Source organism: Ursus americanus, chromosome 21, assembly GCF_024610735.1.
Source record: "Ursus americanus isolate L20-20 chromosome 21, mUrsAme1.1.p, whole genome shotgun sequence".
Classification (NCBI taxonomy): Eukaryota; Metazoa; Chordata; class Mammalia; order Carnivora; family Ursidae; genus Ursus; species Ursus americanus.
In genome coordinates, this window is record NC_142147.1 from 5422131 (window position 1) to 6575563 (window position 1153433).

The 1153433-nt window shown below is 39.7% G+C and overlaps 11 protein-coding genes, 2 long non-coding RNA genes, 1 other non-coding gene and 4 pseudogenes across 30 annotated transcripts; 6 read left to right on the plus strand and 12 right to left on the minus strand.

Annotated features, from left to right (window-relative positions):
• Nucleotides 1-3744: 3744 nt before the first annotated feature.
• Nucleotides 3745-34682, minus strand: SHCBP1 (SHC binding and spindle associated 1). The gene is made up of 13 exons (XM_045772787.2): nucleotides 34553-34682; nucleotides 31411-31578; nucleotides 31117-31232; nucleotides 29249-29457; nucleotides 24259-24351; nucleotides 20035-20268; nucleotides 19776-19944; nucleotides 19357-19477; nucleotides 16168-16299; nucleotides 15391-15509; nucleotides 9583-9669; nucleotides 9056-9197; nucleotides 3745-7449 (listed from the first exon to the last, which is right to left on the minus strand). Exons 1-13 carry the CDS (start codon nucleotides 34659-34661, stop codon nucleotides 7124-7126), a joined length of 2025 nt encoding a protein of 674 aa, XP_045628743.1. The 5' UTR covers nucleotides 34662-34682; the 3' UTR covers nucleotides 3745-7123.
• Nucleotides 34683-67988: 33306 nt separating this feature from the next.
• Nucleotides 67989-95079, minus strand: VPS35 (VPS35 retromer complex component). The gene is made up of 17 exons (XM_045772748.2): nucleotides 94987-95079; nucleotides 88574-88672; nucleotides 87243-87339; nucleotides 86356-86479; nucleotides 85601-85783; nucleotides 83502-83715; nucleotides 82217-82300; nucleotides 81239-81348; nucleotides 77970-78066; nucleotides 77718-77866; nucleotides 75733-75940; nucleotides 75172-75327; nucleotides 73202-73324; nucleotides 70476-70655; nucleotides 69735-69974; nucleotides 69105-69248; nucleotides 67989-68460 (listed from the first exon to the last, which is right to left on the minus strand). The coding sequence occupies exons 1-17, from the start codon at nucleotides 94987-94989 to the stop codon at nucleotides 68281-68283; spliced, it is 2391 nt and encodes a 796-aa protein (XP_045628704.1). The 5' UTR covers nucleotides 94990-95079; the 3' UTR covers nucleotides 67989-68280.
• Nucleotides 95080-95190: 111 nt separating this feature from the next.
• Nucleotides 95191-106628, plus strand: ORC6 (origin recognition complex subunit 6). Of its 5 annotated transcripts, none has more exons than XM_087870406.1 (7): nucleotides 95191-95620; nucleotides 96058-97166; nucleotides 98423-98586; nucleotides 98807-98896; nucleotides 100427-100539; nucleotides 100998-101066; nucleotides 101685-106628. In XM_087870406.1, the coding sequence occupies exons 2-7, from the start codon at nucleotides 96945-96947 to the stop codon at nucleotides 101810-101812; spliced, it is 786 nt and encodes a 261-aa protein (XP_087726532.1). In that variant the 5' UTR covers nucleotides 95191-95620; nucleotides 96058-96944; the 3' UTR covers nucleotides 101813-106628. The 5 variants fall into 5 exon arrangements, with proteins under 5 accessions (XP_087726532.1, XP_045628745.2, XP_045628747.2 ...); XM_045772789.2 differs by having other exon boundaries at nucleotides 96931-97166; XM_045772791.2 differs by having other exon boundaries at nucleotides 97037-97166.
• A 182-nt stretch (nucleotides 106629-106810) lies between these two features.
• Nucleotides 106811-160327, minus strand: MYLK3 (myosin light chain kinase 3). Of its 5 annotated transcripts, XM_087870404.1 has the most exons (14): nucleotides 152763-160327; nucleotides 142211-142698; nucleotides 136190-136280; nucleotides 134904-135309; nucleotides 130545-131020; nucleotides 128479-128584; nucleotides 127897-127990; nucleotides 127363-127472; nucleotides 126292-126433; nucleotides 119921-119991; nucleotides 112039-112167; nucleotides 110704-110856; nucleotides 109630-109762; nucleotides 106811-108683 (listed from the first exon to the last, which is right to left on the minus strand). In XM_087870404.1, exons 2-14 carry the CDS (start codon nucleotides 142685-142687, stop codon nucleotides 108624-108626), a joined length of 2448 nt encoding a protein of 815 aa, XP_087726530.1. In that variant the 5' UTR covers nucleotides 142688-142698; nucleotides 152763-160327; the 3' UTR covers nucleotides 106811-108623. The 5 variants fall into 5 exon arrangements, 4 of the variants coding, with proteins under 4 accessions (XP_087726530.1, XP_045628661.2, XP_045628660.2 ...); XM_045772705.2 differs by lacking the exon at nucleotides 142211-142698 and having other exon boundaries at nucleotides 152763-160321; XM_045772704.2 differs by lacking the exons at nucleotides 142211-142698; nucleotides 152763-160327 and adding an exon at nucleotides 147654-149027.
• A 42-nt stretch (nucleotides 160328-160369) lies between these two features.
• Nucleotides 160370-197360, minus strand: HDIP1 (HDAC and MIER1 interacting protein 1). 4 transcript variants are annotated; one of them, XR_015728004.1, is made up of 6 exons: nucleotides 196931-197355; nucleotides 191024-191120; nucleotides 175898-176080; nucleotides 168802-170067; nucleotides 160879-161065; nucleotides 160370-160583 (listed from the first exon to the last, which is right to left on the minus strand). XR_015728004.1 is itself a non-coding variant. In XM_045772684.2 (4 exons), exons 1-4 carry the CDS (start codon nucleotides 196994-196996, stop codon nucleotides 169949-169951), a joined length of 465 nt encoding a protein of 154 aa, XP_045628640.1. In that variant the 5' UTR covers nucleotides 196997-197355; the 3' UTR covers nucleotides 165087-169948. The 4 variants fall into 4 exon arrangements, 2 of the variants coding, with proteins under 2 accessions (XP_045628640.1, XP_045628641.1); XR_015728003.1 differs by having other exon boundaries at nucleotides 160370-161065; XM_045772684.2 differs by lacking the exons at nucleotides 160370-160583; nucleotides 160879-161065 and having other exon boundaries at nucleotides 165087-170067.
• A 3107-nt stretch (nucleotides 197361-200467) lies between these two features.
• LOC123776604 (histone-lysine N-methyltransferase SETMAR-like) lies at nucleotides 200468-225698 on the minus strand. The gene is made up of 3 exons (XM_045772682.2): nucleotides 225225-225698; nucleotides 218542-218638; nucleotides 200468-205975 (listed from the first exon to the last, which is right to left on the minus strand). The coding sequence occupies exons 1-3, from the start codon at nucleotides 225288-225290 to the stop codon at nucleotides 205602-205604; spliced, it is 537 nt and encodes a 178-aa protein (XP_045628638.1). The 5' UTR covers nucleotides 225291-225698; the 3' UTR covers nucleotides 200468-205601.
• Nucleotides 225699-229834: 4136 nt separating this feature from the next.
• Nucleotides 229835-267910, minus strand: LOC123776584 (large ribosomal subunit protein eL32 pseudogene; annotated as a pseudogene). The gene is made up of 3 exons (XR_015728005.1): nucleotides 267533-267910; nucleotides 256713-256879; nucleotides 229835-251931 (listed from the first exon to the last, which is right to left on the minus strand). The product of XR_015728005.1 is annotated as a large ribosomal subunit protein eL32 pseudogene (transcript).
• On the plus strand, nucleotides 262548-262871 carry LOC123776648 (large ribosomal subunit protein eL30 pseudogene; annotated as a pseudogene).
• A 171-nt stretch (nucleotides 267911-268081) lies between the features above and the next one.
• On the plus strand, nucleotides 268082-300053 carry GPT2 (glutamic--pyruvic transaminase 2). 2 transcript variants are annotated; one of them, XM_045772644.2, is made up of 12 exons: nucleotides 268082-268229; nucleotides 268441-268711; nucleotides 275514-275603; nucleotides 278061-278169; nucleotides 282645-282778; nucleotides 284858-285101; nucleotides 288896-288975; nucleotides 290997-291133; nucleotides 293432-293606; nucleotides 295068-295223; nucleotides 296278-296390; nucleotides 297596-300053. In XM_045772644.2, the coding sequence occupies exons 2-12, from the start codon at nucleotides 268469-268471 to the stop codon at nucleotides 297684-297686; spliced, it is 1572 nt and encodes a 523-aa protein (XP_045628600.1). In that variant the 5' UTR covers nucleotides 268082-268229; nucleotides 268441-268468; the 3' UTR covers nucleotides 297687-300053. The 2 variants fall into 2 exon arrangements, with proteins under 2 accessions (XP_045628600.1, XP_045628599.1); XM_045772643.2 differs by having other exon boundaries at nucleotides 268104-268168.
• Nucleotides 300054-320128: 20075 nt separating this feature from the next.
• DNAJA2 (DnaJ heat shock protein family (Hsp40) member A2) lies at nucleotides 320129-334551 on the minus strand. The gene is made up of 9 exons (XM_045772747.2): nucleotides 334418-334551; nucleotides 332940-332999; nucleotides 332409-332632; nucleotides 329888-329968; nucleotides 329498-329631; nucleotides 327497-327693; nucleotides 322613-322757; nucleotides 322331-322458; nucleotides 320129-321376 (listed from the first exon to the last, which is right to left on the minus strand). The coding sequence occupies exons 1-9, from the start codon at nucleotides 334493-334495 to the stop codon at nucleotides 321185-321187; spliced, it is 1239 nt and encodes a 412-aa protein (XP_045628703.1). The 5' UTR covers nucleotides 334496-334551; the 3' UTR covers nucleotides 320129-321184.
• Nucleotides 334552-334697: 146 nt separating this feature from the next.
• LOC148108207 (uncharacterized) lies at nucleotides 334698-337476 on the plus strand. Its single transcript, XR_015728006.1, has 2 exons — nucleotides 334698-335009; nucleotides 336702-337476. It is a non-coding gene; the product is annotated as an uncharacterized LOC148108207 (long non-coding RNA).
• A 60611-nt stretch (nucleotides 337477-398087) lies between these two features.
• Nucleotides 398088-453996, minus strand: NETO2 (neuropilin and tolloid like 2). Its single transcript, XM_087870407.1, has 9 exons — nucleotides 453616-453996; nucleotides 442485-442541; nucleotides 439690-439830; nucleotides 438681-438929; nucleotides 434140-434184; nucleotides 433930-434057; nucleotides 415967-416195; nucleotides 403196-403309; nucleotides 398088-401971 (listed from the first exon to the last, which is right to left on the minus strand). The coding sequence occupies exons 1-9, from the start codon at nucleotides 453647-453649 to the stop codon at nucleotides 401391-401393; spliced, it is 1578 nt and encodes a 525-aa protein (XP_087726533.1). The 5' UTR covers nucleotides 453650-453996; the 3' UTR covers nucleotides 398088-401390.
• Nucleotides 453997-463289: 9293 nt separating this feature from the next.
• On the minus strand, nucleotides 463290-734132 carry ITFG1 (integrin alpha FG-GAP repeat containing 1). Its single transcript, XM_045814692.2, has 18 exons — nucleotides 733718-734132; nucleotides 731924-731996; nucleotides 726975-727120; nucleotides 725505-725562; nucleotides 724192-724266; nucleotides 701652-701746; nucleotides 655425-655486; nucleotides 650399-650480; nucleotides 615068-615162; nucleotides 612460-612632; nucleotides 564377-564527; nucleotides 562019-562127; nucleotides 537244-537287; nucleotides 515622-515700; nucleotides 471312-471436; nucleotides 470589-470671; nucleotides 467266-467383; nucleotides 463290-464708 (listed from the first exon to the last, which is right to left on the minus strand). Exons 1-18 carry the CDS (start codon nucleotides 733923-733925, stop codon nucleotides 464649-464651), a joined length of 1836 nt encoding a protein of 611 aa, XP_045670648.1. The 5' UTR covers nucleotides 733926-734132; the 3' UTR covers nucleotides 463290-464648.
• Nucleotides 477500-477587, minus strand: LOC123803331 (U2 spliceosomal RNA; annotated as a pseudogene).
• LOC123803332 (U6 spliceosomal RNA) lies at nucleotides 531617-531721 on the minus strand. The gene has a single exon (XR_006782853.2). It is a non-coding gene; the product is annotated as a U6 spliceosomal RNA (small nuclear RNA).
• Nucleotides 673576-680232, plus strand: LOC148108208 (uncharacterized). Its single transcript, XR_015728007.1, has 3 exons — nucleotides 673576-673705; nucleotides 677917-677994; nucleotides 680024-680232. It is a non-coding gene; the product is annotated as an uncharacterized LOC148108208 (long non-coding RNA).
• Nucleotides 734133-734157: 25 nt separating the features above from the next.
• PHKB (phosphorylase kinase regulatory subunit beta) lies at nucleotides 734158-945606 on the plus strand. Of its 4 annotated transcripts, none has more exons than XM_045814697.2 (32): nucleotides 734193-734312; nucleotides 736504-736616; nucleotides 765076-765165; nucleotides 766947-767085; nucleotides 783240-783339; nucleotides 788834-788941; nucleotides 792593-792673; nucleotides 819580-819695; nucleotides 834714-834777; nucleotides 842529-842624; nucleotides 843734-843931; nucleotides 847746-847803; nucleotides 848579-848656; nucleotides 857024-857182; nucleotides 868349-868443; nucleotides 900799-900854; nucleotides 901373-901466; nucleotides 906448-906531; nucleotides 906958-907062; nucleotides 908466-908548; nucleotides 908760-908850; nucleotides 914248-914309; nucleotides 914396-914558; nucleotides 915724-915805; nucleotides 917893-917950; nucleotides 919090-919180; nucleotides 923059-923261; nucleotides 935067-935201; nucleotides 938824-938953; nucleotides 941818-941925; nucleotides 943916-944056; nucleotides 944707-945606. In XM_045814697.2, the coding sequence occupies exons 2-32, from the start codon at nucleotides 736562-736564 to the stop codon at nucleotides 944842-944844; spliced, it is 3261 nt and encodes a 1086-aa protein (XP_045670653.1). In that variant the 5' UTR covers nucleotides 734193-734312; nucleotides 736504-736561; the 3' UTR covers nucleotides 944845-945606. The 4 variants fall into 4 exon arrangements, with proteins under 4 accessions (XP_045670651.1, XP_087726534.1, XP_045670653.1 ...); XM_045814694.2 differs by lacking the exon at nucleotides 734193-734312 and adding an exon at nucleotides 734598-734675; XM_045814695.2 differs by lacking the exon at nucleotides 736504-736616 and having other exon boundaries at nucleotides 734158-734312.
• A 202102-nt stretch (nucleotides 945607-1147708) lies between these two features.
• Nucleotides 1147709-1147982, minus strand: LOC148108209 (signal recognition particle RNA; annotated as a pseudogene).
• Nucleotides 1147983-1153433: the final 5451 nt, after the last annotated feature.

Here is a 1153433-nt window from a genome sequence, read left to right on the forward strand (position 1 = left end):
ATCACTGAACTCTACCTCTGAAACTAATGATACACTATATATTAATTGAATTTAATTTTTTTTAAAGAAAAAACAAATAATTTTTAAAAAAACAATATTTGAAGGTAATAGATGTATATTGTAAAACCTAGAGCAGGGGTCAGCAAACTCAAGCCACAGTCCAAACCCAGCCTGCTACCTATTTTTGTACAGTTCAGAACTAAGAATGGCTTTCACAATTCAGAGGGAGTGAAGGGTGGAAAGGGGATGTAAGACCATATATGTCATACAGAGCCTAAAATATTTACTATCTGGTTCTTTAGAGAAAAAGTTGCTGAGCTCAGTCCTGAAGCAGGATTTCTCAACCTTGGCACATTTGACATTTTAGGCCAAAGTGTCGTTCCATGATGTGAGGGTATCTTATGCATTGTAAGGTGTTTAGTAACATCCCTGGCCTCTACCTAATAAATGCCATTAGCACCACTCCCAGCTATGACAACACAAATGTCTCCACACACTGGCAAATGTCCTTTTGGGACTGGGGTAGGAGACCAAACTTGTCTGTGGTTGATAACTATTGCCCTAGAGCACAACTTAAAATATATATATATATATATATATATATAAACCCAGGACCCTGGGATCACGCCCTGAGCCAAAGGCAGACGCTCAACGACTGAGCCACCCAGGCACCCCGTGTGTGGTTTGTCTTCTGTCCTGCTCTGGGTGCTGTGTAAGAAGCCAAGTTTAATCACCTGGTGAATTGTCATGGATATTGGAATCCTGAACCTGCTTTATAATTGTGACTTAACTTTGCTTTATGATTGAATAAAGCTGACGTTGTGGAAAGACACAACTCGTGTGTGCACTTTCATAGTGATCTCGTGGCAAAAACACAAAGCATAAAAGAAAATGTTGATAAACTGGACTTGATCAAAATTTAATTTGTTATTCAAATTATACTGTTAAGAAAATGAAAGCCCAGGGGCGCCTGGGTGGCTCAGTCATTAAGCGTCTGCCTTCGGCTCAGGGCCTGATCCCGGCATTCTGGGATCGAGCCCCACATCTGGCTCCTCCGCTGGGAGCCTGCTTCTTCTTCTCCCACTCCCCCTGCTTGTGTTCCCTCTCTCGCTGTCTGTCTCTCTGTCAAATAAATAAATAAAATCTAAAAAAAAAAAAAAAATGAAAACCCAAGCCACAGATAGAAAGAAAATATTTGCAAAACATATATTTGATTAAAAACTTGTATCCAGAATTAAAAACAAACAAAACTTACTACTCAATAAGACAAATAATCTGATTGGGGCAGGGGAGGGAATAGCAAAAATGTGAATACACACTTCACCGAAGATAAAGAAATGGCACATAAGCACATTAAAAAGATGCTGAACATCATTAATCATAAGGGAAATGCAAATTGAAAGCACAATGTGCTATCACAGCATACTCATTAGAATACTTAAAATTTTAAAGGCTATATCAAATATCAAGTATTGGAAAGGAGGTAAAGCAACCAGAACTTTCATATACTAATGGTAGGGAAGCAAAGTGGGACAGCCACTTTGGAAAACAATTCAGTGGATAAAGAAGATGTGGTCCTTGGGACACTTGGATGGTTCAGTCGGCTAAGCGTCTGCCTTTGACTCAGGTCATGATCCCAGGGTCCTGGGTTTGAGCCCATTGGGCTCCCTGCTCAGCCGGGAGCCTGCTTCTCCCTCTGCCTCTGCCACTCCCCCTGCTTGTGTGCTTGTGGTCTCTCCTCTCTCTCATTCTGTGTCAAATAAATAAATAAAATCTCAAAAAAAGATGCAGTCCATATATACAATGGAATATTGCTCAGCCATCAGAAAGGATGTTGATCATTTGCATCGACATGGATGGAACTGGAGGAGATAATGCTAAGTGAAATAAGACAAGCAGAGAAAGACAATTATCATATGGCTTCACTTATATGTGGAACATAAGGAATAGCATGGAGGATATTAGGAGAAGAAGAGAAAAATGAAGGCACGGACATCAGAGGGGGAATGAACCATGAGAGAATACAGACTCCAGGAAACAAACTGAGGGTTTCAGAGGGGAACAGGGTGGGGGGATGGGTTAGCCCGCTGATGGGTATTTAAGAGGGCACGTATTGCAACGAGCACTGGGTGTTATACGCAAATAATGAATCATGGAACACTACATCAAAAACTAAGGATATACTGTATGGTGACTAACGTAACATATTAAAAAAATAGCAATAAAAAAAATTTTTTTAATAAAAAGGAAAACAATTCGAGATTTTCTAGCAAAGTAAAATGTCCACTTACTATACAGCCTAGCAATCCCACTCGTAGGTGTTTACCCCCAGAAAAATAAAAACCTATGTTCAGGCAAAGACTTTTACTCAAATAGTCTTAGCAACATCCGTAATAACCAAACACTACAAAGACCCAGTGTGGCCCATCAGCTGGTGATGAACAGACAGACAATACTCAATAGCCACACAATGGAAAACTACTCAGCAGTAAAAAGAAACAAACTAGTGACACATTAAACAATACAGATTTATTTTAAGCACATTATGCTAAGCTTAAGAAGATGGGCACAAAAGATTACATACTGAGTCCTTCTTTTTATTATGTAACTAGAAAAGGCAAAAAACGGTGACAGAAAGCAGTTCAATAATCTCTAGGGTCCAAGCATTGGGGGAGGGGACTGACTGCAAAGGAAAATGAGGGAAATTTGAGAAATTACAGAAACATTCAACATTATGGCTTTGGTAGTGGTTACACAACTACATACATTTGTCAAGACCAAGAGAATTATATACCTAAAATTGATGATTTTTTGGTATCCAAAAAACTGAAAAGAGCGGATTAAAGAAAAAAAGAAGCAGCTCAATAGCCAAGAAGGTTTTGAAAAATAAGAATGGAGTGGGAGTAAGACTCCATTTTCCCCAAGTCACCTTACTAGGAAACACCTTGCTATATGGAGGGTAGCCAGGAAACAGTTTTTCTGGTCACATTTGATTGAGTACTAGTGATTTGGATTTTGGTAACAGCATATACATTTAGCTGAAGATTATTAGCTAGTAGTACTTAAACCAGAGAGTCAGAAGTAGACAGGGGAACTTAGATTCCAAGTGAAAGGGAAAAGGATGAACCATTCAATAGAGGGTATGGAGAGAACTCACTAACCATTTAGTGAAAAAGAGTTCTATATCATACCATACACAAAACCATATAATAGATGGATTAGAAATGTAAATTTAAACAAGATTATAAAAGTACTAAAATATAAAACATTTTTATAATCTGGTGATAGGTAAGCTTTATGTAAACAAATTACAAGACCCAGAAGAGTAGATTTGACAATTAAAACTTAAAAATTTCGGGGGGTGGAGGAATGGGATAGGCTGGTGATGGGTAGTAAGGAGGGCACGTATTGCATGGTGCACTGGGTGTTATACGCAACTAATGAATCATCGAACTTTGCATCAGAAACCAGGGATGTACTGTATGGTGACTAACATAATATAATAAAAAAACATTAAAAAAAAATTTCAGTGAAACAAAATACCATAAACAAAGCTCAGATAGCTTGAGATTACATTATACATATACATGTATATGTTTATAAGCCTATATACTTTTATATAAGTATGCTTATATGTTAATATGTATATTATATATAAGTATGTATATATATGTGTATATATATATAATGTTTGCAGTATAAAGGAATAGAAAACACCCTATATAAAACTTCTATTAATCAATTACAAAGTCGAACCACCCAATAGAACGACAAAGGATTCAACTAGCAATTTACTGAAAAATAGATATATGAAAATATAGTTAATGATAAAATATCAAATAGTAGTCAAATAAACACTAGTCCAAATGATTTTTTCACTCATAGAGATAAGCAATTTTTTTAAGATATCTAAGTGATCTCTACACCCAAAAGGTGTCTCGAATTTACAACCCCAAGACCAAGAATTACACACTCTCCTGACTGAGCCAGCCAAGCGCCCCAAGCATATTTTTTTAATTGACAATATTTGGTATTATCGGAATATGGCAAACTGTCACTCCCATATACTGTGGGCAGGAATATAAGCCAGTGCTCATTTTCTTAGAGAACAGTCTGGCAAAATTTAAATCCACAACTCTCCACGCAAAAAGTCTTCATCCAATAATTTAACCACAGAAAATCTTAGAGACGTCACAAGTATTGCACCGAGCATCTTTTTATGTGTGTCTATTTGTAATAGTGAAAACCTGAAAACCTGAAAGTCCATCAACACAAGGGAATACGTTAAGTTATGCCTCATCCATCTCTGGTGAGACATCTATGTTTTTGCCTCCAAAGCAAAGCCCTTCCATCTGTTTCTAGTAACAGAGCCCTTTTCCTCTAGGAACTGCTCTTTCACCCCTGGGAGAGTGAGTTGATCGTGAAGCTCCACCCGTCTTCCTTAGGGTGGAGTGTGACTCAACGAGAGATGGCACCATCCCTCGGGTTTCTAGTGACTGGTCAAAGGACAAGCAGATACTGGCAGAACCAACCAGACACTAGAAGGTCTCTCTCCCTTCTGGGACCATAAAAACTGGGGCTACTGGGGGCCATTTTTGCCACCACATGGAAAAAGCCAACATGAGGATGAAGCCAACACCAGGAAAGGCAGAATTAAATAAAGGACAGAACCACACAACCATGCCCAAAACCAGCTCTAGTCTTTAGACCTCCTACTTCCAGCAACCAACCCTCATTAGCCTGAGTTGGGTTTCTATCACTTATAAATGAAAGAATTCTGACAATGGAGTATAACACAATCAACAAAAAGAATGACATGGATCTGTACATAGAGACATAGATTTCTATAATATGTTAAGAGAAAATAGCAAAAGTAAATTTCAGAGCATTATATACTATGCCTTTTTTATTTTTTTAAGGATATATTTTTTCTGTTAATAGTGAGAACTGGGAAAAGAGGAGAATGTTCACTTTAACACATATAAGACTTTAAAAATTTTGTACATATATGTAGTTTTTTGTCATAGAATAAAATAAAATGTTATAAAATTAAATACTATGTATAAAATTTGTATCAAGGCCTAACCATCAATTTCCATAGAAGCCTATGGAATATTTTTCCTAGAAAGTAATAGAAATAAAAATAGCAAACTGAATTACAAAGCAACATAAGTGGGATTACTCCCAGGTGCTCATCAAAGTTCTATAGGTAAGTTTCCTCACCCTCCCTCCGAAGAGCCAAATCTGATAAGTGGGTTATTTCTCCAATCTCCTACAACTAAAAGTTGCAGAAGTTCTAGAGAAGGGGGAGGGACACACTTCAGAATAAATGGCCTCTGGCTGAATGAATGAAAATACATTCATGTACATATCTGCGGCATAATAACAAAATAAAAAACCAAAGGAGATACTTCCAGAGAATCTCAAATGCTCAAATCAAGGTACAGAACTTTGCTACCTGCCATAAATCCAAGGTTACACTAAGAGCAGACCACAAGGACAGGACTTATGGTAATTCAATCAACATTGATGATAGTCCTTCGATGTCTGTTTTCACCTCAAACGTCAAATCCACATCCTTCCAGAGCTCTCTCTCTACCCCTGTACTAAGTCTAAGTCATCTAAGGTGTTCAACTCTTCACAATTGAGGCAAAATGTACTCTACATAACTTAAGAATGCATTAGGCCTATTCATTAATAACTTACCATGTGAATAAAAATTAATGTAAGTTTAGATTTAAACTTAGAAATAAAATCTAAAAACTATCATGCTATAAAAAGAAATAAAGAAGGTATTAACTTTCCTTGCTACTTGTCACTCTCTTGACACTCCAGCAAGTTACAATATATGAAATCTAAACTCCAAGATAAAGTGGAAATTTGATTGGAAAACCAATTTGATTTTTTTTTAAGTTGAATAAGTGGTTTTTAAATCAGTATTTGGCTCAAGTTGATGCAGAATTAATTAGCATTACCTCTGCAACAGGATTTAAAAAGAGTAAAGAAAAATGCCTTTCGATAGTCAAACAAAATATCCAACATAAATTCTTCCACATTTAGTCGCATCTGAAAAATAAGAGTAAAGTATGCAAATTTAAGAAGTAAACAACCACACTGAAGAAAAAAAATTAATACTCCTTCTGAAACACTAAAAAGACAAAAATTTTGTGTGCATTCCAAAGGACCACATATGCTACACAGCACTATGGCCCATAATCCATCTGGAAAAATCTAACAACATTCAATTTACCATTTCATCATTTTAATTTTAATAAGTAAGCATATTCATGTCACATATACTTTTTAAAAATATAAATATTTTTAAAAGCTGTGTTTTACAATACGATATTCGAGAACACAGAGCTGACAGAGGTTGTAAAAGTAATCACCGCGTGCAAGACATTGGAAATTTGATCAAAATACTGTTATGGTGACAGAAAAATACCTTCTTTGTAATCATTCATATTCAGCAACAGTGAAAATGCTCTACGTACGCACTGGCTCTGAATAACACATCTCGTGTTTCAAACCTGCCCTGCTATCTATTACTGTTTTGATGATTACACAGTTCAACAGAAAGATGCATCCCACTCAGATTCTCAATAATAAGTCTGATTATGCAGATAACCTCCCAATCATAAAAGCTTTTATTTTAAGACAAGTATTATGCAAATGCAGCATGGAAATCAGACTTGCTGTAATTGGGAGAAAAAGACAAGTGTAAGAACACTGCACATTTGACACTGACGGCATTTCTGGGCACTCATCTTGCGCTCCCTGACTTTCTGCCTCATCTTTGAAGTGCTAGGTTGAAGTGTATTTACACTAGAAAGTTATCGACAGGCTTAATAACCTGACAGAAAGAGGTGTTTGAGAAAGCAAGACTTTCTAGATAAGAAATCTTTAAATATTTTCTATTTTATATGTGTCTATGACCTTCCTTATACAGAGGGAATGTTTCATGTGCAACAGCTGCAGATAGAAATAGATGTACACTTCACTCAAACCCAATCAAGTTTATCAAATATAAGATACAGACATGAAGCGAACTACACTAGCAGCAGTGATTCTGGGGGCAGCATGTGCAAAATCCAATTTTTGCTCTCTATTCACATCATGGTGGTCAGAAAAGAAATGTGCCAAAACTCCCTTTCCCATTCCACTTGAACTGGTTCCCCACAATTGAAACAAACATCTCCTGTGACATTAAGTTGTCATCAGCTTGTGTGATCCCCAGTTCACTCAACCTTTTCTTCTTCATCTGGCCCTTCTGGGTGGAGGCAGCAACGAGTTCATTTACAATTTCACAGTTGCCTTCGACTTGCTCAGAGAGGGTGGATCTTGCATAAAGCTCCATTTTACCAGTTGCACACTGAATCAGCTCTTCTAAATCCACCCTTTCCGCTGTGCCTGCCTCCTCACTTGTGGGAATTTTAAGTGCTCTATTTTCTGGAGAAACAAACAAATTATAACAAATAAAGATAAATGTACAAAATAACCCAACAAAAAATATATATATTTCTATATTCTATTAGAGCGTTCAAGTTTTTTCTGCCAAGGATTCCTGCTGCCATCCAACTGGATTCTGCAAACTCTTTTCCGTAGGTATCTCAACGAGCAGCTGTCTTACTCTTTGCCTCAAGGCTTTCTGACCCTCATATAGGATTACCAATTTTGAATTCTTTTCTCTTTTTATCCTAGACTCTCATTCACTCAACAGACGTTTTCTGGGTATTTACTACCTACTAAGCATGGTGTTAGGAGCTAGACGCAAAGATTAATAAGACAGCGGCACTCTTCCTAAAGGAACTCCCACTCTAGCAGCTGATGCCAGCATTATGAGTGTTTACTGGGGAGAATTCTAGATGGCCCCTATGATGCCCAGCCCCCAGTGTTACTTTCATGATTGTTAAATGGCAAAAGGATTTTGCTCATGTAATTAAGGTTGCTAATCAGATGACTTTAAGAAAAGAAGATAATTCAGGTGTCCCTAACCTAATCATACGGGCTCTTTAAAAGCCAGGTTTTCTCTGGCTAGATGAAGAAGAGGAAAGCATGAAGAAATTCAAAACATGAGAGAGATCTGAAGCATGAGCAAAATTTGCCTTGAGAGAGGTTCTCCTAAGGAAGGTTGCTGAGATAGAGACGTTATGGAGCAAGGATTTAACAGTGGCCTCTAGAAGCTGAGAACAATCCCCAGCCAATAGCAAAAAAAAAAAAATGGAGACCTCATTCCTACAACTTCAAGGAAATGGATTCTGCCAACAATAAGAATACGCATTGGCTCTGAATAACACATCTCATGTTTCAAGCAGATATTCCCCCCAGAGCTCTCCGATAAAAGCCCACCCACCTCCATTTCACCCTTGTGAGACCCTAAGTACATAATGCAGCCAAGCCCCCCTGGACTTCCGACCTAAAGAACTGTGAGAAAAACAACTCACAGAGAACTGGAGTGGGTCCTGAAGGCTGACGAGGACTACTTTCCTCACCCAGGCCAATACTTAATCCCTCTGACTGAGATTTCATAGTAATCTGGGTCATGGTTTGAAAGTCATGAATTTCCTACTGAATTAGCTCAGCTTTGCTGCCAAGAAAAACAGTTGACAGGGAGGCATTACTTCTGCCAGTAAAGGAGAGAGAGAAACTCCAGGATCCCCTCCAGTAAATGCCGCCTTCAAGCTGGCACACGCACTTCTCTGCCTCCGTCCTTAACAAACGCCAGCAGGAACTACCTCTGCTCTCATATGCCCAGCTTTACTCTATAAATGTACAGAAAGCCGAGCATGCTAAGAAGGGAACTGTGGGACCAAAGAAACCACACACCAAGGTTTTGAATGAACAGGTGAACTAGTTGACCTTGAAAGTTTCTCTCACCCTGAGAGTCTATAATGTTACAGCTTTCCCAAGCTTCTCTAGCTCCATGTCCAAGTATATGCCATTTATCTTTGTTAAGGAGGAGAGGAAGACTCAGTTCCTTAATCAAAGTTTAATGCTGAAATAAAGTAAACTAGATCTGGTTTTTATTTTTAAAAAATCACTAGGTATAGCATACCTTCAGTTTCATCTTGGACATTTTCCTGCAGGTCAGAGAAGATTGTAGGTTTCACCAAGACAACACCATAACCTTCATTATTATGTATGACATTATTCACCATGGATATTTTGGGAATGTCATAATGCTCATCTAAGAAGTCCTGTGACATTGAAAACACATGTTTTAAGGAACTGTCATAGTCAACACAGCCTGATTTTAAAAATCTTCTCACTTCTTTCAGGCAATGCTAAAAATAAAGGAGAAAGCTATGCTTATTAATAAGTGGTAGCACAGTCTGAGCTCTGAGTGACACAGCATTCCTGTCATTTCTGCAGATCTATAGACAGCAAAGTATTCTCACAAAAGACCCTCAATCACCAACTATTGATATCAAGATGATTATTAAGATGTATATACTGTTTGTGCTTTTCAAAACCAGAAAACAATAGAACTCAACATGGGAATTTAATGAAACATAATTATTTCTTAGATGAAACCATTCTAACTAACTTTCGGAAACGGGGTGTTTTAGCAGGTGTACTTACCTTAATGAGTATCCCTTCCTTGCAGTGATGGATTTCATTGTCACTCAAGGTGCACTTACTTCCAGGATATATTTCTATACCAGCACCCTACAAGTTACATTTTAAGGTATCACAATCAGTTTTTTAAAGGCAGGACTACAAGAGAAGATTTATTACAATCACTTCTGAAACCTTAACATAGTGCAAATATAAAGTGTTTTACAGAAAGTTTTATTAGATATTTCTAATCAACATTTCCATTTGCTCCATTTCCAGCAAGTTGTCTATCATTTATCACTTTCAAAAACCATACACAGATACACACACAAAACACTGGCTAAGATTATCAACACCTGATCACTGTCCCACTCCCTTTCATTCTGGACAAGTCAGTTTTCTGATTCTGCCAAAGAAAAAGAACAAATTATTTAACAATTTTGCACTTATTTAAAATGAACATCCTCTCTGAGATAGAAAATTAGTTGGAGAACAGTGTGAGTCTAGTAAAATATTGTAATATAAGGACAAAAAAAAGACCCAATATTTTTAAAAACACATCAGTTTTAAAACATCCCAGCATAACTTAAAAATCACTTCTGTGAGCTAAACAATTAATGGCCTTCACTACTACACATGTTAAAATTAGCAGCCAATTCAAGTGTCTCATTTATACAAAGAAACCAGAAAGATCTACGCATGGCCCAGCTCTTTCACACTGTCCCTTGGGGCCACGTGGTACCAGTTAAGAAATAGTAGTAACAGGAATAATTTATTTCCTGAAGTTATACTAAGCACTCTGGGAAGTAAAAATAATTCACTCAAACCTCTAGAGTTATGTAAGAAAGCATTATTTGGAATAACTTCATACACAATATCATACCTGAAGAAGAGTTGCTGTTAACCATTTATAACACATCTACTGCATGTATATTGAGTTGTTTTTCTAAGAGTAATATATGCCATGAGAAAACACTTATTATTAATTCCCCCTTCGGAAATACAAGAACATATATGTCCACATGGCCCACTACACACCAGTCTAACTCTCTATTAGGTAAGAGGTCTGCTAATTGGGCTTTCTTCCCCAGACTTGAGGCTGAAGAAGCTGGCAATCCATAACCACCCCCAGACACAGACCAGAAAAGCCTCCTGAAAAGCCTGCTCTCTCTAGCCAAAGGACCAGGCCGCCTAGACAGAAAACTTTCCAACAATTACAGCTCTACACCAGCCAAACACCAAAGATAAAAACAGTGGCCCATCCCCAGGCATGCTGGCAAATGCCAAGAGGAGAGAATCGACTTCCATCTTCCCAAGGCTGTCACCAGGCACCCCAACTCTCCCAATGGGATGGTGTCAGAGAAGGGCAAGCAAGAAGCCAGGATTTGCAATGCCCACCAGCCAGTAACAAGGCCCGAGTAGCATCAGTGGAGACTACACACTCCCATCCGTGAGAAATCAGAATTTCCACCCCCTGCCAGCAGTAACAGCTCCCCATTCAAACTGGGTATCAGTGGAGGCTAAATGGGGGAACCTGGACTTCTACATCCCTCCACCTGGCAGTAACAAGACAATAGCCTCCACCAAATCCCTTCCTATAGTTGTGTCCCTAAAACAGAAGATCCAGGCTCTCATAATACAGTACAAAATGTCCAGGTTTCAGCTGAAAATCACTTGCCAATACCAAGAGCCAGGAAGATGTCAAACTGAATAAGATCATCAATAGATGCCAAAACCAAGATGTCCAGAGATGCTAGAATTAGCTGACAATGATTTTAAAGCAGCCATGCTAAAAATGCCTTAATGAGCAATTATGAACCTATCTAAAACAAATGAAAAATGAAAGGCACATACAGAAATAGAAAGTCTCAGCGAAGGAAGAGAAGATATAAAGGACCACATGGAAATTTCAGAACTCAAAAATACTGAAATGAAAAGTCCATGGATGGGCTCACCAGCAGAAAGGAAAAGACAGAGCAAAGAATCAGTGAGCTGGGAAGACGGAACAACAGAAATTACCCAACCTGAACAACAGAGAGAAAATGCACTGAAAAAGAAAAGTGAATAGAGCCGCAGGGACCTGTGAGACTATAACAGACTAGCAATATCAAGAATGAAATGAGATACCGGCCCTGAACCTGCAGACATCAAAAGATGAAAGGAATACTACAAACAACTCGAAACATGTGAACTTGACAACTTAGCAGGAGAGATGTCACCTGCCTCCCCAGGCTGGTGTGAGGCCTAACGGGCTGGGTGGGAGGCGGTGCATATAGCACCTGTTACACCAGGAGCCACAGCTGCCACTGCCACCAAAGAGGAAAGCCCTTCACCACCGACCTGGTGCCCACTAACTGGAGCTCTGTGACCTATGAGCGTATCTGTTAACTCACCTCATACGAAATAGGTCATTTGAACAGCCCTATAACTACTAAGGAAACTGAATTCATAATTTTGAAACTGCCAAAAAAGAAATCTCCAGGTCCAGATGGTTTCACTGGAAAAATCTACCAAACATTTAAAGAATGCAAGCTAGTGAAGGGAATACTTCCAAATTTGTTTTATGAAGCTAATACCCTGATACCAAAACTTGACAAAGACAGTGCAAATAAAGCTTCAATATCCCTCATGAATACAGATGTAAAAACTCCTCACAAAATATTAGCTAATGTAATACAGCAATATATAAAAAAAAATACACTATGACTAAGTTGTGCTTATTCTAGGGATGCAAAACTGGTTCAAAATTTGAAAAATCAATGTAATCCACCATTTTCTTTCATTGAAAAAGAAAAGTTATGTAATCATATGAAATGATGCAGAAAAAGCATCTGACAAATGTCAATACATATTCATTATAAAAATTCGCACAAAACAGAACTAGAGAACTTCTTCAACTTGATAAAGAATATCTACAGGGCGCCTGGGTGGCTCAGTCAGTTAAGCATCTGCCTTTGGCTCGGTTCATGATCTCAGGGTCCTAAGATAGAGCCCCATGTCCGGCTCCTGGCTCAGCGGGGAGTCTGCTTCTCCCTCTCCCTCTGCGTCTCCCACTGCTTGTGCTCTCTCTGTCTCTCTCTCTCTCAAATGAATAAATAAAATCTTAAAAAAAAAAAAAAAGAATATTTACAAAAAGCCTACAGTTACCCTTGTACTTAATGGTATAATAGTAAATGCAATCTCCCTAATATCAAGAACAAGATAAGGACGTCCACCCTAACCACTCTTATTCAACGTAGTGCTGGAAGTTCTAGTCAGTGCCGTAAAGCAAAAAAAAAGGAAACAAAACCATACAGATCAGAAAGGAAGACACAAAACTGTCCCTATTTGCAGAGGACATGATTGTCTACGTACAAAATCCCAAGGAATCTACAAAAACACTCCTAGAACTAAGAAAAGTCAGGAAGGTCACAGAATATAAGACAAAAGTGAATTATATTTCTATATAGAAGAAATGAACGCATGGAATTGAAATTAAAAACAGTAGATGACTTACAATCACTTAAAAAAATGAAATATTTACATACAAATCTAACAAAACACATATAAGACTTGTATACCGAAAATCACAGAAATGCTGATGAAAGAAATCAAAGATGTAAATAAATGGGACAGACATAGAGTGTTCACAAGATTGGAAGATTCAACATAAAAAAAAAGATGTCCATCCCCTCCCAACTGATATACAGGTTTACTAGAATTCACATCACAATCTCAGCTAGATTTTTTTGTAGATAGAGACAATATTTTTCTAAAACTTTTATTGAAAGGCAAAGAAACTAGAATAGCTGAAACAATTTTGGAAAAGAAAATAAAGTGGAAGGAATCACTCTACCAGATTTTCAGACTTTACAGTAGCAGGTATTGGTGGAGGGACAGCTACACAGATCAGTGGAACGGAAAAGAGAATCCAGAAATGCGCCCACACAAATTTTCCAGATGATTGTTGGCACAAAACCAATTTATTGGAGGAAGGACAACCTTTTCAAGAAACGATGTGGTTACAATTGGACATCTATGAGCAAATAAATAAACCTTAACCGAAAACTCACATTAATACCAAAATTTACTCAAAAATGCATCATGACCTTAAGTGTAAAACGTAAACTATAAAATTTTTAGGAAAAAAAATAAGAGAAAATCTTTGCGATCTAAAGCTGGGCAAAGAGTTCTTACACTTAACACCAAAAACATTACCCATAAAAGGAAATATCAATAAATTGTACTTCATCAAAATTTAAAGCTTAACTCTATAAAAGCCCATGTGAAGAAAATGAAAAGACAAGCTTTGGAGGAGCATAAAAATCTGCAGGGGCAGCTGGGTGGCTCAGCCCGTTGAGCACCCAACTCTTGATTCTGGCTCGGGTCATGATCTCAGGGTCATGGGATCAAGCCCCAAGAAGGGCTCTGAGCTGGACGTGGCACCACGGCTGGACTTGAGATTCTCTTTCCCTCTCCCTCTCTACCTGCTTAAAGATGTGCGTGTATGTTCTCTCTCTCGCTCTCTCTCTCAAAAAAAAAAAAAAAAAAAAGAAATCTATAAACCAAATACCCACCAGAGGACTAGTATCTAGAATATAAAAAGAACTCTCAAAACTCTACAGTAAAAAAGAACAAATAATCCAATTAGAAAATGGGCAGGGGCGCCTGGGTGGCTCAGTTGTTAAGCGTCTGCATTTGGCTCAGGTCATGATCCCAGGGTCCTGGGATCAAGCCCCGCATCAGACTCCCTGCTCAGGGGGAAGCCTGCTTCTCCCTCTCCCACTCCTCCTGCTTGTGTTCCCTCTCTCGCTGTGTCTCTCTCTGTCAAACTAATAAAAAATCTTTAAAAAAAAAAAAAAGGGCAGAAGGCACGAATAGACATTTCACTGAAGAGAAGGATGGCAAGTAAGCATATGAAAAAATGTTCCATATCACGAACCACTAGGTAAATGAAAATTAAAACCACACACCTATCAGAATGGCTAAAATTAAAACAGTAAAAATACCAAATGCTGGTGAGGATATGGAGAAACTGTGTCACTCAAACATCTCTGATGGGAATGTAAAATGATTTAACATTCTTGAAATGGTGAAATAAAAGACATGGAGAAGAGAGTGATTAAAGAAGTCTGAAGGAGAAGCAAGTGTATGTCGCTATCAAAAGGCAATATGCAGGATCCTTGGGGTGATGGAAATACTCAGCTTGACTGAATGGACTTATCCCGTTGTGCAGCTGTACTACAGTTTTGCAAGATGTTACAACTGGGGGAAACTAGAACAGAATACACACACAGGATCTCTCTGGATTACTTCTTACGACAACACCTTATCTCAGCAATTCTCTCAAAATAAAAAGTCTAATTAAAAAACAAAAGCAACTGAGCTTCAATTGCTGCAAAATCATTTATAAAGTTAACAAACGTGCAGGGTCTAAATTTCTCAAAGTTATCACAGAGAAACAGATTTCTTTTTTTTTATAATATTTTTTTATTATATTATGTTAGTCACCATACAGTACACCCCCAGTTTTTGATGTAAATTTCCATGATTCATTGTTTGCGTATAACACCCAGTGCACCATGCAATACGTGCCCTCCTTACTACCCATCACCAGCCTATCCCATTCCCCCCTGAAGCCCTCAGTTTGTTTCCCAGAGTCCATAGTCTCTCATGGTTCATTCTTATTTTTCTTCTTTACACAGCTGAAGCTGGCTGACTTAGTACATAAAAGCGTCTGAACTTCTCTGAAGACAGAGAATAGGAGTATGCATTTACATCTTGGTCCATTTTGTTTACGTATTTAGAACTTAAACCTAAACTACTTCCCCAAAGGATAAGAGATTATCCTACCTTGGCACCATATAAATCTGAGTTCTTCATTAAAAATTCTGCTGATGTGCGCACCGTGACTCCTGTAGTCTCACACTGCAGCACACAGTTTTCCAGGACGGTCTTACCACGGTGAATGACTAGGATGAAAACATGCAATCAAATGCTTTAAGTAAAGTGTGTTCTCCAATACTAGAAATGGCCTAGAGCTGGCATTCGGTACATTAGGTGGTCTAAATATTTCTCTAACTACCATTTAAACTTTGTTACTGGAATTACAAACTCATAATTTATAAAATAATGACTAAAATCTAAAAGCAGCATTCTTAAAAACAAATGAATGGATCTCAGAAATGCAAAATCAAGTTAAAAAGTACTTTTCATTACCAAAAAAGTATCAGAGAGTAACTTCCATGAGTATCTTGGAAGGGAGAAAAGGAGACCCAATTCAAGAAAAGGGATACGGATTCTAGAAAACCAATACCAGCACCATGTGAATACAGCTGCATTGAGTCTAGGGCTAAATCGAATACAAAGAACAGAGACCACAATATTGGAATGTTTAAAAGAAAAAAATGATCACAAGGAAACCAGTATTAAACTAACAAATTTTCAAGAATACGCTGGACTATTTTTTACTTTAGAGTAAGCTTCCTAAGTCATCATGTTATGTACATAAAGAATTAATCAGCCTTCCATATACTCAAGAGTGGTTTATTAAATTGCACCTTCCAGGAAAAGTAAAGTTTTCTTTTAAAACCTGGAACAAAATAATATAGGAAATATTCAGATACTTACTCAAGATTCCTTCTACAGCATCATGCTGAATAAATTTTATGCCTGAGATTTTAATATCCACGCCTGTGCAATCGACAAAAGTATCTCCTTTGCCCCTCTTTTCTATCACAATATCATCTGGTAGACCATAACCTAAGGAGCAGAACAAGAGCATTTAAGATGGGTGAGGGGAAATGTCTAAACATAAAATTGCTACCATAGATTTCTCTATTTCAAATGGCTCCAAATGATACGAGACCAGTCAACCAAGTTGCATTTAAATAAAATCTAATTATCTCCCCACATATCTTGTTTATTTTAAACCAGGGTATACAATTTTTAATAATAACAATTCCTCAGTTTGCCCCCATATCAGGAAGACTACACTATCAACCATATCTCAGACCAGCTCGGCACTAAATTGGCTTACAAAACTGCTATATAAAAATAAATAATCCTAAATACAGCTGGTTCAAAAAGCTTTAAAGCATTTAACCCTTATAAGTTTTTTCCCAACTCTAAAATTCTATTATTCTAATATAAAGTAGGTTTAAAAAAAGCCTAAGCATTTCTCAAGATTTTCTAATTTTAGTATTCTCTTAAACAGACTGACTTAGAATCTGACAAACTGACTTAAAACCATTTTAGTCATTGAAAAAACAGGTCTACCTTGCAAACCAATAAAAAACCACTGGATCTCTACAAATCCCAAACTAATAATACAGGCCAGACCTCTGAATGGGCTTACGAAAAACTGGAGTATCAGAAAACTAGAGAAGTTGCCTTTCACCATAAAACAAAAGCACATAGACAAAGCTGTAAGAAATAACTCTCGTTGTCTAAGATGAGCCTTTGCTTGAGTAAATGAAAGCAGTCACTACATTAAAGGCAAAACCAGTGAAGTCCTCTGTACTCAAAAGACACAGACAAGCCTTCAGGGACACTGGGAGAGAATGCGAGAGGACTCCCGAGTAGGGAATGCTGCCAGTGGTGGACTCTGGATGACTGGATTAGAAGCACTTTTTTTTTTCCTGATTCTTTTTGTGTCTGCCTGTAGTTGGAACATTTTCTATAATAACTTTTTTTTTTTTTAAGATTTTATTTTATTTATTTGACAGAGATAGAGACAGCCAGCAAGAGAGGAAACACAAGCAGGGGGAGTGGGAGAGGAAGAAGCAGGCTCATAGTGGAGGAGCCTGATGTGGGGCTCGATCCCATAACGCCGGGATCACGCCCTGAGCCGAAGGCAGACGCCCAACCGCTGTGCCACCCAGGCGCCCCAATAACCATTGTTTTTTATCACCAAAAAAATTAAAAAATAATTGTCATGTTGAGAAAAAAACAGGTTATTGCATAAATAAGCTACATATTCTTAGTAGTTTAAAACATAAAGCCATCACTTAAGTGAATATATGTTCTAAACAAGAAAGAAAAACCCTACTAAAGTACTGTTAACACCCTACACACAGTAGGTACTCAACTATATATCTCCTGTGATAAGTGTTAGCTATAGATCAGAAAAGATATCAGATAACCTTTAGTCTTACTCATGAACAAGTACTCCATAAAGTCACACTAGAGGTACCACAGGATTTCCCAAATTCTCAGAAATGCTCTCTGTCAGTAAATCTAGTTATCTTTACACTTAACTATCAGAATTCTATGTGGTTACTTATTACACTTTGGCAATTTCATTATTAATATCCTCACCAATCTAGGAAGAACTCTTATCCACCATACAATCTCTAATACCAATGTTATTTTCACTATGCCAAAAAATAAAGTGTTTTTATTGCAGTGATTTATCCTGCAGATGTGTTATTTATACACACACATCTATTATATATCTAATATTGGAGAGGAAAAAGAACAAAAATTACATACATAAAACAAAAAAGGGGGTGAGGTGATGTACTAGTGAACAGCAGGAAATTAAACTCCCAGCCTTGCATCCATTAAGAAGTTTTGACAAGATAAAGATAAAGAACATAGCTTAAGCAGTTTGTGAACAGCTGCACAAGTCCCAAAATGATAAACGACTTTTTGCATTACAAGCTTTATGGCTAACTTGAAGCTCTTTTGGTAAATAGATGAACAGGTGCATCTAAATTTGACATGTTATGGAAATACACAGGACCAAGATGAACAACTGTAAAGCAACCTAAATTTAGGAATCATTCTAATGTACAATAAGATTATGACTGCTAAAAAGTTCTTTTTAATAGAATCTTTCAACATAAATGTTCTCAAAAGTACACTTTGGTCAAGACACGAAGTATAGAATTTGACGTTCCGCAAGCTTTTATATATTTTTTCTCTAGAGAGAGCACGAGAGCACAAGTTGGAGAAGGACAGAGGGAGAGGGAGGGAAACAGACTCCCCGCAGAGCATGAAGCCCATAGCTGGGTTTGATCCCAAGATGCTGAGATCATGACCTGAGCCAAAACCAAGAGTCAGATGCTCAACTGACCGAGCCACTATTAAAAGCCCCTCAGCAAGATTTTAAAGAATTAATAAGGGTGCCTGGGTGGTTCAGTTGGTTGGGCATCTGCCTTTGGCTCAGGTCATGATCCCAGAGTCCCGGCATCAAATCCCTGCTTGGCAGGGAATCTGCTTCCCCCTCTGCCCCTGCCCCTGATCGTGCTCTCCCTCTCTCTCTCACTCTCTCTCTAATAAATAAATAAAGTCTTTTAAAAAGAAAATTAAAAATAATTTAAAATAAAAAATAAAGAATTAATAAGATAAAAGATTTTTGGTCCACTTTCAAGTTGGACCAATACCTATGCAGAAATACGTTAAATTTAAAAACAAAAAACCATGCATCAACATATCCATAACATATAAGAAATAAGAGTAAGCAGGAAATAAAAAATACTAAACTCTAAAAAAATATTGCTAGGAAAATTTTTATTCTAGAAACGAGATTTCCTCTTCATAAACCACCTAAAATCTGGAAAATATACTTCTTCCTAACAGTCTCTTTTTCTCTATGTGCTTGTTTTCCCAACACATACAAAGAATCATATCTCAAATTGCTCAAATGTTGAGTCAATCCCCCATACACTTTAAATACTTTTAATATTTCAAGGCAACTCATTTGAAATCAAATGGATTAAATCATACTGTCGGAGCTTCAACAAGATCAGTGACTTACTGTTTTCTTAAGCGTATCACAGAAGAGGGTTTGGTTGCATGATATTCCAGACTCACCTTCCAACTCAATGGAATCAGCAATGGCGAATGTGCCATGTACCATGTAATGGCCCGGACAAACGATCACAGTGTCACCTTCATAGCAGGCATTTATAGCAGACAACGGATCACTATGGAACTAGAAAACAACAACAGATTGCAAATATACACCCCCAAAATGGCAACCTGCATATCACTCCAGGTACCCTCGTGCTTCACTTTATAAAGGGAGCCAAAACTGCATACTTAAATATCTCCTCGCGAGCAACACATGCTTGGTAATTTACTAAAGCTGATGAAAGGCAGGGCTCTCACTACTACCCATTTCCCAAAAAAAACAACTCTGGTAAGCTCCTGTGAACACTTTGTAGAATTCAGGAAATTCTGGAGTGAATTAGAAGAAGAAAAGCAACCTGAAGCAAAAAAACTCCTTTTACCTGAATTTCTGTTTCCTCCTTACAAGGCTCCTGACAAAGTCTGTCCCTGAGCAGAGACCGCAGCAGGCCAGTCATCATGGTGGAGGAGACCACATGCATGACCTTCTGACCATTTGGACGAATGCCCTTTGCTTGAATATTCGAATTCTTCTGATAACCAAACACGTATCTTAGAGAAACCAACAGACCTATCAGTTCTTAGTAAGATAGCTGGTTAGAAAAGATGCCAACTAACTAAGAATAATAAAGACACACATACCTCAACAAAGGATTCTCAATGAGTTTAAGCTTTTGTTTCAACTGTTCAATCTCTGAATACAATTTTAACCCTTCAACCATGGAGATGTTTTCCTGCTCGGAATCAGAGTTACAATTTGACAAACTGCTTCTCAGATTTAAAAATGTCCTGTAACTCTCCTCACATTGGGACAGCAGATTGCGGTAATCAACAATAAGTCCTGAAGGAACTCGGTCTTCAAGGATGTCATAATGCCTGAAAGTTTAAAAGCAGATTGAAATCCACTGCCTTTCAGAGAAAGACAATTATCATATGGTTTCACTCATTTATGGAACATAAGTAGGAAGATCGGTAGGAGAAGAAAGGGAAGAAGAAAGGGGGGTAAACAGAAGGGGGAATGAACCATGAGAGACTATGGACTCTTGGGAAACAAACTGAGGGCTTCAGAGGGGAGGTGGGTGGGGGACTGGGATAGGCCGGTGATGGGTATTAAGGAGGGCATGTATTGCATGGTGCACTGGGTGTTATATGCAAGTAATGCATCATGGAACTTTACATCAAAAACTGGGGGTGTACTGTATGGTGACTAACATAATATAATAAAAAAATATATATTATTAAATTTTAAAAAATCCACTGCCTTTCTGACACATTTTCCTATCATTAAAACAGCGCATTTAGTCCTCAAAGACCAGGAAGAAAAGCATTTTATCTTACATAACTCAGGTACTTGTAAAGTCTTTCTGAATAGCAATCTATCATAAGTAGAAGCTATTGAAAGTTTTAAGGACCACTTCATTAAGGTCACTAACTTGTCCTGTTTTGAGTTGCTGGGTTTTGTCCTTAGATCCAAGCATTTGTGCTTTAGAAACACTGAAAGTTCATGTTTAACCACTTGTAATCATTATTTAATAAAAAATTATGTTCTCATATATTAGATTCAAAATCTTTTTTTTTTAAGATTTTATTTATCGGGGCACCTGGGTGGCTCAGTTAGGCGTCTGCCTTCCACTCAGTCATGATCCCAGGGTCTTGGGATTGAGACCCGCATCAGGCTTCTTGCTCAGCGAGGAGCCTGTTTCTCCCTCTCCCTCTGCCTCTGTCCCTCCTCCAGCTCATGCTCTCTCTCTTTCTCAGAATAAATAAATAAACAAAATATTTTTTTAATAATTTAAAAAAATTTTTTAAATAAAGATTTTATCTATTTAACAGAGAGAGACACAGCAAGAGAGGGCACACAAGCAGGGGGAGTGGAGCGGGAGAAGCGGGCTCCCTGCTGAGCAGTAAGCCAGATGCAGGGCTTGATCCCAGTACCCTGGAATCATGATCTGAGCGGAAGGCGGACGCTTAACAATTGAGCCACCCAGGCGCCTTAGAATCAAAATCTTAATAAGCAGATGTCAGATGGGGCGCCTGGGTGGCTTGGTCGTTAAGCGTCTGCCTTCGGCTCAGGGCGTGATCCCGGAGTCCTGGGATGGAGCCCCACATCAGGCTCCTCCGCTGGGAGCCTGCTTCTTCCTCTCCCACTCCCCCTGCCTGTGTTCCTTCTCTCGCTGCCTGTCTCTATCTCTGTCAAATAAATAAATAAAATCTTAAAAAAAAAAAAAAAAGCAGATGTCAGAGGGCAATCTGGGGATGTGGGGCAGAGGGGAGGGAAGTATCCCAACAGTTTCATAACAATGTTGAAGATTACCATATTCATAAGATCAAAAATTAAAAATGATTCAAGCATTGGCTTTACTCCTTCCTCACATTTAAAGCACTACAGCACAAAATTATGCTGAATATTCCCTTAGGAAGAATATTAGAGTATGTTTCAAAAACATAAGCCTTTGAGATTCTCAGAAAAAAAATATAAAGCTGCCACTACTAAACTAGAGAGTGATTTAAACAAAATAGCCTTGTATTGGACAACCTTATTGGCACTTAAAATTTATTATTAGTTTATATACCTTCCCAAATATATAGACAGAGCAAAAAGTATCTCTAAATGCAATAAGATAACTTATGAATTTAGTACAATCACGTTAATGGATGTGAAATTAATGGATTTGAAAATAAACTGCAATATTATTGTCATTACCTATAGTTTTAAAATAATTGCTTTACTTCTCAGCTAAAAGTCCATTGACTAGCTATGCCTGAGGCCAAAGCTTTTCAACCTCGGCTGCATATTAGAATCACTGGGGAGCTTTTAAAAATACAAATGCTCAGGTCCCCATTCAGACCAATTAAATTGGTCTCTAGAAGTAGAGAGGTTTGTGTTTTAAGTCCCTTGGGGAATCTGATGTGCAGTCAAGGTTGAAAACTATTGCCTTAGATGATGTTTTTTCAACTTAGTCATGCTCTAAATAAGATCGGGGGGAAAAACAGAACCACATCCTAAACAAATTTACATGAAATTACAGTTAACATTCAAACAGTATTTAAAATGAATAAAAAATAATTTTTTTCCCCACTTTTCAAGTAAATGAATTAGGTGAAGCTTGAAAAGCATGGATTTTGTCTGCTTTGGTTAATCCATACTCATTTAAAGATATTCTAGAAATCCACTTTGCAAACAAAAAATTGGGAACCAAACCACTTGCTTGGTCAGGTCTATTAAGTTATGAAGATTAAGACTCAAATTTTAAAGTAAGTTTCTTAGCATTTCCAATATCCATGCCAATCAGCTTATTTCTTCTCATTAAAGTGATACTTTGTGGTCTGGAAGCAATGAACAAACATCTGTGTCTCAGACCCATAAGCTTTGAAGCACAGCGTTTTGAATTAAAAAGGAAAAACATCTACCTCAGGGTGCAAAATCAAGACAATATGGTTTGGTTCCCTTTAAATCCTGTCTGTTGAAAACACGCTATCTTTGCCCAGGGACCTTTTATAAAGAGTCTGCCTACATTTGATAACATTCCAGTTTTCCCACCAAGTACCATAGTTTCTTCTCCATAACTGAAAACAATTCCTCCCTTATGCTCCCCCATCTGCCAGTGATGTACCAGGTATGTATGTAAATCATTTCTTGTTGTTTGAACATGTAAAGCTGTCAAATCAGAATACAGTCCTTTCCAAGATCAAATTTGCTGGATACAAAATATTCACCTACCATTACATTTCACTTCAATCAAAACCGATCACTGCTTTCTAAGAGCAAGCGTACCAAAACTAGAAAATATGCAAGCTTATTGAAATCCTGGCATTTTATTGACTACACTATGGGAAAATAGGAAATACACAATGGAAAAGTTGGAAAGGCTAAATAGAAATCATACATAATTCTACATCAGGTAGAACCATTAACCAGACTTTTCACATATTTTTTTACTTATTATTTACTATATAAACCAAGAGAAAGTTACTAAATCTAATTGGGTTCCACAAAAATGTAAAGGGTTACTACCTTATGTAACCAAATCATCTTTCACACAGGGGGAAAAAAATTACCTTCTACAATATTTTTTTTTTTTTGAGTGCAAGTTCTAATTTTATTCTTATTACAGCACTGCCTTTAAATTACTGCTTACGAATACAAGAAAAATTACCTGGTCTTAGAGTACCATCTAGTGGAAATCTGAATGCCACATTTAACAAAATCAGTGCAGAACAACTACTTGGGTTGCATGGTTAAGCTAGGTTTTTTGTCATGTAAACATTTTTCCCTATTAAAATACGACAAATTAGAAAAAGAATGTGTTTCAGTATTTAGGAAATTTTTATGCACCACCAATATTAACTGTTTAGTATTTTCATCCATTTGTCAAATAAGATTCAAGGGCAAGAACTTGACAAAACACCCTGAAATAATTCTGTTAGTTTAACCTAGTGTGTTTTACTGTAGGAACTTAGAATAAAGCCAAATGTTCTTTAAAGTACTCTTCTGCAAAATTAAAGCAAAAGAAGTCTTCTATAATTCAACTAATTTCACACTTTTTCAAACAACTGTCTTTGAATTTAACACAGGGGTTTTTTTTTTTAACACGTTAGCTCAACTGAGTTTTACTTAGACTTACAAAACAGTTAGCTGTTTAACTTTAATGTCCCTGAACTCTGCTGTTACGCAGTTTATAAACTAAAAGTAGGTTTCTCTGTACTTGTACAAGTTCCATTTAATAACTTCTCAATGGGTTATACTATTCGTACGGTGGCCTGTTCTGTGTGTGGGCCCCTGAAGTATACATACACCAGATGGGTAAAACTAAACCACGGACAGCTGTTTTTCCAACATGTACAAGGTCACTAATAAATACTTACAATCTCAATCGAGGTTCAACACATCTGACAAAATAATCATACTCATCCTCCTCTTCTTCATCCCAGCTCCTCCAAATGTTTTGATAGAAAAACCTGAAAAGGAAATTCATATCATTCAAATTCAATCACTGGCTCAGTGTTAGGGTTCTGGAGGGGTGCAAACTAAAGAGTAAATCAAAACGACTGTATCAGCTACAGTGGAGAATGTTACGTAAATTCTAGACTTGACAGTCATGAGTTATAGAACTTCTATGGATTGGCTAAAGAAACTTTTCTACGACACTAGTTCCATGATGATCTTTAATTAGAACTATTTATTGGGGTGATTGGGTGGCTCAGTTGGTTGAGTATTTGTCTTTAGCTCAGGTCATGATCCCAGAGTCCTGGGATCGAGTCCCAGGTCAACTGAACGGAGAGTCTGCTTCTCCCTCTCCCTCTGCCCCTCCCCCCACCAGTTCATGCTCTAAATAAATAAATTAAATAAATAAATAAAAGAAAAAGAAGATTTATTGACCATCTATAATTGGGTGGATGGTAGTATCATTTGTTAAGAGAGAAAAGACTGGGAGAGAAATAGGTTTAGGTTAAAAACAGAGTTGTTTTCTGCATGTTTGAATTGAGATGCCTATCTGACCTCCAAGTGGATAATGTCAAGAGTGACGATGAATATACAAGCCTAGAGCCCAAGGGAAAGGTCAGGGCTAAAGACCTAAACCTGGCAGTTGTCAGCGTAAGGCATGAAAACAACAGATGAGATCATCTGGGGACATGATAGAAAGCAGCAGTTCTCAGACCTGGCTGCATGCTAGAGTCCCCCTTGGAAGCTTTTAAAAATTGGTTCCCAAACCTATTCCAGAGCAATAAATCAGAATCTTTGGGGGAGGCAACGGTTAGATAGAGAACCCAATTTTTTTAAACCTCTCCAAGTGATTTAACAAATTTTTATTACGGAAAATTTCAAACATATACAAAAGCAAAGAGTATCATGAATACCATGTATGCATCACCCAGCTTCAACAATTACCAGTGCAGAGGCAATCTTATTTCATTTCTGCCCTACCCATCCTCTGCTCCCCACCCCCACCAACCCGACACCGGATTACTTTAAAGCAAATGTCAAATCTATAACATCATTCACAAATTTTAGTATGTAGCTCTAAAATAAATCTTTATATAAGAAAATATTATAATTCCTTAATATCCAAGTATCTAGTTAGTGTTAAATTTTCCCTGTTTGTCTCTTCTGCTATTGTTGTTTGATCATTGCCTTGTTCAAATAAGGATCCAAACAAGGGTCAACCATTGCATTTAATTAAATCACTTCTGTTCTATAGATTATCCCTCCTTCCTTTTCTCCTTGCAATTTATTTAACAGTTTTTCACACTCTGAATTTTATTGATTGCATCCTCGTGGGGTCATTTAACATGTTCTTCTGTGTCTTTTACTTCTGGTAAACAGACAGTAAGATCTAAAGACTTGATAAGCTTTAGGAAAAATTTTTTTTTGGCAAGGATACTTAAAAGGAGACACAATGTACTTCCATCAGGAAGTATATGAGACCTGGTCATCTCTTCCGATGATGTGGTTAAGAAACCACTGGATTCAGGTTTCTCAGCCTGATCCACCCACTACAAAGTTCCCTGTGAGTTTGTAACCAGTGGTTGTGGTGGCAAATCATGACCATTGCCTCAAATCTTTATTTTCTTTATTACAGGTTGTAAAATACTAATATTCTGATCCTATCATTCTTTCTTCATGTATTAGTTGGAATACTCCTATAAAAAACAATTCCCAGGTGATTCTAATGTGCTTCCAAGGCTGATTAAAGAGACAGAAGGGTAGCTAGCCTAAGACGGATCCCTGGGTAGCTCCAACATTTTAAAGTCTTGAGCAAGAGAGGAAGAGCAGGCCAAAGTGACTAAGAAGCGGGGAGGAGAGTGTGTTAAGAAGATGGGAATGATCAAATAGCTAGAATGCGACCAAGAAGCAAGATAAGGGCAGAGATGAGATGATGGGGAAGGAGAACATGGAGGACTTTGGTGACCTCCAGCACAATTTCAGGGGCACTGTGCAGCAGTGGAAGCATTACTGGAATGCCAAGTGCAGACTGAGACTACACAGAGCTCGGTCAGCAAGTTCTGCTGTGAAAAGGATCAGTGAAAACGAAGCCATCATCTTAATCCTTGTAGATTGGACTGCCAGTCTCTTCATCCTCTAGAGTCATCTTTTTTGTTGTTGCTTGGCTTTTTTTTTTTTTAAGATTTTTTTTTTTTTTTTTTGAGAGGGAGAGAGAGAGAGAGAGAGAGGGAGAGCACAAGAGCAGGCGGAGGGAGAAGCAGACTCCCTGCTGAGGAGGGAGCCCAACGCAGGGCTCGATCCCAGGACCCTGGATCATGACTTGAGCCGAAGGAAGACACTTAAAAGACTGAGCCACCCAAGTGCCCCCTCTAGACTCATCTTAAAAAAAAAAAAAGAACCCGAGCATGCCTTTACTCCATAAAAAAAACTGCTGGCTCCTGCCCTCAGAATGAAGTTCAAAATCCCGAGCATGGCGGTATTCCATGGGTTCACAATCTGGCTTAGAGCACTCTGGCCTCAGACCTCCTACATGCATTTCACACCTCCTACTTCCATTTCACAAGCTCTTTCAGACCTCCAGGTGTCATGCTGGTCAGGCTGTCCATCCTCTCCACCTGGTGAGCTTCCACTCACATTTCAAGACCCAGCTCAAGTAGTAAGCTCACCAGTACCGTACTGGACGTTCATACATCATTCACATGGGCACCTCCTCCGGTGTTTATTCCCTCAAGACAGAAACCTTGACTTCTGCCATATCCACTCATATCTCCTCATCCCCCAGATCCACTCCACCACCAAGTCCCAGCCATCCTACCTCCTCAGGAAGCCTCCATGTGTCTCTCCATAGCCCACTCCAGTCCACTCTCTTGCCCCTAACCTGGTCTTCCTAGTCCATCTCCCTGCATTTGTTTTCCACACAGCAGCCGGAAGGAACCTTTTAAAATACAAAGCTGATCCTATTGACCTTTGAATGAAAACGTTTCAGTGCTTCCCCAGTGCTCTTAAAGACAAAAATGACTAACTGGCTGACAAGGCCCTATGTCTTCTGACTCCTGACAACCTCTAAGCTGGCTTCCTAAGCCTCCCCCATTTCTGCCTGTGTTCCAGCCACACTGGCCTTTCAGCGCCTTCAATTCACTCAGCTCCTGAACCTGTTCCCTCCTCACCCCTGCCACGGCCCCTCTCACCTAGCCAACACTTCAGACCCGGGTTCAAATGCCATTTCCTCAGGAGACAGCCATGTAACAGCCACCTGACCTAGCCTTAGCACACTCTACCTCTTCACTGCACTCACTGCAGTTTCCAACCACATATACACCTTTGTGGGGTTAAGATTCATCTCCACCTTTAGACTGACAGCCCCCTGGTGATGGTGATTGAGTCAGTGTCATGCACCAGTCAAATCTCCCCTTCAACTCGGGACGCAGCACTGGAATATTCATTGAATAAACAAATGAGAACCTGCATAATTTGAACTTTTCTGGGCATTGACCAGAATCTGAGTCCTCAAAATGAAAAATAAGTTTAGCTAGGCTCACCTTCAAATAATACCATTACTAATTCTGAATACTAGTCTGTCTTCCACCTTCAATACCCCTAGAGATTGGCTCCCTGATTCTTAATTTCCTAAACTTGCCAATTATCCCTTTCCCTTCAAATGTTTCAATTGACAGATTTTTTTAAGTGAGAGACACATAAGAGAATTATTCTGGTTCTGGACAGAAGCCAGTTCTTTAGATTTGTATTACTTGGCCTAATACTGAACATACAGGGTAAAAAAGTTCTTGCATAGAATTAGAAATTTTCCATAAGGTCTTGGAAGCAGGGCCCAAAACACCCTGCTTCTTTGTAAAGCATTCAAATTAAGCTCAGCAAAACCAGGTTAACCCACTAATGGTATAAAAACTGAAAACTACAAGACACTATGCCACACTATTAACATGATCATTAAATTATCCAGTCTCCCAGTTCCTAGAGGAATAGAAGTGCATTTTTAAATAGACAAAAAGTCAGCCTTCCTTAGTGAATATACTTAAAACACAGAAGATCCAAAAAAGCTATCTGTATCAGGAACTACCTGACAAAAGATTTATCTGATGATAGTTGTCAGAGGGAAGATGGTTGGGGGGATGGGTGAAGTAGGTGATGGGGACGAAGGAGGGCACTTGTCATGATGAGCACTGGGAGATGTATGGAAGTGCTGAATCACTATAGTGTACACCTGGAACTAATATCACACTGTATTTTACCTACACTGTAATTAAAATTAAAAAAAAAACAAAAACGCATACCACTTGATCCAGGTAGGAGCTTTCCTCCTCACTGAAAGGACAAAGAGTGCACATGTTCAAGCGGAAATCAAGGATGCCAGAAAAGGTTGAAAGGCATGAACATATCCCCTAAGGATCCTGGAAATGACCTAAGAAGACACCTTCTTTGGGCAGATACATTCTTGGGGAAAAAAAAAAAAAATGTGTGTCTTGTTGGTGCACAAGACATGGTGTACCACCTCCCTCACTTCCTCTCCTTTCCTCATATTCAAGTACATCAACCATAAGCCTTAGCATCCAGAACTTTTAAGAGTTTCTCAACATATGCAAACCAAATGAAGAATCCTCTACCTTTTGTTAACATGTGGGAACACTGAATGAAAGCCATACAGGAATTCTTTGTATTTTTTCCAGCTTTTCCGTAAATCTGAAATTATCTCGAAATGAAAATTTTAAATGCTTTTTAAATCTTTTTAATTTAAAAAAGATTCCCCTATCTTTGAATATTTTAAAATACTGCAAAGACTAACGTTACAGTATGAGTTTTCAATCTGGGTATATAACACAGACCAGAATGACTGCATTTCATCCAAAGTTGCTCGCCACGAGGTTATTTTTATCAACTCTTCTCTCTTCCTACCTGACATGCTCAATTGCAAGGGCCGTCTGGTCAAATGCTCCAGAATCATCAAACACCACCCACAGCTCCTGCAGGGGCAACCGATGTTCCTTCAGATCAAGGAGCTCATTCATACACTCCAAGGTAAAAGAGCTCACTTGAGATTCACAGAGGTATGGGTCGGCAAGCCTCACCACTGCCTTCAAGGCTGCAAAGTCCACATCTGTGACCTGAAATTTAAAATAATGTGACTTACATGGAAATCAAAATAAAGATACATACAAAACACTACTACTAGCCTGATTTTTTTTATGCATGTAATGGGAACAGGGAGCCTTCTTCCATAATATAAAAAATAAACAAGAAGGGCCTGGCTGTTACCCAAATGGAGCTTACACTGTAATTGAGGAGACAAACAGGATGGTGATGACCAAGTGACAAGGTATAACCAGTAGGGGTGGTGGCCTGGTTTTGCTGGGGTGGTCGGGGGAAGTCACTTCCTTTTTTTTTTTTTTTTTTAAGATTTTATTTATTTATTCGACAGAGATAGAGACAACCAGTGAGAGAGGGAACACAAGCAGGGGGAGTGGGAGAGGAAGAAGCAGGCTCATAGCGGAGGAGCCTGATGTGGGGCTCGATCCCATAACGCCGGGATCACGCCCTGAGCCGAAGGCAGACGCTCAACCTCTGTGCCACCCAGGCGCCCCGGGGGAAGTCACTTCTTAGCTGTGATGTACAGGATGAAAGGGAAGCAGCCGTCTGAAGAGCAGGAAGGTGAAAAGGCCCTGTGGCAGAGAAAAGCTTGGCTGCGGGAGCAGCAGACAGGCAGTATTTGTTGCTGGAACCAAAGGAAAGAAATGGGTGGGGGAGGGGCAGCAGGACAGGAGGTGAGAGAAAAGGGCAAAGACGGAAAGAGCAACGGAAGGAGCTTGGATTTTGTGTTCTCTAGACAATGAGAAGCCACAAAGCCAACAGCAGGGCTTTGGTAAATGCAATGCGTTAGAGGTTTTAAGCAGAGGAATGACACATTTCTCTTTTAAAACAATGACTTTGACATGACTTGACAACTATTAGAGATCAGGGTGGAGGTGGGGGGGTCAGACGTGGACGGACAACACGGCCGATGACAACACTATCGTAACCAAATTAATAGGCCTTTACTGCAAGCAAAGATATTAACATAATACAAAATTTAAGTCACCAGGAACAGCTGCAACCCACGGCCTCGTCCATAATCACTGCAGTAAATGATGTCATTTTCTAAGAGAGCTGCAGCAACAACTTGTATTCTCACTCCCTGGTTTAACATTTTAGGTTAACAGGGCTTTCTGTGGTCCAGTCAACAAACACCGAGAAAAATTCTCAAGTGTAATTAGAGTGCAAATTTAGTGTAAAAGGCCCAGTCGGTTGAAAAATAAGATTGTTTTTACTTTTGACAATGGGACACATTATCGAGAGATTAACCACATATCTACAAACTTGTTAGGCAAAAAATAGGCCAGTTTTAAAATGCCTGTTTGGTTTGAGCTACTTAACGGGCTACAACTAAGAAGGTAAAAAAATTAATTGAAACTCCGCTGACTTCATAATGAGGCCTCTTTATTTTTTAAATGGTCTCAAATAGCTCCTCCACTTCATAGGTTTATAATCCGTTTCCCCTTGTCAAAGGACACTGGAACTTTAACCACCTCAATTCCCTGGTAGCTCCTCCTTGGCTGCGTTTAAAATTTGCGGAGCACTTCATACACCATGACAATTAGATGTGAAAAAACATGCTATTTTCAATCAGCTCATAAACTTTAATTAAAAATAAGCACTTTGGCTGTAACAGTCTGAAGGAAAGTGCTTTTAGCTAGAGACAAATGTCTTAACAACAGAATTAAATTTACCTCAACCAGCACCTCAAACACATTAGTGTGCCAGACTGCCCGCCATCCAGATGGTTCAAGGACCTTCTCCAAGAACTCAGCTGTGAATTCTCTTACTTCAGAGGCCTTGCAGTCAGCTACAAACAAATTAAGCACAATAAGAATTGAGACTGCATAATGCAGAGAAAAGTTAATAAACCCCCTTTCTCAGAACCAACTAGCAATCTGGTAGACTGAGACAGACAATCTACTTGTAAACTGAAGATAAAAGCAGCAAAAAAACCCAAAAACAAAACAAAACAAAAAACTACTCACCTAAAATGTAATCTTGATAAGCTCTGAATCGCTCATAGAACAAAAGTTGACTTGTCTGGAATATTTCTGGGAAATGAGTCTTTCCTTCAGGCACAAAACTTGATAAACTAGAACCTGGCTTATCATGATGGCTACAATCACTGCATGAATCTTCATCTTGGAACAGACCTAAAAGAACAAAGAAAATAAGCAGGTTTAACTATCCCGGACCCTTCCAGTGCTTATAGACTGCTTCTAATTTCATATCCTTGCTTAGAAATTCCAAACAAAATACAAACAAGGATTGGGGCGTGATGCTTTATTTACCTTTATCACTGTCAGAAGAAATCAGTTTTCCAAACTTGAAAATATCTCAAAATCCAAGTTCTACTTCGAAACAATAAGAACCTAAAATCTTTCACAAGTTAGGTCTTTGTTGTTCTGTGAAGTTTTTCAGGGAGGCAGAGAAAAAGGGTTTTTTCATTCACTGGAAATCACTAAAGATCTCCTTCAAAGGATAAAGCTATGATTCTTACTATAGCTAGCAACTTACAATGGTCAAATATCTTACAGTTGTTTTTTTCCCCAAAACAATTCCATAAAGCTGCTTTAAAGTTAGGAATTGGGGCGCCTGGGCAGCTCAGTCTTTAAGCGTCTGCCTTTGGCTCAGGACGTGATCCCAGCGTTCTGGGATCAAGCCCCACATCAGGGTCCTCCGCTGGGAGCCTGCTTCTTCCTCTCCCACTCCCCCTGCTTGTGTTCCCTCTCTCGCTGGCTGTCTCTCTCTCTCTCTCTCTGTCAAATGAATAAATAAATAATCTTTTTTTAAAAATAAAATAGTTAGGAATTGGTTTCCTATATTCCTTCACAAATGAGCTGAAGCCTCCCTTTATTTTCTGCAATATCAGTCTGTCAATGGCCCCTCAATAAACAGGGATGAGAGACTCTTAATAATGCATAAGGTTTAGTTCGCTAAAGCTACTTTGCTAAAGGTTCCTCCTCACTAAATTCAGTGACTGTGTCTAAAGAAAGGATTAGAAAATGCTAATCACATTAGGTTTGGGCTGTATGCAATTATGTTTCATAAGGCATGATTTGGTCAGTGGCATATCTAATTCTGTATAATACAATGTTTTTAATAGACAAAACAACTAGTAAATAAACAATGCCGAGGGTAGAATTTAAGCTGGCAAAATAGTTTCCACAGGTTGTTTCAGGGAGGATATCTGAGACTGTTATTAACAGCAATCTTTCTCTCCACCACACCCCACCCCACTGCCCCCTGCTCCTCCTATTTCTCCTTCCTTTGACTTCTTTGTCTCTATTCAGGCCACCAGAATACTTGACCCCACAAATGACCCACAGCGTACTCAAGCCTACTGCTCACAAAAGCCAACACATATGAGCCTCAGACAACATCGATACCTCACTAGCTGTGTGGCAATCTCTCTGTGCCTCAGTTTCCTCTTCTATGGAGGGAAGATGAAAATAGCATGACTATTTCAATTATGTTAATTAAATAAATGACCTGTTAATCACAACAGTACCCATCAAATAGTATATATAAATGTTTATTAAAGAAATAATACCTTCTCCTCACACCCATTAGGATAGCTATTATCAAAAACAACAAGAAAAACTATCAAGGAAACAAGTGTTGGTGAGGATGTGGAAAAACAGGAACTCTTGTACACGGCTGTGGGCATGGAAAATGGTACAGGGCTATGGAGAACAGTATGGTGGTCCCTCAAAAATTTAAAAGTAGAATTGCCATATGACCCAGCAATTCCACTTCTGAGTATATATCCAAAAGAACTGAAAGCAGGATCTCCAAAAGATATTTGTACACCCGTGTTCATAGCAGCATTATTTACATATAGCTACAAGGTGGGAGCAACCCACGTGTCCAAAAACGGATGAATGGATAAGCAAAAGGTGATATCTACATGCAAAGGAATATTATTATTCAACCTTAAAAAGGAAGGAAATGCTGACACCTGCTACATCATGGATGAACCCTGAGGACATGACGCTAAATGAAATAAGCCAGTCACAGGAAGACAAATACTGTAAAAATTCACTGAGATGAGGTACTTAGAGTAGTCAAAGTCATAGAGACAGAACGTATAATGCTGGTAGCCAGGGGCTGGGAGAGGGGAGGATGGGGAGTTATTGTCTAATAGGTACAGAGTTTCAGTCTACAAGATGAAAGAGTTAGGGGGATGGATGGTGGTGACAGCTGCACAACAATGTGAATACATTTAATACCCTGAACTAGACAGTTTAAAATGGTTAAGATGGTAAACTTTATGTGTATTTTAACACAATATAAAGAAGCAAAGAGTACCTTACTTCGGCACCATTCTTTACAGCCACTTTGAACGTACTACTTTTCACACATTATTTCAATTCATCTTCAACATGCTGTGGGACCCCTGGCTCTGGAGAACTAAGGCCAAATTTTTGCCAGTTTACAAGAGGGTTTAGAGTGGAATTAAGTCACACGTATGTTTTCTCCCTTTGCCAGAACTACACAATCTCCCTTTGCTGGCACTACATAATCCAGCTGCAAATGTTAAAGGAAAAGTCTGAACAGCTTAAAATATCAGGAAAAAAGTCATAACGGAATCTCCAAAAAGAGGTAGACAGGACTGAAAATTACACTAGGGCTCTATTCTTAGACTCGGTCCCATCCTGGCTCCCCTAACTTTGGGCGTGTCACCGACCCTCCGTGCTCGGGGCAGCTACTGAGACCAAGGGTTCACGTTTCTTCTCTTTTGGGAAAGGGTTCATGATCTCTTCTGAGATTGAGATGAGAAAGAGGAGACGTCTCTGCACAGATGAACGCTCAAAAAAATCCCCGGAAGCCCACCCAGACATCCAGGTTGGAAATCCCTGAGCCGGCCCAACCCCCTCCAGTCTCAAGGAAGCTGAAGCCAGAGGGGGGCGAGAAGGGGAGATGCCCCGGGTACCTCCCGACGTTGACGTTCTGAGAAGGGGTCGGAGCCTCTCGCTGTCACCGCCGCCACCCTGGCCCGCCGGGTCCGGAAGGCCTGTTAAGACCCAGGCGCCCTCGGAGGGTCCCGACGTCCCAAGCCACCGCGGACATGGTCCGCTGTCAGGAGGCGGCTGGCTCCTCGGGCCCGACAAGACGGGTGCTCACCTTTTTCCAGAGGCTCTGGCTCCTCCTCGACCGCCCAGCCCGTGCGCTCCGGCTGCGGAGTCATAGTCTGCGACCCCAGCCCGCCACCCGCCAGCAATCCGTCAGCCATTTCAAATTTCCGCGGGCAGCCGCCTAGCCGGGGAACAAGGTGACGCAGGCACTTCTGATTGGATGGTGGGCCGAGGCTCTCCGGCCAATTAAAGAAAGGCGTACGTTGCTTCGTTTCCGAACGAGCTCCGCCCCCTCCAGCCCCCTCTAACCCCAGTAACAGCGCCCTTGCGCCACCTACTGGGCGGGCTGACCGCTGTTCTCGTCCAAGCTCTTGGTCTTTCGTTGACTGCGACTAACGTGGACAAAATTGAACTGGAAAGTAATTTGGGATGATTTCTGAAACGCTACCAAGCCATGCCTGGAAATGGGTATTCGAATAAGAGGCACTGAATTGGGGATCAAAAAACATAGTATTCAGACTTGTTTCTGCCATTACTAGTGGTATTACCTTAAGCAAGTCACTTCACCTGTCAGAAGGTCCTCCTCAGTTGTAATAGTGTATTGGTCTAGGTGGCTGTGAACTTTTCATCACTAAAAATCAGCCTCAGTCTCTCTCAACATCCCCTCCACCTCTCTCTCATTTGCTATGTATGCGCACACACAATATTTTCAAAGAATGTCACATCAAATTTAGTAAAAGTAGGCTTTATGCATAATTATTAATCAAAGGCAACTGTAATCTCCAATAATAACAACCACCATGTATTGAGTATTGTGTGCAAGACACCCTCCTGCATGCTTTACCTATACTTTCTTTTCTTCCAGTTTTATTGAGAAATAATTGACCTACATTACCCCATAAGTTTAAGGCATCCAGCGTGACCATTTGATTTACATATATTGTGAAATGATTACCACAGTAGGTCCAGCTAACATCCATCTTCAAAGATAGATACAATAAAAATAAAAGAAAGAAGAAAAGAAGAAAGGAAAAAAAATGTTTTCTCCTTGTGGTGAGAGGATTTGGTCTCTTTTCTATAGATCGGTGGTCTTAGCTATAGTCATCATGTTGTGTATTACATACCTGCTTTATTTTATTCAATCTTCAAAAAAATCCTATGAGACAGGAAATATTGTTACTCTCATTTTACGTTTGAGGAAACAGAGTCACCAAGAAGTCAACTAACTTGCCCAATTTAACCCAGCACAGCCAAGATTATAACCAGCCAAACTCCAGAAGCCACCCCTTTACACTTCAGCTGGGCCATGACCTGTCAGAGCTGAGGAGGACGGGTAATGGCAGAGGTTACGGCAACACCTTGTGGGCTGAGTCCCACAGAAGGCCAAGACCCTGGTCGTGACGGGCTGTGCAGTCTTGTCATAGGGAAAATGTATCCACTTACTGCCTTGAAGGAAGACCTTGGGCTAAAGTTCCTCAGATCCCTTATGACTAAACGAAATGGAGCTGGAAGAGGCGACTGTGGAAACCTGCACTTAATTCCACTAGCTTTTCCAGGAAATACGATTTCTTTGACTCCTGTGTACAGGGTCTGACCTTACACTTACTCACTCACTGAGCAAATATTTATTGAGTTCCACAAGGTGAAAACACACAAAACAGTAAAATCGAGACAAGCATCAGGCCTTGAAGACGAAGCTAGTTTTCTCATTATTGTCCTTTTGACCCTCCCGCCCACAAACACTACAGGTAGCAGGATTTCTCCTCACCTTTCTCCCTCAGCCCTGGAGACAACATAGCTCTCTTCTTGTTCAATTACCAAATATTTCATCAGCTGTCAAGATATTACCCAAACCAGTGCTTCTGGAAAAATCTTGGAAAGAAACAGGAGGCCACAGAGTCAGGGATGAATGCTGTTGCAACGCCATCAAGGACAAATTATTTATTAAACTGGATGCATTTCCAAACCTTCATCAATGTTTATTCATTACTCGCTCAATTATATCAAACGTTTTTAGACTTTTCCCCTAAATGGAGACCTGTAAGGTGCACACATTTCTTGGGAGTTTGCCTTCCCTGCCCCCTCCCCTTATCCTAAGGAGAGGATTTTTTTTTTCCTTCTTTCTTTCCACTTGTGGCCTATCTCAACCTTCTACTTACCCTCATTTGGGCTGACATCCATTATTCCCACTCTTGTTTATATCTTTGCTCTCTTTCCCACCACTAGGTCATTATACTATGTCTACACAAGGACTCAAAACTAACCACCCTCCCCAAAAAACTTCCCAAAGCCCGGTTGCAATCCTAAGATATGGCCTACATGCTTTCTTCCTCTCCTGCTTTCTTGAAGGCCAGCAGTTCCCTCCATCACCCTCCACTTCGTGGGAGCACTGACTGCCCAGCACCCTTCCTCTGTAGTCTTTCCTCCCTTGGCCTCAGGTACTCACTCTCCTAGTCTTCCTTCCTGCCCTCGTTCCTCTTCCCTCCCCTCAGGTTCCCTAAACCTAGGGGTTTCCCAAGGGCATGTCGTGACTCCACCTTTTTCAGGAGGTAACATAAGTGAGTGAAGACAGCTAAGTACGGACTGCGGGCAATCACTGTGAGCACACAGGCAACTGCATTTGTTGACTCACTTGACAAATAATAAACACTAGAATATAGACTATGTGCCAGACACTGTTCTAGACTCACAGGAAAGGGGAAAACAAGACAGGGAAGGCCTCTGTCTGCATGGAATTCACAGCCTTGTGAGGATACACAATGAACAAGTAAAAAAAGCGATTAAAAAGAGTTTTTATGAAAAATACTAAAAATAAAATTTAGTGATATGATAGAGAATGATGAGTGAAAAGGAAAAAATCAGATTTTTATGTGAAAATGCCTGATTTTCAAGGAACAACTATTTTTTTAAAAAAATGTAAACACTATGCAACCCAGAAAAGCGTATTTCCTAGGCCAGATCTGACCCATGGCCCACTAGATTGCAGCCCGTGTTCTGGGCCCCAACAACTCAAAGTATAGCCCAGGGACCAGGATCTCGTTAGAAAGGCAGGGTCTCTCCCCCGCCGGATGAGAATCTGCATTTCAACAAGATCCCTAGCCCTCAAATGACATCATTCATATTTGACACAAAGCCCTTCACACCTGACTTCTGTCCTGAGGCCAGTTCAGTTTTCATCTTTCTGCTGGGACACGTGGCCTGGAATTCTTGTCCATGATTCACATTTGCTGTGCTGTAAAGCCAAACCCAAGTACAGCTTATCTTCCAGCATATATGACACTCATCTCACTCCACCTTCCCTGCCACAGCCCCAGAGGGCCACCACCACCTCCCATTCAGGCTGTCACGATGGCATCTGGGAAGTCACCCTGTCTGAGAAGACTTCACCCACCCTCTCACTTGCTTTCAGAATTAATTGCTCCCGTTTTGCTGCTCCTACAACAGAGGTCTCAAGCATAAATGGCCAGAATGGCCAGGCAAGTGACAGAAGAAAAGAAGAAAAGAAGTGGGCCTATGGGAAATAGTGGTGGACCCAGTATGGCCATGTTGGTTTTCCAAGAGAAGCCAGAAATCCGAATTTTTATAAGAAATCGCCCATATTAAAATGTTGGCAACTAATTTTAAAAACTTAAACACTGTGCCAGCCAAATAAACATCTGTAGAACATCAGTTTGCAACTCCAGAGATGTAATCTACCTGTGACATTGCATCAGAGACATTGGCATGGCTTCTTCGAAGACAAGTACCTCACCCCATTCATCTTTGTGTTGCTGGCACTGACTACATCACTTAGTAAAGGGACAACTAAATTAATACTGCTCCTTCTATACATAACGTGTTAAGAGAGACAGATAGACAGACAGCAGGCCCACAATGGAGTCACTTGGGCTAAGTCCACATCACCAAACCTAGATTTAATACCTAATGTAACTGCAGTTTCAACCTCTCCCAGGACTGTAATCTTAAACCATTAAATCTGGAACTTCCTGGTTAGCACTAGTGAGGTCATCCACTTCATAGAACCCTTCTGCCCCCAAAGAAGGATGAGGTAACACTTTTTCCTTGTCCCTGTCCCGTGCTTATAAAATCTCCCATTTTGTTCATCTTTTTGGAGCTCTTTTCTATCTGCTAGACAGGATGTTTCCCGATTCATGAATCACTGACTAATACCCATAAGATCTTCAGTTGAGTTTTGTTCTTTAGCAAATGTAATGTTACGATGCCATCAAGCCAAAGGCTCAGGTTTAGAAGCAAGTGGCCAGGGGCTGGACCACTCCTGTGGCGGCTGCTGCCCAGAGGCCTCCTGGAATCACGGGTTCATCATTTGCGCATTTCCTAAGTCAGAGTCACTGAAGGCTACGTGGATTAGGGGCCCTCTGCCCTCAAACCAGCCCCCAAGCTTCCCCAAGGACAGAAACGCCTCTAAGCTGGTGGGTGATTCATTGTATAGCTGGGGGCTTTGACCCTCTGGGAGACAGGGGCACACTGTAGTCCCACTACCCCACTACAGAATGTAACTCCACAACCACATGAATGAATTTCTGGGAGCAGACATAAATCAGAATAGACAGTGCAAATTCTGACTGTCACAGAAGGACAGGGAGAGGCCCCAGAGCCTGGGAGGGGTCCCACCGGGGGAAGTGTGTCCCCCCACCTGCTGTTGTAGGGGGCTCCATGTGGGCCCAGGCTGGGCAGGTGTTCCACGATGTCCACTCTGCTGCAGGGAGACACAAGATGCTAGGTCTTTGCTACTCTGATTTGAAAGTCTGGGGACCCCACTAGCAAGAACAGAAACAGCAAGCAAGCCAGGCCCAAATATGGGGTTATATTTTCCACTAGAGGGCAGCTTAAACTTTCAAAAGAAAGTAACTCTTTAGCACTTGGTAAAACGTTGAGTTCTTTCCACAGGCTTCCTCTTGAGCCTCCAGGCCCTGTGTGAGGTTCTGGGTTGAGAAGGGAACAAATAAGCATAGCTCTTCCCTCGTGGAGCTCACGGTCCAGCGGGAGAGAGACATACTAAACAAGAGAACACCCAGTGAATGTAGAGTCAGAACCTGGTATAATGACCATGAAGGAGACAGAATCCCAGAGCAGGACCCTCTTTGCACTGGAAGCCATGGGAAGACTTCACTGAGGGGAGGATACGGGGCAGAAACCTTCAGGTTAAGCCATGGTAGGAGGTGGCAGGGGATTCAGGAAGACGAGGGGAATCCAGGAAGGAGAGTCAGGTGATGCAAGAAGAGGGCAGTCCCAGCTCCAGAGGCTCTGAGGCAGGAGAGAGTTCTGTGAGTTGCAGAAACGGAACACAGTCCTTCAGGAGAGCATGCGGGAGGAAGTGGCAGGCAAGAGGACTGCTGGGGCAACAAAGCCTCGAAGGCCATCTTTCATAAAAAGTTCGATTTTATTCAACATGTGATAGGATGCCATTGATGAGCTCCAAGGAAGAAGAGGAGATTTGACCTGTGCTCTGACAAGAGCCTGCTGGCCGCTGGATAGAGAGTGCATTGCAGAGGGATGTGGACATTTGGGGCCATCTGCTGCCTGCCCACGGAGATTGTGTAAAACTAACAGGAACACCCCACATTTGCACAGTGCTCTCCAGTTTACAAAAGTGATTTCACTTGATCCTCAGCCCTCTGCCCACTGTCTTTCCCCCTGTCCAACTTTGCTATGAGATGTCTACCTAGAGGAAATTTGTTCGGTGAATTCTCATGAGTCACCCAAAGTCAGAGGGATCCATAAATGGGGGAGCCTGGACTCTAACCAAGGTGTGCTGGACTTCCAATTCAGGGATCTTTTCATCTTGACTTGAACTATAGGGTCCAAATACGCATTACTTGATATACTTGTGTAGATAGACATAAATATATTCATACATCTGTATTTTTATTTATTATTTATTTATATTTGTCTAACCTAGCAAGTAAAAGTGATGCCTGTATCCTGATCTTCAAAACTCTGCAGAGAACGGGTCAGGCATTTAGCTCTCCGTATGTCTGGACATATGTAGTCTCGGGAACTGGTACAGGACAGACTTGGAAAATTCTTAGGAAAATTCAGAAGCGGCAAAAGAGCTAGTACCGCTCATCTCACCCACCCCCTCCAACTCTTGGACATCACCACCTGCGCAGCCCAGTGTTTACGCTTACATTAACCAACTGTAAGAACACAGACCCATGCTTCTGCTTCCAGCTGTGATGAGTAACTGGGACTGAACTTATGTTCTCACCATAAACAACCAGAAACCTGGACAAAATATGTGAAACAAGAGTTTTCAAACAACAGATGTTGCAGGACCATCGTCTCTGAGAGAAGAGAAACAAATGACGTGAATCCTGTAACCGCCCTACCTTTGTGACAGCAGCAGTTTCTGGGCTATAGTGTCCGAAAGGGGGATTCAAGCAGAGCCTGACATCTCCCTGAGCTGAGGACCCAGAGATGGGAGTTCGGACAGACAGGCTGGGATTTTGAGGAATGAGGACCAGGAAAAAGAACTGATCACAGAAAAAGCTCCAGAAATCAGCAGAAGGCTCCCTTCTGGTCTGTTCCTGAATACTAAGTCACAGATACACAGGGTGGGACTTCAGGAGTCCGGGCCAAGAAGCTCTAAGTAAGTACCACAACTCACGTAGGCCTGAGAGACATCTGACTTCAGACCAGCCAGAAGGGACGCCTCAAAGGACTAGTATCCACAATATACAAAGAACTCTCAAAACACCACAGTAAACAAAAACAAAAACTAACTAGAAAATTGGCAAGAGACATGACGAGACATTTCACTGAAGGGGATTTAAGGATGGCAAATAAGTACATGAAAAAAATGTTCAGTAACATTAGCCACTGAGGAAATGACGGTTAAAACCATAACGAGATATTAGTAATACCTATGAGAACAGTTAAAATAAAAAATAGTGAAAACACCAAACCTTTCTGAGGATACAGAGCAACTGGATCACTCCAACATTGATGGCAGGAATGTAAAATAGTGAAAACTACTCTGGAAAACAACCACTCTGGAAAACAGTTTGGCAGTTTCTTAAAAAAACTAAACATGCCACTACTCTATGACCGACAACTCCACTCCTGGGCTTTATCTCTGAGAAATGAAAACTGTGTTTCTACAATAACCTGTATATGAATGTTTATAACAGCTTTATTCATAATAACCAAAACCTGGGAACAACCCAGACGTCCTTCAAAAGGTGAATGGTGAAACAAACTGGTACCGCCATACCATGTGTATCAACCAGCGTTCTTCAGAGAGACAAGATCAACAGAACAGAGAGGTAGAGGGAGAGACAGAAATGGAGCAGGGTGGGAAGGAGAGAAGGGGGGAGAGAGATTTATGCTAAGGAGTTAGCTCATGCAAATGTGAGGGTGTAAGTCCAAAAATGTGTAGGGGAGGAGGCAGGCTGGAAACTCAGGTAATGCTGCGGTCTTGAGGCAGAATTTCTTCTTCTCTGGGAAACCTCAGTGTTCGCTCTAAAGGATTTCAACGGAGTGGATGAGGTCTACCCACACTATCAAGGGTAATCTCTTTTACATAAACTCAATCGATTGTAGATGTTAACCACATCTTCAAAATGCCTTCACAGCAACACCCAGATTAATGTTTGATTGAATAACAGGGCACCACAGCCTAGCCATGTTGATGCATAAAACTAATTATCACACATATACTACCCAATAACGATTGGGTTGGATTGGATTACTCTCCAGGGAATTTTGCTGAGTGAAAAAAGTAATCCCAACAGGTTACATACTGTATGACTCCATTCATATACAATTTTGAAATGACAAAATTTTAGAAATGGAAGAGCAATTAGTGGTACCAAGGGGATAGGCACTGGGAGTGGGGGTGGAGTGGGGAGAAGAGAAAAGGAAGGATGGGGCGCCTGGGTAGCGCAGTCGTTAAAGCGTCTGCCTTCGGCTCAGGGCGTGATCCTGGCGATCCGGGATCGAGTCCCACATCAGGCTCCTCCGCTGGGAGCCTGCTTCTTCCTCTCCCACTCCCCCTGCTGTGTTCCCTCTCTCGCTGGCTGTCTCTCTGTCACATAAATAAATAAAATCTTTAAAAAAAAAAAAAAAAGAGAAAAGGAAGGAGGAAGGTGTGGTTATAAAAGTGTGACATGGGAGATCCTTGTAATGTAGGAACTGATCAGAATCTTTGCTGTGGTATTGGGTATGTGAACCTACATGGGTGATGAAATTTTATAGAACTTAATATGTGTATGCACACACCCATACACACACAATGAGTGTAAGTAAAACTAGGGAAATCCAATCAAAGTTAGTGGATTTTATCAGTGTTGATAAGCTGGTATGATATATTCCACGTTATACTGTAGTTTTGCAAATGTTACCATCAGAGGAAACAGGGTGATATATTTATTCAATCTGAGGAGAAACCAGAGTATTCTTTTTTTTTCACATCAACTTTATTAAGTTATAATTTACACTAATAAAATTCACCCATTTTAAGTATATACTTCTATAAGTTGACTAATGTATACAGTTGTATAATTACCACCACAATAAAGACAAAGACTATTTTCTGGGATGCCTGGGTGGTTCAGTCAGTGAAGCGGTTAAGCGTCTGCCTTCAGCTCAGGCCACAATCTCCAGGTCCTGGGATAAAGCCCCATGTCCAGCTTCCAGCTCAGTGGGGAGTCTGCTTCTCCCTCTACCTCTGCCTCTCCCCCTACTTGTGCTCTCTTTCTCTCTCTCTCTCATGAATAAATAAAATCTTTTTTAAAAAAAGATACAGAATATTTTCACCACCCCAGAAGATCTTCTTATGCCTCTTCCCAGTCAACATCCCCCCCCCAAAAAAAACCACTGCTTCCAGCCCCTGTCAATCACTGATCTGCTTTCTGTCACTACAGATTTGTCTTTTCTGGGTTTCGTATGAGTAAAATCATATAGTATGTTCTCTTTTTGTGTTTGGCTTCTTTAACTTAGGATAATGTTTTGAAATTCACATATATTGTTGCATACAACAGTAGTTCATTATTTTTATTCCCATTGTATGGAAGTTTTCCCCACAATTTATTTAACCGTTCACTTGTTGATAGATATTTATGCTGTATCAAATTTTTTACCATTATGAATAAATCTTTTATGAATATTTGAGTATGAGTCATTTTGTAATCATATTTTCATCTTTCCTGAGTAAATACCTGGGAACGGATTTTCTAGCTCACATAAGTGTGTATTTAACTTTTGGGGAAAAAACACCAAATTATTCCTGAAGTGGTGTAATGGTGATTTTTATGTATCCCCTTCACTGGGTCATGGCGTGCCCAGATATTTGTTCAAACATTATTCTGGGTGTTTCTATGAGGTGTTTTGGATGAGATTAACGCTCAAATTCATAAACTGAGTAAAGCAGATTATCCTCCCTAAGGTATATGGGCATCATCCAATCCACTGAGGGCCTGAGTAGAGCAAATACCTTATAATAAGTAAGTAAATAAATATATATATCTTACTGGTTCTTTATTTCTAGAGAACCCTGACTAATACAGATTTCTGTACTGAGAGTGGTTCCAGAGGAACAGAATTATAGGAATGAATTTTCTGAATTTGCCCTGGGATTTCTAGACTTGACTCTCTAATCTGACTTGATTTAAAAATACCAGTGGCTTCTATTTCCAATAAAGAAAGCACAGATAGTCCACGGTGTGACCTGGTAATCGAGAGATGCAAAATATTTGCGTTGGATACTCCTAATAAACCACTTATAGGAAGTAAGAAGCTGAGGGACTGTGTATATGATACTTTTGAACATTTTTTGAAAACTGATGAATATAATGACATTGGTTGGTTGCTCCTAATATCACGGGACAAACTACATTAAAAAAGGATAAGCTCAGGGATCTAAATTTCCAGATCAAATGCCACATAAGTGACCTGAAAGCTTCCATGTATGTCCTGAAACAGACCCTTCTGTCCTGTAGCTGCAGGGCTGAGACTGTTGAAAATCCACCACAGAATCTTATCCTGCCACGGGCTGAATTACAAGGCAAGTTGAACTCCCAGCTTCACAGGGGTCTACTGGTAAAGTGAGGGCATTGATTGGGAAGCAAAGGTGGATGTGTCAGAATATTGATAAAGTTAGGGACATTGACCCCCTAAATTCTGATGAATCTTTGCCAGTGGAAGTGGTCTCCCCAATCCCAGCAGAAGCAGCCACCTCTCCACCCCATCAGAGGATGTTAACCCTGCCCTGTCTAAGGAAACTGTAATGGCCTCCCCCAAGGCACTTGCCTTGCAAGGCAATGCTGATTCTCCTCAGGACTCATCCCCACCACCCCTTTTGCTTCTTTGCTTCTTGACCTATAACTAGACTCAAGTCCCACCAGGTCCGTAAAGAACGAAGTGTGACCCATGGGGAGATGCGCTATATTCCAAAAGAACTAATTGAGTTTTCTAATTTATACAAACCAAAATCCAGAGAACATGTGCCTAAATGAATACCAAGAGGGTGGGATAATGGCGGAAGGAACATAAAACTGGGTAAGGCCTCAATAAGCAGAGATTCTCTGTTTCATGTAACAACTCAGAGAGTTCGAAAGGACTTTAACTTGGGTTTTGGCCACTGAAAGGTGGACCCAGTGAACAAATTGGAAGTGCCCAACATGCTTTGGTTTAATGGAGAGGACAGGATTCGAAGCCTTAGGGAGGTTGGAATGTTAGAATAGATTCGTCATTTAAGACCTACTCACCCACATTGGGAGGATTCAGAAGACATGCCCATCGCCACGACTGTGAGAAATAAATTTCTGAGGGCAGCTCTATCCTTGAAGAGCTCCATGACTCTTCTCTGTGGCCAGAACTTGCAGTGGGTACTGCAGCCACTGAATTAGGAAACCTAAATGCAATGGGTGTAATTGGGTCCTAGGGTGGCAGGGGCCAAGTGAAGGCACTCAACTACCAGAAGAAAAGTGAGCACGGTTACTATTTGTAAAGGACAGCAGAGTCAAAGCTGCGATCAGAATGGTCTGACACAGATCTATGGTGCTGGCTAATGGATCATGTTCCTAGGAGTGAAATAGGAAGCCACCTAAATTCTTACTGATCTGTATAAGCAGAAAAGTTCTACGTGAAGTAAATAAAAGTCTAACTTGAACCATAAAAGCATAGTCATGGTGTTTCAACCAATTCCCAGACTTGAGCCAGTTTACACACCCAGAGTCCCTTGAATGAAGAGGAAGATGGGTCCCCTTGAGGAAGAGCCCCACTATATGCCAAAATTGTACACAATTAATTTTTCTTCTAGCCTTCCCAAAGGGATCGACAGCCTTTACCTGGGTAACTATGTATTGGGGGAAAGAAAATAAGCGAAATTTGGGGGACTTCAAGACACTGGCTCTGAACTGACTCTAGTTCCAGGAGACCCAAAATGTCACTGTGGCCCTCCAGTCAGAGTAGGGCTAATGGAGGTCAAGCGATCAATAGAGTTTTAGCTCCAATCCATCTCGCCATGGGTCCAGTTGGTCCCCAAACCCATTCTGTGGTCATTTCCCCAGTTCCGGAATTCATCATTAGAATAGATATACAAAGCAACACGCAAAATCCCACATTGCCTCCCCAACCTCTGGTGTGAGGGCTGTTATGGTGGAAAAACCAAGTGAAGACCACTAGAACCGCCTCTACCCAGGGAAATGGTAAACCAAAAGTAATACCACATTCCTGACAGGATTGCAGAGATTAGTGCCACCATCAAGTACTTGAAAGGTGCAGGAATAGTGATTCCCACCATATCCCCATTCCACTTGTCTATTCAGCCTGTGCAGAAGACAGATGCATCTTAGAGAATCACACAGATTATCGTAAGCCTGACCAGGGTGTGACTCCAATTACAGGTGCTGTGCCAGATGTGGTTTCCTGGCTTGAGCAAATCAGCACATCCTCTGGCACCTGATAGGCAGCTGTTGATGAAGCAAATGCATTTTTCTGCATCCCTATCTGTAAGACCCACCAGAAACAGTTTGCTTTCAGCTGGTAAAGCCAGCAATACAACTTCACAGTCCTACTTTAGGGGCATTACCAGCTCTCCAGCCCTGTGTCATCATTTAGTTCACAGAGATCTTGATCACCTTTCCCTTCCACAAGACATCACCCTGGTCCATTACATTGATAACAGTATGCTGATTGGACCTAGTAAGCAAGAAGTAGCAACTACCCCAGACTTATTAGAAAGACATTTGCATGCCAGAAGGTGGAAAATAAATCTAAAAAAAAAAAAAAATCGGGGACCTTCTACCCCAGTGAAATCTCCAGGGGTTCAATAGTGTGGGGCATATACATAGAGACATTTTTCTAGATATGTCTCCTAAGGCGAGGGAAACAAAAGCAAAAATAAACTATTGGGACTACATCAAAATAAAAAGCTTCTGCACAGCAAAGAAAACAATCAACAAAACTAAAAGGCTATCTTCAGAATGGGAGAAGATATTTGCAAATGACATTTGATAAAGGATTAGTATCCAAAATATATAAAGAACTTATACAACTCACCACCCAAAAAACAAATAATCCAATTTTAAACTGGGCAGGAGACATGAACAGACATTTGTCCAAAGAAGACATCCAGATGGGCAACAAACATATGCAAAGATGCTCAACATCGCTCAGGGAAACGCAAATCAAAACTGCAGTGCGATGTCACTTCACACCTGTCAGAACGTGTAAAATCAAAAACGTAAGAAACAACAAGTGTTGGTGAGGATGTGAAGAAAAAGCAACCCTCTTGGGCACGTGGGTGACTCAGAAGGCTAAGCGTCTGCCTTCGGGTCAGGTCATGATCCCAGCGGCCTGGGATCAAGCCCCGCATCAGGCTCCCTGCTTGGAGGGGAGCTGTTTCTCCCTCTCCCTCTGCCATTCCCACAACTTGTGGTCTGTGGCTCTCTCTATTTCTCTGTCAAATAAATAAATAAAATCTTAAAAAAAAAAAAAAGGAAAGGAAAGGAAAGGGAACCCTCTTGCAGTGTGGGAATGCAAGCTGGTGCAGCCACTCTGGAAAACAGTACGGAGGCGTCTCAAAAAGTTAAAAACAGAACTACCCTATCATCTACTAGTAGCACGACTCAGTATTTATCCAAAGAATAGGAAAACGCTAATTCAGAAGGATACATGCACCCCTATGTTTATAGCAGCATTACCTACAATAGCCAAATTATGGAAGCAGCCCAAGTGTCCACTGAGAGATGAATGGATAAAGAAGATGTGGTATGTATACATGATGGAATGTTATTCAGCCATAAAAAGAATGAAACCTTGCCATTTGCAATGACATGGATGGAACTAGAGAGAATAATGTTAAGTGAAATAAGTCACTCAGAGAAATACAAATACCATATGATTTCACCCATATAGGGAATTTAAGAAACAAAACAGACAAGCAAAGGAAAAAAAGAAAAGAGACAGAGAGACAAACCACGAAACAAACTCTTAACTATAGAGAACAAACGGATGGCTACCAATGGGGAGGCGGGTGGGGGAGGGGTGAACTATATGATGGGGATTAAAGAGGGCACCTGTCATGATGAGCACCAGATGATGTGTATAACTGTTGAATCCCTATATTGTATACCCAAAACTAATATAACACTGTATGCTAACTATAATGGAATTAAAATAAAAATGTAATAAAAAAACAGTGTGGGGCATATTGAGATAACCCTTCTAGAATAAAAGTGAAGGTACTCACCCAGCCCCTCCCACAAAAGAGACATAATGCCTTGTGAGGTGCTTTGGATTTTGGAGGCAGCGTATTCCTAATCTGTGTGTGTTACTTGGGCCCATTTACCGAGTGATCCAAAAAGCTGCTAGTTTTGCATAAGCCCAGAACAGGAGAGGTCTCTGCAGTAAGTCCGGGCCGCCCCGCATGCTGCCGCACCACTTGGACCATGTGACCCAGCAGATCCAATGGTGCTTGAAGTGCCACTGGCGGATCAGGATGCTGTCTGGAGCCTCGGGCCAGTCCCTATAGATGAATCACAGCACAGAGTCCCTAGATTTGGGAGCAAAGCCCTGCCATCCTCTGTGGATAATGACCCCCTTTTATTTTATTTTTAAGATTTTATTTATTTATTCATTGGACAGAGATAGAGACAGCCAGCGAGAGAGGGAACACAAGCAGGGGGAGTGGGAGAGGAAGAAGCAGGCTCTCAGTGGAGGAGCCTGATGTGGGGCTCGATCCCATAATGCCAGCACCACGCCCTGAGCCGAAGGCAAACGCTTAACGACTGTGCCTCCCAGGCGCCCCTGACCCCCTTTTAAAGCAGGCTCTTGTCTGCTACGGGGCCTTAGCAAAGACGAAACACTTAACCATGGGTCAGCAAAGTGTCATGCAAACTGAGATGCCCATGATGAAGTGGGCGATATTTGACTCACCAAGCCGTGACACGCATAGTCCCACTACGTCATCAGATAGAAACAATAAATACCTGAGCAGGCCCCGAAGGTGTAAGTGACATTAAGAAGTGACCCCAATACCCATGATCCTCGCTCCCACAACACTGCTCTGTCTCTCCCAGCCAGAACCTACGGCCTCGTGGGGAGGTCCCGACAGTCAGTTCACACAGGAAGAAGAGTTTTCAGGTGGTTCGGTACAACATCGAAGCACCACTTGAAAGTGAGTGGCTGCAGCATAACAGCCCCTCTCGGGGACAGCCCTTAGGACAGTGGTGAAGAGAAGGCCTCCCCGGGAGCAGAACTTCAAACAACCCACCTGCTTGCTCACTCTGTGATTGTATACAGATTCATGGCCTGTGGCCAATGGTTTGACTGGATAGTCCAACGCTTGGGAGGAACATGATTGGATAATTTTTGACAAGGAAATTTAGAGAACAGATATGGAATAGGCTTCTCTGAATGGGCATAAAAATGTGAAGATACGTGAGCCCCATTTGAATGTTCACCAAAGGGGGACCTCAGCAGAGAATGATAATCAAGCAGATAGGGTGATCCGGTGTGTGGATACCAGTCCTCCTCTTTCCCCAGCCACTCTGTCATTGCCCACTGGATTCATGAAGAACATGGCCATGGTAGCAAGAATAGAAGTTAGGCACTCACCAGAGATGACCTGGCTTCAGGCCATGGACTTGAGTCCCAGAAATGGGGACATTCCCAGGGTGATCAGCCAGCTACCTGGTGTCGGGTTGATTATCTTGGACCGCTTATGTGACTCCTCTTGTTCTTACTGGAATACTTACCCTGGATATGGACTTGCCTTCCCTGCATGCAATGCTCCTGCCAAAACTACTATCCATGGTCTTATAGAATGCCTTATCCACCATCATGGTATTCCACAGAGCATTGTTTCTGATCAAGCAACTTCACAGCAAAAGAAATGTGGCTATTGGCCATGCTCCTAGAATTTTTATCATGTTCTCTGTCATCCTGAAGCAGCTAGTTTGACAGCAGAATGGCCTTTTGAAGACTCTGTTAAGCACTAGCTAGTGGCAATGCATTGTAGAGTTGGGGCAAAGCTTTCCAAAAGGCTGTATATGCTCTGAATTAGTGCCAGTGTATGGTACTGTTTCTCCCATAGCCAGGATTCATGACTCCAGGAATTCAAGAGGTGGAAATGAGGGTGGTGCCACTTACTCTTACTCTTAATGACCCATTAGCAAAATTTTTTCTTCCTGTACCCACATTACACCCTGCTGGCCTACAGGTCTTAATTCCAGTGGGTGGGATGCTTCCACCAGGAGATACAACAATGATTCCGTTGAACTGTAAGTTAAGACTGCCACCAGGCCACTTTGTGCTCCTCATACCTCAGAATCAACAGGCAAAGTAGGGAGTTATTGTGCCATCTGGGGTGACTGATCCAGATCACCAAAGGGAAATTTGACCAGGGAGGTAGGGAAGAGTCTGAAATATAGGAGATCCTTTAGGGTATCTCTTGTATTACCATGCCCTGTGATTAACGTCAATGGAAAACTACAGTAAGTCAATCCAGGCAGGACCACTAATGACCCAGCCTCTTCAGGGATAAAGATTTGGGTCACCCCAGCAGGTGAAGAACTATGACAAGCTGAGGTGCTTGCTTAGAGCAAAGGGAAGCCAAAATGAAGAGTGAAAGTTGTTATAAATACCAGCCATGACCATGTGACCCGTTACAGAAACAAGGACTCTAATTGTCATGAGTATTTCCTCCTTACTTTGTTATGAATGCACTGTGTACACACACACACACACATGCACACACGTTTTCTTTCCTCTACCACTCCCTAGCAACGTAACATAATACACTGACTTCATTTTTTTTAAGTATTTTTATTTATTTATTTTTGAGAGAGAGGGAGAGAACACACACAAGCAGGAGAGAGGGGCAGAGAGAGAAGTAGGCTCCCCAGTGAGCAGGGAGCCCACTGTGGGGCTCGATCCCAGGACCCTGGGATCATACCTAACCCAAAGGCAGATGCTTAATTGACAGAACCGTGCAGGTGCCCATATGTTGACTTTAAATCATTGTATGTAAGTCATGGGATATCAAGAGAGTAAGCATTGTTCACAGACTTTGCCTCCTTTTCTGGGGAAGGGGTCAGTGTGTTTTTGGTTTGACACAGGAGAGTTGTGTCACGGTAGGTGGAATATGACCTTGTTATTGTCTTCGTTGGGAGATTAAGTGTGGTTTAAGGAGATGTGTATGGGGGCCACGTCAACAAAGGCGCGTTTGTGATTGCTAATTTCATGGGTCAATTTTATGTGCTCAGATATCTGGTTAAACATTACTTCTGGGTTTGTCTGGGAGGATGTTTCCAGAATTAGCATTCGAATCCCTACACTGAGTAAAGAGATTGCCTTCTCCATGTGGGCAGCGTCATCCAACCCACTGAGGGCCTGAATAGAACAGAAAGGTAGAGGAAGGGAGGATTTAGAGGGAAAAACATGGAGGGATGGAAGAGGATACAGCACCTCTCTCTGCCTGAGTGCTGGACTGGGACGCGGATCAATTTCTGCCCTTCAGACCAAGACTGAAATCTAAACTGCCAGCTCTCTGGCTCTCAGGCCTTTACGTGTGTGTGTGTGTGTGTGTGTGTGTGTGTGTGTGTGTGTGATACGTGTATGTGTATGTGTGCCAAATACATATATGTGTGTGTCAGATACACACACACACACACACACACACACACACACAGTATGAATATATATTTCAAATGAGGACCGGCTGCCAATCCTTGAATTCTCCCACTGACCCAAGGCTGCAGCAAGTCTAGCCTGCATCCTTCTCCCGGCCCCTGAAGGTACCCCGAGGTACGGGAAGGGGGGTGTCAGGGGCATTACCTCACCTTCCTTTAGCTCAGCCCCAAGAAATCCCACTGTGCTGGTCCAACCCTCACATGGACGGAGCAGAAGCTTGTGCCATATGCGATCTGCTGACTCCAAAACAGGGCCGACTCTCGTGATCGGCTGATTTGGAGACAGACATATTTTTAATTGAATGCGTCTTTATTACTTTAGATGCTTATAACTAAGGGGCACTGATAGTAAAATATAGAAAGTAATTAAAATATTATAATTGACTCATGGCCCCAATTAAAGTGCCTCACACACCCCAGATTTCTATGTCCCATTCCGCAGAGCCCAGGGTCACCTTCTCTCAGACACTGGCCCTGTCTCTTCCACTCGGTATTTATGATCCATTCTCCATGTCTTTGCAAATCTTACCCATCTTTAAGGCACAGGGCAAGCCCACATCCTCCAGGGAGCCTTGTTTGCCTTCCTTGTTTGCTCTCCTCTGAACTTTCTCTAGTCATCAATCCTACCTCTAGATCTCATTACTTGATGAGTTGAGAAAATAGCACATATATTACTATATCAAAAATATTTTTATAACAATCTGATAACTGCATTTCATTATCATTGGTTTCCTTTGTAATCCTATATATTTTATTTATGCACCTAAAAATATTACTCTGTAGAGAGATCCAGAGGCTTCACCCAGCGGGATCATGGCACAGAGAGGTCAAGAATTTCTGCTAACGCGTTCGTACTTCTGACTCTATCAGCCCAACTGAGGGAGGTCTGGGGCCTGGAGCAGCTGGAGGAACAGCCATCAGGTGGCTCCGAAAATACCTTCCCCTCTCACCTGCCCACTGGAGAGCACTTCCAAGAAGGCCCTGTGGTAATCAGACCAGCAGAGAGTCCTCTTTATGGCACATGGAGGCTCTAGCCCTTGTCAGGAAATGTTAACAGAGAATAGGAGTTGTCAGGTGAAAAGGAAACGTTGGGCTTAGCCAGCTTGGGCACCCCCACTGGGACCAAATAGCCCTGTCTGTACTTAACAATGACACGAGGGCCACAGGCCATCTCTGCTGCTTGTCAGACTACAAGACGGGCCAAGAAAGGCTGCTACAGACTGAATTCCTGTGTCTCTCCCCAAAATTCAAATGTTGAAACCTAACCCCCAATATGACGGTGTTAGGAGGTGGGGCCTTTGGAAGGTAATTAGGTCACAAGGCTGGAGCCCCCATGAATGAGATCAGTGCCCTTTTAAAAGAGAACCCAGAGAAATCCCTTAGACCTTCCAGCATGTGGGGCCACAGCAGGAAGACTGCCACCACGAACCAGGAAGCAGGCCCTCCCCAGGCATGCCTTGATCTTGGACTTGATCTACCAGTGTCTTGCTCTTGAACTTCCAGCCTCCAGAACAGTGAGAACTACAATTATTCACACACAGCTCCTTTGTAAGAGAGCCTGGCATGTAGCGGGTAGTGTGTAAGTGCTGGCTTTGTTGTTCTGCTGCTGTGTATTATTTCCTACTCAGCCGCCCACTCTCCGAGTGACATGCGCACATTAGTACCTACCCCATAGGGGTCTGGCACATAGGAAGCATTCAGCAGTTATCCACTGTTGTCATTTTCACCATGACGTCCAGATCCAAAGGACTGACTTTAGAAAAAGAGGATTCCAGCCACAGGGCCTTAGGCTCCACATTGTGGTGTTAGTGTCCTAAAGGAGCCATTGCCAAGAATGATAACCCTGGATTCAGCGGCCAGAGTTTGACCTGTGACTGTGACACAGCCAAGCTCATATGACAATGAGAATGGAGATGAGTCTAACCAAACTGACTGGTACCTGAGCTGCCATCATACTCGGAGCACCGAACAAGGGTAAAGACCCCTCCTTCCTGTCCCTGCCTCACACATCCTTCCAGGCCTAACCCCACCCTGTCCAGGAAGCCCAGTCTGGCTACTCCAGGCCTCAGGATACCTCCCTGTTGTGGGGTTCTCAGCCCTGGCCGTCCACACCTCCTCGCTGGGCCTTCTGCTGCACCATGAAGCAGTCCCCAAGTGCCTCAAAGGTGAAACAATAGCTCCCCTGACCCTTGGTCTCATTGATACCTTCTGGCACAAGGCATCTATAATGCACGGCTTAAATAATTCATTCGTGATAGATTGATTAGTTGATCAGTTGCTGGACTGGAGGCCAAGAATAGCAAGAACTTAACCAGTGAGAAAGAGCCTCGGGGATGTTAGAAACACACAGTATCTATTCTGTGTTCGGCTTATTGACTTACCGTTATGAACTAGATCTATGTGTATCAACACGGATACAATCTAGAAACACTGTCGAATAAAATTAACAAATTGCAGATGATATGCTAAACCTACTGGAGTGGTCAATAATGCTGTCTACCAAATATTTCCCACTCTCCCAGGCACAAGAGTCTCTCGCTCCTTGGAGGTAGGTGAGGCCATGTGACTTGCTTTGGCCAAGACATGACTTGCTTCTGGGTGGAAGCTTTAAGAATTGGTGCAAAATTCATCACTTTTCCCTTCTTCCTTTCTTGGTTTCTAGCAGCCTGAGTCCCGCAGTGACACCAATAAATAGATCCCCATTAGAGATACTTTTCAAGCATGTGTTAGAGTAAGAAATAAATGTGTTAAGCCACTGAAATTTTGGAATTATCTGTGACCAGAGCAGAGCCTAGCCCATGAGCATGTGCCCACACACACAAACACACACACACCCCAACTGATACATCTTTTTAGTAAATAAATAAATAAAAATTTTAAAGAGTATTATTCAGTAGGTCAAACCTATAAAATTGGTAACAGGAGTGAGTCACGGGATTAGGGGTGGTAGTCAAAAGAGATTTTAGCTTGTATAGAAAATGATCTACTTTGAAAAGTAGAATAGATCTTATTTGATTTTATCATTTTTTAAAGATTTTATTTATTTATTTGACAGAGAGAGAGAGAGCCCAAGCAGGGGGAGCTGCTGCAGAGGGAGAGGGGAAAGCAGGCTCCCCACTGAACAGGGAGCCCGCTGAGGGGCTCGATCCCAGGGTCCCTGGGATCATGACCTGAGCTGAATTCAGGCAGATGCTTACCTGACTGAGCCACCCAGGGCGCCCCTGATTTTATAATGTAAAAAATAACAAAACAACATGGTTATGCCCTCTCCTGTCTTCAACATGTCCTTTCTTTGACTGGCAGCCACATAACTGCTGTCAAGGGTAAAGACCATGCCCTTGTCTGTTCAACTGGCTCAGCACTAGGGCTCTATGCTTACTGGGAGCCACAGTATTCCCAGCCCACGGCAACAGGCGGACCCTGCGAATCACAGAAGCACGTAGAGGCGTCTAGCCCAATTGTGCGGGCCAAGCAGCCTCCGCAGCCCTGGAGACAGTAATGCTGCCTTGGGTCCCTGGGAGAAGAGCCTGTTTCGGGGTCAGGGTGGATTTGCAGGGGGAGGGCAGTGGGCAGGAGTACTTTCTGGGCATGACACCAGTCGTGCAGGGGCGGCACGTTCCCTCTCTGCACAGCGGCTCTTTGCAGCACCGCTCAGTCCACCCACTTTAGGGATCGGTAGACCAACCGGGCCAAGCCCATCCGGGAGCCCCATGCCCCTGGCTCCAGTGATTGGCTCAGCGATGGGCACGTGACCAAAGCTGAGCAGTCGGACTTCTCTGCAGGACTTCCGCTGGAACCGGAAAGACGGGTGTCACCTTCCCTAGGACCACCTGCTCTGAGGGCAACGTAGGCGGAGCGCTGCCGGGGTCGTCGGTCCCTGCCCACGGAGGAGTCTGCCCCAGTAAGACGATGCAGAAGAAACCAGCCGAGACTACAGAAAAAGGGAAGGTTCCTGGGAACAAGAATTCACTCCTGGGTCCACCCGTGCCTAAGCCAGAGTCATACAAATACGTGCACAAACACGCCCACGATGATCGTTCTGACTTCGTGAGTCAGCCAGTTCCGTTTTTCTCTATGGTTTAAATTAACTGGATTGGTTTTCTGCCACTTGTGACCAGAGGGCTCTGTCCTGATTTCTGCCATGCCCCATCTTTTTTGAAGCCCCTTTGCCGTCCGCGTGGTCCTCACATCATCGCTATAGAGGGAATGACGCATAGCTTCTTCCACCTATTTTACCAAAAGGGAAACTGAGGCCCAGAAAGACGCAACTTGCCCCAACCCTACAACACTTAGTGTCATTGCCAGGGCTGATGTCCGCATCTTCACTCCCTCGAGCAACCACACTGCCCTTGGATCCCTATTATATTCTCTGCCCAGAGTCTCTTGGCCGCAGGTGGGTGAGGGCGGGCAGGGGAACCACACTCTTGCTAGCTGGAAGTAGGACAGGCACAGCTTCCTTACAGTCGTCCCTCCAATCCGGGGATTTTGAATTCACAGCTCCAATTAGCGGATTTTGAATTCACAGCTCCAATTAGCGCAATCCTTCTTCCCTTCTTCGCAGTTCAGCCTCTGCTGTTAATCATTAGGTCATTCACCTTCACTCCGATAACAAGCTCATGTTTAATTCAAGCAGCTCTGTTACCAAGGCAATCAGAATCTCCATTTGCCTTCTGGGAAGGGCTTGAGGGTGGGAGCGGTGCCGGGAAAGGGAGGGAGATTCTGGACCTTTCTCTGGCTTTCGCTGAGTTTTGTCTGATCTCAAGAAAAGAACACTGCAAGCCTCAGACAAATCATTCTGCTGAACTCCTGGGCCTCAGTTTCTCCAAATGAAAAATGAGGAATGTAGACTAAGCTCAGCTGCAAGATAGCAGAGCAATTTTGAGAGTGGGCAAGGGGCACGCAGCCCTGCGCCCTGCCTATTCCTCCTCAACCAGGGCAGATATATTTTCATATGCCTTTTACATTTTACTTTTACTGTAAAATCATCAGAAACACATTCAATACATTCCTTTTATATTCCTAAAATATTCAACCAACAAGGGTAAATTTCCTTAGCTACCTCTCCTAATTCCATTTCCCTTCTCCCTACCCCCAGAGGTAACTTATTAGAAGAGTTTTACCCTTCCAGGCCTGTTAACACATATATGCGTACTCTTAGAAAATGGACAGTATTCCTTTATGTATTCTTTTAGTTTTTTGAAATAAATATAATTTTGAAAATTTATTTTTTAACTCATTTGAACAATATATCTTGAAGATAGCCCATCTTAGTACCTAGAATTCTACATTATTCTTTTTACAAGTCACTTCATTGTCAAGGCTCTGAAATAAATCAGTAAAACATTTCCCACTTTCCTGTAGTTGGTCTGTTTTCTTTCCTGGTTTTCCAAACCAGAAAACCACAGAGAATCACATTAACGGGTTTAACAGATAATGAAAGCAGTCGTTTGTTCAAGGTGAAGGTCATTATTGCATACGTTAGTAAAAATCAAAATTTTATCTGACTTTTCTGTGCGTGTCTCAAAAATATCCAAAAGAAAAAATAGAGAGTGTTTTACTGATCCCCAGAGGGCAATGTCGCCCTCAGTGGAGCAGACTCATTAGCTTCCCACCAGTTCTGTAAGGTCGCTCCTGGGGAGACCTAAGCTCATTGGCCCCTCATTTCCCTGATGATGATGTAACTTCCCTCCAGACTGGAAGCTGCCTTGTTTACAGGCTTACCTCCTAATCTGGCCCTGGCTCAAGTCCCTCAGATAAAAAGACAAGAGGATGGACTAGAGAACAAGTTCACTCACTGATTGGGCAAAGCTATGACCCAAACTGCCACGTTTCCTAAATCTGGAACAAAGCCCATACCTCCAGGCGATAGGACCTGGAATGACCCAACGAGGACAGCAGGAGATGAACATCTATTCTTTGTGTGCCTGAACTGAGTTACTGAGACTCTCTTAACGGCCACTGTTGCTATTTGGCGATGAGCAACAAAAGCAGACTGGCCAACTGAAGCAAAACTCAGCAACGACAGAAATAAACCTTGGAGGCATAAAGAATAGCTCAAAGAATAGAAGAAAAGCGAAAGGACAGGCCTTAGGAAAGACACGTTCCAAGGAAGCTCTGGGTTTGGAGTGAGCAGTCTCTTTGAAGGTGAAGTCTCTTCCTCCCTCAGGATGGTCCTCTTGTCCAGTTTTCTATCCTTATCTGCCCCAGATTCACAGTCCTAGTAGACTTCAACTAGCTAATTTCAGTCCCATCCCATCCGCGGCTGGGTGAGGGCAGGCATCCTGAACAGCCCCACTGGCTCCCGCGGGTAGAAATAGTTTGCAAAAGAGAACTCAAGTCACACTGTTACCAGAAAGGAGGAAGATGTATGCTGGAGAAGAGGGGGAAAAAAACCCAAAATAACCACGTCCACCCTGTGAAACAACAATTTCACAAATATTGGATTGACCCCAGTGCCCAATAGAGGTTGGATAGAAGAGGAGAAAGAAGGCGTTAGGGGAAGGGAAGAAGGAGAGGACAAAGTGGGAAAGAGGAAGAGGGTGAGGAGGAGGAAGGAGAATGAGAAAGTTGCTCTGAGAGACCCAGGGGCCACCTTAGGCCGTAAAGCCTTCCCAAGCTGTAAGCGGGCTCAGTGACCACCCTTAGAGCTGGAAACGGTGCCCACGCTGATCACCCCTGCCTCTGACCCACCACCTTTGGAAGATCTCTTTGCTACTGGACATTTTTCTGACTTCCCGTGGGTTTTGTCTGGTCTTAAGAAAATAACACTGCAATAAAATATTCTGATTACCCATAACCACAGACTCAGATCTGCACAGAGTTGACCATCTTTTTCTTAAACTTGTAAGTATAGAAAAGCAGACAGAAGACTATTTTAAAAGCCATAATTTTCTCCCAGTCTCTTTTGTTTGCAAAGATATAAAAATCACATAACATAGTTGGAATTATGCAATATACAAGTTTTGTGACCTGCATTTCTCACATTTTCCTGTCACTAAAATTCTTCATAAACGTAATTTCAATGTCTGTAGAATACTCCACTTTATAATGACATTATAATTCATTTAATGTGAATTGTTAAGAGCTTAGAGTATCTTTCAGAAGGACCTGATTTGAAATCCCAGGTCTGCCATTTACTTACTGACCCGAGGCATATTGCTTATCCTACAGGGGTCTTGGTTTCATCCGTAACTTGGAGATAATAAAGAATGCCTCCCTCCTGGTTTGTCAAAAGGATTAAATAAGAGGACACATGTAAAGCACAGGGATACCCAGGGTAAGCATTTTCACTGGTATCATTAGTTTCTTTCCTAATTTTCGCTGGTATTATTAGGGGATTTTCCCCCCCTCCTTTGCAAATGTAAATGGCTCTATAATGAAAATTCCAGCACGGATTCCCGGAATTAGAATTTCTGGGTATGCACTTTTTCAAGGTTCTCAGTACAGTTTGCCAGACTGCCCTCCTGGAAGGTCAGCCAGCACCCAGAGGACTTTCGATTATTGGCAATGATGAGGGAGGCAAAGGCAAGCTGAGGATGAAAGCACAAGCTGACACCCTACAAGCCCCAACCTCGCCCCCCAGGCGGGATCTGTGTGACATTCCTCGGGCTCTCCCGGCTGCCCTAAAGCTAAGGGAAGGGCAGAACAAATGGTTAAGTGATAGAGATCACAGTCCTTCAAGACAGGCGTCTCCATCGGCTAACCCGTGTCTTAGCGATTCACAAGGAAAAAGCACTCTTATCAATAGCCTAACTTCCAGAGACCCATAACTCAATTTCCTGGAGCCCTAACATCACCGTCCCCTCCAGAGTGATGTGGGCAACCAAGGTAGAAGGGAATGTAAATACAATTAAATTTCCTTATTACCTGCAGCAGATAGGCAAATGCTTGAGCTAGGGCGAGTAGAACATTCCTCCAGGAAACTTTCAACTATCCTAATGTTAATGCTTTGCTGTAGGAGAAAAGCAACCTTAACTTGACAGTAGCCAGGCCTCCAGGACCCTGAGCATGCTGGGAATTAGCAGATGAAAGTCCTTTTGGACCCCTCCCTTTTTCCTTACCTCCCCTAACTCCCAAGTATATCATCAGCCATTCCTCACAACTCCAGGGCAGCGGTTCCTTCCGCCAACAAGTCCTGTCCCCGTGCTTGAATAAAATCACATTTTTTTGCACAAAAGACGTCTCAAGAATTCTCTCGTGGCCGTCGGCTCTGGACCCCAACAACACACTCCAAAAACTCTATCAGCAACAAGGTCTGAGTTTCTCTGTGTGTCTCCCGTGCGCCTCTCTCTCTTTCTCTCTCTGCCCTGTCTCCTTCACCCTCTCTCTCTCCCACCATGTTATCCAGAATCCTGTTTTGATGGTGCCCTGACCTCAGCCCACAAGATGGGGCCTTGCTTATCCGAAACCCCGGAGGAAACCAGCACCTGGGGCCTGGTCACAGGGGAGGAACCCAAGATTCGATACCATTTTTCTGCTGAGGTTTGAAGGCCGTTTCAGTCAGCCTGCATGAAGTGTCTGCATTGTGCCCTGCTTGTTATCTTCGTGCTTTCCCCATTTATCCATCCAGATGGAGCGATTTCAGGAGCGTCCCTTGCCATTCTGTGCGTCATTTTAATTTAGTCGTTTTTTTTAAAGATGTATGCCTGCCTGGCCCCAGCGGTATCTTTTCATAGAGGTGGTTTTGTTTCTATGGCAACTGAGGGGTCTGCTGTAACCAAATAGCAAGCCACATTCAATCACAATCTTTTCACCCCCCTACAGTCCGCTCTGGTTGTTATGCTGCATATCGCTTCTTTGCTTCTAGCTCCTCAGGCAGGCTGTCGGGTAGTTTCGCTGTATAGGGCAGAGGCCGCTCAAACCCTACATTAGATGGCTTCCGAATAGGCACTAAAATCTTTATGCCCACCTCAGATGCCAAAGTCAAAATGCATGTGCCTAATCGCCCTTTTAGGAGAGCAAAAACCTCTTGTCCTAATTGCCTTTGATTTACATATCCAACTCCAAATCGTACTAGGTCTTTCCAAGCCAACAACAACAACAATAATAATACGCTACCATTTATTGAATTCACACTACGTGCCAGACGCTGTGTTAAGTCTTCTTTATTATCACTAATTATAATTTTATTTTTGAATAAACAATAAACTCAAAGGTTCCAAATTTTTAAAAAAGATTTTATTTATCTATTTGACAGAGACTGAGAGCGCACAAGCTGGGGGAGCAGCAGGCAGAGGGAGAAGCAGACTCCCCGCTGAGTGAGGAGCCCGATGAGGGATCCTGGGCCCTGGGATCATGACCTGAGCTGAAGGCAGATGCTTAAGGGACTGAACCACCCAGACTCCCTGAAGTTTCCAAATTGTTAAAGTGTGGTGTCCTTTCAGTAAAAATATCCCAGGCCCCACTGTCCCGCTCTCACCCGCGTTCCCTCCGCATGAACAACTAAGTTTACATGCTCCCAGAGATATGCTATCCACGTCCGAGCAAATATATGTGCGCGTAGCCTGCGCCTGACATCTCTCAGAGATCATTCCACATCCGTTCGTAGACAGCTTCCTTACTCTTCCCATGGCGAGATACTACTTCATTATGACGAGGTTGTGGGATATCGCTGAGGTTCAGCTGGGGTGGAATCGAAGCCGACGACCAAGAAAGAATTCTTGAGACGTCTTTGGTGCAAAATGGTGGCTTATGAAAGCACGGGGACAGGACCCGTGGGCAGAAGGAGCTGCTGCCCCGGGTTATGAGGGGTGGCTGATTTTATACTACGGGGTTGGGAGAGGGAAGGAAAAAGGGAGGTTTCAAGAAAGTACTTTCATACGTTTTAAAGAGGACTCACAGGATACCAGAGGCCCTGCTATTGTCAAGATTGTTTCCCCCTCTAGTAAGGCATTCACGTGAAGACAGTCGGGAACTTCCTGGAGGCCGCAGATTATAAGGACATTTAATTGTATCTACATTTCCCTCTGGAAACTAGGTTATTGATAGAAATGCTTTGTTCTTGTAGACTGCAAAGACATTTGTAAACTGAGGGAGACTCAAGTCTTGCGGACCGTGGTCTCTAGAGGTTAACTATTTCTTTGTCCTTTAGGGCAGCCAGGAGTGCCTGAGGGATGTCACGTACATCCCATGGGCGGGGGGTCGCGGGGTGTCAGTTTCTGCTGCGTCCTCAGCCAGCTTCTGTTCCCTCACCAATTACGTGGAAGTACCATCATTTATTTAAACATGTGTATACTGATGAGAGAGCAGAAGTCAAGTTGAGGACGAAGCACAAGCTGACACCTCGCAATGCCCCCCCCCCCCCCCGGATCTGAGTGACATTCCTCAGGCTCTCCCGGCTGCCCGAAAACTAAGGGATGGAAAAACAAACAGTTAACTGATAGAGATCACAGTCCATCAAGACATGAGTCTCCATCAGTTTGCCAATGCCTTAGTGATTCACAAGGAAAAAGCATTCTTATCAATAGCCTAACTTCCAGAGACCCATAACTCAATTTCCTGGAGCCCAAACACCACCCTCCCTTCCGTGAGTGATGTGGGAAACCAAGGCAGAAGGGAAAGTGAACAAAATTAAATTTCTTTTATGACCTGCAGCCCATTGACAAGGACCTGAGATAGGCAGAGAGCATTCCTCCCGGAAGCTCCCAACCTCCTTCAAGTTAATGCCTCACAGAAGGAAAAACAGCCTTAGCTCGACAATAGCCGGGCCCCCGGTGTCCTGAGAATCTTCTTTAGCAGATGAAAGTCCTTTTGGACCCCTCCCTTTTTCCTTACCTCCCCCAACTCCCAAGAATATAATCAGCCATTCCTCACAACCCCAGGGCAGCAGCTCTTTCTGCCCGTGGGTCCTGTCCCCGTGGTTTCATAAAATCACCTTTTTTGCACCAAAGACGTTTCAAGGATTCTTTCTTGGCATCAGCTTCAGACCTCACCAACATTTCAAAACTACGTCATACGCTAATGAGCATTTGGGTTGTTTTTAATCTTTTGAATATTTCACGTGTGTACCAGTATATATGGAAGAAAACTCTTAGCAGTGGGATTGCTGGGCCAAAGGGTAAGTGCTTTTTATCTTATTCAATTTATTTTTAATTTTTTAATTTTCTTTTTTAATTTTTGTTTAAATTCAATTTAATTAACATATAGTGTATTTTTAGTTTCATAGGTAGAATTTGGTGATTCATCAGTTGCATAGAACACCAAGGGGTAAGTGCATTTTACATTTAAATAGATACTGAGAGGCACCTGGGTGGCTCAGTTGGTTAAGCGTCTGCCTTCCACTCAGGTCATGATCCCAGGGTCCTGGGATCAAGTCCCACATTGGGCTCCCTGCTCCTGGGGGATCCTGTTTCTCCCTCTTCTCCCTGCTCCAGTTTCTCTCTGTCCCTCTCTCTCTCAAATAAAAATAGATACTGCAAAATTATCCCCATAGATGATCTGCCAGGCCACACTAGAACCAAGAATATAGAAAAGTGTGTATTTCCCCATATTTTTTATAGGAGACCAAGAGAGGAATTTGTTTTGCTGAGGTGCAGATTGTGTGGCAGAGAAAAGGAGAGATGTTTCCTGAGAGACCGAGGGAGGTGGCGGATGTCAAAGGAAAAAAAAAAATCATATCTGGTAAAGAAAAAATTATTCAATGACACCTGTTAAAGCACAGTAAAGAAGACTTCATTCAAGGCAGGGGCGGGCTATCATGATGGGTGTAGGGACCACTGAGATGAGACGGGGGTTTGCAGCGGGAAGAGAGCTTGGGCTCAACTCCGATTTCAGCATGGACAATGGGAATTTATAGCCAAGGAGCAGGTGGAGGTCAGTGAATGGAAAAAGGACACATCAGGGGTTGGGGGGGATTCTGGCTAAACCTGTTACCAAACTCAAACTTGTTCACGCGCCCGCTGTGCATGTCTGGGACACCGGTTTTAAAGCAAAGCAAGTTTTATTATCAGAAGGGCAACCCAACGAGAAGGCAGAGGATTGTTCCCAAATCTGCCTTGCTTTGTGCAATCCAGGGCCAGTTTATACACGATTAGGTAGGAATGCGAGCACATGAAGGGAGGTTTGTGGGCTTCTTGAAACTTTAGGGGAAAGTCTGGAAACCATTTGAAGGTATTCATTCTTCTGGACAGTGAGGCATCATCTGGGACCTGGGGACCTCAGACAGTTTTAAGACCAATGTTACCGGGGCACCTGGGTGGCTGTGGGTTAAGCATCTGCCTTGGGCTCAGGTCATGATCCCGGGGTCCAGGGATAGAGCCCTGCATTGGCTCCCTGCTCAGTGGGGCGTCTGCTTGTCCCTCTCCCATTGCCCCTCCCTCCTTGTGTGTTCTCTCTCAAATAAATAAAAAAAATCTTAAAAAAAAAAAAAAAGACAGATGTTACCATCTGTTTTCCATCAGATTCTTACAACAATGTGCAAACAAGGGGTAGAGTGAAAAGGGCAAAGTTAATAACCACGCACGGAGCTTAAGGAAACAAGCAAAGAACAGAACATCTATAGGTTAATAACACAACTATAGTACAGCTTACACTTTCAAGAGAGGTCCAAGAACCAAGTGTCTGGCTTCAAACCCCCCTATCAGTGTTCTTGCTGAGGGCAGGGCAGGGCAGGGCAGGGGGCTCACACCTGATCAGGGATGGTGGGGGCGAGGAGCCAGATTTGGAGGATGATTGGACATCCAGGATGAGGGGAGGCAGGGTTCTAGTTAAACTGACTTAGCAGGATTCTTTTTTTTTTTTTTTTTAAGATTTTATTTATTTGACAGAGATAGAGACAGCCAGCGGAAGTGGGAACACAAGCAGGGGGAGTGGGAGAGGAAGAAGCAGGCTCCCAGCAGAGCTCCCAGCAGAGTTCCCAGCAGAGCAGAGAGCCCGACGCAGGGCTCGATGCCAGGACTCTGGGATCACGCCCTGAGCCGAAGGCAGACACTTAACAACTGAGCCACCCAGGCGTCCCTGACTTAGAAGGATTCTTGCAAAAATTGGGACAATGCAGAGATGAATATGGAAGTCCAAAATTCAGGCTTAGTTAAGAGTTGAGGAGAGCCTGAGTGGATTTGGTCAATGAAAGAACCTTTGTTATAGGCTCCATGATACGTCCCTACCTTGTATCTCAAATATGTCCCTACTTTGTATCCTCAAATCTTCAGTAGAATGTATTAAACTCATAAAGTGCCTGGTGGGAATGAGTTTATCTTGGAAGTTGGTGGAAAAGTCCATTTTGTATCCAGCTCATGTGAAGAAGCAGCCCTAGAGATCCAGGCATGAAAGCAGGAAGGGCATGAGGACCCACACGGCAAGTGGAGAGAGGGTTCTGGGCTTCTAGGGGCTGTTATTTATGGAGTCCTAGCAGAGCTGAGCTGCTCTCCAGGGGCGGAGACGCTGCAGGGGACATTTAGGACATACGCACACAGCCGGTAGTTCATTTGGAAATAAAGCTGATGCTGTCTAGAAAACAGATTTGGGAATGACAAAACAGAGAAAAGTCTGTCCACCCTCCCCAAGTCCTCTCTAAAAAGGTACTCTCCATCTTCTCCCTTGGAAATGCTCAGGCCAATGGCCTGATTGAGGAGGCAGAAGAAAAGCAGCGGGGAGCAGGGTAAAAGTCGGGGCATGGGACATGGTTTGTCACTCCCTTTGGGGGTCTTTAGGTCAAACACGACTTAATGTCTATCCTATTGTTATTGTGTGTCAGTCCTTAGTCCACATTTCTTTGTATTCCTCTCACTACAGACAGGTAAGAGTTTAACTTGCTTCAGTCCATGGAACACTCCTAGACAGCCTGGCTCTGGTTATAAAATATGGGACAGCAGGTCAAGCATTAGGTTCACAAGGCTAAAAAAAAAAAAAAAAAAAAGGCTGCCTGCCTGTGACTTCAAGTCACATGAGGACTCATAAAACCCTCTCCAGGCTTTACTCCAACATCCCTAACCCCCAAAAGTCCTTCTATGCTCTCCTGGAAACACCATCATATTCTATTACTGCTGGTCTGTCTTCGCACCAGGTGAAAATTCTGAAAGCTAGGACTGTAGCTTGTTCACCTTTATACCCCGCGCCTAACTGCGTCTGGCACACAGCAGGTGCTCAACTTTTGTTCAATAAAGAAATCTGCAAATTAAGATTAGCAGAGCTCCGGTAAAAAAAAAAAAAAAAAAAAAAAAAAAAAAAAGATCAGTAGAGCTTTGGTTTCTTAAATCTGGTCTCTTCACCTCACCCAAAAAAAAAAAAAAATGTGAAATACTTTATACCCCGTACTAACATTATTTTACCTCTGAAACTTCCTGAGCTCAAATTCAAGTTTCCTCAAGTCACATCTTTACCCTTCCAGCTGTATTTCACAGAATATGTAAATAAAATGAGCACGTCAACTTCCATTCCACGATCAGGTTTATACAGAGTAAAGGGACACCTGCGAAGAACGGAAAGGGTTTGCTAGAATAAGTTTCTACAGAAAAGCTTAGGGTACTTGATAAATTTCAATGGTACCAACTCTATAGCTTTATAGACGCTTGTTCCTGTAAAACGTGATGTCTGTTCAGGCTGCCGTAACAAATACCACAGACTAGGGGCGCCTGGGTGGCACAACGGTTGGGCATCTGCCTTCGGCTCAGGGCGTGATCCCGGCGTTCCGGGATCGAGTCCCTCATCGGGCTCCTCGGCTGGGAGCCTGCTTCTTCCTCTCCCACTCCCCCTGCTTGTGTTCCCTCTCTCGCTGGCTGTCTCTATCTCTGTCAAATAAATAAATAAAATCTTTTAAAAAAAAAAATACCACAAACTGAGGAGCTTATGAACAGAAGTTTATTTCTCACAGTTCTGGAGGCTGTTAAGTCCAAGATCAAGGGACTAGCATGGCTTACTGAGGGCCCTTCTCCAGGTTGCTGACTGCCAACCTCTGTGTCCTCACAAAGCGGAAAGGAGCAGGCAAGCTCTCTGGGGCCTCTTTGATAAAGGCACTGATCCCATTCAAGAGATTCCACCCTCGAGACCTAAGCACCTTCCAAAGGCCCCACCACGCAACACATTTGGGGGTTAGGATTTCAATATGAATTTGGGGGGTGGGGGAAGGACCCATTCAGACCATAGTATCTAATAAGCGCTAGACATATATCAGTGGGGGGGAGGGGAGGGACAGATGGTGAGGTGTTGAGGTGGTCATTGAAAATGCCCATAAATTTGCAACTTCTCACTTCAAGAGGTGATCCTCTCTTACCATTGAGTATGAGCTAGACTTAGTGACTCCCTTCTGACAAACAGAATAAGGCAAAAACAACAGTATGTCACTTCGAAGGTCAGGTCATAAAAAGGCACGTGGCTGCCTCTTCGGCCTCTCTCGTGTGGGTCACTCTGGGGAAGCCAGCTGCTACGTCATGAGGACACTCAAGCTGCCCTCCTAAAAGCCCACAAGGAGAGGAACAGAGGCCTCCAGATAAGGGTCATGTGAATGAGCCTGGAGGCCAGCCCCAACCAAACCCTCAGAGGGCTGCAGCTCCAGCTGAAAGTCCTGAGACACCTGAGCCAGAACCACCAGCTAAGCGGCCGCCAAGTTCCTAGAAAACCATGGGATAAATGTTTGTTGTTCCAAGACACTGAGTTTGGGGATAATCTGTTACATGAGCCTTCTGAGAGTTTAAATGGAGACACCATGCCCAGGAGAACAAGCTAAGGCCAAGGAAAGCAAATGGGTATAAACCGAAGAGGAGATGGCGCCTTGCTCAAGAAGTGCTTACACTGAGAGCTGAACAAGCAAGTACTGTAACGTAAGACTGTCTATTCAACTCCACAGGCATTCTACTGGCTCCTTCTACACATCTAGTATGAAAGGGTAAAAAGTCCAAAATTGTTAATAGCAACTTTATTGTTCCACTGGTGCAAAAAAAAAAAAATCATAATTGTATGACGCATTTCCCCTTAAATTTACAATGAAGGTTATACATAAATTATATCGATCACAAATTTTCTATTTTATACTATTTAGAACAAAATTATTTTGATAAATATGCCGAGGACAACATAGGTTCTTAATGGATGACTGAGTCCAAATATGCAAAATATAGCTTTTGGTATTGACCATGGTGTTTTAAAATTCTCAAACATGCATTAATATATTCTAGTTTTAGGGAAAATATTACACATGGCCTTATCTTGCATTTAGGGAAAAGCCCAAGCTGAATTTCACATACAGTATCCCTTTCCTCTAAATTAATCTCAAATTGGACTGGAGAACAAAGAGACAGACACTTTCAGGTTAGTACTCCCAAGTAATGAAGGAAATTACACAATCAACAAAACGGAATAAGGGAAGAAGAGCTTCATTAGTAGCTAAGTTGGTGGTTTGTTTTTGCTTTTTTTTTTTTTTTTTTTTTTTACAGACCACACGAGTTGTAAATAGCAGATCCATCATGCTACCCGGGGTGATCAGACAGACTGAACACTTATGAAGTGAATAACTTTATTAAGGTCCTGAAGGTGAGTGTCTTGAGGTGCTGGGTAAAACACATCACAGGTAAGAACGGGAAACCTACCTCAGCATTTCTGAAAGGCACAATCTATGGAAGGGAAACCTAGTATCATAAAACCCTTACTGGATGTACATGGAAAAGAGTATGGTGAGCCTGTTTCCTTTTCAAAGGATGAGACCTTCATAAATTGGCCCCTCAGATTCTGGTGATTCCCGCCTCAAACGCAAATGCTCCAGTGTGTTATGAAAATGTTTGTTAATCTGCTCTGTTTCTTCACTGGACTCAAGATTTGGGAGATCTTCTCGAATCTTTTGGATAAGCTGGTTCAAAACCTGAATTGTGACCTACAAGAAACATGTACAGTTAGACAATCAAGCATGTACCATATAAAAGATATAAGATAATTCAATAAGAATGTTTTGAGGATCTTGTGTTCCTCTCAACAGTCACTAAAGTAATTATAAAAAAAAAAAAGAGATGAAAACATGATTCCTGGTTTGAGCAACAACTGCTGGCAATTCACCAGAAAACAAACAAAATGAAACAAAAACAAAAAGAAAAAAACCCCCCAAATTTAATAAAAAACAGAGCATCGCGAACCAATAAAAGAAAAGCAAAATTTAATTTAACCTACAATCTTGACCAACACTGTATTATTGCTAAAAGGATATTCCATTTAGGAATTATTTTAAACTTATACCTAATGACCAATCAGCCTACTATATTTGTAAACTATTTTGTGTTTTTCAAACAGACAGTGACTATTTTTATAAAATATTCATGAACAAAAGAGATGAGAATTTTCTTGCACACAAGGAGTTCTTCCCCTACAGAATGAAAGAGACTAGTAGGTACATTCTCCAAACTCTGACCCTTGTAAACAAAAACGAAAGTACCGAGGCGATAAACTTTTCTATGTATCAAACTTCTGAAGAGGAGCAAAAGAAGATATTAGCTCACTAACAATTTTTTATTACAGTTTGCTTACCGCATCATTTTCCTTTTCATAAAAATAGATATATCTGTTCAGAATTTCTATAAAAAGTTGCACTTGTAAAGAGGGGTCCATGCATTGATTTGCTATTTTCAGAGCTTTCTTTAGGCATTCCATTACCCTCTTGCCTCCATGAAGCTAGAATAAAAGGGCGAGGGGATTGCAGGGTGGGGTGGGGGGAGTATTAAAGAGATTAATGAATTACAAATGTCCCGTTTCACACAAAGAATAAACATAACCCTGCAGTGGCTCTTAGGCATTCAACCAATTTAAATCCTCATTTTTTTTTAAAGCACACAGCTACATTTACAAATATAATTTGTTTTATATATTTATATGTTAAATGTTTTATATTTATTATGTATACTTTTTAAAGGCAGTGGTATAAACTTGCTGTATTACAATATCCTCAAAGTGGGGCTTCACCACAGGATGTAACTTTCTATATATTATACATCACTGTCCATTTCATTTCTTTTAATAAACAAAGCAATTTTCTTTCTACACTGTTTCTTTCTTTCTTCCTCCAAATGTTTCAGCTCTAGTGCACAAGGGCCAGGGCAGCTATTCCCTGCTAACGAGCCCACTGCCTGTAACACGATCGGTAATGACCTTCCCCCTTACCTCCTCCCCATTTCTGTCTGTGTTTCTGCCAGACCAGAAAAGATGTGCACAGGTGCTCACAGCTCGGCCCTGATCGGGTTTCTTCAGAAGTTTGGATGCAGCAAGTGCACACTGAGTCCTCAAAGGCTCATGATTCTCTTCACTGAAGCACTTCATCCTCTCAAAAGTACCAATGATCAAGGTGATGGCAGCCAGCTGTGCTTTGGAATCACTGATTTCATCTTCATACAGAGAAAACGCCTGGTGAACAAGAAGCGGAAGAGACCTTTACTACCATCTGTTGGAGCATTTTCTAAAGTACTTCCCACCAAAACTCCCATCTTGTGAGATGCTCTGTAGTCCCTTCAGATCACAACATGCTGACCCCTCCCTTGGAGAGACAAAAGACACAGCTGATACAGGAAAGATACTCACAACTTGCAACGAGGACACTTGTTTTATCTTTTGTTTAACCCAGAGTTCCCACGCTGGATTAATAAAGGAACTTCTCACTCCATGAAACACTCATGCCAAGACCCACCTGGAAATCTTAAATCTCATTATAGCACCTAGTAACTGATCCATCTTCCTGCTCCAAACCAATCAATACGACTGGAGTATTATGGAGTCCAAGATGGTGGGAAAGGGGTAGTTACCAATTCAATGAGCAGAAAATCCATGGGCACTACCACCATAACTACAACAGGTGACTGAACATAGCAAAACTGATTAAACAACACAAAAAGGAGAAAAGACCATCACCTGGGACATAAATTCATATGCTACTGTTTCATGATTTTCAAAACCAATTTCTCCAGCAGCTAGAGCCCCTTGAAGAAAAAGTCTTAAGGGTAATTCTGCCAGCTCTGCTTTGATCAAAGCACTGATAGTCTGGTGAGCAAATGAAAAAATTTTCTGGCATTTCTTTTCCCATTTGTCATCCTAAAAGAGAAAAAAATAGTTTAAATAACCTTACTGTCAAGATTAACTTGCTCAAGAATATTCATATGAAGCTTCTATCACACAGGGAAAGCAGGAAAGCTGAGCTCAAGGTTCTCCTGTTCTCCTCCTCCTTCTCTGTCTCATTTATGAAGCACACAAGTGAATCAAGCGCAGTATCTTCTCAAAACATCCATTTGTGGTTACTGGCTTTGTAATTTTTGTATATTTGGCATTTTGTTTTTTCTCATCAGAAAATCAACACACACCCCAATTGGACACAATTAGGAAAATAAACAAATGAATTTTAAAAACTGAAATCATCCCTAAATCTACCACTCAGCAATAATCACTAATAACATTCTGATGTTAATACCTTCTTTCTTCCTAAGCAAATGTAATGTAACTGCGATCTCTATTCTGGTTTTGTTTTCTACTTTATAGTAACTCACCAGAAGAGTTAAACTGGGTTCATGCTGCATATACTTGCATCAAACTTCTTTTCCTTCGCTTATTTTGTCATAACAATTTTCCTCTTGATACTAAGTTACTGGTAATCACTTTAATGACTAAAAAATATTCCACACACTGCAAGTAGCATAATTAACTATTTCCTTTTGGACATACTCTGCAATACCATAATGAATGCTAAGCTCTATATACACAAAGTTTTAGTGAATCCCTAATTATTTCCTTAGTATAAATTCGTAGAAGTGGAATTATTAGTTCTTTTAAGGCTATACTTACATACTGCCAGTTTTTTAGAAAGACTGTACTATTTCACAGGCCTACCATTACTAGATGAGATGAATTCTCATTACACCACTGCCACTGCAAACCTTCTTTTTCTTTTCTCTTTACCAGTTTGATTTCTAAGACAGAGGTTCATTGTTGTAATTACTAGTGAGGTTAAATATTTTATCCATGTTTGACCATACAAATTTCTTATTAAAGCAATCAGTTCTTTTCGTTTTTAAAAGAAGGTAATCAGGCGCCTGGGTGGTTCAGTCAGTTAAGTGTCTGCCTTTGTCTCAGGTCATGATCCTGGGGTCCTGGGATGGAGTCCCACATTGGGCTCCCTGCTCGGCAGGGAGTCTGCTTCTCCCTCTACCCCTCCTCCCTGCTTGTGCTCTCGCTCTCGGTCATGCTCTCTCTCAAATAAATAAAATTGTTAAAAAAAAAAAAAAGAGGATAATCATCATAGACTTGCTACAAGGATTAAATGCAATAATCCAAGTATATAGATAGTCTTGGGCACAGTATATGGCACACAGTGAATGCTAGTTGCTATTTCCACTGTTACATTCACCAAAATTCATACACAGAATGCTGGAAAAGGGACTAAATGAGCAGATAGCATAATAAAAACTGGCCAAAAGCTGCTATGTCAAGCTGGCAGGTATACTGAATAAATCTTATTTCTCCACTATGGGAAAAGTAAGCTTACTGAGGTTTATTCGTTAACACTAACCTGACTGTCCAACTTTCAGGTACATCAGATTAAAGTATTTTCTATAAAGCTATTATCATTGAAGACTTAAGCCATGATTCTGCTTAAGGAATAAGTACATACAAAATGTACACAATTCATAAAATTACTCAATTTCAAGTGCTTTTGAAGAGAGGTTATAATGATGCAATGCTAGGCCCTTTCATGAGGCAAAACTACCTTGAATTAGATCTCACCTGTTAGTACTTGCAACCGCTGCATGAAATTACTGTATCACTTTAGACTCTAAAAAAGTAAAAGCATTCTTAAAACTAAAGCACTCTGAGCCAATTTTGTCATAAGCTTATCAATGTCTCACAAGTATCTTTATTTATTTTTTTAACATTTTTAAAAATTTATTCATTTGAGACAGAGAGAGAAAGAGTGTGTGCATGAGCAGGGGACAGAGGCAGAGGGAGAGGGAGAAGCAGACTACCCGCTGAGGCAAGATACCCCGCCACCGCCCGCCCCCCCCCCCCAATAGGGCTTGATCCCAGGACCCAAGATCATGACCTGAGCCGAAGGTAGATGCCCAACCATCTGAGCCACCCAGGTGCCCCTCAAGTAATCTTTAAATACAGGAAAACTTATGGGGCGCCTGGGTGGCTCAGTCGTTCAGCGTCTGCCTTCGGCTCAGGGCGTGATCCTGGCATTCTGGGATCGAGCCCCACATCGGGCTCCACCTCTGGAAGCCTGCTTCTCCCTCTCCCACTCCCCCTGCTTGTGTTCCCTCTCTCAATGGCTGTCTCTATCTCTGTCAAATAAATAAAGTCTTTAAAATAAATAAATACAGGAAAACTTCCAGCATAAATTTTAACTGTTTTAATCTTTCATTTCTAAGTGTTTTCATGTGACCCCTCAGCTAGGATATGCAATTTACCAACACACTGTTAGGAAAACTTAATACAAGATGTATACTGAATTGATTTACTGAAGCCGGAATTTTATTATACCATTGTCTATTTTTGTATATGTTTGTAATTTTGTATAATAAATAATACACACACACAAGAAGAAATAAAGAAAAAAAAAGCAGTGACATACTTAAAAGTAAACCCACCACTTTAGAATTCTCTTTGTAGCGAAACGCCAGCTGGTAAGCTGCAAATACCAAGGGTGGCAGTGTGAAGCGAATCCGTTGATTTCCACCAGCTCCAAAATGTTTTCGTGCTGTGTTTAAAATCTGACCAAAAAAAATTCCCCCAAAATATTAATCTTCCCTGCACTATGATTAATCATTTATAAAATTAAATGAGGGCTCTAATCATTGTCATTGCTACCATTTTTTACTACATTTGATGTACCAGGCTTTACAGTAGGTGCTTTACATTATCTCATGGAGTAATTGACATCACAACCAAGACAGATAGTCACCCCATTTCACAAATGAAGAAGCCTGAGGTTCAAAGAGGCTGCATAATGTGCCCAAGGTTTCACAACTAGTCAGGGGCGTAGACAGATATTAACGTTTTCATACACACACGTACAAAGTCTGTATGTTGATAGAGACTGCAGGCTCTGAAGACAGACTTATATTTAAAAGTCGATTAACACCTACTACCTGAGTGACCCTGAGCAGATTATTGACCTTCTCTTAGCTATAAAAGTTTCATATGAAAAATGCAGTGGTGGTGGTGGTTGGGGAGATCAAGTAATACATGTGTAGAGTTACTAGTACCTGACAAAAGGCAAGGGTGCAAGGGCTCAGGAAATGTTGGTTATTACTAGGATGCACAATAGCAATGTGTGTACTGTTGGCATGTCTTACCTCCTGACTCAGAAAAAAAAGACCATCAAAGTAAAAGGAAATGGAAATAAACTTTAAAGGAGCCATTGTGAAATAAACGTTAGGTTGTTTTCGAAAAACCGCAAGAACTCATGAAATACTTTTTAATAGTATGACACAATGTGTGACACATTCAGGTTTTGTGAATTTCTCTGAAATAACAGATAAGAGAATGCATTCCCCCTTGGGAAAATCAGAGCTAATGATCCTCCCTTAAAGGTCGCTTCGTGCATAGGTATAATCAATTGGCTACATGTGGAAGGCATACTTCCTACTATTACATTTGGAATGCAACAAAAAAGGAAAACACATGTAGGCATGTGTGTATGCGAGACCCGGAAACATAAAGGAATCAGTTAAAGTATTTGAACAATCAGCCAGTCACTGTGTACAGATCACACACAGTGCACCGAGTGTGACCCTAGAGTGCCCAGAATGTTCATCAGTAAGTCAAAGACTCTCACACTGCCAACAGAAATCAGCTGCTTCTTCACCCTGCTGATGAAGGAGTATAGGAGTGCCAACTCTAACAAAGGAAGTCAACAGAAGGAGAAAGTCAGGACTCAACCTCAAATAAACTACACTTTGCCCAAACAATAATTAGACTGCCATCTGTGCTACCTTTCTTTAAAATAAATCATCCAGATCAGTCACCAATACTCCTACTCAAGGAACATGGTATTCGTTTCACCAAGATTTATTGAGACTAATGATAAAGAAAGGGGAAACCTCAACTGATTGTTCTTTACCATGAAAAAGGGGTTAGAAAAAGACAATTTGAATTTTAAAGTCTTTTCATATATTTTCAATGTGGCAAACACATACAACTTATATTTTCAAACCTTGGGAACAGAAATACAATTGAATATATGCAATATATATAAGGATTGTTGCTTATACTTTAAATTTTATTACGATAAACAACTGGACAATTCTAAAAGCACCATAGTTCAAAAAGAAAATGAACATGGAAGAGTACTGAACACCCAACTAAAGGAAGATAGGTTTTCTGCAATTCTTAAGAAGTCTTGAAAGAAACTAGAGCAACCAACTTGTTTCCCATAAGCTCACAGTTATGAGTTTCTATATACAGTGAAAGTCCATGAATGTCACTTAATCTCTTAGTCAGTTGCAAGTTTTTCAAAACTTTCTAAGACCACAGCTGCATCAGACCATTTGAGGCACATCTACACGGGATTTCACTAGGAGCTATGAAGGTGTATGATAACTGAGTTAACTCATACCAAGTACTGCTGGTCAGGGTCCTCAGACCGCAGAAGATGAATGAATCTGCCCACAAGGCTCTGCTCATCAGCAAAGTCTTCGGGATCAGGGTCTTCTATGGGCTGATCTGGCTGATCCTGAATCAATGTGGATACCAAATTCATTATGGAGTCCACCTGTAACATGAGAGATGCAGAAAACCACTGAAGTGAAACCATCGGTATATAAAGTCACGGTCAAAAGTGTTTCCAATTGTGTAAAGTCACCAAACAGTATTGATGTAATTCCTTTTATTGTAAGAAAGTTTAAGTATGCTGATACACATATGGACAAGAATCTGGAAAGAGATGCACCAAATATTAATTAATAGTAGTTATTCTCTTTCTGGTGGGATTATACTTTTATAATTTCTTCTTTATATACCTCTAATTTCTAATTTACATGAGTAAGCTCATTGTAACCTTTTTTTAGTATTAAGTTACCCTCTTCTTCCATTTCATGTGTGAGTCTCAAGACCTAAAATCATTACTACATTTGCTGTCTCTGCTTTCCTAATATATAGCATGTTGGTATTCTCTTACCTGGTCTTGAGAGACAATTTCTGTGTTATAATCCAGGACGTTACTAAGCACGTAACAACTCATGCTCTTTCTGGACTCATAGTCAAAGTATTCAAAAAGTGGGTGAAAATGTTTTAATTTCAAGACTGTTAAAATATTGTTGTAAGTGTCAACAGGTATCTTCAAAAGCCTGGTGAGCTCCTTTGAAACTGCACTACTGGTAGCAATACTACAAAAAGAAAAACAACAGCTCTTTAATGAGTGAAATTAACTTTCAATATATACAAATACACTCATTGCATAAAAACTTAAAAATTTTCATTATACATTAAAGGAAACAGGTCAGGTAGATCACACCATCTCAAAATACTCCAACGGCCTCCTTCTGAGAAGATACAGATGCCTATCTAACCTATCTAAACACAAACACGTATGCATCTGTTAACGTTCTCGTAATACAAAATAAGATGTAACAATGTCGAACAGGTTGTACAGCTGGAGTTAAAATGACTGTCTAGAATTTGACATTTTTAGGAAAGTATTTTAAGTGGTAGTTAAGTTCCTGGCAGCCAATAAATACTGTATATTCATGATGAAAGTAAGTAGGGAGAAAAATCCATGCAGAACTAGCAACTCCACAAAATAGGAAAAAACCTGCTTCTTCCACATCAGATGTGGGTGATCAAGGAAAAGCAGGCTGAATTTAAGGTAGCGGCTCATAGGGGCGTTCTGTGGGGATGAGGCATATCTGGGCATTCGTAAGACCTTTAGAGGTTAGGATTTCTAATTCTTTGTCTAATTTTACTTTAAAACTTACTTGGTGGGGGAAGATACGGATACATAATTTAATTTTCTCTTGCATTTAACATTCAAGATCCGGATGTTTTTCAGTTCACAAAAAATGGAAGTAACCAAAAGAAGGGGGGGAGGGTGAATAAAAAGAGGTAAAGGAGAATAAGGCACCCTCCTAATGCGGCTAAACCACAAGAAGGGGGATGAAAAAGAAAAAGATTATATGGGGTAAAATTACGAATAACAAGGGTAAAGGGAGAGGGGCTGGCTTGACCCCATGTTCAGATGCAGTGCAGGACAGGGCAACGAAGGGACGGCTGGGGAAAGGCAGAGGTCAGAAGTGTGCACAGTGGCCACTAGAGGGTGCCACAGACTAGGACAGCACAGCTGAGGCCCCCAAACAGGCAACAAAATAGACTTTCCTTGATGGTATCAAAATCAAAGCTCAACACAGAAAAATATTTTAAACCGATTTAATTTCCACACCTTAAATATACATATGCTCCTAATTTTTTACAACTTATTCATCTCTAGGAAACCACTTCCTATGGAAACACTACTTAACATAAACACAGCTGACCCATGAACAGCATGGATTTGAATTGCGCAGGCCGACTTATACATGGATGCTTTCTACAAATACAGTACAATAAAATGTATTTTCTCTTCCTATAATTTTTAAAATAACATTTTCTTTTCTCTAGCTTACTTAATTATAAGAATACAGTTTATACTATGCAAAATGTATAAAATATGTGTTAATCGACTATTACTGGTAAGGCCTCTGGTCAACAGGTCATCAGTAGTTAAGTTTTAGGGAGTTAAAAGTTATAAGCAGTTTTTCAATTGCACGGAAGGTCAGTGCTCCTAACCCCAACATTGTTCCAAGGTCAACTGTTCAATTCCTTACCAGTTTGAAAACTAACTTATTCATATATCAAAGGGGCTTGAAATGGACAGACTCTGGTCCATGAAGACTACGTATAGTCCATGAGTGCCACTATTTGATCAGTGTACGCAACCAAAAAATTGGTTGCTACTTTCTGCCCTGATTAACACCAAGCATATCAACCTAACAAATGCTAACATTTCAAAAGCAATTAAGAAAAATCTAGGATTAAAAAAAGACCTTTTTTTTTTTTAAATAAAATGTAAAATCCTCCCTCTCCCTCTGCCCCTCGCAGGGTTTTTATAAAAATGTAACTTTGACTTACTGTTCAAGGTTGAGCTTATTAAATATTTCCACTGTAGTTTCTAGAACTTTATCAACATAGTCCACACGATCAGGGTAACACTTCATAGCAAGATTAATGAGAGAGACTTGTAAAGACACAACATCCTCCGAAGGCATGTCTTGTCTAGACTGAAACAAAGAAACCACAGAATTTATTTTAAACAATCACAAAAAGATCTACCAGCTGAGAAGTTTCAAAGTTTTGAGAACTTAGGAGAAAAGCCATACAAACCTGTATTACTGTAGCCACCTGCTGTGAAAATATGTCAAAAAGTTTAATATCTGCTGGGATTCCAGGTCCATCTTCACGATGAGCAAATAAAGCTAATCTGAAAAAGAAAATAATCTTTGTTTTAACAAATACAGGGATTTAGGTAGTGGGATCATGGACGACATTTTATTCTTTATACTTTTCTGTATTTTCTACAAGGTATTTCTCCTAGAACATTAAAAAAGATTTTTAAAAAGGACATGGAATGGAGCCAGTTATTCCCTCAATTCATTTTTTTTAATCAAGTTCTTAATTCCATTAGAGTTAAGTGTGATATTAGTTTTCGGTGTACACTATAGTGGTTCAGCGCTTCCACTTATCACCCAGTGCTCATCATGACAAGTGCACTTCTTAACCCCCATCGCCCTATTTCCTCCATCCCCCCAGCGACCTCCCCTCTGGTAACCATCAGTTTGTTCTCTAGAATTAATCTGTTTCTTGGTTTGTCTCTCTTTTTTTCCCCCTTCGTTCATTTGTTTCTTAAATTCCACATGAGTGAAATCATACGGTATGTGTCTTTCTCTGACTTATTTAGCTCAGCATAGTACTCTCCAGCTCCATCCATGTCATTGCAAATTATGGCTGAATAACATTCCATCATGTATATGCCACATCTTCTTTATCCATTCATCTAGCCATAGACACTTGGGCTGCTTCCATAATTTGGCTATTGTAGGTAATGCTGCTATAAACATAGGGTTGCATGTATCCCTCTTTGTTTCTGTATTTTTTGGGTAGATATCCAGTAGCGTGACTGCTGGATCACAGGGTAGTTCTATTCTTAAGTTTCTGAGGAACCTCTACACTGCTTTCCACAGTGACTGGATCAGTCTGCGTTCTCACCAACAGTGTAAGAGGGTTCCTTTTTCTCCACATCCTCGGCAACACTTGTTTTTTGTGTTTTTCATTTTAGCCGTTCTGACAGGTGTGAGGTGATAACTCACTGTAGTTTTGATTTGCATTTCCCCTGATGCTGAGTGACGCTGAGCATCTTTTCACGTGTCTGTTGGCCATCTGGATGTCTCCTTTGGAGAAACGTCTGTTCATGTTTTCTGCCCATCTTTAAATTGGATTATTTGGTTTTTGGGTGTTGAGTTTTATCAGTTCTTTATATATTTTGGATACTAACCATTTATCGGATATGTCACTTGCAAATATCTTCTCATTCAGTAGGTTGCCTCTTAGTTTTGTTGACTGCTTTCTTCACCATGCAGAAACTTTTTATTTTGATGTAGTCCCAATAGTTTTTTTTGCCTTTATTTCTTTGCCTCAAGAGACATATCTAAGAAAGTGTTGCTATGGCCAATGTCAGAGAAATTACTGCCTGCACTCTCTTTTAGGATTTTTATGATTTCAGGTCTCACATTTAGGTCTTTAATCCATTTTGAGTTTACTTTTGTGTATGGTATAGGTGGTCAATTCATTTTTATTTTATTCATTTGAAAGAGACAGAGAGAGACACAGCCAGCGAGAGAGGGAACACAAGCAGGGGGAGTGGGAGAGGAAGAAGCAGGCTCACAGCAGAGCGGGGAGCCCAATGCAGGGCTCGATCCCAGGGTCCTGGGATCATGCCCTGGGCCGAAGGCAGACACTTAACGACTGAGCCACCCAGGTGCCCCTATATGCCATATTTTATACCATACATAAAAAGATTTTCAACAGCCTGATTTTGCCATATTCTTTGAAGCTTAATCAAGTAGATCACAGATAAAAATGCATTAAAGTGACAAATGTATTTAACAGCCATGATTTTAAAGAGCAATCTTTAAAAGATAAATCCCATTATTAGCTTCCATTAAGAGTATGCCCAATTTGGGGCACCTGGGTGGCTTAGTTGGTGAAGCGTGTGCCTTCGGCTCAGGTCATGATCTCAGAGGGCTAGGATGGAGCCCCACACTGGGCTCTCCACTCAGTGACGAGTCTGCTTCTCCCTCTCCCTCAGGGATCCCTCTTCCTCTGTGATCGCTTTTGCTCTCTCTCAAATAAATAAAATCTTAAAAAAAAAAAAAAGAGTATGCCCGATTCATATATAATTCTTCTGCCCAGATTTAAACTGGTGATTTAGAGAATTTACCACATAAATTCTTAGACTTTAAACTAATAACTTAGGTATTTAAAATATAAAAAAGGTATCTGCAGAAATAAATCTTCACTTGGGTTCCTGGTTTCCTAAGGTCAATGATGTGTAAGCTAAGAAGCAGAACACATATTATATACTAGCACTCAGCACAATTGCCAAGCAGGCACTCACTGAAGTGATTGTCAAAGGCCAAGTTTTATACTTTTAACCAAGACCAATGCCTAAAGAAATAAAATTTAAACCTAAGGAGGATTTATTAAACATATTTAATACTTCAAAATTCTTCTTTAAAAAAATGTGATAGAAAGATTAGCTGAAGATTCTTTTTTAAAAATTTTTTTTAAATTATTTACTTAGTTATTTGAGAGAGTGAGCAAGAGAGAGCACAAGCCAGGGGAGGGGCAGGGGGAGAGGGAGGAGTAGACTCCCCGCTGAGCAGGGAGCCCCATGTGGGACTCAATCCCAGGACCCTGGGATCATGACCTGAGCTGAGGGCAGACACTTTACCGACTGAGCCACCCAGGCCCCCTTACCTGAACATTATTATTATTATTATTTTAGATTTTATTTGAGAGAGTGAGTGAGCGAGCTAGAGAACATGAGCAGGGGGAGGGGCAGAGGGAGAGAGAGAAGCAGACTTCCTGCTGAGCAGGAAGCCCAACATGGGGCTCAATCCCAGGACTTCGGGATAATGACCTGAACAGAAAGGCAGATATTTAACCGACTGAGCCACCCAGGTGCCCCCCTTACCTGAACATTCTTAATCATCTCTATCTAATGGCTACTTGATTAAGAAAAAAAAAAAGACTCCAAATCACTTCCCACTAAAAGGTAACTTTCATTACTGTAAAAAACAAATTTTGTTCTTCGAATTTGTAAGATTTAAATAATGGATCTGTATGACATTGCCAACTAAACGTCTAGATTAAAAATATTCATTATCTCCATGCCTCCTGCTAAACCTTTTCATGCCTAAGCTAGGCAAGCACCTGGTAGATACTCATACTTATAGAACTAAACTGTTCATAGTATAATTGCTTTAAAATCATTACTATAATACAGATGTAACAGAAATAAGTAATTCACAAAAATGTTTTAAATTCATCAGTCCCCAGTCAGAACCCTGCCCTCCAGTGTTGGAAGCACTTACCTATCAATTAAAGCAATGATTATGTTCTTCACATTTACATTTTGGTGTAACTCAGCACAGGCCCGGAGAAAAGGATTCAAAGTTTGAAGGTGGAATTCATCAGGAAAAACCTGAAAATCAAATGATAATTAACTGACACAAGTAAAAGTATTTCACATTATATTCTGGACTTATGGTAAAGTTCATATTTGTGGAACAATCGTTTTAATCTTACACAACTAAATTTAAATACATTACTTTTGAGCCTCTTTAAACATAAGCCCAGGTAGAAATATTCCACAAAACAAAGTACCTCTACGAGTAAACTAAAATTAATGAGAACTAGAGAACTTGGAGGCTACTCTTTCCTACATTTTGGGGGTAAAAATACATCAATACAAAGACCAAGTTATCAGTAAGAGAAAATAATTCTTTACTCAGAACAGCTTTTTTTTTTTTTTTTTAAGATTTATTTATTTCTCAGAGAGATGCAGAAAGAGCACAAGCATGAAGAGCTGCAGGCAGAGGGAGAAGTAGCCTCTCTGCTGAGCAAGGAACCCGATGTGGGACTTGATCCTAGGACCCCAGGATCATGACCTAAGCTGAAGGCAGATGCTTAACCGACAAGGCACCCAGGGGTCCCTATTTTCTTTTCTTCCTTTTTCTTTTTTTTTAAAGATTTATTTATTTATTTGAGAGAGAGAGAAAGAGTGTGTGTGCAGGCGAGCAGGCACTCGAGTGGGCGGAGGGGCAGAGGGAGAAGGAGACCAGCAGACTCCCCACTGAGCCCGGAGCCCCATGCAGGGCTCGGTCCCAGGACCCCGAGATCATGACCTGAGCCGAAATCAAGAGTCAGATGCTCAACCCACTGAGCCACCCAGGCGCCTCAGGATGGCTTACTTTCTATTCCAAATATCAAAATTTTTTTATCAAAACAATGAAAATTAATGAAGGACAAAATGAGTCCTTTTAAAAGGTAAAATAAATGTCCCCGCCTACCTGAATAATACACTCCATGAGATACTCCTGAGCCAAAGCATCCCTGCAATTCACAACTTGCTCCAATATGCCAGTCAAAACAATCTAAAAGAAAAAGGTTAAGAGTTAAAACATTATTTTTAAATCCTAAGCCACTCCTCTAACATATTTAAGCTATTAATTTGAGAATCTTATTTTAGATTTTTCCAACCCATACTTACTTTTTAAATTAAACTTTAACATTTTACAGAAGAATTTTTAAATAAAAATTTAAATAATTTCTGGACTTCTACTTAGGAAGTCATTTAGGATGAAGTTTATTTTATCAATTTTTTTTCTCTTTTATGATTTTGCCTTTTGTGTCCTAAGAAATCTTTGTCTAATCCAAATCATAAAGATTTACTTTGTATTTTCTTTTTTTTTTTTTTAAAGATTTTATTTATTTATTTGACAGAGGAGACAGCTAGCGAGAGAGGGAACACAAGCAGGGGGAGTGGGAGAGGAAGAAGCAGGCTCACAGCAGAGGAGCCTGATGTGGGGCTCGATCCCATAACGCCGGGATCACGCCCTGAGCCGAAGGCAGACGCTTAACCGCTGTGCCACCCAGGCGCCCCTACTTTGTATTTTCTTTTAAAAGTTTTATAGTTTTAGGTTTTATATTTAGGTCTCTGATCCATTTTTTGAGTTTTTCTATATGGTATGGGTCATAGTTCAAGGGTCTTGTTTGTACACAGATGCCCAATTGTTCCAGAAACATTTGTTGAAAAGGGTACCATTACACTTTTATCAAAAGTAACTTATTATGTATGTGTGAGCCTATTCTGGACTATCTTTTCCAGGGCTGAGAAAATCTAGCTCAGTGTCTGCTTTTGTAAATCACTTCCAGATTGTCTGTTGTTGCTTTTCAATACAACTGCAGAGTTTAGTAGTTGCAGACAACATGGCTTACAAAATCAAACAATACTTACTATTTGGTCCTTTACAGAAAAAGCCTGTTGATCTTGGCTTTATTCCCCCCACTGATTCATGTGTTTATCTCTTCCACCAAAATCATATTCTTAATGCAGCTTTAGAGTAAATCTACAGTACAATACAGTCAATTTCAATTTAAGAAAAGTTGGTATCTTGGTAATATTGAGTCTTCCAAACCACAAACACAAACTGAAAATATATCTTTCAATTTACTTGTCTTTTAGAGTGGTTTTCAATGTAATACTATTTAATAAAAATATTTTAATTAAAAAAAAACAGACTTCAATTCATATGTCATGACATAAGAAAAGGTAACAAGTAAAAGGGTATGTACCTGTTTGTAACGTTCCACATTTACACCTTCCAACTGACTGAGACGCACCAAATTTGTTCCCACTAAAATTCTCAGTTCTTGTCTTTCTCGTTCTCTTTTTTCTCTATCTCGGCTGTGTCCCTGATGCTGCATTCGCACCCAGAGCTTGTTCATCTCTGCAAAGTTAAGTAGCACAAAATCCATGGAATCACTGATATCGCCAGTCGTTTCTTCACTGCAAAGAGAGAGTTGAAAAAATTTTCACATACACTATTTACACTATAGGACCAACTTAATATTATCGTTCTTTGTGCGTTTCCTTCTTATCTCTTTCATACATCGATGTTTTCTAGAAGAAACTTTCAACTTCATTGGTTTACTGTTCAATTTCAAGGGAAACAGACTCAAGAGAAAAAAAAATACCAGGGAAAGGACACAGTACAGGTGTAAAGGAACAAAAAACTCCCCCATTCCCTACCCTGGGTCAACTCGTTCTCACAGCAACTCCATTAATTCAAAAAGCCTTAAAAAATAATACTTATAATGTACTGCTAACTATGCCATTTTTAAAAGATTTTATTTATTTATTTGAGAAAGAGCATGTGTGTGGGGGGAAGGGCTGAGGGAGAGGGACAAGGAGACTCTGTGCTGAGCATAGAGGCCAATGAGGGACTCAATCCCAAGACCCTGGGATTATGAGCCGAAGGCAGACACTTAACCTACTGAGCCACTCAGGCGCCCTAACTACATTTTACTGTTGAACATTTTACATTTTCAATTGGAATATAAGCTTTGTGAGGGAAGAGACCATGTATTTCCCGCTTATTTTTCATCTCCCAGGATAGGGAACATAGTTTTCAAAATTTTTTAATGACTGCCTAATTAGACGCTCGAAATTGACAGTCAAATCATAATAAGACAAATAACCTCACCATCTTCTCAACATTGTTAAATTTTTACCTTTTCTATACCATTTAACTTAATCACGTGCATGGTAAATTTTTATATTTTTTTCTCTTAAAAAGGAACTGATACAGATACACTAAAAACTACTGAACTGTATACCTTAGAAATAAATGAATAAATGAACTTAAACAAGGAGTGCCTGACTGGCTCAGTCAGTAGGACATGTGACTCTTGATCTCAGGGTCTTGAGTTCAAGCCCCATGCTGGATGCAGAGACTACTTAAAAAAACATTTTTTTTTAATAAATAAACTTAAACAAAAGGAATTAAAGTCCTCAATTTAGGAAATCTGCACATAAACAGTTCACCTAGTTGGCTGCAGACCACAGCTGGCTGACCATCTACCCCTATGTGGGACACAAGTACAATGGACGTGGATACTGGAACACTGGTCACACAAGAGACAGGGCTCTCACTGAACGGCTTTTGTTTTTTCTGGAGTTAATACGCAATTTGTGTACAGAGATAATTTAAATCACTTATATCATCCAGGGTATCTAGCAGTCCATAAATGACAAAAACTAATAAGACATTCAAGAAACAACATGAGAACTAGCTAGTTCACAGAATAAGTTAAGCATATATCAGTATTTCATCACAAATACAACTTCAAAATACAACTCATTTAAAAAGCCACAGCTTCAGGGCGCCTGGGTGGCTCAGTCAGTTAAGCATCTGCCTCCAGCTCAGGTCATGATCCCAGGGTCCTGGGATCGAGCCCCATGTCGGGTTCCCTGCTTAGCAGGGAGGGGGAGCCTGATTCTCCCTGTCCCGCTTCCCCTACTTGTGGTCTCTCTCTGTCTCCTGTTCTCTCTTTCTCTGTCAAATAAATAAATGTATAAAATCTTTAAAAAAATAAAACAAATATAAAAAGTCACATCATCAAAGAATATTTAATGTAATGGGAAAATGCTCTCATAAAATTATGTTTAATGAAAAAAGCAGGTTCTAATAATCGACATAATTGTAATATGAGTACATTCTGCATCATACCACATATGTTGAAGAATTCTACATCACAAAGGAAATCTCTTCAAAAAATGCTACAGGTGGGAGAAATATTGATATTTGTTTTTTTCTGTACACTTTTCTATACTTATTATATATTCTACAACAAAAAGTATAACAACTAAATCAAAAAAGAAAATCACTTACTCTGTTGGCTCTCCTTCATCAGGCAAGATGTTTCTGGTACACTGAAGGAGATAGTTCCGAAGAAATAAACCTCTCAAGGGATGCTGTACACCACGACACATCTCTACCAAATCCTTCAAAATATCTTTCCTGGACTGAGGAAACGACTTGACGTATACAACTCCAACTGTGATCAACAGATAACTAGGGGAATTGTAAGGAAACATTTGATTGAAATATTCATAAATAAATACTCAAGTCAAGAATCTGATTCTGTCTAAACACACTGAATCCAAACATACTAAGCAAGACAGGGACCAGGTTTTTCTGCACAATGAAAAAATATCTAATCTAAAATATAACTACTCACTAAGCTTCCACCAATCTACATATATATTTACATACAAATTACAAACATATATATTTACATACATATACAAATATATGTATAAGTATATAAATATGTACACACATATATACACACGTAAGTATCATTATCACTTTTAAACACACTAGTAAGAGAACGTCATACTAATTTTTCTAGTAGTCAAGACATTAAACAAAATAGTATGACTACTTTTTCTATTTCCAAAATTCCTCAATTATCCATATAAAAAGTAAAATTAATTATACCTTAAAACCTTAAAAGAAAACCCAGAATATCTACCAAAATGTTAACCTCAATTTGTTAAGAAATTAAGTAACCTAAAAATTGGTTTTTAAAAATCAAAGTGGAAAATGCAGATATAAAAGCCTTCAGATTCTCAATTACTTACAGCCTTGGGATAATGTTTCCAGCATACTGTACAAGTTCATAGAGATCTGCCACTTTTCTTCCTTTAGCAAATTCATCTGTCAGGTAGACTTCCAAGTAGTGTAGTTCATCAGAAATAGCCATATCTTTTAATTATGATTAAGGACTCAAATAAAGCTAAGCAAACCTAAGCAACACCCTGGAACTTGTTGGGAGTCATTAAACTCTTGGGCAGATATCTTAAACGTTAGTCCTTTAAGAGAACATGTTTAAGAATATGTTTCTTTATTTTAAAATAAGGGTTTTTATTCACTTATACGTAGAATCTAAGAAACAAAACAAATGAGCAAAGAGAAAAAAAAACAAACATAAAACAAGAAAGAGACTCTTAATTATAGAGAACTGATGGTTATCAGAGGGGAGGTCGGTGGGAGATGGATGAAATACGTGATGGGGATTAAGGAAGGCACTTGTGATGAGCACCAGGTGATTCAAATAAAAACTTGAAAAATAAATAAATGAAATAAAATAAAATACTAAAAAAAAATAAAATAAGGGTTTTTAAAGATGTCTGGTAAAGCAAAGCAGTAAAAATAAGGATTGCCCATCAGACTACTAGAGGGTTTTGAAATGGCAAATCATTGAATTCATTTTCATTTCAGAGTCCTGCATGACAAAATCTAAGGATTTTTCAAGAATCAACTGCCTAAGAGCCTCAATATTCTTCATGAAGGGAATAAAAACTGAAATACAACAAGAAGTTTAAGCATGGAAAAAGGGTTTCTGATATTAAGTTTTTCTTTTTCTCACAAACTTAAAAAGAAAAACTTAAAAAGAAAAAAACAAAATATGGCCTTATCAAGAAAAAAGTATGATCAACATGATCAGTCTTCAACATTCAAAAGATACAAAGTTCATAGTAGCTCTTTGGTGATAACATAGAAGTCCGGAGTTCACCAAGCATATTAGAAGCATGTTTCAGAGCATCCATAAGCTTGTTTTTGTCCTACGGAAATACCAAGAGAATTGATGGGAATGTTTAATGTAAATAAACATTTACCTTGGATTTGTTACACAGTATATAGCACTTAAATTATTTTCATCACATAACAATCAGGTTTAGTTTCACCTTGCCTTCTCTCTACTGAGAGAAAAAGATTCATGGCTCCTCAACCAGACTGCAAAGCTTAGAAAGTCTTACGTAACTACGACGATAAACTTCCTGGCATAACTCTAATCTTTTCAACCCCCAGTGACTATAAAAGTAGCTCCATTAACGCACATTTACCTGCAATCAAGAGAACTGGCATATTAATTCTTTTAAAGCAAGCTACTATCCTGACAATGGCTTTGTCATAGGTGTCTGAAATAACCATCCCTGTAAGTATGCTTTCCTCCTCACAATGCCCATGTGTCGCACTGAACACATACATGCAGACAATGCCTTTAAATACAGGAAACCATATTCATACTCAGAAAAAGAAAGAAGCAAGCAATAATCAAGCTCCATATCCACCCATTTTCTCCATTCCAAGACATTTTTTTTTGCAAGGAAAAAATACAACACATATAATTGGTGAAAACAGCATATTACTAAGCTTTAGAAATTGTGAGACACTTTACAAAGGTAAGATATCATCATCAGAGCAACTTATAACTTGAAGTCCCAGCCTATTTGGTTCCATTTCTTAAATTTTAATGCAGAGAATCTATAGTTTACACACAGATTATTTCCTACCCTGTCTTTTAGAATATGAAAACACAGAAATTGATGGAAGTATAATTTTCAAGCCTGTTGCTGCAAAAAATATCTATCTATTCAGGATGGAAACAAAAGACTTGACAGAAAAAAAGCTGAATAATGAAAGGCATTTAAATATGTTCGTTCAACAAATATTTATTAAGCACCCATTATATGTCAAGTACTCCTCAGGTTTGAGGTATAAAACCAATGAGAACAGTAACTGAGGTCAGATATTGGTACAGTGAGAGAAGGTAGGGTCTCTTGTCCTCAGGGAGCTTCCATTCTGGTAGGGAAGACAGACAATCCCAAACCATAAATGCAGATGCAAGCAAACAGGGCTCTCTGCTGAACTGTTCCATGCAGTGTGCCTGAGGGAGGTGAGGTGGAAGATGTATGCCGGAAGACACTGAAGATCACGTTTAGCGGAAGCAGGGGTGCTACACGTCCTTACAAAACACACAGACTGCAATTCTCCCTCCCATGGTGACATTCTTACCAGGCATCTCTTCATCTGGAATGACTGGACCTTCACAGCCTGTATGGCTTCATCCAAGAGCTTTTCCTGCTCATCCTGAGGTGACTGCTGTGTTGTAGGCTGAAAAATATAAAATACTTCCATTAATGTCTCATTAGCACTCTCTTCTAAAAATCTGTTACTTCTGGAGTTCTAGCCATAGCCCTTTTCCACGGCTTTCATAAAAGGCTCCTTTATCTATTTTTGACAACTACTGAACCGAGAGCTATACCCAGTCACCCAGGTTAATAGCATACTAATGCTGAAGGAACAGTAATGTATAGAGAATCTCTACTCTCTCAGAAACTGAGTCAACATTCTTGTAGCAGGTTGGCCTCAAAAAATATGTGGTGTTAGTTTGAATCCAACCACAGAATATACCCATACAACCAATTTAATCCTTATGATAGGTACAGTCTCACCCAAATCTCTAAAAGCCTTTTTCTCTATACTACCTCTCGTCTACATTTTAGTCTAGTATTAGATCAAGAAACCAGTTTATGAAACACTGACCTTCTCAGGCAATATGTAACAAGAGACTAAAGAACACAGAAATAAAATAGCGGAAATTATTATTAGTGACTGATAGAAGACTGTAAGGAGTACTCTCCTCAAGTACCTACCTTATCATTTTAAAAAGAAATCTACAGCCATAATGGACAAAATATATCTAGATACTCTTCTCTTTCTTACCAGCAAAACCCTACTTGCAAAATTAATTAGATCTACCGGTCAAACAGAATTAACCACTCCATCCTTTACATGTAAAACACTGTGTTTACACCTCTACTGCAGCGTGCATTCTACTGTAATTATAAATGATGGCCACTTTGATGTCCTAGGGACCCAACACTGCCTGACACATAATAGATGCTTCATATATGTTCACTGTATGAATGAATGAGCTGGTTTTAGAATGTTTAGGTAATATATTTAATAAAAAATGGCTAAAGAATCAACAGATTGTGGTGCCTGGGTGGCTCAATTAGTTAAGTCTCTACCTTCAGTTCAGGTCATGATCTCAGGGTCCTGGGATCGGGCCCTGCATCAGGCTCCCGGCTCAGCAGGAGTCTGCTTCTCTCTCCCCTCCCCCTATTTATTCTCTCTCTTCCTCTCTCAAATAAATAAAATCTTAGAAAAAAAATCAACAGACGAAAGGTTAAGTTGTGGTATATACACATATATAAATACGTATACTGGAATACTATTCAATCATAAAAAGGAACGAAGTAGCGATATATGTGACATGAATGAAACTAAAAAACATTATGCTAAGTGAAAGAAGCCAGACACAAAAGACGATGTATTTTCTGAGTCCACATGAAATATCCAGAACAGGCAAATCATCCACAGAAACAGAAAGGAGACTTGTGATTACCAGAAGGGAGAGTGGGGGAATAGCTACTTAAATGAGTACAGGTTTTCCTTTGGAAGTGATAAAAATGTTTTGGTACTGGACAGAAATGGTGGTTGTGTAACACTGCAAATGTACTAAATGCCACTGAACTGTTCACTTTAAAATGCTTCATCTTGGGGCGCCTGGGTGGCTCAGTCAGTTATGCATCTGCCTCCAGCTCAGGTCACGATCCCAGGGTCCTGGAATTGAGTCCCGCATCTGGCTCCCTGCTCGGCGGGGAGCCTACTTCTCCCTCTACCTCTACTGTTCCCCCTGCTTGTGCTCTCTCACTCTGTCAAATAAATAAATAAAATCATAAATAAAATCATAAATAAATAAATAAATAAATAAATAAATAAATAAATAAATAAATAAAATGGTTACTATTGGGGCGTCTGGGTTGAGCAGTCAGCTCTTGATTTCAGTTCAGGTCACGATATCAGGGTCCTGGGATTGAGCCCTGAGTTGGGCTCCATGCTCAGCGGGGAGTCTGAGGATTCTCTTTCCCTCTGCCCCTCCCCCACTGGTTCTCCAACCCCTCTAAAATAAATAAATAAATCTTAAAAAGAAATAAAATGGCTACTCTTACGTTATATGAATCTCAACAAAAAAATGACTAAGGGTAAAATGCCTTTTACACAATGAGATGGAAAGGAGGAAGGCAAAGACTTACATATAAACATAAAAGTTAAATCTCGCCTGTTGTTATCTACGACAATCAAAACAGCACTGAATTTGAGATTAACAAAAACCACATAAAACCCATTTTTTAATTAGAATCACTTATCAAAATGGAAAACTTTTTCTTGGTCTGATTTTGGAGAGAGAAAAAAAATTAATAATACAAAATGTCAAGCATCTCTATTTTTTCCTATAGCAAATCTAGTAACCTGTGCTTCCCTATGACCACACTTCACAAGCATATACAAATTTCAAAGAAAAAGTTATGTCTTTTAAACTTAAAGGTAACCTTAATTTATACAGCAGAACTATTAGTGTAAAATATTGGTCTCAGAAGCAAAGACAACAACCAGCATCTGAAGATTCTGACTTAATGATATTCACTAGCCATCCTGGGGTAGTCCTCGGAGAACTTCAGTGACACCAAGCTATGGTTTGGATTTTTTTGGCTCTTTATCTCTAGATGCAATAGATTTAACAATTATTAGAATCAATGGATTTCATTAAGTTCGGATGACCAACTTAGAGATAAATATTGATACATCAGGAAATTTTTGTAATTACTTTTTTATTGTGGTAAAATATATACAACATATAATTTGCCATTTTAACCATTTTTAAATGTGCAGTTCAGTGACATTGAGTACATCCACACTGTTGTACGGTCATCACCACCAACTATCTCCAGTATCCTTTCATTGTTCCCAAAGGAAACTCTGTACACATAAGATGATAAGCCCCCATTCTCTACTGCTACCCCAGGCAACCACCATTTTACTTTCTCTCAGAGTCTGACCTCTCTAGGTACCTCATATGAGTAGAATCATACGGTTTTGTGTCTGGCCATTTCAAATTAGCATAATGTCCTCAAGGTTCATCCATGTTGTAGCATTTGTCAGAATTTCCTTTCTTTTTAAGCCTGAATAATATTCCATCGTATCTGTATACCATATTTTGTTTATCTATTCTATTGATGGGATACTTGGGTTGCCTCCACCTTTTAGCTACTGTATACAGTAACATTAATACAGCAAATAAAACTGTGGTTACAAAGAGACTACAGGGATGCCTGGGTGGCTCAGTTGGTTAAGCATCTGCCTTCAGCTCAGGTCACGATCCCAGGACTCTGGGATCGAGTCCCGCATCGGGCTCCTTGATCAGTGGGGAGCCTACTTCTCTCTCTGCCTGCTGCTCCCCCTGCTTGTGCTCTCTCCCTCTCTCTCTCGGCAAATAAATAAAATCTAAAAAACAAACAACAAAAACAAAAACAAAGAGACTACAAACAATTCTAAAAATATTTGTAGAGAATCCAATAAATTCAGTGATCTATAAACAAAACTTTAGCAGAATTCTATTTTGTATCAACTGGGTTTAAAATAGAAACAAATACAAAATATAGAAAATTACAGACTTATTACAAGGTAGGCTACAAATGAAGAACTAAAGCTATAATAAAGAAATGTTATTTTTAGATATTACTCCCAAGACAATGTAGTTATTATATACATGTAGCCATTATGTGGCTATTCTAAGGGAATGTCTTGATGTCCTTCCCGGGAAGTGTCACACAGAGCATCAACAGTAAGAACTGTTATGAGCATGCTCTCATTAAACACAAGCCAGGCAATCAATGTCTCCTCACTTATGGCAGTAGTTCTCCATTTATAAACGACTTTGTACTTATCAGTTACCTGGATGAGAGAAAAATGGAAACACTGAAGAATCAGGATCAAATTAACATTTGTAATAGGCTCACTTTAGCTTGAGATCCAGGCCAAACAGTCCTCCTAAGTCTATATAATTGTAAGGTTCAGAGAAAGTGATTCACCCTGAACAGATCACTTATAAAACTACTCTCCGTTCAAACAATGTGCATTCGTTTCCTCTTCTATTGCTATTATGAGGAATAAATGAAATGACACAGATACAGTTCAGAACATGTCTAGGACTTAGTAATAAGCACTTTATAGTGTTACCATTATTATTACACCCCCTTAGATATAAGCAATTATCTCCACCCATCCTAGCAACTTATATGATGATCCATCTCTTCACTGATATGCTGCAGATGTAACCTAACAACACAATGTAAATAACTATAAAACAAAAATAACCAATCTCAAAGATATAGAATTTCATCGTATTTAATGAAAGTACTATTTTTAAAATTATAAGGCACAAAATTACAACTGAAGTAGGGAGGATTAAGGATGATAAGGGCTTGGGAACTTCAAAATATAATTTGAACACTACACTGGTTCCAACTGCATTTACCAATACATTTCCCCAGGAATTCTAGGCTGGTACACACCATGAGTATTCACTTCTCCCAGCTTCAACTATTGGCAACACTTTTTCTTCTCCACCTGGAGTATTCTTTTCTTTTTAAATATTTATTTATTTATTTGAGAGAGAGAGAGAGAGTGCGTGCACTCACACACAAGCAAGGGTAGGGGAAGAGGGACAAGCAGACTCCCCACTGAGCAGGGAGCCCAACTCAGGGCTGGATCCCAGGACTACGGGATCATGACCTGAACCAAAGGCAGATGCTTAACTGATTGAGCCACCCAGGCGCCCCTGCACCTGGAGAATTTCCTTCCTCACTGTATCAGTTCACATATTACTTTCTGTAATCTTTTTCAAACCCCCTGGGCAGAACTCTCCCTCCATGACCCCACAACACTGAGTTGACAGTGCTAATAAAGCAATCCTCAGACTGTATTACATTAAGTTCCACAAGCATATCTCCCCCATTAGACTCTTAAGCTATCTGACAGCAAGGACTATGTTTGTTTCCAGTGCCCAGCACAGTCCATGATACTAGAAGGCATACAAGATGCTTGATGAATTGAATTGGATCCCAGAATTTTAGGACTGGGAAGAGCCAGAGAAGCCAACAGTCGTTTTCAGGTACAAAAATGAGACTCATAGAAGACTGAATGACTTGCCCAAGTCACAGAAACAATGACTGTGACAAGACTGATACCCAAGTTTTCTTTCTCAAAAATGTTCATGACGGCGGGACTGTGTGTCCTGCTCATTGCGCCAAACCGGTTCATCCAGCACAGAACTGAAGTGTATAACAGATCCCCAATTATTTGCTTTCCATTATAAAACACTGTAAATATCAATCCATAAATGCAGAGAAAGAGATAAACCCTAGTTAAAATTTTACACTGACCTTAAATCACTTTCCGATCGTAAAAATTCTGAGAAATAAACAAAATCATCTTGTATGGCAATATAGTATATGAAAGTAGTACATGTCGAACATTTAATCCTACTTTCCAGCATTAACACATTTAAAGTGAAGTCTGTTTCCAGGCTTACATATTTATAGAAACCTGTCTACATGAAGTGAATAATGAGATAATTAAAATTGCCATACAGCACGCCAGCATTCAAAAACATTATTTATACAGTGCAGACTATGTCAAAAGCTAACGAAATGCAAGCGACAACTTGCCTTTGTGGAAACTAGGCACATGGATTCACATTTTGAGGAAGTTCAAGTTTACAAGCCAACAGCCACACCACGATTTGCTGCCATCAAGAAGACACACTCACAAGAACGAATGCCTACTTCCAGCAAATAAAATACTTGGATTTCATCAATGGGGAGATATATAAGAGAGCCAGGGTGTCCAATGAACAAACATTAAAGGAAACGAAAAGTCTCCTTTCTCTCTGTCAGAATTAATGGATATCAGCACGAGTCCTTCCAGGAAATCCGCGTAAGCGAGTCCCTAGAATTCGCTGACAAACACCGCAGTGGAAGGGGGCTATGAGGCCGGAAAAGACCAGGGCACCATCTGGACCCTCCAGTAGGTATATCTCGCACAGGAAAGGGCGTGGGGCCAACAGAGCACTATCAGGCACAAAGGTGGAAACGCACGCCAGCGAGAGAGCAACCTCTGGGCGGGTCCCGACACCACCCCGAGTCTCAGGCCCTCCGCACGCCCCCGACCCAGCCTGACGCTCGGACCCGTCCCCTCAAGGCGCGGCGGCGGCCGACTCCGCTCTGAGGCGGCGGCAGGCCTTCACGGACTTCAGAGCCTCCAGGCCGAGACACCCCCTCAGAAAGGCCATCCCATTCCTGGGCAACCGCCGCGATCTGGAGCCGCCGCCCACCCCGATCTTGGATCAGCCCGCCTGCGGCCTTCCCCGGCCTGTCCTCATCCCGCAGGCCAAGCCCGGCTGGTCTTAGCCCTGATCGGGCTGTGGGGCACCCACTCCGCCCGCAAGGCTCCAGAGCGGTGGGAGAGCGCAGGGGTTGGGAGAAGGGTCGGCCCAGGGCCCGCCGCCCCTCAACACTCACCATGGCGACTCCCCTAAGCCTGCAGCAAGCGGCACCCACCCCGCGCGGAGCCTCCCGCGGTCAGGTGACGCTGCGGCCTCCTCAAACCCCTCCCTCTTTAGCCCCGCCCCCGCACCCCGCAGGCGGCTCCTCGATTGGCCCGCTTCTAGGACCTCAACTCTCGCGTGTTTATTGGCTCTTGCCACTTATCCGTGGACTGACGGACCTGGGTGCCAACCAGTCTCTCCACAGTGTGTGAGAGAGGGCGGGAAGGTGCAGAGTAGCAGGGTATCTCTCGGCGGCAGGAAGAAGCCGGCAGGAAGTAAAAGCATCGTTTGAGGAATTTGTCAAGACTGGAGAGATGGAAGGAGGGGAAGCCGACGGTCCAAGTTCACCTGCCCAGGAGCGTGCAGTCACGATGCGCATGAGCAAAAGGAAGACTAGGCTTGATTGGTGGAGCGGTCTGGACTTCCCGTCCCAGCCAATCCAGATGCGTCCGAGGGGTGGGACCTGGCCCTCACTGGCGGGCGCGGCGTTTGCGCGCGGGTTTCGTCGTGTGGCCGCGGTTCGCGCGAGTCGTTCTCCGCGCAATGGAGTCGGGGCTGATCCGGCGTTTAGCGGCTCGCTTGGGTATCGCCGAGCCAGATGTGCTGAGGTGGGTCTGGCGGCGCACGCCTCTGCGGCCTTGGACTCTCCTCCGGCGAGGCCCGCGTGACGGGCGGCAGCACCGAATGAGAGGGGCACGCTGGGGCCGTGGGATTAGGCCCTATCCCAGGGACTTCCCAGCAGTGGGTTTATATGAACGGGCAAGAGGGGGCGATTGTAGGGGGCGATTGACATCCTGGGGAGCAACTGGCTCTGTGGGATGCACGGTGGTGGGACGGGGAAAGTCGAACTTGGGTCGTTCCGCAGATACTTCCTGAGGGTGTGTTTACAGCGGTGCACCACACAGGCGGGGTGCAGACCTCTTGGGGGTCACTGAGGGCAAGAGCTAGGAGGTAAAGGAGACTGGGTAATGTGCCGAATCGAAGGAGGGGGGAGCACAGGGTGCGCCCTGGCGGCTACTTATCATTAAAAACAACAACATCCTAGATCTATGGAAGTGCCATGGGAAGCTGTGGGAAGAGCGGCCCAAGCGGAGACAACAGCTGGTGCGTAAGCCCTTTGCATAATCCAGGGTTAGAAATAAAGCTGATGTGGCTGGAGTGTGCAGAGCAAGACTAGGCCCGATGCCTTGCTGCTCAGTTAAGTGAGGGAAGGTAACGAAAGCACTTTTTTTTTTTTTAAGATTTTATTTATTCGACAGAGATAGAGACAGCCAGCGAGAGAGGGAACACAGCAGGGGGAGTGGGAGAGGAAGAAGCAGGCTCACAGCGGAGGAGCCTGATGTGGGGCTCGATCCCAGAACGCTGGGATCACGCCCTGAGCCGAAGGCAGACGCTTAACCACTGTGCCACCCAGGCGCCCCACGAAAGCACTTCTTGAAAGAGTTGCATGAAGACCTCCTGAACTCCGCAATCATTTAGAAGAGCCGTTCTCGAAGTGTGGTTTCTGGACCAGCCACATCACTATCGTTTTGGCATTCCATAAAAATGCAAATTCTTGGGTCCCACTTCAGGCCTACTGATCAGAAACTCTGAGGATAGGACCCAGCCAGCTGTTTTCACAAGCCCCAAGGTGATGGTCGTGTACATTAAAGTTTGAGTACCACTGATTTAGAGGTAAAAAGAAGGGGTAAAAAGAAGGAACCCTAGTGTAACCGCCAGCGTCTCTGACAGTTATGTTTGTCCCAGTAATGGAAGGATGAAAACAGGTGTTTTTTAAGAAATTGAAGAACTTACTTTTGCTTAAAAGTACTTGAGTACAGGGGAGTCTGAAATCAGGGCTGGTTCTGTCTTACAAAACATTGTCCCACATCCCCAAAAGATGTGCCTTTCCTTCCCACCCCCACATAAACGTGCATAGGAGTTAGGACCAGAATGAAATCCACCCTGCTGTATTCATCGTTGACCAAAGTGTTGGGTGACCTTCTGGAAAAGAGTTTTAGTGAGCATGTTGCTCTTATGACCAGGAAAGCAGAGGAGTACTTGCGACTGTCCCAGGTGAACTGTAATGGCCTGTCTGCACATACCACGGAAACCAGCAATGCAGTCATGTGCCTGGACCTTGCGGCTTCCTGTATGAAGTGCCCCTTGGACAGAGTAAGTAGGTCCCATTGAATGTCTAAATAATCCTCTGAAACATTGAAACTTAATTGTACATTTTAATTTCTGGTTGGGACTAGACTCAAAACGCTTGTGTTTTAGAGTTTTCTTGGCTATTGTCATATATGATTATTTTAGATGAGCTTTAAAATCATTTTTGTCGAGTTGCAGAAAATTCCCTTTACTATCTAGTTTCCTTGGCCACCTCTTTCTTTACTCAAGACCATCTTTCATGCCACTGTTCGCATCCTCCCTAAGTGCATGCTTTAAAACGAATGTGTGTTTTTCTTCTAGTATCACAGTGGTTGAGAGCACAAGCGAGGAGTCAGGAAGAGTTAGATGTTGAGACCAGATCTCAGTAACACCAGTTACTGGCTCTGTGAGCTTCGTTTCCTCATTCATAAAGTGGGGATAAGAATATCCATTTCAATAGATTGTGAGGATTAAACCATATACTATTTGTAACACACTTAACCGTGCATATCACATAATGATACACTCATTAAATGATGGCATTAAAACCACCATTAGCTCCCAGTGGTCGGCTTCCCAATACTGTCGAAGTCTCCGGCTTCTCTTGAACACTAACCTCAAGCTACACTATTTACTTTACAGAGACCATGCCCTTCAATGACTTAGAGCTTTGTAAATGCAACTTCTTTTTACCTGCGTTTCTTTTCTGACAAGATCCTATTTGTCTTACATGACTCTGCCTTGCTGTTACATCCTTTATGAAGCCTTCCTTGACTCTCCCAGACAGTGTTGCTTTTCCTCAGTTTTTGATCTTCCTGTCTCGCAGTTTCCCTCTCCCTTTACCTCCTCCACACACTCGTGCTTCCCACCTCTACTCCCACTGCTTCCCTCCTTCCTTTTCCCAGTGAATTGCACATTGGCATTTTCATTGAAAAACAGATGACCATGTATGTGACTCCTGTGTTTTTATTCAGTTTGGCTGTAGTAACATTTATTGTTCTTTAAATGATCTGTGCTTATGCATGACTGTCTAGTGTGAGCCCCTTGAGAACAGTACTCAACTCTGCCTGACATGGTTACTGACTTTTGACTGAATGAAGCTAAACGTTTAGATAGAGCCACTTGCCACAGAATTAATTAATTTTGAAAAGTTGACTTACTAAAGTTTTTAAGGGCACCAGTATATAGAATGATTATGATTATAATTTTTATGATTTAATTTTATGATATATGAATTTTTATGATATAAATTTTATGATATGCATTTTTTTCTTTCAAAGGCTTATTTAATTAAACTTTCTGGTTTGAACAAGAAGATGTATCAGAGCTGTCTTAAATCTTTTGAGTGTTTACTGGGCCTGAAATCAAATATTGGAATAAGAGACCTAGCTGTACAGTTTAGCTGTACAGAAGCAGTGAACATGGCTTCAAAGATATTGCAAAGGTATGAAGCATAAAGAACCTTAACTGAAAATTTATACTGATGCATAAAGCAGAATTATCTAATGTCCTAGTTTCAGTCTTAAAAAGTAACTAATATGGTAAGGTGCCATAATGCATTATCTCATACATTTAAATAGCTTATAAATTCTGATTTACATTTTCAGTCTCTTTGAAGTAATATTTTTTTAACAAATAATTCTGCAAACACTGCTTTCTCTTAGCTATGAATCCAGTCTTCCACAAACACAGCAGTTGGATCTCGACTTATCCAGGCCGCTTTTCACCACTGCTGCATTACTTTCAGCATGCAAGTAAGTGTGCCGTTTAACATGGAGAAAAGTCCACAATTTACAAATAGATTTCTCATTCCCAAGGAGGACTTCTAATTACAGTTTATTTTAACTCAGAGCATATTTTCCCATATAAATAATATTAGAAATAGTGGCCAAGTGACCAGATTCTGTTTATCCCACAATATAGCTGACAATTTGGAACCCCTGTTGCCAGAAGTCTGCTTGCCAAATGGCAGCTGTATATATATATATGCGGGGTATTCTGTTTTCAGGATCCACCTTTTTTTTTTTTTCTAAGTTTTTTATTTTTTTTAGTAATCTGTACACCCAACATAAGGCTTGAACTCACAACCCCCATCAAGAGTCACATGCTCTTCGTCTGAGACAACCAGGCACCCTCAGGCTCCACCTTTTATAAGTGATGAAATCTGTCATTGAAACTGGTTTGCGATTTTTCCAGTCGTATATTTTTTTAAAGTACAGAGTGCAACTGTTTTTCAAATAATTTACAAAACACCAATGATAAGTTTTTACATCTGGATCTTAAAATTTGGGTTATCTTTCTGCATACCGAAATGTTACCTTGGAAATATTAATAATTGTTATTTTTGTCCAAAGTTGTCTTGTTTTATCTTGCTGGAAAACTCCTTGTAAAATAAATGTAGGGGTGCCTGGGAGGTTCAGACAGTTAAGCATCTGCCTTCAGCTCAGGTTACAATTCCAGGATCCTGGGATTGAGCCCCGCATCCGGCTCTCTGCTTCTCCCTCTCCCCCTGCCTGCCACTCCCCCTGCTTGTGCGCTCGCGCTCTCTTTCTCTCTGTCAAGTAAATAAGTAAAATCTTTAAAGAAATAAAATAAAATAAAATGTAGTTGTTTAACTCTATTAGCCACATACCTAGGAGTGATTAGTTGGCATTCACAGAAAATGTCCCTTTGATTCAACAAAGATATGTGTATATAGAGAAGGAGTATGGCTGCTATTGGAAAAAACAATATTGACAAGTAACCCCACTTTTGAAACCAAATTACACTGAGCAAAGAAAAGTTCGACTAGATCTGTTATCCTAAATAAGTCTGTTTTGTATATTCTATTAGTAGTAGTTGTGGAGTGTAATTAGATGGGGTTTGGGGAGGGGAAAGTGGTTTACATTCCTGTAGTATAAATGTAAGCATATGGGTTAAAGTAAGCTGAATATTTAAAAATGCTATGATTATCATTCGGCAAATCAGTAACATCTGAGATTCACCAAGAAAGAATTCTTTGAGGCATGAAGCACTAGAGCAAATGTCTTCTCTGCACCCCTTATATTACATAACAGATCTCATGTATATTTTGACTCCGTCCAATAGACAACTAGATAAATAGCTTTAAAAGGCAAATTTACATAGTTATAGCTAATAATATATGTTTGGAATAAAGGGAAAACTAAACAGTTGGGAACTCTTCATAAAGCATGGGTGGAAAGGAAATAATTTAATAATCTGGTTGGCCAGAGAAGATAACTATATTGGTCTTAAAAACAGCAATTTGTCAAATTCTTTTGTAGGATTCTAAAGCTAAAGGTGGATAAAAATAAAATGGTAGCCACATCTGGTGTAAAAAAAGCCATATTTGATCGACTATGCAAACAATTAGAGAAGATTGGGCAGCAGGCTGATAGTGAGTATTCATTCCATGTTTCAAGAATGTCATTTGAAAATGTAAACCAGCTGGTAAAAGTCTAAATTTTCAAACTTGGAAAATGGCTGCTTTCTGAATTCCGTATTTAATGTGGACCAGGTAAGTTTTGAGTGAGAAATTTTTTTGTTTTTCAAATAAAGTCTTAATAACCTTTAAAACACCTGTGATTGTATGACTCCATGCCTGAAAAATAGATTCTCCGTTAACGAGCTCCAGTGTTAAATGCTAGCCTCCATATACATAAACTAGAAGAGAAAAGATTCTTAAGTCTGACAAGAGAAACCAAGGAAGAGAAGGGCAAGATCATTTGCCTTCTTTTCCTTGTATTTGGTCAATGAAGGTATCTAATTTTTTGTGTGTGATCCAAAATAAGCCCAACTACTAAAATTGAGGATAGACAAAAATTTAGCCCCGGTGACACATGTTTTTTTCTTAAGTAGAGGCTGGAGATTTAGCTACTCCACCACAGAAGAAAAAGAAGACAATGGCGGAACCTTTAGCAAAGGGTAAGGCGTACTACCTCTGGACAAACTTTGAAATTAGTGCAATGGGGTTAGTGTACAGTGGGTTTAGTGCAGTAAGTAGTCCTGTGCTACTTGCCTGACAAGAGTCAGGTTTTACCTAAATCTGGACAATTATTTGATAAGACCAGTTTTCCAAGCAGTCGTTTACAGAAGTTAACAGAAACACTAGGTAAGTAAGAACACATCTGAAGCCAAACTGCTTAGGTTCAAATCCTGCTTTACCACCCACTGGCTCCGTAACTTTAGGAAAGTCACTTAATTTCCGTAAGCCTCAATTTCCTAATCTATAGAGTTGTGATTAATATTAGCACACTCTTCATAGAATTGTGGTGAGGGTTAAATGAGATAATGCTATTGAAGTGATTAGCACAGTGCCTTGAAGCACAAGATAAGTGCTGGGTAAATGCTGACTACTTACAGCACGGCGTGGAGTGCTTGGAGTACGAGAGCAAACTACTGATATGTTAGCTGCTGTTTCCACTTCTCATTTCAGCATGATAGCCCCCAGTTTTAATTAACTAATTAGATACGTCAAACAAGTTTACTTGTTTACTTGTCAGTATAAGAATTTTGAAAACTGTTGAAAATTTTCTCTCACAGAAACAGAGAAGGTAGTAGAAAGCTCACATAAACTGCAGAAAGATGACGATCTGACACAGGATTATGAAGAATGGAAAAGGAGAATTTTGGAAAATGCTGCCAAAGCACAAAAGGCTACAACAGAGTGATTTCAGCTTCTAGACTACCTTGGTTTGCGAACTAACAGTACACCTGCCGCCTCAATGAAGATGTGAGAGCTTTGGAATTTTGTTTGAACTTTTATAACAAGGATCCTAAGACTGTTGCCTTAATAGCAAAGAAGCCAGTACTGGGGCTGAGCTCTTGGCGGCAGGCTGGCTGGTGACATGGCAACAAATTCATTAGGTCAGGCACAGTGCCTGGTTGGCATGGCCTTGGCTCCCCACAGGTCTGCATTCCTACAAAATGGAATTGGAGCCATTTGCTCTTTTGTTTTAAGCAAAAGACAGTTTCCTGTCCTATCCAGGATATAAAATTCAGGCTGAATGGAGTCTTAAAGATTTTACTTGGGTTTTTGTGTAAGTTTCTTATTTTGACTAAATCAATATATGGTATGGCCTAAGTTAATAAATGTTATTTTTATGTGCATTCAGGTTGCCCTTGTCATCAGTTTGGGAGAGTCATTGCTGTGACAAAACTTGTCTACTCTAGGGGCGCCTGGGTGGCACAGCGGTTAAGCGTCTGCCTTCGGCTCAGGGCGTGATCCCGGCGTTATGGGATCGAGCCCCACATCAGGCTCTTCCGCTATGAGCCTGCTTCTTCCTCTCCCACTCCCCCTGCTGTGTTCCCTCTCTCACTGGCTGTCTCTATCTCTGTCGAATAAATAAAATCTTTAAAAAAAAAAAAAAAAAAAAACTTGTCTACTCTAGTAGAAAAAAGCCATATGCTGAACTATACTGCTCACCAGACGACAAACTCTCAAATCAGACTTCCTGGGTTTAAGACCCTGCTCAGCCACTTACTACTACCTGTCAAACCTTGAGCAAATTAATTAACTTCATTCTGCCTCATCTATAAGTAGGACTAAAAATGATGTCTACTTCATAGAATAATTTGGAGTTGCATCTGAGCTGATACATGTAAAACATTTAGCACAATACCTGGTATAAGTATTTAGCAAATGTTAAAATATAGAGAGAAATTCACATATAAAGGTCTCAACGTAATGAATTACACATTAGCAGCATATTAAAAAGTCAGACGGACTAAGGGTTATTTTCTTTGACATGCACATACTGAAAAATGTAACCTATTAAATACTCCCTATTATAAAACTATAGGTTCGGACCTTTGTGGAAGATAAGTTGCTAGGGGCTCTGAGGCATCATGCCAGGTATGATCTTAACTAAAATCAAGAATACATGGTCTAATTAAATATTTCCATAAGAATATAATAAAGAGACTACATCCAAATTTTAAAAACCTGTTCAGAATGGTATCAGTAATACCAGTGGTTGCATAATCCCTGCTGCATAGAGCTGGAGTGCTGAAAGAGTGATTTCTCTTCATCCCCTCTCCTTTTTAATTCTAGATTCTAAGCAGCTAAGGTGAAAGAAATGTCACAGTTAATGATCCCAATGCAGGCCTAATGTCCAGCAAGCCCTATGGTAGAGGGGAATGAACATGAGTTTTGAATGCAATTACAGTGCATTTAAATTCTGACTGTGCCACTTCTACCCTATGGAAATTTCAAGATCGTAAAGAGCCTCAGTTTCCTCATTTATAAAGTAGAGGTATTTTCTACCTTGTAAGGTTTAAAGTAGTATTTCTAAAGTACCTGGCACTTAGAAGGCATTCACTGAACAGTGGCTCTTGTTATTACTTTGATCTAAAATGGATAAGTGAGTTTTTTCCTCATTTATTTATTTATGAAGGTTTCATTTATTTGAGAGAGTACAAGCGGGGGGGGGGGCGGAGCAGGAGCTGAGAGAGAAGGACAAGCACCCTCTTTGCGGAGCCTGCATTCATGGGGCTCAGTCCCACAACCCCAAGATCATGACCTGAGCCGAAATCCAGAGTTGGACGCTTAACCAACTGAGACACCCAGGCGCCCCTTTTCCTCATTTATTTTAAGAAAGTGTATAATTTTTTTATTTGGTGGCAGGATTTAGATTTCTGGCTTTGAGTCAAAAGCAATCTACTCATTACCAAGTAAAATTCGGCACATTCACTTTTTTTTTAGTATTGTAAAATGCACCTAACATAAAATTTACCATCTTAACCATTTTTAAGTGTACAGTTGAGTAGTGTTACGTACATTCGTATTGTTATGCAGCCAACCTCCACAGCTCTTTCATCTTGCATGGCTGACTGCAGCCATTAAACAACTCTCTGTACCTCCCTCCCCTAGCCCCTGGCAATTACCATACTGTTTATGTCTGAATTTGTGTATTATTTTTTTTAAGATTTTATTTATTTGACAGAGACACAGCAAGAGAGGGAACACAAGCAGCGGGAGTGGGAGAGGGAGAAGCAGGCTTCCCACCGAGCAGGGAGCCCGATGCGGGGCTCGATCCCAGAACCCTGGGATCATGACCTGAGCCAAAGGCAGACCCTTAACGACTGAGCCACCCAGGCGCCCCTGAATTTGTCTATTCTAGATAGGTACCTCGTATTGGGTTATGTCTTTTTGTGAGCAGCTTATTTCACTTAGCATTATTCCTCGAGGTTCATTCTTATAGCATGTGTCAGAATTTCCTTCCTTTTTAAGGCTGAATGGTAGTCCATCGTATAGATACGCCACATTTTGTTTATCCATTCATCTGTAAGTGGGCACTCGGGTTGCTTCCACCTTTTAGCTATTCTAAGTAATGCTGCTATGCACATGGGTGTATAATGTCTCTTTGAGACCCTGCTTTCAGTTTTTTGGATGGATATAGACTCCATCTAAGCGGGGTTGCTGGATCATGTGCTAATGCTATTTTTAAATTTTTGAGGAACCATCATACTGTTTGCCATAGTGGCTACGCTCTATTATATTCCCACCAACAGTACACGAGAGTTCAACTTCTCCGCGTGTTTGCCAACACTTATTTTCTGAACACTTTATATTTTCTGGTTTTTTCTCATTGTGGTCTTTATTTGCATTTCTGTAATGATTAATGAGCATTTGTTCATGTGCTGCTGGCCATGTTTATCATCTATAGAAAAATGTCTATCCAAGTCTTTTGCCTATTTTTGAATCAGGTTGTTTATTTTTTTGTTGCTGAGTTGTAGGAATTCTTTATATAGTCTAGATAATAACCTCTTAGCAGATACATGATTTGCAAATATTTTCTCCCACTTCTTAAATTGCCTTTTCACTGTTGATTTCATGAGAGTAAACAGAGTTCTGTTTGTAACTTTTTTCCCCCTTTATGCCTTAAAAGCAGGTGATGGTAATTATTTTGATTATCTGGAACATAGTTATTTTTTATGTGGTTATTTCTTAAGTTAATTGGGGTGGTGGGTGGGGATTGCCTTAAAGCGATTCTTTGACAACAATTTTCCAACATATTTACATTCCCAGTGACGGATGCTTACTGCCTTGTGAGTATGTTTCAGTACTACTGTAAAGACTGTGGAAGCGCAGTTCTTTAACACCTCCTCATGGTGTTCATTTAGCTGATTTAAAAAACTTTATCATGAAAATTTTCAAATGTATAGAACAGTATAATGAAACCCTGTACCGATCACTCAGACCCAATAGTTAGCAAAGATTTTGCCACATTTGCTTAACTGTATCCATTTTCCCTGAAGTCATTTAACCTACATTATAACCACATTGCCATTATCATAACTCACAAAATTAATAGAAATTCTATGTATTATTTTTTAAAGATTTATTTATTTATTTTAGAGAGAGAGCACGAGCAGGAGGGGCAGAGGGAGAGGGAGAGAGACTCTCAAGCAGACTCTGTGCTGAGCATGAAGCCTGACGCAGAGCTCGATACCAGGACCCTGAGACATGACCTGAGCCAAAACCAAGAGTCGGACACTTCATTGACTGCGCCGCCCAGGTGTCCCTGAAATTCTATGTATTATTAAATATGCAAGTTAGCGTTTTATTTCCTGGATGTCTCTGTCCTTGTATTGTTTGTTTGCTCAAATCAAGGTCAAAATAAGGCCCACACTTGACATTGCATTGCTAATTTGTGATTATAAAAGCAATACATGCTCATTGTAAAAAAAAAAAAAAAAAATTCAAATTATTCAGAAAGTTATAAAGTGAAAAGTGGAATTCCCCCTTATCCCCATCACCCACACTCCATACCCCAATGCTAAGTTTCTTGCATATCCTTGAAAATTTTAATGCGTGTATATGTCTCTCCACAAATGGGATGATGCTATATATATGTTCTATCATTTTCCTGTAATAAAAGATGGCATCAGTACATCTAGATCTATGTTTAACAGCTACAAGGTGTTTTCCTTTATGGGTGTGACAAAATTTATTTAACTAAATTCATACTGATAGGCATATGAGGTGGTTTTCATTCAGCCATTAGCAACAGTGTTACAGTAAACATTTTGCATAAATCACGTGTTCAAGTACTGCTGAAGGATAAATTTCTAGAAATGAAATTGCTGGGTGAAAGTGTGGGTGTGACTTTTATTTGGATAAATACCCATCGAAAGTGGAAGAATTCCATTTTCCCTGCAAGCACACCAATCTAACAGGTGAAAAAAGTGGGTCCTGACTGCCTTTTAGAGTTTCTCTGCCCAGCAATTTCCAATGACTATTCATTCAAATGGAAAACCCATTAGAAATAGTTGATACCAGCACAGTTACAATATAAAAATACCAGCAAAGTGCAGAACTGAAAATATCCAAAAATTTAAAGCTTTAGAAGTTCCCTTGAATTTCAGGGAAGGGAGGCTAAAATCACATTACCTCTCACTTGTGTGGGCTTGACCTAAACAAAGCCCTCCTGAGGGGGCTCTAGGTAAAGAATAACAGCATACAGCGGGGGGGGGGGGGGGGGAGAATAAAATCTGGTAGGTAAAGGATTCTCGCTATATCCGCCCCGTCCAGTGTCGAAGGCACTAACCACGTGCGGCTATTAAGCACTTAAAATGTGGCTAATGCAACTGTAGGACTGAATTCCTGTTTTTATTTAAGTTAAATGTAAAAATGGATACCTAATTATTAGAAAACAATTGAGGTGTTTCAAACAACATGAGTATGTGAGTATATTTTTCCATAGTAAGTTTCATGAGATCTAAATACAAACTAAGCATGTCTGATGACAACCTCGTATCTGCATTGAAATGTATTTTAAGTGTAAAATACATACCAGATTTTGGTGATTTTGTGTGAAAAGAAAAAATATAAAATATCTCATTCATAATTTTTATGTTGATTACAAATTGAAGTGTTTTTTATCTTACTGCATTAAATTATTAAAATTAATCTCCCCAGGGTTTTTTTTAGAGAAGATATTAGAAATTTTAAAGTTACGTATATGGCGCATGTAATATTTCTGTCCGTGCTACTCTTAGATCAAGGTAGCTAACTACGTTTTTCTGGGGAGAAGAGTCATAGCAGCCCCAAGAGTCTGACGTCCCACAGGAGGTAAGAATCACAGTACCTGACAGAATTATGAGGTAACCTCTCTGGCTCCTTCTGGAGGCTGCCCTCATAAAACCTTTTCAGAGAAGTAACTTGTTCTGAAATAAGGCATTTTACCAAATCACTGCACTCTCCCAGGAAAGGGACATTTTCAGCAGCTATCTCTTCGGATGTTCGTCCACTAGCTGGCCAGCCTGGAGCAGGCCTCGATATGCTGGTACTGAACAATCTCAGTTCTCGACAAGGTTAGCCTTCCAGAGAAAAGTTACAACTTCAGAACTGAAGCAGCAGGATTCACCTCGCCACCCTCCCCACGGGCACGTCCTCTGCCAAGAAAAGCAGGGTCTTTATTTGAACAAAAGTCCTGAAAGGCTGTGAAATTGTTGCACGGTTAATTAAAAACAAAAATTAAAAAACAAAAAACGAAGCTAAAAGTAATTAAAACTGCTGACACGAGAAGTGCATGGGGATAGCACGAAAATCAGGTTAGAAGCAAGCACAAATAATAAAGTACTTCTTGTTAATCATTTTGTAAGTTAAATGACAATATTGGAAGTGGTATATCCTTAATAAAGCAGTAGCAGAGCCGTGTATGGTCTCACGATGTCCCACTTGTGTTTCTCTCAGAAAGCTGGACATCATCACACTCTTATCTCTCTTTTACATATTGCGTATCAGTTCCAGACTTGCTAGACCGTCAGGTCATCAGTGAGGAAGGGAGGTCAGGAACGAAACTACCAATGCCAGGACAGGGCCGGTCAGGAAAGGGTGGAGGTGTGTGCAGATTTAAAAAGCACATTCAAAATAATCATTGTTCTGATTTAGCCAGGATAGGTGGTATATTTTGAAGTTTCAAAGAATATTGAAGAATGCATGGTTTGATTCTCAAAAGGGAGCACAAGTTAAAACAAGTTTGGGGGTCATTGCCCTAAATCCACATTGGTTTCCGTAAGAGCGGGACAGTACCGTAAAATGTCAGCTCCCACTTGAGCAGATCGAAATTCTAAGAATTCTTTGTACTGGAGGGAATAACACTGAATAACATGCCCTGTGTAATAGTCTACTAAGTTCTTCAATCAGAGTAAGTTTAGACTTTAAATTTGACATACACAAGATAGAAGCATTCCTACCTACCTAAAGCATGCCTACACTCATCACCAAAAGTAGGTATACTTGAAAAGTAAACACGGCATTTCAACTTAGTATGATCTTATAAGGCGGAAAAAGGTTTGTAGGCTGCTTTCCTTACAGCCACTTTTCATCCACAAGGAAGGCAACAGCCATAACCTTTCTTTACAAAATAAGTGGAATCAATGTTGGTACAAGACTGGATTATTAAAAATCTTGAGTCATCCCTTCATCACCAGTCTCAGTAATTTCTGGGCCCATGGGAGCAGCAGAGTTGAGAATTAGGGACAAGTTGGAAATTTCCTTAGCCTGTTGGCAGCGGTCACCACGTAGAAATGTTTCTTGATGTTAAGGAGAGAAAAAAAGAAAAAATATATTTTTAGACCAGTTGCTTTAGGAAGAAACAATAAAAGGACTTAAACAAGTTTAACCACTTGGGTTTGTTCAAAACTGAGCACCTAATGGAGAAAACAAATGTGTGGCAAACTTCTAGTAAAACAGCCACTTTGGGGCATTCTGGAGCGAGTATGAAGTGAGAAAATACGTTATCCTGCCCTTTTCACGTGCAAATTGGAGCCCACTGGAATACTGTTTTTCGGATTGTGACTCACCACGCACCAGCGGGTCATGGAGTCAGATTGTGGCTTATGGCCAGCACTCCTTTGAACGAAAACAAATACCACAGAGCAGAAAATACCTGAGCGCATCACACTGTTTAGCAAGCGCTGGGATGTTGTATTTCATACGTGTATGTATACGTGTATTTGTAAACTGGCTCTCTAGGTAAAGGCTTTAGTTTTTGTTTTTAGTGAGGAGCTGAGCTGATACCAAAATGCCAGAAAGCCACTTTCCTGGAGGACAGATGTTTCTGAGACAGATTTTATGTCCGTGGTACCAAAGAGTTCTGTCTGTAAACAAAATTATGAAGCTTTTAAAACCTAATAGGGTTTTCCCAGCCCCTCTTCAGGAAACATGGAGGAATGAGATCTCCAGCTGCCGGCAGTAAGTTCCAAGCATGCACTGCTATTGTCATTGAGAACATAGGCTCAGACTTCGTTCTGTCATTACAAACGTCCACCTGCGTATGAACTTAATGCCACTTTGATGCCAGTTGGTTTTGGTCAGTGGCGTTTTTAATCAAGATAACAGGTTTTGACATAAGACGCTTTTTTCCTCCTAAATAATCTTTCTATTTAGAATGAAAATGTAAGTAAAAACGTAGCTACGCTTCTTTCAAAGGACACATTAAAAAGACAAATGCTGCCTTTTCTAAGAAAAACCGGGTACCTTCCATTTCCTCTGAGCCATATATTTCTGCAGCAGTAATTGGGATTTGAGACGAACTTTGGATTTTGAAGCTTTGGCAGGCAAATTATTCAACCACTCATGTTTCAGGCACTGCGTGGCACTCATTCGGCAGCTGTGAAATCAAAGAGAAGTTGAAACTTTTAGTGAGGGCTGCATTTTCTGGTTGTCCAGAAAATGGTTCAGCTGGGTAGGAAGCCTGAGTCAGTGGGACGGATTAATCATTTGGGGAGATTCACGCCACGTACTAAAAAGGAACTCCTCATGTCAAAAATTCCCCTCCTTAGAAGTACAAGAAAGTCATCAGCAAAATGCCCCCTCGCTCCACAGAGAGACTGTATCCCGATGATCAACCATCTCTTCCAGAGAGAGCTGGGGTCTCGAGGCAGGGAGCAGGAAGGCCAGCTGGGCCTGGAATTGCTCGTAAGAGGTAAACGAACATGAGCCTCGAAGCAGCTTGTCTCTCCTTCCAGGGAAAAATGTCCGTTTTGCTCACCTGAACTACAAATACTTTTCCTCTCGTAACATTTCACAATCAGAAAGAACAAAATAGTAAAGGCCAGAGAACTGGGGGCTGTCTCAGAGCCCAGACTCTCGGGCCTCACCCTGGGTTGTTTGCAATTCTTTCTTTATGTGTGAGGAGTATCCGAAAACCGCATGGTCCACCCATGACTTTAATATGGCTGCTGAAAACTAAGTAGGCCTTCGTTAGCAACAAACGAGGTTTTCTGGCCTTTGTTCTGGGGAATAACATCTGCATATGTCAACTTTTTTTCAACATTAACCTACTAAAAGTGATAACTTGGTAGTAGGACTAATTTATACATGAGGTCCTTTCTAAAACTCTGTCTAGATTTTATGCTCCTAGTTGTTTATTTTTTAATTGATTTCCTTCATCTCTTTCCCTGCTACTTTTTCGGCTCCGAAGAAGTAGCAGACTAAGAAATCTTGGACAGAATTGGCCCAGAGGAAACCCAGCACCAGCCGGATCTTCACAGCGCCCAGATGCATGGTCCCCATCAGATTGGTTTGAGAATGACGAGCAATGAAGGGTACCTCTTCTCTTTGACGAGCAGGCGGGAAATAAAGTCCTTGGCCTCCTCCGACAGCCCTTCAAAGGCGTCAGCGTCAAAATCCCAGCTACAGTTCACGATGAAATTCATGGTCTCTGCATCTGTTTCCCCTAGAAATGGGGACAAACCACTGAGTCTACAGAGGAGAGAAAGGACCGTCAGTCTGTAGAAGCCATATGGGCCAACATGCAACAACAGGATAGAGGTCTTCCAAGGTTCCAGCGACACTAACCAGAACCAAGAGGGTTCAAAAGAAAAGCACCCCCATTACTTCTCCACAGGAGATAGGCCAGTGTGTCCTGTTAGGGGAAGAAGTGGCAGGACTGAAAATGTAGAGGCATGAAGAGTGTTTGCGTGAATCCCCAATCACGCTCACCTATTTTCCTTTTAGCCTGAAGTGAGGAATGAATTGAGACCCCGTCCAACACGTCCATGTATCAGGGACATATCGACTTAATTTAAAATTACCTTAGCGTGTCTCTGACTCAGGCTGGCTGGATTAGAGACTACCCCGGCCTCAGGGGCCAAAGGGAGACTGGCTTCATGAGGCCCCTCTAGAGTGTGGGCAGAGAGACAGGACACTCGAACTGGCTGGCCTCGGACCTCAACCTCCCCCCCCCCCATGCAACACACACACACACAAAGTGTGGGGACACACGGTAGCAGTTGTACCGTAATGGTAAGTCTGGGAGCAAAGCATGACTTATTGGGCCCCTGAGGGAAAAGCCAGGGGAAGTCACAGAGAGGTGAGAATGCTCCGTCAGGGTAAGAGCACCTCTCGGTCCACCGTAACCCTGCTTCCTCAGTCCAGAGAACACAGGGCAGGGCGGGAGGGACAAGGTGAGACGGTGCAGCAGCCAGCGTCCTCCTTACCGCTCTCCTCCAGCCCCACTTGCACTGAAGCACCTGCACTTCCTTGCTGGAGAGCTTGCCCTCCGGTGGAAGCTGCTTTATCACCCAGAAGTTTCAGGCAACCAGTGCCGTCAGCATGAGCTCACGAGCAATAACTGATAAGAGGTGGTGTATCGATACCCTGACTCCCTCCGCCTCAGACGGAATAACTGTGAAGGGCTGCTTCACCATGGATCCCAGACATGCCCGCAGGACTAAACTCCAGTTGCCCACCATGGTAGGTGGCTGAATAACACATGCTTGACTGGTGATTTCCACCAACTCACTTCTCTACTCCTCTGTTGGTGTTTCCTGGGAACACCTCTCAAATCAATGACTCACGCTCAAATTTTGCTGCTTCTAAGGATACCCAAACTAAGACAGATGGCCCCTATTCTCACTGGGAGCCAGGCTCGTGGGCACTCACAGCATGTAGGTAATGACTCCCACACTCCACATGTCCGTAGGGAAGGACACGAATTCATAGTTGACAACTTCCGGGGCCAGGAACTCTGGAGTGCCGAAGTTCACCTTCAGCTTCTCCCGAGGCTTGTACCTGGGGAGAGGGGGTGCAAAGGACCATGAGAGTGAGCCCTGAGAGAAGACGTGGAGGCTGGGACTAATTCCAGGTAGGAGCTAGACCTTCCCAACCCTTCCTGTCTGCCCTGTTGTCTGGACCTCACATCCCACCACATGTGGCTTACTGGGTAATCATCATTCCCTCAGCCCCAACTGTAGACTTTCCTAAGTCACTAGGGAGAATCAGAAAACCACAGCCCTCTTCCTCCATGCAGCTGCAATGTGGAGAGGAGAGAAGATCCATTTATCTTATTCGGCATGCAGCCACTTGGACAAACACAAATTGGAGAGCAGCTGTCTGTGGAGGTCTGCTCTTGTGGTGTGAGCAGTTGGTTGGAGAGATGACAGTAAGAATCAGAAAAAGCAAATATACTCAATATCACTAATCCTCAGGAAAATACAAATCAAAACCACAATGAGATACCACTGCACATCATGACTACGATAAAACCACCAACCAACCAAAGACCAGAAAATAGCAAGAGCTGGCTAGGATGTAGAGAAACTGGAACATTTGCTGGTGGGAATGTAAAGTGGGGCAGTTGCTAAGGAGAACAGTATGGCAGCTGCTCAAAAAAATTAAAACTAGAACTACCATATGATCCAGCAATCCCACTTCTGGGTATATATCCAAAAAAACTGAAAGGAGAATCTTGAGGAGATATTTATACACCCGTACGCATAGCAGCATCATTCATAATAGCTAAATGGAGGAAGTAACCCAAGGCAGCATCTATCGATGGACGACTGCATCAGTAAAATGTGGTCGATACATACAGTGGAATATTATTCAGCCCAACAATATAAGGCAGTTCTGACACACGCTGCAATATGGGCGAACCTCCAGGACGTTATGCTAAGTGAAAGAAACTAGTCACAAAAAGACAAATACTGTATGGTTCCACTTCGGTAAGGTGGAGAGTGGTCAAAGTCAGAGACAGAGGGTAGAATGGTGGTTTCCAGGAGCTGGAAGCAGGAGGAAAGTGACCAGTTATTGCTTAACGGGTATAGAGTTCAAGTTTGGAAGATGAAAAGAGTTCTAGAAATTATGTATATATTTAACACTGCTGAATTAAATTAAAAAATGGTTAAGATGGTAAATTTTATGTTATGTGTATTTTACACAATTACAAAAAGAATAAGAATTAGAAAAAAAAGGTTCTGGGGCTCCTGGGTGGCTCAGTTGGTTAAGTGTCTGCCTTTAGCTCAGGCGGTGATCCCAGGGGCCTGGTATTGAGTCCTGTGTCAGGTTCCCTGCTCAGCGGGGAGTCTGCTTCTTCCTCTGGCCCTTCCCCTGCTTGTGCTCCCTCTCTCTCTCTCTCTAATAAATCAATAGAATCTTTTCTTAAAGAAAATTTAGAGGCATCTTTTCTTAAAGAAAAGATTCTATTGATTTATTAGAGAGAAAGAAAGGCTCTCAGAGTGAGAGAGAGCATGAGCAGGGGGAGGGGAGAGGCAGAGGGGAAGCAGACTCCCCATGAGCAGGGAGCACGCAGGGCTCAATCCCAGGCCCCTGGGATCATGACCTGAGCCGAAGGCAGACACCCAACCAACTGAGCCACCCAGGTGCCCCAGTAAATAAAATCTTAAAAAAAAAAAAAGGTTCTGGACAGGAAGATTAACAAAGGTTAGGAAGAGAGTTGATGGCTGAGTGGGAATGGGAATGGCCACAGGTGGTTTTTAGAATTGTTAGTCGTTTAGAAAGTCTCTAGCTAAAATGTAATGGGCAACAACCAAGACGTCCTTTGGTAGGTGAGTGGGCAAATAAACTGTGGTCCATCCAGACAATGGAATCGTATTCAGTGCTAAGAAGAAATGAATTATCGGGGCGCCTGGGTGGCACAGCGGTTAAGCGTCTGCCTTCGGCTCAGGGCGTGATCCCAGCGTTCTGGGATCGAGCCCCACATCAGGCTCCTCCGCTATGAGCCTGCTTCTTCCTCTCCCACTCCCCCTGCTTGTGTTCCCTCTCTCGCTGGCTGTCTCTATCTCTGTCAAATAAATAAATAAAATCTTAAAAAAAAAAAAAGAAATGAATTATCAAGCCATGGAAAGACGGAGAAGAAACAAGTCCACAGTACTAGGGGAAAGAAGTTGGTCTGAATAGGCCACATACTGTATGGTTCCAACTATAGGTCATTCCAGAAAAGGCAAAACATAAAAGAGATATAAAAAGATCAGTGGTTGCCAGGGGTTGGGGTGGGGAGAGGAAGGGAGAGATAAATAGGTGAAGAACAGAGGATTTGCAGGGCTTGAAAATATTCTGTATGGTACCATAATGATGGATACATGTTATTACACATTTGTCCAAACCCATAGAACATCCAACACCAAGAGTGAATGGTAAAGTATGGACTTTGAGAGATAATATGTCAATGTAAGTTCATCAGTGGGAACAACTGTATTACCCTGTACTACCCTGGTTGGGGAGGCATGACTGAGGCAAGGGGTCTATGGGAAATCTCTGCACCTTCCCCTCCCCCACAGTGAAATTTCACTGCGAACCTAAGATTGTTCTAAAAAATAAATAAAGCATTAATTTATAAAATAGAATGGGTACTTCCTATTTGCCAGGCTAAAAGTTTTACACATATATAATCTCTTCTCATTCTTGCAACAGCCCCATGAAGTCCGTATGATCACAGTCCCCATCTACAGATAAGGCAATTGAGAATAAAATGAATACTCCGCCTATGTGGCCTGCTTCCCTTCAATCGGGCAGGTGACTTATCAAAGAGCTTCCTCTTCCAAATTTACTGAGAGCCAGATAAATGCAGGCCTGGGCCAACACAGCCCACGTCCACCCAGTGAAAGAGCTGCAAGGATCATCCTGGTAGCCTGTTGAGCAGGAAGCAAGGAAGAGAGCAGGAACCCTCCTCTGGCTACAAGCTACTCCCCGACCGTGGCGACCGACTCAGGGCCAAGGAGCTGAGCTGAAAGGGACAGCTTTCCCCTAGACAACAAGCACCCCAACTACGCTCAGACAAGTGCCCAGGGAATTGCCACGGCACCTTCCAGCACCTCAGGGCCGATAAGAAGAAGAGCACAATACAGTATTTGATTCATTGTGTGGGGGGGAAAGAACCTTTGCTAAGTAAATGGATTCAGAGCCTTGTTGAAGGTCTTAATTTTGGTTTTGTTGTAAAATAGTGTGCTGCTTTCCTTTGAAAATGTACAAAGTATCCATCGCTACTGATAGTATGTTAATATCTGTGTAGAAAGGAAAACCAGTTTGAGTACTAGTGTAGATACACGCATTCCAGCAAATATATTTGCAACTGTGATGCGGTCAGTGCTTTGTGATATAAATGCACTTTTTCAATGTCTACTTTCACTTTTAAAATGCAGGTTTCGTGTTTCACCATAAAAGATCTGAAACCTACCTCCATCCCCCTTAAACAAGGAGGGAAGAAAAAAGAGAGGAGAGAAGACCCAGCCTCTCAGAACCTGGAAGCCACTTTCCCAGAGGCTCGTTATTGTTCTCCCTGCTTCATCTTGCCCCATAGCCACGTCCTGTAGCAAGTGACTTTGCAGCTCACGCCACTAGGGGCAGTATACCCCACTGACGCTGGGCTTGGCCACGTGAGCTGCGGGGGGCAGTGACCGCGGGGCCCCTCCAAGCTAGGCTGTAAAAGCTTGCCCTCTGGCTCCTCGGCAGTCAGCATGAAGACAGAATGAGAGACACATGGGGCAGACCTGTCCTCACCGATCTGCATCTTAGATCCAAGCCCGTGTCAGCTCAGGGATTGGCAATCAGCAATTCCCAGCCTGTGGTGCATGCGTAAATATTTAACAACCAGCTTTCTGATTAAAAAAAAAAAAAGTCCTGGGGCGCCTGGGTGGCACAGCGGTTAAGCGTCTGCCTTCGGCTCAGGGCGTGATCCCGGCGTTCTGGGATCGAGCCCCACATCAGGCTCCTCTGCTATGAGCCTGCTTCTTCCTCTCCCACTCCCCCTGCTTGTGTTCCCTCTCTCGCTGGCTGTCTCTCTCTCTGTTGAATAAATAAATAAAATCTTAAAAAAAAAAAAAAAAGTCCTGATTTGCGGCATTTGACATTTTCAGTGGTCTAAATACTGATTTCACCATAGCTGATTTGAAACTACCATCATGAAGCCACTGAATGCAGAGCTGGGAAGAGACGCGCCATAGCGCCCCATTCCATGGTCTTTCCACTGGACAGATAAAACAGGCACGAATAATCTCAGGAGTACGGAAATGTAGTAAAATAATGAGGAATTGGGAACATTTGAAAATGTGATCTTTGTTTTTAATGTAAGTTCTTTAATTGTAAGTTTATACCATTTAATTTTAAATTAATGGTGTGTTTTAACAACTGTTTACAAGGTTCCTTATCATGAGCTGTTCTGAGTTGGGTCCAGGATACCACTCCCCCAGCTGACTCGCAAATGCGTGGATGAGAATAAATGAGTTTTAAGCCTCTGCAATTCGGGGTGGTTTGTTACACAGCAGTACTGTGGCAGTAACTAACCCCAAAGCTATGTCAAAATATCCACCAAGACCCCCTCTCCAAATTCCTAGCATCAGGCCCTCTGTGACCATAGGGTCACAGATGAGGTCACAGCCTCATGGAGCCTGGGGCGGGCACCTCCCCTTGCCCTGCCAGAGGATCTGATGAAACAGGCTTGGATTCCAATCTGAGCACCGGACTGGCAGTCAGGAAGCCTAACCCTGCACCCAACATTCTGGAGACCAAACTTCAATAAGATACTTCCCATCCCATCCCCATCCTTGACCCTTGAGAGGTCCCTACTTAGACCCACTGATGGGTCTCACTGCTCAGCCTGGTGTAACGCTGGCCCCTCTTGCTAGATGTCATGACCTCTGAAGATCTATGTGTGCCACCCACCTCCCCCCACCACCTATGTGACCGGGGCCATCCCCCCGCTAAAAATCTCAGCACCCTCTAATAGCTCCATTTCTAATAGAAATACCACTTTACTTTCTACCGTTTGTGTTATAGGGGAAAATCGGCTTTTCCTCCTTCTTTACAAACACTTAATTCTTTTGGCTCATAAAATAGGCTCTCTTAACCTGCACATTCCCCCACAGATTCTTCCTCTTAGGAGGACATGCTTCCCAGGAAGCAGGCCAATCTGGCAAAACCCAATTTGCCAAATGATCCTTTTGCCCGACGGCCAGTTCGCCAGACTGCTGAGGATGTTTTTGATGTTTTCCTTTTACGTCCCAGCTGGAGCCCATGCCTCTGTCAGCCCAGCTCTGCTGAGCGCGGGTTCCTGAGTATCACGTGTTCCAGACACCTGCACGTCCCCAGTGCCCAGCAGTTTCACGCGGGTGGCCTTCTCTTCAATGTGGTTCCCCGTGTTTATTTTCTTGAACTTGCCCTCCGCCTCTGGGCCATCAGCAAAATTATTGTCATCAGTGCCTTTGACCAGGTTAACAAATTTGACTAATGTTTGATAAGCTGGCCCACAGCCCTTTTCACCTCCCTACCAGGTAACTCAGTGGCCTATGAATAATGTTCTAACATTCAGGACTCCCTATTAACGCCCCCATCTTCACTGTAACTTCCTCCCCCAGTCCCACCCCAGCTCCTGCCTTCCCCAAGAGAGGACGTGTACATCCTATGCCAACCCCCAAATCCACGCACCCCCACCACCCCCACCCTCCCCCTCCATGTGCTGGAGCTGGTTCTCACGGTTACATGAGAATCGATTGTGCATATCTGCTCCCGGTCTGCATTCAGTGACGTCGTGTTGAACTCAGCTGAAATTAGCAAAGGCTGCAAGTCGAACCCCATCCCCATCCAGCCCCCGGCGCTGATAAACATTTACCAGCATACTACTGCCCACAGATAACAATACCCTGTCCACCCTTCCCTTCCAGCTGCTCAGAGAAGCCTTCCCAGAATCCAGGAGCCTCAGCTGGTCAATCCCTGCTCTGAATTCACAGTTTGTCCCTGTAAGTACGCATCCGGCACGTGGACATCTGGCAGTTGGAGGGTACTACATTCGCATTTGGGAGGCGTGCATTCTCAGTGAAGACAGTGTTGGCTCTTGGAACGGCAACAAAGTCTTAGCTATTACAATGCTTTGCGGCTCTCCAAAGGGCCATGGTACGTAAACAGATACAAAGGACAACTGCAGCATTCAATTTCATGAGGAGGGGGCCTGGTGATTAGGAAAGAAATGCTTAAAAAGGCTCTTTGGGAGGCAGGCAAGGATAATAAAAAACAGATTCAGAGACATTGCTCTAGCGTGGAAGACATGCAGGTGTACGGGATGCATGCTGACTTTATGAGACAGTATTTAGGAAAATATTATGCAATTTTTTACATGATGGATTGAATGTGATTTTGAAGCATTTGGGTTGGGGCCTTGGGTGTATTGTTCATGAAAAACAGTACACTGTGGAATGGGGAGCCTGAAGGTACAGTACGGTTATATGAACTTCCCTCTGCTATTACTCTCATGACATCCCCCTTGGCCTCCCAGCCATCACGGGAGCATTGGAAACGCATCTTTCCCCCCTACGAAGAGGTAAGTAACCCAATGGGAGAGGGATCTGGGAAGACCGCCAGTGTGGCTTTGACTGCTACTTCTTGGAGGTAGGTCTGGACCCTAGAGGCTGAGCTCGGGCAAGTGGCTCTGTCTCCACAGGCACAAAGCTTTGCTTTCTTCCCCTTGTGGATGGAGCAGAGGGCACCATTAGGCTTTTAAAGTGACAAAAACAACTTCTTTGTGGTAAATGACCACCAGGGTGAGAGAAAATTTGAAGAGTTGAAAACTCAGCTCTGTTGTGGAGACCTACCTAGAAAACACATGATTCCCAGAGAAATGTCATTCTTGGTGGAAACAGAATTCTGGAGGAAGCCTGGAGGATAGGCATACAACTCCCCCATGTTTGTAGACCATGGAAGCTTGAAGGTTTGGGGGACAGCCCTCCCCAATGCCCAGGGTCTGCTACTGCCATTGCTAAGAACCCACACCACTGGTGTGCGTGCCAGGGGCCAGAACATTCATCATACATGTGACGGGACAGGATTGTAAAACTATCTATGGATAAACTATCCTTCATTAGGCTTCAGGCATTTTAAGGGACTTGAAGATATTTTTAAAGTCATATGTTTACTTTATGCAGTCAAATTTGAGAACCTAACCACCCCCCCAGGATAGGTCTGATTGTTGACGTATTATTCCATTTAACCTTCAAAACTGCCCCACGCCAGCAGGCATTTCATTTGACCATCATTTTTCCAAGATTTAACCCAGTATTGAGAGGCCCAGAAACACACAGCCTGACACCACCCTATACTGGTACATATACTCCTTCCTATTTAAACTTCTCACTTCCCAGAGGGCAGGGATGGTGCTGGCTACCTCACACAGCTCAGCACAGCCTGGCTCCAGGTCGGGGGGATGAATAGAATTGATCTGAGGACCCCCCCCCCACCCCGCAGTGGTTCTCCTTTAAGCATCACACCCTCTCTGCTCAGACAGGGGGTTTGAAATACAATTAATCCTAAAGCCTTTTAAGGAGAAACAGAGTCCAAAGCATGAAGCCACCCCCTCCCCCGGGGGTAGTAACAAGGCCTATCTGTACCATCAAAGGCTACCCTCCTCTCAGTGAGAGAGCTTTCTGCATCAGGCCCAAAACTCAAAAATGGGCTGAACTGTGGGTGACCACCTCCAAAAGAGCCACAGGCAGTCCCCCGGGAGCTTGGTCAAAGTGCTTCCCAAAATACAACCCCTTACCTTCTGGCCAGCCCGAAGTCAATGATTTTAATTTGATGTCCTGTCTGATTGACACACAGTATGTTCTCCGGCTGGGAAAGAAAGAGAGGTCTGCTTAGCTCAACCAGCAGCCCAGAAGGTGTGCAACCCCCACACATATGTCAGTAGGCCTCAGTTGCCCAACCTCCAAGAGAATGAATGGGTCAGGACAGTCCTACAGGGATATTTAGATCAGGAAGACAAAGTGGGCTGGCGTGAGACAAGAAGGAGTGGTCTGGACTGTAGGGAACTGGGGGACTTCTGCCCTGTGTAATGCAGTTCCAGCCGCTGGTCACCACGCAGGAATGCAGGTGCAGTGGCTCAAGAGAGGCCAGAGTACAGGTTTTTATGTGAAAATTCCATGCTTTTAAATATTGACGACTCAAACTTAAACATACGTCCACGTGTGGGACTTAAACAGAACGCCTCTGTGATACAGACTTGGCCCACAAGCTGCTTGTCTGAGACTGTTGGCTTGAGGTCATGGTTCCAAACCCTGACTGCACATTAGAATGATTAGGGGATTTCTCAAAAGCCCCAGGGTCCAGGCTCCAACCCTGACCAATTACGTCACAGAATCTCAGGGGTGGGAAGCAAAGCCTCAGTAGTCTTCGAGGAGATCAGCGCTGCTCAATGCCAGTCTCCCATTAGGTGGTGATAGCTGTGACCCATGGGATGGAGGCGGTGGTCTTGACATGCTTCTCCTCTCAAGTCCTTCAGATCAGCTCTGAGGCTCAGAGGGAGCCTGGAACGATGGTTGCTGCTCGTGCAAAACAAATGTGGATGGGGTGGGGGGGGTGCACGTGGAGGATTCTTAGTAGAACAGCCCTGGAGACCCGAGGCCAAGTGCCTGAGGTCTAGGGGTCTATTGTGTGGGTCTGTGTCCCTAGATGAGTCCCTTCCCATTCCTGAAACCTCAGTGTCTCCATCTGTAAAATGGGAATAATAACCACTTCCTGCCTTCCTCCTGGGAAGCTATGAGGATCAAATCACATAACATGCATGAAAACACTGTACAGCTTTCAAAGCAAATGTCAGGTACTATTTCTCCCAACAGAAGGTTTTATTGTAACATTTATTTATGTTACAATGGAGTCATGCAATTGCTCAGCTAGGAGCAGGAGGATGGTGATTTAAAGTCTCCATGTCTTCTTTATAAGGTCTAGAACAACACTGTCCCATAGAACTATAATGTGAACTACATATATAATTTAAAAATTTTCTAGCTGTCACAGTAAAAAAATCAAAAGAAATAAATGAACCTAATTTTTATAAATTATTGAAATATAGATAATAAATATAAATAAGTAGGATGATATCATAAAATCCATCATTTTAAAGTGTACAATTCCATGGGTTTTAGTATAGTCAGAGACTTATGTAATGATCACCACTATCTAATTTTAGTACATTTTTATCTCTTCCAAAAAAAACACAACTCATCCCCATCTGCAGTCACTCTCCATTCTCTCCTGCCCCTGAATCTTGTAACCACTAACATATTTTCTGTCTCTTCGGATTTGCCTGCTCTGGACATTTCATATAAACGAATCATACAAACACTGGCCTTTTGCACCTGGCTTCTTTCATTTAGCATAATGTTTTTTTTTTAAAGATTTTTTATTTATTTATTCAACAGAGATAGAGACAGCCAGCGAGAGAGGGAACACAAGCAGGGGGAGTGGGAGAGGAAGAAGCAGGCTCATAGCGGAGGAGCCTGATGTGGGGCTCGATCCCACAACACCAGGATCACGCCCTGAGCCGAAGGCAGACGCTTAACCGCTGTGCCACCCAGGCGCCCCTAGCATAATGTTCCTGAAGTTCATCCATACTGTAGTATGTATCAGTACCTCCCTCCTTCCTTTTCAGAGCTGAATAATATTCCATTGTGTGGCCATACTATATTTGTGTATGTATTCATCCGTTAGTGAATATTCAGGGTGTTTTCACTTTGGAGCTATTATGCATAACGCTGCTAAGAACATTTATGTACAAGTTTCGGTGTTGACTTATGTTTTCGATAGTCGTGAGTACATACCTAGAGGTAAAATTACTGGGTCATGCAGTAACTCGGCACTTAACATTTTAGGAACTGCCAAACTGTTTTCTAAAGTGGATGCACGATTTCACAATCTCATCAGCAACGTATGAGAGTTCCAATTTCTCCACATCGTAGCCAACATTTCTTACTGTCTGTCATTTTTATTTTTTATTTTAGCTTAGTCTAATGGGTGTGAAACAGTATCTCACTGTAGTTTTGATTCGTATTTCTCTAATGACTCATGATGTTGTGAATCTTTTCATGTGCTTATTGTCCATTTGTATATCTTTATTGGATAAATGTTTATTCAAATCCTCTGCCCGTCCTAAAATTTCTCTTTCAATTATTATTGAGTTGTAAGATTTCTTTACATATTAGAGATACAAGTCCCTTATTGTTTGGAAATATTTCTTCCATTGTGTGGGCTGTCATTGCACTTTCATGACGATATCCTTTGAAGCATAAAGGTTTTTAATTTTGATAAAGTCTAATTTATCTATTTTTCTTTTCTAGCTTTTTCTTTTGAGTCATTTCTAAGAAATCACTGCCTAATAAGCCAAGGCCACAAAGATTTACCCCTATGTTTTCTTCTAAGAATTTTATAATTTTAGGTTTTACATTTAAGTCAAATCCATTTTTTTTGTGTATAGTATAGGTGTATTTTTTGCATGTGGACCATCAGGCATGGTGTCCATTGAAAAGATTATCCTTTCCTCATTGGATTGTCATGGCACAGTTATCAAAAAATCAATTGACCACAAATATAAGGGCTTGGCTTTGGACTCTCGGTTGTATGCCATCAAGCTATCTATTCATCCTCACACACATAACTCATTGTTTTGGTTTCTGCAGCTTAGCTGTAAATTTTGAAATTGGCAAATGTGCATCCTTCAGCTTTGCTCTTCTTTCTCAAGATTGTTTTTGCTATTCTGCATCCCTTAAATTCCCATCTGGATTTTAGGATCGGTGCATTAATTTATGCAAAGAGCCAGCTGCAATTTTGATAGCGACTATGTTCAATTTGTAGATCAACTATTGTCATCTTAACAAAATTAAGTCTTCCAATCCATGACCATGGGATGTTTTTCCACTTATAGGTCTTCTTTAAATTCTTCTGAATTTTCTATGGTTTTAAGAACATAAGTCTTGCACTTCATCTGTTAAACTTATTCCAATGTATTTTATTCTTTTCGATATTTCAGTAGTCCACCGTTCTTCATGGAGGATACATTCCAAGACCCCCAGTGGATGTTTAAAACCATAGCACCGAACCTCATATATGTTACGTTTCTTTATATACACACCTATGATAAACTTATAAATAACCTATAAATTAGGCAGAGTAAGAGATTAACAACTAATAACAAAACAAAACAATTATAAAAATACACTATAATAAAAATTATGTGAATGTGGTCTCTTTCTCAAAATATCTTATTCTACTATACTCAGCCTTCTACTTGTGATGACAAGAGATGACAAATTGCCTATGTGATGAGAAGTGAGGTGAATGACATAGGCATTATGATGTAGTGTTCAGCTGCTGTTGACCTTCTAACCACACATCAGAAGGAGGATCACCTGTTTCTGGACTGCGGTCAACCACAGGTGACTGAAACCATGAAAAATGAAACCAGTGATAAAGGGAGGACTAATGTGGAATCTTTTTCTTAATTTTATTTACAGATTATTGATTGCTAGATATAGAAATACAATTGATAATTATACATTTGTCTTATATCTTTTAACCTTGCTGAACTGATTCATTTGTTCTAATAGTTTTCCTCCACCTTCCTTAGGATTTTCTCTATGCCAGATCATGTCTGAGAATAGAGGCAGTTTTACTTCTGCCTTTCCAATCTGTATGCCTTTTATTTCTTTTCTTGCCTAATTGTCCTGGTTAGAACCTCAAGTACAATGCTTAATAGTAGTGTCAAGAGCAGACATCCTTGTTTTGTCCCTGATCTTAAGGGGAGAGGATTTAACCTTCCTCAGCGAGGTCTGCCTGCTGCTCCCCGTGCTTGTGCTCTCTCTCTCACTCTTGCTCTTTCTGTCGAATAAGTAAATGAAATGTTTTAAAAAATTCTTCAAATGTTTATTTTTTTAAAAGATTTATTTATTTATTTGAGAGAGAGAGAGAGCACAAGTAGGCAGAGCAGTAGCAGAGGGAGAGGGAGAAGCAGCCTCCCCACTGAGCAGGGAGCCCGATGTGGGGCTCAATCCCAAGACCGTGGGATCATGACCTGAGCCGAAGGCAGACGCTTAACAGACTCAGCCACCCAGGCGCCCTCAGATGTTAAAACAAACAAAACAAAACAAACAAGAAAAAGACCAAAAAACACAAAAAGCATGGAGAAGGAGCTGCAGAGCTGCGTCTAATACAATAACCACAAGTCCACATGTGTCTATTAAACACTTGAAATGTAGCTAGTGTGACTGAGGAACTGAATTTTAAATCTTATTAATTTTAATTTATTTAAATTTAAAAACTCACCCTCTAGGTATTAGTATACTTTTAAGTATATTTGGAATGACTTCAATATGTGAATTTACTTTTCAGCTATAAATTTCATGAAATCTAAATACATCTAAAGTATTTCTGATGAAAATTTAGTATCTGAATTGAGACGTGCTGTAAATACAAAACACACAGCAGATTTCTAAGTCTTAATATGAAAAAAGAATGGAAAATAGCTCATCAATATCCTTCATGTTCATAACCTATTGAAATGATAAAATATTGGGCATATTGGGTTAAAGAAAATATGTTATTGGAGTTAAGTTTTAGAAAATATTTTAAGATGAATGAAAATGAGAATACAACATACTAGAACTTACGGGATACATCTAAGGCAGGAGGACCTGAGCCGAAGGCAGGTAATTAACCAACTGAGCCACCCAGGTGCCCCACCTTCTTCCTGTTATTAATCCATACCAACCCCTGAGAGGTAGATACTATTATTCCCCATTTTACAATTGATGGGCTTATGCAGATCTATCAGTAAGATCAAGGCACTTACACAAGATCCCATGGCCAGGAAGGGACTGAACCAACACAAGCCCTGATCCTGGCTGGGAAATGGGCCTTCACAATGACCATCTCCTGATGCAGAGACACAACGGTTGCCCCAAAGGCTGGTCTTTTTGACCCAGAACCACGGAGCAGAAGCCTGAGCTCCCCCTAACTGCCAACCTCACAGAGCAGCTCATCCAGCAGCTCTGGAATTAGCTCTAGTGATCAAGGGAGCCTGAGGCCAATTCCCTGCCATCGCCATCATTTTCCTCAGTACTCCAACCTTACAGTCTGATGTCAACCAGAAAAGATAGAAGAAGCAATGACCACACCCACGAAGGTCTGGCCAACCTACCTCCCATCTTCTGCGGGGAGCCACTGAAATTCCTAAAAGGAGTGGTAGAGAAACACCCTCCTTTTGGCCCAGCAGAGTAGGAAACCACAGAAACAGCCACCATGTATCAAGGGCTGACTACCAGCCCGGCACTGCACCCAGTGCATGACACGCTTACGACAATCCTAGCAAACAAGAGTGTAACGCATTCATTCGATGGAATACCACATGGCCCTTAAAGAGAATGAGAGATGTCTACGATGTACTATTAACTTACGAAAGGTGAGTTTAAAACCAGGATGTGTGACATGATCACCTTTGTGTTTGTGTATCATGCCAAACAGCGAGTAGAGAGGACTGCTTAGCACAGACTGGATGGGAAGAATTTTCACTGTGTATTTTATACATTTCTATATTGTCTATATTTGTTATGTTTCTATTTTAATTTTTTAAACTGATCTTGATTTTTTTTTTAAGTTTTACGTTTTTAATTTAAATTCCAGCTACTTGGCATCTAGTGTAATATTAGTTTCAGGTATACAATTTAGTGATTCAACACTTAGATCCAACATCCAGTGCTCATTACAAGTCTACTCCTTAATCCCCATCACCTATTTACCCCATCCCCCTCCCCCCTCCCCCCTGGCAACCGTCAGTTCGTTCTCCATAATTAAGAATCTATTTCTTGGTTTGTCTCTCTCTAAAGATATCTTTAAAGAAAAGAAGGTCATTGTATCATTTAATCTTCAAATAACACTGAAAGACGTACAATTAACCACATTTTACAGAGGAGAGAACTGAGGTTCAGAGAGCCAGCACGACTCATTTACTCCAGAGCTAGGAGATGGCAGAGAGCCAGGAATGGAAGCCAGGATTGTCTGCTGAGAGAGCTCTTTAAGGTAAGAGGGCAGCAGAAGCTCAGGAACCCTGCCCCCCCCCCCCAACATGCCCAGGTGGAGCCTGACCTTGAGGTCCAGGTGCAGGATGTAGTGTTGATGGAGGTAATGCACACCCTCACAGATCTGCTTGGTGAACAAGATCACATCCAGTTCGGTCAGCTGGTACTTCTCCTCTGTGATCCGGTCAAAGAGTTCACCCCCATCCACACTGCCAGGGCAAAGAGAGAGGCAAGCGCTGGCCTAAGCAAGGCTCTCAGAGGACTTGTCCACTCGTATCACCAAGAGTCAGAAGAGGCCGACCCAGGTAAGCCTAAGGGTGCCGCTGCCATCTGGGGTTTTATGGAGATCTTTGTTCTGGCCTGTTCCCAGCTCAGAGTGCGGGTGGTAAAAAGGAATTGATGAGCCAAAAGGAAGACTGGGGATTATCTTCAGTGTTGATAATCCAGGCTCATTCTGGATATTCAGGGTCAAGGTTATAAACTCATTTGCCTACAGGGGCCAATTAGTACTTACATGACAAGGACCCAAAATGGGCAAAAAAGACCAGAGATGAGACAAAAGTTTTCATAAAATACAGTCCTTACTCTATCTTTTGTTTTTTCACTCTTGGTAGAGACCTGACATGACAAACCCTACCAGAAGGAAAACAGCAACACAAGCACAAAAATAAATGGCCTCTGAGCCTGGACCTCAGCTTCAGGGGTAGTTGGGAATGGTGGGGACTGTGGCAGCTGGGAGACTGGTTGCCCTGTCGACAAAGGTCGGTCAGTAGAAGCCCCAGCACACCATTTCCAGCTGGAAATGCAAGTCCAGCTTCACTAGATCTTTCACATTTTTAGGAAAAGCAAGATATCTGCGTTTCAATGTAAAATTTCCCGATTTCCAATTAACACCTAAATCAATTATTAAAAATTGTGTAGGCCAAACTGACATATATCTACAGGTCAGTCAGGTTTACAGCTGGTTTATGACAAATGGCTTTGTCCTCCATGCTCCATACTGGAGGTGATGACATTCCTTGGATATCCCGGAGAGGGGACGGGAAAGGGAGAGTTTTGCCTAGAACCACAGCTCCAAGCCCTAGTCCTGAGTCCTGGCCCACAGAGAAGTCACCGCTCTACCTCCCAAGACACTCACTACTCCATGACGAGGGTAAAGCTGTTCTTGCTCTCAAAGGCGTCATAGAGCTGGATCAGGTTCACATGGCTGAGCTGGTTCATGATGGTGACCTCGTTCTTCACATCCTCCTTGCAGCATCAGACGGGAGAGGAGTTTCCAAGAAATGGGTCAGGAAGATGAGCCAGCTGTGCCTCCCAAGACACACGCATGCCCACATCCTCCTTTCCTGCTCTCACATCAGGTCTCCAACTCACCACCCAAACCAGGTTCTTACAATAGAAGGGACCTTACTGCAATCCCCCTGTTCCACAGATAGGAAACCTGAGGCCCAAGAAGGAAGCCTGGAGGTCCAGAGGGACCCTGCTGCCCAGGGTGTGAGGTGATATGCTGAGCAGAGTGCAGGAGTCATGGAAAAGAGGCAGGGAAGGTGGCAGGATTATTCCTGATCAGCATGCGGGGCCTGGGGCAGCATGGGGCCAGGGGGCCAAGAAGAAAGCATAGGAGCCCTGAGCGTGGCCCAAGGTACTGGCTGGCCCAGGGCAGCTGCCTCACCCGGTCCTTGGCACTCTTCACTTTGATGATCTTGGCTGCCAGCGAGAGGCCTGTGGACTTCTCCGTGCACCTGTGCACCTGGCCGAACCGGCCCCTGCCGAGACAGGATGGTGCGGCCGGCTGAGAGCCCAAGAGGCTCACTCCATGCAAGGCGGGCCATCCCGTACCCCCGGCTTTCTGGTCCCGCCCTCTGTTCACACACACCATGGGGATCGCCCCGCACCCTGGAGGTACGACAGTCATCACCCCCACACCACACAGGTTATCCTGAGAAGATCTTCTTCACCCTATCGTAAGTGGTCTGTGCTACAGTCCAGGGGACTACCGCCCTCCGTCCACACCACCCGGACGGCCCTACCACCGCCGGGGTGTGGTTCCCACGCCCCTACCGTGTGGGCTCTCGGGCACTCACCCACTCTCTGTGGGCTACCCACTGGCTAGCACGCTGTGCTCGCTACCCCACTGCCGGCCCTGGCTCCTGATTAGCCCCTCCCTGAGAAGAATCCAGCAGCTCAGGTCTCCAGGTGTGTCTGCCCCCACCCCTCCCGTTCCTGCCCGACATCAAGGCAGAAGCCCACCTACCCTCCCAGGACGTCATGCTGGCACACTGTGTACCCTGCCGAGGTCGAAGTCTCCTTGACGCTCACCACCCGGTGCTCGAAGGGGGCGGGTGGGGCTGGGCTGTCATCTGTGTGGGAGACAATAGCCCGTGAGCCTCCCCCGTGCAGCCCCCACCTCCCGGTCACCCGTTTGGGTCAAGTGACAAGCCTGTCGCCCTTCTCAAGGATCACCTCATCGGAGTCACCCGCATGGCAGAGGCCCAAGCTGACTTTCAGAGAGGTGAGGTGACGGGCCCAACGGCACACAATGAGTCAGTGACGGACGGGACTCAAACCCGAGTCTCCCATCGCGCACAGTGGTGCTCTGTGCAAGATGGAGACGTTCTACCCAGTGTGTTCACTGAGGCTGAGGGGGGATCCAGGCAGGATCAGTGCAGCCTCCGATCCCCTCACAGGGCAAACGGCCCACGAGGCAGCCCGGAGCGGGTCAGCTTCTGGGGGTGGGCTGGCAGTGGACCGTGGGCCTGCAGGGGAAACAGGGGACAGTGGCACTTGCGGAGAGAAAAATGGTCTAAGTTCTTAGGGAAAATCTTGCCCTTCAGAGGTAGTATGAACCTAGAAATGCTGCATGAAATGGAGAGAGGAATAAATCAGAACACCAAACACAATGACTTCAACTGGTTTACGTATTAAGGGCTGGGAAACTCCGTGGCGGGAAGTCAGTGGCTTGGGTTGGGTTTTTCCGGGCTTGTCATGGTTCACTCAGCGTGTTCCACCGGCAGCTCTCATGCCTCTGCAACCATACACCCAGTGCCATGAAAACATGGCTATGTCCTCCGAGTTCATCTTAAGAAGAGCAGCGTTTTGCTCCCCAAATAGAAGTCTGAATTTGCCTTGAGATGATCTTGCTCACTCCTTTTTGTATCTGCAAGGGCAAACCCTGAGCCCTGGACCGCAAAGGTAACGAGCATGGGCTGCTGCTGCTGCTGTTTTTCTGGGACCTAGAGATGCTCGGAGAGCCTGGAGGCAGAGTGTGTGTCACAGAGATTCCAAATCTAGAATTTGGCTCGAAGGTTCCTTTGCTGCACACTACGTGAGTGGCTGGAGAGCCACGAGGTTTGCACGCAAGGTTCTGGAGCCAGCCAGTCAGGGGCAGATCCTGGCTCCGTCACTGTCTCCGGGACCCTGAGAGTGTCCCTTGACCTCTCCCGTGTTTCCATTCATCCCCACTGCACAGGCCTGTGAGGGAAAACGCCGGCACAGAGGCACAGGGCTCGGCACACAGAGCCCTCAGCTCACATTCGCTTTATCACCACCCCCCCTCTGAAAGGACTCTGGAGTCTCAGCCTGGTTTCAGCAGCGTTTCAGGAATGAAAGGAGGCCTTTGTCCACATGTGGACCGAGTCATACAGGTGGAGAGGAAGCAGCTGGAGATGTCACTGTGACAGGGTAGCCGCAGAGCCCAGAAGCGGCAAGGGGCCGGGGATGACCTACAGAACAGACAGCCTTTCCTCAGGGACTTCCTGAAATTCCAGGGCAGGAAATCAGCCAAGGTGGCCTTCCTCCCGCCACATGGGATGAGGGCTCAGACCAAGCAGAGTGTGACCCTAAGCGCCAGAGGAGTTGAGGGCATTTGGGTCACGAGAACACAAGGATGCCTCCCACTACCACTGGGACAGAAAGCAGGTCAGCAGCCCCACCACACCTCTCTGTACCCCGGGATGAGAACTCACTGGGTGCGTGGCCAATATTAACACCAGTTAATAGATGCTCTTTTTAGCAGGGCCTTCTCTGGCTCAATCCAGAACGACACCAATGGTGGAGAGCTCAGGCAGGCTGGTGGCTTTCAGAAGTCCACCCAGTTGAGCCACACGGGCTCCTTCCTCCCCACCTGCTACAGTCACCCCCAACTCAGCCCGCTGCTTCTCCACGCCTTGCTCTCCAGCCCCAGCAGGTACTGGCAGACTGTTCCAGGTCTCGGACTCCCCCAGACCCACCTTCTTTCTCCCTGGAAGCTGCAGGAAGGCTGCCTAGGAGGAGGCCCCCAAACCTACACACCTTGGGGCACCCAGCCATGGGTTCACTTACCCAGAACCACGCTGCCCGCCTCAGCTCCAAGGGGCGTCCTCCTTCCTGCTTCAGCTCTGCCCACACCCCCGGCTGTGCAGTCCTGCCGAGACTCGGGGTTTCCTGCTCCCACGCCTTTGTCCTGCTGCTCGCCCGGGGCTCCAGCATCGTCTCCGTTGTCCCTCCTGGCCCCGCTTGGTCCCGTGGTGGACTCGGCCCCAGGCCCCAGCTTCTCCTCTGCCTTTGCTCCCTCACGGGTGCTCCGTTTCCGCAGGGCGGAAATCTTGCTGGCTCCTTTCGGGATCTGTTTTTCTGACTTGGTTGCAGGGGTCTGGGGCGTGGGCCCAGGTGGGGTCTGGGGCGTGGGCCCAGGTGGGTCCTGCTCACCTGGGTGGGCAGCCGCTGGAGCCTCCACAGGGGGCGTGGGTCTGAGGCTGCCCCCTCGGGTCACAAGCAGCTCCCCGGGGGTATCCGTCTCCTGCACGTGGATGGAGATCCTGGGGCGGAGAGAAAATACGGCCTTAAAAGCAAGGACTTTCGAGTCACCACAGACCTGGGTTCAAACGCCTGTTGTGTCCATTCAATGATCATGACCTATTGGCCTCAGTTTCTCATCCAGAAAAAGGGTCCTTGCGGTTACTGTAATAGTAAGGTAGCTTGTGTTTAGAACCAGCAGACCCCAATCCCTGACCACCTCTGTGCAGATAGGACCCCAGGAGAGGCCGGATTCAGGGAGATGGTACCATCTGCTCTCAGGATTCCAGTGGACGAGCGGCCAGGGAAGGCTGGGGTAACCTGTGATGGACACTGTGGGCACCAGATGCCTCCGAAGGCCTTAGAAACCTGCTTCTGCCCCAGGAGGACTGTGGCCTGGAGGCGGAGACCTGGGCTCTCCTACTAGGAGAAACAGTGAACCAAGCCAAATACCGCACTGGAAACCCCAGGTCAGACATGCTTTATTAAAATCAGGCAACCGCGGGGCACCTGGGTGGCTCAGTTAAACATCCAATGCTTGATTTTAGCTCAGGTGTTGACCTCAGGGTTGTGGGATCGAGCCCCATGTGAGGCTCCCCCGCTCAGTGGGGAGTCTGCTTGAAATACTCTCCCTCTCCCTTTGCCCCTCCCCGCATGCGCTCTCTGCCTCCCAGATAAATAAATAAATAAAATCTTTAAAAAAAAAAAATCAGGCAACTGCTCACAGACACTGGACTTCTCATTCCTCTTGAACAAATAGGTCTGGCTGTGCTGGGCACGTCTGCATAGCTGAGAAGCAGCTCCCCTTCCTGACAGACCCTATTGCACACAGGCAATGCCACCGGGCCCACTTCACGTCCATTTTCATTACCCAGACCTTGCGATGGCGGGTTTGGGACCCCAGCTGGAGGTCAGGAAGGCCCTCTGAGCCCTGACGATGTTCAGAGGGAAGGACCTGACCCTGGGAACCATGACCCCCAAGGGTTCGACCCTCCTTCTCAGAGCTGCCCCTGTTCTGACTGCTCTTCACAGCCCCGCTGCTGGGGTCTGTGTGTACTGGGTGGGGCTGAGGAAGTGAGTGTCTGGCATGGACTGAGTCTCGGGCGGGAGCCCAGCAGCCTCATCTCCGGTCTTAGCTCTGGACCATGCTGCTGGACAACTTTGGACAAAGGCCAGCATCAGCTCCCTCTTCTGTCAAACAGAGACGTTGATACCTCACAGAAGGGCTGAGAGTCCACAAAGAGGGAAAGCCCCGGGGGTCCCAAAATGAGGCCCAAGGGGGTGTAGCTGCTGTGAAAAACAGGATGGTGGTTCCTCAAAATTTTAAAAATAGAACTACCTCATGACCCAGCAATTTCACTTCTTAAAACGTATCCGAAAGAATTTAAAACAGAGTCTCAAAGAGGTATTTGTACACCTGCGTTCACAGCAGCATGACTCACAAAACCAAATGTGGAAGCGCCCACGTATCCGACGAGGGCTGAATGGATCAGCAAAATGTATAAAATCCACACGGTGGAAGATTATTCGGTCTTAAAGGGGAAGGACATTCTGTTACATGCCGCTACCTGGGTGAGCCTCCAGGACGTTGTGCTAAGTGAAATAAGCCGGTCACAAAGGGATTCCATTTGTATAATTCCACGTAGACGCAGCGCCTACGGTAGTCAAACTCAGAGACAGCAGGTGGCCTGGCGGCCAGGATCTGGGCAGTGGGGGAAACGAGAGTTATTCGGTGGCTACAGAGTTTCAGATTTGCAAGGTGGAAATGTCCTGGGATCTGTGTCCCAACGACCTGAATATCCTTAACACTCCAGCACTGTGCACTCACAAACGGTTCAGTTGGTAAATGCTATGTTTTTTTACCATAGTAAAAAAAGGGGGAGGCTTTTCTCTAGCAGCTGAAGGCCCAGCGCCCTCCCTGAGCTGCAGGCCGTCCTCTCAAAGCTGTGCCTGTTCCTGGATCACCGGACTTGTTACAAGCCTGTCCACAGGCAGCCTTGGGCAGGAGGCCACCGAAGCCCCCCCAGCCCTGTGCCCCCCGGGAGGAGTGAGTACGGGTTGGTGATGACAGGGGAGGGTGTGAAGGGTGGCATCCACGCCTGGCTCGGGCCTGTCTCCACGGAGGGACACGGGAACCGCAGGGAGCCAGCTGCTGGAAGAGTATCCAGGTGGTCAGGTGGCGAGCTGATAAAGCCAAGAGTCACTGCTGTCCCACTTGGTCTTCACACCGAGCAGGGCACGGGATGACCCCAAAGCACTGCCATGCATTCCCATGACGCTGAGGATCCAAGGCTTTCCCTCCCGCGGCACGGCTCGCCCGGGGCAGGCGCTCCTGAGCAATTACCGCGCCGTGTTCCTCCAACTCCCGCCAGGGCCGCAGCACCCCGTACAGGCAGCCGCGGCCCATCAGGGCGGATGCTTGAGTTTAAACTTACTTTCTCAAAATACACTCATGTGCTAGCTGAGGAAGGGCAGGTGTGATGTCTCCGCTTCCTGAGCCGCATGGCAGGTCTAGCGTGCCTGAAATTCAGCTCAGGGCTGAAACTAACATAGAGACCTTTCCCCCCATGCAGAGTCTTTTGGGGGCCCCTACCAAGTTCACGGAAAGTCCACCCCATCCCTAGATTCCATATTTAGAGCGCTGGCCAGGATCCAGGGAAGCCTGCCAGGAATCCCTCCTTTTAGCTGGTTAAGATCTCCCAGAGGCTCTCATTTCCTTCCTGAACAAAGGCACACAAATGATCTGGGCTGCTCTGCCAGTCACCATAGCACACAGACACCAGCTTCCCACCCTGCACCAAGCCTAGGGAAGGGATGGGGCTCTGCTACAGATAAGGACAACCCAGGGCAGGTGCAGGAGGGCACCAGACCCCCTTAAGACAGGGGAGCACCGTACACTTAGTGGGCCGCCCTGGGGGCCGGGATGCACCGCAGTGCTGGGGCACACAGGGCGAGGGAGAACTTGGCAGTCAGCAGCTCTTCGTTATCCTGCACCGTGTCCTCACCCTGGCCACGGGCTGGTCCTGAGGCTGTGTCCTGAGGACACAACCCCACCTTCAGGACCCCACGAATAATCGTATAATCGTCCTGAAAGCCCCGCAGGATTGACTCAGGCTACACCAACCTCCCTCTGAATCTCCATCCTTCTCTCCCCAACTTAGTATTTGGGACCTAATTAAATGCTGACCTGAGGAGGCGGGATGGTGCAGTGGTTAGGGGTAGATTCTGGAGTCCAAAAACCTGGCTTCAGATTTCAACTTGAGAATCCCTAGCTGTGTGGCCCTGGGCACTCTCAGCCTGTTTCCTCATTTCCACACTCGCCTCCCTGGGATGCTGTGAGAACACAGCGAGATGATGCCTGTGACATGCTTGGCCGATGCCAGCACCTAGGGCTGTGCAGTGAGCCCCAGCTTGTAGCTAGTACAACTGCTCTGAGAGCTGCTGGTTCTCAGCCCTGCTCCACACTGGAATCACCCAAGGAGCTTGTATAAAAAGAGAGAGAGAGAGAAGAGAGGGAGGGAGGGAGGGAAGGATGGGAGGGAGGGAGGGAAGGAACGGAGGGAGGGAGGAAGGAAAGAAAGGAGGAGGGAAGGAAGGAGGGAGGGAGGGAGGGAGGGAGGGAGGGAGGGAAGGATACCTGAGCCTCACTCCAGACTGAATAAATCAGACTCTGGGCATTGGTATTTTAAAAATCCTTTCAGGTAATTCTGATGGGCACCAGGTGAGAAACAGTGCTCTCAATTCCCCAAAGCAGTGCCTGTGCCTTCTCCTGTCTTCCGCTCATGAAGCTAGCCAGCACTGCAGACCGTGGACATTCGACCCCAGCAGCTAGTTCCTTGGCCACACTCCAGCTGAGGGGCTGCAGTTAATTCCTTCCCTTGCCCAGCAGGGAGGAGCCCCCCTTACCTCCGAGGTGTTTCTCCACCACCGTGAGCTGCCTTGGCTTGGACAGGCAGCCCTGGAGTCAGCCTCATGCCTGCCTCTGAGGGCTGCGGGTCAGGCCTATTAAATGACGATCCTTTTTCTGTACCGGGTAAAGCCTCCTGGCTGGTGGGGGCCTCACTGACCCTGTTGGATGCTGCAGACAGTTCCAGGTCAGTCCCAGGGTTCTCAGCGGAGGCTCCAGGAGCTCTGGCTTCCGCCGCTGTGGGCAGCGGCAGGAGGCCAGGGGGCACTTGGGCTGGGCCAGGAACTCCTTCTTCCTGCCCTGGCGGGGCCTCCACCTGGGTGGGGAGGTCAGATCCTATCTCTGAAGCATTGACGGGGGTCAGCCTCTCCACTGTCCCCTCTGGCAGGTTCACCTTCTGGCTCTCTGCAGAAAAATAGGCAGCATAAAAATGCATTCCTATATGGAGAACTCTCTCCTAGAGATATTGCAAAGGATATGCAAAGGCTGTTCAGCACGGCGTGTTTCTAATAGGCCGACTGGAATAACCCAGGTGACCATCGGTAGGAGGCTGGTTGTCTAAACCATGGCCCATCACGCAGGAGCACTGCACAGCCATAAAAAATAGCGAGACGCGAATATCTCCAGATGTGGCTGTGGAGCGATCTCAGGATACACCGTAAGTGCTAGAGAGCCAGGTGGAGACAAGTGCATCTGGTGTGCTTCTGTTTTTCTAGAAAGGGTGTGTGTGTGTGTGCGCGCGTGTGTGTGTGCGCGTGTGTGCGTGCGCGCGTGTGTGCATGTGCGTGTGTGTGTGTGCGTGTGTGTGTGTGTGTGCACACATGCAGGTGCATGTGTACAACCACTTATAACATGGTCTAAAGACACAAAGAAAGATAAGACAAAAAATGTAGTAAATGGTTCCATATGCAAGGGAGGAACAAGGATAGAAGCTAGACTTCTCTTACTATCCCTGGTTTTGTCAACTGGACTTTAGAACCATGTCAATATTACACAAAATTGTAAAAGAAAATGAAACTTGAATAAAAGCAATCCGTAAAGCTTTAAAGCAAAGTGGCAGAGACCTGAGATCCGAGTTGGTGGCATAACTTACACAGAAAGGAGCTAGTCCAAGTGACTTTGAAACAGCAATACACAGGGGTATATACATAAAGGGTCAAAGAAAAATGAAAAAAAAAAAAAGAAGCTTCAACAGTTTTTTAGCGATCACATTGTTGGTGGTGGCATTGGTATTTTTATTCCGAAACCATTATGTGTGCAATACAGCAAATGGGGTCCCACTCACCTTCCCAGGGCCCCCTGATCTCGGCTTGCACAGCTCTGGTGCTCAGCTCATGCTTTGGTTTTGCTCCTTTCTCTTCCACTCGATCTTTGTTCTGAAAGAACAATCATCATCATTGTTCGGACCACAAACATTTGTTGAGCACCTACCATGTGCTTAAAGTAGCAGTATTTATTTTACCTGGTCTCACAGTAGTACTAGAGGGTAGATACTGCTACTGTCAGTCTACAGATAAAGACGCTTACCCAAAGTCACCAAGTTCTTCCTGTGCGCCATCCTACTGGCCGCAAGGGGCAGACCTGACAGGGGCTTCTAAATGGACCGGACCTCAAAGTACTTAGACGAGGGATGGAAAATGAATTTAAAGTGTCAGTTCAGATCAGTGAGTCATGGCTATTACAGTGTTGGCTTGGCTTGGATTCTAAAGTCAGATTCACCCATGCCTGTCTGGGCGGCAAGGGACAGGGAGGAGGGTTGGAAGAGTGCCATGATCAATTAATAATGCCTGCCGGGGAGCTGGATGCACCCTACCCTCACCTCTTTATAGTACAGTAGTGTGCCCAGAAGCACAGCCTCTCCTTGACTCTTGAGCCAGAACCTGCTGGGTTCAAACCCCATCTTCACCCCTCAGCCAAGATCCTTAACTTCTCTGTATCTCCCTTTCCTCATCTGTGAAATGGGGAGAATAACAGTCTCTCATAGAGTTAGTAAGAGGATCGGGGGAGTCGATCTGTGGGATGTCCTGACGAGGGTGCCCAGTGCATGGCAAGTGCTCAGGAGTTCTGGGGATTTTATCCTGCCTGAGACAGGGAGCTCTCTGTCTTCAATAAGCCAACTGACTGACTGATGGCTCCACTGCATAAGACCCAGAGCAGCTCTCAGCAGCCCTTCCTTTAACTCTGAGTGGTCTGTACCAGGCCAGGGCTCTTTCTCCTGAAACGGTAGGAATGTTCAGTATTTCTAAGTGTGAATATTTCTACAGGACCGGACTCCTTGCTGGGTCGCCCTGTGCTTCTAGAGGTTTTGAGACTTTGACTGCTACGGCCCCTAAGGCTCCTCCTGGTCCTTATCACAGCAGCAGGTCTGGTCAAGACACTCACCCCTGGCCCAAGGCACTTACCCCTGAAGGCCTTTCCCTTGCCTTGGCCATAGAGGCCCCAACGGGAAGCCAAAATGAGCTCAAGACACATTTTGTTTGGCCTGGACAGCATTTTAAATTTGTTATCAATACTTCAAATTAAAATTCTAAGTTCCCTTTTAGGGTTTAGGATTGTTCTATATTCTGATCGTGGTGGTGTGGATTTGGGTGCGTGCATTTGTTGAACTGCGTACTTAAAATGTACCCACTTTGTGTGTGTGCGATTTATTGTATCTAAATTATACCTTAATAAAACTGATTAGAAACAATTCTAGGATCCCAGATTCTCCTGAAAAAAATCTGAAGATCTGGCAACTTTAAGCCCACGTGGCGAAGATCGGCTGATGCCTTTCCCGCTACCTGGGGCACCACAGTCCTCACGACTCTGGAATGCCTCCCTGGCACTGAGGAGAAGGGTTGCTTCCACTGTTTTTCCTAAACTCTACCCACTTCTCTCAATCCTACTATCTGTTCATCCTTTTGGGGCTCCGGCACACCACGCTTTGTCCTCCTGAGGGTCACAACACATGCGGACACCTAGGCTTGCACTTGGCATGGGCCAGGCACTTAATAAACCACACCAGCTGCTGGCAGCCTGATTAGCACGGCACCGTCAATGTGACTGGATCCCCTTACTCAGCAGAGACCTCTCCCTTGACCTCTTTCTGCAGACTCTGTCCTGCCACCCCCGTAGCTGGGGGAACGGGAAGCATTATCACGGGATGCCTCCTGTTTCACCCCAGCAGAGAGGGACTCGAACAAACTGTCCTTTGGCAGACCTTGTTGGGCTCAGAGTGTCCTCTCCCTCCCTCTGCTCTGCGTGCAGGTAGCACACGCGCACACACGGGCAAACACGCACAGTGGCATCGTATCTGCAGGGCTCAACCTTCGGATCCCTGTGTTGTCCCGTGCATTCAGAGGAAGAAGAGACCCTCGACACATTCTAGAGGGCTGGTGTCTTCTGAACAGCTTGCCTATGATTTGGGCCCAGCCCTGGCTGAGCCTGACCCTGTCCTTCGTGAGAGAGCACCTAAATTTTAGTATTAATCTGATTCACTGTTACAACCAAAATGAAATCCCACTGGGCACTTCAGAAAACCCAAAGAGGGCCTTCACAAAGTCCTGGCACAATTTCTTTCTTTCTTTCTTTCTTTCTTTCTTTCTTTCTTTCTTTCTTTCTTTCTTTCTTTCTTTCTTTCTTTCCTTTTTCTTTCTTTCTTTCTCTTTCTTTCTTTCTTTCTTTCTTTCTTTCTTTCTTTCTTCTTTCCTTCTTTCCTTTTCCCTTTCTTTCTTTCTTTCTTTCTTTCTTTCTTTCTTTCTTTCTTTCTTTCTTTCTTTCTTTCTTTCTTTCTTAGTTCTTAAAAAATTTTAATTCCAGTAGAGTTAACACACAGTGTTATGTTAGTTTCAGGGGTATAATACAGTGATTCAAGGGGCGCCTGGATGGCTCAGTTGGTTAAGCAGCTGTCTTCGGCTCAGGTCATGATCCCAGGGTCCTGGGACAGATTGTTGCATCAGGCTCCCTGCTCGGTGGGGAGTCTGCTTGTCCCTCTCCCTCTGCCCCTCTCTTCCACTTGTGCTCCCTCTCTTACTCTCTCTCAAATAAATAAATAAAATCTTTTTAAAAAATAAAAAATAAAAATAAACAAACAAAACAAAACAGTATGGTGATTCAACACTCGCACACATCGCCCGGTGCTCATCACGACAAGTGCGCTCCTTCTTCCCTGTCACTTATTTCCCCCATCCCCCACCCACCTCCCCTCTGGTAACCAGCAGTTTGTTACCTAGAGTTAGGAGTTTGTTTCTTGGTTCGTCTCTCTCTCTTTTTTTCCTTTGCTCGTTTGTTTCTTAAATTCCACAGGCCTGGCACAATTTTCAAATTTAGGAGCCAGTGCTAGGGCTTAATTCGATTCCACAAATCATTACTATGCCCCCTACCCTCTGAGGAAACTTGAAGGGGGTCTCCAGAAAGTCTCTGCTTTCAGCACCAACAATGCGTTCAACAGACGGGGCGATTATACCCATTCTCTGACACCTCCTGTGAGACCCGCCCTGGCAAGGGTCCACAGCGGGAAGTAGAGGCCTCGTGTCATGGACCAACAAGGAGCTGACAGTCTGTTTGGGGGGCTAGACCCAAACCTGGAGAGGGTTACCAACAGGTATATTAAACCCAAAGACCAGAAGAGAGATCGGTCACGTGCCACTTGAATAGAACAGACAAGAAATGTTGCAAGAACTCAGAAAAGAGAATGTTCTGTATTTCCCCCCTGCAGAAATGCTCAAATATCTGCAAAATGTTTGGTGGCTAACATCACTAGTATATGAAGAGCTCTTACAAATCAATACGTACAAAAAACTGAAATAGAAAAGCAGAAAAAGGACACAAGCAGGCAGTTCACAGAAAAATACAAAAGGTTTTAAATCTGTGAAAGATGCTTAAACTTCCAATAAAAGAAATACAAATTAAGACTACAGTGAGGTTTATCATTCTATCTACTTCTGGTTATGTTTGGTATTTCCCATAATGAAGTGTTTTCGGTTTTTTATGAATTAAAGAAAAAGAATTAGCACTAGGAGGCATATAATCAGACTCAAATAAACAAACTGTAAGGGAAAAAAGCATAAGGCGATTAGGAAAATTTGAACACTGACTTTGGTAATATTAAATTACTGTTTACTTTTTAGTCATGGTAATGGTATCATAATTACATTTTTTTAAAAGAGCCCCTTATCTTCTAGTTATAAATGCTAATGTGTATGGAGGAAATGATCCCGTGTCTCAGACTGGCTTCAAAATAATCCAGAAGAGAGGAAAGTCGGTGGGGGAATAGATACAATAACATTGGCCTCCAGTGATGGGTTCCCAGTGTTCGTGATACTAATCTCTATTTTTATAAATGTTTGAAAATTTTCACATAAAAAAGTTTGTATTTTGCAAAAATTTTCAAAGTGTTAAATGCACAATAAGATCTCAGTTTTCAATCACCACACATGCAAAGAGTAAAAAAGTTGGATAATATGCTTTGTTAGCAAAAGGGGAGGCAACAAGCTCTCCCATATGCTACTGACAGGAGATTAAATTGGAATAATTCCTTGGAAGGTCAGTTTGGCTTTAGGTACACAACTTTACCCTTTGGCTTCACCTTTGCTCTTCTAGGAGTGGATCGTAGAGATAAGCTCACACTTCTATGGATATTTACTGCACCATTATTTTTCATAGCTAAAAATGAGAAATAATATAAGCAGACAATAATGGGGGTCTGGTTAACAAATTAAGACATGTCCCCCAGCTGGAGCACTCTGTAACTTTAAGAACAAGTTTTCTATGTACACATATGAAACAATGTGCAAAATATATTAAGTAAAAAAAAAAAAAATCAAGGCCAGAAAAACAGGAATAATATTTGAGTTAAAACCAAGAGGTGACGCTTATAGATAAACCTATATATAGATACGGGAGGTTTTGCAGGAAACAGGCACCTGGGACGGCATGGGGAGGGCGGTGGCCCTGGGGACGGGGGCTGGAGTAGGGGGGACACGATGCTCTTTATACCACATGAGGCAGACGCTTAACTGCTTAGCCGGCTGAGCCCCCCAGGCACCCCCCATGAATGCTTTTGACCATGTGCATCTATTAGAGTAATTTTCTTCTTTAAAGCTGAGGTTGATGGGGCACCTGCGTGGCTCAGTCAGTGAAGCCTGACTCTTGATTTTGGCCCAGGTCACGATTTCAGGGTTGTGAGTTCAAGTCCCAAACGTGGGCTCTGTGCAGAGTATGGAGCCTGCTTAAGAGTCTCTCTCCCCCTCTCCCTCTGTCCCTCCCCCACCCCACTCTCTCCCCCACTAAAAAAATAAATAAGTAAAAATAAAGTTGAGGTTGCTTATCAGTGAAAAAGCAGAAGGCTACATCTCCCCGGCAGGGCAGGCCAGATCCCTAGGAGAGGTGCAGAAAGCAGGGAGCTGGGGGGAGCGGCATACTTTGGAAGAGACTGCAGGGCAGGCATGGGGGAAGGGGTCAGCAGGGTGAGCTCTGGCCTGGCTGGGGATGAGGAGGGAAGGCACACTCCTGCAGCCCTGCAGCAGACACAGAGCACAGCTGATCTCTTGCCAGAGGCTGGTGGGTAACGACAGTGATTGAAATGGCGGCTCCAGGCCGTCTGAGGGTTGCTAAGTGGCTGACTCTTAGCTGTTCCCAAACAGAGTGTTGCCTCTCTACACCTCACAAGCACACACACAAACAAGCCCCCGCCCCCCCAGCCAAACTTCCATTAGCCAGCGGGGTTGATTATGCAATCCTTGGGAACAGCCGCTCCCAGAAATGCCACACTCCACCCCCAGGCTCCGGCTCCTTCATGGCCTGTGTCCCCCAGGGGTCACTGTCAACACTCATCGTCCAACAAGCAGCTGCACACTCCACCCACTCTGGGACCCAGCGCAAGGTTGGGGACAGGAAGGGGAGGGTTCTAAAAGGGGGTTCTGTTGGGGTCAACTGGTTCCCACCTGTTTCCTACTCTAGGTACAACAGAATAAAAAGAAGTCACGGGAATGTCCAATAAACTTCCCTGTCTTCCTCTCCCTAATGGCCCCTTTACCCCCACTTGTAGGTGCTCTGAAGCTGCCCAAGGCCCCACAGACCTCACCGAGGCACTGCCTCTTCCTTTCACTGGGGAGAGCAGCCGGTCCGTGACCCGTCTGGAAATCCACCTATGACCTTTCAGGTTCAGTCTCTCCTTTTCCCCGTCAACAGGTCATACAGGTGACACAGGAAAGGAACAACGGTTCCTAGCGCTCCTGATCCTAACTGTCTGGCTAGTGTCCCCACCAGGGCCACTGGGTCTCCCTTTCAGCCAGCAGAGTACCGGGGTGGGGAAGCAGGAACCAACCTCCAAAGCGCCGTCAGCCAGGCTTCCTTTCCTCCAGGGGACGCTCCCTTGCATGATGAAATCCACCACCTTCGAGTTCTGGAACACGGCCCCCACCAAAGCGATGGCCTTGTCCACGGCCACTACCATTCTGAACAGGGCTTCAAGCCTGGCGCCTTGCTGGGCAGTATCCTGCCGCACAGCCCTCGCCAGCTCCAGGACCTCCGGCCACCCAGCCTGTGAGGCAGCTGGAGGTGTGTGGTCAGCCCCACCCGGGCCCAGAGTCTGAGAGGCCTCCAGCCGGTGCAGGCCTTGCTCCAGGTGGCCCATCCCTTGGTACACACACTGCAGTTTCTCTGTGACATCTTCTTGGAAATGCAAGAGTTTGTCAATCTTCTCGTTCAGCACATTCAGCTTTTTGTCCATGGTGGTTAAGCAGGCCTTGCCTGACACCGGCAGCCCCCTGGTCTCCAGACCCTCCTTGGAGGCTCCGGACATCCTGCTGTGGGCTTGACAAGGACGAGGAATCAGAACAGGCACAGACTCCCGGTTTTCACTTGGGCAGCGGTCCCTGGAAGTTCATTGTTCTCGAAAGCTAACAGCCTCACCCCGCAGCTCTGACCCACAGGGAGAGCCTGAGTGGTTTAGGGAGCCCCGGGGACCAGGCTCTCTCTCTGAGCCTTCGCCTTTGCTTATCTCCCGCTCCACGGTGGCCATGAGTGACAGGCTGGGTTTGGCAAGGCCCTTCTCCTTGGGGCCCTTTTGACATCATGGCAGCATTTAACATTCCTCTCTGAGAGGGTGCTGATGGGCAAATATTTTAAGAATCTGCCCCAGGCAGGCAGGGGTTTGAGTAGTTGAAACAAAAGGTTAGAAGAAAGGGGGTCCCTTAGGTAATGAACCAGAACACTGGACTTCACACGGGGCCTCAGGGATCCCAGGGCAGAATAAGACCTTTAGCGGCCCATAGCCCTGAGGAGCACACGGCGTCCTGCCTGCCGCAAACACACTGAACTCACGAGGAAAAGCAAGACCAGGAATCAATGGGAGGCCATGCTGATTTTTGCCATGATAAAAATTGTGATGCTTCTGCAAATTAAAAACAAATGTTTGGTGTCCCGACTTTGCAGGTGCCCCAAATAAGTGTTTGGGCTGCCTGTGGGGTGAATCTGCAGCTCCCTCCCCACAAGGGGCCCTCAGTCACTAGCTGCTTGTGCCTAAAAATAGAAGTGAGGGAAAACGGCTCAGGCTTCCTTCCAGGTGCCATCCCTCAGGTCATTTTCCTCACAGAGCCCTCTGGGGCGTATCTGCCAGTGGGCTCCTGCCGCGCCCCCCCCCCTCCAGCACTGACCACACACGCAGGCATCGGGCACCCCATCTCTTTACACTGAAGCAGGCGTAGCAGCTGCCTAGAGGGCAAGGGTGCCTGTGTTTCCGGTAGTTTCCAAACGTTTGATCTTCAAACCCTTGGTTCAAATGGAACTGTTAGAGAAGCTTCACGAAAGAAAGCAGACAAAGGAGATGCTCAGGCTGACCCTGAGGTGGGGTGCCAGGAGGTGCCCACAGACTCCCTAGGCTGCTGGGGAGCCACTGACTGACACCATTTTCTTCCAGGCCCTCCTAGAGAGAAAACTGAGGGGGAGGGAATGTGTCCAAGGTCGCCCGGCGCCAGGCCTGCTGAGGCTAGCACAGCTTAGCCAATGCCGGGCCCCAGGGAGGGGGGTCTTTAGTTTCCTGCTAAGCTTCCTCCTTCTGAATAAAAGCAATCATGAGAAGAAACTTTGACCTGGAACGCTGACGTCTAAAAACACCTTTAGATCATTTTGCTATGTTAAGCTACAGGTGACTCGTGCACGCAAGGGCAGCTTGCCCGCAAACCCCCTCACTGCCCGTCCCTCTACTGGGGCAGCGGCCCTCAGCCGTCCATGCAGGAATCCAGACCCATTTCCTGGGGCACAGTCCTGGGTGTCAGTGGCAGAATGGTCTGGAGCCTGCTCAAAGGAACACTAGTCTCTTAGAGGACTGTGATTTAAAATACACACAAATAAACTCTCCTGGGAAAAAGAAATTTGGGGAACACTGTGCTCCACTCCTCTTGGGGATTCACGACGCCCTTCAGCGGGACCTCATCTGCCACAGAAGGAAACCAGCACCTGACCAGGGAATCACTCCTTCCCCGCACTCAGCGTCTCATATTGCTCTGTGGGACCCACACTTTGGGAAGCGGCTGCCTAGAGACATCTCCGGGTCTAACACCAGCTCCATGTCTGTCCCACAGCAGGTATGGATAATCTAAAGAGACAGACCCAGCTTCGGGGACAGAGTTTCCACCAGTGCGAGCCACAGGCAGCTGCTGCGGGGACTTTCCAAGCAGCCTACATGCAGCCGAGCCTGGGCTTAATCAAGCCTGGACACATATCTTGAAAGTCCAGCTGAACCCAAAGAAAAACAAATGTCCCAGACACATATCTATATCAAAAGCTAATTATTTAAATTACAAAAGGATTTGTCCCTAGGTCTCCCTTAAGCAACAAGTGATTATAAGGCAGCTGGTGGAGTAGAAACGTGGCCACTGCATCCTCCACCGTTCTAGAACCTCCCTGGAGTTCCCTGAGCCCGTAACTGTCCTTGGGCTGGCCTCAGTGCCCAGGTGCACCAACATGCCTGGCCAGTGGTGGGTATTCAACACGACCGTACGGAAGGAATGAACTAAGGGGGCCCCAGATGAGCAGGAGGCTGGACTGAGTTTCGGGAGACTTGTGGAAGGAGGAGCCGGCAGCTGGGGTTTCCCAGAACAAAAAAGTACCCGGCAGGACACTTCCACAATTCCCAGAAGTAAGCTCCAGGACCTTCTGGGAAAAAGCTCGGAATATGCCGGCAGGTGAAATCCTTGAGGCTGCTTTGATGAAAAGGAGCAGCCAGGAGGACCAGCTTTGAATCCCTTTCATTTCTCTGCCTAGAGGAGAAATGAGGCATGGCTTCTCTCCAACTCTGCCGGATGCACAGGGCACAGCAAGAACTGTGGGCAATTCTTTTTGGTCCATGGCGCCCGCCCAGGGGAGAGGAGAGGCATTCCATCCTCGAGTCAAGTGAACACAGACCTGAGAAGAGGCAGTCATGCTGGATGGGTACAGAGTAGCAAATCCAATGACACTTCATCTTTCCTGGGTGACAAGACAGCTGATGCACTCCCAGAAAAACACAGACTGACCTCTCTTTGCCATAGGCTGGGATCAGCGTGCACTGAACCCAAGACTCTTCCCCGGCCTTTCTGGTGACAGCCAGTTTTCCCTGTGCAACCCCAGAGGCGCTGTGGACCCTGAGGCCCCAGGTGGAATAAGAGGGGAGCAGAAATGCAAGGCTAAGGAGTCCATTCCCAGGCAGTGACTCCCCTCCTTCCCCACCCCTGCACAGAATGAACATGGCTAGGAGAGGCCCCACCCTCCCTGGAGATCAGAGGTCTATTTCTGGAGAAACTCAATGGTCCATAATACAACAGTTCTACGTACTGGCATTGGCAATCCCTGCAAGCCCTCATCTCATCACCCTCAACAAGCCAGCCAGTCAGTCAACAAGCCTCAACCACTCACCCAGTTTTTTGTGCCTTACTCTGAAATATGCACAGATAAAAAATTATCGCTAGGTATTCAAACAAAGCTCCCAAGATGAAAAGGGGAGCCCCCCCCACCAAAACAGAAACACAACTGTGGAGGAAAGAGAGAAAACAAAAAACAGAAGAAAGTTTCAAAAAGGCTCTCAAGAGTTGCCAAAGAAAAGTGCAAAAGGCTATTCCATCCATTAAAAAAGAAGGTGTTACGGGAAAAGAACAGGTATAGAATAAAAGAGAGGTCTTGGAAATTATATGAGTGTTAAAATTTTTAAATCCAATATGGAGATGAGAAAAGAAAGTTAAGATAATATCCCAGAAAGTAGATGCCTACACAGGGAAAGAAAAGATAAGAGAACAGGCAATGGATCTGGGCCCACTTCTAGTTAACTGGAGTTTCAGGAGGAGAAATGAAAGAGGGAAGGAATTTATCAAAGAAATAGCACAGTCATTATGTAATTTTAGAACACAGGGATAAAGAGAAGATTACAAAATCTCCCCAAAACGTGAAAGAAAAAAAATCATATAACAAGGAACTAGAATCAGGATGACATCAGACTTCTCATCCTTAAAACGGCCTGCGGCTGGAACACAGGCTGGCTGTAGAATTCTAGGTCAGAGATCTGAAGACGTGGCACCTTTGTTCGAGGACAGCGGGAAGCATTTTAAGACTTGTGGAGGTGTAAAAAATGCAAACACTCTTTGAAAGAAGGACATTAAAGTGCATGATTGATTTTTCAGTGACCAGTATTTGCATAATATTTTTCACACTATGATGTCATAATGGGGTCAACGCTTTACAGAGTTAAAACTATGACGTTGTAAGGATGGGGGAGGGGGGCGGGGAGACTAACGAAGCTGAATCGTTGCTCTTCGCAAGAAGCACACAGAGAATGTACCAAACTGATGAGGAGCAAAGTGGAGGCAAATACCAGGAGAAAGAGCCGAAAGACCCCGGTGTTTGCCGCTGGGAAGCAGGACAGGGAGCAGATGTTGCAGAGGTCAGGGTACGACGCGTGAGGGGGTCTGTATTTATGACACGTGTCGCAGCATGCTGCGGTGAGGGTCTTGTTCTAACAGAATCCAATATGACCATTTTCTGCGGGATGGAGGCCATGTATCTGGAGGGAAGGATGCTTCTCTACTTGACGCAAAAGGACAGGAGGGGCCCGCTGCCTACACGGAACTTACTCAACCTCTGGGAATGGGCTTTCCTCATCTCGATGGGGGGAGGGGGGGTAACGGTGCATTAACCGCGGGCTGAGTCCTCATGTCAGTGAAACACTTAGCACCAGGCCTGGTCCGTGGTTAGTCCATGAAAGCAGGAGACATTCGAACTCACCACCGCGCCCCCGTCCCCCGCCCCCAACGGTCAGCCAAGCGGACAGCAGTGTGTGCAGCCATCTCGTTGTGGGCTGGGGGCAGGAGGGGAAGGAGGCACTGCCCCTGTCCTAAATCAGTCCCCCAGGCACAAGGCCCACCCAGGCCACCTCCCTCAGCGGATGTGCACTCAAGAAGCGCGCACCTGTCCTCCGTCAAGCCGCGCTTATTCAGAAAAGGAAAGCAGAGGGGAAACAGAACCCCAGAAAGCCTCGCTGGGTTCGGCACAGACGACTTGGGGGTTAGCAGCCACGGGGCCTTGTCTGCCCCTGACACCCTGCCTTAGCTGGGGGAGGCCCACGCTGACCATCCCCTGGCTGTACCCTCCACCAAAGCTTCCTGCTGACTGTGTTTCCCCAGGCAAGAGGACCTAAGTCTGGGGGGTCATTGTCACCAAGGCTCCCTTAGTCCCATGACCCTAACAATTGTCCCCGAGGGCTCCTACTTCAAAGCAGACCGGCCTGGAGCCGCCCTTACCGCAAATATCTGGATGTAATCTGACGCCCGCTGCTGGCCTCTGGCGCTGGGACTGCGAAGTGCCGGAGTGGGGCACAGAGTCCTCATCCTGCGGCTGCGGCCACGGTGCCAGCTCGATGTTTACTCTGCCTGGAGATGCCCAACCGCCCAGAGTGCTGGGAATGAGGTGGGCTGGCCGGCCAGGCTGATTTCTCTAGAACTCAGGCAGCAGTGATAAGCCTGGCATTTCCGCTTATCTCTGACCCTGCCCCAGGCCCCAGAGGCATCCAGAGGCTTCGCTCAGTTATCTGGTTTGCGAGGCCGTATCTGCTTCCCAGGGGCCTACTTCCTGCATCACTTCGTGAAGTGTCCGGTTGTGAAACAAACACCGTGTGGTCCAAGGAGGGAGGATAGAAGGGAGGGGGCTTAGGGCAGAACTGACCTGATTTCAAAACCCAGGATCACAGTGCAAGGGCCCAGGAGATGAGCGGCGAATTGCTGCCTTCAGCTAGCCCTCCGGGATAGAGGAAAGCCCCGATCAGCCAGAATGGGCTGGGGGCCCTGCTTTTCTTCCCCGGGGGCTGCTTGCACCCTGGCTGGGAACCTAGTTGGTTGTCTCCAGGCTAGGAGGGTCCAGCCATTCCTCTGCAAGTAGAGCTCTTCAGGAAGCAACAAAGACACACTGTGCCCCCAAGACTGGAGCATGTTGCAGTGAGAGAGAAGACGTGACCTACAGCTCCTACTCAGTGAGGTGCCAGCTCCAACCCAGCCCCCGCCTGCAGGGAGGTTCTCTGTCCAGATCTTCCCAGAGTGCCCCGTGGGAGGCTGGGCCCTCTGCACACCCGGGGAAACACACACACAGATGCTTACACGTACCCATCCCTTCGGACCCCACTCGCTTGCCCTCATTCACAGGAATCAGAGAAAGGGCACGCACGCTTTTACTATTAGCTTCCTTTTCTGAGCGTGACCACAGGCAGACCTGGCGCTGAGCATTTTCAGCGGCGGTATCTTACTAAACTTCACTGCTTCCCTGTAAGGTAGATTACTACTTATCATCCCCATTTTACAGAGGGGGATTAATCTAGAACTTCCATAGTTCACCCAAGGCCGAACAGAGAGCAATGGGGCCAGACTTCCAATCCCGTGGTTATAACTCACGTAATCCTGCCACTTTTAGAGACAGGAGGGATCTCAGAGACCACAAGAGTCAACCCCCTCATTTTGTAGACAAAGAATTTGAAGCCCAGAGAGGGAAAGGGACTTTCTGAAGGTCACATAGTAAGTCAGTGGCAAAGACAGGACCAGATAGCAAAAACTGTCGTCCTCGGAGTGGCCATGGAACTCCTGCCCCATTCTGTGGGTTTATGAGGGGTGTGTGCGTGTGCGTGTGTGTGTGTGCGTGTGTGTGTGTGTGTGTGTGTGTCTAGTCGGATCAGCCTCTGCCTCACAGGCTCAACTCTGACAGTTGTCTGGGGAAATGAGGAGGGGACAGAGGGGCTCGGGCCCCCAGATGCAATATTAGATGCTTAGTCTTTCATAGAAGAATATCTACAACTTTTCTCACCTGGCTATCCAGAAAGATCCTAAAGCAACAGCCACAGTCCTGCCAAGATGAATCCAGGAACTGATAAAACCAAAGTCAAGTTGGCCTCTCTGAAGAAGCAGAGAGGGACATGACAGCTGTGTGGAACCTGGCCTGTGCTTGAGGGGTCCCCTGCAAGCTCTCGGGTGGCCACTGGGTTTGTCCCCAGGATGTCACTGTCCTCTGTGGTCAGCTTTCCTACCCTGGCTTGAAGTCCTTTTATTTGGTCAATTCCTCTCCCCCATGCCTAGTCCAAATTATTGCCTGCCTAAGCAAGGTACCGGCCTGAAAATACCGGAGAAGAACAAAAGGCGCGCGCAGGAGCCAAATTCAGACCAGCACGCATTCATTTGCTCATTCATTCATTCGGCATTTATTGAGCAATACTTATCAGGAAATGATAAAAGCACTCATATTTATTGAGCACATCTTTGTGGCAGGCACTGGGCTACAACTTTATATAATGACCTTTTGCCCCTCAACACTTATAAGAGGAAGGGACTATTATCCCCACTTCGCAGACAGGTATACTGAGGTTTGAGCCATTTTCCGAAGTCAGCATAAGACCCTGTATATACATCAGGCAGGCAGCCTCCGAGTCAGCTTACAACTGAAAAGAGTCTAGCTAAAACATCTGCTGTCTAGAACCCGACTCTGTCTCTGGGGGGCTGCATTTGCCAACTACCAATTGAGAAACACATTATATATGCAAGTTGGAATCAGGCCAACCAGTTTCATACCAACACGTTGCATTGCTGGCCCTTCTACCAGCTCACACAGTAAGATGCAACCACCTGCAAAATACTTCAACATGTGCTTACGTTTACACTCATTTGAGGTGGATGGATTATGGTCCCCATTTTCCCCATGCAGAGGCTGAGGCTCTCACGGTCAGAGTCTGTGCCAAACTGGACCTTGGACTTGGCTCTATAGCTCTAGGGCCTGTGTCCACAGCAGTGGGCAGGGTTTCTGGACCCCACCACCACCACCACCACACACACGTACCCACATCACTTTGGGACCCTAACTCACCTGGCCTGACTGACAGGAATCAGAGAAGGGGTTGCAGGCCTTTGATAATAGCTCACTTTTCTGAGCCTTACCAAAGGCAGACCCTGTGCTAAGCAATTAGCGGCAATATCTTATTTAAACCCCTTGATCGTGCCAACCCTGTGAGCTCAGAGCCCTGCTTGTGTTGTGGGAACTCAGCAAGTCTGGACGGGAGCAAAGTTAACACCTTGGAATAACAGAGAAAGTAAGATAGTCATTAAGTCCTAGACTCAAAGGATGTGGGCGTAATGGGGCAAAATTGGAAAATACATCAGTGTTTCCAGCCCTCCCATGTCTGATAAAGAGAATTCCTTCTTCATCTGCTCAAATTCTCCCCTCTTAGTACAGCCCTACCCTCTGAGGAAAGCCTGGCTTCGGGATTTTCAGTGTCAGATCTGAAGGATGGGTGGTAAGGTGAGACCTGAGGTCTGGAAGAGCGGATTTGGCTGAGCTAGGGAGCAAAGCACCAAGAGCAGAAAAAGAAAAAAGGGGAGAGATAGATACCGAGCAGCGTCTGGGGTGGAAGAGTGGGGACCTGGAGCAGCCCCAAGATGCAAGAGAATGGGAGTGAAAAGAAAGGAGGTTTTGGGAGACTGTCCTGTAGGACAGAAATGCTCATCAGGGACCCTAAGGAGGAACAGCATAGTGGCAAGGCTCCATGGCCCCGGGTCTCTGCAGAAACTCAGTCACATGACGTTAACTGATTCAGATGTAAGAGGGAAGCAAAGAAATTGGAAAAAAATTTTGGCAAAGAGGGAAGATTTCTCGGAGGAAATGGGACTTGAGTTGAGCCTTGGTGAAAGGGTGAGATTTGGGGAGACCAAAGAAAGAGCCGTTCTCGTAAGGACTCAGAGTGAACAGAGCTCCAGATGCAGCCTGGCAGGCGGGAGCGACAGCACATAGACTAGCCTCAGGTCAGGAGGTGTCGATGGAGGCCCAAATGATTTGGCAGGCAGGACCCCAAAGACAGTGGACCCAGAAGATCAGGCAGAGACATTTAGACCCAAAGCAGCAAGATATAGGGACAACAATCCTATGAAATGTTTTTAGGTAGGAAATAACATGATTAAATTAGTGTTTAAAAAGGTATGGGATAATTACCTAGGCGGGGGCGGGAGGTACCGACTCGGAGAGGACACAAAGTCACTTTGGGGATTTTGGAGATGTTTTATATCCTGAGTGGTGGTCGCATTGGTGTATGCATATGTGCATACAGGTCTGCTGTATTCAATAGGCTATAAGATTTGTGTTCTGTATTTTATGTACGTTATGCCTTAATCAGGTTCTGCTAGCAGGAAAAAAGGGGGGTTACTAATGCCCCTGACAGCAGGGTGCAAGTGGATTGCAAGGACACAGGATCAGCATCCACACAGAAGCTAAAACCAGCAAGTGTTCACTAGTTCTGGGGTGCATGCTGTTGCCAAAACACGGGAGTGCTGAGGAAGTGGAGTGACCTCTGAGAGAACGAGTCTTTGAAAGTCTTTGAAAGCAAGGGCTGACTGAAGTTCTAAGGTCCTCATTCCCCCGACAGCCTCTAACGTGCAATAGAAGCAGGAACCTCCCCCCACCCCCGCCCCAAGAGGAGACTCGAAGGATTTATGATACTCTCCCCAGATCCAACAGGTGAAGACCTCACCCCAAAAGCAGGCCGTAAAGCAGCAGGTACACACATTAGAATCCGTGTTTGTTTGAAATATACATATATGCCAGGATGGTTAATTCTGCATGAGAGAATTGTAGATGATCTTTGTTTTCCATATTGCTTTTATATAATTATTCTAAATTTTTAAATGTGTATTTGTGTCATTAAACAAGTTTGTTTTTCTATAATAGTCACCATTTACGTGGACCCACAGGAATTACTAGAGAGACAATATGCACCAGAGAGAGGTTTAATTAACCAAGAACAGGGTAATAGACTCCCTCGGGTCCCTAGCCGATAGAAAACAGCATTTATTAACCTTATACGGAGGTCTGAGATCAATTGCTTAGCCTTAAATGGACAGAAGGCAGGAGGTATAACAGACTCGGAAGGATTCCTCAGAAACAGCAAACCCCAGGCGGGAAGAGCAACAAGTCATCTTCGCACTCTGTTTTCGAAACAGATTTTTGGCCCATTGCGACTTGGAAACAAATGTTCCAGACTCCACGCGCAACTCAGAAACTACACGGTCAAAGTAATTTGGGATTTTTTTTTTTTAAAGTTGGCACACATTTGGGAACAATCCCCAACGACAGCATTTTCAAAGGACTGAAGGACCTGTAAGCACTAATCACAGCAGTAAGTTTGGACACGGTTCCGAAGTCTGAATCATACATGCAGCTCCCCAAACTTGCACAAAACCAAAGACAAATCCATGCACCTAAAACTGTTAGCTTTTGTTTTCGCTTGTGGGTTTTGGTCAGATTCTAAAAGTGTTTTCTGGAGGGTCTCCATGCCCCTAAGGCACCCACTAAAAGCACAAACACACAGTAAATTTATCGTCTGCACTTACATAGAACCTTCCATCCATGGATCCCAAGTGGTCTGTCAGAAATATTGTTTTCCTAAGTCCCCAGTGAGATGTGTAAATATTGTTGCCTCCATCTCATGCTCAGATAAACTTAAATATGTGGGCAGTTAAGTGGCTTGTCAACGGTTATAACCCAAGACAAAATCCTTGCAAGCTGCCCTCTGGTCTCCCTTCCTCCCTTCCTCTGCTGACCGTCCCCTTTGAGCTTTCTCGTTGGCCCTGGCTTAAATCAGGCACGCAGACCATTGTTTCCCTGGTGATGGAGGTGGCGTTCTATTTCCTGCCCTGAATCTGGCACAGGGCCCCGGCTGCAACGCATTTAGCCACAAGTGCATCAGCCGTGCGTGAGTGGGGACAGCTTGGCTCCTTGGAAACCTAAGTGGCGTGTGTCAGCTGGCTCCAGCCCACCGAGAGCCACTCCAGGCCACGCTGCTAACTCCTCCATCATCAGCCCAGAGCAACCCACAGTGCCGGCGATGACGTCTCTCAGAGAGGGGTGAACAAATGGAGACAAGCTCAGAGGCAAGTGCTCCAGCCCCGCTCCAGCACAGCCCTCGGGGAGAAATAATCCGTAGCAGTCCGGGGACCCAGGCCCTTCGATCAGTACAGCCCGCCCTCTGTTCATCTCTGTGGACAGCACAGCAAAGTGTGATGGTTGTGGATTACATTCCCGGACAGGCCACTGCATTTACACTTCCAATTCCCAGTTGCAGTGTTTATTCTTATGTTTCATTCATTAATTAATGCGTCCTGGAATGACCATTCAGGAACAGATCCAGAAAAATAAGAAAGTTGCTGGGGCACCTGCGAGGGGCAAGAGTGACTACCTGAAAAGTGTTTCTCTGATGGTTGCAGTCATTCTTAGAAACTGGGGGTGGAGAATCTTTTTATGGTCAGTAAATGCCATATATTTTAACTTTCAGTTAATTTCAACTTCTTTACCTCTACACTGTCTTGTTAACCTTACTGGAAAATATGTGCCTCATATGAACTCGAGGCTGCGTTAGTTGCTCTTCCTTCCCATACGCTTCCAAAGCACCTTACAGGTGTTCTATCAGAGCCCATTGGTAATAGTAACACCTAATCTCTGCCGAGCATTCACCTTGTACCAGGTACCCTGACAGACAGTTTACATTCATTAGTTTTTTCAAGTTCTAGGTATTACCATTAATATCCTCATTTTGCAGATAAGGAAACTGGCCCAGAGAGGTCACGAAATCACTGCATTGATTTCCTATGGCTGCCATAACAAATTACCACAAATTTAGTGACTTTAAACAACAGAACAGAACAGAAATTTATTCTCCCACAGATCTGGAGGTCAGAAGTCCAAAACCAGTATCACCGAGGTGTCGGTAGGGCTGGGCATCCTCTGGAAGCTCCCGCTTCTAGTAGCTGCTGGCATTTCTTGGTTTATGGCCACAATACTCAGTCTCTGCCTCCATGATCTCACTGCCTTATCTGCTCCTCTGTGCGCGTCCTCCTGCCTCCCTTTTACGATGATACATGTGATTACATTTAGGGTCATCTGGATAACCCAAGATAACCTCTGCATCTCAAGGTCCTTCACTTAATCATATCTGCAAAGTCCTTTTTTTTTTTTTTTTTTTTTTTGCCATCTAATGCAACAGTCATAGGTTCCTAGAATTAGGGTGTGAATGTCTTTGGGGGGGGGGCATAATCTAGCCTATGAGTCACTATCTAGTAGGTAGTGCCTTCAAGTTTCCCTTCACACGGGCTCATGAAGATTCATCACTGAAGTGGGTGTTGGAGCCTCGAGAGTAAGAGCGTAGGCTTTGGTGTGCGAGGCAGATCTAGGTTTGAAGCCCAGTTTCCACCACTTACTGTATGACTTCAGCAAGCAACTTACCCTCTCTCAACCTAGTGTTAATTAAGGATTAAATGGGATAATGAATGTGAAATGCATACAATGGTGCCTTCATGCAGTTTAGAGCTCAGTGAATTGTAACTGCTGTCCTTTTTTTAAAAGCGAGGTCTAAGCTGGAGTTCTGACCCAACCTTGCAGATGGAGGTTGGTGAACACCAGGCTTCTACAGATGAAGAAATACGAAAATGAGGAGAAAAGTAAATTCTGCCACAGAGCCAAGGAAAGTCAGTGCTAACGAAACATAGAACTTTCAAAACCATTTGGCATGGAACAATATAAAGACCTACCAGAACTAGCTATGTAAAGGATTTCTGCTCTTCAAAAGTGAAGAATATGATCTTTCTCCAGAATAGGGATCTGGGCCCCCAAAATGTGTAGTTTTGCCAATAGATATTCCTACACACTGTTATAAATAGAATTCATCTGGAAATTCACACTCTGATGGTCGTCTTGAGGTAAACTGATTCCAATTTCAAGACCTACAGCAAAAAGAATGACCAGTAAATCAAGAACATGGAGAATAAACTAAGTAAATCAAGAGCATGGAGAATAAACTAGGAAAAACAGGCAGGAAATAGTAGGAGAGAACAGTAGAGGGGGAACAAGAACATTTGAATCTGGGTGTTTGTTATTACTATATTTGAGAGACGCCATGCAAACTCGTTTGCCTGCTTGACAATGAGCAAAATAAATGTGATTTGGTTCTCTTCCATTATTTAGCTGGGATAGGATAACATGAAGTTTAACAAAGAAGTTTTAGTACTGCACTTCCAAATGTTGTCATGTATTATGATATGTTCAACTTGCTGTATTTCATCCAATCAGGTTTTTTAGTTTAATATGCTGGGATTCTTTGTGATAGGACAAGGGTTTCTCAATTTGGGTAGAAAGTGTGAAGCAGGACGTAATAGGTTTTGTTTTTTTACAAAAGGAAAAACCCTAAACTACTTAAATGTAAACCAGTAGGGGAAAGAATGATAGTTCTACATCCACTGTCAAGTTAAAATTCACAGAACACCACATAAAACTGGATCCTATCTAAATTAAAAAGATAAATACCCTGACAACCAGATGAGAGACAGAGATAGTAAATCCATTAGCAATGGTTGAGGATATACACCCAATTATTAATAGCAGTTAGTTCCTGGGCAAAGAGCAGAATTGAGTTAGGGAAAAAGAAGAAGGGAAAAGCCAATTTCCCTTTTCAGTCTACATGCTTTTGTATTTGCATTTTTATGAGGAGCATGTTTTTGTACCTTACTAGTTTACTTTTTTAAGCAATGAAAGACAAATCATTTTAATGGAAATATTTCATTAATATAGAGGAGTTTTGCTGGAAATATTACTTGTGGGATAACAAACAGTAAATGTGTGGGGGGGTTTTGACCTTTATTAGTGAACCAGACACGTTCTCTCTGCCTTGACTCTGTATTAAAGGAACAGAAGTACACAAAGGAATAACCCATACCTGAGGGAGAAAAGAGTAAGGGAATCTCATATTGGGATGAGAGAGTGGGCGCATATCTGGCAGCCAGGAAGCTGACGGCAGAGGGTTAATAGGTCAGGGACACCGTAGAGAGCGGAGGTATGAGGGCTGCAGAGGAGGGCAGCCAGTCAGCCTGAGGGGACCCAGGCAGGCTCTGATGGTGGATCAACTGTACCCACCTGCTTTTCTCTACCACCCCCTGTCATCCCCCAGTCCCTTGCACACACACCCAGCAAGTATAGGCACCTGGCATCTACCCTAAGGCAAAAGCAAACAAGTCCCTGACAGCTCTTCTCTAAAGAAATTGAACAATTCATATTGGAGTCTGTTTTTAGTCCTCAACTTGATGTCCCACAGTAAAGTCCTCATTCTGGCAATCGGGTGCTTTCGGTCTCAAAATGAGTTCCCACTCCCCTCCCCCACCTCATGCCCAGAGCACCCAGTCAGATTTCTCACTGGGAAAATGACAGAGCCCAGTTGCATGGACCTTCTTTCTTAAATATGACAAGACACCAAGATATTAGCAGATCCAGAAGCTTGAGAGAGAAAGACCAAGACAAAGTCTGGTGGAAACAAACATAATCAGGGAATAGAAGAAAACTTGACTCAAAAAGATATAACAAAGATTTTATAAAACCACAAGAGGTTGATTTGAAAAAAAAATCAGAAAAACGATTAGAGATTTAAAATACAACAGCTAAAATAAAATGCTCCAAATTAGAATCATAAGATAAAATAAAGGAGATCTTCCAGAGCATAAGATAAAAAGAGAGAAAAATGTGAAAGAACAGATAAAAATCCAGAAGTCTGATGTTCACCAAATGGAATCCCAGAAGGAGAGAGAAAAAAGGCTGGGAGTGAGAGGGGAGGGCTGAATGAAGTCCAGCCATTTCCCCATCTTAGCATCACCCATTTCCAACGGAGCTCTGATGGAAGTCACAAGACTGGGGGATGGTATATTCAGGAAGGGTAGTTGAGGGTAGCTACTCAAGAAACTATTAAGAAAGCTACTACTTTCTTAATGTGGCCTAATAGCCCCAACGAAGCCAGGACATGTCCTTTGTTCATGTGGGCACTTGGACCCTAAGGATAACTCACTTGACTCACTGAGAGAAATGCTAAAATCAGGACAGGGTGAGCAGAGCCCTGAGATTATCACTAGTGACAGTCCTCCAGACAAACATCAGTCCACCTTCTTTGGATCTGATTGTTCATTTGCTTGTAATCTCTCTCAAATCCCCAGGATTCAGCTCATTTCTCCATCTTATTTATAAGGATATCATGACTTTTTCCAACACCTTGTTCTACAGAGCGTAGCAGGCACCTGTCAGGTGAGTGCCTGGTTAGTAAACATTCTGCCTTTTCTAGGAATGCCCCTAACACAGTCTACACTGGTAGACTCCCAGCAGCCATGTCAGAACTATGAGACGCTGGTGCCCACCCAACTACTCATGACTGATTAACCCACGAGTAGATTTCTGATCAATTCAAAACAACTGGATTTTCCATCCTAGAAAGCTGAAAATTGATCTGGTGAGACAGAGATTCTAGAGACAGTCTTTATACTTCAACCTATAAAATCCTATATATTGAAAAAGACAGGATAAAAAAAAAAAAGCCACAAATGAGGAAGTATAAGAAAAAGGCACAAAAGTATTTGTCAAGAACCACAAACTATACGGGGCACCTGGGTGGCTCAGCCGTTAAGCGTCTGCCTTCGGCTCAGGTCATGATCCCAGGGTCCTGGGATTGAGCCCCGCATCGGGCTCCCTGCTCTTTGGGAAGCCTGCTTCTCACTCTCACACTCCCCTTGCTTGTGTTCCCTCTCTTGCTGTCTCTCTCTGTCAAATAAATAAATAAAATATTAAAAAAAAAAAAACAAACCCATGAACTATGATATAGGCAAAGGTAGATTCACTGGAGACTTTCAGACCTCCAATGAAGAAGCAGAATCCATGAAAGACAGGTTTTAGGAAGTAGTCAAGGCATAGAGTTGAGAGATGAGGGTATGGTAAGAACTCTTAGGGAAAGAGACTTTTGAGGTGGCATTTTGTTCAGGAAAAGGTGGTAAGGCCAAGGAGGAGACCATAGTAATCAAGATAAAAGCCAGCCAAAATATGAACAAGATATTTTAATCCAAAACTTGCATCTGAGGGGCACCTGGCTGGCTCAGTCAGTACAGCATGAGATTCTTGATCTCGGGGTTGCAGGTTTGAGCCCCCCAGTGGGTGTAGAGATTACTTAAAAATAAAATCCTAAAAAAAAAATTGCATCTGAAAGAAACCCTGCAACACACTTGGAGAGGACAGTTGCATTGATCAGGAAGGTGAGGTGAGCACTCTGCTTTCTGCACTTTCATGTAGTATTCCCAAAACAGTTTTTTTAAAAAGGTCTTTCTACCTACTTAAATCCCCTATTTTCCAGATGATATCCATGTCATTTTCCTGGCTACTCAGAGTCATATTCAGCTATTTGAAATGTATTTCCCTGTTTTCCTCCATCTTATAAGCTGTTGTACTTCTGTTATGGAAGGCTGTCATTCAGAATGGAAGGAGAGATAAAGAGCTTCCAGGATAAACAGAAACGAAAAGAATTTGTGATCACTAAAACAACCCTGTAAGAAATATTAAAGGGGATCCTGTAATCGGAGAGAGAGCCCTCAAGTAACATGGACCAGAAAGGGGGACTTTTGCAGGCAATACAATGGCACCGAATTCATATATTTCAATAGTTCCTCTGAATGTAAATGGGCTAAATGCTCCAATCAAAAGACACAGGGTATCAGATTGGATAAAAAAGCAAGACCCATAAATATACCATCTACAAGAGACTCATTTTAGACCCAAAGACATCTCCAGATTGAAAGTGAGGGGGTGGAGAACCGTTTATCATGCTAATGGACATCAAAAGAAATCTGGGGTAGCAATCCTTACATCAGACAAATTAGATTTTAAACCAAAGACTGTAGCAAGGGATGAAGGGATAAATATTATAAATATTTATGCACCTAACTTGGGAACAGAAGATTATATAAACCAATTAAATAATAAAATTAAAGAAACACATTGATAATAACACAATAATACAATCCAACAATGGACAGATCATCTAAGCAGAAGATCAACAAGGAAACAAGGGACCATTCAAAATGACACAATGGACCAGATGGACTTCACAGATATATACAGAGCATTCCATGCTAGAGCAACAGAATATACATTCTTCTCAAGTGCACATGGAACATTCTCCAGAATAGATCACATACCAGGTCACAAAGCAGGTCTCAACTGGTACCAAAAGACTGGGATTATTCCCTGCATATTTTCAGACCACAATGCTTTAAAACTTGAACTTAACCACAATAGGAAATTTGGAAGGAACTCAAATACATGGAGGCTAAAGAGCATCCTACTAAAGAATGAATGGGTCAACCAGGAAATCAAAGAAGAATTTTAAAAATTCATGGAAACAAATGAAAATGAAAACACAACTGTTCAAAACCTTTGGGATGCAGCAAAGGCGGTCCTAAGAGGGAAGAACATAGCAATACAAGCCTTTCTCAAGAAACAAGAAAGGTCTCAAATACACAAGCTAACCTTACACCTAAAGGAATTGTAGAAAGAACAGCAAATAAAGCCGAAACCAGCAGATGAGAAATAATAAGGACTATAGCAGAAATCAATGAAATAGAAACCAAAAGAACAGTAGAACAGATCAACGAAACTAGAAGCTGGTTCTTTGGAAGAATTAGTAAGATTGATAAACCCCTAGCCAGACTTATCAAAAAGAAAGGAGAAGGACCCAAATTAATAAAATCATGAATGAAAGAGGAGAGATCACAACCAACACCAAGGAAATACAAACAATTTTAAGAATAAATTATGAGCCTGGGTGGCTCATTTGGTTAAGCGTCTGCCTTCGGCTTGGGTCATGGTCTCGGGGCCCGGGGATCAAGCCCTGCACAGGGCTCCCTGCTTACGAGGGGGCCTGCTTCTCCCTCTCCCTTTGCTTCTCCCCACTGCTTGTGCACTCGCACGCTTTCTCTTTCAAATAAATAAAATCTTTTTTAAAAAAAAAAGAATATATTATGAGCAATTATATGCCAACAGATTAGACAATCTGGAAGAAATGGATAAATTCCTAGAAACTTAGAAACTACCAAAACTGAAAAAGGAAGAAATAGGGAACATAGTTAATAATATTGTAATAACGTACCGTGAGAGATGGTGACTACACTTATTGTGGTGAGCACTGAATAACATAGAATTGTCAAATAAGGGGTGCCTCCGTGGCTCAGTTGGTTAAGCATCTGCCTTCGGCTCAGGTCATGATCCCACGGTGCTGGGATGGAGCCCCGCATCAGGCTCCATGCTCAGTGGAAAGCCTGCTTCTCCCTCTCCCTCTGCTGCTCCCCCTGCTTGTGCTCTCTCTGTCAAATAAATAAATACATACATAAATACATCTTTAAAAAAAAAAAAGAACTGTCAAATCAGTATGTTGTACATCTGAAACTAACACGACATTGTATCTTCTTTATATTTCAAGAAAAAAATTAAACCTGTGCATCAAGGACATTATCAATAAAGTAAAAAGACAAGAAAGAAAGAAAAGAAAAGAAAAGAAAAGAAAAGAAAAGAAAAGAAAAGAAAGAAAGAAAGAAAGAAAGAAAGAAAGAGAACGAACGAACACAATCTACAGAATGGGAGGATATATTTGTTAATCACCTGATATGCAGAAGATATAAAGAACTCCTACAACGAAAGGCCACCCAATTTGAAATGGGCAAAGGAGTTGAACAGACACTTCTCCAGATATATAAAAATGGTCAAAATGTACATGAAGATGTTCAACATCATCAGTCATTAGGCAAATGCACATCAAAACTACAATGAGATACCACTAGTAGGATAGCTGTAATAATAAAACAAAACAAAACAAAAAACAAGCATTGGCAAGTATGTGGAGAAATTGTTGAATCATGTACATTGCTGGTGGGAACGAAACTGGGGTAGCCAGTTACCACTATGAAAGATAGTTTGGCAGTTCCTCAAAAAGCTAAATCTAAAATTACCATATGATCCAACAATTCCACTCCTAGGTTTATAACCAAAGGAATTGAAAGAGGGACTCCAACATAAACTTGTATGTCAATGTTCTGTAACGGCATTTTCACAACTCACAATGGCCTAAAGATAGAACCCAAGGATTCATCAACAAATAAACAGATAAATGAAAAAGTCATAGTGCATAATTTTAAATATATATATACAATTGTACACTTATATATATATACACACATATATATAATTGTACACTTAAAAATAGTTAAAATGGCAAATTTTGTTATGCATATTTTACTACAATTTCTTATCATAACATACCAAAGGTGCACTTTAACTGGGTGAATTGTATGGTATACGACTTTTATCTCAAAAAACATTTTAAAATTATCAGGACCCTTAGAAAATGTTTTCATCTCCCAGGTTAAAGGCCACTGCCATAGCACATGCTGTCACCAAAGGGATGCACAGAACACTACGGTTAGAGATGCAGCGTGATATAGCAACCATTCTGCAAAGCATACTGGAGGGCAACAATTCTGTCCATTGCTCAAAGATTACAACTACAATGAGTATCCTAACATAGTTAACACTCTAGAATGAAAAGCATGAGTTAGTTACATAATAGAGGTTTTGGACTGGCTCAGAATAAGTCTTTTCCTCACAATCAAAAATTATTAGTTCCTTGAAGAAAAACTGGAAAGTGGTTCCTGAATCTACTGTATTATCCTTCAGTATATTTATCCATGCATATATAAACTCCATTTCTCAATTACGGAGAAGTCTGGTTAACTCAACAAAACATTATCTTCGTTAAGTTCCAAACTAAAGAACTCTATGAGACACACAAAGAACTCTAAGACATATTGTAAGCAATGACATATGATCCTATTTGAATTACATACAAAAACTGTGAGGTTCCAATTCCCAGGCAGATAGAGTAAGTACACACTTGCCTCTCCCACTGAATGTAACTTTAAATCCTGGACAGAATGCATGGGGCATATCCTGAAGACTCTGAAATATAAATGGTAGTAGCAGACAGATTAGGAAAGCAGACCCAAATTCTAAATTCCACAGAACTGGCAAAGGCTTTATAATTCTTTAGTTACTACCTAGCCTGAAACACAGAAATATGCACCAAGAACCCAACAGAAGCCCTCCCTTTCTGATCTGAAGAGTGGGAAAGGGGGCTCCTAAATGTCAGAGAGGGTGGGTCATGGCTTCCCCCACCCCTTACTTTCTCCCTTCTTCACCACTCCAGGTTCCAAATGATAGACCACAGCAACCATATCTGGTCAGGCACTTAAATCTCAGAGGATTCAGAATGAACAGATCCCTTCTCTTTGGCCAAAAAAAGCTATGATCCCAAGAGTGTGGGCAAATCCCCATTGCTCTTCTTCCCTCTGTCTTGTTACCTTTTCACCACAGATGCAGTCATAGGAAGCATAGAGCAGAAGAAAGAAACTAAAGCCATCAGCTTTTTAGATGAAAGACTGGGAAGGGAGGCTTCTAAGGAGCCAGAAAGTGTCAAGAAGACTATAAAAAGTAGGATAATGAAGTGTGATCCCACAGTTGTTTGAATTATTGGGCTTACCCCTGAGCTGTTCATAAATGGATGTGACCCTGAATAACATAGAATAAATTCTGAGAAGTGAGCTACATGGTAGAACTACTGTCCAGGTCTGATTTGCCACTGAGTAGTACACATGCAAAGTGATCTAAATAGTACTGCAATCACTTAGAAACTGAACTGATATTGGAACCACAGGTCACAGACGCACACAAAATGTGCAGCCTGAACCTAACTTGGCTGTCTATTATCCTTAGTTACCCAGATTCCTATACATTATTTATAATGTCAAAGATGAAATCCAAAATTACTTAGCAAAGAACTAAGAAAACTTCAACAATCAACAGAAACCAATCATGACATAACACAAATTCTAGAACCAGAGGGAGATGTTAGTTAAGGCAGCTATTTTAACCATACACTAAATGTAAACATTTTTGAAACAAATGGAAAGATAGAAAGTTTCAGAAAAGGAATATAAAATATAAAGAAAAAACAAATGGCAATTTTAGAAATAAAAAGTATAAAAATAATTTTTTTTTATGAAATAAAGTTCATCATTGGATGAATTCAGAATGGAGATAAAAGGGAAGTCAGTGAACTTGAGACAGATCAGTAGAAACCATCCAATCTGAACAGAGGGGTAAAAAAAAAAAAAAGAAAAAATGAGGAGAGGCCCTGGGATCTGTGAGATGATATTAAAAAGTCCAACTCCACTGGAGTCTCAGAGAGGAGAAAAGAGGTGGAAGAACAAAAAAATCAGAACTGAAAATTTTATGTCGTTGTTGAAAGACTAATACACATTCAAGAAGCTCAGAAAACCCCAAACAGGAAAAATTCAAAGAATGCCACACCCAGACATACCATAATCAAACTGAAAAAGGACAAAGACTCCTGAAAACAGCCAGAGAAAAATAATGTTTCACAGAGATGAAAAATTATTTGAATGGCTGTCTATTTCTCATCAGAAGTCATGGAGACCAGAAGGATGTGGGGGAATTTTTAATGTGCTGTAAGAAAAGAACTGTCAGCCTAGAATTTTATATCCTCCAAAAATACCTTTCATGAATTAAAGTAAAATAAAGACATTCTCATATGAAGGTAAACTATGAGAGTTCATCATCAGCAGATCAGCGCTAAAAGTAGTTTTCCAGGTGTAAAGGATATACCAATGGAAACTTAGAACATCAGAAATTAAGAAAGAGCAACAGAAATATGACAAATATCCAGGTATATGCAATGGATTGTTCTCTTGAGTTCTTAAAAATATGTACAATAGTTGTAAACAAAATATACAACCCTATCCAATGAGTTTTATAACTTATAAGACAACTATAACAGAAAAAAGAAAGGATAAAAGAATATAAATGATGATAAGATACCTACATTCCACTTGAATTGGTAAAATACTGATTTTAAGTAAACTATAAAAGTTTGTTTAGGGTAATCCCTAAGAAAAGTAAAAAACTATACAGATATAGTAAAAAATCACGATAGATAAAACACTAAAAAATGTTCAGGAAATCCAAAAGAAGCCAGAAAAAGGGAAATGGGAAAATATAAAAGAGAAATCATATGGAAAATGAATAATAAAATAGCAGACATAATCCAACATATACATACAGATAGTCTAAATAAACCAAGTAAAATATCGAGATTATCAGAAAAATTAAAGCATGAATTATTACATGCTCTTCACAAGAAATTCACTTCAAATATAATGACAAAGGTAGGTTAAAAGTAAAATGATGGATAGGACGCTGGGTGGCTCAGTCAGTTAAGTGGCTGCCTTCAGCTCAGGTCATGATCCCAGGATGTGGGATCTGTCCTTCGTCAGGCTCCCTGCTCAGCACAGAGTCTGTTTCTCCCTCTTCCTCTGTGTCTCCCCCTGCTCGTAGTCTCTCTTAATCAAATAAATAAATAAAATCTTTTAAAAAAAATAAAATAAAATGATGGAAAAGACTTACCATACAAACACTAATCAAAAGACAATAATCTTAGATATTTAAGTACCAAACAACAGAGCTTCAAAAACTAACAGAATTAAAAGGAGAAATAGATCCATTATTATAGTTGGAGATTTTAACACTCTTCTTTCAGTAACGACAGTGGTAGAAAATCAGCAAGGAGGGCACCTGGGTGGCTCAGTTGGTTAGGCGACTGCGTTCAGCTCAGGTCATGATCCTGGAGTCCCAGGATCAAGGCCCGTATTGGGCTCCCTGCTGAGCAGGGAGCCTGCTTCTCCCTCTGACCCTACCCACTCTCATGCTCTCTCATTCTCTCTCAAATACATAAAATCTTTAAAAAAAAAAATCAGCAAGGATACAGAACTGAACATTAGGAGAATCCACACTCTTTTCAAGTGCACACGGAATACTTACCAAAACAGACCATATCTTAAGTCCTAACAAACTAACAATTTTTAAAAGAAATGAAATTGTATAAAATATGTTCTCTGATGATAATGAATTTAAACTGAAAATCAACAACAGAAAAATAACTAGAAAAGCCTCCAAACGTTTGGAAATTGAAGAAACATCAAGGAATATTGGAAAATATTCTGAACTGAACAAGAATAAAAATATAACACAACAAAATTTGTGTGACAAAGCAAATAGTGTTTAAAAGCACACTTACAGCATTAAATGCTTCTAAGTTTCCACCATAAGAAACCAGAAAAAGAGGTAAAAATAAACCCAAAGCAAGCAAAAGGGAAGAAATAATAAAAAGCATAATTTATTGAAACTTAAAAAGAGTAGCAACAGACTGTAAGCTGGTTCTTTAAAAAAAGAGCACAATTAATAAACTCTACACTGACAAAAAAACCCCAAATTATTAGTATCAAAAATGAAGGAAGAGGGGCGCCTGGGGTGGCTCAGTCAGTTGGGCATCTGCCTTCCACTCAGGTCATGATCCCAGCGTCTTGGGATCAAGCCCCGTGTTGGGCTCCCTGCTCAGCAGGGAGTCTGCTTCTCCCCTTCCCCTGCGCTCTTTCTCTTTCTCAAATAGTCTTAACAAAAAAAATGGAGGAAGAAATATCACTGACTCCCAAAACATAAAAAAAAAATACAAGGAATTTTACACATTTGAATTCCATAACTTCAATGAAATTGACCAAAACTCATCCGAACAGAAATAGATAACTGAAATTATCCAATAACTACTAAATAAATGTAATTCTTAGTAAAATCCTTTTAAAATACACCTCTAGGCCTTGATGATTTCAATGCCAACTTCTACCAAACATTTAAAGAGTAACACTAAGTCTACACAATCTCTTCAAGAAAGCAGAAAAAGATGGACTACTTCCCAGTTCATTATATGAAACCAGTATCACCTAATTATAAAACCAGATAAAGACAATACAAAAACACTACAGTTTAAGATACCTTATGAACATAGACATAAAAATCCTCAATAAAATACTAATTCAAGTTGAATTCATCAGTATATAAAAATAATACAACACAACCAAGTTAAGGTTTATATCAGAAATGCAAGGCTGGCATCAATAATCAAAAATCAGTCAATGTAACCCACCATATTAACATTCGAAAAGAAAAAAAATCGTTTCAATTTATGTGAAAAAACCATCTGACAAAATTCGACAAATGTTCACAATAAAAACTCTCAGCAAATGAGAAGGGCTTTTCCTCAATTTAATAAGGGGTTTTCTACAACACAAAAACCTATAGTTAACATCATATTTAATGGCGTAAGACCGAGTATGTTTCTCCCACGACTGGACTCTGGACAAGGATCTTCCTCTTCTCATGATTCTTTTTCAGCACTGTACTGAGGTCCTTGCCAGCATAATAAGGGAAAGAAATAAAAAGCACACTGATAAAACATTAAGGGGAGGAGAGAGACACTCTGAAAAATAAGAGGATAAAAGATTCCTTAATAATTCAAAAGGAAAATTTTTGACTATGGTAAAAAGAATTATTCCAGTCCAGCCTGGAGTCTCTGTATGTCTCATACTTTTCATTCCAGAGAGTTTGCTTTGTATGTTAGGATACTCATTATTATAGTTGTAATCTTTGAGCAATGAACACTATTAATAAACTAAGTGGATTAAAACAGCATAAAAGAATAACTAGAAAAAGTAAAATAAGTGTGTACATGTGTGTGCATATGTGTGTGTGTGTGTATCACCAAATGTAAAAACAAGCCTTATAATAACAGTAGTCAAAGATGAAAACAAAAAAACAACACAAAAAAATTTAAAATTCTATATAGAGCATATTTTTGTATGTAGAAGCAAACGGATTTGATTAATACTTTTTTTTAAAAGATTTTATTTATTCATTTGTGAGAAAGAGAGCGAGAGAGAGAAAGCATGAGGTGAGGAGGGTCAGAGGGAGAAGCAGACTCCCCACTGAGCAGGGAGCCTGAAGAGGGACTCAATCCTGGGACTCCAGGATCATGACCTGAGCGGAAGTCAACCAACTGAGCCACCCAGGTGCCCCATCGATACTTTCATATGAAGCATGCAAAGAGCTTAAATTTCAGTTGAAAGTAAAAATTGCATGTATTACTAAGACATTTGTATAGTCAGAATTAGAAAATCAAATGCAATTACCAGGGTTTAGAAAGTCAAACACTTTTCAGTTTGAATTCTTATCTCAGAGAAAACACATGCTACTTTTAGGAAACACTACAAATGTCACAACATACTGAGCATTATTTTTTAAACTACTTTTGAAATTTCAAGAAGTGTCAATTTACTCTGGCTAAATTTTTAAGTCATTTGTAAATTTTAAATTTTATGTTATCATAATATAAATTGTCTCAAGATGTTTATTTCCACTGATTGCTACAGAAAAAAATAATTTGCAATATTTTCTTACTTTTAAATATCTTACATTGAACATAACCTAAGGCTTCTCTGCCCATAAAAACTTAAGAAATGGTCAGGTTTAATAAAACAAAATCAAGTCTCAAAAACTTAAGTGCCTCCCCCAAAACATTTTGGAATACAGTGGGATTGGGTGGGGAGGTAAACATACAAATTTGTACAGTTTAGCCTAACAACTCCCTAATACCTCTTATTTAATCTTGTTCACATTTAAGAATGAACAGATCTTCAACAGACCTAATCTAATTATGGAATCATTTTAGGGCATTCTGAATAATCATATCACTTATAAGTATTAAAGCAGAACAAACTTTGGATTATGTAACTAAATTATTAAAATTATGCTCTTAGGACATCTGCTGGTAAGAGAGGTTTCTTCAACACCAATGAATGACAAATAATATGTTCCAAGACCATTACAACATTCTTAGACAAATTCAGCTTTATAATGAGATAGCTTATAAAAAAATCGGAAAACAGAATTTTTAGAGAGATTTCCTGAATAGGCTACATCACAAATAGGGGAAGCCTAATTTGCCCCTCTGCCAAAGAACTTTTTAAATAAGCCAATGATTTAACATCATGAGCATCTGAAATAAATTACTTCTTTACACAGTAAGTTCCAGCCTAGACAGCAGTCTCCTTCCTTATTGTACTCATGACTATTCTAACATGTACTTCCTCTAAGGGTCTTCAGCTTTAAATGGATAGACTCTGACATCAATAATTCTTAATAGAGATGCCTACTTCCTAAGCTGTTCTTCCTTTTTCTGAGGACATACTCAAAAGCATTTTTAGATATTAACTACTTTTACATTTTCTTGTCAAAATGAAAATAGCTTTATATTTCAAAGATAAAAATCACATCAGCATGCTTGGGAATAAACTTTATTACTAGGGCTTTAAAATGCATACAAGATCATTGTAGTAGTACCTACAGTAAATACAAGGATTGCGGGGAAAGGAATTCTTAGAAAAATTCTACTTCCTCCCTAGAGTACCTCTTAAGCTCCCTCTGCTGGCTACCATTTAAATAAAGTAGGAAAAAATGTGAATCTTCTTTTGAGAGGTGATGAGAGAGGCAGGATGAAGCCGACAATGCAACTATTGAAACTCAAAGGGAAATCTCTTAAGGCTAAATCTAACTGATGAGTACCTTCTCTAATAAGGCTTCTAGACTTCCAAACAGATTCAGCCACTGGGGTGGGGGTGGGGGGTACCTGAAATAAGGGAAGTTACTGTCAAGTTTGAATATTAAATTGAGATGCAAAAATGCAAAGCATTTAGTATAAATCAACCATAAACAGTTATCATTTATTACTGGAAAAATTAAAAATTTAAATATATTTCACAAACTTCATAGAACAAAAACTTATACCACACTATTAATCTATTAGTTTCAATATTAAGGTTTATTTTTTTTTCCAGAGTGAGATTAAGTAACAATTTAAATAATTATCAGGATGTATAAATGAACATCCATTCAGATAAAACATTACTGCTTAAAAGTGGCTATCTAAGAAATATTTTGTATGTAATAAATATATTTTACGTTTAGGTTAACAGGCACCATCTTGAGAGCAGAAAAGGTATTTTTAACCAATAAATAAATTACATTCAAGAAAACAAGATGTTTATATCTGAAGTATGATATATCCTTAAACGTTTTTCTTCATATAGCACCCAAACTCCCCAAATGTCTAGAAAGTATCTCCCAAAATATAACTCATACCTTAAGTCATAAAAATAAAGGCCAAGAAAAAATCAATTTAAGACAAAATGTACAGTTTATATTCTTAATTCCCCATTCAATAAAATATCAACTGCCAATTTATTAAAAGTAAATGAACTGTATATATGCAATCTGTTAGTGCTGAAAATCTGAAATATAATATTTTTAAAAGTCACTCTTTCTCAAAGTACTTAAAATATTGCATCTCTGGTGGCAAACCTGAAAACTATCAAGCATTTTATTTCCCTAGTTTTCATTTTTCCACTCCCACCTCTACCCCTTTATCCTTTAACAGCCATCCATTGTTTTTTATTTTTTTGTTTTTGGTAAATATACTTACTTATATCCCAAACACAAAACACTGACAATACTCCTTGGTAAACAAGGAAATCCCAGAACAGTCCAAGCCTACAGCTTTGCTCCCAAAGTGTGGCACAGGCTAAATGACAGGGAAAAAAAACAATCAATGGCCCTTATTGATACAGTCAGAATGCTCCTGAGAGTCCACAACTGTTTGAGAATTTGCTGATGTAATCCTGAAGACAGTTTCAACATATTTTGCAGACAAATATCAGAGAATAAGTCTTTGATTGATAATTTTTCTATTTATTTCTGCCAAGGCGACTGAAAACACGAAAGCTTTTTCATCAGAGAGGTTAGCATAGATGTCAATTTCCTTTTCCTGTTTCTCTGTTAAAAGAAAAAGAGAAAGCTTAATGTAAATGTAGTAATTAAAAAATACTTGAGGCTTTCAAGTATTTCTTTAGATGACAACATAAATATACATAATACTAACAACATATGTTAAATGTTATATAGTATCATGCTACTAAACAAATTTTTTAAATATTATACAAAGGAGTTACTGAAATGCCATGAACTAAATGGAAACTGTATATATATATATTTCTATACACACTGTCTATAATATCTACATCATTTCTGTAAAAATCTCAAATATTTCTCTTCAATTAGGATGAGCTCACTCCCAATCAAAACGAATTTTCTCACCCTAAAGATGGTCCTTTCTGAACACTAACAGTCACTTTATGAATATAGTAACTTCTTTACCTTGACCCTGCTATAGAAAATAAGAATGACCAACATTTGTTTTTCTACCTCCTGATTACAAATGCAATCCAAGTTCATAGAAAACTGAAAAGTACAGAAAAACAGAAAATAAAAACCACCTATATTATCTCAGAGCCAGCTAAAATCACAATAAGTATCTTTGTGTACATTCTGCCAACTTCTTTTTTCAGGCTCTTCTATGATTGTACTTTTGTCTGTTTTTTTGTTTTGTTTTGACTTTTTAATCAAAGTTAAATATATAGAGTCAAATCGTTTTTATTCAACTTGCTACAAAATACAGAAGTCCTCCTTCTCCCATGCACACTTCCCACACTCCAAGTGAAACTACTTTTTTTCAGTTGTTTTTTTTAATTTTTACCTCTCTAAGCAACGTTTTTATGTGATGCTACTTCTTGGTTTTAGGCACTATTAATTGACCTTCCACCATGAAAAGTTAGTATTTTATTGTTTTCCATATCTTAAGCCCCATACTCTCCCCATCCCATCTTCCCATTACAGTTACATCACAATTTTGGTGAGATCAATATTCAGTGTTTACATTATTCTTGTGACTATATAAATGATTTCAGTTTTCCTGCACATTTTTTCCTGAAGAGATTCTTTTTCCATCTGCTTAGTTTTCATTACTAATGAGTTGTATAGATCTTTCAGAACATTTACACATACTAGGTATTATATCAATTTTATCTTCTTGAGTAAGTCTCTCCAAGTCTTCTGCTCCATTCTGAAATGGTTGATTTCTAGACCTGCTACACAATTAATTATCATCAAGATCTCTCTCCAACATCATGCTGGATATAAACATCTTTCTCTTGAGTTGGACCCTGTGTCCTGAATCCCAGGACACTTTTTTGTTTTACTTCTTCCTTTTGATGCCAGGTATCTTGTAGTAGCTTCCTGAGAAAGGGAGTACAGGTAGCAAATTTTTTGAGACCCTGAATGTTAGAAAGTGTCGTTAGTCTACCTTCATGCTAATTCATAGTATAGTTGACTAAAGACTCGTAGACTTCCTGAGTAGTATGAAGGCAAAACATCGTCTTTCAATTAATGGTGCCACTGTTTTAAAAAGAGCCAATACTGTTTTTTATAGTTATTTAAAACGTTGTTGCTAAATTTACATACAGTGAAATACACAGATCTTGACGTACAATTGGATGAGTTCTGACAAAATATACATCTATGTAACCCACACCACAATCAAGATACAGGAAATTCCTCATGCTCCTTTCCAGTCAATGCCTCCCCACCTCACCAGCAACTACTGTTCTGATTCTATCACCACAGATTCATTTGCCTGTTCTTGGACTTCATATAAATGGCATCCATCACCTGGCATGAACTGTTTTGTGTCTAGCTTCTTTCATTCAACATGTTTTTAAAATTCAATGATGCTGTCTGTTCATATATGAGTAGTTTGTTCCTTGCTGGGTAGTATCCCACTGTATTAATTCCAAACATTACTTTCTTTTCTCACTTTTTTCCCTGGGCACTTGAAGGAGTTTCTCTTTAACCAAAGACATAGGATTTATGATGATATGCTTCGGCATAATCTACTTTTAACCATCTACTGGTCTGGGAATTTGGTGGGCAATTTCAATGTGGAAACTCTATGTCCTTCAGGTTTGGAAAAATCTCTTGAATTATTTCATCGATGACTTCCTTCTCCTCCATCTTCTATGTTCTTTTTTGGAACATCAGTTATTTATAGATGTTGACCTCAAACTGGTCCTCTAAATTTCTTATCCATCCCATTCTATTTTTTTCATCTCTTCCTTCTTTCTTCCTTCCTTCCTTTCTCTCTGTCTCCTTCTTTTTAGAGAGAGAGAGGGAGAGAGAGAATCCTAAGCAGGCTTCCCACGCTCAGCAGAGCCTGACATGGGGCTCGATCTCACAACCCTGAGATAGTCACCTGAACTGAAATCAAGAGTTGGACGCTTAACCGACTGAGCCATCCAGGCGCCCCTTTCATCTCTTTTTCTATTTCTCTACATTTTGGTACAATTCTTTAATTCTGTCAATAAACCTGTTAAAAGTTTTTCATTTCTGCAATCTTTACACACACAAATATTTTTTTAGATTTGTATTCTGAAGTTCATTTTCTAGGTACTTTTTTGACACCTGCTTTTCCATTTAAATATCATCTTATTCTTATTTCATGACTACAATATCATGCTAAAAACATTAACAATAGTTTTAATTTTTTCTTTCCTGCAAAAACCTGTTTTATCTAAGTTATTATTTTTTTTCCTATTGTTTGGTCTTAGCCTTTCATACAGATGCTTTCTTCTGTACATCTGAGTAATTCTTGATAATATGCTCATATTTAAGAATGGGATCCCAAAAAGCTGATTAACTCACACATATCTGTGGAGCTTGACTGTGACCACCAATTTAGGATGATCTGACTGGGCCATTTGTGAAATCCCTAATGAAAGCATCCTTATTTTAGGCCCTTTCTCTTGGGTTTTTCAGATTTCCTAGAGAAGATACTGCTCATCTCCTACCTCAAAGACCCAAGCTTGACCACAGAACTCAGTATTTACCATCTCCAATTTTCACATAATCTTCCTGATTTCAATAGAGTATCCCTGCCCTGAATGACACCTGGTGTTCTCTAAATCAGGGACTCTGTTTTGTCTTATCTTTTTGAAAGGGTAAATTTGGAAGGAGGGGGAAATGAGGTAAACAGCCCTAGCAGGCCATTAAAAAACAGACTTCCAAACAATCTCATTTTTAGCCTCACCTTCATCTTTACGCTTCCAGACATAACTGATATGCACAAATTCCTGACCTTAAGGCAGTTGTGTAATAAAAATCAGTTTATTAGTTTTCCCAAAGGGGCTAACAATTTAGGTCCCATGGGTCTACTAAAGCAATTATCACTTTCTAGAATTCTGCTGCTTTTCCCATTCCTTGTTCTTGTGGAATTTGGTCCTTAAAAAAAAAAAATCCCTTTACTATAATATTACCAGGATTTGAGGATGATGGAGAGCTTCGTGTAGTTACTCAATATACCAGCTTTAATTTGAACTGTACATAAATCTTGTATGTTCATTAATAAGATATTCAGAACTGTCCATTTTAATCTAAATGTCACTCCTACCTTACTAATATTCAAAATAATCATACTCCCCTCATATAAAATGAAAACTTATCTTAAACCAACCAAGATTTTAAGTTTAATGGTTTGTTTTTATGACCCTATAAAGATATTTTGCTATCTAGGTATTAAACAAGCTTTCCTTTTCCATTGTTTCTTCTTCCTATTCTTTTTCAAAATATAGAAAACAAAGTCGATTAAAAGTGTTTTTTATACACCAACTGTCCTTATTAAAGGTAAAGCTTGCTTCAAAGTTTTCAAGTACCCTATGAGCAAGGAATCAATAAAAACTGAATTAAAGTAAACAGCTACTTAATACTAAGAAGCACATGAAAGAAGTCTATTCTAAAATACATAGAGATTTCAAAAGTTCATATTTCTTATCCGGATTATATTTAGAGAACATGGTCTGCCTCAAGGGTTGGTAAAATACAGCCCAGGGTCAAATCTGGCCTGCCACCTGTTTTTATAAAGTCTTCCTGGAACACAGCCATGCCCATTCATTTACATATTGTCTATGGCTGCTCTCCAGCTACAGTGACAGGGCAGAGTAGCAGCAACAGAAGGCTATATGGCCCACAAAGCCTAAAATATTTATTATCTGGCTCTTTACAAAAAAAAGTTTGCTGACCTCTTCCCCACCCTCCCCCATGGCCTACATGAAAAGATTCCAGTTTACTCTACAAAAATTGCTTTGAGCATCTTCCTGTTTGTATTAAAAATAAATCAAAAGCATATCTTACTCTAGAAATAGCTTAAAACTTTTCTATTAATAAGCTCAAAATATCTGAAAAAAAATTGATAGCTAACTATTTTCTCAAGTTAACATGAATAAAACTTCAGACCTGCACATACAGATTCCTAGCACAACTATCTAGATTTCATTTCCCCAACTAAAAGACTGTCATTATCTCTTTTCTCATCTCCTCTCACTCACCAACAGAAGCATTCCTTCTCCATTCTTTGGGTTACATTCCCTTTACTTCAACTGAAAAGAATGTTCTGTTTTCTGGGCCAAGCAGTATTTCTCTGCTTGGTTTTGTTTTGTTTTAATTTTTCTGTTGATTTTTGTTTGCCTAGTTTCCGTTCTGAAACAGTTTTAAGCATAGATTTTCTCATCATCCCATGTTAAAAAACATTCAAATTTAGAAAATAATTCAAACTCTCTGGAAGAGCAGCATAAGAGAAGAAAAAAGAAAATGGAGTAAAATTACCCAAGGAATTAAGGAGTATCTAAGTATTCTTCAAAAAATACAAATATGATATAAGCCTTATTCCTTTAGCCATAAAACACTAAGAAACCATTAACTCTGAAAAAGCTAAGGACAGCTATACCAGTAAAGTTATTTTCCCTAACAGTCATAATTTTATTGAAATAAAAGCATACAAAGTAGAGAGAAATGGTAAACAGGTTAAAAAAAATTCTCAATGTCTAAAATAAGAGAAATTTACACTTATGCTTGAATATCTAAAACTGAATGCCTGAAAAAGCAAAGTATAACTCACCTACAAGATAAGAAATTATAAATGCGTTTCATTGAAGATGAAATTAGAGGTTTTTAAGTAATTATAAAGAACAATCATCCCCCTTTTCCATTAATTACAGGCTTGAAAGTCTCAATTGCAAAAGATATTCATTCATGGCCATACAGGGGTTCATCATCCTAGTCTAGTCTCTCTACTCTTGTGTCATCTTTGAAATTTTCCAGATAAAAGGTTTTTTAGAAGATGTATAAAAAGAGAAGCTGAAGTTTTAGTTAACTGTTAAAATCAAGTTACTGGCAGACATACTAGTTATCAGAAGAAAGGAGAAAATCTGTAAGGAGAAATATGAATATATTTTGGACCAAGAAGAATTTACCTAACTATCCAAAAGCTGCCTCAAAGTCCGCAGGACACACTGAGCAATTTAAAAATTCATACTGAAAAATACTTTCAATAGTAAATTTTAAAACTAGTACTGTAACAGTTTGAAATAAGTCTAACAGAACTCAGATTTACCTTTAAAAACAAACAAATAATCATTTTTAACAGGCTTCTCTAGGTTGTCATATACAAATTATTATCTCTGAACTCTACTATCATCAGTTTATAACAAGGTGAATTTTACCTAATTTGAGCATTTAAACTTTTCAATAAGAAATTCTGTGATTTTTTTTTTTTTTAAACAAGTATCTACCCTGGAGGAAATGTTTTCAAACTAAAATATGAGTTGTGATTTTAAGTCCAGGAGCTCAATGCCTACCAAACACTTTCTTTACTACTGTCTAATTAAGATCTAGAAAAATTTAATACTTGAAAAACAAAACTGCTTGGATTTATTCATACCTCTTTCTTCCTCATGTTTTTTGGCAGATGCAGTTTTAGGTCTTCCTCTTCCTCGTCTGATATGATCTGAATGGCTGTTACTTCGAGACCTCTTTCTGTTTTCTAAATCCTTATTTACTGTAGAATTTATCTTCTCTCGCCTAACTCTCTCTGTTCGCCTCCTCTTGGCCTCATGCTTGTTTTCTGTATGGATGAATAAAAGTGATATATTTTAGGGCTTAGCAAGAACTGTTTGCCCAAGTTCTCATTGTCTTCTTTTTCTTTCTAAATAGCACTAGAGTTTGCTGCCTGGCATATTTTATAAAACTACAACCATAACATCTATGTTCCTCACACCCACACAGAAAAAAAAGAAATTCAACAGAATTCAGATCCACATTAACTCATGAGGTAGGAGGAATTGTAACAGAAGACCAGTTTCTTTATTTGGCACCTTTAATTTCAGCTCCTACATGTTCACACAATTTCACAGTGATCTTTCTGCCTTTTTCCTTCTCTCTGCTTCAAAGCTAAAAATGGTAAAGTATTAGAAAAGGAAAAAAAAATTCCATTCCTTTTTGCCCTCTACTCAAATTATAGACTGAAATATGTCAAATACAGAAGCAAAACTGACCTTAGCCATAATACATTAAGGTTACCAATAAAAAGCAAACAGAAAACATCCACAGAAAATATAAAAACGCTAGGGAAGTAATAAGTAGTTTTCACTTTAGCCACAGATGAGATCATTTCTGACACTCTCAGAGCATGCAGATCCCTAAATGGAATAGCAAAAGGGGAACTTTACTCAATATGGTGATTTAATTAATGCCAAGAAGCCATCCTTCTCACTCCACAAACAATTCAAAATGTTGGATAAGACAAACAACAAATTACAAACAAAAAACTTGCTTTAATACATACCTGAACTCAAAAGCAACAAAGAGAATTTCCCAAATACCTAAAACCACAACGGTAAAGGGCCAAAACAGACAAAATTCATATCCCAAGAAGGGAATGATTTAAAAGACTATAATATAAGTACGCTTAATAGACCAGTGTAAGATTAAAAAAAAACAACTTTTTAAGTAAAACGGTAATGGTTATTTCCAAATACTGTACCCTTAGAGAATTAGTTAATTCTATTCTCAGACATACACCAGATGATGCAACAACACTTAATTATTCCAGATTGCAAGGAAGTTATCAAAGACAACGATGGCCTTGTTAAAGGACTCAAGGGCTAACTTGAAAAGGCTCCCACTGACCACTTTAGGACAATCTGAGCATCAGTACAAACAGTAACTGTAATAATAAATTGGAACATCAAATATACTTAAAACTATAAGTACACGACATTAAATTAAAAAAACACAAGCAAAAACTACTTAGCCACCGTAGGAAATGCTAAAGAACCAACTCCCTATTTTGAAAACTTAAATAGAATAGAAAGAATAAAGCATTTACCCTGCCTTTTCTATTCAAACTATACCACTCACTGGGTAACCAAAGGACAGATAAAGAGAAGTTCTAATTTAAGAATTACTGTGGCTAAAAAATAAAGAATGATAAAATCAAAGTGTCACCATTTTTTTAAAGATTTTATTTATTTGAGAGAGAGAACGAGAGAGCACGAGTTGGGGAGGGGGCAGAGGGAGAGGAGGAAGTAGGCTCCCCACTGAGCAGGGAGCCAGACCTGGGGCTCAATCCCAGGACCCCAGGATCATGACCTGAGGCAAAGACAGACGCTTAACCAACTGAGCCACCCAGGCACCCCAAAGTATCACCATTTTCAAACAGAAATGAACTAAAGGATGTAAGTGCTAAATAGAAATAGCTGCTAACATTACAAAAACAGAGATAAGCAGACTTTATAGGTCACCTAGTCTTATCAAGAAAATCAGATCCCATCAAGCCTTTGAATCCAAATTATGATTCACAGGAAAAATAAAGTCACTGGAGGAATGTGTTATCCCACATGAAGACCCAATACCCAAATACCATATCCAGATGTAAATGTGATAGCTTCTTTAACATACAACTTACAAGGGAAAAAAAAAAAGAACGAAAGAAAACAATAGATAAAAGCTAAAAAAGACATTGCCCATATGTACTGTGTGGACCTTAAATATCTGTTTTTTAAAACTTTAAAATTTTAAAGTTTTTATGAGAAACCTGAAAATGTCAACACCACCAGCTGGGTATTTAATATTAAGGAATTATTGTTAATTTTAATTGCGCTTATATTTTTAAAGGTCTATCTTTTAGAAACATATAATGAAACATTTATAACAAATTATATGAGGTTTGCTTAAAAATAATATGCAAGGGAAGGAGTAAACATGGGTATGAATGGGGCCAGGGTGGCCATTTTCTTTCTGCTCTTGTGTAGCTTAGAACTTCTTAAAAAAAAAAAAAAGTTGAAATAGTGATAGGTAAAGCTTTTCATAGTATGCCTTTTAAAGTTCAACAATGAATTTAGGTTTGTTCCTCCAGCTACCCACCCATCTCTGCAAACTTCTCAAAAAAGAGCTATCTGTACTTTCTGCCTTCAGTTTCTCACCTCCCACTCACTAATCAATCCACTCCAATACAGATGCCCACTCAATGAAACCGATCATCAAGAAGGACAAAAATCTGTTACCAAATCTAACAGCACCTCTCTTTAATCATCTTAATACCCTCTCTCAAAAAATTCAACCAAGATGACTACTCTTTTCCTTAAATTATTCTTCACTTGATTTTCAGGTTTCCAGGTTTCCCATCTCACCAGCCATTTCTCTTTGCCTCCTTTTGCTGTCTTCTCCCCAAGGTCCTTTCTCATCTTTAATATTAAAGCTGTAGGACTCTGACCTGAGCCCTATTCTCTTACTTACATTCTGTCGAGATAATCCATAGATCCAAACCTCACACTCTATTATTTATGGTGGTTCCAAAATTTATACTTTCAACTCTGTACTCTTCCCAAAGTTCCAGACTGCCTACCCGACAGCTTCACTCTAATAATATCTTACAAGCGTTTCAAAATGTATCAAAAAATCACTCTTGCTTTTCCCTCCTCCAAAGCTTCATTATATTAGTAAATAGCACCATCCAGTTGCAAAAGCCAAATAATTTGTAGTTATCTGTAACTCAGCCTACTGCTTCTTATATCATCACAAATGTCCACAGGTACTCCTTGCAAAATATATCCACAATTTCTTCAGCTCTCTACCTCTGTGGGCAACATCCAAACCAAATACGTTTCCTACATACTGCCAAAATTATCTTTAAAAAATTCAAACTGTATAGCTCCCCTTCTAAAATCTTTCATTAGCTTTTCATTGTATTTAAAAATAAAGTCAAATTTCCTTACCAAAGGCTACAACTGTCTGTAAGACCTGACATTTGCCTCTCTCTCCAATATTCTCTCATACTGAAACACTTTGTTCAGTATACTCCAGACATGCCTTCCTTTTAATAAAAGTTCTTTCCTCCCCTTAAGTGTCTGCATTTGCTAATGCTTCTGCCTAGAGCTCTCATTCCAAAACTTTTAATGAGACCACTTATTTACTTCAGATGTTGATTTATAGGTTACCCCACCTTGAGTCTTACAGCCCAAATTACTTTTTATAATCTAATACTATAATCTGTTATTTACTTATATGCTCAATCCCCCATTAGAATATAAACTCCATGAAAGCTGGGATGCCTTTGTCTGTCTCATTCACAGATTCTAGAATATTATCTACACATATTAAGTAGTGCTAAATAAATAAAATCAGACTGAGCACATGCATCTACCTCCCCCTTCCTGGAAAATCCCACTGAAAAGAGAATAAACATGGGTAAAAAAGGTAAAGAGAAAAAGGAAAATAGATCTGTACTGATGGAAACAAGGAAAGGATGCTATCAATCACCCAAAATTACAGAATTTTAGCAAACCAGCAAGCTCAACAGATTCTAATTAAGAAACCAGAATAGGGGGCACCCAGGTGGCTCAGTCAGTGAAGGCTCCAACTCTTGATTTTGACTAACATCATGGTCTCCGGGTTGTGGGACTAAGCCCAGTGTCAGGCTCCATACTCAGTGGGAAGTCTGCTTGAGATTCTCTCTCTCCCTCTGCCCCTCCCCATGCTCATGCTCTCTCTCTAAAATAAATAAATAAATCTTTAAAAAAAAAAAAAAAAAGAAACCAGAATAGAAGACACTACAATCCAAAATAGAAACAAAAGATGGCTCCTATAGAAGGGAGAGCTGTTCTGTCCCCTCCCAGGACAGAACAAAAGTACAATAAGGGAGAGCAGGCCACAGAGTGATCATCAGAATACCTACAGGACTACTGCAGAGCAAATGACATCAGGAAGTAAAGCTCTCAGGAACCAAGCAATGTTCAAAGGAACTATGAACCTCTAAAACACAGAAGACACAAACAAACAAATGGCAGCTCCTCATAAAAATGAAATAATGTAAGGAATTTCACATTCTCTCCCAGGATGAAGCTTTCCTTATTTTGGCCATCATGGAATTCCACAGTGTCTCCCAGTTCATGTAATTTACATCCAACAGCCTGCCAATAAGCTCCTCCCAAGTGTACACTAAAGAGATCTATGGTCAAAACAGACCTTTAAAACAGTGTAGAATAGTCATGCAAGTTATCTACACTGATAAATCAAATCCTTCATTTATGAATATCAATAGGCAATTAAGGATTACCAGCAATTTAAGGAAAATAAGAAGTGTAATAGAGAAGGAACAAGTTAAAACAGGAGGAACAAAGGTAGTTCAAGAAACATGAAAAAAATAGGGGTGCCCGGGTGGCTCAGTCAGCTGAGTGTCCTGTCCAACACTTGGTTTCAGCTTGGGTTATGATCTCAGGGTCATGGAATCCAGCCCCACACTGGGCTCCATGCTCAGTGTGGAGTCTGCTTGTCTGTCTCCCTCTGTTCCTCCCTTGCCCTCTCTCTCTCAAATAAATAAATAAATCTTAAAAAAAAAGAAAAAGAAAAGATAATCTTAAAACATTCTAATGCATACACCTTCAGAGAGATCTGATTGGACTTTATATCATTAAGAATAAGATTCTTTTGCAAAAATAGAAAGCTCAATCCTGAAATTCATATGGACTCTCAAGCAATCTGAAATAACCAAAAGAATCTCGAAAAATGTCAGAAGTCTCACACTTACTGATTTCAAAACTCACTACAAACTACAGTAATCAAAAAAGTGTGGTACTGCCATATGACAGATATACAGACCAAGAGAATAAAATAGAGAGCCCAGAAATAAATCCTTGAATATATGGTCAAATGATTTTCAAAAACAGCGCCAAGATGATTCAAGGGGAAAAAGACAATATTTTCAACAGTTGTACTGGAAAAACTGGATATCCACATATAAAAAAAAATGTAACTGGACCCTTATTTTATACCATATGCAAAAATTAATTCAAAATGGACTGAATACCTAAATATTACAGCTAAAACTATAAAATGCTTAGAACAAAAAGAAGGGAAAAGCTTCATAACACTGGACTTGGCAATGATTTCTTGGATATGGCACTAAAAATACAGGCAACAAAAGAAAAAAGGGACAACTTGGATTTCAACAAAATTAAAAACTTTTGTGCATCAAAGGATAGTATCAACAGAGTAAAAAAAGGCAATTAATTCATGGAATGGGAGAAAATATTTGTAAATGTTTATCAGATAAGGGATTAATATCCAGAATAAAAAGAACTTTTACAACTCAATAACAACCCAATTCAAAAATGAGAAAAGAACTTGAATAGCTATTTATCCAAAGATGACAGGCAAATGAAAAGATGTTCAACATCACTAATCATTAGAGAAATGCAAATCAAAACCACAAGTTATCACTTCATACTGATCAGAATGGCTCTTACCAAAAGAACATAAAATAAGTGTTGATGAGGATGTGGAGAAATTGGAAACTCTGGGCACTGCTGCTAATCACTTAAAATGGTGCAGCTGCTGTGGAAAACGATATGGTATACCATATACATAGAAATGCCATAAGACCCAGCAATTCCACTTCTGGGTATATATACAAAAGAAATGAAAGCAGGAAATAGAACAGATATTTGAACAACCATGTTCATAGCTGCATTATTCACAACAGATAAAAGGTGAAAGCAACTCAAGTGTCCATCAATGCATGAATAAACTAAATGTGGTATATACATACAAGGAAATATTAGTCAGAAAGGAAATTCTGACACAAGCTACAACATGGATGAAGTCTAAAGACATTATGCTAAAGAAAACAAGTCAGACACAAAAAGATAAATGTAGTATGATTCCAAATAGGAAGTAGCTACACTAGTCAAATTCACAGGTACAGAAAGAAGAATAGTGGTTGCCTTGGGGAAGTGGGAAAGGGGAATGGAGAGTTATTGTTTAATGGGTATGGCATTTCAGTTTGGGAAGATGAAAATAGTCCTGGAGATTAACAGTGGTAATGCTTAAGTACACAATATGAATGTACTTAATGCCACTGAAGTGTACATTAAAAATGATTAAAATACAGGGTGCTCAGTCAGTTAAACATCTGCCTTCAGCTCAGGTTATGATCACAGGGTCCTGGCATCAAGTCCAGCATCTGGCTCCCTGCGCAGGAGGGAGTCTGCTTCTCCCTCTCCCTCTGCCCCTAACCCCTGCTCGTACACTCTCTCTCAAATAAATAAATAAAATCTTTAAAATTATTAAAATACTGATTTTATGTTATGTGTAATTTACCACAAAAATATGAAAAAAATAAGATTCAATAAAAAAAGAAGAAATTAGAAAACAAGATGAACTGCTCAAAATCAAAGTGCAAAAGACAAGCTAAATAATGGACACCTCTGAAAGACAGAATCATAGATCTGACAAAGGAAATCAGTGAAATTTCCTGGAACATCAAAAAACAACAAAAAAAAAGAGAATAGGTGCAGTAAGTGAGGAGAAATGAAGGAAAGATCCAAGAAATCTAATACTCATCCATGACATAATTACTAATTGCCTACCCAATATTCATTCTCCTCCTCTCCATTAAGAACAGAATGTTCTGATCAAGAGGGCAACAGGTCCAGCTAAAATATATACATTCGAAGACCCTCCTGCAGGTGAAGTCGCCATGGCATTTTGTTCTGGCCAATGACAAATAAGTGGAATTGGGTAACGTTTCCAGCACAATTTTTTTTTAAGGGGGTAAAAGCATAGCTGGCATGTCCCTTTGTCCCTTTGCCCTTCCCTCTTCTTCTTGGAATGCTTAAGGGATGTCTGGAGGTACAATAGCTACCTTGTAACAATGAGTATGAAAGCCAAATCTCAGGACAGAAGAAAGAGACCAACCTAGGTCCTTGATGATACCACTGAATCACTAGTCCTATAGTGCCAACTTCATCTTCCTTCACGAAATAGTGAAAAACCCCACAAACTATTTGTCTAATCCAGTGTCAGTCTCTGTGGATGGTAATCCTGATATATCATCCAACAAGTATGCAATCAGTATGCCAGGAGGAAGAGAAAAGAGAATGGGGAGAAAAGAAATAATAGGTAAAAATTGCTCTAAACTGAAGATCTGAAACCTCAGATGGAAAGGAAGAATGAGAATGACATTTAAATGTGAGTACAGGGCTCCCGGGCGGCTCAGTCGGTTAAGTGTCCGACTCTTGGTTTCGGCTCAGGTCATGGTCTCAGGGTTGTGAGATCCAGCCCCACGATGCATTCCATGCTCAGCACGGAGTCTGCTTGTGACTGTTTCTCTCCCTCCACCTCTGCCCTTCCCCGTACTTGCATGTGCACATCCACACTCTCTAAAATAAATAAATCTTTAAAAATAAACAAGTATATGTGAATACACAGTAAAGGCCTTCCACACAATGGAAAACAGGAAATGTATGACCACATACCTTCTATGAAAAAAATTTTTCCAGGTCTGAAACAACTTTCTGGAAATTTTATTTCAGAAATAAAAACACATGAGTTAAAAAAAAAAAATGGTAGTGAAGAAAAATGGGATTATCCTAAGAGTACAAAGGAAAGAAATCTTAGTATGACAGCTATGCAGCAGACCTAAAATCAGTTAGTCATAATTAGAAGTCAGAAGGTTCTACAAAAAAGTCTTAAAAATGAATATACTCATCATTTTATAAACTATATGATTAACAACTTAAAAGTACAGGCACAGAGGTAAATAAAGGTATGCATTCTTCCATCAAAGGCAAAATAAAAACCTAAAGCCATGTCCCATATATGAATGTATAGCAATTTTAAGTGATTAGCAGGTAAGAAACAGTGTTTTCCGAAACAAAACAAAACAAAACAAAACAAAAAAAAAAGAAACCAAAAACAAACGTGCACTGTTAGGTAATTGAGAACTGAGGATCACTTACTACTGAATTAATGTTCAACCACTGGGTTTATAAAAAGTACTGACAATTGGCAATAATCATTTCACTTTTCTCTCTTAACTAAAAGTGAGTATGTCATTTATAGACTTCTTAGCTTATTTACCAGCCTTTGCCTGTTAATTTATCTTAGACAATAATTTGAAAAGTTTAGGTTTAATTTTTTCATGTTTTTTTTCTTCCCCCAATTAAAAGTGAGGAGGTTTTTATCTGACTAAACTTAATCTAAAACTCAGATCCGGGGCGCCTGGGTGGCACAGTGGTTAAGCGTCTGCCTTCGGCTCAGGGCGTGATCCTGGCGTTGTGGGATCGAGCCCCACATCAGGCTCCTCCGCTATGAGCCTGCTTCTTCCTCTCCCACTCCCCCTGCTTGTGTTCCCTCTCTCGCTGGCTGTCTCTATCCTGTCGAATAAATAAATAAAATCTTTTAAAAAAAAAATAAAAATAAAAATAAAACTCAGATCCACTGAGAAACATACAGTTAAACACTAATAAGCGATTTCAATTTCTTACTGTTTTATATCTTTTTTCTTACCTTTAGAGGAAGTCTTTTATGAACTAGTATGTCATTTAGAACTTCAGTTTCCTTTTTCCTTACAGTTTTTATAATTAAAATCTTAAAAGGAAAAAGGTATACCCATAATTATTAAATGCAAAATGGCACCCTTGATGTCACAAAACACCTGGAATAGCCATCAGAAAAAACAAATTTAGGGGTGCCTGGGTGGCTGAGCTGGTTAAGCGTCCAACTCTTGATTTCGGCTCAGGTCATGATCTCAGGTTGGTGATACTGAATCCCCTGTAGTGGGCTTTGCGCTCAGCAGGGAGTCTGCTTGCCTCTCTCCCTTTGGTCCTCCCCCAACTCTCTCTCAAATTAAAAAATAAATAAAATATTTTTAAAAAGAAAGAAAGAAAAAGAAAAACCAAATTTAAACATTTGGAACAAAGCAGAGTTTGTTCTCACCAAAAACGGTTTCTGTCAGAATTTGGTGACTGATCAAATATTTGAATAGTGCTCAAGGTTTGGTCTATAGTACAGATACTCTCAATTTTAGGAAATACAGTATTTCCTTTAATCCCATTTTAATTTTATTTTTTATTTTTTAAAAGATTTTATTTTTAAGTAATCTCTACACCCAATGATGGGCTCGAACTTACAACCGCAAGAACAAAAGCCACATGTTCCACTGAATGAGCCAGCCAGGAGCCCCTTCTTCAATCTCTTTTTAATGGGGCGCCTGGGTGGCTCAGTTGTTAAGCATCTGCCTTCGGCTCAGGTCACCGACCCCAGCGTTCTGGGATCCAGCCCCGCATGGAGCCCCGCACTGGGCTCCCTACTCAGCGGGAAGCCTGCTTCTCCCTCTCTCACTCCCCCTGCTTGTGTTCCCTCTCTCGCTGCCTCTCTCTCTGTCAAATAAATAAATAAAACCTTAAAAAAAAAAAAAAAGAAATTGCTTCAAATTGACAGTTTAGGACTTAATCTCAAGGCTATTTTTTTAAACCTCTTAGGCAATCATTCAATTTAGAAATGAAATCCTATATGAACAAGACAATTAATTTTTAAAGATTTATCTGCATTTAATACTGGCCCCCCAAAGAGAGTAAAAGAAACAACACATATCTAACTCATTTGGAAAGTTGTCAAAGAATTATTAATTGCCTCGAGGTTCTATGCACTCGTACAAAATACTGAGCATTTCTTAATACAGATTTATTTGTAACACTCATCTCTTCCCCTCACCAAAATTTAAAAACTTTAAAAAATCCTTTAATTTCCATAATAAATTTTGTTTATTTAAATGTATTTTCAGCTAGACAAAGTTCTATACAGGTCTAGTGTCCTACCTCCCTATTTCTACTGTGTTATCAAGATACACAGATAATATATTTGAAAAATGTGAGTTTTGAGCAATTCAAGCTTAGATAAATCTGACTTGACAGATTATTTTCCTCCTACATGTCACAAAGTTACAAAAGAAATTTCAACCCACTGAAATTTAAAATTATCTTTTATAGCTTTGATTTCACTTTTAAAATAAGTGCAATCTGAACTTCACAGATGGCTCTCTTTCTTGTTTTAAATGTTTAATTATGTAAGTAAAAGTCTTCCTTGATTCCTCCCTCGTTATTTAGTGATCTATCCATGTATGTGTTACATGTAGAAATAATTTTGTGGGGTCTTAAAAGCAAATGGAAAATAGAACAACCACATGATACAGCAATTTTACTTCTGGGTATTTATCCAAAGAAAATGAAAATACTAACTCGAAAAGATATATGCACCCCATGTCCACTGCAGCATTATTTACAATAGCCAAGATATGAAAACAACTTAAATGTCTGCTGATGGATGAATGGATCAAGGTAATGTGGAGTTTTATTCAGCCATTTCACTGCCATTTTCGACAACATGGATGGATCCTGAGAGCATTACGCTAAGTGTTATGTCAGACAGAGAAAGATTAAATACCATATGACCTCATTTATATGTGGAATCTTAAAAAACAAAACGGAGCTCACAAGGAATAGAGAACAGACTGGTGGTTGCCAGAGAAGAGAGCTGGGCGGGGGGGGGGGGGGGGATAAGATGGGGGAAGGGGGTTCAAAAGTACAAACTTTTTTTTTTTTTTAAGATTTTATTTATGTATTTGACAGAGAGAGACAGCCAGTGAGAGAGGGAACACAAGCGGGGAGAGTGGAGAGGAAGAAGCAGGCTCCCAGCGGAGGAGCCTGATGTGGGGCTCAATCCCAGGACTCAGGGATCACGCCCTGAGCCAAAGGCAGATGCTTAACAATAGAGCCACCCAGGCGCCCCCAAAAGTACAAACTTCTAATTATAATATTAATAAGTCACGATTGTGTAACACACAGAATGGTGACTATAGTTAATAATACTGTATTGCATATTTGAAAGTTGCTAAGAGGACATTTTAAAAGTTCTCATTATAAGAAAAAAAAATGTTGTAAAACAAATGAATTCACGCGAGTATTGTTTTGTACTTTTCCTTAAATTAACTTTGTTTTAGAGATTTTTCCATGTCAGTACATAAAAATCTGCATCATTCTCTCTGATTAGCACATACTGTTGTTCCCTAAAAGATGTACCCTACTTAACCATTCCCCTACCAATGATATTTGGCTTAACTTTCTGCTATTATAAACTTTCTGCTTCTAAGTCCTAATAAATATTTCACTGTGTATTAAAAATAACTGTATCTTCAGGATACATACCTATTGATAAAAAGTCTAGATTCTAGGCTATGTGCATTTAAAACTTTTAGCAACTACTGTCAGACTGTTCTACTGTGCTGACTTACAACCTCGCCACTAGTATGAGACTTCGGATTCTGCTATACTCATAAAAGCACTTGGAAATCCTTTAAATTTTTGTCAGAATGTGGGTAAAAGAATGGTATTGTAATTAAACTGCATTTCCCTGATTATTAGTGAAGTTCATTATCTTTCCAGGCATGTATTATCCATTTTCATTTTTTCTTTATAAATTCTCTAAAACTGAAATGTTCTGGATCCCACTGACAATGTTCAAGGACTTGATAAACTATTACAGAGATTTTAAAAATTATGTACTCATCTCCCACATACTACGAACTGGATAAGGCTAATCTTACTTTCAAGAAGCTTAATTGTAGAAATGAATATTTGAGTAACTATAACATACTAAACTTTGTTTACATTAGCCATATTCATCTGTACTTCAATCCTCTATCTAAGGTTTATACTATAAGTCTATCTTAAACTCAAGTAAATAGCAGCTGCTCACAGAGGTTAATTAACTTGTTAGAGAGTGACAAAACTGGAATCTGAATCTGAGGTCAAGGTTTCCAACCCCCATGTCTGTACTATCCCAAACTGTTCTCCAGGCTTTGAATACCTTCTCCTTTAAACTCTCTCCTCCTTTAGTTTCTATGGCACAGTCTACTCCTGATGTTCCTCCATCCTTTGAAACTATTTTTTCTGTTTCTTTTGCTGGTTCCTCTTCCTCCTCCAGGGAATTTCTAGGCTTTAATGTCTCATCTTTACTTCAAGGTCACAAGACCACTCTCATTAAACAACAGAACCTTAGGAAATTCCAAATGTAAAATAAGAATGTACTGCTTCTTACTCATCACCACGACTTATGTAACACTGGTTCTTCTCCTACAGCTGACATGTACATGTACACCTTCTCAGTTGACCTAACTCCCTAATAACCTCCACCCTTTTAAGATTGGTGTTTGCCAGAGTTCAGTCGCTGAACCTCCTCTTCCTACTCTACCAACCCTCTCGGCACAAGCTCATCCATTTCTATGAGATCAACTACCATGTATTCACTGATGGCTCAAGGGATTTAGCGCCACTTGAGGCTATTGCCTGGGCGTTACACTATATGTCAAAGTGGGGAAAAAAATCCACATGGATGATATTTCATAACCACACTCAAAACTTAATTCTTCACCTTTCCCTCAAAACTTGTCTTCCTTTTTATATTCCCTTTCTAACCAGTAACCCAAATCATTGCGAGTAATTGTAAAATTCTTCCCTCTGGTTCAAGTGATTCTGACTCCTTAATACTTGCAGCATCTGTCCCTTCTCTCTGGGTTGGGTTTCTTTATCTGATTTCTCACCTGAACCATTGGTATATAGAAGAACTTGAAAATATTTGTTGAATAAAAAAACACACCTGTCCTGCTAAGGGCACAAACCATGTCTTATTCATTTTGGAGACCTGAAACTCAGTTGACAAGCCACCCCAGATATCTAGGGTTCTCATACCTGAATCAAACTCTTAGGGAATAAGACCCAGGCACCCATTTTTAACAAGCTCTCTGAATGATTTCTATATATCTTAACTAAGCAAAGTCTTGATTCTCATAATGAAAGGGAACAAACTCAAACAAAGGCAGAAATGGAATTAAATAACTTTCTTGCCACTTCTATATAAACCTAGAATAAACAGACCTCTCACAGACGTAAATATAAATAATTCTTGAATCATCTGCTACTATAACCGAAGCACTCTCTAACCCAGCATTCTCACTCAGTTAACACGATGCAATAGCCCACTTCTATCTTGTATTCCCAACAAACTATTCTCTAGACAGCAGCCAAAATGGAATTTCTGAAAGGCAGATCCAAGCATGCTACCTACCCCTCATTCCATCCCACATCCTAGGAATAGTCTGTCCTCATATTTTAAGAACAAAATCCAAAACTTCTTACTCCGGGTTACAAAGCCCTACACAATCTGGCCTCTGCCTATCCCTCTGGCCTCATCTCCCACACTACCCTGCTCTTACTGTCAACACGGCAACCACACAGGCCTTTTTGTTCTTAAAATATACCAAACTTTTTCCAGCCCTAAAATTTTTGCATTTGCTATTTCATCTGTCAAGAATGTTCTTCTCCTTGATCTTATCATAGCTAGCCCCTTGTTTCAATTCAGCTTCAGTTTAAATGTCCCTTCTCAGAGTGGCCTTCTCCAATCACTCAATCAAAAGTAGTCTTCTAGTCACATGCTAGGACAGCAATCTATTTTAATTTCCTACAAGGCATTTATCACAAGCTGGTATTCTCCCTGTTTATTTGTTCATTGTCTATGTCATGCCTATAAGAATGTAAGCTCCATAACAGCAGTGAACCTGCCTTGACAGTGTATTCATTCATTACTTTATGCCCAAGCCTTAGAACAGTGCCTAGCATACAGCAGGTACTCAAAATTTATTTGTAATCAATCTACTCTTATTTGGAGATCATCACTGTTCTGATTTTATCTAAGGATAAACAACAAAATTTCACCTTTTTGAATTTCAAAATTCAATCCTTTGACTAAATCCAATTGGTCTACACTAATGGGAAAGTAAAATTCCAAAAAAAGTATTTTTTAGATATTCTAAATCAGAGAATTATAAAAAATAACCAATATGTCTAAAAATTATATTCATATCAAAATCAAGTTATATTTTTCCAGTCACTAGTTCAAAAAAATTTTGTAAGTCGTTATAAATTTTACTAGCACTGAGGAGGATAAAACCAAATGTCCATTAACCAGTGAATGGATAAACAAATCGTGGTATATCCTTATAAAGAACACGACTAAGCATTAAAAAGGATTTAATTCTTACTGATACACACAACAATATGGCTGAATCTTAAATTATGCTCAATGAAAGAAGCCAGGCAAAAAAAAGAGTACATATTGTATGATTCTATTTATATATAAAGTTCTAGAAATAATGACAGATAGCACATCAGTGGTTATCTGGGGGTGGGGGTAGCATGGAGAAGTAACAAAGGGGAACTAGAAAACTTTTGGAAATGATGAACATTGTTCATTATCTTGATTGTGGTGACTGGTGTAATCATAGGACAAAACATATCAAACTGTACACTTTAAATATGTGCGATTTATTGAATGTCAATTATACCTTAATTAAACTAGTTCTTTATTTTTAGAAATCAGATCAGATCAGATCACTCCCTTGCTTAAAACCCTTCAATGGCTCTCCATCCTCCAATAATAAAAAAAAGAAAATTTGCTGTAAGATTTACCAGCATTATAAGGAAGTTAACATTTAAATGGAATGAGGAGCAAACTAATGTCATAGGTGATTTACAACAGCTAATAAAAACCACAGGCATACTTCAAAAGGTTTTAATTTTTAACTTCAACAAAGATGTAAATAATATATTGACAAAAAATTAATTTTACACTTCTAAATTGAAAAGCTAAATATGTGGTAAACTCTCAAAATTACCTGTAGAAGGTGGTGACTTCTCTGGGTGTTTCGCATTTAAAAGTTTTCTGCTAATAAATATGTAACCACAGGGACAAGATTTACATGCAACAGGAACCTGTACAAAAATAAGAAAAAGTGTATTATTACTATTTTTCTATTAAACTTAGCAGTGTGTAGGTAGTCTCCTGAACTGAATGATAAATTACTAAAGTAGGAATCACAGATTTATCAAAATCTCACCTCCTTACAACAAACTGAGACTGGTATTGTGTCCTATACATCTTCACATTCTCCTAATGCTTTACAACACCATGTATATAGAAAATGCATGATAAACATGTGCTGATGGGAGGGACCAATAGAAAACCATAACAAAATCAGAACAAGGGAAAATATGTGGAAAAATGGTAGTATTTCCTAAAATATCTGTTTGATAGCAGTTATTAACACCAACTGGAAAAGGGAGCATGGTTGGGAAGTAAAGTAACGCCAGCGTAAGAATGAGGGCCCAAATGGAATAATGAGAATGGAAATGGAGAAAAGGTAGATGTGCCAGACCTATTTTCAAAAGGGGAAAATACTTCCACTATTTTCCCAAAGAGAACAAAAACACTAATTTGAAAAGAAACACGCCTTTAGGTTTATTGCAGCATTATTTATAATAGCCAAGATATGGAAGCAACCCAAGTGTCCATCCATAGACAAATGGATGAAGACGTGGATACACACACACACACACACACACACACACACACACACTGGAATATTATTCAGACATAAAAAAGAATGAGATTTTTGCCAGATGCAACATGGATGGATCTAGAAAATATTACGCTAAGTGAAGTAAGTCAGAAACAGACAAATATCATACAATTTCACTTGTATGTGAAATCTAAAAAACAAAACTAATGAACAAACAAAAGCAGAAATAGACCCATAGATACAGAGAACAAACTGATGGCCCCTTGGGGGTGGGTGGGTAGAGGAATGGGCAAAATGGGTGAAGGGGAGTGGAAGGCACAGGTTCCTAATTATAGAATAAGTCACTGCGCTGAAAGGTAGAGCACAGGGAATACAGTCAGTGGTACTGGAATAGCCTTGTATGGTGACAGACAGTAGTTACATTTATGGTGAGCATAGCATAACCTATTGGGTTGTCAAAACACTACGTTGCACGCCTGAAACTAATGTAACTTGTATGCCAATCATACTTTCCTTAAAATAAAATTTTTTAAAGGGAAAGTACTGAAAATGACTCTGGTTCTAATATGAGAGGGCAAGATGCCAATTACCACTGACAAAAAAAGAACAGTTTACAACAACTACTTTGTGGGGCAAAAGTATAGCACAAACAAAAGAGAATGTAGGAGGAGTCAAGATCTAGGATCTTTCAGTCTCAGCTCCAGGAAGGACATTGGATAAAACACTTAAGCTCTTCAAACTTCTGTTTCTAAATGTGTAAATTACAAGTAGCTCCTTTCTCTATTTCAAGTCTATAATGATTTTTCAAAAGCCAAATGTTATTAAAAATTATTTTAAAAATGTTTTGATTTCTCCACAATCATTTCACTAATATTAACTTTAATGATCCTTGAAATCAAGACATGTTCACCAAAAACAAGAAATTAATCTCAACAAGAAGTATTTTATGGCCAGAAAATTGCAATTCACTTTGTAAGATAAATTCCATTCGCCCATTGCTCTGCTTGTGTAAAAGTTTAGTTACAATTATAAAGCTTTTTATCCGGGGCGCCTGGGTGGCTCAGTCAGTTAAGTGGCTGACTCCTGATTTTGGACTGGGTCATGATCTCGGGGTCCTGGGATTGAGCCCTGCACAGGGCTCCATGATCAGTGGGGAGTCTGCTTGAGGATTCTCTCTCCCTCTACCCTTCCCTCCACTTGAGTGCATGCTCTCTCTAAAAGAAAGGAAAGAAAGAAAGAAAGAAAGAAAGAAAGAAAGAAAGAAAGAAAGAAAGAAAGCTTTTTATCCATGTATATAAAGAATGCTTCATAGTCTGAAATATAAATACTTGATCTAATTAGGCTAAATTAGTATTTTGGCAGAATTCTTTTTCTTCGCATAAAAATACTGAACAAAGGATCTCTAGTTTGCATTTAAGAAAAATAACAATGAATCCTATAAAAAAATAATCAAACTCCAGATAGGTCAAATAGCATGCTTTTTAAGAATGTGATAAGATTCTTTCATGCCAGGACAGAATATGAAATGTTACATTTTTTAATACTGTAAAATGCACCCAAAATAGATGTTTGTCATTTTAAAAATTTCACATCTTCATAGAAACTAAACTCAAAGGTACTGACTCATTTCCTTTATACTTACACACATCATTAAGTGCATTCACTGTAATATAAATTGTTTTAAATTAATGTTATCCAAAAAACACAGAAACATGATGTTCTTATTCAAAAGATCCTTTGCTACTTGGCAAGTATTTTCTTCCAGCTACTAAAACTGAACAAACTTAAATTTAGGTCTTGTCTTATATACAAGAAAAATACACCAACGCATATCCTAAATTAACAGAGGGCTGCACTTAGGTATCTGAGACGCGTACATAAGGCTTTGGGATGAAAGAATGAACAAACACTAATTGATAGGCTGATTTTCACTTAGAGAGTGTTTTATTATCAAGAAACATTTATGTGCCTCAGCTAAGTCATCCTAAAGTCCCTTTTAAAATGGAAAGTTCCTTCTCCCAACCACAACCTTGAAAAAATACAACCAACCACTACCACAACCCAAATCCTAGAAAAAGAATTATTAAAGAGGGTGGACTTCAGTAATACTAATCTCTTTACAGTATATCCTGGTTTTCAAACAAAAAACCCACATTTCCTTCAAATTTCAGTGTAATGCCAAGCATGAAACTAAGGAAAGTTCTAATGCTATACTCTCAGGATTTTAAAATAGAAAAAAAAAAAAAAAAACCCAAAGTTTTGTTAATTGATGACTTATTTTTCATCAATTTATCCCTTGAAAAGTACATTAGGTTGTTTTTATGTTTACAAGTAGAACGGCTACAAACAAGTTTTTAAAAAAGGGTAAAAAAAAGTGCAAGAAACAAGATCCTGGTCTACGTTGTTTCACTGATTTTTAGAAGTTCAAAATAACCACATTACAGAGAACTCATTTGCATTCTTGCTGCTGACAGAATCAAAGTGACCTACAGTAGACATGTTTGCAACACATAAAATTTCCTATAAATAGAAAAAAAAAAGCTGCTCTATTTAAAAAAATAAGGCAAAAACAGAAACATACACAAAAGATAACTAGACAACTAACAAGAATCTTGAATATTACTACATACAAAATGGTTCAGTAATTTAAGCTACTGGATGTGAAACCTCTCGAAAATGAAAAGTATTGTGGTTTAGATGTTTCAGAACGGTATTTTCAACGCAGACATGTAAAGGGGGTGTTATAAAACAACTGAAAATCTAGGTCTTTCTTGTTTGCTGATCTCTACCTGTTTTTAACCTACACACACAGACACAGAACATATGTAAATCTATTTAACTGGTACAATCTCCTCAAACTTTAAAGATTTTACATATCCAAAAGTTTATAAACTATACCTAAATTCTATTTTAATATTCATCACACAACTTAGAATAACAGTAATCTAATGATGTTTAAAAAATGGCTTTCTGGATTATAATTTTTTTCTCATTTATAAGAAGCTCATACTTTTCAATAATTAGAAAGCTAAAATTAGTCTTTTATTTCCTTCAAACAAGTTACACATAGTAAAAGATAAATCAAATTTAAGAATCACCAAAAGTTTTAATTAGTCCCTATGTGTATTATATTCTCTTAAATACAATAAAGAACAAAACCAACATTCTAAATTACGTAGTAGCTTGCTATGGACTGAATTGTGTCGTCCCCCTCCTCCCAAATTCATATGTTGAAGCCCTAACCCCCAGTCTGAAAGTATTTGGAGGTTAGATAATCAGGTTTAAAGTCATGGTGGTGGGGCCCTTAGGATGAGATTAGCGGTCTTACAAGAAGGGAACCAGAAAGCTCTCTCTCTGCCAGATCTCGACTTCCAGCCTCCAGAACTGTAAGAAAATAAACTTCTATTGTTTGAGCCACTGAACCTATGGTATTTTGTTATAGCAGCTGGGGAGGCGGGAGGATGTGTTGTGTGTGTATAACAAAATTAATATATGTTTCCAAATAAAATGTTGAGCACATTTTGTTGAACAATTACAGGGACTCCTAACAAGTTATTGTCCTTTCCTTTTTCTTCAACCAGGATATTAAAAACAGGTTACTTTTCCCAAAAGATTACTTTATGCCAAGTAAAACAAGGTCAAGCTTTGCAATAACTTGCACCCTACAGAAACTGGAATGCATAAAGCATAACATGTAAACCTTATACTTCAGCACAGTTAATTGGAACAAATGGAAATGATTTAAATATTGATATAATCTCCTGCAAAGAGACTTAAATCACAAAGTCCAATTTTGTCAGAATTTAACAAATTCAGTTTAAGTGGTAAACTTAGTCAAATGGTAAGAATGGAAGTTTAACTCTACTTCAGCAAACATGACTGAATTGTTTTTATACTGCATACTCAATAAACTCATAATATCAATAAACTGTAATTCTCCTTGCACAATCTTCCTTCCTTGCATTTCTACCATAGCCCATAAAAGATACTGAATAAAACATGTAACATTTTCTTTTACAAGATTTGATCAAGGTACAAGATTGCTCTTAAAGAATGCACTGACATCAGCATGTTATTTTTTTTTAAAGTCTCCAGCCATTTCAAATTACTCCTGATTTAAAGAAAAAAAAATTTTTTTTTAAGAAAAGGGGAGGAGTGAGGTAGTCATTTTGAAAAAATTCTCTCAGTAGAAAAGAAAAAAATCACACCCAGATCTGCACACTGGCATGAAATAAGGGCCTTCGGATGGTTTTAATTCAGAGTTTTAACTCAATAGATTGTAAGGAACGTCCATTATTCCAGTAAAGAATGAGGCATGCATAAAACTAAGAAACAGTAAAATGATATTTTTTAATCACAGCTATGACACTATTAATTTTGTATAGAAAGAAGTCATTTAAAATTCATGAAACTACATATAAATTTTTTAAAAGATCATGAAGCAGAAACGCCAAATTTTTAACAGCGGATACGGCGGCGGGTGGGGGAAATGAGGAGCTCCCAGAAGGAAAGGGCTTCAATGGGGGCGTTACTCAATAATGTTCCACAAAAAAACAATGTAAAGATTCACGATTATATCCGTCAAAAATAAAAGAAATACATTTAGGAGGAAAAAAACGTCCAAATTCGCCTAAACTTGAAACCATTGCATTGCGGCCCCTTTTGTCATATTTAAGCGTCCGCCCAGGTCGCGGTGGGAACAGTTTTGGGGGACCACAGTATACATCTGATGGAAACAAAGCAACCCTGCGTGGCAGGAGCGGCTTTCGGAGCCAGGAGCCTGGACTCGGAGTTGGGCACCGTGGGCATTCTCGTCGGGCCAGAAGGGGGCTGAAGGGGCCGTGCTCGCCCACTTGGGCCACTGCCCCCCTCACTCCCGCCGCTGTCACCCACAGCCGGCCGGGCGACTCTGGGAGGGTCCGGACTGGGCGCCCGGTCCACGCCAGACAAACCCACGCCTCCCTCCCGCGCCACGGGCCGCAGGACACACACGGTCGCCCGGCTAACGCCGCCAGGTGGGCACCGGCCGGACTGCGAACCCGGGAGTCTCCCTGGCATTCCTTCGGCTCAGCCCGGCCTCCCACCGGGCTCCCACCGCGGCCACCGAGCCCAAGGGCCAGACCACCCGGCGAGGCGGCCTCTCCATAGCCAATGGCCGCGGGCAACGGCCGCCCGCCCGCTCACCCGCCCCGCCGGCCCCCGGGCCAGGCCCTCGGCGCCCACCTGTTGGTCGCACTCGGGGCACGATTTGGTGGCCATCTTCACTTTCTTGGCTCGAGTTGCAGACATGCTCCTCTCCTGCAGCGGCGGCGGCAGCGGCGGCGGTGGCGGTAGCGGTGGCGGCGGCAGCTCCGGCTCCTCCCCTCGTACCTCAGCGGCCCAGCCTCCACCCGCCGGGTCCCCGCGGGCCAGACCTACGCTTGAACGGGAGCGCGCGCGCGTGCGCGAGCTCGCGCGGATTCTGCGTGCCGGAGGGGCGGGGCAGAGCGTGCGCCCGCAGCGGCCACGGGCCTCTCGCGCCTGCTCTGCGACGCGCTCCCACCCGCACCGCGCGGGTCCTCGAGCGCGTCCCGATTCTCACGAGAGGAGACTGTCTGAATCGTCCAGAGGCACAATAGCAACGCCTTCTCTCGGCCCTGCGGACGGCGTGGGGGCGTGGTTTGGGCGGGACTCGGCTGTAACGGGCGTCAGGTTTGACCAACGAATGCACAGATAGGGCGGGTCGTGGTGCTGGACACGCCCTTTCCCCCGGGAGGAAGGAGAACGTGAGGGAAAGAGGTGAAAGGGAAAGCGCTTACGCAGGTCCTGGCATTTAATACACTTCAGTAAATGTTAGCAACTCTAATTATTGACGAATTGTAATAGACACCTGCTGAGCCTGCTATATGCCAAGCCCTGGACTCGGCACTAAGACATGAAATTCAACGTTAAGTCAAATATTTATTGAAGGCCAGTTCTGCCAGACAAATGTGAATACTAGGAAATGCCTGCCCTCAAAAAATATCCAGACTAGTGTGGTACATGGCCTAACTAGAATACAGCAGAGCTGGGTTGTTGATGGGAAGAGTAAATCGGTTGACTATTTAGAGCTTTATATCAAAATTTAAAATCCTCTTGGCCTTTGACCTAGCCTTATAACCTAGCAATTCTGCCCCTAAGAATCTATGGAAAAGGTATTTTCCACCCTTACTCAAATCCATTTGTGCAAAGATGTTGCACTTTGTGGCACTACTTGTCAGAGCAAAATCAGAAACAACCCAGATGTCCAACAACAAATTGCGTGAGCAAATCAAGATAGGCATACAACAGAATATTGCTGCAGCTCTTTAAAAGAATGAGATAGATCTATGTGAAATGATACAATGATCTCCAAAATACAATGTTAATTGGAAAAACAAGGCACAAAACACCTTAAGATTGTGCAAAAATAATATGAAAATATATTTATACTTGCATACGCATTAAGAAACTGGAGAAAAGGCACTGGGGGACAGGGATAGGAGGGAGACTTATTTTTCATTCCATATCCTCTTGTTTTGATTTTTCTACTAGGTCAACCTAGTATGGCTTTACCCCATAAAGGGAAAAGGATTTGAACACAGCTACTGAGCTACTGAGGAAGCCAGCAGACCCGCTGTTGAAGGAGTTAGTAGTCCTAGAAAGCTTTCTAGAAAAAGTTGTCACCAAAGCTGAATCCCTAAGGATGTCAAGTGGCGTTCTCAGTCAAAAGTGAAGTCCTACCAGGCAGATGAGACAGTGTAAGCAAAGGCAGAGAGGTCAGCAATTTGGTGTTGTGGGAACACCAAGTCCAGAGCAAAGAGTTAAGGCTGGGGAAGTGAGTCATATTGTTATGCAGGGTCTTTGCTACCATGGGAAGAACTTCAAGCTTCATCCAGAGGGCAATGGGGTAATAAGGGTTTTAAGTTAGGGAGTTAATAGGATTTAATTTGAATTTGAGAATTATTGGTCCTGCAAAATGCCTTAAGTATCAAACCCAAGGAAAGAAAGGTCAGGGGCGTCAGGCTGGCTCAGTCAGTTAAGCGGCTGCTTCTGGCTTGAGTCATGATCCCAGAGTCCTGGGATAGAGCCCATAATCCTCATGAGCTCCCTGCTCAGCGGGGAGCCTACTTCTCCGTCTCTCTCTCTCTCTGTCCCTCCCCTGCACTGTGCATGCACACTCTCTCTCTCTCAAATAAATTAATGAAATCTTAAAAAGGAGAAAGAAAGGTCAGTAAAGAAGGAGAGGGGAGGGATTAAAAAAGTATGAAGACCATAGTATTAGCAGAACCTGAGGAGCCATCTTGCTGGGGCAGGGAGTGATCAGGGATATTTCCAGGATGACTCTGAAGTTACTATTGCAAAGGACTGCGGGAATAGAAGTAACAGTGGAAGATAGTGCCTCAGCTTTCTGAGAAGGGTGTGGGGCACAAATCAGAAATGTAAGCCCTGCAATCCAGGCCCTGAGTTTTCTGAAAGTTTCATTTGAATAGGTCCTTTTTCTGCAAATTTCCTCAAAAGGCCACTTGGCTGAGGTAGGTGTTAAGGAAGAGGTCTTTAATTTTATGGGGTTTCTGAAATGGTTCATATGCCAGAGACTGAGAGTTGGATGACGCACACTCCATCTAGGTACCCCCTTCTCTCTAGCTGCCTTCTACTAAGAGTGGTCATGTGGTGTTATTTTTGGCCAATAAGATATAAACCAGTCTGCTCGGTGGGATTTTTTGGAAAGGTTCTGAGTTCCTGATAAAAATGAATAGATTGATGTCAAAAAACTGTCCTTTGCCTTTCATACTTTTTCTTAGTGTCTGTCGAGCATGAGACCCTGAAGGTACAGAAGCCATCTTATGATACGAGACATGAGGTGTCCTGTTAGTTATCTATTGTTATGTAACAAATTACCCCAAAACTTGGTGGCTTAAAACAACAAACATTTATTATCTCGGTTTCTGTGGGTCAGGAATCCAGGTGTGGCTCTGCAGTCCCCTCTGAATGCTCAACAAGGGGAGATCTATTTCTAAGCTCACTCTTTTGATTGTTGGCAGGCCCCACTGTCCCTCATCACATCCACATGGTCTCTTCACAACATGGCAATTGTAAGCTGCCTCACAATATGGCCATTTGCCTTTCCCGAGCAAAAACAATGAGATAGAATGCACATGAAGAAGCCACATTCTTTTTATAACTTAATCTCAGAAGTGGCATCCCCTTACTTCTGCTATATTCTATTAGAAGCTAGGGGCGCCTGGGTGGCTCAGGCAGTTGAGCATCCAACTTTGGATTTTGGCTCAGGTCATGACCTCAGGGTTCTAGGATCGAGCCCGGTCCAGGCTCCGTGCTCTGCAGGGAGTCGGCTTGAGGATTTCTCTCCCTCTCCCTCTGCCCCACCCACCCCCTTGGACACATACAGTGCACACTCTCTCACTCTCAAATAAATAAATCTTAAAAAAAAAAAAAAAAGAAGAAGCTAGTCACTAAGTCCAGCCCACACCCAATCAGAGGTTATACAAGGGCAAGGATACCAAGAGGCAGGGCTGCCTACCCCAGATGCCATGCATGGAACTATGATCAATCCACTAAGGATGAACAAAAGCTAGAAACTGCCTGGGTCCCCAACTGCATTGTTAAGTTCCTACCCCAGTCATGGCCTGTCTCCCTAGATTCGTTATAATATGAAAGAGGGAAAATAGTTCAAATTAAGGCACAGCTCCACCCCCACCAGAACAGGTAAGAAGAATAACATCAAATGTTAGTGGGGCGGGGAGCAGGTATAAAATGGTGTAATCACTTTGGAAAAGAGTCTAGGAAAACTAAATATACACATAGCCTATGACCTGGTATTTCCAATCTTAGGTATTTATCTAAGAGAAATGAAAACAAATGTCCACAAAAAAACTTGTGCAAGAATATTCATAACAGCTTTATTTATAATAGGCTCAAACTGAAAAAAAAAACCCACAAATGTATCAAACAGGTAAATAGATAACTTGTTATATTTATTTCATGGAATACTAATCAGCTTTTAAAAGGAATGAAATATTGACACATACAACAAAATGGATTAATTTCAAAAATATTATGCTCAGTAAAAGAAGCCTGACACAAAAGAGCACATACTGTACAATTCCATTTATGTGTAGTAGAACAGGCAAAACTATTCCATGGTAGAAAAAAATCAGAGCAGTCTTTGCTTCTAGGGGATAAGAGTGGGGATAAAATGAAAAGGTATGAGAAACTTTCTGGGCTGACAATAATAGTCTGTATCTTCATAGGGGTTTGTGTTACACAAATGTTTGCATTTATCAAAACATACTGAATAGTACAATTAAGATTTGGGCATTTTATCGAATTTAAATTTACAAGAACAAGAACCTTAAGCCAATACTGAACTCTAGGTAATGATAGGTATGCTGAAGTATTTAGGGTGAAATGTCCTAATACCTGCTACTTTACACTGAAATACATTAAAAAAAAAAAAAAGGGATAGCTACATGAGTAGATAAGTGAGAAAGTATAGTAAAATGTCAGTGGTACAATCTAGGTGGTTGGCATACAGTGTTCACTGTAAAATTCAGGTATTTTGTGTGTTTGAAATTTTTCATGTTACAGTAAACAAAACCTGCTTATTTAAGCCACTGTTCATTAGGTTTTCAATTATTTGCTATCAATATTCCTTACTTACATTGATACCAAAACAAGGGTTTTCTACAAAGTGGATGAGACTGGCCCTAACACTTACTCATTCATTTAATAAACACTTACTAGATACCTACCATGTGCTAGACCTTGTGCTCCTGTTGGGGGTATGATCTTGTGAGCAAAAACGGCCCCGCTGTTATGAATTTTATAATCTAGCAGAGATGGCAAACATATACTATCACACAAATAAACATATAACTACTGTGATCACAATTACGAAGGAACCATTTTGGGGTCCTAAGGCCATGACAAGGGGACCTGACCTAAGGCGGGGTGGGGTAATCAGGTAAGACGGCATAGAGGAAATGCATGTGACGGGTGGAGTTAACGATGTGAAGAGGAGTAGCAGCATGAACAAATTAGCTGAGGTCAAAGGAAGTGAAAGGAGGCTACTGTGTTCAAAGCACCAACAGAAAGAGGAAGAGAGAGTCCAACATACTGACAGGTCCTGGAAGACTCCACTTTCCACTGGCTTTTGATGCTGTCTCTAACTTTGCCCAGATCTTTCATGCACACCGTTGAAGTCGCTGTAGGTGCTCTAGTCTCACTGTAAGCAATTAGAACCAGGCAGGAGCTCCTTTAATGACAGCTATTGTGTACATAATAAACCAAAAGTCAAAGCCACTTCTGTTTTTTGTTTTGTTTTTAAGTAAACTCTACCCCCAACATGGGGCTCTAACTCATTACGCCCAAATCAAGCGCTGCATGCTCTACTGACTGAGCCAGCCAGGCACCCCTTGAGGCCACTATTTATTCCCTTTTGTAATCAGGACCCAAGCTACCTCAGGGGCATGGTGGGGAGAGGAGCTGTAGCCACTCCTTTCTTTCTTTTGACACTCCAGCAATGAGCTTTTTAAAGCTTTGTTTTCTTTTCTGGGAAAGGAGAATAAGAGTACTAGGATGCTTGGCAGGACTTTGTGTGTATAAAATTTATCACTTTTCTTGAAAATCCAATATAGCTCCTAAATAGTTATACATTTAAAGCTACAGTTCCTACTTTCCCAAGGCAGTGGACAGATGATCGTCATTCCATGTTGATTCTTTTGACATTTATATTCCATATTTTCAAAAAGGAATGATTTAAAAAAAAAAAGATACAAATAACTGCCGTGGGATGCCTGGCTGGCTCAGTCTGTGGAAGTGTGCAACTCTTGATCTCGGGGTTGTGAGTTCAAACCCACGTTGAGTGTAGAAATTACTTAAAAATAAAATCTTAAAAAAAAGAAAAGCCGAAGTAAAGACAAAGAAAATGAGAAGCCTCATCTTTGTCCTGAAAGAGAGCTTTTCTTTTGTTCCTATGGGGCCAATAATGCACTGGGTCAGGAAGCACTTACTGCAGAAAAGCCACAGGCTCAAAGTGACTGAAGAAGTCAGCCCTCTTTTACAGCTGCTTACCTCTAGACAGTACAAGCCATGCACCAGCCTTCATTGAGCACTGAACTCAGCCCAACTGGGCTACCCTGGACACAGAGGGGCCTCCAGAAGTGTCCCACACACCTTACTTTGCCTTTTTTCTTCTACTTTTTATGGTATTAAATCATATTTATTGGGCATCTACTCTGTGCCTGTGGTTTATATTAATTGTCTGTCTTCCTCCCCAAACCCTGCAAGGTTGCATCATGAACTTCATTTTAAAGTTAAGTAAGACTCAGGGAGGGTATCTAAGAGTCAGGAATCTTTCTTTTGCCAAAATGGAAAGCCCAGCTCTCCCAAATGGCTTAAGCAAAACGGGTATTTACTATCTCACATAACCAAAAATACACTAATAGTAACACAGGCACAACTCAATGCATGTGTTTGCTCACAAGAACTACAGGGTCCATTTCTGCCTCTCTAGTCTACACCCCTTGCTGGAGGTGGTAAGGATGATTGATAGGATAACTCAACATCCTATAACTGTTCCTCTCCCTGTCTCATCACATTTCACTGGTTCCTTTTGGAAGAAACCACTCATCTGGGCTGAACAGGGATATCTGCTGACTGTTTTGGACCAAAGTCCAGCATCCAGCTCTGGAAGTCTGAAAGGGGTCTGAGAACTGAGAGAAGGGTGGATGGCCATAAAGCAACTTCTACCCAGACTAAGTAACTATACAACACCACTTTCTTTCACACTGGCCAACCCTCTGTGACCATTTGACTTCACCCTTGTGCTTGCTGCCTTTCAGATAAAGTCCTTCCCACGACACTTCTGGTTTTAGCCTTGTTACCCTATCAGTCTGAGCTAAATCTCTGGCTTCATTCTTGAGTAAGCAGGAGTCCACAAAAACACTGGATAGATTCCTTGACAACCCAAGGATGGAGCAGTAAAATGAGCAGGTGACTCCAGACCAGGGCACCCAGCCAGGGGAGTAAATTAGAACTGAAAGACACTCTGCTCACAAAGCCTTGTGTCATAATACTGGGCTGCTTCTACCCAAAAGAACAGACTTTTTTTTTTTTTTTTTTTAATTTGCAGTAATGCGTCCCGTGGTCTTTAATTCTTTGGCTCACAATCAAAATCTACTTAACAGGATTTCCATTCCATCTTTCCCTCCATTTCTCACCTTCCTTCCTTCCCTCTGTCGGTCTCTCTCCAGGTAAGATCCATTCCAGATGTCCTTCTCTCACCTCTCAGCGTTTAGGATTCCTTAACTCTCCCTCACAGATTAGACATAGCAGATCGTCAGGAGGGAGAGAGGCAGAGGACCATCCCAGTATCTTTACCCCAACTTAATCCGTGGTTCCCAGAAGGAGTAACTGCAATTTAGCTACAAAATCATAAAGAGGCCATTAATTATGGTCTCTGACAGGCCACTTACATTTTTAAAAAAATAAAGAATCAGAGTGGAAAACACATGAAAGAAGGGACTGGCTTTGTGTGACAGAGTAAGTATTATCACTCAAAAGCACCACTGTGCCATGTCTACCATGTGCACGGCTTTTGTGTTAGAAACATGCTTTCATTTCTTTATTCAAAAAATATTTTCCGAGAGCCTGAGAGCTTTTGATGAGATTGCTCATCTCCCTAAAGCCCTCTTTACCTAGATTTTTGCATGGCTGAGTCCTATCACAAATACATACACTCAGTGGTTCCATATTCCTCCAATGAAGAAGCCCAAAACTCAGGGGCAGCTTGTAGTTTTCCAGTACATTAGGTATCTTTCAGTCTTCATGTTCTGCCAGGGTCTGGGAAGGTATTAAGTTGAGCTATATGCAACTGCCTTTATATAAAAATGAAAATGTTTTATTTTTCAGAAAAAGTTTTATTCAACCAAAATATGCACTGTTAGCATTAACTGCTTCCCCCAATGATAAATGTCTCCAAATATATTTATAAAATTCAGCATTGTTAAAATTTATTCAAAGCCTTCAATTATTGTTCTCTATTTAGAGAATATTCTGTTTCTTAGAGTTCCAAATCATGAGGGGGTAATCTGTTGAAAAAAGGTCAGACGAGGGGCACATGTGTGGCTCAGTTGGTTAAGCAGGGGCCTTCAGCTCAGGTCATGATCTTAGGGTACTGGGATTGAGCCCCGTATCGGGCTCCCTTCTCAGTGGGGAGTTTGCTTCTCTCTCTGCCCTTCCCCCTGTTCACGTGCTCTCTCTCTCAAATAAATAAAATCTCAGAAAGAAAGAAAGAAAGAAAGAAAGAAAGAAAGAAAGAAAGAAAGAAAGAAAGAAAGAAAGAAAGAAAGAAAAAGCACGAGAGAGAGGAAGGAAGGAAGGAAGGAAGGAAGGAAGGAAGGAAGGATGGAAGGAAGGAAGGAAGGAAGAGAAAAAAGGTGAGAAGAGTGTGATGGATATGGCAAAAGTTCTTGCCATATTCAATGCAGTCATTCCCTATGGTGGTCTGGGATTGCAGTGGCCAAATGTTGTCACGGAAAAGTATATGTCCATCCATGTCTGCTGACCAACGCAGAATGCTTTTAGATCCATTTTTGATACATAATTTCAACTTCTTGACAGTAAGATGCTACTGTTAGTTTTGCCTGAGTTAAAAGTAATGAAATACTCTCTTTGCAGACCACAGGTTACCAGAACCTTCTTTTTGGTTGCAATGATGTTTTTACCACATTTGGGAACTTCTTCAGCATCCAACCATTGTCCAGACCACTTTCATTTTTTGTCAAAGCTTATGATATTCTCCAAAATAGGTCTCTGCTCTTTCAAATCTTAAGGTATGAGCACATCTCTAATCATCTCAGTTTATGACCATCCATCAGTTGGTGTTACCTACCCACTTGTCCAACTTTTTCACCTTTCCTATTGCAGCCAGGTGTCGAGAAATTGTTGTAGCAGAAACTCCTAAGTCTGCTGCAAGGCCTCGAATTGCTGTTTTGGGGTTAGCTTCCACCATGGCTCTCAATTGATCTTCATTTAAAACAGATTTGGGTCTCCCTCGAGGCTCATTTTTCAGACTCAGATCCCCAGAACGAAATTTTTCGAACCACCACCGGATAGTCCTTTCACTAACAGAGCCTTTTCCAAAGACAGAATTGATGTTTCTACTTGCTGTGGCTGCACTATGTCCTAGTTTAAATTCATATAAAAACAGTATTCGCAAATCTTTCAAAGATATGGTACTGTTCACTTCTGTGGAAGAAATAAATAATAAAAACTCAGCCATCAAAGAAAACTGAAGACCATAATATCATTATGAATACTAAAAAATACAACCGAAAACAGACCTGATATCAATTTTATCAATCATGGTCAAGTTTCAACTAGTCAAATATCAGCAATTTCATCTGGAGGATACATGTTTTTATCATTACTTCTGCTGCCATCAGTTTATATCAGGCAGATGACTTTACAATAGGAATACAATTTCCTATTTTATAAGCATTACCATAAAAGAAATACTTTTGAACTAAAATATAATTGTGCTTTTAAATCTAGGAATTCAATGACTGCCACACAATTTTTTCAGTACTATCAAATTAAGATCTCAGATCAATTTAATGCTTGGAAAAAAATTCTCCCATAATGTGTTGATAAATACCTGCTTCTGATGTTTTCTGATGGAAATATTTGTAGGCCTTCCTCTTCCCTGTTTCACATGATCTGAATGACTACTATTTCACAAGTTCTTTATGTTTTCTAAATCCTTATTTACTATGGAATTTTTCTTCTTTTCCCTATTTCCCTTTCTTGGGCTTCATAGTTAATTTTGGTGTGAATGAATAAAAATAGTATTTCAAGTATATGAAAGAACTGTTATCCATTTCCCTTGGCAGTCACATATTCTAAATGGCCCAGTGGACTTTTAAAAACTACAACCATAACATACATGTGCCTTAAACCTACCAAAGGGTTAAAAACGAGAGGGGGAGAGAGAGAGACAGACGGATTAATTCAGCAGACTTCGAATCTGGACAATGTTTGGGAGGAATCTTGGGCTAGGAAGGGTGAAGTTTTTCTTTTCAGCAGCCTTAATTCTGGCCCCTTATAAGTACATATTCCTCCAACAGTAACTCTTCTGCGTTTTTCCTCCCCTATGCTTCCAAGATAGTAAAATGGAAAGGGAAAAGGTTTCTATTTCTTTCTACCATCACTTGAGTTCTAAATTATTTCAAATAAGTTGATAATCTTCTATTACAAAAGCAGAAAAAAATTCTGACCTCAACCATAATATACTGTTACCAAAAAGCAAACAAAAACATATATTGCAACTGTAAGACAAATATTATGAAAGTGAGTAGCTTTATTTTAGCCCCCTAATACACTGAAAGCAATTACTCTTTTGTTCCTAAATGGAACAGGAATAGGGGAGAGCGGTTTCCCATCAATATAGATTTAATTAATGCAAGAAACTACCTCTTCCACTTCCATCACACTAGTTGAGATATAACCAAAAAACAAAATTTGTTTTAATACAGAGCTAAATCCAAAAGCAAAAGAGAATTTCCCATGTGCAAAAAAAAGTGGGAAACACTAAAAAAAAAAGCAGAGTACTGAAGGGACACATGAATAGAATTCATATCTCAGAACTACATACATATAATGGAACAACGTGAAACAGAGACATTTTAAGACAAAGTAAGACATTTTAAAACATGCCTTTAATGTTGAAAGAGAAAACAAAGAAATAGATTTCATTAAGCAAGAACAGGCCATTGTAAAAGAAAAAAACTCCGTTATACTTAGTTGTCACATCTCCTAGCTTCCTCCAATCTCTGACAATGCCTTGGTCTCCCCTATTTTTCATGACCTTGACTCTTAAAGAGTACTAATTGCTTTACCTTGTCATATATATCTCGTTTGAGTTTGGCTGTTTTCTGATGATTGGACTAAAGTTACATATTTTTGGCAAGAATACAAAGAAATGATGTATCCTTTCTCTATCATGGGTTTCAATATGTGAATATGTTTTATTATTGTGATGTTCACCTTGATCATTGACTAAGATAAATTTTGGCAGGTTTCATCCCAGTGAAGTTACTATCTTTCCCTTTGCGATTAATGAAGATCTTGGGGGACATACTTTGAATCTATACAAATTTTACTTCTCAAATTTTCACTCACCAATTTTACAATCAATTGGTGGATCCGGTCTGCAACAATTATTACTGTGTTTAGCTAATGCTTATTTTCTACTTCCCTCAATCCACCATCCCTCCACAGTTATTCATTGGAATTCTACCATAAATGAGAACTGTTCATTTCCCCATTTCGTATCTATATCAGTATGGACTCATGGATATTTACTATTATTCTGGGGATTATAATCCAATGATTTCGTTATTTCTTTTGCTCAAATTGCTCCAACTTTGGCCATTAGAACTCTCAGTTTGGCTCCCATGTTCTTTCAAACACTATCCCCCCACCTTTTTTTTTTTTTTTTTTTAAAGCATTTTGTAACCTGGCACACACCAAGGTGTCCCAGGCACCTTCAGTGTTTTCTGTCTCAGTCCTGGAATCAACCACTTCTCCAAGAAGTGGAGAATCAGAAATAAAAAACTGGATCTTAGGTTTGTTTATTACTGCTGGGTTATCACACCTTTTAGTCATTCTCAGTGGACACAACTAGGAAACATATGCATAGTAACCGATACATATACTGATATCTCAGATTCCAAACCAACCCACCAGAGTTCATTTTGGCCTTCTCCTTTATTTGTGAGAAACCCAGTTTTTGTTGTCTAAAACATATTTACCTATTTACCATATTTACCTACTCAGTTTGAGTACACACATAAGGCATTTTCAGAACTGTTAATCTATGCCCCTGTGACAAATATATTTACTGACTATATTACAGCATTAATGTGCCATTCTCTTTACCTTTACCATTACAGTGTCCAGTCAAGATGTTATTTTCCAAAACAACTTGGAATAAAGTTCTTTTCTTCCTCATCCTCTCTAATGTCACTCCTTCCTCATTCCTGATACCCAGTTCCCATATCCTCACTTGTGTGCACCCCTTTCCCACCTACTCCCTGTAGGTTACCAATAATCACTTTAGTTTCCAGTTTATCCTCTCAGTATTGATTCTACAAAAATAAGCAGATACACATGTACTGTCTTATATCTTTCTTTCTTACACAAAAGACCATATACTATAGATACTCCTGTGCTTTACTTTCGTCATTTAATATATTACCTCAGAAACACTCCATATCAGTTGATAGACCATTCTCATTCCTTTTTTTTTTTTTTTTTCTTGCAGTTCCATTACTTCACTGAATGGACAGACCACATTTTAATCACTTTGCTATGTATGGGCATTTAGACTGTTTCCAATATGTTGCAATTACACTGCATTACATTGCTCTAGTGAGTATCTTGTGTGTATGTGTTTTTATTGTTGGAGGTGTATCATAATGGTAGAGTCCCAGAAATGGTCTTGCTGGGTCAAAAAGTAAATGAATACGTATGTAGTATTTTTAACTATTGCCAAATTTCCCTTTGGAAGGGCTGTAACAATTCACATTCTCACCAGCGATGTATGAGAGTGCCCATTTCTCCACAGCTTCACCAACAAAGTATATGGTTATATTTTTAAATTTTTGCCATTGATAGGTATTATCTTAATTTGCATTTATCTAATTATGAGTGAATTTGAACTTTTTTCCATATATTTTAGGCCATTACTACGTCTTATTTGTGAGTTGTCTCTTCATATCTGATTCCATTTTTATATCAGGTTTTTGTAACTTTGTCCTCAAATTTTTTGTTTTGTTTTGAAATCTTAACTCTCACAACCACTGTTTATTACCAAGGTGAACTCTGATCTTCATGACGGACTTATCAATGGGATTTCTGGTAGCAAGTATGAGCACCAGGGCCCCCAAACTTTTTGGATTCACCTAGACAGGGATCAGCTACCCCCAGCAGGGTTTGGTCATACTGAATGAAGATGTCTTTGAGCTCCTCCTTGGACTAAGACTTTTATGCTAAAAACATTGCTGAAAGAAATTAAACAAGCTCTAAATAAATGAAAAGACAATCCTATTCATAGGCAGGAAGACGTAACATCATTAAGATGTCAATATTATCCAAAGCAATCTAAAGACTCAACACAATATCTATCAAAAGTCCAACAGCCTTTCTGGCAGAAATGGAAAAGCAGATCCTCGTTTTCATACAGAATTGCAAGGGGCCTTGAATAACCAAAATAATCTTGAAAAAGAATAAAACTGGAGAACTCACACTTCCTAACTTTGAAACTTACTACAAAGTCACAATAATTAAAACAATATGGTATGGGCATAAGAACAAACATAAAGACCAATGGAATAGAAAGCCCAGAAATAAACCCTCACACATATGGTCAATTGGTTTTCAACAAGGGTGTCAAGACCATTTAGTGGGAAAGGATGGTTTCTCAACAAATGATACTGAGAAAACTGTATATCTACATGCAGTGTGAAGTTGGACCATAACCCACACCATACACAAAAATTAATTCAAAAATGGATCAGAGACCTAAATGTAAAAACTAAAATTACAGAAGTCTTAAAGAGAACATTGAGGAAAATCTTCATGGAATTGGGATTTGACAACAATTTAATGAATATGACAACAAAAGTAAAAAAAAAACAGGTAAAATGGACATCAAAATTTAAAACTTCTGTGCAAGAGATACAATCAATAGTGAAAAGGCAACCTACAGAATGGAATATTTGCAAATCATGTATCTGATAAGGGGTAAATATCCAGAACATATAAAGAACTCTTACAACTCAACAACAAAATGCAAATAGCCTGATTTTTTTTTTTTAAGATTTTATTTATTTATTTGACAGAGAGAGAGAGGTAGTGAGAGAGGGAACACGGGCAGGGGGAGTGGGAGAGGAAGAAGCAGGCTCCTAGCGGAGGAGCCTGATGTGGGGCTCGATCCCAGGACTCTGGGATCACGCCCTGAGCTGAAGGCAGATGCTTAACGACTGAGCCACCCAGGCGCCCCTCAAATAGCCTGATTTTAAAATGAGGAAAGGACTTACATAAATGTTTCTCCATCAAAGATATACATACGGACAATAAGGATTTGAAAAGATGCTTAACATCATTAATCATTAGGGAAATGCAAATCAAAACCACAATGAGATTATCAACTCACACCCATTAGGATAGCTACTAACGAGAGAAAATAACAAGTATTAGCAAAGGTAAAGAGAAATTGGAACCCTGGGCATAACTGGTGGGAATGGAAAATGGTGCAAGCCTCTATGAAAAACAATCATGTTGGTTTCTCAAAAAATTAAAAATAGAATTATATCCAAAATATCTGAAAACAGAGTCTCAAAGAGGTATTTACACACCCACATTAATAGCATCATTATTCACAATGGCCAAAAGGTAGAAACAACCCAAGTGTCCATCAAACAATAAATGCATAAACAAAACATAGTAATTACATACAACAGAATATTATTCAGCCTTGAAAAGAAAAGAAATTCTGACACATGCTACAGCATGAAGACATGATGCTAAGTAAAATAATCTGGTCACAAAAAGACAAATACTGGATGATTCCACTTAAATGACATACCTAGAATAGTCATATTCTTAGAGAAAGAACATAGAATAGAGGTTAGCAGGGGCGAGGAGGGAGGAAGGAATGGAAGTTTGTTGTTTTAGGCTATAGAGTTTCAGTTTGGGGAGACAAAAAAGTTCTGGAGATTGATAGCACAAAGATGTGAAACTACTTAACACGACTGAACCATACACTTGAAAATGGTTAAGATGGCAAATTTCATATTTTTGTATGTTACCACAATTAATAATAAAAATCAAAGAAAAATTAGATAAGCTGGACCTCATCAAAATTAAGAATTTTGTGCATCAAAGGACACGATCAAGAAAATGAAAGGACAACCTACAAAATGGCAAAAAAAATACTTGCAAGTCATACTTCTGACAAGGGATTAATACCGAAAATATATAAAGAGCTTCTACAGCTTAACGAACAACCAAACAACGCAATTAAAAATGGCCAAGGAATTGAACAGACATTTCTCCAAAGAAGATAGACAAATGGCCAATAAGCCCATGGAAAGGTGCTTAACACTGTTAGTCTTTAAGAAAATGCATATCAAAACCCAGTAAGATAACTCTTCACACCTACCAGGGTGGCAATAAAAAAAACAAAAAAACACACACCGGGGCACCTGGGCGGCTTAGTCAGTTAAGCATCCGACTCTTGATTTTGTCTCAGCTCGTGATCTCAGGGACATGAGATGGAGCCCAGCATCAGGCTCTTCGCTGGCATGGAGCCTGCTTAAGATTCTCTGTCTCTCTGCCCTTCCCCACCTCCTCCCACCACCCCTGCTTACACACCCCTGCTTTTTCTCTCTCTAAAAAAAAAAAAAAGGAAAATCTAACAAATTTTGGTAAGAATATGAGAAATTGGAAACCCTGTGCATTGCTTGGGAATGTAAAACAGCACAACCACCATGGAAAACAGTTTGGCATTTCCTCAAAAGGTGAAACAGAACTACCATATGACCCAGCAATTCTACTCCTAGGTATATATCCAAAAGAACTGAAACCAGGGGTTTGAACAGGTATCTATACATCAATGTTCATTACAACAACCCTAGTTGTTGCCCATCAGCAGATGAATGGATTAAAAAATGTGGTATATAGGGGCGCCTGGGTGGCTCAGTCATTAAGCGTCTGCCTTCGGCTCAGGGCGTAATCCCAGGGTCCTGGGATCGAGCCCCACATCAGGCTCCCTGCTCTGCTGGGAGCCTGCTTCTTCCTCTCCCACTCCCCGTTTGTGTTCCCTCTCTCACTGGCTGTCTCTTGCTCTGTCAAATAATAAATAAAATCTTTAAAAAAAAATGTGGTATATACATAAAATGGTAATTATTCAGATATAAAAAGTGAAATGAAATTTTGATATGCTACAATATGGGTAGACCTTGAAAACATTATGCTTAATAAGCCAGACACAGGACAAATATTGTATGATCCCACTTATGTATGAGGTGCCTGGAATAGGCACATTTACAGAGATACGAAGGAGAGATTGCCAGGGATTGGGGGGAGGTGTGTGGGGGCGGGGCTGAGGTGGGGAGGAAGAGATTGTTTAAGAGGTACAGGGTTTATGTTGGGGATGATAAAAAAGTTTTAAGTAAAATACCAGTGATGGAGACACAGTATTGTGAATGTTTTTAATGTCACTGAATTGTATACTTACAAATGGTTAAAATGATAAATGTTACATATACTTTACCACAATAAAAAAAAGAAGAAAAGGTCCAACTTTACCCTAGGGATCTGAAATACCACCTTTGTCATATACTAACTTTCCACATGAATTTGGGTTTAATTCTGCACTTTTTATTCTTTTCCACTGGTCTATTTGTCCCTGCCAATGCCACATTTTAATTATGGAAGCTTTACCATACACACACACAGACACACAAATATTTTTTTCTATTCCTTTAATTACGTGGGCTCACATACAATATGGGGCTTGAACTCACAACCCTGAAATCAAGAGTTGCATGCTGTACCAACTGAACCAGCCAGGCACCCCAGAGGCTTTATAATATATTTTAATGGCTGGTAGGGTTATCCAACCTTGATAGTTTCTCTTTTTCAGTATTTTCCTGGCTATTTCTAAAATCAGTTTTATTGGGGTGCCTAGGTGGCGCAGTCAGTCAAGCATCTGACTCTTGGTTTCGGCTCAGGTCATAACCTCAGTGTCCTAAGATCAAGTGCTGAAGTCAGGCTCCATGTTCAGCGTGGAGTATGCTTGAGATTCTCTCTTCCTCTCCCTCTGCCCCTCCTGCTCATGCTCTCTCTCTAATAAATAAAATAAATCTTTAAAAATAAATAAATAAAATATAATCCATTTTATTGAGATATAATTTACATCCCATACAATTTACCCATTTAAAATGTACAATTCGGTGGTTTTTAGTACACTCACAGGATTGTGAATCCAATTTTAGGACATTTTTCTACCTCCAAAAGAAACTCTGTACCCATTAACAATTGTTTCCCATTCTCCCTGCTATCCCTTTCCCAGCCCTAAACCATTAATCTATTTACTATCTATAAATTTGCCTATGTGGACATTTTCTATAATCGGAATCATAAAGTATGTGCTCTTTTGTGACTGGCTTCTTGCACGTAGCACATTTTTAAGAGTCATTCATGTTGTAGCATATATCAATACTTTCTTTTTATTGTCAAATAATATTCCACCATATGGATATACATTTGTTTATCATCAGTTGATGGATATCAGGACTGTTTCCACTTTTTAGCTATTATGAATAACGCTGCTAACAACACTCATGTGTTTATGCCCACTTCTGTTTTCAACTCTCTTGAGTTTACACCTAAGAGTGGAATCATGGATCACACTGTAACTCTGTATTCAATCATTTGAGGAACAGGCAGATTGTTTTCCAAGGGTCTGCACCATTTTACATTCCTAACAGCAGCATATGAGGGCTTCGACTTTTCCACTTCTTCCCCAATACTTGTTATTTTCTCTTATTATTCCATGTTAGCGGTGCGAAGTAGCATCTCATGATTTTGACTTGTACTTCCCTAATGACTAATAATGCTGAACATCTTTTGATGTGCTTACTGGTCATTTGTATATCTTCTTTGGACAAATTCCATTCAAATCCTCTGCCCATTTTTTAAGTTGGGTTATTTCTCTTTTTATTATTGAGGAGTAAGAGTTCTTTATATATTAGGAATACAAGTCCCTTATCAGATATGTGATTTGCAAATAGTTTTTCCCATTCTGTGAGTTGTCTTGATATCACCTGCAGGAAAAAAAAAAGCTTTAAATTTTGATATAGCCCTATTTATTTATTTACTTATTTATTTATGTCATTTGAACTCTGGGTGTCATATTTAAGAAAACACTGCCTAACCCAAAATCACTAAGATTTACTGTTATGTTGTCCTCTAGGAGTTTTATAGTTCTATTAGCTCTTACATTTAGGTTAAGATCTGTTTTGAATTAATTTTTTTTTAAGATTTTTAAAAAATTTATTTTAGAGATATAGAGTGAGAGACAGTACACGCCAGGGGAGGAGCAGGGGGAGAGGGAGAAGCAGACTCCATGTTGAGCCCGATGTGGGCTTGATCCCACAACCCTGAGATCACGATCTGACCCAAAATCAAGAGTTGGATGCTTAGAAAAACAGACACACAGATCAATGGAACAGAATAGAGACTCCAGAAATGGACCCTCCACTCTATGGTTGACTAATCTTTGACAAAGCAGGAAAAAACATCCAATGGAAAAAGGAAAAAGACAGTCTCTTCAATAAATGGTGCTGGGAAAATTGGACAGCTATATACAGAAGAATGAAACTCAACCATTCTCTCACACCATACACAAAGATAAACTCTAAATGGATTAAAGACCTCAATATGAGACAGGAATCCATCAAAATCATAGAGGAGAACATAGGCAGTAACCTCTTTGACATCACCCACAGCAACTTCTTTCATGACATGTCTCCAAAGGCAAGGGAAACAAAAGCAAAAATGAATTTTTGGGACTTCATCAAGATAAAAAGCTTCTGTACAGCAAAGGAAACAGTCGAGAAAACAAAGAGGCAGCCTACGGAATAGGAGAAGATATTTGCAAATGACACTACAGATAAAGGGCTGGTGTCCAAGATCTATAAAGAACTTCTCAAACTCAACACCCAAAAAACAAATAATCCACTCAAGAAATGGGCAGAAGACATGAACAGACACTTTTCCGATGAAGACATTCAATGGCTAACAGACACACGAAAAAATGTTCAACATTGTTAGCCATTAGGGAAATTAAAATCAAAACCATATTGAGATACCACCTTAGACCAGTTAGAATAGCAAAAATTGACAAGGCAAGAAAACAACAGATGTTGGAGAGGATGTGGAGAGGGGGGAACCCTCTTATACTGTTGGTGGGAATGCAAGTTGGTAAAGTTCCAATGTTTTCACTTTGGAAAACAGTGTGGAGGTTCCTCAAAAAGTTAAAAATAGAGCTACCCTATGATCCAGCAATTGCACTACTGGGTATTTACCCCAAAGATACAGATGTAGTGAAAAGAAGGGCCATATGCACCCCAATGTCCACAACAGCCAAACTGTGGAAGGAGCCAAGATGCCCTTCAACAGACAAATGGATAAAGAAGATGTGGTCCATATATACAATGGAATATTACTCAGCCCTCAGAAAGGATGATTACCGAACATTTGCATCAAAATGTATGGAACTGGAGGAGATTTTGCTAAGTGAAATAAGTCAAGCAAAGAAAGACACCATATGGTTTCACTTATTTGTGGAACATAAGGAATAGCAGGGAGGACATTAGGAGAAGGAAGGGAAAAATGAAGTGGGGGAAAACAGAGAGAGAGAGATGAACCATGAGAGACTATGGACTCCAGTAAACAAACAGAGTTTTAGAGGGGAGGTGGGGGATGGGCTAGCCCAGTGATGGGTACCAAGGAGGGCATGTATTGCATGGAGCACTGGGTGTTATACACGAACAATGAACCATGGAACACTACATCAAAAACTAAAGATGTACTGTATGGTGACTAACATAACATAAAAAAAAAAAAGTTGGATGCTTAACCAACTGAGCCACCCAGGAACCCCGTATTTTGAATTAATTTTTATATATGGCGTGACATAGGGTTCCAACTTCATTCTTTTGCATATCCAGCATGGTATCCCAATACCATTTATTGAAAAGGCTATTCTTTCCCATTCAATTTCCTTAGACCTTTACTAAAAGTCAATTGACAATTTTTCCGGCTATTTCTGCATGTTTATTTTTCCATACGAACCTTCAAATCAGCTTGTCTAACTCAATAAAACAACTTGTTAGGAGTTTTATTAAAATTGCATTGATTTTATAAATTAACTTGGGAGGATTAACATCTTTATGATGTTTGAATCATCCTATTCAAGAACAAGGGATGTTTTACCATTTGCTGAAATCTGCTTTAGTGTCCTTTTAGGAACATTTAAAATTTTCCTTGTATAGGTTTTAGGCTGTTCTTATTAAATTTATTCCTAAACATTTAACCCTCCATGTTGTTATTGTAAATGGGCTTTTCTCTAATATGATGTTCAGTATAAGCTATTTCTATATATGAAAGCTGATTTTGTATGTTAATTTTACATCATGATCCTACACCCAATTCTTTTACTGTACGAGTTAGTTTTATTATTAATTCTCTGGAGTCCAGCTATACTTTGATCTGCAAATAGATATTGTTCTACTTGTTCTTTACCCATTTTTTATGCCTCTTATTGATTTCTCTTACCTAGTTGCCTTGGCTAATTTACCTCTAACATAATGCTGAATAGTAGTGAAGATAGTGAGGATGCTTGCCTTGTTCCTGATATGAATGGAAATGCCTGTAGTGTTCGCCCATTTAAATAAGATAGTAGCTTTAATGCTAAGATATCAAGTTAAAAAACTACTCTTCAGGGGCACCTGGGTGGCACAGCGGTTGGGCGTCTGCCTTTGGCTCAGGGCGTGATCCCGGCGTTATGGGATCGAGCCCCACATCAGGCTCCTCTGCTATGAGCCTGCTTCTTCCTCTCCCACTCTCCTGCTGTGTTCCCTCTCTCGCTAGCTGTCTCTATCTTTGTCAAATAAATAAATAAAATCTTAAAAAAAAAAAAGTACTCTTCAAATCCTATTCTCTTGAGTTTCTCTATCATGAGTGGGTACTTAATTTTGCCACAGGTTTTCTCAGCATCTACAGAAATAACCTTATTGTTTTTTCTTTGTATTTATTAACATGGTATATGATACTAATAGGTTTCCTTATATTGTACCAATTCTGCATTCCTGGAATAAATCCTGCCTTAGAACTTCTGCCTTTGTTTCTCCCTCTGCCTAGAATTTACTTTCCCTAGTTTTCATATGTCTAGCCCCTTCACCCATTCAGACCTTATAAAATATCTCCTCCTCAGAGATCTATTCCCTGGACCACTCAATCAAAAGTAGCCTTCCAATTAACCTATAGGAAAGTACCCTATTTTAATTTCCTACCCAGCACTTATTACTGATATTTTCCCTGTATATCCCACATGCGCAATCCTAGGTATATATCTTCAATCACTACAACAGTACTGAATCTGTCTTGGAAGTAGACTTATTGCTGTATGACCAAGACACATAGTACCTGGCATATGTTAGGCACTCAATAATTGTTTGTAATCAATCTACTACCATTTTGAATTCACTACTGTTACAACATGTTATCATAGGATAAAAAAAGGAGTAACAAAAACCCACCTCTGAATACACTTACGGCATAAATCTAGATTTCTCAACTTTAAAGAGAAAGCTAGAAACTCAAAATTGAAGTGGGCAATTTTTTAGCTAGTCTAAATTAGTCAATCAAAAAAAATAACTGGTACTTTAAAACTTACAATACTTAAATCAAGGTTCCCTTTCTTCTAATTAACACTTTCTAATTAAAATTTTTCATTAAAATTTGTTACAAAATTTATAAGTAAAGGAGTTAACATTTAAGTTAGATAAAGAACAAATCAATGTAAATGACTTATTGTATCTAATAAAAACCAAAGATACACTTCAATAGATTTTAGTAATATAATTCTACCAGCAAAAAAAAATTTAACTAACAAAAATTAATTTTAACTTTATATAATGGAAACCATAAAAAAAAGAAAAGTGGTAAATTCTCTCAATTACCTGTAAAAGATGATGATTTCTCTGAGTTTTTTACTTTTAGAAGTTTCCTATTAATAAACAAATAACCACAGGGACAAGATTTACACGCAACAGGAACCTGGAGGGGGAAAAAAGGAAAAAAAAAATTACTATTTTACTATTTATTAAACTTCTGAAGTGTTTATGTGGTCTCTTCAATTAAGCAATAAGTTACTTGAAGGTAGAGATCACATTTTTACTTAAACTCTACCTCCTCACAAAAATTATTCAAGATAGGAAATCATACCCATCCCATTCTCCTAGTCCTTTACAGTTCCACGCATATGATAAATGTTTAATAACAACTGATGTGAATGACCACAGGAAGAATGTAAAGTAAAAAAACTATTTCCTAAAATGTCAGTCTGAGAATAGTTACAACATGGATTAGACTAGAAAAAAGCAACTGGTTAGGAAATTATTACATTAATCCCCAGATGAGAGGCTGCTCACCTGTTCTGCAATGCTGGCAGGGGAATGTACTTCAAAAAAAAAAAAAAAAAAAGAGTACATTTGACAGACATTTTAAAGGGAGGAAGAAACAAGACTCAGACACAAATTGATTACTAATGATAAAAAAGAACTGAAAACTTGTGATTTCTTTTCCATCCATCAGTTATTTCAGAGTATGTTGTTTAATTTCTACAAACTTTTGAATTTTCGAGTTTTCCTTTCTATTGTTGATTTCTAACTTCATCCTGTTGTGATTGGAGAAGATTTGAACGATATCAGTCTTAAAAAATGAACTTTGCCATATACAAATATTTCAAGATGGACTGTAGACCTACAAGGAAAATTTTAAACTATGAAACTTCTAGAAAATACTAAAAAAAAATCTGCCTTCAAGAGTTTGAACATGAGAGAGGAAGAGGGCCAGTACCAATTCCTGGAAAAGGATCATTTACAATAGCCAGTTTGAGGAAAAGGAACATGGAAGACTACAAAATAAGTGCTAGACATAGGTTCTCCTAGTCTCCAGTAGATAAAAGACCTTTAACAAATCTTATAAGCCCTGCAGGTTTCTGTTTTCTTTTCTAAGGTCTTTACTGCCTGAAGTAGTTTGTGATCTTCGCATAGTTTTAAGTGAAAAAATGATTATGTCATTTAACAGCTTTATTAAGTTATAATAAACATACAATAAACTATACATATTTAAAATGTACAATTTGACACGTTTTGACAATTGCATATGCCCATGAAACCACCACCACCATCAAGATAGTGAATATATCCATCATCTCTAAGTTTCCTCATACGCCTTTGTAATCTACCCACCTACCTCTCTCAATATCCCCAAGCAACTACTGGACAGCTTTCTGTCACTACAGATCAGTTTGAATTTTCTAGAATTTTACGTAAATGGAATCATAAGTACATGCTCTTTTTTTGTTTAGCTTCTTTCACTTCGCATAATTGAGATTTGTCCCTGTTTTTGCATATAACAAGTTCTTTCCTTTTATTGCTGAATATTATTCCATGTGAAGATATACCAGTTTATTTGTACATGTTGACTGTTTCCATTTTTAGCTATTACAAATAAAGCTATTATGAACTTTCATACAAAAGTCTTTGTGTGTGTGTGTGTGTGTGTGTGTGTGTGTATACACACATTCTTTCCTCTTGAATAAATAGCTAAAAGTGGAAATGGCTGGATCATATGGTAGCTTTACCTTTTTAAGAAAACTGACAACTATTTCCCAAAGAGATTGTACTGTTTTACATTCCCACCAGCAGTGTATGAGATGTCCGGTTCCTCCACATCCTCATCAATATTTGATATGTTCTTTTTAACTTTTATTCCAGTAGGGTCTCACTATGGTTAGATGCATGTCCCTAGACTAATGATGTTGAGCATTTTTCTATAAGGTTATGTGCTGTCTGTAAGCACTCTGGTGAAGTGTCTATTCAAATTTTTGCCTATTTTTTAATTGGGTTGTTTTCTTATTATTAACCTTTGAGAGCCCAACATTCTGGAAACAAGTCCTCTAGTACATATATGCTTTTCAAAGGTTATTTGTTCATGTCGTCTTTCCTTTTTCTAAACAGTGATTTTCAAAGAACAGAAGTTTTAATTTGGATTAAGTCCAATTTATCATTTTTTTCTTTTATGGATCATACTTTTGGTGGTGTAACACCAAACAATTGCCTAACTTAAGTTCACAAAGATTTTTATTTTGATTTATTTATTTATTTTTAAAGATTTTATTTATTTATTTGACAGAGAGAGAGAGACAGCCAGCAAGAGAGGGAACACAGGCAGGGGGAGTGGGAGAAGAAGAAGCAGGCTCCCAGTGGAGGAGCCTGATATGGGGCTCAATCCCAGGACTCCGGGATCACACCCTAAGCCGAAGGCAGACGCTTAACGACTGAGCCACCCAGGCGCCTCACACAAAGATTTTTAAATATTTTTTGAAGTTTCATAGTTTAAAATTTTCCATGTAGGTGCACTGGGTGTTATACACAACTAATGAATCATCGAGCCTTACAGCAGAAACCGGGGATATACTGTATGGTGACTAACGTAATATAATAAAAAAATCATTTAAAAAAATAAATAAAATAAAATTTTCCACGTAGGTCTACAATCCATCTTGAAATACTATTTGTATATGGCACAGGTAAGAATTAAAGCTCATTTTTTTAAAGAATTACTTATTTGAGAGAGAGAGAGAGAAGGGTTCCGGAAAGGGGCAGGGGAAGAGGGAGAGGGAGAGAGAAACCTAAGTAACTTTACGCTGAGCACAGGGCCCAACATGGGGCTCGATCTCACAACCCTGAGATCACGATCTGAACCAAAACCAAGAGTTGGATACTTAACCGACTGTGCCACCCAGGTGCCTCAAGTTCATTTTTCAAGACAGATATCAAAGTAACTTCTCCAACCACAGTAGGACGAAGTTAGAAATCAACAACAGAAAGGAAAACTAGAAAATTCAAAAAAATTTTAGAAATTAAACAACATACTCTGAAATAACCAATGGATCAAAAAAGAAATCATATGGAAAATTAGAAAATAGAGATGAATGAAAACAAAAATACAACCTACCAAAACTCATAGGACACAGTGAAAGCAATGCTAGGGAGGAAAGTTATACAGCTGTAAAAGCTTACATTAAGAAGATCTCAAATCAACAATCTAACTTTACAACTTAAAGAACTAGAAAAAGAAGAGCAAACTAAATCCAAGCCAACATAAAGAGGGAAATAATAAAGATTAGAGATAAAACAGAGAATAGAGAAACAATAAAGAAAATTAATGAAACGAAAGTTGGTTGCTTTGAAAAGATGAACAAAACTGACAAGCCTTTTGCTAGAGACAAAAAAAAAAAAAGACTTAATTACAGACATACCTTATTTTATGGCACTTTGCTTTTTTGTGCTTCACAGATACTCTGGGTTTTACATATTGAAGGTTTGTGGCAACCCTGTGTGGAGGAAATCTATCAGCACCATTTTTCCAGTAGCATTCACTCACTTTGTGTCTTTTGTCATATTGTGGTAATTTTTGAAATATTTCAAACTTTTTCATTATTATCTTTGTTATGGTGATCTGTGATCAGTGATCTTTGATGTTACTATTTTGATTGTTTTGGAGTGCGATGAAACAACACCCATAAAAGACAGCAAACTTAATTGATAAATGTGTGTGTTCTGAATGCTCTACTACTTGGCCATTCCCCCATCTATCTTCCTCTGCTCAGGCTTCCCTGTAACCTAAGACACAGCAATATTGAAATTAGGCCAGTTAATAACCCTACAATGGCCGTTAAGCATTCAAGTTAAAGGAAAAGGCACATATCTCTCATTTTAAATCCAAAGCTAGAACTGATTAAGCTTATAGTACAAAAGGCACGTCAAAAGCCAAGAAAGGCTGAAAGTCAGGCCTCTTACGCCAAACAGCCAAATTATAAATGCAAAGAAAAATTTCTTGAAGGAAATGGTGCTACTACAGTGAACACACGAATGATAAGAAAGTGAAACAGCTTTATAGTTGATATGCAGGAAATTTTAGTGGTCTGGAAAAAAAAAGACCAAACCAGCCACAACATTCCTTTAAGCCAAAGCCTAATTCAGAGCAAGGCCAAAACTCTATTCAAGTCTATGAAGGCTGAGACAGAAAGCAAATTAGTGGTTGCTAGGGGCTGGAAAGAGGGTGGCATTGACAGTTACTGCTTAATGGAAACAAGGTCTCACTTCAGAGTGATAAAAATGTTCTGGAATTAGTGGTGATGGTTGTACAACACTGTAAATATATTAATGCCACTGAAGTAGACCCTTTAACATGGTTTAAATGGTGAATTTTATCTTTTTTACCATAATGAAAAAAATCAACTGTATTTCTATACATAATGAACACTGATAAAATGAAAATTTTAAAACAATTCCACTCATAATAGCATCCAAAAAATTGAATTCATAGGGATAAATTTACAAAATATGTACAAAATCTGTACAATGAAAACTACACACACTGCTGAGTGAAATATTTAGAGGAGACAGTAAATTTTTCTTACCAAGGGAGGGAAGGTAAAAAGAGGTAATTATTTTGAAAAGAGAGACACTGCATTATGGCATAAAAGATGCCTTACAGATGTTTTTAATTGAAGGAGTTTTAAGTGAATTCTACTTTTTCTAGTTAAGAATAACCAAATTTTACAGACCAAGGAAACAGTTAAAAAAATTTCATGGGATTATGACATGTTAGTAAAGGGTTAACAAATGTCCTTCCTGAGAAAAAAGACCTTTGGTCAAGTCTACCATTCTGACCCTGTCCGCCGAATCAAATAATATTAGGCAATATTGCTTATGGTAAAAATGGCCCATAATTGACATCTGGACTGGAAGGCATGAGGTGAGAAGCTAGTTTTAGGCTTCCCTAAGTACAATAAATATAATCATGCCATTCCCTGAAAAACCTTGGAAGCAAAGGCCTTACTCGTGGGCTAAGAAACATGAAATTTCTAAGCCATGGTAAGTCTTGCAACCCCGGCACTGTTTTGTTTTCACATCTGAGCTGTCATCTGGGGAGGCAGAGAAAGCCCCTGTACGCTGTGAAGATCCTTACTGACCACCATTCTGATGCTGTAAAGATGCTTTACATTTTGATGTAAAGTTCCATGATTCATTACTTGCGTATAACACCCAGTGCACCCTGCAATACGTGCCCTCCTTACTACCCATCACCAGCCTATCCCATTCCCCCACCCCCCTCCCCTCTGAAGGAAGCCCTCAGTTTGTTTCCCAGAGTCCATAGTCTCTCATGGTTCGTTCCACCTTCTGTTTACCCCCCCTTTCTTTATCCCTTTCTTCTCCTACCAATCTTCCTACTTCTTATGTTCCATAAATGAGTGAAACCATATGATAATTGGCAAGAGAAACAAAAGATAAAATGAATTTATGGGACTTCATCAAGAAAAAAGCTTCTGCACAGCCAAGGAAACAGTCAAAAAAACTAAGAGGCAGCCCACGGAATGGGAGAATATATTTGCAAATGATGCTACAGATAAAAGACTGGTATCCAAGATCTACAAAGAACTTCTCAAACTCAATACACAAGAAACAAATAAATCATAAAATGGGCAGAAGATATGAACAGACACTTTTCCAATGAAGACATACAAATGGCTAACAGACACATGAAAAAATGTTCAAAATCATTAGCCATCAGGGAAATTCAAATCAAAACCACACTGAGATACCACCTTACGCCAGTTAGAATGGCAAAAATTGACAAGGCAGGAAACAACAATTGTTGGAGAGGATGTGATGCTGTTCTGAGGACCCGCGATGTTTGTATCTGGGCCCAGGGTAGGCCTGAAGGGCCAGCTGAACCCTAGACCACTGGTGGTCATAAAGCCGTTTCATGACCTTATGAACTTAGTTTATAAAACGGATATTAAAAATTCAAGAAACCACACACAGGTAGGAATGGCAAATTCATCTTTTTAAAAAGTTAGACAAATACATACCATTCTAAGGGGGGAGTGCCTAGAAAAGTAGGGCTTTAACAGGGACTAAGTAGTCAGTGGTGTTCTATTAAAAATTCAGAACAAGGTAATGATTATTTGGGTTATGTAAAGTATTAAAGAGCATATTAAGATCACAAATTTACTAACATCTAAAAAGAAAATATCACTATCGCTGCGGCCCTTTTTGTCACCGTAGACATCTGATGGAAACAAAGCAACCCTGCGTGGCAGGAGCGGCTTTCGGAGCCAGGAGCCTGGACTCGGAGTTGGGCACCGTGGGCATTCTCGTCGGGCCAGAAGGGGGCTGAAGGGGCCGTGCTCGCCCACTTGGGCCACTGCCCCCTCACTCCCGCCGCTGTCACCCACAGCCGGCCGGGCGACTCTGGGAGGGTCCGGACTGGGCGCCCGGTCCACGCCAGACAAACCCACGCCTCCCTCCCGCGCCACGGGCCGCAGGACACACACGGTCGCCCGGCTAACGCCGCCAGGTGGGCACCGGCCGGACTGCGAACCCGGGAGTCTCCCTGGCATTCCCTCGGCTCAGCCCGGCCTCCCACCGGGCTCCCACCGCGGCCACCGAGCCCAAGGGCCAGACCACCCGGCGAGGCGGCCTCTCCACAGCCAACGGCCGCGGGCAACAGCCGCCCGCCCGCGCACCCGCCCCGCCGGCCCCCGGGCCAGGCCCCCGGCGCCCACCTGTTGGTCGCACTCGGGGCACGATTTGGTGGCCATCTTCACTTTCTTGGCTTGAGTTGCAGACATGCTCCTCTCCTGCAGCGGCGGCGGCGGCGGCGGCAGCAGCTCCGGCTCCTCCCCTCGTACCTCAGCAGCCCAGCCTCCCCACCCGGTCCTCCTTAGCCAGACTGAGGCTTGAACAGGAGCGCGCGGATTCTGCGAGCCGGAAGGGCGGGGCAGAGCGTGCGCCCGCAGCGGCCACGGGCCTCTCGCGCCTGCTCCGCGGGACCGAGGAGCGCGCTCCCACCCGCACCGCGCGGGTCCTCGAGCGCGTCCAGATTCTCACGAGAGGAGACTGTCTGAATCGTCCAGCGGCACAATAGCCACGCCTTCTCTCGGCCCTGCGGACGGCGTGGGGGCGTGGTTTGGATGGGACTCGGCTGTAACGGGCGTCAGGTTTGACCAACGAATGCACAGATAGGGCGGGTCGTGGCGCTGGACACGCCCTTTCCCCGCGGGAGGAAGGAGAACGTGAGAGGTGAAAGGGAAAGCGCTTACGCAGGTCCTAGCGTTTAATACGCTTAAGAAATGTCAGCAACTGTAGTCATTGAGGGACTGTAACAGACATCTGATTAATGGTATGGATCTAGGGTCAAGTATGGAAAATGCATTCATTTATTTAATTAATAATTGTCTAAGCCCCACTGTCAGGCAAATTTGAATTAAATGCAGTCTGCTCTGGAAGAGGACACTTTAGGTATTTAGACCCGTGCTACTTACTGTCCACGAAGAAGGACCAGTTTTTTTTTAATCCATCGGTCACTGATACCTAACTAAGTTAAGATTAAAAATAAATTACACCTAGCGATGCCTGGGTGTCTCAGGTCATGATCCCAGGGTGCTGGGATGGAGAGCCCTCCATCGGGCTCCCTGCTCAGGGGAAAGCCTGCTTCTCCCTCTCCCTCTGCTGCTCCCCCTGCTTGTGCTCTCTCTCTCTGTCAAATAAATAAAATTTTTAAAAAATTACACGTAGATTAAAGTGGAAAAAATTACACAAAATGCAATTTCATTTTTTAAATGTGAAATTCAACAGACATAAATTTACATTTCAATAAACAATCGGAACAGAGGAAATAATTTAAGAAATTGTACACTTTGCTTAGGGAAAATTTGCTAATTAGCATTTATTACAGTGAATGGCTATTACAGAAGTTTTTGTTCTACAGTTGTAACTAAAGCAAAGATATGAGTGAAATTCTATTCTCTTATAAATGCCTCTAAGCACGCTTAGAATGAATACATTGAGTATAAATATTTAAAGCTTTCAGTGTGACATGATATTGTTTCTTGTTTGGTCATTTAAACTAGGTTGGATTGATAAAAGCACTACTTAGAGGAAAATTTATGTCTAAACTAGTTCTAAGTTCTCATGGTAGGAAAACTATCTCATAGAGGTATGTTAATGGAACTAGAAGAATAGATTTTAAAGCAACTTCAGTAAATTCATGGTTCATTCTTAACCTTTACCCAAAATGAACTGATGATGTATTTTCAAAATTCATATTTAATCCTCATAAGTGGGTAGGTCCAACAGTTTATCCCATAGAGTAATAATTAAAATTTTAAATATCTTCCAATAAAAAAAATGGGTTCCAGATCTATGATTTTCCTATGAAGCAATCTTCTTTTGAGGGAAAGTACAATTCGAACTGTTCTATCATATTTGTAAAATATTTAATTATATTTTTTTCACAGGTGTCCAATGTCAAGTCTTATTGAAAATGTTTTTAGAATATGAAAATAACAATATGTAAAATCTCTGTTCCTCCAATTTTTCTAAGTTAAATTTTTGTTCTTCCGTCTTAACTGCCATATGTTGCACTCCTTCCTTCCATTAAAATAGTAAGATCCAAATATCACCCACAAAACACTAGCAAACTAAATTCAGCACGTATTAAAAGATTTGTAGATCCAAAAAAAACCACGATGTTCTAATATGATAACATGTTTCAAAAAACAAGTTTATATATCATGGCCAAGTGAGATTTATTCCCAGAGTGCAGGGACGGTTCTACCTACAAAAACCATTCAATGTAATAAACTACAGGAGTAGTAGTTTTCTAACATCCTCCCCTCAAAGAACCCTGATTTTGACAACCCTGGTGAATGAGAGTATCCATTGTGGGAATCCAACAGTCCAGTGGAGAAGTTCTAGCACGCCTTGGGGAAAGAAAAAAAAAAATCCAAAACTGGATTTGAAGAAATCCATTGCATTGAAGAAAGTAGGAGAAATCGTTTTACTTTATCTGTATCTCCATTCTCACAGAGTGGCACGGCTTAGTACCAAAAGGAGCACTTTGGCCTGCAATTTCTCCCACAGCAGAAAGTGAGAGCATGTGAGTGAGTGCCCAGCTTCCCCCGCTATGTGAGACACTGCCAAAGAGGCCCACCTTTTTCTTACCCCATCTGGAATCCTGAGGTAAGCTGCACACCCGAGGGTGAGGAGAGAATACGAGCATAGCGGGCAGGACTTCGAGTATAGCGCAGAGACGTGGAACGTATGTAACTGCTTTGTGGACTTCGTTACAAGGGCCATCACGAATCACTGCAGAGGTCTTGCCTGCAGATTCCCCCAACCGGCCCTCAGGCATCCCTAATGCTCTCTACACGTCACCCACATAACCTGCGCCCGCCACACACACACCCCTTGTGGTCAGTTCCCTGCGTGTGCCCGTGAGAGTGGCAAGTGCAAGCATTGGCAGAGGGCTCGTGAACACACACGGAAAGCTGGCCCAACTCTGCAATATCGTGAGAAAGCAAACAAAGCTCAACATTCACCACGATCCTAGGGAAAGTAAAGCTGAAGCTGTCAGTTAGCAGTAGGTCTAGCTTTGCAAAAAGAAGGCATACAATCTTGGGAATGCCACACACACACACGCACACACACACACACACACACACACACAAAGGGAACAAGAAGTGTGGAGCAGGCATACCCATAGAAAAGGTCTGAGGAAATCTCAGAATCCCTAGACAGGCTGACAGAAATCATTTCTCTCCCAAAGCCAGACAGTAAAGACTGGAGGAGGTTACCACTTCTTCACATGCCAAGACAGTAATCCAACACTTCAAGGAACATGAAAAATCAAGGAACTATGAAACCACCAAAGGAACACAATAATTTTTCAGGAACCAACCCAAAAGAAAGGGAGATCTATGTTTTGAATAAGACAAAATTCAAAATAGTGGCTTTAGGGAAGCTTAGTAACCTGCAAAGAAACAAAGAAAAACAATTCAAAAAATCAGAAAACAACACATGAACAAAATGAGAAGTTTAACAGAGAGACAGAAATCACAAAAGAGCTGAACAGAAATTGTGGAGTTGAAGAACAATGAAGGAAGTGATAATTGTAATAGCAAACATCAACAACCAACTTGATAGAAAGAAAGAATCTCAACTCGAAGACGAATCACTTAAATTGTCTATTCAGAGATCAACAACAACAAAAAGAATGAAAAGGAGTGAAGAAAGACTACATGGATTATGAAATACCATCAACTGAAACAATTTCTGCATTTTGGGAATACCAGAAGGAAAGGAGAGGGAGGAAGGGGCAGAAAACTCATTTAAAGAAATAATGACTGAGGGGGTGCCTCGGCGGCTCAGTCAGTTAAGCATCTGCCTTTGTCTCAGGTCATGATCCCAGGGTCCTGGGGGTCAAACACCCCATTGAGGTCCCTGCTCAGGTCCTTGCTCAGCGGGGAGTCTGCTTCTCCCTCTGCCTGCCACTCCCTCTGCTTGTGCTCTCTCTCTCTCTGACAAATAAATAAAAATCTTGAAAGAAAAGAAAAGAAGCTCATAGGTCCCCAAACAGATTCAACCCAAAGATATCTTCTACAAATACACTATAATAAAACAGTCTTAAAGAGAAAATATTAAAAGCAAAAAAACACAAAAAACAAAAAACCTCTTCACATACAAGGTAAACTCCATAAAGCTATCAGTGCCATTCTCAGCATAAACCTTGGTCACCAGGACAGAATAAGATGAAAAATCGAAGTACTGAAAGTAAAACACCGAGAATACTTCACCCGGCAAAGCTGTCATTCAGACCTGAAGGAGAGATAAAGAATTTCCCTGACAAGTGCAGTCTGAGCGAGTTAATCATCTCTGGATCTGCCATAAAGGAGTTCCTCAAGCTGAAATGAAAGGATGCTAACTACTGACATGAAAATATATAAAAAAGTAAAATATATCGGTCAAGGTAAGAATATAGTAAATTACAGAATATTCATACTATAATTTTGTGTTATATAAATCACTTAACTTTAATGCAAAGGTTAAAGGACAAAGCATTAAATAACTATTGCTACAATAGTTTATTGATGGATACACGATGTAAGAAGACAGATGCTGTGGGGCGCCTGGGTGGCACAGCAGTTAAGTGCCTGCCTTCGGCTCAGGGCGTGATCCCAGCATTATGGGATCGAGCCCCACATCAGGCTCCTCTGCTGGGAGCCTGCTCTTCCTCTCCCACTCCCCCTGCTTGTGTTCCCTCTCTCGCTGGCTGTCTCTATCTCTGTCAAATAAATAAATAAATAAATAAATAAAATCTTTAAAAAAAAAAAGACAGATGTTGTGACCTCAAAAACAAAATAGAAGGAGTAAAAGGGTAGTTTTTGTATGCAATCAAAATTAAGTTGTTATCAGCTTAGAATACACTGTTGTAACTACAAGAGGTTTTATGTAAGCCTCATGTGAATATTATTCAGTCATGAGAAAAAAGGAAATCCTGCTATGTGTGACAATATGCATGAGCCTAGAAAACGTAATGCTTGGTAAAATAAGCCAGACAGGTAAACACAAATACTGTATGATCGCACTTATATGTGGAATCTAAAAAACAAAACAAAACCATAAATAGGTCTAACTCATAGAAACAGAGTAGAACGGCAGTTACCAGGGTCTGGGGAGTAGGGAATGTGGAAAGACGCTGGTCAAAGGTCATAAGCTTGCAGTTGTAGGATGAATAAGTTTTGTGGATCTGATGTACATACATCATGATGATTATAGTTAATCATACTGTCTTGTATACTTGAAATTTGCTAAGAGAGTAAATATTAAAAATTCTCACCTCTCAAACAAAACGTAGCATAACTATGTAACATGATGGATATGTTAATTAATCTGCGTGTGGTAATCATTTCACAAAGTATATGTATATCAAATCACCACATTATACATGGTAAATACATACAATTTGAGTTGTCAATTATATCTCAATAAAGCTGGGAAAATGGAATGTACCAGATTAATAGAAAGAAGGGGGGGAAACCACATGACCATTTTGATTGAGGCAAAAAAAAGCATGTCAGCAAAAATCAACACCCTTTCATGATAAAAACATGTTTTCAACAGAAAACAGCAAGTGTTGGTGTGGATGGGAGACATTGGAACCCTTGTGCTTTGCAGCTGGGAATGTAAAATGAGGCAGCTGCTGTGGAAAGCAGTATAGAGCTTCCTTAAAAACTTCAACCTTATATTACCACCTGACGCAACAATTCCATATCTGGGTATGGACGCAAAGGAATTTGAAGAACAGACTCAAACAGATTTTTTTTTATAAGGGGATTTTTATTCTTTTTCTTCCAACTTTTTATACTAAGTGACTTTATTTTTTTTTCTTCAAGTTTTTATTTAATAGGCTAACATACATTGCAATACTGGTTTCAGGAGTAGAATTGAATGATTCATCACTTGCATACAACACCCATGGCCCAACATGACAAGCGCCTTCCTTAATGCCCATCACCCATCTAGCCCATCCCCCACCCACCTCCCTCCATCAACCCTCAGTTTGTTCTCTATCTTTAAGAGTCTTTTATGGCTTGTTTCCCTCTCTCTTTCTTTCCCCCCCTTCCCATATGTTCATCTGTATTGTTTCTTAAATTCCCATATGAGTGAAATCATATGATATTTTTCTTTCTCTGACTTATTTTGCTTAGCATAATACACTCTAGCTCTATGCATGTCCTTGTAAATGGCAAGATTTCATTCTTTTTGATGGCTGAGTACTATTTCATTGTGTATCTATACCACATCTTTATCCATTCATTGGTCCACAGACATTTTGGCTCTTTCCATAGTTTGGTATTGTTGATAATGCTGCTATGAACATCAGGGTGCATGTGCCCCCTTTGAATCTGTATATTTTTATCCTTTGGGTAAATACCTAGTTGTGTGATTGCTGGATTGTAGGGTTGTTCTATTTTTAACTTTTTGAGGAACCTCCATACTGTCAAACAGATGTTTTTATAGCAATTTCCATAGCACCATTTGTCACAATAGTCAAAATGTAGAAACAATCCAAATGTATGTTCATGAAAGAGTGGAAAAGCAAAATGTGATATATACATAGAATATTATTCAGCCATAAAAAGGAAGGAAATTTTGATATATGCTACAGCAGGATATAGCTTGAAAACTTGCTTAGTGAAATAAGACAGACACAAAAGGACAAATACTGTGTAATTCCAATTATATGAGGTACCGAGATTAGTCAAATTTATAGACACAGAAAGCAAAATAGTAGGTACCAGGGCCTCAAGGGGAGGGGAGAGGGGAAATTCTTGTGTGGATTTTTTCCAGTTTTATTGAAATGTACTTGACCTATAACGCTGTATAAGTTTAACGTGTACAACATAATGTTTTGTTATACGTATACTTTGTGAAATGATTACCATAATAAATTTAATTAATATCTATCACCTCACATATTTATATTTTTTTCTTGTGATGAAAACTTTCAAAATCTACTCTCTTAGCAACTTTCAAATATATGACACAATGTTGTTAACTGTAGTCAACATGCTATACGGTACATCTCCAGAACTTATTTATCTTACAACTTAAACTTTGTACCTTTCGATCTCCTTCATTCATTTCTCTCCTCCCCTACCCCCCACCATTGGTAATCACCAGTTAATTCTCTGTTTTTGTAAGTTTATTTGTTTGTTTAAGGCTCCACATATATGTGAAATCATACAGTATGTTTTCCTCTGTCCATATGACCTTCTCACCCTTCCTGGGCTGTGACATCTCACCCTGACTCCTGCTACCTCCATCCCCAATCCATGTGTGCTTCTCTCCCTGCTCAGGCTCTAACACCCCACACCAGCTGCTGCTGCTATTACCCCAACACATACGGTTGCTCTCCTCACCCTTCTTAAACCTGAACCCTGTGCTGGCTGCTGCCACTTCACTTAGGGATGCCCTGTTTACCCAACTGGATCTCCAACACTCCACATTGGGTTACCATAGTTGCCCTCTTCATCCCGCTTGAGACCCAATAGCCCATGGACCTTCCTATTATTGCCCCAACCCCATGTGTGGATACATTCTTTATTCCTCTTAGATTTCAACACCTTGCACTGGTCCTTCAGCACAACTGTTCCCACCTCCATTTGCAGACTCTGACATTCCAGCTCATGCTGCAAGGATGTCTTCCTACCCTTATTTGTGCAATCTCTCACCAGGCTGTTCCACAACCCACACAGACTGAACTTGCTTGGACTCACCTAATGGTTTTGGACTGAACCGTTCAGGAAGAAAAAAAGGAAGAATGGATAGAAGGAAGGCAAGAAGGATTGAAGGATAGAAGGGAAGGTAAGAAGAATGGAGAGAAAGAGGGGAAGAGTGACTTTCTATTATAGCTAACACTAGTTTTTTTAGTTACAAGATATATAGAGTACAATTTCCTTTTTTAAATAGAGCAATTTTAGAGCAATTTTAGGTTCATAGAAAAATTAAGTAGAAGGTACACAGATTTCCCACACATACTCTGCCCCCACATACACAGAGCCTTCCCCACTGTCAAAATCTGGCAACAGAATAATATATTTATTGTAATCAATGAACCCACATTGACACATCATTGTCACCCAAAGTTCTAGCTTACATTATGGTTCCTTCTTGGTATTGTACATTCTATGGATTTGAGTAACATGTAATGATTTTATATCTACCATTATAGCATCACACAGAATAGTTTCACTGCCATAAAAATCATTCATGTTCTGTTCTTCTCTCTTCCCCCTTAACCCTCAGCACCCACTGATGTTTTTACTGTCTCAGTTTGCCTTTTCCAGAAGGTCATGTAGTTGGAATCATACACTATAGAGATTTCTCAGATTGGCTTCTTTCACTGAGTAATATGCATTTAAGTTTGCATTAAAGTTTTCTCCGTGTCTTTCCGGGGCTTGATAGCTCATTTCTTTTTAGTGCTAGATAATATTCCATCATCTGGATGTACCACAGTTTATTTTTCCATTCACCCATTGAAGGACATCTTACCTGCTTCCAAGTTTTGGCAATTATGAATTCAGCTGATATAGACATCCATGTACAGGTTTTTGTACGGACGTAAGATTTTAAGTCACTTGGATAAATGCCAATGAGCACGATTACTGGATCATACGCCCAGAATGTGTTTAGTTTTGTAAGAAACTGCCAAACTGGGGCCCCTGGGTGGCTCAGTCGGGTAAGCAGCTGCCTTTGGCTCAGGTCATGATCCCAGGGTCCTGGGATCGAGTCCCACATCAGGCTCCCTGCTCACTGAGGAGTCTGCTTCTCCCTCTCCCTTTGCCCCACCCCCACTTGTGGGCTTGATCTCTCTCCCTCTTTCTCAAATAAATAAAATCTCTTTAAAAAAAAAAAAGAAAAGAAAAGAATCTGCCAAATTGCTTTCCAAAGCGGCTATACCATTATGCATTCCCACCAGCAATGAGTAAGAGTTCCTGTTACTGTACATTCTCACCAGCATTTGGTGGTGTCAGTGTTATGAAGTGAGCTATTCTAACAGATGTGTAGTGGAATTTCATTGGTTTCATTTGCATTTCCCTCATGACACACCATGTGGCTTTAGGCTTTGTTAGTTTTTCTTTTTCTAACTCCTTCAGGTGTAAGATTAGGTTGTTTATTTGAGATTTTTCTTGCTTCTTAAAATAAGCCTGTATTGCTATACACTTCCCTCTTTGAACTGCTTTTGTTCCATCCCAGAGGTTTAGACCATTGTGTTTTCATTTTCATTTGTTTCCCTGTTTGTTTGGTTTTTTTCATTTCTTCTTTGATTTCCTAGTTGACCCATTCATTGTTTAGTGGCACGTTGTTTAACCTCCATGTATTTGTGGTCGTTCTAAATTTTTTCTTGTGGTGGATTTCAAGTTTCATAGGCACCCCTTTCTCTTTTCTTTTTGATGAGTCTTGTGAAAGGTGTATCAATTTTGTTTCTCTTTTCAAAGAACCAGCTCTTCATTAATCTTTTCTATTATTCCTTTGAGGCCCCATTTCATTTATTTCTGTGCTGATCTTTATTTCCTTCCCTCTACTAACTTTGGGCTTTATTTGTTCTTGTTTTTCCAGCTCCTTTAGATGTAAGATTAGATTGTTTATTTGAGATTTTTTCCCGTTTCTTGAGGTGGGACTTTTATTGCTACATAATTCCTTCTTTCAACTGTTTTTGCTGTATCCCATGGATTTCAGAGTGTTGTGTCCTCATTCTCATTTGCCTCAATGTATTTTTTATTTCCTTGTTGATTTCTTCGTTGACTCATTGGTTGTTTGGAAGCATGTTGTTTAGTCTCCATGTTTGTGTTCTTTCCATTTTTCTTCTTGTAGCTGATTTCTAGTTTCATACATTGTTTTTGAACGGGATGCTTGATATGACTTTACTCTTAAATTTATTGACGTTTGTTTTGTTGCCTAATATGTGATTTATCTTGGAGAATGTCCCACGTGCACTTGAGAAAAATGTGTATTATACCGTTCCTAGATGGAATATTCTCTGTGTCTCTGTGTCTCTATCTCTCTCTATATAAAGTGGTAGATATAGATATGTAGATATTAAGTCCATCTTTTTTTAAAAAGATTTTATTTATTTAGTTGACAGAGAGAGAGACACAGCGAGAGAGGGAACACAAGCAATGGGAGTGGGAGAAGCAGGCCTCCTGCCGAGCAGGGAGCCTGATGAGGGGCTCCATCCAGGACCTTGTGATCATGACCTGAGCCGAAGGCAGACACCCAACAACTGAGCCACCCAGGAGCCCCGATATTAAGTCCATCTGTTCTAATGTGTGGTTCAAAGTTAATGCTTCCTCATTAATCTTCTGTCTGGATGATCCATCCATGGATGTAAGTGGGGTTTTAACATTCCCTACTGTCATTGTATTACTGTCAATTTCTCTGTGTCTGTTAACTTTTATATGCTTTATATATTTAGGTGCTCCTATTTTGGGTGCATAAATATTTATAAGTGTTATCTCTTCTTGTTGGTTTGATCCCTTTATTATATAATGCATTCCTTGACTCTTATTACAGCCTTTGGGGTTTTTAAAAATTTATTTGAGAGAGAGAGAGAGAGAGAGAGAGAGATATCGAAGCACAAGCAGGGGGAGGGGCAGAGGGAGAGGGAGAAGCAGGCTCCCAGTGAGCAGGGAGCCTGACGTGGGGCTCGATCCCAGGACCCTAGGATCATGACCTGAGGCGAAGGCAGACGCTTAACCAACTGAGCCACCCAGGTGGCCCTACAGCCTTTGTTTTAAAGTCTATTTTGTCTGAGATAATTATTGCTATCCCAGCTTTCTTTTCCTTTCCATTTACATGGAATATATTTTTCCAACCCTCATTCCTCCCGGTGTACGTCTTTAGATCTGAAGTGAGTCTCTTCTAGGCAGCATATAGATGGGCCTTGTTCTTTTTTTATCCATTTAGCCACCTAAGTCTTTTGATTGGAGCATTTATTCCACTTGCATTTAAAGTAATTATTTTAAAAATAAAGCAATTATTGGTAGGTATGTATTTATTGCCATTTGTTAATTGTTTTCTGGGTTTTTTGTCATTATTCTCTTTCCTTTCTTCACTTGCCTTCTTTCCTTGTGATTTGATACCTTTCTTTACTGTTATAGTTGGGTTCCTTTCTTTTTATTTTTTGTGTTCGATTATAGGTTTTTGGTTTGTAGTTACCATGAAGTTTATTTGACAACCTATGTATGTAGTAGTCTATTTTAAGTTGGTGGTCATTTATGTTCACACACATTCTGAAAGTACTACACTTTTAATGTTTTGATGTCGTTAATTTGCACGTTTTTATTTAGTGTATTCCTTAACTAATTAACGTAGATGCATTTACCTTTACTACTTTTGTCTCTCAACTCTCAGATTAGCTTTATAAGTATTGATCCACTGCTTTTTCTATATGTTTGCCTCTACCAGTGAGATTTTTTCGTTCATATATTTTCTTATGTCTAGTTTTGGTCTTCTCTTTTCCACTTAGGGAAATCCCTTTAATGTTTCTCGTAAAGCACATTTCGTGGTGATGAACTCCTTTAGATTTTGCTTGTCTGAGAAACTCCTTATCTCCCTTTCAATTCTGAATGATAATCTAGCTGGGTAGAATTTCCTTGGTTTTAACTTTTTTCCTTAAAGCACTTTGAATATATTGTCCCACTTTCTTCTGGCCTGCAAAGTTTCTGCTGCAAAGTCAGCTCAGAGTCTTAAGGGAGTTCTATGGTATGTTCCTATTTGCTTTTATCTTGCTGCTTTTAAGATTCTCTCTTTATCTTTAATTTTTGACATTTTAATTGTAATGTGTCTCAGTGTGGATCTCTGCATTCATCTTGTGTGGGACTCTGTGATTCCTGGACCTAGATGTCTGTTTTCTTCCCATGTTAGGGAAGTTTTCGGGTATTATTTCTTCAAATAAGTTTCTGCCCCTTTCTCTCTTTCTTCTCCTCCTGGAATTCCTATAATATGAATGTTCAACGTTGTCCCAGCCATCTCTTAAACTATCCCCATTTTTATTTTTATTTTTTTAAGATTTTATTTATTTATTTGAGAGAGACAGCATGAGCAGGGGGGAGGAGGCAGAGGGAGAAGGAGAAGCAGACTCCCCGCTGAGCAGGGAGCCTGGTGCTGGGTACAATCCCAGGACCCTGAGATCATGACCTGAGCCGAAGGCAGATGCTTAACTGACTGAGCCACCCAGGTGCCCCAAACAATGCTCATTTTTAAACAATTCTTTTTTCTTTCTGTTGTTCAGTCTGGGTGAATTGCACTACCCTGTCTTCCAGATCACTGATTTGTTCTTCTGCATCATTTAATCTGCTGTTGATTCCCTCGAGTGTAGTTTTCATTTCGGTTGTTATAGTCTTCAGCTCTGATTGGTACTTTCTTATATTTTCTATCTTGGTTGAAATTTTCACTGCGTTCATTCTTCCGAGTTTGGTAAGCATCTTTATGACCATTACTTTAAACTCTTTATCAGGAAGATTGCTTATCTTCATTTCATTTAGTTTCCTTCCCAGGTTTTTTCTTGTTCTTTCATTTAGAACATGTTCTTCTCTTTCCTCATTTTGCCTAACTTTGTGTGTTTGTTTCTGTGTATTAAGCAGTAAGCTATGGATCCCAGTCTTCAAGGACTGGCCTTATATTAGAGAAGTTCTGTGGAGCCCAGAAGTGTAATCCCTGGCCACGAAAGCGAGGAGCTCCAACTGTGTCCCCTTTGTGGGCTGCATGCACCCACCTCGTATGGCAGAGACACAGTTGTCGTGGACACTCTCGTGGGAGGTATGGCCCCCATCTCAGCTGGTTAAGAAGACCAGCTTTGACAGCTGCAGGTCCACTGGTGGGCAGAGTTATCATTCTGTCATCTGGGAGGCTCAGCCAACCCCAGCAAGTTGTGTGAGGCTTTCAGCAGGTCATGCCCCTTGGCATTAGCAATCTAGAGGGAGATTCCAAAATGGCACCCACCACTGCTGAGATCAGCACAGCAGAATGAGCTGCAAAAAAGGCTGCTGCCAGTTTCAGTTCCTGGAGAGAGGCCCAGCTGCCTCCTGCCTCTCCAGCAGGTTCTTTGATTCATAAGTGGGTCTCCTTCACCTATGATCTATGCACTTTCCCATCTGATGCTTTTTATGCTAGTTTCTAGATCAAGTGTGTCTGCACACAAGCCCTTCAAGAGTGGATTTCCTACAGTTCTATAGTTTTCCTTGAAGTATTCCCTGTTGGTTTTCAAAGACAGGTTTTTGCCAGCTCATCTCTACTGTGTAGGATTTGTTTGCGGTGCCCGATTTGGAGCTCGAATCTCTCACTCCTCAGGGAAGAGTTCTATACATTTGAGATCCCTTCTGACAGTGGAGCTCGCGCCTGGTATGTAGTTTTTTCCATAGCATGACCACATCTCTGCCTCTTCTGTCCATCTCAGTGCCATCCCTTGTTGTGGAGGTTCTGTTCTTCCAGGTTCTAGGTTCTCCTTAGAGGCAATTATTCCGGATGTAGGTGTAGATTTGTTGAATCCTCCCATGGGAGGAGGTTAGGTCAGGATATGCCTAGGCTGCTATCTTAAAACCTTTCCTTATGTTTAACATTTTAAGGAATTGTCAAACTGCTTTCCAAAGTAGGTGCACTATTTTTCTGTTGTCTCTTTATTTTTTTTTTTAAAGATTTTATTTATTTATTCCACAGAGATAGAGACAGCCAGCGAGAGAGGGAACACAAGCATGGGGAGTGGGAGAGGAAGAAGCAGGCTCACAGCAGAGGAGCCTGATGTGGGGCTCGATCCCATAACGCCGGGATCACGCCCTGAGCCGAAGGCAGACGCTTAACCGTTGTGCCATCCAGGCGCCCCTCTGTTGTCTCTTTAATCCAATAATCTTTCTTTAAAAACATTATTTTGAAAAGAAAAAAAGATTTTTTTCTTATGGTGACAGATGTTAACTAGACTTATTGTGGTGATCATTTAGCAAAATATGCATATACAAGTCATTATGTTGCACACTAGAAACTAATACAGTGTTATATGTTAATTATGCCTTGTTGATTTTTAAAAAGATTATTTTGGTTTTGAAATTCTTTCTTTGTGGGTTTTTTTAATGTTTGTTTGTTTCTTTCTTTATTTTAGTCATCTCTGCCCCCAGTGTGGGACTAGAACTCACAACCCCAAGATCAAGAGTCGCATGCTCTACTGACTGAGCTAGCCAGGCGCCCCTTCTTTGTGTTCTGTATGTAAATGCTATTTGTGTTTAAACAGTTTTATTGTTTCATTAGTCAGTATACCTCCACAAATAATACATCACAGTCCTACCTCTTGATTGTTAATTTTGGCTTTTCTTGACAAAACAAAACCAAAAACAGTAAAGTTTCTTTTGTCATATTAGGGTGAAAAATAATAAAATTTCCTCTCCTAATTTAGCTGATAATATTAAACTGCATATATGGTTTAAGACTTAATTAAAAACTTAAATGATTATCAATTTAGGATCAGCTTAACTGGGTAGTCCTGGCACAGAATCTCTCATGAGGAGGTTGCAGTCAAGCTGTCAGCTAGAACTCAGTCATCTGAAGCCTTGACTGGAGCTAAAGGATATGCTTCTGGGATGACTCATGCATATAGCCGTGGGCAGGAAGTCCTAGTCCCCTGCCTCATGGATCTATTCACAGGGGTGTTTGAGTGTCCTCATAACATGTCAGAGGATTCCCTCCACATCAAGTGATCTAAGAGAGACAACAAGGAAAGTTGTGATTCCTTTCATGACTAAGTCTCAGAAATCACAAACCGTCATGCCTGCTATATTCTGTTCATTAGAAGTGAGTCAACAGGGATGCCCGGGTGGCTCAATCACTTAAGCTTCTGCCTTCGGCTCAGAGCATGATCCCAGGGTCCTGGGATCGAGTCCCATATTGGGCTCCTTGATCAGTGGGGAGCCTGCTTCTCCCTCTGCCTGCTGCTCCCCCTGCTTGTGCTTTCTCTCTCTCTCTCTGCCAAATAAATAAATAAATAAATAATCTAAAAAAAAAAAAAAAAAGTGAGTCAACAAGTCCAGTCCACACTCAAAGAGAAAGGAATTAAGCTCCATTTCTTGAAGGGAGGTGTATCAAAGAATCTGTGGACATCTTTTAAAACTATCATACTGGCTGAGGGCAGGGGGCCCCTGTTCCTCCTCATGGGGGCCTCTAAATAGGGACCGTCCTTATGACACGTCAGCTGGACTTCCACAGAGCAGGTGATCCAAGAGAGAACCAGAAGGAATCCACAATGTCTTTTATGGCCTGATTTCTGAAGTTATACTCTGTCATTTCTGCAATATCCTATTGGTTACTCAGGGCAGCCTTTTTTCAGTGTGGGATGGTACTAAATAAGGGCATGTGTCCCAGGAAGCAGGGATCATTGGAAGCCATTCTGGATGCTGGCTACCACAAGTACCCAAAGGAAGCAATAATTAATTCTGCCAGGCCATTCTCTTTATGTCACAAGGGAAGTGACATAAAGATGGGCTTGTTGGGTCCCACTAACCCTAAGAAAAATGAGAAAAATCAGTAGAGATCATCTAGTCTGTCCTTGACTTGAAGACAGAAAGAAAGAACCATGACAGGTGCCAGAGGAGTCCACTTTCCACTGGCTTTTGATTCTATCTCCAGTTTTGCTCAAGATGTTTTATGCATGCTACTGAAGTGGCTGTAGGTGCTCTAGTCTCACAATAAGCAATTAGACCAGGCAGGAACTTCTTTAATAACAGCTATTAAGTACTTGATGAACCAAAATGGCTATTCAAAGCCACTTTTTGTTCTCTGTAATAATTAGGACGTGAGCTTCCTCAGGGAGATAAGGAGAATTGAGATGCAGCAGCCCCCACCGCTATTTCTGTCATTGCTTTAACATTCAGAACACAGAGTCTCTACCAACGAGTCTTTTAAAGCTTTTACATTTTTGGTGGGGGAACAGAAGAAAAGCAGTGGGAAGCTCAGCAGATTTTTAAAATATAAAATTTCCCATTTCTCTCAGAAAACTGAAAATAGCTCTTGAGTTATAATTTAGAAGTCTTTGTTCTTTCTTGTGTTGCTTTGGTTGTTTTTTTTTCCCCCAAAAAGCTTTGGAATTATCACACTGCTATAAATGTGGTCATGTTTCTTCTCTTTATTTTGTTATAAACTTTGCATACTTCTACAAAGGAATAGTTTGTAAACAACAATAACAAATATAAATTCAAAGAACTGTCCAGGCAAAGAAAAAGAGGATGAGAATCTTCATCTTTGGCCAGAAGGAAGACTTTTTCCCTCTCCTACATGGACAATAATGCACTGGGTTAGGGAGCACTCATTGCAGAAAAGCCACAGGCTCACAGTGACTCAAGAGGCCCACCCTCCTTTACCTCTGGACAGTCCAAGCCAGGCACCAGTCTTTGCTGTCTTTGCTGAGCACTGAACTCAGCCCACTGGCCTGCCCTGGACACAGAGGGGCCTCTGGAGTTATTCATTCCTTGCTTTGCCTTCTAAGCTTTTTCCTCTCATATATTAAATACTATTTATTGGTCATCTACTCTGTACCTGTGTTTTACATTAATTGTCCTGCTTCCTTCTCAACCCCTGCAAGGTGGTATCATGAACCTCAATTTACAGTTAGGTAAAGTGAAGCTCAGGGAGTGTATTAATCAGGAATCTTTCTTTTGCTGAAATGGAAAGCTCAAACTCAAACTCAAATGGCTTAAGCAAAGAGTATTTATTCGTTCACATAACCCAAACAAGCCAAGCCTGCTATATTCTATTCATTAGAAGTGAGTCAACAGGTATGCCTCAGGCACAACTGGATCTATGTGCTTATGTGAACCACCAGGGCCATGTTTCTCTCTCTAACCCTTGTTCCTGTACTCCTTGCAAGCAGACTCTTCCTTCTTGGTGGTAGGGAGATGGCTGAGGCAACCAAATACGCCAAATTTCATTAAGTATGGCAATTGTGGAGGTGCTCTATTTGGATCTCCCTTCTAAAAGAAGTTGCTGTTCAGCTGCAAGGAGCACCATTAGCTGACAGCCCCCAGTTGTACCACCTTCAGGATCCACCCCCTTTCTCGTCAACTACTAGCCAACAGCTGGACATAGCAAGGAGTACTGTGGCCTGGTCACTTCTGCCCAGCACATGATTCCTCTTGTGGTCAGTGTTTGCTCCAGAGCTCCCTTTGGATTGGCTGAGAATGTCAGATCTGACTGTGTCCTGAGGCTTCCCCTTTATCTTTCACATGCGTTACCTTCTGCCCTAAACAAACCTGTTGTACTTCAAAACCATCTCAGTGGGTCACAAATCAGGTCTCAACTGATACCAAAAGATTGGGATCATTCCTTGCATGTTTTCGGACCATAATGCTTTGAAACTCGAACTTAATCACAAGAGAAAAGTTAGAAAGAACTCAAATACATGGAGGCTAAAGAGCATCCTACTAAAGAATGAATGGGTCAACCAGGAAATCAAAGAAGAATTTTAAAAATTCATGGAAACAAATGAAAATGAAAACACAACTGTTCATAATCTTTGGGATGCAGAAAAGGCAGTACTAAGAGGGAAGTATATTGTGATACAAGCCTCCCTCAAGAAACAAGAAAGGTCTCAAATACATAACCTAACCCTACACCTAAAGGAATTGGAGAAAGAAGAGCAAGTAAAACCTAAACCCAGCAGGAGAAGAGAAATAATAAAGATCAGAGGAGAAATCAATGAAATAGAAGCCAAAAGAACAGTAGAATAGTTCTTTGAAAGAATTAATAAGATCGATAAACTCCTGGCCAGACTTATCAAAAAGAAAAGAGAAAAGACCTAAATTAATAAAATCCGAATGAAAGAGAAGAGATCACAACCAACACCGAAGAAATACAATTACAAGAACATATTATGAGCAACTATATGCCAACAAATTAGACAATCTGGAAGAAATGGATGCATTCCTAGAGATGTATAAACTACCAAAACTGAACCAGGAAGAAATAGAAAACCTGAACAGACCCATAACCAGCAAGGAAATTGAAGCAGTAATCAAAAATCTCCCAACACACAAGAGCCCAGGGCCAGATGGCTTCCTAGGGAAATTCTACCAAATATTTAATGAATTAATACCTATTCTTCTGAAACTGTTCCAAAAAATAGAAATGGAAGGAAAACTTCCAAACTCATTTTATGAGGCCAGCATTACCTTGATCCCAAAACCAAAGAAACACCCCACCAAAAAGGAGAATTATAGACCAATATCCCTGATGAACACGGATGCAAAAATTCTCACCAAGTTACTAGCCAAGAGGATCCAACAGTACATTAAAAGGATTATTCACCACAACCAAGTAGGATTTATTCCTGGGCTGCAAGGTTGGTTCAACATTTGCAAATCAATCAATGTGATACACTACATTAATAAAAGAAAGGACAAGAACCATATTTTCCTCTCAGTTGATGAAGAAAAAGCATTTGACAAAGTACAACATCCTTTCTTAATTAAAACTCTTCACAGTGTAGGGATAGAGGGTACATTCCTCAATATTACAAAAGCCATCTATGAAACCCATAGCGGATATATTTCTCAATGGGGAAAAACTGAGAGCTTTTCCCCTAAGGTCAAGAACACGGCAGGGATGTCCACTGCTGTTCAGTGGTGATAGTACTAGAAGTCCTAGCTGCAGCAATCAGACAACAAAAAGAAAGAAAAGGCATCCAAATCAGCAAAGAAGTCAAACTCTCACTCTCTGCAGATGATATATTTTATGTGGAAGAGCCAAAAAACTCACCCCAAAACTGCTAGAACTCATATAGGAATTCAGTAAAGTGGCCAGATATAAAAGCAATGCAGAGAAATCAGTTGCATTCCTATATACTAACAATGAGACAGAAGAAAGAGAAAGTAAGGAGTCAATCCCATTTACAATTGCATCAAAAACCATAAGATACCTAGGAATAAATCTAACCAAAGAGGCAAAGGATCTTTACTCAGAAAACTATAAAACACTCATGAAAGAAATTGAGGAAGACACAAAGAAATGGAAAAACATTCCATGCTCATGGATTGGAAGAACAAGTATTGTGAAAATGTCTATGCTACCTAGAGCAATCTACACATTCAATACAATCCCTATCAAAATACCATCAACTTTTTTCACAGAAATGGAACAAATAATCCTAAAATTTGTATGGAACCAGAAATGACCCCAAATAGCCAGAGGAATGTTGAAAAAGAAAACCAAAGCTGGTGGCATCACAATTCTGGACTTCTATTACAGCTGTATTATGAAGCTATAATCATCAAGACAGTATGGTACTGGCACAAAAACAGACACATAGATCAGTGGAACAGAATAGAGAACTCAGAAATGAACTCTCAACTCTATGGTCAACTAATCTTCAACAAAGTAGGGAAGTATATCCAGTGGAAAAAAGACAGTCTCTTCAACATGTGATGTTGGGAAAATTGGACAGCCACATGCAGAATGAAACTGGACCATTTCCTTACACCATACACAAAAATAGACTCAAAATGGATGAAAGACCTAAATGTGAGATAGGAATCCATCAAAATCCTTGAGGAGAACACATGCAGCAACCTCTTCGACCCCAGCCACAGCAACTTCTTCCTGGACACATCACCAAAGGCAAGGGAAGCAAGGGCAAAAATGAACAATTGGGACTTCATAAAAATAAAAAGCTTCTGCACAACAAAGGAAAGAGTCAACAAAACCAAAAGACAACCGACAGAATGGGAGAAAATATTTGCAAATGACATATCAGATAAAGGGCTACTATCCAAAATCCATAAAGAACTTATCAAACTCAATACCCAAGGAATAAATAATCCAATCAAAAATGGGCAGAAGACATGAACAGACATTTCTGCAAGGAAAACATCCAAATGGCCAACAGACACTTGAAAAAGTGTTCATCACTCAGCATCAGGGAAATACAAATCAAAACCACAACGAGATACCACCTGACACCAGTCAGAATGGCTAAAGTTAACAAGTCAGGAAATGACATATGTTGGCAAAGATGTAGAGAAAGGGGAACCCTCCTACACTGTTAGTGGGAATGCAAGCTGGTGCAGCCACTCTAGAAAATGGTATGGAGGTTCCTCAGAAAGTTGAAAATAGAACTACCCTACGACCCAGCAATTGCACTACTGGGTATTTACCCCAAAGATACAAATGTAATAATCCGAAGGGGCACCTGCATCCCGATGTTTATAGCAGCAATGTCCTCAATAGCCAAACTATGGAAAGAGACCAGATGTCCATCCACAGATGAATGGATAAAGAAGATGTCACACACACACACACACACACACACACACACACACTGGAATATTATGCAGCCATCAAAAAATGAAATCTTACCATTTGCAACGATGTGGATGGAACTAGAGGGTATTATGCTAAGCAAGATAAGTCAATCAGAGAAAGACAATTATCATACGATCTCACTGGTGTGGAATTTGAGAAACAAGGCTGAGAATCATAGGGGAAGAGAGGAAAAAATGAAACAAGATGAAACCAGAGAGGGAGACAAACCATAAGAGACTCTTAATCTCAGAAAACAAATGAGGGTTGCTGGAGTGGAGGGGGGTGGGAGGGATGGGGTGGTTGGGTGATGGACACTGGGGAGGGTATGTGTTGTGGTGAGCGCTGTGTGTCGTGTAAGACTGATGAATCACAGACCTGTACCCCTGAAACAAATAATACATTCTATGTTAATAATAAATAAAATAAAAACCACCTCAGCATCTTCCTCCTTCTGGAGTCAACTGACATCTCTCATCTCACTGGCTCCCATCCCCATATGAGGCAGATGTCCTTTCTTCACCAAGATCCCTTTGGATCCCTTTGAACTTCCAGTGTGCTCTTCTAACACCCGGCACCTGTGCGCAGGCGGTGTTCTCAGAGCCTCAGGGTTAGCCCATCACCCTACCTGGACATTCAGAAGGTCCAAGGCCTAGGTTACTCCCATGCTTCCTCTCCTTGCCTCCCACCTGACTGGTGACTGGCAGGTCGAGAGTTTCAACGCTAAGGCTCTCTGCTTCTGGGCAGACCTTCTGAAACATAATCTACCCTCCAGATCTCCTCTGTAGCGTCAGGCCAAAGCAACCCTCTATAGGACTTTGCCTGGGATCACACCTTGCCTGGTTCTCTCGCCTACACTACCCTCCTTCTCCCACTTCACTTCCCATCTGTCCTGGGAGTACTTGCTTAATAAATTACCCACTTGTGAATCCTCTTCTTCGTGTGCTTTTCAAGAACCCAACCAAGAAGCTGGGACCACAGCACCTGTCACGTGGTCTCTTCCACAGAACAGCTCCGGTTGGGTCCTCTCCCTATTTTTGCTCCATTGGGCCTATGGGTTGTAGCTGCTTCCTACTGCCACTCACTTTAGCATGCTTCCCCAGGCCTTGATTGTTTCCCTGGGCTCCTTCCCACTCCTTTGTAAGTAGCCCTTCCATTAAACTCTCCCCCGTTACGGCTTTGGAGTGTGCTACCTGCTTCTTGCTAGAACTCTGAATCATAAATATGATCATTACAGGATTTAGTTTTTTAATTATCTATCTATCTATCTATCTATCTATCTATCTATCTATCATCTATCTAGTCTATCTATAAAATTCATAGTACCCTAGAGGTTTGAAATGAGACAGAGGTTTAACATTGTGGAATGATTGTCCTTTTCCCCTAGCCAATAAGCTAGGCTCTGGACTGCATCTATAATAAGCTAAATTAGAGATAATATCGAAGATCTGATTTTGAAGTTCTTCCTGACGTAAAGACAGAGGTAATGACCTACCTCCTCCTTCAGATTGGCCCTCAAAAGCCTTCCAGCTGGAAATAACCAGTAAACAACTTGCAAAAGGTGACCTCGGGCGCTAGATGGCAGCCGTGACCCACTGGTGCTGCGGCTCACAGCCGCCATGGACAGTTCCAGCTTGCCTGGCTCTGCAGGTCCAGCAGAAACCAGTTTGCCTGCTGGCAAGCTCCTCTTAAATCAGGGCTGTCAGTCCTTCCTCCAACACAGAGGCAGTTTGTGCTTTTCCAGCAAGTGGGGTACCTGGGCCTCCCCGCCCTGCCGGAGCTTGGGAAGGTTTCTGTTTCTATCTCCCTATACAGGCCTCCCTCAGAGCATCTGTTACTAGACGCTCGAACACCAGTGCAGACCCAAGGGTCTGGATCTCTGGGGAAGAGGCTGTAGGATAACAAGGCTTGGGGCAATCCCTCTCAGTACACGAACTATGAGTGGGTTTAGGCCGCCTCCTCTGGCTAACTGACCTCCACAACTGCTTCTGCTGGCCTCCCTGACCCGCGCTGGCTTTATTTATTTATTTTTTTAAGATTTATTTGTTTATTTTAAAACGAGAGAAAGCGAGAGCACGCCCTCCGGGGGTGGGGGGGCAAGCGCGGAGTGTGATGCCGGGCTCGATCCCACAACCCTGCAATCACAACCTGAGCCCAAATCAAGAGTCAGACACCGGACTGAGCCCCCGGGCACCCCTACACATAGTGAATTTAGACACAGCTGTATCCACAGGAGTTTTAGGCATGGCTGGATCCAGGTGCTGAAAAAAAATCATCAGGAATCTCTTTGTCTCCATCTATCTTTTCCCTTTTCTTTTGAACACAAACTCCTAAGTGGTAAAAGAAATACTTGTCTTTCTTCATAGTTTTGCTGAGACTCCCAGACTTGATGTAGGTCCAAAGTCATCCCTAGACTAAGCACGTGATCACTAGTCAAATGCCCATTGCTAGAAGAAGGAATAGGTCAGGATGGGAATGAGGAAGACTTGGATTCCCAAGAAGAAAACTCAGGGCACTATTACCTGGAGAAGGACACAGGACAAGCCACAGTAACAGATGCCCAGGATGACCAAGCAGGCTAGTTCCCTTTCCCCTCACCCCCACGCACTCACGTATCTACTGACTCACTCAGTACACCTCAAAGTCTCCTACAAGAAAGCCCTTCCACCTTTCCCTCTACTCTCCTACCCAGGCAAAAGTCCTGTTTATCCAGCCTCTGTGTCCTCCTACCACACAGTCCCCTAACATCCTGTTATTTTCCTTCAAAGCACTGATCAGTTCAAGATTGTATAGAAACATGCAATTATTAACCAAGTGTGTATCTTTCCACTAGATTATAATCTTTAAAGAAACAAGATTTTGGTGTCCTAGAAGCCTGGTATAGTACAGTCACTGGTACAGTAGGTACTCAGTAAATATGTGTTCATTCATTCACTTGATACTTATCTATAAGACACTGGGGATAGGAAGTCCAATCAGATGCGGTCTCTGCCTGGCTTCTACACTAGTGAGGGAGACAAACAATTAAATCAGTGCTCACTATAAAACGGCAACGCTTTCTCCAAGAATGGTGGACTCAAGGGAGCCAGGGGGAGGAACGTTTAAATCAGAAGGCTCCAGGAGAGTTTTCCTGAAGAGTCATGATCTCGACCTCACTTTTAGAAAAATATGCAAGATGAATGAGAGGAGGAGGGTGCCCTCAGACTCATGTTAGGAAACACGGAAATGTAACACAGCCTGAAATTTTCCTGGGAGAATTGATGGCCTCAGTCTCATTTCATTCACTGTCTAGAATAGGGATAACTATGTAAGAATTAGGCCTTTAGCTAAAGCTATGCCTATAAGAAAAAAAAAAAAAAAAGAATGAAAGAAAGAAAAGAAAAGGGGGCAGTGTCTACAGTAGAATTTTTTTTGGAAAAAAAAGAAAGTAGAATTTTTTGGACAAAAAACAAGCTTGAAAGGATAGGGAGAAGCTCGCTGATGACATCAGCAACCGACAAGGCAAATGCCACATAGTAGGCCCTCAATAAATGTGTGGGTGCCTGGATGAAAGTCATTGGAATCAGGTTTTGTTTAAAAGCCAGCCAAGGATATGGCCCATTAAGAATCCAAGCAGACTCCTAAAGGCACACAAAAGAGACAAAGGGCGAAAGAAATTACTTTAAAGCAGGAAGATTTATAGAACGCTGTGTGTGTAGAATAAAAATGTGCCCGGCTTCACATGCCATTTGCTGCCAGGATCTGAGATTGTTACTAAGAAAAGGGTGGGAGGAGGCTGTTGGGGGGAATCAGATGCCAGGCCAAGACACAGGCACTGAAAATTCAGCATTTGGGGTTTGAAAAGAGGGCCTGGAACACAAGCCTCTTTTGTTTTTCAGGCTTCTCTTAATTACCATGTTTGAGACCTGGGATTTATGAAAAGAGCAGTATTCAAAAGGACAATTTACACTCCATTATAGAGAAAGCTCAGTCACAGTCCCCAGCTTCCCCTCTGGTTGCAACCTGAGTCATTTGTGGAATGGCTGTGTGAAGTATGGAGGAGAGCTATAAATGGTTTATAAATCAGCCTGTTGCATCACAAACCGAAGCAGTCGCTGCTCCCAAGGCTGGCAGCAAAATCATGAATCAGAGTCTAAAGTTCTAGAACTACGTTTGTGAATCAAATCTCACAATGGGTTGTCGTTAATGGCATTCTACAGCTATGCCCTCATCCCCAGATCTCCTCGGTGCGAACCACACCCTGTCACGCACACGCATGGAACCTGGAATCTCTTCTTTCCAAAGATGGATGAGCTAATGAAAGGGGTCACTTCCCAATCACTTTATCTCATAGCCTTTGGTCAAAGGAACCCTACCCTTTATTCAACACCTGCTGTACGGAACATTTCCCCTACTCTGCCCTCGGGATCATCAAATCTCTCTCAGTGATGGCAGACTTTAGATCTTATCCCATGCCAGTCTCTGTTCTAAGTGTTTTATGCATATATAATCAAATTTATGTCACAACAGTCTTAGGGGGGATCTTGCTATCATCCCCCACTTTTCAGATGAGGAAACCTCTTTGGCTCAAAGAGGTTTGGTAACTTGCTTAAGGTCACATAGCCCTTAAATGGTTATGCCAATGTTGGAAGCAAGGTCATCAGGCTCCATAGTTGACACTCTCAACTACTATGACACGCTGCCTTGTCAGAGAGGGTGCCATCTAAGCCAGATGGAGCTATCCCTTGTCACAGCCCTATTCTGTTAACCACGCCTGGTCCAGCTACCTCCCACCCCTCGCTGCCACTCACGAAGTTCTGAAGAAGCTGCCAACTTGACCAGGCACAAACCAATCAGCACATCAGTGTTCCCCTGACCTTAGTTATTGGCTCAGTGCTGGGCCTGTGACTCAATCAGAGCCAGTGAATCATGATGGGACTTTTCCTGGGGCTTCTGGGAGAAGGTAGTCCTCCATTCTCTCCTGGTACTGGTGATGGGAAGATGTGGGGAGAGAAGCTACTACAGCACTTTTACTGCTATGAAGGGAGGCCCCTAAGAGGGAGTCAAAAAACAGAGAATACAGAACAAAGAGAAGAACCCCCCAGCACAGGACTACTGGGGCATTGCCAAGAGTACATGGTGTTGGGTTCGTGCCATGCAATATAATGAGGGCCCCTGAAGTTGGGTAAGGCATATTGCCATGACCCAATTGGAGCCCTGAATCCAGCAACTCTTGAAGTGCCAAATACTTCCAACACTGTTTGGTTCCATGAACCAGCGTATCCCTTTCTAAAAGCCAATATGAGTAGGGTGTTTTGCAACTTGAATTGCAACTTGAATCATAATGCACTATAATCAAAACAATTTCAACAAACCTTGCAATAGCAGAGCCAAAAAACCCACTAGTTACTGTGGTAGAACAGTAAGATTACTGATCGAAGATGGAACCATGACTCAAGGCCCTCACCATGCTAAGGAACAGAGAAAGAGCCAAATCTCTTAAATTCTCAACCATTCTTAAGATTTACATTTTTGTACAAATGGACAACAGCACAGATAATCCTCCCCAAATGGCTATTAATGGATTCACTTTCATAATTACATTGAATTCTAGTTAATGTTAAAATGACTTTAAATGCTCCCAGCAGGGCAGAAAGTTGTGGACCAGAAGTCTGTTGAAGATGGGGCAAAGTCAGCCAGGCATCCAAAAATAGCCAGGGGATTTGGTTTGGTGAGGTGGTCAGAGAGGACTTTAGCCTTATGAATGTGTTAATTTCTTGTAAAGGAATGTATTTGTAAATCATTCATATAATTAAAAGTTAACTTTAAAATAGGGTTAAAGAACAAGTCATGTAATTGCATTATGATACTCTTTTTTTGGTAGTTTTATGGTTTTATTAACACATACACGATGACATATGCCCTCTGTCTATTCACTTTCCTCACGGCGCAGCCTGCCATTGGGTGTGGTGACTCTTATGGCCAGGTGGGCTGCTCTTTTCGTAGTGGCTTTGTGGTTCTTAGAGGAGACATTGTGAGCAATCTTTGCACAGTCAGATTTGTTGTACTTCAAGCTCCTTGACGTGTCCTGGGAACTTCCAGAAGACACTGGGCAGCAGGCGCTTTGTTTTCTTGTTGCTCCTGTAACCAATATTGGGCATCGAGATCTGGCCCTTGGTTCTTCTGTGCACCATATTGTCAATGCCTCTGGGATTCTGCCAGTTGTGCTTAATTTTGACATATGGGGTCTGGCTGGTGCTGGATGAATTTCTTGGTCCTCTTTTGAATGATCTTGGGCTTCACCAGAGGCCTGAGGGTGGCCATGATGCCAGTTGGAGATGGCTGCCACCAGCTCAGGCAGTGCCAAGGAAAAGCTATCATATTTCTTTATTTTTTAAATAGTGGAACCCCTCAAATGAAATGTTTCGTAAAACACTGTAGTGAACATCTGTTGTGTTTCTCTTCTTTGGTACAGAATTCAAGAATATGATACTTGCTTCCTGGGAACGACCTTGGCCTGTTCACCCTCAATTTTGGTTCAGACACATGGTCTTAATGAAAATATAATAAATTGATTCCTGAGCTCTCCTGGCTCTTTTTTCCTCCATGACAATTCTGGAAAGAGACAGCAGTGGCATAGTATTTTAATCTCCCTGAATCCTCTCCCCATCCAAAAAAAAAAAAAAAAAAGCAGGCAGAATAACTAGATGATAAAACTAAAAACAACCATGGACCACATCAATAACAAGGTCAGATGATAGGGTGTCTCCACAAATTCAAAAATACAAGAGAGTAAGGACAAGCAGCACCACCACTGTGAGATCTGCACTACATCCACATTTACACAGGAGAAAGCAGAGGGAAGAAACAGGGCAACTGATGGACCGGCAAAATTGCATTCACGGAAGGCAGAGTGGGCTGATTCGAGCAAAGCAGTTGTAGAGACAGACGGTTTGCCTGCTCTCATATCAGATGAGTACAAGGGGTCTCTGATAAGATCTAAAGAGTCTGGAGCAGTTTAAGCAACATGGATTCATAAATCTAATTGACCAAGTTGCCTTCCACAAAACTGATGAAAAGCATAAACTAGTATTTCAAAACTAGCTAAAAGATATTTCAAAAGATCCAAGATATCAAAGATTAACATGAATTAGAACTAGAAAAATATTACCATTAAGTGACAAAACTTAGGGAAAATTAAGAATAAATAATTTACTTCAGAAATAAAGCTCAATCAGAAAAAAAGAGAGAGAATACATACTACAGATACTGCCTTTTGAGAAATAGAAGGTGAAAAAAGAAAGGCCTTTTTTTTTTTAAAGATTTTATTTATTTATTCGACAGAGATAAAGACAGCCAGCGAGAGAGGGAACACAAGCAGGGGGAGTGGGAGAGGAAGAAGCAGGCTCATAGCAGAGGAGCCTGATGTGGGGCTTGATCCCATAACGCTGGGATCACGCCCTGAGCCGAAGGCAGATGCTTAACCGCTGTGCCACCCAGGCACCCCAAAAGAAAGGCTTTTAAATTCAGAAGAAAGAAAGAAAAAGAATTTGAAAGAAAGTGATACATATTAGGAGTCAGTAAATAAGATATAACACGTTATATTAGGAGTAACTGCAAATGAAAACAAAACCGGTGAAACAACATGACAAATACTGAAAACTATAAATCAAGAAAACTTTCCTAAAATAAAGATTTGAAACAAGGCGCCTGGGTGGCTCAGTTGGTTAAGTTGTCCAAGTCTTGATTTCTGCCCAGGTCATGATCTCAGGGTCATGAAATCAAGCCCCTCTCAGGCTCCACACTGGATGTGGTGTCTGCTTAGGAGTCTCTCTCTCCCTCTGCCCCTCCACCCCCCCCCCCAAAAAATAAAAAATAAAGACTTGAAACTACATTTGGAATAGGCACACCTTAAAACTGAAAATATTGACCCAGAAAGACAAATACTAAGACGTATTCTAAACTTTAAAGAAAGAGAATAGGGGCGCCTGGGTGGCACAGCGGTTAAGCGCCGGCCTTCGGCTCAGGGCGTGATCCCGGCATTGTGGGATCGAGCCCCACGTCAGGCTCCTCTGCTATGAGCCTGCTTCTCCCTCTCCCACTCCCCCTGCTTATGTTCCCTCTCTCGCTGGCTGTCTCTATCTCTGTCAAATAAATAAATAAAATCTTTAAAAAAAAAAAAAAAGAAAAAAAAGAAAGAGAATAAAATTGGCCCTTTTTGTAGCAAGGCCAAAAATCCAAGTGAATTATAATGGGAAGAAAATTAGATCTTCGGGGCGCCTGGGTGGCGCAGCGGTTAAGCGTCTGCCTTCGGCTCAGGGCGTGATCCCGGCGTTATGGGATCGAGCCCCACATCAGGCTCTTCCGCTATGAGCCTGCTTCTTCTTCTCCCGCTCCCCCTGCTTGTGTTCCCTCTCTCGCTGGCTGTCTCTCTCTGTCAAATAAATAAATAAAATCTTAAAAAAAAAAAAAGAAAATTAGATCTTCATTAGACTTTCAACAGCAATTCTTGATGCTGGAAGAAAATAGAGTCACATATTTAAGATATCTAGGAAAGAAAATGTGAGCCAAAGATTTTGTATCCAACTGAGTATAAAGGGCACAGAAACAACCAACCTGCTATCCACACGCTGAAACTCAGGGAATCTTGCTCAGAATTGTGGTCACTTTGAAAAAGGGTTGGTTGTGATTGAGAAGGAAATATATGGATTGCTTCTGAGGTGGCCAGCGAAGTTCTATCTTTTGTCATAAGTGGTAGCTATGTATGTTTGCTATAGTTTTCTTTATATGTGTTTTATTTTCTAAGAAAAAGTTTAAAGACAACATACAAAATATTAGACAATTACACTTAGAGAAATTTGAATATGAACCAAAGATGATATTATGAAACTATTGTTAAATGTTTAGGTCTGATATAATGGCATTGCAGTTATATAGTAGAATGTTCTTATTTTTTGGAGATGCATGCTGAAGAACTTACTGTAATTTATTTTTAAAATGGTCTATCAAAAAAAAATCAAATTTCAAGTCATATTTTGTTATTTTAATTTCTTTTTTTTTTAATTTTATTTTTTAGAAGGTCGGGTGGGGAGGAGCAGAGGGAAAGGCGGCGGAGAGAATCTCAAGCAGGCTCCATGCTCAGATCGGAGTCCAATGCAGGGCTTGATCTCATGACCCTGAGATCATGACCTGAGCGAAATCAAGAGTCAGATGCTTAACTGACTGAGCCACCCAGGTGCCCCATTAATTTCTAATTGATGTATAATACACACAATATTATGTACTATATACAGATGTTAAATCTTACGGTGAAATGAGTTTTGACAAATGCCACTATTCTATCAAAATACAGAATATTTTCCCCAGAAAATTTCCTCCTGCCTCTTCCAAATTAATCTCCTCTCCAGTCCCTCACTGAGGGAACCACTGTTCTGCTGATCTCTTCACCACAGACTAGTTTGACTTGATGTGGGACTTCGTGTAATAGAGTTCTATAACACATAATCTTCAGACACACTTTTTAAAATCTTAATATCCCTGAAACTGGAATGTATCTTAGAAATTGGTGGTGTTTGGAGTGCATGGGTGGCTCAGTTGGTTAAATGGCTGCCTTCAGCTCAGGTCATGATCCCAGGGTCCTGGGACCTAGTCCCACGGCAGGCTCTCTGCTCAGTGGGGGGCCTGCTGCTCCCTCTCCCTCTGCTGCTCCCCCTGCTTGTGCTCTCTCTCTCAAGTAAAATAAATAAAATCGTTAAAAGAAAAAAGAAATAAATTGACGGTGTTTAAACAATTAATGGCAGTATTTTCTCTTTTTTATTGTTAAATAAAATAATGGGGTATCTTACAATCAATGGCATCTTTGATTTGACAAAGTATTTATCTATAAATGAAGTAAATATGGCAAAAATTTAACAGTTACTGAATGGAGTCGGTGGGTATATGGGTGTCTTTTCTATGAGTTTGAACATTTTTATATAAAAACATAAAAAATGTTACTAAATACATAAATAAATAAAAGGATGCCACAATTGTTGTACCCTGCTTTGGCCTTTTCTTCTCCTTAATTAAAGTGACCCTTAAATAATGGAATTGGCTGGAGCCTTTCTTGACCTCTGTGAGACCCTGACCATAGTAGGGACCTTGGTGCTCAAGACTAGCACAACATCATCAACTCTTTGTCAGATCTGCCTTTTTCTCAGATATATTATTTTTCTATGCTCTATTTCCCCAAACTTTTCTTTTTCTTTTTTTTATTTTTTTAAAGATTTTATTTATTTATTCGACAGAGATAGAGACAGCCGGTGAGAGAGGGAACACAAGCAGGGGGAGTGGGAGAGGAAGAAGCAGGCTCCTAGCGGAGGAGCCTGATGTGGGGCTCGATCCCAGGACCCTGGGATCACGCCCTGAGCTGAAGGCAGATGCTTAACGACTGAGCCACCCAGGTGCCCCTATTTCCCCAAACTTTTCAAAAGCTAAGAGCTTCCTTCCTCTGTGTCCCGACACAGTGAGGATGAGGAACTCTGCTCTTGTGATCATGGTGTCTAATCAAGTATCATATCCAGCAAGCTGAGTGCCTTAGTCTGAGGGAAGAAAGAAAAGCTGGGGCCCAGAACCAACACCTTGCAGCTGGAAGGCCAAGATGCTAGTTCTCTACGTATAGACTTACTTCCAGTTCCTCCTTGTGAATATCTATACATCCATGTAAATGGTACAGAACATATAAAGATGTAACTCTGACATTAAAAACGAAGTGTGGGGAGATGGAGCTATAAAGAAGTAAAGTTTTTGTCCGTGATTGAAGTCAAGTTGGTATCGATTTAAAGTAGACGGTCAGGCAGTGCCTGGCTGGCTCAGTCATTAGCGTGTGCGAGTCTTGATCTCGAGGTTGTGAGTTCAAGCCCCACAGTGGGTGTAGAGATTACTTAAAATAGACTGTTTTAACATCAGGTAGTTATATGTAAGCCCCATGGAAACCACAGCAAAACTATGGAACATACACAAAAGTAAATAAGGAGGCAATCAAATCATGTTACTACAAAAATTGATGTAACACAAGGGAAGGTAAGTAATGGTGGAAGTGAGGGACAAAAATAATCTGTAAGACAAACAGAAAACAAGTAACAAAAATGCCAGTAGTAAGTCCTTTCTTATCAGTAATTACTATTATCGTAAATGGGTTAAAATCTCAATCAAAAGTAATAGGTTGACCTGAAGCTAATAAAACATGGTATGTTAATTATACTTGAATAAAAAAAAACCCCACATAGATTGGTGGAATGGCTTTTAAAATAAACAGGATTCAACTATATGCTGTTGTGATATAATAAAAAATATATTTGGTGCCACATCCATTCATGATAAAAACTCTCTGCAAAATAGGTCTAAAGGGAACATACCTCTGGGGGGCCTGGGTGGCACAGCGGTTAAGTGTCTGCCTTCGGCTCAGGGCGTGATCCGGGTGCTCTGGGATCGAGCCCCACATCAGGCTCCTCCGCTAGGAGCCTGCTTCTTCCTCTCCCACTTCCCCTGCTTGTGTTCCCTCTCTCGCTGTCTGTCTGTCTCTCTCTGTCAAATAAATAAATAAAATATTTTAAAAAATGAATAAATAAAGGGAACATACCTCAACATATTAAAGGCCTTATCTGAAAAACCCACAGCCAACATCCTACTCAATGGTGAAAAACTGAGAGCTTTTCCCCTGAGGTCAGAAACAGGACAAAGACGTCCACTCTTATCACTTTTATTCAACATAATACTGGAAGTCCTAGCCACAGCAACTAGGAATCACAAAGAAAAAAAATCCAAATTGGCAAGGAAGAAGTAAAACCCTCACTGTTTGCAGATGACACGATACTCTACACAGAAAATCCAAAAGACTCCACCAAAAAAGTACTAGAACTGATAGATTAATTCAGTAAAGTTGAAGGATACAAAAATCAATGTACAGAAATCTGTTGCATTCCTGTACGCTACTAATGAAGCAGCAGAAAGTGAAATTAAGAAAACAATCCCATTTACAATTGCACCAAAAACAGTAAAGTATCTAGGAATAAACTTCCAAAGAGTGAAAGATCCATGCTCTGAAAATTATGAAACACTGATGAAAGAAATTCAAGATGATGCCAAGAAATGGAAAGATATTCCATGCTCATGGGTTGGAAGAACAAATATTGTTAAAATGTCTATACTACCCAAACCAATCTACACATTTAATGCAATCCCTATCAAAAAAATACCAATAGCATTTTTTCACAGAACTAGAACAAACAATCCTAAAATAGGTGTGGAACCGCAAAAGAGATCAAATAGTCAAAGCAAACTTGAAAAAGAAAAAAAAAAAAAAACTGAAGGTATCATAATTCCAGATTTCAAGTTATATTACAAAATGCTAGTAATTAAACAGTATGGTACTGGCATAAAAATAGACACACAGATAAATGGAATAGAACAGAAAACTCAGAAATAAACCCACAGTTATATGGTCAATTAATCTTTAACAAAGGAGGAGAGAATATACAATGGGAAAAAGACATTCAACGAATGGCGTTGAGAAAACTGGACAGCCATATGGAAAAGAATGAAACTGGACCACTTTCTCTCACCATACACAAAAATAAACTCAAAATACATTAAAGGCCTAAATGTGAGACCTGAAACCATAAAAATCCTAGAAAAGAACACAGGTAGTAATTTTTCTGACATTGGCCATAGCAACATTTCTCTAGAGATGTCTCCTGAGGCAAGGGAAATAAAAGCAAAAATAAACCAGTGGGACTACATCAAAATAAAAAGCTTCTTCACGGCAAAGGAAACAATCACCAAAATCAAAAGGTGACATACAGAATGGGAGAACATATTTGCAAATAATATACCTGATAAAGGGTTATATCCAAAATATATAAAGAACTGATACAACTTAATACCCCCCCCAAAAAAATCCAATTTAAAAATGGGCAGAAGACCTAAACAGACATTTCTCCAAAGAAGACATATAGATAGGCAATAGACACATGAAAAGATGCTCAACATCGCTCATCATCAGGGAAACGCAAACCATAACTGCAGTGACGTATCACTGCACACCTACCAGAATGGCTAAAATCAAAAACACAAGAAACAACGCATTGGTGAAAATGTGGAGAAAAAAAAAGAACCCTCTTGTTGGTGAGAATGTAAAATGGTGCAGCCACTGGAAAATAGTATGAAAGCTCCTCAAAAAGTTAAAAAAAGAACTACCCTATGATCCAGCAATAGAACCACTAGGTATTTACCCAAAAAATACAAAAACATGAATTCAAAGGGCTACATGCACCCCAATGTTTAGGGCAGCATTATTCACAGTAGCCAAACTATGGGAGCAGCCCAAGTGTCCATCGATAGATGAACGGATAAAGAAGATGTGGTGTATATATATAACGGACTATTATTTAGCCATAAAAAGTGGAATCTTGCCAATTGCAATGACATGGACGGAGCTAGAGAGTATAATGCAAAGTGAAATAAGTCAGAGAAAGACAAATACCACACGATTTCACTCATGTGTGGAATTTAAGAAACAAATGAGCAAAGGAAAAAAAAGGAAAGACAAACCAAGAAATAGACGTTTAACTATAGAGAACAAACTGATGGTTACCAGAGGGGAGGTGGGTGTGGGGGAAAAAGGTTATGGGGATTAAAGAGACGCTTATCATGATGAAAAAAGTGAGTAAAATGATAAAACAAAACATATTTGGTCTTTGTTCCCAGTTCCTGGCACAGAGCTCATAAAACCCTTGGAATATCCTGAGTATTAGGAGTAACTTTAGTTATTCCTGAGTCCCTTTAACCATATCTGAGTTCATGCTACCAAGGTGGCTCAAGGTGAGACCTTGATAGTTTCAAGGGAAGGGCTGGCCATGAACTTGATGAGAGGGCTGGAACGGTCAGCCCCACCTGGCAAACTCCAGGGAACCGACTGAGTCTAGATTGAGTTCAATGGTCAATGATGTAAGCAATCATGCCTACCTAACGAAGCCTTGATAAAAACAAGGAGGCTTGGAGAGCTTATGGGTTGGTGAACATATGGATTTGCTGGGAGGATGGCTCGCCCAGAGAAGGCAAGGAAACTTTGTGCTTGCCCTATGCATCTCTTCCATTTAGCTGCTCCTAAGTTGTATTTTTTCTTTCTTTTTTTTTAAAAAGATTTTATTTATTTGACAGAGAGAGAGAGCAAGGGAGAGAGAGACAGCGAGAGAGAGAGAGAGAGAGAGAGAGAGAGGGCACACAAACAGGGGGAGGGGGAGAGGGAGGCGTAAGCTTCCTGCTGAGCTGGGAGCCTGATGCAGGACTCAATCCCAGAACCCTGGGATAATGACCAGAGTCGAAGGCAGATGCTTGAGCCACCCAGGCACCCCTGAGTTGTATTCTTCATAACAAAATTGTAATCATGAGGATAGTGCTTTCCCGAGTTCTGTGAATCATGCTAGAGAATTACTGAGCCTCAGTAAGGTGTCATGGGACTCTGGAGTCTGTAGTTGTCTGGGCAGAAGTGAAGGTAGCTTGGGGACTCTACCTGTGACTAGTCAAAGTGGGGTGTTTGTGGGACTGAGCCTTTAACCTTTTGGGTCCTAAGTTCAAATTCAGCTATGCCACTTATTAGCTATGTGATCTTCACAAGTAGCCCAATCTCTGAACGTCAGTATTCCTATCTATGTAATGGGGATCACAGTAGTAAGTATGTCATAGGGTTGTTCTGAGCTGGTATGAGACAAGGCAGTAAAGTGCTTAGCACAGTGCCTGACACATTACAAATGCTTAATAAACATTAGCTATAATTTAAAAAACATTTTTATTAATAAAGAAAGCTTTGTGCCAGGCCACCCTGGTGCTAAACCCAAATCACAGATAATGTTCTAGGTAAATATCTGTGCCTGTTCCCCAGGCATAAAATAAGAAACACATTTCCTTTCTTAAAACACAGAAGGATCTGAAGAAAGGACAAGAACTAGAATTTAAAAGCTAAAAGAATAAATGAGAACTACAAAGCCTAAGGCCTTGAATAAATATTTTTTCTCTTAAGTTCCTAGGTCCTGAAACTATTTTGCAAGCCTCTCTAGGTTAAAGATTCTGTGGCTTCATGAAGAAAATATCTGGGAAAAGTTGGAGAGGGAACCAGCTGGAAATATTGATTCGAGCCATTGCTTAATATTTTGTCTGTGCTTTAAGGCACTGAATGGCTAAAGTCACTGAATTTGCTGCTAAGGATTCTCTTTTATTTTGGTCGTTCGGACTGTTTCTGAAATCTTTCCCAAAGGTCTTTGACTGAAGAAGTCAAGTCAAAGAGCTCATATCCCTGCAGGATCAGGAAGCAAGAAATCAAGGAATGTGAAACAACAAACATACTCTGAATGAAAGAGGTTGTTTTTGCTCCTGAAGCTTATACAATTGCTCTTTCTCCTTCGCTCCTCTACTCTTTCCTCTTGTCCTGCTCCCATACCTCCTGGATTTTGTTGAGTCGGTCACTAAGACCACAACATGCTGTCTCTGCTTTGAAATGTTATCAATGCAATACTGAACTCTAAATATTGCTTTTGTGAAATGTCTTTATTCTGTCTCGATCTCTGTAAATTACACTTATGTTGAACATGCTAGTGGCCTTTCTGGCCTGGCTTTGTATCTTTACAAGTTTATCTTTAACCCACTTTGCACGTCATTTTGAAAGCTTTACTGATAGGTGTGTTCTGGCTATTAGCTCAACTCAACTAATATTTGCTTGTTAGGGAGGCAATCATTTGCCTTCAACTGACTCAGAGCAGATGGGATCTCAACAAAATCCCCCCCTTAATTTTCTCCTAAAATCTCCAGCCTGACTTTTTAAAAAAAAAAAAACAAACGAGGCCTTCGTTTAGAAAGGGAATCATGAAGGGCAAGGATGGGCGCTGACTGGTATGTGGCAGAGAGAGATGGAGGAGCTTGAGCAAATGCCCCCCAGACGCGCTCAGTAGCCATCTCTGAAACAAGGCCATAAGCATTTGACGATTTACATCGTTTCCCTTTTTAACTTTTCTCGCAACATACAGGAAATCCTTGTGATTATTTTTTATTACGGTAAAATATACATAATATATAATTTGCTATTCTGAGAATTTTTAAGCGTATAGTCCAGTGGCACTGAGCACATTTATGTTCTTCTGTAACCATCACCAACGTCTCCAGAACATATTTGTCATCTCAAACTGAAACTCTCTACACATTAAACAACAGCTTCCCTTTCCTCCTTTCCCCCAGCCCTTGGTAATCTAATTTCTGTTTCTATGAATTTGCCTATTCTGGCTGCCCTTTATAGAAGCAGAATCACAATATTTGTTCTTTTGTGCCTGAAGAATGTGCCTTTGTCCTTTCTACTTAGCATAATGTCTTTACCTTTCATTTATGTTGCAGCATGTCAGAATTTCCTTCCTTTTAAAGATCAAATAACATTCCATTACATTTGTTTAACAAATCATCTGTCAAGGGACAGTTGTTGGGTTGTTTCCACCTTTTGGCAATTGTGAGTAATGCTTCTATGAGCATAGGTGTACAAATAACTGTTCAAGTCCCTGCTTTCAATTCCTCTGTATATACAGTTTACCCAGAATGTGGTAATTCTGTTTGTTTTTTTAAAACTTATTTTTATTTTTATCATTATTTTTTAAAACATTGATAATACGTTAAACAAAGAGAAAGATTAGTCACCAATAAGCCCACCACTCAAAGACAACCACCATTAACAATAGAGTGTTTATTCTTTCAGACTTTCTAATGTACCCTAATATCCATAAGGAAAATAAACTTCAAAAATATCATTTTAGGGACACCTGGCTGGCTCAGCCTGTATAGCACGCAATTCTTGATCTTGGGATCATGAATTCAAGTCCCATGCTGGACATAGAGCCTACTGAAAGGAAGAAAGAAAGAAAGAAAGAAGGAAAGAAAGAAAGAAAGAAAGAAAGAAAGAAAGAAAGAAAGAAAGAAAGAAAGAAAAAGAAAGAAAGAAAGAAAGAAAGAAAGAAAGAAAGAAAGAAAGAAAGAAGAAAAAGGAAGGAAAAGAGAAAAGAGAGGGAGGGAGGAACAAAGGGAGGGAGAGGGGAGTGGAGGGAGAGGAGAAGGAAGAAAGAGGGATCATTTTAGTCTTTCTAGCTCCAGACCATCTTGGGCTGCTCTCAGTTGGGGCCGACCAATACCTATGGCAGGTAGGTGAGGGCCACAAAAAGATGAAAAAGTCGCTGGAGTCCGACTTCAGGATCCGACTCGTTAAGAAAAGTGAAAAGGACATGCTGGGGCACCAGCAGACTGGGATGATCAGACATGGTAAAGCAAAATTGGTCATCCTTGCCAACAGCTGCTCGGTCTTGAGGAAATCAGAGGTAGAATACTGTGCCATATTGGCCAAAACTGGTGTCCATCACTACAGTGGCAATCATACTAAATTGGGCACAACATGTGGGAAATACTACAGAGTACGCGCTTGGGCTATCATCGATCCACGTGATTCTAACATCATTAGAAGCGTGTCAGAACAGACTGGTGAAAAGTAAATTGTGCAAAATTTTTCTTTAATAAAATTCGCCAGAGCTTGTTTTAAAACTGTTAAATATATAAATATATATTTATAATTAAGCTATGTAAGTATATATATTTAAATATATAATTTTAATTCTCTCAGCAACCCCCTGAGGAAGACACTGTCGACAATCACCTCACTGAGAGGTCAGGAGACTGAGGCTCGGTGAGCAGAGGTTTGCGGCTGTGACTGAGGGAGTCAGTTGGGCTGGAAGGGGAGGCTGGAATGTCTTCAAGCTAGAGCCAGTAACCCAGAAATCAGGTGGAAATGCAGGTAGTTCTGCAGATGAGGAGGCTTAGGCCAAAGAAGAGGACAGCGCTGGCTCAAGGTCACACAACAGATCAGTGACAGATTTGGAACCAGAATTCAGAACTCTCTGATCTATGCTTTTCCCACTATGATACTGCCTAGCCTTGCATTGTACCTGTGGTTCTCAAACTTTGGTGCACACCAAAATCCTGATTATAGGAGGGGTGCCTGACTGGCTCAGTCAGTTAAGCATTGGACTCTTGATTTCGGCTTAGGACACAAGGTCAGGGTCATGAGATGGAGCCCTGCGTCTGACTCTGGGCTGAGCCTGGAGAATGATTAAGAGTCTCTCTCTTCCTCTGCCCCTCCCCCTGCTCATGGTCTCTGTCTCTCTCTCCAAAAAAAAATTTTTTTTTTTAATTAAAAATCCCAATTATAGGAAAATCCCTGGGCAAACCCACCCTTAGAGTCTCAGAACCGGTAAGTCTGGAATCTGCGTTTTAGGCAAACATTCAGGGGCTCCTTGGGTAATACTTTAGAGTCATTGTCCTGGGCCAAGACATTTGTTTATTGAGGGCACTAACTTTCACCCAGCTCCTCTAGTGTCCTGGGGAGCAAGAGATCAAGAGTTACCTGTAAGTTACCCAAGCACCCAGCTTGAACATGATTTGACATTCTGGAAGGTCACCCATCCCTCCCTGTAGCCCCATAATGCCCATCTGTTCTTCTTGGAAGACCCCCTCACTTTGTGTTCCACTGAGTGGAATGGCCCTCACTGACTCCAAGGACTGGCTGCTCGGCACTCTTGGGGGCCACCCTTATCACACTTACAATCACTGTCCTTCTCCTGACTGCAGCCACCTTGAGAGCACAGATCTTACAGAGTCTACTTCATTCATTCATTCAACAAAAATTTACTGAGATCTTCTGTGCGACAGGTGATATACTAGATTCTGGGGATGCAGAAGAGCCTGGCTGTTTCTCACCCTTCCCTAGTCCAGGCCGCCACTGGACTGTTGGTGTCACAGTTCATCCTCCCGCACCTTCAACTGCCCCTCTCCAATCCCTCCTTATGCAACAGAATTTAAACATGAATATGATCACGTGACTCCCCTACCTTAAGCCTTCCAGAGGCTTCTAATTGTTCTTAGGATGAAACTGAAATTTTTTTTTTTTTTAAAGATTCCATTTATTTATTTGACAGAGAGAGACAGCGAGAGAGGGAACACAAGCAGGGGGAGTGGGAGAGGAAGAAGCAGGCTCCTAGTGGAGAAGCCTGATGTGGGGCTCGATTCCAGAACTCTGGGATCACGCCCTGAGCCGAAGGCAGACCCTTAACGACTGTGCCACCCAGGCGCCCCTGAAACTGAAATTCTTACATTTAGGACCGAGGCTGCCTCCTAAACCACTCACCTCTGACCCTTGTCTTCCAGCCCTGCCCCCTCCCTCCCTGTCTGCCCTGCAGTCACCCTAGCCTTCTTGGAGCTCCTCGGCAGTCCCTGGCCCGGGACGTTTTGTGCCTCATCGATGACACTGAGATGGAGTGTGAAGTGCAAGATGGATAGGAGAGATCTTCTTCTATAAGAGGAATGGGAGGCAGCAGGAATTGGGCAGAGAAAAAAACCCCGTGAAACAGGCCTGCCAAGGCCTCGGCCAACCTCCCGGGGAAGCCGTGGAGCAAAGAGCAAATACCGCTCCAGCACTTGCTGAGTCTTGCTCGATCGTTGAACCTAGGCTTCTCCTGTTAGGGTGTGATGGCAACCTCGGGCCAGGCAGTTCAGTGTGAGCCAGGCAGACCCTGACGGCACTGGCAGGTGGAGGCTGGCTACGGACCACACCCCTTGGTTGAAGGCAAGTTCTCCCCCGACTTTTACTTCTCAGGCACGTCTTGCCTTGATGAGTGAGGGCACATCCCTCACTCATCTCGCACCCATCAGTACTGCTGCCCCTTATCATCCTGCCAGGCTTCTCTGGGCAGTTCGTAGGCTACTTCCTCTGAGTGAAGGGAAACCTTCACTCAGCCTTCTGGGCTATAAATACTCATAAAACTCTGTCCTTTTTCTCCCCAGCAGTTATCACAGTTCGTAATCCCATGCTTGTGTGTGTGCTTATCTAATGGAGGTCTGCCGTTCCTAAGAAATGGTATGTCTGTGCAGGCAAGGACCATCTGTGACTCACTACAGTCCCAGAGCGCGGGTCAGCACCTGGGAGGTGCTCAGTAAAAACTTGTTAAGGAATGACTACCATGGCTTGCAAACAAATGACTCTCCAACCGTGTGTTTTGTCAAGGACTTACTGTGTATTGGGAGCTCTCGTCCAGCTCACAGGGAGGACTTTCATGACTGTTTCAATGAGGTTTTATTTTTAACATTGCGGAGCCCGCTCCTGCCCCACCCCAATCTGGTGAAGACGGCAATTTAAGGCAAAGTTCACTCTATTACCACCACCATCATCACATCTACCACCCAAAAGCCTTTCTAGGGCTCAGTGCATTGCAATGGCAGTGCAAATTGCCAAACCCAGAGAGCTACACAAGCCTGGTCCCTGCATGTACGGACTAAAGCCCTGGGTTCGGGGGCGTCCGGGTGGCTCAGTCGTGAGGCCTCTGCCTTTGGCTCAGGGCGTGATCCTGGCATTCTGGGATCCAGCCCGGCATCAGGCTTCTCTGCTGGGAGCCTGCTCCCTCTCCCACTCCCCCTGCTTGTGTTCCCTCTCTTGATGGCTGTCTCTCTTTCCGTCAAATAAATAAATAAAATCGTTAAAAAAATAATAATAAAGCACTGGGTTCAAAATCACAGTTCGTGCTCTGCACTTGACTATGCCACCTGAATAAGTCACTTCATCTCTCTGAGCTTCATTTGCAAGATGGGGATAATGCCTGCCTATTTCACTTCATTGATGTCTATCCGGTTCAAATGCAGTGGTAAGTATGAAAGTGCTTTGTAAATTGTCAAGTGTGGTTCACAGGCAAGAAAGAGAGCTTTCTTCTCTTGCAGGCATGACAGGTTGGCAAAGAACATAACTGGGACATTAACTTGTTTTCTACAATGATGACGTGTGAGCCCACGTAGATGGCCTGTGTGCTAGGTGTTGTTTTTCCTAGTTTTGCAAATGGATTTGTGCTCACCTCCCTATGCCCACCCACCCTCCCAGCTCCCCTGCCCCTTCTGATCTGGGGTGGAGACAACAGGAAGTGCACCGACCCTCAGGTGAAGAGTGAGGGGCTGTGTTTACATCGTCAAGGTTAAATGTGTTTTAGAGGTGGACGGGTGTGTGGGTGTGTTTCTCCACAACTGGGAAGAGCGGGTGAGAACATGACGTTGAACGCAGTGGAATCCTTAGAGGAGCCAAGCTCCTGGGGGTGGGGGATCTTTTACCTGGAGGCCGAATACCTGGCCACTGGGACAAAGGCTAGGAAGGAGACAGTGTCGAAATAGGTGCTGGGGGTGGAACCATTGATGAGAAGTCCAAATAACTGTCCGTGGTGGGCAAGCCAGTTTGCTAACACAGGAATATTCAGGCAGATTTTCATTTCTGCTCTTTCCGTTCCCTTTTCCCCTTTATTGGTAATTTATTTAATCCAAGTATGGCATTCTCTTGACAAGGATGAGTAAGATCGACCTACAGCACTAGGTTCCAAACTCTTGGCTTTTTCAGAGTTACCTCACTGAGTGTGTTACCCCATTTTACAGATGGGAAAACCAGGCTTACACATGTTAAGTAACATGCTCAAAGTCAGCCAAGAGGTAAGTAATTATATGTATCTACATTCAAACCCAGATTTTCTAGTACCTTTTCCCCTACACTGCTGTGTTTTTTAAGTGTCCCCTCCCCCTACTTTCACAAATCTAATATTGAGTGTGTGTGTTTCTTGGGGTGAGGGAGCTTTGGGCTGCTTTTCTGGCGGAAAACACCTAGACACAGAATTTCCAAGGGGGGAAGGGACCTTAAGGGTCATTTAATCCAATTTACTTTGCAGATAGAGAAGGTGAGGCTCAGAGAGGGAAAGCGACTTCTCCCACATGCTCTCTGGATTTTGGTGTCTTCCATTCCGACTCTTGCCCTGCACTCCCTCTGGGGGAGCCAGGGTGCCTTAGCTGGTAATACCTTTGCCAGAAATAATAGCTACCCTATGCTGAGCGTTCATTCTTCAACAAATATTTACTAGTGCTTACCTATCTGCCAGGAACCCTTAGAGGTGCTAGGAATAGGATAAGAAAACCTGCGTTTCTGGAGCTTACGTGGTGAATGGGGGAAGTAGACCATAAGCCTGTGAGAGGTATCTAAACAAAATAATTTCAGATGCTTGCAAGGAAATAAAGAGGCAATGAAGGTAGGGAAGTGCTACAGACGGAGTCAGGAAAAGCCTGACTACCTGGTACCTACCTGGTGCTGGTCCTTTAATTCTCACAACAACCCTTAGAGGCTAGGGTCAGACCTCTGCTTTGCTGACAAGGAAACCGACGTTCAGAAGGGTAAGAGTGGCAATCAAGTCCCAAACTCCTAAGCTCCGCTTCCTACCAGTCCCCGTTGAGTGGCCACTGCCACCTTCAGGCCCTGGATGATGAAACCCGGGGCGAGGACTGCACCATCTCTCAGCCTGTCTCCTCGCAGGTGCTGGGTAGTGGGGGGGAGGGCTGTGGGAGGGAGGCATGCGCCTGCAAGAAGACACTGCAAACAGCTCTAAATTCGTAGAAGGCTGAAAGAACAGCTCCTGGCCCTGCCCCAGCCCAACTCCCCAGCCCCTCAGCCGGGACAAAGAGCCCTCCCAGCCCCCGGCAGAGTCTGAAGACGGTTCCCGCCTCTGGCCCGGCCCCCTATCGGGCCAGCGCGGAGCACTATGGGACTTGTAGTTCAGCCAGCTCTCTACCTCGGCTCTGCAAGCAGACTGGAAAACTACAAGGCCCAGGAACCAGTGGACAGGCCCGGGGCGGACCCGCCGGCTGTGGGTGTGCGAGCGCAGGGGGCCGGGAGGTGCGGGCGCTGGGCGCTGAAATGCGGTTGCGGGTGCCGAAGCTCGGGGCAGGTTTCAGGCGCGCGCGCTAGCTGGGCACAGCGAGGGGTGGCCAGGCGGCGGCAACAGGCACGTTGAATGCGTGCATTGGGAGCAGCTTTTGCAAAGCTGCTTTGGCTCTGCTGTTGCGCGGTGGAGGGTCCGAGTCGCCGGGGGATGGGCACCCGGCCCCGGAGCCAGGCTGGCACCGCTCGCTGAAAGGGCCCTTGGCTGGCCTTGGGGGTGGGGGCACTGGTGCCGCCTTCGGTTGTGCGCGACGTGTTTGTTCTTTTTCTTTTAGTGTCAAGGTTTCCCTGGGCGGGCGCGCGATGCAGCGGGCAGCGGCACTGGTCCGGCGGGGCTGCTGCCCCCGGACCCCGGGCCCGTGGGGCCGTAGTCAGAGCAGCGCTGCCGCCGAGGCCTCGGCAGTGCTCAAGGTGCGGCCCGAGCGGAGCCGGCGCGAGCGCATCCTTACGCTTGAGTCCATGAACCCGCAAGTGAAGGCTGTGGAGTATGCGGTGCGGGGACCCATCGTGCTCAAGGCCGGCGAGATCGAGCTCGAGCTGCAGCGGGTGAGCGCGGGCGCCGGGAGGGCCCAGGGAGGCTAGGGTCGCCGAACCGGGCGGGGAGAGCAGTAGCTGTCCGCGGCTGGGGTCCACCCGCTGGGCCTTCCTCCCATCCCGGGGGCCAGCTGCTTCATTCAGCCAAGGTTGGCTAAAACGAGAATGCCCTCCTCCCATCCCTTCACCCGCTGGTGCCTGGCACCTGGCACAAAGTAAGGCCCTCAGATACGGTTCACTTGTTGAATTGAATTCATCAGTTATAATTGAGCGACCGGTGGTGCCAGGCACTGCACGTTATGTGGCTGTCCTGTCCGCGGTAGAACCAAGATCCGTGGGGGGAGGGCAACAACAAGCAGTAAAGAAATAGACAAGAGAATTTCAGATAGTGAATAAGTGCTTTGAAGAAAGTAAAATGGAGGAACGGTGTAAGGGGTGCTGGATGGGAGTATTGGGAAGGATACCACGTTAGGTAGGAGGAGAGGGAGGACGGCTCCAAGACTTGGGTTTGTTTGCAAAGCTTTTTTCTTTCTGAGACCTTTTGGGTCATTCTGCCAGTAGTGAGTGATTCCATGACAAGAGTGGAGGTGTGGAGGAGGGTCCCGAACAATTCCTGCCTTTAGGCCCCTCCCTGAAACCTTGATTGGCCACCACATTTTGTTCTCAGAGGATACACTCATCCCCAGTGGGTAGTCAAGAGTCTTGAGCGTTTGGGGCCTTGGTAGGATGGCCCTGGGACTTTGTCTTGGTGGCTGACTGGCTGGGATCTTGGCTTTAGTTTGTAGTTGCATGTAAAAGTGACCACATCTCCAGGAGTGACTCCTCCCTTCCTACAGTTAGGGTGACCCTGTGTGTGTAAGAGATGCCTCTATGGGACACCAGTTCTAACCTGAGTGGGATTTAGGAGGCTGGGTCAATAGTAACAGTGTAAAAAAAAGTAAACACTCCTAAGATTTGTAAGATCTGATGAAACAGCTGCTTGCTTAAGATAGTTATAACCCAGAATGCGGGTGGGGGAGGGTTCCTTGATCCTGCTCTTGGAGGCTCTAGAGCCGGGTGACTCTGGGGCGAGTTGAGCATTTAATGTCCCTTGAATGCATGGGAGGAAGCAATGGTGGGATGCCCAGTTCTCCTGACTGAAAATAGTGAGCTGAACAAGTCAGAGTCCAGCATCTCCCTCAGACTCCTTGTAGGGCTAAGTTTAAGGTTTGGCCCAAAGAAGCCTCACTCGGTTTCTGTGCTTGCCTGGCCTGACATGGGCCAGGGACAAAAAACATGAGTTTTGCCACTCTGCTCTTTGTGGATATCTGGCCGACTGGAGTTGCCTGTCCTTGAGACAACAGTCTCCCTGTTAAAACAAAGCTGAGATTAAATTGTTCCCTGCTTATCACTTTACAGCTCATTCCTCTGGTTTCAGAGCTGGTAAGGGCCCCAGGGATTCTCTCTATCTACCTTTTGCTAAATAGCAGCTTGGATGTGGGCTCTATGAAGTATGAGAATGATTAGGACAGAAAGGTGTCCCGTCTTCGTCTTCAGGAGGCTGACTGCCCAGCTGTTCTCTGGACCTGGACACAGCCCCCCCCCCACCCCAATTCTTTAAGGACTGGTGGGATTTTTTAGCAGGCAGAGAAAAATGTGAGAGCATTCCAGGTGGGAGCAGGGCTGTGAGCAAAGATGGAAGGTGGGAAGTTCTGGGCTTTTGGGGAAGGGGTTGGTGCTGTCTGAAGAGCCCTAGGGCAGGGGGATATGGGAGGTGAATTTGAGACAGAAAAGGGGACTGGAGTCTTGGGTGCCAGGCTCAGGACTTTCTGGTGCAAAGCGGGGGTTTTGGTATGAAGTGGGGAACCATGCAGGGTTTCCAGCAAGGTATGGTTCCATAATTGAGGTGGACAAATTTCTTGGTCATTTAAGCTGGACGCACCCTGTGATTTCTGGGACAGACGCCCCACATTCCTATGGCCTGCTCCTGAGTAAGTTGAGTTTTCTGTCCACCTGCATCGTCTGGTGCTTTCATTCAAGCTCACCCCTTCTCATTTTATTCTCACTTTGTTCCAGTCTAGGTGCTGGAGACATAGCTCAGCCAAGCCAGCAGAGCCTCACTTAAACCTTTCATTTCGGGAGACAGCCTCTCTCTACTTTGCTAGCTTACATAGTGCCCCTTCTGAGAGAGCCGTATTTTCCCAGTCATTTTTTTCTTTTTTTGGCTTGAATCTGCACAGCTTCACTTTTTTTCTACCTCTGTTTTGAACTGCAATGTTCGAAACTGGACTGATGTTATAAAGGGTTTGATTGGGTAGAGATGGGACGGGTAAGGATTTGTAGGGTGACTTGGGGTGAATCTCATATCCTTTCTGGGCTTTGGTTTCCCTAGTCTATAAAAGGAGAGAGGTGAGTTGGTGGGCCCGGTGATCCCCGCCCCCCTGTCCTGACTTTTGTACCGTCTGTCCGTCTGAAGGTGTCCTGGCCTTTGTGCTGCCTTTTGGAATTATTTCACCAGGTGCTCTGCAAACAGTACCCACTGTTTGGCTGGACACGTTGTTCTGGTGTTTGACTTTGAGGCGGCTTGCCGGGAGAGTCCCGCCCTTCTTTCTGTGATGGGAGTGGAGAATGCTCAGGAAAGCCTGAAGGAGGGAGGGGAAGTTGGCTAAGTGGGTGTGAAAGGGGCCATTCTCCTCCAGGCTGGTCTGTGTGCGCTCAGGGAGGCTCTGTTTCTCCCCGACAGCGACAGCGGCTCCAAGCTCCAAGGGGGAGAAACTGTTAGCTTTTCAGATCCTGGTGTTACTGGGAGCAGCACTTAAAAATAAGCTGCAATTAGTAGGAGTTTTGAAAAGATCTGTCAGTTCTTCCTCAACCTACTTCTTTTTTCCTTTTATTGCAGGAGGGGAAGAAGTTGGCACAAGTAGAAACAGAGGAATGGCTTTACTTCTATTTGTAAAGTACACACAGTTGGGGCAAAAGATTCATAAATAGAGGGGAAAACTGATGATGACTGTTAACACCAGTGTGTACTGCTTCCGCACTGGTGAGAATGGAAGGTGCTACATAGCACGTGAGAGCTAAGATCGGAACCCCTGGTTGTTCCAAGCACAGGTGGTGAGAGCTCACTGGTCATTTTCTTTAGAGTTTAGATGCTACTTTAAAATAAATTTGTAGTGCGGGCTTCGAGTAGAACAAACCCGCCACCACCCACCCTGCCCAGGTCACCATGGACGTGCATCCTGGGCTTTGCTTTACGTGCTGTGGACCTCGGAGAAGTCTTTCAGAGCACCTTGGCCTCAGTTTATGCCTCTGCAAAATGGGGCCACTTTATTTCTTCTGAAGACTAGTTTGAGATGTTAGTAATGATGCTTTGAAAACAGCAAGCAGCCCCTTAGAACTCTTAAGAGACCTTTTCCCAAACTAAGGAGAAGCCCCAAGGGACGCCCTTTCCTTGCCTTCATGCTGAGCCTGTCCGGATCTGGGCATGCGTTCTGCAGGGTTCGCTCTGTCTTGCCTGGGCCTTAGTCTTGCCTTGTGAATGATCCTCTTTGGAGCTCATCGGCTTTCCTTCCTGTTTCCGCCCTGTGAGTCTCAGTTTCTACGGGTGACCCTTTCACAGATACCCAGAGTTCAAGGTATTTCCCATCCTCAGTGAACCTTGGTGGGACCTTGGGCACCCAGACCCAGGACAAGAGAGGCTTGGTGTTCCCAGGCTTCTTGTCAGCAGGCCCTGAATTGGTTGAGCAGTGCAGGGGGCGGGTGTGGGAAAGGAACATCCAGGGCTCTGTTCCAGGGAATAACTGTCCTACCAAGCCTTTCCCCCCACATGTCACATGAAATGACAGGAGCCATCCCTCGCTCAGGAAAACTGCCTTGTGCCTGTTAGAATCATCTTTTGTCCCCTCAGAGCTCATAGTGATGTTGGGCCTGTGAACTGGGAAGGACACTGATAACCTTTGTCCTTGTCCTTGCTGACACCCTCTGAAATATGCCATGCCTTGAGCCGCAGGGCCCATTCCCTGATCCCTGCTTAAGCTGAGTGGTGGGGAAGGAGTTCCTCTGGGTAAGACCTTATCTCACTACTGCAGAGGGAGGCCGCTCTGGGTGGGATGTCTGTAGGTGGATTATCTAGATACTGTTGAGAGGAAACAGGATGCTACCTGGGGACCGGACAGGCTCCTGGGGGCTGGGCGGAGGGAAGGTCACCATTGGGTGACCTACCAGGCCTGGATGAGTCACTGTGGACAAGAGTCTGTCCCTGGAGCCTTGGTATTTCCCATCCTATGTGGACCTTGAGTGCCTAGATACAGGAATGTGCCCAGAACAGTCAGTCTCCTCTATATGGGGACCTTTGGCTGGGCAGGCTGATCTGCTGCCCATTCAAGGGAGCCAGTCCCCCACCTCCCCCAAGCTTATCCATCACAGCAAAATGTCTGGGGTCTATGGGCACCCAGACCCAAGACAAGAGATGCTTGGTGTTCCCAGGCTTCTTGTCAGCAGGCCCTGAATTGGTTGAGCAGTGCAGGGGGCGGGTGTGGGAAAGGAACATCCAGGGCTCTGTTCCAGGCATAGTCTCTCCCTGCACTGGGCTGGCTGAGGGCCCACAGCTGTGCGTTGGTTCCTGGCCCTCAACTGTGACAGATTTTATCCCTAGCAGAGAATGGACTGTGCCCATACTGTGGAAATTACCTGTGTTCAGCTGGCTAGGCCTAGGGGGCTGTGGCAATTCACAGGCTGACAGAGGGACCTGTGCCAGGAGCCCAAGCCAGCAAGGGGTGGGTCAGTCCGGCCCCTTTGCACACTGTGGCCTGGCCCCTCCTCCACCCCCCAGCCTCCTGCCGCCTGCCCGTGGGGTGAGCCCTGAGGCCACGTGCTTCACAGTCTGTCTCCAGGGTCATGCTCTCACCCCTGTCCTAGCCCTGGAGCAGAGGGTGGTGCCACCCACGTGCCTTGTCCCTCAGGACACTTAAGCTGCTTCTCCCATGTACCCTGGGACCTCTTTTCATATTGACCAGCCCTGAAGAGCTCTGCAGAAGGTTACACAAGGGAATTAAAAGGCCTCTTCCTCACAGAAGCTCGTGGAGACTTAGCAAGTCCTGTTGATGAAGGGCCAGGGGCATTTCGGAGACACCCTCCTCAGCCCGTTCTGTGCCCACCCCACGCCTTCTTGTTCCAGAGCAGCCAGATCCATGGGGGGTCGTAGGGGTGACAGAGGAGGGTCAGCAAAACGTGTTTGCCAGCTACTTTCATCCTTTAAGGTCACGGTTTTTTACTTAAGGGTGTATAGTACTGATTTTGAAAAGGGAAAGTTTTCTAAAGGTGCTTTTATTCACACATTGTAGGAAATGGAGAAAAGACAAGGGTCAAAACCATAGAAAACAGAGAGGGAGGCAAACCCTAAGAGACACTTAACTCTAGGAAACAAACTGAGGGTTGCTAGAGGGGAAGGGGTGGGGGGATAGTGTAACTGGGGGATGGGCATTAAGGAGGGCACTTGCTGGAATGAGCACTGGGTGTTACACGCAACTGATGAATCACTAAATTCTACCCTTGAAACTAATAAGACACTATATGTTAACTAAATTGAATTTAAATAAACAATTTTAAAAAACCACAAAGAATTGTATTTTTAAAATTTGAATTTAGCATGCCCTGGAGGAAAGGGCAGCAGGAGATGGGAAGGCAGCCAGGCCTTCCACCCAGGCCACCCCTCGGTCCCGCCACCTCCCTGCCCCAGAGCCTTCTTCCTCTACCACGACCCTTTCGACCTCGTCCTTGGTCCGGCTTTGTAAGATGATGATGTTTGTACTCTGCCAAGTGCTTCCGTACTGTTTGTCTCGGGTAATCCTTCAGCCACCCCGGGAGGTCCTTGAACAAGTTGCTGATTCTTACTCTTCTAGTGGCAAATTCTGGACTTATCACGGAGCTCTGTGGAATCCCCACAAACCTCCATCCAAAGTTCATTTTCTCCTTTGCAGCAGCTGGGGGAGTCCTTTAGTCACCACCCCCCCATCCCCACCCCCGTGATGGTGAGGTTGGCAGGTCTCCGAGTCCCTCCTCTCTGGGACCTCCTTCCTGTGCTGAACACATTGCTCAGGCAGGCCCCAACTTTCTTCTACAGCCACTCTTTCCATCTCGGTGCTTTTTTTTTTTTTTTTTTTTGAAGTGAAAATCAGCCCACATTCTTTATTCTGCAAAGCCAGGTTGCAAGGGAACAAGCCTAGAATTCGGGGAGCTTCGGGAGGGGAGGGTAGCCGTGGTGCCCCTGCCATTTATTTCGGCTGTTGAGGTGGCGCCATGCTTGGGGGCAAGTTGGGGCCCCTCCCTGACGTGTGGGGGCCTCTGCTGCTGACCCCTGCCTCCCACCACTTTAGCCCCAAGGCCCCCTTTTTAGGCATCCTTCCCAGGCCCCAGTTGGCTGGTGGGCCCTGGACATGCAGCTGCCCCAGGGTGCCATGGCAGCCCAGGAGAGCTCTTGGAGCCTTCTCCGAAAGTGGGGGAGGGTAAGCATCGTGGTTGAGAAGAGTGATCTTGGAGTCTCGCTTCAAACCCCAGTACTTGTATTTATCAATTATGGGATCTCAGGCAAGTTTCCTAGCCTTTTGAAGCCTCATTTTCCTCATTTGTAAAATGAGATTAATGCTAGTTCTTTTTCATGGGGTGGTGGTCAAGGTTAAATGGGGCGAGCCATGTCAAGGGCTTGGCACTATGCCTGACACCTGGTAAGGCTCAAAATAGGAGTGTTTATTAATATCCTGTGGGGACATTGCTTGGCCTCTGGAATCCGGGATCTGAGAGTCTCCAAGTAACCACCTGTTGCCTTCTCTCTGCTCAGGGTATCAAAAAACCGTTCACTGAGGTCATCCGTGCCAACATCGGGGACGCCCAGGCCATGGGCCAGCAGCCAATAACTTTTCTCCGACAGGTAAGCTGGCCCTCAGGAGCAGAGGCTGCTGGGAGAGCAGGGAACTGGAGGCTGGTAGGGCCCGCCAGCTCCTCTCATCCCTGCTTCCTCCCCTGTCCAGCCCGCTGGGGACACAGCAGGCACCAGAGTGCCACAGGGAAGTGCCACTGAATGAGCAGCCCCTTCCAGTGCCTGATGTGCCCTGGGTCTCTCTCTCAGCCTCCTCCCCTTCCAGAGTTGTCTAGAATGCCTAGACTCATTTGGGGTTACTCTCGTGTACGAGGCCCCCAGGGACGCCCTTCCATAGTCCGTGGTCTCGGATCCTGAGGTCGGAGCTTGGTTGATAAGCACATCAGAGAGGCAGCCTGGAGAGGCAATGGCCCAGTGGGCTGGGAGGTGGTTTGTGGGGGTCTGGATACTTTCATCCCAAGTGAGACACCCCGAATTTGAGTGTCGACTCTGCCACTTACCCGCTGGGTATCTTCGAGCAAGTGCAGATCACCCGAGCACTGCCTCGGAGGACAGCTAGGGGCCTCAGTGTGACATTGAATACCAAGTGCTCACCCCTGGCCCAGCAGGAGAGAGTGTCGGTTGCTGACCATTGTCAGCTGCTGCTCTCCTGGTCGCCTTGCTGCTGTGACCCATCTTGGTCCTGAGGTCTCCAGGAGGCGGGTTTTTTTGTTTTTTTTAAAGATTTTATTTATTTATTTGACAGAGACAGACAGTGAGAGAGGGAACACAAGCAAGGGGCCAGTGGGAAAGGGAGAAGCAGGGTTCCCGCCAAGCAGGGAGCCCAATACGGGGCTCAATCCCAGGACCCTGGGATCATGACCTGAGCTGAAGGCAGATGTTTAACGGCTGAGCCACCCCGGCGCCCCTCCAGGAGGCGGGTTTTAATGTTTCAGTTTGAGCACCAGCCATAAAGATGCTGCATGAGCTGAAATTGTGGGATTGGTGGGCTGGAGGGAAAAAAAGCAGGGTGGGAGAATGCCATAGGGCCTCCTGAACAGAAGCTAGAGACCAGCTGTGGTGAAAGCTGTTTCCCAGGGAAGAATTGGAGCAAAGTATGGTCCTTAAGTGGTTAAGGTTCGCAGGCTCGGGCAAGCAGGGAAGCTGAGCACTGAAGTCCCTGGTCCTTTTCCAGGCCTGTGTCTCCTGCTGCAGGGGCTGGCACTGGCTGGGGGGGGGGGGGGGCTACCCTGCTCTACTCTCTGGGTGGAGGGGTACGGGGACCTTACTTAGCTCAGGGAGTTCACACAGGGTCTGGGGAAAAGAACCGAGGCTGGCACTGACCTGAGGAACGTCCATTGGGCCTCCTCTCCTGTGGCCGTGGCTGCTGACCTCAGGAGCATACCAGCTGCCCGTGAATATAAGAGGCCCCCAAGCTGGGCCCAGGATGGGGCAATGGATCAGACCAAACAGAGCAGCTCTGCCAGGGAAGTGGAGGCAGGAGGAGGCTGGCGGGCCCTGACTGTCCTAGAATCTCGCAGCTTTGGAGGAGAGAGGCGAAAGATGTTCCCCACACATGCCTGGGGCTCTGGGCATGAAGAAGCTCCTGCTGCCTTAGCCTTTTTGGCTGGCTGACATGTTCCCAAATTCAGTTCTGCCTCTGGCTATGGCAAACCCAGCCTCTCCTCGCTGGTGCTGGCGTCCTGCAGCCTTCACGCACCTCTCATGTTCACAAGTGCCTGTGGGAGGAGGGCAGAGGGCAGGCCGGGGCACTGCCCATTGTACCAGTGAAGAAAAGCGAGGCTCCAAGAAGCCAGCTCCCTCCCGAAGTCACCCAGCTGGTGTCAGAGCCGGGAGCCCTCACGTCCCTGCAGTGCTCTTGGCACGGCCTTAGGCTGCCAGCTTAGACTTGCCCGGTGTGCTGGGGTTTATCGGCACTTCTGCACACATTTCCTTGCGTAATCCTCTTAATTTGTGAGGTTAGGGTGATTTTCTCTGTTACAGAGATGGGAAAGCTGACCCGGCTTTCAGTTCTGGCCAGGAAAGGGGATGATGGTGAGAACCGGGGGCGGGGGCTGAAGGTGTGGGGGAGTGAGGAAGGGCTCTGTGCTCCTTTCAGTTGGGGTTTACCTGCCTGCTTAGCCCTGGCCCCTGCTCAGGAGCCCCTTGGATCTTGTGGCCCTGGGTGTGTGACCTGCTGTCCTCTTTGGAAGAGTTGGGGCCAGGGACTGAGGGGCAGGCTCATTCTGTTCCCCAGCTCCTCTTCTGGCAGTCCCCCTTGGGGTCCCAAGCCCAGGTCATGATGCACCCCACCTTTTAGCATCTTTTCTGCCGGAAAGAGCCCAGCATGCTCTTCCCATCCACCCTGAAGCTCCCCCAGGTGGGAGCCCTCACGGAGAGGTATACACACTGCAGTGTGTCCCAGAGTTGTCGTCTGCACAGTGTCAATGTTTAGGGTCCTCTGTGCCCCTCCTGGGGCTCTGGGCTGGGGGGGTGCTGGGAGCCCAGCCCACGCCTCTGTTCCCTCAGGTGATGGCACTCTGCACCTACCCAAACCTGTTGGACAGCCCCAGCTTCCCAGAAGACGCTAAGAAGCGAGCCCGGCGGATCCTACAGGCTTGTGGCGGGAACAGCCTGGGTGAGGCCCCCCGACTAGCCAGGTCCCAGGGGGCCTGAGATGACCATGGGTTCTGAGCGTGGACTTGGGCCTTGGCCCCGAACGGAGAGTTACTCATGTGAGTGAGTGTGTGAATGTGTATGGGATGGTGACACGCCGAGTAAATGAAAAAGGGTCTTCCTCCTCTTGTCTGCTCTGTTAACCTCCTGTTAGCGGAGCGGGGAGATCCGGGCCGTCTTTCGAGGAGCGGGGCACCTCAGTTGCAAGAGCCTGTATTCGCCCGGCGTTTGGCTTTACACCTGGGAACCAGCTTGAATAACTGACCTTCTGTCCGAGCAGGGGGTTGGTTGGATGGTTTTAAAGATTTATTTATTTTAGAGAAGAGAGAGAGAGCAGGGGGCAGGGGGGAGGAGAGAATCTTCAAACCGACTCCCTGCTAAGTATGGAGCCTGATGTGGGGCTCCATCCCAAGACCCCGAGATCATGACCTGAGCCGAAATCAGGAGTCACCCAGGTGCCCCTCAGAGCAGGGGGTTAAACCAGTGATGGGCCTCAGCGAGAGGCGGGGTGAAGTGCGGTGTGCGGCTTTGTCCAGCCTTCTTGTCTGTCACCCCACGGCAGGAGGTGATGGTCAGTTATCGGGGGGGGGGGAGTGCTGTGAGATGCCTGTGAACCCCCGTTGGGTGGCTTCCTTCCTTCTGACTGTTCCGTCCACCCTCCCATTCCCTGTGTTTCCCACCACGCCGGCCTTTGGTCCTCTTTGCTGGAAGCCCACGCCTGGCCATCTGCCTCCTTATGGAGGGAGCACGCCACAGAGGAGGCCCTGGAATTTGGCCCCTGTGGATATGAAGATGATATTCTCTCTCCCTTTGCTGCGGAGATGGATTTCCAGTCCTGGGGCCCCTGGCCCTTTGTTCTCACCTCCTGTTCTTTGTTCTGTTTACTTCGCCCCATTCCTTTGCCCCATGCCTACACAGGGGATCCAGCTTTCCTCACCCCAGGAAAAGTAGTTGTTCTTAGAGCTTTTTTTAGGACATGTGCCTGAATGTTCTGGAACATGGGAGAGGGATTCTTCTGGCTTGCCCAGCAGGGGATCAGCTACCTTTGGCCTCTCTGCCATCCCCCTGCCCCTCCCCTCCCTTTTTCTGCTCCTTCCTTTTAATGAGAACCCTATGCTTAGTTGCTTGCTGTGGTTACCCCACCAGCCCTCTGTCTGAGTCTGGTTACTGTCCTTCAGGGTGTCCTTCTCAGCTCCCCCTTGCTTTCCTGCCCGCCAGCCCGGGGGGTCTGGGCCAGCACCTTGTGTGGCAAGGCCGAAACCACAAGCTAGCAGAGAACCCCCCCCAACAGCCCAGAGGCGCAGCCTGCAGGCACCTCTCCTCCTGCTCCCTCTGCCCAGCCCACAGGACAAAGGCGCTTCTCAAAGACCCGGTGGCCATGGGCCTAAGATTCCTGGAAGCTGCAGGGAGAGGCAGGGGGAGGGAGTGTTTGCCGTCTGCATGCCTGATGTGCATGTCTGGGGAAGGGGGAGGGGTTCTTCGTGCCCTGTAGGAAGCTTTCGAGTTTTTGCAACTCTGTCAGCTAGGGCTCTGGGAAGGGGTTGGGGAGACCATGGTCATGTGAGTCCCTTCTTGGAGTGTTGTAGCAAGTGGAAAGTCGGCCTGTGGGGCTTGGGGACCTGCACTGAGTTCTGTCTGTGGACCCTATGAGGCTAGATGAGGGGGTACTCCCTGAACCTCTCTCCTCCTCGAACTAGGAAGTACTCTATTCACCTCCGGGGCTTCTGAAGGAGGTTGACGTGTCAGGTGTGAGGAAGCCCTGTCCCTGGGGGTCACTGCCAGTCCCTGCCTCTTACAGGGGGTAGGGCAGTGTCATCCTGGGGGTGGTGCTCTGTCAACTAAGCCTGCCGGCCCATAGAAGTAAGGGAAATGGAAAATGTCAGTATGCCCAGGGTGACCCTGACCCGGGTCAGGATTATTAAATACGTACACAAGGTCTTAGAGCTCTCTGGATGTGTTATTATCGTGCCCTTTAAAATTACTTTTTAAAACAAGATTTACTTATTCATTTGAGAAAGTGCCTGCATGAGTAGAGGGGGGGCAGAGGGAGAGAGAATCTCACGCAGACTCCCTGCTGGATGCAGGCCTCAGTCTCACGACCCTGACATCATGACCTGAGCCAAAATCAAGAGTCAGATGCTCAACCAGCTGAGCCACCCAGGCGCCCCTAAAATTACTTCCTACTAGAGTTTCCTATTTTCTGTTTGATGAGTAATTCAGTTCCCAGGTTGTATCTTGGATCTTAATAGGATTATGAGGTGGAATCTGGACATCCAGGGCAGTGCCGGTCCTTATCTAGCCCTCCTGGAGCACGGCTCTAGGCCCTGAGGGACGAGCCCTGAGGGACGCTGGTGAACCAGGCGGTGGAACCTTGTGCTCACAAGGTTCATGGTCAGATTTGGGGAAGACTAACATTAAAAAGAATTCACACAAAAAATAATCTCTAGTTTTCATGAGTTCTTGGAGAAAAGCAGAGAGCTATGGGGCTATAACCAGGGATTCTCATGTAGAGGGAGGGTTTAAGGAGCAAATACGATTCAAATTCATGTGGATGGTGAGTGATAGAGAACTTGGAAATGCATGCCAGACAGAAGAAATGGCATGTGCAAAGGCCCGGAGGTTTGAGAACTGCATGTGATCAGGTGAAGGGGTCTGGATGGGGCGCTATGGGATGGGGCTGGGGAGTTTGGCAGTGGCGATGATGCCAGTTTGTAGGCCATGGGAGGCAGGTTGCCATCAGTCTGAGGGCAGTGGGCTCTAAGCAGGGGTGTAGTGGGGTGGAGCCAGGCAGGGGGGTAGGTGCTCTAACGGAGATGCAACAGAAGAAATAGGTAATGGTCCCTGCCCTCAAGGAACTTACAGTCAACATGGGGAGACAGAGTTTCATGTGTATACAATAAATAATGAGAAATTTTAGGTCAGGAGAGAGGCTAGGCGTGGGGCCGTATCTTTATGACAGGCCTCCTAGAGAGAGACAAGATTTGAGCTTTGAAGGACCAGTGCAGTTTGGAGCACAACAGAAAAGCTGAAGGAAAGGGTGGAAGGTCAGTGGCCTGCAGGGGCGGGGAGCTTGCCAATGGGTGAAGGCCTGGGAACTCAAGGAAGTGGATGAGCTCGAGGCAAGAAAAAGGGGAGGCTTGGCTGGCATGGGAATGGACATGGAGTGGAGGGGCGGGCCTTGAGAGAAGGCAGAGGGAAAGTTTGCTGAGGATGGGAACTCAGAAATAATCAAGACAGTCACTCCCAGAGGAAGGATTCTCTAATACCAGCATTTGTACCTCCCCACTGTTTGAATTTACAAACTATTTCAAATGCCTTAGAATACCCCAATAATGTAACAGAAGACCTTGAACCCAGCACCTATATTTGATACATGTTAATGTCTGCCACTGGAACCTTAGAGAATTGGCCTAGCCTCCCCTCCCTTCCCTCTCCATCTTACAGCTGGTCAGAGGGGAAAGGCGAGCCCAGTGATGAACAGACCTGAGGCAGAGCCTGGCTGGCCCTCTTCAGGAGAGCCTCCAGCGATGAGCCTCCAGGGTTCAGGGCCCAGACGGATACTCACTGAAGCCCAGAAAAACCCCATCCTGCCTCCTGGGGCTGGGTTTGCAGTCTTAGAAGGAATAGGCTAGTTCTCTTCGCATGTCGTATAAAATTCAAATGGTGTAAAAGAATATAGAGTGAAAGTCTGCCTCCCACCTCTGAGCCCCCAACCTCCCCTTCACTTCTCCGGAGAGTTCAGCTCACCAGTTCGGGACTCCGACCAGATTCCGTGCATGTGCAAGTTCCTGTTCTCAAATTCTTTCTAAAAACAGTGGCCTGGCATTAAAAAAAAACAACAAAAAAACCCTCTTTGTTGAGGTATTAAGAAACCAATAATAAAACGAACAACTATTAATGTACAGCTCGAGTAGTTTTTGTACGGGTACACACCTGTGTAACCCTCACCCGGATAAAGACATGGGACATTTCCAGTGCTGCAGAAGGCTCTTCCCGTTCTTCCAGGTTCTGTGGAACCGTGTGCAGGCAGTGGTGATAAAGCCGTAGCAAGCCCAGCAGTAGTGATTTATATGTTTAGAATGTGTATGACTCCCAGGAGGATGGATGAAACAGGTATGGGTACATTTGACTGATTGGAAGCCAGGGAATAATGCTTGACGCCTAGTAGCGTGTCTGTGAATATTGAGTAGATGAATGGATGGGTGGATGGGCCGGTGGATGAATGGGTCGATAGCAGGTGAGTGGATGGATGGATGAGCGGGTGGGTGGGTGAAGCCCGAAACTGCTTGCCGCGATTCCACTGCCTAGAGTAGTGGCAGTTGGGTCCTAAGACCTCCCCAACTCCCCATCCCCACCGCAGGTAATTACATGGATGTCACCAACTCCATAGAGCCCATCCTCCGGCTTCTAGTCTCTGTCTTGCTTGTTGTCTTACAGGGTCTTACAGCGCCAGCCAGGGCGTCAATTGCATCCGTGAGGACGTGGCTGCCTACATCACCAGGAGGGACGGCGGTGTGCCTGCAGACCCGGACAACATTTACCTGACCACGGGAGCCAGCGATGGCATCTCTGTACGTGCGAGGGTGGCTTGTTACCCAGTGTTTACCCACATGAAGAACAGCCTTGCATGTTAGGGCCAAGGACGTGAGCCTGCCTGTAGGGAGACAGGCCTGGGAGGAGGGGTTGGCTAGTCTCTGGTCCCTGCTGTTTCCCGCAGCCTTGGTTTCCCTCCAGGGTGCACACCCGCGAGTCCAGCTGGAGAGGAACCATGGGCACTTGAGGATGCCTGTCTTTCCGGTGGCGTTGGCCTTTCTCTCACTTAGTTCATACTGGTACTGGTGTTCCTCCCCTGCCAGGTGCTGGGGAGACCGTGGGAACCAAACGTGCTTGGCCCCTGCTTACACGTAACCTGGTGCTGGATCGGACCAGCATTAATATCACATAAGTAAATGTCATACCACAAGCTTTCCGTTTCCCTTCTGGGTGAAGAGGACGAAGTGCCGCAGGAGGAGCAGCAGAGGGCGGGGCTGGTTGTGGGGAGCAGAAGGGCTTCTCCAAGGATGGCTGAGCAGAGATCTGGGGGATACGTAGGCATGAACGGGGAGGCGGGGGACAGGGTGTGTTCTGAACAGAAGGTCAAAAAGTGCAGCGGCTGTGAGCTGGACAGAGGCTGTGTGTTTGCAAAAGGAGAGTCGGAGTGAATGAGCACAGGTAGCAAGGGCCAGAGTTTCCAGAAGTGGGCCAGGAAGGCAACAGGGGCCTGAGTCCTTCAGGGCCTTAGTGGCCATGTTGAGGAATTAGGTCATGGTCCTAAGAACAATGTCCATTGAACGATTTGGGGGGGGAGCGGTGACAGACCGATGGGGGATAATTAGATTTATGTTAAGTTTTAACTTCAGCGGGGAAGGGGCATAATGGATGTGAGGGAGCATTTAGGCGGTGAGGAAGAGGTGGCTTGGGCTGGGCTCAGCTGTGGATGCGGTGGAGAGGGCTGGTATCAAATTGTGCTTAGCAGAGGGGCTCTGAAGTCCTGGGTCTGAGGGACCTGCGGGCTTCCATTCCCACAGAGCATGCGCGCTCCTTCCCATGCCTCATCCGTGCTGGGGCCTTCAATGCATTTATTCATTTTTCCCTCCTCAGGGAGTGCGTGCTGACCCTTTCTTGAATGGGGTTATCTCCCTCTTTGACCTCCAAGGCCCTTGTTCCTAATGTTTGTTGAGTGCTTTAATCGTTTCCCAAAGCCTTTCAGATGCGTTTAGCTCTTCCTGGAGCCCCGAGGAAACAGGCCCAGGAACCTTAAATGCTCTGCCTGGCCTCTTGGGACATTTGGGATTCTGGTGATGGGGCTCATGTCTCCAGCCAGCGCATCTTCCGCTGTGTTCTGCTGTCAAGGCCTCTTCCTTCCCAGAGAAGCCCGCCTACAGGCAGAGGTCCTAGAGCGGGGGGGGGGGGGGGGGGGGGGGGTCCTCAAGATTTAGTGAAGGGAATCAAGTTGTTGAGCTTCTTAATCCAGTGGCGTTCTTGCCGCCAGGAACTGAGCCTGTGTGTGAGGTGGGAACTGTTCCAGAACAGGGTTTGCAATCAATTATTGCCACCTCCACCCGTATCCCTACGGGGTTCGCGTGGCCTGGTTTCCCAGGAGTCCTGCTAAACCTTGAGCCACGCAGCGGTGGAAACGACCAGGTTGAAGCGCCACCTGGTGGTCGTGGATGGGTATTTCATCCTGATTCAACAATCCCTCCCTTGTTCAAGGGTCTGCCCAGCCGTGGGTACTGGTAGTTACTAACAAGACAGATTCCTGTCCCTCATCCCCGCCAGGACATACGGAATGACCTTAAGGGCCAAGACAGGGCCAGTTTGTGGACTGCTGCTTTAAAAGGCCTCTTTAAAAGTATGAGCATTGCATCTTTTTAACTACTGTGCTCAGAGCTTTAAAGCACTTCCTGTGCTTACTCCTCACAGCAGAGCTCGTTCTAAAGATGGGGACAGTGAGACTCAGGGAAGTCAAGCAGCTCACAGGGGTGCACCGAAGGCAGGCAGCGGGGTGGCTGGCAAAGGCTGGGGTGGGGACCTCCTGGGGCATCTGCCCAGCAGCCCCCAAAGGGTGGAGATGGGCAGTGTCCCTGGAAGACGTGATGTCTCTGTTGCAGACAATCCTGAAAATCCTGGTTTCTGGAGGTGGCAAGTCACGGACCGGCGTGATGATCCCCATCCCACAGTACCCCCTCTACTCGGCCGTCATCTCCGAGCTCGATGCCATCCAGGTGAACTATTACCTGGACGAGGACAACTGCTGGGCCCTAAATGTGAACGAGCTCCGGCGGGCCGTACAGGAGGCCAAAGACCACTGTGACCCCAAGGTGCTGTGTATCATCAACCCCGGGAACCCCACAGGTCTGTGCTACACTTCTTCGCCAGGTTCTTGGGCGGTGGGGGCAGGGCAGCGGGCGTCCTCCATGTCTCTACACTAAAGAGTTAAATAACGTGACATTCCCTTCCTCCCAGTTTCCCAATCCAGTGCCAGATTTGCTAACATAAAGCCATAAAATCTGCCACAAGCCAGTTTAGGAGCTGAGCAAATGCAGGCATTTTTTTGGGACAGGGTTGTATTATTATTAAAACCAGGGTTTGTTTGTTTGTTTTTTCCCTTTCTTGCATTTGCAAAGAATCTCCTTGAGGGTATTTACACACAAGCTGTCACCATTAATCATAGGCCTCATTTTACCTTTACTCTCAGTTGTTCTGCTGAACCAGTTAGCAGAATGCTGGTGTGTGCGGTTTTGATTTTCTTTGACACAGCGTTACTCGTGTACTTTGAGACCCGAGGAGGAAACGCCTTGTGAAAAACAACAGCAAACAAACTGAAAAGCCCTGCTTCCAGAAGTTGAAAAGCACCCCTATTTTTACATCTTTTTCTATAAAGAAAAATGCACAGCCCTCCCAGTTTTGATCTTTCTGGGCTGCTGGCTTCATTTGCCCCCAGTGCTAGTTGGATGCCGAGAACAAGGGCTCCTCTCTCCTCCTTTGTGGAGATAAATTGGGTCAGGGCCAGAACGCGTTGGAGTTGATTGTGCGTCGGCTGCTTTGGAACATCAGATGATGCTTCGGTCAGCTGGAAGCACCACTTGAATTCCTGAGTGCAGAAAATGGGTGCGGCTCACCCGTTTCTGTACATCAGCTCCCCGGGGGTAGGGATGCAGAGTCTGTCCAGGACGCGGTAGGAAAATGACTACAGCTGGGTTCTCAACCCTGGCTGCACATTTGAATCACAAAGGGAGCTTTTTAAAAATGCCAAAGGCAGGGCTGTGTGCCAGAATCTCTGGGGATCCGGCCCAGCCACCAATACTCCCTGTGCTGAGGAGGAGAACCTCTATCCCAGGACAGTGGTTCTCAGACCTCAGCTTGCTAAAAAACAAACTGCCGGACCCCACTCTAAGGTACCTGATGTAATTACGCTGGGGTGGGTCTTGAGCATTTGTTTTTCTAACGAGCTCCCAGGTGATGCTGAGGCTACTGGTCCCAACTTGGAGTAGCAGGTCCTGTATCTTGGGACATACTCTGTATGCCCAGTTTCTGTTAGAGGGTTGGTTGCTTCTTAGCCGGGCATTTCTGTATATCTTTTCAGCTGGCTGGCTGGGAAGAAATAGTTGCATCAAAGACTTTACTATCTTAGGTAAAGGGATCATGTGAGTGTATATTAATATGAGTAATTTTTAAGAGTAACTTTCTGAGTGGGCAGAGGCTGGTTTTGCTCTCTGGGGTCTGAATGTGTGAAATACCAGTCAGCTCTTGGAAGATAGGGGATGGAAAATAGAAACCTACCTGAGAAAGCCGTGTGTCTCGTCTGGACCAGACACTGTGACCACTTTGGCTGAAAGGTGTCGAGATGGATTGGGAAAATAAGCCAGGACTCTTTGAGTTTTAAGACAGAAACCCAGCTCAAGGCTGAAGGGATTGGGTCCTAAACTGTGAAGTCCAGGGGTAAAGCAGTACACCTGAATCCACATCACTGTCCTAGGAATCTCGATCCCTTTCCCAGGTCTTGGTGTCCTTCCCAGGAAGGCTGTGTCCTTGGAGTGACCTTCAGCAGCTCCCGCCATGGCCTGCCTGCTGAGCAACCTCAGCAGAGAGCCTCGCTCATAGGTTTAACAAAAATTCCAGGCCAGACTCTCTTTGGCCCAAGTTGGGTCACCTGCCCATCCCTGAACCAGTCAAATCACCAAGATTCTGGCCAGGTTTGTGTCCCTCGCCCCTGCTGGGTGCAGAGAGAGGCAATTCCCCGTAGGACAGCCGAGCTCTGTTACTCAAAGAAGGGAAGGGCGCTGGGCAGGCTCAAGCAACAGATCTTCTCATTAGGTTGTGGGAAATTTCCTATGGCCCAGCCTCTGGTGAGGGGCACCTGGAAGACCCCTCTCCAGGCTTCTGTGTCAAAGCCATCCCTTCTGTGAGGTGGCCTCGTGTCTCCCCCTGCTGGGCACAGCTGTTTCCCGGTTCCTCTGACACCACCGCCTGTGTCTGTCCATCCACTGGCTCTGAGCCATGTTCTGAGTGACTCCCAGGTACTGGAGAGAAACAAGCTCTGTCCTTGTCCCCAGGTTTGCGCTGCACAGCTCAGTGGAATTATTTGCTTGTAGTGGGTCCACTCCCTCTGCTGAGGACCAGGCTTTCTGAGGCCCTGGTCCGTCCTTGGCTCCTCTTTGCAGTCCCCTTGGCGTTATGTGCACATGTTTTGATATTCTTGCTGCTCAGATCTTTGCTTGCATTCTAACGGGGTAGTTTGGGGGATCAGAGGCAAGCCCAGTAGAAACCCTCTGGTAGCCAGAACCTGTCAGTCTGTGGGAACAGGGGCTGGTTCCTTACAGAATCCAGGGCGGCCGCCCTTCGGAATCCCAGAACCCTGAGCTTCGTAGGCAGCCCGGTTTGGCACTTGGCTTGTCAAGAGGACAGTTAGAGCTTTACTAAAGGATTGGGTGCATTGCTCAGATTGACCAAGGCTGAGGTCCTGGTGGAATCATCCCGTGCGTCTATAAGATGTAGCTAATTCTTTTCCAGACATGTTCTTGATATTCTCGTACAGAGAGAAGTATAGGTATTTTTATTTTTAACAAAAAGGGAACATACTCTAGGTATTGCTTTTCATCAAGGTCGACATAATTTGCATATATACACACACACGTACGCACGTAGTAGAGGTAATATCCGTAGATACACATACGTGCATAGTAAAGAAGCAGCCTGTTTTAAGCCGTCAGCCTGACAGTAGTGCTGCTTTCCCGGAGGGTGTGTGAGCACCTCTGACACTCCCACTGCCACACCGATCGTAGGCGTCAGGAAACACGGGATAAAGTTCCCATTTCCACCATGCAGTTTTTGTTCCTTCCCCAGCTCGACCCGTGGTGTTTCCTGTGAGCTGGCAGGGTACTGTTTGGCTCTTTGTACTCATTTCTGTGACACGGGTGGTTTCCACTGTGTGTGTTGAGTCAAGTCCTCAGGGGGAGACCTTGAAAGGGAGGACTGTGGCACACTCCCCGTCGTCATCAGTGGTGCGTGGCTCCCCGTGGCCACTGACAGGAGACGCCAGAGCTGGTGCACAGGCTTGTTCATTTAGTGCTTACTCTGCAAATATTCGCGGAGCACCGGCTGAGTACTGGCTGTAAGGATAGCCGATGAGCCGAACAGACCTTGTCCCTGCTCACGGAGCTCGGGGGTACCTCTGAGACGTGGTGGGAACTCTCCATCAGCCAGTGTGGTTCTGTCCATTGGCTGCTGTTGGGTGTGTGGTAAAGGGGGGGTGGGTGCAGAGCTGATTGATTTAAGCCCTTCAGTTTTATTTTCCTGTTCTTTAGGGCACTGTCCTCTAGCCCAGACAAACATACCCCCCGTATACACACACACACACACACACACACACACCCACACACACACCTCGTAAGAATAACAAAGTTGAGTGTGAAACACTTCTCCCTCCATGTACCCGGCTTAAGTGAATCAGACAGATGGGGCCGACCCTCGGGGGTCCCTAGAGGTCGATGACACCCTGTCAAGCTCAGCAGCTACGGAGGGTGACCCCTGAGGGTCCTGTGGGAACACGGAACACCTGAGTGATTGATTCTGGGTGGGGTTCTTACCTAGGGACAATTGAAACAGCATTACAAGCTGCATTCTGGTTTTGTTGGGGATTTTTTTAGGTCAGGTGCAAAGCAGAAAGTGCATAGAAGATGTGATTCACTTTGCCTGGGAAGAGAAGCTCTTTCTCCTGGCTGATGAGGTAAGAGTTGCTCAGCTCTCTCTTCTGTGAGGAGTTAGGCTGAGCTTTCTCTTCTAGGGGGAGGGAGCCTGTAGTCAGAACTTTCTAGGTGTTGGAGGAGTGATTCTAACGAAGGATGAGGATGTTACGACCTGTGGTACTGTGACCTGAATCATCCCTGTGTTGGTTTGGATTCTTGGTTATCAATTTCAGAAAGTTAACCGAAGCCACTTTAAACTTAAAAAAGAAAAACGAAAGGATGGTAGAGGTAACAGGTGGGGGGCTAAGGCCAGGGACTCAAAACCCTATCCCTCAGATTCTCTCTCCTTCCCCGTTGGCCTCACACACAGCCCTGCTATCTTCGCAGCCTAGAAAGAGCGTTTCTTCCTGGGGATTCCCGCAGAAGTCTCAGAATTGAGCCTCATGGGTGCAGCTCAGGCCACACGGCCATTGCTGACCCACTCACTGTGGCCACTGGTTGCCATATGCGCATTGACCAGGCCCCAGGCAAGGGGTGCGCTTTCTCCCCAGAGCAGGGGAGCTGTGTTCCCTGAGGGCAAGTCAAGGGACTCTTTCTTGGGAAGGGAGAGCGGGTGCTGGGCGGGCGTAATGCTGCACTCCTGCACCGCCTGGTGCTTCTCTGCCTGCCATCTCATTTAGTCCTCACAGCGCCGGGGGGGGGGGGGGTAGGAAAATCTTCATTAATTTCGTGATTGCCGCTCCCTGAAACCCCAGGTCTGGAGCCAAGGCTGCCCATTCTTTTTCTGCTACAATTGTAAGGAAGAAACTCAAGGCCTGTCAAATTCTATTTTCACGTCTTCCTTTTTGCAGGATTTCTGGTCAGTGGTAGCTTCCAGCACATTGGTTTCGTTTCTTTGCTCACTAGCTCCTCCCACCCCCCCACCCCCACGCTTGTGTGCACACATACACACACACAGCTTACCCACCAAATTGTTGCCATGACTAGCAGATGGGTCTAAAAATCTTCTTTCTCTTTTTTTTTCTTTTTTTTTTACTTCCAGTATAGTTGGGGTGCTTGGGTGGCTCAGTCATTAAGCGTCTGCCTTCAGCTCAGATCATGATCCCGGGGTCCTAGGATCAAGCCCTTCGTCGGGCTCTCTGCTCCTTCCTCTCCCACTCCCCCTGCTTCTGTTTCCTCTCTCACTGTGTCTCTGTCAAATAAATAAATAAAATCTTTAAAAAAATTCCAGTATAGTTAACATGCAGGGTTATAATAGTATCGGGTGTTAAAAGTCTTCATTTCTGAAGGAGAGAAGGGGCAGCAGAGTGACCTGGTGCGCAGACCTCCTCCCCTTGGGGTGTGGGAAGAGGAGAGGGTGCGGGAGGACGAGAAGGAGGGCTGTGTGTGGCTTGTTGAGGATGGAGCTGGGCTGACCCTCCCGCTGGCCCACAGTGTCCCTCTGATCTCCAACATGAATGTGGGAAGTTCATCTCCAGGGGTGGAGTGGGGTGCTTGCCTGCTGAGTGTAGACCGTGTGGACGGGAAAGAACAGAGCATGTGCGGGCGGGGCTCGTGTGTATGGTCTGTGGGAAGGCTGGCAGTGAGATGAACAGAAAAACAGAACGGGTCTGAATGGGGTAAGTGGCATAAAGGGCCAAGAGAGCAGCACATTTAGCTCTTGAAGCAGGGAGGTCAGAGGACAGCTACATGGACTGCTTTCATTATTAGTCTTATGGAAGGAAGTAGGCATTCAGGGAGAAAACTTGCTTGGGCAGGTAGGAATCCTTGACGTCCTCACTGGTCAGATGAGGTAGAAAGAGCTGGAGATTGGGTGGAGGTGAGTGTGGGCGAAGGGGAGAAATCAAGTGGGCATACAGCCCAGAGTCTTTCCTCCTTACTTGTTCCGGAAGGTTCCTTTGGCCTGGCCCATTCCTGGAAGTAGCATCAGAGGTTGGGCTTCATAGCACACAGCGTGACTGCAGGCCGAGCCCGAGCCCCCGTGCCCGCCCTCTGGCAGCCTGCATGGGTCAGGCCTCCAGGGAAATTTGGGTGACTGTCCTTGTCCTGTCCTCTCCCCCAGGTGTACCAGGACAACGTGTACTCTCCAGACTGCAGATTCCACTCCTTTAAGAAGGTGCTTTACGAGATGGGGCCCGAGTACTCCAGCAACGTGGAACTTGCATCCTTCCACTCTACCTCCAAGGGCTACATGGGCGAGTACGTTGGCCTCCACCACCCTCCCTCCGCCTCCGGGCCTGCCCGTACCAGTGCTCCTCTGTCCTGCTCCGCAGCCGACCTGCTGGACAGAGAAGGCCGCCCTTATCTAGGCCTCTGCTGATCCAAGAAGCAGGAGGCAGGCCCCCTCTCCCACCGGGGGGCCCTGTGGTGTGAGGACAGACCCTTGTGCAGGGGCTCATAGAAAATAAGGTCCTGCTTGAAAGAAACCTGACCACAGAAAACGATGCAGATGAAAGCAGGACCTACAGCAGCTTCCAGTGCTGGTGGTTTCTGCCAGCCCTGTCACTGCTGCTTCTCCTGTGAAATCTGAGGGGCCAGGAAAGGCAGGGTCAGTGGACACAGGCTATCAGGCCTGGGGCCCAAGCTGCATGTGCACCTCACCCTGGCACTGGGGCCAGAGAGCTGCTGCAGTCCTGTGTTTGTGGTTCAGCTGATATGTATGGTGACCCGCTGTGAGTCCTGTACTGGTCTCCGCACTGAGGTCCAGCAGGGAGCCAACCACAGCAGCCCCTGCCCTAACAGCGAGGTTCTAGTGACGACACAGGCAGTTGACGAATAAAATCATGTGGCAGGTGACAAAAGCAAGAAATGGGTCACTGAGGAGGAAGGAGGGAGCTACGCAGGTATCTGAGGGGTGCCTGGAATGTTCAGGGAAATGGGGCCGGAAACGAGTGTGTGAGGGGAAAGTGGCAGACAAGTGTGTGAGGGGAAAGTGGCAGACGTGGAGACCAAAGAAGTCATAGGAGGCCGATCACCTGGGCTCCTTAGGTTAGTTTTTACTGTTACTCGGAGCGGGATGGCAGCGATTGGAGGATTAGAGCCCCGGCAGGGGCTGATTTATGCTGGTCTTTCTGGTCTGTGGTCCTCGCAGTGGTTTATCTTTGCTAGACTTTCATGTGCTGTGTAGCTCTTTCCCTAATAAGTCTCTTCTCTATTAATTCATTTTTCAAGCTCAGGTGTTTTGATCACATACCTAGCTGTCTCTCCATCTGTGGTGGTATTTTTTTTAACCAGTCTTCCTGGACGTTGGGGTCCTGAGTTACGCCTCGCAGTCCTCAGATCCCGATTTCTGGAGATCAGACTGCTCTCAGCCTTAATCCTCTGGATTAAGCAGAAGGTTCTTTCTTTCGGCCTCTGTGAGGGGAAACCTTTCCGAGACACCAGCGTTTATCTTCCTGCCTTGGGAGATCCCGCTGACTGATGAGATGGGAACTTGCCTTTGCCGGTTCAGTCCTGCAGGCTGATTGCAGTGGCGTTTTACCGAGTGTCTCATTGTGTCCATTGTGTCGGGTGCTCTGAGGTCGAGGGTGAGGGGTGTACGGAGGAAGGTAGGCCTAGCGTCCTGCCTCAGGGGGTCTGCATTTCTGTATCACAGTCTGAATGTTATCAATCACAGCCCGGAGGGGAGGCACAGCTCCGGAATGTGTGACTGCTGGAGCCCAGTCGGTTCTGAATGGTTTGTTGTTTTGTTTAACTCCTTGCATAGCTCAGCTCACTTTCCTGTGACTTGACTCTACCTCGTCCGGATCCTTGTGGTGATAACGAATGGAGAATCTCGACTTGAACGGACCTACACCAAAGAGGCTCTTTAAAAAAAATTAATATCGGTGGAAAGTCCAGGAGTCGATGGGACTCTGTCTCTGATTTCTTGCTGTGTCTCGTTGTCTTTCTCAGCTCTGCTCTCCTTTGGGTTGACTTTGTGTACAGGCAGTAGGTGGTTCCCTCAAGTCCTCTGGCTGTGCTCGTGGCCCCAGTGAATCTGTACCCCCCCCCCGGAGCCAGTGGGGGCCTGAGCCCCGTGCCCCTTTGGAACAGGGGCCAGTGTGTGAGTTAGGTCTCAGGCTAAGCTGCTTAACAAAGAGGCCCCTAAATACAGTGGCTAAAACAAGGTGGAAATGTGTCTCTCGGTGACATAACAGCCCAAAGGCAGGGGAGGTCAGGACCGGCTGTGCTCCTCAAGGTCATTCAAGGACGAGTGCTCTGCCTTGTCAACCCGCGGCATCCATCTCTAGCACTGGGGCTGCTGCGCTGAGGGTCTCCATTTCTCAGGAAAAGGGAAAAAAAGAAAGAGGAGAGAGCTTGCTCTTTCTTGTAAGGAAGTGATGTGGCGTTTGCCCCTGTCCCTGCCGTTCACCTCCCCTTGGGAAGAACTCGGCCACACCCGGCCGCTCAGTGTTAGGCCTGGGGGTGCTTGCAGAACATTCTGGCTGACCAGATTGTGCGTAGCGGAGGCCTCTCTGTGACTGGTGGGTCCTTGTCCCTCCTTCAACCCTGCAGGTGTGGCTACAGAGGAGGCTACATGGAGGTGATCAACCTGCACCCTGAGATCAAAGGCCAGCTGGTGAAGCTGCTGTCTGTGCGCCTGTGCCCGCCGGTGTCCGGGCAGGCGGCCATGGACATCGTCGTGAACCCCCCCGTGCCTGGAGAGGAGTCCTTCGAGCAGTTCCACAGGGTGAGTCGCTGTGTGCTCTGGCCCCTCTGCGTCGCTGCCACGGCGAGGGCCACGCACATGCACGGTGGACTCAGGGTCACCGCGGCCAGCCTCTCCCCAGGTGGCCTCCCAGGGGTGCTCCTGGTTCCTCTTGGCGCCTGAACCACCCCACAAGGTTCAGTGTGACGATGCAGTGGGGTTGTGTCTGAAGTGGAGGACCCCTTCCTCTTCCTCACCTGAGAGCACCGCGGGTGGGCAGGCACCCTGAGGGAAGGGCCTCGTGTCCTGAGAACACCCGGGGGGGGGCTTCTGTTACTAAACTGGAAAGGAGGAAAGGATGGGCATGGCATTGCGTCCAGGCCCCAGGCCTGCCTTTGGCCTCGCCGGCTGTCCTTGCACCTTGAGGTGATCCAGTCAGAGCCTTTCAACTGCAAGGGACAAAAACCCAACTTTAACTAGTTGAAACAAAAACGTAGGGGTCACGTAACCAAAAAGTCAGTTCCCAGCGGTTCCAGGCTCACATTATTTTAAATTGTGGCAAAATGGCACAGAATGTAAAATGTACCATTTTAACCATTTTTAACTGAACAGTTTAGTACTTAAAATCCATTCACACTGGTGTGCGGCCATCACCACCATCGCTCTCCGGAACCTTTTCCTCTTCCCAAACTGAAACGCTGTCCCCATTAAAGACTAACTCCCCATTTCCCCATCCCCCCCCAGCCCCTGCTAACCTCCATTCTACTTTCTGTCTCTGTGAATAGGACTATTCTAGGCACTTCATCTACGTGGAACCATACACTATTTGTCTTTTTGTGACTGGTTTATGTCCCTCAGCATAATGTCCTCAAGGTACATCTGTGTCGTAGCATGTGTTAAATTTGCTTCCCCTTAAAGGCTGAATGATATTCCCTTGTGTGCGTGGACCATGTTTCATTCGGCCTCAGACCACAGCTTTCATGCCCCATTCCAGCACAAGTCCTGGAAATGTCCACCTCTAAGCCACTCATGGACTTGCTTTGCCTGGGTCACATGCCCTATGCACACCACACGGATTAAGAGTGTCTGCCCAAAATGAAGAGTTTGGGCCATCTCCTAGAAGTATGTTCTAGAGCATTCCATCCAGGGCCAAGTCCATTCAGACTTCTGGGCTGGGATGGGGTTTTCCCATTTTCAGGAAGGACCTCCTGTACAAGAACAGAAGCATGACGGAAGCCATGCAGGACCTACCTGTTGCCCGGCACTCCCTGTACTTGCGTGCCCCATGGCCACGGGCAGCCTTCTGGACTGAGCACGCGGGAAGACGTTCCTGCAGAGGGGGAAGTTTCACCCACCTCCCTGGTTTGCTGTGTTCAGGCACGCACGAGCTCACTTTGCACCAGGCTGCTCCATGGCCCCCACATTGAAGGGACAGTTTCCAGCATCTGGAGCGTTCCATGATGCCCAGAGATACACTTTGTTCTGTTTTCTGTGTCTCCTCAGGAGAAAGAGTCTGTCCTGGGTAATCTGGCCAAAAAGGCTAAGCTGACAGAAGACCTGTTTAACCAAGTCCCCGGAATTCACTGCAACCCCTTGCAGGGAGCTATGTACGCCTTTCCTCGGATCTTCATCCCCAGCAAGGCCGTGGAAGCAGCTCAGGTCTGGGGTGCTGGGCTGGGGTGTACTGGATTCGCTTGGAATTGCTGGGTTGGGGGCTGTTTCTTGCCTCGGGGAGCAAAAGTGCTAGCTCTGGGGGCTTGGAATGTTGTGGACCGTTTGGCCAGATGGTGCTTACAGCAGAAAGACGGGGCTCTCGGAAGCCCAGCCCTGCAGAGTGCTGTGATGAAGGGGCAGAGGTGAGGTCAGCCCTGGGCGAGTGGTGCCGAGCTGGGCTCTGTGAACTCCGGTGTTTAGAAGGCAGTGCCCCACATGTGACGTGATGCATTTCAGACTGAAGAAGCCATGACAGCGTCTGCTCTGCGCAGTGACTGTCCTACAGAAGCACTTCTCCAAGCTGGACTGTGAACGCGAAATCTCCTGGGGGTCTTGTTCAGATGCCAGTGCCGGTGCGGGAAGTCTGCAGAGGGCCCGGGATTCTGTGGGGGCAACGTTCTCAGGCCATGCCACAGACCCTACTTGGAGGATCAAGGGCCAGAGCAGTATTTCTGAAAGTGCTGTCCTCAGGCCCCCCAAGCCTCCTCAGTACCTGTCAAACATCCAGAATCTGGGCCCGCCCCCACTGTTGACCTGAGTCAGAATCCCTGGGGCTGGAGCCCGGAAACCCATTCAGCAGGTCCCCCAGGTTGTACAAAGCAAGGTGTGAGAAGCACTGTGAACAGAGCCCCCGAGACGCTGTTCTCCGAAAGCCCCCTCCCCAGGGGGCAGCTCTTGGCCTCATTGTCCGAGGGCTGTTTGCTTGGCACGTAGGAGACAACCATCGGTGCCTGTGGAGCTGCCTGGGTGCAGGTCATAAAGGAAAGAGAACATCAGTCCTGGGCAAGGAGGACGCCATGCTGACGTAGCCTTGAGCTTCCTTGTTCCCTGCACCGGCTTCCGGCCGCATGCAGTGTCCTGCCTCGGTCCTTGCGGGGAGGGGAGGGGGGCCCTGCCGTGGGAAAGAACCCCCTGCTTCGGTGGTGACTTGGCTTCGGGTGTTCAGTGCTGTGTTTGCACAAAGCCATGAACGAACCCTACGTCTGCCCTGCTCCCACAGGCCCATAAGATGGCCCCTGACATGTTTTACTGCATGAAGCTCCTCGAGGAGACGGGCATCTGCGTCGTACCCGGCAGCGGCTTCGGCCAGAGGGAAGGCACCTACCACTTCAGGTACCTCTGTCTCTCTGCACCACGGGGCTGGAACCAGCTTGGTCTTGGAAAACTTGGGCTTCCGAGGGTAGAGCACAGGCCAGCTCCAGAGCTGGAGATGTGTGCAGCCCCACCCGCCCTGCCCACCCCCGTTCTGTCCTGCTGCAGAACCTGGCTGAGACCCGGGTGCAGGGATTCAGGAACACGATGCGTAGACCCCAAGATGACCTTGACCGCTCTTGTCTCCCCCTCCGCTGCCTCCATCTATGGCATACCATCGGAAGTGTTCCTGGTGGGGTGTTTTCTTTTGATTTCCCTGTCCTTTTTCAATTCCACGCAGTAGCATACAGCATCCAGGTGCTCAGTAGCCCGTCCAGACGTCTGCAGAGACGCTGCATCCGAATCCTGAGACGCCTTGCACGGCGCATGCCGACCCCGCTGGGATGGCAGCCCGGGGGGAGCTGAGCAAGCTGGGCAGCCCAGCCAGGGTTTCCCCACGGAGGCCGGTTCTGTTCAGAACAGCATCTTCTCCACGCACAGTGCTCTCAGATGTCTCCTGCAGCAGATGCTAAAAAAAGAAACGTCATGAGCTTAGTTAGCACCTGGAGCCAAGTCCTGACTCAGGTCGTGGGCCATGTGCCCCGGATGGACAAACGCGTGTGTGGTTGGCCTCTCCACTCTAGTTAGGTTCACCTTGGCAAGTCAGGGCTCATTCGAGAAATGGCTAAATCGAGAGGGCTGCCTTTCCGGTGGGGGAGCATACTGGTAGTATTAGGAGAAGGGGTGAGTGACCATGGCAACTTGGGAGTTCCCTTGGAGGGAGAGTTGTGACTGGAGGTCCTCACTCTCAGAGATTTTAAAAAGGCCCACCTAGCGGGAGGAACGGCTCTAGAGAAAGTTGTATCCACCCATCAGAATGTCATGCAAGCCTTGCATCACAACAGGTGGACATGTCATGCTGCCGCCATCTTACTGCTCTTGGTCCTCGGTGTTACTTGGGTAAAAAGTAAATTACGAATTGGGGCAGGGGGTGGTTCAGTGAGTTCCAGGTTCTGTCCCGGGGCTGGTGCTTTCTCAGCGGACAGGACCGGCCTCCCCCTCTCAGGGCTTGCCCACACCTCCTCATCTCCACAACGCAGGGGAAGGAAGGAGCTGCTGGGTTCCTTCCTCTCCCCTTTTCCAGAGCGACGTGTGTCCAGGCTGACGGCTGTCCTCTTTCCTGACAGAATGACCATCCTCCCTCCCGTGGAGAAGCTGAAGACAGTTCTACAGAAGGTGAAGGACTTCCACATAAAGTTCCTGGAGAAGTACGCATGAGGACTGCTGGGCCCAAAGGGAGACCCGTTTGTCAGGCCTTCCTCCTGATGCCCGCCCACGCCAGATTGAACTTGCCTTCCCCAGCGACTCTGCCTCAGGCCTCACAAAGGTCACTGGTCGCTTTCGTTGTCATTTTGCCCCGAGAGACTTCTTTCTTTGTGCCTTGATGTTGGGAGCACTTCTCTTCTGAGCAGTGTGATTGGGGATATCTCAGAAGTCCTGTTTTTTTTAAGCAACCAAAGTAGAGAGGACTTGCTCAGCACATGTGGCCAGTGTTCTCTGAATCCATTGTTGTTGCTTTTGGAAAGATCCTTTGGGGTTTAAAACAACCAGGGTATGTTGGGTGAGAGATGTTTCAGATCTGAAGAAACAAGAAGATGTTGGGAGATGTATGACAATCGTGGCGAGGACTGGAAATCCTAAACTCACCACCATGATCTGTGAAATAAAACCCTTAGCGGTGTGAAAATCTAGTTCTTCAAACAGGAGAGCCTGGAAGTCCACTGGAGGCTCAGAAAGGGCCCACCGTTCTGGCCTGCGGGCAGATGGCCTGTGTCTCAGACAAGAATGGTGAAGGCCGTGGGGGCTGGACCGGATCCCAGACTAGCTTGTCACAGGTACTGGGGGCTACGGCCAAGGTCGAAGGGTCCTGCAGGGGAAGAGTGGGTGCGAGCCAGGCTCCAAGTGGAACCAGGTCTCCAGTTGGGAGCGTGCAGCACGTAGTGAGGACTCTGCACGTAGAGCAGTAGGTAGGGAGGGCTTTGGGGGTGAAGGGTTCTCTTACGCGTGCTTAGGCTGGGACTCCCGCCTGAGAGGACTCCCTGGACTTCAGGGACGCAGGCTACAGCCCAGCAGTATCCCCCTGATGTGGCGGAAGTCTGCCTGCGCGCGCTGCTGCATCCTGCTGTTGGCCAACAACAGTCTCTACCAAGGGCTCGATTGAGCCTTTACAGACATCGCCCCCTGGTGACCGCAGGGACAAGGAAACACTGAAGACGTCTAGGTGAGGGAGGGGCATCCTCTAGGACTTGACCACAGTCAAGCCCTGGCCACCAGTCCCCTCCTATAGTGTCTCCTAGCTCATAACTGGTCCAAGTGCCTGGTAGCTTGGCTGCTGTGGACAAGTACACGTAATGGGATTTGAAGTTTATCAAAGTATTTTAACTTGATGCCAAGGGGTTTGCCTGCACGCTTGCTGCTGGCTCCCCTCCCAGACTCTGCAGACTGTCCTGCGGCATCAGTCATCTCTGCAGCCAGCGCAGTGCCCTCCACCAAACCTGATGCTTCCCTGGCATTAGCAAAGCTGGGTGGGGGCCTGACCCACCCTCCCAAAAAGTGGGTGCTAGGGAAACAGGAGGCTGCTCTGAGAGCCCCCTCCTACCAGGGGCCTTCCCCAGGAGGCAATGAGGGACGCCAAGGCCAGCTCAGGGACCCAGCGAGTCCCAAATTGGAATCGAAGGAGCTAGAGAGACAAATACGAAGAGGCGTGAGCTTTGAAGACAGCCTCCTATGCTGTAATTTCTGTGCTGGGCCCATGCAGGGGAAAGCAATAGGAAACTACAAACTGTCCCTACCTGCTAGCGTTGTAGTCCCTGGGAAGAAAGAAGCCTCAATCTCAAGTAACAAAGGGAACGTGTTGGAACTTTTCCTTCCTTAAAAATTGAGAGAATTGCACTTGTGCTTGTTGGATGGTACACAAAGCAGAACGTGTCCCAGGGTCGTGAGGTTTCTGGTGGAGAGGTTACATAGTAGAAGCTAGTCTATTTTTTATATTTTTGTAACAATTGCTTTTTTCATGGGGGGATCAGGGGGCTAGAATTTGTAGTCTTAACAAGTCCAGTAGTTTTTTATGAATCTCTTCAGATTATAAATAACACCTAAAAACTTTGCAACGTTTACAAGACTTTTTAAAAGACGCTCTATGCACTTGGTTTGATTTTAAAATAAATAAATAAAAACATAAGAAGGTCGGCCGGCTTAGGAGGTTAACTTCGTTCAGGGGAGGAGCGCTGATCGTGATAGATTCGATTTTTTACGGACTCTGTTCTGGTGTCTTGTTGGGTACCGCCAAAGAAAGTCATGTGTCATCTGGGGTCGTGCTTTAAATCTGCACCTGCCAAGTTGTTTTTTGTTCATCTCGATCCACACGTGGGGGATGCTGGACTGTGCCTTGGGTGGCCCATCACCTCGTAGCCCGAGGCCCGGCTGGTTGTTGACCCAGTGTTGTGTGGTTTTGCAGGAAGAGCTGACAGGCCTGCCTGTCCCTGTTTTCCAATTTAGATTCTCATAGGCATCTCCTGACCAAGGTACTTAATGATAGCTCTGCTGGAAATTTCTATACAATAAAATACATGTCCAAAATGGTGACTGTGTTTAATTTTCCTTGTAGTTCCCATGTACTCCAGCAGATAGCGCTAACATACACCTTTCCTCTTTGTAACTAGAACGAACATTTTCCCCCAGTACTACAGACTTCAGTCACGACTTCTCAGGTTCCATTTCCTTGTAGGTGTCCACCCCTCGGACCCTGAGTGGCTTTCTGTTGCTTGAGGTGGGAAAACACGGGTTCTTCAAATGGGATGTTGTTAAAATGAATACAGACCTTGGCTGTCTGGTGGAAGAAGAACGATGTGCCTCCTGGCCAGTGGGGAAAGGGGGAGCCATCGACGAGGGATTCCATTCCTTTTCCTCAGCCTCTCCAGATCTGCATCAGTTTTGCTGTGTGGTTTTGGAATTCAAAACTTTATTTTTCACCCCAAACTAAAATGTCTATGTCTTTATTAAAGAAGACTTGGGAAATGGAGAAGGGGGAAAAAAAAAAAAGAGGATTCTTTCAGTTGGGAGAAATGGAAGCCCGAAGTAGGAAAGAGGAATTTATTGAAGTCCTGGAGGGAAGCTGGCTTAAGTTCTCCTGTTCACCCTTAAACACAAAGCCTGTCTTGTCCAGCTCCACGTTGACAAGTTCCAAGGAAGGACTTTGGCCACCTTGATCCATGTGCCCTTCCCTGACTCAGTCTCTGTGGCCCTGGGGGCTTTGGCTGGCCCTGTGCTTGCTGGGGGAGGTAGAGAAGGGGCCTAGAAGTGCCAGCCCCATTAGAGCCATTGGAAGAGAAGCTGCTCTCTGTAGGACAGGGGAACCTCAATTACTACAGGTGGTTCTTTAGAGAGAGCCCGGGGGAGGGAGTGATGTGTTTAGGGTGGTTTGGTTAGGGGTGATTACTGGTTGATAACCAGGGGGACTAGAGGTGTTCTCTCTTCTAAGTCTTCTAATCTTCCCTCATCATTCATACACATTGGGAGTGTATGCATCTTGTCTGGAGACTGAACTTGCCGTAGTCTACTTACTATACAGAGTTTATTAACTAGCGGTTGGACTATTCTGATTATTTTTGGTATTGATTTGCTAAAACACACCTAGAAGCCTTCAGCAAATGTTTGATAAATACCCATGAGCTACGGACTTCTAGGGAATGGGGAGTCAAAAGTGAGTAAGATGTGATTCCTGTCCTTAATAAGCCATAGATAGAACGGCCACCAAACCGTTCGGTACTCAAATTCCATCCTCCCAGTGTGCTGGGCTTAAAAGAAGCATGTGGGTCAGGCACGGGAGAAGGTGCTGTTCTCTACCAATTTAAGGAACATGCATTTGTCCACCTCTCCTCAATGCCTTCTGGGGAATGCCAGGTATCTTTGGCCTTCATCCCGCCCCCTAGTCAGGAGACATGCCTCTCCCCAAGAAAAAAGAAGATGGAACATACTGCACCCACCCAGCTCTCTTCCTTAAGAGCCACAGGTCAGCAGGGGTTTCCTAATGAGATTTCATTCTCTCACTTAAAAAAAATGCTGACATTTTTTGTCTCCTCCCCAATTTCTTCTGCCTTTGCTCTGAATGCAAATACTGGGCCCATCCCTTTGTAGTCCTTTTAAAGATATTAAATTTGGAAGATCTTAAAGATCTTAAAAGATGTTGAAGATATTTAAACATTCAGAATCCTAGTGATAAGTTCAGACCACAAAAGTATACATTACACAAAAGTGTAAAACTCAAAAATATTCTGATTATCAAAGTAAACATCTTTGTGTGGAAAAGCTAGAAAATGAAGAAAAGTCCAGAAAATTTGAAATCCTCTAACAAAAGTTAAGCCTAGCATTCTGGGAGATTTCCTTACTGTCCTTTTCCTGAGAGTATTTTTAACGTGGTCGAGACGTGGATGTGCATGTGGTGTGGATGCTAACTTTGTCCCCGTTCAGCATCACAACATGTTAATAAAAGTGCCTGATGAGTGGTTTCTATGGTTACCTCATCTGTTCTGTGGGAGATCCCATCATTTAGTTGGCTGCACCCTTCAGCATTTAGGTTCAACATAATTCTTGGTTTTTAAAAATAATGCTGCATAACTAGCATCCTTACATTAAGAGGGTATCACACCTCCCTCACCCTGGTATTTAGGCTTATTGTGGAACCTTCTTAGGACTGTGTGTTTGCTGTGTCAAGGGCCTCACCTCCAGGCAGAGTCCAGAATGGGGCAGACCATGGTGCACACCCTGGCTCTAGCTCTTACCAGCTGTGGGATCACTGAGCCCCTGGTGCCATCTGTAGAACGGAGGTAATAATACCCACTCATGGAGAAATAGGATAAATTATGAGCATTGACTGGGGGAAAACTGTGTGTGTGTGTGTGTGTGTGTGTGTGTGTGTGTGTGCGTGATTTAGCATAGATCCTGGCAAGTAGCCTCTTCCTGAGCACTTCCCATGATTATCTCCATTTAGAGCAGTGCTGATAGGATACGTGGTTGATAATGTTGAAGTCGAATGGGAAAATATGCCCTTGATATGCCAGATGCAATATGAAAATGACATTTAGAAGCAGTGAGGACCATTTGCCAAAACTTCGGAACATTCTGCGAGGAAGAGTACACTGGTTAGTTATTTTTTTTGTCCGTGGTAAGTTTTTGTTTTGTTTTGTTTTTGGTTTTTTGTTAGTCACATTTTCTGAAATAAAAATGCCTTGAGTCCAGTTACACTAGAGTCTTTATGAGACAGCTCCAATTTAAAAATCCCCTTCGGCAACTCTAGAGTAACTGGATATTTGTTTTTGGTGTGGGTCCCTTTTGACTGGCTGGCACCACTCAGGAAGGGGAGTTACTGGACTCCTTGGTATTTACATGGGGCTGTGCCCTCCCCCACAGGACTTCTGTGGGCCTTTATCCCTTTATGTTTAAGGTGAGCTGCTGTTTGCCATTGCTGACTTCAAACTTTAAAATAGGATGCCCCCAACCTTTTGGGTCAGCCTCATGGGATACACATCGGGTACCAAACCCCACTCGAGGAGATAGGGTATAGAAGTTAGGATTCTTTTGGTTCTACAGAAAAAACACACCTGAGAGGTTAAGAATGGGGTAAATCACACCTATATTTCTCAGCTTCTCTTGCTTCTATACATGGCCATAAATGCCATAAAAAGTGGCCATAAATTTAAGAGGACATAAACAGCGTCATGTGGGAGCTGCTGGGAACCTCCCTTAGCAGAAGCCTACCTCCCTCTCGTGCCTTTACTTCCTGTCCTCTCCTGTAGCTTACTTGGAATGTAGCTGTGATGGGTGGCATCTAAGCCATGGCAACAAGGACAACATGTCCGTGTATAATATACGTTGTGTGAGATGTAGCTCTTACTGTTGCTGTTGTTTTACCCCATCCTAATCTGAGGACACCCTAATCTTTTGGACTTTCGGAAACATTTGCCTAGACTGCTTGATTGTCTCACCGTGTTACCCACTAGGGCAGCTTAAGAAGTGTTGGCCACATTCATAGATATGTTAAAGCTTCTCGTCATTCATGCTGGGTGCGGTGCTCAGTGATGGGGACACAGTAGTGAATAAGACATGGACCCACGATTTATAAGGTTAATAATGACCCATGCTGGTGAGAGCGGGGATACACTGTTGGTAGGGGTGTGAATTTGTACAACCTTTTGGAAGGACAGTTTGACACTGTGGACAGTAAGTATGTATGTGCCTACTTTGAAATGACAGAAACCAAGACAGTATGGCATTACTGAAAGGACAGACAAAAGAACAGAATAGAGTTGGGACATAGACTCATACATTTATCACAGTAACATAAAAAAGACCACATACACACTCCTATGTACATACATATCTTTGATACACTGGTATTGACAACATACTTCTTGATACAAAGTAATACAAGGGGAAAGAAAAGTCTCTTCGACAAATGGTGTGGCAGCAAAATTTGAGATGGGTCACAGGTCTAAAATGGGAGCTCAAATTACAAATCTTCTAGAAGAAAACGTAGGAGAGTACTTTGGCGCTCTGAAGTAGGTAAGTGTTTCTTCGGACAAAAAGGCACAGATCATAAAGAGAAAAAAACTGACAAATTGAACCACATCAAAATTAAGAACTTCTGCTTTTAAAAGAACACCGTTAAGAAATGAAAAGACAAGCTAGAGAGAGAGCAAAGACATTCTCAGAACATAAATCCCATAAAGGACTCGTATCAAGAATGTACAGAAAGAACTTCAAAATGTCAGGAACAAGACAAGCAGCCCAATTAAAAACCAGAGGAAAGACTTGAACAGACACTTCACAAAAGGAGATCTACAAATGACCAGTGACCACATGGGAAAATGCTCCACATCATCGGCCCTTGAAAGGAATGCAGATTAAAAGTACTAAAATACCACTGGAATGACTAAAATGAAGAAGATTGACACTACCAAACGTCAAGGAGGTGGGACAATCACAATCTTGATAGTGGGAATGAAAATAACCCCATCACTTTGGAAAACTGGTAGCTTCCTGCAAGGTTAAACTTAGCTACTCTAGGACCCAGCAATTCCACTCCTAGCTAGGAATTTACCCAAGAGAAACACAAACACTTGCTCAGGAAAGCCTTGTGTAAGAAGGCTTTGGGATTCCCCTCCCTGCACTGTGACCTAAAAGCTCTTGCTAGGCAGAAAGCTGGGACACCCCATAGCTCACTTCATTTGTTTCCCGTCTCCGCGGGGTACACTATCTTGTGCTGCCCTATTGTTTAAGGTCTGCAAATTATTGTTTCAGGTGGGGTTTTTTCTCCAGATTTTTAGTTGTTTAAGGTAGTCGGGTAAATCCAGTCCCTGTTACTCCATCATGGTCTGGAACAAAGTTCTATTGCATGTCTTCATAGGGTCATGAGTTACACTGGTGTATTCATTTGTCTAAAACATACAGAACTGTCCACTTACGACTTGTGTGTATTTCCCCGTATGTAAATCATAACTCAACAGACTTAATTGGGGCAGGGGGGATACATATGTCCCTTCACCTAAAAATTCCACCTGTAGGAATTTATCCTAGAACATCTTCCCACGTGTGAAAGATGTATGTGCAGGGATGTTCTAGGCAGCACAGTTGGCCATAGTAAAAGGGGTGGGAAGACCTAGGTATCCGTTAATAAGGAATTGGTGATTCTCTTCAAAGGAGTATAGGAACACCATGTAACTGTTAACCCAGATGAGTGTGTCTATATCTTCAGACATGCAAAATCATTCAAGATACACTATTAACTGGAAGTAACAATTGCAATTGCCTCATGTAGTAATAGCAATGGACAGTATGGTCTGATCAGACCCACCCTGTCTAGCTTCTTCCCTGGGAATATTCTTCCCTCCCCCAAGTAAGGAAGCTGACTTGTTCTTAGGTAAGTCTGCAAACCCCTGCTCTTTGGATGGGTCAGGAAGTCCATTCTCTAACTTGAAACACAGTCTAATTCTCCAAAAACTGTAATTATTAAAACAAACAAAACCATGAAACTTGAGCCCCAAAGACAACAAGGATCTTGTTTTCATGGAGGAAAAGTGGTCTTCATCAGAACTGACGTTCACCGAGAATCAGAGATGAGAGTCCGTGGCCCAAAGGCTCCGCTGCATCTCCGCGCTTCTGATTTCTTGTATTTTGAGGGCCAATAAATACTCCCTTTTGCCCAAGTGAGCTGGAGTTAAGTTTCTGTTGCTTGCAGACAAACCACATCTTCGTATGTACAGGGGGAAAAAGGAGTTAGCTATATCTGGATTGGAGATGCCCAAACCACTCAGCTTGGTTTTTAGCAAAGAGAATGGGCAGGAAGAACGGGTGTGACCAGAGCCACACACAACGATAGCCAGTTTTGTCAGAGCAGGAACTGAAGCTGGAGCTGATGTCAGCTGTTTACAGGTAGTTCGTGTGGAATTTTATTATTATTGAAGTACAGTTGACGTCCCAGGTGGTATCGGCTTCAGGTGCACAACAGTGATTCAACAGTTCAGTTCAGCATTACTCAGCGCTCACCCCAGTCAGTGGCGTTACCAGTTACCATCCGCAGCACATGAACTTATTACAATATTATTGACTATAGTCCCAATGCTGTACTTTTCATTCTTGTGCTTTACTTATTCTATAAGTGGAAGTTTGTTCTTCTTAATCCCTTCATCGACGTCATTTACTTCTCTCCCCTCCCCCTCTGGCAACACCAGTTCGTTCTCTGTGTTTATGAGTCTGTTTGTTTTTTTTTTTAAAGATTTATTTATTTATTTATTTGACAGAGAGAGAGACAGCCAGCGAGAGAGGGAACACAAGCAGGGGGAGTGGGAGAGGAAGAAGCAGGCTCCTAGCGGAGGAGCCTGATGTGGGGCTCGATCCCAGAACACCGGGATCACGCCCTGAGCGGAAGGCAGACGCTTAACCGCTGTGCCACCCAGGCGCCCCTATGAGTCTGTTTTTGATTTTTGTTTGTTCATTTGTTCTGTTTTTGAGATTCCACATATAAGTGAAATCATATGGTTATCTGTCTTTCTCTGTCTGACTTATTTCACTTAGTACAATACCCTCTAGGTCCATCCGTGTTGGGGCAAGTGGCAGGATCTCATCCTTTACTATGGCTGAGGGACATTCCATTGTATATATACCACATTTTTTAAATATATAATAATTTTTTATTATGTTATGTTAGTCGCCATACAGTATATCCTTAGTTTTTGATGTAAAGTTCCATGATTCATTAGTTGCGTATAACACCCAGTGCACCATGCAATACGTGCCCTCCTTACTACCCATCACCAGTCTATCCCAGTCCCCCACCCTCTCCCCTCTGAAGCCTCAGTTTGTTTCCCGGAGTCCATAGTCTCTCGTGGTTCATTCCCCCTTCTGATTACCCCCCCTTCATTCTAAGTGAAATAAGTCAAGCAGAGAAAGACAATTATCATGTGGTTTCACTCATTTATGGAACATAAGAAATAGCAGGAAGATCAGTAGGAGAAGGAAGGAAGTACACCACATGTTCTTTATCCATTCATCTACGGAAGGGCACTTAGGTTGCTTCCATGTCTTGGCTATTGTAAATAATGCTGCAATAAATACAGGGGTGCATAGATCTTTTCAAATTACTGTTTCTGTTTTCATTGGGTAAATATCCAGAAGTGGAATTACTAGGTCATGTTTTTTTTTTTTTAAGATTTTATTTATTTATTCGACAGAGATAGAGACAGCCAGCGAGAGAGGGAACACAAGCAGGGGGAGTGGGAGAGGAAGAAGCAGGCTCATAGCGGAAGAGCTGATGTGGGGCTCGATCCCATAACGGCGGGATCACGCCCTGAGCCGAAGGCAGACGCTTAACCGCTGTGCCACCCAGGCGCCCCTACTAGGTCGTGTTTTGAGCAGGGAGCAGGAACCTGCGGGGTAACCTTGAGATAACACTGTACCTAAAAGGTGTCTGTTATAGAAATCAGTCTCTCTCACTTTCTCTCTCGCTGTCTCTCTCGGTCTCTGTCTCTCAGTCTCTGCATCTCTCTTAAAGACAAGGGATTTCCCCCCCATAATGTTGTTCTACCCTGAATACTTAAGGTGGCAAATCCTTGAGAAGAATTCTTAAGAATTCTGAATCATTAAACTGCTAAAAAGTTGCAAGCCCTTATTTTTCTCTAGAGCATTGCTGTATCCATCAGATTCAGTATGTAATTGCTTAATGTAATCAATGTGTTACTGGGGGGGAAGGAATGTATAAATCAAAGAATTTTTCAGTTTTTAAAATTGTGGCTTTTAAATAATAGATGTTATGTTTGTCATAAAAAATTAGAAGACATAGATAAGAAAAAAGAAGAGAAAATTCCTCATAAAAATGTGAATATAATCTGGATAGTTCAGAATGCAAAGGGTTTGGTGGTCATTTTGTTAGGTGTGATAATGGCATTGTAAACGCATAAGAAATGTCCTTTTTATTTTTTTTAATTTATTTTTAAAATTCTTTTTAACTTTTCCCAAATTTATTATTTTATTTTTGTATTATGTTATGTTAGTCACCATTCAGTACATCATTAGTTTTTGATGTCGTGTTCCATGGTTCCTTGTTTGCGTATAACACCCAGTACTCGTTACAACACATGCCCTTCCTAATACCCATCATCGGGCTAAGACTTTATTTATTGGGGGGTGGGGAGAGGCAGAGGGAGAGGGACAAGTAGACTCCTAGCTGAGCAGGGAGCCTGATGCGGGCTCAACGTGAGGCTAGATCCCAGGACCCACAAGATCATGACCTGAGCCAAAGTCAGATGCTTAACCAACTGAGCCACCCAGGCGCCCAGAAATGTCCTTTTTAAAGGTGCATGTTGAAGAATGTAGGGATGAAATCTGGTGATATCTGATATTTGTTTTTAAAATCCTTCAGGAGAGAGGTCAGGTTCTAAAAAAAGAGCAGGTAAAGGAAGGACAGCCAAATGTTGATAATGAATTGAGACAATGGAGGCAGAGCAGTTCATTATATGATTTGATTTGGGTGTATATTTTCATAATGAAAACGTTTTTAAACATACATAAATGTGAAACACAAAGAAAATCATTTCTAACGTTGTGTACCTCCTATCAGAGCACGCATGCAGGCATATACTTTTAAAATAGTACCATACTGAATGCATTTTCTATTATATAATTAACATGTCATAAAACATTCTTTAAAATGTTGTGTTTTAACAAGTATACATGATGCACTGAATGGATGTAACAAAATTTAATGGGGCATTTTTGGGTAATTCCCAGTTTCTCACTGTCATAAATGATCTTTCAGGGAACATTCTAGTATGGAGTCCCACTGCACAGCCATCATTTCCCTAAGATGAAGGCCTCAACAGGGATTTCCAGAGGAAAAAAATGTTTAAGCACCAGGGGGAGCTAGTCACCTACAGGAACCCCACACGCAGCGGTTTCTTTTTTTGTTTTTTGTTTTTTTTTTAAGCAAACCCTCACCCTCAAATTGAGCAGCTGAGCTCATCTCCAACTTTCTATTTAAACTTTGTGCGATGAAAGTGTCAAGGGGGGGCCTGGGTGGCTCAGCCGGTTCAGTGTTCAGCTCAGGTCATGATCCCATGGCCCTGGGATTGACCCCAAAAGGTGGGCTCCCTGCTCAGCGGGGAGTCTGCATCTCCCTCTCCCTCTGCCTGCGGCTCCCCCTGCTTGTGCTCTCTCTCTCTCTGTCAAACAAATAAATAAAATCTTTAAAAAAATAACGTCAAGCACCTGGGCATACAGGCCCTGAACAATGCCTGGTACCCAGTAAACACGTCACAGAGGCCCTGGACGTATGCCAATTATATGACAATATCGATTTGGAGATCCTGTGTATTGAGGGGGTGAGATGGGTGGTGGGTGGGGTGGCCATGAATACCGGAATCTAGTGAAATGTGAGCTTGTTTCCTTCCTTATTACTCATTGGTTTTAGCCTACAGATGATTCTTTCTGGTACATTCCTGTACATTCTCATAAGCCTCATGGTTATCTTGACATTTTGAGGACTCGATCAGACTCGATCAGAAGGAAACTGAGGGGCACCTGGCTGGCTTAGTCACTGGAGCACGTGATGCTTGATCTTGGGTTTGTGGGTTTGAGTCCCACATTGGGTGTAGAGACTGCCTAAAAATAAAATCTTAAAAAAAATGTTTTTTTAAAAAAGGGAACAGAGGTTTAACAACTGACTTTGCTGGAGATTGTTGAGATCCTCATTCAGATTGCCTCAGGCCCAGGTGCTGCCTGCAAGTCCCATCCCTGAGAGATACACATTTCTCTGTCAGAAAATGTGCTCTAGGGATGCCCTCTCAACATCTCACGGGTCAAAGATGACAGTGGAAGAGGACAGAAGTACCAAGGCCAGGAGCAGAGGCAACACTGCCTCCTTACCCAGCCCAACAAATGTGGACCATCAATGTTTCTCAAACCCATAAAATAAAATGCTATCCCCTTCCATTCCTTTCTATATGGAAATGCTGGAGCTAACATCGTCTAAGTCTTGTAATTTGGGTACACATGGCCCCGTCTCAAGCTCACGGTTGGGCAGAGAACCCAGGCCCAGCAAGCCTGCCCCCAGAGATGGGTTCAAAGATGGCATCTGACCCACCCAAGACAGCGAGAGCCCCACTCGGGACTTTGGCTGGCAGTGCGGAGAAAGAGTTGCTGCTTGTATGCGGTTGCTGACTTGGTTGCCTAGCTTCAGGTTGAAGAGCGATCCTTGGAGTTTGGACTTGAATTAGAATCCTGTCTTCGGGGCGCATGGATGGCTCAGCCGTTAAGCGTCTGCCTTCGGCTCAGGACGTGACCCCAGTGTTCTGGGATCGAGCCCCACATCAGGCTCCTAAGCTGGGAGCCTGCTTCTTCCTCTCCCACTCCCCCTGCTTGTGTCCCCTCTCTCGCTGGCTGTCTCTGTCGAATGAGTAAATAAAATCTTTGAAAAAAAAAAAAGAATCCTGTCTTCATCACTTCTTGGCTATGTAACCTTTATGAAATTCCTTAATATCTCTGAGATCTGGTTTCCTTATCTGTAAACCGGGGCGATAGTATCTACCGTACAGGGTTGGTGTGGGTTTCATATGATGCAACGCATGAAAACACTGGCATGTACCAATCATTCGATGACGTTGATTGGCTGTTATGACACCATCCACACCCTGGGATGTGGAGGCAGCAAGCTTCCATCTTGTTAAACCTGTTAGTCCACAGCACTGTTGCTCTCTCACCAAATAGATATGTATATATGTGTATCCTTTTATACCGTATACGTATACATACCCATGGCTGTGTATATATGCACATACACATGCGTATACACACATTGACATGCATATAGATGTCAATGTGGCATCACCAGATCATGACCATACACCTGGGATTTTGGGGGAAACTCCCAATTTCAAATATTCGATCCGGTTGATGGAAACCAAGTGGAAGCTCTGGTCAACGGAACGCAGTTCCCATCCATCGACGATATGAAAGGACCGCTGCTGCTCTGGTTATATGTTTCAGGCCCTGCCAGGAGATAAATTGGTGCTGGGCCACCCTTACGTCAGGTAAAACTCGACTGGTTGCCAAGTGACAGAAAACCCAACTCAAACTGGCTCTGACCACAAGAACTGAGACTGAGGAAGGTAGCGGTCTCTCGGAGCAGAAGCAGGCAAACTTTTCCTACACAGGGTCAGATGGTATATATTTCAGGCTTTATAGACTATGTGGTCCTTGTTGTGACTGCTCAACCCTGCTATGGTAGCACGAAAGCACCATATAAATTAAGGAATGAGTATGGCCGCATTCCAATAACACTTTATTTACAAAAACAGGTGGTAGGTTAGATATGACCCATGGGCTGTAGTTTGCTGACCAGTGGCTTTAGGGGAAAACCAGAGTGTAAGTACCCAAAGAGAGGAGATTAAAAGAAAGCAAAATATAGAAAATGCCCATTATAAGCCTTTAATGCTCCTGACATAGTCTGCATTTTCTGTCCTCTTCAAGCACACGCAGGAAAAGGGTGTTGACTAGCTGGGCTACGTGGATACCACAAAGAGAGGTTCTTTCTCTCTGTGGGAGAGAGAGTTCAGGAGTTCAAACTCAGGACCTTAAAGAAGAGTAGACTGCAAGCTGGGGAGCCTATGTGCTGAGATTTTCCTTCTTTATAAGCTGATTTCTTTTGTGCCAGCTCTAATTTCTTAGGCATACCTCTGGAACCATGATTGTCCATGGATCGAGACTCTTGGAACTTCAGTGCTATAAGATAATGTATTATGGACTTCCAGAGGGGCCTGACTGCTTCTTATGACTGGTGTGTCTTTGTTAATTGCAATCACAAAATGTTTTAGATATAAGTATGTGCTGATCAGTGCTAGCAGAATGCTAATCAACCATTATACACTCATGGTTTGAAATGTCTTGGTCAGATAAACACATACATCATTGGCAAAGGCATTCTAAGGATTTTATGCGGACCAAATAGTTTTAGGAATCTTGTGTTGAACAGATGTAGTCGTTAGTCCTCTGTGAGTAAATATGAGGAAGGACAAGGAAACTCTGTGGACAAACTCTTTGAGACCAAAGCTATTCTAATAAGGAGTCAGAAATTTTCTGAAGGAGATGGCAGAGCTGGCCGGTGGAGCACTGTTTCTCCATCTTTGAAGTCTTAGAACTTTCTCATCTCTGAAACAGAAGCTGTGACAAGAGTCTAACCTATAGTTGAGTCTCTTCTCTTTGATAGCAAGAAAGGAAGCACCCAAAGCATAAATTCCTGTAATGAGGCCACTACAGTGGACATCTCCAGATGGTTGGGATACTCAGGGAAGATTCAACACTGTCTGTCTTTCCTAGATGGTGATTCTGGGTACCCAGCTACCAACTGTCTAGGATCAAGCCAGAGAGGACCTAGAATCTAAGGAGCTTTAGCTATAAGACCTCCCTGGACCAGGGCACCTGCATGACTCAGCTGGCTTAGCATCTGCCTTCCACTCAGTTCACGATCTCAGGGTCCTGGGATTGAGCCCCGAGTCAGGCTCCCTGCTCAGCAGGGAGTCTGCTCCTTCCTTTCCCTCTGCCCTCCTCCCTGCTTGTGCTCTCTCTCTCTCTCTCTCTCAAATAAAAATTTTTAAAAAAATTTATAAAAGAAAGACGTCCCTGGACCAATGTGGTGAGAAAGAGAATGGGATGAAGTGTCGCCATGTCTGTCAGACCACTGCTACCCGCACTGACAGGCTTGTTTGAAGAGCTTGGTCACTGAGAGCACTGGGGGTCAGGTATCAATTATGCCTTCGAAGAAATAGCTCAACACTCAACCTACCTTTAGATGCCTAAGCAAGGCCAAAACCTTGGAGACTTGAGTCTAGCTTAAATCAGTTGTCCGTGAGGGAAGCCCAATTCCCTGTAATATCAGGATTAGTACATAAGGCTTGGTGGGTGGGTGTTTCACTGAGTGTCTCAGGAAGTGGCATTCCCAGGCATTCTCCCGACTGACTCTTGTGTCTTCTAAAGTTAAGTATACTTTAAATATAGATGCCCATTTTATGGATTTTGGTTCTACAGTTAGTTACATCATAGCTTTCAGAACTGAAAGCTGTGCCTTAATATAGTAAAAAGTAAACAATCGCAACTTATTTGGCAAGCAAGATACTTCAGCATGAGATCTTTGGTACTGAAGAAGTTGAGAAACTCATTTTGGCTCTATCTTCCAATTCTAACAGGGATATATTATTTTTCTAGAGTCCTTTTTCAGAGATTTAGGTCATTATTTTATGTCTTCCAGATTTTAGATTAGGTTCAAAGATCAAGAGGCACCCCTTTCATTCAATAAATATTTATTTAGGTACCATGTGCATTTCTAATATACGTTAGAAGCTTAACTTTGTAATCCGTGCTTTATGTACAAATGCACAGACATATTTATGAAGTTATTATCCATATGATCGTTTGTAATAAGAAATAATTGGAAGCAATCTAAATATCTATTGTGAAAATTAATGAAGAGAAACTTCATTTAGAATGGAGTCTAGGAAGCGGGGCCTGGCTAACTCAGTCGAAAGAGTGAGCAACTCTTGATCTCGGGGTTATAAGTTCAAGGCCCATGTTGGGTGTAGAGATTACTTACAAATAAGTAAATTTAAAAAAAAAGAAGAAGAAGAATGGAGTTGGGAAACCCTGAAGGGGGAGCTTTCACACAAAAACTTTTGTCACAGCTTACTTCACATTTCTGAACAAGAAGTTCACTTTCCTACCCCAGAGAGAGGGTGGGAGATTTTCTCCTTGTCCAGCAGCAGCCCAACTAGTGAGGAACTGTCACGACTCAACCAATGAGAAATCATCACCACCCTGAACTCTTGCTTTCCTCCAATAGACCTTCTTTCAAAGCAACCCCTCTTGGCTTCCTCGTTTTTCTCCATAAAGTAATATTTCTCTCCTTTATTCTCCAGACTTGCCTATGGTTTGCCATAGCTTGCATGTCCCAAATTGCAATTCTTCTGCTATTTCCCAAAGAAACTTAATTTGTTGGTAAAATAACTGGCTATTTTATTTTTAAGGTCAACATTACCAATAGAAGATTGGATGATGGTTCATCCAAACGCCAGAACTGTGAGGTCATTGAAACGAAGACACAGATCATCACGCATCAGTATGCAGATATGGCAAAGGAGTAAAAGACCAAAGAGAAGTTGTTAAATAAATTGTATCCCATTTTCACATACACGCACATGAGAAAATGGTAAAAGTGCATGTGGGAAGAGGACTAAAGATGGGAGGTTTGGTTCCATATGCATTAAAAAAATCTTAAAGAATAAAGACCAATTTGTCTGTATTGATAGTCTCATTAGTATGGGATTGGAGAAATGAATTATTCATTTTTTTCAAATCTCATTTTTTAATCATCATGTGCCGTCTTCCCAACAGAAAGTAATTTGTAGATCACAAGAGGGGATTAGCTGTTCACACACAGATGGGTAAGACACATCACTCGTGGAGGTGCTCCGCCTACCACGGCTAAAGAGCTTCCTCAGGTCCTTTTCTTTAGCCTGACTTATGGTGGCACTGGCAATTGGTTCACTTGGACCGGAGATTTCACTGAACTTTCAGAAATTAAAAACAAACGGGAATTATAGTAACAACATTCTCTAGACGTCTCCACCAGACTGTGTGGGCTTCAGAATTTTACCAAATCCCTTGCAGCTGGGGATGAATTAATCACAAGACTTTTGGAGCAATTATTAGATCCATGCATCTCTTTGTAATCAAACCCCAGCTATTTATATTAATATAAAGTGTGTTTACTTGAAACTGAAAGAACATAAGACTTGCAAAGGAGCAAGCCAAAAAAGGAAGTCTAGGTTTACGGATCTCACGTACTCTGTGTGGCATAAGTAAATGGGTTGGCAAGGAGAGGCAAGCAAATGAGTCAGTATAATTAGTACTTCCAGCAAAACATGCAAGACCTAATTGATACAATTGTTAACAGTAACTTCATGTGGGCTTCCCAAGTAAAATATCAGTTACCAGGTAGGCTCCACAATGTCCTTCCCACTCCCCAGAACCCGGTGATTATTGTATGCAAAAATCAGCTCCTGTACCAAAATAAACACTGATGGTTCCATCCCCAGTGTTATACATTTTAGTTAGAATTCTTTATATGACACCGAAAGCACAAGTAACGAAAGAAAAAAATAGATACTTCGGACTTAAAAATTAAGAATCTTTGTGCTTCAAAGGACACTATCAAGAAATTGAAGACAACCCATGAAATGGCAAAAAAAATTTTGCAAATCGAAAATCTTGATAAAAGATTAACCATGGAGGCGCCTGGGTGGCTCAGTCTGTTAAGCATCTGCCTTCGGTTTCGGTCATGATCTCAGGGTCCTGGGATCAAGCCCCACATGGAGCTCCGTGTTCAGCGGGGAGCCAGCTTCTCCCTCTCCCTCTGCCTCTCCCCCTGCTTGTGCTCGCTCTCAAATAAATGGATAAATAAAAATTTTTAAAAAAAGATAAACTGTGGTACATCCATACAATAGAATCGTACTCTGCAACAAGAAATGAGTTATCAAGCCACAAAAAGATATGGGTGAATCTTAAATGCGTATTGCTAAGTGAAAGCCAGTCTGAAAGGCTACATACTAACTCTGTCACTCTAATTATATGAAATTCTGGAAAAGTGAGAAACAGTAAGAAGACGTTGCCATGAGTTCAGGAGGGGGGCAGGGGGGCTGAATAGGTGAAGCGTAGGCCTTTTTAGGGCGGTGAAACTATTCCATGTGACACTGTAAGGGTAGATACGTGACACGATGCATTTGTCGAAACACAGTGAACATTGTCGCACGGTGACCCTCCATGTATGCAGATTTAAAAACACCCTTTGGAGGTGGCGGGGGGGGGGGGTTCCTAGGATGAAACGTAGAACAAAGAACACAATTTAACTACACTACAACATATTAACAATCTCCCGGAAGGGGATGAGGCTTCTAACTTAAGTCACTTTGGAAACGAGATCTATAAAATTAGAAGAAACTGTTGTTAGCACCGTGCACTAGCTGATAAACTTGTTTCCCGTGTGGGCATGGGTTTACAATTCTGCTATCACCATGCATGGACGGTGGAACTCAACGACGAAGCCAATGGTAGGCAAATGGCGGGAGCAAGCTTTCCCAGTGTTTCACTGAGCTACCACTGGACTGATGGCGCAAGCAGGCCTGTTGGAAACAAGTTCTGCACATGTGCCTTGACAGAGTTTTTTTTTTTTAATTTAATTTAATTAATTTATTTTTTAATGATTTTTTTATTATATTATGTTAGTCACCATACAGAACATCCTCGGTTTCCGATATAAAGTTCGATGATTCATTAGTTGTGTATAACACCCAGTGCACCATGCAATACGTGCCCTCCTTACTACCCATCACCGGTCTATCCCATTCCCCCACCCCCCTCCCCTCTGAGACCCTCAGTTTGTTTCTCAGAGTCCATAGTCTCTCATGGTTCATTCCCCCTTCTGATTACCCCCCCCTTTCTTTATCCCTTTCTTCCCCTACCGATCATCCTAGTTCTTATGTTCCATAGATGAGAGAAATCATATGATATTTGTCTTTCTCTGCTTGACTTATTTCACTTAGCATTATCTCCTCCAGTGCCGTCCATGTTGCAGCAAATGTTGAGAACTCGTTCTTTCTGATAGCTGAGTAATATTCCATTGTCTATATGGACCACAGCTTCTTAATCCAGTCATCTGTGGAAGGGCATCTCGGCTCCTTCCACTACTTAGCTCTTGTGGACAATGCTGCTATGAACATTGGGGTGCATATGGCCCTTCTCTTCACTACGTCTGTATCTTTGGGGTGAACACCCAGTAGTGCAATGGCTGGGTCATAGGGTAGCTCAATTTTTAACTTTTTAAGGGACCTCCACACTGTTTTCCAGAGTGGCTGTACCAACTTGCATTCCCACCAACAATGTAGGAGGGATCCCCTTTCTCCACATCCTCTCCAACAATCCTTGACAGAGTTCCAACATGCAGCAGTGTGTGCTGTGGTGTTTCACTGACGTAACGCTGTGATACTGTGATAGGGTAAGAAATACACATTTGGTCTGTGTTCCTGGTTCCCAGCACAGAGCTCTTAAAACCTTGGAATTTCCTGAGGGGGTGGGAGGAGTGTCTTTTTTATTTGCAGCTAGACTCTTTCAACGATACCTGAATTTAGGCTAATGAGATGAGTCTTGAAGGATGGAAGGTGGTTACCAGTGGAACCAACCGTGTGATTAGAGGGTTGGAACTCCCAGCCTCACCGTCCAGACCTCCAGCAGCTGAGAGAGGCTGAGATGAAGTTCAATCACAAACGGTCAATGACACAAACAGTTCTAAGATCATTCTTCCACCACTGATGAGGACGGGGGTGGCAGGTATGGGGGGTAATATTCATTTGGCCTTCTGAGCTTTCTGGGCGTAGCTGGCGACCTTGCCAGCTCCAGCTGCCTTCTTGCCCACCGCTTTGATGACACCATTCAAGTTTAATAGTAAAAGACTGGTTAAGGATAACAATGCATTGTAGAACCAGGACAATGTTTCGTGAACCATTTGTTTTGTGTGTGTGTGTGTGTGTGTGTGGCAGTTTTAGGTTATTTGTTTTTAAAATCAGTGCTTTTTAATGGAAACAACTTGGCCAGAATCTGTCACTGAATTTTGAGACCCATTAAAACAAAAGTTTAATAAGACGAAAAAACCCCCAAACCCCCAAATGGCCGATGAATTTAATCAGTTGTGCCTATGTAATGGAACCTCCATAGAAACCCTAAAGGACAGGGTCCAGAGAGCTTCGGATTAGTGAACACATCAAGAAGCTGGGAGAGGGATGTGCTCAGAGGGCACAGCAACGCCACATCCCTTGCCCTCTGCATCTCCTCCCTTTGGGTGTTCCTGGGTTGTATCCTTTATGATAAACTGGCAATCTAGTAAGTAGTGTCTTCCTGAGTTTTGTGAGCCATTCTAGCAAATTATCGAAACTGAGGAGGGGGTTGTGGGTACCACCAATTAGCAGTTGGTCAGAAGTGTAGGCAAGGACCTGGGACTTGTGATTGACACCTGAAGTTGCGACAGTCTTGTGGGACTGAGCCCTTAACCTGCGGGGTCTGTGCTAACTACAGGCAGCCTCAGAAATGTAACGAGCAGAGGAAACAGGTTTTTCAACATACGGATTCATTCCTGCAACTAGTGCTGTGAGAGACTTTATACGTATAATCAAGGGACATTTTGCAAAATAGCTGACCAGTATTCCCCCAAATTGTGTAGGTCATCAAAACCAAAGCAAGTCTGAGGACTGTCACAGCAAAGAGGAGCCTTTGCACGTGTAACTAAATGTAATAGGATATCCTGGAACAGAAAAAGATAAAAACTAAAAAAAATCTGAATAGGGGCACCTGGGTGGCTCAGTCGTTAAGCCTCTGCCTGCGGCTCAGGTCACGATCCCAGCGTCCTGGGATCAAGCCCTGCATCGGGCTCCCTGCTTGGTGGGGAGCCTGCTTCTCCCTCTCCAACTCCCCCTGCTTGTGTTCCCTCTCTCGCTGTCTCTCGCTGTCAAATAAATAAAATCTTAAAAATCTGAATAAAGTATGCGGTGGCAAAGGATTTGAATACATTCCTCCAAAGATATACAAATAGCCAGTGAGCACATGAAAAGATGGCTACCATCATGAGACACTGGGCAAATGCAAATAAAAACCACTTCATCACCCAGTAGGATGACAGGTACTAACAAACGTTGGCAGTTAAAGTGGAAAAATTGAAATCTCATGTATTGCTGGCAGGACTGTAAAATGGTGCAGACTTTTGGAAAAGTTTGGCGGTTTTTCAAAAGATTAAACACTTACCATGAGACCCAGCAATTCCACTCCTGGTATAGATCTTAAAGAACTGTAAATATGTCCACACAAAAATTTATACATGAATGTCCAAAGTAGCATTATTCAAATGGAAAAACCCCCAAATGTCCATCGACTGATGGATGGTACTGCTAGCTACACAATAGATTAGTTGGCAATAAAAACAAAGTACTGATCCATACTGTGACAGCAATAAGCCTTGAAAACACACTAAATGAACAGCTTACAAAGGCCACATGTCGCTATGACTCCATTTGATACAAAATGAAACTAGGTTAGTGATTGTACTAGGGGCTGGGGAATGGAATGGGGACTGAATGCTAATGGATTTGGGGTTTTTTTCTGGGGTGATGAAAACATTCTGGAATTAGATGGTGGTGATGGTTGCAAGCTCTGTAAACATACTGGAAACCACTGAATTGTACACCTTTTTTTTAAAAGGCAGAGCTAATGGCACAGGAGTTATTTCAATAAAGTTGTTAAAAAGATTCTTTGTGCCGCTGACACCATACATGCTTATTCTGTACACACGTGCTCTACAAAGCAGAGCACGACCGAGTGCAGTAACAGAGTTTAACGAGGTTGGATTCTCCTTCCATATGGTTTTCACTATGACCAAAAAACCTGGGTAGAAGGATTAAAACAAAGACTACACTGAACAACTCTAATGTTTTATAAACCTTTATTGGAAAGGCTACAAACTTTATATTGCCACTGTATTTCTTACCCTTAAAGTGGTTGTGGGGAAGTAACCTTGGATACAAAACTACTATGCTGTTGAATCTTGCCCAGGCTGGTTGTAAAATATTTTTTGTACAATGGAGGTAGAGAGGAGAGGGCAATAATTTAAACCTCACAGGCCTTGATTAATGCCAGGACACTTCCCGCCCCACCCTCCCCACCTCCCGCCCCCCATCCAGGGTCTTGTAGACCTCGAAATAAACTATAATTACTGTGTTTAGACTCAGGGATGGCATAATAGATTTTTAAATTTTAGTTTTTAGTTTTCCCCATTTGTTCTTTTACAAATGGAAAATGTACAACTAACGTCTCTTTTCCCTAAAATTAAAGTGTGTTCTAAAAATATCTACTCTGGGAATGAAAAGAAGGTAATAGAAGATGCAAAGAAGAGCGACACAACATCCTCTTTATAGTAGTTTTACCTGATTTTTCTCATACCAGCCTAAGAGTCTTACTTTTCTACAGAACATTAGCAATCAATGCTCCCCCAATCTCAAATATTCAACTTAATGGAGACAGAGAATCTTTAACTTAACATTTAATGAAAACAGAGCATTTTAACAGGTTCTATGCAGACATGGTTCTAATATTGATTTGCTGTTACCTTATTTTTAAAAGGGGGTGGTGGTGGGGAGATACAGAGGCTAGGTTAACCTGCCCCAACGCTCGGAATCATAACTTATGAGTTACATAACTTAGATGTCCTTGACTGTACAAAGCATCAATTGAAGCCAATAAAGCCTGTTTCTACCAATATATCGAACTTTCTTTTTGCCTTTTAAAACTATAAAATGGGCACGTACCTGAGGCATAAGCTTCAGGCCAATGGGTTTTTAAAGGGCTGCTTAAGAACCAGAATGAAGGATACATTCTCCAACTTAAGGATATATTTTACAGTTCAAAGTATGTTCTTCCTTCTAAAAATGTGACACAAAGAATAATTTATACCAACTGCTTTTTATTATCGAGTTTCAGAAACCTTTCACAAGATGGTAAAAAAAAAAAAAAAAAAAAAAAAAGAAAAAGAAAAAGGAGGTGGGTACTTTACAACCACAGCTAATGTTATTTTTTTCCATTGTTCCCAGTCAGCTCCAAACCCATTGTGTGCAAAGCCCATTTTTCCATGCATCTAAATGATAGATACAGGCTATGAAATTCTTTATTCTATTTGTAGCAGCTTACGCAGGTGCAGCCAAACACAAAGCTTCAGGACAAATTGTACACAAACTTTACAATGTGGGATTTGGATTTAAAATATGAAACATAAAATCTACACAAAACTGATAAAAATCAAGCACAGATACCAGGACTGAAACTTATAACCCATGGGTGAAAGGGAGTCTTGTTTCCTTTCAAGTGCTTTATTCTGCTACAGAACAGTCAAAATGAAGATGTAAAGCTTTGTGGTTAGTTTAAATTATACACTCTGTAGATACTGTACCAATTTTAAAAGTTACACATAGACCAACAGATGTCCATCAGTTCATCAGGATTGACCAGACACTCCAGCTGGATCGCTGAAAGCAAACCGGGCAAATGTGGAGAGAAAATCCACCTGTGCGATTTGTCTGCAGAGTTTACTGATGGGCACATTGCACTCCTGGTCCGTGATGGCTGCTGCTTTCTTCATCAGAGCTATCGTTGTAGGCCTCACGCCTCTGACCACCTCCCGAGCCCCGAGTGCTATCAAATTCTTGAAGCTCTACCTCCTCTGTGTCTCCAATTATGTTGGGAACTTCTGGTCTAGATGGCAGAAGATCTTCTAGCTCCTTCATTAAAATCAAAACAAAACAAAAAGGGTAGTTTGTAAGCTATCTTCAACTTCCCTTTGGATACAATCCAAGGTATATGCTTCTTTGAGAGTGAAAATAGACAAATCTAGTGCACTTCAAGCCAGAGATCACAAACTGATGACCAACAGGTCAAATCTGCAGACACCTTTTGTACAACCCAACTATTGCTTAGAAAACAGAAAACCAGAAGTAGCCGCCAACATTTAAACCTGGAAAATTTTACGTAAGACATGCCTTCCCACATGGAAAATGCACATCAAATTTTATGTAAAGATCACCTTTTTCAAAGGATTTTTCAAAGGGATTATGATACCGTGGCATTCCTTCCCCTCGAACTACACGGACACATCCTATTATTTGAGTAAGTAAAAAGGAAACTGAGAATTCTACCCAAGAAGAAAGCTGGGTAAGCTGGGAGGCTGCCCCTTCAGGTGAGGGATCTGGTGGCCAGGGAGTCCCAATCCTTCCACCACCAGCTTACATCCAATCTGCCTTAATTCTTTACTATTCCCTGCTTGGCACCACTACCACCTACACCAGCAAGACTTGACTTTACTTACGTACGTACTTTTTTATTTATTTATTTTTAAGAGAGAGAGAGAGAGAAAGAGTGTGGGTTGGGGGAAAGGAAAAGAGAATGTTAAGGAGGTTCCACATTCAGCGAGGAGACTGACATGGGGCTCAATCTCATGACCCTGAGACCATGGCCTGAGATTAGCTGGATGCTTAACTGACTGAGCCACCCAGGCGCGCCAAGCCTTGCTTTTAATAATCACCGGGATGGCCCAACAATCACTCAAATGGTAAAAAAGCAAAATTTTATAAATTATGTGTTCTAATCTTAGCACCAAAAACGAATCAAAGGTGACAAAGAAACACCTCATTATTACTTCAAGTAATTTGTTGCTTATATTTAGAGAGAATACTTACAGAAAGCTTGTCTGGGTTGATCCAGTTGTTTTCAGGAAACTGCACATCAAATTTTATGTAAAGATCACCTTTTTCAAAGGGATTACGATACTGTGGCATTCCTTCCCCTCGGACTACACGGACACATCCTATTATTTGAGTAAGTAAAAAGGAAACTATGAGAATTTTACCCAAGAAGAAAGGTGTTCAATAATTCTTTTGAGAGTCACCTACCATAAAAAAATTACAAACTGCAAAAAAAACCCACATGGAATCTCGGATCAGACAAAAATCAAGATTTACCTGGTTCAATTACTTTCCCGGGGGGGTATTTCACCACAATCTGACGTCCATCAAGGTGCTTAAATGTGAACTGAAACCCACATAGAGCTTCAACAAGTCCTATCTTATATGTCATATGCAAATCATTCCCATCTCTCTGGAACACCTACAAATAAAGCACACAAAACACATTTAAAAAAAATTACGGAGCCACACCCTGTTGTGCTGTGCTCCCTGAAATGGTTTCGAAACCTTCATTCTGCCATTCATTGTAAAAGCCAAACTGTCATCATCCCTAATTCCCTAAATTTACATAAGGAAACCTGGCTATTCTCATGTACTATGCTAGAAACATCTATCAGAAAAGCATTGGAGGGGCGCCTGGGTGGCTCAGTCGGTTAAGCATCTGCTTTTGGCTCGGGTCCTGATGCCGGGGTCCTGGGATCAAGCCCTGAGTTGGGCTCCCTGCTTGGCGGAAAGCCTGCTTCTCCTCCTGTCCACATCCCCCCCCCCCCCACGCCAGGCTCCTGCTCTCTCTCTTAAATAAACAGAATCTTAAAAAAAAGAAAGAAAAGCACTGAAATTGAGAAAACTGGCTCATGAAGCATAGCTGAGGCTCCAAAAAACAGAACCAGGGGTATTCTGTAATTGTGGCTTATTTCCTGACGCTGCCTCAGAAAAAAAGGTATAGATAGCTCGGCAGGATTACATACAACAGGTTTGCCTTGGGAGTGCTCCCCAGAAATGATCGTAACAGGGGAAGGGGAGAGCCCAAGTTCAACATAAAAAGCTCAACCACTAAATGGGCTCAATATCATGCTTTTTACACAGGTACAAGGAAGTTTTATCTCACCTAGATGAATATAAAGCAAACAGACTGTATGAAACTGATGAATCACTGAATTCTACCCCTGAAACTAATAACACAGTATATGTTAACTAAATTGAAAAAAAAAAAAATAATCCTGGCCAGTTCAGTTAGGGAAAAGTGAAAATCTGAAAGATACCCTCTTTTCCCAAACTATCCTCCTAAATTTACCCATGAAGGAAAGTTAATCTCAAACTATTATCTCGATCAGTGGTCCTGGACCAGCAGCCTCAGCAGCACCAGGAAACTTGTTAGGAATGCACATTCTTAAGACCACACCCCATACCTACTGCATCAGAAACCATCAAGGCGAGGCTCAGCAATCTGCAGTTTTGTTTTTTTAAAAGATTTTATTTATTTATTTGACAGAGAGAGAGACAGCGAGAGAGGAAACACAAGCAGTGGGAGCGGGGCTCGATCCCACGACTCTGGGATCATGACCTAAGCTGAAGGCAGAGGCTTAACGACTGAGCCACCCAGGCGCCCTCAGCAATCTGCAGTTTTAACAACAGGTGATTCTAATGTATGCTGAAGTTGGGAGCCACAGAATTCATATTCCCTATGTGCATTTACGCAAGTGTTTCTCACGGTGGGTAGAGAAATTCAGTAAGGATTCTTTAACACAGGATGTTTTAATGTTTTTATAACTGTAAAATGCTAGTGTTTCTGAACATCTTATAACATTATTGTTCCAAGAACCAACTATAACCAGATATCCTCTGGTTAAAGCTACAACAGAAGTAGAAACGAGAAGAGGCACCATGTTCTCAGAAGGGAGCTCAACTTAAACTAATTCCAATTGAAGACATTATCAGGGTTATTTTGGGGAGCAGGGAACTGGTGGAGGGGTAAGTAGGCTAGAAAATTTGATGCTAAAATTTGAACAGAGAATAAACAAGCAAGGACATTCAGGCAATTTTTGAAAACCCAGGTTAATGAGGAGGGACTGCCAAGAACCAGACAGCAAAAGACTGAAAGCGATAATACTTTCTGGAAAACAAAGTACAGAACATAGAGACGGGACGAACATCACCAGATACCGTGGTTCTTTGCTGTGCAAATGCGCAGTTGTAGCCATTATCACCAAAACAGACATACGCATGCACTGAAAGATGAATTACACAGGATACAAAGCACTCTCAAAACCGGAATGTTTTTTATCTGAAGGTTTACACGTTTCACAGCTACAGCACCCACCCTAATCTCATGGCCTGACAATTCCTTCAGCACGAATGTTGGGAGTGAAAAGAACAAAGCCCCAAACAAAATAACCACAAGCTTTTTCATGAACTAGTTGAGACTAGCCAAATTTTCTTAGAAGGTTAACATTTTCAGGGCGCCTGGGTGGCTCAGTCGGTTGAGCATCCTACTCTTGGCTTTGGTTTTGGCTAAGGTCAGGTCATGATCCCAGACTCACGGGATCGGCTGGCATCTGGCTCCGCTATCACCAGGGAGTCTGCGTAATTCTCCCTCCCTCCCTCACCTCTGTGAAATAAATCAATCCTTCAAAAAAAAAGATTAATATTTTCAGTGGTATTAATTAAACAAGATGCCTAAATCTCAGGCTCCAATTTACTTCACTGGTCATAATAAAACCATGAAGTAGCAATCTTTGACCTCTCACTAGCTGAACTTCCACTTTAACCTCCAACATTTTCTACTTTAGACGGTTACCAGCTGCTGTTTGTTGGAAATCCCATGCAATTCCACCACTTCAACGATTTTAAGAGGTGACCTTCTTCCAAACGCCCCCCCACAGCCCCGAGAAAAAAAAGCAGTTTATTCACGATCTCGTCTGATTCTACGTTTTCCTTGAGGGAGGACTACCTCTTTATTCAGAAAGCCAAGCCAAGCGCAGGGAGCCCAAAGCTAGCAGTAACTGGGGAATCAGAACTTAAGCCCTTCTCTCCAAATCCAGTAATCTGTATTTTAAAAATCCTGATTACGTAGCAACACTAAAGACTGAACGTAGGGATAAAAAAAGGTTCCGCCACCAGTCTGACATACCGAAACCTCTCCTCCAAATAAGCATTACTTCTTAACTTCCCCATCGCCCTCCTGCCGCTGCACTGCCACACACCATCTGGTAACTGCCCTCAAACTATTCCAGTGACAGATCAATGAAAATACCCACATCTTGTACCATCTTACAATACAGTTTATACCCAAGCATTTTATAAACATCGCAATTACTTGGCTCTCCTTCCTGCCTTTATGCCTTGTGATGGTGTTGCGCAGGAAAGGCATGACTGAACAAATGAGGAAATGGCTACAATACCAGTTAACAAAGAATCTTTTAAAAGAGTTACAGCTCTTTTCAGGGCACCTGGGTGGCTCAGTCAGTTGAGCATCCGACTCTTGCTTTCGGCTCAGTCCTAATGTCAGGGTTGTGAGATGGAGCCCCATGTTGGGCTCTGCACTGAGCATGGAGTTTGCTTGAGAGTCTCTCTCTCCCTCTGCCCTTCCACCCACCTCTCTCGGTCCTTCTCAAATCAATCAATCAATCTATCCATCCATCCATCCATCCTGGGGGGGGGGGTTACGAATATTTCAACCTGTAAGACCCTAAGGCACAATTCTAGGAATTACTATTGTTTAGCAAGCAAGAAGCTCTTGCTATTTGTAGGTTTGGCAATATCCACAAAGGGCCTAAAAATATATAGTAATTTATAGCTTTGCCGAGGTAACAAATTTACCCTGAGAAGGGCTAGCGTAGGAGAGCAAGCAACATCTAGTTAGGGAATTAATCTAACCAATCAAATTCCCAGAATCTACATCTCAATATGGCTTTACTCTCTATTAGATTAAGTGATTTTCAAAATTTACTTTATTTATAGAAATCACCATCAAATTAGAGAAAATTTTAGTACAAACTAAAAAGGTGGTTGACTTGTGATGTAAGGACCTTCAGAGAAACTCAGGTCAATGGGATCAAGTATAATGCCAGACCCCGTCAAAAGCTTCTATAGTCAAGAATTTGGGTGATTACTAAAGAGGTTTCCTGAATGGCTCCAGATACAGTCTTCAAGAATAAAAGGCCCACAGTATACTCCATAGCACATTATAAAATACATGTGCGGGGTGCCTGGATGGCTCATTCGGTAAAGTGTCTGCCTTTGGCTCAGGTCGCGATCCCTGGATCTTGGGATCAAGCCCCTCGTGGGGCTCCCAGCTTGGCAGGGAGCTTGCTTCTCCCTCTCCCTCTGCTTCTCCCCCTGCTTGTGCTCTCTCACTCTGTCAAATAAATAAATAAAACCTTAAAAAAAAAAACCCGTGCAACGGTATTAATCAAAATAATATATACTAGACCACACTGTTGGACCAGTTAATTATGCCTTATACATAACATACAATATATACCCAAAATAATAATTATTACTTTTTTTTAAGATTTTATTTATTTGAGAGAGAGCACGCTCGTGCGAGCAGGGGAAGGGGGGAGACGGGAAGGGAGAAGACAACTCCCACTTAAGCAGGAAGCCCAATGCAGGCTTGACCCCAGGACCCCAAGATCATGACCTGCGCCAAAGGCAGATGTTTAACCAACTGAGCCACCCAGGTACCTTCAAAATATTTTTTTTTTAAACTGCAGAATCTTTTAAGAAAAGTTCACATGGTTAACCCAATATGTAGAAAAAATCAAGAGAGCAGCACGGAAGACTGAAGCCCTATCCACCACTCACCACCCACCAAAGGAGTTTCACAATGAAAAATAAGCTGCCTTAGATCATCTGGTCCAATGCCCTTATTTTCATAAACAAGGAAACTGGGGTACAGAGACAACAGGATTACTTAAGATTACAGTGCTAATCAATGGCTGAGCTGGAACCAAAACTGACTCCTTTTCAATGCTCCTGACTGCACCTGCCTTGTTGGTCTACTAAACAAGTCAGTTCTTATAACTCAGCCCAACCACTTAACTTCATTTATGTTCAATGTTATTCCATAGAACCCAAAAATATCTAACCTCTATCCTGACCACAAGACCCATTTCTGAATAAAACAAAAATCAAACAAACAGACAAAAAGGAAATTACCTCATGTTCCTTCTCTTGTAGCAAAAGAACAATGTCTCCTGGTTCCACTCCTGGGGCCTGATCTGCTTCCCCAGTGAATGTAATTCTCTGTCCATGTTTCATGCCTTTGTCTACGTGGACTTCAAGAATCTTGACTTCTTTAATCACCTTCTTCCCTTCACATTTTTTACAGCGGTCCTTTTCATTAATTACCTCTCCTAGAAAGAGAGAACATTCAAACTTTCAGCAAGAGTACTACACTGCACTCTTAAGATACATCTTGATAATGTTTTTATTCATTAAATGTCCTGGATTTAATTTCTATCTAAAGTTTTGTTTAAATTATCATTCTTAATAACAGAAACTCACATCTTACTACAGGTTACCTGAAGGACCCAGCTACCTGGTTCCCTCTATTTCAGAGAAGAAATGTATGAGAAATGTAACGTATCTTAATACTTTCTCGGCTCCTGACTATACTTCCTAAAGTTAAAACAAAGCCTAAAGATCAAGGAAACAAAACGGGTGGTCAGATGCTGAAGCTTCCACAAGTGCTACTTCATTTTTTGTTTTCAGTCTTAGTTTCATGTAAGTTTAACTCTGCTGACAGAAACAACCCGAATAAAAACTTAAATATCTTTTATGGCTCATTATTACATTGTATAGTTGGTAGGGCATTTTATTTATTTCCTAGACTAACCCCGCTCAGATGTCCTATTACGGATCTTCCTTTTATTTAGGTACAATATCATTGAGAAATTTCCAAAACCAATGAGAAAAGGCTAAATTTTAGCTGACACTGAGTACCCCCATATCATGTTCAGGACAACACAGCTTCTTTTCTATGTGTTCTTCTGAAACATTTAATTAGTGGTATAATTACATAAAACTGAAGTTCTACATAGTATATTGTGAAAAAATAGCATTGATTTCTACTAGCTGATTATTGGCACACTGTAACGCTTAGGTAACATGTATAATTGATGACTTCAGGGACTATTTCTAGAACACTGCTTTCAAAAAGTATGTTCTGCAAAACACCAGTTCCCCATAATGGTAACGGTACATGGGTAAAGATTTCAGTACATTTTGGATTCTTGATAGCGGGACTGTTAGAGGCTTTAATAAGGTAAAGTGCACTGAGACTTTACAGGAGGGGATTATAATATGCAGTTTCTCCATTATTTCACCACTTTCTGGAGCAATTTGGAAAAACATGCTCTAGAACTGTGCTGTCCAACATGGTAGCCACCAGCCATCTATGGCTATTTAAAGTTTAAATGAACTAAAATTAAAAATTCAGTTCCTCAGTCACACTAGCTACATTTCATGTACTGAACAGTCACAGGTGGCTGATGGTGACCATACTCAACACCACATATACAGAATATTTCCATCACTGTAGAAAAATTTTATTAGACGGCTGCTCTAGAACAGGGTCTGGCAAACTAAAACCCACAGGCCAATGCCCTTGTTTTTCTAAGAAAATAACTGGAAGTCAGTCATGCCCATTCGGTTATATATTGTCTATGGCTATAAAAGCATAAGGACAGAGGTGAGTAGTAGTTTCAGAAATCACTCTGAGCCTAAGTATTTCAAAGCCATTCAAAACCTAAAGCCTCTACTTCTGTGAGAAGGGCTTCAATCCCCGTATCTATCCTTAAAAGCTAGCTAATGCTTACAGAAAAATCCTCCACTTATCAGAATGGTAATTAAACAATCTGCTGTCTCTCTCTTTATCAAATATAACCTTTAAAAATATAAAGGGACAAAAAACTTTGCCCATCCTTTCGGAACTAAAGATTAACATTTCACTGAACATAATACAAATCTACTGTTTGTGTTCATCGGGCCTATGCATAATAGAACAATTATTTTCCCATTCTTCTTTTAGAACTCTGTATCTTTTCTTTAATAAGATGAATACAAACACATGTTAAAAAAGAAAAATTGTAAGCTTCTCCAATTTCTGCACTTCCAATCCATTTCAACAAAAAAGCAGAGAAGTATTGGCAGGCATACCTTCTCCATTACAGTCAGAACACACAGACTGCATCTGTTGTACCATTCCTGGAGCCAGCTGTCTGATCATGATGCGTACACCTCGACCCCGACAAGCACTACACTTCTGAACAGCTCCAGACTTTCCACCTTGGCTAAAGCAAGCAAGAATATAAATTAGATTTTTGCCCACGGACCATTCCACTGGCCATGACAAACAGGAAATGTGCTTTTCACCTTCATCTTCAACCCATCAAGTGATGACTAGTACTTAAACTGACTTTCAAATGTATCAGAAAATGTTCTGTGTTGGGTCGTTTAAATCATGAACGATTTTTACCTGGTATAGACTAAACGTGCCCCTGAAAGAACAAATGGAAATTTATTTCATATACCTGAACACACACTTACCCGCTGCATGCACTACAGAGTACATTCTTGCTAAGTTGTAGTTTGGTTGTCTTGCCGTTATACAGATCTTCTAAAGACACTCTGGGGAGAAAAGAATTAGGTCCAATCAAATTTAGCCAAGTTCTCCTAAATACAAGATATAAATGACAGCTGATAGAGCAAATTCCACTATAACCTTTTAAAGAAATCAAAATCATCTTACATTAAGTCAACTGACAGAAGTTTTATTTTGTGGCTCAAATTAGCAGAAGAATTTTATGGACAGTATATGTGGTGCTCAAAGCCACAATCTACAGGATCAGGCCAACAATTTGCTATGCTGCATTTCCTGATAGAGCTGATAATTGAACAAACTCAAGCATCACGACCTTCTGGCCTGAGGCAGGAGCCCCCCCATCAAATCCAACCCTCTGAATGAGGTACAATTATTATCCTCATTTTACAAGACAAAACTGAGCACAGAGGGTTAACCTGCCTTACTTGATCACATAAGCAGCTTGGCTCCATAGTCCATGCTCTACTAAAGGCTCGGCTCCCCCCAAAGACAATTTTTAGGAAGGTGACAAAGTTATATTACAACTTAATGGAAGTTATATGCAACTTAGATTGCATATGTCTCAAAAACAAAACAAAACGAAAGTGACCTTATCAACAGTGTGACTGAGAAGGGGGAAAGAACAGGTTTTCAACAGAGAGCCTAGAAGTTTAAGAGGTCTTAAGGACCCAATGACTTATAATCAAAATTATATATTTGAACAACTTTTACCAAATTTCCAAAGGGGTCTATGATCAAAAAAAAAAAAAAAGGTTTAAAAGCCTATTTAAAATACATAAGTGATAAAACCCAACTCTTCTTTATACATCATATTTGAATTATAGGACCATTCATTTCTGAACTAACCTTTAAAAAAATCTATGTATATCAAGTCTCAAAAATACTATTCATTTAGGATCTGAAAGCAATGCTCTTAATGTGGTTTTACCCTTTTCATTGTGTTTTTAAATCTCCTTTAGCAGTGAAGATTTACTTTAAAATAGAGGAACAATAGTTAAAAGTATTTTGCAAAGCACCCATACTATTTATGTTGTGGTATTCAAACTTTCCCAAAAGCATTATCTCAAGCTAAAATTTATACATTCTAGGCAGTGTAAGAAAAAAACACTTATGGACAAAACATTACCAACGCTTCCAAATAATGACATAGCTACAGCTTAATCAGACAAAAGCAACTGGCTGCATCTGTCTTTTATACTCCTAACAATCTTTAACCAAATCATCTACAGAAAACAAATAGGTAGATCTTTTCCTCCTTACATATTAAATTACACTTAGTATGCAAAACCAGTACCTAAGAGGCCAGAAAAACACACACTTCAACAAACATGGCCAATGAAGGAAAAATGTGGGTAATGGTCTGGCCAAGCTGGCACTCTCCACCCTGGTGCTAAACTGGCACAATCCTTTATAAGGCAATTTAGTTTTATGTATCAGCCTCAAAACACTGATGCCTGCCTGGAAATCTCTGCCAAGAAAAGACAAAGCTGTATATAAAGATACTCAAAAGAGCTATTTATTACAGAAAAAACCCGGCAACATCCTCTAGAAAAGGTAAATCATGGAATGGAATATTATAAAGCCACCCAAAATGAAATCTTGTAACAACAGGTAAACTTTAAATACTGTTAAAAGAAAACAGCACTTACTGTATACAATGAAAAAAAATTTTAATATTAAGAATTTATTAAGGTACAGCAAGTACTCTCTTGACCTTATTTCTGAGGATAAATTCTTTTAAAATACAAATTTAAGAATGATATTCTAACAATGTAGAAGCTTACACTTCCTCTGATCTACTCAAATATATAAAGTAATATGAAATATTTTAAATAAACACTTGAAAGTCTCTGGCATTTGCTACTAAAACCATTACGGGTTCACAGAAAGAGGATAAAACACCTCACAAACTTTGCAAAGTAAAATACCTATTTTCATATTGTAGAGGGCTCATGGGTTCACAGTCTAAGACCAAGGTCAGACACCATTCATATGTTGGCAGGTTAATGTCAGGCTAGAAGCCAGCAAGCTCCATGGAAACCAATTTAGGAGAGCTCCCACTGAGGATCAAGTAATGAGTGACTGTAACATGTAAACAAACTAGTCAGAGTCACTCACTTTGTAAGTTTTTAAATAAAAAGTAACTTGGAAAATTAAAATACTTAAAAGAAAATAATCTTCATAATTCAAATTTTAAATCATATAGTAACAAGCGGCTTCAGACCAATATAACAAAACCATCTGCCTCCTTAGTAGAAACATCAACCATCCTGTAAGATAGGTAGCAAAATACAAACACCCAGGCTATCAAATTCAATTTAGTCACCCAAAGAGGACAGTAAGGAAATGGAAGATTTTTTTTCTGACAAAAGATAGAACATTTTTGATACCTTTATCTTTACTAAGCATTACTACTTGAAAAAATAGTACTTCGTATTTTTTTAAAAAAGAAAAAAAGATATTCACTTAAGTGGATGCATCATGTCTTCTCCTCTTCTTCTGCCATTTCGACTTCTACTCTGATTGCCCATGAAGCCGAACAATCCCCCACCAAAAATGTGAGAGAAAATATCATCCATGCCACCACCTCCGCCGCTACCTTCCCGAAGACCTTGCTCTCCATATCTGTCATATAATTCACGCTTCTCAGGATTTGACAGTACTTCATATGCAAAACTGATTTCTTTGAACTATACAAAAAGAAAAGCAACAAGGAAAACAATTGGATTTTCAAGGAGAGGAGTGGGGGAAAGGCTACAGGAATCTGGAATCCAATTATTCTAACAAAAGCTATAAATTACCTTTGGTTTGATTCTGCTCCTATCTCCCACCTACCACTGCCCAGAATGTTAGCATTCCCATTACAAAACCAAAATACTCTTCATGTAAAAATTTGGCTCTATGGGAACAGATGGGACTTTTCTTTACAACATTCCTTTTTTCAAGCAGGGCAATTTAAAACTGAAACCTCACGGGGTCAAGTCTCAAATAACTTACTTTGTCACCAGCATTTGGATTCTTATCAGGATGGTATTCCTTGGCTAACTTTCTGTATGCCTTCAATAAAAAAGAAAATTTTAAAAAAAGGTTACATACAAAATCTGATTTAAAGATTTATGAGTACAAATATCCATTTTTCTGAGAAGCAATGTTTTAAAATCACAACCTTCCAAAAACATCTTTTATTGAGATTGTTTGACAATCTGGATTCGTAAGCTGAGAAAACATCTCAATATTGTTTTATCCACCTCAATACTGTTTACTCGCTAACCAAAACCAAAATATCAGAAAATTCCATGTTTTCACTATTGTCAAATGTCTTTGATGGCCAGTAACCAGACCAAGACTCCAATGAACGCTAAAGAAACGATCGTTAAGTTTGTTAAAACTGCGAAACATTTTAACTAAAAATTAAGGCTCCTGCATTACCTCTAATTGAAACATCAGGAAAAAGCCAAGAGAAGCTCCTTTTATTTTTTTACATGGCGGATTAATTAGGGTATTAATAAATGGGAATGACTTCAGCCTTCGTGAAGTTGTATACATTTAGGTGGCTAGGATACACAGCACTGAAGTCTTTATTCACAGACACATGAATTATATAATACAGACTAGCATTTCCGGTAAGGTAACAGGAAGTCCATTTCACTCTCAACTCTACCCGTCCCAATGCCTAAGGAGCAGTCTAATTTTTTCTCAGTTTACAAATCGGGATACTCTAAGCTCGGTGAAGACGGTGTAGGGCTCAATCAAACGCCGCAAGTGCTTTGAAATCCTGAGATCAAAGATTCGCAGCATTGCAGACAGCAGTAAGGCCTTATATTTATTTTTAGTGTACACTCAGGTGTTTGGCTGGGGCCCACGACTTATTCCTGAAGCGGGCACAGAACATCTAGGTTACCTGCCCACAGAATAGTACACCCCAACAGAGACCCACGGGTCAGTGGGCGAAGGAGGAAGAGAGGGAGGTGCTCCTGCGGCACCCAGGAAACATCCCCAACTGCCCGGAGGCACCGGCGGGGGCGGCCTCAACCCTCCCGCCAGGCCCTCGACCCGGCCCGGCCCCTGCTCCGAAGCCGACGACCGCGGCGTGGACAACTTCTCTTCCGAGGACTGGATGCGCTGCGCGCCTCTGTCCAACCTGTTTTTCCAGGGTGATGACCTCCGCGCGGGGAGGGCCGCGCAGGCTGCAGCCTCCCGGGAGCGCCCGGCCTCCGGCGCCCGCCGGCGGAGGGAGGAAGGAAGCGTTCTCGTCGTGTTTGCGCAGGGGTGGGTTTTATTTGCTGCATTTGCGGGCGGGCGGGGCCGACGGCCCAAGGTCAGCCGAGGCCGGTCTCGCCGCCGCCGCCGCCCCCCAGCTTGAGCCCGCCGCGTCCGGCGCCGGCTCGTGGGCAGCCCCGTAGCGCGGCCTGGCCGCCACAGCCGAGCAGGCCCGCGCCCCTCACACCCTGCCCGGCCATCCCGCTCCCTACTACCTTCTTCAGCTCGTTCTCGCTGGCGCCAGGCGGGACGCCCAGGATGTCGTACAGCTTGGTGTCGGCCACGTTTGCCATGGCAGCCGGCCGGGCAGCGCTCAGGGAAGAAGGCGGCGGAGCGGACGGAGCGCAGCCAGGCCCACAGCGGCGTCGGCGGCAGCGCAGGCCGAGGAAGACAGCGAGGGGGAAGAGGGGCGGGGCTGAACTTTGACCCGGCGCACGGCGCGCCGTGACGTCGCTGCGCGGAGTCCGCCCCCGAACCCTCGGCCCGGCCGTTGGGGGTCGTGGTGGGCAAGGACCCGGAGGTAGGCTAGCTTCTTCGAGTCCAGCGACGGGGGCGGGGTCCAGCGTAGAAACAGAGAACTGTGACCCGCGCCTTCCAAAAATTCAGCTCTCTGCGAAAGGCGTTTATGGAGGGTGCTGAGGGGATGAAGAGGCCACCCCGTCGGTCAGCTTCGAGTCCGGCGGGCGAGAAAACCGGGCCGGGCCCCCGCGGGAGGCCCCGCAGAGGTCTTCCTCCGAATCCGAGATGCCGCAGGTGGACCCTCTGCGTATGGTTCCCTCCGGGTTTAAGATGAAAAACAGCACCTGGGTGTGTGTGTGTCTTTGTGTCTCTGTCTGTCGTGTTTTGTATTAAGGAATTTTTAAACATGGGCCAAAAGTAGTTGCACCGAGAGCACAACAGCTACATTTTACCGATTTTGTTTCATTATCTCCTTCCGCCCATCCTCCCTACTTTCTAGTGTTTTAAGGGAAATCATTTTATTCATAAGTGTATATAGCCAGCATGACTTTTAAAGGCATAATCACATTTAATGAAATTAAGCCCTACATCTAATTTCTTGTCTCTGTTCGGATTTTCAGTATTGCCCTTAATGACCTTTCACCATTGGTTTGTGGCATCCGGGTCCAAATTAAGGCGGACCCGTTGCGTCTGGATCACATGTTTAAGTCTTTAACTTGATAGCTTTAAAATTAGCGAACGCCAGAGCTCTAGAGGATATAAGGCAGCCTGGCAGGGCACACAGTTACCTGGTGATTGATGCCCATTGATTTACATTCGTTTCAGAAAATGTTTGCAGTGCACCCACCACGTGCTGTGATGTACAGTCACCTCGACTGGAGGAGGGGAGGGGTGGGTTACAAGAGGTTAAGCCATAGTGCCTGCCTTCAACTGCCTAACGGTTTATGGAGACTGAAAAATAAGATGTTCTGATCCTTTGGAACCCGAACTGGTAGTAAGGACTCCAGCATAATCATCTCCGTATTCTGGGATACTGTTTCTTGGCATGCCCCTAGCCGTAGTTGTGGAGGACCTTCAGTACCATGCCAAGGGGTTTGAAATTTATCCTGAAAACACTGAGGAGTAATTGATGCGAAGTCATGGTACTCCTTCTGCCTAATTCTTCCCTTTTCTTCAAATCCTATCCAAAATGCTGTTCTTTCAGTGAAGTCTTACTTGATTCCACAACCTGGTGAACACCACTTTTCTCATTTGAGTTTCCGCTACCCTTGTTGTGCCTCTCCTAGACGTGTCTGATGTGCAGTTTGAATAGTATTTTGGTGTGAGTCTGAACTCCATTAATAGGCTGTAGATTACTTAGGGGAAATCCATTCTTCTGGTTTTGAATGCGGTAAAGGCCTCAGTAATTTCAATTTCCCTGCTTCCTTTTCACGTTTTGAGGCATTCATACACAGCAGTATAAAGTTGTGGTAGATAGTTGGGTCATGTGGGTTGGTAGCCTGGATCTGCCATTTATTAACAATGTGACCTTGAGCAAGTTACTTAATTTTTCTGAGACTATTTCCTCACATGTAAAGTTAGGTTTAATAGTATATATGTCATTGGCTTGTTTTGAGAATTAAAAGAGTTAATAACATACTAATACAGGAGCTAAAGCCAAGTGTTAGCAGTTGGTTTTTGCTCATTTGCCTATAGGCTGTTTCCCTGTGTCTATTCATTGTTTTTATTCATTTAAATACCTGGTTTCCTGAGCGGGATTCCCCAGCTTCCTCCATTACCTATGTGGAATGCCCCTCAGTCCTTTTTCATGATCTCACCTCTCCAGATCTCCCTGCTTGCCAATTACCATGCCTTCTTCTTCATTCGTCAGTTTCTGCTCCTCATATTCCATATGAGAATATGAACTGAAAACTCGGTATTGGAACCTTTATGTAGTTCACCTTATTTTATCTTACTTTCTGCTCGTAAAAAGTCAAAAAGAGCTGGACTTTTCTGTTTGTTTCAGTTTTACTCAACTTTTTTTTTCTTTTTTTTTTCCAGAGCGAAGAAGTCCTCACTTGGCTCCATTTTAGATATGTTAGTGAGGAATAGCTGGGCACATTCCCTCCTTAACTCTATTTTTACCTGTCTCTAAACCAGCACCATAGTTCATACCTTAATTTTGTATTCATTTATTTATATTTTCTCCATTTCTGAGTGTTCCTTGTGATCAGTGTTGTTATTTGCTAATTTTATAGGTCAACAAGTTATTTCAGAACAGTTCTGTGTGTTTCAACGGGCATATCATATACTCTCCTCCCTGTCATCACATACTGAGTCAAACCCGTGTCAGGGTGAGCACTGTAACATTTCAGCCACTGACTTTGTGTTTTTAAGGTAGCTCTTTCATTTTAGCTCCATATTTAGCTAATGCCATGAAGGCAACAAGACCTTTATCTCATTTCATGTCTCAGGCACCATAAAATGCTGAGTCACAGTCATCTGAGGGCTGTTCTCTCTAGGCAAATGATTTGAAGTTTGAGGCTGGAGTGATTTCAGACTTCTGCCAGGCTTATATTGTTGTTCAATTCCTTTTTAAAATTTTTTAAAATGTGGTGTACTTATGTCATTGTGAGGGGTTGAGGTGGGGAGGAGGTGGGTAAGGACTAAGGAGGAAGCATATGAACTGTAAATAGTTTTAAGGCCCTTTATACCGTTATACATAATACAAACCATGTAATCAATCCATTACTTTATAAACAACCCTGTATGTATGATTTAGTCAGTTCAGTTGTGTTTTTAGCCTTTTTTAAATAAAATTTTATTTATTTATTTATTTATTTATTTGAGAGGGAGGGAGCCTGCACATGTGCAGGCTCATGTGTACATGGGGGTGGGGCAGGGATCAGAAGTGGAGGGGGACGGAAAGAATTTCAGGCACGGGCTGATTGGGAAGCCTGTGGCTGGGCTAGATCTCACGACCCTGAGATCATGACCTGAGCTGAAACCAAGAGTTGGATGCTTAACTGACTGAGCCACCCAGGTGCCCCTTTCAGCCTTTTATCTAATTAGTTTTGAATGTATAGGGTAGGTGATGCCAGTTAAAATATTTTTCAGGGGATACAAAAGAAGGTGCTAATGGCTCTTGTCATGAAGATATTAGGACTTACAAAATTGATGATGGTACTCTGGGAAGAAAAAATTGTGAGGTTTGGATCACTAAATTGCTTGTGTTTCCTAAACTGGATTGTTCAGTGATGGGGCAACTGGTTGTATATGACGTATACATATATACATACATATATGCATATACACATACAAACATATATATATATACATATGTGTATATGATTGTACATGGTGTATAGCCCCACTACTAACCTGTCAAACCCTGTCATGTCAGACCTTTCCATGTCAATTAGCACATTGTAAAGATCCAGTTTGCTTTTAATTAAAAATGGATGTTTAGGGGCACCTAGGTGGCTCCGTCAGTTAACTGCCTAACTCTTGATTTTGGCGTAGGTCATGATCTCAGGGTTGGGAGAGCAAGCCCCATGTGGGCTCCACGCTGGATGTGGTGCCTGCTTAAGATTCCTCTCTTCCTCTCCCTCTGCTCCTCCCCACCATTCACCATCAAGTATGTATTATGGACCCATTATGTATCAGACACTAGGGTTAGGGATACAGTCATAAATTAAACAAAATCCCTGCTCTCACAGAATTTATATCTAGTGGGGAAGATAGACTATAAAAATAGTATATATAGTATGTCAGATAGTAATACATACTCTGGAGAAAAGGAAAAGGGATAGAGAATATAAAGAGTATTGGGCTGGTTACTATTTTTATTTAGGGTACTATTATTTATTAGGTTGGGGAAGACTTAATTGATATGATGACATTTGAATTTCAATCCAAAAGAAGTGAGGATATTTGAGAAAAATTTCCAGGCAGTGGGCCTGGGAAGGCCCTAAGGCAGAACATGCCTGGCTTATTAGAGGAGGGAGACCAATATGGCTGGGTATAGCAAGTTACAGAGACAGTAGAAGGAGAGGTAGTGAAATAACAGAAGCTGTGGGAGACCCAGACAGGTCCATTATAAAGACTTCGGCTTTTATGATGTAAGAAGGAGCCATTAAAAGATTGTGAGCAGAGGAAAGACCTAAACTAAGTTGCATTTTAATTGTATCACTCTGGTAGCTGTGTTGAAAAGCTATTGCAGTAAAACCCAGGCTGAGAGATGACTTGGGAGTAGAGGTGGGGTTGGTGAGGATTGGTTGGATTCTGGATATATTTTGAGCGTGGAGCTGATAGAATTAAATGTTGGATGGAATGGAAGTGCGGAAAAAAAAAAGTTCATGTTAAATTAGAGATGCTTATTAGACATTCAAAGAGCAATGTTAAACAAGCAGTTGGGTTTATAAGAATGGGGTTAGAATGGGCGGTGATCCAGGCTAAAGATGTAAATATGGAACCCTTTCAACATACTGATGTCGTATAGAGAGATAAGACTGGGTAAATTCGCCTTGGATAGTTCGCTCGATAATTGCGTCTTAGGACACCTGGAGGAGCTTTGTAAAAATGGTAGTGCCTGAGTCTCTCCCCGCAAAAGTCCTGACTGAATTAATCAGAAGTAGGGCAGGGTGTTGTACTTTTTTTTTTTTTTTTTTTTTTTTGAGAGAGAGTGGAGGGTGTAGAGGTAGGGGGAGAGAGAGAGAATCTGAAGTAGGCTCCATTTCCAGTGCGAGCCCAAGGCAGGGCTTGATCTCACGACCCTGAGATCATGACCTGAGCCAAAATCAAGAGTCGGAATCTTGAGCTAAAATCAAGAGTTGGAAGCTTGAGTCAAAATCAAGAGTAGAAAGCTTAACCGACTGAGCCACCCAGCTGCCCCAAGGGCACTGTATTTTTTAAAACAGTCTAAGGTGATTCTATTTTTGAATATTTAGATTGTTTACACTTTTTTTAAACATTGTAAATAGCGCTTCTATGAACAGCCTTATAGCCCAATTTTTGTGTATACTTTTAGTTGCTCCAGTAGAGTACATTTCTGGAATATTAATATTTTGTCAGTTTCACACATGAAGAACATATAATTTTGTTCTGGAGTACAGTTCTTAAAATATCCCAAAGTTATGAATTTGCTTAATAAAATTTCCATGCCTTAAAGCATTAGAATAATTGTTATTAAACAATTGATAATGTAGTTTAGGAAAAATATCCAAAATATGTGGTGGCATTTAAGTGTCAAATCTTTCTCCTAGACAGTGCTAAGAGAGCTCAACATTGCTTAATCAGAAGAAAAAAAAAATCATGGTTTAAAAAAAAGCAAAAAATGAATAGAATACAGAAAGCTCATTCAATTCTGATGTAGTCATCAAGGGAGTCACAATCTTGGATTCAGTTTTTCTTATCAGGCACCTTCTTTCTTAGTGAATTTCATCAAGGTAAAACAAATCACAATATCAAAGATAGACAAAATAAAATGTTGGTAAATAAGCATTAAGGAAGCCAATTAGGAACCTTAATTTCAGGGACCCAGGAGAGAGAGAAAGGTAGACAACCTAGGTTAGGATGGTAACAGTAAAAATGGAGAGGAATGAATGGATTTGGTGTATACATCAGTAAATCCTGGAGGTAGGATGAATGATCCCCATAGCTGTTTCCAGATGTTTCTCCCTCCTGAATTCTTTTTTTTTTTTTTTTTAAAGATTGTATTTATTTATTTGACAGAGATAGAGACAGCCAGCGAGAGAGGGAACACAGGCAGGGGGAGTGGGAGAGGAAGAAGCAGGCTCATAGTGGAGGAGCCTGACTTGGGGCTCGATCCCATAACGCCGGGATCACGCCCTGAGCCGGAGGCAGACACTTAACCACTGTGCCACCCAGGTGCCCCCTCCCTCCTGAATTCTTAAAAACATAAAGCTTTTACTATCTAGTCATTAGACCATGTCACCTATTACCCCATATTGCATTGTCAATTTATTGACCCCTAGAGTCATTCCCCCTTATTTCTCAAAAATTTTAGCTCCTGGCTCACTCTCTCCAACTCCACTACTGTCTTAATTCTTGGCTTGAAATATACCTGTAAATGATCCTTCCAACACCCAGGCCTCTCAGTTACTTGAGCTCACATCCAATGATCTTGTCCTCCACTCCCTTGGAACTACTCACTCCCATAGTTTTATAACTTTGTCATTGCCGAACTGTCCTTAATCCCATTCACTGACTATCTTTCCATTCCTTCTCATAGTGTGACTCCAACAATCTTTCAACCACACCAGGATTGGATTTAGCAAAGTGGAGACCATTAGTGAGAATGAAACAAGAACTTTGAAAGTGTGCGTGGGAGAGATGATACATTTTGACAGTGAGATTTTAGTGAGAATGCAGTACTTTCAATGGATTATGGATCCTGGCCCTATAGGACTTGCTGATGGTTTTTATATAGATATTGAAAAGAAGAGAAACAGCAAGGTGACTTCTAGATTTTTGACTTGAGGTTAAGCTGGTGGTAGAGTCATTTACAGAGATGACCAAGACTAAAGGGAGAAGCAGTTTGGTGGTTATGTGAATCAAGTATTCTATTTTGGCAGAGTTAAATTTGAAATTCTAATATTTAACTAGAGATGTAGGCTAAAGAATCAGACTGAATCACTTGGAACTCAGGGAAGAGGTCAGAGCTAGGAATGTGGCATTCAAAGTCTAGGGACCAGGGGGTAAGGAGGCCTAGGAGAAAGGAGGAAAAATAGCCACAGTTTGGCCTGTAGGATTTTATTTGAACAGGAAGGCAAAAGTAAATTCAGAGAAGGGGATGAACTTAAAGGAATTTTGATGGACAGTGAATTCCAGAGGAAGAATTTCAACCTTATGATAATTTTGGACCCAATCCACAGGAATTTAAACTTATAGTACCAGCCAATATTGCTTTGAAACCATTTCAGATCTGCTGTGATATGCTTCATAGACCCTAGGATGATTTATTATAGAACTTTAATTATATTAAAAGATATCTGATATTTTTCCAATTCTAGCCTACTCAAGAGTCTAATACTGTCTTTCTAAATTTCTGGATCTGAGGGATTAACCAGTTTCTCAAATGAAAAAGGAAAAAAAGAACTCGATTTAATCTACCATAGAAAAATTTCTTTAAATAACTTTCAGAATCAATTTTTCAGTTTTATCCATCTCAATTTGAATGTTTCTTAGACATACGAGTCCATGAAGGTAGTCGTCTTGCTAACAAGGAAATTAAGATTAAAAAATTTTCCTATTAATACATTTATGTAATTCCAAAGTCTAAACTATATAAAAATTATACAAAGAGAAATCTTGCTTCCACTCCTGTCCTTTCTATCCCATTTCCCTCACCCCGCATTGCGTATAATTCTTAACTTACCTTCCATTGTGTCTCGATACAAGTCGAACAAATACAAATTTATATTCTCTCTTTACTGTTTGTTAATATGAAGAGTGGGATACTATGTGCACTGCTCTGCATTGGCTTTGATCACCTAATGGACCCTGAAAATTCTTCTGTATCAGTACAGATTTATTTCATTTTTTCTCATTTTTTATAGGAACATACATTGTGAAGGCTGTACCGTGATTCATTTAATCCTTTATTAATAGACACTTGACTTGTTATCTGGCAATTAAGATATGTATATGTGCCAGAGATAAAAGTGCCTGAGAAGTTATTCTTCCAGAATGTCTTTCAGAAAATAAGATCCAGTTCTTCAGGGGTATTCTATAGGGCTGAATCAAGTTTTGATTTTGTTTTTGGTAGTTTAATTTTTAAAGGAAATTGGTTTAATCAAAAGAAATTTTCAAATTTTCTTTGGGACAGAAGGCATTAATTTCAAATATTGTGGAATTAAAGAGCTCCCAGGGGACTATATAAAGCCATCAGCATCAGCATTTGCCATTTGAGCTCAAAGTCATTAGCTTTCTCCTATGATTCAGGGAAAGATACCTTGAAATTGAAAGAACACTAGCTTTGAATTACAGTTTCTAGGTCAACGTAATGGAGACTACTTGAGCTGTGGTTTAGCTGTGGACTTGGCTACTGGATTTTCCCCACTAAAGAAACAAACAACTCAGGTCAAACTGGCAAAATACATAGAAGAAATCCAGAGGAATTTTGGTCTCGGCAATGGAAGTCCTCTTTTCTTCTAAAAAGAACCATGCTAAAGTACTGTGTCTCCTTACAAGAATGCATTCTGAAATGTTATTTCAGCAAAGCAAACATAAGCCATTTAAATGCCTTTTACCTGCCAGATTAATGGACTAGCAGACTAAGAAGGGCCATGAATGAATAGCCCACCTTATCTAGAAAGCCATCATTTCAATGGTAGCCTGGACTGAAGTGCCACACCCTAACTCCCAAGAAATTTAAGAGTTCTTTTTTCTCTTTTCTTAGCAGGATTAATGACGTTCTAAATGTTAGTTGTGACAACACCCCTAAAAGTTGCTCTGGGAATCCCTACAAGATACGGCTGCTCTCCTTTTCTGAGGTGGTCATCAGTGACAACAACTAACATTTATTGAATACTCACTCCCGCTAGGTACTATTGAGCGGGCATGGCCTCTTTTCTCAAAGACGATGCCCCATAAAGTTTCAACACTGCCTGTTTTCCAGCAATTGGATTCCTGAATTGGATGGACATTGAGAAGTGAATGTGGTTTACCATTGATAGGAAGGATTCCATTGCTCTTTGGAGATGGGAGATAAGGAATAATTGTTAGGTTCCAGAGTGCTCTGTAAGGATAAGGGAAATGCCATCTGTAGATATGTGCAGACCAAAGACCATGGTTCTTAGGTTGTGCAATAAGTGTTCTTGTTAAAAGATTTCCTTTAGTGCCTGAGGTTCTTGGTCACGCCACTTCGAACTAAAGAGGTAGACCAGACGAAGAGTGGTGGGCAGCAAAGCAAAGTTTCTTGAACGATAGCACAAAGCTCCCAAAGAGTGAGGGAACCTGAGAGGGTTGCCACCAGTTTCTAAGTCTAGGGGTTTTTATGGGCTTGTTGGCACCTGTTGTAATCTGATTAACCCTCCATGAGCCTGTCATCCAATCAGGTTTTTGTCATCTACCTATCAGGTGGGAAAGGGTGGAAGGCTCCTTTCAGAGCGGTGTAGAATCCTTTTAAGGGTGGTTTCCTCTTAGGGCAGGGCCCCTTGTCCCTGCCTGCCTTTCTTCCAACTATCCTTCATTATTGTGAGTGTGAAAGAAATTTAAAGATTCCTTCCCATTTTTCTGTAGGTTTCATGGGAGCAAGAACTGTATCTCTTGCTTGTCAAAGCATGGTAAGGAAGACTTAATCAGGGTGGGGGTGGGGGACTATCGTGTGTGATAGGTGTAGGGACCACTGGGATAGAATTTTGCAGTGTGAGAGAGATTGGACTCAACTCTGAATAGAGCATGGACAAGTGGGAATTTATAGCCAAGGAGCAGGGTGGGGTCAGTGGAATGAAAATTACTAAGAGGGCACATCTGAGGTGAGGGAAGATTCTGGCTGAACTGACCTAACAGGATTCTTGCTGAAGGCAGGCCAGAATGATCAGACATCATCTGGGGAATATTGGAGGATGAGGAACCTGATTACATATTGAGGGGGATCAGATGTGGAGGATGGGGAATTCTGGTTAACTGATTAATCAAGATTCTTCTTTAAATTGGACAAAGCAGAGATGATACAGAAGTCAAAGAGTCAGGCCTCATTGTAAAAGAGTTCAGGGGAAACGGAGTTCGCCTTGAAATACTGTTCATATGTGTATAAAGCAAAAATATAAAACTCCCTGAAGAAAGGTAATGCATGCCCCAGTCAATTTCTTAACTTCAGAGTATGTGCACGCTAACATTTACCACACTGGATTATGTGCAACTTGGATGTCTAACCAGTAGGCTTTAGGCTCCTAATGAGTAGAGTTTGTGGCTTTTGTCTTTCTGTTTCCTAACAAAATACCTGGCCTAGACACTGAATGCATGTTTACAGAGTGAATGTATTTTTCTGAATGTATTATGTTCCCAAGCATTTTCCATAAGAGTTTTTGTTTTGTTTTGCTTTGTTTTGAGAGAGCACAAGCACATGCCCAGGAGGGGGAGGAGGAGGGTGGTCTCGAGACCCTGAGATCATGACCTGAGCTGAAATCAAGAGTTGGACCTGTAACCAACTGAGCCACCCAGGTGCCCCCATTTAAGAGTTTATTTTTAAATCTTTTTGTTTATAATATAAACACAAAGTTTTTTTTGTTAAAGAAATATACAGATTACAAATGAGACTGGAGTTCTGCTCAGAAGCATCTACTCTTATGCTTTTTCTGTGTATGTTATAATTCAATAAAAAATTTTTAAGATTCTTATTGACCTTTTATTATGTCCCTATCAGTTACAAGTTGTGCATTTGAGGATTTACTTTGTAGTAAGTTTGATTTCTCTTGACTAAGAGCTTTCATGTTCTGTTTTAAGAAGCACAAAGATGGCCCTGAACACACTCAGGCCTCCACCTCCCATTGCCCCGGCGCTTCCACCTTTATAACCTGTAAGCCCTCATCCTTGCGGTTGCTCCCATCACAAACAACCTCTCGCTTATTTCACCCTGAACTCCAGTTTTCCATTTCCAACCGCTCACGTTATTGAGTGCCTCTGTAACTCTTAAAAAACTAGCCAATGAAGTGGCTTCTAACCTACTTGTCAAATCCAACTTGGTGACTGGTTATCAGAGATAACAATTTTGAAGGAAAATAAAATTAAATCTTTCTGGACCTCTTTCATTTCCCACCTCCCTTACAATGGCTGATAATGGAAAGGCAACGGAAACCTTTCCCTCACTGTCCATCCCCAGCAATTATTATTCAGACTGTCCTATGGAAAGTACTGAACTCTGCCTAGTAAACATTTTTCTTCCTAAATATTCCTAAATCTTTTGAACTATTTGTCACCTCAGGAAATATGTGGAGTATTTAAAAGACCAGTCACTCTGAGAAGACATATTTATAAAATTTTGCGTATATTAATCTTTACAACATCAGCCATGCTATAAAGACTATTAACCACCTTTATTTCAAAAGGCTAAATAAGACAAGTTCCCCCAATCACTCAGCATGTAGAAGATTCAAATTTGGTCGAAGACCAGAGTTCTTGGCACATGAGCATCTCAGTGAGACCTGTTGACATGGTAATGTAAGGGTGAAATCTACGCCTGCCAAGCATAGTATCTCTCCTAATGTACAGCCACTGGATTTGCCTTTGTAAGTGTCATCTGTATAGCACAGGGATTTATCTCAGATGCATAGCAGGGAGCATATATGGAGATTATCTAGCAGGTTTGTACAACCTATCTGTGTGTCCTTTCAACAGCCAGTCATTGTGATTTCATTCAGTCTTTCCACAAATTTTTGTTGAGCACTTAGTCTGTGTTAGACACTGCTGGAGACTAGAGATACATTTTTTTTTTTAAAGATTTTATTTATTTATTCGACAGAGATAGAGACAGCCAGCGAGAGAGGGAACACAAGCAGGAGGAGTGGGAGAGGAAGAAGCAGGCTCATAGTGGAAGAGCCTGATGTGGGGCTCGATCCCATAACGTCAGGATCACGCCCTGAGCCGAAGGCAGGCGCTTAACCGCTGTGCCACCCAGGCGCCCCTAGAGATACATTTTGCTTTCATGAATAAAACGTCAAATTCCTTGCTCTCAGAGCTTGTATTTCAGTTAAGACTTGGGGAAAAATATAAAAAAAACAAAGAATATTAATAGTGTCAAAAGCTAAGGAAAAGGGGCGCCTGGATGGCTCAGTTAAGCATCTGCCTTCGGCTCAAGTCCTGATCCCAGGGTCCTGTGATTGAGCCCCGCATCAGGGTCCCTACTCAGCAGGGAGTCTGCTTCTCCCTCTCCCTCCACCCCTCCACCATGCTTGTGCTCTGTCTCTCAAATAAATAAAATAAATAAAAAGCTAAGGAAAAAATAGAGAATGGGGCTAAAGAGGGCTGGGAAGGCATGGGATTCCGAGCGGGAGAAGCTATCTTAAATAGGGTAGCCAGGGAAGACCTCCGTAGAAAGGAGATAATTGAGCAGAGACCAGAAGGAAGGTGAGGGAATGCGCCATGCTGGTGTTTGAGGGAAGAATCTTCAAGGCAAAGGCAACAGCAGGTACTAAGGCCCTGAAGCTGGAATGTATTACTGGACTTGGTTGATTCGTTGTTTTTTTTTCTTCAAGATAGCAGCTGCTTCTGACAGTCTCACTGAAAGAAAATATTTGCTTTTTCAGCAGGTCATTCCTGTTCAGTTACCATACACATTCTACTTTCTTTTAACTTTAGAAAGGGTTAAATGGGTCACCGAGATCACAGCGTCCGTTTCCAACTGACATACATTAGTAAATAAAACACATCATCATATTAATAACTATAGACAGAGCCTATTAGCCTATTACAGAATTCAGTCCATATGTTAGAAACATGGCCAAGATGCGGCAGACAAGAGGCAACTCTGTCGCCTAGCCACAAAGGGTGAAAAACACGGTAAAAAATGTGAGTTAGACTCCTTCCCATTGTTAACAGGGGAAGCAGATGAGCTGGGAGAATGTGATCTAGACATTTTGTTTTCAAATCAGCCTTTCTCCCCAAGGGATTGGTGATTTCAGTTAGGGCTCTTTGGGTGACAAAGATCCCCTTGAGTTTTCTCGAATAAAGGAAGTTTTATTATTAGGACTTACAAGATTTGACCCCTGGGATCGGAGACCAGGAACCACCACCAGGAACCTGGGACCAGGAACTGCAGCTATGGGAGCCGCATGCCCCCGGTTCTAGAGTCCTGCTGCCCTCCTCTCCTTGCTCCCTGGCTTCCTTTACTCTCTCTCTAATAAAATAGCTGTGACTTACCAATGGCTTTGGCTATTTGTTTTGGCTACTTGCTGATATTGCTTTTAAAGTTAAAGTAATGCATTCGGGGCACCTGCGTGGCTGTCGGTAGAGCATCTGACTCTTGATTTCAGCTGGGGTCACGATCTCAGGGTCGTGAGATCAAGTCCTGCATCAGGCTCCATGCTCAGTGTGGAGTCTGCTTGAGATTCCCTCTCCCTCTGCCCCTCACCCCACTCATGCACGCTCTCTCTCTCCAAAATAAATACAATTTTTAAAAAATTAAAGGAATACATTCAGGAGTAAAGAATTATTTCTCTCTCACTCCAGACCCTTAGCCTTCTCACCCAGGAGGCAATTTCTGTTAATAACAGTCTCTTACGCATCATCTCAGACATTTCCTATGCACAGATAAGCGCATATATCCCCATTTTATACACAAATAGGGGCATAGAATACAGTTTCCCATTTTCACCAAATTTTAATAAAAATTGTACCCAGAAACAGATTGGTTTACTAATTTACCTTGCTTGGCTAAAGCAAAGTTCATGTTAGAAAAAAATTCAGTGAAACAGTTTCTGCTTTTTCTGTATTCTTACTCATTCTTCACTTTTGCTTCTTATATTTCCAAATCAGGTGACTCCCCCCACCCCACCACCCAGGATCACATATTATAGGGTTTAAATTTTAGATCATCAAGCACTCATTCCCAATAAGCAATACAACACCATGCATTATTCATTTCAGACACTTTGACCACAGCTGTGTGTGGCCAGGAATGTTTTATGATTTCAGCTTCACAGTGCGATAGGCTTTGGCAAAAACCAAATCAATTTACATTTTGTACTGGGCATACAACTGAGGCATGCAAGAAAAAGAACTTTTTCAGGGTGCCTGGGTGGCTCAGTCGGTTAAGCATCCCACTCTTGGTTTCAGCTCAGGTCATGATCTCAGCGTTGTGAGATTGAGTCCTGAGTCTGGCTCCACCCTCAGCGGGGAGTCTGCTTGAGATTCTTTCCCTCTGTCCCTCCTACTGCTTGCGTGCTCTCTCTCTCTCGCAAATAAATGAATCTTAAAAACAAAAACTTTTTCTGTTATCCTATAACTCAATTTCTACCAAGACCCCTCTTTGACTGAGGTTATGGAAATGTGTAGTTTCCTCCCTTTCCTGTGGTTGTGGCTAGGCTTTTAGGGGCTTTTGTCATACCAGGAATTGAAGTGTGTTGCCCACCAGGTGTCCATGAGCCATCGTCCCCCCCCATCTACCTGGTCCTGTTGGTGGCATAGGGCAGTCCACACTATTAGTGAATTGTGTCAGGGCCATTCTGCCTGTTTCCATTGCTGTGCCTGGGTTTGGGAAGTAACTGTCTCTCCACAGCCACATCCTACCAGACTCTTCTGTGGCCATTTCCTCTCTGGGGTTTTGCAACTTTCCCACAAAGTAGGTCACAAGCCTATCTGCTCTTAGAGTCTTGGGATTTAGTGTGTTTCTTTTTGCACTTTCTGCTGGACAGCATTGGGCCCCCTTTATCCATATTCCACTGGTGTCTAAACCTTCACCACCTTCCCTGTACCTCTCTTCCCTCACCCCTGACCCAGTCTATCAGCCCTCAGTCTTTTGTTTCAGTGTGGGATAGATGGACGTAGGAAGGGGGTGGAGAGCACAGAGGTAGAACGAGTCATTAGTCTGCTGCAGTGTTATTGCTCTGGTAGCATTGCTTTTAGGTTTCTGCCATTGCCCAGCTGGTCTTCCTTTCCACCTACATGTGACCCCAGCTGGCCACCGCATATCAGCCCCCTCCTGTTACAGCATGCAAAGAAAAATCCATTAGAAATGCTCTACTTGGTCTGCATTATTCTCTAGAGGGCTTGATTTACTAAAGTTTGACGTTCTTTTCTCTATCTCACTTCAGAGGATTAAAAGGGGCAGGGTACTGTGTAAGCCTGAACCAGAGGGCAATAGAATCTGTTCTTTGTCTGCTCCTGAGGACGGAAGCCCTAAGTAGAACAGTTGAGAAGGCCCAGGCAGGAGGCTGAGCTGCCAGGCCCAGAAAGTGTCCTGGATCAAGTCTTTGATACCAGGAAATGAACAGTTTGGGGCTGGGGGTGGGTGGTGTCCACCTATGTCTCCCCAGGTCATACTGGTCCTCTTTACTTCCTGGACAATTGGCCTTTGTGATTTCCTGCCTTCAAACCAACTTTCCAGATACATCTCCACCACTCCTGCCAACTTTAGAGAGAGGGATATAAAAAATCAGGAGTCTAATACATAGCGTATATGACTCTTGATTCGGGGCTCTGAGATGTGGCAGATCATTTTAGAAATCCTTAGGACAAAATGAATTTTATTATAACAAATAGAGAAAAAGCAGGATATACATCCTATGAAGCCAAAAACAATCAGTTCCTTTTTTGTTGTTGTTGTATAGTATTACCATAGATTAAGCTTTCAGGAAAATGTGAAAGTATGTACAGTTTTGTTCATCATGGCATAGACATTAAGAAGTCAACGTCCAGGCGTGCCTGGGTGGCTCAGTTGGTTAAGTGTCTGTCCGACTCTTGATTTCGGCTCAGGTCATGATCTCAGGGTTCTGAGATCTCTCTCCCTCTGCTCCCACCCTCCTCCCCCACCCCCGAAAAAGAAAAAAGTTAATGTCCAACATAGTCTAAGAAGTCAGGATGAGAATATGCATGTCTGTTGTGTCGGCGCTGCTCTGTTCCGGGCGGGTTCTGTCTTAGCGGGAGAGTCTCCCATGTCTAGCTGTGCTGTCCCTGCGGGGAGGGATGCAGAAAAAGCACTCTTCTCCTTTCCTCCTTCAGAACCGTCGATCACACTGCATCGTCTGAGACCTGATGTTTTCCATCCACAATTACCCTTCGAATTTAGGAAGTCGAAGCGTGTAATCTGAAGTCACTAGGACTGCATAGCGTCCCATGGCAACTGCAAAGGGGGGTGCTGGTTACGAAGTGGCTTTATTTCTTGCCATGAGCACCAAGAACCCCAGATTTTGGCTGGCAGCTTCAAGAGTATTATTCCGAAGGTGGGACACTTAAAATCAAGGGGTGTTCATTTCTTTATTACTTATCCTAAACACGTGTAGAGTGATGGCTTTACGCTGGTGTTACGGAAGGTTTGCACAAGGTCCGTTTTGCTTCATAGCTGCGTTACTTTATTTTCGTTACTTTATTTTCTCTTTCTTTTTATGACACTTCAAAGAAAATCATTTAGACCAAGAGAGTAACCGATATTCTCGATCAGGACTTGGAAATTCAGTTAGCTGCAGAGAGATGGGAATGGGGTCAACCAAGGGTCTTACCATTTGGATTGTGGCATGCTGGAGGGCCTGCCTGTCAGCGAGGTGAGGAAGCCAGGTCCAGCTAACTGTAGCCGGATGGAAATGGGAGTCCCATGTTGCCAGAACTGCGGTTTTAAAAGAATATGGAAATCTTGATTTTTATGTGAAAAAAAATGTTTAAGTTATATGGGACCTACCAAAACGAATCCGTGTGGCTGTTTGGCCTATGGGCCAGCAGGTTGCAACTTCTATTTTAGACTTTCTGGTTTACACTCCTTTTGTTATAAAAACAAAACCATGAGACTCTATAGGCGAGTTTCAGTCGTGTATATCAAATCAATACAGACAATAGAGGAATTATTTTTAATCCAGGAAAAAGAGTAAGAAATTAAAACTCCTTCCAGGAGCTCCTGGGTGGCTCAGTGGGTTAAGTTTCTACCTTCGGTTCCGGTCCTGATCTCAAGAGTCCTGGGAGTGAGCCCCTTGGCTCCCTGCTCAGCTCAGCAGGGAGTCTGCTTCTCCCTCTGCCCCTCCCCACCCCCCATTTGTGCTCTCTCTCACTCTCAAATCAATAAATAAAAGGTAAAAAAAACTTCCAAATGGTGGCAATATTGACGCCTTTCTTCAGAGAGTAAGAAGAGAGGAAAAATTTTCACTAAAATCATGTGCACATCTTTTAGAAAAGGACATGACCAAAGCTACTTAAGGTACCCTTGGAAAATCTGAATGCATTCTAGCCACTAAGTGCAGAGGAAATGCATTTGAGAATGCTAATGGGATTTAAAGATTGTTTTTATAATTTCCATTTAACTAAAAAAATCCACTCCAAATCTTGGCAAATTCGCAAATGCAGTGTTGATTTATTATCAGTCTTTCCATCAGATCTCAGACTCACAGTTGCTTCGCATTCCTATTGTTCTTCAAGAACTGATAAATGAGGGATTATGGATTCCACTTTCTATTTTTTTCAAATTAAATAATAAATCAAGTGCCAAAGTCTAGAAGATAATGGGATTATGAATAACAAATATTAGGATTATATGGCCTCAAACCACTTGAGAACAATGATGTAGTTCTTTCCATTAGAATTATAAAATATATGTATGAAGGAAACAGGTATTTGTACCTAAGCACATGACAGATGTTTCAAAGTTATTTTATGAATTATTTTAATATAACTTCGATAAAAACGCTCACAGGGATTGAAAAATGGCTCAAAGGGCATCAATGGAAGGACACGGATAAATGGCAAGTAATGGGAGCGCTCAGTACTCATAAACCCTACCTTAGTGTTTGTCCCAAGACCCAAATGCTCAAATAAGGAACAGACCATGCTGAGTCTCTGAGTGGAGACCCAGAAGGAAGCAAATATTTGGCCACCTTTTTTTGGAGGGAGGGTGGGGTTAATAAATTGTTTGCTCTAGAACAGTTTTAAAGTTAGAGAAAAGTTGCAAAGATAGCACAGTTCCCATAAACCCCTCCCCCAGTTTCCCCTAAGATCTTACGTTGCCATGGGACATCTGTCACAGTTAAGAAACCAACTTGAGGGGCGCCTGGGTGGCACAGCGGTTAAGCGTCTGCCTTCGGCTCAGGGTGTGATCCCGGCATTATGGGATCGAGCCCCACGTCAGGCTCCTCCGCTAGGAGCCTGCTTCTTCCTCTCCCACTCCCCCTGCTTGTGTTCCCTCTCTCGCTGGCTGTCTCTCTCTCTGTCGAATAAATAAATAAAATCTTTAAAAAAAAAAAAAAAGAAACCAACTTGATACATTCCTATTAACTAAACTCCAGATTTTATTCTGATTACACTCATTTTTCTACTAATGTCCTTTTTCTGTTCCAAAGGAACACCCAGATTATCACATTACATTTAGTTGCCCTGTTTCCTTACTCTCCTCTGGTCTATGACCGTTTCTCAATCTCTCTTGTTTTTTCCTGACTGTGACAGTTTTGAGAACTACTGATAATGTGTTTTATAGATTGTCCCTCAATTTGGATTTGTCTGATATTTTTCTCGGATATAGAATTATGTGTTTTTAGGAAGAACATCACAGAGATGAAGTACCCTTCTCAGCACATTCTATCAGGGTACGTGCTATCAACACGACTTATCACTGGTGATGTTAAACTTGATTACCTGGTTCAGGTAGTGTTTGTCAGGTTTCTTCACTGAAAGATTACTCTCCTGCACCCCCATACTCTCTTCTTTGGACGAAAATCACTAAATGTAGCCCATTCTGGGGTGGGGTGGATGTTACTCTCCACTTCCTAAGAGCAACATTTATCAATATAAATTCTGCAGGGAAAATTTATCTCTTCTCCTCTACTTATTTGTTTTTTCAATTGTTTATATCATTATGGACTCATATATTTATTTTGTATTTTGGGTTATAATTTAATACTATTTTGTTGTTCAAATTGTTCTAGCATTGGCCATTGGGAGCACTTGTGGGTTGGCTCCTGTGTCCCTTTGACAAGTTCCCACTCTCATTTTTTTGAGTATGGTCTGATATTTCAAGGTATGCAATACCAGACTTCTCTTGTATTTTCCCTGCTCCAGACCTAGAATCAGCCAGTTCTCCAAAGAGCCCTGGTTTCTTTTATTGGAGAATGGTGTTTAGAAAACAAGATCTCAGCATAGGATGTGCTCATTGCTACTGAGGCTCTTTGAGGGGGCAGAGCTAGGAAAAATATAGGTGCATACTAACCCCGGCATGTACACAAATCTGTAATTACGTCTCTTGTCTATCCATCTGTGACTATATTAAGCTACCCATGAGTTCACACTGATGCTAACTGTCCTTTCTAATGTATGTCTTTACAACATCAAGTACAATAAATTTCCTGTTATCTGACATGGTCAAGGAAGGCAGTGCCAGTTAACCAACTTGTTAATCAACCCTCCTAGATGAGTGAGTTACCAAATGAGACTTACATGTATTTTCGATCTTCCAAGAATTGGGCTAAAACATGAACATGATTTCTAAGGTAATAACAGATTTCATATTGCACTTACTGTGTGCTTGGCACTTTACGTGTATTACTCGTTTTGTCTTCACAACTCTTCAGGTAGGTACTGTTACTGTCCCAGTTCTACAGGTGGAGAAACTGAAGTGCAGAGCGAGGAGTTTGCCTCTTGCTACACAGTAAGTGGCTGAGCAGCCATCGGAGTCCGCTATGCTCTTCCTCCTTAGCAAGCTTTCGTCTTTTTCTGAGGGTTCCGGAGACAGCGTGGAGTCGTGATTCTGTTCATGAGTCCCAGGTGTTCTGCAGATGCACGGACATGCACAAAACAAGGTTATGATAAACACTGAGTAGCCAAGAGTTCTGTTTCTTTGTGGTTATCTTGAGTTGCCACATTTTCTGCAATGGATATTTATTAATTTTCTGTTAAGTAAAAGCTATAAGCATCATACGCATATGTAGAGTAACAGTAGCTGGCTATACCTCCTCGCCAGAGATTCTCCTTCCGTGTCTAGCATTGGGAGATGAGGGTTTAATTTTAATAAGGTAAAAGGGAAGTTTTTCTTATACTTGATACATTCCCTTATTTTTTTGATAAGAAGAACCTTCTCTATCTCCCGTTTCCCTTTGCCTCTTAGGAAGTTCAATGTAACAATTGCACAGGTCCTTATGACCAACTCAAGCATTTTCCTGGTCGTAATTTAACTCACTTTTAAAATATTAACTCTAATTTGGGTCTCAGAATATGACGTAATGAACAAATGTGGACCTCCCTCTTGCTGTAAACAGATGAAAATATATATTTTTTTAAGTTCAAATGCAAGGCCAAGCTCAAAATAAAGAATTTCTCCAAGTGCCACCAATGAAGGAAAACTCTTATCAGAGTGGTGCTCGTGCAAGTCAGTCCCACAGTGGCCCAGGAGTCCGTGGATCTGGATATTAGCCCAAACACTTCACTGGCCACGGTGGGATAGGAGACAAGGCCTCTAGTCATGAGTGGTGGGGGGTTGAACCTGACCCCTGGATAAACCTGGGGTTTGGAATGGCTGCGATTAGGGGACCAAAAACATTGCCCACCTACCTAGGCATGGGAGTTTATCTTGTCAGGGCTCTGGGTGAAAGAAAAAAGACCAACTTGAGAAGTTCAACCCCCAAATTTACTCCTGTTGGTAATACAGAGTGATCCCTTAACATAAGAACTAATCACAGGCAGTTGAAATATTTGGGTATTCCACAGAAGCAAACTCAGACCCGCTCTGGAGGGGTTTGTTTGCACATGTCAGAGCTCACAGGACATATGCCTGTTTGCACGCACACACGCACGCGTGCGTGCACACACACACGCACACGCACCTGGAAAAGATGCGCTCCTGTGGGGAATTGATACGCCGCTAGAAAAGATCAGCAGACACAGCGTCGAAAGGATGAGTGTCCCTGAGAACTTGAGATAACTACGCAATGTGAGAAACGACCCTGAGGAAAAACAGTAGACACGATGAGATACATAGATATTCAGGTTGAGGAAGGACCCTGGATGCTGAGCAGGAAACAAACCTGATGCATGCTTGAGGTGTTTGCTTTGTCAGCTCAGGTCTTCATAAACTGAGTGTTCTTAAAGTAGAGCCATGCACACAGCGCCACCTGGAAGGATGCGGGAACGCCTTTGGGCAGCCCTGACAAAAGAAGCCACCCCTTTCTAGATGGCTGGACAAAGACAGACTCAGACCACGGAAACCCCTATGACCTGGAAGAATCCTCCATAGCACTCTGTCCCCCGGGGCATGGCAGACCCTTGGACGTCGGCACAGGACACTGGGTTAAGTGGTTGAGGAAAGATGAAAAGAACTAAACATAAGTGCTGGGTGCAGTGACATAGCGGAGCTGACCAGCCAGCTGCCCGCCGAGTCCTGTGCCGCGTGGAGCAGTCCGCTGGGTTAGCAAGGGCAGTCTCGGAAACTGAGGACAGGAAGTTGAGGCTGTGTGCCTGCAACACTTGTCTCAAGAGGAGAGGATGTTTGTAAGGAGAGAAGACTCAACACCACACGGGTTCTGCTGCAGATGAGACTGTGCCTCAGTTAGCTGGGTCATGGGGTCTCTGGGACAATACGACCTGCCGCTTGTTTTCTTATTCATCCTTCAAGACATGGCTGCAAAGTCTCTTCTTGGAGAAACCTCTCTGCCTGCCCCCATCCCAGGTTCGGTTGTGCCCCTTCCTCAGTGTGCCTTTGGTTCATGTCCACAGAGTGTCTGTCTGGTCACCCTAACAAAAAGGCCCAGTGACCTAGCATGACTTTGGCCCATGGGGCCAAATGATGGGCTGTCCAGACAAGCAAGGCTCTCGCACTCCATCCATTATTCACTTGGTGCCCTACAGGCAGGGGTTAAGTCAGTTGCACTAATAGAAATTGATACACATACAGTTGATGCCAATCAGGCAAACTGAATGAATTAAGAAAAATCACAACTCAGGGGCGCCTGGGTGGCTCAGTCGGTTAAGCATCTGCCTTCAGCTCAGGTCGTGATCCCAGGGTCCTGGGAGCGAACCCCACATCGGGCTCCCTGCTCAGCAGGAAGCCTACTTCTTTCTCTCCCTCTGCCTGCCACTCCCCCTGCTTGTGCTCTCTTTCTCTCTCTCTGTCAAAAAAATAAATAAAATCTTAAAATAAAAATGAAAAATCACAATTCAGTGGGAAGAGATCAAACAGGATTCTTAACATGGTACGGACAAGAGTTAATCGACGAAGTTCCGCTCTTCATTAACATGTTTTGGCAACATTGACCCTGCTGTAGTCATGTTATCTGCCTTTCCCAGCAGTTTTTTAAAAAATCTCATTCTGTAGGACTTTTTTTTATATCTCCTCTGGCCAACTCTGAAGACAGGCGACAAATCAGGGGAGCCAGCAGTCTATTTTTAATGCTTATGTACAGCTATATTATTATTATATTTAACAGAGCATTTAAACATTTACTTTAGCTATTAAGTTCGTTATTGTTCCTAAGGGCTTTCTGTGGATGTTGGTGGAACACAAGCGGGTTATACTCTTTGAATAGAGATAAATGCAGTCTGTATGAAATAAACCCCTACTTAAATAGATTTCTTGACTTATTAAAAGTGGTTCTTATCAGAAGCCCAAGTTTTGAATTGGGAAAGGCATTTGTTAGAAGCATAATCTGGCATGCTCCAGTGCTGAAATCAGAAGCAGGGCAAGAAATTCATAAAAAAATCCATTTATAAGCTCAGCGGCTCTCCTTTTCATAAGTAGCAACTTCTCTCCTGAATTGGTTCAGACTCAGCTCTTAGTGCAGAGACGGCTCTGCTCTAGAAAATGCCAACACGATTCCAGTCTATTAATGCCTTGGAGAGCACAGAACTGTATCTTTAACGCGGCTCTTGGTCTAATCTTCCTGCCAGAAAGGAGCCTACAAACCTCCAGGAGCCAAAATCGTTGCTGTAAAATTGGAGGACAGCAAGGCGGTCTTTTCCTCTCGAGCCACGTGTGCCGGGCTGAGGCATGTGTTAAGTATCTCTCTCCGCAGATGACAGATGTTCGGTTTCTGCTTCTAGGAGGTTATGGTATGAGAGGGAGCACAGGGCTAGAGGGGTCTACAGTGCATGTAGTCACAGAATAAATGCTCTCTTGGGGCAGAGATTTAGTCAATAAAGGACTTTCTATATTGGGATGGTAAAAGGCTTGATTTAAAATAAGACAGGCATGATCTACAATAAACTGCTTAGTTCATTTGTTTAAAAGCAAGTGGTGAAATTGGACCAAGGTCACAAACTGAGGCTTCAGGGCCATATTGTTTGGATTTGGGGAGATACAGTGGCTCTTTGTAAATGGTTCTCAAACCTAGCTGATCTTCAGTCACCCAGGAAACTTTTAATATACAAATTCTTAAAACAACAACAACAACAACAACAACAACAAAACAAATTCTTAGGACTGTCCCCAGATTTACTGAATTAAGGGTGGGAGGATGGAGCCCAGGAATTTTGAGCTTGGGACACACTGGACCTTGGAGGAAGTGTTCAAGTTTAGGACGAGGCAGATCTGGTTTTTAATCTTGCCCGTGTGAGCGTAAGCACATTTTGAGCCTTCTAAAGCCCCAGAATCTCTAAGAAGAACAACTTTGGGGTGAATCAATGAGCTGCCAGTGATCTCAGAGGGTTAGCACAGAGGCTAGACTTTACTGGGTGTTTGGTGACCATCTTAGTCCATCTGGGATGCTGTAACAAAAATGCCGTAGACTTAAACAACAATTTACTTCTCATAGTTCCAGGGGCTGGGAAGTCCAAGGTCAAGGTGCTGACAGATTGGGTTTCTGACGGCAGCCCTCTTCCTGGTTCGCAGATGGCAGTCTTCTGGCTGCAACCTCACGTTGGCCAAAGGGGCAAGGGAGCTCCCTGGAGCCTCCTTTATAAGGGCGCTGATCTCATACATGAGGGCTCCACCCTCATGACCTAATCACCTCCCAAAGGCCCCATTTCCAACTACCGTCACTTTGGGTTTTTGTATCTCAGCCTATGAATTTTGTGGGGACACAAACATTGAGTCTATAGAAGTAACTGTGGGCTGCCCTCTCCTTCCTAACTTCAGCACGTGACGGCCTTTGGGATTTCTGTGGACATGATGATACTCAATTAAAGCAGAATTAGATGACAATGTCGCAGGTCAAGAAGCTGGCTGAGTCACAGAGAGGAAGTGTTTGACATCCTGGTGAGTTACGATAACCTCCGGGTGAACCTGCTTAAATCTGTGGCCACCCAACCAGCCGAGCATGCGGGCATAAGCCTCGACGCTTCTGATTCACTGAGGGGTAGCTGTTGTCTTGGGCCCCCCAAGCATTTGATAGTCATGCTTCATGCTTATAGGCCCTCAATATCTTCCAGTTTCACTTGCTTCTCACCATAACTGGGGAGGGTGGCCTGCAGCTACTAATCACCGCCCCCCAATAGCACCTTGCTGGGCTAAGATCTTCAGAGTGCAGAAACTGAGGGAACTCAGGGGTGTCTGTAGCCACAGAATAAACATGGCTTCCTGGATTGTCAATTTTATTCAAATCCTAGAGAAAGCACTGTTTTTACACTAATAATAGCTGTGTTTCCTTTGTGCCTGGCACTTTTGTCCTAATAACGATCATGAGGAAACCCTGTGAGGTAGGTACTGTTGTCCTTCTTGTTTTAAAGATGAGGAGGGGGCGCCTGGGTGGCCCAGTCAGTTAAGTGAGTGCCCTCGGCTCAGGTCGTGATCCCAGGGTCCTAGGAGTCCCACATCGGCCTCCTTGCTCAGCAGGGAGTCTGCTTCTCCCTCTCCCTCTGCCACTTCCCCTGCTTGTGCTCTCCCTCTCTCTCTCAAATAAATAAAATCTTAAAAAAAAATTAAGATGAGGAAAAACTGAGAAACAGAGAGGTTAAATAACCAGCCAAAGAAGTATTTTTTAAAGGTTTTATTTATTTATTTGTCAGAGAGAGAAAGAGAGAGAAAGCCTAAGCAGGGGGAGTGGCAGGCAGAGGGAAAGGCAGACTCCCAGCTGAGCAAAGAACCTGATGTGGGACTCGATCCCAGGACCTGAGCTGAAGGCAGACACTTAACTGACTGAGCCACCCAGGCGTCCCCAGACAAAGTATTGAAGGGGAGTGAGGAATATGAAGAAGAAGGACATTCCTAGCAAAAAGCACAGCATGTGCAAAGGCCCTGGGGCAAAAAGAAACACAGTGCCTCTGAGGAAAAGAAAGGCCAGAATAGCTGATATGCAGAGAATAAGAAAACAAGAGTCACCAGATCACACAGGGCCTCACAGACCACAGTGATTTTGTCTGTTATCATAAAAGCAGTGGGAAGCAATTGAGATTTTGTTTTTAATTTAACTTTTATTATGGAAATTAAAAAATATATACAGAAGCAGAAGAAAATAACAGACCCCTAGTGCATCACCCAGCTTCAACAATTAGCCATTTACATGTTTCAAGCAGGAAAGTGACACGATTAGCTAGCTTTATGTTCAAACCAACCAACCCACCAGCCAGCCCACCCACCCACCCTCCGCCTACTGTGGGGAAGGAATGGGAGGGAGCAAAGTGGACATGGAGAGAATGGTTGGGAGGCCACAGCGGTGGTCTCTGCAACAGGGCGTGCTGTCAAGGTGAGGGTAGGCACAGGGCAGCAGACAGACTCAGAAGTGGGAATGCGGGGGTCATGGGTTGGCTTCCCTCGGAAGCAAACTCTGATACAAGGATTTGAGTTTAAGTAGAGCATTTGGGGGTCAGCAAATACTGCCAGAGACGTGGGGAAGAGAGAGAGGGGAGGAAGGAGGGCAGCCAGCCAGTGCCTTCTCAAGCCAGTTACCCCTTGGGCAGGACCATCTGCATTACCTGCAGGGCCCAGTGCAGCACGGAAATGTGAGGCCTGTTTCTCATAAATTATTATGAATTTAAAAACAATGGCAGCAGAGTATTCGGCCAAGCACAAGGCCTTTGAGCGAGGGCGACCCAGGCAGCCGTACAGGTCGCATGCCCGTGGAACCCGTCCTGCCCTCAGGCTTAATCCTGCAGGAAACTGGCGAAATGGTGTAAAACAGACACCTCGGAGAGATGAGGGGCTGTCAGTCATGGCTTGAAGGCTGCTCTACCTTCCTGGCACTTCCAGCCTGCCTTGCCCGGGGGAGATGGCTTTCCCTGGCTTCTTCATGTAGGTCCTGGCAGTTAGACCATGAGTGCCATTGCCATTGACCAGAGGTGGTCAGTCCCGAGGGACACGGGCTGGACGTCAACAGCATCCGCTGTGGGGGCTGAGGTTGAGGGGTGTGTCCAGAGAGACATGAAATGACTTCTGGGTTTCCAGCTTACCCACTGGAAGGTCAGAGGGTCCTTCACTGAGGCAGGGAGCCGCAGAGGGGGAGCAGGTGGGGGGGGCAGGTCAGGGAAGCAGCTGAATTTGGTTTGAATGTGGTGAGCTCGACTCCCTCACCTGGAGCTGGGAAGAAGGCAGCTGGGGTTTTGGCTGTTAGGCTCAGAGGCAGTGCTGGCAATGGGCACAGAGGAAGTGCCTGTAGAGGGTATGCAGGGGGCTGGGGGGTTCCCCAGTATCTGCAGTCCACAGGCTGAGGTCAGGCCCCAGTCCAGCACTGGGGACACCTTAGTTAACTAAAACCCAAATCTCCTCCCTCAGCCCCTCCCTCGGCTCCAGCCTCGGGGCCAGGGCGGTCAGGTGGATGCCTGCAGGGATGGCCCTCCAGGGCTGTGCCACCTCTCCAGGGGGCAGCTGGGGCCACAGCCCTCCCCGGGCTCCTGTAAGTGGCTTCTTGTCCCAGCCATGCTAGAAGCAGAGAGCAGGTCCTCTAAAACCGTCAGTGTCAGGCTGACCTCTTCCCACCCCCCGGGCACACTCCCCAAGCCAGGCCAGGGGCGGACGGAGCGGGAGTAGAAGTTCTAAAATCACCTGTATAAACACCGAAATCGTTCTCCGTCCGGATCTCCAGTTTCTGTTTCATGGGTTTTCTCCGTGCAGATGAAACCCTAAGTTTACCAGTGGATATTAAAACAATGAATTTTTCTCCCCAAATGGTGGCATTGCAATGGCTGGAGTTTTACAGAATCTAATTACCAGGAGCAGTGAACGTACGCACAGCTTCGTGCGTGGGCGTCCCGATGACATAGGTATTCTTGCATATCTCAGTGTCTATTAAAGAAAGGGTGCCCAGGCTCCATTTGTGTCAAGAGAGGCTCCTGGAAACCACTTGATTTCTCACCATCAAAGTCCATCTGAGTTTCTAAAGAGGAGGATAAATGAGTCGGACCTGCCAGGCCCAGGCAGCCCTGGGCTCCTGGGCCCAGTAATAGCTTCCTTATTGTTCTTTCTCATTAAAACAAAGGTCAAACCACATGGCACCCAGTGTTTTCCCTTCTAGGGAGAGAAATCTCCCCAGGGGGCCCGGGGCGGGGGCGGTGAGGTACCCAGGAGCCCGCGGGGGAGGGAGGGTAGTTTGGAAAGAGGCTCCAGCCTCAATCTTGCACGCTCCTCTGGTCTTCCGGTCAGAGTCTTTCTACTTTTCTTGTGCTTCCAAGACTGTGCATACAGGAAACCAGCTGCTAGGGTTAGGCCGGTTGAAGCGATTTGGAAAAGAGCCAGAGTGCGCATCCATGTTAGAACGTTGAGATGGAAAGTGGCAAAAATGCAGAGGAACCTATTCTATTCGTTATTGTGGAAAAGTAAACATCTAGCCTGTGCGTTAATTTTTTACTTTTTAATCCAGCTCTTTTGGCATGGCAAAAACACGGCCCGAGCACTCTTCTTACGAGCATTTCCTGCCTGTTCTCCTCAGGGGTGGTGTTCAAATCTTGAGCGTCAGGTCCGGCGTGAACACCAGCCCCAAACAGCCAGTGTACGGTGTCGGTGTGCGTTGGCCCCAAAGCAGTCCCGCTGTCCTGTTCCCTCGGGAAGTGAAGGCAGGAAGAGGGGACATCGAGGCAGGACTTCAGGTGGCATTTCTGTTTGTCCTGGTATCTTGCTGTGAAGCACAGGTGACAGGATGCTGGGGGACAGGCTGAGCATTAGGTTACCCTGGCAACCCCTGGGAACTCGATGCCTGGGGGCTGGGGTCTGCCAGGCTGCCCGCTGCCCGGGCAGACCTGCTGCCTCTCTCTGTCCTCCCGATACCAGAGCAGGAGACCACAGACACCAAGGACTCGGAACCCGGAGATGGATAATCTGTGACATCAGAAGTGACACTCTAGATTGGTTCCAAATACAAGGACGTTTCGTGCCGGCGCCGGTGCTCAGTGTCTCCCGCAGCTCCACGCTTCAGATGTTTTCCAGCCAAACAGAGAGGCCTAATAGCCATCCAACTCTTGTCCAGTCTAAGTACCATAAATCATTATAAATGGGATCTCAGATCGCTAGAAACACAGATGCACGGCCACGGCCACGGGGACATTGTTTCGCTGCGGGCACGCGATATCACATCGTGCTCATGGGGCCAGCCCGAGCCCTGGCTCAGGAAGTGCAGGAAATCTCCCCACAGTGTTTTGTGGTTGTTACAGGTGCCCACATGTGTGGGAAAGGCCTGGAATGCAGTACCAGTCCGGGAGAAAAGTCCGTGGTGGTAAGCTCTCAGTGGGCAGTGCTCCTGCGGTAGTCATGAAGGGAAGAGCTACCATCTCCCGAGCCCTGGCTTGGTGGCCAGGCTTTGTTCTAGGGACTTTACATCAATTAACTACCTCATAAGGTAGCTGTGGTTATTATTGCCATTTTACCAGTGAGGAAACAGCAGGCAAGGGGCACAGGTGGGCACCACTGGGTTACAACTTTCTTTAATCCATTTCACAGAGATATTGACACCTTCTAGGTGGCTTGGGGGAAACAGAAGGAGACCCAACCTTAGCCCTTAAGGGTCTGCTGCTGTGTCCTGCAGACACAGGTTGGAAGACAATGGAGGGAGGGCCCCTTGGGGATGGAGGGGCCCCAGGGAAGACTGGGGGCCTGGGGATATTTGCCCAGAGCCTTGAGAATAGGTAAGTTTCTCCTTTTTTTCCACCCCTCATATTCCCATGATGTGAATGGAAATTCCAGGTAAAAATGTGAAGTTTGCATCCCTATTCTCTCTCTGGCTGCAAACTGGACTTTGACCAGCTCCTCTGCCTGTCCCAGCTTCTCTGCTTTGCTCAGATGGGCTCCTTAGGGCCTTTGCTCAGGGTCGGAGGGTTGCCAGACTTAGCAAATAAAAATACAGAACATCAGTTAAATTCAAATTTCAGATAAACAGCAAACACATTTTTAATTAGGAAGTTTAATGAGATCCCATGAAATATTTGGGACATACTTACGCTAAAAGAATTTTTCATTTGTTATTTATCTGACATTCAAATTGGACTGGGCTGTCCGGTGTTTTCGTCTGGCAACCTAATATCCAGCCCTGGGAGATCACCCTCAGCGCCCTCAGGCCTGCGTGCAGCCTGGGCCTTGAACCCAGACCCTCCCAGGGACCTCTTCTCTGGTCTACCTGAAAGTCATTCGTCCATTTTTCAGAAATGGCCCGAGCACCCACCCTGGAGAGAGCCCCATACCAGGCAGTTTGGGGGTGAGATGAGCTGGCAGGGTCAGCCCTGGAGAATCTCTGGTTCAGTGGAAGAGGGGGACACATCCATTTGCAACATCGTACACTGACATGATTGTGAGCTGGGTGGACAGGGTTCTGGGAGGACGTGGTCTTGGAGGTGGACATTGAGGGAGGGGCTGCACTTGGAGGTCTGGGAGAGTGAGGGCTGGGTCCTCGGACCACATTCCAGGGCGCAGTCCCCGACCAGAAGATTTTGTGAGTAGAAATAAACACAGCTGGTCCCCAACTCTGGCCACCAGAGGGCGGGCTGGCTCATGAAATGATTTTCCTCCACCAAGGGAAAGAAGCCGGACTGAGCTTCCCCGGGCAGAGCTTCCTTTTTCTTTGCTCTGAAGCCATGTCAAAGAGGAGAGAAAACCAGGGGCATATCCCCTCCTCCTTGATAGTGGAGGGTGTGCCTGAAAGCCCCATGGGAGCAAGGACAGCACCTTCTCAGGTTAGAGGAGACTCCCCAGCACCTAGGGCAAGGCCTGCCTCTCCAAGGGTGCTCAGGAAATGTGAGAAGAGAGGGAGGAGGAAAGAAGGAGGTAGAGAAGAAAGAAGGGAAGAAGGAAGGAAGGGAAGGAGGGAGGGAGGAAGGAGGGAGGGAGGAGGGAGGAAGTATTGAGGTTTGGTCAACAGTGAAACCTGGGAAGGAGAAGTGGGCAGGGTCAGCCCATCTCACCCCCAAACTGCCTGGTATGGGGCTCTCTCCAGGGTGGGTGCTCAGGCCATTTCTGAAGAATGGATGAATGAATTTGAGGTAGACCAGAGAAGGGGTCCCTGGGAGGGTCGGGTTCAGGGCCTGCGCCAAAGGAGGTCTCCCAGAGGCTGGGTATTAGGCTGTCCGATGAAAGACGTGACGGCCCAGTTCAATCTGAATTTCAGCGGTCAAGTGAGAAAATAGATGTGATCCTGGGCTAGTGCTTTGTAAACTGTGAAGTGTGTACAAAAACGAGCTGTTGTCAGTGTCGTAACTCTCTCTTCCGCCTAAGAAATCAGGGGACAGAGTATGTGTTGAATAAAAGAAGAGGAAGGAAGGAAGGGTAGAAGGGAAGGAGGAAGGAAAGAGAGGAGAAGACAAGAGAGACACTCACCTTCCCTCCTCTTCCCTTGTTAAACGTTCTAGAGACCCTAGGGCCTTCGTTTTCTTATTTTCAGGAGGGAAGTTTCATTCATTATTCAACAAGCATTTACCAAGCCCTCGGTCTCTGCCATCCCATGAGGAACATTCTAGAAGGGCCACACATGTATGCCACAAGATTCCCTCAGGGATCTCTATAGGGCTTCAGAGTTTATAAAGCATTTTTACAGGAACTTTCTTATTTGTCCCCTAGGCAACTGAGGGCAGGTGCAGAGTCAGGATTAACTTTTCTCTGATTTAGAGACAGGAAGCAGGGTCAGAGATCCAATGAGCTGTGCAGGGTGACTCAGTAGCGAGTCCATCAGTTTGGCCTCTTTTTCAAACAAACGCTTCAAATGTAGTGATTTGAAAAACGTAACAGGAGAAAGTGATCGTGTTTGTGGAATGGATGAATGAACGGAGGAAAAACTGGAAACAAGCGGATGCTGGATGGGGTGACGAAGCTCACCGCCTCTGGACCACAGAAGGCCCTACCACTGTTCTCAGGGCCTGGTCAGATTTTGAGATCATCAGGGCGGCTTCCATAATTTGGCGCCCTCAGTGTGCTGGGCACTCTGCCAAACCTTAACCCTCACGACAGCCCTTAGAGGTAGGTCTCTATCTCCCCTCAGGGAGCTCGACTGATCCTTCAAGGCCTCGCAGCTGGGGAGCGCTGGCGGTGGCTCCGAGCCTGGGTCCCTCTGGCTCAGGAAACTGCCTTCTCTTGGTCACGACGGCCAGCATGCCTAGCACTTGTATGTGCTCATGGATGTTTGTAGAAAGGCTCAGGGGTCCTTACCCCACCTGGTCATATTACGCTGACTTGTTGAGTGAGCAAGGAGAGGAAGGAAGTTACGGAACACTGCGGCTGCTGTGCTGAAAAACAAAATTTCATGTGGGCTTCTGTTTCTGTCTATGTGAAGAGTAACTGAGAGGTTACTCACTGAGCTACTTTCAGTGGTCACCTTTACAGCCGGTGGCCTTGGAGTGGGGGCGGGATAAGGGAGAATGTCCGACATGATTCTATGATCTTGGCTACTTGGGTTTCTCATACTTTAAAGACTTTGGAAATGCATTGTTTGTATTATGAACGTTTATAAACAACTTAATGCCTCTCGCCAGCCCCATAGGTCCTCCCAGAGCATCTGGCCAGGCGGCCCTCCCAGCTCAAGCGAGGGTGGGATCGAAGGTTGAGGCACATCCAAGAACGGGAATCAGCCCAGATTCGAGTTAAAGGAAAGACAGTTGTGTGGCTGGGGCAGTGCCCACGCAGTGGCTGCCGGGACTGGACCTGGGAGTCTGTGTACACACACACATACACACAAACATATTACATACACACCCACACACCCTCTCATCTGACCTCTGCTCCGTAATCTAGAGGCTTCTCTGTGTCTGCGGACTTCGCCTCCTCTGGGAAGCCCACTCAGAGCTGGGGGTGCACGTGTGTTCTCGGCCGCAGGCCCCATCCCTGAGGACCCTCACAGCCAAGCTCTCTGCTGACAGCAATGGGTTAGGAAAGGGGACCCAGGATCGGCCGGTGTCCTGGAAGATCAAGGACGACAGCAAAAATCCCAGGTTGGCTCTTGTTCCCTTTCTCAAGGGCGAGAAAGTCTTTCCCTCCCGGCCCCTCCACAGGCCTTCCCTTCTCTGGAGTCTCCAGGGAGCATGAGCTCCAGCCGCACAGGGTCCCAGCTGGTTGGGAAGCACGTGGATATACACCCACGTACGTGGAAAGAAAGCCCCGGGGGGTGTTGCCCACGTGTTCACTGTGGTTACCTCGGGGGGGATTGTGCACGAGCCTTGCTCGTTTCTTTCCTCACCTTTGTGGCTCATATTTGTTTAATTGGTTGACTAATTGAATTTAAATTTAAGAAGAAGTTTGCTCACAGCCCCAGAGATAAACTTATCAGGAGAGGAAGAAAGAAAGTAGGAGAGATACACAGAAAGCAAGAAGAAACAATGAGGTGAGGATAAAATAAAGTGAGAGAGGGTACAGGGGAGCAGAGAATAAGACTGGGGAGGCAAAGAGCAGAGGAGAGCTGTCGGTGGGCTGGACTCCTGGCGGCAGCATCTCCCTCTCAGGCCACACTTCCAGGTCCTCGGCACTTTGGGCACCCAGCGTCGCTGCTGGTGATGGAGACAGCAGATGCTGGAAGGGGCCAGAGCGGCTGAGTGTAAGGAGACAGTCCTCGATGGATCTCGCAAATTTCTGCACATCTCCAGAGCAAGGCACTGACTGTCTTTGTTCTAGACCATCTTTCGTAGGATGTTTGTACAGGTGTACCTTGTTTTTTGTGATCCACTTTATTGTACTTTGCAGATACTGTATTTTTTTTTTTTTTTTTTGCAAATCAAAGATTGGTGTGGAGCAAGTCTATGGTTGCCATTTTCCCAACAGCATTTGCTCACCGCATGTCTCTGTGTCACATTTTGGTAATTCTCACAATATTTCAAACCTTTTCACTATTATTGTATTTCTTATGGCGATCTGTGATCAGTCATCTTTGAAGTTACTATTAGAATTGTTTTGGGGCACCACCAACTGCACCCGGGTAAGACAGCAAACTCATCGATAAATGTGTGTGTTCTGACGGCTCCTCTGACCAGCCATTCCCCCATCTCTCTCCCTCTCCTTGGGCCTCCCTATTCCCTGAGCCACAGTAATTTTGAAATTAGGCCAATTAATAATCTACAATGGCCTCTAAGTGTTCAAGTGTGGTTGTGATCTGTATTTCCCTGATGATGAGTGATGTTGAGCATCTTTTCTTGTGTCTGTTAGCCATCTGTGTGTCTTCTTTGGAAAAATGTCTATTCAGTTCTCTGTCCAATTTTTAATTGGATTGTTTGTTTTTTTATATTGAGTTGTAGGAGTTCATTATATATTTTGAATATTAACCCCTTATCGGATATATCATTTGCGACTATCTCCTTGCATTTAGTAGGTTGCCTTTTCATTTTGTCGATGGTTTCCTTTGCTGTGCAAAAGTTTTAGTTTGATGAAGTCCCATTTGTTTAGTTTTGCTTCTGTTGTCTAAAGATCAATGTGAAAGATCTTACTGCCTATATTTTCTTCCAGGAGTTTTATAGTTTCAGGTCTCACAATTAGGTCTTTAATCCATTCGGAGTTCATTTTTGTGTATGGTGTAAGGAACTGGTCCAGTTCCATTCTTCTACCTGTAGCTGTCCAGTTTTCCCAGCACCATTTGTTGAAGAGACTGTCTTTTCCTCATTGTATATTCTTGACACCTTTGTCATAGATAAACTGACCATATAAGTGCGGGTACGCTTCTGGACTCTATTCTGTTCCATTATCTGTTTTTGTGCCAGTACCATACTGTTTTGGTCACTATTGCTTTGTATTAGGATTTGAAATCTGGGAGTGTGATACCTCCAGCTGTGTTCTTCTTTCTCAAGATTTCTTTGGCTATTTGGGGCCCTTTGTGGATCCATACAAATTCAGGATTATTTGTTTTATTTCTATGAGAAATGCCATTGGTATTTTGATGGGGATTGTGTTGAATCTGTAGATTGCTTTGGTTAGTACGGACATTTTAACAATGTTAATTCTCCCAATCCATGAGCATAGTATATCTTTCCTTTATTTGGTCGTCTTCAATTTTTTCATCAATGTCTTATAGTTTTCAGGATACAGGTCTTTCACCTCCTTGGTTAAATTTATTCCTAGGCATTTTATCCTTTTTGATGCAACTGGAAACAGGATGGTTTTCTTAATTTCTCTGATAGTTGGTTATTTGTGTCTAGAAGTCAACAGATTTTTGCATATTGATTTTGTATCCTACAACTTTATTGAATTCGTTTTTTAGTTCTACCGGTTTTGGGTGGAGTCTTTAGGGTTTTCTCTATATAATATGTCATCTATAAATAGTGTCTGTTTTACTTATTACTTTCCAATTTGGATGCTGTTTGTTTCTTTGTTCTTGCCTAATTGCTGTATCTAAGACTTCTAATACTATGTTGAAAAAAAAAAGTGACAAGAGCAGATACGCTTGTCTTGTTCTTGACCTTAGAGGAAAAGCTTTGAGCTTTTCACCACTGAGTATGTTGTTAGCTGTGGGAGGAGATGCTTTCATAAAACAGTTGAGCGGTGGAAGGTAATGTCCTGTTTTGGAAGGTGACAATGAAGCAAAGAAACCATCCCTTGCTCTGTATAAGAAATGCCAGGGGATTTTGGGTGGGTGTGGATAGTGTAGAGAAGAGTAAAGAAGACTAGTGTATAGGGGCGCCTGGGTGGCTCAGTCGTTAAGTGTCTGCCTTCGGCTCAGGGCGTGATCCCGGCCTTGTGGGATCAAGTCCCACATCAGGCTCCTCTGCTGGGAGCCTTCTTCTTCCTCTCCCACTCCCCCTGCCTGTGTTCCCTCTCTCGCGGGCTGTCTCTCTCTCTGTCAAATAAATAAATAAAATCTTAAAAAAAAAAAAAAAAAGAAGAGTAGTGTATAGTGGGCAGTATGGGACAAAATAGCAGGAGGCTGATTTCTTAGTAATAATCAGTAACTCTTACACATACTTAGTCTGTACTGGTCACTGTCCTACGTTCTTTCACAGTGCACACACACACCTTACAAAATCATTTAATCCATTAATGGTTATTTATGATGGGCAGTGTAAAACTCCTTTTCCCCCACCTCCACTTCAGTAAAGATCGTCTGGTGGGAGTGTTTGGGGAGGGGATGAGTTGCATGTTGGGATCAGTACTCAGCAGAGACATGAGAACAGACTGGTGAGTGAGGCGTGAGTCTGTCACAAACTGCAGACACCAGCAGGGGCAGGAGGTGGCCCTGAGTGCAGCCAACCCCAAGGAGTCACAGATGGGGGGGGAGCAAATATCAGATTTCTCATTGACAAGAGATTGGAGGCCCCCACAAAATTTAATTTATTCCGTGAAATAAGGTTATAGGAATGCTCTGTGATCCTTATTTCACGGAATAAATTAACCCAGAGAGATTAAGAAACTTGTCCAAGGTCACACAGTGAGTGCCATGGGATTTGAACTATTTGGCCTAAAAAACACCCGGGGAAGATTTGTGCCCTAAGAATACAGTTCCTGTCACCTGGATCCCCAGGCTGTTCCAAAGCTGGAAAAGTTCTTTTAGCCCTTTCTCTTCATCTCTAAGCGGCCTGGATCTTTCAGGTAAATTACCTCCTTTGGCCTGGGAAAGCCAAAGGTGTTTCTTAGCTTGCCGTGAAGTATTACAACTCACAGACGGTTATGAGGCCTGCCCTGGGCACGCAGACCCAGCCCCTGGCCTGGAGAAGCTCACAGTCAGGAGTGGGGAAGGGGCTGTCCTGCGGAGGAAGCTGATGAGAGGGTGTGGGCCTGTGAGCTCCAGCACCCAAAGCCTCCTCTGAGCTTCCCCAGTGACTGCCATCTTCCAGGAGCTGGGGCAGCAACAGTGGAGGATGGGGGAGGAGGAAAGTGTCCCTCGTTTGCAGTGATGAGATTTGGATCTATGAATAGTCATCAGAAATAGAGCAGAGAGAGAAGTCATTTGCGGGCTTACATTAATTCAATATTGGCCTTTTTCTTCCGTATGAGACAAGCTATTTGGTTCTATCGAAACTGAAAAAGACAAAAACTACCTTGTGTCACCAAAAAGTCTATTCTGCCCCCTTAATGCCTGAGAGGATGGGAAGTCACATCTCATGGGGCCCTTGTCCAGGGGGCGTGTGCAGGCAGATGGCTGACGGACGTGGAGGAGGGACGATGAACACCGGGGCTCCTTCCCTCCTTCTCTCTCCAACAAGGCACCAGAAAAACTAATCAGCATCGGCAGCCAGAGGGGAGAAATTCATTAGCAGATCTGGTTTTGCATAATTTAGTAGCTGGCATTAGCAAATTAAGTCTGCTTGGCTTTCCCCATTGTAATGGTCATTAGAGAAAATGCGAAGAAAACACAAGCTCATAATCCCAGCAGTTTTCCAGAGATGATAATTAATAACAGCAATAATAAACTGCTAATAAGACTTTGCAATTTTCCCTTCCGCTCATGTCGTCCTGCTTGGTCCTCACCAGCTGCAGCAGAGGAAAGCAAGTCCGGATTATCGTCCTAGCTGATGGACAGTGAGATGGAGGCCTGGGAGGTGCGTGCAGCCTGGGAGGACCTCCCTGCCTGGCTCAGGCCTGCGCGTGTGCACGAGGTCAGGGCCAGGGGTGGTCTCAGGAGAACAAGGCTCAGGCAGGACCAACCGCCTTCTCAGTGGGAACCTCAGCTCTCCCTCGGCCAGAGCAAATCCTATTAATAGCAACCATCATAAAGCTAACATTTGTTGAGGACTTCCAGGCACCAAACACTTTACATACACACGATCTCAACAATAACTCATAGCCACCCACTAGGCGCTGACGCCAGCCTCATTCGCTGGTGAGGAAATCGGCTCAGAGAGGTGCAAAGACACCGACTGGAGCGGCTTCCTGATCCCTAAGGAATCTCCTTCTCTGGGGTTGATCAGACACACGGGGGGCCAGCGGCTCTGCCTTTGTCATATGGCCCTTGGCAGGCGTGACTGGGCCAGGAATGGGCAGCTGGCCAATCAAAAGCCCCTCTCCGGGACTTGTCAGGTTGAAACAAAGTCAGGGCAAAAATCCCCCTCTGGTGATGGCTGGCACCATGGCAGCCCCGTTCTTCCCACGTGGAAGAAGTCAGGAACGCAGATGCCGTGATGGGGCAGGGAGGGGTGGACAGCACCCTGTGGTATTTGAGTCCTTCCTTCTAACTGTCCCTGAGGCACATGGGTGGTAAGAAGCTCCTCCTAGTAGAACTCCTTTTTTCTGATCTGGCTAAATTTGGGTTTCTGTCTCTTGAAACCATGAGTCCTAAGCTGGGACGTTGCCTGGGGTCCCCCAGGAAGTATGTGGTGTGGCAGAGACTGAAGTCTTGTCCCCTTCTCACCATGGTGCCCAGAGTCTCCTGGGCCTCCCCTTTCCAGCCATGTCTGGGAGGATGGGGGACAGCAGGGCAGACCTCTAGTTTTGGCAGTCCCCTGGCGGTGGGGGTCTGTAGGTCCCATGCCCTGCAGGGCAACCACAGTGAAGGGGAAGTGCATTGAAGCTGTGTCTTCAGCTGAACCCCCAAGCAGGGCACCGGTGCGGCTCGGGGCTCTCATGCTACCCCTGTGCTCGGAACAGGGCTGGCAGAGCTGGCCATTTGGGGCTTTGAATTTTTGAGAAAGAGGAGGCCATGGCCATGTTGGGGTTGGAGGGAAGGGCCTGGCCTTTGCTCTAGACCCCAGCCTGTGGCCATGCCTCTGGGGGCTCTCACTCCGTGAATCAGCATGGAGAGATTCCCCGCCTTCTCCCCCTACTCCGCGGCCTCCCTGAATGTCAGGACTCCCATCGTCGCTCTTCAGGATCTCTCTCCTCCCCGTTTCCCAGGTCCTTTGTGAAACGTTGGCCCCAGGCTCCTACTGGGCGGCAGAATCCTCCCAGTCTGGCCTCCCGAGGGGCAGCCTGAGGTGTGTATCGCGGGGGGTTGGCACAGGGGCTGCCGTTAGGCTGTCAAGGCTCAAACCATGACTCTGCCATTGGTCCTCTTGTGGTCTGCGGGGACATTCTTTGACCCCCTCCATGCCTCGGTTTCTAAATCCATAACAAGAAAAGGGACAAAAACAGTAAGTAACTACCTCACAGAACGAGTGTTAGGACTCACAGGCCTATTACAAGTCAAGGGCAGAGCCCAGTGAATTCAGTCCATGCTGGTTAGTAAAGATGGGGAAACTGAGGTAAAAAGAGGGAAAGCGATTCCTCCAAGGTCACATTCGGGTCACAGTCAGGACATGGCTAGAACCAGAAGCCAGCCCTGACCACCAGCGGTTTAGCTCCTAGAAAGTTCCAGAGAACACTGCACTCACCCCCACCTGCACCCCCCATGCCCACCCCCTTGGTCAGGTTCCTCCCACTGGGGTTTGATATTTGGCAACTGCCACGGGAAGGGCATGACGCTGGGCAGGGGGCTCTGTGTCTTAGGACTGGAGTTCGTGAAGTGACCGTGTCTATCCTGGTGAATCAGGCAGAGATCGGAGATTCATTGACATTTCAGAAAAAGCCACCAAGCCACCCGAGTCGGCTCCCTCCCTCGGAGACACAGCAGCCAGCAGCCCCCCACCTCGATTCCCCAGGGGGGAGGACACAGGTAACGACCCCGGACGCCCAGCAGGTGGGTTCAGACTCATCTTGGGGCCGCAGATGACCAAGGGGTCCGTCGTGCTGTGCTGCGGGTCTTGCTGCACGTACCAGTGGTGTGTGTGCAAGCGATTCCGTGAGCGCGACAGCGTGGGGGCACCCAAGTCCCCCGGGGGCTGGCTTGCGGGAGGGTGAGGCTGAGGGGCTTGGGGAAGGGAGACCTCTCCTTTTTGTCTGCTACTTCAGAGAGCTGTTTGAATTTTTTTAACCAGTTCTTTTGATTCTTTTTACAACAATTAAAAAAAATCAATCAATAATAAAAAATTGAACAACCACCTGAGAAGAGATCTTGAAGGAGAAATAAGAGGATTGGGGGGGGGTCCCCGAAGCCCTGCCAGGTCACAGGAGAGGAGCAGGCCAGGGCTCTGGCACGCTCGGAGGTCGGGGTGTGGCCACCGTGAGCCCTGGGGAGAGCCTCCTCGGATGGGCCAAAGTCTCTGTAGCTCCCAGAGCACAGTCCGGTCCCACATGTCGCTGACCCGCACCAGCCAGGTGCGCAGAATAAATGTCACCATTACCCTCATTTTACAGGCAAGAAAACCAAGGCTCTGAAAAGTTGCCATGACTTGTCCGAGCTCACACAGCTGAGGAACAGCAGGGCCTTGACCGGGTCTCCCTCTAGCCCGTACAGAACTTTGGGGTGAACTCTGTCCTGGAGACACACGGCTGGGAACAGAACCCCATGTGCCGGGTGCTTTGGGGTACAAGGTGCACAACCGTGCCCAGCAGCCCTGGCTGGACTTGAGCCATGGTCTCTGACTCCTTGCATCCCTGCCCCCCTGCACAGAGCAGCCCAGGAACAGGGAGCAGGCGGTGGGAAGGGTCGGGACACTAGGACGGGACCTGGAGGTGGATGTCATTCGAGAAGTTCGACCCTCTGCATCTGGTCCTGTGGTACCATCGCTCTGGGTGGGCGTCGTGGGGCACACACTAAGAACTGCCCTGGCGAGGAGTGGCTTGCGGCCCCAGTGTCCATCCTGACTGACCAGCCAATGTTCAGAGCTTGGTGGAAACTTCTTTATGCTATTTACTAAAACAACAAAGAAACAAAGTCTAAAAAAAAACCCAAACGCATTTCCTGGTGTCAGAAGCCACAGATGTCACCAGAAGAGAATTGCCTCTGCAATGTGGCTTTCACTTGGTCACTGTCCTGAGTAATGTGTCCCCCAGCCCAATCCCTCCTATTTTCTAGGGCTGGACAGGGGTGAGGTCAGGGTCCCGCAGTGGGGAAGTCAGGACCCTCTTGCACTGTGCAAAGTTCACGGGACCCATCCCTGCTGCTGGACCCCAGCTCCAGTGGTCAGCAAGGACTTGGACCAAGCACGGTGGGGAGAAGAAAGAACAGAGATCCAGCCAAAGGATGGTCCAACATGGTGGGCAAAATTCAGCTCTCAAGGCCAGGAGATTAGGCTGAGTCCTGCAGTGATTCTTCTCTTCACCTGTCTGACCATCTGTCCTCACCTCCAGCCAACTTCAAGCACCTATTTCAGGAAGAAGTTTCTAGTGCACTGCATGCACTGAGGGGTGGTTCTTCCCTTTGTGGATTCCCTAGTCCCTAGTCCAACCCCAGTTCTCTGGGCTGAGAGTCTGCACCTGGTCAGCCCGTCCAAGCGCACAGGGCTCCGGGAAGCTAACTCACACCCCAGAGTCCTGGGAGACTGAGAGAGAATCATACGTTTGCTGATTAGTCTCAGTGAGAATTATAACTGGCAGACAGAGGTCTGTGTGACCTGACCAGCACCTTTCTTGCCTGCTGGCCAGGGTGATGTGGCCGGCCTGGTTATCAGAAGGGGTTGTGGTGGGCACACGGCAATGCCAATGACTCGTGCGTTGGCACCCCATTCCCAGTGTGGCCCTGACTTCCTCCAGAACCCCTCAGGTCAGGCATTTCTTCTTTTATTTCACTGAATGGGGTCCCCATTCTCTTGGACCCTGCTCAGGAGGGCATGGTTTGTCTCTGTTGCTTTCAGAGCCAGCCAACCCCCTGCGACAGAGACATCCTGTCTTTAGACATGTTATTAGCACTTGTCATCAGGTTACAGCTGGTCTTGCTAACTGAGGGTCCATCTCTCCTGAGTGACAATGCATCGATTCTGCTTTGAGCAAATTTCATAGTGTAACTCTCAGAGAGTGACCTTCCTCCTTGTTTTCAAGGCTTTGGGTGCGCCCCACTTCCCCCAAGGCACACCCCCACTCGACACAAGGAATAGAGATGGATAGCACGTGGTCCCTGCCTTCCTTACGGTTGGGAGGGAACACAGGGCATGCTCCCGACTAATGAACCACATTTCTGGGAGTCTCTTCCTGGTACAGCACAGAGGCCAAGGGAGACCGAGGGGGCAGGAAGGACCCGCTTGTACCCTGTACACTGCCCAGAAGGGGTCCACAGGAGCTCCCCACTCCCAGTTGCAGAACCCCCTCCAGCAAACACACACACACACACACACACACACACACACACACACACACACACCAGCCCCTACCCACATCCCACATCTCCCTGTGCACTGGAGGCGTATCGTCTGCTTGCAAGGATGCAGGCGGCCAGTGAAAGCCCTGACTGGCCCTGGTTGGGGAAGACGCCTGCAAATCCTGGGAGATTAGTGGGGCCACAGCTCTGGCACCCCAGGGTGCAGGGACCTTTGGCTCACCTTCCTTCTGGGCGCTCTCCACAGCTTCCCTGCTATCCGCCTTCTCAGGCTGCCCTCCCTACATGATGTGAAGTCCCAGGCTCACGTGGTCTCTGGGGAGCGCGGGCCCCAACTGCTTTTGTGTCCTAACTCCATCTACACTCAGCGTGGAGGTCTCAGGGACAGAAAATGGGGTCACTGTGTGCATTTTAGGAGGCTGTTCTTGATGAGTTTGGTCTCAAAGTGAAGGAACTGAGTTCCTAACAGCACAATTTCAGGCAAAAGCGGGCACTGTTAGGTCTTCCTAGAGCTTCCAAAATCTCAAGGGCGTCGACCTTCTCTCACTGGTGAGGCCTGGGGCAGACCATTTATCCCATCTGAGCCTCGTGTCCTTTGTCTGTAAAAGGGGAATGGGGAACACCAGAACCTACCCCACAGGGTCATTGTGGGGGTTAAATGAGGAGCCCGTACAGGGCTGAGAACTGGGCCTGCGGCTTGTGAGGCAAGGACTCGAGAAACATCAGCTCTTCTTGTTCCGATGGTGCGGCCTCTCGGAGTGAGCTGGGCAAGGGGCAACCCTCTTCGCATCTCTGTCCTTCTGGCTGTCCTGTCGTTCGTTCCTCCTTCACCCGGCCCGTTCCTCAGGCAGTGTTGCACTCCGGAAGGGAGGTGCCCACGGAGGGCTCGGCAAGCTCACTTTATGGGGCGTTGGGGTGGAGTTGGGTAGTGACCCTCAGCCCAGAGAAGGCCCCACTTTCTTCTTTTAATTAACTACAATCTCTGGCTCCTGATGCACTCTTGTCAAGAAAATTGCTCTTAATCATTTATGGCTATTTTTCTTTCCAATGAGTATCTAATTCCTGGAATGCTGTCCTAATTGTATTGTGGCCACTGAGGAGGTGATGATGGGCTGGGGTGTGTGTGTGTGTGTGTGTGTGTGTGTGTGTGTGTGCTGGAGGGGGTTCTGGAACCGGGATGGGAGCTCCTGTGGACTCCTTCTGGGCAGTGTACCAGGTACAAGTGGGTCCTTCCTGCCCCCTTGGTCCCCCTTGGCCTCTCTGCTGTGTCCGACGTGGTGCCTGAGAGACCTGGCCGCTCTCCGTGAGCCACATCAGCTGACCTGAGACATGGGCTGGGAAATAGGCCTGGGTCACCAGTGTGGCCAGGAATGAGCCAGAGGTGGTCTTGAAGAAGGGGTCTTGTTTTCGGCGGGTGCCAGAGAAGATAGAGTGGGATGCTCTGCCCTTGGGCTCGTGCCCAGAAGGGCCACACGGGCGCATCTGGGTTCCACAGAGCAATTTCCTCTCTAGTCTCCTGGCCTTTACTCAGCCCTCACGTAGCCAACTATTGTGGTCTCATCTGAAACAGTGTCGGTGAAACCCTGTATTTGATGAACTAGCTGTATGCTTTATATTAAATATATAACTCTTGCAACAAAATAGTTCACATTGCATTTCACCTAAAATCATCCCATGTCCTGCCAATGGTAGCTGCCACTCTTTGAAAATTCTCCGCCTGAGTTTCAGGTGAGGGAAAAGGGGCAAGAGTTCCTGCCATGTGCACTTGCTAAAATCCCTCTTTGCCAGGCTGGGAGCTGGGTGAGGACACAGGCTGGGTCAGGTCCTCTGCTCAGCCCGGAGTAAGTACTCCGGGGGTGGGTGCAGGAAAGAACACAGCTTTGCATTCAGATCTGGGTTGAAATACCAGCTTGTGTTTGATTTTCTAGCCAGTTCAGGGGAAGCTAATTTATATTGACTTTCCAGTCTACAGTGGGGATAAACTCTATCTTACGGTCGTGTTGAGGAGGCCAACTGGGACCGGATGCCCAGGGCTTAGCATGGGGCAAACTCTTAGTCGATGTCAATTTCCTTCCTTTCTCTCTTTTGAGATCTGATTAGTTAATTTGTACCAGGAGGTTAGTGAGGGGATGTACCCCCCCCCCCCCGCCCGAGGGCGTTTGCGTTTGCCCTCGAGGACGAGGACGAATCTCCAGCAGTGGGATCCAGGGAGCAGCAGGGCAGCGGCAAGGCGCTCGGGCTGGTTGGCAGCCGGCTGGTGGCCCCAGGGTCCCACTTCTCACACTCGCCCCATCGCTCCTGCCGGCCTGGGAGGCAAGAGCTCAAACAGACAGCGCCTGCCCCTGGGGTTGCCATCTCATGTCGTCCAGGGCCTGGGCAGGTAGGAAAGCCGAGCACGGGCCGCACCACGCAGGTGGCGGTGCTGAGGGCGCTCTGGAGAAAGCCTAAGGGCACTCAAGTTCACAGGAAGCAGCCCTACTTTATTGGCCAAATGAAACAGGTTTGACAAAACAAACAACAACAACAGAAACAGACCCATAAATGCAAACGGAGGGAGTGGGCAAATAGGAGGGAAGGGGAGGGGGAGGCAGAGGCTTCCAGATATGGAATGAATTTCAAGCTTTTCCATCCCCTAGAACTCGGGTAGAGGGAAGAATGAGCTTTCCCCAAGCCCCAGGGCCTGAGCTGCAGCCTCCTAGCAGTCATTTCACACCCAGTCTAGGAGTCGCTGTCTCCTGTCTCCCGGCTCTGGCTGGGCTGCTTTCTGGGCCTCCTTGCCCGGGGGCAGAGCAGCTGGGCAGTGGCTGCTTCCAGGCTGTGTGGGATCCTTAGCTGCGTAGACTGCTCCCGGGGACCCTTGGGATGGGGGCGGGGAGCTTCTATCCGCAGACAGCCTGGCCTGGCTGCAAATCCAGGCCACTCTGCCAGGGGCAGATAGTAGCTGGTTTCTGGAGCTCAGTCCTTGGGGATCTGAAGCCTCTTTATTCTGGCTTCTTCCGGAAGGACGTTGTGTTGGGCAGGTGTGGCCCTATGACCTTTGCTGAGACTCAGCTTCCTGTATCCCAGGGGTGGACTGAGTAAGAGGCCAATCTGCTTCAGATAGTGAGTCCTGAAGGTCAGGTGCAAGGGTGTATGTGTGCCTTATAGTCCCCCAGGCCTGACTGTGGCAGGTCAGTAATGCCCTGTGAGTGGTGATGACCCAGCTCTAACGATCACCGCATGGGGATTATCTGGTCCCTGTCCTGCCCTCCTGGTATGAAGAGCCTCACAGCTTATGTGTTCCCGTGTCTACACCCCATGAGACACTGTCACTGCCACCAGGCTCAGGGCCGGGAACATTGTATTTGTGGTTTTGGTGTGAGAGCAGAGGTCAAGGGGCTTACCTAAAGTCCTACAGAAAATCGAGGATAGAGTCAGGATGAGAGCACAGATCTGCTTCCAGCGCCTTTCCTTGTTGTCCTCTACCCTTTCCCACGTCTGATGCCCCCTGCTGGGGAGCATGGGGTTTGGATGGACACATTCCCTTCTTTTTTGGTGGGGGAGGGGCAGAAAGAGAGGGAGAGAAAAAATCTTTTTAAAGATTTTATTTATTTGACAGAGACACAGCGAGAGAGGGAACACAAGCAGGGCGAGTGGGAGAGGAAGAAGCAGGCTTCCCCCTGAACAAGGAGCCTGATGTGGGACTCGATCCCAGGACCCTGGGATCATGACCTGAGCCGAACGCAGACGCTTAATGACTGACTGAGCCACCCAGGCGCCCCTCTGCTTGAGATTTTTTTGCCCTCTCCCTCTACCCCTCCCGCTCGTGCTTTCTCTCTTTTTCAAATAATAAATAAATCTTTTAAAAAAATAGTATCGTTTCCGTGTTAACATTGTTGAATGTGGCAATTGTTTGGGGAGAGTGCAGGTGACTCTCCTTGTTCTTAGGAAAGAGGCTGAAGTATTTAGCGGGGAAAGGTCAACTTACTCTCTAATGGTTAATATAGATCTATATGTCTGGGTGGCTATGTTATCCGTCTAGATCTCTCTCTATAGATCTCTGGATATCTGGATCTAGACACAAAGATCTCTACATCTGGATATAGATACACACGTATCTATATCGAAACCCATACATACCGGGGACGGAGAGGGACAGGGGCAAAACAAATGTAGCAAAATGGTACCAGCTCGTGAATCTAGGTGAAATGTTTGCAGATGCTCATTATACTAGTTCTTCAACTTGTTGTAGGTTTGAAAGTTTTCTAAATAGGAGTTGAGAGAAAAAACCAATAGCTGTAGTATGACTTCGTTTTGGTGAAAACAGTACCTCTACCTGTCTACGCGCGGAACAGGCTGGAAAGGATGTAAGGAGCCACGGTAGTGATCGCTGAGAAATCAGACGTGTGGACTCTTTTCATTTCACTTGCCAGCATTTTCTCATTTTCTGAAATTCACAGGTAATGAAAGACTATTAGAATAATTCGTCAAGGGGGTGCTTGGGCGGCGCAGTCGTTAAGCGTCTGCCTTCGGCTCAGGGCGTGATCCTGGTGTTCTGGGATCGAGCCCCACATCAGGCTCTTCTGCTATGAGCCTGCTTCTTCCTCTCCCACTCCCCCTGCTTGTGTTCCCTCTCTCGCTGGCTGTCTCTATCTCTGTCGAATAAATAAATAAAATCTTTAAAAAAAAAAAGAATAATTCGTCAAGGCCAACAGCAGAGGCAAGGGCAGGCCTCCCTGTGCCCCAGGAGGGCAGTGGTCTGGAAGAGGGGACCCACTCCTTCACTCCCTACCCTCCAGCAAGTGAGATTAAAATCCCAGTAATGTCACTTCCCCCATTGGCTCTTCCAGCCTCAGGCTGACACGGCACCGGCTTGAGAAAATGAAATCATCAAATTACCGGTGACGGCTGAGGCTGGCCCGCCAGTGGGGTGTGTGGGGCTGCTCGCTGCTTCGGGGCGCCCAGAGCTCTGTCTAAGGCCACCAGCCACACGCTATTTTGTTTTCCAGCTGTGTGTTGTTGTGGAGACAACATGTAAGCATTCTGTGCGTTACAGCTAAAATTGAATTTTTTTTAACCCTCTCGAGCATCGTTGAGAAACTATCAGTTCTGATTTTTTTTTTCTTTGAGAGAGAGAGAAAGAGCACTTGCAAGCGGGGGGGTGGGGAGAGGGGCAGAATCTTAAACCCACTCTGGGGCTCGGAGAGGGACTTGATCTCAAGTCCCTGAGATCATGAGCTGAGCCGAAACCAAGAGTCAGACGCTTACCCAACTGTGTCACCAAGGTGCCCCTATCAGTTCTGATATTTTTGGAACCTTTTTAAAATAAACCTTTGGGGTGCCTGGGTGGCTCAGTCAGTGAAGCGTCTGCCTTTGGCTCAGTTCATGATCTCAGGGTCCTGGGATGGAGCCCCACCTTGGGCTCCCTGCTCAGTGGGGAATCTGCTTTTCCCTCTGCTGCACGCGCGCTCTCTCTCTCTCTCTCTCAAATAAATAAATAAATAAATAAATAAATAAATAAATAAATAATAAACCTTTTCTCCCTCACATTGCTTTCAGCCTGGACAGGTTTTCTCGGCAGTACGAATCTGAAGGGAGGATTATATTTAAACGCTCCAGTGAGAGGCTTAGCCCCCCTGGTCGTGGCCCAAGGCCCAGCTGCTGGGCTCCGGTGAGCCTGGAGGCCGCACCAGCCTCGAGGGAAGGACTCAGGGTGGGCTTGGGGAGCCAGGAGGATGGAGGTCAGCAGAGTCAGAAGAGGAGAAAAGGCTGTGTCCTGGGGGAAGCAGGGGAGGAAAGAAACAGGAGCCAATTGGCTGCACGAGAGCGGAACCAGGCGGGGAAGAGACGGAGTCGGGGAACATTTAAGCAGATTTCTCTTGCCAGGGTTTCCCGTCTGCTTCTGCCCTCACTCCTGGGTAATTGCTTGGGTAATGCCTGCCTCAGTTAAGATACCTTCTGATTTTGTGGCCCAGCCCTGGGAACAATCATCAAACAACCAGCAAACACCACTCCTTTATTATCTGCGAGGTGCCGGATGAGCTTTCTTTGGCAACCAAGCTGACCTTTCTCCGACACCGTGCCCCGTGAGCTGCCCTGGCATCGCGAGCTGTTATTGGCCTCTGATAAGCTTCTTTTGTTGTGCGGAGGCCACTCTCGTCCCTTCAGCTGGCCTGGGACGTCCTGGATGACAAACGTGTATGTGTCTGTCTCACGTTCAAGGCGGACTTATGGGCACGGGGTTGGGTCCGGCTGGGAGAAGCCCACACAGGCCAAAGTGCACGGCAGTCCCCTGGACGTCTCCCAGGTCCTGCAAACTCAGGCTGCTCCGCTTTGAAGTCATCATCTGTCAAACTCATTCTGCTCATGGAGGCCTTTCCCAAACTCTAGACTTTAGGACCTTGTCCTGTGCTCCTGCTGGTCCTTCTAATTCCTCTGCATCACTCCTCACATTTTAAACAATTGCTTGTTTAACGTCAGCCTTCTCTAAAAGCTTCTATGTTCATGAGCACCGGGACCACGTGTGTCTAATTCAGAACGGGATCCTTTATGCCTGGCAGTGGGTAACTCGATATTTGTTGAATGAATGGCAGAAGGAAAATTCAAGTCACAGTTGGGGAGGGAAGCCAGACGCCCGTCCAGGAAGAGCGGCAGCCTCAAGCACAGGTATGAGATGAAAGCCGGAGGGACAACGAGGGACGGAGCCACAGCAGGTACAGGGTGGGAGGTGGTGCCAGAAAACTATGGTTTGGGCCATAAACTGGGGCCCAGGCCGGATGCTGGGATCTGACCATAGCTGGGACAAGTCTCACGGTAAGCTGGCCAGCTTAGTCAAGGACTCCAGCTGGATCGGGGACTAGCCCCCTGTTGTCAAACACCCGTCGGACACCCAGCAGTTACTCAACACTGGGTCCCAGGGGACTGATTCTGTATCTGTGGATTTTCTCTCTTGATATGTGTGGAAGTTCTCAGCACAGATCTTGGCACTTAGCGGGACTCAGTAAATGACTATTCAACCTAAAACTGACAGAGCAAAGTTACCCACACAAAGAGAGACAGGTGTTCTGTTAGGGTTCTCTGGTCACAAGCAAGAGAAACTGACTTTGGCTAAATTACACAAACACTTAACTGAAGGAGAAGTACGAGAAGCAGTATCTTTAGGACTGATGGGAACCGCACAGCTCTGGGAATGTGATATCAGAAACAGGGAGGTGTCCTGATAAGGAAGAATTTGCTTCATCTGTCCTCAGTCCTTCTAACACCCGGCCCAGGACAGGCAGGCTCCTTGACAGTCCCGTCCAGTCTGCATGCAGTGGGAAGGGGGTTCTCCAAATGAAAGGCCTGTAGCTGTTCACACTCTCAGCCTCTGTGCTGACTTGATGGGAGTCTCTCCTGGCGCTGGCTGGGTTGTCTTGCTTGATCTGTTGTCCACTCGTCCTTCCCATCGGGTTGCTGTCCTTTCCCCAGGCGTTGGACTATATACCTGAGACTTTCCTGGCTTCCTGGGCTACCCTGACCTGATTCCCCGTGCTTTACATTGCATCCATGGGTCTAACCTTCCAACCCTTAGTTCCAGAAACGGATCCCCTCCCTTGCCTGCGAGGGGAGGTCAGACAAATTCCCAGGAAATCTGAGTTGTCAGCAACTACAGATGTGACCTGGAAGTCAGAGGCCCCGGGGTGGGGGCGGGGGGAGACATGTTGCCAGTGTTGGTGAGTGACTTAAGGGTAGATTCACAGCTGTGGCCTAGGCTGCTCTGTTTCCTGGACAATACATTTTTGTTTTTTAATTATAGAAGTAACATATGTTCACGAAAGAAAATCTAGAAAGTATGGGAAAGTGAAAAGTACCCACCCCAATACACCCACCCGTTTATATTTTAGACACAAGTCTTTTGACATCTAGCTTAGCTGGGGAGGCAATTCAGCAAATTGGTTGACAGAATGGGCTCTGGAGGTAGGGTAGGAGCTATGTGACCTGTCAACGCTGATTAGCCTCCCTAAACTTCACCTATTGTGGAGAAAAGGCAGAGTGACGCTTGTTATATAGTAAGTACTTAATAAATCTTGAGAAGTGCTCAACAAACCTTCAATGTTATTAACATCTTATGCCGTGTCCATGCTGCCATGCTGTCCGGCCCAAGTATTCCCCTGAATTCCTTAGGCAACTTCTCATCTCAATCCTGGCCTTGGGGTACCATCCATTTGTCTTGGGGAATAATTTTTTTTAAGCTGCTCCATGCCTTAAAAGCAAAGCTAGCCAGGAGATAACAGAGCTGTCTGGGCAGGAGTGTGGGGAGGATAAAGGCAAAGTGCCTGGAAGAGCCAACCGAGCATCGTGTGGGCCCACAGCCGCTCAGCAACGACTCCTCTCCCCTTCTTACCCCCTTTTCCTTCAGAAAAATCTTCTCCCACTCTAAGTGCCTTGAAGGGGGCAGGGCCATATTTTCTGGTCCTACTTCTCCTAATCCACAGGGTAGGCAAGCGATCCAGGCCCAGTCCAACGGAGTATTCCAACCCACCGCCTTCAGAACGTGGTGCAGTCATTGGCAAGTGCTCTCGGCTGGGCCCATTCGATTCTTCTTGGGACTTTGTCTTTGGAATCAAGGTGCTGGAAGGATGTAAACATGTACTTGCCGTGTGGAGGAGGCCTGCTTTCAGGGAGAGACAATGAGATCGGTACCAAGAGATGAAGAAACACACACAGATGAACCTCCAAGTGTCAAGTCCCGGGCTCCAGTCCTGAATCCCTGGTTCTTGCAGAACTTCTGAATTATGTGGGTTTTCTCAGGATTCTTCCCAGCCATGTGAGCCATGGGACTTGGCTTCCCCCCTCCCCCGCTTTAACTGAATCGTATTAGGCTGTTGTTATTTCTAATGCAGAGTCCTGACTAATACAAATGCTTTGTTTGTAAAAATGGGAAAGCGGTGTGTAATCATTTGTGATTTTGTCCACTCTGCCTCTGATAAGAAGGAACATTCTCCCCAAGTGGGTGACACTCCCAGCACACTGACCAAGATCAAGAGAACCCCAGTCTTTTGGGACTAGGGCTTGTTGATTACTTATTCAAGGCTCTCTGGAGTTGCTCTCTGTCTTACTGATTGCTCATAGGCTCTGCAGCCTTCACTTCATCAAGCAGAATTCGAGTCTCTCCAGCCTTTGGAGTTATTTGAAGAAACTGTGATCCTTTCATCTCTTCTGGTTTCCTTGGAGCTTGCTCTATTCCCTTTCATCTCAGGCTCAGCACTACGAAAAGGTGTAATGGCGTGAGATCCTGGAGTCTGGCTGCGTAGGAAAGTACATAGGCATATTCTGAGCAATCCGAATTAATAATGTGGCATCCCTATCCTGCTTGCTTTATCATCACAGGCTTTTTTTTAAAAGCATGTCCAGGTGAATGGGACATCCCAGGGGAGGCTTGTGCAGTGCTCCCTCTCCGGTGCAGGCGCAGGAACAAGGTTGGTCACGGGTAGTCAGGGACACAACAGGCTCCCAGGTTGTTGCCAGTTTGAGGAGTCCCCTGCAGTCTGAGACGGTCTTCCCGTTGTCTGGGAAGTCGGCCCACTTTCTCAACAGGTTGTCCTTCTCCTTCAGGAAACTGCTCAGAACACTTCTGAAAGCCTTCTGGCTTGATTCCTCTCAGCGCCAGTAAATCCAGCATTTGCTGTTTCTTCCATGTGCTTTTTTATTTCTTTGAGCCATCGAGACATTACTTGGGGACGGGAAGAGTGTATCCTTAGATTTCCTTTAAGAACATCATAGAAAAAGCAAGGGCTAGGGCTCAAGGCCAGTTGAATGGGTGCTGGGGTATGTCTGGATTCCATGATGGAGGTGAGGATATGGGACTGGAAGGAATATGCTTTGTGGTGTTGTACTTCCTAGGACAGAAATGGTGAGAGAGCTGTGACCAATTTCGGGTTTTTAGTTTCATAAAATTCCTAAGAAGAAATAAAAAAGATGTTTTTCCTACTCTCTATTTCATTTATCTCTGCTCTAATCTTTATTATTTCCTTTCTTCTGCTAACTTTGGGTTTAGTTTGTTCTTTTTCCAGTTCCTGGGGTTATGAAGTTAGGTACTTGATCCGAGATCTTCTTTCTTTTTTTTATTTTATTTTATTTTTATTTTGATTATTTTTTAAAAAGATTTTATTTATTTGACAGAGAGAGACAGCCAGCGAGAGAGGGAACACAAGCAGGGGGAGTGGGAGAGGAAGAAGCAGGCTCATAGCGGAGGAGCCTGATGTGGGGCTCGATCCCATAACGCCGGGATCACGCCCTGAACAAAGGCAGACGCTTAACCGCTGTGCCACCCAGGCGCCCCCGAGATCTTCTTTCTTAATGTGTTTATGGCTATAAACTTTTCTCTTTGCACAGCTTTCACTGCATTCCATAAATTTGGGTGGGTTGTGTTCTCGTTTTCATTTGTCTTGAGCTATTTTATAATTTCCGTTGTGAGTTCCTCTTTGACCCATAGTTGTTCGTGTGTTGTTTAATTTCCACAGTTCTGTGGATTTTCCAGTTTTCCTGCGGCTATTCAATTTAGTTTCATTCTACTGTGGTTGAAAAAGACTGTATGATTTCAGTCTCCTTAAATTTGTTAAGAATCGTTTCACAGCGAACATGTGGCCTATCCTGGGGAATGCTTCACTGCACTTGGGAAGAGATATGTTCCGCTGCTCTTGGTGACAAAGTCTCCCTCCTCAACTAACCTGTAGTCGGGCTCCTCTAAGATCGCTAGGCCTTAACCTTAGTGATTGTCCGTGTTGGGATTGCCTCACCCAGTTGTAGCAATAATCTTGTGAAACCACCTTAGAGAGGTTCCCCCCCCACTTGACATCTGATCAACCTCAACCTCTGATCAAATTCCTCACCCCCTACATCACTCCCAGGTGATGTCTGATCACCTTGGCCTGCCTTGCTGTTCAAGTCTGTTTACTGGAATCTCTCCTTATGTCAGATGTTTCCTTTCAGTAATTTTCTATCCACTGACCTCCACCCTGCTCCTTGGCTATAAATATTCACTTGTCCATGCTGTATTTGGAATGGAACCCAGTTCAATACTGAAGTCTCTTTTCCTTGATTGCAACAGTTCATGAGTAAAATTTGTTTTTACTGCTTTAATCATTGGCAGGCTTTGTTTTTCCCTAACATTAGGAAGAGGATTTTTTGAATATTCACAAAGATACATATAAATGTGCAAGTGACTTTTTGGCTTGATTTGTTGGCATTTGCAAATATAAACGCTACTGTGATAACTTCATTACAGACCAGTCAACCAGTCATATCTGAACAAAAAGGATCAAGACTTCCAACCAATGCTCTACTGTGCCTCTCTAGAGCACCAAGGGGTCAGCAGAAATTGTGGACCCCACCAGGATGCAGTGATAAAGTGATAAAGAGAAAATCTTAAAAGCAGTCAGAAAAAGAGGCTCATTATATATAGAAACAACAAATGGCCACAGACTTCCTGCCAGAAATGATGCAAGCCAGAAGACAATAATAATCCATCTTTAAAATGCTGAAAGACAAGAAAAATCTGTCACCTTAGAATTATATAACCAGCAAACATATTTTCCAAAAATACTTTTTCAGACAAACCCTATGAGACCTATACTACAAATTGTACAGGAAGTTCTTCAGGCAGAAAGAAAATGATAGCAAATAGACACTTGAATCTTCACAAAGAAAGAGTGCAGGAAATAGTAAATATATGGGTAAATGTAAGAGATCTCCTTTCATTAACATTAAAAAAAAGGTAATTGAATACTTAGAGCAAAAGTAGTAACAATGTATTGTGGGCGTTTAGCATAAGTAGAAGTAATATGTATAACAACCACAGTGGAAAGGATGGAAGGGAGAAAATGAATGCTACTGGTATAAGGTTCATATATTACATGCAAAGGGAAATAAAGTTATTTAAAGGTAGACTGTATAAGTTAAAAATCTGTATTGAAAACCGTAGAGCAACCACTTAAAATAGAAGTAAAACTGTAATAGCTAATAAGCCTTTAAGTGAAAATAAAATGGAAAAATGAAAAAAAAAAGCATCTAAAAAATGTCTAATGCAAAAGAAGGCAGGAAAAGAAAAAAGAATGAAGAGCAGATGGGACAGATAGGACATATAGAAAATGCATAGCAAGATGGTAAATTAAAACTTAACTATATCAATAATTACATTAAATATAAATGGTCTGCATTGTCAGGGTTTCAACATATAGGTCTATAATCATTACATTGTCAAGGATAAAGTGGATAATTTCATAATGATAAAGGGCTCAATTCAACAAGAAGATAATCTTATATGAATTATGCATATAACAGAACTTCAAAATACATGAAATAGAAACGGACAGAAGTGAAAGTAAAAACAGAGAAATGTATAGTTATAATTTAAGATTTCAAAACATTTCCCTTAATAATTGATTAAAAAGCAATAGACATAGGGGAACCTGGGTGGCTGAGTCTGTTAAGCAACCGACTCTTGATTTCAGCTCAGCTCATGATCTCAGGGTCATGAGATCGAACCCAGCATTGGGCACCATGTTCAGCAGGGAGTTTGCTCCAGATTTTCTCTCTCTCTCTCTCCCCCTCTGCCCCTCTTCCCGCTCTCTCTCTTTCTCAAATAAATAAATCTTTTTAAAAGAGCAATAGATATATAGAAGACTTAAATAATGCAATGAAGACTATCAACCAACTGTACCAAATGATATTTATGGAACACTACACCCAATAACTATAGAGCACACATTCTTTTAAATTTCAAATGAAATGTTTACCAAGAGAGACCATATGCTGGGCCATAAAATGAATTTTAATAAGTTAAAATGACAGAGATCATACAAGTTGTGTTTTTTAGCCACACAAGAATTAAACTAGAAATCAGCAATGGAAACATTGCTAATAACAGAAAAGTCTAAAGCCAATGATCAAAACTTCCACCTTAAGAAGCTGGAACAATAACAAAGTGAAATCAAGAAGAAAGAAGAAAGCAAAACTATAGGAATAGAAATCAATATATAGAAAATAGACAAACAATAGAGAAAATCAATTAAGTCAAAGGCTGGGCCTTGGTAAAAATCCATAAAGTTGCAATCTAGCTGGACTGATAAAGAAAAAAGGAGAGAAGATACAAATTGTTAATATCAAGAACAAAGGAGGAATCAACAAAATTAAAAAGCAACATACTGAATAGAAGATATTTGCAAATGACATACCTGATAAAGGGTTAGTATCCAAAATATATAAAGAACTGATACAACTCAACACTCAAAAAACAAATAATCCAGTTTAAACATGGGCAGAAAACATGAACAGACATTTCTCCAAAGAAGACATCCAGATGGCCAACAGACACATGAAAAGATGCTCAACATCACTCATCATCAGGGAAATACAAATCAAAACTACGAGATATCACCTCATATCTGATTAAAATAAAAAACACAAGAAATAACAAGTGCTGACAAGAATGTAGAGAAAAAGGAACCCTCTTGCCCTATTGATGGGAATGGAAACTGGTGCAGCCACTGTGGAAAACAGTATGGAGTTTCCTCAAAAAATTAAAAACAAAACTATCCTATGATCCAGTAATTGCACTAGTGTGTAATTACTAGTGAATAGTAATTACTAACCCCAAAATACAAAAACACTAATTCAAAGGGATACATGCACCCCTATATTTATAGCAGCAACATTTACAATAGCCAAATTATGGAAGCAGCCAGTGTTCATTGATAGATGAATGAATAAAGAAGATGTGGTATATATACAAAACAGAATATTATTCAGCCATTAAAAAGAACGAAATCTTGCCACTTGCAAGGACATGAATATAGCAAGAGACTATTATGCAAAGCAAAATAAGTCAGTGAGAGAAAGACAAATACCATATGATTTGAGTCATATGTGGCATTTGGGAAACAAGACAAATGAACAAAGGAAAATAAAGAGAGAGAGACAAACCAAGAAACAGACCCTAAACTATAGAGAACAAACTGATGGTTACCAGAGGGGAGATGGGTGGGGGGATGGGTGGGGAGATTAGGTGATGGGGACTAAGGAGAGCACTTGTCATCAGGAGCACTGGGTGACGTATGGAATTGTTGAATAACTGTATCATATACCTGAAACATAACACTGTATATTAACTATACAAAAAAGGAATGAAGGAGGAGTGCTTGCTTGGGCAGCACAATACACTAACGACAAAAAGGAGACATCACAAAAGATCTACAGAAATCTAAAGGATAAAAAAGGAGATATTATGACTAATTTTATGCCAATAGAATCAATAACCTAAATGAAATGCACAAATTCTTTGAATTCCAGAACAAACCCAAGAAGAAACAGAAAAATGAAATTATATTAATTTTTAAAATGAATTTCCCATTAAACGGATTTAGTCATGGCATCACTGGTGAATTTTATCAAACATTTAAGGATGAAATAGTATCAATTCTATGCAAAATCAGTAAATTCAGGAAGAAGTAAAATATTTCCCAACTCATTTCACGAGGCTTGCATTGCCCTTACACCAAAATCAAAGACATCACAAGAAACCTTATAATCCAATATTCCTCATCAACATAGATGCAAAAAACCCTTAACAAAATATTAGAAATGAAATCTAGCAGTATATACAAAGTATAATACACTATGAAAAACTGAATTTATCCCAGGAATGCAAGGTTGGTTTAACATTTGAAAAATCAACCAATGTAATTTACTGTATAAAAAAAGAGGAAAACCATATGATCATCTCAATAGATGCCAAGAAAGCACTGGATAAAATTCAATACCTCTATGTAATAAAATCTCTTAGTAAACTAGGAATAGAAAGGAACTTCCTCAACCTGATGAAAAGCATCATGAAAAATGTATATCTAAATAATAGTAAATGGTGAAAGACTGAAGGTTTTCCCTCCAAGATCAAGAAAAGGATATCCACTCTCATTATTTCTATTCAAAATCTTACTGAGAGTCCTAGCCAGTATACAAGGCAAGAAAAAGAGATAAAATGCATACATAATGTAAAACTGCTTTTACTCACAGATGTTGTCTTTGCATATATAGAAAATCTAAAAATCTATAAAATGCTACTAGAATAAGTGAGTTTGGCAAGCTTGTGTATCAAGTCAGTACATAAAAATCAACTGCATTTCTATTTATCAACAACAAACAATTGGAAATTTAGATAATGAATCACTGAACACAGAATATGATTGTACTTAGATGTTTAAAGAAAAAAAGGAGAATAAAAATCAGGAAAATTTCACAATGCATATATCTGACATAGGACTTGTATTCAATATATACATAAATAAATATTATTGCACCTAATAAGAACACAACCCGATCTAAAAAAGTTTGGCAAAACATTCGTATAAAAGCCTGACCAAAAGAGATATATAAGCACACGTAAAGAAGCACAACATCACTTGTCATCGAGGAAATACAAATTAAAGCAATGTTGTGTCATACTCATTAGCATGATAAGTAAAAAGACTAATCATACTAAGTGTCCATGTGCAGTAAAGCAGTTGGAATTCTGCTCACCAGCAATGCATGGAGGTTTGTAAAATGGTACAACAACTTTGGGAAAACAATTTGGGAATTTCTTAAAATGTTCAACATGTGCTTATACCTAATCTAGCAATCCTCCTCTTTGATATTGATATGATATAAACATATATATGTCCACAGAAAGACTTGTAGGTGAATGTACACAGAAGTATTCTTCATCATAGCCAAAAATTGAAAAAAATCCATACATTCAATGAAAGAATAAATGGGGGTATACTCAACTATGGAATACTATTCAGCAATCAAAAGTTATGCACTCTTGATACACACAATGATATAGATTAATGGGAACATTATCTTGAATGAAAAAGCCAGACAGAAAAGAGTACATGACCTACAATTCCATCTACATAAAACTCTTGTAAATACGAATCTATACTATGGTGACAGAAAGCAAATCATTGGTGCGAGGGGTTAGGGGGTTAGGTGCTCAAGGGAATCTTTTGGGGTGATGAAAAGGTTTGGTGCCTCGACAGGTGCATATAATTATCAAAACTCATACAACTAGACCCTTAAATTACATGCATCTTACTGAATGTCAATTAAACTTCAATAGAGTTAATAAAGAATTTAATAATATCTGTGGGTTTTGAAAATCCCAATATGAGAAATTAATCTAATGTTATCCTGCGTTGAAAGCACCCTGGAGGCATCTCACCAAAGCAAATACAAATCCTTTGGAGAGGAAATATACTCACACCAGGCTCCATCAGATTCCCAGAGATATAAAGCCTTTTCACAGATGCGTTCACGATAAAAAGAAAGTCAGCAGATAAGCCACCCACGAAAACCAACTACCATGTGTGTAAGTCAACAGAACTACAACTCTTAAGAAATTTTGGTAATGAAATTATGGAATATAGAATATAAAATATGTATAAAATTGTTTAAAAGAGAAAAGAGAATAAAAACACAAGAAAAGAAAAAGATACCATAAAAAGAAGTGCACATAGATTGGAAAAGAGCTAAATTTCTACAAATAGCCAATATAATCCTTCAAGATAAGTACTCATTGGAATCCAAGAAAATCAACTACCATGAGTTAAATAGAAGTTAGATACAGCTAAAGAGAATATGTAGCACCCGGAAAATACGAAGAGATGGAAATACCGAGAGACTAAGAGACATGAAAGAATTTTCTACCATGGAAGCATATGGAACCACAAGAATAATATAAAATAAATCCATACGTAGACATATTATAGTGAAATGGCACAATAGTAAAGAATATTGACAATCATTAAAAGGGAAAAGAGGTTATAAATAAAGGAATTTAGATTTATAAAAGAAGCCAGATTATCTTGAAATAAACACTGAGGGAAAATAACTGGCAATGTTATTTTTATATCCAGATAACCTATCATGCAATAATGAGGAAGAAATAAAGTTTCAGAAGAGCAAGAATTGGACAAATCACTAGGCAGAGTGTCCACTTCCAAAGAAGGCAGAAGGAAAGTGAACCAGGTGTAAGGTCTGGGATGCAAGAACATAGGAAGAGCAAATGAACTGAAAACATAGAGAAAAGTCTAAATATTCACCATAAAAACAAAAGTATTGACCATTTGGTGGATATATAAACAACAAGTTAGAACTAAAAACACATGTGAGATGGGAGGGGGTGGTTGGAAATGAGGCATTACGTGATTCTTGTTCTGTTCAGGAAGAAAGTACATATATTGATTTTAGACTTGATGCGTACATGAGAAAGCATGAAGGTCAGCCACGAAAGTAAGAAGTAGATATAGAACTTCTAACCAATATAGACACGGGAATGATAAAAACCAAATCTGGGACCTCTGAGGGAATGGGGCTAGAAGGAGGGAGATGAAACTGGGAGGGGTTAACCAGGAGTCTGGGTACGTGGGTGCTCACTATTCTTTATACCCTTCCAGAAGTCTGAAGTATTTCTCTAAAACAGAACTCAACAGCTTCTGGTTATTGTTTGTTAAACCCTTTAATCTCTCCACAGCAGTGGTTCTCAGCCAAGGTTGATTACCACCCCCCCCCCCCCACCCTGGGGACATGTGGCCATATCTGGAGACATGTTTGGTTGTCACAAATGGTGGGCAGTGCTACCGGGACCTAGCGGGCAGAGGCCAAGAATGCTGGTGGACATCCCACAGTGCACAGAATATTCCCCCTCATAACAAAGAACTATTTGGCCCCAAATGTAATGGTGCCAAGTTTGAGAAATACCATTCTTTTAGGATAAGAAATGTTTTCCCTCTCCCTTCTATTTTAAAGGAAATGAAACTCCATTTTGAAAATCATGAAAAGCAGAAATGATATCAGATGGTGACTTCATTCACAATACTTTTCATGTACATAATTATTTTCAGAAAATAAACTGCTTGATAAAATCTTCAGGAAAAACATGACTTTGTAAATAAGCAGTGTTAAAAATTAATTTACCTTCTGCTGATTGATAAAGGGCCACGAGCCCAGTAACAAGTACTATGGGCTGCTTTTGACCGGAAGTTATGAGATGAGGTTTCTATGAAATAGTTAATTGCTTTCATTTTCTCCATCATCAAGAAAGAGATAAAAAAGGTAACTGAGAAAGAAGTTGTTTGTTCTCTTGTTTTCTTGTTAGTGGCTTATTAGTATTCAACAGCGGCACTGCACTAAATTCTGGGGCTGCGACTGAAATGTCGTCATTGAGTTCTGACGTTACACATCTGGCTTGCTGCCTAATGCAGCTCCGTGTGTTACACTGAGTAGATTACAGCCCAACAAATCACTGCTCTTGAGTTGTGGGCTTATGTAAACCTGCAATTAAAATCTGTGTGCAATCACTTCTTTGCCTACCTGATGAGGGGAAAAGAAGCAAGCTGTTTTCCCAGGGTGAAGAGGTGAGAATCCCAGCTTAAAATAGCAGCATTCTCGAACACATCCTTTAAGACATGGGTTTTGATAAAGGCAGTTTCTCTGTATACATCTTAGCCTACTACGGCTCACAGTGTTCAGGGAAGTTCCTTCCTTTTCACTGACAGACTTGGGAGTTTCTTTAAAGAACCTGGTTTGGTATTTTAGTATTTCCTTAAAAAAAATCTGTGAGCATTTCTGGATAACAAAACAAGAGCCATGAGGCCCCTAGTAGAAAGGCAGGAACTTCTAATCCCACAGAAAAAGAAAACTTTCAAGCAGCACAGTCCCTGACTACCATCTAGCAATTAAAAATGGCAGGATGGAGAAGACCAAGATTCATTTGATGCCTCTTTTGCAGAAATCAGAGTACAAGGAACAGGTACTATCCTATTTCTAGAGGTGAAGGTTTCATGGATTCATATTAGAAAAAGATTTAGGACACAATTATACCCACAGGGCAAAACAATGCCAGGAATAGCTGGCTTTGAATTCAAAGGAAAAATTTATACACAGATACAATTAAAGATACAATTTTATCTTTATAGCAGGTAGCTGTGGCTGTCAGCCAGCTATTGAAAACAATTTCAGAAAGAAAAACTCTCCAGGGCTGGTCTTTCAATCATTTTGACCAAAATAAAGCAAAGAAAAAAAAATCGTAAGATCATTCTTCCAGGAAATCTCTTTTTTATCACAACAGGAAAATCTCTGTATAGAAATGTTTTGGCCACATTTCTCATTTTGGGAGTAGGGAGGTTCTGGACATGAAAGGCCAGTATTTCTTTTCTCAGTGACAGTCCCTCCACCTTTTTTTTTGGAGGGGGGTTTCATTGCTTTCTAAATCAGTTGTCCTAAGAATCACCTTTTCATGTAGTGATAGAGTTGTAGCTGGCCCTGTGGTGTAGAAACTGTTAATGGATTGGAAATGTGAAAGATGTTGACAGAATTATGGGAATACCATGTAGAATCTGAATAGAATTTTATCCTTTATTCATTTTTAGATAATTTCATTTTACTCAAAGGAGACTCGATGAGTCACTTAAAAGGGGCACTATGCAAGAGTTAGGATTTAATATAATTTACATTTCAAATGTAGAATCAAATTCCAGTATTTTGCCATATTTGGGAGAGAATGGATCTAGACGAGTGTTTTTATCTGTGGCTAGGGCGGCAAGAGAGCTGACAGGTTCATGTTGGAAGAGGACCAACTCTCCTTATTCCATGTTGCCAGATTCAAGATGATATGCTCATTGCTTTGAGGGTTTTTGTTTTTTGTTTTTTTGCCAACTTAAAACATCATGTTAAATTTCATCAACTACTTCCCCCCACGGGTTGAGTTGGGATTTGCTATTGTCTTTTTCTAGCTTTGCATTCGTTATCGATGGCTGTGTAACAAATTACCCCAAAATTCAGCAGCTTGGAACAGCACGTGTCTTCAATTTCTGTGTCAGTGATATCACTGGCATTCAAGGTCTTTCACTAGATGGAATCAAGTTGTCTGTGGTCATCTCAAGGCTCCAAAGCGGGGAGGACCCTCTTCCAGGCATATTGCTGGCGGGATTCAGTTCTTTGAAGGTGGGATTGAGGGCCTCTGTGCCGTGTTAACTGTTGGCTCGAAATCCCCATCTCTTGTCACATGGGCCTCTCCATTAGAGCTTCTCAGCACATGGCGACTGGCTTCCATCTGAGCAGGAAATCACTAAACTACTAATGGGTGAGCAAGACAGAAGCCAGCCTGTCACCTAATCTCAGAAGTGACGTGGCACTTTTGGCACACTCATTGGAAGCAGGTTCCTAGATCCAGCTCACACTCAAGGTCAGGGAATGATGCAAGCTTGTGAACACCAGGAGGCAGGGATCACTGGGAGCCATCCTAGAAGATTCCTACTACACGCTTTATTCCTTTTTTTTTAAATATTAAAAATAAATGATGGAGGAAGTAAGATTGTCTTTAGACTATGAATGTAAAACACAGAGGAAGTCGCAAGTTCACTCTTGTTACTCGTGCACATTTTCGGAGCTGAACTGTCTTCTAAGGGTCTGGAAAGAACTTCCCTACAATTCATGCGACTATTTTTTGGTTCAAAGCTGTGAATACTTCTCTGGAACACTGCTTAATACGATAGGACAAAGTCATCAGTGGAGGAATAGAACATTTGAAAAGCATGGTTCGATACCTAGATTTCTGATGCAAATTCCTTCTAGCAATCAGCAGTTACTCATAATGTTTCAATAAGGTATGTACTGGCTCAGTGACCTGCCAGCACCAGATGTTACAGAGGATGGCAAAGCTTGGCAGGTGAAAGCACTTTCAGATAAAAGCTGTTTCTTGATCCTAAATAACACAGAAAGTAAAATTGCTCTGTAACTATTTGCAGAGACAGGCCAGTGGCAACTACCTTTTTTCCCTTTCTTTGCTCCTTGATCTGTGTCTGTAGGATTGTAAAGCTCGGAGTTTTTCCTTCCTTTGCTTTCTCCTCAGTGTGCACCTTTTGTGAAATGCACTCATCCGTCCTTGCTAAGCCGTGGCCGGGACTGATGTGCTCTGCACCCCCAAAGGACAGCCCACTCTGAAAGTCCTCGCTGCTCCTTTAGTGACTGGATGTTAACACTGCCTCTGTCGGCAGTCTCACACAAAATTCGCCTTACAACTTTAAAATTTCACTTGAAGATTAATTTGAAAACTTAAATGGTGGAATAGCCTGAGGATGCTTTTATTTTTTATCATTATTTTACTTTGGAAGCTATTGGGTAGGAAATGCCAACTTCACCCTGCAAGGAAATAAGGATTCTTTGCCACTTCTAGAAACTCTGGAAATGGAGACGAGCAAGGAAAAAAAAACACAATTTCTACTTCCAGTTCAAGGGTCATATTCTTTACTGTGATGTGTCAAATTCAGGATTAAACATTTAAGAATTCTTACATGATCTGGCCATTCATCTCTAAAATTCACTGCTTTAAAAAAATTTACTCAAGGGGTACCTGGGTAACTCAGTCGGTCAACTGTCCGACTCTAGGTTTTGGCTCAGGTTATGATCTCTGGGTTGTGAGATTGAGCCTGGCGTCGGGCCCCAGACTCAGCACGGAGTTTGCTTGAGATTCTCCCTCTCCCTTTCACTCAGCCCCTCCCCTCTCTCTCTGAAAGAAATAAAATCTTAAAAAAAAATGTTACTCAAGACGGTGCACCCGTCATTAGCTTCTTAGGCTTTGGTAGTCATTAAACCAATCAGAGAAATATATGAAAAAATGACTAAAAAAAGCAAATTCAGAATTTTTAATTGGTTGAGGTATATTTTGCAGGGACCTAAAAAAGATATATGAGGTCAACTTGTCATCATGGCTCAGAACTCAAATCATTCTCCAAACTCAAGAGATACAGCACACGAATCTTTAATTTCTAGAGTACACGTTGTTTCCTTTAGATTTAAGAAAGATCACAAAAGCAAAACACTGAAGCTCTTTTTATCTAGTGCCAAACCTATGAATTGTTAACATTGTCTATTAAGAATTCACGGTCACTGTCTTGCAGTTTGCCAATGCCAAGAACTCATGGCAACAAAATTGTAGAATAGTGAAAAATAGTGTAAAATGATTAAAAAGTAAAACGCTTTGAAAAAAATTATTATAGAATAAATCACGTTTTAAATCAGAATGACTGACAAGCTTCCATGGAACATCTGGGCTGCTGTTTAGAATTGCCTGACCTTTAAATTTCCAGCCAGCTAAGCAGGGGAAAAGCAGCAAAGGCAAGAGCATGGGACTAGTTCTGAGATGTGGCTTTTCACTCCTCTTCTCTGGGTCTCAGAAGTCTCATTAATGAAGTTGTGACAGATCATCTTTCTTGGGTCTTAAGAACCCCCCAGACTCAAGGTCCCTTCTATCATGAACAACATAGCAGACGCCATTTTGGAAGAGGACATAATCCCCTTTGAGAATCACACCTGGAACCACAACTAGGCTTTTTTCCTGTCCTGTCTCATCACTTGACACTCTCCTGAAACCGGAAGGCATCCCGCTCACCAGCAACAGAACTATAAAAATGTTCAGAAGCAGGCATTTAGGAGCTAGATCTTTTAATGCCTAATGATTACATGAAACATGACAGACAGACACAAAAGCTGTTAACAAGTCGAAGGTAAAGGAGCCTTTTTAATCTCTTTTGTGATGTGAAAGGTGGGAAATCTCTTGCTTTTGGTTAAACCTTTAGGGTGCACATTTCCCTCCACAAAAGGTACATCACACTTTATTCGCACACACTTTAGATGTTGGGATTCGTAGTTTTCCCGCCATTTGTGGGCACTTGAGTGTTGGTATCTTGTGCTAAACTCCGGATCGCAGGTGAAAGGTAACGGCGATTGTAGAGGCGTCCTTCCTGCAGCTCCCGAATTGGAGATACTCTCCCCTTCAGATTCGCATTTTCCGCTGTGTGTTGAACAACTGGCTTCAGTATTTTCCGTGAAGGATGTAAGAACTTCCACAAGATGGCTAAAGTTCATCTTTCGTTACTCAAATTTATGGCTTTTGCTTTAGTAAACAATTTGTGAAGTTTTCTTACTGACCTCAAAGATGAAAGACCGTAGAATACAGCAATTAGCATTATGCTGGTAATAATGCCTAAAAAACAGTTCCATTCTCTTCTCACAGCATACTGCCAAATAAATGTTCGACTAAAAAATGTTTAAACGAGGCCTAACGTCCATCTGTACTTCAATGAAGGCATACAATATATGGCAGTTTAAGGCTGGCTTAGCTATTATTGATTATCTGGCTCTTCAGTTCTACCCCTGCAGCCAGACTGATCAAAAAGCAACGACCCTAGACTGTACTAAGACGTTGCCTTCCCTAGATAACTGACTTCTCTCTGCATTTTGCATCTGTTTTAAATTCTGAGGAAATGTTCTATATAAAGATCCTCTTTCTTTAGTTGAAGAGAAAACTAGCCTCTGCAGATAAGTTTGGGTCTCTACTGTGAAAAACAAAAACCATTTCATTGGTTTTAGCAGCCAGAAAGTTTAGAACCAAAATTGTTTAGAACCAAAATTGTTGTCCAAGCTTTCCTTGCTAAGTGGCGTTGCTTGAAGCTATGTGATTCTGTGCTGTTTTAATGTTAAATGTCTTCTTTAAAGGCTCTATTTTGTAGGCCTCTTCATGCCCTTTTAAAAGAAAATAGGATACAAATTTCAAAAATATAGCTACAAGTGAGTATAGTTCATGGAGCTAAGCGTACTGTATTAGTTTCTACTATCACGTAGGTGGTAAAGATGGACTTAACAGCTGTTTTTATAATGGATATAATCTTACATAGCAAATATGCTAGTTTTCCTTCATGATCGTGAACAATGAGATCACAGTTATATTAAATATTTACTATGCTGTTCAAATCTTGGCTGGCTACTAACTACTAGAATGCCTATTCACCATAGCTCCTGAAAGAATTTCTATCTAATCTGGCTCTGGCTCATTAGTTCAATGAATACTACATTCATTAAGTCTTTCTCCCTTCCCAAATTGTATTTCTAAAACAGGAAATTATGCTGACTTTTAAAAATGTTAAATCATGAATATACTATCTACGGGGTTTCCTATCTCCTGGATAGTATATACTTTTAAAAAATAAAAAAGGTGATATAAGAAACATTCTGAAGGGGTATTTTATATGTACCATATTTAAAGTTCCCAGTTTTCACTAATCCGAGAAAACCCACACATGGGAGATCTTAAAAAAAAAAATCAATGAAATTCAGCGAAACTTCAATTTCTCACTTGAGAATTTAGTACAAAAAATATCAAAATGAGGATTCACCTCTTTTAAATGGCATGTCTGTGTTAGTTATAATTTGATAAGTGGATTCCTTTCCATATATACCTTAAGATCCAAAATCTCAGTGCAATAACATGATTGAAGAATCATGTAACAATGTATATTTTAATATATGATTTGTGTAGTGATTTAAAATAAATAACACACGAGTGAAAAGTTTATCATAAACTAAATGCAGTAACAAAAAGAAACAAAAGCTTATGTACACATTACCAAGGTCTTTACAATAAGTTACAACATGTGGTCCCATCACAGCATACTTGTATGCAAAGCCACTGGTGCGAACACTGAAAGAAATCTCTCATGTAGGTCTTTAATCTCGATTTAATAAAGTTTGTACAGTATCAAATAATATCAAAAGTCTAAAAAAACACAATAAATTTTTATATCATGTTTATAAATTATTGTTTATATACCATAAAAAAAAACATAAGGTCAAAAGCGCAGTTTAAAAAAAAGTGGAAGTTGTTATTCTTGGTAAGAACTAGAAAAATGTATTGTCCCAAGTAAGAAGCAATCTGAGGGCTCTTACAGTTTCTTAGGAATTTCCCTTTAACTCTCATACAACCTTGGCTACCATGTGCCATAACATAAACCCATACAAAGGGAGAAAAATCATCTTCTTTTAAAAGTAACAGGAAACACAAACCTGGTGATGAGAAACACAGCAAAGAAACATAATTACAGGCCTCCCCCGAAATGAATGAAACGACTTTGCACACAGGAATGAATGGGCCACCACTGCATGTGACCAAATTTGGGAAATTTCAAAGAATTTGTAGAAGTTTTCATCTTTTTCAAGGTTTTAGTCACAACTGGCAAGGGTGCATACATCCTAGGATTATGAAATCTTCTAGTATAAGACAAAATATGATAAAGGTGATAAAGGTGATAACTCATATCATCTACTATTCACAAAAAATAAAGACTAAGGATCTAGTAATTAAAAGGCAGCAGTGAAGAAGAAACAGATGGGTGAAGCAGAACTCTGGTCTTTGCTGGCACTTAGCGCAGTAACGAGTTATATTTTGACAAATTCTAGAACAAATGCCTGTATTGAAATATGTGTGGTACATTAACCATTTATATTTATGTAAGAAACCAAAACGGTAAAATCGTGGACTTATAAAACAAATTAAATTTAGAGAAAAGAAAAACAAAAGGAACATAGAGACAAATCTTATTTTTCAACTGACTGTGGGATCAATCCAGAGCAGTATTCCTGTTGCCGAGCCTAACGGGCAGCCTGAGCCTGGCTCAGCACCACCGTGCGCCTCTCCAAATGCCATTTCGCTGGTACTCTGTGTGTGTGACACCGCGCAGCAGTGACTTATTCTGTTCACGGACTAGAGTAGGTCCCTCGGTTGGTTTAACACATAGGCTGCCTGAGACAATGAAAGCCTCGCCGTTACAGGGGGTTAGTGGGAACGAAGTCGTCCTAGTCTTGACAGGAGAAAAGGGTTGGCTGCTGAAGAGTACGGGTGCTCCGTGGGCTGCATACGTACACACTGAATAATTAAAGTCCCCTTAGTAGAAGATTAAAAATCGATGGATATGGATGCTTGTGCAGAATCTTCTCGTCCCCGGACGTAAATTTCACAAGGGATCTCCTCCATTACTCTGTCTTCTAGGGCCTGTTCAGGGCACTCATGTGCCTGTTTGAAAGTGTAGCTACTCTTTTTGAAGGTGCTGTTAAATGTTTTCATGGGCTGTGGTTGTGCAAAATCGTTGCGGAAAGGCAGCTCCATGGAACTCAGGTTGGTCCTGCTCTGTTTGACGCTGGACGCCTGCGAGCCACAGTGGTGGTCGTGGATGCACCGCGAGGCCGTGGAGGAGCGCCGCATCTTCTGGTAGTTGTCCAGTTCTTCCGACAAGTCCGCTAGGTCTGCGGAGATCTCTTTGTCCCTCAGGGAGAACAGCTCGTAATGAGGAGGATCAAACACTTCCTGAAATCCAGTTTTATTAAATGCGGTTTTGCAAGCCATGACCTTTTTTCGAGGCTGTTTCACTTGTACTAAAATAGAAATAATGAGAAGGACCAAGACAATCCCTGATGTGATGCCGATAATTGTTCCATGGGTTTTAGTGACTTGTTCAAATAGTCCTGCTTTCTTCTTTTCTGCAGAAAGAGAAACAACAAGGCTTTCAAAATTCGCTAACGAGTCCTGTCGCACATTGGGAGGTATTTTTAGGTAAAGCAGAACACGTGAGTCAAATACACTACAGATGATACCATTTAAAATTAGGTTTTGAAACAAATAAAACAATCCCATTATGATCTCCAGTTAAACTAACCAATCACAAGATAGTCAGATTACATAAAAGAAAAAGGACTTGGTTCTTTACTCAGAAGGTACACGAAAGCACACAATTTGCAAATCAAATTAAAAACACGAATCTGGGGGTGCCTGGGTGGCTCAGTCAGTTAAGCGTCTGATTTCAGCTCAGGTCATGATCTCAGGGTCCAGAGATCGAGCCCCTGGACGAGCTCCCTGCTCAGCAGGGAGTCTGCTTCTCCCTCTCCCTTTGCCCCTCCCCTCAATTGTGCTCTCTCTCCCCCAAATAAATAAAGTCTTAAAAAAATAATAAAATAAAAAAATAAAAACATGAATATAGAGAAAATGCCAGAAGAAATACTCTTGTTCTATCAAGTTAGCTTTCTGTTCCGTGGTGTGTTTGGCCAACTGCCGTGTGTAAGTGTAACCACAGTATTTCTACCGACCGCCACCAGCAAGAGAGGACTAAAGGCACCAGGCTAAGCCACTGAGGTGCAGCCTCACGAGCTACCATCCGAATGATTACCTGAGAACACTTCCTGTCAAGTACTTCAGACAGCCCTATCAGATCACGCTAACTGTTCACAGTAAGACGTGGACTGACTCTTGGAGAATAGAAGGCAGGCAAACTTCAAGGCTGAGACAGTGATGTGATAATGTCTGTAGATACTCAGCAATTACCACAAGTCGTGTTTACCTTAGACCTGCACTAGAAATACAGTGCAGGACACTGTGTAAATAATGCATTATTTTCTGAGTCATTCGTATTGTAAAGATACCTTATTCTCAGAATAATTTAATATTATGGTGGACTTTTGAACTTAAGATAAAAAACATAGGTCGTTAAAAAAAAGAATGCTTTCATTGAGAATAAGTATTTTTCTTTGCTTTTACCACATACCAGAGGTGTATGATGCATTTAAAAGAACATTTATATTCTATGTTTCCATTTCGGCCAAAGCAGCTATGCTGAGCGCAGTTACAGAAAAGGTCATTTTCAGGGTTTCTTAATGAAGGGCAACGGCCACTTTCCTGTCAAGAAGGCTGGCCTTCGCCGGCGCACTCACCTTTGCAGTGATTCTCATCCCACGGGTACGCGCAGTTCTGGACACCGTTACAGACTAAAGAACTATTGATGCACATGTTGCTGTGGCAAAAGAAAGTGCTGCCCGTGCAGGGAGCTGCAGGAAAGAAGAAGAGTTTGTCGCTAAGAACGCATCCCGGTTTGTTGGTGCTTCTGAGTGTTCACGACACTCTGCACTACAGAAACCATAAGACACGAGCTGGAACTCTGACATGGTCTGACCTAAGACTTCTAACTCAGGCTGGGTGCCACACGTCATGCTCTGCGTAAGGAGAACACGAGCACATTTACCACGCTGCTTACGGAACTTGTACGTAGCCTGGTGAATTTTTTCAAAACGTTAAAAGAAGTTGTCAGTGAGGATGTGGAGACACTGGAACGCTCGGCACGCTGCTGGGGGAAATGTAAAATGGTACAGTTGCTGTGGTGAACGGGACTCACACCGATTACCATCGGCTCCAGCTGTTCCACTCCCAGGGGCTCGAACGCACAGCCCGCCAGCGATCATGGCGGTGTTATTCACAAAGCACAGAGCAGCAGTATCCCACCGAGAGGTGGAAACAACCTAAATCAATGTCTGTGGGTGGATGAATGGATAACCGCAATGTGGTATATACATATCTAATGGAATATTATTCACGCTTACAATTCATTAGGAAATTCTGGCAAATGCCACAACATGGATGAATCTTGAAGACAACATGCTCAAAAGAAACCAGACACGAAAGCACAAATATTGTATGATTCCAGGTATATGAAGTACTTGGAGCAGTCAATTCATTGAGAGAAAAAGAGAGAATCAGCTACGAGGACCCAGTGGGAGAGGGGAGTGGAGATGATTAAAAAGTTCTGGAGATGGATAGTGGTGATGGGTGCACAAAGACAGGAATGTACCTAATGCCACTGAACTATGCACTTAAAAATGGTTAAAATGGCAAATTTTATGTTATGTAGATTTTACCAGGAAAAAAAATCACTCTTTGGAATTTCAAACTTAAAATTTTTTTAAATGATAAAGATATATGTAATATATACCACGTAACTTTTTATTTTGTGTAAACCGTTCTTTCAGCCTGAAGTGTCTCCTCCTTTCCCTTCCTGGTGACCACCGACTCATCTTTCAGATCATTCACAATTCCGCCCTCTCCGTGAAGATTCCCTCAGTTCTCCTAGGTAGCTAGTATGACTCCCGTGTCCCTGTCATACTCCAGATGTGCTTCTATGTGACACTTTTCCTCGTATATGTAAACACTTGTTACACTAGATTATGACTCGGTGTGTTTACTTCGGTTAAGAAATAAAGTCCGCGACTGGAGACAAAAATACCAACATAGTAAAAATGTGTACTTCAGTGTAAAGACACACACACAAGATCTGAAAGTCAGGACGCATGACGGCTTTTCTCTCACATTGACAGAAGCCCCTAAAAATCAACTAATCACTGTGACTTCCAAAAATATAATCAAGCAAAATGTATTTCCTGTCTAAAAAAATTCTACATTTAAGGTATATGTCTTGTCAAGGAAGGAACACTGAATCCCCCTCTCTATTATACTACAGACCTCAGATACTTTTTGTATTTTCTTTTTAAAAGTCTCTTTTCAAGATGAAAAGAAATATGTAAAATTTTACAGGACTAATAATAACTGGATTTCTTCCCCTAAATAATATCTTTTTAAAAACAAATATACAATGAACCTTATCAAAACAATGAATTTAGTATTTCTTTCCCTCTAAAGAGCAGGCTCTCTCTTTAGGTCACAATCACAGTAAGCTCTGGAGTACTTAAACACATTGTCCAACTGCACCAGCAGTAACGAAACTGACAGCTTGGTAAACACACACAAACAACAGATGGTTTGGTATCCACCTGCCCGACCCCTTCGTCTATTTCTCAAGGTGGCTCTGAAGATGGGCTGTAAAAATAGGTATTTATTGGGACCCCAGAAAACCCTAAAACATAATGTGATATTTATCCAATATTTACTAGACTTACAATGTAGGTCAACAGACAACCTCCACAACAACACTGATCATCAGGGAAATGCAAATCAAAACCACAGTGAGATACCACCTCACACTTGTCAGAATGGCCATCATCGAAAGGACAAGAAATAAGTGTCAGTGGAGATGTGGAAAAAAGGGACCCCTTGTGCACTGCTGGTGGGAATGCAAACTGGTGCAGGTACTGTGGAAAACAGTATGGAGGTTCCTCAAAAAATTAATAGAATTACCTTATAATCCAGCAATTCCACTCTTGCCTATTTATCTCAAGAAAATGAAAACACTAATTCAAAAAGATGTCTGCACCCCTATGTTCATTGCAGCATTATTTACCATAGCCAAGATATGGCAGCGACCTCAGTGTCCATAAATGGATGAATGAATAAAGATGTGGTACATGTATAAAATGGAGTATTACTGAGCCATAAAAAGGAGTGAAATCTTCCCATTTGTGACAACATGGATAAGTCAGAGAAAGACGAATACCTACGATTTCACTTACATGTGGATTCTAACAAAACAGAACAAATGCACAAACAAAAGACTCACAGGTACAGAGAACACACTGATGGGTGCTGGAGGACAGGGCGTGGGGAGACAGGACAAAGTAGGGGAGAGGGACGAAGAGGAACAGTCTTCCAGTTACAAAATAAATAAGCCATGGGATGTAATGTACAGCATAGGGAATATTGTCGGTAATACTGTAACAACTTTGTGTAGTGACAGATGGAACCTAGACTCATTGTGGTGATCATTTCCTAATGTATGTAAATATCAAATCACTGAAACTAATACCGTATTCAATGAATGTCAATTATTCTTCAATTAAAACAAACAAAAAATAACATCCAAAATTGCTTTGCTATTAGAGAACAAATATAATCTCTCTTTAAGGCAGAATCCCCAAAAGGCAACAGTCACCCAAGTTCAGCAGGCTAATAATCTACGGTTAATCACTATGAGCCAGGATTTGTGCACCCCTTCTCCATAAGCTGAAATTGAGTTTAAGTGTGAGTTTTATCTATATACAATTAACTATTCTCTGCACAAAACTTTAAGGCTTGCTTATTTGCTGAGTACTTACCCACTCCTGTTCAAGTATAATAACCCCTGGGTGACTCTCATGACTCAAGAATCTAAAATAAAATAGCTAAGAATAGTGAGTAACTTGGGAAACAGTGCTATGAAACAGAGAGCAGAAACAACAATGGACAAGTAATTAATACAAATTGTTTCTGTTATTAGTTAGCCTGTCTACTTTAAGATTTTAACTAACTCCCTGGGTCTCTGCTTCCTCTTTCTAAACGAATGAGATGGACTATAGCGTATTTCAGACTTCTGGTTCTAAAATCAATGAGACTAGGGCACCTGGGAGGCTCAGTCGGTAAAGCATCTGCCTTCAGCTCGGGTTGTGATCCCAGGTCCTGGGATTGAGCCCCGAGTCGGGCTCCCTGCTTAGCGGGGAGCCTGCTTCTCCCTCTCCCCCTGCCCCTCCCCACCGTTTGTGTTCTCTCTCTCTAATAAATAAAATCTTAAAAACAAAAAAACAAGAATAAAATCAATGAGACTATGAACTTAGTGGTCTCAATCATGTTGATACTTCTATTCTCAGAAGAATCATGTATATAACCAGTAAGTAATTTACTCAGAGACTGAATCCATCACATGGTATTATTTAACCATTAAGTAAGTATCTCATGATTCTTGATAAATATGCCGTTAGGCTGAGGACAGAAAAGCCAATGAAAATATATGGTGGTATTTTATTTCAGTACCAAATTAGCTGGTGTGCCTACCTCAGCTGTGTCATATCGATCATAAAATTATATTACATCCAGGTGTGCACTTTAACATGACAAATGGCCTAGAGAACACAGCATTTTTGAATACTTACTTCCAAAAACTGGAGTTTTCCATTTTGTTTATGCATCATACCACAATCCTATGACATACTATATCGTATTACCTACTGATCTCTAATTTTACCAGTCTTCTCCAGTTCACAAATGAGGAGACAGCTATTTTACAGAAGCTATTTTCAAGGCGGGCTGAGTGAGGTGTTAAGCAGCACTGCGGCTTCTAGGTATTCTGACTTTGAGTCCAACTACGATTAGCTCTTCAAGTTTGTCCACAGAACATTGTGTGACACAGAACATTTGATGTTTCTTTATAATCCTCAAAAGGGGAGAAAAAGACAGGTTTTCTGGTCAGTGTTTCTCATTGATTGAACAGTGAGTAGAAAACATCCTCAGGGGGCGCCTGGGTGGCACAGCGGTTAAGTGTCTGCCTTCGGCTCAGGGCGTGATCCCAGCGTTATGGGATCGAGCCCCACATCAGGCTCCTCCGCTATGAGCCTGCTTCTTCCTCTCCCACTCCCCCTGCTTGTGTTCCCTCTCTCGCTGGCTGTCTCTATCTCTGTCAAATAAATAAATAAAATCTTAAAAAAAAAAAAAACATCCTCAGGTTTTATTAAAGAATTCTTTACAGCTGCTCCCCACATTATTTAAAGCAATTAGAAAGCAGTGCTGACATCATCAGATATTGTTTTGTAGAAATGTATTATACTCATAATTACACATGTATTAAGCTCTGTGGATTTTCAGTGGACAAGTATTGCTGTTTATAAAGAGAATCGAAGTATCAGTTACTGACATGGGATGTTAATGACATGCTTCGATTAAAAACTATAAAAAATGGCTGAATTACTGGAATTTATAAGTAAGGGACAAAGAGAATAGCAAAAATAGTGCCAGTTACAAACCGTTTTCCACTTATAGCCTGAGGACTTCCTACTTTCCCCCTTTACTCACTGCTGGGTCATGGCTTGAGGAAGAAGAAGGGTTAGGATATCAGTTCCCCTCCCCTTCTCCTGAGATGTGACAGTGATGCTGAGAGATGTCTGTCCTTCAACTAGGCCTGCAGGAGCCCCCGTAGGCAGTATGTCACTGAGAATCACATTATGGATTTATTCTAACAAAAATAACTTCTGCTGCTTTCACAGTTGTAGTCCTAGAAATTATTTTCCTAAAACCATATCCCGTCTTAAAGAGTGAGATATGTGTTAGTATTCAGTGCTTGGGAAGTGCTAGTCTGTATCATTCATTTTAGCCAAGTTATATTATTTTAGGCATATCTGTAATCTACAATGGGTAAGTATAAAGTGACTATCTCATGCAGAATTAGTCCATCCATATAAACCTTTTCTAAAATATTGATGGTTTTCATGAATGGATTCATAATAATTACACATCATTTTAGTTTTATAGAAAAACAAAGGAGTTTAGCAGTTTGAATTAATGATGAGCATATACAAATGTACCGTCTGGAGTTCTCTAATGTGCTTATGAGATTTCCAAACTGGGACTTTTGTTTTATAAAAACTTACAAAATCCTTTATTTGGTCACATACATATGACTTTTTTTTTTTTTTGAACAGGGTTTCTTGTTCTTCATGGATAACAAAGCTAAATTTAGGATATGGAGCTAAGTCTTATATTTAGTGATTATTGTGAAGACATCACTTGAGGGAGGCATTTCACCTGTTTTCTTATCAGATTTGTACTGATAGAGAAATCATTAGTGTATCTAGAGAAATACCTTAACTAAAACACATTAGAGAAGAATTTTGCATTTAAGATATATATCAGTGCTGCCTAAAAATAAATATAATGTGAGCCCAAATGTGACCAAGTAGCCACATTATAAAGATCTTTAAAAAGAAACAGGTGGAATTAATTTTACTAATAGCGTATTCAACCCAATATATCTGTGCAGAAAAGAGTTATTATTACTATGGCAGAACTGAGGCCGCTACCTTTAGAAGGGTTTGTGAGCAAGGTTGGCCCTTAGTTTTGGCAACTGGGAACTTGGACTTCCCTCCATTCCCTGACCGATAAGGCTCATGGTGCCTAGAGTTGGTGTGAACAACGTCATTTTATGCCGAACACCTTCTTTCCTTCTTTGAGTCCACGATTTTGGTACAGGAAAGGCAGAAAGTGAGACCTATGAGACCAGTTCCCAATAAAAACCTTGGGTGCTTCTCTGGACCAAAACATTGTCCACGTTACTGCATTTTTTGTTGCTCAAGAAATACACATGCTCGGTGCGCCCTTCAGGGGAGGGAGCGAGCGCTGGGGAGCCTGTGAGTACTTCTCTGCGAGGACTCAGACAGTAATTCTCCGTTGACCCCATACCCTTTCACTGTCAGAAATCTCAGCCGTAGTATTCAAATACATGCAGAGTCCTGTGAGTCCTTCTAGCAAATCACCTGACATGTGGGTGGTGTTGGGGAGCCCTGAACAATACCCCAAACGTTCTCACTTAACACCTATAAAATATTATTCATGAGATATTTTACATTATTTCATACCAAGTCTTTGAAATCCAGGATATGCCTTTATAATTATAGCACATTTCAGTTGCGATGGGCCACATTATGAGTGTCCAACAGCCACACGGGGCTGCTGGGCACTACTGGAAAGCACAGGTGTAAGACGCTGGGAATAAATAAACCGAGGAGAAAGGAAAACGGCCGAAAGGCTTTCTTGCTAACTGAAAATATATCTTTGTATCAAGCACTGCTTTGTAGTTATTTGAAAGAGTGAAGCAGCCATTACATTGCTGTTTTTTTCAAGTGTGAAAAGTTGATAAAATTTTTTTTGGAAACAGCTTATATGCATCCGTAGTGCAACAAGCAGCAGCCACACAGTTTACTCCCGGTAAATATCACTGCTGAGCTCCTGACATTTCCAGCTACTTGAGAAACTCACTAAATCCAAAATAACTCAATACTTATTCTTCTTATCTCTCCAATTTTCATTTCCAAGTCAGTCGGACTGAAACTGTAGGTATCCTTGACTCATTCTGCTACTTTTCCGTCTGGCCAGCCACCAACTCTTGTTGATTCTACTTCCACAACTTTCCCTCTGTCACTGCTCTGGTTCAGACCATCTTGGTCTAGAGGCCCCTGACTGTGGAAGCTGGCCTCCCTCCTACGCAAGCCTCCACACTCCAACTGACGCACGGCTCTGATTATGTCATTGTGTAGCATGAAACCCTTCAAAACCCCCAATGCCTGTAGTATGAACTCTAATTTTAGCCTTTAATTTTTAATTTTTCTTTAAGATTTTATTTATTTGAGAGAGAGAGCACAAACAGGGTAGAGGGTGAGGGACAAGCAGACTCCCAGCTGAGCAGGGAGCCCGATGCCGAGCTTGATCTCAGGACTCCAGGATCATGACCTGAGCTGAAGGCAGATGCCCAACCAACTGAGCCACCCAGGCGCCCCATAATTATAGCCTTTAATTTAAAGGTCTTCTAACTCTAGTTTTAATCTCTCTTTCTTGATGCATTTTTCTCTCTTCTTTCTTCCACTATTTTCTGTGATCCAGACATGCCCGGGCTCTGTGTGCTTTGTCATTCGTAGCTTCTGTTTGGAACAACAACCTCAATTATTCAACATTTCTATCTCCTAAAATCCACCTGCCCTCAGGGATAAACTCAAAGGCCCTCCTTTCAAGGACTACTTGCTCCATAATCGTTGCTGTCTGCTAGAAGTAACCTGGATATTTAACCAGGAAGCACTTCATTTTCTGTCTCGGTCTTTGTCATAGTCATTCCTGCAACTGTCCCATTTGCATGTATGTTACCTCACCTAAAAGACTATAAGAAGATCCTTTAGAGCTGGGACTGTTCCATCCATTTCTGTACTTCATACCAAACACAGTATCTTGTATGATAAATGTTAAATAAATGAACGGAAGACAGGTAGGAAGGCTGATCAGCTAAATCGGCTTCCTGACCCAAATAGCCAGCTGGCAATTCGAGTCTTTCAAAATTATAGATAGAAGAGTTCAGCTATAATAAAGCTTGTGTGGGTCACATACGATCATGATCTTGCCATAGAATCCATGGAATAATAATATAATATCTTGAAATTATACATGAAGGGAAAAATTACTAATTCCTAAATTTCTCAAGAAAAATATCTGATAGTATCTTATTCTTACACTTTTATATTTACAAATTTTGATTGGCAAAAATATATATAGTTAACCATTTTACTGTATTCACCAGTCAGGATATAAAAGTGAAAATATTTCCTTCTCTTAGAGGACAATACAGAACATCTACCACTTATTTTAAAATACATGTGATATGAACATATACAGTCAACTACACTGGGGCAGTTTGGATGAGTCTCTAAATGGTAATTTTCTTCATACAGAGGTGACTGTGAGGAAAGGGACTAGTCAGAGAGACTAATCAGCACTATCCAAACGTAGATTAAAGTTAAACCAAGCCATTCAAAACCAAGCCAAAAACATGACAGTATTTTTGTTAGTTTTTTTTTTTTAAATCAAAGCTAATGTAATACGATTTGTACTTATGACAAGCAAAATCAACAAAATAATTATTAGGAAGTACAGACAAGTCACTTGGACTTTTACAGGAGACAGAAAGGCAACAGAACCAGTTTTTCCTGAGATTTGTTCATGTGAATTATCAGGAGTTTAAGAGAAGAATCCTAAAATGCTCTCCTCTGAGTTTTTCTACTTTTAAGCTGGGTCAGTATCTATACATGAGCTACCCCGTTCTTTAATATGAAAAGGTTCTCACATGCTCACAAAATAGTAAAAATGACTTTTAAAGATGTAACCAACTCATAAAAAGACAAAACCCCACTATGGCCACAAAGAAAATACCTAAAGAATATACATAAAAGGAAATTCAAATGTGTTGCTACAAGAAGTCAATTAACCACAGAAGAAGATTGTAATGAAGAAAATGAGGGACAAAAAGCTTTAAGAGATTTAGAAAACAAACAGCAAAACAGAAGTCCTTCCTTCTTAGTAATTACCGTAAATGTAAATGAGTTAAACCTTTCATTTAAAAAGCAGAGACTGGCAGAACAGATAATACCCCCCCCCAAAGATCCAACTATATACTGTTCTACAAAAGACTCACTTTAGACCTAAAGACATAAGTTGGTTGAAAGTGAAAAAATGGAGAAAGATATTCCATGCAAACAGTTACCAAAAGACAGCTGGGGTGGCCATACAAATATCAACAAAAATAGACTTTAAATCAACACTGTTGCAAGTGACAAAGGGGGACACTGTATGTTGGTAAAAGGGATTCATCCAGAAGATACAATTATAAAAAAATATAAACCAAAAACTAGAGTCCTAAAATACAAGAAGCAAACACTATCAGAATTCAAGGTAGAATTCAGATATTCTACAGTAATTGGTTGGAGACTTCACTCTCCCACTTTCAATAATGGGTAGAACAACTACACAGAAGATTAATAAGCAAATAAAAGAATAACACTATAAACCAATTGGACCTAATAGAAATATACAGAAAATTCCACCCAACAACAGCAAAATACAAATTTTTTTCAAGTGTATATGGAACTTTCTCCAGGATGGACTGCATGTTACGCCACATACACACAGAAATCTTTAAAGACTGACATCATACAAAGTATCTTTTCCAATCACACCGAAATAAAACTAGAAATTACAGAATGAAAACTGGAAAATTCATAAGTATGTGGAAATTAAACTACATACTCTTAACCCACCAACTGGTCAAAGAAGAAATCACAAGGGAAATTAGAGAATACCTTGAGATAAATGAAAATGAAAACACAACACAGCAAAGCTTTATGAGAAGCAGTGAAAGCAGTGCAAAGAAGGAATTTTATAGCTATAAATAACTACGTAAAAAAAGGAGAAAGATCTCAAATCAGTAACTTAACCTTTTTAAAGAAGGAGGAAAAAAGGATAAACTAAACTTGGAGTTCTATGCCTTTGTCAGAAACACTGAAATAATAGAGAAGAGAGATAGAGAATGGAAAAATCAGAGAAAAGAAAAAAAACAAAACAAAAAAAAGGTTCTTTGAAGAGGTCAACAAAATTGGCAAGCCTTTCGTTCCAATGACTAAGGTAAAAAGAGAGAAATAGGAAAAGATTCAAATTAGTAAAATCAGAAATTCAAGTGGAGACATTATTGCAGAAGTTACAGGCATAAAAGGGACTAAAAGAATTCTACAAACAATTCTATACCAACAAACTGCAGGTCTAGATGAAATAAACAAATTCCTAGAAACATACGTTCTACCAAAACCGACTAAAACTAAATAGAAAATTTGAACAGGTCTCTAACTAGCAAGGAGACTAAATCAGTAATCAAACTATCTCCCAACAAAGAAATTTCCTGGCCTGGATGGCTTCACTGGGGAATTCTACCAAACGTTTATAGAATGTCAACTCTCAAGCTCTTTCAAAAAGTTGGAGAGGAAGGGTCACTTCTTATTCATTCTACGGACCAGCATACCCCTGATATCAAAGCCAGACAAAGATACAAGAAAATAAAACTACAGACCAATACCCCTTATGCATATCGATGCAAAATTCCTCAACAAAATGCTAGCAGTGAATTCAGCAACATATTAAAAGGATTATACACCATGACCAAGTGGGACTTATTCCTGAAACATAAAAATGGTTCTACGAAAATCAATGTAATACACCACATTAACAGAATGAAGAGGAAAAAAGGACATAATCATTTCAATTGAATCCGAAAAAGCATATGATAAAATTCGACATCCTTCCATGATGAAAACACTTAATAAATTAGGACAAGAAGAAAATTTCCTCAACATGATAAAGACCATCTATGAAAACCACACAGCTAACACCTACTCTAGGGTGAAAGGCTGAAAGCTTGGCTCCTATGATCAGAAACAAGACAAGGGCGTCTCCTTTAGCAATACGGTACTGGAAGCCCTAGCAAGAGCAGTTAGGCGAGAAAAGGAAAGAAAAAAATAGAGTAGCAGCCAATATTGGAAAATTACTTGTTTGCAGACAATATGATCTTGTATGTAGAAAACCTTAACAAGATCAGAAACACACACACACACACACACACAGTTAATAAACTAGTTCGGCAAGTTGCGGGATACAAACACAGCATACAACAGTCAGGTGCATTTCTACACACCAGCAATGTGTACTTGTAGACTTGTATAGTAAAAAGTACAAAACACTCGTGAAAAAAATTAAAGACAAGTAAATGGGAAGACGCTGTGGGTTCATGGGCAGGAGGGCTTACGGCTTGTCAAGATGACACCGCTCAAAAGCAGTCCACAGGTTCAGGGGGGGTTCCTACAAAAACCCCAGAAGTGTCTTTAGCAGTCTTCTGTAAGAGAAGAAAAGGGCTTCTTGGCACTATGGCTGGTTTTAGGGCTGGACCAGGGAGAACACAGTTGAACCTGGGCCATCTTGTGGTGATAGAAAGCAAGAAAGTGATTCAAAAAAAAAAAAAAAGGACCCATCAAAAGTTAAGGGACAACTCGAAGGAGCTCCCAATGGCCAAAGCTGGGACTCTGAGTAACAAAATAATGTTAGTATTACAATAACTACAGGTTATATATAATTATACATATAATAATGGTGAAAAATGAAAAGCCATAAACTCATACTGATATAAATCATTGAATAGATGGATGAGGGGAAAAATAACTCTTCCTTACAGTAGAATTACAACTAGTAAGTGCAGAAGGAATGATGGAAACAGAAAACCACCGTTAGGTAAACACTACAATAATACCTATTACAGGCACAAACCATTAACAGATGCTAAAATTAGTGAGCAAAAGCATATTTGCACAGTCTCAACGAGAATGATTAACTAGAAATGAAAACATCAGGAACTTTAGAGTGGAGAAACGTGCCAGAGAGCACCTCAAGGAAGGGACCCCAGTTAACAGGAGACAAACCCACATTACCCACCCCTGCCTCAATGGTGTGATCACTTCTGTGGTGCTGACAGAAACACATAACCTCCAAAGAATCCATGAGAAAACACCGGACAAACTCGAATTGACATTCTACTGAATAAACAGCCAGGGCTCTTCCACTATGTTAAGGTCACTGAAGACTGAGGAGCTGTCACAGACTGAGGTGACTAAAGGACAGATGGCAAGTAAACGTGGGATCCTGCAGCAGAAAAGCACGTTAATAGGAAAGCTAGTGACATGTGGAAAAGGTCTATATATTGGTCGATAATACTGCATCAGTGTTAATTTTCAGTTTTACCACATTATTAGGGGCGCCTGCGTGAAGGACATATGAAAACTCTGCACTATTTTTATAACTTTAGAGAAGCTTAAAATTATTTAAAAATAAAAAATTGGAAGAACGAAAACACAGCCTACCTAAATTTTGGTAGATTCATAATTACATACCACGCTGAATTAATACTACTGGCAATTATTTTTAATTTTGAGAGTCTTGAAAGGAGTCTCCACTTCTGCATTCGCTATCTTTATAGTAAGGCAGTGTTGCAATTTATATATGAACACGGTTTTTCACCCAGGACAGTTACTTCCTTGAGAACAGCGACTAAGACTTAGTTATTTCTGCATTCTCGTTGACTTGCGGTCTTTGTCGAAACGAAAGGCTCAGTAACTGAATTCTGAATGAATAAAAATTATGTGAAAGGGGGCGCCTGGGTGGCACAGCGGTTGGGCGTCTGCCTTCGGCTCAGGGCGTGATCCCGGCGTTCTGGGATCGAGCCCCACATCGGGCTCCTCCGCTAGGAGCCTGCTTCTTCCTCTCCCACTCCCCCTGCTTGTGTTCCCTCTCTCGCTGGCTGTCTCTATCTCTGTCGAATAAATAAATTAAATCTTAAAAAAAAAAATTATGTGGAAGATCTCGAGGCTACAGGATTTACTTACGCTCCACAAAGGAAGTGAAGAGCATTCTGAACCTGCTCAGCCGGCTCCCTTCGTCTGCCCACATTCGGATCACCCCCACCCCTGTTTTCAGCGTCACGTCATTGGCCACAGTGCTGCAGAACTTGGCCTTCAGGTTTTCGATGGAGCTGCTCCCGTCGTACACCGCAACGAAGTTCCTCTTGCACTCGTTTGAGTGCTCCATCTGATACTCCAGGAACCTCAAGTAAATCTGCAACAGGAAAACAAGGAAAACACTGCTTGTGAAGAGGTTACTGTGAGCGCTGTAGTTCTCCTGTCCGGTCGACACGGTGGACTGAATTATGACAGCTGCCAGGAACACAGCCGCTAAAAGGCTGGTGCCTACGGGGTTCAAAGACCCAAGACGGATGGTCTCCTTCTTTGGTTGTCTTAATGGAACCAAGCATTACGGAACCTAAGTTCGTGTTTTGTCTATAAAGAAACTTTTTGCTCCGTGAGGCTATTGGCTCTCTTACATAGTTTTCTTTCTTTCTTTTTCTTTCTTTCTTTTTCTCTTTCTTTCTTTCTTTTCCTTTTTCTCCTTCCTTCCTTCCTTCCTTCCTTCCTTCCTTCCTTCCTTCCTTCCTTCCTTCCTTCCTTCCCTTCCCTTCCTTTCCTTTCCTTTCCTTTCTTTTAAGGCATTTATTTTATATATTTAAATGGCTATAATAGGGGCGCCTGGGTGGCACAGTCGTTAAGCGTCTGCCTTCGGCTCAGGGCGTGATCCCGGTGATCTGGGATCGAGCCCCACATCAGGCTCCTCTGCTAGGAGCCTGCTTCTTCCTCTCCCACTCCCCCTGTTTGTGTTCCCTCTCTCGCTGGCTGTCTCTGTCAAATACATAAATAAAATCTTAAAAAAAAAAATAAATGGCTATAATAGAAAAAACTTACCCATTATTCAATATTTAATTCACATCAGGTTTTGCAATAATTATAGATTCCACATGTAATGTGCACATGCCGATTAAATGGTTTTCATTATTTCTTATACAATAGATTTGCTCTTTAATCTACTGATCATGTTAAAAGGAGAAGAGTTCAGATCAGCCACTCTTACATAGTTTTCTTATTATGAAAGCAACCTCATGGCACTGACAAATTGGGAAAATGAAAGAATCACTCATGGCAATTGTTGTGATTTTCCTCAGTTTTTCCCTCACATTTTAAAAATCTAAGTTTAATTTAAGATACATACACCCTGTAACACATCGAAACCACTTTTATCCATACTCTTCAAAACCATAAAGGTTCCCATGATGTCCTGTCATTTCTGTACCCCCCATTCTATATTGCACATTTAAGTGGTTTTAAGACTTCACCCCATAAATAACAATTTCTACATTTTCAGGCAGGGAGATAAAAACTCAGTATCAGAACAAGCACTATTTTATTTAGCATCCTCTTTCTTGAAATTTTATGGGCAGCTTACTACCTGGCACTAAGTTCTTAAACTATGCTTGGCCCACTTTTGTTTGAAGATTTTTAGCTTGTAGGCTTAGGAAGACTGTGAGCATTAATGTTGAGGTTGTGGGCTTAGAAACACACTGCATTTCTCTAGAAGAACAGGCAGGGAGAGAATTAAGGCTCAGATGGGCGAGAGTCTGCCCCAGGTGACTCAGGGTGAGGATCTGACCTACGTTGACCTGATTCTAACATTTGTGTTCTTTCCACTCCCTGGGACGCCTTTCCTGCACGCACGCACGCACAGTTCACTTTTCGCTCTAGTGGGTCCTATGTGACTCTATAATGAAAATTTTAGTGAGTAGAGAATAAAGATTTCCTTTGTCATTAAAGACACGTGAGGATTCATTCTAGCTTCTATTTCTGAGGTAGCAGTGTGAGGCCACCTCCACCTCTCTATTTAAAGATTTTATTTTTAAGTAATCTCTACGCCCAACATGGGCTTGAACTCACAGCCCCAGGATCAAGTGTCACAAGGCTCTATGACCGAGCCAGCCAGGCACCCCCCTGCCTTTTAATTTAAAAGACTTCATATAACAAAAATATAATGTCAGGTATCTCTTCCCACTAAAATACCTTGATGGCATAAAACTAAGGGCAAACAACTAAAAAATATACCGCAAAGGGATAAATTTTGACCAGGTAACTTTAGCTTATTTGAAATGACCAATTTGTTTCTTACTTCCATGAGAATGACCATTTCAAAACTTCACAAATGTATTACGTAGACACAATTTTAGTTACCTTACATATATCGTTAGTTCTCATTAATTTCTCCACTGTTTACATAACCAAAACATTCTGCCCATGGTTTTGTGGTGGTGAGCAAGTATCACCAATACTGTAATTGTCTGTCTTCTCTATTATACGGAGAGGCCTTCCAACGCGAGAATCAGGTGCTAATTATATCTAGTGTAATTCTTGCTCATGGCAAGTAATGAATATATGACCAGGTTTATAAAGCTATGAACTTGGTAGATCTAAATATAAGAAAACAAGAAGCCTGAAGTATATACTCTCTTTTTTTTAATCCGAAGAAACATGGTACTATCCAAGGCCATAGTAAATGCTCTTTAAAGATACTAAAGTCCAAACATTTAAGTCACATGACAATGACATTCTTTTCTATTGTGGATGCAGCTAAATATTGATATAGTTTAGTTCGACTAATTTTCAGAAATTATTTCTAACAAGGGGCGCCTGGGTGGCTTAGCTGGCGAAGCATCTGACTTTGGCTCAGGTCAAGATCCCAGGGACCTGGGATCGAGCCCCGCATCAAGTCCAGCCCCCTGCTCAGTGGGGAGTCTGCTTCCCACTCTCCCTCTGCCCCTTCCCCTGCTGTCAAAATAAATAAAAAACCTTAAAAAAGTATTTCTAACAAACAAAACTGACAAATTGAAATCGGGGGGTGGGGTGGGCACAAACTACTCTTCTCACCCAAACTGCGTGACAACAGATCTGCTAAAGGCTCCTGGCCACTTGTCCCACTCCTACACCCTCCCCAGGGATGTCTAGTGAGTTACCTTGATGGTGGGGAGTCTGGTCTCTTTTTCCTTCCCTCTTTCCCTGGACCAGTGAGTGGGAAGCAGTGACCTGAATAAGTGGGTTTCCTCTGCAGATGCAACTTTCCTTGGGCTGGATTGGTCCAGGCTAGACTGAGGTGGGAGGGGGAACTGGTGGGTAGGGAAGTAGCAAGTCTAATACAACTCTGTCACTAAGCTGCTTCCTCTAGCCTTTGTTCTAATAAAGGAGCTATTTTGAATCTCCACATTCTCCACGTGGAGGGGAAAAGGGATGCTGTCTATTGGAACCCCTGAAACCCCTCCCCCTGCCGAATGCAATGAGATCCTCAGAAAGCAACTATGGATATATCTTGGAGGTATTGCATGTTCGGTTCCAGACCACAAGAAAGTGAATACTGCAATAAAGTGAGTCAAAGGAATTTTCTGGTTTCCCAGTGCATATAAAAGTTAGCTTGTACTCTAGTCTATTAGGCAATAGCATTGTCTAAAAAAAAACCGTACATTACTTACATAAAAAATTTTTATTGTTAAAAAAAATGTTAACCAGCACCGAAGCTTTCAGCAAATCATAATCTTTCTGTTGGTGGGGGGTCTTGCCTTGATGTGATGGCTGCTGACCGATCAGGGTGGAGGCTGCTGAAGGCTGGGGTTGCTGCGACAATTTCTCCAAAAACAATTGACGTTTGCTGCATCAATTGACTCTTCTTTCACAAAAAATTTCTCTGCAGCATGTGATGCTGTTGGTAGCATTTTACTCACAGAACTTCTATTTTTTTCATTTAAATTCAATTAATTAACATACATTATTTGTTTCAGGGGTACAGGTCTGTGATTCATCAGTCTTACATAACACCCAGTGGTCATTACAACACATACCCTCCCCAATGTCCATCACCCAGTTACGCCATTCCCCCACCCCCCTCCCTTCCAGCAACCCTCAGTTTGTATCCTAAGATTAAGAATCTCTTACGGTTTGTCTCCCTGATTCCATCTTGTTTCATTTTTTTCTCTCTGCCCCTATGAACCTCTGCCTTGTTTCTTAAATTTCACATCAGTGAGATCATATGATCATTGCTTTTCTCTGACTTATTTCACTCAGCATAATACCCTCTAGCTCCATCCATGTTGTTGCAAATGGCAAGACTGCAATTTTTTGATGGCTGAGTAGTATTCCATTGTGTGTGTGTGTGTGTGTGTGTGTGTGTGTGTGTGTGTGTGTATCCCAGTAGAACTTCTTTTAAAATGGAGTCAGTCCTCTTAAACCCTGCTGCTGCTGCTTTATCAGCTAAGTTCATGTGATATCCTGAACCCTTTGTGGTCGTTTCAACAGTCTTCCCACCGTCCCCACCAGGAGTACCTTCCATCTGAAGAAGTCACCTCCTTGCTCATCAAAAGGAGCAACTCTCATGTGATGGAATGAGCCCTGGGCATTACGTAAGACTGATGAATCACTGACCTGTACCTCTGTAGCCAATAATACAGTATATGTTAACTGAATTCAAAGAAAAAAAAATAAATTCATCCTAACTCCAAATAAAAAGGAGCAAGTCCTCATCAGTTCAAGTTTGATCATGAGATCGCAGCGCTTCAGTCCCGTCTCCAGGCTCTACTTCTGATGCTAGTTCTCTTGCTGTTTCCACATCTGCAGATACTTCCTCCACTGAGGACTTGAATCTTTAATCTGTAAAACGGGCGGTATCTGTCAAGCACAATAAGGGGAGGTATGCCTGTACAGCGTTCCAGATCAACGGGACACACAGGATAACTGGCACTGCAACGGACCCCTGACATTAGATCCCTGTCTTATGCCAGACAGAAAATCAATTCTTAAATGTAAAAACTAACGCACGCAGATAAAAATATAGAAGAGTAGTTCGATGACCTTTGGTTAGGAAGGTTTATTAAAAACAAACACAGAAGGCAAAGTATAAAACCGTAAAGATAATCAATTTCACTACATAAGTTTGACTTCGAGAACCAGCCAAGTTGAAACACAGTATGGCTTCTCTTATTACAACTAAAAACTGAGGATACAATATGAAAAGCAACTACACGAGGATTCTGGAAAGTAAAAGGTGGCCATGGGTGGGAAGTCAAACTTGAATGACCCATAAAGAGGGTGAGGTTCAGTTTTTTTCCTTGTCTCCTGGGCTGATAGTCACAGAACTCACAGCAAAAACAGACAGGAACTCAGAGAAAGCGCTCCAGCCAGAAGACTGAGAGAGGGGCCCTTCCCAACTGACAAGTGGGGTGAGGCCAGGATTTCTGGCTTGTTTTTCCCAGTCTCGCAGCTCTGCCCGAGGTCGGCACCACTCATGGATCTGCATGTACCAGCTCCAGCAGCAACTAACATCCCAAGAGGAATTCCATCTCTTTAACTAGCAGAACTGAGAAAAGGGTACGTCGGGAGAGTATGGAGGGAACCCTCAATATTTTTTCCCCCTCTCTCCCTTAAGTCACTCCAAACTCACAACACATTGGGAGGCAGAAACTGAAGAAACCTTGTCTTTCTGGCCCCCAGAGGAAAGGGGAAAAGGAACCCATGTTGTCTGGACAATGTGAAGGAAGTCTTGGAGAAGAGGGGGCTAAAGAACAAGCACTAATGCTGGCTTACCCCCGAGCTGTGTATTCATGACACAGAACTACAGACACATGACAAAGGCACTGAGAATGAAATTAGAGTACAAGCCACTGTCCAAGTCCCTGCGTGGGGCACGCCCTGCGCAAGCCTGCACAGCGCAGCGAAGACCACGAAGACTCCACAAACACAGGAGCCACCATCCACATAAAGTGACCCCGTACATGCAGTCTGAGTCTAATTGGGTAGGTTGTCTGACAAAAATAAAATGAATAACAAAAATCAACACTTTCCAGGTATTCTTAACAGGACCCAGAGTCTCACAGTGTTAAAATCAAACTGTCTGGAGATAATAAAAAATTCCTCACATATAAAGAACCAGGAAATGTGATTAGTTCTGAAATGAAAAGAGTCAAGAGATCGCAGCCCTAACAGGACTCAGATATTGGAATTGTCGAAGACTTTAAATTTTCTTTTTTTTCTGAGAGAGAGAGATAGAGTGAGCGAGCGCACACATGAGAGAGACTCTTAAGCAGGCTCCAAGTCCAGCATGGAGCCAGACGCAGGGCTCAGTCTCACGACCCTGAGATCATGACCGGAGCCGAGATCATGACCTAAGCCGAAATCAAGAGTTGGGACGCTTAACCGACAGAGTCACCCAGGCGCCCCAGAACTGTCAAAGACTTACTTTAAAGCAATGATATAAATATGCTCTGTGAGGTAAAGGCAAACACCGAAGGAGTAGAAAGATCACAGCAGAGAAATAGAAATTATGAAAAAGAACTAAATGGAAACTTTAGAACTGAAAATAAAAAATATTTGAAATTAAAAAAAAATTCACTGTATGGGCCCAAGACAAGAAAGGGAATGACAGAGGAAAGTCAGTAAACTGGAAGATGACTCAGGAGAAACTATCTGAGATACTGAGAAAAAAGGATTGAGGACAAATGAATAGAGCCTCAGGGACCTGTGGGACAATTTTAAAAGGTTGAATATTTGTGTCACTGAAGTCTCAGAAGAAGTTGCTACAGAAAAAAGTATTTGAAGAAATAATTGCTAAAAATGTCCCAAGTTGGGCGAAAGACAAAAATTTACAGATTCAAAAAGTTCAGCAAACACGAAACAGGATAAAAGCAAACAAAACACAAGGCCTACACACATCAGAATCAAACTACTTGAAATCAGAGATTTAGAGTCTTGAGATCCGACTGAGAAAAATGACGCATTCTGTATAAGCAAATGATATGAATGACTGCGGACTGCTCTTCAGAAACCACCAAAGCCAAAGACAGTGCATCGAAATTTTTGCTGAAAAAAAGAACTTGTGAACATCAGAATTTTATATCCAGCACACATGTTCCTTCAGGAATGGGGGCAAAATAAGTACACACCTGGTGAAGACTTGAAGAGACTTAGAGAATTCGTTGTATACAAGCCTGCTGTAAAAGCAATGCCAAAGGAAATTCTTTAAAGAGAAAGGATACTAGAGTGAATCTTGGAACTTCATGAATGAAGAGAAACAGAAATGGTAAATATCTGGATAAATGGAAACCATCAAAAATAAAAAAAGAAGACCTTACCAACATACTTACAGATCTTACCAACATTAAGAATTAAAAAAAGGGGCGCTGGGCTGGCTCAGTCAGTGGGGTATACAACTCTTGATCTTGGGGTTCTAAGTTTGAGCCCCATGTTGGGAGTAAACAATAATAATAATAATAAAATACAGTGAACAGCTCTATGACCCCAAATCAGATGACTCAGATCAAATGGACAAATTCCTTAAAAGGAACAAACTACCCAAACCCTTCTAACAAGAAATATATAATGGCCATATAATTTTCAAAAATAGTGAATTCATAATTAGAAACCTTACAAAAAAAATCTCCAGGCCTAGATGAATTAATTCACGGGCAAATTATACCAAACATATAAGGAAAAAATTTTGCCAATTCTTCACCTCTTCCAGGAAGATGGTACACTTCCAAACTCAGAAGACTAGCATTACCCTGACACCACCAAAGACATAAGGAAACTACTGATCAATAGTCCTCCTGTGATACTGTGATTTATAATAAATACATATATATGCATTTGGTCTTTGTTTCTGGCTCAGAGCTCCCAAAACCCTTGGAATTTCCTGAGCAATAAGAGCAACGGGAACATCTGTTGTTATATTTAGTCTCTTGTCCTCAGTTCCTGAAAATGTTCCAGCCATAAAGTTGAAATGGGTATCCTGTTAATTATTACAAGCCCCTTTCAATGACAACTGAGTTTATGTTAATGAGGTATCCTTTGGAAATCCCTTAAAGATGGGGGCTGGTTACTAGGGGAAACAACCTTGAGTTGAAGGTTTAAACTTTCAGTTCCACCTTGATTTCTGGGGAGGGGAGAGGAGTGGGGCTGAAGGTTAAATCAAGCACCAATGGCCAATGATTTATTCAACCATGCCTATGTAATAAAGCCTCCATAAAAACTCAAAAGGATAAGATTTGAAGAGCTTCCACATTGGTGAACCAGAATGTTTCCATATGCCATCCCACACTCCATGGGGACAGAAGCTCCTTTGTTCACGACCTCACCTGTGTCTTTTCATCTGACTGTTGAATCTTACCCTTTAATATGCTCTGTAATTAACTGGTAATTTAAGTAAGTGAACTGGTTTCTTGAGTTCTCGAAACCTCTCTAGCAAGTTAATCAAACTCAAGGAGGGGCTCATAGAATCCTGATTTCTAGCCCGTTGGTCAGAAGCACAGGTGACAACCTGGACATGAGACCAGCATCTGAAGTGGAGGCCAGACTTGTGGGACTGAGCCCCCAATTCTCTAGGTAGAGAGTGTCAGAACTAAGTCATAGGACACCCAGCTGGTGTCTGAGAACTGCTTGGCGGTGTAGGGGGAAACCCCTCAAGCTGGAAATGGTATCAGAATCATCAGCCCAGAAAATAGATGCAAAAATCCCCAACAAAATATCAGCTAATCTAATTCAGCAATTCATATAAAAAGTATAATACTTTCATATAATCACAACCAAATATGGTTTATCCTAGGAATGCAAGGCTGGTTTAAATTTTGAAGAATCAATGTCAAAAGGAGACACAGATCCAAGAAACAGAATAGAGCCCAGAAATATATTCTTACAAATAAAGCTATCATTATTATTTTTAAGAGATATAAAGGCAATTCAATGGAGAAAGGATAGTCTTCAACAAATGGTGTTGGAAAAATCAGTCACCCACAAGAAGGAAGGAAGGAAGGAAGGAAGGAAGGAAGGAAGGAAGGAAGGAAGGAAGGAAAGATCGATCCTTGGGCTACGCCTAGTACCTTATACAAAAATTAACTCAAAGTGGGTCATAAACATAAAGATAAAATTATAAAAGTTTCAGAAGGAAATATAGGAACAAATACTTATGACTTTGGGTCAGGCAGAGAGCTCTTAGATACATCAAAGGAAAATTCATTTAATTCTGACTTCATTAAAATTAAACTTTTCCTCTGTGAAAAACACTGTTGATACTGTATGGTGACTAACATAATATAATAAAAAATCATTAAAAAAAAAAAAAAGAAAAGAAAAACACTGTTGAGTGAACAGAAAAGTCAACACTGGGGGGGGAATGTTTGTAAATCACTTGCCAAAAGACTTCTTTATTTTTATTATTTTTTAAATAATTTTCTTAGCTAAGAAATTTTTTTTTGAAGATTTTATTTATTTGGCAGAGAGAGAGAGCACAAGCAGGCAGAGCAGCAGGGAGAGGGAGAGGGAGAAGGAGGCCCCCTGTGGAGCAGGGAGCCTGACGTGGGGCTTGATCCCAGGACCCCAGGGTCATGAGCTGAGCCAAAGGCAGATGCCCAACTACCAAGCCACGCAGGAGCCCCGAAAAGACTTCTTTGATCCAGAACTCAAAGCTGAACAGTAAGAAAACTATCCAATCTTGATATGGGCATAGCAGAGACTTCACCATTACAAAGCAGACACGTCAGACATTACAAAACTGCTGGTTAAAACCTGATAGTATCAAGTGCTGAGAACTACGTAGAGCAATTGAAAATCTGGTAACACTGTGGAAATGCAAAACAATATAACCACTTGGGAAAACAGGTTGGTGGCTTCTTACAAAGCTACCATGTGAATCAGCAGTCTCAGAGATGGATATCCAGAAAAATCAGACAACATGTTTACACAACACAACCTGTAAAGAAATGCTTACAGCAGTTTTATCAATAATAACCAAAAATTGGAAACAGTCCATATGTTCTTCAGCTGTTAGGAGTAAACTACAGTATATCCATACAATAAAATCTGTCCAGCAATAAAAGGGATAGAGTAATTGGCACACGCAATAACAAGAATCTTAAATGCATCATACTAAATGAAGAATTCGGACTCACACAAACTGGGGGGTTCTATTTATATGAAGTTTTGGAAATGGTGACACTATAGAACAAAAGATCCTTAGTTGCCAGGAATCAAGATTGAAGAGGGGCGCCGGGGTGGCTCAGTCAGCTAAGCCTCAGCCTTCGGCTCAGGTCAGGATCCCAGGGTCCTGGGATCGAGCCCCACATGGGGCTCCTTGCTCAGCGGGGAGTCTGCTTCTCCGTCTGCCACTCCCCCTGCTTATGTGCTCCTTCTGACAAATATTAAATAAAAATCTAAAAAAAAAAAAAAAGATTGAAGATGGCTTTGACTGCAAAGGAATAGCATGAGATACTTTCCTTGGGGTGACGGAGCTGTTCTTGATTATGGTGGCTGTCACATGACTGTGCCTGTCAAAAATGTTTCCTGTAGGTTACCTGACATGACTGACCAAGTGTCAGCGAGGAGTGAGTAATGAAAATGCTCTTAACTTGCCTTAAAAGGATAAACCGCCACAAACACTTTGGAAAGCCTTTTGGCATGCTCTGGTAAAGCTGAAAATGGTCACGTCCTGCAACACAAAAACTGCACTTCCAGATATACAACCAAACAAAATCATCATACATGGGCGTAATGAAAATGCAAAAATGGTTACAGCAGCATTATTTAATATACCAAAACGTGAAAGTAGGGGTGCCTGGGTGGCTCAGTCGGTTGAGCAACCAACTCCTGATTTCGGCTCAGGTCATGATCTCAGGGTTGTGGGCTCTCACTCAGCGGGGAGTCTGCTTGAGGTTCTCTCCCTCTGCCCCTCCCCCCTTATGTAAGCAAATCTTAAAAAAATGTGAAAGCAAATTAAATGTCTAAAAGGAGAATGGATAGTCGTTTCTACAATTGATACAAAAATTTAAAAATAGTGTATATTTATACAGTACATAAATATGAAGATATAAAACTGTATTAGGACTTACAAAACTCCAACTCACGATAGGGTACGTAGGAAAGATAATGGAAACAGAGATTTCCTCTATACCTGTAATACTTTATAGTTTTTACTTGAGAATACTTAATTGTCTAAGGGCTTAAGAAATTAAATATTTCTCAGACCTTGCTCTTTCTTTGAAATACTTCATGGAGAAATAATTCTATAATCATAAATTTTTAGAAATGTTATTTCAAATACTGAATATTGGAGAATGTAACTTTTATTTATTTTAAAAGCTTTTACAGAGAGGGAGAGCGTGAGCACAAGTAGGGGGTGGGGCAGAGGGAGAGGGAGAAGCAGACTCCCCGCTGAGCAGGGAGCCCGATGCAGGGCTCCATCCCAGGACCCCAGGATCATGACCCAAGCCGAAGGCAGATGCTTAACCAACTGAGCCACCCAGGTGCCCCAAGAGAATGTAACTTTTAATAACTTTTTAAAATAAATAAAAAAAAAAAGCTCAAATATTATATATAGTTGACATGGGAATTGGATCAAAATTTTAAAACTGTGGTAAATTGGATGGGTAAACAGATGATTTTAGAAGTTTAAAGGAAAAAATGTTGAAGACCACCCTAGCAGGTGAATACTCAAAATGAGATAAACTAGTTAACGGGTGATGTTTCAGAAAAATCCGCTTATAAATATATACACAAAAGAAGTCACTGGTGTCGAGTATGCTAGTGGTGTTCCCGTCCGTTGTTCTCAGTGGCCTATCCATAAAAACATAGGGATATCTTGTTTGTTGTGCTTCTCAGACACTGTGGTTTTTACATATTGGAAGTTTGTGGCAGCCCTGTGTCAAGCAAGCCTATCAGTGCCATTTTTCCAACAGCATTTGCTCATTTTGTATCTCTGGGTCACATGTGGTAATTCTCACAATATTTCAAACTTCCAAATTATTATATTTGAATTGCAGCAATCTCAAGATTAAACGTTAACAGACGAGGAGTTTCTCATGGATGAGCAAGGAAGTGACTTCTTCAGATGGAAGGTTCTCCTGGGGAGGATGGCGGGAAGACTGTTGAAACCACCACAGACGGCTCAGCGTATCACATGAACTTAGCTGGTAAAGCAGCAGCAGCAGCAGGGTTTGAGAGGACTGACTCCATTTTAAAAGAAGTTCTGTGGGTAAAATGCTACCAAACAGCATCACAAGCTGCAGAGAAATCATTTGTGAAACGAGAGTCGATCGATGCGGCAAACTTGATTATTGTCTTATTTTAGGAACTCGTCACAGCGACCCCAGCCTTCAGCAGCCTCCACCCTGACCAGTCAGCAGCCATCACATCGAAGCAGCAAAAAGATGATGACTTGCTGGAAGCTTAGATTCTGGTGAGCAGTTCTGAGCAATAAAGCACTTTTGAGTGAAGGTACGTACCTTGTTTTAGACCTACTACTACTGCACAGATCACAGTACAGTGTAAACAGAACTTCCGTATGCACCGGGAAACCAAAAAATTCATTTGACTCACGTTATTACAATATTTGCTTTGCTGTGGTCTGGAACGGAACTGGTAGTATTTCTAAGGTATGCCTGTCCATCTGTTATATAGCAAGCTTCCATACATGCGTAGTTTCATTTTTCCCTAAAAAAACTGAAATACAGTTCACATAGAGTGTTATGTTAGTTTCGGGAGTCCAACAGTGATTCGACACTTCGGTACATTCCCCGGTGCTGTCCCATGGTAAGTGTCATCAGCAAACAGCATCACAGTATTACTGACTATATTCCCTGCGCTGTGCTTTTCATGCCCGTGACTTATTTCTAACTCCAAGTCCATACCTCGTAATTCCCTTTATCTACTTCACCTACCCCCTCACCCACCTGCCTCTGACAACTGTCATACTCATGCAGTTCTACCTTCAGATATTGTATTCAATTTCAGTTTGTATACCCCAGACAACGGCATTCTATCCGACTACTACAACTTTATCTCGAAGGGCAAGTATCCCCACGTGTTTTTACTCAAAATCGTTATGGTTCTTCTTGAACGCTTTCCTCTTCTACGTGAATTCTGGAATTAGCTTGCCATCTTCCCTAGAAAGCCCTCCTGGGATTTCGACTGGAATTACTTTAAAATGATAAATTTGAGAACAATGAACATTTTTGTGATATTCAATCTTCCCATCCATGAAAATGATCTCGCTCTCTCTCCCATTTCTGTAGGCCTTCTTTTATGCACTTCAATATAATTTTAAAATTTGCTTCCTGGTACCTTCTGATTTGTGCTTATTGTAAATAGTCCTTTAAAAAGTTTTCTTTTCCAACTGCTTTTGGCTGTAGTATAAAGAAAAGCAACCGATTCTTACAACTGATGAACTTTTTTTCTTTCTCTCATTTTGTTGCACTGACCAGGATTTCAGAACACCACCAACTAAAACGTTGACAACAGACATCCTTGACTTGTCCTGAGCTTAAAGGAAATGCTTTTAAGGTCTCACCATTAATTACAATGTTTGAATTAGGGTTTTAGTAGATACTCTTCATCGTGATTAAAATGCATTCTCCTATGTTGGAATTACTGAGAGATTTTTTTATCAATAGGCTTTAAGTTTCATGGAGTATTTTTCTGCATCTACTGATATATCTGGATTTTTTCTTTTAATCTGTTAATCTGGGAAACTACATCATTTACTTTTCTAATATTAAGCTGTCTAGGAATTTGTAGGTCATGATTTCTAAAAAAAAAAAAAAATTACCAGGATCAGTTTGTTATTGCTTAGTTTTTTGGGTCTTCTCCCTCCCCCCCCCCCCATTTTACAAATAATCCTGGTTTATAACTCTCCATGCTGTTTAGTTTTGATAGAATAGGCTGGGGAATGTTCTTTTTTCTTCAATTTTCTGAAACCATTTATATAACATGTTCCAATCTAACCAATTTTTCTGTTTACATATTTTAAGTACAAAATCAGTTTTGTTAACTTTGTAAGATTTATTCAGGTTTTCTATTTCTCTGATTTCGTCTTTGTAAATTTTATATATATGTATGTAAATATGTATATATACACATATATTATATATTTCAGGAAATTGTCCACTTAAACTTTACAAAGTTATCAGCAAAGAATTATTCTTAGTATTCTCTTGGAGTCTAAAACAGTTGGATTACAGAAAATTTCAAATGTGCAAAAGCAGACAAAATAGTATCATAAACCCCTGTTCTCATTCCCTAGCTTTACCAATTCACTCAGCCAGTCTTGCTTGAACTATACCCCTCTCACACCTGCCTCTCACATACGGAGACAAATAAACCAAAGAGAATTCACATGTCAACAGTTCCATGTGTATTGCTAAGGACCACTTAAAATATCAGTTCTATTATCAAACAAAACAAATAATTTCTTCATACCAAATACCAGTGTTTAGACTTCCGTCTTCTAATGTTTCCTACTTTTATACTTTGAATCCACAAGTTCATTTGACTTCACGTTTCTTTTAATTTATGATTCACTGCTTTTTCCCCTTTGTTATTTATTTATTGAAGAAACACTCAGGTTTTTTTTTTCTTTTGTTCAGAAGGTTTTCTTCATAGTTTGTCTTATAAGAGTTTTTAAATCTCTGCTATAGTTGATTCATGACCTTTTCCTTTTTTTTTTTTTAAAGATTTTACTTGAGAGAGAGAGAGACAGAGACAGAGAGAGGGGAGAGGCAGAGAGAGAGGGAGAGGGAGAAGCAGACTCCCCGCTGAGCAGGGAGCAGGTCCGGGACCATGCTCAGACCAGGACCATGCTCAGGGCCCAATCCCAGGACCCTAGGACCCTGAGAGCATGACCTGAGTCGAAGTCAGCCACTTAATCGACTGAGCCACCCAGGCGCCCCCATGACCTCTTCCATTCCTGAATATTGTTTAGGTCTTTTTGGCTAAATCAATCTTGGCAGAGGTTTACCTATACTCATCTTTTACAAAGGGCCAGCTTTTGGCTTTGTTGATTCTTTTTACAATATAACTTATTTCTGCTTTCATTATTACCCTTTCTTTGGATTTCTTTGGTCATTCTTCTGAATTGAAACTTGCTCATTAAAATCTTTTTCTTCTAAAAGAAGCATTTATAAACTCCCTTATAGTACTTTTGAGCTGCATCCCACACATTTTGATATATATTTTCAATTTTACTCAGTTTTAAGTGTGTTTAAATTCCCATCCTGATTTCTTCTGTGACCTATTAATTACTAAGTGGTATATTATTAAATGACCAAACCTATGGGTTTTAAAGTTACCTTCTGGTTGCTGGTTCCTGATTTAATTGTATTTTTGTCGATCCTCTGCATAATACCAAGGACGGGTATATATTTCAGACTTCTGTTTTTAGTCTAGCGTATGGATCAGATTTCATAAACGTTTCATGCATGTTTGCAGAGAATGCATACTTCCTGGATGCTGGGAGTACAATACCAAGTCTCATCAGGCATACTGTGTTGTTTAAATCTGAGCCTCACTACTTTTTCTGTATGCTTAATTACTGAGAGGTGAAATTAATTACCCACTATAATTGTGGATCTGTCAATTTTCCTCAGCAACTGTCAATTCATATTTTGAGGCCGTATTAATACATAAAATCGAAAATTATATCTTCCTCGTGAATTGGTGACATCCTTGATTTGTATTTTAATAGCTATATCAGATCTCTTTTGGTATGTGTCTATTATTTCTTTTCTGTTTTCTTATTTTCAAAATTTCCCACAGTTATCCTAAAACAGATTATACTTGGATTTTAATTGTAGCATTTGGTCCATTTATTATTTTTGCTCAGAAATATCTTAATTTTGCCTACATTCTAAAATGATAGTTGAGTACTGAATTTTTAGATTGGCAGTTATTTTTTTTCTTAGCACTTTGAAGACATTATTGTCTTCTGGCTCCTATTTTGCTATTAATGATTCTCCTAGCTCTCTTCTTTCTCTAGTTGTTTTAAAGATTTTCTCATTGTCTGTCATGGCCAGTATAGGGAGGTGTCAATATAAACGTTTTTTCTTGCTTTGGGAGTCACTTTGCGTCAATCCTTTTTGTCAGCTTGCACATTTTCTTGCTAAACTGCCACGACCCCTCCCTGACCCCCTGAGCTACATTCTGGGTAATTTTCTTAGATCTATCTTTTAATAACTATACCTTTTACTTGAGGAAGTTCGACTTGGTTATTTATTTATTTTTAAACATTTTTATTTATTTATTTATTTGACAGAGAGAGACAGCCAGTGAGAGAGGGAACACAAGCAGGGGGAGTGGGAGAGGAAGAAGCAGGCTCATAGCGGAGGAGCCTGATGTGGGGTCGATCCTAGAACGCTGGGATCACGGCCTGAGCCGAAGGCAGACGTTTAGTGACTGTGCCACCCAGGCACCCCGACTTGGTTATTTTTATAAAGTGTACCTGGTCATTTTTCTTTCTCGTCTTTTTGATTCTTTCTTGTAAGATACTTAAAACACTTAACTTCTTAGGTACCTAAGAAACTTCTTGCTGTTATGTCTGCTAATTCACTCATGATGGGTTGTTTGCTTATGTTTTCTACTTTTGGGTTGTGAGCTTACCTTCAGCAGTGTTTTACTGATGGCGATCATACAGCCTCTGTGGTTACTTTGAAGACTGATTTATTTGTGTGTGTGTGTGTGTGTGAGAGAGAGAGGGAGAGAGAGCACAAGCAGGGGGAGCGGCAGAGGGAGAAGCAGGCTCCCCACTGAGCTGGGAGCCTGACGTGGGGCTCGATCCCAGGACCCTGAGATCATGATCTGAGCTGAAAGCAAACGCTTAATCAACTGAGCCACCCAGGCGCCCCTCTGTGGTTATCCTGTATTTATTTTTGCCAGGTGTCTAAAAAGATTTTTGAGGCCAGGACCATATTGTTAATTTTTAGACTAAGTGGTTCCTGGACTGGGCATGGACTATAAATCACAGACATCCCAAACTAATGAGAACAGGTTTCCAGGTAAAAGTTTGAGGGGAGACCCCAGCCTTAGCCTGAGACTGAGCCCAGAAAGACAAGCTTCTCCACCGTCAACCTGTGTTAGTGGAAGAGGCTTCTAATCTACCATTTCATAGCAATTCTATTTCCCTTTAGGGGCTCCAGTTTTAGGGGAGGGCTCTCACGAAGGTCACAAACCCCAGGCCTCTTCTGTCTCACCGTGGTAACATCGATCTCTACCAGTGAGTGGTTGCAGGGTACTGAAATCAGCAAGAGCCATTTGTACCATCGATTACGGTGTTCAGTTTATTGCTCTGGTTTACAGTTCTCTCTCTTCATCTCTAATCTTGAAGAATTACCTTCTTTTTTTAGAAATGTTACCTATGCTTTTAAAAGGGTATCTTTGTGTTTTACACCCAGTGTTTCCAGGTGTTTTGTAACAGTCAGGTTTTCACGTTATCTAATCTACCCTATTAACATAACTCTAAATTCGATATTCGTAATTCTTTGGCAGTTTGTTCTCTTATCCTCACTTTCTCTTTTCACATATATCTACATTAAATATGGGTATTTCTGTGAATTTTCACTGTGAATATTCCTAGAAGTATAAATTAAAAGCAAAAAGCAAAAGTAGTCAGCAACCAATCTCAATCTGTCAGAGTTATTTAAAAACATCCTTCCCTGCAGTACTTTCCAATAAAAGCTCTACTCATTAGCAGAGGACGGCGTGGAACGAACACAGAAGCAAGACACGCTGTATTTGTGTTTTGGTTTTGACACTTCCATGACCAACTCTGAGAGCTCTGACGAGACACCTGAACCTCCTGTGGCCTATTTTTCCTCCTCCTCAAGTGTTTTATGCGTCGATAACCGTCTGGATCAATACCTGGCACCCTCGATTTAGGAATACACGGATTTTAAGAATCTCAATGTTGGTGTGATATTCCTGAAACTATACTGCAGTTTATTTAACTATAACAATGCTGAGATCTTAGCTGGCCAATTTGATTGAAATAAAATTAATTTTTAAAAAGTTGCAATATCAGTTCATATAACAGTAAATATCTGCATGAATCAAAACAATACATTATGCTAACCAATGTCTTATTATGTTCTTCTCTAAAGTGACTCAATACGTAATAATACCTTGGCTTTTGGAGTCGCTTTAATTGTCCATATGCAATCAACTGCTTGGCCAGGTTTTGTTTTTTCTTCTTGTTCTACCTGACTAGAACGCACTATCCCGTCAGCTCCCGAGAGCTCAAACTGGCAATCTAGAAAGAACAGATGAATGATGTTCAAAGGAAAATAAGACCGACCAAAACGCCATGAGGAAAAAGAGGTGATATACTAAACCTGGGATGGGATTTAAAATACCTCCTAGGTAAGTAAAGTCTGGATCTGTAATAGAAAAAAGAAGAAAGTAATTGGCATTGAGACCGTTTAGAGTTACATTAAGGTTTCATGTCTTAAGTTATGTCTAATCCTTCATTTAACAGCAAAGCAAGAGAAAGCTTTCACTGGTGTAGACTACAGAGCACGGTTTGTTGTTTTTCCTGGGCATGTGTAGGTGCTTACTTATAGGAACGATGTTTTTTTTAAAAACGGTAATGTTTATACTTTTGATCCCATCATCAATAACTTATTTACGCCACCCGAAAACCTGCAACCCTCTGTCAATAGCAACAGCTAGTGCATTAATGGATGGATGAATAAACATAATGTAGTATACACAACACAATGGACTATTATTCAGCCTAATAAAGAAATAAAATTCTGATATATGTTACAACATGGATAAACCCTGAAACATTACACTAAGTGAAATAAGCCAGACCCTCAAGGAAAAATGTTAATATTGTACGATTCCATCTATTGAGGCTCCTAGATTAGTCTAATTCATATAGATAGTAAGTACCCAGAAGCTGGAGGAAAGGGGGAATAGGCAGTTTGTATTTAATGGACACAAGGTTTCAGCTTGAGTTAACAAAAAAGTTCTGGAAATGGATGGTGATGACAATTACACAACATTGTAAATGTACTTAACATGTCCGTGTACACTTAAAAGGAACGAAAATGGTGACTCTTGTGTTATTTGTAATCCCCCCCACCCAGTAGTAGCTAGTGAGCAGTGTTTTCAAAATGGCGGGGGAAAAACGACTAGTTGATAAACAGGATATTCGGTCCGGCAAAGTAGTTGATAGACCAAAAACCAATAGTTCATATCAAAATAACTCATTTCAGTAAATTGGTCAGATATTTGATTTTTATGAACTAAATCAATTAACTGAAATAATGATACTTTAGTGTGAAAAAGATGTTAAAAAATCTTATATATGAATCAGATCTTTGTAAACTAGTTTAGACTACCTGAAAGAAAAAAACCCATACATCAAAACAATGCTCTTAATTGAATACTGTTTTTAAATATTAAAAATCAGGCTTTTTAATATGTAAAGATTCTTACTTGAAGAAAAGTAGCTCTTTTTCTATTAGTTTATGTATCTTGAGAGCAACTTTATATGGACTATGGTTAAAATATAGACAAATTATAATAAAACCTGGGATTTCTAGACTGTATTACCTTCCATTTGCATTTTATAGTACTTCAAAGTTTCTATACAATTATGCTTAGTATCATGCTAATTATAGCAATATCAGGAAAACTACGTAATATTCCACTTTGAAGATGAAGAACTTGAATGAGAGAGATTATGATTTTCTTAGACCATATTTATAATGGCAGAGCCAGGACTAGATTGCAATTCTCCAGACAATTTTTCGTACCCTGCCATACTGCCTTTATAATGTGGGTGAGGATTCCACAGTTTTACCACTAAAAGAAGAAATATCAAAATAAATAGGTAATGCATAATTGGCTAATTATGGCTGTGTCTAGTTATTTCAAGTCATACTTAGAAAATAAATTTGTCTAGGGATCAGTAAATCTAGAAGACTACTACTCCTAATAATGAGAGGTTAGTATATTTTAAAGGTTTTATTTATTTTAGAGCGAGCGAGTGTGCACACGTGTGCCTGAGGTGGGGGGGAACAGAGGGAAAGAGAGACTCTCAAGCAGACTCCATGCTGAGCGTGGAGCCCGACGTGGGTCTTGAGCTCATGATCGACATCCTGACCTGAGCAGAAATCAAGAGTCAGACACTTAACCGACTGAGCCACCCAGGCACCCCAAGAAATTAGTATATTTTAAATGAAATTCTCTAAATTACTGGTGCTATCTGTTGAGGTGCTATCTCTTAATGGACTGCTGCTTCCTGGAAGTAACTGGGATAATTCTGGAAATTTTAATGCAATAATGACAATATCCTAGAATTATTGTCTACACATGAAGAAATTCTGATTCATTTGGCAGGTAGCTCCTATGACTTTTTACTCCACAAAAGAGCTGAAATGTTGTTGTCCCCTTTCAGCAAGGTTGGATTTATTTTATTAAGTTAAAAGAGGAAAGTCTTTAAGATGTATTCTCAATTAAACTAAACCCCCCCCGCTTTTTTGAATATGATAACTATGCAGAAAGTATCTGGAATTAAAAACAATTTTAACAAGAATTGAACATCCAGTTAAATACAATAAACTGTGTATTGAAATAGGTTTTGCAGGTTATTTAAAGATTCTGAGATATTTTAAACCAGCAATTTTTTTCGTCCTGGCCATTTGGTGTATATAAGGTCCTATTTGAACTTTCAAATTAAATTTTTTTGATAACTCTGATTTTTAAAAATTTCTTTTTACTGTAGTAAAATATACATAACATATACATATACAACCACTGTCTACTGAAGCAAAAATTAAAACCACAAATTTTACTATGATTCAGCAATTGTGCTCCTTGGTATTTATCTAAATGAGTTAAAAACTTGTCGAGGAAAAACCTACATACGGATGGTTATAGCAAGTTTATCTGTAATTGCTAAAACTTGGAAGCAACCAACATACCCTTCAGCAGAGTGGATATACTATTGTACATACATACAATGAAATATTTTTCAATATTAAAAAGAAATGAGCTGTCAAACCATGAAAAAACACAAGCGGAAACCTAAGTACAGATTACTACGTGAAAGAAGCCAGCCAGAAAAGGCTACATGTTGTAGGGTCCCAACCATGTGACATTCCGGAAAGGGCACAACTGCAGAGACACAGGACCTTGCTGGCCAAGAGCCGGGGGAGCGACGGACAGGTGGAGCGCGGAGGATCCTCGGGGCAGCGGGAATACTCGGTATGATATTGTAATGCGGACACAAGTCCTCATACATTTGTCCGAACACCCAGAACGCACAAGACCAACAACGAACCCTAACGTAAACTACGGATTTGGGGGGACGATGTGCCCGTGTGGGCTCATCAGCTGTGACGGACGAACTGCTGGGAGCGGGTGCTGATCCTGGAGGGCAGCTGTGCGTGTGCGGGGTTGGGGATACACGTAACTCTGTACCTTCTGCTTAGTTTCGCTGGGAACCTAAACCTGTTCTAAAAAATAAAGTCTACTAGATAAACTTTACTTTCTAAAATGTTATCCTTTCGGCACTGAGAACATAAATACTGAAACAACACTTACAAATTCCCATTCTGCTTACTGACAGGAAAAAAAAGCTGATTCTGCTGTTCAGGCAATAAAGCCGGTAATACAGATGTATGCTTGTCAGTTACGTAAAACAAAATAGATACAGAAAAACATCTGAAGGGATACACACCAAACTGTTCATGGTGGTTTTTATATATATGATGGTAAGATTACGGACATTTTCTTTCCATCTGGATATATACTTTCTTTTAATTAACACATTTCTTACATGAAAACAAAAGCAAAGAGATGACAGAACTGGTACACTAAGTTACTTTTTCATCTTGTTAGTCTGTAAGTTGTTTGAAGACAGGAGCAGTAACTTGCAATCTTTGTGTTTCTGCACGAGGGATACGCACGGTTTTACACCAGAGACGCCCTGCGGGCCTCCAAGTGTCCGCACGTACCGCGGGGCAGGGTCAGACACGCAGAGCGCGCTGAATGGAGACCCTAATGCAGATCCGCAGAACTGTATTACTTTGTGTGGCAAAAAAATGAGTGACTATTACACTACAAAAGATGGGATTAAGTTAAGGATTCTGAGAGGGCAGTGTGAAGACGGAGGTAGGGACCAGAGTGATGTGGCCACAAAGCCAGGAATGCTGGGGAAGCCCCCAGAAGCTAGAAGAGGTTAGCAATGGATTCTCCCGTAGAGTTCCCAGAAGCAAGGTGGCCCTGCTGGGTTTTCTGCCCTCCAGAACTCTGCGAGAACAAATTTCTATTGTTCTCAGCTGCTAAATTTGTAGTTCTTACGGCAGCCTCGGGAAAGTAATACATCAGGTGTTCCCATTTTACCAACAGCCACCCTCAGGTACGACTGTGCTGAATAGTCTCACAGCTATCCGGGAACAGAGAACGGATTTAAATCCAGATCTTTTGCCTCCAAGTGCAGAGCAGCACTTTTTCTATTGCTCAGTATTTTCTAGAGATTACTTATCCAAGTGGGGGGTTAATTCAAGCATTCCAATGGAAAAAAACCTGCCAAAATAATTTTTGGTAAGGATCATGAAAATAAGACAATTTGCTGAATTATCTTTTAAAATATATTTATCTTGATGTTTTTAGCCTTGACACACTTTATAAAACATAAAGAAATCGAAGAAAAATGTGATACCATCTATGAAATGCTTCAAAATTCAAGTGAGACAGTTCTAGTTCCAATTTTTGGTTTTATTTCTTCATGAGGTGATTTCCTTTGACCTTGCTAATTTCTTTAAAACCTTGATTTGATTAACTTGACTAAATTCTCTTTTCTAGACATAAGATTCTAAAACCAGAGTGAGACCCGCTGAAAAAAAGACAACTTCGTTACCTGGAATAAATGAATATTTTGCTCGAAATCCCAGTCCTTCAAGTTCTTCATCAGAACTAAACTTAATCCACATGAACCTCCCTGTTGATCTAATTAGTGGAGGGCTTTTCACGCCACAGTACCGATCTATAAGTGGAGAGAAACCAAACGGCCCATCTCGAACCTCCAAGTGGTCAAACCGACATTCAAATGATGGTTCTATATAGTAATGTTCATCAAAGGTCAACTCTATTCTTTGACGTGGAGCAGCTAGAAAATAAAAGCAAGCAAATCAGGGCAACACAAAGAAAAGTATAAGTGTCCTGACACAAGTAGGAAAAGCAAAACAACTGCTCTGTTACTGTTTCACAGATGAGAATCATGAGGACAGTTACACATAAAATTCATAATTAATATTATTTTATATCAATAACAATGCTGCTCTGCAGAACTACAGTGCTCTTTCCCTTTGGAATATTTTGTTTATTAAATTAGTTAAATGTACTTAACTGATTAAAATTAGAGAAGCTAATGCTTAGTTCATGAGATACAATGAATAGAAAAACAGAAGAAACGATTAAGAACTAATGTAACTATGGACATAAATTTGCATAAAGCATGATAAGCGATGCCAGTAAGTTTGAGTTTCTTTCTTTCTTTCTTTCTTTCTTTCTTTCTTTCTTTCTTTCTTTCTTTCTTTCTTTCTTTCTTTCTCTTTCTTTCTTTTTCTTTCTTTCTTTCTTTCTTTTTCTTTCTTTCTTTCTTTCTTGTTTCTTATTAGAGAAGTTTCTCCTATATACCGATGCATCTGGTTGAATTGTATGTTAAGAGATTCAAAATTCCTATAAAATTTCAACTATTATTTTGTTAATGTGTTCAATATTCAGAAATATTTATAATTACTAGAGTTCAATTCAAATGCATGTTTAAATTTTGTTCAAACTGGCTTAAACTGGGCATCTTACCAATGTACTTAGTTTTACAATAAAGTTAAAATTCACCCATTAAAAGACAGAAAGTGGTCAAATACCTTCCAAAATGTAGATACACTCCTTGTTTGGTGGATAAGAGTCAGGATAATTTGGTGAAGCAAAATGACCTCCATTGCTGGTTCGAACCCAAATGCCACACTGGGTTGCAGGAATATGCTTGATTCCAATATTTTGTCCATCTTAGGGAAAAATGGCATTTAAAACATGAATTACAGCAAAAGAGGATAGCATTCTTCTCTTTTCCCCACAATGCAGCCACACAATCGCGCACTCGGTGTTACACAGACAGCGTATGTAATTTTGTAAGAACCGCTGCCAAGTTTAGCGCGACAAACTGAACACAGCAGAAGTGGGAGAAGGTAGAGCTGTATGCTGTGCTGGGGGGAAGAACTTGCTGCTAGAGGACAAGTCTGCCCTACAGGAGAGCAGGGAACTAAAATGCTTAGATTTTACAAGGGCAAAACCGTGTGGGAGAATCTGATACATCAGTACGACTCTATAAAATTCAGTTCTGACATAAAAATAAAAGGATCCCAGGGGTTTCTCTCTGGCATGGTACCTCTATATTTAGTTTATCACAAAAGCCAAATGGGATCCAAAGCTTACAAAGGGATTTTAGTTAAAGATTGTAGATTGAACACACGCATTTGGTTCTCTCTCCTTAAACTCCACTAACAGTACCGGATTTCTTAAGGGCAAAAATAAACCCCTAAAGAGGCACAAAGAGGAAGATGCAATCGCAACAACCGGCAGGACCTGGTGAGCAGGAGAGGCCATGACAGGTGGTGGTGAAACTGTCCCTTCTAGAAACATGAGGCCTGGCTAAAAGTCTATTTAGAATCAATCTGATTTCTAATACCCCCCCCCCCCTACTCTACAAACCTAGGTATCTCCTGCTCTGTCACCACATCAGAAAACAGAGGATTCCTTTGCAGAAGACAAAGCAAGGTTACTGGACTAGGAGACACCAGGCACAGCTGAGGGTGACGATACCAACACACACGAGGAGACGAGGGAATGTTAACACAGTGAATGGCATTCCTGGCCTCTTCCCCCACTCAACTCCTTTAAAGCCTCTAGGTGAGATGCAGAACTCTAAGCAGGAAATGGAAGGCCTCCTCTCTGGGCACTCTGCAGTGCAAAGGAAAACTGCCAGCAGTGGAGACTCAAGAATTCCCCAGCGCCGGGTCACTCACCGGTGAGCGCCATAGTAAACAAGTCCTTCTACACCTGCAGAGAGCTAATCATCAGATTTTAGTGCTCCTCTCATAAGAGCAGACAGTCAAGGATCACCAGATATTTGAGGAAAGCCTCTAATATGAATAATGAATAAAAAATGAGAAGAAAGCAAATCTGAGGAAACAAAGATTATGTAAAAAAAAAAAAAAAACCCAAAAAACTAAACAAAACTGTCATTTAATCTACCCTTAGAGAAAAACAGAGTGTATCTATAAAACAAGAACAAGGATACTTTAAGAATATTCAGAAAACAAAAATTTTCTAAAAATAGAAGAAATGAAAAATTAGTAGAAATTTTAAAGCAGAGGACCACAAAGTGTAGCCCTGGGCCAAATCCGACCTGTGGCCTGTTATCTTAAGGAAAGTTTTCAATGGAACACACCCATGTCCATTCACGGGCCTATGGTCCATAGCTGCTTTCATGCTACAGCAGCAGAAGTGAGTAACTGTAAGGCCTGCAAAATCTTAAATATTTACTGTCTGGCCCTTTACAGAAAACGTTTTCCAATTCCTGGTTTAGAGGGTAAAGTTGGGTAAGTCTCAATAGAGACTGAGAAGAAAACAGAAAGACAGACGGAAAACAGAAAAACTATAACCACAAAAATATCCCATAACCAACTAGAAGATTCTTTAGGATAAAACAGAAAAAAAATAGATAAAAGGGAATTTAAAAACTTAAACAAGAAAAAAAGGAAATAAAAGTTTCCTAAACTGAAAGACAAAATTTTCATATGGAAAAAGCTCCACGAGTGACTAAAATTCTGACCACAGATGTGACCGGAATTATGACAGAACTACACCGAAACAGGTGGTACAGAAGGAAAGTAACAGAACACTGGTATATGGTCAGGGGTAGGAAGGAGGTGCATGAAAGAGCTAAATTTTCATCTTGTATGGTGGGAAATCATTGTCTAATATGTAAAACTGAAATAATCAAGAAGTAATAGTATAACATATTATTTAGAAATATGCAAGGAAATGCCAAAAGATCCAGCTAAAATTCTGGTTATCTCCTTGGAGAAGGAAGTAGAGTAGGAGAGGATGGAAAACTACTTTTTCATAATTAACTTGGTAGAATGCTTTCATTTTTGTCATGTGTATGTATAATTTAGATGAAAATAAAAAGGAAATCAGTAAATGTTCTAAACTCTGACATGAAAACCTGGTTCAAAAAGCACACTAGCTTATCTTCTTTCATAAACAAGGGCAATCAGAACAGGTCCACAGGGCTTTGAGTAAGATACTGATGGAAATATTTTATTTGTCTACATTGAAAAAAGGGATTTCTATTTTTGCTGAGTGATAAAGCATGAAACTCATTTAATTTTTGGACATAATCCATAGTGTGCTAGGAGCTACTGGTGACGCCCATTTAAAAAATTTATCAGGGCAGGACTTGATGTTGACAATTTACTCTAGTTACCTGCAGCCGAACCCAGTAAAATTGAGGCTGACAGGTTGACAGAAAGCCTTAGGTCACTGGAAAACCCCAGAGGGATTATGGAAATGGTATTCAAAAGTCGGGATCCTTTCCAATAAGCCATCCCACTCACTGTCCTGAATACGTAGTAAGTTATCACCGTAAGTACTTTACCTTGGGTCTTTTGGGCCACAGCAATCCCTTCGACTACAAGTATTGTTATTAACAACACTAGAGAAATAACAGAAAAGAAAAGTTAAAAAACGGAATCAATATTACATTTTACTAAATCTATAAGGAAAATGAGATGATAAAGAAAAGATTAAGGCTGCTATTTCTTACTAACGTTCACTCTCAAGATTTTTAAGGGTTAAATGTTATGTTCTGATTTACTGTTTGACACTTAAGACAACCCAAGAAAAAACACAATTGATACTGTACTCATCTATGTAAGCACTAACAGTATATGCCATTTAAAGCATTTTTCAATTTATGATAGATTAAAAACACGTAGTTTTTTGCAACAAACTTTGTTGACCCCAATTATCCTGTATTTACTGTACTCTGTCTCAAAGAGTTTACGTGCATTGTATGGCTGGCTAGCTCTGCGATGTATTACGCCAGTAAAAGTTCAATTAGATTATCTGACTTGTGAGAACATTTATAACAAAGACAGAAGTAAGGGGGCAGCAGTCTCCCAGAAATCAATTCAAGATGTTTCAGTTGTGCAGCACTATGCAGGGTCCTGCACTACAGAAGCCAGCATACCTAGAAAATGAAGCTTTTTTCCCCCCAAGTTGAACATTTCTGAGACCCAGTCAATAACATATTGAATTGTTTTGTGTATGTATATGCATTTTGATGATTCTTTCAAACATTTTATTTCTATGAATGGTGCACTGATATCTTCACTCTCCCTTTCAATGGAAACCACAGTGTGAACTGGAGTTTTTATTATACATTCAGTCAATAAGCACTTACAGAGTACCTATGGTACCAAAGGAGAGCAGGCACCAAGGATACACAGATGTTTGGGGGAGAAATACAGGAAAATAATTAAAGAGCATGGACTTTACGAGTCAGGTGGATCCAGGCTGGGGTTCGAGTTTTGCTGTGTACCAGCTGTGAGGCCTTTTTAACTCTGTTTCCTTATTTGTAAAATGAGGATGTTGTCCCAGGAGCACCAACCTCATAAGGCTGTTGAGAAGATTAAATGAGATGATGAGGCATAGAGTACTGTTCTATGCTAGGCATTCTGCTAAATAAATGATAGGAAACTACGTCCTTAAAGAGTCAATCTATTGTCAAAAAGGATTTACAATACAAGGTGGACGGAAGTTTAATAAGAGTTATACAGAAAGCATAACGGAAGCAGAGACCGGAACCATTCATTCTGCTGGGGGTTAAAAGGAATAGAGTGAGGAAAATTCCAGAAATAGAAAGAAAGAGCTTAGACAAAAACACGGAGGAGCATGGTCTTGGAGGGTTAGCGGACTCTGAATACCACAGTAGGGTCAGCACAAGGAGGGGAGTAGCGGTGTATCAGGTGAGAAACAGAATGAGGTCTGATTGTAAAAAGTCTTCGCTGTCATACTAAAGAGTTTGGACTTTTGACTATCATGAGAAGTCATTTGGGGTTTTTATTATTTCTTTCTTCCTTTATTGTTCTATAAGGGGGGAGGGGCAGAGGGAGGGGGAGAGAGAGAATCTTAAGCAGGTCCCTCGCTTTCACAACCCTGAGATCACGACCTGAGCTGAAACCAAGAGTCAGACGCCTAACTAACCGACCCACCCAGGCACCCCTCATTTTGGGTTTTTAAACTACAGAATGATATTATCTATGTTTTAGACCAATAATCCTGATGGTTTCATGGAGTCTAAACTCTCAAAGAGAAGAGAGAAAGCCATTCAGGAAGCAAAAATGGTAAGGTCTTGAAGCAGAGCAGTGGTACTGGAAATGGAAAGGAGGCGAGATTTATGACATGGTTCCGATGTGGAGCTCACTGCAAATGGCGACTTACAGGACGAGAGCAGTGACGGGCACGCAGGCATTGAAGAGGCTGCTAGTCAAGTGACTGGTAGGTGGTCATACCATTGTTCACACGACAGCAGGTACTGAGTGTCTACTATCCAAGTCACCAATGTGAAAAGATAATTCTTGCCATTCAGTTGTTTACATTTTATAATCTAATCACCGACAGCTTCATCTTTAGCTTCCTGTACCCTTGCTGACCTTCGTCTCCTCTGTCTTCTCTCAACACCCTTCATTTCCCCTTCCCTTGCTTTGGTTGCTAGTAGTACTGAAGACCTCCTATTACACAGGAGCACTTCCCCCTTCACACTTTGCACTGATCAGGGTTAGCAATGGAGAAATGAAACCCTTTTTTTCCTTTTTTTAAAAACAGAATATTTACGATCAAAAAGAAAAGCCTAGAGTAATACTAGGTACCTGACAATTCAGCAAATAACACATCCATTCGTATCAATTGATCTTGTTAGAGGACACTATTTCCCAAGGCAAATCATTCAGATGATACACAACGGATCAAAATTTTGGGCTCAGTATACCCTTCCTCCTGAATCACAGGCATTAGCAGTTTTAGTTTTCACATTTATAAATCCCAGTATATAAGTAACACAAAGCCAGGCAGACAGGGCAAGTAACAAATCAACAAACTGAAACCAGGAGAGCAACAGTAAAACTATGGCAAAAGGATGAACAGCGCCAGTAAAATTACATAACGATCAGTGAAAGTTGTCTATGTAAAATATCTCATTTATGAAATTTACAGTGTGCGCTACAGTAGATCATTTTAAAAATAAAATTATAAGCCCAAATAAACCTATTATTCTTTTCTACTTTATTTAGACGGTTGCTCACAATTTCCTCTTCCCCCAAATGTTTAAAAAAACTATTCACAACTCAATCAACCAAATGAGCTATGCTACTGAATATAAAAATTTTATATGAAGAATTAGGGTGAATGTGCACAACAACCGGGGAGAGAAATATTTAGCTATACAGTTGTGACCATCAATCATTATAAATTCTATATCATAATAAACATAGTTTCCTTCTAGTTGTATAATAGGGTCTTTGCAAATTGCTTGTTATAACCAGCTCGGATATTAAAACAAACTCCATTAATGCCAAACACCGGAATTATTTAGTACACGAAGCAGTCCTTTGTTCTGTCTTTAGTTCCAATCACATGCCACTGTTCCCTTCTTCCTCTTACCAAAAGGATCAATAATTTCTCAAGTCCAGAAATACCACACATTTTGAATTCAACGATAATGTACCCAAGAAGGCATTAGTTCTTTAAGGTGGAAATCCATGCCAAAATAAAAATTCTAAACTCCTTAACCATACTGTTTAGTTATATAGAGAACTGCTCGTAATCTGATGGCTAAAAAGGGAGTGCCCACCACTTATGCCCATACATCTGGTTCTGGAGTTTAGCTGAGGCCTCGTAATAATGTGTGTACAGCCCGGGCGGCTCAGTTGGTTAAGCCTCGACTCCTTATCTCAGTTCAGGTCATGATCTCAGGGTTGTGAGACTGAGCCTGGCCATGAGCCCTGTGTGGAGCCCTGCACTGGGTTCCATGCTGGATTCTCTCTCCCACTCCCTCTTTCCCTCTTTGCACTCCCTCCCCTCTCTTAAAAAATTTATTTTAAAATGAAGATTTACATTATGAAGACAGATGCTCTTTAAGGTGCTACATACAAGTCCTCAATGCTACTCCTTTTACCTTCAATCACTGTCATATTAGCTCTAAGACGAGCCTTCTCCCCAGGCCTTCTAGTCTAAAAGGCCTTACCTTCCGCTGTAAAAATCAAGATCAAATTTATTCTTTCCACTGTTAATAGTGGAAACTCTGGCCAGTGCAATAAATACTGGAAAGGAGACAAAATTATTATTTATAGATAATGTTACTTAAAACCTAGAAGTCCCAAGATAATCACTTGGAAAATTATTACACCTATTAAGAGAAGAGAGACTAAAATAAATTAAATAAACAAGTAAGTAAATAAAGTTAATGCAACAGAGGAACAACATGTTTTGGATAATAAAACAACATAAAGGTAACAATTCTTCCCAATAAGTCATATATTTAATTATATTTTAATCAAAATCTTAGTTTTCTAAGGGACTAAAAATGTTGCTGATGCTCATCTTCAAGACTTTTTTATATTGGCCAAGGAAAACTAAAAAATAAAGACATAAAATACATAAAAAAAATATGTACTTATTGTAAAGCTACAGTAATTCAAAATGTAGCAATGGTATAGAAAGAACCAGATGATCTGTCAACAAACATACCCAGCTCCCACTGTATTACAGGCAGTGGGGTCAGTCCCTGAGGCTACAGCAATTAACCAAGCAGCCTCGGTCCTTATTCTCAAGGAGCTTAAAGATAAGACGGAAGAAAAGAAAAAGCTCAAGAAACAGACATATATATTCCAGAATTTATTTTACGTATGGAATTTGAAACTCTCAGTGAAAGGACAGGTTTAATAAATGATTCTGGGATAACTTGATAATTATTTGGGGGAAAAAAAAAAGCAGATCCCTACCTTCAAGCTAAATAGAAAAATACCAGGTGAAAAAACAAAAAGGTGGATTATGTATGTATCCTTTTGGGTGGAGAATACCTTCACTTACTAACGACAAATAAAAACTACGAATAACGGAGAAAAAAAGATTATGCCACTAGAAAAATGTGCCAAAAACCAAAACAATACAAAAATTTAGCCTAATATTAAAAAAAAAATGCAGATTCTACTGTTGATCAGGATATAGGAAACTGACATACACTGTCAGTGGATTGCAAACTGGCATAACTTTTTGGAGGTTAATCTGGTAATACATATCGGGGTTTAAAAATGCACAAATCTCACCCAGCAAGTCTACTTCAAGGCGGGAGAACGGAACCAATCACTGGGACAGGAGTGTGCACCACAATCTCTTATTAAAACACAGACTGTGGGGGGCAGGGGTTACTTTCAGAGATTTTGACCTAGTAGGTCTGGGGTAGGGCTTGAGAACTTGCATTTTAACAAATTCCCTAGTGAGGCTAAAGCCGCTGGTCCAGGGACCATACTTTGCAGGCCAACCACTGCAATAAGCGAATGATAGTATACTGCAAGAAATGGAAAGAGGATGCCTGTTTTCTCCATTGGTGATGGCAGGGGCAAGGCTGGGCCAAGATGGATGGGGCAGGGTAGAGGGTAGGCAAAAAGGAGTTGATGAGTCGATTTTGGAAATGTTGGTGAATGCTCTGGTACCTATTCTCATAATGTTTCTACAAATATTTCTTGTTTCTGAACATCTGCACTTGCCTTTGCTTCCATCAAATTACCTCTGCACTGTTTAAAACCTGCTTTTTCTAGGAATTTTCAAAGTTAATTTTATTTGATAGCATTCCGATTTTTCACTTCTATGACTATAACAGTTCTCCATCTCTGTCTGGTTTTGTTTCTTTTATTTTTACTTTTTCTTTTATACAACCAGTTACATAATATAGAATATATTTCTGGCAAGCATACAAACTGTGGAGATAAGTAGTTAAGGGCTAGAGTGAAGGCTATCATTACTAGGGACCTAAGCTGCTTCTATCTTATTGCTCAGGTATATATGACTTCCCTTCCAAGTTCATCTTATGGCCCAACATGGATGCTGGAGTGCCAGCCATTCTATCTTCATTACAGCTATTGTGCCCGTATTAAGAGTCAGCAAGAATGAAGAAATAATATAGGACATTCCTCCTTCCTTTAAAAACACTTGCCTAGAATTAGAATCTACAATGATCTCAAAATAAAAATTTTAACTGAACAAAAAACCACCACTTTCCCAAAGTTGCACAGATATCTAATTGGCCAGACTCACTTAGTCACATGGCCACACCCAACCCTAAGGAAAGCTGGAAAATCTAGTCTTTCTGTGGGGTGGTCATGGGCTTAATTAAAATTCAGAGAATTACTGAAGTGTAAAAGGGATATTGGTAGACAACTGGCTATTTCTGCCATGTCCCCTCCAGTCTCTTCTGTACTCAGCAGCCAGTGACCCTTCAACACGTAAACCAGATCCTATCACAGCCCTTCATAAATCTTCCAGTACAGTCCCAGTACATTTAGAGTTATGCATACCCCCTACTCTGACTTCAGAGTGCTATGTGATTTAGCGTCTAACCACGTCTCTGACCTCCGCTTGCTACCTATTGCTACACGGGCCTTCTTCCCATCACTCAACGTCCCACGCCAATTCTTGCCTTAGGCGCTAGCTTGTACCTTTTGCCCGGAATCTCTCTGCATGGCTAGTTCCTTCCTGTCATTAGGGTCTTGTGAGGGCTTTCTGACTTCTAAAGAAGCTCTACATCTTCTCCTTCATCCTGTTTCTTTATATGAATATTTTAATTATTTTTTATATCACTTGATATTTTGCTTATTATTTGTCGGTTCCTACTAGAAAGAGGAGCCTTGTCTGATTCACTGATGCATCTCTAGTGACTAGAAGATTGCCTGGCTCACAAGCGCATTCAATAAAAATTAGAGGAACACCTGAGATGCCTAAGCATGATCCCGATTACGTGTTTTTTGTAACTACAACATACAGCGCGGCGTCCCGCATTAACAAATTACGAAGCACACGTCTTGGGTAACGGCAGTCACACAGATGACCCCGCTTCTTTCATCAAGCATAAATCAAGGGACAGGAAAAGAATTATTTTTTTCTTTTCTTTTCAGATACCCAGTCACTAAGCTTACTTTTGTCAAGCTGGCTCAATTTACCTTTGTTAGTAATTAAATGTGCCTCTTTCCAATAAGCCTTCCTGTTTTAAGCACCAAAGCGGTAAATGTACGGTTTGTAGAATCTATCACGAGATACCAGATGTAACCACGGCCTAACTGGTCTCCCTGCTCTTTACTATCGCCTATAATGAAGGCAGAATGGAGTTCGACAGAGTCCACACACTACTTGAGGTGGTAGTAACTTGGTTTTGATAAACTATGTTCCACAGAACAGAGCACCCAAATTTAATCAAACTCAATTTTACTTCTTAGTTAAGAAAGAAGATGGACTCGGCAAACTTTGGGATCACTCCAACCTGCATATGCTAATCACATGCCAACCACTTTAAGGAAGAGCAACTGTAGCAGAAGTGCTTTCTTTCCTGCAGAACGTGACAATCTCCTTGCTGGCCAAGTGCTCCTAAGAGGGCAATTTGGTATGTTCTCATTCTACAGGAGTCTTCTTTAGACATTCACAGCAAAAAATTTTAATGTGACCAGGTCACATTTTAAAGAGTGATATCTTCTCACCCACTAGTGCTGTAACTGCCAACATATTACTCCAGCCATATTTAACCAACATGTTTTAATGTCATTTTGCCTAGGAAGAATTCAACTTTCTGATTAGTACACTGCAATTTTGTGAGTGATACAACAAACATGTTAAAAAGTTATCAGTTTTGGGGGGCCACTCTGATGAGCCTTTGACCTTGCTCTTATCTATTATCTTTATTTAGTTTTTTAAGATTTTATTTATTTATTTGACGGAGAGATAGAGACAGCCAGCGACAGAGGGAACACAAGCAGGGGGAGTGGGAGAGGAAGAAGCAGGTTCCCAGTGGAGGAGCCTGATGTGGGGCTCGATCCCAGAACGCCAGGATCACGCCCTGAGTCGAAGGCAGACGCTTAATGACTGAGCCACCCAGGCACCCCTATTTAGTTTTTAAGTACCCCCTCAGAAGGGTTCCTTTTGAGGAAGTTCTCCTGTTAAGGTAAGTCTGGAAACCAATGGACCTGATAACATCTTAAGATTCCCCTTTCCAACTCAAAGACCATAATAACTGGGATTCATAGTGATTCAGGGACACATTGTTTAAACACCAAGAATTACTCTGCAAGGAGCATAAATTTAAAAATGAGACTTCAAAAAAAAAACAAACCCAAAAAACTATAGGAGACTGCTGAATGGGTAGTAACCAAAAACAGAATTTGAGATTATTTTAAAACTTCGGATATGAACTTTATTTATAGTTTATCTTTTTTCTATCTTATTCCAAGAAGGACTGAAAGGGATTTGAACTTGTTTTATAATGCACATATGTGTGTATTGCAGGGCTGCATGTTTTTCCTAACAGGTGAATTTGGTTTCAAAACACAGATAAACTGGGGGGTGCCTGGGTGGCTCAGTTGTTAAGCATCTGCCTTTGGCTCAAGGCGTGATCCCAGGGTCCTGGGATCGAGTCCCACATCGGGCTCCTCTGCTGGGAGCCTGCTTCTTCCTCACCCACTCCTCCTGCTTGTGTTCCCTCTCTTGCTGGCTGTCTCTCTCTCTGTCAAATTAATAAATAAAATCTTAAAAAAAAAATACAAACACAGATAAACTGTATTCTAGTTTGAGGATTTACCATAATAAACCCAGTGTTTAGTCAGACTTCAATTTTCAGCATTAAAACATTTTCTCCTATTCCTGGGGGAAAAGTAAAAAAGTTAATTTTTAACAAGACTGTGCTTTAAAACTTCACTATTAAAGGGACAGCTTTCCAGTACTGTACTTATTTTTCTATAGTTTACTAATTTTTGGATGAGGTGTGAGAATGATAGACAGGAGTTAATTTTTGTCAGTCTCAGATAAGATTTTAAAAATAGAGTGCCAAGGGATATTTATGCTGTCACACGATAAATTTTATAGCAGTTTATACAGTTTAAATATAACTGAGTCTAATAGGATTTTCCTAAAGTGTGAAGAGTGAATAAAACAGTAAAAAACGTGTTTATAATACTAAAGCAATATTTTCATGTGACTATGATGTTTACTTAACTTTGACAGAAAGTTAAATCAAATTTTATAAGACCCAGAGGGATCATAAACAGTTAAAAGTGAATTATTCCGTTTTAACAACATATGAAAGGTTTAGAAAGCCTAGTAGAGTTATCCTTCTGTTCTCACTGCTGAGAGTAAAACATAATCAATGGCATCTTAAAGAAAATTACCTTCTACTTAAGATCGCACACACTCATTATGGATGATTTGTTTTAGGAGAAACTGACCATAATACTGCAAACAAGGCTTTTGGTAGGTAATATCTATAATTATGCAAATACTAAATAACTGCTTCTGATAAGAACCTCTTCAGTACTGAAGCAATTCACCTTACAGGTGAGTACAGGACACTTAAGGGTGGCTTTTTCATGCCTTGATGCCCCAAATCAGTGGGAGCACTAGGAAAATCCAGTATTTTTCCAAAAGATAATTTCTTAAAATTAAAAAATAACAATTTTTGTATAGGTGACACAGGCATTTGGTTAAAAAAGTCAAGTGCTACAAATGGGGGTGCAGTGAAATAGAAGTCTTCCCCTCACTCTGGTCTCTCAGATTCCCTTCTCAGTATCAACTTTCGTTAATTTCTTGACTCTTTCCAGACCAATTCCCCATATTTACAAGAGCACACACACAAACTTTAGACTTTAACGTAGCTTGTTTCATTTCTAGCAAGTCTACAACAACTTAGTTCGAGCTTTAAAAATAGTCTAGCATGTAAAACAAGCGTAGATTTTAGTCTACACTGAAAAGAAAAGCCAGATACTACATTGTTTTCACCATTGGCTCTGCCATCAGCACAGAATCCTTTCCTGAAAGGTGCAACAACCAAATGCTTCACCACAGCGGCCACAGAGGGCAGTATGTACCCACGACAAAGGCAGAGACAGAAAAGCTGCAAATCCCTTCAGGATTGAGGAGGACCAGCAATTCTGTCCTATTCAGCTCAGTTCCCTGAAGTTCCGCAGGTAGGGGCTGTGTAACAGGGCTCACTGATTTCTCCTTAGCGGGCGACCCAGATGGACTGTCATGATGTTGATAACCATAAAGCAGTCACGGCAATGAAGCAAATTTGGATAATGAGCACTATCAGAAAACCTACTGTGCACGTAGGATTTATTTTGGAAGAATAAAACAATCTTAATTTCCACGGAATGGCTACGTAAATTAGGATTTACAGAGAGTTAAACTATACAAAATTAACATCAGAGTTTTAAATTTTAATTTAATGAAGGAATCACTAAGAATTCATGGGGTGATGTGAAATATTCACTAGGTAGAAAGTCCTGGGTTACCTTAGTATCAACTGTATCTCTAAGTATACAGTAGGGTAAACATTTGAAATGAAACTGCTGAAATCTCAATTATGAATTTAGGAAAATCTGGAAAGCAGGCAATCGTCCAATTAAAATTGAAAGCAAAATTATGCTGAATTTTCTAATAAACAAATTTGAAAAAAGTGTTACTATGGAACGGGAAAAAAAACCCCAACATTTATCACTGTACAAATATCAGGATACAACAAGCTATATATGACACTGCTAACACATTACCTTAACTCCTTACCCAATATAAAAAAGAGGATATGTCATAGCATTACCAACGTACAGCTATTCAGTTTTCAATTTAAATCAGTAGGGGAAAAGGGAAGCCCTTTTTTGGTGGTGGTGTTTTCCTCTGACGACTGAAAAAGGATTTATTCAGTCCGAGTTTCGGAAGCAACTTTGCATCACAGCCTTAATTATCTATGCATATAAATTTCAGTCTAAAATTATACCTCCAGGAAAATGCAAAGCAGCTATAGCATGTCTGGGAGCTTTGTGCACTTGTCAAGCCCACTGTTTTAATTCCCGGTACAACAAATCAGAAAGAACCACACACCAGCGGCACGGTATTCCGAAGTCCCGGGAAGCGCCGGGGCGCGGCCGCGAGCAGTGGGCTCCGGGCCGGGCCGAGCCGGGTCGCGGCGGCCGCAGTGGTGCCGCAGCCTCCGCGGCCGCAGCAGGTGGGACCCGGCCCGGCCCGCAGGCCGTTCCGCCACCCGCCAACGCGGGGCTTTTCGAGAGCTGCTCCGCGATGCCTCGGCTGGGGCTTTTATTGTTTGCGTGGAACGACTTTCTGTCATTAAATGCTGAAAAAGACTGGCCTTCGCCCCACTTACACGAACCCCACAACTTTGCGAAGCGATGCGCGGAATTGTAAGGAAGAGGCGCGAGGACACGGCTTGGAGGGCCCGCCGGGCCGCTGCTTCCCGATCTACCGCGCGTTCCCACCAGTGCCCCCCGGAGCCTGCCAGACTCGCAGAGAGCTGGGGGAGAGGCGCCTGGAGAGCAAGTCAATCCGGGCGGGCGCGAGAGCTCCGCGGTCCGCGCGGACCAGACAAAGAGGCGCGTCGGGCGCCCGGCGCCGGGGAGGGACGCGAAGACGCCGGCCTCGGCCCGCAGGGGGCGCCGTCCGCGGCCCCCGGCGCTTACCTTTGAGGACCGCGCAGAGCTGCTCCAGGGCCATGTTCCCGAGCGGCCCGGCGCTTCGCGAGGGGCCGAGGCGGCGGCGAGGAGGAGGCGGCGGCGGCGCGGCGCTCACGGCCCGGCGCGGCGGCAGTCCCGCTCGGTCCCCATCGCCGGCCACCAGGCTGCCTCCCCGCGGGGCAGGGCTCAGGTCCTGCAACCCGCCATGCCCGAGCCCCGCGGCGGGCTCCCGCGCTGCCCGAGCCCCCCGACGGGCGCCGCCTCCTGCTCCGCGGCGCTCTGTCCCATCGACTGCCCCGGAGCCGAGGCGCGCTGGCGCGAGGGACGACACCCGCACGGGCCGCTCCTCCTGCGGCCGCGGCGCGAGCCCCTCCGAAGTGGCGGGCGCGGGGAGCCCCGGCTCATTTAAGCAGGGAGCGCGAGCGCCGCGTGCCGGCCGCGCCGCCTGCGCGCATGTGCCCGCCCCCCACCCCCGCCCGCGTGCCCCTCGCACCCTCCCGGCCAATCGCCAGGCGGGCCCGCCCGCGGCCTCGCGCCCCGGGAGGGCTGCGCGCCCGCGACCGTTGGGCTGCGGGCGGGGCGCCGCCGTCTCGACCCCTTCGGCAGCGAACGGCCGCTCCGAGAGGCCGGCGCTGAGGGAGAGCCCGGCCCATCCCCCGCCGCTGCGGGGCGTCCGGGGGGAGCTGGTGCGAGCCCTCGAGGCCTCCGGCCCGGGGGAGGGGCTGGGGAGCTCGCCGCCCGCCCCGAGCCCCGTAGCCCTTGCCCGCCAGCCCATCTCCGTCCATCTTCGCCGATAGACAGGGGCCACCGACCCCTTGGCCTCCTAGGACCTCGGTTCAAGGTCAAAACTCTGCCCAGCTTGCCCCTGCTTAATAACTTGCCTTGGGCAGGTGGCGAGGATCTGGGCGGGGGCTCAGGGACAGAGAGCGCCTGAGGTTCTCACCGGCCCTTGGCGCCAGGTGACTTAACTAGAGGGCGGCGAGGATCACTAACTTCCTAGGTCGCCAGGCACAGTACCAAATACTTTGCCTGTCAACTCTTTTTAATCCTCAAACCCACCTCCCTCGGTAGGTCCTGTTAGAGGATGGGGATAACGAGGCCAGAAAGGTTAAGTAGTTTGTCCAGAGCCACACAGCGAGGGAGGAGGACAGGGTTGTGAATCCGGGAAACCCGCCTCCAGAGATTGCTGTACTGTCCACTAAGCCATGCTGATGGGGTCGCTCGACTCTGCTGGTAAAAAACACAAAACAAGAACACAAAACAAAACAACTCCAGACTGGCAGACTGCATAATATTAATTATCCTGTTTTATTTTCTCCATAGTAATTATCACGCTCGGAAATTACCTTGCTCATCTACTTGTTTATTTGTTCATCACATATATCCCATTTAGCCCCACACCGCTAAAATACGAGCGGCTTGACAGCGGGAGGCTACATTCATAGAGTCACTCAACACATACTTATTGAGTGTTAACTATGTGCAGAAAACAATAATAGGTGCCAGGGAATTAAGGCCGTGATTAAGGCTCTACCATAATAGAATATTTGTGCCTGTATCTGGCACATAATAGGAACTCCATAAATACTTCAACGAAATACAGTTAAGGACAATGTTAGGCAACTGAAAAAACTCTTCCAGGGAGGTCAACCTCTTCTCTCTTTCCTTCTGTCCCTCTCAGAAAGTCACAAAAGTAAGTATTCACAAGGTTTGCAAGTGAAAACATATTTCACCCCAATTAATAGCAAGACATTTAGTCCTTTATCGTGTGCTACGGGCCGTATAAAAGATGTGTCTGTATTGGTTCACAAGAGAAATCACCTACAAATCACGAGTCACTTGTGAGACTGCACACAAGAACCAACTAGTAAATAAAACATTTGAAATCCTTTTCCACAAACATCAAGTGACATATTGGAAGACTGGGACAGTAGTAAAGAGTATTAAATGTAAGTCACAGACAATGTGGGCAAAAAGAATTAGGAGGAAGGAGCCTTCTCAACTTCTGGAACAGAATAGGTTCTTATTGCATAGTTGTGGACTGAAGGAAGAATCAGTGTCTGTGATGTCATCAGAGAATGCTTCATGGAGGAGGTGACCCACAAAGAATGGAAAGGCTATGGATGGCAAATGGAGAGGAGAGGAGGCAGAAGAGCCTTCAAGTCAGGCAAGGAGCAAGGGTTAGCACTGCATTTGGGGCAAGTGTTGTGTCTGGTAGTGAAGATAGAATGGACTACGGTGGGCTTTGATTGTGGAGAGGCGTACTTAAATGCTAGGCACAGGGGTTTGTGCTTGATTCAGGAGGCCAGAGGCGTAGTTTTTAATAGTGGAGTAATGGAGCTCTGGAAAAACTAATCTGTCAGTTCAATTGAGGATATAAAGAAAGGGGAGAGGGGATTAGAGTGACTGGAGTAATTTAAAAAGCGTATACACAGAACTCTCATTTGGCCGAGTAGCCCTTACTGGTAGAACCATTTTGATGAAACCTAAAAAGGTTTTTTTTTTTTTCCTCTAGGATACTGGCTGGGGTGTAGATTCCCAAAGAATAGATTGGGAATGCTCCATTTTGGCTCCCTTTTAAGACACCTATCTTTTGGCTGTGTTAGTGTAATTGTCTGTAGTAGATTTTCCAAGGAACGTGATAAAGCACAGATCATAGCTGGGACTACTGTGTGGCCATATGTTAACTAAATCAAAAGGAAAGCACTCTGCATATCTCTCAGAGAGTTCTGTATTTGAATTATTATTTCCCCGCAAGACCACCCAGCAGCACTCAAGTCTGTTCCTAGGTTACCTGCCAGTTCCCAGGTGACGGGGGACTCTGCTTTCATTGCAATCTCCTGATCTTTCAAGGCATAAGTGTAGCCTCCCCAGCTCCTTACAGAATCATTCCTATAGTTTAAATTCGCTTTTCTCCGACCAAATCCCCTGTAGCACTTGAATGGTATGTAGCGTTGACTTACTATGAAAATGAATCATTTAAAAAATACAGTATTTTATCTCAATGTTTATATACTGAACAGCTTTTTGTTGTCTCTCTTTCCCACTAGAGGTAGGGAGCTCTAACATTTTATTAAATGATAGCCTAGGAAGGCAGGTTGTCATGTTTAGAGATTTTTATGGACTGAATGTTTGTTTCCCTTAGAATTCACACGTTGAAGTCCTAACCTCTGGGACTGTATTTGGAGATGGGACCTCTAAGGTTAAATGAGGGTGGGGCCCTGATCTGATGGGATTGGTGTCTTTGTAAGAAGAGACACCAGAGAGCGCGCCCCTCTCCTTGGCACTCCAGCACGAGGAAATGCCCTGTAAGGACATAGTGACGTAGCAATGAGCAAGCCAGGAGGAGCTCTCACCAGAAACCGAATTGGCTGGAGCCTTTGTATGGGACTAGCAGCCTCCAGAGCCGTGAGAAATGAATGTTGCTTAAGCCCCCCAGTCCTTGGCATTTTGTTACAGAAGCCTGAGCAGACTCACACAGAGCCATGATTCAGGAAGACACAAGAATTTACACTGCCCAGGGGCGCCTGGGTGGCACAGCGGTTAAGCGTCTGCCTTCGGCTCAGGGCGTGACCCTGGCGTTCTGGGATCGAGTCCCACATCGGGCTCCTCCGCTATGAGCCTGCTTCTTCCTCTCCCACTCCCCCTGCTTGTGTTCCCTCTCTCGCTGGCTGTCTCTATCTCTGTCGAATAAATAAATAAAATCTTAAAAAAAAAAAGAAAAGAATTTACACTGCCCAAACTGATGTATAGAAAGTGGTCTCACACCATTTCGCTGACAGTGTGCGGATATGGCAACGACGATGGCAAAATCCAATGAAAAGCGATATCATCTAGATTTCATTGTTATTACACAACTGTAAGGTTTTTTAGGGAAAGAAAAGAGGAAACTGATAAAAATTTTAACTCGTATTCGTCTGCTTGGGCTGTTGTAACAAAATGCCGCAGACGGGGTGGCTTGAACGATAGAAATGTATGTTCTCATTGTTTTGGAGGCTGGAAGTCCAGGATCAAGGTGCACATAGGCTTGGGATCTGGTGAGACTTCGCTTCCTGGCCGGTAGACTGCACACTTCTTGCTATGTCTTCCCATGGCCCTTCCTCTGCACTGCAGACCTCATGTCTCTTCCTGTTAGAAGGACACCTGAGGTGCCACCCTTATGACCTCATCTGACCTTAATCACATCCTCAGAAGCCCAGTCTCCACATGCAGTCACATTGAGGGTTAGAGCTTCAATATATGAATTTAGGGGGTGGGGGACACAATTCAGTCCATATACTCATACACCCACGAACCAAAATTATTCCTGTGTTAATGATTTTGAAGAAGAGCTCCTTCTGGGGAGTTGATAGCAGTTCTTTCAGTAACACTGTCACCTATACTTGTTTCCAAATTTCTGCTTAGTGTAATTCCAAAGCAAGAGAGGTTTTAAGAAATACTGCCTACCACCAATACTAAAGTATTTCAACTTTATCAGGAGAATTTCTCATCATCCAGGTACTTTCATTTGATTGTGGAAAAACTAAGAAAGGTCCTAATGATATTTTTAGAATAACATTGCTAGCATATATGGTATCATTTTTTCCTTCCTTCCTCCCTTCCTTCCTTCCTTCCTTCCTTCCTTCCTTCCTTCCTTCCTTCCTTCCTTCCTTCCTTCCTTCCTCCCTCCCTCCCTCCCTCCCTCCCTCCCTCCCTCCCTCCTTTCTTTCTTTCTTTCTTTCTTTCTTTCTTTCTTTCTTTTCTTTCTTTCTTTCTTTCTTTTTCTTTCTTTCTTTCCTCCTTTCTTTCCTTCCTTCCTCCCTCCCTCCCTCTCTCTCTCTTTCTTCCTTCCTTCCTTCCTTCCTTCCTTTCCTTCCTTCCCTCATTTCTTTCTTTCTCTTCCTTTCTTCCTTCCTTCCTTCCTTCCTTCCTTCCTTCCTTCCTTCCTTCCTTCCTTCCTTCCTTCCTTCCTTTCCTTCCTTCCTTCTTTCTTTCTTTCTTTCTTTCTTTCTTTCTTTCTTTCTTTCTTTCTTTCTTTCTTTCTTTCTTTCCTCTCTCTCTCCTTTTTGATGGTGGGAGAGGGAGACGGAGAGAGTGGAGCCCAACTCAGATCTTGATATCATGACTCTGAAATCATGACCTGAGCCAAAATCAAGAGTCAGCACTTAACCAACTGAGCCACCCAGGTGCCCCTGGTATCATTTTCTTAAAAGCCAAAATTCCATTTTGAAATATCTGTTTACTTTATGCTTAAACCTGTTTAGTGCAAGCTGAAATGAATGCTACTTTATTTGTACAACATGAAACCATAATATTAAACTATAAAATTCTTCATATAGTTACTTGGTAATGTTTGTTAGATAAAAGAACTTTCTTAAATGTTCAACTTAAGGGCATCATAGACTGAATATTTGTGCTGCTTGATATCTTATGCTATTAATCCTAGTGTGATTAGAATGCATATATATTCAACTATATATTGGTGTTATTCAATTTTCATTTTTGTAAGGAAGTTGTATCTAAGTTATTGCAATTATTAGCAACAAATCTCAAACTATATTTTATGCTGTAATATAGATAAGATTTGTGATGAAACATATTTCTAGATATGTGATCTACAAAAGGAACTTTGGAAAACTTTTGTAAGATTTTTAAAAAATTGTGAGATATAATACTCAGAAAAGTGTTTACAACAAACAGATATATACAGTTAAATTATGAAGCTAAGTGCCATGTAAACACCACCCAGATCAAGAAATAAAACTTCACATATACCCTGAAGCTCCCCATGTGCTCGTCTTGATTATAATCATATATAATTATAATTTGTCAGTTCTTCCTCTTGTTTTCTTTTTTTTTTCTCATGGGACATAACTACTTTTCTCTTTTTTTAAAATGCAGTATAGTTGACATACAATATTAGATTAGTTTAGGGTGTATAACAGTGATTTGATAATTGTACACGTTACAAAATGTTTACCATGATAAATGTAGTTACCATCTGTCACCACATGAAGTTATTACAATCTTGCTATATTCCCTCCGCTGTACTTTTCATCTCCTGACACATTTATTGTGGAACTGGAGTTTTGTACCTCTTACTCCCCTTCACCGATTTTGTCCATCCCCTCTGGCAACCACTAATTTATTCTCTGTATTTATGACTCTATTTCTGATTATTTGTTTGCTTAATTTGCATTTCCCAAATTTGAACACCCTTTTCTATGTTTATTGGCTACTTGGATATCCTTTTTTAGTGAATGACCTATTCAAAACTTTTGCCCAACTTTTTACTGGGATGTCTTTTTAAATAATTTTACAGAATTTCTCTATTTTGGGTAACTAGTCAGTTGTGTGTGAAAATATTTTCTTTCATTTAATGGCTTGTCCTCACCCTTTTAATAGTGTCTGTGATGAACAGAAGAAGTTAATTAATTTTGGTATGCTCCTGTACATAAAACATTTCCCTTATATTGTTTTTAGTGACTTGAATAAGAAACTCATCCCTACCCCAGGATCATGAAGTTATTTATGTTTATTAAATACTAAAAGCTTGTACATTTGCATTTCACATGTAGGTCTGACATCCGTCTGTCTCTTCAGTAATACTACACTATATTAATCATTATAACTTTATATTACATTTTGATATCTGACAGACCAAGTTCTTGCTCTTTTTCAAGATAGTCTTGGCTATTCTTGGCCCTTTGTATTTCCGTATGCATTTTAGAAACAGTTTATCAAGTTTCAGCAGCAACGACAACGACAATCTGTTGGGATAGTGAATGGAGCTGGGGGTGATCTGACATCTTTACAATACTCTGTCATTCTGTCCATAAACAGGATGTACATTTATTGAAGACTCCTTAAGCTTTCTGAAGAAAGTTTTATAATTGACCCCACAGAGATGTGATACATCTTGTGTTATTGGTTTGTGGGTAGTTGACTTTGATGCTTTTATAGATGTTACCTGTTTTAAATCCATTTTGTATCCGATTTGCTCATAAAGAAAAATGCAGTTGATTTTAGAAACCACCAAATTGTTGTCCAGAGTGCTCTGACCACCCTGCATTCCTATCGGGAATATGAGAATTCCGGCTGCTCCAGTTGTTCCTCATACATGTTAGCACTCAGAACTGTCAGCATGTTTTGTTTTAGCTGTTTCAGCAGGTGTGTAATGGTATCTTTCCATGATTTCAGTATTTATTTACCTACCAGCTAATGGTGTGGGGTATCTTTTCATCAGTTGCCATTTGTGTCTCTCTTTTAGTGACATGTCCGAGTACTTGCCCACTTTTAAACTGGGTTGTTTATGTATTGTTGACTTTTAAGAGTTCTTTATATATTCTGGATACAAGCCCATTGTTGGATATGTGATTTGCAAATATTTTCTTCCCATATGCAGCTTGTCTATTCATAGTCTTGAAAGTGGTTTTGGCAAAGAAAATGTCTTTAATTTAGAAGTCAAATTTATCAATATTTTCTTTTATGGATTGTACTTTCGGTGTCATTCCTAAGAACTTTTTGCCTAACTCATGAAGATATTCATGAAGTTCATGAAGATATTCTTATATGTTTTCTTCTAAAAGTCTTATAGTTTTATGCTTTACATTTAAGTTTATGATCCATTAAAAAAAGATTTATTTATTTATTTATTTATTTATTTATTTATTTATTTATTTATTGAGAGATCACACCCACACATGGGGGGAGGGGCAGAGGGAGAGGGAGAGAGAGAATCTTATGCGGGCTCCACACTTTCATGACCCTGAGATCATGACCTGAGTCTTCAATAAATGTACCCTGAGATCATGACCTGAGCTGAAACCTGCCCCAGTTTATGATCCATTTTTGAGTTAATTTGTCATAGAAGGTGTGAAGTTTAGGTCAGGATCCTTTTTCTCTGCCTATGTTTGGTCAGTTGTTCTAACACTATCTGTGGAAAAGACTGCCTTCCTCTGAATCACTTTTACACTTTTGTCAAAGATCAAATAGCTGTATTTGTGTAGGTTTCTCTCAACCCTCTATTTTGTTCCATTGCCATTGCTCTATGTGTCTATCTCTCTGTCAATACTGCACTATCTTGGTTACTATAACTTTATTATAAGACTTAACTGGAAGTCTTAAAATTGGGTAGTTTGATTCCTCCACCTTTGCCTTCTTTTTCAAAACTATTTTAAGCTGTTCTAGTTTCTTCACTCTTTTATATGAATTTTACAATCATCTTGTCTATATCTACAAAAAATACTGCTGGGATTTTGATAGGGATGGTCTTAAATCTATAGATCATTTGTGGAATGTTGACATCTTTACTAGGTTGAATCTTCCAATCCACGAACACAGTGTCTTTATGTTCAAGTCTTCCTTGATTTCTTTCATTGGTATTTTGTAGTTTTCTGCACACAAATCCCATGCATGCTTCGTTATAGTTCTATGTAAGAATTTCAGGGGCCCCTGGGTGGCTCAGTCGGTTAAGTGTCCAACTCTTGATTTTGGCTCAGGTCATGATCTCAGGGTTCTGGGATCGAGCCTGGCATTGGGCTCCCTCCCTGCTCAGTGGGGAGTCTGCTTGTCTCCTTCTCTCTCTGCCCCTCCCCTGCTCACGTGCACTCTGTCTCTCCCCACCCCCAGCTCTTAAGTAAATAAATCTTTAAAAAAAATTCATTATTGTATCCATTTTAAATAGTATTTAAAAAATTTCAATTCCCAATTGCTCATTATGTTTATGTATAAGTGACTGATTGTGTTGACCTTGTGTCCTGCTAAACTTGCTAAATTCACTTAGTTCTAGGAGGTATTTTGTATGTGTGTGTGTGTGTCTATAGATTCCTGGGAATTTTCTAGATACTCATGTCATCTACTAACAGGGATAGTTTTATTTCTTCCTTTCCAATCCATATGCTTTTTCTTTCCTTTTCTTGGATTATTACTTTAGTTAAGATTTCTAGTACTACGTGGAAAAGCATCAGTGGGATAAGACATCCTTGTCTTGTACCTAATCATTACAGTTAAGGAAGTTCTAGTCATAGTTTGTCTAGATTTTTTTTTTTTTAAAATCAGGAATGGATGTTAGATTTCTAAAGTTTTCTTCTGTGTTTGTTGAGAAGATAAAAGATGGGTTTTCTGATTTATTAATATGGTGAGTTATACTGCTTTTTTCCCTTCAAATAGTGAAATTAGTTTTGCGTTCTGGATGAAACCCACTTGTCATTACATATTATCTGTTTATATATTTCTGGATACAACTTGCTAATGTTTTGTTAAGAATTTTCGCATCTATGTTGTGAGGGATATTGGTCTGTGGTTTTATTTTCTTGTAATGTACTGGGTTTTGGTATTAGGAAAATATTGACCTTATTAAAGGAATTGTGAAGTATTCCTTTGTCTTCTTTTTCTTTTTTTTTCTCTTTAACATTTTGTTGGCATAACACACTCCTTATAGATCCTGACTCCAAGTGAGTTTTAAAACTCATGCTCTATCAGTTGAGAGATACTCAACCTAACAGTCTTTAGGACAGTGTGTGCCTGGCAGTGTTGCTGTTGATAACGGTTTAGTAAATTAACAGAGCACTATAGTCAGGGGATTCCTATCTTGCATGAACTCACAAGGAGGCAACAGGCAAGTCACTCTACCTCTGTCTCATGGTGCAGATAAGTGATTTAGACTTTATACTCAAAAAATATTTACACACTCACCAAAATACTTTGTTTCAATACACAGTATTTATTAAGGAGACATATTAACATGCTTAGATACACAAAATAAACCACTTATACACATGCCATTCTCAATGAACTGTAAAGGAAAAAATAACACAAAGAACAAAATTCATTGTTTTTAGGTAAGTTTTTGTGTTTTATAGCCATCACATGTCCACTGCATATTAGAAAATTATTAACATTGATATATAAACTTTCCCAGTCTTAGATTTAACTTTTAAAGTAACTTTTTGGTGAGGTGAAGTTCACAAAAATTTGCATTGAAGTCTGAATGTAAATTAGAGACTCTACGCTTTTGAGAATAAAAATGTGGTTGAAGATTTGCATTCTTAGATGCTATCTACAGCAGTTTCAAGAAATCAAACGTTCTTCATTAGCACATGATAAGGATCAGTGTTGAAATGAAAACTTTGAGTGCATATTAATTCTTGGGGGTACTATAATACAATTTCTAGTTAATATGAGCAAGTAATTACATTGTCATGTAAGATGCCAACCACTAAGAATTTAGGTTTTCCAAAGAATATGATTTCCTCATGCCCGAAAATAACATTCTATTGAGTCTATATATTTTGATAATAATTAGTTGTATAAGTCTGTAAAAAGAAAACCAACTAAAAATAGTAATCCTGACAACTACCACTTACTGAGCAGTTAACTAACTGTGTGCTAGGCACTAACCCAAGCACTCCACATACGTTATCCCACCTGATGTTTACAAACCCAAACGAGTAGTATTACTAGCCCCATTTGTAAACAAGAGAATTTAGGCTCACAAAGGTTAACAATAGCCAAATTCAAGCAGCTTGTAAGTGGTGGAACCAGGAATTGAAGGCAAGCCCGCTGGACTGCAATTCCAAAGCCAGAGTATCCAAGCACTATCCCGTGTGTGGTCACCTGCTGTGATGAAGGTGAAATAACTTTATCTGTGATACATTCACAAAGGTAAAGTTTGTATTGTTAGAGTAAGAAGCAAGACCAGTTCAAGTGGAACACAAAAATCTCTGCTCATTTATTTTTATTTATACATGTCTTTTTCTATTATCATTATTCTAGTAAGATTATAAATACATAAACACCTGAGTACATGCAACACATTCCACAAAGTAACAAAAATGTACAGCACATTTAAATAACCCAAATTACTGTATACAAAGTGCTTTAAAAAAAGACCTTGTGACATATTCAGACCATATTTATTTGAATACTTTTCAATAATTGCCAAAGGATACATCATTTATAAATAATATTCAAAGTCCCTTATTTTCTTCTATCAGCCAAATTTAGTATTTCAATTAATCAAGTGACTAGCTGTTCCATTATGTAATACTAAAGGTAAGTCACATAGCATCAAAATGAAACCGATGGGCTTCTTGTCGTTTTTCTCTGTCATCTGCTTTCTGAAAAAGAATTTTTGATTAGTTTATAAATGACAGGAAAATGTCAAGAAAAGACTCATTTCTGAAATATAAAGTAGTTAATTAAAAAAAAATCTCTAAGCAAATAGCGGATAAAAGATGACTTTATTATGTAATAATCTTATGAAATTTTTGTAGTTTACAGTAGCTATTTTATAATTAATAACCCACTAATTGAATTTAAAAACCAATAAGAAATGTTCCTTAAATACTTAGCTTGTTATCATTTATTATTTATTTGAAAGTAGTAGTAAACATCAGATTCTACAAGGATGGAACTATTAAATTTTTCCCATTCTTAACACTAATGTTAATAAATGAATCTAAGGAAAGTACATCAATTATTTTGGCCTTAACCTACGGATTTAGCATATATTCACTGACCCTCCACTCCCACCAAAATACTGTGCTTGGTATTTTGAGGGATTAAAAAAACTCCTCAGTTTTGTATCTTGTTCTCAAGGAACTTAAAGAAAGAAAAAAGCAAAACATATTGAATAACCGTATTTCAGGAAAAAAAGTGAAAACTGTCACTAATATTCTGGGAGAGAGATTACTTCTAGGTTGGAGTGAGGAAAGGGAAAGCTTTGAAAAGATAGTATTTATGGAAATGGAGGGGGAGAGGCATTCATTCCAAGCTGGGGGTAGAACAGGTGCCATCATGGGAAGTTGGGTAGGAGTGGGGAATATGTGAAAGCAGCTGGTAAGAAACGAGGTTGGAAAGGTATATGGCGGAGTCACATGGAGGTTCTATGAAGGCCAGGCTAAGGAGTGGACACGGTTTAGGCAGGGATTTTTGAGCAGAGGAGTGACATGACTAAGGCTAAACTTGATGATGAGTTAGTTATATGGCAGCAATGTGATCAACGGCGTGAAAAGGGAGAGAATAGATTCAGGGAGACCAGGCAAGACTGAACAGGACAAGGGGCTGAGCCTAAAGCCCTGAGAGCAGAAATGCAGAAGTGCTGCACGGACTGTTAGGGAAGCAGAGTCCATACGGCAACTAACCAAATTTTATAGGTAAGTAGGAAAGAAGAGAGACGAAGCTTTAAAATACTGGTTTTAAGGTGCCTGCAAGTGATCTAGGTGGAGATGTCATGGAGACAGCTGGAAATGGGCTAAGAGAACTTCAGGGACAGATGAGTATTAGGGATATTTGAGGTAATAGCTTGAAGCTATGGTTGTGGATAAAATTGGCAGGAAAAGTGCAGAAAGAAGACGGCCTAGAGCAGACCCGTGGTTAGGAAATGGTAGAAGGGAGCACCCAGCTCGGTGCAAGAGGAGGAGTCAAAGAGGGAGGAGATGGACCACAGTATCACGGGAGAGTACACACCGTCAAATCCACATCTGTATCTAAAATTTCAATTTTAGCCACTGCATCATTATTATTGTAAGTCCACAATGTTTATACTGTAATCAGGTGATCTGAGAAATTAATGAAATTAATTTCCTTTCCTTTATAGGTCTAGAGCTATGTAATACTTCAGACTATATTCTGACACTTCTGGACCAAAGTATGTAGGATCGCCCTTTATTTTATGTCTTAAGTTGCAACCTTGAACTGAGTATGTAAGCTTCTGTTATCATTTTTGATATATAAAGGAGGAAATATTTAGGAAGAGACAAACCTATGAACATTTATCAGGACAGTTAAGATCTTCTCTTTTTCCTAAGTTAAAACAGCTAAAATACATGGTAAATTTAGTTAACAAAAAATGATTATGGTGGGCATGACAATCCAAAGAGAGCAGGTGCAAAAAAAGAAAACACTTTTATGACATGAAGAAGCCCTTTTTGGGGAATGCTGTTGGAACCTGTTAGTTATATACTTTAATATATATTCATATTAATTCATGCACTTAATTCATATTCACATTTTCATAGAAATTAGCTTTTTCAGTTTATATCTAAACTGCTAGTAAGTTATGTGATAGCCTCTTTTTTCCTCCTCATAAACATTATACAAAAAAATCTACACTTGGCGTGCTGTTTTTAATTATTATTTAGGGGTTATACTAAAGAACAGAAAAATGTTTAGTTTAGTGAAAAGAATACTTTAGAGATGGAAAAGATGTTTATCACTTTAATTGTTACTTCCCACCCAAACCTTGAGAAAGTCATTTAACCTCTCTGTGCTCGAATTCTTTATATAGACATAGCTTTTACTCCTGGAATAAAGTGTTCATGGCTTTATCAGTAGATAATAAACACAGGCTTTTTAAAAAAATTATTTTTCAGGCCTTTATGAAATTATTTCTAATGGAGTTTTTCAATATACCTGCTCATTTCTGGGCGATCATTCTATTACTATTGTACAGCATTGAAGTTTTAAAATAATTTCCTGTGATTTGTATGAATTGCTAAGAGACATTAGCAACTTAAAGGGATGAAATAAATTATAATAATAAGAGGACATTATGGATAGAATGTGAAAAATCACAAAATCTTAGTCATTTGAAAAATGACTACGTGTTTTTAAAGAGCAATATATTACTATTACAAATTAACAAAGGTTAATGTTTCATTTAAATGAACCAACCTTTTCTTGCCAATGTAAAATGCCAATTATTGCCAAGATGAAAACACAGACACCAATGAGAGCTATAGCAGTAAGTAGAACAATGTTACTTGGTGTAAGATACAGTTTGGCACTCCAGCTGCAGATAAAACAGAATCATTAAAATTACACATTTTAACTGAAAAATAACAAAATTCTACAGACTGAAAAGCAAATAGCTGTTAATTAATCAGTTGATTCATCCATTAATTCATTTTCCCATCTATCCATTCACTATAAATAAAGCAACAGCAATTAAATTTAGATAGGGCTAAGAATATTGACAACCCTGCAGAGTTCAGATTTTACTCAGAGAACTGAAATAGAATAGAATTTTTGATGAGATGCTTATTATTTTTCTTTGATCCTGCGAGAATTATTCTTAAGTAAATGTATTAAGGATACTTAGGACAATCTTAGACACAGTTTTTACATCTTGATTTACTTGCTGAATTTGAAACCTTGACTCTAAGCCTATATAGTTACATGATTTTGATAAGATCTCATATCACCTTATTTTTTGACCCCTTTTCACATATGTACTATGGCCAACTAAAACAGCCATATATCTCAGCGGACGTAGATAGATGGCTTGTGTAAAAACACTTCTATCATTTCTGTGTCATGTTGGAGGGTTTACATTACTACAATGACGTTGAGACTTCTTACAAAATCACTTTTAGTCCCTCAGTGTTAATGGCAATATATAGACTTTAGCATAAATAGAACTAGCTCTTTCTCCTGCAAAACTGTCCACATAATACAGCACTTATAAACCCTGAGAAGCTTAAAATTGGGTCTAATATCATCAACATTGTACGTGGTTATATACAAAGAATTTTGTTCCTTCTGAAAATAGGCAATAGATATATTTTCCTTTTAAAGTCACCTACTATTACTGTACTACTATCAATTTCTCCCTTTAGGTCTCTTAACAGTTGCTTTATGTATTTAGGTGCTCCTGTGTTGGGTACATAAACATTTACGACTATTATATCCTTTTGTTGTATTGACTCCTGTATTATTATGCAATGCCCTTCTTTGTCTTTTATCATAGTCTTTGTTTTAAATTCTATTTTGTCTGATGTAAGTATAACTATCCAGCTTCTTTTGGTTTCCATTGCAAGAAACATCTTTTCCCTTCTTTCAGTCTCTGTATGTCTTTACATCACAAGAGGCGAGTCTCTTGTAGGAAGCATATCTTGTTTTTTAATCCATTCAGCCTATTTTCATTTTAAAAGTTTAATAAAAGTAAGATCATTCTGATGAATAGCAAGTAGCGATTGACTTATTTTGGGATAATTAAAATTTATTGATCTGTAAGTTAGCCTCTAGTCAGTAAATCTCAAAATACACCTCAAACTAAAATCAATTCAGTTTTTATTATGTACATAAATTTGAAAAGAACATTTCTTCAGAAAGAGCAAGAGAAACATGAAAAATGTTGAGATTATAAAAGAAAACTATAACAGAACTTTCTAGAAACTCAAAAGTAAGAAAACCAAGAAAATGAATACTGTTAGGTGAGGTTAGCTATTCTCAGTATCTTACCTCATACTTAAAAAAAAAAAAAATTCTTTCATGAGTTTTTTTGGGTAGTTCTCTTAAATAGACTTTTAAAAACCATGAAAATAGGAATCTTAAGATGGTAAGAAAAAAATTGGACAAAAGGCCAGTCCTTAATTTCTTACTCAGAAACAGTCATTCTTATCAATTTCTTGGATATCCTTCCAGAGATATTTTATACATATATAGACATATATGCACAGATACCCTTTTCAAATCACAAATGGTTGCTTACTATACATACTCTAAATGCATTTTCCTTTTATTGTCTTTTGCTTACCACTCTATTTTAAGAGTTTGTTCTATGTCATGATATTACACCATATAGGAGTACATAATTTATATATTTTCCTACTCATGGTATAGAGTTTCTAGTTTTGTTATACATTTCATGTATAGAAAAATAACAAACATATAATACAGATACATTAAAAAATATCTGAACTCAGACTATTATTGTTTCTAGTGATATTATCTTTTTTTTAAGATTTTATTTTTAAATAATCTCTATACCCCGCACGGGGCCTGAACCCATAACCCCAAAATCAAGAGTCATGTGCTCCACTGACTGAGACACCAAGGTGCCCCTCTACTGATGTTATCTTATTTCAAGCATAGTGCTGTAATGAAGTGGTTTTCTTAAGTAGTTTGGTTATAAAGCTCTTAAATCCACCATAAGATACATTCTGGGGTATGCTGGTAAACTGGCCCTCGGAGGTGGGGAAAAAGCCCTGGCTGGCAGTTGCCAATTTTCATCTTGTAAATATTCCCGTCATAGCTGATTTTAGTGTGATCTCACTGAACAGAGTGGGAAGAAGATCGTACAATCAGCTGATAAGGTGGCATGAACTGGTTCTAGCAAAGCACTGAATATATTCCATCTAAAAATTTAATAAAGAACAATACAGCCTCCATTTTGAGAAGAAATGTAACAAAACAGGACCTCGCTGGTTACATATTCATAGATCCATCACACCCTTCCTCTTTGGGTATTTTTTCATATTGATATCAGACTAGCCTTAAGAACAACTTATGTTCCTCCCAGTGAAATTTAAGTGTTAGTGAATACCTTTATCACCTACTTTTTAAAAACAGTGGAATCACTCTAGTAATTAAAGAAAAATGAACTAAGATAAGGAGTTAGATTTAAACACTATTCCAATTAAAGGAATACATTCTGCTAATAAGGAAAAAAAAATCACCTTTGCTGAGAACTTACTCGATGCTGGGCACTGTTGTAAGCATATTTCACCTATATCCTTTTAAGGCAGGTATTCTATCTCCCACTTTACAGGTGCAGAAATTGACCCTCAGCAGATCTTAGTCTCTACCCAAGGTCTGTTTGACTCTCAAACTTGTGCCTAACCACTGTGGGATATATACCACTGCCCAAGCATTTATTGAAAAGATCAGAATGCTTATTAAAAAATTCAGCATTCTGAAATTTTAGAATTTAGAGCTAGTAAACTGAAGTCAGTTTATTGAAGCAGAATAAATATAAATCCCTAATTAGTTAACCTGCTGTTTTTCTAATAAGGTTTAATTTGTTTTTCATAAAAAAAGTCACGGACCTTTCGTGTAGGAATGTTTTGTCATTTAAGGTTTGCTGTAAGCAAATTAAATGATGGCACTCATGGGAACACAGCAGGAACAGAAAGAGTTTTTAAAAGATGTTAACTGTACCTATGATTCCGAGTTGACAGTATTTTTACCAAAATCAGTTCAAGCAAGGACATTACCTTCGAGGAACATTGTGAGGATATGGAATGACAATTAGCTGGGAATTTGGAATGATTGCAGTCCACTCTTGTTTTCGTATAGACTGGAAAAAGAATTTAAGAACATTTAACATCTAGTACACTTTAAACAGAATTATTATTCTAAATAAATAAGGAAAAAGCTTAAGTGCTCCTTGATTAATTGAAATCCTAGGTATGGATTAAGCTAAATTTATATATATTAAGCCCCAAACGGGGCTCCTGTGCCCTGTTAGCAAAAATTTTTTTGATCTTTTCAGGGAAGGATTATATTTCTGTCTCATGGATTCATTAACAAATATTTATTGAACAGTGTAGCAGGCACTGTTCACAGTGCTATCTATGTACAAGTGCTGCTTGAAGCTACAATTCAAGTGGAGGTGGAGTATGACAAGAAACAAAATAAACTATAAATTATGTTAGATAGTAAAGATGAAGAGAAAAAGCAGGAAAGAGGGACAGGAGGTCATGAGGTTTATGAGAGGTGGTAGAAAACTACATCTTTAAATTATGATGTGCTCTATGTAAGATAAGCTTAGACAGGTCATTACCTATTTCTCTTTTCCTATATTCTCTTTAAAGAGATTTAAAAAGATTCAATTATTTGAATTCAAATTCAATTGAATTCAAATTGTTGAGTTTAAATATTTGAATAGTATATATTAAGACACAGATTAATTGCAAACAAAATAAATGTTTACTCACCTTCTCTCCAGATGGACGGGGAATGCCGACATACAGATGATCAAGAAAATTTGCACTTCGACCTAAACCAAGTACATTGTATGGTAGCTGGAGGGCTAAATGTGCGGACTGGCTGAGTTGTCCAGCTAAATTTATTAAAAAAAAAAAAAAAAAGAGGCATCTTTGTAAACATTGCTCTCATCAAATATTAAAATGATAAAATGTTAACAATGTAGGTGCCAAAACTTAATTCTTTAAGGATAAAAATATGAAATGAAATGTCTGGTTCATTACCATTAATGATTCACTTTTCAAAGAAAGCGGCTTTATTGAGATATAATTCACACTCCATAAACATCACCCATTTAAAATGCACAATTAGTGGTTTTGAGTATGTTAAAAAAGTTGTTGAGCCATAACCACAGTCAAATTTTAGAATATTTTCATCACCCAACAAAGAAACCCCATTCCCATGAGCAGTTACTCCTATTTCTAACCCCTATTATTTCAGATATGGGTAACCACTAATCTACTTTCTTTATAGATTCGCCTCCTCTGGAGATTCATATAGATACAATCATACAATGTGTGGTCTTTTTATGAATAATGCTGCGGTGCACATTCACATACAAGTATCTGTGTCAACTTACGTTTCCCAAAATGGATGCACCATTCTATACTCCCACCAATACGTACGAAGGCTCCAAGTTTTCTATATCCTTGCCAACACTTTCTCTGTCTTTTTAATCATAGCCATTCCAGTGGTTGTGAAGTGATATCTCGTTGTGGCTTTTTTTGCATTTCCCTAATGACTAATGATGCTGAGCTGCTTTTCAAATGTTATTGGCTACATATATGTGTAGCTACCTTTTTATTTCTATGAAGGGTGGTAGTAGTGTCCTCTCTTGTTTTGGATTTTAGTCATTTGAGTCTTTCAGTCTAGTTAAAGGTTTGTAAATTTGGTTAATCTTAAAAAAATCTTTTGGTTGAATTGGTTTTATGTTTTTCTTCCCTACTTATTTTCTCTCATTATTTCTCACCTTCTGCTTGCTTTGGGTTTAGTTTGCTAGTTTAGTTGGCTAGTTTCTTAAGGTGGTTATTAATTATAGATTGTTCTTATTCCTTAATATAGGCATTTAAAGTACTAAATTTCCCTCTAAGAACCACTTTAGATGCATTCTATACATTGTGGCATGTTGTGTTTTTGTTTTCACGCACCTAAAGTATTTTCCAGTTTTCCTTGTGATTTCTTTTAAAATTTAAAAAAAATTTATCTTATTTTATCTTTTTATTATGTTAGTCACCATACAGTACTTCATTAGTTTTTGATGTAGCGTTCCATGACTCATTGTTTGTGTACAACACCCAGTGCTCCTTGCAATATGTGCCCTCCTTACTACCCATCACTGGGCCAATCCCCCTCCCCTCTGAAACCAGGACTCAGGGAAACAAACTGAGGGTCCCTTGTGATTTCTTAGTTGACCCATTGGTTTTTTAGAAGTGTGATGTTTAATTTCCACGTATTTGTGAATTTGCAAATATTAATGACTTCTAATATTATCCGATTGTAGTTGGGGAATGTACTTGGCATGATTTCAATCCTTTTAAATTTACTGAAGCTCGTTTTGTGACTTAGCATATAGTCTACTTTGTAGACCTTTCCAGCTGTGCTTGAGAAGAATGCATATTCTGTTGCTGTTGGGTGGAGTATTCTATACATGTCTGTTAGGTTTCGTTGGTTTATAGTGTCATTTTCTCTTTCCTTATAGATCTTATGCCTCATTTGACCCATTACTGAAAGTGGGGTATTAAAGCCTACAAAAATTTATTTTAAATTATTGATTTCTCTCCTCAATTCTTCATGTATTTGGGGTGCCCTATTGTTAGGTGCCAATGTCTTTATAGTTATTATAGCTTCCTTATGGATTGCCCTTTTTATTGTCATTATAAAATGTACTTTTTTGTCTCTAGTAACAATTTTTTTCTTTAAGTCTAGTTTAATCTGATGTTAGAATGGCCACTCCAGCTTTCTTTTGGTTATTCTTTGCATGGCACAATTGTCCCCATCTTTTTACTTTCAACTTATTTATATCTTTTTTTAAAAGATTTTATTTTTTTAAGTAATCTCTATACTCAATGTGGGGCTTGAATTTACAGTCCTGAGGTGCAGAGTCACATGCTCCATTGACTGAGCCAGCCAGGTGCCCCTCAACTTTTTTGTATCTTTGAACCTAAAGTGTCTCTTGTAGATGGCACATAATTGGGTCATATATAATTATCCATTCTACCAATCTCTGCCTTTTGATAGGAGTGTTTATTCCAATTACATTTAATGTAATTACTGATAAGGTAGGATTTCTGTCTCCCATTTATTACTGGTTTTGTATAGGTCTTATGTCTTTTTAATTCTATTCCTCCATTGCTGCTTTGTTAAATGTTTTCTAGTGTACCATTTTAACTCCCTAGTTTTTTTTTTTCTGTTTTTTGAATTATTGTCTTCATGGTTGCCATGGGGATTACAATTAGCATATTAACTAAAAAAAACCCAACTTAATTCCTAGTGCATATAACAACTTCGCTGCAATATAGCTACTGTCCTCCCCCTTCCTTTAGGCTCTTATCATACATATATTTTTATACATTATCAATCCATCAACACAGGTTTAGAATGATCACTGTATACAGTTATCTTTTAAGTCAGATAGGAAATGAGGCATCACCATATTTTATGTTTATCTATAATCTTACTGGTGTTTTTTACTTAACTGTGTGGATTCGAGTTACTGTCCAGTTGTCCTCTCAGTTCAGCATTTCTTGTAGGATTGGTCTACTAGAGATGAACTGCTTTGTTTATCTAGGAATGTCTAATTTTTTTCATTTTTGAAGGATAGGTTTACCACATATAGAATTCCTGATTGACAGATTTCCCCCCCTCTTTTAGCACTTTGGATATATCATCCCCCTCTGGCTTCTATGGCTTTTGGTGAGAAGTCAGCTGTTAATCTTATTGAGGCTCTCCTGAATGTGGTAAGTAGCCTCTCTCTTGCTGCTATCAATAGTCTCTTTCTGTCTTTGTTTTTTTGACAGTTTGACTATGTGTGGATCTCTTTGAATTTATTCTCCCTGGAATTGGCTGAGCTTCTTAGATGTACAGATTAATGTTTTTCATCAAATTTGGGTGGTTTCAGCCATTATTGCTTCAGGTATTTATTTTGCCCCTTACTCTCTTTTCCTTCTAAGAATCCCCTTATACATATGTTGGTATGCTTGATGGAGGGTCCATAGGTCTCTGAGTTTTTTTTTTTCTAAAGATTTATTTCTTTATTATTTGAGAGACAGAGAGGGGGAGGGAGGGGCAGAGGATGAGGGAGAGAGAGAAGCTCAAGAAGACTCCCTGCTGGGCACAGAGCCCAACACAAGGCTCGATGTCACAATCCTGAGATCATGACCTGAGCCGAAACCAAGAGTCAGACACTTAACTGACTGAGCCACCGAGGCACCCCATGAAGTTTTTTCCAGTAACCCAGGCTGTATACAGAGATTTGTATTCAGGTTTGATCTGTATTCAAGTTTGCTTATTCTTTTGTCAAGTCAAATCTGTTATTGAGACCTTTACTGAATTTTTCACTTCAGTTACTGTATTTTCCACCTCCAGAATTTCTATTTGATTTTTGAAAATGATCTTTATCTCCTTATTTCCATTTTCTATTTAGTGAGACATGGTTATCATACTTACCCCTAATTCTTCAATCCTGGCTTCTTTTAGTTCTTTGAACATATTTATAGTAGCTGATTTATACTTTTTGTCAACTAAGTCCAATACCTTTGGGCACATTTTCTGTTGTTTGCTTTTATTTTTTTAAAATGTGTTTGTGGCATACTTTCCTGTTTCTTTTTTTTTTTTTTTTAAAGATTTTATTTATTTATTTTGACAGAGATAGAGACAGCCAGCGAGAGAGGGAACACAAGCAGGGGGGAGTGGGAGAGGAAGAAGCAGGCTCAAAGCGGAGGAGCCTGATGTGGGGCTCGATCCCATAACGCCGGGATCACGCCCTGAGCCGAAGGCAGCCGCTTAACCGCTGTGCCACCCAGGCGCCCCATACTTTCCTGTTTCTTTGCATGCCTTATAATTTGTGGTTGAAAGTGGCCTTCATAGATAATGTAACAACTATGGTATTCAATCATCTCCCTTTAAGGATTTGTGGGTTGTTGTTGTTGTTGGTAGTGGTGTTCCTTTGTTTAGTGACTTTCCTGGAAGAATTCTATAGATTCTGCATTCCCTGCCACAAAGTTATTTTATTTTCTTATTTTTAAAGTTTTTGTCTTCAGCCTGGCTTCCTAGGGGGCATACTTGGGTTGGTATAACCAATGACTGGTACACAAGATTTCCTTAAATATCTTGTCTGTATGTCTTCCACACTTTATCTGGAGGACTTATGTGTGGAAGCATGCCTTCAAACTTTAAGCAGTTTATAGGATAGCTTTACCTTTCATTTCTTGCTTGAGCAGGGCCTCAAGATAGTATATTCAAGCTGAGCATCTGAATCAAGTAGTTTCCTTTCTAGGCATGTTCACAGCCTTCTAGAGCCCCATTAATATACTGGAGTTTTGCAAAGTCGCTGATGGTTACCTAGTTCTTCAGGACTTCCTTTTATACTTTGGCCAGGCTCTTGTTTCACTACACCTGAAATCGTAGGCTTAGGTAGCTTAGATTTTGCCAGCAGATGATTGTTGTTTTTGGTAATGCCCTGGGGGATAGGGCTTTTTTAAAAATTTTTATTTTTTACTGCTGGGCTGAACTCTGAGTCAAATCAAATAGCCCCAACATCCTAAGAGTGGGGATTTTCTAGGGAATTGTTAGTTTAGATAAAATACTGACAGTGCTATGGGGATGGGAATTTTAACTCAGTCAGTCCTGTCTACTGATTGTGAGCTACTGGCTTTTCATGGCTGCTGCACTGCCGTACAACTCAGTAGAGAAGGGAGCTTGGGTGGGAATAGCCCCAAATTAAAATGCCACAGACCCTGCAATCTTATTGAGGATTAGTAGTTCCTCTTGAATAGACAACATAGTCCATTCTGTGGCTTTGGTAAATTTCTAGAGTTCTGAAATGGTTGATATTAGTTGTTTGGCCAGTATTTTTTTTCCTTTTTGGGGAGAGCAGGTTCATGGGGTCCTCACAATGGCATTCCAAAAGTCAGTCTCTCCCTATGAGAGTATATATTTGCTAGGTATTTGCTACATAATTAAACTGAACATTTAAAGGATAAGATTAATTAATACTTAAATATTTTAATATTCAGGACTCTGCTAACATCACTAAACATTACCCAGAAATATGAAATCATTTGAAAGTATACATGATTTTTTAATGTAATTCCTGTGTTAGAAATAGATATGTATAATGGAAAGAAATAGAGAACTTTGGGATAGGCATTTAAAAAAAGTTAAACAATGTATGTAAAATTGTAAAGCAATATAATGAATTGCAAATTAGTAGAACTGAGTGCGAATGCTAATTGAATGATAATGCTTACACTTGAGTATCTTGTCCTGAATGATAAATAATACATTAGCTATATGTTATCATAAAATTGTTACATAGTTGAAGTAAAAATCAAATATATACTGATTTCATTACACTACCAGCAAAGACTGACTTAAGAGATCAAACTAGACATATAAACTATTTTTCTACAATTACCTTACTGTAAAGAACCCAAATAAGAACATTTATCATTAATACTCTATTAAGAAGACCACAGAACATAAATTTCAAATTAAAACAGTACGTTTAATAAGAAAACTTAAAAACTGTTAAAAAGAATAATGAAAATAAAAGTAACCAAAGCCTCAAAATGAAGATATAATTATTATATTTTAGCATGCTTTTAATCATGTAATTTTTTCCCTAGGCATGTGCAAGCACAAACACATTAGCATAATTAAGTTTTATTGCTTTTCACTCAGTATTATTTTATGAGTATTTTCTCATGTTATTAAAATTCTTTAAAAATAGGTAAGCGGAGAGAAAGATTATAGCAACACTGAAATCCCATTGAGAAAACCAAACTAACAGTTAAAAGACATTTATTATTATATATGCCTTTAAAAACTATTTTTCTAAAATCTACAGATTATCAAAAACAATTTTATTGCCTACATTAATCCTCTTACATCATCACTGAAAAAATCTATTGTTGGAGATGATGGATTTCTCCTTATTTTTCACGATTGTATTAAACTGGTAAGAACAGATACTAAACCTGATCTTAGCCAAAAGGCCAAGAAGTGATTAATCTTTCACCATTATAAATAACGCTTTAGTGAACATCTCTGAACATCAATGCATCAGGATTAGTTTTTTACATTCTTAGATATGGAATACTGGGTCATGAAGTAGGACATTCATTGGATAAAAGAATAGTTTCTTCCAAACCGTAAGAGACTCTCAATCATAGTAAACAAACTGAGGGCTGCTGGAGGGGAGGGGGTTGGGAGATAGGGTAACTGGGTGATGGGCATTAAGGAGGGCAGTATAAAGAAAGGGGGGGGTGATCAGAAGGGGGAATGAAGCATGAGAGACTATGGACTATGAGAAACAAACTGGTGGCCTCCGAGGGGAGGGGGGTGGGGGAATGGGATAGACTCGTGATGGGTAGTAAGGAGGGCACGTATTGCATGGTGCACTGGGTGTTATACGCAGCTAATGAATCATTGAATTTTACGTTGGAAACCGGGGATGTACTGTATGGTGACTAACATAATATAATAAAAAAACTTAAAAAAAAAAAAAAAGGAGGGCAGTGTAATGAGCACTGAGTATTATATAAGACTGATGAATCACTGACCTCTACCTCTGAAACCAATAATACAGTTCGTTGAATTTAAATAAAAAAAAGACACACACACAAAAGCATAGTCTCTTCAACAAACTGAGCTAACACACTTGGAGAATGATATACAAAAGAAAATCTGATTTTTAAAAAGAGGTGTACTACTTTACATTTCTACTCATTTTCAATGAAAGCACCTATTACATTCCATTTCTTTATTGTTTTTGTAGGGGTGAAATTCACATAATATACAATTAACCATTTTAAAGTACAAAAATTAGGTGGTCTTTAGTGTATTCAGAATGTTGCACGACCACCAGCTCTCTCTAGTTTCCAAACATTTCATCACCCCATAAATATACCCATACCCATTATGTAATAACTCCTCATTCCCTGGTAACCTCTAATCTGCTCTCAGTCTCTATGGATTTATCTATTCTACATGTATGATATAAAGGAATCATACAAACGTGACCATTTATGTTTGGATTCTTTCACCTAGTATAACATTTTCAAGGTTTATATAAATTACAGCAATTATCAGTACAATTCCTTTAATGGCTGAATAATATTCCTTGTATGTATATACTTTGATTTGTTTAGCCATTCATCCATTTATAGACATTTGGGTTGATTCCATCTTTTGGCTTTTATGAGTAATGTTGCTATGAACATGGATGTACAGATAATCACTTTGAGACTCTGCTTTCAATTTTTTTGGGGGGATATACCCAGAGGTAGAACTCATCTCAATTATGCAACTCCATATTTCTATTTGTTTGAAACCCTGTAGTTATATTTCTATTTGCTTATAACCCTGTAGTTATAGTACTTCTCCCCCCCCCCTTATTTGATTTCTTGGCAGTCTGCAATCCAAACACATTTCTACCTTTACTGCTATCATCTTGATCCAAGCCACCATCGTCTCTAACTGAATTATTTTAATGGGTTTCTATTTGGTTTCCCTGCTTTAACTATTGTTCTTCCTATTGTCTACTGCTTCACTCAGAATAAAAATTTGTTCTACCTAGTTTACATTCCCCGTCCCTCATTTAACTCAGTTTCATCTCTTACTCCTTAATTTCCCTTCCTTCTGCTCTAAGACACTGGCTCTTTACTGTTCCTTGAAAATTACACGGATGCTTATACCTTCCAGCCTTGGCACTGATCTTTTCCTTTGCCAAGAACATTCTTCAAAAGATAACTGCATGTCCAACTCTCTTACCTCCTTCAAATCTTTGTTCAAATGGCACTTTCTCAGAGAGGCCTGTTTTGGACACTCTACAGAAAACATCTGATGACTATCCTTTTTACCTGGCTTTATCTTGCCCCGTCCCACAGTTCTTATCACTTCCTGACAACTAAATAGTATTACATAATTTACTTATTATGTTTATTCCCTCTTTCCTCCTACTAGAATGTAATCTCTATGAGGGCTAAGATTTAGGTCTGTTTTATTTACTTCTATATTATAAGAGCCTAGAACAGGCCTGGCATACATTAGGCACTCAGTACATATTTTCTCAACAAATGAATGAATAAAGAAATTTTACTCTCCAAATACATCAAACCTGAGTCTTGTAACATATTCCCAACTTAAAAACACTGTATCAGTTTATACCGCATAGACACCAGTACAGAAAGATTGTTTACCTAAAGATAAATACATAAAAAGCATTTGTGATACCCTAATCACCAGATTCAAATGCCTATATGTTCTTTTATGACTGTATCTTAACCTGACTTTCCAAAACAGTTCAAATACACATTTACATAATTAAAAAGTAACAGTTTTTAAAGTTGATTCATTCTTATTCTCCAGGAGAATGTTACACGGACATAAAATTCTGACTGCTTAATGCCACTGTAAAATAGATTATGCTGTAATTTAAGAGTCTAAATTAATTAAGGCAGGACAGGAGATAAATCCCACTTTAATAATTTCCATGCACTCTGTTTTGAGGTAAGATATTGAAGCCAACTTCATTGCTGAAGAATACCAGATATGAACTTTATCATAACTGTAGCTCTGATGTCCACTTGTCAAAAATAAAACTTAAATAATGTATACATGCTGACATAAGAGGTGGAGAGCGAAGGGAAAAATCACTAGCCGAAGGGGGAAAAGAAAACTGAAATTTTATCTTTCTTGGTGTGTGATGTGTGTGTGTGTGTCTGTGTGTGTGTGTGTTAACGTTATTCTGAGCCAAAAGGACATTGAATTCTATCTCCCTGCAAAGGTTTAAGCCACTGGGAATTTGCATCTAACAGTAATGTCTGTAACTCTTCTGGCACTGCCCTGGCTTGAGGAAAAATAGCATCTCTATAAAAATGAGATAAAAGAACACATTCAAACAACCAATATTCTATGCAACTTTAGAGAAAAACATGCCTCTTCTTGGGAGAGAAAACTGTCCTGAGAAGTATTCATTATTCTAAAATGGACAGCTCTGAAACAAGAGTACATTGACATCAATTAAAATGGAGATGAAGAACACTAAGAGAGGACAAAGTATAAAAATTAAAGAAAATACCCTCTGTAAGCAGTAAGAATTAACAGCTATTAAAAGCATATGAGATGCCAAAAACTATGGCAAGTGTTTTTTGCATCTTATTGCAGTTGTTAGCAATAACTGCATGTGGGTAGGTCCTATTATCTCCATTTGATTATGGGGAAATCCAGAGGTTAAGCAATTTGACTAAAAACATATAGCTACTAAGTGGTGGAGCTGGGGCTTTAATTTTGGCAGCCTAATTCCAAATCCCACACCCTTCATCATCACCTGTGATCTTATTTTCAGCTGAAAAAGAAGTGTGATGTTTGACTTACTGTTCTATAAAAAGGACCTCTAATAACATTGAATAACCCCATCCAATGACATCTGATCTTTTACTGTTTTTTTAAAAAAATACTTAATTGGGGCACCTGGGTGGCACAGCAGTTAAGCGTCTGCCTTCAGCTCAGGGCGTGATCCAGGCGTTCTGGGATCGAGCCCCACATCGGGCTCCTCCGCTATGAGCCTGCTTCTTCCTCTCCCACTCCCCCTGCTTGTGTTCCCTCTCTCGCTGGCTGTCTCTATCTCTGTCGAATAAATAAATAAAATCTTTAAAAAAATACTTTATTTATTCGAGAGAGTGAGCAAGATAGAGAAGCAGGCTTCCTGATGAGCAGAGAGCCCAACACGGGGCTGGATCCCAGGACTCTGAGATCATGACCTGAGCCAAAGGCAGAAGCTTAACCGACTGAGCCACCCAGGTGCCCCATGATCTTTTACTGCTTGGATCTGTATAGTATTTGTGGTGTCCTAGGATATGATCTGAGAATCTCTAACATTTTATATGTAGTCATTCTAGTTAACATGGCCTTTCTTCACTTGTAAATCCAGGCTATGGCATTGGGCTTTGTGATGTTCTCTTCTATACCTAAAGCCTGGGCTATTTAAGCAGTTCTGGAAGATGAGGCTGGTGTATTTTGCTGATCTTCCTCAACAGGCACCAACTTCCCGAGCAAGAGTTTAATCCAGTTATACCACACAGGATTCGATTATGAAAAAGACTGTACTCTGGATATGGACTAGCCCTTGATCTACGCTAGAATAAGCTCAGGTTTTCTGGCTCATTCAAGATAGTTAAGAGGGCAGAGTGAAAATTTTAGGACTATTTTCACTGCCTGTGGGGGATGCTAAAAGAAACATCATCACGTTTTTGTTCCATGTGGTGTGCATGTTAAATTCTGTATTCCTATAAGGAAACAATATGAGAATATCAGGTAGGGAACAATGTTTCTTGGTGGGGAAAACTTGTAATTTTGAGAATGGCAAGTTGGATAATAACATGAATGGTGGAGGTTAAGAAACATGAACCTAAGATTTTGAAAAGAAAAATACGTTCCTAAATAGATTTAATATTAATTGTATTTCATTATATAGGGACTCCAATATAAATGATTTGGCCAGCATTGTTTCCTCTTACTCACTGGCTTGTACTCTTTAATGGTCCATTTCCAATTTTCTAGCTGCCTAAGAGAGTCATGCTTCTGGTATATTGTCATTTCTGCCTTTAGTCACTTCTGCCTTTATTACAATGTTTAATAACATTGTAAGTGAGAGATGTTCCTTTAATCAATGTGTTCTTTGTTCATTAGGTGACTAGTACACCAACTCTCTTCCTGGCAGGGCAAAGGGATGGAGAAAGACTGTTCCAGGTACTCATTTTTTTTTTTTTTTCAAAACAAAGTTGTCAAGAATGATTCAATGGGTTAAAAAGGTCTTGATAAATGATAAAATTAAAAATTTAAAAATATATTATCACACCTAAAGCATGATCTTTCAGTGTAAAATATTTTCCCACACATCCAAGGAGACCAAAAATTATGACACGTAACCCGAAAACAGAAGCCTAGGGACCCAGGATATGAAAAACATACTATAAGAGACCAGATCACCGAAAGAACCATAAGCTCACAATCACATAAGAGAGAACATCTATACGAAAGTTTTAAAAATTAAAAGTAAATACAGGCAATAGAATTAAGTTAAAAATAAAAATGAAAAGTGGGTACATTTTCATAAAAGGACATAAAACCTTTGTGAATACTGTAACCACTATATAAATACAGGCCTACCCCACAGATATTGTGGGTTCAGTTTCAGACCACTACAATAAAGCAAATAATCCAACAGTGAGTCAAATGAATTTTGTGGCTTCCCAGTACATATAAAAATTACACTTACACTATCCAGTAGTCTATTAAGTATGTAATAGCATTATATCTAAAGAAACAATGTACTTATCTTAATTTAAAAATACTTTATTGCTAAAAAATGCTAAACACCATCTGAGCTTTCAGCAAGCCGTAACTTTTTTGCTGGTGGAGGGTCCTGCCTTGATGTTGATGGTTGATGACTGATCAGTCTGAATTTGTCAATGTGATTATTAGTGACTGAAATGGTTCAAAAGTAATTTCTCAAATACCCAAAATGTAGCAAATATAAGTCAGAGGATTGTCTTACAGTATTACTCTGTGAGTTAATGAATTAACACCTTTATAAGCAAAACCGTGGTACATTTTAAAACAACAGAAATACAGAATAATGAATTCTAGTTGATCCTTGAACAACACAGGTTAGGGGCATCAAATCCCCACAGAGTCAAAAATCCATGTATAACTTTTGACTACCCCAAAACTTAACTGCCAATAGCCTATAGTGGACCAGAAGCCTTACCAATAACGTAAAGAGGTGAGGCATTATGTACTGTATTCTAACAATTAAGTAATCTAGAGAAAAAATGTTATTAAAATCATAATGAAGAGAAAGTACATTTGTGGTACTGTACTGCAAAAAAATCTGCAAGTAAGAGGGCCTGTGTATTTTAAACCCACTCTGTTCAAAGGTCAACTGTATTTGGTTTGCTAGGTAACTCTAAATAATTATTTTTTATGCCCAAAGAATCCTGAAGATATTTAGTCATTCTGTAGTTATTTAAGAATTTAAACAAGAAGATTTGAAAGTTTTATATTCTTACAATACATGTAGTGGCATTTAAAGTTAACAGATTTATGGTTTGTTTCCACTGATACACTTTTAAAAATAACTTAAAGTTTTCTATTTCAAGTGATTCTTTGACCTACTTATTTTGTGTTCATATTTATAATGTACCCTTTATTGTTTCTAGGTATTGATAATACTTTAATAAAAATAATACATTTACTGTTTTCCCCTATTAAAAAAGTAAATAAAAAAAATACATTATCACTTGCTTTCCTTTGCTGCTGGTGTGTTTTAATTGCTAACAGAGTACATTTCTGATATAGCTAATAAAATCTTCGTAGACCAATTATCACAGTCCCTTGTACCTAAATGCCAACCTGAGGTAATAATTTGTGTTATCTCATATGATAAGGCTTCATTGTAAATATTAAGTCTAGAAGTTAAGCTGGCGTTTATGGTATATTCTGATAATATAATCCTTTCCCTGCTATTTTAAAATAATTTAAAACAAGCATTCCAAGTTTCAAACAACTTACGTGCAAAGCTTATAAGAAATGTGTATGACAGATGCTTCATATATGCATTCTAATTCTGCATGGAAATCAATGAAAAAAAATCCAAGGTGGCATTAGTGGCTTCTTATCAAAATATTTGATTTGATCTAAGACCCCAATGCCCTGAATATTCTGGATAATACAGAATGTCAAAACTGTTTTAGTAGGATGATTTTTGATAATATATAACCACTTTTTTTTTATTTTTTTTTAATATATAACCACTTTTTAAAGAAATTATCAACTAAGAATAATAGCCAAAGAAAACAAGTGATAAAACAGATTAAAACAGTGATGAGATTTTTTAAATACTTGTTTGAATCTTTTATTCTTTTAAAAAAATTCCAGTATGATTAACTTAGTGTTATATTAGTTTCAGGTGTATAACATAATGATTCAACACTTCCATACAACATCCTGTGCTCATCATGATAACTGTATTCTCAATCCCCATCGCCTCTTGCACTCACCCCCTACCCACCGCCCTTCTGATAACCACCAATTTGTCATCTCTAGTTAAGAGTCAAAACAGTGATGATTTTTAACATTTAAATTCATTGCTGAAGTGTTTAGCCAGCTATGAGGAAGACAGCTAATTTCTAAAGATAGAACACAGTTAATTATAAAAAGGTTACTTGTTGTCAACAGGCTACACTTAACCTGTATTTCTTAATACCAGATTGTAATCTGACACCAGAATTCAAAGTGGTAAAAAAAGAAGACACGATAGATTTGGAAGGCGAGAAGGAATTCTGGAAAGAAATTTTGTCAGAGAGTAATAAAAGTATTGATATTTCATTTTAAAATTTGGTCCCTTTTAGCCTACAGTCACTTGACATTTAAAAAATTTACTAAATTGGAGCTTCTTAACTTCTTATTTTTGTTTTAAAATTGACTTGCTTTTAATGAAATGATGGCTACGCACATCGAAAAAAGAAATGAAGCAGTTGTTCTTTCCTTGATGATAAAATCTCCTGCTGGCTTATGTGACTAAAGCACATCATTTTACTTGGACTCTGGGAAAATCTAGTTTCCAGCGTTGAGTGGATTCTCACTAATCACGAACTCTGTTTATTCTATAGATGTGACGCTCCTGCTATGGATCAGGCTCTCTGCTGGCAGGAGGAGCAGCGTAATCAATCAGTGATCAAATTACAAATCTAAGACGTGTTAATTTAATGTCACTCTATGAATACTCCTGTTTTCTAATAGTCCTATTTAGTAATCAGCTCGAGAACAAGAAATAGCCTGTCTTCATAGGAAGGCATAAATTCAAGCAGAGAAAGTTGTCAATACCTTTTAAAAGAATGTGGTGCAAATAGGTGCTCTGGAATGTGGATCCAGAAGAAAGATCCTGCATTGTCTTAAGTGGACAGTATTTGGGGCATTTGTGAGGTTTACATGCTCAAATGCTAAATTCCTGGATTTCAGAATTTAGGAGTATAGCTCTTTATGGAAAACTTCTTAAAACAATTGTTGGCCTCTTTTCCTGGTAGTTGATGGGTGACTTGTAATGGAGAGTGAAGGAATCCACTAACATTTGGCTGTTATTTCTTTGGAGTATTGTGAATCATATCTGAACTCAGCTTCTAGATAACTGACAGGAATAAAGTGATAAAATATGTGGGAGACTCCTACTAGATTGAAAATAGCTCCATGAAAAGAGGTGCTTAGGAGCTCCCGGTCTAGTGAAATATTCAATGCCCTATTTCTAGCGTACAGCATAGTAGCTGACACCTAACAGGCACTTAGTAGATATCCGTTGTACTAACCAGAGGATTCGGTAGTAAATAACAAAGGTCCAATTTGTATATTGTTTAACTTTAGTTTTTCTTGAGGTCTTATATAATATGCCATATCAATAATTACTGTTGAAGGCATCCATTTTAATAATAACCTGACATCAACTTAGACTAGAACTTGAACAAAAGTATTCCCTAACACAGGAGACTTGCGATGTGGTATTATGGAAAACACATAGGATTTGAATGCCAAAGACAGTATTTTAACACTACTGTGTTTGATTTTTAGAAAGTCCCTTGACTTTCCTAAGCCTTAATTTATTCACCTAAACATATACTGAATGCATACTATATATGCCTTTTACACAGAGATGAAAAAGAGACAAACCCTGACCTAGAAATGCTTAAAGATAAAACAGAAAAATAGAACTTGGATGTTTCCTCATCCTTAAAAATGGAATTACAATACAACTTATTGCATGGATTTGGTGAGGCAATTCAAAACCAGTACTTAATTTTTAATGGTATATGAAAGTGCTTTGAAAACTGCAAAGCACTATACAAATGTTAGTTGTTATTTTGATTATTATATAATCATTCCTCATATTTTCTGGTTTTTTCTTAGGTTGATTTTCAACTTCATATTCCTGAAAAATAGTATAACACCAATTTTTCATGGAAGTTTTTCTAATTTCTCTTTTGTAATACATCAGGAAGTTTGGAACTCTGGTTCAAACTTCATCTGTCAACCTGCTTCCCAATTATAAATTTAGAACATAGTTTTAAATTTCTTTTTTGTTAAATTGATATATAATTCACACACCACAACGTCTACCACTTTAAAGTGTACAATTTGGTGGTTTTCAATATAGTCACAAGGTTGTATAAGTGTCACCACTAATTCCAGAACATTTTCATCAACCCAAAAAAACGAACCCTGTAACCATTAGCAGTCATTTCCCATTTCTTCCTTCCCCCAGTCTCTGGTAACCCTTAGTCCCTTTCTATCTCTATGGATTTGCCTATTCTAGACATTTTATATAAATGGAATTGTGTAATATGCAGTGTTTTATGACTGACTTCTTTCACTTAGAATATTTTACAAGGTTCATCCGTGTTATAGTATATTTCATGTTTTTATGGGTAGGTAATGTTCCACTATATTGATATGCCACATTTTGTTTATCTACTTATTAGTTAATGGGCATTTGGTTCATTTAGACTTTTTAGCTATTATGAATAATGCTGCTATGAATATTCATATACAAGTTTTTATGTGACATATATTTTTAATTCTCTTGGGAATATTATCCCCAGGTGTGGAATTAATGATTTATATGGTAACTGTAAGTTTAACTACTTTTGGAACTGAGTAGTTTGATTTTGATAACTGTTTCTCTCTTTTTAAAAATATTTTATTTATTTATTTCGAGAGGGAGAGTGAGCAATCATGAGTAGCGGGAGGGGCCAAGGGAGAGGGAGAGAGTGAATCTCAATCAGACTCCATGCTGAGCCTGGAGCCTAACAGGGGGCTTGATCTCACCACTGTGAGATCATGACCTGAGCTGAAATCAAGAGTCAGATGCTTAACTGACTGAGCCACCCAGGCACCACTTGATAACTGTTTTTCTATAGCTTAATGGTCAAAGCATCTAATGAAGGTATGATAAAAACCATTGCCAATGCGTGCAAAAAAATAATCTGAAGGGAAACAATAAAATAAATCCACAACTCTCATAAAACCAAATTGCATTGGGCGTAACTGACTGTGAATGTCTAATTTAATGGTCAGTGCTCCTTTACAGAGTTGCATTAGGGGGGTAAACTTTTCTAAGGTTGTGTACAATTATGTTTCAGCTGTCATTCTCTGGATTAGAAAGATAAACTCTGGTTTCTGAAGTGGACAACGTGATATAAATGAACTAAGTGGGAAACCTTGGTTTATGCTTTAGTGCACTTTATTTTTCATGTTGGAGACCTCTCTCTCTCTGAGAGGCAAATCACTTAGCCATGGCATTTTAGTCAAAACTGTGCTTTTTTATAGTGACAAAAAACACATGGGAGTAAAACTGCTTAGTTCTAAAATAGGGATAAAAGATACATAGCTACTTAAACCAAAGGTGAGAGGTTTTTTTTTTTAGTCCCAAATTGCAAGTTAGGTTCTTCACTAAAATATGTGATTTAAAAATGTTCATTAGACTAAGTAGTTACCACATGTTAGTCAACTGGAGAGACTTAGAGACAATTATTTGGCTATAATACACATAAAACACAAAAATACCTTATAATTTTTCCTTTACCAAAGTCATTTCTTTTCACGTGCGCCTTCTTCCTGGAGAATGTGATTAAAGTTGTGACTGTCAGGAAGCATAGTCTCTTAAACTCTTAAAGCCTTCACCTTTTGCTTCGGTATATTTCTTTCCCTTTCCTGTCTACTAAAGTCTGCACTTCCCAAACACACCCTTTTATTAAAGTTGACAGGTCCATCTCTGTAAACTCTTTCACATTTGGCTCTTAAGCAAAGCAGAATACACTTCTTTTAGCAATTACTTATTGTTCTATAATGAACCAACCCAAAGTTTAGTGGCTTACAGCTATAACTATTTTATTTCTCATGATTGTGTAGGTTGCCTGGGCAGTTTCTGCTGTTTTGACTGGGCTCACTTTTGAGGCTACATTCAGCTGGAAGGTCAGCTACGACGGCTGAGGCCTCTCTCCTTTTAGACTTTCATTCTCAAGGAGACTAGACTGCGCTTCTTTACATGCAGTCTCTGGACAGCATCCCAAGAGGGCAAGTATCAAGTGTAAGACCTTATCAAGGTTCTACTTGTGTCATGTTTGCTGATGTCCTCTTGGTTAAGTATAGTCAGTAGGGGAAGGGACTATATTATCAGTTATTGGGGGCCATTGGTGCAGTAGTTCACACCTCAAGGGTCATTAAGCTAAACTACATTTTTTCTTTTTCTCTTTGATTTTTAGTTTGGGAAGTTTCTATTGACATCTTCAAGCTTACTGATTCTTTCCTCAGCCATGTCCAAGCTGCTGCTGAGCCCATCAAAGGCATTCTTCATTTCTATTCTGGTGCTTTTGGTTTCTAGCATTTCTTTTCTTCTGTTTGAGCCCTTAGGATATTAATCATGGTTATTTAAAATTCCCAGTCTTACAATTCCAAATTCTGTCATAACTGATTCTGATGCTTGCTTTGTCTATGCAAATTGCCCCCCCTTTTTTTTTGCCTTTTAGCATGCCTCGTAATTTTTTGTTGAAAGCTAGTCATTTATAGTATGAGGCTTTATGTTTACCTGGCTGTGAGTTAGGCTGCATTTATTGGTTGCTGTAGCTGTGGGTGTCAGAGGCTAAAAGTTCCTCTAGTGTCCTTGTTTTTGTCTCTTATCTCTTAGAGACTCCTTTTGAAACGGCTTGATCCTTGCTCACCTGTAATCCCCTGTTGTTATACAGGATACTGATTAATGTAGTGGTAAGATGTTCAGGGAAGGGTTAAGTGTTCTCCAGTTAGGTCTCACTTTTTTAGTGAGTCCATGACCCTGGGCTGTGACCTTAACATGTGCTTTTCAGGGTCCTTTTCCTCAATCCTCATCCATTCCCGATGGTGAGACAGGAAGACTAGATGGGGCCAGAGCTGGGTATTTCACTTCCCTCAAATCAGTCAAGCTCTAAAAACCCAAGTTGGTTAGGCTTTTGTAAAATAATTTCCCTTGAGATCAGGTCCTTGCTAAGGTGAACAGTAGCTCTGGGAGTCTTTAAAAATATTTAAATTTCCCCTCCTTCAACAGATGCACAAGAGGATTTTTTTCAGATCTTGACTCTGAGGACCTGGTGCAGCTCCTAGATGAGAAACTTGTGAAAGGGTGGGGTCCCTTAAGTCTAGACCTCTGGGAGTTTTCAAATCTCTTAAACTAGTCTCAAACTCAGTCTCCAGCAATTAGACAATTATCCTTCATTTTTTTTTTTAATAATGATTTTTTATTATATTATGTTAGTCACCATACAGTACATCCCCGGTTTTCGATGTAAGGCTCGATGATTCATTAGTTGACAATTACCCTTCAAGTGTTCTTGCTGGCCCCACTGTGACTTTTGCTCTGTTAAGCTGTGATTCTATGTATTTGCCTCCTTTGCAGTGCTTTGCCTTGTGTCCTCAATTCTCTGATGGGTCTAAGAGGAGTTGCTGATTTTGATTTTGTTCACCTTTTTGGGGGGGGGTGAGGTTAGGAGTATGAATTCTAAGCCCTTTACCTGTTGAATTGGAAACTGAAAGTCCCAAACATTGAACTTAAGAGATTTTTCATTGATTTGTTCATCATTCATTCATTCTTTCTCTATTTTATTTTAAAATTTATTTCAAGTACTGGCCAATCAGGCCTATCTTAAGATTGTTTATTGATTTTTAAAAAGTATAAAATCTTGAAATAAATTAAGTAGACTCATATTCCCAATTGCTACTTATTGTGACTATGCATAATTAAGTAACATGTATTATAATGGCTAGTAAACTCTCTAAATTAAACTTAGAAATAACAAATATTTTATGTAAAGAACAATAACTATCCTAAATTCCAGGCCATTTACCAAGTTATACAAAGATAGAGCAACTAAATGAAATCAATTTGAACATCTGTCTGGGGTATTAGGGACTTTCCTCAATGCACTTAAGAAAGTAAAAAGAAAATATTCAAAGATACTAAAGCTTCTGTGTGTAGCATAGATTTAAAAAAACAGAACAAGATTTTATTGTCCTGTTATTTCCTTTTTGTGTTACTCCTAATAAAGTCACATTTCTCATATTTTGATTTTGATAATGCAACTTCTAACTTTCTTCTTGTTCATTTTTTTCTAATACATATTGTACCAATCCTTCAAATGAAGACTTCCTTCACAAAGTGTTACCTGTCAATCAGTCCACAAGTCTCTTCTTTCTTTGAATTCCTATAGCACTTGCTGTTGCCACTAATTTGACATTTACTTATAGCTTTGTAATTACTATTTATGAAGATATTTAAAAATACAAATGTTTAACTTTATATTTCATATAAAGTTCCCCATGGCAGCAACTGCGTCTTAATATCTTTGCACATTCATAGCACTTGGCAAACTGTCCTGCTCAGTTATTCAGGCAAGGGCATCACATTTCTAGAAAGTCTTGTAAGTGATGATATGGAATCCTGGTCTTTATCAGGACTCCACTCTAGATACCTAAATCTCACAAAAGAAGGGGCCAGTGGATAGTGATATCATCATCTTCCAGAAAGTTATTATTCTTCTGATAAATCCTTCTTTAGAGGCTTATCATGTTAGAGCAGCATTATCAACAATAGCCAAATTACGGAAAGAGCCCCAATGTCCATCAACTGATGAATGGATAAAGAAGATGTGGTATGTTATTCAGTCATAAAAAAGAATGAAATCTCTTGCCATTTGCAATGACAGGGATGGAGCTAAGAGAGTATTATGCTAAGCAAGATACATTAGTCAGAGAAAGGCAAACACCATATGATTTCAAACATATGTGAAATTTAAGAAACAGAACAAATGATCATGGGGAAACAAAGAGAGGCAAATTAAGAAACAGACTCTCAACTACAGAGAACAACCTGATGGTTAGCAGAGGGAAGGTGGGTGGGGGGATGGGTTGAATGGGTGATGGGGGTTAAGTACAGCACTTGTGATGAGCACGGGGCGTTGTACTTAAGTGCTGAATCACTAAATCAATCGTACACCTGAAACTAATATTATACTGTATCTTAACTTTAACTGGGATTTAAATAAAAACTAAAAAAAATCATGTTATTTTTTCTTGTTATCTCTCCAAATAAACTGTAGATTTTTTGAGGATAATGAATATATTTCATACTTCAAATGATTTTGTTTTTCTGAAGTAATCTCTACACGCAATGTGGGGCTTGAACTTACAACCCTGAGATCAAGAGTCACATGCTCTACCGACTGAGCCAGCCAGGTGCCCCTATTTCATACTTCTTAAAGTGCCTAGGGTTATAGCTAGCACTTAGATGTTCAATAAACATTTTTTGAATAATAATAATAAAATACCTCTTCACAGAGCAAATCACCATCACTGTGGAGTTTACAGTCTACATGCACAGCCCCAACCCTGAGACAACACTCAAATCAGAAATCATTGTCAGCTCTTGAACTTGTCACTTGTCAATTTTCAATCACTCTTAACAATTTCTATTCTCTTGCTTTTTGGTCTTTTTTTTTTTTTTTTTGCTCATACTTATTTTATAGTTTGTGTTTCTAAATGCTTTCTGATTTATTCTTACTGTTCCTTACCCTTTTTTAAACATCATGTCTTCTTTAACTCTATAAATTTGGGGGAAGGTATTATAAAGTCACTCATATAAAGTATATTTAAATTTTATAGCCTACTGTTGTTTCACTAAAAGAGGTTATCACACAAGGTCAGTGATATGGAAGGGCTCCTGATTGTCATTTCCAGGAAAGGGCCAATTTAAATAATTGATCATTCCCAATTCCTCCCATCCATCTCTTATGGTATTGCTGTCATTGATATCAGTTATCTATATGCTATAATCACCCAGTACACTGTTACTATTATTACTTTATTATTATTTTTAAAGATTTAAAATTTATTTGAGAGAGAGGAGTGAGAGAGAGAGAGCACGAGCAGGGTGAGGGGTAGAGGGAGAAGCAGACTCCCCACTGAGCCGGGAGACTGATGCGGGGCTCAATTCTGGGACTCCAGAATCATGACCTGAGCCGAAGGCAGATGTTCAACTGACTGACGCACCCAGGTGCTTCATTAATATTAAACAGTTATTTTTTAGATCAACACTGAAAAACAGGTCTTATCTTCATTTATTCCTTCTCTGATGTTATTTCTTTCTCATGTAGATATGAGTTTATGACCTATCATATTCCTTCTGTTTAAAAAATAGTTTTGCTGGATATAGAATTCTATGTTGGTAGTTTTTTCTTTCAACACTTCAACACTTTAAATATTTCACTCTCTTCTTGCTTGCATTGCTTTCTGAAAAGAAGTTGGCTGTAATTCTTTTTTTTTTTTTTTTTTAAAGATTTTATTTATTTATTTGACAGAGAGAGACAGCCAGCGAGAGAGGGAACACAGCAGGGGGAGTGGGAGAGGAAGAAGCAGGCTCATAGCAGAGGAGCCTGATGTGGGACTCGATCCCGGTACGCCAGGATCACGCCCTGAGCCGAAGGCAGACGCTTTAACGACTGCGCTACCCAGGCGCCCCTGTAATTCTTATCCTTATTCTGCTATAGGGAAGGTAAGGTATTTTTTTTCCCCTTTGGCTTATTTCAAGATCTTCTCTGTCCTTGGATTTCTGCAGTTTATGATATGCCTAGGCATAGATTTGGTATTTATCCTGCTTTGTGTTCTCTGAGCTTCCTGGATCTGTGTTTTGGTGTATGTCATTAATTTTGGAAAATTCTTAGCCATTATTACTTCAAATATTTCTTCTGTTCTGTTCTTCTGATATTTCACACTTTGAAATTGTCCTACAGTTCTGGGACACACCGTTGTACAGTTTTTCTTTTCTATTCTTTCTTTTTTGGCTTTGCATTTCAGTTTGGGGAATTACTACTGACTTGTCTTCTGAGTCTTTCCTTGTCCATGTCCACTCTGATACACCCATTAAAATCTGTGACATATCTGGGCCTGGTTCTGATGTTTGCTTTGTCTACTCAGACTGTATTTTTTTTTTCTTTTTTTTTTTTAAAGATTTTATTAATTTAAGAGAGACCATGAGACAGAGAGAGATAGCGAGCGAGGATGAGCAGGGGGGAAGGGCAGAGAGGGAGGGAGAAGCAGGGAGCCCACTGTGGGGCTCGATCCCAGGACCCTGAGATCATGACCTGAGCTGAAGGGAGACGCTTAACCAACTGAGCCACCCAGGCGCCCTCAGACTGAATTTTCTTGCCATGTAATTTTTCACTAGGTGCTAGATATGATATATACGATATGGGATGGTACAGAACCTGAGGTCTTTAGCGTGACACACAAAGGCTGGAGGGACTGGTGCCAGGTAAATGCCATTGCCTCATGAAGTCTTTTTTCTTGGAGAGTAGGCTTTTGTTATGGAGAATGCTCTTGGCATGAGGGGTCATTTTTGGCTCTTCATCATGAGAACCTAGTGGAATTCCTGGAAATTTATGAAGATGTGGGGCCAGTTTTAATAAATACTTGACAAAATTATTTTCTCTGATTTTACTGTAGTATATTTGCTCCACTGATTTTCTATTTTGAGGTAGGGAAGTCAAGATGTGATAAGCTCTGTAGTATAATTTTTTTCTTGAAAGGCTCTGAGATTACATTTTGGTAGGTAGTAGAATCAGACTGTTGTTACTGATTTAACTTTAAGAAAACATAAAATATTGGTTCTGTCACATGAATCAAGTCTTATAAAGAAAATAGCAAAATTATTCAGCCATTAACCATAAAACTGTCATGTTTTCTACACATTTACTTGAAACAGATATAGGATGAGTAACTTTGAGTTAAAATATTAGTTTTCAAATTTATCAGTGTATTAGAATGCCACATTGAATTACTTAAAAGTTTCACATTTTCCACACAAAAAATTTTTGTGGTATTTCAACCTCATCCTATAGCTGATGAGTAGAAACAGTGATCTGGGGAACACCCGGTACACACAGAGGGAGACTGATTGCTCTTCTGAGCATGTCCCTGAAAGGAAGCTTTCATGGAGACGCCTCTCCAGGAACAAAGGACCTGGCTGTTACCATTTTCCTACCCCACTGTCAGCATATACACAGGGCCAGCTGCACTGACAGTGGCTGCCTAACTTGCTTAGACCAAGTCCCACCTGTGCTCTGGTAGGACTGTCCTTCTCAGTCAAGCTTGCCTAAGTCCCAGTGCAGTGGGCCCCCTTCCCCAAAAGACCAGCACAAACCCCTGTCCACACCACATCTCCTGACCAGAGAGTTCTGTAGAGCCTCGTTCTGGTGGAGTGGTGCCAGGTCTCATTTCACAAGCAAACCAGAGCACATCTAGTTAAAACTTACCACATTTAGCAAACACAGCCCACAGCAGGCAAAGAGCACCTTTGAAGACAACTGGCCTGAAGGATAAAGCAACCAAAACACAACAGCAGAGCTCATGCAGCACATACCAGAGATACTCCTTGAAGTGTTAGGCCCTGGTCACTGTATGACCTCTTCTTCACGAAGCCATTACTTTCAGGGGCAGGAGACATAACTAGCTTTTCTAACACAGAGAATGCAGAACCTTTCACAAAATGCTAAGCAGAAGAATTCATCCCAAGTGAAAGAACAAGATAAGCTCACAGCCAGAGATCTAAGTGAAACAGATACAAATTACATGTCTGATGGAGAATTTAAGGCAACAACCATAAAGATAGTCATTGGGCTTGAGAAAAGAAGACATCAGTGAGACCCTTACCACAGAGCTAAAAGAGTTATAAAATAATTAATCAGAGCTGAAGAATGCAATAAATGGAGGGCTGGAAGAAATAGATGAATGAATAAGTGACCTAAAAAGACAAAAGAATGGAAATTATGCTGAACGAAAGAGAGAATTATGCAACACAAGAATAGACTTAGGGAACTCACTGACTCCATCAAACATAATAATATCCATTTTATAGGAGTCCCAGAAGAAGAAGAGAGAGAAAAGGGGGAAGAAAATTTATTTCAAGAAATAATAGCAGAAAACTTTCCTAATTTGGGGAAAGAAACAGATATCTGGATCCAGGAGGCACAGAGAACTCCTATCAAAATCAACAAAAGCAGGCCAACACCAAGACATATTGTAATTCAATTTGCAAAATATAGTGATAAAGAAAAAAAATCTTAAAAGCTGCAACACAAAAGAAATCCTTAATTTCCAAGGGAAAACCATAAAGCTAGCTGGAGATTACTCAACAGAAACCTGGCAAGCCAGAAGAGAGCGCCATGATATATTCAAAGTGCTGAATGGGAAAAATCTGCAGCCAAGAATAATTCTATCCAGCAAGGCTATCATTCAGAATAGAAAGCCAGATAAAGAGTTTCTCAGACCAAGGAAAACTAAAGGAGCTCATGACCACTAAACCAGCCCTGCAAAGAAATATTAAAGGGGACTCTTTTAATGCAAAGGGAGAGCAAAAGTGACAGACAAGAAATGACCAGAGAAAATCTCCAGAAATAACAACAAAACAAATAATAAAATGGCAATAAACACATATCTATCAATAATTACTTTGACTACAAATGGACTAAATGCTCCAGTCAAAAGACAAAGGGTGTCAGGATGGATAAAAAAACAAGACCCACTTATATGTGCTGTCGACAAGAGACTCATTTTAGACCTAAAGACACCTGAAGATTTAAAATAAGGGGATGGAGAAACATTTATCATGCAAATGGATGTCAGAAGAAAGCTGGAGTAGCAATACTTATATTAGATGAACGAGACTTTAAATCAAAGACTGTAAAAAGAGACAAAGAAGGGCATTATATAATCATAAGGTGATGATCCAACAAAAAGATATAACGATTGTAAATATTTATGCACCTAACATCTAGTAGAATTCAAAGAACATTCTAATTGACTTTTAGCATTTAAGAAACTAGTTTTTAGTTTATGATTACAATGAGCTACATACTACTATCCTACCAGAGAAAATCACTGGTTTCGGTTTGCCAAAAGAAAATTTTCCTATTCCAATTCTGAACTGTATATTTTCTTTCATTGCCTTGTCTTAAAAATGGACATTTTATTAACAAATCAATTAATGCATATATTTCATAAAAGGTATGCTTAAAATTTTTTTCTAGATGAATTCAAAATCTAACAGCTCATTTCTTTTCTAATAAGGTCAAATACATGTTATGTGTTCATGTCATGATCCTACTTTTTAAATTTTTTAGTCTTGTGGCAACTTAATCTGTATAACTGTAAATTCAGTGAATCAAAAATACACAGAACTAAGTAAAATTATTTCAGATTTCTCAAAGTGATTCTTTTAATGTGTATAGCTTGTTGGTGCTGACATTTTTCTTATTGGGCACTGCTAGATTTTTTTTTTAAATGTTTTTTTATTATATTATGTTAGTTACCAAAAAGTACATCCCTGGTTTCTGATGCAAAGTTCGATGATTCATTAGTTGTGTATGGGCACTGCTAGATTTTAAGAATGTTGTATTTTTTTCTGCTGTAGATAAGACTGATGGATTTCATGGTATAGTTCTGATCTATGTTACTGCGTAAACTACAGCAGAGTTGCAATCATTATGTTAAAAAGCAACAGAAATAAAGGTGCGATTTACATATTAGTAATCTGCCTTACAGTCAAAGCCATTTTATTTCGACTTAAAACAATATGACTAATGAGAAAATTCCAGTTGTGAACAGAGTAAGAAAATACTTTTATGCCTGACACATGCTTAACAATAAAAAAGTACATATCTTTTCCTAGGTGTTTTCCACATAGACATTGCATTTTTCCATTCTAAGTGCTATAATATAAAATAATTTCTATTGTTAATAATACACTATATTAATTATCATAAGTATCAGTGGATAGAGGTACACACATAAAGGTACTTGTTTTTCATTCTGGGTAATTACCTAGAAATTGTACTATGCTCATCTTAATCTTCTCTACTTCATTGAGTTAAAATAATTATATAAGAATGATGATGTTAAACATTCTGCTTTGAAAGTACATCCTAGAAAATAAGCCAGATGCGTTTTTAAGTACTGCTCCTAATAAAACGAGACTAATCAATTGCAATCCCAAGCAGTCCACCATACAACTGGTGGATTTCAGATGAAACTATCAAATACTGTAACATCTGAGTACCATAGCTCATGAATCAGAAATTCCTTCATTTTTAGCTCCATGATACATTATTCTTACATATTACCATGTTCCCCCACTCACTACATGAATGAGACTAATGAATCAATAAACAAATTGCTTAGTAGCATTGCATAAATTAAGTTTTATTATACAGATGACTGTATTTATTTTTATTCCAGAAGCTTAAAAAGCGAAAGATATTGTAGAAACTAAGTCTGCTGTGTCATCAGAGTAAGGTTAAGACACACAAGTTTGAGGCTATTGTACACCCCCCACTCTGCTCCTACCCCTGTACCTATCATTGCCATTCTCTTATTTGAGAAACTAAACCTCAATGGTGGCAACAGGAATTGGCATAGTCAATACGAAACTTACAGGCCAGAAAGTTTTCCCCATTCCTTCTTCGGATCTAAATCACTCAGGCTGAACTTTCCCTTCTGGGAAAATACTACAGTAGATTCATATCTCCCAATTCTTCCTGCTAGGTATAACTAAAAACCCTGGACACTAGGCAGAAAGATCATGTCTGGAGACATCCCCCCCAGTTTTATTGAGATATAATTGATACAGAGTACTGTATAAGGTGTATAGCATAATAATTTGCCTTATATAAATTGTGAAATGATTAGCATAGTAGGTTCAGTTAACATCCATCAACTCAAATAGATACAAAAAGAAAAAGACAAGAAAGTTTTTTCTTGAGGTGTGAACTCTTAGGATCTAATCTCTTTAACAACTTTCAAATATACCATACAGCACTGTTAATTACAGTCATCTTGTTATAGATTAGATCCCTAGCGCTTAATTTATGACTGGAAGTTTGTACCTTTTGACCACATTCCTTCAATTTTCCCTTTCCATCAAGCCTGGTAACTATAAATCTGATCTCTTTTCCTACGAGGTTTTTGTTATTGTTGTGTGTTTTATTAAGATTCCACCTATAGGGGCGCCTGGGTGGCTCAGTCGTTAAGTGTCTGCCTTCGGCTCAGGGCGTGATCCCAGAGTCCTGGGATCGAGCCCCACATCAGACTCCTCTGCTGGGAGCCTGCTTCTTCCTCTCCCAGTCCCCCTGTTTGTGTTCCCTCTCTCGCTGGCTCTCTCTCTCTCTCTGTCAAATAAAAAAAATAAAAATAAAAATAAAGAGATTCCACCTATAAGTGATATCATATAGTATTTGTCTTTCTGTCTGACTTACTTCTCTTAACATAATGCTCTCAAGGTCCATCTGTGTTATCACAGATGACAGGATTTCCTTCTTTTTATGGCTGAATAATCAATTGTGTGTGTGTGTGTGTGTGTATGTATATATACACACATACCACAACTTCTTTATTCATTCTCTGTTGATGGACACTTAACTTGTTCCCATGTCTTGGCTACTGTAAATAATGCTGCTATAAATATAGGGGTCAAATATCCCTTCTCTTTGACATAGTGTTTTAATTTCCTTCATGTTCCTAGAAGTGGAATTGCTGGATCATATAGTAGTTTTATTTTTAATTTTTTTGGGGAGGCTCCACACTGTTTTCCATAGTGGCTGTACCAACTTACAGTGCTACCAACAGGGCAAAAGAGCTCCCTTTTCTCTATATCCTTACCAGCATTTGTTATCTCTTATCGTTTTGATCATGGCCATTCTAACAGGCATGAGGTCATATCTCATTGTGGTTTTGATTTGCATTTCCTGATGATTAGTTATGTTGAGCACCTTTTCATGTACCTGTTGGCCATTAGTATAGTTTTTTGGAAAAATGTCTATTCAGGTTCATTGTCCATATTTAAATTGGATTACTTGTTAGTTTGCTATTGAGTTGTATGAATTTGTTATATATTTTGGATATTAATCCCTTAGCAGATACATGGTTTGCATATATTTTTTCCCATTCCGATATCTTAGCAGATAAATGGTTTGCAAATATTTTTTTCCTATTCCAATATTTTAGCAGATACATGGTTTGCAAATATTTTTTTCCCATTCCCATTCTTTTCATTTTGTTGATCACTTCTTTTCATGTGCAGAAGCTTTTTTAGTTTGATGTAGTCCTACATTTATTTTGTTTAATTTTAGTTTTGTTGCTTGTACTTTAGGTGTTATACCCAAAAAATCATTTCTAAGACCCATGACAAAGAGCCTTTTGCCTGCTTTCTTCCAGTTTTGTGGTTTCCAGTCTTATATTTTTCAGTCCATTTGAGTTAATTTTGGTGAGTGGTGTAAGATAGGAGTGTAGTTCCATTCTTTTACATGTGAATAACCAACGTTCCCAACACTATTTATTAAAAAGATTGTTTTTCCTCCACTCAGTATCCTTGGCTCCCTTGTCAAATAGTTCACCATATGTGGGGCTTTATTTCTGGGCTTTCCATTCTGTTCCACTGGTCTATGTGTCTTTTTTTTTTTTTTTAAGTCAACTCCATACTGTTTGGATTATTATAACTTTATAATATAGCTTTAAATTGAAAAGTGTGATTCCCCTCACTTTGTTCTTCTTTGGAGACATTTTCGATTGTCATGACTGGAGGTGTTAGTGGCACCTAATGGGCAGGGGCCAGAGAGGCTGCTAAGCAACCTATAATGAACAGAACAACACTCACAACAAAAAATTATGTGGCCCACAATGTCAATAGTGCTAATCTGAAAAACCCTGACATAGACAATAAAATTCACAAATATTATAAAACTCATGCATATTTAGTTAGGATCCTCCTTTCTATCTGCTTATCTAAATAATAATGTTATTTGCCAGACACTTCTGGCACTGCAAACAGAAAGATGAATTAGGAAATGATGTGAAATTGAGGAGCTTATAATTTAAGGGGAAGATAAGAGAGGCAAATCTGGATGGTCCTGGGTTCATTTTCTCCTACCTTTTGACAACCTAGCAAGGAGCTGGCTCAGCAGGTCTGAGTTTGATCAATAAAAGAACAAGCTAATAAATGAAGCTTAGTTCCAGAGGCTCTTCCTTCCTTTCTTTTTCTTTAAAGATTTTATTTATTTATTTGACAGAGATAGAGACAGCCAGCGAGAGAGGGCACACAAGCAGGGGGAGTGGGAAAGGAAGAAGCAGGCTCACAGTGGAGGAGCCTGATGTGGGGCTCGATCCCATAACGCCGGGATCACGCCCTGAGCTGAAGGCAAACGCTTAACCGCTGTGCCACCCAGGTGCCCCAAGAGGCTCTTCCTTTCTAACAAGGTCATTTTCCTTAACCAGGAAATTCTCTTTTCATCTAGACATTCTTCATTTTCTTCTAGTATCTGTATAAAATACATTTCCTGGACATTTTATCTCCTATTGGAGCATTCTCCATGGTGCATCCCTCTACAGTTAATTCAGATTTGTCTTACTGCAAGATAGTGAGAGGACTGGGGGCCAGGCATTCTGCTGTTTCCCTGTCAGTTATCATTAAACTTTACTGTACTTTTACACTACTTGGCACAAGGAATGAGTGTGCGCATACCTCCTTTAAGAACAGTCAAAAAAGTAAAGAAGTAATTAAACAAAAAGCTGTCATAGAGGTATAAACAAATGTGAACAAACTACAAGCTGTCAAAGTACAAAATATTTCTATTAGCTAAGTTATTGAATTTGTTTAGGGGGGAAAAAGATGATGATATGTACCTTAGAAAATACTGAATTTGTAAATTAACATAGTTTAAAAGTGCCTACTGGAGTGGCTAAGCGAACTAATGACTCCCGGACTTTCAGTCTGTGAGACCGTAAATTAGTAGTTGTGAAATTTTTGTGATGGCAGCTGGTTGGTATGGGGGGAATCTTTGGCAGGGTTGGTATAGGTGTGGTTGACAGGATTTAGCTGTAACAACTGAGCTGTCAAAAGTCATGGTAATGACTTTTACTGGGAATGAAAAGGCTTTAAACAAAATTACATTTTTATATGTGACAACAGAGTTTTCTTGGAAATATCCTCAAATATTTTCTCAGGGCTTTTAATATTTTAATATTTTAATTGATGTAAAATGCACACCACGGGTGATTGTTTCCTTTGTTGTGAAGCTTTTTATTTTGTTATAGTCCTAATAGTTTATTTTTGTTTTTGTTTCCCTTGCCTCAAGAGACATATCAAGAAAAATGTTGCTATGGCCAGTGTCAGAGAAATTATTGCCTATGCTCTCTTCTAGGATTTTTTTTTTCATTTCAGGCCTCATATTTAGGTCCTTAATCCAATTTGAGTTTATTTTTGTGTATGATGTAAGAAAGTGGTCCAATTTCATTCCTTTGCATGTTGCTGTCCAGTTTTCTCAATATTTGTTGAAGAGACTGTCTTTTCCCCATTACATATTATTGCCTTCTTTGTAGAAGATTAATTGACCATATAATTATGGGTTTATTTCTGGGCTCTCTATTTTCATCCATTGATCTATATGTCTGTTTTTGTGCTAGTACCATACTATTTTGATCGTTACAGCTTTGTAGTAAGTAGTGTATCTTGAAATCTGGAATTGTGATACCTCCAGTTTTATTCTTCTTTTTTAAGATTGCTTTGGCTATTTGGAGTCTTTTGTGATTCCATACAAATTTTAGGATTGTTTGTTCTAGTTCTGTGAAAAATGCTGTTGGTATTTTGATAGGAGCTACATTAAATCTGTGAAATGCACTGGATACTATGGACATTTTAACAATATTGGTTCTTCCAATCTATTAGCATGGATTATCTTACCACTTGTTTGTGTCATATTCAATTTCTTTCACTAGTGTTTTATAGTTTTCAGAGTACAGGTCTTTCATCTCCTTAATTAAGTTTATTCCTAGCTATTTCATTATTTTTGGTGAAATTGTAAATGGGATTGTATTCTTAATTTCTCTTTCTGCTTCTTCATTATTAGTGAATGGAAATGCAACAGATTTCTGTACACTAATTTTGTACTGTGTGACCTTATTGAATTGATTTATCAATTTTAGTAGTTTTTTGGTGGAATCTTTAGAATTTTCTGTATATAGTATCAAGTCATCTGCAAGTAGTGAAAGTTTCACTTCTTCCTTATCAATGTGGATGCCTTTTCTTTCTTTTTCTTGTCTTATTGCTGTGGCTAGAATTTCTGGTACTATGTTGAATAAAAGTGGGGAGAGTGCACATCCTGTTCTTATTCCTTATCTTAGGGGAAAAGTTCTGTTTTTCCCCATTGAGTAGGATGTTCACTGTAGGTTGTTCATATATGGCCTTTATTATGTTGAGGTATGTTCCCTCTAACCCTACTTTGTTGAGGGTCTTTATCATGAATTGACATTGTACTTTGTCAAATGCTTTTCTGTATCTACTGAAATGACCATACAATTTTTATCCTTTCTCTTGATGATGTGATGTGTCACACTGATCGATTTGTGACTACTAAGCCATCCTTTCATCACAGGACTAGATCCCACTTTATTGCAGTTTATGATTTTTTAATGTATCATTGGATTCAGTTCACTAATATTTTTGCTGAGGATTTAAAAAAAATTTTAAATTTATTTATTTGACAGAGAGAGACAGAGAGTGAGAGAGAGTGGGAGAGAGACAGACAGTGAGCATAAGCAGGGGAGAGTGGCAGAGGGAGTGGGAAAAGCAGGTCCCCCATGGAGCAGAGAGCCTGATGCGGGGCTTGATTCCAGGAGCCCAGGATCATGACCTGAGCCAAAGGCAGATGCTTAACTGACTGAGCCACCCAGGAACCCCTTTTGTTGAGGATTTCTGCATCTATGTTCATTAGAGATATTGGACTATAGATCTCTTTTGTAGTGCCTTTACCTGGTTTTGGTGTCAGGGTAATCCTGGCCTCACAGAATGAATTTGGAAGCTTTGCTTCCTCTTCTGTTTTGTGGAATAGATTGAGCATAGGTATTAACTCTTCTTTAAATGTTTGGTAGAATTCACCTGTGAAGCTTTCTGTTCATGGACTTCTGTTTGTTGGGAGTTTTGAATAATGATTCAATTTCATTGTTGGTAATCAGTCTATTCAAATTTTCTATTTCTTCCTGCTTCAGATTTGGAAGGTTATACGTTTCTAGGAATTTACCCATTTCTTCTAGGTTGTCCAGTTTGTTATATAATTTTTCATAATATTCTATTATAATCCTTTGTATTTATGTGGTATTGGTTATTATTTCTCCTTTTTTATTTCTCATTTTGTTTGATCTCCCCCCCCCCTTTTTGATGAGTATGGCTAAATGTTTATCATTTTGTTGACCTTTATGAAGTAACAGTTCCTGGTTTTCATCGATATGTTCTATTTTGTTTTTAGTTTCTATTTTGCTTATTTCTGCTCTAATCTTTATTATTTCCTTCTACTAATTTCAGGTTTTGTTTGTTCTTTTTCTAGCTCCTTTGTTAATGTTAGGTTGTTTATTTAAGATTTTTCTTGTTTCCTTTTTTTTTTTTTTTAAAGATTTTATTTATTTATTTGACAGAGAGAGACAGCCAGCGAGAGAGGGAACACAAGCAGGGCGGGTGGGAGAGGAAGAAGCAGGCTCGCAGCGGAGTAGCCTGATGTGGGACTTGATCCCAGAACGCCGGGATCACACCCTGAGCCAAAGGCAGATGCTTAACGACTGCGCCACCCAGGCGCCCCAAGATTTTTCTTGTTTCTTGAGGTAGGACTGTATTGCTATAAACTTCACTCTTAGAACAGCTTTTGCTGGATCTAAAGATTGGACCATTGTGTATTTATTTTCAGTTCTCACCATGTATTTTGATTTCTTCTTTTATTTCTTGGTTGACCCGTTCATTGTTTAGTAGCATGTTATTTAATCTCCATGGATTTGTGTTCTTTCAGATTTTTTTCTTGTGGTTGATTACTAGTTTCATAGTGCTATGGTTAGAAAAGATGCATGGTATGACTTAGATCTTTTTGAATCTATTTTGTCTGATATAAGTATTGCTACCCTGGCCTTCTTTTCACTTTCATTTGCATGATAAATGCTTTTCCATCCCTTCACTTTCAATCCTCATGTGTCTTTAGGTCTGTACTGAGTCTCTTGTAGGCAGCATATAGGTGGGTCTTGCTTTTTTACACATCATGTCACCCTATGTCTTTTGGAGCATTTAGTCCATTTACATTCAAAATAATTATTGATAAGTATGTACTTATTGCCATTTTGTTATTTGTTTAATGGTTGTTCTTGTAGTTCTTCTGTTCTTTTCTTTCTTGCCTTCTTCTCTCATGGATTGTTAGTTTTCTTTAGTGATATACTTGGATTCCTTTCTCTTTATTTTTTTTGCATGTCACTGGTTTTTGATTTGTGATTACCATTAGGTTTGTATGTAACATCTTAGGTATGTAGCAGGCTATATTAAGCTAGTGGTCACTTAAGTTTGAACCCATTCTGTACTCCTCTCCTCCCAAGTTTTAGGTATAAAATGGCATACTTTACATCCTTTTATTTTGTAAATCCTTTGACTGATTTTTATAGATATAATTAATTTTACTGCTTTTATGCTTCCTTTACTTTTCCTACTCCTACTTATGATCTTTCCTTCCCACTCAAAGAGTACCCTTTAATATTTCTTGTAGAGCTGGTTTAGTGGTCATTAATTCCTTTAACATTTGTTTGTTTGGGAATCCTCACTGGATTTTTCTCTCAGCACTTTTAATATATCATGCTACACCCTTCTGGCCTGCCAAGTTTCTGCTGTAAAATCAGCTGATAGACTTCTGTGGTTTGCCTTGGATGTAACTGTTTTCTTTCCCTCTTACGCTTTTAAAATTCTCTCTTTATCACTAATCTTTGCCATTTTAACCACTATATATCTTAGTGTGGACGTCCTTGGGTTGATTTTGTTGGGGGCACTCTGTGTCTTGTGGACATGCATTTGTTTCTTTCCCCAGATTCAGGAAGTTTTCAGCTATTATTTCTTCAACTACATTTTCTGCCCCCTTTCCTTTCTCTTCTCCTTTTTCGAATGTTATTACTCTTTGTGATGTTATGGAGTTCCCTAAGTCTATTTTCATTTATTATTATTATTTTTTCTCTTTCCTGTTCAGCTTGCTTGCTTTCTATTACTCTGTCCTTTAGGTCGCTGATCTGTTGTTCTCCTTCTCCTTCATTCCATGTAGTGTATTTTTCATTTCAGTTATTGAGTTCTTCACCTATGATTGGTTCTTTTTCATGGGTTTTTTTTTTTTTTAATCTCTTTGTTAAGGGTCTCACTGAGGCCCTCCACTCTTTTCTCAAGTTCAGTGATTATCTTTATGACATTAAATTATCTAATAGGCATATAACTTATCTCCATTTTGTTCAGGTCTCTTGCTGTGATTTTTGTCCTGTTCTTTCATTTGGGATATATTCTTCTGTCTCATTTTGTTTAACTCTCTGTGTCTATGGTTAGGAAAGACAGCTATGTCTCCTGCTCTTGAAAGTAGTGGCTTTATGTAGAAGATATCCTGTAATGCCCTGCACTGCAATGTCCCTCCTTCACCAGAACCTGGCACTTCAGGGGTGTCTCCTGTGTGTGTTGTGTGCCCCCTACTGTTGTGGCTGAGATGCATTTGCTTTCAGTCCAGTCGTCTTCAGTGGCTTTTTTTTTTGGCCTTGTGGGCAGGTTTTGATCCCTGTGTTGTTAGTGGGCTAGTCTGGGGTTGCCTTTGGCTTGAGTCAAGTCACAGCAAGTGTTTGCCAGAGATGCAGTAGCAGAAAACTGCCCAGAGCTTTCCAGGTGTTGTCCCCTGAGAAGCTGTGGGTGGTGGGCGGGGCCCGTAGTGAGATCAGCTGTCTGCCCCCAGTCCACTGCTGGGGCTGCAGTTGGACTGGTGTTTGTGGTTATTTTTCCTCCCAGGGGGTAGGAGTCACCTTAAGATTTATTTATTTATTTGAGAGAGAGAGAGAGGGAAAGAGAGAGAGAGAGAGAGAGAGAGAGAGAGCATGTGAGCAGGGGGAGGGGCAGAGGGAAAGTATCTCAAGCAGACTCTGTGCTGAGTGCATAGCCCCATGTGGGACTTGATCCCATGATCATGAGATCATGACCTGCCCTTCCAGCTCAAGCTTTGAGATTAGTAAACAAATCTTACTCATTTATACCCTCGGCATTTTTCAAACTTGCTTCTATGCTATATTTCCTTGGACTGTTTGTGCTCTCTCTTTAAGGGAGACTCAATTTCCCATTGCCCTTCAGGGTACCCCAGAGCTGAACTGGCTGATTTTTAAATTTCTAGATGTTAAGCCCTGCTGACTAGAAGATTTTGTGAAATTATGCTCCTCTGTTTTTCAAAGCTATATGTTAAGGGGATTAGTCTTCCTCATATCGATTCCCCATGTCTGGGGTGCTTGGTGTGAGGGTCTGTTTCTTTCCCTTTTCTGAGCCCACTATGTCCCTTTCTGACTGAGCTACCAGGTGCCCCCCTTTTCATGTATTATTAATCACTGACATGTCTTTTTTGGAGAATTATCTGTCCAAGTTTTAGTCAATTTTGAATTGTTTTAATTTCTGTTGTTGAGCACTGCCACATGATTTAAGATTTCTGCCTGAGGCAATACCTGTATCTAAGTGCTTTCTATTATATTTCATTTAATAGTTACAATTGCATAGCAGCCTTTGAAATAACTACTCATTCACAGGGTAGAGTGTGAGAAGAATTAATGCTAGAAGAACATTAAAGAATATCAATTATTTGTGTATAACACCCCGTGCTCATAACAACACGTGCCCTCCTTAATACCCATCACCCGTCTACCTCATATGCAAATAATAAATCAATGAACACTACATCAAAAATGAATGATACACTCTTGGTGACTAACACAAAGTTAAAAAAAAAAAGAATATCAATTAGCATGTGAAGCAATAGCCGACATTTAAAAAAAATTCATTACGAGGTTTGAATCTGTATCCTTCTTGTTCTTAATATTTAGTTCTTGACTCGGAGAACTAAGCCTGAGTCTGCAAAAGTCATGGGATCATTTACTTTCTGTTTTCAAATCTAAGATGTCCTTCAGATCACTAGTATCTCCTTCCTTAAAGTACCTGAGTGTATTAAATGATATCTTCCCAGGTGAAAAGATAATTTAACTTTTAATAATGAACACCCATTCTATCTCATCTATTCAATTATTCAGATACCACTAAAATAAATTCTAAAATATTTATTGATTAAAGAATAAGTACTTCCTATTACCTACTTTAATATAAAGGAATAACAATAGCCACATAAAAACATTTGGCAGGGCATACTATTTGGTTCTTAGTGTTCAGTCTATGAGTGAGTATTATGTTTCTAAACTTTGAATATAACTAAACTGTTATTTCTGTTTTGTACAATAAAACTGCCCATACTATGTATTACCGAAAAAATTTTAGAAGCATTTCTGCTTACATGGAAAAGATTTAAGCATACCAAAAGTAATATAGTCAAAATGATACATTTAATAAAACAATCTGTTCACACATTTTAATTTAATTATTTTAATTCTTTAATTAAAATACCTGAATTTAATTGTAGTCTTAAGTGTTGAAAATGTAATTTCTTTGGTCTTAAATGAAGAATGTTAGAAAGCCTAGAAGTTTTAAGGTATATCTATTATCTTCTTCAGAATGTATTAGGAAAATGGAAATCTATGTTCATTAAATCAAGGAAGAAAGAAATGCAAGAGCAGAATACCAGGATCATAACTTCTCCTGTTTTACCGAGAAATTATATTTTCCTCCTTATGTATCAATATATGTGCTATTATGATACTACAGTGTTTTTTAAATTCTCATTCATTTAAATTTCAAAAACTTTATGTGATATATACAGCTGACAGGATATTTTACACCTAATATTATAAATGAGGACATCCATGTACAATACTCTGCACAGTGCCTGGTCAGAGTAAGTACTGATCACTGTTGGCTATTATTATTACTTAGGAATACCCTCAAATCCTAAGGACATAAAAGATAGTGATGATGTCCCTCAGGAACAAACATCAAGCAGTGTGTTAGAATCACTGGGTCAGTAGACTCTTTTCCTGTCACTCAACTACTAAAGAAAGTAGGATCAGCAACCTCCCAGACAGTCAAGGGATGTACCCATCATCTAAATGCTGTTTCTGAAATCATTACCCTAAAAAATCACGAAGTACAAAAGTCTTAAGCCTATAGCAATAAAAAGGAAACAGAAAAATAATAAAACAACAGTTTATATTTGTTAAATTTAGTCATCATTTCACTTTACACAGTTACCATGGTTTAATAGAAATGAAACAAAGATTGTTAGGGATAATGTCCTCTTTTTAGGATACCCTAAGCTTTTTCAAGATGACATTTAAAAATACTATAGTAGTATTAAGAATGTATAGGTTTTGGGATGCCTTGCTGGCTCAGAATAGCATATAGCTCTTGATCTCAGAGTTTTGAGTTCGAGCCCCATGTTGGGTGTAGAGATAAAATAAATAAACTTAATAATAATAATAAAAAGGATGTATAGGTTTTGTAGTTAGTGTTGAGTTTAAGTCCAGGTCTACAGTTAACAGCTGACTGACACAGCTGAATTACTTGAGCTCTCAGAGCCTTAGTATCCTCAGGTATAGAGTGAGGGCTGCCATGCAAAAGTACTGTGAAATTCAATGAGATAACACACAGTTGAGTCTGCAACAGTGCTCAGCACAAAGTAGGGGCTTTATAGTAATAAACACCCACAGATCTATTAATTTTAATTCAGTTTTTATAAAGTTTATACTACTTTATATTAGATTAAGAAATCTTCCAACAACCAGTTATAAACTGTCACTATGATCTATTTTGGTTAAGCTTTCTGTTCGAGTTTTTTGTCTCAAAAAATTTATTTTTTTTAAAGAACCAGAAGTCTTTATACTGATCTTATGTAATCATTTCAACCAACACTTGGGTGTCCTAGAATGGACAAAGTACATAAAGACAAAATTAGGTATAGAACCAGTCTTCAATGAGTCTATTGTCTCATGGGAAATAAGACAAGAGATATAACTACTGATACAAGGTAGAGTGTAGTAGGTGTCATAAGAAAGCTACCCCATAAAGTTCTACTGACATTTGGTGGGAAGAGAGTTTATCTCCAGTTTTGGAAGGAGGGTTAGTGAAAGACTGATGGGACAGTGTCTAAAATATGGGGAAGAGGTAAAGATTGAACGAGTGAACAAAGGCACTGTTCTTAGAAGTGGATAAAGCTAGATATACTGGACACCAAGCTGGATATAGGATGCATAAAGGGGATCGGGAAAGATAGGCTGGTAGGTAATTGAAGGTTCAGTTATGGAAGTCCTTGATTTTCAGGCAGTAGGAAGTTATTTAGGGATATAAAAAAGCTTGTGCTTTAGAAAGATGAATTTCTACAAGATTTCTAAGAGATTTCAACATTCTATAGAAGCTAATCTCTGATGTTATTGAGAACGAACTGTTCAGACAAGTGTTATCTAAATTTGCAATGAGCAATGTCAGAGATTATGGAAAGACGAGAAAATATTGATCCATGACTTAGGTCTTTGTGGGAGTAGTATGAGGAGCTATGAGGTATTATGTTGAGTAGGCACAATCTAATTACTGGTTTGTATCATGTATTTGTTTTTTGTGGCTTCTAATTCTCCTGTTATTTTCATGGTCTAGAAAGTCCAGATTAACAGAAAAAGCACATGAGAGAATAACAATTTAGAATTTGTATCAGGTAGAGCTAGCCTAAAGAAGCAAATACATGAGAAAATTGCTATATAAATCAGTTCATCTCTTCTTTAAATTTACTTAGTTGATTTTACCCAATACTGTATTGCTTATGAATTTAAGGTAATGAGTGGTGAAAAATTAATTAAGGAGACGGAGAATCTAGTGTTTTCAAATAGTTTTCTATTTCAATTTTAGACTCAACTTATAGTAAATAATTCCTTGCACTGGCAATATTTTACTTAAGCATGCTAAGAAAATCATCTCAAAAACTATATTTCATTCTTGAGTTTGTTCAATGTGTACTTTTTCCTATATTACAGGCATTGTATACATAATGTATTTGTGAATTTCAACCTTTCTTGTAGCACACAGTAGCTTTCCATGGTTTGTACTGTGCACAACTGAAGTTGGAGGCATACATGGATGTTGAAAATAGTTAAGTCTTTACATAAGACTAAGGCAATGAGAGGGAATACATCAATGGTATTACTGAGTAGTGAATGAGATTTTAATCATTCCTTTGTACCAAATATATGTGCACAGTAGACATAGTCTGTTGGATTATTTACAACAACTTGTGGGATGGCAAAACATTTGCTAGCAAAGACCACGGAATAGACAAATTATGTTCTTTCTCCCACTTTCTGTTCCCAAAGCTGTTATGTGGTGGTTTTTCCTTTGGTATTAGGATTGTATTGACTGTAATACTTTACTAGAAATCAGTTCGTAGATAGAATTTCAGGAGGCAAATCTTTTGTTTTTGTCCACTCTACAATTTATGGGTTTCTTTCTTTTGATTGTTCTAGAATATGACTTTGACTCATTTGCATTTGCACAGATGGGATTTCTAATAGCTGAACAGCTGAATAATTTGCAAACTTTCGTATAGTTTCACAGACTTTCTGTATTTCATCATTCAGTCACTCAATTTTTATAATTAAATCAAGAAGGTATACCAGTTATTACTTAGAGATATTCCACATCTTCCCACCCTTCCTTCCTTTCTCTCTTTCATTCCGGTAAAAGAAAATCTGTAGCCAAGTCCCCACCCTTATCTCTGTAGCTTGGCTATTCCTATCAGATCTTTAGTTGATGTGAGATTAAGGTAAGGGAATGACTCCTCTTGTAAGAATTCATTCTTTTAGAGAAGAATGTTGTGGATTTCCAGGATGGCATAACAACTCTTTCCATTTTCTGTTATGAATTATGATATCTGACACAAAATACACCTGATTAGTTAAGTATTGCTGAAATTAAAATTTTTGGCTGAACTATGAGTTTGACAATTTAAAATGTGATTAGTGGTTAAAATAAAATGATTTGGGACTAAAAATATTCTTTTACAGATAATTACATGTGGATAAATGGAACATGACTATACTTTGAAGATAATTTCAGAAAACATATATTTAAGAAATGAACATAAAGGATGAAATGTTTTTGACACTGGAAGATGTGACAATTATTGGTTCAAATGGAGAAATCTGAAAGGTTATAAATTAACATAGAAAGGGAATGTACTTATATGTTATAATAAGTCATCTTCATCAATAACATGATGTGAATATGAATAATAATCTAATGTGAATACGAATTCATCAATATGAATTGTTATTACAAATGCTTCTTTGCCCTCTGAGATGCTGTGCTGTCAGTATGACATACATTTTAACTGCTCTTATATTTGAGGCATACGATGACGTGTGCATAGAAGGTAAGGCTTACTTATGTTTTTCTCAGACATGTTAACAAATAGTAACCACAGAGGACTAAAGGGAAGTAATTTTCCCTTTAGATTTAAATAGCAGGACTAAGTGAGTAATTTAAGGGGTTAAAATAAATCTTAGGTCTAATAACGTTATTATTCACAAATGACCAACTTACTACTTTATACTATTTTGCTACCATGCTCTAATCTACTCAGTTTTTATCAAATGTTGTTGAGGGAATTTGGATCATCGTTGCAGATCTCTGGCTAATTTACAAGACTAGTAAACAAAATCCTAGATTCCAAACCAGAGGAGTTTAGCTCCTAAAACTGGCATGATAAATGCAGTTTAATTTTTGTGATGTTACAGAAACTATCAGTTATTTAGAAAATGAATGAGTACTCTATAGTGTAACTCTGTAACAATATTTGGCTATTCAGACAGTGCTAGATAGTGGAGAAAGATCACAGAATATTTGGTTAACAATGCTAAGATCCCTGGAAGCAAAAGTATGATTTGTGCAGGCCTTTTTTGAATAACACTAAGGCACATTATTGTCTCTGGCCATGGCTTTCATACTTTTTGACCACAGCCCACAGTAAAAACTACATTTTATGTTATCACCCAGTTTGAACATACACACGTAAACACCTAAAATAAAAGTTCCATGAAACAATACTTAACATTACTATCTCTGGTGTACTCTGATATTTTCTATTGTTTTCTTTCACTCTATTAAATAAAAAGTCCTTGTCATAAGCCACACCAAATTAATTTCATGACCCACTAATAAGTACCAACCCTTAGCTTCTTTATAAGAAAACCAGGGTTGCATCTTCTGAAGTACATATATGTGGTCATTCTCTTTCTAGAGTAGAAACTTCTCTAGTGGGGCTAGATGGGTTGGAAGGTACATATGGTTTAAATAAGCAAAACTTTTGTAGACTGCAACATACTTAGCATTTAAACTAGGAATTTTCATCCTTTGATATTTGAAGGGGAGAAGTTTCATAAGAGCACTTTTGAATCAATTGATTTAAGTCCTCCTTCCATTTAGAACATATATTTTATGCATGAAATGTAGCACACGCTTGAAATATTTAAAATATTTATTCTTATTTATTAATTTCTTAAAGGCAACATGATCAGTATAGTAAAATGAAAAATGAAAAAATATAGAGAGGAAAATCTCACAACCAAGAGATAATCATGGTAACATTTCTATATGTTATTTTTGTTTTTATATTTTTCCTACACATAAGTATACTTATAAACGGACACATACAATTTGGATTACACACGCAGATGTGCCTCCCTCCCAAATGTTATACCATAAATATCTGTTTATTTAATCAAAAATTATTTAAAAATATGTCATAGGCTGGAAATTATTATAATATGGCATAGTTTATTAATTATGTCTCTATTAGACATTTAGATTTTCCAAGTTTGCTAACGCCTTTTGCCACGAAAATTTATGTGCTCATTTGATTTATGCATTCAACTGCATTTATCTTTTCTGCAGATATTTTCTCCTTTGCTTTTATGCCCACAAATTCCTTCCCCAATTCACAGAAAAAATTAATTACTCTTAAATATTTAATTTAGTAAGAATAGACCCAATGTTCCATTATTGTTTTGGGATAGACTAAAAGAAATTGTAAGGAAATATTCTTCCATTCACTTAAAAACAGCAGTGGGTACTGAATATTAGTGAATGAATTTTTAGCACCTAGTAAGATATTCTCCTAGGTGTCAATACCTTTTTTGTAGTAGAGATTAAATAAATATATATTTTTGAATGAATCAACATTCACAGAGTTAAAAAACATTTTCCACATCCACATCTAACTTTAATGTACATAGTAGGAAGTGAATCTCTTAATATCTTGCTTCCCCAAGATAAATGTTAACAATTTGATGAATATCCTTCCAGCTTTTTTCCTATGGAATGAGAATTATTCATTTAACTGCACAAAAATATATGTATAAAGATCTTTACCGTTATATTGTTGCATTATATTGAAAAAAAGAAAAACAACAGTAGCATGTCTAGAGCAATTATTGTATCAATATACAAAAATGATCCCCAAATAAATTACCTATATAAACACACATGGAAAAATTTACACAATATCTCATTGTATGAAAAAAAAAAAAGACGAAGATGGGTCTTTAAAATTTTTTGATCTATTGGTATGATAATGAAGAGAATTCCCCCATTTTAAACCATTAGTGCATTTGGAGGTAAGAACCTACTTGATGATGGTAAGTAAGCAATTCTCTCAAGAGACAGATGAATTAAAATTGTTAGTATTTTAGATAGCATCTTTCATTAATAACTGACCAGCGAGCTAAGTTTTTGGTTTCAGGTATGCTAGCCTTGCCTAAGTTAGTAACTTCAACTTTTTTTCTTGTGTTCTGGAACACCTTACTTAGCACTGAAATTATCTACATCTAAAATTCAAAAATAATTAACTGATAAAGGATAAAACCGGTTGGTCCCAGAAATTTTTTTGTACAGTTCGATATGTACCTGAATTAAAACATAAATAAGTAATTTGCTCAAATTGTCTTATTCTTATTTAAATTTCCTTGACTAACAATGGTGTATTAAAATGTTTGATTTAGTTGTGTTTGTCAATTTCTTCTTGGATATAATTAAACAGCTTTTGTTTTATGGAATGTTTCTGCACTAAAGCCGTATTATGATTGAGAGTCTTAAATGCGTACAATTAGCTAAAAAGGAAACTCACTCTGGTATGTTTATGTTAGGCCATTATATAAAATGAGAATGCCATATAATGAATCCTTTCTTTTTTTGTTTTCTTGGTGCATAAAAGTGGATGAGTAACAGTAACTCTGTTTATATTTCTTCAGGGTTAGGACTCTAGGAATCTCAAAGAAGCCTATTAATATGTTAGGGTTCCTTTTCTTACTTAGGGGGGTGAAATTAGAATAGTTGTTATTTACTGTGATTTGGACCTCATCTCAGTCAGCTAGCCATCGGTCTAAAGCAGACATCCTTTGTTTAGTCTTATTTCCTTTTCATTTTGATTGCATTTCTCTTTATTATTTATTCAAATATATAACTAGAAGTTTTTCTCTATAATCACTTATTAAAAAAAACTCTATGTAACATTCCAGCTTCTATTCCACTATGAAAAAAACTAGAATTAGCCTAGGTTGTAAATTGGATTCCTAATTTTTACTTCTTCTAAGAATAGCTTTGTTAACTAATTTACCATTTCGCACTTCACTCAAGATAACTCTGGTAATTTCTCCCAATCTCTCTGTTACTTCAACTGAAAAATAAGCATAATGATTTGGCTCCATCACAATAGGGATATATGAGGAATTAATGTTAATATATTTGTCACGAGGGCCTTTTTGTAATCTACTGATGTGCAGAGACTATAAGAGAAGAAGCGAAGATTTTATAAAGCATGTGAAAACATGATAATTTTTGTCATTCAGCTTACCTTGCCAATATATTGATTAAAGGTGTTTTTATACATTATAGATATTGTATTTAGCCTTACCTGAACCATTTTTCAGATATCCATTTGCGTCTACAGTTGTATACATGATATAAGGTCCAGGCTGATTTACTCCAAAGGGCTGCAATAAAAAAGGAATAGTTAAGCCTAGGGAAGTAAATGAATCACTTGAAGTTTCAGGCAAATCTATTAAAAATAAAGTAAAACATTCTTATATATATATAATTATTAATAGATGGTAGTTACTTAGAGAACATTTCCATAAATAGATAACCTTTAAACTATTCAAAAGAAAACCTGTTAGTAGAAACACTTTAAATGTGTGTAATTAGCTTTAAATGATAAACATTTTAAATGATTTGTTAGTTGCATTTACCTAGTTCATTAATTTTATTATATATTTCTATGATCTACTATTATCTCTTATTATATAAATGTGAATATTTTAAGCAAAATTTTCTTTACTACTTTTGGTTCTATCGACAATAGAACTACAAGAGTTTTATTATGACATTTCTGTAGAATCTAGTATTGTTTTTCCCTTCTGGGATGGACTGGACATAGTTTACATTTCCCCAATAAATATCAAAATGAATAAAATCCACCTGTAATAATTATAATAGAATGAAAAATACCAATGAGTCATTCTACCAGATTTACTCTCTTGCACTATACTTAGAGAATACATTAGAGAATACATTATTTTCCAGTTAAGGAAAACATAATTGGCAGAGACTAGACACAATAGTGAGGTCTGTCTCCAACTTGTATACAGTTCTTTATTTCTGGAACATTCCTCACACATTGATACGATAATTTATTCTCTTTAGATATCAAGGCTAATTAAATAGGCTATAAAGAAACCAATGTCTGCAATGGGTATCCTAAGAAGAGATGACAAAATGATAAAGAAATTCCTTGAACTTTTCACAGAATTAAAAATTCTACTTTTCTTCCCAATAAAGTAGGAAAAAGTTAACAAACACATGTAGATAGTCTAATGATGTGCTAGAAATGATTTTCCTCCAGGATGACAGGCAAGAAATTAATTTTGTTGATATGACAATTACCTGATGGATATTTTAAGAACATTAGAAGTCCATGGGCTTTCAGCGACCATGAGAAAACAGGTTGTTGTAAGAATGGAATTACTCAAGATATAGCTGAATAAAGATTCATGAAGAATGTCACACAAATTTATAATAAAAACAATCTTATCAATAAAGTATTTTTATGTAGAAAAAAGAATATTACACTTTATACGACATACTACTTCAGTGAAAGAATTACCAAGATTCCTTATCTATATCCCTGTTCTGCAGGTGGGCAAGAGAGAGCATTGTTCTTTAGGTATGAACAGTTTTAAAGCAAACCACAGATAGTTGGATAGAAGTTACACTATGGAATTATCTTCTTCATACAATTATCTCTTTTTTTCCTTTATAGTTTTATCATTTATGCAAATATGTTAAAATATATTTGGTTATGCCTACTTGAAGTAAATGGAACCATACTCTATGTATCTTTCTGTGACTTGCTTTTTAAAATAGATTTTTTGAGACACATCCATGATTAAGCATATAGCTATATAGTTCATTTTCATTGCTATAGAGTATGCCATTGTATGATTACAGCATAAATATTTTTCAATCTACTGACACTTGTTTCCATTTTTCTTTTGTTATGATAAACATGGCATTCTTATGTATGTTACCCGATGCACAAGTGCTAATGTTTATCAGGAGTTATGTACCCAGAGGTAGAATTGTAAAGTCAAAGGATATCTATCTATCTATCTATCTATCTATCTATCTATCTATCTATCTTCAAATGTACTAGGTAGTGTCAGTTTTTTTTAAATTCCAGTGACTTAACATAGTGTAATATTAGTTTTTGCCATACAATATAGTGATTCAACACTTCCACACATCACCCACTGCTCATCACAAGTATATTCCTTAATCCCTATCACCTAATTCACCCATCCCCCTGCCCACCTCCTCTCTGGCAACCATCAGTTTGTTTTCTGTAGTTAAGAGTGTGATTTTTGGTTTGCTTTTCTCATTTCCTTTCCCCATCCTTTGCTCCTTTGCTTTGTTTCTTAAGTTCCACATATGAGTGAAATCATACGGTATTTGTCTTTTTCTGACTTACTTCATTTACCATAATACTCTCTAGCTCCATCCATGTCATTGTAAATGGCAAGATTTCATTTTTTATGGCTGAGTAATATTCCATCGCATATATATATATATACACATCATATCAATGTTCCCCCCCCCCCCAAATATAGGGTTAGAATTAGGGCCAGGGTTAGGGTATGTGCCTGATATCTTGCAGTTAGTTCAGAGACCTTCACATAGGTTTAGGTTTAGGGGTTAGGGATTAAGTGTTAGGGTTAGGATTTGGGTTAGGCTATGTCCCTGGCATTCTGCAGTTCAGGAACCTTTCCAGGGAATAAAACTCCAGACTTCTGCTGGGGTGAGAACAGACATGGAAGTCATCTACCAGGCTGAGGCAAGCACGGGATTTGAGCCTCTAAATACTCTTTATTTTTTTTTTTTTTTAAAGATTTTATTTATTTATTCGACAGAGATAGAGACAGCCAGCGAGAGAGGGAACACAAGCAGGGGGAGTAGGAGAGGAAGAAGCAGGCTCATAGCAGAGGAGCCTGATGTGGGGCTCGATCCCATAACGCCGGGATCACGCCCTGAGCCGAAGGCAGACGCTTAACCGCTGTGCCACCCAGGCGCCCCTCTAAATACTCTTTAAAAAGATATTCAATTGTTCCTTTTTTTTTTCTTTTATTCCCATGTTGGTAGGTAGCTATTTCATTATTATTATTATTATTTAAAACTTTAATTTAAATTCCAGTTAACATACAGTGTATAATATTTCAGGTGTACAATGTAGTGATTCAACACTTCCATACATCACCCTGTTCTCATCACAAGTAGTGCCAATTTTTTTTTTTTTTTTTTTTTTTACTAAAGTGGCAATACCAGTTTATACTCCTACTAGCTGAACGTTCCTTCACATGCTTAGCAACAAATATTGCTAATGTGGTATACACGTCTTAATATAAATTATTTCATCTCTCCTAGGTTTGTTTCTTTGGAATAGGGTATGCCCTTTCATACTTTAAACTTGTCTCATTCTAATGAGGCTTAAAATAATATTTATGAAGCTACATTTATCACGGTTACAACCTCAAATTTACTTTATTACCCATAGTCTAGTCGATGTACTGGAAGATTGGTATCTTGAACTATAAGCAGTATTTTCAGTGAACTTTCCCAAATGTATTCTTGACTATTTTTTGTATTTCACACTTGACAAATTTCATACTATTATCCACAGTATCTTATTTTACAGATTCACTTAGGCAAGTTTTTCTCTCTTGCCCTATATTCATTTTTAAAAAATCAGTTGTCAGCATGTCTCTATTATGAGTCTTAAAGCTGCAGTTCACTTTTCACCATGGGCCAGTCACTTTGATATTTAAAGACAAGGTCCAGAAATCCAGATTCAATTCCTCCACACAGTAGTTCTCAATGTGTGGTGCAAGGACCCTTGGAGGTCTCAAAACCCCATTTTAAAAAGTGTGGATAATCAGCAGTGGACTAAGCTATGGTTATTCAGACTTGGGTATTTCAATTTAGCCAACATTTTCTTGAAAGTAACAAAGTGAGTCTGTCACTTTTAGGAAAATGAGTGACAGTATTTGTGGCTAATGATAAAATTTGAGTCTCTAAATGAAAATTGGAATTTTAGAAGACTTGTATCCACCACTGTGAGCCTGACATATTAAAAATTTAAAAACTTTTCTGATGAGATCAGCATGATATTAACAAGAGTGATTTTAAAATATTATATATTGAAAAATGTTAATACCGGGAAGATCTGCATAACTCGGTAAACCAGTATTTTCCAAATAATCCAAAGCATGATGTTACTAAACCATGCATGGGTAAAAGAACATTCAAAGTACAACACAGACTGATGGATTTTAAAGTAATACAGTAGGGGAGGATCATTTCTGGAATGGTACAGTAAGGACCTAAAAAATCTCCTTCATAAAAGCAAAGAGAACACTGGCAAATAATTGTCAAAATAAATTTTTTTAGGACTCTGGAAATCAACAAAAGGTTTCCATTAATCTCAGGAGTATCTCTTCAAGAAAAGAACTGAATATCAGTAAGAATAGTGTGCTTTGCTGCATTTTAATTTGCCCTATTCCTATAACCCTTTCCCTAGCTCTGAAGTAGCCTTGAAAACCAATAGCTCTGCAACCAAGTTAGCTGTGAAAATGAAAAGCCTAGTAGCTAATGGATGGTCTGGCAGAACGGGCTGGTAGTTTCCCAAAGCCCCATCCTCAGAGAACTGACCCAGAGCTTCCTGACAAGCTCTATTCTCAGTATTTAACTTTATTTGGCAAAGCTGAGAGCTTGTTCTGTGGGACAGCCTTATCAAACTGGAAAATCTGTTAAAAACAATCACTAGCAATTGTTTATTTGATATTGGTTTGGGCTAATGAGAGGTTGAACAAATCTTAAAAGGAAAAATATGAATGAGATATTCAATGATGGGCTTTGAAAAACTCTGACACATTCCTGGACCTGGAAGGCCACACACATGTGCAACACTGTCTCCAGACAAAAGACCTGAAAAGGCCCTAATTTCCTATCTCATGTCTCATTAAGGAAACATCTATCCAATCACACCTGACCATTAGGCTAACTTGAGTGGGGACTTCAATGGCTACACACAATAGAGAATAGAGACTTTAAAGTATTTGCCCAGGAAAATCACTGAAAAAATAGCAGCAACAACAACAAACAGCAACAACAACAACAAACTCAAGGGAGAGATTTCCAGGATTAACACATTATTATTATAAGATGTCTTGTTTTTAACAAAAAATTATGACACAAGAGGAAAGCTAGCTTCATACATCAGGAAGAAAGCAGTCAACAGAAATTGCCCCCAAGGAAGCCTAGATATTTGACTTACTAGGCGGAGATTTAAAATCAGCTATTATAAATGTGTTCAAAGAACTAAAGGAAATCATGTCTAAAGAATTGAAGGGAATTATGAAAACAGTGTTTCACCAAAATAGAGTATCAATAAAGAGACAGAAATCACACACAGAAAAAAAAAATTCTAGAGTACAACAACTGAAAGGAGAAATTCACTAGAGATGCTCAACAACAGATTTAAATTGGCAGAAGAAAGAATCAACAAAAACGAAGGTGTGTCAATTCAGACTATCCAGTCTGAGGAAAAGAAAGAAAAATGAGGAAGGAACATTAAAAAAAAAAAAATGAACAGAGCCTCAGTAACATATGAAGCACCACCAAGAACACCAAAAGTAACAGAAGCAGCAGAGGAGAGGAGAGAGAGAAACTGGCAAAAAAAAAAAAAAAAAAAGCAATAATGGTTGAAACTGCCTGAATTAAACACATTAATCTGCACATCCAAAAGCCCAACAAACTCCAAATAGAATGAACTTGAAGAGATCTACACCAGGATACATCATAGTCAAACCTCACTGAACACATCATAGTCAAACTTGTTTAAAGTCAAAGAATTTTAAATGCAGCAAGGGGTAACCCATTATATATGAGGGATTTTCAATAAGATAACAGTTGATTTCTCATCAGAAACCAAGGAGGTCAGGAGGCAGTAGGATGATATATACAAAATGTGAACGAAAAAGAGTGTCAGCAAAGAAGTCTAAAATCCAGCAAAAAAAAAAAAATCCTTCAAGGATGAAAGGAAAATTAACACACTGTGAAGTAAAAACTGAGAGAATTGGTTATTAACACACCTAGCAGGAAACACTAAAGGGAGTTCTTCTGGCTGAACTGAAAGTCCACTAGACAGTAACTCAAATCCACCCAAATAAATAAAAAGTACTAGTAAAAGTAACAAAAGTAAATATACCCGATGGCATAAATATACTTTTTGGTACTTTTTTCTCCTATCTAATCTAAAAGGTGCATAAAATAATTAAAAAACCATGTTGTCACGAACATTATGCATGAAGATGTAATTTGTATGACAAAAGAAGTGCAAAAGGGGGGTGGCTGAGGTATACTGGAGTAAAGTTTTTTTTATGCTATTGGCATTAAGTTGGTATTAATATGAACCAGATTGTTTCTAAGATAGAAACTAATTTTGAGAGAAACCACTCAGAAAATAACTTTTAAAAACAGAGTATAAGAAAGAAGGTAATTAAGATCGTATCCTAGAAAACATATAACACAAAAGAAAGCAGTAATGGTGGTACAGAGGAAAGAAAAAAAGACATAAGACATAAAGAAAAAAATAGCAGACAGAAATCCTCCCTTACCAATAATTATAGTAAATATAAGTGGATTAAAACACTACTATCACAAGACAGAAATTAGCAGAATGGATAGAACAATATGATTTAACTATATGCTGTCTACAAGATATTAAATTCAAAGACAACAAATAGGCTGAAAGTAAAAGCATGAAAAAAATACACCATTAAAATAGTAACCAAATGAGAGCTGGGCGGCCATACTAATATCAGACAAAAACTGTTACATACACTTTAAGACAAAAATTGTTACTAGAGACAAAAAGGACACTTTATAATGATAAAAGCGTCAATCCATCAAGAAGACGCAATAATTATAAATGAACGTAACAAGAGAGTTCCAAAATACATGAAGAATTCATGGGAGAAGGAAATAATTCAACAATAATGATTGGATACTATTATAACTATTAATATACCAGTCTCATTAATGTGTAGAACAATGAGGAGGCAGAAGATCAACAAGGAAATAGATGACTTAATTCTATATAGAATACTGCATCCACCTCCAGCAGAATGCATATTCTTATCAAGCACACATCAAACATTTTCCAGGGGGAACCATATAGTAGACCATATAACAAGCCTCAATAAATGTAAGTTCATAAATGTGTGGAAGTTAAACAACAGACTACTAAATAACCAGTGGGTAATGTAACAGTAGGAAAAATTCATTGATAGGGTTTCAAATTCCACATTACAAGTAACCTTTAAGTAACTGCCACTTGTTCAATTTGGTATACTATCAATTATCTGAATAGGAAATGAAACATTCCTTTTTTTTTAAATTAAAGATTTTTTATTTATTTATTTGACAGAGAGATAGAGAGCACAAGTAGGCAGAGTGGCACGCAGAGGGACGGGGAGAAGCAGACTCTCTGCTGAGCAGAGAGCCCAACTGGGGGGCTTGATCCCAGGACCCTGAGATCAAGACCTGAGGTGAAGGCAGCTACTTAACCAACTGAACCACCCAGGTGCCCCACATTCCTTTTTTCTACTACACATCTGTGAGAGGTTAAACTTTTTTCATGTATTTCAACCAAAACAATAAAAAACTGAATGCAAAAAGAGACAGAAGAATCTTCTGTCTTCTATTATGCCAGATATTAGAGATTTGAAAAAAATGTAAAGCAATGCCACTCCTTCACTAATTTTTTAATTTGGAAAATATAGTTCTTTTTTCATAAAATATAAGTTATGTTAACATATAATGGGTTTATTTTTATTTCTAAATGAATTAATTAGAAACATTAACAATTATTTGTTTTAATTTCAAATAGAGTAATATTGATAGACATAACTCAAAGAAAAAGTCTTTGGGGTCCTCAGACCAAGAAGTTTGAGAACTACTGCTCTATTCTATATAAATAATGAGTAATTCAAATCCTACTTCAGTTGCTGCCTGTAAGTCTTTTTGGTGTCTTAACTCCATGTCATAGCATTATATATGTTTCAGAGTTTTTTTTTTTTTTTTCAAGATAGTGCCATTTATAAATGCATTTGTATGGATGTTCAGTACAAAATGTACTAAATACGATCATGCTTACATTGACTGCCAAGACATCTGGAGTAACTTTTACCCTGTGTCTCTTCTAATACAGTAGAGGTGCTAGGAGTATTGCTGTATCTTTAACATCTTTAACATATCTGGGTTATATTAATGCTGGTACAAAGAACATCTCAATTTCTATAAATTTATAATTTGGGGAGTACTTATTTGTATTATAAAGGAATTGTCAATTTAAAAGGATTAAGAATTTCTGAAATAATTCCTCTAGTTCACGAAAGTATTTATGCATACATCTCAAATTCCTTTATGTGAAACCTGAAAAGCTAATCTGCCAAGAGTCCAAACTATGGGAATATTAATCAGCAATGATGATAATACATCTGTGAGTTTCATATTAATTTCTTTCTCACACTTCCTCTGAAATAGATTTTAGTTGTGCTATGGACTGACTGTCTCCACCCAAAATTTGTATGTCGAAGCCTCAACCCCTAATGTGATGATATATGGAAGGTAATTAGGCTTAGACAGGTCATGAGGGTGGAACCCTCGGGACACCACAGAGCTTGATCTCGCTCTGTCTCTATGTGCTTGAACTTAGGAAAAGCCATATGAGACCAAGCAAGAAGGTGGCCCTTGGCAAGCCAGGAAGACAGCCTTCATCAGAATCTGACCATACTCGTGAGCAAAATTATTTTGATTAAAACCAGAAATACTTATCAAGTTTGCTTTCTAGTTTTCTTTACTGTATTGTAGAATTCTAAAACTACATGGATAATTTGTTTGCAAGAATGTATACTTGGAATGAAATTCTACTTTGAGTGTACATAATTACTGTGTAAGACAAAGCTGGCCTATAGTAAATCCCTTTTCTAAAAGTCCTGTACTGTGGTTCTCAAACGTTAGAAAGCATTGGAATCACCTGCAGCTACTGTTAAAATACAGATTCATTGGCTACACCCCAGATGTTCTTATTTCATACGTCTGGGTGAGGCCTGGGAATGTGCATTTCTTAAAATTCCCAGAGATGCTGATGCCAGGAGTTTGGGGGTCACTCATGAAGTCCTCCTGATCTACTGGGACTATATTTTGTGTACTTTATAAAAATTGGCAGCTTGTGGGAGTATTTAGGTAAACTAAACTTTTGTTTAATGATTGGATTTGAATACAAGAGAATAAAATCATTGATTCAGTTGGATGCATAAATAACAATGTTAGAAACACTTCTTATTCCTTTCAATTGCTTGTAGTGGTGCAGAAAATTGTTTTTTTAGTAGCAATGCACCTTTCTTAGCCAATACAAATTTTGCAAAGGAGTAAAATGAGGGTTCACAGAATTGAAATTTCACAGACTTGAAAGGCAGTTGGAAATTCAAATTGGGAATCATTAAACTTACTGAATTGTATGATATAATCTGCAGTGCTTAGATTTACTTTAAATTATTTAGTTCTAAAAAGTATGATCTGAAAGTATTTATTGTGTAAGTGCTTTCACATTGCCTATACTATTATGACATTAGCATACTCATTTTTCATCTGTAACCATAAAATAGCATGACCTTTTCCTCTTAAGGGAAAACATATGGCTGTCTATCAGATAGGTATATAAGTGAAGTGTAGGATCTTGTTGCAATATGTGTAGGAGTAGAATTCCCTTGACAAGCAAAGAAGCAAGTGGAATACATCAGCAAATATGGATTATTTCAGCATTAAATAACCTTTACTAAATTTGCAAGCAAATTTTATTTTGCAAGTGATTTAAATTCAGAGAAGGAAAATAATCATGAAGAGGGGATCACTTTTACCTTGAGCAATAAATATAGAGTATTTCAGATGAAAGCATCTTGTAGTTTATGCTGTGTTACAAAAGACAGTTTAAAATGATTTGGAGGGAACATCTCTGAAAAGGCAAATATTTGATTAAATGGGTACTTAGTGGGGGCGCCTGGGTGGCTCAGTCGTTAAGCATCTGCCTTCAGCTCAGGGCGTGATCCCGGTGTTATGGGATCGAGCCCCGCATCAGGCTCCTCCGCTGGGAGCCTGCTTCTTCCTCTTCCACTCCCCCTGCTTGTGTTCCCTCTCTCGCTGGCTGTCTCTCTCTGTCAAATAAATAAAATCTTAAAAAAAAATGGATATTTAGGGTGTTAGCTTAAAAAGTTTAGTTGTACTGGTCAGAACACTTAACAAATCAGAGAAAGATGGAAGTATCTTTTACTTTCTATTGTTATTCTAGCTGAGGATCCACAAACTTTTCAATTATGTTGAACATAATTTTTGTTAAATTCTAATGTTTAGAATGTTTTCCATGTACATGGGATAAGGAATACTTTTAATAATATATAAAGTAAACAATCTCTTTTAACTTCCTATATTAAGTGAATAATTAATGGAGTTCTTCACCATTTCATGATAGTTTCTTCCTTTTTACAGTGAGACATCTAAGTTCCTGAGTTGAACAGAAAAAGGCCTATGTTTTTGTGTTTTTTCCCCCTGGCTTGTAAGTGGTGGAAGTAGGCTGAGTCAGAGCCTAGGAATGGATCTGGTGATGCTTTTGCTAGTCTTTAGTTTCATTTGAATTTTCCAGATACACTTTTGAGGATGTAACCTGTGGTAAGTGGTACAGTAATCTTAATGCAAAGAGTTCTTGCTTAATGAAACTAATGCACACTAGAGTTTCTATAAAATGAACTGTTTTCTCTTTCAATTTTTTCCCCCTACAGAATGCATACTGAGGTCAACATTCCCTACTACGCATTCCCATGGAGACCTAATATCCAGGATTAGGAAGAATACAGTGTATTAAATGTCTTTTTTTCAAGTTGCCTACTTTCTTCAAAGACACTCCTGATTTGTTTTTGTTATGGACATTTGATTTCCTAAATAATCCAAATCTATTCTCCTCTCTCATGCTTTTACCCCATCCATCCCTCTCCCATTCCCCCAATTTTTAACTACCTACACTAGGTATGATCTCCTGATTATAAGGGCCCCAACCCTGGGTACTTTACTTTCGAAGTGTTCATCATTCTTGTAATTATTCATATGTCCTGGGATTGTGAATTCTATGAAGTTGGGAGCAATTTCTGATTTGTTCATTGCTACATGCCCATGTTTTATAGCAGAACCTGGATCATGAAGGAGTGATGTGGTTTTATAATGCAGGGCACAACAACTTACCTCTTAGTAGCCCCAGGGCCTAGAGTCATGTCAACAGTAGGCACTAAATAAATGATGGTTGATACTTTTGCACATACTATTTTTCTCTACCTGGACTGCGCCCTTCTGCTTCCTACTAAAATCCTAGTCCTTCAAGACCCAAGTCATGGTCACCATGGAAGATTCTACAGGTTGTCCACTTTCCCACTCCAGGGGCTGCCATTGACATAGACTGTGATGTAAATGGTAGCCTTTGGAGTTGCGCAATATAAAGGCCCCTCCCAGCTCAAATGTCTCCTTCTACTAGTATGCTTTGCTGGATATAGACTGTGATTTTCAGGAGGGCAGTGATATTTGTCTCATCTAGCACCTAGAACATAGCAAAAAGTGAATAAATATTTATTGAATACGTGAATGACCTCCTCAGTCATGAAGAATCATTTGTCCTCTATGTCTTACACCTTGTCCTTCCTTCCAGTTTGGGAACTTTTGTGTGGAATGGTGTTTGTAAGTGCCTCATGATTATGACCCAGTTCCCAATGATTCTGAACCTTCTTCATTTTTATACTGGAATGTGAGGGTTTTAGAGAGCCTGTAATTATAAGATTGAAGGCATTATGCCACATCCACACACAGGCAGATCAACTCTCCATAGAAATTTCTAGAAATTGGGGTGCCTGGGTGGCTCAGTCCGTTAAGCGTCTGACTCTTGATTCTGGCCCAGGTTATGATATCAGGGTTGTGAGACTGAGCCCTGCGTTGGGCTCCACGCCTGGTGTGGAGCGTCCTTAAGATTCTCTCTCTCCCTTTCCCTCTTCCCCTCTCCCCACTTCCTCTCTAAAAAAAAAAAAAAAAAAAAAAAAAAAAATTCTGGAAATTGTGCAAAACAATGTTTTAATGTGGCCTGGAAGTTTCACCTCAGGGTGTGGTACATGCAGTTTTTGGTTACAAACCATAGTTTCTGAGTACTGTTTTGAAAGTGAAGGCTCTGGAAACTTGGATAGGAAGCATGAATAAGCCCTAATGGAGGACAGTTATACTCAGAGGCTGCCAGCTCAAACCCAAACATAAGGTACACCATGAGGCATTGATGGCTTCACTTGTATGAAAGGGTGGTGTCCCATGTTCTGAAGAGTTGGGGGAAGGGAGGGACTGTGTCATAAGCTTGGGTGACCAAATCTTGTATTTTCAGCAGAGATATCTGAGATATGTGATTTTATGTTCTGTGTATTTTGGGGTCTCAGTTCATACAGGAGAATTAATTCTCTTGCATTCACATCAGTCTCGGCTTTAGTTTTTATTTTTAAGGCAGAAACATTTTTGTAGAAAACATTTCATAAATTGATTTAATAAATTTTGGTAAGAAAAAATGAAGACATTAGCTATTCCTATGGAATGCTGAGCCCTGTTCCCCATCTAGTGAGTCCACTTTCTGTGTGAAAATCTTAGTGCGAATCTCTCACATTGTCCTATCTTTCCTTTTAAATGTCGTATCTGATAATTGAAAGAATTCGGATAAGTTAAATTAAGAAATATTAGTGCTCTTTCAATTTTTCCATACCACAAGTAATCAAGGACAATATTCGGGTCATTTTTCTTATTCTAGAATGTGTCACATTGATGCAATGCAGTTTGGGTGTTGTATTATACAGATTCTTTTAAACTGTCCTTTGTATCTTGTTGACTTATATAAAATCAGGGTTAGAATACATCTTTTTTCTTCATAGATTATTTTTTTCAGTAGTCTAAACAAATCTTGCGGTTTTTATGTCAGTGTCAAGTACATGATTATCTAAGGATTTGTTTCAAGGTCTTGCTTCCTACAATGGAGACCAAGTATATTCTACATCATTGGCTCTGGATGGTAAAACTAGAAGAACTTGTAGGACATATTATGTTAGATGAAAATCAATATTAGGCTTAATTATGCATTAAAATTTATGATTCTAAAATTTGTTAGAAAAATAGCTGACTTACAGTATGGTCTTTATTTTTCTCAAAGGCAATTTTTTGTTTACCTTGTTTGTGTTTTTTATAAACATGGATATTTTTCCTTATCTTCATTAGTGTTAACTGTATTGCCCAATTTAGTTCAATACTGAATTTTTTATATTGTTTCTTACTTGTTTCTTCAAGACATTAAATCCATAAATTATTTTCTTAAATTTTGGTTATTTTCCTGTTAAAGCTGCAAGGTATTTTCCCTTTGTAAAAAGACATTAAATGCAGAAGATGTTTATGTCATTTTTTTTTCTATCCTTGGTACAGGAAACATGATATTACCACTGTCAGGCGTAATAAGAAAAAGGCAAATACTTAGAATTAAAGGTAGAATGATATTTTTAAAAAATACCAAATAAATCTGTTGTGATCACTAAATTATTTGTTGTAGCAAAGGCTGGTATCTTTTAAAGACAGGGAGATAAAACAGTACCAATTCGGGTAACTCACTTAATCAAAATAAAGGCAAAAGAGAAACTTATTTGGCTTATACTTTCTCAGACTATTTCTACACAGAACAAATAAAAGCCTGAGAATATTTCTGATGAAAAGATGAAAAAAATGTTAAAGACATCTTGTTCTGCTACGTATATTATCAATCTATTTGTAGCAACAATTGGAACATCTGTCTCTCATAATGAGGTATCTCTGAGAACATAAATAAGGGATGTTTTTCCCTTATATCAGGCCTTTGCAGAACACATTTCTCTTGTGAATAGCTTGTAATTTACTCTGCAAATGTTCAAACTTAACAATGAATATGTGATTGTGGTTAAGAGGTGGTATGGTAAATTTATCAATGAAGGCCCATTAAAAAAAGCAAACCAACTTTTAGGAAAAGCTCATTTATTCATACATAAATATTTATTGTGCTACTATGTGTCAGGCTACTGTGTTAGGGAGTAAGGACAGAATAATAAACAAGACCCAGTCTCTCTTCTTCAAGAACTGAACACAGACAATTCACCAACTTACAGAACAGAAGTGGTAAGTAGCAGGACTATGCGTCAGGGTCTAAGAAACAACAGGTATGTCAATCCTGTGTCATTGGGGAGCCCAGGAATCCGAGGAAATACTGTCTGAAAGCTGACTGGAAGGTTACATGAAGGAATCTAGGAGAAGGTGGAGAAGAGGACGACTCGGGGTAGAGAAATAACATGCAAGAGGCTGGAGATTAGACAGCATGGCAGAACACAGTAGTTCTGGGTGGCTGACAGAGTTGGGAGTGCGTGTGAGGAGGAATGGCAAGGGATAAGGCTAAAGAGGGGAACAAAAGCTCTGTCTCAACAAACTAGATGTGGATCGTTCTCAAGGACAAAGAGAAGCTACCGAAGGTTTGTATTTTAGAAAGGCCACTGTGGTATCTTGTTGAAGGATGGCTCAGATAACTCCAACGACAGTTGGCAAGAAAGGATGGTGGCCTGGACTAAATGATCGTGGGATAGAGAAAAGGGACGGTCAAGGGTTGAGAACAATAATTTAGTAGATTTGGGGGGTAAGGGAAAGGAAAAAGTAACCAAGATATTGAACATGGGAAGTGGACTGAGTTTTTGTAAGACACTCAGATGTAAAGATCTGAAGCTCAAGAGCGGTGACTGGAAGTAATCCGTATCCAAATGGCACCCCCCCCCCCAAAAAAAAACAAAAACACCAAGTAGGGGAGAGGTAGAGTATAATGTAGAGTGAAAAGACAACTTAGAATGACAGCCTGAGAAGCATCAACATTTAAAAGGTGGGCAGAGGAAATGTCCACAAAGGAACTGGGAGAATGGCCAGAGAGGTAGAAGGGGAGCTAGGAAGGGTGAATGTAAAGGAAGCCAAGGAAAGGGGAGCGTCAGGAGAATCAAGTGCAGGTCAAATGCTAGATTATAACAGCAGGTTAAGGATATGGAAATAAGTAATTAGAGAGATCCAATGGTGGATAACTTAAGTTTGGGAAGAGAAAACAGGTTGGGTGGTAGCTGGAGCGGATGCGGGGTTTTAGAAGGTATGCCTATATGCTCTATGGATAAGAGAGATTTGGGCACTCCTTAAATGCTGAAGGGAAGGCAGCAGCAAAGAGGCAGAGGTTGAATACACAGGCCAGGTAGAATAAACAGCGGAATGAGAAGGATGTGGGACCCACAGTATAAATGGTACATTGAATTGTAAAAAGAAATAGCAATAGGGACGGGTGTGGATAAAGGGATCACATTTAATGCTACAGAAGACAACTGACACTGTTAAATACAAGGCCCTGTGCTATGTTCTAGGACATACTGGCAGGCAAAATAGATCCTTTCTCTGCCCTCACAGAGCTGCTTAAAGAATATGCATAGATTCTTTTTGTATATAGAGTATTAAAGGACTATTTCCAAAACCTTTGTTCAATTAGAAGAGTATTCATGTCTGCTTATAGACTCATAATCTATAAAGTGGGAAAGGTCACCACCAGGCTTTGGGTAGCAGGTGACAGAGAAAGAAGCTGCATAATCTCCACTAACATAGAATATGTTATACTGAGGATAAAAGACTCAAAAGATTAGTCTGGTATTTAAAGAGAAAAATCAGGAAAAAGGAATATAAATATTCTTTTAATTCACAGATGTTTATGGCAACTTTCACTAAAAATGTTGGTATCTTTCATATCCATATTTCATAAACTTGTGATACATACTTACATGATACGGAAAAGTCAAAAAGTCAAGTAGACCACTAATCTTGAAGGCAAATAGAACACCAGCATTGCTCAAATATTTGGAACTCACTATCCTTACTAATACAGGGGTGTTACGGAGGCAGAGAAATAACCATTTGCCACTGACAGATAACAGCAGATACATTTTTTGAGTACTTACGGTGTATCAGGCCTCTATAATGATTTGTCTACATTAATTCTTCTAATAAAAACCTTAGGAGGGAGTGTGGCAGGCAGAATAATGGTCCCCTAAAAATGTTCACATCCTAATTTCCCAAACCTGCTGATAACCTTATATTGCAAAAGGGAATCTGCAGATGTGATTAAGTAAGGACTTTTTTTCTCTTAAGAACGTGGCATGCTTCATGAATTTTCATGTCACCCTTGTGCAGGAGCCATGCTAATCTTCTCTGTATCATTCCAACTTTAGTATATTTGCTGAAGTTTAGCACACATGATCAAGGATCTTGAGATGGAGAGGTGATCTTTGATTATCCAGGTGGGCCCAATGTAATCACTTAGGTTCCTTATAAGTGAATGAGAAAGGCAGGACGGGTTAGGATCAGTGATCTGAAGATACTACATGGCTGGATTTGGAGATGGATAGAAGGACCACAAGCCAAGGAATGTAGGTGGCCTTGAGAAGTGAAAGGCAAGGGGAATGGATTCTCCTTAAAGCCTCCAAAGGGAGTCCTGCTCAGTGAAGAGTATTTGGGCTTTTGACCTCCAGAACTGTAAAAAAATATATTTGTGTTGTTTTAATCCACTAAGTTTATGATAAATTGTTAGAGCAGCAATAGGAGGCTAACATAAATGGGTATAATTAGTGTCCCCATTATATAGATGTGGAGAATGAGGCTTAACAAGAGTTAAATAACTTTCCCAAAGTTACTTACGAGAGTTGAAGAGATTCTGATTTTATATTCTTATTTTCCCTTTGAAGTAGGAAGGTCAATTCCTGAGAACTGGAAGTTGGGGATGGATGTAAGAGGAGATTGGAAAGGATACAAAATAGTTGTTACGAAAAATGGGAGTTTCTGGTCTAATATGTAAAGTCCTTATCTTCGAGATACACATGGAAGTATTTACAGAATATAGGATACGATGGATTTGCTTAAAATAACTGAAGGGGGGCTGTGAATGGAATTAGTAGGGAGGGATATATGATGATACTGTTGAAACTGGGTGGTAGTATGGGCACAAGGAGTTTTATTATATTAATCTATACTTTTATAGATGCTTAAAATTTTTCAAAAAAAGGGTAGAAAAAATGTCAAGGTAAAGAACAATAAATGACAAAGAGGAACATATACTGATAAAAGTCATGAAGTAACATGGACAAGAACAACTTTAAAATAAAGCAACAGAGACCCTATCAGTGGTGACTGAGAAAAAGTGGGATAGGGAAGGAGGGTCAGGGAAGGTGAGAAGGAGGGATAGCCAAGGGGCACAAAAATTTTCGATATGATACATATTTCATCATAATGGTATTTTTATATGCATCCATTTAAATATATATAGTGTATATATTTATACACAATATATACATAATAACATCAAACTGAATACATTCATTATGTACAGTTTATTGCATGTCAATTATACTGCAATAAAGCTCTAAGAAATAAAAATAAAGCAAAAATGCAAGGAGAGAGTTTCTGGTCTGAACTGTGAAGAGCTTGAAGTCGTGACTCCTGTCCTCACAAAAGCAACAAAAAAAGCTGAAGAAAGTAAAAGGCAACTCTCCCTAGATTCAGAGAATTGAGGTCACAGGGCAAACTGCTTCTCTGAAAACTGGAGAGAGGGGTGGATACAGAGAATCAATCACAGCTTTCTGGGAACAGAGGCCTAGAAGCCGGAGACTGAAGCTGGAGCCATCATGGCAGGACACTTACATTGTAATTGAGAAATTGCTGGAAGCTCAGTATGAACTAGTTTGAATGTTCAAGACTCTGGCGGAGGGAGGGAAGCAGTCTTAGAGGAGGCCCACATAAAAGTTTTACCTCCAGAATCCCACCAGATTCTTGGGGGAAGACTAGAAAATGAACACAACTCTCAGGCTTCTAGCACAGGGAGGGGAAGTCAGCATTCTGAAATATGCCCAGATCTCTTTGTTCTTAACACCTTGCCCTCAAAGGAAAACTATTTTACCAGAGCTTAAGTGACTTGGGTTCTATCAAAACCTTTCCAACCTGGGGGAAAGGCAATGCCTAACTGTAGCCCCCTCTCACCTTCCTGCCTTGTCTAAGGGGGAGGGGAAGCTAAGAAGCACTTGTGAATGTCACATCCCAGGGACACAGGCTCACTAAAAATCCAAGACCTAATCACAGGACTATAGGATGCATTTTCTACCCCTGTTCCTTATCACCACATCTATGGGTTCCTGTCTAATAACGGGATTACAGCCAAAAGCACTGCAAGCCTCAGATCCTGTTTAAGGATAAGTCTGTAGTGAAACACAAAGACAACAGGGGAGACAGACAATTTAGAAAAATGCTGCCTCTCAGAGCACAGCTACCACAAACAGAAAATACAGTTAGAGTTATCCTAGCCAGATAGACATAAAACCTCATATTAAAGGCCCATCTGCCTCAGTTCTGGCTTTCAACAAAAGACTTCAAGGCATGCTAAAAGGCAGAAAACAAAGTTTGAACAGAGAAAGCAAGCATTGCTACCAGACTCAGATATGGCAGGAATGTGGGAATTATCAGACCAGAAATTTAAAATAACTACGATTAATATGTTAAGAGCTCTCCTGGAAAAAGTAGACAACATGCAAAAATAGATTAATATAAGGAGAGAGATGGAAACTCAAGAATCAAATAGAAATGATAGAAATACAATACTTTAACAGAAATGAAGAATGCCTGGACACAGCTGAACAAAGAGTCAGTGAGCTTGAACATCAACAGAAACTTCCAAAACTGAAACACGCAGAGAAAAACTAATGAAAACAAGAAAAATACCTAAAAATCTATACCTATGCATATCATATTCAATCAGCAGAAAACCAAAGACAAAGAGAAAATCCTGAAAGTAATCAGAGAAAAAGAATGGGAGAAAAGATGACTAGGAATGCACATAAGACTGATACAATCACGAATGCTTATTTCAGGCTGAAGACTATGAACCAGTTGTGGTACCAATAGGCAAAGCTGTTTATTTTTTTTTTTTCTCTCAGTCCAGGAGCCTAGGTCTAGTACTGAACAAGGTAGATAGCTGGACTAACCCAGGACTGTAATTCTGCTGGGCAGGCACAGTGGAAGAAGAGTGCTTTATGGGAGTTAGAAGCAATGGCAGGAGTGAGGCTCTGTATGGCAGCTAAAGGAGGGAGGTAAAGGGAAGAGGTCAAGAGACTAATGGTCTTGAAGATGTACAGAGGGCTAGGAAAATAGGTTGTGGTCAGACAGCTGAATGGATGGCATTATAATTTCAAAAGTAAAATAGTTCTGGAAGATAAGGTCCAGAGTATGGCCTGGAGTTTTCAGAATGGAGATGAAGGAATTTGGGTGGGACTGGTTTCTGACTTGAATTATTCTTTCCTCTCTCCATGTATCAAATAGGTTGCCTGTATCAGGTGGGAGCATACTGGTGACAGAAGAGCTATTCAACTCCTAAATTAACTCTAGTGGTAAAGAGTATCACCTTAGGTGCATTTTCCCTCTTAGTCTCACACAGCGTCATACCCAATATAATACTTCCTGCTATGATCAAGTGGATCTAATATCAACGCAATAAGAAGGCCCACTTGTACATGAAATGATTATAATTTTATAAGTGGGCACACATTTGATATATGGAAAACCAGGGAAGTACAGTGTGCATTTGTTTCTTCTAGGTTGTCATAAAATTGTGATCTATGGTATCAGTGGGGAAGGAAAATGATCTATGTGAAGGCAGTTCAACAGGACCTGAACTTCAAAGAAAGTAATAAATGGACAAATGGGAGGCAGATATATCACCTGTGAAAAAGCCCAAAGGTACTGAACCGTTGGCATAATCATTGTTAAGAAGAGCTCTGCATGCTGAATCTTACTTATATGGTTTTCTAAATGATTCTGTTCTCCCTACAATTAAAATTGCTTTCATTTTAAGATAAAGATAATGGGAGCATTATTGATCTTAGAAGTATAACCTACCTTAATCATGCAACCTTTCCTATCACCTTTTCTGCCAGAACTTGTGGGTAAAATGAATGGGTTCCATTTCGACGTTTTAAAGTTCTTTGCTTTACCATGTAATGAATATGGTCAATGAGGAAGAGGAACAAAGGGTCTGAAAATTTCACAGACTAGATAGACAATACCTGAATAACCTAGTTAATTCTAGCCTCTGGTTAATTACATCTACACCTAAAAAATGTTTTAAAGACAGACTTTATTTTTTAGAGCAGTTTTAGATTCACAGAAAAATTAAGTGGCAAGTACAGAGATTTCCCTTACATCTTCTGTATTCCCCTCCCCATTGCCTCCCCCACTATACATCTACATTTTTATAATAATATGAAAGCAGATGGATTTGACCAGGCACTCACATACATTCGTAATGGATGTGGTGATGCACTGTCTAGATGTTCTCTTCAGGACTGAGGCACTTATTCCCTGAGCTGCTCCGAGTGTCGGCTGATGATAGTTCACAGCTGGGTTACTATCTGGAAACTTGTTTCCGCCAAAGGGAGCTAGTTCCTACCAATTATAAGCCTTTCCTGGGGACTGCATGCATGCAGTGTCTGACTGATAAAGGAATACAATACTCCTTGGCCTGGCCCCTCTGCCTCTATTTGGGCCATCTCTGAAGGGCCGTCCTAGCTTCATAGCTCCCCGTGCATCACAGACCAACTTGTCCTGCCAATCTTCCTTTCCTTACTACTTCACAGTTGTTGCTCCTGAATTAAGTCTAAATTATATCTGCATGCAAATCTCTGGGTGAGGGTCTGTTTCCATATGTCTTAAATACGTAATTTCCCAACCATATACACAATGTTGGTCATGTAGTGCTTAACTGGGGTAGTAAAAGTATGAGACTATTATCAGAACATTTAGCTTTGCACCCTAGTTCCACTACTTAATAGCTCTATGACTTTGGGCAACTTAATTTCTCTGAGCATCAGTTTCCCCATCTTTACATGGGGGTAATTCCTTATGAAACAAGGGTTACTAAGAGGACCCAAGCAGGGATATACCAAAACACGTGTGCGTGCGTGCACATACACACACACACACACACAGACACTCAAAATATAATGTAATATTACTATTTACATGTATTGGCAATTTCAAAAACTAAGCCTAATTATTTTTGCACTTTGTTATTTCACTGAAACATACCATTAGATAGTAAGTATTAAGACTACACCAAAAAAATTAATTAGTTGTCTACTATATGCTTGACCCTGTGCTATGTACCATGTATACAAAGATGAGAGCTTTCCTGACATCAAGGGATTCCAGTTCCAGTAGAGAGGCATTTAATACAAACAGAAGTGAGTTCAAGTATTATATATGCCAAAATGGCAGTAGTATGCCCAGAAATAATGGGAGGGGTGCATATTTTCCCAAGGTATCAGAAAAGGCTTTACAAAGGAGGTGAGCCTTGAGGTAAGAATTTTTTAGGCAAGGTATTTTTTTTTTTTAAAGATTTTATTTATTTGACAGAGATAGAGACAGCCAGCGAGAGAGGGAACACAAGCAGGGGGAGTGGGAGAGGAAGAAGCAGGCTCACAGCGGAGGAGCCTGATGTGGGGCTCGATCCCATAATGCCCTGAGCCGAAGGCAGGCGCTTAACCGCTGTGCCACCCAGGCACCCCTAGGCAAGGTATTTTATCCCCAGTAAAGCTTTTTTGATCACTGAAGGATACTTTAACCACTCCTAAATAATAACAATTTGAGTGTAACCTATAACAACTATTTTGTGTTATCTATTATGCAGAGAATTTTCACAGAAAATTTTACAACTGAGAATTAAGTTTACTTACTGTTATCTTACGAGGACAGTCATTAGAACAGAGACCACTGAGAACTGCAGAAAAATAAAAGGCCATTATTACTGTTATAATCTAAGCTTATATTTAAAGCAAACTCTAATTTCCCCCTTATAATCTATTAATATGCTCTCCTGAGTCATAATCACAAGCAGAAACCAATTCAATTCCTTTAGAGCTGAGTAAATCAAGTTTCTGTTGTTCACTTTATACTGTATTTAAAAAGCCTTTATTAAGCAGTTAAGATGCTGCTGTTTTGTGAAATACATAGGTGAGGTAATTAATTATAGTTATATCATTCCATACCTACTGTTGGTTCTATTTTCCAAGCAGTTAGCTAAATTCCAAGGACGACTTAGATTCTGACAGAGAAGTGCCAAATGCAAACCAATTAAAATGTATACTGAGAAAAACACATTTAGCATTTTATATCTCAAATTAGACTTTTTCCAATTATCTAGTCAAAGTTTCTGGGTCAAAGATTCTGGGCACCCTTGATAACTATTATGGAGAACACAACTATAAAAGAATTGATGGGTTTATAACAGACATACAAAAATAGTTTAATGACACATTTATTCTATAATCACCAAAAAAGAAAAGGTTAGAATGTCTGAATATTATTTGTATAAGTAACATGAGTTTTGAAACATAACTTTATTACCACTCCTTCATGTGAAGTGCCATCTTTGAAGGAAGTGGACATTATGTGCTCAGTAAGCATGAATTATCTCAACAATAAATATTTGTTAATTCAAACATATCCATAGGAAAAAGGTATCTTACATTTATTTAGATTCCATGAATGTGAAATGACAATCATTGTAACAGAAATACTTAGGCTGGGCATATAAAGTATAGATAAAGTTTATTAAGTATATATAAAGTATATACAAAGACACCAAAAAATCTTCATCACAAAGGAAGATACCTGTTCATCTGCTGTATTACATTTACATGAACTACAGTCAGAAGAAACACTGAAATAAGTGTTTTACATTTGCAAAGCAGTTTTCAGTGGTTAAGTTTCTTACCCTAGCATACTACCTGGTTCGCACTCTTTTATTCTCCCAACTTTCCATGACCTAATTTCTCCCTTTCCTTTGTTTCTCTTCCCTGAACTCCACGCAGATATTGGTACTTCTTTTTTTCTTGTCACAAAATGATTTTCATAAGCTTCATTTAAATCAGTATCTTGCTGAATAGTAATTATTTTCTCATAAGTCTGTCTTTGTACCAGTATGTAAGCTCTGCATCATTTTATGCTTATTTTCTCAGGGCCTAACCCAATGTATTTGCTCAATAAGTACTTGTTAAAGGAGGAAAAAGATGGATTATTCAATAAATGGTGACCAGATAATTGGCTAGTTGGAGGAAAATAAAGTTAGACTTTAACTCAACATAAAAAACTACCTTTGGCAAGGACACAAATAATATAAAGAACACGTAAATTTTAATAATAGAAAGACAAGCCAATTAAAAAATGGGCAAAGGATCTGAATAGGCATTTCTCCAATGAAGATACAGAGATACACAAAGCTCATGAAAAGATGTTCAGCATTATTAGCATTCAGGGAAATGCAAACCAAAACCACAATGTAATGCACATTCGCAATATCCAAGAAGTGGAAGTAGCCGAATAAATGTCTGAAGGATGAGTGGAAATAAATGAAATGTGGTATATACATACGATGGAACATTATATGGCTTTAAAAAGAAATCCTGTCACATTTTACAGCATGGATGAACCTGGAGGACATTATGCTAAGTGAAACAAGCCAGTCACAAAAAGACAACTATTCCATTTATATAAGGTATCTAAAGTAGTCACGTTCACAGAAACAAAAAGTAGAATGGTGGTTCCCAGGGGTTAAGCGTGAGGAGAAGAGGGGTGGTTGTTAAATCAGTATAGAGTTTCAGATTTGCAAGATGAAAAAGTTCTAGAGATCTGTTTCACAACAATGTGAATATACTTAACATTACTGACTGCACATTAAAAATGGTTAAGATGGTAAGTTTTATGTTTTGTGTTTTTTTTTTAACCACAATAAAGAAATGGTTAAGATGGTAAAAAACAAAACAAAATGAAATAAACTCCCAAGATACCATTTCACACCCATTAGGATGGGTATAATCAAGAAGTCAGATAATAACCAATGTTGGTGAGGAGAGAGAAATGGGATCCCTCACACATTTCTGGTGGGGATGTAAAATGGTCCAGTTGCTTTCGGAAAACAATCTGGCAATTCCTTAAAAGGATAAACACAGAGTTCCCATTTAACCCAACAATTCCATTCCTAGGTATATCTCAAGAGATATTAAAATAGAAAAATTAAAATATATGTCCACATGAAAGCTTATACATTAATGTTCACAGCAGTAATACTCATAATAGCCAAAATTCATTAACTGATGAATGGATAAAAAAGACGTGGTATATTCATATAATGGAATATTATATGGCAATTAAAAGGAATAAAGTATTGGTTATACTACATGGATGATCTTGAAAACATTATGGTAAGTGAAAGAAATCAGTCACAAAAGACTGTACTTTATATGATTCCATTTATATGGAATGTCTGGGATAGGCAAATTTATGGACAAAGACAGTAGTGGGCCTAGGGTTGGGGTGGGTTGGGGTGGGGACAGGGGATTAAAGGTGAATACTAAAGGGTATGGTGTTTCTTCTGTGATAATAAGCATTTCTAAAATGCATTGTGGTGATGGTTGCCCAATTCTGTGAATATGCTCAAAGCCACTGAAGTGGGTGAACAGTATGGTATGTGAATTATATCTCAAAGCTGTTACCATGCAAAAAAGACATAAAAATTTAAAAACTAATGACAAAGGCGTAAACTTCCTTTTAAACATACATTACAAAACCATACTACTGCTCATATACAAAGAGCTTCTAGGTATGAGTTCAAAGATGATAATCCAATAGAAAACAAAGGATATCAAGAAGCAATATCCAGAAGAGAAAATGCAAATAATCAAAGCCATGAACAAAAACACTCAACCTCACCAGTCAGGGAAGAAAAAAATCAATTTTATACCTAACAGGCAAGAAATAAAAGACCAAGAAAAATGTCTGTAGGAAAAACAATAAAGTCAAAGATAAATGACAAACTAGGAAAAATATTTGCAACACATATATAACAAAGGATTAACTTCCCTAATATATACTACAGCGCATTTATAAGACAACTGTTTGCAGAAATAAAAGTACAAATACTCTTAGACATATGAAAAGATGCTGAACTTTACTCAGTATAAGAAAAATGCAAAATAAAAGAGACAATACCTTTCACTTAACGTGACTGGCAAAAATAAAAAAGTTTAATAACCCATTGGTTGGTGAAGGTGTTAGGAAATACGCATTCTTATATACTGTAGATAAAAAGTATAAATTGATAAAATTTCTATGAAGGGACATCTGTTAACATAAAAAATATACTATAAAGTTCAAAACTAGGCAGAATTAATCCGCGGTGTTGGAGTGAAAACAGTGGTTACTTTTAAGCGAAGTGGGTTAGTAACTAATAGGGGAGCATGAGGAAGCTTCTGGTTGCTGGTTATATGTGTTTCTTGATCTGGGTGTAATTACATGGGTACATTTTATTTTGTGAAAATTTACAGGCCTGTGTACTTAGGTATATTTTCTGTATGTATACTTCAATAATTGTTTATTTAAAACATTCACGTTATTTTTTAATAATTCCATTTTTAGAAATTTATTCTACAGGATATTCTCTGTGGCATTATTTATAATAACAACAACAAGGGATTGAAATAGCCTTGATATCTATTTAAAAGAACTCATTGTAGCCATACTATGTGGTACTATATTCAGTAGTTAATGAGGCAGCTCTAGATTATATTGCTGTGGTATAATCTCTAAGATATGTTGTTAAGTGAAGAAAGCAGAGCCTAGAACAACCATTTATGTAAAAAGTATACACACGTATATGCTTGCATATATATAAAATATCTTGGATAGACACAAAGAAGTTGTCTCTGGGAAAAAGGAATTGGACCACTGGGAGATGGGGGAAAGGGAGACTGACTTTTCATCATTTACTCTTGCATTTTTTTCATCATTTGCATGATTACTTATCTTAAAAACCAAATTTATTAATGAAATAAAAATTTAGAGCTCTCAGATCAATAGGTACTGAATTGGACAGTGTCATATGATGGTGGGAATGTAAATGCCTGTAGTGTTTGGGAAAGGTAATTTGGTATTATTTATTAACATTAAAAACACAGCCTCTCAACTCACTGATTTCTTGTCTGTGAAATACTGGAAACCACCTACATATCTACTGAGAGAAAATACTAGGTAAATTATGAAACACGTACAGTATTATTGAATGACATGGAGCTATTAAAAGATTGAAGGACATCTGGGCTCTTTCTGTATTCTGGCTCTTGTGGATACTGCTGCTATAAACATTGGTGTGCATGTGCTCCTTCAAATCACTATGTTTGTATTCTTTGGATAATAAAAAAAGAATGGAATCTTGCCATTTGCCATGACATGGATGGAACTAGAGGATATTATGCTATGAGAAATAAATCAGTCAGAGAAAGACAATTACCATATGGTTTCACTCACGTGTAATTCAGGAAACAAACAGATGAACATAGGAGAAGGGAAGAAAAAATAAAAAAGGACAAAATCAGAAGGAGAGAAACCATAAGAGACTCTTAACTCTAGGAAACAAACTGAAGGTTGCTGGAGGGGTGGTGGGAAGCGGGATGGTGTAACTGGGTGGTGGGCATTAAAGAGGGCACTTGATGTAACGAGCACTGGGTGTTATATGCAACTGATGAATCACTAAATTCTACCTCTGAAACTAAATAAAATAAGCTCCTCCTTCACTCCCCCACCCCCCCCAAATAGAATGAAAGAGACCTGCAAGGGATGACTTGGAAGAGTGTTTATGCTCTCTTGCTGAGGTAAAAAAACAAGATATAGGCAAGAATGTTTGGTAAGATTCTATTTACAAATGTATGTGTTGTATAAATCTCACAGACATAATGCTGAGGTAAAGAAACCAGAGGTAAAGAGTATAATATTGTATTCTTGTTTTTATATGACATTCAAAATAGGGAAAATGAATCTGTGGCGACCGAGATCAGAACAATGGATATACTTTTGCAGGGAGTATTGACTAGGTTGGGGGACCTTCTGGGGTACTGCAAATATTTCTTCTTGACCTAGGTGTGGCTATAAGGGGGTATACCTATGTAAAATTTCACCAAGCTGTAGACCTTTACCTTTCTTTCTCTGTACACCCATCACTATAACCGTTCTTACCACCTCACACCTACATGCCAAGGTGCTCACCCTGGATCTGACTTTTTTATTATGCACATCCATTTTTTTCCCTCTGAACATTGCTGCAAAATTTATCTTCTTAATTCACACAGTTATGTGAACAAAGGATCAATCTGATGAAAAATGTAAGGAGTAAGTGATCATTTTATGTGTCAACTTGACTGGACCATGGGGTGCCTAGATAATTGGCCAAAAATTATTCTAGGTATTTCTGTGTGAGCAGTTTTAGATGAGATTAATATTTAATTGGTAAAATGAGTAAAAGAGATTGCTCTTCATAATGTAGATGGGCCCCATCCAATCAGTTGAAGGCCTGAATAGAACAGAAGTCTGACCCTTTCCTAAGTAAGATGTCTCTGGCCAGATGGCCTATACACTAGAACATCAGGTTTTCCTGCCTGACAAACTCTCTCTCCCTCCCTCCCCATCTTCCCCCCCCAATATATAATTGGTTCTGTTTCTCTGAAGAACCCCGACTAATACAGTGTTTCTGCAATTATTGGATCACTGACAATCTTCTCTTTGCCATATATGCCCATTCATCAATGGATACCATCAACGTTCTCCCTGAAGGTGAATTAATTTCTACTTCTTACTATCTGCTCATTCTCTATTCTTGTGATCATGGCCTTCCACATGGAATGTTGTGCCATTACCCATTTTGGTCGTTCCATCTTTCTGGAACTAGGTTCTCACATCATTTTCACAGAAGCCTTCTTTGATCTTAATAATCTTAGAGCACATATAATTCAAGTATAAAGCACTTTTCACTGTTCTTTAGCTATATTACATGCATACATCTTCCTCTTTCAAGCAGACAGAATCCTATTAGTAATAAATGCTTGTTATGTAAACGGTGGTTTCCAAAACATGTGCACACACATATTTTGTAACAGCTTTCAGATATAATTCACATTTTGAGATAGCATTCACCCATTTACACTGTCCTATTAAGTGGTTTTTAGTGTATTCCCAGAGTTTTGCAACCATCACCATAATCACTTTTCATCAGTTCTAAAAAGAAACCCTATACCCTTTAGCTACCATGCCCTAGTCCTCCTATTCCTACCCTTAGCCCAAAGCAACCACTATAATCATCTACTGTGTCTACATACTCTTCTGAATATTTTGAGGATATTAGAGAAAAAATTCAAAAATGTAGAGAAGAAAATAAAAATCACTTGTAATCCAACCATCCAGATATTCTTACCAATCTGTTGTAAGATATCACACTGTCATAGACTGAATGTGTTCCCCCAAAGTTCATAGACTGAAGTTCTAACCTCTGGTGCTGCCATATTTGGAGACGGGGCCTCTAAGCAAAAATTAAGGTTAAACGAGTTTTTAAGGGTGGAGTATTGATCTGATGGGATTAGTGTCCTTATAAGAAGAGACATGAGAGAGCTTGCTCTCTTGCTCTCTCTCTCTCTCACTCACTGCATGCACAAAGTGGAGGTCATGTGAGCACCCAAGAAGATGCAGGCCACCTATAAGCCAAGAGAAGAGACCTTAGAATGAAACCTACTTTGCTGGCACCCTGATTTTGGAATTCCCAGTCTACAGACTATGAGAATCAAATTTCTCTTGTTTAAGCCACCCAGCCTGTGTACGGAACTTTGTTACAGCAGCCTGCGCAGACATACTTAAGAAATTTACATATATGAAATCACACTAAACGTAATTTTGTAATCTTCTTTTTGGTTAACATAATCCAATCTTTTCCTACATTATTAAATATGCTTCTATCACATAAACTACATGGTATTCCACTGTATGTATGGATAGATATATGCATAAAAATACATACCCATTCTTGGGGCGCCTAGGTGGCTCAGTTGGTTAAGTGTCTGCCTTTGGCTCAGGTCATGATCCCAGGGTCCTGGGATCAAGCCCTGCATCAGGCTCCCTGCTCAGTGGGAAGTCTGTGTCTCCTTCCGCCCCTTCGCCTCTCTTGTTCTCTCTCTTGTATGCACACGTGAGATAGTAAATATATATATATATTTGTGTGTGTGTGTGTGTGTGTATAAATATATAAAATAAACACCCATTCTTATTAGGACATTTAGGTTCTCCTCCACTCTATAATCCAACTTTTTCTCCTCTTAAAAACACCATTGGGAAGATCATCTTTACAGATATGGTATATTATACACAAATCTTTGGCACATCTCTGATAATTTTTTGGGGGTAACTATAGAATTAGAATTATTTCTGGATTTAATCTTAAAGCTTTTGGTGTATATACTGAAATTATCCTTCAGAAAGGTCATCAAGCATCTTTTTAGTAAACATTCGTTGATCTGGTAAGTGCTGAACTCTGAACAGGAATTTGCTTTCATATATGCTCTTCCTTAATCCTCACAGAAAGAGTGTGAGATACGTTTAGTTGACTCACACAATCATCATCATCTTCTTCTTTTTTCCAAAAAAGGAAACTGAAGCTTGGGCCAGTACATCACTCAAGGTCACAAAACAAATGGAGCTCTTATGAAAGAACACGTGGCCACTAGACACTAACTCATTTAAAAAACACATTATCCTATTTTTATGGGAGATGGAAAAATCGATGAAGCAGTGGATTATTTTATTTTCTGTACAAGATAAATTGTCTGTGTCTTGTTTAACATAGTTGAGAATATTTACTCAAAATTATATAATCGTGTTTCATTTTGTATATAGTAAGCTAAAAATTGGGTTCCTGCATCTATTTTTTTTACAAGCTTTCCTCTGTCAAATATGAATTTTCATATTATAGCAATAGGATCAAGGTAAGATTTAAATATATCATACCTATATACATATCATACATATATGTCATACATATTACACATACATATGTCTTATAAAAGGAGATGTCTACATAATACAAATAGAATATGCATTTCCTTGTTTTCTGCAAGCATAGTTACAAGAAGGAATGGTTATAATCCTTGACCCTAATTAATATTCTGGTTGATAATATTGTTTAATTAGGAATTCAGAACTCCTAAATACTATTATAAAGGTTAACCTGTTCTTAGCCTGAAATTATTTCATCTACAGAACAACCTTTTTTCCAGTGATATCCACCTAGTAACTGCAGAGGTAGGGCAGACTTAGGCTGTATGGTTTCTGGGCTCTACTAGCTCTGTATATTTGACATGAGGCAGAAAAAAAATGTCTTTAGCTACTTTCAGTAATTATTTTGCTTTCTCCAAGAATACTATAGAAAAAGGGAATTTTACTTTTAACTTTGGCTTTATCACAAAATCCCTCTGTTTTCCCTTTAGGTTTCTGATCAGAAAAAAGGGACACATCTACTCACGTACACACTTCTATCTTCTTCTTCTCGTGAGTTATTAAAAGTCTGAAAAGCATTAGATTTCTTCAAATATACAGGCTACATTAGGACAATTTATATTTTTATTTCTCTACTATATTTTTCTGTATATTAATGTGACAGACTCATTAGTACACAGCTTATTAAAATTACATACAACTTCAAAAAGAAAGGAAGAACTGAATTAAATGCTGAGAAACACAATATAGCATACATTTTATATATGTGTTAGTAGTTCATCTTGTTATTAAGAAGGATTTTTTTTGTTAGTTTCTGTTCATACCAGATTAATTATACCAAGTTTACAGGTCATGAATGTTCATCAAGAATAAATCCCAAAACGACTATCTGATACCAACACTGGCTAAAATCTGTAAGATCTGCTCCTTTCAGGCATCCTATTCATACAGTACAGGAAATTTCATCAAGTGTGTGAGCCAGTGGAAAGTGTGGGCATGGGCAAACCACTTCACTTCTCTGTTTTACAGCTTTACAAAAATCTTTAAAATAATATGGTTGGAAAAAATAATTTTTAAGGTTTATAAAAACTCCTATATCCTATGATTCCAGACTGGTTTCTATCTTGCTAGTAGTCTCAGGTGCTTAACATTCTGCCCCAGCACAGATGGAAGTGGCCTGGTTTTAAAGAGAGCTTTATTTATGTTTGCTCACATATGCCAGAAATGCAGAGCAGAACCAGGAGTATAACTTATTTTGTAAGCTAATATTCTGCTTTCTCTTTCCAAAATATGCAAGATCATACTATTTTAAAATGTTATGCATTCTAATGTGTTTCCACTAAAAGTAATCATATATAGGTGCTATTATATGAGACAACCCATGTAAAACACTTGCCAGAGGGCCTGGCACATGATAAAAAAAAACCCAAATATTGGCTACTGCTGTTTGTTTTTAAATGAATTGTGGATTCTATAATTCTGGATTCCAGTATTTAGAAGTATCAGTTTTCATTGCCACAGCTTCTTTTGGTGTGCTTGAAACTCTGGGAACCACCAGAAGCTAGCAGAGAATGCTCGGTGCTCAGAGTATTTATATCTAGTAAGTGGCAAAGGGCATAACTTTTTAAAAATACTTTTCCAGATTTTCCAAATGTTTTATAATTGGCTGCCTTATTTTGTAATCAAAAAACAAGTGCTAAACCAAAATTTTACTACTAAAAGAAAAGGAATAATGCTTTAAAATTCTCTTGCATAATCAAAAAAGTAAAAAGGTAGACTCTGTTGTGTTTTTACAAATGTCACCCTGAAATTACAATTTTAAGACTCCATAATGTCAAGCTTAAGAACAAGTAAAAAGTACCAGTAGTCTATTAATTCAGTGCAAGAATATAATTTCCCCAGTGTCATCAGAATAAAAATTCCATCCTTTGTGCTTTAGTCAGAAAAAAAAAAGCAAACAAACCAAAAACCCACTTCTAAATGCTCCAAGGCAGAATTTATTATTACAGCAAAAGCTCACTTCCTAGAAGTGAGACAGTTATATTTTTTTACATAAAACTATATGGTTTTAAGTAAAACATTTTTCTTAAGCAACTGCAACAACAGCTGGGAAGGTGTGCTAAAATAAAGAGCCCAAGTGGAAAATGAAATTTCACAGGGTAGATACTGGCATACAATTCCAGCCTTCCACTATTTGTGTTTTTCACACTGTGAGCTTCTTGAAGTAGTTCTGTTTCTCATTTCAAGTGTCAATGAATGGTCTCCTACTAACTAGCTGATCTTGACCGAACCACAGTCCAATTTTTATAAGTTTAAGAATTTTATCCATTTCATAAACTTATAAATTATTAGTATGTATTTGTGACCATATTATAAAATCCTTTATAGATTTATTATAACATTTTAAAATACCCTTTTAAATAAACTTTTAAAAAGTAATTTCTAATACCCTTAGACTTTTAAAACTATAGTTGTTACAAAAAAGATTAATGGACTATAGAAGATAGTCCATTCACAGAATTAAATGAAAACCTGTAATTAAAATACTTAATGAGCTATTTGAAGTACTGGTTACTAGTAGATTAAATTAGTTTAAAACATGACTAATGGAATGTACAATTCCTAAGTTCTCTTTAAAATGACAATGCGTAGGATCTTTTTTTGTTCTTAGATTTTTAAGTAATCTCTATACCCAAGGTGGGGCTTAAACTCACAACCCTGAGACAGAGGTGCATGCTCTACGGCCTAAGCTAGCCAGGCGCCCTGACAATGCTTAGGACCTTAAGATTTCATTTTTTCTTTTTTAAAGATTTTATTTATTTATTTGACAGAGAGAGACAGCGAGAATGAGCACAAGCAGGGGGAGTGTGCGAGGGAGAAGCAGTCTCCTCACGGAGCAAGGAGCCTGATGAGGGGCTTGATCCCAGGACACTGAAAAACAGCATAGGACATCAGAGAAATCCTTGTTTCAGAGATAAAAGACCTAAAAACTAGTCAGGCTGAAATAAAAAATGCTATAAGTGAGATGCAAAACCAATGGGATGTAGTCACAACAGGACAGAAGAAGCAGAGGAATGAATAGGTAACATGAAGATTAAATTATGGAAAATAACAAACCAGAAAAGAGGAGGGAAGGAAAACTATCAGATCATGAATACAGACTTAGGGAACTCAGCGATTCCATAATGTGCAATAATATCTGTATCATAGGAGTCCCGCAAGAAGAGCAAGAAAAAGGGGCAGAAGGGTTATTTGAACAAATTATAGCTGAGAACTTCCCTAATTTGGGGAAGGAAACGGGCATTCAAATCCAAGAGGCACAGAGAACTCCCCTCAAAATGAATAAAAACAGACCAACACCAAGACACATCACAGGGAAATTTGCAAAATACCAACAGAAGAGAGAATTCTGAAAGGAGCTAGGAACAAAAGGTCCTTAACCAACAAGGGTAGACACATAAGTTTAGCAGCAGAGCTGCCCACAGAAACTTGGCAGGCCAGGAGAAAGTGGCATGATATATTCAATGTGCTAAATGGAAAAAATATGCAGCCAAGGCTGTCATTCAGAATAGAAGGAGAAATAAAGTGTTTCCAAGACAAGCAAAAACTAAAGGAGTTCATTAACACTAAAGCAGCTCTGCAAGAAATATTAAAGTGGACCTTTGAGTAGGAAAGAGAGACCAAGAGCAACAAAGACTAGAAAGGAACAGAGACAATTTACAGGAACAGCGACTCTACAGGTACTAATGGCACTAAATTCATATCTATCGATAATCACTCTGAATGTAAATGGACTCAATGCTCCAGTCAAAAGACACAGGGTATCAGAATGGATTAAAAAACAAGACCCATTGATATGCTGCTTCCAAGAGACTCATTTTAGACCAAAAGACATCTTGAGATTGAAAGTGAGGGGTGGAGAACCATGCTAACAGATGTCAGAAGAAACCTGGAGTAGCCATCCTTATATTAGACAAACTAGATTTTAAACCAAAGACTGTAATAAGAGATGATGAAAGGCAGTAGATAATAAAGAGGTGTATCCAACAAGAAGATCTAAGAATTGTAAATATTTATGTTCCCAACTTGGGAACAGCCAAATATACAAATCAATTAATAACAAACTTAAAGAAACTCATTGAAAACAATACATTAATAATAGGGAACTTTAATAACCCACTCAAAGCAATGGACATACCATGTAAGCAGAAAATCAATAAGGAAACAATGGCTTTGAATGACACACTGGACCAGAAGGACTTAATAGATCTATTCAGAGCATTTCATCCTAAAGCAGCATAATACACATTCTCTTCGACTGCACATGGAACACTCTCCAGAACAGATCACATACTAGGTCACAAAGCAGGCCTCAACCGGTACAAAAAGATCAAGATCATACCATGCATATTTTCAGACCACAATACTATGAAACTTTAAGTCAGCCACAAGAAAAAAATTTGGAAAGAGCACAAATACATGCAGGTTAAACAACATCCTACTAAAGACTGAATGGGTCAATGAGAATATTAAGGAAGAAATAAAAAAAATACATGGAAGAAAACAAAAGTGAAAACACAACAGTCCAAAACCTGTGGGATGCAGCAAAGGTGATCCTAAGAGGAAGTATATCGCTATACAGGTCTTCCTCAAGAAGTAAGCCAAGTCTCAAATATACAACCTAACCTTACACCTAAAGGAGCCGGAAAAAGAACAGCCAAGAAAGCCTAAAACCAGTGGAAGAAGGGAAATAGTAAAGATTACAGCAGATATCAATGGTAGAGAAAACAAAACAAAACAAAACAACTCAGGAGAACAGATTAACGAAACTAGGAGATGGTATACTGAAAGAATTGAAAAGATTGATAAACCTCTAGCCAGAATTACCAATCACTAATAAAACGGGTGAGATCACAACCAACACACAGAAATACAATTATAAGAGAATATTATGAGCAATTATAAGCCAACAAATTGGGCAATCTGGAGGAAATGGATAAATTCCTAGAAACATATAAACTACCAAAACTGAAACAGGAAGAAATAGAAAACCTGACAAGTTCCATACTCAGCAAAGAAATTGAATCAGTGATCAAAAATCTCCCAACAAACAAGAGTCCAGGGCAAGATGGCGTCTCAGCGGAATTCCATCAAACATTTAAAGAAGAATTAATACCTATTCTTCTGAAACTGTTCTAAAAAAACAGAAATGGAAGGAAAACTTCCAAACTCATTCTATGAAGCCAGCATTACCTTGATTCCAAAACCAGACAAAGACCCCACCAAAAAATTATAGACCAATATCCCTGATGAACATGGATTCAAAAATTCTCAATAAGATACAAACTAATCAATCTAACAGTATATTAAAAGGATTATTCACTATCACCAAGTGGGATTTATTCCTGGGCTCTAGGGTGGTTCAATAACCACAAATCAATCAACGTGATACATCACATTAATAAAAGAAAGGATAAGAACCAAATGATCCTCTCGATAGATGCAGAAAAAGCATTTGACAAAATATAGCACCTTTTCTTGATAAAAACCCTTCATGATGTAGGGATACAGGGAATATATGAAAACATCATAAAGGCCATGTATGAAAGACCCACTGAGAGCTTTGCCCCTAAGGTCAGGAACATGACAGGTATGCCCACTCTCAGCACTATTGTTCAATATAGTACTGGAAGTCCTAGCCTCAGCAATCAGACAACAAAAAGAAGTAAAAGGCGTCGAAATCAGCAAGGAAGAAGTCAAACTTTCATTCTTCGCAGATGACACAATACCCTATGTAGAAAACTTGAAAGACTCCTCCCCAAAATTGCTAGAACTGATACATGAATTTGGCAAAGTCTCAGGATATAAAATCAACATACATAAGTCTGTTGCATTTCTATACAACAATAATGAAGCAGCAGAAAGAGAAATCAAGGAATCAATCCCATTTACAATTGCACTAAAAACCCTAAGATACCCAGGAATAAACCTAACCAAAGAGGTAGAAGATCTGAAAAATATAGAATACTTATGAAAGAAATGAAGACCCAAAGAAATGGAAAAACATTCCACGATCATGCATTGGAAGAGCAAATATTGTTAAAATGTCTATGCTACCCAAAGCAATCTACACATTCAATGCAAACGCTATCAAAATAACAGCAGCATTTTTCACAGAGATAGAACAAACAAATCTAAAATGTGTATGGAATAGAAAAGACCTCGAATAGCCAAAGGAATATTGGAAAAGAAAAACAAAGCTGGAGGTATCACAATCCCGGGTTTCAAGCTGAATTACAAAGCTGCAATCACCAAGACCATATGGTACTGGCATAAAAACACACAGATCAATGGAACTGAATAGAAAACCCAGAAATGGACCCATATCTGTATGGTCAACTACTCTTCGACAAAGCAGGAAAGAATACCCAATGGAAAAAAGACAGTTTCTTCAACAACGGATGCTGGGAAAATTGGACAGTGACATGCAAAAGAATGAAACTGGACCATTTTCTTACACTACATAAAAAAATAGACTAAACATGGATGAGAGACAGTAATCCATCAAAATTCTAGAGGAGAACACAGGCAGCAACCTCTCTGACCTCGGCCACAGCAACTTCTTACTAGACATATCTCAGAGGGGCAAGGGAAACAAAAATAATAGTGAACTACTGGGACGTCATCACGATAAAAAGCTTCTGCACAACAAAGGATAGAATCAACAAAACTGAAAGGCAATGTATGGAATGGAAGATATATGCAAATGACATATCAGATAAAGGGCTAGTATCCAAAATCTATAAAGAATTTATCAAACTCAACATCCAAAAAATAGTAATCAGTTAAGAAATGGGCAGAAGACATGAACAGACATTACTGCAAAGAAGGCATACACATGGGTAACAGACACATGAAAAAATGCTGAACATCACTCATTATCAGGGAAATACAAATTGAAACCACAATAAGATACCATCTCATACCTGTCAGAATGGGTAAAATTAACAATTCAGGAAGCAACAGATGTTGGTGAGGATGCGGAGAAAGGGGAACCCTCTTGCACTGCTGGTGGGAATGTAAACTGGTGCAGCCACTGTGGAACACAGTATGGAGGTTCCTCAAAAAACTAAAAATAAAGCTACCCTATGACCCAGCAATTGTACTACTAGGTATTTATCCAAAGGATACAAACATAGTTATTCGAAGGGGTGCATTCACCCCAATGTTTATAGCAGCACTACCAACAATAACCAAATTATGGAAAGAGCCCAAATGTGCATTGACTGATGAAAGGATAAAGAAGGTGTGGTATATGCATAGAATGGGATATTATTCAGCCATCAAAAAGAATGAAATCTTGCCATTGAGGATATGGATGGAGCTAGACTGTATTACGGTAAGTGAAATAAGTCAGAGAAAGACAAATACCATACGATTTTACTCATATGTGGAATTTAAGAAACAAAAAAGATGAACATAGGGGAAGGGAAGGAAAAATAAAATAAGATAAAGACAGAGAAGGAGGCAAATCATAAGAGACTCTTAACTCTAGAGAAAAAACAGGATCAATGGAGGGAGGTGGGTGGGGGATGGGCTAAATGGTGATGGACATTAAGGAGTGCAGCTGTGATGAACAGTGGGTGTTGTACGTAAATGATGAATCACTAAATTCTACTCCTGAAACTAATAGTACATTATATGGTAACTAATTTGAATTTAAATAACATCTTGGAAGAGAAAAAAAAAGAAAAGTCCTTGCCTGGATTACAGGTGACTCCTCATATTCATTCTCTGAAAATGTTTTTTGTTTAAGACGTGAGTATAAGGCAAATATCATAATCAAATATCATATGGGAAATAAAAGCCACCGTCCCAGCTATTTCTGTCATTCAGACATTAATTTAGACACTTCGTGGAAACCTTTTTGTCTGTTACCTATCTTTTATTATTTTAATTAAAAATAAATACGCTCATTGAAAAGAACTTGGATACAGAAAAGTTATAAAGTAAAAAGTGAATCATTTTTCAAGTAATTTTGATCCTGTTCTCTACTTGTGCAAACTGATATTAAATGGGGAGGCATATGTTTTATACACATATAAAGTTGTTAAATTTATTCTAAATTCAGGAGAGGTCTTTTTTTTTAAATAATATTTTTTTAATTATATTATGTTAGTCACCATACAGTACATCCCTAGTTTTTGATGTAAAGTTTCATGATTCAATACTTGCGTATAACACCCAGTGCACAGGAGAGGTCTTACCCTAAAAACATATTTGATTCTAGGTAAATATGTTTGAAAAGCTTTTAGTAATTTAAAATGGAAAACATATATTTACCTTCCTTAATCCCCATATATCACTACAATGATTTAAAAAGTCTGAAAATAGAAGTGTGTGATCAACGGCATCTATTTTGAGGAATTTCTTAAGGGTATTACATAGGCAAATAATACTGAGGAAATAGCCAATTAATGCTGACCAGGTCAGAGAGTCAAGGGGTCAATAGTGGATGGACTCCCTAGCAGATCAGTGAGAAGCCCTGAATCTCAGGGCGACAGCTGAGAACAAGGGCAAGCCATGATGGGGCCAGGGGAGCAGGACTTCTGGAACTGAGCCAAGGATCACACAGGAACAGATATATTTGTCACTTGGAGGTTCCTGCTTGCTAAGTAAAGTGGGGGGATTTGCTGGTACTCTTAGACAGTGTTCTAAATAATTTTAGAGTATTGCCAAAAAACCAACCCTCTGAAACCACATGGTGAAATAGCACAAAAAGGCTCAGCAAAGCAGTGAGATAGTTAAATAAACTGTGCCTCCCTGTCACTCCCCTAATCTTCTTCCCATTGGAAAGCACAACCTGTTCAGACTTAGAGAGTCTGATGACCCCCCAGGTTGAGGCCAGAGGAGTAAGTCGGACTCCTGTAGTGTCCCTTGCTAGTGACTCTCATAGACGTGGGTGTGGTTCGCCACCAAGGCATCACTTGTGTGGTGTTATCTGAGAACTCTGAAGCCACCATCTTGTTAAATACTTTTTCTACTTCGGGTCAGCTCCCAGCTTTTGAGCCCCAAGGAGCTCCTGCATGGGAAGGGGAGAAAGGGAGTTGTGGCAATTGTCTGCTAGGCAGAACTGTATGGGACACATGTGCTTTTCCCAACCACATTACCTACCAACACTAATTCTTTTTAGAAATATAAGCATAGAAAAATTCTCAGATGCATGAGGAAAAACAATAGCTTAAGAGAAGGAAAACCAAAGTGAGCAATCATATAAATGGTCCCTACCTAAACAAGAGAACATGCAGGGAAAGGAGAGAATTTCAAAGATTACCATACTGCTTGCAAGAAGTAAACAGAGCAATATTTATAAAATTCTATACAAAATTAATGTTGATATGGAAGAGCAAGAGAAAAATATTTTAAGACATACCAGTACTCAGAAAATATATTAACCTATGTAAACCTTTCTGAAAATCACGCGAGAAAGTATTCTACTAAAAGAGATAGGAATTAGAAAAAAGAAAGGGAAGGAGGTGGCATATAGGTAAACTGATGGCAATAAAGCTGGTAAAATGGTTAAGTTTATCTTTTTTTTAAGATTATATTTATTTGAGAGAGAGTGAGTGCATATACATGAGAGAGCAGGAGTGGGGGAAGGGGCAGAGGGAGAGGGAGAAGCAGACTTCCTGCTGAGCACGGAGCCCAATGTGATGCAGGGCTTGATCCCAAGACCCTGAGATCATGACCTGAGCCAAAGGCAGAATCTTAACTGACTGAGCCACCCAGACACCCAAAACTTGTTAAGTTTAAATAATCATTGATAACATGGCTTTGAACTGTTAAGAAAGAATTTGTAAAACAGAAGGCAGAAAAGGTAAAAAACAAAATTAATCATCCATAAGTCAACTTCCACTTTATTTCAACAGAATCTTGAAACAGGCAGGGAAATAAAACCTTTTTAAATATGTCCTCTTATTTGGGAAGTAAAAGGTGAACATAATGTTAGAATTTAAAAAGTGGTAGGGTAACACAGGTTTATATATTTGTTAGAAATTGGAGTTAAGGGGCGCCTGGGTGCTCAGTTGTTAAGCATCTACCTTCGGCTCAGGTCATGATCCCTGCGTCCCGGGATCGAGCCTCGCATCGGGCTCCCTGCTCCACCGGGGGCCTGCTTCTTCCTCTCCCACTCCCCCTGCTTGTGTCCCTCTCTCACTGGCTGTCTCTCTGTGTCAAATAAATAAATAAAATCTTTAAGAAAAAAAAGAAATTGGAGTTAAGTCCTGGTAGAATTGAATTAGAATGCGGAAACTTCCAGCCGACAGGAATAAGGAGGAAAAACAGAGCTAGGAAACAGCTCTGATTCAAGGGAGCTAGGGAACCCCACAATTCTGTAATACGCAGGATCCCCCGTCTTCACAGAAGTGCTTGGAATGCATTCTGCGGATCTGCAGTGTCATAGGGTACCAGTGGGAAGAGGCAGAAGGATAGTTTTCTGTCACCAATTTTCTCAATTTCCTTAACTGAAAAACAGTGACATTTAGTACAGGCTGATTTGAGCATTAGGGTAACAGAATGATATTAAAGCAAAATCAACTCTGGACATTGTTGATGGCTTTGAAAGAATAATTACATACTAGTAACTGTCTGACTTAAGGCAAACAACTAATGATCAAAGGAAAGAGAGGAAGGCCATTTCAAAACAACTAGGTCATTTTTCCCATGTGATTGCTTCAAACTGGTATGTCATTTCGCATGACCTTTCTATAACGTATGTTATTAATATTTATGTTAATATCTTTAATGCAAAGTTATCTTGTTTCCTAAAACTAAAACCTCCTGCACCAAATTGGCTATCTCTGGGTCTGAACTTGCCGATGTGTGGAGAAAACCTTCTCCTGGATACTGTTAATTAGATGCTATGCTACCCAGTGGTCCATCCTGACTTAGGCTACGAAGTCACAGGCTACAGATTCTCAAGAGATTTGTAGGTCTTTAAACTTTTTACATGGAATTTTTCAAATTGTACAAAATTAGAAATACAGAACGGACCACACTCATACTTCACACAGTTTCAGCTGTCAACAAAACATGGCCAATCTTGTTACATCTACATTCCACTTCCTACTTCCCTGGGTTACTTCAAAGAAACACCTCAAACATGTCATTTTATTTTCATGTAGTCTTTTGCCTGATAATTTAATTCTTTAAGTAAGTTTCCTTTTTTCCTGAGCAGGACCATTATGTATTTATGTATTCTGTTACTCTAGTTATAATTTGTGTTCTCCTGCAGGACAAAAACTGTAATAATTTTAGTAGGACTAATTGTTTTATTATTCAACAGATATTTATCAAGGGCCTGCTATCTACCAGATATTAGTATTAATGGACAGAAGTAAACCAATATGCATATTTTGACTTCATACAAAAATAAATATGCTAACAACGGAACTGACTCATAAAAGAAGCGTGTGTTGTTTTATGAGGAGGTGAGTTTTACTGCAAGGCATTCAAGCGGAAGCTGACTGAGATGTTGTGTTAGTGTGCACTTGGTCAAGATGCCTTCTGAGGCCTTTCCCATCTCTAAGAGTCCCTGAAATTTCTGTAATTTTAAAAAATGTAAATAAATAAATACCAAGGAAGGACTGGATATCCTAAATTATATGTATGCATTTTTCACATGGACAGTTTTCAAGAGATCAATATAAAAAAAGTGTCAGACCAGCTTCTGCTTCATACTGAGAAACTGCCTTCTTTCTTCAGCATTATTATTGTTATTATTATTATTATTACTACAACTGGGAATCTGAATCCTATATCACTGTAGGAAAATCTTTTATGCTCTGATTTACTTCTTTTTCACATGACTGATGACCTCTGCTCTAGGAGAGTCTAGAGGCACACACATGCAAAGTAACAGCATTACATGCCCTCATGTTAACTAACAAATTTGTGAGTACAGTGCAAAAAATCATATTTTTTCAAGAGCACAATACAAATAATTTCAAATATGAAAGCAGTTTTAAGGCTTGAATAAAAGAACCTGTTGAGTGTAGGATGAACTTGATTTGTCCTAACCATATACAAATTAGTGTCTATTTCACTGGAATTTTTTCCTTACTATGCAATGAGTAACATCTATTCTAGGAAGCATTAATTTTCAATCTATACAGTGATACACATAAATACTTCAAATCCAGATGAACTAAGCAATAAATCTGGGTTTTTTTTTGAAAGCTTTAAACATGAGAAGATAGTTTCTTTGAAGTACACTGGCAAAACTCAAATGAAGGACACAAATCCTATAGCTATCTCATTAAAAAGAAAAAAATACTTTGAAAGAGAATTATTAATTTGAGTCTCAATATAAACTTTTGAAACAAATAACATTTATTCTGGGTTGGAAAAAAAGTTATTTTCACAGCACCCCATTAAGGTCATGAGAGAGAGCCCCTCTCTTACTGCATGATATTTTTTCTGTACATTTTTGGTTTATAAGCCTGGGAAATTGAGTTCTTTTTTTTTTTTTAAAGATTTTATTTATTTGAGTGAGAGAGAGAAAGAAAGAGAGAGCGCACAAGGGGGCAGAGAGGGGCAGAGGGACAGGGAGAAGGAGGCTCCCTGAGCCTCATGTTGGGCTTGATCTCAGGACCCAGAGATCATGACCTGAGCCGAAGGCAGACGCTTAACTGACTGAGCCCCCCAGGCACCCCAAGTAAGTTCTTTTCTAGTCACAGAGAATCCTAAAGATAGGTAGACTTGAGAACTTAAGCTAGGGCAGGTAACTCACTCACTACGGCTCAATCTTCTCTTTTTAAGAAATGAACTATCGACTAGCTATAGCTCTAACATCTGCAGCAACATGGGCGGCACTGGAGGAGGTTATGCGCAGTGAAATAAGTCAAGCAGAGAAAGACAACTATCATACGGCTCCACTCATTTATGGAACATAAGAAATAGCAGGGAGATCGGTAGGAGAAGGAAGGGAAGAATGAAGGGTAAACAGAAGGAGGAATGAACCATGAGAGACTATGGACTCTGGGAAACTAACTGAGGGCTTCAGAGGGGAGGGGGGTGGGGGACTAGGATAGGCCAGTGATGGGTATTAAGGAGAGCACATATTGCATGGTGCACTGGGTGTTATACACAAATAATGAATCATGGAATATTACATCAAAAACTAAGGATATACTGTATGGTGACTAACATAACATAATAAAAAATTATTATAAAAAAAAAAACACCCAACAACAGAAGGGGGAATGAACCACGAGAGACTATGGACTCTAGGAAACAAATTGAGGGCTTCAGAGGGGAGGGGGGTGGGGGATTGGGATCGGCCAGTGATGGTTATTAAGGAGGGCACGAATTGCATGGAGCACTGGGTGTTACGCGCAAACAATCAATCATGGATCACTACATCGAAAACTAATGATGTACTGTATGGTGACTAACATAACATAATAAAAAATTTAAAAAGAAAAAAAAAGAAAACAGCTAAAGGTGGGACTATGTCCTTGAATTGGAGTTTCATATTTGGTAGAATGTTTCCAAATACTTCATATTTAGTAGAATGTTTCCTGGAGATAGAACATGGGGTCTGAGGCATCAAGTGTTGCCTGGGTACTAGACGGAATACTTTTAAATTAAGATAGCCCATCCATGCCTTGAAAGTACCTGGACATATGTTTAACATAAATTTCCCAAATGCCTCCTATATGCCAGGCCCTGTGTTCAGCACTGGGGAATAAGACAAATAAGACACAGAAACCACTCTCAAGTTGTTTAGAATACCACAGTATCCTACGAGAGAAAGGTGCTAAGCAAGTGACCATAGTAAATAAGTCTAGATTTTAGAGTGCTTCTCAAATATCCTGGAATGGATGGAGTTACGGGTAGAGAGATTATATGTTCTATTAAAAGAAATGGGGACGGGAGTGTGCTGTCATTCACAAAGCCTGATTCTAATGATCCAAGGGCATAGACCAGATATTTTGAGATGTATGCTTTTGTTGAATCTCCCCTTGGCAACTAGAGTTTGCATTAGTCAATGGCTGTACAAGACTTAGTTATTTATCTGTAGGGGATCAAATTCCAAACTCTTATTTCAACAGTGCTTGTTTCAAGTCAATGAATTGAACCAGGTTATTCTAATTACAAATTCATATAGGGTTAGCAAAAAATATAAGGATTCCTAGTCTTTCAGATAAAAAGAGGATTAAAGTTGAAGGAAAACTGCTGAGAAAAAAAAATACACTTTAAAGTAGATACATTAAGCCAAATATACAGCAAAGTTTAATTCTTTTTTAAGCTCTAAAATAGTCAATACCTCCTTCAAAATGGCAAAGGACTGCCCACAATCATATAGATAAAAAGCGTAGAAAATGGGTAGACTCATAATACTAGTATTCTGAGATTACAGCAGTAATGAAGAGGGGAGTCACTCTTAGTTCACTCAAATTAGAATGAATACGCTGGCTAGAAAGGAAAATTACATTTTCTGTCATTTATAAATGCATGTGTCACTTCATTAAACAAATGAACGGTCTTGATGGCTGTTTTGGTGTCAACTATAGTAATAGTAATACAAACACAGTTCCCTTCTAATAGCAATTCATGGTAAAACTCTTGGCAAAGTAGAAATAGGGTAAACTTACTTAACATAATACAGAACATCTACAAAAACCTACAGCTAATAATATCACACTTAATGATGAAAGATGGAATGCTTTCCCCCCAGATCAGAAACAAGGCAAGGATGTCCACTGGCACCAATCTTTTTTTTCTTTTTTTAAAAGATTTATTTATTTATTTATTCGACAGAGAGAGAGAGACAGCCAGCGAGAGAGGGAACACAAGCAGGGGAAGTGGGAGAGGAAGAAGCAGGCTCACAGCAGAGGAGCCTGATGTGGGGCTTGATCCCAGAACGCCAGGATCACGCCCTGAGCCAAAGGCAGACGCTTAACCGCTGTGCCACCCAGGCGCCCCCACTGGCACCAATCTTAATCAACATAGTAATGGAAATTCTAGCCAGAACAAGAAAAAAAAAAAAAAAAGGCATAGATTGGAAAGAAGAAATAAAACTGTCTCCTTGCAGATACCATAATTGTCTATGTAGAAAATCCTATCGAATCTTAAAAAAACCTCCTAGAATCAGTAAGTTGAGCAAGGTTGCAGTATACAAGATTAACACACAAAAATCAGTTGTATTTCTATTTACTAAAAACAGACATGTGGAAACCAAACTAAAAACACAATATTTGTAATCACTTCAAAGAAAATAAAATATTTAGTCATACACTTAACAGAAAACGTACAGGATCTCTATGGTGAACATGGGTGTCAGGTGGAGGAGATGGTTAGCTTGGTTGGCAATAGGTAACAATGAGCAAACTGAAGTGAATATACTGAGGAAAGTGGAAGCTGAGTTTCTCACTGCTAGAGAAGATACCTGTAGACAGAAGTGATTAGAAAGAACCCTTGAAATGCTGTGTTAGATTAGAAATGGAAGTAATGGCATAAATTCATGGTCTTATAGTAAGTAAATGTATGTATACACATACACATACATACAGTTATAGATGGGTATATTTGTGTGTTGTGTATGTGAAACCATATCTGTATTTCCTAGCTCTGTCCATTGAGAGAAGCTAATAGAAATGACAACTCAGTAACAATCAGCACACTGAGAATCTAGAATTTGGTTTTTAAATACCATCCACTACAAAAGGAAACAGGGCTCCTTGGAGAGAGGTCAGATTATAAACTTAGGACAAGGGAGGTATAAGATGAATCTGGAGTATCTTTCTATCCCAGAGAACATGTCAAAAAGACATAGGAGACAGCCTGAAGGACCTTCTACTGCTTCTACTGGGAACACTTTGAACATTAAATGATTTTATGTACTGAATATAATATGAATACATATATATATATTTATATGATATATATGTCATATATATATAATATATGATAAATGAATACATAATACATGGGAGAGAAGCAAAGATCTTCCTTATGGTAGAATGCCAACTAATAAATGTAGAAGGAATGTTGGAAATAGGGAATCATTCTTTGACAACTATCTCAGAGAAGGCAATCACAAAGAGGGAAATAGTGAACTTAAGGTGGAGAGACCTGGTGGTCAATAAGATGACCAGAAGATCAAGACTAACATTATGGTGGTGAGACAGGTCAACATCATGGGCTTCCTGATAAAACGCACTGAGAAGTACACAGCATTGGTTCTGCAATTCCATGCAGTGGAATTTCTGCAAAGAAGTATGACCTGAGTGGAAAAAGAGGAAACAGGGTTATGCTACAGAATAAAGCCTGTATTCTTTAAAATTGGTAAGGACCTGAAAAGGAATTGTTCCAGACTGAAGAAGCCTGCAAAGATGTGACAACAAAATGCAACAGGAATTCCTGGATAGAATCCTGGAATCATTGTGGGGACAGTTGAAATTTTGAACAGGGTCTGTGTATAGGATTGTAGTGTTGTAACAAAGTTGATTTCTGATTCGGAGAGTTGTATACAGGTTATGTAGGAGTGTGTCCTTTTTCTTTGGAAAATTTGCATTGACAGAGAGAATACAAAATTAAATGTTAATTACTGATAATAAAACATATAAAACAAATACTCACCAATCACTTTTACAAAATAAGCATCTGCTTCAAAGTTATTTTTTAGTGTATGGATGGCAAAATCATTCTTTGTATATCCTTTGCTTAGTACTACAATGTCCAAGATACCCTGGAAAAAACATATACAAAAGTTGTAAGAACAAACCAGCAACTGAAAAAATAATGAAAATACATGCATGTTTATCATGTAAATATAAACCTTATTCAACTTGATGTTTAAAATAAAAATACTATTAAAAAATATAAAACCTTAAGAGAGAGAGAAGCAAACCAAGAAACAGACTCCTCTCTCTAGAGAACAAACTGATGGTTACCAGAGTGGAGGTGGGTTGGGGGTGGGGGAAACAGATGATGGGGATTAAGGAGTACACTTGTCACAAGTACTGGGAGTTGTAAGGAATTACTGAATTACTATATTGTATACCTGAAACTAATATTACACTGTATGTTAACTGGAATTTACATAAAAACTTAAAGAAAACCCCAAAACCTTAGAATAGTAAACTATAAACAAAATGAAAAAAAAAAATCTATAATTTTAATCCCTGGAAGTAACTGTTAACATTTTTGTATACTTCCTTCAAGTCATATTTGCATGTATTTTTATTTTAATTTTAAAAAAGATTAATTTATTTATTTTAGATAAATAGAGTGAGTGTGGAAGCAGGGGGAGGGACAGAGGGAAAGGGAGAAACTCAAGCAGACTCCCTGCTGAGCGTGGATTCCCAAGACCCTGAGATGCATGACCTGAGCAGAAATCAAGAGTTGGATGCTTAACCGACTGAGCCACCCAGGAGTTCCTGCGTGAATTTTTAAAGGCCTATGAAATGGACTGCTAAATTGTTTTTGACCATCAGAGAAAGAGAGCACTGTCTTGGTGACCATGGCATATTAACATTATTTCTCCCTAAAAAAGAGCGAAGTTTTGCTGATTTTATCGGGGAAAAATGTATGCTCATTTAAATTTCTACTTTACTGATTATTTAATTAATTTATTTATTAAAATTGTTTTGAGTATACTTGACATACAATATTACATTAGTTTCAGGGGCACAACACGGTGACTCAACTGTATACCTTATGCTATGTTCACCACAAGTGTAGTCCGTTCCACTGATTCTTAATGAAATTGATCATTTACCATATTTTTTCATATATTAGCCATGTGTGTTTTTTCTGTAAACTATGTTTTGTTTTTCCAGTGGGAGTTTTTGGTGACTTATATCAGTTTGTATGAACACTTTTTATATTCAAGATACCATTTGACTCTTTCATAAATTTATTTCCCAGATCCAAAAACAATTTAAAATTTCATTTGATGCTTTTTTAAGTACAAAAATTAAAAACTTCTTTGTAGGGGTGCCTGGGTGACTCAGGCAGGTAAGTGTCCGACTCTTGATTTTGGCTCAGGTCATGATCTCAGGGTTGTGAGATCAAGCCCTGTGTTGGGCTCTGTGCTGGGCATGGAGCTTATTTGGATTCTCTCTCTCCCTCTCCCTTTGCCCCTTCCCCCTTTTTCTCTCTCTAAAAAAAAATTATTTGTTGTTAATTCTCTTTATTTTTTCCCCTTATGATATTTTTGTCAATTACTTTTATGCTTGTCAACTGTTAATAAAAAGTGAAATAACATGAGATTTGGTAGCAGAAGGAGGAAAACAAGAACCTGGACAATTCATGTAATTGAGAATCAGCCTGTTACAACAGAACAAAGCAAAACTAAAAATGTTACATCCAAACCAAAACCAAAAATTATGTTAAGAGGAGACACAAATGTCCTGATGGACATTGAATTTTTTAAAATAATCAAGTTATTTTACAAGGATGTACTGTGATATATTACCTCTAGAATTTAACACATTTTTATCAGAATTTATTATTTTTCTGAGTGGTAAACTGACTTTTCACATTAGAACAGAGGAAAAGAGGCCCTGAGGGCCTTTCATTGTCACAGGCTTCTGTGGCAATAAATGCTACTTGCGGTTCATAAAGTTAAAAGGGAGGACACTGCATTCGCTCTTCTGTGGTCTTGCACAGGTTCAAGAATCTGTTCTCTGTTGGCTGTGCTTTTGTCTACTGGTGCACACGCACATTTGCCAGCCTCAGAGAATGAGTCTCTAGTGGTTCAATCTAAATAGCACAAAATGAGACAAAGGCGTTTTCGTATTTCACTGTACTGATCAGCTAGTAGTGTCAATAAGTTTGTTCCCTGTGCCATTTTACATTAAAACGGGCTTTCTTTAATTAACTCATTTGCTTTCATTATCTCATCTACATTTTCTGGTCAAATAGGGTGAAGTGAAAGTGAGATGAAGTGGATGGCAATTAGACTCCAAACACAGAGGAGAGCTCTGAACTCACATCTTCATAAATGTCAAAGAAGGTGGCAACCATGGCATCTCTGATTTGATTTAGGTCCATCAGCTCCCAGTAGACTTTAAACATACGATGTGCCCCCTCACAGCTTGCATTATTACAAGGAACATTCTCCAGTAAAAAGGCCTGCTGATTGCTGTAAGATAAAGGAAAGGCATTTAGTTAACAGAACACATCAATGCTGTGTAGTATCAGCTATGCTGTATTTCCTAGAATCAAAGAGATGATAAATAGTATATAGAGAAATGATAATGAAAAAACCCCATTTTATTGATAATTGTACTGTGTCATAAAAAAATTAAATTGCTGGCTATCCTATGTGAGCCTTGGGCAAAAATTCTCTGAGGCTACCTGGTTGCTGGCCTTTCTCCTCTTACGTGGTTTCCAGGTCCATCCCTTCTTCTTCCCTTGCCAATTCACAGTTACTGACCCTGTGGTTCCATTACTGAGTTCCTGGACACTGTCATTATCCCATCAGATGTGTATAGCCCCTCAGATGAGTATATGCATTTTAAGTGGACCCACCTGATATCCCCGAGTCTTAAAAACCCAAGGCAGTGAATCTATAATGATACAGTTTCAACTTCCAGACAGGCAGTAGGGTGGATATTGCTGAGCTTCTCTCAGACAAAAGCACTGTAATTTGCATAGTTACGAAGTGCTCCCTCTTACATGCTACTCTATAGGCAAGGTGGTTATGAGTTTAGATTCTGGAGCCAGATTACCTGGATTCAAATCCTGACTGTCATTTAGCACCTACGTGACCTTGAGTAAATTAATCTCCTGAAGACTCATATCCTTATTTGTAAACTGGGTAACAAGAGTACTTATAGGATTGTTGTAAAAATGAAATACTGAATGCAAAGTATTTAGAACAATTCCTGTCATCCAGTTGGATTCAGCTGGATCTCAGTAAAAGTGTTTATGTTATCATCATTCTTATTTCTATAGTGCAACACCATGCCATGCAAAAATATTTCCTCTAGAAACAGGAGTAACTTTTATAGTGTGATTTTATGTAACGGTTCCTATTATAGGTATTTCCCAATGTATACAGTCCTTTACTCCCCTCTACTTATACAAAAAAAAAATAATAGATTAAAGGTCTTAAATTTTACTACTGTTCAATTTTATCTAATAATAATAATAATAATAATAATAATAATTTTGAGAGAGGGTGAGTGGGGGAGGTGAGGGTAGCAGTAGAGGTAGAGAGAGAATCTTAAGCAGGCTCCACACCCACCATGGAGCCTGATGTGGGGCTTGATCTCACGACTCTGAGATCATGACCTAAGCTGAAATTAAGAGTCGGATGCTTAAATGACTGAACCACCCATGTGCCCCTCTAATAATTATTTTAAATAAAACTAAAAAGATGTTTCTTTTGAAATGTTTTCATATTTCATATGTAAGTATTACTTTGGGTCTGGGCAATTCGTAAAAGAAAAAAGCTCAATTATAAGGGAAACTTCTTAGTGTTTATAATACAGTAAGGGAACCTATGTATAAAATTTTTAATTTGAATAATGTACTAAATATATGATTGACTTCAAATTATTTTTCTAGATAAAAATTCCAACACAAATAGTTTCTAAGAATAATTTGTTAACAAAGGAAAAAAAAAAAAAAAACCCTCCCAGATTATAACAATTACTGAAGAAGCGCTGAGGTGACTTTGCTTAAGACCTAACATAATTTCCAGGTAATTTAACCATCCTAACTTTTTAGCTAAATAATTTTACTAGATATTTCTCAGAAATGAAGAATATTCTATTTTGTTATTGGGAGATTATATTAAAACATGAGAACATGTGATAAAGGCAGCCTTTCTACAATATTCTGTAACCAACGTATTATACTGCCCAACCTTTTGAGTGACTATGCCCACTAACTTCCCTTTTCAAAGTGCATAGATTTCATTATTAGAACTACGGCTGCAATTTTAAGCACACAACACAACTTACAACAGAAACCCTAACTGCAGTTGTACAATTTAAAATGTCATTTTAATTTTTGATATGAGTTTGTAAAAATTATAAATGCCATGCACCAAGGTTCTTGTCTCATTGCTCACTATCTTGGTTTTGCACTATGAAACTTGGGGTCCGTTAAAATTTCAGTTAAGTTTTACTGAACCCTACGTGCATAGACCAACATCTCATTTTTATAAATAAAATTCCATTTAACCACAGGAAGGAAGAACCTTGATCCATTTGGGTTAGAAACCCATGAAGAGAAATGGTCTTGCTTCTTTTGAGTCTGTCTCTTGATATGTTATTGGGAATTACAACCAGTTTATCTTTAAAAAAAATTTTTTTTCAAAACTTATAACGTTATTGTAAAATTCAAGTAATAGAGACATTTAAAAAATGAAATTCTTCCTTTCCAGGGATAACCATTATTAATAATTTGGTATACATCTTTCCAAACCTTCTTCTGGGAACATACAAAATATAAGTATATATCCTTAAAAAAACCCATTTGTGTTCGACTACACAGATTTGTCTGCAACTTATTTCTTTACATTCAATAATACAGCATACACAGGGCAAAGGGATATCATCAGAATGAGGACTTCTGATATCTATTTTGAAAAGTCCCCTCAGAGAAGTTGTACTAGTTTATATCTCCCAGCAGCAGTCCATCAAATTGCCTGTTTCTCCACATGTGCCTTCTTTTCAACGGATACTCCACAATATGGCTAAGCCATCACTAGTTTTAACGCCCTGCTTTTGATAGGTAGTCTTCAATTGTTCTCCATAGCGTATCATACATTCACACACATATAAATGTTATCTTCCCTTGGGAATTTGTGCAAAGATTTCCAAATGACAGTCATCTGGTCAAAGAATATGAATAGTTTAAATGTCCTTGGGTAAAGCTAAATGGTCCTCTAAAAAATGGATACCAATTTGTACTTCTAGTAGTGTATGGGTATATTATCCATATTTTGCCAATGTTAGTATCATTGTTTCTTATGTTTGCCAATTAGGTAGCTTAAAAATCTCACTCTCCTGATTATAAGAGCAGCTATTACTTAAAGTTTTTTTTAAAGATTTTATTTATTTATTTATTTATTTATTTATTTATTTATTTATTTGAGAGAAGGAGAGAGAGTGTGTGTGAGTGGGTGGAGGGGCAGGAGGAGGGGAAGAGGAAGAGGGAAAAATCCCAAGTAGACTCCAAGCTGAGTGCAGAGCCCTGACGCGGGGCTTGATCTCAGGACCGAGATTACAACCTGAGCAGAAACCAAGAGTGAGATGCTTTAACTGACGGAGTCACCCAGGCATCCCCGAGTATTATTTTTATATTTATCAGCTATTTATATTTCTTCTGGAAATTTGCACTTAAGTATATTTTTAAAATTATTGATTTTTAGGACATCTCTGATTTTTAGGGGTATTAACACCTTACCTGTTATTCTAATATCATTATTGAAAACACTGAACTTGGAGAGTAGCGTGGTGGTTGCCAGGGGTGGTATTTTCAGTTATAAGACGATTAAATTCAGGGGATCTAATGTACAGCATGGTGATACAGTTAACAATACCGTACTGTATATTGAAAGTTGTTATGAGAATAAAGCTTTAATGTTCTCACTACAACAACACGAACAAGAAAATGGTAAGTGCGTGAGTTGAAGGATGTTAACTAACCTTAATGCAGTAAACACTCTGCAATATACATGCATGATGATATGTTTATCGTCACACTGTATGCCTTAAATTTACACAATGTTATATGTAAGTTATATCTCATAAGGCTGAAAAAAAGAAATTAATAACAGCAACATTAAAAAAAATCCAAATAATTGGATATTAAATGAAACACTACTAATAAAAATTTATAAGTAAAAGAAGGAATCAAAAAGGAAATTACAAAGTACTTTGAACTTGATGAAAATGAAGATACAACATATAAAACATTTGTAGTATGTCACTAAACTAGTTTTTAGAGGCAAATTTATAGCACTAAGTACTTTATTAGAAAAGAAGAAAAGTCTCAAAACAATGACCTCAGTTTCTTTCCTAAGAAACTGGAAATAGAAGAGCAAGTGAAATGTGAAATAAGCAGAAGAAAGGAAATAGTAACACAGAGGAAAGCAATGCAGTAGAAAACAAAACCACAGAGAAAATCAATGAAGCCAAAAGATGATTCTTTGTGAAGAAAATTTTAGAACTGATAAACCTTCAACTGAAGTGGGGGAAGACACAAAGTACAGCTATGGTGAATGAGAGTGGTAACACCAATACAGAGTTTACTGGTATTAAAAGATAATAAAGGAATGTCACAAAAAACTTATACCAATGTAACTGACAAGTTAGATGAAACGAACAAATTTCTTGGAACTCGCAAGTTACCAAAGCACACTGAAGATGAAATGGATAAAGAAACTGAAATTGTAGTTTTATATCTTCTAAAAAAATCTGAAAAAATCCAGGCCCAGATGGCTTCACTTATGAATTCTGCTTAATATTTAGAGAAGAAATAATACCAATTCTACACAAACTCTTCAGAAAATACATGAGGAAGACATGCTTTCCAACTCATTCCCTGACACCACATTATACATGAAAATTAGACAGACATCACAAGAAAACTACAGACTAATATTCTTCATGAACACAGACATAAGTATTTTAACAAAATTCCAGTAAATCGAATCTAACAGTACATTCGGATTTTGCTTTGCACAATACAGTGTCCACTGACACTTGTGCAGTTTGGGACCATGTCTCTGCTTCATGATTTGCCAGAGAACCATGCAAAGAGAGGACATGGTTCTGATATGGACATGTTTCAGTGACCAAAGTACCTTGCAAAGTGAAAACTGTGGGTACATAAGAAAGATAAAAATTATGACCAACTAGGATTTATTGTAGGGATGCAAAGTTGCTTTAATATTTTAAAACAAATCAGTGGGATTCAGTAGATTAATAAAAACAGGAAAACCATATAATCATCTCAACAAAGATAGAAAAATTTTTTGACAAAATCCAATATTCATTTCGGATCTAAATTCTCAGTGAACTAGGAATAGAAGGAACTTTCTCAACATGATATAGGGCATCTATAGAAAACCTACAACAAACGTTATACTAAGGATGAAAGACTGAATGTTGTTCTAAGATCCTTGTTTCTACAAGGCAAGGATGTCTGATTTCACCACTTCCATTCAACATTGTATTATAGGTTCTAGCCACTATAAATGACAATAAAAACAATGAAAGGCATCCAGATTAGAAAGAAGTGAAATTGTCTTTATTCATAAATTATATAAACACCTATTTAGAAAACCCTATAATATCTAGAAAAAAAACCCTACTATAGAACTAATAAGTTGATCTAGGTAGCAGAACACAAGATTAATATACAAAAGTCTACTGCATTTCTATACATTAGCAAACAAGAATCAGAAATTGAAACTATTCTGTCAGGTGTCTTTAGGTTTTGTTGACTGTTTGCTGTGCAAAAGCTTTTTATCTTGATGAAGTCCTAATAGTTCATTTTTGCCTTTGCTCTCTTGCCTTTGGCGATGTGCCTAGGAAGAAGGTGCTGCAGCAGAGATTGAAGAGGGTGCTGCCTGTGTTCTAAAGGATTTTGATGGATTCCTGTCTCGCATTTAGGTCTTTCATCCATTTCGAGTCTATTTTTGTGTGTGGTGTAAGGAAATGATCCAGTTTCATTCTTCTGCATGTGGCTGTCCAATTTTCCCAACACCATTTGTTGAAGAGACTGTCTTTTTTCCACTGGATGTTCTTCCTTGCTTTGTCAAAGATTAGTTGACCATAGAGGTGAGAGTCCATTTCTGAGTTCTCTATTCTGTTCCACTGATCTATGTGTCTGTTTTTGTGCCAGTACCATACTGTCTTGATGATTACAGCTTTGTAACAGAAGATACTGGCAAATGACATATCAGATAACGGGCTAGTATCCAAAATCTATAAAGAATTTATCAAACTCAACACCCAAGGAACAAATAATCTGATCAAGAAATGGGCAGAAGACATGGACATTTCTGCAAAGAAGACATTCAAATGGTCAACAGACACATGAAAAAGTGCTCAATATCCCTCGGCATCAGGGAAACACAAATCAAAACCACAATGAAATACCACCTCACATTGGTCAGAATGGCTAAAATTAACAAGTCAGGAAACATCAGGTGTTGGCGAAGATGTGGAGAAAGGGGAACCCTTTTACACGGCTGGTGGGAACACAAGCTGGTGCAGCCACTCTGGAAAACTGTATGGAGGTTCCTCAAAAAGTTGAAAATAGAGCTACCCTATGACTCAGCAATTGCACCACTTGGTATTTACCCCAAAGATACAAATGTAGTAATCCAAAGGGGCACCTGCACCCCAATGTGTATAGCAGCAACGTCCACATTAGCCAAACTACGGAAAGAGCCAAGATGTCCATCGACAGATGAATGGATAAAGAAGATGTAGTATATATATGCAATGGAATATTATGTGGTCATCAAAAAATGAAATCTTGCCATTTGCAACAGCATGGATGGAACTAGAGGGTATTATGCTAAGCGAAATAAGTCAATCAGAGAAAGACAATTATCATATGATCTCACTGATATGTGGAATCTGAGAAACAAGGCAGAGGATCATAGGGAAAGAGAGGAAAAAATGAAACAAGAAGAAACCAGAGAGGGAGACAAACCATAAGAGACTCTTAATCTCAGGAGACAAACTGAGGGTTGCCGGAGCGGAGGAGGGTGGGAGGGACGGGGTGGATGGGTGATGGACATTGGGGAGGATATGTGTTGTGGCGAGCGCCGTGTATTGTGTAAGACTGATGAATCACAGACCTGTACCCCTGAAATAAAAAATACATTATATTTACAAAAAATTGAAACTAAAATTACCAGTAGTAAGATCACAAAAATGGAAACACTCAGGTATGACAAAAGAAATACAATGAAAGCTATAACACGTTGTGAAAAAATAAACGGACACACACACACACACACAAACAAATAGACACAGAGTTCATGGGTTCAAAGACTCAATACTGTTAGGATGTCAACTATCCCCATAATGATTTGCAGAGTCAATGTACAGAAGTTGCCCCTCATCCACAGTTTCACTTTTAGTGGTTTTGGTTACTCCCAGTCAACTGTGATCCAGGAGGAGATGATCCTACTTCTGACATATATTAAAAGCTCAGTTGTAGCCTAACACTGGATCACAATGTCTACATCATTCACTTCACCTCAAGTTATCACGTAGGGATTTTGTCATCTTACATTATCACAAGAAGGGTGAGTACAGTACAATAAAATATTTTGAGAGAGACTACATTCACATAACTTTTATTATAGTATAATTCTATTTTATTATTAGTTGTTACTGTTAACCTACTGTGCTTAATTTAGAAATTAAACTTTATCATAGTTATGTATGTACAGGGAAAACAATATATATGGTTCAGTACCATCAGCAGTTTCAGGTATCCATCAGGGGTCCTGGCACATATTCCCCATGGAAAAAGGGGCGAGGGATACTGCAATATCAATCCAAATCTTTGCAGACTTTGAACAATTTTTTTTTGGTAAAAACTGAAAATAGCCTAAAATTCATAGAAAATACCAAAGATCTAAAATACCCGAAATAACTTCAGAAAAGAATAAAGTTGGAGCACTTATACTATCTGAATTTACCACTCATTATAAATAAACAACAGTCAAACCACTGTGGTATTGCTGTAAGGATGAACAACAATCACTGGAACAGAATAGAGTGAAGAGATATACCCATTGACACACATATGGCCAACCGATTTTCATCAAAGTTCAAAAGCAATTGAGTAGAAAAAGGAATTCTTTTCTTCTTCTTTTTCTTAAAAGAAATTCTTTTCCATAAATGGTTCTGGAACAGTTTACAAAAACATAAACTTGAATCCATATCTTGTACCATATAGAAATATTAACTCAAATGGATCATATTCCTAAATGTAAACCGTAGGACTTTAAAAAAAAATTCTAAGAGAGGGCATAACTCATTGTGACTGAGTTAGGTAAAGATTTCTTAGATATGACATTAGAAATCACAATCCATAAAAGGAAAATTGATAAATGGACTTTTTAAAAATTAAGCACATCTTGCTCTTTGAAAGACATTGCTCAGAGTACAAAGAGGTAAGACAGAGATGAAAAAAAATATTTGCAAATAATAACAGTAAAGGGTTTGTATATAAGGAACTTTCAAAACTCAGTTAAGAAAACAAATATCCCCCAAAAAATATGGGCAAAAGATTTGAACAGACACTTCATCAAAGATCTATGAAAAGCAAATAATTACATGAAAAGATGTTAAAAATCATCAGTTATTAGAGGAATTGAAATTAACACCTACAAAGAGCGACACTACAAATAAAATAACTGAAATTAAAAAGACTGACCATACCAATGTTGAAAATGTGAACCAACTGGAACTGTTTGGCATTTTCTTAAAAAGTTAAAGTTCCATTCCTCGATATTTGCCCAAGACAAATAAAAGCTCCCATCTACACATTGACTTTTATAAGAATGAGCATAGCAGATTATCTGTAATAACCAGATCCGATAAAAACCCAATGTCCAGCAACATGTAAATGGATATAATAAGCAAACTGTGATATATCTGTACAGTGAATACTCCTCAGCCATAAGCAGCAATGAACTAAGATACATGTAACGGAATGGATGAATCTCAATATTAAATGCTGAGTGCAAGAGCCCAGACACAAAAAGCATATAACCCATGATGTCATTGATATAAAATAGTAGAAAATGCAATCTACACTGACAAAAGGAAAATTGTGATTGCCTATGGGATGAGGGAAGGGTGGAAGGGGTGGAAGGACTGGAAGGGTAGATTACCAACGATTAAAATGAAACTTTGTGAGTACTGTAATATGCTCTTTATCTTGACTGTAGTGGTATTTGCATAGGTGGTATATCTCAAAACTTATCAACATACACACTTTAAAGATGTGCACTTTACTTTGTGTCAATTAAACCTCAATAAAGCTTTTAAAATAGATGTTACTCCTTCATGAGAAAAACCAAAAACATAAGCAACAAAAGAAAAACTAAACCTGACAGCATCAAAATGAAAAATATTTGTGCTTCAAACGACACCATCAAGAAAGTGAAAAGATGACTCAGCATGAGAGAAAACTTGCAAGTCATGTATCTGACAAGTGACTTGTATGTAGAATATATAAAGAATTCTTGTACCTCAATAATACAAAAGCAAATAACTCAATTTTAAATGTGGGCAAAGGATATGAACAATTATTGAAGATACACAATGGCCAATAAGCACATGAAAAGAAGCTCAAAATCATTAGTACTCAGGAAACTGCAAAGCACAATGAGATAACATCTCATACTCATTAGAATGGCTACAATGAAAAGACAAATGCTGGTAAGGATGTGGGAAAACTCGAACACTCATACAAAGCTGGTGGGAAAGTGAAATGGTACAGCTGCTTTGGAAAAGTCTGGTAGCTCCTCAAAGGGTTAGACATAGAGCTCCGTTCCTAAGTGTATTCCACTCCTAGGTATATCTCAGAGAAATGAAAACACATCTCCACAAAAACTTGTATATGAATGTTCATAGTAGTATTATTCATAATAGCCCAAAAGTAGAAACAACGTACATATCATGTTCATTCACATGACGAATGAAGAAAATGTGGTATATCCATACAACGGAATTTATCAAACACAGAAAGAAATGAGGTACTGGTACATGCTATCAAATGGATGAACCTTGAAAACATTATGCTAAGTCGAACAAGCCAGTCATAGAATATCATGTATTGTTTGATTACATTTACATGAAATGCCCAGAATAGGCAAAACCAGAAAGACAGACTAGTGGTTTCCCAAGGCTGGTGAGATTGGAGACTGATGACTAAGTAAGTGGGATTTCTTTTCAGGGTAATGAAAAATGTTCTAATATTGATTGTGGTAATGGATGCACAACTCTGTGAATATACTAAAAGCCACTGAAGAGCATACAGTGAATGGGTGAATTGTATGGTGTGTGAATTCTATCTCAATAAAGCTGTTAATAAAAAAAATAGAATTGCAGAAAACGACAACCCATTAAAAAAACCCATGGGAATTGTTAAAAGATATTACATATAAAATACACATATCAAATGCCTCTTCTCTGAATAGGCCGGTATTTACACATCTAGCATGCATCCTCTTGAGGCTGGTTTTAATTTCTCTTTCAAGTCTATAAAATTGGTATTGTTTCTTGAGACATTACCACTTGACAAAGCTAGGTTTATTCTAGGTTGTTAATATGCTGTGTGTGTCTGTCTTATTTCTCATTAAGAAAGGTAGCTGATGGATCATTTAACTTGAGGTTTGATTTTCTCCCTGGCTGCTCTTAGAGCTTGTGTGTCCACTTTAGTCATTTCTATCTCCAGTGAGTTCTGCTCTTCTAGATTGTCCTTAAGTCTCTTTCTCTTAATTCCCCAATTTCACTATCAGCCTAGGCTCATATGGAAGGAAAAGAGCTTCAGTTTGAGGATATGTCTATCTTTCTGTGTAAACCTTAAGAAAGGCAGCTCTATACACAGAAGAAAAACAAATTAAGAAGAAAACCAAATACGTCCATTAGGAATCCTCTAAAAATAAAACAATTTTTTTTAAATTTTTAAATTGCTGCTCTGAAACCATGCTGCCAGCTATTGGTAAATGCAGAATCCTCAGCTACGCTAATATAACAAAGTAAAACTTCCACTTTGAAATACTAAAAGTTATTGAAGTTTCTGTAGTATAGGCTGACAACTGGAGATGTTCAAAAGAGGTGATAAATTTGATATCCAGAATAAAGTTCACTTGAGCTCTGGGTAAAAGCAGCACATTTATTTGCCCAACAGCATCTAGGATATGATTCAGTGGCAGACAGTAAATGTTTCTTGAATGAAAGGAGGAAGCAAGCATGCTTTGTAGAGCAAGGCCAAGTGAAAGGCAAAACTTAACAGGATGTGCAGGCTGCTAAAAGTTCTTGTGAAATAAATGGTTAGAAAAGATTTTGTCATGTTTTAACATATCTTTATTCAAAGACGTCCTGTGTGTTGGCCAATTTGGCAGCCACTACATCTCCTTTCTAGGTATTATGATATTTGTGTTTTTTTATTATGAAAAATGAAATAGAATGGTCAATGGTATAAACAGGATATTCGGACTTTAAGAGTGAGAAATTCATGGACATACCACAACTTATAAAGTACATATGCAAAAGGAACAAAGATTGGTTAGGAAATTACACCAGTTCTGGTTTAGTTGTTAATACTGTAGGATGCAGGTGAGTTGGGTAAGGAGAAAGGGAGAGGGAAAATGAGGAAAGAGACAGGGAAATGAAGGATGACCTCCACATTTCTGATTTGAATAACCGAGTGAGCCACCACCTGAGATAAACAGTACACTAGGAACAGGTTTAGGGGAGATAGATACTTGCCACAGGTAGAGCATTCAGGTAGTGCATTTAAAAAAAATGTTTACATTCTTTATTGTTATATTCCTAAACATTTATTCGTCTAATTATATCCTAGATTTTGGACTTTGGAGAAAAGTTTTGTTTGAGGAAAGCCTTCCCCCCCCCCCCCGCAATGCCCACCCCCTCAAACCTCATCATCAAAAAAGAAAAGAACATTCGAATTGTGCACTATTATGTGTCTAGAAAGAGCCCCACACCGTGAATCAGGGCTCTGATCCCAGTTTTGCCCCACACAAGGGCTGTGATTGTGGGCAAGTTGCTCTGTTTCCTGGAAATCATTTTCCCCTTCCAAAAACTTAATGATTTCACCTCCCTCTCTGGTGTGTGAGGATTCAATTCAATGTCAACACTGCCAGGCAACCATTAACTGGATGCTCATAAGAAAGAAGCCTGCTGTTAAGCTGGGCTTGCAAGAGCCAGCTCTAAAGCCAGGAGCATGGTTCAAAAATTTCCTCTGCCCCTTCTGCTGTGTGACATTGCATAAATTCTTAAACCTCTCTGGTCCTCAAATTGCACACGTGTAAGAATGCAAAGTCAGAATTGCTGTGGAAATCAACTGAGATGAGGGGGCCTAAAACACCCAAGCCCATGGCTGGTGTATTACTCCTTGTTGCCTAGAGGGGAAGATCCATCAGGCACTAATATACACAAGCACAAGGTTGAGATAAAGGGATTTAAAAGTCCTATGCTTATAAGTGGCAATTAGAATAGCCAAAGTAGACAACATGCAGAGGAGAACAAAGGGCTGAAAAGGGAACCCTAAGAAACACCAATATTTAAGGTGGCAAAGATGAAAAGTAGTTCTCAGAACAGATGGTATAGGAACAGTTAGGGTATAGAGAGAACCAACAGAATTTTAAGAGTAAATCATTGACAACCAAATGTAGGCAAGAATCTGGTGACATAAAGACTGTGAGTGTCCACTGGATTTGTCAATTAGAAGTCACTGGGGCTAACTGAAAGGTTTAGAGGAGTAGAGTGGGCTAAAATGACAGGTTAAGGGTGAATCTGAGATGACAGAGACTAACCAGAGTCACATTTTTTCTGCCCCTAAGTTTGGAGAGACTTACACCTATTTAAATAAAGAAAGGGGGAAAAGAGGGTGGAATGAGAAGATTTTTGAAGGCAAAGGAGAGGGGATACTTAGGCAGCAGAGGATACAGGTGGAATTGAAATGGAGAGGGTATCACACAGGGACAGAGAAATCAATGTGGAAACTGTTATAGTAATTCAGGGTAAGGAGAAAGTGATTTGACCTAGGGAGGTGGCAGTGATGATGAAAAGAAAGGAAGCCTGAAATCACACTGTGAAAGAGGACTGTACCTGCTGGGTGGAGGACAAAGGTAATTTAACTTTTCTAGGCTAAAATGATTGGGGCCATGACAGTATCTTTGCAGTAAACAGGGAATTATGAGAAAGGGTTGGATGTAAAGAGAAGGAGAGGTATGATTATGGTTGAATATTTACATGATAGAGAAGACAAGGTGTGAGATACTGATCTGGGAGTTATTTACCTACAAGTTAAGATGACTTGCGCCATTAATCTGAGTGAAATAGCCCAGGAGAGAAATGTAGGAAGTATCAATAGTTGAAGATTCTACCTTGTGGAATGTCCTCAGGGACAGATAAAAGAGTAAAACAAAAATAAAACCAACAACTCAGTGATGGAGAGAAACTTGTCATTCGACATCAGAAATGATATTTTTGAATATGTGAACTTAAGCTAAATATGACATCTCATGTGATTTTTTTTTGAGTTATGCTATAAGACAGTGCAAGCATTCAATAACTGAAGGTTGGTTAATTAACCTAATGGAATATTTTACAATTATTAAAATAATAAAAGTAATAATTATTGACATAAAATTGTTCATAATATATAAAGTGAGAAAAGCATGTCACAAGACAGTATTAATGATATGATCTTGTTTCGTAATACAAACAAAACGTCATGTACGTACTCTTACACTCGTGAGCACATAGAGGCTTAGAGCAGGTTTTGGAAGCATGTATACACAAGATTAATGGTGGTTGTTTCTTGGCAGGCAGGGATTTAAGTACGTTTTACTTTATTTCTTTTGATATAAATGTATTTCTATAGTAAGCAGAAAATAGTGTTTTCCTATAGTAACCCGTCTCTCACATCACCTATTTTAACTCATTGCATAGACTTAGAACCATCTTTTATTTTTCCTATTTTTGATTTGCTTGCTTGTTGCCTACCTTTCCCAAATTTCTCTCTCTTATTTACACCATATCTTTAGCATCCAAAGTTTGCTTCACTACAACAGGCACTCAACAAATATTGAAGTAAAAGTTAATAATGCTTTTGTAATAAAAACAAACACTAAAAGATTAATTTATTGTTAAATGCTGTTTCTCCTAAGTTCCTTTACTATTGAAGTGACCAAATAAGTTAGAAGCAAAGGAAAATGGTGGAGATAGAGTCTGCTTGATAGGGACTTACCCCCAGTAACACTCTGAATCTGAGGACAAACACTTCTCTGGGCTGCCTAGTGAGACACCTCACAAGGCCCAGAGTAGCCTGGACTGTTGTACAAGGAAAGACTGAATGTGACAAGTTGATAGGACTCATTTTTATAAAAGAATAATCTCAGAACACACACAAATTTTGTGTCCTCCAGGTACGCTCCTGTATACTTATTTCAATGTCATTGCTTACAGTGTTTTTTTGATTCCTCTTTGTGGATGTCTTCAGAAACTGTTGAGTCTTCTGTCATCCTGAGTGATGGTAAATCTTCAATGTGAGCAGTAATGTGAACTTAAGTGTTATAGTTAAGGTCAATAAATAGGTTGGTTAGTATAATATGTGTACAAAATCAAAGTATATATGAAGCAGTGAGACTTATGTAAACCTGACTCTTTGACTTACTTTTATTGAGATATAATCCATACACCATAAAGTTCACCATTTTTAAGTGTTCAATTTAGCAGTTCTTGGTATATTCACAAGGTTACACAACCATTGCCGCTATCAAATTCCAGATTATTTTCATCACCCTCATATGAAATCCCATACGCATTAGCCATCACTCTCCATATAGGCAATTTTTATAGAAGAATTTCTGAAGTGTTTTAATCATTATTAAAGAAATGTCTTTTCTACCAAGGTGACTTCTCTGGACAACTGATTCATCTGTATCTATTATTTTTAGATAAATACCAGTCATATACACTTATATTTGGGGATACCAATGAAATTCAATCAAGGAAAACAAATTGTTCTAACACCAGCCATATTTTCTTTTTACACCATGTTCTAAAACCAACTTCTATGAAATACACATTAGTTCATGAAAAGTAAGAAATCCAATGTACTTGATTACCTGTGAGACAAAAGAACTAACCACATTTAAGTTCAATTTTATCTTCTCAGGAAAGCTTGATAACATGCTGAGTTAATTATGTATCTTTAAAAAAGGACATTGTCCCATCCATGAGAATGCATTAAAATAAGATTAAACCAGGAATGTATACATAATCACCTATTAAACCCTTTATTAAGCAGAGGACAAAACATTTAGATAATTACCTAAAACTTTGAAAGAAAAAGCAAATGTAACACAATTAGTGCTTCTATAACACTGAAAACTTTTTCCTAGCCAGGTCTTTTTTGGCCTTGAGTGACCCTAAGTGACCCAATTTAAGATTTAAGTTCATCATTCTAAATTACTTTTTACCATTACTCAAAGGTAAGATAAAATTTTCTGTTCTTGGGATAATGATGGCTTTGAAACTGCCAAGTAATGGCATACCTATGATAATGAAAATTTATAGAAAATATCACTAAATAAACTGTGACTCCCATGTTAGGATACTCATGCTAACAAATAATAAATTGTTGAAGATGTAGAATCTGGAACTACTGTGGGAAAGACCATGAATTCGCTGTATGTTCTATGGGAAAAAGCCTGAGGAAGTGTGTTTAAATACCTAGTTATGATGCAAAAGGAGCCTGAATTCTGTCATTCCATGATTTCTCAAACTCTACAGCATATGAAAAATGACAGTTATGCACCATTCTCAATCTACTTGGTTTCTGATGTTCACTTATCAGAAGGGAGGGAAGGAGTTTCTTTCTTTCTTTTTTTTTTTTTTAAAGATTTTATTTATTTATTCGACAGAGATAGAGACAGCCAGCTAGAGAGGGAACACAAGCAGGGTGAGTGGGAGAGGAAGAAGCAGGCTCCTAGCGGAGGAGCCTGATATGGGGCTCAAACCCAGGACTCTGGGATCACGCCCTGAGCCAAAGGCAGACACTTAATGACTGAGCCACCCAGGCACACCAGGGAAGTTGTTTCTAAGACCTGTGGACATTTTAAAAAGCGTTTTAAAAGCTTGGTTAACATGGATTTTACATAATAGATTTGTTATTTTAGCAGTTTCCCTTACTTGGATTCATGTTCCTAAAATCTTTTGATAAATTTCCCACACGTATCTGTGCATGTCTCAGTATGTTATTCTCCTCTGTTTAGTTGACATTAGTTGTCCACCTCCTGAAAGGACTAAGACTGAATAACGTATTTTTTTGGAATGTGTGAATCCCAGGACTCTCCTTTGCTATTAAATTTCTTCAGCTTAGCTGTTTTTGTATTACAAAGGGCACCACTTTTGAAATGCCAATCACGAGTGTAAACCAAAATGCTGGCAAGTAAATATACTGTAATAAGTATTTATAAAATATGGTACATTTTATATGAAGGAGTTGTAACTTATACAAGCATAGGTGCTCAAATCAGTAAAGTGAAAATCATGTACATAGTGGAGTTGATCCATATACATCTAATGTCCTGAGTTCTACTATATGTGTAATGCTTGGCAGACTGAGGGACTAATATATAAACTGCTGTTCAATAATTCCAGAAATACAGTAAAAAGTCTAGAGAAATGTATCTTCATATGTATTTTCTATCTCATTTTACAGAATATGTGTAGGGAGGATTACACAAATCCATATATAAATATACAAATACATAAATAAGTGATTTAATGAGTTTTTAAGAGTAATTTTGCCATTTTTAGACTGAGTGAAAGCCTAAATTATGATTCTATCATATACCAAAATGCAAATAGTGATCATCCGTGGATGATGTGATTATGAGTAGTTTTATTTTTTTATTTGTACTTTATAAATTTCTATAATTTGAAGAATGTATAAAATAAAAAATACTATTCTATATTTACATTTATTTTTTAATATGTAACACAAATCATGCCAGTTTCTGTTACATATTAAAAAATAAACTACTCTTTTGAATAAAAACCTAATGTATGGTCATGAACAAATAAAAGGTGCCAGAAAATACTGTTACTACTCAACACTGGAATGAAATTCCTGGCCAATGCAGTAAGACCAGAAAAAGAAATAAGAGTTATAACACTTCTATAGCAAGAAAACTAACTACACTTATTTTCAAATGAAATGTCTATATACATGGGAAATCCAACAGAATATATAAACTATTAGAATAAAGGAATAAAGAAAGATTGGTGAATAATAAGATCCATATACCAAAATCAACAGTCTTCTCACATATCAATAATAATCATTAGAAAATTAATAGAAAAGTCTCAGTCACAGTAACAACAAAATCTCTAAGCTATCAAGGGTCAATTTAATGAAAGATGTGTAGCAGTTTCATGAAGATAATTTCAAAACATTACTACAGAATATTTAAAGAAAATATGACTTAGGTGTTATGAACTGAAAGATTTAAAATCACAAATATGCCAGCCAACTCCTCACAAATCGATCAGTAAATACAATGTAATCAAATCAGTCAAAGGCCCAACATAAGGTTTTTTGGTCAAATAAGAAAAATTAATTTTACAATTTATGTGGGGTAAAAAAAGGACAAGAATAATCAATGTAATTCTTTTTTTGTTGTTGTTAAGATTTTTAAAAATTTATTTGTCAGAAAGAGAGAGCACAAGTAGGGGGAGTGGCAGGCAGAGCAGGCAGAGAGAGAAGCAGACTCCCTGCTGAACAATGAGCCCGATGTGGGACTCAATCCTAGGACCCTGGGATCATGACCCACACTGAAGGTAAGACGCTTAACCCACTGAGCCACCCAGGTGTCCCAATCAAGGTAATTCGGAAGGAAAAAATAATATAGGACGATTTTCTCTATCACATATCAAAACTTATTTTATGCGTTTTTAAAGATTTTATTTATTTACTTTAGAGAGAGGGCATGCACGAGTGGGGGGAGGGGCAAAGGGAGAGGGAGAGAGAATCTCAAGCAGACTACATGCTGAGTGTGGAGCCCGACATAGGGCTTGATCCCTCAACCTCGAGACCATGACCTGAGCCAAAAGCAAAAGTTGGGCACTTAACCAATGGAGCCACCCAGGCTCCCTCAAAACTTATTTTAGAACTACGATTATTTTTTTAAAGATTTTATTTATTTATGTGACCGAGAGACAGCCAGCGGGAGAGGGAACACAGGCAGGGGGAGTGGGAGAGGAAGAAGCAGGCTCCCAGAGGAGGAGCCTGATGTGGGACTCGATCCTGGAACGCCAGGATCACGCCCTGAGCCGAAGGCAGCCGCCCAACGACTGCGCCACCCAGGCGCCCTAGAACTACAATAATTGACACAATGTGGAATTCATACAGAGATTGACAAACAAGACAAGGTACCAGAATAGAAGATTCAGAAATAGAATCATGTACATAGAGAAACTTGATATACAACAAAAGCGGCATTAAAATCAGTGGGGTAAAAGAGACTGCTCAATAAATATGGAGACAATTAATTACCCACGAGGAGAAGAATATAATTAGATCCCTTTAATGCATGTAATACACAAAAATACATTTTTGGTAGATTAAAAGCCTATATGTGAAAAGGAATAATGTTAAAGTATAATGATAAAGTACAGGAAAACACCTTTATGGCCACAGGATGTATCAGTATTACTGAGTAAGATCAAGTAAGCTTAGGCTGCATATAAAATAACCTGTATTTATTCTATATAAACATTTCTAATATTAAACTGGATATAATTACCCCTATTCCCTGTAAGTTTTTGTCACATAATTAGAGTCTACTGAGTGCCAGTGGTTACCATTAATATTGTGATAGCTTACACATAATATATAAAACCATTTTAATTTATATATTTAATTGTACCACATAGGTCATAAAGGACACAAAATTATATTAAAACCAGTTTGCTTATTTGTTAGAAATATAATCCATGCATTTTTATTTCTTAGTTATAAAAAGCAAATGTAAAAATATATTTACAATGAGACAACACCTGGTAATTTAAAAAGGAAATTAGATATGGTCATTTTAATCTGCAATTTTAAATGGTAATAACAAATGAAATTGGAAGTGTAACTACAAATTTGAATTTTCAGGCTGTTAAGAATGAGATGACTTAGTCCAAAACCGTGCTATCTCATATGGCAGCCTGTAGGCCACAAATGGCTACTGAGCAACTCAATTGTGGCTAAACAAAATTCTTTTTTTTTTTTTTTTTAAGATTTTATGTATTTATTTGAGACAGATAGTGTGAGCAAGAGAGACAGCATGGGAGGGATGGAGGGGCAGAGCGAGAGGGAGAAGCAGGCTCCCTGCTGAGCAGAGAGCCTGATGTGGAGCTCGATCCCAGGACCCTGGGACCACGACCTGAACCAAAGGTAGATGCCTAACCGACTGAGCCACCCAGTGCCCCTAGACTAAAAATCTTTAATGTAAAATATACAGCGATTTGGAAGAATTAGTACACACTCATAAAACACACACTACAATAACAAAGCTACAGGGTTAGCTGTAGATATTTTTGTAGTTCTTTATCAAGTTGACAAAATTCCGTATGTTCCCACAGTTCTGCAGGTTTATATCATGAATTGTTGCTGAGGTTTGTTAAATGACTTTTCTATTAATTGATATGATTTTTCCTCATTTTAGAGTATTAAATGGGAGAATATAACAATTTTTTAATGTGAAACTAACCTTGCATTCATAGAATAAACTCCACTTGGTGGTGATGTTATTCTTTTGATATATTGCTGGGATTGTGTGGTGTAACAGAAGATATATATTTGGTCTTTGTCTTGTCCTTGGCATATAGCTCCTAAAACCCTTGGAATTTCCTGTCTGATAGGAACATCTTTTGATATTCAGAACAAACCCCTTTCAACCACAGGAGTTCAAGTGACTCTTGGCGGGCCCTTCAAAAGCTTCAGGATGGGAGCTGCATGCCAGAAAGAACAAACCTTGGAACCTTCTGGGATGGGAGGGACAGAAACTAGAGTCAATCGCCAATGGCCAGTGATTTAATCGGTTGTGCCTAAACAAGGAAACCTCTGTAAAACCCCTAAACAGGAGGGTTCAGGGGACTTCTAAGTTGGTGAACACAACCACGTACCATTAGGGTGACTCACCTCAACTCCATGGGGACAGAGTCTCCTGTGCTTAAGACCCTTTTTGACATTTATTTACATACCTCTTCATCTGCCTATTCATTTGTATGTATAATAAACTAATAGTAAGTTTAACATTTTCATGAGTTCTGTGAGTGGTTCTAAGAAATTATCAATCCTGAAAGTCATGGGTGTTGTAGGAATGCCCAGATTTGTAGCCAAGTCAGTCAGAAGTGCTTAGAGACTGGGACTCGCAAGTTGGCATCTGAAGTGAGGGCATTCCTGTGAGACTGAACCCTTAAGCCTGGGGAGTCTGACACTAACCCCTGGCAGTTGGTGTCAGAATAGCACTGAATTGTTGGGGACACTTGATTGGTAGTGGAGAATCAAAGAGATTTAATTTGCTAATACATCGCTTGGCAATTTTTACTTCTGTTCATGAAGGATATTAGTCTGAAGTTTTCTTTCTTTTTTTTTTTTTTGGATTGTGTGATTTGGTATCAAGGTAATGTAAGTCTCTTAAAATGAGTTGACTCTGTCAGTGAGACCATCTGGATCTGGAGATTTCTTTTTCAGAGGGCTTCTATCAAAAAAAGAGGAATTTAAAAACAGTTATACAGTAGTTTATAACATCTATTTCACTTTGGGTGAGTTTTAGTAGTTCGCAGTTTTCAAAGAATTGATCCATTACGCTCAAGGTCAATTTGTGCAGGTAGAGTTGTTCACAGTAGTCCCTTCTTATCCCTTTAAAGTCTGTGAGGTCTGTAGTGATAGCCTCTTTTTCATTTGTTATTGGTACATTCTATCTTTTTCCTTTTTTTAAAAGCAGTTTTGCTTGGGGTTTAAAGGTTACTGATCTTTTGAAAGAACCAGCTTTCGATTTGGCTATGTCTACTGTTTTTCTGTTTTAAATTTTCTCGAATTCTTCTTTTACCTGTATTATTTCCTTCCTTCTGACTGCTTTGAGAACATTTTGGTTTCCCTTTCTAGTTTTTTTTTCTAGATTACTGACTTAACACAGTTATTCTTTTCTAATGTACTTAGTGCTATAAATTTTCTCATAAGAACTGCTTTATTTGTATCCCACAGATTTTGATATTTTGTACTTTCATTTTCATTTAGTTCAATATAGTTAAAAACTTTCCTTCAGACTTCCTCTGTGACCAACATACTATCTAGAAGTGTGCTGTTTAATTTCGAAGTGTTTACTTTACAGACTTTCCTGTTATCTTTAATTAACTTTTAGTTTAATTCCATCACGGTCATACAAGTAGAGGTAAATTTGTTTAGGTTTATCTTGGCAAATGTTCCATGTGTTAGCATGAAAAGAATGTGCATTTTTCCGCTTTTGCATGGAGTCCTCTGTAAGTGGGAATTAGAACTTAGTTAATAGCATTTTTCAGTTCTATCTTGCTGACTTTGTATACACTGGTTCTACTGATTAAGAGAGCAGTACTGATGTCCCCCACTATATTTGTAGTTTTGTCTATTTCTCTTTTTATTCCTATCAGTTTTTGATTCATATATTTGCAGCTCTGTGCTTGAAGTATACACCTTTAGGATTTCAGTTTCTTCTTGGTGAATTAATACTCTTATAATCATGTAATATCATTCTCTGTCCCTGGTAATTTTTTTGGTCTGAAGTCTACTGATACTAAAATAGCTACTCTAGTTTTTATTTAAATATTGTTGGCATGGTAATATTTTCCCATTCATTTACTTTTACCCTACTTATATCCTTATATTTGAAATGCATTTCTTGTAGATAGCATATTATTTGGTCATTAATTTTTATCTATTCTGTCAGTCTGTCTTTTAATTAGTACGTTTCAACCATTTACATTTAATGTAAGTATTGATAAATTTTAACTTGGCTATGCTATTAATTCCTCTGTTGTCTCCACTGTTTTTCATTCTTATCCTCTCTTTTGCCTCCCAGTTGGTTATTTGAATATTTAAAAAATACTGCATTTTATTTAGCGTATTTACCCTTCATGACAAGATTATCTTGAATGTTATCTCTTTATACATTGAGGGCCCTTTCAGAAAACGTTGCCGTAATTTGCTTTCAACCAGCAAAGATAGTTTAAATAATTCAAAAGGAAAAGAATAATCTATTTTGGGGGCGCCTGGGTGGCTCAGTTGTTAAGCACCTGCTTTTGGTTCAGGGCATGATCCCACAGTCCTGGGACTGAGCCCCGCATTGGGCTCCCTGCTCCACTGGGGACCTGCTTCTTCCTCTCCCATTCCCCCTGCTTGTGTTCCCTCTCTCACTGGCTGTCTCTCTCTCTGTCAAATAAATAAAGTCTTAGAAAAAAAGAAAAGAATAATCTATTTTGTTTACCCAGATGTTTACCCTTTTTTTCCTCATTATTGATATTCTAGGTTTCCTTCTAATACTATTTTCTTTCTGTGAAGAATTTCTTTTAATAATGATTTTACAGCAGTTTTGCTGACTACAAATTTTCAGGCTTTCTTCCATCGAGAATGTATCTTTTATTGACGATATATTTATTTAACTTTTATCCCTGATAAATACTTTTGCTAGGCATAGAATTCAGGGCTTATAATTCTTTCATCCCTCGAAAAATGTTGTGTCAATTCCCCTGGTCTCCATGGTCTCTGATAGAAATATGTAGTCCCTTGGACTCTGTTCTCTTAAAAGCAATGTTTCCTTTTTCTTTGATCACTTTTATGACTTTTTCTTCGTCTGTTTTCATAAATTTGATTATGATGTGTGGATTTCTTCTTCTTCTCCTTCTTTAGGGAGGGACAGAGAGAGAGGGCAGGGGCAGCGGGAGAGGGAGAAAGAGAATCTTAAGCAGGCTCTGCACTGGACATGGGGCTAAATCTTGCAACCCCGAGCCGAGATTGAGTTGGAACGCTTAACTGACTGAGCCACCCAGGCACCCCAGTATTTCTTCTGAATCTGTTTGTGGTTTGCTCATTCTTCAATCTGTAGGTTTATGTCTTAGACTAAATTTGGGATGTTTTCTGCCATTACTTTTTCAAATGTTTTTCAGCCCTGCATTCTTTTATCTTGTTGAGTCTCCAATGACACAAATGCTAGATCTTTTATTACTGTACCACAAAATCCTAAGGCTCTGTTCATTTTGTCCTCCATCTTTATACTCTCTAATATTAGGCTGGGTAATTTCTATTAATCTAAAATAAAGTTCAATGAGTCTCTCTACTGTGATCTTTATTTTGCTACTGAGGCATTCGTGAGTTTTAAATTTCAGTTATTGTAATTTTCAGTTCTAAAATTTCCATTTTGGTATACTTTATTCTATTTCTTCAGTACTTTTTTTGTTTATTTCACTAGGGTTTGTAACTGCTGCTGGAACATTTTTAGGGTAGCAGTTTAAACTTTTTGGATAATTCTGATACCGTGTTATCTTGTTGTTGGCACCTGCCAATTGTTTTTTCTTATTTGAGTTCTGATTTTCCTTGTTCTTTGTATGACTAACAACTGTGGATTGTATCTTTGATATTTTGTAAGACTCTAGTTTCTATTTCAATCTTCTGTTTTAGAGAAGTCAATCAGAATGCAATTTCCAACTCACTTTTGTGGACTTCAGTTTGAAGTCCACAAGTGGCATAGGCCACTTAGGGGCATACCCAGGACTTTAAACAGATTTAAGACTCTCCTTCTCCAGCTCCCTCCTTTCCTTAATCTTCTCTGCACAGTCTTGTTAGTACATGGTAGGGCATGGGCTCTTTGCTAATATTTGGTTACAACAGGTGGGGATGGTCAACAGTGTTCCATTCCCATAGTCTGTAAACCACAAAGAGAGACAGGGTGGGATGCCACTTTATTATGGCCAACGGTCAATAGGGCTTTGCCTCAGTCTCTTCACCATGGGAGAAGGGGAAGAGTGCTGCTTTTGTCTGTTAATACATAGTTGGCATATTCCACAAAGATCCACTCCCCAGTCTTCATGGCACACCATGAGGAGGTAGCAGAGTCTGTCTGGTATTCACTTGGAGTACAGGAGGTGCCATGGACTGAATTACGTCCCCTCAAAATTCACAGGTTGAACCCCTAACTTCCAATGTGACTGTATTTAAAGACAGAGCCTTTAGGATAATTAGGGTTAAATGAGGTCATAAGAGTGGGGCCCTAATCTAATAGGAATTGGTTCCCTTATAAGAAGAGGAAGAGATACCAGAGACAGAGGAAAGGCCATGTGAGAACACAGTGAGAAGATGACTGTCTATAGGCAATGAAGAGAAGCCAACTTTGATGGCACATTTTCTAGACCTCCAAATTGTGAGAAATAACAGCAGGTTTGACCAAAAGGATTTCCACTGTAAATGTTTTTGTATGCCTTTGCCCACTGGCATTTCTGAACTGAAAACTACTCTAGCAACTAGGTCAGGATATATGAGAAGCAACACACAAAACACCCAACTAACTAGGACAACAATACAAAAAAAACCCCAAAAACCAAAAACCAAACCAAAAAAAAAAAAAACACCCCACAAAACTAGGGAACTCATAACTGAGTTGTCCCTCTAGTCCTGAGGTCCCTAGCCAGTCTACCTTCTTTTCTCTTTCAGAGTCTTATTATAATTGTTTTATGTATTTTTAGTTATAATCAGAAGGGATAGGTGTATTTTGATTATTCTATCTTCTCTGAAATTGGAAGCTCTTATTTACTTTTGAATCTACTCCAATTGGACTTCAATCATTTGAAAACAATCTTGTCCAAGTTACCAAGAGCTTTTCATTGCTAAATCTAATGGTGAATTCTCAGACTTTCAGTTTATCCAGACTCAGCAACATTTAACATAGCTGATTACTTCCTACTCCTTGAAACTCTTTCTTCTGGAAGCCACACTACGATGGTTTTCCTCACTGGCCACACATCCTCAGTCTCATTTGCTAGTTACTACTTCTTCCTAACTTGTAAATGTCATAGCTATGTCATAGCTCAGTTATGAGACTGCTTCTCTATCTATACCAATTACCTAAATTATCTCATTCAATCTTAAAGTTTTAAATATTATATATAGGCTGAACCCCCTCCTTTTTTTTTTTTTTTAACTTCAGCTTTATTTACTTCAGCTTTATTTTATCTCTCCTAAGCTTCATGTTAACTAGCTATCTATACAACAACTCTTCTGGGGTGGCTAATGAATATCCCAACCAAAACATATCTAAAACAGATCTACATAATCCTTTGTCCAGGGCCCAAACTGCTTCTCCCTTAGTGTTCCCCATCTCAGGAAATGGAAGCCCCATCCACCCAGCTAGTCAGGGCAAAAACCATGGAGTCATCTTTGACTCCTTTCATTCTCTTAGACTCTACATCTAATTCATAAGAAAAGTGTTGGTTCTACCTCCAAATACATTAGCAAAATTTGTCACTTTCCCACACTTTCACTGCTATCAACTTAAGTCACCATTATCTCTTGCCTTGAGTTATGCAGCAGCCTCATAATTGGCCTCCCTTATTCAAATCTTGCTCAGTCTCACCCCAAAACCATTATCCAAACAGCAGCAAGAGTAATTAGAAATGATGTTTTTAAAACTTAAAACCTGCATCTGTTCAACTGTCTAAAGTATTTCTATGATACTTCAAGTAAAATCTAAAGTCTGCCTGTTGCCCATAAAGCTGTAGATCATCTGCCCCTTGCTACTTCTCTAGCCTCATTTCCTACTATTTTTTGGATCACTCACTCCAGTCACATTCATTTTTCTAGAATATTCTAACATGATATTTCAAGGCCTTTTCTCTCTGCTTAGAATGTTCTTTATGTTGATAGTCCCATGGCTTCTTGCTCATTGAATTCAGGTTTCTGCTCAAAAGTTACCACCACAAAAAGACCTCACCTGATTTCTATGTCCAAAATTATCTGCCATCTCTTTGCTGTCTACTTCCACTCTGTCACATATTAACCTTGCTTAATTTTGTTTTCCTTGGCATTTATTTTGTACATTTTATATTTACATATATTTGTTTGTAATCTGTTCTTTCCATTATAATGTCAATGGTAGGAAATTAGGGACTCTATTCATTTCATGCTATTATTTCCCAAGTATTCAGAGGGCCAGGAAGATGGTATACCCTCAATAAAATCTGTTCAATGTGTAAATTACTGATCAAGTTTTACGATGCAGTAGCTCTCATATGACGATCTCCTTCTCATAATTTTAGCTTAATTTCGAATGTTATTACTTTGGCAATCCCTTATTTGACAAATACGAGGTAAGGTAGACATCCTGGCCTCAGCCCCAACCACTAGAACGTACAACTCAATGGGAAACAAGGGCTTTGTCTTTTCTTGTTCCTGGTCTAACACGTGAAAAAAAAAAAATGCCCAGAACTATTTATTTTCCAGGTGAATGAAAACATGAACAAGTATAATTTAAGACACCTTCATAAATTAAAATAACACAAAGATTAAAATAGAAGAAAACATATATATTAGTTTAGTTGACTAAAAGAATATTTTAGGTGTTTTTGAGGTTATTATAGTAAGGAAAGACAGTTTTTTTTCCCTCGTAGATAACATATATTATAACGCCTCCATTTTTGCAGATGCAGATAAGCTCTCCTAATAATCTCCTACATGTTGAGGAAAATATAAAAAATCTATCATTTTAACAATTTGAAGATATACAGTTCAGTTGCATTATGCACATCCATACTGTTGCACAATCATCACCACTATCCATCTTCAGAACTTTTTTCATCTTCAAAAACTGAAACTCTATATGCATTAAACACTATTTCCTCACTCCCTTCTCCCTTCAGCTCCTGGTAATCACAATTTTACTTTCTGTCTCTATGAATCTGACTACTCTAATATTTGTCCTTTTTTGACTGGTGTTTCACTTAGCATAACGTCTTCAGGGTTCATGCATATTGTAACGTGTCAGAACTTCCTTCCTTTTTAAGGCTGATAATATTCCATTGTTATCCACCATATTTTGTTACCCATTCATCTGTTGACGGTTACATAGGTTTCTTTTTCCTTGGCTATTGTGCATAGTCCTGCTGTGAACGTGGCAGACAAATATTTACTGGAGTCCAATTCTTTTGGATATATACCCAGAAGAATTGCTTGCTGGAACATGTGTTAATTCTATTTTTAATTTTCTGAGGAACCACCATACTGTTTTCCATAGCAGCTGCAGCAATTTACATTCTCACCAGAAATGTACAAGTGGTTCTCCACTTCCTCACCAAAATTTGTTCTTTTCTTATAAAATAACAGTCAACTTGTGTGAAGTGATAACTTATTATCGTTTTGATTCGCATTTCCCTAGTGTTTCATCATGTCAGGCATCTTTTCATGTGCTTACTGCCATCTGTATATTTTCTTTGGAGAAATGTTTATCCAAGTCATTTGTCTGTTTTATGTTTTTATTGTTGTGTTGATGATTCGTTGGGAGTTCTTTATATATTACAGATACTAACCTCTTATTTGATTTATGGGTTATAAATATTTTCTCACATTCTATAGATAGACTTTTCACTCTGTTGATGGTGTCCTTTAAAACACGAAAACTTGTAATTCTGATGCAGTTCCATTGGTCTGTTTTTGCTTTTGTTGCCTGTATTTTTGGTGTCATATCCAAGAAGTCATTGCCAAATCAAAAGTTGTTAAGATTTTCTCCTATGTTTTCATCTAGGTGTTTTACAGTTTTAGCTCTTATCTTTAGATTTTGATTAATTTTCAGTTAGTTTTTGAATGCAGTATAAGGTAAGGGGTTAATTTCTTTCCTCTCCTCTCCCCTCCTCCCCTCCCCTCTCCTCTTCTTTTCCTCCCTCCCTCCCGTCCTTCCTTTTTTGCATGTGGATATTGTTTTCCCAACACTGTTTATTAAAAAAGCTGTCCTTTCCCTTGAATGGTCTTGGCATCTTTGTTAAAAATCGTTTGACCATATATGTGATGGTTTATTTCTAGACTTTTTATTCTATCCTGTTGTCTGTCATTATGCCAGTACCACACTGTTTTGATTAATATGGTTTGTAAGTTTTTAAATCAGGAAGTCTGAGACCTCCAACTTTGTTCTTCTTTTTCAAGATTATTTTGGCTATTCTACCTGGTTTTGAAAATTTAGTATTTTATTTAATCTTTAAAAGATTTATTTTATTTTAAAGACAGAGTGAGAGAATGGTAGGGGAGGGCAGAGGGAATCTTAAGAAAACTGTGCACTGAGTGTGGAGCCCAAGACATGATCTCCATCTTTCGACCCCGAGATCATGACCTGAGCCAAAACCAAGAGTCTGATGCCCAACCGAGTGAGCCACCCGGGTGTGCCCAAAATTTAGAATTTTAAATACCATCCACCAGATGATCTCATATGCTGCCTTTTGGGTTCAGTTCATTTTATGACAACCTGAGTTTGCTCATCTATAAAATGGGGTAATAATAACCAGCTTACTGGGAGAGTAGTGAATATTCAATGAAATACCATATTTAAACCTCTTATCAAAGCACTTGGGACACATCATCAGTGGTCAGTAAAATTAACAATTATAATGAGAAAAATGTACCAATATACAACTTGTGGCAGAAAGAATATTGGCCACCCAAAAATGCCCACATTGGAATCGCCAGGACTTCTGAATTTGTTAGCTTGTATGGCAAAAATAACTTTCAGAAGTGATCAAGTTAAGGATCTTGAGATGTGGAGATTATCCTGTGTTATCTGGGTGGGCCCAATGTAATCACAAGGGTCCTCATGAGATAGAGGAAGGAGATCAGAGTTAGAGCTAGTAAGCATGTGAGGTCAGAAGCAGAGAGGAAGAAGGTGATGTGATGTGGGACCAGCAGAACTGCTGATGTGGGCCTTGGTAGGATGAGAATTGTTTCTAGAAGCTAAAGTGCATTGAAGAAAGAATTCTTGACTTGAGACTCCAGAAGAAACTAGACCTCGTAATACTTGGTTTTAGCTTTAAAAGACTCATATAGAAATTCTGACCTTCAGAATTGTTGCAGAATAAATTTGTATTGTTTTAGGCTACTAGGTTTGTGGCAATTTGTCAGTAAATTAGTAGCAATAAGAAAATAATACATATTTTGATACTGGAAGTAGGGTGGTGCCGTAACAAAAATCTAAAAATGTGAAAGTGGCTTTAAAATTGGGTAGCTGGTAGGAGGCTGGAACATGATAAAAAAAGCTTACATTGCCTTGAACAGGCTGCTGTTTGTAAAAATATGGATGTTAAAGATTGATGGTGGGGCGCCTGGGTGGCTCGGTCTGTTAAGCGTCCGACTCTTGATTTCAGCTCAGGTCATGATTTCAGGGTTGTGAGACTGAGCCCTGTGTTAGCCTCTGAACCCAGTGTGGAGCCTGCTTGAGATTCTCCCTCTCCCTCTTTCCCTGCCCCCACTTGAGTGAGCTCTCTGTCAAAAAAAAAAAAAAAAAAAAAGATTGATTGTGAAGGCGAGAATGATGTGAGAAACATAATCATGAAAATCTGTATCTTTGTTGAGAATACCTAAATCATCATGAACAGATTACTGGTAGGACTACGGATTAAAAGCTCTGTTGGTAAGGGCTCAGAAAGAAGTAAGGAACATATTATTGGAAAATGGAGAGAAGCTTAGCTGAGTTGTGTCCTACTACTATTATATGGAAAGCAGAATAGTAACTGATGAATGCTGACATTTAACTGAGGATATTTTGAAGAAAAGTTTTGAAGGTAAAACTTGGTTTTACTGCTTATAGTAAAATGTGAGAGGGAAGAGATAAAGTGAGGGCAGAACTTGATGATCTGGGAAATTTTCAGCCTAGGCAGGTTGCAAAAGACACATAAATTAAGAATCACTGTCAGTAAAGGATGCTCTGGAGAGAATGTCAAAAATGTGTCCGAACAACAACAACAAAAAAATAAAAAAAAAGTGTTAGTGTCCTGGAGGATCAAAAGATCAAAGTATTCAGGGGCGCCTGGGTGGCACAGCGGTTAAGCGTCTGCCTTCGGCTCAGGGCGTGATCCCGGCGTTATGGGATCGAGTCCCACATCAGGCTCCTCCGCTATGAGCCTGCTTCTTCCTCTCCCACTCCCCCTGCTTGTGTTCCCTCTCTGGCTGGCTGCCTCTATCTCTGTCGAATAAATAAATAAAATCTTTAAAAAAAAAAAAAAGATCAAAGTATTCAGTCACAAATGGGGCTCTCTGAAGAGATTAGGTTTGCGACCTGCCTCTTTAGCCATCTCAGAAGTCAAAAACGGGGATGGGCTTGTCCAAGAAAGATTTGTGCAGAAGCCTTTTGTCTAATGGAGAGAAGCCCTTAGACACATGCAGGAGACCCACAAGGTTACTGAGAAGGTTATACCAACAGAAACACTGCCAGTGTGGGTGAAAAGGAAAAGTGAGAGGATTAAATGAAAGAAGGCTGTCAGACTCTCAAAATTCTACAGGCAGGAAACTGGTTGATGAAATGACTCAGCTGCAAACGTGTGGGTACCTCTGTGAAAAAAAGGGATGACTCCAAGGATGAGCTATCAGCCCAATGGATGGAGCTGAGGGCCACAGAGGATAGTCCCAGGGCCACAGACGGTTAGTCCCAGGTCCCGAAACCTAAAGTAGTATGCTGGCTTGGATTTTGTAACTGCTTGAGACCAATCACTCCTTTTTTTCCCCTTTAGTTTTCTCCCACTTTGATTGGGAATGCCAAATATTATTATCCCATGACTGTCCTACCATTGTATTTGGGGAACAAATAATTTGTTTTCTAGTTTCGCAGGTTCACAGATGGAGAGCAATTCTGCCTTAAGGATCAATTATAGTGACAGCCTTACATGTGCCTAATTTACATGGTGAGATTTGGGACTTTTGAGCTGATGAGACTTAGATGACATTCTTTTTTTTTTTTTTTTTTTATGGAAGGAAAAATAATAATTTTTATTGTTGTACCCCACAAATGTTGAAGACTATCAGTACATAAGACTAATTTAGGTAAATTGGTTTTAGTAAGGTTGGGGGATTAATTAGAGATTAGAGATTAATTAGAGATATCAGGGGGAAACCTAGGAGTGCTAATTTGAGTCAGTGACAAAAAACCTTGGAATCATTTAGAGTTTGAGGAGGCAAAGTTGTCAGGATATCTTGAAAAAATATACTTCTGGGAAAATGGTAGTATGAATAAGTGTTTCCTTTTCCAACATTAGATGACATTCTGAACTTGAGTTGATGCTATAATGGACTGAGACTTTGGGGGCTGTTGAGATGGAGTGAATGTATTTTGCATGCAGGGTTAGCAGGACTATTTGGGAAGCCAGAGGGCATACTGTGGTAAGACAGATAATGACCCCTGAAAGAAGACAATAATACTGCTTACAAAAGGGAAGAAGGAGGTGGAAGTGTTGGGGAGAAGATATAAAAATGGAAGCATAGGTCAGAAAGGACAGAAGATTGTGACAGTTAAATTTTAGATGTCAACTTGACTGGGCCACGGGTACCCACATATTTGGTTAAACATTATTCTGGGTGTGTCTGTGAGAATGTTTTTAGATGAGATTAACACTCAAATGGGTAAAATGCATAAAGTAGACTGCCCTCTCTAATGTATGTGGGCCTCATCCCACCAATTGAAGACCTGAAAAAAAAAGGCTGAGTAAGAGGGAACTTGTTCCTGAGCTAAAACATTGGTGGTCTTTTCTGGCCTTTGGATTTGGATTGAAACGTTGGCTCTTCTTGGGTCTTGAGCATGTGGAATTTTTTTTTTTAATATTTTATTTTTAAGTAATCTCCATACCCAATGTGGGGCTTGAACTCACAACCCTGAGATCAAGAGCTGAGCATGCCAGAACTGGAACTTACACTGAGTTTCTTAGTACTCAGTCCTTCAAACTAGGCCTGAAGCTACATAAGGCTCTCTGGGTCTTGAGCTTGCTAACTGCCGATCGTAGTACTTGTTAGCATCCATTATCCTGTGAGCCAATTACTTTTAATTAATCTCTCTCTCACCATCTATTTATCTATACATGTCCTATTGTTCCATTTGTCTGGAGAACCCTGACTAATACAAAGATACTACTCTGCTGGCTCTGACAATGGAGGAAGGGGCCACAAACCAAGGAATGCTGGCAACCTTGAGAATTTGGAGAAGGCAAGGAACAGATTCTTCCCTACAGCCTCCAGAGAGAACCAGCATTGCTAACACTCTAATGTTAGCCCAGTGAAACGGATTTTAGACTTCTGATGTCCAGAACTGTAACAGAATAAATGTGTTTTTATAAGATACTATGTTTGTGGTAATACACTAATACACAATACAATGTCATTCTTGGTATCCTTCTACAATATTGTGTCAGCTACCACTTGAAGCTTGGATAAACAAAATGTGGTGTATCACTATACTGTGGAAGATTGTTTGGCAATAAAAAGAAAGAAGTATTGATACATGCTACAACCATAGGTAAACCTTGAAAACACTATGGTAAGTGAAAGAAGCCAGAAAGAAACATATATTGTATGAATCCATTTATGTCAAATGCCCAGAATAGGCAAATCTATGGAGACAGAAAGTAGATTAGTTGTTGTCTATTGTTCCCTTGCATTGGGGGCTTGGGGTGTGGTAATGGCTGAGAGGTACTGCGGTTTCTTTGTAGGGAAATAAAATGTTCTAAAGTTGACTGTGGTGATGGTTACACAACTCTATGGTTTATCAAAAGCCATTAAACTGTATATTTAAAAGGATGAATTTTATGGTATGTGTATTAATAAGGGTTGGAAACAATTATACATTTATAAAAAAATGATGAAGTAGTACAGAAGTATCCTAAAATTCTAGTAAAAAAAGAGTATGTATAAGATATACCACATTTCTCTAGTCACAGACATATGCAACTTATTCAAGCAGACACTGTGTTCATTACATAGTAGCTTTAGAAAACAGTATTCTTTCCTCACACAAATGTTTCAATGCTGAGAGAAGAAACTAAATTTTAACTTCTCTGGTATCTTTTTCAGTTGCAATGTACAATGTAGCCATCATCTAAACAGATGATAAATGTTTTCATAATAATTTTTTCTTCAAACAAATAAAATCCGAATACCTATTTCATTATATTCTTCAACCACCTGTCAGATCATTTCATAAGGAGGCAGATAAACTATGCCCACTTTCCCCATGACCACTTTAATTAGAATTATTCTCTGTGTTCCTCAGAGAATGACAAGAGAAATAAATGTACATTTTTTGATACGTACCTTTGAAAAAATTTCATGTACATGGCATAATCCATGGAAATAACTCACATATTATAAAATTCACCATTTCAAAGCATGTAATTAAGTGCTTTTAAGTATATTCACTCTGGTGTGCAATCATCACCACTATCTAATTCCAGAATATATCCATCACCCCAGAAAGAAACCCCATACTCATTAGCAGTCAGCCCCAATTCCTCTCTGCCTCCATCTCCTGATAACCACTAATCTTTTTTCTGTATCACAGATTTGTTTATTCTGGAAATTTTAAATAAACTGAAACATATATGTGGCCTTTGTGTTTAGCTTAACTTAGTGTAATGTTTTCAAGATTCATCCACATAGTAGTATGTACGTATCAGTACTTCTTTCCTGTTTTTAAATAAGTAATATTTCACTGTGTATTTATCCATTCATTTGATGATGGACATTTGAGTTGTTTCTACTTTTGGTTTTTATGAATAATGCTTCTGAATGTTCATATGTATGTTTTGCTTAAACAAGATTTCAACTCTGTTGCATACATATCCAGGAGTAGGATTGCTGGATTCCATGGTAATTATATGTTAAATTTTTGAGGAATTGCTAGTGTTTTCCAAGTCAGCTGCATCATTTTACAATTCTTTTCTTTTTTTTTTTTTTTTAAGATTTTATTTATATATCTATTTGACAGAGAGAGACAGCCAGCGAGAGAGGGAACACAAGCGAGGGGAGTGGGAGAGGAAGAAGCAGGCTCATAGCGGAGGAGCCTGATGTGGGGCTTGATCCCGGAATGCCGGGATCACGCCCTGAGCCGAAGGCAGACCCTTAACAACTGAGCCACCCAGGCGCCCCTCATTTTACATTTCTGCCAGTAGTGTATGAGAGTCCCAATTTATCCACATGCTTGCCACATTTGTTACTGAGTTTTGATTTTAACCGTGCTAGTGGGCATGAAGTGGCATTTCATTATGGCTTTGATTTGTATTTCACTAATGACAAATGATGTTGACCATCTTTTCAAGTATTTTTGGCTAACTGTATAAGATTCACAGTTTGTTCTCGGGATGAAAAGTCAGCATTGACTTCTGTTAGAACTTACAGATAGGACTCATGTCTCAACTTAACTTCTTTTCTATCTTAATACAGTGTCGTACATACATAAAAACTTCAACTATTGACATCACTTCCTCAGGAAAGTCTTCTCATTTGAATCCTTCTAGAACAGAACAAATGACCCTGCTATACATTTTCATTATTTCTTGCACTACTCAATCATAGCACTTAACTTTTTAAAAGGATTGTGCAGTTAGTCAGATTGAAATACCATAAGGATATGTATATGTCTTACTAAGTTCTGTATCATCAGATCCTAGCATAAATGCTCCCTTCCAAGTGTAGGAAAATTGTTGAATGAATAAATACTCAGCACAATCAAATGGAAAGTTTGGTACATTGAATCCAGAACTAATTAAGTAATCTACTCATTTCCACTACTAACTGGGTGATCTTAGCTAAGTCATGTAACTGCTCTGAGCCCTAATCAATTCATAAACGAGGGAAATGGACAACATGATTTTAAATTTTCTTTCAACCCTAAAAGGCCATGAGTCTAAATCTTTAAAAACTATAGGAAAACAGTACTTTATATGCCTTTATAAATGCAAATAAAACTCTCAACGAGAGAATTCCTAAAAGACAATGGGAACAAAATGCACAACAAAAGAACACAATGCTCCTTAGACAATCCCCGTCCTTATATCAACAGAGTCAAAGTGATTCTTGGTATAGATTTTCACTGAAAGACAATCGATTGAAATATTATATATTATGGTAAAATAAATATTTACATATTACAGTATTACAGTAAAGGCAAACCCATAAATGCTTTAGTGAAATTTATAAGAGTAATCTAAATTTTGTCTTTTAAAAAGTAATCGCCTCTTTCCCAAATATTTCAATTAGTAGAATTATTACCAAGGAAGAGAACTCTTCTTTAGCTATGATCTATCTTTTTTGGTTTTATTATTATTATTTTGAGCAATGTTAATGCCTAATATAATGTATAATTAAAGGAGATTATACTATACCCCAAATCTCAATATTGTAGTTTCTAAATGTTGTAAATTTAAACACTGTAGATAATTAAGTAGTAAAAAACTGTTACCAACAAATTAAAGATTAAAATAAAGGCTTAACTTAATTAAACACTTTGAAGTTTCCTCCTGCATATATATTATCTTGCTTTGACAACTTCTCTGTAATGTAGCATAAGATTTTGCTTCATTTCACAGATGAGGAAACAATGACCCAAAGTCAGGATTCTAAGACAAATCTTTTTCATCAAATGTAATTCTCATCCCATGTGCCCTGCTGCTTTGCTGTCTGGTCTACATTTGATATGTTTGCTTACTGTGGATATTGGGGATGAAGAAAACAGTCTGAATCAAGCCTCTCCTCCGTAAACAAAACAAAACAAAACAAAACAAAACAAAACAAAACAAAACAAACCCATCCCCAGATCTTCAAAATTCTACTTAGATTTATTTAATGATAAAGATACAAAGACAATGGGTAACAAGGCTAATATATATTTTCATTATATATTCTTTATGAGTGTCCCTTTCCCTTCGCTCATGAAGAAAGTGAGAAAAGGTGATAGATTTATATAAAAAGATAGATTTTGCTACCACAGACCTTTTTTTTTTTTGGCTTGGCTTTTGTTTCTTTAATTCATGTGTAACAACACTGAAAACAGTCACTCATTGTAGCATTTAATCTATCAGCCTTGGAAAAAAGCTTGCATCCAGAGGACATGGAAAGACTTAGAAAATTATAAGTTACTTCTTTAAGTCAACAGAAGAAATATTTTTGCTAATACTTTTTAATTTTCCCTTTAAGTGTCACTCATTTTCGTTTGGAAACTGTCAAACCATTCTACCTTTAAAGTATTCAATCTGTGAGAGATACTTTTGAGATTACTGTTTTCTGAGTAAATATGCTGTCTTTTGAGAAAGATTCCAATCTGACTAAACCATTTAGATTTGAAAAAAATATTTACATTATATACTTAGATTGATATGTTTTAACTTATATATTTTAAATTTCTAACACATAAACATACTGGGGTTTAGGAGTTGTGGTTCAAAATTAGCTGTCAGTTCTTTTACTGACAATAATCTGTGGGCTTTCTAGGTCAGGGGCTACCTAGCTGTTACAGGTCTTTTGGAATTAAAGTCAACATTCACGTTGTTGAATTGAATTAAGTCTACTTTAAATACAAGCTTCTTAATAAGGTTAGTTTGAGAGGGAAGTGGGGAAGGAATGGTATTTCATGAAATCCTCACAAGATATTTGTAGGGGAGGTATAACTATACTTATTATACAGATTTGGGGATATACAGATAGGATAAATACCTTGCTGAAAGAAGCAGAACTCCTATGTGGCACCACTGGCATTTAAAATGGAATCTGAAGTCTGTGGTCTTGTCTTTCTCTTCTACGCTGCATTTAGAAATAAACTTTTCTTTTAAACTTAAGTGATATATAATGTAGTGGAAGAAGTGTATATTTTATTTCTTCTTTTATTAATATATTTGACTGCAAGTACATACCTAAGAGAGGTCTGAATCTAAGTCCTGCCTTATTCATGGACTAAAAGGAGAGTCATTTTCCATTCTGTCATCCTGAGAAATGGATTCCATAGTGCCCGTTTCTACTACCATTAGTCTAATTCATATAGCTGGTAAGAATTACAAAAATAGGAGTTCAAAATCTTCCACGTTACTGCTTTTTAGAAGGAGCAGTGTTACTGTTCCTTAGAGGTCATGAAACTGTGGTACTATTCTAGTAAGGAAGCTAATTTAAGTGAAATAAAACCGATTTTTATAAATATAATATACTTATATTATTCCCAGCACCCCCTCACCATTGATAAAAGTTAACTATATATGCTGATGATTCAACAACTAAAAAGCTTAATTTAGTCTATAAAGTATAGTTTTATATAAAAATTGGCAATGTACTCATTGATTATATAGGAAATTGCTTATTGGAATTTATCTGGGTAGCAAAACTATATAAGTAATGAAATTTATCATATAGTCTGTCTCGAAAGGCAAACGTATACATTCATATACCATCCACTACTCTCTGTAATAAATGAAGTGTGCTGCCCTCTACATATAAAATGCTGATCCACTGGCAGTCATATCTTATGAGTTGTTTTCATAGTGGTGACTAGTCTGTTTTAATTAAACCCCAAATTCTCTCCTATTCAATTCTGTAATGAAGGTAGTGAATTGAGCCAAATATTCTTCCACAACTCAGCACACATAAAAGATAAAAAATGTGGGGAGGACGGACAATGAAAGACAGATCCAGAAGTTCCTGCATTTGTTCTATCATAAGCTTCAGAAAAGATGAACAAGTAAACAAGAAAGAGTCAAGAGATTCAAAGAAAAGATGTAAATAACAAAACGAAATTTAATAGAAGTAGGAGTCACAGATTCAATCTCATAACATATCAGAACACTATGGATAAAGTACAAACCTTTTATCTAGAACATGAAAGGAACAATCAGATTAGCATCAGACTTTTCACTAGCAAAAGTGAAAATTAGAATTTAATGGTGAAGTATCTTTAAGGATATAAAATAAAATGATTTTAAACCCAGAATCCTACAGTCTGCCACATTAGCATTCTGGCTAGAGGAAAATAAATCTTCAGACACAGAAAGTCTTAGACAGACTCTGTACACTCTCCCTGATAGAATTATTTGATAATGTATTCAGAAAAATAATACACGAATGAAAGAAAGAATGGAACGCACTATGTTCAGTGGTGACCAAAGAAACCAGAAAACTCTGTAGCCAAGTGTAAATAATTATAGCAACAAATGTGAAAATAAATGGTGATGATATCACTGAATGGGGAGTCAGTGGGGTGGGGAAAGAGAACTGAATGTGTGCTAAATTCTTGCTTTAAGTATTGTCTTGTCTTTAGCAGTTCATTTAAAAATAAAATTTAAATATACATAGTAACATTTAAGTATGACCACTACAACAGAAATAAAATTTATAATGTATAAATTGTGTTAGGAACTATAGAAGAAGAAATATTTGAATGATCCAACAGAAGAGAGAAAAGAAGGGAAAGAACCAAGAAAAAATCAAAATGAATACAAAGTATAAAATGGCAGTAATAAATCAAAACATGTGTGACCACATTATATTAAATAATTAAAAAATAATAGCAGACACTCACACATAGAACTTACATTGTGCCATGCAGTGTTGTAAGTTCTTTATATATATGTGTGAGCATAAAATATTTTATTTATTTATTTGAGAGAAAGTGAGAGACAGAGCACGAGCAGAGGGGAAGGGGCAGAAGGAGAGGGTGGAGAGGGAGAAGCTGACTCCCTGCTGAGCTCCCTGAGCCCAGAGCCCAGTGTGGGCTAGATCCCGGGACCCTGGGATCATGACCTGAGCCAAAGGCAGACGCTTCACTGACTGAGCAACCCAGGTACCCCAGGCCTTTGCATATATTAATTTTTTGATCCTCACAATAACCATATGAGGTAGGTACTATTATTCTCAGTAACAGAGTTACTGAGATACAAAAACTAAGACAAAGGTTGGTAGTTGCTATGATCACACAGCTAATAAAATGTAGAGCCAGAATTTTAATCTAGTTTTTTAACTACTAAATTATATTCCTTTAAATGAATTAAATTCTTAGCATAATACACTCTAGCTCCATGTCACTGCAAACAGCAAGATTTCATTCTTTATGATGGCTAAGTAATACCCCATTGGTATATATGTGGTTTATATACCACATCTTCTTTATCCATTCATCAGCCAATGGACATTTGGGTTATTATTGATAATGCTGCTATAACCATCGTGGTGCATGTGCCCCTTTGAGTCAGTATTTTTGTATACTTTAGGTAAATACCTAGTAGTACAATGCTAAGTTAAATAAGTCAGTCAGAGAAAGGCAAATACCATATGATTTCACTCATATGCAGAATTTAAGAAACAAAACAGATGAACATATAGGGAAGAGGGAAGAAAAAAAGAGAGGGAGGCAAACCATAAGAGACTGTTAACTACAGAGAATGAATTGAGGGGATGATGGAGGAGAGGTGGGTGGGGGCTAGGCTAAATGGGTGATGGGTATTAAGGAGGAAACTTGTGATGAGCACTGGGTGTTGTACATAAGTGATGAACCACTGAATTCTACTCCTGAAACCAATATCACACTATATGTTAACTACTTAGAATTAAATAAAAAAATTTGAAATAATAAATAAATGGGTTAAGTTCTATTATTAAAAGATAGTCATATATTCAGTTTTAAAAAAATTCCCATCATATACTCCTTTTTTTACTTAACCTAAGACTTTAATGAGATTCATCCATGTTGCTGACTATCCTTCTCCAGTAATTTATTCTCCTTTTTATTGTGGAATATTATTAAATTAGACAAATATAACATCCACTGTTTATCTATTTTCTTGTCATGGAGCTTTCATTTGCTTCCAGTTTGGTGCTATTATAAATAAATATACCATGAACATTTCCTTGTAAGTCTCTTTGTGGACTTAAGTTTTCTTTTCTCTTACATAAGTACCTAGGAATGGAATTGCTAGATCATAGGAAAGATGGATGTTTAACTTCATAAGAAACTGTCAGAGTTTTTCAAAATGAATGTGCAATTTTGCATTCCTATCAAAAAATATATGAGTTTCTGCTGTTCTGTATTCTTACCAACATTTGGTGTTACTGGTAGTTCTAACTGCAACCATTCTAATGGGTGTGAAAAATATATCATAATGGCTTTCATCTTATTTCCCTAATTACCAATGATGCTGAACAGGTTTTTGTATATTTATTGGCCATTCATATACGTTCCTCAGTGAAACGCCTTGGCGTCTACGTAAAAAAAATCAGTTGATCATAATATGTATAGTTCTATTTCTGGACTCTCTGTTCTGTTCCATTGATCTCTATCAGTAGCCTTATGTAAATATGCAAGGTTTTAATTACTGCAGCTTCACAGCAAGTCTTTTTTAAAATTTTTAAAACATTTTATTGATTTATTTGACGGAGATAGAGTGAGCACAGATAGGGGAAGCAGCAGGCAGAGGCAGAGGGAGAAGCAGGCTCCTCGCTCAGTGGGGCTCGATCCCAGGACCCTGGGATCATGACCTGAGCCGAAGGCAGACGCTTAATGACTGAACCACCCAGGTGCCCCTCACAGCAAGTCTTAAAGTAGCATGAGTCCTCCATCTTTGTTGTTTTCTTCAAGAAATTTTTGGCAAGGGGGTACCTGGGTGGCACAGTCAGTTAAGTGTCCAACTCCTGGTTTTGGCTCAGGTCATGATCTCAGGGTTGTTAGACCGAGCTCTATGTTCAGCACAGAGTCTGCTTGAGACTCTCTCCCTCTTCCTGTGCTACGCCCCCCTCTACCCAAGCGCTCTCTCTAAAATAAATAAATAAATAAACAAACAAATAAATAAATAAATCATAAAAAAAGATAATTTTGGCTAATCTTGCTTTTAATTTTCTAACCTGGCTATCTATTATTTTTCATGTAAATATTAGAATAAGCATATACATTTCTGCAAAAAACTTGTTGGGAATTTGATGGCAATTGCATTCAATCTATAGGTCAAGGTGGAAAGAATGGACTTTCTAGCAATATTGAGTATTCTGTTGCACAAATATTTTCTCTCTCCATTTTTTCTTAGGTCTTTAATTACTCTCTACAGTATTCTGGGGCTCAAGAATAGGCAAAGCCAACCTACGTTGTTAGAAATCAAAACATTGGTTGCCTATGAGGCTGGGCATTAACCAGAAGGGAAGCATGAGAGAATTTTCTGGGGTGATGAAAGTTTTATACCTTGATTGGAATACTGGTTATACAGGTTATACGTGTTATCAAAACTTATTCAATTACACATTTAAGGTCTTTGATTTTACCAGATGTAAATTTTTTCCTTATGTGATATTTTATCACATAAAAGGTGAAAATAAAGGAATAAAATATGTATGGTAAATGCTGAGGAAAAGAAATAGCATGGAAATTCAATATTACAAAAAAGTATTCAAAGTAAAAAAAAAAATTAAATGGAAAAACAGGGGATAGTTCATGATTTACAAAAGAAGTGAGGAGGACAAAAGTCATAAAGCCTTGTGCACCTAATAATTGTGGCTGCATTTTTCAAATGAAAAACTGAGAAGCTGACAATTGAATGCATTCCTAGTGAAAGATTAACATACTTTTAAAAGTACATAAAAATATATAAGGATATATAGAAGATTTAAACAACATAATTAACATGAATGATATTTCAAATAATCATTCATTGGGCTATGAAACTACCAGAAAAATCTCAAAAAGTTTCAAGAAGTATCACCCAAGACACGTTTATGTTTGCATTTGCAAACAAAATATAATAAACAATAAAAATATAGATTCAAACCCCAAAACAACAATGTAAAACAACTCCCCAAACATATTTATGTGAACATTTAAAAAGGCTTTTTAAAATAACTCTTAGGTTAAGGGAAACTTATAAACAAACCAAAGAACAGTGAAAGCAGCAATTATCAAAATATGTAGTCTGTAGTCAAGTATGTAGGAAATATTTAGTCTTAAAAACACTTATTTGGAAACAAGGAAAGGGCAAAAATCTATTTAAAAAAAGTATTCAATATAATAAACTAAAAAGCAAACAAAACAAACCTAAAGAAAGCAAAACAGACAAATTAAATATAAAAACAAATATTTATGGAAAAATTTTATCTTATTGAAAATAAAAGTGATTCTTTGGGTAACTACAACAATAACAAAAACATAGAATGAATGAAATAATTATAAAATAGACAAGACTTTATCAAGTCTGACGAATGAAATAAAGAAGGCAAATCACATCAGAAACATGAAGGGGGCTATACCTACGGATAAACAAACACTTGAGCCCTCTCCAATCTCTCTCTCAGTGAATCTAGCTGAGGTTTATCAATTTTGTTTCTCTTCAAAGAACCAGCTCTTAGTTTCATTAATCCTTTCTATTGTCTTTTTAGTTTCTGTAACATTTACTACTGCTCTGTTCTTTACTATTTCCTTCTTTCTACTAACCTTGGGCTTTATTCTTTTTCTAGTTCCTTTAGGTATAAAGTTCGAGTGTTGATTTGAGATTTTGCTTTTTTTGAGGTAGTCCTGTCTAGCTAGCAACTACTCTTTTAGAAGGACCTCTTAAGACTTATATTTCCTAATTGGTCTTCTGTCTGGTTGACTGACCCATTGATATTACTGGGATATTAACATTCCCTGCTGTAACTGTATTGCTGCTGATTTCTCCCTTTAAGTCCTTTAATATTTACTTTATATATTTAGTTGCTCCTATGTTGGGTGTATAAATGTCTACAAATGGTATATCTTGTTGGATTGACCCACTCATCATGTCATGCCCATGCTGTCTTTATCACAGTCTTTGTCTCAAAATCTACTTTGTTTGATATATGTGTAGCTACCCCTGGTTTCCCTGGGTTTCCATTTGCATGAAACATCTTTTCCCTTCCCTTTACTTTCAGTGCATGTGTATCCTTACATCTGAGGTGAATCTCTTGTATGCGGCATATGAAGTTCTTTCTTTCTTTCTTTCTTTCTTTCTTTCTTTCTTTCTTTCTTTCTTTCTTTCTTTCTTTCTTTCTTTCTTTCTTTCTTTCTTTCATCCATTCAGTCATTCTATGTCTTGGAGAATTTACTCCATTTATGTTTAAAGTAATTATAGGTAGATATGTACTTATTGCCATTTTGTTAATTGTTTTCCAGCTGTTTTGTAGTTCCTCTCTGTACTTTTCTTCTTCCCTTGCCCTCTCCTATTGTTTTGATGACCTGTAGTATTTATTATGTTTAGATTCCTTTCACATTATCTTGTGTATGTACTCTAGGTTTTGCTTTTTGGTTAACATATCAGCCTGTATAAATACCATTCTATTTTCAAGTGATAGCAAGTTAAATCTGAATTCTAAAATATATTTTTTAACTCAACATCTCCCATGTTCTATGTTTCTGATGTTTCATTTTTACATGTTTTTGTGTATTCCTAACTAATTGTTATAGTTATTTTTACTACTTCTGTCTTGTTATCTTCATGTTAGCTTTGAAACTGATTAGTCCACTACCTTTACTATACATTTATCTTTCCAGTGAGATCTTTACTTTCATATGCTTTCTTGTTACTAATCACGGCCCTTTTTTCAGCTTAAAGAAGTCCCTTTAACATTTCTGGTAAGGCCAATTTAATGGTGGTTAACTCCTTTAGTTTTTGCTTGTCTGGAAAACTCTTTGTTCCTCCTTCTATCTGAATGATAACTTTGCCAGATACAGTATCCTTAGCTGGAATTTTTTTTGCCTTCAAAACGTTGAATATATCATGCCACTCCTGGCCTGCAAAGTTTCTGCTGAAAAATCTGCTTGTAGTCTTATGGAGGTTCCCCTGTACGTAATACTGTTTTCCTCTTGCCGCTTTTAAGATTCTCTCTTTAACTTTTGACATTTTAATTGTAATGTGTCTTGGAGTGGGTCTCTTTGTGATCATCTTATTTGGAACTCTTTGGGCTTTTTGCATTGGAAGTCTGTTTTCCCTCCCCATGTTACAGAAGTTTCTAGCCATTATTTCTTCAACTAAGTTTTCTACCCCTTTCTCTCTCTTCCTGAGACCCTTATAATGCAAACGCTAGCATACCTGATGGTGTTCCACATGTCCCTTAAGCTATCTTTACTCCTTGTCTCCCCTTCTTTTTGCTGGTCTGTTTGTGTGTCACTGCCCTGTCTTTCAGGTCGCTGGTCCTTTCTTTTGCTCCATCTACTCTGCTACTGAAGCCCTCTAGTGTATTTTTCAGTTCAGTATTATATTCTTCAGTTCTTTGATTTCTGTTTGGTACTTTCTCATATTTTCTATCTCTTTGTTTTCATCCATTCTTCTCCTGAGATTGGTGAAAATCTTTGTAAACCATTATCTTGAATTTTCTATCAGGTAAATTACTTATTTCCATTTTATTAAGTTTTTTCTTTTTTTTCCTGGGATTTTATCTTGTTTTTCCATTTGAAACATATTCCTCTGTTTCCTCATTTGCTGGACTCCCTGTATTTGTTTCTATGTGTTAGGAGAAATGGCTATTTCTAGTCTTGAAGGAGTAATCATAGGAAAACTAGTAGTGTGTTTCAGTCTGCTGTCTGTGCAGTGCCTTGGGGATGGCAGCCTGCCAAAAACTGTCTTTCCCATTGTTTTAGTCCTTGAGGCCCAGAAAAGCAAGCCTTCCTGACCACCAGAGCCAAATGTTCAAGGGGCATCACCTATTTTGACTATGCACATCCCCTGGCTTTCGTGGGACTGTGTGAAAGTGTAGACTGAGGGAAGCCTACTTGCCAACTTTGGTGGGGTGGCCCCAGGGGTAAGTCAGGCCTGGGCACATCTACTAGTCATATTTAGTGGGGTAGGCTGTGGAAGAGCACCAGCCGGGTTTAGTAGGATGGAGCTGAAGGACTGCTAGGCTGGGGCATGCTTGCCTGCCAGGCTTAGCAGGCTGGGGCTGTGGAGTGTTTCAGGGTGGGACATGCATAACCCAGCGTTTAGTATACAGGGCTAGGCAAGTGCATTAGCAACGTAGAAAGAGAGTGCAAAAATGGTGTCCACCCATGCCTCTGTCTCTGGAGACAGTACAACAATGTCATTTAAGTTCTCCTTTCTTCTCTTAATAAAATGAAAATTCAGAGAATTAAGACATGACTATGCATAGTATGACAGTAAACTAAGGGCAACTGAGTAGCAATGGGATAGTCAAGGAAATAAATAAGGTTTCCAATCAGTGGTGGCATATATGTAAAATGACTGACCTCAGACCAGGCTGCCTCTATAAAATGTCATTAATAAAGAGATTTTTCATGTACCATGATTTTAAAGGTTAACTTATTATAAATTAGGCCTTTTATATAAGATAAAAAACAAACCCATCTAAACAACTGTCTTCTGAAAACAAAAACACAGAACAAGTTAACAAACCATGGTTTCAGAATTTCTTTTCATGAATTACATGTTGTGGATTTTATTCTCTTATGCATAATCTCTACCTCATTTTTAAAACCTACAGAAAAAGGAGACAGAATTCTCCAGGGAGCAACCCTTCAAATTAGAAACATCAATCCTGCACTAATTCTCAGCAATAGAGCAATCTTGAAATCAGTTAAAAATTACAAATGCTTTTTGGATAAAAGGGAATTCATGCAGAAAAGGATTATCATGCCCACTATGTCTTTTTCTCCTTCTTCTATGTTTCAAGGAATATATTATGCTGAATTCTCCTAGACACACATCTCCCTTTCAAGTACAGGGCTCATTTTGAATTAGTGATTTAATGAACAATGAGATGTACTAAAATCTATCTTTTAATTCTCATCTACCCCAAAAGAACCAAAAAGAAATCCCAGGTTTTAAACAGTTGCTTTTATAAAAGCATTAAGTGTCTATGACTGACTGCCTCTTACCTTATGTTTTCTGTAGTTACACTGTTCCCTGCTGAATTAGCTCTTGATACCATCATTATTTCTGAATGCTAAAGGAACTTAAGTTAAATATTTGATGGTTTAAAAGAGAAAATATTGATAAAAATTTTATGACAATATAAACTCAATGGAATATTATTCAGCCATAAAAAAGAATGAAATCTTGCCATCTGCAATGGCATGGATGGAGCGTATAATGCTAAGTAATGTAAGTCAGTCAGAGAAAGACAAATACCACATGATTTCACTCATACGTGGCATTTAAGAAACAAAACAAATGAGCAAAGAAAATAAAAGAAAGAGAGAGAGAGAAGCCAAGAAACAAACTCATAATTACGGAAAACAAACATGGTTACCAGAGGGGAGGTGGGTGGAGGAGGGTGAAAAAGGTAATGTGGATTAAGGAGGGCAGTTGTAATGAGCTCCGGGTGATGCGTGGAGTTACTGAATCACTATATTGTACACCTGAAACTAACAGAACACTTTAAGGTCAACTATACTGGGACTTAAAATTTAAAAACAACAACAAAATTAAAAAAAAAATAAAACCCTTATGACCAAAACATAAATTGTCTGGATATTCTTCTAAGGATGAGTAATCATAGACTTAAATGAATTTGGGGTGCAATTTCTTATTCTCTTGAATAGGATTAATGTCCAGTATAAAAAAATTTTACATTTCTTTGTTTTTATGTGGTACTATACCTTTAAAAGGAATAATAATCACACTCAGTTCAGAGATTTCATTTTACATTAAAATTGCTTCCCACACATAGTAATGAAGCATGATAATCACATCCCTGGAAAACTCCACATACATAACTTACAACAACTGTGATTTCAAATCAAATCCTTAGAAAAGTTTAAGGGCACACTGTCCATAATCTTCTACAAGTATTTAGGTACACTCACTAATAGTATATGTTTCTCTAAATAAATATATGTTTCTAGATGACATTGTTTGGTGTTAAAAGCAAAAATAAATCTGATTTTTTTCCAGGGAAGTTGTTTTGTATCATAAGCCTGGTAGGAAATGTGAAGCTGAATTATCACTAATTCCAGAATGAATTAATGCACAGAGGAAAAGTTGTGGATAGATAATGATGCAGGAGATAATAAAGAAAAAAGGCCAAGAAATATAATTTATCGTGATAGGAAGAAAACAATAAGGTGTTAAAATTTAGGAAGAGTCATATTCGCGGAATCTGCAAAAACTCAGGCTAATTATAAATTTAACTATTTATCTACTGGTACCTCTACTAAAGGAGAAAAAAGGAGCTGCAGCACTCAAAATCACTGATAATGTAATAAGTATACATTTTATGTATATAAATAATATCAATAACCATGTCTGAATTTTCAATGTAATTATAAACAAGCAAGAGTAAGGCAATATTCACTGAGTCTGTATGTGCTAGGTACTTACTAATTGCTTCACTTATTTTTACCTCATTTAATCTTCACTACAACTGCATGAGACAGATACAGATGTCTTACAGATGAGTTTAGGTAATCTGCCTAAGGTCACACGGGCGGTAAGTGACTGGACTGAGATTGAAGCCTAGGTGTAGCTCTTAACCACGATGGTTTTTAGTCTCAAAATGTAACTGGGTCATTTGTTTTTAAAAATCTTGGCCTTAAGGGTGAAAGGGCATGGGTGATAAGGCTTCCCATTATGGAAAGAATAAGCCACAGGAATAAAAGGCACCGCATAAGGAATACTGGTCAGTGGTACTGTAATAGTGTTATATGGTGACAGACGGTAGCTGCACTTGTGGTGAGCACAACATAATGTATAAACTTGTGAAATCACTAGGTTGTATACCTGAAATTAATGTAACGTCGTGTGTCAACTATACTCACATACAGAAAATTAAACCAAGGAGGAAACAAAATTTCAACTATTTCCAGGAAAAAACCCACAAAAAATAGAGAGTACAATCACTCTGTCCTCTGTATATGCCTCTATTATTGAATGTAATACACTGTATTGCAGTTATTTGCTTTCAATCCTGTCTCCATCTCCAGAATGGAAGCTTCCTGGCTGTAGGGAGCACGTGTAATTGCACAGAAAAATGGCTCAGTTAATATTTATTGACTCAAATTTGAATACTAAATTACACTCATTAAAAGAAAAAAATTTTGGCCTTTTAAAAATAAAGTTTTGTTGAATGAAAAGTGAGCTTTGAATTTTAGATTAGATGTTCATTTCTATTCTATAGGAAATAAATCTGTGGAAAAGAACAGGTATTCTAAGCCACTGGAAGTTCAGGTACAACGTAAAGAAATAGGAACTAAACTCCTCATGTTCCCTATTTAAGGTACTATACCATATTTAGGTGCTATTCAGTTTACGAGGTATCAAATCAAAGATATTTTTGCAAATATTTCTCACTGGAATTAATTCCCATACCTTCCCGATGTGTTCTTCAGTATGGCGAGGGCATCTGGATAGCCGTCCATGTTGTAGTCCCCAATATGAAGGGTAATAGGAAGTGGTATTTCAGTTGGTCGTTGCTCATGCACAAATGGCACAAAGCCCCAGAGTGTGCCCTTGTTACTGAACTCCTGTAGGACTGGAACCCACTATGGAATAAGAGGAAAAAGATTAGATTTTACAGTTACTTTAGAAAAAAAAATTCACCATTTTCAAAACAAACGATCTATTAAAAGTCTTCATAAGCATCATCTTACTTCAACTTCTTTATCTCTACAATCTAAGCGTGTTATTATTTACTTTGATGAACAGATGACTGATACTCTAGAAAGAATAAAGCCCCGCTGAAATTTCATCACTAGTCATTTTTCCTTGAACTGGTACATGGAGCCTTTGAAAGTTTTTCCCCAAATCACAGAATTTTAGGTTTGAATTGATGTTGATTCCTATAGTTGAAATCCCCCATTTTAAAGCCGTGTTGAGTGGAAATGTAATTTCAAGTTAATATTTTTTAAGGATTTATTTACTTATTTTAGAAAGGAGGGAGAGAGATAGAAGGAGGGGGAGGGGCAGAGGGAGAAGGCGACAGAATCTCAATCAGACTCCTGCTGAGCACGGAGCCCAACAGGGAGGGGGCTCGATCTCAAGATCCTGAGATTAGGACCTGAGCAGAAACCAAGGGTTGGATGCTTAACCGACTGAGCCACCGAGGCACACCGCAAATGAATACTTTTAAAAACTGGAGGAAAATGTAATATTATCTAATACTGATGTCCTTCCAGGAGGATCAGCTTAGGAAGAAAGTTAGAAGATGACAGAATCTCCCTTGTTCCCCTGCTCTGCCTTTTATAAATGATGATGACTTCAGTCACCATCTTCAAAGCCAAGAGTTCTGAGGCTTCCTGACAACACCAGCCCTGAAGAAGCTCTGCCTGTCCAGGGGGATGAGTTTTGCCATCTAAACAGCTGGAATCTACTATTAGTAAGTTCTTTACTTTTGTATTGATTATAATGAAGAGAACAGAAGTATAAGTTGATTTCAAAAAGAGCTTTTGGAAATCCATTTCTCTTTTGAGTGCCCTAATCTATTTCTAATAATCTAATGCAAACTAAAGATCTGAAGAGCAGAAATCATACCATTAAAATTATAAACATGCCCATAATTAGTTAAAGTATGGATACTGGCACACACCCTAGAGATGTTCAAACAGGCATAGTTGGCTTGAAATGACAGCAGGCTAAACATGCCTACATATGTTTCTTTTAAGCAGGTGACTCTATATGGCCCCAAGTCAAACGATATTAAAAGTGGTTTCTTGAAAAGGGTTTAGTACATAGGGTACCCCAAACATTTTCTAGGTTTTCCAAAGAAAGCATGACTTGCCAAGGAAAAGAGAAAAAATAGCTAATGATAAATACATACTTATAGAAAACAAGCTGTTTTTAAAAAACTTGTTTACATCTTAGATTAATTTTCAATCTTTCTTAAAAGCAAAAATATATTATCATCAAAATGTTTTAATGACTTACCTGACTTTGAAAAAAATCGTTTTGTTTTGGAAGAAGATAGGAAATTTCACAAAATGCTAAGTTATCACAAATTTCTGAAAAGGTTGACAGTTTATTAAAGAGGATAAAGTATTCTTATTAAGGTAAATGTATTAAGGTCTAAAAAGTAAAAAGATTTTTTATTAATATGACAACTTTAACAGTCACCAAAGAACTGTGACATTTATCTTCCCAGAGAGATCCTTTTATCATTTATCTTCCCAGACTGTACAATTTGAAAATATTCTTACAGTAGTCTGTTTCTTGAAGCCAGGCTATAATTACTATGTTTACTTATACTTATGAAACAATGATTAGGTGTCACTTGACCTCATGTTTTCAGTGATTCGAAACTTAAAAAAGCTTAAGATAATATACTTTATGGGTAGAGAAGTTAAATGTTTTGACTGTTGATTGTATGAAGATTTTTCTTTAATGTCTTCATATAAAATGTGGTTTCCTATAAGGGCAATAAAAGTCAGTATGTTATTCTATCATTTCTTTCCCTAAGATAGAAAACAAAACTGATTAATTCTAGTACTATAATACTGGCTTTCTCTGTCTAGGGTTAACAATATGGAAAAATTCTCAATGTTATAACCTATCATTGCCACATGAATCTTCTAAACTGTTTACCTACAAGCTAGAGGTAAAAAGTCAGCTTCAGAGAATGAAACAGATTTAGATAGCACAAATAAAGACAAGATTAGCCTTGACAATAGATGTGATGTTTTTCTCCATAACCTTTTATTACAGTTACAGTACATTTTACAATATTCCTAGCCTATAAAAATGCTAATGGATCATTTAATTACAGGACCAAGAATAGGTCTTCACCAGAAATGATTATAACAGTGCCTTCCCCCTCAATAAACAAACACAAAAAGACTTAAATGTATTTCATTAAATTAAAATGAGGACGTCAATAATTTATATAGGGTTCTCTGTGTTCTGACTCTTCAGATACTTTTCCTAATCTCTGAAGATTTTCTTCAAGAGGGTAACTCTATTGACATTAAAAAACAAGATGATATACCTGTTTTGTTCCAGATCTTGCTAAGTAAATGATGCTTTTCTGGCAGTTTTTATCTTCACAGCCTGGCAGTAAGTGATCCATGTGTCCATCTCCATCTGCCAAGAGAAACTTCAAGAGTCCATTAACGGCTACAAAATAGAGTGTTCTCGTATGGCAGATTACATTTCCTAATTGTTCAAAGTCTGCATCAATCTGGATAAATGGAAGAAACTGACGTATGACTTTGTAATAAATGTGATTCAATTAAAACAATTACTCTGGCCCTTGCCATCTATTACCTGGATTGTATCTTGTTTTAGATTGCTCACTTTTCTGTAGTTAAATATTTATCCAATGTTGGGAAAAAACCCCGTTTCAGGCTTTAATGTTAAAATCATCAATTTTCAAACAATGTGGCTTTTGACTTATTTACATAATTATCATTGCTGCCACAGGAGAAAAACAAGCATGTCAATAGTAACTCATTATTATACGGCTTATTTTACATGTGTCTTTACACATGTTCTTAAGTATCTATTATGTAGTATGAACTTCAAGAGTTCTAAAGCTCTTAGCACCCTGGCGTTTAAAAAGCATCAATAAATTTTTATCAATAAAAAGACAAATGAAGAGAATACAGATGTCATTTCCAGCTGACTGGTTTTTAAAAAGCTATACAATGGGGGTGTTTGGATTGCTCAGTTGGTTAAGCATCTGATTTTGGTTCAGGTCATGATCTCAGGGTCTTGGGATTGAGCTCTGCATCGGGCTCTGTGCTCAACGTCGAGTCTGCTTTGTCCCTCTGCACCCCCTCCACCCCCATTCATGCTTTCTCAAATAAATACATAAAATCTTAAAAAAAAAAAAAGCTGCACAATGTTTTGCAAAGACCTTCAGACATGAGGTTACTGAAGAACCTGGAATCAATTCCTCTAATGGTCTCTCCTACCTACTGCCCCTTACCTGATGGGGTTTACAGATTTTGATGTCCTAGAGTTAAATCTCTACAGTGACGTGCACAGTGGAATAGTCATTTAGATTTTAAATTTTGTATTGTTTCATTCACTGATTTATTTGCTATGGTTTAACATATAATGTATGTCTGAGGTAAGTGCCTTCAGTTTGAAGGAGATAATAAGGATTGGCAGTAGAGAAACAGTCTTCCATGTGTAGGCTTACATATTAAGAAAACACAGAATCTTAACAAGCCTATCCTGTCTTCAGTAATATATTCAAAAGGGAAAAAATAATTTTAGGCTAAGTGGGCTGAAAATCTAGGCAATGGAAGCTCACCTCAGCAAGGGAAGATAAGAGGTGCAGCAGAGTGAAAAATAAATTTCTTTCATTTAATTTCATGGTTTAATTACTTACAATCCTTACGGTTAATATCATTTGTGGTAATAAACCCTTACATAGAGGAGTAAAACATTAAATAAAATAGTTGAATTAATAACGGAAAGTATGGAGAACATCTGTGCTTTGACAGTTTATGGATTTGGACTACTGAGAAAGAAGCTGAGAGAGAGGTGCAACTCTAGGCAGGAATACTTGGAAAGGAAAAGGCTTTTCAAGGGCATAAACATATATCATGGTTAAAGATAAATAAAAAAAAAAGAGCTAGCCAAGTAAGAATGAATTAAATGCAAAATGTGATTTATAAGCAGGCTCTAGGAATATCATAGACCTCATTAAAAGCCAAACCATTTTATTGCAAATTAATGGGGGGACCAATTAGAAGACCATTACTAAGTCTCTGCCCTTCATTTTTACCCAATGGCAAAATACTCAGATTAGATTCTGATTTACACTTTTATTTTCTCCTAGTTTCCTTTCTTCCAAATAGCTTTCTGTTTCCTACAATTATTTCAACTGTGACTTAGCTGATATTTAATGCTGGCAAATAACCATCTAATAAACATATAACAAACTCATGTGATAACTCATAATCATGCCTTTTAGTATAAATTATCAGCAATATTTTATAGATATGGTCACAGAAATGGAGAACTTTATCAGAGAACGTCTTCCTTGTGCCCTTCCTAAGTGCTATTTTTTGATATTTAGGGGAAGTAATAGAAAAGCTCTCTGAGAGTCCAACTTCACACCCAAAAGAAATTTGAAGTACAAAGTTATTAATTCCTGGGACTTCTTTAAGGAAAGTTTCCAAGTTCATAGACTGGTCCCTCCATCAGCATGACTTCTTCATAGTCACATTATTTCTTAGAGAATTTGCTTAAATGAATATTAGTTCCTAGCCTTGGGCCTTTGATTCATGTGAAATTTATTTTTCTGAAACTATTTTCTTCCCTAGGCATAAAAGCTAAAGTGTTATTAAAATAACAACCATAAATCTACATATAAGCACAAATAATATTTTCATGAAAAATAACTATTTTCCAAAACAAAAACGTTTTGCAAGAAGAGTGGCATTACCTGCCTTAACAGAAAGAAGCTGGATTTTCATGCTGCTTTTGTACTCAATCTGTTGTTTTGGCTGACAAATGTGAAAATGTATAGCTGGAAGAAGTATTTTAATAGTTTTTTCAGATAACTCTGGATCTTCTTCCATACTACCACAAAACTCAACAAATGGTAATTTCTTAAAGCTTAGTACAATGAAAAATCCAGAGACGTAGAATGAAGTTTTCCTATTCTTAATTAAAATCTAGTAATCAATTTTGCATTTTGAATAGATATTTTACCATTGCATGACTTTGTAAAACCACACATCAAAACATTTGGAAGATATTGATTCACTGAGTTACACAGATTTTCCAAATGTTGAAATATTTCATTACACAGTATCAAAAATTTCCATTTGTTAATATCACCATCAATCTCATCAAAAAGGTCTTTACGAATTGGGAAGCTGTCAGTTCATAGTAGCAGATTACAGTTTTCTAAACTCCCAATTTTTGCTTGAGATATTAAATTTTATCATTGGCACCTTCCTATCAATTGTTATCTTGAAGAGACAACTTCATTTTGTTCATTTTAGAGAAAATGTCTACCAAACTCCAATGCGAATAACCATAGTTTGTCAGTTGTTCTTTCAAGTAAAAAATGGTGCTACATTAAAAAAAAAAAAAGTGGTTAGTTCAGCTTACAATCCAATTGCCCTAGTGCTTTTCATCAAGAAAACCACGATATTCTGTGCAGGAGAAAAGTTTTATGTACTTATTTCCTGACAGAGTATTAAAAAGGTGTGTACTCAAGAGTCAAGATCTAATAAAATTATTTTTCACTGCTTCATTGAGTTTTCTTAAGTGAAACTACTTTTCTTATTTCCTTCTTCCTCTTTCTTATTTTAACACTATGAGTGTATAATGGTGAAGAATACAATGCATGCTAATAAAGTGCTACTGCTTTGGTTTGTGCTAAATGGCATGCGGCTTCACTCACCATTGCTTTTACCTTATCAGAGCTAGCGCCCAACACTGTGAAAAAGGCCAACTGGATCTTAATATTATTATGCAGATAGTTTTGACCTTATGGACGCCCTGAAAGAGTTGCAGGAAGCCCTCAACCACAGCTCTATACTTTGAGAGGTTGCACCAATAAGTGAATTACCAAATACTCTGATTTTTGCCACTCTGATAAGTGAAAATGGTATTTCATTGTGGTTTTAATTTTTAGTTTTCTTATTAAAATGTTGTTGGTCTTTTTCCTGCCAATTTGCAGGAGTCCATTCTACATTAAGAAAATTGTTCTTCTGTTTGTGATTTATTAATATTTTTCTTTGTAGCATCTAGGTTTTTCCTTATAAGTTATAAGACCTTTGAAATTCACAGTAATTGGGGATATTATTTTTGCTTTTAGGTCTTTGATTCACCTAGAAGTTATTTTGCCTTAAGCTATGAGTTATGATCCTACTGCACTTTTTTAGAGATAGATAAATCCAGTTGTCCCATACCAACTAGTGAATGATCCAGTTTTCAGGAAACTCATTATCTCTTTATGATTTTTATCTGTAAAATGATCAAAGGGAACATAATTTGGCTACTGCAAAGGGTCATTGTGAGGATTAACTGTGGGGGAAAGAATATGGGAAATACTGTAAAAAAGTAAATAACCACAATGGAGTATATTATCTCTCTATATATCCTCTACCACTATGGCATGTTGTGTATACTTAGGACAGTGGTATACTGTGCTTAGTAGGTAGGCAATAGAGTAAAGAAAAATGTGTAACTCCTAGAAGGACAGACTGATTTTTCTTCAGAGTTCTCACTTCCAGGACGCACTTAATGCTTACAGTAGGAAACACTGAAACATTTGGTCATGAAAAATTAAAGTAATTTAGAATTTGATGAATGTTACTCCATAGATGGAGAAAAAAAAAATTAAGTAGAATGGCTGAATATTTAGAACTATAACCTGGAACTCTTGAGTTCAATAACAAAAATAAATCAGTAATTTCTGAATTACAGAGTAGAACATGTCATGACAGCTCGAACGGGGAATAAGTCAAAATGACTCCTTCCGCCATCTGGAAAATTTACTCATGGATGGCTATAGCATGCGCAAGATATAAATACCACAAGTCACACAACTAATTAATGTTAGAAGGTTCTAAATAGAATTCAAGGATTTAACTTTTAACATGGGTAACCCAAGGCTGAAAGATTTCTGTAGAGGGCTTTTAAAATTGAATTTCTTGCTAAAATAGACCCAGAATATAAGCAGAAGCAACAGCTTCCCCATCACATTTGTCAAGAGGCATGTAAGACATATGACAGATAATGTATGCACATATTAAGCTACATTTCTTGTGGTTATTAATATAAAGCTGGAAATACACATGCTGAAATAAAAAAACATTTACCAAAAATCCATTTCCTTCTTATTTCCATTGTAATATATGAAGTATATCTACTTTATATTTTTCAGAACACATCATTAACATAAGAGAAATTATTGACACAGAAATAAATTGAATCTGATACAAAACCTATTACAATAGCCAGATTAGACTTTTTAAGAAAATAAAGCTCAGACTTGCAAAATGGTGAAATATATTAAAAAAGAGGGCATGAATGAAAATATTTAATTTCTTTAGCTTTAAAAAAAAGTTCATAAACCAAAGCATGACAATGAGAAACAGCTGCTATATTTTTAAAAAATGAGAAAAAAAGAATATCACATTATCATGTCAAAGGTATAAACTTAATTTCTTTAAAATATTCATTTTTAAATAACAAAATTATGAATACATACATCAGCTTACTTAATTTTGTTTCAGACGTTGAATAGCACACAGGTTGGTTTTTAATTGTGTTCATATAAACATAGTATTAACATAGTTATGTGATTAAAGACGAGTCTCCAAAGTGCCAGGGCCTTAACAATTTCACCAATAAGAAACACATATTGTCAAAGAATATGAATATGATCAAAAGAAAAAATTATAATTCCTTAAGATGCTGCTGGTTACTATCAGACATGGTAATGCTGGATAAAATACATAAAGTGAGCCAAATTTGTTTTTATATATATTTACGCTTTGTGAGTAGACAGTCATGAAATAAGACTTTCATAATGACAGATTTCTCTTGTCAATTCTATTATTTGTTTTTACTGATGATAAAATATTTTTTGTCATTTCAATACCTAAATGTCTATTAGGCTTTAATGTCTCCAGGATACTTATCTGCTGATGCTTTCTGTTTGCTGAATATACTGATTCTTTGACTACTACGTGTTAATGATTTTTTTTTCCTTATTAAGAATTTTATAAAAGTCATGGCCTATTCCATTTTCTGTTCTCAGTTTTCCTTGCTCTACTATGTGAACAGAGGTAAAAACCAACTATTCTGGTGAGAAGGATGTAATAGGGTAAAGAGGCCTAATTCCAGCTCCATCACCAGTAGGTACATGAGAGTGGAAATGTCTCCTAAACATTGTGCATGGTAATGGTCTTGTTTATTTTACATCTGAATCTATGAGGAGGGTGAAGGGAGGAAAGTTCAATGTTATTTTTAAGATTCTTATGATTAAATCCACAACTCTGTACCTATTATTTTATATTAATTAGCAAATATGCTGTGAAATTATAATTCTTATTTTTCATTACCAAAAATGAACACTGTACATTTATTTAACTACGTATGGGTATAGTAAAAATTTTTCCATAATGTTCATGCATCATATAAAATGAAGAGAAATATTCCTATTAAAAATGCTTTAAAACTTTTGAATATATCTTTAAATATCAAATCATATATTATTTAAAACCATGTTGGTAACATACCAGAAAAAGTCGATTCTACTTGTTCATAACTGATTAGCTTAGCTTAACACCCTCCTTATTTTCCACTATGTTGAATAAAGAGTATTTATTACTTTCTCTATTTATTTATTTCAGAGTGCTCCCAATATAACATGAAATTGTGTGTGGGGGATCATTTTAAAATTAGCTCATTTAAATGAAAGAGATTAAAATTTTTCTTTCAGGTCTTTAATCCTAGTAATAAAGTAATTTATCAAGACAGATTATCAGCTAAGTCAACCTATAATCTGAATTCTAAAAATAAACAAGAAGCTGAAACAAAATCCTGTTTTTTGCTTTGTAAATTTATTAATGTCTGTTGCATAGAGTAGGGAAAGGTGGCTGCTAGTCACTTCCTGTCAATACAATTCCGCAACCAAAATAAGGCCTTCACATCAAAAGGACAAAATGCATTTAAACATGAAAATCCACACTTGCAAAAAGGCAGCAAAATCACTCAAACTCTTGTTTTGATAAGAGTAAGGAAGCAAACAATGATAGTACAAGTAAAGTTAGTTTATTTAATAAAATCTTTATATATAAAAGCTTTAAATAAATGCTAACAACACAGTATTTTATATTTGGGCAGAGATCAGAAAATGCATATGATGAAAGTTGTCCCACAGAATTCTTGGGATATGCAGACATGTTTGGGTGTAGTAGAATGGGAAAGTTTTTGCTTTTAAGATTGTTTAGTTACTAAAGTGCTTGGCCAATTCAGTTTTTCCATCTGTAAAATGAGAAGGCTAGATTCCATGACATTCTAAAATGCTATCCATAGGAGTTAAGATAGTGGAGAAATAGGGGTACCCTGGGCTTTCCTTGTCCCTTGCACACAGTTGCATTAAGGTCAGATCACTTGGAACACCAAGGAAATCGATCTGAGGATTGGAAAAAGGATCTCCACGGTTGGAGGGAGACAGTGTGGCAGGTGGGAGATGCATGGAAGTGAACTGGGGGAGAGAAAAACTGCACGTGGCAGAGGCGAGGGAACCCTTTCCGCAGGGAAAGGAAAAGGAAAGATAAAGGGGTTGAGAGAGAGTGGCATTGTGTTCACACAAGAAGAAAACCTCTCTGGACCACAGACTGGGGAGCCAGGAGAATTGAGTGTTGCAGGATATTTTTGCAAACAGTGTGTGGAGCTCAATCTCTGAGGTTTTGGAAGTGCGAGACATTCACCAGAGGTTTGGTTCACACTCCTGGGGAGAAGGAGGGCTCTGGTCCGGGATTGCGCACAAACTGGTGTAGAGATCTCCTGAGTTGCACTGGGAGGGATCGTTCCCCTTCCTGGAGTACACCTGGAAAAGGGTATATTGTTGCCTCTTCAAGTACAAAAGACCCTGTAGGCGCCAAAATATGGCCTTTCATCGGCAGCGCACGAAGGTGCACACAGAGGGTGGATAAGTAGGACACTGCTTTTCCTGGTGCCACACCATAGATTCCATGCACCGAACAGGCGTGGGACTGTTTTTTAGGACAAAGGTCATTAGTCACAGTGCAGCAAGACTCTAATCCTGAGGAGGGAGTGGATCCTCGCTGTGCTAGCTCCTTCAAGATTTGGAGTTTTGAATCCCAGCTGTGACAAACTGTGACAAAGACAACACTCAGGAGACTTGTGGTGTTGGACAGCCCTTGCTGTTCTGTGAGGATTTCCTGAATAGCGGGGAGGTTGGGGGGAGGTGAGAGCTCCTGTCCGGGGATGAGAGAGTGGGGTGCTACCATTTTACCCTCACCACCAACATAGTGGGACATGAAAGAGCAGCACAGTGGCCCCAGTGGAGGTAGGAGCCACTTATATTAAACACCACACCTCCTGTACTTGGCAAGTGCATTTTTACAGGGGCAAGACAGACTCTGAGCCAGCACAGCAGGCCTCTCCCCAGAAGAAGAGCAGAGACAGTATGCTGGATGCACTGAGTCTACTGAGCAGTGCTTCAGAACATCCCTTCAGCTCTGGTAAAAAAGGACAAGGCTGAATTTTATTTTTTTTCTTTATTCCTTTTATTTTCTTTGGAATCAAAGAAAAGCTTAACATAGTGGAAAATAAGTAGGGTGTTAAGCTTAAAAGGTTCTATTAGTATGCTTTCTCATTTATTTCTCTCTCTCTTTTTTTTTTTCATTCCTTTTTCTTAACTCTTTATTTTGGATCAGGCTCCCCCCACCCCACCAGGCTTATTCTAACAAACAGATCAAAGAACACCTACATAGAGGTCCAAGTAAGGAGGAACTCTGTGAGGACTGATCTGTGGGAAAGAGTAGCCAAAACACAACAGCAGAGTGCAAACAGCATAGCATCAGAAACATTTCCTCAATGTCCAGGCTTTGGAGAGTGTATGACTTCTTTTAAATACAGCAGTACTCTGAGGTGCAGGACACATAACAAGATTCCATAATACACAAAAGACAAAAACTTAGCCAAGATAACAAGACAGAGGAATTCTCCCCAAAAGAAAGGTCAGAAGGATATGAAAGCCAGGGACTCGTGCAAAACAGATATAAGCAATATATCTGAACAAGAATTTAGAATAATGGTCGTAAGAATACTAGCTGGACTTGGAAAAAGCATAGAAGATAGAAGAGAAACTCTTAGCTGCAAATATAAAAGACCTAAAAACTAGACAGGCTGAAATAAAAATGCTATAACTGGGATGCAAAACTGGATATAATCACAATGAAGACTTAAGTAGCAGAGAAGAGAATAGGTGATATGGAAGATAAAATTATGGAAAATAATAAAGTTGAAGAGAGAGGGAAAGAAAACTATTAGATCATGAATACAGACTCAGGCAACTCAGCAATTCCATAAAGTGAAATAATATTCATATCATAGGAGTCCCAGAAGGAGAAGAGCAAGAAAAAAGGGTAGAAGGTTTATTTGAACAAATTATAGCTAAGAACTTCCCTAATCTGGGGAAAGATATGGGCATATAAATCCAAGAGGCAGAGTGAACTCCATCAAAATCAACAAAAACAGGTCAACACAATGGCATATCATAGTGAAAACTGGAAGATACAAATATAAAGAGAGAATTCTGAAAGCAGCTAGGGATAAAAAGTCCTTAACCTTCAAGGGTGGACACATAGGGTTAGCAGCAGATCTGTCCGCAGTAACTTGGCAGGCCAGAAAAAACTGTCATGATATATTCAACATACTAAATGGGAAAAATATGCAGCTATGAATACTCTATCCAGCAAGGCTGTCATTCAGAATAGCAGGAGAGATAAAGAGTTTCCAAGAGAAGTAAAAACTAAAGGAGTTCATGATGACTAAACCAGCTCTGCAAAAAATATTACTCTGAATGTAAATGGACTCAATGCTCCAATCAAAAGACATAGGGTATCAGAACGGATAAAAAAACAAGACCATCTATATGCTGCTTACAAAAGACTCATTTTAGACCCAAAGACATCTCCAGATTGAAAGGGAGGGGGTGGAGAACCATTTATCATGCTAATGGACATCAGAAGAAAGGTGGAGTAACTATATATATATACATATATATATATATATATATATATATATATATATATATATATATATATATATGTATATATATATATCAGACAAACTAGATTTTAAACTAAAGACTGTAATAAGAGATGAAGAAGGATACTATATCATGATCAAGGGGTCTATCCATCAAAAAGATCTAACACTTGTAAGTATTTAGGCCTCTAACTTGGGAGCAGTCAAACATATACATCAATTAATAACTAACTTAAAGCAACCCACTGATAATAATACAATAATAGCAGGGGACATTAACACCCCACTCACAGCAAAGGACAGATCAGGTAAGCAGAAGATGGACTTAACATATATTCAGAGCATTCCATCCTAAAGAAGCAGAACACACTTTTTTTTTGAGTGCACATGGAACATCCTCCAGAATAAATCACATACTGGGTCACAAATCAGGACTCAACTGGTACAAAAAGACTGAGCTCATACCACACATACTTTCAGACCAAAATGCTATGAAACTTCAAGACAACCACAAGAAAAAATTTGGAAAGACCACAATTACATGGAGGCTAAACAACATCTTACTAAAGACTGAGTGGGGCAACCAGGAAATTAAAGGATGAAAAAAAAATATGGAAGCATGGGGCGCCCAGGTGGCTCAGTCATTAAGCGTCTGCCTTTGGCTCGGGGCGTGATCCCGGGGTCCTGGGATCGAGCCCCGCATAGGCCTCTTCCGCTGGGAGCCTGTTTCTTCCTCTCCCACTACCCCTGCTTGGGTTCCCTCTCCTGCTGGCTGTCTCTCTCTCTGTCAAATAAATAAATAAAGTCTTTAAAAAAAATATGGAAGCAAATGAAAATGAAAACATGACATTTCAAAACCTTTGGGACGCAACAAAGGCAGTCCTTAGGGGGAAGTATATAGCAATATAGGTCTTCCTCAAGAAGCAAGACAAGTCTCAAATATACAACCTAATCCTACACCTAGAGGAGCTAGAAAAAGAACAGCGAAGAAAGCCTAAAACCAGGAGAAGAAGGGAAATAATAAAGATTACAGCAGAAATCAATGGTATAGAAATTAAAAAAAACAAACAAAGCAGGAGAACAGATCAACAAAACTAGGAGCTGGTATACTGAAAGAATTAAAAAGATTGATAAACCTCTAGCCAGACTTATCAATCACTAATAAAACAGGTAAGATCACAACCAACACCCCAGAAATACAATTACAAGAGAATATTATGAGCAATTATATGCCAACAAATTGGGCAATCTGGAGGAAATGGATAAATCCCTAGAAACATATAAACTACCAAAACAGAAACAGGAAGAAATAGAAAACCTGAACAGTCCCAAAACCAGCAAAGAAATTGAATCAGTAATCAAAAATCTCCCAACAAACAAGAGCCCAGGGCAAGATGGCTTCTCGGGGGAATTCTATCAAACATTTAAAGAAGAACCAATACCTATTCTATTGTCCACAATATCCAAAATATGGAAAGAGCCCAGATGTCCATGAATATAGAAGGTGTGATAGACATATACAATGGAATATTACTTAGCCATCAAAAAGAATGAAATCTTGCTATTTGCAAGGATGTGGATGAGCCTAGAGTGTCTTATGCTAAGTGAAATCAGTCAGAGAAAGATAAATTTCATATGACTTCACTCATATGTGGAATTTAAGAAACAAAACAGATGGACATAGGGAAAGGAAGGAAAAATAAAATAAGATAAAGACGGAGAGGGAGGCAAACCATAAGGGACTCAAATACAGGGAACAAACTGAGGATTGCTGGAGGGCGGTGGGTACGGGGCTGAGGTAACTGAGTGATGGGCATTAAGGGTACTTGATGTAATGAACACTGGATGTTATACACAACTGGTCAATCACTAAATTCTACTGCTGAAAGTAATAATACACTATATGTTAACTAAAATGAATTTAAATACATCTAAAAAAAGATGCATTCTACCCAGTGGTGTTTTACAGAAAAAACAATTGAAAAAAAATGCCATGCATAGGGGCCCCTAGGTGGCTCAGTCAGTTAGGCCTCTACCTGTGGCTCAGGTCATGATCTCAGGGTCCTGGGATCCAGCCCTGCATAGGGCTCCTTGCTCAGCGGGGAGCCTGCTTCTCCATCTCCCTCTGCCTGCTGATCTCCCTGCCTGAGCTCTCTTTCTCTCTGTCAAATAAATAAATAGAATCTTTTTTAAAAAATGCCATCCACAGTCCACTTTCACTAAGGTCACAGTATAGTTTAATAGCATAGGCTCAGGTGTCACAAGAACTTGGGTTCAAAACTTAGCTTAACTTAACATGAACGTTGATAATAACCACTAATTAGGGTTATCTTACAACTTCTGCCTAGACTTGTCTTTCATTAAAATATGTATCTTTGGGAGATTCACATTTGAGATTCTTTTATAACTGGCAATATTTTAATTAGACATGGGTAGTTTAGAAGTATTAATAAAAGGTAAGTTTCAAAAATATGTAGACTAATATGAAATATTCTTCTGAAAAATAAAGTCTAGCACACTAATTTTGAAATTTTCATGAAAAAAGTATCTTAGAGGATTTTAGTCATCTGGTTGTATAATCAATGAGCTAATAAGCACTTTTCTCAGAAGATAAACATCTTTAATTCCCTTCACAACTATGGAGTAGTTATAATTTCCATTGAAGACCACAATTTATTTAGGACAGCCATTAAACAACCAAATATGCATCTTTATTAATACTGAAGAAGTTATAAGGACATCAAGCTTTCACGTCTTGGCTCCCTGTCTTTAAGAAGTTCATTTTCCCACCTTATAATATTAATAAAAGATTCTTCTATATGGAATGTCTCAAACAGTGCTGGCTTGTTCTGGTTCTGGTTGAATTTTGTTTCACTGGTTGTCTGTGAACGTCTTGTCAGAAGGATGGGGAAAGACGAAATAAAAACTGGTAACAGTGGTAAAACCATTACTCTCACAAGATACTCACTTTCAAGATTAAAATCTTTATTATTCATCCTTTTCAAAGGAGAAATAGGAAATCAAACTTTATCTAGTCGCTAAGTTCATAAGGAAAGTGAACTGAACAATGAATTCTATAGTAATTGTGATCTCTAATTATGTCCTGGGCATTAGTTAAAAGTAAAATATTCTACCTAATAAGAGGTATAAAGAGCCCTCATAACCCTGGTGTTTAATTTACATATTTTCCTAATTATTAATCCCTTTATTTTAAATAATCAGTCAACAGAATATAACAATCAGCTTGACTAGATTAATTTCTCACTGATTTAAAATTATATAATGTTATAAATACAAAGGGCTATAGAAATGATGTCCTTTACCTCTATCATTTACAGATGGGAATATTAAGTCTCAGAAAGATTACATTGTTTTTCCAGTAGCACATGGAGAGGAAGGGCTGAGACCTGACTCCAGTCACATGTTCCTTCAACCATGCAGCCTCTATTTGGAAACAGTCAGAACCAGCTAATCATTCAATTTGTTAGGCATAAGTCACTGTACAACATCAGAATACTGACATCATCTTTCCAACAACCTTCTCCATAAGAGCACCATTTAGTTAAAGGTACCAGAGCGACTGAAAAGGGTTATTCATCTGTGAAACAATTGAAACATCATTTATGATCACATTTACAATTATTCAAATTATGTTCATAAACATTGAAAAAAATAAAAACACCAAGCCTAAAGCTGCAGTTCTCATCTTTTTTCCCACTGTGATACAAAGGAAGGGTATGCCCTGGAGTGGATGGGGGAAGAGAACAAATAATCCCTTAACATCTGCTAAGTCCTAGTAGAGGATCTTTTATGTATACTATCACATTTAATTCTGAAAAAAACCCATAAAAATATTATCTTATTTTACAGTTGAGAACAATGATCCTTGGTGATATTAATCATCTAAGCAAAAAGCCAGTAAGTAGCAGGTAAACCTGGGGTTTGAAATTAAGTCTAAGTTTATTATCCAAGACTGTCTCCTTCCCTTATTGAAACTGACATTTTTCAAAGGTTCAATCATAATTAGAGACCTGGCAAACAGCTGGGGAATAATGTTTTTCTCTGGATTTTAAGGGAGGGACAGTAATGAAGAATACATTCTTGAATATGACTTTACCTTATTCTGAGGTGATCAGTTCAGGTGTAAGAAATATGAACATGCGTTCTAAAATATTTCACTGAGCAAAGCATATTAACACTGTATTTATTAACCACAATATAAGGTGGTCAAGTAACTTTCATAAGTTTATATAGTTAGGGGAGGAGGCGAGATTAATACCAAAAATTGTCTGACTTCAGAACCATAGGCAAGTTACTTTAGCTCATATACTCAATTTTCTAATCTACAAAACAAGCTGAGTGGACATGAGAGCTCCTTATTGCTTTAAGGGATTGGCCCTCTTTACTGTGCTCCTGGAACAGGAAAAAAAAATGTATTCTTTACCACTGACTGGGTATTTACTAAGCAATATTAAACCTTGAAAATCCCAATGGCTCAAATTGAGTTTTTAAAAGTCACCAACTGCGAAACCCACATCTACATGACTTCACTGTAGATTAAGCTGTATCTTATTAGATATTTCCAGTAGCATTTAAGACATAGCATTCGCCACATCGTTATATTGGCCCACTAGTAGGTATTGTAAAACAACAGTGTTAGTATGTGAAGAGGATTTTAATTGTGTTCCATTTAATTTGGTTAATTACTGATTTTGCTAAGACAATGAAATCCACTAATGTTACTCCCATCCAAAGACCCTCTCCTTAACACAGGAGTATATTTTTTCTTAGTTTCTTGATAAATGATGTTATTTCCCTATATGAAGATTTATGGTTACAGGAAATACATTTCATTTTATATTAAGTAAACACTTGAATCTAGGGGGAATGAGCTTTAAAAAAAAGTCCCAGACCAAGTAATTTCAGAGATTTTTTTTTTTAATGTATGATTCATTTCTTGAAACCATGTTTCCAGGCAAATTATGTATCTTTATGTGGGTGAAGAACTGTCAGAGTATAATGCTGACACTTGAGTCTATGTAATTTCAACTCTGACAACTAAGAACTTCTGCAGCTTCCTCCTCACCCTGAACTATAGGAATAATCATCAGTCAATATTAGTATAATCTCTCAAACAGGTTGTATTTTATGATACTATGATACTACTCTTACACACAAATATTAGGATTAGAAAATATTCTAAATAATCCACTGTTCTGAGATGAGAAAAAATACATGTTGATTACACATAACACTCAGGAACGTATTTAAAATTAACTTGAAATGAATCACAGACCTAAATGTAACAGGTAAAATTAGAAAACTTATAGAAGAAAACACAGGAGAAAATTGTTCTGTCCTTGGCTTAGGCAAAGATTTCTTAGATATGACGCTAAAAGCATGATGAATAAAAGCAAAATCTGATAAACTGGATTTCAGAAAATTTTAAAACTTTTGCTTTTCAACAGACTCTATTAGGAAAATGAAAGATAAGCCACAGGCTAAAGAGAAAAGATTTTTAAATCATGTATCTGAAGTAAGACTTGTGTTGATAATATACGGTGAAGTCCTACAACTTAATAAGACAGACAACCAATTTTTATAAAAATGGATGAAGAATTGGAATAGATATTTAATTAGAGAAAATATACAAATGGCAAGTAAACACAAAAAAAATGCTCAGCATCATTAGTCATTTGGAAATGCAAATAATAGGCAAAGCAGGATACTACTATACCCTCAACAGGATGATTATAACAGAATGATTTATAACAAAAAAGAATCACAATACTAAATGTTGACAAGGATGTGGAGAAATTGGAACTCCCATACACTGTTGCTAATAACTTAAAGCTATAGCCACTTTGGAGAACAGTTTGGCAACTTCATAAAAGTTAAGCATATACTTACCATACAGACCTAGTAATTTTACTCTTAGTTAATAAGCATGGAAAAATGAAGCCATATGTCTATACAGAGTTTTTTAACAAAGTTTTCATAGCAGTATTATTCATAATAGCTCCAAACTGAAAACATTCTGAAATGTTTGTCAGTGGGTGACAAAGTATGGTATACTCAGGCAATGGAATCCCGCTAAGCAATAAGAAGGATCAAGTTACCGATACATACTACAACATGAAAGAACTTTGGAAACATGATGTTAACTGTAAAAAGCCAGAAATATGGTACGGTCCCATTTATATATAATTTCTAAAATAGGCAAAACTATCAAGACAAAGTAGAACAAGTGACATCAACAAAATGGCAGGCTAGGCACCTCCAGGCTCTTGTTCCCTTACAGGCATACTTAAAATCAAACAAGAAACTCTAATCAACCAAAGAAACAAAATAACCACAAGCAGAACTTACAGAAAGAACTTTGTCAGAACTCTGAAAACAGTCAAAGGTTGACAGCAGCCAAGCAAACTCTGATTTTATTTATTTATTTATTTATTTATTTATTTATTTAGTTAGTTAGTTATTTTAGAGAGATAGAGAGAGGACAAGGGTGGGGGAGAGGGAGAGAGAGAATCTTAAGCAGGCTCCATGCCCAGCATGGAGTCTGGCCTGGGGGCCAATCTCATGACCCTCATGAGATCATGATCCAAGGCAAAATCATGAGTTGGACTCTTAACTGACTGAGCCACTGAAGTGCTTTGCAAACTCTGATTTAAAAAAAAGGCAGGATGAAAATGGCAGTAAAAATTGTGGCATTTCTACTTGTCCCTGCCCTATCCCTCTCAGTGTGACAGCAGTGCTGAAACAGTGATGATTTGTATTTGCAGTGTGAGACCCTGAATACAGAGTGAAGAACAGATCTGATTTGCAAATTATTGTATATGTCTATTTTAACCTGTCTAAGGGTTCCCTGAGAGACAGATGCAAGCTGCTTGTGTTTTTTTTGTTTAACATGAAACTCAGGCCAGAAAAGCAGTGGGCACTGCTCAAAAACACTGCAAGGCCCTCAGATGTGTGGGGCTAGACATAAGTGGCTGCCTAAGTCATGGGAGGAAAATCTGAAGGACAGTCTTTATGAAATGTAAAAGTACCTGAGTTAGGGATGGGAAAGGTGACTGATTTAGAAAGCCACATATCTTAGAATGATCTGAAATAATCCCAAGTTTTCACTGTGGGTTGTTCCATAGACTCAGTAGAATCCTGGCTAAGTTCTGAAGGAATGATCCAGCATAGGGTCAATATGCAAAGACTGTTGTTTTTGTTTTTGTTTTTTTTTCCCTAAGCTACTGGTATTCAAGGACATCTCTGTCAAACATTAGAGGAACATGAGGTAAAGCTATAGAGACTTCAGTGAGTGTACATGACGAGGAATACAGTCTTTGTGGAAAGGTTTGGAAAAGTACCTAAATAAACGGCATGCTTCAGACTAAAGCTCTGGGAAAGGGTAAGAATCTGATTTCCAGAGTTACCACATTGTAATACTCAAATACCCAGTTTACAGCAAAAAAATCACAGAGCATACAAAGAAACAGGAAATGACAGCCCATTCCAAGAAATGAAAGTATTGGACAGAAATCATTCTGAAGGAAACCTACACAGACTCAGTAGACAAACACTTTAAAATAAATGTCTTAAATATGTTCAAAGTCCTAAAAAACAAAACTAAAAACAAAAAATTAAAAAATTAAAAGAACCCAACAAAGAAGTAAATGAAATTAGAGAAATGATGTAAAAATAAGTTGAGGATATCAATAAAAAGATTACAGAAAGGAACCAAATAGGTATTTTGGAACTGAAAAGTACAATGATTGAAATGAAAAGTTCACTAGAGGAGCTCAACATTAGACGTGATTAGGAAGAAGAAACAGTCAACTTCAAGACAGGAAAACTGACCTCAGAGTCTGAGAAACAGAAAAAGGCTTCTGCCTTCAGAGAAATAAAAAGCAGTATAAGAAAACAGTTTGAACAAAATCTGATAATCTTGATAAATGAAAAAATTCTTTTTCATTTAGAAAGATCAACTCTAAAACACACAAATTACCTAAACTGACTCAAGAACAAACAGAAAACCTCATCAAACCTATAATAATAAGTCAAGAGATTGAATCATTAATCAAAAACTTTCTAGGTACAAAAAGTCAAAGTAGATGGCTTCTCTGGTGAATTTTACTAGAATTTATAGAATTAACACCAAATTCTCAAACTCTTTAAAACAATAAAAGAAGAGGGAACACTTTCTAGCTCATTGTATGAGGCCATAATTACCGTGATACCAGAGTCAGATAAAGACATCAAAGGAATGTTATAGATCAATATTCCTTATGCTTATTGTTGCAAAATTCCTCAACAAAATACCAAGAAACAAAATCCAACAGCATATTAAAATGATTACACACCATGAGTAAGTGGGATTTATGCCAGGAATGAAAGGGTGACACAACATACGAAAATCAATTAAGGTAATACATCACAGTGATAAAACAAAGAACGAAGACCCACATGATCATCTCATGTGGTACAGAAAAGGCATCTTATAAAATCCAACACTCTTGATACAATTTCTCAAAAGTCTATGAATAGAAAGGAACTTTCTTAACTTGATAAAGGGCATTTAGAGCTAACATCATACTCAATGGTGAAAACTTTTCCCCTAAGTTCAAGAACAAGACAAGGATGCCCACTGTCACCACTGCTATTCAACACGGTACTGGAACTTCTAGCCAGAGCAATTAGATAAGACAAGAAATTAATGGTATTCAAATTAAAAGGAAGAAATAAAACTATCTCTATTTCCAGATATGGAACTATATGGAAAAAAACCTCAAAGGATCCACAAGATATAACAATGAGTGAATCTGGGGAAGCTACAGGGCACAATATAAACACAGAAAAACTGGTTGTGTTTCTATATACCAACAAAAAATAATAACAGCAACAACAAAATAATGGACAACAAAAGCAGAAATAAGCAAGTGGGACTACATTAAATTAAGCTTCTGTACAGCAAAGGAAACCATCAAAAAAATGAAAACACAGCAGACAGGATAAAAAAAAATCTGTAAATCATATTAAACCACCAATTAAAACAAAAGTAGATTAGTGGTTGTCTGGTGCTGGGGGTATGAGTGCAGACTACCTATGGGCATGAGGAAACTTTGTGGGTTAATGGAAGTATTCCAAAATTGGGATTGTGGTCATGCTTGCACAACTGTATCACACTTTACTAAAACTCACTGAACTCTATCTACACTGATAATCAAAATGGAAGACTTTCATGGCATGCAAGTTAAACCGTAATCAAACTGTTAAAAATTTGAAAGAATTTATTTAAGCAGACTCCTCTCAAAGGAATTATTCATTAAACATTTACTAAGTGTTTACTGTGTGGCAACTACTATTCTAGACACTGAAATATAAATGTGAAAAATTATTCTCTGTCTCCAAAAATACTCCTAGGTTAATAGGGGAAACACAAGTAAATAAATAATTGCAAGCGTATAGCAGGTGCTAAAACAGAGAAGGTACAGCAGGAGCAACCTGGAATTGGCAAGTCACTCTAACTTGAAACTCCATCTGATATAATCACCTCATCAATCAAGTATAAGTAAGCACCTTATTTAACCATCCAAAGAACACTTTCAGAGAGCCTATTATGTGTCAGGTACAGTGATTAGTTTGTTGAGAATAACTATTAAGACCTGAAAAGTGAGTAGGGAGTAATGGTGAAAGAGGAGAAAGGGGATTCCAGGCAAAGGATAGCCCACACACAAAGGCTTGGAAATGAAATAGGAAAAGGAGTATGATATATTCAGAGAACTATACATAGATCAGTGTGTCTGTAAAGTCTTCCTGTAGTTAAGTAATGAGAAACCAGACCTAAAAGAGCCTGGTGTGCCACAGTGAGGGCACAGGGAACTTTTAAAGCATTTTAGTTTTGTTTTTTCTACTTTATAAAATTTATTTATTTTGGGGCACCTGGGTGGATCAGTCAGTTAAGGATCTGACTCTTGATTTCAGCTCAGGTCATCATCTCAGGGTCGTGAGATCGAGCCCTGTGTCAGGCTCCATGCCCAGTGTGGAGCCTGTTTGAGATTCTCTTTCTCTCTCTTCCTCTGACCCCTCACCCCCTGCTTGTGTGTGCTCTCCCTCGCTCTAAAAAATAAATAAATAAATGAATGAATGAATCAATGAATAAATAAATAAAAATTTTAAAAAATATGTATTTTATTTATATAAGGATTTCAGATTTATTTTGTGTAGAAGTAACACTACAGGGTGGAGAACAGTTTGGAGAGGCACAAGAATAGAGTGGGAAGATCAGTAATCTTTCAATAAGCTAGGAGACAGATGGACTTAAAAGGACAGTTAAAAGAAATATGAAGGAAGTAAGATCCATGTACTTCGGTGGTTTGAGAAATATAGGGCAGTGAATAGTAAAGTTAAACGTTAGGTAGATATTCTGGGAACAGCAGAGGAGAAAAGAGGAAGGCTTTAAAGAATGATTTTGTACTAGGAATTCCTCTCTTGTATCTTTTGGAGAATATATTGAATAAAGAGGATATTAAACTATCTAAAATATTATTATTATTGCAGCTCACATTTATTCAGTATGAATCATGTGCAAGGGACTAGAGCAACAATAAAATATCATTTTATGTTTCTCACAAGTTTAGTTATAATCCCATATTATAATGAGGAAATAATTAGTTATAAAGAGTTTGAATAATTTACCCAGAACTGAAATTTGAATCTAGATCTATGTGAATCTAAAGCCTAAGACAAATCTTTAATAGCAAAATTATACTGCTATAAGTGATTTGTAATAGATTTAAGATAAAATACAAATTATACTTTATAAGTCTTTAATCACTTTTAATAGGTTCGTGCTTGATTTCAAAAAGAGTCTTACATACAATGTACTATATTCCTCTTCTCTGCAGCTGCCATTTATCATAAAATATACCACTGTTTTAAAACTTGGCAGCTTATATTGCCTACAATAGACTCACTTCAGTCCTAAAGACACACAGAAACTGAAAGTGAAGAGACAGGAAAAGATTCCACACAAATGGAATCAGGAAAAAAAAAAAAAAAAGCTAGGGTAGCAATATTATATCAGACAAAATAGACTTTAAAACAAAGATAGTAGCAAGAGACAAAGGGCACTACATAATGTTAAAGGGGAACAATCCAACAAGACGACAGAACATTATAAGGATTATGTTCCTAAAACTGGAGCACCTAAAGACATAAAGCAAATACTAACTGAGCTAGAGGGAGAAATTGACAGTACTGCAATAATAATAGGGGATTTTAACACCCTATTTACATCAATGGATAGATCATCCAGACAGACAGGAAATCAGCAAAGAAACAGTGGCTTTGAATGACACATTAGGCTAGATGGACCTAACAGGTATATAAATAGAACACTCCACCCAAAACCAGCATAATACACATTCTTTTAAAGTGCACATGGAATGTTCTCCAGGACAGATCATGTTAGACAACAAAACGAGTCTCAATAAATTTAAGAATGAAATTATATCAAGAATCTTTTCTGACCACGATGGTATGAAACTAGAAATCACAAGAAAAAAATGGAGACAAAACACAAACACATGGAAGCAAATAACATTCTATTAAACAATGAATGGGTCAAAGATGAAATCAAAGAGGAAATAAAAAAATACCAGGAGACAAATGAAAATAAAAATACAACAGTCCAAAATCTTTTGGACTCAGCAAAAGTAGTTGTATGAAGGATGTTTATAGCCAATACAGGGTTACCTCAAGAAATAAGAAAAATCTCAAATACACTGTTTAACCTTATACCCAAAGGAACTAGAAAAAGAAGAACAAATGAAGCCAAAGCTAGTAGAAGGAAGGAAATAATAAAGATTAGAGCAGAAATAAATGAAATAGAAACTAAAAAAGCAATAGAAAAGATCAATGAAACTAAGAGATGGCTCTTTGAAAAAATTGATAAACCTTTAGTCAGACTCATCAAGAGAAAAAGAGAGGACTCAAATAAATAAGAAATGAAGGAGAAGAAAAAACCCCAGAACTATAGAAATACAGAGAACTGAAAAGAATATTATGAAAAATTATATGCCAATTATTTGGATAACCAAGAAAAAATAGAAAATTTAACAGACGGATTACTAGTAATGAAATTGAATTACTAATCACAAAACTCCCAACAAACAAAAGTCCAGGTGAATTATACCAAACATTCAAAGAAAAATTATACCTCTTTTTCTCAAACTATTACAAAAAATAGAAAAGGAAGAAAAACTTATGAGTCCAGCATTACCCTGATGCCAAAACCAGACAAACACACTAGAAAGGAAGAAAAGTATAGGGCAGTATCTCTGATGAACATAGATACAAAAATCCTCAACAAAATATTAGCAACTGAATTCAGCAATACATTAAAAAAAAATCACACAATCAAGTGGGATTTATTATAGGGATGCACGGGTGGCTTAATATTTGCAAATCCATGTGATATATTACATTAACAAGAGCAAAAATAAAAAAACATATGATTAATTCAATAGATGCATAAAATGACAAAATATAAAACACATTCATGATAAACCCTCTCAACAAAGTGGGTGCAGAGGGAACATTCCTCAACACAGTAAAGGCCATATATGAAAATCCCACAGCTAACATCATACTCAATGGTGAAAAACTGAAAGCTTTTCGTCTAAGATTAGGAACAAGACAAGGATGTGCATTCTTACCACTTTTACTCAACCTAGTGCTGGAAGTCTTGGCTGCAACAATCAGACAAGATATAAAAGGCATCCAAATTGTTAAGGAAGAAGGAAAATTGTCACTATTTGCAAATGACATACTATGTATGGAAAACCCTAAAGACTCCACTAAAAACCTATTAGAACTGATAAGTCAATTCAGAAAAGTCACGGAATAAAAATTAAAATACAGAAATATGTTACATTTCTATACACTAATAATGAAGTAGCAAAAGCAGTTATTAAGAAATCAATCCCATTTACAAATGCACCAAAAGAATAAAATACCTAGGAACAAAGTTAACCAAGGAAGTGAAAGACCTATACTGCGAAAACTATAAGACACTGATGAAAGAAACTGAAGACAACAGAAACAAATGGAAAGATATTCCATACTCATGGATTGGAAAATTAATATCATTATAATGGCAACACTAGCCAAAGCAACTTACAGATTCAATGAAATCCCTATCAAAACACAAACAACATTTTTCACAGAACTAGAACAAACAATCCTAAAATTTGTATGGAACCACAAAAGACTCCAAATAGCCAAAGCAATCTTGAGAAAGATGAACAAAGCTGGAGGTATCACAATCTCAGATTTCAGGATATACTAGAAAGCTATAGTAATCAAAATAGTATGGTACTGGCACAAAAACAGACACAAATCAATGGAACAGGATAGGGAGTCCACAAATAAACCCACACATACATGGTCAATTAATCTATGACAAAGGAGGCAAGAATATATAATGGAAAAAAGATAGTCTTTTCAATAAACGGTATTGGGAAAATCTGATAGCTACATACAAGTAAATGAAACGGGACCACTTTCTTGCAACATATACATACAAAAAGAATAAACTCAAAATGGATTAAACACCTAAATGTGAGACTTGAAACCATAAATCTTCTCAAAGAAAACACAGGCAGTAATCTCTTGGACATTGGCCTTTGCTACGTATTTATGGATCTGTCTCCTCAGGTAGGGAAACAAAGACAAACAAACTATTGCGACTATACCAAAATAAAAATCTTTGCACAAGAATGGAAACCATCAATAAAACAAAAGGGCAACCAATTGAATGGGAGAAGATATTTGCAAATGATAAACCCAATAAGGGATTAGTATCCAAAATATATAAAGAACTTATACAACTCAATATGATATAAACGAATAGTCCAATTAAAAATGGGGAGAGGACCTGAATGGACATTTTTCCAAAGAAGATACCTAAATGGCCAACAGACACATGAAAAGATGCTCAATACCACTATCAGGCAAATCAAAACAACAAAGAGGTATCACCTTACACCAGTCAGAGGGCTAGTATTAAAAATAAGAAATAGCAAGTGTTGACAAGGATGTGGAGAAAGAGGAACCTTTGTACTGTTGGTGGAAATGTAAACTGGTGCAACCGTGTGGAAAACTGTATGGGGGTTCCTCAAAAAATTAAAAATAGAAATACTACATGATCCATTAATTCCACTACTGGTTATTTACCTGAAGAAAACTAATTCAAAAAGATATATACACCCCTATGTTTATTATAGCATTATTACAATAGCCAAGATTTGGAAGCAACCCAGGTGTCCTTGAGAGATGAACAGATGAAGAGATCTGGCGTACATACACACACGAAGCAATACTATTTATCCATAACAAAGAATGAGATTTTGCCATTTGTGTATAGATGGACCTAGAGGGTATTATGCTAAGTGAAGTAAGTCAGACAGAGAAAGACAAATACTGTAGGATTTCACTTATATGTGGAATCTAAATGAAACCAACAGAAAAACTGGGACTCTCTAACATAGAGAAGGGGGGCGCCTGGGTGGCTCAGTAGGTTAAGTGTCTGACTCTTTAGGGGGGGAAATATATATATAGAGAGAGATGGGGGGGAGAGGGGTGGGGGGGGGAGAGGATAAATTGGTTGCCAGAGGAGAGGTGAGTGAGAGGACAGTGAAAAAGATAAGGGGGTTTGGAGGTACAATTCCCAGTTATAATGAAAATAAATCAGAGATGACAAGTACAGCACAGGGAATATATCCAATAATATAAGAATGTAATGACAGATGGTGACTACACTTATGGTGAGCGCTCAATAATGTACAGAATTTTTGAATCTATGTCATATACCTGAAGCTAACATAACACTGTATGTCAATTATGCTTCAATAAAAGCAAAACAAAAGCAGTATACTCCCTCTAATGGGGACCTTCAATTGTAAAAACAACTATTTAAAATAAATAAATGAATTAAATTTTTAAAAAGGGCAGCTTATTTTGAAAAGATTATATGAGATGTAGACTTAACAGATATTCTTAATACATGACAGATATAAGCAAACACTTCAAATGAAGACTACTAAATCAAAGGAGAAGAAAAGAAAAAGAAATGATTTGTATAATATGAAGCAAAAAACTCTTGATTTAAAAAATATGAACTAGGAGAGAACATAAAGATTTATATAAGAAAGAATGCATTTGAATAAATTTAAAGAAATCTTGTTCTCAAAGGATGAGTCATAATTTAGAAGTGAGTCACAGTTTCAAACACTGACTAAATAATATGGATATGTGGCTGAAAACGAAAACAACTGTAGTAAGGGCAACAGTCAAAATCAAAGGGAGAGCAAGGAGCTTATTTCTAGGAAACGACCTCCCACAAGTACTCAGAAGATTAATGGTGAAATGGCTTTACACTAATAAGTAGAACTTTATTATACTTGATAGAGATATCTGAAAAGCTGTGTTAATTCAAGAGATAGTAATATATAGCGAGTTTTCAAATCACTATATATTATATAGTTTTGAATTTGAATATTGAATTTGAATATGATATATTCAAATCAAAATCACCAGTCCTTGTGTTGATTTTTTTCCTGGAATCCATAAGCATTATATATTATAGAATCACTGATACACATAATCGTATTTTTGAGATGGATAATCACTTGGGAAAGTGGTCAGATAAGGGAGAAGATTCACCATTAATATGCTGCAGTTCTGTAAAATGGAAACAGTGCATACTAGGTTGTTGGTCATCAACAAGTACGGCCACGTATTTTAAAAAGAAATTCAAAAGAAGTGGTATATAGTGTTTAAGAACACAGCTTGTGGGGGTGCCCGGGTAGCTCAATTGGTTATGTTGGCTTAACCAGATTTTAGCTCAGGTCATGATCTCAGGGTAATGAAACGGAACCCCGGATGGAGCCCTGCATACCCCAGATGGAGCCCTGCATTGGGCTCTGCACGGGGCGTGGAGCCTACTTAAGATTCTCTCTCTCCCTCTCCCTTTGCCCTTCCCCTCCACCCCCCCCCTTTTAAAAAAAACACAGCTTCTGAGACAGAGCCAAGGATCATGTCCCAGCTCTCCCACTTACTACCTCTGTGCCCTTGGGGAAGTTTCCTAACTTCTCTGAACCTCTGTTACTACATCTGTATAATGAGGATAAATAATACTGCTCACCTCAGGGAAATTTGGGAGGACTGAGATAAATGTAAAAGAGTTTCTGTCAAATAATAAATACTGTTAAGTATTATGAAAAATACTTATATTTGGAAATACAAAACTCTTAAATCCTCAAATGTTGCTGAATAACAAAAACTTGAAACTTTCCTATGATTAAATGAAGAATACATTAGTTATATGAGGTAATATGATGATAGGCAGGGGGAGGTTAAGTACAGATAATGTCCATTCATCTCTGTGTGTAACAGGGAATAAAAAGGAACTGACTTGCTATCATGGAACAGAATAGGAAAATGGGATTGCTTTGTAAGCTGCTATGGGAAGGGATTGCTCCGGACAAAGGATAAGCAGCAAACAGCACTTTCATCCATCCATCCACTATCCATCCACCATCTACCTAACTACCAATTCATCTGTCCAATCCATAAGTCAACTCTTTGGTGACTGAGGGTTAGGCAAGCACAGAAGAGCTGTCTGTGTACCTACCTACATCCAAGAAGTAAATCTTTGCTTTTGCTTATCAATGGATGGGGCATTTACACAGCATGAGAAGGCAGTATTGCAGATGACAGAAAATGGGGCTGAAATGAAAGCCTAAGTTGTTTGAAAATGGAATAGGACATTTAATAAAGGGGTGGTACTAGAACCTTCACAATTTATTCTCCTGCTTCTTTATTGCTCTGACTGATAGCAGGGAATTCCCCTCAAGTGTCATATATCAAAGAGGAATAAATTTCACTGTCTTTCCTCTTTCCAAGGCTGTATGTATCTAGAAGGCCTAAGAACAGGCAAGATCCTGCAATAATCACTTTCCTACTACTGTGGCAATCAAATAAGGAAGAGAGAACTGCCTGGTGAACATCACAGGGCAGTTATGGGTTGCTCCACTTACCACAGATTCATTCTACTAATTGGGGTAGGCTTAGAGAGACAAGTGCCCCAATTAAGTCGTGGGATATATTAGCTAAAGTAGTAAAAAAATATCACCTGTTAAATTACAAAATAGCAATGTAATAATGTAAAAATAATTATCCTACAGAATTTTTAAGTCCTTTAAATTTAGCATCCAAAGGGTAAGTTATACATTCTAATACGGTGCATCATTAAAAAAAATAATAAAAGAACAGTGTAGTTTTGAGAATACAGAATGTCATCAGAGGTATAGCTTTACTAAAAAAACCTCTTACCTAGAAAGGCAAGAATCTAATATATATACAAACCTGTACATAAAGGCTTCAGGGATTTGGGGTCCTAGTTTTTCCTCATGCTTGTGTATCTTAAAAGAAATGAATACAGCTTTAATGCTGCTTTAAATGCTGAGTATGTATAAAATCAGGACTCTGAAACAGCAATTTTATAATTTGTATATAAATTACCATTTCCAATCAAAAAGCATTCAAAATATTTTATCAGAATCACATCTGGCATCCGTGACTCACCAAGATAGATGCCTCAGTCTTTGCTAGAAAGTAGAAACTCAGAGAGTAATCACTTTTGCTATGGCAACCACAGCAGTGCAATCGCCACAGTGACACAGAATAGGACGAACTGGACTTAGAATATTCTAGGAACATCTAATCACTTTATGTTCCACATGGCAATGTGTCAATATATAAATTATTTCAGTTTTACCAAAAATTTATAACAGTATTGTCTTTGGTGGGATGGGGCAGGTCAAGAGGAGGGAAACAAAGGTTCAGCAGGTTAGAGAGAAAACTGTGTAAATTGGTTGCTTTTACTTTGATCATGTCAGAATAAATTGGCACTAGAAAGACCCCCCCAAAAAATATTGAGAAGCTATGCAAATACTGTAGTTTGTTTCAGTGTTAAATAATAAATACTATAGATAATACGTGTCAGAATTCAGGAATTAGAAAAACAGAAATATGAGGACTAAGAATAAAAATTTGTAAGGACCCAGGATGTCTCCTAAAATCAGCACCTATCTTTTTTAGAGATTCAGAACACTTTTTAGTTGAAGCACTTAACTTTAATCAAAATGAGCAAAAGTAATGTTAAATCAGTCCTCGTCATATAAATGACACTTAGATGTTCTGGTTTAGTAGGATTATGGTTAAAGATACTTTAGACATGTCCTAAATTTGGGCTCAATTCTTAAAAACCAATTAGTTAAATAAACAAGAATATATTTTCATTTAATTGAATTATTCATTCAAAATTATTCATCGAGTATTTACAATATGACTGGCACTGCTCCAGGCATGAAATATAGCAATGAACAAAAGACACCAATGGAGTATATTCTAGTGACAGTACATGAGTAAAATGTACAGTATGTCAGACAGTGATAGATGCCATGGAGAAAAATAAAGAAGGAAAGGAGATGGGTGTGCTGGGGGGAGGAGGTGGAATTTACATAGAGTGATCAGGGAAGGTCACCTGGATAGGATGATATTTCAGCAAGACTAGAAGGTTATCAGGGAGCGACCCATGAGAAGTATCAGGAGGAAGAGCATTCTACAGAGAAGAATGAACAAAGGCAGAATCCCTCAGGGGAAACAGTGCCTGGCCTGTTTGAAGAATAGAAAGAGGCCAGTGTGGCTGGAACACGGTTACATTTACAGTATTAGGAAGAAAGGTGGGATACTTTGGGCATGTATTCCTTCATTTACCCACCATCCATCTTCTAAAAGGTATTTAAAGAAGGATATACTGATACCCAACTCTGTCTCTCTAGAGTTTGTATCTCCCATTTGTATCTTGTTTTAGTGTCTGACAGACACCTCGAACTTAACAGAACTCCAAATTTACTCTTCCTACTCCTTTTCTACCTTAGTGAATGGTGCCACCATCCAGACAGTTATTCAAGCCCAAAACCTAGAAGTCATCCTTTCTTCTCTTCCCTCCAACAACCAATCCATCAGCAAGTCCCGTCAACTTTGTCTCCAATATCAAAATATGACTGCTTCTCTTATCTCCTAATGATTGCCATGGTCCAAGTCATCATATCCTCTGCCTGGTTAGTTGCATATCCTCTTAACAAGTCTCCTTGAAACTTCCAATTACATCTACAATAAAATCCAAACTCTTTACCTAGGTCCACAAGGCCCCAAAGACCTGGCCACGTGCCAGCCTTCTTTTTGTTCTTCAACATTCACTTAGGTGTTATCTCTACATGGAACACTCTCCCAAGACCTCCTGTGACTTCATTTAAGTCTTGGGTCAAATATGACTTCCAATCAGCTATGGAAAACAGCCCTTTCTACCTCCTATTACACTACTTTATTTCCTCTAAACTCTTACCACTTTCTAAAAATAACTTACTAGTTTAATTCTTGTCTTTTCCCCCTCAGTTGAATTTTAATTTCATGAGAGCAGGGTTCTTGTATGCTTCACTTATGGTATATGCCAAGCAGCTAGAATAGAGCAGTCCAAATAGTAGGCACTCAAAAAATATTTTTGAATAGATTAACCTCTTGTACATCTTTCAGTATAAAACAGGAAGGAAACTGAATGGAAAAACAACTGATCACTACACAATTTTAAAAAATTAACTATTTGATTGAACTGATAGTCTGTATCATAAAATTCAAAGGAGAATACAAGTATTACATTTCAAATTCCTCGAATCCAGGAATTACATCTAATTTGTCCATATTCCGTATGTTGAAGTATTCTGCATTTGTATCTACTGAATACACTTTGACTGGTGATGAAAGTGCTATGGTAGTACATTTAAGAGAGAGTATCTGAAACCTCAAACACTTCTCTGAATTCAACTGGAATTCAGTGCTACTTTTTGATGAAAAAACAAATAAAGCTACTTAACAAAAGAGCAGCCAATTTCCAAGTATTACAAACAAACAAATAAACTCCACTATTAAGTCTCTGGAATAAAAGGCAGTCTTAAATGGCTCATAATGAGACCAAGCCCAGAAAACATAACACCTAGGACTTTCCCCCATACAATCTCTTTTATAATATAATTGTCATCTGTCTATTTGAAAGCATTTGATTTTCAAGATTCTTTTGTAAAAGAGAATATGAACATTCAATTCTCCATTAGCATTCAGACTAAATATGGAACTTAAATTTCCATACATGACTCATCTGATTTACTTTTATTACCAGATAAAGCACTAACAAGAACCAATTTTCATTTGACAGACTGTTATTGAATATACCTAATTGTAAAACAAGAGAAAGTATAAATGCCATGTTATTTTGAACTAAGCATTTCAGCTCTACCATGGTTAATTGGGAATTAAAATCTGAATTTTTACCAAGCAGCATAGAGACTTCATAAAATAATTTGATTTTGGGGTTTCCCTCTTTTTCACCTTTACTTTAATAAACATCATTGATTATTTACTGGGCTAGGCAATGGGGATATTCAATTTAATAAGATTGGGTCTCAACCATCAGTGACACCATCTATGTTAATAATGTTCAAGGATGACCACGTTTTGTATTTTCATCAGCTCCTTTATTTCTTCTAAAATTATTTAGATGACTGACTGACAATTCCCAGGCTGCCAGGGAATTCCAACATGCCAGGTATTCTCCCTTCACTTGAAGAACAGAGTGTGATCTTATGATGATCTGATATACATGAGTTCGCATCAGATTTAGATATACAAATTTATGTATTATGAGATTTAAAATGATTCAATTTATAGAAAATGCTAACATTCTATTAAGCTTTCAATTTTCCCTTTAGTTTTGTAGGTTTTTATTGATTTCTACTACATCTGGCATTGCATACAAAATTAATGTTTTCTCTAAGTCTGGTTATAATTCTATTTGATAGAAAAAAAGCACCTTATTTTTCTTGACTTTTTTGTCCTACATAATTTAATAAAGAGATACCACCTTATCTGTAGAAATTCTAGAATACGGTACTCTGACCCAACTCTAACATATAGTTTAAAAGGGTTATACAGTATGATAAGACAGAAAATATGTTTTCTAGAAGATGTCTGCTTAACTATTAGAGGCATATATGGATTGCAGATCTCTCAAGTACCTCATCTGACAAACCAGTAGCTGCCACTATTTATGGGCTGATTTCTAAGGTTCAGAGACTGCTAAAGAGTTCTACAAACAATATCTTTTGGGTCACTAGTGCCCTTATAACCTGAATGCAAAGGCCTTTTCTTGTCAATATCGTCGGTGGTTTTGGACGACCTTTGAGTCCTTCTTTTTCTCTTACTCCTCTGTCAAGCTATTTATACTCTCTTCCTTGGAGGGCTCATTGGGTCTTGACTTCTTAGCTCTTGGAGGACTTTTTTTTTTTTTTTTTAAATGATTTTTTATTATATTATGTTAGTCACCATACAGTACATCCCCGGTTTCCGATGTAAGGCTCGATGATTCATTAGTTGTGTATAACACCCAGTGCACCATGCAATACGTGCCCTCCTTACTACCCATCACCGGTCTATCCCATTCCCCCACCCCCCTCCCCTCTGGAGTCCTCAGTTTGTTTCTCATAGTCTTGGAGGACTTTTAAACTTGCTTTGCTTTATTCCTGAAACTAGGCTTCCTAAATGTTCCAGCTTTGTTGTCTTAGTATAATTAACATGCTGACTCTAAAGTATATCTAAAATATTCAAACCAGCTTTCTCTTCTAATTACCTATCTCTATGAAGGATGGTAGAGAAAATAATTCTTTCAGTCATTCAGAGGCTTTTTTTTTTTTTTTTAGCTCTCTAGTGTTAAACCAATTGCTTAATTTACTAATTCTTTCTTTGCAATGTTTCTCACACTTGACCCTTCCATTTACTGACAATGTTAGTGCACGCTTTTACCACTTCAGACCTGACCTGTCTCCTGACTGGTTTCTATCCCTAGAAAAACCAGTGCTTTAAGACTTTAAAACTGCCTCTCTTTTGATAACAAAAATCTCAGGCATAACAGAGATTCTAATAATTTTCCCCTGAATTCCTATTCCATGTCCAAGAAGCAATACCTTCTGCATATCCCACCAGACCAGAGATTTTTACTTTCTGAAGTTAATGTAAAAGATAATAACAAAAAGATGTTCAAAATTGTTCTACTACTTCCCAATGCTTTCACAGAATAAAATTAACATTTGTTCATCTGCTATCATTTGGTAATTCAATGTGTTCTCAGTCCATTTTTATGTTTTTATATTTTTACAGAAAGTCTATTCAAGCCTAAGTGGTTTATTCACTAGTCACTAACCACACGCTGTTTTTATACCTCTACATATTTTTAGCCAAACCTCAGAGTTGTTTCAAAGTCCAGTCCGAAATCTCACCTCTTCCATGAGTCTTCCTACCCTTTCTCAGCCCAAAGTGATCGGATTTGCCACAATACTTTGCATCTTATCTGTGGCATTAATTCCGTAATTAACAGTGAAATATAGTCTGGTTTCTCTTCTATCGTGGCAGTTGTTACTTTATTCTTGCACTTTTTATAAATTTGTCCTTTGGTTTCCCAATTAGACTATATATTTCTTAAAGGCAAGGACCTTACATTAAAATCTGTGCTTTTTTACATGGCATTCAGTATAATATTTGAAACATAACAGAGGTCTAACTTTTGCATTTTATTTGTAGGAGTAAAGATCTTGTTAAAATTAAAGATCTTGTTAAAGTACATGATGCCTTCTAAAGAAGTTCATCCAACTCAGAGGATAAGATCAACTATATATCAACTTAGAAGTACTGTGCCAAAAAAAATCTAATGACACTTTAGGTATATACTTTGGTTTCTTTCTTGCCATTGCTGACTATTATTCTTCCATAATTTACTTTTTCATTATTAAATTAATATATTAATCTAACCACATAATAGAAAATCTGAAAACAGGAAATAAGATAACCTAGTAACCTTCTTTCATGTAACCATTACTATCGGTTTGATTTTTTTCTTTTTTAAAGATTTTATTTATTTATTTGACAGAGAGAGAGAAAGCCAGCAAGAGAGGGAACACAAGCAGGGGGAGTGGGAGAGGAAGAAGCAGGCCCCCAGCAGAGGAGCCTGACGTGGGGCTAGATCCCAGAACGCCGGGATCACGCCCTGAGCCGAAGGCAGACGCTTAACGACTGAGCCACCCAGGCGCCCCTGATATATTTTTTTTCTAATCTTTTTTTTAATAAGATGATTCCACTGCATAACATATTGCTCTGCTCTTTTCTTCTAACAGAATCTTCATAACCATCATTTTCATTGGCTTTATAATATCTCATGGAGTTTTATTTAGCTGATTTCTGGAATGGTATTTCTTTGTTTTATTAAGGAAATAAATAACATTTACCTTGAATAATTATTCTGTTGTTTTTTTGGCAAAAGCTCCTGATTTGTGTGATTTCAAACCACCCTACCCACCTCCCTTTGACTCTTCCAGAATAGCCTAAATTTAAAGTAGACTTTTAAAATTAATAAAATATTTTATGTTAGCAACTAAAATTTCATCATAGATGTAAGAAAACTTTTGTTCCTAGACAACTTCAGTGAGCTTAAACCCTCCTTTCTGGTACAGGATTCTTCCTGTGAGCTTGATTATTTTATTCAAGTATGTGTTTTTTTTTTTAAATCCATTGTTACCCATTCGGTAAATGGTGAATTTCTGAAATCATGCTGACTTCCTGGCTGTCATTCTCATCTCTTGGCTTGGTTCTGAGAGGGAGAGAGAGAGAGACAGAGAGAGAGAGAGAGAGAGAGAGAGAGAGAGTGTGTGTGTGTAAGTGCATTGGGAGCGGAAAGTTGAGGATGGAGGGCAGGATGCAATTCACGGATGTATTCAAATGTACAGAAGATGTATATTTTGTATATATTAGTATCCGTAACCTTATTCAATGTCATCTGCTTTTTTGGACTCATTAGCAGTCTTGTTTTTTGATAATACCCAACTAAAAATACATGGACTTTTAAAAAGACATTGTGGAATATTTACTTAAAGCTTATTGATATATTGAAAGTGTTTACTGATATGCTACCTAAAGTCATTAAAAATAGTGGGATATATACTTATGTTTCTTAATGGACTGTATCCTATATTCTGCACATTTAAAAAGTACCAACATGTAAATGTCTATGTTTACGGTAGAAGAATTTAAAAAAAGTTTAGTAAAGCTACTAATAATTTTGTTAAAAACAAGACACTTTATCACACAAAACACACAATTATAAAACAAGTAACTTCAATTTGGACTTTTTTGTTTTTTCCCAATTTGGAGACTCTTAGCCAGAGGTTAAGGGAGGTATATGTGCCCTCTGAGAATTATATAATGCATATATATTTGTTTTTTTTAGAGAGAGATCTGTAAAAGTATTTGTCATCAATCCAGCTAATCAAGTCAGTCAGCAAATTGAAAAAAATAATTCCACATACTCTATAACTTGACTATTTGCTTATTATAAATCAGGCACCAGAAATCTGCTCAAAATCAAAGTAATATTCAACATAATGAAACTAAAATACAGTACAACATAGAGATGTATGTTGATGTTTCCATCAAATAACACTATTAAACCTGCTTTAGCTGCCTTAGGATTTATCTCTATGACACTGAACAATGAGTTGATTTAGTCAACTGAGCAAAGAGCAGTAACAACAATAAAACTAGGTAAGTCCGATGAAAAGACTCATACAGTAATTTCTTGTGATCTTACTGTGTACCTGACACTGTGCTTTACTCACACTGTGTTATTCACTGTCGTCTTGTGAGGTGGATATGATCGTCACTGTCACTTTATGATTGAGGAAACTGAGGACTCTGGACATGGTGACATGTCATCTGGATTCTGAGGAACAGGCTGAGGTGTTTATTGGCAGAATGAAGGAAAAGTAGGAGGGGAGTGAGCTTCAAACTCTTAGATGGTGGTCATCTAGACTACTTTCCCGTCGAATACTAAAATCCTTTCTAATAATAAATGACAAATGGTGAAGAAGCCATACATGTTTTGGAAGTTCCTAACCAATGTGAACTTGATTTACGGTGTAGAGCCTTATGGAAAACAGAGATTCATGTGTCCTCATGTGGCAAATTCCTAATATATTTATTCTTCTTTGGAATTAAGATGTAAATAAAAATGGTTTTTAGTATTCAAGTTTCAAGAGGTCAGGTTAACTCCAATTTTTTTTTTGTTCCATAACCTAGATATATATGAAGACTTCACAATAATTATTACTTGATATTCTCTAGAAAAGCCTCAATAGACTTCTTTGTTTTGCATGTTACTCCTGCAAACAGGAGTGTTTAAGTTTAAATTATACTTTAAACATAAATGTCATAAATTGCTCCTTATATTAAGGAATTGACCACCTACCATGTATAATACTAGAAAAGGCATCTTTTAAATCTTTAATAGTTCTGAAGACAATAAAATTATACTCAGGTATGGGAAATTAATATGACTAGGTTAGAGAAAGGGGTAGAATTTGAAAGATGAAAAGAATCTTACCAAAGTCTGCAAATGCGGACTGTCCGACCACCATCATATTTTGAGGTTTTTCAAATATAGTACTGACAGAGAAATTTCCATCCTGTTAATGGCAGAAAATTTTGGGTTAGACTATCATAATTCATTCATTTGTCAAGTGTGAAAGAAAGCATTTAAACTGAAACAGGGAAATAACTAATTTAAGGCTTTTGTTGTACTATAGAAAAATTATTCCACTTTCCTGTAATACCTTTATCATAAAAAAAAAAAGAAAAAGAAATTGTTGTTAGTTGATAAAGATTGCCTGGAGTGCTTTTCTTGCTGTCCCTCCCAGCTTTATCTGTTTTACTAAATCTTCGTTATAATTTCAGACATAATGAGTGTCTTCTACTTTCCAGTACCATAGAAATAGTAGTATATTTGGTATATTCTTCATATTTGGTAATATAAAGAAATATAAAAAAATCATTCCTACTTTAAGGGAGCTTATAGTCCAGTTGGGAGATAAGATATGTCAGGAAAATAGAATTTCTGAAGGTAACATATATAAATCGTACAAGTAAGTAGCAAAGACACTACGTTTTACAGATTTCAAAAGAAGATTTCTGTTGGGCACAATTAAGAAAAAATTGAGATTCAACTGAAATGAGAATTCCACTGATCCTTATAGAGCTAATTCTTCAGCAATTCAAGTTTATGTATCATTGAGAAAAGGGAGCAAAGGATTAAGACAACTGGTAGGTAATAACCAGGGGTGGCTAAGCTAAACAAGAAAGAAAACCCATTGGAGATCTTTTGTTTCAGTTACTCTTTCCAAAATGGAGAGTTACACATCTTACTTATAAAAATATGCATTTCTTTAAATTATTCTTTCCTTTCTGTAATTTTAGATGCCAACACCAGAAAAATCAGCCAAAAGAGTGAATTTGGGGTTTGGAGCACTTAGTTCTTTTTTTTTTTTTTTTTAATGTTTTTTTATTATATTATATTAGTCACCATACAGTACACCCCTGGTTTTTGATGTAAAGTTCTTCGATGATTCATTACTTGCACATAACACCCAGTGCACCATGCAATACGTGCCCTCCCCACCACCCATCACCAGCCTATCCCATTCTCCCACCCCCCTCCCCTCTGAAGCCCTCAGTTTGTTTCTCAGAGTCCATAGTCTCTCATGCTTCATTCCCCCTTCTGATTGGAGCACTTAGTTCTATACAGGGCTCTCTTCTTATCACTGACATCTCTATGCACTATTTGACATACTGACTCTGATTACTACATACTTTATATAGATAGCTATATGTTGAAAAATATTTTAAAAATTAAATATTTTCCCCCCAAGGACACTGCAGATTTGCAAGTTAATTTCTTAAGAACTCCCTTCTGATATTTACAGAGAAAGGCATTGCTGCACTGAAAACATGAAGACCAAATGCTTGAGGAACATGAGTAAGTGGGTAAGATTTGTCTTATGACAGGCAATTTTCCAGACATTTTAACACTCCATTACCTGCATGCAGAAATATGTTTCTCCTACAATTACTGAAGTATCTGATATACTTTTTGAATGATCTTTCTATAGAAATCTTATTTACATATTGTCTTAAACCTTATGAATCCCCTCCAGTGTTACTGATACCTGAAATTACATTACAGATATATCAAAGGTGCCAAAGTTCTGACTGAAGTGTCAAGTATTTCTGCATTTTAGAAAGATCGAAAAACCAATAAATGAATTCAGTAATGTCACAGGATACAAAATTAATATACAGAAATCTGTTGCATTTCTATACCCTAATAACGAAGTAGCAGCAGAAGTTAAGAAAATCCCATTTATAACTGCAGCAAAAATAATAAAATACCTAGGAATATACTTAACCAAGGAGGTCAAGTGGCCCATACTCTGAAAACTATAAAACACTGATGAAAGAAACTGATGATGACACAAACAAATGGAAAGATACACCATGCTCATAGGTTGGAAGAACCAATATTGTCACAATGTCCATACTACCCAAAGAAATCTAACAGAGGTAATGCAACCCCTATCAAAATACAAACAACATTTTTCACAGAACTAGAACAAATAATCCTAAAATTTGTATGGAACCACAAAAGACCCTAAATACCTAAAGCAATCTTGAGAAAGAAGCAGCAAGCTGGAGGTATCACAATCGCAGATTTCAAGATAAAGTACAAAGCTGTAGTAATCAAAACAGTATGATACTGGCACAAAAATAGGCACATAGATCAATGGAACAGAATACAGTCTAGAAGTAGACCCACACATATATGGTCAATTAATCTATGAAAAAGGAGGCAAGAATATACAATGGAAAAAGTCTCCTCAACAAATGGTACTACATAAACTGGACAGCTACATGCAAAAAGAGTGAAACTGAACCACCTACTTACACCAGACAGAAAAATAAACTCAAAATAGATTAAGGAACTAAATGTGAGCTAACCATAAAACCATAAAACTCCTGTAAAGAAAATAGGCAGTAATTGCTTTTACACTGACTGTAGCAACATTTTTCTAGATATGTCTACAGAAAAAGCAAGAGAGAGACAAGAGAGACAAAAGCAAAATTAAACTATTGAGACTATACAAAAATAAAAAGCTTTGCACAGTAAAGGAAACCATCACCAACACAAAAAGCAACCTACCAAACGGGAGAAGGTATTTCCAAATGATTTCCAATAAGGGGTTAATATCCAACATATATAAATAACTTATATAACTCAACACCAAAACCCCAAATAATTTGATTAAAAAATGGGCAGAGAGCCTGAACGGGCATTTTTCCAAAAAAGACATAGTTGGCCAACAGACACTTGGAAAGATGTTCAACATAACTAATCATCACGGAAGCTGAAACTGCTTTTAGATACCACTTCATACGTGTCAGAATGGCTAAAATCAAAAACATAAGAAATAACAAGTGTAACAAGTGTTGGCAAGGATGTGGAAAAAAGAACCCTCTGTGTGTTGATTGTAATGCAAATTGGTGGGGCTTCTGTGGAAAACAGCATGTAAGTTCCTCAAAGTATTAAAAATAGAATTACCATATGATCCAACGATTCCATTACTGGGTATCAACCCAAAGAAAACACAAACACTAATTTGAAAAGATATAGATACCCCTATGTTTATTGCAGCGTTATTTACAACAGCCAAGATATGGAAGCAACCCCAGTGTCCATTTATAGATAGATAAAGAAGATATGGTATACATACACAATGGAATATTACTCAGCCATAAAAATGAATGAGATCTTGCCATGTGCACTGATATGAATGACTTTAGAGGATATAAGACTAAGTGAAATAAGAGAAAGACAAATTTCACATGATTTTATTCATATGTGGAATTTAAGAACAAAATGAACAAATAAAAAAATAGACTCTTAAATACAGAGAAGAAAACAGTATTTGCCAGACGGGAGGTGGGTGAAGGGATAGGTGAAAGAGACAAAGGGGATTAAGAGTACAGTTATCCTGATGAGTACTTAGAAGGGTAGAGTGCTGCTGATTCATGATATTGTACACCTGAAACTAATGTAATACTGCATGTTAATTATACTTAAATAAAAAAATAATTATCTAACCTAGGGAAAATAAAATCAGCCTAGGCTGATAGGACTTCACACACTTAAAAGTACTTAATAATTTTATATACACCTTATATTTATGTTTAATGAGGCTTTTTATCCTTCATATGAGTAGAGATTAATCAAAGTGACTGATTTTCTCATTTCTAATACCTCAAGATTCACTTTAGGTATTGTTTCCAAGGCCACCTAAAGACCTAAATTTACAGTAATTATTAAGTATATAACAATCGTATTTCTATCATCAGTAAAACAAATATAATTACATTTTTTAAAAAGTAGAGTAAACAAAAATAAATCTTTCTGGTTTCGTTGTCTTTCTCCCTTTCCCACGTAAAAAAAAAAAAAAAAAGGGTAAAATTGCTTACTGTAGAAGTCGCATTTAGAAGCCCTAATCTTGTCTACACATAGCTTTTCCACTCATCTGAGTTTTCTTCTATGAAAAAATTTGAGTCATGAGCAACATCATTGACTATGCTTTAGAGACGGCTGATAATGAATTTTCTTTCACAAACTGTGATCTGCTAATATTTCATCTGTATTTTAATAAAAACCTATAAGATGTTATCAGTTCAATTTGGATTGAATAAAATACAACTATTGGTTATTAGATGGGAAATCAAGAGATCTAAAATTAAAATTTGTAAAGTGTCTACTGTATGCCTCGCACTTTACACACATTATTTCATTTAATTTTCACAAACATTAAATGAAGCATCTTATTCCTGTTTCGCATATGAGGAAAGTGAGGTTTAAAACTTGACCATTACTTGAGGGATGTCAATCAGTTGGCCAATTTGGCCTATCCTCAAATCCTGTCCTCTACTTTGTAGTCTGAAATTCAACTTTAAGATTTGGAGTGTTCTATTCTTCATTAATTAGTATTTCATATAATCTACATCAAGCTACAAGTAAAATAAAATAAAATCATGACATCAGTTTGGGAATCTTCAACTTGCAATTAGAAAATACATACATTGGGAAAGACTCCTTAATCCTGGTCAAGTTGGCTGTAAGTTTAGTGTATGTTGTTCTTATTTTTTTATATAAGCCTGAAGGCAAGGAGGAAAAATTAGTCTTTTAAAAACGGTTTTCTTCAATAAACCATCATGCTGACAAATTAAATGACAGTAACCTCTCTCAACAGCTGACAGCCTAGCAGGGGCCCTGTTAACATTCGCATTAGGGCAGACTGATTGGTTTAATTGGCAGTCATGCCTAAAAACCTGCAGAGGAATTGATGCTGAATGAATCATTTCCTTTAGCAATATTCAGCAGTTTGAATGCAGCAATGCAACCAAAGGCTCTTAAAGCTGTTCTATTTATTGTTGAAACCAACCGACCAAGTGATTACTTTCATTTTATTTTCTAAAATTGTGTGCTTTTACTGAAAGCCATCATTTAAAAATGCTTCAAAGAAAAGATTTCTTACCACATTTTCCCATATCTCAAACTGGAAGTTACTAGAGGCAGACAATGTCGTGAGGAATAAATCTAGAAGGAAAATAATAGAATTGTAAGTTTTGTTACTGATGTATACATTTAAAACAGGAAGAAATGCAATATGTCAAAATAGTTATTAATAGAGTTGTACTTAAACATATTTTAAATTATATTTTAAGGAGCTTGATCCTGTCAAAGAAAAGAAAGCAGATGATCCTGTAGTAGTATGACTAAGGAAAATGTGTTTAAAGGGAGCATTTGGTATTACTCCTTCAAAAGCATTCTTTATTTTTAAGAACACTTATGCGTACTAACCTTTTTTATCTTACACATTTTTATTTTAAGGCGGACTACATTTTAAACAAAATATTCAAATCAGAATCACATTGTGCTTTCTCACCTAAAAGCTATGCTTCCCTATATATCATAGTTGGGCTCAAGCATTATTTTAAATCACAGTATCATAGCATCCAAAATCTTTAGGACTCATGTTAAACAAACAATAAATTGCATTTCAAATTTTGGATAGAAGAATTGTCTTCATATAGTCCAACTAAACAAAATTTGTTTTACTGGAAAGCGCAAGATTTTTAATAAAATTTGTTGAAAAATAATAGGTTGACAGTCAAATTTAACATCCCATTAATGCAAAGGCCAGGTGAACCGCAAATCTATTCTAGTAGCAGTATTTATTATGTTTGCATAATGGCAATTTTACTTAGCAAATACATAAAGTTTCAAAATGATGAGTTGACTCATAAGAAAATTAAAATAACATTATTCTGTCGTGCTTTAAAAAATGGGAATTATTCAGTGATATGCAGACCATGACTATTTTAAAGAAAAGGGTTTTTTTTTGCCCCATTAAATATGTTTAAGAAAACTATCCTTCACATTTTAATGTGTTTTCTATAGAGCTTTCATATGAGTTTAATGAAGCTAACTTATGTAATAATTATAATAATTTTCATAGAATCCCCAGAAAGCTAAGTAATTTCTTCACTGTTATAATAGTAAACTCCTGATCCCAAGTAAGTAGAACTATTATTTCTGTCAATATATCAAATACCTCTGCATTTATTTTCACCACACTAAGGATGCTTTGCCTTTTTTGAAGTCTTTTACGAAGGTAATTTCTTTACTCTGTCAAACATACACTCCCAATGAAATGTCTACTTCCATACTCATCTAGGAAAACCCCCAAACAGTACCTGAGCTTTGTGAGATGGTGTACCTATGGCCAACATCCTCTCCTCCTCCCATGTACCCTCCACATTGCCATCAGCATGATGAAAAAATGAAAATGCAAATTTGATCTCATTCCTTCTCTTCCAGGATCTCTTCTCCCCATGTGAAGAAGCCTACTTACCTAAGTTTCCATGCTTATTTCCTGCTACTCTCTCACAAGAAACTGAGTCTGCGTAGTACCCTTTATGTCACAGCCGTCTGATGTCCCCACGGTTCCTGAGGCCCTTCCTCTCCCTAAGGCATAGCTTTCCCTCCATTGTTATTCCACTATTATATCTCAATTGACATGGTTATTACAAGATCCTATGATATTTCAGTTTCATATCTGTCTTTCCTGAGCTTCCTGAGGGGAAGAGTCATGCCTAATTGGTTTTTGTATCTCTGTGGTTTCTATGCACTTGGAAATAACATGTGTTCGAATGACTGTTTTACAACTAAATGATACTATATATATATATATACCTATCTACATACACACCACACATATACACACTTATACATGTCTATAGACACGCATATTTATATATGTCTATATAAATACCATATATATAACAGTTCTTGCAAATTTGCTTGGACTGTCTACAAATAGTTACTCTACTATATCCTTAAAAAGTGTCTTGGGAAAAGAAGGGTTTTATACTAGAGCACTGCACTAAAAGTAAGTATGACTGATTATAGTGACTCCTGTTTTAGGAATGTTTAAAAACTGTTAATTTTTATCTGAAAATGTGGGTAATAAGCATAAGAAAGTGATTAGGGATTAACAGCCATGGAGATTTCTAAGGATCACTTAGAGCCATGTCAGTGCAAGCTCTGAGCTATTTGAAAGAAGTGAAGAGAGACAATTACACTATTATTACGTAACACAGGTGAATTTGTTCAAACTGAAAACATTACAGTGCTGAAATTCTGAACGCATTTGAGAATAAATGAGGAGGCATCTTTCCGACAAGGGATCACAGGCTCAGTGCCCTGATAAGCCAGTTAGCTTTGTAGGATTGGAAGAGCTATTTTGTTACCACGAATGACCAAGCAGGGATAGTTACAAGGGAGGGGTGGGTGGTTACCAGCAATCTATCACAATTCCTGGAAAAACAACATAATTTTTTTTTTTTTGGCATTGCTCTAGTCTCAATACATTTGCATAAAAGGTGACAAATTATGAGCTTTCTGCTCTTCCATTCATAGTGAGAAAATTTAACAACCATAACTACAATGTTTGCTGATTCTATTTTCATAGCTTCATGAGCTATTTATTAAGATTTTGAAATACAGTAAAGTGAGTTGAGGGATTGGAAGTACCTTGTAAAACATTAAAAAAGTTCATTTCACTATTCAATTATGTAAAAAGGTTATAGAAAAAATAAATGATTCATTATGTGGCGACATAGAGATAATTATTAATTATTGAGATAATTAATAATTATCTCTATTATCTCTAAAATATTATCTCTAAAATATTATCTCTATAAGATGAAATCATGCTGCTTTGAATGAAATAAGAATGAAATAACAGCTAGAAAAAAATTTAGTCAATAAAGCAACCAAGTTCTCACCCTCCTACATGGGTAAGAGTAATTCACACAATATAATGAAAGAAAATGTACCCAATGAAACTGTAACAGATGCTGTGACATGCTACCCAGATCCCCTCTGCATGAAAGACTTACTCCTTTAGCTTGCTGGAAATGCTGCTGGCAGACAGCCCCACACAGTTGCCCTTTCTGGAACAGCTTTGGGTGAAAAGAGCTGCCCTACCAAAAGTTGCATCCCTGTCTGCTCTAGTCTGTATTCAATAACTGGTCAGTTCAGAGAAATAAAAGCTCAGGACAACACCATCACTCAGGACTAATCTGCAGGGCCAGAGCACATTCAGAAGCCCAAGGTCTGGTGAGGCTTTTATTTGACACTAAATCATAGCCCAACTCTGCTTTCTTACCATTTCCTCCAGCAGTACTGACTACGAAACACTCCCTAAAATTAAACTTCTTGCACAGTAGTTTCCATTTCAGAGTTCATTTCCCAGGAAATGCCATCTACAACCAATGATACCAAAAGTGATCTGAGAAAGCAAATACTAAGACAAAAGCGGCTGCTAATAAGGATTATTTCACTGGGGTTAAGCAGTGCACAGATGGCCATACTATCTTTTACTGGTATTATTGGGATGGTATTTTGGTGGAAGGGAACGCACTAGTGGGTGTGGTATTTGAGGTTTTTTTGAGAAATATGAGATAAACACTAACTATAAGGACAGTGGAATTAGATGGCTATGGCAATGCTTACCTGAAGAAACAGAAAAGAGACACAAATGCTAAAAATGACTGATGAGAAAGTACAAGCCATGTGTGAAAGCCAGAGGGCCTCTTGGGTGTCATCTAAAGAGGTTCTCATCTCCTGCAGTAGGAGGGCAAAAATGAGCTGAAGACTAAGACCAGGATTTAATGGTAAAAATAGAAGATCTCTCAAGAAGGTTAAATTCTCAACCTAAGCCAGTCTGCTATGCTAAGGTTAGGGCCCTAGCTGGGAAAGAATAATACTTGACTCATGAATCAGGAACATCTGGGTGATGAACCTGAAAGTCTTTAACCCTCAGATTCACTTGAGCCCTCAAAGCTTGCATAAGTGGCCCACTCTTGACTGTTAAAGGCTGGGATTCACTCCTGTTTGAAAATGATGTTTTCCCTAAAGGCTAGTGTTCTCCCTTGTTTAAAGATGATGAAGATTCTGCTACCATTGGGTAACATGATCCCGACTTCCTACAGTTTGTCTCATCTTCTCTCCTGGCCACTAGGCCACAAAGTGGGGTTAAGTACAAAATAACCTGGCCAGGAATGGGATGTACACATAAGGGAAAAATGAACCATAGCCTGATTTAAGTCCAGGACCTAGCTAACATGTAGTGTGGCAGGAGCCAGGACAGTATGCATGAGACTATATTCTGAGAGTGATTGAACAAGATAGGGGTAAGGGGTTGGACAGGCAGAATGAGGTGTGGGGTGGGGTAGAATAAAGAGCTGGGGTTGGGGGCAAGGTAATTACATTGGATCCCTTCCATCCTAGAAGAGGCTGCACTTCGCTTTACAGGAGTAGACCATATTCTGGATATGGGTTTATTCTTCCTGTCTTAAAAACTAATTTTTAAAATGTTAATAGAAACAGTATGATGATAGCTGAGATCACTGGTATTCACTTGAAGAAACAATCCTTAACAAAAGATCATATCATGAGTTAGTGAAAAATTCAGGATATAAACCCCAAACTCAAATCCTTTTTCATTAGTCTTGTAACAAGTAAAATAGTGAAACTATCCAATGCACATGCACTTTCTTCCCCAGAAAATACAGACACATATTTCAGTAAGTGTATACAAAAACAGTAAATGGTATTGCTTCAATTATCTCCATTCATAAGCTTGAAAGGATTAAGCTACTGAATTTTTAAATGCTGCCAAGTGCTGCACAGTCTTCCCTTCAAATGAAAAGCCTTCTGGTTAAAGTTGGCATCAAAAGGAAGCCCACTTAGGAGTCTTAAAAATTAAAATTGGAAGTTTGACTATGCGAACGAAACCATGTTAGGAAAAATCCAAACAAAGCTTTATGATTGTGATCAAAGTTTAAAGTTAGATGGTAATAGGCACCTAACACCTTTTTGATATACTATGTAGGAAGGAAAAGTTTGAAAACTGTAATTTCCGGCACTGTATCCTTTCAGTGTGAAGTCTTGATGTTTGAAAAAAATATTTTGATGGAAATTTTTAAAAAGTATTCATAATGTCATTTAGAGTTCTGCATGAAGAAATTCACCTTGAATGATGAAAGTCACTATATTTCCAAGGGAGTAAATATTATGGTTCATTTGGAAAAAATACAGTTTATAAGACATTTTTAGTATTTTCTGGAAGCTTTAGTATTTCCCCAAAGAGTGGTTCAAAGCAGTATCATAGTTTGTGCTGTTTTAATCTGGGCCTGGGGGATATGCCAAGCTCATGTTTACATCTGTTCTATAGTACTGTCCAGTCTTTCTTAGATCTGGTTATATTAGGGAAGATGAGCATAAGTGTGCAGAATAAAAATATCTTTCCCTTGCTTCCACTTGTTCATAGAAAAGCACATTGAAGTCCACATGACAGCTGAAATTGTGAAGACAAATGAGCTCTTCCCCTTCCCAGCAGCAGTGTAACTGCACTCTGTGGTTCAGAGGTCATCAGTTTACACGCTGTAAGGCATGAGGCCCCAACTTAAATAAATTAATGGGTCCTGGTACAGTCAAGATGATCAAACAATAAAAAGTCACAGAGCACAAAAACTGACCCTGGATCTCAGGAAGGAGGAGATGGTGGGAAGTAGTAGACCTAGATGAAGCAATAAGAACCGATCATTGACTAAAGAAAACATCAACTAATTGTTCCAGGCAATTACTGTTATGGAAATATGGTTTTTAAATATGAAAAACTGTATTTTAAAAATATTGAAATCTAATTCAAAATATGTTAAGCAGTAAGGGCAAAAAAACCAAAAACATTTCTGCAGGGTCCAGTTTTAGCCATAGGTACTAGATTGAAACCTCTGAGACTACTGCTTTGCTTACATATCTGTGGGCAGAGAACCAATCCTACATCCTATATTCCTATGTCAAATAATACTCCCAAATCATATTCTGTACTAAATTTAATAAGATATGAGGAACCTGTTTAAATGGGTCTCCATTCACAAAACAATGTTTAAGGAAGAAACATAAATTTCTAGTAATCATTTTTCAATTCATTGTTTTAAGATTTTTATTTACTTATTTGAGAGACAGAGAGAGAGAGTGAGAACATGAGCAGGGGGAGGAGCAGAGGGAGAGGGAGAAGCAGACTCTGCGCTGAGTGCGGAGCCCAATGCAAGGCTCGATCCCAGGACCCTGAGACCATGACCTGAACTGAAATCAAGTTGGACGCTCAACGGACTGAGCCACTCAGGTGCCCCTCAATTTCAATTTTTTTTAAAAAGATTTTATTTATTTATTTGACACACAGAGAGAGACAGAGAGAGAGGGAACACAAGCAGGGGGAGTGGAAGAGGGAGAAGCAGGCTTCCTGTTGAGCAGGGAGCCCAACATGGGGCTTGATCCCAGGACTCTGGGATCATGACCAGGGCTGAAGGCAGATGCTCAATGACTGAGCCACCCAAGCACCCCTCAACTTCATTTTCATACCCTTCTATCTAGACTTCCCTTCTCTTTCTTTTTCCTATCTTGAAGCATTCGGCCCCAAATGAAGATGCACCATACTTAGCACAGAGCTCGGACTACCTCAAACTTAAGAGAGTGTACACAAGATACAAAGACACTTAAGACACCATACTCTGAAACACAGGCACACATTATAAGACTGAAAGTCCTCAATCCTGGGTAAACAAGAAAGAACTCCCACTCCTGCCTTCCCTCATCAGTCAAATCATTATCAAGTTCTTTTGTTGTAAGAAAAAAAAAAAGATTGGATTTATTTATTTGTGTAGGAACAGGAGAATCTCAGGTGAAAACAATAAACTCTGAGTAACAGGCTGCTGGCAGCAGATGATGAGGGGTGCCTAGTAAGACCCTAAAACTGAATGTTTAAGGGGATTATAATTTCCATTTGATGAGGATTATTAAATGAAGAATGGATGTATTTTACTTACATTTTTACCATAGGAAATTTATTTTTCAGAACTTCTATGTTGAATTTTTAAGAGAAATGTAATCAAGGTAATTATAAGTTACTGATCTTCAAAGTCTCAGCAACATTTTGAATTCTAGTGTTTTATATGTATCTTTCAATGGAAGTCACATATTTCCTCTACTCCTAAGAGGTCCGAGTCTTAAGGATCGTGGTGGAATTTGCAGTTTTAATGTTTTTAATCTTGTAATGTTTCGATAGGTGAACAGACATTATGATACAAAATTCCAATATGAGAAGACACTTCATCTTCTAGAAGAGTCCTCTATGTTCCAGAAGGTAAAGAATTCATTAGAGATGATAACACTTAACGATGGAAGGAACTGGAGAACAGGAACTTGGCATTAATCACCACTAAGATTTTCATATTTTCCATCAGCTCTTGTAAAGTAAATTTACTTGAATGAAGGTTTTATAGCACAAATTTTAGAACTGCATTTGCCCTGATGTTTTTTCTCAGGGCAGTCAAGTCAGTCTGCATCCATTTGGTTTATACAATAAGGCTACCTACTTCCATTAGTCCCTTTCAGTCCAAATTCTGATCCTTTATTACCATGTCCACTTATGTCTTATTTACAAATTTATAAAGATGTCATATTTGCCAACTGTTCAACAGCTGCCTACACAGCACTAACTTGGCATGTTGGATTTCTGAGTACTTATTTCCTCTGGATAAAAAGATTGTGTGTTCAGGAAACAACAGATGTTGGTGAGGATGCGGAGAAAGGGGAACCCTCTTAACACTGTTAGTGGGAATGCAAACGGGTGTAGCCTCTCTGGAGAACAGTATAGAGGTTCCACAAAGAGTTAAAAATAGAACTCCCCTACAATCCAGCAACTGCAGTCCTAGGTATTTACTCAAAGGACACATACTGATTTGAAGGGGCACATGCACCCTGATGTTTACAGTAGCATGATCAACAATAGCCAAACAATGGAGAGAGCCTAGATGTCTGTTGACTGATGAACGGATAATGAAGTTGTGGTATGTGTGTGTGTATATGTGTGTGTGTGTGTGTGTGTATGTGTGTATATATCCGCAACGGAATATTACTCAGCCGTAAAAAAGAATGAAATCTTGCCATTTGCAATGATGTGGATGGAGCTACAGTGTATCATGCTAAGCAAAATAAGTCAGTCAGAAAAATACCATTATGATTTCACTCATATACGGAATTTACGAAACAAAACAGATGAACAACAGGGGGGAAAAACAGAGGCAAACCAAGAAACAGATTCTTAACTAAAGAGAACTGAGGGTTACTGGAGGGAAGTGCGTGGGGTTTGGGTTAAATGGGCGTTGGGTATTAAGGAGGGCATTTGTTGAGATGAGCACTGGGTGTTGTATGTAAGTGATGAATCACTAAATTCTGCTCTTGAAACCAATATTATACTATGTTAACTAAGTGGAATTTATATTTATTTATTTATTTATTTATTTATTTATTTTAAAGATTTTATTTATTTATTTGTCAGAGAGACAGAGAGAGAACAAGCAGGGGGAGCGGCAGGCAGAGCCAGAGGCAGAAGCAGGCTCCCCACTGAGAAAGGAGCCTGATGCAGGACTGGATCCCAGGACCCTGTGATCGTGACCTGAGCCAAAGGCAGACACTTAACCAACTGAGCCACCTAGACATCCCATTAAGTGGAATTTAAATAAAAACTTTAAAAAAAAAAGCAATCTCATGTGTAGACTTATGTGTAGAAGCAGAAATAAAAAAAGATTGTGTGTCACTCTCTTCTGATGTTAAAGGACTGTTAAGGGACCTTAATTGTATCTTTTATGCATTTCTGTCTCCTGAGTTGTTTCATTTTTAACAGAATTCTTAATTTTCACTACATGATGGGCTCCTACTCAGGGGGTTTGGGTTAGAGAAGAAACCTCAATTTTGCTCACAAAAGTAGTGGCTAGGCATTTAAAATCAAATTCAACCTGAAAGCAATTTATTTCTCAAGTGGCAAGATTCAATCAAGGTGATGAATGTTCTAAAATTTATGAGTAGCAGCTGTTGGTCTCTCTGACAATGGCTATGTCAGGCTGAACTGCAAATGCAATACATACGGTCAGAAAAGTTTAGCAGATTATTCCTCCTGTAAATCCACGGGCAGGATGGTCTAGCACACAAAATGAGTTATTTAAAATGATTTAAACTCATAGTCACTCAAAAGCAAACTTCTAACAGTAGGCAGTTATGCCCCATCCAGTTCCGGAACTGTTGATTTGCGTGCTGCTTTTCTTCTTACCTGGTGTCAGTCCCCTTCTAGGAATCGGAGAGGAACTTTCTACACACTAGGATAACAGGGGCCTTAATGAGAGAATCCGTCTATATGGTTTCTATGCCTCACATTTCTGGAACACCCTGGAAGGGAATATTTTTGCTAAATCTAGAGCAATGTAGTGATAAAATGCTTCAAGTGTAATAAATTCCAATAGTTGAAAAAAGTAAAGCGAAACATTAATCTCTCTGGGCTTCATTTCCTTGCCTATAAAATGATGTGGTTAAACTACATGATCTTTAGGATTTCTTTCATATCATATCCACCCACTGGTTCAACATCTTTTGAGCACCTCCTATGTGCTTGGCACTCAATTAGGTATTAGATGAACACAGATGAAGCGTGCTCCTTTCCTTTGAGGAACTCTGTGAGGGAGACAGATGTGGAAATGGACAAATACCACGTGGCAACGGTTCTGTTAGAATTAGGACTGTGTGTGGTGGGAACTGAGCTGACAGAGATGCTCACTGCTTAGATGGATTTGAGGAGGGCTTCACAAGAAGGTGATGTTTGTGTGGTCAGAAACTTAACAGGTAATTGCTTTTAGAAGTTATAATACTCTTGTCAGTGACTTGCTAATACTATCGACACATGATATTTTATAGCATATAAAACTCCACATACACAGAATAAGTTAAAACCAAACAATCAAATCATTAAGAAACTTCAGTTTAAAGCAACTGATTAAAATAATGATTAATATACCCTCGTTGCCTCTCCTCATTCAGAAACAAGTATTAGGTAAAGTTTATCTTACTGGTGTGATGTACACACCAAGTACACTTGACAATTATAAAAACTGCTCATATACCCATTCCAGCTATACACAATCTGAAGTTAATGATAATTCTGTAGAAGGAAATAATTTCCTCAAGAATAAGGAATTGATTAAAGTAGTCTCCAAACCTCACATGTGACATTATAAATGTATTTCTCATGAAGCAGAAACAAGTACAGTATGATTAAGCATAAAAATTAAATGTATATTAAATGCATTAAAGCTTCCTTTCAAATAGCTACATGAAATAATTTTAAAAACTTAATGTTAATTCCAAAAGTACATATTTAATGATATGGAAAGTGGACAGTTGTAATGCAAATAGTAAACCTTACAGTGTCTATTAAACCTCTAATTAACCTTCTTTTAAATCTGTCTTCTCTGCCTGTTATAATAGCAGAATGTTATTTATAGGTCCTGTTAAGAGTGCTGACATCAATAAGAAGAGATTTAACCTTTCTTTTTTAATGTCAAAGGGCCTTACACGAGAATCAGAACTCCATCATTTAAAACTGTAAACCTAATTAAAACACTGTGCCAAAGGTAAGAAAAGGAAGGGCTTGTTAAGCCCGATAGGGAAGTTCTAATGATGCTTTGTAAATCTGTCACATTTACTTACAGAACAATCTCTAACACGCCAGAATAATCCCATATAGCATCCATTATAAAACATCCTGAAAAAGCCCCACCAGAAAAAGTGAACAACTAAATTCAAACCCACAGGTTTAAACAAAAATCACAATTTGGCATTAGGCTGGACTCCTTTTAGGTTGGCAAATGCCTACTAAATGTGAACGTTTCATCTCTGGATGGCAGCATGAGGAGCTAATGCTGTAGACCTGCGCCCCAGAAAAACAAGTATAACTGGGAAAATCATCTTAAAAAACCCATTTTAAGTCTCTGGACATTGCTGTAAAAGCCTATAGCAGATGGAGAAACATCTCTTCAAACAACAACAACAACAACAACAACAACAACACACCTAGTAAGAATAGTGAGAATCTGTGGCATAGGAACCACAACCAGCTCTCTCCCTTTCCCTCCTAGCTCAGTGGGATCGAAACTCTTCTTTAGGCAGGTACAGCCAAAACAGAGGATTCCTTTCTCCCTAGCTACCATATCAAACTATTCCTCTATACCAATCATTTCTTCTAGAGTAACTAAGGGTTATGGCATCTTCTTGGAAGAGGCAGGTGCCAGCATTTTTCATCCCCCCCAGCAATGTGTTGCAGAGGCTAAATTTCAACCGAGTGTAGCTGAGATATCAGGAACTCTCTTCTTCAACTCAGCCCCCACGCATAGGAGAGAGGACCTTCCTTAGGCACGGCACATTTAAAATACTGGTGTTCTGATCATCAGTATCCTAACTCATTTGTAGGCTGCTGGTTCTATACTAGAGAGGTAAGCCAAGAAGATCAGAAGTTACCACCCTCAACCTGTGCTCCCCTAAAACAGGTGTATGTCACTCAAAGAAGTACCTCACTGTCCTGGCTCCCAGGTTTGGAGCCATGGATCAAGGATTTTACCCAGGAGAAGAGGTAGGCTGTACACAGAGAGCTCCCAAGCTCTTGTCAAAGGAACTGACTCCATTTGAAACAGAAAGTGGGGAAGTTCAAGCCTAAGGGCAAACTCAAAACCAACGAAAGAAAAGCAATTAGAGGAGACTGTCAGCTTCATGAAAGAAACATCCTAAACCACAGACTGGATAGCTTAGCAGAGAGAACTAAGGAAAGAAGAAATAAGAACCTGCCTGGGGTCTAAATAACCTAAAACACTGACCTAAAAAACTAATCTGCAAAGGAGTCCATACTTAATTATATCAGACTATGGAGCAATTTATGCCCAAGGTATCATTGAAAATAACAGAGTGATCAACCGGTAGTTAGCCTAACAGTTGACTGTGATCAGGAAAAGAGACAAAAAGAGCCCTACTAAAACTACTATCATTCAGGGTGACTGTGCACACATCCAAAGCTGTAGCCTCGGAGGAACAACATCAGCCCACCAGTAGAGGGAAAAGAAACAAAACAATACATAGAGAAAAGCAGAGCTATAAAAGTAGTGGCACTGTCATTTTGGGACAACTGGAGCCTAGATGCTCAGGAAGTAATGTGGAAGGTCACCTTGTCCCAGAGTTTCCCGGATCTCCAACAACAGCCACGGACATATCCACCTAATGTATCTGCTCCTTTTCTGACTACCTCATACTTCAGGTTGCCTGAGCCTTTATTCCTCTAGCATAAGTAGATAATCAGTAGTGCATAATATGTAGCACACACAATACACTATCCAAAGGACTGTGCTGGTGTCGAAATGTTCTGAGAATTCAAGGGAAGGTCCTTGATAGACTGGAGAGATCGTGCAAGAATGAGAGGCAAAGAGGAAACAGGCAAGTTTCATTTATTACAGTGCTTACAGGATTGATCTTTTCAAGTTTATCCACAGTTAAGAGTGACTATAGATGAGGATTCCAGGAAGATGGTGGAGTAGGAAGCACCAAGAATCTGTCTCCTCACAAAGACAACAACTGCATTGGCAGAATCTGCCTCATGTAATTATTTTGGAATTCTGCAGCTTATCAAAGGCCTTGCAATTTCCAGAGGAAGGCATGGACAGTAAACTACAGTTAATTTTGGTGTATTTCAGCTCCTAGTTCCTAGTATCAGCCATTCACCCCTCATCCCAGTTCCATGGAAGGCAGTGTGCACCTGTTCCTGAAACAATATCAGCACAGTGTGCAGAAGCTGGGGTGGACAGAGAGGACTTTGCTCTCCAGATACTGAGGATCTATCCTCTGATCACTGACTGCTGCTTCTGAGGTACAGGCAAACAGGACGGCAGCCATTGTTGTTGTACCACTCTCATTGCACCCTGCCCCCCCATTTCCAGCTGAAATATAACTTCCAAGAGATTTAAAGGGCTGGTCCCCCAACCCCCATTTTTCTCTTTTTCCCAATTTAGGAACTAGACATTACAGACTAGGACATTAAAAGCAACTGAATATATAGGAAAAATTAGAAAGTGACCACACATGCTCAGGAAAAGGCACAGGCCCAGAAAAGACCTGAGAAGACCTTAAGTTTCCACCTCAGGTTGACTGTTGGCACTGAGAGAGCCTACAACAATCAAAAACAATAAACAATAACAACAACCAGTAAGCTCTGGGGAAGGGAGAGAATCTAATTTCAAGATTTAATATATCATTAGGTCCAAATGTTCAATGTTCAATAAGAAATCACAATGCATACAAAGAAAAAGTAAAATACAGCCCATTCAGAGGAAAAGAAAATCAACAGAAACTGTCCCTGAAAAAGACCTGGTGGTAGCTCTAGTAGACGAAAACTTTAAAACAATCATCTTGCAGATGATCAAAGAACTATAGGAAGATGTGCAGAAAGTCAATAAAACAATGTTTGAACAACATGGAAGTATCAATAAAAAGATAGAAAACCTAACAAGAAACCACAATAAAATTTTAGAGTGAAAAAGTATAGTACAAGATTGAAACATCTACCAGAGGAAATTAAAGGCACACTTTAGCAGACAGAGGAAAAAATAAAGCAGTGAACCTGAAAGGACACTGGAAATTATTATTATTATTTTTTAAAGATTTTATTTATTTATTCGACAGAGATAGAGACAGCCAGCTAGAGAGGGAACACAAGCAGGGGGAGTGGGAGAGGAAGAAGCAGGCTCACAGCGGAAGAGCCTGATGTGGGGCTCGATCCCATAACACCAGGATCACGCCCTGAGCCGAAGGCAGACGCTTAACCGTTGTGCCACCCAGGCGCCCCAGGACACTGGAAATTATTGAGTCTGGAACAGAGAGATAAAAGACTGAAGAAAAGGGCACAGTTCCTAAGGGGCCTGTGGGACACTGTGGGAGTCTCACAAGGAGAAGGAAGAGAGGGGCAGAGAGAAAATTTGAAGAACTAATGGCTGAAAACTTCCTTAATTTGATGAAATACATGAATATAAATATCCAAGTTCAATGAACTCCCAAAAAGATGAATTAAAAAAGACACTGTAAGACACCAAGACACTGTAATCAAAACTTTTAAGATGAAGTTAAAGAGAGAATCTCAACAGCAATTAATCACATACCGAGGATCCTTAATTAGATTAAAATATTTTAATCAGAAACACAGGAGGCCAAAAGGGCAGCACACCAATAAATTCAAAATGCTAGAAGAAAAAAACCTGTCAACCAAGAATCCTATATCCAGCAAAACTGTCCAACAGTGAGGGAGGAACTAACACATGCAGATAAATCAAAGCTAAGGAAGCTCATGACCATTAGACCTACTCTGAAAACTCTGCTCCAGGGAGTCTTTCAGGGTGGAATGAAAGGACACTAGACAGTGACCTGAAGACATATACTGAAATAAAGATATTAGAAAAAATAATACAGAAGCAATTATATACAAGCTAGTGTTTAATTTTTTAACATTTTAAAATTATTTTTTGTAAGCTAGTGTTTTAGACAATGGTTTGTAACTCCACTTTTTTGTTTTCTACATGATATAAAAGAATACTACATTGTTAAAAAATCATCTTTCTAAGAGCTAGTATCATCATAATTTTGGTTTACAACAACATATTTTGTTTTCTATATAATTTAAGAGACTAATGCATTTACAAGAATTATTCATTTATATTTCTGGTCACATAATAAATAAAGATGCAATTTTGTGAGATCAACAATCTAAAGGGGTAAGAAAAGAGCAGTAAAGGAACAGAGTTTTCCTATGTTTTTTAAGTTAAACTGATATAAATTCAAATTAGAGGATTACAACTTTAGGATGATAAATGTAATCACCATGGTAACCACAACAAAACAGACACAAAGCGTATACAAAAAAAAAAAAAAAAAAGAATTATAAATATTCCACAAGAGAATATCAACTGAACACAAAAGAAGAGAGTAATTTGGGAAATGAGAGGCAAAAAAAGCTATACCTCATAAAGAAAACAAATAGTAAAATGGTGGAACTAAGTCCCTTTTTATCAGTAAATACTTTAAATGTCAATAGACTAACTTTCCAATCAAAAGGCAGAGATTCATAGGATGCATAAAAACATAATACAATGGTATGTTGTACAAGAGACTCATGTTAAATCCAAAGTAACAAAAGAACTGAAAGTAAAAAGATGGAAAAACATATTCAATACAAATAATAACCAAAACTGAGCAGGAGTAGTTATACTAATATTAGACAAAATAGACTTTACATCAAAAAAGGTTTCAAGAGATAAACATGGACATTATCTATTCTTAAAATGTGCAATACAGCAAGAAGATAAAACAGTACATTTACACACCTCATAAAGGACGAGCAAAATGTGAAAGAAAATATGAAGTACTTCATATTTCAAAATAAGAAGTAAAACCTGACAGAATTGAAGGGAGAAACAGCCAGTTCTACTACGATAGTTGAAGACTTCAATGTCTCATTTTCCATAATGGACAGGACAACCAGACAGAAGATAAGATGGTAAATTTTATGTTATACGTATAAGTAAAATACAAACATTTAAAAATTCTTGTAAAAGAAGGTGACTTCATGTCACAATAAATATAAAGTCAGTTATTAAATACAAAATCACAGAATTATAACAAACTTCAAACACTTGGCTCTTTTATGTTTTCGGGATTAATAAAACCATGGGCAACCATAATACATTAATAGTCCAGTATCATTTAATATATATGGCTTTTAATTTAAATCTCTTTAGGTAAATAGAATTCTCAATTACCAAAATGAATTAGGATCATCCTTTGGGATATTAAACATTTTATATACTTTGGTATGTATGTTGGAATTACCATTTATTCTAGTACTCATACTAGAAATGCTTCTGTGAGCAATAGGAGAGAATTTACTCACTAGCAGTAAGCTTTAAGAGCTCATTATTTTATGTTTAGTAGTTCATACACTAAATGTTTTTGTAAAAGAACCCATTATTTCTTTCATTTACATTATGTTTAATGATCACAAAAATTAACTTTGGTTTAAGAGGACAGAAACTAAAAGTTAGATCTAACTGAGCTGCTTCACAGATACATTTTTAAGGAAAAAAGTATGTGTGTGTGCTTGGCATACTGATCTTTTTTTTTTTTTTTTTTTTTTTTTAGAGATTTATTTATTTTAGAGAGAGCGAGTGCATGTGCGCACGAGCTGGGGGAAAGGGAGAGGGAGAGAGAATCCTCAAGCCGATTCCCCACTGAGCACAGAGCCCACTGGGGTCGTCAATCCCAGGACCCTGAGATCATGACCTAAGCCAAATCGAGAGCCGGCTGCTTAACTGACTGAGCCACCCAGGGGCTCCATACTGATCATCATTTTTAAATTGATTGGAAATACTATATACTTTTAAGTCAGCTGAGAGCTTACAACTCTCAGGAGTCAAAAGTACCTCTATCTGAGCCTGCTCTGCCCTCCCGATAGCTTTGTTTTAAATCTGTCATGACTCACTGACAGACTAATTCTAAAGTTTATTTCAGAAACAAAAATTCTATTTCACCTTAGGGTAAAGGCTGCGGGGGCGGGGGGGAGGGGAACCACACACAACACTGTCTTTGAGAATGCTGACAGGATGCCGTGTCCCAGGCACCATATGTTTTCCTAGGGCGGACAGGCTAAGGTTCTATTATTTGCCAGAAGCACTGTAATGAAGGTTCTTTCAAAAAAAAAAGAAAAAAAAAAAAAAGATGGTCTCTTACTTTGTAAAAAGCCATCCTATATACTTTTTTTTGTAGCTCATTTTACCACGTATTTTAGTTACTTTGTATTTCTAAACATGGATACTGGAAACATTCTCAAATATTCTCAAAGCACCCCACTGGCATGACTGATACCCAAGATCCTTGGTGCTAAAAAGAGTGCAATGGATTCTTTAGTCAATAAAAATTAAAGTTTCTTATTACTTCATAATTTCAGCTAGCCTTCCACAAAGCATCAATGGAAAACTGGCTCTCCTGATTTTGGGAAGAAGTTAGGCATGGTGCATCTAAAAATATTTATTTTCAAGCATTTCTGTTTTGCATGGCAATATACAATATGAAGAGTCCATTATGATTACAGATAACTTCTACTAAGATAAATGTAAACATCTTGGTCAAAACATTTTTATATGACTTAATCTGAATGTTAATTTTATAATCTTTTTTAAAAAACTTCATAATCTTCTTAACTGTACCAATGCAACAGTTTCAAGGTCCAGAACATTTAATGTTAATAGGCTTTAAGTTCATAGTGAACCAGCTATACTGGATAGAAAGTGACTTAGTTCATGTTGAATATGACTAGATAATAATTCAAACAATTTTAGCTAATAAATACACATTTACTACACAGGTTATTAAAAATATGATGAACTATCACAATTGTTTAAGTTTTTTGGCATAACACGTGAGGCTTGGAGATGCCATAAAGTGTCATTCAGATTAAAAGACATCCCACGGTACATTTCTAATTCCGGCAAAGTGCCCAAGTAAACAAACTTGTTTTAAAAGTCTACATTACAATCTAAAGCTATGAAAAGTTAACTAGTTCGATTTACAATGTCAGCACGATTCTGTTAATTACTGACAAAGACTGAAAGAAATCTTCAGGTGATTAAGAATCACTGTTTAGAGTACCTGCATACATGCAAAACACGTATAACAGAAGCAAAACATGTAATTTTATTTTCATTATTGTATAGTCAGAGCTGAGTATTCAGGAGTACCAATACTGCTTTAAGGTGAAATTTCTAAAGTTCTATTAATAATAAAAATACCCAATTTCATAATGTTGTCCAAAAAGCTGAGCTTTAAAAACTTCCTTCCATTTACGTAGAAAATACAGTATTATTGCCTCGTGTCTATCGTCAGCAGTATGTGATCCTGGATATCAGATTAAGAACACATCTATATTCAGAAAGCAGGCGTGAAGAAATATCAAACCATGCAACCTAATCTGCTACTAAATGTCATATCAGTCTCCTGGTAAAAGACTGCCTAATGTTTTAGATATCTGATGACCCAATTTACATCTACTCAGTTATCGAAAGGATATTTTGTTACTTTAGTCTGCTTGAGAATGTCAGAAAACATTCAACTATCTCTTTTTATTTTCTCAAGAGTATGGATGAGGGAGAGGTCTACATTTGTCTCTGAAGCCACTCAGAGCAAATACATCGCTAAATGCCAAAATGGAACGGGTACAGCAGTTAGCGGTTGTTGAAATGTGTGCGTGGCTTTCTTCTCCAAGGGTAGCTGGAGGTAAGGAGGAGGAAGGGGAGAGGAAACCACCTGGCATATATCAGGATGAGAAAAGACTTCAATTTCAAACTGTGACAAAGTGAAGAAAAAGTTCAGGAAATATGAGAGAAGAAAATGAGGCCTTGACTTTAGAACATAAGACTAAGATCAGGAACAGAGTCGCAACTCAATGATTTTAAGGTTTTTCTCGGATAAAGAACTGGGTTTAGCTAGGATTAGAGTGTCAAGAGTGTTGGAGAATGACAGAAGTTAAGGGTATTTGCAAGAGACTGTTTTTAATGATGTACCATGGCCAGGGAGGGAGTAAAGGTGGAGGGGCATGGGAGGACAGAAAGGAGTAGGGTCAGTCAGTGGAGTGGAGGTCTCAGTAAGGTCCAAGAAATGTTGCAGGGAAGGCACTTAAGGCAGGCAGCAGAAAGACAGGAGGTGGTAGCAAGAGAGTGGGACATCTGATTAGTGATTTTGGGGATGGTATATTTTCTTTTTCCTTTTTTTTTTTAAAGATTTTATTTATTTATTTGACAGAGATAGAGACAGCCAGCGAGAGAGGGAACACAAGCAGGGGGAGTGGGAGAGGAAGAAGCAGGCTCATAGCAGAAGAGCCTGATGTGGGGCTCGATCCCGGATCGCCGGGATCACGCCCTGAGCCGAAGGCAGACGCTCAACCGCTGTGCCACCCAGGCGCCCCTGGGGATGGTATATTTTCTGCTACCTACAAGGTACAGGGAGTTTACTGAAGTAGCTGAGATGGGAAGGTTATGATGCTGGGTTGGGGTCATCTCTGTGAACAATGAAATCATCTAAAATGATGGCAGCAGTTAGACAACTGTCCGAGAGGCATTGTATCTCCAGAAAACTGACCAAGGTAGGTGTTAGTAATGACAAATGGAAGATGGCTGGTACAGCGAGGTGGCAGAAGTCTCAAAAGAGTAGATGTGCAGAAACTTAGGGCAGAAAAAATCTGTAAGTATAATTTGCTTTTCAGGGGACATACGGTGATGTCTGGAGACATTTTTGGTTACTTAGAGGTATTCAGAGGGTAGAGGCCAGGAATATTGCTAAACCCCTATAATGCACACGACAGCTCCTCATAACAAAGAATTATTCAGCTCAGTATGTCAATAATGCCATGGTTGAGAAACCATGAGGCAGAGGAAAGAGCATATGCAAAGGCATAGCAATGAGGAAAACTAGTGCATGCTCCGTTTCATGCAGCTGAAGTACAGGATACCAGCGGAGGAATTCCGGAATTAAAGCTGGGAAAGGAGGCTAGGGCCACACATAAGCAGGCTAAGGAACCAGTGTCTAACTTAGAGGATGAAGAAGAGCTACTGCAGGTCTCCTAGAAAAAAAAAAATTACACAACATCACTGATATGGAGGGTGTTACGTACGACTGGAGCCTTATCAATAATCTGTCTTTTCAACTTACAAGCACTTTTTTTTTTTTTTTTTTTAAAGTAGGCCCCATGCCCAGCACAGAGCCCAATGCAGGGCTTGAACTCAGGACTCTGAGATCAAGACCTGAGCTGAGATCAAGAGTCAGACGCTTAACCGGCTGAGCCACCCAGGGGTCCCCGTTTACAAGCACTTTTAAGCATGCGTTTAATCACGCTTTAACACTTCACTGAGGTCTCTTCTCCTTTATAGAACAGTAGGCCATGGAGGAGAGACATGGTATCCCACAGTTGACCAGGCACATACAGTAGGCCACCGTGAAGTTCAGACTTTCAGCTACACTGCTTTTACCAAGGCTGCCACACACTCAACTCAATTACTAAAAATAGAGAAAACCTGAAAAACCTTTATTTTCTCTCTTCTTATTTCCAGTGTTTATTTAGAGGTGCCGAGGAACAAAGACGGCAAGAAACATGATGCAGAAAAAGAAAATAAAAGGCCTAAATTAGTATAAGAAGTATGTAAATACTTCTTGGGGCGCCTGGGTGGCTCATTGGTTTGGGCGTCTACCTTTGGCTCAGGTCATGATCCCAGGGTCTTGGGATCAAGCCCAAAGTCGGGCTCTCTGCTCAGCAGGGAGCCTGCTTTTCCCTCGCCCTCTGACTGCTACTTTGCCTGCTTGTGCTCGCTCACTCTGTCAAATAAATAAATAAAATCTTAAAAAAAAAAAAAAGAAAGTATGGAAATACTTCTTAAAAAATTGACTGCAAAGTGTATTGCTCAATTTTGGAAAATTCCTGAAAGCTAAAACACGGGCCACTAGGCTTCTTTAACTCCTCCTCTTCAAGAAGAAAATCTTTAACTCAAGCTTCCAAATTTGTACCATTTTTTTAGCTGTTCTGTAAGTTTGTTTTGCTCACTTCAGTTAACAGTTACTTTCTATAATGATGGTAATTTATAAAAGGCTGAATATAACCATGGCAATCTGTTTCCAACAAGAAAATATTACCTTGATTCAGGTTGCCTGTTTTATTTCTCTCCCTGAAAATAAGCTAGATACCAAACAAGGTCACCAAGGCAGTAATGCCCCCAAATAAATCAGATCCTTCCTGACATGTAAAGACTTTAATCCGCAGGCAGGCGTTCTTTTCAGAATGATAACCATAATGTCAAAGTGTCACTTATTCCCTCTCCAGGGTACCAAATGGAGTCTTAGTGACATTAAAGAGCTAATATAATTTCAATGGTGCTCTTTCCATACTTAGGGAAAGCTTGTTCACCAGACAATGTTTTAGTGAACATTAAGCAGAGACAGAAGCGCACTTTAAACCACATGTGTGGGTCAGACTAGATAAAACCCGCAACACAAACAACTTTCTACATCAGGAAGAAGAGAGCTGTTCTCTCCGTACTTTTAATCAGCTCAGGTGTTTCCCTTTCTGCACAGATCACATTTTGACGGCTAGGGCTATTCTGACAGATGGCAGAGCCTGGACGACGTTACCAAGATGCAAGTAAATTAATTTGCATCATCAAATAGTAGATAACAAATTCAGTGAACATGAAATAAAAGGTAAATGGAATAACACTAGGAAGTGGATTTTAACAGAGAGCTACAATTTACTTTTCTTCTTCAAGAAAAAAACACTTTAAGAGACATACTTAGTAGACAGCAGTTTCCATCAGAAAAAGTTCAGACACCTCACATTGTCCGCATTTATTAGATATGATAAAGTTTCCCTTCTGTTTCATGCAGCATACTGTTATAAAGGACATTTTTAATATGCTGTAATTATGCTCACATTTCCCTATAACAAGTAAAGATTTTGTTTTACCTCATAATTACATTTTTGCCCAACTGGGAAGTCAGTTACCTTTTTCTATTATTTTCGGGACTTGAAGACTACATATAACAGTACGTCTCATGTCTCTTGATATTAAGGAGTTTCTGTCAGTGGGGTCAGGTAGGCCTCTAGGTATGTGTGCTTTTATTGAAGAAACATTACAGTGATCATCGGATGGCTTTTCAGTTCAATCTGTTCATGATTCAGAACGCCTTCAAAGAACAGCTGACCTTACTGTGTACTGGTTATGCTACAGGAACTGTGCTAGATACCCCACTTACATTCTCTAATTTTATCCCTTACCCTGCAACATAGGCACTATTAACATCCTCATTTTTACAGGTGGGGAGTTTGAAGCTTAGCTGAAATAATTTGTTCAGCTGGTGAGTGGTAGAGGCAGGATTAAAACCCAGACCCACCGGACTTCAGAGCCTGTATTCTTAATCGCAATGGTACACTGTCCTCCTTTGAAACTGGTTTTTTCTCACGTTCATTCTTTGTCATTCAAATACGTATTGCTAGGCACCAGCACTGTGTCAGGAGCGGGGGCTAAAATGATGAACAGAGGAGACAGACAACTCTCCTTAAGAGCGGACCATCTCCTAGTGGAAAAAGACAAGTAAACAAGCAATTACAACAGTGTAGGAGCAGTTACATTGGGGGTCAGAGAAAGTTTCCCAGAAAAAAAGGGACAAATCTCAGTTGAGAGCTGAAAGATATGTAAAAGTCAGCCAGTTGAAAGGAGGAAGGAGAGTTCAGAGTGTCTTGGGAAGAAGAAATAGCACATAAGTTCCAGGTGGAGGAGGACAGAGATGGGGTTGGGAAAGCTAACATGGGGATTTGACAGGTAGGGACTAAACTAGGAAGGGCCTTGGATGCTGTGATAGGAGCATGAAATTCTTCCTGTTGGTTATGAGGTGCCACTAAGAGATTTTAATAAGGGTGTGATAAGATCAAATCTCTACTTCAGACTTTAGGATGTCACCTGGACACTGGACTTGAAGAAAAGAACACTGGTGGCTATGTGACCAGTCAGGAGACTGTTAAGGTACAGTAAGTAAGATATGGTCTAAACTTGGGTAGTTGAAATAGTGGTTTCCAAAGGTGGTTAGGAGGCAAAATCATGAAGATGTGGTAACTGATTGGATGTGAGGAGTGAGAAAGAAAGGGACTAGGAATGATTCTTGTAAATGGGATGACAGCCGGGGAGATGACGTTGCCACCAAGACAGAAAGCAAAGCAGAACGAGGTTTGGAGGGTAAGATAACATGTTCTGTTTGGGGCATGCTGAGTTCGAAATGCCTATGGATTGCAGGAGTGGTAGAATCTGTAGGAGAGATCTGGATAGGAGATATAATTTGGGAGTTTGTGGCATAACTAATGTAGCTGATTTAGGCCATGGAAGTGAACAAACAAACCAAAACAGGAAGAATGTTTATTGTAAAAAAGAGTGTTTATTGAGGACAAAATCCTGAGCTTTACCCATATCTATGAGTCAGAGAGACAAAGGGAGCCCATGGAGGGTTCTAAAAAGAAAGAAAAAGTGGGCAAAGAAAGCAAGTGTTATGAGGACAGAAAAATTGTGTCAGATGCTTAACCCAGAGGTGAAGTCAGAGCCAAAAAGACATGGGATTGTGGGGGAGTTCTGGGAGATAAGCACGAGGTATAACCAGGGAACTGGTACCTGAAATGAAGTGGGGGTGTTGGCCCGTGGGGATGATTATTAAAACAGAGAGCTAAAGATTAAAACCATTTGGGAAAGTGTTTTGTGCAATGCATTATTTATGTGGTTAATTACAACAGGATCATTTACAAAAAATCAGTGACCTCAGGAGACACGATTGAAAGCACGATTTTCAAACCTGTCTAGTCAAGACAAGTTTCAAAAGCCCCACTGAAGCTTTTCCTCATTCTTGCTCCAGTTTCCTTCTTCCTTTCCCCTCAGTTTGGGCCATACTGTCACTCTGCAGCCTCCCATGCCCAATATAAAGCAGGTCCTTTCTGGTATTCTTTCACTTGCCCACATGTTTGTGGTTTAGTTGACAGTTCACAATGACACACTTTCTTATGTATTTTCTCTCTTTCCCAAGGGGCTACAAGCAGCAAAAGTCTAGGGGCTGCCAGTTCTGTTCACACAGGTACATGATAGCTGCTCAATAAACATTGGCTAATTGAACGACCAAAGTAGTAGAATCATTTCAGTAGTACAATCTGAAACTAACTGAGTCTTTATATAGTGTTTTCAACCAAGGGCCATTATCTTTTATTGGGTCAGGAAATCAATTTCATCAACATTTTAAAAATAAGTGTACCATACACAGTATGGGTAAGCCTTGTTACGTAAATATGTTTATACATGTATAGGTATAGACCTAGAAACATATGTGGTATAACTACGTGTGTACAGGTTATGATATACAATATTTTCTTACTACTGCTCTCAGTCAGAAACACTCTAAAACACTGCATTGAGTTATGTGATACCATCCCTATTTTTACAAATGAGGAGACAAAACAAGAAAGATTTGATCAAAACCTGAACTGTGAGGGGGAAGAACCTAGAGACCAACCTTGTTGGGTGCCACAGCCATGGTTCCCTACAGAACCTTGACTCCGACCACCCAGAGCCAGTGCGCATGATGTTAAATAATGTTCACGTAACCTCCTGTGATTATAAATATCTGGAGTATATTTCCATTTGGTACCAAATGGCCAACTGACTTCAACCATGTTGTCCAATCTTAACCATTTTTATAGGCTAAATTTACTGCTTAGTGATTTAAGTGACCAAATTGATCATGCATATAAGGAGATTACGTTTTTAATTTTAGAATCATAATACATGAGTATCAAATGCCTTTGCATAGAATCAAAGAACAGATGTACGACCTATCTCACATACTGAAATACAGTTGTGTTTTTAATGCAGGGGGGAAAAGAATCATACTTCATGCAATAAATACCAAAAACCATTTGAATCAAAGGAAGAAATTCCATGTCACTATTTCTATACAATTAATAAAATACTGTACTTATATAATAAGAAAAAAAGTAACTTAAAAAAATTTTTTTTTCAGTTACAAAGAGATTCTATGGACTGCTTATGGCCAACACACTGCTCCCTCTGTGGAAATGCAATAATATAAGAAGTACTCATTATATTTGATCCTTTTTTTTTTAAAGATCACATTTATACTATTTATAGCATTTGTGCCTTTCTCGTCTTCATAATGAAAAGAAAAAAAAAAAGGTTCATCTTTGTCAAAACACACTGAGCCAACAACACTGAGCTTACTGGAGTACCTTCTATTTTTGCACCGTAAGAAGTTGGTGTCTGAAAGTTAAAAACCAATGTGGAAACAACCAGATAAATACAGAATGTGGGGCATTCTATAATACGAGTGGTTTGGACTCTTTAAAAAGTTAATATTATTTAGGGGCTCCTGGGTGGCACAGCGGTTAAGCGTCTGCCTTCGGCTCAGGGCGTGATCCCGGCGTTATGGGATCCAGCCCCACATCAGGCTCCTCTGCTATGAGCCTGCTTCTTCCTCTTCCACTCCCCCTGCTTGTGTTCCCTCTCTCGCTGGCTGTCTCTATCTCTGTCAAATAAATAAATAAAATCTTTAAAAAAAAAAAGTTAATATTATTAAAAAAAAAAAGGCAAGGTGACAGCTAGATTAAAAGAGATTAGACAGAAATAACTACACAGGTGGGTTTTGACAAGGACCTAAATAGGAAAGAAAGGTAGTTATGAAGGGGATTTTTGGAACAATTGTAAAACGTGAATACGAATGGATTATTAATGATATTGTGGAATAACTACTAATTTTCTTAGCTGTAATAACGGCATCGTGGTTGTATAGGAGAACATCAACTCATTTTCAAATAGTTCAGAAAAACTCTTCACGTATATATGTATGTGTATGTGTATATGTGTGAAAATATAGCAAAATGTTAAAAACTGTTCAATGTAGGTTCAGTGTATTCTAATTCTAATAGTCTTTTAAATATGTGTGAGTGCTTGAAAATTTTCAGAATAAAAAGCTGGGAAAAGAAAAAGAAGTCAGTGCTAAATGTAGAAGTGTTAAGTAAGCCAAAGGCAGATTTAGTGCTACATACAACAGCACACTGGCATTACAGCATGTGTCTACTTAAAGTTTAAATAAACTTTAAACCAACAAAATTTAAATTTTAAATCAACAAAGTAAAAACCTTAAATCCACTGATGGTAGTGGTATCTTACAGACAATATGCAAAATCCGCACGAACACAGAGAATCTCTACACAAACCAGAATGTGGTAAGCAGCATTTGTTACTGGGGTACTTCCCAATCTGTGCTTAGTGGCAAGACTTACTATGTTAAAAGAGATACATATTCACATAAAAATAATTCAGCTACTATGTAGATGAAGTAGATCTAAAATACTGAGATAGAAAGGTTTCTAAGAAATTAAGTGAAAAAAGGAAATGTCAAAATGGTATACTGCCTCATTTTTGGCAATCATTTTTAAAATTGTGAAATAACTCATACAAACAAAATCAAAGATATAAAGAATAATAAACACTCAAGTATACTCTGCTCCCTTAACAAACAGATCACCCCTTTGCCACTCAAATCCAGTGATTCTTTGCTGAATCTTTTCTTCCTCCTCCTCCACAAGGTTACTTTGATTATTTCCCCACTCTTCTTTATAGTTTTATTATACACACCCACACACATGCAATATGTATTTAGTTTTGCCTAGTTTTGAACTCTACCTAAAATCTCTTCTGAGACTTTTTCTTTTGCACAACATTGTTTCTGAGATTCATTCACGTTAATGTGTATAATAATTTTTTCACTGTGTAATCAGAGAAGTCTTAAGTTTTGCAGATCAGATGAGTGTAAAATGTTATCCTGTGGTTTTCACTTAATTGTTCTGATTTCTATAGATGTTGAATACGTATGTTAGTTGGCCTTTTCTATTTGATCTTTCGTGATATACCTGTCCATATTTTTTGCGTTTTTTTCTAGTAGGCTGTCTTTTTCCTTGATTTATAGGAGTTCTTTAGTTTGGAACTCAATTCATGCTTGGTTACATATGTTACAAATATCTTCTCCCAATCTGTGGCTTGTCTTTCTATTTTATTTTAATGATATTTTCTGATGAATAGAGGTTTTACATTTCAATATAGTTCTTACATCATTAAAAAAAGAAGACACAAAACAAATTATATATGATTTCTTTTGTGCATAGAATATGCTTAGAAAATCAATCTGGTGAACAGAGACCAAAGTAATAACAATGTTTACATTTAGGGTTTCAGGTAATATGGGACTTTTGTTTTTGCATCATATGTTTGTAATGTTTGAGTATTTAAAATGAGCTGTATAATTTCATTCTTAACCAGGGGACATTCTAGGGAGTTTATAGATAGGTTTCAGGGTGTTCGTGAACAAAACATTTTATTTTTATGGGCATTTTTCTCCAGAGAATCCCCAGATTCTCAAAGGGATTTAGGACCACCACAATGTTAAGAATACAGATCTACACAGTTATATAAATGTATATAATAAACTGAAAGTTTACAGGCAGAGAGTCCCTTTCTCAGGTTCCATGGTGTGACTCTAGGGAAGTTACTTAACCTTTCTATGTTGGTTTCACAATACAGTTATGAGTTTAATAATAGAATCTGTTCCATCAGGTTGTTGTGAGGATCAAATAAGTGAATACTTACTAAATAAATAAGTAATACTTAAACTGCTTACAACAAGGCCAGGCTCACATAGCATAAATGGTAATGATTCTTATTATTAATTCCTGACTCTGTTTCAGATTAAAGCAAAAAAAATTACAGTAGATTCAATACCTTACTAGACTTTTTTGGGGAAGGGGTGAGGAAGGGCTAGACATCCCTAGATTAAGCCCACCTACCAATAGGTACTAATAGTTATGAAATAAACAAGTGTAATAGTGCTAGAACAGACTAATATCTCTGTAAAGTCTCTCTCAGAAGTGTTTAAGAATGAACTGTGTAAGTACCAGAGAAGTTACAGGATGCTTACAAAAAAACATTTCCTATTACTTTGTCTCGCTGGTGCCCTATCCTTATCAGAGACCATAATGATAACATCAGAAACAACTGCAATTTTTAGTAAACAGGTCTCTTCATCTTTGCTGATAATGATCAACTATTATTTAGAACTGAATTTGAATCAGATCAAACTGAATGCATTTAGAAGGGACTTATAAGATAACCTTATGATATCTTCAGGGTTGAAATGGTTTAATTTGTATTTTTTAAAAAATGGACAGAATTCTTGAAAAATGTCTCCATTATTTTCTACATCTGCTTAGATAGAATTTCCACAGCCAAAGTTCCTAAGCTCTGTATATAGTTCTGAGAAAACCCTTGTGGAGCTTTAAAAGAGAACCCATTTAATAATATATGTTTGAACTTCTGCAAACAAATACCATTTTCATCAAGAGCTTCCTTTGTTAGCTGTTAAATCTTTAGCTGAAAGAGGTCTAGCAATTAGGGACAGTTTGAGCACTTAAAAATATGCCTGGTGTCTTCAGGTTCTGTTCTGCTGCCAAACTTGTGACTATTCATTCAACAGATGTCTTTAAGTCCCTGTTTGGTGTGAGGCACTGTTGTAGGTCCTGGAGAAATGAGCGTGAACAGAACAAACAATAATCCTCGCCCTCACGGAGTTTATGTTGTAGTATGAGAAGACAGAATACAAAATAAGTATATAATATTTTAGCAAGGGAAAGGGATTTAGAGAAAAACTAAAACAGAACAAAGGCAAAGGGGAGTGCTTGTGAGTTGCAATGCTGAATACAGCAGGACTCAATGACAAATAAGATGACATCTGCATGAAGATGTGAAGGAAATGAAGTACATTCAGAGAAATAACCCAAAAGAGGTGATATAGGTATCTAGAAGAATAATATTCCAGGCAGAGAAAACAGTTACTTGACCCAAGCCCTGCAACTGGACCTTGCTTTGTAGTGTTTAAGGAATATCAAGGAAGTTAGTGTTGCTGGTGTAAGGCATCAAAGGAAAAGAAAATAGAAACTCGGAGAGGTGATAGTGGGTAAAATTATGTGGGGCCCAGTTGGCCATTTTCATTGGCTGGACCTCTGAATCTAATGAAGAAGCCACTAGGAAACTTTGAGAAGAGTGACAGGACCTGAGTTATATTTTTAAAGGATCACAACAACTCATGTGCTAAAAACAGACTATAGGGGGACAAAGTCAGAAGCAGAAGCAGGGGAAGAGTAACTGGCATAATTCAGATGAGAAATGATGATGTCTTGAGCCAGGATCGCTACAGTGAAGGTGTTGAGAAGTGGTCAGGTTGTGGATATATTTTGAAAGCAGAATGAACAGTATTTCCTAACGGATCTGATGTGGGATGTGACAGAAAGAAGTGACAAGGATGACTCCTAACATTCTGACAGAGTAACTGGAAAGATGGGGTTGCCATTAAGTGAGAGGGAAGATTTTGGGTTGAGGAGGGCTGAAGGGAAAGATCAGGGAAACAGCTCGGGAAACACTGTCTGAACGCGTCATCAGACAGAGATATAGATGTGGAGATGGCTGGCAGGCAGCTGGATATGTTACTTTGGAGCTCAGAGGGAGATCCAGCCTGGAGATACATAAACTTGGAAGTCATTAGCATGTAGATGATGCTTAAAACCATGAGATCACCAAGGTCGTGCAAGGCAAGTAAGACCCAAAGAATCTTGTGCAGCTCCACCAGGTGCACGACAAACAAATGCTCTTCAGCAACGACATGCACCTGGGTCTGAAGTTCTGCTGCATTTTAAAACATTTAAGATGTAAATCAGTGTATTTAAAAAATCAAATTTAAACTTCTGTATCCAACATGAATAAAGGACTATCTTGCTATAATAATATCCTTGAGGTTCAGGCTATTATACCATTTGAGTCTAGTGATCTTGCTTTTCATCTTTAAACCCTTGGTTTCTAGCACAATGCCTCGCACGGAAGAAAATCGGTAATTACTGAGACTGATGAATGAGTGAAAAAGTATTTGTGATAGCAAAGAAATTTTCAGGTCATGTTGAAATGCAAATCAACACCATGAGTTATCACCGCATGACTATTAGAATGATTATCACCAAAACCACAAGAGATAAATGCTAGAATGGATGTGGAGAAAAGAGAATCCTTGTGTACTATTGGTGGGACTCTAAAATGGTACAGCCACTGTGGAAAATGGTATGGAGAGTCTTCAAAAAAATTCAAACTAGTGCTACTATATGACCTACCAAGTCCACTTCCGGGAATACATCTGAAGGAAATGAGAACACTGTGCCAAAGAGATATCTGTATCTCCATGTTCACTCCAGCATTATTTACAATAGCAATAAATGGAAACAACCTACGGATGAAATCATAATGAAGGTGGGATACACACACACACACAATGAAATATTATTCAGCCATAAAAAATGAAGAAATCCTGCCATTTGCAACACTACGGATGGACCCTGAGGGCATAATGTCAAGTGAAACAGGTCAGAGTAAGATAAATCTCATTTATACGTGGGATTTAAAACAACAACAACAAGAAAATAAACCAAACTCAGAAAGAGAAATCAGATTTGTGGTTATCAGAGGAGGGGAGCAGGGGGAGGGAGCATTAGAGTAAGGTAGTCAAAAGGTACAACCTTCCAGCTATAAATAAATACTGAGATGTATTGTACAACATGATGACTACAGTTAACACTGCTGTACGATATATAGGAAAGCTGTTAGAGGAAATCCTAAGAGCTCTTCACAAGTAAAAAAAATATTTTGCATGTGTGCTTTTTTTATTTGCTTGTTTCTTATATCGATATTAGATGATAGCTGTTCACTAAACTTACTGTGGTAATCATGTCACAATAAATGTAAGTCAAATCATTATACTATACACCCTAAACTTATATAGTGCTATATGTCAATAGATCTCAATAAAACAGGAGGAAAAAAAAGAAATTTTCAGGTCATGTTTCCTTTGCCTTCCCAATGACACAATACTTGGCTCTTTAAATGCCTAGCAGGCCCTATCCACCCTGCTCAAGGAAATGACCAGGGAGGTATTCTAAGTGTGAACTTCCAAGCTCTAAAAGTAAACACACGGCTAATGGCCATGTAAAGGGATATCTTTCCAGTTTTGTAATAAGCAGACAAATGACCTAATAAAGAAAACGGAGAGTCCCTGGGGCCAAAGGTTATATATTTTATATCACCTCACCAACAGACCAGCCTCCTAGATCCTTCATTTGGTTACCTTTCAGGGCTAGATGCCAGAACCATGGCAACTACTGGGCAAGAACAAGGTGGTGGTGGTGGTGGGGGTTGCTTAGAGAGATTGTTATAATCTCTCTGACTTTACAGAGCCAAGGTCTTATCTTTGGTTGATAAATGGAAGTATGCATAAAGTACATTACATGACTCTTTTTCATTACTTTGTATAGTGACCCCGGTCAGTCAGAGACATCCATTTGCCTAGGGCAGCAGTTTTTTGGTCTCAGGATCTCTTTCCACTCTTACTGAGGACCCCAGAGAGCTCTTGTTTATGTGAGCTGTATCTATCATATAACAGATATCATATTGATATAATCTGCCAAATTAAAAATTAGACACTTTTTTAGAATAGGAAGGCCTTAATTAAAATAATTAGCATTTAAAAAGTGATTACTAAAGTTAATAGTGTTATGTGAAGAGCATATTTTATATGGTCAAGAGTCCAGGGCAGACTCTGACAAATTTATGTTGGAGATTTATTCAACAAGCATTTATTGAACTTGGGTATTTGGCCACACACCATTAAAGCAGACATTTTAAAAACACAAGAATACATGAACACACACAGACTCAAGATGTCAGAGCAATGAACACACTACACATTTTAAAATTTCTGGGAAACTACGCTGTGTCATAATGAGAGAATGAGAGCAAAGAGAACGCCAGTGAAAAGAATGTAAGAGAATGAGGGTAAAAAAGGCAAATAATAATGTCTTGTGGTTTTTATAAAAATTACTTTGACCTCATGGACCCGCCCCCCCCGCCCCCGCCAACATACACACACAAAAGGGTCTTTGACATCCTCAGGGATAACCAGACACACTGAGAGCTGTTGGTCTAGGGGAAGATTAGGGTTACCACAGCTGAACCACAAAAAGAGATAATTATTCATCTTTTGATCTCCAGAATAGCAGTTTTTGAGTCTCTGGCCAGAAAAAAGTACTGAAAGTCAGGCTCTGTTGAGAATGAAAAAAAGATTCCTAAATCCTCATAATTCTATTTTCATATTAAAAGCAAAACCCGGGGATGTGAACAAATTTTACTTAAATCACAGGCAGAAAGAACTCAAGTCTGAATGTAAACTACTAGGGAGGCAATAACAAGGCTGGGGGCAAAGAGGAGGAGTCAGAGATTGGAAAAAGAGGAGATTTGAGGCCATTTTCCTTGACCACCTTTCCTGGCCTCAGCGTCAAGGTTCAACCTGGAGGAGGAAAACACTGAGAATACAGAAAGTGATGAAGCTGAAGAGAAAGTTGAATACAGTCCTGCACGCTGCTTCCTGCTGGAACTCAAGGAGGAGCCTGGCTTGTGAAATGGTGGCTATGTACAGGGATTATCCTTAGTGACATAAAAGACAGTGTAGAAGGTCTCACCTAGCATCCTCAAGTCTCCCTCGACTTTCATTTGTAGAGAAGAGACTTAAGATCATAAAAGGAAGCCAAGTTGAGGGCCAATGGACCTTGCGCGGGCTAGTAGGGTACAAGTCAAGTGAATCCATGGTAGAGGACAGTTGATGGATAATCCAAGCCAGAGGGCTGAATGGAAGAGGTGGAGCTTCACAGGAATCCATTAAAACAGTGAGATTCAAGGCAGAATTAAGTTAGTCAGGGCAGACTATGAGGCTGTGAGTGAGAAAAGATTGAGAAGGAGGTCCCCAGCCGTCTACTTCAGCAGCGAATGCCAGAAGGGCACCTAGTGTATAAGGCCCATCAGTGTGGTGGCATAAGGACCTCAGAGCAGACACAAAGATCTCTCCTTCCAATTCTTTGAGGACTTATGAGCCTATCCTTAGGCTCACCCAGTTGTCACTCATTCTAGAAGGAAAAATGGGGTAAGATCTAGAAAAACTGAAAATTTAACCAACAACTTAAAACCCTAAACAGACCAAGATAACCTTAATTGAGAAGTTTAAATTTCCTTTCTCTCATATGTGCCTAAGGCACGGGGCCTTGATTTTAGAAAACAAATAGGCTGCTTCCCGTGTATACCCATGTTGTAATCTGTTACGATTTTAATGGCACTTTTTATGATACTCCTTTTAAAGTGAGTCATCTTTCATTCAAATATAATAAATTCTTTGTTTAAATGACCAATGATTGGGACTGTTCCTTTATTTGCAAATCTACAGGAAGGAAAAGATGACCCACACGCTCTATAAGGGAGGACACAGATAAACAGTTAAGTGCAGGAATTAATTCCTCAGTAACAAGGCAAGAAACAGAAGGAAGCCTGCGCTGCTTAAGAAGGAATCCTCGGAGGCCATCAATACAGAAAGATGTGAATCTAAAGATATAACAAAATATCCACAAGAAATTGCAACTCAATCAAAGATTAAAAGCACCAAAAATATTTTAAAGCCTTGTTTTAAAAAATCCTGCACATAAATGGCATTCTTCAAGCATGACACAAAACTTAAACACCGTGAAAGAAAAATGTGATTTGTAAACATTTAACAATTCTATACGTCCAAAAAATGCTAAATACAAAGTAAAAAGTTATACAACAACAACCTGGAGGTATGTATAGCATGTATCACAAAGTAAAAATAATTTCCTTAAGGTAAAAGATCTTTTATGTGGATGGAACTAGAAGGTATTATGCTAAGCGAAATAAGTCAGAGAAACACAAATACCATATGATTTCAATCATATGTAGAATTTAAGAAACAAAACAGATGAATGCAGGGGAAGGAAAGGAAAAATAAAGTAAGATGAAAATAGAGAGGGAGGCAAACCATAAGAGACACTGAACTCTAGAAAACAAACTGACGGTTGCTGGAGGGGAGGTGGGTTGGGGGAAGGGGAACTGGGTGATGGGCATTAAGGAGGGTATTATATGCAACCGATGAATCACTAAATTTTACCTCAGTAACTAATAATACAGTATATATTAACTAAATTGAATTTAAAAAAGAATTTAAAAATTATCAGAAAAAAGAACTTTTATAAATTTTAAAATAAAAAACTCTAACACAAAGAAGGGCAAAGTATATAAAGACAATTCCAAGAAAAAGAATTGCAAATGGCTAATAATTCTACAAAAACCTGTTTAACATTAATAACATTTCAAAAAATGCAAATCAAAACAAGGTATGATTTTCTATCTGTTAGATTAACAAAAAATGTGAACATTTAAGATAACGAAAATTATATCTGCTTTTTTTGTATCCTTGAAAGAATCCATAATTAATACATACACACTTTAAAAAATAAAAGATAGAAAATACCAATGTTGGCTAGGATGGGCACCATCATATACTTTCTCTGTGACTGCAAATCAGTACAGCCTCTAAAGGGAAACTGCAATATTTATGAGAATTAAAAATAAAAGTTTGTGTTTATTCTAGCTTATCCTTTGTTCTCTTCCGTGTATTTAAAATATTCTATGATAAAAGACATTTAAGGGAAAGGAAAGCACATGCACAACCTTAATTAAAGTGCTGGGAATATGTGATATTCCCATGTTTGCACACAAATACAGAGATGTATGAACAAAAATGTTTAATGGAGTACTGCCGCAAACAAAAAGGAGAAGCATACAAATGTCCATCAAGAGACGGATATTTAGTCAAATTATAGTATCTCTATATAATGGAAAACCCATTAATTCATTAAAAAAAAAACCCAGGTAGATCTATATGTGCTGATATGTTAATATAACTGAATTAAGACAGAGTCACAATTATACACAAAATTTACTTCCATTTGGGTAAAAAGGGAAAGTGTGTATCTGTGCAGAATATTTCAGGAAGGGCACAGAGAAAACTGAAAATGGTGGTTGCTTTTCTTTGTACACTTTGGAATGGTCTGACTTTCTTACCATAATCATGTTACTTTTAAGTAATTTAAAAATATATAAATACACACATGAATAACTGATAAAACAAAAAAAATATTGAATTCACAGCCCTCTGTTCTTACTACTCCAAGCTCACTTTTTTAGAGCTCAGCCATTTCCATAGACTCGACAATGTAGAAGACCCAAATTAAGGTTGTGACCTTGAACTGTGTTCTCAAGTTCTAGGGTAAAATTGACAATGATTGCTTGCATGTAGGTACCCCTCCACCCAACCCAGGCTCAAATATCTTTTGTCTAAACTCAAATTCTCCCATATCGAATCTTCTTCCTAAATTCTCCACTTTTTTTTTAATGTTTATTTTTTTTATTTTTTATTTTTTTGACTTTTTAATTTTTTTAATAATAATTTTTATTATATTATGTTTGTCACCATACAGTCCATCCCTAGTTTTTGATGTAAAGTTCCATGATTCATTACTTGCGTGTAACACCCAGTGCACCGTGCAATACATGCCCTCCTTAATACCCATCACCGGCCTATCCCATTCCCACCTCCCCCCCCAAGCCATCAGTTTCTTTCCCAGAGTCCACAGTCTCTCATGGTTCATTCCCCCTTCTGTTTACCCCCCCTTCTTCTTCCCTTTCTTCTCCTACCGATCTTCCTACTTCTTATGTTCCATAAATGAGTGAAACCATATGATAATTATCTTTCTCTGCTTGACTTATTTCGCTTAGCATTATCTCCTCCAGTCCCGTCCATGTTGCTGAAAACATTGTGAAATCGTTCTTTCTAATGGCTGAGTAATATTCCATTGTATATATGGACCACATCTTCTTAATCCAGTCATCTGTTGAAGGGCATCTCGGCTCCTTCCACAATTTAGCTATTGTGGACAATGCTGCTATGAACATTGGGGTGCATATGGCCCTTCTCTTCACTACGTCTGTATCTTTGGGGTAAATACCGAGTAGTGCAATGGCTGGATCATAGGGTAGCTCAATTTTTAACTTTTTAAGGGACCTCCATAGTGTTTTCCAAAGTGGCTGTACCAACTTGCATTCCCACCAACAGTGTAAGAGGGATCCCCTTTCTCCACATTCTCTCCAACATTCGTTGTTTCCTGCCTTGCCAATTTTTGCCATTCTAACTGGCGTAAGGTGGTATCTCAATGTGGTTTTGATTCGAATTTCCCTGATGGCTAATGATTTTGAACATTTGTTCATGTGTCTGTTAGTCATTTGTATGTCATCATTGGAAAAGTGTCTGTTCATATCTTCTGCCCATTTTTTGTTTTGATTATTTGTTTCCCATGTATTGAGTTTCAGAAGTTCTTTGTAGATCTTGGATACTAATCTTTTATCTGTAGTGTCATTTGCAAATATCTTCTCCCATTCCGTGGGCTGCCTCTTAGTTTTTTTGACTGTTTCCTTGCTGTGCAGAAGATTTTTATCTTGATGAAGTCCCACAAATTCACTTTTTTCTTTTGTTTCTCTTGTCTTTGGAGATGTGTCATGAAAAAAGTTGCTTTGGCCGATGTCAAAGAGGTTGCAGCCTATGTTCTCCTCTAGGATTTTGATGGGATTCCTGTCTCACATTGAGGTCTTTCATCCATTTGGAGTTTATCTTTGTGTATGGTGTGAGAGAGTGGTCAAGTTTCATTCTTTTGCATATAGCTGTCCAATTTTCCCAGCACCATTTATTGAAGAGACTGGCTTTTTTCCACTGGATGTTTTTTCCTGCTTTGTCAAAGATTAGTTGCCCAAAGAGCTGAGGGTCCATTTCTGGGTTCTCTATTCTGTTCCATTGGTCTATGTGTCTGTTTTTGTGCCAGTACCATGCTGTCTTTGTGATCCCAGCTTTGTAGTATAGCTTGAAATCCGGCAGCGTGATGCCCCCAGCTTTGTTTTTCCTTTTCAACAATTCCTTGGCAATCCGGGGCCTTTTCTGGTTCCACATGAATTTAAGGGCTGTTTGTTCCAGTTCTTTGAAAAATGTCATTGGTATTTAATCGGGATAGCACTGAAAGTGTAGGTTGCTCTGGGTAGCACAGACATTTTAACTATGTTTATTCTTCTGATCCATGAGCATGGAATTTTTCCATCTTTTTGTGTTTTCTTCAATGTCTTTCAAGAGTGATTTGTAGTTTCTAGAATATAGATCCTTTATGTCTCTTGTTAATTCTGAGATAACGTATGATTTCTGGTGCTATTGTAAAAGGAATGGATTCCCTAATTTCTCTTTCTTCACTCTCATTGTTCGTGTATAGAAATGCAACTGATTTCTGAGCATTGATTTTTGTATCCCGCCACATTACTGAATTGCTCTATAACTTCTAGTAGTTTGGGGGTGGAGTCTTTTGGGTTTTCCATATAGAGTATCATGTCATCTGCAAAGAGAGACAGTTTGACTTCTTCTTTGCCAATTTGAATACATTTTATCCCTTTTTGTTGTCTGATTGCTGTTGCAAGGACTTCTAGTACTATGTTGAATAATTATGGCGAGAGTGGGCATCCTTGTCGTGTTCCTGATCTTAAGGGAAAGGCTTTCCGCTTTTCCCCGTTGAGAATGATATTCGCTGTAGGCTTTTCATAGATGGTTTTTATGAGATTGAGGAATGTACCCTCTATCCCTACACTCTGAAGTATTTTAATCAGGAAAGGATGCTATATTTTGTCAAATGCTTTTTCTGCATCAATTGAGAGGATCATATGCTTCTTGACTCTTTTCTTGTTGATATGATCTATCACACTGATCGATTTGTGAATGCTGAACCACCCTTGCATCCCAGGGATGAATCCCACTTGATCATGATGGATAATCCTTTTAATGTACTTTTGGATCGTATTAGCTAGGATCTTGTTGAGAATTTTGGTGTCCATATTCATCAGGGAAATCGGTCTGTAATTCTCCTTTTTGATGGGGTCTTTGCCTGGTTTGGGGATCAAGGTAATACTGGCCTCACAAAATGAGTTTGGTAGTTTTCCTTCTGTTTCTATTTTTTGAAACAGCTTCAGGAGAATAGGTATTATTTCTTCTTTGAATGTTTGGCAGAATTCCCCTGGGAATCCGTTAGGCCCTGGACTCCTGTTTTTGGGAGGTTTTTGATCACTGCTTCAATCTCTTCATAATTAACCGGTCTGTTTAAATAGTCAATTTCTTCCTGCTTCAGTCTTGGTAGTTTATAGGTTTCCAGGAAGGCATCCATTTCTTCCAGGTTGTTTAATTTATTGGCATAAAGCTGTTGATAAAAGTTTCCAATGATCCTTTCTATTTCATTGGTGTTGGTTGTGATCTCTCCCCTTTCATTCATAATTTTATTAATTTGGGTCCTTTCTCTATTCTTTTGAATAAGTCTGGGCAGTGGCTTATCGATCTTATTTATTCTTTCAAAGAACAAGCTTCTAGTTCTGTTGATCTGCTCTACTGCGTTCCTGGTTTCTAATTCATTGATCTCTGCTCTAATCTTGATCAACTGCTTTCTCCTGTGGGTTAGGCCTGTTCTTCTGTTCCAGCTCCAGCTTCTTGAGGTGAGAATATAAAAACTGCATTTTAGATTTTTCTATTCTTTTGAGTAAGGCTTGGATGGTGATGTATTTTCCCCTTAGGATTGCCTTTGCAGTGTCCCATGGGTTTTGGACCGATGTGTTTTCATTCTCGTTGTCTCCATAAATTGTTTAAATTGATTCTTAATCTCCTGGTTTACCCAATCATTCTTGAGCAGAATGGTTCTTAGTCTCCAAGTGTTTGAGTTTCTTCCAAATTTTTCATTGTGATTGAGTTCCAGTTTCAAAGCATTGTGGTCTGAGAATATGCAGGGAATAATCTCAGTCTTTTGTTATCGGTTGAGACCTGTTTTGTGACCTAGTATATGGTCTATTCTGGAGAAAGTTCCATGTGCATTCGAAAAGAATGAGTATTCTGTTGTTCTGGGGTGTAGTGTTCTGTATATATCTATGAGGTCCATCTGGTCTAGTATGTCATTCAAAGCTCTTGTTTTTGTTGAATTTCTGCTTAGGTGATCTGTCTATTGCTGATAATGGAGTGTTGAGGTGCCCTACTATTAACGTATTATCATCTATATGTCTCTTTATTCTGGTTAAGAGTTGGCTTGTGTATCTAGTTGCTCCCCTGTTGGGGGCATAGATATTTATAATTGTCATATCCACTTGTTGGATACGTCCTTTAAGAATAATATAGTGTCCTTCTGTATCTATAACTACAGTCTTTAGTTTATAATCTAATCTCTCTGATATGAGAATTACTACCCTAGCTTTCTTTTGAGGTCCACTGGCATGGAAAATGGTATTCCATCCCTTCACTTTCAGTCTGGATGTATCTTTAGGTTCAAGAAGAGTCTCTTGTAGACAGCAAATGGATGGGTCATGTCTTTTTATGCAATCTGCAACCCTGTGGCATATTATGGGTGCATTTAGGCTATTCACATTGAGAGTGATTATTGAGAGAGATGATTTTAATGATGTCATGTTGCCTGTGAAGTGTTTGTTTCTATAGATTGCAAATTTCTGTTCTGTATCACTCTTGGGGCCTTGTTACTTTTATAGAACCCCCTTAATATCTCCTGTAGGGCTGGTTTTATGGTTACGAATTCAGTCAGTTTCTGCTGATCTGGAAGGTCCTTATCTCTCCATCAATTCTGAATGACAGCCTTGTTGGATAAAGGATCCTTGGCTGCGTGTTCTTCTCAGATAGAGCTTTAAAAATACCCTGCCAACCCTTCCTCTCTTTCCAGGTTTGTGTAGACAGGTCTGACGTTATTCTGGTATTTTTGCCTCTGTACATGAGAAATCTTTTCGCCCTGGCCACTTTCAATACTGTATCCTTGGATCTAATATTTGCGAAATGCACTATGACGTGACGCGGTGTAGGCTTGCCATGGTTGACCTTAGGAGGGGTCCTCTCTGCCTCTTGGACATGAATACTTGTTTCCTTTGCCAGATTAGGGAAGTTTTCAGCTACAATTTGTTCAAATATCTCTCTTTCTCCACCCCCTCGGGGATGCCGATGATTCTGACATTGGAACGTTTCATTGAGTCAGTAATCTCCCATAATCTTCATTCTTGAGATTGGATTTTTTTGAGCCAAGTTTCTGTTTTACCATTCTCTTCTACCATCCCATCCTCCAATTCGCTAATTTGACCTTCTGCCTCATTTACCCTGGCCATCAGAGCATCTAGTTTTGACTGCATTTGATTCATAGCATTTTTAATTTCTGCCAGATTCGCTGTCATTTCCGCTCTTAGAGAATCTATATTCTCGTTAATATTTTCATTAATACTTTTTTCAAGCCTACACATCATCTTGACCACTGTTACTCTGAACTCCATTTCTGACAATTTGGTTATATCGATATCCATCAGTTCTGTGGCAGAGGCCACAGACTCATTCTCTTTTCTTTCCTGGGGTGGGTTTCTCCTCCTCGTCATTCTGATGAGGAGAGGTTGTGGGGTTGCCCAGAGCCCAAATTATTGACCAGGACCCAGGCAGTGTGCACTTGTTTTATAAGGACCTTAGGGATGTGGGCTTCTTGATTTTTCAGCCTGCCTTCTGGGGGAGGGGCATGATAATCAGGCAACCCTGTTTGGGTAGTCGCCCTGTCCCCTGCGAGTGTGGATGGGAATGGGCACAATGTGAGCTGGTATTTCCGGGCTTTTGTTCTCTGGCAGCTTTCCCTGGTGGTTTTCTGTGACTCCTCTGAGAGTCAGAGCAGCAGTGGCCGTATCCTAGCCTCCGTCTCAGAATAGAGAGATCGCAGTCTGCTCTCCACTGAGCTCTCTTGGGCACTTTAACTGTTTCTGTTGGTACTGCCAAAAAACCTGCAGCCTCTCGGGTTGTGCGCCCCACAGCCAGTGTCCCAGCCCTCACTTCCAGGGCCGGCACGCCTCTGTCCTTTGTGCTTCTAACACCGCCAGCCGCCCTGGTTCCTGCGCTCGCTCCTGAGCTCTCTGTTTCAGTGTGGTTCGCGCGCGATCTGGAGTGCTGGTTTTCAGGTTGGTCGTGCGTGCACTCCCGAGCTCCCAGTATCAGTCCGGTTCCAGTGAGTGCTCCGGAGCTCCCCGGCTCATGGTCTCAGTCTGCTCTCTCGCGGGTGCTGTCTGCGAGTCCGGCCTGCTCCCCAGTGCAGGTTGCTACTGCTTCCTGGTGCCTGAGCGCAGGGCATCCCTCCCCCTTCCGTTTATCTTCCGATATCTGTGCGCGGATTCACGGCTCCCCACTTTGTACCTCAATACTCAGCACTGGAGATGTTCGTTTGTAGAGATCCAGATGTATCTTCCTGCATCTCAGGCTGACTTCGTGGGTGTTCAGGATGGCCTGGTACCTATCCAGCTCAACGGAGGGGACCAGCTGAAAAAGGGGATCCCTACACCTCTGCCATTCTTTTTCCTACCCTTAAATTCTCTACTTTGGCTTAAAACTGTTATTCTATCAATTAAGGGACTTATACAACCACTGGCAACTGACTCATATGTGCTACCATTTTCTAAATAGTCTTCAAGCTTTCCAGTTCTTTACTACCTCAAAATATTCTGTATTTCTTAATACATTATTCTGATCATCTCATTTTCCTCAATAATCCACCTTAAGAAAATACTCTTAGTATCTTAGCCCACCCCTCCAGATACAGCAGAAATGACTGCACATCACCTAGAGTAGACTCTGTTACATTCCTTTATTCCTATAGAAGAAAAACCATCTTATCATCTATTTACCCCATTTGGTAACTAAGGAAAAGATACCTGCCTTCAAAAATGAAAACAAATACCAGAATCTAGGTTCTTGTTATAAAATAGAACCTGTATCAAAACTCCAGTTGAGAAAGAGGATATTTACAGGTGAATGACTTGGGACATGTGGCTCTCTTAACATTAAAAGGACTGGTCCTCGGTCTAGGCCAGATCATGGGTTCTACTGACTTGGCTTCCCTATAGAATTGCTTTCATTAAGTTGGGTTTTAATGTTATGCTTTTAATTTTCATGTTTAGTTTTTTTTTTTCTTTTCTTTTAGAGAGAGAGAGAGTGCAAGTGGAGGTTGGGGAAGAGGGAGAGAGAGAGTCTTAAGCAGACTCCATGCCTGATGTGGGGCTTGATCTCATGACCCTGAGCAGAAATCAAGAGTTAGATGCTTAACTGATTGGGCCTCCCGCATACCCCAAGTTTTCATGTTTAGTTTTAGGTTTTTTTTTTTTTTTTTAAGATTTTATTTATTTATTTGAGAGAGATACAGAGAGAGCACAAGTAGGGGGAGGGCCAGAGAAAGAGGGGGAAGCCGACTTCCTGCTGAGCAGGGAGCCTTCTCAAGACTCCAAGATCATGACCTAAACCAAAGGCAGACACCTAATCAACTGAGTCACCCAGGTGCCCCTTCATGTTTAGTTTTAATTTTCATTTAGTTTCATGTCATTTTTAGTTTTCAATTATCAAAAGACAGCCTTAAATAACAGGCAACTGTCAGCAATACATAAGGCAATACACGTATGAAACTAACATATGAAAAAGAAAAATTCTATTCCAATACTAATTTGAGAAATGGATGTTAAAGTTATAATGAAATACTTTTTTCACCTATCAAATAGTAGTAAATTTTTAAAAAGTAATATCCAAGTTTTGGCAAAGGTGGGAGAAATAAGCAGTTGCATAGAGGCAATGTGACAATGTTTCACCTTACAAATCTTTATACTTGTTTAACCAGGTTATTTTACTTCCAGGACCACTCCTTGAGGAACTTTTGAGAGATGTACACAAGATAAGGCAGCCAGAGCTCCATTTAGAATAAAAAACAAAGTAAAAAACTAGAAACTAGTGTCCAGAAGAAAAAGGATTAAATAAACCATGTTACAACCATACAATGGATAAAAGTAATTAAAAGCCACAGTTGTGGTAATTATAAAAAAAATCTAATAAAAATGTTTAAAAAATATTTGTCATGGGCAACTCAATTACTACATTACATATCTTGTCTCACGTAGGAAGTCGCCACTTATAACAAGAATTTCTTCTAGAACTAATTGCTTAGAAAAGCTTTATATTTCCTAAAGAATGAGCATAGAGCATATGATGGATAATGAGAAGCATGTAACTTACTTTTTCATTGGCCAAATTCTTAGCTCAACTGTGTAGGACTCTAGTCCCAAGAACAGTAGGGCCGTCTGTCTCTTCCTATTATCTCTCTTGTTATTATACAGCAGTTTGTAATTAATATGTAATTATTTTATATATATTTATATACTTACATACATAAAATAATATGTAATTATTTTATTCTGCCACATAACATAGTTAGACTCATAAGACTCTCCTACTAAACTAAATGCTCTTTGAGGACTGCAAGCATTTCTTGTCATCCTTGTATTTCACATAATAAAGAGTAGAGGGCTTTGCATGGAGCAGGTATTCAATAACTTTGCTGAAATGAGTTTAAAGGCAGAAATAATGTTTTGAAAAACACAATACTAACAATGACAATTTTTAATATTTCCCCATGTATTTTAAGTTAACTTTAGAAAGACTACTCAAAGAGAATTTCTTCACTGGTAAAAATGGGATGAAGAGGAGAAAGAAATACAAGGTAAACAATTAGAAAGGAGGAAGTAAAATCATCTCCACATATAGACAGTATGAGTTTATTTGTAGAAAACCCTACAGATTCCACAAAAAAAGTGTCAGAATAAATGAATCCAGCAAAATAGCAGGATGCAAAATTAATTGCATTTCTACACACTGATAATGAAAAATCTAAAAAGGAAATTAAGAAAACAACATCATTAACAACAGAATCAAAAGAATAATATACTTAGGAATTAACCAAGGAGGTGAAACACTTGTAAAGTGAAAACTAAAAAACACTGCTGAAAGAAATCATTAAAAAACATAAATAAATGGAAACATAATCCATGCTCACTGATTGGAAGACAATATTGTTAAGATGTCAATATTATCCAAAGTGATCTACAGATTCAGAACAATCCTTATCAAAATCCCAAGGGCATTTTTTGCAGAAACAGAAAAATCCATCTTAAAATTCATATGGAATCTCAAAGGACCCCAAATAGCCAAAATAATTTTAAAAAAGAACAAAGTTGAAGAACTCACAGTTCTAATTTCAAAATTTACTGAATAGTTATAATAATCAAAAGAGTATGGCATTAGCATAAAGACAAATGTATAGATCAGTAGAACAGATAAAGAGCCCAGAAAGAAATCCTCCTATATATTGTCAAATGACTTTTGACAAGGGTGCCAAGACCATTTAGTAGGGAAATGACAAGTCTTTTCAATGACTGATGCTGGGAAAACTGGGTATCCATGCAAAAGACTGAGGCTAGACTCTTATCTAACACCATATACAAAAGTTAACACAAAATAGATCAAAACCCTAAACGTAAGGGACAGAAGTATAAAACTCTTTATAGGGTAAAAGCTTCATGACACTGGACTTGGCAACGATTTCTTGGATAGACACCAAAGGCACAGGCAACAAAGAAACAACAGACAAAATGGACTTAAAAACTGAAAAGACATTGCTGCATCCAAAAACACTTATCAAGAGTAAAAAAGCATCCCCAAAATGAGAGAAACTATTTGCAAATCGTATAACTGATGAGGAAATAATATTCTAAATAGAGAATAACTCAAACTCAACATCACCAAAAAAAAATCCAATTAAAAAATGGGCAAAGGACTTGAATAAACATTCTTACCAAGGAGATATGCAAATGGCCAATAAACACAAGAAAAGATGTTCGACATTATTCTTTTTAAGATTTATTTGGGGGGGGGTAGAGAATCCTTGGGCAGACTCCCCCTGAGTGGGAAGCCCAACGCAGGACTCGATCCCAAGACCCTAAGACCATGACCTGAGGCAAAAACAAGAGTTGGATGCTTAACCTCCTGACCCACCCAGGTGTCCCAAGATCATTTGGGAAATGCAAATCAAAACTACAATGAGATACCACCTTACACTCATTAGGAGGGCTACTATGAAAAAAACAAAAACAGAACGTAACAAATGTTGGCAAGTACATGGAGAACCCGTGTGCACTATTGGTAGGAATGCCAAATGGTGTAGCTGCTATAATGGCGGTTCCTCAAGATATTAAAAAAAAAAAAAAAAAAAAAAGAATTACCATACCATCCCGAAATTCCACTTCCAAAAAATTGAAAGCAGGATTTCTCAGAGACATTTGTGCATCCATGTTCATAGCAGTATTATTCACAACAGCTAAAACATGGACGTAACCTAAGAGTCCATGAATAGATGAATGGATAAACAAATGTGGGATACATACATGAAGTATCATTCAGCTTTAAAGAGGAAGGGAATTGTGACATGTTATAACATGGATGAACTCTGAGGACATCATGCTAAGTGAAGTCAGTCAGTCACAAAATAACAAATACTGTCATGATTTCACTTATTTGAAGTACTCAGAGTAGTCAAAATCAGAGCCAGAACACAAAATAGGGGTTTCTAGAGGCTGGGGAAAGGGAATGAGGAGTTATTATTTAATGGGTGTACAGTTTCAGTTTTATAAAACGAAAAGAGTTACACGGTAGGTCAACATTATGAGTGTATTTAATACTACCGAACTGCACACTTAAAAATGGTTAAGATGGCAAATTTCAGAAGTATTTGACCACATTAAAAATAATTGGAAAAAAAACAGTGAGGAGGAACAAAAATCCAGCACTTAACCTGCCGGTCTGAACTATACTTCAAGTGACTAAAGAGATAATGACGGAAATTGTCTTTTTTATTAAATAGAAGATTCCAGATAATAACATATACAGATGAATGATAGATTTAGGGTGCCACAATTTTGTAACTCCTATTGAAATAATGGACATGACCATAAATATCAATAGCAGCTAAAACCACTAGGACAGCATTATAATGAATGGTCCAAGCTGAGGAAAACTGAAACTACTGATCAATCTTAACATCACAAAAGAGACAGAATTTACATCACGTGTCTCCTAATGAATTGAAACAAATAGCAATACCTAGAAGTATTCTTGACACCAAAAAAAAAAAAAGGCTAATTCTGATCAAGGCTTCAAATTTAACTATTGGTTTAGAAGAAATACAGGAGACAGAGTCACAAGCTAACACCATGGGGATAGAAATGGCAAAATCCAGAGTTTGAGATATTCTATAATACAGATAATTTTTTTTATTTTTATTTTATTATTTTATCTTTTTAAAAGATTTTTACCTATTTGAGATAGAGAGAGAGACAGAGAGAGACAGAGAGAGGGCATGTACACGAGTGGGGGGGGGGGACAAAGGGAGAGGGAGAAGCTGGCTCTCTGCTGAGCAGGGAGCCAGATGTGGGGTTCGATCCTGGGACCCTGGGATCATGACCTGAGCCTAAGGCAGACGCTTAACCGACTGAGCTACCCAGGTGTCCCTATATCCAGTACTTTTAATGTGTATCTAATATCGCTGACTTCCTTATAACCTTTTAACATTTTGGTTTTAACATTCAATTCAATACGAAATGATTACTAAGAAAAGAATAAATAAAATCTTGTAATTCTTTGGCTCTTCAAAAGAAATATTTTACATTTATGTGCAACTTACCTGCCGTAAAATCTGCAGTCAGATCAATAAACGCGTGAGAATGTGGAATTCGCATTTTACTTTTAGTGGTCAATGCAGGATGCCATGATAAATTCCTAAAAAAAAAATATGTATAATTTCCTTAAGGCAAATATCAAATAAGCATTGTTTTAAAATAGAAAAATAATGCCTGCAAGATAATTTTAAAATTTATTGATTTTTGTTGAGATATTTCTCATACCATAAAATTCACTCTTTCAAAGTATACAATTTAATGCTTTTTAGTATAGTCACAGTTTGCAACCATCACCATTATCGACGGAAAAAATTTCTTTACCTCAAAAAGAAACCCTGTATCCATTACTCATTTCCCATTCTTCCCTCCCTCTAGCCTTGGCAACTATTCGCTTTCTATCACTATGGATTTCCCTATTCTGGACATTACATATAAATGGAATCATATAATATATGGCGTTTTATGTCTGTTTTTTTTTCACTTAGAATATAATTTCAGGTTCATCCATGTTATAGCATGTGTCAGTACTTCAGTTCTTTTAATAGCTGAATAATATTTCACTGTATGGCTATACTTTTTGTTTATTCATTTATCTGTTGATGGACATTTGGCTTGTCTCCACTCTTGGCTAGTATAAAAATGGTGCTATGAGTATTCACGTACAAGCTTTTATGTGGACATACGTTTTCATTTCTTTTGGGTATATATCTAAGAATTACTGGGTCACATGTTAACTGTATGTTTAACCTTCTCAGGAACAGTCAAACTATATTCTAAAGTGGCATCATCATATTAACTAGCAATGTCAGAGGGTTCCAACATCTCCATTCCTTTGTCAACACTTATTATTTATTGTCCCTTTGTTTTATTATAGTTATCCTAGGGGGTGTGTGTCTCATGGTTTTGACTTGTATTTTCCTGATGGCTAATGATGTTGAGTATGTTTTAAGTGTTTGTGGCCATTTGTACATCTCTGGAGAAATGTCCATTCAAATCCTTTGCCTATTTTTAAGTTATATTATTAAATATAATGTTTTATTTTTGAGTTGTGAAAGTTCTCACATTCTGCACATTGGCTTTTCACTTTCTTGATAGTGTCCTGTGATGTACAGACGTTTTTAATTTTCATGAATCCTGTTCATTTATTTTTTTTGTTGATTGTTCTTATGCTGTCATATCTAAGAATCCATTTCAAAATCCAAGTTCATATAGATTTACCCATATGCTTTCTCCTGAGAATTTTAGTTTTAGCTCTAATACTTGTCTTCGATTCTTTAAGTATAAGAAAAAATGATTTAATATTATCATAGATGTTTTTTCCAAGACAATGAAGAATGATGATGATTATGTCTTATGAATGTTAATTCTAACATTCTGAGCTAAAGAAAAGAATAAATTTAGAATCTTGCCTCAAACCATGTATCAAAAACTAACTTGAAATGGATCAAAGGGCTAGAACTATAAAACTCTTGAATGAAAACATACGGGAAAATCTTCATGACCTTGGATTTAGAAATGGATTTTTAGATATAACAACAAAAGAATATTCAACAAAAGAAAAAACAGATGAATTATGTTCATCAAAATTAAAAACTTTTGTATATCACAGCATACTATCATTGAAGTAAAAAGACAATTCCATAGAATGGGAAAACATATTTGCAAATATCTTATCTCTGATAAAGGTCTAGTATCTATATACAAAACCTTTACAAGTCAACAATAAAAACAACCTAATTAAAAAATGGGTAAAGGACTAGATATTTCTCTTAAGAGCATACACAAATGGCTCCTAAGCACATCAAAAGATGCTCAACATCGTTAGTCATTAAGGAAATATAAAAGAAGACCATAATGAGAAACCACTTCACAGTCACTAGGATGGCAATAATCAAAAGCCAAAAAATAGTAAGTGTTGGGGAGAAAGTGAAGAAATACGAAATCTTGTACACAGCTGCTGGGAGTATAAAATTGTGCATTGGTTATGGAAAACAGTTTGGCAGTTCTTCAAAAAGTTAAACATAGAATTACCACATGACCCTGTATTTCTATACTTAGGTATATACCCAAAACAATTGAAAACAGGTATTCAAACAATACTTGTACATGAATACTCTTAGTAGCACTATTCACCATAGCCAAAAACTGGAAATAACCCAAATGTCCACCAATGGATGAATGTATAAACAAAATGCCATTCATAAAAATATTTTATAGCCAAATACAAAAAAACCCTAAAGTACTGATACATGGTACAACACGGATGAACCCTTAAAACATTATGCTATGTGAAAGAAGCCAGACACAAAAGGTCACACCCTGTATGATTTCATTTAGATGAAATACCAACAATAGGGAAGGGAAACAGATTAGCAGTTGCCAAGGGCTGGGGGAAGGGGGAAAAGGAAAATGATTGTTTAATGGGTACAGGAATCCCTTTAGAAATGATGACAAGCTACTGGAAGTAGATGATGGTCATAAAACATTGTGAATATACTAAATATCATTAAATTGTACACTTCATAGGGCTAATTATATGTTATGTAAATTTTACTTCCTTATAAAAAATAATCATGTAAAGTTTTCATATATCCCTCATTCAGTTTCCCTTAATGTCAACATCTCATATAACCACAGTACAATTACCAAAATCAGTAAGGTCACACTGGTAGACTATTAAGAACTACAGAAGAAAGAGCAAGTTTAAATAAAAAAATTTCTCAATTCCTCATCAGTAGAACACACTCCATTATCAAAGTCATTCTCATTTATCAAGGCCCTACTTTGCTTTTCTTACTGGTATCCGAGTACACTTTTCTTTACCAATAGCACTTTTTAAGATGTAAGCTCCTCTGAGGGACGCATGGGAGGCTCAATAGGTTAAGCATCTGGCTCTTGATTTTGGCTCTGGTCATGATCTCAGAGTCATGGGATTCTCTCTCCCCAATTCCATGTGCCACTCCCCCCATGTTAATGTGTGTGCTCTCTCTCTCTCAAAAAAAAAAAAAAAAAGATGTAAGCTTCTCTGGATATCCTGATTCATAGATGTTTCTATCTACATCACCTAACCAGGACACGGCTTCCAAACAGTGATTGAAAAGAATCACGATTTAATCAGCAAATACTTGCTGGACTGCATCATAGTATCAAGTAGAATTTCCTATTCTTCTCCACCTCTAGTGAGAACATGCTATTTTTTTTTCATAATATTGTGTTCCAGTGAAATAATGGAAGCATAGATATGTCATCTCCAAAGAGCAATTTACGGCTAATGAATAAGTCCAACTTAATTATCAATATATCATCTAAGTGACTGGGTAGCAAACAAGATTTATTTGAACTTGGTTTTAATATGTTGGGAAAGCAGAGAGAAACAATTGACTAATTTGCTCTTGGCAGGTGGAGTCTGGGAAAAAGAATAAGCATTCATCAGGAAAAAATTTTCCCTACACCAAGGGTCCATGTGCTACAAACAGTCAACTTCTTCTCTATATCCTTATACACACTTTTTAGCATATAGGCCTCATCTGTTGCCTCAACAAGACAGTAAAAACAAAACTAAGCAATGTTCGTATACTCCAATTTTATTATTTTAACCAAAATCGTATAATATAAGGTTATAGCAAATAAAATACTGAAGTGAGAAATTATATTCAGCATTTGGTGTAAGGTAATTCAATGTCAAGAATTCATGTCATGTTTTTCTTTCATACTATACAAGGTTAGAAATGCTTAAAATAATTTCAATCAAGTCCAATTTAGTAAGGCTAGTTCACTTCTTTTAAGATAGACCACTTATTCACAGGTTCTTTAAATTCTGAGCATTAAAGTATTTTTAATTACTAACAAAATAATCAGATGCAGGCTAGAGAGATTCTACGACAAGTTTAACCTGAAGTCAATTCAGAAGAGTTTCCTAATGTTCCCAAGAAATTTGTAATTATAGGCCAAAAGTGAATTAAAAAATATAAGCTTCTACAGAATTGAGCTCAATGAGGTTAATCATGTGGTTGCCCTTAATTACTACCTGAGAAATTATTGATCTCATTCCTTAAAGAATTTTTTATGAGTTTGCTTTGACATAAGTTATAGTTAGAATTCTGGAAAACTTCAATTAACTCCTAAAAACTACTTAACAAAAACGTACACTTCAAATAAAGAATTTAAAAGAGTGATAAAGAAAAAATGATTAAGTGGCAGACTACGGGCCAAATTCAGCACGAAGATGTGTTTTATTTGGCTCATACATTGTTTTAAATAGTTTGAATTCATTGGCAAAACTTAAATAAAAAATCAGATTTTACAGAAAAATCTGATTTCCAGCTTCTCTTGAAATACCAGGTCTGGTAACCAACTGGCCCTTTTCAGACAGAGATATAATGCCTATCGGCAGCCGAAGTCCCCACCTTTCCAAACTGCTTCACTCACTTTGGTTTCCCTCTGGGTCCCTTTAGACATTTGAGTTTGCAACTCCTAACAAAATATTAATTATAATCTCCCTTTCTGGAACACTTCAAATCAATATTCAAGGTCTTCACAGTATTTTAAGTTTTATACTTGTTGCCTATACTCTGTTAATTTACAGTCATGTCTCTTCAAAGGCAGTTAACTGATCCTTATACTTTATAGTGGGGGGGGAGAAGGGAAGAGCTATTATTTCTTTTTGTGATGCATTTTAAGATGTTGAAGATTAAATGTATATACAGTTGTATATCAAAATTCAATTGTTTAAAAATTTAGAGTTGAAAATAAAACTTATTTCTCCTCTACCTTTACTGTTCTTTGTACACATCGGTTTTTCAATAAGAAGCAACAGACACCATCTTTATAAGCAACTGTATTCATATAAACTATAATCTTCTTATGTACATGCTCAACTCTACTTGAAGGCCAAGGTCACAAACTGTTCTGATCACAAAGGAAGAAACAGCAGAGATGATAAACTGGGCAGTTCTGAGGCATGTTAAGTCTATTCGTTGCCATTTCTTGACCTCTGTAGAAAATTCTAATTATTAGCTACCCACCACCCCGCCCCACAGGAAACATAATTATGTCAAGGTGTTCTAATTTGTGAGGCCTATTACCCTTAATCTCAAAGAATAGCATTTATCAAAGGATGAATTTAAATGTAATTAATGTCAACTGTAGCTTTTGGTTGCCTATGGTAACTGCTCTTTGAAATGACTGCTTATCCACCCACTTTTCAATGATCAGTCTATAATGAATTATCATTATATTAGATATCCAGATAAAATTACCAAGAGATGGGTCCAGCATGCTTTTCCAAGCTCTCTAGTTCTTTAGCTCTGTGGTCTTCAAACATTTTTGCTCAGACTGGCCCTAAAGGAATTTTTGAAAACTACGTATCCCTTAACATGTTTAAGTTCACTTCTAAAAAAGTAATCTAAATATTTTCATCAGTTTAAACCACTACAAAATATGTAATTTTCAAATCTATCAGAATTATTGAGATTTTGAAATAAAATAATTGTTCTTAAAAAAGTGTATCCAGTGGAATATAAATATACTGAATTTTTACCCACCATTATCCACACACACAAAAACTGCAAGAACAAGATTGCTGGAAAAGATGGGGGAGCAGGAGGACCCTAAGCTCACCTCATCTTACATATACAACTAGATAGCACTCCCATCAGTGTAAATATAACCCAGAAAATGACCCAAAGCTTGGTAGAACAAACCACAGAACTAAATATAGGGAAGAGGCCACATCTAAGAGGGTAGGAAGGGCAGAGACAACGTGGGGAGTCAAAAGGTAGGGAGCTAAACAGACCTGCAGGACTGTTCACAGGAGGTAGGGATACTGTAGGGAGAGAAACAGACTCTCACAACAGGGAAACCTCACAGGGAAGACAAATCCCCCTAACCATTTGGCTTTGAAAACCAGAAGGGCCAAATTTCATGAGTTCTTACAACCAGCAGGACTTAAAACTTTAAACTTTAAAAATCACTGGGCTCCACTCTGGGGGAGCCATAAGGTGAGAGGAAATGGAGTCACCGTCCTTAAAGAGACAGCACAAGAAACAGCTTGAGGAGATACAGCACAGAAGCAGCAGTTTGAAAAGTGCCAGGGTCACACCGGAGGGGAATTTGTTTATACTAATCTCAGAGTGTGTGCAGGAGGGGCAGGCTTCCACGGGAGACTTCTCTAGGAACATAGAGATTGACAGGTGGTATTTCCCTCCCCTGCCTCTCAGCATAAACACATGTCCATCTGCAGGAACCAGTGCAGTGCCAACACTCCCAACCTAATTTGCTTACACTGCAAGTCCTGCTCTGGCAGAACCCTTCCACCGGAGGACTTGTGCAAACCTTGCTAACACTGGGCACCCACCTCCACTTACTTTGTGGATCCACTCCCTCCAAACCAGCTGGCCTCAGTACTGGTTGATTGCAGCTTCCCTCCTGCAAAAGAGGGAAACCTTGCAAAACTGCAGGTCTGATCTGACAAACTATGCGGATCCACACCCTCGAATATGCTCTTGGCTAGAGCACATCCAAAACAGTGCCAAAAGCCTGGCAGTATGCAAGCAGCCCCAACAAGGTCCAAAACAACTCCAAAGTAACTCCTGCCTCAGAGAGCGGGGAAAGATAACCACACACACTAGTCAGACTATGGACCCAGCAGTGGGCTAAGGGAAGGCAGCTGGTCTGAGTGCAGATTCCACCCACCAATTAAAGCTTCTCAGGGGACGACACAGGGAAGGTACTCTGCAGTTTGGTGCTACTGCATCTCTGACAAATGGCTGGTCTGTTTTAACTCAAGCCCAAGGTGGCCTCAGACTGGCCCACACAGGGACCAAACACTGCCCACCACAGGCAACGAGAGCCACTGCAGATGACTGGACTGAAGGCAAAAGCAGCTCAGCCAGAAAAGTGGGGTGCAGGTAACACACATAGGAGACACTCCTCAAGTGCCAGGTTCTGGTTAACGGGGGACACTGCAATGCAGGACACTAAATGACCTTTTCTTCATAAGGCCATAACTTTCGAGAGCAGGAGATGTAGCTAACTTTGTTAACACATAGAAACAGACCACAGAGTTAGACTAAATGAGGAGACAGAGGAATATGTCCTGAATGGAAGAACAGGACAAATCACAGCAAGAGATAAAAACAAAACAGAAATAAGTAATATGCCTGATAGTGAATTTAGAGCAATGAACATGAAAATACTCACTGGGTTTGAGAAAAGAGTTGACGACTTTGGTGAGACCCTTAACAATGAGACAGAAATTATAAACAAGAACCAATCAGGGATGAAGAATCAATAGCTGAAACTAAATATACATTAGAAGGAATCAATAGTAGACTAGAGGAAGCAGAAGAATGGATCGGCAACTTGGAGGACCAAGTAATGGAAAGGAATCAAGCTGAATAGGATAGAGGAAAAAAAATAATACAAAATGAGAACAGACTTATGGAACTCAGAGACACCATCAAATGTACTAACATTCCAATTTTAGCGATCCCAGAAGGAGAAGAGAGAGAAAAAGGGGAAGAAGTTTTATTTGAATAAATAATAGCTGTAAACATCCCAAATGGGAAAGGAAATATATCCAGACTCAGGAGGTGCAGAGGTCTCCCGACAAAACTAACCCAAGGAGGTCCACACCAAGATACATAACATTAAAATGCCAAAAAGTAGTGATAGAGGGAGCATTTTAAAAGCAGAAAGAGGGGGCGCCTGGGTGGCGCAGTCGTTAAGCGTCTGCCTTCAGCTCAGGGCGTGATCCCAGCGTTCTGGGATCGAGCCCCATATCAGGCTCTTCCACTGGGAGCCTGCTTCTTCCTCTCCCACTCCCCCTGCTTGTGTTCCCTCTCTTGCTGGCTGTCTCTGTCAAATAAATAAATAAAATCTTAAAAAAAAATAAAAGCAGAAAGAGAAAAGAAAACAGTTACAAACAAAAGAAACCCCATAAGGCTATCAGGTGGTTTTCAACAGAAACTCTAAAGGCCAGAGTGAGTGGCATGATATATTCAAAGTACTGAATGGAAGAATCTTCAGCCAAGAATACTCTATGCAGCAAGGCTATCATTCGGAATAGAAGAAGAGAAAAAGAGTTTCTCAGACAAATAAAGGTTAAAGGAATTCATGACCACTAGACCAGCCCCACAAGAAATCTTAAAGGAGACTCTGTGTGGAAAGGACAGAACATAAGTAATAAACAAGAAAAGCAGGAAGCGCAAGAGCAGAAAAATAAGTATATTGTAAAAATCAGTCAAGGGACTCACAAAATAAAAGCATGTACAGTATGACACTGTATATCTAACATGTGGGGAGGTGGGGAAGAGGAGCAAAGAATGGGTTCAAACTTAAGCAATCATCAACTTAATATAGACCATTATACACAGAAGATGTTACAGACAAACCAAATGGTAACCACAAATCAAAAACCAGTAATGCACATATAAAAACTAAAGGGAAAGGAATGCAAGTATACCACTAAAGAATGCCAACTAACCATGAGAGAAGAGAGCAAGAGAACAAAACTCACCAACCATAAAACAATGTGGGGATTCACAGTGTCTGGATAGAAAAAACCTGACCCGTATATGCCTCCCTGTATGAGACTAATTGAAAAGCAAAGGAGGGAGTGCCCGGAACGCTGCACCTTCTCTGAAGTTTCTTGGCTGAATGTGGCTGGATTCTTACTGTGGCTCAAGGGTTTAATCCAGGGAGTAAATGCTTACATGCAGGCCCCTTCAGTGGTCACGTACTTCACGAACTCCGTGCCTTGCACGTGGTGTATTAATTAAACTCACAATAAAAGCAGAGCTACAGCTTGGCTAAAGGCCTTTCACCACTAGAGCGTCTGGCCCCCAGGCCTCTCCGTTCTTCTACTAAGGTGTTGGGAGTAATCCTTTCATTCGTGGTCTCAGGGTTTGCTGAGCAAACCCGACACAACAAGTAATAAAATGGCAACTAAGTACATAACTATCAATAACTACTTTGGATATAAGTGGACTAAATGCTCCAATCAAAAGACATAGGGTGACAGGATAGATAAAATACAAGACCCACCATTACGATGCCTACAAGGGATTCATTTAAGACCTAAAGATTCACGCAGACTGAAAGTGAAGGGATGGAGAAGCATTTATGAAGCATATGGAAATAAAAAAGCTGAGGGAGCAATACTTATATTGAACAAAATAGACTTTAAAACAAAGACTGTAACAAGAAACAAAGAATATAATCATAAAGGAAACAATCCAACAAGGTAATGTATTAATTGTAAATATTTATGCACCCAAGTATATAAAAAAGTTAATAAGTACAAAGGGACTAATTGATAGCAATATAATAATAGTATGGGACTTTAACGCCCCACTTACATCAATGGACAGACAGCTCATCCAAAAAGAAAATCAACAAGGAAACAGTGGCTTTGAATGATACATCGGACCACATGGATTTACTAGATGTATTCAGAACATTCCATCCCAAAACAGCAGAATACATATTGTTTTCAAGTGCACATGGATCATTGTGCAGAATAAATCACACATTAGGTCACAAAACAAGTTTCAACAAATTGAAAAAGATCGAAGTCATACCATGAATCTCTTCTGACCACAACACTATGAAATTAGAAATCAACCACAAGCACAAATACCTGAGGGTTAAATAACATGCTACTAACAATGAATGGGTCAACCAAAAAATAAAAGAGAAAAGCAACAAATACATGGAGACAGGGTGCCTGGGTGGCTCAGTCAGTTAAATGTCTAAATCTTGATTTCAGCTAAGGTCATGATCTGAGGGTTTTAAGATTGAGCCCAGTGTCAGGCTCCACGCTGGGTGTGGAGCCTACTTAAGATTCTCTCTCTCCTCTTCCTCTGCCCCTCCCCCGCTAAAAAAAAATACATGGAGACAAATGAAAATGAAAACACAATGCTCCAAAATCTTCAGGATACAGCAAAGATTTTCTAAGAGTAAAATTTATAGCAATATGGCCCTACATCAAGATCAAGAAAAATCTCAAATATACAACCTAACCTTATACCTAAGGAGCTAGAAAAAGAACAAACAAAACCCCAAACCAGTAGAAGAAAGAACATAATAGAGATTAGATCAGAAATAAACAAAATAGAAACTAAAAAGCCAAGAGAACATTATCAGTGAAATCAGGAGCTGGTTCTTTCTAAAGATGAACAAAATTGACAAACCTTTAGCCAGACTCATCAGGAAAAAAGAGAGAGGGATAGGGAGAGAGGGAAGGGGAAGAGAGAGAAGACTCAAACAAAATCAGAAATAAGAGAGGAGAAATAAAAAGTGACACCAAAGATATACAACTGACTGTAAGAGAATATTACAAACAATTATATACCAACAAATTGAATATTCTAGAACAAATGACACATCTCTAGAAACATACAACCTCCTAAAACTGAATAAGGAAGAAATGGAAAATTTGAACAAATTAGAAGCAATGAAAATGAATCAGTACTCAAAAAACTCCAACAAACAAAAGTCTAGGACCAGATGGCTTCACAGATGAAGTCTACCAAACTCTTAAAGAAGAGGTAATACCTATTCTTCTCAAACTATTTAAAAAATAAATAGGAAGGAAAACTTCAAAATTCATCCTATGAGACCAGCATTACCCTGATACCAAAACCCCATAATGATACCACTAATAAAGATAACTATAGGCCAATATTCTTGATGAACATAGATGCCAAAATTCTCAATAAAATATAAGCAAACTGAGTCCAACAATACATTTAAAAAAATAATTTGCCATGATCAAGTGGGATTTATTCCTGGGTTGCAAGTATGGTTCAACATCCACAAATCAGTCAATGTGACACATTACGTTAACAAAAGAAAAGAATAATATGATCATTTCAACAGATGTAGAAAAAGCATTTGACAAAGTACAACATCCATTCGAGATAACAATTCTGGACTAGGTAGATTTAGAGGGAAGCCTATATATTAAAAAACCACAGCTAATATCATCTTAGGGGAAAACTGAGAGCTTTTCCTCTACAGTCAGGAAAAAGACAGGGATGTCCACTCTCACTACTTTTATTCAACATAGTACTGGAAATCCTAGCCACAGCAAACAAACAAACAAACAAACAGGCATCCAAATCAGCAAGGAAGAAGTACAACTTTCACTACTTGCGGATGACATGATACTATATAAGTATATAAAACCTGAAAAACGGCTAGAACTGATAAACGAACTCAGTAAAGTTCCAGGATACAAAATTAATGTACCAAGGAGGTGAAAGACCTGTACTCTGAAAACTATAAAACACTCATGGAAGAAATTGAAGGTAACGCAAAGAAACGGAAAGACATTCTATGCTCATGAATCAGAAACACAAATACTGTTAAAATGTCTATACTACCCAAAGCAATCTGCAAATTTAATGCAATCTCTATCAAAATGCCAATAACATTTTTCATGGAGCTAGAACAAACTATCCTAAAATTTGTATGGAACCACAAAAGACCATGAAGTAGTCAAAGCAAGCTTGAAAAAGAAAAGCAAAGCTGGAGGCAAAACAATTCCAGACTTCAAGTTATATTACAAAGCTATAGTAATCAGAACAGTATGGTAGTGGCACAAAAACAGACACACAGATCAACAGAACGATAGAAAACACAGAAATGAATGCACAACTGTATGGTCATTTTGACAAAACGGGAAACAATATACAATGGGGAAAAGACAGTCTCAAAAAATGATGGTGAGAAAACTGGACAACAACATGCAAAAGAATGAAACTGGACTACTTTCTTACACCATACACAAAAATAAACTCGAACTGGATTAAGGACCTAAATAGGAGACCTGAAACCATAAAAATCCTGGAAGGAAGCACAGGAAGTAATTTCTCTAACATTGGCTGTAGCAACATTTTTCTTGATATGTCTCTTGAGGCAAGGGAAACAAAAGCAAAAACAAATTATTGGGACTATATCAAAATAAAATGCTTATGCACAGCAAAGGAAACAATCAACAAAACTGAAAGACAACCTACTGAATGGGAGAAGATATTTGCAAATGACAATTCTGATAAAGGGTTAGTATCCAAGATATATAAAGAACTTATACAACTCAACACTCCAAAAATTAATAACCCAATTAAAAACGGGCAGAAGACAAGAATACACATATTTTCAAACTTTTTTTAAATTTTATTTTATTTTTTTTAAAGATTTTATTTATTTATTTATTTGACATAGAGAGAGACAGCCAGCAAGAGAGGGCACAGGCAGGAGGAGTGGGAGAGGAAGAAGCAGGCTCCCAGCGGAGGAGCCTGATGTGGGGCTCGATCCCAGGACCCTGGGATCACACCCTGAGCCCAAGGCAGACGCTTAACGACTGAGCCACCCAGGTGCCCCGGGAATACACATATTTTCAAAGACATACAGATGACCAACAGACATATGAAAATATGTTCCACATCAGTGATCATCCAGGAAATACAAATCAAAGCTACAATTAGATATCACCTCACACTGTCAGAATGGTGAAAATCAATACCACAAAAGACAACACAAAAGGTGTTGGTGAGGATGTGAGGAAAGAGGAACACTCTTGCACTGCTGGTGGTAGTGCAAACTGGTGTAGGCATTGTGGAAAACACTATAGAAGTTCCTCAATAATTTAAAAACAGAAGTACTCTATGATCCAGCAATTGCACTACTAGGTATTTACCCAAAGTACACAAAAATATTAATTCAAAGGGATGCATGCACCCCAATGTTTACAGCAGTATTATCTACAATAGCAAATTATGGAAACAGCCCAAATGTCTATTAACTGATTAATGGATAAGGAACACGTGACATCCAGATAGTCAACAGACACATGAAAAGATGCTCAACATCACTCATGATCAGGGAAATGCAAATCAAAACTACAATGAGCTATTAGTTCACACCTGTAAAAATGGCAAAAACAACACAAGAAACAAGTGTTGGTGAGAATGTGTACTCTTGGTGAGAATGCAACAGATGTAGCCACTGTGGAAAACAGTATGGAGGTTCCTCAAAAATTAAATTAGAACTACCCATAATTGCATTAGTGGGTATTTACCCAAAGAATACGAAAACACTAATTTGAAAAGATACAGAAACCCATATTTATTGCAGAATTATTTATAATAACCAAATTATGGAAGCAGCCCAGGTGTCCATTGATAAATGAATGGATAAAGAAGATATGGTGAATATCTACATACATGCACATGTGTGCATATATAGATATACACAGACACACACACACACACATACACACACACACACTGGAATATTATTCAGCCTTAGAAAAGAATGAAATCTTGTCTATTGCATCAACATGGATCAATCCAGAGAGTATAATGTTAAGCAAAATAAGTCAATTAGAGAAAGACAAATACCATGGTTTTATTCATATGCGGAATTTAAAAAAGAAATCAAGGAATAAAGGAAAGAAAGAGGGATAAACCAAAAAACCAGACCCTTAAGTACGGAGACCAATGGTTACCAGAGGAGAGGTGGATAGGGGAATGGGGAAAATAGGTGAAGGGGATTATACTTATATTGATGAGCACCAAGTAAGGTATAGAATTGTCAAATGATTATATTGTACACCTGAAACTAATAAAAACTGTATGTTAACTACGGTATACTTAAAGAAAGATATGCATTAACAAGGTCTTCTTTAATTATACCTCTTTCCCTTTTTCACCGACCTTGTACTTATATTCCATTTCTCTTACAGAACTTTATCATGATATACAATGTTTTTATATCTGAAATTTGTTTGCTGGTTGTAGTGGTCACTCTATCATATGCCTCCAAAGAAATGCATGTCTACAAATTGATACATAAATTAAAATGGGTATTTAAGTTGGTCTTGTTTATACATTCAAGTATTTACTTATTTATTTGAGAGAAAGGGAGAGACAGAGATAGTGACAGAGATAGTGAGAGAGAGAGCACAAGCAGGGAGGAGAGGGAGAAGCAGGCTCCCTGCTGAGCAGGGAGCCCAACACGGGGCTTGATCCCAGGACCCTGGGATCATGACCTGAGCTGAAGGCAGATGCTTAACTGACTGAACCACCCAGATACCCCTATATATGCTCAACTGGTTGAGCATCTGCCTTTGGGTCAGGTCACGATCTCAGGGTCCAAGGATTGAGCCCTGCATCGGGTTCTCTACTCAGTGCGGAGTCTGCTTCTCCCTCTGTGCTCTCCCTTCCAAGCTCTCTCTCTCTCTCAAATAAATAAAATCTTTTAACATGACATTGCCAGAATGAGACAGGATTCAGCATAAAGTCTATTTGTAGACTTCATCTTTATAAACGCTAAGAAATCTTGTTCATATATTTAAATTAAAATCTCCCTGGAAATGATTCTTAGATATTTAGGTATGATAAATATATTGTGATTATGTATTTTTAAAATTTTTATTTGGGATATTTTAGAAATACATATTGAAATATTTATAGATTAAAAATATATTGGGTGTGGGCCAGAAAAGAAAAATGAGGGGAAGGATATGAAAGAAATAAGACTGGTAAGAGTTGGTAAATTAAATATAGCTGGCTGACAGGTACATTATATGCAAATTAATTGTCCCCTTCTCTATATCTTTGCATACCTTTAAAATTTTTAATAATAAAATTAAAAAAATATTAGAGCTGCTGATTTAACTCATTCTATGTATGAAAAATGTCTGCCACATAATCCAATTAGCAAAGCCAGTTCTGTCAAACCAATCTCCAAATGCATGTCATTTTCTGTCAGAGTTTGACTTCAGTTCCTTAATTCAAATATATGTGTCTTTCAAGGAATATTATAAAAACTTGAGAAAAGTACAGAATATGTATTGTGGGGCAGATTATTAAAAACAGTCAAGATTAAAATAATATAGTTCTTATAAAATTGATTTATCTATTTTTATAAAATAGGTTATAAAAACAAGATAGTAAAGCAACATGCTGTTTATCAGTTAACTTATAGCAATGCAATACAGGTAAAATAATTTATAATACAAGAAGTATGATAAAGTACAACAGTTCCTCATTAAACGTGAATGAATATTGACCTTTTGGAGTAATTCAATAAAAAGAGAGTATAAAATTTTTTTTTAAAAAGGGTATAAAAATGAGAATACCGTTTCTTTTTCATTTCTTTACACAGAAGAAACTTTTCCTATGACTATAATAAATGAGAAAGGTATATACTGTAAAAAATTATCTGGCTCAAGAGCCAGCAGGTAAATTTATGTTTTATTAATAAGAGAAAATAAACATTCCATAAGACATAATAAGATCCTTGACTTTAAATGGAATTTTCCTGGTATGATTTGATAAAATAGTTTTCAGCTGTATGATAGAAAAATGCATATCAAATATGAAGGAAATTATGTAAAATTTTTATTTATAGGATTGGTAGTACTGGTGAACATTCTAGTCACATATGAACAACAACTGTCATCATCCAAAACTACATTGGGATAAAAGGTACCTTCTTTCCAGTTAATGTTGTGTCCTAGGAATAGAATACTAAGAAAAGCTGAAAGGTCTGCTTACAGGAATTTGGTGTTTATTATGGATGCTTTTTCTTTGCTCTTACAGGGCTCTCTCTCAACAGTAACAGATTTTTGACAACAGTCAGGGAATGGAAGAGGCAAAGGCATTAAAACAAAAACTGTCATTACTCCCACAACCCTACTCTACCGCATCTGAATTCAGAATATCTCACTGTGGATCAAAATGTTCCCTTTTGCAGCCAACCTTCATCTTAAGAGACATAGGTATTAAGAAACAGAAATACTGCAAATGGTATATTTGTGTTTGGTGCCGTGTGGGCTTTTACTTTCCAGGAAATGCATCAGAAAATTTAGGAAGAGTAAGGAATACGTCATTTTCATATGAAGGAGGAGAAAGTTATAAGGAAAACTGGCACATTCTCAGGCACATCAATTTTAGGTAGGAGTACTATGAAACCTGAGGATCTAGAAAGTGATTTACCTAAATGATCTGTTTGCATATTCCTTGGTGGGTCTTCAATCTTGGTAAAGTACATAAAATCACAGACTACTGTGTTGTGTTTCCAAAGACGGCCACATCATTTCCCATCCCACATGCTCTTTTGCATTTCAATTCTGCCAGGCCCACATCCATAGGGAGAGTCTATAATCTCCAATTCCTCTGAACCTTAGCTAGTTCTTTGATCTGTTTTGACCAACAGAATGCAGCAGAAGTGATGCTGTATAACTTTCAGGATTGGGCCTGGAAGAGATCTACAGCTTCTGCCTACATCTCTTAGAAAGCTCCTTCTTGGAAACAGCCACTATGCTATGAGGATGTCCAAGCTAGCCACGTTAGCAGCACCAGCAAAAGCCCTCCCTGACTACAGCAATGGTAATAGCTATACAGAAATGAAGGCAAGAGTACAGGTTTTAGGGACCCCTGGGTGGCTCAGTTGGTTAAGAGTCTGCCTTCGGCTCAGGTCATGATCCCAATGTCCTGGGATCCAGTCCTGCATTGGGCTCCTTGCTCAAGGGGAAGCCTACTTCTTCCGCTGTCTGCTGCTCCCCCTCCTTGTGCTCTGACAAATAATTAAAATCTTAAAAAAAAAAAAAAAAAAAAAAAAAGAGTATAGGCTTTAGAATTGGGAAGACCAGGATTCAAATCCCAGATTTACCATTTATTTATAAATTCTGAGCTAGTGGTGGTCACTTCACCTTTCAATTAGCCTTTCTAAGCAACCCTGCTCAGAGAGGCTCTTTAGCCACATAAGCTATCTGCTGCAAGAAAAAATAGGAGACAAGTGATGTATCGTGCCAAGCCCAGAGCTACTCAGTAGATATTTAAAAAAACCAAATGGTCTTGTTTAAGGTCTTCTTTCTTCTCTTCCCTCCCCATCCAATCCCAAGCCTCACAGGAGATAGATCAGCTGTGCAACCCCAAGGTATGCCTCTTCTGGAGGAGCACATTGAGGAGCAGGATCCAGGGGAGAATTAAAAAAGCATCACTGGAGAACAAAGTTACCCTGGTGATACTTGATGGGTCATTCACTCCGGGCCTCTATGAGAACTCAAAGGTGTGGGATGGACCAGATAAATCTTAAGGACCTCATAGAAATAACACCTTACGTTCATAGGAGAAAATGTGGGGATTTCTTTCAGCCATAACTTTACTTTGTCCCAGTATTCCTACCTCCGTTGGGTGTTTATCGTAATATTACACGTAGGAGACGTGCTCTAGTTCCTAGAGCAGGCAGGTGCAACAGAAGGGTAGGCAGTCTGAGGAGAAGCAAAGGCCCTCACAGCTCAACTGTCTCAGGACCATTGTGGAACTCGGGAACTGCAGCTTAGAGTGCAGGCCTCCAGACTGGTAAATATCAAGTACTTATGGGCATTTTCAATAGCAAATACATTAAAAAAAAAAAAAAGGAACAGAAATCTACCAAAGGAGATTTAAACTGTATTTTCAGAAATTATAAATTATAAACTATTCTGAATTATTTTACCCTAAATTGAAATAATATATACTAATCTTGCTCAAAGTCTGCTGTATACACAGCTTCTCTATACTTTCCTTTTTCCAGTTTTTTTTTTACTGTAGTAAAATATAGGTAACATCAAATTTACCATCTCCACCTTTTTTTTTTTTTAAAGATTTTATTTATTTTTGCAAGAGACAGAGAGAGAGCTTGCACAAGCCGGGGTGCGGGGTGGCGGGGGCAGAGGGAGAAGCAGAATCCCCACTGAGCAGGGAGCCAGATGCAGGACCTGATCCTAGGACCGTGGGATCATGACCTGAGCTGAAGATAGATGTTTAACCTACTGAGCCACCCAGGCACTCCCATCTCCATCATTTTTAAGTGTACAGTTCAGTGTATTCTGTGCTTCTTTTAAAATGGACTTTTTTCAATATATATGCATGTAGCAATGAAATAAAAAAAATAGTTTGCCCTCAAAGAAGGAAACAAAAACTTGATATATGCTAATAGAAACAGGCTGAATCCCAGACATTTTAAAATATCATCAATATTCATGATGAAATGTTACTATCAAATTTCTTTGCATAGAAACTATAAAACTATGCGTTTCTCAACAAAGCTGGTATCTTTCCAAATTATTATTACAAAGAATGCATACCTAAAAATTATAAGATTTAACTAAAGGCAAAGTGACTACATTTTAAGAATAACATCTTAAATCATTCACTTATAAACAAACAAAAATTCACTTACATACAATACTGCCAACCAATACTTACAACAAAGCAGTATAATCAATCACCAGGGAGTTGTGGGTCATTTGACCCCTCAAAAGTTCCCGGTGGGACTCCAGGAAATAAAATTAGAGATCCTTAAGTGACATGCCATTTGAAATAATTACATTATATTCAATTCGGTCAACTGCTAAAGCTTTTCACTATTTCTGTGGCTTAATTTTGAAAAGAAAAAGGTTTAGATGAGAAACAATGGGAAAATAAAATAATTTATCTCCAACAGGAAAATTTCTTCAGGAATATAGAAAAGTTAGAACTATTGTATTGTTTCTATGGAAATACTAATAAAAAACTAATGTCTCAAATCCTAATAGATTGCTTTAAACAACACTGTCCAAATATAAATGGTGTATATGGTGAGAGGGGAGAAGGCTACTAGGGTGATTCTAGCATTTTCATATCAGAAAATATGAATCATCTCAAGCTACCTTTTTAATTAAGATTATGAATGCTACTGCTGATTACAAAGTTAAAAGCTGCCTTGATGATTATTTGGTTCCTTTTGTGTTATAAATCTATAGTTTTCATATTTTTTCTAAACAATAGATTTAAGTGACACAATACTGTTTCATCATTTCATTAAGACAAATATTTGCAATATTTTCTGTAATGCATCAGCAAACCAACAAAATCAGCAGTAAAAACGAAGGCTGATTTAAAAAATCAGTAATTGGTATAAAGTGAGAAAAGAGAAGATTACATGGAAAAATAGGGATTTATGCCTCTTGGATTGAGAGTAGCTAACTACATGTAAATAGAGATACAGCTTTTTTCTGGCAGTGAAGAAAAATACCCATCCATATAACTAACAGTTAAAAATGGCTGCTTTCAGCACCATTAATATTCTTTCAAAATTTTTATGCAATCACTTGTGAAGTAAATGGAGTATATGTCAAAGTAGCTATCTATCCCATACCTACATTAATATTCCCAAGTATGCAACTTGGGCCTGAACCAGAAATATGTTTGAACTCACTATATGAGTCACAGAAATTTGAACAGACCAATATTTTATTTGGCTTTGATTAAAATTACAGGTACAAATGTTTTCACTTCAATACTAAATATTCTGAATGCTTATGCAACATCAGTTTCAAATTCCCTTTTACTGAAAATGCTCATTAATGATAATCTCACAGCACTGCAAAAGCTGCTCTAACGCTTAATAGCTAGGTTTTGTTTCTAAGTAATGTGGCACACGATTACATTATTCCAAGTCATTATACATTATTCCAAGTCATTATAAAGTGAGGCTGAGACACAGAGTGAAGCCTCACCTTTGACTATTTCACGTAGTTCAATTATGTCCGGCACCTAAGTAGATTTAGCACCCTTCCTGTCCCTGTTAGATAGCCCCCACTGTACCATTAAAAAGGACCCTTCTGCCTATTACCATCGCCTGCTTAGATTGACCACGTGTACATTTACTCCAGCCAAATCAGTCATGCTAGTTTCACTTGTGCGCAATCTCCTATTTCCAGGCCTGCACCGGACCAAGTTACACCTGTGGGCTTTTCAGCACAGTCCTATGGGAGCATTTAGTACTCTATTTAAAGATCACTGAAAATTTCCTATAAAACTAAGGTTCTGGCAAAATTTAATTAAATTTAACATAATCTTGGGTCTGCCATGCCTATAAAGCACAACATTTAAGTTGCAAAAGCCAGGTTAGGTTTCTTGAGAAATAAGAATAAGCTGTCAGTCAAGGTCACATGAATAGTCCAAAATGTCAATGCTGATACGGCTTTTTTACTTATGTACAGTACATATGTTTGTAATGTGTAAAAGTGATATGGCCTAAATACATTTTTCTTATTTTAGCGACACATTAATGCTTGCTCCCACAGGGACATATTCACCTTTCTGTTGTCTGGAATCACGATTCGCTAGGCTATAGTTATCCCAACAATGCTATTGATAGGAATTCTTTTCTTCATTCTTTAAACTGGCATCAGAATAAATCTTGTATACAAGCTTGTTACAGTTAGCTATTATTGTTTAATCTGTAAATGAAAGTTTAAATGAGAATAATAAAATACCAGAATATTACTCCAGTATACTGAAATACACCAGAGTATAATGCCTAAAAACTAAAAGTGAATGTCTCCAGGCGTAAGTTTTTAAAGCTATCGTTTTCCAGTAAGTGTCAGAGCAAAAAATCTAATGCAGAATTCAGAACAAGTAAATAAGCTATGACACTATCACATGATACTCTAAATAGTTTTCTTGTAGATTAAGTAGGAAACACATAAAGATATTAGAAATTTTACCTTCTGAATTAACAATAGCTGTTTCAAAAGTTTTAATTTCTAAAGGTCGAATTACGTATTAAACGTATTCCAAGTATTTCTTTGACTAAAATGGAGGTTACCATGAAATTAAGCAGGCCAGAAGTCACCATCACGTCCTCAATCACATGTATGCCTTTATTTATCTATTTATTTATTTTTAAGTTTTCATTTTTTCTAAAGATTTATATATTTATTTGAGAGAGAGCACGTACAGATGAGCACGGTGGGGGGAAGGGCAGAAGGAGAGGCAGAGAGAGAATCTCAAGCAGACTCCCTGCTGAGCATGAAGCCAGACCCCATGACCCTGAGATCACAACCTGAGCCAAAACCTAGAGTCAGATATGCTCAACTGACTGAGCCACCAAGCACCTCAAGGTTTTTTTTTTTTTTTTTAAGTAATCTCTACACCTAACCTGGGGGCTTGAACTCATGACCCCAAGATCAAGAGTTGCCTACTCTTCCAAATGAGCCAGCCAGGCGCCCCCTACATGTATGCCATTAAAGAGAGGAAACAAAAAGGCAGTTTCTTGAATAGTCCCAGCCCAAGGCAAACAAGCAGGACTTGCAGTGGCAGGAGTGACCTGTGTCCTCCTCCAACCCCACCCACACTCAGTTCCCCCTAGACAGGGCCACAAAGGCAAAGCAAGATCTCTATCTAATTGGTCTCTAGTGCAAGGCTTTCTTTCAGATATTTTTCAAATACTGGGGAAAAAAAACAGATTTCTCATTCAAGATTCATGGTAAGTCCCTCAAAGATCACTATCACTAGCGTCAAAACACCCATATTCTTTATTGAAAACCTACAGAAAAAGTGATAGGAAATGTGACAGTTTCTTCTCATAATACCTTAAATTTTGACCATTTACTCATCTATGGGCTGTGAATCACATTTCAAAAGGTAAATATAAAAATATACGACTTTTCCAAAGCACAGAAAGGAAACTTATTAGATTCCCCAACAAGTGGGAAAGACAGATTAATAAAAGGAGTTCTCCGTACTTGCTGGAAAGTCAAACAAGTAAATGGGTTCTGTACTCTTTTTTGTCCAAAGATTTATTATTTATTTGAGAGCAAGAGAGAGCATGCATGTGTGTGCGCACATACACACATGCGTGTGCAAGTTGGGGGAGGGGCAGAGGGAGAATCTCCAGCGGACTCACCGCTGATGGTGGACCCTGATGCGGGTCTCCAACCCACTACTCATGAGATCATGACTTGAGCTGAAATCAGGAGTTGGATACTTAACAGACTGAGCCACTCAGGTGCCCCACGTTTTGTACTCCTGAACTAAGTTTCTGCCTTATCAAAGAAAAAATTAAAGAAGCTAAAGGCATCTCATGAAAAGGATCTTGCTATAAATGTTAGGAGGCCAGTTCTATTTAAGTTTAGAGGAATTATAGCTTTGAATTGCAAGGTTCCAAATAGTTTTTTGAAAGAGTGGCATGCACAGGTAGTAAGAGAATCCTAGCACACATATTGGTCAAGGATAAAGTACACACAGAAAAATTTCCAGAGCCCAGAGAAGGAGTGTTTACATTCTCAGGCAATTATTGATTGCTCATTGAACAAATAAAAGGGAGAAGGAACAGGCTTATCAGGAAAAGTCTCGGAGCTAACATGACTAAGGTGGAGAATTCAGTCAAGACTGCAGCTATCCTATTTAAATTAAAATTTTCCTAAAAAGCATCTAATGGACCAATATCCAAATGGGGACCTATAAAGTTTATATCTCTAATTTCCAAAGGGATAAATGGATTAAGCTGGCTCTACCTAGAGAGCAGTTGCAGATCAAATCCCAAAATGTTTGAGAAAGCTTATATGTCGACCAAATGTCCTTTTAAAAATCTTTAAGAGCAAGGATTTCCAATGAGCTGAGTTTTCTCCTAATGGTTAAAGCAATCAGTTCACAAAGACACATAGATCCTCTAGCAGCAATAAGTACAATTAATGCCATGGTTATAATCATATTGACTCACCCTCCCAATAGTATCTGTGGCTGGCTGGATTCATTTGTAATACCAAATACATCAGGAATTAAATCACCATTGAAGCTGAAAAGAAAACATTAAAAACATTAAGCAGCTATTTCGTAAAATTCTCATGTTCTAGCTTTAAAAGGAAAATAACCTTTGGGAGGTGTGGTGGACATCACAATGCTCACCAGTTTCTGCTGTAGTCAATAAAATGTTAGTGGAAGTGTTAGACATGTGTTACTTTCAGGCAAAAGGGTTTATTATTATTACTGGGCCCTCCAGCGTGCTTTAAGCTTGCAGTGGCAATGTGAAGAACATGTGTTTCAGGTGGTCCAGCTCCACAGATGATGGGGCCTCTGACACCTGACTGAGTGGTGGCACAGAGCTGAGCCAACCACTGACCCACACTGGACAGGCAGTGTAAGCAAGTGAACTTCTGTTGTGAAATTTTAGGGTTGTCTATAGTTTCTGCATAACCTCACCTATCTCTGAGTGGTAAGAAGAAATCACTTATTTCAGACCCCACCTATGCAGTGAGATGGGCTTAGGAGAAATAACCCACAAAAGTAATCCCCAGCTGGTGTAAAAATTCATACTGGCCATTAAATATTGCAACAACAGTGAAAAAATACACAACTATGAAAGCAATCAAGCTGAGGGCCTTTAAGATGATTAATCCATGGAATTATAGTTCAGACTTCTAATGGCCACTGACCTATTGATATATGACTATTATTTTAGTAACTGTATGAAAGGCAGCAAAGGACACAAGAAAGTGGCTGTACATTGCTTTAGCTCCCCAGATGATCTCTGTATCATTACCAGAAGTCCGGACAGGAATTTGGATTATACTTATCCTAGTACATGAGTTATTTTGAGAAATAAAAGATAACACTAAAGAAGAGGTTTAAAAAAAGGTAAGTTTCTCCTTAATATAGACATTTTTCTAAATCTCTGGAGGAAAGCCCACACCATTCATATTTGTCAATCAAGCACTAACAGTTTTACCCTGAAATAGTTATCTTAATTCTTTGAGTAAAGACATGGCTACAATCAACACAGATCCATAATGGATACACTGAAAGCTAGCTAAACAAAAACACAAATTTATTTCTCTTTCCAAAATATTGAATTTCATTTTTTTCTTTTATCCATCATGGCAAGTAAATATCATATAGTCAAGAGTATAAGCCTCTATCAGTTTCAAAGGGCGAAAGAACTTAGTGTCAATGCTACTTTGCAAAGTAGTCTCTTATGTGAGAAATTTTATGTTTGTAAGTTTAAAATCATTCAAAGGGAAGCAAGCGCATACTTACTCCATAATTAGTGGTTCATCTTGAAAAGTCCTATTGAGTACAGTCATATTGTTAGGATCTGTATAGAAAGAAAATATATAAATCAGCAGGCACTTTGTATATTTTTGATATCCACACTTCGGGTAAAATATATTTTTTTCAAGATTCATTTATAATTAATTCCAACTACTACTATTAACAAGATACTATAAATCTAACTTAAACAGACATCAAGTTTGTAAAGACAAAATACTGGGGTTCATTCTATAGTCAAGACCACCCCTACAATAACTTTCTTAGAGGTTTCAATCTAAAAATCTTAGGTGAGTCTTCTTTAAATACAATTTAGCACTAGAGCAGCTGACAATATACATAGAACTACTTGACTCTAAATGTCCATGCTTACATACATGAAATGCTTTTCACATGGCACTATTTCTTTAGATATTTACCGACTGAATGAATTTGAAGTATTGAGACTATCGCTTATGCTCTCAAATGTTACAGAAAACACAACTGCATCTCTTCCACTCTCTCTTGAAATCTGGCTCCATGAACAAAGCTATCTACTTAGGTATAATTAATTGGCTTTTCAGGTAAATTTTGAAGGTTTTGGGGTGGATATGGTAGACTGACTCTCAACCTCCACTCCAACCTTTTGTGTTTTCCTGTAACGGGGAGACTAGAAGCCCAAAACAACATTTCTCACATATCCCTGCATCTGAGATTCTGAATAAAATGTAAGCCTTGCCAATCAGATACACTGAGTTTTGGAAGGCGGGAGTTCCACTTCAGTGTCTGATCACTGAATTTGTGAGTACCAAGAGGCAGGGTGCAGGGCATCCATCTGGCTGGTGAGGGTCACAGCAGACGGTGTCTTTCTAGCAGCTGTCATGCAATTGGCAGTGTTCTGATAGCAAAAAGCCTTCCTTGATGGCTTTGGGGATTGTTCCTGAAAGTTCAACCTAGAGTCTGTTCTTTAGCTATCCCAGTAATTCTATAGGCCACAAAACCCTTTAATAAATCTCTCTTTTCCTTAAGCTAGCAGGAGTGGAATCTGTTCTCTGGAACTGACCTCAGACTAGGCCTGGGTTGAAAAAGAAAAATCAGAAATTTGACTTTTAAAAATGTTTTTACAGGCAATTTTTTTTTTTTTAAGATTTTTTATTTATTTATTTGACAGAAATAGAGACAGCCAGCGAGAGAGGGAACACAAGCAGGGGGGGGTGGGAGAGGAAGAAGCAGGCTCATAGCAGAGGAGCCTGATGTGGGGCTCGATCCCACAACGCCAGGATCACGCCCTGAGCCGAAGGTAGACGCTTAACCACTGTGCCACCCAGGCGCCCTACAGGAAATTATTGACTTTTAAGAAATTCATTACTGAACTGATTACAGAACAATATTTTTGTTACGTATACCTAGGAATAACAGGCATATTCTTCCTTTAATATCCAATGACAAATATTAAAAACTCTTAAAAAACAAATTCACCTAATGTTTGATTTTGTCCCCAGAAGATAACAGCTCCCAATTCACTGCTGGCATGATTTTTGGGAAGATATGTCAGAAGCACATCCATTTGTGAATCTCCATCATAATCCCCCGGGACTACACTTGTTATCAATGCACTGTGATTCCTAAAAGAAACACACATTTTAAGGTATATAGTCAAGCTATAATAGAAAAGGATATCTCTATATTTGTACTACACACAAATATTTTCAATGCAAAATTTAAAATCACAGAACAGACTCTCATTTTCTTCTTTAATTTCTTAACATCCTTCATGTATTTAGGCCTCTCTGATCTACAAAATAATTCAGGATGACTGTAGAGACAAATCTGAAATATTTCAAAAGAAAGCACAGTTTTATGTTTACACTAGCTAATATAGTCCTTTTACTTATTTCTTTTGTCAAGGACACCAATGCACTTGGCTGGTTTATAAGAAATGGAGGCTCATAATCAATTGTTAAGGCAACAAGGGGTATCACTGTCATTTTATTAGTTAAAAGCTTATTATTTGTAAAATATTTAATTTTGGATTTTAATGCAGATGTGAAGATTAAGTAATCATTTTATTTCTGAAAAATATTCAAGATTCACAATGGCAAATAAGTTCTTTTTTTACCAAACCTGGCAATATGCTATCAAAACATACATACCTAATTTTATATTTTAAAAATGAAATAATTCTGAAATTATTTATATTAACTTTGAAAACTTAAAACATGTCTTGTTATAATATTTGAATGACCCAACCAAAGACTAGGTCTTAAGTTCAATCTTTATTAAATTCCACTTAGAGCAAATAGCAAGACAGCAAGTTTTCCAATAGAATAGAGATAATTATTTTGTAAATGGCATCAAGAACCCAAAAAAATATATAACAGGTTTTATTTAAGGTGAAAATGAGAAAAATACTGAAAAGGTTAAGCAAGGTTAAGCGGAGTGAAGAAAAACAATAATTTTATCATAATGCATCTACCTATTATGTCCCATACATTACAATAGTGCTTAATAGCTATCAACTGATAATTTAATTTTCATCACCTGAATTATCATTCTCATTGAACTGACTAGGAAACTGAGGTTTGGAGCAATTAAAAAGCTAAAGCTAAAAGCTAATAACTAACTAGTTAACTAGCTAATAGCTAAATGGAACAGCTGAAATTCAAATTGTGTCAGCCTCTAAAACTGATCTTCATTATGATAAAATCGTTTTGGTAATGCTAGTTTCCTCAAATAATTCCAACAATTCTTTAACTTTTCCATGAAAATACCTGGTCTTTAAAAATGATGATACAGCAACCCCCCAGCAAACGATACCCAATTGTGGAGGTCTCTTCATGTGCATGTGCCTGCAGATGCATACCCAGTAACACATACTGAACATGCCTGTCTAAATATATTCATGATTTGAGAGCAAAAAGTACTCCAGAATAGATTGGAATGTATTACAAAGGATTAGATGGAAATTTAACCTAATCAGGGTATATTGCCACAAATGCCCAGCTGCTTTATGGCTGTAAAAATAGGAAGTAGAACACTTAAAGATACGCGATAGACACGCGTTTATCTTCTGTTCTTTCAAAGAACCCACTAAAATGATACAGAATGAATTTTTTTAAAAAAATATAACCCTCAAAAACAAAGAGATCATAAATGGAGATAGGGAATGGAGGGATGCTAACTGACTTATGAGGACAAGGAAGCTATAAGCTAAAATGGTTGAAGAAAAAGGCCTAAGAAGGAAAGCTTTTCACCCAGAAGAACACCTGAGAGGCTCAGAATTTGCAATCATCAGAAATTGTGAGAGACGAGTAACGCAGAAGGCTGAAAACAGGTTTATCTGAAAGCCTGTATTGTGAGTGATGGTCCCTTGTCCCTCTCTCTCAACAAGACAACAACCAAGCAGTTTATTAACCAGGTATTACAGATTTAAGTCAGAGGAGAGGGTAAGGTTTGGGACTTCAGCTAAAAAGAGGGAGTTAATGGTAAGTCTACCAAAGGAACAATTTGACCCTTGCCCCCAGATCTACCCTATTCCTTGGATGCCAGTCAGCCGGGAACATATCCACAGGGCAAGACAGGAGACAAGTCCCACCATGCAAAGAGTTTCCAATCAGCTCTTTAGTGATATGCTATTAAATATGATACCCCTGCTTTTTGAAGAAAACTACGAATATTAAGGAGAGCCAAAACAAATAGAAATAAGCAATCTGAAGAAAAGAGAGAGAATATGGGGAATAAAAAACTTTAAAACTAAACTTGAAGACATAAGAGAAGGAAGTATGTCCATGAAACAAAAAAGGAACAGCATGCTAAGAGAAAAGAATAAGAAGAGAACAAAGAAAACTTCTTGGAGATAAAAAATACGACAGCTAAGAAAAAAATCAATAGAAGGCTTCAAATAAAAGTGAGAAGACCTCCTGGAAAGGAAAGCAAAATGAAATGACAAAAACACAGATAAAGGAATAAAGGGTGGTCCAATAACCAACTGATAAAAATTCCTGAAAGATTTAAAACATTACTAAAGAAATAAGACTATTTCAAAAAGCCCCTAAGGATAGAAGCCTCCAGTCTGAAGGGGCCCACCTAATACCCAGTGTAATAAACGAGAAATAATCTCTATCAAGACACATCATCATGAAATATAAGAGCAAAAGGGATAAAAAAAGACCCTAAAAGCTTCCAAAAGTAAAAATAAAACAAGTCACATTAGAAGGATTAGGAGAAAAAAAAAGCACTGGATTTTAAAATAGCACCACATGAAGCTAGAAGACTATAGGCCAACCAAAGTATTAAAAGTAAAAAAATTTGGGGACATGGAAGGACAAAGCATACACTCTTTCTTAGGAGTTTCCTGAAGGATGCACTCCACCGAAGTAAATGAAGAAGCTAAGAATAAAATGGCATAGGATCCAAGAAAGAGGGATCCAACAGAGAACGACAAAGGGAAAATCCCCAAATACTAAGCTTGCAGAAGGCATGAAGAATGAATCCAGATTGGGTAGAAGTGTAGAGGACTCAAAGGGGAAAACAAAAATGTTCAATAGGCATTCGGCCAATATGATGGAACATCTAACAAGAAATTAAGGATACGTACATAGAAAACTATGCAATTGATTTTTTAAAAACCAACCATTTACTCCAGGAGGAAAAACTCTACAGAAATGAAATTACTGTGTACTGGTCAGTTCCAAAGTGCACAGATTCTACACGGTCAAAATGTAAACGATGTTTACTGATTTAACTAAAAATATGATAGAATGATATTGAGATGATGGGGATAATTTAAAGATGGCAAACCCTCCTCTATGCTAACACAGATCCAAGAGAAGAAGATAATTACTCAAGAAATTACAGTGTAAATGCTTATTTTAAAATATGGAAATAAACCTCAGAAAAAATATCTGAAGGTTTTATAAGTGGTTGCATCTGAGAGAAGAAAGGGAGAGCAGGGGAAGAAAAGAGTGAAGGGGAGTTATTTTTCCTTTGAAAAATATTCTAAACAAAATAAAAACAAGTTTCTAAATTTTAATAGTATATAAAACAACACTGCACTAATCAAAGAAAACGAAATGAATTGGGATTTTTTTTTTTTTTTAAACTTGGTGGAACCCTAGTCCTTTGTAGTTCAAACATTTCTTTCCAAGAAAAACCACTTCTAAGCAGGTCATTTCTTGCATTCTGTTCCCTGCCCACTCCAAGCCTGCTGATATCCAGTACTATGAAAATTTCTCAACAGGATAGTTCCTTTTTGTCCATTTAAAACTTTCCTCTCAATGTTCTAACTCAAGGCCATTTTTTAAAAACATATGTCTGAGTTTAAATATTATAAATCCAGAGCAGTCACTAGCCCACAAAGGGACTTAAATATTTTTTTAAGCTGTTTCCTAAGTAATCTCTTATCTTTCTACAAACCAATTCATCCTGTACATGGTTAACAAGTAAATCAACTTAAAATACCGTTTTCTTCATCTCCCCTTTAAATGAGAACCTATAACAATTCCCCACTTTTCATGGGATTGAGTTCAAACTCTTTGTGATATTTATAAAGGTTCCTAGTCTGCCCTGATCTCATCTTCTTGGTCCATAACTCTTCAAAGTATACCGTCTGCTTCTGTTAGGTAAATCTTTCCACCTTCTCTTCACAACATGCTTACTGCCATCTCTTGTTAACGCTGTGTCCCCAAACTTGAAAGCCCTCACCTAAATTATACTGAAGGTCACTGAAATCCTGTAACTTTCTAGAAGTTTCTACTTTAACTAGAAGTTTCTGCATTAACTCATTTTTTCTTCCTTGAACCAGTCATCAATCAATCCTTGCTTCTTGATGTTTCAAAACTGTGCTGGCTCACTATTGATGACAATCACTGAGTCATCACTGAGTTTCAGGCAATGCCAGTCATAGAAAATAATAATAAGAACTATTATTTGAATATTTATAAAATTCAGCTTGATTTAATTTCCTTCAAAATAAACCTTAAAAAATGCGCCACTTACCAAACAAAAAGAAATTAGAAGAGAGGTCATTGACCTTCCCCCAGTGCAAATGAAAGCCTACTCCCACTCTCAACACATAGTTGACCTGATGAGCCTGTGAATGAGCTGCTCCCATGCGCACACTCAGGATGAGGGGCAATCTCCAACACATTCAAGAAGGGGTATTAGATTGCAAGAGAATGAAGGGTGTTTATCCAAGAACAGACCTGATTTACTCATATTTATTTATTTTTTTAAAAAGTAAGTAATTTTTAAACTTGGTATGTTCACTATTTTTCCTAACAAATTGCTTGCTACTCACACCTCATAACTAGCTGTTTTGTGTCAACACAGCTGAGTAAAATTGATTTCAAAGGCAATCCAACTAGCTATTGCATATCAATCATTACAATGATGATTGTTTTTACAGGAACAGATATATTTGTACTTACTTCAAGGATACTTTTACTTTGGGTTTAAAATAGGGTGCGTTCTGGTCTGCCAAAAAGACGATTAAATCATTTCCTAAAAGAAGTGAATATACGTTATTAGAGAAATATCTCCAGGCAATACCTCCAAGCAGTGGTTACAAAAAGCTTCCCGGGTGCTGTTCTTAACAACAATAAAATAAAAACCTTTTATTTTACTCCAGTTCTTCTGCCCTCTCAAGGTGAGTCCTACTTGTTTGATGGAATGGGAATACCTAACAGTATATCACAAATTCAGTATTAAAAAAAGTGGCACAGAAACAGGAAGGATGAACACAAAAATGCAGTTGGTCAAAACCAACTGCGGCCAATGGCTTCTGCCAGGAATCAGATCAGGTGACTTAAAAGAACCATACAAAGAACATGCCTTTTAACTATAGTATATGTCAAACCTTGTCTCCCCAAACCTACCAACATGACCTCTTACAAAGCTGTTTAGTTCATCACACAGATGCATCGAACCAGGAAACAGGAACTCCTACTGTAGGTAGCTGACTAGTAACAAGGACATGATTACATATTTAAGAAAAAGTTGAATCTTCCAAGGCCCTCCTCTGGTGGCTTCTATGGAACCGTCACCCAAGCTGATGCATTGAAACTCACTGGATGCATTCATGAGACTTCACTGGAACAGACTTTTGAAACTGTTTAATTAAACCCAAGCCATTTTTAAAGTTAAGAGGAGAGTCTCTGTATCCAGTCTGGATGGAATAGTTATAGGTTTGGCAGTATGCACCCTTCTTGCAATAAATAGTCATACAAAGATAGGAAAATTATCCAGAGTCCACAAGAGGCTCTGGGATATTGGTAAGAGTCATAAGAAACCTGGACCCAGATCCCATTAGTTAAGCTCTGTATAAACCTACTTCACCTCCTTCATTTGTAGCCTTGATCTACCCAGTTTTGTGGGTACTCAAAATGCTAAGACCCTTTAATACCCATCGTCAGCACCAAGATTTACAACAAAGTTTGTTTAGCAATGGTTAAAGCAAAGAACTCCTAAGAACCTCAAGTTGACAAGGAAAGCAGAGATTTGGAAGATTAGGGTGGTGACCAAAGTGAGGAAAAGGTGAGGTGCACATAAGACTAGACAGCTCAGGAGGGAGAAGAATCTGCAGTTTGAGAATCTTTTCCCAAGGAGACACTGAGTTTATCAATGGTTCCTGCAAAATGCTTGTGTGAGCTGTGGAGTGTTTAGGGCATTGGGGGGGGGCGGGGCACAGTAGCTTCAAAGAAAGCTGGGACCCTGAAAAAGGGAGGGGACCGTGAATAAGGCAAATGAGGAGGTAATACGAGAAGAAACTGTCAAGTTGCATCTTTTCCAGTTCATTAAAGGGGAAGGAAGATTGAAGGAAGTAAAGCAGAAAGGAATGAAGGGGCTTTGGGAGGGAAGGCAGAGGCAAGCTACAAAGACTCCTGGGAATCAGGAAGGACTTGAGAAAGCAGGTGATTCCATGGGGACGAAAGGGTACTTGGGTGAAGGCCGCAGGCTTCTCAGAAACAACAACAAAAAACCCTGGGGTGTTTCTAGGGCTCTTAAGGGTATATCAAACTGTGGGGTGGCCGGGACAGCACCGGGGGCTGGAAAAGATGGAGAAAACGGGCAAGCTGCAAAGGATACTGGAAATAAAGGGAGAGACAGGGTTGGGAGAGAAGGGCTGGGAAATGCAGGAGGACCGGCCATCCGGGCTAGGGGTGTGGGAACACCGGGAGGGGCACAGGGACAGCGGACAGAGGGAGGGCCGGGCAAGCACTGACTTTCCCGCAGCACGAAGAGGTCCGTCTGCTTGTCGGAGTTGAGGTCTCCGAAGGCCGCCAGGGTGCCCCAGGCCTCGGCCCCAAAGAGCTCGGCCGTGACGTTGTGCAGCGCCCGCGCCGGGACCGGCCCGACTCCCAGCAGCGCGAGCCCCCCAAGCAGTGGCGCCAGCAGCGCCCAGGAGCTCGGCAGCCGGCCCGCCGCCGCCATGGCAGCCCCTCGGCCCCCGCCCGCCGGCCCAGTGCCGCGCTTGACGGCAGCCGGAAAGCACCGTGCCGCCGGCGACAGATAAAACTGCACAGTCCCAAGGCTCGTACGAGCCGCCGCCGGTTCCCCTCTCACTCTCCCCTAGGGCTACACCTCTGACGCTTGGGAGGCCGCGGAGCTAGGTTGAAGATCGCCCTTGCGCTCACTTCCGGCCGGCGCGCCTCTCGACACTGTCGCGCGGGGGGGGCGGGGCCGGCTGCACGGAGCTGACAGGCGGCCCCGGGGGCGGTGGCCAAGGCGGCGGCCCGAGAGCGGTGGTGGGGGCGGCGGGTCTCATGGCTGAAGTGAGCTGGAAGGTGTTGGAGCGAAGAGCCCGGGCCAAGCGCTCAGGTTTGGCTGGGTGGAGCGCCACCCCCCTCCCCCGCATCCGGGTGGTGCTCCCCCTCAAACGCCTTGGGTGGGAGGCTGGTGGGGGTCCTGGAGTTGAACCTGGGTCCGCGTGTGTCCCCTTAGAAAGCAGACGGCGGTCCCTTGGCCTTCCTCCTCATGTCTACCCCCACCCTCACCAGTTGGTGGTAGCCCCAACTTTACTACATGTGTTTTTCACCAACGCTCTTTCGTATGTGTTCCCCCTTGGAAAGTAGGTGGTGGTGTGGACTAAGCCTGGAGTCTTACTTTTTAGAAACCAGGCGGCTGCCAGGTTCCTGGGAGAGTGCGTCCTCCCTCAGAAATCAGATAGCTTCATTCTTAGATGTGAGTATGATCTGGTCCTAGAAAACTGGCAGCAGAAAAGTGTTGCCTTATTTCTTATCTCCCTTTTACGTTCTTCACAAGTTCTGCGAGTTATCTACGTGGCACAAGTCGAGGGAATAGAGGGCCTTAGGCTGTGAAGGGGGTCACGTTGAGCATGCTTTGGGCTCAGAAGGAAGCGGGCCTCTTCCGTGGGCAAGTGGCCCCAGGACTCATAGTTCCCAGTTGTGCCTCCCAAATCCAAAGCAGCCGAGGTCAGAAGACGCTGCGCAGGCAGTTACAACAGTTGGAAGTGTCCTGAACTGACTTGTTCAAATTGCAAAGTCACGACTTTGAAGTTAGCACTTGTGGCTGATCACTCCTCTAGATAGGATTGAAACTTCCCTTATTTCTGGCTGTCTGGATATAATCTTGAGCTAGAAGTGTGCCTATAAACAGAAAAGATGGGTGGAATGACAAGTGTTCAATTGAGAATCTTCCCTTTTAAAGGATTGACGTTACTATATGTCACTGTTGCCAGATGCTAATGTTAAACAATGAAAGGTGTAGCCCTCAGGAAACCAATTCTGCATTTGCATTGATATTGAGCGTTTTTGTTTTTATTTTTTCTCGGCTAATATACCCCATTATATTTGGGTTTTTTTCCAGTTTATGTAGTTCTGAGTTGTCTGTTGTGTAGTTTGCCTTTTTTTTTTTAATTTAAAGAAAAGCATCTAATTTCTTAAGTCATACAGGAGAAATTCATTCAATCTTTGTTGCTAATTTCATTGTTTTTAAACCTTATTTAAAAAGTTCTGCGCTATTTACTTAGGTTATAGCAAAACTACCATGAAAGTATGAGAGAATTTTTTTAAACAAGTAGTCCTTAGTATATTTCAGAGTCAGTATAGTTACTTGGAATAGTCACATATATTTTTGTTTCACACTTCTTAAATTTTTGTGTCAAATTGAAATATTGATTGACTGTTAACAGTGTGTCTACCTGGGCTATAAAAAGTGTTAATTGGATTGATAATATCTGGTCAAAGAGAGTAACCTGAGTTTTCTTACAGGGAACTGAGCTCTGCCCTCAACGTCTATTTTACAGCATTTCTCTTTTCTCTTAATAAGCATATAGGGTTTATTTTCTTCTCCAGGCTTTATTTTCTCTGAATTGCATGTCATAACAGTAAGCTTTGAAAACCTACCTTCTCTTTCTTGAGAAAAAAAAATTCGGATTTTATTTAACTTTTGTTGAATGCAATCACTTAAGTCCAGTTTCATGTGTAAAGTAGTTACATGCATAGTATAAATGTTGGATGTTACTGTATGTTTATATCATAGTAGTAAAAGAGACACCATTTGAAGTCATTCCTCCAAATTAGTTGGGGTTTCAGGTTCTAAGTCTGTAAGGTGTTGACTAGAAAGCTTATTAAATGAATCATTGACTTTCTCTGTCATTAAAAACAATCAACCTGATTCTGTTTGTTACTTTTAGAAGAATATGTAAACTGAGCTTAGTTTGAAACTTGGGCTAACCTGACTCTGAGACAGATGCTACTGCAAAGTTCTGAGCATTGTTACATAGTAGCATAATCACTTTACTGCTCAATAGAGGATGCTACACTTATGTAATGTTTAATAAGTGGATATTATATATTTCCTGCCTCATCCATATAAGCAAATGTAATTTATCAAAGCAAAGAAAATCAAATTTTCAAGTCATTAAAAAGAAAATAAAATTATAATGAACCTCAATTATTGCCTTTGTTGCACACTGCATCATGTTAATAACTGCTCACACTGCTTTCAATTAATCTAACGCTGATTGCTTCTAACCTTCACTAAACAGTTTTGAAAATTGCTGTAGTTTAGCCTGCGACGCTTATGATTAGAGTCAACAATTTGAAATGGCCAGCTCACCTGATGCCATCGTCTCTTCTCCTCCAGCTCTCTTAAGGTCTGGTAAGTGTGTAGACCCTGAAAGGGTCACTTGGTACTTTTAAATACCTTTGTTTCTGAAGGTTGATGTCAACCATATGATATCATTTTGGTTTTATTTGCTCTTTGGTAGGCCTAAGCCTGGCATCGTTTCTGTTGTTGTTAGGCTGAAGTTTGTACTGTATGCTGAATGGCCTGTAGTGGTGTTGTGTAGAGCAGAAGTGTGGAGAGGAGTCCCTGTTCTGCAACAGCTCTGTGTGACCAGGGCCTGGGAGCGTCAATTGTACAATGAGTACCTAAAAAGCTTCTTAAGTGATTATCATCTTCTTGCATAATGGAAATAACTTTTATAAATTAGAAGTTTTTGGTTAGTGTTACAATTATTTCCTCAATTACCTGTAAAGTAGGTTTTTTTTTTTTCTTTAGAGAGAGAGGTGGAGGGATGGGCCGAGGGAGAGGGAGAGAGAGGATCTTAAGCAGCCTCTATACCCAGTGAGGATCCTGACGCGGGGCTCGATCTCATGACCCTGAGATCATGACCTGAACTGAAATCAAGAGTCTGATGCTTAACTAACTGAGCCACCCAGGCGCCCCTGTGAAGTAGGTATTTTTATAAACAATTTCATAGACAGGAAACAGAAGCCCAAAAGGTAAAGCAACTTGCCCCAAGTCTGAGACTATTATGTTTCAAGGCTATGTGCTTTGCCTTCCACCCCATGGCATCCTGGTATAAGGACTGGAGGAGACATTGGCACAGTGGCTCTTAGACTGTCATGTTGGTGAGACTCTTTGCAAACTGGATGAAAGCTGATTGCTCCCCTGATGAGTCCCCAGGATTTGGAAAACACTTGCAAGGAAGTTCATGCATGCATGAGAGACCACGTTTGTATTCTCATTAGAAATTCAGGTCTTTGGCTGTATCTAGTCTTCCTTACAGAAGTAGAAAAGCCTTTGTTTAGTGGCCACAGAGCTAAAATGAACACTGAAGTCTTTAGGGCTTTTTTCTGTATGTAGTGACCCACCTTGGTCATTTAAAATCTGTTCATTGTGTGAACACTCTGGGAGAAGGCTGTTGCCAAGAGGCTGCTTTTTGTCTCAGATATGCCTTACGCAATATTCAACCTCAGGACTCATTAACAGGTAAATGTGAGATGAGGCAGCCCAAACTCTGACAGTGGTTCCCCCTTTATCTCCATTTAGATTTTAATTCATGTTTTGGCAAGATTGAGGAGGAAAATCTTGAAATAGGAAGGAGCTTAAGGAAAAATTACAGACAGAAAAGAATGCTCATATTCAGAAATGAAAATGGTCCTTGTCTTCGGTTGTCATCTGCTAAATAACAAAATACTATATAGTATATAACATTGACAGTTGATTTCTGGTTTAATCTTTGAACTAAGAGAACAAGAAGACATATATATCTTTGGACTGGGTTTTCTGTATTTTAAGCACCAAGGCTCTGTTTTCCATCTTGGCTTTCCTAATAAGGGCTTGGTGGGTTTCCAGCACTAGCAAATTCATTCAACAGTTACAGGGAAAGAGAATACTAAAGACATGCTTTTATGCATCAATAGTCCTGAGAATTTCAAAACATAAGAACTGTGCTTTAACATTACGTAGAGTGTTTGAAGGCATATACAAGAAGCATTTCCAGTACCGTATCATTAAATTGAAATAGAATGCACCAAGAAACAAAATAGAAATATACCAAACTTCACAGTTAAACCATCTTAAAAAACTGATTCCTTGTGAATTACTTTCAACATTTACACTTTTTTTGGGGAGGGGGTTTCCTCTAACCAAAACTATTTAATAATGACTCCAAAAACTCCTTAAATCTTTAATCTGTTAAAATAAATACTCAGAGAGGTTTGCATTTATAGTTTATTTACTAATTGAGAAATACTGTGTTGAAAATTATTTGTTTTCTCCTATTGTTGTTCCTTGGGTATTATCATTGTAGGAGAGTGTTTTAAGGAATAATTTCAGGGTTGCCTGAGTGGCTCAGTCGGTTGAGTGGCCGGCTTTTGATTTCAGTTCAGGTCGTGATCTTTGGGCCCTGGGATCAAGCCCTATGTCAGGCTCTGCGCTCAGCAGGAAGTCTGCTTGAGGATTCTTTCTCTGTCTCCCTCTGCCTCTCCCCCTGCTCATGCACTTGCTTTCTCTCTCTCAAATAAATAAATAAACCTAAAAAAAGGGAATAATTTCATTTAACAGTATTTTGAAGCATGTCCTTGGTTGACAGTTGAGCTTTTCCCTGGTGCGTTTCCCTAGGCACTATTCGATGTTACCAAAAATGAAAGCTAGTACCTTGCTTTTGGAAAATTAACTTCCAGTGTACCTAGATTATTTTATGTATTGTAACCCTCTTTATTCCTCCTGAATTTATTTCTATTTTGTCTTTGTTTTTACTCTTTACTGAATTTATTGTGTGTGCATGTTTAGTTGTGCTCTGACTGCTAATGTGTCTGTATGTGCTGTGGTTGAATATAATTTCTTTTGTTTCAACTGCTTAAATCCAAAGAGATATCTGGAGGTCCAGGTTTTTCTTTAAAGAACCTTGGAGTAAGATGTACAAGACCATGAATTTACAGGCAAATTCCATCAGCAAAATAAGTTACTAAATTAAGAAAGGAGTGTAGCATCCAGTCCTCAGATTGCCTCCATTTTTCATGTGACTGCTACAGTTACAAACTGTTAGGTTAACATAGCTAGTCAGCAATAGCAGTCACATTGGTATTGCAGTTGAATTATCAGTAGTAATTGTTACAGCATTTTGTAATGAGCTAAGAAATGTCTTGGTGTTTTTACTTGTATTCTTAGATAATAATTTTAAAAGTTACTCCTTCTTAAAATGAAGTATCCTATCTCTATCTTGGCTCCCTAAGTTTATCAGCATCTAAGTGAGTTTATCAGCATAAGACTTGAATTTTTTCCTGATTTCTTTTTAGGTTCTTTGATCAATTTCCTTTTATTTATTTGATTTGATGGGCATATCAGTACCTGGTAAAGTTTTGTTATATATTCTGGGCATAACTCAACTCTTTGTATTATGTCTGATGCTCTCTTTTTTATTTTTAGGCATTATATGATAGCCTTGTTTTCAGCCTAATGTAACAGTCAATTAATCAAAAAGTTTCTTGTGGCTTAAAGATGTGTTATGCCTGGGTTCTGGGACCGTTGCGAGTTATGGCCCCTTTTAAAAGACTAAGGAAAGAGTACACGTTTTGTGTTCAGCTGAATCTCATCCTGGCTTTGTTGTTTACTATCTGTTTGATCTTGAGCAAGTTACTTTACATCCTTGAGAACTGGCTTCTTTCTCTATAAAAATAAGGGTAATAAAACCTACCTGGAAGGATTATTGTGAGAATTAAATAAGATGTTATATGCAAAACACTTGATATTTAGCAGCTGCCCAATAAATTTTAGTCCTTATCTTTCCTAACATGGTCTTTTATAATATTGCTGATAGGTATTTAAGAGTAGGACTTACACAAAAACAGATAAGGTTGCTTATCTCTCTCATTTTGATATGTCCTCTAGAGAGCCATTTGATTAAGAAAACTTGTCATGCTAAAATACTATTAGCTTGAATCAGATTGCCCAGAATCTAGTCACATTTGAGTCCAAGTCCATTTCATTTTTGTCAATAATCACAAGTCTAAAGACATTCTTTATGACAGTTTCCATAGGAAGTCCTGTCAGACAGCAGGGAGAGCAGTCATTATTTTATGTATAGTTACGTTTATTTTTGTCTCATATTGGGTATGCAACGGGTTCTGTTCAAGTAGGATAGAATTTTCTGAAACACTTGTAAATTGTATCCTGCAGGGAGCTCTGATCTCTTCTTAGTAGGTCCTGCCCTGTAATCTTATAAGATTTAAGAAGCAGAGGCCATATGATGTGGCTTAACTCTCCTGGCATGAATCTCATTGACCTTAAAGCTTACTTTCTTTCTGTATCATTATCCTCAGCAGAGATGATGCTTTAGATTCTATAAGTTGAAATAGTTTCATGAAGAGTACACTGTCTTGTCTCACTGTTTCCGATTGTTACAGAATACTCACATTGTGCATCCTAAAATCTATTTTCTTCTTGATGTTTTCTTTATCTTCAGTCTTCTGTGAGGCAAGAGAAAGGATAAGAGGAACTTGCAGAATTCTTGATTCTGATCCAGGTGCCTACTTGAACATTTCCAAATGGGTATATGACAGGCATCTCAAATGAAACCTGGCCAAAACCAAACTCCTATGTCTAACTCCTATTCCTGCCCCAAACATGGGCCTCCCTTAATCTTTTTCATCTTAGTAAACTAAACCATTATTCTGCCAGCTATTCAAGCTAAAAATCCAGAGGTTATTCATTTTTCCTTCATCCTTTTTATTCAGTTCATTTGTAAATCCTTTCTGTTCCATCTCCAAAAATGTATACTAAAATGTGTCTGTTTTTCTCCAGCTGTACTCCTGCCTCCCTAGTTTAAGCCACTATCATCTCTGGTCTAAACTACTGAGATAGCCTGGAAAGAATTCACGTTCTTGTCTTACTACAATCTGTTCTCTACCCAGCAGTGAGAAGATTCTTTTAAACATGTAAGTCAGATCATGTCACTTTCCTGTGATAATTTATTACCGTTAAGCATAAAATCCAGTCCCTTCCCTTGGGTGACCCAAGGCACCTGGCTGTTGCCTGGCTCTGTAATCTTCTCGTGGAACACTCCATTCCTCGCCCATTGTTCTTCAGCCATGCTGGCTTGGTTTGGTTGCTTAAGTCACAATTTTGTTTCACTTAGGCTCTCTGTGATAGCAATTTCCTCTGCCTGGAAAGCTCTCTGCCGTGCTGTTTGATAGTTTGTGCTTGTCCCTTCTGGTTGTCTTTTAGGTTCTCATCTTAAGCTTAAATCTCCTTAGAAAGGCCTTTTCTGCCTATCCAATCTAAGTGGACCCCAGACACATCACTCTTAATTCTAATTCTCTGTAGTGCACTTATCACTATTTGGTATTTTTCTCTTGCCTGTCTCATATGAGAGAAGAGACTTCATCTGTTTTGTCCTCTCCTGCATCCCTAGAGCCTAGAAGAGGTCTTGGAGTATAATGAAAGATCAGTAAATCATATTGCTTAGAAAATTGTATTACTTATCACATCTGATTCCCTCCTGCCCCTTTTGAGAGACAGTGTCATCGTGTGCTTAGTATATAGACTTTAAACTCATGCTACTAGGCTCAGATCCCAGTGTGATATTTATAAACTGCGTGAATTGTTTTTGTATCTACTTTCCCTCATTGGATAGTAGAGATAATAGTATATCCTTCATAAGTTCTTTTGTGAAGGTGAAATAATGTCTGTGAAGTACTTGGTGGTTGTAGTAGTGGTACTAATAATAACAATAAAGACTGTAATGTTGATGGTGACAGCAGTGACTATTTTAGTAGCTAATTTTTATTGAGTATTTAGTATGTGACCAGCAGTGTTCTTTTCAGTGCTTTTCATTTAAATCTCACAACAGTCTTTTGCCATAGGTACTATTACTTCTCTCTTGAAAAAAAAAAAAACAACACTGAAATAAACTCACATAAAGTCATGCAGCGAGGATACAGACTCTGGCAGAACCATTGCTCCTAACCACTGCTGCCTTCCCCTTGTTCATTATGCATAGTGCCTAAGTGTTCCAAAAATGAATGGCAGTGATTATTATTTGCATCTTGGTTATGTTCACCACTCTTCTTTCATTTCAAATTAATGTTTATGGGGTCTCTCTAATGTCATAGGAAGTTTGTAATATATAATATTGGTTTTAGAGAGCTCATAGCCTGATGGAATTTTATGCAGAGCTAAAGATGACTTTAGTGCTCTTGTAGACATAGAATCTCTGTTTCTCTCAGACTCTTCTAGTTGTTTCCTACTTAACTTTGCTGCCTGTGGCCATCATCTGCCATTATATCATCTCTATCAAGTCTGTTCTACAAGTTCCTGTCTGGCTGATTTTTCTAAAGTAAAAGAACTGACCTGTTACTCCCTTGCTTAACACCACTCATCAGCTCTCCATCTCCTGCAGCATTAGTGTGGGACTTTAGTGAATTCTTCTCTGGAAGTGACATTTGAGCTGAACGAAGAAGTAGAAATCAAATGAGAAGTTAGGGTGAAGAGGATTCTAGGCTAGGCTCTTGGGGATAGATACAGCTGGACATTTGAGGAGCACTGAGAAGGCCAAAGGGCAAAGCATTGTGAATGACAGAAATAGGAGAGAGAAGATGGCTGGGATGGGCAGGGCATTGGAAGCCTTGAAGATACTTGGATTTTATTGTAAATGAGAAGGAAAGCCATTGAAAATTTGAGGTAATGCAGTGATAAGACTGAGTAACGTTTTATGAAGATCCTCTGGCTACTAAGTGAAAAATCGATTGGAGAGTGGGGGAAGGTAGGGAGCAGCTGATGGCAGAAGCCATGTATTATATGTCTCTGCCACTTAACACAGGGCACAGTGCCAGGCATGGGTCACCCAGTCCCTGTTGGGTGATGAATGTCTATGAAAGTGCAGATATTGACTCGGTCATCAGTCTAGATTTAGAAAATGTGATCACCTTGATTAGCATTAGAATCCATTTGCCATTTATTACTCAATTTTTGACTCAACAGACTGACTTTTAGAAGGAGGCCCAATTCAACAGATTTCCTATGTGTATATATATAGTAAATTCTTATAAATATGTGTCTTATTTTTATGTCATTATAATCTTTGTCCATATTTTAAAATGACAGATTGGCCATTCTATTTCTGAAGAATAATCTCTAAAATTGTGCAGAGTTCTGCTCTATCTTTTCTTGGTTCAGGCTGGAAGATGCATATGGAGATTTGATTTACCTGTTAAGAGATCGTGGGTTCATGGCAGATATAAATATTTTATTTTTACTGGTACGCACATAGTTAGAATATGTCTTTTATGAAGGGGGTTTATTTTCAAATCCCTAAGTAGAAAACAAATAACAGAAAATTGTAACTGCATGTTATATACTTGGTCTTGAAAAATTAGTGAGTGCCTTTTGATGGTTCATTGTAGTTTCCTGTGATGTGTTTTTAATAAATCCACACTTGTTCTCATTTTTGTCACATTAGGCTTTGGCTGCCTTGGTTAGAAGTGGTTTTTAAGAGATGGAAAAACTTATTCTTGTAGTCCTTTAAAGACAATTATTCCTCATTTTGAATTTCTTGATTTCATAGCTTTCTTCTCTTTCAGTTCATATTTCACGAATTTCTTGAGGAAGTTGCTTTTTATAGATGAACAGTGACTTCCAAAAATCACAGTGTGAATCTTAAGTGTATAATTGAAATTTGCTGTTTTTATACGTTCTGATATATATCTTATGTGTTCTTGTTTGTCTTTCAAAATATATGTCTTAAGTGTATAATTGAAATTGGCCATTTTTATAGGTTCTGATATATGTCTCATGTGTCCTTGGTTGTCTTTCAAAATATACATCAGTAGTTTTCAACTTGTTATATAAAAATTTTAAAAGCTTATTGCTGTATTTGCTAATAAAGCAATAATCAGTAACCTCACACCATTTCCATGGCCTGCCTTTTTGGTCATTTAAGATTCAAGTCTTACAGCTCAGGACTGAATTTTTGAAAATATATAGATCCTAGTCATGGAGATGAACAGCCATGATGTTGTTTGGATAACAGACTGAGTCTTATTGCTAAAGCTGGGAAGGTATTCTGACAAGGACAGGCACAGGGTTCGGGATTAGACAGTTGAGCTTTGGACAGTATTTTATCATAGAGCTTTGGACAGTATTTTATCATATATGTGTTCATTCCTGGTATATTTTGAAAACATTCATATCATCAGGTGCTTAACTTGTACTTTCTATTACATTTCTATCTTCCTTTTGCAGTTGAACCAGTGAAGAATTTTCTGTGTTTAAGTTCTTTTTCTTTATGTGGTTACGTTAATTTTTAAGCTTGGTCATAAATATCTGATGGTTGCTTATAGTTATAAAAAATTAGTTTGTCATAAACGTGACCTTGGCTTTCTGTGGCTTTAAGCAGTGAACTATTTTTCCACGAAGTTATCAGTTTATAGGACAGTTGTTTGTGTATGTAATATATCTGAAGTTTTAATAGTTTCTGATTTACAATGATTTCAGTCTGATCTTTTTTTTTCTTTCTGTCTTCTAAATATATTTCTTTCACAAATTTGCATCTGTAACCAAATGACAATTGTGCAGATTTAATTCTTCAGAAATTAAGGGTGAGGGAATAAACTGCTAAACTTAATTCTTCAGAAATTAAGGGTGAGGGAATAAACTGCTTAACTTAAAAAAGTGATCTCTCATTTTAAATATTTTGACATAAGCATTAACTGATGATATATTGTGATGATGGAAATTTTGGCATGTCTCAAGTAACTCTTGTGTGTGAGTGAGAGAGTATATGTGTGTATAATTTGACCGTAACCTTGCTATCTTAATGTAGGGTGGACTTACTATGTACTCTCTCCTTAAGTAAAAACAATATATTTAATAAGCTTTGAACAACAGAACATCCTATGGCCGAGTGATTTCAAAGTAGGCGGCACTGTTAGGTTTTTGTTTTTTGTTTTTCATCTCCCCCTCCCAAGTTTTTACTTACTTACTTACTTACTTATTTAGAGTAGGGGGAGAGGCAGAGGGAAAGGGAGAGAGAATCTCCAGCAGACTCCCTGCTGAGCACGGAGCCTGACAACACGGCTCCATCTCAAGACCCAGAGAACATGACCTGAGCTGAAATCAAGAGTCAGAGGCCTAACCAACACGGCTCCATCTCAAGACCCAGAGAACACGACCTGAGCTGAAATCAAGAGTCAGAGGCCTAATCAACTGAGCCACCCATATGCCCCAGTCCTCTTAGGTTTTGACCAGTTTGGTGCTATAGATTTGGTTAGGTGACTTCATCTGGAAATTCATAGTAAGAAATCTGGAGCTCTAGAGAAAATATAGTAAACATCAATGAGGCTTTGCCTAATGATGGAGTATAGGAAATAAAGCCATGCCCCACTGGGAGACGTTTCAAACTTATAAAATGTAATTTATTTAAAAATATTTTAAAAAATTCTTTAAACATAATTTTATTTGTTATTATGCTGTGTTTTGGTAGAGAGTATTAATCATTTCAATTGATACATTTCTGCTTAGATGGGAGTTTTTCTGTTCAAATTGAGCTCCTTACAAATATGGCTAATATAAGCTAGTTGATTTTAGACCTTTAGCTTTTGTTTGTTTTGTTGGCAGTTTTATGGGGGTGTGTTGTATGTAAGAAGTTATTTTTCTCTTGCTGCTTTTAAGAGTCTCTTTTTGTTGTTTGTTTAAGGATTTTATTTTTAAGTAATCTCTACACCCACTGTGGGGCTCAAACTTAACAACCCTGAGATCAAGAGTTGAGTGCTTTATTGACTGAGTCATCCAGATGCCCCTAAGATTCTCTATCTTTAACTTTTGACATTTTAATTATATGTCTTGTGTGGCTCTCTTTGGGCTTGTCTTAATTGCAGCTCTCTAGGCTTCCCGGATCTTGATGTCTATTTACTTCCCCAGGTTAGGTAAGTTTTCTGCCATTATTTCTTAAAATAAGTTTTCAGTCCCTTTCCCTCTTCTCTTTCTGGGACTCCTATAATATGGATATTATTCCACTTGATGTTGTCCCATAGGTCCCTTAAATTATTTGTACTTTTTGAAATAATCCCCCCCCCCTTTGTTTGGGTGAATGCCACTGCCTGTCTTCTAGCTCACTGATCCTTTCTTCTACTATGTCTGGTCTGGTTTGAATCCCTCTAGTGTATTTTTTAATTCATTTATTATATTTTTTGGCTTTGTGACTTCTTTTTGGTACTTCTTGTTTTCTTTCTTTCTTTCTTTCTTTCTTTCTTTCTTTCTTTCTTTCTGTTTGGTACTTTTTTATAGTTCCTCTCTGTTGAAGTTCTCTCTCTATACACCCATTCTTCTCTTGAGTTCAGCTTTATGATCATTACTTCGCACTCTTTATCAGATAAATTACTTATCTTTGTTTCATTAAGGTTTTTTTCTGAGGTTACATATGTTTTGTTTGGAACATATTCCTTTATTTTCTCATTTTATTGGCTCTCTGTGTTTATTTCTATGTATTAGGTGAAATAGCTACCTCTCCCAGTCTTGGACTGGTTACCTCATATAGGAGATGAACCTTATGGTTCAACCTTGCCCTTGCCCTAGCTCAAACCTTTGTGATTGTCTAAGCAGTCTGATTTATTCTTGATAGGTCCCAGTTGAGGATGTGTCAAGACCTGTCAGTATTCCAAAGGGAGGGATCTCAGTCAGCATCTAGGTTCAGGATGAATGGGTGCCACACCCTCAGGCAGCAACCTTTAAAGTATGAAAATATATACAGTCTTTTAGGACTACAGTTATAAACCTTGCTAGCTCCTTGTCCTGGGCATCTGGAGGTGTCCCCTGGCAACAGTTGCAAAAATTCAGGCCCCAGACACATGTATGTGCTCCTTTCTGGTGGGTGTCAGTGAGCTCTAGTGAAGCTAAGGGAGTAAGCAAAGACAGTTTTCCCCAGTCTACATTTCCTGGGATCACCTCCATAGTCTCTGTATATGTGGGAAACCTGACACTTGTCCCTCATGCTTAAGCTCCAAGACCAGTAAATAGGCCCTTTTCACAAAAACACTTGGGATGTGTTTCAGTCAGCTGTCTGTGCAGGGGCCTTTGGGTGGCAGGCTTATAATTATCTTTCCAATTGTTTTAGTCCCATGGGGCCCAGAAACACAAGCCTCCCTGGCCTCCAGAGCCAAGTGATCTAGGGGCATTCCCTATGTGGGCTGTGCGTACCTGCTGGCTTTGACAAGATAGCAGGGCTGCAATGCACCTTCCGACTGTAGTGAGACAGCAGGAGAGTGCAAGGCCAGGGTGCTCCTGTGAGTTGTAGCAAGGAGCAGGAGATGTAGGGCCAGCACATACCTGCCAGCTCTACCAAGGCAGTGTGAGAATACAGGGCCGTGGTACACCTGCTCACTTTAGAAAGGGAGTTATAGACTTCAGGGGGAAAGGCGCGCCTGCCAACTTAATTGAGACAGTGTGAGAGTGCTGTTACTGTGCGTGTCCTCCAGCTCTAGCAAGAAGGAGGACTTAAGAATGGGCTAGCACTGGCACTATCAAGGTAAAGTGGGAGTGCTGAAAGGGTCCCCACCATTGCCTCTGTCCCTAGAAAGAGTCCCAACAGGCCCCACTCCTTTGTCAGATGCTAAGATTAGCAAATGAATTTCCACACATAGTATAGGCACTTTTCAAACTTGGTTTTGTGCTGCGTCATAGGGTGAGTGAGTCTGAGGGACCCCTGTATGACTGGAATCTCATTTCCCTGCAGCCCTTTGAGTCTCCTGGACAAAAACTGTTGGTTTTTCAAAGCCAGACATTTGAAGGGCTTATGTCTCTAATGCAGGTCCTAAGGGTTGAGGTCCTGATATGGAACACAAATGCAAAAAACCACAAATGGAACAGAGATCCATTCTGATTTGGAGTCACTGCACTGGGGATGAGGTTTTTGGTGAGACCATGTCTCTACCTCACCAACCTACCTCGATGTGGACCCTTTATCATTTGTTTTTGAGGAGCCATTCAGCTAGTTTTCAGTTAAATTATTCCATATGCAGTTGTAGATTTGGTGTGTCTGTGGTTGGAGGTGAGTTCAGGATCTTCTTATGCTGCCATCTTAATGTGCTCCCCCGCCCCACCATGTGGAATCTCTCTATCAGTTTTTATCATTGTTTTTGTCAGTTCAGAGATCCTTGTGTTTGGTTATATTATCTTGTTTTCAGGGAAATACATAATGAAGCTCAATTAATTTGTTATACCCACTTAATCCCAATTCTCAGTAGGCTTGTAGCTTTGATAATAATCATTTGCACAATAACTACAAGGATAAAAAAAATCCTAGCAGAATGTAAAGTTAATTATTATAATTTGAAGGAAGAAAAACCATTTAGGAATTAGGAATTATCACTGGACTCTTTCTTCTGTGTATTACACTATATAGTGTTAATATTTTACCTTACACCCGTATCAAATTTAAGCTTTTCCACAGTCTTATTTATCCTATTTATTAAATGTTTCTTGGATTTTTCCTCCCTTTTGCCTCCTTGCTGTTACTCTCTTAATTCAAGGCTCTTGAATGAATGTTTTAACCAAAACATTGGTTAAAATGGACTTTTAACCAATGGACTCTTGGGCCAAGGGCTCACCACTTAAACAGTCCTTCACAGTGCCAACAGAGTTATCCAAGATGCTCTTGCCTAAACCTTCCCAGCAGCTCTCCACTACCCAAAAGATAAAATGCAAACCTAGAACCTATTGTTTAGCATCCTCCATTGTTAGATTTCTAGATACCTTTCCATTCTCCCCTCCCTCTTGCGTTCTCTTCTGTGGTGCTACTAATCTGCAGCTCCCAGATGGGGCACTTTCTTGCTTGCTTCTGCACCTTTACAGGGAAGTTCCTTCTGTTTTAAATAGCCTTTCACTGAAAATTTGGTGTAGTCCTGTAATCTTTTATTTGGTTCCAGTGATCTCTTATCTTTACATATTTTCTGACTACCCCCTTCCTCTGCATCCCAGTTTTTGTTGAATTGCTCTACTTTTTCTTTGGCACCTTATACATGCTTCTTTTAGCTCTGATGTCCCTGAATTGACACATTTATATATCCACCTCCTTTATAGGTTATGAATTCCTTTAGGTCAGACTGAATTGGTTATAGTTTTATATCGGTAGCCTCTGATATATAAGCTTGGTGCTGAGGACTTAAGGTTGAATGAATCATACTAGAAAGAATTAGTTCAGTTTTGATACAGAATGAACTTGTCAGCACTGTATGTTGTCTAATTTCACCTTTATGTTTGGTAAATAAATTTTGATGAATTGATTTTCTAGCTGTTTTGATGAATAATACATTTTCATATTAAATATATTTTCCTTACTGGAGAAATCCAAAAAGATTCAAGGTTCAAATTCAAAAATGAAATCTAGTAAGCGAAGCAAAATAGTGACCTTAGAGTGTAGTAACTTCATGAGTTGGGCACTCTTTGATTGTTCTCTTCACTTGTGGACAGCATCTCCAGGGCTAGTCCTGCCTGGCTCTAACTGCCTTTGTTCCTTGCTTAAAAACCTTGAGCAATCTCTATGTACTGAATGTTGCTTTCCCTGAAGGGAAGATGTAAGAAATCATATAGATTTTTCATCTATGTTGTTATCAAAATATCAATCATCAGTGGCATGTTTATTTTTTTCACATATAGAGAAGGTTAATGCTATTTAATTGGCCTTGTCTATCACAGTATAGACTTTATCTAAGGTACAAAAAAATTTGAACTTGGCATTTAAGTTTCTGGAATATGGAGATGAAAGATGATGAAATGATACCCCCCCTTTTTTTAATGACACCCTTTTAAATGAAGTGGGAAGAAATTAGCTTCCTAAATGTTGCCATCTAGAATAAGTACAAATTTTTCAGAATAAAAAATGATATAAAATATATTTCTAATAATACACTAGAGAAGAATCTCTCTTTTCATGGTGGACCTCTTTAAATCAAGTCTATCAGTTATTATATATGTAACTTATAGAAGAGAGCCCTTTTTATTGTGCACTGCAGATGTCTTGAACTAACAGAAGTAAAGGGAAATGAAATCTAGGTAAAGGGTAGGTGTGTCAGGTCTAATGTCTGAAACATAATTTACATGGCTAACATGGACAAAGTGCAGTGAGCAACACTAGAATTGCTTGAAAAACAACTTAATGCTTTGGTGAAAAATGTTAAAGCAATATTTCTGATTTAAATGTTACTTGGAAGCAAGTTATATATACTGCTGTGAATCTATGTTATTTTCATACTTAGAAATGAAATTTTCAAGAGAAGACCCTAAATAATAAGTATGTACTTATCTTTGTTTTGTTTTACCTGAAACAAACAATCAAACAAAAAACCAAAGTATACTTTAGTATTTAAGTCCTGGCTCTTCTACTTGCCAGCAGTGTGACTTTTGAAAAGTCACTTAACCTTAGTAATTTTGAATCTGTAAATTGGAAATAATAATACTACCTCCATAATAGGGTTGCGAGGATTTAATGAAACCATGTGTATAAAGCTGTTAACACAGTATGTTGCATGTGACAAATGCCCTAATAATGTTAACTGTTTTTATTATGATGCTGGTAATAATGACATTATATCATTCTTTACCTTTTTGATATCTTTGGGCTGAAAATAGATTTATGTTTTTATATTCAGTCTGGCATGTTGCCTATTGACACCTCATGTTAAGCATGGTGTTTGGGTATTCTGGTAAATTATATTTACATTAAGTAGTGTCCTTTTCCAGGATATAGAGGCAAAAATAATTAATGTAAATTAGAAAAAATTAGACCCCTGAAGAGGGAGTCAGAAGATCTTATTTCTGGTGTTAGTTCTTCTCTTAACTAGCCCTTCTCTCTTGAGCAAATTGTGAATTTCTTCCATAAAATAAGGGACTTAGACCATATGCTTGTTTCCATTCCTTTCTGCCTCAAAATATTATGTCTCTTGCCCATTGACTTCAGGGTAGTCAAGGGAGAATATTTATAGGGTTTCAGAACCTAGCTTGGGTGATTTTTAAGGCAGATCTTACAAGAGGGGGAACTGGTTAGGATTGGGCAGAGTTGATGATATGATAGCTTTGGATCGGTTATTACAGTGATTCAAGGTCTTGGAGCAAACCTCAGTGAGCAAGATGTTACTCTTGATATTAAGCTGTTTTAATTGGTTCATAGGCATACCTGCTAGGGGTTGTAGAATTGGATTTTCCTAAGACAACAAAGCTGCTAATTGATTTTGATCCCCTTTGCTTCCCTCTCTTTCCTCCCCTATCTTGTTTTTTGCAAGATGGAGTTACTACCTCTGTAGAGTCTTGGATCTCCTTAAAATGGAGACTGTCATTCAGCAGGTCTGAAAGTCTGCAATTCTGGCAAGCTCCCAGGTGAGGTCCTGCTGCTGCTGGTGGTTGGATTACCATTTGAAGAGCAAAAGTCTACTAAGTACCATACTTGCTGAGCAGCAGCTTTTTTTTGTCATCTTCATCTCTTCCCTGCCTTGCATTGTAGACTCTAGATTTTGGACTCTGAATTAAGCATCCTTATGTTCCCGATCTTGAACTTACTTTTTGGATAAATATGTCATTATCAGCATCCCTGATTCCCATTAGGGACAACTCCATAGTTCTGTAGCCTGCTTTCACTAGTATGGCTCTCTGCCTCTATCAGTTTTGTGGTCTGCTCCAGGCTCTGACTTTTGCCTGGATTTACCTGGACCAAATCATTTTACTCAGCTGAACTGGGGCATTTAAATTGCCAGTTCAGATCTCCCATTTTGAGGCTATTGCTGTATATTAATAACATAAGTTAAATTTTCCAACAGATGTTATTGAAAATGATTGGGTATTATTCACTTTTCCTTCTAGTCTCTTTACCATACATGGTTTCAGTAATTATATTTCATGATCCCTTCTGTGTCCTGAGGATCATGTAGTCTCCATTTCAGGAGGCAGCTCTGTTCAGGAGGCAGCTCTGTTCAGGATGCAATGACCCTCTCCATTTTTAGAGAGTTGCATAGCCAATTGAATGGAAATGAGAGGCATAATTGGTCAGCCCTGGAAGTTAGGCTGATTTGTTTTCCCCACAATCCAGTTTATTTTCCCCAAGTATTTCTTTGAGAAACTGAAGTGCTGATTGTTTTGAGATCTTTGCAGGTGGTGGTGGTGATTCTGCAGGCAGAGGTGGGGAGCGGGGTGGATTTGGCCTTTTTCATATCCCATGCAGTTTATCGTTTAAAGCAGAATGATGTCAGTTAACACTGACTTTAGATTTTTTTTTTCTAGGCATCCTTATAAGATAATATTCAACAGTCTTATAGAATGAACATAAAATGAGGGTAGGTGCTTCAAATAATAGACTATAATTTTGTTTGACAAGGAGAGGAAACAGCAAGCAGTCTTCAAATTAACTACAAAAACCATCAAGTTCAAGGCTGATTTCCATTATGGTTTCATGTTACAGTAGTAGATTAGTTTCATTTGCAGTAGTATAAGCTGAATACCTTAAATATCCATTGTCATGACTCCAGTTTTCATTGCAATTTTTTGCTACAATAAAATCCTTATAACTAAATTATAATGCAAATTAAAGTACAGCAAAATTTTGATAGTCTTAGTGTTCACCCAGAGTTACATTCTTTCAGTTTTGTATTACATAAAAAACTAACAGTCCATAAAACATATGGTAAAGTTAGTCTACACTTAGAATAGACATGAAAAATTTTAAGCCAAAGTAGACGGCTTGAAAAGTGTATTGCTTAGTGAATACACTTAGAACTTAAAGAACGCCTGTTCTGGAATTCCAGTTCTATAATGTTAAACATATGTATTAGAAAGTAGATTAATTTACATTTTAATATCTTCATTATTGCATGCGTGTGGCAGCCTAATACTCATCGTACCCTTCTTTTTTTTTTTTTTTTTAAGATTTATGAGAGAGAGAGAGTGTGTGTGTGTGTGTGTGCACAAGCAGGCGGAGGGGTGAAGGAGAGGGAGAGAAATCCTCAAGCCGACTCTGTGAACTCCAGGCCCAGTGTGGGGCTAGATCTTATGACCTGAGCTTAACCTACTGAGCCACCCAGGTACCCCACTCATCCTACACTTCTTAATGAGATTTGATTTTACTCCCAAGGGTCTTAAGTTTCCTTTGTCTCCCCACAGAGAGCGTGCTTTTCTGGGGTGTTTGACAATTGGCCCTATTTAGACTTGGAGGTTGGTAGTGATCTATTAGTGAAATTAAGATTAGCTCTGAATAGTCATGCTTCAGAAATTATTCATTTTGGTTATAAAATTTTATGAAAGACCTATTAGCGTCACTCCTATGTAGCAGAGGGTCATATTTCAGTGGAATTTACCCTAAGTAATTACCCTAAGTAATGCTTTTTCTTCTGGTTAGAGAAGTTGATAATCTTGGCTTCCTATAGCACCTGCACTTGGCACTAAACTATGTATAGCAACCCAAGGGTACTTTAATATTACATTTATAGTTCGAATTCCACTCAGTTATCTTTTTGCTGTTTCTTAAAAGTTATTGATTATGTAAATTGCTGATTTAAAATCACTGTGGAGCATCCATCCTTGCATCAATCAACATGTTAACCTGACAAAGCCAGTTAATCAGGCATTCCTTGATTTCTTCTTTTGTGACCAATCCTAAGCTAAGTGCTGGAAGAGATTCAAAAGTTTAAGGATGGAAGAGGGAAGACAATTGGTATTTAATATACACTGTGCTAGTTGCTTTATACAAAATATTTACTTTAAGTCTCACAACAACTGTGGGAGGTTATGTAATTCTTCTCACTTCACAGGTGAGAAGACCTAGCTCAGAGAGAGTCTGAGTCTTGAAAGATGCAAAGTGACACAGCTGTGATTGTAGCCCAGGTCTGTCTGTTTTCAAAACCCATGTTCTTTTCATAGCCTCTTAGATTTCAATACATTCTTCATTCAGGAGTTTCCTTACACTTTGGGGATTGAGGAGGAGGGGTGGTATAGAGCAGAGAGACCTCCCTTTTCCTTGATTGAACTTTGGGGTTTAGCTTTATTCTCTAAAGAGTGAAAGTTGGCTTTTAAAAGATGTGGCTTGGATTCCATACAAGAAAGTTTGGTCAGTTAATAATTTTATTGCAGGTGGGTCTTAACAGAAGGCAGTTCATTAACACAGACCCTTAGGACAGCCTTGGAACAAATCACCAAAGTCTGAGGGTTTAGTGTAGGAAATGGCAGTGCCATCTCTGCCCTGTTTTACTTAGTGATCTAAGTGTCACTGCATTTTGGTGAGAAAATTAACAGCTTTCATTATCTACAAACTTTATTCTGTTTTTTAGTAGTCTTTCTAGTTTTTATTCTGGTTGTGAATGTTTTTGTTATCATGGTAAGCTTACTTTGCTAATTCATAGTTTACAGTGGGTTTTTTTTTAATTAACAGTTAAGACTTCCTCTATTCATGTCTATTGTGTAAAGTGTTAATAGGGTAATTTTTAAGTAGTTGTAATGACATTCATATTAAATGCATTTCTGAACTTTACCAAGACTAGAAATACAGACCAGGCTTCATCAAAATGTAAATGATAAAGGGAAATGGTTCAGTTCCACTTTTCAAAGTGCTGAATGGCTTGAAATTATTTCTTTCAGACTTGTATATAATAACTTGTGACATAGCATAATGCTTAGTATCACATGTTTTTATCACTCTAGTAGCAGAAGACATAATAAAGTTAAATATTTCTTGTAAAGACTGGGAATGGTATAGTGAAGTTCTTTTTCCCCCCTTGGTGTAATTCGATTAATATTGAACTAAAACGCTGTCATTTTAGTCTTTGAGGTTTGGAATTTAAAAATTTTACTTGTAGAATAAGTATGAAATAATGACTCTGGGTTTCTATGGAGAAATCTCATATGTCCAGATTAGCATTATCTTTCATAAAGTGACCCACTTGTAAGGCTATATACATTTATTCTAGTGATCAAATCATTTTTTAATCATATCTTTTTACGGTTTCATTCAGATCCTTCTTTATGAGCAACGGAAGAACAGAACAGAATACAAGAGTAGAGTCGAACAAGTTAAATTACTTTGTGGTCACAGCTTAGGTTATCGATTAATGGGTCTTACTTAGCTTCATCTGCCCTGATGAATCATTTTATTCATTGCCACTGATTATGAGTAAATTTTGGCAAATTTTAGATATCAGAAGATATTAATTTCATTTGTTCAATAAATATTTATTGAGTGCTTACTGTATACCAAGCACTATTGGCACTGGGGTTAAAATGGTGAATGAAACAACTACTCTCGAGAAAATTTAACAACTTGTGCCACTTTTGAATGCATTTTTTTTCCCCCATGAAGAGGAGTTCCAAAAACTTTTTAAAAAGATTAGAATTGTTGGAATATAGCTCTGACCTCACAGAAATCATACGAATTCATGGTACATTATGACAAGGTATTCTACTAGACTATAAATAAGAAAGGAAAATGAAATAGCTAATTGAGTGATTGGTATTCATAAGGTCAACACATGAAACATCAACTGGATTTAATATCCTTAAATAGATTTTATAGGCTGTGCTCCTTTTATAAAGGTCACTGGAAGAACTTAATACCTTTTTATTAAAAATAAAATGGGAATAGTGGAGTGGCCTTTTCTCATCTTATTTGGATAAGTTGAACAGGGAAATTTTATTTCATTTCTATAAAGCTGTGTTATTTCATATTTGCCATTTCATATTTTACATTTAAAATATGTTTCTTATCTTCCTTGCCGGCAAATGAGAAACATGCAGATTTAAAAAGTTGAGGGTTCAGATGAACTGTGAAAATAAATTTGGATTAAAAATATACATGTATGCATATATGCACATTTATTATTTGGAGCAACCTCATAATTTCGAGGTTTCATAGTTTAGGGAAAAGACCACACATACAGTTTGTCTTCAAAGAGCCCTGTGGTCATATTCAGTCTGCCATGTAATGACTTCTTTGTGCCTTACTTTAATGCCAATCTCAGAGCTTGTCAGATGATGAAAAGGGATAGTATGTATAAAGTATCTTGTACGATGCATAGGAGTAGGCATTCCAAATTTCCATTTATCATTTTTAAAAATTATATAAGTAGTAAATGAGTACCGTCTTTTTGTTGTTGTCGTAGAGTGTGTGAGCGTCTGCGGGGCACAGAGGAAGAGATTCGTAAGCAGGCTCCACGCTCAGTGCAGAGCCCAATGAGGGGCTCAGTCTCATAACCCTGAGACCATGGCCTGAGTGAAATTAAGAGTCAGATATTTAATCAACTGAGCCACCCAGGCACCCCTAAATGAATACCATCTTATATAATATTTAGACAATCAGAAATATAGAGCGTAAAAATCACCATCTCCTCCTGAGTAGTAATATTTTTAAAAGTTTGGTGTGTATCCTTTTCGGGCAGTTTAAAGTTATCTATATTAGTTATCTATATTGTATATACATTTATAAACATCTCATATGTATAATTATTTTTGCTTAGTTTTGTGAAAGGTAGCATCACACTGTAAATCTTACTGCATGAGGTTACTTTTTCACACTATTTTTTAGGTTTTTCATGGTGTTACAAGAGATCTACCTCATTGCTTTAAGCTGTTTCAAGGTACTTCATTGAATGTAGGTGTCATAATTGATTCATTCCCCTACTGGGGGTACATTTATTCCTTAATATTTTGAATTTCTGTGCATGATGGAACTGAGCAGTAAAGAAAATCATGGTTTAAGTTTTGTTTTTTTTGTTTTGCAAGGAGATATTGGTGATCTTGAAGGTCCTCAAAGTGTGGAGTCGTGTATAGTATATTCAAATCTTTTAACTCTAAAAGTTAACATGTGTACATTCTAAAGTTAGTAAGAGAAGTTTTCCAATTTGTCTAATTATGGAAGTCCGAAGAAGTGGGACTTAATCGTTAAATCAGATGTTTAACAGGAGATAAGGTAGCTTGTGAGAATAAAATTGTAAAAGGGGTCATCAAAAGTTTTCTGAGACATATTTTTGTCATCTTTTTTCCTTTTCCTTCCTTCCTACCAGATGTTACTGCCATCTACTACTTACTAGGTATGGCGCCTATCATCGATCAGCTTCCTATGTAGTATAATACATTAATTAAATAGTGAAAATAAAATGTATTGTGAGAAAGAAGAGCTATAATTAAGGTATTCACAAAATGTTGTAAGAATGCAGAAGATGGAACAATTAACTCTGTGGGAATTCAAGAAGACCTCTCTCTGATCATGTGGTTCATCCAGTTCAGTTCAATAAATACTTATTGAGAACCTCTTAGGACTAGCATCAGGGATATAGAGTGAGAATGTATTGGAATAACTTGTCCCTTCTATAGTAGTATATTTCTTGTTTTTATCAGTGAAGAGTAAAAGGGAATTTTAAGATGAAGAAATTATCATCTGAAGTTAAAGATGTAACTTGAATTTTAAAGTTGCTTGAAAATATGTTGTATCAAATATAGGTTTATAGGTAGAATAACATATAGATTATTATACTCTGAGAACTCTTGCTATCTTGGCAGCCCCAAAATTAATGTTTTAGTAATTTACCAATAAAACAGGTTTTTATCAGTAATTCACTGAAAAACCACAAAGGTTTGCATATATTTTGTGTGTTCGTATACAAGGCTGTCTGGTTGCTCTCCCATGCCTACCTGCTCTAGCCTTTCCTGTCCTCCTCACCTTTCCTACATGCATATTGTGAGTACAATGAACATACAGATCTCATGAAACTATTGGGCTATTTGACCCTCTACAATACAAGGTCTTCACATTCTGGTTAGTTCTTAATTATCTTGTGGAACGTATTAGCTCTTGGGATTTTGGTTATTTACTGCTTCTTTGTATATACTTTCTTAGTACCTTGGAGTCTTCAAAAACTACTTCTTAGGCTTTCAGAGACTTGTTCCTGACTGAAAAGTCACAACTCTTAACACGTATTCTATCTATACAATTAGCTGCTTACCCTGAGCCAAAGCAGGAGAAGATTCTAAAGTTGCAATCATTAGAATGAGTGAACTTCAACTTGCTCTATTTCCGAAGTAGGACATTCATTAATAAAACACAGATGGAAAATACTGATTGATTCTTTCCTTGGGCTAAGGTTTTACTTTCACAAATTTTGTGTATTTTCTGCTAGAACCCAAGATCCATAGAAAAATGAAAATGTGCTGTTTATGTCTTAATTTTGTGTCAATATTCAGTATTGAGTGCTACATAAAATACTTTTTTAAAAAATCAATATATATTGCCTGAAGCAATGATATTTTTAGAGACATTAATGCGACTACACGTAAAGCGGACTATTGTTGAAGCTATTGTAAGCATCATGTGTTCCAGATAGGTTTGAAATCTTGCATAAAATTGTTATATCTGTGACAAAATATAAGTTGGCCAAATGCTACATTATTAGAGTTTTTAATATAGCTTTTGAAAATTAAGTTATATTATTTCAAGAAGAAATGTTCTATTTGAATCCCATAACTTGGGATAGTCTCTGCTTTGAAATTTATCCTAAATTGAACCAATTTAGGATAAATGGATCTTTCTATTCAGTATTCTGTAACCTAAAAAAAAAAAATTGATCCAATTTGATCTTTTTAAAAGTCTGGACCTCACTATTTATTTTAAAAGTAGTTTAGGGACACCTGGATGGCTCCGTTGGATAAGTGTCCAACTCTTGATTTCAGCTCAGGTCATGATCTTGGGGTTGTGAGATCAAGCCCCATGTAGGGCTCTGCTTTCAGTGAGGAGTCTGTTTCTCTCTCTTCCCCTCTTCCTCTGCCCCTTCCCCTGCTGGTGCTGTCTTTCTAAAATAAATACAAAAATAAAAATAAAAGCAGTTTAGGGGCTCCTGGGTGGGTCAGTCGTTAAGCGTCTGCCTTCGGCTCAGGGCGTGATCCCAGCGTTATGGTATCGAGCCCTGCATTGGGCTCTCTCCATTGGAAGCCTGCTTCTTCCTCTCCCACTACCCCTGCTTGGGTTCCCTCTCCTGCTGGCTGTCTCTCTCTCTGTCAAATAAATAAATAAAATCTTTAAAAAAATAAAATAAAATACAAGCAGTTTAGAAAACAAATTCCCAATGAATGGAATACCTAACTGGGAAAATTTTTTTACATAATAAAAAGCTTAGCAGAAAATTGAGGTGACTCTGTATGTAACCTAGGCGCTATCAAAACCCTCTTTATTTTATTATTTTTTAAGTTTTTATTTAAATTCTAGTTAGTTAACGTACAGTGTAATATTAATTTCAGGTGTACAGTATAGTGAGTCAGCACTTCCATACAATACCTAGGGCTCATCACAAGTGCACTTCTTAATCTCCATCTATTTCACCCATCCCCACCCACCTCCCCTCTGGCAACCATCACTTTGTTCTCTATAGTTAAGAGTCTGTTTTTTGGGTGCCCCCTCTCTTTTTTTCCCCCCTTCCTCGTTTTGTCAAAAATCTTTTTAAAAAGAAAGGGAAACTAAAACCAAGTGAGGAAAGAGGTATATTTGACTCTTGAAAGTTTTTATATTGTAGTGTTGGTATGCCAATGAAAACTCAAGGGAAAATATTTGAAATGAAATATTAAATAGCAAATAAAATATACAAAGAGCTTTTATTTATTTATTTATTTATTTATTTATTTATTTATTTTAAGATTTTATTTATTTATTTGACAGAGAGACAGCCAGCGAGAGAGGGAACACAAGCAGGGGGAGTGGGAGAGGAAGAAGCAGGCTCGTAGCAGAGGAGCCTGATGTGGGGCTTGATCCCATAATGCCAGGATCACTCCCTGAGCTGAAGGCAGATGCTTAACCGCTGTGCCACCCAGGCGCCCCTAGAGCTTTTAGAAATTGATGACAAAAGCACTAACAAAGCAATAGCAAATGGCAATAGGGTTTAGGCAATTCGCAGAAGAGCAAATCCAAATAGCCACTTTGCAAAGATTTTCAGACTCATGAATTATATGAGAAATAAAGAACAAAAGTGAGACACTATCAGATTAGAAAAACTTTTTTTTTTTCTTTGAGAGAGAGCTTAAGCAGAGGGGCAGAGGGAGAGGGAGAGAGAGAATCCCAAGCAGACTCCATGCTTAGCGCATATCCCAATGCAGGCCTCGATCTCATGACTCTGAGACTGTGACCTTAGCCTAAATCAAGAGTTGGACACTCAACTGACTGAGCCACCCAGGTGCCCCTGGAAAAACTTTTAAAAGAATGGAGCACTTATATCTAGTAGGAATATGAATTGTTTTAGCCTTTTTTTAAAAAAGGCAGTTTACCTTTATTTTGTAAAAAGTACATTTATTGCTGAATTTAATACTACTGGGAATTCAGAGTAAAGGCAGGCAGACTTCTTCTATAAAGGGCCAGATGGTAAAAATTTTATGCTTTTGCAGACCATTTGGTTTTTGCCACAACTGCTCAAATCTACATGACATCGCTGAATGCAGTGTTGGAAAGAGACATGTTGTAACATGCTGTTGCGTAGTATTTCCAATGTACAGATCTATAGATATAAATCAAGAGTCTATATGATAGTAAAAAGTGGTAAAATTAGGAAGTGATGAGTTTTGAATATTTAATACCTTTGTTTTTAATAATTATCCAGTTGTAAATTTTTATAATTTAATTTTCATTTATGTGTTTCATAACCAGCTCCCAGAATTCCTGAAAATTTAATACTTAACTCTCTCCAGCTGGTATTACTTGGTTCTAGCAAACTACTGGCTGTATCTATGTATAAGGATGTTTTGCAAGATTGTTTTTGATGGCAAAAATAGAAAACAAACTATATACTCACTGATAGATGAATAATTGAATAAGTCATACTGTATTAAAACCCTGAAATCAGTCAAAGAAAGAATCATTGCCTTTTTTGATTTCCATGTGTATTGTCAAAGGAGAGGAACAAGAAACAAGGAAGGGTCTATTTCATGACTCCATTTTTATAAAATAAGCAATGAAAGACTCTTCCCTCATTTATGCATATATGTTTTATTATATACATATGGAAAAAGTATGGTTACCTGGGAATGAGGACAGAAGAGGGCAAGAAGGGAGATAAGGGGGGAAAAATGATACAAACAGCACATACATGTAATGACTCCATGTGTGGTAAATTTTATTTATGTTTATAAATATTACTTAAAAATGCTTGAAAGGAATGTACCAGAACGTTAATGATGCCTATTTTAGGCTGGTGTAATGTTGTATTTTTTTAATCTGAAATTATTTTAATTAAGGGAGAAGATCAGAATCCTGTAGGCCTCTCTGAGGATTTAGATTTACAGTAAAATTCCCTATCTCATGAAAGGGCATACTTGGATCAGTGTTCAGTAAAATTTACCCTGTTAGGTATATACTTTCTTCACCTAAACCTTTTCATGTGTATCACTTCAAAAACCCCTTGGTATGTAGTATCTTGTTTCATAAGACAGATGTATAAGTTTTGGAGCTATGATGATGTGTCTACAGGTATGCATCGATGTTTATGACTTTGTGTTCTCCTAGATTTCAGTTGTTATCTTCATATTCAGATGGCAGTTCATTATTTGAAATTGCTGTTATTTTCAGAAATTACACTGCAGGAGTTTCCTGTTCTCTCAGCCACACAGGGGGACTGAATTTTCCTATCCTTTGTCTTTTAAGAAACTCAGTACTCTAATTTGTGTTACTCTTATTCAAAACCTTATCTTACCTTTCCTACTAATCTGTGAGTCCTGGTAGCCTACCAGATGTGTGGTCCAGAGTTTTATGCATACTCTGCATGTATTAACTGAATGCATAAATAATGGTATTTATCTTAGAGTATCACCGTACATGGAAAAATGATAAAGCTACTTAAGGGTTCATGAAAGTCTTGATTAATAACATTTTTATATATACCCTATTAAAGGGCTTTTAATCATATAATGAAAAATTGTATGCCCAAATAATAGACTATTGATATTGTTTTGGTTTGCTGATCTGTTTTCCACCTTGACTTCCCTTTTGAGTCCTCATTTTAATTCTTTCAGTGGTTGCTGTTTTGTGATTGCTTAAAAGCCTCCTCATAACACCAGAAACCTTCTTGGTGTTTTACAGTGCCTCTACATAAAGGTACATAAACTTTGTTTTCGTCTCATGGAAATTTCTTAGAAAACTCCTTGCTTAATCTCCTAAATAATAACCCTTTCCTCTTTCATGATAAAGCTAAATATTACTCTTTAAGGAATAGCTTCTGCCTCTTCTTGTAGTGTTCTTTGTCAGCGAATGTCTTTGGCAATAATGTGTTCTGAGATGAAGAGTAGATTGAGTATATTTTTCTAATAGCAAGACAGTTGACAGGGAAAAATTAGATCAACATGTTTAAACTTATTTTTACAAATTGGAAAAAGATAATTTTTATTTTGCTTTGTGATGTTTGAATGTAGGCATGATTCAACTGGGAAAAACATGAAAAGGAAAAATTCACATTTAAAAACTTCATTTTGAACTCTACACATTTATTAGTATTTTCTGTAATTTTGCCTCTTTTTCATTGTCTTTGGGAATTCATGCTCTATTGATTGCTTTCTCCTCCACACTTTTATTCGTGTTGAAGCTTTTCAGGTGTCTAATTCTTGTTTAAAGTGTTGTCATTGATTACTTTTCCTTTGACTTCAGATTTGTGGTACTGTTTGCCATAAATTGTGTGGAACATCCTTGTTTAATTTTACACAGTTACTTCAGAAGCAATACATTGGTGATCATTAAAATATTAACATTTATCTAGGCAAGCTGTTCTTAATTCACCATGGGCTTTCTTTGAAGATATAAGAAAGTACAAGAAAATATTGATTCTTGGTGAGTTAGGTGATGTTACTTTTATACTTTTTTGCTATGCTTTGAACATCTTCTCTTTTAGCTCTTACTGCATAGGTATTTATATTCCTGAAAAGTATTGTTTTCCTTTTGTTTATTTATTGTAGCTTTTATGAAACTCCATTGGTGATTTCATTGAGAAACATTAGGTAACAGAATCATTTTAGTCTTTTTGGGAGTTGAGGGACACCTTAAATGTAATAGCACTTTTAAAAATAAATATTTTTTACCCTAAAAACCATGATACAGTGACATTAGAACAATCTTTCAAAATAAACTCACCTACAATTATTATGGTAGATATGAAAGTGGATTTCAGTTTTGCATATTGTACTTCAAGTTTTATGCATGTGTACATGTATTGCTTTACCTGTATGTGATGAAAGCGTATGTAACTTCTGGTGATTTTTTTCTTATATAAAGCAAAATATTAGCTATTCTAATAAATAAAAATAGAAATATCATTCATCCATAGTCCTTCCACCCCAGCAAATGTGTCTCCTTTAATCTTTGTATATATGTATTCACAATTTAAAACTTGTGATGATTTGCACCTGATTTTATTTTATTAATTATTGAATGAGCTTCACGGAGAGGTTGTAGACTCACAGAGCATAGCACCTGACTTGTGAGCAGTGGCCACATCACTTTTTCCAAACTGCTAGGCTGCCCATACACTTATATCTACCCAGAGCTATTGAATGCAGGGAGGCAGAGGGCACGGCCGGGTCCTTGCCTCTTGTGCAGGAGTTCCTGATGCTTTCCTGTCTAGGTTGGTAGGTCTCCCCACTCTTCCCTGTGGGGCCAGTCTGGTTGATGTCATTGTCTTTTTGAGAAAATCTCTTCACTCAGGTCATTTCATATTCCTGTTCTGATGTGTAAGTCATCTCTCTTTCCAACAGAAGATAATATTATTGCCTTAATGTATAGATCTTTCTTTTCTTCCTTCATAATGTTTATTATCTCCCTAAACATAAAGGGATTCCAAATACCTTGGCTTTATACTAGCATACCGGACATAACACTTTTATGAACATAAATGCTTTAATTTTTTTTAGAAAAAGATTGTTAATGCATGCCAACACATTCCCCTTCCAACCCCAGGTAAATTTAGGGCCACTCTTGTGCTATTTTGTTAGGCTATATGACGTATATTACCTGAATCCAGAGGTGGATTAGTTGTGACCTTGGGATGTTTATAATTTCTGAGTGCTTTTAAGAAGAATGAGAGACAGTACTTAGTCTGATGGCTGAAGGTTCAGATGTCTTCCTTTCAGTCAGTAGTTGAGAATGTACACTAGTCAAGTGAACAATTTTCTGTATCCATTTTGTGGCAAATTATCATAATTATTGTGTATTCTGTAGCTTTTGAGCAGTAGGCTCTGCTAATACCTTGGAGTAGTTTTCATGGCTGAGAAGTTGAAATGGTTTCTGCTTTAGTCCAGATAATAAGGCATGAGTTTTATCTACCTAGGAGAAAGCGGAGGCTTCAGAATTTCAGTATGAAAACTATCTGAATATTCATGGAGTGGATGACTTTGGGACATGTGAGCATTATCTTTTTCCTTGAGGTTTTTGGGATATGATCATTTGACAGAAAATTGCCTGATCATGAGCGTGAAGAATAAGGTTTGGATTTCAGGACATTTAAGTAGATATTTCTCAAAGGGAACTGAAATTACTGCACTTGTGACTAGCACATAAGTATTATTGGTATTTGAGTTGTTGGGACCATTGTGTACATATGAGTCAGTTAGATTAACTGCCAGGGGTGAGGGTGGGGTTTCCTAACATTTAAAACCCTTCTATACTTGTTACAAGGGCGATTTCTTCTCTCTCCTTCCCCCACCAAAAATTTGACCAGTAATACAGAGTGGTAGTTCACATATAAAAATGAAAATTAGATTGCTAACTAGTGCTTTTTCATTTATTTAGAAGTTTTCTTTGTTTATCTCAATGAAAATGATTGAATTTGATGGGTTTTCATTTTTCTTTTAGGCTCAGTTTATGAACCTCTTAAAAGCATTAATCTTCCGAGACCTGATAATGAAACTCTGTGGGATAAATTGGATCATTATTACAGAATTGGTAAGCAAAACTTGAGGAAAACATGTCCTTAGGTAGTATCATTAGTATTTACTCTCCTATATTGCATATATTATGTGCATGATGATATTCTTTCATTTGGATGTTGGGGTAGTTTCATTGCTGAAGCAGCTATATACTCCAATTGCATATTGATACTGGGACTATAAAAGAATTCCAGCAAGTCGTCTGTCCCTTGAATAATTTTGAAACCATCACCAATGTCCTCTGTGTCCTTTTAGCCCTCCTAAACATTACCAGATTTGAGAACTAGAGGCATTTCTTGATTACTAGTTGCGTAATGATATTGTAGAAGTATTCCTTACTCATTTACCTATACACGGTTCCCAAGTATTCCTAAGCCTTTTATATCTATTTCTAATTCATTGAGATACAAAAGATAATCTCAGGTTACTGTTACTAATAACAGGTCCCTATCTTATTTGTTATTGTTTGTTTTGCCAAGAGCAGCCTGGCAGATTTTATTGTTTAATGTGAGTAATCGACTTTGAGATATGTATACACAGGACTCCTCTTTGTTCTTCAGATTGTAAGTTAGAAAAGCCTATTAATTTTTGCCAGTTTGCTTCTTGTGCCATGTATATGGCCTTGTATGGCAAATAATATTAAATTTAACTTATTTATTTCCCCTGAGATAAGGATTTTTTTGTTGTTTGTGTTAACCTCATGTAAAACCTTAATACATCTTACTTTGGTCACAGTTCTGGAATATTTTCTTATGTGGCTCTTTTATTATCATTGTAGTCATAACCAGATAAAGAAATTTAAGTAAGTTTTTAAAGAAATGTCTGTTGTTTAATTCAGACTATAAGGACCGATTCTTTACATGGGGAAAAATACTAAATACTCTGGTATTCTGGAAAAAAAAAAAAAAGGTAATGATAATATCAGTTTTGTCTGAGAAAGAGAAAAAGAAATTTAATTCTTTAATCTCTTTGAAGGAGCGGAGTGCTTTAGGTCACTAAAAAACTATTCTAAAAGAAGGTGACATATGTCAATCTAGGTTAGAGTAATTTAATGTATTTTACGGGAAAATATTTATAGTTAGGAAAAAAAAAGCATTTAGGAAATGTAGTTTTGGTGAGTGTATTTTTATATTTTAAGACTCTTTTATAAAAGGTAATAAAGCATTAATTTCAGACTTCTTTTATTTAAGTAAAATGTTCTCCAAATATTATTTACTTGTTTTCATATCATATAAGGATAGGATTTGATTTTGAAATGCTAAACATATCTCTAGCCCGAATAATATAACATGATGAGTAAAATGAAAACGTTCCTCTGAAGACCAGACACAAGTTAGTCATCAGTGGAAAGCAAGATTCGGGTTTATTTAGCAGTTGAGTTGGCTTTGGATTTAACGACTAATGCCACGCTTTGTCGTACATTTGCTTTGTTTCCCTATTGAAGTTGTTGAAAATATGCTTCTTTTTTATTGGTCTTTTTTTTTTTTTCTGTGCCTGATGTTGCCTTGCAACACTTACAGACATTAGGTGGAATATGCTGAAAGGTTTTTAACTGCTAGTTAGTTGAGTCCTTTTCTCAAAAGTAGAAATACCCTTCCTTCAGGGTGGAGTCCCACTAAAGCTGGAGTGACCTTCATGAAGCAGTTTCTGCATGCTTTTAAAAAGTGGCATATTATAGGTAAATTTAGGAACAACAGAATTGTCAGAAGTAGAATGAGGAAACTAAAGATTAAGATCTTCAGCCCAAGGAAGATGGATGGCTGTACAATTCATTCTTTTTCTTGTGTTCCATTCCAGTCAAGTCAACATTGCTGCTGTATCAAAGTCCAACCACAGGTCTCTTTCCCACTAAAACATGCGGTGATAATCAGAAGGCAAAAATCCATGACAGTCTGTACTGCGCTGCTGGGGCCTGGGCTTTGGCTCTTGCATACAGGTAAGCTGGTGTGTGCTCTTCTAGTAACTTTAAGTCTGGGGAAGAGGGTTTTTTTGGCCCAAGACAAATTGGGCAGCTATCTTTTGGCTCTGCTGCTGATTCACTGTGTAATCTGTGACTGCTCACATCTCTTTTTAGGCCTCTAAATATTTAAGTTTTCCTAAGGGTTTACGCAAGACTGGTTCTAACATTTCATTCCTTTGTCACCAAAGTCTTTTTCATCTCTAGGTATTTAAATCATCATTCATCTTTGGCAGAATGGTCTCCCCATTCTCCTTTCAATCTGAAGGACTTGATGGCTGATTGAATTTTGCAGATGATAAAAACTGGGACCCAGGTAGTTAACAGATTTATCCAAAGTTACACAACTAGTTAATGAGAGAGCAGGGCAAGGGCCCATCACACCCCACCCCAGTTTAGTGTTTTACCCCCTACAATTTCATTGAGGTATCACTTGTTAAATCAGGGTGTAAGTCAAATAATTACTTTATAAAGTAAAAAAAAAAAAAAATCCCATTACAATATAAAATATATTCTTTATTTTGTTAGACATGAAAAACATCCAATGTGTGTCCTGACTCATAGTCTGCAATAATACATTGTAACTGTTATTAAGATTAGGTTTCTGAATATTAATTTTCTGAAAGTGAGACATAAACATATACTTTTTTTTGTCATGTTCAGTTAGCCAACATATACTACATCATTAGTTTTTGATGTAGTGTTCAGTGATTCATTAGTTGCATATAACACATACTATTCATCACAACATGTGCCCTTCTTAATTACCCATCACCTGGCTACACCATCCCCCACCCCCCTCCCTTCTGAAACCCAGTTTGTTTCCTGGAGTGCATAGTCTCTCATGTTTTGTCTCCCTCTCTGATTTCTTACCATTCAGGTTTCACTCCCTTCCCCTATGGTCCTCCATGCTATTCCTTATGTTCCACATGTGAGTGAAACCATATGATAATAGTCTTTCTCTGCTTGACTTATTTCACTTAGCATATTCCCTCCAGTTCCATCTATGTCGATGCATATGGTAGATATTCATTCTTTCTGATGGCTGAGTAATATTCCATTGTATATATGGACCACATCTTCTTAATCCAGTCATCTGTTGAAGGGCATCTCAGCTCTGTACACAGTTTGGCTATTGTGGACACTGCGGCTATGAACATTGGGGTGCATGTGCCCCCTTTTTTCACTACATCTGTATCTTTGGAGTAAATACCCAGTAGAGTAATTGCTGGGTCGTACGGCAGCTCTATTTTTATCTTTGAGGAACCTCTATACTGTTCTCCAAAGTGGCTGTAACATCTTACATTCCCACTGACAGTGTAAGAAGGTTCCCCTTTCTCCACATCCTCACCAACATTTGTTGTTTCCTGCCTTGTTAATTTTTGCCATTCTAACTGGTGTAAAGTGGTATCTCATTGTGGTTTTGGTTTGAATTTCCCTGATGGCTAGTGATGTTGAACATTTTTTAATGTGTCTGTTAGCCATTTGTATTTCTTCTTTGGAGAAGTGTCTGTTCATGGCTTCTGCCCATTTTTTGACTGGATTATTTGTTTTTTGGATGTTGAGTTTGAGAAGTTCTTTATAGATCTTGAATACCAGCCTTTTATCTATTAGGTCATTTGCGAATACCTTCTCCCATTCTGTGGGTTTCCTCTTAGTTTTGTTGACTATTTCCTTGGCTGTACAGAAGCTTTTTATCTTGATGAAGTCCCAAAAGTTCATTTTTGCTTTTGTTTCCCTTGCCTTTGGAGATGTGTCTTGAAAGAAGTTGTGTGGCCAGTGTCAAAGAGGTTACTGCCTATGTTCTTCTTTACGATTTTGATGGATTCCTGTCTCACATTGAGGTCTTTCATCCATTTTGAGTTTATCTTTGTATACGGTGTAAGAGAATGGTCCAGTTTCATTCTTTTATATATAGCTGTCCAATTTTCCCAGCACCATTTATTGAAGAGACTGCCTTTTATCCATTGAATATTTTTTCCTGTTTTGTCAAAGATTAGTTGACCATAGAGTTGAGGGCTCTCTATTCTGTTCCACTGATCTATGTGTCTGTTTTTGTGCCAGTACTATGGTAGCTTGATGATCACAGCTTTGTAATATAGCTTAAAGTCAGGCATCATGATGCCCTCACCTTTGGTTTTCTTCTTCAGCATTCCCCTGGTGATTTGGGGTCTCTTCTGGTTCCATAAAAATTTTAGGATTGTTTATTCCACCTCTGTGAAAAATGTCAATGGTATTTTGATAGGGATTCCACTGGATGTGTAAATTACTCTGGGCAGCATAGACATTTTCACATTTATTCTTCCAATCCATGAGCATGGAATGTTTTTCCATCTCTTTGTGTCTTCCTCAATTTCTTTCATAAGTGTTCTGTAGTGTCTAGTGCACAGATCTTTCACCTCTTTGGTTAGGTTTATTCCCAGGTATCTTATGTTTTTTGGTGCAATTGTAAACAGGATTTTCTCCTTAATTTCTTTTATAAAGTTACATTGTTATTGTATAGAAACGTAACTGATTTCTGTGCATTGATTTTGTATCCTTTCACATTGGTGAATTGCTGTATGAGTTCTAGTAATTTGGAGGTGGAGTCTTTTGGGTTTTCCACATAAATTATCATGTCATCTGTGAAGAGTGAGAGTTTGACTTCTTCTTTGCCAATTTGAATGGCTTTTATTTATTTATTTTTGTCTGATTGCTGAGGGTAGGACTTCTAGTACTATGTTGAACAACAGTGGTGAGAGTTGTCTTCCCTGTCCTTTCCTGGCTATTGGTCTGTTCAGATTGTCTGTTTCTTCCTGTTTCAGTCTTGGTAGTTTATAAGATTCCAGGAAGGTATCCATTTCTTCCAGGTTGCTTAATTTGTTGGCATACAGTTGCTGGTAGTAATTTCTAATAATTGTTTCTATTTCCTTGGTGTTAGTCGTGATCTCTTCCCTTTCATTCATGATTTTATTGATTTGGGTCCTTTCCCTTTTCTTTTGGATAAGTCTGGCCAGAGGTTCATCAATCTTATTAATTCTTTGAAAGAACTAGCTTCTAGGTTTGTTGATCTGTTCTACTTTTTTTTCTGGTTTCTATTTCATTGATCTCTGCTCTAATCTTTATTATTTCTCTTCTCCTTGGTTTAGATTTTATTTGCTGATATTTCTCCAGCTCCTTTAGGTATAAGGTTAGCTTGTGCATTTGGGATTTTTCTACTTTTTTGAGAGAGGCTTGGATGGCTATGTATATCCCCTTGAGGACTGCCTTTGTGTATCCCATAAGTTTTGGACTGATGTGTTTTCATTCTCATTAGTTTCCATGTAGTGTTTAAGTTCCTCTTTAATTTCTTGGTTGACCCATTCATTCTTTAGCAGGATGCTCTTTAACTTCCAAGTGTTTAAATTGCTTCCAAATTATTTCTTTTGATTGAGTTCCAGCTTCAGAGCATTGTTGTCTGATAAAATGCAGGGAATAATCTCAATCTTTTGGTATAGTTTTAGACCTGATTTGTGACCCAGTACATGGTCTATTCTGGAGAAGGTTCTATGTGCCCTTGAGTAGAACGAGTATTCTCTTGTTTTAGGATAGAATGTTCTGTATATATCTACAAAGTCCATCTGGTCCAGTGTGTCATTCAAAGCTCTTGTTTCTTTGTTGATCTTCTGCTTAGATGATCTGTCCACTGCTGAGAGTGGAGTGTTAAGGTCTCCTACTATTAATGTATTATTATCAATATGACTCTTTATTTTGGTTAATAGTTTTCTTATATAGTTGGCTGCTTCCATGTTGGGGGCATACATATTTACAATTGTTAGATCTTCTTGTTGGATAGACCCTTAAGTATGGTATAGTGTCCCTGTTCATCTCTTACTACAGTCTTTGGTTTAAACTCTAATTTGTCTGATATGAGAATTGCTATCCCAGCTTTCTTTTGAGGTCTGTTGGCATGAGAAATGGTTCTCCATCCCCTCACTTTCAATCTGGAGGTGTCTTTAGGTTCAAAATGAGTCTCTTGTAGACAGCATATGGATGGGTCCTGTCTTTGTGTCCAATCTGCACCCCTGTGACGTTCATGGGAGCACTTAGGCCATTCACATTGAGAGTAACTATTGAAAGGCATTAATTTAGTGCCATCGTATTGTTTGTAAAGTCCCTGTTTCTATAGATTGTCTCTGTAAATTTCTGGTCTGTATTACTCTTGGGGTCTTTCTTCTTTTACAGAATCCCCCTTAATATTTCTTGCATGTCTGTCTTGGCAGTCACATATTCTTTCAGTTTCTGCCAATCCTGGAAGCTCTTTGTGTTTCCATCCATTCTGAATGACAGCTCTGCTGGATAAAGTATTCTTGCCTGCATGTTCTTGTCATTTAGTACCCTGAATATGTCTTGCCAGACCTTTCTGGCTTGCCAGGTCTCTGTGGACTGGTCCGACGTTATTCTTATATTCCTCCCTCCGTAGTTAAGAAATCTCTTCCCCCAGCTGCTCTCAGGATAGTTTCCTTGGCTCTAAGATTTGCAGGTTTCACTGTTATATGCCAGGGTATTGGTCTATTTTTATTCATCTTGGGAGGTATCCTCTCTGCCTGTCGGACTGTTTCCTTCCCCAGATTAGGGAAGTTCTGAGCCATGATTTGTTCAAATATTTCTTCTAGTCCTCTCTGTCTCTCCTTCCCCTCAGGGATCCCAGTTATTCTGACATTGCAATGTTTCATGGCATCATTGATCTCTCTAAGTCTTTTCTCATGGGCTTCTAGCTGCTTATCCCTATCCTCCTCGGCTTCCTTCCTTTCTGTCAGCTTATCTCGTAGATCACTAATTCATTCTTCTGCCTCATTTACTGTTGCTGTTAGATTATCCAGTTTAGACTGCATCTCATTCATAGCATTTTTAAGTTCAGCCTGATTGGATCTCATTTCTGCTCTTAGAGAGTCTGTATTGTCACTAATACTTTTTCAAGCCTAGCTATTGACTTCATAATTGCTACCCTTAATTCTATCTCTGACATCTTTTTTATATCCCTGTCCATTAGACCTGTGGCAGAGGACATTGTCTCTTGTTATTTTCCTTCTTGGAAGTTCCTCCTTGTAGTCATTCTGTTGAGGGATGGTTGAGGGAATGTTCAGAGTCCAAAATATCAAGCACGACCCAAGCAAGATGCACCCTGGGAAAACCCAGAGTGGTTGGAAACCACCATTGGAAAAGCAAAGCCAAAGTGAAGCACAAGAATAAAATTTATATATTTAAGAAATTTTTTTAAAAATTAAAAATTTAATAAAATGGGGGGTGAGGGGCGCCTGGGTGGCTCAGTTGTTAAGCATCTGTCTTCAGCTCAGGGTGTGATCCCAGTGTTCTGGGATCGAGCCCCACATCAGGCTCCTCCGCTAGGAGCCTGCTTCTTCCTCTCCCACCCCCCCTGCTTGTGATCCCTCTCTCGCTGGCTGTCTCTCTCTCTGTCAAATAAATAAATAAAATCTTTAAAAAAAAGGGGGGGGTGAGTGAGGTGGGCTATAATCTCTCAGTGTGGACAAAGTAGGGTGTTTCATTTGTTTCTGGGTGTATTTTGGTCTGTTAGAGGACACTACTTCCCAAAATTACAGGGCAAGTAAAACTTGTATATATATAAAAAGGTAATATTGAATAGGGAAAAAAGGACTATAGTGAAGCATATATCTATAAAAAAAATATAGGTGTGAAAATGTACAAGTTAAAAAACTACTATGAAATATAGTATAGTCGTTATATGTATATATAATATAGGTGATATATTAAACATCTAGTTGAAATGAGAAAAAGGTAAAAAGAAAAAACAGAGGAAGCGTAAGAGAAAGAAGAAAAAGAGATTTGTGTCTGAAAAATAAGTCGTGAGGCAATGCCTGCAGCTCAATATACTATTTTCCCCTGGTGTTGGGATTTTAGTTTTATGGGGACCCTAGGGTTGTCATCCTCTTGTCCTTCTAGCCTGTCTTCTGGGGTAGGGGCCTGCTGCGCTATTTCTCAGGCAACCTTGCTTGGGTGGAGTTGCCCTGCACCCTGACAGGTGGCTGGGCTCAGTGGAAACTGGCCTTTTGTGCTTTTGTTCTCTGGCAGCTTTCAGTGCCTCTTCTGAGGGTCCGAGCAAAAATGGCCACACCCAAACCTCTGGCCCAGAGCTAAGAAGTAGCAGTCTGCTCTCTTCATTAAACCCTCCAGGACAGTTTCTGTTTCTGTATGTGCGGCTAAAAACCGCAGCCTCCCATGGTGCCTGCCCACAGTGCCTCTCTCAGAGGTCGTCCCAGGGGCCCGGGTGTGTCCCCGCCTTTTGTACTTCTAAGACCGCTAGCGGCCGTGGGCTCGCATGCACACCTGCAGGTCCTGGATCCTGTCTGGGTGCTGCTCTAAAGCCCTTTCCCGGCCACTACCACTCTGGGAGTTTTTGCCTAGTTCCCGGCACAGGACACTTGCACTCCCATGGTATATCACTTTCCAGGAGCCAGCTTATGGAGGCTCCCTCCCCCTTCTGTTTATCTCCCTGCAGATTCACGACTCCGTCCTTCGTGCCTTGGGACAGGAAGTGCTTTTCTGCTTGTAGAGATCCAGATATATATTCTTATACCTCAGGCTGATTTCGTGGGTGTTCAGAATGGTTTGGTAGATATCCAGCTAAATTCAGGGGACTCGTTGAAATGGGGTCCTCTACTCCTCTGCCATCTTGCCTCCTACCATGACATATACATATACTTCTGATTTAAAAATTGTATGTTTCACTTGAACATGATTCCTCTTTCTTAAATTATTGATGCGTTGCATTTGGAAAAGGTAATCAAATACTGACAAATATGAAATAATCACCTTTAAGACACTCGTTTGCTTATCTATAAGCATTTCTTTACATATTCTCTGTGAGCACAGTATAGCTTTATTGAGTGTCAAGCTACTACTAGTCTTAAGACTGTAGAGAGCACCAGTAGTATTTTAACTAAGTGGTCATGCTAGTAATGGAACTGTAGGTGCTTCATTGTGACACAGTGTTTAAGTGCATATCATGCATCTTGACTTCTTACCAAAATGATAAAACAGATCTACCTGTGAATAAACAATCAGACAAAGCCAAATTGTGGCTACTTATAAGACAGCTTGCCTGGGCTTTTAAAAAATGTAGCTATCAGAGAGAATTGGAAAATAAGTATGAATATAACTAGAGTAAGAAAGACTAAAGGGATATGACAATCAGGAGGATGGCAGAGTAGAAGGATCCTGAGGTCACTTTGTCACAGACACTCCAAGATAACAGCCTCATCAGTGCAATTAACTCCGAAAATGACCTGATGACTGACAGAACAGACTTTACACAGTTAATTGTAGAGAGGAGGCCACATCATAAAGAGTGGGAAGTGCAGAGACATGGTTGGGAGTCAAACTCCCTATGAAACTAACCACAAAGGAGAGGGACACCATGAGCACAGAGAAGTGAGAGGATCAGACTCCATACCAGGCACCCCAGGCACAGGGTACCCACACTGCAAAGATGAATCCCTATAACATTGGGCTTTGAAAACCTGTGGGGCTTAATTTCAGTTTTTACAATCAGCAGGGTTTAGTTCTTACTTTAAAAATTAGTAGGTTGTTCTCTGAAAGAGCTGGTGGGTGATAAGAAACCAAGTTCCTGCCTTTAAAGAGCCAGCATAAGTAACATGGTTGAGATACAGCATAGAAGGAGCAGTTTGAAAAGCATTTGGGGTGTTCATAAAGGAAATTTATTTGTTAATGTCAGAATAGGTGCTGGAGGGACAGAGATCTTTAGGAGACTTCTCCAAGAACAAATGGTGGGTGTCATTTCTTTCCCCATACACAGCCTGGAAAGCTGCAATGGGACACTTGCAGAACCAGCACAAACACTCTCCACTTATCTTGCTAGCACCAAATGTCCTGCCCTTGTGTTCTCCTGAGGATCTGTCCCATCCAACCAGCTCCATTTAGCAGGCATGTCTCAAATACCTCCTGCCCTAATGTACCCTGCAAGTACTCCAGGCAAGGACTGGCACCATTTTATAGTGACTCCTGCCCTGGAGAGTGGGGAAGATAACCACATACACGAGTGAGTCCACAGTCCCAACAGCTGAACTTTATAGCTAGCAGCTCAGAGATGGTGCCTTGCCAGTGTGACTGCAGCCTTGGCAAACAGACTGGAGCCAGGCATCTGGTTTGACTGCCAGCCCCAAGCACTAATGAAAACCTGTCAGGGGACAAAGAAGGGAGACCACCCAGCAGGTGGGCTGAGGGCAGGCATCTGATAGCCGACACTTCCAGTACAACCCCAGTGCAGCTGCAAACTGGCCCCTGAACAGCAAAGAGGCCAAACCCCACTTGCTGCATCCACAACAGGCGAAGTGGGCCATTGCAACCGATAGGACTGAAGGCAAATATAGCTCAGTCATAATAGTAGGTCTCATGCAACCCACATAGGAGACACCTCTAAATAAAGCACCTTGTTTTAGTGAATAGGGGGCATTGTGCTTCTTCATAAGGCCACTCTTTTCAAGAGCAGGAGATGTAGCTGACTTTTCTAATGCATGGAAACAAACAGGCAAAATGAGATAGAGAAATATAACCTAAATGAAAGAACAGAACAAAACCACAACAAAAGAGGTAAATGAAATGGAAATAAGCAATATGTCTGATAAAGAACTCAAAGAATGGTCATAAGGAAACTCACTGGACTTGAGAAAAGAGTGGAGGCTTTCAGTGAGGCCTTCAACAAAAAGAAAATGTAAAAAAGAACCAGTCAGAAATGAAGTCAATAATTGAAATAAAAATACATTGAAGGGAATCATTAGAAGGTTAGAGGGGACAGAAGAATGGATCAGAAACCTGAAAGACAGGATAAAGGAAAGCAACTTGGTTGAACAGCAAAAAGAAAAAAGTATAATAAAAAGTGATAATAAGTTAAGGAATTTCAGCGACATGGTCACATGTAATAATGGTCACATTATTGGGATCCTTAGAAGGAAAAGAGAGAGAGAAGGGGCAGAAACTTTATTTGAAGAAATAAAATGAAAAACTTCCCAAACCTAGGGAAGGAAACACATCCAGAACTGGGAATCACAGAGGGCCCCCAATGAAATTAACCTGAGGAGGTCCACACCAAGACACATAATTAAAATGGCATAAAGTAGTGACCAAGAATTTCAAATGCAATAAGAGAAAATAAAACAGTTACAAATAAGGGAACCCTCATAAGGCTATCAGCTGATTTTTCAACAGAAATTTTGCAGGCAAGAAGAGAGTGGCATGATATATGCAAAGTACTGAAAGGAAAAACCTGCAGCCAAAAATACTCTACCCAATAAAGTTATTATTCAAAATAGAAGGAAAGAGAAAGAGTTTACTAGAAAAAAGTTAAAGGAAGTTCATCGCCACTAAACCAGCCTTCTAAGAGTCGTTAAAGGGAATTCTTTGAGTCGAAAGAAAAGACCATATGCAAGAGTAAGAAAATTATGAAAGGAAAAAAATTCACAAGTAAATGCAAACACAGTAAATGCAGGAGATTGATCACTTATTAAACCAGCACAGAAGTTAAAGGAAAAAAGTAGTAAAATCAATTATATCTATAAAAATCAGTCAGTGGAGTCACAAAATAAAAGAATGTAATGTATGACATCATATACATAAAACATGGGGAGGAGGGAGTAAAAATTTGGTGCTTTTTGAATGGGTTCAGACGTAAGAGACCATCAACTTAATATAGACTATTGTATGCAAAAGATGTTATATGTGAACCTAATGGTGACCAGAAATCAGAAACTTATAATAGATACACAGAAAATAAAGAGGGAGGGGCGCCTGGGTGGCAAAGCGGTTAAGCGTCTGCCTTCGGCTCAGGGCGTGATCCCGGCGTTGCGGGATCGAGTCCCACATCGGGCTCTTCCGCTATGAGCCTGCTTCTTCCTCTCCCACTCCCCCTGCTTGTGTTCCCTCTCTCGCTGGCTGTCTCTCTCTGTCGAATAAATAAATAAATAAAATCTTAAAAAAAAAAAAAAAAAAAAGAAAATAAAGAGGGAGAAATCGAAGCATAAAACTAAAGAGGAAGATAAAAAGAAAGGAACAGAGAAGAACTATAAAAACAAGCATAATACAAGTAACAAAATGGCAATAAGTACATACCTGTCAATAAATTCCTTTAAATGTAAATAGACTAAATGCTCCCATCAAAAGACATAGTGTGACTGAATGGATGAAAAAGCAGGACCATCATCCATATGCTACCTACAAGAGACTCACAAAAGACCTAAAGACACATGTAAATTGATATTGTAGGGATGGAAAAACATTTATCATGCAAATGGAAGCAAAAAGAAAGCTAGATTAGCAGTATTTGTATCAGACAAAATAGACTTTAAAACAAAGAGACAAAGGGAACATAATGATGAAGGGAACAATCCAACAAGAGGGTATAACAATTCTAACTACTTATGCACCCAGCATGGGAGCACCTAAATACATAAAGCAACTATAATATAGACATAAATGAAGAAACTGAGAGGAATACAGTAATAGTGGGGGACGTTAATACCCCAGTTACATCAATGGATAGATCATTTGGACAGAAAATCAACAAGGAAACAGCAGCCTTGGATTATACATTGGATCAGATAGGCTTAACATATTCAGAACATCCCATCCAAAATAAGTGGAATACACATTCTTTTCAAATGTTCATGGAATAGTCTCCAGGAGAGATCACATGTTATATCACCAGGGAAGTCTCAATAAATTCAAAAAGACTAAAATAGTATTATGCATCTTTTATGACCAAAACAGTATGAAACCAGGAAGTAATCACAAAAACAAAATCTGGAAAGGACACAAATACGTGGAGATTAAATAACATTCTACTAAACAATGAATGGGTCATCTGACAAAGAAAATAAAAAATTACACGCAGACAAATGAAAAGGAAAACATGGGGTGTCTGGGTGGCTCAGTCAGTTAAGCGTCTGATTCTTGGTTTTGGCTTAGATGGTGATGTCAGGGTCGTGAGATCGAGTCCTCTGCACTCACTGTAGAGTTTGAGATTCTGTCTCACTCTCCGTCTGCCCCCCTGTTCGTGCTCCCTTTCAAATAAATAAATCTTTTAGAAAAATGAGAACACAATGGTCCAAATTTGGGGGATAGAGCAAAACCTTTCTAAGAGGGGTGATTATATCAATGCAGGCCTACCTCAAGAAAAATTTCAAATAAACAATCTTTTCTTACAACTAAAGGAGCTAGAAAACGAACAAAGCCAGTAGAAGAAATAGTAAAGATTAGAGTAGAAATAAATGATAGAGACTGAAAAAAACAGTAGATTAATGAATCCAGGAGGTGGTTCTTGGTAAATCTCAACAAAGTAGGTAAATCTTTAGCCAGACTTTAAAAAAGGGGGGGGGGGGGACTCAAAATCAGAAATGAAGAAATAACAACCAATACCACAGAAATAGAATGGATTATAAGAGAATATTATGAAAAACTATATGCCAACAAATTGGACAAACTGGAAGAAATGGATAAATTCTTTGAAACATAAAACCTAACAAAACTGAAGCAGGGAGAAGTAGAAAATTTGAACAGACTAATTACTAGCAATGAAATTGACTCAGTAATCAAAAAACTCCCAACAATAAAAGTCCAGGACCAGGTGGCTGTCAAAGGTGAATTCTGCTAGACATTTAAACTACAGTTAACACTTATTCTTCTCAAACTATTCCAAAAAAATAGAAAATGAAGGAAAGCTTCCAAATTCATTCTATGAAGCAAGCAGTACCCCAAATACCAAAACCAGATAAAACCCTAAAAAGAATAAAACTGTAGGCCAATATCTCTAATGAACATAGATGCAGGAATCCTAAAGAAAATATTAGCAAACAGGGGCGCCTGGGTGGCTCAGCCAGTTGAGAGTCTGCCTTTAGCTCGCGTCTGTGGTCCCAGGGTCCTGGGGTCGAGCCCTTCACTGGGTTCCCTGCTCAGCGGGGAGCATGAGATTTAGCTATTTACAACAACATGGAGGGATATAGAGGGTATAATACAAAGCAAAATAAGTCAGAGAAAGATAAATTCCATATGATTTTACTCATATGGAATTTAAGAAACACAGCAAATGAACAAACAAAAAAAGAGGCAAATAAACAAACAAAACCATACTTTTAAATGCAAATAACAAACTGGTGGTTGCCAGATAGGTGGAATACCTGAAGGAGATCAAGAGTACACTTACCTGGATGAGCACTGAGTCACATTTGTTATTGAATCATCATATTGTACACCTGAAACTAATGTAACACTTTATGTTAATTATACTTCATTTAAAAAAAGAAAGAAGGAATAAAATGTTAAATTAGTCAACCAAAAATAAATGTGACACTCAAATCCAGTCCTTGATTGGGTAATGCATTAAAAATAAATCCTAAAAGGTATATTTTGAGTATAATTTGGTAGATTTGTTATAGCATATATTTTAGATAATTTAGTAGCAATATTAAATTCCTTGGATGTAATAATAATGTTGTTCTATAGGCAAATGTCCTTGTTTTTCAGACATATTTTTGAAATGTTTAATGGTGATGATTTTTGTAGTTTACTTTCAAAAAGTACAGAAAATATAGAGAATGCAAGCTAATTTTAGTAACTGGGGAATCAAGGTGAAGATTAAAATGTTTATTTATTGTAACATCCTTTTAGTTTTTCTGTAGACCTGAAATTTTTCTAAATAAATTTTTTGGGGAATTTTGCTTTTAAAAATATAAATATATAGGTCTTTTCCCAGAAAGCTTCAAACATTTGATAGAGAATTTCTTTGTGGGCATACGGTATATGTGCTAACTCCCTGGATAATTTATCTTCTTATGTATATAAAGCATTACATTTTTTTTTTATTACTAGCAAGGGAATTGTTTCCCTTTTGGAGAAATCCAAGGGTACTTATCACAGAATTATTAAAGTCCTTTTTACTTTTGCAATATTAAGGCGTGAAGATGTGTTTAGAAAATTTCCATGTAAGTTTAATAAACGTTTTGTTTCTAATTCTACTTGTTAATGGCAATGAAGTCATAGATTACATTAGGGAGAATTCTTAAAAAATTAAGCTGTCGATATTTTATCTTCAGAAACTTATATCTATCTCTTTTTGTTAATGCATGATATAAAATTATTAATTTTTAAAAATTTGAGTAACTTGATTTTTCTCATTGCATTGGTTTTCAGTCTCATTAACAATCTCATGAAACCTCACATCTGTTTGCATTTGTGTGTGTATGTACTGAGGGCTTAAAAAGATTTTATGGACATTTATATTTTATACACATGGAAGACTGTAATTTGGTGTTATTTAATTAATTAGATACAGTCAGTATTTTTTTATTAGAGACAATGAGGTGATTTCTTTGCAAAATACACTTTGAAATAGTTTTCTTGAATATAATATTACAGGTCCACTTTATAATTTTATTTTAAAGGAGGGAAGAAAAACTGACTAATATGTTTGACTTTTTAAAATGTCATTTATGGGGCGCCTGGGTGGCACAGTCAGTTAAGCATCTGACTCTTGGTTTTGGCTTGGGTCGTGACCTCAGGGTTCGGGCCTGGGATCGGGCCCTGCATCTGGCTCTGCACTCGGTGTCGAGTCTGCCTTGAATTCTCTCTCCCTCTCCTTCTGCCCCTCCCGCTCATGCTTTTGCTCTCTCTCTCTCTCTCAAAATGAATTAATTAAAAAAAATTTAAAAATAATAAAATATTTGTATGTCATGTTGCAGTTCCCAATGTACCAGTATTTAAAATTATAACTATATCACATTATATATAACTGTATATTTATTGTAATTAATATAAACATTTATATTTTATTGTTATGTAGTTATAATTAATATCATTATAAATATTTATTATTTTTGTTTACATGGTTCAGTTTAAAACTGTTTCTGAACCTACTCAATTACACAAAATCTGTTAAATGAATTTTGATTTATACTTTATGCTATATTAAAAAGTATTATGTAGTATTCTTTCATTTTTTCTTTCTAATATAGAGAAAAGCATGACTTTAGGGTTCAAATATGGAATTTAATTTTCTTTTTATATTTGAGAAAAGTGATTTTTTTTAGAAGAGTATTGACTTGAAAGAGTATGTGTAGACCATCTAAACCATCTAGATCATATATATATATATATATATATATATATATATATATATATATGGAAATAAGAATGAACATCAAAGATTTGCAGCACTGACCAAGGGAGAGAGAGTGGTAGACTTCCTGCAGGAAATCAGCCTATTTCCTCCTAGTGTTAGATTTGTAGCTGTTTTAGGAGTTGAGTGGAATAATAGGTGGCCCTAGCTAGTCTTGGTAATCAATCAGGTCACATGACTATTTCTACCAATATTGATTTTATTTTTCTTTAAGCTTGCTTGCAGGGAAATAATGCACTAATGACAGGATTCAAGTGTCTGATTTCTTTCACTGGTTTATATTTATAAGTATAAAATTCTAGTTTAGATATAATAGCAAGACTTAATATGGTAGAAATATCTGATCAACAGTAGCACATAGCTTGTGGTCAATAAATTCATAGATGAAATTTAAAGTTCTTTCATTTATTCATTTTTTAAAGTTGAAAGTATTCTTCAGATCATATTAAAACGTGAGTTGACATCCACAGAGCTTGTTAAAGAGAGTAGAATATTGCCAGATCGTGGTAGAAAATAGAGGAATTATTTTGGGTCACCAGATTCATTTTAAATCTCTGGAAAGGTGATACATGTAGACTGGTTGCCTAAATGTTTTTACTCACATGCAACTATTCTTTTACTCTTCTGGTTTCTATTTTATTAGCAGAAGAACAGAGAAATAGGAAAAGTTCATTAAAATAGAAGAGCTCTTTATAGTGGGTGATTTATTCTGGAATATTTTTGTTTTGGTTAAATGCTTGTTGAAATTAGGGGTAGAGAATTATTTTAAAGACAATTTTGGAAAAACTTGATTTTGTTTTTGTTTTTAGATGAAGTAGGAATTGGAAACAGATTTCATTGAGCTCATTCTACCCAAAGTGTGCTGTTTCCTTCATGTGTCAGTGCCTGGTCCACTGTTACCTATGCCATGATTTGCCTCTGTTAAAACACTTGTGTAGCACATCAGACAGAAAAATACAGCATAGAGCAAAATCATGGTAGTCGTACTGTAGTACCTGCATATGGAGGGAGGAATAATGTTCTAATGACAGCCTACTTTTGTCTGACATTGACAGTGCTTTGTTAAAATGATCATTATTCCTTCTAGTACTGGTATATGAGGTCTGCAGTTGGAAGAGGAGGTAATTGTAGTATACTTTTTAAGGAGACAGGTGATGCTTTTTATCAAGTATGGATGATTGCCAGATATTTCTGTTAAGATTTAGTGAAACAATGAATAAGTTACTTTCATTTGCAGTAGTGGGTAACTCTCATTACTTTAGGTAACTCTCATCCATGGTGAAAAAGAAACTTAAAGACCGAAGAACATCTTAACTTTGCTTAATGGTTAGATTTTAGCTGTTTTTTTTCTTTTTAAAAGCGAACAATATAAACAATGGTCGATTGACTTTAAACCAAGACCCAGGAGTGTAAAGCTGTGCCCAAATACATCATGTGTCATACTGGATGTGTGTTTATTTGAAGACATCCTTGACTAAAATGCCCACCCTGATATTATTAAACACATGGTAGAGCAAAGAAGGCATGTGCCTACTTTAATCTATCTTACCTTGAATCCATGTGGCCATTGCATAACCTAAAGGGATTGATACTAAAAATTGCCTCTACTGTATAGCAGCAAATTAAAAAAATCTTTTGGTAGATTTTTCCAATATAGAATATCCTTTAAAGTTTCAACCAAGTTAGTGTAGAAATATTGTATGCTATTTCTGAAGCAATTGGCTTACTTCCTTAAAAGAAGGAGAAATCAACACAAGTTTCATCATAGGATTTTTTTTTTTATTGCAGCATTTCTACATCTGCTGGGAAAATGGAGTTTCACTGTTACAGAATTAGTAGACGTTGCCAGAACATGGGATTAGTCAGATAGTTAAATACTTAATTACCGAAAGCTCTGCTTCCTTTTCAAATGCATTTCCAATTTGTTTCATGAGTTATCTCTCTCACCCAGGCGCATTGATGATGACAAGGGAAGGACCCATGAGCTGGAGCACTCCGCTATAAAATGTATGAGAGGAATTCTCTACTGCTATATGCGTCAGGCCGATAAGGTAAAACACTGTAGTGTGAACTGGAATTCTCACATCATTCTGAAGGATTAATTTAGCCAGTATAGCAATAGCATCTTCTGAAGAAGAATGTACTTTCAAAAGGTAAAGCCACATCCTAGGGCTGTCTCGATAGGTTAAAACAGCCTCTTGCCTTCTCAGCCCAGGGTTTGAAATACTGAAATTGAAGAAACACCTTAAGCAAGAGGTGATTGAGAATTGTTATTTAGGCTTGAATTCGTTTGTATTTTGCCTCTGGTGTTTAATTGATAAAGACTCAGTTTCTCAGGAACGTTACAATATCCATAATTCTAACAAATATTATATTGCTTAAGAAAGTCCTTATCAAAATTCCTTTTGCACATGTGATTGCCCTGACTTACGTGAACTTCAGTTTATTTTTATTTATTTTTTAGATTTTATTTGTCAGAGAGAGAGCGAGAGAGTGAGCATGCACACAAGCAGGGGGAGTGGCAGGCCGAGGGAGAAGCAGGCTGCCTACTGAGCAGGGAGGGACTCAATCCCAGGACCCCGCTGAAGGTAGATGCTTGCTTACCCGACTGAGCCACCCAGGCATCCCTGAACTTCAGCTTAAAAATACTTCATCATTTACATGTAGATAGAACAGGAATGATTGGTTTAGAAAATAGCAAATTTTACAGGGTTATTGTGGAAATTAAAATAACATACATAATAGAAACTGTAAAGTTCTATGCAAATATAATGTGATATTTCTCCTACTTACCTACATCCCTGTGTCCTCAGGTCCTAATATATTAAGTGTCTGTGTATATCATGAGTGTGTCATAGGTCCCCAAGACCACCCCCAGGTTTGATGATTCATGAGCAAAGATGCACATCAGTAATTACACAGGCAGTTTTGATCACTTAATATTTTGTATGTTTTTATCTTGTGATTATTACGTTAAGTTTTTGTGATTGCACATTTTCTTCTTAAGATCTGTATCTGAAGTCAAAACTAAAAAATAAATAAATAAATAAAATTACATTTTGCCCTCAGAATGTGGCAACTAGAAAATGTTACCTGGTAGAAAAGGTAGATTTGTTCACCAGCTGTTAATAAAGATACGTAACAAACCTGTAGTCGTCTGCTGAGATTTGACTGCAAATCATTATTATAAAGGGTTTTCATTTGTTGAAATGTCATATTGGTACACTTGAATTAAACTAGTATGTCATATATTTTGAAGTAATGTGATTAAAGGTTTTTTTTTTTTTCCTGAGTTGTTTACTGTGAGAAGTTTACTGTTTATTTCACATTTATTATTTCATGAGCGCCTAACTTCTCTGAATTAACTTTTCTCTTAAGGAAGCATTGTGAGAGCCTTGAATTTCATGTTTACTAAACAAGCTGACAGATTTAAATTACTATTGTTTATCAAAAGGAAGGAAATGATACAAAAAGTTCCTTGTGGCTTATTTAACCAATTGTTAATATCCCTTTCTAAATACCATTCAACCTTACTAACCAGTCTTCACATTTTTTTTTAATTTAAATTTTGTTAGTTAACATATAATGCGGTATTGGTTTCTGGAATAGAATTCAGTGATTCATCACTTACATACAACACCCAGTGCTCATCACTACACTTGCCCTCTTTAATACCCATCACCCATCTAGCCCATCCCCCACCACCTCCCTCCATCAATCCTCAGTTTGTTCTTTGTCATGAAGAGTCACTTATGGTATGTTTCCCTCTCTTTTTTCTTTTTCCCCTTTCCAAATGCTCATCTGGTTTTTTTTTTTCTTCAATTCCACATATGAGTAAGATCATATGGTATTTGTCTTTCTCTGACCAATCTTCACAATTACCTTTTCTTTTGAATACAGCTTGAATGGGACTTAAGATGTCTTGAATTTTTTTAATTATAAAGGATTAACATTTCTTTCCTTTACTTAGTTATGATGCTAGACAATTAAAGTAAGTATGGGGTATCTGTGTGGCACACTCCGTTAAGCATCTGCCTTCAGCTCAGGTCATGATCCAAGAGTCCTGGGATAGAGCCCTGCATCAGGCTCCCTGCTCAGTGGGAAGCCTCCTTCTCCCTCTGCCTCTGATGCTCCTTCTGCTTGTGTTCTCTCTCTCTCTCTGACAAATGAACAAAATCTTTAAAAAAAAAAGAGTAAGTGTGAGTTGTAAGAAGGTATGGAGCACATTAGGATTAGGTATTTATGCATACCACAAAATATAGGTTTTACAGATTTTAAAGCAGTTTTTATTGTTGTAATCTTTTTTTTTTTTTTTTTTTTTTTTTAAGAGAGAGGGTATGCACTGTGTGTGAGTGGGGAGGTGGTGCAGGAGGGGGGGGGAGACAGAATCTTAAGCAGGCTGCCTAGCTCAGAGACTGACACAGGGCTTGATCTCACAACCCTGAGATGATGAACTGACCTGAAATCAAGAGTCGGACACTTAACCGACTGAGGCACCCAGGTGACCCTATAATCTTTCTTGATCCCCATAACTTTTTAGAGTAGGAATGGAGAATATTATCATAATTCACATATGACTGTGAGGGAGTGACTCTGAGATTAGATTTAATCACACACAGACAGCTCATTGCCTCCTACCAAACCTTTACCTCGTTGATGTTCACAATTTCCGTCATGATTATGCAGTAGTAGGGAATGTTACCGTATTTTAAAATGTGAGATATATATCTTTTGCCTTTTTCTTAAAACTAAAATGAAGCATATTTGTAGTTAGCATTTGCTGTTTGACCCTAAGGTTCATCTTCTTTGTCTTCTGAAGTAAAATCATGACATGCTTCTTGATACATGTTCTAAAAGTACTATCTAAAAGAGATATTTTAATTCATTACGCATTTGAGTGAACAGAGTTGTCCTTGATTTGCAGAGTGTAGAGCAATCTGATTTCTGTTATCGTCTTGCCATTTGTTTTAATGTCTACTTATTCACATTAGGTATTTTTTTAATCTCCAAATGTTCATATACCCGTTCTTTCATTTACTCTATTTTCTAATATTCCCTAAGGAGAAGCATTCAGAATTTTTCAAAATAAATTCAATTTGCATTTAGTATTTTAGAAGGCACAGATTTCCTTTAAAATGGGCTATGAATGTTGCTGTCCCTAGCTATCTACATAAAAAATTTGTCTAAAATGTTACCGAATAGTTTCTAGTTCATGAAAAATCATTAAAATTTTATAAAATTTATTCTTCCAGCATTTCTTTATGGGATTTTTTTTTTACCTAAATGCTATGTTGTTTTATAAATTAAGAATGGATTACAAAATGCTCACCTTTTCCTAAGTGATTAGCTGTTTATTCACAATGATATAAGTTTCCAGGAAAAATCTAAATAAAATACAAGCAGAGAAAACATTATTCTAGATTTTTTTTGGTCTAGAAAATTTTGCTTTAATCATTCTTTATTTTTACTTGCCAGATGTCAGACATATAAAATACTGATTAATGTCCCCTTATTTTTGACTGATTTCAAGCATAGTTGTCTATAATTCACATACAATATGCCCCATTAATTTTCAAAGCTTCTATAGTTGGGTCTTATTTTTTTTCCGAAATTTGAAATTATTTGTCTTTTAACAGCTGTAAGATTCAAAGCATGGTTACATAATTTCCCATTTGAGTATCTTTAATCATTTAATAGTTGCTTTTCCCCTGGCACAGTGATTGAATATAAATTCTCACGCTGGGTACTTGTGTGTCTTGAAGACAAATGACAAACACTGCGTTGTCAACTGTAGCAATAACTTTACTAAACTGATAAAACCTTGTCCTTTTGGATCTTTATCAGATAGGCAGAATGTATTTTAACTTAACCATATTTTTATCTAAGTGCCCAGACTAATGTTCAACACCTTGAGATAATAGTGGGAAAGGAGTGACCACATTGATTTCTATTTGTGTAGTCTTAAGACTGTGACTGCAGTTGTAGATACTGAGAAGGAATAGCCTTCTCACCTTCTCTGATAATACTCAATGGCTTGGTCACTGTATACATGGAAGATATATATCCCCACCTTCATCCTTACCCTCTCATTCCTGATTATCTACTGGTAGGGCCTAGCTCTCATTCTGTTGACTTGATTGACAGGAAGGGCTGTGTATTTGTTTGTGGGGTATTGGCAGGACACTTGGGGGTAGGGGGGCGGTGCAAAGGTGTATTAGCCCTGTAGCACAGCACTGTCCAGTGAACTTTCTGTGATGATAGACATGTTCTGTATTAATGTGTTGAACAATGCAGCAGCTACCAGTCACATATGGCTACTGAGTATTTGATATATAGTCAGTGTGACTGAGGGACTGAATTTCTAAACTTTGTTTAATCGTAGTTTAGTTGGTTGTGTAGTTAGTGGCTACCATGTTGGATAGTGTAACTTCTGGAGGCTTATAAGATAGTGAGAGACACAGACAACTAATAAAAAGAAAAGAGAAGTTATTGAAGGATAAGCACCCTGATATGGAGTCCAGAAGAAGGAATTTAAGGAACAGTTCAGAAGGGACTTTATAAAAGAAGATGTTTTTTGGAGATAGAATTTTAAGGATGAGAAGAAATTTGAAGGTGAAGTAAAGAATATGGTTCTATGTACTTCATTAGCCAAGTGAAACAGTGCAAGGTCGTACGTAAGGTTGCAGATATTATCATCACATATATTTTCAAAGAAAGAAAAAATTATTCCATTTACATATAGCTATGTGTTATGCTATTCATTCTCTGTTTTTATTCATCTCATACTTCCAGGGGCTAGCACAGTGCTTGACACACGATTGGTATCAGTAACTATTCACTGAATTGAATTAACAGGCCCTAAGAAAGGAGATGGATTTCTTTTTTCGGTCCTTGGAGTTTGTTAGATCACTTAGTATTTACTCAGTGTTCTAAAATGGTTAAACTTTATATGCAGTTAATAAGTAGAAGTTTGTCCTCTGTTCTCTTGGAATCAGTGCCTTAGTAAGGATAGTATATGTGGCAAAGGAAATGAATACCCGTTGATAGGAACGTAGGTTACAATTTGTGATCTTCAGAGAAAGAAATAGCATTTGAAGTTTCGAACACTTACTGAGTTAGAATGAGGTCCGAATCACTTTTTCATTGAGTGTCATGGAAGCATTTCCAAATGACAGTACAGTGGGATGTAATCCCTGCAATCCTGTCCCACAGAGTAAACTATTATTTGACCCTAAAATAAAATGAATATAAAATAATTGCAAAAGCTGTTGCTACCATATTCACAAGCTCCCTATTACACTTGATTTGCTACTGAAACATCAAATAAATATTCAACAATCATGTTAACTATTAAGTTAGTAGTTATGTCAGTTTTGTTGGAGTTCTGTTTCTTTAGAAAAAGTAATATATCTGCTTTGCTCTGTACTCTGCCTTTAGGCTATGGCTTTCCTCATTAAAAGGTCTCATGAAAAATAATTTAAAATCTCTAAAGTTTGATGATAATGTGCGTTAGTAGTACTATTTGAATTTTGTGTTTGATTCCAGGTCCAGCAGTTTAAGCAGGACCCACGCCCAGCAACCTGTCTTCACTCTGTTTTCAATGTGCACACAGGAGATGAGGTCCTCTCCTCTGAGGAATATGGTCATCTTCAGGTAAAAGGAGAAGTCTCTAAGTTTTCTTCTTCTCTGTGCAGACTCTACATCATAGAAGATTTGAGGCTACTTCCAGGTTTTGTAAAGTAGATTTCATGAATTGTTCGAAACAGAAGTAGGAAACCAACCCTACAATGAGGAAGGGAAATGGTAGATGCCAGGGCCGAGCTTGTTATGGACACTGAGCATCAGCTCACACTGAGGTCTTGGTCTGTAAGCAGAAAAGAGCAACGGGATAGTTTCTACTAGTATTCCTACCTCAAAGAAGATTGTGCTTATTCGAATTTAGAAGAATGTCAACATTTAGGGACTACGGAAGAAAAGACAGTTGGCAGTGATATAGCAGCAAATCAGAAATTTTTGTTACATGACAGTTCAGTTTGATGTATCCACCTTCAACAAAGCGATAAGCATACCATTAAAATGTGATTCCAGCAGGCATTTCTGGAGTCTATAAATTTTGTCTCATATATTCTATTAAATTTTGTACCTAGGCCAAGAATGCACTGTAGGGTTTTATGTTTTGTTTTCACTTTTCTCTTACATCTGTGTATTGCTTTTAGCTGGCCATCCTGTTGCCTTGTTTTTAGGATACAAATATTATATATGCTATTTAATGAGTTTTCTTCCTGCTCATCATTTGGCTCTGCTGTCTTTAGGACAGAATACTTATTATTCATATATTCTTTACTAAAATAGGAGTATGTCCTTTTTATAGTCCCACTCTGTCTAAACATCTGAAATGTCTTACTTTAGTATGACTCCTCCAGTCATAGAAAGTACAGTGTCCCCATTTCTATGCAGAAGAAGCTCTTACACTTATTTGTAACCAGTTCCTTGGAGAATTAGTATTATATGAATATGTGGTTAATTAACCTCCTCTTATAATTATGATATAATTAGGTTTTATGTACCTTTTGCTTTGACAAATATATTTACTGTCTGAAATAGGGTTTTCAGAAGATAATGGCTCATTTATTTTGTATCCCAGAATTTAAGTTTAGTGCCTGCCTCCCAGTAGGTTTTAAATAAATGCTGGTCGACCTGTTACTTGGCTGTTTCTGTACAATTTGCCACTTAATGATACTTTTTCACAGAAGCATCCTGCAAGTCAGAACAGAGGGCTCTTGGAGGTGTAGCTGTAAATAGCTGTCCATAGCAGTGACATTTCTTTGATGTCATTTCTGACAGGCCAGTGTCAGTGCTGTAAGAAAATATTTGGGTGAGCCTGGCAGTGGTTTGAAGCTCTTCTCTACCATGTTCTGAGAAGGGTCACTCAAAAGTTTATGTCAGTCTAAAAAACCCAATACCAGAATCTTGTATCTTTGGGTCTGGCTCACTTGGACCTTGACAACACTCAGACGCCCCCTGGACTTTGCTGAAAAGTCAGGAGGCATCCTAGACAGCTCTGCTTCCTGAGAGACCCGCCAGCATTGCCAGGCCATGGTGGCGGTGTTAGGTAGTTTTGCAGTACGCATCTTTGCTGCAAGAATTTTCGCTGCATGTATTTTCACTGCATAACTAATTGGCTGTAAGGCAATTTTACTTTGAAAGATAAAATCACAAAAAAATAAAAGGACATTAAAAAGGACATAATATAACATGAAAAATGAACGACAAAATTAAGAAGACTTTATTATGAAATACAGAACACTAAATATATTTAAAATGTGTGTAAATTCATGGCAATATTGTGCAAATAACTGATTTTATTTTTTGGATTTTACCTAAGCATTTGTTTTCAAGGTCTTTGGTTCAGAGTAATACATTTTTCTTCTTTGCTTGTTGATTTGTGTCCTCATTTGGCATTACGCTTTTTCTTTTTTCACTAAAATTTCTTCCTTCATTAAGAGGGGTATCACTTTCCAAATACTAGGATGCATATTTGTAACTGAACTTTGCATTGCATTGTGAATGTCATCTACACTGTTGTTTGTTTGTTCTTGGCATATTGTCACATGTCTGTTCATAGACACTTCATAGTTCTGTAGGCAATGTAGGTTCAAATGTCTGCATCATTGTAGAGACCATTATGAGGGCTAAGATTTTTAATATAATATAGAAAGTATGAATTACAAAAAGATACTTATAAAAATATAAGATTTATATAATATAAAAGTGGGAGTTTCACATCAATGGAAAAATGAAACCAAACTGTCAAATCAAACTGTCAACCAGTTATTTTTTTTATGTTTTATGGCAAAATTGCCTTATGGCCAACTGGTGATGTGGAGAAAATGTACACACTGAAAAATGTTTGTGGTTAAGTGTTTATAGCAAAGATGTCTAAGGCAAAGATGATTAGGCCAAATACCCAGCACACTTGGTAGCACAGGGCCACTTTGTCCAAGGCCTCTCGGACACAAATAATTTTCTGCCCCCACTTTCTCTCAGTTACTCAGTAAGGATTGGAAGAAAGTCAGGGAAGACACGAGCCACCAAGGCTATTAGTGGGTAATAATCTTCTGGATTAGAATCACACCGGGACAAAATTACATTGTGCTTTCTAGTTGATTTTAACTTAAATTACCATTTCCTAGCTAAACGAAAATATTTTTACTGCTACCTGTGTATTTATTTATTATATAACAGCCTGATTGAGATATAATTCACAAAACATACAATTCACCTATTTAAAGTGTACAATTCAGTGGTTTTTATTATAGTCAGAGTTGTGCAACCACTATCACAGTTAATTTCAGAACATTTTCATTACTCCATAAAGAAATCTGTGCTCATTAGCAGTCACTCCCCATCTCCTCGAAAGCCCCCTGCCCTAGGCGATCACCAGTCTACTTCCTATCATTATGAATATTCCTATTCTGTAAATTTCATATACATGGAATCATATAATATATGGTCTTTTGTGACTGGCTTTTTTCATTTAGCATATTCAAGGTTTGTATATGTTGTAGTATTTATCTTTTACTACTTATTTAGTTGACACAATTTATACATCCCATTCAGGCTTCTGTGAGAGTCTTTTTTGTTGAAGTGGACATTATTGTCTTCATTTTTTTTGTTTATATCATATAATGTCTATCTTTAATAGACAAACTAAAAGAAGAAAATGACTCATTTGCTTATAAAACTCATTTGCTCATAAATATATTTTATATGCTATACCATTGATTAAAATATGTCCCTGCAGTTGCTTACATAAATTCTGCATTCTCTGAGAATAATACCGTTTTCAAGATGCACTCCCTGTTGTTTATGGTGCACTGGCAAAGTCCTAATGTCTTACTTGCCAAATAACTTTTTCATTTACATACATTTGAGATGAAGTGACATTACTTAGCTGCCTGTGGGGCAAAACTACTTCAAAGTAGAGTACTTTAGACCCAGACTTTGAAAATAATCTTAGAAAACAAATGTTATAGAAACAGTTGCTAACAGTTCTCTTTGCAGCCATTTCCCTAATCAGGTATTAACCACCACAGTAAATTTGAGGATTTTAGAGTTTTATAATCAAAGCTGGGATTTTATGATGAGCTAAATACTCAGCTCCTTTATTTCACAATAGGAAAGGCAGTAGTTTTTATTTGCCACTATTAGAGCAAATGACTGGTAATTTTAGCTCTTACATATAATTTCATAACATAGTCTTTTTGTTATTTCCTTTAAACTTTTAATGTTGTTTGTTTTCAGATAAATACAGTGTCACTCTATCTCCTTTACCTTGTGGAAATGATTTCTTCAGGACTCCAGATTATCTATAACACTGACGAGGTATGAATTGCCCAAATTTTCTAGTACTAAATTTCATCTCTGAGAATATTTTTTCTTTTACTTTTTAAAACTTAGCTTTAGTTTTATGAAAATGGCTTATTCATATAATCAGATACTGGATTTTGGATGTTGGATCAAGAATCTTTATATTAAAGTGCAAAATGCACTTTATATTAAAGTGCAAAACACTTTAAAAATGAATGAAATATATGACCGATTATAAAACTTTACACCTATGAAAGCTCTGCTTCAGGTGATCTGAATGAAATAAAAACTTGTAACTTTCAGAAAATTTTAGTAACAATGAAAATAAAATAGCATTTGCAGATTTTCTTAGTGTTATGATGTCTTTTTTGCATATCGTTGCTCTTTGTAACCCATCCTTTTAAAAGTAAAAAGATACTTTTATCATATTATTTTTATTATGGGACCTTAGTGAGGTTCTTAATGTTTTTAAAACATAAATACAATGTTCTTATTAGGAAATTTGAAAAGAATTTATATCCCAAAGATGAGAAGCATTCCTTTCATAGGCGCTAATGCTTGAACAGACACACACAGACATATGCTGATACGTTTCCAAATATGCCATAGTGAGAGCAAAAAGTTATTCTTATTGAAATGGCACATACAATGAGACTCCATCAAAGAGTAGGTATGCTGTATATGCTTGTTATTATTTCTCTCCTGTGATCCATGCAGGGAGAACAAATGTATCATGTAATTAACACCCAGATCATCATTGGACTGCAGTGAGGGTACTGTGATACTGGTATATGTAGTCCTGTCCTTTAATAGTTTGTAGTCTTTTACATCCTTTCAGTTGTGCTTTTTTAATAGTAAGTAAAGTCTATTTGTTTATTTATTTATTTTTAAGATTTTATTTATTTATTTGAGAGAGAGAGAGAGCACCAGCAGAGGGAGGGGCAGAGGGAGAGGGGGAAGCAGACTCCCTGCTAAGCTCCCTGAAGGCTTAGTCGCAGGACCCTGGAATCATACCTTGAGCTGAAGGCAGGCTCTTAACTCACTGAGCCACCCAGGCGCCCATGTAAAGTCTATTTAGATGTGCAGATAACCAGTAAAGAAGAAATTAATAATACGTATGGTTTCTTTTGTTTGATTCATCAAAGAATTACATGTTTTTATTTCATCCAAATAGTTCTGTTTTTATAATATGTGAAATAGTGGTATTCAATGATCTGGGAAGGTGTGGAAGACTCCTATTTCAGACCAATTTAGCTCCTCTTAGAAACTCCAAAGCACTGGGAGAAGTATCCAGCACAACATAGTATGATAACCATTATATTAAGCAACAGCTAACATTGACAGTTGCAAGTGACTTCCCATTAATGTTACTGATGGCAGTGGTGAAATTGCCTTGGTTAGCAGTAGCATTGTTTTGTTTGGTATTTTATTTTCATTTTTAATTTTTAACATTTTGTTTTTTGCTTTCTCAGTATCTACCATAGTTCATTTTATTTATTTTTTATTTTTTTATTTTTTAAAGATTTTTATTTATTTATTTGAGAGAGAGAGTACAAGCTGCAGAGAGAGGCAGAGGGGGAGGGAGAGGCAGACTCCCCGCTGAGCAAGGAGCTTAGGATCATGACCCTAGCCAAAGGCAGACCAACTGAGCCACCCAGGCACCACATACCATAGTTCATTTTAAATCTTCAGATGTCAACTGACAGTTCTCAAAAATGTGATACTGCTTTAACCTTTCTATTCTTTTTTTGTATGATTTGAATATATTTAAGCAAGTTTGGTATCTTCTTTTTAAGCTTTATTTTCTGGTGGTTTTTTTTTTTTTTTCTTGTTGATGTTTTTTTCTTACCCTTACCGTTTTTATTTGGTAGGTATAAAATTTTTATGTGGTAATTTCAATAGGCCTTTAACATGTACACTTAAAATTCTAGAATAATAAAATGTGTTATTGGGGCTCACCATCTCTTTCTTTGATTTTTTTTGTATACTGTGTCAGGAATTATATGGAGAAGCAGTATTTGGGCCTGCATAGAATCTTTCAGGGAATGAAATTCCTTTTATCTAGGTGTTCAGGGGAATGAATCCTTTGAAAGGTGGTATGACTTGGGACCATTTCGTTTTTTAATTGTACATTATACCCTGAATGGCAAGTTCACAGTCCTGTCTCTTTTCTTTATTCCCAACCACTTCACATCTCAGGGCAACCCAAGGACCTGGGAAAGAAGTGGGAATACCACTCATTTCTTTCTCTCTTCACTGTCAAATTTTTTATTTGCCCAAATCCTAATCTTTTTAGGATTGAAGGATACAGAGCTCACACACACAACACACATACATAATATACATATTATATTGTCAGCACTTTGGTTTATTTTTTAATAAATCATTTTCCTTAATTTACAGCTTATCATCATATCTTTACTGATTCTCTTGTTTTTATAAATTTTGTACACACATTGTTTTTCCTTCGGGAGAAGGCCATTTTCTTAAGGGTACCCCTCCTAAGGTGCTGTCAAAATACTGAGTGCCAGTGTTAGCGCTCATGAGCCTTGCTGGGGAACATATTTCCTAAAGGCAGGAACAGTATTGGATGCTCATTTTCTAATGTCTTTCATTGCCCACACATGTGTCATGTTTTGTGGCTACCTAGTCTCAACTGGTGTCTATAGAAGTATTGCTGTGCACATTTGCAATATTGGATTTTTATTAAAATGGAAACTGTGAAAGAGGCATACTTCTATAGTTCTTCCCTTGCACTCTTACTTGCTTTCTCTTCTTTATCTGGAAAGAAACCCATAATGTATGTTAAAGTTACAAATTTTAATAAAAGTTTATAGGTATTATATATATATATATATATATATATATATATATATATATATATATATGGTCATCTGAAAAGACATAATTCTTTAATAAGGGATTTTTTAGACTTTGGTGACCCCACAACTATAAGTTTTAAAGAGTACTTTGAAAGTGAAGACATGTAAGATTGAAATTTTGTCTTCTCTTTCTACATTTTGGATTTGCTTTTATTTTTAATTAAGGCATTAAAATCTGTTAATTGTATGACTTTATACATGGAGGCGGAGAAACTACCTGTATGGTTTCTAATGTCCCTTCTCTAGTGTCATGCTGTCACATGATTAATTTTGGTGTTATTTGATGATAGGTCACAAGTCATAGTGTCCTATCATTTTAGAAAAAACTAACATCAGATACTCTTCTTACAATCTTAAAATTTAAGTGGAAATAAGCATTAATTGGGGATAATACTTGGAATGGTGGTAAATATAAAGTTTGGTAGATGTGGAAGTTCTCTTTTGATTGCTGCTATTATCATGATGAAATGGAAAGCAGGAATGTCAGCTGAATATGAAAAGGGGCCAAGGAGATTAAGGGTTCAAAAGGAAGAAGGGGTGAGATAGACACATGGGCTTATAACTTTCAATGAGAAAAAATTCCAAGAGCCATTCTAATTTCCATCATATGACTTTACATGATTGAAGGTTGGCCTTGTGTTTCTAACTCTTAAAATTTATGGCAAAAGCCATTTAACAAAAACTACAATTTTAAGGATTTGGGAATGCTTTTATGTCTAGAAGGATTATAATAATCTGAAATGTTGCTTAGAAAGAGTCAATGCATGGCTTCTTTGGACCAAGTCAGTTGTATTGGATTCTAGATTCTTAGCCCTCTTTTGAAATTTTACTTCAATGTGACTTAAAAAGAAAGTAGTACTGTGTCAGGGGTCCCGAAGGCCACCCCTAGGTTTGATGATTCTCTGAGAGAACTCAGAGGACCTGGCATGTTGTGGATAAGATTTATTACAGCAAAAGAATAGAAAGCAAACTCAGCCTCAGCCGAAGGAAAGCACATGAAGCAAAGCCTAGAAAAAACCAGGCGCAAGCTGCCAATAGTCCGTTCCTGATATAGTCATACAGAACATGCTTAATCCCTCCAGCATTCAATCGTGACAACATGTGTGAAACGTTGTCTCTAACATGCAAGCTCATTAGGGAGTTTTTGCCCAAGGTGTTTATTGGGGTCTGTTCATGTAAACACCCTCTTCCTCGCAGGTACCAAATTTCTAACTCTCAGGAAAGCAGGTGTTCAGCACAACATCTGTTTAGACAAAAAATATTGTTTGCATTAACAGTTTAGGCACAGTAAACCACAACTGCGGCTTAATAAATTATTCCTTCGTCGTGCCTATCTACAAAAGAGTATTTCATCATGTATTATTCATCTTAATTATAGGAATTTATAGTTTATATATAAATGATAAAAACTATTTTAGATGTTAGAATATTTAGAGCTCTTTGTATTAGACAAATGTGCAAGCATAATAGTTCCTAACAAGTCAGAGTATATATTATTTTTTGTTTATTCCAAACCAAATGGGGAAATTATATGTGAAAATTGAGCCTGATAGCACCTTATGTATGAGAAATGTTAGAGATCTGTGAGCGCTCCAGTATTCTTTAATTGTGAACACCAAATGAGAAAATATAACTATGTCCTGTTTGCTGTGATGCAGCATAGTTTTCCAGGGTGCTTTTATTTCTTAGGTACTCTTTTTCTGAGGTGTCTTGGCGTCTTATGATCTTACAGGTATTGTTAACCAAATTGTAGTGATGCCAGTTAACTACACGTAAGTCAGTCAGAGAAAGACAGTTATCATATGGTTTCACTCATATGTGTAATTTAAGAAAGTGTCCTTTGAGGCATAAAGTTTTTAAAAATTTTGATGAAGTCCAGTTTATCTAGTTTTCCTCTTGTCATTTGTGCTTTAGGTTTCCTAAGCCTTCCTTAATTTTTCCCAATGAGGTTTTGTAGTTTTCAGTATATGGTTTTCATTCTTTTTAAAATTTATTCCTGAATGTTTTATTTTGTATGCTGTTACAAATGGAATTTCTTAATTTCATTTTCAGACTGTTCATTCCAAGTATTTAGAAATACAGTTGATTTTTGTATGTTAATCTTTTATCCTGCAACCTTGCTGAGCTTGTGTTTGTTTTAATAGTTTTTATGATAAGTCCGGCTAAGAGGCTTATCAATGTTAATTTTTTTCAAAGAACCAGCTCCTTGTTTCATTGATCTGTTCTTTTGGTTTCTGTATCATTTATTTCTGCTCTAATTTTTATTGTTTCTTTCCTCCTGCTGGCTTTAGGCTTCATTTGTTGTTCTTTTTCTGTCTCCTTTAGGTGTAAGGTTAGATTGTTTACTTGAGATTTTTCTTGCTCCTTGAGGTAGGCCTGTGTTATTATATACTTCCCGCTTAGAACTGCTTTTGCTGTATCCCAAAGACTTTGGACTGTTATGTTTTCATTTTTGTTTTTTTCCATGTATTTTTTTTCCACTTCTTTGATTTCCTGGTTGACCCATTCATGGTTTAGTGGCATGTGGTTTAACTTCCATGTATTTGTGGTCTTTCCAGATTTTTTTTCTTGTGGTTGATTTCTAGTAGCATTGTGATCAGAAAAGGTGGATGCTATGATTTCAGTCTTTTTCTATTTGTTCAGGTCTGTTTTGTCACTTAATATGTGATGTAGTCTGGAGAATGTTTCGTGTGTGCTTGAAAAGAATGTGTGTTGAATCCCTGAGCATTTTCTATATAGAATACCATGTCATTTGCAAATAGTGTTTACTTCTTAATTTCCAATACAAATGTCCCTTCAGTCCTTAACTTACCTAATTTCTCTGGCTAGACCTTCAGATACAATGTTGAATATAAGTGACAAGAGCGTACATCCTTGTTTTATTTCTGACTTTAGGGGGAAACCTTTCAATTGCTCAACATTACATATGATGTTATCTGTGGATTTTTTTGTAGCTACCCTTTATCAAGTTGAGGAAGTTTTTTTCTCTTCCTAGTATCTTGGGTGCTTCAGGAAAATGTGTTGGATTTTTTCAGATGCTGTTTGTGCATCTGTGGAGATAATCATGTGCCATTCGTGTTTTATTCTCTTGATGTGGTATATTGTAGTGATTGATTCTTTCATTTCAAACCAACCTGAAATTGGGATAAAAACTACTTGGTCATGTTGTATAATCCTTTCTATCTGTTGTTGTATTCCATTTTCTAGTCTTTTTATTGAGTATTTTTTACATTCATGCTCTTAGTGAATATTGGTGTGTCCTTTGTTGTTGTTGTTAGTTTTGTATTTGCTTTTTTCTTGTGACATCTCGGCCTGGTTTTGGTATCAGTAAAATAATGGCCTCATAGAATGGGTTAGGAAGTGTTTCTTTTTTTGTTTTCTAGAAGATTTTATGAAAGGATCGTATTAATTCTTCTTTAAACGTTTGGTAGAATTCACCAGTGAAGCTAAATGGATCTGGGCTTTTCTTTTTGGGAAGATTTTTTTTATTATTATTATGATTTCAATCTCTCTTATATGTCTATTCAGATTTTCTATTTTTTTCTTGAGTTGGTTTTGGTATATTCCCTCTTTCATTCTTTATTTTGGTATTTTGAATCATATCTGTTCTTTTTCTTTGTCAGCGTAGCTTAAAGTTTATCAGTTTTATTGATATTTTCAAAGAACCATCTTTTAGTTTCATTGATTTTCTCTACTGTTTTTCTATTTATTTCTTCTCTAGTTTTAAGTATTTACTTCTGTTTGTTTTGTATGGGCTTACTTGCTCTTATTCTTCTATAAGGTTAGATTATTGATTTGAGATTGTTCTGCTTTTCAAATACAGGCATTTTTGCTGCATCTCTTTATTTTTGATATGTTACTGTTCTGTATCCATTCATCTTGGTGTATTTTCTAACTTCCCTTGTGATTTCTTCTTTGGTTCATTGGTTATTTAGCAGTGTATTTTTTCATTTTTACATATTTGTGAGTATATCAATTTTCCTTCTGTTATTGATTTATAATTTCATTCCATGATTGCAGAGCAATGTGGAGTGATTGTAGTAAAATTATTGAATACCATTATTCTCATTTTTGTCCTTTTTGTTCCATTTTGTCCTTTTCAACTCAAATTTTAATTCTGGTTCCTGTTAATAATTTCTGTCTCTTTATTGGCTCTATTTGTGAGATACTATTCTTACCAAATCATCTTTAGTTTTTGTACATGCTTTCCTTCAGTCCTTTGAGCATACTTAAAATAGTTGACTTAAAGTCTTTGCCTATATATCCATTCATCTGTCAATGGACATCTAGGCTCTTTCCATAGTTTGGCTCTTCTGGACATTGCTGCTATAAACGATGAATTGATAAAGAAGATGTGATATATATATATATATATATATATACACACACACACACACACAATGGAATACTACTCAGCCATCAAAAAATGGAATCTTGCCATTTTCAACAACGTGGATGGAACTAGAGGGTATCATGCTAAGTAAAATAAGTCAATCAGAGAAAGACAGTCATCATATGATCTCAATCGTATGTGGAATTTAAGAAACAAAACAGAGGATCATAGGGGAAGAGAGGAAAAAATAAAACAAGTTGAAATCAAAAGAGAAACAAACCATAAGAGACTCTTCAGCATAGGAAACAAACTGAGGGTTTCTGGAGGGGAGGGGGGTGGGGGGATAGGGTAACCGGGTGATGTAATGAGCACTGAGTATTATTATATGTGCTGCCGAAGCGAGCACAGCATTGAGTATTATATAAGACTGATGAATCACTGAACTCTACCTCTGAAACCAATAATACATTATATGTTAATTAATTGAATTTAAATTAAAAAAATTTAAAAATACAAAAGTAAATTTAAAAAAATGAAGAAAGTCTGTCTAGTAAACTCAATGTCTGGGTTTTATCAGGGACACTTTTTATCAGTTTCTTTTAATCAGTTATAAGGGCCATAATTTTTTGTTTCTTTGTATGGTTCATGTATTTGTTGTTGTTGTTAAACTGGACATTTTAAATAATATAATATATCAACTCTGTCAATCCAGTCCCCCTTCTCTAAGGTGTGGTATTGTTGATGTTATGCTTGTGTTATTAAATTGTTTATTGTCTTTCCCAAAACATTTCTGTGAACTTTGTATTCTTTGTCATATGTGGCCATTGATGTTTTTGCTCGGTTAGTTAAGGGTTCAGTTAATGATTAGAATATATATAAAGACTTTGAACCAATAAGTCTCTAAGCCTTTCCCAAGGTCCTCTGTGTGTGTTTTAGGTGGAAGCATGAGAACTTTCACAGGCAGTATATCTCTTTCAGCCTTCATTTTCTCCTTTTGCAGAGCCTCAATTTCAGCCAGAGGTGTGATATTAATTGTTACCTTATGTGATATTAATTGTAACCTTATGTCTCAGGTATTTTTTGGTTATAGGCATTGAACTACAAATGGGCATTGTCTCCTGTCTTTCCATTTTGGACATTTTGGACATTTTCAAAACCTCCTATGTCTATCTCATTTTTCCATATTAAAAAAAAATCATTTCAAGTAGTCCCAGTGCTCAATATTTGCCACTGATTGTTTTTGTTATATGCCTAGGGAAATTGCTGTGCATATGTGCAACTCTGAGTCGGGTCATTTAAACATAGGCTCTGTGAGTTCCAGTCTTTAAGAAGCTGCCAGACAATTCAAATAGTGACAGTTCACTGAGATAGTGATTTGGAGGAGTTCTAAACTCGTTCAGTCCTTCTGGTGGCTGTTGATCTGATGGTTTTCATGACTACTGTGATTGTGTGGCCTAGGCTACAACAGAACTGGGGAGACACAGTAGGAATAGGACAATTTAATGCATTCCAAAGCTCACTCAACTGAGATTTCAGTCCTTTTCTTCTTGATTAAACGTTCTTTGCATTGTTGCAAGCTCTTGTTTAATATCTAGAGTCCTGAAAAAGTTGAGTTTGATGATTTTTGTCAGTATTCTTACTGCTTTGATGGATGACTAGATATTCTGAGTTCTTTACTCTGCCATTCTGTGAGTTGAATTCCCACTGTAATTATTTTTAATGTAACTTTCTATTTATACCTTTTTTCCCCCAACAGCCTTTTATCCTGCAGTTTAATCATTCTATAAGATCAATTAACCCAGGAGTCTTAATGTATTTTTAACCATATTTTTAAAAAACCCTTCAATATTTTGCAACTATTTTGTTCCATTGAAACACGTGTATAGTGACGTATTTAGTGGCTGTCTGAGATTCTGTACCCTCTGTCAGAAGTATGCAACTAAGTGCCTACTGTCCACTCATTCTCAACTGTATAGCAAACACCTATTGTGTTTTTTGACAACTGTTGTGGCACCTGCTGTTTGTTTGGAAATTATGTTTCTTTTATAACAGTAATACTGTTATAAGTGATTTTTTTTGAGGAATGAATGTACCTATTTGCTGAATAACTGTACCTTTTTGAGGAGTTGTTAGAATTTAGCTATTACCTTGAGATTTTTTAGTCACTTCACTGATTTCACAATTAGGCAGTGAATTTTTACTTATGTCCAAACTAGTATCTTTGAATTTTAGAAAACTAAAATGGAACTCAAATAATTATACAGAAATGCTTTTGTAAGGGCAAGATGGTGGCAGAGTAGTGGACCTCGTTTCAACTGGTCCCTCAAATTTAGCTGGATATCTATCAAACCATTCTGAACACACACAAATTCAACCTGAGATGTAAGAAGATGTATCTGGACTTTGGTTCAAAAGCTATGGGATACTGCAAAAGTCATCCAAGACTCTCTCAAAAAAGTAGAAAAATCCCAAATGCACAAGCTAACCTTACATGTAAAGGACTTGGAGAAAGAACAGCAAATAAAGCCTAAACCAAGCAGGAGAAGAGAAATAATAAAGATTAGAGCAGAAATCAATGAAATAGAAACTAGAAGAACAGTAGAACAGATCAACGAAACTAGAAGCTGATTCTATGAAAGAATTAATAAGATCGATGAACCTCTCGCCAGACTTATCCAAAAGAAAAGAGAAAGGACCCAGATTAATAAAATCATGAATGAAAAGGGAGAGATCACGACTAATACCAAGGAAATAGAGACAGTTATTAGAACTTATTACCAGCAGCTGTATGCCAACAAACTAGGTAATCTGGAAGAAATGGATGCCTTCCTGGAAACTTATAAACTACCAAGACTGAAACAGGAAGAAATAGACAATCTGAACAGACCAATAACCAGCAAGGAAATTGAAGCAGTAATCAAAAACCTCCCAAAAAACAAGAATCCAGGGCCAGATGGTTTCCCAGGGGAATTCTACCATACATTTAAAGAAGAAATAATGCCTATTATACTGAAGCTGTTTCAAGAAATAGAAATGGAAGGAAAACTTCCAAACTCTTTCTGTGAGGCCAACATTACCCTGATCCCCAAACCAGACAAAGATCCCATCAAAAACGAGAATTACAGACCAATATGCCTGATGAGCATGGATGCCAAAATACTCACCAAGATCCCAGCCAATAGGATCCAACAATACATTAAAAGGATTATTCACTAGGACCAGGTGGGATTTGTTCCTGGGATGCAAGGGTGGTTCAACATTCACAAATCAATCTATGTGATAGATCACATTAACAAAAGAAGAGACAAGAACCATATGATCCTCCAAATTGATGGAGAAAAAGCATTTGACAAAATACAGCATCCTTTCATGATTAACACTCTTCACAGTGGAGGGTTAGAGGGAACATACCTCAATATCATAAAGGCCATCTATGAAAAGCCCACAGTGAATATCATTCTCCATGGAGAGAGACTGAGAGCTTTTCCCTTAAGTTCAGGAACACGACAGGGATGCCCACTCTCACCACTGTTGTTCAACATAGTACTAGAAGTCCTAGCCTCAGCAATCAGACAAAAAAAGAAACAAAAGGCATTCAAATTGACAAAGAAGATGTCAAACTCTCGCTCTTCACAGATGACATGAGACTCTGTGGAAAATCCAAAAGACTTCACCTGGAAATTACTAGAACTCAAACAGCAATTCAGCAATGTGGCAGATACAAAATCGATGCACAGAAATCAGTTACATTTCTATACACTAACAATGTGACTGAAGAAAGAGAAATTAAGGAATAAATCCCATTTACAATTGCACCAAAACCATAAGATACCTAGGAATAAACCTAACCGAAGAGGTAAAAGATCTGTACACTAGACACTACAGAACGTTTATGAAAGAAATTGAGGAAGACACAGAGAGATGGAAAAACATTCCATGCTCATGGATTGGAAGAATAAACATTGTGAAAATGTCTATGCTGCCCAGAGCAATCTACACATTCAGTGGAATCCCTATCAAAATACCATTGACATTTTTCACAGAGGTAGAACAAACAATCCTAAAATTTGTATGGCACCAGAAAAGACCCTGAATTGCCAGGGGGATGTTGAAAAAGAAAGCCAAAGCTGGGGCCATCACGGTGCCTGAGTTTAAACTATATTACAAAGCTGTGATCATCAAGCCAGCATGGTATTGGCACAAAAACAGATACATAGATCAATGGAACAGAGTAGAGAGACAAGAAATGGACCCTCAAGTCTATGGTCAGCTCATCTTCAGCAACACAGGAAAGAATATCCAATGGAAAAAAGACTGTCTCTTCAATAAATGGTGCTGGGACAACCAGATGCAGAAGAATGAAACTGGACCATTCTCTCACACCTTACAGATAAACTCAAAATTCAAGAAAGACTTAAATGTGACACAGGAATCCATCAATATCCTAGAGGAGAACTTAGGCAATAACCTGTATGACCTTGGACATGGAGCTTCTTCCAAGACACGTCTCTAAAGGCAAGAGAAACCAAAGCAAAAATGAACTTTTTTACTTCATCAAGATAGAAAGCTTCTTCATAGTAAAGGAAACAGTCAACAAAACTAAGAGGCAACCCACAGAAGGGGAGAAGATATTTGCAAATGACATTACAGATAAAGGAGTGGTATCCAAGATCTATAGAGAACTTCTCAAACTCAACACCCAAAAACAAATAATCTAGTCAAGAAATGGGCTGAAGACATGAACAGGTACTTCTCCAAAGAAGACCTACAGATGGCTAACAGTCAAATGAAAAAATGCTCCACATCACTTGCCATCAGGGAAATACAAATCAAAACCACAATGAGATACCACTTTACACCAGTTAGAATGTCAAAAATTAACAAGGTAGGAAAACAACAAATGTTGGCGAGGATGTGGAGAAAGGGAAACCCTCTTAAACTGTTGGTGGGAATGTAAGCTGGTATAGCCACTCCAGAAAACAGTATGGAGGTTCCTCAAGACATTAAAAATGGAGCTACCATATAACCCAACAATTACACTACTGGGTATTTACCCCAGAGATACAGGTTTAGTGAAAAAAAGGGCCACATGCACCTCATTGTTCATAGCCGCAATGTCCACAAAGCCAAATGTTGGAAGGAGCTGAGATGCCTTCAACAGATGAAGGAATAAAGAAGATGTAGTTCATATATTCAGTGGAATATCACTCAGCCATCAGAAAGGATGAATACCTATCATTTGCCTGGACATGGATGGAACTGGAGGGTGTTATGCTAAGTGAAATAAGTCAGTCAGAGAAAGACAATTATCATATGGTTTCACTCATATGTGGAACAAAGGAATAGTGTGGAGGACCATAGGGGAAGGGAGGGAAAACTGAATGGGAAGAAATCAGAGAGGGAGACATACCATTATTGTCTCTGGGCTCTTGGAAACAAACTGAGGGTTACAGAAGGGAGGGTGGTGGAGGGATGGGGTAACCAGGTGATGGGGATTAGGGAGGGCACGTGTTGTGATGAGCACTGAGTGTTATACGCAACTAATGAATCGTTGAACACTACATCAAAAACTAATGATATACTATATGTTGACTAATTGAACATAAAAGAGAAAAGAAATGCTTTTGTACTTTTTGTTGGATATATGGCTGTTATTGGATAAATTTCATGTTCCATTTATCTTTCATCCTCGCCTTTCTAAAATTATACTTCATTATGAAATGGTAGACTAATTCATCTGTATCTTTTGGGAGTTATTACTGTGGCTTAAATGAAAAGTTGTTTAATTTTTCTCATATAATATTATGCCTGGAGGTAGTTGGCTCCTTGGTCTATCAGTTTCTGCTGACATCATGGCAGAAAAGAAGGCGGAAGGTTGATAAAAGTGGTGTGATAGCTACTTTTCATCAGAAGTGGCTTTTTTTTTCCATCAGAAACCTCAAAAGCTTTCCCAAAAATCCTCAGCAAACTCCTACTTATGCCTTATACAAGGAGCTTACAGCTAAGGAGGCAGGCTGGGAAAGTATGTATTTTTTTCCCAGCCTCTACAGTTGTTTTGTTCAATAGAAAATAATGTGAGCCACTCATTAGTTTAAAATTTACAGTAGCTGCATTAAAAACAGATGAAATTAGTTTTTATAAGTCTTCAAAAATGGTATTTATGTTACACTGAAAGTCCATTTTAATTTGGACTAGGTACATGGCAAGTACTCATAGACACATGTGGCTAATGGCTACCTTAGTTACTGTACATGGTTGTTTCCTATCTTTGCCTGTCATTTACAGTATGTTGAAGTTTCATTATGTAATAAAATGATTTTGTACAAGAATCAGGAAATTATTTTCCCTTAGATATTCTCCCATCTCCTTTCTTCCACTCCAAAGCCCAGCTTTTCCTGATGAAAGAAAGCTTATTTTACCTCATTTTTAAATTTTGCTGGTAGTGTCTCATAAGAGATTTAGTGTCTCATAAGCGAACCATGTACAGGGCACTATATATGGGCACAGTGTTAATCTGTTTTTTTAATAGAGAAAATGTTAACTTTTTGTGAAAAGATTGTTCTTTAGAACACCAGTCCAATCATCAGATAGATTGTCTAACCACTGCTACCATTCCGTGTCCCCGTACCCTCCCATCCCATGCTCTAATTAATTAAAGAGTAGTGTGACCAAAAGATGTATTTCCAAATGTTAGTTATTACTGAAATAAAACTTGATAGATTAAAAAATACCAATAATTTCATGAGCCATAGTAAGCTGGAACAGCCACTTCTCTTATTGCGGACATATATACAAATTATCTAAACTATCCGAAATGGTCATTGTTTAATATGGATTCACTTTTCTATATTACCTGTTATAGGAAAATAATATTAGTAATTGTTCATAATAATGCATTTATTTTTCAAATAGTTAATGTTTAATAAACAGTTATAAACTTTAGTGTTATATACAAGTTAAATATACATATTGTCAGGGTCTTTTTTTCTATTTCTTCAGGAAATGTTAATAGTTTAGTGAATGGCTGAATTACGTGTCTAAAAATTTTTAATCAGTTATGTGGTACATCGGAATTTCTTGTTTCCTGGGAAAATATCATTTGTGACAAATATTTCTACTTGGACTTCTTGTGAAGTAGAATACATTTGTATTGGTCAGACTAAAATATATCATGTTTAGCTACAAAGCAAATTTTGAATAATCATTCTTGAATTACAGCATAAAATTGAACTTTCAGAAATAGTCCAGATTACTGTAAGAGGAATGCAAGAACTTCTGCAAGTTACTGAAATTTTGAACAATTCTCTTTCTATGTAATTAAGTAGCATTTAAGATTCATAATCTTCCTATATTTTTTGTCAAGAATTTAAAGTCATTAATATCCCATAATGTGACAGAAAAACCTTTTTAGTGACTTACGTATTTTTAATTGTTTCTTAGCCCTTTCTTTGCAACATTAGTGCATTTTGATTTTGTTACTATTAGTTGCGGTTTCTCAACTGCCATGGTAATGAATTCACTGATGATAAGATGAGGTGCTAAAGTTAGGATTTAAATATTTGATCTGTGAATAATATGCTTTGAAAATATTGTTTTCCAGTTCTGAAATTCCTTTATTGTTATTTAATATCCCATGATGCCTTACCGGTGAGTCTCAAGACTTTAGTATTTTTCTTTTTACTATTTCAAAATTCCACTTGGCTCACTTAAAAAGTTGTAAAGACTTTTTATGGTTATTTTAGGTCAAGTTATACTATTTGGTATTTAATGGTATATTATTTAGTTGCAGTATCCTGAATCTGACAAAGGTTATGTGGTTTTTCTTCAGTAGAATTTTTATTAGGATGACAAAAATTTTGTTTTCTGAAATCCCTGGATGAAAGTTCTTTAGAATTGAATGCACCTGCACTTGTCACCTGTAGCAGTATAACAGAGTTAGAAGAGTAAGTCCTCATCAATGACAAAGTATTTTAATATATGGGGATGAATGCAGGGTGTAGTTCAGTTAGGAAAAGACAAATTTTTTAATTTTAATATTCCTGGAATTTATGCACACAAATGATCACTGTTTTAGGGGAGGGAGGGCTTTTTCATCAATCATGCCAAAGCATCAAAAGGATAATTGGGTTTTCTGTTGGTGTTTACAGATGTGTAAATATATGCTAATTTTTTTCAACAAATATTTCTTGTGGACCTTTCATGTATAAGAAACTACAACAGGTTATGGGTAAAATGGTGACTAACATAGCTCATCCGAACTTGAGAAATCGGTGAAGTTTTTCTCTTTCAGGACATTTCCTCATCCAGGATGATATCTGAAGGCAGTGTAGGAATTATAGGTGGGTGAAGCAGTGGAAAAAGAATATACTAGGGAGAGGCAATAATATGTAGAAATTACCAAACTTGGGAAACAACATAGATTATTCTAGGAATTGGAAGAAGGTTCACTTCCAGGTGTTTGGGAGCAACCAAAGAGGTAGTTGGGTACTTGTCATGAGAGACATTTGGTCATGTTCCTGTAAATGAATCAATACAACTGAATACGCTGATGTAACTCCAAAAATATGTACTATTAGGTAAACTATAACAAAATTTATTTAAAAAAAACAACTAAGTAACCAAGCACAAATGAATGAAAAGGAAATTCCTAGATGCCAGAAATGATGAGAAAATTAGCAGATTAGCATTTGATCTGGTGATATTGGTAAGCTCAGGGACCTAATAGATTCAGATATATTGTATCCCTTAGCTATTACAGTTCCTTAACAAAGTACCCCCAAATTTAGTGTCTTATTTACAACTTTTGTTCCCTACTGGTCTATAGAAGAGCTGGTCAGTTCTGCTGATTAGCCAGTTCTGCTTGGTCAGCTGAGCTCACCGATGCATGTTATGGCTAGTTGACAGGCTGACAACTGATTAAAGATGGCATTGACTGATATAAACCATCTCTGCTCTATATGGTCTGTTATCCTCCAGAAAGGAGCTAGGATTATACTCAAGGGAAAGTTAGAGATCTGAGAGAGCAGATGCATGTAAGGCCTTTTGAAGCATAGGCTCGGAACTGGCACACCCTTACTTCTGTCACATTCTGGTGGCTGAGGTAAATCATGTGTCTGACCTCTTGTTAGAAGGAACTATAAAACCATATTTCAAAGGGTCTAGATGAAGAGTAAGGTGGAGGATTGAGTCCCATTTTGTAATCCCTATACCATAGATCTTATGGGCCAAGAGTTTGGGTTTCTAAAACGTCACATTGGAACAAGAGATGTTGCCTTGGGCTCATTCAAGATGAGATGTTACATGTGAATTCTATGCATGAACTTATAAAGAACTGTCCTCTTTGGAAGGGGAAAAAAAAAAAAAAACCCTCAGGTCACTGGCCCAGAGAATAGGAAGCTACTATTGTCTAGGACCCTAGATTGAAACTTCAGGCCTGTGCCATATGCTGATACATGGTCTGAAACAAAGATAAAATTGCTTTTTAGGTACGTATCCACAAATGAAAACCTTTACTGAAGTGAATTAAATAATAATTACAAATGATTACAAATAACATGAGGAAATTATTCAAAACAACCAGGTACAGCAGGTAGGAAAGCTTGCACTCCAAGAATTTTAGATAATAGAACTGTTTGAAAGAGACTCTAAAATAAAAATGTTTTAATTGTTAAATATTGATGTTATAGCGATAAAATAAAGAATATAAGAGAATGTATGAAAAAGAACCAAAAGTGATTATTAGAAATAGAACAACTATGGGGCGCCTGGGTGGCACAGCGGTTAAGCATCTGCCTTCGGCTCAGGGCGTGATCCCAGCATTATGGGATCGAGCCCCACATCAGGCTCCTCCGCTATGAGCCTGCTTCTTCCTCTCCCACTCCCCCTGCTTGTGTTCCCTCTCTCGCTGGCCATCTCTATCTCTGTCGAATAAATAAATAAAATCTTAAAAAAAAAAAAAGAAATAGAACAACTAAAAGGTTAGTGGTAAAGAGTAGATTGGACATTGTTGAGGAATTTATGAACTGGAAGATAGTTTTGGGAGAACAGAGAGGTAAAAAAGAAAATATGAAGCAGGTTTAAGAGTAATTTAGAATGAGAAGGTCCCAAATATGCTTCATAAGAATAAAGAGTAAAGAGAATTGGGGAAAGGCAGTATTTAAAGAACTGGTGATTGATCATCTGAACTGATGAAAACATGAGTCTCACAGAAAGTAGATAAAAGTAAATTCTCCCCTCCCGCTGCCTCCCTTCCCCTACCTAAAAAACCCCTGGGGAATTATAGAACAAGTGATAGAGGAAGCCTGGGTCTCTAAATGACATCGTGGAACTAAGCTGCCATGCCAATCTGTGTTTTATAAGGTTTAAGGGTTTTTTTGATGAAAAAAAATTTTTTTGATGGCTTGAAATAACATAGTGACACTCGGATGAATGCACAACTCTTTTGTTTATAGCTCGAAATGAGAGAAAAAGCCCCTGTGTAGGGGCCACCCTGGGGTTTGTAGCTGAGGACAGAGTAACCAGCTGCAATAGCAAGGATGGTAGAGTTAACTAGGTTTTGTAGTCTCCCTGTGTACTGGCTAATTTGAGTACTCCCATGGACCCAGTGTCTGTCTCTATTTTTATGGTATCTAGTCCTGAAGTAATTAGGGTGAGTGCATAATGCACAGAGTGTGAGAACCCAGTAAGGGAAGTGGCTGGGATATGAACTTAATCAGTACTTAATCCTCTATCTTATACAGGAAGAGGAAGTAACCAGTCTCCATCCAGAGCCTCAAAACTGAGATAAGACCGCATTAAAATAAACGAGTAAACAAGACTGTATCACACATGGACAAACTATACTGTACAAGAAATCAATTATAGCTTAAAATGTGATTGTATTTGGGGTTTTCTTTTTATAACAGTCTTTTTTTACCCCATGTGTTTAAGGTAAAGGTATAAAAAGGGACATTACTTAATGATTAAAGGAACATTTCACTGGGAAGGTGAAATAGTACTGTACAAACCTGGCAATATATCCTCAAAATACATAAAACAAAAATTTAATGGAATAGGTAGGAGATTTTTAACACATTTCCCTTAGAAAATGATAAACCAAGGAGACAAAAAAATGAAAGTTACAATATAGATTATTTCAATGGCACAGTCTCTACAAAATTCTACAAAGACTAAATGAATAACAAAGAACAAATGGATATTTTCTCTGATCACATTCAATGTAGAAGTCAATAGGTAAAAGATAACCACTAAATATCCTGTTTTTGGAAACTAGAAATGTACACTTCTGTTTTATGATTTTGAAGAAGTAATGAAAATGGAAATTGAGAAATAACATGGAGTGACAATGGAACACTACACACCAATACTTGTGAAGTGTAGCTGTGAAGTGTTATTAGTAGGCAATTTTTAGCTTTGAAAGCACATTTTAGAAAAGAGTTACAATGAAAAACTAGCAAGTTAAATATCCTGTTTTTAAATTAAGAAAAAAGAATACTGTAATAAACACAAAACAAGTAGAAGGAGGAAAGTAATAAAGATAAAAATAGAAATAATTATATAAAATTAGTTAGAATAGAGATTGTCAACAACACCAAGAATTTTTTTAAAGGTTGATAATTTACACCAACCTCTTAACAAAATTTGCCCGTTAGAAAAGGAATACTTAAACATATGAATAATATTAGGAATGAAAAGGAGAATATAACTACAAATAAGTAGACATAAGAGAGAGAATATACTATAAGAAATTATTTGGCGGGGCGCCTGGGTGGCACAGTCATTAAGCGTCTACCTTCGGCTCAGGGCGTGATCCCGGGATTATGGGATCGAGCCCCACATCAGGCTCCTCTGCTGGGAGCCTGCTTCTTCCTCTCCCACTCCACCTGCTTGTGTTCCCTCTCTCGCTGGCTGGCTCTATCTCTGTCAAATAAATAAATAAAATCTTTAAAAAAAATTATTTGGCAATAAATATCAAAATGATCCCAAATGGAATGTGATCTAGGAAAACCATAAGTTAATGTTATAAGCTGATTTGTGTCCCCCCCCTTCCAGCTTCTACAATTTTTTATGTTAAAACCCGAAGGCCCCATCCTTCAAAATGTGGTCTTATTTGGAAATAGGATTGTTGCAGATATATTTGTAGATAAGGCCTTTAAAGAGGAAAATTTAAATCAGCCTCACAGGATGAGCCTTAATACAATCTGACTGATGTCCTTATAAGAGGAAGAAATTGGAACATACAAAGAGACACCAGGGGCATATATGATCAGAGGGACAACCGTGTGAGGACAAAGTAGCAAGAGTGTGGCCCACCTGTAAGTCAAAGAGAGAGGCCTTAGAAGAAACCACACCTGCTGGCACTCTGCTCTTGGTATATGGCCTCCATAACTATGAAGAAATAAATACCGGTCTCGGTATGTTGCTCTAGCAGCCCTAACAAACTAATTACTAATACTAACTTAAGAAATAGAAAAATAAAATAGACTTATATTATAGCGTTTCTTAACCTTTTTATTATTGTCGTTGTTGCCCTCAAGAGGGGGGAAAACTATGTAAGTTTTCTGTAATGTGAGAAATTAAGGAATAAGATTTTGTCAAGGTAGAGTTGAGCATACCAGGGCCACACCTTACCGTAATATGTAAGATATTTTTTTTCTTCCGAGAACCAATTTTCACCCTCTCAGGAATGCATGATCTATGTAGTCTTTGACAAAAGTAAATTATTAGTAAGAAATCTTTCCCCTTCCCTCTCAACTTCTCCAGAAAAACAACTGTTCCAGACAAAGCTTAAAGGAAGAGGTAATTCCTAATAAAACAGGGAAAGCTCCCCAATAAGTTTTATGAGGTTGCTATAATTTTATAAAATTTGACAGAAGTAGTATGAAAAATCAAATTCTTTTTAAAGTGTTTGTAGGTCATTTAGCCATTCCTTCAACAAATTGAGTTGCTGACACGTAGAAATTAGTATTCTAGGCACTAGGGGTAAGAACAGTGAAGAACGACAAGACACCTCCCTGCCTTGTAGAAATTACATTTTAGTTGGGAAAATCAGCAAAAGCTTACTAAAACAGAAAAAAGATAAGATTCAATGTAGCAAATTCAAATGGCATGGCCTGATAGAGAATGACAAATATACTACTTTTGATTGAGTGGGCAGGGAAGTTTTAAGATCCTAAATTGCAAACCAATTCCAGCTGGCAGGGGGAGAGCAGAGAAAGAGGAAAGGTGAAGAAATGAAAATGTGAAATGAGTCATGGATAATATGTAATTTAAGTTACATTTGGCAACAAGTAATAGAAAATCCAACAAAGAGTGCTTTCAACAGATACCAGTTTATTTCATGCATCAACATTTTTGGAGGTGGGAAATCCTGGGCTTTTTTCACAGTAGCTGATCAATGTCATCAAGGATATAGACTTACTTTTCTCCTATTCTGCCATCTTTAACATGGGACATTTATCCAAATAATCATAATAAAGGTGCTGTTCTTCTAGGTATCATGTCTACACTAGTAAGTAAGAATTGGGGAAGAAGAAGGGGCTTTAACAACAGTTTCTAGAAGCATTACCCAGTGACTTCAGCCTAATTTTATTGGCCAGAACTTGGTCACCAGTTTTTTTAAACTATGAAGGGCATTTTGACAATATCTAGTGAAGTTGAAAGTGCACTTAGTCTATAATTTTGCAATTCAACTTTCAGATATATACCCTAGATTAGAGCTTTCCTGCTAGGATACCACAGACAGGTTACAGATAGGCTGAGGAACTGAGTTCTTCATTCTAAAGGTTTTTGTGTCACCTCCCAGGACAGTAACTTCTGGCTGCCAGGAGTCTTGTCCAGTTACTTCAGTGGGTTGTACAAATATTATTTCTATGTGTACAATGTTGTCGAAATCGTTGGGAAGCGCTTTCCTAAAAGCATACTAAGATGTTCATTGCAACAGTGTCACATAAAACATTTGTTATGGTAGAATTCCAATTAATAAATAAAAGTAAATATGGAAATGGAAAATAACCTTTAGGCAAGAACTGTAGTAATAATTACTGTGAATAAGATTTACTGATGAATGCTGAAATTATTGGGTGAAAATATGAAGAGAAACAATTTATGTAGTTTTAAAGCCTCTCCCTTAATATATTTATTAACTACAAAGTTTCCTAAGATGGAATCTTAGATTATTGATTTTAGATCTCCTTTTTAAAATATGCAGTCAGTGGTGTAATTTCCCTGTACACATTGCTTTCACTGCGTTCTACAAATTTTGAAAAGTTGTGTTTTCATTTATCTCAAAATATTTTAAAATTTTGCTGAGATTTTTTTTCTTTGGCTTGTGTTTTTTAGCAGTGTGTTGTTTAACCTACACATAGTTGGGGATTTTCCAGTAATCTTTTTGTTACTGGTTTCTAGCTTAATTCTATTGTGGTCTGAGAAAAGACATTGTATGATATATATTCATTAACATTTGTTAAGGTGTATTTTTTTGGCCCAGAATGTGTTGTTTCTTGGTGAATATTCCATGTAAACTTGAGAAGAATATGTATTTGTATGTTGTTGGGTGGACTAGTCTATAGATGTCAATTGTATCCAATTGATTGATGGTGTTGTTGAGTTCAACTATGTCCTTACTGATTTTCTGGCTGCTGGATCTACCTACTTCTGATAGAGGGGTGTTGAAGTCTCCAGCCCTTAGCAAATTCATCTATTTCTCTTTCCAGTCCTGCTAGTTTTCGCTTTACATAGTTTGATGCTCTGTTAGTTGCATACACGTTAAGGATTGTTATGTGTTCTTGGAGAATTAACTCCTATGTAATTATGTAATTCCCTTCTTTATCCTCGGTGACTTTACTTACCTTGAAGTCTGCTCTGTCTGAAATTAAATAGCTACTCCAACTTTCTTTTGGTTAGTGTTAGCATGGTATATTTTTCTCCATTCATTTGCTTGTAAACTATTTGTGTCTTTATATTTAAAGTTGGTTTCTTATAGCAACATATAGTTAGGTCATGTTTTTTTGATCCACTCTGACAGTCTCTGTCTTTTAATTGGTTCATTTAAACCATTGACATTCAAAGAAATTGTTGATATAGTTGGATTACTCTCTACCATATTTGTTACTGTTTTCTATTTGTTGTCCTGTTTGTCCATTTTTGTAGTCTACCTTTTTTTGCCTTTTGTGGTTTAAATTGAGTTTTTTATATGATTCTATTGTCTCTCCTTTCTTAGCATATCAGTAATACCTCTTTTTACTTTTTTTTAACTTGTGCTGGAGTTTGCAGTATACATTTACATCTAATCCAAGTCCACTTTCAAATAACACTATACCACTTCATGCATGGTGCTTGATAATAACAAAATAACCCTAATTCCTTCCTTGTATCTTTGCTGTCATTAACTTTACTTATATATAAGGATACATGTAGATATAAATATACATAATCAATTACATTGTTGCTATTTATTATTTTGAACAAACTGTTATCTGTTAAACCCATTAAGAATAATAAAAATAAAATTTTTTATTTCACCTTCACTTATTTAGATCTGAGTTTCTATCGTACTATTTTCCTTTTCTCTAAAGAACTATTAACATTTCTTACAAGAGAGGCCTACTGGCAACAAATCTCCTCAATTTATGTTTACCTGAAAAAGTTTATTTCTCCTTCACTCCTGAAGAATAATTTCACAGGGTACAGGATTGTAGGTTGATAGTGTTCCCCGCACCCCCCCCCCCGCCTTCTCTCAGCACTTTTAGTATTTCATTCCAATCTCATTTGAATGGTTCTGAAAAGAAGTTGAATGTAATTCTTAGCCTTCTTCTGCTGTAGGTAAGGTAATTGTTTCCTCTGACTTTTTTCTGGATTTTTTTCTTTAACTTTGATTTTTTGTTATTTGAAAATGATATGCTGAGATGTAGATTTGGGGGACATTTATTCTACTTAGTTTTCTCTGAGCTTCCTGTATGTGTGGCTTGGTATCTGACTTTTAATTGAGGGAATTCTTAGTTGTTATTGTTTGAAATATTTCTTCTGTTCCTTTTTTTTCTTTCTTTCTTCTCATTCTGGTATGCCTATTATGTGTATATTACACTTTTTTTTGTTGTCTTACAGCCCTTGAATATTCTGTTCTGTGTTTTTCAGTCTTTGTTCTCTTTGCTTTTCAGTTTTCAATGATTCTGTTTATATAGCCTCTAGCCAAGATATTTCCTCAGTTGTGTTGAATCTCTGATATATTCATCAAAGGCATTTTTAATTTCTATTATACTATTTTTTTATATCTAGCATATTTGAGTTTTTTTCTTTGGATTTCCATCTCTGATTACATTGCCCATGTGTTCTAGCTTACTACTACTTCATTCAACAAATTCCATATCATATTAGTCATAGTTATTTTAAATTTAGTCTGATAGTTCCAACATCCCTGTCATATATAGTTCTGATGTTTACTTTGTCTCTTCAAATTGTGTGAGGGTTTTTTTTTTCTTTTTGATATGGTCTGTAATTTTTTCTTAGTAGCTGGACATAGTGTACTATAAAAGGAACTGTTGTTAATAGGCCCTTAGTAATGTGGTGGTGATATATGAGGGGACGGGATGAACAGTATTCTGTAATCCTGTGATTAGGTCTAGTCTTATAGTTAGCCTATGCCTCTGGACTATGAACTTAACAAGTGTATCTCATTTTTTTTCCTCTCCCCTTAAGTGGAATAAGATACCTATAGTAGGCTCGAGTTGAGTATTTCTCTTCTTCATGTGGAAGGCTAGAGCTGACTGGAGTTGGGTATTGCCTTTTCCCCAGGTCAGTTAGGGTCTAACAGCCCAGTAGGTCAAGGTGTAGTAAACTATTTTCCACTGATTTGAAGCCTTGCTATGAAAAACGAAGTGTTTTGATGTAGAGATTTCCCCCACAATCTGAAAGTAGAGTGTTCCTAAGGAACCTTTTTTGTAAGCCTCAATGTGTAAGTGAAGATTATCCCCCACTTTCCATAAGTTTGCATTACACCACTTGGCTTTTACGAAAGACGTGCACTAGTACAGTACTTTTTTTTTTTTTAAAGTGAAAATCCTCTTTGGATTTCTTTCAGTTAGTGAAAACAGGTAGTAATGTAGGTCTTTTGTAAAAGTGAACTGGCGTAACAAGAACTTTTAGAAAGCACGGATACTTACATTTCAAAATGGTTTATTTTCCCCTCCCCCTGCTGGAAGACATAGGTCATTTTCCTCAAACATTTTCTGTGGGAACCTGGTGGTTCTTATATATATATATATATATATATATATATATATATATATATGAATATAAAATATATCATAAGTCTCAACATATTGTGGGGAACTCCTTATGACTTGGTCCTCCTGGAGATGTTAACTCTCCGAGTTTTAACTCTCAGTTTTTAACTGAGCCTCTAGCAGTTCAATTACAGTTCAGGTTTTACTACCCTGGCACTGTTCCCAAGGTGACTTCTGCTCATGAGTCTCTGCTCCAGGAAGCCATGACTGCCTGTATTCACCTGTGGGTCTCTCCAGTTTTAGGGCAGCAGTATGCTCTGTCTCCTCCCACTCCCCCAGCTTATGGATATAAGAAGAGTTGCCAATTTTTCAGTGTGTTCAGCTTTTTACTTATCAGGATGGAGCGGAATGGCAATTTCCAGACTCCTTACTTGTGGAACTAGAATGTAAATGATATTTTAGTTTTCCTCACAGGGCTTATTGGCCAAAAATGCCTTTCCAGGCACTTATTATACCATGTAGGCATTCTGAGCAGACTGCCTTACTTGGGCCTAAAGTCCTCCCCAGAGAAGGAAATAACAGGAATATGGATTATATACTTGAGAAGTTTGTTATGAAAGGAAGGAGGACTTAGTGGTTTTCAAATCTTTAAACCTGAAGACTTGACAATGTATAAAGTATTTTCTGTATGTATTGTAGAATCTAAATAACTCTAAAGACCATGGAAGAGCTAAAGATAACAGATTTTGTGAAAATAGACCAGGATTTTTCTACAGGCAGGTTTTTCTTAGGGTAAATAGGCAAGTTAGCAAGGAACTAGGAAAGCTGGGGAGACCCTCACTAATATTCAAAGTAAAAAAAAAAAGTTTACTATAGGTATATAATGCTTCACTCTTAGATAGGGAAGTTATGGGATAGGTGTGTGTTTTGTGGAAATCTAGAATTATCTTATGCTCTGTTCTATTTCTGTGACGCTCCAACACCCTAATTGCTTTTTTCTTCACTGAAATATGTCAGCTGTTTTTGGCCCTAAGGGCAGACATCTCTGTTGGGATGCAGAGTGGAAATGTCAGGGATTCCAGTGTCCCAGCCATTCATCTTTTGTGAGAGAATCTGGGTAGACTGCTCTCTGATCAACTCTTGAGCAAGTTATTTGTTGACTCTGGACTTAAAAGCTTTCTAGAGATCCTAGATAACAAAGAAGAATCACTTTAAGAGGCTGTGGTTTCCTCTGTTCTGATTTCTCAAACAATTCTTTTCTATTGCTTTCTTCTACTATAATTTGACAGTATCTGGTGTACTGGTGAAATCTTACCTTGGTTTTTTAGTATTATTAATGTGTCATTCTTTTTGTAATTTTGTGTATACTTTATTATAGTGATTTTATTTTTTTTCAAATAAAATAATGTATCATAATTGTGTAAAGAGGTTTTTTATTTAAATTCAAGTTAGTTAACATATAGTGTAGTATTGGTTTTAGGAGTAGAATTTAGTGATTCTTTACTTATATATAACACCCAGTGCTCATCCTAACGAGTGCCCTCTCTAATGCCCATCACCTATTTAGTGCACCCCTCCACCCATTATTGTGTCATTCTTAAAAGTATATACATTATATTAATTATGTGTATGGGGGGAGGTGGGAGGTACATATTGCCACTTCAGAAGGGATCTCGAGATGAAGGATGGATAGGCAAGTACACATACTCAGTTTGTGATATTGAACCAAACATGGTAATTAAATTTAAAACCTTGTAATTAAGACCAGTAGCCCAGTTAAGATATTGTCTTTATTAAAATGAACAGTTTTTTAAAATAAGAGCTGACCATAATCTTTGCTTTCTATAGTTACTTTTGAGAGTTTAAATTTCATCAATTGTCTAAAATCTTTACAAGGAAACTATGACTCTGGCCTGTTGATTAGAGCTCATCTCCGATCATTAGCTTTGAGTTTATAAGAGTGGGTATCTACAGCTGTAGAAAAGACCGGAAGAATATTAGATTCTAGGATTAATAGACTCAAGACTCCAGGTTAATCTTAACAAGTCAGTTAATGGGCTGACTCATTTTAGATCTGAGAAATACCTTTTTATCTCCAAAGTTTTAGACTTATTTAACATTTCATGTGAACATTGTAGATAACAGATACTACCTATTATAAATCAATGTTTTATATTTTTCTTAATTCTCAAGATACCCAGTCTCCATGAACAGTAATTATATAAAATTATAGTTGGAGAATTGACAGTATTTAAATTTTATCTCTGTACTGTATATTAGGTTCTCACTTTAGGCTTTATATTAGAAAAACCAGGTATAACAGAATACTCATAGTAATATAAAAAATGCAAGAATTTGAGCACGTTAAGAAAGTTTTGGTAGCAAGTGTATAATTGGATTTCAAATGATAATCTTATTGCTCTTATCACTATCTAAAGATCCTGTTACTGTATATGTCCTTATGTTTCATTTCTTTTCTTTTAGGTCTCTTTTATTCAAAACCTTGTATTTTGTGTAGAAAGAGTTTACCGTGTACCCGACTTTGGTGTCTGGGAAAGAGGAAGCAAATACAATAATGGCAGCACAGAGCTACATTCAAGGTAATTTGCTGATTTTTGAGTGTTTTTTTTTTAACTTAAGTATGTGGAATTTGAATAAAAAAATCAAAGTATTAAATTGCAACTGTGGTTTCTATCTTAATTTTCATCTCTTTTTTTTCTATATATGATGCAGATGAAATTCACTTAAAATTAAAGCAAGACTACTCTCAGTGCCCAAAAACAGATGGAAGAAAAAAAGCAGGCTATCTTTCCCAACCTCCCATGGTGTCAGTACATGCATATCGGCTTCCAGTCCAAGGCTTGGCCTTCCTGCTCAACTAATTCTTTACCTTTTTCCTTTTTGAAATGACACCATTTGAAAGATCAAATACATTAAAATTGCCAAATACCAGATGTATATTCATTGCACATAAAATTCTCTTCCATGTTGTAGAGCTGATTTTTTTTTCCTAACTAGATACTCACACCCTTCATACAAAGCTTAACATTTATCGTTTTCTGTAGGAGGTGTGATTAACATCTTGCATTCTGATTTAGTGGGCTTGATAAACAACAACAGCTTATGACTGATGTTAGTGGTGTATGAATTTCCTTTACTCCTTAAGATTAGGAGATAGCTTTAGTGACTGACTGCACCTTTTAAATATCCAAATTTTATGCCAGGAGGTTATCTTTTAACTGAAAAGTTTAGCTCAATTGCACCAAAAATAAAATACCTAGTAATAAACTTAACCAAGGAAGTTGAAGACCTATGCTCCAAAAACTATAAAACACTGATGAAAGAAATTGAACGTGACCCAAACAAATGGAAAGATATTCCATGCTCATGAATGGGAAGAACCAATATTGTTATACTGGTCATACTACCCAAAACAATCTACAGATTTAATGCAATCTCTATCAAAATTCCGATGACATTTTTCACACAACTAGAACATTAATCCTAAAATTTGTATGGAACCACAAAGACCCCAAATAGCCAAAGCAATCTTGAGAAAGATCAACAAGTATATCAAGATATACTACAAAGCTACAGTAATCAAAACAGTATAGTACTGGCAAAAAAATAGACATAGATCAATGGAACAGAAAAGAGAGCCCAGAAATAAACCCACGCTTATATGGTCAATTAACCTGCAACAAAGGAGGCAAAAATATTGCAATGGGGAAAAGATAGTCTTTTCAACAAATGATATTGGGAAAACTGGATAGTTGTGTGCAAAAGAATGAAACTGGACCAGTTTCTTATACTGTACACAAAAATAAACTCCAAGTGGATTAAAGACCTGAATGTGAGTCCTGATACCATTAAATTCCTAGAAGAAAACCTAGACAGTAATTAATTTGACATTAGTCACGGAAATATTTTTCTCTTGGTAAGGGAACCAAAAACAAAATTAAATAATTAGGATTACACCAAAATAAAAAGCTTTTTCACAGTGAAGGAAACCATCAACAAAAAGGCAACCTACTGAATGGGAGAAGATATTGCAAAAAACATATCTGATGAGGGGTTAATATCCAAAATGTATAAATAATTTATACAATTAAATATATAAATAATACAGTTCAACATCAAATAAACAATTTGGTTAAAAAATGGGCAGAGGACCAGAATGGACATTTTTCCAGAGAAGACTTCTACAGAAGCCAACAGACACATGAAAAGGTGGTCAACATCACTAATCATCAGGGAAATGCAAATAAAAGCACAATGAGATCTCATTCTACACTTGTCAGAATGGCTAAAATCATAAACACGAAATAAGTGTCGACGAGGATGTGGAGAAAAAGGAATCCTTATGTGCTGTTGGTGGAAATGTAAATTGGTCCAGCCACTGTAGAGGATAGTATAGAGGTTCCTCAAAAAATTAAAAATAGAATTACCATATGATCCAGTAATTCCACTATTGCGTATTTACCCAAAGAAAATGGAAACGCTAATTTGAAAAGATATGTATACTCCTATGTTTACTGCTGCATTATGTACAACAGCTAAGATATGGAAGCAATCCAAGTGTCCCATCGATAGATGAATGAATAATGAAGATGTGATTATATCTATATCTATATCTATATCTATAGATATAGATATAGATATAGATATAGATATATAATGGCATATTACTCAGCCATAAAAAAGAATGAGCTCTTGCCATCTACAACAACATGGGTGGACCTAGAAGGTATAATGCTAAGTGAAGTCAGAGAAAGACAAAGAGACCCAAAAAACCAAACTCTTAAATACAGAGAACAAACTTGGGGTTACCAGAGGAGAGGTGGTTGGGGGATGGATCAAATAAAGGGGATTAAGAATTCACATATCTTTTATTTTTATATATATATATATTTTTTTTTAAGTAGGCTCCACACCCAACATGGGGCTTGAACTTATGCCCCTCAGTTTAGGAGTCCCATGCTCTACTGACTGAGCCAGCCAGTTGTCCCAAGACTATATGTATCTATCTTTCTTTCTTTCTTTCTTTCTTTCTTTCTTTCTTTCTTTCTTTCTTTCTTTCTTTCTTTCTTTCTTTCGAGAGGGAGTGGAGCGGAAGAGAGAGAATATTGAGTAGATTTCATGACCAGCATAGCGCCTAGTGCGGTGTTCGATCTCACAACTCTGAGGTCACTACCTGAGTGGAAATCAAGAGTCAAGACACTTAACTGACTGAACCACTCAGGTGCCCCAAGAATATATATGTCTTGACGAGCACTGAGTAATATATAGAATTGTCGAGTCATTGTATTGTACACCTGAAACTAAAATAACACGATATATTGATTATACTTGAATTAAAAAAAAGAAAAGTAAAGCTCAATTAATTAGTCTTGTCTGTTTCACACTAAAAGATTTAAGATTCAAAGGTTATCACCTATAGGTCAGTTTAGATCATTGGGACTTAAATGAACTACAGAAACAGTTTAGGAAACACTGGTTAAGAGGATATACTTTTTTGAATAGAAGGACTAGTCATACACAAAAGTTAAGCTGATACAAGATACTTAGTAAACTAAAAACTGGCCCCAGATCACTAGCTGAATAGTATCCCCATGCCTCAGTTTCCTCATCTACAAAATGAAGACAATAATAGTTTTCGACTTTATAAAGTTGTTGCAATGATGAAGTTAATATATACAGATCATTTGACTACCTGAGCAGAAGTAAGCACTAGAATGGAAGTGTACTTACACATTTCAGAGTATGTTAATAACAAATATTGAAACAGAGGATTTTTCTGTTAACTTTAGGAAACTAATTTACACACATTTTTCTATAAGTTTTATGATTTTATGAGGCATTTTGAAATATAGAACAGAATAGTAGCAATCAGGGAAGGAGTCAGTGGAGTAGAGAAATGATTTGTGGGAAAGTTCAATTCGGGTATTAAAGAAATTCTGGCAAATACTAAAAATAGGAAAATAAATAGGAAGTTATATTTCAGCTATCATTCAAATTAAGTTCTTAACACTCAAGATTATCAGTCAAATTACAAGAAAGTGGATCTAATTAGAAAAGGTGATTTTTTTAAATGTACCTTTTCGTATTTATGATTTATCAGCCCCCTTCTCTGCTTTTTAATAACCATTTAGTATATTCCAGTGTGAACCCACTGACATTTTCAGTATAAAATATTTGGAGTAGGGGTTTTTCTGTTTACAAAACTGTACTAAACTCAGGAAGAACCTTGGGTAAAAGTTACCATTAACCCTAGAAAGTGAGGGTATTGGAATGTCCCCAGTGAAAAAACACAGAGGCTCCAACATGTTTTCACGTAACCGAGGTGCCAACCTTTTAGATTGAATCATTAAGGATTTTATATCGAGACTCAGAAGATCATTATGGGATGTTCTTTGCCATCTTTTGTGTGCTAAATCAATCTTAGTTTTGGCAGGTCAGTTTTATCCAAATGGATAGGAAATGAAGTTCGCCATTTAGATTTGGATGGTGGGTTTTACACATTTATCATTGATTTCCTAATTTTCTATGGTGTATCACTTTACAGTTCCCCAAAAGAACTTTAAGCATTTGCTCCCCCAAACATTTCTGAACTCAGATCTCCACCAGCATGTTTTGAGTGTGTCACGTCTGGTGCCAAAAGGGTCTGTTTTGAAACTGCAGGAGAACTGAACCAGATGGCACTCATGGGCTCAGTGATGGCAATAGTGGTAGGAGGCTGGGAGTCTGCACTTACGCATGGGTCGTAGAATGCAGCGCTGCTACTAATCAGGGACTCGTTATCTGTCCCAGAACTATCTGTTCCTAGTTGGATGTTATCTGTACTGCTTGATACTATATCCTTGTTATATCCTTAAGCTGTTCTCATAATTTCAGACATCCCGAAATAATATACAATAATTCCTCCTGTAAGTAAGTGTTCATACTGTCCTTTTGTCTTCTAACTTACTTTGCCTCTCTTCATCTCTGCACTATACAATCTCTTTAGCAGGAGTCAGAAAAAGAGCACAATCGGACTAGTTCCTTGGTGCTCACTAAGGCCTTGGCCAAAGTGACTGGCTTGATAAAAGTTTCTTCCTTTCCTTGCCACACTGCACACATCCCTTCTAAGCTGCACCTTGATCAAAGATTTCCGCCTCTGGGCCCCCGATACGCATGCAGGTAGTATTCTGAGGTCAGAGGCTCCCTCTTCAGCCTCCAAGCTCAGCTGTTATTTAATAATTGCAGTCTCTGGCTCTGTACAGTTACAGAATATTTTTTATTTAGGCCACACCAGGAACATATTACTGCCTTTTATACAGGAGAAAGTTAAAGTTTAGAAGATTTTGTGATTCTCCCCCCCACACACACACCTTAAATAATACAAATCACTAGGTAGTAGAGCTAGAACTGGATTCCAGGTGGTTGGCCTCCAAATGGAAAGTTGTTTCAGCTGTATCGTGTTGCAATTTAAAGTCTTAAAAAGTTTCCTGAAGTTTGAAGTAACAGCAGGGTGTACAATCTTGGTGAAATTTTGGCAAGTTTTAAGGATATCTTTAAGTAATCATTAAAGTTTGATTCAGCTTAATGCTTTGGTCAGCCCCTTGGCGATCTGCCCTTTTCAGCCCCAGGTTTGCTGGTATCTCTTTTAGTTCAAATTCTTTAATTATTTAGTATTTCTTAGATAAACCCCAGAAGTTTTTTGTAAAAAATGATCTCGTTACATTTATCTGAATCCCATTCTAGCAGCAACATCACCTTTTTCAGGGTTTTAGTAAAAGGGTCTATTGCTCTAAGGTTACAATGATTCTTTTTTAAAATGTTTCTTAAGTAACCATTCCCAGTTCTCCTGGTTTTTCTGTTGACCCTATTTTCCTCAAGCAACATGTTCCTTTCAGTTTCTGCTAAGGTGTCTGGAACTATATCAGATAGTTCTCTTTCCTCCTGTTCAGTCCCTAAGTCTTTTCGCAAGTTCCTATATGTTTAAAAATTCTCTTGATTTAATTGCATTTTCCTCCATATATAATTTTGGTACATATTTATTGTAGCACTAATTCTTAACCTCCAAAATTAAATATCCAAGTAGTCTTCTCAACTTCTCCAAGTTTAATTTAGGTATTTTAATCTGAATATTTCCCCCTCTTCATTTATATAAGGATATTCCTTTTCCTCAGGGCTACCTTTAAATTCTTTAAACCACAACACTTTGTTTTGGAGAAGAGAGGAGTCCTCTATAAGATATGATTGAATCTCAAACCTGACCTTGAATTGTTTTGGTTATTGGGAAGCATAAATGTATACTTTATTATTTAATAACTTAGTAATGTAGATATATGCCCAAATGGAAAGATAAGTTTTTGAAACATTGACTCCTAAAAGAACTTTATATTTAACAGCACAATGTCCTTTATTTTTTACTTTGTTAAATCTTGTGTTTGCAATATAAAGACCATAGAAGCAAAAAATTTAAATGTGATTTTTTTTATGGTTTTATGTTCTGTTCTCTTGAAAGTCATCATTAAAATATCAGATAAGTAACCATCATAACACCACTTAGTTTAAGATGTTTTTAGTGTCCATATTTTTTCTATATGGTTCTTGTTATTTAAAGTTACTTAGTCTTTTAAGTCATTTTTGGTGTTCCAGTCATTGAGTTATGATAGATGCAACTATCCATCCATTGTGCTTCATTTTATGAATATTTACCATACTAAACAATTCGTGAACATCCATTACAACCTCATTTTTTGGATTCCATGGTGGGTTATAAACCACTTAGTCCAAACCCATCCTTTTTTCTAGTAAAGCTTGATTTAAGTAACAAATCACATTACTACAAGCTATATCCCAAGAAATGTTGCTTTTAACCCTTTTAAGTGAATATTGAGGTAACACCTTACAAGAACAAATTGGTGTATGTTCTATTGGTAATAGTCCTCTAATATTAATATATTCATTAGCTAATCATAGAATAATTCAATTTTCTGAGAGTGTCTTGTGCCAGTAAAATATTTTAATTCTTACAACATAATGGATTCTATTTGCCAATAAAATGTAAATCACATTAGAAATATGTTTGAGTTTCTAAATAGCTCGCTGTTGCCAGAGATTCAAATAACCAGTGGATAGTAAATTAACGTATTTGTGAATTTCAATTAAGTCCAATTATTTAACCGATCACATTGGGGAAGCAGGTTAAAATGGAAAGAATTCAACATTTACTGTATTCCAGGCACAATGTTTGTTTCTTATGTAATGGTTTATTAAGACAATTTCCAAATTCATCTCTTAACTGTTTTTATGTACCATTGTTAAAGACAGAAACTTGGGCTGGCTACATTATGTATTTAATACAGACTTTCTTTTGTATTTGCCTTTTGAATAAGTAATTTTCTCTCACTTCTCAGAATACTGCAAACAATCTTAATAACATATACCTCACTGTAAGGGGAAATTTCTGGTATTACTAAGGTTAGGTGCATGTAAGTGCTTGTGCATTAAACCACCGCATATTCCTCACTTGGACATTATTCCTTTAGGTTCCAGGCCTTGTCGTTTCTCTAAAATATCTTTGGGTATTAAAAGAGGCCACTGTCCTTGTCTTGAGTATACTAGCAGTACCATGTGAAATATTATGGAATTTGTTTAACCTGTGGAAGCATCAGGTACTTACTTTCCTGGTGGTGAAATGCTAGACTGCAGATCTGAGTCAATAGGACAGTATCTTAAACCCAGATTGTTTTTGAAAACCAGGGTAAAATGGTCAGCATAGATTCTAGTGAAGACATAAAAAAATGTGAAGATATCTCGTGATCAGTGTAATAATCTATAACAAAGATCTGTCTTTTTGCAGAAATTGACAAGCTGATCCTAAAATCATATGGAAATGGAAGGGACTCAGCGTAGCTAAAACAGCCTTGAGAAAGAACAAAGTTGGATTCACATTTTCCATTTTCAAAATTTACTACAGTGCTATGCTTATTATATGTAGAATAATATGCTACAATAATTAAATAGTGTGATATTGGCTTAAAAACAGATATAGAGATCAATAGAATAATAGAATTGACAATTCAGAAATAAGTCCGTACATTTATGGTAGTTGATTTCGATGAAAGTACAAAGATAATTCAGTAGAGAAAGGATAGTTTTTTCAACAAATAGTGCTGGGGCAACTGGATATCTACATGTAAAAGAATGAATTTGGATACCTACTTCACACCATATGTAAAAACTAATTGGAAATGGACCAAAGACCTGTATGTAGGAGCTAAAACTATAAAACAGAAAAAAACAGAGTTGTAAATCATTGTGACCTTGAATTAGACAAGATCGCACTTTAGATATAACATCTAAAGCACATGCAACCAATAGCAAGAAAAAGGTCTCTATAGGTTTTCGTGTGAACAATCATTTATCGGGGATGAATTTCCAGTAGTACAGTTGGTAGGTAGTTGCTGTTTAGATTTCAAAGAAACTACAAGACTGTTTTTCAGAGTCCTATATCATTTTACTTTCCTACCAGCAATGTATGGGCGATACAGTTTATCTGCATCTTTGCCAGCATTTGGTGTTACCATTATTTTTTATTTTAGGTACTCTTATTGGTTTATAGTGGTATCTCATTGTGGTTTTAATTTGCATTTCCTAGTGGATACTGAATGGTGTTGGATCTTTTCATGTGCTTATTTGCTATCTGTAAATTCTCTTCAGTGAAATGTCTCTTCATCTTTTTTGCTCATTTTCACTTGGGATTTTTTTTATTGTTGATTTCTTGATAGTTTTTAAATTAGATACTAGTCCTTTGTCAGATACGTGTTTTGCAAATATATTCTCCCTGTCTATAGCTTTTCTTTGTATCCTCTTAACAGAGTCTGTCACAGAGCAAAAATTTTTAATTTTGATGAAATTCAATTTATCAATTTTTCCTTTTATGGGTTGTACCTTTGGTATAAAGTCAGATAACTTTTTGCTTAACCTTAGATCCTTAAGATTTTCTTCAACAACTTGTTTTCCAAAAGTTGTATAATTTTATGTCTTATATTTAAGTTCATGATCCATTTTGAGTTAGTCTTGTATAAGGTTTGATGAGACTAAGATTGAAGTTCTTATTCCTTTTCTCTTTTTTACCTAAGAATGTCCAGGTGTTCCAGCATCATTTGCATTTGTTAAAAAGACTATCATTCCCCCATTGAAATGCCTTTGTGCTCTTGTTTAAAATAAAGTGGGCATATTTGTATCAGTCTGTTTCTGGGTTTCTTTGTGTTTATCCCTCCATCAATACTATAGAGACTTAATGTGATCTTGTGATTTTTCTTCTTTAGCCTGTTAATATTATGGTGGATTATACTGATTGATTTTTGATTATTGAACCTGCCTTGTATCCCTGGAATCAACTCCACTTGGTCAGTTATGGTGATAATTCATTTTATATATTGCTAAATTCTGTTTGGTAATTTTTTGAAAAGGATTTTAATATATATATATGGATGAGGGATATTGGTGTATAGTGGTTTTTTGCGTATTGTCTTTGTCTGGCTTTGGTATCAGGGTAATGCTAGGTTCATAAAATAAAACCCAAAGTGCTTTCTCTCCTGTTTTCTGGAATAGAGTATGTAAAATTGGTGTTAACTTTTTTTAAATATTTGATAAAATTCTCTAATCAAATCATCTAGGCTTGGAAGTTTATTTATTTTTTGACCATTTTGAAATTATGGATTAAATATCCTTAAAAGGTATAGGGCTATTCAAATGATTTATTTCATATTGGGTAAGTAATGGTAGTGCTTTTCTAGGAATTGATTCATTTTTTACTAAGTTGTCAAATTTATGTATGTAGAAACATTTGTAGTGTTTTCTTATTACCCTTTTGATGTCTACTATGTCTGTAAGTGATCTTTCCTTTTTTATTCCTAATATTGGTCATTTTTGTCTTTTATTTCTTTGACCGCCCTGCTAGCAGTTTATCAACTTTTCATTAGCTTTTCAAAGAATCCATTGTTTCATTGATTTTCTCTATTATTTTCTCTTTTTAATGTCATTGATTTCTACTCTTATCTATATATATTTTTCTGTTTGCTTTGGGTTTATTTTGCTCTTTTTCCAGGTTCTTTATGTTGGAGCTTAGATAATTGATTTGAAGCTTTTTTTCTTTTTTCTAGGATATGCATTTAGTGCTACAAATTTCTCAGCATTGCTTTAGCTGTGCTACACAAACTTTGATGTTATATTTTCCTTCTCATATTAAGTATATTTTTTTCATTTCACCTGAGACTTCCTCTTTGACCCATGTGGATTGTGTAGATGGGCATGTATTGTTTTGTTACAAGTGTTGGTGGATTTTCCTATTGTCTTTCGGTTGTTGATCCTAGTTTGATGCCATTGTTGTCAGAGAACACATTATGATTTCAGTTCTTTTATATTTTTGAGGTCTTATTTATGGCCAAGATATGATCTATCTTGGTCTGTGTTGATTGGTACTTGAAAAAAAAGGTGTACTCAACTTGTGTTATGTAGATTTTTAAAGTCAGCTTGGGCTATCATAAAATACCATTGACTGGGTAGCTTAAAGAACAGGAATTTATTTCTTATAGTTCTGGAAGCTAGGAAGTCCAAGAGCAAAACCAAAGTGCCACCCAATTTGATTCTCTGGTGAGGACTGTCTTCCTGGTTTACAGGTAGTTACCGTCTTACTGTGTCCTCTTATGGCAGAGAGGGAGAGAGAAAGGAAGATCTCTGGTATCTCTTCTTACAGGGATATGAATGCCATCATGAAGACCACATCCTCCTGACCTAATCTAAACCAGATTACCTTCTAAAAGCCTCATTTTCAAATATATAAAACTGGAGGTTGGGTCTTCAGTGTATGTTTATTCAGGAGACATAATTTGTTCCATAGCAAGAATGTTATAAAAATATTGATTAGATTCTGCTGGCTAATGGTTCTTCTATATCCTTGCTGATTTTATGTCTAGTCGTTCTACTAATTGTTATGAAAGGAGTGTTGAGTCTCCAACTATAATTGTGGTTTTGTCTATTTGCCCTTTTAGTTCTATCAATTTTGCTTCATGTATTGTGCAGCTCTTTTATTTGGTGCATGCACATTTAGGATTGCTATGTCTTCTTGGTGAATTGACCATCTAATCATTATATAATATCCCTCTTTGTCTCCAGTAATTTTCTTTGCTCTTCTGCTACTTTATCTGATATAAAACAGTCACTCTTGCTTTTTTTAAATTAATGTTTGCATGGTATTTCTTTTTTTATCCTTTTACTTTCAGTCTGCTTATATTGTTACATTTGAGGTGGGTTTCTTATGGACGGTATATAATTGGGTCATGGTTAGTTTTGTTTTTTGTTCTTTTTTTAAAGATTTTGTTTATTTATTTTAGAGAGAGCACAAGCAAGCACAAGCGGGGGGAGGGACAGAAGGAGAGGGAAAAGCAGACTTCCCTGCTGAGCAGGGAGCTCGATGTGGGGTTCAATCCCAGGGACCTGAACTGAAGGCAGATGCTTAACCAACTGAGCCACCCAGGCACCCCGGGTCATATTTTTAATTCAACTCTGCCAATCTTTTAGTTGATATAGTTAGATCTTATTGATATGTTTGGGGTTAAGTCTGCCATTTTATTTCTGTTTTGTGTTTATTCTCTCTGTTTTTCATTTCCCTCTTTTTCTTTTTCTACCTTCCTGTGGGTTCTTGAACATTTTTTAGAATTCCATTTTGATTTATGTATATTGGATTTGAATGTATCTTTTTGTGTAGCTTTTTGGTGGTTGCTATAGGTATTACATTATTTATACACAACAGGTCAGCTTATTGATGTCATCATTGTACCAGCTGGAGGGAAATAAAGAATTACCCTTGCCCATTTATAATATAATTAAGTATTTCCTCCCCATACATTTAGAACCACAGTTTTACAACTTTTGCTGTAACTATTACACATAATTTATAAAATATAAGAGAAGAAAATCCTGTTATATTTACCCATGTTTTTGCTTATCATATTATTTCTTCCTTTTTGACTGTTCCAAGGTTGTTTTCTTTCCCTCTTTCTATCATTTCCTTTCTGTTTTGAGAACTTATTTTAGTCATACTTTTAGGGTAAATCTGCTGGTGACAGATCTCTTATTTTTCTTTTATCTGAGAATGTCTTGCTCAGATAGATAAATTGATAGATAAAAGAATGTATTTACTCATATAAGATTCTGGGTTGACAGTTCTTTTCTTTCTGTGCTTGAAAATTTTCATGTCACATCCTTTTATCCTTCATGGTTTCTGATAATTCACTGTTATTCAGTCATTTTTCCTCCTATAGGTCAGGATGTTTTTCTCTGGCTACTTTCAAGATTTTTTTTTACGAGATTTTTTATTTTTAAGTAATCTCCACACCCATCCTGGGGCTTGAACTCACAACCCTAAGATCAAGAGTTGCTCACTCCACCCACTGAGACAACCAGGCACCCCTTTTTAAGATTTTTAATTTGTATTAGTTTTCAAAACTTATGATGTGTCCTAGCATGGATATTTTTATTTTATTCTGTTTGAGTTAGCTGCTTCAATCTGTAGCTTTTGTCTTTTGCTAATTGGGAAGTTTTCTGACATTATTTCAAGTACTTTTTTTTATACCTGCCCTTTTTCTCCTCTCCTTCAGGGAGTCCAGTGACATGAATGTTAGGTGTCTCACAGGTCACTGAGACTCTCTTCATTTTTTTTTCTTTTTACAGTCTGTTTTCTCTCTTTTGCTCAGATTGGATAATTTTTATTGTTTTATCTTCCGATTTAGTAATTTTTTTCTTCTGTCTTCTCCATTCTGCCATCAATCCTGTCTATTGAGCTTTTTGCTTTGATTATCGTATTTTCAATTCTAACAGTTTTGATGAGACTGTTTCTTTTTTTTTTTTCTAAGATTTTATTTATTTATTTGACAGAGATAGAGACAGCCAGCGAGGGAGGGAACACAAGCAGGGGGAGTGGGAGAGGAAGAAGCAGGCTCCCAGCGGAAGAGCCTGACGTGGGGCTCAATCCCAGAACTCTGGGATCATGCCCTGAGCCGAAGGCAGACGCTTAACGACTGAGCCACCCAGGCGCCCCTGATGAGACTATTTCTTAGCTGAGGCTTTCTATGTTTTCATATGTTTCACTCATATTCATAATTGCTCAATGAAGCGTTTTTATCATGGCTGCTTTAAAATTTTCTCCCATAATTCTAACACCTTTTTCATCTCAGTGTTAAGATTTATTGACTGTCTCTTTCATTCAGTTTGAGATCTTTCTGTTTTTAGATATGATGAGTGATTTTTTCTATTGAAACATGGACATTTGGGTATTATAAGACCGTGGAATCTTTTTTTTACCTTTTACTTTAACTGTATTTTATTGATACCACTCTGGTAGGGGCAAGGGACAGGAGCATCACTGTATTATTACCAGGTGAGAATGTATTGCCAGGTTTTTGTTGACACCCAAGATGGAGAATCTTTGTTACTTCTAGGTCTGGGTGGGATGTATAGTTCCCCAGTAGGCCTCCGCTGATAACCTCCCTAGCTGGAAAGGATAGGAATGCTTCATTACTTATTCCTAATTGGCCTTCACTTACATGATAGGGAAGGGTGTAGTCTTCTTACAGCTGGGCATTAGTGAAAGTGCTGACTCGCCACTGGACCTCCTCTGATGCCATCCCAGCAGGACAAGGAGGTTCATTTCATTACTATGAGTAAGAGTGGAAATCTAGGCTCTCCGTGTGATCTTCACAGTATGAGGAGGGGAGACTTACCGCCCATTGGGAGTGAAAAGTCTTTGCTTCCTCCTTGGACTTTTGTGATACCATCATAGCTGGGATGGTTGGTGAATGGGTATGGTTTCTCATTATAGACTCTGGTAGAAGTCTAGGTTTTCCACTCAGCCTTTATAGGACTGGGTGGGGCGAAAACCACAGTTTTTTTCTGAATGGTTATTGTCTAAAAGTTTTCTGTTTTGCTAGGCTGCCCTTTTCCTGCTCCTTTGGCAAGAGAGAACAGGTTTTTGTTGGGGCTTTTTGTGTACTGGCATTCCTAGTTGTTGGCTTCTTCAAGTCTGTTATATATGAGGCAAAAAGGAAACTCAGAGCGATTACCACAGTGTTGTTCCTAGAATCCTGAGGTTCTTAGCCAGTCTGCCTTATTTCCATTTTCTGAACCTTTTTATGTTTGCTTACATAGTGTCCAAGGTTTTTAATTATATTTAGTGAGAGGAATTAGGGAAAGTTATGTCTGTTCCACCTTTCCATGCATGTATTTCAAATTAAGTTTCCCCATTTTTCCATTCTTTCAAAATAAGTTTCCCTATCCTGTAATAAAAGTAGTGCTTACTTGAGAACATTTCATGTAAACAACCCATAGAAAATGTGGATCATGATGACATGAATAGCTTAGAGCAGTGGTTCTCAAATTTAAAGCACATTCAAGCACCTAGAGGGCTTTTTAACACTGATTGTTGGATCCCACCCCCAGATAGGAGTGAGAACTGCCATTTCTAATAAGTTTCCAGGGAATGCTGCTGCTCTGGGAACCACACTTTTGTAATCACTGCTTTAAAGAAATGCTTAGATGATGATAGACCATTATTTTCAAAAGATATTAATGGCATATGCGTTGCTTTAAGTAAAAACAAAAATTACGATAAGTGCAATAAACTAGATATTTGATCTAAAATATTTAAAGGTTAACATTTATAAGATGACAGTGTCACATTTTTGTTTCACATATTTTTGTTGTTGTTCTTATTTTAAAGATTTTACTTATTTGTCAGAGAGAGAGAGCGCACGCAAGCAGGGGGAACAGCAGGCAGAGGGAGAAGCAGACTCCCCGTTGAGCAAGGAGCCAGATGTGGGGCTCGATCGCAGGACCCTGAGATCATGACCTGAGCCAAAGGCAGATGCTTAACTGACTGAGACACCCAGGCGTCCCGACAGTGTCACATTTCTAATGAAATTGGGATTTTCCCATTTTTCAGCACTATTGTATATGGCATTTGAGAGGCCAAAGGAGTACACATTTTAGACAAAGAGAAGAATATGGCAAAAAATGAGAGGTGTGGTGATCAGTTGTTCTTTGAGTATAAAATAATGCCTATTTTATTGGACCCTAAGCTAAGAGTGTTTGAATGGGTATATTAAGCTCTTATTAAACTTGGTAAGTGTATGACGTACAAGATCTTTTTTAAGGCTCACTGTTGATGTCAGGAAAGCTCTGTTAAATTGATCTGAACTAATGATGCCCAACCTGGTTATTATTGAGTACATGCCATCATAATACACCTTCCTCTAAAGTTCATCTTTTTTTTTCCCTTGAGTTAGTGAATATAAATGATACTGGGATTAAAACTACTCCCATCAATAGTATGACCATTTGTCTAGATCAAGGTGAACTTAGAAATATTTTCCCCAGAAGAACACTAACCATAAAAAAGAAAAATTAAAATAGTGAAATGTCAGTTTAAAGTCTCTTAGACATAATTTTTCTCATGGAAGTTGTTATAAGTGTTAATAAAGAAACTTGCTTGTGAATATTCATTAGATAATGGTTCTTATTTTGTAGCCAGACATCAGAATTCTAAAGTATTTCCTTTTCTCTTTTAGCTCCGTTGGCTTAGCAAAAGCAGCTCTAGAAGCAATTAATGGATTCAACCTCTTTGGCAACCAGGTAAAACAAAAAACCAAAAAAAAAAAAAAAACAAAAAAAAAAAACGGGAGTATCAACAACAAACTTTGATCATGTTGTTGGATTGTGTGATTAATTAGTTTGGCCATTCATTTATCAAGTCATTCCTTATGATCAAAGAATGTCTGAAATTTATATAGCAGCTCATGGTTGGCCAGCCTTTCCTTTGAATCCAATTTGCCAGTTAAATTGTATTTTTCTAACTAAAAAACATTGCTTAATTTAAAAATATCTTTTGATAAAGAATCCTCATTTTCTTTGTTCAGTAACTTGTCCCTCAAGTCTCTTGTTGAGCTTTCACATTTTTATTTCTCTCTTTTTTTTTTAAGTAAGCCCTATGCCCATCATGGGGCTTGAACTCACAACCCCAAGATCAAGAGCTGCATGCTCTACTGACTGAGCCAGCCAAGCACCCTGTTTTCACATTTTTAAATATTCCTGACATTACAAACCATGTATTTTCCGTGTCAGTTCCCATGTTGATTTCAATGTAATGTATATCAATGTATATCTCATGCAGAGGGGAATTTGTGTAATATGTGCAGCCAAAGAATTGGAAACTGATCCTAGCTTATCCCTTAGGTAGCTGTAATTTTATGTCTAAATCTCTTTTTCTTTGGGATAAAAAGAAAACCCTAAGGGTTGCTTTAGATTTTCATAGGATGTTTAGCCAGTTTCTGCACCTAATCAAGTGACCGTGGACTAAGTTGTCAATGGAAGGCAATAATATGTAGGAATACAGGTTACTTTTCTGAATCAAGGAGTAGGCTAATTTTCTTTAGCAATTTTTGTGGATTTCTAAGTTGGGAGGGTAAAGGAAGTTTCCAACTGATACTATAATTAACCCTAATCTATTAAAGTGCTAAGTCAGTGAAGATACATTTTAGGAACTTATACAGATCTGCAAAATGTGACATGGTTTCTATTATGGCAGTTGTAATACTATGCACCTGAAGTCTTGAATTTAGGAAAGTTTCAAGTTGGAATATGGTAGCAAACTGTCTCTCTTCCCTTCCCTATATACACAAACTGTCTTTTCCTCTCACTCCAATTTCTTCTGGACAATGGCTTCTGGTTATATCCAGGACATGAAGAATGAAGAATGAGCACAGACATGAAGCAGTTGGAAAGAGGGGAGCAGCACCTCATTCTGGTTCCCGAGAGGTGACTCCAAATCACCCACTAACATCTCTTCTTCTCACAAGACCTCTGGCTAGAGAAATGGAGGGATCAGACCTTGTAGGGACTTAGGGGTTTATGAACCTATTGAAAATCATGAATATTAATATTAGACCTCTCCTGGAGATTCTTCCTTCCTCTGGTACTGATCCCTTGGCTTATATCAACATTTCCCTCTCCCTGGAAGTGTCAACATACTCAAGGAAATTCCACATGTATCTTTCAATGCTTTTCATTTCCTTTTACCCCTTCCTCACTCAATATATCCATTTAAATGTGTATATATGCATGAATGTGTGTGTGTAAATATAAATATGTAGAGAATATATATATAATATAGAGAGAGATAGATAAATAGAGGTAGATAGGAAGGAAGGAGGGGGAGGGTAATATGGCATAAAGGAATGGTATTGTTTTCAGAGTCAGGAAACGGGATCACTGTATGCTCTGTACTCCCACCAGTGAGCTCTGTAACTTTGGCTATTTACCTGTGTCTCAGCTTCCTCATCTAAAAATGTAGAGATAATGGTACTAGGACCTAACGCAGAAGGTTTTCATACAATTAAAAAGCAATTAGCATAGTGCTTGGCAAAGATTAAACCCTCAGTAAGTGTTATCTCTTGTTACTATGAATTACTGGTAATCCTAAAGAAAGGAAATGAAGAGATTGGACTGAAAAACCTCTAGAGAGCATCTCAAAGAGATGGAGAAGAGTCATGGACTAAACCAGTAGTGTTACAGCAACAGTCTGGAAAGATGCAGGTCTTGCTCTTCTGTTCTCCATGGCCTACCAGATAGTGGCTGAGTGGAGTGGTATGTTTAGGTTGGATGTTATGAAGTAGTGGTCAGCTCTTTTTTGCAGCTGTGCCGTCTCCTTTGATGTCCTGGAATCTTAGCATATGTAGCTTATGTGTCTGATATATACCCCCTCCACCTACCTAGATACCCCCACACATAATGGCACCTTTCCCAACTCCCTATCTCTCAGGGCTCTGCCTTCAGCCTGCTTTTCCCAGAAAGCTCTCATAGGTCTCTTAGCCATAACTCTAAAAGCACTGAATTGCTTTTTTATGCATTCTGATTTTGAGTTATAAGTATATTGCTGGTATTGTTACCCAGCCATAATTTCTCAATCTTGGCTGCGCATTGGAATTATTTGAGGAACTTAAAAAACAATACTGATGCGTGGGCTCTAGCCCTAGAGATTCTGATTGAATTGGTCTGGGGGAGGCCTTCGTGTTGAATTTTTCCTGTACTGCCCAGGAATTCTAATGTGCAGCCAAGGATGAGACAACTGCTCTAAGCAGAGTTCATTCTTTTTTTTTTTTAAAGATTTTATTTGTCAGAATGAGAGAGAGAGCACACAAGCAGGGGGAGTGGCAGGCAGAGGGAGAAGCAAGCTCCTCATGGAGCAGGGAGCCCAATGCAGGACTCAATCCCAGGGCCCTGGGATCATGACCTAAGCCGAAGGCAGATGCTTAACTGACTGAGCCACCCAGGCATTCCAAAGCAAAGTTCGTTCTTGACCGTGTTTAGCTTGTGTCTGTTTCCAGCAGAGTTATACACCAAACGTTCACTGATTTGACTACTCCTTAATTATTTCATGTAAAAATTTAGACAAATAATGTTTTATTCCTATAGCCACATAGATGTTAACCTATCACAAGTAGAATCCGTCTTCATCTTCCATTTTTTTGGATAATATCAGAGAGAATCCTAGTTTTGCAAATTCCCATCACTACAGCAGTTCAATTAACAAGGTACCTGTTAAACAGCAGCACATTTACATGTGATCTTTTTAGTGTTTAATCATCTTATAATATTGCCTCGTGTACTTAAAAGAGCTGTGGTCTCATTAAAAATCGATAGAAAAAGAACTAATATAACAAAGAAATGTTTTTGTTCAAATGAAAACCCAAAGAAACCTCCTCAAGTCATAGATCTTTGGAGCTGTTAGGGTCCTTCTCTCAAAATGAATGGTCAGAGAGTTGAGATGGAAAGAGAGGCAAAACCAGGAATTAAACCAAAGCCATTTGGTAATGAATCTGGAATATCAGCTATTAGTACAGGAAATCTTGGCTCTTGAATGCTTTCCACCTTTAGAGGTGACAACTGTGCTTTTTCTTGGAAAACTCTTAAGGCATTTCTTTCTTTTTTTGAATTAAATTAAAATTTTTATTGAGGTAGAATTGATATATAACATTAATTTCAGGTGTATGACAACGGCTGGATATTTGTATATATTGAAAAATGATCACCACAATAAGTCTAGTTAATCAACTATCATCCATCAACATATATAGTTAGAATTTTTTTTCTTGTGATAGGAACTTTTAAGATCTATTCCCTTAGCAACACTCAAATATACAAAGACAGTATTATTAACTATAGTCATCATGCTGTGCATTACATCCCCAAGATTTATTTTATAACTGAGAGTGTGTACCTTTGACCACACTATTTCTTCTTAATTATTGAACTTTTGAAGGAGGTATCCATATATCGAGCAATGTGAAAGGTTTGCCTTTTGCCCTTTGTGTACTTCAGTGTATTAGATAAATGTTAATTTTTATTTTTATGGGAATTATTGGGTAGAAAAAACTTTTCATTTTCGTTATGACTATCATGTGTTTCTACTTCCTTTCTTTTTTTAAAATATTAGACTTGCTTTATTATTCAAGAAAAATACCCATTATTTAAATATTTACTCTATGAATAAAATCTTAAAAAAAAAAAAAGGGGGACACCTGGGGGTTTGGTCGGTTAAGCATCTGCCTTCGGCTTAGGTCATCATCCCAGGGTCTGGGGTCAAGTCCTACATCTGGCTAAATAAAATAAATATTTACTCTGTAACCGTTTTCAAAGCTTATTTTCCTTTGTGAGAGAATAAGAAGAAACTATGATAAAATGGCCCAATTTCTTTACTAATAAGTTTATAATAAAGGCTAGTTTGTAGCATTTAGAAACATAACTCATAATCCTCAATGTGAGAATTATATATTTCATCATGGTTTCAATATATATTCTGTATAAATACAGTGACAATATACAGAAATATTATTAGAAGTAATACTTAAATAATAATTTTCACTCAGCAAATGTCATTGACATCGTTAGCAACAGTTTTGTGATTCCTGGGTCTGAGTCTCAGCTCCGCTCTTCTGAAACCCTGAGAATTAACACTCAGGTTCATCTCTTTCTGTAGTTTGAAAATTCCTTCATGTTAGTAGGATCTTCTGTAGAGAAAAGAAGCATGGCTTGTGGGAGGGGCTACTAGAGGCTACTGTTTGGTCAGCATGTAAAAGTTGGCTACTTATATACCCATTGCTACCCATAGCCATGGTGCTTAGGGGTAAGGCCCATCAGCAAATATCATTTCTGTAAGAATACAGCTTTCTAGGATCTTCTACAAAGCTAAGAGACAGCCTGATGCTGAGGTAGGGAAGAATGTGGTATCATCAGAGTGGTGTTGGTTTTGTTTTCAGAAGAATAGAAAAGATTTCATGTCTAGTAGATGTACTGACCAGTTTCATTGTTTGATTCTTTGATGCTGGAGAAGGGCAACAAGCCCATTAGCTCAGGTTCAGAGAAGTGATTAATGGGGAAATGAAAGACCCAGACAGTCCTCAAATCATTTCACTTTGGATTGAGACTAAAGAGATCAGCAATGTCTAATGGTCTCAGAAATGTTTGGTGCGGTCATGGAGCCTGGGATAGATGGTTCAGTGCAGCTCTTCCCCACCACTGGAACTCAAGTCCTTATAACAGTAGTCAGGGTTGAAGCAAATTCTAGTGTATTTACTAGGACACAATTGCAGAAACTCAATTTGGGGATTAAAGTTTGAACTAACAGTCTTAAAATATGTTCTTCCCTGGTGTTGGGATATTTTGGCAGAGTTGTGATGATTTCAGGAAATGGGAGATGAAAATAAAATATCCAAAGCTAATCAGATATTTTGCAGTGACACATACATATAAAACATCCTTTCATATAATGTGTCTTTAATTGGAGAAATTAAGATACTAACAGATGAGCTGAGGCCAGAATCTAAAAGGTGATGACTGGAGAGATTGCTCATATTATGAAAAGTGTTCAAAACAATGGAGACATATGTAGCTTCCTTTGAAATTTACAGCCCGAAAATTAATGTGTCTGATAATTTAAGGAGGTGATAATTAATTCCATATGTAAGTTTTCCTTGATGGCTTTTAGAAAAAATTGCTTCTGATTAGGAATAGTGGCCCATGGCCTTGGATGCATTTTATCCTCCTGTAAATCTGGGTTATATACCTAAACCATGGTATATTTCTTAAGAGGTTAGCCAAACAATACAGTTAACTAACCTTTGATCGCAGTGTTAAAATATGGTAACATTATGAGATTATTTTTCCTTTTGTGCATATTTCTTAGAGGCTGGCAGAGAAAGAGACCTGAACAAATACTTTGAATGTAGATAAATAAGCCATTGATTTTGGCCAGAAAATAGAAGTTGGCTGTTTATATTAATCAAATAATGTCAGGAATTGCCAAATTTGCCATTTTACTTCATTATTTATGTTTCCTTACTTAGGTTGTATCTTTTAAAAATTCAATTCAAGGCAGACTGATTTGGCATGCAAGTGACTTTATTAATTATCAGCCTAAGGATTAACCATAAGTCGTATTTTCTATACTCACAGATTCCCGACATCTCATACCCACTAATTTCTCTGCTGCTTTGTTTTAACCACCATACTTGCTCCCCTTTCCCCCAAAATTCATACGTATAGTTTACCTTCTCCACAAAGTCCCCCAAGTTAGTTTTCTTTCATCTAAGCCAATCATTTGGTACATAGTCGTGTATTGCCATGTGATTTGGTACATAGTCGTGTATTGCCATGTGATTTGGTACATAGTCGTGTATTGCCATGTGATTTGGTACATAGTCGTGTATTGCCATGTGATTTGGTACATAGTCGTGTATTGCCATGTGATTTGGTACATAGTCGTGTATTGCCATGTGCAGTCTTTTGTTTGGCTTGTTATTCATCTTTTTTAGGGACTATGCCTCACCGGGGTCAGTTCCTTGAGAGGGGAGATCAAGTCCTGTCTTTTTTATTTTCCTCAAAGGAGAAAGCACGTGACTCTGACAATGGCAGCTACTGCATTAAGCTTTTGTTGGGCTCAATTTTGTGGGTAGAGATGAGTAGCTGAGGTTTTCAAATTGTAGGAAGGATAGTTGAGCATTAATCTCATTGTTGAGAGTCCGCTTCACTCATTCGTTGTTCATTTATTAATTATCGGAGTTAAGAGACATTTAAGAAATGATACCATGAATGAAAAATTATTCTATTCTATGAGCTAATATTCATGTATGAACAGGTTAACAGAAAAAATATACGTATAGTGAATCTGATATTTGGATGTAGGGCCTAGTAATCCTAGATTTGGGATGTCAGTCTAGGTGATTGATTTGAGGTATTTTAGTTTCAGGGTGAATACATCTTTGAAGTTGGTGTAAATTTGGATGAGATTTAGCGGGTAATATTAAAATAACATGAAAGTTATAAGAGTTCTCTTCTTCCTTTCTCCATGTATTTTTCTGAGTAGTCTCTTATTATGGAAGTAGTCTTTGTATTCCAATTTCATTTCCTGTGTTTTCAGAGTATTTAGCTCCCCAATAAAAGAACAAAGCCATGTTTACTTATGACTATGCTTTTGAATATGGAAAGTACTAATGGCTAAATAGTAAACTTTTTTCAACTTGTTTATCAGACCAATTGCCATTTTTTTGTTACACCTATCTTTTTGTTTAAGTTTTTGTTTCTTACATGAAAGATATTTTTTAACGTGGGAAATTGTATAACTCAATGGTTAAGATATGAACTTCTCTGTCAAAGACCTGATTTTTGAATCCTTGCTCTTGCTCTGTTAAACTAGGAGTTAACATCTTCTTCATTAAAATGGGGATAATAATATCTACATGTTGGGGATTAAGTGAGATAATCCACGTGAAGCATAAAGAACAGTGCTTAACATCATGAATATTAGCCAGCAGTATGTGAATTATTATTATTAGAGATGCTCCTATCTTCATATTTTAATCAAATAGTTTTTACAGCTTTAATTCTAGATTGTATCTAAATTTGTATAGATTGATCATATAATCAGTGTTCTTTTTAAGACTGTATAATTCAGATTTCGTGCATCCTAATTAATTCTTGCTTTATTCTTTGCCAAAAATGCTAGCTAAACTATTTTTATCTTTATTAAAACAAATATCCTTAATTGATTAGTTATCTTGTAATCACTACGTTTTGAATTATAAGAAGACTAAGGAGAAATAGGGAAAATGTAAAAATAACATTTATATTTTATGATTATAAAATTAATGTTTATTGCAAGAAATTTGAGGAGTACTGAAATATAAAAAAGAAAATTAGAATCTTCTGTAATGCCACACTCAGGTGCAACCAGTGTTAATATGTTTGTGAAATTTCTTACAGCCAAAATGTCTAGGTTCTTTTTCCTTGATTTAGGAAATGTTTGTTTTGTTTTTTTTCTCTCATTCCAGGGATGTTCTTGGTCGGTTATATTTGTGGATCTCGATGCTCATAATCGCAATAGGCAAACTTTGTGTTCACTGTTACCCAGAGAATCAAGATCTCACGTAAGATATTTTTATACTAAACTAATACGAAACACCATTTATGATTGCTTCCTCAAGACAGTGCTTAAAATGTTAGAGGTTGCCAGAAGAAATGAGGAGAGAGAAGTAAATGTTGCCTCTCACTCTGCTGTCCTGTGGAGGTTTAGTTCAGGAAGCGAGCAGAGCTGTGGACAAAGCTACTTTGTCCTTGGGTCTTTTGTAGGACTACAGAAAATCAAACTTACTTTTTGAGGTGGGGGGTTGGGGGTAGCAACATTATACCAAAATGAATTTTTTGGTCATAGAGTATTAGAAAAATGTTTTTCGTGATTTATATTTCTTTTGAAAAAAACTACCTGCTTTGTTTATTTTCTCTCATGTGATTTATCTTTAAACTTTTATATGCCCATAGTACCTGATGACTGATTTTCCTAGGGGTGGTCTGTGGCTGTATTCTTAGAAAACATCCCAAATAAAATAATTATTTAAAAAGTACAATTTTATAGAAATAATATAAGATTTTGATAAAACAGAACCCACAAATAAGCAAAGAATAATATAATATCCACTCATTATTTCACCACTCAATTACAGTTTTAGGGTGACAGCATTTGGGTTTATATGTTTCCACACATTTTTATGTACATATGTAATATTTTTATTTTATGAAACTGGAAGAATATTGTTTATAATGCTTGATAACCTAGTTCTATGAATGGACATATCTATAAACATTTCTACAATATAATTTTTAATGGCTGCTAATTTACTCAGCTAATTGTTGGACATTCAGATTGTTTTCTGTTTTTCACCATTATAAACCAATGTTATGACAGACTAAGTTATGATTAGTAATTATCGGTGTTAAATTTTTACACACTGCCTTAATTAATATCTTTGAGTTTAAGTCCAGTGTTGAATCTTGAAAATACTCCTTATTAATGGATAAAGTTTTATCTCCTCTGTAAGGTTCACCAAACCATGTGATATAAATGTCTGTCCCTTGGAGCACAGCAGTCTCACTGTCCGTGAGATAACCTTACTGACTTTTCATCTCCCTGATTCTCCTTGGGCTGTGTGATCGTATCACTGCAGACACTTACATTCCTTCTTTTTCTTATTGCTCCCAGAACACAGATGCTGCCCTACTACCCTGCATCAGTTATCCTGCGTTTGCCCTGGATGATGAAGCTCTGTTTAGCCAGACACTTGATAAAGTGGTTAGAAAATTAAAAGGAAAATATGGATTTAAGCGTTTCTTGAGAGATGGATATAGAACATCTTTGGAAGATCCCAACAGACGCTACTACAAACCAGCTGAAATTAAGGTATCAAAAAACATTCCATATCATAACAGAGTAGTCAAAAGCACCGATTCAGGAAACAGACCTCTTGGGTTTGAACTCTGGCTCTGCCACTTACTAGCTATTTGGCCTTGGGCAAGTTAATAAACCTCTCTGTGTTTAATATTTTTCATTGGTAAAATAATAATAGTACCTACTATTATTTGTTCTGTTACTGAGGTTCTTATGAGGATTAAATGAGTTAATGTATCTCTAAAAGTGCTTCCAATGGTTCTTCACACAGAGTAAGCATTCAGTAAGTGTTAGCCTTACTAGCAGTGAGGCCCATTTGCTCATATTGGGCCATGGTGATTCATTGCATGAATAATTTTTAACTGAACTTTCAGTACTTTGCCTACCTGCTCCATACCATTTGCCTTATATAATAGAAAATACCTATTTGTGATTCAACTTTCAATCTTTTAAGCAAATGCTCTTTTTTTCTGTGTCACTTGGACATTGCCCTTTCAAATATAGTCCTCTAAATATTTATTTTAAAACATTTATTTCAAATGCACATACATGCCACTTTATCTAGTTTATTCTAGCAATTTTTAAGCTTTTCAGAAAACTATAACGCTCAAAAAAAAAGGGTAAGCATCCATCCACATTGCTGAAGATTTTCTTTTGGTGGAATAGATTGAAAATTATTTTTGTATTGGGGCACCTGGGTGGCTCAGTCGTTAAGCGTCTGCCTTTGGCTCAGGGCGTGATCCCCGCATTCTGGGATCGAGCCCCCACATCAGGCTTCTCTGCTGGAAGCCTGCTTCTTCCTCTCCCACTCCCCCTGCTTGTGTTCCCTCTCTCGCTGGCTGTCTCTCTCTCTCTGTAAAATAAATAAAATCTTTAATAAAAAAAAATTATTCTTGTAAGCATGGTCATAACTTTGAAGATAGGTGAGGACCCATGAATATATAAAAAATCTTTAGGCAACATTGTACCTTATAATTTGTTAGGCAGTTAAATACCACTCTTAATATTTAATACACACTTAGCTTTGCTGGACAATTAGACAAGCTATTTATCATTTTATTTAATTTCACAACTGACTATCATCTGGAAGCATTAGGAGCCATGTTATTGTGTACATATTTGAAACTTTATAGCTATTTATTAGGTTGGGTCAAAAGATCCATTTACTTCTTAAGCACCTTCAGATATCTCTTCTCTATTTAATACATTTCCTGAGCTGATTTATAGCACTTACATTTGAATCAGACCTGCTGTAACTACCACCCTGCAAATTTTCATCTTTGGATCAGTACAGTAGAGGTTCTCTGTCCGTGTACCCGCTGCTGAGCACCAGCATGGAAAGCCACAGCGTTAGACGGATGCCGCCCCAGATGCAGAACGCCCATCTTGGTTCCGTCCTCACTGTTGATTTCACTGCTTGTCGGTACTGCTGGGTGACTCTGCCAGGAACTCCCCTTACAAGCTTTTCCCGCCTTTTTCCTATTTGTATTCAGGTTCCCAGACTTTACTTCTTACTTCATAGCCTTTCATTTTTATGACCTCCTCCACTGCACCTATCCTTCAGCCATCCCTACCTCCATCTCTCTTTGTCTCACAGAGGTGTTATCTGTTCTTCATCCTAGAGCCAACCTCCATATGTACACCCCATCCTGTTCTCTCTTACTTCTTTCGGATTCTTACTCTATCATTTGTTTTCTTCTCTGATAGAAGGATGTCTGTCTCTATCTATTTCTTTTTTATCCTCCTCATCTTCCTCATTTCTCCCTTCTGTCTTGCTCTCCCTCAGCTCCAGTCAGCCTTTTCCCCCCTCAGCATAAGCACAGTGATATTCATTTAAAACAAAAACAAAAACCTTTACTCCTCTCTGCCTCCAGTCATCGCTATCTTTTTGTAGCCACACTTCTGAAAAGCATAGTCTGTTCTTGGTGTGTTTCCTTGTTTGCCTCCTACTCACTCCGTGTTATACTCCAGCTTGTCTTCAACACTTTCCAGTAGCCATGTTGGCTTCAGTCAGTTTAGGTCACTGGGTAGTGGATGATTTTCCAGTCTCGTTTCACTGAACCTCTCCTTGGCATTTGTGTTTTAACTGGGTCTTCTTTCTTTTTTTTTTTAATAAAAAATTTTTATTATGTTATGTTAGTCACCATATGGTGCATCCCAAGTTTTTGATGTAATGTTCATTCATTACTTGCGTATAACACCCAGCTCACCATGCAATACGTGTCCTCCTTAATACCCATCACCAGCCTACTTCTTTCTTGGGACATTCTCCATTTTCAGTGATCCCATTCTCTTCCAAATTCTCTTCTGTCATTGTCTTTTCCGGTTTTTCTTCTACCACCTCCTGAACATTGTTCTTTTCCTGAGTTTTGTCCTTAGTCCAATTCTCTTTTCATGCTACCCATGCAATCATAGTTTCAGCTATCACTCTTAATCCCAGATCTCCTTCTCCCCCTGGGTACCCTACCGTGTATCCAGCTACCTTTTGGACATCCTTACTTGAATGTCCTTCCGTCTGCTTCTGCTCAATTCCCACTCTTTTGCCCAAGCCCCAAACCTGAGAGTCATTCTAGGTTTTTCTGTCTCATTCAGCTCTCGTTGTCACTCCCAGGCCTATCAGATTTAACCTCTTTTAAATCTTAATGTCTGTCCCTTCCTCTCTATTAACTCCTTGATTTAGGCTAGTGATTCATAAGCAAAGGATTTTGCACCCCAGGGGACATTTGACGATATTAGCAGACATTTTTCATTGTCACAACTTAGTGGGTGCTACTGGCATTGGGAAGGTAGAGGCCAGAGATGCTACTCAACATTTTGCATTGCATAGAACAGCCCATACAACTAAGAATTATTTGGCCCAAAATGTCAATAGTGCTGAAATTGAGAAACCTCAGTTTAGGCTAATATAACATCTCCTTATTTCTTGCCCTAAAACTCTCTTCAGTACTGTCAGCTCTCCAACTAGTAAGTAAATCTGATGAGTAAATCTGATTCTGCTCAGTATTGATCATTGGTTCCATGTCACTTCCAGATAAAAGTCTCAGTCTTGTAGCATGACTTCCCAGACCCTTCCTGATCTGGCTGGCCTGGCCTGGCCCACCTCTTGGGCATTAACTTTCTCGATTTCTTGCTTGCTCGTTCAAAAAATACTGAATTGCTGGTAGTTTCTTTAGCAAACTTTGTCCTCCCATGCATCTGTAGTTTGTACTATTGTTTTCTATGCATGGAGTTCCCTTAGCTCATCTCCCCAGAGAAATCTATCAAGGCTTAATTGAACCATCTCTTTTCCTATTATCCCTTCCCAACCCCTGGGCAGACTCAGGTATTTCATTTCCTATGTTTCTGATGTACCATGTATAAACATCTCATATGATACTATAGCTGTTTATTTACATGCCTGACTCCCCACTAGGCTAGGAGCCCTTGAGGGCAGGTTCTCTATTTATTTGTCTTCGTAGCCCTCTGTCTAGTTGGTGCCAGGCATTACTAAATACTTAGTAAATATTTATTGAATGAATGATTACTGTGTGATGGATTAAATGAATGAGATTTTGAATAGTAAGAGTTCTAAGAATTTTTTAAAAAGAGCAGTGAAACTACTTATGTCAGTCCAATTTTGTTATTACTATATATTTCTATGTATATCCTATATACTATAATTGATTAGACTATACAGTATAATCTATATACTTCTATATATCTTAACTTTGTTCTAACAATCATTCTATATGTAATTAATTTGTTCTAATTAATATAATTGTTCTAACTAATGTAACTGTTCTCATTAACTTCAGTGAAATTTTTAATATTTTATTTTCTGTTTTAGCTGTTTGATGGCATTGAATGTGAATTTCCCATATTTTTCCTTTACATGATGATTGATGGTAAGTGAGCTTTTCTCCTAAAATTTAAGCTATAGGATATACGTGGTTTAAAGAAAAGCAGATTAAATGTGACCCTTTCAGCTAGCAAAATAGACTATACTTCAGTGATACTAACTGCTTTGCATTTATATATGCTGCTCTTCTGCTTTCTGAGTGAATATTAAATCATTTAAAGAATTTTAAAAAATACTTTGAAATATTTATGAAATGATACAAATATATTTTCATATTTGCAAAGAGAAAGTTTTATGAATAGTAATAATGGATATTATAATCTTTGACATTGTGAATGTCTATAACATTTACACTTAAGAATAGGGAAATTTCAATTGAAATTCAATATTCAGTTCTAAATGCTAATATGACCTTCTAAAATTAATTTCATGGAATAATATCATACATATTTGCATTACGTATTTCCAATTTTATTTTTATCATTTACATACAAAATTACCAAAGTAATCATAACTGGGCTGGTAGATTTTTTCACTTCTTTTTCCTTTTTCCTTTTTTTTTTTTTTTAAGAGAGGGAGAGAGTGGGGGGAGAGGCAGAGGGAGAAGGGAGATCTTTAGCAGGCTCCACACCCAGCATGGAGCCCAACATGGGGCTCGATCTCAGAACCCTGAGGTCATGACCTGAACCTAAATCAAGAGTCAAACGCTTAACTAACCTAGCCACCCAGGTGCCCCGTGAGCTAGGAGAGTTTTCTAAGGCAAGATTTGTGTGGTACTTGTTGAGCTCAGATGCTATTGGATTTTATATTTTAAATTTTAGGAGTTTTTAGAGGCAATCCCAAACAAGTAAAGGAGTATCAGGATCTTCTGACTCCAGTACTTCATCAGACCACAGAAGGTATAGTTGGATTGTTTTTCAAGAAATTCTTCCTAATATTTCTTTAATGTTCCTTAGAAATGTATAAATGATTCCTTTTTAAATATAACAATTTATATTAAATTGTAAAAAATGAATGGAGCCTTGAATGAATTATAAAGCATAATCTATTAATTTGTTATTATAAGTGTGTTTTTATAAAAGAACTTCATTGGGCAAGACAGGATGAATAAATTTAGGTGATTATGATTGTACCAACTGCAAAATAGTTTGCCAGGTGGGCAAAAGTTCTTGTTCTGCTACCTACTGTGAAACTCGTTCACTCTGTGTAGTGTGACAGTAATATAGAGTAACTGCTTGTTCTCCAGATCATCCGAAATGCTATGTTCAGGTGAATGCTGCCCCCTCCAGATGGCTACCTTAAGAGGTTCTGCCATAGGCTCAAGGTACTACCATTGCCAAGAACATATTGACCTCTTCTTTGGAGTTGCTTCTGGACCTTTAGCATAGTATTTTTAATGTCTGCCTTGTGCTAATGTCTCATCCTTTGAGGATAGGTTTAATATTTTAGTAATGGCTAAAAGACTCTTATGAGTAGTATATTGGTTTTAGTTAAACACCAGCAGGGCCCATAAAAGAATATAATTGATTTTTCAGTATGACTAGAAAACTAAGTCTCAAAGAATTTCGAGGAAGAAGCTTCAGATTCTTTGGGGTTTGGAAGTATTAATAAAATAAGAACATATTCTCTTGAGTAAACAGCTTTGAAAACATTTATCTGAAAGTGAAAAATCATGTGTGGGTAAAAAATGGGTGGTCCTGTGGATCCAGGGCACAAATTTGCAATTATAAAATTGGGCCCCAATCCTCCCACAGGTGAGGTTTGTGATATTCTTTACATTTTTCCACAAATAGAAAGTTTCTTTCAAATAAAAAGTTCACAGTGTGTGCTCACCCTTTAAAATACTTGTAATGTTAAAGTAGTGAAATATTTGTGGATAAACATTGAATTCCAAATAAATATTAATTTTTGAAACCAGTTATTTATATCTTTATGCTCCAAATAATAATTTGTCCAATGTGAGAAATAATGTAATGCATGCTGTAATGATTATAATATTTGAATTATTTGAAATCCAAGCCCTTGAATCAGATCTGTTAGTATTCAGTGGTAGATCATTAATGCATTGAGGGGCTAGTTTAGTGTACCAGTTTAATCTTTATCATGTCCGGAGAGTGATGTTCAGACTATTCTTTGTGTATCATAGACCTTTTTTACTGGTTTTAGATACAAATATCACTATTGATTGCCTTTTTGAAAGGGGCTCAGGGAATGGAAAAGGCAGGATTCTAGGTGAGTCAATATGGTCTCAGGATCCCAGGAGATACAGAAAGAATCAGGGTGCCTGAACCAATAGAGTGCCCAAGCAGCGGAGCAGGATAACTGGTTATGGTCAGTGAGCCCAGGAGGGACTCTCAGCTCAGGTTGCCATAAACTGTGAGCCAGGCCGGTAGGGAGGCCACTCTTTGCCTGAGCACCCAGACAAAGACTGGGATGTGTAGGCCAGTTACCAACACCTGGAAGATCCAAACGGCTGTGCCCACGACCAGCCAACAGCTCTCAGGGTAGCAGTGGCTCTGGGAAGGACAATAGGGTGGCATCCAGCTGGGACCAGGGAGTAGTGGAGCAGGTTGCACATGTGCCCACCCACAAACACTTGCAGTCCCAAAGACACAAAGTGCAGAGACACTCTCAAGTCTCTAGCAATCCTCCTAGGAGAATTGCAGTCCCCATCACCCACAGGTTTCTGTGGAGCTTGGTGCACACAGAAGTGGAGATGGTTTGACCCAGAAAGTTTTTTGAAGAAGGGGTCTGTAATCTTGAGGCTCTGGGCCAGGGATCCAGTCAAGGCCATTTTTGCTCTGACCCTCTGAAGAGGCACGGAAAGCCACCAGGGAGCAAAAGGCACACAGAGACCAGCTCACCTTGAGCCCGTCCCCCTGACAAGGGATGGTACAACTCTGCCCAGGCAAAGAAACCCGAGAAACAGAACAGGAGGCCCCTCCCCCAGAAGACAGACTGGAAGAACAGGTGAATGACAAGCCAATAGATCCCACAGGACTGTAAAACTCCAGTACTAGGGGAAAATAATGTATTGAGCTCCAGGTGTTTCCTCACGACTTGTTTTTCCTCCAGTCTAAAATTTTACTTTTTTTTTTTTTTTTTTTTACCTTTTTCCCATTACAACTAGATCCTTATTTTACCAATTTATGTTTTTAAGTCACTTTTTAACCTTTATTTTACATCAACATTTTATAGATTTATGCCTCATTCTAGTCCTTTTTTCACTCTGTTGAATTTTATTTTCCATATATATGTATATATACTTTGTTTTTGTTGCATTTTTGGATTGTAGTATCTTCTAACACAGAGACCTAAATTCAATCAGGAACAAATAGATCACCCTGCTTTGTCCACCCTGAGAGATTATAATCTCTCCACCACATTTTTAATTGTTTTTTTCATTTTGGCTTTATTTTTCTTTGGTGGCTGCAGACCACTTCAGATTTTTTTTCTATGGTGTGTTTTGCTTGGGTCGTGGTTGATATTTTGGACTCTATTCATTTGCTGATCCATTCTTCCTTGGGTAGAATGATTACAAGTAGGAACTCACAACAAAGGAAGGAACCAGAGGCAATGTTCTCTGCCATAGAGCTAATCTATATGGATATGAGCAAGATGTCAGATATAGAATTCAGTATGGTACTTATAAAGTTAATAGCTAGGCTTAAAAAAAGCATACATGACAATACAGAATCTCTAAAGGCGCAAACGAGATCTACTCAGGCTGAACGGAAAATGCTATGAATAGGATGCAGTCTAAATTGGATGCTCTAACAGCTAGGGTCAAGGAGGCAGAAGAGAGAATAAGTGATGTAGACGACAAGCTGATGGAACGGAAGGAAGTTGAGGAAAAGACAGAGAAACAATTCATAACCCATGAAGAAAGTCTTACAGAACTTAATAATGCCTTGAAAAGAACCAGTGGCAGAATCATCAGAATCCAAGATGGGGTGGGAAGAGAAAGAGGGCTAGAAAGTATATTTGAGCAAATCATGGCTGAGAACTTGCCTAATCTTGGGAAGGAAACAAGCATTCATGTCCAAGAGGCAAAGAGAACCCCTCCCAAAATCAATAAAAATAGATCAATGCCCCAACATGTAATAGTAAAGCTTGCAAATCTTTGAGCCAAAGAAGCTATCCTGAGAGCAGCTAGGGAGTGGAGATTCCTTACATATGGAGGAAGGAACATCAAAATAACATCAGACCTATCCACAGAAATCTGCCAGAAAGGGCTGGCAAGACATATTCAGGGTACTAAATGAGAAGAACATGCAGCCAGGAATACTTTATCCAGCAAAGCTGTCATTGAGAATGGAAGGAGAGAGAAAGAGTTTCCAGGACAGACAGAAACTGAAGGAATATGTGACCACCAAGCCAGCCCTGCAAGAAATATTAAAGGAGATACTGTAGGTAAAAGGAGACCCCAAGGGTAACATAGATTAGAAAGTAACAGACAATCTACAGAAACAGGGACTTTGCAGGCATTGTAATGGCACTAAATTCATGTCTTTCAATAGTTACTCTGAATGTAGATTTGCTGAATGCTCCCATCAAAAGACACAACTTTTCAGATTGGATAAAAATGCAGGACCCATCCATTTGCTGTCTACAGGAGACTCATTTTGAACCTAAAGATACCTGCAGATTGAAAGTGAGGGGATGGAGAACCATTTACCACACCAACGGACTGCAAAAGAAAGCTGGGGTAGCAATCCTCATATTAGACAAATTAGATTTTAAACCAAAGGCTGTAGTAAGAGATGTGTAGAGGGACACTATATCATACTTAAACAGTCTATCCAAGAAGATTATCTAACAATTGTAAATATCTATGCCCCAACATGGGAGCAGCCAATTATATAAACCAATTAATAACCAAAATAAAGAAACATATTGATAATAATAAATTAATAGTAGGAGACTTCAACACTCCACTCTCAGCAATGGACAGATCATCTAAGCAGAAGATCAACAAAGAAACAAGAGCTTTGAATGACACATTGGACCAGATGGACTTTGTAAATATATACAGAGCATTCTATCCTAAAACAGGAGAATATTCATTCTTCTCGAGTGCACGTGGACTTCCTCCGGAATAGATCACATACTATGTCACAAATCAGGTCTTTCCCCATACCAAAAGACTGGGATTATTCCCTGCATATTTTCAGACCAAAATGCTTTGAAACTGGAACTCAACCACAAGAAGAAATATGGAAGGAACTCAAACATTTGGAGGTTAAAGAGCATCCTGCTAAAAATGAATGGGTCAACCAGGAAATTAAAAAAGAACTTAAACAATTCATGCAAACCAATGAATATGAAAACACATCAGTTAAAAACCTATGGGATACTGCAAAAGCGATCCTTAGAGGGAAGTACATAGTCATCCAAGCCTCTCTCAAAAAAGTAGAAAAATCCTAAATGGACAAGCTAACCTTACATGTAAAGGACCTGGAGAAAGAACAGCAAATAAAGCCTAAACCAAGCAGGAGAAGAGAAATAATAAAGATTAGAGCAGAAATCATTGAAATAGAAACTAGAAAAACAGTAGAACAGATCAATGAAACTAGCAGCTGATTCTTTGAAAGAGTTAATAAGATAGATAAACCTCTTGCCAGACTTATCCAAAAGAAAAGAGAAAGACCCAGATTAATAAAATCATGAATGAAAAGGGAGAGATCACGACTAATACCAAGGAAATAGAGACAATTATTAGAACTTATTACCATCAGCTGTATGCCAACAAACTGCAGAATCTGGAGGAAATGGATGCCTTCCTGGAAACTTATAAACTACCAAGACTGAAACAGGAAGAAATAGGTAATCTGAAGAGACCAATAACCAACCAGCAAGGAAATTGAAGCAGTAATCAAAAACCTCCCAAAAACGAGAAGCCAAGGCCATATGGCTACCCTGGGGAATTCTACCAAACATTTAAAGAAGAAATAATGCCTATTCTACTGAAACTGTTTCAAGAAATAGAAATGGAAGGAAAACTTCCAAACTTGTTCTGTGAGGCCAACATTACCCTGATCTCCAAACCAGACAAAGATCCCATCAAAAACGAGAATTACAGACCAATATGCCTGTTGAACATGGATGCCAAAATACTCACCAAAATCCCGGCCAATAGGATCCAACAATACATTAAAAGGATTATTCACTAGGACCAGGTGGGAATTGTTCCTGGGATGCAAGGGTGGTTCAACATTCATGAATTAATCTACATGATAGATCACATTAACAAAAGAAGAGACAAGAACCATATAATCCTCCGAATTGATGGAGAAAAAGCATTTGACAAAATACAGCATCCTTTCATGATTAACACTCTTCACAGTGGAGGGTTAGAGGGAACATACCTCAATATCATAAAGGCCATCTATGAAAAGCCCACAGTGAATATCATTCTCAATGGGGAGAGACTGAGAGCTTTTCCCTTAAGTTCAGGAACACGACAGGGATGCCCACTCTCACCACTGTTGTTCAACATAGTACTAGAAGTCCTAGCCTCAGCAATCAGACAAAACAAGAAACAAAAGACATTCAAATTGGCAAAGAAGATGTCAAACTCTCGCTCTTCACAGATGACATGAGACTCTATGTGGAAAATCCAAAAGACTCCACCTGAAAATTACTAGAACTCATACAGCAATTCAGCAATGTGGCAGGATACAAAATCGATGCACAGAAATCAGTTACATTTCTATACACTAACAATGTGACTGAAGAAGGAGAAATTAAGGAATAAATCCCATTTACAATTGCACCAAAACCATAAGATACCTAGGAATAAACCTAACCAAAGAGATAAAAGATCTGTGCTCTAGGCACTACAGAACATTTATGAAAGAAATTGAGGAAGACACAGAGAGATGGAAAGACATTCCATGCTCATGGATTGGAAGAATAAACATTGTGAAAATGTCTATGCTGCCCAGAGCAATCTACACGTTCAGTGGAATCCCTATCAAAATACCATTGACATTTCTCACAGAGCTGGAACAAACAACCCTAAAATTTGTATGGCACCAGAAAAGACCCTGAATTGCCAGGGGAATGTTGAAAAAGAAAACGAAAGCTGGGGCCATCACGATGCCTGACTTTAAGCTGTATTACAAAGCTGTGATCATCAAGCCGGCATGGTATTGGCACAAAAACAGACACATAGATCAGTGGAACAGAATAGAGAGCCCAGAAATGGACCCTCAACTCTATGTTCAGCTAATCTTTGACAAAGGAGGAAAGAATATCCAATGGAAAAAAGACTGTCTCTTCAATAAATGGTGCTGGGAAAATAAAACAACCACACGCAGAAGAATTAACATGGACCATTCTCTCATACCATACACAAAGATAAACTGAAAATGGATGAACGACCTAAATGTGAGACAGGAATCCTTCAAAATCCTAGAGGAAAACACAGGCAGCAACCTCTTCGACCTTGGACACAGCAACTTTTTTCAAGACACGTCTTTAAAGTCAAGGGAAACAAAAGCAAAAATGAACTGATGGGACTTCATCAAGATGGAAACCTTCTTCACAGCAAAGCAACCAATCAACAAATCTAAAAGGAAACCTACAGAATGGGAGAAGATCTTTGCAAATGACATTATAGATAACGGGCTAGTATCCAAGATCTATAAAGAACTTCTCAAGCTCAACACCCAAAATACAAGTAATCTAGTCAAGAAATGGGCCGAAGACATGAACAGACACTTCTCCAAAGAAGAGATACAAATGGCTAACAGACACATGAAAAGTCCTTCACATCACTAGCCATCAGGGAAATACGAATCAAAACCACAATGAGATACTACCTTATACCAGTTAGAATGGCAAAAATTAACAAGGCAGAAAACAATAAATTTTGGCGAGGATGTGGAGAAAGGGGAACCCTCTTACACTGTTGGTGGGAATGTAAGCTGTTACAGCCACTCTGGAAAACGGTATGGAGGTTCCTCAAAATGTTAAAAATAGAGCTACCCTATGACCCAGGAAGTGCACTACTAGGTATTTACCCCAAAGATACAGATGTAGTGAGAAGAAGGGGCACCTGTACCCCAATGTTCATAGCAGCAATGTCCATAATAACCAAACTTTGGACAGAACTGAGATGCCCTTCAACAGACAAATGGTTAAAGATGTGGTTCATATATACAATGGAATGTTACTTAGCCATCAGAAAGGATGAATACCTACCATTTACATCGACATGGATGAAGCTTTAGGAGATTATGCTAAGTGAAATAAATCAATCAGAGAAAGACAATTATCATATGATTTCACTCATATGTGGAACATAAGGAATAGTGCAGAGGACAACAGAGGAAGGTAGGGAAAACTGATTGGGAAGAAATCACAGATGGAGACAAACCATATGAGACTCTTGACTCCTGGAAACAAACTGAGGGTTACAGAAAGGGAGGTGGTGGTGGGAAGGGGTAACTGGGTGACAGGAATTAAGGAGGGCACATGATGTGATGAGCACTGGGTGTTCTATGGAACTAATGAATCATTGAACATTGTGTCAAACACTAATGATGTACTCTATGTTAGATAATCAAATTTAAAATAAATAAATAAATAAATTTAAAATAAACAAACAAACCAAATATCATAATTGGTTCATGTATGGAGGAAGCAAATTTTTGGGAAATCTGTGCAATTTTATGAGGAATAATAATTTTACTATGGACTGATGTTCATCAGACACGTGCCCTTCAAGGAATGTTTTTAAACAAGTTGGTCAAAGGGGAGGATAGATTTTTTTTCATCTTCAGTGGTATTGAATGGTAGATAGTGGCTTTAATGTTTAAAATGGGGATTTCTTTGCTTTAAGCAATGGCTCAGGGTTATAATTCTTCATTTGAGATTACACAGTATCTCATTTGTAATGCTTCTACTGACTAATCCTATTAAAGAAAACTTTTATGGCTCTAAATGTTTGCATACTGTATTTTTATTGATTCATTTAAAGCTGTTAAAATTAAATGTTGTTAAAGGAGATTATGTACATGTTATTGGCTAAAGCATAACCTATGCTGTCAAATTAATGCTTTAAAATCAAGGAGCTTTCTCCATGTTTTTCACTGGCAGTTTCTGAAAGCTGATATATCCAATTTCCTATAGTCTATCAAATCTGTTTCTTCCTTTACAATCTATCTCTCTCTGCTTTCTAACACTGCAGTTTCTTGAAGGGAAAATTTGGGAAGGACACTGATTTTTATATTTCAAATATTTATTTTTAAACTCTATAGGTTATCCTGTCATACCAAAATACTATTATGTGCCAGCTGATTTTGTGGAATATGAGAAAAGAAACCCTGGTAGTCAAAAGCGATTTCCTAGCAACTGTGGCCGTGATGGAAAACTCTTTCTTTGGGGACAAGCCCTTTATATCATTGCAAAACTCCTGGGTAAGTGGAGAAGGTTGGCAACATTTTTTTTTCTCTTGATATTAAGCTGTTAGAAATAAGTATATTTTTGCTGACATCTTTCTTGGATTTGGGTGGTGTTTCATACCATTAAGAGGTTTTGGGGGAGTTTCTTAGTATGTAAGGTATATTAATACTCTGTTTCACTGAATAGTGATGGACAGTTTCTGGAAAGAGTGTCAAATAGGTGTGGGTACCATTATGATCATTTAAGGGCTTCATTCGGCATGGTGGATAGGTTTCTAGCAGGAGGCTGTGGGAACTTTGAGTTACTTTTATATAACATAAAAAAATTCTGATTTTATGCTTGGTCATAGCTTTAATAAACCACTTGCCAAAAGGAATTGGTTATCTCAAAGTTCTCTTCTTTCCCATAAATACACATTGGTGATTTACTCGGTTAGCTTAGAGGCTTAATGGGACCATTATTCATAATTTTTTGAAGATTTTTCAGCTTATTCCAAAACTTCTGCTGAATACGAGTACTTTGGACACATTGAGATGAAGGCTAATTTAATGAACATACACACAAAAGCATTATTATGCATCTTTCTGCATCATTGCTTGCTAAAATTTCAAATATTATTAGCATTCCCATCAAAAAGGCTATCATATTAGAGTCAGAATTCCTTAATGGCAAACAAATTATGAAACAGGCTGATTGTAAATACTGTATGTACGTGCACTAAAAGAACTGCTTACTTTGTGAAGTAGTGTTATTGTCTTAGTTGTTCCCAGCATTACTGCATAAATGCTAAATTTGTTTGTGTTGTAAGAGTAATCATCTTTGGTTTCTTTTTTTTTTACATTCCATTAGGGAAAAATATTTCAGATTTCCAATTCAAGCTTTACACAAATGACATGTAAGAGCACACAGAAGCTAACCAAAGAAGAGAAAATTAAGTTAATGCTGTTTTCAGTTTGCTTGTTTCCTAACTGCATTTTCTGGTTCTCCATATATACTTAATGCTAATTTAAGAACCTGTAGAAAAATTTTCTTCTTTTAAGGGGACAGCTTTTTGATAAGGAGTTGATATTATTTATACAGGTTTTGCTTTTAGATTTTCCAAAAGAAAAATACATATATACATGAAGTAGTTTTCTTAGAATCAAGCCAAGTTTGCAAGGTTATCTCTGGTTAGAACGTTATTTCCATCTCACTGGCATGAATACAAAGAAGCCTTCTGGTGATACTCACAGCTAAATAAAACATGTTGTAGTAAAGGAGTAGTTAACTGATCTACAGACAAGAAGTTTAACATCAGAATCATAAATTCCTATATCTGCAGCTTGGAAATAGCAATTGAGCATGATGAAATTTTTCTGATTCTGAGGTTGAATACTGGAACTTAGGATATTGAATTTGATATCTAAACCTTTATCATCCTGCTTTTTGCTCTATATCTAGTCTGTGATTGAGTGCTAGAAAGAGTGCTATTTGAGCAAAGTCTTGGATAAAATTGAGAAGGCTAATGAATTGGAAATGCAGAATTGACTGTACTATACATAAGCAACTTGGGGTTTTAAAAAGGAAGAGCTCGAAAATAGTATCAATCAGTAAGAAAGCATTGGACCCTCCTTACTCTAAAATAAATGTATTGAGTATACACAGATTTTCAGTCTGGATAGCATTTTGTTATGTTAAGATGAGTGTGGAACAAAAATAGTCCAGGCCATACCTTCTCATCTCTGTTTCATGACCAAAAAGAAGAAAACCTCAAAGAAAGAGTCAATTTCTCTTTACCTACTGAAAAAAGAGATGCTACATATTTATTAGCACTCTGACCTAGCTGTGTGTCATCTGGTTAATAAACTCACTGGTTAAGATGAATAAGACCTCAGAAGACTAAATCATTTAGTTGCTCTTAACTATTGTATACTTGTCCCCAAGAACATCAAACGTCTACGGATGTTATTGAGATTCCAGACACCACATTTACTAACAAAGTCTTATTTATTCATTAAAGGAGGCTAGGTTGGATATCTGCTTGACAGCATTTTGTCGGCAGTTAATTGGAGTTACCCGAAAATAATAGAACAGTGAATCTTTGAAATTATTCTATAATATATGACTTATACTAATTCAGGCCAGTTTGTATCCAGTGAAATCTAATAAGAATATGCAGCAAAACTATGTGACTTTCATCCCATTGTTAGAGCAGAAAGACTCAATCTGCTATTTCCTGGCCTAAGACCTGAACTACCCAGTGTATTCTTAGAGTATAGTTAATTTTACAGTATTTTTTTCTTTAGAAAATTTAGATTTTAAGAAAATCAGTGGTTGCTATAAAATAGGTCAATAAATTATAAACATGTTTGTTTTAAACCAGATGAGACATATTTTAAGATAGAACATTTAACTAATCTTAGAATAAAATGATCATTAGCTATACCTTTAATTGTTATTTAAGTTTGGAAGTTTAGAAACTGTCCACGTAAGAGATGGTCAGGCTATAGAACACAGTGTACCTTTTTAAAAAACATTTTTAAATTTAAATTCAGTTAATTAACATATACTGTATTTATTGGTTTTAGAGGTGATTCATCAGGCTTATATAATACCCAGTGTTCATTATATCACATGCCCTCCTTAATGTCCCTCACCCGATTATTCCATCCCTCCACCCCCCTCCCCTCCAGCAACCCTCAGTTTGTTTCCTATGATTAAGAGTCTCTTATGGTTTGTCTCCCTCTCTGGTTTCATCTTGTTCTATTTTTTTCCCTCTCTTCCCCTACGATCCTCTGTTCTTGAATTCTACATGATCAGTGAGATCATATGATAATTGTCTTTCTCTGATTGATTTATTTCCCTTAGCCTAATAGCCTCTGGTTCCATCCATATCATTGCAAATGGCAAGATTTCAGGGTTTTTTGATGACTGCATAATATTCCTGTGTGTGTGTGTGTGTGTGTGTGTGTGTGTGTGTGTGTGTATACGTACCACATCTTCTTTTTCCATTCATCTGTCGATGGACATCTGGACAATGGATGATGTCCATTGTGGACATTGCTACTATAAATATTGGGGTGCAGGTGCCCCTTCGGATCACTACATTTGTATCTTTGGGGTGTACCTTTTTAAGTGTTTTGCAAAAATAACTTTAAAAGTATTTATCACATTAAAGTCACTTGAAAATCATGATCTTTGGATTGAATTTTTTGAGGTTAAGAAAACAAGAGAAATATAACAGAAGGTTAATAATAACTTACTCTAAAACTTCCTCAAAGCCCTTACTTAACTTTAATATATTTTCTTATTCAGTGTTTTTAAAAAGAGAAACTAACATACCATGTGTTTAGCTTTAAAAAATCTGACTTCTAGACTTTAGCTTTTTTTTCAGCATCTAACAGTTAACTTTCCTTATCCTGTACCTCAGACATTCATGATCATTTGCCATCATTTAGGCACCACTATAAGATGCCAAATCATTAAAGCTTAGAGCAGTATATACTGTATAACTTAAGATAGGTGTATGGAAGAATTTTTTTAGGATGGATACTTTGAAAACACTAATAATAAATATGAAGAGTTAAAGCAAGGTATGTTCTCTGATTAAACTTGAAAATATTGAGCAATTTTTTTAAAGATTTAATTTATTTTAGAGACAGAAAATGCACGAGTGGGGGGAGGGGCAGAGGGAGAGAATCTTCAAGCAGACTCCCTGCTGAGCTCGGAGCCTGATGTGGGGCTCGATCTTATGACCCATGAGATCATGACCTGGGCCAAAATCAAGGTTGGATGCTCAACTAACCTGGGCGCCACCCAGGTGCCCTGAAAATACTGAGCAATTTTAATTAACTACAACTTTTTCTCCAACACACACAAACTACCAGAATATTCAGGTGACTGAAAATTTTCTTGAATTTCACAAAGGATTTTTTTTTTTCTTTCTGAGGTGGGTGTTACTGAATTTCCTAGGAGTGTTAATAAGGGATTTTTAAAGTGATAAAATACATATATAGGTACTTTAAAATATCCAAAATGTTATGTACATATAAAGTTGCCAACTTAATTTTTTGGGTGTCTAATGTTCTTTGGTAAGTCATTATTTGAAATCCAATTTATTTTCCAGTAGAAACTGAATTTTAAGCGATTATTAACACCCAGCACACTTGTAACCAACCATTTGATATAAATTATTTCTCTGATATAATAATCTTTTTCCTTCACTTCCTTCTTTGCTAGTTTCTCTTCTTCATGTTTTTCTTGGACTGTGATGGAAAGATTAAGAGTTTTGGAGTCGTGAACTTAAGGAACTAGACAGTTCAGGATTTCAATGCAATTTCTACTACTTGCCACATGACTTTTAACTTCTGTATCAGATTCTTTATTTTTATAAGGATTAACTGATGAAGAAATATACACAAAGCATTTACTATGGGACAGATACATACTTAAATGGTTCTGTTTCCTGTACTTCCTTCTACCCTCCCTCCCTTTCTCAGCCATCATGTAGGAGATAGTATTTGTTACGGTATGTTTCGTAGTTCTTATTAACCAGGCAATTCAGGATACTCATGGGCCCTGCTTGTAGGTACCTCCATAGCTACAAAATATCACAAGAATAAAATGCTTCCCTAGTTGCTACTTAACCATTCATCTTCTCCATGAGTTAGCTGCTATTTGTAGAGGCCTACTGTATGCTAGTCACTGATTATCCACTAGCTCTACACCAAAAATTTGACAACGTAGGAAATACGTTTGTCTCTCTGAGGGCAGCCTAGTTATTCTGATATATTACTTCCTAATTCCAATGTTTATAACTAAGGTAAGTCCATTTGCATTTGATTTCATTCATGGTATTTTTTGCCCAATTGACGTCAGATATAAAAGCTACTAATTAAGCCTGGAAATCTAGTGCTTTTTAAAGTTAAAGTTAGTGATCAAGTGCCCCCTAGTGTGCATGAGGTCTTGATTTTCATTGGTCTCTTGACTTCAAATGGAGTTGATTCCTTATTCAGTATAGCACATGGTTTTGTTACTGATCAGTTAAAGATAAAACGAACAGATAAGAGTATACAGGTATATTTCTACATTGTGGTTGCTAAGAGATTTCACAGCTGTTACACTTCAGGAAACTTCAAGCAGAAAGACACCGATTTCTAAGCACTTTTGTTATCTTTTTCATGGTATCAGTGTGATTGCTAGTGCCCTGAAGTGGGATTTCTGTGCAGCAGGCATTATAAACATCTTGAGAGCACATGTAATACAGTATGACTTTAAAAGCTTCACCTAGGAAGATTTTCTTCCTTTAGCTTATTATACAAATTTCTGGCTTTCTTAAAACTAAAATTTTTAGTTGAATTGCTTCTAGGGCTAGAAAACTTATACAAAAATTTATGATCCCATCCTTAAATATATTAATAAAATTGAATATAAAAGTAGTGATGCCTAGAGTCTGAGAAGACTGTATACATACTGCCAGACTGTTTCCCAGAAATACTAGTAATACCTGCCTTAAAATGTATGCAGTTCTGTGCTCTGTCCTTTATAAGTATTATCCAAGGTAATCTTCCTAACTTCTCTATGAGATGGATACCATGTGTCATAACTGAGGCTCAGAAGAGTTTAGCAACTCACCCCAGGTCACATAGCCCATGACTGACACTTTACTGATTTTTTTTCAGGAGTCTGCAGGGTGATTGTGTCACCTCTAACCTTTGTGGCATTAAATATGCTCATTAAAAATAAAAACCTCACTAACTTAATAAGATATTAATTTGTATCCTGTTTTCATTTACATGCTTATTGTTAAAAACATATTTCTTTTTCATTTTTTGTCCTCTATGAATTGTCTAGTTTGCTTTGCCCCTTTAACCTTGATTTTTATGGGTTTTCTTATCAGTCTGCATGAATGTTTTATATATTAGTTGTACTAAACCTCTTTGGTATTTTCCTATTTTGTTTGCCTCTGAACTTTTTTGCATTGCTTTTTGATGAACGAAATTTAAAATCTTTATATAATTAGATCTATCATTATTTTTCAACTTAATTCTGGCCATGGAATTTAACATTTAATTTTAAGAAATCCATCCATGTTAGTCAATTGAGTTAAAAACACACTGGTGACTAACATATCATAATAATAATAAAAAATTATAAATTTGAATTTTTTTTGGTTTAGTGTATGAAGTTGAGGATCTACATTTTGTTTTTCTCTGTAGCTTATTTCTTAATACATGTGTTACTAATATGTGTCACTGCATCTGAGAATCAGTTAGGCTTTGAAGCACATAATTTTATCCTATAAATTATCTGCTGAGCCTATTTTAGTGTGTCCTATGTAATTTTGGTGTCATGATAAAAAAAATTTACTTGCTCTGTTAAATTTCCTTTGAATTGTCATTTTATTAAAGAAACAAAAATTCTTCTTGATATTTTCTTTCTACCCTCAATAATGACTGAGGTAACCCAGTGTATTTTTCATAAAATTTCTATGCACAAAAATATACAAATATTAATGAACCTAATCTATTATCTAAAGATTTAAAGACAGCTGTCCCTATTTATAGAAATGCTTGATTATCTGAGGTTTGTTACCATAGTGTGAAATGTAGAAAGCCATTGCCCTTTTATCCTTGTTCCCTTATTTTCATTTTAAATATTCTGTAGTTGGTCGGGGACAAGTCCTTTCAGACTTTCACTCTTCACCAGAAAGCCAGTGCCATGGAATCAGCACAGTGAGGAACTTTGTTTTGCCTCCTGAATGTTAAAAATCAATACAGTGAAAAAAAAATGTCTAATAACCTGATCTTTTGAGGCATTAGTCACTTTTACCATAATGGAAATTAAAGCAATGATTACAGCAATTGATGTTTCCAAATTTGTTAACCCACCAGTTTATTATTTTCTTTAATAAGTCTCTTGAGCACCTACTATATGGCAGATGCTGTGCTAGAAAGTGGGGAATAGCCATGAATGAGACGCATACAGCCTGTGGGGTTATAGATGAGCACATGGTGTAAGTTGGAAAGTCAAGCTGGGTATATAGGTGCAGTACAAATAGAGAAATGAGAAGGAAATGCAAAGAAATAAGCTTTTTCAAGAGATTAGGTTAACTGTTTGATCCATATCAATTTGAATAGATTAGCATTTATGCTTTCCAAGGATATAAGATTTCTTAATTTTTCTGTCATCATTTATAAATAACAAAATAATAAAGATAGAATTTCATTTCTGTAGAAAGACAGTGAAACATTAATTATGTAAAATGCTTGTTGGTAGTGGAAATTTTTTCACATCTCAATGATCAGACAAATGAGATAGGGAAACAATTTGGTGCTATTTAGAATATCATTGTAATAATCAACCCTGCATCATGAGCTCAACTGATATATGGTGGTATTTGCCATAATTAAGACGATATTGGTTTGGTTTAAATTTTGCAAAAGTCTATATATATATATATATATAGAGAGAGAGAGAGAGAGAGAGAGAGGAATGTTCTGTGATTTGAATAGGAAAAATATAACATATGAAGGTCTAAATTATTTGTTTAATGTTTTCTCCTCTTGGTATCTTTTCCATCTGTGTTCTTCATGGGTAAAATTAGTCTGGGCTACGAGTGCAGACTCGAGAGAGAGACGGTTTGAATCTAAGCTCTGTCATTTACCTGCTGTGTGCAAGCTGCTGAGCCCCTCTATGCCTCCATTTTGTCATCTGTAAAATGACACGGTTGTGGTGAGGATTAATAAATTAGTATACATGAAATGCTCAAATGAGGCTAGGAACATAGTAAGCACCATCTAAGTGTTGACTGTGGTTCCCGTGGCAGAGGCAGCAGTGGCTGAGCTATTCCTCCTTTTTCTTGTCATGCTACCATTGATATCACTTTTATTATTATTAAAAACATCTTTCCAGAGTTACTAAAAACACCTTTGGTGATTTCATCTATTGGATAGCATTGCATACGTGCCCTGAAGTTACCCCAGAATAGAAATACCTGTATAATGAGAGACATTACCCCAGCTGCAAAGAAATTTATAAGTGTTTTTGTAGTTGACTCTCTGCTCTGTTTCTCAGAATTATTCACTGACTAAAAGAAGTACCTAAAAATCTATGGAAAATGAGGTTTGTTTTTTTTTTTTTTTTTTTTTTTTTTTTACTAAATATTATACACAGGTGAATTTATACAAAACTCAGCATGGTGTCATTTTTATGTAATCAGTAAAGAATTGAAGATCAAATATGAACTAAGGCATTTTCATAGCTTAAGTGCAGCAGAAATTGTGCTGATTCACTTTGGGAGAAGTTAAATTCTTTTTTTTTTAATGTTATTATTCAATTACCTTTACATGCCTGAGTATAACTGAGATAACCTTATAGATGTGCAGTTGCCGGGACAGAGTATGCCGGCTGCAAATTTGCATAGATACTGCCAACTTGCGCTCCCATGAGGTTATGCAGAATTACACTTCAGAGTTTTCTTCCCACCACCCCTTCCCAGCATGGTCCTCTCCATGTCCATGGAGAGTCACTGCCACATTGAGCCTGAGGTTCTGCATCTCTCTGAGGGCTGTTACAGCAGAAGACAGCAGAGAACCACTGACTTAATACCTTCTCCCCACCCTCTCCTTCCATACACTCTAAATTGCCTTCATTGTTATGTCCTTGGATTTTATCCGAAATTGCCACAAGGAACTACCAGGTGAAAGGGGCTTCTAGTACAACAGCAGTTGAAGCCGTTGCTTTCATGCTGGTTAGTGCCCCATGAAAAATGCCCTATCTCAGAAATCTTTTAGAATTTAATATCAAGAAACACTTTGTCTCCCCTTCATGAACTGGTTTCCTTCTTGAGAGAATGCAAATATTTTATTTTTAGAACAGGTTTATTGAGGTATAATTTACATACTATATCTTAACCTATTCCAAGTTTAAATTCAGTGGTTTTTAGTTTATTCACAGAGACTTGAACAACCGTCACCACAGTCAATTTTAGAATATTTTTATCACCCTTCAAAAAACCTCATACCGAGTTACTCCCCACTCACTTCTAATCACTTCACCCTTTCCCCCGACACTGGACACTAATTAATCTACTTTCTATACTTGTAGATTTGCCTCTTGTGGACATTTCATATACCTTGAATCATATAATTCCTTTCCTTTGTGACTGGCTTTTTTCACGTAACCTGTTTTCAAGGTTCATTGATGTATCAGCACTTAATTCTTTTATGGTCAAATAACATTCCGTTGTATATATATACCACATTTAATTTATCCATTCTTCTGGTGATGGACTTTTAGATTGTTCCCACTATTTTGCTTTTATGAATAATGCTGCTGTGCACTTTAATGTACACGTTATTGTTTGACATATGTTTTCATTTCTCTTGGGTATATACCTAGGGGTAGAATTGCTGAGTCATATGGTAACTCTGTGTTTAACATTTTGAGTAATTCCAGACTGTTTTCCAAAGTAATTGTACCGTAATGCATTCCGTCTAACAAGGTATGAGGCCTCCATTTTCTCTGCATCCTCTCCCACCATTGTTCTTGTCTGCTTTTTGATAAGAGCATCCTAATAGATATGAAGTGGTATCTCATTGTGGTTTTGATAAGCATTTCCCAAATGACTTAATGTTGTCGAGCATCTTTTCATGTGCTTAGTGGTAATTTGTGTGTCTTTTTTGGAGAAGTGTCTACTCGGGTACTGTGGCCATTTTTTAATTGTGTTGTCTTTTTTAATTGAGTCATAAGATTTTTTTATGTATATTCAAGGCAGAAGTCCCTTACAAGATATATGATTTGCAGATATTTTCTCCCATTCTGTGGGTTGTCATTTCACTTTTTTTCATCATGTCCTTTGAAGTCCACAAGGTTATAATTTGACAAAGTTCAATTTATCTCATCTCTTCTTTGTTTCTTATGTTTTGATTTTTGTAGTTTTGGCCTCTTTGAATGAGTTGGAAAGTATTTCCTACTATTTTGGAAAAGTGTGTGAAAGATTGGTTTTACTTCTTTAACTGTTTGGTAGAATTCACCAATGAAGCCATGATGTCTTGGGCTTGTGTTTTTTTGTTTGTTTTTTTGTTTTTTCCAGAAGGTTTCAGTCACTTGTTATAAATCTGTTTATAGGGGTGCTTGGGTGGTTCAGTCGGTTAAGCATCTGCCTTTGACTCAGGTCATGATCTCAGGGTCCTGGAATTGAGCCCCGCGTCGGGCTCTCTGCTCAGTGGGGAGTCTGCTTCTCCCTCTCACTCTCCCTCTGTGTGCTCTCTCTCTCTCAAATAAATAAATAAAGTCTTGAAAATAAATAAATAAAAACCTGTTTGTATTTTTGGTTCCTTCTTGAGTTAGTTTTGATAATGTGTGTATTTCTAGGAATTTGTTCATATCCATCTAGGATATCTAAATTATTGGCATACATTTGTTCATTGTTCATCTAACCCTGAAGGTCAGTGATAATGTTCGTAACTTCCATTCCTGATTTAGTAATTTGAGTCTTCTTTTTTTCTTGGTCAGTCTAGCTAAAGTTTTGTCCACTTTTGAGCTTTTCAAGAATCTACTTTTAGTTTCATTTGTATTCCCTATCGCTTTTCTATATCCTATTTCATTAACTTCTACTCTAATCTTTACTATTTCCTTCCTTCTGCTTGCTTTTGATTTAGTTTTCTCCTTTTCATCAGCTGTCTTAAGATGGAAGGATACGTTACTGATTTCAAGTTTTTCTTCTGTTTAATATAGGCATTTACAGCTCCAAGTTTTCCTCTGAGCATCGATTTAGCTACATCCATAAGTTTTGGTATATTGTGTCTTAATTTTCAATCATCTCATCAGAAGATGTATTAGAAACTATTTTCTGATTTCCCATTTGTCTTCTTTTTTGACCCACTGGTTATTTAGGAGTGTGTTGATTTCCATGTATTTGAATTTCTAAAATTTCTTCCTATTGATTTTTTTCTAATTTCATTCTATTGTGGTCAGAATCATATTTTATATAATTTTAATTCTTTAAATTCATTGAGGATTGTTCTGTGGCCTAGTATATGGAAGATATTCCATGTGCATTGAGGAGGATATATATATTGTGCTCTTGTTGGATGAAGTGTTCTGTTGCTATTAGGTCTAGTTGGTTTATATAGGTTTATTAGGTCTAGTTGTACAGATGCATTTTTGATAATGTCATTTCCCTTTTTTTTTTTCAGCTGATGAATTAATCAGTCCTAAAGACATTGATCCTGTCCAGCGCTATGTCCCACTACAGAATCAGCGTAACGTGAGCATGAGGTTTTCCAATCAAGTAAAGAGATTTTTTTTTCTTAATTTAGACTTATCTAGAGACGTTTAAAGATAATTTAAAAAGAAATATTACTCTGAATATGTTTTTATTGCTTTTTCTGAGGGCAAGGCTTTTCTCTTTTCTGGTTAGTTAAGATTTACTTGTGGTAAAAGATTATTTGTTAACGAAGAAGTTTGAGTCAGATGTGTCCAACAGGATGTCTTCCAGGTAAACATTTTTATCTTCATAGTGGTTGAGTTTAAAGTGTTAAATGCCTACGGGAGGATACAGTATGTATGTATGGGCAAGGGGATATATGAGGTGGAAGTGGGGCCCCATGAAAGGCCCTATGCTTAATGTCTATCCATTTCTGTGTCCCTGTGACAGGACTGAGTGACTGACAGAGTGTTCTTAGTACTTGGTGACATGTTGGGTGAAGGAATAATTTAAGATTTTTTACATTTAGTAGCTATGGATTCAGACTGTGTTGTGTCAACAAAATAAGTGTTTGCAGGATCAGCAAGATTGATGTTGATTTGAGCAAACCCTCAAGTATTAAATGATACCAGTAATGAGGACTGTTAAAATGAAAATGTTGTGGATTATGGAAACTGCCTGAGGAGAAAGGGAATGAACCTGAGTGTGTGCCTGGGATTCCAAGCAGTTAACATTTATTTAATAAGAGTAACAGCACTTCCAGAGGATATGCTTATAAAATCAAAATGCTTCTTTTGGGGCACCTGGGTGGCTCAGTTGGTTAAGTTTTCAACTCTTGATCTCGGCTCAGGTTTTGATCTCATGGTTGTGAGTTTGAGTCCTGCATTGGGATCCATGCTGGGCATGGAGCCTACTTTAAAAAGAGCAAAAAAACCCCAAAAAACCAGAAACCCAAATGCCCCTTTTATTTTAAAAAACGTGTATATACATGTAATGACACACACACACACATACACACACACAAATAAATACTTGTTTTTATGAGAGAAAGGGAAAGCCAACCAGGTCCATTGGATTCTGTCATACTATTTCTCTGATTCTTTTGCTGGTCTTCAACAAAACATGTAATTACTCTGAGTGGTTTATAAATGAGAAGCTATTTGGGAGACTTGTAAATAAATGTTAAGATTTTCTCAAGGACATAAAATCCCTATGTTAACATGTGTTAGAAATTTTTCACTGGCCTGTTCAACTCCTGTGTAAGGTGAGGATTTGGCCTTTATCTTAGTTACCACTCGTGTCAGTGCTGTACAAGGATACATTCTGTACAAATTTGAATATGCAATTTCACTTGAAGAAATGGTAAAATAGGGAATACGTTTAACTTCCTATTACCCAGTGCTGTGACTCTGAGCCATTTTAAGACTAGTGTGTATCATTTACATAGCATTTCACATGTGTTACCAACTTCTTTAGGGTAATGAAATCGCAAAGCCTTTTCTTAGAAAATAAAGGAATAGGTCACAGATTTGAGTTGTGGGGATAGGAGCTGGAGAGCATCAAAGCACATAACTAAATCAACAATTTAACAATTTAAACAGTTATTTCATACTTGATACATATAAGGAAGGCTATGGGTTCTGTGTAATTTTTGACATACTTCTAACTCTTTCTTTCCCATTCAAGAAAGCTTATAGAGTATACATGAGTGTAGGTGTATTTTTTATATTGAAATCGTTTTCTAATGTTGCTACTAAATTATCTATGCCATGCCTCCCAGGTAGAGCCACATCCTGCCTGAGAGACTTACTGTAGGGTAAGGACAAGGGCTTCTCTCTTGCAGCTTCATGGGGATTACATCTGTGCAGAGTTGTGTACAGTTTCTGAGAAGGAGATGACAGGAGGATTGGCAGCAGAAAATTGCTGGGAGCCATCATGCCCCACCCTATTGGCAGCTTGGTTGTAGTGATATATAAAGTGGTGACGTGCCTTTGCCGCTTCCAAGACCAGACATGACCTTGTCCGTTGCTGGGACTGGGTAGCATTGACTGATGAAATAGAGAAGTCAGACATAACCCTGTGCTTGAAATGTTGATGTCAGAGACCTCTTTGGCGTTATTATTATTTTTTTAAAGATTTTATTTATTTGAGAGAGACAGAGAGAGTAGGAGCAGTGGGGAGAGGGAGAAGCAGGCTCCCCGCTGAGCAGGGAGCCTGACATGGGACTCGATCCCAGGACCCTAGGATCCTGACCTGTGCCGAAGGCAGACACTTAACCGACTGAGCCACCCAGGTGCCCTTCTCTTGGTCATTATTGACCAGGTCAGACTTTGCAATTAACTTATCTGTGGGGATTGACCAGGTGCTTTAAACCCTACCGAATGATGGGAAAAATAGAGAGTAGTAAAGTTCAGACAATTTCTGGAAAGGAGAAAAGTCCCTGACTTTGAAGGAAGACGTGTCAGAGGTCCTCATGTATCTTTGTGTCAGTGATTCACTAGATGAACTCACAGGATTTGGAAGCTCTGATACTTACAGTTATGGTTTGTTACAGTTAAAAGATGCAAGATAAAATCATCGAAGGCACTCAGGGCAAGTCTTGAGGAAACCAGGCACAAGCTTCCCAGTGTCCATTCCCAGTGGAGTCATGTGAGACACAATTACCCAGCAACGATGTGTGAAAACACATGCAAAATGTTGCCAACCAATACTTGCTAAAGCTTGAGTGTCCAGGGTTTTTACTGAGGGTCAGTCATGTAGGCATGTAGCACCTGCATGACTGACCTTGGTTATTCAAACTCTAGCTCCCCAGAGGGAAAGAAAAAAAAAAGCAAAATAGATGTTGACCGTAAATCACATTGTTAGCATCAAACCATCTGGACAAACTGGTACAATATGGTCCATGCCCTTAATTAAGCTTGTAAAGACACTCTTATCTGACAGATCATTCCAAGAAGTCAGCCAAGGGCCCATCCTGCAAATATTCCTTTCTTGGAAATGTTCAGAGTTTGAACAGCTCAGGCCTGCTGAATCAATGCATTCCTTCACAGAAAGGTTATGGCAGAAAGAAGTTTCCATAATCCAGAAAGCAAGGAGTGTGCCACAACAGTGGAATTGTCCACTCCTTCAGGTATGCGTAGGGCTATTGACAAATGACAAACCTAAAACAATGAGGACTAAATTGAGAGCTGCTGATTTTCTTAATAACCATAACAATTTCATGTAAAGGGAAGTCTTTTTATACCTGGGTTTAAGTCTGGGGTTGAAAAAGTGATATCATCTGGGATGACTTCCCTCACTACTTTCTCACTAGTCAGAAATTGCTGTTTTCTTTTGATGTTACTTAGAAAATAAAAGAAGTCCTCTCTTATAAGTAAGTTTAGAGGAGTAGAAAGAAAAGTATTGTGAATGACAGCAGATATGCCTTATAGTATGGTGAGGTTTTGACCCCCCCCCCCAAAAAAAAAAACCCCAGACCCACCTTTTGGAGATCTTAGAATGTAAGTTCTCAGAGATCAGAGAACATGTTTCATTTATTTTTATACCTTCAGTACCTCTGATAGTTTCATAACACCTGTTATATAGAAGGTAGTCAATGTTTAACTTGAATGTTTGAGTGTGCTTGAAGGTATGTGTGGGAGGAAGGTATGTCATGGGAAATAGTAGACTTCTCATACAAATGTCTCTAAATATTTATCTCTAATTCTAACCTCTTTCCTAATATTTAAACTTGAATTTCCAACTACTTGGTGGTCATCTCTCCACAGATGTAGTATTTAAAATCCAACAATTCTGGATGTATACTTATCTCCAATTCATCTAGTTGTAGACATTAAATATGTACAGCTTTTGCATGTCAATCATATCTCACTAAAGTTGTTTAAAAAATAAAACACATTCTTTTTTGATGAATTACAAATTTTTTTTAAATTTTTATTTTAATTTTAGTTAGTTAATATACAGTGTTGTATTAGTTTCAGGTGTACAATATAGTAATTCAACATTTCTATACATTGCCCAGTGCTCATCACAACAAATGCCTTCCTTAATTTCCATCACCAGTTTAACCCATCCCCCACCCTCCACTCTGGTAACCATCAGATTGTTCTCTATAAAAAAGTCTGTTTCTTGCTTTGTCTCTCTCTCTCTCTTTTTCTCTCTCATTTTTTTTCTTGTGTGTTTTGTTTCTTAAATTCCACATATGGGTGAAATCATATGGTATTTGTCTTTCTCTGACTTATTTCGCTTAGCATTATATTGTCTAGCTCCATCCATGTCATCGCAAATGGCAAGATTTCATTCTTTCTTTATAGCTCAATAATATTCCATTGTGTATATATACCATATCTTCTTTTACCATTCATCAGTCGATGGACACATGGGCTACTTCCATAATTTGGCCACTGTAAATAATGATGCTGTACACATAGGGGTACATGTATCCCATTGAATTAGTGTTTTTGTATCCTTTGGGTAAATACCCAGTAGTGCAATTGCTGAATCACAAGGTAGTTCTATTTTTAACTTTTTAAGGAAGCTCCACACTGTTTTCCAGAGTGGCTACACCAGTCTGCATTTCCACCAACAGTGCATAGTGTTCCTTTCTCTTTACATTCTCACTAACATCTGTTGTTCTTGTCTTTTTTACTTTATCCATTCTGACAGGTATGAGGTGATATCTCATTGTAGTTTTGATTTGCATTTCCCTGATGAGCAAAAACACATTTCTAATACCAAATGTGTTATCTTCTCTCTTCCAACCTGCCTTTCTTTCCATAGTCCTTGTCTTGGATAAGGACATTGCCTCAGTGGTCCCTTCTCATGCCAGTAGCTCTTCTGTCCAGATGGTTCTCATATTGGCTCTGCCTTCACAGTAGCATTCATATTTGTCTCTTCATATTCAGCCCCACTGCCATGTACCACTTAGACTTCATTACTACCCGATGGCATGGTTTTAATAATCTCTCTCTGACTCCAGTCTCTCTGTTTATTCTCTGTGCTTGAGAATACATGATCTTTTAAAGCCTGGGTCCATTAGTGGAATTCCCTGCTTAAAACATTCCACGATGGGGCACTGGGTCGGTTAAGCGCCCAACTCTTGGTTTCAGCTCAGGTCATGATCTCAGGGTTGTGAGATCCAGCCCTGAGTCGGGCTGTGCACGCTGTGTGGAGTCTGCTTGAAACTGTCTCTCCCTCTCCTTGCCCCTCCTGCTTGTGTACATGCTCTCTCTCTCTCTCTCAAATAAATAAATACAAAACAAAACAAAAAACAAAAACATTCCATGACTCCCTACTCTCCTCAGGAGTGATTCTAAACTCCATATCCTGACATTTAAGGTCCTACACAGCACCTAAGTTTTTTGTTTTTCACCTGTATCTTGCAGTTTCTCCAAATTTCTCCCCATTCTCCTGTACTACAGTCTCCGCAGACTTGCTGATCTAATAAAATACCTTGCACTCACCCACTCCGGGGCCTCCATGCTCAGGGCAACCTACATCCCGAAATCCTGGCCTCTTTTCAGTCAGAATCCTTAAAATTGGGGCACCTGGGTGGCTCAGTCATTAAATGTCTGCCTTCAGCTCAGGGTGCGATCCCAGAGTCCTGGGATCAAGTCCCACATTGGGCTCCCTGCTCCGCTGGGAGCCTGCTTCTTCCTCTCCCACTCCCCCTGCTGGTGTTCCCTCTCTCGCTGACTGTCTCTCTCTGATAAATAAATAAAATCTTTAAAAAAAAAAAAAAAAGAATCCTTAAAATCTTAGCCCCAGATATTGCCTCCTTTTTTTTTGAATATATATAAAAATTGTATAAATGCATGCTGTAAAAAGTGAGATAATGCAGCTGAGATTACAGTGCAATTGCATTACATTACATTGGGAGTGTTGGCCATTCCGCCATTTCCCTGTCTTCAGAAGAGTCTTTTTTTAAAAAACCATACGTTTTCACCTCTGTCTCCAAATTTCTGGACAATGTGATGTAACTCTTTTAGCTTGATGTTTTACCTTTGCACAGTTTCTGTTGTTTCTTTGTAAAGGGTATACCTCAACTTCTCTTCCATCTTTATCGCCTAATATTTAGTAGTCGTTTGTGATTCTTTTATTTATCACCTTTGTTACTCTACACGTTGTAATAAAACTACATTTTTGGAGTCATATCCTTGTCTTTAATTTTGGTGTTCTAAAATTTCTATTTTTCTGTGGGTCTTTGCATTCGCTCTGCTTGGCACTTGGGCCCTTTCAGTTTGTGACTTTCTTCAGCCGTGGGAAATTTTCTTAAATAATTACTTTCCTTTTCCTGTTCTTTCTGTTAGGATTCCTTTATTAGTCATATCGTAGTCCTACAGGAATGATCCCCTGAATCTCTTCCCTTTTTTTTTTCTAATGGTTTCTTGTGTCTTTGGGTTTTTTTGTTGGTTTGGTTTGGGTTTTGGATTTTTTTTTTTTCTCTGTATTCAGAGACTCTTTCTCAACTTTTTGTTCCAGCTCTTCTGTTGAATTTTTTTTCAAAGTCATATTTTTAATTTCTAATAGCTCATCTTTGTTCTCTGGTTATTCCTTTCATAGCTTCCTGGTTTTTTATTTAAAATTATTATCACAATTATTAACAAATTTAGACAATCAAAAAATTTTGAGGTGTCAATTAATAAAAATTTTTAACTTTTTTTTAAAAGATTTTATTTATTTATTTATTTATTTATTTATTTATTTATTTATTTATTTGCCAGAGAGAGAGAGAGAGCACAAGCAGAGGGAGTGGCAGACAGAGGGAGAGAGAGAAGCAGGCTTCCCAACGAGCAGGGAACCCAATGTGGGGCTCGATCCCAGGATTCTGGGATCACGACCTGAGCCGAAGGCAGATGCTTAACAAACTGAACCACCCAGGCGCCCCCCAAATTTTTTAACTTTTAATTTTGAAATAAGTATATTTCCACAGGAAATTGCAAAGAAATACCCAGAGAGGGCCTTTGAACCTTTTACTAGCATTCCACAATGTTAACATCTTATGTAACTGTAGTGCATCTTGAAAAACAGAAAACTAACATTGATAGAATTCATAGAGCTTATGCATATTTTATGTTATATATACACTCACTTGTGTTTGTGTGTGTATAGTTCTAACCATTTTGATTACATGTGTAACTTTGTGTGGCTACCACCAGTGTCAAGATACTAAAATATACCATCACCATATCATCCTAAGCCTTCCCTGTGTTACCCTTTTATAGCCATACCCACTCCCTCACTGCTCTCCTTAACCTCTGGCAACCACTAATCTGTTTTCCATTTTATAATTTGTCATTTCACAAATGTTATATAAATGGAACTATGTGGTGTATAACCTTGTAGATTGGCTTTCTTCACTCAGCCTAATTCCAAAGAGATAGATCCAAGTTACTGGGTATATCAAGTTTGTTCCTGTGTATTGCTGAGTGGTTTTTCACAGTATGGCCATATCATTGTTTAACCCTTCACCTGTTGAAGGACATCTTGTGGGTTATTTGAACTTTTTTAGAATTCCATTTTGATTTACTTAAAATGTTTTTTAGTATATTGATTTTATAAATTTTCTTAGTGGTTCCTCCAGGAATTACTCTATACATAGTTATCAAAAGTCCTCTTGGTATCAGTATTTTTCTTTGAGTGAAGTGTAGAAACCTTACTTCCATTTAGTTTTCTTTCCTTTTTTACTTTTTAAACATATTTCTTAAAGTATTTCCTCTGCATTTATTGAGCAGCACATCAGATTGTGCGAAAAGTTTCCCTTCAACCATAAAATTTGATTGAAGAAATTCATGAGGTAAAAGTCTATTGTGCTTATCTCAACTTTTTACTGTTCCCTTGTTCTTTCCTTTCTGAACATCCCAGCCTTTTTCTGTTATCATTTTCTTTCTGTTTAATAGCTTTTTTTAGACATTATTTGTGAGTAGGTCTGCCAGAACATAATTCTTAGTTTTCCTTTGTCTGATAATGTCTTTATTTCCCTTTCATTCCTAAAGGATATTTTGTTAGTCACAGAATTTTTTGATTGACAGTTGTTTTCTCTTAGCACTGAGAATTAAATCCTTTGTCAGTTCAAATTTGTGTTTTATAGGTAATACGCCATTTCTGTCTGGCCAGCGTTTCCACTGAGCGGAAGGCTAGGAGGCGCCAAGTTCAGCTGAAGTGGGTGGATCAGCCCATTCACTGGTTCCCCAGGTGTGGAACAGGGGTTGGCTTGTCACTGCTGTGAAGCTTAGCTGAAGGCAGATCAGACTGTCTGCTGGTGCACTGATTATGGAGTGGGGGTTGAGATGGCCCTCAGAGCTTTGCTGTTGCTATTGTAGATAAATTGGACTGCCCACTGAAGCCCAACTTAGAGAGCAGACATCAGGACAGTTCACTGGGGCTTCTTAGCTGATGCTACAGTCCTTTTGGCCCACCAGTGCCCTGGTGTGAAGCAGAGGTTGGGCGGGCCCACTGCAGCTTTGAAGCTTCTGCTGAAGGCACGTTGGCCAACTAATTGGTTGGGAGCTCAGCCGAGCTAGGATTGGATCCCCCAAGCACAAAAGAGGTTGTGCTTCCTCTTGTCTAGTCCTCCTTTAGCCAGAGAGAATAGACTTTAATTGTTTTTGTGTTTATTTTTTAATTTATGCCTGTTGGTTGTTTTAGGCCACAGGCCTCTCTGGTGCTCCGCCCATATGTGGATCTCAGGAATCTGACCACATTGCCTCAAGTCCTGACATTCTTACCAGTCCAGCCTGCCTTCTTCTTTCCAGCTCCCAGAGTCATCATTATCCATTGAATTATTTTCAGGGTGAATAACTGTATTAAGAGCAGTAGGGAAAACAGTCTAGGCCTTCGTGTTCCCACCTCCTTTTCTTTTAATAGATAGTTTATCTTCATAAGTCTTTCTATGAGTAGAAATTAGAATTAAGATTTCTTCTATTCCTTGAATTGTCTTTTTCTCCTTAATTAAAGCTTTATTGAGATATAATTAATCCTATCCAATTCACTAATTTAAAGTGAATAATTCAGCAGTTCTTAGTATATTCATCACAATTAATTATAGAACATTTTCATCACCCCCAAGAGAAACTCTGTGGCCTTTAACAGTCACTCTCCACTTTTCTCTACTTTACTCTCTGTCCCTACCCCAGCCTTAGGCAACTACTCATCTACTCTCTGTATGGATTTTCTCTATTCTGGTGATATCATGTAAGTGGTTTCATGTAACATGTGGTATTTTGTGACTGGCTTTTTCACTTCACATGATGTTTTCAGAGCCCTTCAATGTTGTAGCATGTGTCTGTGCTTCATCCCTTTTTATGGCTCAGTAACATTCCATTGTATGTATGCACCACATCTTATTTATCCATTCATCTCGTGGTGGACATTTGGATTATTTCCACTCTCTGGCTATTATGAACAATGGTGCTGTGAAATTGGTACAAGTTTTTGTGTGACATGTTTTCATTTTTCTTGGATATAGTGGAATTGCTAAGTCATATGCTAATTCTACGTTTAACATTTGGAGGACCTGCTGGGCTGTTTTCCAAAGTGACTGCACTATTTTGCCCTCCTACTAGCAGTGTATGAGGGTTCCAATTTCTCTGCATTCTTGTCAATATTTGTTATTATCTGCCTTTTTTATTATAGCCATTTTAGTGGGTGAGAAGTAGTATATCATTATGGTTTGGATTTGCATTTCCCCGGTTACTAATGTTGTTGAGCATCTTTTCATGTGTTTGTTGGCAATTTGTATATATATATATGCTCTTTGGAGAGATCCCTATTAAGATACCATGGTCATTTTTAAATTGGGTTACTTGCCTTTTTGTTATTGTGTTGTAAGTGTTCTTTTTATATATCCTGGATATGAGTCCCTTATATGATTTGCAAATATTTTCTCCTGTTCAGTGGACTACCAGTCTAATTTCTTGATTGTGTTGTTTGAAGCACTGAAGTTTTTCATTTTTGGTGGTCTAATTTTCTGTTTTTTTTTTCTTTGATTTCTTGTGTTTTTGGTGTCATATCTAAGAAACCATTGCTTAATCCCAGGGTCATGATTTATGCCTATGTTTTCTTCTAAGAGTTTTATAGGTTTAGTTATTACATTAGGTCTCTGATCTGTTTTGAGTTAATTTTGTGTGTGAGGTACGCATCCAGTTTCATTCTTTGTATGTGGATACTCAGTTGTCACGACACCATTTGTTGAATTTCCAAAGTGATTTTTGTCTTTTTTATTACTGTGGTGCAATATACATTACCTAATATTTCTTGTTTTACCATTCATAAGTGTACAGTTTGGTGGCATTAAATACATTTACAGTGTTGTATAACCATCACTGCTATCTGTACTCAAAACTTTTTCATCATCCCCAGCAAAACTCTGTGCCCATTGAATGAGGAGTCCGCCTTCTCCTCTCCCTCCAGCCCCTTGTAACCTCTATTCTACTTTCTGTCTCTATGAATTTACCTATTCTTGGTACCTCAAATAGATGAAATCATGCAATATTTGCCTTTCTGTGTCTGGCTTATTTCACTAAGCATAACGTCCAAGGTAATTTTTGTGTTTCATTAATGTGGTATTTCTCTTTCATCCTGCTGGTTATTTTGTAACATACCTGGTAATTCCTCATTTATCTAATTATGTATTAATGTGATAGACAGTCTGGTTATCCTCAGTATATTAAGTACTCTCCTCCACCCACCACCTCAACAAGAGATAAAGAAGATGTGACTGGGGGCTTTGTCTCTCAGGGATCTGGTGGGAAGCAAACTAGACCCTCACCACCTTTGCCAAATGCCAGAATGTGAAAGACTTTACTTTGAGGAAGATACTGCCTACACTAGAAGTATTAACTTATCACAGCCGATTTGTTCAATATGTTAAGAGAGAACCCTGTTTTAATGATGACTGGAGTTCCCTATGTGGAGCATGGAGCTGGCTCCTGTGGTCTTCAGTCAGTTCTGTGTCATGCCCCGCTTCTCCTGTCTGCCCTCCATTGTACCTGCAAACTAAGTGCCCCTGTGGGGCCTCTCTTTTTGGTGGGTCAGCTCCTATACCTGTGGCAGCATCTTTATGATACTCTGGTATGTTGGTATAGTTTAGGTTATATAGGCTTTCGCTGCTCTGCTTTATTCATTAATGCACTTCCGTTTGCCATCTTTTGTACTAGAAATGTACCGACGTTATCTTCTTTGATGGCCCTCTTTCTATTCATTGCTATGGCTTTAGTCTTTTATGTTTATCCTAAATATCTATGTGGTCATTTCTGTAGGACTAAAGAGAAATGAGAATTGAGTGTATGCACTCACTTTGCTGTCTAGAACCAGAAGCCTAGGCCTCACCTCCTATGCTTGAGTCTTACCTCATTGCTGTTGTTAAGTATCTTTTTCTCCATCTACACTCTGTGCTGCTTCAGATCTAGGTTGATGACGCCAACACTGGGGTTGGAGCAGAGTAGGTGATCATTAAGCAGTTGTGATGGCCACAAGTAAATGCAAACCAAGTAAATTAAATGTGAAAAGTATTCAAATTGCCTGATAAAGAAACATTTGAAAGAAAATAATTTACCCCAAACTGTTAGTCTGTCCTTTATTCTTGTAAATAGGGTAACGGTGTCTGCTTCACTTTCCCCTGCTTTCCTATGTCACATTTGATTTGGAAAAGATAAATTATACAAAAGACCATATCATCTAATCATCCCATAGATTACTCCCTGAAAACAAGTCTCGTGGTTTTGGAAACTAGGCCATTAAGCCTGCGTTCCTATAGTCCTTATTATACTCCATGTTACAGCACTTGCCACCCTACTGTAGCTGTTAGTTTACAGGCCTGCCTGTCGGACGTGGTCCTCAGCACAGAGGATTCTTTGTATTCTTCTTTGTCTTCTAGGGCAAGAGAAAGGAAGTGAGAGAGATGAAAATAACCATTATTCATTGTGCTCCTGTTCATAGGCACTGTTCAAATGATTTTATATGTATTATGTATGATTTCAACAGTTTTCTGAAATAAATATTATACCAATTTTACAGATAGATCATGTGATTCTCAGAGAGGTTTAGTGTTTTTCCAAGGTCACACTTCTGTGAAGTAGCAGAACCAATATGAAGGTGTTAACTGAAGAAGGAAAGGAGGAAAAGATGTCAAGCGTTTGGAAGCAGTGATTTTCATAATGGTGTGAAGGAGTTAACAGAGGAAGTAGCTTGTTTCCTCCGCAGCCTACCTCAGTATCACATCACAGAAAAATAGTTGCATCTGTGCCTTTAGAACACTGAGAGGCCTGTGGAAATGATCTGAAAATCAAGGGCAAAGATGTCACATTAGTACAAAATGTAGAGTGGGATACATTATATGTAACATTTATCATACTAAGGGGGTCTCATTTTTAATTTCTTCTTCCCTGTTAGCATTAGGATGGGACCGAGTGAGCAAGTCTAACCATTAGTAATTTTACTAGGCATTTCCCTCTTCCTTATCCAAAGGAAAGTACTTTCAGGAGGCTAGCAAGCTTCTTTCTTTGAGTGGTTAGTCCCCTCTCCTTTCTCCCTAACTTGTTTCCCATTTGGGAGTCCATCATTTTCTGTTGCCTAGGTAATTCTGGTGCTGCAACGTACTGATTATCTGTGAACGAGATTTTCATTGTTCACACTACAGCATCTCTGCTGTTTTAATGTGAGATAATGGTTGCTTGAAGATGGTGTTTGTTTCCAGCCTTTGCTGCTCCTTCATATTTCAAAGAGGTCTAATTACTGTACAAAGTAAGCAGCTGACTGTGTACATATCACTGATTCATTGTATTCTGCATTACAGTTGTCCACTGGGAATGAGGTAACTCTGTAGAGGACATCCATTCATAGCAACTGGGGGGTGGGTTTCTGGAGTTGTATAGCAAATGGACTTTATTTTGAAATGTGTGTTATACTAATCAGAATACAGAAGATTTCTGGTTAAATAGGAAAACACAATTCCTTTTGGCAGGATTTGCAGGATTCTATCTGAAACTAACATATTTAACAGGTAATAGTATAAGGCCAGCCAGGAATTGGGTTTTTTTTTTTTTTCTTTATGTTTAAGCCAATTTGAGAAAAATTGAGTTTGTTTCTTAAAATAGATGTAGAATGCAACAGAATTTTTACATAAATAAGCCATTCTAATATCAAAGGAAGAGTCACCAAAAAAAGTGCTCTGATATGAAAATGTTATTTTAATATTCAAAAGTATAAATAGGAGATTTCTTATTGCTGGACATTCTGCCTAGCAAAACAGTTAAGAGCACAGCTTCTGGAAATACAATCAATGGGTTTGAATCCAAGCTTGGGCAAATTGATTAACCTCTGTGTACCTTAGGTTTCTTACATGTAAAAATCGGAATAGTACTTCATAAAGTTATTTTAAGGATTAAAAGAGTTAATACAAGTAAAGAGCTTAGAACAGTTCCTGGTTTATAGTTAAACAGTCAACAAATGTTAGCTATTTTATTTGCATTTTGATAGTTCCAATGCAGACATGGTAGTTAATCAAGGTGCCCAGGAGTTAATTTAAAAGAAAAGGTACAAGGTTTGTGTTGCTATTAACATGGTTCATGGTGGAAACTGAAACTATGAGAGCAGACAGTAAGGCTAGGCCTGAGGCTTAGTTCTTTGCCAGAGTATGGGGAGTGCAGATGTTGGAGTAAAGGGATATTCAAAAGAAGGACAGAACAAAGGAATCTAGCAAGAAGGTAAAACAGCATCAATGGATGAGAAAGTGTGGAGGATTTTGACTTTGAGACAATGGTTCAAGAAGGTAAACCATTGAGACAATGGTTCAAGAAGATTCAAGAAGCAAACCTAGTTGGCTGGGAGGAACAGCACAGCCCTGGCAGAAATCCAGGTGTGAGTCTTCCACCTTGTATGGTTCACCTGCGGTGTAATCTAGGGAAGGTGTCCTAATGTATCTGGGGTATAGTTCTCTAATCTATAAAATTATTTGGCTAGATTTGATTCGTAAATCTCCTTCTAGCACTTCTGTTCCCGGCTTCCATGATCCTAGGTTATCGGTAACCTTTGAGTGATTTTAGTGGAGAGTGTGCCCAGAAGCCAGATTGTAGGGAGTTAAAGAGTGATTAAATGGTAGAAGACCATCTGTTCAGGAACTGAGTTTGCTCCAATCCAAGAAAGGTTATAAGCCTCTCCTAATTTAGTAGCTTCGTTATATAGTACTCCTGCAATATGGACTTATACCTGCTTCCCTTTTCTATTCTTGTTTCAAATCTGTTCACAGTTTTTAAAGGTTTATTAATCTTAGGTGATTTAAGGAAATTTTGCATGAGGAGGCTCAGTTTTATTTGGTTCAATTCATTCTAATGCTCCCAAATAGTTTAGTCAATTTGAGACATAATTTCTACTTAAAGGATTAAAAAAACTCCACTTTTTTGGTTGGCAAGTAAAGAAAGTGTTTGTGTGGGACCAAAAAGCCAAATTTATCTATAAGCATGGGAATAAATTTGAGTACTCAACAGAAGTTCTTGTGATTATCATAATAAAACAGAATAAAATAGCCAAGGCATCAAAAATACTTCTGAACACCTACCCTGCATATGCCACAGCTACACAGAGGTTCTAGACAGGTAATACTGTCTAGTCTTTAAGGGAAGTGAGGGTTTCCTCTCAACTAGTATTTATACCACGGGCAATGAAAATTGAATGCCTTGATAAAAAATATCCAGAACTGTGAAAAATGTCAAATTGGAAGTAAAAAAAAAAAAAAAAAAAGAGCTTAAACACATTTAATATCATCATTCTAATTAACCCACTGAACTTATTAAAATTAAAAGTTCCAATAATACACATGAGATATAATGAAATAGTTCATCAACAAGATGAAGACTTCTTTTAGCTATGGCTGAAATGTAAAAGAGGAAAAATAGATCCAAGTAGAAAAGCAAGGCTTTTGGTCCAAAATAAAGGTGTACAGGAATATTATGATCTAGTGTTATTTTAGCAAACCTACTGCAGGTCTCAATTTATGCCTCTGCTCTGGGCCAACCCCCTGGGCCTACTTATATTCCTGGCATTTTACTCTGAGAAAAAAAATCATATTTTTTCAAAAACGTGAATAAATTTATGAACTTACCTGTGACTCTCCTATTTCCCCCCTTTTTCTTATTTTGAATCTACTAACAGTTTTTAAACATCTATTGATCTTTGAAGAAAACTTTACCCTTTAGTCCTGTTCTAATTGCCTCTGATTTAATGAGCCATTTCACAAGGAGATGCCCTCTTCCAAACTAGAGGACTGGGCTTTAGGAGCCCCTACCTCCCCAAGGAGTGATGTTCTCTCATGAGGTCCTTGGAGAGTTCCAGGTATTTTTGCTGTCATACTGGTGAATAAAATAGGAGTATTTTTGGTCAGCTACTTGAAGCAGTATTTTACATTTATGGCGTAATTATCATGATAGAGCAGATCATGTGTGTTGAAGCACCCTTGAGAGAATTCAGTTTCACATTTATCATTTTCAGTGACACCCAAGCTTTGAATCTGAGAAGTAGACTAGCACATTTAATATGCCAATTAAAATGGATTGATCTACTTTGACAGTCTTTGGAGAAAAGGCCAATATGAAAGGAATGCTTTTTAGTCATAATAAGAGCTTATTTTCCAAGCTGCAGAAGTTCTAAATTTAGGATGACAGTCAGTACTTACTTACTAAATCATGTACATATTTATATAGATCTCAGTTACAAACATGTATACTTGTCGGTGTCTCGTTTTTCAAATTAATGACGAAAGGGGGGGCTCATATTTTGTTTTCTGAAAATACAGGTGTATAAATTTTTTGCACAAATTATTTTCCAGAAGATTAAAGAATACCACATATATATGTGATAAATTTTTATTTTTAAGAAGGTGACATAATATATTGGCTATATATCATACAGTCTCAGCTATAAAACCATTCTCATCTACTGATTAACTGTGTGACCTTGGACAATTTAATTAATCTCTCTAAGCCTCACTTTCCTCATCTATTAAATGGTGATAATCATTTCTAACTCACGGTAGTCATATATAATAAGATGACAATGTGTGTAAAGCTCTTAACAAAATGTCTGACAAATTGTAAGAGCTAAATAAGTATTATTGCAAAATAGCAATAAAACAAAAATATATTCTATTGCCAATAGTTTATTTTATAAGTAATATTACTTTATCTTTAAAGAGAATGAGAAAAATCCTGTAAAGTCTGGAGGAAAACATATTTTCAACACTTTGGCTTATTACTCTGCATAGGCTCCCTTATTATGTGTTGCAGCCTTGTTGGATATTCAGTTCTGCAGTCACTAACACTTATTTATACTATCAGTTATTTTTCACACTATTTCCATAAAATATTATCTTTTTTTTTTAAAGATTTTATTTATTTATTTGAGAGAGACAGCCAGTGAGAGAGGGAACACAAGCAGGGGGAGTGGGAGAGGAAGAAGCAGGCTCATAGCAGAGAAGCCTGATGTGGGGCTCGATCCCAGAATGCTGGGATCACGCCCTGAGCCGAAGGCAGACGCTTAACGACTGCGCCACCCAGGTGCCCCTCCATAAAATATTATCTTAAATGTCTATACTGTGCTTTTTCATTTGGCTATATCAAGATTTCCTTTACCAAACACCTAATAATTTATATTCTAGAAGTTTATCCTAATAAGAGCTGATTAAGATTTGATGTTTAGGGGCTCCTGGATGGCTCAGTTGGTTAAGCCTGTGCCTTCAGCTCAGGTCATGGTCTCAGGGTCCTGGGATCGAGCCCCACATCTGGCTCCCTGCTCAGCGGGGAGTCTGCTTCTCCTTCTCCCTCTGCCCCCTCCCATCCGCCCTGCTTGTGCTTGCTCTTTTTCTCTTAAATAAATAAATAAAGTCTTTAAAAAAAAAAGATTTGATGTTTAATACAGCATTATACCATTTTTAAGACTATTGGTATGGCTAAATTTCTATTCATTAAAAGGTCCCTACTTAATGCTTTTCTGTTACTACATGAAATAATTTATATTTCATAGTGTTCATTAGCTGATGAAAATAAGGCAAAGGATTATAAGATAAAACAATTTAAGTTTACACTTAAATAAAAATCATAAAAATGAAAATCATGTTCCAAAATTTTTCCTTCCCTAAGACATACTTGATCCAAACATATTGTTTTAGACCTTTGCCCAGATTTGGGAATCTTTTATTTATTAATCAAATGTGTCTGTATAAGCCATAAAACTACCCGTAACTGTAACAGAGAGGAATTGATTTCTTCTTGTTTCACTGGTAGAATATTAAGAGAGTAGCATTAGGAGAATACTCAAGATTATCAAGAGTGTCTTCTTTAACTCCCTCATTTTGTAGAGCAGGAAATGATTCAAAGAGAAGTGACATGTCTAAGATCACACAGGTACAGATCTAAAGCTGGAACCCAGGGGTACTGAAGTGTGGCCAGGGGAGCCATGTATACCATGGTTACATGACAGTGTACATGGTTAAATGGTGGCATACATGGTGAAAAATGTACATTTACTGCATGGGATTAAAGAATAAAACTACTTCAGTGACACTTACTAAAGATGATGAGGAAGACTTTATTCAGGAACATCACAGGAGGTATAGGGACCATTGCAATGGAATTTTACAATAGAAGAGAGACTTGGCTCAGTTCTAAATACAGCTTGGGCAAGTGGGAATTTATAGCTAAGGATCAGGGTGGGAGTCAGTGGATGGAAAATTACTAAGAGGAAACGTCATGGAAGATGAGGAGCCTGATCAGATATCAAGGAAGGTCAGATAGCATTAGGAGCATTATTGCTAAAACTGAATTTTACAAAGAAGCACACAGGTGAGCCTAAGAGAAGTTTCAGGAGCCTGACTAAAGTTTGGTCAAGCAAAGAATCATTGTCAATAGGGCTTTTATTATTCATGCCATTTTTTATATTCTCATCATTCCTTAATTATGACTTAGCTAGTTTAGTTGGAAGCAGCATAACTTACATTATTGCATCTCCCACAAAACAACTAGCATACAGCCAGGCCAACAATACTCATTTATCAGCCAATTACTTACCAGTAGGAATGTGAGACCACTATGTAGTTTCTGCCATTCCTTTGCTTTCTCCTGAGTTGGAATATTTTTCATTTACTTTTGTTTTTTGAGTAGTCAAAGAGTTTGACCTTCTTGATGATCATCATATATTAAAATACTTCTTGTATAAACTTTTATAATTTCTATTGATTAAACATTATAGTTGGGCTACTTTGCAGCAGATAAGATTTGAATTTGTGAAGAATTGGGAAGGATGTAAAGGAATCATTGGCCTCATTAAGTAAGGAGCCATTTGAATATATTTTTAAAATTATATTCAGCTTAGAAAAACTTAATTTGAATATTTGACAAGTTAAATTCCTTGTATTTCTGTGTATGTATCTGATTAAGACTCTCCCTGTACACATACAAACCAGTGTTTTAATGTGGACAGGTTCTTTTTTTAAATTTGGAGTAGTTCCATTTTAAAAATTAGCCATATATTGATAACTTTGTTTTGGAATAGTTACAACTTAATTGTCCATTGTCTTTTTTCAGATTGCATTATCCTGTTGTATACCATAGTTTTTAAGAATAATACTGAATTAGAAATGTCAGAATATAAGGCCTAAGAAATGTATCTTTTGAAAATTACTTTCAGAAGCTAGGAGAAAACCATATTCCTATAATGCATATAATTTTCATATAATTTAATAAATAATTTTCATAAATCTCATAAACATCCACGAGAGTCTTTATATTTTATTGTTCTCTGTATTTATTTTTGTGACCATCTTATTATTTTCACCTATCTTATTTATTGATTGATTTTAAGATTTTATTTATTTTAAGATTTTATTTATTTATTTGAGAAAGAGAGAGAGAGCACTGAGCACACACATAGGGGGCAGGGGGAGTAGGAGAGGGAGAGGCAGACTCCCTGCTGAGCAGGGAGCCTGACACAGGGCTGGATCCCAGGACCCTGAGATCATGACCCGAGTCTAAGGCAGCTGCTTAACCAACTGAGCCACCTAGGGACCCTTTGCCAATCTTATTTAAAACAACTTCCAGATTGGGAGCCTATAGTCAGGAGAGCCAGATGGTTTATGAAGATGAATTTTTAAAAAATTTTTTTTGTAGATTTTATGTATTTGTTTGAGAGAGGGGAGCAGAGAGAGAGAGAGATTGAGAGCACTAGCGGGGGTAAGGGAAGAGGGAGAAGCAGACTCCCTGCTGAGCAAGGAGCCCTATCTGGGGCTCAATCCCAGGACCTTGAGATCATGACCTGAGCTGAAGGCAGACACTTAACCGGCTGAGTCACACAAGAGCCCCTATGAAGATGAATTTTAAGAGACGCTGTGGCATGGTCAGATAATTGGACACTGATTATGACTCTTCTAATCACAGTAATTAGAGACTGAAGAAACTAATAAAGTCAGCCCAAGAATATATGAGTTAAATGTGGCAATGAAGAATGAATAATCCTCCGTAGCAGAACCTGAGCCTTCCATGTTGTATTAGGTCAAAATTGTTAAAAGTGGGAGATAGAGTTTTAAGTTCTCAGAAGGGTCCAGAAACATAAAGATTAAAGCCAAACTAATGGATTCTAGTACATGCTGACATCCTTGCCTCTAATTATGAATTAGTCTTTTTTTCTGAATCCCAGAAGCCTAAGAAAACCCCCCATGGTAGGCATTAACCTACTCAACTTCCCCCCCCAACCTTTTGTATGTTCTATATTGATATCTCTACCTATTTCTTCTCCTGAATCTATAAACATGTTTAATTGTCTCCTGACCAAAAAAACTAAAATATATATATATATATATTTCCTCAACTGTGCCTCTCTCTTAAGGGCCTCTCTTTCCCTTTCAGACATTGCGGAAAAGTACTTGCCACCATCTCCCATTTCCTCAACTCCCAGTCACTGCTTATTGTACACAGTTTGGCTGCTTCTACCACCACTCCACTAAAACCACATGCAAAAGGTTACTAATGATCTTCTAATTAAGTCTGTTTGGCCTCCAAGATATTCAACACCATTGAACATTCCCTCTTCCTTTTAAACTCTGTTAAAGTATAAAAGTAATCTTTGATTTCTCTCTTGCTATGTCACTACTTCTCCCCTTCCAAATCCAGTCCTGCCAGTTCTATTTCCTAAATATTCTTGAAATCTTTACACTCACTCCTTCATTCCCACTGCTCTAACCCATGTGACCGTCTGTCAATTGCAGCCTCCAGGTAACCTCCTTGCGTCCACTCTGCCCTCTGCAAACCATATCTATATAGTAGCCATCATAATATAAGTTAATATACATAAAATGCTTGGGCAGGGCCTGGCATATATAGTATGTGCAATATATGTATTTATTGCTATTGTTCTGAAAAATGTAAATTACATTGTCTTTTTTCTTGTTTGAAACCCTTTTAGTAGCTTTTCATTTTTTGGTTGAAAACCAAATGCCTTATTGTCTTAGTAAGCCCTGCTAGGCCTTAATGCCACCCTCATCTCTTATCATTCTTTTGCTTGCCTGTTATGTTCCAGACACTCTCCTCTCAGTTCCTCTAATCCTTCAAGGGTTTCCATCTCAGGGCCTTTGCACATGCTATTCCTTCTGCCTGAAGTGCTCATTTGTTTTTGAATTCAGTCTCAAATTTAATGACACCCCCTAAAAGAATTATTTTCTGACCATCAATCTAAAATAGCCCCTATCTTCAGTCACTCTGTTATATTACCCTTTAAATTTGTCCTGTTATTTATTATTGTTTTTTATTATTTAGTTATCTATATATTTTATTTGTTTTTTAATTATCTCTCTCTCCCCCACTGAAATGGAAGTTTCATGAGAGAAGGATTTTGTCTTATTTGTCTGACACATAACAGAAGATAAATATTTACTAAATAAATTCATTAATGACAAGTTTTTATCCTTTAAGAACAAACAGCTCAGATACCTTTTCTATAAAGTTCTCCTTAGTTCTCTGAGTCTAAATTAGATGCTTCCTCTTTTGCCCTCAGAGCAACCATTAAGAGCATTGTATTTAGTACCCTACTAAACTACAAGTTTGTCTTCTCCGTTACATGGGGAGTTCGTGAAGAATAGGGATAATGTTTCATCTGTCTTTCTGCCATTCCTAGTACCTGTCATGATGTCTGGATGAATGAATGAATGAGCAAACTCTCTAAGGTGGGAGCATTTCTAGTATACAACACTGTTGAATTGTGCTCTCAAGGGTATGGAAGGCATTTGAGTGATGGTTTGGTATCTCCTCTGCAGTCAGGTCCTTTCTGAGAATCCATGTTAGAAACAGTTTGGCCTCAACCAGTGAAGACAGCTATATATGGTTAAGGCTTGCTGGATTCTAGAACTTGCTGGATACCTCTGTAGCTGTTTGATCTCTAACCCAGCAGCTATAAAGCCACAGTTTTTCCCTTGCACTGTCTTACTAGCCCAAGCTTCTTGTCCTTGGGATGAGCATAAAATGCTGAAAGAGAAAGTAGCACAAGTTTTTATACCTCTCTCCCTTCAAGACCACCCTTCTTAGGTGGCTTTCACATTGGAATGACTGCATATGTGGCCTGTCCATTTCCACTCATAAGTAGAGTCACATGCCTAACATTTCTTTAGTGTACTGGCACGTTGACTGTATAGCCAGTAAGGTGAAGCAGTCTGACGTGTTAGAGAGAACTCTGGACCAGATCAGCGTAGGGGCCTGGGTTCTGCTGCTACAGGACCTAGACCATTTCCTCTGGCTGGGCCTCAGTCTCCTTACCCATCAAATGGATTACTGAGTTTTTTCAAGGAAACCTATTTTTCACACAAGATCTTAGGCAAAATCTCAGCATATACAGTACTCTATGTTAACTATACCAGAATTAAAATAAAAAACCAAACCAGAAGCAACAAAAACAACAAAGTTGTGCTGCTCTGGAATAAGTGGAGTCCTGCCACCCAGTCTCTCTAGTAGACACCTTTTTCATTACCCTTCTCCCCAAGTACCAGGTGATAAAAATGGCCCCTTCCATCTCTGATATTTTCAGCTCAGACATCAGGGAACTGATCTACTCAGTACATGCACTTAAAAGGGAAGAACCAAAGCCAGTTGGCTTGCTATGCTTGCTTCCTTTTCCCCCATGATTCTAAAGAGGTGGTTTCCTTTCACCTACCATTTAGAGGCCTTTCATTGGTTGTAATCCAGGACCTGAAGCCCTCTGAAGTGACAAAAACCCTGAGAGGGAAATGACTAGAGTTTTGGAAACTATGCTTCCCTCTTCTGCCGCTGCCTCCCCTGTCTCCCCTCCTTTTACCAGTTATTCCTGATGTGTTTCTGTAAGTTTCCCATAATTTGTTCTTCCCTCTGGTTGTGATTAAAGCTGTATGAGCCCCATGAGTCAGGCTTTCTCCACCTGAGCCCATATAGTCATTTTAGCATTGTTTCCAAGAAGTAGGAAGATCTTTGGCACTGTCATTTCTTTAAGATAAAAATATAGAAATATCCAGTTACAGCGAGTGCTTAGAAAGGAGGGAAAACAGTTTTACAAATCAATTCGTTGTGACAAAGTGATGATCAGTGTTCTCTTCCAAGATAATTGCAGTCATTGAAAGGCCTGCTGTCAAAAGACATTGCCTGATTTATTCATTCCGGCATTTGAACCTATGTGTCTGAGATCTGGGAATACTTTTTAAAATTCATTTGTTTTCCTCTTAAGTAGAAAGCTTATATTATCATTAATGTGGCATATAAATACAGGGATCCTACAGGGCCATTTTCTCCCTGGCCAGCTCTCCTCTTGAGCTGAGTTTAGCTCTTTAACCATGTTTGATGTTGTTATTCCTCAGGTATTTCTACTTACCTTTTCTCTGCTTCCCTATTAATTTTCTCCATGTTGCTGCTTTGGCTTGGTTGGAAATGTCAGAACAAGATGCCAATGTGTTCCAGTCAGGATGCGCCTGTGTTCAAACTGCTGTATCCTGTTACTTGGCTCCTACAGGAAAAATACTGCGGGTGCAGTGTCTCCAATTGGAATTGAGATGTATAAAGCATCTGCTTGGTTTCTTTAGCTAATGAGGTTTTGCTGAAAAATGAGTGTAATGAAAAAATGCTGGCTGTTGGCAGGACCCACTGATGAAGGCTAATGAGCATAAATGAGTTTCTGTAAGGCCCCAAAAGCAGAGGCATAGAATGTTTCAAATGTACTACCCTTGAGGCAAGACCAGCCTTGAATGAGGTGTGACCCATTTATTTATTGGCTTCTTTTTTCTTTCCTTCTTTCCCTCCTTTCTTGCCCTTCTTTCAGTAAAAGACCCATTCAGGCCAGCCACAATAGATTATTTTATGCAGCATAGGGCATTTTAAAAATAAAACTACTGAGACTAGGGTTCAATCCAGTATTCCAAAAGGAAGAATTATGAATTCTACATACTTGTATACGTTATTTATTACAAGAGGTAATTTTTAAATTTAATTGCCAAGGACTTAAGAATTATATTCTATCAAAAAGCAGGTAAGAAAATAGGTATTTTGTAGACAAACTTAGAGCTGAATTTTCTTAAAACCTGATTTCAAGTGGATGAAGAGTGGACTGTTGGTGGGTCACTGGGCTTTTGCTCGCCACTCTCCGCCTCATGATTTTAATTTTATGTGTCAACTTGACTGGGACACACACTGCCAAATATTTGATCAAACATTCTGGATGAGGGTGAGGGTATTTGGGGAGAAAACTAACATTTCAGTCAGTAGACTGAGCAAGTCAGATTGCCCTCTCTTATGTGGGTGGGCTTCATCCATGAAAGCCTGAATAGAACAGAGAGGCTGACTCTTACCAGAGTAAGAGAGGATTTTCCCCTGCCTGATGGCCTTAAACTGGGACATCAGCTTTTTTCCTGCTTCTGGATTTGAAATAGGTATTGAGCCTCCTGGCCTTCAGATGAACTATACCATCAAGTCTCCTCAATCTTCCACCTGCTGATTCAACCTGTGGATCTGGGAACTTACCAAACACTGTAATTGCCTGAACCAATTCTTTATAGTAAATCTTTTTCTGCTGTTTATTCACACACATACACACACACACACACACACACACACACACACACACACACATGCACACCCTGTCAGTTCTGCTTCTCTGGAGAACCCTGACTAATACAAACCACAACAGCAGTCAGCATCTAATCTGTGAAGTACATGCTATGATATGCGCCATATTGACTTTGTGACTTTGGACTTAGACATAACTGCAGTCAGGTTTAAACTCTTATCACTGGCTAGACATGTGACCTTTGACAAATTATTTCACCTTTTTCCATATTGGTTTCCTGATCTTTAAATATGGGAATTCTTGTGACACTATATAACATAGAACTTAAATAATACATCTTGACAGCAGGCTATCTGACATTCTAACTGGACTACAAAACAAATATAATCAATAAAATGATAATATAAATCTTACTAATAAACTCTCATGTTATTTCCATTAATAAGTTGTGCAGGCATACCTCGGAGATATTATGGGTTTGACTTCAGATCACTGCAATAAACCAAGTATCTCAATAAAGCAAGTCAAATGAAGTTTTGGTTTCCCAGTGCATATAAAAGTTATGTTTATACTATACTTTTGTCTGTTAATTGTGTAATAGCATAATGTCTAAAACAACAATGAACATGCCTTAATTAAAAAATACTTTATTGCTAGAAAAAGTGATAACCAGCATCTGAGCTTTTAGCGAGTCATAATCTTTTTGTTGATGGAAGATCTTGCCTTGATCTTGGTGGCTGCTACCTGACCAGGGTGGTGGTTGCTGAAGGTTGGGCTGACCGTGGCTATTTCTTAAACTAAGACAATGGTGAGGTTTGCCACATTGAGTGAGTCTTTCATAAATGATTTCTCTGTAATGTGTAATGCCGTTTGGTAGCATTTTACCCACAGTAGAACTTCTTTCAGAATTGGGGTCGATCCACTCAAACCCTGCTGGTCCTTTATCAATTAAGTTTATGTAATATTCTAAATCCCTTGTCATTTCAATAGTCTTCACAGCATCTTCACCAGGAGTAGATTTCATTTAAAAAAAAAACACTTTCTTTGTTCATCCGTAAGAAGCAAGTCCTCATCCATTGAAGTTTTGTCATGAGATTGCAGTAGTTCTGTCCCATCTCCAGGCTCCACTTCTAATTCTAGTTCTCTTGCTGTTTCCAGCACATCTGCAAATACTTCCTCCACTGATGTCTTGAACCCCTCCAAGTTATCTATGAAGGTTGGAATTAGCTTCTTCCAAACTCCTGTTGATGTTGATATTTTGACCTTTTCCCATGAATCATGAATGTTCTTGATGGCATCTAGTATGGTGAATCTTTTCCAGAAGGTTTTCAATTTACTTTGCCCAGACCCATCAGAGGAATCCCTATTTATGGCATCTATAGCCTTAAGAAATGTGTTTCTTAAATAAGACTTGAAAGTCGAAATTACTCTTTGATCCAGGGGCTGCAGAATGGATGTTATGTTAGCAGACATGAAAACGTTTATCTCATTATACATCTCCATCAGAGATCTTGGATGACCAGGTGCACAATGAATGAGCAGCTATATTTTGAAAGGAATCTTTTTTTCTGTGCAGTAGATCTCAACAGTGGGCTTAAAATATTCAGTAAACTATGTTGTAAACAGATGGGCTGTCATCCAGCTTTTGTTGTTCCATTTGTAGACTAGAGCACAGGCAGAGTAGATTTAGCATAATTCTTAAGGACCCTAAGATTTTCAGAATGGTAAATGAATATTGGCTTCAATTGAAAGTCACCAGTTGCATTCGCTTCTAACAAGAGAGTCGGCCTGTCCTTTGGAGCTTTGAAGCCAGGCAATGACTTCTCTCTAGCTTTGGAAGTCCTAGATGGCATCATCTTTCAGTAGAAGGCTGTTTCATCTACATTGAAAACCTGTTGTTTGTTGTAGCCACCTTTATTAATTATCTTAGCTAGAGCTTCCAGCAAACTCACTGCAGCTTCTACATCAGCACTTGCTGTTCACTTTGCACTTTGATGTAATGAAGATAGCTTCTTTCCTTAAACCTCACGAACCAGCCTCTGCTAGCTTCCAACTTCTTCTGCAGCTTCCTCACCTCTCTCTGCCTTCATAGAACTGATGGAGTTAGGGCCTTGCTCTGCGTTAGGGTTTGGCTTAGGGACGCTGTGACTGGTTTGATCTATCCAGACCACTAAAACTTTCTCCATATCAGTACTACGACTGTTTCAGTTTCAGATCATTTGTGGGTTCACTGGCGTAGCACTTTTTATTTCCTTCAAGAACTTTCCCTTTGCTTTCACAACTTGACTAACTGGAGCAAGAGGCCCAGCTCTCAGCCTGTCTCAATTTTTGATATGCCCTCCTCACAGAACTTAATCATTCCTAGCTCTTGATTTAAAATGTGAATAATGGTGTGCTGTGCGGTGACTAATATAACATAATAAAATTTAAAAATTAAAAAAGAAAACCGTGAGATTTCTTTTCACTTGCACACTTAGAGGCCATTGTAAGCTTATTAATTGGCTGAATTTCAATGTTGTTGTGTCTTGGGGAATAGGGAAACCTGGGGAGAGGGAGAGAGATGGGCCAGTCAGTGGAACAATAAGAACACACACAACATTTATCAATTAAGTTTGCTGTCTTTTATGGGTACATTTGTGGGACCTTAAAACAATTATAATCATAACATCCAAGATCACTGATCACAGATCACAATAACATCTTTAATAATAATAATGAAAAAGTTTAAAATATTGTGAGAATTACCAAAATGTGACACAGAGACATGAAGTAAGCAAATGCTGTTGGAAAAATGATGCCGATAGACTTGCTTGATGTAGGGTTGCCACAAACCTTCAATTTGTAAAAAACTTAATCATCTGTGAAATGCAGTAAAGTGAAGGGTGATAAAATGAGGTATGTCTATAAAAGGACATCTGTTCATCTTTCTGGGCCTTCTCCTAGAAAATATTCAAACTCTTCTTACTGCCTCCCTCCCAAAATCCAGTTCTGATCTTTTCTGATAACAGTTTTCTAGTGACCCAAATAATCCAATGATAAGATTGCCTCTGAATGATTTAGGTTAAGTGCCGGTTCTGCTCTTATAAGCAAAATTAAAACCTGATGTTTAATGATTCCACTATGTAACCATCACCCTGTCCAGAGATTTGATGCAAAAGGTTGACTAGCCTTAAATGATTAAAGATGTGCAAAGGTGACATTAATAAGAAAGTGCATTTATAAAAGGGAATACCAAGGAGTTATAACAAAAAACAAGGTTGTGTTCTGTATACTAATATGTGAAAAGTGCATCATGATATGTAATTACTTAGTGGAAAAAGTAGCTGATAGTATGCTGCCTTTCATCTGAAAGTATGAGAAAATAAGAATGTAAATTCATGTTTGCTTTTCTAGGTAAAAGGAAACTCTGGAGAGGGGCATAAATTATCCTAGCAATTTCCTGGTTGGTAGGCATTGGGGAACTGGGTGGATGCAGGGGCCGCAGGTAGGAAGGAGAGACACTTGACTGAAAACTTTAATAATTTTGAAATTTCGAACCATATGAATTAATTATCTATTGAAAAATTAAATTGAAAAAAGAACAAGGGAAGGAAACCATTAGGGCATATTCACATTAAAGTTTCTTTGTATACCCTTTGAAAGTTGTATTACACTGTTTTATTTATAGCTCCCAGCTGCAAATCTCCTAGCTTTGCTGCTTTGACCTGATTTGGGTAATTTAAAAACTAGAATCTAGACAGATGTACATGCGGTGTTTTAATTACTGTAGTTTTAAATTTTTAGCAAGATGAGTTACAGCATTAATACAGGTAGTGCCTATCTAATGGGCAAGTTATGCTGTAAAAATCCCTCTTCTACTATACACGTAAATATGGCCAAGATGCCAAAATTTGTGTTATGTGGTTTTTTTCACAGTAAAATTTTTTTTAAACCTGACGATTCATTTGTACAAATGAAAGTTTTAAATCAGAGTATTTCTAACCACAGGTTGTTGGTCCTCAATCGTGTGATTAAAACGACCTGTGTACATTCCTTGATTTGTGTACTGTTAAAAAATATAAACAATACTTTAAAAAACAAGATTCTTCTTTCAGACCACCAAATGAGCACCAAATGTCTTTCTTTTAGTATAAGGTACTGTATACAAGCGAGGTGAGAAAAGTGAGCATGAGGGCCCCTCAAGGGGTTCACTCTGTAGTTATACAGACCACTCATAAGCATGCAAAAAGCCTTTCAATGAGACAATATGAGTATTGTCCAGTAACTCATACAGACATTACCTGCTCTTGCTGATAGGGGACAGAAGATATCTGGACACCCTGATGTTTGGCAAGTTTATAGAGGAGACTGTTGAAAGAGTGGGTCAGAATCTGGATAGACAGGAACAAAGGAGCCGTTCAAATGTAGAAGGGTAGAAGGACAGTAGACAGAAACTTGAGATGGACAAGAGTGAACTGTTTTTAGTGGAGTGCTCTTAGGCAAACAGATGGGAGATAAACAGGGAACCATGGGTAGCAGTGACATTGTAAAGGTCTTTTGGAAGTTGGGCCTTTATTTGGGAAGCACTGGTTTTAAAGTATAGAAGTGATATCCTAAACATTACATAAATATATGTTTACTCACCCATCTTTCCTCCCTTTTCTTCATTCATTCAACAAGTATTTTTTTTTTAAGATTTTATTTATTTACGTGACAGAGAGACAGCCAGCGAGAGAGGGAACACAGCAGGGGAGTGGAGAGGAAGAAGCAGGCTCCCAGTGGAGGAGCCCGATGTAGGACTCGATCCCGGAACGCCGGGATCACGCCCTGAGCCAAAGGCAGACGCTTAATGACTGCGCTACCCAGGCGCCCCTCAACAAGTATTTTTTGACCACTTCCTTTGTATAAATCACTGACATAAGAAAATTAACCTGACCATAAAATATAAAAGATGGGCAGAGGCAAGTATGAAGCAGAAAGCTGAGGAAGTGTCTTATAATAATTCAGAATTGTGGTTGTATTCCTGGAGTTGATAAGAAGGGTAATGTTTTTGTTTTTGTTTTTTTAATAATATTTTTTATTATGTTAGTCACCATACAGTACATCCCTGGTTTTTGATGTAAAGTTCCATGATTCATTAGTTGCATATAACACCCAGTGCACCATGCAATACGTGCCCTCCTTACTGCCCATCACCAGCCTATCCCATTCCCCTACCCGCCGTCCCCTCTGAAACCCTCATAATGTTTTTGAACACTTAAGAGGATATGTCAGACACTGTGTTAAATGCTTACATATGCTCTGTATTATCCTCATAATCCTTTATGAGGGAAAGATTAACAGGATTTTGGGGACAAATTGGATATGGAGGGTAAAAAACAGGAGTCAAAGATGATTCCGACATTCTGAGCTGGAGTGAGCCTGTTTGGGGTGGAGGTAGGGTCAATGAGGAGCTGAGTTCTGGAACTTTTAACTTTGGAAATAGCTAAGAGAAAATGTCCAGAAAGCAGTTAAAAATATGGGCACTAGAACTCAAGAGAAAGTTCAAGACCGGAAATATACATATGAAATTATCTGCTTAGAGGTGATAATTAAAGCTACCAGAGTGATTGTGAGAGAGACAAAGAAAGAGAAAGAAGTGGAATGATTAGAAGACCAAGGACTTAAGCATGAGGATTTCCATCTCTAAGGGAATGTAGGTTAGATGGCGGAATGCAGAATTATAGAAGCAAGAATGGTAAAAGGTAAGAAGATAGCTATAGTTTATGTTTGAGAAATAAAAGGATAGAAGATTGGAAAGTGGTAAGTCACCTGAGGATTTCTTTTAAAAGATGTTTTAATTCTTTGGAGAAGAACTAGCCATATAAAAATGGGGTATGGATGGTCCTAATGTCTTAGAATGGTGGAAGCCAGTGAGATTTAGGGTGACCTAGGTATTAAAGCAAATCTCAACAAAGAAGAGAGGAGCAGCTGTCCTAGGATAGATGTGAAAATAGTAAATACAACTGCAGGAAGTATTAGTGCCTTTATTTTTGTTAGGTGTCAATACTGTGCCTAGCACTTTGTTCCCTCCCTGAATTCTCAGAAATTCTCCAGGACAAGGACAATTATTATATTCTCTGCAGAACTGGAAACCACTTAAATGTCCATCAAAATAAACATTCCTTACATAAATTATGGTATGTCCATATAATGTAATGTCCTACAGCTATTTTTTTCAAAAATTAGGTAGGTCTATACTACCAAAGAAAGGTATCAGTGAAATACTTTCACATGATAATAAACACATATTTGAAAGCTTATTTGTTTTCTGTCTGTCCCAGGACACTCTAAACTCCTCATGGAGGGACAGTGGGTTGTATTTATCTTATAACATCAGGGTCTAGCATAGGACTTGTATATCAGAATGCCTTAACTATTGATCAAATGAATGAGTATGTAAATACATGTGAAATGGAGAGCACCAGTACCATACAGGCCTTGTGTATGTATATGCATATATACGCGTGCACGTGTGTGTGTGTGTGTGTGTGTGTGTGTGTGTGTGTGTGTCCTTTATGAACCTGAAAGGGGAAAATATTATAGGACTATTAAAGGAAATACCTTTCAGAAATAGAAGATCTTAATTACTACTAGGAAGTTTTCAGAGAGACTTCATGGGTTTAGACAAAATGTTGGTGCTTTGAAGAAAATGGTGAAAACAGAAACAGGATGGTTCCAACTTTGGCAGTGAGAGGAAGGGAGCAACTATTGTGGGACTACCCTTACCCAGAATTCTTTCTGGGGTAGTAATGGGGTGCAGTGTCCCACTTGGGCTATGGTGAAGGCCTAAGATCATCATAGAAGGTTTGTGAATTGTAACTTTCTGAAATGCTGAGTTTTTAAAATGAAAGAATTCTTTAGCCATCTAATAGTTCCCTAACCAAATACATATTATGATTCAACATGTGTAGTGGGCATTTTAGATCTGAGTACTCTGTCATACAAATGGAAACAACATTATCCTTAAAGGTCTGTGATTCAAAAAAAAGATACCAATTTACCAATTAGGATCTGTAAGCTGCCTTATTTATTGTTTTTGAAATGTTATCTGCATTCTTGTATATGTATTCACTTGCTTTTTATTTAAGAATCTCTAATTGTCCTGAAGATTGTGAATAATTTGCCCACTCTAAGGTTACTTCTTTTGATGAAGTAAATATTAGATTTCATCTGAGAGAAATAGGCTTAATGTATTCATTTGGTATTAGAAATCTTGATGAGACTATGAATAATTAATTTTTTCTGATCCTTCTGAGTAACATTAACTTTTAAGGTCTTTATCAAATCAAAATAGAATTTATGACATTTTTTTAATGTGTATTTATTTTTGTTGGGTTGTTATATCATATTTTCTCTTATGTATTCATTTAAATCACATGGAAGTCTGCCTGAAATGGCATTTTCACGATGATTCTGGGAACCATCCTTCTGATTGTATGATATTTACCGCTGATATATGTATTCTGGTGTTTCTTGCTTTCCATCATACATAAATTCTAGTGGCATATTGAATACCATAGAGGGGAACTGACTGACGGTAAATCAGACATTTTACAGCATACTGTTGGGAATGTTGGATTCATTACTATAAAGAAATTACATTTGATCAGTATTTTCAGAGCTTCCTAATACTGTAATTTATTGATGCTTCTTAATGTTCCCTGTTAATTAATACAGGCTCAATATTGGGTTCATTTTAACAATGTGTAATATATGCTGTGATGAATCTTTCCCACACATACACAAAAAGAGTAGCAAATATCCAACAGTATCTTTGATTAGAACTATTAAGCCCAACAGCTTGTATTTAATGAACACAGTGTTAATTACATAGTCAACTGGGTAGTTCATTCTCTGCTATAGAAACTATATATTAGAATAAAGCTATTTTGATATATATGGTGCCAGAGGAAAATTGGCTAACAAGAAAGGGAATAGCCTTATATGTGGTTAAGATGTCAAATGAGCAGTTTTAACTCACAATCATTTTTTTACAGAGAATACTGAAGTTGGGTTTTTATTTTTAGTTCCTTCTCTTCCCTTCAGAGTTAAATGATGGAAAATAACGCTCAGTCCCCAAACTACTCTTATGCATCATTCAAAATAGGCCTGACAGGCTAGCCCCTCTGGTAGAGGTGAGATTTATGGCTTTCCATTCCTTGGTGTTCCATTACTCTGTCTACACCATCAAATTGATTAGTAGGCAGTGGAGAGCAAGGAAAGAGAGGTGACTGCATGGAGCCCGTAAGTGTCCGTCATTTTAATGAACTGCTTAGAGATGGTTAATATTGTCCTTGATTCTCATTGTAGCTGATGATGACCAGACCTTTTAAAATGTTCTCCCCCCATTCTATATTACAGGGCCCACTGGAAAATGATTTGGTAGTTCACGTAGCACTCATAGCAGAAAGCCAACGGTATGAAATCCTGATGGGTGGTGTGTTCCTTTAGGAGGAAGGGAGGGGGGCTTACTGCTTTATGTGGCATTATTGAGTATGGTGGTAGAGATTAATTTCACAGACCCCTTGACAGGGTTTCAAGGATGTCATTAATGTTAAACTTTAAGTCCCAGAACAAGACTCTTTTCATGTTTAAAAATAATTTTGTTTTAGTTGATGTGAATATTAAAGACTGTGTGACCTGTTCCAGTGTTGCCTGGGGTGTAGTTTTGAGAAGTTACTGCAACACATACTGGGAATTCCCCAAATCAGTGCTTACTCTTTCTGCCAGCCCCCAGAGCTCCCATCTGATACCTTGCGAAGAACCCCGGAGAGCCTCTAGATCCCAGCACAGATGGCATATTGCTCACATTGATAAATTAAAATGTTCTCCAAGCTAGCGTGGTCTCCTTCCTCCCCTCCTCCTCCTCCAGCATTCTCCACACTCTACATGCATTGCCTAAAAACGTCTCTTGCTTTTTCCCTGTGTTCTGTAGCCTTCAAGTTTTCCTCAACACGTATGGTATTCAGACTCAAACTCCTCAGCAGGTGGAACCCATTCAGATTTGGGCTCAGCAGGAGCTGGTGAAAGTAAGTGATTCCACTTCTTTACTGTTGACTTTGTGGAGGTGCTAGAGCATGACGAGTAGACTTAGTTTACAGTCAGGTAGCATAGTTAAAATTCAGTTCTGGGGGGGGGGGTCATTAATCCAAAAGTCTTTCTAATTAAATTGAGAAACCTACCTTATCAGACATTGTTACTAAAAAAGTGTGTGTGTATACATTATATTCATAGGTCTTATTGATTCTTACCTCTAAAGTCTATTACTGACCTAAGCTGAGCACTTAAATTACAAATTAACCTGAATTCTGGTACCTTGTGTGTAAAATTAACCTTTACATTGGATTTGATAACTTTCCCTTACAGTAACTATTAAAGAAAATTTCTCATCTAAATATTGGTAAAAACTATTTCCCTTTTTCTTTTGCCTTACTATTTGGAGTCTGAAGTAATTCCCACCCTTTTGGTTTGCTCGGTCTCAAAGTAGCATCTGAGTTTATTTTTGATGCAGTTATGTACCTATTAGATTTAAAAGGTGACTTTGGGGGCCTTTTGCATGTGCTCCTCTGCAGATGGATTCAGAAATGCCTGTTTGGGAATATTCCTGCCCATTCGGGACAGACAACTATTGACTTCCACCAGTTATTTATTTACTTATTAAGATTTTATTTATTTATTTGAGAGAGAGGGTGCACGAGCAGGGGGGAGCGGTAGAGAGAGAGGGAGAAACAGTCTCCCCTCTGAGCAGGGAGCCCGATTCCACCAGTTATGTATAAACCACCACTTCTCCTTAGTAATTGTTAAAAACAATACAGGAACAAACTCTGAAGTTTGATGTAAGTGCTTAGAATTTTCTCTCTCAAATAATCAAGATTGGCTCAGTTAGGTTGATATAAACGTTTGTGGTCAAAGCCTTGATGCCACAACAAGGAATTAGCTGAGAAGAGTGAGGTGCCCATTGCTTGGGAGAAGGCAGGGCCTCAGAGTATCGCTGCTAATCGGACTGGACCCTATCCATTGGAACAAAACCAGAACCGGGGTGTCAGATCACCCAGAATACCAGCTCTTTGAGAGCTCTTAAACCTCCTCTAACAAATTTAGAGTTCTTTTCCCCTCCGATTAAAGAGATAAGGCTAAAAATGCAAGGATCCCTAGAGTAGGTAACACTTTGAAATCACGCAAAGATGTAAATGGGTTTTGTGGTAGAAGAAGGGCGGGAACTGAGGATTCGCAAGGCAAGGACAGGAGGCAGCATGAAAATCTAAGGCTCTAACACTCTGTCATTACTGGCTATATTTGCTGATACACTTTTTACGGTCCTTCACTGAAAGCTCCAGAGAATAGAAACAAAGATTATTATTCTTTAATAAATATGTGCTCAAAGCAAATAAACCGGACTCCGTTTTTTTCAGGCCTAATTTATATTGCAACTTTTTTATGGTAGGTGAATTGTACTCTACCAGACAATATGCAGTCAAGATTTAAAAGATAAGCGTGGCTTCAAATGACTTAAATGTGGCATTTTATTCATTCATTCATTAGTGAACACCTGCTATGTGCAAAATTTTGTGTGGGGCACTCAGATAAAATGGGTCTGTGCTCTGTCCCTGCTCTCAGTAAACTCTGAGTCTACTGGTATGACAGGAAAAGTAGTTAATTACAATGCATCCAGATTAGTGCCATAATAGATGTTTATACAAGGTGCTGTGGAGGTGGTAGGAAGGATTTCATTAAGACTAAGGTAAAGACTTGGAGCACCTGGGTGACTCAGTCAGTTAAACTTCCGACTCTTGGTTTCAGCTCAGGTCATGATCTCAGGGTCATGGATTGAGCCCCGAGTCAGACTCCGCACTGGGCATGAAGCCTGCTTAAGAATCTCTCTCTCTGTCTCCCTCTGCCCCTCCCCTCAACTAGTGCACACGCGTGCTCATGCTCTCACTCTCTCTCTCAAAAAATAAAAATAAATAAAAATAAAATAAATAAATTGAAAGAGTAAGGTGAAGACTTCTAACAGGACCTGACTTATTTTATGTTTTGTTGTTTTAAAAATGGTGTGAACAAATGGGTATGTGGTATGGGTAAAACGAGATTTGGGAACAAGAGTCCAACTTCCCTAAACATGTGTCAAGATAGAAGATTCTCTATGGCTATGGCCTCTGTGTTCCAAATTAGCTGCTTTTTGGAATTCATCCTCTAAGATATACTGCCTAGTGTATTGCTTCTTATAAGCCCATCTTTAAAAAAAAAAAATTACTTCCTATGTAGTTAACATACACTGTTATATTAGTTTAAGGTATACAATATAGTGATTCAACAGTTCCATATATTAAAAAGTATATTTAAAAGCAAAAGCGTTCCCTCAAATCTTAGTCAATACACATATTCTTATGCCAGTGGCTAATCTTTCTGTTCTGAGGAGCTGCACCCTCCTTCAGCTCACTTAAGAGTATATGAGAGCAGACAGCTGAGCACAGGGCTTATACTATGTGTAGTTAATGTTTCATGACGTGGTGACTGTGGTATGATTTCTTCATGGGGGAGATGAATATAGTGCGACCTAGACTGAAGTTCTGTTGTTTAGTTTAGTCATTGCTATATGCTATTTCAGTGGATTAAATAGTGTGCATGTGTACATTGTGGGGACAGTATTATCTGCACCCCGGAATGTGGGGAGCATTCCAGGTCTGTCTACATCATTGTCATAGACCTGCTGTACCTTGGTTCAGAAAATTAAAGAAAATCCTTTCACTCTAATAGAGTAGTATTTAAAGGAAATCTAGATAGGTACATTTTAACTTGTACATGGTTATTTAATCACTTGTCCAAAAGAAGAAATCTAAAATAGTTTAGGCATACATTTATTTATAAAAATTTGAAAATATTTGAGAGAAAGGGGGCTCCGTCTAGTGTAGCGTGTTATAGTTTCAGTGCAGCTATATATACTAATGCTTATAGGGTATTTTTCTGGCCAGTTGACTGTCTAAAACCCTCTGTCAAGGGTCAGTATTCACAGCACGGTAGCTCAGGAGGACATTCAGTTGCTCCCTCATTTATCCATCAGGTATTGCCTGACCACCAGCTGTATGCCAGCACAGTGCCAACTCACCGAAGGCATGCTGTTCTCTAGGAATGTGACACAGAGCTAACCCTGACGTGGGAGCGCACACTGTAGTGGAATGACCAGAGACTTCTGCTGATGACATTAATTTTGTGTACAATGAGGTTGATATTTGAAGTCAGATCAAAGGAAAACAGGTTAGATTTCTACCTCTCATCAAATAAAAAATAAATTCCAGACAGATTAAAGATTTAAATATTTTTTAAATGATATAAACAAAATCACTAGCAGAAAAAAATAGAAGAGCAGTTTACAACTATGTGGAGTGAAAGTCCATTCTTAGAATAATGCCAGTGCTAAAAAAGCCTTTAAGGAAATGATTGACAAATTTACTAAATACAGCTGAAGATGGGATAAACAACCTGGCACATCAGAGGTGCTTGTGAAATTTCCTAGTAGGAAAATGTTTAGATTGAAATACCACATGCTGAAATGATGTTTGACCTACTGTGCAGTCATTCTCACAGTTCGTAACAACATTGAAGATGAGCAACCAGGTAAAATATTTATACAAAGGCTAATATTCTTCATATACGAAGATCTTACAAATCAAAAAGAATGAAAAATACCCAATAGAAAAGGGAATGAATGGAAAAATTTATAGAACATACAAGTAGCCATTAAATATATGGGGAAATGTTCAACCATAAAATATTTGAATACAGTTTTAAAACTAAGATGAACTATCATTTTGACCCAAGAGAGTAACAAAAAAGGCCTGTGCACTATTAATGCTAATGTAAACTGGCCCACTATTTCTACAGGGTGACCAATCTGGCATTATGTTTCAAAGAAAACATACTCTCTTTGATCCAGTAAGTCTAGGAAATTATTCTGCAGAAATAATAGTACACTGTCCAGAATTGATTTTGAATGAACAAAAAGTTGGGAATTACCTTCATCAAGGGATAGGTATTAAATAGGGTAAGAAGGCGTCTTATTGGGTGAAGGGCTCAACTTTGGCGCTGATTACCTTCTAATTCATTCCAAATCCGTCTGTTTTTACTTTGTAGAAATTCTAGAAGTTTCTGTTCCATTGTGGCACCTTCTTCTGTTTTCCAGTAGTGAGTGCTACAGCTATTTTTAGGGATTTTTATATCTCTTCAGTCATTTCAGCATTGAAATGTAGAGTACATGCATAGACTCAGTTTACCATCTTGAAACTGGAACAGCATAGTACTAAGTTTTAACAAGTAGGACAAGATAGATAGAAGCTGTTTATGTAAATATATGAACATATTGATATATGTGTGTAATATGGGTGTATATTTATCTATATACTGTTAAAAATCTGTAACCCTATACTTCAGGTGTTTTTTAGGGCTCACACAATAAATTACACTTCCTTCAATATATACCAAAGTGCAGAGTTGTGAGATTGAGAGTAAACAGGACCATTCACTTGGAGCACATGTCTTAAATTTTTCATAAAATTCATGTAATCAGAAAAATCAATAAAGACATTTCCATTTTGATGGGAAATTCTTGAAGGTGGAAATCTAGGAGGAGATTTGAGGCCCTGAATTTTAAAACTTTAGCCAGTTTATTTTTTTAATCACACAGGAAGCATTTGTCTCTTTGTGTTCTTTTATGAATTGGACAGAGCCATGCAAGTTGTACATTTGACAGCACGAGGACAATGTCAAATTTTAGAATGTTGCTAAGCAGCTCTGCAAAGATTTGCTCTCAATTCTCTCAGTGCCCCCAAATCTAAGTTGACATCATTGGCTAGCTTGTTTTCCTACAGGTCTATTGAATAAGGTTTCCCTGGCCACTTTTCCTCTGGAAAGATCAGAAATTAGCAGGGCTTTAGTCAGGGGGAATAAAGGGGTCAAAAAGGAAAGCATGGATTCTTCTTGCCTGACTGATTTATAAATTTATGTCTTTTACAGGCTTATTTCCACCTGGGTATCAATGAAAAATTAGGACTCTCCGGAAGGCCAGATAGGCCCATTGGCTGCCTCGGTACATCAAAGGTGCTCATAAAATTTCCTTGTGGAGCAGTGTTCAGATTATAATACCACAGAATGAAATGATGTCTGACCTGCTATGCATCCGTTCTCACATTTCATTATATACTTGGGCCGGTTATCTGAATTCTTATTTTCTACAAGTAAATCTTGCTGTTTGCTTGGTGTGGTATCACAGAAGTCTTTTAGGAAAGAATAAACACCTCACTGCTGTATTATTTCCGAACATTGTAAGGTACCTGATTATGACAGTATTTATTCAGAGGCTTTTTCTATCACAGTAGAGATGGACTACTCTTTAGTATACTGATCTTACTGACCCAATCAAGAAACTTTGACATTTCTTAATCAGTTTTAATTTTTATTAGGACTTAAGCTACTGTATCTTTGCCTTTGGTCCTGTTTTGTACTTTTTTAAATTATCTCTTACAGATTTATCGCATTCTAGGAAAGACCGTGGTTTGTTACCCTATCATCTTCGACCTAAGTGATTTCTACATGTCTCAAGATGTTTTACTGCTGATAGATGACATAAAGGTAGCTTCAGAACCCCTTTTTATTGAAATTGGATGACTGTGTTTCTACTGATTTTATCATATGTTATTAAATTGAGTGCTCCTGGATGTCTGTGACACTGGGTTAACACGATGTAAAATATGAAAGTAAAACAATGTCTGCATGGCTTTGGAGAAAGAGTTAAGTTGCTTGCAGCATTAGAATAATAGATGGAGTATGTCTTGTATAAAGTTGTATGACTTTGCTTGATAGACCATTCTACAAATGGAATGAAAAGATACAGCTTATAAAGCAGAGGGGAAACCGTTTGGAAACCATGTTCATATGACAGCAGTAGTTTATCTCTTTTTGAACAAAAGTTGAGTTAGCAAAATAATTTTATTTATGAAGAATGTCAGGTAAAACCTCAACTAACGCATAACAGCTAGGCAGTTAAAATCTCCTCTACTCCCTTTTCCACTTGCAGAGTAGAGAAGCTTAGAGTCATGGTTTAGAGCATGAAATCTGGAGCCAGATTACATTTGTTAAGATCTTGGCTCTACTGTTTATTTACCAGCTGTGGGATCTTGGGCAAGTTACTTAACTTCTCTGTGTCTATCTTTTCTCATCTGTATAACTGAATAATAATAGGGATATTCTGAGAAATAAATGAGTTAACGTATATAAAGCGCTCAGAATAGTGCCTGACATATGGCGAAGTGTTATGTAAGTCTTTGATATGATGATGACAACAGTAGAATTTGAGTCAAAAAAGAACTCTCTCCACATTTCTGATGGTCTGTATAGATTCAGTCTAGTTCTTTCTACCTGCTGTAATAAATGCACAGTAATGCGAGATGAGGATTAATCTCCTGGATGACAATCCTGGATTGATTTTTCCTCCCTGGGACCATTCTTTTTTTTCTTTTCTTCGTTAAGTATTTATTTTAATTCCAGTTAGTTAACATACAGTGTTATATTAGCGTCAGATGTACAATATAGTGATTCAACACTTCATACATCACCCTGTGCTCATCACGACAAGTGCACCCCTTAATCCCCATCACCCATTTCATCCTCCCACCCACCACCCCTCTGGTTACCATCAGTTTGTTCTCTACAGTTAGCGTTTCTTGATTTCTCTCTCTCTCTCTCTCTCTCTCTTTTTCCTTCCGGGGACCATTCTTAAACTGTATTCATTAGACCACCAAAAAAGAAGCAGCCTTAAAATATATGTAATCTGATTACTTTTAAGAACAAGGTTTAAAATCAATAAAGTTCCAAACTTAACTAACATTTCTACCCCTAGTAGTTTGTTATCCAGGGTTTGACTGTGAATTATCTTGATATATCAGAGTTTTGTTGACTCTTTGCCACAAATGGTTAAACTGTATCAGCTCAGATATAGTACCATTACATTCTGCCTCATTCTTATGTTTTGATAGAATGCATTACAGTTCATTAAGCAATACTGGAAAATGCATGGACGTCCACTTTTCCTTGTTCTCATCCGGGAAGACAATATACGGTACGTTGATGAAAGAAGTGAGGTGCACCTCTCTCTCCCTCTTTAACACTGTGAACCCTTTAGAAGCAGGGCCTTCTACTATTTTTACGTCTCTGTCAGCATGTGGCAGAGAGACTTGCATATGTGAAGGATACTTAGTTTTTATTAGGTTTTTTATTTCTCATTCTGTTATTAATAATACACCTTTTGTTTATCTGTTTATATTTTTTAGAGGTAGCCGATTCAACCCCATATTAGATATGTTGGCAGCCTTTAAAAAGGGAATAGTTGGAGGAGTCAAAGTTCATGTTGATCGTCTACAGGTAATCTTCTGAATTTCTGTGTGTTTCTCTTCCAGGACAATTAGTACACAGATATAGTTGTATTTCTTAATATATGTTCTGTTTAAGGTTTTTGTCTTAAGGTATTATCCTGTGCCTACCTTCCTATTCCTGTTGTAACCATCCTGTTTATTTTATCCCTCCAATCTTGGGCTTGAACATTTACACTGGTTTCCCAAACAGAAATTGAGACTTTAATAGCTCATCTCCAACCTCTGTTTTGCCTTTGAGGAAGCTGGGGTCCAGAGTGGTGAAATGACCTGCATAACTCCCCAGTCCAAGTTACCTAACTCCCCGGTCCAACTTACCTAACTCCGTGGTCCAGTGTTCTTTTCCCTGCTTCCCAGTAACATCCCACCAGGAGAGGATCCTTGTTCGATTCAGGATCTCATAGCCTTATCTTCATAACTCCTAAATGACAGAAGCCCCTTGTGGTTCCCTATTAGCCAGAACGGCCTCCTCGCCCACAGTTACCTTCTACTAAACACTCTTTGTCCTTCAGCCAATACAAATTAATTACTGTTTTCTGACTTTGTGAGGTTCTGCCCCTCTGCTCATGCCATTTCCTCTACCTGGAATAGCCTTCATTTTCAAGATGTCTGCACTTTAAAATCTTACCAAACTTTAGGGCCAGTTCTGCAAAATCATCTAGACCAAAAATAACACTACTCTTCTGGAACATCTTTTTACGACCTTTAACATGAACTACTCAGATTGTAGTCTGTCATGGCCTTGAATGCCTTATTTTCTAAAAAAAAAAAAAAAAAAAGTGCTTATCTCATAGAGTCTTTCATGTAGTAGGTTCTCAATATTAAGTAAGAAAGGAAAATTTATAGAGGGACCTATGTAGGTAAATGTTACAAATGCCATGTATACATACTCATTCCACTAGTGCCTGTATTTTGTATACTTGATTGGTTTTTATCTAAATTTTTTATCTTTTTCCCCTTATTTTCTGTCGCTTTCTGTTGCTATTCTATTGTCTTTTTGTCATCCTTTCTGGAAAAGTTTCTTTCGTATTTATATCATGCAGCTTCTGTGTTAAGCTCTATATTTTGGCTCTCATGTTTTTAATTCCCCCTTTTCATGGTATCATGCTCGTATTTTCTGGATAGGATATTTTATCTTTCTGATATTATTTACTAGAGAATTTTTGAAATTTTCTTCTCTGCCTGATCTCTTTCAGGTTTCTTTTCTCTGTTTTTTTGTGCTCAGTCTTTCATGTTGGAGGCATTTGTCAGATGTGTGGTAATCTTTAGCTATCCATTCATTTTTAAGAGTGAAAAAATAGTTTATTGGAAGCTCTGAGTTTGGAAACAAGGATTCCTGTCATGATGATGTCATTTATCAAGTAGTCTGGTAGCAAAGGCTTTTTTGTTGGGGCAAATCCCAGGTGCCAATATCTGGAGTTTTTTCTCCTAGGCCCTTCAGTTGCCAAAATAAACATCTAACCTCCTGCCTGAAAAACATACGTTTTGGGGTGCCTGGGTGGTGCAGTCGTTAAGCGTCTGCCTTTGGCTCAGGGCGTGATCCCAGAGTTCTGGGATCGAGCCCCACATCAGGCTCCTCCGCTGGGAGCCTGCTTCTTCCTCTCCCACTCCTCCTTGTGTTCCCTCTCTCTCTGGCTGTCTCTCTCTGTCAAATAAATAAATAAAATCTTAAAAAAAAAACCAAAACATACGTTTTGCTTTCATACCCTGAGTACAGGGTTGGGGAAAGAGCCAGGAGGTCCCACTGTGTCTCCTACTCTCTGCTGTGCCCTATACCCACCCTTGAGCACAGAGGCTTTCACCAGAGAATAAGCTTCTTTTCATCTTGTAAAACTGAAACTTTATACTTACTAAACAACAACCCCTCATCCCCCCACCCTAGCCTTCATCTTCTCTTTAATATAGTAAATGAAAATGACACCTATATGCTTCTCTTTATTTCAAGGTCTTTCAAATTTCCTTAGCCCATGTTCCACAGTCTCCATCATCACTGGGCCTCAACCTCCCTTCCTACCTCATCACCCAGGATCTTTCTGTGCAGCTCATTCCCGGCCCTGCTTTCCAGTCCGTAAATATATTGGGTACTTTCAAAATCCCTGAATGTAATTGGAATTTTTTTCCTGCTCTTGCTGTTTTTCTATTCTAGAGTTGCCTTTTTCTTTTTTTCCCTTCTAAATACTTTAATTTTATAACTAAGGTCAATGTCACCTCTTTAGTGAAGTCTCCAGGGTTGGAATTAATTTCTCGTTCCAGTGTGTTTCTGTGGTATATTGCTTGAACCTCTGCTATAGCTCTTATAAGTGGAGCTAGTTTCTTGTGTCTGCTTCTCTCTGTGGATTGAAAATTTCTTCGGGCCAAGCTTGAGTCATCTCTGAATTCCCAGAGTGCTATGCTCACTACTCTTCTCTCTTAGGAAAGGTATGAATATTGGTTCATTGAGTCAACGCATATTGATTGAGCAGCCTCTCTAGGCATTAAGGATAAAATGGTGAAAAAAATATACAAGGTCCCTGATCTCATGGGACTTATTCTAGTTGGGGAGCCAAACCAAAAACAAAGCCAGGGAGCGATGCAGGATGATAGGATGGAGTGCAGTCTTAGGTAGCTTGTTCAGCTGGAAAGGACCTTGGTGGGATATAATTAAGTATCACAGAGCAGGATTCCTTTTTGAATATTATATTTCACTTGACATATATATAACAATGTTAAGTCATTTAATTACCATCAGAAGTAAAGTATTAATGCCTAGTAAATTAATCATAAGTGTAATGTTTTTTATAAAACTAATTTAGGAGCCTCTGTTAACCAACTGAATTTTTTTCAACAAAAGCTCTAGAGACTGTTAATGAAATTTAGCATTTGCCTATTAACATTTACCTTATGGGCTTAATCAGTATATAGAGTAGGTAGGCTAATAATAGACAATATTAAATCAAAATTATTTTTCTTATATTTTCAGTATTAGCTGTTAGATTTGAGCATCAAATAATTCTTGACTCTTCTCTTTCTTTCATATCCCACATTATTACAATCCATTATCAATTCTGGTTTTCTCTACCCTCAGATTATATCCAGAATCTAACCACTTGCCATCATCTCTAACACTAACGTCACAGCTCAGGTTACATCATGCCTCGCCTAGATTTTTACAGTAGTCTCCTAAATTCCTACTGGCCGTAAGACAGTTAGCACCTTCATACCCTACCTGGTCATAAGGCAGTTAGATTATGTCACATATAAGCCTCTACTGACTTTCTCTCTCATACAAAATGAAAACAAACCAAAGTCCTCCCAATGGTCTTTTTTGGATCTTTTTTTCTGACCTCATCTCCTACCACTCTGTCCTGTCTACTGTACTCCATCCACACTCTTCTCCTTACTGATCCTAAAACACACCATGCGTGCTTCTGCTTTAGGAACTTTGCACTTGCTGTTCCGTCAGCCCTGCACAGTCTTCCTTAAGATCCATATTGTTGACTACAGTCCTTTGTTCAGCCTCCACTTACATGTCACTCTATGAGAGAAGTCTTTTCTGATCACCTGTATAAAATGGCAAACCTGCCTCCTCCTACTCCCCGCCCCAACACTTCTCATCCCCTACCTTTCTTATTTCTACTTTGTACTTAACATCATCGGACATAACATAGTTAGTGTTTTGTTTGTTTATATTGTCTTCCTCCTATGCACAGCCAAGGTCAATTTCAAGAGGGCAAGGATTTTGTGTATTCTTGCTATATCCTTAATACCTAGCAGAGTGCCTGCAATATGGTAGGTGTGCAATAAATATTTGTCTAATGAATTAGTCAACCAGAGGGGCGCCTGGGTGGCTTAGCCATTAAGCGTCTTGTCGTGGTCCCAGGGTCCTGGGATCAAGCCCCTCATTGGGCTCCCTGCTCGGTGGGAAGCCTGATTCTCCCTCTCACTCTCCCCTTGCTTGTGTTCCCTCTCTCACTGTCTTCTCTCTGTCAAATAAATAAATAAAATATTAAAAAAAAGAAACCAAATTAGTCAACCAGAGAGCAAGATGTGCAGATCTGAGCCTGAATCTTAGGAAATATCACTCAACAGACTTAGGCACAGACTGCTCTCAGACCCTAACTATTGCTGCCACATGAAAATGTGCAGATTGGTTGCATGTTTGGCCTTTCTCACTCACACCCTGAAAGGAGGCTTTAGTATGACTGCTGGTAATATGTCTATCCTGACATTTATAGTAGGTATTTGGTGATGATCTACTTTGTTTATGAGTTTCCACTAGAGGAGAAGGCAGCACAACCTGGGTGGTTAGCCAACAAGTGTAACATTTCCTGTGTCATGTTGCTTCATATTTGAAAAGAACAGTGAGAAAATTGAGAAAGTAATACATGTAAGACAGTTCGAATTGAAGAATTGCCTTATTTTTAAAATAATAATTTATGGCTTGCTTTTTATGCAGTACATTTCTCAATTTTATCTGACAATTCATCAGATAATTAGAAGTGACACATATTGCTAAAAAACCATTGTGAGTTATCATTCACTTATGCTCTTCACCATGAACCACTGACAGATAAAAACTGTGTTTGAGTTTGGCCTTATTTAGTTTGCTAACCTATAATCAGGAACTAATGAAAAATTAAATGACCAAATATGGGTTGCCAGAATGCAGAAAAGGGCTGGCCTCAATAATAACAACTTTCTGATCCTGAAAAATGGAGACTTGGCAGTATCCTATCATTAGATAGCCCTGAAATATATTACGGTAACAGAATCCAAAGTGCAATTTCACATCATCTTTTCTCAAAACAATTTTAGTATTTCTTGTTATTTTTTTTATTTCAAACTTTTTTTTAACATGTTAATAGGTACTGAATTTTAATTCTAGCTTAAAAATAAATGCCCATAGGGGCGCCTGGGTGGCACAGCGGTTAAGCGTCTGCCTTCGGCTCAGGGCGTGATCCCGGCGTTATGGGATCGAGCCCCACATTGGGCTCCTCTGCTATGAGCCTGCTTCTTCCTCTCCCACTCCCCCTTTGTGTTCCCTGTCTCGCTGGCTGTCTCTATCTCTGTCGAATAAATAAATAAAATCTTTAAAAAATAAAAATAAAAAAATAAATGCCCGCAATTCTCAGAACAGAGAGAAAATACAGTTCATCTCATGTTGACTTTCCTATTTATTATGACCCATGAACTCGTAGCATGATTTATATGTTCTTTTTAAGAGAGTTTTGTTGTATATGAAAACCTGTCTGATTTTAGAATGCTCATTTAAGAAATTAAGAATTGCGTGTACTTTTCTAAGTAAACTTTTTTTGAGTATTACATGCTTACAGAAATGTATATGCACAGATCATAAGTGTATGGCCTCATGAATTTAAAAGTTGTGAATTTTTTCTCAATCACATTTCAGACACTAGTATCTGGAGCCGTGGTAGAACAACTTGACTTCCTACGAATCAGTGACACAGAAGAGTAAGTCCCTTTGGGTTATTATTAGAAGAGCAGGAGACTAGAATTAGAAATGCAGGAAATCTAAAACTTTTTCTTTCCATTTCTAGGCTTCCAGAATTTAAGAGTTTTGAGGAACTAGAACTTCCCAAACATTCAAAAGTCAAACGACAAAGCAGTACCCCCAGTGCTCCTGAACTAGACCAGCACCCAGATATCGCCGTTACTGAATGGAAAAACAAGCCCACCCACGAAATTCTTCAAAAACTGAATGTGAGGAAGTTGTCATTCCCACATGGCTCCAAGTGAGGTTTTCAGAGCAGGAATTCTCAGGGCCAAGCCATATTTCTTTTGTCCTCTCAGAGAAGGGAGATGGAAGTGCCTGGAGGTAGACGGCCTCTCTATGGCAGAGGCAGTAGTGAGAGGTTGTTCCCATGGTCTAACATAGCGTGGATGTCCTAAAGATGCTTAGGGAGTGTGGATGATTTGGGTTGCCTCGGGTCTGAAGGTATTATATGAGCCATTGAAGAAGTTATGTCAGGAATAGTTGCCTTTGGGATCTCCAGACTTCTCATTTAGTACTCTCCCATCCTTTTCCCAACTTGAATCTTCTCTCTTATCCCTGTGTTTAGGTTTTAATGTTTGCTTTAAGTCTCTCCAGTCACTGAGGAAAGCAATCCTATGACCACATTCATACGAATATTATGTTAACAACCTATTACTTTACCTTCCCTAAGATTATTTGCATTTTAAGAGGTGGGGTGAGAGTGGGGTATAGTACTTATCCAAGAAAATGAAATTCTAATGATAGAACTAAAACACTGTGACATCTTGTTAGGCCGTACCACAATTTTGAGCATGTAGGTTAAATATATATCCTACCAGACATCTTCTGTCCTCGTTATTGATTGACATTATCTGTAGAACTCCATAAACATGAGTATGGTATGGTAAGCATAAAGCACATAGCACCGTGCCATAATACATAAAAAGGACTCTATACATGTCCCCTCCTTTTATCCATCTCCTCATAACAGGTCGATAGCAACATGGTCTCTCATTTATGAATAAGCAAAATCAAAAGGGGTGTGGTTGAATGACTTGGCCAAATTTCTCAGAGAGTGGCAGAATCAAGTATCAATCAAGTATTAATGCTTGTAGACAATATATTTTCTATCCGTTGCATATCTTACTTCCTGGAAAATTTGATTATTAAATACTACTACATCAGGAAGCCAACCTGTCTACACTCTGTCTCCAAGATACCTAAGATAAAGAGTTGTTTAATGTCATCTAATGCTTGGTAGCATATCAGTAACATTTTATTTTTCTTTAATTCTGTACAAATTTCCTCTCTGTGGTTACCTGATTAGTTACTCCCTATGGTAACTTTTATACCCATTTTATTCCAGTTACTCACTGTGATTTGTATTTTTAGGACTGCAGTTGTCTGGCTAGTCAAGCCATCCTGCTGGGTATACTGCTCAAAAGAGAAGGCCCCAACTTTATCACCAGGGAAGGTAAGTATACATGTCTAAGAGAACATTTTTAAATAATGAGACCTCTCTATTCTTGAACATATAGGAAATAGACATAATGAATATATACTAAAATAAGTTATTTTGTCCTCCATTAAACCTTTTTTTTTTTTTTTTTAAAGATTTTTTATTTATTTATTCGACAGAGATAGAGACAGCCAGCGAGAGAGGGAACACAAGCAGGGGGAGTGGGAGAGGAAGAATCAGGCTCATAGCAGAGGAGCCTGATGTGGGGCTCGATCCCGGAACGCCGGGATCACGCCCTGAGCCGAAGGCAGACGCTTAACCGCTGTGCCACCCAGGCGCCCCCATTAAACCTTTTTTTTAATCTTTAAATGGAAAATGTTTATTCATACCCCCTAGAGTGGAATAGACTGATGTACGAACTCCTAAATTGCTTTCATGAGGTGATGCTTGATTGTTTCTCTGATTGTCTGAATGGTGTTAGAGCCTGGTTCTGCCTGTGACTGTTAACCTCTGATGATTCTTTCATAGTTCTTTATTGACAGTTTCCATTTCCAGTTTTATTTCCTGAATGTTTTTAAGAACAATATTGAATCATTATAGCTATAAAAATTAGCTCCCTCGTGGTCTGCAGCAGCCAATGGAACATGGCATTTAATAGAATTGTGCTCTAAACATCGTTAACAAAAATGAATCATTTCTAATCCTGTCCTCTCTGCATTAAGGATATAACCCAATTAGCCCTGAAATCCACACTTGTATGTTGAGGCACTCTAAGGAATTCTTGAATTCTCCATCATGGTCTGCTTCTAGCGTTTTATTATATAAAATAATATAGAACACATTTCAAGATATTCCAAGTTTTTGGCTCATCTGAAAGTCCTCTGTTAGAGGGGCATATTGATTTGTTTAGGATTAGAGATTGAGTTAGGATTCTAAACACCAATGTAATTAATAAGATTTATAGTTTTAGTAGTGAACATAATGTTTATTCAGATAAGGTCTACTTAGTTTTTACATTATTGTAACTAAGAGAGAAACTTCTTGAATATTATATATGTCAACTGAATAGTCTTAATTTTCTTAACTGATTAAAGGCAGAAAAACTTTGAGCAAATTTCAAACAGAATCCCCCATGTTTCTAATTAGTCTTGAAACTATAAGCAGAATCCCAATTATATTGAGGACATTCACTGAAATTTATACTTTAACCAAAACAATAGGACTTTTAAAAAGCAGACATTTTATTAGGAACCTAGAATGCAGAATGGTTATTTTAGTAGTGCTTTAAAATGAAACAAAGTTTATATAAAATAGTGTATAATGAAAATGCTGAGAGAATTATTTTTTCAACTATCTTTATAAACAGGAATAATACTCATCTTTTGCGTAGATATTTAAAAGACTAAGTTTTTAAATCTGTAACATCTTATGATACATTGAAAATCATAAGCATCTACTCTGAATACAATTTTATCCAATTTGTTATAAAGCTATAAAAGTAAATTCACGGTAAAATGGTAAAGATCTTGTCCTCTCCCTATGTTTTCTTTTTGCTACTGTCCTGTCACCATCATTAATATATTGGCAAGCTAGTCAATGTAGACCACACGTAAATTGTGGCCAAAGAATGAAGCCCAGTCGTGTCTTTTGAGGACTATATATATTGGAATGATCATGCACATAAGAGAGTTTCCGTAAACTTTTGTGGGACAAATAAATGAATAATCATATATATTCAGAGTCTACAGTACTTGTTCAATTTGCTGTATTCTGTTTATTTTCCTCACTAATTAAAATAACTTACTTTTATTTGTTAAAAACTTAGATTGCATACTAATTAAGAAAATAATAAATTTCAAGAGATAAAGTACTCACCAAAATCATATACTCAAACTAAATAGTAATTATGGATGAGACGTTCACACTATATATTGGGTTACATGTTTAAATATGTCAGGTAGTTCAGAAGATTAATGGATATGGATGTATTAACTCTAGTGGAACGAAATGAAATTCAAGAATGGTTTTTAAAAGAGAATAAATGTTATGCATTTAATTAAGAGGGTTTTTTTTCAACAAAGACTCTATTATCCAATGTCTAGGTACCATTTCTGATCACATTGAGAGAGTCTATAGAAGAGCTGGCAGCAAAAAGCTTTGGTTCGTATTAGTGTCTTTGTCATTATGTTTTATTTTTTGTGTGGTCGTATTTAAAGGCATAAAGATAATGGCCAAACTTAAAGACAGGAATTATTCTAATTTTTACTTTTAAACTCCCAAGGTTATGGCCGTGATTCTGTCTACTTTCTAAGGATCTGCCTACATTCCATTGTATCGTGGCTCTCCCAAGATATTACAAATCATGTCTGGGAATAAGGTCCTCCATAGGAATAGAGCCTGGAGAGTGTTCACTGGAATGACAGGCTGATGACTCTCTCCTGCGCTGCCCCTCGTCTGTCCCAGCAGGGCGCTTTAGGTTCTGCTTTGTATTCAGGAAGTCTGTTCTGTTATCACAGAAGGCCATGAAAAGAGACCAATGGATCATTTAATCACAAGCAAAAATAATAGAAGGCAGTTCTCTCACCACTTAAGTTGGATGAATCCCAGTGATTATAGTTGCTTCATATAAAATAACTAATATGTTCTGCAGAAGTAGTCTCCCAGAGATTGGGAAAAAAAAAAAAATAGGGCAAGTTGAGATAAGATTGTTGCAGTTCACAGTGGGGTAGGTATGCCTAAATGCATAGCCCTCTGTATTTTGAAGCGATTCTAGCCATTTTACTAGCAGAATCTAACATTTTGAAAGTAAGAGTACATGTATTTTTTAAATGACGCATTATTATCTCATTTTGAAAAAAGAATCTCAAGCAATGTCGTAAGAAATTCTCTTAACCTCAATGAGTCTCAGGTTTCTAATCTCTAAAATAAGGGGATTTGATAAGACAGTCTCTTAGCAGTATTTCAACTCTGCGATTTGTAGTAAATATACCATTCCAACCCAGAAGAAATAATATAATAATCCTCTGGCTAAATCTCAAATTTGCACTGTAAATTCTCAGCACAGTAAGGCATGCAAGCCAATAGACGTTGCTTTTCAACCAGTATGTTTCAAATGTGGTCTATAGTCTAATTTTTTGCTAAGTGGACCTGTTTTTACTGTATGTTATTATACTTGTATTTTAGATAAAGCGTTAACTAGCAGGTATTTAGAGTGCTGACTCTTAATGTTTAAAAGAACAAACTCCTGAAAGTTTATTTACTGTATTTTCCCTTTTATGGCTTTCCACTGACACACTCAGGTTGGCGGTACGCTACGGGGCTGCCTTTACCCAGAAATTTTCTTCCTCTATAGCCCCACACATTACTACTTTTCTGGTACATGGGAAACAGGTAACATACACAGAATGTGGAAAAACTCAAGCTGCTTGAAACGTGTGGGCTTATTTGCATTCTGAGGGTTAATTATGTCTTTTGGTCTTAAAGTGTGTGGGTGAAAGCTTCTCTAAAAGTAGGAAGTGTTTGTTTCACTAACTTTACCGGTTATTGACTTAATTTTTTACTAGTCCATCTATGTTGGGATTAAAGAATATAAAGAATATAGATACTTTTTATATGTCAGCTTCCATGGATATCCTGAAATATAGGAAAACAGTTTTAAACCTACATTTTCATTTTATTTTCTTCCTCTAAAAGTTCCACAAGAATTTTACTTTTGAGGGAAAAAAATGTCTTATTATTGCACGTGCCATGCTTTAAAAAAATCTGTTCTCTCTAGAATCTGAGACTTTTTCAGAAATGTAAAAATAGCAGTGTGAATTCCTTCCTCCAACATTCTGGCTCTGTCAAAAAAAAAAAAAAAATGCTGGTATTTCATTATATCACTTCCTAAAATTGAGTACTAAGTGAGTCCCCAAATCCAGGAATTTGGTTATCTAGGCACCAAAAGAAACATGATTTAAAGTGGTTATAGGAATAGACGACATTTACCAGTGACGGACTTAATAATGAATTTTTTAATGCAAAATCAGAATACTCACTTTATTACTCCTTCTACTTTATTCCCCATCAAAGGGATGGTTGGGCTCCTTACTCTTTCTTTTTAAATTGATAATGGCATGAATAATCCTGGTAGCAGAGGTGAGGATGAGGGATTCCTCCCTAATTCTAGAAGGTCCTACAGTCTGGGAGACTTCAGATATGAGGCCCAGTGTCTTAGGCTCGGTATTTCTTCCAAATTGTTATGTAAGGACCTAATTGTGCACATTTTTCAATCTCCCCCATCAGGGGCCCCATTCATTCATCATCTTTTAGATTTGTCAACCTCTGGCGTGCTCTCTTCTTTGCCCCCAGGTCGGTTGTGCGCCGTGCAGCAAGTCTTTTAAGTAAAGTAGTGGACAGCCTGGCCCCATCCATTACTAATGTTTTAGTGCAGGGTAAACAGGTAAGTATCTGATTTTCAGACTCTCACTCGGTCACATCACAAAAGCCTCTGGATAGGACTCTTGCTTTTGAACCTGAAAGCCTCAGTGTCCTAGGCCTCCCAACCACATTAACGATGGCTCAGGCAAGTAAAACCTAGTTTTAAAGATGCACAGTTCTTAGGTAGACTACCCCTTTTTCCTGCTGTACCTTAGAGCTGTGATTTTCAGCTCCTGTGTTGAGATCGTGAAGATGCTTACCCAGAAAATGGAATAATACCAACTAAAGTACTCCAGACAGGTTTAGGATAGGCTGGGCAAAGACAGGTGAATAGTGAAGGGCACATTTTTCCTTCTACTCCACATGAAATTCTTCTCACCCTTAGAAATGCTTTGACTCCCCAGATCTTCAGCCCTTTAGGCCACCTCTCCCTGTCGCTCCTCCCCTCCCACAAAGGCCAGCTCTTGTTAGCTCCTCCTCACAGAGCCGTCTCCTGTTAGCAGTGGTCCCTCTCTCCACTGGGTTCTCATAACGGACCTGTGACACTTCTCACAATCTGCCCTGGATCCCAGTTTATTTCAAAGTGTGTCTGTCTACCCCAGGGTAGACTGTGAACCCCTGGAAGTCAGGGCCCAGGTCTTGTTCAGCACCTGTACCAGCATGGCGTCTGGCTTGGAGTAGGCACTTGATGAATGTGGCTTGAATTGAGCCTGTGCATGTGGGTATGCGGAGTGGGGTGTGGCTGCTCATTTTCTGTTTTGTTTTCCATAAGCTCTGCTTGCCTGGCTGAATCATCATCTGGTTGGAATGAAAACCTGTTTGTTTTCTTCCTCTTCTTTGGGAATATGTGTGCTTTTTCATGCTCTCCTGGCAGTTGACCTAGGGATATAATAAGCTTTAATCATATGAAATACTTTAACCCTCCTTAATAGAATCAGCCCATTGCTCATATTTCAGGGCTCTTAATTCATTAAAATTGAAATTATTTCATCTTGACATCCAGCTTGAAATGTTAGAATAGTAAGTTATTTTATCTTGTAATATTTATTAACAATGAAAACATGATTGTACTAATTAAAAACTCCTGAGAAACAGTTAAATCACTTTTCACATATGTTATTTTGTCTGTTTTATCCAAATTAAGAGGTAGAATTTTCATCCTCATTCATCAGCTACATAGACCAAGATACAGGAAGTACCTTATCCATTGCTCTTCCTCACCGTAGCCCTTACCAGCAGCCCCAGTCTCGTATTGTTGCCCTGGACCGAGTCACCTCTGAGAGAAAGTAAATGGGCTTTGGGAAGCTAGTTTTCCTTGGATTTTAGGTCCCTGTAGTATATCTGAAAATATAGTTAATTGTAGTACACATGAGTATATGAGAAGGTTTTGGAGATCTTTAAGATCATGGCACCTGACACCTGGAGAGGCGTGGGTGAGGGTTAGTCATGTCCATTCTGTGCATTGTATGGAAGGGACTTGCAGCCTGTGGTCCTGAGACTCTGTTCCCCATATTCTAGAGGCCTTGGGGCCTGTCCTGAGGCTGTGTCTGGACCATTGCCTGCCAGACCAGCACATTTCTCAGGGAAACATTTACAGAGCTGAGTAAGCCCAAGGCTGACAGCTCCACTTCAGGGCCAGGAAGTCCCTTCGCTGACTGCATCTTACCCCTTCACAAAAAACAAATGAGGATGGAGCATTCAGAGTTTGCGTTCGCTCATTTATGAAATGCTGCCCTGAGAACCGAAGTTAATACTGTTTCTACAAAGCGCGTTCAGATCACCTCAAGCTCTCTGGAATGAAATAGTGGTTTAGTCATCATCGCTTCCAGAGGCAGTGATGTGCCTTCTGTTTGTTTTCTTCTTCACACACTGACATTTTAATAAAAGTAATCGCACGTGGACTAACTGGTTGGTACCACTTGTGATATAATAAACCGGCAGTTCTCAGTTTTCACTTCATCACAAAGTTGGGGCAAAAGACCCCATGTTCTGCTCTCTCCCCTCATCTCAGAAAATACAAGGGCCCTTTGATATGCTCTTCATTTTCCTGCCTCTTATAACTGCACTGTCCATGGAGGAGAGAGGGAGAGGGGTAATCAGGTAGAAGGAGGGGCTGCAGACTCTTCTGGGAGGCAAGATGCCAAGGATAGAGGAGAGAGACGCAGAGTATTCCTCCTGCCAGCTTCAGCAGCACTCTCTGCTTTGAGTTTTTGTTGTCATTTCCCTCTGTGCTTTCTCATTTCCTTGGCCTGTGGGCAGCCTCGTTTATCCCCCTCCACAGGTGAGAGATAGATCAACAAGTATTTTAATACTCACTAGGTGCCTAGCACTATGCTGAGGTAAGTGGGGGCTACACTAGAACTGTGTGACCTTGCGTCTGCCTTTGAAAAGGTTACAGTGTTGTTAAAGAGCAAAAGTTCCACATGAGAAACTATAAAAGAAGTGAAAAATATACTCTCAAATACTAAATTGTGTAGACTGTGCAGTAAAGTAAAACTATCCAATGTATTTTGGTTTCTCTGGGGAGTTTCTAGTACTAAAGTCATTCAGAATAATTTTCTCTTAATAGTTATTTATATTCCTTCCCTGCTTTTATCCACTCACCTTCACTCCCCTAACTGGGACCCTTACCTGCCCTTATATTTTAGACCAGACTGTGAACCATCATGAACTCCAGTGGGAGTCATGCTTTGAAAGCCATTTTAATAAATAGCAGGAACAGTTATTCTACCTAATTCCCTAGCTCGCGTAGAGTAATTTCAGCCTGCCAGTCATCCTGAGCCTTGAATTTTTTTCTTTTATCTTTTAGTAGCTAGGAAATTTTTGCAATAAAATTCTGCCACTTATAGGTAACTCTGGGTGCCTTTGGGCACGAAGAAGAGGTTATCTCTAATCCTTTGTCTCCAAGAGTGATTAAGAACATCATCTATTACAAGTGTAATACCCATGATGAGAGGGAGGCGGTCATTCAGCAAGAACTGGTCATCCATATTGGCTGGATCATCTCCAATAGCCCTGAGTTATTCAGTGGCATGCTGAAAATACGAATTGGGTGAGTAAAGTGCTTTGCATTTGCATAAAGAGAATTGTTCAAGTGGTCCTTCAACAGACGTGGCCTGCCCCAGGCCTGGTGGGTATCTAGGAAAGCACATCTTTCCCCAGAGTAATAGAGGCAACATCTGGTGATGTGAAGTAATAAATATCTGTGGCCCAAAGAATCTTCCTGTTTTTTTAAATTCCCGTGTTAGACGTAATGAAGTAACACTGTTGTCTGATGAAATCGAACTCCAGGGATTTAAGCAACTACATCACGTTTAAAAAACAAAAAAATGAAACAAAAAAATACCAGTAAGCATAATATTTGTAAAAATTCCTGTAAATAAAATGGATAAGCCTTAAGAGTAGAATGATTTTCAGTAAAACTGGGTGTCAGGAAGACACACTGAAGTAAAAATTTTTGTCCTTTTCAGAATATTCTACACCATCCATTTTCTACCAGAATCTGATTTTTAACCATTAAAATCTCAAGTGTTCTAATTGGAGGAGAAATTAAAAGTAAGGGTCTGGTGATCTTGAAACTCCTTAATCGAGAATTTTGTGAGACGGCGTGGTCAGGCAGGTTGATCAGGCTCTGGCATTCAGCAGAGCTGAGTGTAAGTCCTGGCTGCCACTTCCCACGTTAGTGACCTGGGATAAATGACTGCGCCTCTCCAGCCTCACTTTCATACCAGGCTCATTGTTTTATGTGAGATGGAATGAGAGAATATGCTTTAAAAACCTATGTTTTGGTATAAATGTTTCTTTTCTTTAATGTTTTTTTAATTATCACCTGCATAAATATACCTAACTGTAAGAGTCAAACAATACTGAGGCATATAGAGTAATCTAATATATGGCCAATTTGGGGGGGGGGGGTGTTCCTCTAGTGTTTAAAAAGAATGTAGAGTCTGTCAGGCACAAATATATGTGAATGTATGAGTATGAATAAGAGTATAGCTTGCTGGTAATATAATTGGATCACTAATGTCTTTACTATTTCTGTTCTACTTGATCCTCAATTTTTGGTAAAAAGTCTTAAAAATTTCTCATTTTAATTATGGATTTGTCTCCTCCTTGCATTTTTTTTCAGTTTTGCTTTGTATATATTAAAGGTTTTTTTTTGTCCATGTTACTTTATAATTTTAGCAATATATCTTCCTTTGTGCCATTTATTTTCTACTTGAATTCTCTTAAAAATATTTTTTTAATTTCAAACATCTACGAACTTTTAGAGACTAGTATAATAAAGCCTCTGTGCCCATACTTTCACTCAGCTTCAACAATATTATCATACAGCCAATCTTATTTCACTTATACCCTCCTAGTTACTCACCCCACCCAAACCCCCTCCAGGTTTAAAGCAACTCCATCATACCATCTCATCTGTAAATACTTGAGTATGTATCTCTAAGAGATAAGGACTTTTTAAAAACATAGCTATGATACCATTACAATGCATAAAATATAACAAATTATTTTCTGTCTGATATTATTCCCATGCCTGCTTTCTGCTTCTGTCATTATTAGCTTAATATACTGTCTTCTGTCTCTTTACCTTTAATGTTCTTTTTTCATTTAGTAGAGATATATCTTTTATATTCAGCATCTATGCTGTATTTATTTTTAGTTCAATCTGAGATTATCTTTTCATAGAAATATTTATTTCATATTTGTATCATTTCTTTTCTTTTTGTTATTTTTTCCCTTCTTTGTGTTGGATTGATTTTCCTTTCATTTCTTAGTTTTAATTTTGCAACATGAGTATGAAGCACTTTATAAAAAACAATTGCCCAGTTTTTCCTTAAAAAAATTACATATAAAAAAACTACTTACTTATTTGGTAGGGTCTGCATACCTCTTGTTTCAACGATTCTCATTCTAGGAATTTAGACATGTTTTATAGCAGTCTTCATTTCAGCAGTGTTTGAATTAGTGAAACCTTGGGAACAACCTAGATATCCATCAGTAGGAAATTGTTTAAATAAATTATTATAGCCAGTCAGTAAAATGCTGTTCAGCCATTACAAGTAACAGAAGATTGTCTATACTGACATTTATAAATGTCCAAGATAAACTAAGTGAAAAAATAACTAAGTTGCAAATGTATTATTCTATTTTTTAATAAAAGAGCAATAATAATAATATACATATGTATAATGTATGTATGGGGACATATCTGAAAAATAAACATAAAATTGGTGTGTTATTTTCTCTAGGAGATTTCTACTTTTAAATTATATTTTTCAGTTTTATTTAAAGTTTTTCATTTGAGGTTATTATTTTTTAACTGTTGGCCTGATTTCAATTATAGCGTATTTCAGGTGAATTTCCCAATCTTTATCTCCCTTTTCTTTTGATTAAGCATAGAACTTGACCTTAATTTTTATCCCTTAAAATTGTTCCTTTCAAAGATTTAGAGGTATTCCAAATCAATTATAAGAACTTTGAATCATACCCTGATTTGTTCAGTCTGTTTGGTCTAATATTCTTAACTCCAACCTCTCGACTATATATAAGGATACAGAAATGGGTCTTTCATGTAAGTTGTCTCTAAATGAAAGGAAATGTGATTCTCTGTATCCATACCGGGTATTAAAAGTACTCTATTGTCCCGGACTCAGGCATTTCTCTGAACCTGACTGAGAAGCAAAGGTTATAACCCTTCCAAAGCACATTCTTTGTAATAAATGTTCTATTCCGGAGAGCCTCTTTAAGTGATAGGTATCCTTGCAGAGGTTTAAACAAAGCCTTAGAGTAAAAGTTAACGGTTTCCCAGGATTTTACTTCCAAAGCGGTGTTTTTCAGCCTGTAGTAGTTTTTTCTTTACTACTTAATTCAGCATTTTAGGCTAACTTATGTTCTTCCAAAAACCCATTGGAATTTTCTTTTTTGAATTCAAATCTGACCTGAAATTTCTCTTCATGGAAATGAAATATGTTTAATTTATTCTAAAAATAGTTTTCTTCCTGTTTTTGTATCTGCTACTTTATATGTGCAATGCCTTCCATGAGAAATAATATGCTCTTTTTTCCTTAAACCGTGCCACCCAAAATAAAAATGTCAGGACAGCAAGCACATGACTTAGCATTTAACGATAGCAGAAAACCTCCTTTTTTTTTTTTTATAATGATTTTTTATTATATTATGTTAGTCACCATACAGTACATCCCCGGTTTCCGATGTAAGGCTCGATGATTCATTAGTTGCGTATAACACCCAGTGCACCATGCAATACGTGCCCTCCTTACTACCCATCACCGACCTATCCCATTCCCCCACCCCCCTCCCCTCTGTAGTCCTCAGTTTGTTTCTCATAGTCCATAGTCTCTCATGTTTCATTCCCCCTTCTGATTACCCCCCCTTTCTTTATCCCTTTCTTCCCCTACTGATCATTCTAGTTCTTATGTTCCATAGATGAGAGAAATCATATGATAGTTGTCTTTCTCTGCTTGACTTATTTCACTTAGCATTATCTCCTCCAGTGCCGTCCATGTTGTAGCAAATGTTGAGAACTCGTTCTTTCTGATAGCTGAGTAATATTCCATTGTATATATGGACCACAACTTCTTAATCCAGTCATCTGTTGAAGGGCATCTCGGCTCCTTCCACGATTTAGCTATTGTGGACATTGCTGCTATGAACATTGGGGTGCATATGGCCCTTCTCTTCACTACGTCTGTATCTTTGGGGTAAACACCCAGTAGTGCAATGGCTGGATCATAGGGTAGCTCAATTTTTAACTTTTTAAGGGACCTCCACACTGTTTTCCAGAGTGGCTGTACCAACTTGCATTCCCACCAACAATGTAGGAGGGATCCCCTTTCTCCACATCCTCTCCAACAATTGTTGTTTCTTGCCTTGTCTATTTTTGCCATAGCAGAAAACCTCCTAATGAAGATTTGCCATGAAACTTTAATTATTCATTGTCCTGAAACTCATCCTGAAATTAATTGTGACATTATATTTCCATTGTGAGTATTAACAATGTCCTTGCCCAGCTCATTAATGTGTATTTCCCTCTCACGTGGGACTCACAGGTTTAGCTCTAAAGTACTGGTCCATTTTCAGTTGGGAGTCTGATTTTTTTTAATAAGGTATAATTTATTTGAGAAATTTACTTCTGCTAAGGGTAGGGACTACATCTTATCTTCCTGTCTGTGTCAGGGTCTAGCTCACAAGAGATGCTTAATAAAAATTGACAGATTGTTTAATATGTAGGTTATAAGCAGGTTCAGATAACTTGCTTGAGCCAGTGATGGGGAATCTAGGAAAAACAAATGATAGCATGTCTCTGTGCTCATTAGATAAAGAAATAAAGGACTCTTACTTTTTAAAAAACTCCTTCCTTTAAGTTTTTTTCTATTTTTTAATTTAAATTCAATTAATTAACCTATAGTATATTATTAGTTTCAGAGGTAGAGTTTAGTGATTCATCAGTTGCATCTAACACCCAGGGCTCATTACATCATGTGCCCTCCTTAATGCCCATCACCCAGTTACCCTATTCCCTCACCTCTCTCCAGCAACCCTCCATTTGTTTCCTATGATTAAGGACTCTTTTACTTTTGATAAATGCCCTTCATTTGTACAAGTCATGTCCTTCAGGAAATTACCAAGTTAAACGGGGTCTTGTTTATATGAAAATCCACGTATACGTGTAGAAGGTAGAAGGATATGGCACTTTTCTCCCTTCATTTGTTAAAGGGGTGGTACAGTTAATCACATCAGGATGGTACCTCTCTAAACAGCATTCCCAGTGAGGATCTAAGGGGATATGCATATGAATAACGTGTTTATTGCACTCAGAAGTTCACTATGATCAACTATTTCCTCCTCTTCTTCCAATATAATCACAAATATTATTTATTGAATGCCTATTATATACCAGGCAATTTGCTAAAATACTTCACATGTATTATCTGATTTAATCGATTCAACAACTTTAAGGTAGGCACTATACCCCACTTTAAAATCAACAAACTGAGATTCAGAAAGCTTAGATGGCCTGTCTTAGTCAAACCAGTATGTCAAAGTGGGGTTCATATCCAGATCTGCCTGATTCCAAAGTTCTTGTTCTTTGATCCTAAGTACTTCATGTATGTTTTCACGTATGTAAACTGTTGCTGTTTTCTCAGAGAAACAGACATTGCTGTTTTCCTAAAACCTTATGACCTTTATGGTCTTTTCTACGTGATTTCAGCTTATGACCCATTTTGGATTTAAGTATTCATGTAGCAACTATGATGTGCGTTGGCTCCAGATGGTTTTCGTCTTTTGTTTATCGCTCCTTTAATCTGGTATCAGTACTGTTTAGCACTATACTGTGCAAGGCACATCAAGAAGCCCAAATAGTTAGAGGTTAACATAAGAAATGAGGTTTTGCCCTTTATTCATCATGAGACCAAACCAATGGAACTGATTCTAAATTAGCTCCTTGCACACTGCAAGAAATGTAGAAAATACTGTGAAAATTTAGCAAAGTAACTTGCCCAAGGTCATAAGACCACAAACCAGGATTTGAACCTGGAGGGAATATCTTCAGTGTTCATGTTTCCCCAGCCCCTATTCCAGCTCTTTTGTCTATAAAGTAAGGAAGCTATCCTTGCTTGGGCTTCCTCATTGGATTGTGCAGATTCTGGGTAAGGAATGTGAAGATGTTTTTTAAAGCTTCAACAGTATTGCCGTGACATTCAGTAATTTGAGGTCCTCTATCATGTGGCTTTTGGAGTACAGGTACGTCTAGGGATATCTTTATACATGTCAGAAATCCCAGGAAGGGGGAACCTCTCCCATCCAACACACATTCTCTCTCTCCCCCCTCTTCCTCCCCCTGCCCTTTCTCTGGTCTTCGAGCCCTAGGCTTGCAAAGACCCTCTTCTCCTATAAGATACATTCACCCTAGAGGTATCCCTTTCTGCCACGGTTGTTTCTCCTTGAGAACCCAGTGCAGTGTTCCCCAAGCATTTCATACAAAAACCTTAACTCAAAATCCCTTTTGGATACTCTGCTGCCACGTGACATGGTCTCACCCCTCCATCACTTGATCATCCCTCATGAAATACTTGGCAAACCCTCTAAAATCCTCTTATACCAGTGCCCGTAGTACTCTTCAACCACATTAACAGAAAGGTTTTGGAACCTTGTTTCTATTCTTGGGATATCAGGCCACTTAGAGAAGTAGAATTATCGTGTCTGTGGGGCTTGTGATAGTGTTCCTCTGAAAAGGAAAAAGGTATTTTTGTATCTTTTTAATATATTTTTATTGCACTTTATCCTTAATTTTACTCAGACCTCGGCTCCCTGTGATTGGCTCCCTTGCATGTTAGTTTACTGCCAGCTGCAGAAACATACTTCTCTGTTTCTTTACAAGAATTTACCTTGCTAGTCCCTAGAAGGTTTTAGTTTATTGATGAGCAAAGTATTCATTTATAGGGTCCTTGAATGTCCAATTTCTTATAAACTGTTAAACTTGTTGCTCCTCTAACTCACCCCTTTGTGTGTAATAGTGACTGCAGCATGATTTTAAAAGAAGGGGGGGAGGTGTTATAGGAAACATTACTTTTTTACTTCCTTAAAGGTTAATTAAAGCATTTCAGACTCGTTCGTATCCAACTTTTTCCTATAGTTTCTCTTGTTGATTATGAATAAAGAGATTGATAGTTCAGTTAGCTTTTAGCACCATATTCCTCCTGAAATGCCAAAATTCACTAGGCTGAATGGACATAAGAAATAAGAACATTTGTTTTAGTCATGGTATGTTTACCCAGAATTCCTCCACACTATGTGTACTTTTAGCTCTCTGTTTTAACCTTTCTCTTTGAGGTTTTTGGGTTTTTTAAATTTATTTATTTACATCACCCACTGCCTCAGTTGCTTTAAATCAACGCTACCATGTTTCTTTTCTCTTTTTTCCAAGGTTAATTCTGCCAGTGCAGTTTCTCAACATTAGCTATCAGGCACTCCTGTGAACAAAATTAACCTGCTCACGGGAATGGTATTCTAGTCTGATAATGATTTGATTTGCTGTCTCATTATTGATTTGTGCTCCAGCTTTCATGTTGAAATAGATCAAGTTCCTGACAGGCCCATTACTGTAAAGACCTCCAATCAACTGCTTTCTGCTCTAGGTCTGTCAGTCAGGCTTTAGTGGGCGATAACCCCTGAGGATATATGTTATCAAGCCTTTTTCATCTCTGCTTTTCATACTACCAGGACATCCTCTGTAAGCAATTATGCTTCAGACATGTCTTGTCTTCTGATGCCCACAACTGGGTCTGGGGATCACACATATGATGCTTAGAGAAGGCCGTCGATGTCATAGGTACCAGACTGTAACATTGCTTGTGCAGTCAAGAGGAGATAATTAGAGGTCTGAGTTCATTGGCATGGCTTGCTGCTCATTCAAAGGTCTTTGTTTTTGACATTTGCTATGAGGTGAGGATCTGAGATGATGGAGCTCTCCTACCTCTATTCTGATTATTTCAGGGATAGAGTGAGTGAGTCATTGTTCTCCAGTTACCAGACAGGAAGCTCAGTTTGCCTTATCAAATTGTCACCCTCTTGGTATTAATATGAATCAAGCAAAAAAGTCCCTTCCTGCACAATTTTCCCATCTCTTCTTCTATGGCTTAGTAAATGCTTGCAGAGAGTTATACATTCACTTGTTTAACAGCAAACTTGGCAAGCACTTCTTAGTATCTTCAAATTGGCTCAAAATGATTATTTTTAAAGTTGTTTCTTGCTATGAATCAGAGGCATGTTTTCAGAAAATGTCAGCTGTCCTGGTTTACCAATGATGTCAGATTTCCATGTACTTTATTGTATATTTCACTCCTTGATTGCGGCATGTTGGAAAGAAAAATACCAGTATGTATACAATATGCTTACTAACCTCACAACAATAGAGTGTTTAGAAGGATAAGGTTATCCCTAGGTCTATATAGCAATACTAGTCCACCTTTTCATACTTTTCCAGCAGTGCTGAGGAATTCATTGTCCTCAAGTCAAACCTTGATGCACATGAAGGTTGATCTGGTCAGCCATGTGTATCTGGCACTTTCTCATTTGCTTATTGGCAAGTAGAGCATGTCCCTGGTTCTTTAGACAGACTGAATCTATACGGATGTGGTCCAAGGATAACCTTCATTCTTTTGACCTTCCACATTTGCTTGCTTGCTTTTTCTTTCCCCATTTTGCATTAACTGCTTTTACATTGGAATTGTCAAATCAGATTTGATGACTTCGTCAGCGGGAATGAGGGTAAGAAGTGAGATATTCTCATGCAAAGGAATTAATGCCCTTTTGTATTAGACGTTCTAAAAATGGATTAAACGTCTTTGAATTTTTTAGCTGTGTGTCTCACTTGGTAATTTACATTCTCTGTCTCTGACTGCTGTATAGTAGTTTATGTCTAAGACTTTTGCTGTTTTTTTAGTCCTTTGAAGAATTCTGAGCTAAAAAGATTAGTTTGGCCAGTAATTTTGAATGAATAAGTGTATTTTAATAATCAAAAACTAAGGATGTACTGTATGGTGACTAACATAACATAATAAAAAATTATTAAAAAAATAATTTGGCAGATAAGTTATATTCATTTGTGCTAGAATGAATGAAAAACAGTCACCTTCTTTCTTTGGTGACTGTTGAGGACAATGTTTTCTATAATTTGGCTCACAGAACTGCTGAGATTTTGTGAACAGAAGAAAAAAACCTGAGGGGAAATTTTAGATCTCCAACTATCTTTGTTTATACTACTAAAGATTTTAAAAGGTAAATGTGATAAATAATGTTCAGTTTTAATAACTCAAATTTTGGAGGACTTTAGAAAGTTAGTGTTTTTAAAATTTTAAAGTTACTTATTTTAGAAGGGACACCTCCTGAAGTTAAGTGGATATGGCCCTTGCTTAAGTAACTCCAAGACTTCAGTGTAAACAATGTATTACCTTTCTCCAACCTGAGTCTCAGAGGTCAAATAAAAGGAGTTTCCTAACATTTTTTATGACTCCATAATTTCAAAAGCTTTTTAACCTACACTGTCTTATTTGTTCCTCAAAATAATTCCATAAAATGAGCTGGACAAGTAAGAGTAATTTCCCATTTGAAAAATAATTTGCCAGTGGGACACAGTTGGTAAGTGACAGAATTGATATTTAAGCCTATCTTTGTTGTTTTTGCTTTTCATCATTAAAAAAATTTAAATGTTTAATAATAGAATAATTTGGTAAACACCCATGTGCCCATTATTTAAACGGGTATAGGCAATCATTAGCGATTTACATTTGCCATATTTGCTTCATCTTTTTTTTTTTTTGGTTTTAGATTATAAAGCAAATTCCAGACATTTTTGCTTTTACTTCTCAATATTTTAATAAGTATATATGTCTTAAAAATGACATTTTCTCAGTAATCACAATACCATTATCACACCCAACAAAATTAGCAGTCATTCCTTAATATCACCTAATACCCAGTTCTTATTTAGATTTCTGTGGTTGTCCCCAAAATAACTTCAAAGAAAAGTTAGGATCCCAAACAAGGCCCACACGTGCCATTTGTTATTATGTCTCTTCAATCACTTTTAACCCAGAATAGGACCCCCAACCCCTACTTTTCTTTTCATGCCATTGACTTGTTGAGACCAAAAGGCAGGTCTTTAGATTTTTAATTTGGTGTTCTTTCTTTTATACTAAGTTGCCTCAAATGTAAATGTTAAATGTTAAAGAAAATAATAGAGGACAATTATAACCTGTAAAATTAAAAGCATCGTTTTCTATTTAAAGAGAGGTCCATGGAGCAGTTTATTATAACTGAAATGTTATTTTAACAGCTAATTTCATAAGCAACTTTAACATCAAAGCATCCAAAATAACTATATCCTTGTGGCTTTTAGGCTGATATAACATTTTGACTAAATACAGTTCATAATAATGAGGATAAAGAAGTAAAGAAATTCTAGTCTTTGACAATAGCATACTTTTAATCCAGCTTTTCTTTTCAACTGATTGGAGAAATAAAAATGGTAAATCTTAACTCAGTCACATATTCCGTTGTTTTGTTTATTTTGTTGTTTGCAAATGCTTTGTCATCTTTATTGTTCTTACCAGTGAGCAACTATTAAATATTTATTATATACTATCAACAGTAATAGTAGTAATATTAATATATATATATTTTAAATTTTTATGTTCTGTCCTTGTATATCTCATGCATCTATCTCAGTGCAATTAACTGGTAGACTAGTTGAATTCCTAACTTCCAGAAATGACAACAAAGAATACGGGAGAGGATAGAAAAAAACAACTGAGAGTTGCCTCAGCAGATGGCAGTGAGATTGGAGCAGTCATAGAACAGGGACATTTGCCTTGTGGCCTGTGGGCTGGCGCAGCAGGCAGGGGCATATGCCAGGCTCGTGTCACCTGGGCTCAACTGGGAAGGCTTCACGCTTTTCTTATTCTTTTCCTCTGAGAGACATTAAGCGTATCCCGTGAGGGTGCATCGGTGTTGTTTTGCAAAATAGCCTTGGCAGAAAGAAGGACTTTAATCTTTTGATTATTTCCACCCAACTTTTTCATCCTCTGTCCCTGCAATAGCCTTGTGGGTTGTCTTTCCAAGTGTATCAGGACAAAGATAATGACATCTTTGAGTGCAGTAACTTAGGCACTTCAAATCTTCACTGCTGTAACTAGATGTTTCTCCCGGTGGGTTGGCTACACAGCTTCCCTTCGGAGACAAAGTTGCATGGGTGAATGAGGGCACACTCTTTCTAGTTGCTGAGCTGCACTGTCTCTGTTTGTTATTCAGTGTTCACCGAAGGATTTAAGGATAAAGCTTGGGAATCTGCTGTGTAAAACTAATTCTCTAGCTCTTCCTAATGGTGTGTAGAGTTCTGGTCCCCTAAGGCACAGTATTATTTCCATGGTTTTCTTTGGTTTGCATAACTAGTTTATCTGACTTCTTTCTTCAGAATACAGTAAATGAAAGAAATGTGATGAAAGTGTAAGAATACTTACTAAAAACTTGTTAAATTAAGAAGTGAAATAATTTACATATAAAATAATTAATTATTTTACCTTGGAAAACACAAGGCACACAAGTAGTACTCCAGTTGCCTAAGTAATTACATTAAAGCTTCTTCTGCAATAAAAGTAATTATTTTATGAACAGCATTTATCTATTAAAAAAATAGATTCTTTAAGAATAGGTACATGAACAGCATTTAAATATCTGTAAAAGAAATTCTTCTGAATCTATTGGTTCAAGTACATTCTCTAATATTCTCATATGATTGAGTTATAACTAACTGTGTCCTTGTATCTCCAAGGCCGATACTTCTCTGTCCCCTCCAGTCACAGAGGAATGACTGCAAAGTAGAGGAAATAGGTGTAAGTGCTTGTCCGTCTGGGAAAGGAACATTTATGTAATAGCATATGTCAGTCCGTTTCCAATTCCAAGGAATTGTTTTTATCCTACTTGGTTTTTGCATATATCTAGGATTATGAAAATAATAGTGTAGCAGCTATTGTATGCAGTATACTTTCGTACCAAAGTGGTAGAATCTCATTTAGGAAGAACCTAAGTCCTTACCTGTTTTCGTGTTTACTGCCTAACTGCATGTGCAAGAGCAGGCCTCTTTTTTAAGAATCTGATCATGTCATATTATCTTGATGGAAGTAATTATATCAACGGTTCAGAAAATTCAAATGGCTTTTTCTTCATTCCCCTTTCAATGGGTCAGTGCTGTTAAGGGCATTGCTGCGAGAAGCTCAGGGTGATTTTATTTCAAGAGTTATTGATCCGTGCTTCTCCTGTTTTGTTCCAGGTGGATCATCCATGCTATGGAGTATGAATTACAGATCCGTGGCGGAGACAAGCCGGCCAGAGACTTGTATCAGCTGTCACCTAGTGAAGTCAAACAGCTTCTGTTGGATATTCTCCAGCCTCAACAGAATGGAGGGTAATGAGCACCCATTGTTACCTAAGAACACTCTGGATTTATAGTAACAATCATACTTTGACATATAAATGAAATTAATAAGCTAGTAATAAGAAATACAATGCAGCAGGGTATCAGAGGTCTCCCTACAATAGACAGTGTACACGAAGATACCAATCAAAATGTCTGTCTTCACTTGTGATTTTGTGTTGATTTTAATTTTATACTGTTTTCAGGTATAGTTTATCAGTGTTTCTTAATTTTTATTATTTTGTACAGAATGTAAAGCTTTATACCTCATTGGTCAGTTCCCTTTCTGAATCTTTGTAGCATTTACCATCTCCTACCAACATTTTGGCATAAAGGTATGAGTTTGGTAACATTATTTGAGTAAGTTCCTGTGACTCTTGTCTCCCTGAGTAGACTATAAACTTACTCAGGGCTAAACCATTTCATAGACTTAACTTGTGCTAAGCTTAGAAAAAGAGCAAAACAAATACTTGTGGAATGCATCGAATTGAAGAATATTGTATTACAGAAAGAGTTTTAATATAATTATTTAGGCAAGCATTTATTAGCACTATTTGTGTGCCTGATATTTTCTAAGCTGGTATAGTTATATACCTAGAAAAGAAGTCTTCTACAGAAGTAGATCTGAGCAAATGGGAAGACATGTTTGTTCTTAAAGAGGAACACTCAACATTATAAAGATAACAGTTATAAATGTAAGGCAATTCCAAAAAAATTCCAACAAGCTGTTTATGGAGGTAGACAAGTTAATACTAAACTTCATATAGAGAAGCAAAGATGCAAGAATAACCAGAACAACATAAAAGACGGACTTGCCCTAACAGACAGTGTAATGTACTGTAGAGCCTCTATGATAAAAACTGGGATGCTGGCACATGAACACATAAATTCCAGCTGCACAGAATGTAAAGTCCAGAAATGGACCTTAGGCACATGTGGAAATTTAATGTGTGATAGAGGTGACATCTCATATCACTGGGTCAAGGATGGACATTATTTTTTAAATAAATAGTGATGGGACAACTGGATAGCCATTTAGGAAAAGATAAAGTCAAATCCATACTTTATACTGTACACAAGAATAAACTCCATATAGATTTGCTCTCTAAATGTAAAAAATGAAACCACACCAGAGCTAAAAGAAGACATACCACTTTAACCTCAGTATGAGAAAGGCTTTCTAACTAGGGCTCAACTCTAGAGGTATTAAAAGATTAATAAGACTATATAAAAATTTAAAACATCATTTTGCATGGCAGAAAATAGACAGTCTCAGAAGACAGCTGAGAAACTGGAACAAAACATAGGCTACAAAGGGCTAATATCCAAGAATTCTTAAAAACTCAGGGACAAAGAACCAAAAACCCAAGAGAAAAATGGGGGAAAATATGATGAATCAATTCATTTAAAACATGAAAAAATGGACCTTAGATATTCAAAAAGATGTTTAACTCATAGTTAGAGAAATGTAAATTAAAACATGTTGGGATACCATTTCTCATCTATCAGACAGACTGGCAAAAGTTAGACAGTATGACAAACATTTGCTGAATCTGTAGGGAAACAGACACTATTAATTCCAATTAATAAATGTAGGTGGAATGATGGAAAGAGAAAATCACCATTAGACAAATACAATAGTAATAATTGTTGCCGGCAAGAACCATCATGGATGCTAAATTTAGTGGGTGGAAGTATGATGAGAAATGAAAAATTTGCATAATTTAAAAGTATTTCCACTCAAGATACTTTTTAATTGCAAAAGGAAAAATAGTAACTTTATAATGAAGGAACCCAGTAGACTCTACCTTAATCAAATGATCAAAGTTAGAATCCCAGGGATAAGACACACCCGTACCATGTACTCCCTAATACGATATACCAAAAAGGCACAATCGCTTTTGGGTGTTCTTGCCAAAAGTGCATAATATGAGTCTAGTCATGAGAAAACATCAGATAAACCCAAATCGAGGTGCATTCTACAAAATAACTGACATTTCTAAAATGTTAAATTCATGAGAGATGAAAGAACATTGAGGAACTGTCCTAGATTAGAAGAGCCTACCTACGGAGACTTGGAAACCTGATGCAGTGCGGGGTTCTGGATTGGACCCACAACCAAAACAAGGACATTAGTGGTAAAATGGCATAATTTGAATAAGGTCCGTATCTAATAGTATTGCGTCAGCATTCATTTCCTGGTTTCGAGTGTTATTATGTTAGATAACAGAAGTAGGAGAAGCTGAGTACACAGGAACTTTGTGAATTACTTTTTTGACTTCTAAATCTAGAATTTTTCAAAATAAAAAGCCAAAAAATAGAGAGGTCCTCAAAAATAATTCATCTCTACTGTGAATATTCACGCATTTCTATTTTCTTTGTTCTTCTAAGCAAACTTCTCCTTCTTATAATACTAACCATGACTTTATAGAACTCTAAAAACATCTTTTTTTTTCTGTTGTCAAACAAAGGGAATAGGAAAAAAATCAAATGCAGAGTACTGGGTATTCAGTTTGGCACCTTCGTTATCCAAAGTAAAAGCATCACCAAGAAACCCCTTTGGGCTGCTTCTCTTTGGCATAGCACTGAACCGAGCCACATAAGACTAGGTCTACCAAAAAAAACCCTGCATCCAAAAAGGATACCTCACTCATTTATGCAGTTTTAAAACTTCATTGGTCCTCTTTTATCAGAACAAAAATGTCTTTTTCATTATACTGTCTCCTGCATACTATTTTCCTACCTAGAAATGTTGTTGGTCACATGCTTACCTTGTGGTTGATGGCACATTTCATTCAGTGCTTGTTTTAATACCAAGTATAAAAAATGTATATTAGTTCCTATCTGCAGCTTTTGGAAGAATATACTACTACGTCATTTGTGTATTCTTTCCAAATTGTGCAAATTCTGCATCTTTAGCAGTGTGTGAAGGAGTAAGTATTATATCTTAAAGATGTAATACTTAATCCATGGAAATGAGAGATCTAGAATTTCGACTTATCCCTATGGTATGATTATTACAACATGTAAAATCATGTAGCTGATTTTTTAGCACTGGTACTTTGGCCATATTTAAATAGAAAAATAAATCTAAGGTTTAAAGTATAAAATTTAAAACAAGATAATTTCACTAGGTACATAATATTTTTGGGGCCTTCATTACTTACCAAATGTTTATTAAGCATCTTGCCGGGAGAGTGTATAGGAGTGATCGAGCCACACAATATCCATGCTTTCATGAAGGTCACGTTTTATTGTATGTAAGGACCACATGAAGTTATTTCAAAATTGGCTGCTTCTGTGTTTTTAAATGGAGCTTCTTTGCATATTAGGAAGTCATTTGATCACATAGTAGGCAACCTTATAACTTACTAGAGAATATCATTTGCCTATTAAATTTTTTAAAATCTTGGGGATTTTCTCCATTCCTGCAAGCTCTGTTTTCACTATGAAATATTTAGTAACCTCTGTAACACATGGTAGATACGCATCAGTGATGGATTTTGGCTTTTATTGCTCACCTTATTGGAACAATTACTCTATATTGAAAGCCCTGCCCTCTATGAGGACAACCTTGCTTTTCAACTCTGAGGCATTTTCTTTTGGTCTACAGGTGTTGGCTGAACAGGCGTCAGATTGACGGGTCTTTGAATAGAACTCCTGCTGGCTTCTATGACCGAGTATGGCAGATCCTGGAGCGCACACCCAACGGCATCATTGTAGCTGGGAAGCATTTGCCACAGGTACAGCCCCACTGTGTTTATGTCATTTAAGGGGACCTAAGGGAATAGGGAATTCTTCCCCCCTCTGCATTGCCAACAACCTTTCTGCTTATTCCATTTTCTAAGAGTATTTAAAGGAAGGGCATCCAGATCCCTGACGGGAGGAACTACTAGAAAATAAGATACCTAATCAACTGGATTGGAAATTTTTTCCCCCAATCTGAGTTACTTTAATTTTTTAATTTTAGTGCCTCTCTATACAAAAGCCTTGCTTTACCAAATGGATATTTTGCTTAAAAGTTGTATTTAATCAAAAATTTCTTGTATTATTATATTTCAAATGTTTCAGGGAAGCTCTGTGTCTAAAGGAACCATATGGCCAAACCTTTTGCCAAGCAGCTGTCCTTCTTTTGTTTATTTATTAGTGAAGTTAGGCTTTCTTATGTTGGCATTAATATGAATGCTGGTATTCCAAGTGATAGTGGGCCAGTGCTGGGGAACCTCACAAACAATAAAACATACATTCAAAAGACAGAACCAAATCAGACCCAAGAAGCCAGGTGACTTAGTAATGCTGTGGGTAAGGAAATGACTGTGAATTTCGGTGGATGTGAAAATTGTAATAACTTTTTAGATCATAGATAATCACTTTAATTTACTCAAGATATAACTTAGCTTTGATCCAAATGAATTAGTGCCCCCTCCTTAAGATGGTTTCCCAAGTTATATAAACTGGCCTGCTTCTTTGGTTTGGTTATTTTACTTAATACTGACATCTAACTCATTCTGCTTATACACAAACAAGAATAACTAGGCCTTTTGGAAACGGAGTACCGTATTTGTTTTAATTGTTGAAACGTCAACCAAATTATTTTTGATGAAGGTCCTTATTCAAATATAGTATTCTTAAACATACATGCCCACACTCATTGTGTTTATATGTACACAGTATTTCTGGAAGGAACCACAAGACACTGGTAGCATTCTTTTCTTTGCCTTGGGGAAGGGAATTGTGGTTTGAGGGCACAGAGTGGGCTTTTCACTGAAAACCTTTTTTAACCATTCAGGTTTGAACTATGTGAATCTATTACTTATTTTTAAAAATGAATAAGAACTGTTAAAAGTATTCTTTATACTATTCACAGACTGTCGAGTGGTTGTATTTGGTTGTCAGTATAAGAGCTCCGTCCCTCTCCCAGATGCTCTGTGACCATCATATGGGGCAGCACTGTCTCCTGTGAGCGGAGAACAGGCCTCCATTATTCCTGCTCTGCTTCTGCTAGGCCTCCTGTCTGCATACAGCGGACTATGGCAACCTTTTGTTAGCTGCTTTCCCAGGCCCTGCTAATAGCTACCAGATTTTCATTTAATTGTCTGACTGCCCAGGCCACTTACATTTTGTATCCTCTTTGCTAACAAAAATAACAACAGATGCATGTTAAGTATTTTTATGTGCCAGGCACTTGTCTAAGTGCTCCTGTAGTCCTCACAATGCTCATTTGAGGTACGTACTTTATTATTCCCACTTGATAGATGAGGAAACTGAGGCACAGCTAACTGATTAGCTTAGGAAGTAGTTGACCCTGAGTGTGACTCCTGTCCCCTCCCCATCCCTGGTAATTTGACTTCTAAGCCTTTTGTCTTAATTTCTCTGCTATACTGCCTGCCGTGAGGTCTTCCAGAGAGTGGGAAGTAGAGCAAGCTTGATGTCTCTTTTCTAGGTTTATCATAGTTGCACAGTAGCCAGGTTGACTTTTCAAATGAGATCTGTTAAAAGGAAATTGGTATGAAACCATGACAGGGTTTTTCTTTCCTTCTGTAGCCCTACTAATCCCATTGCTAGACATCTAAAGAATTGTAATTACTGTGTTTAGCCCCTGGACTTCACTGTCCCCCAACTAGGTACTACCCGTAAACATTAATAAAATGTTAGATTGTATTGAACATAGAATACAATAGATGGACCATATCGAATTATAGAGCTGACGCATTACTATACCAGGTTGAACACATATGCTGTCATTTGATTTCAAGGGGACATTCCTGCTGGGTCCCATTTGGAATAGTAAGTAGATACACATTGTTCTGAGGCTGCGATTAAGTTCACTGTAAATCATCATTGAGGTGGAAGCAAATAAATATGACTCATCATCTCTGCATCTCTGGTAATAAGTCTGGTGACTCCATCTGCTTTCCATCATACAGACCTAACATTTAGAGTCTTCTCTTCAATCCTTTGACGGTTAGCCACCATGCCCAGATTTGGGTTTACATTTGGATTTGAGTTTATTTGCTGCTTTCATTTGGTTTGTGAAAAGTGAATGGAAGACTATACAATATTCTTATTTTAAATGAAATAGAAAGGGTAGAATAAGTTCTTTCAGTTTTGCTTCTTTTTCTGTATTTTCTTGCCATTTCTACATGCAACGTTGTTTTTGCTTATTTGTATGCATTTTTATGCTGCCAGCTCAGAAAGGACCTGCCACAGAAATGATGTAAACTCAATATCAAGTGACTTACATGCTAACGTCTGACAGCAAGCGTAGCTTCTTGTGTTAATTCTGAAAGCAGTATGTATTCTGTTTGTTGTCTCAATTTCTCGCTGTTCCTTTTGTGTGTTGAAGTGGATTTCCAATCTAGTCCCTTTCCCTTAACATTTGTATAGTGAAGATAACTACTGAAAACAGGGGGTTTAATTTATCACAATAGTCAGCTGGTTGGCTTCAGTAGTTTGACATATATAAAATCCAGTCATATAGCAGAAAGTGCTCCCTAAGGTTTTATAGAACCTGAAAAAGGTTATTGATTAGAAAATGAAATTCCTCTATTAAGTGGGAACCATAGCATAACAATGCAGCATGTTAATATTGAGTTATTTTTTTCAGCAACCAACCCTGTCAGATATGACCATGTATGAGATGAATTTCTCTCTCCTTGTTGAAGACATGTTGGGAAATATCGACCAGCCAAAGTACAGACAGATTGTTGTGGAGGTTTGTATTTAGAAATGCAGATTGCTGGAGAAGTGCTTTCTATCTGCTCCCTGAAAACTAACATAAAGGAAACTGCTCAAGAGAGACCAGGAATTCCACTCCTTACCTAACCCGGATCTCCTCTAGTTGCCTCTTAGACAATATGGCCATCCTTGACCCAAGTCAAGGTACATGAGCAATTCAAACATCTTAAACCCTTCAGTGTGGAAAGACTGCCCAGCTTTTTCAGTCACACGCTCACCCCTCAACAACAAGTGCATTAACACCACTAAAAACAGAGGTAGTGGCCTTTTCCTATTTGCTTTAATTTCAGGGTTTTGTTTTATTTTTTTTTCTGTTTACAGAAATAGTGCACGACTATTATAGAAAGTTTTAATAGTTCAGAAAATTATAGAAAAGAAAGCAAAAAAAAATTTCTCCACACCCACTAGCAATAGATCATCAGTGTCGATATTTTGAGGGACATCTTTCCAAACATCTCTCTGTGAACAGAGAAGACATGTAATTTTGTGCTATATCATTTTATATAAAGTTAAATGCTAAAATATACACACACACAGGTGCATGATGTGTACACGTGCTCTTTTGCCATTTTAAAACATTATACCAAATATGGAGAGAATTCCCATAATGAATGGATTTAACATATAGCACATCTTCACTTTGTCTCTTTCTCTGGGAATGTCTCCATCAGACTGTGTTTCTTGTGGGTGGGTAATATGTCTGACTGAGGCAGAAGCTCTCAGTAAGTGCTGGATCTGGCACCTGAAATCCAGTCAGAGTTGAGTGAGATTCAGTCTTACCTCAGATGTGCCAGAATTTAGAGATAGTATCGGCCAATCAGTTTCATAACATGTGGGGATGAGGCAGCCTGGGGTCAGGAAGAGATGGGGTTATCGGAAGGGTGAACGCCTTTCTTGTGATGTTAGCCATTCATTGTCTAATGCCCAGCATCTGGGACCTACCATGGACATGGAGGTCCTTCTTGTTGATAAATGAAGATCATTTGCAGAAGAAATTTTTCTTTAGAACTAGAGCAGAACTTCATATTCTCCTGGCTAAAGCCCTCTCGAAGATCTCCCACATTGTGACACCTGGATTTTTTCTGGAAGTGTTTCCTTTGGATCTTTCAGGTTCTGTTTTGGAAGCATTTGGAGAAAGTACAGTCAGGAAAACTCCCAAACTGGGAATGATGAAGTCTTTTTTCCTGTTCCACGTACAAAGAAGGAGCCATAATCACATTGGAGAGTCTTTACCAAGCATTGTATACTCAGACACAATCTTTGTGTCTAACAGTTGGTCATCTAAAGTGGAGGTTACTACTTAGGGTGAATATATGAGATGGCCAAACAATAGGATGATGCATTAAGCTAAGATATGCAGACCAAGTAGTACTCAGACCATAAAGTGGTCAGAGCTAGGTGTATTTTTTAAAACATAACCATCCCCTGAGAAACACTATGATATCACAGAATTATACTCATTTTGGGGTCCTGAGCTCCAAGTCATTCGATCGTGAGCCTAGATCCAGGGTCTCCACTGAACTCACCTGCCTTCTTTGGCTTTGTTGCTTACCACCTCTTCTCGGGCAGCCTCTGCTCCACTGGACACCGGTTTTGGTGTCTTGCCAACAAGGACTAATGCCCAAAAGCCAGAAAGTTCAGACACTTTGGGCCAAGAGAGCAGTATGTACTGTAGACAGGGTTGGGAAAATCATTCTTCTTATTTCATTTAAGTGGCCTAAAAACATTTCTGTACAGCTACAAAGATATACACAATGAAAAAAATGTGCGGCTTCCAAACAGAACTTAACGCTACTAATGTGCAAGATTAGAAAGATTCCATTCGCAACGATCCTAGTCAGTCATTGTACAGAACACACTGTGGAATTCCAGGGTCCTCCATCAATCTGAGTAAAGAACGAAAACATGTCCAGACTGTGTTGCTTTTATGGTTCATGTAATTGGCTTTCAACATCTGTCTCTTCTAGTTACTAATGGTTGTATCCATTGTACTGGAAAGAAATCCTGAGCTAGAATTTCAGGACAAAGTAGATCTAGACAAACTGGTGAAAGAAGCCTTTCATGAATTTCAAAAAGACGAGAGTCGACTAAAGGAAGTTGAAAAACAAGTAAGTAGAGAAAAGAGCTTCTTGTAGAATTTTTCATTGTCTCAACTCTTCAAAATATCCCTAATCTCTTATCATTTAACTTACAAAACAGATTTGTAGAGTGCAAAATGGAGTACTTGAGGGGCAGGGAGAAGTCTGACTTATTCGAGAAATTAGTGGTACTTTTTAGTTAATTACTAGTCAGTTCAGCTGTGAAGCTCTGACTAAAAAGAAAACTGGGAAGACATAAATTTCCTTTATACAGTTAGCAGTTAAAATGTGTTTTACCAGAGAGGAGCCATAGATTCCAGAAGGCTATAAAATTAAATTCTGGGGAGGATGGGAATGCGTAACAGGCTACATTCGTGCTGTGTGTACTACCTAATATAGTCCCTTCCAGGCTCTCTGTTTAATATTTTATGTTCATCTGTAAAAAGGTTCCCTAAGTAAATAAAAATTATCAGCAAAGAGGAGAATACTAAAAATGTCTGTCTTTGTTTTATATGCTGAGAAGATGCCTTAGGAAAATGAAAGAAAACCTCAAGAAGGTTCTGTTTTCCACGAGGAAATCTTTCTGTGAATTTATTTTTCCCCCTAGGCTGACAGTGATTTTACCTGTCAACTCTTTACAAACAAAAATCAAATGACTTGCTTACTGTTTTCCTTTGTAGGATGACATGACTTCCTTTTACAACACTCCCCCACTGGGAAAAAGAGGAACATGCAGCTATTTGACAAAGGTTGTGATGAATTTGCTGCTGGAAGGAGAAGTCAAACCAAGCAATGATGACCCATGTCTGGTTAGCTAGTGAGGAAGGTGTAAGAGGCTCTGTTGAGACACGTTTTCTAGAAGTGTGTTAAGTTTTGTGTTGAAGCTTAGTTCAGGCTGCCATTAATGTATGGACTGGTTTGTTGGTGAGGTGGTTGCCATACCCTTGGCAGTTACTAGACCTCTAGGACACCATAGTCAATCTAATGGTAAGAAATGCTTTAACTAAGTGGAAAAAAGTTCCCATGATTATTATGCCAACTACAATAATAATCTTTACTGAATGATAGAAATAGTTAATGAATTGAAAGTTCGCCACTGCATGTTTTATGATCAAATAACTCATCGAAATGAATCTTTGCTCTTTGGACTAAATTACCAACTTTCAGCCATTAAAATGAATTTGCCAGCTAGAAATGCATACAGAAAACGAAAAGACAGTGAAAGAAGGGTGAACTTAACTTAGTGGCATTGTCATACTAGAAAAAAAATATTAAAATCATAAAAGCAAATCTGCCAGCTAATGTTTTGATTCTCAGAAACTGCATTGTTGATAATATTTTAGTATACAGAGCTGTTGTACAATTTTTACCTTGTAAACATGACTGTGGTTTTGTACTTGTGCTGACTTTAGGGGTTGGGCTAAAATACAATGTCATCTACAACTGATCAGACATTTTCTTTGAGCTCCTGTTAAAAACATGGCGTGTGTAAGATTGTTCAGAAGTATGGACTGTTAACCTAGTTTGTACTAGTAAAAACAAAGTTGAAAATCATTAAATTTTATTTCTGAATTAATGAATATATCTGGACACATTTTTTATTCTCCTGTCCACAATATTAAGTCTATTACTCCTGAATATTTTCAGCTTAACTGATCTGGAGACACAGTGGAAGAGAACCTATGGTATCTACCATTACACATATTTTGCTACCAAATTTACTTAAGCAAACTAATAAAAATAGAAAATAGGTTAAACATTAACGTTTTATGAATCCTGACTGAATGTTACAGTACAGCCCATTAGTTTGAGCCATGGACCAAAAACAGAGTCATTTTTCTGACCAGTCTTATTGTGGAATATAACTTGAGAAGTCAAACTTGCTATGTAAAGGATGCAGCCCATTTGTAGAGTTTTGAAAGGATCCAGGAAACATAGGACAAGCGGCTTCAGTTACAAGTCAAATTGACATCAAATAAATGGATGTGTGAGCACATGGAAAAGTCTGCAGAGTCAGACACATTTCTTATAACTTTGAGGTGTCCTGCCTGGATCTTGTGTAAGAAACCATCTATGCGCTGTTTGGCAAAATTGAGAAGAATGATGTAAAATCTGACCTTACAGAACATCTTAAGGAGAGGGCTAGGACAAGGAGGGAATTACTTGATAAATTAAGTTTATGAAAACATAGTAATGAACCTAGTTTCTAAAACAAGCATAAAAAAAACTTAAACTTGAAGCCTGTGGAGAATTGGGGACTGATGCTTCATAGCTGGAGAAACTGGAAATAAAGAGAAAAAAACCCTTGGACTATTTAATATTTGCTGAAATCTAGAGGAAAGTAAACTGTGTTGTATTTTTAAGAATTTTTAAAAAGTCTGATAAGCTAAGCAAAGTTGCCAGAAACCTGTCACTGTCTTTATGGAAATCACACATCAAATGCAAATAAATATTTGCCGAATGAGTTTTTGTTTCCTACTTAAATGCTGCATATGCAGGATTCTGGTTTTCCCATGCTGCTGAAGGCATTCAGGATCTGTGGCATATGTACCAACTTTGTGTTTCGATGAAATTCCAACTTTATTGTACTGAAAGATACGTTGGGATCAGCAAACCTTGATGTACACCTGCACAGAAGCCAATGTCTGTTTTCTGGCTAAAAAAGCAAAACATAGTAAGAATTAGAACACAGAACTCATATGAATTTTAGAAGTCCCATTTGGCCTACAGAGCCAAAATGTTTTAACAGCTGTACTAGAGACTGACTGAAAATATTAGCACATTCATCCAGGCATGACAAGGTTTAAGTCTGATTTAAAGCTTCTTCTATCACAATGGCAGATTCACTGTGTAAGTTTATTGTACAAGCAACGTCTGTTGGAAACTCCTGACTGAATATCAAATTCAACTACATTTCCAGAGCTATCATTTTAGGAAACATGGTGTTTTCCAGATTTCCTTCCATTTTATTTAAGTCTGAAACAGTCATATTTCAATTTAAAAAAATCAGAGTGTGGGATCCTCTTGATGTCATCTTCAATATGTGATAAACTTGCGGTGCCTTATGGACACCAAATAACATTTATAGGACACCTGAATAAATTTAGCTTTTCGCCAGAACTCTAAAGAGTAGGTTCAGACGTGGTTGTAGCCCGTCTTGGGCATGCATATTAAATAGATGGCATATAAAATCAGAGAAGTCGATACAGTATGACCGCACACTTACAGCAGCACAGAGAGACCACGTTTAAATCAAGGAGAGGCTTTAAGTAGCATGGTAGTATGCAGCCAGATCACAAAACTACTCTATTTCAGAAACTAGAAACATGAATGAAAAATGAGGGAGGAAGGATCAGCAAAACAAAACCAGCAGCATTCAAACAGAAGCAGCAGTACAGCCTCCTACCGTAAACTCCATAAAGCAGCAGGAAGACAAAAGACTCACTGGGATTTGTATTTGGCTCCTATACTCTGGCCTCCCGGAAGCTATACAGGGTGAGGACAAGGTCAGTAGATAAATTATGAAAAACCTAATGCATTTTGAGGGAATCAGATGAGTGTTGAGTCAGCGTCTAGGGGAAAAAGACAGTGTCCTTCCAGGGTAGAAGTCCTTCCCCCACCACATATACCACCATCGGCATTATTCTTCAGCGGGGCTGCTGCCAGCCCACATGACGTCTGTGTGAGTTAGAAAAAGGCACCCTTTCTGGGCACACTCGGCCCTGTGGGCACAGGGTTAGGCACCTTTGTGCCAAGAAAAAGGTCCTTTCGCTGAACAGATACAACCCCATACCAGGACATGTGGCTTAGAGAGCCAAGTGTAAAATGGATTTCAGCCCCCTGTTGCCCTCTTCACTGGGCACCTTAACTGGGCACTGCCACGGTCGTGCTCCCCAAGGGAGGAAATCACTATTGGGAGTAGCCGTTTGATTTTTCATCTGGGAGGGAGGTAGACGAGGAGCAAGGGTGACCACAATCCCCTAGAACCAATTATCTACAACAATAGTCTGATAACAGGTACTGCAGACTTGTGTCCTATTGCCCGAGAGGGGGCTTATGGGCAGTGGTGATTGGATTCGGTGACTACCTTTTTTTTCTGAAGTTTTGTTTTAACGCTGTGAGGCCTGAGTTCATTCTGCCCAATCAAGGGCCTCCTGTTTCCCAGGACAGTGGCTTACAGTGTGAGACCGTTCCCCCTAACAGGGTAAACGTTGGCGTGTGTTATTGCCCGAGAAGGAGGGGCTCTGCTGGAAGCACCTAGGAGAGAACAAAAGAGTTCAGGTTGGGAAGAGGTTCAGAAGACCACCCACACCGTATCTGGGTACCCACAAATTTGCTTTGCTGATCATGAGAAAGATGGAAAGAAGCTGCCTGTAAACTGTGTAAAAATACGATAGGAAAAAAGGAATAGACCTAGAATTCATTCTGAGTATACATCCTCCACAACAAATGCCCTACACTCTAAAATAAATTAAAGAGAAAAGGAATTGATGACAGAAGAAAGCAAAGACAAAATAAGACAATGAGAAAGAAAAATAGAGTTGAGGCAACAAGTTTCATAAATTAGAAACAGCAAAGAACGAAAAATACATAGCTGAAAACTGACTTTCTGACAGGGAAAGCTTGAGATAATTCAGTCAAATACTGAGCATCAGCTATGTGCTGGACACTGTTCTGGCTTGGTAATGGGGAAAAAAGATAAATTTCCTCTCACGGAGCTTATGTTCTAGTTGGTGTTGGGAACACGGGTGACACATGGTAATAAATGCTATGAAGAAAAATGAGACAGGAGGGGGGAGGGGAAGAGTGACAAACATCAGTTTTCCTGTGGTTATGGAAGGTCTCTGATACAGTGGTAGTTTCATAAGAGAGATAATCAGAGTAAATGCTGATGGAAAAGGATAGAGATGGGAGTGGACAATGTTGGTCCAACATAATTGGTACAGAAGGCTGCGTTGACACAGAAGGAAAAAAAATCAAAGATATAAAGTTTTCCCTAAATAAGGAAGAACTAAATCTACAGGTAAAGAGAACACATCATGTTCCAGAAAAATTTGATACAAAATGAGCAACACTGAATCATCTTGGAGAAGTTAAGCCCACAAAACCCATCATCTTCTAGGGTTCAACTTCTCCACGCCAGTTCAATGTCACACAATCAGTGTGACCTAAGACTTTTTTCCCAGCCAGTTGTAAAGGCAAAGAATTCTTCAATACACAGTAACTCAGGAATCATAATACCGTGAATCTTTCTTGAAAATAATACTTGACTAAACCCAGTCAGCCAAGAGAATCAATGTGAATAGTGCAGTAATAGAGAAAACACAATAAATACATAAGAACTACTCATAAATGATTAATCCATTAAAATATTAATAGTAACAACAATGCGATTTACAGTTATAGAAAAGAATGTAAAGGTGACTTGAAAGAAAAACTTAGCAATTTAAAATGATGTAATTAATGGGCTAGGACAGAAAGCTGAGAGCTGGCAGACAAAACTCAGTAGGAGCTGAGAAGGCGTTATAAGTGAGCTAATTTCTTTGTTTTCCACAGCAAGGAGTATTATTCACTTCATTTTTTAAAGTTAATAAATCAAGAAATACAGTTTTTTTTTAAGTTTACTATTTGAAATACAAGTAATTTTAAATTACCACAAGATGTCGGGGAGGAGGGGTGGTATTCAGAAAATTGACCATACAGCACAAGGCAGAAAACAAAATGACAGTCCCTGGATCCCTTGTAACTGCGGCTCTCCGCTTTACCGTCAGACAACATTTAATTAAAAGCAACAAAGCATTAAATCTGTAACTAGAACACACATGGCCTAAATCTATATACGAAACAAAATATCATCATGGCAGAAATTGCTGGACATCTGTCAAGATCCATTCTCCACTTCCATAGTAACAGAATTATAGCTGGGCATATATGGCTGCTCCAATGTACCACACATTGTATTATCTCTCACGGAGCATGGGTTTGTGACCTCAGTGGAATGCTCTCCAGTGGGTTGTGAGCAGAAATAGTGACTGCCACTTGTAGGCCTGGTCCATAAACCTCCCTGCTTGCCCGCCCTGTGCTCTCCCTCCATTCCCGTGGGCTGGGATGACAATGCGCGAGGTGAATGTGGTAGCCGTTTGTGGACGACGGCCAAAGTGCCTCAGTGTCAGCTCCCGACTAACAGTGAGGCAGCCTCTATCCCCTCCAGACCCCACTCTGCTCTATCACCTGTCATTAACCACTGAGCCAGTGTTCTGTCAGGACACAAACTATCCCAGTTATTTAGACAGAAAGAATGTAATGTAAAGAATTATTTAACCAGATACAAAGTATGAAACTGAGTGTGTGGGGCGCCTGGGTGGCTCAGTCGTTAAGCGTCTGCCTTTGGCTCAGGGTGTGATCCCGGAGTCCTGGGATCGAGCCCCACATCAGGCTCCTCTGCTGGGAGCCTGCTTCTTCCTCTCCCACTCCCCCTGCTTGTGTTCCCTCTCTCGCTGGTTTTCTCTCTCTCTGTCAAATAAATAAAATCTTTTAAAAAAATTAAAAAAAAAAAACAAAACTGAATGTGTGTGTGAGAAATTCACTCTAACCACCCGCAAGATACATAAAGCAAGTGTCTGAAAACGCAAGGAGAAACACAAACGTAATCAGTAACTTACTGTGACAAATGAAATCTGCAAACAAATCATGATAGCATGGGAATAATAGAATCACTAATATATAAATATTTAATTCTATATCCAAACTACTGAGATTACGTCTTCTAGTTCCCTTGAGACATTTTGAAGCTGACCTTTTTTCGGGTGCTAAAGAAAATCTCCACGCATTTCAAAATTAGAAATAGTAGAGGGGCGCCTGGGTGGCTCAGTCAGTTAGCATCCGACTCTTGATCTTGGCTCAGGCTTTGATGTCACCGTTGTGAGTTCGGGCCTCACATTGGGCTCCACGCCCAATAAAAGTGAAGACTGCATTCTCTTATGTCCAATAAAAGAACAAAAAAGGCTGCAGTTTAATAACCAAAATAGAAAAGAAAAAAAAGCCAACCTCTTGTAAATTTTGAAATTCTATATTGAAACCGAAACTGAAATTTCAGAATACCTAAACTATGATCGAATTACTACGTAAAAGATGACTGTGACCATACTGAGACAGAAACTATAGTTCCAAACACAGTACCAACAAGATTGAATGGAAATTAAATACTCGTTGCAAGAAAGTTTAAAATTACAACAAAATAAGGAAAGCATAAGAAAGAAAATGATTGAGTGAAACTAATTAATTCAAAAACAAAAAGAATAAATCTAAGAGATGGTTTTTGTTTTTTTGTTTTTTAAGAAAACATTTGATTAGGGGCGCCTGGGTAGCGCAGTCGTTAAGCGTCTGCCTTTGGCTCAGGGCGTGATCCTGGCGGTCCAGGATCGAGCCCCACGTCAGGCTCCTCTGCTGGGAGCCTGCTTCTTCCTCTCCCACTCCCCCTGCTTGTGTTCCCTCTCTTGCTGGCTGTCTCTGTCACATAAATAAAATAAAATCTTTAAAAAAAAAAAGAAAACATTAGATTGCTATACCACCGGTTAGCCTGATCAAGTAAGAACAGGGGCTAATAAGAGTTTGCATTTACTGAGCACTTAATATACTAGGCGTTGGGCTTAGTTCTATTAAAGTGCTCTATGCATATGCGGCATAGAGCGCTATATGTATATGGTGAAGTAGAAGCTATTGGTACCCTCATTTTACATATGAGGAACTGAGGATCAGAGTTTAAGCCTCTTATCCAAAGTCCCACAAAGAGTAAGTGAATATAAGATCTGAAGCGTCAGATTCCAGATCACAAAATTAGAACTTAGATAATTATTTCTCAAAGGCAGAGGAATTAAAAAAAATTTAAGGATACACATGAACGTTAGAAAACTCTCAAACTTGTAATATGACTGGTTCAAAGCTGCTATGAAGAACCCAGCTCATCTGTTTTTGTTCCCTAGCCCCTGCCCATCTTACAACAGCATCGGTGCCTCTGTGATGTGGGGACATCAGGCAGCGGTTTCCCTGAACTGCTCGAAGCCCTGCAGCTCTTGAGAGAAACCCATTTACTCTGGAATCTGGCTTAATCCTTCTTCCTCTCCAGAAGATCAGCGGAGGCATAGCCATCTGACAGGTCCCAGTTCCATCTTGCGGAAAGCACTGAAGGGCGCGCGTGTATTTCCCTACCGTTTGAGCCCGGCACAAAACGAGAAGGAAGAAACTCAGTCCTATCCGTCACTCACCATCAAGTGCCCACCCTGCCACATTCCCGTGTTTGGTAGAGAAATACGCTGCGAGGAGGGTAATTAATTCTCCCATCTTGTGCGCCCAGGACAGTGAACTACAGGGCCAGGGTTAAGTGGCAATTTTGGTTCAAACCCCGGCCGAGGCACCAGTAAAGATGATAAGTTCCTAAGGGGTTTGGATCATTTAGAGAAGTGTTTGTTTTCGGAGCCTGAGAGTGGGTGCAGTAATCAGAACTCTTTCATGCAGCACGCGTTCCCAGCTCTTCAGATCCAATTGTTTTTTGATGGAGATATTGCAAATTACGGAAGCACCACTCATGACCTAAAAGCTTGGTGGGGCAATCAAATTTCCTTCTGGTCCGCTTCACGCGCAGTCTGGGCCGAAAAGGAGCAGGATGAATCCACCAGAAATGAAGTGTTTGAATCTGATTTTTTCTACTACTTCCTTATACTGGAAAAAAAAAAAAAAAGAGGAAAATGACTTTCCAGCCATTGAAATCATTCATCTGCCCTCATTTAAAGGATTGTTTCGTTTATTTTATTATGTTTTTAATAATATTTTTTATTATATTATGTTAGTCACCATACAGTACATCCCTAGTTTTTGATGTAAAGTTCCATGATTCATTATTTGCCTATAACACCCAGTGCACCATGCAATACGTGCCCTCCTTAATACCCATCACTGGGCTAGCCCAATCCCCACCCCTCTCCCCTCTAAAGCCCTCAGTTTGTTTCCCAGAGTCGTTTAAAACCTTTTTTTCTGGTTTTGCTTTTGTTGGTGTTTCTTATTGACCTGTGTTAGAGGACAAAGAATAGCATGGTAGTGAAAATTCCTTGACTCATGTTTATTTTACCCCAATTTAGAAGCTCACGATTGCCAATTTCATCCTGGTGGTCAATATTAATTAGCATTCACCTTGCACACAGCCTTTTCCTGGTCTCCAGCTTAGAACTGTGAGAAAGGACAAAAACTGGGGATCTGAGAGCTTGGTCTCCTGCCACAGATCGTCCGTTCTCTGAATGTTGTGGACCCCTTGACAAATCATTGATGCTCTCAGTTTCGTTATCCTTAAAGTGACCTAGTTGGGCTAGATTTTTGCAAAGTCTCTTCAACTCTACCATTTTATCAAATCATCATCCATTTATGTAACTGTGTGTATCCCCTTTCCTGTAAACGTTCGCTCCTTGTGTTGCTAGGTGCTGTTTTTCAAAGAGCGCCCCCATTCTCTTGTCTTAAATGTCATCTCAATCCTCATAACTCTCTCTCTTATATATATGCCAAATCTCTATTTGCCCGCTGGAAATTTCCACTTATCTGGAGAAATGGTAGGCCATTTCTCATCAAACCCTCTTTGCATGATTTGTCTCATTTAACCCCCACACTGATTCTATCAGTGAGGCACTGTTGTTACTCCCATTTTACAGATGAGGAAACTGAGCTAAGAGGTTAGTCTGTGCAAAGTCAATGGCGGAGCTAGGGTTAGAATCAAGATCTGCGCGATTTCAGATTTGGGCTCTTATCTCACTACGCTTATTTCCTCGCCTTCTTTACCAGATACTTTTGCTCTATTTTTTTTAACCATCTGTCTATCTTTTCTAATGACAATAATGGCTAAGAAAAAGCAAGTATGAAATAGCGTCCTCAGAAGAGGGAGAATCATCCTTGTTGTAAACGCACGAAAAAGGAAGCTTGCTTCCATTTCTGCTGACCTGGCTTCTGCTCCGTTCATCCCTCCTCCTCACATGAACGGAGTCCCCCGGCCCAGTTAAGGATAGCTCTCCTTAGAACCCGGTACTTCCCTAGGCTGGAATTCCCATGAGTGGGGTACGTTTGACTGACAGGGACGGTAAGGCTTGTAAACATCCCTTCCTATCCAAAACTTAACGCCTTTTAAGATCCGTGGTCTCCAACCCCAACCCCAGCTTTGATTTAAACTATGACTTTTGTATGCCGTGAGCAGGAGGTGAAGAGATGGAGTCTTCCTACCTGTCCCTCCCCGATCCTGCTGAGGCCCCCACAAGGAGCGCTCTCATACTCGAAATGTCCTTTTGGGTTCTTTTGTTCCTCCTGGGTTCCTCCACTGGCAGGGCATGTGGGAATCACTTTCTTTCCCTGGAACTGCACCACTGCCATATTGACTACATCCTCCGCTCACCCAGTTTGAGGCCTCAAGTCTAATTACCGTTCCCTTCTAGCCATTGCAAAAGTGAATGTAAACATTGTTCATCTTGTAACTAAACCTTCAATGACTCCCTATTGTCGGACTTTCTGAGTCCGTCCAGGCTAATGGTCTTCAAAACAGACACAAATGTGGTCTCCTTGTCTGAAATGTATTCCCGTCCTTCTCTCTTATTCGTTTCTTGGGTTCTCATGAGCCGCCCTCTTCCTACTACTCTCTGTCTCAGCACGCCCAAGGATGCCATGGATTCCACACAGTTATCGACTCTCCACTGGTGTATTTATTATTTCATGAGGCCAATGCTTTCTTTAGGTAAAGTAGAAGCCTTTTGCAGCCTAGCACTCAATAAAGGCTAAACAAATTGGGTGTCTCCACCCACTACCAACCTCGGTGCTAAATACGTAGTGGAGGCTGAGTAAATGCTTGTTGATTGACAGAAAAGAGAGTGGATGATAAAAATTTATTACAGACGAGATTTTCTCCAAAGGGGAATGTTACTGTCTGGTTGTCTGAAAACAGGGACTAAGGGCTGTTTTGGTAGTTTTCTATATGATTGTGCGGTGAGAGAGAAATTCAGTTAACCTGTACGTGTTTATCTCATCTAGAAAAGGGAAGGTAAGAAAACGGTAAGCTCTGTGTCTATGAGAACCGCTGATGAATGACTACAGTCATCTGATAGCAAAAAGCTGAGAATTCCAGCTTTGCTTTGTAAAAATAGCTTTGGAGTCACATTCTGAAACTGGAAGATTTTACGCAAATTAATAATACAAGTGATTTTTCAACTTCCATGGAGCCCGGAAGTAAATTACTAGAACCAGCTGAGTCAGTAGTTAGGTAAGTGGTTCTCTCGAATGCATCCAGGGCAGTGCCGTTAATTTTCTCTGCTGTGGCATGGAGGGTGATCCCAACGCAATTCCTTCTACTTTTGGCCCAGTGCCCCATATCCTTGACAGTTTAGTTGGCAACGGTTTGGTTAAAATACATTAGGACAATGAAATTTTCCTTAGGTTCTTTAACTAAGAAGAGACCTAGGACAGCAATACCTAGTAGTAGCTGGAGAAAACCCTTGCCTTTGGTCACCTTGCTTATTAAATGGAGGAAACACGTGCTTATCCGTGGGTCTCTCTCGGCTCCCCTCTACTCATCAGGTGCATGAGGGAAACCTCAGAGGGTCACTGAGAAGAAAAGGTGGGGTGCTAAATGAGAAAGTGCCCCCAAAAAGAGCACACTGTGGTATATAGTAGTATATAGCATTAGTGAGGGTTGGTTGGTATAAAACAACAGGTCTGCATAGTAGTTATTCCATTATGTAATTTATAAAGTGAAGTCTCAACTACGTACAGGCATGTATTGTACATATGGGAGACTGACTGTAATACGCCCTTTCGGTGCTAGAATAGTGACCCCATAGACCTGTGGCCCTCATGCAGGCCAGGGGTCCATGTGAATCTTTGCCAAATCCTTCCACCATTAATGATTCATAACAATATTAGGCACGTGTTCAAGGCCCTTTCCCAACCAGCATCCCCTTTTACCCTCACAGTCACTGGGCCTCCGCTCTGGGTGCTTCTCTCCTCCTAAAGCCACCACCAGCGTACAGCCCCGTCCGCACCCTGACGCCACATGTGAGAGCTGCACCAAAGGCCCTTCCACCCTCACTCTGCGACCAGAGAAAGAGAGCCGTTCAGGCCCGAGGCTTTGCAGGTTTTATAGATGTGGGGGCAGAGCGTCAGGCTGCAGCTGTTCTCCTCTGTCGCCCCCGGTCCATTTAGTGCCTCTCTTGTTGCCTTTGGGAAAATGATGTCTTGCAGTGACCCAAACACCCACCTGTCTGGAGTGACATTAGGCTCCTGACCTTCCTTTTGCTGCTTATTATGTCTCAGTTGGTCTGTCCGTGGGACTTGGCCATTTGTTATCACCCTGAGAAGGTGGGGGGTAGACAATCTGAACTCTGAGAGGAGCAGGAATGGAAAAGGAGTTTTGATGTGTGAAGTGTATACCGAGGTCTCAGCTGTGCAAGGAGAAAGGCTTTGGGCAGGACGTAGGGGCTCCTGTGAGGTTCCTGTTTCCAACACATGTTTAATGAGTGCTCATGCGTGTGTGTGTGTGTGTGTGTGTGTGTGTGTGTGTGTGTGTGTGTATGTTGGCAGGGAAGGGGGCGGCAGGCAAGGAGACAAACTCTCATCCCACACCCAATGCATGGTGAAGAGCAACTGATACCCAATAGGCTTTTTAAAAATATCGTTCTTGCTGCCAGTGGGACTTGGCTCCATCCCTGGCCGTGGCTGAAACCAGGGTTTGCCTCGGGCTCCTCAGGACAGAAGCAAGTTTCTCTTCCAACTAGGGCCAGCCCCTGCAGCACAGCTGGGATCTCACCCCCTCTGGGCTTCTCAGGCACATTACCCATCAGCCCTCTTCTCTCTGTTCTACTCTTCACTGAATCTTTCTTATTAGCATTAACATTTGCTTACATCTCTCTCATCTTAACACAACCTTCCTCCCTCACTCCCCATGGCCCTTCATTCACACCACTTTCTCCTCGTCTTCTCACATTGACAGACAAATTTCTCAAAACAGTCTGCACACGTCCTGTTTTTTCACTTCCCTGTCTGTCTCAGAAATGACTCTTACTAAGGTCACCAATAATTTTCATGTCACCAAGTCCAAGGGACATTTTCTTTAGGCTTCGTCTCTTTAGCAGTGTTTAAACAACCTCTCCCACCTTCAGTCACCATCTTCCTTTGGTTTCCAGGTCACTACATTCTCCTGGTTTACCTCCTCCTCCCTGGAAGCTCTCAGCTGCTTTAACCAGCTTATCCTCGTCTATCCACCACTGAAATGTTGGCATTCCCCCTTGGCCTCACACAAGACCCCCTTCTCTAGTCCATTGTCTCTCCCTGGGTGGTCTAACCTGCTTGCAGGACGTCAATGGTCAATACCCTACGATACAACAGTGACTTCCGTGTTTGTATCTTTAACCCAGATCTCACCTCTGACGTCAGACCCATGTTCAACTACCTGCTTGATAGCTCAGCCTATGGACACTTCATTGTCCATATATCCAATATTGAACCTACAATCATCTCTCTCCCAACTCCTAAAATCCATTTTTTTTCCAGTTTCCTTCCATAATCCACATACCCAGGCATGGAGGCATCATATTTGGAATTCATCACTCCCACCATTGTCAATTACCAAGGTCTTTCAATTCAGGTCCTAACAGATCTTGAGTTAGTTCCCTGCTCTCCTTTCCATTGGGTTAGGTCACCATCATCTCATAGCTGAACTTCTGAGATGGACTCCTAACTAGTCTTCCTGCTTTCTCTCTTGCCTCCTTCCAATCCATTCTCCAGCCATCAGCAGGCGATGTACTTGTAAAATGAAAATCTTACAGGGGCTTGGGTGGTGAGGCGGAGAGCAGGGAAACTTGGAACTCTTAAAAAATAGAAAACCAGTTGTTCTAAGATAAAATTCAAAATTCTTTTCTCCGTTTCTCAGATTCACCGCAAAGCCTTTGCTCCTGTTTTCTCTGTTGCCTCCTCACGTCGCTCCTTTCGCCAGACTCTCTCCTAGTCATCCATCAGCCTGCAATTCAGTTGTCACTTTGCGGGAAGCCTTCTCGGAGCCCCAAGACCAGAAAGCTCCTGATGTTTCATGCTTCATTCTTTCAAAGAGGTAGAAACAATGATCACAATTGTAACCCAATAATTGATGAAGGGATTAGCTCCTTCAAACCTTACACTACCTTAAGGAAAAATCAATCATGGTGATGGTTGAACAACTCTATGAATATATGAAAAGCCATTAAATCGTACACCTGAAATGGGAGAATTGTACAGTATATGAATTATATCTCAATAAAGCTGTCTTATGGGGGAAAAAGCCTTATATGAGAATGAAAGCTCTAGAGGAAGCAGGGAACCTGTCTCTCTTGTTTATCCTTCAGAAGCTGGCACGTAACAAGGTGCCTTGCCCATGGTATGTGCCCAAATATTGGCTGAATGGTGGTGAAGAGTGTGACGACATAACAGGGCTGCTCTCCCGAGTCGGTCTGGACTGCTCAATGTTTTGTTCTGTCTTCGATTTGGGAAAGAAAGGTCGGCTTTGATCTATTCCAGCCTCATTATTTTAATCCTTTCTATGTCAGTGCCCTCAGACCTCTGTCTGGCCACAAAGGGAAGCAGTGACCCTGAGCTTAGAAGTTCGAAGCCCATCAAAACCTGGAGTTTTGCGTTTCCCCCTCTGGAAGCCTGCCTCCGGCAGCACCGAGCCAGCGCCCCACCTGCAGACACAGCCGGATGGCGCCAAGGCTCTCAGTCCTCCGCCCACTGTTCTTACCTACAATTCCCAGGGACGTGCAGCTGCGGCATGACTGTCATTGTCATTGTTGTTTGACATCTCACGCATGGTTTCTTTGTCGTTTGCTAGGGCTCCTTGGAGGTACCGCACCCATTCACGTCCCCACTGAGGAAATCCTATAACCAACAGAAATCGGTTAGTCATGGAGGGAGCCATCAGAGAGAATTCAGATGGACCATACGCCCTTCTTCCTACAAAGTATGAACCTTTCTTTATTTTTTTTAAAAGATTTTATTTATTTATCCGACAGAGATAGAGACAGCCAGCGAGACAGGGAACACAAGCAGGGGGATGGGAGAGGAAGAAGCAGGCTCATAGTGGAGGAGCCTGATGTGGGGCTCGATCCCACAACGCCGAGATCACGCCCTGAGCCGAAGGCAGACGTTTAACCGCTGTGCCACCCAGGTGCCCCTAACCTTTCTTTATTTTTGAATTACTCTAAAGGGAACCAAACACACTCAATCAGTCTGACCCCATTTGGTTCCCTCTCTTTCTACGTTCCTTTCTGGATCACCGACTCAAGATGAAGCGAGATACGCTCCAGGGAGCCTGATCTCAGTTGGCTTCATAACTGAAAAAAACAGCCTTATTTGGGTTCCCTGGGTGTGCGTGCGGCAGCCTGGGACAACACCTAAATAGATGTGTAAGAAGAGTAAGTAGGTAAGTGCATTCAGAAGGAGAATCCAATCGCAATTTTTCTTTTCATCCCAGACTCTTTCCCAAGCTGTGCATCACTCTAACTTTGAAATTCCTGCCTGTGCACAGACTGCTTGAGACATGAAAGTCTTTCCCGCAGAAGCCCCTTGTGGCTTGTTTATGTAAGATATCAATGGGGCTGACTGCAGGATGCATCTCTGGGTAAGAATACCCACCAATGAATGTAACGGTTCTGGGGGGTGAAAACTAGAACCTCTGGTTTTTGCTATAAAGCAACTTCCTACAAATTACTTCTGTCTCGTATCAGATGCCAGCCAGGAGCGCAGGGGTGGCGGGAGCTCCGGTAGTGACTCTGAGCAGGCTGTGTGCACAGTTCTCTGTCAAGGATTGCCAGGTGCGTGTATTCCCACGTGTACTCACCGGGTTGCTGAGATCGTTAAAGATGTATTTCTAGATTTGTAATTATTGTGAGTCTCCTAACAAATTCAGCCATTCATTCATCCAAAAATGTTGATTGAGCACATTATAGCCACTAGGGGCCTAGTGGCAAGTGAGACACGTGAGGTCCGTGTCCTCAAGGAGCTTATATTCTAGTGCAGAGAACAGAACAGTAAGCAAGAACTATGGTAATGTCAGAGATTGGTGATAAAAAGAAACAAATCCAGGACAGTGATTAGAGAGTTACAGAGGGAGCAAGGATACTTTGCGGGACATCAGAAAGGCTTCTATGAGCAGGTAACATTTGAACTGAATGATGGGAAGGAACCAGCCATGTGAAGATTGGAGAAAAGAGCAACGCAGGAGGAAGGAGCTATGAATGCCCCAGTTAGTTGTGCGCATAGAACAGAGCGAAGTCCCGGGTTACTGGACTGGAACGAACAAAGGGGAATGGGTAGACGTGAGTCTGAGGCAGGGCTGGAGCTGAATCTGGTAGGAATGAATCCCGCAGGCCTTGGCTAGCGGTTCCGTTTTCAGTCCAAGTGCGGCGAGAAGACACTGGAGGGTTTTAAGCAGTGAGTGTTGGGGGTGACATGAATGCCTTGGAGTGAAGAAGAATCTGGGGGACTCGTTGCAGGGTTAGAAACACAGGGACAGCCCCTGGTAAGGCCAAGGTCGGCTGATATTTGTGCAGCATCTAAGCCAAGGGCCAGAGACACTAGCTCTCACCAGACCACCCCCCTCGGCCCTGGTTAGCCACTCAGCCTTTACGTTGAGACTGGCTTGAGGACGAGGCGACTGAAAAATCATATGAGCCTTTAGCTGTACGTTTAATCAGTGCCCTCCATCCTTTCCAATTTGTTGTGGCAACTTATATTGGATTCCCGAACTCAAGTGCTATTTCTTTTTAATGAAGAGGCTCTGGCCTTAATTAAGATGACTGGGCCACATTTGCAGAGTTAACATTCTACCTTCGAAACTGCTGTCACCAAATTGCTGGGTGCCTGGAGCCAGCCAGCCACCTCCAAAAGCTGCTCTCCTCGTGCCTCCCTGTCAGGAGACGGGCAGGCACCCAAGGGCTTCCAGGGACCTCTTGTTGAAGTGCTGGCCAAGGCCCTTCTGTGACATTTGTCACGGTTCTTCGAGGCAGAGAATTGCCAATTAGCCACATAGTCCGCTTTTGGAATCCAGTTCAAACATCATTTCCTCAAAGTGAACTAAATTATAAATTTTTTCTGCTGATTGTAGATAAGAGATCAGAGCATTTTAAAATATATTGCTCTTTTCCAGGGGAGGAATAAAAATCTTGACACTTGAAAAATAGCAGCGACCAACCATCATAATGTTTTTCCTATGATGTGCAGGAGCAAAGCTTTAAGTTCTTCACAAATAAGGGTACTGTCTGGGTCAGAGTGGAGCGTGGGAGGTGGAAATGATTTCGTGATGAATTTTGGTCCTACTTTCTTCTCTGCCTACTCGTGATTTCAACTCCCACTAGTGTTTTCTGGTAAGCTAATACTGAATTATAGCATTCTTTTCTTTAGCAAGGTCTCCTGACAGTTAGAATTAAGGTAGTAATAATGGGGGGCAGGAGGAGGAAATGGATTTTAACCAGCTTTTATGTCTGTGATAGATGGAGAGAGGAGAGCACGTGGTTAGCTTTGAGTGAAGCCCAGGGACGGGGCCCGGTAATAGGTCTGACAATTTTAAAATCTATTCTGCGCATTAAAAAAAGGTAATCATCAAATTCATAATAGTCCCTCCGAAGCAAGACATGATTCTGCCTATTTTTCAGGGAACCAGCAAGGAGGCTTGGGTGGGTAAACGCCATCCCTGGATTGGAAGATGGACACAAGAAGAAAGGACAGGGACTCAGATGATAGAGCAGCAAAAAAATCTCTCTCTCTGCATTTCCCAGGAATCTTTGCTTGATGTGGGTGCAAAGGGTGTTCCGTGGGGTCAGCCTCTCCTAGCTAAGGAAAGCAAGAGATGCTCTCACGGAGCTTGAGAGCCTTCACTGCCCCCTTTCCAGACGGACTTTCTCATCAGCTGCCCCCTGGGGTTCATTTTCCACCTTGAGTAGCCCTTAGGTGGAAAGTCATCCTCTGCAGGAGAATCTCGCTAAACGCACGCTCTAGGCTCGTGGGAGCAAATCGTGTAGCTGCATTGACAAGGAGTCATCACGCAGGCTGCCTAATGGCAGGGCCCAGAGGTAATTTCCACCCATTTGCTCTTTTCATTTTCATCTCCTCTTTGTAACCTCTCCTCTCCACTCCTCCAAGGACCTTTTCCCACCAGTTTTGCAAGCCGGAGTGTGTCCTTTAGACCCAGCTCTCCTACGAGCATCATATCTAACCAGTTCCTCTCTTGCTCAGAAACCTTTCCTGAATCCCCACTGTGTACGGAGTAGGGTTCAGACTTCTGAAACTGTGTGTTGGAAAAACCCCAAGGCTGTACCATGCAACGGGCTAACTCTCTGCTAAGGGGAGAGTCATGCATCCCATTTGGTCAAGAAGCAGAGCGAAGGGGTCGTCCAGACGACACCCATCCCTGTGCCTACGGCTATGGGTGTGGATGCCAGAGAATGTTATCTCCTTTTCCATGTTACAGTCTTTAGATTTGTTGAAACGTCAATTTCATGAACACATCTAGGTTCCTCTATGTATGTACCCATTTTCAGCTAAATTCTGCAGGGACATGGGGAGAGAATGCACAAACACATTACACCAACTCTCTCTGCCACTGTTCGAGGCTCCTGTCTGGGAAGTAGGAAAAATAGTACTGAGCTCAGGGGCTCACACATGAAAGTGACACTCTGTCGTATCTGGTCCCAACACTTCATTTTATTTCCCTCCCCACCCCCTCTCCAGCAGTGCCTAGAAGGGTGCCTCACATATTGGAAGTTCTTAGCTCTCTGCATGAGGTCAAACTGCAGTCAAATTTGAATACCAGCCAGTACCTTCCAGCAACGTGCCCAGCTCCTTCCCCATCATAGAGCCATATCGGCTGCCCAGGGTCCATCCCGTTCTGCACACCTGGCCGTCTGTCCCTTCGTTGTTTTTTCATTTTGTTTTTCTGTGTTTGTGAACTCTTAAGCATGGGAAGAAACTTGATTCTCATGAGCTGTTACGACTGTAAGAAAATTAGTCCTGTTTCCCACACCTTCAGGAAAGAGATTCCCACTAATCCACGGACATTTCAGTTTTAACTTCTTAACCACAAGGAGTTTCATTCCTCAAAAGCCATGTTAACCCTAGCCCTAGGTGTAACCTCTGACCTCGGTGTGTAATCTTACAGAAACCAGCCTTCCCAAGCCATGGTTGGCTCACTTGTAAAATGATGGAGGAAGGGGGTGAAATGCTCCCCAATTTTCGCAGGCTGGGTTTGTTCGTTCTCCCGTCTGTGCCTCATCAGAGATGAACAGCACGCTGACAGCATCCCTTCTGTAAAAGCTCTCACTGACTCTCCTTCGGGACATTGCACAGGCGAAACGATCAGCAGCACCCCCGGCCGGTTGCTGACGATGAATGTCTGAGCTCCGTGTTGGTTACAGTGGGTGTGCCCTCGCGGTAAGCAGGCAGCAGCCCCGGGAGCTCGCCTGGCACCTTCGCTTGGGGGAAGGGGCTGTAGCAAGCGCACACCACCTTTGGACAGCTCTCTCTGTGCGTCTCGTGGTCTTGCTTTCACACCTAGACAGGTCCTATGTCTTTCATCTGTGTGAACATAGACTGTGGACAAAGGAAACCATTGGGAAAGCGCCACTTTGTAGAGCCCGTCAGCCCTCGTGCTTCTGAATAGGACTAGAACTAAGGATCCTTTGCTCCTGGCCCAGATTTGCTTTATGGGATGGATGCTGTGTCCCAGCCTGACCCTTCCAACTCCACATCGTGGGGCAATTGCCGTGCTTTTACTTTTCGGCGATGGTCTCATGCATTAGTCCTTTTCTGATGTAACTCTTTTCAAAGTTTTCCGTGCTCCTCTGGTCTGGGAAACCTTGAACTGATAGAGATGTCACCACCCTAACATGATTCTGATTTCTTTTGCTCATTTTGCTATGGGATGTTGTCTTTCCTTGAGGTCTGCCCGCGAAAAAACAGAAAATGCCTCTCTCCCAGTTTTGCTGTCCTGCTTGTTTCTGCTCCATGAACACGGAATGGTCTGCCCTCTGAACGGCCACAGCAGCCAGCCTGCCATCCTTCAGCGGGTTTCTTAGGGAGTGGGGGGTAACGCCACAGCAATTTCGTCTCATCCCTGCTCCCCAATCAGACGTGGCAGATGGCTGGCCCTGGGAGCCAGCGGATCCAAATTGAGTCTCTTGAAGCACACCCTGTGTTCAAGGTTCATCTTGTTCAAGGGTACGGTACAAAGGAGGGAATCTTAAAGTGAAAGCCATAGGTGATGAGGGCTTCCACTTCCTCCAGCTCCACATTCCTCTGCCTCCAGCTCCAGCATTACCGTGAATACAGCTCTGCCTCTGAGAAAACAACCACAACAAAAGACAAAAAACCAATAGACCAGATTTCCTACCCAATCCCTCCCGCCTGGTTGAGTTTGGGTGGTAATTCCCACTTAATTACTGCTTTACCACCATCATGGCAAATGATCTCCAGTTGCTTCTCACATCCATCTGTTGGAAGTTGCTTTAGCTAAAGCTCTCATCGTTAGCTTCTCCGATAAGGGCTGGAAAGGAGATTAAACCAACGAAGATAATATAAGAAATAATACTACCCAGCACTGACTGAATATGCCGCGTGTCAGGTAATGTGTTAAGTCCTTTGTGTGAATAATTACTTTATTCCTCATTGCAACTCTATAAGGTAGAGGGGAGTATCTCCATCTTAGTGTTGAAGAAACCAAGTCTCAGTGGGGTTCAACAGCCTTGTCAAGGTCATACAGCTATAAAGTGGTAAAATCAAAATTGAAGCCCAAGTCGGTCTGCTTCCAGAGTCCATGCTCCTAACCACGTCTCAGTCCTCTGGGAAAAGCTGAACCCAGGACTTGTTTTCTCAAATTGTCAATGGCATTTTCTTATTCTGTGTCTTTTGTCTGTCTGTAAGCAGATGATTGACCCACTCTGAACTTCAAGGTCCCATGTGGATGGTTAAGATGAAAGGTATCACGTGCACTGAGCACTTTGTCAACGTTGTGTCAGCCACAGAGCAGAGAGTCGGAAAATGCTAGTCACATTTCTTAAGAGGAGTCTCTACATGGACGCTTGGTTTTTATTTGCAAAGAGACATTTGGATGTAGACATTCCGTGAAAGATCTATTTGAAAGTCACCTTATCAAATGTAAAGAATGGTCTTGCTAGTGAATGATATAGTCAGTGACGTAAGCTGTTTCCTCTCAAAGATTTAGGTTTTAGTAGCCAAGGCGAGCCCCCCCAGCTTGGTCAGCCTAGAGGGCGAGAAACAATGAGAGGCCAGGCGTAACTTCACAACGAGGCATTCACGAGCTTCTTCACTTTACCTTCTCGGGCCGGGCCACATTCTCTGCTTGTTGAAGACCATGCAGGAGAAGAATCTTGTTTCACTTCCTCCCCTCATACACCTAGGAGCAAACTGAACCCTCTGCGGTTAGAGCCTATTCAAGTCCCAGGGCTTCCTTCTTCGATTTGATTTTTCCTCCTGATTTTCTAGGGGCTTGTTTCAAGACAGGTTTGAGAAATCATGCAGTGTAATTGGATGACTGGTGTACTTTAATTAAGGCAGCGAGATGCAATGTGCAGCACATTTCAGGTTGATTGTAGTAAGGCTAGGTGGTTGCTAGATAAAGCTCAGAGAGGCTTGTTTGAATAACCCGCAAGGTGAACGTGCTGTGACAACTATGGGGTTGCATTTGTATGTAAACAGTAGTGAGACCTCTGAATGGTCACCCCTTAATCTAGCCCCATGTGGGTCATGTCTCAATGAATAACGATGACCGGTTCCCTGGAAGTTGGGAAATGCTCGTTGCATGGAGTTAAATGATCTCTTGATAAATTTTAAATCGGTCTGGTTTCCTTCCAGCCCTCACAGCTAACCTCTCTAATCATGCAGTTTGTGCCTAGTTGAATATTTAACTAATTTTACGACTAGATTAGTCAGAGCACAATTCAGGAAGTTAAGAAGGAAAGTATCCTTAAAATTCAACATATTCCTAGCTCAGATGTAAATTACTTTTAGATTACTTGGCATTTTGGAAAATGTGCTACAATTGTATTGAAAACCAAATGTGCAAAGATAAAGTTTCCCTTAATTTTAAAAATAAAGGCTCAGAAAACTTGGGAGTATAGATAATTATAAGATATGTGCATGGCTAGACTGGAAGCAAGTGCTATTTTATCACGGTGATACTTATGCATCCAGATGGCATCCCATAGAAAGCTTTCGAAGAATTGCTATTCACGGGACCTTATCAAGGATGCTTTTGTTGTGTATTCCTGATTCACTTGTCTGGGTTGCTCTTGTCTCTTCGGTAACACTTAGGACTATTTCTTTCTCTGGGAGTTCACCTGTCCCAGATTGTGTCAGCTCAGAATAATGTGAAGAAATGACAACAGTGACCTACTCAAGCTATCTCTCAGGAGACAGGGATGATTCCATGAGACAAATATAGCATTGTCATTGTGTGTGTGTGTGTGTGTGTGAGAGAGAGAGAGAGAGAGAGAAATAGAGAGTGAACAGAGAGACAGGTTTTGAGGACATACCTTTAAAGGAGTATTTAATAAACAGGGTCCTGCATGCAAATGGCCAACAGATACATGAAAAGATGTTCAACATGAGATATCACCTCACACATGTTTGGGTGTCTCGTATCAAAAAGACAAAAGTAGCAACTGTTGGTGAGGATGTGGAGAAAAAGAGAGCCCTTGTACACTGTCAGTGGGAATGTATACTGGTACAGCCATGTGCAAAACAATATGGAGATTCTGCAAAAAAAATAGAACTAGAATTAGCAACACAATGATTCAACAATTCTGTAGATTACCTCAATGCTCACCATAAGTGTAGTCGCCGTACGATGTTATTACAGTATTATTGACTACACTCCCTATGCTGCGCTTTTCACCCCTGTGACTTATTTATAACTGCAAGTTTGTATCTCTTAGTCCCCTTAATCTATTTGGCACATCCTTCCCCTCCCCCCACCCCCTGCCCCGGCTCTGGCAACCACCAGATGTTTTCTGTTAAGAGTCTGTTTTGGGGGGCACCTGGGTGGCTCAGTCAGTTAGGTGTCTGACTTTGGCTCAGGTCATGATCTCAGGGTCCTGGGATCAAGCCCCGCCTGGAGCCCCGAGTGGAGCCCAGCGTGGAACATCCGGCTCCATGCTCAGCAGAGTCTGCTTCTCCCTCTCCCTTTGCCCCTCCCCCTGCTTGTGCACTCTTTCTCTCTCTCTCTCATATAAATAAATAACTCTTAAAAAGAGTCTGTTTTCTGTTTGTTCGCTTTTTCTTAAAATTCAAGTATAGTTAACATACAGTGTAATGTTAGTTTCAGGTGTACAATATGATTCAATAATTCTATACATTATTCAGTGGTCGTCATAAGTGCACTCTTAAATCCCCTTCACCTGTTTCACCCATCCCTTCTGGAAACCACGAGTTTGTTCTCTATATTTAAGAATTTGATTTTTTTGGTCTTCTTTTTTTTCTTTGTTCATTTTTTTTCTTACATGCCACATATCAGTGGATGATATGATGGCTGAACCTAGAGGACATTATGCTAAGTGAAATAAGCCAGCCACAGAAAGACAGAATCCTCATGATCTCACTTACATTTGGGATCTAAAATAGAGTCATAGAAGCTGAGAATAGAATAGTGGTTGCCAGGAGTTTGGGGGGAGGAAGACATGGGGAGAGGCTGATCGAGGGGTACAGAGTTTCGGTGATGCAAGATGAATAGATCTGGAGATCTAATGTACTGCATGGTGACTATAGTTAACGATACTGTGCTGTACACTTGAAATCTGCTATGAGGGAAGACTTACATGTTCTGACCACACACATAAGAAAATGGTAACCATGTGGTGATGGATGTTGATTTTGTTCGATTGTGGGGATTATTTCACAAGATTCATAGTATATCTCAAAACATCAAGTTATACACCTTAAATATATGTATTTTATTATTAATTATATCTCAATCATGATGTTATAAACAAATAGGTCGTTTGAGGACTACTTGATTTCTCCCATGGCGTTCCCTGACCTGCCCAGTTCACAGTGGCCCTGCTGTCCCCTAACTCTGGTAAGTCCGTGACCGTTCTCCTTCTGAACCACACCTGGCAGCATTGATCTATACACTACTATTCTCAGGTGAGTTCATCTTGTCTCCTTAGCCAGCCTATTAACTCCTTGATAGCAGCAACTACATAGGAAATGGCTTCTCTACCCCGCATAATGCCTGGGACGAAGGTCTATACACATATCGTGTGTTCAGCTTGCTGACCTCATCATTAGGAGGGGGGCAAGCAACTTCCTCAGTCTTCTATTTACCTGGAGGTAAGTCTGGGGTAGACCTGGCTTCTCAATATAAATCTTACTCATCTTTGGGTGGCTTCTTCTTACAAGCAGCCCCAACCTTCCTCAAAGCCATGGGTGGCCTTAAATTGGGATTGTGTAGCTGGTTTTATTCCCTTCTTAACAAATTTAAGCTAGCTATGAAGGCTATGAGGAGTTTGCAGAAATCTGGTTTTCATCCTGTATGACAGGGAGCTACATGCAGAATAATTTTCTTTTCTACCAAGCTGTCTACTGTTAAATGATTGAACACCACTCAGAATTTGTTAGAGGAGGGGGAGGACCAAGTCTGTTGAGTGTGTGGTGTCTTTTACATGCTGACTCTCTTTTTATTCTTTTGCCATTTGAGCTCAATTTTAAACTGATTTTCAGAACTAGCAAGAATATTGAAAGTAGTTTTTTTCTGAAAGAAAGAAAACAGTTCGGTTTTTCTTTTATCCTTTTTTTTTTTTTCTGAAAGAAAGAAAACAGTTTTGTTAGGAAGTTTGTAGAAAAAACCTTAAGGTATGTAATGCTACTATTATTTAGGAAATCATACTAATTTTACAAGATGGGTATACCTGAGAACAATGACGTGTAGATCAGCCCTGCCAACAGGGACGGTTCAGAGGGTAATTCTTACGAAGTCATAGAAGTTATCTAAGTCTTAGTCAGTATATTAGTGTTATTCAGAACATGAGCCGTTGTTCACACTTAAATTCAGTCTCCAAATTAAGATGCTCGATAAGATGGGGATGGAAACATAAAAGGAGCGGTGGTGGTGATAGAATTAGGAAGTAGATAGAAATTGGTATCAGATGCTCGTCACGAAGGACATTCTCTGAATACACACCACTTCCAAACATCTGGCTCCATTTCTGCTCAGCTGCTTGACCTAGCTAAGTAATTCAACATTACCAATATGGCCCAATGGAGGAACAAAGTTGGTAAGAAGACCTTGTCATTCTTTCCTTAGTCTTTCTAGTTTAGCTTAACCATTTTCTAATTACTTCTATAGACTCCAATTCTTTAGAAAGTTAGTATCTAGGGGCGCCTGGGTGGCACAGCGGTTAAGCGTCTGCCTTCGGCTCAGGGCGTGATCCCAGCGTTCTGGGATCGAGCCCCACATCAGGCTCCTCCGCTATGAGCCTGCTTCTTCCTCTCCCACTCCCCCTGCTTGTGTTCCCTCTCTCGCTGGCTGTCTCTATCTCTGTCGAATAAATAAATAAAATCTTTAAAAAAAAAAAAGTTGGTATCTATGGTGAAACTCCCTGGGCTAGGTATGTCAGTTAGATATTGCTGTGTAACAAATCACTCCAAAACAAATCAATCATTTATGGAACTCATGATTCTGTGGGTTGGTTGGGTAATTCCTTTGGTCTCATCTGGGCTTGCTTCGTGCACCTTTGGCACCTTTGGTCAACTATGGGTCAGAGAGTTGACTGCAGATACTGGCTGGAACTTCTCAAATGCTGGGAGTCAGCTGGCTGCCAGCTGGTTTAGAAGGGCCTTGGGTCCTCTCCCAGTTCAGATAATCCAGCTTGCTCACACTGCAGTAGCAGGGGTCCAAAGACAGAGAAGCAGTGAGCAAGGTCTCTTGATGCTTAGGTTCTCAAGTGGCACAATGTCACTTCTACCCATTCTCTTGGGCAAAGGAACTCACCAGGCCAGCCCAGATTCAAAGGGTGGGGTATTAGACTCTAACTCTGGAGGGGAGGAGCCACAGGTCACATTGCAAAAGCATGGATATAGGGATGGTAAAGAATTGCGGGTTTGGTTTTTGTTTGTAGTTTCTCACATTGGGAGAATTTTATACGTACACAGATACAAACAAAAAAGCTTATTTTAGCTATGGAAATGTAGGTGCAGTGATCAGGGTACAAAATTAGGTGTCAGAATTTAAAAGAAGATGTTTTTCCTGTACTCTAATTTTAGGTGTCCATTCTTTCAGGGTTTGACCTTGGTTATTATGCTATTGTTGCTCTTTCTTCTCATTTGGCTACATTTTCAAAGGACTGGGATTTTCAGATGCCTGAGATCATTGAAGATGCAGGTCTTAAATGTGTGTTTAGAATCTTTGTACTGTGTAATTGATTACTTCTGGATATAATAGTTTATTTTTCTAAGATGTTTATACTCAATGTTTCTTTACAGCAGTCAACAAGGTCCTGTCTTCTTATTTAGTACCAACAAATTAAAAATGTTTTTGAAACACTGTTCAGGGTGGAAATAAAAAAGATCTGACAATATTTGTGGGCCTTCAATTTGCAACTCTTATGAAAGTCTTTTTGATTCAATTTAATTTAATTCCAGTATAGTTAAGATACAGTGTAATATTAGTTTCAGGTGTACAATATAGTCATTCAACACTTCTGTACAACACCCAGTTCTCATCCTTAATACTCATCACCTATTTCCCCCCATTCCCCGCTCACCTCCCCTCTGGTAACCATCTGGTTGTTCTCTATAGTTAAGAGTCTGTTTCTCGGTTTGTCTCTCTCTCTTTTTCCCTTTGCTCCTCTGTTGTTTCTTAAATTCTACACATGAGTGAAATCATATGGTATTTGTCTTTCTCAGACTGATTTCACTCAGCATTCTACTCTCTAGCTCCATCTATGCCGTGTGCCTTGAGACAAGGCTTGCCAACTCACAGACCAAGGCAGATACGGTCTGAGCGAGATGCTGGGTGTGTTATCTTAGAGGAAGTGGGGGGAATCCTGGGGTAGACCAGCAGTCCCTGACATTTGCTAGATAGTAAAATCACGGGGGCAGCTCTGAAAAAAAGTGCCCAGGCTATACTCCAGACTCATTAAAACAGAATCTCTGAGAATGGGAAACAGACACCAGTATTTTTTAAAGCTCCTCAGGTATTCTCAACGTGCAGCCCGTTTTATGAGCAAATGAATTAAGCCAGGGTGTCTCAGTCTTTGATATGCTGACAAATGACCTAGAGATTCAGATTCAGGTTCAGATTCATTGGGTCTAGGGTGAGACTGAAATTCTGCATTTTTAGTGAGCTCCTGAGTGATGCCAGTGCCTTGGTTTTCAGACCATACTATGGCTAACGAGGATCTAAAGTCAAGATCCCAAGCAGCCCACAGATAGTTTTGTGGGTCTTTTTTTTTTTAATTTTTTTGGCTCATCTATTGCATGTTTAAACACAAATTGAGTCAACATTTTGAAATTGAGAGATTTCCCATAAAAATTCATATTTCTGATTTCTTATGAAAAAAATGAAAGATCTTACAACACAAGCTCTGCGTTTCCACGTAGACCAAAGCTGAAGAGGGACTGCCCCTGCCAGGGATTTACCAAGGGAGGCTCTGAAGTGCTTTTCCCTGTGCTTGTTTATGAATAGGATAAATGGATCTTTTCCCCTATGGACTGGCAGATCTATACACAACACACAAGTGCACATGTATGTGCTCAGCAAAATCCATAAAGGCAAAAGCCAAGCAATTACATGGGAAAAGGTGAAAGGAGAGGAGAAGAGGATTAATTCCTTAAGACTTAGAAATATTTGTTAGTAAGGACCCTATTGGTTGCATCAGAAGCCAACTGGAGCTGTTGAAGGGGGAAATAAGTGAGGGGGATTTATTATACAAGGGCAGCTCACGGATCCATGATGCAGCTGGGTTTCAGAAAAGAATAAACTCAAGGACATGGATGTCACTGAGGCAGACCTTTTTGCCCTCACCTTGGCTCCCCTCTGCACATCTTCCGCATTCCATGACCTTGCTTCCTCGGATCTGTAGTTCACCTGGTGTAAGACATGGCCATCAGCAACAACTGGGTTCACATGCTGGGATCTTGCTATGAGTCCCAACCCATATCCCCAAGGAAGTGATTATGACTGGCTCAGCATGGAGGATGACTTGAGAGTTTTTTGCTCCCCTAAGGAAACTTACTGCAATTGACCAGGAAGTTGAACCCTCCCACGCAGAGAGGGAGAACTAATGCTCTAGAAGTCTAGAGTGACCCCAGCCTGTCCTGGGGGACAGAGGCAGCGGGGCAGACATGAAGGTCTATGGACTCCTTCACTCATGAGGCATCTTCGCCCTTTACAAAAGGGGAGTCCCATTGCAGACTCAACTGTGATGATAACATAATACTTAAGGGGGAAGCAAGGGCAGCTCTTACTAGCTTTACTGATTTCTCCCCTCCCCAAAATACACTGCAAAGCAAGAAAATGACATAAAGATGTTCACTCCTTACAGCCCACTTCAGGCCAACTTTTGTTATGAGTGTGACAGTGTGGGTGGCATTAAGTAACCCACAGAAATCAGCTCCAGAAATGAAGTCAGGGGAACCCAGTCCAAAGTACACAAGGCGGAGATGGTCCTGGTGAATTTCAGAAGGTGAGGAAACTAGGTGAAATGTGAAAACGGAAGAGAAGAGAAAAATGTGAATAAGCCAGGTTATTGAGGAATCTGAAAAGTGGTTCATAGAGTGTGCGTTTACTCCCCTATAATGAGATCTGGGATTATCTGTAAAAACATTTAACTCTGATTGTTTTAAAGAGAAGAGATAAAATGTTTAATATGTGGCACCCTGGAGGGTGCCGTTTTTCCTTGTTTCAAATGATAATCCTAATGAAACACCTATAATGTGTAAAAGATCAAGTCGTAGAGCTTCCCATCTGAGAGTGCAATTGAGAACAATGGCACAGATGTTGTATATTCAAATGACGAGGTGGGAGCAGATTTGAGGATAGAGGAACTAAAGTGCCTAATATAAGACTATATGAATACTCCCACCTGGTCTTAGGACTCACCTGTCTGACTTTGATCAAGATGTTTCATAATACATAAGGCCAAGTGCTGAGTCTACCATATAAGTAAAAATATACCCTAAAGCTCTTTCTTGAGATCTGAAAAAAACGTGATTATACTAAAAATTATAATGAGTCATTGGGCCCAGACCAGCGGTCCCAGACCGTTGCCTTACAAGGCTGAGAGAACGCACATCAATATGTGGGGAGGAAATATTGAAATCCTTTTTGTCCCAGGGTAAAATCTTTAGTTAAGCTTGTCAGGGGTCCTCAAGCTTACCTGTTTGTCTTTGGCTGTATTAAATCTATAGATCCTGGCCATTCTCTCTGGAAAATTAGAAGTGGTACCTTCCCTGAAATAATCTCAGGTTAGGTTTTATTCCTACAAAGGCCCAGTGGAGTCACTTGGAGACAGACATGGAAACTTCTCCCTGGATCCTTTTTTCTTCTCCCCTTCCTTCCCTTCCTTTACTTAGAATCAGGCCCTTGTAACAATGCATTAAAATAAATCTAAGTGGTACCAGAACAAGAATTTATTTTCACTGAGGCATGGTTTCCTTCTACAAGGAAGGGTATTCAGACAACTAAATCCTGCTTGGTGAGGTCTCTGAAATGAGAGCAGGGAAAGGACTACCTACTTCTTATTATCTGGGCTGGCTTGGCTGGCTCTCTTCCCTTAGCCAGTGTGTAGGACTCTGCTCTATTTGGCTTAAACACTCCCTTTCCGGCAGGCCAAACTGCCCTTTCCTTTATGCTGATTACATTAACGTTTGCACCAAATCGTTTCTGGCTATTCCAAGCAGGTAAATTCCAGCAACCTCCAGCTTCTGCCCTCACACGTGCTGATTTTTAAGAGTCTTTCATGGAAGAGAAAACTTCCACCTTTCCCTGGCAGGAAGTAGGTCTTTGCACCCTTCTGAAGAAATCAACGGAAGCAAAGACCGTTTGAATCACTCTCTTCATTAATGATTTCTTAAACTGTCCACAAACTCAAGATCCTTGTGACTTCTGAAGTAGTGAATGCTTTCAAAAAGGGATCTAAAAATATTTCTTTTTATGCTTCTTCTAAAGAAAAGAATAAGGAAATGACTAACCACATAAAAAGAAAAGAGGAAAACCAGAAAAATTAGGTGAACAACGGAATACCTATAAATAGGTATGGATGGATTGACGTCGTGTGATAAGAGAGAATAGTAGGAGTATGGGGGGAATTCTAATAAATGCTCAGTAAATTTATGAGCTGGGAGGCAGAGACACAGGTGAAGTAAAAAGTTTTAGAAGTCTTAAAGTGAGCATGTCTATGAAATAGACTATGGAGAACAGGGAGCCAAGGTGAGAAGTTAAAGCAAAGATCCCACTTTACTGTGCTCATGTTGAAACCATGTATGCCATGGGGCTGCTGCCATGGCTCTGTTACAGTGGGATTTAGGGTGAAAGCACTAAACATGATAAAAAAGGAATATTGCATAATGATAAAATCAAATATGTTAATTGCCATTTTTTATTGTTTTTCCAGTTTTCTTCTTATAATTGATCTATACTTTTATATCATTGTAGGCGGAAATTTTTTATATATAATTTCAATCTTCTTGAATTAATTGAGATTTGTTTTATGGCAAACATGTGACCCATTTTGGAGAATGCTGCATATGCACTTGAGAAGAATGTGTATTCTGCTGTTTTTGGGTGGAACGTTCAGTATAATTCAGTTATGTCCACCTGGTTTAATGTGGTTTTTTTTTTTAAGATTTTATTTATTTATTTGCGAGAGAGAGAGCACAAACAAGGGGGAGGGCAGAGGGAGAAGGAGAAGCGTGGGGTTCGATCCCAGGACCCTGGGATCATGACCTGAGCCCAAAGCAGATGTTTAACTGACAGAGCCACTCAGGTGGCCCTTAATGCGTCATCTAAGGTGGATATTTCCTTACTGACTTCCTGCCTAGTTGATCAATCCATTGATGTTAAATTCCCTACTATTATTGTTTCACTGTCAATTTTTCCCTTTACGTCTTTAAATACCTGCCTTATATAGTTTGGTGCTCTTGTGTTGGTGCTTACATATTTATAAATGTTATATCTTCTCGCTGGAATGATCTCTTTATCATTACGTAATGCCTTCTTTGTCTTTCAGTATGTTTGCTTTAAAGCCTACTTTAGCTAATACGAGTATAGCTACACCTAGATCCCTTCCAGAATACTATATTATATGTAGTCATCATGTGTCTTCAGGCTCCTCCTAGCTGTGACAGTTTCTCAGAATTTCCTTGTTTTTGATGACTTAGACCGTTGTTCATTTACTTGTTTTATTTTGGTAACAGCTTTACCGAGATATAAGTTATGTACCATACAATTTACATACCATTTGAAGTGTATAATTCAATATTTTTAATATGTCCACAGAGTTATGTAACCATTACTATAATCAGTCATCACATTTAAATCACCCTAAAAAGAAACCCTATTCTTTTTTGCACCCCCCCAAACCTCCATTCCCTTCAGCCCATGCAACCACTAATCTACTCTCTGTTTCCATGGATTTGCCTAAACTGCACAATTCACATAGATGGAATGTAGTATGTGGCCTTTGTGGCTGGTTATTTTTACTTAGCAAGATGTTTTAAAGATTCATTTCTATTGTAGCATATGTTTGCACTTCATTCCTTTTCACGGCCAAATAACGATCCATTGTGTGTATGTCCCATATTTTGTTTATCCAGGGAGGGAAACACAAAACAAAATGAAATCAGAGAGGGAGACACAAAGACTCTTAATCATAAGAAACAAACTGAGGGTTGCTGGAGGGAAGGGGGGTGGGAGGATGGGGTAACTGGGTGATGGACATTAAGGCGGGCATGTGATGTAACGAGCACTGGGTGTTATATGCAACTGATGAATCACTGACCTCTACCTCTGAAACTAATAATACTAGTTTTCATTTATTTTCATTCTAATCTGTGTAATTTCCTCCCTTCTGCTTACTTTGGGTTTAATTTGGTCTTTTTCTTCTGATCTCCTAAGGTAGAAATTTAGGTTATTGATCTGAGATTATTTTTCTTTTTTAATGTATTAAGTTTTTGTGTGTTGTGTTTTTATATTCATTCATCTCAAAGTATTTGCGAATTTTCCTTGTGATTTTTTTTGGCTTATTGTTTATTTCAGAGTGTGTTGTTTAATTGCTATACATTTGTGAATTTCTTAAATTTCCATCTGTTTCCTGGAGTCCATAGTCTCTCATGGTTCAAACTGAGGGTTTCGGGGGGGAGGGAAACGGATATTAAGGAGGGCATGTATTGCAATGAGCACTGGGTATTATACACAAACAATGAATCATGGAACACTACATTAAAAACAAATGAAGTACTATATGGTGACTAACATAACATAATTTAAAAAAAGAAAGAAACAAGGACAAAGACTAAAAAAAAATTTTGTTTCTTATTTCTAATTTCATTTTATTGTATCATGGAACATACTTTGTATGATTTCAAACTTTTAAAATTTACGGAGACTTGTTTTATGGACTAATGTGTGTTCTATACTTGAGAATGTTCCCAGTCCTTGAGAAGTATGTGTATTCTGCTATCAGTGAGTGGAATGCCGTATAGATATCTGTTAGGGCTAGCTGGTTTATAGCGTTGTTCAAATCTTATATTTCTTGGTTTAACTTTTGTTTAGTTTATCTATCCTTCATTGAAAGTTGGGCACTGAAGCCTTCAGCTATTATTATAGAACTGTCTACATGTCCCACCAATTCTGTCATTCTTTGCTTCTTGTATTTTGGAGCTCTTTTGTGAGGTGGATACATGTTGTGGGTTTTTTTATTTCAATTCAATTAGTTAACATATAGTGTATTATTCATTTCAGAGGTAGAGGTCAGTGATTCATCAGTCTTATATAACACCCAGTGCTCATTATATCACGTGCCTTCCTTAATGTCCATCACCCAGTTACCCCATCCACCCACCTCCTCCCCTCCAGGAACCCTCAGTTTTTTCCTAAGATTAAGAGTCTCTTATGGTTTGTCTCCCTCTCTGATTTCATTTTGTATTTCCCTCCTTCCCCTATGCTCCTCTGTTGTCTTTCTTAAATTCCACATGTGAATGAAATCATATCATAATTGTCTCTCTCTGATGTATTTCGCTTAGCATAATACCCTCTAGTTCCCTCCACATCATTGCAAATAGCAAGATTTCATTTTTGATGGCTGAGTAATACTCCATTATATCTATATACCACATCTTTATTCATTCATCTGTCGATAGACATCTGGGCTTTTTCCATAGTTTGACTATTGTGGACGTTGCTGCGATGAACATTGGGGTGCAGGTGCCCCTTTGGATCACTACATTTATATCTTTGGGGTAAATACCTAGCAGTGCAATTGCTGATTGTAGGGTAGCTCTGTTTTCAGCTTCTTGAGGAAAATCCATACTGTTTCCAGAGTGGCTGTATTAGCTTGCTTTCCCACCAACAGTGTAAGAGGGCTCCCCTTTCTCTGCATTATTGCCAAGATCTGTCATTTCCTAACTTGTTAATTTTAGCCATTCTGACCAGTGTGAGGTGGTATCTCATTGTGCTTTTGATTTGTGTTTCCCTGGTGCCGAGTGGTGTTGAATATTTTTTCATGTGTCTGTTGGCCATTTGCATGTCTTCTTTGGAGAAATATCTATTCATCTCTTCTGCCCATTTATTGACTGGATTATTTTTTTCTTTGAGTTTTGACTATGATAAGTTCCTAATAGGTTTTGGATGCTAGCCTTTTCTCTGACAAGACATTTGTAAATGTCTTCTCCCATTCTGTTGGTTGTCTTTTAGTTTTGTCAACTATTTCCTTTGCCGTGCAAAAGCTTTTTATCTTGATGAAGTCCCAATAGTTCATTTTTGCCTTTGTTTTCCTTGCCTTTGGAGACTTGTCTAGCCAGAGGGTGCTGTGGCTAAGGTCACAGAGGTTGCTGCCTGTGTTCTCTAGAATTTTGATGGATTTCTGTCTCACATTTAGATCTTTCACCCACTTTGAGTCTATTTTTGTATATGGTGTAAGAAAATGGTCATGTTTCATTCTTCTGAATGTGGCTGTCCAATTTTCCCAACACCATTTTTTGAAGAGACTATCTTTTTTCCATTGGATATTCTTTCCTGCTTTGTCAAAAATTAGTTGGCCAATGAGTTGTGGGTCCATTTCTGGGCTCTCTATTCTATTCCATTGATCTATGTGTCTGTTTTTGTGCCCGTACCATACTGTCTTGACGATTACAGCTTTGTAATAGAGCTTGAAGTTTGGAATTTGATGTCACCAGCTTTGGTTTTCTTTTTCAACATTCCTTTGGCTGTTCAGAGTCTTTTTTGGGTTCCATACAAATTTTAGGATTATTTGTTCCAGCTCTGTGAAAAAAGTTGGTGGTATTTTGATAGGGATTGCATTGAATGTGTAGATTGCTTTACATAGCATAGACATTTTAACAATATTTGTTCTTCCAAGCCATAAGCATGGAACGTTTTTCTGTGTTCTTCTCATGTCTTCCTCAATTTCTTTCCTGAGTGTTCTGTAGTTTTCAGAGTACAGATCCTTTACCTCTTTGGTTAGGTTTATTCCTAGGTATCTTATGGTTTTTGGAACAATTGTAAATGGGATCAATTCCTTAATTTCTCTTTCTTCTGTTTCATTGTTAGTACACAGAAATGCAACTGATTTCTGTGCATTGATTTTATATCCTACCACTTTGCTGAATTTCTGTATGAGTTCTAGCGATTTTGGGGTGGAGTCTTTTGGGTTTTCCACGGAAAGTATCATGTCTGAGAAGGGTGAGGGTTTGACTTCTTTGCTGATTTGGATGCCTTTTATTTCTTTTTGTTGTCTGATTGCTGAAGCTAGGACTTCTAATACTGTTGAACAAGAGTGGTGAGAGTGGACATCCCTGTCGTGTTCCTGACCTTAGGAGGAAAGCTCTCAGTTTTTCCCCATTGAGAATGATATTCGCTGTGGGTTTTTCATAGATGGCTTTCATGGTATTGAGCTATGTGCCCTCTATCTCTACACTGTGAAGAGTTTTAATCACGAAAGGATGCTGTACTTTGTCAAATGCTGTTTCTGCATCTATTGAGAGGGTTATATGGTTCTTATCCTTTCTTTCATTTATGTAGGCATATTGCATTGATTGATCTGCGGATGTTGAACTAAACTTGCAGCCCAGGAATAAATCCTACTTTGTCGTGGTGAATAATCCTTTTAATGTACTGTTGGATCCTATGGGCTAGTATCTTGGTGAGAATTTTGGCATCCATTTTCATCAGGGATCTTGGTCTGTAATTTTCCTTTTTGGTGGGGTCTTTGTCTGGTTTTGGGATCAAGGTAATGTTGGCCTCATACAAAGAGTTTGGAAGTTTTTCTTCCATTTCTACTTTCTGAAACAGCTTCAGAAGAATAGGTATTAATTCTTCTCTAAATGTTTGGTAGAATTTCCCTGGGAAGCCATCTGGCCCTAGACTCTTGTTTATTGGGAGATTTTTGATTAATGCTTCAATTTTCTTGCTGGTTATGGGTCTGTTCAGATTTTCTCTCTCTTCTTGGTTCAGTTTTGGTAGTTTATACATCTCTAGGAATGCATCCATTTCTTCCAGATTGCCTAATTTGTTGGCATATAGTTGCTCATAATATGTTCTTATAATTGTTTTTATTTCTTTGGTGTTGTTTGTGATCTCTCCTCTTTCATTCATGATTTTATTAATTTGGGTCCTTTCTCTTTTCTTTTTGATAAGTCTGGCCAGGGATTTATAAATCTTATTAATTCTTTCAAAGAACCGGCTCCCAGTTTCATTGGTCTGTTCTACTATTCTTTTGGTTTCTATTTCATTGATTTCTGCTCTAATCTTTATTAATTCTCTTCTTCTTCTGGGTTTAGGCTTTATTTGCTTTTTTTTTTTTTTCTCCAGCTCCTTTAGGTGTAAGATTAGGTTGTGTATTTGAGACCTTTCTTGTTCCTGGAGAAAGGCTTGTATTACTATATACTTCCCTCTTAGGTCTGCCTTTGCTGCATCCCAAAGGTTTGGAACAGTTGTGTTTTCATTTTCATTAGCTTCCATGAAATTTTAAAAATCTTTTTAATTTCCTGGTTGACCCATTTAGTAGGATGCTATTTAACCTCCCTGTATTTGAGTTCTTTCCCTATTTCCTCTTGTGATTGAGTTCAAGTTTCAAAGCATTGTGGTCCAGGGAATGATCCCAATCTTTTGGTTGAGACCTGATTTGTGACCTAGTATGTGATCTGTTCTGGAGAATGTCCCATGTGGACTTGAGAAGAATGTGTATGGGTATTTGCCAAGGGATTCTGTGTGCATGTTTGGAAATATCTTCAACACTCAACCAGGGTGAGTTACAACTTTGTCTCAGTCTTTGCCTGCTGTTTACACATACCCTCAAAGTCAATCAGTGGTGAAAACTTAGGACTTTCCTTAAGTTTCTGGTGTTTCCTGAACATGCATACAGCCCTGCACATGCACATGACATTTAGCCCCTATGAGCATCTTATTCTTCAGCTTTTTCTTTCAAGCTTTTTAATTAGTCTATAGTTTGCCCCAACTATTATTCATTGCCCCAGGAAGCCAACATTTTATGTTTGACAAATGTCTTCCAAGGAGAAAATTTTAGCACTGAGCTAATTTCAGTGACATCAACTAAAGACAAGCCTTGGAGCCATGTCTTCCAGGGAACCACTAGATTGGTCAAATAATGACTTCTCTTTGGTCATGAGGCTTTGAGGCAAAGCTCCAGCCCATTTTGCTCCCTCTTATACTAGAAATATAGGCTATTGTATTTCAAGGCCTTCACAGTGCTGAAGAGTGGGAAATGGGAAGTTAAAATGCCACAATGCCTGCTACTCTTGCTGAGATTGTGTTTCATTTTTTGTTTTTTTGTTTGTTTGTTTTGGTTTCAGTTTTTTTGTTTTGTTTTGTCTTTTGTTTTTGGCTTAATGCTCTTGAACTTACAGCAAGTACTCATTTAGTTTCCAGAGTTTTAAGAAAGTTGATTCTGGCCATTTTTGCCAGTTTTTTCCCATTGCTTTTATGGAGGGAAAACTTCAGTATAGTAGGTCCTTATTCTGCCACTTTTGTTGATATCTCAATCTTGACAGTTTTGAGTACTAGTCATATATTTTGTAGAGTGTCCTTTAAGTGGGATTTGCCTGATTTTTTTCTCATGATTAGACTGGAGTTCTGGTTTTTTTGGAGAAATACCACAGTGGTAAAATGCCATTTCCTATTAGATCATGTCCAGGGGACATGCTATCAGAGTGAAATAGCATGTAGATGTCAACTTTGGTTACCTGGATAAATGTTTCTCCACTGTAAGGTTACTTTCCCTTCCTACTTCCATACTGTATTCTGTGGAAGAAAGTCATCGTGCACAGCCCACACTTAAGAAGTGGGAGTGATTGGAGCGCCTGGGTGGCTCAGTCATTAAGCATCTGCCTTCGGCTCAGGGCATGATCCCGGGGTCCTGGGATCGAGTTCCGCATTGGGCTCCCTCCTCTGCTGTGAGCCTGCTTCTTCCTTTCCCACTCCCCCTGCTTGTATTCCCTCTCTCACGGCTCTCTCTCTGTCAAATAAATACATATAATCTTAAAAAAAAAAAAAAAAGAAGAAGTGGGAGTTATTCTCCATGTCCTTGAGAGTTGAGTTGTTACATATATTATTTGGAGTTCTGCATGGGAGATTTGTCTATTCTTTCCCCAATTACTTATTTATTCAATCATTTATTTATATCTGTATGGACTCATGAAAATTTATTTTATACTGTAGGTTATAATTTCTCACTATTTAACTTATTTTGTTGTTCAAATTTGTTCTAGCTTTGGCTAATAGATACTCTTTCAGTTGGCTCCAGTCTCCCTTTGAGAAAAAAAAATTTTTTTTGAGAAAGATTTTTATAAAGAAATCATAGGGTAGAATTTGATCACACTCAAACATGATTTGATAATTGTAGATAGAACTTTACATCCTTCAAATACAGAATGGGGTTTTTCTATATTCATGCATATGTTTAAAAAATGGACTTGGCCATGAAGAAAACTTAAAATTTTTCTGTCCACATTCTCTGATTATAACCCAATAGATATGTTAACAAATAATGAAAGAGTGATATTAAAAATCTTAATTACTTGGAAATTAAGGAACACATTTTTAGAAAACATTTGAATTAGAGAAAAAAATTTAGAAATCACCAATAAAATAAAATGACCCAATGCAACAGAATTCTCTAGAGCTTTAAATGTCTTAATTTTTAAAAAAGAAAGACAACTTATTAAAGGAACAAAATATTTATCTTATAAAGTTATAAAAAATAACCAAATAAACTAAGTAACTAAGAAGAGGGAATTAAAAGGGATAAAGGTTGAAACAATGAAACAGAAAAAAGAAAAGATAAATAAATCCAGAAAGTGTTTCCTTTGAAAAAAACAATAAAGCAGACGCATTTGCAAGCATCAATGAGATGAGACAGAGAGCAAAAATAACCAAGATTTGGGATGAGTGAGGGGACTACAACCATTTAAAAGTTACAGAAGAATACTGCCTGCAACTCTATGATACCCAAATTTAAGACCTAAAGGAAAAAGATTATTCCTAGCAAAATAGGTATCAATAAACTTTATTCAGAAATTGGAAAACTTGAAAAAAACTAATGACCATAGGAAAAGCTAGACTTTTATTCAAGTTCTATCCCTGGTAAGGACATTGGTTAAGATAAGTTTAACCTTAGGAGAATAGATATTCCAATATTATTTGCATATTTCAAGCCAAGTGAAAATGTGAACTCCTATATATTTACTTTATGAAAACAGCATAATTTTAACACCTAATCATGATAATTCTCATGTAAAATATACTAACAACCAATATTGCTTATGAATATAGAACCATAGCTAGACTCTATTTGCTATTTTTTAAAGCATTTTGCATCAAAACAACAACTCTAAGTATGATTTACTTCAGGAATGGGAGGTCAATAGTCTAATCTATCAATGTAGCCCATTATAATACTATAGCAAAGAGAAAGCTATATTATAGCAATAGACACAGAAAAGACATTTGATAAAATTCAGTAGCTATTGAAATTGTAGCAAAATAACAATAAAAGGAAGCTACTTGAATTATGACTACAAAACATGGTTCGAAAATACCCACAGCAAAAATGAACTTAATAACAAATAAACTGATTTCATTAGCAAATAAATTGATTTCATTTGATCTAACAATAGGTAAGGGATACTTGCTATGGTTAGTTTCCAAAACCTGTAACAAAATAAAGCATGAAATAAAACTGAGGGGAGTGGTGGAAAGAACAGCAATGCTTTTGCTAACGGTATCTATAAACTTGGAAAATCAAAACGTTGGTTTTTGTGAGGGTTTTTTGTTTCCTAAGAAGCTATCAGAATATGTCTTTTGTTTTGCTTTGCTTTTTGTTTTTATTTAAATTCTAGCTAGGTAACATACAGTGTAATATTAGTTTCAAGTGTACAATATAGTGATTTAACACTTCCATATAACACCTAGTGGTCATCACAAGTGCACCTCTTAATCCCCATCTCTTATTTAGCTCATTCCCCCACCCACCTCCTCTCTGGTTATCATCAGTTTGTTCTCTATAGTTAAGACTTTATTTCTTGGTTTGCCTCTCTCTTTTCCTCCCCTATGATCATTTGTTTTGTTTCTTAAATTCCACATATGAGTGAAATCATATGGTATTTATCTTTCTCTAACTTATTTCACTTAGCTTTATATTCTCTAACTCCAATCCACATCATTGCAAATGGCAAGATTTGATTCTTTTTCTGGCTGAGTAATATTCCATTATATGGATATGTAGATAGATAGATATATGCCCCACATGTTTATCCATTCATCAGTTAATGGACATTTAGTTAAGTGGCTGGATATAAATAACAAAAAAAAAATGAATTACATTATTCTTGAAATCAGTACAAAGAAATGTGAAAACATTTATAAATGACAGGTTATACAGTGTTTAGAATACATTTAAAAGAAAGGCATTGGGCCTATTTGGAGACAATTATAAAATCTTACTGATAATAAGTCTCCCCAAGAAACTTGTTCTTGAATATAAAGACTTATTGTTAGTGTTGGTTCATTCCAATTGAATATATAAACCCCATGCAATTTCAATTAGCAATACAAATACTTTAAAAAATATGGATGAATAATTCTAGTATATATATTAAATAATAAATGCTTAGGAATAATCTAGAAAACTCTGAAGAATAACCATGAAGGAGAATTTGTTTTTTAATATCATGCCACAAAGTCACTGTATTTAAATCAATGTGATACTTGTATGAGAATAGATAGATCAGGGAAATAGAAAAGCGACTTCAAAATAAATATTGATGCTTGAGAATTTAACATATGACAAAAATGGCAATTTCTATGGGAAAAGATGTGTTATTCAAGTTAACCATCCAGCTAAATTGACTCTTATCTGATACCATATCCAAAGATAAATTTGTCACAGGCTCTCAGGGTTCCAATTATCATGGACTAAGACCATACTGGGTAGCCTGCCCACCTTCCATTTCAGAAAACAATTTTGAAATATGGACTTAATACAAAAAATAATTACCTGGAAGTATGGGAGGGTGAAGAGAAGCTGACAGATTCTAGTGGCAAGTGTATATTTACTTGGAGTAGGGAAAATGAGAAGCTTCCCTTGGTCTTCTCTGTAGCTTCACACAGTGGTGCACGCAGCAACTATGAGGGGTACATGTGGGAAAACTTGCCTTCTTTCCAGGGAACCAGAAGATTGAAGCTGGAATCCTGTGAACACTGAAGAGAGTTGGGAGTGGTGATGTACCCACTCCCGGACTCTCAAACTACGTATATGCCTAAGACTCAAAGCATCTCAGCTTAAGACAAAAGATTTGAACTAAGAATAGAGCCACTGCTCAAGAGGCAAAGTTTGAAGCTTAAGAACTAAGCAAGAACATTATCCTCTAAAAACACTTATAAGAGGAAAATAACAGAATCCAGAATTTTCACAATTTAACATTCATTATGTCGAGGATATAATCCCAGATTATCTAACATAATTTAAAAAATGGAACATATTCTCAAGAGAAAAAAAAATCAATCAAGCATGGCACTCAAGATGAACCAGATGTTGCAAAACAGACAAGGTAACTTAAGTGACTATTATAACTGTCCTTGATGAAGTGAAAGAAAACATATTTTCAATTAATGAAAATTTTAGCATAGAAAATGAAATCTCAACAGAGGAAAAAGAAACAGTAAAAAGGAAGCAAATAGAAATTCCAGAAATGAAAAATATAATTTCTGAAGTTAAACATTTACTGGATGGACTTAAAATCCAAATGGATGTGACAGAGGGAAATGTAGATGAATTTGAAGATAGAGGGATAAATATTATCCAAGGAGAAGAACAGAAAGAGGATTGGAAAGAAAAACCAGTTCGATGTGTTGTTATTTTGAAATACCTTTCATGTCTCTACTTACCATGTTCAATCTTCCTCTAGCTTTTTAAACATATGGAATGCAGTTATAATGACTATTTTAACGTCCTTGTCACCTAACTCTATCAACTGCGTCATTTCTGGTCAGTTTGATTGACTGACTTTTCTCCTCATGGGTTACATTTTTTTTCCTACTTCTTTTCATGCTTCATGAGTTTTGAATGTATGTCAGACTTTGTGAAATTTTCCCTGTTGAGTGCTGTACATTATTGTATTCCTGTGAATATACTTAAGCTTCATTTTGGGATACAGTTAAGTTACTTGGAAACAATTTGATCCTTTTAGGTCTGACTTTAAGCTTTGTTAAGAGGGAGCAGAGCAATGTGTAGCCTGGGGTAAAATTCTCTCCACTACTGAGGCAAAACTCTTCAGCTTTCTACCTATCCTAAAATATAAGGATTTTCCACTCCAGATGGTGTGAACAGGCACTATTCTGGCCCTTGGTAATTCTCAAGAACCTTCCCCTCTAATCCTTTTGGTACTTTTCTCACATGCACATGTGAAGAATATTGGGGCTCTCATAGATCTTTAGAGTTCTCTTTCTTTGTACCTCTCTCCTCTTCAACACGCTGCCCCGCTAATTCTAGCTGTCTTAGCATCCCTGCATCCCCGCTCCTTTTCAACTTAGGAAGACAGTTGTGCTCCATGTGGGTTGTCCCTCACTGTGCTGCTGCCTGGAAATTCTCTCCAGGCCATAGCTAGAGCAATCGTAGCAATTATTTCATTTGTTTCTCATCTTTCAGGGATCACTGTCCTTTACTTGATGTTCAACGTCTTGAGACACTTTCTTTCATATATTCTGTCCAATTTATTAGTTGTTTCACGCAGAATAACAAATCAGTTTCTTGTTACTCCACCTACTGTGGCCCCTTAGTAGCCACATGCTCCCAGGTCTAGGCTCTACATCCGGGATGCTCCGGTATCTAAGAAAAAGAAAACCAATAGGCTTTTTAAAGAAATTGACAAGCAGATTTAGAAGTTTATATGGAAAGGCAGTGGACATAAAATAGCTAAAACAATTTTGAAAAGGAAGAATCAATTTGGAAGACTTACCACTACCTGATTTCAAAACTTACCATAAATCTACAGCAATCCAGATTGGCTTAAGGATAGTCCTATAGACCAATGGAACAGAACAAAGCCCCGAACTAGACCCACAATTGTATGGTCATTTGAGTATGAAGACAAGTCAATGGAGATAGGATAGTCTTTTTAACAAACGTACTGGAAAATTGTATATTCATGTACAAAAAAAATGAACTTATACCGTTACCCAACATTAAACAAAAAAATTCATTCTCAGTGGATTACAGACCTAAATGTAAGAATTAAATCTATAAAACCTCTGGAAGAAAACATAGGAGAAATCTTTGTGATCTTTGGTTACACTAAGGTTCCTCACACAGTATACAGAAAGCATACAACACAAGCAAAAATTTGATAAAATAGACTTCATTCAGATGAAAAGCTTTTGGATTCCAAGAGACACAGTTAAGAAAAATGAAAGTGCAAGCCAAAGATTGGGAAAATTTTTTTTGCAAAACATGCATCAGAAAAGGACTTATATCTAGAATACATAAAGAACTCTTATAACTCAAACATAAAAAGTCAAACACCCCAATAAAAAAGAAGGTATTTGTAAAACAAGGACCAAATTCGTGAACAGGTATCTTACAAACGAAGATATAGGAATAGTCATAAGCATATGAAAAGATTCTCCACATCACTAGTTATCGCAAAAATGTCAGTTAAAAACCACAGTGACACGCATCCTAGAATGGCTGCATTGAAAAATAGTGACAATAGCAAATGTTGCTGAAGATATGGAACAATTTTAAGTCTCATTCATTGCTGGGTGAAATACTAAACGGCATAGTCACTTCGCAAACAGTCTGGTAGTATCCCGAACCGTATGACATACACTTACCACATGACCCAATGTTCGACTTCTAGATATTCACCCAAGAGAAAGAAAAACGTATATACACAGAGACATGTACGCCAATGTTTATAGCAGCATGAAAAGAAGTAGGGGAAAAAATGTAACCCATGAGCAGAAAAGTCAATCAAACTGACCAGTCTGTATTAGACAAAAACCGGCGAGTGGGTAACTAAATAGTGACTTGTCTGTACTATGAAATTCCGCACTGCAATAAAAAGTAACAAAATGCACTCAACATCATCATTGAACCTCAAAAACATTATGGTCAGTGAAAGAAGTCAAACGAGAAGTCTAGACTGGGTGATTTCCATTTATACACAATTTTAGAAAAAGGCAAAACAGAAAACACCCGTGGTTGCCTGGGACTGGGGTGGGGGATGTAAAGGGCCCTAAGAAAGCATTTTATGGCGATGAAACTGTTCTGTATCTTGATTGTGACTACTTCATCACATACAATTAACACAGTTCATCAAACTACTCACTTAAAATAAATGCCTTTTACCTTACATGAATTATACCTTCACTTTTAAAAATCAAGAAAGGAAAAATAGGTTCCTCATGATTTAAATGCTCACATGTAAAAAGCCAAAAAAAAAAAAAACCCAAAAAACAAAAGAACCCCCCCAAAACAAAAAAAGTCTTGCAAGAAAACCTTGCAATGCAAGGATCAGAGAGAACTCCTTAATTAAGAGCAGAAACTTGGATGATAATAACCTTGTGCGGCTAAAGAAGCAATTGAAATCAACGGATAAACAGATCAGGAAAAAGCAGTGTCATGTGGATTCAAACAGGCTGCAAGCTGTCCCTATTACTCAAAGTGTTTCTCCAAACTGAGAAGAGAAATACAGCACTGTTAAATAATTGACTAAGGAAAAGTCCCAGAAGAGCAAATGTAAATGGTCACAGATATATGAAAAGATGCTTAAACTCCCTGGTAACCAGGAGAACGCAAATTTGAAGAGCAATGAGATAGCAGTTTACATTCATTAGAAAGAGCTACAGACTTAATACTCCTGGCGATTTAAAGAAAATAATACTCTCATATTCCTGGTGGAAATGTGCAGTGTTATAGCCTTTGGCAGAAGCAAATAGCAGCATTTATTAAAAATAAAAACACATACATCACGTAACCTTACGAGGCTTCTCCCAAGAATGCCAATAGAAATAAAAGCAGATGTATTCAGGGACATGGGCACTAAAGTGTTTATTACAGCGTTGTTTCTAATGGCACGATACTAGATTAAAGTGGATGCCGGTTAAGAAGGGACCGGTTGAACAAATCCTGTTGTATGTGTATTACATTGTATTGAACAATCAGCAAAATGAGTGAATTAGAGCTATAGCAGGTGACTTCATTTCACCACTTTATGTTGCGTAAGAAATGCAAGATACAGACCACCTTCTTTTTCTGTAAAACAAAGCCTAAAATCCCACTTTACATACATACATGCATTCCTATGTTTGCATTTTTTCTATTTGTATAGTGTTGTAAGCCTGAAGGAAAAGTATGGAAGGACACATACCAGGTTTTCAAATCCCTCTACCAGGGTGACCCAGGTTGTGTATGCTGATATTTACAAAGTTAAGTGTAGAGCCAAACAGCAAAGTCCGCATTTGGAAAACATGTACATAATCAGATACGTATTGTATTAGCCAGAATAGGTTAGGTTACTCTTCAGTAGTAAACAGACTAACAGCTCAGCGCATTAATATGAAAAAAAAAAAAAACCAACATTTAATTCTTGCTCACACCAAGTCTGAGGGTCCAGGAGACTCTCCAGAGCAATTTTCTCAACAGGTCGGCTTAGACCTCCAGGCCATTTAGACTTTATGGAAACTTCCTATCAACCTGTGTTTTTATTATTGCTACAGCTGGGGAAGAGAGAACATGGGGAATTGTGCACCAGTAATTAAAAGTTTTTGCCTGGATTTGATGCATGTCGTTTCCTTCTTTTTCTTTTTTTTTTTTTTTTTTCGTTTTTCCCAAATCAAGGGAAATTCACGGAGCTAAGAAAATCATTTACTCCTGCGCTCCTTTGGAAGGGGAGGAGAAATGGAAATATTAGTGAGCAGAAATAGCTACTATATATACATTTATGAAATTATTGTTTATACAGTATAAAGAACCTAAGTTTTAAGATGTCTTTGAAATAACTTTACAAACAAGCAATTTATAAAAAATAAGAAAATGGTCAATAAAAATGAACTTACACATATTTTAGCAGATTAGTTAAGATTATAAAGATTGATAAGGCCCAGTGATGATGGAAGTGTGGGAAAAAGAGAAATTCTCATATGTTCCTGGTGTGAGAATAAATTGGTACATTTCTGAAATATCATCAGGCTGGATATCAAAATGTAATTTTTGAATTATCTCTTGGCCCAGTAATATGACTTAGGAAAATTTACCCTTGAAAATGATCAGATGGGTGCATCGGTAGAGAAATGTCCACTGAAGCATTATTTATGATTACTAAAAGAGAACAGTCTAAAAGTACATTTATTAGGGATGAGTTAAGATATGGTAAATGCATATAATTAAATACTATGACAGCCACTAAAAGGGGCAAGGTGAATTTAATTTGTTTTCACATAAAAAATATTCAGAGAACATGTTTTGGTTAACTAATTGGTTTGTTACACACAACCCTGAAACTTCAGAGTTTTTTTTTTAATAATATTTATTTTGTTAAATTAGTCACCATACAGTACATCCCCAGTTCTTGATGCAATGTTCCATGATTCATTACTTGCATATAACACCCAGTGCACCACGCAATATGTGCCCTCCTTACTACCCAACACCAGCCTATCCCAATCCCCCAACCTCTCCCCTCTGAAGCCCTCAGTTTGTTTCCCAGAGTCCACAGTCTCTCATAGTTCATTCCCCCTTCTGTGTACCCCCCTTCATTCTTCCCTTCCTTCTCCCGATCTTCCTATTTCTCATATTCCATAAATGAGTGAAACCATATGATAATTGTCTTTCTCTGCTTGACTTATTTCACTTAGCATAATCTCCTCCAGTCCCATCCATGTTGCTGCAAATGTTGTGTAATCGTTCTTTCTGATGGCTGAGTAATATTCCACTGTATATATAGACCACATCTTCTTAATCCAGTCATCTGTTGAAGGGCATCTTGGCTCCTTCCATGATTTAGCTATTGTGGACAATGCTGCTATGAACATTGGGGTGCATATGGCCCTTCTCTTCACTACATCTGTATCTTTGGGGTAAATACCCAGTAGTGCAATTGCTGGATCATAGGGTAGCTCAATTTTTAACATTTAAGGGACCTCCACTCTGTTTTCCAAAGTGGCTGTACCAACTTGCATTCCCACCAACAGTGTAAGAGGGATCTCCTTTCTCCACATCCTCTCCAACATTCGTTGTTTCTTGCCTTGTCCATTTTTGCCATTCTAACTGGTGTAAGATGGTATCTCAAGGTGGTTGTGATTTGAATTTCCCTGATGGCCAATGATTTTGAACATTTTTTCATGTGTCTGTTAGCCATTTGTATGTCTTCATTGGAAAAGTGTCTATTCATATCTTCTGCCCATTTATTGATTTGATTATTTGTTTCACGTGTATTGAGTTTGAGAAGTTCTTTGTAGATCTTGGATACAAGTCTTCTATCTGTAGTGTCATTTGCAATATCTTCTCCCATTCCGTGGGCTGCCTCTTAGTTTTTTTGGCTGTTTCCTTGGCTGTGCAGAAGCTTTTTATCTTGATGAAGTCCCACACGTTCATTTTTTCTTTTGTTTCTCTTGCCTTTGGAGATGTGTCATGAAAAAAGTTGCTGTGGCTGATGTCAAAGAGGTTGCAGCCTATGTTCTCCTCTAGGATTTTGATGGATTCCTGTCTCACATCAAGGTCTTTCAACCATTTGGAGTTTATCTTTGTGTATGGTGTGAGAGAGTGGTCAAGTTTCATTCTTTTGCATATAGCTGTCCAATTTTCCCAGCACCATTTACTGAAGAGACTGTCTTTTTTCCACTGTATGTTTTTTCCTGCTTTGTCAAAGATTAGTTGCCCAGAGAGCCGAGGGTCCATTTCTGGGTTCTCTATTCTTTTCCATTGGTCTATGTGTCTGTTTTTGTGCCAGTACCATGCTGTCTTTGTGATCACAGCTTTGTAGTACAGCTTGAAATCCGGCATTGTGATGCCCCCAGCTTTGTTATTCCTTTTCAACAATTCCTTGGCGATTCAGGGCCTTTTCTGGTTCCACACAAATTTAAGGGCTGTTTGTTCCAGTTCTTTGAAAAATGTCATTGGTATTTTGATCGGGATAGCATTGAAAGTGTAGATTGCTCTGGGTAGCATGAACATTTTAACTATGTTAATTCTTCCGAGCCATGAGCATGGAATATTTTTCCATCTCTTTGTGTCTTCTTCAATGTCTTTGTGAGTGATTTGTAGTTTCTAGAATATAGATCCTTTATGTCTCTGGTTAAGTTAGTACTGAGATAACATATGATTTTTGGTGTTATTGTAAATGGAATGGATTCCCTAATTTCTCTTTCTTCAGTCTCATTATTCGTGTATAGAAATGCAACTGATTTCTGAGCATTGATTTTGTATCCCGCCACATTACTGACTTGTTCTATGAGTTCTAGTAGTTTGGGGGTGGAGTCTTTTGGGTTTTCCATATAGAGTATCATGTCATCTGTGAAGAGAGACAGTTTGACTTCTTCTTTGCCGATTTGAATACCTTTTATCCCTTTTTGTTGTCTGATTGCTGTTGCAAGGACTTCTAGTACTATGTTGAATAATTATGGCGAGAGTGGGCATCCTTGTCGTGTTCCTGATCTTAAGGGAAAGGCTTTCCGCTTTTCCCCGTTGAGAATGATATTCGCTGTAAGCTTTTCATAGATGGTTTTTATGAGATTGAGGAATGTACCCTCTATCCCTACACTCTGAGTGTTTTAATCAGGAAAGGATGTTGTATTTTGTCAAATGCTTTTTCTGCATCTATTGAGAGGATCATTTGGTTCTTGACTCTTTTCTTGTTGATATGATCTATCACACTGATCAATTTGCGAATGTTGAACCACCCTTGCATCCCAGGGATGAATCCCACCTGGTCATGATGGATAATCCTTTTAATGTACTTTTGGATCCTATTAGCCGGATCTTGTTGAGAATTTTGGCATCCACATTCATCAGGGATATCGGTCTGTAATTCTTCTTTTTGATGAGGTCTTTGCCTGGTTTGGGGATCAAGGTAATATTGGCCTCATAGAATGAGTTTGGTATTTTCCTTCTGTTTCTATTTTTTAAAACAGCTTCAGGAGAATAGGTATTATTTCTTCTTTGAATGTTTGGTAGAATTCCCCGGGGAATCCGTCAGGCCCTGGACTCTTGTTTTGGGGGAGATTTTTGATCACTGCTTCAATCTCTTCATAATTAATCAGTCTGTTTAAATAATCAATTTTTTCCTGTTTCAGTCTTGGTAGTTTATAGGTTTCCAGGAAGGCATCCATTTCTTCCAGGTTGTTTAATTTATTGGCATAAAGCTGTTGATAAAAGTTTCTAATAATCCTTCCTATTTCATTGGTGTTGGTTGTGATCTCTCCCCTTTCATTCATAATTTTATTAATTTGGGTCCTTTCTCTATTCTTTTGGATAAGTCTTGCCAGTGGTTTGTCAATTTTATTTATTCTTTCAAAGAACCAGCTTCTAGTTCTGTTGATCTGCTCTATTGTGCTCCTGGTTTCTAATTCATTGATCTCTGCTCTAATCTTGATCAACTGCCTTCTCAAACTTCAGAGTTTAAAGCAATGATTTTACTCTCTTTATGATTTTGTACCTGGATGCAAGAAGGGCTCAGCTGGGTGGTTTGCTACATGTATTCAGCTGGGTCTGCTCGGATGGAAGTTTCCACTTCCAAGACGGTTTCTTAGTTTCTTTCTTTCTTTCTTTCTTTCTTTCTTTCTTTCTTTCTTTCTTTCTTTCTTTCGTAAGCATTTAACGTAAGAACATTTCCTCTTTCTTTCTTTTTTTTCTTTCTTTTTCTTTCTTTCTTTCTTTCTTTCTTTCTTTCTTTCTTTCTTTCTTCTTTTAAGATTTTATTTATTTATTTTAGAGAGAGGGAGCACAAGTGGGTGGAGGGGCAGAGGGAGAGGGAAAAGCAGATTCTGCTGAGCAGGGAGCCCAAAGCAGGGCTCTATCCCAGGACCTGGGATCATGACCTGAGCCCAAGGCAGACGCTTAACCCACTGAGCCACCCAGGTGCCCCTCAAGGCAGCTTCTTAATTTACATGTCTGATACTTTGGTGAACTTTGGTTTCTTGACCTCTCAACATGGAATCTCATCTTCCAGGCCTTCTTGGATTTACAGGGGGATGGTCTTTCTTTCACAGTGGCCAGCTTCTAAGAAGTAGAAAGTGGAAGTTGCCAGTCCAGTTAAGGCCCATGTGCAGAACTGGTACGATATGGTAGCCTTATTCAATTGCTGGAAGTAGTCCAAAGGCCTGCTTAGATTCCAGGGGGTGGAGACATAGCATTTCTTGATGAGAGAGTGGCAAGGACACTTGCAGTAAAGCATACAGCATGGGGATATTGTTGTGGCTGTCTTTGGAAAACACAGTCTACAATAGTATCATATGATTCAATATATGTAAATATCGATGTTTCTTTATATTTAAATATCTAGAAAAAATATAAAGACAAAACCATGTTTCTCTGGGGCATAGCAATTTTGAGTAGACACTGCTATTTTAGATTCTTCATTGTTTGATTTTCTTATAGTAACCCCAAATTCTTTTATAATCAGCAAAATTTTTAATTTTTAAAAATCCCAATTTTGATATGAAAAAGAAATAGGTTGTTTAAAGTTGTTTGCTCACAGAATTTGCAAAATGTGCTCAAAGCGTGTATTTAAAAGGATGCCTTTTTTTCCCCCCCTGTGGAAAATTTCAGGAGGAACTTCTACATTTAAGTTTCCATATTTGCAGATAGAGTAGGAGTGATAGCTTCTTGGCAAAATTGAATTTAAATAATAGATTTAAATACTAGAAGCCATTATTCAGGTTGAGCTTAATGCAGTTCCCACCCAGCTGAAAGATTCAGGCAATGAAATGGAGCACATAAAATCTTGACAGTTGCCTCATGCAAATTATGTTGTATTAAAAACTTAACAAAAAAATTAAAAATTAGCAGAACAAAAATTTCAAGAAGGAAGGGGTGAGGGGTTAAGCGACCTTTTCAGCAGTCAGAAAAATGATCTCAGCCTTCCATGGGCATCTGTCTGGTTCCTGCCCTCTATTTTCAGCAGCATCATTCATGTAGCCGTGACTTATCAGAAGAACAACAAATGTGTATATTCGAAGATTTTTGATTGCCTTCAACCATCTTCTCAAACATACCCCGAAGTCACAATGCTAGAATTACACTGACACAAGCATCCCCATGGAAACAGAGCCTGGTGTCATAAACATGGCATTATGACTTCTCAGCAGGAGGAGGCAGATGGAATTCTGGCACTGAATCTGTAAGATTTATTTAAAAACACAAATGTCTTGGAGAATAACATCAAGGCAAAAAAAGGGGGGACGTGAAGTTGCCCCTATAGTATGCATGGCTTGTTTTTTGTTTTTGATGTTTTCCAAGGATTCGTTCACGTCCGGCAGGACTCAGTGTTTCCTATTCGTTTCCATTGTTGTGTTTTGCACAGCATATTCTCAACGTATTCATTGGCTGTTCATCTTTGCAGAGCTTGCATTTTCAGATGGAGAAGTCGAGGCTCAGGGAAGGGAACTGACCTGCTTGTTGGTAGACCTGTTGAAGCCAGAGCCCTTCTCCTGACTTCCATTCACACAGTTTAGTTTCCTTTTCTCTGTGTCAGTTTCTCTTTGAGCACATAAATTGTGCCCCAATTAGGACATTGCTTTGGCCACTCTAATGAGATTGCCTCTCCCATAAAATTGTTTTAAACAGGGTAGAAGTTTTTCTCTCTCTCAAAGGAGGTGTTAGGGACTCAGTCCCAAGTGTCAGGGACTGTGGGGTCAGGGACCCAGCTGTTTCTATGTCATTTTTTCTGCGCTCTCTGCTAGGTGACCTCGTCCGCCAGCACAGCATATCACACACCAGCTCTGCATTCCAGGCAGAGGAAGGAGAGAACATTCCTCACATTTTAAGAGCACAATCTGAAAGCCATACATATCACTTCTGTTTTCATGTCATTGACAAGAACTTAGTCCTATAGTTATATCTATAGTTCTGTAGCTATGTGATTGGCTAAAAGAGCCTGAAGTCGTAGTGGAAAAGAGGAGAACACATACTGGCATTGACCAGTGGTGTCTGCCAGAATTTGCATCCCCTCCAACAGAGTGTTGTTTTCAGGGGGCTCTCAAATAATTTCTTTTTACCTAATGCAATGGCTAGAGACTGATTATGGTATTTATTTTCCTGAGGATGTTTAAAAGTGTAATTGCTAGGTTATTTATAGAGGTCCCAGAATTGACAGAAAGACTAAACATCAGATCTGAGACCAGGGCATATTAATTGACTATTGGAGATGTGTTAGGATTATAACAGAGACCCTGTAATTCAGTAGCTGTAAAAACAAATAAATTTCTTTTTCCCCTAACAGTCTAAGACGTGTGGTACAATGTTGGCGAAGCTTCGTTCTGTGCCCTGTACAAGGATTCAGGTTTATTATAGCGTTTCTGTTTTCAACATATGGCTTCTAAGGTCCCTCTGCTCACGGCCATTCCAGTCTCAGGAGGGGAGAGAGAACAGTTCATGGTGGGGGGCTTTTTTTTCAATATTTGAGGCAGGAATTGTTCTGCTCATTCTATTTACGAGAACTTAGTCACTTGGCACCATGGGAGCTGGGAAATATGATTCCTAGCTGGGTCGCCATCCCATATTCAACTCCATCACTATGGAAGATGGTCATATAGATATTAACAGAGAGCTAGTGGTTTCCTCTGTAGGTGGCACAGCTGTAATGACTGAGCTCCAGCAACTTCTTTCTTTCATCCAAGTATCTTTTCACTAAAACGTGAGATAGGTGGAAATTTTTGATAAGTTAATCTTAGGCCATGGTAGAGTGTACCCATTGATAGCTACTGGGAAGCAGGAGGAAGGGTCATGGAACCTCTTTGTGTACCTGGATTTATATGCCCACCAAGACTGCTCAGAGTGCAGTCTTGCTTAGGAGTTTCCTTTACGGATCCTCTGGTTCTAGAAATTTTCCTTCTTGTTCCTGTTGTGTAGAGCACGACTATTTCCTCTTGACAGTTAGGATCAATGACCCCAACCAATACAACTGATTTTTCATTGTTTTTCCAGTGGCGTGAGCAGTTCAAAATAATCATGTGGATTTTTCAACTTTCAGTTTAACGTAAGCATTATTGCAATCTCCAGGCAAAAGACTTCTCTTAAATTCTAAAACCTCTAATTTTAACAGAGTCCCAAGTTACAGAGATGGGAAGAAAATTTTGTGAGTCTGCACTCTGACCAATGGATCATAATACCTTCTGGGTCTCCGGGATATCGTACTGGCCCACAGCTGGAGTCCAGCAATTTCTGATTGATCCCAGTATTTTCATTTCCTTAATGATCACTTACCCTGGTCTCTAGTTTCGTTGGCTATGGCAAGGAGGGAGATTTCCAGTACACAATTGTGCTATATCAATATTCTTACTCAGTGTTTCCTGGTCTCCCCTTTATTCCAGGGGCTTTAGATGTATAAATTGATTCAGGCCTTGGAATTAAGTAATGGGCTGCTATTCTTTTCATAGTGACTCAAGTCTTGTTTGCCTCGAACAGTAGGACCATTTCGGTCCTACAGACTCCAGTGATCAACTGTCTCCCATCAAATATTATTTCCTATGTTTCTAATCACGACTTGGGCTCTGCTGCCTGTTACTATGCTCAGCTAGCAGCAATCTTTAACTGCTACCAGCTCTGTTCTGTCAGTCCTGGATAGCATCATCCTCCTGGAAAAAGGATCTCCTTTGAAGTGTGGTCTTTCCCATATTAGTCTACTGCCTGCAAAAGATAGCTTCTACATCCTTTCCAAAAGTAAATATATTCCTATGCCAGAAATGCAAAGTTCATTGAACATTTGGAAGTAAACAATCTATGATTTATTAACAGACTAAAAAAGAAAAAAAAAACACATCTTAATAGATGTATAAAAAGCATTTGACAGAATCCATCATCTAGTTATGATAAAAAAAAAGAAGAAAGAAAGAAAGAAAGAAAGAAAGAAAGAAAGAAAGAAAGAAAGAAAAAAGAAAGAAAAAAAGAAAGAAAGAAAAACCTCTCAGCAAACTTGTAATAAAGGGAATTTTCTTAACCTGATAAAGGGCATCTACAAAAACCCCAATATAATAAATGTCATATTTAATAGTAAAAAACCAAATACTTTCTTCCTAAAATCTCATCAATTTTATTGACTATTTTGTTGGAGGTCTTAGGCAGCACAAGAAGGCAAGAAAAAGAAATAAAAGGCATCCAGATTAAAAAAGAAAAGGTAAACTGTCTTTATTGGCAGATGGCACGATCATCTATGCAAATAATCCCATGGAATCTAAACTGAGTGAGTTTAGTTAAATTGCAGGATACGAGATCAATATAGAAAAATCAATTGTATTTCTACATATTTATAATAAAGATCAAATTAGAAATTTAAAAAGTGGTACCACTTACAATGGCAAAATATATGAACTATTTCATAGACAAAATTGACAAAGTATGTGCAAGACCTGTGCGCCAATAACTACAAAACACTGCTGACGGAAACGAATGGAATGATATACCGTGCTCACACATTGGAGTACTCAATTTATTAGGATATCAGTTCTTCCCAAACTGATCTCTAGATTCAATTCAATCACAACCAAAACCTATAGGCATTATCTATAGAAATGGACAAACTTATTTAAAATTTTATGGCAAAATACAAAGAACCTGAAATAACCAAAATTATTTTGAGGAAAAAGAACAAAAAGAGAGGACTTCATTACCTGATTTCCAGTTTATTATAAAGTTTTGGGAATCAAAATGGTTTGATAGTGACCTAAAGATAGATATATAGAATAGTGGAACAGAATGGAGTTCAGAAATAGACCCACATATATATATGACCATGCAACTTCTCACAAATGGTGTTGGAAGAATTAGATGATCTCACAGGGCAGAGGAGACCCTTGACCTTTACCTGAAATCACATGTAAATACACAAATATGGATAATAATACAAAATGGAATTTAGACCTAAATATAAAACCTACAATGATAAAAGTTCTAGAAGAAAACATCAAAAAAATCTTAGTTACCATGTACTTGGGAAAATTTCTTAAATATGACACAAAAAGCACTCTAAATCATAAATTGTTTTCAAAAGATACTCTTAAGAAAACTCTTTAGAAGGTAAGCCAAAGACTGAAAGAAAAAAAATTGCAATAAAAAATATGAAAAGAGGGTGCTTATCCAGAAAATATAAAGAACTCTTACAATTCAATAAGAAGACAAAACCAATTTTTAAAAACAGACAAAAGTGGTTCTTTCACTTCTGAAGAGATAGAATAGATGTACTTTTTTCTTTCTCCTTTCAAAGTACAACTAAATCAATGATCATATATAAAAAACAGAAGACTCAGACATGGGAAGAGAGAAGACCTCTGTACCTAATAAACAACATGATGATGAGTTTCCTGAGTTTTCTTTTGGCCTCAGGTGTCTCGGAGTTGGAGTTGAAGAAGCTGGCAATCTGGAAATAATAAGGAGTGCAGATCAAAAAAAAAAAAAAATCCCAACAAAGGTCCAGGAAAGGGACAGTCTACCAAGATAGAAAGCATGTGGCTCTACACTAGCCAAATACCATAGCAAAAATTATGGGTCTTTTCCCCACCCATACCATCAAAGCCCATGGGAGCCTAGTGGGAAGCTTAGACTTCCACTCTCATGAGTCTGTAAAGAGGCACCACCCCCACCATCCCCAATGAGATGGTGTCAGAGAAGGCCAAGTAGGAATGTGGGACTTCCTTCCTGCTGGCAGCTAATGATGCCTAACCCCCGTGGTGTCAGTAGACCACGTGTATATCCACTCCACCCAGCAGTTATAAGGTATCCATTGCTGTCAAAGCAGGACTAGCGGAGAGTCAGGACTTTCACTCTAGCTCAGGGGTAATGATGTTACCCCCATCACAGTATCAGTGGAGACAACATGGGAAGCTGGAACTCCCACTGCTACTCAGCAGTCCTGAGGAGCCCTCAATGCACGGATGTCAGTAGAGGCTGAGTGGGGAACTTAAACTTCTACTCCCGTCTGGTAGTAACAAGGCAGTACTTCTGTTTCACCTGCCAGAGCAATGTCAAGAAAAGCCAACAGAAAACATTCAAAATAATATCCCAGTTCATCACAAAATATGAAAATGTCCAATTTTCAATTAAAAATCACTCATCATACCAGGAAGAGCAAATATCTCAAATTGAATGAAAATTCCATTAATACATGTCAACACCAAAATGACAGAAATATTAAAATTAACTGACAAAAATTTGAAAGCAGCCATGATAAAAATGCTTCAATGAGTAATTATGAACGCATTTGTAATAAGGGAAAAAATAGAAAGCACCAGAAAAGAAATAGAAAATATAAAAAACAATTAAATGCACATTTTAGAACTGAAAAACGCAATAATTGAAAGAAAAATCAGTGGATAAGAGCAACAGCAGAATGAAGAGAACAAAGAATAAGTGAAGACAGAACAATACAAAGTATACAATCTAAACAACAGATTTAGGTCTTTCTCTATTTTGGGAAAAAATAGAGTGAAAACAATTGGACAGAGTTTCAGGGATCTATGGGACTGTAACGAAATATCTAACATTTGTGTCATCAGAGTCTCTGAAGGAGGGAGAAAGAGAGCATGACTGAAACAGTGCCTAAAGAAATAATGACTGGAAACTCCCCAAATTTGGCAAGAGATGTAAACCTACAGATTCAACAAGCTGAACAAATTCCAGAAGGGATGATCTCAATGAAATCTATGTCAAGACACACCAGAATTAAGCTGAAAACTGAAGACAAAGTCTTGAAAGTCAGAGAAAAATACGACACCTTAACCATAATGAAAAGAAATTAGAATGACAGCAGATTTGTACAAGAAATAATGAAGGTCAGAAAAAAGTGGCATAATATTTTCCAAGAGCTGGAAGAAGTAGGAATCCAGAATCCCATATCCCATGAAAATATTTTTCAAGAATGAAGGGGAAATCAATATATTCTCAGATAAAGTGCCTCAGAGAATTCGTTGCCTGCAGACTTACCCTAAAAGAATGACTAAAAGAAATTCTTTAAATATAAAGGCAATGATAAAAGCAGGAATCTAGGAACATCAAAAAGGAAAAATATGGGTAGAAAAAACAATTTCCTCTCTTCTTGAGTTTTCAAAATGATGTTAAACTTTTGAAGCAATATTATAACACTCTCTGGTGTGGATAAATGTACATAAGACAAATATTTAAGACAATTATATTACAAATAGGAGGCTTAAAGGGAGTAGAAGGAGGTGAGCTTTCTATATGTCATTCAAACTGGTGAAATGATGACACCAGTATACTGCAACAAATTATGTATATACAATGTCACATCTAGAGCAGAAGCTACATAAGAATTTAACACACGTATAAACTTAAATCGCCATAGATCAATCAACGTGGAATTCTAAAAAAATGAAGTAACCCACAGGAAGACAGAGAAAAGAAACCAGAGAAACAAAAAATGGAAAGAACAAATAGAAAGCAAAACAAAACAAAAAACAAACTTAAATCCTAACACACCCATAATTACATTAAATACAAATCTTCTGAAAGAGATTGACAGACTGGATTAAAAAAACATACGTTTACTAGAAACTCACTTCTCTTTAAAATTTTTCCCCAGTTTTATTGAGATATGATTGACATACCCTACTGTGTAAGTTTAAGGGGTGCAGCGTAGTGACTTGACATGTACACGCTGCAAAATGATCATCGCAATAAGTTAACATCCATCACGTCCTATGGTTGCAAAAAATGTTCTTCCTTGCGATGAGAACTTTTAGGATTTATTCTCCTAGCAGCTTGCAAATATACCCAGCATTGTACACTGTAGTCGCTATGCTGTGCATTACATCCTGGGACTTATTTATTTTATAGCTGGAAGTTCGTACCTTTTGATCACTTTCATCCAATTCATTCCCTCTACCTCTCACCACTTCCGCTAACCAAGAATCTGTTCTCCGTATCCGTGCATTCAGGGTTTTTGTTGTTGTGGTGGTTATTGTTGTTTTTAGATGCCTCATACAAGTAAAATCATATGGTATTTGTCTTCGTTTGACTTACTCCATTCAACATAAGGCCCTCAAGGTCCACCGATGTTGTTGCAAACGGCAGAATTCCCTTCTTTTTCGTGGCTGAATAATATACCTTTAGGGGTATAGACCATGTTTTCTTTATTTGTCTATCGATGGCCACTTAGGTTGTTTATATATCTTGGCTAATGTAAATGATGATGCAGTGAACAAGGTTGTGCAGATAACTTTACAAGTTAGTGTTTTTGTTTCCTTCAGATATATGCTGGCAGTGGAATTGCTGGATCATATGATAGTTCTATTTTCTGTGTGTGTGTTATTACATAGGTCATTTATTATCAAAGGAGAAATGTTATCCAAAGCCAGCAATTTGTTTGTAATACTGTATGAAAATAGTTTTATATAATATAGATATACTGTCAAAATTAAATATACATTCCATTAATTAAAAGGTCAACATATATTATTCTGTTAAAAATATACTTCCCAAATTGCAAACTCATTTAGACAAATTTTATTACACATAAATGACAAAAGTAACTCAGTATTATGGTTTAGCATCCTTAGAACAGGTGTCTTTCTATTTTGTGAAATCATTCTTTATGGTCATCTTCAAACATTTGCTATACCATTAATGAAGGCACTGTCTTATGCGTTCAGGTTTAATTACAGGTCTTAATCTCTCTTAAGTATCTTGGACTCCCTCATACTGCTGTTTCTTTAAGGCATTGAACTCTTACTGTCATTGGCATGACCTACATCTGTTAACTCCGAAACATTTCCAGCAGAGGACAACAATTTCCACTCTCATTGTAGTATGTTGGTGCATAAAATTATTTTGATAATAAAGCAATGTTAATTTTTAATTCCTGCAGCCTTTATATACTTCTCAGATTTTTTTATGTCTTCTTCTGAAATTTAAAAACAGGTTTAAAAAGTATTATTGCAACTAATACCTTACTTGGATTGTCTTACAAAAATCAAAGAATTAATTCTGATTGATATATGTCCAAAAACATATGAAGGTTTGTCAATTGCAGCATTTGGTTTGATAGTTCTATTTTTGATAGAACTTTTTGAGGAACTTCCATACTGTTTTTCATAGTGGCTGAACCAATTTACGTTCTAACCAACAGTGCTTGAGGGTTCCCTTTAGAAACTCACTTCCAATAAAATGATACAGATGGGTTGAAAGAAGAGAGATAAAGAAAGATATATTACGTAAAAATTAATCAAAAGAAAGCTGAAGTAGCTATATTAATATCAGATAAAGTAGGGGCGCCTGGGTAGCGCAGTCGTTAAGCGTCTGCCTTTGGCTCAGGGCATGATCCCAGATCCCACATCAGGCTCCTCTGCTATGAGCCTGCTTCTTCCTCTCCCACTCCCCCTGCTGTGTTCCCTCTCTCGCTGGCTGTCTCTATGTCAAATAAATAAATAAAATCTTTAAAAATATATCAGATAAAGTAGACTCCGAGGCAAAGAAAATTACCAGAGACAAAGAGGGCCATTGTATAATGATACAGGGTCATTTTACCAAGAGAATATAGCAATCCTAACTGTATGAACCAAACAACAGAGTTTCAAAGTATGTGAAGCAAAAACTGATAGAACCGAAAAGAGAAATCCACAATTATAGTTAGAGGTTTAATACACTTTTCTCAAGAAGTGCTAGAACAACTAGACAGAAAATATGTCCGCATATAGAAGAACTCAACAGCATCATCAACCACCAGGAACAAATAGATATTTATAGAAGGTTCTACCCACGACATCAGGATTTACATTCTTTTAAAGTGCCTGTGGAACATATACCAAGATAGATCAAACCTGAGCCATAAAACGAACTCCAACAACATTTTTAAAAATTGAAGTCATACAGTGTGCGTTTTTGTGGTCACAGAAGAATCAAATTAGAAATCAACAAAAGAAAGAAAACAGGAAGATCTCCAGACCTCTGGCAACTAAACAATGTACTTCTAAATAATCAATTTGCCAAGCCATCAATTGGTTATTGTTAGAAGGAAGTTTGTAAGCAGATCAAAAAATACATTGAACTGAATGAAGATGAAGATATATCAAAATTTGTGTAATACAGCTAAGGAAGTGCAGAAATGGAAATGTATAGTACTGTATGTATACGTTAGAAAAGAGGGAAAATCTCTAACCAATAATCTAAGCTCCCACTTCAAGAGCCTAGAAAAGAAAATAGAAAAATAAACCCAAATCAGGCAGAAGGGAGGACAAGTTAAAGATATGTCTAGCAAATACCAATGATTTCACTCATATGTGCAATTTAAGAAACAAAACAGATGAACATAGGAGAAGAAAAGGAAAATAAAAGAAGATGAAAACAGAGAGGGAGACAAAGCATTAGAGACTCTTAACTATAGGAAACAAGCTGAGGGTTGCTGGGAAAGGAGGTGGGTGCTGGGATGGGGTAACTGGGTGATGGGCATTAAGGAGGGCACTTGATGTAATGAGCACTGGGTGTTATATGCAACTGATGAATCACTGAACTCTACTCTGAAACTAATTATACAGTATATGTTGCCTAAATTGAAAGGAGAGAAAGGAACAGAAGAAATATTTGAAACAATAATAATTGAGAATTTTCCAAAATTAATGACGGATGTCAAGCCACAGATCCAGGAAGCTCAGGCAGGATAAATACCAAAAAAATACACCCAGACGTATCATACACAAACCACAGAAAAATAAAGACAAAGAGAAAATCTTGAAAGAGGCTAGGAGACAAAAATACTTAACCTATAGAGAAATAGGAATAAGAATTGCATTGAACTTCTCTTCAGAAGCTGTGCAAGCAAGAAGAGAGTGGGGTGAGATATTTAAAGTGTTAAAAGAAAAAAAAAAAACCCACCATTTATTCCAGTTTTACCCAACCAAATAAGCAACACTTCGCAACCACAGTTAGCTGCAGCTAACACTCTGAATCCAGAGTCTCTGGTAAGAACATCCACGTAGATAGATGCAGCCTGAGCTAAAACTTGTTCTGCCTTCTGTGCTTCACCCCTTCAGAATCTGTTTTGTACGTTTCCCCCAGGTTTTTGCTGATATATTTGCAAATCCTGCGGTTATTTTTAGCGTTTTGGCCTTCTTCTGGGTTTGACTTTGAGTTTGATCTGATAGGTCTGGGGTTCAGCCTAAACGCTGGGTGTGCGATTGGAGGAGAATGGAGATCCCCTTGGAATGTAACCACCTCAGATGAGGTCCTTATGGGCTCTGCGACTGAGGCATCACAAACTTCAGATGGAGTCAGAATGGCTGTTTCTGCTGCAAAAGGGGTATCAGCAAGGCTTCAGGGTTTAGAGTATTCCAAGTCGACTAAGTCCTCCCCGATATTGCAACTCCAGTTCTCAAGGTGCCATTTCCCTCCATTCAATGCCATAATTGTCACATTAGGATTAGAAAAGAGCATGAATTCAGCAGCCTATAGGGTCACTTTGCTTCTCATTTTTGCTCATATCTACCCTGTGGTTATAAAAAAAAAAAGGATTCTTTTGTAGCAGTTATAAAAACTCTCTTATCATGCCTTGAGCCAAAAATGTATAGCTCAGAGCCTATAATTTTTCCCTTTAAGTTTTCTAATACAGTGAGAAATACCTTGGATGCTTCGTGAGTGCACGATGATGTATCCCATTGATCATTCTGTCTACCTAAAGTGCTGAGTATCATAGGCTCTTGATGCCAAGTGACCACATACCTTTTATCTTTGGAGCCAAGGACCACTAGGTACGGCCTTCTAAAGGTCACCAGATCTTCTCTGTCTTCAAACCCACCCACATCAGGTAGCTACTTCCATATTTTCAGTTCCTTAAGGACTTTTTTGGTCTTGAAGCAAACGCTTTTGTGGTTTAGTCTGATGGTGAATTCTTTTTTTATTTATTTAATTATTTTTTATTATATTATGTTAGTCACCATACAGTACATCCCCGGTTTCCGATGTAAAGTTCGATGATTCATTAGTTGCGTATAACACCCGATGGTGGAAATTCTTAGTCTCACTAAGGTAGCTTAAGGAGAAGACATTTATTAAGAGCTGTAGGTAGAGCACAGAATCATTTACACGGCTTAATGAACAGAATTGTGATTGTTAATTTTATGTGTCAATTTGTGCCACGATGTACCCAGGTATTGGTCAAACATTATTTTGGGTGTTTCTGTGTGGGTTTCTGGAGGAGATTTACGTTGAAATTGGTAGACTGAGTAAAGCAGATTGCCCTCCCCAATGTGAGTGAGCCTCCTCCAATCAGTTGAAGGTCCAAATAGAACAGAAAGGCTGACCCTTCCCTACTCCCACCCCAAGGAAGAGAGAATTCTCCCTGCCTGATCACTTTGACCTGGGACATTATCTTTTTCCTGCCTTTGGGTTCAAAGTAAAACATTGGCTGTTCCTGGGTTTTAGTTCTACTGGCCTTCAGAACCACATGATCAGCTTTCCTGGCTCTCAAGCTTTTGGACGTGGGCTGAACTAGACTATTATCTCTCCTGGGTTTCCAGCTTACAACTTAGCCTGCAGACCTTGGAACTTGTCAGCCTTCATCTTCATGTAATCAATTCTTCATTATAAATCTCTCTCTCTCCTTCCCTCCTTCCCACATTTCCTCTTTTCCCTCCCTCTCCCCCCCTTTCTCTGTCTGACTCTCTCTCACATATATATATATAGAGAGAGAGCCAAAGATGTATAGCTCAGAGCCTATAATTTTTCCCTTTAAGTTTTCTAATACAGTGAAAAATACCTCACATGCTTTGTAAGTGCACGATGTTGTAGCCCATCAGCCATTCTGTCTACCTGAAGTGCTGATTTCAATAAACTCTTGATTCCCAGTGACCACATAACTTTTGTCTTTGGAGCCAAGGACCTCTCTCTCTCTCTCTTTCTCTCTCTACCTCTCTCTCTCTCCTCTGTCTCTCTCCGTCTCTGGAGAACCCTAACTAAGACAATAATACAAAAGTCTAGGCTGATCTTCTAGGCATAACTCTGAAAACTAAATTGTAGCCCTGGCTAACCAAGGAATGGCTGCCCCTGTCCCATCAGGAAGCTACCCCCAAAGCTGCAGCCTCTTCTGCAGTAAACCATGCCAATAACATGAACACCTTGCTCCTTTAAACTACGCCTCCACATGAAACACTGTTCTGAACTGGTCACAAGTGAATGCACCTAACTGATAGAACGGAAGCCATGTCTAGAACCCTAGGCTGCGAGGAGTAGATTTGATGTCTCCAAACTCTGCAGTACAGAAAGGTCTGTCCTGATGCAGTTGGCATGTTTGAGCCAAATCACAGTGCCCTGAAAAATGGTTGTGGGCTGTTGGAAAGAGGACTGATCCTTGGTATCCCAAAACACAACAAATGTCCAACGTAGCTACTTGACGTTTACGTTACAAAAGGAATTCTCAAACACCTGCTAATCAAAAAAATTCACACGTGAATACTTAAGGAACAAAAGTTTATCTTCACCTCCTACTCCAACAAAATCTTACCAACCTCCCCAGAGTTAACCCGTGTTTTTAACCCTTCCACATCATTTCCCATGCATTTGTACGTGTGTTTATGTACTAGCTTTTTACATAAATGGTACGCTACTAAATCGTGGCAACTAGCCATGGTGACGTGCAGACAGGGAGAGTAAACATCTTGACCTCCCTTCCCCTCTCCCACTGGTCTGCTGGGCCCCCCATTGACTGAGAGGGCAGGGAAGCCTGTTGATGTGGTGTATACAAGTCAGCCTCTAGCCTAGAGCGCGGTGTGGAGAGGAGACCTGAGGGGGCAAAGGAGAATACCCAGTCCAGAAAGACTGGGGAGAGGAGAGAATGTTACTTGTGGGCACTGTGTAAAGAATAGTCATGGATGGTGTGGGTCCCACAATCCCTTCCTCCAGGCTGGTCAGGGTAGTTTGATGGAACAGCCTCATATTATCCTCCTGCCCCATCACTTCTGCAGGAAAGGTTGGAAGCTTTCCCAAACCTGTGATGACCTGTGATCTACTTGCAGTCTTGAGTCAGGGCCAGTATCCCTGCCCTTGCCTGAAGGCTGGGCTACGTGGAATATTATCTTTTCAATGACATCCCTTAGCTGTTTACTACCTACTCCTTGCTCACGCCTCCCTCTGTCCCCAGCCAGTCCAGTCACCTGGAGGGGCAAGGAAAGGCCCTATTTCCCTGTGGAAGGATTTAACTGGCCTCTCATTCTCTGTGGGATATCAACAGCTGGTGAGATGGATAAAATCTCCCTTTATTTTCCTGACTCAGACCACAGGGACTTACACTCTGGCTGGGCTGCCGTCTGGCACAAGGTGTGAGTCAGCCATTGGCATCTTTGGGTGGAATGATTTTCCAAACCAAATGTGCCTCAAAACCTTCTATCCAATGCCCATGAGAGTACTAATGTCCTGAAAAGCCTCTGTCTCCTCAAAAGCATTCTGTGTTAATTAGGCTACAGCAGGTTTCAGTGAAAGCTTTTGATGGACTTTTTACCTTTACTCTTAGCTCTTTTAGCCAAGTGCCTTGCAGGTTTCTGTTTCAGTTCTATTTTCTTGGCCAAACATAGTTTTTCCTCCGTCCTGCAAAAGCTAGCTGCAGCCTCATTTTTTGATGCCAGGCTTCCTTGGGCATCCTGAGTCCTACTTCTTTTCTGCTGGCCGTGTACTTCCGAGACCAGTCTATTGTTGTTCCTTTTCTTTGAACATGAGAGTGGTGTTGTGGAAGTGAGTGTTGTAGAAAGACCCCCACCTGGGGGTGAGAGGGTCCAGGTGTGGTGTAGCCCCAGATGGCTCTGGAACATGAGATAAATCCTTTCTCTTGTTGATTGGTGGGGTCTGCACACTGGACCAATGGCCAGATCTGGCCCGAGATATTCTTTTTGTCCTAAAAAGTGCTGTTACTATATATATATTTTTAAATGTGAATGTGCTTTCCAGCTCACTGTATGCCTTTCCTATCTCCACCTGACCTGCTTCATATATTTATACTGGTCTTTGTGGTCCTTACCGGTATGTGCTTTTGACTCCTGATTCTTGGTCATTGCTTCTTGGTATTTTGGGGGATGTGGACCCTCTTGAGAATCAGTGAGAACTCCCTACTCTCTTCCTAAAATGACTCACGTCTCTCACAGAGATAAAATTTTGTATATAATTTCATGGTACGTAGAAAACATGTTGGATCCATCCATGGACGAGCCCCTCCCAGAGGAGCACGAAGCCCCTCATTTAAATGATTTCGAAGGCCCCGTAGTGGCCTGGAGCTGGGAGGCTCTTGACAATCCTCGGCTTCTCTGGGGCGAAGCACACTCCGCCCAGTTGTCCACAGATAACTACCCAAGTGGTTATTGTGACGTCACAGCCCATGCAGAGCAAGCATAAAGGGAGTTGGGTTGAAGGTCCTGGTACTTCTTCCCAGAGACCCAGGAAAGGATTGATTTCTGCCAGATCCTGGATGAACACTGAACACAGGCATTGCTATTGAATTGTTTCCTGTCCTTGTAAAGAAAAAAGACATTTCCTAAGGGACAAGCCTCTTTCCAACCACATTTCAGGGTCAGAAGGAGAAGAGGGTTCTTCCAAGAGGCCAGAATCAGCATATGGCTGCTCACCTCTACAAGCTGTTGATTATTTTCATTAAAAATCACCATTGTGACCAGAGGAAGAAGTTCTCTTGGTGGCTCCCTCCCAGGGGCAAGGTGAAGACCTAGCTTTTATTGGAACTACCCCACACCTTCCAGTGAGAGTAGATAATGACAACATGGAGTCAAGAAGAGCAACAAGCCTGTTCTAGTCCTGCACAATCACAATGATGGCTGGCATCTGTCTACTGCTTATATCATGTAAAATAGTCATAAGCCTATGAGATAAGTCTTACTATTCCTGCTTTGCAAATATGGACACTGAAGCTCAGAGAGGTAAGGTGATTTGTCCCAGGCCACACAGCTCGGAGGCAGTGGGTCAGGCCAATCTGACTCTGTCCTGTGAGTTCTTTTCTGTGATGCTGAGAGCTGCTGGGTGTTTGAGTGGGCGAGTGACTCGGGCTCCCCACACCACAGTGAGTCATACTTGGTTATGGAAGGAGGAGGAGAGGAAACTATGATGCTGGCCAACGCCTGCAACATCTCCCCACAAACCCAGCACCACAAAACAGCAACTGAGGCTGAGAGGAGGAAGGGGCCAGTCCCCTCACTACTACCAATCACCCCCCCTTGACAACCCCTCTTGATCTCCTCAGCCCCGAGCCCCCGCTGGGGCCTAACTCAGTAGTCACAGGAGCCCCCTAGGAGAGCCCAGAAGGAACTTAATAAAGACTGAGAAGCAGACACTCTCTCTAGACTCCCCCTCTGAAGGTGTGAAAACCCTTGGCTCTGACTCCATAAACAGTTCAATTAGCACTTTTAACTCTGCAGATCTCTTCCCTGGCATGTTTTCATTTTCTTCTGAAATAACCCTGGGGCATTGTACATTTATCTTATCCACTTTCCAGTGTGTATGTTATATTTCACACAAAAAAGGTAAAAGAATACATATCTACAATTCAAACAGGGCAGCTGGCATTTTTCCCTTTTTGCAGATGGGGAAACAGAGGCACAGAAGTTACATGATTTGACTGAACAGAGTTTCTGCATCCAATTGTGCAGGTTTTTCACTGTATAAGGAACTTAGCAGAGAGGTAAATAGAGCTGAAATATAACCTATGCCAGATAGCCAAGCTGTCCATGGGCCCGGCTACCTGGGAGAAGGTGTACCTTTTTCTGTGTTTTAGGAAAGATAAGTCTAGATGCAGCCTAGAGCCCAGGGTGTGGAGGTAGGTCAGTGGCATTGCTGGGAACAGAGGCCAGGTCTCCAGACCCTTGCAGTTGCCTTATCATACCCACCGTCCATGCCCTCTGTCCCTATCCATCTTCGGTTACCCTCGGTCTCTGCCTATAACTTTCCCACCTGCCTCCTAAATTCAATAGTCTTGGGGAGAGAAAGAAAAAAAAATAATGGCAAGGGAGGTCAAGTGGGAGTGAAACAGAAATGTAATGGGCTTTAGAAAAGCATCAGTGGCTTATGTAGGCAGGGTAGAAAGGTTATGCATATGGAGGAAGATGGGATTCTCTCTTCCTGAGGCTCTTCGGGGGTGGGGTGGGGGGAGTGCTGCTTGTTTCTCTTTCTTGGTGGCGTTAGGTTCCTGACATCCTGCCAGGTGCAGCTGAAAGGACTTGCTTTAATGGATAATTTGGAGATTTCTTTTTACCTCCCTGTTTCCCTGGAAGAGGTTTATTCACTCCATCTGGGTGAAACTTCCTTGGGGTTCCTTCTCACCTGCCTGCTGCTTCCTTTAGAGTAGAGCCTCCCTGGCCCTCATTTCCATTCCCTCCAGACTTCTGCCCCCGGACAGATGGCAGTGTCCCTGGATGGTGGGATTTCCTGTGGACTCGGAGGCTGTGGGATCTGGAAGTGGGAGGGCAGTACTTCCCTGGTGTGTTGGACAAGGAAGGAGGTGCTTGTCTTGGCCACAGACTTCCCTTGCTCAGGTTCGTTTACATTTCACATCTACGGGTGTGTTCTTACTTCTGCCTGCCCAGAGTTCATCTCCCTGCCCAGCAGCACCCAGATTCCCCTGGGCAGTTTCTTCTCTCCCAGCATTTGCTGCCTTGGGGGGAGGCCTGTTCCAGGTCCTGGGTACACCAGAGACCCTGCAGACAGAGCCTTTCTCTCCCCGCCCTGGTTTGTGGGGATTGGCCAATGGAACAGGACTGCTTGGGAATCAGAGCAGAGGACACACAGAGAGGATGACTGGTGTCCTATGCAGGCTGTTCAGATGTGAGAAAATTCTGTGCTTCCTGGTGCTCATCTCCTAGCATGTGTCACCCTCTTGTTTCCTGCCCTTCCCAAGTCCTCCGTGCCTCAGATTCCACAAGTGTCCTGAAATCCTCAGCAGATTCCCTCTGTTTTTGTTGCTCACAGCCAAGAACCCTGTCTTAGTCAGCTTGGGCCGCTGTAACAAAATGCCACAGACGGGGTGGCTTAAACAACAGACATTTATTTCTCACAGTTCCGGAGGCTGGGAAGTCCCAGGTCAAGGCGCTGGCTGGTTCAGTTCTTGGTGAGAGTTCTCTTCCTGGCTTGCAGACGGCTGTCTACTTGTGGGCTCACGTGATTTCTTCTTCGTGTGCATGTGGAGAGAGCGAGCTCTCTTGTCTCTTCCTCTTCTAAGGGTGCTAACCCCATGCTGGGGGTTCCATTCCCACGATCTAATCTAAACCTAATTACCTCCAAAGACCGTACCTCCTAATACCATCCCATGATGGGAGGGAGTTAGGGCTTCGCCGTAAGAATTTTGGGGGGCCACAAACATTCAGCTCAAAACAGACCAGGACTGATCCAACCCCAAATTTAGGAGCTTCGTATGTTATCGCAGCCCAGTAGTAAACAGTTTCTCTGCCATTTTACTGAAGACTTATTCTAAGGCAAGGAGGCTGTGAACACAGCTTCTAGACAGTGCAAACATTTCTCCTGCCCTTCGTGAAGGGAATACCCCTTTCCCCCAAACTGGCTGCCTGAAGGCAGCGCTTCTGTAACTCCCACCCTCTGGTTTCTTAAGACAGACACCCACACACTTGTATTAGCAGGAGGAACTCAGCAGGTGGTAACAATGATAATAAGCTTAAGGAATCTTTATAAGGATTAAAACTCCAGTTCTCTTTGACCCTGTGGGATCAAACCCCTGCCTGGGAATTTCCTGTGTGGCTGCGGGTAAGTTACTCAATCATCCATGGCCCCAGGTTCTTCCCGAAAATACGCAATAATAATACCTACATCTCAGGAATTTTGTGACAAATGAGATAATGAGCAGAATGTGCTTAGTATATTTCTTCCTATGTAAGGGCTTCAGTATGAACTCCTGTAGGATTGTTATTATTATTAAATTAGTGTGCATAGTTATAGAGTTTTTTCATTCTCCCACACTTCAGGAAGGTCCCTTTCCGGCCCTTTGGCCTTTCTTCCTGTGACTTCTGGTAGTTAAACATTCAAGTCTTTGCCCGTCCTTTGGGAATAATCTCCCACCCTTGCACTGACTGTCTCATCTGTGCACCCAGCCTGGCCACACACACACACACACACAGCTCCCCGTGTGAACCCATGTGCCTCTGGGTGCCCCGCACTGGGTGCAGGGCGTGCTGACTTTCAGGGGCTGTTCTCTCAACCTCTCTCTTTCTGTGGAGAAAGTCCCGCCCCTTTAACCCCTTAGAGCCTCAGGCTTCTCTGTGCCTTCTTGGCTTTTTCATTCACTCTTCCTTAAAGCTCTCTAGCTGCCCGCTCCTGTAACCCACCTCCTCCAGGAAATGTTCTCTGAGTAGCTGACAGCACAGTGATGATTCTCCCCAGAGATGCGGTCTACTCCACCTGTCAGGAGGAGAGGGAGGAAGCTCCCGGGCATCTTCCTACGGTAGGATCCTAATGCAAATTCATAGACTCCTAGAACTCAGAATCTCAAGGAACATCAACCAATCACCTACTTTTACTAAAGACAGACTCCTATTATGGTTGGGATCATGTGGACATCACGCGGTCACATGGCTGGAGCAAAAAGGGGACCTAGAATTGGGTCTTCCTTCTCCTGGTCGGAAGCATTGCTAGAGGAGTCGTTCTCTCGCCAAGAGAGCCCATTCTCCGAAAGCAGTGTGGCTTGCAATCTTTCTCTCTTTTTCTCAGTGTGAGAGCAAGGGTCAGTCTCTTCAGTATGCAGTACGCAACTGGAGCGCTAACAGGATGATGGAGGGAACCTAGAAGAGGTTATGGGTGTGGCGGATAGGGGTGGGGAGTATTTCTTGTCTTCTCCCCCACAACCCAGCCCTGCTCACTGGCTGCTGAAACCTGGCTCTGCCCTCCCCTTGCAGCATGGTGTGTGCCGTTCCCAGCATCCTGGTACTTCTTTATGAGAGTTAAACTCCCATTGGCATCACTGCTTCCATGATTATAATTGGCCGGAAGATTTTGAGCCTCCGTCTCTCTGTTTGATTTCTCTCTCAGTCTCACCACATGCTCAGGACTTAAATAATTGATTGTAAGCATACAAATTCACAGTTTATAAATGCTATTAAAGAAGCCAAGCTCTTCTTGTCTCCCTGAACGCAAGGAGAGTACTTATTCAGGACCCAGGACATTTCTTGCTGATTTTTCTCCACTTAGAGCGTTTACATACAGGTTGAACATTTTTCACGTGTTGGATTTTCATTCTTTTGTGAATTAAAGCAAGATGTTAACTTGGTTTGGAGTCTCTGGTGTGTATAAGGGCCACATTTTAAAGTGTTAACAGACTCTTTAATAAAAGATGAGAGAAAGCAAGTGGCAGTGAAGACGTTCTTTTTTTTTTTTTTTTTCCAGTGAAAGAACTTGGAATTCTGAACATTTACATGTAAAATTCAGCTGCAGCATTTCTGGATATAAATAATACATTGAAATTTTTATGTAGTTAAGCATTACAGGAGTCGGACAAGCTCTGTAAGGATTTGCATTTAATTCTGTTTTTAAAAAAATGTGTTAACTAAAAATAAACTAATTTCAGGCATAAAAAGTAACTAAGACAGTAGGAGAATTCGCAATAGAAAATGATCTGTTTAATTTAGTGCCTGTATCTTAAACCATTCATGGGATTAATTAACCATTCACAGGGAGAAGGTCACCCTAGGGGCGGGAGGAGGACGCTGCTCTGAATTACAAGCCAGGACATTGGTTCTGGCCTTCAGATATGTCCCAACTTCCTCCCCCCTGGCCCTTCTCGGAGCCAGCTCTCCTTTTGTTAAGCAACGCTGGAGGAATGTTCCTGCAGCCAGAGAGGCCGCGGATGTGGGCAAAGACAGGAGGTGAGAGGAAAGGAAGAGAACAGGAACATCTGGAGGCTCCACTCCCTTTATTGACCTTCACTGCGATGCATCATTGGGGGTTCTTCCTTCTTGGGGTAGGACACTTGTTTCTGTTTGACTGTGTTACGTTGGTCACCGTACAGTACATCACTAGTCTTTGAGGCCGTGTTCCATGATTCGTACTGCTGAGCAGGCATCTAACAACCTCTTGGTGACCGTATTCGCCTGCTTGGGCTGCCGTAGCAAATGCCACCGACTGGGTGCTTAAGCCACGCACATTGTATTTCTCACAATCCTGGAAGCTGTAAGTCCCGAGATCAGGGTGTTAGCGGTGGATTTCTCCTGAGGCCTCTGCTTGGCTTGCAGATGGCCGTCTTCTCACCATGCCCTCACTTGGCCTTTCCTCTGTGAGCACACATCCCAGTGCCTCTTCCTCTTCTTAAAAAGACATAAATTATATTGGATTAGGGCCCCATCTATGACCTTATTTAACTTTAGTGACCCCTGTAAAGGCCCTCTCTCCAAATTCAGCCACATTAGGGGTCAGGGCTTCAACATATGAATTTTGCAGAGACACCGTTCAATCCATTGTAGTCGGGACGCCTGGGTGGCTCAGTCGTTAAGCATCTGCCTTCGGCTCAGGGCGTGATCCCGGCGATCTGGGATCGAGCCCCACATCGGGCTCCTCCGCAGGGAACCTGCTTCTTCCTCTCCCACTTCCCCTGCTTGTGTTCCCTCTCTCGCTGGCTGTCTCTCTCTCTGTCAAATAAATAAAATCTTAAAAAAAAAATCCATTGTAGTCATCATGGTCCTATAGGTGCTGAGTGTTTATGTGGGGGGAGGGGGGAGTGGTCCTCAAAAGGTGTCTTGAATCCATCCTCTCTTTTCATCCCGCATGTGGTCTGAGTGAGTATATTATACAACCTTTCAGGTCTTGGTTTCTTCCAGTAATAAAAGGTGAAATTGCAAAATGATAATTCTGGGATTCTAACTGACTCTTTGGACTAATACTCACTAGACATGTACATTCCTAGGGTTTAGACCTAGCTTCACTCCCAGTTATTCTCTAAGCTTACCCAATAATAGATGTACACTCCAGACCTTATGTTGGGCACCAGAGACGTGTAACTGACCATAACCCAGCCCCTGTCATAAGGAGCCCCCACACGGTAAAGCAAGGACTGCCATACATGTAAGTGCTGGGTTAGAGGAGAGTAAGTACCCCCTTCTTAGTGAGATGGGGGTAGCACTCACTCCATGCCATTCCCTGCGCCAAGTGCCCTGTTAGCTTGGCACAGAGACCACCATACCCTGTGCTCCAGATACGAACAGTTCTCACTATGGGATAGGTACTCTTTTTTATGGAGGTAAATTTTGTATAACATGACATTCACTATTTCAAGCATTTTTTTTTTTTGGTGCAAAAGGTGATTTTATTAAAGTATAGGGACAGGCAGAAAGAGCTGCACTGTAGTCATAAGGAGAGGCCCATTACACATTTTCAAGTGGGGGGGGGGTAGGGATAGTGTAAGTCTCTAAGAAATTTGGAAGCAAGGTTTCCAGGACCTTGAGGGGGTTAGCTATTGTTAGGAAAAGGTCATTTATTACTGTCTAATAACACCTTAGTCATGAGACCCTTTAAAAGAATATTAGTGGGTCATATGCTTGGGGGATGACTGCCAACGTATATCTTGGGGGTTAGACATAAAGGAAGTTCCCAAAGGAAGGTGTTCAGCTTCTAATACATTCACAATATTGTGCAACCACTGCCACGATCAAGTTCCAAACATTTTTATCACCCAAAAGCAAACTCTGTCACTCCCCATTCCTCCTACTGTCAGCCCCTGGCAAACAGTAATTAATCTCTGCTTTCTTTATGAAATTGCCTATTCTGAATATTTCGTATAAATGCAATCGTACAATATGTGGCTTTTAATGTCTGACTTCTTTCACTCAGCATAACGTTTTTAAAGATCATCCGTGTTGTAGCACGCATCTATACTTTAGTTCTTCTTTATGCCTGAATTATATTCCATTTGGTGATATACCATATTTTGGTTATCTATTCATCAGTTGATGGACTTCTAAGTTGTGTCCACTTTCTGGCTATTGTGAATAATACTGCTATGAACGTTCATGTTCAAGTTTTTGTTGAAAGTGTATTTTTAATTCTCTTGGATTTATGCCTAGGAGTGGAATTTCTGCGTCATACAGTAACTCCATGTTTAATGTTTTGAGGAACCACTACTTTTTTTTTAATGTTTTTTTATTATGTTATGTTAGTCACCATACAGTACATCCCCGGTTTCCGATGTAAAGTTCGATGATTCATTAGTTGCATATAACACCCAGTGCACCATGCAATACGTGCCCTCCTTACTACCCATCACTGGTCTATCCCATTCCCCCACCCCCCTCCCCTCTGAGGCCCTCAGTTTGTTTCTCATAGTCCATAGTCTCTCATGTTTCATCCCCCCTTCTGATTACCCCCCCTTTCTTTATCCCTTTCTTCCCCTACCAATCTTCCTAGTTCTTATGTTCCATAGATGAAAGAAATCATATGATAATTTCTTTCTCTGCTTGACTTATTTCACTTAGCATTATCTCCTCCAGTGCCGTCCATGTGGCAGCAAATGTTGAGAATTCGTTTTTTCTGATAGCTGAGTAATATTCCATTGTATATATGGACCACAACTTCTTAATCCAGTCATCTGTTGAAGGGCATCTCGGCTCCTTCCACAATTTAGCTATTGTGGACATTGCTGCTATGAACATTGGGGTGCATATGGCCCTTCTCTTCACTACGTCTGTATCTTTGGGGTAAACACCCAGTAGTGCAATGGCTGGATCATAGGGTAGCTCAATTTTTAACCTTTTAAGGGACCTCCACACTGTTTTCCTGAGTGGCTGTACCAACCTGCATTCTCACCAACAATGTAGGAGGGATCCCCTTTCTCCACATCCTCTCCAACAATTGTTGTTTCTTGCCTTGTCTATTTTTGCCATTCTATCTGGCGTAAGGTGGTATCTCAGTGTGGTTTTGATTTGAATTTCCCTGATGGCTAATGATTTAGGACATTTTTTCATGTGTCTGTTAGCCATTTGTATGTCTTCATTGGAAAAGTGTCTGTTCATATCTTCTGCCCATTTTTTGATTTGTTTATTTGTTTCTCGTGTATTGAGTTTGAGAAGTTCTTTGTAGATCTTGGATACCAGTCTTTTATCTGTAGTGTCATTTGCAAATATATTCTCCCATTCCGTGGGCTGCCTCTTAGTTTTTTTTACTGTTTCCTTGGCTGTGCAGAAGCTTTTTATCTTGATGAAGTTCCATAAGTTCATTTTATCTCTTTGTTTCTCTTGCCTTTGGAGATGTGTCATGAAAAACGTTGCTTTGGCCGATGTCGTATAGGTTGCAGCCTATGTTCTCCTCTAGAATTCTGATGGATGAGGAAACACTACTTTTATTCTCACTTAACAGGTAAGGAAGTTGTGGAGCTAGGTTTCCCACCCAGGACCTCTCATTCCAGAGTCCATGCACCAACCCCCTCATGACACTCCCTTAGAGGTAATGTTGGAGCTGGCTTCTGAAGGGCCAGAAGTTATCTTGGTTGAGGGGGGCAGGAAGGGTGTTCTGGGCACGTGTGTTAAGTCCTAGACGTATAAGAGAGCTTTTTGCATTTACGCAGGGAAAGGTCATTGAGGACATCTACCTTTGCATTTTTGTGGGATGAATTACCAAGGGAGAAGTGGAAGGAGCCAAACCCCCAAGGGTCTTACGTACCTTGCTCAGAAGTTGAGCGCAGAAAGATGTTAAACACAAAATAAGTATGAAAAAATATATGCATGTAAAACAAAAATGAAACCCACAACTCAAATGAAAAGGCAAACACACTAAGAAAAAATATTTGCAAGCCATACGACATTGGGTTAATAGCTTTGTTATATAAAGAACTCCTAAAACTGATTATGAAAACATTTAAACTGAACTAGATAAATGGGCAAAGGACATGAACAGATGATTCACAAAATAAGAAATGCAAAGCAGTAAACAAACATATGGAAAAATGTGCAACTTCCAGTATAATCAAAGACATGCAAATTTAAACAACAGTAAGAGAACCATTCTTTGCCTATCAGATTAGTAAACGTTTGTCAAAATGATAATAGCTGATTCTGGCAAGAGTGAGCTATAAGAGGAATTCCTGCCCATAAGTGTGTTCAAATCCTGGATGCCAAATGCTCCTTTCCCCTTCCCTCTAATTCTGTCATTCCGGTTCTGACAATCAGTTCTCTCCGAAGCTGCATTTATATATCGTTTGCAATAAATGAAAAATTGGAAACAAGAAGGCAGAGGGTAAGGTGACCAAAGTTTAGAACATCACTTCCATGCGGATACCAGAAACATTGCTACAGCCCTGACTTCTTTTTGGAGTTCCAGAACTACCCCAAGTTGAACACTTTATTTTCTTCAAATTTGGTCTGTCACATCTGTTTTTATGTTTCATTAATGGTATCACGGGCTACGTTGTAATCCAAGCTAAAATCTTGGAATTTATCCTTTCCTCCTTGCCGTGGTCTAAATATTTGTGTCCCCCACTCCCCCACATTCATATGCTGAAATCCTAACTCCCACAGATGATGGTATTAGGAGGTAAGGCCTTTGGAAAGTGTTTAAATCGTAGGGGTGGAGGCCTCATGAATGGGATTAGGGCCTAATGAAACGGACCCCGCAGGGATCCCTAGCCCTCTCCACCATGTGAGGACAGGGTGAGTAGGCTTTGTTTATGAGCCAGAATGTGGGTCCTTACCAAACACCAAACCTGGTGGTGCAACCATCCTGGGCTTCCAGCCTCTGGAACTGTAAGGAAGAAATTCTGCTGCTTATAAGCCACTGGTCTGCAGTATTCTGTTACAGGAGCTTCAAAGGGGGAAAACAACTCTCCTCCCCTTCATTTAATCTATTTACCTCAAGTTTTGTCAATGACACATCAGGAAGCTTCTTTGTGGGTTTGTTTTTTTTCCTTATTTTATTTATTTTCATTCCAGTATAGTTAACATTCGGTGTTCTATTAGTTTCAGGTATACAATATAGAAGCTTCTTGAATCCATTCTCTCATCTTCTTTCTAGTTGCCATTGCCTTAAACCACCCCTGATATTTTGACTCTGAATTGTTACCAGTCTCCTATCACAGGCCATTCACCTTGGGGGATGCTGACTAAGAGAGGAGGGCCATGTTGAGGAGAGAGAGATGAGCGAGGCTCCAACGGTGTCTCTGAGTTTTATTTTTTAGAAGACCTGAAGCAAATATTCCAAAAGGTTAAGGTTTATTGACTCTGGTATGGACAAGATGTCCATTACATTCTCCATGTTTTTCTCTGTATCTTGACTATTTAATAATAAAAATGTTTCAGGTCTCCTGTTTCATCTCCTTTCTGGAAGTTCCCCCACATTCCTATCCTTCCTTCACAGTTCCACTAAATATTTTAGGAATAAGAAAATCTAATTTTGTCCTTCTCTATTTGAAAACCTCCATTACATTAATTTCCCATTCCTTACAGAATAAAATCCGAAATTATTACCTTGACACAATAGGCCCTCCACACCCTATGCCCAAGCCATGCTGAACTTTATAGGTCCCCAAACCCTAAGCCAAATGACTCTAGACTCTACTGTGTGAGGCACATGCCCTGCCTCACAGGTCCACCTCCATCTCCCCATCTGGTAGATCAACTACTTTTCGAAGCCAAGTTCCAACATCCATTCCAGAGGAAAGCTTCCTCTAAACGTTCTCCAAGCAGAAGTTGGTCATTCCTTCTCAAAAAATGTTCTTCATGACATTTATCACTGCTCTTACCACATTGTTCTGAAATCTTTTTTTTGCTCTTTCTTCTAACAGACCACAGGCTCCTCAGGGAGAAGGCTGGTGTCCTTTCCATCTCCACAGGTTCCGGGCTGAGTGCAGGGCCAAGAACATCAGGACCCCTTCTAGTGCTGTTAAAATGGAAGAACGAGGATAAGGAGAGAGCCAACACACTGGATCATGAGACCTTTCCCTCTAAGAGGAAATTTGAGAAAGTGAGGACAAAAGTGTGTGTAAGAGATGCAGTCTGGGTAACACAAAGAGTCAGTAATCAGAGACTACTGTTAGAAGAGAAGCTCATCCAAGGAAAGAAGGCAGGACGGAAATCAAACGTTTGAATCAATCTGTAAGGACAGACTCCCACTCTGGACTAACCACTCATGCCGCTGGCCCTCAGTAATATAATGAATACCATGGCTTACAGCCCAGATCTGCACTTTAGGATTGAGACATTCATTCCCCCTGTTGGGAGTGTGACAGCCATTGGCTCTCAGTTGAGTCACTCTCTGGGAATTGCCCCCAGCCAAAGAAAGCCCTCCTCTAAGTTCATGCCCTTTCCTAAGGGCATCCCCCATCCAATGACTGGTCAATGAGGGAGTATAAATGTCCAGCCCACTTACCTCGAGACTGGACAACACTAAGGGGCCCTCCCAACACCAAAGCTCCCTCCAGCTGAGGGCTTTTTTGGTATTCACAACAGAATTCAACTTCTTCCCTTACTCATTCCCTCTTCCTTCACTCCCAAACAGGTATCGATTTCTGAGTCACCATCTAATAAATACATTTCCAGCATGCAAATCTCAATCTCAGGGTCTGTTTCACTGAGAAATGACCCAGGACAAATCTTCCCAGGTTTATATTTCCATCACAATGTTTTCACTAGATTGGAAGATACTTCCTTGGACACAGCTGCCGAGATCAACTCTGCAGATTCTGTTAGTGGCCCAAGAACACTGCCAGATGGTCACACCCCCCAGTTATGATCTGATTGATTTTGTTGGTTAAGATTGATAAGGTGTCACTTATTTGAGTCATATCTTATTTTGTCATATAAAAATCTGAAATTAGAATAGATTTGGTGGAAACTAGAAACAGACAGAAAACATTAACATTTTTGTCTCCTCTATTAGTTAACTTTTAAAGGAAAACTTAAAAACCTTACAGGAAAATTTTCCTTTAAAGGAAAGGTGACTATGGCTGGACATGTTTTTGTTCTAGCTGGCTGAGCTAGAGGGATGAGGGTCTGTTTACCCCAGATTAGTGAAAGTCACTGAGGACAAGGCTGTGGTTTGGGAAAGGGGACCAAAGTATGTTTGAGATTTTTATTTTTTTTATTATAATCATATTTTTTATTATATTATGTTAGTCACCATACAGTACATCCCTGGTTTTTGATGTAAAGTTCGATGATTCATTAGTTGCGTATAACACCCAGTGCCCCATGCAATACGTGCCCTCCTTACTACCCATCACCAGCCTATCCCATTCCCCCACCCCCTCCCCTCTGAAGCCCTCAGTTTGTTTCTCAGAGTCCATATGTTTGAGATTTTTAATATGTGGACCAGGATGCCCACTGTTTATCTGAAATAGCAAATGAGGAGTTAGTCAGACATCCAACCACTGTGGTGTTTGCCCCTGAATGTTCCATCCCAACAATGCATTTCCCTTGTTTTGAGGCTGTGGATGGTTATGGGGGAGGGCATTGGAAGGCAGGTAGAGTCTTCGGGAGAGTTCCTGTTAGAAGGACAGACCCTTCCCTCCTTCCTTCTCTTCATTTTTTCTTTAGAATTAACATGACTTCCTTTGTCCCTAATCCTTCCTGGGACTTGTTTCTCACCTTTTTTTTTTTTTAAGATTTTATTTATTTATTTGACAGAGAGACAGCCAGCGAGAGAGGGAACACAAGCAGGGGGAGTGGGAGAGGAAGAAGCAGGCTCATAGCGGAGGAGGCTGATGTGGGGCTCGATCCCACAACGCTGGGATCACGCCCTGAGCCGAAGGCAGATGCCCAATGACTGTGCCACCCAGGCGTCCCTGTTTCTCACTTTTGACCCCCAACTCCAGCAGGTCCTTTCTCACATAGCTTCTGCCTCTTCATCTACGTTCCTATTCATCTTGTGGCAGAATTTCTCCAAATGCCTCTATTCATTGTTTCACAGGATTGTTTTTTAATATTTGTGAATTCATTTGGCAGGCAGACATTGCAATTATGGACAAGATTGAGTATTAGGAGACATCCTCCCCCTTCCCACCTCCCCGGGAGCAGCGGAATAGCACACCACACATTAGATCAAAGGAGCAGGCATTAGCATCAGTTGTAAACAATTTACACTGCAGAACTCCTGCCATCTTGCCAAACGCCCTAAGAATTAGATGTGGATTCCAACGCACCTTGCTAATTAATTCAGAACAAGATATCCCCAAAAGCTGTACTCTTTTCATACTGGTAGAGAGTAACACAGACATTTAAAAATGCTTGGAATATCCACCCTGTTATTTTTAGCTTAAGAAGATTTCTTTGCCAAAGCCTGATTCCAAAATTTCATCGCTTTCTGAGAAAAATAGTGTGCATGGAAGCATGTGGCTATTATTGCTGTCTCATTCATTTTTGAAACCCCATCACCTAGCATAGTTCTGGGCATACTGTAAACACTCAGTTGTTATGATATTGAATTAAATCATAGAGTTCCCCTCTAGTGCAGTAGTCAGTTCAGGAATTCACAGGGAGAACCGAGATAAATTCCAGTACTTTTCCGAGTGTTTGTCAATTTAGGCTGCTATACAGAATACCATAGACTGGGTGGCTTGTAAACAACAGGAATGTATTTCTTATCATTATGGAGGCTGAAAGTCCCAGATCAGGGACACAGTCAGGTTCTGGTGAGAGCTCTCTTTTGGGTTGCAGGCTGCTAACTCTTCACTGTATCCTCATGTGATGGACAACAGAGTGGGGAAGCAAGCCCTCCGGTGACTCTTACAAAGACGCCAATCTCATCATGAGGGTTCCACACCCATGATGTCGTCTAATCCTGATTACCTCCCAAAGGCCCCACTTCTTAACCATCTCATTGAGCGTGGGGGTTTCAATAAATAAACTTTGAGAGGAACACAAACATTCAGTTTATAGCACCTAGTGATGGCCGTTCTATGTGATTTTGTAATCAACGTTCTAAGGATGGAGTTTGTCCCAGGTTAGTAGGTAGGCGGACTGAGGAACCAGATTTTGAATTTAATACTGTTTGATTCCCAAGTTTACTAGTTCTTCCTCTCACCTTGCTAGAGGATCTATTTTCAAGGACTACCCTTAGCAATCTCGTTTGGTCTCAGGTGCACATGTGTTTTTGCCTTCTGAAACACTTCTCCCTGCATTCAGAACCTCAGACGCCCAGTGCTTTCACACCCTTCCTGGACTGCAATGGGAATGGGAAAAGGGATATGACCAATAGATTGCAATTAAGATGCTACTTCCATCAAGGGTCTTTGCATGAATATTTAAGCCGTTGAAATAAGTTCACTCAACAGCCTAAGTGTCACTCCCCAACTTAAAATCTCCCAATTGACCTCCCATTGAATATGGAATACAATTCAACGTCTACACCACGGCCTACAAGGGTCTACGTGATCTAGTCTCTGCCAGCCTTCCCGGCTCCATCTCATTCCACTGTCTTCTTGATTACTAAACTCTTTGGTTTCCTGAACACACTGGACTTACTCACAACCAAGAGCCTCACATTCACCATTCCCTCTGCCTGGAATGCTTTTCCCTCGAATATTTTCCATGGCTGCCTCCTTCCCATTTTTCAGGTCTCCTTTGAGAAGCCTTCCTTTATTACCTAATCCAAAGCTGCCTCCCATTCCCAGTCATTCTCTATTCCCTGATCTTCTTTTCATTTATTTATAACACTTTTCTTCTTTATTTGTGTGCTGCCTGTCACTCCCACCAGGATAGAAAACTCTCTGCGGGGACCTTATCTTCCCCCTTCAAGCTGGTACCTCCCATGCCCTCAACACTTCCTGGCATAGTAAGTGCTCTCTAAGTATCTGTAAAATGAATGAATGTTTTCAAAGGTGAAGTCCAGATCTTCGTAGAAACAGGAAAGGGGGGAGGAATTTGGAAGTCAGAGAACATCTCTGAAGGCAGTTTACCTCTCCCTCATCTATAGATGTGCAGACCCTTTCTTAGCTCTGGTGCTAGACCCCTTGCTGACCTGGAGCTGTGGTTGGAATCTGAGAGCTGATAAACGTGTGTGGTTGCTCCCTGCAAGGCATTTGGGGGCTTCTCAGGGGGTGATGGCGCACACCACCAGCGACAGCATTGGACTCTTGAACCCGTTGTGTTCATGTGAAGCAATGAACTAAATTTTGTCGAAGAGGTAAAGCTTGAAAAAGCAGGAAGCGTAGTTGTTGCTGTTGAGCTGTCAAATTGCTTGTGAACACCCTGTCCTTTCTTTTGTGAGGCTCTCAGCCCCGCATGATAGGATTTCTTGCCAGCTGTTACCTATTCACACCAGAGGTAGGAGTAGCAGATGCTTACGGAGAGAGGGGTTATTTTAGTGACTGAATGGATTGACTAATTACTCTGCAACCACTTTAATGAAATAAGTTCTTGCATTAAATGACACACACCTGCACTTAAAAGCTGGTTTAAAAGTTTCTTTACTTGCTTTAGTATGGCTAGTTTTTCAACGTAACTGAGTAGTTTCACTGTCTGTGGTTCTGAAACAATTTTTCCTATAGCAGGCGACTGAGAAGAAATAATGTTTCTGCCATCTTCCATTTTGATGCTACAGAGAGATTTATGGGTTTTGAAACTCTTTTCACACATATCTTAGTTTTCTTCCTGAGAGTTTTGTAAACTTTGTAAGGAAGGTGGTTCCCTCTCTCCACATTTTATAGACTGGGAATCCTCGGCTCAAATCTAAAAATCTCTACTTTAGGAAAAAAAAAAAAAAGCTCTACTTTTATTGGAATTTCTTTCATTTGACAGACGTCTCTCAAAACAAAGATTTTTTTACATATGTAAAAAAAGTTAATTGTGGAAATTTCAGAAAGGTAAACAAAGAAGAAAATGAAAATACTTATGGTCCCACACCCAGAGAGAACTATCAACATTTTGATAAATATTCCTTGATAAAGATACATAAACAGAGGGACAGAAGACACATGATCTAATGTTGTGTATACTGTTTTACAACCGTATTTTTCACTGCGAGAGTTATTAGATACTTTTTCTATGTTAGTAAATGTATTTCCACAGCTTTTCAAATAGGTGAATAGTATATAATTCTGGGTTTGTACCATAATGTATAACCAATTTATAACCAATTGGCACATTCAGATAATTTCTATTGTCTGATTATAAGCAATATTGTAATAAAAACTCTTGTAGCTAGGTGTTTATGTATATTCTTATTTATTTCTTCAAGGAAACTTCTGAAACTGAAATTTCCGGGTCACACAATTTAAGGTCTTTTCATCCAATAGTCCAATTTGTACAACCATTGGCACCTCATTTTCCTCAATACTCATATACTCTGAGCATGCTATTTAAAAATATATGTTTTTAAATTTATGGGTGGCGATGGCATCTTGCTATTCTAATTTGTCTTTCTAATATTACTGGTGAGATGAGATATTTTCAAAATATCTTAGGCGGTTTGAATCTTTCTTTCCTTAACTTCCTTCTCATAATCTTGGCCTACTTTCCTGTTCGAGAGTTTTGAAATCTAGGTCTTCTGATTCTAAATTCAATGCTCTTTCTTTGGACTAAAGTTACAGCTGTTAAGAAAATATTTACATGTCCAGCACTTGTCCTTAGGTGGTAAAACGGTTCTTGCCCTCCGGGCCCTTCTCCCTCAGTGCTGTTCCGCTTCCAGGCTGATGACTCACTAGGGTCTATGTTGCTTTATTACTTATACATTATCTCATGCAATTCTTTTTTTAAAAAAGATTTTATTTATTTAATTTTGAAAGACAGACAGACAACATGAGTGGGGGAGAGGGGCAGAGAGAGAAGCAGACTCCCTGCTGAGCAGGGAGCCCAATCGGGGACTTGATCCCGTGGGATCATAACCTGAGCCGAAGGCAGATGCTTAACTGACTGAGCCACCCAGGCACCTTTATCTCATTCAATCCTGACAAGTGTCCTGAGAGACAGATGGGAGAAACAACGGTGTCTAGAACCATGATGAAACTGAGGCACATTGAAGCTAGTGGACTTAACCAAGATCCCAAACTAGTACCTGAGTCAAGGTAAATCTTGAACCAGGATCTGTTAGGAATCTAGTGGGGAAGTGATCTGATAAGCTAATCACACTAATGCTTAATGACTATTATAATGTATTACCTTTTCCAGACTTATTTGCATTTAAATAGAGAGGAACCTGAAGCAGTCACTACTTAATGTGCCCTGTCAAGCCTGGGGAAGCACTATGTTGGAGCTCGCCCAGCCCTGAAGTCACACTATGTAGATAGCCACCTGCCTCATCTATGCGTGGTCCTGGCTCTTCTGTCTCAGTGTGGGTTGACTTGAAACACCAACAATGACAATCTGAATATATATGATACAATACAATACCCCAAACATAAAGAAAATAGAGAGAGTTTCTCTCTCCCTCTCCCTCTCTGTTCCCTCATTTTAAAACTGTCTTCTTTGAGCAGAAAACTGTTTTTCCATTTTCTTCACAACATTACTGAGAGCCTCTTTTCCTTTTTTTTTGAAGCTAGTGAGTTACTAAATGCCTCTCAGAAATGGTCTCTAAGCACCCAGAAGAACAATAACCAGTAAGCTAGAAAGTCATAGAACACTGAGCAGCAGGGACAGCTCCTCTCTGCTGACCCCCTGTCTGATGCATTCAGGTTTCAGTTTGTCCCAGCTTCCTTAGCCCACTGGCATTAAGTGGTAGACCCACCATGGGCCCTCAGTGGACACCGTGCTTCATCAGAGCGGGTGGGGATGTCTCTGAACACCACCCCTCTAGTAGTTTTATTGTGTGATGACATTTCACATTGTGCAAAACCACAAAGGTTTATCAAGATCTCCCGGGGGTCTATTCGTCCCTCACTTTGGTGGCTGGCCTTCCAGTGCCATCTCTGCCTTTGTTTTCTCCTTGACAGATTTCACCATAATGACTTTAAACATTTTATGAGAGGAGGCTTTGGAATATTTTTGAGTAATATTTTTTTGTAAAATTTTTGGTAATATTTTGCTGGTATTCTTTTAATAATAATCGAAGAGAATTTGTTTTTCGGTGACCTAGTGCCTTGTCTGTATTTTCTTTGCTTATCTCTATACCATCCTTAGAAGAATTTTCTAAAGGTCTTTGTTGGTATTTTAAGTTTTGTGGAATTAATACACCAATGCTAGGAATCCTCTAAGTAGACTGGTAGAGCATATAGCATTATGAATTTTTTCTTCTTACAAAGATGTGAAGATTGACACAATTTATAGTCAACTCTATAAACTGGCTGGTGATTACAGAAAGGAAGGAGATCACAGATTCATACTTTGATTAATAGAGTTAAATTTTTCAGTCAGTGGTGGATTAACCACGGTCAAGATAAGGAAGGGCTGGGAATGATCTTATATCTCCAGGGGAAAATAATCAGGCAGCAGATAATTACTACTCGTTGATACCTCCCACTGATGTGTGTGTGGGTGTGTGGGTGTGTGTGCGTGCACGCATGTGTGTATAGCAATAGGGAGGTCATACTCTGTATATGAACTAAGATCCATCCTAACTCATCCTGGACCTTTTCATGGTCCACAGGTTTCTTCTCCATCAAATGGTGATAATAACCCCTGGCTTATAAACCCAATAGGGTGGAATCCAAGTTTAAAATGGAAGGAGTTTGAGAATACAAGGCTATGCAAATGCAAAGGATTTTGATTTTCTGTTGTTTATTGGAGCAAAGGGGCTCACGTAGGGATCCAGAGTGCATGGTTGGCCGGTCCGCCAGCGCTGGATAGCTAAGACATCAGGATGTGTAGCTGGGAGGCCCCATACTGAAGTGCTGCTATCTTTGAAGAAAACATTTCAGAAGCTAGAATGACAGATGCCTGAGAATCAATTTTTTGAAACACAACCTTTTTCAAGTATGAAAGGAGCCCACATAATTTGTTTCCGAGAAAGACATGTCCCAGCCACAGGAGTCAGCTCTGAGAGTGTCTTGGGCAGTTTCGCGTCTGCGCACATGGGGGGCAGAGCTGTCCAGATGAGCAGAAAGGGCACTAGGCTCATGGCAGGCAGCTGTTCCTGCTGGAGCCAGAACTACACTTTCCTCTCATTTTGTCAGAAACAAAGTGTTATTTTGGTAACTCTTTATTTTCCACACTGCAGCTTCCCATGTAATTATTGAATACAATTAGATAGTCCATGCTGCATAATTACTCAGCTATCTGTGTCTCTGAAAGATATGAAAAGAAATGATCATGCAAGTCCACAGTGAAAAGCCTCCATCCAAAGAATGAGACTGGGCTTTCTCTCTACCTGACAATGTGTCCGAATCAGAAAAAATAAAATTTAAACATTTGGGTTTTTCCTCCATCTGCTATACTCATGAACAAAATTTTGGACGAGTAAGCAGAACAAACTGGCTTGGTTGACTTTTCTTTGTCATCTTAAGCTATGGCCTCCTATTCTGGTTTGTGTAGACATCTAAATAAAACTTCTGTATGGCATGAAAAGAAGGAGTGATAGATCAAAGCCCAAAGATGATCCATAAATGCAACATAACTAACTAATACGCAGGGTAGCTGAAAGGTCCTGCTATCTCTACATCAAATTCATTTTTCTTGCACAGAGAAGAAAAGAATAGCAAGGCATATGAAAGTAGAGAAAGAGCTTTGCTTTTTGTACGCATCTATATTAAGCAGGATTCTTTTGATTGCAAGTGACAGAAACCCAATTTCCGGCAGCTTACGCAAAGACGGGATTTAGTAACGTGATACTGGAGCATCTCAGAGAATAAGATGCTGCAGGGGTGCATGAAGCTCAGACCGTAACTGAGGACTTGGTACCAAGACTTCGTCTTCCTCTACCCATCTCTCTGTTTTTCTCTCTGTCTTGGTTTTATTCTTCTGTATATCAGAAAAGTTTCCTCTATTTGGCTGTGATCACGCTACTGGAAACTCTGGGATCACGTCTCTGAAACTTCTATCCATGGAAAAAGGGAGTCTTTCATGTTACTTCTGCTACGGAAAAACAACAGCGGAGTCCTCTGATTGACCTAGATTGGGGCAAGTACTTTTCCCTAGACCAGTTTCTGGCTTGAGGAGTAGGGTAAGGCACTAAGACTGGCCAGAGTCTGAGTCATATACCCAACCCTGTGCAAGGAGCAGGGTTTATAACCAGAAGGTGGGGGCTGGGAAGGGAGAAAGCATGCTGGGGAGGTACAACAAGAGCTCCCAAATATGCGTTTGTGCAAACTAGGATAGCATCTTCAGGGGCCAAGGAATAACTCAAAGTATACTGAAGTCACTTTGTGTACAGTCTTAGGATTCAGTTTTCTAATGGGCCTTGTACTTTCCCTTATGACCTGGACCCTGGTGAGGCCACAGAGGAAGGCATAAGTATTTCAGGCAGAATTATTTTCAGAAGAGAGCCAACAACAAAACCCTAGACATGGTGGCAGTGAATGGTGATGGTGAAAACAGGCAAAGCCACGGGGAGCCAGTGGTAGGAGTTATTGTTTTATTGGGTTCAAGCCAAGCAAGGCAGCAGTGAAAGCAAGAATGTTGACTATTTTCTCCCACTCAGATAGAAGTCTCAGTTATGGTGAAGTCCATGTCTTACCTTTTCTTGCTTCACTTAAAGAAAATGTCTGAAAGGAATTTTATCTCTTTCTCTGGGTAAATAAACAAAAATAGTTGCCCAATGATACTCTACTTTCTAAAATAGTCACAAACCAAGTAGAGAGCATTGGGTGTTTCTACTGGACCCTAAATTTCACATTGTCTCATTCGATCCATGAATAGTCCCGGTAGCTTAGCTCGGTTTCCCCTGAGCAAAGCCTGCGGCAAACTCACGGCTTACCTCTTTATTAGAGAGCAAAATCCCGGGAAGCAGGCGTGAGGAGCAAAAGGATGAGGCAGAGGAGGAGGGAAAGGCAGTATGAGGGCGTCTTAATAAGTTGGCCACCACTTGCTAAATGTAACTCATGCTCCATCCCATGGGACCATCTCCTACAATGCCAAATTAAAAAAAAAAAAAATCCTTCTTAAAATAATCCATCTGGTTGAGTAAGGGAGAATTTTTGCCAGATCCCATCTCCCATCAGTCCAGTGTTTGACCAACAGGGCTTGAATGCCCTCAAACTTTCAGCGTGGCTGTCCTTACCTCAGTGCCGAGTGCGGAAGCCCCAGGACAAGAGGCTGATGGTGGACAGTGCAGACCTGTGGCTGCGTCCGTGGGAGGCTGAGGCTGAGTCCAGCTGAGCTGGTCATCACAGTGTTGTTTGGCTAGGGCTAAAACAAGTGGTCCAAGGCACCGTGGCACGTGAGACCCACAGGAGAAGCCTTTACTTCCCCCACAATCAGAATTTCAAACCTAGAAGAAACCGTAGGGATATTTTTTTCTGATTAATTAAAACACAGAATTTAAGGGACTTGCTAAATAAACTCACAGCCATTTGCTCCACTTAGTGACAGAGTTTAGAACATGCCCCACTCCCAACTCTTTCTATTCATTGCTTTTCCATGGCTCTCTAACAGCAGATTCCCATTTGTGGCAAAATTGCCCAAATGCCTTATGAGGTGAGAAGCAAGTCAACACTTTCTAAATATTCATGAGCTGTTTAACGGTTCAATTTTGGTGGGTAGCAATATGTCTATCAGGATCTATTTATTCGCATTACTTCAGTGCTGTTCTGGTGCGATGCATTATAAACAATTTATGATGTGTTGACAGGACAGATGAATGCTAGGATAATAGGCTGAAGAGAAGAAAATCTCGCCATTGCAAACAGAATGCCGAGATGTGACTCCCAAGACTGATGAGAAAGATTTTGATGGTTGCTGTGCTTGGCCATTTACGTGCCAGCCTGGGGTCCCGCCAATTTTATGCCCCAGCAGCTGTGGGTCTACCCTAGCCTCTGTTTGCAGGGGGTGTCTTCATAGTAGAAGCTGTGTGATATCTGCTTCCTGAAAGGGGGGTACCATGGCTGGAGGTGCAGCTCTCTACAGCCTGGGAGCACGAATAGCCTTGAATTCCTAATGTCTCGGTAACTTTCGGAAGGAGATGTCACCTTATTCAGCCAACTCAAAAGCCATCAGGCTCAAGTTCTGGATGAAGATTAAGTTCCCAAAAGTCAAGGCTTGTAGCTCAGGCTAAGTAGTCTAATCATTTAGAGCTGCTGTTTTGAACAGAACAGAACAGAGAGCATTCTCTAAGAGGCTGAATATTTCTCTGCGTTCAAAGTGGTGGTCTATGTTTACTACTCACGCAGAGTTAGGACTGGACTCTGCTTTCACGGCACCCCTGCACACCTCTCCTAGAAAAAGCCCCAAACACATAAACAAAAATCATGTTGAGCTTTTCGCCCCCATGATATACATTATGGGAAAAAATATTTGTTAAGCGCCTGTTAGCTATCATCCACATTTTTCCAAGGAGAGAAAAGTGGTAAAAAGGGGGTTAAGAAATTTGTTCCAGGAGGCAGAGATGGCATGTGTTAGAGCCAGAAATCTAGGTCTGATTGGCAAGCTCTGTGCTGGGAAAAAGATCATGCCTTCGGTGGCCTTGAGAGATGGCGTTTACTTCTCAGTGCCTCATACTTCTCATCTATAAAATGTGGGTTTAGATAAATTGCCTACATGCCTTAAAGGCAAGTTCTCAGGGTAAAATAAATGGATAAAACTGAAAGCACGTTGAAAAAAGTTAAAAGACATGGGGAAAACAAAGGACGGGTTTTTCTCCCTGTCTTGTGGTTGTTAGTTTATTTCATTCCAAATTCTTGAGTATCCTTTAGATGGTCTCAACGAGTTATCCCTCGTAGCTACCACGTAGGCGAACTACAGGGCTCTAAAAAGCACATTTGTGCATATCCTTCCCATCCGATCCTCCAAATTATGAGAGTGGGGATGATGCCCTTTTATTTCTGGCCAACTGAGCTTCCCATGGACTGATTTGCTTTTACCAAAATGTGATTATGATTAAGTGACCTGTGTTCTGTGCATAGCAACAGAGGGTAAGAATTTTATAACTATGGTTTCACACCTTGAAAAATTACCACCTCTAACTTTAGGCACACGTATTTTAATGTCTTACTATGGAAAATTTAAAACATCCTCTAAACTAGACAGAATAAAGCATGGAAAGGCAAATTTTATCCTACAGGCCAAATCTGGCCTGCCACCTGTTTTTGTAAAGTTTTACTGGAACACAGCCAAGTGTATTCGTTTACACATTGTCTGTGATTGCTTCCATGCTGCAATGGCACAGCTGGGTAGTTGCAACCAAGACTATGGCTTGAAAGCCTGAAATATTTACTATCTGGCCCTTTAAGAAAAGGGTACAAGCCCCTGATCTAATGAACCCCATATATTCATCACTGGGCTTCAGCAATTATCGACACATGAGCGGCATAAGCAAGCGAGTAAGCTTTATTGTTTTAAGGCTCCCTTTGGGCCACTTAAGCATTCAGTGATTTATACGACATAAATATCAAAAGACAAAAATAGTTGAATATCATCAATTATCTCAAGAACGTTGATGATACTACCTAGTCTCTCTGCAAACTTCGGGTTAAAAATGAATCTAATTTTGTCTAAATTATTTAGACCGACTTGCGAGGCTTGGCTGGGGAGCTGGGTGTCAAATATGGCAGAACTCTTCTTTTTACTTTCCAAAGTCAATAATCTACAAACCCCAGCTGTGTGGCTTATGCCGCGGGCCGGGCAGGTGCAATTTAGGAAGCGACAGTCCTGCTCTCAGGCAACAATTGTTTCTGACGCTCACCAAAGCCAGTTCTCACTCCTCTGCTGCTACCGCTTCTGTTTCCATGGAAATGGACACCAGCTCAACTAAAACAAGGTAACTGAGGTTTTAAAACAGTGATTATTTGGACTCTCAGTTTCTATGGAAATCACAGTTAGCAGTCAAGGATCACTAGATTTTTTTTTTTTTCATCCCTGACGTAGGATACCAAACTCTGTGCAGCAGTCTTATCTGTACAATGGAGATGATCACGGTACCTGCCTCATACGGACTCTCCATATAACTAAAGGCAGATAGGAAATTAGAATGTATAATGCAACTGTTAAAAATAGTGCTAGGATGAGTGATGAATGGCAGGTAAAATGCTTCCGTTAAAAATTTAAGTCAAAAAGCAAGATAAAAATGGTCTAAATGTGATTATCCTAATAACTTACAAACATGCACAGTGAAAAACTGGAAGTATTATTGTGAACAAGATTCTCAATAGGAAACTCACAAGTTATTTTCATCTTTGCAAAGTGGGTCTATGTTCAGTGGTTTAGACGGGCTTCTAGAATTTTGAATTGTTTCATGTGATGACATTTGATGCATGTCTGATTCTCGTATGATTCAAATGTTTCAAAAAGAACCTATAGGGAAATAGAATGTTGGTTGCTAGGGGTTAGGGCGGGGGAAGGGGGAAGTTGTTCAGTGGATACAGAGGTTCGGTGTTTCAGGATAAATAAGTTCTAGAGATCTGTTGTCCAACCATGTGTATATAGTTAACACGACTGCACTATACACTTAAAATGGTTAAGGTGGTTAATTTTATGTTGTGTTTTACCTCAATATAAAAATTTGTTTCTAAATAAAGCAATGAGAACTCCCTCTTTGTACCGCTATGGAGTAATCCGCTAACATATATTATTATGTGAAAAAAGCAAGGTGCAAACAGTGACGACAACGACAACAAAACCAACTGTGAATGTGTTTCCTGGGGGCAAAAAGCTGGTTTTTGTTTATACAATACAAAACGGTGTTTTGACTTCAACCACTTGATAAAAGCACTTCTAGAGGGATTTAAAATGTCTTGCTGTAAAATAGAATGAGCATTCTGTGTTATTGGGGATAAAGGTTAGTCCTGTCCTGCCCGACTGGAGTTCCAGTTCCTTCCACTCTCCTGCAGGATTGGGCAAGTGGACTTTGTTCAGGTGCTGTTACCAATGACATTTGTTGTCTTGCCCTAATAGGGTTGGGGCTTAGAGGGTGGTCTTAGACTCAGAGAAGGAACATGACAACTGAAGTGATAGGTAGTTGAAAAATAAAGCTTTCTACCAAGAGGAAAGTTAATTTTGTTTTATTTGCCATTCCTAGGAGCTGATTCAATCAGGGTTTGCCTACTGCCATTATTTTAGCTGGGGGAGAGAGCTAGTTCTCTTGTCTCTGTCTCTCCCTTGCTCTCTCTCTCACAAAGACATACACACCCTTCTTTCTTTTTTTTTTTTTTATAATATTTTTCTTTCCCCTTAACCTTTTTTTTTTAAGGTTTTATTCATTTATTTGACAGAGAGAGAGACAGCCAGTGAGAGAGGGAACACAAGCAGGGGGAGTGGGAGAGGAAGAAGCAGGCTCCCAGGGGAGCAGGGAGCCTGGTGAGGGGCTTGATCCCAAGTCACTGGGATCACGCCCTGAGCCAAAGGCAGACGCTTAATGACTGAGCCACCCAGGCACCCCCGCACCCTTCTTCCTATAGCAAAGCTGTATCTTAGATAAATTAAAGAACTGTTTTATGGATTTCCTTTACGAGAAACTTAAAAAAAAAATTAGAGAATTGTTAAAAAGCAAAACCTCCCAACCCTGGCAAGCTGCTCTCATGTGCTGCTGGTTGAAGTGACCCAATCTTTCTGAAAACAATAAGGGAGAATATATCAAGAGTCTTAGCAATGTTTATACGCTTCAATACATTAATTCCTCTTCTGGGAATTTAACTTAAGGAAATTACCCAGAATGTTGACACAGATGTCCTTTGAAGTGTTGTTTTTCCCTTCAAGGAGGAGCAACTGAAATGAATTCCAATGCCCTTAAGGGGTGAGTGGTTAGTAAATGATAACACACAGATACAGACGGGCCTTTGTGCAACACTTAAAGTTGTTTACAAAAACAATAAAGTACCTCAGGATAAATTTAACCAAGGAAGCAAAAGACCTATACAATGAAAACTGTAAGACTGATGAAAGAACTTGAAGAAGACACAAATAAATGGAGACATATCCTGTGTTCACGGGTCAGAAGAATTAATATTGTTAAATGTTTATACTGTCCAAAGCCATCTGCAGAGTCATTGTAATCCCCATCAAAATTCCAATGACATTCTACAGTTTGTATGAAACCATGAAAGACCCTGAAGAGCCAAAGCAATCCTGAGAAAGAAGAACAGAGCTAGAAGTATCACACGTCCTGATTTCAAACTATACTTCAAAGCTATAATAATTAAAACAGTATGGTCTAGTGTAAAAAAAGACACATAGACCAATGGAACAGAATAGAGAGCCCAGAATTAAACCCTTCCATATTTGGTCAACTCATATTTGACAAGGAGCAAAGAATATTCAATGGGGAAATGATAGTCTCTTCAATAAAGGGTGTTGGGAAAACCGGATGACCACACACAAAAGAATGAAATTGGACCCCAATCTTATACCACTCACAAAAGTTAACACAAAATGGACAAAAGATTTAAACATAAGATCTGAAACCATAAAACTCCTAGAAGAAAACATCAGGTCTTGACAACAATTTTTTGGATATGATACCAAAAGCACAAGAAAAAAAGAAGCAAAAATAAATAACTGGGACCACATCACACTAAAAAGGTTTTACACAGCAAAAGAAACAATCAGCAATATGAAAAGGCAGCCTATGGAATGGTAGTGACTACTTGGAAACCATATATTGGATAAGAGGCTAATATCAAAATATATAAAGAATGTGTACAATGCAATAAAACAATAAAAAGCCCCAAACAACCCAATTTAAAAATGAGCAGAGAAAGTGAAAAGACATATTTCCAAAAAGATACAGATAAATGGAAAAATGTCGAACATCACTCATCATCAGGAAAAATGTCAGTCAAAACACGATGAGATGTTACCTCATGCCTGTTGGGATACTTAACGCCAAAAAGACAGGAGATAACAAGCGTTGGTGAACATGTAGAGAGAAAGGAAATTTGCGCACTGTTGGTGGGAATGGAAATTGCTACAGCCATTAAGGAAAGCAGTATGGAGGTTCCTCAAAAAATTTAAAATAGAACTGCCATATGATCCAGCTTCTGAGTATATACCAAAGGAAATGAAATCCGTATCTCAAAGAGATATCTGAACTCCCATGTTTATGGTAGCATTACTCACGTTTGAGAAGACATGGAAACAACCAAGTGTCTGTCAATGGTTGAGCAGATGAAGATGTCTCACAGACACACACACACAGAGAGGAATATTATTCAACCATGAGAAAGAAGGAAATTCGGGCACCCAGGTGGCTCAGTCGGCTAAGTGTCTGACTTCGGCTCAAGTCATGATCCTGGGGTCCTGGGATCAGGTCCCACATCAGGCTCCTTGCTCAGCGGAGAGCCTGCTTCTCCCTCTGCCCTGCCCCCTACTTGTGTGCTCTCTCTCCCTCTCACAAAAATAGTAAATAAAATCCTTTTTAAAAATAGATTTTATTTATTTACTTGTCAGAGAGCCCACAAGCAGGGGGAGTGGCAGGCTCCCCGTTGAGCAAGGAGCCTGTTGTGGGACTCCATCCCTGGGATCATGCCCTGAGCCGGAGGCAAATGCTTAAACGACTGAGCCACCCAGGTGTCCCTAAATAAATAAAATCCTTAAAAAAAAAAAAAAAAAGAAGGAAGGAAATTCTGCCATTTGGGACAACATAGATGGATCTTGAGGGTATTATGCTGAGTGAGGTAAGTCAGGCAGAGAAAGACAAATATTATACAATTCCACTTACGTGAGAGTCATAGAAACAGAGAATGGAGGTGAGGAATTGGGACATGTTGGTCAAAGGGTTAGAAGACGAGTAAATTCTGGAGATCTACTGCACAACATTGTGATTACAGTGAACCACAGAATATTGTGTTCTTTAAAACCCCTAAGAGTGGACTTAAATGTTCTCACCACCGAAAAAACGATGATTATGGGATGTGATGGAAGTGCTAGGTAACACAGGTGGCAGTCACCTTGCAATATACAATGTGGCAAATCAGCACATTGCGTACCTTAAACTTACACAGATTATATGTCAGCTATGTCTGAACTTAAAAAATAAAGCTTCTAAGGGCAGATTTTTAAAAGCATTTACAAAGTTTTTAAAAATAAATTATTATGACATGATTACTAAAATCCAAATTCTAAGTTGCCAAGATAGTTCATTCGTATCTATGTAATAACATATAATAACATATCAAATGGAAAGACAGCCAAACAAAACAATCACAATTTATTTTTAAGTTAATTTTAAAAATTGAGATCTAGTTCACATACAATATTATGTTAGTTTCAGGTATACGACATAATGATTTGATATTTGTGTATATTGCTAAATGACCACCACAAAGTATAGTTAACATCTATCACCACACATAGTATATTAAGTTTTGATTATAAGAAATGCATGAATACATTTTTGTATTTAAAAAAAAAAAAAGCTAAATCCCCTTTGACCACGGTGTTCAGTCCTAATCACCTGTCCTCCCTCTCTGAGATAACCACTTGTATTAATCTGGTGTATTGGATTTTTAAAAAAACATTCTTTATACTATTCTATTTTCTCTCAAGTTTTCTGTATTTCTGTATTAGCTCTACTACTTTTATAGTGTGTATATATTCTTTTGCAGTCATAAAGTGATTTGAAAGAGAGACACAAACAAGAGATACAAGCTAAAATAATCGCAAGATACCATTTCACACCCATCAGGCTGGAAAATATTCTAAAAATATAACAACACTATTTGTTTGCAAGTGTGTAGGAAAGAATAGAGAATGTCTATCTATCGCCAGCAGGAGTTTTTATTGATATAATTACTTCAGAGAGTATTTTATAATACACAGGATATATCTTTTTCCTCAGCAGTGACACTTCTAGGCATATGTTCTAGAAAAACTCTTACAATAGACACAAGAAAACATATTTTAAGGATGTTCATTACAGCATTGTAATCATAAAAATTTAGAAACAAGCTAAACATTTATTAGTAAAGAAATACATATAGCAGTAATACATGTGTATATAAGATAATACGGTGATATAAAATTAAATAAAATATTAAGTTAAGTGAATGATACAGTCTGAGACTGTTTATACAAAAATTTAGAAAAACACAAAATATTTTCACTTAAGATGGGATAAACATGTTCCATCCTGTTTCTTCCACTGAATATAACTGAAACCCCTGGACAAACAGATGGAATGGCTGAGGACTCCAAAGAGTAAATGATACCAGGCTGACTGAGGAAGAAAACGTGAACTTGAAGTAAGATTGATGTGTTGGTGATTTTCTGCCTTTCCCCTCATCTGTGTATCCTGGTATTAGTTCCAAGGCACCTGAATCCTGGAACAGCTCAAGTAATGTGGATGGAAAGCACTCCCTTTCTTCTCAGAGGGGTGGGAAGAAGAGCCCCTATTACACAGAGAATGGGGGAAATTCCTTGTATTTTTTCTTCTTCTCCCCAGACTTGAAAGTGAAATCTGGTGGAGGCACGGGTGACATCACTGGCCAGGCAGGCATCCGAAATTCTGAGGAAGACGAATCCTTCTCTCAACCCTAACTGTTGTCTAAGGAGTAGGAGAGGTTCCCACTGTTTCTCTCTCCCTCTACCCTCCCGCCATTTGTCCCTGGCAGCAAACCCAATGGTGAGAAATGCACAGCACTCTCGGGAGACAAAAACACTTGATTTCTAGCCAGAGGATATAAAGGGGCTCCTGGGAGAGAGTGTGGAAGTTGTGGAGATGAGGAAGCTTGACAAAAGATCCCATGAAGTCGTTATGGGTGCGCTCTGGATCCCAACCTCCGAGCTGCGCGCGGGTGGATTTGATTCTAAACAGCACGCCGACGACCCTGAGAAATGAACTTTGGTGGTGGACCACCATCCAGGTTCCCAGCTACCCCTGAGTAGCACATTCAGAATACATCTGAATAATTCACACTGAAAAATTTGGAAAGCAGAACTTAAGCTTCCAGCCACAGTTCAAGGGTCTGCAGGCTGTACTTATAACCAACTGGTTAAGGGCTTAAGGGCCAACTGGTTATAAGTTTGAGGGCTCCCACAACCCTCTCAGTTTTGATAATTCACTAGAATGACTCATAGAACTCAGGAAAGTGCTATACTTACAATTACAACTTTATTATAAAGGATACATATAGGGTGAGATCTGGGAGGGTCCTGGATGCAGACCTTCCATACCCTCTTCCTGGGGAGTTAGGCTATCTCGCCCTCCTAGAACGTCAATATATTCACCAACCAGGAAGCTCCACTGAGCTTTGGTACCCAGAGTTTTTATCGTGCTTTATTATATAGGCATGATTTATTAAATCCTTGGCCATGTCAATCAAATTCAATCTCCAGCCCCCAGCTTCTCCCCAGAGATTGGTCTGGCCCAATGGTCACTACCCTTTAATCGCCTGGTTGGTCTTTATGGTGACCAAGTTCCATCCTAAAGCTGTTTAAGCACCCACCATTAGTCACCTTATTAGCATTACAAAGACAGGTCGCTTAAGAAATTCCAAGGGTTTTGGAAGCTCCCTTCCAGGAACCTGGGACACAGAGCACAGGAAGTCTTTATTATACCACAGCATCTAGTAAGTACTCTTTAATTAGGAATAGAGATCCTACACTCCCCCGAAGATAAAAGACCCGTTCCAAAGCCAGAAGGCATGATATGGTAAAAGACAGAAGGAAAGCATTTTTTAAATACACATTTTGCCCCTGAATTTAATTCAACTCAAGGTGCATATAGCTAAGTAATTCAGTGAATCCCTTTTTAAAATAAGAGTTCTAAGCAGAATTTTCTTTGACTTCTCAAGTTTGAGTTTTGTAGGTGTTGGTAGTATGTTTACTAGAAATTCTTTTCTATCAGCCAAAGATAACAGTTTGGGGACCTTTGCTTTGCAAAATGCTCTGCTCCGCAAAGCAGATCCCCAGCTGAAATGTGTTTTAGATGCTTTTCAATGTTATCAAATTATTTTTCTGTAAGGAAGTGTTAAGAGTGAGAAAAGAGATAGCATTGAATCCTAAGGTTAGTCAAGTTCTCATAGGTCTTCTAGTTCAATTCCGTAGATGAGATCTGAATTATTTCACAGTATTTCCAATAAGTTCACCCAGCTTTTGCCTGAATATTTCCTGTGATGGGGAATTCACCACCTCTAGAGGCCATCTGTCTCATATTTAGACAGTCCTATTTGTGAGAAAGTTCTTCCGTTATATTGAGCTGAAACTAGCCCCTTCATATTTTTCCAACTGATGTTTCTAGCTCTGGTCCTTGGAATCCATGAATGAAAGATCCAGGGGACCCGACAAAAAGATGAGAGACATTCCTTCAAAGATGTGTGAAAACAGACATTCCTGCCGGCAGAAGAAGGGTCCTGATGGCCTATGAGTGTTTTAATTTCAGGAAAGATGATGGTTATGAGCCTATCCTATGGCTCCTAGCTATCAACCAGGAATTTTAGCACAAGGAGCTGTACTAATAATGATGATAAAGGCAGTAAATAATAGCTAACATTTTTCAATGCCATTATGTGCCAGGTACTGTGCTAACGACTTTCCTTGTATGATGTCAGCTAATTTGTTAAAACAATTCTATGTGGCAGACACTCTTGCTGTCATCGCTTTACAGATAGGTTCACTGAGGCTCAGAGACGTCAGATAACTTTCTCAACGGCCCTCAGCTAAGGGAGCTAGTTCTAAACCTTACACCGTAACGCTAGAATACGTATTTTCAGTGGTTAACATAACAGCGAATTCCACTTTAATTTGAATGACACATATGGGTTGTTGATTAGTTTTGCCTGAAGCTAAGGGTCTTTTGTCTTCAGATCTTCCTGTACGCCATTTACTCCTGGGAGATTCACTGTCATATTGGACAGGGGTACGGCAGTTTTGGTAGCCGGAGTCCTGGGGTAAGTTGGTAGCAGGAGCACAGGTGAAAAAAACAAAACAAACCCCCCCCCGCCAAATGGTCCCTTGTACCAGAATCTAATTCTATAACTGGTGGTTTCAGAGTCTATTTTTTTAATCTGGACAACTTTCTTGGGAACATCCCACTCCAGGGCATGTTCCCAGCAGGATGTCACTTCACAATAACCTTTCAGATGATTAGTGCCACCAAGAATGTTGGCCTGAAATTGCCTCACAGATTAGTAACTGGCCAGGGTCATGGTAATTTAATAAGTGAAAGTTCTTCTGGGTTGAGGATGACAAATAGCCTTCAGAGTGAAAGGCCCGGGGCTGGGGCAATGAAAATAAGGTTTTAGGGAGTGCTGTCAGAGAATGAACCCAGGGTCTCTCTCCATTTATTTACCCATTTATTTACCTTCCTATGATCTCTGACTGTACTTGTTCAAGGTGCTAGAGTTAATAAAATATACACGGTTTCTGTCCTGTGAAATGTCTTCGAGAAATCCATCCAGGCTTGGTATCACAGGACTACAGGGATAAATCATCTGTCATTTCTGCCTTGGAAATCAAGAGATCAAAATGAAAGATAAGGTGGATGCATGAATCACAATAACACAAGGCAGGACATGTAACAAGTGGTCTAAGAGAAAGAGAAGCAAAACGATGAGCTGTTCAAAGGAGATAATGGTCCTCTCTTCTTGTTGGGAACCAAAGACGGCTTCACCAAAGAGGCGGGATTTTAACCTAGAGATCACAGACTAGAGGCTAACATCTGAATCTAGCCCACAGATGTGGGAAAGGTAAAGGATAGCCTGCATGAGACCACATCAGAGAAGCATAGAAATTGTATAGAAAAACTGCTGTGGGCTTGTTGCAATAGAGACTGAACAGGAGAACTGAGAGATTGAATTTGAAAGGTGGGCCAGGACTGGGGAGAGCCTTGCCAAAGAATTGGAAGTTTGCTTCTTATTGAGTATATGCCAAAAAAGTGTTCTCGCAAGGTAGAATTGTCCTGTAACTTCCTAGCCCTTCTCTCCAAGAGAACATTTAGGAATGATGGAGATGAAAATTATCAAAAGACTTGAGTCATTCCTGCTTATTTGGTGATAGTATTATGTGCCAAAAGGGGTTATCATTATGGGACTGGAAATCCCCAAGACAATTAGCAGATACAATATTTTTGTGATTAAACCAAGAAATAAGCACATTTTAAATTGTATGTTACTGGGAATAAAATGTATTCTGTCTGAACTTCACTTTTAATATAATACACAAATAAAGATTCCCAATGGAGCCAGCTTTGAACCATGGCCCCCTTGGAATAAATCGCATCTGCCATCCTTGTCCCTGCTCTCTTCCAACCAGCCAGTCTCTGTTTGCTCTGGGTATTTCGCGTTGGAAGAACTCCACCTTTACTCTCACTTTATTTTCATTTGATATGCCTGTTATGGGTCTTAGCTGATCATGGGCAGTTTTCCAGAAGAGCTGTCTCACTTTGTATAGATCAAATCAGTTATGCTGATTCAATTCCACTGGCCGCACATGTGGGACAGTTATGACCAGGTCCTCTACTTCTCATTCCTGATTTAGATCTGCAGCTTGTTTTGGTCACTTCTCTTCTTCTTGCACCCCATCTCTGTCTGGACTCAGGTCCTGGGGTTACTCTCTCTTGGCCTGAGGAATGGCGAATTTAGCATAGCCACTCCAGAGTCAGTACAGAATTGTTTGAATGCAAAGCTCCATCAGCCATGTGGCTATGTCTTGGTGCCACAAAACCTTAGCTGGCCTTTAGCCTGACTTTGCCAGTCAATTTCTATGGTGGACAACTACGGATGGTATCCCCAGTATCCGTTTTCTCTCCTCTTCACATTAGCATGCAACGTTTCCTAGCCATGAGGTTTGGGTGAACGGATCCTACCTCCAGCTCTAGGGCTAGGCCCTGTTTGCCTCAAACGAGTCTGTATATCCCATTGCAGAGGCCACAATGATGTGTTCAGAGGCATACCACATACCAAGCCATGTGAGGGCCAAGCTAAGGCCAACAAAACCAACTTCTGGAGCATTGGTTGAATTACTGGGGAAATGGAGTCCAGTGGGGAAATATGTAGTTGTAGTTCTGGAATGTCTTAGTGCCCATTTTGGTGCCACAATAGGAAGGCAAATAAGGATGGAGTGGGGGGAGGGGAGAGAGAGAGAGAGAGAGACCTTAATCCCAATCCCAATCTCATCATTGGGGTCCCAGATCAAGTGTTATCTAAAGCTAGATATACCTCTGGACGATTCAATTACATACACCAATGACTTCTCTTTTTGCATAAGCCAGTTTGGATTGAGATTTGTATTTCTTGTAACTAAAAGCATCTGAATTGCCATGTGTTATTTGATAAGCTATTTTCCCTGTCCGGACCTCATTTCTTCATCTGCCACACAAGGGGCTGGGCGGGCTAAACTCCATTCCAGCTTTGAGATTCTGAGATGTCTTTGATCTTTTGCTTCCAATTCTTTATGCACCTGGCCATTTTCCCTGGTGAGAAAGAAAAGCGTGAATGTAGATCTTCTCATTTATCATACTGGAGTTGGTGGCAGGGGTGGATCAGGAAAGGCCACTCTGAGGGAAGTGTTTATTTTTAGTTAAGGCATGAAGAATGAGGGATGGTGAGGAAGGTATTCAGAGTATGCACTGTCCAGGCAGTGGGAGCAGCCAGTTGTAAAAGGGAGATTTAGGGGACAGGTTGGTTTGATGTCTTCGCATCATGATTGTAAAAGTAAGCCTCTGACCAGTCTTGAGTCCACATGCCCACTCCTCTCCCACATCTGCCTTCATAGAGAGCCTCTGCTCCCTTATATATTTCTATTGTGACTGTGATTCCTTGAGGACACAGTTCATGTTTTTATCAATTCAGTGCCTTTAGAGTGCTTAGCACAATGCTCTCTATAGACACAATGAGTTGAATTTCAACCCATAAGATGAGTCTCAAAAGTGGGAAAAAGCAAGACAAGCTTTGACAATGAAATGATAGAGGGCTGGCTGCAATGGGGTCTTAGATAGGAAAGGAAAGGAAATGGGGCTACAGAACTATATTTAGAGAGAGTCTCAAATGCCAAGATAAGGTATTGGGGCCACACATTGCCTTTATATAGGAAACTAAATAACAAGGTTATCAAAGGACACATTTGTGCCACCGAAATGCATTTCATCTCTTTAACTATCCAGGCCATTGACAGATCATTTGGCAACAGGGGATTTGTGTGAGCTGAAAATACATTATGCTCTGGAGACAGCTTGGGGAGTTTCTGGCTTTAGCTTTTACTCTTGGCGAACTTCCAAGAATAATCAGTTATATATTTAGGCTCATTCCTCACAGGTGTGGACCATCAGGGTCCTGGGAAAGAGGATAACTCATGTAGGAATGCAGCACATTCAGACAGTTATTGGAGGTGGACCCAGAGCAAGCCAAGCCCAGCATTGATCTGCCCCGCTCCAACACACACATATTGTGTTTAGCATCTGCTCTTATCCAAATCCTCAGAGGAACCTGGAGTCTGAACAGGCTGTGAACTACTCTTTCAACTCAAACGTGTCCAAAATATCTATAACGCAAACTCATTCTTGTCCTCACTCAACCCTAATCTTCTGCCTGACTTACACATTTCTACTTTTTCCCAATGGGGCGCCAATATCTTCTCCATCTTCCAAGCCTGCAAACTGACAGTCGTTTTAGTCTCCACCTGCTATTGCTGCCCCCTCATCTCAACAGTTTCCGAGTCATGCCAGTTTCACCTTCCTCATCTTGTCCTCTCCCTGGTAAGGGCTCTGATGACTCCATGCTCACATTTCATTGAGGTTTATCTGAACAACTGTTACAATCAGACTTCATTTTTTGAAATAAACTCAAACTTCCAGGAAGTGGTAAAAACAATACGAACCATCTGAGAATACGTTGCTAATATGGTGCTCCATTATCCTTGAATATTTTGGTAACCATGAAAACCATAATACAACCATCAAATTCGGAAAATTAAAATTGATACATCACTGCAATCTAATCCTCAGACTCCAAGTTTTCTCAGTTGTTCCAATGTCCTTCTTAGCAAAAGGATACAATTCAGGATTACATGTATTTAGTTGTTATGTCTATTTAAGTCTTCTTCACACTGTAATAGTGCCTGTCTTTCCTTGATTGTTAAGACTTTGACACTTTTGAAGATTATAGACCATTTATTTTGTAAAACATCCCTTGATTTGGGTGTGTTTGATGTTTCCTCGTGATTAGACAGGTTACGCATCTTTGGCAGGAATATGACAGAGTGATCAAATGTGCTTCTTATTGTATCTTATTAGGTGGCCCACCATGACTTGTCTCATTACTGGTGATGTTAACTTTGATCGTTTAATAAAGTGCTCTCTATTAGGATTTATGAAGTTATTCTTCTTCCCTGTGTAACTTACAAGTTTTTCTTGGGAGGGAGGTGCTTTGAGACTATGTTGATATTTTATTTCTACTCAAACTTTCAATTTATTGTGTCCATTGATACGGATTAATCAGTTCCGTATTTAGCAAATTAGCAATAGCCTGTTACTATCACTCATTTTGTTGCACAAATTATCTTAGATTTGAATAGTGAAAGCCCCTTTGAGATGGTTTCTGTGCCCCTTTGGCGTGTCCCCATCAGTTTGAACACCTAGACTTATATTGTACTTGTCCTACGCCAGCCCTGAAATAAATCATTTCTTAAAGGAACCCTGGCCCTTTTATAGAAGAATGGTATTTAGAAACCCAGATCTAGTGTGACTATTGATACTAGGGTGTCACTGCTCCTAGGCCTTCACAGTGATGAGTTAGGGAATCTATATTTACACATTTATATCTGTATTTATTTCCATATCTATTTATATATATTTAAAACCTTAAGTTCACACCAATTTCATCCATTCCTTCTAATTTACATAAAACCTACCATCTGAAATGTCTTTTCTTTTTAACAGAATCTTTTGAAGAGCAGAAGTTTTAAATTTTGATGAAGTTCAATTTTTCTTTATGGATCATGATTTTCTATCATATCAAAAAACCTTTGTCTGACCCAACGTCACAAAGATTTTCTCCTTTCTTCTAGAAATTTTATAGTTTTAGGTTTTACAATTTTGCCTACAATTCAATTTATAAATTTATGTACATGGTGTGAAGGATGGGTAAAGATTCATTTTGTTGTGTACGTATATCCAATTAGCCCAGACCATTTAATGAAAAGACTATGATTTCTCCATTGAATTGGCTTTTTATCATTTGCAAAAAACAGTAGGTGAAGGTGACGTCAGCAAGATGGTAGAATAAGAAGCTTCTGGCCATCATTCCCCACCCCCCACCCCCGCCACCAGAGACACCGAATTAACAGCAATATATTGGCCCCAATACTATTATGAGTATTTCAGAAACCAGTTGGGTAGCTGAAGAACCCAGGAAAACATGTAACCAAGAAAAAAATGACTGAAAATATTAGGAAGGTTTGTGACATTTTGCACACTTAGCCCTCTCCCCACCCAATGCAGTGCATTCCAATTGGGAGGAAAACTCCGAAGTCCTGGCTCCTCCCTTGGGAGAGAAAGGAAAAAGTCGAATTTGTATTCAGCGTTCTGGCTTCAGTCTGGTCACTGCCTGAGGGACTGGTTTCTGTTATGACTTGGCGCACGGATGGCAACAGTGCCATTGTTTAAATACCAGGTTGGAGACCATGCTGAAAACAGAGGCAAGCACTGCAGCATGTCAGAGCAGCAGGGAGTCTGAAGTTCCACAGGCAGGCATGGGGGGAGCAAGAGATTATAGGCAGAGGAATACAATAGAAGCAGAAACAAAAACTCCTGAGAAGAATCAGGGGTGAGACTCTCAGAGAAATTAAGATAGTTAAAAGCAGTCATATGTACTGAAATAAAAGCACACACACGAGCCCAGAGAATATGAATGCTAAGAAAAGTTTTGAGAGGTCCCAGAACCTTTAGGAAGGCTCATTAGTAAAGGTTTTCCCTTGCACAAAGTCAGTCTATAAAGACTGAGAAAGTGGCTATTTGGTCAAATGCTCAAATCTCAATAAGAGATCACAAGGCATACACAGAAACAGGGATACTCATCCCAATGGAAAAAATAATCACCAGAAACTGGCCCTAAAAATACACACACCTCTGAATCATTGACAAAAAAATTAAAACAACTGTCTTGAAAATGCTGCACGAGGTGAAAGAGAACACAAGTGGGCAACTAAGCAGAATCAGGACAAAGATGCATGAGCAGAATGAGAATACCAACAAAAAGATAGAAACTATAAAGGAGAACCAAACAAAATTTCTGGAGCTGAACAATACAATAACTGAATCTAAAAATTACTAGAGGGGTTCAACGATAAACTTGATCAGGCAAAAGAAAGAATCGATAAGCTTGAGGACAGGTTGCTTGACATTATTGAGTCAGGAGCAAAAGAAGAAAAGAATGAAGAAAAGTGGAAAAAGTCTAAAGGACTTTATGGAACACCGTGAAGCAGATAAATATAGGGTTTCCAGAAAGAGAAGAGAGAAATAAAGGGGCAGAAAGTTTATTTGAAAATATAATGCCTGAAAACTCCCCAAATTTGAGGAAATAAATGGACATAAAAATTCAATAGGTTCAAAGAATTTTAAGTAGGATAAACCCAAAGGTTCCTACACCAAGACACATTAGAATCGAACTGTCAAATTCAACCATAAAAAGAGAATCTTGAAATCAGCAAGAGAAAAGTGACTTATCATATACAAGAGAGCCTCCGCAAGATTATCAGTGGATTTCTCAGCAGAAATTTTATAAGCCAGAAGGCAGTGGGATGATATATTCAGAGTGCTGAAAAAAAAACCAAAAAACCTGTCGACCATGAATACTATATCCAGAAACTGTCCTTCAAAGATGAAAGAGAAATTAAGACTTTTTCAGATAAGCAAAAGTTGAGGAAGTTCATTACCACTAGATCTGTCCCAAAAGAAATGCTAAGAGGAATCCTTCTAGCTGAAATGAAAAGATGCTAGACATTAACATGAAGCTATATGAGACTGTAAAGTTCTTTAGTAAAGAGATAAATATACAGAAAAATAAAGAAACCTGTAGCATTTTAACTGGGTGCATAACTCTTCTTTTAATTGTTGCATAGGGTTTTTAAAAAGCACAAAAATAGTTCTAAATCTGAGTCAATGGGCACATAATATATAAAGATGTAATTTGTGACATTCATACCATGAAATGGGGTAAGAGTAGAGCTGCAAAAGATCAGAGTTTTGTATGTCCTTGAAGTTAAACTGTTATTAATTCAAAATAGATTATTATAATTTTAAGGTGTTTTATGTAATTACGATAGTAACCACAAAGAAAATACTTAAAAAATATACACAAAAGGAAATGAGAAGGGAGTCAAAGCATGTAACCACAAGAAAATCAATGAAACACAAAAGAAGGCAGTAAGAGAGGAAAGAAGGGACAGGAAAGCTAGGAGATATACAGAAAACAATTAAAATGGCAATAGAAGTCCTTCTTTATCAGTGATTACTTTAAATGTATGTGGATTAAATTTCCTAATCAAAAGACATAGACAGGCTGAATTGGTAGAAAAACAGGCTCCAACTAAATGCCATCTATAAGAAACTCACTTTAGATCTAAGGACACACATAAGTAGAAAGTGAAAGGATAGAAAAATATTCTCTGCAAATATTAAACAAAAGAGAGCAGGAGTAACTCTCCCAATATCAGACTTCTAGTCAAAAACTTACAAGAGACAAGTAGGGCATTATATAATAATAAAAAAGGGTCAATTAACCGGGAAGATATAACAATTATAAATCTATATGCACCAAACATCAGAGCTCCTAAAGACATGAAGCAAACTTGGCACAACTGAAGTGAGAAATAGACATTTTTACAGTAATAATAGGAAACTTTCAATAATAGAACAACCTGACGAAGATCAATTAGGAAACAGACGACTTGAACAACATTCTGGACCAATTAGACCTAACAGACATACAGAACACTGTACCCCAAATCAGCAGAATCCACATTCTTCTTAAGTGGACATGGAACATTCTCCAGATTAAGCACCTGTTAGGCCACAAAACAACTCCTGAAAAAAATTTTTTAGAGAGAGAGTGTTCATACACATGTTAGCAGGGGGTGGGGAGGTGATGGGGTGGCAGGGAGGGGCAGAGAGAGAGAGAAAATCCAAAGCAGTTTCCACACCCAGCAAGGAGCCCAACCTGGGGCTCAGTCTCAGGACGGTGATATCATGACTGGAGCTGAAATCAAGAGTTGGACACTTAACCAACTGAGCCACCCAGGTGCCCTACAACTCTTTTAACATTTTAATTAACATTACAATATCTTAAATTCTTTAAAACAACTGAAACCATGCAGAGTATCTTTTCCAATCACAATGGAATGAAATTAGAAATCAGTAGCAGAAGGAAAGCTGGAAAATCCACAAATATGTGGAAACTAAAAAACACACTCTTAAACAACCAATGAGTCAAAGAAGAAATGACAGGGGAAATTAGAAAATCTCAAGACAAATGAAAATGAAAGCACAATATAGCAAAACTTATGGATTCTGTGAAAGCATTTTGAAAGGGACGTTTGTAGCTGGAAGTGCTTACATTAAAAAAGAGGAATGGATCTCAAATCAACAACCTAATCTTACACCTCAAAGAGCTAGAAGAAGAAGAATGAACTAAACCCAAATCTAGTGGAAGAGAGAAAATCTTAAAGATTAGAACAGGGATAAATAGAGAATAGAAAAACAATAGAACAAATCAAGGAAACTTAGAATTTTTTTGAAAAGGTCAACAAAATTGACAAACCTTAAAGTAGTTTAACTAATACAAGAGAAAGAAGACTCAAATAAATAAAGCCAATTAAATTAAAGAGAGGACATTACAAGTGATACCATAGAAATAACAATAATTATGAGACTAATATGAAAAATTAAATGCAACAAATTGCATAACCTAGAAGAAATGGATAAATTATTGGAAAAGCATAACCTACCAAGACTGAATCAGAAAGAAATAGAAAACCAGCGTACACCTATAATTTGTGAGATTAAAGTATTAATCAAAGACCCAGAATCACATGACTTCACTGGAGAAGTCTATCAAATACTTAAAGACCTAACACGAATTTGCCTCAAACTCTTACAAAAAACTGAAGAGAAGGGCAGCTTCCAAATTCATTCTATGGGGATAGCATTACCCGATGCCAAAGCCCGACAAAGATACGATAAGACAAAACAAACAAAAACAAATAGAAAACATCCCTAAACACCCAAAAAGCTTATGAAAAATACCTTTGATGAATATTGATGCAAAAATCCTCGACAAAATACTAGCAAGCTTAAATCAACACTTTATTTATTTATTTATTTATTTATTTATTTATTTATTTATTTATCTATTATTTATTTATTATTCAAGGATGGTTCAACAACAAAACTATCAATCAATTTAATATACCTCATTAACAGAATGAAAAAGAAAAAGCCACATGATAATTCCAATTGGTGCAAAAAAAAAAAAGTGACAAAATTTGACACCTATTAATGATAAAAACATTCAGCAAATTAAGAATAAAGAGAAACAACTTCAACGTAATAAAGGCTATGGATGAAAAGCTATTAGCTGATATGATCCTCAACGGTGAAAGACTAAAGTCTTTTCCTCTAAGATCGGGAATAAGACAAGTGTGTCTACTCTCACCACTTTTATTCAACAAAGTTGAGTAAGAATTCCTAGCCGGAGCAATTGGCCGAGAAAAATAAATAAATGGCATCCAAAATGGAAAGGAAGAAATAAAATTATCTCTGTTTGAAGAGAACATGATATTATATGTAGAAAACTCTTAAGATTTCACACAAAGAATTGTTAGAATGAATAAATAAATTCAGCTAAGTTGTAGGATACAAAATCAACCAATAAAAATCAGTTGTGCCTCTACACATTAACAATGAACAATCCCCCAGCTTGTGCTCTCTCTGTCTCACTCTTTCTCTCTCAAATAAACAAATCAAATCTTTAAAAAAAAAAAAAAAAGACAGACATATAGACCAATGGAATAGAATAGAGAGCCCAGAAGGATATCTTTGTGTACACCGTTCAAATGATTTTTGACAAAAGTACCAAGAGTACTCAATAGAGAAAGGACCAATGATGTTAGAAAAACCTGATATGCACATACAAGGGAATGAAATCGGATTCTTACCTTACACCACATAAAAAAATTAATTCAAATGGATTGAAGACCTAACTATATACCCCACACTGTAACATTCCCAGAAGAAAACACAGAGGAAAACATTGATAACGTTGAATTTGGAAATGATTTTTTTTTATATGACACCAAAAACATAGGTGACAGAAACGGAAATGGACAAATGGGACTACATCGGACTTGAAAACTAATCTGTATCAAAGGACACAATCAACAGAGAAATGGCAACATACAGAATGGGAGAAAAGATTTGCAAATCATACATCTGGTAAGAGGTTACTATCCAGAATATATACAGAACTGCTACAACGTGACAACAATAGCAAATCAGTAATCCGCTTAAAAATAGGCAAAGGATTTGAGTAGACATTTCTCCAAAGTTGATATACAAATGGTCAACGAACATGAAAACGTTTCTTTTTTAACATCAGTAATCATTAGAGAAATGGAACTCAAAACAATGAGAGGTCACCTCACACTCATTAGTACGGCTAGAAAACAAAACAGAAACTAACAAGCATTGGTGAGAACATTGGAGCCTTGCACACTGTTGGTGGGAATATAAACTGGTGTAGCCACCATGGAAAACAGTATGGAGTTTCCCCCAAAATTAAAAATAGAATCACCATAATGATCCAAGAATTCCACTTTGGGTTACATAGCCGACAGAATTGAAAACAAGGTGTTGAAGAGATATTTGTACCCCCAGGTTCACAGCAGCATTATTTCCGATAGCTAAAAGGTGGAAACACCCCAAATGTCCACCGATGAATGAGTGAATAAACAAAATGTGGTACATACATATGTATTAATTTGCTTGGGCTGCCAGAACAAGATGCCACGAACTGGGTGGCTTCAACAACGGACGTTTATTTCCTCACAGTTCTGGGGGCTGGAAGTCGAAGACGAAGGTGTCAACAGGGCTGGGTTCTCCTGAGGCTTCTGTGGCTTTCAGGAGGCTGCCCACTTGTGGTATCCTCACAGCGTCTATTCTCTGTGCCCGTGTCTCCCTAGTGTCCCTTCTTCTTCTTTAAGGACACCAGTCCCCTCAGATCAGAGCTCCACTCTCATGATCTCATTTAACTTTATTACTTCTTTTAAAGACCTATATCCAAGTACAGTCACGTGGAACTTAGAGCTTCAACATAAGAATTTTGGGGGAGACACAATGCAGTTCATAACAACCCACAAGGAAATATCACGCAGCCTTAAAAAGGGAGGAAATCCTGGCACATGCTACCCCATGGGTGAGCCTTGAGGACACTATCGCTTAACATGCTACACAGTAGACCTCTATGGTTTGATCTTAGAACCTGCCACCTCCCCTACACCCAGAACACTCACCCCTCCTAACCAGATACCGTCCTATCACATGCCTTTGCACACGCCTCTTCTCTCTCCTGGAACATTTTTCCTTCACTTCTCCCATCAGAGGGAGTCTCATCCATTGTTCCAAGCCTGCCCAAAATGTTCTCTTCCAAAATGTTCTCACCTGCTCCCCAGGGAGAGTTCATTTCCCCTTTCATCGGTGCTCCAGTTCTTTGTACAACACACTACGTTACAACTGTGTTTTCAGCCTACTCCCTCCACTAATTGTAAGCTCCCAAAGGCACAAGGCTCTTCCTCTTGTCACCTGTCTCTAGCGCAGAGCCCATGTAGGGTAGACACTCAGTAATGCCTGGTGAATGAATGCGGGCTCAGGTATGCAGAGCATGGTAAGGGAATTGAGACCATCCCGACTCAATGAGACATGGTGAGGCTACCCAGACCGGTCTCAGCAAAGCATGGTATGCATATCAGTAGCGATCTGCAGGATGACTTGTACGTGGCAGCTTGGATGGACACTTTTTAAAAACAGTTGTACATTTATTTTAATGCCTCCAAAAAATTATAACTACATCTTAAACCTGTGCGCTCATGAATCTCATTGCTTCCCATGGGGCCAAGTAAAAAGCAGCGAGTCAATTTAACTAAAATATCTAGTAAATAATACTGCAAGTGGTCCACGGACATGGTAAAAATCCCAAACAGTTAAAGATTGAGAAACCCTGGGCTAGACTTTGGCCTCACCATTGGGCAAAATTATAGACTGGTGTTCCCAATGACATTCAGGGCATGGTATTTTGCATGATTCATTCTATTTTTCAGTCTTCACTAGCAGGTGTGGGGGGAGCTGGGGAGGGGACTTAAGGGCGTCTTCACCGTGTCTCCGCCTGTCTGCCTCAATGCTGTCTTCGGTTTAGTCCCGAGTGAGGAATGATGAGGCATTCTTGCAGAGAACGTCAGCTAGTCCCTTTCATAGCCCAGCTCATCAGCATTTCTGGTGATTGTACATTGTGGTATCTGCAAACAAGTGCTATATATTCTGCAGGCCTCTCCATCAGGATGCTTGTAAGATACATGTTAGAAAGACGGGTCTTTGGTTTGTTTCCAAGTCACAGAGACATAAGACCTCTTTTAAAAATGTTATTTATGCCTGAAGCTGACCTTTCAGAATGGAACGGGTGGGGGCAGGTGGCCACCAGGAGGGATAGAGTGGCAGGGGGAGAAAGAGCGAGATGGGGGCAGGTGGTGCCATGTTTTTATATTACAGAAAGATTCTCTGCCTTACAAAAGGATTAATCACAGGGTTCCTTTTAAACAGAAAGTTTCATGCATTTTAAAAGAGGATTTGATTTACAAGAAACTTTTCAGGAACACAGCTGCTGGGCAAGCAAGCTATTTACACTGACTTGAAATCCATTTTATGAGCCAGGAGTCTGGGGTGTCGGGGGGGGGGGAGGGATAAAACTCCTTTAGTTTTTAATTGACGAGTGATATTGACGAGCACAGTTAGGGGCCTAGGTACTGGGCCTGGGCCAGCATGTTTCTGTAGTAAATATGTGTGAATGTTCTGAGCGCTTTGAGTATTGATTCATTTATGTACCTGTTTGGCTTTTGCTGTGAAGGGCTTTGTACTTTGCCGCTTTAGAGCCAAGCTGGCTTTCACAGAGGCCTGTGTCAGAATGTACCGGGTTGTACAGCATGAATCATCTGGCTCGATGGCCTCTGGGGAGGGGCCTGGCCTTGGACAGCACTGCAAGGAGTAGACTCAAAGACATCAGTGGAGGGAAAGGGCACTGGGGGTAAGGGGGCCGTGCAAGTGGGGAGATGAGATCTTTGCCTTGGAAACAAACCTCAGGGTTCCTTTTAATCCCTTCTCCCCCTCCCACTCAGACTGCTAATCGTATTCTCCCTTGCAATTGTCCCACTCCACTGAGTTTTTATTATCACTTCTGTCTTGCGGAAATTCCACATGAGCCCCTGGGGTCCTGAAATGATTCCCTGTTTCCCTGCTCCCTGCTGCAATGGCACGATAGCAGAGTGTGAGGTTGAGAGCTTCCAGAAAGAGAGACAGTGCCCCTGCTGAGCCTCTCATCTCTGCTAGGCAAAGAGAGCCATCCAAGGCTTTTGTTCCGCAGGTTCGAAGACCCACCTTGATCACTGTCCATGGGATTTCATCTTGGAGCTGACAAAACAAGGGTATCACACTTAAAGAAGAGCTTCTTTTCTCAGGGGGTAAAGCTATTAGAAATTCAGTCTCAGACGATGGCAAATGTGCATTCGGTGTGTCAGAGAGGTGGACGTTTTTAGACATAGTTTGCATAATTAGGGGAAAAAAACCTAGTGGAGACTGACTTCAAGAGGCTTACAATCTAAAAGGAGAGGAAGGACAAAAAGCATCTATGTTACTTTGCCAAAAGGACCAAAGGACCGTAGGACACCTTGGTCATGTGGCTCCATGCGGCTTGCTTTAGCTGATGAAATGTGAAGAAGCCCAAGAGGCATTGGAGCTTGGCTGGACTTTCTTCTTTCCCTCAGGCAAGTACAGAGGTCCTCTGTCAACTGGGCCCTGAACGAGAGCAACAAAGATGACAATGTCGATGGCGATGCTGGAGCAAAGCCCCCAGCTAACCTGCAGCGAACACATAGCGTGAGCAGGAGATAAACCTTTGTAGGTTTAAGCCCTGAGATTTTGGTGCCGTTCCCCAGCACAGCATAAGCTGGCCCCGGACTGATACACGTTGGCTCTATTCTGAGTAGCTGCAAAGCTTAATCCTAAATGAATCTTATCGGAGCAATGTCAGTTTATCTTCATTTTATAGTGAGTATCTGATGAGTGCTTAGGAAATCGATATAAAAACAGAATTTGGGGGGATGAAAGGAGCTTTGAGATCTGTCCAGTCCAGGCATTTTTACCATTGATATTCTGCTATATTTGCTTGTCCTTGCTCTGTCCATCCATCAAGCCACTTAGGGACTGGCACATTTCTGGCATTTTTAGATGATTATCATGTATATTACTGATTTTGGCCTGGGTTGGACAATAATGCTTCACGCTGACTTCATGTAGTCGTGAAGCTCAATGGAGGTAAAGAATTTTTGGAAAGTTAAAAGTAGTCGAATGTGCTTATTTGATAAATGTTTGTGGAGGATGTCAGTGACAGGCATCGTTTTGTGTGACGTCTTGGGGACACAAAGATCAATCACTGTCCCTGTGTTGGAGGAACTTGGAGGTTTCACCGTCAGGACAATGTTTAGGCTTCATTTTACTGTGTTGTGTTGATATCTGTAATTTTTTTTTCCACAAGATTTTTATTTTATTTTTTTATAATAATTTTTTATTATGTTATGTTAGTCACCATACAGTATATCCTTAGTTTTTGCTGTGAAGTTCCATGATTCATTAGTTGCATATAACACCCAGTGCGCCATGCAATACGTGCCCTCCTTACCACCCATCACCAGCCTATCCCATTCCTCCCTCCCCTCTGAAGACCTCAGTTTGTTTCTCAGAGTCCATAGTCTCTCATGGTTCATTCCCCCTTCTGATTACCCCCCCTTTCTTCTTCCCTTTCTTCTCCTACCTATCTTCCTAGTTCTTATGTTCCATAAATGAGTGAAACCATATGATAATTGTCTTTCTCTGCTTGACTTATTTCACTTAGCATAATCTCCTCCAGTGCCGTCCATGTTGTAGCAAATGTTGAGAACTTGTTCTTTCTGATAGCTGAGTAATATTCCATTATATATATGGACCACAGCTTCTTACTCCAGTCATCTGTTGCAGGGCATCTCGGCTCCTTCCAGGATTTAGCTATTGTGGACAATGCTGCTATGAACATTGGGGTGCATATGGCCCTTCTCTTCACTCTGTATCTTTGGGGTAAATACCCAGTAGTGCAATGGCTGGATCATAGGGTAGCTCAATTTTTAACTTTTTAAGGGCCCTCCGCACGGTTTTCCAGAGCGGCTGCACCAGCCTGCGTTCCCCCCAGCAGTGTAGGAGGGATCCCCTTTCTCCACATTCTATTTTAATTTAGCCTCAGGATCACCAATCACCACCTTTGCAATAGGCACACACACAGACATCTGAGCGTGTTTAATTCGCTTCTTTGTTCCCTCTCTTCAGACCTCCACGGCATTTAATCCTCAACAGCAGAAATACATAGATACATACTTTCTAAGAGCGCAGTTCTACTCACACACCCAAGTTCACGTCAACGTGAATACAAGTAGCATCACGCACGACAGAGTTTGAAAGAAGTCAGTGATTGAAAAGATGACACGGAACAGAAGGAGCTCTTCCAGCTCTCTGTCGCCAAATCCCTCTTCCGCTTTTGGGACCAGCTTTGGGGAGGAAGGGAGAAAAATCCTCTGTCTGCCAGCATGAGTCAAGGCTGAAGCGCAAAGCAGTTTCAGGACCAAGGGGCAGAAGCGTCATGCTGGGCTGGTGGTATCCATGGCAACCCGGGTGCCTGGTGGAGTTAATAACCCTGTTTTTCAGATCTCAGCTTCTCTCCTCCGGTGGGGAGAGAAGGACCAGGCTTGGCCCCTTTTAAAATTTTTATGAATTTCCCAGTTGGTGCATCATGTCAGAGGCACCAGTCCCTTCCTGTTACATAACCAGCTGGGCTGACTCACTCCACTGGGTAAGGTAGGGCTGAATGAGAACTGGCAGCTGTGAGGGTGTTGGGCAGCCTTTGGGGTTCTCTGTGGGACACAGAGCAGTGATTGTTGCAAATTGCTCCCTCCTAACAGAAGAAAAAATGGGCTCCTTTGCTACACCCCAAGGTCAAGTTTGCCTTGGTGCCATGGCAGCTCTATCTTGTTTCCTGGCATCCGAATCCAGGGCTGCTGGATGTCCCACAGTGTTTTAGCCTCAAGTTGTAGCAACTTTGTTCAAATCTCACCGTGGCCACTCACAATTTACCTAGCCTCCCTGTGCCTCAGTTTCCTTATGTTTACAATCATAAGGAGGTTGACCAGATGAAATAATCTCTGTCCAGCATGGAGAGCGTTGCCTGGCATATGTTCCAGTGGTCATTACCCGTGCTGCTGGGGAAGTTCACTGAGGGCTGAGGCACGCCTGGGAGTAACATAGGGTGGGAGTGGAGGCTGTGATGGCAGCCCAGTGAGCAGGTGGGTGAGGCTGACACAGGAAGATGAGCTAATGAATCTGTGTCTGAAAATAGCTCCAGCTTGTCAGTTCCTCCCCGCCTCCATACCCACCCACAAAACCTGCCCATCTTCCAGTCTTCTCCATCTTAGTGCACAACACTTTCACCCACCCCGTTACGATAGCCCAGTAGTCTGCTGCTGTCTGTGACTCTCCTTTGCCTCCTTTCCCAACCAACCACCAAGACCTGTCAGTGCTTGGATTACTTAGCTAATTTCTACAACAGATATGACTTTGGCTTCTCCTACGTATTACACATTGTTCCAGACCCTTGGATATATCGGTTAACAGAACAGTCATAACATCCTTACCATCATGAAACTAGAAGAGGAGACAAAATAAACATAACAAACAAGTAAGTCCCATAGAACCATCAACGTCCTCCAGGCCAAGGCCACCGGGAGCCCAGGTGTAGTGAGCAAGTTGGATGTATCGCTCATTGCCCTGAAGGAGATTCCCCGTGGTTCTCCTGATGTATCAGGTCTGTCATGGCAACAATAATAAACTGAGCGTGTCCCACAGCAGCCTCCTGGTCTTTGGCCAGGAGGCACTGACAGTTAGGAGGAGGGAAGTGCTATAGAGAAAGCAAAGCAAGGTATAAAGGGGCTAGGAGAGGTACCCTGGAGGCAATTTGCACAATTAAATATGTGGTCACGGTGAGCTTCACTGGGAAGGTGAGATCTGTGCAGAGAGGTGAAGGTGATGAGGGGAAGAGGGAGGGCGTCCCAGGTGGAGGCAACGGCCAGAGAGAAAACTCTACGGGGAAGGTCATCCGAAGTGAGCAGGGAGGTAACAGGCCAGGTCATGGGGGGACCTTGCGAGGATTTTGATTTTTTGCAGAGGAAAATGGGGAGCCCTTGGAGGGTGCTGAGCAGAGGCATGGTATGATCTGACCGACATTTTAATGGGATTGCTTTGCCTGTGGAGTTGAGACGAACTGCAGTGGGTCAAAGGATCAGTTGGAAGGTTATGCATGGAACCTCCATTTCTCCTCATTCCCTCCCCCCCCACACTTAAAACAACACCCTAGGGCCCCTAGAATAAAGTACAATTCCCTGAACACAATGTCGAAGGTCCTGCCTCACCTTACCTCCCCTGGGCCCGTGATCCTCCCATTCTCTCGTCTTCCCTCTCTCCCAGGCATATTTTTGCTCCAGTCACACTGACTTTCACTGGCGTTGAAATGGGACATCCTCCCTGAACTCCCCAATCCAGAATTATCATCCCTGAACACTCCTCTCAGTGGTCACTTATGCACTGTATTGGAGGTTGTCACTCACTCTCCCCACCCCGACACATTCACACACACACACACACACACACACACACACACACACACACTGACTGTAACTCCCTACAGGCAGGAACTGTGTCTATCTTACTGAGTGTTGTAACTCTGTGCCCAGCACTATGCCTGGGATATAAGACATTTCCTAATTATTTGAAACAAACGCATCAGGTCAGCACTTGACACACTATTTCTAAATTTCACATTAAAAAAAAAAAAAAAACCTCTAGGAGATTTGTAAATTATCCTCATTATCCAGAGGATAAAATGGAAGCTGACAGGCTTTGCCCAGGGTCATAGTCATTAACCATACTAATCTCTAGCTTCCTCCTTTGTAAACTTTGGATAATGCTACCAACCTCCAAGGGCACTAGAAGAAAACAGCCAGCTGTGCCGGGCACCTTGTCACCTGTTGCCCTGCCCTCCTCTCATCCACCTCCTGGGTCCCTGGCCCCTCACCCAACAGTGGGGACCCAGATTCAGCTGGGGTACTTCTTTCTCTTCTGAGAGGAGGCTGTGGTGGGGTTGAGTGTCTGAGCCTGAGGGGTTCAGAAGCAGCCAGGAGAGCCAGAAAAGAAGTTGGGAGAAGCAGCAAGAGGTCCTGATCCTAGCAAGATGCTCATCAGGTCTGTTGAGGAAACAGTCACGTTTATAGACGTCAGTGGGATGATGCTGACTTTGGAGCAAGGCTCCCTACTCTGGTCCACAGGGTGGGCTGGCCAGCTGGACTCAATTGCATCTCTGAATCCATGAGCAACTATTCTTTTTTTTTTTTTTTTTTTTAGAGAGAGAGCTAGAGTGCAAGTGGAAGGCAGAGCAGGAGGAGGGGTAGAGGTAGAGAGAGAATCTCTCGCTCTCATGATAACAGCCTACCTTCCATATGACAAGCACTTTCATATCTAAAATCCTACTGGTCCTTTAAGGCCTAGCATGAACTTGACCTCTTCCTGGAACCTCTTCTGGATTTCTCCTTCTCCAGTGGAATCCATTGCTTCTTTCTCTGCATGTCCATAGACTCTTGTTTGTACTCTTTGGCATTTAATGCACTCTGCTCACTTAGCAGGGAAATGAGTAAAGCAGCCTGGGTGGAAAGCAACAGGGAATGAAGGGGGACTAGGGCAAACTAGGGAGCACACATTCCACCCAAAAGCAGTAGGCAGTGCTCTGGTCGGTTCTTGCTGAATGTCACCATGTGGGAGTGTGGGCACATTATTGCCACATCTAATATGTTTAGAAGCTAGAAATGTGGCATTGGACGTAAGATGTACTGTCTTTTTAATATTGGCAACAAACCAATTTAGAAAAAAATATCATGTAGGGTGAGAAAAAATATGTCTGGGACCAAACAGTTGGTGACCCTTTTTTCGCTTCTGTCTTCCCTAAGATGGCGAACCCCTTGAGGGTGAATCAAACAGGTAGAGCAGAAGTTGCAGACTGCGACTTAAGTCTTCTTTGGGGAAATTGTACTACCCAGGGGTACCTGATAAGCTTGTCTCATCCTAGCACCACCAGGTCACTTCCCAGAAAGGGCTCCTGGGAGGTTTAAGGAAGCTGGTGCCTGGAATGCTGAAACGGCCTCAGGATCTTCCAGTCATAACTGGTGTCTTAGCTCAATGCCTGGCACACAGTAGGTGCCTAATAATTGTTTGTGGGATAGATGCATATTCTATGGGCTTGTTCCAGAGCAGCAAAGAGATTGGTGCTCTAAGGAGTTCAGAAGAACTGGGCCAAATTTTGGGTTGTCTATTTTCAGGATGTGACATTGGGCAAGTTTTTTAACCTCCTTAATTATGTTTCATCATCTGAAAGTAGGCTGATAAAGAGATAATGTGGTTCAAGTCTTGGCACACAGTTGACGATTAATAGCAGCTATTAAAATGGGGTTTGTGTGAGAACATTACGTGCCTCTAGCCACAGTTGTGTTAGCATGGTAGCATGGACCCAAGTAGGGCCAATCAGAGCCATGGCCATCCTTTTCTGGGATTTCTGCTGGAAATATCAGCAAAGAAAACAGCTGTCTTGGGGACGCTCTACCTGTAAGATGCAAGGTTGGGAAGGGGACCTGCTGGGATCCATCCTTGTAACGTGGGATAAGCAGAGAAACCAATGTCTGGGGATAGTTTTTGGACACTTTGATCCAGGAATGCCTGAAGCTGGATTACCACTAAGCTTCTCAGTCACAGGGACCGCTATGTCCCCTTCCTTGCTTAACCTAATTCCGGCTGGGTTTCTGTCATCTGCATCCAAGAGTCCTGACCATTATAAACCTGTGTGCGAAAGGGGACGTCAGGAAGACAATGAGTTATTTCTGAATGTACATGCTTGCTGGGGATTTGAATGCATGGTTTCTGTGTCAACCACAGGTCTGAATTTGTGTAGCTGGTAATTCATGGATAGAATACAGTGGTTTTTAGAGGGGTCCAATTTGTTCCTGTGAAGGGTTGGCCTATGATAGCCTAGCCTTCCTGGTCGGAACAGGGGGCCAGAGGCCGTGGAAATGGTGTGTTCGTCTGAGCTTGAGGTGGAAGTGGTTTTATAGATTCCTGACTCTGAGACCTTAGTCAGCAAGGGGGGGTGTCTGTTTTACAGGACTCATGTCACAATCAGAAGTGACAAAGAAGCAATGATGGCATGGGAACAAGGTTTGGCAGCCACGTGCTGCCCCTGGCAACTCTTACCGCCCTGTAAGACCTCCTCCAAGGTGGACAGGTATCCTTGTCTGTCCTTAGCGGTTCTGATTCCTCATTAACATGCAGGGTTTCATAAGCTGTGACTCCAAGTCAGCCTCGAGGGCACAGCATCCACAACCTTTGCCTCCAGTGCCCTGATGCATCCAAATGGCCTCTCCCAGGCATTTCTGGACTGTTCTCACGTGCCTCTCTCCATGCACCTTCTCCACACATTACCCTTTGCTCTGCCAACGGAGCTAAAATAACCCCTTGTTTTCCCAGCCCTCTCAGGCACGGCTGACCCCGTGCGCAGCAGCAGCAGAACCGGGTTGGGTGGAGGTGGGGGCAGTGCAGGATTGAATGCTAACTCTCTCCCTCTCAAAGAGGACTTGGCATGAAGCCTGTGTTTCAGGCTTATTTTGACAGTTCCAGGCTGGAAGTCATAGGACTATAGCTGTAGAAAGCCCAAGAAACACATTTTTTGTTATCCCATCAAAATATTCCAGGGAGTCAGGTTGTTGGGGGCAAGTTTTGTGTCATCATTGGCATCAAAGGAGAAAAAAGAAAGAAATGGTCTGGGCCGTGCGCCGAAGCTCTCATCGCAGGAGGGAAAACGAACCTTTCCTGAGCCCCAGCAATAGCAACAACAAATATTTATTGAGCGCTTTGCGTGTGTCGGGTGCTGTGCTCCACACTTGACGGGCATGAATCACTGACTCCTTTGCTCGTCCTCCGAAGCAGGCTACTTTTATTATCCCATTTTGAGGGCGAGGCAATGGAGGCTCAGAGGGGCCAGGTGATGTGCCCAGGGTTCATCATAGTAAGTGGTGGAGGTGGGCTTTGAACTGGTTTGTCTGGCCCAGAGCCCATGCTCTTACTCACAATACTGAGATGCTCTGACTGTAAGGAGCAGGGGTCCCTCCTCCCAGTCCCAGGATCTGTGCTGAGTGAGTCACATTCATTATTTCATTTAATCTTCGCAACAACCCTGAGGCATAGGGATGATTAGCTCTGCCCTACAGAAAAACAAAACAAAAAAACAGGTTCAAAGAGGTTGAGCGATGCCCAGGATCACATCCTTCATAAACATCAGGGTCAAGGCACCCTGCTGAGTTTCCTGGCTCCAAGTCCAGTGACTTTTCCACTGATTTTTACCAACATGGAAGGCAGGAAGGGCCAATTGCTCAGGTCAGAGGTGAATTCAATATAGAGACAAGCAGAAGAATATGTATCTTTTCTGTTTCTTTCTGCTTTTAATCCTTTTTCTTAGACACAGAAAAATATAACAGGTTTTCTTTTGGGGCCATGGTGCTCGAAGCAGGGCATTCTCTCAGCTGGACTGCTTTGCTTGTAAGCAACAGTAACAGACTTGGGCTCGATTGAATTAAAATGAATTCGTTGGAAGGATATGTGCTTATTATTATTCATTGAAGAAGTATGAGCACCTGCTATGTGTCAGGCGTTATTTTAGGTGTTGGGATATTTCAGAGAAGAAAAACAGACAAAGATCCCTGAACTTGGAGAACTTAGTCTCTTGCTGGGGAAGGGAAAGGGCTGCTGGGCAGACAGACAGTAAACAATAAGGAAGAATAAGTAAGTTACAGGATATATGAAAAACAATAAGTTATATAAAGCAAGACAAGAGTGCCAGAGGTGGCATTTTTAGCAAGGCGACCAGGGCAGGCCACATTGAGAAGGGGCAGCTGGAAGTTGGTGAGGGGTCAGCCATGCCAATGAGAGCTCTCAAAGGCAGACATATGCCTGCTGTGTTCCTGGAGCAGCAAGCAGGCCCATGTGCTGGATCAGAACAAGCTGGGGGAGAGTGGCAATAGAGGACGTTCTCAAATTATGTGGGCTCTTATTGGCTGTGGCAGGGACTTTGAATTTTACTCTGAGTTAAATGGTGAGCCTGGAGGACCTGTACAGAGGAGTGACATGCTCTGAATTTCATTTTGGAAGATATGCTTTGGTAGAGTAGACTGTGGAAGCAAGAAGGCCAATTATGAGACCGTTGCACTAAGTTCTCCAAGAGATGATGGTGGCCAGGAGGTGGTGAGGAGCTGGATTCTGAACGTACTTTGACTATACTTCAAGATGTCCTCCTACGTTGCATGTGGAACGTGAGAGAAAGACAGGAGTCAGAGATGGCCCCAAGGTTGTTGGCCTGGTCACTGGAAGAAAGGAGCTGCTATCCGATGAGATGGGGAAGGCTGTGGCTAGAGCAAGTTTAGGGGAAGATCAGGAGGTAGACGGGAGTTTGGGGTGCCTGCCAACTATTTGAGTGCCAGTGTTGGATCTATGAGTGGAGTTTGAGAGAAAAGTCTGGGCAGAAGATGTAAATAGCTCATAGAATCTAAGGTCATTATGAAAAAAGATTTAGAAAAGACAGGAACGATGGCAATTTCTCAGGAGCAGGAACACCAGGGATTTTCCCCAAAGGAAAATCAGAGTGTTCTGAACATGTAAGGTGGACATGAGACAGGGCACAAGGAGTACTCAGAGGCGTCCACTGCAGCGCCATGTTCTGGGCATCACTGACATTTCTTTCCAAGTCTTCTGCTATTGTCAAATGAGGCTAAGTGATATTCTTGACAGCCTGCTTTCCCATCTGCTCAGAAAAATCTCCATGTCTGGGTGAAGAGTGATGGCATGTTTAGGCTATCTTATTAAACACTGTTTATCTCCTAAAACCAGTCAGCAGCGTGTTTAATCAAAGTCAGGGCAGATGTGATTTGCAACCTCCAAAAGTCACTTTTCATTCTGCTTTCTCTCCCTTAGAGAGAAACAACCCCTCACTCTTACCCTGAATCCTGGAGGAAAGTGATGCACTTATATCAGGCATCGCCGTCATGGGGAAGGAGTCACCCCTCACCCATCCCCGACAACTTTACCATTTATCCTCAGCCTCCCGGTACTTTGGAAATGGAAAGGAAAGGGGAATCCAAAATAGAAGTTCAACGAAGTCTGAGTTATCTTATTCCTACTCTGATGGGGAGGGGGAAATTTAAACCATGGAAGCATCAAATCACCGCTTTTCCCACCTTCGGACTTCCCACTGGAGACCATATGTTGAGTGGACAGGTTCCATTTCCCTTTTTTCTCTTGAAGAAATGTAGCCAATGAGTCCATGCTCCTGTGCCTTCCATTTCTGCCCAAAATATCGGAGGAAATAACTCTATTCTCATGCTATGGTCTGAATTGTGTCTCCCCACCCCCTCCTAGTCGTATGTTGAAATTCTAACCCCCAATATCTCAGAAAGTGACTATATTTGAACAGAGAGTCTTTAAAAGGTTATTTTAGTTTAGGTCACTAGGGTGGTTTCTATTCCAATATGACTGATGTCCTTATAAGAAGAAAAAATTTGGATGCAGACATGCACAGAGGGAAGACCATGTGAAGACAGAGGGGAAAGTGGTTACCTGCAAGCGAGGGAGAGAGGCTTCAGAAGAAACCAGCCTGCTGACTCCTTGGTCTCAGAGTTCTAGCATCTAAGATTGTGAGGAAATACATTTCTTCTGTTTAAGCCACCCAGTCTGTGGTCCTTTGTTATGGCAGCCCTGCAAAGTAATATACCTCATTTAAGGGGTCAAGATTGTTTTGACCAGGGGTGCTTGGGTGGCACAGCGGTTAAGCGTCTGCCTTCGGCTCAGGGCGTGATCCTGGCGTTGTGGGATCGAGCCCCACATCAGGCTCCTCTGCTATGAGCCTGCTTCTTCCTCTCCCACTCCCCCTGCTTGTGTTCCCTCTCTCGCTGGCTGTCTCTATCTCTGTGAAATAAATAAATAAAATCTTAAAAAAAAAAAAAAAAGATTGTTTTGACCAAACTCTAAATCTTGACTGTTTAGTCAAGATTTTTTCCCACGAGAAATGGTAAGGAAGACCAAAGATCTCCAATGTAGTCCTGAAATGAAGGACACCCAATTACGTTGAAAGGAGAGAAAAGAAGGGCAATGAATTATTAGAAAACATTTGTGACTTAACATTTAGAAGATGTTTTCAAGATAATTTTGTCTTAATAGCCTAAGCGAGGAAAATATTTATAGATATTCCCTGAGTGGGCAAACTCGTGGGACATCTTTGGCAGTGTTTGGACGTCTTTGCACACTCCATGGTAATGTTTCATTTTCTTCCAACAGTCGCCTCATCTGCTTTTCTTTAGGAAATGTTTGCTGAGGGAGAAAAAAAAAAATCTTCCTCCTGGAACTAAATGATTTAGTGTTTGGGATGCTGGCCAATTAAATGTGACTCCAGGAATATATTTAACCTTGAAAATGCTTTCATTTCAAACAGAAATGCAGCCCTAGGGTGCGATGGTGACTTATTGCCTCCAGAAATGCTGTGCTGGTCTATACCTTTTTCATTCATTCCAGAAATATTTATTAAGCTCTTATCATGGACCAGGCACTGTGTCAGGTGAGCAATGTTCATGCCATGGACATAGAGTCTATGGGGAAAAGACAGATGACTAAGTGGGCAATTATAACCGTGTGTGATAGGTGATACAATAGAGGTTGCCATGAGATCTGGAATATTCGGGGAGACTTCTTGGAGCAAGCGACATCTCAGCTGACCTTAAAGACTGGTAAGAATTAGCAGGTTACAAGGCAATGGGAGACACGCAAACAGGGGGGCTTGTTCAGAGAACTCAAGGTAGAGCAGTGAGGTCGAATGTCTGGTTGCCTAGTGTTAAGAATCTGTTTCTGTTCTAGGTCAAGTCTGATTTCCTACTAAGCAATCATACGTATCTAAGGAATGGCTAAAGCACTTTTCTTTCTTCCAATTTTTTAAAAGCCTTCCTTCCCTCCAGTCATTTCCCGTCTACAGCCCAAGGTTCCATGCTGCTTTCACTGCACTGCTTTGGGTACAAATGGTTGCAAGCTACCAAGCAGGATCAGTAATTGAGTCCATCTCAGGAAGAAATAATTTTCTGAGATGAATTCGAGCTTTATTTCATTGTCTCCTATTCATTCTTCACCTTGTAAGATTCTCAAAGAAGGATTTTCCTTGCCAAGGAACAACCCGTGGTTAAAAATTCTCATTGTTTTCCTTCTTTTTTTCTATGCCTCCGGCGGCTTCCTATGAAAGTGTGTACACAAAGGAAAATGGACATTTTTCTGCCTCACTCAGAGGCGTGGGTTTTATTCCTAACATTCAAAAAGAACCATGCACAGCAGGGTTCCCGAGAGCCAGCCCATGAATCTCCAAACGCATCCAAGGGTAGAGGTGCCCTGTGTTAATATTAATAGGCTTCGGTTGGCTCTCTAGAGGAATTTTCAAAAGGCTCATTTTCCTGCCTCCTTTCTCCTCCCTAGCCCTCATTGATTTTTTTTTTTTTTAAGTTTGGATTGCTTAAATCAAATATAGAAAAAGCAGACTTGTCTCTTGGAGGACAGTTTGTATTTCTCAATTCTTTCAAGTCTTCCTGGATCGGTGTTGCCACTAGGGTAAGTTCAGCATTTCCTTTTCCTGCTCCTATTCTGTGGAGAGAGTCTGTGTGTGAAAGCACACGTAGAGACAAAAGGTTAGTCTGTGCCTTCTGAGAGGAGACAGGGCATTTCCCCATAATAGCCTTTTGCAATGAGGAAGAATCTGAGCACTTTGAATGCTCAGATATGGTATAGAAGGTCTTTCAGAAATATGAGAGTATCCATCACTGAGGCCCTAATATTTCTGAGAACGCCCTATGAATTCTTTACATTCTGATTCTTCTAAATTATTTAAGACCAGAGAAGAGCTTGTGTGACGTGGTAAAATAAATAACAGAGGTACAAAGAACTTGCGGAGAAAACTCAGGGTGTATTCAGAAAAGCTGAAAGATTCCTATAGGGCAACGTTCTTAAAGGACATCCAAATTTCATAAGATTGTCTATACTTCCTGGAAGACAAGCTCAGAAAGTCAACAAGTGTTCAGTCAACAAATATTTATTGAGCACTTATTTTGAGCAATAGTTTGTAGATGCCTTTTCTCTGGCAGAAAATGCAAGAGGATAAGCCAAATTAACTATTAATTCTCAAAAGTGTTTAGTAATATGGTAATACAAGTAATATGCAAATACAAGCATCCCCAAAATTGTTAGTTATCTTTGTATCATTAATAACCAATTAGAAAATATAAAGGGGAAAGGATCCCATTCACAATAGCAAGAACAATCCAAGATGCCTAAGACTTATGTAAGAGAAATGCTAAAATTCACTGATGGGCATAAAAGACCACCTAGACAAATGGAGATACATACCATGTTCTTAGAAAATCTAATATGAATTCTTCCCAATTAAACCAAAAACTCTCAATTATAAAATCCTAATTAAAATTATAATAAGAAACTTAAAATGTCTTGTCTATTGCATATCCAAAAGTAGCCAAAAAACAGTGACAAATGGTTTGCCATAGAAGATAGCCAGATTGTTGTCAAGCCATTTCTAATGAATGACAATAATACCACTACAAATCAAAACCAATGGGAGATGGCCAGTATGGTACTTACAGGAAAATGTATAGCTTTGAGAATATACACTGGAAGCTGAGAAATATTGAGATTTAATGAAGTCATCTTTAACATAGGAAGCTAGAAAAAATAACAAGTAAACCAGTAAAGTTAAAAACATAAAAAAGATTGGTAAAAATTAATTTCTATTAATGGGATAGAAAATAACTAAACTTCTGGGGCGCCTGGGTGGCACAGTGGTTAAGCGTCTGCCTTCGGCTCAGGGCGTGATCCCAGCGTTATGGGATCGAGCCCCACATTAGGCTCTTCTGCTGTGAGCCTGCTTCTTCCTCTCCCACTCCTCCTGCTTGTGTTCCCTCTCTCGCTGGCTGTCTCTATCTCTGTCGAATAAATAAATAAAATCTTAAAAAAAAAAAGAAAAAAACTAAACTTCAATAAAATCAGATTGAGTAGAGATTTAAAAAAAGATACCACAGAAGACCAATAACCATGCAAGAAATTGGAAAGCCAATGAAAGATATAACCCTAGAAATATGTTAGGTCCAATTAACTTTATAAGTGAATTCTACAAACGTTAAGGAATGGATAATTTCCGTTATCCATTTTTATGTGTACATAGTGACCATTATCCATATACATACACTTTCAGGATTATAGAAAATGATGTAAAGAGTTTTAGCCTATTGTCTGAATTTATCATAGTATTATTAAAATATTTCATGTAATATTATATAATCTTACAAAGAATGAATGGCATAAGTCAATATCAGTCACGAACATAGATGCAGAAAGTCTGAGTTGAAGATGTTGGCTGGGAGAAATCAATGTGGGAATGGTAATAGAACCCACCCCTCCATGAAATTAAGCATTGAGTTAAAGGAACGCTGTATCAAGACCAAGTATGGTTGATGAGTGCCTCAGGATGTCTACTTCGGTAACTGATTAAAGAATAAACACTACATGATCATTTCAATCAATTCAGGAAAAAAACAATTTATAAAATCAACACCCATATCTTTTTTAAAAAACTCATAGTAAGCTAGGAATAGAAGGAAAATTACTCAGTGTGATAAAGCATAGCCGTCAGAAACCTCTGACAATCAGAAACAAGGTAAAAATGCCCACCATTGCTGTGACGATTTGCAGTGGAAAGAGGCGTGGGAAGTCAGGAACAAATTTGGAAGATAAAGATGAATGCTTAAAAGAACCTCATTTTCTACTGGACGTGGGTTGGATTAGAGGTAAGTGACTGAGAGGAGGCTAAGCCTTCTGGCCTGGGCCCCTGGCAGGGGTGGTTACTGGTGAGATCAGAAGCACAGTAAGAGCAGGTTTGAGGGGACTGAGAAAGAAAGCGTAGGGCATGCGGTCTCTGAGAGCACCATTACGATGGCAGTTGGAGAAGGGTTCCTGAAGCTTGAAAGAAGTCTGAGTTGGAGATGTATTTTAGGAGAAGTCAGCCCAAAAATGATAAAGGAAGGCACCGGACTAGATTACCCAGAGAAGTGGATGCAAAGGTCCTGCAGTCCATGCTCCAGCTAAAGCAAACAATGGGTGGGTTTCAAGCTTGCTGCCTTCCCTCCTCTCCGTGCATTTGCTGCCTCCGCCAGGAATCCCTCGCCCCTACCCCCATCCCGCTTACCCTTGACCAGCTCTTACTTGTTCATCTCAGTTATCCACGCTTCCTTCCCTGATCAATCACAGTCAGGTTGGGTCCACCTTCTGTGCTCCCACTCGGTCAGTGATTTTACCCAGAGAGCCAGGCTTCTGCTACAAGGTTGGGTAACAAACTGCCAGATCTCAGAAGCTCACAATAATGTTTCATTTCCTCGCTCATGAGTAGAGGTGTTACCTGGGGCAGTTTTGCTACAGGCTGCAGTTGGCAAGGTCTATTCCTCATGTCTCTCATTCTAGGACATGCTCTTTATCATTGCAGGCGGCAGAACTGCAAGAAGCCAAGCAGAGCAGTGCGAGCACATTTAAACCCTCTACCTCCTCATGTCTGCTCACATTCCTTTGGCCAAACCAAGCCACACGGCCAAGCCCAAAGTCAGAGGAGCAGGGGATACCCCCAGCACACTGTCTCAGGGCAGAGGGCACGTGGCACCTTATGTATAAAAACACTGTTATGTGCTACCACATAATATAGTCTTTAAATTGATGAGATTTTTGTTTAAATACATTGATTTAAAAATCATGACGCTAAGCAAAAAAGCAGAATAACTTTGCTTTAATTAAAAACAGGTACAACAGGGGCGCCTGGGTGGCACAGTGGTTAAGCGTCTGCCTTTGGCTCAGGGCATAATCCCAGCATTATGGGATCGAGTCCCACATCAGGGTCCTCCGCTAGGACCCTGCTTCTTCCTCTCCCGCTCCCCCTGCTTGTGTTCCCTCTCTCGCTGGCTGTCTCTGTCAAATAAATAAATAAAAATCTTAAAAAAAAAAAAAACAGGTACAATAAAAACAAAATAACGTCATTAAATTCTAGATGGATATTAATGCACGATGAAGGTTCTCATCCAGAACTCCCTCTCTGCTAAAAAGCGAGATTAGCAAGTGTTGTGAAAGACATATTAGGAGCAAACGGAGACTTTCTTCTTGACTTAATCAGAAGCACGGACATAGAAGCAAAAAAAAAAAAAGTGACCTTCTCATTCTGTGATTTAACATTATTTTTAAGGTTGAGTCAGTTTACCCTTAAATCACCCCACACATCACCAGTGGTGTGCATTTCCTGCTGGGGGAAAGCAGGTTGGGTTGAAGCAATAGGGGTAAGTGCATGGAAAATGGCTAAGGGAGGCACTGGAATGCTTGTTACGTTGGAATGATCAAGGAAGGTTTCGGGGAGAAGGCAGAGCGTGAGTTCCAAAAGACAGAGAGGAAAACAGAGGTCATTTCTGGCAGGAAAACATAAAAGTATGGGGGTGAAAGGTAATAGCACGGTTATGGGACAGCACTAAACCAGCCTGGCTACAGGGCAGTTTGCGTTGGACACAAGGGCACAGAACGTTGGTGTCCATTCTTTTCCCTTATTGTGCCTCCCCTACTCCACCCTTTGTGGGCAGGACCTTTGCTGTCTCATCCTGTGGCTTGCATCTTTGACCTGTCCTCACCCCTGGGATGGGAGGCGTGCAACGGCCAGCTGTGAATTCTCACATGGTGGCCACTGCTTCACAGTGACTTGGTCTAGGACTCGCAGTGGGTCTGTGGGGCGCGCTGCGCACTCCACTAGCTTTCATGCCAGTGCGGAGCGGACTCCCCCGACGGTGAGCACAGCAAGTCCCCAGCTGCTGGGAATCAGACTGCATGCTTTTTGCCATCTCCATGTCCAACACATGCTACTATTTAATGATTACTAAATAATGAAAGTGACTCACTTTTTAAAAGTATAAATAAATGGACATTAAAAAGACATTTTGTATCATTATCATAAATGCAAACTCACTGTCAGTTGCTATAAACATGAGATACCACTTGAAAATTAAGGCATAATTGTTAAAGTGTTTTCCAAGTACCATGTAAAATCCCAACTCAGGAAAACATTGGGTTAGAGAATGAAGCAAACCCATTTTTGCTAGAAAGAGGAGAATTTTAGAACCTTAGATCTGGAAGGGGCCTTAGTAAGTATATAGGCAGTGTTTTGCAAGCTGTTGTTTCCCCCCAGCAAGGATAGATACCGTTTTGTCATCCCTGTACCCTTCGTTGTCTTAGCTGGAGATGATGCATAAAGCAGCAAAAGGCAAGGTTGCTCTGGCTGAACGCTTTCATGGATTCTCCCTTGTTTTTCTGGGGAAGCCAACTCTCCCCAGAGACTGGAGTCCTCTCCCCCAATCCCTTCTTCCCTCTGTCCCATGCTTGCCCCGGGCTTGCCTTTTCCACAGAGAAGCAGCAAAAGTGTCCTCCGCCATCCCCATCAGCAGCCAGGGGATGCAAAAGCATGTCAAAGGCCAAGCATTGGGGTGGGCCGTGGAGAGCCTACGCTCTTTGAGGAGCCCAGCATTGGCTAGCACCCCTGGTCTTCATCAAACATGGACCGTCACGCCTGCGATGCCCGCAGATAATAGCCCATGAGCTGCCCGCTTCCTTTCAGAAGCATATCAGCCTGGGTCTCGTTCTCTGATGCCAAGCACTGGGGAGGTTTTAAAGAGCCAGCTATTGCCTTTCTCTGCCTGTGCACTCATGCCTTGCTCCATCTTACCCTCCCCGTGGTTTCCCTGACACTCTTTTCCCGAATATCATTTCTTTCCCTTTCTCCAGCAACACAAAAGCTCGACATGAGTTTATTCTGTGAGCTTGACCTTTTGCTTCCCCCGCTTGGCTGGCTCAAACGCCACTTGCAAAAAATGTAAATCTCAGCTATGCTGAGCGCAGTTTTTGCTGCCCCTTTCCAAGTTCCTTGCTTTGCTCGATAGCCCTGTCCAATTCTGTGCTGGGGGTCAGAGCAGCATCGGGCCTGGGATAACCTGCTGGATGGGCTAATACTTATCACCTGGGCGAGGATGTTAGAGACAACCCTAGCCTGGTCCAGTGGAAAGTGAAGACTCCAGTTCTGGTCCTATCACTTCCTGTGAGACCACTCCCAACCTTGGGTTTATCTCCATTATAAAATTAAGAGAGGATCTCTCTTGTCCAGCTCACTGGGTCGTGGGGAGGACTGAAGGGGAACTGGACATGAGAGAGCCTTGTGGACTGAAATGCTGTAATAGTCAGGACACTCTTTTCTTCGTTAGCCGCCTGTCAGCCCTTCCCCAGGGGGTTGAGAGGTTTCCTAAGGAAAAAATCTTCTGCAAATTAGCTGAATTCTACCTTCCAGACCTCCAATGCCAGCAAATGATTTTGTGGAGGTTGTAGGTGGAGGAATGTTTATGCAAATTGCATCCTGATTAGATGAAAAAAAAGAGTAATAATTGTTGACTGCTCTTTGAGGGTTCATTTTTATCCGAGGGTCTGTTTGCACATTAGATGCACACAATGTGATTTACATCGCTGGCCTCACCCTGTCTTATTTGCCTTAATGTAATTGTCTGTTCAGATCCACTGATGGTGAAAATTGCATTTGTCCTTATCAGTGGAGATATTCTAAAAATGAGAAGTTCAAAGAAGGCAGAGGCTTTAATACAGGAAAAGTGGGTTTATTTTCTTAGCCCCTTTGAAATAGTTTTATTCTCTGGAATGGGATAATCTCTTTGCAGAACACCAACACGGATGGCTCCCAGAAACCCCTCATCAGGGAAGTTGCTAAAAAAGTGGCCTGATTCAGTGCATCTCTGTCGGTGTTCCTTTTTTTTTTTAATTTTTTATTATGTTATGTTAGTCACCATACAGTACATCCTTAGTTTTTGATGTAGTGATCCATGATTCAACAGTGTTCTTGGGTAACCTTGAAAGATTTGAGGATTTTCTGAGAAAATTTACGTATGTAACGTATGTAAAGGTAACTCCAAATGCTTCCTTTACGGGAATGCTTGTGCTAGGTAACGTCCCTAAGTTGGGGGGACACGTAGGAAGGCTGTCCTTACCAAGGACAAGCTGGAATGCTTGTGCTAGGTAACGTCCCTAAGTTGGGGGGACACGTAGGAAGGCTGTCCTTACCAAGGACAAGCTGGAATGCTTGTGCTGGGTAACGTCCCTAAGTTGGGGGGACACGTAGGAAGGCTGTCCTTACCAAGGACAAGCTGGAATGCTTGTGCTGGGTAACGTCCCTAAGTTGGGGGGACACGTAGGAAGGCTGTCCTTACCAAGGACAAGCTGGAATGCTTGTGCTGGGTAACGTCCCTAAGTTGGGGGGACACGTAGGAAGGCTGTCCTTACCAAGGACAAGCTGGAATGCTTGTGCTGGGTAACGTCCCGAAGTTGGGGGGACACATAGGAAGGCTGTCCTTACCAAGGACAAGCTGGAATGCTTGTGCTGGGTAACGTCCTGAAGTTGGGGGGACACGTAGGAAGGCTGTCCTTACCAAGGACAAGCTGGAATGCTTGTGCTGGGTAACGTCCCTAAGTTGGGGGGACACGTAGGAAGGCTGTCCTTACCAAGGACAAGCTGGAATGCTTGTGCTGGGTAACGTCCCGAAGTTGGGGGGACACGTAGGAAGGCTGTCCTTACCAAGGACAAGCTGGAATGCTTGTGCTGGGTAACGTCCCTAAGTTGGGGGGACACGTAGGAAGGCTGTCGGTTAGACGAGGAGAAGGGAGGGGCAGTTTTCACAATGTGGAATGCATCCTCTTTGTTAAGCATTGAAAGTCCCTACGTATAGAGCTCTTAGCGTTTGTTTTCTTAGTACAAAATGTCTGGTTACATGCTCTCTTCCAACATTACTTCTCTTCATTACACCATGCTGCTGTAGCTTCACGTGGAGTTTGAGGCTATCGGGTGAGTGTAGGTTTGCCAGACTACATAAAACAAGAACTAGCCTGCATTGTGTCCCCATGTGCTGGACACTGTGCGAAGGGCTCAGCATGAACCATTTAATTTAATCTTCACAAGAGCCCTCAGAGATAAGTTCCACAGCCCTTCTTGAGGTTTGCAGCAGGGAAGTGCCTTTACCCCGGGTGACACCAGTAACTAGGGAGCTGGGATTTGAATCCAGGTGCGTGGCAGTGGTCTTACCTATGATGTCAGCAGTCCCCAGGCACATGGTGTGCATCGGGCTTACCCAGGAAAGCTTTTGAAATAGAATTAACTGATTATGAAGTGTCACTGGAGGGGATCCCAGGAATGTGGGCTCTCAGATGGCCATGCTCGGCTTGGGTAAGAACAATGCCCCAAGCCAGTCAGGCTGGTATTACAGCTTGTCTGGCTCCCGGAATAACTCAGGGGCACTTGTTATAAATACGGGTGCCCACTTTGGAGCTCCTGAATCAGAATTCCCACAAAAGCGCCTGGGAAGCTTATTTTAAGAAAACTCTTGTTCTGAGTGCTTACCCAAGGACCCTGCATTGAAAGGTGCTCGGTAGGAATGTACTGGATGAGTCAGAGAGATTCGCAGGGAAGGCTATTTCTGTGATTTGTTGTGCAGAGTGCTTTGGACTAAGTCCTGGTCCTGCTCTGCTCTCACCAGCTCGGCAGCCTCTGACAAGTCAGGTCCTCTTTCCAGACCACAATTTTCTAAGCTATAAAATAGAGAGTGGCCAAGATGACACTTCCAGACTCTTCCATCTTTGAGTACCATTAATATTCATAAAACCCACTTTTATAAGAAACATCCAAACACAAGGCTACGGGCTTTGGTGTAGATTCCTCAAAAGTAATTTTTAGGGTAAAATACCTTAATTTGCTATGAGCCAGTGAATCTTTATGGATGGGAGTCTATTTTCTTGTGAATTCTAAAGACTGATACCGCAGTTGTCCAACCCAGGTATAACTTCTGGGTAACCACTTCCTCCTGTGTGACTGGAAGATATAGCTCTTCCCCACCTGGGAGAGGTTGGGGGGATGGGCCAGGTGAGTGATGAGCATGCTTTGACTGTCCTCAGTTTCCCAACTCCTTCCTTCCACACCCATGGCTTCACTTGACCTGGACACAGATATGGAGGGTGGGCAGGTCAGGTGGTATCACCCTCCTCTGGTCAAGGAGGTCCTCTGGGTAGTTAATGAGGATGCTTTCTCAATTTCTCCAATGTGCTGTGTGTTTCCCTGAACAGGATGTAAGCACCAGGAGAGAGGAGAGCCTGTCCATCTTGTTCAGTCTCGTACCTGGAACAGCGCTGGCACACAGTGGGCAGTCATAATGATCTGTTGAATGAGTAAATGGCCCTCATTCCCTGATCATGGCCTCTCTGGAAGTTTAAAGATGAGCAAAATGGTGTGTGGGTGTCTGGAAAATAATTTTTTTTTTTTTTTGGTGCAAAATTGGTGGTTTATTAAAGCACGGGGACAGGACCTGTGGACAGAAAGAGCTGCTGCACGGGGGTTGTGAGGGGTGGCTGTGATATACCATGGGGGTTGTGAGGGGTGGCTGTTATATACCATGGGGTTGGGGGAGGTAAGGAAAAGGGAGGTTGAGGAAATATTTTCATATGTTAAAGAAGATTCACAAGATACCTGGAGGCCTTGCCATTGTCAAGTTAAGGTGGTTTTGCCCTCTAGCAAGGCCGTAACATTAAGATGGCTGCGAACTTCCTGGAGGCCGCAGATTATAAGGACATTTAATTGTATCTACATTCCCTTCCAGAAGCTAGGTTATTGGTAGAAATGCTTCGTTCTTGTAAACTGCTAAGACATTTGTAAAACTGAGGGAGACTCAAGTCTTGGCAGGATTGTGGTGTCTATAGGTTAACTATTTCTTTGTCCTTTAGGGCAGCCAGGAGTGCCTGAGGAATGTCACCTACATCCCATGGGGGGGGGGGGTTGCAGGGTGTCAGTTTCTGCTTTGTCCTCAGCTTGCCTTCTGTTCCCTCATCATTTCCCCCCTGAACAATTTTGACCCTTAAATCTTTAAGATTGTTGAAGGTGGAAGGTCTCATCTTCTGTAACGTCTTCCTGCTGGATAGGAGCGTAGAGATGTCCCTACCTATGGGTCAGTATTGTTCAGTTGGGAGCGTATAGCGGAGTTATGAAAGGGGAGGCAGCTGAGTCCAACATGGAGAACATCTCCTTGATCAGAAGGGATTATCTGTTAGCTGGAAGTTATGGCACTGAAGGAGTCTTGGCACTAGGAAGGGAGACACCGGAAATGGCAAAATAAGGTTAACATTGAACGAGAAAGAGAGCTCCGAATAAAAGATCTTTGATAATTGACCTTTGATAATTTGGAAAATAATTTTTATTACCACTGTCTGTGGTGACTGTTGGACCCTTCTTTTTAGAATGGTGTTGAAAGGGTATGAAAGCAGATTTCCCGGCATGCAAGCTAGGAGACATACCAACTCACGGTGCCACTGCCCTTGAGAATTTCCATCTTGGTGTGACGGGTGACAAATGAATAGAAAAACTTCATTCCTTCAGAAGCTCCTGAGCGAAGGCTGCCCCCCCTGATGAGGGCTCATCTGTAGGCCATGGTAGAGTCACAAAACAGTTGGTTGGCTTGGGGGAAGAGACAACCGAAGCCGACAGAAATATGTATCAACAGATCAGACAACTCTGAGACGTGCTCTATGCAGGAACCTCTCTCAAGCTGGGCGTTCCCCTGGGATGTGAGAAAGGCCTTGTGAGGTGACAGGTACCTATTGTATCAGAAGCTACAAACTGGGACCAGGAGATGAGCTTTGTTCAGCCTGCATAGTGTTTTTAAATTTCTGAATTAATTACCAACACATTTGAAAATCAAGAGATTGCAAACAAAACTTAGACTTGTCGTTTCTCTTGAACGCTGGGTCCACACTCCTGCATGGCCCACCATTGGTGGGAGCTAAGTAGCTGCTGCATTTTCTTGTTGACATGCAGTCTTGTTGTCTTGCCACAGCAGACAACTAGTATTCTGTACATGTGGCAGGCATTGTTGGCACCCGGCCCACTTCCTTGGGGCCTGTTCCATCCCCACACACCCCAGCCAGACAGCTTTGGACTGCTCTGACCTGTCCTTTTCTCCCATGGGGCTCTCTTTGGCCGCCTGAGCATTTGCGGCATACTCACAGGTGGGCCAGAAATGTCAGCCAACTGCCCCTGGGAGCAGCTTTCAAAAAATGGTGGACGGGAGTTGGCAGATAAATACCTTGACTCTGAAGCACAGTCCAAGTGATCCCGAGGCCTTCAGCAGGATTGAACCCCAGTGGGACTTGCTTGTAAACACTCTGCCTTGCCTCCCTTCCCTTCCTTTTCCTCCTGGTTTTCTTGAGATCACTTCCCAAAGAAGTGACTTGTACTAAATAATCCTCTTAGGATTTGTTTCTGGGGGATCCCGATCTGAGACAATATGCTTGAATTTATCCCAAAAGGGAAATGAAAGGAGGACTCTGTAGCTGACCCTGACTTGCCTAATGCTTCCTATTCCAGTGTCCTCTGAGATCACATCTCTGGTGATTCTCAAAAAGTCAGGCAACAAACCATTTCTCCAGGTGCGGAAAGGGCTTTGGGCAACACTGGGCAGCATGGCACTTGTCTTTAGGGTTGTCGTGCCTTGAGAGGGATCCCCCATGCCTAGGACTATTAAAAGGTCATCACATCTGGATGGTGTGCCTTGACTATTCTTCAATCGTTTCAGGGCCGCTCACCTACTAAACAAATCCATGACAGGTGTAAATGACAGCTACCGGAATGGGTCTCTCACCTCTCCCAGCATTGCCTATTCTGGTACAAGAGCCCACCTCTTCATTTTGAGGAGTCATTTCTCATCTGGCCCCATCCTGTGAGGTTTGGGAGTGGGATCTGAAGTGAACTAAAGCTACCCCAAAGGGGTTCTTGACCACTACTGTGGCATGGTTGACAACTCAGAATCTTGAGTGGGATTGACCACAGTGGACATCTCCGCTGCACCTGTTACCGGCTGTAAGGTGGGGTTAGTCTTGGTCCCCCTTCTGGGTCCTGATTTCTTCATCTCTTTCATGGGATTGTGAGAATTTAAATGACATAATAATCAGAAAGCACTTAGCCTGGTTCTGGGCTCATTGAAAGTGCTCAACAAACATTATTAATATTTAAGTTATTAAGATTCTAGTTGGTTGAAGAAAAGTGGCATGAATACAGACACAAAGTCTGAACTACAGTCTCTGAGCTGCCTGCTGGGTGCTACTAGAGGATTCAGACTTTTTCTTCCTTTCCCTTCTATCTCGGCGCCCTCCCCCTGTATGTATGCGTGTGTGCATGTGTGTGTGGAATCACGACCCATTGAACGTGCTTCCCGAAGCTTAGCTAAGTAAGCTCCCTGCCAGGAACTTATGTGTGGCCAACCAGGAATTGAGACATCAAATAATATTTAATTTCACTTCTCCCTAAATATTATTGAATTCCATTCCCACTACCTTTTCTTTTTGACTTGCTCTTTTTGCAGCAGTTCAAGCAGAAAAAGAAATCTCTTAGATGCAAGTAAGAGAAACACATTTAAAAAAAAAGTCTTCAGCTAAATGCAAGGGACTGGGTGCCTTTTTGTTTTGTCATGTACGTTATTTAGCATAATGATTATCTTACATGTCTGTTTCTTATTTTGGGGACTGCTTTATCCATTCCCCTTGGGAAAGAGTTTTTAGCTCCACGGAGCATGACTTTTTTCACTTACCTAGTGATTATTAGGTATAAAAATCCCCTTTGGTAAGAGATTCCGCCTCTAATGGTCTCTTCAATGAATAGTTTCTGTAAATATTGCATAAGCTTATTCAGGGAAAAGTGATGCTCTAGTCTCTGGGTCCTTTGTAACCCCCCTCTGACAGCACCCGCTGAGTCCTTGTGGATCTGTAGAGCTGACTCAGATTCCAGTCCTGAGCACCTCTCTTCTTTGGGGCTCCATTTTTTATTATTGTTTTAATGGCATTTTTACATGACCCTGGAGCCGGACTCTGACATTTAGCTTGAATGTGTGACCTTGAACAAATTCTTTCTCTCTGGCTCATTTTCCTGATTTATAAGATGGAGATCACATCAGGAACTACTTCAAAAGGCTGCGGTGAGGATTCAATGAACTAACGATGTGCAACGTAATATAGTATACTCAGCAAAGTGCCCAACACACGGTGAGTACTTTAGATGTCAGCTTATCATCACTCGTTCAAGTAGTTTCTTTATTTTCAATACACATGGGTTATTAAGGGAATGATCCTAAATATAATTCCTCTGTGTGACAGGCAGTGTCGACCTTACTTTGCTCCCCTATAAAAGGGGTATCATACAATCTGCTTCATAAAGTTGTTGTGAAGATTGAATGGACTAATGAATATATGGTGACTAACCCAGGGCCTCCCATATAGTAGGTATTCAAGAAATGCTAACTACAAGTCCTATTAGAACCCTCCTTTCAGCTTAGCTCTTTAAAGGGTTAAATATGCTAAGGCAAAAATGCAATACATTCATTCCCTTAGCCCTTAAACAGTCATTAGTGCCTTCTGTGTGGCTGGCACCTTCTAGCCTTGAGTGAAGGTGAAGTCTTGAATATGACTGTCAAGTGATAAGGTTTTTATCTCATCTGTTCTCATGTGAGGTAATTCACAACAAGCAAACAAATATTTCTATCATGGGAATAAGTGGTATGGAAAAAAATAAGGCAGCCTAGGGGTATGGAGAGTAAAGGAGGTCAAGAGGGAAAGGAAGGAGACGGAATGTCAAAATAGAGAGGATGGCCTGGAAAGTCTCTCTGTTGGGGTGACCTTTGAACAGGGGCCAGAGGGAAGTGAAGAAGTGAGGGAAGGCTGGGCTGCTGTGGGCAGAACCTTCTACACAGAAGGAATGGTCAGTGCAAAGGCCCTGAGGCAGGCAGGCTCTTCTTGGAGGCTATAATATTCCTTCCATTTTCTCCATTATTTGCTTTCTAGCCTTGGAGCTAAAGGTTCCCAAAGAGACTTCAAAAACAGATGCCCTTTAGGGAATCCAGGGCTCAACTACTTAAGAACACTTCAAGTTTTTAACAAACTCCCACATTACTTCCTGCCCAGCACCTTTACGGGCAACTACCACTTCCTGTCTCGTTCTGAGTAGTCAGTTGCAGTTTCTAAACTGCTGATACGGCACATCAGCTAATTAAATTACTGCACGTTGCTGGTTGCAAGGCTACAGCCAGTGGAGTGATTTGTTATTATCCTCTTGAGGAACGATCCGTGGGCAAAATATTACTAGATTTGATTTTTGTAAAAAGCTGGGAGTGAGGTTATTTAATTAAGATTGTGTCAAAGCATGGCTCTATTTTTCCCTTTGGCCTTTTTCTATTCATTTCAAATATGAAAGGGTTCCTTTGGGGAAAATGTAAAAAAAAAAATTTGTTTTCATTATTGTTGAAGAACAAATTTTATTTAATCAATCTATGGTCAATCCGTATTGTTAACTTGCTATCAGGGCTCTTTTATGCAGAAAGAGTCTAATCAAATATAATCCATACTAACCAAGGCATAGCTGAACTCCATTTTATGCCAAGAATCCCAAGGAGGAATCATAGCCTGGATGGGAACTTTGGGTTTAGTTTTCCATTCATCTCCTTCATCACTCATTCACTGCATATCAGTTGAGATTCCTAATTTGTGCAAGATACCATGCTAAGGACTAAGTGTATAATTAAAGAAAAGACAAGGTTATCATGCCTCCTACTGAAAGCCCTCGAACAGAGGAAAACTATCAGCAAAAGAGGAATGACTTGGTACCACCAAATCTCATTTGTTACTTCCTAGAAGTGGCCCTTCTTCCCCACTTGTCCAAACCTAATCTGTCCTTTAAACTCTTGCTGAGATTAGGTCTCTTCTGTAAGGCTTTCCCTGAATACTCCATTCTCTACTTGGAAATCTTTTTTGCTTTTTCCACCTGAGTTTTCTCTGAACAGTTTGTACCACATAATTTTGCATTTAATTAAAAGTGTATTGTAGTTTATATATTGTCTTATTTCTGAATTAGATTGATTGCAACTTTTTTTGAGGACTGAGACCACATCTCCTACATATTGTCTCAAAACACCCACCCACGTTTATGTCTTGCATAAAGCAGGGACTCATTTGGCTGACAATGAACAAAGCTAATGGTAATGTTCCTCAAATGATCTGATTTGATGAGAAGAGTCAGCTTACATCCACCTTCCATCCATCCATCCATCCATCCATCCATCCATCCATCCATCCATCCTCATCTGTCTCTCTACTATCCAAACACCCAGCCATCTACTCAACATACATCCATCTGTCCACCCACCATTCATCTACCCAAACATCATTCAACCATTCATTCATTCACTCAGTAATGTTTATTAAAAGTTAGTTCAATTATGGCAAGATCTTTAGTTTTAAAAGCCTTTTATCTTATGACTGATATTAATTGCTATATCAAAAATATCAAGAGAGAGAACCAACACAGAAAGTAAATATCAGAAATGAGGTGCACGTGATTGGCCTTGATGGCATTTGCTATTTCTTCCCATCCAGATATTCTTTTGTTCTTAGAAGGCAGAGGAGGTCATCTTATAAACATGTAGGCAACAGAAACAGCGCCACAGTTTGGACTGAGAGTTACTAGTCTTTATTTTCCAATGCTTTAGTAGTCAATGGACATCTATAATTTAAACCATTTAACTTGCTTTCAAATGTTTTGTTTTGGAAGCAAACAATTTATGCTAATATAATTGTTATATTAAAAATGGCACTAATTTAAGCTTTCTAAGAATACAAATATATAGCTCATAACTGTTCTGTTATCATTAGTCACGCACAAGAGAACATGACACAAAGTAGGTATTTTGTCTCTTGGAAACAAAAACAGCTTGGAAGAACAAAAGATTGCACATCAATTCCCTGGGGGGAAAATGCCAACCAAATGGAGTGTATCCTATAAAACATTAGTGACAAAAGGAAGGTGGGAGAGAAGAAGACAGATTGAGGAGCTAGGGAGGGAGAAAAGGGAGGAGGCAGTGAAGGAAAAGCTTTTCTGAATGGCTGAGTTAACAAAAGAGAAAGAGAAAAAAGGCCAGAGGAGAGAGTGTACCGTGACCTCATGAAGGAAGCACTGAGCTGCTGGCTGGAAGGAAAACTCACTGAGCCAGGGCTGCGTATTCTGGCAGGCCTGCCTTCTCCCTGTCACCATTCAATTCACACCTGGGCCATTTGGGCAGTGGGCTCGCTTTCAGAACCTTCCCCAGAAAATCGCCTAATCCTCTTTCCCTCTCTGAGACCCTTTCCTCCCAGCCAAGCTTGCAATCCTCAGCTGGCTCAGAGAATACAATACCCACTGCATCCAAACACAATTAATTGACTTAATGCCCTCCTTCACTGCCAAGCAGGTCTGCATAACAAAAGAGCCATAAAAAAAAAAAAAAGCAATGTGGCTACTAAGTACATGGCATCTACTGGTGGGAGCTGTTGGCCTGGACTGTGCCAGCAATCACTCGAGAACTTCCCTCTAAAGTAAAACATGAAAATGATCATATGTTATTTGGAAAGAGAATTTTATTCATGTGCTTATTTGGAGGAAAAAGAAGACATTGGTGATATAAAACCACAAGCGAAAAAGAAAGAAAAAAAAAGTTCTATTTATTCTTGAAGGAGCTGATTACCAGCCCTTGCAATGTTTGAGGAAATATTTCAGGAGACACTGATAATTTGTTGAGAAGAGGATGACATGAACTTGAAAGGCATTTGTGCAGCTTTTCCAAAATAGAAAAGAAATAAAAAGAGACAATGGTTTGTTATTCCAAGAAGTAGAAACGCAAAAGGAGTCAGAGTATCTTGAAAAAGAAGAGGGTGTTTTGGCTTTTTGCCTTGTTGTTGTGCAATTATTTAAAAATATTTCAAATGATTACTTTGCTGAATTTCCTTTTCCTGTAGGAGCTTGCGAGAAACATGTGTAAGTAATACTTCTGTCTCTTGCTTCCCAAATTCTGTTTATTTTGCTAAATATAACCGTGTTTAGAGAAAAGCCCAGGGTTCTCTTTGAAGTTGCAGCCAGAAGCTGGAAGCCTCTGCAAAGGCATTGAGGGGAAAGAAAATAGCCTTGGAGATGGCCATGCCCAACACAATGCCGGTCTTCTCTCTTCCCGTTGGCATTTCATCTTTTCCCCCCAGAAAACAGTTTGCTTCATTAAAGCTATCTAACTATTCCTTTCTTGTTCGTGTGGGAATATCAGCTAGTCCCTCCAATATTCCCTTTCTTCTGAGCCAAATGGATAAGAAATTATGAAAGGTAGGTTCGGAGAGAAACAACTCTGGGACTGAGACTTGGAATCCCAGCTCCGATTTGCTGTGCAACCTTGGATGAGATAGTTGACCTGTCTGTGCCACAGTTTCCTCACTACAGAAAAGGGATAACAACATGTGTACTTCATAGGGCTTGTTGAATGTTCAAAAAAAAAAAAGTCACGGCAATACCTGACACACGCTAACAAGGATCGACTCCCACATAGCAGTCCTCCTGCCCAAAAGCAGTGCCTCTTGCAGGATACAGATTTTGTGCTGAACTCTATAAATTCCCTATTTCCAAAGTTGTTCATATGTTTTCTCTATAATTCACATCACAATTTTTTGCAACTATTGCTTCAGGGCGAGTCAATTTATTCTTGATAATCTTATTTGATGTACTTCTTCTCAGTAGTCCCTGACAAAATCAAATTAAAAAAAAAAAGCTCCAGGGGCGCCTGGGTAGCGCAGTCGTTAAGCGTCTGCCTTCGGCTCAGGGCGTGATCCCGGCGTTATGGGATCGAGCCCCACATCAGGCTCCTCCGCTATGAGCCTGCTTCTTCCTCTCCCACTCCCCCTGCCTGTGTTCCCTCTCTCGCTGGCTGTCTCTGTCAAATAAATAAATAAAATCTTAAAAAAAAAAAAAAAAAGCTCCAACATTTATAGATGCCTTATGTTGGATTTACTTGCATTCGCTACTTAGCTCATTCTCTCTCGCTTGGCATTTGGCTCCTTTTGCTTAACTATTTTTCATCCCAGGAGACTGACATCTTCGCATCGTTCTGTGGTGCTTTGAATCTTGTTTTTCACACGGATGCCTACCCCCGAGTCAGCGATGAGATATTGATTCTTTTCCTGTCATTTAACATTCTCATGGAGACCCTGGCAGACCAATTTACAAATGATTGCAAAAGTGCTTTGGCAAATTGAGAGTGTTTTTGACTGAGAAAGACAAACACAGACTATGAAAATTTTGCACCTTTCCGTGGGGCTCACTTAATGCTGCAGGGTCTCTCCCCTAATGAGCATTTTCAAGCACTGCTAAAAATCTTCCATTCTGTGATTCACAGAGCTCCCTCATTCGGGCAGGGTGTCTCATCCCTGCACTTTGTGGGCCTGCAGTTGATCCTTTCATGCTCAGGGGGCCTTGCCTCCAGGCCTGCTCCTCTAGGAGGCTTAGTCTTTGCCTCGGCAGGCCAACTGGCTCTGAAAGGCCCACCACGGGGTTAATTTGCAGGTCCTCAACCCTCCAGGCAGACACCGCTTTTCTGCCCCTACTGTCAGGCCCTGCAATTCATGGTCCTCCCCAGGGCAGAAGCCACGAGCCACGGAGCAAAGCGGCAGTCAGTCGGCTTGTATATTTCGGGGTTATTTATTAGTCCTTGGCTTGGACGTCTAGCCAGGAGGTTTTCGCTCGAGGTCTGTTTGCCTTACGCAGTCTGTCTCCAAAGTGCAATTTAGAGATATAGAGATGTCAGGGTAATTTTCCGTCCTCTGGTGACGGTGTTATTCTGGAGAAGGAAGGATGAGGGCTGCTTGCTGTGCTAATGACTGCTTCTCGTTTCATCCAGGAGCCCCAGGAAGTAAACGACTATTCACCACGGCCAGGTTCCCCAAGAGCATCACCTGGGGAGGTAATGTTAATGGCTCTGCAAATTCCTCTCCACCCTCTGTCTCCTTACAGGGTTGGAGAACCACTGTGTCTACACACCCCAGAAGCTTTCGGGATTTCCTGAGCCTGTTTTCGCTTGTTTATTGTTCTGTCTCACCTGGAGGCTATGTCAACAATCAGTATGGTGAGTATTACAGGCAGAAGCCATGCGGAGATCAGACCCTAAAGTCTCTGCCTCCTTCCTGAAGTCCTGCTGTGCTCTCTCTGGGCCCCAGTCACAATAGCCCTCTTCCTGTCCTCCAGCATCCCTTGATGCTGCCCTTTTCAGAGCTCCAAGAAAGCTCCTAGCCTGGACTGTTCCTCCTTTCCCCTCTTCATCTTCTTAAAGCCTGCCCGTCCTCTGCGAGTCACTCAGCAGAGAACCCTCTCTGCCTCCACCCCAGATCAGGTGAGGGCCCTGCTGAAAGCTCTTAGGATTTCTGGTTTGTTTCCTTCGGTGCCTTTCCACATTTCCACTTAATGTTTGTGTGACAAGGTATTTGGCCTCATGCCCCAGACAAGCCTACAGGCTCCTGAGATCAAGGGCAGCCTGCTTTAGCTCACTAGCACTCCAGCACCAAGGACATTTCCTAGCCCTAAATGTCCCTTTCCTTATTAGTCTTTATTGCATGAACAACTATGAGAGATTAGCCTTCGGGTGTTCAGGGTGGGTTTGAGTCAGAGGTGGGGTGCATAATATGTACTCACCTGAAAATGGTCTCTTCTCTTTCAGGTACCCTGGGAAAAGGAGGGACAAGGAGCCATTCTATGGTAGGTGATATGGATATAAAAAGGAGAAAGGGCACACCATCCAGTCATGGTTTACTCATCTTGACATGATAGCCATTAGGAGCAAACTCGAATCTTAATGGATGTCATTTCCATAGACTCATGGACAGAACAGCAAGTGACCATCCTTTTCAAAGTCGATGTGTGTGTACACGCACAGCACTGTGTGTGGGAGACAGACGTTTACATATCAAATGAAGAAAACATTGAAGCACTGAAAAAAAAAATTATGTTTTTCCGTGGACCAGTAGGGCCTGAAATAGAGCACAGATCAAAACACCTTAATTTTTTTCCATTCTCTTTTTTTTAAATAATTTTTATTTTGTTATATTCACTACACAGTACATCCCCAGTTCTTGATGCAATGTTCCATGATTCATTATTTGCATAAAACACCCAGTGCACCATGCAATATGTGCCCTCCTTAATACCCATCACTGGCCTCCATTCTCTTTTTCGATCGTAAAAATCCCTTGATTCTCCATATCCACCTCTTCTATGACCCGAACACCCAGCGGCCCCAGGAATTTGGCAGTTGGAGTGTCCGGCATTCATTTAGGGAATATCCACCAGGCAGCAGCTACATGCTGGGTGCTGTGACCATGTTTCAAAATCACAGGACACAGGTGGCATGGGAAGGTGTGAAAAGCCTTAGCTTGGGAACCCCGAGTTGGAGTTGCAAATCTCCCATTTACAAGCAGCATCAGCTTCTGCAAGATATTTTATCTCCCCAACCCCCAATCCTACCTCTATTAACGGAGGTTAATGCTACTTCTTTCTTAAGGTTATTTGGAGGATTAAATGACACACAACCATGTAAAAAGTAAATCAGATCATGGCATGCCCTTACTCGAAACCCTCCAAAATGTTGCAACGTTAGAGTTCAAAGTCCTTAGCATGGCAACATGATTTGGCCTCTGTCCACATCTTCTGATGCTTATTGTCTCGCTTCCTGGACTCCATACATTGGTCCGCCTTCCTTTTTCTCCAGCTACTCAAACATATTCCCATCTCAGGACCTCTGTGCTGGCTGCTTCCTCCGACAAGAATGCTCTTCGTCCCAGTAGTCATGAGCCTTGTTGCTCACGTCATTCAGGTCGCTCTTCCAGGGTTACCTCCTCAGAAAGCTTTTCCTGACCACTCAACCGAAACTATCTCCCATTACTCTTACGTCTTCAATCTACTTTATTTCTCTACATAGAAATAATTCCTACCTGACATCACGTGATCTTTTCCTTTGCTTACTGTGTATCTCCCCTCACCAGACTGGAAACTCAGACTTTAGTTTTTTCATTGCTGACTCCCCAGTTCCTAGGACAGTGCCTGTACTGCAATAGTTGCTGAGTAATCATTCATGCTCGATAATCGTGATGAACGCTGTCTTGCTTAGTGCTTGGCATGTAGCGGGTACTCAATAAATGTCAGTTCTCTTCCTCCGCCCTTCTCAGCAAGGAGCTGAAAACTTTACAGCTGAAGATAAGACAGTAGGAGATGGATTTTTTTGGATTTAGTTAAGCCACTTGGATCTTTTTACATCCCCATAACTACACACAGCAGAGCTTAACAGAAAGTGAATCCTCGTTTTATGTTTTAATCAATTTGTTCCACATAAAGTATGTCTGGGGTGATAAGAGCAAGTGTTAGAAAAAAAATAAAGCACTAGAACAACTGATGGAATTTGTTTGTTAGTTCTTGTTCTCTTAAGCACTGCTTGCCTTGAAAGGAGGAACTGGTTAGAGAAGAAGAGCCACATTGACTCTCAGGAGGGAACATCACAATTAACAGTCACCTTTAATGAATCCTACGTGAACCTTGCTATTGAAAGATGCATCAATGGAAACTATTTCTGTCTGTCGCTTTATGAATGAATTATATGGAGATGTTTCTTTGCTGTAGTAAAAAGCATCCTACGTGGAGCACATGCTCTATGTTTCTTGCTCCCTAATCATGTGTTTGTGAAGTACAGATTCCCAGCCTGTGTGGCGGATAGAGAATGGGGAAATGGGGAAGACACATGCTGGCAGGTGCATAGCAGAGACTGGATCAAGTGGTGGGGGAAGGTCGGAGAACACTTGCCAGAAGAAGGAATGTTTGAGCTGAGATTTTAAAATTAATAGGCATTACCAAGGCAAGAGGTTAGTATGGGGAAAGTGGTGCAGAATGAAAAGCATTCTAGGCAGAGGGAAGGGCGTTTGGAAAACTGGATCCTAGGTTCTTACTCTACCTCTGTCTCACGGAGACCCATCCCCTCCCCGTGCCTCAATTTCCCCAAATGTAATGTGAGCAGTTGGATTAGATGATTTCTGAAGTTCTAGGCAGAAAGGAACTCTGCCTGCTCCTGTGGAACCCTCTTTTTCTTTCCCTGTCCATTCTGTGCATTGCCCTCCTATGAAGTTCATTCCCCTTCCCCTTTCTTCCTTGACATTATCCCATATTTTTTTCATGTTTGTCCAGTCACCAAGGGCAAGAGAGAACATTAATTTTTTTTAAAAGATTTTATTTATTTATTTGAGAGAGCAAGCAAACGAGAGAGAAAGAGAGAGAGAGAGAGCACGAGCAGGGGCAGAGGGAGAGGGAGATGCAGACTCCCTATTGGGCAGAGAGCGAGACGTGGAGCTTGTTCCCAGGACCCGGGGATCATGACCTGAGCTGAAAGCAGATGCTTAACCGACTGAGCCACCCAGGTGCCCCAAGAGAACATTAATTTAATGTCTTTGGGAATACCTGGGGCAAAAAGAATAGCAGCTTGCTGCTCTAGCATTTATTCCCAAATTTTATAGGCAGAACAGTAAGTGAGTGTGCTAAATCCCGTGGTGGTAAAAAGAAAAGCTGAGTTCTGTAGAAGCAACATTTGTGTAAGGAGGTTTTTTTTAATGAAATGGGTAATCACTCCATATTTAATAATAATCATTGACACTGATTGGATCCTTCCTATATTATATCACAAAACTCTCACAGCAGGTACATATCAGTTACTATCCCCAATTTATGGGTGGGGAAACTGAGACTCCAAGAAGACACTCAGCTACAAGTGGTAGAACCAGGCTTGGACCTCTGGTAGCCAGATCCCAGAGTTAAAGCACCCTTACCCATGCGGCATGTCTGCCCCTGGTCATGCTGGCCTTGTGACCCTGCCTCAGTTGCTTTCCCTCTAGGCTTCAGTTTCCCTGGCTGATTTCTACGGAGCTTCTCCCAGCTCTAACTTTCTGATTTGGTCATAAGCCCTTCCTTGTTCTTTTCCTGTGTCTGAAGTCACCAAGAGACAGAGGAGGAAAAAAACTGCAGGAGACTTGCTAGCTCTGTGGGAAATGCTCCGAACTATTTCAATGACTGGGAATGTATTTAACTCAAGGGCAAAGTGAAGGACAGGTTGAGTTTTGGTATACTGGGATGGAGAAGAGAGTAAATTTAGAGCGTATGACAATTTCTAGGACTGCAAAGAGAACAATGAAAATCATATTTTGCAGTAGGGAAAAGAGGCCTCTCATTCCATCTGGGCCAGATTTATACCCGGGGAGTAGTTTTGGCAAGTGGAGAGCTGTGGTTTGTTAAATATTAAACAAAAAATATTAATAATCTGTCTCATTCTTCGTGTCTGTCCCTGGTGGTACAACAACCCCTAATTCACTTTTCCTCTTCATTCTCTCTTAGTTAAGCTGATATATGATTCTAAGAGAATTTATTTTATAGATAGTGGTAAGCCTCCAAAAGGTTTGCCAGAAGGTACACTCGTAAGAACTATGGCTCCTTTCCTCAAGAATGCAGGAGCTGGGGATAGGGAAGGGTACAAGAGACCCTTAAGTATTCCTTGGCCTTAAAAGCAGAAACAGCATACAGCCCTTTTCTTTCCTTGGCGCTGGTCCTGCCCCCCATGAAAAGGGACATGCTCTCAGAAGGCACACAATGGACCAGATTTGAGAGTATAATTGTATATACCAAATCTAAATATTTCAGAGCTGACTCTTCAGAGGCAAGAGAAATAGGCTCCATTACCCTCAAGTCCTACAAGATCAAAGTGATGGAATGGAGGAGGTAATGGGAAGTGTCAGAATCTGCCTGGAGACACAAAGGGATGGGAAAGATCACTGGGGAAGCAGCTATGAAAGTGAATGAAGTTTAGCTTGAATTATGGCACAAGAGTGTGTCTAGAAGTTCCTGAAAGCATGAGATTAGGCCATTATAAATAATATATAAAGATATTAGTGCCTGTCTTACTTATTTCCCATCATATTTAAAATACACCAACGGCCTCTGCTATTTGATATAGTGCCGTTTATAAAACAGGTAGAGCACACACCCGGAGTTCAACATCCCCCCAGATGTAATTTTACTAAATTAGCAGCCATATTATGTTTTCCATTTCCTATTGAAATGCTTGGAAAATATCCCTAAACAAAGAAATACTTAACCGACGTTTAAAAACAAAAACCGCATGCCAAATATAATAGGATGTTAAGAGCTCTTTAATAAATACATACACTTTAAAGGCTTAAATGTACACACTCATTTCAAGTACATTTCATGAAATAATTTACTCAGTCTGTTTTGAATAATTGTACAAAAATAGTTCATAAGCATAATAAATCTTTAACATACCCTCTTCTTGCATGCTGTTCCTGAAAGTCTCAATCTGAAGATTATACTTAATGGGATTGTCTGTCAATTTCCATCACTATCATCCAGGGCAGATGGCTCTTTGATTGTGCATTTAATATGCAGAAAAATCCCATGCCTCTTCTGCTTTTGAGTTAGCTGTCCGACAGCTCACATTGTGATGGGTAGCTTTCCTTTCTGAAAATGGTTTCCCTGAAACACCAGACTTCATGTATCATCACAAATAAATATATGCAGACGAATTTTTTCATCTCCTTTATTTTGTTCACCTCACATATTAGCATTTGAAATGATACTCATTTGGGGTTTGTTACAAAGATGCTCATTTTGAGAGGAATATGCAGAGATTCCACCAAAGCCAGAACCACAAAGGCAGCTGGATGCCTCGTGGGAGCAAGATCCGTCTAAGGCAGGGACAACTGCATACAGCCTGAGTTTGAGAAGCCGCCTCACAGCTCATTCCTTGCTCTTATGATACTGGATTCCCTCTGGCAAGCTAGTGTCCCCAGTGGGTCAAAGTTTGGGTATATATCCTCAGCTCATGGCTATTGGGCTTTTCTCCCAGAATTCTGCCTTAATTTTTATCTAGCATGCCTCCAGGGTGAGTGGAACAAAGAGGCATAAACAATATGGCGTCAGAACTCTCACTGGTGATGAGCCTTGGACCAGACAGATGACTTCAGTTGTGAAAATGGTGGCTATGGGGCACCTGGGTGGCTCCGTTGGGCAGCTGGTTAGGCATCCGACTCTTGGTTTCAGCTCAGGCCTTGATCTCAGGGTTGTGAGATCCAGCCCAGCATCAGACTCGATGCTCAGCACAGAGTCGACTTGAGATTCTCCCTCCTTCTGCCCCTCCCACGAATCCTCTATCTCTCTCAAATAAATAAATCTTTTTAATAAAATGGTGGCTATCATTTCAATATGTTCTGAGCATCTGCTAATGCAGCCACAACTGTATATTTAGTATAAACAGATCTAAGTGCATAATATCTTTTGTGAATTTTGTCACCGTGCAACACAGTAGGAAAATCAGAGCTTCCGAATCATAAGACTCAGGTTTAATTTTAGTTCCTCCCCTTGAAAGGGAATTTAGAGCTTAGGCAGAGAAGGCGGCTCTGGGGTCTAATGTGGGTTTGAATCCCAGCTCCTCTGCTACTAGCTATGTGACTTTGCCTGTGAACTTAACCTCTTTATATCTCTGTTTCCTCATCTGTAAAGTGGGGACAAGAGTAAGAATTATTGTGAGAATTACATGAGATAAGGCATGAGACATTAGGAGTCACTTAAAGGGGCGCCCGGGTGGCTCCGTTGGTTAAGCATCTGCCTTTGGCTCCAGTCATGATCTTAGGGTCCTGGGATCAAGCCCCACACCAGGCTCCCTGCTCAGTGGGGGTGTCTGCTTCTCCATCTCCCTCTGCCCCTCCCCCCTGCTCATGTGCACTCACTCTCTCTCTCAAATACAGAAGTAAAATCTTTTTTAAAAAGTCACCTAAAGACTGCTAGTCAAAGGTGACAGTTACATACCAGTACGTGGCATTGCGCTATTGTTTGAGAAATATTTATTCACCCAAAGATGGACAGAGGCGGTTTCTGTATCTTGGCTACTATTAATAATGCAGCAATGACCACGAAGGTCCATGTATCTTCTTGAATTAGTGTTTTTATTTTCTTTGGATAGATACCAGGTAGGAATTGCTGGATGATAGGGTAGTTCTATTTTTAAGTTTTTGAGGAACCTCCATACAGTTTTCCACAGTGGCTGTACCAGTTTGCATTCCCACCAAGAGTGCCCGACGGTTCCTTCCCTCCACATGCCTGCCAACACCTGTTATTTCTTGTCTTTTTGATAACAGCCATTCTTAGAGGTATAATGTGATATCTCATCGTGGTTTTGATTTGCGTCCCCTGAGGATGGGTCACGTTGAGCACCTTTTCATGTGCCCTTTGGCCGTTAGTATGTCTTCTTGGAGAAATGTCCATTCAGATCCTCTGCCTATTTTGAAATACGATGATTGTGTTTTCATGTTATTGAATTGTATGAGTTTTTAAAATATATTTTGGATCTACGATTCAACAATATCTTCTCCCATTTAGTAGGTCGCCCTTTCGTTTTATTGAGGATTCCCTTCACTGGGCAGCTTTTTACTTTGATGTGCTCCCACTTATTTATTTTTGCTTTTGTTTCTCTTACCTTTGGAGTCAGATCCAAAAAGAAAAAAAATAAAAAATAAAAATAAAAGAAGCACCACGAAGACCAATGAGGAACTTACCACCTACGTGTTTTGGTGGTTGTTTTTTGTTTTGTTTTGTTTTGTTTTGTTTTTTTGCAGGAGTTTTATGGTTTCAGGTCTTATATACACATCTTTGGTACTTTTGAGTTAATCGTTGTACATGGTGTAAGATCGCGGTCCAGTTTCATTCTTTTGCATGTAGCTGTCCAGGTTTCCCCACCTCAATTATTGAAGAGACTGTTCTTTTCCCATTGTATATTCTTGCCTCCTTTGTCATAAATGAATTGACCATATACGTGTGAGTTTATTTATGGGCTCTCTCTTCTGTTCCATTGCTCAATATCTCCATTTCTATGCCAGTACCATACTGCTTTAATTACTATATCAAACTTGACCAAGGTGTTCTCCCCTCGTGCACATTTTTCCTAATGGGCATCAGCCACATGGCAGTGAGGAGAGGTGGAGCCTGGGGGAGAACTCAGGCCCTGCCTGTTAGAAACTAGGATTCGTAATCATGTGAATCCAGAGCACAGCAGTAGTGGATTTACAAATTTAACTTGCACCCAATGTTTCCTTATTCCACCGAGTCGTCTGCACACGCTCCATCCGAGCAGTGATGCCCTGTGTGTGAACCACATATTATGCCACGGAAGCATCTTCATTAGCGACCAGAGTGGTATGAGAAACGGGTAAATTGGATCATTTAATATCATTGCTTTTACCTCCAGAAAAAAAGAGACTGAGGTATTTTTTTCCCATTATAGGTAATAATACTTGAAAGGCTAAATTTTCATTAGGAAGGCAAAAGCATTCTTATAATTTCTCTCTCTACGAAGAAGGGTTAAGTTGGAAAAGCATGAAACCTGGCAGCCATGGTTACCATCTTCCCACACTGAAACAGTTTGTGGTCCGTGTGGACTCACTTCTCTGTTCTTTCCTGTTAAGTCTTTGGGAGTTGGACCCCTGCAGCCCAAAAGGGCTTTTTTTTTTTTTTTTTTTTTTTTGATTTGCCTATCCACAGTCTTCTTCTCTGAAAATAAATTGAGAGGTCGCTTCCTCCAGGAAGCCCTCTTTGCTTATCTACCATAGCCTGGTCACTCTCTGTGTGCTTCAAGTGTGCACTTCAAACCACTTTTAGACTCAATGTCAGGTATTCTCTCCAAAACAGAGTCTGCGACAGGCACTTGGAAGTGGGTGCTTCATTGGGGAGGTGATCCCAGGGAGCAGATGTGAGGGGCTGGGAGCAAGACAAGAGACGAGGAAAAGCCAGTATGAGGATGTGTTACTGAGATCGCTGTCATGTGCACTAGGGCTGGATTCCATCAGGATCTCCCAAGTAGCCTGCAGAACACCTTCCAGGGATGTCTGCCTGAAGTGCGGGGTGACAGGAACAGTGAAGGCTCCTGCCTCTGTTGATTGTACATTGCCCCCGTGGGCACTCATCTCACACCAGCACAACATTGTGCTCGGATCTAGTGAAATCCCAGAGCATCAGAGAAGAGCCTGGGGAAGAATGAAAATCTGTGAGTGTTTGAGGTGATAGCCAGCAAGAGAGAAGTCAGGGCTGCCATAAGACCATCCACCAGCTGTGGCTGAAACCAGAGGTGGTGGGCAATGTGTAGTGGGACAGCCAAGGCACCTGCTATAGAAGTAATAAAAGAAATTAACGTTCATTGAGTAATTACATATCATTTACTTACTCGCTCATTAACAAACACTTATCAAGAGTCTATTTGTCAGATACTCTTCTAGACTCAGGATACCATAGTGAATAGTACAAAATAAATACACGATATAATTTCAGGTAGGGATCTGCTATGAAAATGAAAAAGCGGGGTAAGGGGGATAGAGTGTCAGGGATGGTATGTTTTTATTTTAGATAAAGTGATCAGGGAAGAGGTGGCACTGAATGAAGTGAAAGAACAAGCCAAGAGAGTCGGTGGCGGGGAGGGGGTAGTGAGAATCTAGAGGAAGAAGAGCCAAGCAAGGGCCCCGAGGTGGGAGGAAGCCTCTGTATTTGAACAAGAAAGCCAGTATGTCTGGAGCTGAGTGAACAATGGGGAGAGTGGGGGACGCTGAGGCTAGAGAGATAGCAGAGTGCGATTGTGCAGAGCCTGTGGTTGTGAGGCATGACTGGATCTTGTTCCCTCTCTGGTAGGAAGCTGGTGGGGGCAGGATGTGAGATGATTAAGCTTTTCTTTTCTTTTTTTTTTTTTAAAGATTTTATTTATTTATTTGACAGAGAGAGAGAGACAGCCAGCGAGAGAGAGAGAGACAGCCAGCGAGAGAGGGAACACAAGCAGGGGGAGTGGAGAGGAAGAAGCAGGCTCCCAGCAGGGAGCCTGATGTGGGGCTCGATCCCAGGACCCTGGGATCACGCCCTGAGCCGAAGGCAGATGCTTAATGACTGAGCCACCCAGGCGCCCCTGATTAAGCTTTTCAATAAGAGTTTTTAGTCAAGCATGTACCAAGTATTATACATGTTCTAATTCGTAGTCCTTAGAACCTCATGAGGTTTTAGCTGGGGAAGGTAAGTGACTTCACAAGGTCACGCAATTGTCGTGCACACCCAGGATCCGAACCCGGGGAGTCTGGCTCCAGAGCCCTAGATCTCATGCTGTATTGTTTTCTGCAGCCTTAAGTCATTTCCATAGGACTGTGCTCTGGATTCCTACCTGACAGCACCCTCTTCCAGGTCAAAGGCATTCTTTTATCTTTTTTCTACCTCCCACAGCACCCAGTAGGGCTCACACCTGCTATTGCTGAGGGATGGGGCTGGCCTGCCTGAGGGCACAGCCTAGGGGTAGAGAGGCACAGGTGGTGGTGGGAGGTGACTGTGACGTTTAGTCCTGTCTTAGTCAGTTGCTGCTCCCTGCCTTCCAGAGCTGACATTTTTGTAGGCATATGGCTTAGCTGGATCAGTGCGGCCAGACAATGCCTGGGTGGGGGTGGTGAGGGCAGGCTCGTCCTGGAAGATTCTGAGGCCAACACATAGTCACTTGATGGATGAGTGAGAGACCTCAGCAGAGAGAGGAGGTAGGACTGACATTTTGCAGTTTTTCTATCTCTAAAAATAAAACAACTTCAACAATTTGATTTGAGCCAATGTTCTGACCTACACATGGCCTCTTTCATCCAGTGAGGGAAAAGGAAGGTGTTAATTTTTTCCTCTGCATTTAGAAGTTTCCTTGACCAGCAAGGACATTGGATCAGCTCACCCTTTAAAGGTGGCAACTCCAATTTAGAAGATTTAAGTTTGGGAAAATGTGCTCTCTCCTAAGAGCCCAGGAACGGAGTCATAAAAAACTCACTCGCCAGTCCAGCAAGCAGTGGTTTATGTGGGTTCATTCTGGAAGCTTTTGATGGTGTAATAAAGTTGAGAGTGACTCCGCTCCTCCCCGACTGCAGGGGTGACTGGCCTCAGAGGTCAGCAGGCAGCTTGCTCTGCCCCTGCTTTGAGGAAGAACAGCACCTGGTCAAAGAGGTGTCTTACTTGAGGCACAAGACAGGTAGCGACTAAAAAGCTCCAAGAAAGCTCGTTAATCAAGGTCGCAGCGTCAGGGCTGCTGCAGCTTGCTTCTTCAGGGGTCAGTGATGGGGGCTCTCAGAGTCGATTAGAATGAAAGGCCAGAGGCAGGGTTGGCTTCCCTATGATCCAGGTCCTCGCTTCATAAAGAGAGGTGAACAGATCTTATTTGCCGATTTTCAGAATGCCAGTAGCAGACTTCCTGGATCCATGCTTAAAGCTTTGCTACAAAAAGAACAGGAAGCCCAGCCTTACCTAGTGTTATGAGCCTCAGAAACGCAATGCCCCAAGGTAGAGCTTCTGAGCAGAGCCATAAGGTTTTGGAGGAGGATTGATATAAGGTAGTAGGGAGTATCTTCTTTTGGGACTCGCCTTCTGCAAGGAGAATCATCTTAACACTTGAATCTCCCTTAGTAACCTTATCAGAGGGACACCCCCTCAGTTGGATGGACTGTGTCACTGACCCAAGAGAGAAATATTGGTCTCATTATTTAATGTTTGGTGCAAGTCGCTGTGACTTTAGTTATAGGTTGAGTTTCTAAATCTTTGGGTGCATAAGTTGAGTGTGCAGGCACAAGCTGGGTCCAATTCCAGAGACTTGAAGGTTTCGTTGGGTAGATAGCAGAGTCATAATGGCTGCTATAGTTGTGACAGCCAATATTTATTGAGCACTCATGTACCAGCCACTGTGCTGACTGCTTTTCATACTTTCTTACATCTACTTTAAAAAAAAAATTGATTGATTGATTGATTATTTTAGAGAGAGAGAGCATGAGAGAGTGGTGGGAGGGGCAGAGAGGGAAAGAGAAAGACTCTCAAGCAGACTCCCTACTGAGCACAGACCCTGATATGGGGCTTGATCCCATGACTCTGAGATCACGACCTGAGCCAAAATCAAGAGTCAGATGCTTAACCGACTGAGTGACCCAGGTGCCCCTATATCTACTCTCCACAATAATTCTACGAAGTTGGTTTGAATCGTTAGCCCTGCTGTATAGGTGAGGAAACTGAGGCACAAAGTAACTTGACCAGGTTTACCCTAGTAGGTGGGACTGAGCTTGGATTTGTCTTTGAGTCACTGCATCCCTCTAAGCACTGGTTTACAATCTTTTCATCTGTCATTACTGTCTCTGAAGCTTGAATTTTCCTTGAGAGAATTTCTGTACCCATCACATTTGTTTTGGAGAGGAGAAAATGCATTGGTTGGAGGAGAATGGGGAAATTAGTGCTCTGGCTGACAGTGAGCTGACCAAGGCCAAGACCCTGGAAATCCAAGGAAGACGACTCTCACCTCCCCTTCCCAGATCAAGTCAAGTAACCCAAGAGTTGGTCCCAATTCTTTGAAGAATCTGTCCTTCAAGTCAGTCAGATCTGCTTTGGGAAACAGAAGGCCGAGATAATTTCTTAACATTTGAGAGAAATTATCATTTGATTAAGACATTTCATATGCCTTTTAGCAGCAGTTCATCTGTAGAAATGATTTGAGGTCTGGGGAAAATAGCTACACTGAAAGAGAGTTTCTGAGCTGTTGAAAAGGACAATGCGAACAAAACTTAATTAGGAGTACGGGCTAATGGAATTGAGAGGGAGGCAAGATGAATTCATTATATTAATAATAAACCTGAACTTAGGGAAGGGAAAGCAGATGGAAAGAAAAGAACGCATAATGCGTTATGTTTCATTTCTTCTGAATAAAGTGTGGTGTGCTGAAATGTAACGAGATTATCCATCCTCCCCATCTGCTTTTGTCTAAATAAATTCAGGTTTTTCACAAATGTAATGAATTTTCAGCTTGTAATTTGCTGTCTCCGGTGTGTGCAGTGCTGAGAAGACCTGAGATGCTCTCTCCAAAGCCCGTTTGCTGCCTGCCCCAGGCCTGGGACTTCCATTAAGCACCAGGGCCTCACATAGCATCAGCTCAAAGGTTCAAAGTCATCCCGCTCTCAGCATGGGTGGGATGTCTGCACAGCAGCCACCTGGGGGTTGCATGGCATAGGCTGGCAGAGAATCGTTGTTTGGATTTGGGGCATGGGGCTGGGGTAGCAGGATGGGTCTCTTCTTCTGCAAACTCTGGGAGTGAGATAGGAATTCGTGAAGCTCTGCTTCCTCCTCATTTCTCACTCATTTACCTCCATGTCTTTATTCATGAAATTTTCTCCACCAGGAATCCCATCTCTTCTATACTCCTATTCTTCAAATACTATTACCTTTTAAAACTCTTTTATTTCTAAGTGTCTTCCTCAACTGCATTAGAACATACAGATTTATTCCCTTCTACCCGAACTTGTGTTCCTTTTTACTTGAATTCAACCCTGCATTCGGTTATATAATTCCTCGCGTTGTTTCTCCTGAACAAGATTATAAGGTCTTCCTCTTTCCTCCTTTTAACACATATTCGTTGAATACCTTCCATTTGCTAGTTATTGCACTTCATAGGTGTTGGTTTCAGTGGTCAGCAAAACACACATGATTCTTGGCTTCATAGAGCTTAAGGGCTGAAAAGGAACATGTGTTAAACAGTATTCCTCCAAATAAACAGATGTGTTGGTTAATTTTATGTGTTAATTGGATTAGTCTAAGTTTCCCATGTAGCTGGTAAAACATTTTTGGGGGGTGTGTCTGTGAGGGTGCTTCCAGGGGAGAGCAGCCTTTGAATTGGTGAACTTAGTAAAGCAGAAGGCCCTCCCCGTTGCAGGTGGGCCTTATCCTGTCCACTGATGGCCTGAATAGAAAAAAAGGTGAAGGAAGGGTGAATTCACTCTCTTTGCCTGAGCTGAGAAATCCGTCTTCTCCTGCCCCCAGTCTTCAGCACACATGTTTTTTAGACTTTCAGACTTAGATTGGGACTTATACCAACTGCTCCCTAGTTCTCAAGATTTCAGATTCTGGGTTTCTGGTTCTCCAGCTTGCAGATGGCAGATAATGGAACTGGTCAGTCTACATAACCATATGAGATAATTTCTGTATTAAATCTCATATATATCTCTCTCTGTATATATCCTCTTGGTTCTGTACTCTGAAGAACCCTAATACAATTACAAAATTTAGTAAGTGTCAAAAAAATTTAGTAAGTGTCAAATTTAAGTCAATGTTGCTGAGATATAATTTTACATAATAAAATTCACACATTTCAAATATACAAGTCAATTACCTGACAAATGTAACCATTTATGTAACCACCATCCTAATTAAAATATAGAACATTTCTATCTTCCCCCAAGCTTCCTCATACCTCTTCCTAATCTCTCTCTGCCCAAATCCTATCTGCCCATCTACCATCACTGATCTGATTTCTATCACTATAGGTTATTTTCACCTTCTCTAGAATTTCACATAAATGAAATAATATAGTATTTACTCTTTGGTGTCTGGCTTCTTTCACTCAATCTAATTATGAGATTCTTCAGTATTGTATTTATAAGTAATTTGCTCCTTTATATTGCCGAATATATACATGAGGATATAAAAATTATTTATCAATTCTTTACCACTGGACATCCAGTTGTTGATAGCTTCTGGCTCTTATGAATAAAGCTGCTCTGAACATTTGTATTCCAGTCTTTTTGTGGCATACGTTTTTATTCCTGAATAATAGGAGTGGAATTGCTCAGTTATGTGGAAAGTATATGTTTGAATTTATAAGAAACTACCATAGTGTTTTCCAAATGGATCACAGACTTAAACATAAGAGCTACAACTATGAAAATTCTATAAAAAAAAATAGGAGAAAGTTTTCACAATCTCAGGGTAGACGAAGATTTCTAAGACGTTATGCTTTTACACAAAATTTTTTAAAAAAACCTTTGGATTTCATCAAAATTAAAAATCTGTGCTTTTCAAAAAAAAAAAGCCATAAGCATTTAAAAAGGCGAGTCGCAGATTGGGATAAAATGTATGTAAAATGTATTTGGCAAAGTGGGCGCATCCAGAATAACAAGGAACTCTTACAACTCAATAATAAGGAGACACAACTCAAAAAAAAAATAAAAAAGACAAAATACTTGAATGAATAAGAATGACCAAAAAGCACATGAAAATATGCTCAATATCCTTAGTCTCGAGGGAAATGCAAATTAAATCTACAGTGATATACCTCTTCACACGTACTAGGAGGTGTTAAAAAGCACGAAAATCCCGAGGGTTGGTGGGGATATAGAACGACAAAGTGTGCAAACATGTTGGAAATGAACTGGGTAGTATTTTTTGCTGTTAAACATGCCATTACAATGTGACCCCACAATTCCACTGAGATAACTACCCAAGAGAAATGAAAACGTACTTTCTGACAAAGAGTGATCCACAAATTCTCACAGCAGCTTTAATACTAATACTTCAAGCTGGAAACACTCCGAATGTCCCATCACCTACTGAACAGACAAACAAATTGTGATGCATCCATGCAACGCAGGGGCACTGCTAGCAATAAAGACAACAGACTTCACAGACATTACGCTGAGTGAAAAAGACAGACACAACAGAATTTGTGTGACTTGGTTTCATTTCTATGAAACCATAACGAAGGGAAATCCAATTTACAGCAGCGGAAACAGATCAGTGATTTTCTGGGGCTGTCTTGTGAGAAGGTTAGCTGCAAAGAGGTAGAGGGGAATATTCTGGGGATATGCTAATGTCCTATGTTTTGACTGTGTGATTATGTGGGTGTTTACATTTGTCAGTTGTTGACCTGAACACTTAACATGGATGTAATCCTTTGAATGTACATTGTACTTCAATAATGTTCATCAGAACAAACGGGCACAGACTTACTAGTGAGACAGCCTGTAAGTGACTCTTCTCATTGCTTCTACTCCGTGGTCCCCACACATGAGGCATTCATCCTTTCGTAGAGATACTGTGTATCCTGAGGGAGCATGTTAGCGGTCGCCAGGGTGCTGGCGATTTCATGCTACGCTGTGCTGCAGAAAATGAAACCAGAAGTGGATTCCGTGTGACACTTGCATTATTAGCAGAGAAACAAGGGATCTGCTAAGAAGAGTGACACTCTATTGTGTGGATGTCACTTCTGATTGTCGAGTCGCAGAAAACATTCAGCTAAGTCTTCAGCTTGTTAAACCTGAAAGAGCTGTTTACAGGTTTTGTATTTTCCTCTTGTGAACTCTTAGGCATTCCATTTCATTTGCAAAGGCGGAACAGGTTTGGTTTTGTGTTTTGGATGGCTTGGCTCCTTTCGGATGAATGCTGAGAGCCACGCTCAGTATGAGTTCCCATGGATCTGGTCTCTATTAAGACCAGTTGAGTCTTAAGCTGAGGGCACCCAGAGCACCAGGAATCGCAGCCTAAGTTACTGTGCTACGTCCGGAGACGTCACGACTAGACTGATACTTGACCCTCACCAGGGCTAGGCATTGGTTCTCTAGCGGGGGTGGGGGGAGCTCTCATAAGAGAGCTCAAAATGCTGCTCCTTCTTCAGAGAAGATACGCAACTGTGAGCACAGCTCTGTTTCCATCACTACCCTTGCCTTTAAGCCAGGGTCAGGTAACATAGCTATGTGGACGTATGGGAAAAAGAGAGAAATCTCAGAGGACTGCAGTCACGGTCACTGACTAAAGGTTGTGGAATATTGTTTGAGCAGGAAAAAAGAGCAGCAGAATAACCTACTGAATGTCCTGCATCTCTTGGAGTCCAGAAATTTCTGCTCCATGGTTACTTTTAATGAATGAAACAGTAAATACAGCCTACAGAAGGGTCAACTTCCTGATTTTTGGAAGGAGCCCAATACCTGGAAGCTGAGAGGATTCAAGGGGTCCCACACGCTAACTGGGCCTCAAATACATTAAATGATGCCAGACAAGCCACTAAGCTCTTCTGATGAGGTTTCCTCGCCTATGAATTACGTTAAAACCCAATGCTGATAAGCAGCTGGCAGCTACTTTTTTTGTCTTTACTTACTGAAAAAGTGGAAACAAACTCGAAATATCATGTAAGAACCCGCTCACCGAAGAGTATAAATGAGCAATGTCAACTTTCCTGAAGATCTGGTAAGGGGAATGAGAGTGGAGTTTTATCGCACTTCCCGCACCTAAGGGCTATTCCAAAGGGATTGTGTATGTCTGAGTATATGTGTGAATGTGTGTATGCTGGTGTGTGTGTGTTTGTGCATGTGTCTGTGTGTTTAAAGCCTCTTGTTCTCCTTCCTGCAGTGCCCAGAATCCTCACCTCTCTTCCTTCTCCTGGTGTTGCTCCAAGAATTTCACACTTCTCTGTCTTCCATCAAGCATGGCAATGCTGCCTACTCCCCAGTGTGTATGCTCAGACATACCTGGGTGCTGAGCAACCCCAACGGCCTCCAATGGACTCTCCCCTGCAGGAGATGCTCTGATGGTCGTCTTCTATGGTTGTGCAGAACTTGGTATTTTTCTTCTTGCATGTAAAGTAGCCTATACAAATCTCTATATTTCATTGATTCTAAGACTGAGATTTTCTCTTATTTTAACATTTCTGAAATTGGGATGCTATTTATAGTAAAAAAATCTTACAATTATAAATGACAACATTTTTCTTTCTTACCATCTTAGATTTGATTAAATATGACATTTTCAGCAACTGAATGCAGGGCTATTTCTCTCTAAGACCAATTATCATTATTATAAACTTATTATATAAAATTTTCTCTGTCTCAAAACAAAACATATCTCAAAGTCTATGGGGTTCCAAGGCCTGGTTGACAAATTACATACACAGATACGCCCGTCCCTCCTTCTGACTTACTCGCTCTCTCTTACTGGAAAGCACCGAGACAGGCAGCTGGGAATAAGGAGGGGAAAATGTCTGCTTAAATATTTTAACTAGAGTTCCTTTCAGCAGAAAGAGTTCATCAGTGGAATTGGGACTTATCTAGTAATGAGTTGATTTTAAAAGTGTGGTCCAAAGACTAACTACACCAAAATCTCCTGGTAGGCTTACTATGAAGCGTGACTTTCTGGACCACATTTGATTCAAAATTAGATCACTACTTTTTTGGAAAGCTGAATACCCATCATAGACCAGGAACTTCCATTTCAATCCATTATGATTTTAAAAGTCTCAAATACCCTTTAAAGATGTACGTAAGTCCTGTGTTCGTGGGTAAATGGAGGCAAAAAAACCCTCAATAACTGACCAAGTCACTACCTAAGAAGTAGTGGAGGCTGGATGTGAACCCTGCCTGTCTGATACCAGGGCTTTCTGAGCCCATCTTGTCTGCACTGAACTCAGAACAGAATTTACACAGTCTTTTTGGAATGCAATTTGACGAAAATCGATTGAATTTAACATGCCTATTGCCTTTACCCAGCAAACCCATTTGAAGGAATTATATTATCAAAATACTCAAGGATTAGCGCATGCAAGCATACACACACACAAATATTCACTGTAGCACTACTTCTAGTAGTAAAAAATAATCAGGAATTATCTGTAGGCTCCTCAATAAGAGGATGGTCAAATTATGATACTGTCATGCTATGAAATACTATGTAGAAGTAAAAAAATAATGTACATGTATATATAACAGCATGAAAAAATCTCTAGGACAGATGATTAAATGTAAAAACGGTGAATTTAAGTATGAAAATGTAGAGAAGCACGTTGTTATGTAAAACAGAAAGACATGTTTATGTTACAAATGCTAAGGCATAGAAAAATATCTAGAAAGTTATATACTAAATTGCAAATAGTGCTTACCTTTTAGGAAGTGAGTGGTATTTGAAGTGCATGGGGGTGGACATGTAGGGGCGAAGGTCACTTTCAATCTTTATTCTCACTTCTATGTTGTATTAATTTTTACCATATGAGAATTCAGTGTTAGGTAAAATTTTAAATTAAAAAAAGGCAAAACATGTATAGTAAACTGCTCATACACACCTTTTCAACCCTAAGGTTAGGTGCAAAAGTGGCTGAAGGCTGTAGTTTCTGCAGAATAGCTAATATAAAAGATCTTTGTTGTTATTTGTTATGAATTATGCACTCTGTCTCGTGGATAGCTTGTTTTTTTTAATCTTGAATCAGAACTGTAAAGTATAAAAATATAACTCAGCAAAATCTACAAGTGCAACCTGAGTTGGTGAAATGTTTCTATTAATGGTAATGTTGGGCTTGTTGGAAACCAGTCATGTTTCATTTTATGCTTAGTTGCTCCCAAGTTTTAATAAAGAGCCCATAATATCTGGTATTTACCAAGGGAATTTAAGAAAGCTCATCAAAATGTATACAAAAGAACAAAGATGAATTACATGCAATGGACTGCCACATTCTTCTCGGTATATTAATGAAAAATGACAACTCTACTGAAAATTGCTGTCCTTTGTGTCCTTTTTCTGTTTTGAAAACCCCAAATTGGCTCATAGCAGAGTATTTCAATACCTGTGCTATTCGTCTTGAAGAGGTCTTTAAAAGATTCTTACAATTGGGGCGCCTGGGTGGCACAGTGGTTAAAGCGTCTGCCTTCGGCTCAGGGCGTGATCCCGGCGTTAGGGGATCGAGCCCCACATCAGGCTCCTCCGCTATGAGCCTGTTTCTTCCTCTCCCACTCCCCCTGCTTGTGTTCCCTCTCTCGCTGGCTGTCTCTATCTCTGTCAAATAAATAAATAAAATCTTAAAAAAAAAAAGATTCTTACAATTACAGGTTTTGTGCTATAAATCATTTAATTATTAACAAAGAATAGGAAATGCTATGGTAATGTGCCTTGAAGTATGGACTGGGCAGTTTTTCATGACCTCCCCTGGGCAAGGAGATGAAACAGAAGTTTTCATTATTCTCAGCACCAGTGACTCATCTTGCCCTCCTGAATGTATTGTCTCATTGATTTTATTCCTTTACTCTGTGTTCTAGTTGGACTAACCCACTGCAAGTTATGGGATATATCCACTAAAAGCTGTGTGACCTCGAAAAAGTCACCTATCCACTGTGAATCTCATTTCTTCACTTATCAAAGGAGTTTCCCAAGGTAATCATGCATGGTTTCATTCTAGAGTTAAGAATTTGTAGCTTCTCCCATAAAAAGGCTAGTGGGAAAGATCAGGGCTGGCCTTGGGATTGGCTTTAACCGAAGAATGTGATGGAAGTGACATTGTGCCAGTTCTAAGCCTAAGCCTCAAGAGATCTTGTATGTTTCCACTCTCTCTTTTGAAACCGTACTATCTTCCACGAGAACAAACTTGAGTTAACCTTCAGGAGGATGAAAGACCATGTGGAGCAGAGATGAGCTGACCTAGCGTGACTTACATGAATGAGCTCACCGAGGATAGAAGAACCAACCAGTGGAGCCCATATTAAATGGTCAGCCTGCAGAATTGTGGGTTAAATAAATAGCTATTGTTTTCAGCCACTAAGTAAAAAACCAACATCTCTATTTCTACAACTGAAATAGTGTTAAGGCACTACCTAGTAGTGAAGATTGTATTCATATTGTATGATTTTCAGTGCAAAGACTAACAATGCTTTCATGCCCATTCCTAACATTTTTCACTTAGTAAAAAATAACGTCAGAATAAAAAGAAGTCTCCCTAAGGATCAAAAGATTGATGAGACATAGTTTTGTTGAGTTGGTCATAAAATACACGCTCATACATTTACATGGCAATTATCAATTGATGTGACATCTTTGGAAGATAATTTTGGCAATATCCATCAATTTAAATGCATATACCAACTTTCCCAACAATGACTAGGAATTTAACCTAAAGATAACATATGTGTAAAGATGTTCATTGAAACAAAACACAGGAGACCGTGTCTTAAATATAAGATGTTCATTGAAGCAAAACATGGGAGACCATGTCTTAAATATAAGAAAGGCATGGTTAAATAACTCATGCACAATTTATATAGTGAACCAATATCCAAATGTAAAGATAAATACAGGCTGATAGAAAATAATTAAGCTGTTTTATGGACTGAATGTTCGTGTCCATTCCACCAGAATTCCTGGATTGAGCTTAATTCCCAGTGTGACAGTCTTTGGAAGTGGAGCCTTTCGGAGGTAATTAGGTCATGAGGATGGAGCCCACACAATGGGATTAATGCCTTCATAAGAAAAGACAGAAGAGAGCTTGCTTCCTCTGTCTCTGCACTCTGCCATGCGTAGATGCAACGAGAAGAGAGCCGTATTCAAACCAGGAAGTGGGCTCTCGCCAGACACCAAATCTGCTGGCACTTTGGCCTTGGACTTCCCATCCTCCAGAACTGTGAGAAATAAATGTTGTTATTTACGCTTCCCAGTCCATGGTATTTCGTTACAGCAGCCCAAACAGACTAAAACAATCTGTAAGGTATATTGTTGGATTAAAAAAAAAAAGAAGAAGAAGTGGTACCCTGTAATTTGCTCTCTTAAAAGTCAGCATTCATATATGCACATACAAGCATAAACATGAATCTACCCATGAAAAAATGGGATAGAATCCTGGAATTGGAATTTAATTCTGGAATTTCCTTCGACATCCAAGTCTAATTCACCATCTGGTGTAGACATTCACATGATGACTTTCTGTCATTCACTCTGGGCTTATGGAACATCTTATTGTTGGAGAGTTCATTACCTGTGTATGCAGTGTACCTCAAAAGAGCTGTTTCAGAGTCCTCTCTCAAAACTTAAGAACTCCGGCATGGGGAAATGTTGCATTGTCTTCAACTAAGGCTTGACATCTACCTAAGAGTAAGAACCTGCAGGAATGGGCTACAGGCTGAATACCTAGGAAGGACAGGGTGTCCTGACACTGCTGGTGCCCAGTCCTAGAAAAATAACATAATAGAGTGCAAAGATCATGGGTCTAGAAGTCAGACAGCTTGGTCGCTCTAACATGTTTTTGTACCTGGCATCATTTCCACTCAGCCCACTTTTGATTTCAGCTGCGATAATGGCCATACACACAGATCCATCCACAGGGACATTTCTCTCAAAGGCCAGCTGAATCAGCCTATCAGCTTTCCTGCCTCAAGGGTCTCCTCCAAAGCTAGGGACCCTCTCTCAGCTCACATGTGGAACATTCCAGAAGTACAAGGATTAAGGCCCAGCCTCTTATCCTTTGAAGGGACAGTTCTGAGACACATTCTACACAATTCTTCAGAGTCTCCACTGGAATTGAACCCAGTTGCCACAGCAGGAACCAGCTCAATAATGCTTCGTGTTGCCTCTTTCTTCCTTCTCTGTATCACACTCCCCACTCCCTCTCTCTTCTGTTTACTGGGATCACCTTGAAATAAAGTAACTACACTTAAATCTTTCCCTCGAGTTCTGATTTGGGGACAAACCAATATACTTACTCAAGTTTTCTGAGCTCTGATTTTCTTACAAGTATATATATGGTAAATAAGTATATATATGTTTACATGTATATATATATACACTCACACACATATATACACATATGTATATATAAATATACATTACTTTGTGAAATTAAATATCTCTATACACCACCATCTATGTATCTACTTGGTATATTGTAAGTGTTCAGCAAATAGTAACTAGTTCCCAGCCAGGGAGCATCCTTCCTCCAGTTCTGACCCAAATTCTTCAGCTCTTCCTGAGCCTGTGATCTCTGTTCTTTACTCCTGCAGCTTTGTCTCATACACACAGAGACATCGTGGAACACAAAAGTCGAGTTAGTAAAGCATGTCTTAGCACTTGGAATTTACCACTTGACCTTCAGCCTTCTGTCTGCTGTGCCTTGCAAGTTTCATTTCTGTTTAGAAGAGTATGCTTTCCAAAAGGATGCTTGGGGAGCAGAGGCAATGTGCCCAGTTTCACCATGTCATCCTGACTTTTAGGGGAAAACCTGCTCAGCTCTTCAATTAGCAGCCCTGCTGGTGTCTCAGGCAATGGCTTTCAGAGACTAGCAGCAGGAAATCTGATGATAAGCCACTGTTTATGTAGCAAAATAAAGAATACTGTTGTCTGTTTATAGCCAGTGACCCTGGCAGGTAGAATTGAATTTGTGTTGACCACACTGTGCTTAATTTAGGGTATCTTTTCTCCTTCAGAATGGTCCATGCATTCTAGTATGTTTCTTTTGAGAAAAATTATTAGATTTCTTCAACAAAGAAGCCATTTCCTAGGTTGTAATGTATTGTGAGAATAACTTTGTGAGTGTGTGTGTGTGTGTGTGTGTGTGAGAGAGAGAGAGAGAGAGAGAGAGAGAGAGAGAGAGAATGTTTAATTAGTGACTTTTCACCTATGGTCCTTTTATCAGGGACTTTTTGGCCATGATTCCCAAACCATAGTTTAGAAATTGTAATTATTTTCCACTTTGTATCAGAATGACTTGCAGACTGAATGAGAGCTCAGTAAAAAAGTTACTTCAGTGTTTATTTCCCCGTGCCCCAGCCCCTCGTTTCCCCAGCACCAATGTGTAACCTGATTATCCCAGGGGAGAGAGGAAAAGAAGGAAATGTCTTTTCTTTAGCTATCCTTTGTTTCTAAATGGGACAGCAAGTAAATTACAATCATCCTGTTCAATGGATATGGTGATAGGTAAGAGCCACTTTCGTGCCCTGGGCCCTGCATCAAGTCAGGGTCCTGCAGGTGTAGAAGGCAGGCACCGGTTCTTGCATTAAAAATGTAATGAGTAGGCTGGTGATGGGTATTAAGGAGGGTACGTATTGCAGGGTGCACTGGGTGTTATACGCAAGTAATGAATCATGGAACATTACATCAAAAACTAGGGATGTACTGTATGGTGACTAACATAATATAATAAAAAATTATTATTAAAAAAATATAATGAGTAGGGGATTTGTGACCAAATGGGACATCCTAGTCCCTCACTCATTTGGAATGGAGTATGAGGGAAAGGTCTTGCTGATTCAGGATATGATGTAGGTGTGTAGTTTAAAAATGGAGCGTCTCTGACTCTGAGTTGATGTAAAGCAAGATTCAAACGTTAGATCTTCAGGGTGGGTGTGGATTGAAGCTTTCCCTTGACATCCTGATGACAGTGTCATGATCATATATACCTTGCCTGTCACTCCTAATGGGGAAACCGTGGTGTGGGAGGCAGTGAAGAAACATTATGCACAATCAGATGTATCCTCTATTATCTGCTGCCATGGCGATGCTGCCTTCAAGGGGCTCTGGACTGCAAGTGATGGACACTTGAGTTCCAGTCCCCAGAGCTTGGGCTTGCTTCTGCGAATGTGAATTTGTGCCTGGACTTGAGGTCTGCTAAGTTCCCTGCAGCTCTGCTGTTTTATGATGTTAAGTAGGAGACCTATGTCCCATCTCCTGCCATGGGGTGGGTGCTTCTAGAAGAGTGACAGTTTGTTTCACTCGTCACGCTGCAGCAACGGCTTCAATTAGCGCATGCTTGCTCGCTAGGGCAATATCAACTCTCTCTTTCACAGCAAATGGGCCAGATTATGGGTGTTTCAGGTATTAGATTTCTCCTTGTTTTCTTTTCCGTCTTGATATTTTTAGTTGGTTTTTGTTTTGTTTTGTTTTGTTTTTGTTTTTGTTTTTAAGCCAAGCTTTCATTGCAGCCTAATAGCAGAAACATGGGAGGGAAAAAAAGTTGATGGTCCGCGAACCACATTTTCTGTGCAATTAACCTCTGTAGTAAGCCACTTAGTTGCAAATTTGCCTGTAGGGGAAACCAGCTTTCTGGACAGAGAATAATACAATTATAGTCCGGGGCAGAAATGTCTCTCAAGAGATCTGTTAGTGTGGCTCCAGATATCAGGCAGACAAAATGTATCCCCATTTCACAGATGAGGAACTAATGCTGAATTATGAAGACAAGAGAATAGAGAAAGGATCTTTTCTTGGACTGCCTCAGTAGAAAAGACCAGTCTTGAAGACAAGAACCCATGGTTAAGAAGTAACAAGGTAGGAAGATGTGTGGAAAATTGTTTTCTTGATTTCTGCTACTGACTCCATACCTAGCCTAATTCCCAAAGAGATGTATGGATTATAGTGTTACATTACTATAAAATCACTCTTTTCTTGTTCAGCAAATAATTGGAGTGAATTTTATGTGCCAGGCACTGTTATGCAATGGAAATAGAGTGGTGAACAAAAAGTTAGGGCATCTTTCCTTATAGTTAGGGAGGTAGATATTAAATAAACACAGAGTTAAACATATCACCATTGTGAATATGATAAATGACATGAAAAAAGAAAAGCAGGGAGTATACAGTCACCTTAGAAGACTGTTTGGCAGTTTCTTACAAAAGTAAATATACTCTTGCCATGCAATCCACAATTATGCTGCTTGGTACTTACCCAAAGGAGTTGAAAACTTGTGTCCACGTGAAAATCTACATATGGTTGGTTTTGCAACAGTTTTACTTGTAATTGCCAAAACTTGGAAACAACCAAGATGTCCTTTGGTAGGTGAATGGATACATAAACTGTGGTCCATCCAGACGTTGAATATTATTCAGCACTGAAAAGAAATGAGCTATCAAGCCATAAAAAGACATGGAAGAATCTTTAATGCACCTGACTAAGGGAAAGGAGCCAATCTGAAGAGGTTACATGCTGTGTCATTCCAATTATATGATATTCTGGCACAGGCAACACTATGGAGACGGTAAAAAGATCAGAGCTGGGGGTGGGAGTTAAATGAATAGATGGAGCATAGAGGATTTCTAGGGCAGTGAAAATATTCTGTATGACATTATAATGGTGGATATATGTCTTTATGTATTTACGTTTGTTGAAACCCATAGAATGTACATCACCAAGGGTGAACCCTAAGGTAAGCTCTGGACTTTGGGTGATTATGATGGGTCACTGTAGCTTTATCCTTGGTAAAAATTGTACCAAGGGATGTTAAGCATGGGGGAAGGCTGTGCAAGTGTGGGGGCAAGGGCATATGGGAAATCTTGTTGTACACCTAAAACTGTTCTGAAAAATGTTTCTTGGTGGTCCACAATTTCATAGACCCTGTGATAATGTGAAATCTAATAAAGACTAAGGAGTTTTTTAAAAAGAAGGGGGCAAAAAGAGTGTGTAATAATGATTAATTATTTAGGTTGGAGAGTAAAGAAAATCTCAAGGATGAGTAGAAGCTAGTGAGGCAGAGAATGAGAGCATGTTCCAGGCAGGGGAACACCATAAATAAAGTCTTGAGGAGCAGATGGCTTGGTCCATTTGAGGAAATGAGAAGGCCCATTTGGCTCGAGTACGGTGGTTGGTGGGGGAGAAGCATGTGGAAAGTTTGGAAAGGGTGCTAAAATCCAGTCAAGATGGGCCTTGTAGATCTCCACAAAAGTTTGAACTTTATTCAAAAGCAGTGGGAAACCTTTGAAGCAGCAGTATCCAATTGAATGTTCCTATGTTCTATAATCTATGCTATTCGATATGGCAGTCACTGGCCCCACGTGGCTATTGAGCACTCAAAATGTGGCAGGTGCAACATAAATCATTTCCTACATTGAATGTTTACTTTTACTTACCTTTAATTAAATTTAAAAGCCACATGTGGCTAGGGGCTATTACATTAGTGCAGCTTTGAAAGACTTTATGGAAGAGAATTAAAAGATCAGATTTATCTTTACAAAAACCCACCCTGGGGGTGCCTGGGTGGCTCAGTTGGCTAAGTGGCTGCCTTTGGCTCAGGTCATGATCTCAGGGTCTTGGAATCGAGTCCCACTTTGGGCTCCCTGCTCAGTGGGCAGTCTGCTTCTCCCTCTGCCTCTGGCTCTGGCTCTGACTCTTGCTCTCTCTCAAGTAAATAAATAAAATCTTTAAAAAAATAAAAAACAAAACAAAAAAAACACCTCGCTCTGGCTGCAGTTTGGAGAATGAATTGGAGAGGGCAAGAGTGGAAGTGGAACGACCAATCAGGGGCTTGGGTTGGAATGGAGGCAGAGAACATGGGGAAATGTGGGTGCACTTATGCTATAGTCTAGGGTAGACTCACAGGACTCAGTTCTGGAGAGGGTCTACAGGGTAGAGAAAAGGGAGGTAGAGAGGTGTCCAGAATGATGCCATGGAAACTGGCGGATGAGGGTGTTATTCACTAAGGCAGAGAAGAGGGGAGGGGGGACAGATCTGAGATTTGGGAGAGGGACAGGAGAAGGAAATGCTTGCTTTTGAATATGTGAGCATTGTGATACGGGCAGGATGTATAAGGGAAATGTCAATAGGCTGCTGAATACTGGAGCTGGGGCTCGGAAAACATTATATGGACACTCTGGGGCTCAGACACTGAGTATTAAGAGAAGGAGACTAAATTACATTGGTTGGGTGTGAAAGAATCTGAGACAAATAGGGTGAAGTTTAGAGATCATTTGGGGCTTTCTATTAACAATATTCTTTCTGCCCAAATTCCTAGATTTTGAAACAATAGTGCTTCTCTGTTTAAAAAAAAAAAGAAGCAGCAGAAGCAGCAGGTTACCCTCATACATCTACTCAAGCATAAGCATTTATTAAGTATATATTTGGGTCATTGCCTTCCAGGGTTTCCTGAAGTGTAGACCGAACACTTCTAGTGGTATAGGGAATGATTTTAGGAAAACACAAACAGAGGGTTATGCAACATGCAAACCTGTCATGAGAAAGTTATTTTTCTTTCTAATTTCTTTCACTGTTCTATGACAGAAGAAAGGCGCTGTGTATAAGCATGTCCTTAACACCGAACACTTGTTAATCTCCATTTCAAACAAAGGAAGAGGAGACTTCCGGCTCCCAGCCCTTAGCAGGCAGCCCAGTGTAGCTATTTAACAACATTGTGTTTTCTTTGTGTTAATTTTATAGTCGCCTTCTATTTAAAACTAAGATAATCTCTATTTTGAACAATCTTAAACGTAGAGACAAGTTTAAAAAACTTATATTTTTCCTGAACTATTTGAGAGTAAATAGTTGACATGATGCCATCACCCCTGCATATTTGACTGTAAGTCCGACAAACAAGGACATTTCTCTTCAAACCACAAAGACAACCCTCAAAATCGGGAAGTTGATGCTGATATGAAACTACCATCTAAGCCATAAGACACCAAGAATGTCTTTTCCAGAAAAATCCGGGATCACTGTATTTAGTTGTCATTTCTCTTTAGTTTTTTTTCGATCTGGAACAGTTTCTCAGTCTTTCCTTGACTTTCATCTCAACACTTTTAAAGATCCCAGGTGAGTTATTTTGTAGAGTGTCCTTCAATTTGCATTTGTGTGACATTTCTTCATGATTAGATCTAGATTACGCACCTTTGGCAAATATCACAGAGATGATGTATCATTCCTCTCTGCATCCTCTCAGAGGGCACATGTGTTGATTTGTACCATTACTGCTAATGTTAACTCTGATTACTTGATTAAGGTAATGTCTGCCAGGTTTCTCCACTGTAAGGAAAGCTGTTCTTTTCTCTTTTATAATTTATAAACATTTCATAGGGAGACACATCGATACCAAGCAAATACCCTGTTCCTCGTTAAATTTTAAAGACTACTTTTAACATCCATTGATATTTCTTGAATGAATTAATCATTGCTCTGATGGTTACCAAACAATGAATTTCTCATTCTGTTCTTTTTCTACCAACTTTTCTGCTGAGAGAAAAAGCTTTCTTTCTCCCCATATGTTTATTTATGCCTGTAGGTACTCATAAATTCCTATCTTATTCTATTGTCTCTAATCTCTTACTATCATTATTTATTCTGATATTCAAATTGTCCCACATTTGGTCAGTAAAAGCCTCTCCAGTCTGTCCTTTCTCCTTTTGACATGTCCCATCATTCTCTGAGCACTTTCTTGCTTCCTGCCACAAGATTCTTCAGAATCTTCAGCCATAACCCTAGAATCAGCCGTTTCTCTAAGGAATTCTGGTTACTTTAGTGGAGAATGGTATTTAGAAAGCAAGCTCTGGGTGTTATGTGTGCTCATAGCTATTGGGATGTCATTGTTCCCAAACCCCCTCAGTTTGTTTGTCTGCTTGCTTGCTTGCTTTTTTAAAAAACTCTGCTAGCTCTCTCACTACTATCATAAGTTCATACTAAATCCAACCCAAAACCTCAGGTCTCCTTCCACTCTTTCCCCTTTTATACGCATAACTCCCTTCTCCAACAGTGAGAACACTGGCTCCCATTAGCATCCACCTATTTACTACCTGAAGTACCTCCCTTTATATAACCAGTCTCTAATCATCATGGCTGCTCCATGCACAGATACCCTTTCACCCTACTTGGGTTTTGACATCTCACACTGACTCATGCCTCTTCTATCTTCATTGCAAGTGTGCTTTTCACCCTGCTCAGGTTCCAACATCCCACATTGGCTGCTGCTCTCATCACCCCTCAACACCTAGTTTCCTTCCTCATCTTTCCTGGGCCTGACGGAGTTACCCTCTTTACTCAGCTAGAACCCACATTGGGTTACACAGTTAACTTCTTCATCCCACTTGCCACCCAGCACCCTGCCATTACTGACCTCTTTCCCATGTATGGATACACTTGTCATTCTTCCCAGGCTTTAGCACATTACGTTGGGTCATCACCACCACTGCCCCCTCCTCCATACACAGACTCTGGCATTCCACCCCGTGTTGCAAGGACGTTATCCTCTTGTGATACTTGTGGCACCTCCCACTGGGCTGCACCACCACACATACAGACTTACTTTGCTTGGAACCACCTGATGGCTTTTGGACTGAATTTCTCAGGAAAGGAAGGAAGGAAGAAAGGAAGCTAGTGGTATTTTCTTTTCATAGCTAATATTGATTTTTCATTTACAGAATATATTTAATAAAATGTCTTTTTAAATAGATTTTCTTAAGAGCAATTTTAGGGTCACAGGAAAATTAAGTGGAAGGTACACTGATTTCCCATATATATCCTGCCCCCACATACACCAACCTCCCCTAATATCAAAATCCTTCAATGTAATGGTATATTGGATACAATCAATGAACCTACATTAGCACGTTATCACCCAAAGTTCAGAGTTTATGCTAGGGCTTATTCTTGGTGTTGTACATTCTATAGGTTTTGACAAATGACATGTATTCACTACTATGGTATCATCCACAATAATTTGCTTCCCTAAAAATCCTTTGTGTTCCACTTGCTCATCCCTCCCTCCCCCTTAAAACCTGGAAACCACTGATCTTTTTACTGTCTTTATAGTTTTGCCTTTTTCAGAATGCCATATAGTTGGAATCACATAGCATGTAGACTTTCAGTTTGGCTTCTTTCACTTAGTAATATGAATTGAAGCTTCTTCAATATCTTTTCATGGCTTCATAAAATCATTTCTTTTTAGTGCTGAATAAATATTCAATTGCTTGAATGTACCACTATTTATTTATCCATTCACCTACTGAAGTGCATCTTGGTTGCCTCCAAATTTAGTCAATCATGAATATAGCTGCTATAAACATCCATGTGCAGGCTGTCGTATAAATATACATTTTCAAGTCATTCAGGTAAATACCAGAGAGCTTGATTGTTGGATCCTATGGAAAGAGTATGTTTGGTGGTATAAGAGACCTCCAAAATGTCTTCCAAACTGACTGTACTATTTTGCATTTCCACCAGCAATGAATGAATGTTCCTGTTGCTTCACATCCTCACCAGTTGTCAGTGTTCTAAGTTTGGCTATTCTAATAGGTGTATAGTGGAATTTTATTGTTTTAATTTGCATTTCCCTAATGACATATGATGCGGGGCATCTTTTCATATGCTTATCTTCTACCTCTGTATTTTCTTTGGTGAGGTGTTTCTTTGGGTATATTGCCCATTTTTTAATTGGGTTGTTCATTTTCTTATCAATGAATTTTGAAGAGTTCTTTATATTTTGGTTAATAGTTCTTTATCAGATGGGTCTTTTGCAAATATGTTCTTCTAGTCTGTGGCTTGTCTTCTCATTCTCCTGACATTGTCTTTTGTAGAGAAGAAGTTTTTAATTATAAGGAAATCCAGCTTATTATTTTTCTTTCACAAATTGTGCCTTGGTGTTGTATCTAAAAAGTCATTGCCAAACCCAATGTCATCTAGATTAAGAAAACTATCTTATCCTTTAGGAGTTTTACAGTTTTGAATTTTACATTTAAGTCTATGATCCATTTTGAGTTAATTTTTGTGAAGGACGTTAAGTCTGCATTTAGATTAATTTCTTTGCATGTGAAGGTCCAGTTATTCCAGTACCATTTGTTGAAAAGACCATCTTTTCTCCAATGCCTTTATACCTTTGTCAAAGACTAGTTAACTATATTTATATGGGTCTTGATTATGTAGACTTACAGTTAAGTCTTGAAGTCTGGTAGTGTCAGTTCTCTGACTTTGTTCTCCTTCAACATTGGGTTAGCTATTCTGTTTTGTTTTGTTTTGTTTTGTTTTTTGCCATTCCATATAAACTTTAGAATCAGCTTTTTGATATCCAAAAACTTGGTGGGGTTTTGATTGGGGTTGTATTGACTCTATAGTTCAAGTTGGGAAGAACTGACCCCTTGACAATATCTTCTTATCCATGAGCATGGAATATCTCTCCATTTATTTAATTCTTTTATTTCTATCAGAGTTTGTAGTTTCCTTGTATAGATCTTGCTTTTATTTTGCTAGATTTATCTTTAAATATGTTATTTGAGGGAGTATTAAAATAAATTGTAATGTGTTTTAACTTCAGATTTGTCTTGTTCATTACTAGTACATAGGAGTGTAATTGACTTTCAACATTTTTCAATATTTGAATAATTTTCAATATTAACTTTGTGCCTTGCAACCTTGCTATAATCACTTATTAGTTCTGGGAGAATTTCTTCTTTGTCAATTATTTTAGATTTTTCTACATCGATTATCATGTCATCTGTGGACAAAGAATTTTATTTCCTTCTTCCTAATCAGCATACATTTTATCTTTTTTTTGTCTTATTGCATTAGCTAGGGCTTCCAATATGATGTTGAAAACAAGTGGTGAGATGGGATATCCTTGCCTTGTTCTTGATTTTAGTGGGAAAGCTTCTATTTCCAACCATTAAATATAATGTTAGCTGTAGGTTTTTATAGATGTTCTTTATCAAGTTGAGGAAGTTCCTCTCTATTCCTAATTTACCAAGAGGTGTTTTTTTTTTTTTAATCATGAATGGGTATTGGATTTTGTCAAATGCTTTCTATACATCTGTTGGTATAATGATATAATATAATGCACTATTTCTTCTTTAGGCTGTTGATGTGAAGAATTACATTAATTGATTTCCAATGTTGAACCAGTTTTCATACCCAGGATAAATCCCACATGGTTGTGGTGTGTAATTATTTTTAAAATTGTTGGATCAACTTGCTAATATTTTGTCTAGGATTTTTGCATCTATGTTTATGAGAGATATTGGTATATAATTTTCTTGTAATGTCTTTGTCTGGCTTTGATATTAGACTGATATTGGCTTCATAGAATAAATTAGGAAGTATTTTCTCTGCTTCTATCTTCTGAGAGAGATTGGTATAATAGAGAACTGGTATAATTTCTTCCTTAAATGTTTGGTAGAATTCACCCATGAACTCATCTGAGCCTGGTGCATTCTGTGTTAGAATGTTAATAATTATTGATTTGACTTCCTTAAGGCTTATTCAAATTATCTATTTATTCTCATATGAGTTTTGGAAGATTGTGTCTTTCAAGGAACTGGTCCATTTCATCTAGGATATCAAATTTGTGGGTGTAGAATTTTTTTTTTTATTACCCATTTAATGTCCAAGGGATCTGTAGTGATGTTCCGCTTTCATTTCTGATATACGTAGCTTGTATCTTTCTCTTATTTTTAGTTAACCTAAATAAAGTCTTATTGATTTTACTAATATATTTTTTAAATCAGCTTTAGTTTTGTTGATTTTTCTCTGTTGATTTCTTATTTTCAATTTCATTGATTTCTGCTCTAATTTTTATTATTTCTTTTATTCTTCTTTCTTTGGATTTAATTTGCTCTTCTTTTTTTTAATTTCCTAAGGAAGAAACTTAGATTATTGATTTTTGATCTTCTTTTCTGATATATGCATTCAATGCTATAATTTCCCTCCAAGTACTGCTTTTGCTGCATTTCATGAATTTGATTAATTGTATTTTATGGATTTGATTAATTGTATTTTCATGTAGTTCAAAATACATTCAATTTTTAAAATTTCTTCTTTGACACACATGTTATTTAGAAGTATATTGCTTAACCCACAAGTGCATTTTATTTTTCTGGATCTTTTTGTTATTGATTTCTAGTTTAATTCTGTTGAGGTCTGAAAACATACATGGTATCATCTATATTCTTTTAAATTTGCTAAGCTGTTCTTTATGGCCAGAATGTAGTCCAGTTTGGTGAACTAGTCTATAGATGTAAAGTAGGCAAAGTAGTCTATAGATGTCAATTATATCTGGTTGATTGATGGTGTTGTTGAGTTCTACTATGACCTTATGATTTTCAACTTTCTGGATCTGCCCATTTCTGATAGAGGGGTGTTCAAGTCTCTACCTCTAATAATGGATTCATCTATTTCTTTTTGCAGTTCTATCAGTTTTTGCCTCATGCATTTTGATGCTCTGCTGTTAGATGCATACACATTAAGAATCATTATGTCTTCTTGGAGAATCGACTCCTTTATCACTGTGCAATGGCCCTCATGATGCCTGATAACTTTCTTTATTGTGAGGTCTGCTCTGTCTGAAATCAATATAGTTATTCTAGCCTTCTTTTGATTAGCATTAGCATGGCATATCTTTCTCCATTTACTTTTAATTTGTATGTGTCTTTATATTTAAAGTGGGTTTCTTATAGACAACATATAATTGGGTCTCATTTTTCGGTTCACTCTGACAATCTCTGTCTTTGATTGATGTATTTAAACCATTGACATTTAATGTAGTAATTGATATAGTTGGATTAATATCTACCATATTTGTTATTCTTTTCTTTTTGTTGCCCTCATTCCCAATCCCTGGGTCTGTCTTCCGCTGTTTCCACCTTTTGTGGTTTTAATTAAGATGATTCACTTTTCTCTTCTTTCTTACCATATTAGTTATGCACCTCTATTCTTTTTTTTTTTTTTTTTACTTTTTTAGTGGCTTCCTTAGATTTTGCAATGTATAGTGGCAACTAATCCAAGCCGTCTTTCAAATAAGACTATGCTACTTCATGGGGGTAGTTTAAGTACTTACAATAACAAAATAATACTAATTCCTCCCTCCCATCTCTTGTGTCATTGCTGTAATTCATTTCACTTAAGCATATATATGCTTATACACACACACAGAGTACATTGTTGCTGTTATTTTGAACAAACCGTTACATCATTATCTGTTAAATCAATTAAGAATAAGAAAAAAGTTTTGCTTTACCTTCACTATTCCTTCTTCAGTGCTCCTCCTTTCTTTGTATATATCTGAATCTCTAACTTAGATAATTTTTTGTCTTTCTACAGAACTTTTTATAACATTTCTTTTTTTTTTTTTTTAAAGATTTTATTTATTTATTCGACAGAGATAGAGACAGCCAGCGAGAGAGGGAACACAAGCAGGGGGAGTGGGAGAGGAAGAAGCAGGCTCATAGCGGAGGAGCCTGATGTGGGGCTGGATCCCATAACACCAGGATCATGCCCTGAGCCGAAGGCAGACGCTTAACCGCTGTGCCACCCCGGCGCCCCTTTTATAACATTTCTTATAAGGCAGGTCTACTGACAACAAATTCTCTATCTTTGTGTCTGATAAAGTCATTATTTCTTCTTCACTTTTGAGGGATAACTTCACATGGTACAAAATTCTAGATTGGTGGTTGTTTTCTCTCACATGGTAAACCTTTTTCTCTCAACACTTTAAATATTTCACTCCACTCTGTTCTTGCTTGTATGGTTTCTGAAGAGAAGTCAATCATAATGCTCACTTTTGCTCCTCTCTAGGTAAGTCTTAAATTTTTTTCTCTGGCTTCTTTCAATTTTTTTCTTTAACTTTGATTTTTTTTTTTTAAGTTTGAATATGATATGCCTAAGCATAGTGGGTTTTTGTTGTTTGGGTTTTGTTGTTGTTGTTGTTTTGTTTTGTTTTTGTTTTTGTGTTTGTTTGTTTGTTTGTTTATTTTTTGGTCATTTAGCCTACTTGGTGTTCTCTGAGCTTCCTAGTTCTGTGGTTTTGTGTGTGACATTAATTTGGGGGAAATTCTCAGTCATTTCAAATGTTTCTTCTGTTTCTTTTTCTCTTTCTTCTACCCTGGCATTCCCATTGTGTGTATGTTAACACCTTTTGCAATTTTTCCAGTTCTTGGATGTTCTGTTCTATTTCTTCAGTTTTTTTTCTCTTAGCTTTTAGTTTGGAAGTTTCCATGGATCTATCCTCAAGCTCAGAGATTTTTTTCTCTTCTATGTTCAGTCTACTAAAAAGCCCATCAAAGCATTTTTCATTTCTTTACAATGTTTTTATCTCTGGCATTTCTTTTTTATTCTTTTTAGAATTTCCATCTCCCTGCTTATATTGTCCATCAGATCTTGCATGTTGTCTACTTTTTCCATAAGAACCCTTAGCATATTAGTCCTATTTGTTTTAAATTGCTGACCCATTTCCAACATCCCTGCCATACCTGAGTCTGGTTTTGATGGTTGCTCTGTCCCTTCAAACTGTGTTTTTAACTTTTTAGGATGCCTTGAATTTTTTTCTCAGTAGTAGACACAATGTGCTGGATAAATGGAGCAATTATAAATAGGCTTTTAGTATTGTGGGGGGAGAGGAAGTAAGTGTTCTATACTCTTCTGGTCTGGTTTCAGTCTTTTGATGAGCTTGTGCCTCTGGATTTGAAACTTTACAAATGCTTCTCAGTCCCCTTCTTCCTCCTTAGGTGGGACAAGATGACTAGAGTCGCCTGGAGTTGAGTATTTCCTTTACCTCTGGTTGATTAGGCTCTGATAAAACCCCAATAGTTTAGGCTTTGACAAAATGGGTTTCTTTGAGGGTAGGTCTTGTTAAAAAGAACAGAGTGCTCTGGCATATTTCAGAATAGTTCCTTTTTTCCTTCCCCTGCTGAAAGCATAAGGACATTTTTCTTTGATATTTACTGTGAGAACTTGGTTGAAACCCTAGAGGTAAAATTCACCAAAGTGAGGAGACCCCCATGACTGGGTCTCCCAGGAGTTTTTAAGACCTGTCCACAGTGAGCCCCCAGCAATATGTCAGTTACAGTTTAGGTTTTCCTAACTGGGTGCTGGTTCCCAAGAAGGTTTCTGCTCCAGTAAGCTATGATTCTCAGTATTCACTGTCTGTCTCTCCAACTGTAGGGACTTCAGTCTGCCATGTGACCTCACGTCTCTGCCAGATCTAAGAAGAGTTATTGCCTTTTCAATTTGTTTATCTTTTTACTTGTTATTGGAGCACGGTAACAACATTCAAGCTTTTTACATGCTAGACCAGAAACTGAAAGTCTAAAAGTTCTTTTAAAAATATATTTATTTGGACTTCAAAAATGAGTCCAAATAAAATGACATTATTAAATCATAGTACAATTTATATTCTAATAGCTTTAGTTTGGGAAACGCTTCTGTGGTCCATGGTGGGTGGGAACAGAAACAACCTCCTTGTTTATTTTAGATCTCTAGACTAATAACCACTCCAGGATGCACATGCAGTTCCCTAACTACAAAAAATCCACACACATGCTCCAGTGGCCGTCTGTCCCTGAAACAAAAGGTGTGCACAGCAGACAGCCCCCACCTTGTCAGCTGTGATTTATGAGCTCCTGTGTTTGGAGGAGCTGCTTGGCCAGACTGTGCTGACTCAGGACCCCAAGGGCAGCCTGTCCTGGCATTCTAGCCTCTTCTGAAGAGCACGTGACAGGTATTACTGTCCAGACCTGGAACCCCAAGAGTGCTCTGCTTTTCACTCCTTACCCACTTCATCCCCAGCATTTCCCCTTTTTTTCCTGCTCCCTCTGGAGGAGACACCATCTCCTCCTAGCCTGTCTCACATAGCCTCCCTACCTCTCCTCAGCTAAGCCAGTTTGCCCGACCCTGTGTCTCCCTCTGTACAGTTGTGAGGCTTGTCTAAGCACCATATTCAAAATCCACTCCCTTATGGGTGCCCCTGCCCACCATTTCTCCCCTCACCTTGCAGGAGGTGTAGAAGGGTAGAAAAAGAGGACCATGAGTCAAAAGGCATGGGTTCAATCCCTCATTCTTTACTAAAAGTGTGGGGAGGGGAGGGAGGGAGAGAGAAAGAAAGCCATTAACAGTCCCCAAACTATTGCCTCCAGTGATCCTCTGGAATTGTAGTCTGTCCTGAATCAAATACTCTTTAACCTGTTAACACTCTGATCTTCATTTGGGGAATATTCCACTGCGTACTCTTGATGAAGGGTTGTTCCTCTGCCCACCTTCTGCCATGGAAGCAGAGGTGCCCAGTCCTTTCTCTAATTTCCCTGTACCTTCCATCCCAGCCAGGGGACAGGTAGCTGATGTAAGAAAGCTCAGTCAGTCAGCTGCTCTCTTCTAGGACCTTGCCAATTGGTAAAAACTGGAGGGACCATCTGGAAGTGTTATCCTTGCCCAAACTGTTAGGGACTGTGGGCCAGACAAGTCCTGCTGCATGACCTTGGTTCCCAGCTACCCCCCGCCTGGTCCTGTTAACTCCCAGTGATTCTTTGAATCCCCAATATCCTTTCATTAAATTCCCTTTTTGTCCAAGAAAGCCAATCTGTTTCTGTTTTTTTGCAACTAACCATTCAACTGGCACAGCCTCTGCATGTAAAACAAGAAAAATAATATCTACCTAACAAGGATTTTGTGATGATTAAATGAGAAAGTATGCCAACACTCCTAGCTTGGTGCCTGGAATGTAAAAACTAAGTTTACAAAAAGCTTAGTATTGGCAAGCCCTGAGAGAACAATATACAACCTTTGCTCAAAGCATCCTCACGACAACCCAATGAAGGCATTACCATTTTGCCAAAGTAGAAACTGAGGCATGGGGAAGTTAGGTAACTTTCGGAGGCCACCCTGTTATAAGGTGCAGAACTTTGTTTCCAGGTTAATCCAGTATTAGAAATCTTTATCCACTCTCTCCCTTTCTCGTTTCTATGTCCTCCTGTCCAGTTCCGCTTTGACGCCTATCGATGTGTGCTTGGAAGTAAAATCAAAAGCAGTTGTAGGGACCGTGAACCCAAGACACAGCCCCCCGAGTAAGGTTCCACAGGCACCACCTCTACTAACTCGGAGAGTAACACCTCTGATAGGCTGAGCAGTGCTTTCCTCATTCTCCTACTTCGAAATAGCTCCTGGGGCAAAACTCAGCCAATGTTGCTTTGGGTTCACAGGCTATGAGCTTCTTGAAAATGTAACTCAGGTGAGAGAGCACAGGTCACAAGGTTTCACAAAGTGTGGATCAACTGGAACAAGTTCCCTGCAGCAGTTTTGAAGGTTGATGGGACATTCCCATGGGAGAGCTGGGGAAGCGGGAGAAGCGGATGTGGGAGGGAATGCGGAGAGGGTGGATTCTGTGAGTCCTCAGAAACCAATAGCCACAGAAGTCAGCTGGCTTCTGAGACATCCCAGCTCAGTTCTGCAATATCCCTGGGGTCTGGGGAAGCCCCTCCAGCAACACCAGAGCACTGGAAATTCTAGTACTTCTGTGGCATCTGCCTTCAGACCAGCCAGAACGTCTTCAGCTGCAACTGTCAACTTAAGACTACCTTTTTAAAAGGTGAATTCACGAGCCTGGAAACCAGGCAGGGCAGGAGATAAGCTGCTATCAGGCCCAACTGGTTGTAGGTGCCCAAGTGGTGTTATCAAGACGCCTTTCCCCATAGCTTGGCTTTGCCTCCTCCTTTGGTTTCTTACTCCTCGACTCCCCTTAACGGCAAACAGAGCCCCCAAGCAGTCCCTGGCCCACTTTCTCTAGCTTTGCAGTCACATTGAAGGAGAGCAGTTCTTCTCCAATCATCCCCATAGGAAGTCCTAGGCCTGATTCTTATTAGTCTGATTTGATCAAGTGCAGACTCCTGAGCCAATTGCTGTGGTCAGAGGCATGGACTGCCCTGATTGGCCATGCCTGGATAGAGAGGGGCGGGGTGGGGTCAGCCCTGCCCAAACTGTGGGGACTCCACCTGGGGCAGACGTCCATTACAGCCTTCTATCTTTGGGGTGAGTACTTTCCCGACACTGAAGGAAAAAGAAGACTGGCCTTCTCTCTCTACTTCCTGTATCTGACATCTGCTGGAATTTGGAGAAAGGAAGGTAAACAGAAGACCCATATAAGATTTTTCTCATATCCACACAGTGGCCCATTTTTTCCCCTGTGGTTTTTTAAATTGAGGTATATTAGTTTTGGGGATACAACATAATGATTCAGTATTTGTATACATTGCAAAATGATCACAATGTCTAGTTAACATCCATCACCATACATAGTGACAGAATTTTTGTGTGTGATGAGATCTAAGATTTAGTCTCTTAGCATCTTTCAAATGTGCAATAAAATATTATTAACTGTAGTCACCATGCTGTGTTACATCTCGATGACTTTTTTGTTTTACACTCTAAGTTTGCACCTTTTGATGCCCTCCATACCCAAGAGGTTTGTTTTCTCCTTCTGAATACTCCTTTTACGTATTTGTTTATTAATGACATCCTATTCTTGTTTTACGAATGTGTTATTCTCTCTCCTCGCAGAGGCTTTATTTCCTGAGATTTCTTTTTAAATTTTAACTCCAGTATAGTTAGCATACAGTTCTGTATTAGTTTCAGGTATACAACGTAGGGATTCAGCACTTCCACACATCACCTGGTGCTCATCATGACAAGTGCCCTCCTTAGTCCCCATCACCTACTTCACCCATCCCCCCACCTCCCTCTGGTAACCATCAGTTTGTTCTCCATATTTAAGAGTCTGTTTTTTTTTTTTTTTAAGACTATTTATTTGTTTGAAAGAGGGAGAGAGAGAGAGAGCATGAGCGGTGGGGGGGAGGGGGGAAGCAGAGGGAGAAGGGAGAAACAGACTCTCCGCTGAGCAGGGAGCCTGATGGGGGGCTCAATCCCAGGACCTCAAGATCATGACTTGAGCCAAAGACAGATGCTTAACCACTTAACCCCCTGAGCCACCCAGGTACCCCAAGAGTCTGGTTTTTTGTCTTTTTTTTCTTTGTTCACTTGTTTGGTTTCTTAAACGCCATATACGGGTGAAGTTGTATGGTATTTGTCTTTCTCTGACTGACTTATTTCACTCAGCCTGCTGCTCTCTAGCCCCACCCACGTCGTTGCACACAGTGGCCCATTTTTACTCCTGAAGCCTCTCCATGTGTTCTAAGGGGCAGGGCTGTCCTTTATTTCTTTGTATCTCTTCTCCTCTCTCCCAGTGACTTACACATAGTAGGTGCTCAGAAAAACGTGTTGAATCTGATGGTAGAATATGGAGAGAACGAAGTAAAGGGGGCAGTTCCCACCAAGCAACTTCCAGCCCCTTCTAGTCAGAGCAGGGTAGACACCCCTCTCTCAGTCCCAGGACAAAACCATCATCATGGACACTTTCCCTGCCTGATCCATGCTGTCTACATGAAGGGAGAAGAGCAGGAGACAGAGGAGAGCAGGCGCTGCTCTGTCTGGAGGAACCGAGAGCAGGGGGGATGCGCCGTTCAGGGAAGTGGTCAAGTCTGAGGTGCTGCCATTCCCTCTCCCTCCCACGAGGCCCTGGGCGACGGAGCTGGCTGCAAATGTTAATTGGGCACAACTTAACTTTATAGGACTGCAATAGCGCTGCTCTAATAATCCATAAAGCACAGAATGTGCATCAGATGCAAGTTTATTGTGTAAAAGCTGTATCTTAATCATATTAATTGAGGTTTCAGAGCAGATGGGTTTCCTTTCCGAGCCACATTTTATTACATTTCATTAGCATCATGTTAACGGCAGCACAATTGCAGAAACTCCAGACATTCAAACAATTTTCTGATGGCTCAACTACATTTTCTGTGCCGTTAACTCGAATGCTAGCCTGGTTAGTCAGGACTTCTCTGTTGGCTGAAATACGCCTTCTTTCTGTATGTCTGCAGACATTCCCGAAGCAGAGGACAAGCGCAAGTTACAATAGTTGGAAGGATTTTTACCAAGTTAATAGTTTCTCTGGCCTCCAAAGTCTCTTGCTCTAGAGACATGGATGGTCCTAGACTTCAAATTCTTCCTTCCTTTTTTCCTTCCTTCCTTCCTTCCTTCCTTCCTTCCTTCCTTCCTTCCTTCCTTCCTTCCTTCCTTCCCTGCTTATTCCAAATTGGATTGAAGTGGTTTATACAACCGGGTAAAAATAAATAAGTTTAGCATAAAGGGATGCTCGAATTCCAATCCTGACTCCATCACTTCCTCTTTGCATAATCTTAGGCAAGTGACTTTGCCTTTCTGAGCCACAGTTCCCTCCTCTGTAAAATGATATCAGAGTCCACCCCTCGTACGGCTGGCGAGAAGGTGAAATGTGGGGTGCTGGTGCTGGGTGGTCTATGCAGCTGGCGTGAGAGAAGTGGAGAGGGAGCCAGAGGTCAGCTCAGGCAAGTCTGTGAGGCCCAAAGTAGAACCAGCTGTGTCCTGAGGGAAGTAAAGGACCCATGGAAGGTTGTGGGTAGAACACAGAGGGGGCCCTGGTCTGACTTACATTGTGAAAAATGTGTCTGGTTGTTGTGTGGGGAGCAGACTGTAGGGACAAAGGTGGAAGCAGGGACCAGTGAGGTGGCTGTTGTGAAGGACGGCAGCTGCTCAGACTAGTGAGTCAGCCTTGTGGAGGGATTCATCTGGAAGGGGAAATCAAGAGGGATCACTGAGATACGCAAAGGAGATGTGACAGACAGAGAGGACCTCACAGGGGATTAGGAAAGGGAGGGCACATAAGTGCTCACCCTGCCAGGCTCTGCACGGCCTTGAGGTGCAGGGCTCACACCCTCTGCCCCCCCATCTTCTTTGTTACCAGGAAGGCTCCAAGCTCCTCTTGGATGAGCAGGGCTGGAATCCCACCAGCCGCGTAAGAGGACAGGGTACTGCAGGGGCTCTCAGATGAACTGGGGGTGGGACGTCAAAACGACCAGTAACTTCACTGTGTATATTGTTTTCCATATTCTAGAAAGTGCTTTCACATCATTTACCACAGTTTTCTTTCTAGGCCGATCCCGTGCATTGGAGCATGAAATTACCCCATTTCACAGATGAGCAAACTGAAACGAAAGGTAAGTGACACACCCAAGGGCATATGCTTAGGTGTTGCTTTGTGAAAACAAATGAAACACGACCATGAAAACGTCTTAATGGGGAAAGCTGTTAAATAAGTCCGAGATATTCTGATTCCATGAAAAGATATTCATGTAAAGGGTAAGTGCTTAAGTTTAAAATGTTTAGAGTTTAAAATATTATCAATATAATTCTTCCCTCCCCATTGGTCCAATGATCTGGTGATACAGTTTTCTAGATAAGAAACTGAATGGAGCTAATGTTTGATCTACTTTTGTAAGACTGTATGACATAGATTTTCTCAGTTAACACTACGAAGGACCCCGATTAAGCATTCTCACCCCCTTTTACTGTTACAGTTATGGGGGCACGTGTGACCCTCAAATAGCTTGTCTTCCGTATGATGCCTGTGTCTCACCCTTAGTGGAATACCCCTCATGAGAAGCCGAGCCGGGAAGCAGTTTGCCCGGTATGTACCTTCCATTCAGAAGGGATATCGCATCAGGGCTATTCCTCCAGGAGCCTTCTAATGTCAGCCCTAAATATGGATGTCAAAACACATCACCCTCTAGGGAGGCTGCAGCCGTCTCAAGATTGCATGTTTAAATGACTAAAACAGAAAAATATAGCTCTTGTATTTACGACAAAAAGCTGAGAGGCTTCATCTTGGCAGAGCCATGGATCAGGCAACCCGTGAGGGGTGGGAGGGGGTGGCCAGCATCCCCCGGGGTCCCCAGAGGACCTGCAGGTAGCAGTAGGCCTGGCCTGTGGCTGGGAATCTGTCCTGATCATCAAGTCCCTGTCTTGTCGTTTGTCAGGCAAGCAGGCGATGTCACCATAGATTATGCTGGTGTCAAAGAGAACATCCTGGCTGAAAACACATCTGAGATTGAAAAATATTCCTCCTCAAAATACGGAGTAGTTTGAGGAACACATGTTCTGGAGACGATTGGTAGGCAGGTATGGATGCAAATTTTCCTGTTAATGACACAGAGCAGGCATCCTTCAAAGCTCTGCGTGTCTTGTGACCAAAGACACCCTGTGACTCTTCACTAGCAGAACAGTCTAGAAACACCCCAGTGAACAAGAGGGTAGGCCAAGGGAAGCATGTGTAAATCAGAGATCACAAACCAGCTTCCCCTGGACCAAATGTGGCCCACAAATGTGTGGGTTTTGGGGTTTTTTTCCGATTTAGTATTTAAAAAAAAAAATTTATTTGTGAATGAAAAAGAAACTGAAAATAAAAATCCAGATTTTTGGCTGTTCTGGAAAGATTGGAAGATCTGGCAATTTGGGGCCCATTTTCCAGCATAAGGAGTTGGCTGCTTTGAACAACAGCTGTCCCCTTTTAGATGGAGAATGGACTCTCCAGTTGGTTATGCTCTTTACTCATTTATCTAAATTACCTGCCTAGCCCTGTTGGCATTAATATGTGCAGTCCTGATTTCAATGTAGTGTCCTAATCCCAAATTCTTTAAAGGCCCTCCCTCAGTGGCCCCTTCCCTTTTTTTTTTATTTTTTAAAAGGTTTTGTTTATTTATTTGACAGAGAGAGACCCCGAGAGAGGGAACACAAGTAGGGGAAGTGAGAGAGGAAGAAGCAGGCTCCCAGTGGAGCAGGGAGCCCAATGTGGGGCTCAATCCCATGACTCCGGGATCAGGCCCAGAGCCAAAGGCAGACGCTTAACGACTGAGCCACCCAGGCGCCCCTCAGTGGCCCCTTCCTGTTGCATTTTCTTACCGCCACCCTCCTCTCCAAGGCAAACCCATGAAGGTCAGCTTTGCATCTGAATGGAAAACGAATCCCATCTCCCCTGTGGCTTTATGAAGAAGAGTAAAAATTTTAAAAGGGTCCCCATGAGTATATCAGAGGCTTCCCAACTCTATCCCTTCCTATCTGGTCCCAAGTAAGAAGGGACATCATTTCAACATTTAAAGAGAAGCCATTTTATATTTATTTTGAAATTGCAGATGTGGGAGAAGAATCCCCCCCTTCCCCTGGTTCTTTCTGCCTATTTTGTTCTTCTAATAGCAAGAAAGGGTGGAATTTTAATAATATCTCCCTGAAATGACTTTCTTCATGCATGAATTATTTCTCATTTACAAAGGTTTGGGAGACGCTTTTTTTTCTTCCTTTTTTTTTCCTGTGGAAAATGATGACTGTTTTCATTGCTAGACACATTACTGTCAGAACTCATGAAGCTGATGGTCAGGCCTGTTTCCCACGGAGTCCCTCTCTGGCAGACAGCTCAGCTTGTCCTGTCCCTGAAATAGCGACTCTTGTCAAGGCATGTGTAGGAATGTCACAGTCACGGTGGCTAATGGCAGGTGACTGCTGTGGTTATACTGCTGGTATAGAATAAAGGCAGACTAAAGGCTGTTGAAGGCCTGTTCTCTCTCCTTTGATCCTCACAAAAAGCTTTCGGGAGTAGGTATTATTATAATCATTTTTATAGAGGAAGAAACAGGAGCTCAGAGAAGTTAAGCCACTTTTCCAAGGTCACCCAGCTAACCCATGGCAGAACTGGTATTTAAATCCGGCCCTGCCAACTGCTGGCACTTTAACTGCTATACTATGCTGTCATTCCTGTATTCTCTTGGGAGGATTTCCTCCCGGAGCCTGGTTCACCTTGAGGGATGAGAGAGTCTTTCTGAGGTGTATGTACAAGATGGTATAAGATGAGCCAGCCACGGGGATCTTTCAGGAGCCCCACATACCCTTGGAAGCATCACTGGGTTTGAGCTCCTGCAGGATGCACAGTGTCCAGCACTCCCACAACTTCACCCCCTTTAGGCCCTATAGCACCCCTCTGAAGTGGGTGTTATTTATCCCGCTTTACAAATGCAAAAATCTAAAATCACTATGTTGTGCATTAGATCCCTAGAATGTTCACCTCTCCTATTCACAAGTTTGCGTCCTTAAACAGCCACCCCGCCAGTCCCCATGCCTGCCCCTCGTAACCCGTAACCACCATCCTTCTCTCTGATTCTACAATTTTGGCTTTTTTACACATTTTTTTCAAGATTTACTTATTTATTTCAGAGAGAGAGAGAACGCACGAGTGGGAGGGGCAGGGGGAGAGGGAGAGAATCTCAGGCAGCCTGTGCGCGGAGCACAGAGCCTGATGCAGGGCTGGAGCTTCCAACCCTGAGATCATGACCTCGGCCAAAACCAAGGACACAGGGCAGGCATCCTTCAAAGGATTAGCAAACAGCCCCGAGTTTGGCTTTTTTAGGGTTCCCCATACAAGTGATAGACAGTACTTCTCTTTGTCCATCTGACTTATGTCATTTAGAATAAGGCCCTCAAGGTCCATCCACGTTGTCACGAATGGCAAGATGATTCATAGCTGAATAATATCCCATTGTGTATATGTATCTTCCATCTTCTTCATCCGCTCATCTGTTGCACTTCAAAGTTGCTAAGAGGCTAGAACTTAAATTTTTTTATCACATAGAAGAAATGGTAATCATGTGATGTCATAGAAGGTAACAAATCAGCATGTCGTACACCTTAAACTTACGCAACACTATATGTCAATTACAGGTCAATTGAAAGAAAGTCTTAAATGCAAAAGCTGAGGCTTACAGCGTTTGTGAGACTTGCCAAAAACTGAATAGCCTAGAAAGCTTGATTTTTTTTTTTAGATTTTTTATTTATTTATTCGACAGAGATAGAGACAACCAGCGAGAGAGGGAACACAAGCAGGGGGAGTGGGAGAGGAAGAAGCAGGCTCATAGCGGAGGAGCCCGATGTGGGGCTTGATCCCGTAACGCCGGGATCACGCCCTGAGCCGAAGGCAGACGCTTAACCGCTGTGCCACCCAGGCACCCCAAGAAAGCCTAGAATTTGAACTCAGGGCTGCCTGGCTCCGAGAACCACGGTCCTCTGCTGTTCTCTTTCCTGGGACTTTCTGATGGGGCACCAGTCCCGAAGTGTGGTTCTCTTATCATTGGGGATATGTGAAATCTCTTTAAGAATTTTACGGACAAACCCTTTCATTTTAATGGTATGCACTTATTATAATGTGTGTGAGAAAAAAATATTTTAAGAACACAACAAACCCAGTTTTATGATTATTATTGCTTGGGCCAAGGCCAAAATTTACTTAAGTAAATTTAAAAAGTGAGTTGATTTTAAACAGTGATGTAGATAACAGGAAAGGTGGTACTCGAGATGACAAGAATTGTCAAGATGGTTTGTGAGTGACTGAAGCTTGCGAAACAGAATAATCATTGGGTGACATTAAAAAATGGGTTTTGTGTACTAGGTCCCTACACAGTGAGGCCACAGCAGACAGCCCTGGGGTTGTCTCCTAGTTTGCCATGTAATTACCCTTTCTCTGATAACTGTCTCCTACCCGCTCCCCCCACAGCTGCTTTTTTGCAGCAAGAGAAGTCATTTTCATATACCATGGCCACACCCCCCAGGCCACAGCTGGTGATTGATTGGTGGCCAATGCCAGTTGGCCGGTCAGGTCCTCCCCAGTAAACACAGACTGAAACTAAGACATGGCGGGTTCAGTCGATCGCTCTGTTGAAAGTAAGCCGTGTGAATTCAGGAGCTGTCAGTGACTGCTGTTCTGCCTTGTGGACAGGGAAGAGGAGTTAGCTATTCTGTTGGGTAAAAAAGAATGAAGCAGGCATGCCAAAAAAAGGAGAAATGGGGTCCCCTGACCTCTCTACAGGGCACCAGTCACTGAGTCCATGCTGTCCCTGAAACCCAGTGGGTTCTATGAGACACTTCTGTATTCTTGTTATTTCTCCTTTTGGCCAATGCCAGCTCTGGGGAGGGTCAGTAATTGTACCTGGAAGAGTTGTCACCTGTACAAAGGTACTCTGAGATTGGTTTGACTGCTAAGCACTCATCTTTGCCAGTTCCCTGCACCACCTTTATGCCTTCGCCTGGGTGTTGCTTTAAGACTCCACTGCCGAGAGAGGCAGCTGGGGCACCCACTCCACCCCCCAGCATGGGCCCTTTGAGATGAGACAGGTCTGTTCTGCTCCTCAAAATGGCGATTAGGGCCAGTTGGCACAGCCCCATCTGGAGGCCCCAAATCTCGATGTGCACCTGCCATTGTAGTCAGGAGATGTGGAGATCTCCGCTTCTCCGGCTGGTGAAGAAGGGCAGCCTCTATAATGAGAGGAGGCAGGCCATTAAACTGCTCACAACAGCTCTTCTTTGCATAGAATGATGTTCTGCAATTGAGCCCTGGTTTGCTTAGGCTCTTTCTGGACCTCTTCCTTGGGAAGGCATTCTAGGATACACGCCCCCCACCCCACGGAACCTGGAGCCCAATATTAAAATATTTCTACAGCACAGCCTTGTCCTTGCCTGAAAGATATTTACTGTACATAACCCTCTGGACTTTTGCTGGTCAACTTCTGTGATCCAACCCCATCCCCATCTTTTCAACACAAAACCTCTATTCTGATCCAGTTGATGTTCTTAATGTGCTCTGCAGTTGACATGCCCATGGAGTTCATGCCTCGCTGCACCTTCTTTTCCAAAATCTACCCTTCCACCACCATGGGAGCAGATCCCTGCCACCCTACATATCCCCCTTCCCACACCACACCTGACTGGACTTGGCGAGGGTCTGGGGACTCTCCTAGAGACTCTAGTTAGTTCTAGAGCTAGACTGGAAGGTTTTGTGGTCTTGGGGAGGGGACTGTGGGGCTGAGTTGGGGATGGCCAGGCTGGACCATTGAAGGTGGAATAAATAAAGTTGATCCAAGGGAAGTTAGGTATGGAGAGATAAGACGTCTTTTGTCTGTGATCTTTCCAGCATTCCAGGTCTTTGTTGCTATCTGTCTTGACAACCAGCCATGTTCTTTCAACGTGTATATCAGGAGATAAGCTTAAAATAAGCCCACTTTTTGATGGAGTTATAATCTATATACAGTGAACTGCTCAAATCTTGAGTGGGTTACTATTTCTATACACCAAGTTATGCCATTTCCCCCCACATGATAACTATTTCACTGTCCCCGTTTGATTATGCTGCCCCTGCTTCAGTGTTGTTGTCTAACTGTTGTCTTCTTAACTGAACATTTTCCATCCTTCTTGAACCCCACTTGTGCCTCCCCCAGTCCAGAAAAGGCTCCTTGTGTTTTGAGCCTGTCTTAGTTCAGGTTACTATAATAGAAACACCATAGATTACATAGCTTAAACAACAGAAATTCATTCCTTGCAGTTCTGAAGTCCATGATCAAGGTGCTAGCCAATTTGGTGCCTGGTGAGAGCTCTCTTTCTGGTTTGCAGGATGGCTGCCTTCTGGCTGTGTCCTCACAAGAGAGATAGGTCATTTCTCTTGTGTCTCTTTTTATAATGGCATTAATCTCCTTCATGAGGGCTCCACCCTCATGACCTAATTGTCTCTCCATGGTCCCACCTGCAAATGCCATTGCACTGGGGATTAGGTTTCAATATATAAATTTATGGGGATGCAAACATTCATCTCATAGCAAAAGCTTAAGGACTTGACTCTACAGTGAAGCAACTCAGTTAATAGTCTTGAAGTGATCTTCCTCTCTGTGCCAGGCCTATGCTGGACTCTGGGAACACAAAGACACAGAGACACAGTTTTCCCTCTACGTGCTTGTAGCAGAGAAGATAGATACATAAAAAAATCAACCATAATGCCATGTGACGCATGCTAAAACCACAGGAAACCTTCATCCTGTTGGGGGAGGTATGGGGTCCTCAGGGAAAAATGGAAAACAATGTGACATTGAACTTAAGGATAAATGAAACTTTCCCAAGTGCATAAGGGGGCATAGGACCTTCCACACTCTTGATGTGTAGCTAAGGAAAAAATTATTCCGACACTTGTTAAAGTGGTAAGGAAGACTTTTGCAAGACTAGTGCAATAGGAGTATTGTAATACGGGTGAGAGATTGGGCTCAAGTCCAAAGACTGCAAGGACGAGTGGGAATTTATAGCCAAGGAGCAAGGTGAAGAGGTCATTGGATGGAAAATTAATAAGAGGAGACATCAAGGGATAGGGGTTCTTGCTAACCTGACCTCTGAAGATCCTTGCTAAAAGCAGGCATCAAAGGTGGAGGATGAAAGACTAATTGGATATCAAAGGTCAAGGATGACTGAGCAAGATTCTTTGTTTAGACAGGTCTGAGCAGGCCAAAGATGGGATAGCGGCCACAGTGGGGTTTTCATGGAAAAGAGGGCTCAGAGGAGCCTGTCTAAAATTTGGTCAAGGAGAGAGTCTTTGTCATAATGCAGGTCCTGTAACATTCTTTAATTATTATGTGTAAGAGAGACTACTGTCCTTCAATGTCCCAGTTATTAGCCTGGGGTGAGGAACTGTCTGCTCTCTGATATGGGGACTAGCTCTCTTCTCTTCATTCCCACCACTGACTTCACCCTCTTCCTTGTCTCAACTACTCAACTACTTCAATTTCCAGAGTCCTTTTAGAGATTCAGGAATCTGAGCATCTGGAAATCCCTCTCTCTCTCTCTCTCTCTCTCTCACACACACACACACACACACTATGATAATGGAACCATCTTGGACATGTACTGACATGTAAAGAAGGAAGAGGAAAACCCTACTTCCTGCAGTCATATTATAAAGGAGTAAGAGTAGGAGTTGAAGCTAACAGGAATGGAGGCAGCCTCCTGGAATAGACAAAGGCTGGTAAATAAAGAAACCCACATGTAGGAACAACCCAGCTTTAGGATCAAGGTGCAGAGTCAACGTTGGGCTTGAAATTTTGCAGAAAAGAGGAAGCAGGTCTGATTTATTTATGTGAAGCGCTGTGGACCTGCTCCATTCCTATTCAGCCATCTCTGTGGTCCCTCAGTGCTTCTCACAGAGTAGAGCTTCAGTAAGCATTTGTCATATCAAATAAAATTTAATTAAACGCCACTGCTTAGTTACCCTACTCACAAATGATAGCATGATTTACTGTCAGGACCCAAGGTAGATTGAGTGATGGAGCAAAAATATATTGCAAGGTGTTAAAAAGGAATTTGGAACAGCCTGCCCTTCTTTTCAAATATCTTTTCTTCCACTCATTTTTCTTGACAAGAATTTTGAAGTAATGAGTGCTAGTAGGTGATACATGAGTGCTCTTGATTTCTTATAGCTATGAAAAATATAAGGAGCTTGGCTACAGAATCCCATCTTTATTATCATCTACCCCTGGTGGATATGTTAACTGGTACAGTCTTCAGGGAGGAGATTTGACAGTATCTATCAAAATCATAAGAGCACCTTTCCTTCCATCCAGCAATCCTAATTCTAAGCATCCTGTTCTGGCTATCTATTGCGTAACAAACCAACCCAAAACTCAGTGGCTTGAAACAATTTATTTTTATTGCTCACACTTCTTCATGTTGACCAAGTGAATCTCACTTAGGGTCTCTCATAGGGTTCCGATCAGTCAGAGACTGGGGCTGTGGTCATCTGAAAGTTTAACTGGGCTAGACATCCAAGATGGTACGCCCTACGGCTGGCAGTTGGTGCTGGCTGGCAGCCGAGAGCTCCAGTGCGACTACTGACCGGATGACTTCACATGGCCTCTCCATGTGAATTGGCTTTTCATAGCATGGTGGCTTGATTCCCCATGAGTGGTTAAGGAATCCAGTTTGGAACAGGAAGGAAGTACTCAGCAGTCTCCCTTGAGTTGTCTTGCTGGAATGAATAAATTCTGTGATTGATTCTGTCCTTGTTCCTCAGCTCAGGAGTCAATATCCCAGGAAAGAGACTTTGGGTTGGCCAAGCTTAGGTCATGAGCCCAACCGTTATCTGTGGGGAGTAGAGGAGAGATCTGGCAGAAGTAGCTTCTGGGGACTCTTACAACTTCTATGGTGGAGGGCAGGTGTCTAGATTTCCACCCCAGTATGGGAGAGGCAATATCCCAAAAGGGACCATGGATGCTGGATTAACAGACAGTAATGGCAGTCTCCTCCACTGGGTATACTTTCTAATACCTCCTCCTGATTTTACACACTGTATCCACAACCAGATAAGAATCTGGGGTGAACTCCAAGGAGCATGGACTTTGGAGCCTCAGTTTTCTTATCTGTAACATGGAGGTGAATAGTGCCTAATTTTCAGGGGTCATGTGAGGATTAGAGAGATAACCTACATAAAGTACTTTTTATGATCTCTGGCCCACAGTAATAATGAACAGTAAATGGCAGCCATTGTGTCATTCTTCCTGATGGAGCAGCAACAAACCTTGTCTCCCTCCCACCACCATGGGACCTCTGTTCTTCCTCCATGTTCTTCCTCTATGACGGGTGATGAGCTCTCCAGGTATCTAAAGGGGATTAGGCTTAATCATTGTGTGAACTGGGTGTGAACTATGGAGCTTCACTTCACACTAGGAAGGGAGCATGCTGACAGCCCCCTGCACACCCAGGCATAGTGGTAATTGCCAGCACCCATAATTTTGGACGGAGGGCTCAAGCCTCACGTGCATGTGACAGCATGTTCGAGCACAGACGCTCCCATGGCTGTTGCTCCTTCATAGGACACCAGGCACACTATGTGCTATTTTAAGCTGTGATCCCACATGCACTTACGTTTTCCCTCTTTTATCCCTAGGCTTTTCTGTTCTTTAAACAGAGCTTTGTTCTTTTTCTTTTTTTTTTTTTTCCTTTTTTATGTTTCTTGTCCCTCTAAAAGTAATAGGATGAGTTCATGACTCCTGCCATCCTCAGAACTGGCTGGCTTTGAGACTGTATTCACAATCCTTTAATGGTGCTTTAATGTCAGGTGCAAAATGAAGCTTTTCCCAAGTCTTTATAACATGCTTGAAGGGACAAAGTGGTCTTGTCATAGGATGCTGTGATGCTCCCAGAGCTTTGCCACAATTCATCTTGTAACAGATGGACTCTTCATTAGGTGTGCACATTGCATTCACCTGGGAATTCACCACCTTTGGTTGAGAGATTTGATTTCAGCTGCAGATAATTACTCCCTTTCTTGTCTTGACCTTTAGTTCAAAGATTATCAGCAAATTCAAATTCTTCTGTCTTTTTCTCTTCTGCTGGATTGGAACCTAGAAATAGGTTGGATGAAACCAGCTTTCTTTCAGACAGCTTGGCTTGGACTCAAATACCAAGACCAAGGTTATTAGTGTTTGGCAAGGACTGCAACATGGGGTTTCTGGCATTCATATCCATGAAAATCATTGATGACAGCATATTCCATTTCTATTGCTCCTGGTATCAGTCCACTGCAAAGTTCAGGTTAAGGACCTAACGACCTCCACATTGTGATATCATCCTTAAAATGCTTCCTTCCTTATACTGATTTTATTTGTATCACACTGAACATATGTCTGTCTTTTTACAAGTTTTCTTGGTTCATTAAATATTGAGGAAGCTCCCTCATTCTTTAATCTCTTATAAATTTTGTCTTTGCCCATGCCTTTAATTATCTCCTATGGGCTAATGACTCACAAACTCTAGTTTAAAGAGCTTAAACCAATTCTGTGAATCTCAGACCCACGTGCCTAACCGTTTTCCTAACATCTCCATGTGGATGTGTTAAGGGCTCCTCAAACTTGGCCTGTTGAAACCTGAACTCAGTATTTCCCCTTAGAAGCTTGTCTTCTTCTAGGATTGCCATCTTCCTGAATGGTGGCCCCATCCACCAATCTTTAAACAAAAAACCAAAGTATCTTCCTTGACATGTCTTTTTCCCACTCTTTCTTATCATTAATCACCACGGTTCTATCATTTGAATATTTCACATTGGTGCACTTGGTTTCATCTCACCAGCATCACCCTGTCCCACATCATCTTTCTGGCCTACTGGTCTACATTGTGCATGGCCCCAATGTGACTTTCGTGTTGTAAACTTTCCAAAACGTAAATTAAATAATGTTACCTTCTGCCCAAAAAACTTCAGGGTTTCCAATTAATTTTAAGACAAGAACTTAAATCCTTAATATGTCCATAATGTCATTCCTGGTCTGACTCCTCTCCACTCATACCTCTTGCCTTGTCTTCCCTTTGCCCGTACATGTGACCATCATGTCAAGCTTTTGTATATACTGTTTGCCCTGCATTCTGCACCACTTCTCTAATTTTAGATAACTTTTACTCTTGTTTAGATCTCTGCTCAATTATCACTCCCCCAAGAAAGGCTTTTCCTTACCTCCCAGACAGGTTAAGTCCCTCTAGTGAGTGCTCTCAGAGCAGCTCATGCCTCTTGGTCACAGTACTTACCAAATGGATTTGTGGGATTCTTGGATGACTTGGTTCTATTCCTTGAAGGCAACGACTGTATTTCTTTTTGCTCATTATGTTGCAGTACCTAGTACAGTGAACAATCACATAGTAGTGGCTCAATAAATATTTTCAAATGAATAAATGACTAACGGAAGCCCAGAAGAAACTCATATTATTTAAGAATTAAACCAGATAAACCTCCATGGGACCTTAGATTCCAGATAGAAATAGAGAGGAAAGGGGACAAGTTACTCAAATTCTGGCTTGGGGCTGGGGGATGCTGTGGTCTCTGTGCTTTATCATGATTTGTGTAGTGTCCTCAGTGTCAGTCTGTGCCCACTGGGGTTTCTTCAATGGTACACACTGGGAGTGTGATGGGAAGAAATGTTCTATCGAAGCATAGTGTTCCTTCTGAAGGACTTCTCTGCTAGCCACTAATGGTTAGTTCTGCTGTGTCCCATTCCTGTGCTCGCTGAATTCAAGGAGCTCAGTCTGGTGGGAAGGCCAAGGTAAATAAACATGAAATGTGAGCATTGCAGCATAAAGAGAGGGATTTATCGTTACCTCTTCCAGTTTTTAGATGTGGGAACTCCAACATGGTTCTTAACCCCCTGAAGTTCAGGTTTCTTCATCAGTAGAGTGAGGGTCACAAAGTCAAGGTGGCATTGAAGATTCAATGAGATAATATGGCTGGGGTGCTCTGTGCCGTGAGGAAAGGCTTGTTGTCATTGACCATGGCTGCATGGGTTCTGAGAAGGGGGACAGAGGGAATAGGGGCGAGATGGAGTCACAGAGGAAGGGGCCTGGGCAGGGCCTTGGAACATGAGGACATGAAAGACAGGAAAGAAGAGGAACAGGAGGAAGAGGAATGAGGCAGAGGGTGAGCTTGCCTTGGGTGGGAGTTGAACATACCCACAGTGGTTTAGATGTCATGCTGTGATGAGCCTGGCTAAGTCTGTTACCCGAGGAAGCACTTACTGTCTCTTACAACACACCTCTTTATTAAATAACAAGCAATAAATAAACAAAACTGACCATGTAGAGTTTGACTTTGGCTTTGTTAAGTATTTTTATAATGCAAACAGAAGAGTAAATTGCTTGGATTCTATGGCAAATATGGCAGCACTTGGTTTTACAAGCAAAAAAGAAAGAACACAGGTTTTGGTGCCCAACTACGTGATGATAACATGGTATCATTAACATCACTCAACCTCTGGTTTTGTTTTTTGTTTTTTCTTTTTTTTCAACCTCAGTTTTATCATCTTTAAAATGGAATTAAAATGCCATCTAACCATGATCAATAGCTTCTATGTGCCAAGCACTGAAGTGTGTTGAGTAATTAAGACACATTCACTGAACACGGCTCTATGTCCTTTACATGAATTTGAAACTCATGACAACCCATTGAGGAAGGATTATTACTCTCCCCATTTTACCTGGGAGGCACAGAATGGGTAGGTAAATTGCTTTGGCAGACTCTGGAGCTCATCTCCTGACTCATGACACCGGACCACCCAAATTACCACCTCATGGGGTTGCAGTTGGAACATGGAAAACACCGAGCCCAATGCCTGGTTTGTATTAAGCACTCAATACGTGTTCGTGCTCTCACATTAGATTGTATTTAGCTCAGAAATTTGTCCATACTGTTCTTTATTTATTTCGGGTGTTTCTCTTTTCATGCAATAACAATAGTAAGTAAATTTCTTAAAGAAAAGAAGGGTGTTATAACTCGTGTTTCTTTGGCAGCTTTCACAGTGCACCTACAGGTCCTCAATAGAAATTTCTTAAAATGCATAGAATAAATGCTTACTGGTTAGATAAATAAAGGATTCAGTAAAAAAAAAAGCAAATGCAGAATACGATTGATTGGCTTTTATACTTCTATTTATTTTACTCCACCAAATTCTAAAAAAGAATTTGAGGAGAATTATAAAAATATGAAAGATTCGACAGGAGAAAAGCAAAGTAAGAGAGTTGGAGTAAAGGGAAAATAAAATATAACCAGGGGTGTTTATTTCTTTGTAATTTCTTCATAGAAATTTGTCAGGAAATCTCCAAAATTAAACCCAGAAAATTAGCCAAGAATTGGAATTCATTCCTGGAGGGTGTTTGACTCTGATGGGACACAGCTTGAATCTCAAAGGGGGAGTTTGGGTGGAAAACTCAGGCAATGGAGGATGTCTCTGGTCTGGCACCTAAGAAAATATCAAGTTTTCTTTGAGACCAATGCACCCAGATCTCAATTTATAAAGAGGTCCTTTTCTCAAAGGTAAGGAGAATCATGTCCTACTCGCTCACATTACCACATCAGACCTCCCTCATTTCTCTTTCCCCTTCATCTCTAAGACCTATCAACATGTCTGGAAGACTTGGAAGAGCCTTCTTAATCACCCCGGTCTCTCTCGACTTAGAATCCATTAAGAATAGGCACAGTAGGGTCTTGTGGAAACAAAGGATGGTGAAAGAATTTTAAAATGTTTCAAGTACGGCTCTCTGCCCCTCCCATCCGACTTGGCCTGCCTAGGTAGCAATCTCTCTAAAGCTTTGGTTCACAGTCTTGGCTATGCCTCAGAATCACCTGGTGGCTTTTAAAAATTACCAATGCCTGAGCACCGATCACAGAGCATCTGATTTCATTGATCTGGGTGGGGCCAGGAATTCATTTTTAAAGCTTCTCAAATGATTCTAGTGTGCAGCCAATGTTGAGAACCACGTACCATGCATCAGAATCCCCTGTAGGGCTTGTTAAGACGCAGATTGCTGAGACCCACCCCAGAGTTTCTCATCCAGAAGGTGTAGGGTGGGGACCAAAAATTTGCATTTCTAACAACTTTATAGGTGACCCTGATGTTGCTGGTCCCATAACCACACTTCTTTAGCTAAAGGTCTCTGCTTACAACAATTCATTATAATATAAATGTTTCTATATTGTTATGGAGGAAATTGTTGTGTGTCTTGATTTTTGATTGGACGAGTAAAACTAGAAAAAAGAAAAATGAAAATGGAACACACAAAATCTCACAACTTTTACATGTAGACCATCATATTGTGGTACAAGCAGAAGCCATAGGTAGCATTTATCATGTGCTTACCAGGTCTCAGGCATGAGCTCAGACTTGAGGGGCATTCTTTCTCTCCATCCCCACGAAACCCCTACGAGGTAACTTCTTTACTATCCCATTCTACAGATGGAGAATTTGCAACACAAAGAGATTATAATGGATAGTTTGCACACTTGTAACCAGAGCAAAATATCATCTTCTTGATACAATGGCGTATTTTCCATGTTGTACGTTAAATTATTCCATTGCAGTCACATATCTCAGGCTGCTTCTCATTGGACATTTAGGTAATTTCCATCCTTCACAATTATAGTTAAGACAGCAATAATCAATTTCATTTAGTGCTTGTCTTAAATTATTTTCTTAGGATAGAGCCTCAATCAGTCAAAAAGTAAAATTGCATAGCCTTGATTACAATATACCAGAGCAGAAAACTCTTTTTTTTTTCCCAAACCAAATTTTTTTTCAGACCAAATCATTCTCTGGATGGGTTTAGATAGTCGTACATTTAAAATAATGGTACTCTAAGATTGAGAAGGTCTTTCATATAATCCAGCCCCATCCCCAAATCACTCCAATGAGCACTACCTCCCAGGCAGTCAAGCACCTTGACAAAACTTCGAGATTTCTGATGGCAAAAAGGTGTTTCTGCTTTCTTCTATTACAATCACCCCAGACAACAAGGACATAAAAAATAGAAACACAACTGCATTTCGGACGATAGCAGAAGACACCTGTAACTCAGGACACCCACTGTGTAAGCAGAGGGTGTGAGAGGAAGGTCAAGCCCAAGTGCCAGAAGAAAGTCTCAGGAATCGAAGGCACCAGCTTAGCACTAAAGGTGAGGGCAAAGCAGCAACTGCAAATAGGGAATTACATAAAAATCTGTAAGGGACGGGCAGAGCCCCCAGATCTCCACTCCTATTGGCAAGAAGCAGGAGGTAATTCCCTAGAGAAATTGAACAAAGAGAACTTCCAGCTACAGGCACAGAGGGTGCAGAGGAGGGCAGAGAGGCCAGACCAGACCCAGGGGATTGGGGGGAGGTCTGCACCTCAAATGAGGAGGCCTCCAGCCCCTTACCCAGGTGTCATGTGGTTACCTGACTGACTCAGCAGTGAGCCAACGTGTCCTTGATGTTGAAAACACTTCATATGGATTTATTCAAAAGTTGTGATATAATCATATTGGAGGGTGGAATTGAAGAGAGGTGGGGTGTGAGAGAGCTCTATCTATTTACTTTAATAGGAAATTGTATTCAATATAGAAATATTTGGAAATAGGTAAATAAAGGGTAGACAGCTAAAATTGTTAAAAATAGTTGCCTTTATAAACTGGGGTGAAGGAGGAGGCATCATACATGTGAGGAGTGCTATTTTTTTCTCATAAGCTTTTAAGCACTAATTACTTTTTAATGATGTAAGTGTATTTCTTTGATAAATTAAAATTGAGAAAAAAAGGGAAAATTGCTTGGGCTCTTAGTTGTCTACTATTTAATTGCTGTGCCTGATGAGTCGGATTTCCACAAATGGATTTTCTTCAAGAAAGCCACTCATGGAGATTGCAGGTCATAAATAAGAATTGATGATACTGGGGAGGTAATTAATTGGTCAGTAGCCAAGGAGAGAACACTGACTCTTGAGAGGGACGTCTGGGCTCCACTTGAAGGGTTAAGACTTCTACTGTGGCTTTTGTTCTGGCCAAAATTCTAGGATAAGCCTTTTACTAATCCACCCTTTGCAATGCAATTCATCTGATAAGTCACCCATAGTGTTGGCGAGAGTCTAACTAACCATCATTCCAACTAGGAAAGTGCTCATGCCTGCTCTCTGTTGCCATAGAAACAGTGCAGCTCAAGTCTCTCTGTTGCTTTGGTAACCCACCCCCATTTCCTCACATCACTACTGCTGGGGTATTTTGCTGCCAAGATAATGGTCTCTATTGTGGATTGAATGTTAATGGAGCAGGACGCTACCCCAGACTACACCCAGACCCCCTCTGCGGCTCCACATTTTAAGGCTTTGTCTAAGTGGCATCTCAATGAAATGATAATAGACACTCAAATCAGATGGAGAGGAGCTGTAGTGGCGGAGTTGGGGGGGGGGGGTTCCTTATTATGGTGAAAAGAGGGCTCAGTTCCTAATCTTCAAAAGGGAGGAATGGTATCTAAGAACTCAGAGATCATTCGTAGGAGGGCCTCAGCTGTGTATCAGGACCTGAAGCCATTTCTCCTAATCAATAAAGAATAATGATCATAAATAAAGCTTACTGGGTAATGAATATGTGCTAGGCCCTGGGTTGAGCACCTGATGCCCACTTAAGCCCTATTTTACAGAAGAAGAAAAGGGTAAGTAACCCATTCGATATCACACAGATTCAGAATTTATACTCAAATCTTCATCACTGAGCTAAGCTGTCAGTCACTTGAGACTGGGGAAAACAAGAGAAGCATCCGAGAGTGTTCTTGCACCAAAAGAGCTTACTCTTCAACTGGAAAGAGAAAACACAAAGGAAAAAAGAGAGAGAGAGAAGATAACACCCTACGGGGTGTGATTAAATGTGAAGTTTAGGTGCTGTGTTCGCCAAGAAGCTGAAGTGGGTACAGAACTCATAACAGACCTTCCATAGGGGAAAAGAAGGATCGTGCAGACAGCAGGAGAGATCCAGGAGACAATCCTATACAGCAAGAAGCGGGGTCAAGGGCAGGCACCAGCCCAGAGCAGCCTTTAACCCAGGCCAGCCAAGGGAAACCTTGGGCTTCTCTTCTTCCTTGTGTTCTCGAGCCTAAGAGATTCAAATTTACTTGATACTCTCTGACGCTTTTCCTTTGAAATACAAAAAGTATTGAAGTTTCATATCAAATTGTTTTAAATTTTATAGCTCTCAATTTCACAATCCAATAATTCTATTTGCTTTCCAAGTAGATTATTTTTGCCACCTCAAGTCTTCATAGAATTGAGTATAAATCTTCAGAAATAGAATTTTTATGGTGTCTTGGTTTTTTTATCAGAATTCTAACACTCAGACTTGCCCTTGTGTATCTTCTAATTTGCCCCTCCTCTCCTCCCTTTATCACTCCAGCACATGACAGCGGGCCGGAGACCCCATGCAGAGTTTTGAAGGAGACACTAAAACCTCCAAGGGGAGCTCAAGGGTGAGGCATCCTGACATCCCCGTCTGTGGGGTCTTTTTAAGCCTAAAGCTGTGGTTCTCAATCCTGGGTTCGCTCAAGTCATTTCAAAGGGCATTAACAATGCTCAACTCAATTCAAAGCCAAATGAATATAAACTTGTTTATTGTTTTTCATGTATATGCATGTTATCAGGAAATCTGAGAGGGAATTGAAGACAAAGATTTGTCTGAAAGTAGTATCGATTATTCGCTAAGACGGTGTTTTGTGGGCAACACCAACCAGAGTTGATCTGGCTCAACCTCTCTATTTTCTTCCTCTCCTAATTCTTTTCTCTCCTAATAGCTGTATGACATTGGGCCAATTACTTCATCTTCTTAAGCCTCAGTTTCCTCACCTGCAAAAGGGGAAAATAATGGTAAATTATTTTTGTGCGGATTAAGTGAGACTATGCGTGCAAAGAGTTTTTAGTGGTACCAGACACATGATGCTTAGCAGAGATGATCATTTTTATTCTTGCAAAAAGGAACCCTTTAGGTGTTTTACGTTGTCAGAAAGACTCCTCTCCTTTAGGGATTGGCTTCGTGCTGTAAATCTTAGTTGGTTTCAGCATGTGAACTCTGGAATATGGTATTTCCCAGCTCTTCCTGCAGCTTCTCTTCCAGACTTCTATCTCAATTTGGTAATTTAGCTTGATGCATCAAGCTTCTGACCCTGCTTAATCCTTCTGCATCCTGATTTCTGTGGTTCTGCTTCTCGACCCAGGACTAGATCCTAAATTTTGGTTCCTCCTTTGCTCAGCCATAAATTTCCGATACTCTTGATGGTACACTGTATCCTGGATTATAATTAACAGGATGATGAAAGGGCTCTAGAGCCCTTGCAGGAGGATATCAGATGTCTTAGCATCAGGTGAATAGGGAATTGCTGTCCTGGAATGCAGAGGAAAATTTATTAATCAATTACTGGGTGTCTGGTGTTAGGGCTTAGACTTTGGGAAATTTCTGGCAGGTGTATAGCTAGTCTTGAATGACTTTGCATAACAGGCTCCTCATATAAGGAAAGTCTTGTTCATTAACAGAACATTCAGCCTAGGGTAGTGAGGAGAGAAGGGGGACCCACCTACCTCGCCACTGGAGTAGCGGGACAAATTTTGGTGACCCATTAGATCACAGGTGGTAATGCCTCAACACACTCCCATTCCCCAGTACCTATGGGTTGCAAAAAAAGGGAAAGCTTACATATCGTGGTCAATAAGCTGATGAAATTATTGGGGATGGGCAAATAGAATCAGATAATTATATAGAGAATATGTATACAGTATATATATGTATGCGTGTAACAAACTCTAAAGGCCACAGGGTTTGAAAGATATGTGACAAAATGTAACAGAGCTTAGGGGCGCCTGGGTGGCACAGCGGTTAAGCATCTACCTTCGGCTCAGGGCGTGATCCCAGCGTTATGGGATCGAGCCCCACATCAGGCTCCTCTGCTATGAGCCTGCTTCTTCCTCTCCCACTCCCCCTGCCTATGTTCCTTCTCTTGCTGGCTATCTCTATCTCTGTCAAATAAATAAATAAAATCTTTTTAAAAAATAATGTAACAGAGCTTGAATAGAATGGTTTGGGAATGAGGTGAGATGGTATTGAAAGTGATTGCTTATGCTTGGTGTTTGAGAGACATCAAAATATGGTGAAAGAGCATGCCAATTTAGAAGGATCTGGTTGCAGCTCAACCCTCACCTTGCTGTGCGAGCTTTACCTCACTAGTCACTTACGTCTCCTATGATCAGCGTGGGACTTTTGACGTGCTTTGTTTCCAACCGGGGCCCTTTCACCACTTCTTAGGCAACCTAGTGGTTCCCAGCTTCTGGGGGTCACCATATTGATGCCAAACTTAGTGCGGACACCCAGTTGGCATAGCACAGCCCAGAGCTCCTTGGCTCAAGTGATCGTCCTGCCTCAGCCTCCTGAGTAGCGGGACTACAGGCATGCCACCATGGCCGGCTACCTCTCCTGTGACGTATGAATCTCCCATGGTTGGGCAAAAACAGACAATGAATGTGAAAGTGATTTTTAACCATGTAATTGCCACAGAGTTGATAGTTCAATAACCATTGTGTCTGTCTTGAGTTTCAATATATCTAGGCACTCTTTGTACTTGTTCATAATTTTACTAAGGAAAATTTTACTGACTCTCTACTATGTATACAAAATGGTGCCAGGTGCTGGGCAGGTGGGACTGGTGGGCTGTGGGCCCTCTCTCAAACCTCCTGTAATTTGCACAATGGAAGACAGTAAGTGTCTGGCCTGGAGACTGTAACAGGTACTTCCCAGTTTCACAACTTCCAATCATGCTTCCCTCAAATCCATTCTCCATGCAGTAGCCTGAATAGCCTATTTTCCTCTTAAATATAACATGTGATAAAGCGTAATAAAATGAACACTCAAAACCAACCATGCAACTTAAGGATTAGAGCACAAACCTGGTAACTACCTATGTGTCCCCTACACCACCTCTTTCCTCTTCCCAGAGGTCACCACCATCCCGAATGTCATGTTTATAGTTCCCTTTAGACACAAACAATGAATCATGGAACTCTACATCAAAAACTAATGAAGTACTATATGGCGACTAACATAGCATAATAAAAAAAATAAAAACTATTCTTTCATCCCATCTATATTCTCAAATAATACATTCTTAGTTTTGTTTGTTTTGAGCTTTATAAAGAGGATATCTCACAGTATGTATTCTTCTGGGGTTGTTTTTAAAATTCATCATCTTTCTAAGATGTTCCATGCTGTTGTATAGTTTTTGTTCTTTCATTTTTACCACTATATACCTACTGTGATCTTAAAATAATTGTCAAATCATATTGCTCTTTAACTAAAATACTTTAGTGGCCTCTCATTAAATTTAGAGTAAATTCCAAATTCCTTACCTCCACTACAAGTCTCTCTATGATTTCTTCAGGTATTTACCGTCCTTAGGCAGCCTCTTTTATTCTAGGGATCTGCTTCTCTGTGCCCGTCGTGGCCTATTGTTACCTGTGAATTTTGGAACATGTTATCTCCTACCTTCTCCTGTTCCCTCTCCTGTTCCCAACTGGCCTATAATTCAGAGGCTCCCTCCCACCTCTCCAGTCTCTGCTCTCCCCACTCTCACGCTTGTCTTAGGTTTGAACACTGTCATTTCTTTCCAGTTTCTTTTTTTTTTTTCTTAAAGATTTTATTTATTTATTCAACAGAGATAGAGACAGCCAGCGAGAGAGGAACACAGCAGGGGGAGTGGGAGAGGGAGAAGCAGGCTCACAGCAGAGGAGCCTGATGTGGGGCTCGATCCCGCAGCGCCGGGATCACGCCCTGAGCCGAAGGCAGACGCTCAACCGCTGTGCCACCCAGGCGCCCCTCCAGTTTCTATATCCTCATGTCAGAGGCTTCGCTGGAATGCTACTATTCTTTATTCTTGAACTTGTTAGCTCCTATCTGCTAGGATGACCCTGCCTTCTTATCCTTAACCCTCTGCTGGCTGGATTAAGAAGTACTCCTCAAACCTCTCCTCCTGCCCTATCTGTTTCCTTCATTATACTCAATAAAGTGTGAGCCTCAATTATATTTACTTATTTGTGTGTTTATTTAGTTACTGTTGATCTTATTTCTGGAAATTTAAGGAGGTCGGGCACTATCCATCTTATTCACCACTGTATCCCTGGAACCTGGAACAGTGATTGACAAAAAGTAGAACCTCAGAAAAATATCTGCTGATCAAATACATGCTTGAATACATAAATGAAATAATGAATAAGTTTATTAATAGGGATCTGGATGGAACCAGAATTTGTTTACAAGATCCATTGCTATAGGTAGCCATGGGTCTTAGCCTCTCCCTGTCCCTATCCGAAGAGCTCGGACCTTCCCATATCCCCAGTTCCAAATTCCAGATAGTTGCATTTATGTCTGTTGAGTCCTGTCCCATATAGAAGCCCACAGTTGTGCCTGTAGTTAAAGTTGGGCTGCAGGACATCCTTGATGTAAGCTCCTTTCTTCTGGAGTTCAATAGCTGCCTTTGCCTTCCCAGCTGTATACCTTGACTCGGTTTCCTCTCTCCAAGGTACTGAGCTCCTTTGATATTTGTTTCTCCCTCCTTGGGGAAAAAGAGGATAGCTCATATATAAGTATATTGAGGGTTAATTTGGCAGAGTCTCTTGCTGGAGCCTGAAATGACATTTTTGCTTTGACCTGTCTAGTCCTTGTGACTTTCCAGAAATGGATTTGGGTAATGACTTGTCATTATGAGTAATTAGCATTTGTGGAAGTCTGAGATGACATGCCCTTCCCCCCCCCCTTTTTTTTTTTAGCTTTGGAAACTTTACTACCCTTTTGACACTTCTTTTGAGGTTGCTCATTTGGTAAGGAGTGAGATAAAATCATGGAAATAAAAGGTTATCCATTGATGCCTATAATTTACCCTCCACCATACTAAAAGAAATGTAAATGTTTATATTTCTGGAGGTATCTAGATGTATCTTCCAAGCTAGAACAGATTTCTTTTAAACACTTTAGATTTTTTTTTTTTTTTTTAAGTAAACTCTATGCCCAATGTGGGCCTTGAACGCATGATCCCGAGATCAAGAGTCGCATGCTCTACCCACTGAGCCAGCCAGGTGCCCAAAAACATTTAAGCATAAATTTAATTGTGGTACAAATTCAGTATCTAGATTTTTTTCCTTTAAACACTTTGAAGTTAGCATTTATAAGTTGATATTTGAAAGCAAAGCAGAGCCATAGTTCTTGTTTCTTATTCATTATGTTTGATGACGCTTTGTTATCTGTCAGTGTTTGAGGATTTCTGTGACTGCTTACTGCTCCTAAATATTCTTGTTGATTTACAAGATGTTAGAACCAGAATGAATCTTGGACTTCAACTTATTCAGACCTCTCATTTTGCAGATGAAGAAACTAAGGCCCCCCAACATATAAGGTGACTTTGTTTTTTTAGTACTTGACTCATAGTTTGGAGATTGGAGTAGATGACCTTTAAAGTTCCTTCCAAATATATGAAATACAGAGCAAAGTATTTTAGAGAGTTTTAGCAGTTGTAGGGATTCTCTGGGCTCACAATAGCACTGACCTTATTTAGTTCTATTAAAACAAATTCTGGCATGTTCACAAATGGATTGTCTCAGTTTAGACATAATAAGTACCTTATCTGTTCTATTATCAGAGCTGCATTGTGCTGGAGTCTCAGTCAAATGCCTGGAAACTGAATGGTGAAAAACAAATAAACAATGCTGCTAGACTGCTTTCCGGAATAGAGAGATATTGACCAGAAACACATTCATGAGCTTTCTCAAGCATCAGGGAAGCCATGAATGAGGGACACTGTTACTTGCTGTCTTACCAAAGTCACTAAATTGTACATTGGAAGGAGGGAAGTGGGGGAATAGCCTGATGTTCCTTTAACTAATCCAAGCTTGTTGCTTGCAAGTTAGAATGACAATATCACAAAATGAAACCATGTATAATGCAGTTGGCTTCCAAAAAAAAAAAAAAATCTGTGTGTGGCTTCAGGATTCTCTCCCTTCTGCTCTCCTCCTCTCCTTCCTTTCTTTTCTCGTTGCTTCCCTCTTTTCCCTCCTCCATTCATCCTCCCTTACTTCTGTTCTTTTCCTCTCCCTCCCCCATCCCTCTCTCTTTCCTATCTTTCCTTTTTCTTTCTGCATATTATTTTGGACTTCCTTCCCCTTTGGCCCCCAAACTAGATTTTTCTGTTTTAATTAAAAGTGCTGATTCAGTCTAGAAGTTCTGGAGTAATTGCAAGAGGATCCATTGTTACGCAGAAGTAGAAATTCTAGTTCTATTTATTATATCTACAATATGAAAAATTAGGTTTTACTAATATATCTTTATGTTTTTACTGATAGTGGTAAAAGAGCAAAGATGTTTGGATTTCATAGGTTTGATCAGTGCAGTAAGGACTTGATATGGAATGGAAAAAATTATGGTGCTAGTCCTGAATCTAAGCAACTTGTTCTGTGATCTTCAGAAAGACTCTCAATTTCGCTATCGTAGGTTTCATGCGTGTATTTGCTAGATGGGCATGAGAATGTATCAAGAGCTTAACTTCTTTCTTATGATGTGGCTTGTTGCTTTTCTTCAGCAGCTAGGTCAACTATGGCTTTATGAAATCTTCCTTCTTAGCATATTGCAACAACAGGTGTTCATCCCAGGGACTGTAGCAGTGCAGGGCTAGGAGTTGGGCCTATCTCCACATTTTGGTAAATATTTACTGAATGTCTCTAGGTAGGGTACTGTGAGCCAGGAACTCAGGATTCAAAAACGAAGAGGAATGGGCTCCACTCCGGTGGCAGACATAGTCAGACAAGCACAATAGAGTGTGATAGGTACTTTGACAGACGTCTAATGGGTGCAGCTATGATGCAGAGATTTCTGGAGTGGATGCTCAATGCATTCTCTTCCCATACACCGATGATTTTCAAAAACAAATGTGCTGCATGAACCCTGAGAAGCTTGCTGAATGTGTAGATTCCTGGTTACAACCTCAGAACTGTAGCATTCTCAAAGTTAGAACCTGGGAATATACAATTTATAGGGGGCTCCCAGATAATTTATAAATGATTCCAACCGAATATACATTTAAAATATATCTGAATACAAAAGGATACAAAAGGAACATACAGAAGTCAGCTGCATTTCGATATGCTAATAATGAATTCTCAAAAAGAGGAACTACGAAAACAATCCCATTTACAATTGCATCAAAAAGAATAAAATACCTGAGAATAAATTGAACCAAGGGGGTGAACAACCTGTACTCTGAAAATTATAAGACGCTGATGAAAGAAACTGAAGACAACACAAATAAATGGAAAGATATACTATGCTCTAGGATTAGGAGAACTAATATTGTTAAATTATCCATACTACCCAAAGCAACCTACAGATCCAGTACAATCCCCATCAAAATACCAATGTCATTTTTCAGAGAACCAGAACAAAGAATCATAACATTTGTACAGAACCATAAGACCCCAGGGGCGCCTGGGTGGCACAGCGGTTAAGCGTCTGCCTTCGGCTCAGGGCGTGATCCTGGCGTTATGGGATCGAGCCCCACATCAGGCTCCTCTGCTATGAGCCTGCTTCTTCCTCTCCCACTCCCCCTGCTTGTGTTCCCTCTCTCACTGGCTGTCTCTATCTCTGTCAAATAAATAAATAAAATCTTAAAAAAAAAAAAAAAGAACAATGAAGCTGGAGGCATCACAATCCCAGATTTCAAATTATACTGCAAAGCTATAGTAATCAAAACAGTATGGTACTGCCATGAAAATAGACATGTAGATTAATGGAATAGACTAGAGAGCCCAGACATAAACCTACCATGTATGGTCTATTGATTTATGACAAAGGAGGTAGGAATATGCAATGAGAAAAAGAT

Bases quoted from the DNA above. Each gene is read 5' to 3' on its own strand.
- DNAJA2 (XM_045772747.2), bottom strand. From the start codon at position 334,495: ATGGCAAACGTGGCCGACACCAAGCTGTACGACATCCTGGGCGTCCCG. The intron at 329,969-332,408 runs GTGAATATCTTT...TTTTCTCCCCAG, and splicing joins GACATGATGCATCCACTTAA to AGTGTCTTTAGAAGATCTGT. The intron at 321,377-322,330 runs GTAAGTATTCTC...ATTTTAATGAAG, and splicing joins TCAACCCAGACAAGCTTTCT to GAGCTAGAAGATCTTCTGCC.
- SHCBP1 (XM_045772787.2), bottom strand. From the start codon at position 34,661: ATGGCTGACGGATTGCTGGCGGGTGGCGGGCTGGGGTCGCAGACTATG. The intron at 24,352-29,248 runs GTAGGAAGAGAG...TTTCCTTTTCAG, and splicing joins CTTGCAATTGAGCATGTCAG to GTTTTTCTATCAAAACATTT. The intron at 9,670-15,390 runs GTAGGATAATCT...TGTAACTTGTAG, and splicing joins CAGATTTATATGGTGCCAAG to GGTGCTGGTATAGAAATATA.
- ORC6 (XM_087870406.1), top strand. From the start codon at position 96,945: ATGAAATCCACCCTGCTGTATTCATCGTTGACCAAAGTGTTGGGTGAC. The intron at 97,167-98,422 runs GTAAGTAGGTCC...TTTCTTTCAAAG, and splicing joins TGAAGTGCCCCTTGGACAGA to GCTTATTTAATTAAACTTTC. The intron at 101,067-101,684 runs GTAAGGCGTACT...TTTCTCTCACAG, and splicing joins GGCGGAACCTTTAGCAAAGG to AAACAGAGAAGGTAGTAGAA.
- MYLK3 (XM_087870404.1), bottom strand. From the start codon at position 142,687: ATGTCCGGAGCCTCCAAGGAGGGTCTGGAGACCAGGGGGCTGCCGGTG. The intron at 135,310-136,189 runs GTGAGTGGGACC...ATTTTTCTGCAG, and splicing joins GATCAGGGGGCCCTGGGAAG to AGAGCCAGAAGGTGAACCTG. The intron at 108,684-109,629 runs GTACCCGGTTTT...CTTAACATCAAG, and splicing joins TGGCTCAGAGGAAATGGAAG to AAACATTTCTACGTGGTGAC.
- ITFG1 (XM_045814692.2), bottom strand. From the start codon at position 733,925: ATGGCGGCGGCGGGCCGGCTGCCGAGCTCCTGGGCGCTGCTGGCGCCA. The intron at 701,747-724,191 runs GTGAGTCAATAT...TTTTTTTTTTAG, and splicing joins CCACAGATACTATTGGGAGG to GAATTTATCATGGCATCCTG. The intron at 471,437-515,621 runs GTAAGGCTAAAT...TAATAAATTTAG, and splicing joins ATATCTGAAAAATGGTTCAG to CTGGACAACTCAGCCAGTCC.
- PHKB (XM_045814695.2), top strand. From the start codon at position 734,258: ATGGCTGAAGTGAGCTGGAAGGTGTTGGAGCGAAGAGCCCGGGCCAAG. The intron at 843,932-847,745 runs GTATCAAAAAAC...TTTCTGTTTTAG, and splicing joins ACAAACCAGCTGAAATTAAG to CTGTTTGATGGCATTGAATG. The intron at 935,202-938,823 runs GTAATGAGCACC...TTTGGTCTACAG, and splicing joins CAGCCTCAACAGAATGGAGG to GTGTTGGCTGAACAGGCGTC.
- NETO2 (XM_087870407.1), bottom strand. From the start codon at position 453,649: ATGGCCCTGGAGCAGCTCTGCGCGGTCCTCAAAG. The intron at 442,542-453,615 runs GTAAGCGCCGGG...TTATTTCTCTAG, and splicing joins GCTCTGCGCGGTCCTCAAAG to TGTTGTTAATAACAATACTT. The intron at 416,196-433,929 runs GTATTATTACGT...TTCCTGTTGCAG, and splicing joins AAGCGACTCCAAAAGCCAAG to ATTTACTTGAGGTTCCTGGA.
- HDIP1 (XM_045772684.2), bottom strand. From the start codon at position 196,996: ATGTCTGCAACTCGAGCCAAGAAAGTGAAGATGGCCACCAAATCGTGC. The intron at 191,121-196,930 runs GTGGGCGCCGAG...ATTTTTGTACAG, and splicing joins GCCCCGAGTGCGACCAACAG to GTTCCTGTTGCATGTAAATC. The intron at 170,068-175,897 runs GTATGAATAAAT...TTCTTTTAACAG, and splicing joins AAAACATGAGGAAGAAAGAG to AGAAACAGGAAAAGGAAATT.
- GPT2 (XM_045772644.2), top strand. From the start codon at position 268,469: ATGCAGCGGGCAGCGGCACTGGTCCGGCGGGGCTGCTGCCCCCGGACC. The intron at 282,779-284,857 runs GTACGTGCGAGG...TCTCTGTTGCAG, and splicing joins GAGCCAGCGATGGCATCTCT to ACAATCCTGAAAATCCTGGT. The intron at 295,224-296,277 runs GTCTGGGGTGCT...CTGCTCCCACAG, and splicing joins AGGCCGTGGAAGCAGCTCAG to GCCCATAAGATGGCCCCTGA.
- LOC123776604 (XM_045772682.2), bottom strand. From the start codon at position 225,290: ATGTCTGCAACTCAAGCCAAGAAAGTGAAGATGGCCACCAAATCGTGC. The intron at 218,639-225,224 runs GTGGGCGCCGGG...TTCCCCCTCCAG, and splicing joins GCCCCGAGTGCGACCAACAG to GTTCCTGTTGCGTGTAAATC. The intron at 205,976-218,541 runs GTAATTGAGAGA...TTTCTTCCACAG, and splicing joins GAAATCATCATCTTTTACAG to AAGTGAACAGTACCATATCT.
- VPS35 (XM_045772748.2), bottom strand. The intron at 70,656-73,201 runs GTGGGTTTACTT...TTTCTCTTTTAG, and splicing joins ACAAAGAGAATTCTAAAGTG to GATGACAAATGGGAAAAGAA. The intron at 69,249-69,734 runs GTAAGGGGGAAG...CTTTTATTCTAG, and splicing joins CAGACAGAAATGGGGAGGAG to CTTCATGGAGGCAAGAGGGT.